Source organism: Ambystoma mexicanum, chromosome 4q (assembly GCF_040938575.1).
Source record: "Ambystoma mexicanum isolate Mex_15411 chromosome 4q, UKY_AmexF1_1, whole genome shotgun sequence".
Classification (NCBI taxonomy): Eukaryota; Metazoa; Chordata; class Amphibia; order Caudata; family Ambystomatidae; genus Ambystoma; species Ambystoma mexicanum.
Window position 1 is genome coordinate 311554304 of NC_090928.1, and position 1153433 is coordinate 312707736.

The 1153433-nt window shown below is 46.8% G+C and overlaps 1 protein-coding gene and 1 non-coding gene across 2 annotated transcripts; both read left to right on the forward strand.

The window, feature by feature from the left end:
• The first annotated feature begins 768281 nt into the window (after positions 1 to 768281).
• On the forward strand, positions 768282 to 769742 carry MOS (MOS proto-oncogene, serine/threonine kinase). Its single transcript, XM_069609012.1, has one exon. The coding sequence runs from the start codon at positions 768458 to 768460 to the stop codon at positions 769505 to 769507; it is 1050 nt and encodes a 349-aa protein (XP_069465113.1). The 5' UTR covers positions 768282 to 768457; the 3' UTR covers positions 769508 to 769742.
• Positions 769743 to 1132266: 362524 nt separating this feature from the next.
• On the forward strand, positions 1132267 to 1132420 carry LOC138468739 (5.8S ribosomal RNA). The gene has a single exon (XR_011268453.1). It is a non-coding gene; the product is annotated as a 5.8S ribosomal RNA (ribosomal RNA).
• Positions 1132421 to 1153433: the final 21013 nt, after the last annotated feature.

Sequence of the window (1153433 nt, forward strand, 5' to 3'; positions counted from 1 at the left end):
GAAATTACTCAGGTATTGAGAGGGCGTGCGAGTAGCTATGAAAGAAGAATTCACTGCGGGAAGGCGTGTGATGATGTGGGCTTGCTTTCATTTAGAGATTTATACTGACCTTAGTGACTTGAAAGCGCTGTGCCAGAATGCGTACCGGGACAACTTTCAGGCTACATGGTCTTATTTTCATTATCTTTTTACAGTAATGTATCTGCAGGGGAAGAATAATGTCAGGTTGGAAGCCGTATCTAGGGGATAGCCTCAGTTGGAAATCGGGGAGAGCTTTCCTGCTAATTTGATTGATACAGTACATAATGTTGGCCAGACATGTTGATTTTTTAGTTAGTGTAATACAGAATTTGGCATCAGAGCGTGAGGTGTTATTTGTATTTCTTTATTTTGTATAGCGTGCCGGGCCCAGGGGCATGTGGGCGCTCTGTCTTTTTATTTTTTATTTTTTTGGTTACAGGCATGTGATACAGTGTAAAGTTCAGCATATAATACATAATGAAAATAATAATTACAATTACAAAATGTACAATGAGGTAAATGACAGGCATGTGATACAGTTAACGGTCCATAGTATAATATATGAGGATAATAATAAACATTACAAGATATACAGTGAAATAAATGAAAATGAGGAATATGCTTTCTTTCACCCAAAATCAAACTAACAAATGGTAAGGAATTGTGATTTTATGGTCAGTTGTGTTTGTACCCTGACAGATGCTCCAAGAACTGGTATTGGGGATGTCCCATGACAACGACAAGGAAGTCAGTCTCTTCTGGGTTTGGGCCACTCTTTTGAGAGGATATTGATGTTCACTGGCGTGTTTCGTTGTCAGGTGTTATAGCCGCAGGGTTAATAAGACCTATGAAGGAGGCACCAGAGCCTTGCAATACTGTTTCCACAGACTTATTTTTATTGCCATTAGCTGAAGGTTGTATTTCAATGACAGAAAGTGTTGATACTTTTTCCAAGTGAGGTCATTCATCCCATGGATTAGCTCACCAGTTGCTTTTGTCCTCATTGGATGCTTATTGGAAGATATTTTTCACCTATGTATTTTGTCTTGCAAGATTAATTTCTAATAGGGGTTTGTAGTATACTTCAGACATTTGCCAGCTGTTTGTAACCCTATGAGTGTTGACAACACCCTTTCATCTGGCTAGCATTTGGATTTTATTTTATTTATATGCTGCTTATGTTGAGTGTCATGACCCACGTTTGGACTATTATGCTGCAACACTTGGTGCTGTGGGCTTAGGAAATCCAATAGGGCGGAAAAGCCCACATGTGCGCCAGAATCCTGGAGAACCATGCAGTTTGCGCACAGCAAAATGTTCCCCTGACCTGCCACCCACCAGTGCGAGCGTGATGGGCCAGGAGTGCCATGGCCGAAATGTGTGCCAAAGGAAAAACAGCAGCGCCGGTTGGCTCAAAAAGCGCTTTGCAATCACCTTTGTTTCTTTGAAATGCAAGCTAAAAATGCCTATTTTAAACATTGCAAGATACTCAAAAATCTCACTGAACACCAGCAGACATTTGGCAGAATGTATTCTTGTGTGCATACAAAATCTGGAAAGATGAAGAGCCCAAAACAATGTTTATAACAAAACTGGCTGAGCTGTGGATGTCAGCAGCTGAAGTGAAATTTGACTGAAAGACACTAAAATCTAAATGTTTAAAATAAATGAGTAACCTACTGTTGAGTGTCACATAGTTTGCAACTGTTAAATGTCTACAGGACCCAAGAGCAGACATTGATAAATGCCTCCACAACTCATGAGTATGTGGAGAATTTAAGGAAACACCTTCAACATGCTTTTGCCTATGCTCAGCGGAATCTAGAAAGATCAGCTGATAGCATGAAGACCCATTACAATTTGAAAACTTCCAGGAAAGTATATAATGTGGGAGACCGGGTCTATCTATACAATTTCCAAAGAAACCAGGCCAAACAGCGAAAATGTTTGCCTACATGGAAGGGATCCTTTGAAATTATAGACAAGGTCTCCCCAGTTGCATACAAGATCCGCATCCCCAAAGGTAGTTTGGCGGAAGGGGAAGACAAGTGGGTCCATATAAATCAGCTAAAGTGTTGCCATCCCAGGCACACTCTGCAGCAACTGGAGGAATCCTCTGGAATCCCAGAGGGGGCCGCTCCAGAGTAATTCAGTTCCAACCCTAAAATATCCCACATATAGTCTCTAAAACATTATGATTCTTGAAGGAAAATGTATCATGAGTATATCTTGTTTTTTTAAATTAAGAATGTATATGTTCATGTTTTTGACTATAAAATGTATATGTTCGCCACACCATTGGTGGTGGTGGAAAAATGTCTAGGAATGTGTATTGCCGCTTTGCTTTATCATCCTAGGAGAGATGAAGCCATGGAGACTGACCAAGGAGAACGACCCGAGGACCGGGAGCAAAGATCTGAGGGGCCCGAGGTACCGCCCAATATTCCCATCAGGACAGGCGGAGAACGGATCGATCCAACCCAGATGGAGGAAAAGATGCTCAACTGTGACATCTGCGGAATTGGAAGAAGAGGATGCAGACATACCAGCGCGTGGATCAAAACATCCTTTGGACCCGAATCCCCCTCGACTCGAAATCAAAGCGCAGTCGGGCGGGGGGGCTTGTTGGGTGTCATGACCCATGATTGGACTATTATGCTGCAACATTTGGTGCTGTGGGCTTAGGAAATCCAAGAGGGCGGAAAAACCCACATGTGCGCCAGAATCCTGGAGAACCATGCAGTTTGCACACAGCAAAATGTTCCCCTGACCTGCCACCCACCAGTGCGAGCGTGATGGGCCAGGAGTGCCATGGCCGAAATGTGTGCCAAAGGAAAAACAGCAGTACCGGTTGGCTCAAAAAGTGCTTTGCAATCACCTTTGTTTCTTTGAAATGCAAGCTAAAAATGCCTGTTTTAAACACTGCAAGATACTCAAAAATCTCACTGAACACCAGCAGACATTTGGCAGAATGTATTCTTGTGTGCATACAAAATCTGGAAAGATGAAGAGCCCAAAACAATGTTTATAACAAAACTGGCTGACCTGTGGATGTCAACAGCTGAAGTGAAATTGGACTGAAAGACACTAAAATCTAAATGTTTAAAATAAATGAGTGACCTACTGTTGAGTGTCACATAGTTTGCTACTGTTAAATGTCATAGTTTTGAACTTAGAATCAGCGCTCTAGCGGCATGTGTAAAAATTGTAAGTTTGATTTGGATGAAGAAAAACTGGGAACCAAAGCGACATTTAGCTGAAGCCTGGCTTAAGAGAGTGAATTCTGCCCGGCAACTACCCCCGACAGGAGTTGAAACTTGATCAACAGCTGTGTTCCCAGGCCTGGCTGCATTCTGCTGCCCCTGCCAAAAGGAGATGACACCTCTCTGATTGAATTAGGGGATGGGCACCTGGGGACTGCAGGAAACTAAATAAAGCACTGTCCTTGGCCCAGGCAAATGTTAAATTAGGGGGGTCATAAATGGCTTCCTCTTGGAAGGAAACGGGGAGGGGCACTGCATCTGTGAGCAAGCTGAGCTTGGGGGAAGTGGACAAACCAGAAATTCCACCATGTGCTTTGGAAAACCACACCCCTTTGGGGCCAGAGCATAATTTTAAAAAGATGGATAATTCATAGTGCAGACTTGTAAAAATTATATAAGTAATATCATCATTCTTGTAATTTTTCTGTGCACATTTTAAGAGGTGTTAGGACTCTGTGGTATGTTCTTGGGGATAGTAGCGGAAAAAAGGTTGTTACTCCAAATGTATGCATGTTAAAAATCTGACACTTTATCATCTGAAACCCATATCCCTGGTGCCCATTTGTGTAAAATCTGAAAAGGTTTAGAGGTTGTTATCTGGATGAAAAGGGCAGAATTCTGTCATAAGTGGACACAACATCTTACAAAGACAGGGATCGGATGGTTTGGTCCTACAGAAAATATGTTAACTGGACATATAATATTAGAAAAACGGTACATAGATAAATATGTATTTGGATCAGAAATAGATTTGTGTGCAATTTGACAAAGGGAGGATCCTCTGACCATAAACCTACCTCATCACTCTGACTCACAACCCAGTTCCCCCAATCAAGGGAGAGAGGAGGCACTGGCCAATGATAAGTTGAGAGGGTTGGGCATGCAGAATGAGCCGACCCACCCACTTTCTAAACACATAAAAGGAGACTGTGCAGGACAGGTAGGGACATTCAATTTCCATTTCCTTGCGGAGCACGCTGACAGACGACTTCACATCCAGAGATCCGGACTGACTCCAGCAAGACAGATACCACAACTTAGAAATCTGACTCCAGAACTCAAAGCAAAGACCTAACACACAAGCTGAGTTCTCTTCAGCAGGCCTCAAAACCTAACCAAACTATTCACAGCCGGGAGAGCTGTTTGAATTCTTTGCCAAGAACTTTTGCCAGAACCGGTAGCAGACCCAGAAGGCAGAATTATCCAGAGAGACCAGAGATCCAGAGAGACCAGACCCAGACCAGATCACTGAGAGCTGACCCAAATCGCTGTGTGCAGAACCAGTACCCAGTGGCGAGAGAACCGCAGCCAATCCTAACCCGATCCGTGACGAAGTCGCATTCCTGTCCAAAATATAGTGTGAGTACTCAGCCAGAACTGTGCAAAACCCAATCTCTTAGTTTAATATAATCTAATTCAAACTATTTTAACCTATTGAGAACTGCATCATAGCAATCGTGTCCCTTCTTTTGATTCAAAGCTGCAAAACTGTCATCTGTCATTCTGAACTTTAAAATTTCATTTCGAGAATCTACCTTCCCAAAATCGTCCGTATCCCCAGAACCGTTTGTCCTAGGAATGAAATGTAACTTTTATTTTAAAGCTGAGATTCTAAGCTTTCCAATGAGCCCTAAAACGAATTGCTACTCCTTATAGTGCACGCGACTAAATTGCCGCGATTTGACATTTTGCTTCATTCCAGCCACGTGTGAAAACATTTATCTTTTGCTTCCATCACGGAATTCTGTGTTCAACTTGATAACCATCCCTGAATCATTGATAGGGCTGGCCTGAACTGATTTAAAGTATCTCTCACTCACCCTGAACCTCCTATAGGGAATTAAAAGCAATTTGAGTATATTTTTCACTTCATTGCCACCACATTTAAAAGGATTTTGCCTGTGTTTAAAATCATACCTGTTTTCCTCTAAGCTCGCTGGGGGGAACTGGAACTTTGTATTGCATTTGTGTGTATTCCTGAGAATTGTGCGTGTTACTTCCATCTCCTTACATTGCATAGGGGGGGGGGGAATTGTCAGAGAAAAAGTGATCATATTATCTTTTGCTGAAATCATATCAAGTTTATTTCTGTACTGCCTTTTATTCATCTTTGCATCTCCTTGAAACCATAAAGCATTCTCTGATACCTTATTCCCCTGTTCCTAGTCATAAGTCACCAGAACTGTGCTATTGTAGGATTACCTATTGCTGATTACTGCTCATATTCACAAGTGTGATATCAATTATTAATTTATTATAAAAGTGTGATATATATTGTTTAATTCTCATATAAACCTTTTAAATTTGCAAAACAAACTTACTTCTTGGCTCAGTGGGGTCAGGGGGATTCTAAGAGAGGGGTGTTATATAAGGGTGGCCATCCAGAGTACACGAACTGGACATAAAAATATATAACTAAGGGCTTCCCTTGGGCATCCCAGACCAGGCACTGACTTAGTGGGATTGCTTGATTGGATTCATTTAACAAAGTGGGGGCTTGTCTGGGATTCTGGATTAGATCTATCACCTGTGCAGATTAATACAGTGTGCCAGCTGACAGGATACATATCCGGTTAGATCACCACGCTGTGTTACGCTGAAAAGCACTCCTTAAAGGAACGCTCTAAGGAAACGGTCTGTTTTGCAAAATAAAATACAAACGTCTGTAAGTCAGGAAGGAAATCAATCTCCAGAATGACAACCTTGGTAGATATGAAGATAGCTAGGGAGCACCTCTAACATAAACTGTTTGTGAGAGGTGAATGGTCTGAACAGGACCAAAATGTATGGTTGCAGGCGATCACACAACAGGTCACTACAACTGGGTCAGATACCTGGAGAGATCAGGGTCCCTTACATGTGGCCCTGAGTGAACTATATATGACTCCTAAGGCCAAAGATGAACACAATAAGATTGCCAGGATAGCAGCATATGTGTATCTATATATGGGAGCCATGCAGGACAAATGTGCTGAAGGTCAAGATCTGGCAAATAGGCAACTGATGGCATTAGAGAAGGCCCAATCTGACCTGGACTCTTCTGAGCAGTGGCTGCACAGGAGCCAGGAGTCAGAAAATGATAGTAGACAGTACATTGTTAAAATAAAGGAGGATATGGATATCCTGCAACAGGAAAAGGCTGACCAGGATACCAGAATTCTGGCTTTGCAGAAGGAGCACCAAGACAGTTTGGACTCCTTACTGCAGTGCCAGAAAAAGCTGGAGCAACAGATCAATTTCAACAGGGCATGCACAGAGCAGGTAGCCACCCTGCAAATCCAACTGGACAGAGAAAAAGAGGAAAGCAATACAATGATTTTGAAAGACCTGGATACCCAGGCAGAGTTTGATGAAGAGCGCCAGAAAGCTGATGCCCTTCAACGTCAGAGGGACGACCTGGCGGCACAGATGCAGGCTCTTACTCAGGAAAGGGATACCTTAGGCCAGGAAGTCTGCCACTTAAAAAGGAAAATGGAAGAAAATCACCTGGCCCTCCAGGGGCTGGGTGACCTCCAAAAAGAGCATTAGAACTTGTTAGAGCACACCAGGAGGGTGGAAGATGCTCTGGCAAGAAAGGAGCAGGCCAGTAGGGATGGGACTCAGGAGGTAACCCTCCTGCAGCAAAGACTGGCCCAGTATTCCAGGACCAATCAGGAGGCACAGAGAGAGAATGAGGCTCTCTGTCAGCACAATGATAGGCTCCAGCAACAGGTAGCCATGCAGGAGAGACTGATAGAGTCTAGTAAGGCCTTAACTGAGGAACTGAAAGCACAGGCTCTTGCATTGCAACAGGGGGCAGGGGCTGATAGAGATGAAGTTCGCTGGGAAAGGGAAACACCTGAGCATAACCTCAGAAGCCCTAGTACCAGAGGCCTTCATCTCTCCCAGTCCTTGGACTCTGCCACCCCCATGTCCCCTGGCGCACATGAGCACAGGGCCACAGGGAGGGCAGATTACTATCCGTCCAAAAGTATGGGGTTCATAGGCCAGTACCTCCCAGAAATGGATGGGCGGGCATCCGGGCATGGGCACCTAGGCACAGTGCAATTTAGTGGGGAACCCCAGGAGAGTAGGCCCACTAAGGGCATCCTGAAAACCTCTGTCCAGTTAGGTCAGTGGGGGGGTACCCAACAAATCCTGGTAGCAAGGAGGAATCTGATGACTCCTCTGAGCGTCACAGGACACAGGAGACCAGGTCCCCACATTCTGCCAGCCATTCCCAGGCTCGCAGAATCCGGGAAAACCTGGACGATCAGACGGGCACCTCCGGGAGCAGTGCTTCTGAGTCGGAGGATGAATGGACCAGGGTTACCCGAACCAAAAAGGCCAATAAGGCAAAAAGGGCCTTGCTTAAGGACCCCATAAAACAGATTAAGGCAATCAGGAGTGTCATCACGCCTTATCACAAGAACTCCAAGTATTCTGTGTGGGAACACTTGGAGCTCTTTGAGCAAATGATGGAGACCTTCCATTTGAAGGACAGCAGTAGCTGCATCCAGTACGTGAAATGGACATTCTCCTCAGAATACTCCAGTTTCTTTGCGGGGCTGGAGGACCAAAACCATTCAAGATGGTCCACGTATAGGGCAGCCATCTTGAAACATTTTTCTGTTCACCGGAATCCCCAAGAGGCTCGCAAGGCAGCCTACAATTTGCAATGTGGGGAGGATCAGGCCCCACAAGAATTTGTGCAAGAATTGAAGTGTGCCTTTGCGCAGACCACCAGAAGGGTGCGCACGGACAGCAGAGAATTCATCAACACATTTTTCCATGCACTCCCCAAATACATAATGACCCAGCTCGTGAGAGATTTTCACAAGAATAGATCTTTAGACTGGGTCATTGAGCAAGCCACCCACATCTACGAGGTGGAGAAACTGGTGGAAAATAAGAATCAGCGCCAAAACCCCAAAACCAACAGCATCCCTGCTGCTGCCAAGGTGGCAGAGGTAAAGGTTGCCCCCGTTTTAGATTTGGAGATGGGGGGACCTAAAAACCTGCCTGCACCAAATAATTCACAGCCCAGAAGGCCCTCGGGCCAGTCACAGACAGGGAGTCAAGGAGGTAGTCCCACAAATGGGGTCCCTCACTCCCCTGATTATGTAAGTCCCCGTTACAAGGGAACCCGACCCATCCTGGGTTATGTGTGGACTCCTCCAGACCAAGGGGGGGATCCAGCCAAGCACCTGACCCAGGGAACTTCCCTCCTAACTTCCCACAGGCGGGCAGAAATTCCCCAAACACTGGGCAGAACTTTTTTCCCAGGTATCCACCCAATTTCCAACCCCAAAACCATCCATCCTTCTTTCCCCAATTCCCTGAGCCCAGACAACCTAATCAAGGAGAGGCGAGGCCAAGGGTGGAGGGCTACCCAAATCTTCACAACCCGGGGTATTACCAGAGAAGGGATAGCTACCCTTCCCGGGATCAGCCCAGGGGATAAAATAGAACCCCGTATCAGCCTGAGCGGGTTTCACAACTTGAGCGCCAGGTTCAGAATCTGGCACAGGAGCTGGGCCGCGTGCTGAGGGCTCAGCAGAACCCTCAGATGAGCATGCCGGCGCAGAATGCCCCAAACTCTGGGCCTGGTGCTCCAGAACAATGACGGGGGCGGCACCCCGATAACCCACCGGTTCCCAGGGAGGAGGCACAAGGGGAAGGGGTGTGTAAAGCCTTGGAGGAAGCTTCCTTCCCCACTTGTAAACAGCCCCTGGAAACCCAGGAACCGGAAACAAAATCCCCTGCCCCTGGAAGTCTGCCTCCCAAGGAGCAGAGGAGGGGTAGGAGAAGCAAAGTACCTAAACAGACCCACTTTGTGGAGGAGGTACAGGTCTTCCAATTTGTGGGAGAGGGATCCTCAGAGGATCCTGGGAAAAGGATCTTCTCCTTCAGAGATGGGGGAACTCCTCCCAAGGAAATATGGGTCCCAAGAGTTTCCAACCCAGACTGGGTAGATGTGGGGATTGAGCTGCCGCCGCCCATCATTCTATCCCAGAACCAACAATACCAAAATCCCATGGGTCAAACCCATCCTGATGACTGCCTCCAAAAAGGGGGGTGCGGCGGCCCAGAACTGGAACCAGGGGAACACAAAACTATTTCAAGTTGCCAACTTTTTCTTGTAGTTTCCCATGACTCTCCACAGAATTCTGCCCAAATCTCTTCTCTCGCAATGTCCAAAACCAGGAAATTAGCCCACCAGTTGTCCAAAAATATGCATTATCTGTGCCCCCTTGAGGAGAAGGAGGGAAGATACTATGCCCCGGTACAAGTACAGGGGCAGGGTACAATTGTGGCACTGGTGGACACTGGATCCCAAGCTACCCTTCTGTCCAGAAGGGCCTTTGATGCACTAAATCTAGGAAGGGGGGAGAATTACCGTATTCCTCTCACCTCTTTTCCTGGACAACTGCAGAACTTTGACGGGAAGGAAATTCCCATCGAGGGGACTGCAGATTTGGACATCAAAATTGGGCGACACAAGGTGAAACACCCGGTCATAGTAGTGACTTCAGAGGGCACCCCTTGTTTACTAGGGAATGACCTCCTGAGAAGGTTGTCACCCCTAATAGATTGTGCAAACAAGGTCCTCTGGACCCAGTCTAGCCGACCAATAAAATTAAAGCAGAGTGTCAACCATGTTAGTTTAAACGGCACGTGCCACATGGTTGAACAAAAATCTGACCAAGTAGAATTTCACTTCCAGAACAACCAAATTCCAGACGTGACAGTAATAGCAGTAGGACAACAGACTGGTGATGGGGGGTCCTCTCTATTTCTGAAAATCAACCTTCCTTCCAGTTTAACGTGGTATTCCACAATGGAAGGAAAGACTCTGAAATTCTTTACCAATCCACAATCAGACACTCCCACTCCTATAGTCCAGAAAGATGTGAAATCAGCTCAGAGCCTGGCTGATATTCAGCAAATTGGAGAGCAGTTGTTCATCCCTGTTCAGTTAAATGATGGGAAGGACTCTGTTCTCGCTCGAGTGTGTGTGAACAACGGTAAAAGCTTCATCAGCGAAGCCATGTTCCGCCAACTCCCAAAAAATCCAGCCATTCTCACATTCAAACTGATAGACAAATGGGAAATGGATCTGGAAACACCCAGTTCGAAACATCTCCTGCCAAGCAGGTGTATGCTCAAAATCTCCATTGGCAACAAGAGCATAGTCCATAATTGTTGGGTCGTGCGAGACGTTACTGCCGCCTTTTACTTAGGCAGTGACATTCTCAATCGCTTTGCCATTAGTTTGGACCTAATAAACTTCAAAGCTTGGTCCCGATTAGCGGATAATCCCATGGGCTTTGATGATCCAGAAAAAGCATTTAGGTCAGCTCAATTGCTACCTTATGCAGTTGGAATTCTGGTTAAAGAGGAAGTCACCATCCCAGAAAGGACCTGACAATTCTCCCTGGAAGTGAAAGTTAAAAGAGGACAAAAATTGAAAAACCCTGATGCTTATATTTATCTAAATGCTTTCATTCAACAGCAAGGGTTAGGGGTAAACCCAACACCATTAGTCAACATAGAACATGACACCATTCCAATAGAGGTGGATAACAGCGACTTAAAGAGTATTACTCTAGCCACAGGCACCATTATTGGAATGGCGGTTGATGACCGACATTTCTCCATTGATTTAGGGAATGAACTGTTAGGACCAATCCCCAAGGACTGTTTTGACAGTGACAGTGATGACAATACAACACCAGACAGGATCTTTACCCGGCATGGGGGAACTTCCTGGTGTACACTTCTTGCCCTTATGGTAAGGAAGACGTGACTTGTGACTTCAGAAGGGATGAGGTGATTTTCCAGGTCCATGAGGGCTGCCTTTCCCACCTGTAGCCTCCAGTCCAAATCAGCACTCTGACCAGGGACTTCTCCACCCAGCTGGAGGAGGCCGCTGAGATAGCAAAACCAGAAGTCTTTCCAGGCTTCAGGCAGATGGTGGAAGAGAGAGTCAACCTAGCTGATGCCTGCGTGACTCTGGAACAGAAGCAAAAGTTGAAACAAGTTTTCTTGGATTTCCAAGATCTCTTTGCAGTAGACTCATATTACTGTGGTCGCACCGACATCCACACAACAACAATTCCCACGGACCCTGGAATGACTCCAGTGTTTGTGAAGCAATATCGTTTGCCTCTCGCATCCATGGAGTCCCTTACTGAAATAATTAAGAACCTTGAGTCCCGGGGAATAATCCGTCCAGTACACAGCACCTTCAATAATCCGGTGCTAGGAATATTGAAGCCAAACGGCCAGTGGAGACTCTGTGTCAACCTTAGGGAGCTCAACAAATGGGTCCATACTTCCCGATGGCCTCTGCCCTACATTGACCAAGGGCTGGCCCAGAGTCAGGGGTCACAGGTATTCACTGCAATAGACCTGACCAATGGATACTGGACCGTGCCTGTCAGTAGGGAGGACCAATACAAACTGGCTTTTACCTTTGGGGGCCAGCAGTACACATGGACCCGGACTCCCTTCGGATACCTCAACTCCGGCAATGGATTCAACATTTTCCTACATAAGGCCATGCCCGACCTGGGTGCGAGGGGTAACCTGGCTTATGTAGATGATGTCCTCATCAAAAGTTCATCTGTGGAAGAACACATAGCAGAGATCCGTTATGTTCTGACACAGTTGAGGGCCGCCGGAGCAAAACTTTCCTTTCAGAAAGCACAGTGGTGTAGAACCCGTGTTAATTTCTTGGGGCATGAGATTACTCCTCAGGGTCTCTGTCCCCAAGAAAAGAAAGTGGATGCACTTCAGAAACCGAAGGATCCCACAACTCTGCGGGAACTAAGAAGCCTCCTTGGATTGACTAATTACTGCAGAAAGTTCATTGAGGGTTACGCAGAGATCACCAGACCCCTGAGTCATCTCTTGAAGGGGGGGGGGGTCAAGTGGGAATGGGGTCCAGAACAATCCGAGGCATTAAGACAACTCAAAAGAAGCCTCTCACAAGCACCTTGCCTAGCTTACCCTGTCAGAAACAAGGAGTTCTTCCTGGAGACAGGGTTCTCTAATACGTGTTTGATGGCAGTATTATACCAAAAGCATGATAAGGTCAATAAAGTAATCTCCTATACGAGCAAAACCTTATCCTCTGTGGAGGAAAAATTCAACGATTGTGAGAAGGCACTCCTGGCAACGGTGTGGGCATTGAAGAATTACCGCCCGTTCATCATAGTGAACACATCATAGTGGAGACTCCACACCAGCCTCTGCAATACCTCCAAAGTGACAGAATCCAGTCCGGAAATGTGAGTAATTCCCGAATTACTTCCTGGATTCTGTCAATGCAAGGCTTTCCTGTGGAGGTCAGATATGGTCAAAACAAGAAGAGTCCCCTTGCGCAATGTCTGGCTGATTTGCATAATTGTGCCAGAGAAAACTGTCTTGAGGACGAAAGTCTAAAAATCAAGGACAACATGGAGGCATACCTTAATTCCCCCCACAAAGTCTTTGAAGAAGACAAGTATGAGGGAATGCCCACTGTCTATGTGGATGGATGCTCTTACCATGTTGACAACGACGGGGAGAAAGAACTGGTGGCCGGCGTAGGGAATGCATGGGTAAAGGAGTTTCCAGAACCCTCCACTGGGTACAAAATTGGTCCCCGAAGTAGTCAGGTGGCAGAGTTGATGGCTGTGCATCAGGCCATCCTCACTGCTGTCCAACATCAACTCCACGAACTGGTCATAATTACAGATTCGGATTATGTACGGAACGGGTTCGTGGAGATCCTGGTTGAATGGAAAACCAGAGGCATGTTATGTGCTAATAACAAACCCTTGAAACATGGGAAGTTGATCCAAAACATTGATGACCTGGTCACCTCGAATGGGATGACCATCTACTGGAAAAAGATCAAGGGTCATTCCAAAGTAGAGGGACCAGACAAAACTGGAAATGACTTAGCTGATCAGCTGGCCAAAACCGGGGCCATCCAAGGGGATCTAATAGAAATAGAGTCCCTGTTGGGGGAAATCCAGGTCACTGCTATCACTAGGTCCCAGACAAATGCTCACAATGATCTTTCAACTGCACAATGGAGTAAGGAGACCCCTGATGCTGATTTAATTACGGCTCAAAAGGGGGATCCAATAATTGGTAAGTTTTACCAACACATTGAGGACCCTGAGAACTTTCCCCTGACGGATACCGATTACATTGGGAAGGAGGACCTTAGAGTGTTGATGAAATGTCCAAAGATGTTCCGAATCCAAGACGGTTTGTTGGTAAGGAAATCCCAAGCTGGCCATGATCAGTGGGTGGTCCCTACCTCATTCCGAAGCCTGATGTTAAGTCACGCCCATGATGCGGCCACAGCCGGTCATAGGGGGTTTCACACAACACTTGAGATCTTAAGAGAGGTTGCATACTGGCCACACATGGGGCAGGACCTTGACCAATACTTGAAGGGGTGTCAGATGTGTGCACAATTTCAGCCATCATCCCTTACACACCGTGCGCCGCTCCAAAAGAGGGGGATGACACTGCCTTGGTCAAATTTGCAAATCGACTTCGTAGGCCCTGTGATTCGCTCGTCTAGAGGAAACAAGTACATGTTGACGGTCACATGCTTGTTTACCAAGTGGGTGGAATGTCTCCCGGCCCCAAACTGCAAGGCAGAAACAGCAGCTGCCCTGATGATTAACCACATCTTTTCCCGTTTTGATCTACCTCAAAGGATTGAGTCAGACAGAGGTAGCCATTTGACCAGCGAGGTAATGACAAAGATGTGGGAGATACTGGGGGTCAAAAGGAAGCTACATATTGCTTACCGGCCAGCTTCTTCTGGGGCAGTAGAACGCTACAACCGGACCATTGTGAGCATCTTAAAAAAGTTTGTGGCAGATATTGGGCCAAGTTGGGATATCCGATTACTTCTGGTCCTAATGACCATCAGATCTACCCCTTCATCTGCAACTAAAATGTCACCGTTTGAGCTGATGATTGCATGCAAGATGGTGCTTCCCCAGCATTTGCTCTACAGGACCCAAGAGCAGACATTGATAAATGCCTCCACAACTCATGAGTATGTGGAGAATTTAAGGAAACACCTTCAACATGCTTTTGCCTATGCTCAGCGGAATCTAGAAAGATCAGCTGATAGCATGAAGACCCATTACAATTTGAAAACTTCCAGGAAAGTATATAATGTGGGAGACCGGGTCTATCTATACAATTTCCAAAGAAACCAGGCCAAACAGCGAAAATGTTTGCCTACATGGAAGGGATCCTTTGAAATTATAGACAAGGTCTCCCCAGTTGCATACAAGATCCGCATCCCCAAATGTAGTTTGGCAGAAGGGGAAGACAAGTGGGTCCATATAAATCAGCTAAAGTGTTGCCATCCCAGGCACACTCTGCAGCAACTGGAGGAATCCTCTGGAATCCCAGAGGGGGCCTCTCCAGAGTAATTCAGTTCCAACCCTAAAATATCCCACATATAGTCTCTAAAATATTATGATTCTTGAAGGAAAATGTATCATGAGTATATCTTGTTTTTTTAAATTAAGAATGTATATGTTCATGTTTTTGACTATAAAATGTATATGTTTGCCACACCATTGGTGGTGGTGAAAAAATTTCTAGGAATGTGTTTTGCCGCTTTGCTTTATCATCCTAGGAGAGATGAAGCCATGGAGACTGACCAAGGAGAACGACCCGGGGACCGGGAGCAAAGATCTGAGGGGCCCAGGGTACCGCCCAATATTCCCATCAGGACAGGCGAGGAGAACCGATCGATCCGACCCGGATGGAGGAAAAGATGCTGAACTGTGACATCTGCGGAATTGGAAGAAGAGGATGCGGACATACCAGCGCGTGGATCAAAACATCCTTTGGACCCGACTCCCCCTCGACTCGAAATCAAAGCGCAGTCGGGCGGGGGGGCTTGTTGGGTGTCATGACCCACGTTTGGACTATTATGCTGCAACATTTGGTGCTGTGGGCTTAGGAAATCCAAGAGGGCGGAAAAACCCACATGTGTGCCAGAATCCTGTAGAACGTGCAGTTTGCACACAGCAAAATGTTCCCCTGACCTGCCACCCACTAGTGCGAGCGTGATGGGCCAGGAGTGCCATGGCCGAAATGTGTGCCAAAGGAAAAACAGCAGTGCCGGTTGGCTCAAAAAAGTGCTTTGCAATCACCTTTGTTTCTTTGAAATGCAAGCTAAAAATGCCTATTTTAAACATTGCAAGATACTCAAAAATCTCACTGAACACCAGCAGACATTTGGCAGAATGTATTCTTGTGTGCATACAAAATCTGGAAAGATGAAGAGCCCAAAACAATGTTTATAACAAAACTGGCTGAGCTGTGGATGTCAACAGCTGAAGTGAAATTGGACTGAAAGACACTAAAATCTAAATGTTTAAAATAAATGAGTGACTACTGTTGAGTGTCACATAGTTTGCAACTGTTAAATGTCATAGTTTTGAACTTAGAATCAGCGTTCTAGCTGCATGTGTAAAAATTGTAAGTTTAATTTGGATGAAGAAAAACTGGGAAACAAAGTGACATTTAGCTGAAGCCTGGCTTAAGAGAGTGAATTCTGCCCGGCAACTACCCCCGACAGGAGTTGAAACTTGATCAGCAGCTGTGTTCCCAGGCCTGGCTGCATTCTGCTGCCCCTGCCAAAACGAGATGACACCTCTCTGATTGAATTAGGGGAGGGGCACCTGAGGACTGCAGGAAACTAAACAAAGTACTGTCCTTGGCCCAGGCAATTGTTAAATTAGGGGGGTCGTAAATGGCTTCCTCTTGGAAGGAAACGGGGAGGGGCACTGCATCTGCGAGCAAGCTGAGCTTGGGGGAAGTGGACAAACCAGAAATTCCACCATGTGCTTTGGAAAACCACACCCCTTTGGGGCCAGAGCATAATTTTAAAAAGATGGATAATTCATAGTGCGGACTTGTAAAAATTATATAAATAATATCATCATTCTTGTGATTTTTCTGTGCACATTTTAAGAGGTGTTAGGACTATGTGGTATGTTCTTGGGGATAGTAGTGGAAAAAAAGGTTGTTACTCCATGTTAAAAATCGGACACTTTATCATCTGAAACCCATATCCCTGGTGCACATTTGTGTAAAATCTGGAAAGGTTTAGAGGTCGTTATCTGGATGAAAAGGGCAGAATTCTGTCATAAGTGGACACGAAATCTTACAAAAACAGGGATCGGATGGTTTGGTGCTACAGAAAATATGTTAACTGGACATATAATATTAGAAAAATGGTACATAGATACATATGTATTTGGATCAGAAATAGATTTGTGTGCAATTTGACAAGGGGAGGATCCTCTGACCATAAACCTACCTCATCACTCTGACTCACAACCCAGTTCCCCCAATCAAGGGAGAGAGGAGGAACTGGCCAATGATAAGTTGAGAGGGTTGGGCATGCAGAATGAGCCGACCCACCCACTTTCTAAACACATAAAAGGAGACTGTGCAGGACAGGTCAAAGCTGCATTCAATTTCCATTTCCTTGCGGAGCACGCTGACAGACGACTTCACATCCAGAGATCCGGACTGACTCCAGCAAGACAGAGACCAGAACTTAGAACTCTGACTCCAAAACTCAAAGCAAAGGCCTAACCCACAAGCTGAGTTCTCTTCAGCAGGCCTCAAAACCTAACCAAACTATTCACAGCCGGGCAAGCTGTTTGAAATCTTTGCCAAGAACTTTTGCCAGAACCGGTAGCAGACCCAGAAGGCAGAATTATCCAGAGAGACCAGAGATCCAGAGAGACCAGACCCAGACCAGATCGCTGAGAGCTGACCCAAATCGCTGTGCGCAGAACCAGTACCCAGTGGCGAGAGAACCGCAGCCAATCCTGACCCGATCCGTGACGAAGTCGCATTCCTTTCCAAAATATAGTGTAGGTACTCAGCCAGAACTGTGCAAAACCCAATCTCTTAGTTTAATATAATCTAATTCAAACTATTTTAACCTATTGAGAACTGCATCATAGAAATCGTGTCCCTTCTTTTGATTCAAAGCTGCAAAACTGTCATCTGTCATTCTGAACTTTAAAATTTCATTTCGAGAATCTACCTTCACAAAATCGTCCGTATCTCCGGAACTGTTTGTCCTAGGAACGAAATTATAGTGCCTCCGTAATTGCGCTCGACTCACGCGACTAAATTGCCGCGATTTGACATTTTGCTTCATTCTAGCCACGTGTGAAAATATTTATCTTTTGCTTCCATCACGGAATTCTGTGTTCAACTTGATAACCATCCCTGAATCATTGATAGGGCTGGCCTGAACTGATTTAAAGTATCTCTCACTCACCCTGAACCTCCTATAGGGAATTAAAAGCAATTTGAGTATATTTTTCACTTCATTGCCACCACATTTAAAAGGATTTTGCCTGTGTTTAAAATCATACCTGTTTTCCTCTAAGCTCGCTGGGGGGAACTGGAACTTTGTATTGCATTTGTGTGTATTCCTGAGAATTGTGTGTGTTACTTCCATCTCCTTACATTGCATAGGGGGGGAGTGAATTGTCTGAGAAAAAGTGATCATATTATCTTTTGCTGAAATCATATCAAGTTTATTTCTGTACTGCCTTTTATTCATCTTTGCATCTCCTTGAAACTATAAAGCATTCTCTGATACCTTATTCCCCTGTTCCTAGTCATAGGTCACCAGAACTGTGCTATTGTAGTATTACATATTGCTGATTACTGCTCATATTCACAAGTGTGATATCAATTATTAATTTATTATAAAAGTGCGATATATATATATATTGTTTAATTCTCAAATAAACCTTTTAAATTTGCAAAACAAACTTACTTCTTGGCTCAGTGGGGTCAGGGGGATTCTAAGAGAGGGGTGTTATATAAGGGTGGCCATCCAGAGTACACAAACTGGACATAAAAATATATAAATAAGGGCTACCCTTGGGCATCCCAGACCAGGCACTGATTTAGTGGGATTGCTTGATTGGAGTCATTTAACACTTAACATCTAAGTGCTTCCCAAAGGTCAGAATGGTAAAACAAAAGGACTTGATAATACCAAATCAATTTGCAAGGTGTTGTTTCACTCAAATTTTAAAATAAGAAAAAGAAGTCAGAGACCGAATAGACAGAGGGAGGGCATTCCAGTACTTTGCGGCAAGGACGGAAAAGGAGCAGAAATTAGAGGAAGCGCAGGGTGGACAAGAAACAACCAAGAGAAAAAGAGACTGAGAGGAAATGGAGCGGGAGGGAGAATAGAAAGAGACAAAGGAAGAGAGATAGCGGGAAGCGAGACCGCAGAGACATTTGAATACCAAACAAAGAAATGAAAACAGAAGTATGGCTTTGAAAGTCAGCCTCTGGAGAGAGTGCAGAGCAGTAGAAATAGATTAATAGGGGGAATGGGTTAATTGGACGCAGATCAAAGAATGGAAAATTGAACAAGGTTGGGCAAGATGATGGGCTGGGAGACCAAGTAGTAAGTTGGAACAATAGACAAAGCACGAGAAGAATAAGGACGTTGGGAACCATGAAAAGTTAAGAACTGGCAGGTTTTGCGGATGTTAAATAGTTGAAATCGGCAAGAATGGGGGATGGAGATGTGGGATGGAATTGAGAGAGAGCAAGAATGGTGAACATATCAGAGTTAGAAAGTGAATGAAAGGAAGTCATCGCATCAGTCTGCAGAAGAGGAGGTGGAGACATGGACAGGGGGTGAAGGAGTAGTGGAATATGAGATTGAAGAAGAAGGAGGGAGATTTTTCAAGGGAAAATAGCAAAATCCAGGGAAGAAATTGAATGAGGATCCGGGGGGAAGGAGCAAGAATGCGATTTAGGTTACGAAATAAACACCGGGGATGAGAGGAGAGGGAATCAAAGAGTGTTTTAAAAAACTGCTGTTTAGCAGAGAGTAGTAAGGTATCATAGGTTGAAGGAAGAGTAGACATGAGTTCCAGATCAGTGTCAGACCTGGACTTGAGTCGTCATTATGCCCGTCAAAGAACTTGATGAGCTAAGTAGAGGGAAGAAGTCATCCAAGGCTGCAAAGGTTTATGAGATGGGCGCTGAAGGATGAAGAAGATTGGTGTGCTTGTCAGGTTATTAGAAAGGAGTAGTGAAGCAGAGTCAGTTGGTAGGGAAGCAAATACGTCAAGGGAGGGAAGAAAGGAAATAAGGGCAGAAGAGAAGGAAGAGATATTAAAAGTCTTAAGGTCACGTCAGAGGAAGTCCATGGGAGATAGGGGAGGGAGAGGGAATAAGGGAAGAAGTGCTCGGAGAGAGAAAGGGGTAGAGTGGAGACTTATGGCGAAAAAGGGGTCATTGAAAAAATGAAGACCAAAGAGGAGCTGGGATTTGTGAGAATGGGCTGTGGGAATTTGAGATAAGTAGTAGGACATGAGAATAGGGATTAAAGGAACAGACGCATGGGTTGAAGAGAGATGAAGATTACAGTCACCTACGAGGAGCAGTGGATGCTCAAACGGCAAAAGACAGAAGAGGAGTAAATCAAGATCATCACAAAAGGTGGAGCTAGGGCCAAGGGAGCGATAGATCACCAGATGGCTATGAAAAGATAGCATATTGGTATTCAGAGTATGGGGACACAGGTACATGCAAACTTGGTGGGAATGAAGTTGGAGGAACAGAAGACAGGATGCCAACACCTCCACTGCGTCCAGATGAGCAGGGGTGTGAGAGAAAAAAGAGCGGTGGGAAGACAGCGCAGCAGGAATTGCAGTATTAGAGTGAGACAGACTGATCTCGGTAAAACAGAGAAAGTGCCGATGGAAACAGGAACATATATCAATAACAGACTGAGGTCTGTTGTTGAGCGTGCAGATATTCCAAAGGTCCACATTGAGGATCTGTATAAGGGCAGTGGAAGAGGAAAATATAAGATTGTTGTAGTTGTGGGAAGAGGGACAGGTAGTAGAATAGCAACTGGAATTCGAACCAAAGCTGTTAGGAGGCGGCATTAGAGACAACTATATGCAAAAAAGAGCAGAAAGTAGATATTGTTGGTGTAGAGGAGGATGTGGGGACGCCAGAGTCTAATTTGAGAGGAACCTCCACTGTGACCAGGAGGGGGTGGCCTATAAGTGTGTGGTCGGTCAAACAGGCTCGAGTTGCTGGTTGCGTAAGATTGAGTAACGCACTGATGTGGCAGTAGAAGAGGATAGAGTGAGGCATAGTGAGTAGAGGAGAGTAAGACAGCTACCAACAGCAGACCGCAGCAAACAGCTGGAATGTAGCCCAGCAGATGACAATATCACGTAACTAAATACAAAGGCCATTAAAGGCCGGGACACCTGCACAGCGACCACAACCGCACAGACACTGGAGGTATGTGGTAGGCATCACAGCAGCAAACAGCTGGGATTTAGACTGGACTTCACCAGGGCTTTGCCACGGAACAAGTGATTCAAAGCTTCCAGGGGGTATTGGGTTGGGGGGGCAGACAGGAGATCCAGATGGCAAGGAGCAGACCGCAGTCTGCAGTTCACACACTGGATACATCTGGATGGAGCGTGATTCCCACTCCCGCAGAGCACGGCACAGATGTGGATGCTGGCAGATGACGAAGTCATGCAACACAATCCAAAGGCCATTACAGGCCGGGACGCCTGCACAGCTACCACAACTGCACAGACACTTCAGGTAGGTGGTAGGGGTCACAGCAGCATCATCTGCACACCAATGAGCCAACGGATTTGGTTGCAGACCAATCAGTGGGTTGTCTTGCCTTCTACAGTTGATCAATTTTCCTTTGATAAATGGTGTGCTCCCATAAGCCTTTCCAAGTATTACTCCACACCAACAATGTTGGTGCTCGCCTCTGATACCTTTTGCATGAGTGGCAGGATACTTGTGATATGGTTTTATGTAATGTGAAGGTGTTGAAGACAACTATTCAAAGGCTTCCTACCGATGGTGCCTCAGAATAATAGGTATCCAGAGAGCATCGCTTCAAAGAAAATGCAGCCATGGTGCAACATTTCCCCAAATATGCACCCTTGGTAAAATCAAACACTTCCCCCAAATATTCTAGGATTGGAGTTTTTAATCATAAATAACACACCTATTAAAATATTTGGGGAAAGTATTTTAGGGGCCAGGAAAAGAAATTCGCCTCCCTGACGACATTTTTCAGGCGACATATTCACATGGAACATAATTATATAGTTCATATTCAAAAGGAACTGATCTTGGTGCTCCTTTTATTCTAACGGGGCTGACATATCTATTAATTCTTGGAAGGCCAAATACAAATTCTGGTGTTCAACTTGCAGTGGCTAGGCATCCTTAGTCAATAGGAATGTTGAGGTTGAGGTATATTGGGCCCTTATACCCATGCTGATAAGGTTATAGAGAACATTAGTTATTTTTTTTGCAAGGGATTGGTGGGTGGGGTTAGAGAGGGTGAGATGGTGGGGGAATGGGTAGAGAGAGTGTGGTTGGGGTGGGTGATGGTAGTTGCTTGGGGCAAAAAATATTAAGAACAAAACAATAGCCCAAACAAAACCCAACCAGTGCATGTAATGGGGTGGGTGGCTGTAGGGTGGTGGTAGAGAGAAAGTGTGTAGGGTAGAGTGGATGGGGATAGAGAGAGTGTGTCATGGTGGGTGTGGTAGTGAGAGTGGGGGTAGATTGGAAGGGTGGGGCTAGAGAGTGTTTTTTTAGAGAGAGTGGGGGTAGGATGGGTGGGGGTAAAGCGAGTGTGGGTAGAGAGAGTGGGTCTAGGGTAGGGTGGGTGGGTGTTGGTAGAGAGAGTGGGGGTGGGTGTGCGGTTGGGGGAAGAGAGTGAGGTAGGGTGGGTGGGTTTTGGTAGAGAGAGTGTGGGTTAGGGTGTAGAGAGAGTGGGGGTAGAGAGAGTGGAAGTAACATGGGTGGTGGTAGAGAGGCTGGAGGATTGTGGTAGAGAGAGTTCAGGTAGAGTGGATGGATGGGGTAGATAGTGTTTTTTTTTAGAGAGAGTGGGTGTAGGGTGGGTGTGGGTAGAGAGAGTGGGTGTAGGATGGGTGTGGCAGAGAGAAGGGGTAGGGTGGGCAAGTGGGCTAGAAATAGAGTGTGGTAGGGTGGGTGGTGGAAGTGGAGAGAGTGGGGCTAGGTTAGTTGGGGTAGAGAGAGTGTGGTAGGGTGTGTTTGGGGTAGAGAGGATGGCCTTAGGGTCAGGGAGTGGTTGAGTGGGTAGTGAGAGAGTGGGGTTGGGGTGGGTGATGGTAGTTGGTTGTGAGCAAAAACACAGAGAACAAAACAATAGCCCAAACAAAACCCAACCAGTGCCGTAATGGGGGCATGAGGGTAGGGTGTGGGTAGAGAGAGTGGAGGTAGAGTGGGTGGATGGGGATAGAGAGAGTCGGGGTAGGGTGTGTGCGGTGGAGAGAATGGGGGTAGAGAGGATGGGTGGGGCTAGACATTGTTTTTTTTAGAGAGATTGGGGGTATAGTGGCTGGGGGTAGAGCGCGTGGGGGTAGGGATTGTTGGGGTAGAGAGAGTGTGTGTAGGGTAAGGTGGGTTGGTGGGCATAAAGAGAGTGGGTATTGGATGGGTGGGGGTAGAGAGAGTGGGGTGGGGTGTGTGGTTTAGGGAAGAGAGAGTGGGGTAGTGTGGGTGGGTGTTGGTAGAGTGTGGATTAGGGTGTAGAGAGAGTGGGGGTTATGGTGGGTGCAGGTAGAGAGAGTGGGCGTAGGCTGGGTGGATTGGGGTAGAGAGTGGTGGTAGGTTGGTTGTGGTAGGAAGAATGGGGCTTGGGTGGGTGGCGTATAGAAGGTGTGGGTAGGGTGTGGGGGTAAAGAGAGTAGGGGTAGGGTGGGTGTGGGTAGAGAGAGTGGAAGTAGGATGGGTGAGTGTTGAGAGAGTGGGGATTTGGTGGCTATGGGTAGAGAGGGTGGGGGTTCGATGAGAGGGTGGAGGAAGAGAGAGTATGGGTGGGTGATGGTAGTTGGTTGTGGGCAAAAAACATGAAGAACAAAACAATAGCCCAAACAAAACTCAACCAGCCCCTGTAATGGGGTGGTGTGGATTGGTGGGGGTAGAGAGAGTGGGAGTAGGAGGTATGGGGGTGGGTGGTTGGTCTGTAGAAAGGCAGCCTCAGGATGACAAAAACAGATCTGTCGTCAAAAGTAGCACACAAAAAGCCCAATTGACCTCAAAATAGCCCAAGATGAAATCGTTGCGCAGCTAGGAAATGGAAAGCCTGCCACCGGCTTGCTTCTTGCTAAGCTACTGATTGGACCAACTATTGCTAGGGAACTTCCCATTGGGTAGTAGGATGGGGGAGTTTGGAAATAGAGATTTTTTTTATTATTTTTTATTATTTTTGTATATTAATTACTTCGATTTTTACAAAAAGTATCAAGTAAATCATTTCATTTTTGAAGTCTTTAAAGCTGAATCTTAATGCGAAAAGAAAAAACTTTAAGCGCAGACCCGCATTGACTTTACTAAGAGGAGAGAATTTTCTATGTATTGCAGAATTTTATATGTGGTCACCAGCCACAAAGTTTTGTCTCCCAACATCATTCCTGACCAGTATAAATCTTCTTAGGGAAAAGTCCGAAAATAGGTGTCTCAAGTAGTGTGTTCTTATACTTGAAGTGCCTGAACAGGAGAGAAGCAGATGGCAAATTGACTCAACTGCTTCTGGCAAGTCACAGAATCGGCATCCATTAGTGGCAGCCTGCCCTCAAATGTTTAAAATTTCGTTGGTGTGTAGTAGATTGAACCTTGCTCTGAGCAAGAGGTTTCTGTCCTGTTTTGAGGGAAACAGCTGTATAAACGGTTGGAGTTCGTTCAATTTCCTGGGAGTATGAGGTAAATGTTACGTTAGCTTGTTGGCGGCTTATGCTTCTCCTGTCACAATCTAGTCGAGCTCTTTGGTCTTGTTCAAGACTTTCACTGGGTTGGTTTTCAGTACTCCTTCATCCATGGCCACCTCATATAAGGGTTCCTGGTTCTGTTTTGTCCACCAATTCAACATCTTGCAACTTGATCCCAAGCATTCTTGCAAGATGAGTTTGTGGATTGAAGGTTTTTTGGAAAGATGACATTTTCTAAACAGCATCGAGGTATTGCATTTCACTGTGGCTACTAGAGATAACAGGCTTAGTTCTTTCCTAATGCAGACTATCGAAACACAGTTTGGGAGGCCCAGCACCTTTCGCCGAAATAAGGCCTCCAATTTAGGCCATGTTGACGTCATATGTTCGGCATCGCGTCTGCTCCATAAGTCAAGGCTGGTAATACTTTCATTTTATAAAAGTTAAGGACGGGGATCAATGAAAAGCGGCCACATTTTTTTGTCGATTGCAATCCCTTGGGCCGCTAGTTTTCTGTTTTTTTCTTTCAGACACTTTTGCATAGCTGTTTCGTTCTTGGAATTGTCGAGTATCACTCCTAGGTATCTGAACTCCCGTATTTGTTCTATCTGTCTTTCTTGCAGTGCCAGTTTTATTTTTTCCTTTCTTTTTGTACCTATGGACGTGATCATAAATTTAGTTTTTTCTTCATTGATCTCCAAGCTGTTGGTTGTGATGTATTTCTGTAGGTTGATGAGCTGGTGTTGCAAACCTATCAGTGTATAGTCAAGGCAAATCAGGTCGTCCGCGTACAAAAGTCTGTTTATGGGAACTTTACCCATTTTAGGAGGGAAACAGCGAACCTCTGTGTCTGAGTCCTTTATGTCTCCTATGAAAGCCAAAAACAAGGCTGGTGCCAGTGGGCAGCCCTGCTTAACTCCTCTTTGAGTAGGAATTACGGTTGAGAGCAGGCCTTGTTGGTCCAATCGCAAGCGCATATTTGTGTCCGTGTACAGGGCTTTATTTGGTGCCAGTATTGATGTAGTACAGCTCCACCTTGCTAATTGCTCATGCCATGGCATTTTCGGTTGCTATGCCAACCAGATATTCTCAGTTCAGATCCTCCATTCCCTCTATCTCTTCTGTAACAAGGGTTTTGGCATTTTTGTGGTGCAAGCACCACAAAAATTCACCAAAACGGAGACAGGGAAGATCCGACCCAGCAAAGGCAAAGGGAACGAAAAGACAAACAGAAACAAAGACACGCCTGTGAGTAGCATTCCTACCACTCAGCAGTAGCTGGTTTCAGATCATCTTAGTACCAAGGTAGGTATACAAAGAGTTAGCTGAAGGGAGAACACGTTCACTAAGGTAAGCTGGTAGGGGCGGTGAACAGAGCCGATACTGTGCTCAATTAAAACCCTGCCACTACTTTACTATCCTTAAATCAGAAAATGGTGTAGCTTAACTGTTGCGCTGCTTAAATAGCCAGATAGATGTAATTCGGGTGCTAACAATGTGTTGCACTTAGATATATTAAAAGAGGCCAGACATTCACATGCCTGGCCACCATGGGTGGCTCACTGGGGATCGGCCTTCCGACCAGCTCCCTACTTTGGCCAATTCACACTCATTCTAATCCTCTGACAATTTCCCCATGCCATGGGCTTGAACCCCCCAGGGCGTTTCCACTTCAAGCGCGTTGGGGCCTTACAAATGGGATAAAAGCACTTCACAAATGACACATTTCTACTACTATTTTTACAATGTAGATGGATTTTGGGGGTGGGCAATGTGTTGCAGTTGGATGGATTTGGGGGTGGGCATTGTGTTCCACGTAGACGGATTTGGGGGTGGGCATTGTGTCGCACTTAGATGAACTTTAGGGGAAGGCAATTTACTACATCTAGATAGTTTTGGTGATAGGCAATGGAATGCATATAAAGATATGGAAGGAAACCCAGTCACCACTGTGTAAGCACCTGCTAATAGTGTCAATTCTATCTGTTCTGGGGAGCAATAGACTTTAGGAATTGAAAAATAGAACTTAAAAGGACAGGTCAAAGGTGAAACATTTTTTAACAAAAAAATATATTTTTAATTACTTAAGGCATTCATAAAACAAGTATTAAGTGCCAATTAATGTTGATTAATTGTAAAGATACTAATGACCGCAATGATTTATCATTTCCTGCCTTTTTTCTACGCTCCAATTGAAGGTTAGCCATTTAATGGCTATATATGTCACAAAAATTATTTTTGATGACAGATGTTTTGAACTGATGTTTAACTATTTAATACTTGTTTTATGAATGTCTTAAGTAATTAAGAAACATTTTTTGTTAAAAAATGTTTCACCTTTGACCTGCCCTTTTAAGTTCTATTTTTCAATTCCTAAAGGCAATGGAATGCACCTAGATGAATATAACCTCTGCTTTTTCCTCTCGCACACGCTTATGAAATTAGCCAAAGGCGCGGCCACACTCCTACAAGCATACACCGTCACACACAACTTGAATCGCACTTTGCACAGCACCTCTACCATAAGAATGCAGCTACCTTTCAGGACCAAAATCAAACTGTAGCTCCACACATAATTGTCTATCCTCTTGCACACCCCCTGCCATTTATCTCTCTAGTGTACCTCTCTCCACCCATCCACATGCCATTTAGATATGGGTAGATAGCAGGGACTTGGCCACCCCCTCATAACCCTTAATGGCCATTATGCACACACGCATAATAGCACCTCCCAATTTCCCATACTTTGAACTTCGGTCCCTCCGAGGCTGTTCAGCCTACAGCTCGTTGGGACCATACCTATGGTGAAAGGCGCCATACAAATGACACACATGAATGAATGACACACATTCTTTCAGCTTCTCTTACTATTTGCAGGACATCTTTTCCCTAGCCTATCACGTCACTATGTCCTGAATCCCATTCCATAGCTGTGAAAGTCTGGAAAAGCAACACCAGACCAAATATAGCGTCAGCAAAAACCCGGTTTGGTGAATGCCCCAGAGGAAGGAAACAGCAAACCAAAGGACTCTCTGACCTGCTACGAATCCGAAAGCCCACGCCAGGCAGTAGTAATATATAAGCCAAATTAGCTCCTCCAACTTTCAGCAAAACATAACAACGGATGAAGGCTTGCAGCGATTGCTGGCCTTGGGCCTAAATATGTTGAGTTCTAGTTGTGAAAAGTCACCACATGAAAGAGATGCTATCCAAATGTCGGAGATACCATCTCGTATACAAAGGGATGATTTTTTTAATTTTTTATTTTTAAAGCAAAAGGTCATTCTTTTAGTTGTGTTAAGTGCACACAGCATATGAGCTCTAGGGGAAGCCGGGGAAAAAAATATTCTGGTTTGGACAATAATAAAATATCATTTGTAATCTAATTAAAATGTGCTATGCTACGAACGCCGTATTCTTTCTTCTCTTTTCTGTTGGCTGCATAACAATACTGCAGGAAGCGGAGTTCACATTTAAAGAATTGTACAACGGAAACCAGATGCACATGTTTCATCGAAGAGATGCTATGATAAAAAGCTCAGAACATCGCAGACACAAACACAAATGCATACTTCATTGTAAAACGGTTTGATGTAGTCGCCGGCACCTGCACTCACCGGCTGCCAAGTTGTAGTTTTTAATTCACAGCCCATCAGCGGCTGATTTATTTCCCAATTTCTTCAGCTCGGGGCGCTTTCATGTTTGAGAGCAGAATCGCCTGCCTGAAACGACATGAACTCAAAAGAACAGACGATGGCGGTCATGGGGAAAGCAATCACTCTCATCAAAAGAGCAGTTTTATTTTAATAACAAATGTTAACATATATCAGCACTCTGATGTATGAGCTAATGGAAGCCGCATAGCAGCAGCCTTATGCCTGCTCCTTAGCACAAGCCGGGTGAATGCTATTTAGTGCAAGGCAGATACGAGCACCTTAATGTATGTTCCCTAATGCAAGGTGGATATAAGCACCCTAGGGTACGCTCCATAGCGCAAGCCGGAGTTTAGTACCCTAATGTATGCTCCTTAGCGTAAATTGGATATTAGCACCATAATGTGTGCTCCTTAGCGCAGGCCATGTACTAGCACCCCAAAGTGTGCTCCTTAGCCTAAGTCAGTTATTAGCACCCTAATGTGTGCTCTTTAGCGCATGCCAGATAATAGCACCCTAATGTGTGCTCTTTAGCACATGCCAGATAATAGCACCTCAATGTATGCTCCTTTGTCTAAGTCGGATAGTAGCACCCTAAAGTATGCTCCTTAGCCCAAGTCGCTTATTAGAACGCTAATGTATGTTCCTTAGTACAAGTTGAATTTTAGCACCCTAATGTGCGCTCTTTAGCGCGTGCCAGATAATAGCACGCTAATGTGTGCTACTTAGTGCAAGTCAGATATTAACACCCTAATGTGTGGTCTTTTTTGGGCAAGTCAGATATTAGCACCCTACTGTATGCTCTTTAATGTAAATCGGTTATTAATACCATAATTTATGGTCAGCATATGCCAGGTAATAGCACCCTAATGTATGCTCCTTTGCCTAAATCGGATGTTAGCACAATAAAGTGTGCTCCTTAGTGCAAGTCGGTTATTAGCACGCTAATGTATGTTCCTTAGTACAAGTTGGAAATGAGCACCCTAATGTGTGCTCTTTAGCACATGCCAGATAATAGCACCCTTTGTGTACTCCTTAGTGCAAGTCAGATATTAGCAGCCAAATGTATGCTCCTTAATGCAAGTCAGATATTAGCACCCTACTGAGTGCTCTTTAGGGCAAGGCAGACATGAGCACCCAAATGCACGCTCCTTAGTGCAAGCCAGATTTTAGTACCCAATGTGTGCTCTTTAGTGTAAATTGGTTATTAGTACCATAATTGGTGGTCTTTTTTAGCGTATGACAGGTAATAGCACCCTAATGTATGATCCTTAACATAAGTCGGATATTAGCGCAATAAAAATTGTGCTCCTTAGCATAAATCGGTTATTAGCACGCTAATGTGAGCTCTTTAGTGTAAATCGGTTATTAGTACCATAATTTGTGATCTTTAGCACATGCTAGGTAATAGCACCCTAATGTATGCTCCTTTGCCTAAGTCGTATATTAGCACAATACAGTGTGCTCCTTAGTGCAAGTCGGTTATTAGCACACTAATATATGTTCCTTAATACAAGTTGGATGATAGCACCCTAATGTGTACTCCTTAGCGCAAGTCAGATATTAGCACCCTAATGTGTGCTCTTTAGCACATGCCAGATAATAGCACCCCAATGTATGCTCCATTGTCTAAGTCAGATAGTAGTACCCTAATGTGTGCTCCTTTGCCTAAATCGGATATTAGCACCCTAAAGTATGCTCCTTAGGCCAAGTCGCTTATTAGAACGCTAATGTGTGTTCCTTAGTACAAGTTGGATATTAACACCCTAATGTATGCTCCTTTGCCTAAGTCGGATATTAGCACAATAAAGTGTGCTCCTTAGTGCAAGTCGGTTATTAGCACGCTAATGTATGTTCCTTAGTACAAGTTGGCTAATAGCACCCTAATGTGTACTCCATAGCACATGCCAGATAATAGCACTGTAATGTGTGCTCCTTAGTGCAAGTCAGATATTAACACCCAAATGTGTGCTCTTTAGCGCATGCCAGATAATAGCACTGTAATGTGTGCTCCTTAGTGTAAGTCGGAGGCTGGCACCATAATATATGCTCCTTAGCACAAGTTGGACATTAGCACCCTAATGTATGTTCCTTAGTACAAGCCGGATATTAGCACCCTAATGTATGCTCCAGGCTACATATTGAACATATATCTTACACATACATCGGTAAGTGTGTTCTCTTTTGAAAGACTACATTAATATGCATCCAAAATTACTGCTGAGTACAAACATTCCAAAACTGGCAATGCATGCAAATCACTTTACTCACACAACTAATTAATTCATACTCGTGTTTCATGAAGTTATGCTGAAACAGTGTTCTGTAAGTCCTGGCATTGTTAGCAAATGTTATTTTGCATTTCTGTGCAGCTTTGTTAAGCTAGGTCTACAAGTACCAGGATGTAACATGATGTGAGCCTAAACACCCAGGGCCTGATTTGCAAAAATGTTTTAAATGGGACTTTTCCATGTTAAAACATTTTTGAAAATCAAGCCCATAGAGTGGCTGGTTACTTCACACCTCCCATGTGTAGAGGAGGTCCCAAATAAAGCCTGCACTCAAATCACCCATTTTGAAGTACCAGGAATGTTCACACCAATATATGCAATGTATGGTGAGCAAATAAACCAGCAGAGAGCCACAGTAGGGCTCTGTCCAGTACCTATCAGAAGAACAGCACCTATTGAAGTACCAATACCAAGGAAACCATGGACAGTAAGTTATCCATTGAGAAAACCATATCAACAAATGAAACAGAATGAAGATCGCCTGAGTACAGTCCCTGAAGAAACCAAAAAGGTCTTAATGGAAGACGAATGGTGACGTCACAAGAACCCGGACTGACTCACATGCAGAAGAAATGACGACCAGAGAATAATATAAAAAGACGAAACGCCATGAACAAGGATATCATCAACTTCCACTTTCCACAAAAAGCAGAATCAACAAAATTACTAAGGCCATTCGAGAAAGGTTTCACAGGCCCTCATTACGACCCCGGCGGTAAGCAAAAAACGATGCCGGTAAATGATTACCAGCATCGTTTTATGCTAGGTCCGATTATGACCCGTGAAAGTGCTATTAGCGGCATCCTAGTTAACGGTGCTGCTAACTGCACCAAGGTCGGGTGCATGCGACCTTCCACGCCGTAAATACCGGCATCGCGCAAAGATACGCGAATCACGAACAAGCGGACATGCACTTAACTCCATCACAAAGGCTGTTAAGTACCTTACCTCCATGCTGCTAATTCCGCCATCGCGAACCAACCGTAAATGGCTATGTGCAGTGTATCCAGCTGCCACAGGTGCACAGGATCAGCACAGGTGGAGGCAATACAGACTCACCAAGTACAAAAAGAGCACACCCCACCCCTTCCCACACCCAGTCACACTCCACAATTATTCCAATACGACTAGCAATGTTGGGGCTGGAGGACCTGATTGCAATGTAAGTGCTACAACTACAACAACAACAACAACAACAACAACAACAGGCAGCACAGAGGAGACGCAGGAGGAGAAGGAGGGCAAGGCAGGGCCAGCAAGCCCCACCAGCACAGCCAGTGCCACCACGCAGGCAGCCCCCAATCCCACACATCAGATCCAGTCCATTCAACCTGACCGCTGAGCAGATCCACACCCTGTACCGTTTGGACCGGGACACCATCACCACCATCGTGGACATGATACACAACAACATCGTCAGCATGACAGAAACACCCACCGCCATCCAACTCCTACTGAAGGCAGTGTCCGTGCTCCACTTCCTAGCCACAGGCACCTACCAGTACACAGTGGGGCACTTGCATGGCATTTCACAACCATTATTCTCACGTACACTGATCCAAGTGCTTGATGCCCTCCTCAAGCACACAGATGACCACATCTCATTAGCACGGTCTGCCCAGGAGATTGCAAACACCAAAGTGGGATTCCATGCAGTAGCCGGCATACCTGGTTGCATTGGTGCCATCGACTGCACCCATGTGGAATTGGTGGTCCCACATGCCATGGAGGTACCGTACCGCAACCGTAAAGTATTTCACTCAATCAACGTGCAAATGGTCTGTGACTCCAACAGGATCATCACACATTGTTGTGCCCGAATCCCCGGATCAACCCATGATTCAATGGTCCTGCGTAACTCCACAATACCACGCTACATGGAGCGACATGCAGGGCTAAGATCCTGGCTACTCGGTGAGTCTCATGTCATGGACATGGAAATGTGAAGTGGGTAGTTGATCGACGTACCAATGCATACTTTACCTGGCTGAAAGGGGGGGGGAATGATGCATACTTTACCTGGATGAAAGGGGGGGGGGAATGATGCATACATTACCTGGCTGCGAGTAGCAGAGGCAATGGAGCCAGCTCATACCCTAAAGCAGCACAAACGTCAGCTGACACCTGTACACATAATGCCCGATGTAAGCAGCCCTACCATGTGAATGAAGGTGTGTCCCAACCATGACACAACAGTCTGCAAGTGCATTGTACCGATTCGGACCACATTGACATCAACGTAATGCACCTACATGCACGGCACCAAACACCTTCAACTGAAAGGCCTGTCCCCATAACTGCGCACAAAGGAGGCACATGATGGACAGAAACATCAATACGCCATCACACAGACACCAAGGCACCAGAAATGTCCCTATCAACATCAGTAGTGCTCATTGGGGTCATCATGAGGCTGACAGCAATGTTGCCATAATGTGAGCGTTGATATCACAGGACACTTGCCAGGACACCAAAACAAACGCCATGAACGAACACAGTGGATGGGCACTCACAAGGCACTTGACCCCCCTGCATACATTGGTTGTTGGCATGCGAAACAGTCCATGAGAGCAATACACATATACCGGTCACATAGTGTGAATCCATTTGTACATGTAAAATTGGTACGAAGTAAAAGTCAAATGCATGCCATGGTGGCACATCATGTTTGGTATTTGATGTCATGACTGACACATACATTGTTGCCCACATACAGGTGATGCAGGCTATCCCCTGAAGAGGTGGCTCCTTACACCAGTCCGGAACCCACAGAACCAGCACGAGGAGGACTTCAACCGTGCACATACACGTACCCGTGTGGTGATTGAGCAGGCATTCGGCCTACTGAAGGCACGTTTTTGCTGCCTCAGCAGGCCTGGTGGGGCACTCCTGTACCGCCATGAGAAGGTTGCAAAGATCGTCATGGCATGTGTCATGCTACACAATATGTGCATCAGACGAAATGTGGCCCTGCCCCCTCACGCTGAACTGCAACCACCTGACGATGAGGATGAGGAGGGTGGGGATGGGGCAGCACCTCAGGGAGGCAACGATGCACAGGAGGGGAGTGAAATGCGTCAAAATATAATTAACCAATGCTTCTAGCACACACGGCTGGTGTGTGTAACATGGAGACGGCACTTGGGGCACTGTGTGTGTCTGGGACATGCACACTGTGGACTGTACACCAATAAAGCACACATACGCAATGAGCAATGTCCACACATTGGATTTGTGCAAAAGGAAAAAGTGTATTGGAAATGTGAATTGGTTTAACACACCCACTCCCCCCTCCCGCCTCCCCCTGAACTCCCCAAAACACCCACTCTCCCCTCCCACCTCTCCCCTGAACTCCCCAACACACCAACTCCCCCTCCCCCCTCCCCCTGAACTCCCCAACACACCCACTCCCCCCTCCCCCCTCCCCCCTGAACTCCCCAACACACCCACTCCCCCTCCCCCCTCCCCCTGAACTCCCTAGAAAGGTGTGAGGATGTCTGTGATGAAGTGGCTAATGTTGCATTTTTCCACTGGCGGCCACTATTGGCAGCCCCCTCTACCGGCCCCCGGGCCACCCCTGCCTGTGCTCCGCAGGTTCCTGCCCGATCGGCGGACGGGGCTGCTTAGGGTTGAACTTGCAGCAGAGGAGGTACCTGGCTGCTCATTGGGACGCATGTCCCTAATTGACTGAACTAGCTCAGAGAGCACGTGCCGCACCGCTGCGAGTTCAGCACAGATGTCCTTTGTGGAGGACTGTATTGCAGCCTTCACAGTCTCAGCGCATTGCTGCTTTCCTGCCCTTGCACCCCCACATTCTGCCACATGCTCAGTCAGAAGTGAGGAGAGTTGGTGCTGCCGCGTGATAATCTCCTCCAACGACTGTTGATTTTTCTGGGCCATGGATATTGGCAGTGGTGTTTCCATTGGGCTGCTCGCCTCCCGCACATATTGCACTGAGCATGGAGAGCCTGGCCAAGACTCAACATCTGATTGCCCCTGTGTGGCATCTTCATGCTGGCTGCTTTGGGACAGGTAGGGAGAATGGGGGTGGGCAGTGGGGGGGCCTACAACGGTCTCATCATCAATCTCCGCATCACTGTCAGAGGAAGCTGCAATGGCAGCAATTTCCCCGATTGTGCTGCTTCCCGCAGACACAGTCCCTTCTGTGGCCACCAGCTGGTGTATGTCTGCTGCTGCTGCTGGTACCGTGCTGCTTGCTGTGGTGCCTGTCAGTGCCCTGTCCTGTGTTTTTCCCACAGATTTTGTCAGCTGTGTGGGTTTGGTCTGCACAGCAGAGGTGGAGGGTTGGTGTGCTGGCCCTGCGGTCCTGGCCTTCTTGGCAGGTGTGGTGGCAGCAGTGTCTTCCTCGTCGAGGTCGGAATGGGAGCCTGTGGTGGAGCAAAGGAGGGAAAGTGTTATTGATGGGTCTGCGGACATTGAGCGGGCATTGTGATGACTGTCATCATTTTGATTACTAGATGCTGCACATTGGAGGTTGGGACATACAGGTTGTCTCCCTTTTGTGTGGAATTAGCATGGAGGTATGTGGGTGCCTACAGTTAGGGTGTGCATACTGCATGTGTACAGGGTGGAGGTCAGAAATGGCTGTAGGCAGTCTTCTGCTGATGTGTCGCATTAACACTATTAGGCAACATTGTGCTTCACATGAATATGGACTTCAGTGACTTTTGCATGGCTTGATTTGAGGCACCTACCTGCATCGCCTGATGTCGGGGCTCCTCTCTCCATTTCTCCTACCCCCTCGATGCACTCGATGCCGATTATGCTGGCACAGATTTCCTCCCAGGGCTGCAATTTTATTGGGGACTCAGATCCTCCGCCGGTTGCCATGCCCATGTTCCTGTTGGCAGACAGGATGCTCCTAATGCGGAGCCGGAGATCATCCCACCGCTTACGGCACTGTCTCACATTGCGGGGTGCTGTTCCCACTGCACTGACTCACTGTGCAACTAGGGCCCATATGGCCTTCTTCTGTGCAATTGCTGGTCTGGTCATTTGGGTGGAAAAGACTACAGCGGCGTTTTCCTGGAGTGTCTCCGCCAACATGTTCAGCTCCTCCCTGCTGAAACGGTCCTGGCGCTGGCGATCACAACTTTTCCTGACAACTTTAGGCATTTTCTCGAAGGGTAGATGTAGCTGATGTATTCTGCCGGTTCTCAGGGTCAGATGTCCACTGGTTGCGGAGGATGCCAATGGATTGTGTTTTTGAAGATGGCCGCCGTGCTCTTTCCTGCTCCGCCGCGATGACGCAACTTCTGGTTCCGCTTATTTACGGTCACCGCTGATTGCGGTCACCGCTAATTGCAGTCACCGCTAATATCGGTGTGAGGGGTGGCGGTGGTGCACCTTGTGTGGCATACGATGTCGGTAGGTGCCATTTTGGGGGCGTTACCGGCATGGCGCAGTTTACATTACCGGCATGGCGCAATGCTCGTGCCCGATGGGTCGTAATGTGCCGCTTTTTACGGCTTCAGGCCAGCACGGACACGTTAGTTGCGCCATGCCGGTAATGTACATTACTTACCGCCGGGGTCGTAATGAGGGCCACAGTCAACGAAATCAGGAGCTGAGCAGCAGAAACGAAACTCAGCAGAGGCAACTCGTGCCTAAGGAACCAAGGTCGTATCCATCAAAATGAACGAGCAGTAGCCACAATCAACTGAAGCAAGGACCAGAATATACTGCTTTGAAGGGGCAAGATAAAAAGACGAAGGCAGGTGGTGGGTGAACATAAAATCAAATACACAAATTGTTGAGTAAAAGACAAATCCACGGTGTCTGAATCACGTGATCAGCCGAACAAACAGAAGCAAGACCCCCACACCCACGAATGGCTGTGAGCCAGGAGAAGATATCGAGGCAGAAGATGCAGTCTTGAGGCCAACCATTGCGAAATGATTGAAACATAGCCACTAAAGTGATGATCGATTGGAGGAAGGCCGGGTGAGTTGAGGGGCACCCTGCACCTGGCCGACCATTCTGCATGCTGCTAAGCAAAGTGAAAACGTATGCATTGGGTTGGTTCCAAACCAATCACAGTGGACCAAGTCATCTAGGGTCCTATAGTGAGTACAACCAATGGGACGTCGTACTTTTAGTGACGTCTGCAGTAGTCATTTTTGAAGGAAGGGTTTAGATGCCCACCTGACAGTGTTTTCCAATCCCCTCACTCCGTTACCATATACAGATATAATACCTATAGCAAAGTTACCTTTTCCTAACCAGTAGAATTGCATGTCAACTTTTGAGTGTTATATGTCAATGATGATGAGTTTTCTGTATAAATGTTAGGATTTTTATGAAGTTCATTGGAGTTGAAGCGAGAAGGAAGATCGCGCCATTGCTGATATTCATTAGAGTTTTTTGTACTTGTCATTAAATGGACTGCCTTTGCCAAACCGTTGAGTTGTCCTTATTGATTGGTGCTGGAGTAATACATCTGAACCCCCATCCTTCTCATGGGTGCCACTATCTTGTCTTAAAGTGCTTCTGAGCAAACCCCGACTCTATGGGCCGGTTGGCGGTCTTGGAGCACACTTGGTAGCAGAGATTGATGGTTATCGATTATCGATTAGAATAAGACACCCATTGACCGTCGACATAAAGTAACTCTAGGTCCTCGGCAATATCACAAGTTCTATGCCATTCAGTTGAGTAGACCGTGAAGCTCCCCGTAGACAGTGGTAGAATAAAAATAAAATCTGCAGAACAAGATCTGAAGGGACCCGTGTAACCCACATAACCCCTTCCCACTCCTACGGGCAGCTGAGCGGGAGAAAAGCCGGAGAAGGCGGTGACGAAGGCGGTGATCCCGAGCATCCAGAGAGGAAACATGCGAACGGTGAGTGAAAAAGACTAATGCTTTGGCAAAAGTGCATGCCTTAGAACAAGTGAGGGAAAAGGTAACTGAGGGAGGCGGGAAAAAACAAAATATAGTTAGAAGTAGAGAAGAATGTATATATATATACATATATATACATATATATGTATATATATATATATGGGGAAGGAAATAATGACTCGAAAATAATTAAGTAGACAAAGGGAAGATACCGAGGATGACACCCGAGAAAAGAGAGAGGGTACCGGGGAGGACACCCGGGAAGAGAGAGGATCCGCCTTATTCCTAAGCTTTTTATACAAGCGGCTAGAAGAAACTTGTATCCAGAGTCCCAAATAAAGGGGAACGACTAGGCCACCACAGCGATTAAAGGCACCGTGAAAGGGATAAGTTTAAACTCTATGTCGGGGTAATTTTAGAGGCAGAGATACATGTGACCAGCTGGAGTTTGTCTAGTCTGTTAACGTCTGTCTTATGTGTTGATTGTTGTGATGTCATAGGATGGAAAGTTTTCCTTTGAGGAACTAGCATAAAAACTGTGCGATTAGATATTTGACAGGTTGTAGAATGTAACGTGATGTTTATTGAGTAAAATAGAAGAGATACAATTTTGTGAAAAAATCGGGATTGGAGCTTGCAGTGATTGGTGCTCACTATATTGTTGAAATTGTTTAAGTCTCGTGAAGCTTTGACAAGTGTTATATAAGGGGAAAGGGAACAGATTTGAGCATGGAACACATAACTCCATTAGCACACTTGTGCAAACAGTTGCCAAAACATGCACCTAAGCTGAAAAAATACAATGCGGAGTGGGTTAAGGGAACTGCCCACAAAATGTTTATGCCATTGCCACAGGGCGGGTCATTATCTAAAGCAGTTTTGCAACATATGACGACATACTTGGATGCCACATACACGGGAAAAAAGTAAGACAAATGCCTAGCTAGTCTAGAATTGTGGAAAATGTATCAACAAGACAAGGAAGAGGAACCGCCATCAGACTGCATACTAAATGTATGCACAGAGGGGGGTGAGAAGCCCACAGCCCCACCCGCCCCGTCTGAAACAGAAATTGAAAACAATAAGGAAGAAGGGTTATACCCGCTCAAGGAACTTAAAACAGCTACGGGGTATAGCAACCCAGGGTATGAGTCACCCACGCAAAGTAGTGATGAAAATCAAGATAAGGATAGAGATAATATCACCTCCAAAGTTTCAAGGGACAAGGAGAGACGCGATGATGAGAGAGGAGACCAGACACAGGCAAGTACATATCTCGACAAGGAGAGAGAAGGTAAAAGATGGAAAAGAAGCGAGGGTAGAACTGATGAGATAGCACTCGCACAAGACAAATGGATGGGAGGGCAGATTTTATTGAAACTCCATGGCAAAGACACTGATGACACAAGACGAAAGGAGAGATTAGACGATGTACAGAGGAAGGAGAAGGAAAAAGAAAAAGGATTAAGAGACAAGAGAATAAGGAAGAAATATAGACAGAGGTGAGAACAGTTATATCGTGAAGAGCAAAAAAGGCATCTCGATCGTAAACAAAGAGCAGCCAATGATCAGGACAGACAGGAGCAGCAAAGATTAGAGGAATAACAAAGAATATGAGAGAAAAGAACAAAGAGATGAAGGGATGAGGAAATCCGAAGGGCAAATAAATGAAGAGACGCAAAGAAAGAGGATAGGGTGAGAGAAGAGGTGAGGAAGCGCAGAGAATTTGATGATGATGTAGAACGTAAGCGAAGACAGAGAGCATGTGATCTTGAATATCTGGAAAGAGAGGTTTAAAAAACCTGATCCAGTGGTAGACTGGGAGGACATAGAAGAATTATTTCCTAAGTATGATTCGGTACCAGGCACGTCTAGGGCAAATATTGAGGATGACTTTGACACCAGAAGCATCGGAGAGACGATCGATAGAATATATGATGAAATGGGGCTAGAACAAGTACCCCAAGGGGAGGGGGAAGACGAGTGCCTGGAGAGCACTCAGCTTTACGACCCTGAGGATGTCTCCCGAAGAAGTGGGAATAGAGAACTGTCCCTAGATAGGCTGGAAATAAGCAAGAACAAAGAGGACGCTAGAATTTGCACGAGTTGGGGGCAGACAATGTCTGACATCGAAAGAGAGGAGCGCGAGGAAAAGGAGAAAGAGAGAAAATGCAAAAGACTTTTATCAAGGGGGAAAAGGGATAAGATGGTCAGACACTAGTGAGTCTGCACCAAGGGCATCAGATTTAGATACACCGTCAGACTGACATGGAGAAGTATCTCACGGTCAGAGGGCGGTGTCTCCACCACCCTATGTGAGCCTTCTTCGTACATTGCCAGGCAGGCGGCGATGTGGAAATATTACCCCTGCGATAGACGGGAGAACAATGAGAGAAGAGAGAGAGTGCTATGCATCCCAATTTCCATTGCTCGAGAAAGGAGGGGTGAGACCACAGTATATTCCATGGCCACACATGGATCGAGAAAACTTGAAAAACAAGCTTCCAATGTTGACATTGGGAGCCGGAAAATGGATACACGAGCTAGAAAAAATGACGGGAGAGAACACATTAGCTATAGGGGATATGAAGGGTTTCTTAATCACCATACTTGGTGAGAGAGCAGACGATGTGTGGACACGGGCAGGCTACCCTGGTGTGACCACAGTTAATACCGTGCATGACGGAGCTCCATTTAACAATTGCAGAGCCGCAGTTTGGAAAGCACTGCGAGTGCTATACCCAAATACTTCCGACATGGGAGCTATCATGACATGCAAAATGAAGGAGTCAGAAGATCCGTTACTTTACTTACGGAATTTTCAAGATGCATGGGTACTCGGGACTCATGAATCTTGGGGGAAATCTAAACCTGTGTTCTATCATATATTGTGCCAAGGGCTGCCAGAGCCGGTACAGAAACAGCTCAAGAAATTGGTAGGAATTGAGGCCACGCCATGGTCAGAAATACAGTTGACCATCGCACACTATTGCAGGCTTCTGCAAGAAAAGAATCGCAAAAAAGAAGCTGCACGAAAGGGTGAAGAGGCAAAATTAGTGCAGAAGAAATTATCAAAATATGCTCTTGAAGGAGCAATGATAACTAGCACAGACAGCTCAAGCATGCAGCAAGCCAATAATCCACAGCAGAATAATCAGGGCAGTACTGGGTTTTACCCCAGGCGAAGAGGATTTAGAGGAAGAGGATGGCAGAGTAATCAGGGAAGTTTCCAGAATAATCAAGGAGGTTTTCAAAATATGCAAAATGGCAATCAAGATATGTCAAATGGGCAAGTGATCCGACCACTGTGAGTATGTTGGTTGTGTGGGATGACAGGGTATTTAGCGCGCACATGCAGAAATCAAGGCATGATGCAAAACGGCCAAGGAATAGGAGCAGGCATGGTGATGTGGGATGTATTGACCCACTCCGCTATGCTATGCGGCATCACCCTGCCAGTTGTGGGGAAAGAAACAGCAACAATGGCGGCAAAACCCTTGAGCGCACCAAAAACCAACAAAAACCCACAAAAACCGTGTGATTCAGCACACAAAAAGAGAGATGCACAACTTGCCACCCATGGTGCATGTGTAGTGGAATGGAGCACACCCTGTAGAAATGTGCCAGTGGGTTCCATGACCAGCAAACAGAGTGCAGAGAGAAAAGCAGCACCATGCAAGGGAAACAATTGCAAAATGACCTAAAACTCAGAAGTCTGCTGGATTAGCAAACATAAACAGGATTGTTGCCAAAAAGGAATACTGATTTTAGTTGTGTTTTTTATTCCACAGATTTTAAGGCCAAGGCAGAAATGTATTTGTATGTGATGGAACAAATGTGGGTTTTGTTAAGTTTAAGAAGTAATTATCTTGGCTGAAGTTGAAAAAAAACTGGGAAAGCAGGTTTCTTCCCAGAAGGAGGGCCTTCCCCCCAGGAGAAACTCACGGGGAGGTGTCAATTGCAGGGTTGGGACAGAATCTGGTCTACAGAGAGCAAAGGAACAATGACAAGATGCAGCTCAGGAAACTGGAGGTGTGAAGGTGATCATAAATGGCTCTTGGCAGGAACATTCCCCAAGTAGGGGGTGTTCCTGGACTCCAGGGACAGACCAAGAGGCGGAGCCAAGTGACCATCTGTTGCTGAACATGAACAAAGAACGCTTTTTTAAAAGACTTATAACTTGCTATTCAAAATGTTGAAAAATATAAAAATGACAGAGTTGGTCATTTAATTTCTGGCTGCACGGGTGAAGAGGTGCCAGAAATGTGTGACATGTTCTGGACAGGAATGGCAAGATATGTGATTTTACGCAAAATGTATAACTGTTAGAATTGTGAAAATTTACACGCATAGCCCTATGTTAAACACGCACACTTGTGGACATTTGCTTAAAAATTGGACATTGTGTTCATAGCGAAAAGGGCAAAATTCTGTGGAAAGCAGAGACAAGATCCCACAGCTACGGGGTTATGAGGAATAGCTGCTATGTAAAATATGCAATCGGTGTATGTGATCTTTATAGAGGTTGCACATGTGTAAATATGCATTTTGCCAACATTAGACTTTGTGTTCCAGTGGCTAGGGATGGATTCTCAGCATCATAAAATGACACCATAAAGATGACACTCTGTTTCTCTCCTCCTATCAAGGCAGAGAGTAGACCCTGACCCAATCACCTTTCACAGGGGCAAGCTTAGCTAAACCGGCCCATAGACCCCTTTGTGATGTCATTTTTAAGGTATAAATAGAGACAGCTGACAGCAGATCCAGCCACTTTCCTGATTCCGGCGAAAGCACTCTGAACTCAGAACCCAAAACCGTTATCGCGAATATCACGCAATGAAAAGTTTGCCGCAAATTTAAGGAGTTGAAAGGTTTTACACATGTAAAATAGCTCTAAACTGCTTCCAACTTGGATTTTAAGATTTCAAATGTTTTCTTTGGACTAAATCATGTGCAACTATTCAAAGCGGCTCCCAAAAGAATTTAGAACAATTTTAGTATTTTTGAACATATTTGGTGTTTTTGCCCAGTCCATTCTAAAGACAATCTTGAAAACCAGCCTGACAGCTGAAAGTCAATTCAGTTTTTCTCTTGTGTTTGCTGGGGAAAGTGGGACTGATATTATGTTTGATTTGTGCCATTCCTGAATTCCTGCTCTCTTCTTCTATCTCTTTACATTGCCTATTGGGGGGTTGAGGGGTGTTGCATGGGGAACTGTTAACCACAGTGCTATCTGATCTGAACCAACACAAAAGTATTATTTCTGTGCTGCATTTGTTTTGCTCATTACTTACCCCTCATGTGTTAAAGATAATATTCAGTGTTCTGTCACCCCAATGGTGATTGTTGTGTACCTATTAAAACATATTGTGATTGAATCTTAAATACATAAATAAATATTTACCTTTGCAAACCAACCTGATTCCTGGTTCAGTGTGACCGGGGTGGGGGGGAGGGTTCCAGGAGAAGGGTGTGATATGAGTGGTATATCATTCAGAATATTGAACTTTTAGACAAAAATAAATAAGGATTTTAGTTGTGCACTACATGCTGAGCTTTGACTTGGGTGTGTGTCGGATTGAAATCACTTACAGCTTCGGGGCTCGTCGCGAGATCCTGAATTAGACATACCACTTGTGACAGTCTAACACAACGTGCTAGCTAACGGGGTACATACACCTTGTTGGGCTACCATACTGTGCTACACTGTAAAAAACACCCTTCAAAAGAAATACTCAAAGGAGTTGGGCCTGTTTTGCAAAAGTAAAGTAACCCTGAGATAAGTCAGAAGGAAATTAATATTTCCGGAGTGGCGACCCCAGTGGAAATCAATATTGCAAGGGAACACCTACTGCACAAATTGTTTTTTTCAGGGGTGAATGGCTAGAACAGGACGAACAGGTATGGCTGCAGGGAATAAAACAAGAAGTCACTGACCCAACCTTAATATCTGGCAGGACATGGGGCCTGATCAGGGAGACTCCAGTGAGGGGAGGATCAGAGAATTGGATCCTCAGAAATATCACCTACCTAGAGATCAGTCAGTGAAATTTGGTGGGGAATTCCATGAGACTAGGCCCACTAAGAGCATCTTAAAAACCTCTTCCTAGCTAGGATCGTGGGTGGAGTACTCGGCCAATCCTGGGAGCAAGGGAGAGTGAAAAGACTCTTCTGAGCGCCACAGGTCTCAAGAGACTAGGCCCCCGCATTCTGCCAGCCATTCTCAAGCTCGCAGAATCCGGGAGAGCCTAGAAGATCAGACAGCCACCTCTGGTAACAGTGCCTCTGAGTCAGAGGATGAGTGGATCAGGGTGACCAGAACCAAAAAGGCCAACAAAGTTAAGAGAGCTCTGCTGAAAGATCCCCTGAAGCAAATCAAAGCTATTAGGAGCATCATCACGCCCTACCACAAAAATGCCAAATATTCAGTTTGGGAGCACCTTGAATTAATTGAGCAAATGATGGAGACTTTCCACCTGAAGGACAGCCAAAGCTGTATTTAGTATGTCAAGTGGACATTTTCACCTGAATACTCAAGCTTCTTTGCGGGGCTGGAGGATAAGCACCATTTAAGATGGTCCACCTATAGGGCGCCCATCTTAAATCATTTTCCTATTCATAGAAACCCTCAAGAGGCCCGCAAGGCAGCCTACAACCTGCAATGTGGGGAAGACCAGGCCCCAGAAGAATTTGTCCAAGAACTGAAACGTGCCTTTGAACAGACCACCAGGAAGGTGCACACTGACAGTAGTGAATTTATTAATACCTTCTTTCATGCCCTCCCTAAATACATTATGACCCAGCTTGTGAGGGACTTTTATGAGAAAAGATCACTAGACTGGGTCATTGAACAAGCAACTCACATCTACGAAGTGCAGAAGCCACTAGAAAGTAAAAATACTAACAAAAGCCCAAAACCAACCAACAGCCCTGCTGCTGCTAAGGTGGCGGAGGTGAAGGTTGCCCTCATTTTAGATCTGGAGATGGGGGCACCTAAAAACCTTCCCGCGCAGAATCCTACCATCCCCAGACCCAGAAGGCCCTTGGGCCAATTCCAAACAGGAAGTCAGGGAGGTAACCCCACAAATGTGACCCCCTAACTCCTCTGACTACATCAGCCCTGCTACAAGGACAACAGACCCATCCTGGGCTATGTGTGGACTCCTCCGGCCCAAGGGGTGGGGAGATCCAACCAGGCAGCTGCCAACTCAGGAAACTTCCCTCCTCACTTTCCCCAGGAGGGTAGTCATCCCCCAAATGCAGGGTTGAATTTCTTTTGCCGGTACCCGCCAAGCCTCAACCCCAAAAACAACCCTTCTTTCTTTCCCCACTTTCCTGAGCCCAGATAGCCCAATCAGGGATAGGGGAGGCCAAGGGTGGAGGGATACCAAAACTATCCTAACCAGGGGTATTATGGCAGAAGGGATAGCTACCCTTCCCGTGATTAACCAAGGGTAGACTAGAGGACCCCGTACCAGCCAGAGCAGGTGTCCCAGCTGGAGCGCCAGGTCCAGAACATGGCAGAGGATCTGGGTCGCATGTTGAGGGCACAGTAAAACCCTCCAATGAACATGGCGACTCAGAACTCCTCAAATCAAGGGACTGGTGCTCCAGAACAATGACGGGAGAAGAACCCCAACAACCTGCCGGTTCCCAGGGAGGAGACACAGGGGGAAGGGGAGTGTAAAGCCTTAGAGGAAGCTTCCTTCCTCACTGGTGAAAAGCCCATGGAAACCCAGGAACCAGAACCAGAATCTCCTGCCCCTGAAAGTCTGCAGACCCAGGAACAGAGCGTGGGTAGGAGAAGTAAAGAGCCTAAAAAGACCCTTACGTGTGGAGGAGGTGCAAATCTTCCAATTTGAAGGAAAGGGGTCCTCAGAGGATTCTGGGGAAAGGATTTTCTCCTTCAGGGATGGAGGAACTCCTCCCAAAGAAAAATGGGTCCCAAGAGATCCTGATCAAGACTGGGTAGATGGAGGGACCGATTTAGAACCGCCCATCATGAAACCCCAGAATGACCAGCAAGAAAATCACCTTGGTCAAACCGATTTTGGTGATTGCCTCCAAAAAGAGGGGTGACAGCCCAAACTCAGAACCAGGGAAGCCCAAAACCTCCACCATTAATTGCCACCTTTTTCTTACAGGTTCCTAAGATCCCAAACAAAATTCTTCCCAAATCACCCATCCGTCAGAACCCAAAGCAAAGAAATTAACCCACCAATTGGCCAAAAATGTGCATTATTTTTGCCCCCTTAAACCCCCCCTTTTATGCCATGGTCCAAATACAGGGGCAATGTACAATTGTGGCACTGGTGGACACTGGATCCCAAACCATCCTTCTGTCAAAAAGGGCCTTTGATCAGCTGAATTCGGGAAGGGGGAAGAAATACCAAATCTCTCTCACTCCTCTTCCTGGACAACTTCAGAACTTCGATGGGAATGAAATTCCTGCCGAGGGGACTGAGGATTTAGACATTAAAATTGGGCGACACAGGGTGAAGCACCCGGTCATAGTTCTGACTCCAGAGGGCACACCATGTTTACTAGGGAATGACATCCTGCGTAGATTGTCTCCCCTCATAGATTGTGTAAACAAGGTCCTCTGGACTCAGACTAACCGACCAATAAAATTGAAACATAGTGTCAACCATGTTAGTTTAAATGGCACATGCCACATGGTTGAACAGAAACCTGACCAAATTGCATTACACTTCCAGGATAACCAAATCCCAGACATGACAGTAATTGCAGTAGGACAACAAACTGGTGATGGGGAGTCCTCTCTATTGCTGAAAATCAACCTTCCTTCCATTCTAAGGTGGGATTGCACACTGGAAGGAAGCACTCTGAAGTTCTATACAAATTCACAATCAGAAAATCCTACTCCTATAGTCCAAAATGATGAGAAATCAGCTCAAAGCTTGGCTGATATTCAGAAAATTGCAGAGCAGTTGTTCATCCCGATTCAGTTAAATGAAGGGAAGGACTCTTTTCTCACCCGAGTATGTGTGAACAACTGTAAGAGCTTCATCAGCGAGGCCATGTTCCACAAACTCCCAAAAGATCCAGCCATTCCCACATTTAAACTGTTAGACAAATGGGAAATGGACCTGGAAACACCCAATTCCAAACATCTCCTGCCTAGCAGGTGTATGCTCAAAATGTCCATAGGTAACAAGAGCATAGTCCATAATTGTTGGGTCGTGCGAGGTGTCCCTGCTGCATTTTATTTAGGCAGTGACATTCTCAATTGCTTTGCCATTAGTTTTGGACCTAATAATAATAATAATAATAATAATTTAGCATTTATATAGCGCTATGAACCGTCGGGTATCTGAGCGCTGCTTATTATTACCCACATTGTGTGGTGCTCAGTTATTGACATCGGAAGGATGAAAGGCTGAGTTTGGCCCTGCCAGGATTCGAACCTGCGTTAGCAGGCTCTGCACGGATGTCAAAGTGAGCACTCTACTCGCTGTGCTATCGGACCGATAAACTTCAAAGCCTGGTCCCGATTAGCGGGTAATCCCATGGACTTTGATGACCCAGAGAAAGCATTTCAGTCAGCTCAACTGCTACCGTATGCAGTTGAAATTCAGATTGGAGAGGAAGTCACCATCCCAGAATGGACCTGACAATTCTCACTTGAAGTAAAGATTAAAAGAGGACAGAAACTGAAAAATCCTGATGCCTACGTTTTTCTCAATGCTCATTTCCGAAAGGAAGGATTGGGGTAAACCCAAAACCACTAGTCAGTATAGAACATGACACCATTCCAATAGAGGTGGATAACAGTGACCTAAAGAGTATCACTCTGGGCGCAGGCACCATTATTGAAATGGCAGTGGTTGACTGACATTTTTCCATAGATTTAGGTAACGAACTGTTAGGACCAATCCCCAAGGACTGTTTTGACAGTGATAGCGACGACGACACAACACCAGACAGGATCTTCACCCGGCATGGGGGGAATTTTGTGGTGTACTCTTCCTGCCCTTATGGTAAGGAAGATGTGACCTGTGACTTCAGGAGGGATGAGGTGATCTTTCAAGTCCACAAGCACTGCGTTCCCCACCTGAAGCCATCAGTCCAAATCAATACTTTGACCAGGGACTTCTCCACCCAGCTGGAGGAGGCCGCTGAGATAGCCAAACCAGAAGTCTTTCCAGGCTTCAGTCAGATGGTTGAAGAGAGAGTCAACCTAGCTGATGTCTGTGCGACTCTGGAGCAAAAGCAAAAATTGAAACAAGTTTTCTTAGATTTTCAAGATCTCTTTGCGGTGGACTCATATGACTGTGGTTGCACCGACATCCACACAACAACAATTCCCATGGACCCTGGCATGGCTCCAGTGTTTGTGAAGAAATATCGCTTGCCTCTCACATCAATGGAGTCCCTTACTGAAATAATTAAGAACCTTGAGTCCCATGGGATAATTTGTCCAGTCCAAGGCACCTTCAATAATCCGGTGCTGGGGATTTTGAAACCAAATGGCCAGTGGAGACTCTGTGCTGACCTAAGGGAGCACAACAAACGGATGCATATAATTCCCGATGGCCTCTTCCCTACATTTAGCAAGGGCTGGCCCAGATCCAGGGTCAAAGGTATTCACTGCCATTGACCTGACCAATGGGTACTGGACTGTACCTGTCAGTAGGGAGGACAAATACAAGCTGGCCCTTACCTTCGGGGGGCAGCAGTACACTTGGACCCAGACTCCCATAGGATACATCAACTCCGGCAATGAATTTAACATCTTTCAGCATAAGGCAATGCCCGACCTGGGTGAAAGGGGTAACCTGGCCTATGTACACGATGTTCTAGTCAAAAGCTCAACTGTGGAGGAACACATAGCAGAGATCCGTTATGTTCTTACGGTATCAGGTAATATTATCCCCATATATATGGTCGCCGTACATAATATCGCCGGGAAAAGGTTGTGGCGATATTATATGGGTGACCATATATATGGGGATGTTCCATGCAATAATGTCCCCACAAAAAACGGCCATTTTTCGCAGATATTTTTGCATGGCGATATTTTTGTGGGGACATTATTACATGGAACCTTTCTTACACAGTTGAGGGCTGCCAGAGCAAAACTCTCTTAGCAAAAGGCACAGTGGTGCAGAACCTGTGTCAATTTCTTGTGGCTTGAGATAACTCCTGAAGGTCTCTGTCCCCAGGAAAAGAAAGTAGAAGCGCTCCAGAAAATAAAAGACCCCACAACTCTGCGGGAACTAAGGAGCCTCCTTGGACTAACTAATTACAGCAGAAAGTTCATGCAGAGATCACAAGACCCCTGATCCATCTTCTGAAGGGGGGGTCAATTGGGAGTGGGGTCCAGAGCAAGCCGAGGCAGTAAGACAACTCAAAACAAGCCTCTCACAAGTGCCTTGCCTAGCTTACCCTGTCAAAAACAAGGAGTTCTTCTTGGAGACAGGGTTCTCAAATGCATGCTTGACAGCAGTATTATACCAAAAGCATGACAAAGTCAATGAAGTAATCTCCTATGCGAGAAAGACTTTATTCTCTGTGGAGGAAAAATTCAATGATTGTGAGAAGGCACTCCTGGCAACGGTGTGGGCATTGTACAATTATCGCCCATTTATCCAGGGGGAACACATCATAGTGGAGACACCACACCAACCTTTGCAATATCTTGAAAGTGACAGAATCCAGGCCGGAAATGTGAGTAATTCCTGAATTACTTCCTGGATTCTGTCAATGCAAGGCTTTCCTGTGGAGGTCAGATATGACCAAAACAAGAAAAGTCCTCTCGCGCAAGATCTGGCTGACTTGCATGATTGTGCCAGAGAAAACTGTCTCAAGGACGAAAGTCTTAAAATCAAGGATAACATGGAGGCATACCTTATTTCCCCACACAAGGTCTACGAAGAAGACCAGTGTGAGGGAATGCCCACTGTCTATGTGCATGGGTGCTCCTACCATGTTGACAACAACGAGGAAAAGGAACTTGAGACCGGCGTGGGGAATGCATGGGTGAATGATGCCCCAGAACCCTCCGCTGGGTACAAAATCCGTCCCCGAAGTAGTCAAGTGGCAGAGCTGATGGCTGTGCATCAAGCCATCCTCAGTGCTGTCCAACAACAACTCCACAAACTCGTCATAATCACTGATTCAGATTATGTACGGAACGGGTTTGTGGAGCACCTGGTTATGTGAAAAACCAGAGGCATGCTATGTGCTAATAATAAACCTTTAAAAACACGGAAAATGTATGCAAAATATTGATGATCTGGTCACCTCAAACGGGATGACCATCTACTGGAAAAAGATAATGGGTCATTCTACAGTACAGGGACCAGACAAAACTGGAAATGACCTAGCTGATCAGCTGGCCAAAACCAGAGCCATCCAAGGGGATCTACTTGAGATCGAGTCCCTGTTGGGGGAAATCCAGGTCACTGCTATCACTAGGTCCCAGACAAATGCTCACAATGAACTCTCAACTGCACAATGGAGTAAGGAGACTCCAGATGCTGATTTGATTATGGCTCAAAAAGGGGATCCAATAATTGGTGAGTTTTATCAACACATTGAGGACCCTGAGAACTTTCTCCTGACGGATACCAATTACATTGGGAAAGAGGACCTCAGAGTGTTGATGAAATGTCCAAAAATTTTCTAAATCCAAGACGGTTTGTTGGTGAGGAGATCCATAGCTGGCCATGACCAGTGGGTGGTCCCTACCTCGTTCCGAAGCCTGATGCTAAGTCACGCCCATGATGCGGCTAGAGCAGGTCATCGGAGGTTTCATACAACATTAGAAATCTTGTGAGAGGTTGCATACTGGCCACACATGGGGCAGGACCTCGACCAATACTTGAAGGGGTGTCTTGTGTGTGCACAATTTCAGTCAACATCACTCACACACCGTGCTCCCCTCCAAAAGAGGTGGATGACACTGCCTTGGTCAGATTTTCAAGTCGATTTTATCGGGCCTGTGATTCGCTCCTCTAGGGAGAACAAGTACATGTTGACCGTAAAATGCTTGTTCACTAAATGGGTGGAATGTCTCCCGGCCCCAAATTGCAAGGCAGAAACAGCAGCTGCCCTGATGATCAATCACATCTTCTTGCATTTTGTACTACTCCAAAGTATTGAGTCAGACCGAGGTAGCCACTTCACTAGCGAAGTGGTGACAAAGATGTGGGAGATACTTGGGGTCAAAAGGAAACTACACATTGCCAACTAGCGTCCTCTAGTGGTGGAGTTGAGAGGAACAAAAAAACTATTGTGAGCATATTAAAAAAGTTTGTGGCCGATTATGGGCCAAGTTGGGACATTCGATTACCCCTTGTCCTGATAGCCATCAGATCTACCCTTTCTTCTGCAACAAAAATGTCTCCATTTGAGCTGATGACTGGACGGAGGATGGTGCTACCCCAGCATCTGCTCTACAGAACCCAAGAGCAGACCTGGATAAATGCCTCCACAACTCATGAGTATGTTGAGAATCTCAGAAAACACCTTCAACATGCTTTTGCCTATGCTCAGTGGAATCTAGAGAGATCTGCAGACAGTATGAAGACCCACTATGATCTTAAGACAACTAAAAAAAGAATACCAAGTAGGCGACCAGGTCTACTTGTACAATTTCCAAAGGAACCAAGCCAAACAGCACAATTCCCTCCAACTTGGCGGGGTCCTTTTGAAATTGTGGACAGAATCTCACCAATCGCCTACAGAATCTGCATCCCCAAGGGACGTTTGGCAGAAGGGGAAGACAAGTGGGTCCACATAAACCAGCTAAAGAGTTGCCATCCCAGGCATACTTTGCGGTAATTAGAGGAACCAACCGGAAACCCAGATGGTGAATAGTGACAATTATTACCAATGCAAGTGTCCTTCCCAGTGCTGACATCCCCAAATGACGTGTGGACACAGTAGTGGGAAAATATCCAAAACCATGCTCTATTTTATCTTCTAGCATCTGGACTAAGAATTATTCAAAGGACTACCAAGGAGGACCACTCAGGGACCGGGAGGAAAGACCCAAGGATCCCGGAGTGCCGTTCCATACTCGCAACCAGAAATACTCTTGACCAGAACCGGCGAGGAGAGCGTGTCGCTTCAGCACTGACAGGAGAAGCAGCTGAATTTCTGCACATGGACAAAAGAAAAGAACATCAGAATCTCCTGACTTTCCCTTGACGGGCGGTCAAACTCAAGTCGGGAGGGGGGGGCTCTGTGGGATGTATTGACCCACTCCGCTATGCTATGCGGCATCACCCTGCCAGTTGTGTGGAAAGAAACAGCAACAATGGCGGCAAAACCCTTGTGTGTGCCAAAAACCTGCAAAAACCCACAAAAACCATGTGATTCAGCACACAAAAAGAGGGATGCAAAACCTGCCACCCATGGTGCATGTGCAGTGGAATGGAGCACACCCTGCAGAAATGTGACAGTGGGTTCCATGACCAGCAGAGTGCAGAGAGAAAAGCAGCACTTTGCAAGGGAAACCCAAAAATGTGCCTACAATTGTAATTTGCTTTGTTGCCAAAACTCAAAAATGCCTATAACACAACCCTTTTCAACATCCACAATCTTGCCTCGTGCTAAAATCCATGTATCAAATGAAACATTGTGAAACATACAAAATCTGAAAACTGACAGCCTCTATGCTAAAGTCTGGGTGCAGTACCCGGGGCTGCCTGAATGACAGCTGTCAGAGGGGTACTAAGGCAGCTTTAAAATGACCTAAAACTCAGAAGTCTGCTGGATTAGCAAACATAAACAGGATTATTGCCAAAAAGCAATACTGATTTTAGTTTTGTTCTTGATTCCACAGATTTTAAGGTCAAGGTAAAGACATGTATTTTTATGTGATGCAACAAATGTGGGTTTTGGTAAGTTTAAAAAGTAATTAGCTTGGCTGAAGATGAAAAAAAAACTGGGAAAGCAGGTTTCTTCCTAGAAGGAGGGCCTTCCCCCCAGCAGAAACTCATGGGGAGGTGCAATTGTAGGGTTGGGACAGAATCTGGTCTACAGAGAGCAAAGGAACAATGACAAGATGCAGCACAGGAAACTGTAGGTGTGAAGGCGATTGTTAATGACTCTTGGCAGGAACATTCCCCATGGAGAGTGTGTTCCTGGACTCCAGGGAGAGACCAAGAGGCGGAGCCAAGCGACCATCTGTTGCTGAACATGAACAAAGAACACTTTTTAAAAGGCTTATAACTTGCTATTCAAAATGGTGAAGAATATAAAAATGACAGAGTTGTTCATTTAATTTCTGGCTGCACGGGTGAAGAGGCGCCAGAACTGTGTGACATGTTATGGACAGGAATGGCAAGATATATGATTTTACGCAAATGTATTACTGTTAGAATTGAGAAAATGTACACGCATATCCCTATGTTAAACACGCACACTTGTGGAAATTTGCTTAAAAATTGGACATTGGGCCTCATTACAAATCAGGCGGTCCGGAAATAACGGTGGCGGTAAACCCGCCGCCACCGTTGTTTGCAGACCACCTGATCCCGACTCCTGCAGGCGAGAGGTGATGTTCCCGCCAGTTTTGACCTGGCGGGTTTAACACCGCCCGCCTGCAGGCAGACGAGGAAACACCGGCAGCATTACAAGATGCTGCCGGTGTTTCCATGATCCCCATTCCCATTGAGTCCCATAGGACTCAATGGGAATGGGGATTAACACCATTCCGCCTCCATGATTTTCGGGAAACCGGGGTTGTAATGCCCCAGTAATTCCGGGAATCACGGAGGCAGAATGGTAATACGAGTCCGGCGGTAACCAGGCGGTTTTACCGCCTCGGTTACTGCCGGACTCGTAATGAGGCCCATTGTGGCGCCCATAGCGGGACCCGCTAAGGGACCTCGGAATAGGGTGGTAAGGGTTTACCGGCACAGGTCTCCTTACCAGTGCCCATTAACCCTTACAGCCCAACTTGTAATGAGGCCCTTTGTGTTCAAGTGGCTAGGGGTGGATTCTCAGCATCATAAAATGACACCATAAAGATGACACTCTGTTTCTCTCCTCCTATCAAGGCAGAGAGTAGACTCTGACCCAATCACCTTTCACAGGGGCAAGCTTAGCTAAACCGGCCCATACACCCCTTTGTGATGTCATTTTTAAGGCATAAATAGAGACAGCTGACATCAGATAGGGACTCTCTGATCCAGCCACTTTCCTGATTCCGGCGAAGCACTCTGATCCATCTTCCTACATCCAGCTTTAACTATTCTTCCAGATCCAGATGCCAAAATCTTTTGCCAGCAATAGAGACTATTGATTTCCCGCAAGGCCCCAAATCTTCAAATGTATTCTCCCCACTAAGTCAAGCGCTGTGCAGTGTGAGAAGGCCTTTTGAACCATGTGGGGATGCGCATCGGCACCCGCAGGGGGTGATGGGCGCACCTGGGATTGGGGGCACCAGGATCCGAGGCAGCGGACCGGCTGCTGCTCTCCCGGCGGTCACCAGTGCCGGTAGCGGAGGAGCCCGAGCCGATGCTCAGGGACGCGGCGTGTCACCGCCGTACCCACCTGCCGGAGGGCGGCCCGTTGCTCGTGGACGCGGCGCGTCGCTGCCGCACTCGCCTGGTAGAGGACCCGGACCCAGGGACGGGAGGGGAGCGAAGACCCTCCATGACAAGGAGGGGGGGCGACCAGCCCTTCAGCGTGCCGCAGATCGCGGCTGTAAGACGCCCAGAGCCAGGGCCCACCCATATCCAACACGACCACGTTTTTGGTCACGTGATCACCTCAACAGTTCCCCGCGGCATGGATGGGATCACGCAGGCACGGCAGCCTTTATGGGAGGCGGGTCAATACGGCAGCAGCCAATAGGATGTCGGCTGGTCAGGGCTGATGGCGATTGGTGGGGGCTTGATTCTAAGGTAGTCCATAAAAGCCTGCCAAAAGAAACTGGCGGAGTTCTCTCATTTTACAGGGAAGTGAAAAAGAGGAGGAACGAAGACCAGAGTGTTGGGCCTATCCAGACACCACGGTATAGAATAAGCTTGAGGACTGCCTCACCGTATTCTGAAGGGACCAAACACTGGTGAAGTAAACCAGAGGACAATATACTTTGTTTTATTAAGGACCGTTATCCAGTTGGAATAAATATAATTTTCAGCACCTGCCTGTCTCCCGAAGGTTATTTCCCACACTGGCGACGAAGGTGGGATCGACAACGACATGGAGGCACTGATCAAGACCCTATCGGAGGGGCAGCAGCAACTGCAGCAATTGGTACAACTGCAAACCCAACAAGCGGCCGCGGATAGGCAAGCTTTTCAGCAAGCCATCCAATTACAGGGCTCCCTACAAACCACAGCCCAGGACAAACAACACGAGCCCATCACCCGCCTCACGGATGTGGTGGCCAACGCAAGAAACCAACCACTGGTGCCATCTGCTCTGCTCCAGAAATACAAGGAGGGGGAAGACTCTGCCTTCTTTTTCACCAGTTTCGAGAGGATCGCCAGGAATGCGCAATGGCCTCCCGACCGTTGGGGACAGTACGTCGTCCCCCTACTTTCTGGGGTGATGCAGGGTGCCTACCAGGCGGTAAACCCCAACGGCAGTACACCTTACGGGGAAATGAAGGCCATGGTCCTGGATCATCTAGGCTTGGACGAAGAAGCCTACCGGATACAGCTGAGAGAGACCAGACTCAGGGTGGGGGAAAGTCCGTGCCAGTAATATTACCGGATAAAGGACTTGGTCGAGAAATGGCTACTTCCTCCGACCCCAGCGAATCAACCCATTCTCGACAAAATAATCCTGGAGCAGTTCATCGAATCCCTACTAGGACAGATGCAGAGGTGGGTCAGGCAGCACCACCTTGACTGAGGCGGTGGATATTGCCTCGGCATACCAGAAGGCGGGTCACCATATGATACAGCCAACTGCGGTAACAGCCCGGATAGCGATCCCGATGTCCAATCCCCTTGCGTTTAGGGGCGGCAGAACCATGACCACGAGATGGAGACACACTGAGGACATCCCCACAAGGCCTGAAGACAAGAAGACAGGGGTCGAGGAGAAAAATCCATTGGCAGTGCCAGGTTACAAGCAACCACAATGCTACGAGTGTAACGAATGGGGGCATATTGCCAGGTTTTGCCCCAGAAGGAGAACAGCCGAACTGATGGACATCGGATACCTGAATCCTGAATCAGAGGAGAGCATCCCGGGACCCTACGTGGTGGACATTAGGGTGGATGGCAGACCATTGCGCGCTCTACTCGACAGCGGCAGCCGACAGACCACCATTTCACCAACCGTGAGTAACACACCATACTTGTCTAACATAACAGTGCCTATTAGGTGTATTCACAGGGATGTAAAGTGTTACCCAATGAAGGATGTGGTGGTAGAACTAAACGACACAACCACTCCCTTGAGGGCTGCCATCCTGCCATGTGTACCTGCCCCGGTGGTGATAGGAACTGACCTACCCGGGTTTGAACAGGCCTTGAAGGCTCTGGAGGATAGGAAGGACCCTCCGCCCGAGCCCAATACCCCAGGGACGGAATCCGCTTCCCGGGGCCTCTTGCAGGGACGGAAAAGGCAAACCCGGATGGAATGGTGTCAGGCTAGCTACATGACCAGACCCATCAACTGGAGTTTGGAGGAGAATGAAGACACCATTGGGGGGAAACCCTAACCGACCCGACTCTACGGGTGGCACGAGAAAGGGCAACGCAAGAAGGGGAACCAGATCTAGCCAAGGGACAGCGGTTCCTACTACGCCGGGGTCTGCTGTATCGCAAATATAAGGGTGAAGACGGGGTCGCCAAGGAGCAGTTGGTGCTGCCACAAAAACATTGTGCCATAGTGGTACAACTGGCAAACAACCATCCTTGTGGCGGCCATATGGCTTCCCTCAAGACCCAGCAAAACCTATTGAAGCGGTTCTCACTGGCCAGGCCTTTACGGGGAGGTGGCCCAATTCTGTAAAACCTGCCCTACATGTCAGTTGACCAGCGGTGTCCCACCAGCGAAGGCGCCGCTGCAGAAAATGCCTCTCATAGCGGTTCCTTTCCAGAGGATCGGCATGGATATTGTCGGTCCTTTGGAACTCGCTAGCAGGGGGTACAAATATCTGTTAGTGATCGTCGACTACGCCACCCGATACCCGGAAGCATTTCCGTTAAAAGGGACATTGGCCAGGGTTCTGTGCAACCAACTTATCCCGTTTTTTGCACGGGTGGGGCTGCCTTTGGAAGTAATCACGGACCAAGGCACGAATTTCATGTCTGTCCTCTTAAAACAGGTATGCGAACGACTCCAGATCAAACAACTGAGGACCTCCGTATACCATCCCCAGACAGATGGGCTGGTCGAGCGGTATAACCAGACCATGAAGAAAATTCTGAGGAGAGTGATGGGACCGGACGCAAAGAATTGGGATCGGGTGTTGAGTCTGGTATTGATGGTGTTAAGGGACACACCCCAATCGTCCACTGGTTTCTCCCCCTTCGAACTTCTATTCGGAAGGCAACCCAGGACAATACTGGATCTGGTGAAGGAGGAATGGGAAGCCAGCGAGGAGATGTCACTCACTGAATACACAGAGGAGCTAAAAACCCATCAGACGGCTCTGCGCGCCTTGGCCGAAGCCAACCTCGACCAGGCTCAATCGTCCCAAGAAAAGAACTACAATAAGGGAAGCCGGATGAGGACTTTCAAGCCCGGGGACAGAGTACTGGTACTCTTGCCTACCTCTGCACACAAGTTATTGGCCAGATGGCGAGGTCCATACGAGATCACCGATGTACTCAGCCCAGTCACATATCGGGTGCACCAACCCGATAGGACCACCACCGACAAGGTATACCACATCAAATTGTTGAAGGAGTGGAACGAACCAAGTATGAGCGCGTTCGCAGAACCCGAGGAACCAGGTTCAGAGGAAGCCGTGAACACCGTTCCTGATACCCTCGGAGCCATCAATTGGGGCGACGACCTCTCTCCAGACATGAAATCAGACGTTATGGACAAGTTATCTCCCTACGCCGATGCCTTTTCTACACTACCCGGTCGCACCAGTATCTTAGAACACGGGATCAACACAGAGCCCGGACAGACTATAAGGCTTAGGCCCTATCGGATCCCCGAAGCTAGACGACGGATCATCACTGCCGAAGTGGATAAAATGCGGCGGATGGACATCATAGAGCCATCCAACAGCGTATGGTCATCCCCCATAGTGCTGGTTCCCAAGTCGGACGGATCCGAACGCTTCTGTATGGACTACAGACAACTCAACTCTATTTCTCAGTACGAAGTGTATCCGATGCCGCGCATGGATGAGCTCTTGGAAGGCCTCGGAGCGGCCCTCTTTCTAAGCACTTTAGATCTAACCAAGGGATATTGGCAGATTCCCTTGCGTTCCCAGGACAAGGAGAAAACTGCCTTTTCCACGCCGAAGGGACTGTATCATTACAAAGTCCTACCCTTTGGACTACACGGCGCCCTCGCCACGTTCCAAAGGCTAATGGATATCATCCTACGACCACACGACGGATATGCGGCCGCTTATTTGGACGGCATTGTGGTTTACAGCGAATCCTGGGAAGCTCATCTGAGTCATCTGGAAGCAGTAGTGACCGATCTGCACAATGCGGGTTTACATATAAACCCCAAAAAGAGCACGATCGGAACTCGCGAAACCAAGTATCTGGGACATATAGTAGGTGGGGGTGTCCTGAAACCGCAACTATCCAAGACTCAGGCGATACATGACATTCCGACTCCCACCAACAGGAAGCAGATCCGGGCGTTCTTGGGGCTCGTTGGGTATTACAGAAGGTTCATACCTGACTTTTCTTCTGTGGCCGCCCCCTTGACAAATGCTTTGAGGCTCAAGGGTGCTCCAAACCTGACCAACAACAAGGACGCCCTGGCCGCCATCGAACACCTGAAACTTAGGATTTCTTCAAACCCTGTTCTTTGTTTGCCCAGACTTCCAACAACACTTCTATCTGCAGACGGACGCCTCAAACCAGGGTTTGGGGGCTGTGCTCTCGCAAGACCGGGGGGGTGATCTGCGTCCTGTATGCTTCATCAGCCGGAAACTGCTGCAACATGAGGCTGCATATTCCACCATAGAGAAGGAATGTTTGGCCATCAAAAGGGCCGTCGACTCCCTCAGATACTACCTGTTGGGTCGCCGGTTCACCTTGTACACGGACCATGCTCCCTTGCAATGGCTTGCGCGGCATAAGGACACTAATCAGAGAGTGCTCCGCTGGTTTCTGTCTCTCCAACCTTTTGACTTCCTCACGCTTCACAAATGGCCCGGTTCCAGATGGTGGCTGACTACCTGTCTAGGTGCGCTTCCCGGCCCGATCGGCCTGGGACTGGGGTGGGTATGTGTGGGGATGCGCATCGGCACCCGCAGGGGGTGATGGGCGCACCTGGGATTGGGGGCACCAGGAGCCGAGGCAGCGGACCGGCCGCTCCTCTCTCGGCAGTCACCAGAGCGGGTAGCGGAGGAGCCCGAGCCGATGCTCGGGACGCGGCGTGTCACCGCCGCACTCACCTGCCGGAGGGCGGCCCGTTGCTCGGGGACGCGGCGCGTCGCTGCCGCACTCGCCTGGTAGAGGACCCGGACCCAGGGACGGGAGGGGAGCTAAGACCCTCCATGACAAGGAGGGGGGGTGACCAGCCCTTCAGCGTGCCGCGGATCGCAGCTGGAAGATGCCCGGAACCAGGGCCCACCCATATCCAAGGCGACCACGTTTTTGGTCATGTGATCGCCTCAGCAGTTCCCCGCGGCATGGATGGGATCACGCAGGCACGGCAGCCTTTATGGGAGGCGGTTCAACACGGCAGCAGCCAATAGGATGTCGGCTGGTCAGGGCTGATGGCGATTGGTGGGGGCTTGATTCTAAGGTAGTCCATAAAAGCCCGCCAAAAGAAACTGACAAAGTTCTCTCATTTTACAGGGAAGTGAAGAAGAGGAGGAATGAAGACCAGAGTGGTGGGCCTATCCAGACACCACGGTATAGAATAAGCTTGAGGACTGCCTCACCGTATTCTGAAGGGACCAAACACTGGTGAAGTAAACCAGAGGACAATATACTTTGTTTTATTAAGGACCCTTATCCAGTTGGAATAAATATAATTTTCAGCACCTGCCTGTCTCCCGAAGGTTATTTCCCACAAACCAGTATCCAGAAATTCTCTGGCTTGCCACTACTATGCTTGCCTGTGGAACTCACCATCCAGCTGATCAAATACCCACAGACTAGGAGAGCAGATCCTGTGCCAATCCGGCGACCGGCCTAGATGATCCAGTACAATGACTGATGTGCTGTCTTCCCTAGACCAGATCCAATCCTGACCTGAGCTGATGGTCCCATTTAAAAACTTATCCAGTGAGTATAAATAGGAAGAATTGTGTCCCATAGCATATGTACTTTGCAGAGTCTTGTCCCTATCTTAAACCCATTCCATCTTTCATTCAGAACCAGTATTGTTAGAAATGTCTTTGTGCGGTCCCTTCTCTCATATGTGTTCCTAAACCCTAACTTCCTATTGTTTGATTAAGAAAGTAATTCCCAAACCAAACAGAAAGCAGAGTATCACACCTGAACTGTTATGAGCGGCCGTGAATGACCTTCCTGTGTGGCATTCTACTTTTTGGTAGTCTTTAATATAGCATAAGAAAGCCTATCTGTCAATTCAAAGTGCATTCCTGTTTTCCATTCTCGCGCCTATCTTGAAAAAACAACATTTACTAAAACCTCTGTAACTCCCTCAGTTTTTGTGACAGAAACAAAATTTCAACTCCTACTTGTAGCCAACATCCAGACCTATCCATGTTAAACTGCTTCCAACTTGGATTATAAGATTTCAAATGTTTTCTTTGGACTAAATCATTGCGTGTGTTTGTGTGCAACTATTCAATGTGGCTCCCATACAAATTTAGAACAATTTCAGTATTTTTTAACAAATTTGGTGTTTTTGCCCAGTCCATTCTAAAGACAATCTTGAAAGCCAGTCTGACAGCTGAAAGTCAATTCCGTTTTTTTCTTGTGTTTGTTGGGGAAAGTCGGACTGATAGTCTGTTTGATTTGTGCCATTCCTGAATATCTGCTCTCTTCTGCTATCTCTTTGCATTGCCTATTTGGGGGGGGGAGTTGAGGGGTGTTGCAGGGGGAACTGCTAACCACAGTGCTATCGGATCTGAACCAACACAAAAGTATTATTTCTGTGCTGCATTTGTTTGGCTCATTACTTACCCCTCGTGTATTAAAGATCATATTCAGTGTTCTGTCACCCCATTGGTGATTGTTGTGTACCTATTAAAACATATTGTGATTGAATCTTAAATACATAAATAAATATTTACCTTTGCAAACCAGCCTGATTCCTGGTTCAGTGTGACGGGGGGAGGAGGGTGTTCAGGAGAAGGGTGTGATATGTGTGGTATATCGTTCAGAATATTGAACTTTTAGACGAAAATAAATAAGGATTTCAGTTGTGCACTACATGCTGAGCTTTGACTTGGGTGTGTGCCGGATTGAAATCACTTACAGTGAATCCACCTGCATTTGTACAGCAAGGAGGTGCACAGAATCACACGGTGCAACAGCAAACGCCAGGAGCACAGCAAAGCCCACAACCTCAAAATGTAGTGAGTTTTCTACAATGACAGTCCCAACAGTCACTGATGCAACGGTCACAAACAGTGAGTACAGGACAGACTGCGAACCCTGGAATAAGAGGTAACACTGGTAATGGGGGAAGTCCATTCGCACAAAGTGGGACAACCCTATATATGGACTAGGACAGCTCACTGGGAACCCTGTTGTGTTTTATCCTATCAGTGACACCAGACCCTCACCGGGAACCAAGGGTGGATGTCGTTATAGGGGATAAAGAATATTCCTTCCTCATTGACACGGGTGCAACACATCGTGTATACACGAAGGCAAGTTTTCCTTGTCCGGCAATGCCATAAATCCTCAGAGTTTCACAGGAGCTACAATTCGTGTTCCTTTAAAAACGCACTTCCAGTCTCTATAGGAGAATGTGAAATGAATTTGCCTTTATTATATTCACAACAAACCCCAGTAAACATTTTGGGTCACGATCTAATGACAAAGTTAAATATGACAATCTCGTTCACAGAGGAGGGCATAGTATGTTCAACTCCAGGAATGCACTATTCAAACGTACGCAAAATGATTGGAGCATACCCAGGACACACAGCCATGAGGGCTGTACCATTAGAGCCCGAAATGGTCGCGTACGGAATACGTGTGCTAATGGCAGGGCTGCCAGGCCTTACAGACAAAATCATGAGGACTCCAGATGAATTTCTATTCAGGCCAAGAATACCTATGCACGAGGAAAAGGGACAAGTATTTCCCTATGTGATACACACAGCTGCAGTACAAGGGAAAATGGCTTTGATTGATGGTTATGACGAAGAAGCCCAACAATGGTGCACAGTAATTGCCATTGAAGAGGGGTATAGAGTGACTGATGTCACTGATGACAATCTGTTTGATGAACAAGTAGACGAGGGAGAGACAACAGCTGAGGTGAGCCTCGCCTTTTGGGTGAAAATGATCAAAAGAGAAGTGCCTCACAGAATGATGTTAGCACAGACTGTCCCGAATATTTCCAGAATGACATGGCCCAGTGGCCTGTTTCAGTGTGGACCACAGGACCCTATGACGTAGGCCTATTGAAAGGAGTCGGAGAAGTAAAGATTAAACTGAAGCCAGGAGCAATTCTACCAAAAGCATGACAATATCCCATGTCCAGAGAGGCAGATGAAGGGATTTTTAAGACAATTTCGGCTATAATGGAGCAAGGCATCTTACTGACGTCAGAGTCGTCATGCAATACCGCGGTGTACCCTATCAAAAAAACAAAAGGGGGTTCTTGGATGCTAATTCAAGATCTAAGTCCAATAAATGATATTGCTGAGGCCGAGTTCCTTTTAGTCCCGAACCCGGCTACAATTCTATGTAATATACTTGTTGAGGCAAAATATTTCACGGTGATTGACTTGAAAAACGCATTTTTCTCAATCCCGTTGCACCGTGACTCACAAGATCTAACGCCATTCACGTTTATAGATGCGTTTGAAAAGCACGAGACTACCCCAGGGGTACTGTGAGTCTCTGCCTATTTTTAACAGAGTCCTGCAGATGGACCTAAGCAATATTACATTAGAGAGTGTTGTCTTGCAATATGTGGACAGCATATTCATTTGCAGCACAACAGAGGAGCAATGCAGACACGATTCTGTCCAGCGATTGACTACATTGGCTGAGAAAGGATATAAGGTTGACAAAGAAAAATTACAGTATTGTCAACGAGAAGTACTCTAAACTGGTCAGCTGATCTCGTGCGTGGGCAAAAAAGTTACCCCAGAAAGAGCTGAAGCCATACTGAACACAGCCAAGCCACACGCGGTTAAGCAAATACAGAGTTAATTAGGCCTGTGCAATTATGTCCAGGCATGGGTCTTCGACTACAGCTCTTACACCAGGCCTTTGCTCCAGGCCCTAAAGAAGGCACAAGTGACAAAGGAAAAGATTGAATGGTCTCAGACCATGGAGGAAGGATTTGCTGAACTCAAAAAAGCAATTTGCACAGCACCAGTTTTAGGAATCCCCAATTATGCTGAGGAATTTTACCTGTTCTGAAGCACAAATGGCAGCGTTATGACATCAGTGCTCACACAGAGAACCACATTAGGGTATGGGCCCCTGGCATATTATAGTGGAAATTTAGACCCAGTGATGAGAGGCCAGTTTAGCTGACACAGCGTTCGCGATTGAAAAGGCTACCACCATTGTAATGGGATGCTTGTACGTCAAGCACTCGCTATTTGCTAGTCTAGAGAAACCAAAGGGCACATTGACATCTCAGAGAGCTTCTGCTTATGAAGTGATAATATCAAATCCATCGATTAAAATAGTCCGATGTAAGATAGTTAACCCCGCTATGTTCATAGCAGAGCCAGTCACTGAAGGAGAACCAATACATGACTGTGCAAATTATGAAGAATTCTATGATGAAATTCCAAGAGTGAAAGAAAATGCATTAGCAGAAGGAGAAAGTGTCTTCATTGACAGTTCTTCGAGAATCAATTCAAAGCGATGGGCAAAGATATACAGGCGTCGCTGTAATGAAACACACCGCTAATGGAGAATTTCGAGAACTCCTTAGTGCATGAATACCATCTCATTATTCACCACATGCTGTAGAATTATTGGCGTTTATACTTGCCATTGAGAATCACGCAGACCAGGAAGTAACTGTGTAGAGTGACTCCGCCTATGTGACGTCGAAGTGCACGCAGGTCTAGCGCGCTGGAAAAGGAGGGGTTACCTCTGAGCAGACGGCACGCCAGTGCAGCACGCAGCCTTATTGGACAGGCTGATCAAGGCACTACAGCTCCCAGAGGGCATAGCAGTCGTGAAATGTGCCTCCCACACAAAAGTGAAGATTTTATCTCACGTGGAAATCAAGCAGCAGACACGGAAGCCAAACGTATGGCACCCAAGACTGAGACGATCATGGAAGTGGAAGTAACCCACACAAATGAGAAAATTATGGTTACACAGGTTGCACGTGAAAGCTATAATAATTTGGGACAAACACAGTTGATGGAACTCCAAGGGGAGGCACCACAGGAAGAAAACAAGTATGGAAACAGCAAGGGTGTTCTTTAAACCCCTCGGAAATCATGTGGTGACAAGACAGCACTGGTAAAGCAGTAATGTCTATAGCCCTGTTAAAAATAGCGCTGGAGCAATTACAATATCCTGCACACATGACAAAAGAGAATCTGGCGGCAACACTCACGGAAGACTGGTACAGAACTTAGTGGAGCATGTTGCACTTTTTCTGGTGAACTGTATAATTTGCCAACAGTTCACAGCTGGGCACACTTTGAAGGTAATTAGAGGAGTCATACCAAGGCCAAATGGGCTTTTCAGCACTTGCATGTCGATTACGTCGACATGATTTAAGTATGTAACGTGTACAGATACCTAATTGTTGTGGTGTGTCAATTCTCTAGATGGATATGAGCAGGTCGATGCACACACCCAGACTCTACCTGTGCGGGCACATTTTTTGTAAGAGAGGTATTTCCCAGGTGGGGGTTATGTGAAGTCATGAGATCAGATAACGGGACCCACTTTGTAAATGAGGTTTTTGAACAGATTAGCTTGTTGCTTGGTATAGTTCTTTTCGGCGTATCATCCGCAATGTAACGGAATGTGCGAGAAGCTAAACGGCTTATTAAAGGAAAGGATAGCCAAGTTGAAGCTTACTCTAAGAAAGGGATGGTTGCACTGCCTTCCTTTGGCATTGTATGCACTCCGGAATCAACCCGGTTCTGACCATCATCTTATGTCGCATGAAATAGCCACAGGAAGAAGAATGTGCACTACACTACACTGAAACTCCGAGACAGAGCTAGATGTGATGGCCAGTCAACAGGAGAAATCTTAGGGTCTGAAATGCAAGATTACCTGAATTGCATGACATCTTGCCTTACTGTAAGTTCAAGCCAGCTGCAGCGACAGCGAAAAGGGTGCAGGGCAGCACGGAACACAGAAGGAGATATTACTGAAGGCACAGTGGAAGACTGTACTCCCTCTGCAGTAAAACTACAAGGAAGAAGAGCTTGGATCTTTTTGGGCAACATCAAGCCATACATCGGAGATGGCCCACTGCCTGCACCCCAGCGCAAAGACACTACAGACAATGGGGAAGAACCACAGCATATGCAGACGAGATCCATGACGAGGAAGAAGGATGCATGAGCAGCAGCAAAGCAAAGACAAGGAACATTTGTGCAAAAGTTGTGGTTTTACTTCAGACATTCCTCTAAGCAAAAAAAGGGGATAAGGACATAAAAAACGGACACTCTGTGCATCCTAGTTGCAGGGTGAAGAAGAAAATTGCATTTATAAACCACAACATAGCCTGCTGAATTTGATCTTTGGACTGAGGCAAACTGAAGCCTTAATAAGGAAAAGAGAACATGCAAAATTTTGATCGAGGACACATAAGCTGGAAGAAAAACCAGTATCCTGACTCTTTCCACACAATACCCTTGTTCGGAATCACTTATGGTGTCCCACAGTAGCAACATCACCAAAGATGTAGTGACATACTTCGATCTAGTGCTAAAATCGTACTCGCCACTGGTAGAGAGGCTCACAAGTGTCACTGACTTTCTTCAAGATCCTCAAAACGAAAAGGTTATAAAGAAATTGCTTACTGTGATTGCCGAGCAGTTCCTCCCACTTCTGGAGTACAACAAGGAAAAGCCAAATGTCCCAAGTAGAGAAGGAAGCAAATGAGCTTATGACCATATTATTTTTTTGCAAAATCGAAGACTGTCCAGAACTTGTCGGGAGAACGACAGACGTATTGTAACGCTCACCTGATTCCCGTAGAGGCGCCGGTCTTGACTGGGCGTATACCGTAACTTCAAAGGTGATGTGTAACACACGGCTGGCTCTTTGGGCTGGACCTCTGTGCACTGTATGTCTGACTCGAAGGGTAAGATGTCTGCAGATAGAAAATATGGGATTAAGGAACTGGGTTATTGAATGTCTCTCTCTTCTTCCCTTTCTCTTCTACTGTAGAACCCCAAAGGTTAACGCTCTCACCTTAGGTAAGTGAACGCCGTGCTCTCCATCTGCCTCGGGGCAGGGTGCTGTAACCAGTTTCTTCACTGGATAAGGGGAGCAGGCCTCTTGACTTCAGAGGACTGCTGTCCGTCGTTTACTGCACGAACGGTAAGTTTCGAGTAATTCTAATGTCTTTAAAGTCTTTAGTAATGATGTTTCTTGTTTTGCAGGGTTCCGGCGATGGCGGATGATGGGCTGAAGTGAGTTGAAGATGGAGCCCGTGTGATGAATAGAAGCGCCTGGAAGCACGTAAGTAAGCGCTTGTTGCCTGCTTCACGATGCGCTCTAACTGTCTTTTTATTTTGCAGGTACAAGTTCGGAGCGGCTGCAGGGTGCCGGAATACCCACTGGGTTAGATGTGGAAAGGAGTAATGGTACGTGAGTATTAAAGTTCCCCAATGTCTTTAAACGCACCTTGTTTTGTCTTTCAGATGCGGGATGCAGCGCCGAAGGCCTCCGGAGCGTGCGAAGAGTTGGTAAGTTTTTGTCTTTCAGATGCCGGAATGCAGTGTGAAGACCTCCGGAGCGCACGAAGAGTAGGTAAGCCTTTGTCTTTCAGATGCCGGAATGCAGCGCGAGGCGTTGGTGACAGCCGATGGACCAGGTAAGTGAAGAGCTGTCACTGAAGACCGTAATGCTAACCTGTTCTTTCTTGTCTTTATAGGTGTTGCTGAAGACTGGATTCAGGATGGTAAGCCTTTTTCCTTAGGCCCAGGATCAGATGCAGAAGACACGATGAGCGTTCTGCTGCAGAGGATGCAGAATAACGCAAAGCAAGATTCATCTATCGGGTGTGGTTTAAATAGCCTCCTGTAGTGCTTAGGTGTCTCCTTCCACAGCCACGCCTAGGTAAGAAAAGAGTTCCTGCTTTCCAGAAGAGTTCCAGTGTTCTGAATCTAGGGAGAGGCTCCTGCCCCACCCAACAGGAAAAGTAGTTCCAAACAGAAGAGGATCAGAGGCTCAACTGGCAGGCAAGTAAGCAGCATGGTCTGCTGCAGGTAAGTCCACCCAAGCATTATGAGCCCGGCGCTTCCAGCGCTGGGACTGGGCATATTTATGAGCCTGGTGCCACTGGCGCCAGGACTGGGTCCAAAAGGTCCCAATTGGGACTGGTTGGCACTCAGAACCTGGGTTATGGATCTGCTTCCAAGGGAGTTGGGAAAACCCTGACCTTTTGGAAGCAGAGATCATGACAGTACCCCCCCTCAAGGCCCCTCCCAAACCGGGCTTCTCCGGGGGTTTTGGCTTGTCAGGAAATGTTCGGTGAAATCTTTTGATTAGGCGAGGAGCGTGGACATATTCAGCAGGTTCCCAGGATCTCTCTTGGGGGCCGTAGCCTTTCCAGTCAATTAGGTAAAATAGTTTAGATTTGGAGATCTTGGAGTCCAGAATGCTTTTGACTTCAAACTCGAGTTCTCCATCAACTAGGATAGGTTTTGGAGATTTAGTTAGTCGGGTTTGAGGTTGCACGGGTTTTAATAGAGAGACGTGGAAGACCGGATGTATCTTCATGTGCGGGGGCAAGTCCAACTTGACCGCTACTGGGTTTACTATGGTAGTGATGGAATAGGGTCCAAGGTATCTTGGGTTGAATGTGCGTGGCCCTTTTAGAGGTAGATATTTGGTGGATAACCAGACTTGATCCCCTACTTGATATTGAGGGGCTTCCTTCCGATGTTGATCTGCTCCTTTCTTGTATTGTTCTTTAGCCCTTTGAAGGTGAGAAACAGCTTCCTTAAAGGCTTGGGTGATTGTAGAATGCAGGTAGTCTACTGCTGGTGTTTCAAGATCTTGGAGGGGATCCAACTCCGAGGTTCGAGGGTGACTGCCGTACAAAAGAAAAAACGGGGTTTTCCCAGTTCCCGAATGGACAGAGTTATTGTAGGCATATTCGGCTATCCAAAGGATGTCTTTCCAAGTTTTTTCAGTTTGTTGCAGCATGCAGCGTAAATACTGTTCCAGAGTTTGATTGGTCCTCTCGGTTTGTCCGTCGGTCTGAGGGTGGTGACTGGTCGATAGTCTCACATCAATTTGAGCCGACCGACAGCAACTTCGCCAAAAATGAGAAATAAATTGACTACCTCGATCTGAAATTAGAACCGAAGGAAAACCGTGCAGTGGGACGATGTTTTCGAGAAATTCTCGGGCCAGAGTTGCTGCTGTTGGCAAGCCTTTGAGCGGAATGAAATGCGCCATCTTGGAGAATAAGTCCACGATTACTAGAATCGTATTGTATCCGGAGCATGGAGGTAGATCGGTGATGAAGTCCATAGAAAGCGTATGCCAAGGGCGAGGTGGGATGTCAATAGGGCGTAAGAGGCCTGCTGGTCTTTCCTTTTGACTCTTGTTTTGGGCGCATACTCCACAGGACATTATAAAGTCTCTGATATCTTTTTTCCAAGACGGCCACCAGAAGTAGCGCTTGATCTTTTCTGAGGTCTTGGCCATACCGGGATGTCCTTCCATTAAAGAATCGTGATAACAAGAGATTACTTTTTTCTGTAAATCTGTGCTGGGTAGGTATAATCGTTCTTGGAAATACAGTAAGTTGTCCTTTACTGCAAAGTCCTTTCCCTGCAGATGCCAATTCTGTATGTCTGCTGGAGTTACAAGTTGCCTGGCTTTATCCTTAACTTCCTCTATTGATTCTGTGGCGATTACACCCAGAATTCTTTGTTCGGGAATGATTGGTACAGGTTTAGGGTTGATCAAGTGTTCTTCCACTCCCATCCGAGAAAGGGCATCAGCTTTACCGTTCTTTGTACCAGGTCGATAGGTAATTATGAAGTCAAACTCGGCAAAGAATAATGCCCAACGGAGTTGTCTAGAGGATTGGGCTTTTGCGGTTTTCAAATATTGCAGGTTTCGGTGATCCGTAATCACAGAAACGGTGTGTCGGGCCCCCAGCAGATAATGCCGCCAAGCCTTAAAGGCAGACTTGATAGCCAGAAGTTCCTTGTCAGTCATCGTGTAATTGATTTCAGGAGGCGAGAATTTGCGGGACCAAAATGCCACGGGATGCAACTGATTGGTTACCGGGTCCTTTTGTGATAGAACTGCCCCCATGGCAAGGCTTGAAGCATCAGTTTCCACGATGTAGGGGAGTTCGGGGCGAGGGTGTTTTAAGATTGGTGCAGAGATAAATTTAGTCTTCAAATCCTGGAAAGCTTGTTCCGCCTCGGTAGACCATTCAAAACGTTTGTTTTTCTTTAACAAGGTAGTGATGGGCTGGACTATTCGAGAGAATTCGGGGATAAACATGCGGTAAAAGTTAGCGAAGCCTAACATGCTTTGCACACCTTTTACGGAGGATGGTGATGGCCATTTGAGAACTGCATCGACCTTCTTTGAATCCATACGCACTCCGCCAGGTGATAATATGAATCCCAAGAATTCAACTTCAGTCACGTTGAAAACACATTTTTCCAACTTAGCGAAAAGTTTGTGTTGACGCAATCTTTCGAGGACCATTTTCACGTGTTTCCGATGTTCAGATTCCGATGAAGAATAAACGAGGATGTCGTCAATGTAAACAACAACACACACATCTATGAGCTCTCTGAGGACATCGTTCATAAAATATTGAAAGGCGGCCGGGGCATTGCAAAGTCCGAAGGGCATGACCTGATATTCAAATAGCCCATACTTGGTGCGGAAGGCCGTCTTCCATTCCTCGCCCTCTTTTACTCGCACCAAGTGGTAAGCTCCTCTAAGATCCAGCTTTGTATATATGCATGCTTTTCTGACTTGGTCCAGGAGTTCAGGGATCAAAGGTAACGGATATCTATTCTTAACGGTGATCTGGTTCAGGGAGCGATAATCTATACAAGTTCTAAGGTCTCCTTCCTTTTTTGGAACGAAGAACAAAGCTGAAGAAGCAGGGGACTTGGAAGGACGAATAAACCCATTTGCCAGGTATTGATCCAGGTATTGTCGAAGGTGAAGGTTCTCAGGTTCGGTGAGGGCATAAATTCTACTACAAGGAGGAGTAGATCCAGGTATCAGGTCTATCTGGCAGTCATAAGACCTATGAGGAGGTAGAGAGTTAGCCTGATCCTTCCGGAAAACATCTTGGTATTCTAGGTATTCGGGAGGTAACTGGGGAGTCTCTGAAGAAATTGCTGCCAGTGCAACACCAGGTGGAGGGTGACAAGTAGAGACACATTCTGGAAACTGGACCGTTCTTGCTCGCCAATCGATCAGAGGATTGTGTTTCTCTAACCAAGGTATTCCTAGAATAATCTGAAACTGAGGGGCCTTGATCACATCGAACACGATCTTCTCATGGTGTCCATCTTGACTTACTAGCGTCACCTCTTGAGTGGTATGCGTTACTGGCCCGGAGGCTATCTCCGTACCATCCACCGTAGTAATGACGTCCTTTACAGCCTTGGGACAAAGAGTTAGATTCATCCTCAAAACCATTTCATGATCCACATAATTGCCGATGGCACCGCTGTCGACGTAAGCTTCAATTGCATGTAATCGATCCGGATTATCAGGGCTAATGAGGACCATAGGTATCACGAAATGCGAGGTCACGGAACTGGTTTTCACGCTCGGCAAGAGGACCTCTATTCTTGTCGGGCGAGGTCGTTTCCCTGCTCAGAGTTTGTAACTTTGGTAACTGCAGCTCCTACTGCCTTCTTGGCAGGTTTCACCGGACAGTCTCGAAGAAAGTGCCCTGAGTTTCCACAATAGAGGCATAATTGCAACTGTTTTCTCCTTTCCCGTTCCTTTTGTGTTGGAGGACCTTTCAGACCCCCTATTTGCATGGGTTCCCCGGAGTCTACTCCTTTGGAAGGAGTTGGCGGTTTGGAAAATACTCGAGCATCAAACTTGGAACGATCGGCCTTCCTGTTCTGCAGTCTGTGATCTATTTGAACGACTAAGTCTATATAGTCCGAACAATCTTGTGGGGGATTCACTACTTGGGCTAACACATCTTTGAGCTCTCCACGTAGACCTCTATAAAACAGCGTAATCCTTTTGTCCTCAGGCCATTGAGTTTCCACTATCAGTCTGTTGAAAGACGCAATATAAGCCAAAAGGTCTTGATTACCTTGTCGCAACGAAAGAAGCTCATTGTCCAAGGCCTGCCCCTGTGAATGTCTTGCGAACAGTTTTTCCATACTGAGCTGAAAAGCTTGAAAATCATGGAGGACCGGATCATCTTGATTTACTAGAGGGATTGACCAGTCTGCCGCATTGCCACTAAGGTACGAAAGCACGAAAGCTACTTTAGCTTGATCAGTTGGAAAGGCTGCTGGCCGGCATAAGAAATGCAACCGGCACTGATTGATAAATACTGCAAACCTCTTTGGGTCACCAGAAAATCGTTCGGGCGGAGCCAGAGGTACATTCCCAGGTAGGTTGATCTGCGCTGGATTCATAGAGGATGTAGAAGGAAGATTTCCCCCAGATGCGGGTAACGGGGTCTGTCCGGCTTGTGACTGTAGCAATTGTCTAGCGAGATCATCTGTTCGCTCCTTGGAAATAATCAGTTCCCTTCTTAGAGCGTTCGTTTCCTGACGGGCTGCATGCACTTCTGCCCTTAGTTCCCCAAGTAACTGGGCTAGCTGGTCGGTATCCGAGGTTTCCATAGCGCCTGCACGGGAGTTTTGTGGTAGGCTTTGCGTTCTGTAACGCTCACCTGATTCCCGTAGAGGCGCCGGTCTTGACTGGGCGTATACCGTATCTTCAAAGGTGATGTGTAACACACGGCTGGCTCTTTGGGCTGGACCTCTGTGCACTGTATGTCTGACTCGAAGGGTAAGATGTCTGCAGATAGAAAATATGGGATTAAGGAACTGGGTTATTGAATGTCTCTCTCTTCTTCCCTTTCTCTTCTACTGTAGAACCCCAAAGGTTAACGCTCTCACCTTAGGTAAGTGAACGCCGTGCTCTCTATCTGCCTCGGGGCAGGGTGCTGTAACCAGTTTCTTCACTGGATAAGGGGAGCAGGCCTCTTGACTTCAGAGGACTGCTGTCCGTCGTTTACTGCACGAACGGTAAGTTTCGAGTAATTCTAATGTCTTTAAAGTCTTTAGTAATGATGTTTCTTGTTTTGCAGGGTTCCGGCGATGGCGGGTGACGGGCTGAAGTGAGTTGAAGATGGAGCCCGTGTGATGAATAGAAGCGCCTGGAAGCACGTAAGTAAGCGCTTGTTGCCTGCTTCACGATGCGCTCTAACTGTCTTTTTATTTTGCAGGTACAAGTTCGGAGCGGCTGCAGGGTGCCGGAATACCCACTGGGTTAGATGTGGAAAGGAGTAATGGCACGTGAGTATTAAAGTTCCCCAATGTCTTTAAACGCACCTTGTTTTGTCTTTCAGATGCGGGATGCAGCGCCGAAGGCCTCCGGAGCGTGCGAAGAGTTGGTAAGTTTTTGTCTTTCAGATGCCGGAATGCAGTGTGAAGACCTCCGGAGCGCACGAAGAGTAGGTAAGCCTTTGTCTTTCAGATGCCGGAATGCAGCGCGAGGCGTTGGTGACAGCCGATGGACCAGGTAAGTGAAGAGCTGTCACTGAAGACCGTAATGCTAACCTGTTCTTTCTTGTCTTTATAGGTGTTGCTGAAGACTGGATTCAGGATGGTAAGCCTTTTTCCTTAGGCCCAGGATCAGATGCAGAAGACACGATGAGCGTTCTGCTGCAGAGGATGCAGAATAACGCAAAACAAGATTCATCCATCGGGTGTGGTTTAAATAGCCTCCTGTAGTGCTTAGGTGTCTCCTTCCACAGCCACGCCTAGGTAAGAAAAGAGTTCCTGCTTTCCAGAAGAGTTCCAGTGTTCTGAATCTAGGGAGTGGCTCCTGCCCCACCCAACAGGAAAAGTAGTTCCAAACAGAAGAGGATCAGAGGCTCAACTGGCAGGCAAGTAAGCAGCATGGTCTGCTGCAGGTAAGTCCACCCAAGCATTATGAGCCCGGCGCTTCCAGCGCTGGGACTGGGCATATTTATGAGCCTGGTGCCACTGGCGCCAGGACTGGGTCCAAAAGGTCCCAATTGGGACTGGTTGGCACTCAGAACCTGGGTTATGGATCTGCTTCCAAGGGAGTTGGGAAAACCCTGACCTTTTGGAAGCAGAGATCATGACAGGTATTGACTTTACTTCGATATCCAGCAAATACAGAACGACTGAGCATAATCCTAAATAGTTAGTTTAGTCATTCAAGTTGCTCTCCACGCAAACGGAAAGTGTAGACCTGGTCACAGTGAAGAGAAAAGAAAACAGTCCCAAATTCCAGCAATGACAGGACAAATGTCCCTGTCACCAGAAGACAGCAGGTTGGCAAGCAATGTGTTTTTCCGCCTAATTGAGGATTTTCCAGAGCTTGTGGGGAGACCGATCGATGTTCATGTCCTCACATACATCAGAGACCCAGAAAATTCTGCACAGATGGGCATGCTCCTGCATGGAATTGTGATGCAAATCGAACTTTCTAACCATCAGCAGAACTATTTGAGAAGATTTTAAACTTTCTGCTGAGGGACAGATCAAGAGAGTAGTGTCAAAGATTTCATTTGTTTGATTTTTATTTTATTTTTTTGTACTGACAAGGACACAGCATGCCTTCGGGAATGAAGCAGATCAGAGGCGTAGTCTGGGAGCTGATACATTTTGAACATGCACAGTTAAGAAATTATTGCTTGATTTTGACACAACCCATAGCCTAAACAAGAAATCTGTATCCAGAACTAATAGACAAATCCAGTGGTCTGACAAGGAGAGACAATCGTTTAAGTTCTAAAGCTCACAAATAGAACAAACAATATCCCGAGATAATATTTTTTAGAATTTGTATTAAAAGTTAAAACATTTCTACAGATGATCGAGATGGGGACCAGAACAGTACTCTAGTCATTCCGCAGGAGGAGAGACGGCCACAGTTCCCTGGACGTAAATGCTGCCGCCTAACCTACAGGGGCATAATGTATTTGTGTATTATATTCATCATCATTTTACGCTCTGCAATACCTTGGTCGATGTCGGGGACGGCCACTGAAGAATAGCTTCCACCTTACGAGTGTCCATGTGCACCCCTTGTGGGGTAAGCATGAAGCTCAAGAACTCGACTCTGTGACATGGAATTTCTTTTCTTTCAATTTGGCAAACAGCCGATGCTTGCAGAGTTTTTCCAGAATGGCCCTTACATGGCCCACGTGATCTTCCTCGGATGCTGAATAGATGAGGATGTCGTCGATGTAGACAAGGACACAGACGTCCAGCAGTTCGTGGAGTACATCGTTCATAAAGAACTGGAATGCTGCTGGTGCGTTGCATAACCCAAAGGGCATGATCTGGTACTCAAAAAGTCTGTATTTGGTTCAGAATGCCGTCTTCCATTCGTCGCCTTTCTTTACCCTTACCAAATGGTAAGCACCTCATAGGTCCAATTTTGTATAGATTTGAGCATTCTTTACTTGGTCAAGTAGTTTGGGAATGAGTGGCAGAGGGTACCTATTCTTCACGGAAATCTGGTTTAACGCCCTATAATCTATACAAGTTCTGAGGTCCACTTCCTTCTTTGGCACGAAGAAGAGAGCTGAGGAGACTGGGAACTTGGACAGGCGGATGAACCCATTAGCTTGGTACTGATCTAGATATGTCCTTAGATGCTGATTTTCTTGCTCAGTCAGAGCGTAGATTCTGCTGCAGGGAATTTGTGGGCCTGGGACCAGATCGATTTTGCAGTCGTAAGTTCTGTGTGGAGGCAGGGTGTTAGCTTGTTCCTTTTGGAACACGTTCAGAAAATCTTGATATTCGGCAGGAAATGAAACAGAAATTCCTAGGATGGGTTTCCCCTTGAGTTATAGATTCTTCACGTCCTCATGGTAGCAGCTCTTTGCCCATTCTTGAGGGAAGTTCAGCTTTCTTGTGCGCCAGTCAATCCTTGCGTTATGGGTTTCAAGCCACGGCATTCCTACGATCATTTGGAACTGGTGGGCCCCTATAAGATCAAACAAGATGCTTTCTCGGTGATCATCCTGACATGTCAGCATTACCTTATCGGTGTGTTGAGTTACTGGCTCTGAAGACAGCTGGGAGGTCTGTACAACTTTCTTAATTCCGCTCGACAAGTGGACCCCTACGCTTGTCAGGCGTTTGAGTTTTCCAACTTTTGTTTTTTTTCTTCGTTGCCATTGTCCGTGGCACCTACCATCTTCTTGGGAGGTTTAATAAGGCAATCTCGCAAAAAATGTCCAGCCTTTCTGCAATATAAACAAAGTTGCTGTTGTCTCCTTTTTTCCCTCTCAGCCTTGGAAATCCTCCAATTTGCATAGGTTTGGTGGTTTCTTGAGCCCTGGCCTCTCATCCCCGGATTGTCCCGGGGTCGCATGTAAACTGAACTCCCTTCCGCCCTCGTGTGGTCCATTTTTTGGTCTTGCATCTGGTGGTCCAATTGCACAGTTAGATTGATATATTCCACACAACACTCGGGTGGATTGACCACTTCAGCTAGTACGTCTTTTAACTCACCACGTAGCCCCCGGTAAAAAAAACTGTGGTCTGTTTCTCCTCAGGCCAATTAGTCTGTGCAATGAGACGGTTGAAGGTGGCAATGTAAGTCAATAAGTCATGGTTTCCTTGTCTAAGAGATAGTAGTTTGTTGTCTAATGCTTGTCCTTGGGTGTGTCTGGTAAACAATTTTTCAATTCCCATTGGAATTCCCCAAAGTTCCGAAGTATTGGATCATCCTGGGTTACTAATGGTATGGACCAATCAGCTGCACAACCTCCCAAATAGGAAAGCACAAAGGCCACCCTTGCGCTGTCATTAGGGAAGGCTCCTGGTCGGCAGAAAAAGTGGAGACGACACTGGTTCATGAATACAGCATATTTGTTCGGATCGCCGAAGAAGCGTTCTGGTGGAGCCAGTGGGACTGCCCCTGGAAGTACCACTTGCACTGGTGGTGATGGTTGAGGGAAAGGAGTTGGTGCAATCCGGGTAACGGTCCTGCGTGTGCCTGGAGCATTTGCCTTGCCAAATCATCTGTCCGTTCTTGGGCTACAATAAGGTCTCTCCCCAAGGAATAAGTATCTTGTCTTGAGGCATGCACTTCAGCCCGCAGCTCCCCCAGTAATTGGGCTAACTGGTCGGTTTCAGAGGTTTCCATAATACCCAGGCAGAGATTCGGAGAGGCTTTGCATTCTGTTATGCTCACCTGGTCTCTGCGGGGACGTTGGGGCACAGTTGGAGCCCTCCCTCGACTTGGCTCCCTTGGATAGACTCTCTCCCCCAGCTGCTGCTGAGCCTGCTGTTCTGGATGCTGGTATTGCCCCTGAGAGAAGATGAGAGGCAATGAAAATGGCGTGGTGGTGTCGTAAATTCCCTTGACCCTCTCATGCCAAAATGAAGTGCTCAAACGCTTTCCCATGCAAGCTCACCAGTGGTTTTGTAATGCTGAGCTATCCGTCCTGCTTCTTGTAGCAGGGGCGTGTAGAATGGACCTAGTTGCTTCACTAGTCCGTGGAAGTGGTGATCCATACCGGCTGCAACCAATCCACTTAGAAGGTAAGTCTTTTGGTTATGATTAATGTTCGTTTTCTTATAATGTCTTTTGCCTTGATTATTAATAGTAATTCTTGCAATGTCTCATCTCTTTCCAAATAGGTGTGAAGATGGCCAATCAGAGTCGTGGAGCAAGTCTGGGGATCCCCTTGAGGATGATGGAGCTCTCGAATTAGCTGATAAGTTGGCCTTTATAATGGAACTCTAGAATCAGGTAAGGCGCGTCCAAGCGTTCGTTATTTATATGGTTTCTAACCTGTTGTGTTCTTTTTCCCTTGCAGGAGAAGACCGGCAGCGTAGAGCGGAGTTTGGAGGCTCTGGAGCAGCTCCCCAGCTGCAGGATGAAGGTACCATGAAGATATAGAAAGGAAGTCGAGCTCCGTGTTGCTGGAATCCCGGATCAGGTGAGGAAAGGCTCCGACTTCGATGGCGATGGGATGCAGGTAAAATGCGCCATCAGCGCTGGGGTAGCTGGAATCAGGTAAGATGGTCTTCAGCGATGGAGCAGCTGGAATCAAGTGGATGCACGACGAGATGGAGAACAGGTAAGGACAGCGGAAAGCGTTACACTGCTGAAAGCAGAATAACGCGAAGCGTAGTCATGTGGGTGGGTTGCGCTTAAATAGGCTGGCCCTGGCCCCTCCCTTTGGCCCCGCCTTGTGGCTCCACCTTGCCCCTCCCAGGGACTCTTGCACGTGCCTTCCAATGATAGTCTATGGCCACGCCCGGCCCTGATGCACGTGCCCTAGTCACAGAGTGTGCAAAGCACACTTTTCCATGAGCCTGGCGCCAGAGGTCCATTTGGACCCTGGGGGTGAGGAAGGCCTGGACCCTTGTCCAATGGCCATGACACTGTCATTAACGATCAGAACTGCATTTTCTATTGGTGTACGAAGCGTTCCAATCCCAGTACATCCACCTAATGATGTGCGTATGACACCCACGAAAGTACCCAGACCTTACATAGTCATTCCAGTCCCTAGGAGATCTGTTAATGGAGTGAGTGAACTTGAGATGGATGTGATTAGCAATGACACACACACACTTGTGGTAACAAGCAAATCGAAAAGCCGGAGACAGGGTCAGCAGACTATGAATAGAAAAAGTTTACTGACAGCCACCCACATGCAAACATTGAATGCACATATACCAGGCCTAGTGTCAATTACTGCAGAACCACAATCCCAAGCAGTAGAGAAGAAAAGACTGTCTACTATGGGAAATCTCACTACAAGTAAAGTAAAGAGCTAAATGAAGGAAGCAGACGTCTTGGAAAGACAAGAAGAGTTGGAATGAAAGCCAACAGAAACAGCTGTATCAGAAATTCTTGATCCAACACCAAGAAAGACAAGAGCAAACTCAGAAAAAATCTCTGAACAAGCACAACTGATAGCAGACACAGTATGGCCATTCATAGCCAGAGAAGGGAAACGACTAGAGGAGCTGAAGAATCAACCCACAGAGACAACATTGCCGAGCATGTATGTTCCAGTAAAAGGGTCAAGTACAAGTTCCACAGTACAGCCATACACTGAACCCAAGCCAGAGTGGATGCGGACATTTCTAACCAGAAAGAAAAAGATATATGAGGACAAAGAAAGAACTGCCAGACTTTTGTCTACTCAAATGGCACAGATGAGGAGGCCTGCAACATGGACCAGGATACCTGCGAATCCTCCAGTAAGAAAGGGCCATATAGATGCATTCAGGGATGTAGTTATAGCAAACTACATGAAAACTTTAAGAATTAATAGAAGCATGCACGGAGATGACAACAAACTAAATGATTACTTGGACAGCACAGCACATTTGGGAAACAACATTTGTACCAGCATATGAAAGAAGTTGGACAATGTCAACTGATGACGTGGAACAAAGACGAACACGTAAGAAAAGCAGGAAGTTTGAAAGGAGTAATAAAGATATGGACCCCAAAGAGACATTTGTTCAGACCATCATGTATAGACCCAGAAGATAAAGAAAGAATGGACCCAGACGATGAAGTAAAAATGAATACAGAGGAATCAAAGAAGACAGATCCAAAGAAGGAAGTGAAATTGGTCGATGAATCGCCCAGAGGGGGGAGTGTAGAGGAGGCCCCAAATAAAGCCTGACTCCAATCACCCATTTTGAAGTACCAAATGAGGTGGGATGTGTTGAGGGCCGCCTTAGCTGTGGCAGTGCTCGGGGCGGGGATACAAAATGTGGTGCACCCTTCCCCCTATCAAAGTGGGAGTTCTGGGGCACGGCGCCTAGCAGCAGCGCTCTATTTAAATGATTAACTACCCGCTCCCAATAGGGCGCCAATGCAAAGAGCAACATCTGGCAGCCTTTGAAAGGCTGTCCTATGCTGGTTTAGCATCAGCACCCTATTGAAGTGATTAACTCCTCGCTCCAGCACAGAAGCATGGAGTTATCACTTAAATAGGGTGGCAATGCTAAACCAGCATGGGTCACCCTTTAAAAGTCTGCCCCATGCTGGTTTAGCATAAGTGCCCCATTAAAAGGAAACGCGCCCCGCTCTCGGTGAGAGCAGGCGCATTTCCTTTCAATAGGACGCCTTCACCCACCACGTCAGCTCACAGGAGTCCTTGAAAGACTCCCCTGAGCTGGCGTGGCGGGGGGCTAATGTGGCCCCCCGGGCAACCGCCCAGGTTGGCCGGGCCTAAAGCCGGCCTGGATGTGGTGCAATGATGTGTGCTCTTCCCACCCTTGACAATTATTGCAGTACGCACACAATTCTACACGTTCCATGTTAACAGATTGGCAAGCACTGAGACCTATTCCTGTTTATCCATGAACATATGTGTTCAAGGAACAATCAGAGGACCGGCATTTTCATAAATGTATTGCTTTCAGATTCTGGAACAAAAACTGGTAATGTCACAGGATGCTTAGACGGCCCAAATTAACGGCTGCGTTCCAGGGTCTGAAACTACGTGCAAATCCATTAATGATTTGAAGAGGAAGATTACAGGCTAGGTGAGAATGATTTTTACAATACCTTGTGGTATCCTCCACTTTTTTGACCAACCATTTGGCCGAACTACATTTTGCCACATTTTGCTCTACTTTTTTCCTGCTAAATTGATAGATGGTGCGTTTGGGTTAGGTATATAGAATGGAGAGGTAGGTGAGGGAGAGTGTTGGGGGGCCCTGCCTGCATCTTGCGGCAAGAAAACAATGCAAAATATAATTTGGCCAAATAAACACAAGAAAACCTCATAGGTCCCTCTGAGGTGCTGTGCTTACCCACACTGCACTTTTCAGTCTGCACTCTGTAAATAGCTGATTGTACAAATTGCACACACAATGCCCTGGTAACAGTGCACTGCTCACACTAGTCACTTTACACAGCTCTCACTGCACTCACATTGCAGCGCTCTGTGATGAATCCGAAGGTATCATCACTCCTTTCCCTTCATTGACCTCTCCACATGTGGGCAGGGGACGGCATCCGCTACCTGATCTTGGGGGAAGCTATATGAGGGAGGATCACATGGGGGAGGCAAACCCCAAGGGAGAGACACAACATCATCGGACACGACATGGTAGCTCCCTTTTTCTTCTCAGGATACCCCAATCTATTCCCCATGCCTTAATGGGTGTCCAGTCATTTGGTCGACTGAAAACTGGTCGAATGACATTTGGTCGACGCAATTTGGTCGAAAACCAAATGGTCGATTTTTTTTTTTTATTTATATATTTATTTTTCGGGTTTTCGTTTTTTAAAAAAAGGGGTTTTTAGAGAAAAAAAAGGGGGTGGGGGGGACCCCCCCAAAAAAATTAAAAAAAGGGGTGGAAAAAAAAAAAAAAAAATTCAACCATTTGGTTTTCGACCAAATTGGTTCGACCATTTGTCTGGTCGACCAATTTTTTTCGACCAAATGTCTGGTAACCCCTTAATGGTGTATGACCATAACTCCGCTTACCCACATAGGAAGGTTACGGAAAACACTTCCCAATACTATGTACACAAGCCACAAAAACCTGACTTGCCTTTCAAAACTACTTTTACAGACTTTTCATTCAAGGCCTCAAGAACTAGCTTGCCTTTCAAAATGACTGAAAGTACTTTTCCAGACTTTCCATACACGTCGTCAAGAACTGACTTCCTTTTTCCTAAATGCAAAGGTACTTGGACAAGGAAGATGTGTCGACTAATGAAAATCAATGGAGGCCAATATCACAAGCTGCACTGTAGTTGTTGCAGTGAAAGGCAAATGGCCGGGAGATTTAAACCGGCAGACCAGCTGACAGGGAGACGCTGGCTGGAAAACTGGTCCTCTTGGTGTCGACCGAAGGGCTGCAGGCCTGGTGCGAGGTTGGTGGAGCGAACCGGCTCACCAAAAGAACTGAGAGGAGCAGATTGCATGGACCGGCATGCTGTTAGGGCACCAGAAGCAGACGAGAAGCTTCAGAGAATTTGCAGGTGCTGAAAGGCAGCCTCCTCACCGCCAGAGCCCAGAGAGATGGTGAACAGAAGAGCGGGAGCCACAAGAGGCACAGAAGCTGCAGGGCAGAGCCGGAGAGAAGGAATAGAATGCTGAATAGTAGAAGGCTTGCCACGGGGAAAGCCTTTACACACCATCAAGAGCTGGTAAGTCCACCCAAGGAAAGCAGAGACACCGGGGCATGTTAGCAATTTTCCTGAAAGAAAATAATACTGAATGAAGTATATGGGAAAGAACGAGCAACTGAATCTTAATAAGATAGAATGAAGGAAATTTAAGAGACTGTCACGTTTGTGAATGATTATTGCATACCTATAAGGAAAGCCCTGGCAGGAAAGTCTACCAGGCAGAGCCAAGAGAGAACAGAATAGATATAAGAGACTATTAACTCTTACGGCTGTAAATGTGTGCAGTGCACATATGAGGAAATCCCTTGGAGGAGAGTATACCAGGCAGATTGAAGTCACAATGGAAAAGCCCTGGCACAGGAGTATACCAGGCAGATTCAAGTAATAAGAACATATATATGACAAGAGTCCTTGCAGGGGAGTGTACCAAGCAGATGCAAGTTGCAAGTGTGTTCCCAAAGAAACGCCCTGGCAGGAGAATATACCAGGCAGATGCAAGCTGCAAAAGTATTCATATAAGAAAGTCCTGGTAAGGAAGCATACCAGGCAAGGTCATATTGAACAGTGTGTAAAATATATCAGCTAAGGAAGTCCTGGTAAGGATACAGCAGGACTAGCAAAAGGCTGAGTTGAAATATATCCTAGAGGAGAGAAAACATGGCAGACAAGTACACCAGTTATCCTACAAAGATAAAGACTAACAGCCCAGTTGTTTTGTAAATCAATTGTGTTGTTGATCAAGAGTAACCTAAGAAATTGATGTTCTTGAAAGTATAACAAATTGTGAAGAGAAATCCAGGGGAAGGCAACCACTCCCTGGAACAAAGAAATCTATCGTTTTGGAACTTTTTGTGTTGGAGTTACGCATTTACAACATCCGAACAACCTTTTAGATGGAGATATTTTGGTGACTTTCGATGTACAGAGTTTGTACACACCGATTCCCCACATAGGAGGACTAGAAGCATTGGAGTGGCATGACTAAATGAGGAAAACTGTGTAGCGCCAAAACAATTGGTTCTTGAACTAATGAAAATCATCCTGATGAACAACTTCTTCAGATACGGGTGTCAATTCTATCTACAAGTTTCCGGAACTTCCATGGGTTCTACCATGGCTCCCGCATACGCAAATCTATTCAATTACCACCTAGAAACTAAATTCATCATTTACCATGAACATTGGTGATCAGGACTGATTGTCTGGATGAGATACATCGATGATGTCTTTGCAATCTGCCGAGGAGGGAGATATGAACTTGACACCTTCTTGGACTACATTAACTCTGTGAATGATCTATCAAATTTACTATGGAGGTTGGAACACCCAAAATACACTATCTAGATGTGGAAATGGAGCTGAAAGATAACTCAATAATTACACACGTTTTCCACAAACCAACGAATGTAGATAACAGTTTGCATTACATGAGCCATCACCCAAGACATCTAAGGGACAACCTCCCATACAGTCAATTTCTCTGTGCCAAACACATAATCTCCGAAGAATCCATGTTGACCATAGAAATGGAGAAGATGTCCTTTAAGTATAGATAAAGGGGATACCCTGAGAAAGTTATAGATAAGGCTAAGGAGAGATCTTCGACCACTGCCTGTGAAGACCTCTTTAAACACAAGACTGGCAACAAAGAAACCCCCTTTCTATACACCCTGACATAGTCAAGCCAAAACCACCAGATCACTCAGATGATCAAATAAAACTGGAGGATAATACAGTTGGATCACAGTTACAGAGACTGTTTCCTGAACCCCCACTAATAGCCTATAAAAGAGGAAGGTACATGAGGGACCAATTGGTGAATGCGGAGAGAAGGACTGAGAATACACAGATGACCCTACAGACAAAAGAAACTCGGTACGTTTGCATGTCTACATTGCAGTAACTGCAATAATGTGACTAAAGGGAACTATGTAAGACACCCGAGAACAGGAGTTAAAATCAAACGGAGAGATTATGCAACATTTGACACCAGATCAGTAATCTACACCGTCAGCTGCCCGTGTGGAATCTATTACGTGGGACAAACGGCAAGGGGAATGAAGGACCGGTGTAATGAACACAAGAGTAATATCCGTATGAACAACATTCACTCCCCATTGGCGAGACATTACTCTGAGAAAAGACATTCTGTGGCTCAATTCAGATTCCAGATATTGGAGGTGGTACAAAGATCACCCAGAGGTGGAAACCATGCCAGAAATTTGGACCATAGAGAACTATTCTGGATAGATAAACTAGACTGCATTGCACCCCACGGAATAAACGAGGATTTTCACCTAGGTGCCTTTTTGTGAAAGGACCTGGAATAAAATCTCACAACTCCCCTTTCCTTGAGACTAATAATACTGACCTGTAGAAACCATCATACAGAATGGATCCCTTCCATCTGAATTCATGAAAGACAGTTCACATTTTAGTGAGATATATCTGATCCTCTGTCTGCATACGTTGTAGATCGAGGCATACAATACTACATGCTAGGAAGCTATTCTTTGTACCGAAAGAAAGTGGTCATATCCCTATAGAGGAAGGTTTGGAACATATTGAGCACATCACATGGGTAGCACCAGTCCCAAGGAATAATTATGATACAAGTTCAATGCTTGTGAAATTAGAACAATACAAGGCATTATTGTTGTATCTATGTAGTCCAGCTATTATTGTAGAACGTACCCCTGCTTTTTGAAGTATTATGAAGAGTATATCTGCATGATGAGATCTTTGAATTTACTTACATTGTCACTCAAACGGAGCTAAACGTTTGAAACTTCATAGGAACAATATGGTTGCCAATAGAGGATACCGAAAAGTATGAGAAATGCAGCCGATTGGAGTTATGGATATGGGATGAGTCTGTTACATTGTTGTATACAACTGATAATCTCAATGCAATACATACATGATATGCAATCCTATATTTGATTTTTTATTTTTTTATTTTTGTATTTGTAGAGCGCACTACAGCCCTTCAGGAAACGAGGCGCTATAAGTATACTTAAGGAGGCTTGCTTGTGGGTTACAGAAAGCGGCCCAGGTGTGATGCTTAAAACATACAGTTACTTACAGGGTTATGTTACGAAGTACAATATTCTACATTAGAGAGTATGTCGAATTCAGTGTTATAACATAAATTGAGAAATTACACATGAAGATAGATCCTTTAGACAAAGAGCCTTGTTTTTAGGGCCTTGCGGAAGGCGGCATGGGACATGATAGATCTAATCTGGTCTTGGAGTTTGTTCTAGAGAGTGGCGGCCATAGTTGGGAAGCTGGATCCTCCAGCACGCATTCTGCGCGTGTGAGGGACCGTGATGCGGTTGGCATAGGCAGATCTGGCAGGCCTGGAGGCTGTTTGTCTGGAAATCCTTTGCATTAGGTATCTGGGGGCGAAGCCATGAATACATTTGTGGGTTAGGGCTAGCATTTTGAAGACGACCCTTTCCTTGATAGGTAGCCAATGTGCCTGTTTTCTGATCGCAGAGTTCCCTGCGTGATAAGGTGGTGGCGGCCCTTAAGGCATTATTCTGTGCTATCTGAAGTTTGACCAGGTTCTTTTGGGATGTGCCAATGAAGAGCGCATTGCAATAATCCAATCTAGAGCCGATGAGGGCTCTAGCTATGGTGATACAGTTCTGTTGGCTTAGGAATGATCTGACAGCGTTGATCAGTTTAGAATGATAGGCTGCAGAGGAAGCGATGGCATTGACCTGCCCTCCATGGTCAGGCTTGGTTCGAGGTACATGCCCAGTGTCTTGATTGTTTGTGATACTGTGATGGGGATCTTGTCAATAGTGAATGTGTGATATTCCTTGGCAAGTTTGTTTAATGTGAAGGGGGACCCAATCAGCAGGAGTTTGGTTTTGTCACTGTTTAGTCAAAGCCAGTGATCTGCCATCCAGGATTGGATGGTGGAGTAGATGAAGTTGAGGGTGTTTGTGTCAGCTAGATAGTCCCCTGTGAGAGGTATGAGCACCTGGGTGCCATCTGCATAATTGGTATATGAGATGCCCAGTGAGTCCAAGATTTTGAATAAGGGTCTGGTGAAAAGGTTATACAGGGTAGGGGCTATGAAGGAGCCCTGTGGGTCTCCACATTTGATAGGACTCGGGGTGGCATTAGCTGATTCTGAAAAGACCTTCATTACTTTCTCCTGTAGGAATGAGTTGATCCATTCACATGCCCTTGGGTAGAAGTTTGCCGTGGAGGTGAGATGGTGACATAGGGTTTTGTGCTCTACCAAGTCAAAGGCAGCGGAGAGGTTTAGGAGTAGGAGGAGTGCAGGTTTGCCTGCATCTCTAAGGTCATCTATTTGGTTTTTCAAATCAAGTAGTGCCATTTCTGTGCCAAGACGAGGATGAAAGCCAGACTGGCGAAGTCCAAGAAGGTGATTGTCTTCAATGAATTTTTGAACTTGCAGGTACGCTGCTTTATCCAGGATTTTTAAGAGGAACGGGACTGTGGTGATGGGTCTGTAGTTCCCTGGTATCAGTGGATCAAGAGAGTTTTTTTTGGTAGAGGTCTGACCCAGGCTTCTTTAAGGAAAGTGGGTACATGAGCTGAATGGAAGCACGAAATTGATGAAGGCAGTAACAAATAGAGCGAGGGCTGGCACAAATTCTTTGATGATGTGAGCCGGGCATGCGTCCCCCTTACAATTGGATGGCTTAATGGATTTTATTAGGGCTGTGACTTCTTCTTCGTTCATGGCAGAGAATTCGAATTTAGGTGTATGGCTGTCTACATTGCACGTGGGGGGTGCTGTGTGGGAAGCTAGTAGGGAGGCGAGGGCTTCTTGGTGGGCAAGGATTTTGGTGTGCAGGGTGTCAAGTTTGTCAAGCAAAGCTGATTGAATTTGATTGCACCAAGTCTGGTCTTTGACAATTGTGGATGGTGGAGCTGAGTATATGCCTAGAATGTGAACATGAGTGCCATTGGAAACTTTTTGGCATATCCATTAAGTGACGGAGGGGAGGGTCTCACTAGATCTGAGATCTACACTCATATAGATCCATCATGCGGATATAGTAACACAATGTTGGTAGAGCCTGCTGTGGTTTTCTGAACCACCCACTTATCCGCCCCAGTCGACATGATGATGTTAATTCAGTCTGTTATGATAATGATCAGAGTGATTATAATCATAAACGTCTTGTACCTTATAGACTACTAGCGAAGTTTCTCTACAGTCTGTAATCTCTAAGTTTTGCTTTTAGTGTTTTTTTAAATCTTATTTTCGTGTGAGCAGGAACTCAGCAGACATCCCTTAATGGATTTGGGCTACGCGATTTGTGAATGAGTCACCAGTATGACGGGTCTTAGAGACATTAATGTACACACAGAACTTATCACCATATGCCGTCTATACATAGACATACACTGTCAGGCGTGGGGATGCCTGGACAACGGACAACAGAGTAAAACATTTTGACTCCATGTCACATGGACACTGCCCACATAACAACGTAATGACGTAACCTGCTTTGATAGGCCATCTCTAAGCATCACAACACTTCCTGGTTACCAGTGACCAAGCAAGGTATTTAACCCCGAGCATCCGCAAGGGTTCTCTTTGCTCTCTGATGGCGTCTTGGCATTTTGACAGAAAACTCAGCTATCAGACTTTTTCCTGACCAACTCTTCATATCTACGCTTTGACTGGTAAGACACTACTAAACACTGGACAACTGTCCTATGTGTGAATTGTCCGATGGCCCCATTAACAGCTTTCAATCCTCTTTCATGTTAGGAGACACAGCATTACTGTAAATCCTCTTATTGCCGCAATACGTAAACCGAGAGGGACACGGGACCCACTTGTCATACTTCCGAAAGGGGGAACATTTATATTCACACCCGCAGGTAGGGATCCTCCTCTACTAGCCCATGGACTATAACTAATCATAACTGTTCAAAACATAGTTTGGGATACCAGCATGAACATATGAATTATTATTTTTTCTTATGCAGAACACTATACATTTTAGTACTCGTGCAGAGTAACTATGCATGAATGTCCACTATGAACGGACAAAGTTCCCCACCATAACCCTTGAAAGCAATACTTCAGACTATGAGGTACGTTTATTTACTTGCCCTAGCTTCACCCTTATGTTACACAAGATGATTTGGAAATATCCATTAAATAGTAATGCGCTAAATAGAAATGCGCTATTTTTTCAGAACTACTCCCTTAACAAGGTGAAGTTTGAGAGACTTCATGAGGCACTTTGAAGAGGCCACTATTCTAGAGGGAATCTCCAGCACCTCCAAAAAATTTACTTTTGCACTCACGACAGGTAGGAACAAACCTGGTCCAGTAGCCTCGAGCATGTAAACATTCTGGTTTTAGAATCTAAATTACTGATACTGACGATTTCCCTGGTGTTTGGTTACACTGGAGAAAAACAAGTATTAAGAAAAATTGGATGTATTGTCCAGCTCCTGAAGAAGGGATACTATATCCCGAAATGTGTACAGCTCTTGATTTTATAGATTCACGACTTCTGGTTCTGTTCTTTGTTATCACAAATATTGTTATGAACAAATTCAATTGTATTTTGACTATTCCCTTTGGATTTCCTTGTATATTTTGTGTATTTTCCTTGAATTATGAGTATGATGTACAATACGAGATGAATATTATTTATCTACATCAATTCAATATAAAACATATGTTACTTGAACATTAACCTGAGAGTGCATTACTTATTATTGTCTGTTCTGAAGACTCTCCTATGAAAATGCTATAAAGCGTGGGTTATCTCACTAAGTTCTAATTTGACCTCTGAAGTTTATATATATAGAGATTCTATTTGAACTTTGTCTTTGGACAATCACATTGAGTGTGCATGGGACGCGAGTGTTCCACAGACAGTGGACACCGTTTTGTTCTGTTCTGTTAACCCACGACCCAGTGTCAGGGTGTGTATACACTCCCATGCACCTCAATACTCACAATACACTAGTTAATTTCTCTGAAATGTTAAGGTGTGCCACTATACAAACCCTCTTTGTTCTAAGACAACCCGACAACCAGAGTACTATTGCTTCAAAAGGTCAGCATTTCCCTTTACAATTTCCATTGTCAGTATTTGATAAGGAAAGGCTGTCGTATTCATGGTACACTTTCTAAATAAGGAGAGCGCTTCCATACTGTTCTTGCATACATTGATATTAAACCTAGTTCATATCTAATAATGGATGTTGGCAGTCCCCTTGGTAACCCAAAATTCTTCTGCAAAAGGTCCCCTCTAGCGAATCCCAGATTTCCCAGTGAGTAAGTAAGAAGGCATCTGCAACGTAGGTTAAAATTGGAACCACCTTTGTATTATATAAAGTCAGCACAGGAAGAATAGAAAATGTGCCATATTTTCTATGAATTACTAATCCCTGGGCCATCAAATTTAAATTGTTCATTTTGAAATCCATTTTATGGGGCCTATCATTTACGCTAGAGTTTATAAATGAACCCAGGTAGGTCATTGATGTAACTTGGGAAAGTTCGTCTGCCCCGGATGCCATTTAAATGTATATTTTTCCCTGTCCTCATCACTCAGAGTACCAGTATGTTAGTTTTAGCTGTATTTATTTCAAGCCCATTTTTGGACACATATTCCTGTATACCAGCCAGCCTTCGTTGGAGGCCTATGGGAGTCTGGCAAGTCAGGACAAGATCGTCCACATAGAAAATGCTAGGTCCTGATGACCAATCTGTGGGTGAAAAGATCTAACCAAATCCAAAGTTTTGTGAATGTCAGATAGAAATTGATTAAACAGAGTAGGAGCCAGTGGACAGCCTTACTTCAGTTAAAACTAAAACCTAATGTTTGCCAAAAGAGTGTCTCTCTCCTGGCTGCTTCCCATTGGCTATCTTTCTTGAGGCTTTACTTCAGGTTTCTCTTAGTTCATATATATTTTACATATGAAAATGTCATCCTCTAGAAACAAGTTCATTGCGATGGTTTCTTCTGGTTCTCAGTGTCTTATTTATTAACTCCTGTAGTTCCTGCCAACTACGCATAGGTCTGGTCTTCCAGATGGTGTGATGCCTATCAGTATTCTCAGTACTTTCCTTAATGGTTTCTTAAGATATTCTCTTACAGCCCTTCCTCTGAGTTTCAGTATTTCACTCTATTTCCACTCAACCCTTCTGGCTGTTGCTATATCTTTATCATGGGTGAGGCACCACCACTCCTGGGGTCACCCTACTAGGTGCTTTCTCTGATCCCTTGGCGTTAAGTATTCTTGGTACTTTTTTGAATGGTTTTCTTAAGACAGCCTCTTACAGTCTTTCATCTGAGTTTGAGGCGCTTTCTCTGATCCCTTGGCGATCAGTATTCTTGGTACTTTTTTGAATGGTTTTCTTAATACAGTCTCTTACAGTCTTTCCTCTGAGTTTGAGTATTTCACTCTCTTTCCACTCAACCCTTCTGGAGTTTGCCATATCTTTATAATGGGTGAGGCATTGTCATGACCACTGTCAGGGGCCAAAAGCTGTGCCACAAGCAAGCCCCCACATTTACTCCGAGGGCCTCAAGACTTCTGCAAAAAGGCTCCTGGAGCCAGTCCTGGCACATCTGGCACAGGCTCATCTACTGTAAGGAGATACTTACCAGGCTTACTTTCAATTGACAACATGGGTCTTTAAATCCAACATGGAAGCAAGCACACAGCCTAGTTCTTAAGAACTAAGCCATGCGGTGTAGTGTTCTGGGTGTGGCAGGTCTGGAACTACTTTCCCTGGTACTACTTTACCTGGGCTATATAAACCACACCCTGACTGCAAAACACTCTTCGTGTTATTCTGCAACAAGCAGCGTGACGCTCACCGTTTCCAGCTCCTGGTCTTCAGCATCTTCCTCTAGTCCTGCAAGAATAAGAACAAGATTATTCCGTTTTACCTGAGAATACACCATCCAGCACTCAGCATCTCAACCAGGCTGCAATCTGTGGAAACCGAGAGAAGAAGAAACATCATTCACCTGTGAGTACTAGCTTAAGGACTTCCGGCGAACCGCTACCACAGCTGCTGCTCGAACATCGCGACCTGCAACAACTCGAAAAGGAGAAAACAATATCAGAACGCGCGCGCTTCCAAAACATTGCATTCCGTCAGTCTCACCTGAATTCCGTCGCGCTACGCTGCGCTTCCATCCGGAGCACAACAGCAACATCCTGCAAAGAAAAGGGACACATATTCAGGTTGGCTTTCAATATTTAACAACCGCTCAGTGTTTTACTTACCTTAATGGATTCCAGGGGCCAGATTTTTCATTGCGTTCTCATCCACTCGCAGCACCACAGCGGCCTGTGAGGAGAAGAAAAAGAAAACACAGGTTAGCTTTAAAAGACAATAAAGGTGCCGCGCTTCATGCTTTCTCTTGCCTAAAAACGTGTCTCTCCACCCGGCATGCCAGCAACAAGACCTTTGCACCTGAAAAGATGGTAATAAAGACATTAACGAATTCCCACCACAAACAGAACAAAGACTTACAATTAACAAACCTACCTGCCTATCAGCAGATTTGGGGTCACAGCAGGCCTGGGCCCAAGGAAGGTGCACTGCACCAGTGAAGCAACTTGGGCAGCTCACCAACAAACATCAAGCGCCCCTGCACAAGAAACGCAGGATGGATAGCTCACCCTACAAATAACTAAGGTGTGAAAGACCCTTTGGGAAGGAGATCGGTCAGAGGGAGGTGGGAGATTCACCCTTAGAGGCAGTAATCACAAATCCTCCCTTCTGTAATTGCAGATTCATTATCCAGCACTGGGCAACTACGCGTCTGGATATGAGGTGAGCGTAACAGGCATCACCCCTCCTATGGTCTCCCTATTAGACTTTTTCTCTGAGCCCATTGCACATTATGTAATCTTGACTCACAGTACTTTTCAAAGTATCTCTTTAAGGGGTTCCCCAACTCTTCAACAGCCAACTTTGGTAATTTCCTCGATCCTTCATACAATACTCTTTCCGGCTTTCTCATACCCTCATGCTTAATATCTTCACTCACTTTTCTTGATTTCTTGTGATATATGCTCCTATGCTTTTTCAATATACCAACATCAGTATTTTAGTTTTCACAACTTCCTTCACTTTAGGTATTGTTCATATGCAAGCACAACTTCCTAAACTTAAAAGGAAATACAGACTGCAACAATACTCAAACTGTAATTGTTTCATGTTGTTTTAGTAAACCTGCCATTTTTCGATTAGGCCTAATTTCTGCTGCATCCAAGAGAGCTTGTAAAGTTGCTAAGTACGAGGCTGGATGAATAGGTAGTACAAATATTAATTACAATAGTTATTGTTTCAAAGATGAAGATTTCTTTATTCTCTCTCGTGAAGTTTTTCCCAGGGAAGTCGAAACGCACAGAATAATTTTAGCATTATCCAAACGGAAATAGAATAGTTGCAAAAGATGTGTCCTGGTATCAAATAGGCCACAGGTTGAGGGACTGCCTAAATACTACAATAAGTTTTGGATTTATTGTCCTCTAGTGAAGTCTTAGGATTGTCAAGATGTTGATGGGGGGGGGGATCTTGTAGCACAAATAATACAAGAAATTACTTCTCAAAAGAGGGGTTTCTGTTGCATGTTTTTCCTATGAGCTCTCTCTCTCTCTCTCTCTCTCTTTTTATCTGTCTCTCTCTCTCTCTTTCTCTGTCTCTCTCTTTCTCTCTCTCTCTCCCCTCTCTCTCTCCCTTTCTCTGACTCTCTTTTTCCCAGGCAAGATGAACATTCTGCAAACTAACAGTTTCTGTGCTTAGTCTGTGTTCTCTAAATGTCTGTGTGGTCCCTTGATTGGGGGTGCTGCGCCAGACCTGTGCAGGCATTTATAGGGGTGCACAGCATCGAGGTAATTCAGAGGGCACAAGTTAAGAGAAGTACACGTTTCGTGTGAAACACATTGTTCTTGAAATGTTTTCTCATTTGTCCTATCATTGCTTGTGAATTGCTATTGGTTATGAGTTGAAGAAATAGTGGGTAGAGTTTCTCTAAAAGAGGAAAGACAACGTTATACAATATTGCATGAGTATTAATGAAGTGTTGAGGTGAATCTCGCTTGATGCGGGGAAAGGTGATGTCATAAAGTAATGAAAAATGATGAATTAATGTGGGGAAGCTCCTCCTAAAATGGGGAAAGACAGCACTGTATATAGACTGATGTCCTATGAGGAAAGGACAGATTATCCCTAATTCCTAGAACAAAAGTTGTTCAGGGCTGAGTACCCGTGCCTCGAGGTAAGGAGGCAGAGGGAGGATTTACAACATTGTGTAAAAAAATGTATTGCAGGCATTGTTAGTAGTTGCAGAAATAGAGGTATTTGTTGTGAAGCAACCATTGTTAGCACATTGTGTATATAGAGGTGAATGTGTGTAAGGAGTTTTTGGCAATTGTACAATTGAAGGTGTTCTAGGTTTTGGTGCTTTGGTATATTGGTGTACTGTGAGCTTTGGAAATAAGATGCAGCTGGTCCAGTTTTTATGGAATTTGTTTATTTTGAGTGAGGTTGGATCCTCGTGGTATTAAGGATACTCCATTGGAGCATATGTGTAAAGCACTTCTGCAACATAAGGAAAAGATTTTAAATTACCTCAAAGAGTGGTTTCAGGGGACAGTGGGTTAACTGTTTGAACCATGAATCAAAGAGGGCAGAGATTAAAGAAATGTACATATGCACTCGTATTTGTTGTCAACATATATAGGAAAACAGTTGAAAAATAGGCAGAGCATACTTGATCTATGGAAAATGTTTGTAGAGGAAGAGAATGTCCCAGAGAATGGTAAAGAGCGATCCAATCAGGTGCACAGTCAGGAGACCGCTCTGCCCCCTTATGGGTCGTACTGCCTACAACGTGCCGTAGGGTACACTAACCCCAAGTTCACACCTTCAATTGAAGACACGAAGAAAACACTAGGGAAACCCAAGGACACCAGCAGAGACCCTTTGATTTGAGAAATTGAGAATAAGGTTTGCCATAAATTAGAGGGAGCATTACAGAAGTCAGAGGAGGAGCTAGCAAAAGCAGCACAGGGGCAAGGGGAGGGGCAGGGTGCGCTAATAGGCACAGACCAATGGAGGGTGGGAGACATTCTTTTAAAGATTGATATTAAAGCTATTGAAGATCCCCAGATAGCCACAAAGAAGGAAACACCCAATTTAGGGGAAACAACAGGGGGTCCACACGATGTGGATGGGCACACGATAGAGAAGTAGAGGATGATGACGATGGATGGAGACAGAGGACCCAGAAGAAATAACACCACTGTGGCATAAGCTTAGACCATGGCTTGGCTGAATGGCCATAGCAAATGCTAAGAAGCGAGGGAAGGCATTGCAGTATGAAAAGGGAGAAACCCAATTCCAGTTGCTCCAGAAAGAAGCCATGGAGATCTCATTATGTACCTTATATCCATGCTCTCCCTCATCACGGGAGCTGACAAGTGGATTTATACCTTAGAGAAGCACATAGAAGGAATAACTTTAGCTGTTGGATATATAAAGAGCTTGTTCGCCTCCCTGTTGGAAGAGTAGGCTCACAAAATATGGAAACGGACGGGGTATGGTTGAGTGACCAGGGACGAAATGACAAGGGGAGCAAAGGGGCAATTGCCCCCCAGGCTGTCTGGGATGTTGCCCCATGGGCCAGAGCTTCAGAATGTAAACATAATACAATTGGAAAGAACGATAAATCTAAAAAGCAGGAAGGGTAACAACAGTACTACAGACCCAAAGGAAAACTGGAAGAGAATACTGAATCCTCTGGCAACATCGCAGTGTCTGGCAGTAGCCTCTTTTGTAAAATCTTGGTCATTTCTGAACACAGAAGTCGAAAGGGTATACATTTGTAAAACAACCCATCTGTATCATCTAATTATTATGCTTTTGTATATTTCTCAAAAAGAGAAGTGTAAGAAGCATATTTTTATTTGGATTATGTTTTCTTTTTCTTTTCTTTTTGTTTGTTTTTTAACTGGTTGAAATGTTTCTCTACTGTACATTTTTATAGTCAATTGTAAAGGTTTGTAACAAACCGAACACAAATTAAAAAACGGATTATAATAAAAAAATAAAGCATTTGAAAAGGACAAAATCCTCCAGAATCTAGTCTGCCACAAAGGAACTGAGTGCTTCAAAGCCTTCTTAGAGTCTGTGCAAAAGGGGTGAGACATTCATTTTGATTTTAGTAATGTTGTAGATGTGACTGGGTGGACCCCACATATTGGTCTCCACAGTGAGTGAGAGGGAGAGGGATCTAGGCTGCAGGGGCATGTTAACACTGCCTATTAGCAATGTGTGCATTTCAATAACAGATTCTGTGACCATGGATAGTAATGTTGGCACCACTGCTCCCCATACACCATTGGTATGTTATAATCCACAGCAGCCTGTCACAACATCTACTTGTAATGGTCCATGGGTCTCATTACACGTTTGCTGGTCCAGAAACAATAGTACTGGTAAGCTTGCAGGTACTGTTTTTTCCAGACTGGCAAACTACGAGTTCTGCAAACAGGAGCCTTTCAGCCCGCAAGGTCTGACCTGGCTGGCGGAAAGGCACCCATTCGCAGATCTCGACGGATGCACCGGCACCATTCACGAATGGTGCCGGTGCATCCGTCCTCCCCATTCCCATTGAGTCCAATCAGACTCAATGGGAATGGGGAGTAATATTTTCTGGTGCCCGGGAAATGGGTAATTACCTGGCCCCGGTGATTGCCCATTCCCGGGTGCCAGAAAATTCATGACTCCCGTGTCAGCCATGCCGGTATTTACCGGAATGGCTACCGCCAGGGTCGTGATGACCCCCATATCTTATTAGAGTTTGTCCTCGCTTTCATTCTGTATGAATGCTTCCCCTAAGTTCTGGTGAATTTATTGATCACCACTGTGTTCATACAAAAACAGTTTAATAGCACCCTGAATAGCACCCATAGCTGTTACTTATACAGTGGTTACAGAAACTGTTGTTGGACTGTTTGTGGTGTTTACTTTCGGACATAGTTGAAAAACACACATAGAAAGATGTTATATTCAGGTATTAATTATTAGAAAACTACAAACTAAGGTGGTCATTCAGAGTTGGGTGAATTTTTCATGTTGCATAAGAATATTACCAGCTCCATTGGTGGTATTTCTGAAAATCCACCCAACTCGCAGAGTAGCTCCAGTGCAATTTCTGAAACGATCACCTCCGATGGCAGTAATGTAAAAAGTTTTTTTTTAATTTTATTCAGGCATTTTCAGCATCCATGTGAGGGGAGAAATGGATTATGTACAGTAGTGACTCACATCACATCACTACTGATGATTTTCTTTATGCACAAAAGGGTCAACTAGGGCCCTTTTATGCATTTTATGCATAAGGCGGTGTGAGGTGTCAATCAGAGATCCCCATCTTGTTACCCCTCTCAACATGGGCCTTTGTAAAACATTTTTCACTCTATCGGAGGGAAGCAGCTGTGTTTCTGTCATGTACAGTAAAAAGAAAGATAAAAAAAAATAGAGCCAGTTTAGATTTTTTACCTCCAGCTTCAAGGTGGGGGTACAAATAGGTGGATATTCTTCAAAATGTCCACCTAAAATACCACCGCCGGTATTCCTATGGCATATCCCTGATGGTGTTTGATCAAACCCTGAATTGGGTGGACGGTAAAACTGACAATTGTACTATTACCATCCAACTCTGAATGACCCCCTTAGTCTGTGATAGTTTTCTGTTGTCTTGCCCAAAATGCTCTTCCCTTATGTGACCAACAAAAGACACACATGCACATCGACACCAGATTCAGATATATAAATACAAAGTCATATGAACACAAACACATTGTTCCACCTATACTTTACAGTACCACAAATACACTCAAACACACACACTCCACCTTATTTGAAAACACACATACATCTAATAGGCCTTTCTTGCTCCCTTCTACATAACCAGTTGCAAGGCGTATTCACCTTTCAGTTCACTCAGCTTCCGTGAGTTGAAATATGCAGACAACTTTCCAAAAAAGTACAATTTGGCAGCACAAAAAAGCCACATCTCCTCGCCGTCCTTCACTCTGCATTGTCCAAGTGCAGACCCCATAGACACAATTACCACCAAGACCCCGACCACGACTTCTTGTTGTGTCTGGCAGAGGCTGGCTGGCAAATCAAGGTGGTCATCTGTGTTACTGCAAGCCAGGGCAAAGGAAGGTGGTGAGGGGCAAGGAATGGGCTTGGTGTGATGGGCAATTAAAGGTTGTGACGTGCAAGGAATTGGTGACTGAACAATGTGGGAAAGGGACGACGGTGCGTGTAAGATAAGGGAGTGTGAATTAGTAATAGTTAAAGAATGGAGAAAACAGGGAACAGAGATCTGAAAGTTAATTGTAAGAAACAGGGAGGCATTGAGAATGTGGTGCAAGGGAAGGACACCAGAGGATGATGGGTAAGGAAAATAGGGTAAATGAGATGGAGGTACACATTTGGAACAGCAAGTTCACTGTTGCTGAGATCTATGACCTGAATGCCACTGCACCCGATTGATGGACTCACTTGAACCCCTTTCTTTTTTCTGACTAAGTGATGCATACTTGCTTTATGAAATAATGTTTCAATTACTACTTCTTTTATATTTGTTCATGTTGCTTTATCACGTGACTTAGTGCTTTGAAAGTACACACAATTATACAGACTAACATTATAATTATAGTACGTGCTCATTTAATCTTAGTCTGTTTCCCAGATGTATTTGCCTCAGGATACAGATGACTTATATCCTTCCTTCTTGTAGATAGATTGGTGCTTTGAAATCCAGATTTATTGTAAGTATGCTAGTTTATCCCTTGAATAAAAACTTCGCAGAAACAATGTTTTTGTTTGTAATATTGAAGATGGAATAGAATAAATTGGAAGCTGTGGAACCGAGAATATGGGCTCAAATCCCCACCTTCAACACTTCATACATGATGTGATCCTGAGCAAATCACTTTTCACCACTGTGCCTATTTTTCCTTAACTATCTGTAGGGAAAGTGTCACTCATATGGGTTTATACTGTATAGTGTACTCTATAAACAAGTATAATTTTAACAATGTATGTTAAGCATACTGGTGAGGAAGCAGGATGATAAGTGAGGGTCATGTCGTGGGTGCACAGGGTACAGGTATGGGTTTGTGCTGTGGGCCTGGGAGGCAGGAAGCCAGGCATGGGTATTTTGCCATGCCAGCTCATGTTCGGCTCTGAGAGCAAACCTAGATCCCCTGGTTCAGCAGTGGCTCTGTTCTACCGATACATTCTCCAGCTTCACCACCTCTTTACATTGTTCTAAAACCAAAGATAGGTTGGGAAGGGAGGAGATGTAGACTGCTATCAAATTACACACTGCAAAACAATGAAAACGATGCTCAAATCCCAGATTTCACATTTCCCCAATTACATTATACAGGTGAAATAATGTTACTGTTTGGTAAGTGGGAGATTTCCAGGGGTCTGGGTCTCTAAGTAACCGCAAACATAACTGAAAAAATATGTTTAATAAGAGGAAAGTAATGTCAATAATGTCTATTATGTATACTGTAGAATTTTTGGGAGGGGAAGAGGTTGGCGTTGAGTGTACTTGTTCTGGAAGTTTGGGCCACTGCACTGTGGGCTTTGGTCATCCCACTATGGGCCGGAAAACAAACTTGCCCCCTCCTCTCCCCCGGCCAAATGTTGCCAGTACTAGCCTGCCTGCTGTCCACTTAGATATGCAAACTGTAACAGACCTCATTAAAGTTCATAAGGACCAAGAGGCAAGCTGTACTCTTTCGACCAAAGGAAATGGGGGCATGACTTAAGAGAGAGGGCCAAGGATAAAGTATCAAGGATCGCTTAGAAACTGAAGCCTCAGCTTTAACATTACACTTACCTCTCAAGGGGCGGCAGCTGGGGAAGCACATTTCCCAATAATTGCTTGCGTGAGCAAAACAGACACAGCTGCATATACAGCGGGAAACCTTTCAAGCAACACCTACACGTTATTTGAGTAGCCCATGTTCAAGTGTAGCACATTTGTACCGTGTGTTGCTGCTCGTTTTGCATTTAAATCAATTGACTCATAACAAGGCAGAAGGAAACATCATAAAACAAGTTATTGTTGCTGTTCCAGTAAGTGGGCAGTTGCATAGATTTGATAGGTGAAGAGACACATGTTTTTCATAGAGTCAAAAAGGTTATCAAGAAAGAAGCACCTGAGGCACTTTCTTACAAATTTAGATTCCATGTGCGCAAGTATGATCTTATTTTGGAGTCATTCGCTGATATTGCTTTGTTTATTTGAAAATAATGCTTTTTATTATAAAAGAACACTTGTCTATGTCACCTCTACATACTGCTGATTTGTGTTTATGTCTGTTTGTCTTGATTTATGGTAAAACAATGTATTATTACTCGCTGTGCCCGGAGTATACTTGGTATGCAGTAATAAAATCGTGGCTAAATAGTCGTCTGCACAAAAAATAGCGGAAAAAATGCTGTGATTTGACCCGGTAAAGGTATACCCCATTACACCATTTAAGGCGAGCCGGGGTTGCGGGAGTGTCCCCCGTTTCCCTGCTCACCTTAAATGGCATAATGGGTCCAGCGGTTGCGGGGGTGTCTCCTGCATCCATTAGATGGATTGCGAGGCAAAACCACAGCCTTTTTGCCTCAATTGTTTGTGTAAACAGCAATTTTTGCTGCGATTTTAACACATGGAACCGTATACTTTACCAGTCTAATGCTCTCTCTAGCCATTTCTTTCTCGTTCTCTCTCTTTCTCTCTCATTCTCTTTTTCTCTCTGGGGTCATTTTAGAACAGCCTGGAGAGTAAAACAAGGTGCAATGCTTTTATGCCCGCATTTTGCTCTCAGACCCTTTTTGCTGACACTAGTCAGAGGCGGGGCATGAAATGCAGTCAACATCTACGTAGTGCATCGTATGTGAGAGCTTTATTTTATGCCTGCATGAGATTTTCATGCAGGTGTCAAACAAAATGATTCTTATGCAACTGCTTAGGCAACTGCTAATTAGCAAGCAGATTCTATAGGAATCCATTAGTAAACACCACCTACAAAGCATAGTTGGCAGACAAGGTTTACTTGGAGAATAAAAGTAAAGAGTAAAGTTAATTTTGCATTGTTTTTGCACTCCATCTTGCACAAGTTGAAAATTGCATGCAGAAGACAAAACAGCACAGGAGTGAAAGCATTGGTGTCTCCCCATTCTATATGCATTTATCTTAAAATGACCTGTGCTCTCTTTCTCTATCTGTTCATTTCAGTCTGACTCCAAGTCTCGGTCTGTTTCTCTGTGGATGAGAGACACCGTGTCAGGTGCACATTTCCTAGAGCCAGCCTGATAGTTGCTTGAAACTGAGCGAACAGGTGGATACAAAAACAGCTTTTTTGAGCGGGAGGGTGCTGTGTTTGCAAAATCAACTATTATAAAAAGGAAAAAACTAGAATTATTTAAATGTTCTAACACTGTAAACTATCCCTTTTTAAAGTGTTATATTGTTCATTTCTAATTATCACTTTCAATATGTATATTAGTCATAATATGAACATTGCACTTGTCTTACTGAGCAAATAACATTATCAAAACCTAGAATAAAGATAACATTTTTTTATGGGTTATCATTGCAAGATAGGAAGTCTCATATGCTCTGATTGCACGCTTTTGAAATACCTATATGAGAAAGGGAAGGGGACACATATCACCAGGGTTGGTTCCAGCCTGCTTTGCATACAGATCAAAGGATTGGATTGTCACAAGGCCAACACAACTGTTTCTTGGTTGTTGTATTCTTATGATTTCCCATGTCACCCTGACCCCCATCTTGTGTTATGGAACCTGGAAACACATGTGTATAGGCGCCATACAAATCTGCAACAAAATAAATAAAAAAATAAAGAGCATTTTGGGAACTTCAGAATGATTAATTGATCTAGCATTGTAATAATTAAAGGGGAAGTTCTCTCAGGCACTTTGTTGGCCCAATGGATCGGCATATATTTTTGAGTATATATATCAATCGATCCGCAAATGTTTCCAAATGCCTCTTACCTTCAGTTTTCTCACATTTACACAGTGCAATTCATGGGTCAGAAAACGCCATCTTGTCATAATCTTATCTGTTGATCCATCGCCCTAAATTCAAATGCCCTTGTGGCAGTAAAACAGATCAGCCGCCCCTCAAGCTGACATCACAAGACGCTTATGCCCCTTGTCACAATGCCAGTGCATGTCTCATTTGAATGTCCTCTGTGCACAATCTATTGACATGTCTCCATGGAACTGTCAATACGCCTCTTTCCTTGTTAAGTATCAACAAACCCTTTCTGATCAGACAACATTGGAGTTTCTTCTTTCTTCGTGTCGTCTATTTCATTCCGGGTCTCCACAAGCTCTGTTTGCTCTGTTCAGTTATCTACCAAATATGACGTACTGAGAATAGGTACTTACACTAGCGCAAATTAATTAACTCTGTAAGCACTTTCTATTTAAACAATGTTTATATACTGTACACATGTATTTACCAAACCATATTAACATTTTATATTTACACAACATTTTTTTTACATGTGCAAATGTGACATTTCAAAGTTTGGACATATTCCTCTTCTCTTTGCACTGCAGGTTTTTGTAACATGTCTGTTTCTTCGCTTAGTTTTGTTTACATTGAATTTTAAAAACCTCATTTTGTTACAATTCATCTCTACCCATTCCTCACCAGAGTACACAAAAGAGGAAATGGTTGAGGGAGAAAGTAGCAGAAAAGATGTGGAATCTACAGAAAATCCCGAGGATCAATCACAGGATGCTGATCCTAGTCACATAGAAGACATTTCCACTTGGTGTAACTGCCATCGATGTGAGGTTATGCCAGCTTTGGTGGAGAACTGCTGTTGCAGAGAAAACTCTGGCTGCTTGGCCTACGTAGCCAAAGAAAAGCCTTCAGCATTATGTGTTACTCAAATGCATAACCTTAGGGAAGCCTGCTTTACAAGATACATGTTGAGAATGTTGATGGTCCTAATGCATGAACTTAGAGCAACAGTTTGCCCTCATTATCCAAGTAATGAGTAGCTCTGTGTTTATATATTTTATTAGTGACAACCTTGAACTGTAGTCATGTATGCTCTCCTAAATTGTAGGTTTGATGGTTTATTGATGATATAAAAGTTTTTATATTTGAAAAAATGTATAGTTCTTAATTCAAGGCAAACTATTCAACATTCTATTTGATGATTTACCAATACAATTTCATTGACCTTCAAGTTAACAAAAATATTTCCCTATGTTCCTATCTTTTATTGTTCGAAATTGCATACACATTTCTATATCACCCTTCATGGAAAGGAATTGTAGGTACTTTACTCAAAAGGTACTTTTTTAAAACAAACTAATGCCTTGTACTGGGATTCCATGTTCAACAAGTAATACCTGACTGTGTGGTTTGAGCCAATTGTGAAGAATTGTTAAGTGACTTCAGACAATACAAGGGATTTATACACACCCTACCTCAGCCCCAGCAGTATAATGTGTACTTTGTATATACTATCAACCTTTTCTAAAGAAAAGTTGCATTTAACTAAAATATGTAACTTTCAATACAAAATATTTGTATATACTAATTTTACATTGTATTTTTCCAATTATTGCAGTTTACTATGTGTTTCATTTAACGTTTTCAGTTTTGAATTCAAATCTCCAGTTTTCAACAACTACAAACATCAAGGTACAAACACCACAGTTACAATAAAACATAACCTGTACTCGCATTCAAACGGCACTTCACTTGCAATTCATATTCTTATCATGTATTCTCATGTTACTTCTTGCCTTCATATCTACATATATATAAAACAAAGTCGTGTTTGTTTGCGGGTTTGTATATGGCGTTGATCTTGGGCACATAATTCCTTATGAACGGTGAGGTCTGGCATCATGTCATTTGCATGGAATATTCTTTATTTCATTGCCAAAATATTGCAACTGTTTCTAGCTCAAAAGGTCATCCGTTCCAGAGATATTTTTATGGGTTTTCGGCATTACATTTTGTGGTGTTCCATGCGCCATCTACAGGTCATTTGAAGAAAGTACTCATCATCGCACTGTCTGTGCTAAACTGGTCTTGGGTTATTTTGTTTTCAAATTTTTTAAGAAGAGAGTAAGTGTGTCTTTCTTTTCATTGATATGTTTTGCAATAAACTTGATACATTTTAATTAAGCAATAACCCCCTAGCCACGGGGGCATTACTGAGTCAGGTAAAGCCCTGCATGAGGGCCTAACGAAGGCCCCAGGGCCTTACCTGATTCAGTATTGCCCCCACGGTGAGAGGCTTATTGCTATTAGTACCCCGGGCCGCAAGACTGGGGTACTAATAGCATTATTCTGTCCCAAAATGATGCTGCATTTCGGAACAGAAAAAGAAATGTACAAAAAAGTCAGTTTTCCCAACCCATGGCGGCCATCAGGAGTGAACGTGCTAGGGACAGAAGTTCTCCCAGCGCTTTTGCTCCCGAAAAAGGAGAAAAAAGAAGGTAAGTGGGGTTGGGAGGGCGGGGAGGGGATTGTTTGTGGGGGAGGAAGAAAGAAAACACTTACCTGAAGCACCGGCAGGGCAGGATGGCAGCCTGCAGCTGTGTGGAGGCTCGGAGTGGGATTGCCCTGTATCAAGCCTCCTCATTGGCTGAGGGGTTGCAACGCCTCCCGCCGGGAACAAGGGAAAGGAATCCTGGCTGAGGGATTGCCAGTCGGGTAAAGCCCCGACGAGAGCCAATCAGAATGTTTGTTACATTCTGATTAACCCTTCTCAGGTACTAATTTCACTAATTAATTGAAAACCACATTTTTATTTACCTCCGATTTAAATTCTCACATGAATATCATATTTGTATGCTTACTCTGAATATTTGAAGTGTGTGTTTAGCAGCAAAAATGGTCACCATTGCTAACAACACTGCAAATAATCAGAGTAAGCATGCAAATATGATATTCATGTAAGAATTTAAATCGGAGATAAAGGAAAATTTGGTGTTCAATTAATTAGCGAAATTAACATGTATTGCGTTTTTCCTTTGTGGCAAAAAACAATATTTGTTCATCTTTTTTGATTGAATATGAAAACAAATCTGAGAACGGACATCCCGGGTGAAGCCATGCACTTAATCTAGTACTCTATATTACATTACATTGTATTTCAGAATGAACAACTCTTTCAATAAAAGTTAACAATGATCACACTTTTAATGTCATAGTAAATAAAATCAATGAGATAATATGTCAAGTGAATAAAAGTAATGTATAAGTCCCTAGCACCTCCAAGTATTCTATAAAAAAATGTAAGCTATACCATCAAGATCAAGAAAGATTATTGTTACTGCCATCAATCATTTTTAAATAACATTGGCCCTCATTACGACCCTGGCGGAAATCGAAAAACGATGGCGGAAATGCAATACCGCCATCGAATACCGCTCGTTGCGACTATGACCCGTCACCGTAAAGTACGATGCCATTAGCGACACCGTAGTGAACGCCAACGCTAACTGCACCAAGTACGCGCACGCGCGCTATGCAAAACCGTAATTACCACCATGGCGCAACGGTACGCGAATTCTGACCCTAGCGGACATTTACATAACGCCATCAAGCATGGCGGAAAGTACCATTCCGCCATGGCGAGAAATACGGCATCGTGAACCAACCGTAAATGGCCCTACTGAGTGCCTGTACACCACACCCTGGCCACATTGCACAACTCCTCGTAGGTGCAATGAAGTCACACAATGCAACCAGTGAAATGCACAAGTCACCCACGCATGCCAACGAACAAATGAATGTAGGGGCTCCAAGTGCCTTGTGAGTGGCCATCCATATTTGGCATGTCACCATTGCCGTACTGATGCAGCACAGGCATGCGAAGGTTCAAGTACAGCAAAATGAACTGAAACATGAGACAAAACAACAACAGGCCCCCATCGCCTGACACCAGTGCAAGGCAACATTCAAAGCAGTATCCTGAGGGAGACTGCACCAGCCCTGTACACATGCCAGTAAACAAACCAACCATCAGCATAAGCATGTACCACACAAGTTGGCAGAGTGACTGAGCAGCCAGGCTCATCTCAAGAGGGGCCAATGGGAGCTGCAGGGCACAGATGGCACGAATACAGAAGCTATTCCAATGGACATGACCTCAGTCTCCCTCCAAGAAACGCACGCAAACACAGGCACCTGTGACCAGCCATTTCCTGATAATCACATCATTCCACCAATCCACCTGGCTGACCGGCATCTGTTACACAAAAGCTAATCCCCCGCCCCTAAGCATGACATCATTAAAACAGTCATGATGGCAGCCCCTATCCCTGACCTTACTGGGCTTCGTAGGCAAACGCGGCCAGTACAGTACCACGCAACTATACTCAGAAGCCGGAACCCAATGCAGATCTACTCACAATACATCGCTCCACAAATAGGAATATGCAACATTACTTGCAAAGAATAACGCTACACGGTTAACATCAGACTAAAATTTTAATGCACATCAAATTCACCAAGCCCATACAGCTATTAGGTCATAAACCCCGAAATAACTACATTACTGTGGGCTGCATCCGCAATAAATGACCAGCCACTCCTTGTGTGACGCCCTGTTCCTTCATGGTACACAGGGGCTACATTCACGTTCAAAAAGGCAACATGGAAGCGCCTAGAACCGCAGGCCCGTCCCATTAGGTAGGCACTAGTCCAGCTGAAAGGTAGATATGTTGCTCCTAGCCACTAGTACTGCGTAAGGGCATGTGGCCCATTGGCGATCGTCCCATAAGATCGTAATGGTGCTCCACTGATGAACTCGAAGCAGCAGGTGTCGGGAGTAAAAGCCATCTGCAGGAGTGGCATACAGATGGCAGCGGCAAAAGGGGAGGAGATACCTGTCACCCAAATGAAATGAAAAAGAATAGTATGGCCATCAGCACTTCATTTGAATCACTCACTTCAATGATCACACCAAATCTACAGCCATATGCATGCTAGCCCACTCAAAAGGATTATTTCCACCCATGAATCACTTGCCAATCATAACAATATAAATCGAGGTGAAAACACTATTACAAACGAGTGTCCGTGTGCATGCGTCTGTTAAAACAGAATCCATGAGATGGGATTAGTAACGTGCATAGACACAAGTGTTGGAAGGCGCGTCGAGACAGGAGGGTTCAACAAGGGCAGATAGACGATGGTCCCACTATGGCAGCCCTGCATCACATAGCGCAGGGGAAGTGGATAAATTCCAAAAAGCCATGTACATGGCAAACTCTCTATTAAATCATCTGTCCATGCATCCATACATCATTCCCTCATCCCGGTATGAAAACGCCTGATTATTTACTCACATAACATGTGAAATTTCCATTGAGTCTGTGCGTAATGCAGTCTGCAAAATCCACTGTGCTCCAGCCCGGAATTCCAGTGTTGTGAAGTAACATGTATTTGGGAACGTCCGGCCTTATCGTCCACTACGCTATTGCGCATCCCATACTATTCATATCAATCATTGCATTCTCGCCATGGCCCCTGTCCGAAGGACATTAAACAATAGAACTTAATATCTGCAGTCAGACCTGTGGGTGTCTCCTCGCCGCTAGCTGAAAACCGAAAGCGCTGTCCTTCGAATTCCTCATTTGCAACATCACGTCGAAAAGGCATCTGTGACCGCTTGAAATCACAAATTCATCCATGTAGTGCGGCAGTGTGTGAAAATGGCAACAGCCTTCACTCACAAATGGGACGCCCCGCCCGTCGGTGAACCTCGGTACAGTGCTGCATGAGGGTCCACCGTTAATCGAGTACTACATTCCACTGACCCTTCACAAGTTTGTTCGCGACTGTAAAGATAGTATGTGAAACAATGGGACCATAGCAGAATGAACATATGAACCAATATTTCACTGCCATCGGGATTAAATACATGATTGTAATAGCAAGATGCCATGCGTCAAATTGCCGCGTTGCGTGCGGGACGTGCTCGGCCAAAGGGGATTGCAGCTTGCACAGGTGGAATGAATCACCACAGGTGGAGGCTATACTGCCTGAAAACACATAAATTGCACACCCAACCCTCTCCCACAACCACACCCACTCCAAAATGCTACCGGCAGGACTAGCGATGTTGGCCCTGGGGGACCTGATAGCACTGCAAGTACTCCAACTTCAAGAAGAAGACGAACACCAACTACTACAACAACCGGCCGCACAGAGGAGACGCAGGAGGAGGAGGAGGGCAAGGCAGGGCCAGCAAGGCCCACCCGCACAGCCACTACCACCACGCAGGCAGCCCGCAATCCCACGCCTCCGAGCTCATCCGTTCAACCTCACTGCTGAGCAGATCCACACCCTCTACCGTTTGGACCGGGACACCATAATCTCCATTGTGGACATGACACACGCTGACCTTGTCAGCATGATAGATAGCCCAACCACCATCCCACCCCTACTGAAGGTGGTGGCTGTACTCCACTTCCTGGCCACAGGCACCTACCAGCACACAGTCGGACAGTTGCATGGCATTTCACAGCCACTGTTCTCACGGACACTATTGCAAGTGCTCGATGCCCTCCTGAAGCACGCAGACGACTACATCTCATTACCACGCTCGGAGCTGGAGATTACAAACACAAAAGTGGGATTCCATGCACTTGCCGGCATACCGGGTTGCATTGGTGCCATCGACTGCACCCATGTGGAATTGGTTGTCCCACATGCCATGGAGGTCCAGTACCGCAACCGGAAACAATATCATTCTCTTAATGTACAAATGGTGTGTGACTCCAACAGGATCTTTACACATTGTTGTGCCCGATTTCCTGGATCAACCCATGATTCTATGGTCTTGAGGAACTCTACAATACCACGCTACATGGAGCGACACGCAGGGAACAGATCCTGGCTACTCGGTGAGTCTCAATCCATGCATGATAATGTGGGGTATGTGATGCGGCAATGACCTGGCAGGAAGGGGGGGGGATGCGTACGTAGCAATGTCATCCCACAAACATCCTATCTTGTCCACATACAGGTGATGCCGGGTATCCACTGAAGAGATGGCTCCTTACACCACTCCGGAACCCACAGGACCAGCATGAGGAGGACTACAACCATGCCCACTCACGTACCCGTGTAGTCATAGAACAGGCATTCGGCCTACTGAAGGCTTGTTTCCGCTGCCTCAGCAGGTCTGGCGGGGCACTCCTGTACCGCCATGAGAAGGTTGCAAAGATAGTCATGGCATGTGTCATGCTACACAACATGTGCGTACGTAGAAATGTGCCCATGCCCCCTGACGCAGTACTGCAAGCACCTGAAGATGGTCATGATGAGGCTGGGGATATAGCAGCACCTCAGGGAGTCCGCGAGGCACAGGAGGCCCGTGAAATTCGTCAGAGTATCATAGATTCATGCTTCTAGCACTCACGCCTGGTGGCTGATGCATGGACACGGCACTTGTGGCACTGTGTGTGTCGGGAACATGCACAATGTGGACTGTACGCCTATAAAAGACTCATACACAAGGAACAATGTCCACACATCACATTGGATGATTATGTAATGTTCATGGCATATGTGAAGTTATGTTACACACCCCATCGACCCGCCACCCAAGTAAGCCCAACACCCCCCCTCCACCCTCCTACCTCCCCCCCGAACACCAGTGTCCAAAGATGCTCATTGTCAGTGGGCAGACGCTATTGCAAGCCCCCTCTCCGGGTATCAGGGGCACCCCTGCCTGTGGAGCGCAGGTTCCTCCCAGATCTACGTTGGGGGCTGCCCTGGACGGAACTTGCAACGGATGATGTCTCTGCCTGCTCACGTCCATGCATGTCCCTAAGAGTTTGTGAGAGCTCAGTGAGCACACGGCGCACAGCGGCAAGTTCACCACATACGTCTTTGGACGTCGCATGCAGTTCCCCCCTCAGGCTCTCGGTGCTTCTCTCCATTTGTACCCTTAGTGTCTCTGTACTTCGCTCCATTTGTGCCCTAAGTGTCTCAGTGGATGTTTCTATGGCTGCCTTAGAAGCCCCACATTCATCAGCATGCTCCTTGAGGATCGTGGCCAGTTGCTGCTGTTGCACGATCACCTGGTCGAGGGACTGTTGCCTCTGCTGGGCCATGGCCATTTGCGGTGGTGTCACAGAGGGGCTGATCAACTCCTGTTGCCTTGCCACAGGGCTTGTGGGGGATGGCCAGTCGTCGTCTTGTGGGTGCCCCTGCGTGGTATCCTCATGGTGTAGGGGATGAAACAAACAGGGGGATTGAGACAGGTCATGGATGGGTCCTACATCGACAGCACCGTTGTCTGTGTCGGAGCATGCTGGCATTAATGCAGTGTCACCTATGGTGCTGCTGCCATCAGAAGCAGTGCCTTCTGTGGCATCCATTGGGGGGACCTGTGGTGCTGCTGTTGTGGGCATGCTGGCTGCTGGGGTGCCTGTTGAAGTCCCCTCCTGTGTGCTGCCACTTGATTTGTGCTGCTGCCGTGTCTTGATCCGTGCAGCTGAAGTGCAGGGTCTTTGGCCGTTGGTCTTGGCCCTCTTTGCAGGTGTGCTGGTAGGGGTGTCCTGCAGCTCGTCGTTTGACTCGGACCCTGTGGTGGAGTAAAGGAGGGCGACCGTTATTTATGGGTCTGTGGAAATTGGAATGGCAATGTATCACATGCATTGGGGTGGTACCTGAGGGTGATTTGGGTCAGGGCCTTGGAGGTGGTTTCATTTCTGTGTGGATTGAGGATGCAGTTGTTTTGCAGCCTGCAGTTAGGGTGTGCATGCTGCACGTGTAGAGGGTGCTTTTAGGATTTTTAATTATTTATGTATTTAATGTGACTTTTAAAGTGCGCTATCAGGCCAATGTATGTGGCCGTTCTCCTGGACATGTGTTTCTGTTGCACTATGTGGCCACATGGTACTTCACATGATTGGATATTGTGGATTTAGCATTGTTTTATTTGGCCCACCTACCTGATTCTTCGGATGTCTGCACTCCTTTCTCCATCCCTCCGACTCCCTCTATGCTCTCCATTCCAATGGTGGAGGCACAGATTTCTTCCCAGGGGTCAACTTGATGGGTGATTCCGATCCTCCCCCGGTAGCTGTGGCAATGTTACGGTTGGCTGATAGTATGCTCCGTACGCGTATCCGCAAGTCGTCCCATCGCTTTCTGCATTGCTGTGGGTTGCGGGGTGCGGTCCCCACCGCACTTACCCGCTGTGCCACCAGGGCCCATATGGCCTTCTTGTTCGCAAGTGCCGTCCTGGTCATTTGTGTCGAGAAGACAACGGCAGCATTCTCCTGGAGTGTCTCTGTGAGCACGGTGAGTTCCTCATGGGAGAAGTGGACCTGCCGCTTGCGGTCGCACGCTTTTTTTGCTACTTTTCCCATTTTGTTTGTTATAACTAGGGTGGCTGTCGGGTTGGGATGTGTCTCAGGGTCGGATTTTTAATGGTTGTGTTGGGATTCTGATTTTATAGGTGTACGGCGTGCTGTTTCCCGTTCCGGCCCCATGTTTTTACTTCCGTTTCCGTATATTTACGGTCACCGTATTTTGCGATTGGCGCTCATTACGGTGACCGCTATGATGGGTGGCGGAATTGCACCAAGGGCGCCGTACGACGGCGGAGAGGGGCGTTTTGGGGACATTTCCGCCTTCGCGGACTTTGCACTTCCGCCATGACGTAATGCTCGTGCCCGATGGGTCATAATTGGCCGCACTTTACTCCATCGTGCAATGGCGGAAATGCTATTTACGCTATGGCGGTCGGGTCAGTTACTTTCCGCCAGGGTCGTAGTGAGGGCCATTGTGACTATTTTATAATCTAAAGAAAGTGTTATACCTTATCAATGAACTCATTTATTCAATTGCTTTTATTTTTTGTTACAGTTTTTTTTGGGCCAGCAGGTTCAATATAGTGTAAGTGAATGCACAACTCAAGAGTCGATCGACAATTGTCCACCTTGGACCTGTTGTGTCCGTACTCCCCTTAGAAGTCCACGTCCCTGCATTGAGCATATCTCAGTGTCCTTTGACAAGGTCCCTGGCTTATTGCACTAGTTTCATCCTTATCCATGCCCTCTCTCTTATCAAAAGCAGATCTAACCTGGGCCCATGCATTCACAAGGGGGTGAGGGGTGTGGACGGGAACGCACAAGGTGCCGAATATCATGTACACCTCAAAGGGGCCTTTCACATGGGGAACATTGTCCACATGGCCACTGCTGACCCGGTCTCTCCATACACCCGTTTGATGACCCCATCCCTGCAATCAACATATCTCTGTGCCCATTCACTAGGACCAGGCCCTTATGCACTTGCCTCATCCACATCCATCCCCCCTCCTGTTTCAATGGCAGTTCGTACCTGTGACCATGCTCTCGGAAGGGGGTGGGTGGATGGGAATGCACAAGGTGCCGTATACCATGTACACCATAAAGCAGTCTTTTGCATAGGGACAATTGTCCAAATAGCCACTTCAGACCTGTCTCCATACCCCCCTTTGAAGATCCTATCCCTGCAATCAACATATTTCTGTGCCCTTTGACTAGGTTCCGGGCCGTTTGGGCTCGCCTCATTCACATCCTTCCCCCCTCGGGTATGAATGGCAGTTTGCACCTACCAGCTTGCAAGTAGGATGGGTAGATGAGAATGCAGTAAATGCAGAACACCATGTAATAGTCAAAGGAGTCTTGCCTCTAGGCGCCATTGAACACATGGCCACCCCAGACCCAATGTTTGCATACTACCCTTTGATGACCCAGTCCCTGCAGTCAACATAGCTCTGTGTTCTATTGCTGGGTTCCGAACCTTTTGCACTCGCCTCATCCACATGCCATCATGTATCATTTTGGGGTGCACTAATATAAGCCATATCAAAACTTTGAATACAGTTATGCATATTTTCCCAAAGGATCTGTCGCTGATAAGAACATGGATGTTCATTTGTGGATTTCCAGAATCCAGGATTGATAGCAGAGCCAAGGATGCCCCGGAGGACGTCAGGGGCAATGGATTCTGCGTCTGCAGCATGCACTTCTTGGAAGATATGTATGAACCATCAAAGTTCACAAAAAAGCGTTGACCCAGACTTCTTTGCAAATTACTTCCCATTGCTGTTCCAACTGTATTTCAGCACACCCTGAGTCAGGTGAGCAGTGAATGATGAAACTAGTGAGAGGGTGCAAAGGAACGCACCAAACACAACCCTGCATGGACACACGCTTGTGCAAGACATCAAGAACATATGGTTTTGGAGAATCATCATTAAGTGTTAGCAACCAAAGGAAAATAGAGAATACTGTAGGACGTGTATGCCAATGTTAGGGATGTACTCAGAATAAGGCTACCCCACAAACACAGAAAACCCTCTATCAAATATAATGGCCCCACAGAGCGCAGTCATACATTACATGACACCATAGTTACAGAAGGAGGAAAGGGAGAATCATGTCCAGGGTAGCACTGTACAAAACAAAACACACCACTTACAGTAGGGAAGGAGAAAAAGTGATGGAATCAGGCGAAGGAACTCGGAAAGATGGTCTATATGGGGAACCCAGTATCCTGCAGTGCAATAGAAGAGGTGAAGGATCGGAACACCAGGAGCAAACGAAAGATTGCATAAGGCAACACTCCAGTATGACCAGCAATAACGGTATGAGAAACATCAGCATAATACACCTTCTTAAACCCAGAAGAGAAAAGAGACAAAAAAACTATCATTCTGAACTGACCAGTGAGAAAGAACTATTCTCAAGTGAGGTTCAGCCAATGTGAACTGTATTGAATTGACAAAAGGAGATTATGTGGCATTGTCTCATTTAAGAGCCTGTCCAACAAACCACATCACCGTGCCTTTGCACTATTCCTTGCACTCATAGAGAAGTGAAGTGGGATATCAGTGAGTGAGAGTGAGGAAAGGTGAGCAGCAAATGCACAACGACCCGTGCTGCGCAGTACGGAGATGCTTCACCAGGTGCAGGTGAAAGATAAAGAAAATAAATACTGGTGGGAACATAATCGAGTGTTGGACTCAGATACGACCTTAACAAAGGTCCTTAATAACTGTGCAGTGCATTTATGACCTTTCAGTGCCATACATTGCTCAAAAACATTACAATAACTGAAGTGACATCATATACCCTTTGAAATGGGTGACATCATCAGAAGCAACCTTTTAAAGAAATCTAACCTAGGTGAGAGGCTAGTGTAAGTAGAACTCACCCAACTATATGACCCTAAATCACATTCCGCTCCCTATTACAAATATGTCAGACCAGTGTGTGTAGTGCTTGGGCAGTATTTGGATGCATTTTATAAGAAGTAGATGACCAGACATCACCAGGACCTACTACAGTGTGGAACTCATTTTTCAACGAATGGTAATTTTGACGGAATCAACCTGGTATGTTTGCGCTCATGCGTAGCCTGGTCCCTGATGCTTAATTTTGGTCATTTTCACGTCAGAGTGCAAATGTGCGTGTATGCCACCTTTTGCCCTCCACTTTCCACCCTGTGTGCATGATAAGCAGTGTTCATAAATACAATTAGATGCAGTCCGACATGCTTGCATGTCGGACAGTGATTAATTTTACTTGTGAATGCTGCTTGCCATGCAAGCATGCTGGCAGCGTTCACAGTTACAATTCATCAACCTGCCCGGGCAGCCTTTACTTCTAATTATAAAAGGTGCCTGCCATGCGAGCACCATGTACATGCATGAAGCAGGCAGACACCATAGGGATCTCCAGGATCTGAGCCAGCATGAAAAATCCAGGCTGGCACAAATGCTGGAGCATTTGTATGGCAGAGAGGAAGGAAGGCGGCAGAAATACAAGTTGCGTTCTGCGCCATCTCTCCACCATAGAAATGATTGAAAATGTAGCGCAGCATGAATGAAAGGCTTAATAGCCTTACACAAGGCTTTTACCCCTTTCATTCACATTACACCACTTTGGAAAAATGTGTTCCTGTGTAGTTAAAGTCCAGTTTCTGATGCCTGAGTGACGTTGCACGGCACCACCCACGATGGCGCTCCATTTAACAACTGTCAAGCACAAATATTGAAGGTTTTGAGAGACATGTACCCTGACAGGCCTGACATAAATTCTATCCTGGCTCGTACAATGAAGGTAGACAAGGACCTCACACTCTATATCCAGAAGATACAAGGAATGTGGCGGTTAGAGACAGGAGAGGTTTGGGACAAAAATATCACAGCTTTGTATTGCATGTTGCGCAAGGGTCTCCTGCAGAGGTACAAGAAGATTTGAAAAAGGTGATTGGGATTGAAGCAAAGGGATGGGCTGAAGTACAGACACACATGATACACTATTGCAGACAGAAACAGGAAGAGGTTAAGGATTGGGCAGACGAAGAACACAGAGGGAAGGAGCAAAAAACTTGTTAAAATAACTATGCAACAAGCAGTAACAATGAACACTGTGGAAGGGCAACAAGAACATAGCCACATGCAGGGAAGGACAGAGGGACTGACAGATGCTAGAAGAGAAATGGGAGGCTTCCCAAGGGGAAGAAGGGGCTTCCAGAGAGGTTGAGGTGGCGGCCTTGGGGGCATGATATCAAGATTTGGGAGCAGTGTTGGTCCTGTGGGAGGATAGGGCATTTTGCATCAGAATGTAGAAGTGGACATACCATGCCCCCACACCCTAGGGTATCACCCTACCTTTTATTTACAACCCCAATTTCCACAGCCCCAGTTTGCTCCATATGCCCCAGGTGCTATGCAGCAACATCCAGTTCAATACCCAACACCAAACATCATTCAGTCACATATGTAGCAGTTGCCCGCTCAGTTATGGGATAAGAATGCCTTGCTACTGGGGATGATAACTCACTACACAGGAGCAAGTGTGTTTGGGGACAATCCCTCCCTGTTCCCAAGTATGAATGGCCACCCACAATAGGACAGCCCACAGGGAACTCTGACCTTCCCAGCACTATCAGTAACTGCTGACACAGATGAGGAACCCCGAGTGGGAGTGATTTTCTGGGATAGAACATTTTATTTTTTGGCCAAGACAGGGGCTAACAAATTTGGTCGACAAAGGGGCTACCAATTCCTGAAGGAAGGTTCCCTTTGTTGGACAAAATAATTGGACACACAGGGATTTTCTGGGGCTATTGTATTGGTTCCTTTCACCCCAGACTTACCCATCACTGTAGGAACATAGGAAGGGTCAGGACCTTTATTTTATTCACAAGACTCCGAGTGAAACTCTTGGACAGGGATCTCAAGGCCTACTTGAATATTACCATCTCATTCACAGAAGAAGGAATAGTCTGTTCTACACCAGGAACATACTATGGTAGGGCAGTAGCAAAAACAAGAACCCTGCAGTAACTATGACATGCAAGGCATACTGCTCCATCTAGATTTTCTCCATGATGGGGTAGCGATTCTATTAGGTTGGGTGCCAGGGATAAAGGATGAGTTTTGGCTTACACCTGCAGAGTTTCTACTCAGAGCAGCTGTCCCTCAGGCAAGGACACCGGGCACCATTATCAAGATATATTTGGAAGCAGTGATTACTAAGGCAGACATTGTAAAACTGTCCGGTTTGGATGAAGAAGATCTTGATTGGACAGTTTGAAACATTGACCCAACACAGTGATTGAGGGATGTGTTCGATGAACCGCTGTTTGAAGACCTCAAAGATGAGGGAGTGACAATATTTGAAATGTCTGTACTCTGTCAGATAATTGTAGAGGATAGAGAAGTACTCCACACCATGCACCCTGCCAAGACATTACCACCACACATGCAGAAAGATTTAGAGAAGGCACCCAGTGAATTATGGACCAGTAGCCCCCACAATGTAGGACTGTTAAAGGGCATAGGGGCAGTTTGCATCAAATTGTAACCAGGGGCATTATTGCCCTGTGTAAAGCAGCGTCCTATGTCGAAAGAGGCAGCAGAAGGGATCTATGACACCATTGTAGCTTTATGGCAATAGGGCATAATACTGTCACCAGAATCACCATATAACATGGCCATATACCCTGTCAAAAAGGAAATGTGTTATCTTAGAGGAAGGTTGAGGACCTCTGCTTGTTGAATAATGTTGTAGAGGCTGAATTCCCAGTGGCCCCCAACTCTGCCAACATCCTTTGTAACATCCCCAGAGAGGCCACTCATTCCATTGTAGTAGATCTCAAAAATGCATTTTTCTCAATCCCATTACACCCTGAATCCCAGCCCCTGACACAATTTACTTACAGGTGTTAGAGATTCCAACACACTCGTTTTTCCATACGGATATTGCGAATCCCACAGCATATTTGAAATGGATTTAAGAAACGTACAAGTACAGAGCACAGTTATTCAGTATGTGGACGACCTACTGGTCTGCAGCCCAACAGAAGAGCAATATAGGAAAGTTTCAGTAAAGCTTTTGGCTTTATTGGCAGAAAAGGGCTACAAAGTGGACAAAGAGAAACAGCAGGTATGCCAGCAAGAAGTTGTGTACCTAGGCCATATCATATCCTCGACAGGAAGGAGAGCATCTCCAGAAAGGGCAGCAGCAGTACAACACACATCACAGCCAACCAGAGTCAAACAAATGCAAGAGTTCCTAGGGTTATGCAACTACTGTCGAGCATGGATATTCGACTATTCTACTTACAATAAAACCCTATTGCAAGGTTTGAAAGAGGCACAGAAAGTTAAGGCACCACTAGTATGGACAGAAGAAATGATTCAGTCATTTCAGGAACTCAAAAATGCGATCAGTAATGCACCAGTTTTAGCAACACCAGATTACAAAAAGCAGTTCTTCCTATTCTCACATTCGAATGGCCAAGTAATAAGGGGTCAGGCAACTAACGTCATCAGAACATGAGCCTTTGGCTAATTATTTTGGGATCCTAGACCCAGTCATGCAGGGACACTTCCCCCGTGAGCAAGCATGGGCAGCAGAAGATTCCGCAAAACAGAAATCATCCACCATCACCATGGGGTGCCCAGTAACTGTCCATGTAGAACATGCAGTTTTTGAAATATTGGAAAAATCTAAAAATCTAAATGGACTCTCACTACACAACAAGCATCAGGGTATGAGGTAATTTTGTCAAACCCCTAGATTCACATTGTCAGGTGCCACACTGTCAATCCAGCAACATTCATAACAGAGCCAGTACAGCCAGATGACATAGTGCATGATTGCGCTACATATTAAGACACTAAAAGTGACACGATCCACATTAGTGAACATGCACTCCTCGTTGATGCTTCATCAACGATGGATCAGAACTTGGGACAAAGGCTTACAGGAGCAGCAGTGGTGAACCTCGAGTCAGGAGAATATAATGTACTGGCAAAGGTGCCCCTACCATCAAGTCATTATTTGCAGGCAGTTGAACTAGCAGCCCTTATCAGAGCATTAGAATTGTCCATAGAATGTTCCACTGCAATTTATTCCGATTCAGCATATGTTACTTCTATAGTACACTCAGGTCTATCCTAATGGCACAAGTGAGGGTTAAAAAAAATCAGATGGTACGCCAGTGCCGCATGCAGCTTTACTTTCCAGATTAATCGATGCATTAGATCTCCCTACAGCAGTAGCAGTAGTTGTGTGCAGCCGACACAAACAATTCAGACCCAATTGCTCATGGCAACAATGCAGCAGACAAAGCTACAAAAGAGGCAGCATACTCAGATATCCCAGACAATAAAGAATATCCTTTCCTTGAATTGTCGCTACAACCAGTAAACAGCTTGATCCCTTACAGTCCCTTCCCCTGACCGAGCATATTGAATTACAAGCACAAGCACCCCAGCAGCAGAAATACCTATGGACAAGTGTCCCCCACAGATCTAATACGGTGACACAATATTTCAGGGAAACCAGTTATGCTTCAAGCATTACACACAGTTGCTTTCGAACAGTTGCACTACCCTGCACACACAACCAAACAGTACATTGCAGCAGATTTACATGAAGAGTGGTTCATTCCAAACCTTCAGGAACATGTTCATGAATTCATTTCCAGTTATACCACATGCAAAATGCACATCTTAGGTTGCACTCTCAGGACCCTAAAGTAACATTACCCCAGCCGATGGGGCCTTTTTGACACTTGCACATTGCTTAAGTGGACTGGTTAACAGGTGCAGTAACTTTTGTTACCTTATTAAATAAATAAATAATTGTTATTGTGTACCCATTCTCCCGATGGCTTGAAGCAGGTCCCTGTGTTCACCCCAATGCCAAATTGGCAGCAACATTTCTAGTGCATGAATTATTTCCCCAGTGGGGGGTATGTGATGTCCTGAGATCAGACAAGGAGGCTCACTTTTTCATTGAGATGTTGAAAGAGATCTCCTCTTTGTTGGGCATAAAGCACAAACTGTGTTCAATTTACCACCCCAAGCCAATGGGATGGTGAAGTGCTAAAACAGTCTACTAAAACAACATTTTTCCAAGTTATGTGATACTTTGAAGAAGAGCTTGCTACACAGTCTGTCACTCACATTGTTTGCACTAAGCAACCAGCCTGGTTCTGATCACCTTACACTGCATGAGATATAGTCACTGGCAGGAGGCTGCACACACCACTCACACCTGCACACACAGCCTCTGATGCACATAATTCTTCTTAGGTAATGAATTTGGGGGGTATCTTAGGGAACTAACCAAATCTGTCAGACTTATATCTCACCTGATTGGGCCCCACCAAAAGACGTATGCTCGAACAGTCAATGACTCATCACAGCAACTGCACGTATCATCACAGCAAAAGCCAGTGCAGCTCTTCCCATGCGATCGTATGTGGATATGGAACTTTGTGCAAAACTTGAAAGTGCCGAAGTTTGAAGGACCATACAAGGGGCCACATTCCGACAATGCTGGTATCCTGGTGGTAGAGCAACCAGGACACCAGCATCTGTTACTTACCTTTATCGGCACCCTGTCTGGTGGCATTGCCACCAGATTGCGGGTGTCAGTGGAGCGGTGTAAATCCCCATTCACAGAGTCCCAGAGGACTCCATGAGGGGATCTGCCACCATTACCACCACCTGCAATGTCAGTGGCGGTAACAGGGGCTTTTTTGGCCAGTAGGGAGCCTAGCTTAGCTCAAGCATTTAGCTGGAGATAACCCAGGTGCCCCACCGTCAATCCCGTAGTCGGAGGGTCCGGTAAAGTGGCAGTATCCTCAGATACCAGCACCTTTATACCAGACCACCTGACTCAGAATGAGGCCCAATGTCATCTAGGGAGGGAGAATATTAGACTGGGTCACCACCTCTAACTGTCCCACCACAATCACCAAAAATTACACCCCAACCTTGGACTGACCATTCCCTCATTGATTTCAGCTTAACACTTAACAAGATTCCTAATAACGAAAAAACTATGGTACTGTCTGTCCCTACCAGATCAAGGAAAAACATCACACCTGACAATATCCTACCCCTTCTCCTTCCAACAATGAATGCCCTGCCAAATAACTCTGACCCGGATATAATGGTGAACGTATACAATGACACCATGGCCATAGCCATTGACACCATTGCCCCACTCAAGAATTGCATAAGTAAACAACAAACCCACCTCAATACCTGGTTCACCCCCTGCCTAAAAGAACTGAGAATGGAAAAAAGGAAGCTAGAAACTATATGGCAACACTCACCTATGGCTGAAAATAAACTGAAACTCAAACTGTGTGCTAACTACAAGAAAGCAATCATCCAAACTAAAAAAGAAGTCTATAATGACAGAATTTCCAAAGCATGTTCCAACACAAAGGAGCTATTTGTGATCCTGCGAGAATTACAATCTCCCATACCTCCACCGGATAACGCACCTAAAGACAAGCAATGGTGAACTAATATCCAAAATGCCTTTGCAAACAAAATAAAAACATTACAATCTAAAATTGCAATAAAAAAGCCTTGCTCCCACTCAGTGAAACTCCCAGCATTTCTACTCCCACTATCAAACCAAACCCAGCACCATTCAAATTTTCTAAAGTTTCCATTTACGAAACTGAATAAATCATTGCCTCATTAAAACCATCCAACTGCAAAGGTGACTACTGCCCAGCCCAAATAATCAAGGATGCAGCTATAGACCTAGCTCCCTTTGTCACTAAACTCATCAATGCCTCCTTTTCATCTAACACCGTCCCAAGTAGTTTAAAAGAATCCTGGGTTCTACCCTTGCTTAAAAAACAAACTCTAGACCCTTCCATCCCCACTAACTATAGGCCCATTACTACTTTCCCATTCCTCCTGAATATAATTGACAGAATGGCCTATCTCCAAATCCAAAAATACCTTGGGACCAACCAACTTCTAGGTACTCGACAATCAGGGTTCAGACCTCAGGACGGCACAGAGACTGCACTTATAGATCTTAAAGCCCAAATTGACGAGTTCATCAACAAAGGAAACACAGCTATGCTACTCCTCCTTGACCCGTCGGTGGCTTTTGACTTAGTGGACCACGCAGTACTTTGTTAAACACCTAGCGTCAGCCGTCCACTTCTCAAGTGAAGCAATAGCCTGGGTCCAATCCTTTCTCGACAATAGAAGCACGCGAGTCTTCTCCACCCTAGACTCTGCAGACCCAATCCAGACAACATGTGGAGTCCCTCAGGGCTCCTGTGTCTTGCCAATGATGTACAATATCTCTACTAAACCTCTATTCGACTAATTGGCCAGACTGGGTATCACCTACACAAATTATGCAGATGACACCCAGATCCTCATCCCCCTTTCGGGCAATTTCTCAGCGGATACAGCTTTAGTAAATGAGATTTACACCCTCATTCAGGTTTGGATGGCAACCCATGGCCTCTGCCTAAACGACAAAAAAACATAGTTCATTTTCTTAGGCTCACCCAACAACCTAAAAAAACTTGACACCAACTACAGCACCTTCAATATCGACGGCAATATAATCCCCGTCGCCAAAGAAGTGAAGACCCTTGGTTTCTACCTGGACTCCACATTGTCCCTAAGAAAACAAGTGAACTCCCTGGCCTCATCCGCAGCCTATACTGGCAAACTTATTAAAGCATGCAGACCCTTCCTCTCACCAGCAAGCTGCATTATTCTAGCCAATGCCCTTAACCTGTCAAAACTGGATTATTGCAACGCACTGTATGCAGGAGCAAATAAATACATCATGAATAAACTTCCAACCCTGCAAAATAACGTGCTCAGAAGGGCCCTGAACCTCCCCACCAGAGAGCATCTCGAATGTGCGCAGAAACTACAATTGGCTAAAGATTAGTGATAGGATCATCCTCAAAATCGTTACATTAACCTTCAAATGCTTAAACATGCAGACACTCCATACCTCAGGGAAAGAATAATAAGAAAAACCTCTGCACGACCAACCAGGACAGCCAACTCCTTCTGCCTCCAAATTCCCAGATTCCGCCTAAAAAAACAGGAGGCAATAGCTTCCCTGTACAAGCAGCTCAGCATTGGAACGCATTACCAGTTGAACTAAGAAGGGACCAGCCTTACAAAAGTTTTAGACACAATACCCGCACCTGGCTTCAACGCAACGACCTTTAGAAATTCCTGCTACTGTGTAACTGTGACCATGATGATCCTTCGCACCCGTCCATTCCCACATGCAAACGACTGTACATAATGTATATACTGTATATAATGTATATAATGTATGTAACCAAACTAATTGTAACGTGCAATCTGTAACCATGCTCTAAGTATTCTTGATATGCTGTGCGCCCATCTACCTAAGGGTTTCAGGCGCCCTACAAATAATAAACAGAAATCGACTCCACATCCATCAAAGTCATGGGTGGGTCCAATAATAATATTAACATTGCAAAGGTACCAACGAATATTAGTGTTTCCATGACTGAATTAGGAGGGATAATGACTGAATTAGGAGGGCCATTTCTAACCCAATTGTTATTCCAGGTAGATTTATTGATGTACATCACCCTGCAGATGACAAAATGTGGTATTGCTAGACGAGGGCGGTGGGAAGGGAGCAATCAAGGAAACCTTGTTTTGATTGTTTATTGCTCCCCCAATGCAACAGCCACTCCCAGATTATATATACTGCTAGAAATACCACCAGAGGTGGCACAGTGGTTAGTGCCTCTGGCCTTATGTAGGGAGCGAGGACTGATTCAGGGATATAAGGTTCAAGTACAGTGGCTAGAAGTTAACACCACAGTTAATGAGATAACTACATTAAACTGAGAAATATGACATAGAAAGATAGTTTGAAAAGTGTTATACTCAGCTATCGAACAAACGGCGAAGGGATGAATTAAGGAACCACCTATATCCCAATGGTCTGACGAAATAGGACAGGAGCAGGCTCACCACAGAAAAGACCCTGATTACACATATAAGGTGCTATTTTCTTAAATAATGAATGGGTCGAAGGGCTGATTGGGAGCAAAGCATGAGGGATCTTTGGATTACTAAGGAGTACAGTACTACAAATAAATTCAATTTGTTTTGGTGCCTGGGAAAAATATGTCAGGTGCTGGACATGGATTTATCAATATAAACCTTTGACAAAGATCATGATGCTTAAACTGTTTTCCTAGTGTTTCAGAGGCAACAGCACTATGTTTGTGGGCACCAACAAGCAATGTGATGAGATGGTTGATCTCCCAGACATCCAAGGGGGTACAGCAATACTCATGAACATTTATTGGATCTGTGGAGAGATAGCTTATATGCAATTACGGCCATCCTGTAGAGGATCATGTTCAGTGGCAACGATACATGCCCCCATGTTGGTGATCCTAGCTGGTAACATCACAGCAATCAGTAAGCATCACATGACAAAGCCTCTGCACTTAATGCATAAGCAGGTCTGATGCCCTTTGAGCCTGCAACATCGACACTGTAGCAACTACCTTTCCCAGGACTCTTGTGCAAAAATCAATGCTATACCGAATGAATACCGATTTGTTTGAGCAAAACAGTGACATTTTTTGCCTCAATTTGGAGTACAAACAGCAGCCAATGTCAAATGGCTTCAGAGTACACATTGGGAGTTAATATATCTGGCTCATGAAACCGAACATGGGCTGAACACCATGAGGGTACTACTGAGAGCAATTAGGCTGACCACTCTACAAAACTGATATTTTCTGGATTTGTTAACAGCAATGGAAGGTGGCGTGTGTGAAAAATTGGGTACTTCTTACTGCGCTTATAAACCGTCCAACAATGTGGACAATTGATCACTTATCCAGGCAATGCATGCAATACACAATTTGTGCACTACAATGAAGAAAGAGGGTGTGCGAAGGAATATGAATGGTCCAGGTTATTGCTTTCTTGGGTGCCCACATGGATGAGCAATGTTTTCAAGCTGCTGATTCCTGTTCTTGTTTTGCTGCTTTTTCTTTTTTGCACCCATTGATTGATTGTGGGATACTCCAAAAAGAACATGTCTGAAACAATGCCCATAATTTCAATCGCACTGAAGCCTGTCAATGAAACTGAACTTTTGAAAAATATTCACATGCAAACAAATATGCATACAATATCACCCATGTTTTGGCACTCATTTATGGTCCTCAGTAGGATGAAAGGCTGAGATGGTTCGAACCTGCAGATCACACACTCATCACAGCAGCGAACGTTCAACCCACTGAGCTATCATATCGAATATAATAAAATGAGCAATTATTCTGTAGTGTGGATACCATTAAACTGGTACACCTTCATTTAATTCATGCACCTCTTTTCCCTTAGACATGACTCATTTTCACTCAAATGACAACTACAGTGACTCACCTGCTCCACATTCTTGCAAAGTTAGGAGCCAAAGCTGAGCGAGCGCCTGTACAGCCAATGCGCAATTGTCCACCTCGAGGGGCTAGATGGGGAGCGAGCGTGGTCACAATGCACTGCTTCCATCTGCAAGGATAAGCCACCGCCAGCATAGTGTGGTGGCATCCTCTACAGAGGCTGGGGTTCCGTGGTGTGGATGGATGGGCAGCAGACCAGCCCAAGGCCAGCAGCAGAAGCCGAGATTCCCATGGGCATGGCTGGTGGAAACATAGCCAGGCATTCAGGGGCACCACCAAGGATGCCAGAAATCTTCCCTGAGAGGCATTCCATGTGAATACGCCACGTGCATGCACTGAACACCAGGTGGGAGTTTACTGTTCGGTGGGTCGACGATATCCAGGCAAACGTCAAGTGAGATCAAGGGGAACCATGGTCAGCATGGCAAAGGGAAAGAAGAGGGCACCGCTGAAATGCCATGCCCTCTCGGAATGGGGGCACGCATCTATAAACAATCACTTTTCCTGTCCTCCACTCTTCCCCGTGCTTGGCACTGTTTTATTTTTATCTTGACCATAGCTTGTATGAAAAAAAGGGCATGAATTATTTCAAATCAAGGGTTACTTAAAAAAAGCTATGTAGGTGCAAGGACATATTCACGTTGTTGGCACAACCTTTCAACCACCAATCACACCCAAACAAGCAGAAAAACTGTGTGCAGTACATTCTGACATGAATAAAGGGCATGTGCCATGCATGATGGCTATTACTGCAACTTGCAAAAAGCAAAATATTAGGATTCCGCCTACCGTTGGGTTTGCCACTGCCGTAATCGCTTGGAAGCCTTGCCCTTGGACTGTGGACACAGTCACACGGAAATCCTGTCCCCACTGTTGCAACTTGGGGGAGAGCAGAGTCTGTAATACAAAACACTGAGGCAGCCCTGCCCAGCCCTGCGGCTTCCTCCCAGTGTTTCGTAACACTGACTGCTGCTGGTGCCATGGTATCGCAGGCCACGGCAGTTGGCTGCCGGCCTGCCACATTTATCAAAGAAAGGTAACACTTCGATGTTACCTTTCTCTGCATCTCCGGCCCAGACTTGTGCTTCAGGAATCGGCCCCCATGTCCTCGCCATGATTTCAGGCCGGCCAAGGGCCGATTGGCCGACGGATCAATCCAACCCTGTAGATAAGTGCTTGAAAGATACAGCAGTCACCTAGAAATATGTTTGTAATCCAAACGGCACGACTTTGTTATCTGGCTGTGTCAACTCAGACTTTCATCCTCCTGAGGTCAATACCATAAGTGGTCTTCAGCTGTGTGACTATGCAATTTATAATAATTTCTTAGAGACACGATAGTTGTATACATGCACATCTGTTATTAATGCTCATTAGCACTCCTTGTGGATATCTTAGAAAAAGAGTAGTACTGTATGTGGGGTATTGGTATGTGTGTGACTATGAATTGGTGATTAAGGGTGGCGTAAAGCATGTAGGTCAGTACAGGACTGGATTTTGTGGGAAGTTAAGGATATGCGTCCCTACTTCAGAGACTGGGGGTGTTACAAAATTAGAGTGATCTTGCCTTCATGATTTGCAGTCCCAAAAATATTGTCTGTTTACTTCTTGCTGCATAGTCCTATTTCTCAGTTATTCCTCTTTTTCACAGTGGCAGGGTGCATCGTTTAAACAATAAGCCCCAAGCAGCGGGGGCATTACTGAGTCAGGTAATGCCCCAGGGCCCATAGTTACCTGACTAGATAATGCCCACATGGTGAGGGGCTTATTGCTATTAGTACCCCGGCCCACAAGACCAGGGTACTAATAACATTCTTTTTGTGTTCCAAACGCTGCATTTCGGAACAGAATATATATATATATATATATATATTTTTTTTTTTAAATGGCTGGCAGGGAAGGGAATACGGAGTCTGTTTTTCCTTTCCATGGCGGCCATCGGGAGCGGACGCGCTGGGGAGAGAACTGTTCCCATTCAACGTCGCTCTAGAAAATAAAGCGTACAGAAGGTAAGTGGGGTTGGAAGGGGGGGCGATTATTTGGCGGAGTGGGTGGAGAGGGTAGAAAACACAGAATCCCCGGCAGCAGAGGATGGCAGCCTCCAGTCATGTGGTGGCTCGGAGAGGGGATTACCCTGTTCCAAGCCTCCTCCTTGGCTGAGGGGCTGCCACACCTCCCTGCCGGGGATATGAAGGCCAGGGATTCTGCATAAGGTAACAACCCGGTGAGGACCAATCCGATTGTTTGTTCTCCGGGTACTAATTTTCTTTTATACCTCTACATTGTGTTTCCTTCTGGATAAAATGATACAATTTTTCTTCAAAAAAGTAGCAGCATTAGCATTGTCCTTTTTTAAGCACGTCTATCTTGACTCATTTATGAATAAAACATTGATTTTATAAGCTCCTCTGCAATGAAATGTTGTGGGCTCAGCCACAACATATTGCTTTCTAAAAAGTGTGATGAATTGTTTTTCCGATTAACTGGTTCAAACTAATTTGATTTTGCAGACACCCTAACTTGTGCACATTAAACTAGTGTCCCTGATTAATTTGTTAAAAATATTAAAAAATATTAAAATATTAGGTTTCAGACTGAGTGCACGATTTTGAGGATCATGCAAAATTGCGAAAGTGTTCTTCCATGAAGGAAAGACACTTTCCTGAAAAGAAGCATATTCTGCGAAAGTGAAAATGTGGCAGCCTGGCCTCAAAGCCTTGACTTTTGCATGTGCCTGATTTACAGCTTGACAAGTCAGGCACTGCAAGGACATTCTTCTTCCAAAAACCCTGGTTTTGCACGTCAAAAAAGGTGCCATTACACTCTACTGCACAAAAAATAGCATTTCCTAGACTGCAGCCCCACTTTCTGAGTTTACTGAAAGCTTAAGTAAACGTTCTTAAATTAGCAAAGTGTCAGTCTTTTGAGAAATGCTCACAGTGCGACTGGTGCATATGTTTCTATCAAAAGGATAGATTGTAGCAGCTTTTGCTGCAGGAAAGCAAAACATACATCCTCTCCAATTCTTCACATCTCAGAATGGTGGTGCTGGAAACTCGAGCTCAGAATCAAGCCCTGAATGGTTTGAAGTGTTTAGTTTGTTTCCAAATGAATTGAGAAAAATGTTGCTTAGGGAAGTGCTACTGAGCAAAGATACTTGTTTATCGAAATTAGAGTATGGATTTAGAAAGGCTATTTTAAAAATAAACAGTGTGTACCTTGTCAAAGCACATTTGTTCAAGTAACATTCTGAAAGTGTATTGTAAATAATCTCTTTGCAGTTTGGTCGCTCATACGCTACACACACCAAAACCAATTTTCACTTCACATTTCGCGTTCGGTGAGTTTTATTTTCCTTGTCAATATTACTCATTGTATCAAACTGATGTATCTTAAAGGCCCTGGCGTGATTCGAACCTGTGATCCCCATGTTATGCACAGATCTCTGCTGCAGGTGCAATGTTTAACCTTTTCACAACAAGTATTGCATTCCTCGACTAACCACTTCAACAAAAGAACATGCTTACTATTGTGTCTATAATTATTTCTTAGTAGTTCCAATGGCTAATTTCGCAAGTGCTATGCAATATTGATCATCCTTCTGTAGTCAATGTGATTATCGGCGGCTCATTTTAGTGATTGGATCAGTATGAACAGTGGCTCAGTAGGAGTAGAAAGAGATACAATGCGCTATGTGCACATTGGCTTAGCATCACCAGCGACTCAATATTTTGAGCAGCTCAGAATAACGAATGGCTCAGTATTATCTGTGGCCAAATGTCATCAGTGCCTCTGTTTTATGATTCAATCAGCATCACCAGTTGCCCAGTATCATTGCTTGCTTAGTATAATGTATAGTTCAGTATTACTAAGCAGCCGGAAGCACCAGTGGCTGAGCTTTATCAGTGGCTCAATATTAACACTAATGCTGCTTCCATATCAGCAGTTCCCTTCTGTTATCAATGGCTCAGTGTTGGCAATTGCTTAGTATCATCAGTGTTATTAGTATTCGTGGTTCGCTGGCAGCATTAAAACGTAGATCAGAAAGAACAATTGCTCGGTAGCATTAGAGGCTCAGTGTCACCAGTGGTGAGGTATTATCAATGACTCGTTATTAACAAAGGCTCCGCACATTCATAGGCCCAGTATCATTAGTAGCCCAGTACTAAAGGTGCTCTGAAGGACTTAACAGCCCCTGCAGCTCAGCATTAGGTCACTATAATCAGTGTGCTTTGTATTATCAGTGACTGAGTATCATCAATGGGTCAATGTAATGCCCACCAGTGACTTAGTGTCCAATGGGGTATAATTAGTATTACCTGGTACTAACAATCATAAAAGGGTTAAGTAAAATGACCATTTGTCTGACCTGAACTGATGCCCAGAGACTGGCAGGAGCATGTAAGGCAACCAGAAACAAAAGGGGCTCAAGAGGTTGCTGGTGATTGGGTTGTAGCTGGATCAGAAACCTAAGTCAAGCAGAGCAGGTAACGGATTGAGCTGTTTGGCTGCACAGAGCAAATACGGATCATTTCTTCTGCTCTCCAAGACGTTCCTATGCGGCCTGCCTCTGACCAACCTCGTGACTCTCAGGAGTGGTACAATGCATTCTGATATCTCATCATCTTGGGGCCGCTGCCCAGGAACTTGAGTGGTAGGAGATAGGAGCCGGCAGGACCAGGACACCAGAACTGTCGACCTTGACTGCAAGTTAGATCATCTCCCCAAGACTGCAGCTTCTTCATCCATTTGCAATATTCCAAAGACAAACTTTGCCATCAAAAGAGCATCCCTTCCTATGCTCCATGTTCACAAGAGGATCACGTAATCTTTAATTGTATTCATTTCTATGCTTTTCTAATGTGCTACATTAGTACAATGTCTCTTCGGAGGAGCAAGAAAGAAAATGGGACGGGAGCAGGATGAGCGAAAAATGAGGAGGGCGTAGTGCAATGCCAGAAGTGGGGGAAAAAGAAGCAAGTCCAAATAAGGCTAGACTCTTTCTCTTAAGCTGAAAACAGTTAGGTTGCATTCCTGAATAAGATCTATTTTGTAGAGCAGAAAAAGAATCAAATGATTGGTCAAGGTCATCATCATAAGCAACCTCCTGGAACGTCATCGTTTTCAGTGTCTTCGTATATTTGTGGTGGCCCAGTTCGGGACTAAGTTCACGTGGGAGCTTGTTCCAATGCACCACCTCCTCCGAGGAGTTCTTAATGGGTTGTAATTGCTGAATCTCTTGATGAGGTATTTTGGGGCTGTTGTCTAAGAGCTTGAATGTTTTAAAGCCTCTACATTGTTGGACCAATAGCCAGAGTCAAGTTGTAAAGCCCTTGAGATGTGTTTGTGTTTGCTTAGCAAAGGGACTAGGCAGGCTACTCTATTCTGAAATGGTTGTGTGCATTGCTGATTGCGTCTACTTGTCAGCACTTTGATCTAAATGATGAAAGTAAGGGACACCTATCTTTGATTCAGTGAAGTAGATATCACCGTCCCCACACGTTTGTCAATTGAGATTGGTACATGCCTTCTTCAGCAAGGCTAATCATCAGTTACAAACTATGGATGGACACAAGTAAAGGGATCTTGATCTTTTGAAACATCAGTGCCAGGGGTTTATGTCAGCATTGACTAGCCAGAGAGATGGGGAGGAGTCATAGGACACTGTATACGTCATTAAGGCGTGAAGGGCTCCAGCACAGCCCCCCTGGGAATGCATATATGATGATGTTGACAGGATTGCACTATAGAGGGGTCTACGGCAGGGTACAGATTTTCAAGGCGAAAGCTACAGCCCACACATACGTCATTTGCTACCATTTGTGAGCAAAGGGTGATTCATGACTTGAATAAATGCTGATCTAATTTCAACACAAGTGTAACTCGTCCAGCGCCAACAATGACAAGGACATACTATGAAGCACAAGTTACTCAGTAGTAACACAGTAGACCATATGGGCATTCTGTCCTCAAGTTAAACAAGGAGAGCAAAGCCTACAATGTCAGCCAATCCACAATAAATACATGTTGGTGATAGAGCTGGTATTGAGTTGGCAGCTCTGGTTGTGTGTAGCCTATAGAGATGCGGACTTGGAAGAAGGAGGAGGGGCTTCCAATCTTGGCCTCCTGATCATTAAAATCTTGTGTTCTTGTGCAAATCAGCGTACCTCTGTCCTGCCTTAGACCACGCTTATGTGGCAAAACAGATTGCTTAAAGCAGGCACCATTAATTGTTATATAAATGCTATTTTAAAAAAAAGAGACAACTTCGAGAATGTGGTATGCTGACTTGGAAAGTCAGGTCAAATTCCTCAAATGCCGAAATTATGTGATAGTGGGCAAATCACTATCTCACTCTGTCGTATTTACTGCAGCTCCTAGACACTTGCATTGTTAGGCCACATCGAAGTCTCCTTATTACCTTTAAGCCAGGCTTTGGTGGACTGTTTTTCAAAGTGGCCCCCTAATACACATTTTCAGCAAGCCCAAGCCTTTTCCTATGGGAACATTTGGAAACACCACACACAAGAGGCCCAGGGTGTAGAGGCCTACCGGGAAATCTCCAGAGTTGCCTATCGGCCAGTCCACCCCTGATTAAGGACTCCCTATAGGCCAGTCCACCCCTCTTTAAGGACCGCTTCACAATATTTGTTATCTGACTTAAAACACTGCTCAAACAATTAACAAAACAATTAGTAATTTCGGTTTTCTCATAGGACAATAATTACATCACTTTACCCACTTATCTTGCGTTCTTCACAATTCATGCGCCAACACATGCAGCAAACCAGCCAGATCCAAGCCATGTACCACACCACTGCAGGCAATCCGTGCACAATACTCTGCTTCACCCGACCCATGCAGCAATCCTTTGAACACAATCCATGCAGCAATCAGCAACTTCCAACCCATGCGGCACACCACTGAAGGCAACCCGTGCAGCTAAGCTGCGTTACCAACCCATGAAGCATTCAGCCAAACCATTCCATGCAGAAAAACAACTGCAGCCACAATATGCAGCATGCATATGCATCACTAGACGCAGAACAACAGCGCGTCCTATCCATAAGGTGTAGCCAGCTGCACACCCATAAGCAATGTTCCCAAAAGGCATAGAAACATGTTCACAATGTTCCTCTAGGAACAGGGATCCAATCTGCCAACCTCACAGTGCAAAAGCCAAAGCCATGGCCATCACTCCCACAATAATATGCTGCCACATGTTGCCATGTTCCCATGTCTCAATAGCCTTCCTGGCTTTTCCCAAAGTAATGGTGACTTTCCTAAAACGTAGTTCCATCCATCTGGAATTCGCGTCCAACAAGGCACTTCAATGCCCAGGACCCCACCTGGCCATTCCTGCAAATAATTCCTGGATCCAATTCCTCAAAAACCCATCAGACCTGTCCCTTACAAATGTTCAAACAAGACCAAACATGGAAAATTATATCACCAACAAAAACCTTGCCCTGAGTACCAGAAGAATTGTGGATCTTGGGCAGTCGGCCACAAATCCAAATGGGCTTGCATCATGTCATTGAAATAGAAAACGGACACATGTGCTCCTTGAAATTCACAAAGTCTGCTGGGTTAGTTAACCGGTTGTGACTGTTTCATAAACATTATTGCATATGTTTAAATACTTCAAAGAAGGAGGTTATAATGTTCAGACCTGTTGACCCAGCCCATATGCTCTTCAGTTGTCCACTTTCAAAGCCAAGTTGTCAGATTCAATGATTTTTACTACAACAATATAAACTGAGCGATATTTCTAGTTTTCTCCTGGCTTCTCACCATTGCCTCGTTCAACACCTCTTCTCTCCTTTCTATGATCTTTGCTCCTCCTGCTCCTTTCTGGGGCTTTCAACTCCCTTCCTCCTCTTTCTATGGTGGTCTTCCCTCCTGCTCCTCTAGACTGTTCCACATCCCTTCCTCAAAACCTCCTCTCATCCTCTCACTCCTGTTGACCTACCCTTCTCTTCCAGAATACTCCTCTCCTCCTCTGTCACTCAATGTCCTCCTCTCTACTACTTTCCTCTTTGTGACTCGGCCACGCACTGCCATTCTCTTCTAACATCAGACTCTTGATTCCCCCACATGGTCTCCCCAGATTCATCCCTTAGCCTAATACAGGGAACTTTGTCACATCCTTACCTCCCTCTGTGAAGCTCCTTCTCGAGCTGTGTACATGGTGATGGCTCAGGAAATTGACATTTGCTTGAAGCTGCTCTTCCTGATGTATGAACCTAGAAGTGTAGGGTTGCAGTGTGAAGAACCATCTAAAAACCAACGGGTTGGTTTCTTTGTTTCTAACCAACCATGTGATAGTGTTGTGCTCAGTGACCTGTTGAAATTATCTGGTAGTAAGATTATTTGTAATGTTTCCACTGCCCACTTAAAGTAAAGGTACACCAATGTGATGGTGGTATCATAGTTTTTCTCCCTGCTGAACAGTTTTCTCTTTTTGTATAAGATGGGGTGTTCACTGGACCCTTTTTCTTGATACAATAGAGCCTAGGAGCCATCCCTGACGCCTTTGTCTGCAACATGAGTTTCTGGATTGTTTCAACTCCTCAAAGTCCCCCTGCCTTAGGGAGATCCACCACAGTTGGTTAGGTTGTGACTCCCTAAGTGACTAGTCAATTGTATGCCTCTGCTGGAATTAATCTTCAATAGCAAAAAACAGTTCCTTTTTTGTAGTCAGCTGTCAGCTGTCAAACTGGCATTAACACCACAACGTTTTCTATTCCTTGTGTTGGACAAAGCCTTTCCGAACTAGAATCCCAAGTATTTCATGGTGGACAGGGCCACATGACATTTTGTAAGGTTAATGTTCAGGCCTTTTCATCGTAAGCTCTGGGTTACCAGGTAGAGATGTCTCATGTGACCAGCCCAGGCATGTCGATGGCACACAATATCCTCTGGGTAAGTTCCTGAGGGGGACTGGTGAGGTTGTAACACTTAGTCCAGCAGGCACTGGAGGATGGTGGGTGGTCCATACAAAACAAACAGGAGCACCATGAATTGTAAAAGGACCTGCATTGTAGAAAGGGCTGTCTTTCCTTTTTCTTCCGGCACCAGCAGGATTTGCCAATGCCATTGTTAAGCTCTAGCATGGAGATGCGGGTCGAGGTACCAATCTGCTCCATCACCTGACCAATTCCTGGCATAGGGTAAGCATTGTGTTCAGAAAATGCACCTATCAATCGCCATGTTGCAAAGGTTTTGGAAAGGCAGCCATGTTTGTTTGCAGTAAGCAATGCATATTGGTCTTTTGAGGCAGTCCTTTGCTCTACGAATTAGTAAATCTGAAGCATAAGTGTTAGGGCCCACAAGGCACTGCGGAAATTGGGAATAGAAGGAATACAGCACGTGACTATCTTGAGCGAGGATGTGAAGATGGTACAAGTGACCAAGAATAGGTGAGGATCCACAGGCAAGAGACAATGTTTCTTTCATAAAATGTTACTGTGTAGGGTCATGAGAATCATTATCTTAGGTGAGTCAATGAATGATTCCCCTGTTCATTAGTTTATCGAAAAGTCTATTTAAAAGGACAGTTTTACTCCTTCTCTGTATTTTTTCTGCTGGGGATACCATTGCATTGCAATGAAGAAAAATGAGATTGGGCACCACGTAGCTTAATAAAAAAGATACAAAAAATTCCATAAAATCACAGAACATTCCTCAAATGACATGTGATCTGCACCAGAGATCCCATTGCACTAGTGAACAAGTATGTGTGAGTATGAACTGGCAAACACTTTGTCAATAGCTGTGTCGGGGGGAAATTCTGCCGGGGTCGGCCGGGCCGTCCGCAGACCTCCGGGCAGGGAGGCCCCAACTCCTCCCGTATATCCCAAAAGAGATAGAGTATGAGACAAACGCAAGAAGCAAGGTGACTCTGCTGTTTATTAGACAAAAACGGCAGGTATGGGTCAAGGAGCGTACGCGTCCGTCCTGACACACACACAATCGTGGGGCTCGCAGGCCCTTTTTACCTTAGTATGACGCGCTACTTGCGTCATCTTACAAAGTTTAATAAAAAACCTATTTCCACTCTGGATTGGTTACTCGAGTGGTAGGGTTAGTATAGCGCACATATAGAGAACGGTGTTAGTGGCTGAGGGTTAGTCAGGTGGTATACCTGGGCTGTCCCTTCAATTTGATACATGAAAATTGTTACATGAAGACCTCTGAGGATTGGTCAATGTGAATGGCGTCACTGATAAGAACCCCATGTTCTAATTGGTCCGCTCGCGAGCCTCCCAGTCTGGGACTATCGCTGTTCCCAGCTCGCGGTGCACCTGTCATTTGCAACAATGTTTTAATATGGGTAGGTGTAAACAATGTGAGGATTTATTCATATGTTGGGAGGTCGAATACTCCCACTGCTGCAGATGTCCAATGAGTCTTTTAATTGTATCTGCCTGTGTCTTGAAACGTGGGATTCAGGCGTCTCCTTCCTTCTGGGCTTGGCATCTTGTCAGGTTTGGCTTTGTCACGTGAGGTGGGACCGTGTTTGAGGCAAAATTCAACACAATTAATATTGTTTTTCCTACTGTGTGCCTGGGTTATCTTGCAGGTGCGACCTTGGCGTTGGCTTGCAGCGTGCGAGATTGCAACATCGTGCCCTTGGCGGGGTGCCTTCGCCGGGCTTATTTTGCACGGTCAGCAACCCAGTTCTTGCTCATTCAGTGTTCATGGAAGCTTTTGCCTGCGGCCTACTTGGGCCTGGTGCATAGGTGGAACCGTTTGATGCAGGGTGCTTTAGGTTACGGTATCATATTGCTTTATCCTCAGTATCGTGTCCCCGTTACATTCTTCATTATGGTACATGGCTCTTGAAAGAAGCGTGAGCAAGCCTTTTTATATAAATTCATGATGCGTCTTGCGTTTCTGCATATTGAGAGCCTATGTGGAAAATAATAAAGATGCACGTCCGTGAGTATGTCTGTCGCCTACGTCATAGCACTGAGTATATTCTTCGTGTAGATTGGTGCGGGAGTGTCCGGTGTTAATATTTGCACAGGTGTGCTGACCGTCGGCTAGGTCGTCATGGCATCTCTAACGACGTGTAGGTTTAGTCGAGTTGATCCGTGCCGCAGGTGTCGGCATGGACAGGGCGGGCTGCTGGGCAGGCAGATGGACACATCCGTATGTTCCTGTACCAGGGTATTTGGTCGTCCGGTAGATAGGCAAACTCTTCTCGTGGCGGGTGTCTGGGCAGTGATCCTCTAGGCCAAGCGCGAGAGGGGAAGGGCGGGAGCCTGGTCTTTCATTCTCCCACTTCAGTCCCCCCTCTGGTCGACTTGTCGACCACAAACATATCCTTTTCGTTATCTCCTCTTACTCTCCATATCTTAGTTATTCCTCCTAAATGTCCATAGTGGTTAACATGGTCTTCAAATGACCAATACATATATTCACAGGTTCCTCCAGGAGTACAGTATACCCATTTCCCTATGTAGCTCCTGGGGTTTCTTGGGTTCTCGACCTTCACAGATGGTGGGTCCAGGTGGTTGGTGATGATCTGGTTGCGCAACTTCTCTCTCTCTTTTATTATTGTGCCTGTGTGTTGGACGTCATCTGTTGGCATCAAGAGGTGTATACCAACCATTTCGATCATCTCGTCTGTGGTGCGTGCCTTTCAGGCTTTCCAAAATCTTATTATGATCAGTGTAGCTCCAGCCAGAATAGTGCATCCAACTATAATCTTCAGTCCATCTGACAGCCACGATGGCATCCATGACCATAATATTGAAAACCAGCTCTCATCCTTTTTTCACACCTTTACTTTCATCCATCATTTTTGAGTGCATCTGGGCCAATTGTGATACAGCTTCCGTGATTGTACCATTGTCAGCATCGTTAGCAGGAATGAATGTGCAGCATGATTGTCCTATCTTTGAGCAAACTCCTCCTTCCATTGCTGTGAGGAGGTCCAGTACATATCTGTTCTGTAGTGCAACCATTCTTACTGCTCGCAATTCCTCTTTTATTGCATTGAATCCATTTACTGTAGAGTTGATTGTCATCATTAGTTCCCACCTAGTTATCTGGAGCCATTTTGCGTTTGCGTAAGCCTGCAGTCCAGGATGTATTATTGAGGAGAAGAACATAGCTGCTCTGCTGAATAGTCTGTGATCCGGCGGTATTGAGGTCAGTGCTGTTTCCGACCTTCCCCACAGGTAATTTCCTGTCAGAGGTTCTCCTTGTCTTTTCCTTCTGTTGAGGATAGTGTTGTTGCCGTTGCGTCTGTTCTCTGATCCTTTCCGAGGCTGTGCAGATCTCTTCTTCCTTTTGTTTCCTTCATCCATCTTGGGGAAATTCGCCATATTCACATGCTTCTGGGGTACCACTAGTGATGGTACATTAACGTGTACTATAGTGCATACACCATTCCACAAAGGGGGCAGTGTGTGATACGCCTTGTCTCCACAGGCCCAGTAATGGTCCATTACTACTGCTGTTCCTGCTCCCCCCTCAGGTAACTCCATCACGCTTTCACAGTTGGTATTGTATCCTACATCCACCTCTCCTTTATGTTGGTAGCATACCTTAGGCGCAGTTAAAGGCAGTATTGTTATTGGGTCTTCATCCTTCTCCATCCACGTGAGCATGGGTACGTACTTGATCCAAGTCATCCAACATCTATGGTTATGTCCATCAATAGTTGAAATATTTTCTCTTGTTACCATGTTGCTGCCAACCACTCCTATGTCCCATTTGTTGTCCATGTACACCTTCCCTGTTATTATCGTCAGTGGTCTTTCCCAACATCCGTTTATACCAGGGACTTCAGTGGCGTACCAATCACATGGTAGGTACTGCAGTGTTACCTTCTTTGTCTCTCCTTTTTCAGGACCACTTGTTATGTATCTGAATCCTTCAGCATGTAAACTGCTCTTGTGGTAACTCAAATAAGTCTTGAGGAAGTTGTTTTCATATGGATATGTATCTCGTGTTTTCCACACCAGATGCACCACTGTCCCTTGAAATCTTCCTTTCGTCTGGAACAGTGCCAGGTATATTATACATCGTGCTATTTTTCCATCTATCTCCGTAGCAACAAATGTTCGAGACGCGCTCATGGCGTATGGAATCAATGAGCAAACGTAGCAGCTGTCTCCTGTTGTCTGCTTGCCTATTTTGGTCATGTGTTGGTACCACATGTTGTTAGAGATGTGTGCTGAATCTTGTACATAGTTGTCAATGCCTTTGTTATCTGAGTATGTGCTGCGTTTAACTCTATTTTCCTGGTACGGGGTTTTACTAGTACCACCTGACATAACACCTGTTGCAGCTGGGGGTGGGGGTATATTAGGTTTGGGTACAGCAATAATATCAATAGCATAGCTGTACTGCCATACAGAGGCAGCCAAGAACCCGGTGATCATTAAAATCCCTATCAATTTTATTACAAATGCTAATTTCACCGGCATTTTGCTCTTACCTTGCTGCAGTGCGGCAGCTTATTCTTGCGACGTTACAGTTGCCCGCCTGAAAGTTCTTAATATGCTCGTTATTAAGGTTAGTTGTTGTTATTAAGCTCTCCCTATCAAGTAGTCATTCAGTGCCCAGGCGAAGAGCTGTTCCCACGCCAATCTAAGCGATCTATCTCTTAGGGCAGGCAAGTATGGTTGGAGGTGGGGCATTGAATATTCTATGGCCAAGAGGAATGCTGTGTAGTAGACACGTACCCTCCTTCCTTTCAGGTACGTTGGCCGTTTTATTTCATATACAAATTGGTGTGACAATTCTTCCAGGTAATTATCGTCTGGGGGTACCATCTACTCCTGGGCAGTGAATTAGTTAGTTATCTACTTTCTTAACAGTACAATAATACGCTTTACCTGCATGTGCGAGAGAAAAGAAAGAGAACATTCAGGTGTTTACATGTGTATATGTGCAAAAATAGTGTCCTTCAGTTCAATTGTTACTACAGTGGGCAGGGGGTTTGGGGTTCAGCTGGCGGAAGTCTCTTTACCCTTTGATCGTGTAACCATGGGGTGGGCGGTATGGGGATCACCCTTCTGTTTTCTAATAGTTGTCTCTGGGGAATCTGGGGGGTGGCAGGGTATAGGGACACTTAGGCCGTTAGTTGTGGTGGAAGTCTCTTTCTCCGTTGGTGAAGCTGTCGTTGTTCTTCCAGTGGCCCTGTCGGTGGCGCTGAGGCGGGTCTGGAGTTTGTAGATCTTTACGTCGTGTAGGTGGTTCCAGGCACGCTTGTCTTGTAGCTTTACTGCTCTCGTTGATACCTCCTCTACCAGATGGGGGCCAGTGAATCGTGGACTGTTCCACTTCCTGTTGAAATTGCGAAGTAGTACGTGGTCACCTTTAGCAACTTTACACACTCTTTCCTTTTCCAATTCTTTATCCACGTCTTCTTGTTGATTGCTGTTAGACCCGCCCCGCGTGCGCTCGAGCTGTTGAGACACAAACACTACACTAGTAATCAAAGAAGACACATATTGGTACATTTCATCACCAAGAACGCTCGCAGTACTCTCGTGGTCGGTAAATGCTCTTGATGTTGGCGTTAGGGGAAGGCGCATTTGACGTCCGGTAAACACCTCGTGAGGGGTGAGGTGGTGGTCGGACCCTGGTCTATTCCTTAGCTCAAATAGGGCTAATGGAAGGCAATATAACCAACTCTTCTTTGTTGTTTGCTGTATCTTTGCAATTGCCTCTTTTAATAGGCCATTCAGGCGTTCGCATATACCGTTGGCCTGTGGGTGGTATGCACATGCAAATTTATGCTTGATGTTCAGCAAGGATGTGATGTGCTGGAACATTTCGTTTGCGAAATGTGGGCCATTGTCTGACCTTAATACCTCGCACACTCCCCACCTGGGGAAGACCTCCCTCACCAGGAATTTAGCTGCTCTAAATGCATCTGGGTGTGAACAGGGCCCTGCTTCAATCCACCTCGAGAATGGGCATACTACTACAATCATATACCTATTTCCTTGACATACGTTGATCATATCAACATAGTCAATATGGAGATGCCGGAAAGGTCCCTCTGGCCGGGGTATAGTACCTCTTATCACCTTCAGAGTGTGGCCGGCCGTAAACTGTTGACATGTGAGACAATTGCTGATAAAATTTGACACATGAGAATTTAACTCGGGGCAGAACCAGTCTTCCCTAATCCGTGCTGCAATTACTTCCTTGCCTGTGTGGGCTGGGTAATGTAGTTGGCTCAGGGCGGTGTTCAAAAGTGCCAATCGTATTACAACCTTTCCAGTGTCACCCTGGCGCCATAGTGCGTCGGTTGGTGACATTGTGCATCCTCTTTTTACCCATATTTCTTTTTCGGCCATTGGTGCAGCCGCTTGTAGCTCCATAATCTGTGTGGCTGGGAGATGGGTGTATCCTTCTCTTATCAACATCTCCTTAGCCATTCCCCTCCCTCTCCCTCTCTGTGACTCTGGGGGGTTCCATATCTCACCAAAGTATGCAGCATACTTTGCATATGCGTCTGCTGCTGCATTCCCTTTTGAGATGTGGTCTTCACCATTGGTGTGTGCGGTGCATTTGACTAAAGCTACTTCTTGGGGGTCATTTATTACTTCAATTAGTTCAGCCAATAGGAGGGCGTGTTGCACTGGAGTGCCATCAGCTCTCCTAAACCCTCTTTTTCTCCATTTCGACAGCCCTGAGTGGACAGTGGATGTAACATACGCGCTGTCGGAGTCTATGGTCACTCGTTTGTCAAAGCTTTCCTTCAACGCCAAGATCAGTGCAACTAATTCTGCTGCTTGAGCAGAATAATGCTGTGGTAATTGTACACACTTCATGGCCACACACACCGGTACCTCCATCATTTTTACCACTGCTGCCCCAGTCCTCCTTATACCATCCCTTTGGTCGATAGTTGATGACCCATCAATGAACAGGAGCTCACCTCCCTCTAGTGCGTTTTCTTCAACCTTTCTAGTACATGAGTACATTTCAGTTATTTGCGTACAATCGTGGGCATAATCTCCTTCCTCAAGTACTTCTGCCAAGAACCTTGCAGGGTTGACCGTGCTACATCTAACAATTGATAGTTCAGGTCTGGATAGGATGATCTCATAACCTGATGCCCTCTGCGTGGTTAGGGTGGACTTAGGTTTATTCAATATTGCAAATAGTGCATGTTCCACAAACAGTGTAGTTGGGCACCCCATGGTTATTGCTGATGCTTTTTCTACCGCAAAAGCAGCTGCGGCGAGACCTTGTTCGCAAGGGAAATGACCCAACATCACAGGATCTAAGTGGCCACTGTGAAATGCTACTAGTTTGTAGCCCATACTTGTTTTTTGAGCCAATACTGCTTTCATTACTGCTGAGTCGCAATGTGAAAATATAAAAAATTGTCGCTCATAGTCTGGGGATGCCAGTACTGGAGCAGTTGATATCGCATCTTTCAATTCATCAAAAGCCTCTTTCATTTCCATCGTCCACCCCAGCTTTTTCTCCCCTTTATTAGCTTCCCTTAACGCCTCAAGCAGTGGTCCTATGTATGAACTGTAATCAAATACCCATGCTCTACAGTAGTTACACAGCCCCAGGAACGGCTGCAGTTCCCTCACTGTTTGTGGCATTGGAGTGTTTGAAATGGCCTGTGCTCTTTGTGGTGCAATCTTTCTTCCATGTTGGGATATAAGCTGACCAATGTAAAGTACCTGTTCTTGACAGTACTGTAGCTTTTCCATGTCTACCTTGTAACCTTTCTCAGCCAATATTGTCAACATCTTTAAGGAGTCCTCTCTGCATGTTCTTTCGTTTGTACTGCAAATTATTATGTCATCCACATACTGCAACACTGTGCTTTCCACTTCAATGTTACCCAAATCCATCTGTATTACTCTGTTGAAAATTGAGGGTGATACGCAATACCCTTGTGGCAATCTGGTGTGCTTCCACTTTGTGTTTCTGTAAGTGAAGCTTGTCAGATCTTGTGAGTCTGGGTGCAATGGTATTGAGAAAAAAGCATTTTTAAGGTCGATCACTGTAAATCGTGATGCTTCTGCTGGAATGCCACACAATATTGTGGCCGGGTTTGCTGCTATGGGATATTCTGCTTCTACTATGTTGTTCAAGGGCCTGAGATCCTGTATGAAGCGCCAAGACCCCCCGTTAGCCTTGCGCACTGGGTATACAGCCGTGTTACATGGTGATTCTGAGGGGACCAATATGCCATTATTTATAAGGGCCGTTATGGTTTCATATATGTCTTCATCTGCCTCTTTTGATAGTGGGTACTGTTTCACTCTGGGGAGTATTGCACCTTTTTTCAATTTTATCCTTACTCCCCCTATGCTTTTTATGCACCCCACGTCATAGGGGCTAGTAGTCCACAATGATGTGGGTACCTTTGACATATCCTCCTTAAAGAAGGGGACTGGGGTGCATGCGGGTGCCTCAAGTGCCATTGCAATTTTCTGTGCTATTTGTTTGTACGCCACTCTTAGCCATATTTCCACACTCATCATAAACACCATTTCACCTTCCTCCTTTTCGTCTGAGAACAGCTCCTCATCTGACACCTGGGTGAGCCTACATCCTTCTGCTAGTGCTATCACTGCCCTCCATGCTCTTCCTTCTCTTTCTTGGGCATGTACAGCAATGTAATCAGCTGTTGCTATAATGCTCTCAATGTCCACTGGAACCACCTTTCCTTCTGGTTCATTAACAGGTGTTTCTGGTCTGAACAGATAGGCTGCTGGCCTCCTCCAGATTTTTCCTTCTATCCCTGGCATCCATGCAAATGCCATATCTGTCCCGTACTGGAATAGTTCGCCATCTACTGGCTCCGCCCTAATCGCTGTCTGTCCGCAATATGCTTGCATAATCTGTCGTGCTGTGAGCATGTTAATCCCTGGAGTAGAGCAAATTATGCCGTCCTCAGTAAAGGAGATCGTCATATTCAACCTGTTCATTATGTCTCTCCCCAGTATATTTACTGGTGAGGCACTATAATATAGAAGTGGAACTGACAGGTCATAATCTCCAATAGATAAGGGAATGTTATCAGTAAAAGGAACCAACCCTCTAGCCCCAGAGAATCCTTGGGTGTTCATGGCTTCGCCTGACATCTTAAATTTACCTTCCCTTATGCAAGACCGGGTCGCCCCGGTGTCAACAAGGAATGATCATTTTTTGTCACCTATCGTTACCTCTATGCGTGGTTCCTCCGCACTATTAGGTGTTACTGACAGGATGGGACACACCAAGGCAGTCTGTGGGCTGTCCTATTGAGGGTACAACGATTGGCCATTTCCTGTGTAAGGGTTGTGTCCCAAGACCGTCACCCTACCCAGTTGTGTTTGTTGTGCTTGGGGTTGTTGTGTTGTCGCTACTTGTTGTTGTGGCAGTGAATATGTCTGTGGCTGTTGTTGTGTTATTAGTTGTTGCTGTTCATGTCCCTGTTGCAACGTCTGCTGCTGCTGTATGCCCTGCTGTTCCTGTGAGCGCCTTGGTTGTCCCTGTTCACTCCATGATGGTGTTCCTGGTCTAACTCTACACGTGCGTGACATGTGCCCTAATAATCCACAACTCCAACACACCGGTGGTTCCCTACTCTGCCATGGAAAGCTCCCTGTGTTGTCCTGGTATATTGGTTGCCCCGTGGGGTAGGAATTTCTAAGTCCTCCCACCTGCTGTTAGGTGTTATATCCGTATCCTCTCCCTCTCATAATTCCTCCTCTCCCCCTGTTATAATTATAATACCCAGCTCCTGGCATTGGGTATCCTCTTCCCATGTTGGTCGTGTATGGTTGGAGTGGCAGCACCTGTTGTGTTATAGTCTGTGAAGGTGGTATTTGGGAGGAATCTTGTGCAGCCACTACTTGTGTGGGGCTTTGGGTCATTGTTGTAGGCGTAGTTATTAGTGCCCCTTCCATTGTGTATTTAGTAAGCTTTTTCTGTACTAGTTTAGCCTCTTCCGTTTTCCTGTCCTCTTCCTTTTGTTTCATTTTTCCTTGCCATGTCCTGCAATGATGCACTATAGTCAGTTGTATTTCTGGCCATGCTTTTGCTTCCATTCCCACTACTTTCTTTAGTTGTTTCTGAACTCCTTCTGGGAGCCCTTGTACTAGTATATGATAAAATATTGCTGGTGTTTTGTCCCATTGTTCTCTAGTTTCCATGCGCCACTTCTCTTGGATTTCCTGGATATAATCAACAGGATCTTCGTTCTCACGCATCTTGCGTGAGGTAATTGCTCCTATGTCTGATGTGTCTGGGTACTGTACCCTCAGTGCCTGCCATAGTGCATGTCTGCAGTTTGCGAATGGTGCCCCATCATGCGATGTGTTTGTTATTGTTACCCCAGGGAATCCCGCTCTCTTCCAAATGTCATCCGCTGCATCCCCTAATATCGATATTAGAAGGTCCTTTACATCTCCCACTGCCAGTTTCTGTCCTGCGGTGTGTTTTTCCATTTCATATATCCATTTACCCGCACCTCCACTTAATGATGGGAGCCTGCATTTTATATTTTCTTTGTCTGTATGCTTCCAAGGGACATACTGTGGTCTAACCCCCCCTCTCTCGAGAAGTAGCATTAAGTTATGTCTCGTTTTACCCTTTGTGTTCCATAAGATCGAGTCCTCACACCCTTCCTCCTCTTCCCTTTCTTCTACATCGTCAATTTCATCCGTATTGTGTATTCCTCTTTCCTGCCTGCGTCTAGGGAGGTCCCTAAACCGACATGCATAGGGTGTCAGTTCGTCTGTGAAGGGCGCAAGTTTTATTGTGCGTAACGAGCGTGAGGTGGTTGAGCATGTAGGGTGCGATGGGAGAGGGCGTGATGGGGACGGTGCGGCCTCATGTGTCTGTCTTTCCGCTATTCCTTGCTCTCCCTCCTCACTTTTCTCCAGCTCATCCTTTCTCCTACGGATCCATGGTGAGTCTGTGTTGGTCCGGGTGATGTATAGTTTATCTAGGCTTTCCCTTTCACTGTTTCTTCCTTCCTTCTCCACTCCTTCTTCTTCCTCACTACAAAAGTCAGTCATAAACGGCACCCCCACTCGGTCTTTTTCCCCTTGATTGTTACTGTTTGTAAGTCTATTAGGTCCAGTTCTCCTTTTTCTCCTTTATCAACCGCTCCCCTTTGCGCTGATGTTGTTGCTACTTCTGTGTCTCTATATACATCCCCCCATACTTCACTCTCCCTTCTCCTATCTTCTCTTTCTCCTTCATTTCTCTCCTCCATCTCCCTACCATTTTCCTCCCTTTTCCTTTTTAATTCCTCCATTACTTCACTACTCATCTGTTCCAGTATTCTTTCATCCTCTTTCTTCCTTTCCCATTTCACCCTTTCCCTTTCTAACATACTCTCTATACTCTCTATCACCCTCCCTTCTTCGTATTTCTTAGTCGTTTCTGATAGTAATCTCCTCTTCCACATTGCCATTTCTCTTTCTTTCTCTTCTTCTTCCCTTTTCTTTTTTCGCAGCACTGCTCTTGATACCCTTTCTGCTGCTGCTTTTACCCTTTCAGCTTCTCTCCTTTGCTCCTCAGTTCGTTCCCTTATTTTTTCCAATTCGTTCTTACCTTCTTTCCTTTTCCTCGCTCTCTCTCTTTCCTCCCTCTCGAGCTGTTTGATCAATTCATTCTGCTCATCCCTTAATTCTGCTAGTCGTTCCTCCAAAATCTCTTCCTTTTGTCGTAACAGCTCTTCCCCCCTCATTTCACTCTCCCTGGTATTATCCTCGTCTGTTTTCCTTACTACCTCCTTCTCTTCTCCTGTTAAGGAACCTCGTAATTTTAATAGTATCTGTGCAGCTACCCACTCATCATTTCCTACTTCCACAGTTTGTTCTTCTCCAGTCCTCCCCTCCCCTGCTGTCATCTTCCTATGAGCCACATATGGTGGAGGGCTGTATGCCGGGTTCGAGTACCCCTCAGCCGCCCTTAGCTGACCTCTTCCTATCTCTCCTAACTCCCTTAAAGGGTACAACCCCCCTCCCTCTGTTTTCACTCCCTTTGCTAGGGGTATATCGTTGCTCTGTTCCTTTTTTATTTCATCTGATGGATTATTCTTTTCTCCTCCCTCTTATCCGTTCCCCGTGTTCTTTGGGTCTTCACTCCCCTTTTTCCCATCCTCTCCTTCCTCCTTAATCTCTTTTTCTTCCGGTATTTCCCCCACAGTGAACATTCCATTTGGCCCTGGTCGGGACCCTTGGAACATCCTCCATAAGTTAAACACCTCCACGTGGTTTGCCAACTTCTTCCCTTTGTATGTATTTTGCAGATGGTTTAATAGTGAATGTTGGGCATATGGATCGAAGCTACCATTAGGCGGCACCGGTGTTATCATTTTGTTATCCGTCCCCTGGGTCCATTCTATGCTATACTTAATCAGTTTCTCCCTATGGGGTGACACTGTTGTACATATGTGTTGTAGTGGGGTAGTGAGGGTGTTCCCCCACCCTCCCGATCCTGTCCCGTATGACATAGTAGCGCTCCACTTGTTACCCTTCCCCTATCTGGTAGCGGTTATCTCACTAGCAGTTTGCAATATACAGCCTTATATCGTTACCTGGCCCCGTAAGGTTGGGGACTTGCGATAGTCCGCTAAGGAAAATTATAAAAATATAGTATTTTACATTTGTATATTTTCTTCTGTCTTTCTTTCTTTACACGACACCCTTACGGCCCCCTGCGGCCGAGGCGCACGTAGCCCCCTGCGGCTGCGTACCCCTTATGACGTTCTTATGCAGTCGTCCTATTTTCACTTGCTCCTCCTCCTTCTTCTACACTTGCCGTGGCCGGCGTTCTCCGTGCGCAGCCACGTTCCCCGTTTCACCTTTCCCCTATCAACTCATTACCATTTATCTCCGTTTCCACTCCCTTACCACAGTTCTCTTCCCCACCACTCTCAGAAAGAAAGATGCTTTGTGCTCGGGATATCCTATGAAAGCCCTACTGGTGACGTCACCGATCTCTTCGAGCTACTGGTAAGTTCTTCATATGTTCTTTAAGTTCAAAATACACTTGCAATCTACCCCCGTTAACCTCACAGCTGTCTTCCTGTCACTCCTGGAACAAGGTAATCAATAATATAATCGGACTGCGCACGCTGCGTCGCCTTGCGTGTGATACGCCCCTCGACAGGAGGGCTTAACCAGCCAATTATCTTCCGTATTGGGCAACTAACTAGCTACCGCCTACAGGGAAACGTCATCTACCTATCGAGTTTCTTGCTCGAACAATAGGGATCCTCATCTACTCATTGATCAATAAATGCCAAATCGTAGGAAACCACGCACACACCCACCCTTACACGTAGTCGCGACCTAGGCCAATCAGTGTCTACGAGCGGCCACACATGATGTTTTCGTGCTCCACCCCCCTCTCTCGCGCAACGTAGCCGACTGCTCTCGCACTTGTTCGGCTACCATTCATTCCATTGCCAACACTAAATTGCCAAACCTTCGCCGCGCACCTGTGCAACACCTCCCACCGCCCGTATTTAATTCCTCCCCCCTCCCTCACAATTTCACATTGCTTATTTTGTGTGGCATGCTCACCAAGTTCTCTTGATGCGGGGCCGCTCGACTGCGTGCACCCCTCCAAGCGGCTCGCCACCTCCCCTCGTCTGGCCCACGTCTGGACACTCGCCAACCGCGGGCGGGATACTTCTCAACCGGCTCCCGAGGGCCAATATCCGGATTGCGCTGTCTGGTCTTCTCGCAGCTCCGCGATGGTCCTGTAGTCCTCAGAAGGGGGCAACGGCAGAGGGGGCCGCACCGCCGGGCCTCCTCGCAACGCGATTACCTGGAAAAAGTAAAAATAAAAAAGCAGATCTTAAACAGATCTCAGCAGTGCCTCCAACTTGTCGGGGGAAATTCTGCCGGGGTCGGCCGGGCCGTCCGCAGACCTCCGGGCAGGGAGGCCCCAACTCCTCCCGTATATCCCAAAAGAGATAGAGTATGAGACACACGCAAGAAGCAAGGTGACTCTGCTGTTTATTAGACAAAAACGGCAGGGATGGGTCAAGGAGCGTACGCGTCCGTCCTGACACACACACAATCGTGGGGCTCGCAGGCCCTTTTTACCTTAGTATGACGCGCTACTTGCGTCATCTTACATAGTTTAATAAAAAACCTATTTCCACTCTGGATTGGTTACTCGAGTGGTAGGGTTAGTATAGCGCACATATAGAGAACGGTGTTAGTGGCTGAGGGTTAGTCAGGTGGTATACCTGGGCTGTCCCTTCAATTTGATACATGAAAATTGTTACATGAAGACCTCTGAGGATTGGTCAATGTGAATGGCGTCAGTGATAAGAACCCCATGTTCTAATTGGTCCGCTCGCGAGCCTCCCAGTCTGGGACTATCGCTGTTCCCAGCTCGCGGTGCACCTGTCATTTGCAACAATGTTTTAATATGGGTAGGTGTAAACAATGTGAGGATTTATTCATATGTTGGGAGGTCGAATACTCCCACTGCTGCAGATGTCCAATGAGTCTTTTAATTGTATCTGCCTGTGTCTTGAAACGTGGGATTCAGGCGTCTCCTTCCTTATGGGCTTGGCATCTTGTCAGGTTTGGCTTTGTCACGTGAGGTGGGACCGTGTTTGAGGCAAAATTCAACACAATTAATATTGTTTTTCCTACTGTGTGCCTGGGTTATCTTGCAGGTGCGACCTTGGCGTTGGCTTGCAGCGTGCGAGATTGCAACATCGTGCCCTTGGCGGGGTGCCTTCGCCGGGCTTATTTTGCAGGGTCAGCAACCCAGTTCTTGCTCATTCAGTGTTCATGGAAGCTTTTGCCTGCGGCCTACTTGGGCCTGGTGCATAGGTGGAACCTTTTGATGCAGGGTGCTTTAGGTTACGGTATCATATTGCTTTATCCTCAGTATCGTGTCCCCGTTACATTCTTCATTATGGTACATGGCTCTTCAAAGAAGCGTGAGCAAGCCTTTTTATATAAGTTCATGATGCGTCTTGCGTTTCTGCATATTGAGAGCCTATGTGGAAAATAATAAAGATGCACGTCCGTGAGTATGTCTTTCGCCTACGTCATAGCACTGAGTATATTCTTCGTGTAGATTGGTGCGGGAGTGTCCGGTGTGTATATTTGCACAGGTGTACTGACCGTCGGCTAGGTCGTCATGGCATCTCTAACGCGTGTAGGTTTAGTCGAGTTGATGCGTGCCGCAGGTGTCGGCATGGACAGGGCGGGCTGCTGGGCAGGCAGATGGACACATCCGTATGTTCCTGTACCAGGGTATTTGGTCGTCCGGTAGATAGGCAAACTCTTCTCGTGGCGGGTGTCTGGGCCGTGATCCTCTAGGCCAATCGCGAGAGGGGAAGGGCGGGAGCCTGGTCTTCCATTCTCCCACTTCAGCTGGGTGAACCCCAAATGGAAAATCCCTTTCCCAAAGTTAGTACATTATATTTAAATGTAGCTCCTAGAAACAACTGTATTTTGAATGTATCTCTGTACAAATAGTGGAAACATACAATATGCTAAAAATATCTATCTGGTAGTTTAAAGATCAGCCAATCTAATGGCTGGTGGGATCCAATGCATTTCAGACGAGATGTCTTTCTTCCTTCTTCCTTCTTCCTTCTTCGGGAACTTTCTTTCTAGATAACAGCTTCTTCAACATTACAAGACTCTAACAAGCTTGGGTCCTTCAGATCATTACAGCCTGTGATAGTTTACTAACTGTTTGAATGGGATTTTCCATTTGGGGCCCACCAGCTGCTGACAAAGGATTTGCCACTTGATGCTCACAATTGAAGTAAAATGACTCTGCAGCCTTTTGCAAAATGAAATTGTAGCGTGGGGTTTATACGATTCAGGCTTCAAAGCAGGAGATCTTGTTTGCCACCCCAAAAATGATGCAGAGCCGCCAGCTTCCATGCAGTTTCCCTACTAGTACAATAGAGATTCCTAATGACTTTGGGAGTGTGAAATAACGTTTATTTCTCATGTTGTTCAACTCCTGTTTGATAACCTGCCATTTGGTTCAGGTAAGTGATATGACCAGAGGCGGGCAGACATCTCAAATTCAGTCCATATGTGATGATAGAAGTCCTTCAATCTTTCTGTATGGGGCTCATTACAAGTGTGCTGGTCCAGAAACAATGCCAGAAAACATTCTGGTAATTCCAGCTCCTGCATTTTTTCCAGACAGGCACACTTCAAGTTTGACGGTATGGAACACGGATCTCCTGGCCAGCCTGACTGTTGGAATTGAAACAATGTTATGCCTCCTATCGCAACAATTGTATGTGCATTGGCCTACGCCAAGTTGTCTAAACATCATATGCGAACAAACTCCACGGCAAGGTCTTGACCTTAGAGAAAGTAATATAAGTCGCCATCTTGGATTAAGCTGCCATTTTAGGTTCTCTTGTTATATGGAAGTCACCCTGAACATCAAAATGGAGGCCGAATGACATTCTGAGTAAAATTCTGGCCGTTGTGACCTCCGTACACACGAATAATTAATATGCCTGCAGGCCACTTGTCGGGGTCGCGAACTGAGACCTTGTCCTACTGTTGACCTATGTGTAAATGTACAACTATATCAGCGAAACTAATCAGAATGCATATATTATAGGATTGACCTGGCAAGGAACCCATAGGCCCGACTCCTAGAATGGTTAACCCGCGAGAGGGTTGGCCAAGGGCTGGATAAAGAGTATAAAAGACCCAAGTATTCCAATGTACGGTCTCTCTCACTAACGCATTGAACTCTCGTTGAAGTTCGTTATGTTACTCTGAGAGCCGAATAGCTATCCGTTTGTCAATTGACTTTGGTAACTGTTGTAGCTTTTAAATAAAGCACTTGTATGTTCTTTGTAACCTGTGTTTGTGTGTTTCTTTCTGGGCTTCCCGGCCTCATATTATTTTTATGTTTTCACATGACCTGCCGGTAGATGAGGCACCTACCGGCAATGAAATACAGCAATTACTGGCATCACTATTACCAGTCCCGGTAATTGCAGCAATCCCATCGCATGGACTCCTATGGGAATGGGAACTTACCAGCACTCCACCGCCTGTAATATCCCAGTAAAACCGGTATATCAGGTGGTGGATACAGCAAGGGCAGTTTGCCAGTATCCCACCGGAATTGCCGACGGGATACAAGGAAACTCTTAATGAGGCACTATGTCTCGAATGTGATCCAGAAAGTCCTGGAGGCATAGGCGTGTCCATGGAGTGGCCTGCAGTGGCACATACTACCCCTGGAATCTGATTGGCCACCCAAGTGCCACCCCATTATCCTGTTCAGATGTGTGTGTGTACGCACGTGTGCACTCTCGAACTTAATGCCACCTCTGCACAAGTCAGTGCACCACTTGGGCCACCCCAATCAAATGAGCCTGGAGACGCCACTGCCTGGAAGACCTGGGTCTGCTATTGCTTGACACTTCAGGGAACATCGCTTGGGCCACAGCATTGGGTATTTCTTGCAATACCTCATACCAAGCACTGGTGAAAACCACTGGATCATCTTGGTCTTTCCAGGTCTTCAGCCAATTCATGTGATAGATTTGAGAAGGCTTCATATGACTGGCCTAATGGATGATGTTGCTGAAACTTAAGTGCCCCATAAGGCCAATGTCACTAAGCCAACAATGTGCTTTCAGATGTAGGAAGCAAGACCAGAATCTTTTCTTCCACATTGAATTTCCATAGGCAAGCATGTTTAACATATACGTGTTTGTGTTTTTACTGGGCTTTGCACTTGTGCTGAATCACCAGCTCACATACTCACACCATTCTTTATTTGGTCTTTGGCACAAACTGGGCATAAAAGAGTGCTCTATCCTCTTGGCTTTCCCATGTCACTACTAATATGCCCAGTACATCTCGTGGTTCCCTTCTATAGACAAGCTTGAAAGGGGAGAAGCCAGTGGATGTGTTCAAGGTCTTCCAGATAGTGAAGAGGGAAAATGGAACAAGCTTGTCACAATGTCTTCTGTCTTTATCAACCAGTCCCCACAGGAGGTTCTTTATAGTTTGGTTTAAGCGCTCTACTGAAGAATCCATTTGAGTTCGATGAATGGAGGTGGATAGAGTTTGTATGTAAGGAGTGTCTTAATCTTGCCCATCAAATGGGGCATAAAGGGAGAGCCCTGGCCATTCAGAATTTCTTTGGGGATCCCCATTATAGTGAACAAAGGAACAAAATATTCGACAAGTACTGTCGGTGAGTGGGCACTGTGAATCGCACTCGCCGCAGGGGACTTCACATTTCTCAGATGTGTTTTATTTGAGAGCGGGACCCAGCGCAGGTCTTCAGGATACTGTGTCATTAAGTCTGAGCGCCATCTTGAATTCAGATGGCCCATGGCTGGCGTTCACCACCCCTTAGCATTGTTCTGACTCTGGTTTGTTCCTGAAATGGTAAGCGTACTTATCTCTGATCTGCACTCGGCTTCGCAAGCTCTATGTGAGAGGGGGCTCTAGCCGAAGAACATGGGGCCATGTTGGTTTCAGACACTGCTCAAACTATCTTTCTGTTTCCCAGTCCTTATCTCCGCAGAGGCCAGCAGCAGCGGCTCTGTGACTTGAGGCTACAGCATTCCTTTCTCCTGAAGTATCACCCTGGCTGAGCTTCATACGAACAATGGTACATTTGTTTTCTTTCAAGTCCCTCACATTCTCTCTCTTGAACTCCCTGGTGGTCTCGGGCTTGAGAGTCACGCTGTGCCCTCCATATATACTCCAACATAACCTTCACCAACCAATAACCTGTTCTTGTGAGCCGAGGGAGGGATTAAGCCGCGCATGCTGCGAACGGACTGGGGAGCCGAAGAGATGCACCATGTACCGCCTTTGGGGGCTACTTCAAGGAGAAGGTGCTTATCTGGTTCAGGTGCCTCATGTATAATGTGCTACTTTTCCTATGCTTCACGTAGTTTCCCTGATTATTGATTGCTCTCTGTCATTAGGGATTCCTTTCTCTGTCATTACGGATTCCTTTCCTCATACCCTTTTGTTTGTGGGGAAGAATATTGATGCCGGCACACCTGACATCCTAGTGATGGTTTCAGACTTCTCGCCGGATGAATATTCAGGTAAGGAGGGATTGGGAAAGGAGGGGTGGGGGTTCTGTTTATGTTCCATGAGAAATTGATTATTTATACTAATAGAGACCTTTGTATTGCAGAGCCTCAGTGTTTTTTCAATCTCGTTTCCTTTTCCTTCCCTGTAGCATCTGCCTCAGGTAGATTTGTATGTTTTCTCTCGGTACAGGGGTGTGTGGAAGCTTGGAGGGGGGGGGTTCTCTTCACTGTTTGCATCCTCGCGGATTGGTCGACACAGGAAACCACCACAACATTTGGCTATGAGTCAAACTGTGCATTACTTTGTAGATCATATCTTTGAATCTATCCAGGGCTGCAGGCTTCATTGCATGAGCAAAGTGTTTTCACTCTACAAGCTGATCAGACGCATAAGGCCAACTTCCCATACCAGGCTGACCTTATGTTGTCCAGAATACATTACTTATGTAGAGGGATTTTTTCATCTGCATGGCCGAACCGTCTGACACTCCCTACCGCTGCACTTAAGCCTTTAACCGGATGTTATGAAATCTGATTCTATTTATTTATTTATTTATTTATTTATGTATTTGTACATTTGCAGCAGGCTCATAACTCATGGGCATCTAGGTGCTGGAATTTAAGAAAACGGTTACAATTTGGTACTTCCTTAATGCAAAGTTACACTTTTGTTACGATATGGTACTTCCTTGATGCAAGGTTACAAAACAATACTTCATTAATAGGGTCACATCGTTGTCCAGTACATGTGTTCATTATTTACTCAAGGTAAGAATGGTCAACAAATTGCGGTGGACTAGATAATCGGAATGAGGGAGACAGCAGAATGGGCGGTCTAGAAAACTGGTAGACTTTAGATGACAGATGAGCACTAAAGCCTCTCTGCTCCTTGTCCTGCATAGGTCTCAATAACCACTACATTTCACTGTACTATTTTTCCTCCACTTTCCTATCTTTCTGCCTCCCGTCTCATACCTGTGGCGCTGCCCCGTGATGGGACGCGCACACGGCGCCATGACGTTGCACGCCGCCACGTGCTGTATAAATAAACGGGGCGTTCCCGGCCGCGTCAGAGCCACCGGGAAGCCCGAACTGTAAGGACGTGTGCTGTGTGGTCCTTACAGGGTGGGGGTTTATGGCCATCGCGCGGGGGTGCTGTACCCACCCCCAACAGTGGCGACGAGGATGGGATAATGCCCGGGCCCGGTGGTGAAATTATGTATAATTTTTCTTCCTGAAACAGATCGAACGAACGCTTCGTTTCATGCCATGGCTGTGCATCACTCACGCGGCTGGCAGCCATTTTGTCTACGAGGCCGTGGAACTTCACTGAGCTCCGGTTTGGGTGGTGCGTGGCATCCAGGCCTAATATTTGGATACATGCTAGCAGGCAGTTATACCTGCATGCCCATGCCAGAATTTTGTATTTTTTCCAACATTTGGGCTTCCTACATCGAGTGTAAGCTAGGAGAGGGGCTATAATGGCTGGGCCTGCTTAGCCCAATTCTCTTTTCTTGGCTCAATTTTTGGGATTCCTACACCCACTGGGTGCTGCTACAGCGAGGTGGCTGGTGCTTCTTCATGCCCTTCATCATCAGCCTGTTGAGGCCTCATCTTCAACCTCTTTATCATCTGGGTGGACTGCTGCAGTGGCAGACCTTGTGGAGTTCCACCTTCTGTCCCCGGCTGAACTTTTATATGCCTGGATGGGGCATCAAGACTGTGCAGAGGTGGTGGGTGATTGAGTTGTGGCCCCCAGTATCCAAGGAGGGGGTGCCTGTGCGCTCAAGCCCATGAGTGATTCGGAGGATCAGGAGGACAGTGGTCAAGCAGCAGCTCAATAACAGGCCCCGGTGCCTCCAGTGCAGCCACAGGCGGCTGCTCCACAACAACTCCCTCAAGCCCAAGTCGGTGGTCAAGCTCCGGTGCCGCCTCTAGCACAGCCAATTGCTCAGCAAGGACTTCCCATCACGGCCCAGGCACGTGCCATGCGGTCCTGCAGCCCAGCCCTGAGTTCGGCATATCGGGCCCACCATCCAGCATTGGGCCCAGGTGGAAGAGGTGGGTTGACCGCCTTGATATGTACTTTAGGGCTGCACAGGTGACGGATGATGACAGCAGGGTGGCGACAATGCTGTACTCGGCGGAGCCTTCCGTCCAGGAGATTTTTGAGTCGCTTCCAGCAGGGGATGGCTCCTACGATGCGGTAAAGACTGCCCTCCAGGCTCACTTTCTCCCTCTTGCCAACTCGGACTATGAGAGATGTGTAATGCTGTCGGCCAAACAAAAGGAGGATGAAAAGCTGGACACTTTCTATGGACGCCTGCGCCGCCTCTCCCTGGCATGCACATGGGGAGATGCGGAGGACATGATACGCACCATGCTGATCCAGGCCTGCTCCTCGGGCAAACTTAGAAGGCAAATCCTGAGGGAGCCGGTAATCACCCTACCCCGCATCCTCGAGCTGGGCCTGTGCCACGAGGTGGCAGAGGCTCGGGCATCCAGGATGGAGGCGAGGTCCCGCCCAGTCAAGTCTGAGGAGGTGTGTGCCATGTGGCGGGGTGGTAGAGGATCGAGAAGGCCTGGGGTAGGACCCGTGACAGAGCAGGAAGAGCAGGGGAATCTTGCCAGAAATGCGGATACGACCTTCCGCACCCGCCTAAGTGTCCGGCGGCCGGAAGAACATGTGGTAGGTGCGTACTGCCTGACCATTTCTCAAGGGTGTGCAAGGCAGCCCTGCCCGTGATGGTGCCGAGAGGCCCGGCTCGGACTGGGATTCAGCGCCAAAGCCGCCCACCAAACGTGGCCCAGGTGGACCAGGGCAGGGAAGATGCCCACGTGGAGGAGGCCGACGAGGAAGAGGAAGAGAACATTTTCTTTGTCTCCAGTGTGGGGATCCTGAGGGGCAAGAACAGGAGACAACCGAGGTGCGTGGTGGAAGTCAATCAATCGCCAGTCCCGGTCCTGGTAGACACTGGAGCATCGGTCAATGTGATGGCCCGGGGGCATTATGATGCTCTGGACTCGTCCCCCAAGCTACTCACACCGAAAGCTTGCATATTTGCATTTGGGGGACTGGAACCAATCCCGCTGGACGGCGCATTCGTGGCAAAGGTGGAACACGAGGGCTCGCAGATCAAGGCCCGATTCTTTGTAACGCCAGTGAGTATCAACACGCTCCTGAGCTGCGCCGCCACTGAGGCTCTTGGAATTGTCACCTTTGCATATTCAGTGTACCTTGAGGACATTAATGATCTGCTCGACAAGTAAGCTGCCCTCTTCAGTGGAATTGGACAGATGACTGGTGACCCGGTGCATATTGATGACTCTGTGCAGCCCATTGCCCTGAAACACCGCAGGGTGCCGTTCCACCTCCGGGAGCAGGTGGACAAGGAACTGGATAACCTACATCATTGAGAAGATTAAGGGCCCGACTCCCTGGGTATCCCCGATTGTGGTTGCGAGGAAGCCCAAGCAACCTGACTCTGTCCGTATCTGTGTAGACATGAGACTGCCCAACAAGGCCATCAAGAGGGAGCGTCATCTCACCCCCACCATCGATGAAATTATTGCAGAGGTACAAGGGGCTCGTTTCTTTTCTAAGTTGGACCTCCGGGCGGGCTATCATCAGGTAGTCCTCCACCAGGAATCGAGGTATATCACCACATTCACCACTCACCGGGGGTAATACCACTACAAGAGACTGAGTTTCGGGGTGTCGTCGGCAGCGGAGGTGTTTCAGAATATCATCCGTGGCGCCCTCGCAGATCTGGAGGGTGTGCTAAACATCAGCGATGACATCTTGGTGTTTGCAAGGACCGAGGCGGACCATCTGAGAAGGCTAGCAAAGACATTTGAGAGGCTGCAAGTGCTAGGCCTCACCTTTCATAGGGACAAATGTGAGTTTCTGCGCCCTTCCATCAAATTCTTCGGATTCTTATTCAAAGAGGGAGGGGTATCGCCAGACCCGAAGAAGGTCCAGGACATTAAGAAGGCGCAGCCACCTGAGTCGGTGTCCGATGTGCGGAGCTTCCTTGGCATGATCACCTACTGTGGGCGGTTCATCCAAAACCTCGCCACTAGGTCTCAACCCCTTAGGGATCTAATGAAGAAGGAATCCGCCTGGCACTGGGGCCCACTTGAGCAAGCTGCATTCGAAGACATCAAGGGTGCCCTGGCAGCTGAGGACACGATGGCGTTTTCCGACCCGGCGTTACCATCCGAAATCATTGTCGATGCCAGCCTATTTGGTCTGGGCGCCGTGCTAACCCAGGTAGACCGTGACGGTGGTGTTCGGCCAGTGGCATACGCCAGCAAAGCGCTGTCCGAGACTGAACAGAGATATTCCCAAATTGAGCGAGAGGCTCTGGCGGTCCTTTGGGGCTGCAGACACTTCAGGCTCTATGTCCTGGGACGCCCGGTGATGGTGGTGACCGACCACAAGCCCCTGCTTGCCATTCTGGCAGGGTCCTCTTCAAAGCCACCGGCCAGGATCGAGCGGTGGATGCTCGCTCTACTGGAGTATGGGGTCACCTTGGTGTATCGGCCGGGGGCCAACAATGTAGCAGAATATCTCTCCCGGCATCCGGAAGCACGTGGGGGAGTAGAATATGACACCTGTGCTGAGGAGGCTGATGATTATATCCTAATGGTGGTGGAGGCGGCCGCGCCCAATGCAATGCCCTTGTCGGGGCTTGAGGCGGAAGCTGCCGAGGACGAGTGTTTCCAAATCCTAAAGCACTCCATGCAGCAGGGCTCCTGGAAGTCAGTGCTAGAGTCCTTGGCAGGACGGACTCAGGAAGCCAAGACGGGGCTAGAGCAGCTATGGAAGATCAAGGAAGAGCTGTACTTCTCGGCGTCGGGCCTGTTGCTTCGAGGCGACCGGATAGTGGTCCCACAGTCCAAGGTAAAAGATGTGATCACCCTGGCCCACCATGGACAGCAGGGTGCCGCAAAGACCAAGGCAAGGCTGCGGCTGAAGGTTTGGTTCCCCGAACTAGAGCGGAAGGTTGACGACTTCGTGGCAGCCTGTGTCTGGTGCCAGGCGGCATCTCTGTTGCAGCGAGAGCCGGCCATCGAAGCGATGCCCCGGGGCATGCGGCCCTGGGAGGTGGTCCATGCAGACTTTGGATCAACGACCGTGGGCACCCACTTCCTGGTGATCCTCGATGAGTATTCCCGATACCCGGAGGTGGAGTTTGTGGAGTCTGTGGCTTTCGAGCACGTGGTGGTGGCTGTGGAGAAGGTGTTCACGGCCCATGGATTCCCCCACACACAGTGTTCGGACAACGGCTTGCCCTTCCAGGGTGAATGGTTCTCTGAATTGATGGAGAGCTGCGGGGTTCAGCACCGGAAGGTGTCCCTGCTCTGGCCCCGGGCAAATGGAGATGCTGAGAGACTAATGCGGACACTCAATAAGACCTTCCGGATCGCACAAGGGCAAGGACAGTCCTTCCAAAGAGCTCTGTATCAATTCCTGCGGGTGTACCGCACCACCCTGCATGCATCCACGGGGGTGGCGCCGGCCGAGGCCCTGTTCAAGCGCTGCCCGCGGGGTCTGCTGCCCGAGGTGGTGGAGAAAGAGCCGGGGCTGATTGACAACCAACAGGTCGAGGTGGACCGTCGGATGAGGATCGATCAGGAGAACTTGCGAAGGGGCCTCCGTCCTCAACGGCTGGAGCCCGGAGACAAGGTCCTCATCCGCAACAGACACCCCATGGGAAAGTCTCACTCCCCTATGCGCCGGAGCCATTGGACGTTGTGGCCGTAAACGGGTCCATGGTGACTGCCTCCGACGGAAGATCTGCCGTCACCCGGAATGTCAGCTTCTTCAAGAAGCTGGGGGATCCCAGAACTGAACCCCCCTTGGAGCCGGACGTGATGGACATGCCGGATGACGGATGCGGCTCCCCGAGCATACTCGAATCCCCTGTCCGGGGGACGTCTGTGGAAGGATTTCCTATGCCAGAGGTAAGCGGGAGGTACCCCAGAGGGCTGGGCGAGGGAGACCCGCTCACCTCAGCGATTACGTGCTGGGACATATGGCTAATCAACCTGAGTCTGGGGACTGTTGAGTAAGGGGACCCGGGTGGTTGACAATAAAGGGGCTTTGGGCAAGTGATGTGTGAAATGTTGTTGTTAAGCGTTGTGGGGTTTGCAGTGTATAGTAATAAAGTATTTGTTTGTCCTCTCGGAAAAGGAGGAGTGTGGCGCTGCCCTGTGATGGGACGCGCACGCGGCGGTGTGACGTTGCACGCCGCCGCATGCTGTATAAATAAATGGGGCGTTCCCAGCCACGTCAGAGCGACCGGGAAGCACGAACTGTAAGGACGTGTGCTGTGTGGTCCTTACAGGGTGGGAGCTTACGGGCATCGCGCAGGGGTGCTGTACCCACCCCCAACAATACCGTAGCACTCAAAGGGGTTTCATGCTGTAACAAAGTCCTTAAACAAAAGAAAACAGACTGCCAAAAGAATTCCTCTACAAAATCCCAAACTATTGACTTTGTCCATACTATGTTTTTGGTGTACGCTGTGCAATGTGTTTTTATGTTCGATTCAGATGACTTTTTGTTCAGTGTCTGATGCAGCTGACTAGCAACAGTTGTGGACTGTACATATATGATGATCATTCATTCATTAGGAGCTGTGTCCCATAGTAGCCCGCCTATACGGAAACAGCGAAGCTGCGAGAAATACTCCTCCATGGCTTTGTCGCTGTTCACTGTGCTTTTGTATGCTGCAAGGAATTGGACGTTGACTCTAAGTGCCCTTTTAGTGTAAGTGCTTACTTGTGTGTTTTCTATTGAAACTGCAGCATCTCAGAACCATTATCACCTCTCTTCCAAATCCTTCTCAGCAGCCACAAACCATTATCACGACTTTATAGGTCTTGGCAGAAGCCTACTACGATGAGTAAGAGGTCTCAAGACTACTGCCAATAATAACTGGCGGGCAAAGAGCCAGGTTGCAGTTGGAATAGCCATGTTGTAAGCGAAACCATCAGCATAAAGCAGCGCTGATGCTGACTACTAAAAAAAAGTGCGCCACAGAGGGGAAATATCGTTCTGATCTGTTCAGATTCCACCCGCTGTCGAGTCAATGTTGCCCATTTACAGCTCTTGCAGAGCTGCTCTAAATAAAAGTCCAGATTATTTATTTTCTCACTTATTGGTACTATACTTGAGAGAGACATTTGAACATATCAGTATTTTCTCTCTCCCTCAACGGCCATTTCATCAGCACATTATACCTCTATTTTAGCTCCAAAATCTCGCAAGGATGCAGCAGATATAGATATGCATGATGCTGTCTATCATTCCACCACTAGGTGTCTCCTTGTCATTCAGCAGAGGCCACCATACCTGCAGTTGCCGGTGCGGCCGGTTCGGCGCGGGCCAATTTGGCACGAGCCAACTTGGCACGGCCGGTTCGGCGCAGGAGCCGGTTCGGCGCGGCAGCCTGCGCCGAACTGGCCGCACAGAAATGTCCTCCTTCGCAGCGGTTTATCAACCTGGCAGGCTCTGCTCACTCACATCAAGAGGCGGCGGGTAAAGCAAGCAGACCCCACCATCCTTCCAACTCCTCACGATCCCGCTGGATCCGCACAGCTGTATCTCCTTTGAGACTCAGCAGTTTTGCAAAGCTAAATTTCCACAGGTTTGTGACAATAAAACATGACAGGCATACTTACACGACAGTGAGTCTGCGGCAAAACTGCATTAACAAAGCATACAAAAAAAACGAACAAACGTGCCTCTGTCCATTGCAAACTCCTGCTGGATTCGATCAAGGCAAATTAACACTACCTTTCCGCAAGTTTGCAATACAGTATGTCAGAGTATTGTTTCTAATGAACAGCACACCAGTCTAACAGACATCAGCGTAGACACGTGTAGTGTCTTAGCTCAGAGCGAGGGGTACATTTACATTTCACCTGACAGCGTGAAAATGTAACGAGCCTCTTTTATCTCTGATCAGAACTTTACTGTAACATTTTGGTAGACAACGCGCTTTTATTATCAGGCCAAATGAGCACTCCCAGCATATGCACGTACTGGCGCACCAAAACATCCCGTCACCGACCTGCCCGCGCCGAACTGGCTGCGCCAATTCGGCCGGCAACGAACCGGCGGCACCGAAACGGGGTGTACGTGCACTTGCATGCCCTTAGCACAACACACAAAGGTGCGCCCTTCTCAGGTACATAAGTCCAAGGGGAACATCATATCAAGAGCATTGTTAGACTACACATTCGTCTGAGAGCAGCCATGAGTGTTGCTTTCTAGCCTAATCCCTGCCGTGCTCCTTTTTTTACACGTTACTTCTATTTCAGCCACTTATTGTGATTTAAAATAAGGGGTCGGTTAAGGAGAAGAGTGTTATGACTTGCCCTTCCCTTGCAACCTGCTCTGTATGCATGGAATCCTATGAGTGATTGACATGGAGTGTTGAGTGAGTGAATATTCCCTCCTGGACGTTCTAAGAGTGACAGTTGAAAATGGGTTGACAGAGAGAGGGTGCTGGTGGATATTGTTCCCTGGAAAACGTACCTGATGTCCCTATATGTATCTGTAACCTGTGCTCTGAAGCAGAACCGAAGTAAAGAAGCTTTCCTGTGTGGGACAATGCCTTAGAGTCATCTGTGCCATCAAACCTCATTACAATAAAGAGCTATATGTAAAATGCCATTTTACAGAATGTAAACGCTTTTTATGCATATTGAGTAAAAACTGACTTTCAAATTTGCACAGGCCATTGGCAGCAGTGCCCAACTGGTTTTGCTAGGGGTCTGAATTTAGATTACAACTGAGGTAATACCTACTTTTGAAAGTAACGTGTTGTGTCCTCAACAGACACTGTACTGAGAAGGGTGGGTCATGAGGGAGGAGCTGGGTGGGGGGCGGGGGGAAGGAAGTGACTGAAAAAGGGAAAGTCTGTTGTGAAGAGAAATACAATTACTTATCCTGGATTCTGTGATTGATTCATGTGTGGCGTCGATTTATCAGCTCTAAGGGATTCAACAACTTGCCGACAAGAAGAGGAACATTCCCACTGGTGGTCCTTACCACGCTCTGCAACTCTCTCCGGCAGCTTCAGGCCCACCTCGGGTACCCTAATGATGATCCGTCACCATGCTGCTCCTCCTCCATCCAGCACCTCGACAGGAGGCCTGAATGCACACGCCTGAGTGCAGATCCCCTCTGCAAGAGGTACTAGTACACACCCTGCAGAGTTCCACACTCTGCAGCATTCCAATTGGCAACATATGCTGCATCGTTTTCACCCAATGTGACCGCTCCCCGTCCACGCATCTCTGGAGACACCCAGCGGCAAAGCACAGGTGGTCCACACGCATATCACAGAGGCATCCTCACCAGTGCCTAATATGCCATGCTGCATGTGCACAGCACTAGTACAGCCCAAGTACAGGTACATGTGGGAAAAAAAGAAGAAAGACTTGCACCTCCTGGAAGAGTTTTGCAGACAGAGATCCTTCAGGCACTCCACGACTTCGGGTGGTAGACACGTTGCATACATGAGTGCAACGGCACCGTATGCACGATACCCACCATGCAAGAAGATGGTGCACACCTCCAAGTGGCTCAGCAAGCCCATACAGCATCGTTTCTATGGAATCCGTCCCCATTTGAACTGGCTCCTATGTCTGATCATGGCTTGAGGGGGACCGACTGGATAGAAGACTTTGAAGATTTTATAAATGCTGTCAGGTACAAAGACGCCACTGACATGGCTCACATCTTTATGAATCTAGCTGGAAGAGAAGTAAGGTCAGTGGTCCAGACGTTTCAGCCTGCCAATAAACAATCTTTCGCCACGCTAATAACTGTCCTCAACAACAAATTTGTTGTTCAGTACAACCGAGATTACGAAAGATTCAATTTCAAGCAGTGTAGCCAGAGATCCCAGGAAAAGATGGGGGACTGTGTCCTCAGACTATTGAAGCAAGTGGCCCACTTTCAATTTGACACATTTTCTGATGAGGAAGCGAAAAGACGCATCATAGAAGGCTTCCAGAAGCACCTGCTCTCCGAAATCCTTGATTTGTCCAGAGTATATGAATGCATAGTCTTGCAAGCCACGGTGATGAAAATTCCCAAAATGTTAGCGGCCATTGCAGCTATGTCCTCTGAACTTCCCAAAACATACATAACCTGACTCTCCAACCCAGAGCCGCCTTGGAGTCGCGACTGCCTGAAGGTCACACGGCATACACATGCAATGTGTGGTTTCCCATTTCCACACAGTGAGTCATGTGCAGCTGTCACACAAACTTGTAGCAAATGTGGACGAGTAGGTCACTATCAGAAAGTATGCAGAAATGGCATGTCATTCCCGACACAAACTACTGAGATGGGTGAAGGGAGACATAAACTGGTCCAATACATCACAACTGAAGAACTCCAGTGCCCCCCACAAGACATGAAGTTCGACAGGCTGTCGCTCCAAGAACCTCATGATGAATATGTTTGTTAACTGGCGGAAGACACAGATGAAGAATCATCTTGGAAAACCACGCTGAGCATACAAGGCCATTAAATTCAATTCATCAGCGACACAGGAGCTACAGTGAACATCATGGATGAGAGACAATTCCGCAAGCTTAGTATTCCTCTTGAGTCGTCTCCTTCCATGGCTTGCATCTTCCAGTGGGGGCTACTGACCCGCTTCCCTGTGAGAATGCCATCTGTGTCTGAACATTGAGGGCATGATAATAAGACTGAACAGAGCAACCACATTCACCAAATCAGACTTCAATTAAGGCTACCACCAACTCTTCCGTCACCCAAACTCCCAACCCATCACAACATTTGCGACTAACAATGGCTTGTACCGCTGCTAGCGTCTCAACTTTGGAATCTGATCAGCGGCTGAAATTTTCCATGACACAATCAGAAGAATCTTGCTCCCATTCCCCCAATCATTTAATTATAGCGATGGCATCCTGATTTTTGGCGCACCCAAGAGGAACATGATCAAACATTGCTGCAAGTATGCCAAGCATTACTGGATGCCGGATTCACACTCAACTTGGATAAATGTGCAGTGAACAAAGAACAGCTTACGTTTTCTGGACACATTTTCTCCAGCAAGTGGATGATCCCTGACCTTGTCAAAGTCTGGATTATTCGCCAGCCTCCACCTCCGTCACACATGGCTGAATTGAGGTTCTTCCTCAGTACGGCAGGTTACTGCTCCCGCTACATTGCAGACTACGCAAACACAATGGAACTGCTTCAACAGATCCTGAAACAAGATGTCACTTTCCAGTGGACACGCCAGTGTCAGAAGTCTTTTGAAGACATCAAACATGCCCTGGCTTATTTTGACCCATTAAAGGACACCAAAGTTACTGTAAACGCTAATGGTGTGGGATTGGGCGCCATCCTGTCCCAGTTTGATTGAGATTCCTCCCAAGACAAGATGATGGTTGCATATGCCAGCAGAGTGCTGTCGGCTACTGAACCAGCATACTCGCGGCCATAAAAAGAGAGCCTTGCCGCTGTCTGGGCCTGTGTTCACTTCCACAACTTATTTGTTGGCAAGCACTTCACATTAGTGACTGATCACCCGTCTCTCCTTTCGTTGTTTGTATATACTCACACTCAAATGCCTCCCTGCGTTGAAAGATGGGGAATGCAGTTTAAGGACTATGACTATTCCATCATCCGGGGAAAGACCTTAACCTGGCAAATTACATTTCGAGGAACCCGATTGCCCTTGACACCCAAACAATGTCAAATGTCAAGGTGAGCAATGCTTGGGTGAACTTGGGAGCTGCCTCTTTGCTTTCCCTTGGAGCCAATGCTCCTGTGGCCCCTGCCTGTTTCCCCCTGAGCAAAAATCCTGCACAGCAGGTGGTTGGAAAAGAAGTGGCATCTCATAATCCCTCACACTGGCTCAGGCCTGGTTCCAGGAATTTTCACCTGGGTGGGCCAGGGTTGTGATCAGGGGGGCCCACTCTCTATTGGTTGTGGGTCTGGGAGTACCCTAAACAAAGTACTGGCGTTGATCCAGATTTCCCAGATCCGTGATCCAGCAAAAAAAGTCTTCCTAGATCTGCAAAAATAAATGTGCACCCCTCTGTAAAAAACAGTAATTAGCAAACAAGAAGCAAGGAATATAGTGTTTGCAACATCAATCTACCTATCTTCCCTTCCCATCTGCTCCCCCCTTTCTGTTATATCTGATAATCCTTCACCTTTCACCGTCCAGTCACCTTCCTTCAGCTGCCCTAACCACTGTTCCCATTTACAGCTCCCTCCCACCCATTCACACCAGCACCCAGCATGCCTTTCCTGGCCTGGCTTGGTAGAATTGAGGGTGATGGGTCGTCTTCCTCCTCCGAGAGGGCTGAGCCGTGAGGCCCCCAGTCTTTGTACCATCTCAGATGGTGTCCGTCAGGAAATACCTTCCTGAGCACTGTGGCTGCTCCCAGCAGGCCCCGGAGGAGGTGCTTGTGCTCCCTTCATCTTGTTGTGAATGATAGACACCCCCGAACCCCCAGAATACTGAAGCAAGGAATAGGAGATTTTGTTTCCTACAAAATACATTTTTTTAAACTTCTTTTAATTTCAAGAACAGAACATACCATGCCCAATCAATACAGGTAGCCTTGTTGATCTTAACAAAATTTCGAGCACAACTACATATCCTCCAATAACATACACATGTATACAATCCTCCCTTCACCTACCCATTCCACAACATTCTCCCCCCTCCTTTCCAAACGAACCCCTACAGTATTCCCATTCTGAATGTCTCCCATCAATGGTTCATGTCCAAAATTACATTTTAAACACAAAATTACATTTTTTGTTGCATTTTTGCAGCACATTTTAATTGAGTTGAGAGTCCAAGTGAGTGCTAGGGCTGCATCAGGAGGCAGACGGTGCTGGTTGAGGGGTTTGCAGCCTCTTGGAATCGCTCCTGGTGGGGTGTGCCCCTGTAAATAATTTTCTGGTACATACTGTTTACATACTAGTTATAATATGCAATTGTTCATGATGACTATTTGTATGATGTGTGTACTTTGATTTGCTATTGAATTACACCATTTTGTTCAATAAATGTGGCCCAGATATTTTCAAAGTTAGATGTGTGTGTGTGTCCTAATGCCTGGGCTGCCCATCTATTAAACCATGAGTGAGGTTTTTTGGAGTAGCTTATAATGCGAACTGAAACACTTCTAGCAGCACCCAATTTTAACAGATAAGGCATAGTGAAATTAAAAAATATGCCAAGGCTCACACACTTTGGTCAAGTGGTAAAGCCATAATTAGAGCCTAGCCTGAAATTTTGATTCTGGACCACACATTTTCCAAGCTCAAGTTGGTAGAAATATGTGTCCAAGTTTGGCTTTGAATACCTAAAAATAGTACTAAATGTTATACAGATTATTTTAAAAATGTAAAAGTCACATGATGAACCAACCGGACAATGTATTCATCATTGTAGAAACATGTTATGAAAAGATTAGGGGTGGCATTTTATTTTGAATCCTAAATTGCACAGAGCAGAAGTCTCCTGCACTTTTTTTGCAAAAGGGGCCATTCATTAATTTGAATTGTTTCCACCAAGTACTACCTTTACTTTTTACTTTACCACTAAGTGTCTGGAAAAGTCTAAATCACTTCCGCAATTAACGATTGTGGGAGCCGTCCACAATATATTCCCAGCTGTAAAAGTCAAGCAGATCCCACAGGAATCCATTGGTTCTCCGCCAACGTAAAAATACATTCTGGTGGAATACCAATCGGATTTGGCAGGGGGACCTTGTTAAGTACAATCTGCTCTCCAACTTCGCCTGCCAGATCATACAAAATCCTGCAGCTGATAAAAAGTGGAGCTACATGCATTTAGCGCCACTTTCTCCACTCCTCTTGACCTGGAAAATTATCCTCTATGACTGTAGCTTTATTTTCCCCATCCTGAATGGAAGCCTGCAAGCTCCAGCATAGCAATTAATGAAAATTTACTAAAAATCTCATACAGACACAAAGTGAAATGAAATGCATGTCAAGGTTATTGTTTCACACAGCTTGTTCTTTATCCCCCTAATTACGAATCACCCAACAATCACACTTAAATAGCTTCTTAAAACCCTATATATTTTTTTTGTTAAAGTTCCACAGCAATGGTCACTGTCTTTTTATCTTTTCTCATCTCTAATCACTTCCTGTTGTAAATAATCTGCCTCTGAGACATGTTAAAAAGATAAGATCTCACTGGTAGGGCCTGATCAGCCCTGGCTGTTTGTATTTGAGGGGAGAGAGTAGAGCAGGGGGTTGGGGGGCATTGGCATGTGTCCCTTGTCCAAATGTTAAATCCACTTCTGATTGCACTCTTTAGAAAATATTTAAATACTGCTTACACCTTTTATTGTTTGTCTGTAACATTTATGTTTCATTTCCGACACTGCCTAAACACCCAGCACACAGGATTTACATCATACTTTCCAAACAAATCCCACAACACACATGACATATTCTGTTTGCATGCAAACTCTGTAAATTTACTCAAACAGAACTTTTAAACTTGAAAACATTTGTAATGACCCATGAGCATCAGGGTGCAGACAAAACATTAAACAAGACATAAAGAAACACTGAGAAGAATGAGGTTATCAAGTCAGTATTTATCAGTTTGAATCATGAAACGTTCTGGTAGAGTAGACTAGGCTTCCAAACAAAGATACATTCTATTTAGGTCAGAGCCCCACTGGTAAGCATACATGAGAAGATCTGAAACTGGTCAATACTTGGTAACCTAGCCTTATCGTTTTCAGGTAGGGCCTTGTTGGACCAGCTCAGTGAGGTGCAGCTTGATTCCCTAGGCGTAGCAAGCAAGACACCCACATCTGGGCATATACACGTTCACTTAGGGAGACAAACTCAAGGCAACATGCATTGGCACAGGCTTTTGATTAGGCACGGATAGACATTTTCCAGGCACTGCCATAAGGGTATCACCTGGCCAATAAGATGGGAAAAGCTGAAAAATGGTCTCAATAACTAGGCATATGATGGCATGGCAAATGTCTTCTAATAGCTATACGCATGCCAAAACTGCTGGCTTTGTGATTGCTTGTTTAAGACAGGAATTCAGTGCGAGTCACAGAGACATTGACAAATATATTGCTTATAAAATCAACTGGCTGAAAACACACAATAAGAGAATGTTATTACATCAGGAGCTCATTTACAGAGGCCATTAAGTAATTAAACACTGAAAAGAATGCTTAGCTATAACACTGGCAGGCCCTATACAGCAACACGTTTGGTGTTACTTTGTGATAGAGCTTGCGCAAAGAGTTCTAGAAAGGTTAGGTTTTGGTGGTGAGGCATTAACATAGCCACGGCTAATCATTAGGTGGATAAATGACCAGACACACCCATAGGATCTGTGTTTCTCCTCACATTGTATTGCCATCCAATCTGTGTTCCACAGCATGCGTTTTGGTTGTACCTAATAGGTAAAAAGTCTCTTTACAATTAGAACCACCGTCATTGCTCTGGCCAGCTTTCCATACCATTGTTTGCATATCAGTATTGACCCTGTCACTAATGTCAGAAGCCCTTCCAAAACTGCTAGACCACAGGGCCAAAAAATTCATGTGTTTGCTTGTCTTCCAGTTCAGATGGAACACGGCCTTGCAATTGAGATTCAACTGCACCTTTTGGTGGCAGCACGAAAAGCCATTTGCTAATGGCTTGCCCCCTTCTCTAATTGCACAGACATACTACAGAATTATGGCATTGAATGTTCGACTGAGCAATGGTAGTGGTAATGTTTAATTCAAAGCATTGCATCTATCACTTTTTGATTTTACTACACTCTCCCCTGCAGAATTACATTTTTGGTGCTACCAACCTTATCTTTTCACTTATACTCAAGTAGTTCTTGCAGCAGAATATATACTTTGGATGTAATTTGTAAGGGTCCCACGTCAGTTGACACACCTTCTGCAGAAATCTGTGTTTAAGGAACTTTACCTGTCATTTATTGTTTGATATAGTTAACCATTTTATTAAGCATGATGTGAAAACCCGCTATATTCTGACAAAAAACAAACATACTTTAAATTACAGAAACCAAAATTATGATTTTAGGTTTGAGAAAATAGTTGTAGGCAGCCAGTTTGAATAAGTGGGCTACCTCACTTACAGGTGTGAATGGCCTCCATCTCCCTGGTCATTTGCACTTTCATGGCTGTGGGGAATAAATCATTGTCCAGGGCAAGAAAACAAATCCTGGCCGGGCCTCCTGCAGTGCAGCCTCTGAGAATGATGTCTCTGAGGTTGCTGCTGAATGTTTAGAATGGCATCCAGCCCCCACTCCCTCGGTTACCAATGGTGTATAACACCACTGACATGGCCTCCTTTCTAGGGGGGCCAGATGCTGGCTTTGGGCGGGCCTGGCCCCTTTGGCCCCCCTGCTGGAGCCGGGCCTGCACTGGTTTACCTGTGCCGCCTCACTGTGCATCCCTACTGCACCTAAAGTGCCTCCCATGCAAGTTGGCTCTAAATATATAGAAATAGTGGAGATTGATCCATCATCGGCTAGCCCCTTCTTAAATCGTTCTTGGCTCATGCAATTGTTGCACTTAGTTCCAGATCTGAATATTATTTCCTCTGAAGATATTGTGAGACTCGAACTTCCTGTGTACCCGAGCCAAGGTAACTGGGCGTTGGTTACCTTTGTATCCCCCTTGGTTGCAGAATGTGTTTTTAATAATGCCAACGTATTATATGAGTTGGGATTTTAATTGCAAATCTTTTACCCCAATGTGGACGTTGGGGAAATATCTACCCACTCGAGGTTTGTGGGGAATCTTAGTTCTGCCCATCATTATGGAAAACATGCCTACCCCAGTGCCCTGATTATGAGGGAGCAGAGGTTTAACCATATGTTTCCTAGGATACAGGGTAGTTGGCAAAAGGTGGGTGAGCAATTGGGATGATCAGGTTACCCCAGGGTTAAACCTTTCTCTGTCTTATCATGGAATTCACAGAGTCGCCACTCCTATCTGACAAATCCCTTGGGCCGACAGAAACAATGGCTGTCCCATCTTTTTCTCATTCAGGCGACTTGGCTAATGACTCATTTTGGATGGTTATACTACACTTTTCCGCCTTTCACCTGCACCATTGGCGGGACGTCATAAAGGGGGACACTGCATTGGAGCTAGGTTTGAATACTCGCTAAACCGGTTTGAAGTAGTATGGGAGATTGATAACTTCCTCACTGCCATGTTACCAGGTGTCGCCCCTGTCTCCGGCGGTATACGGTGGCCACCCTTTAGGATCCTCTGGGTGGCAGTTTTACCCAGGACTTCATGAAAGTAGTACTAGATACTATTTTCTCGTGGTCCTCTCAGAACTGTAAGGGGGGTATTATTTTAACCAGGTATTTTGTCATGGATTGCTCCCCCACCTCAGCCCTTTTGGGCATGGGCGTGTTCCCTGCAGTTGGATATTCACAGAGTTTGATTTAGTCCCTTTAGTCACTAATACTCCTGACATAATTCACACTTGGTCAAATGGAAATCACACCAGTCGAATTGATTTAATTTTGGTCAGTCAGATTATAATGGACCTATCTCCAGATCTTCAGACACACACTGTGGCAATGAGCGACAGCGCACCGTTAAGAAAGTGTTGTAAAACTGACAAGGATAAATCTTACGATAGAATGATTGTTAATCCTGTTGTTAATTTGCAGGTGAGTAGGCTCCTGTTGTTGACTATGAACATTAATAATCTGAACAACTCAATTAAATACGGTGGACTATCTTGTTCTTGTAGGGAAATCATCCTGGCCTACCAGTGGAACCTGAAATGCATGAGGAACACTATTTGGCCCCCTCTGAATAGGCACTATGCTAGTGGTCCAGAAGTGAGCAAGGAATGGGCACCCTTTGATATTGGCATATCAAACAGGAAGCGAGGCGTGCCAACTGACTGCAAGAGATCACCCAGAAACCATATGGCATACAGTGGCTACTGACTTTGTTGGGCCTATGCAGGATGGAACGTACGTATTGCCCCCAATAGAGGAATATTCAAAGTTCCCAATTGCCAGAGTTGTGCACTCAAGCAACTTCAAGACAACTGCACAGCCCCTCTATGAAGTATTCAGCGGGTGGGTCATTTCAATGGTTGTCAAATTGGACAATCGCCCACCATTCAACATTCATGACTTTGGCAGGTTGGCCTGCCACTTAGGACTCTAACACCAGAAAATGATGCCACTGTGGCCCAAATTTAACGGCACCGGCTGCGAGGGTCATGTTGACGTTCAAACGCACCGCCCAGAAAGCTCAGTTAGAAAACATGTTGGCCCAACAGGCAGTGTGCAAAATGTTGCAAGAGTATCGGACCACCCCCCATGATCAAACAGGAATGACACCTGCTGAACTTATAATGACAAGACTGTTGAGAACAAGAATGCCATGTCATGGCCTGTTCAAACATGACAAAGATGAGGAGATCAGAGAAAGGGGTGTAAGAAAGTGGAGGCAAAGGAATACACTGACCAATGAAGAAAAGTGTCTGAGAATTACTTTGACATCAGAGACAAGGCATTTGCACAATGTAGACAGATGCGGAAGAGTTATTCTAGATACATGCCAGAAACAATCACTGTTACAGCAAGGAAAGGGTCTATGATTACAGCTAGGACAGGAGACAGATAAGTGACCAGGAATGCGTCACATTTCAGACACTTCAGAAGATCTTATGGGGAAGGAAGAAGTACCTCCCAAGCACTGATGTCATTGGGAGACACAGGAACTAAGAGGGAAGAGAGCAAGGAAGCTGAAGCTCAAGAACCAGAACAACAAGTAATCCAAGGGTGATCAGGAAGAGTGATACAGAGGCCTTGTCGAAGGGTACAAGAGATATAGAAGTGAACATTTAAGTGCGGGGAAGATGCTGTGTCCTCAGCAGACACCGTATTGAGAAGGGAGGGTCATGAGGGAGAAGCTGCGGGAGGAAAGAGGAGTGACGGATGAAGGGGATGTCAGTTGTGAATAAATGTAAAGAAACAGGTTATTACTTACTCTGTCTCCCGTGTTTGATTCCTGTGTGGCGTCCAGTTACCTTCTCTGATGGATAGAACACAACGTTTCCTACTTTTTGAGTTGGTGACTTTGCTCCTCTTCCAGATATAAAAATAACACATGAAATGAAGACATGTCCACTATTTGTCTGTTACTTGTTAAAGTGTAAATGGTAAAAGAGTAGAAGTGGGCCACGCTTTATTGTAAAACTCTACTGACTTGGAGGACATACATTATTCCTTGTGGGGCACATCCCAGCACAACCATCAAGGTGGCCAGGGGATGTTCAACAGTGTCTGAGCAACATCAGTGGGGCAGGAGAGTGGCAGATCTCAAGTTTGTTTCGATGCATTCATGCACTCCTTGGAGCTCATTTTGTATGGGGCGTAATGTTTCTAGAACGCTTTTACGCTTTTGATTAACGTAACCCCCATTTTCATTCATTTGTATGGTGGAATGCAACCTGCGTTTCCACCGCCTTTGTTCCTGTCTGCCATACAAATGCTTCAGCATTTCAGCTGGCATGGATTTTCTTGCCGGCGCAAAGGCTTGAGATCCCTATGGGATTTACCTGCTTTACGCACCAGCATAAACCAGGCAGACGCCAGAGGGATCCATTGCAAACGTTGCCTGCCATGCTACAATTATAATTAAACCCTGCTCGAAATGCGCGCTTGGTAAGCAGTGTTCACAATTGAAATTAAATCCTGCCTGTCATGCAAGCATGTCATGCAGGGTTTCATTGTAATTATGAGTGCTGTGCCATGCGGGCATGGCAAACAGGGCTCACACTTAAACATTAATGCTGCCTGGTATGTGAACATGCCTAGCAGCATTTTCTCACTTTGGCGGTGGGGAGCATGTCAACACGTAACAGCTCTCCACCGCCAATTTGCACTTTTCGACCAACATAAGCTGCATACTGGTTAGGAAAATTACCTGGTAGAGAAGCCAAAGCAACTAGTTCTTCATCAGAAGTTTGAGTGTAGAGGAAGGTACAGAGTTGTACCCACAATAGTAGAGAAGACAAGATCAGACACGGGAGCATTGGAAACGCTGGAAGTGAATGTTACAGGAAGTACCAGTGAAAGACAAATGCCTTTTTCAGACCAACAACTAAGATGAGGGAAGAAGAAGAAATTCATTGAGAAAAGGTGACGATTACCAACGGAAAACATAGTGGTTAATATATCAAATCATTGATTGACTGATTTTAAAATCTGTAGTTTTAAAAAGGCTTACCTTTGTCCCACAGTATTTGAACAATTCATTGAAAGAGGAAACTGATTTCTTCAGGCTTTTTAGAAAGATGAAGCTGAAGATATTTTTTGATAGTTTGGAGACAGAAGACATAGTGAATACTCAGGCTTCAGAATATGTGGAAATAGAACAAAAAAGTAAATCTTTACCAACGAACCGTTAATAAAGCAGTGTTAAATGATTTACATAAGATTAATTACAGACAGAACACATTCATTCATTTCTCTCACCATGTGAGAAGGGCTATACAGAGATTGTAGGAGAAAAATTAGATTATTTTTTAACCAGCCGATAAAGGGGATACCCTAGGAATGATGAATGTGGTTGATTATAAGGAGGAAGTGGAACATCAATTAAATGACACTACTACCTATAAGAAGATTTTGTTTGATCCAACTGAAAAAATCAGAGAACTTATTGGACAAATGCTTGTTGAGATTAAATCATGGATTACCCATTCGACTAAACAGTTTTTGACAAAGATGTATCTGATTACTCCAGTTTTTTTGATGTTACCAAAAATCCACAAGTGTTTAATTAAACCACCAGGGAGACCAATTGTGACAGCAACTGAGAGTATTTTGCATCCGGTGATACAATACATAGAGTAGTACAGCCATTGGTAAAGAGGAGCTTTACATATGGGAAAGACACAGCACACTTTCTGTAAAGATTGAGTGATGTACAATTTGATCCAAGTGAGGATATATTGTTCACCATGGACGTGGTGAGTTTGTATACTAATATTCCACATGAGGATGGGTTAATAGCCAAGGAATGGCTTTTACTGCAGTCAGATGATTGTGAAGCCTTATGAGATTTTTGTCCTGACATTATTGAACCGGATATTGATGAATACCTTTTTTTTGTTACAAAGAACAATTCTTTGTTCAGATATCTGATACCTCAATGGGGTCAGTGATGGCTCTGGTTTACACAAATACATTCATGTTGTACCATACGATGGAGAAGATTATATGTGATTTATTGATGATGTGTTTGGGATATGGAATGTGACTCAACAACAGCTTCAAGAATTTCTTGACTGTGTAAATGCAATGCATTTTTTTATTTATTTACATCCAATACATCCAAGGTTCTGTGTAACAAGTCAATGCAGAAGAGTGAGGATTCAATTTCTTCATGTAGAGGTCTATTGGGAGAATGGACATTTGGAGAGGGCAAGTTACTCAAAAAAGATAGATAGAAACAGTCAAATAGATCCCACCCCAGAATAACCATTGAGAGTATTCCATAGAGTCAATTTGTGAAATATAAAATGATTATCTCTAAGGATAAAGAATACAGATTGAAAAGTATGGAATGGAAACAAACACTCTCAAAACTAGGTGTTATAATGCGAATACGATTTCTGAGACAATACAGAGAGTAGAACTGTTACAGAGAGCAACTAGAATCTGGACCCAGTAAAATAACTCCCAATGTATTATACATAACCACATACTCTAATCAAATCTATGCAGTGAAGAAGGTTATAATGAAGCATAGGGAAAGTTTAAAATTGGGTAATACATTGAAGAGGTTATTTCCCCCAGTATTTGCTAAGAGAAAGAGTCAGTCACTAACAGATTTACTAGTACAAGCGGATGCAGTTGGTTTGAAAGACATCAAAGGGAAATAGAAAAGAACACAACCATGTGGTAATTGTAAACACTGCAACAATATTATCAAGGGTAATCAAATCAATCATATCTACATTGGAAAAACTATTATTTTAAATCACTCAGCAACTTGTGACACCCAAAATGTGATTTAGGGTATTATATGCCTTTGTGGCATTTATTATGTAGTGCTAAAAAAGAGAAAATCGAAAATACTCTAGACGGAGCAAAAGTCCAAAATGCGCACAGGTAATGATAAATCACAGAGGTTTGTTATTTTTGAAAAAGTGAAGTTACCGAAAAGAGGGGTACATTTACAAGCTATATTGGAAAAAAGAGAATCTATATTGAGAGAAGCTGTATTGGAAAAGAGGGAACTGTTTTGGATAAAGAAGATGGATGCACTGGAACCTAATGATTTGAATGTGGAATGGAACTTAGCTTATTACATTTGACTGTTTCAGGAAAAATCTGCTGGAATTGAGATGAGGATTTAAAAACTATATTGAGATCCCAGTTAGGTTACATAAAATCTTTGATCACGGGACACGAGACATTGTACATTGGGCATTATGTCACACGCATTTCTTGTTAATCCATAAATGCATTTAACTTTTTATAATTGATATTAGTTAAATGGACTTTAACCTGCAAATGTGACTCTCACTAATGTATGTGTATGATATCAGGGTAATTGATGATGTTGTTAGTTTAGTTGGAAGATGTCCCTACCAACCAGGTAAGAATTGTGGCTTCCCATGCTTGTCCTATTGCGCCACACATATGTCATGCAATCTTGAAATTATGTAAACAGTGAGGAGAGCGTCACGGCTTTCACTGTGTTTTCTCGGCGTGTAAGAAAGGTGACTTGGGAAGACTCAGCTAGAAGTAAGATGGATATGGGAATGTTAGGAGCATACTGAGAGTGTAATAATTTGATATAGTTGATACTTATTGAGAAATGTTTTGTTAACAGGATTGATTAGAGAAGAGCTATTTGGAAGGCAGATTTGGTAAGAAAAGGGAAGCAACACAGGATAGTCTGAATTGATAAGAAAATCAATTGGTGAGGTAATGTACCTCTTATTTTGATACGAGAAGAAAGAGATGAGGTTTAGAGGGGGATATACCTCAGCAAGGAATCATTTTCAAACTGTGTTCTTTACAGGTTGATTGAGATATAACTTTACGAATAAGGAAATCAAGAGATACTGCACTGAGGTTATGTGGGCAATTACTCTCATGTTATAAACAAGATTAAGGAATTCATGTTTAAAGGAGATATTATAAATATGTTTTGTATTAATTGCTCTTGGTAGACAGATCAGAAGATCTCACAAAGAAGGACAATTTGACTGAAACATGTAGAGAGAAGTGGGGATAAACATAAACACATTAAATTCCACATACAGCTTTAATCTGTTTATAGTTACTGAAGAAATGTGGGAATCACAAAACAGCAATAGTTGACTTGGTTACCATTGATACATATACATGATAAGCTATTTAATGAACATTGTTTGGTTGTACAATGAATTCAGAAAAAGTGATGAATTTGAATTAGAAAGTACTGATTGAATTATTTATTTGTTGAATACATGAAATATCTGATTAAATGAGAGCGTTTGAATTATAAGTGATTGAATCCATATACTAATTAACATTTTAGGAAAGGAGTTTTCTCTGATGAGAGTGGGCCTTGGGATCCCATAAACGGGACATACATTGTGCATTTTGACTCAATGACCTACGGTAGCCAGTAGATCATACCCAGATGCACATAATATCGAGGTAATTGACAAACTATTCATAGATTGATGCAAGCTGGAGTGTGCCTGACAACATAATTATGTTAAGGAAAATTACCTAGAAAACAAACAACCTCCAGGAGCTATGGGTTAGAATTTCACCATCAATGATCCCCTAAGTTATATGTTATTAGTGTAATGTTTTAATTATTAGGGACTTCTACAACAACTCAGAAAACAAGAAATGCGCCACACTGCATTATAACATTGTCTTAAATTTTAATGCTTTGCCCTTAGTGATGACACGTGTTTCGGCTATTGAAAGCCTTTCTCAAATCAGGGCTGTTAATGCTAACATTGTCAAATCAGAAACCAATGATTGTGATTTAGACAAACATTTAAGTATAAATGAATACACTGAGATTAAGGGTTGGAGTAAGGGAGGATTGGTAGGTAGTTCAAAAATAAAAATAACAAAAGAGAGAAATGAATAGGACAGATAGTCAATATTGCAATAATAACTCAGCATATTAAAAAGTAAAACCGTACCATATTGTTCTGATATGGATATGTATATAACTTCTATTGCACATTACCTTTGCAGCATTATTACATTGTCAATCCTTGTTGGTTTTTTCAGTTCATTTTAAAAGGGTCCAATCCCTGTGGGTAAATGCCATAGTATTGTGTTCAATGTCTAATACTAATCTAATAACTTGTTGAATGCTTTAAATAATTACATGGCCACACTAGTGGCCATGTAGTAATGGTTAAGTTGGTGTTTCCATAGGAAGAGCACTTTTTGGGTGGCTTATAACTTCGCTCTCCCTGGACGAATCCTCACCAAACTTTGCAAACAAAGTCTTTGGGTCACTCTGTATTTTTTGCACAGTTAGGTGAGGATTCGTCCAGGGGGGGCAAAGTTATAGGGGGGTCCTAAAACTTTTTGTTTTTCCCATAGACTGAAAGGGAAATTTTTTTTGCTCGCGTCTACAGCCCAAACCGCTGGACGGATTTTCACCAAATTTGGACCAGGAGCAGTGGCTTGGTCCCGAAAGCGTGCTTTTGCAAATTTGGTGAAAATCCATCCAATAGTTTTTTTTTAAATGACCAAAAAGTAGGTAAAAAAAAATGAGTGACAGTGTCCTGATTGGCCATTCGGCTTGCGTGATGTTCGCGGACATGCAACGTGTTCGCTGATTGGACGGCGTGGAGCGTGAAGCCCGTCAGATTTTCTGTAGCGCCCCCATCTTGGATTTGCGGTCGTCTGCGGACAGCGCGGTGAAACTTTGTTCAAAATATGTATTTAGTAGAGTGTGTTGGTGTGTAGGAGTGTTTGGGGAGGGTGGGAGTGTATGAGATAGGATGAAAGTTGTGTTTTTTTATGTATTAGACGTTCTTTTTGTGTTCGATTTGTCTGCGGACATCACGGGTGTTCTGAAATGTTCTCAATAAACTGAATGGGGGGTGTTCTGAGGACTCAATATGTGTCCGTTTTGTTCGCAAGCAAACTGAAACTGTTCTAAGAACACTCGCAGTGTCCTGAAATGTTCACAAATAAACAAAATGGGGGTGTCCTGAGGACGCTGTCCGTATTGTTCGTTGTCAAGTTGAATATGTTCTAAGAACAGTCGCGGTGTCCTGAAATGTTCGCAAATACACAAAATGGGGGTGTTCTGAAGACGTTGTTGAACACTCGCTGTGTCCTGAAATGTTCGCAAATATGAATGGGGGTTGTCGCTGACAGGTTGAATGTGTCTAAGAACACTCGCGGTGTCCTGAAATGTTCACAAATAAACAAAATGGGGGTGTCTTGAGGACGCTGTCCGTATTGTTCTCTGTCAAGTTGAATGTGTTCTAAGAACACTCGTGGTCTCCTGAAATGTTCGCAAATAAACAACATGGTGGTGTTCTGAAGACGCTTCTAAGAACACTTGCGGTGTCCGGGGAATGTTCGTACGGGGTGTCCTGAGGACGCTGTCCGTATTGTTCTCTGTCAAGTTGAATGTGTTCTAAGAACACTCGCGGTGTCCTGAAATGTTCGCAAATAAACAAAATGGGGGTGTTCTGAAGACGTTTCTAAGAACACTCGCGGTGTCCTGGAATGTTCGTAGGGGGTGTCCTGAAGGCGTAGTCCGTATTGTATTCCAGGACACCGCGAGTGTTCTTAGAAACGTCTTCAGAACACCCCCATTTTGTTTATTTGCGAACATTTCAGGACACCGCGAGTGTTCTTAGAACACATTCAACTTGACAGAGAACAATACGGTCCTGAAATGTTTGCAAATAAACAAAATGGGGTGTCCTGAGGACGCTGTCCGTATTGTTCTCTGTCAAGTTGAATGTGTTCTAAGAACTCTCGCGTTGTTCTGAAATGTTCGTAGGGGGTGTCCTGAATATGCTGTTCGTATTGTTCTCTGTCAAGTTGAATGTGTTCTTAGAACACTCATGGTGTCCTGAAATGTTCACAAATAAACGAAATGGGGGTGTTCTGAGGACACTGTCCGTATTGTTCGTTGTCAAGTTGAAAGTGTTCTAAGAACTATCGCGTCGTTCTGAAATGTTCGTAGGGGGTGTCCTGAAAACGCTGTCCGTATTGTTCGCTGGCAAGTTGAAAGTGTTCTAAGAACACTCAGACAAGGTAATTCATAGAATTTTGCACAAAAGTGGCGCACGCGGCTGGCGCACAGTATCCCCGTGCGATAAACTGCACCAGCCGCGTGCAATAAAATCCATTTCATCGCACAGCGTATTCATGGATTTCAGCCTCCAAAACCAGCCGTGGCGCAGAGTGGTGAAGGGACCGTGCAGCAGCGCCAGTTACGCCCCCAAGAACGCCCTTGCGCAAGGAAAAGCCATCAAAATTCCCAATTCATCGCAAAGGGCTGCGCTAACCCTGGACCAATTTACAGGGCTGCCAAACAGCAAACGCCAAGCGGGGAACGTGTATTTCAGTGGTTCACGGGAAGTTTCACACGCGATTGTCCTGGGTACGTGTACATCAGGGGTGCGCGTGAAGTAACACACGCGATTCCATCAGAGCACGTGTATTCCAGGGGTGCGCGGGAAGTATCACACGCGATTCCATCAGGGTACGTGTATTTCAGGGGTGCGCGGGAAGTATCACACGCGATTCCATCAGGGCAAGTGTATTCCAGGGGTGCACGGGAAGTATCACATGCAAAATCAGCAGGGTACGTGTATTTCAGGGGTGCGCGGGAAGTATCACACGCGATTCCATCTGGGTACGTGTATTTCAGGGGTGCGTGGGAAGTATCACACGCGATTCCATCAGGGCACGTGTATTTCAGGGGTGCGCGGGGAGCACTACACGTGAATTGGCCGTGTGGGTCCTCCCAGGTGTACCCTCTACACCCTCCACGGCCCCTGCAGCCAGCCCACACCACAGGGGACTACCCTGCACCCCTGCTCATGTCCCGCAGGCAGCCCATCCACCATGGCCATGCCCCCCAGCCAAGCCACATGTCACCTTGCACTACTGATCAACAACGCATGTTTCCCAGCACCCTCACCCCCAGCACTGTGGGGCACCTGCCAGCAGGCCCCCACACATGTCCAACTCATGTCCCCCTGCACCCCCACCCCCAGCACTGTGGGGCACCCTCCACCAGGCCGACACTCATGTCTCCCAGCAACCCCACCCCCAGCATCCAGGGGCACCCTCCACCAGGCCCCCACTCATGTCCCCCTGCACCCCCACCCCCCAGCACTGTGGGGCACCCTCCACCAGGCCCCTACTCATGTCCCCCTGCACCCCCACCCCTCAGCACTGTGGGGCACCCTCCACCAGGCCCCCACTCATGTCCAACTCATGTCCCCCTGCACCCCCACCCCCCAGCACTGTGGGGCACCCTCTACCAGGCCCCCACTCATGTCCCCCTGCACCCCCACCCCCCAGCACTGTGGGGCACCCTCCACCAGGCCCCACTCATGTCCAACTCATGTCCCCCTGCACCCCCCCCCAGCACTGTGGGCCACCCTCCACCAGGCCCCCACTCATGTCCAACTCATGTCCCCCTGCACCCCCACCCCCCAGCACTGTGGGCACCCTCCACCAGGCCCCCACTCATGTCCAACTCATGTCTCCCAGCACCCCCACCCCCCAGCACTGTGGGGCACCCTCCACCAGGCCCCCACTCATGTCCAACTCATGTCTCCCAGCACCCCACCCCCCAGCACTGTGGGGCACCCTCCACCAGGCCCCCACTCATGTCCCCCTGCACCCCACCCCCAGCACTGTGGGGCACCCTCCACCAGGCCCCCACTCATGTCCCCCTGCACCCCCACCCCCCAGCACTGAGGGGCACCCTCCACCAGGCCCCCACTCATGTCCAACTCATGTCTCCCAGCACCCCCACCCCCAGCACTGTGGGGCACCCTCCACCAGGCCCCCACTCATGTCCCCCTGCACACCCACCCCCCCAGCACTGTGGGGCACCCTCCACCAGGCCCCCACTCAGGTCCCCCTCACCCTCACCCCCCAGCACTGTGGGGCACCCTCCACCAGGCCCCCACTCATGTCCAACTCATGTCTCCCAGCACCCCCACCCCCCAGCACTGTGGGGCACCCTCCACCAGGCCCCCACACATGTCCCCCTGCACCCCCACCCCACAGCACTGTGGGGCACCCTCCACTAGGCCCCCACACATGTCCCCCTGCACCCCCACCCCCAGCACTGTGGGGCACCCTCCACCAGGCCCTCACTCATGTCCAACTCATGTCACCCAGCACCCCCACCCCCCAGCACTGTGGGGCACCCTCCACCAGGCCCCCACTCATGTCCAACTCATGTCTCCCAGCACCCTCACCCCCCAGTACTGTGGGGCACCCTCCACCAGGCCCCCACTCATATCCCCCTGCACCCCCAACCCCCAGCACTGTGGGGCACCCTCCACCACGCCCCCAACCATGTCCCCCTGCACCCCCACCCCCAGCACTGTGGGGCACCCTCCACCAGGCCCACACTCATGTCCAACTCATGTCTCCCAGCAGCCCCACCCCCCAGCACTGTGGGGCACCCTCCAACAGGCCCCCACTCATGTCCCCCTGCACCCCCATCCCCCAGCACTGTGGGGCACCCTCTACCAGGCCCCCACTCATGTCCCCCTGCACCCCCACCCCCCAGCACTGTGGGGCACCCTCCACCAGGCCCCCACTCATGTCCAACTCATGTCTCCCAGCACCCCCACCCCCCAGCACTGTGGGGCACCCTCCACCAGGCCCCCACTCATGTCCAACTCACGTCCCCCTGCACCCCCACCGCCCAGCACTGTGGGGCACCCTCCACCAGGCCCCCACTCATGTCCAACTCATGTCCCCCTGCACCCCCATCCCCCAGCACTGTGGGGCACCCTCCACCAGGCCCCCACTCATGTCCCGCTGCACCCCCACCCCCCAGCACTGTAGGGCACCCTCCACCAGGCCCTCACTCATGTCCAACTCATGTCTCCCAGCACCCCCACACCCCAGCACTGTGGGGCACCCTCCACCAGGCCCCCACTCATGTCCCCCTGCACCCCCACCCCCCAGCACTGTGGGGCACCCTCCACCAGGCCCCCACACATGTCCCCCTGCACCCCTACCTCCCAGCACTGTGGGGCACCCTCCACCAGGCCCCCACTCATGTCCAACTCATGTCTCCCAGCACCCCCACCCCCCAGCACTGTGGGGCACCCTCCACCAGGCCCCCACTCATGTCCCCCTGCACCCCCACCCCCCAGCACTGTGGGGCACCCTCCACCAGGCCCCCACTCATGTCCCCCTGCACCCCCACCCCCCAGCACTGTGGGGCACCGTCCACCAGGCCCCCACTCATGTCCAACTCATGTCTCCCAGCACCTCCACCCCCCAGCACTGTGGGGCACCCTCCACCAGGCCCCCACTCATGTCCCCCTGAACCCCCACCCCCCAGCACTGTGGGGCACCCTCCACCAGGCCCCCACTCATGTCCAACTCATGTCTCCCAGCACCCCCACCCCCCAGCACTGTGAGGCACCCTCCACCAGGCCCCCACTCATGTCCAACTCATATCCCCCTGCACCCCCACCCCCAGCACTGTGGGCCACCCTCCACCAGGCCCCCACTCATGTCCAACTCATGTCCCCCTGCACCCCCACTCCCCAGCACTTTGGGGCACCCTCCACCAAGCCCCCACTCATGTCCAACTCATGTCCCCCTGCACCCCCACCCCCCAGCACTGTGGGGCACCCTCCACCAGGCCCCCACTCATGTCCCCCTGCACCCCCACCCCCGAACTCTTGCTCAATGTCCCGGAGCCGGTCCTCCTCCATGGCCCAGAGGGTCCGCAGAGGCCGTCGACATGTTCACCTCCAACTCCCTGCGGATTGTCTCGAGGCACTCGGCTCGCCTCAGGGCCCTCCGCATGGAGTTCTCCGCCCTGACCATCCTGAGACGTGCCTCTTCCGCCATCTATGGCGTGGCCCAACCGCTGCCACACGGAAGACACTTCCCGTCCTGGGTCCTCCTGCCCTCCGGCCTATGCCTGCCCCTCAGATGTCGAAGGCCCCGAGCCATCATGGCTCCCACCTCGTTGCTGCTGCTGCTGTGCCTGTGCCCGTGCCCTTGCTCCTGCTGCCTGCACATCCTCCACCGGCTGGGGTGCAGTCGTTGATGTGGCCACCCCTGCTGGACGTCCGACTCCCGACTGTGGCAGGGATGCCTCCTCCACCAGCCTGGCCGCACCGTCAGAGGCAGCTCCACAGGGCACCCAGGTGACTAATGGGTGGGAAGATGGCACGGAGGACGACTGGCGCATAGGGGATTCAGTTGAGGAGGGGGTCTGAGCAAGCCCCATCAAACAGAGGAATCCGGCCTGGGTGACCTGTCCCAGTAGGCGGACGCGGTCAACGAGCCATTCGAGATGACGTGCAGTCTCCTCATGAAAAGACTGCAGGTCACCTCGCATGGCCCGTTGACGCAATGCCACACCAGTCAGGACAGGCTCAACCCGGACCCGGATAGCCACGTCCGCAGGCAGAGGAAGGCCAGTTGTTGTGAGCTCATCCCCTGCCTGAAAACGGGTCTGGACGTAGGCATCCCTGCTGGTGCAAGATGATGCAGTGACAGGATCAGGGACAGGATTGCACACAGGCACCTCCGCGGTGGCCTGTGCTGCCTCCTGTCCCTGGTCCTGCACTGCACCACTAGCACCAGTGGAATCCCCACCTTCAGACCCTGTCTCTGTTGCTTGCACATCCTCCTCCTCCACCAAATCCCCCACCAACCTGGATGACTCCGTGCCATCTTCCCCCGTTGGGCCCTGTGGGGTCCCAGCTGCCCCTTCTGCTGCCGAGGAGTCCAACTCCGACCTCCGCCTCTTGGACCTCCCCCCGGCAGCTGCGGCCTGGGACGCGGCACCGGACTCCTCACTCCCCGACGAGATCACAACCTGGGAGGGGAGCCGGGCCTTGCGTCCCCGGCTGGCGGTGCGATCCCCGCCGCTGTGCTCCACAGCACCTTCTCCGCCCTCTCCATCAGTTGACGCTGCAGACAGGGAGAAATAAAACACAGGCATCAGGGCACTGTACAATGGACACATACACACATGACAGTTGTACATGAGTGGCATTGGCAAACCTCAGACATGGCATCACAATCGCCAACACACATGCCATTTCAACTTGCACACACGAGCCATACCACAGCCATATTGCAACTGCCAGCACCATCCATACACATACAACAGCATGAGCAGGCAAAGGTGAGCCAGACATCACATGCAACACAGGGAGTGCACTACACATGTCCACACGCACCACCACACTTGCATGCATGTTGTTAAGCAGAAAACCTGTGCAGTTCCCTCTGGGACCACTGCAAAAGATTTAGGCTTACAGGTGTTGGCAGCAAACCCACTTGGTAGCTGTCTGTACCACACAGATTCACCTGGTAGCTGTGGCTGAGCAGTCAGACCTCTCTCAAGAAAAGTTAGGCAGTATGTGGAGTATACAAAATAGGGCAAGGGCAATTTACACAGTAGAACAAGCAAACACGGAACAGAGCTTGGGTGTAAAGATATATAGGTATTTATTTATCACAACACATCTATAGAAAACACTCTGGCACTAATACGGCAAACAACTTCAATCACAATTACTATAAGTAAATCAATCCCTCTAACAATAGTTCGACAAGTCTAGGTTCAACGGCACCACTTATTTGCAGACAAAGGTGAATGCTTTAACCTAGATGGCACACTAGTATTCGTTAGGATGGGAGAGAAAAGGCCGGGTATGAAATCAACTCGGTACCAACACTTTTACAAACAAATGCAAGGTAGTAAGGCAGGGTCTACTGTAGATCGCAAAGTTCAGAGGCCAGGCCCACTCGGAGAGAGGCAAGGCGATATGTCCCAAAAAGTATCACAGTGGAAATGCACTTCGAGTCTTTGGCGCAAATTGTCATAGAAAGATTGGACCAGTTCAGAAAAGAAAGTTAAGAAAGCTTGGAGGCAACCCAATGGAGAGGCGAGGATTAAGACACCTCACGCTAACCGTCAAAAAGGGAAGCCAGGCGGACACGGTACCTTGTATGTGGAGAGACAGCTCCGGTGGGGGCAGTTGTTCCTGGTGGTGGATGCAAGTCGGGGCTTTGCCAAGAGAATAGATGATCTCGTCGTCGAAGGAAAGTTGAAGATCGTTGCACCACCAGGGAAGAGACCAGCCGCGGAGTGCTCCGTCACAAGGCACCACCTTTTGGTCGCGGTACGGGTTAGTGGCTATCCGGTTGCCGGGGTGCTCAGCACGGGCAATTCGACCACTACGCCCTGGAAGCGAAGAAAAAGCAAAGGGGACTGGTTGTTCCCACCAGTCAGGGGAAGAGACTCTCCGGCGGGGAGATCTCCTCTGTCGTCGGGAAGTGGTGAGTCGGTTCAGCAGGGCTCCACCGGAGGTGTCGTCGTTGCAGGTCGGCTCAGCTTTACCCTCGTCGGATTCTTAGATTCTTAGGTGGCGACTTCTGAAGATCCAGTCCCAAAAGCCCTGCTTTTATGCAGAAAACCCCCATTCATTCAGCCTAGCTGTCAATCAATACACGCTAAGTGGTGAGCGGGGTGGCTCACCACTTGGGGGCCAATCACACCAGAGTGCGACTTGAGTTGGCAAGGCAACTCAGTCCAGGGGGCCTAAACCGCAGAATGCAGGGGGGTGGGGGTGCAGGGGGACAGGAGTGGCGGCCTGGTGGAGGGTGCCCTACAGTGCTGGGGGGTGAAGGGGGACATGAGTGCCATCTGGCCATGCACCCAAGACTCTATGCCCTGGCAACAACCACCGGAGCATATCACATTCATATATGCTTATAACTTTGGGTGAAAAACAAATGTAAAAGGAACAAAGGTATTATATACTTTGGATGTGATATGCTGCTATGGTTCTCCTTATTATTGTATACTTACTGTTTGGTCTAGTAACCGGAGTACATGTATTTCTTGTTAATTTCTGTGATAAAAGAAAATAGCATGTTAGTATTAGTATTTTGTAATGACTTATTAAATTGTATAATCAATATACTTTTTTTTTGGACCCTCATATTTAGTAGATTACAAATCAGAGCACTGTGCAATTTGCTCAGTTTCTGTATTTGTTGCTAAAATCATTGGGTCAGTGGGAGAAAAAAAAATCCATGTTGGATTAAAAAACACCCTTTTTCTGTTATGCTACAGTTTATTTGTTTGTTTGTTTTCAGTGTTCACTTGTTGTTTCTGGCTAATGCTTTATACTTTGGCTTGTTGTATTTTTTTGGAGCAGTAACATATTATTTATTTGTTTTGATATTATAAAATTTTGGAGCAGTTAGATACCAATTGGCGTATTCTAACTGTCTATTTTTTTAAATATATTTTAGTGGTATTGATTTATCTATTTGGATATTGTTAAATTTTGGGACAGTTAGATACCAATTGGCGTATTCTAACTGTGTATTTTTTGGTCTAATTTAGTGGTATTCATTTATCTGATTAGTTGTTGTAGAATCTCTTAGCAGTTAGATAGCTTTTGGATTATTCTAACAGCTTATATTTTTTACACAAGTTTACTTAGGGTTTAAATACATTTTAGTTATCAAATTTTGGTTTTAAGAACATCAAATAAGCGTTTGTAAGATTTCCTGGTAATCTCTGCTTTAGAGTAATGGTACTATCATTACATTCAAATCATCCACATTTCTTTTTTATATATGCAGTGTAGTGCCCTGAATTGGTTGTGGCTCCTGCGTGGTAGATTATACCTATTGTTGTGAAGGTTTTCTTACCAAGTGATATTTGACCATGTGTGAATCCAGTCAGCTTGCAGTTGTTTTTGGTACCATCTGCATTATAACGTAGAAGCATTAGTATTATGTATTACTATGTGTTTGTATTACTAACGTGGAGCGATTATCTGAATTGCAGGTAGAGCATAATCTACCATGGTTTGCATTTTGTACAAGTCGCTGAAATGGAATGGATTCACAATTTGGTATTGATATATATATGAAGCGTTCATTGGGGATTTCTTCTTGTGTCACATTGTTGCAGAGAGTGCATGTATGTTTCCACATGTATGAAATCTGAAAGATTTCATTTATAGGTATGTTTTTCTTTTCCAGTACTTGTAGTAAGTACATTAGAAATTCTTGTGGATCTTCCTGTGAGTTTATAGTGAATTTCACCATTCCAGCACAGTAGTCCAATTGTTGTCTTATTCCATAAACACTATACGTGTTGTCAGGATTGTTTGCTGCATTTCTGTGAAGTACTAACATTTGCAAACACAATGGGTCTGTACTGTGTAAGTAAATGTTGTCAACAAATGGTGGTAATTGAAATAGAATATTCATTGCTACATTTGCGTAGCAACTTACACCAACTATATTTCAGAATTGAAATGGTCCAGGTAGTTATGTATCTAACTGCTTTTTTTGGAGTTTGTCTTCCTTCTTTAAAGAAGTACCCGGTTTACTTTCCCTAATTGATTCTTTTTTGCTTGTGGTACTTGATGAAGTATTAGTTTCTTTTACTCTGTTTGGAGGATTTGCAGTGACATCCTGTTGCATTTCTGTTTGATTTATTTTTCTTTTATAACGTTTTACTTTTTGTGGAACAGAATATGTGTTTAGGTGGGGGGTGTATAGTTAGTGAAGTCTATTGTATTCTAAAATGCAAGGAATATCAGCGTTTATTTTACTTGCATCAAAGTTGATTAGAAATAGACCGTCAAGTGTACGTAAGCGTGATAGTGCTACATAGCTCATGCCTTCTTTAAAGACTGTGTTACCAATATCTATCATTGCTTCATCTAGGGTAAGACCTTGTGATTTATGAATCGTGACTGTGTATGCAAGAGTTAGAGAAAATTGTTCTCTGCGTACATACATATCTTTTAAGAGAAGGAATCTAGCTGTTGAGCGTCCTATCCTTTTTACTTCTGAAAGTTTGTCAAAGAGTATATTGACAAACTGAATTTTGTTGTCGCGTGGGTATGTTTGAAAGCCAAGAACTGTACCCAGTGCTTCATTAACTAGTCCTTGGTCCACGTCAAGGTTACGTTTAAGCATTACTCTGCAATTTAAGGATAATTTTAATATCTTTTCTAAGCCTGCTGTGTTTGAGATGGATTTTTCTAAACTATTTAGTCTTATTGTGGCTTGGTCACACATGGGTAGTGTCATATCATGTACATCTAGTTTGTCTCTGGCGCTAATTTCCATGATTGGTTGCATTTCTTTACTTAGCATGATTTCATTGAATTTGAACAGCTTGCAAGAGTTGGCATTAAGGCCATACAATTGACATTTTTGTGGGCTAATTGTTCCATAACATCTGTAGCACATGCATTATCGCCATAAAGTGCATTAATGTGCCGGGTTTTCAATATTGCTTCTGCTTCTTTAGAAAGTATACCAACTCTGATACCTTTTAGAATGTTGGCATAAGTGAGATCTGCAGATTGCCACATGTTTTCTGTTAATTCTCTGTATTGGAAATGTTGCCAAAGGTTGACATTCCCAATGCTGCCAACAGTTTTACGGCAGAGTTTGTGTCCTAATGTTTTAAAAATAGGCTCACCTTTTACTGGTGTTAATTGAAGCAGATCTCCAAAAACAATATGTGTTTTCCTGCAAAGAGCTCTTCATAGTCTGTTTTGAGTACTTCTTGTAATCTGAGGTGAATCAAAGCTAACATCAGGTTGGAGACCATGCTCACTTCATCTATTAGTAGCATTTTCATTTGTTTCAATACTCTGCGTAATTCCATTGCAGCTTCTGCAGAAAGTTTGAAATGGTCTAATTTGTTCTGGTGTTCTACTGGTAATAGTAGTAATCGGTGTAATGTAACACCACCTATGTTGTAGGCAGCTAAACCTGTGGGGGCAGTGACAACAGCTGACTGTTTGTTGTTTGTCAATTGTTGAAGGAACTTACTAATGATTTTGATTAGGAATGTTTTGCCAGAACCAGCTTCACCACTGACGTACAGTAGTATAGGTTTATAATTATGGCAGGAACATTCTTTATTTTCATGTTTTACACCATGTGCAATTAGTTTTGTTACTTCTTGAAAAATGCTACTTTGCTCATTGTTTAGTTTTGATTGTAGTATAGTTAAGTCTTCTTTATCTTCATACTGACACATGGTGTTTTCTACTTCTATCATAGCTAATTCTGCCTCATTTATTATTAGTGGTTCTCCCAGTGGTTCTTGGCTTCCTGTTACAGAAGGTTGACTACTGTCAGGAGTGTCCTTATCTAGTTGGGCTTGTTGTTCTTCTTCGTGTTGCTGTTCATTGTGCAACATTGTTTTGTACTGTGTAAAGTTTACATCAGTTATAGTGCTTTCATTTGCTTTGAAAGCATCCTCATATGAGTCATAGTTGTCTAGTAATTGTTCTTCTTTTCTCCATGGTTTGAAGAGTTGTAGCAGGGACATGTAATATACTTCTTTATATTGAGGAGTCTTTAATGACAATTTGATATGATTAATTAAATTTGGTTTAGTGAGTTTAACTAAGCTGCCTTCACAGTTTGTCACTCTATATTTACCTTTTTTTTCATCAGGTTTCATATTATTTTTGTATGTGTAGTTTTGGGCTATGTGGTATAGACACATGTTTTCCAAAGTATTACTTCTGTTTGGGTAGTATGTGTCCAACAAATTGTTTTTTAAAATGTTTTGGCTGTTGGGATCATGTTTGGCTATTGTTTCTATATCTTCATATGATTTTAGAACTCTTTTTCTAGATTTAGCTGGACCAAGACTTAGCCATAATATATTTTCAGATTTACCATACAATGCAGTACCAGTTAAACGATCAGCTGCTTCATATGATCCACATTCTCTATGGGTGAGCATTTTTATGCCCAAGCTGTATCATTTCTGAGATACTGTTTTATCTGATGACAGGTCATTCCAGAGGTCTTGGAGCTCTGTCTTTTCTGCTTTAGTTAAGTATGCTGTGACATATCGTGCAACTGCAGTAGAATTGTCTGCAATGTACTGCACATCTATGTTTGCATTCCATAAGTGGGCAATGATTGCATTATAATCATTGATATATTTTTCTTCTTCTTTTCTTTTTATGTAATATGTATTTTTAGGTGACTTACCTTTAACACGATACCTAACTGAAGACATGAGGTTGTTCACTTGACCTGTATTTGTAACTGGTCTAGGGAAACCAAATCGGCATTTGGTGTAGTATTTCCCTTTGTTTTTGTATTTGCGACGACAATATTTTCCACATTTGTGTCTTTGAAATTGTACAATTTGTGCATGAAGATCACTATTTGTGGCTTCTGATGGAATTTCACAAGTGACATATTTTTCAATAAACTGTAAAACAGTGGCATCACTGTCTTGACCAAATTTAGGAGCATCTTTAATCCATAAAAGCATGTGGATATGTGGTGCTCCTCTGGCTTGGTATTCTTTTCTCCAAAAGAAGTGTTGCACTTCTTCAAGGGGAGGAACAGTTTTATTACAAATACAATGTAGCATAGCAATGAAGCGATGGTGAAAATATCTTGAAACATTAACAGGATCCAAAGAACCAAGTTCTCCAGTTGTTAGTATATCTATGTTTGTTTTGTTTTTATTTGATATGCGTAGGAAATCATGTAAATCTTCCCATGCATATTCTGCACAACTTAATGTAACAAACCAAGTGGGTGGGCCAAGGTTTCTGATAATACAACGTACATCTCCATGACGTCGAAACCAGTACTCTTTAGTACCATGCATATTTGCTAATAGATTTGTAATATTTGATTGTAAAACCTCATCCTTTTGTTGCACTTTTTCTAATAATTGTGTAGCTTTCATATTTTGAAAGTGTGATCCTGATTTTAATATGTGTGCAACTCTGTAACATAAAGTTGCTAGTTCACTTTCAAAGAGTAGGTGGAATATGTATTCCACATTTTGTCTTAATCTGGAATCTTCAGAATACATCCGTAATGAGCGGTATTCTGAAGCTGATATTTGAATAGGTCTATCATCATACCTTCCTCCTTTGCCAGTAGGAAAGAGTAGAGGAAAAGCACGTACTTCTATACTTTTTTCCCATATGCTGATTGGCGATCCTTTTGTTTGACGCATTTGGTAAGTTTCCAGTACATCTTCTACGGTGTCATTACAGTGCAAAGGATGAATTGTATAATGGTCTAAAGTATATGATATTGTAGCAGGATCTAGTAGCTCAAATTGACCAGCTTCTTGTGTTTCTTGAATTATTTCAGTTGTATCTTTCAAGTTTTCTTCAATATTAATTTCTTTGTAATACTCATTATTCTCTTTAAGATATTGGAAGGCTTGTCTAACTTTATATAAATCTACCAGCTGTTGCCATATTTTTTTGTCTTTTGTAGGTACTCCATTTACTAAGATAATTAAAGATTGCTGCATTGGACGTTGCACTCATAGAGTTTGCACATTTTCTTTTAGATCTAATGGTAAATAAACTACTTTTCCATGAATGCCTTTTACCAATTCAGAGGGAGGTAATTTTGCTGTTTTTGGTTGAAGGCGTATTATTGCTTGAAATGGGTGTACTGTTTGAATTATGATGCTCTCATATAAATTAAGTTGTTGTAGGGGTTTTGGTACTGGGTATAATTCCAAATTATTTGTGATAGCACGTGAAGGAGTTTGGTTGTTGTCAAGTTCTGTAGTGCAGTAACTGCAAAGTATTAAGGGCTCAGTTATTTCGTATTTGTTTTCTGCTACAAGGTAGAGAGCTAATTCTAACCATTTAGAATCTTCATTGTCTTCTATTTTGTATGATAGGTCTACAGTTTTTGTGTTACTTTTATAAAAAGTTCTACGGCAACATACACATACATGGTTTGGTACTTCAGCTGATGTACTTTTAAATTTTAGTATTTCTTTTTTGTATGTGTTTAGCAAAAGGTTGCCATGTGTAGAATTGTTGCTTAATTGGTTTAAAGCTATTTCATTCTGTAAATGGTTTTCACTTCCAAAATATTTTTTCTGGATATAGTGAATTTCTTCAAGTAGGTCTTTTGCTGTACAATGTAGAAGGATGTTATTTAACTTTGCTAGTGCTAAAGCAGGACTTTTAGCATAGTACAGTTTATAGACTAGATTTCTTATAGTTGAATAATGTATTGATATCCTTTTGATATCATGGAATGTGGTTTTACAAGTAGGTCCTGCAATGCAGGCCAATGAATGCCCTTGTAGTCCTGTGTACTTGCGCACTGGACAGGTATCCATATTTTGCAGTAATTTAATTTTGATTTTGTCTTTGCTTTTTACATATTTATTGAGGAATCGGCGTAAAGATTTGAAACACTGTTTGGGAATGTTACACATTGACGTGCATGGCCATTTGTACACTAGACGTTCTGATTCAGTTGAATGGAGGGGTAATTCTAAGTTTTCAGGGCATATTTTTGTAAGGAGTACTTCTTGTTCCATTATGGTATTATTCACTTTTTCATAACCTCGACCACTGCTATGTATGGCAATTGTATTTGTTTGCTTTTGTTTGTATGCTTCTTCATTAAAATATGATTCTGTGCTCGTAGTGTGATTCCATTCACCTCTGCAGATACTTAAGAAGTTCTTTCTGTTGACATTTCGCTTATTGAGAAGTCTTTTTTGTAATTTAGTTATTAGTTTTGTTAGTGGTTTCATTTTGTTTAACAGTAAAATAAATAACTTTCTTTCGAGAAGAATTGCACTGTCCATCAACGATTCTAAGATGACTTTCCTACGATAGGTTTTAAGCATTGAACCTGATTTCTCTCCTGTTTTTATAAGATTTTGAAGGACTTTGTGACGGTACATTTTGGCTAAAATACTTTTCTTGGTATGCTTACTTTGCACTATATTAAAATTTGAAGAAGTAGTTTTATCTGTAGTGATAGCTGATTTTCTGTTAATTGTTTTTTGGTTTGTTTTACATTTTGATAGAGGAGGCAACTTTTTTGTACTTGAAAATTCTTGTGTTTCACTAAATGACTGTATTAGCTGTTTTGTTTCAACTTTTTTTTTACAAATTCTGCTAGGGATGCTTATGTTGGACACTTTTATTTTCATTTGCTCTACTTTTGCGTTGTTTTCTACGGACTTGACTTTTGGTAGGCATTCTTTAGGGTCTGTTGAAAAAAATAAAGAAGATATGGGTTGGGTGTTCTGGAATGTGTGTGTGCTGTGTGCATGAGTGTTTGAGTAAGATGATAAAGATGTATGTAATGGTGTGTGATTGTGCATTGGGAACTACAACTAGTAGGGATAGGTATTCTTGAATTTATGTGTTACTAAACTGGGGTTCAGATGACAAAAAAAAGTAAGCTAGTGGTGAGGAAAAGTACAATAGTAAATCTAATGTATAAAATTAAAACAGTTGTTTGTTCTATAATATGAAAATTGTAGCGGTTCATTTGGGTAATTTGTGTGTCCAAAAATAGGAATTTGTGGGCCATTCTGGCTGTAAATTGCTGTTTAAGACATGGAGATTTTTGGCAAAAATGGTACACAATCTCTATTTTTAGGCACAGAAATAGCTTGTTTTAACGTTATAGTATGTTTGAGTAATAATACAAATATTATGGTGATATTCGACTTACTTTTTTTCTTAAATTAACAGGTAACTTCTTAGTTCTTCTTTGTTCTTCGAATTTGGCTGCTTCTTTTCAGGAGACTGGTCTTCACTGCAATTGTAAAAGCTTCAAATTAGTAACTTTGTTTGTATATAACACTGTTTTTAATTTAGATATTGATTTTTTTAATTGAAATCCTCAGTGCCTTCTTTAAAACCATTAAAATAATTTATTTACATAAGATACATTGCATCAGTTCAGTACATATGATATGTTCTTAATGAACAAATTGTATTGAATGACTAACTGTAGCAAAAAAAATATCTTTACTATGTCTTGTGAAATGTATAATATACCAGTGAATACCACTATTTCTGTAACTAAGCTGTTCTAGGTAATAGCGCCTCAATGTCATGTCTAAATTAAAGTAATTAAGTAAATAAATAAATAAAAACAAAAAAATATGAAATTGTATAAGTATTTTTTTAAAGATTTAAACATAGATTGTGCTTGCATGCAATTTTGTTTGAATATATGTAGTCTATATATTTCATTTAAAAAATGTTAGTTTAACATGATTTGAGTGTGTGTGTATAAAGAAAGTAAATAGTATAAAGGTTTATAAGTGATAGTTGATTTTAGGAAATTGAAAAAAATACAGTAAATTCATTTTACAGATTACACAAGCTAAAAGTCTGTTTGAAAATGTGTTCATCTACTGTACAGAAAATATGCATACCTGAAGTTTGTGTTCATGCATATGGATATGCATGGAGCTGCAAGTAGAAATCTTAGAGACTTGTACAGTATTTCTGGTAGATGGTGCTTGCCAGTGATATGACACTTGTACTCAGAGAGATTCACAGTACATTTGCAGTGCTGATCTATGATGATGCAGTTAGATGTAGAGGTCTTGAATGTGATTGGTACATGGTCGTGTGATTTCTTAGCTACATCCAATGAGGGAATGGCAGAGAGAGTGAAGTGGAAATGGTAGAAGGGCTGTTCATGTTACGATATGTCCGCGGACATGGCGGTAGTTCGCGGACATCGGGAGTTACATCCGGGGATTTTTGGGTTCAGAAGTCATGCAAATGAGAATGAGTACTAAAAGGGATTGGTCAGGAAAGTTTAGTGGGTGTGTTGTGCCAGAAGAGAGTTTCTCATATACTGTTTTTGCTGAGAGAACAACAGATAGCTATGTCTGTGTATTTTAGGAAAAAGATTCTATGGATTTTGGGAGATTCATGGATATATTGGTTGAAGGTGCATGCAGAAAGCTGTGGAGTAGCTGTAGATCTTGGATTCCCACATGTGGAAGTACACTGGCATGGAGTACGTGGAATGAAGTGGTTGGACTTGCTACCTCTCTGTGCTACTTTGGAGACAGAGCAACATCCAGACATAATTGTAATTCATTGTGGAGGGAACAGTTTAGGACATGTGACTGGAATTTTTTTGCAATTTGCTATGAAAGAAGGACTTGGGAAGGTTATGGACATATTTCCTAATTCTCAAGTGATATTTTCACGGATTGCGCAGAGACAAATGTGGCTTCATTCTTCTTCATTTGGTCCAAAAATTTTGGTGGAAAAAGCAAGGCGCAATGTTAATAAAGCTGTTTGTGCCTTTCTAAAAGATTTTGGTATGTCTTCTTTTCACAATGAAAATATTCTGTTTCGTACTGCAAACATTTTTCGCAAAGATGGAGTCCATCTTACTTATGGTGGCAATCAGATTTTTCATTTGTGATGTCATCTTTGATGTCATGGGTGTTAGTTTTAGCAGTGCACGATGGTGGCGCGAGTTATGGTTGCTTAGCTTACCATAACTGGTGAATTTCAAGAGTTTTTCGGTTTTACTTGGAACCATATCGTCCCTTTAACAAAGTTTTTTCACTGAATTTCATAGGTTTTTAGTAGCGTAACTTAACCATAACATCCCTTTAACAAAGTTTTTTCACTGAATATATATGATATGTGATACGCGCAGTATGTTTATGTTGAACTGCATTTCCACACAAGTAATGTATATGTGCTAAAACATCCTTATTCAGCACATTGCCTCTTAGTGACTTGTTTACTAGTTAAAAACTCATATACGAGAAATCCAGAGTAATGCGCCCATATCCCGCTAAAAATGTTGCGTTGTTACCCATTAGAGTCTAGCGGCATTGTATTTATTCTTATTTAGATTTGCTTGTATGAGTATCACTTATCCATTATATGGCGCCTCCACGGCTTGTGTATATACATTCTGATTACCCATCTATGCCGAAGTGTATCGTATGCGCTCATACTGATGCGCCCCCTTTCGGCTAAATCATTAGCTTTGTACGCATTTTAGAACTCACTGCAATACATAGATGGTCTCTTACCTCTGCATTAAGCCCTCCGGCGTCCCTCGCGTTGGCGCTGCTCTTCGCGTACTGATCTCATGCTGGTAATTCTAAAGTGCCTCTGTACGTTACCTAGGCAACGGACAATGCTTACGTCCTTCCTCTGTTTCTACTACACCGCCGGCTTATTGCGGACGCCATGTTTTGGGAAAGTAAAGCCCTTACCGCCATTGTTAACAGGTTACGAGATGCCCATACCTAGTGCTTGAAACATTTGATTGTAAACCCAAAATATCGATAAACACATGTGCGAGACCGCATTATTATGAACTTCATTTCTTCTCTATAGCATACAATATTTGGTAAAGAATAATGCATGATTATTGCAATTCTCACAGATACAAACTTATTAAGCATATCATGAATGGCTCATTTGTATATGTTAATTAAGTCACTCCAAAAACATTCTGTTAATTAGTGTCTGTAAATAGCAAATTGATCACAATCCTCATAGCGGCAAGTACAGTTCTAATAAAGAGTTCAAAGAAATGACGCCATCTCATTGTCTGCAGTTAAACCAGTTATTGTACTGTTTAGTTTGCAAATAATTCTGGCTTCTGCCTGGCGCAGTTCTCTTTCTCTGTCTCCTCCTTTGCCCAATTGAACATGTTGTAATCCAATGAATGTAAGATCATCTTTCTTCTCCATTTGGTGAAATTGCTGCCAGTGTGCTGCTAGGGGTAGTCGCTGGTCTTTGCTGCCTATTTTTGCCAAATGTTCCCTAATTCGTATACACAATTATCTAATAGTACTGCCTATATATATTTTGTTGCATACGCAAATTATACCATATACTACATATTTCATACGGCAGTTAATCACTTGTTTTATTCAGATTTCTTTTCCATTTTGGTCCTTTAAGAGGTCATTCGGTTCACTTGCAAACTTGCACATTGTGCAATTCCCACATTTTCGGAAACCTTTGGTAGGTGACAGTGTCCATGTATTGGTGTTGCATTTCTTAAACCTCTGGTAAGAGTGATGGGCTCAGTGTGGTCTTCAAAGTGTCTGCTTTGTTAAAAATCATTCTTGGTTTATCTCCCACTTGAACTCTAATGTGTTCATCAAGTTTCAAAAGGTGCCAATGTTTCTGTAGAATCCTATTGATCTTATGAGTATCCTTGTTAAATTTGGTTGTAAAGCCCACTTTCCATTCCTTGTCAGAGTTCTTGGTTTTGGTTTTGCTTGGAATTAATGTTTGTTTTTGAGTCCAACTTTTAGTTTTGTTGTACACTTTTGTTACACACTTGTCTAAGTACCCGCGCTCCAAAAATCCGGTCTTGAGCAGGTTACATTCTTCCTCAAAGTCGTTCTGTGTGAAGCAGTTTCTCCTTGCCCTCACAAATTCCCCCATTGGAATATTCAGTATTGTTCATTGCTGATGACAACTCTTGGCATGCAAGGTAGAGTTAACCTCTGTGTCTTTCCTGAAGGTTCTTGTTTTTAGACTGTTGTCATCTACATATATTGTGATGTCAAGAAGGTTGATTGTTTTTGAGTCACAATTACCTGTGAAGTGGATTCCAAATTGGTTGGTGTTGATCCTATTTGTAAAATTTTGGAATTGGTCTTTGGAACCATTCCAAACAATCAGAACATTGTCTATAAACCTCATCCATTCAATCAATTGGTTAGGATACGTTTCATCTTCATAGATCGCTTTGCCTTCAAAAAGGCCCATAAATAAGTTTGCTAAGGCAGGGGCATATTTGGTGCCCATTGCTACTCCTTTCAATTGTTTGTAGAAGCAGTTATCAAAATTAAAAAATGTTGTATTCAAGTGTCAGTTTTAACATATTCTTGATCATTTCAGTCTGTTTGTACATAGAGGCCGATTCGCCAGAGGGCTTAATGCGGAGGTAAGAGGCCATCTATGTATTGCAGTGAATTCTAATATGCGTACAAAGCTAATGATTTAGCCGAAAGGAAGCACATCATTATGAGCGCATACAATACACTTCGGTATAGATGGGTAATCAGAATGTAAATACACAAGCCGCGGAGATGCCATATAATGGATAAGTGATACTCATACAAGCAAATCTAAATAAGAATAAATACGATGCCGCTAGACTCTAATGGGTAACAACGCAACATTTTTAACGGGATACGAGCGCATTACTCTGGATTTCTCATATATGAGGTTTTAACTAGTAGACACGAGTCACTAAGAGGCAATGTGCCGAATAAGGATGTTTTAGCACATATATATTACTTGTGTGGAAATGCAGTTTAGCATAAACATACTGCGCGTTTGACATATCATATATATTATTTAAAGCATTGAACAAGTTATTAGATTAGTATTAGGCATTGAACACAATACTATGGCATTTACCCACAGGGATGGGACCCTTTTAAAATGAACTGAAAAAACCAACAAGGATTGACAATGTAAAAATGCTGCAAAGGTAATGTGTAATAGACGTTATATACATATCCATATGAGAACAATATGGTACGGTTTTACTTTTTAATATGCTGAGTTATTATTGCAATATTGACTATCTGTCCTATTCATTTCTCTCTTTTGTTATTTTTATTTATCAACTACCTACCAATCCTCCCTTACTCCAACCCCTAATCTCTGTGTATTCATGTATGTTTATATGTTTGTCTAAATCACACTAATTGGTTTCTGTTTTGACAATGGTAGCATTAACAGCCCTGATTTGAGAAAGGCTTTCAATAGCCGAAACACGTGTCATCACTAAGGGCAAAGCATTAAAATTTAAGACAATGTTATAATGCAGTCTGGTGCATTTCTTGTTTTCTGAGTTGTTGTAGAAGTTACTATTTTTAAGGTGGATCTTTGGACTTTTCACCACCTAACTCAGATAAGACACGACCGATCAATAAGATCAACAACAGAAACTTTAAAGTATCAAAGTGCCGCCTGACACAGTGGTCTCTCAAAAGAGTCTAATTACTTATATACTATTTAATTATTAGGGTATCGCACATTTCTAGAAACTGTGCATGTCATCATACTTCAGCCGTTGTGCTAGGATGCAGTAACAAATGTATTGTGCTAGGATGCAGTAACAAATGTATTGATCGGGGGCAGGAAAAACAGTGAAGGCGGTAGTGTGAACACAGCATAAGCCTCATCCCCCGAAAAAATATCAGAAAATGGGCTACAGGGGCATCGCCCCTGTAGGATCTTGCCAAAAATATCAGCTAAAAAAGTAGAAAAGGAAGGCAAGAAAGACAGCCCCATCTGAGGGAGGGATAGGATTCACCCTATTGCCAATGGCACATTGGGGGGCAGAAAAGGAGAGGATGGTGTGGGCTCGGGGAACACATGTTATGGATTGTGGGGTTTGAGGCAAATGCAGAAAGTGGGCATGTCAAAGAGGGTTGCAGAAGTGGCAAAACAATGGAGAGAGCAATATTGGGGCCACATAAAGCCGGACCTTTCAGAGAGGAAAGCTGTGGAAATGTGGCACATAGTTAGATAGCCGCGAGCTATTAATAGCATACTTTTCAAGCAATAGCAATTATTTGGCGGGTATTTAGCATTATTTTGAAAACACCAATCCCTCATTGCCAAACAGTATTTTTCTACTTTAATGTCAGGTGGATTTGAAGTATGGGAGATGTCTTCAATTACTGTAATCCCTGTTTGGCCCTCCATAATCACAACCAATCAGAGGCTGAGGCCTATCTTACCACATGTGCCAACCAGCATTTACATTTCATGTCAGGGTTTCAGATGGCTGCAAGCTTAACTTCAGGCTAATAGAGGGAGGTTTTCTACTGGCAAGCCAACGACACCCCGTTGCTCCTAGAACAGAATCCTAAGTAAAAAGGAGATGTGAACTACCCTCCAACTTGGAAAGCTGCACTGCTTGAGCACACCCACCACACCTAGCCACATGGCAATCACAGACACGTATTTATTTATTGGTGCTTGTTGCCCACTCAAGCAAGACACAAACACCACTTCAAAGAGGGTGAGAGGAGGTAGGAGTGAGAGAGAGGAAAGAGGATAAAGAGATGAGAGCGGAGAATGATAACAGTGCAGAGGATTTATTTGTTTAGGTTGGTTTTGAAGGTCGTGTACGTTTCTTCATGGCAGAGATGGGACGGGAGTGGACGCTAAAGATATGCCGCCTGTTAGAAATATTTGGAGTGGCAACAAACCTAGAGCTCGAGGACTGGGGTTATCTGGAAGAGGACACATGGAGCATGCGTGATTGACAGTCGGTGGGACCTGTGCACTGAATAGCTCTGTGGGCAAGGCAGAGTATCCTCAAGATGACAAAATAGGAATTAGTAGCAAATTAGGTGCTCCATTCATTTGGAAATGCGATTGTGGGGTTGGAGGTTAAAGATTGTTTGAACATCTTTCTTCTGGATGGGTTGTAACTTGGCAGTGAAAGATTGGAACGGGGTGCTCCCTGTCACTTGGCATTTCAAGGGAAGTTTTTTTTTTATTAATATTTTAACAGTCAATAAATGACTTTTAATACATTTCATTTCAAGATATGTATAAATAAAAATAAAAACTACAAAATAAGAAAAAAGTTGAGGAGATATCATAGATATTGTGACGAAGTTATAGGAGGCTCCTAGTCTGTTCCTCTGCACAATTAATGTGTCTTCGTTTCCAGTCAAACCCTCCTTAAAGGATAAAAATAACCACAAGCCACCTCTGTCACTTAGCTCAGAGTGTTAAGTACTTGGGTCCACCAGTATGTTCTTAATACAAAACCAGAGACTCATAAGATGTTGGTTATGGCCAACGTCATTGCCGTTCCTAAAGCCTTTCCACTGTGCCTCTGTGTTGACAGAAGCCATGTACCCCAAACCCATAGCCATCAGATAGTTATGCCGAGTTTTCGTCAGCGACCTGCATTCGAATAGTAAGTGTTAATGACTTTCTATGCTTTGTTCTCCACAGAGTCTACACATTCTATCAGATTTGGAAATGTTCTTCCATGCCCCAGTAGCTTCCAGTGTAGTTGAGATGTTACATTTTAGGTTGATGTATTCCCACACTGAGTAGTTTCCCAAGCAAGTCCCAATGTATCGTCGAGGAGTAGTGCGTTCATGTACGTAATGTTCAAACAAGGTACAGTTATTTTGTGTGGCTAAGTCGATAAGAGACTGATCCTTACTGTTGTAATGCATCATCTCTTGTCTAGGCTTTTTATATGAGGAGTAGCTAGTTAAAATGTTGCTTGGAGTTAGCATCTCACCCCCCATTGGTGTATGGTGTAAATAACATCGCTGGGATGTTCCCTTCCATAAGTGTTTTTTACGAGAGACGACCGCTTGCATAATCATTCCTTGCACGGTACTTGCTGTAGCCTTTTCGTATTTTCAGCGCAATTGAGACAGCGAGAAATCAATGTGGCATTCAGTCTATGGATGTTATAGTCTATATATATAAATTCAACCAAGGTTCTTTGGATGCCACTGTAGAGCGTTCATACAGGTAGACAAGCTTTCCCAGCTCTTGTCCTAGGTTCAAGGCCCAGATCTCAGCACCATTGGTGATATAGGTATTACCTTGGCTACATAAATATTAAGGATAGATTTAATGGAATAGCCTCCATGTCTGTGTGAACATGTGTTGATTGCCCAAATGTCTTGAGCAGCTTTTAACTGTGCACTACCAGGTTGTCTAGGGCAGTTTAATCTGTGGTCCTCTATGGTGCTGAGTTATTTATAGACTTGTACCACATCCACCCTTTCATTGTTTATATGCCAACAGAAGTTATTTTTGTTGATAGTGTGACAAGGTTAGAATATCCTGATCTTAGTCTTGTTCATATTAATGTTAAGACAATTTAGGTTTGCATAGTTACTCAATAGTTGGAGCTGTTTCTGAAGTCCATTAGGGGTGCTATCCATTATAGTGATGTCATCAGCATAGCCGAGCTACTGTAATTTAAAATTACCCAGGTTAAGTGAGTTAATAACTGGATCAATTAAGGCACTGGCTAGATCTGCTAAGTAAAGATTAAAAAGCATAGGTGCCAATATACAGCCCTGCTTACGGACAGTATTGGTTGGTATCCTAGTCTGATTTCGCCACTTAATATGACGGGCGAATAAATCCCCATACAAACCCCTCCTTCTAATACGTCTGGTTTACCTAAAATGGCGCTCCTGAAAACTCGTTCATTGAGAAAATATGGCAGTAACATTCACGATTACACAGAGGAAGAAAAACGTGACGTGATGTGCATTGCAGAAACATGGCTCAATGAGTCAACCGGTCCAAAGATAAGCATGGCAGTCCCCCCAGGCTTCTGTTTCTTCAACAAAAATCGTTTTCACCGAATGGAACGCAGTGTGGCTTTAACTGATAAATCTACCTTGCTATTTTTTGAATACTCTATTGAGTGTGCAGGCAGGATGTAAATGTATCCATTTAAAGTATAGCACTAAAGATAACAGCTGTACAAACTTTAAATTAGTCTATCGGCCCCTGGAAACTATGCCAGATTTTAATGATGATCTAGCTCATCTCTTGGCCTCACCTAATGAGCCTAATTGTTCCACCATTGTGCTAGACATTAACCGATGGCTAAAAAAACCAAAAGGCAAGGATGCCTCAGACCTCGAACGGCTCCTTAGTACCCAGGGTTTTATCATCCATAACACTGAACCTACTCATTCAGGAGGTAACTTTCATGGGTATCAGGCAGGTAGTTGGGGCAAGCTGGGTGGAGGCTTGGCAGGCCTGGCATAGGCACAATAAGAACCCATAACAAATCCCTCCTTTCATTCCTTCCTAGTGTTTGTAGTAACTTCCTGGTTACGACTTCCTTTTGCCAAACAGGAAGTGCATGATAACTCATGAGCTCTCTAGTGTTTGGGTGTGGATGGCTATGTAAGCCACACCCAAGATTATTCCAGTGCTTTGTGTTGCTTACTGTGAGCTGTATCAGCAACACACTTGCCGTACTCTGGATCAGCCAGCATCTGCTTACCTGTTCCGGATCATCCTGTTTCTGCTTACCTGCTCCGGATCATCCTGCTTCTGCTTACCTGCTCCGGATCATCCTGCTTCTGCTTACCTGCTCCGGATCATCCTGTTTCTGCTTACCTGCTCCGGATAATCCTACTTCTGCTTACCTGCTCTGGATCATCCTACTTCTGCTTACCCGATCCGGATCATTCAGCTTCAGCTTACCTGGTTCTTACTCCCCGCCGCAGCTATCTCCAGTCAAGAGGGGACTTCTACACCGGCACCTGTAAGAGCAAAGAAGAACAGAGTTTACACGCGCACATCAGTAACGCTGTGCATACTCACTGAATCTTCCCATGACGCTGGAATCCAGGTTAGTTGTACGAGCGCACAAACCCCTGTAAAAGAAAGAAGAGACATTATTCATTGCTCGCACTGCGCTCTCTCTCTCTATGCGGTGCATACTTACCAAAAGCCTCTGTAAAAACTTACCTAACCACCAAGTCTCCAGTAGTGCTGAATCCGGACTCGAGGCGCTTATACTACATAATTTCTCCTGCAAGGGAAAGGGAGAGACATTACCAGGGCGCTCGAATTGAAGGCGCTGTGCAAACCTAACAGAAGCTAGCTTCTACACGCAGTGCTACTCACCCACAAAAATACCGGCAAACAAAGACAATACGGACAATTTTGGACACTCAACATTCTCCGTGCAACGTTCACTTGTGGGAAGGACTTTCTAGCCAGTGAAGAAACTGGCGCCTTGAACTCTCGGCCTCGCTGTGAAGGCATAAAACAGTGTTTGGCATCTGAACTCAGCCTACAGACATTGGCACCAATCACATGAGTGAATCGCGCCCCTGCGAATGCAGGATGGAGTGCACACCCTACTAAAGATCAAGGTAAGCCCATAGGGGGACATCACAGCACAAAGTAAAGAGAAGGGAAGGGCCCAGGGGAATCGGGTGAATTCAGGTCTGAGTGTACACCTTGTATTTGACAGGTATTCATCCGGGTGAAACAGGGGAAGTGAAGACTCGGGGTCAAAGGAGGCTCGTCCATCGCTCCTGCAGAGACACAGGTGAGTGTGACAGTAAAATTTAGATTGTGCAGCTTCAAGAAACATCCTTTTAAGGATTACGAACACTAAGGCCTGTATATGGTCTGATGACTTTTTTGTGGAATGCTCCATCACTTATCCCGATAAACTTTGGAAAGTGCATAACCTGCCTAGAAAGATAATTTGCACATGATAAAAACTGAAGTGTTAGAGCAATGCTTAGACTGTATTATCAATAAAACTTCTGATCGTGACAACCCCGATTACTGGTGGAAGTCTACACTTCCCAGTTAAAATGCTTCCTTGATAATGTAGCCCCATTGAAATCCAAGACAGTGAGAGACAAAACGCGCCATTAGTCTTGATTTAATTCTTCCCTCACTAGTCTAAAACAGGAAAAGAGGCAGGCAGAACGAACTTGGGAAAAGAACAAAACCAACGAGACCAGGAAAGCATGAAAATGACTCCAAAAGAACTACAATAATCAAATTTCTGAAGCAAAAAAGGATTTCTACAACAATCAGATTGAAAGGGCAGGAAATAAAACAAAAAAGCTATTTGACATTTATTTGCAATTGCAGCCATTTATTCCATCTACAGAGGACTGCAATAAGGCTCAACAAGCTTTCTCAAACAAAATAAACATTGCATGTGTAGAAGTTCTTAGCAGCATGAAAAACAAGGCCCCGCGGGAAATGGTAACATCAAAAGTGAGTGAGAGTTCTGGGTTCTCATTTAGACATACAGGTGACGGGCCTTCTCAATAACATGTGCCCCACCTTCTGCCAAGGTGACATTATTCCATCTAAATTTATCTTGAGTAACCCTGAAAAACGTACCCCTTTCTTGGCTTGCTTCATGAATGCATCCTTTACTTCTGGCTCTGTACCTGAGTCCATTAAGCAGGTGGTTGTGACACCTTTGATTAAAAATGAAAACCTACCCTGAATCCAAGAGACCTAAGTAACCTGCGTCCCAGTACTTATACACTATTCCTCCAGAAGATCGTAGATAAAGCAGCAACTGTTCAACTTCAGCAGCACTTGGAAAGCGCAGGCATCTTTCATTCAAAACAATCTGGTTTCAGAGTACATCACTGAACTGAAAGTACCAATGGTTACCCAAGCATTGCTTGGAGCTGCATGCCCCCTCCCATGTCACCCCTCGGGGGGGGGGTCACATTTCTTAGTTTGTCAAAAAATGGGAGGGGAATCTCAACAGGCAAGTGGGTGTCAAGGATGGATATTGCCTAATTTCATGAAACACCACACAAACAACTCCAAGACACACAAACATGTCTCTGGAATATCAACAAATGGGGATTATGTAACACAGGTTGTCCCCCATCAAGACAACTTTAATTTTATACCTGGGAAAATGTGATCAGCCATTATAAAGCGACCACAGGAGCACAGTCTGTTTTGAGATGGCTGTCTGCTAAACCCTGAGATGCTTTCTCAATGTGTTTTTCGAGACATTCTTTAGATCTGGCAAATGTCTTGCACTTGGGGCAGTTAAACCCTGACTCAGTAATGACCATGCAACCGTCCCTCTGGCCCATGTGACAATGGAATTGGCACCTGTGAGGCATATGGTAGTTGTATATGTGGCAGCAATAAGGGCATCAAATCCTAGCCCCTAGGAAACCCTGTAGATTTAAGATACTGTAATAGTGCTGATCATGATGCAAAATGTACACCCTGTTTTTATTAGAAGTGTCACCCAGTGGAAAATATTTCCAAAGCTGGTCTTCGCTATATAGAATTTTGATCGGTACTCCAAAGTAATCTTCAAATAAACTCAACTCATTGAAACAAACCATGATATCAGGGGGGTATACCCAGAAAATTACTCCTGCTTTGGGTGACATCAGATGGTGGTACCTCTTTGCGCTTGGCTGGTCACGTGAATCGGCCCCATTTTCCTTCTATATGTGTATTTAATTCTCGTTCTCGGCCGCCACCTGCCTGGGCCCCCTTATCTCGACCTTCACGGGCAGGCTGCTCTGCTCTTAAGTTTCGATTCTCCGAAGTTATTGCTCGCCTCCCTCTCTTGGTTTGATCTCGATTTCCCAGGCACGGCCTGCTCCTTGCTGAGTTTCGATTCCGCCGTCTCTCTTCTTATTTTAGCTGGAATAAGAATCCTGGGTTAATTCTGCTTTTGTATAAAGTGGACTGCACTTATATAATGTACTTCGTTGAAGTAGATATATGGTTGGCACTTGCAGCTCTATTCTTCTACTTAGCATAGCAAGCCGTACTGTTTTCTTAGCTTCTTGTGTTACAAGCCTATGTACAGGCATTTAGCTGGTTGAATATTTTCATCCTGCTTACAATTTAAGTTTCTTTATATTCCGACATCGTCTCTTCTTCTATGTATGTGATATCCTTATTCATGGCGTTTCGTCTTTGTGTGTCATCTTTTGGTTGTCATTTTTCATCTGTACGTCTGTCCGGGCACTTGTGACATCATCATTCGTCTTCCATTAAGACCCTTTGAGTTTCTTCTGGGACAATGTTTAAACAATCTTCATTTCTTGTCATTTGCTGATATGGTTTTCTCAATGGATATCTTACTGCCCATGGTTGTCTGGTTATTGGGGCTTCAATAGGTATTGGTCTTCTGAATGGCACTGGACAGAGCCCTAGTGCGGCTCTCTGCTGGTTTATTTGCTCACCATGCGTCACATATCTCGGTGTGAATGTTCCTGGTGCTTCAAAATGGGTGACAGGAGTGCGGGCCATATTTGAGACCTCCTCTACACTCCCCCCTCTGGTCAGTTCATCGACCACTTCCGCTTCCTCCTTGTAGTTCGTCTTACTTTGTTCTTCTGTATACATTTCTTCCGCGTCTTCTGGGTTTGTACATGATGGTTTGAAGGACTGTCTCTTTGGCTTCCATATTTTTATCACTCGTTTTGAGTTTCCTACTGTTTTTACATGTTTGTCCTTATTCCATGTCATTAGCTGGCATTGTCCACTTGGGCTGCAATAGATCCATTTTCCTTCATAATTTCTGCGTTTCCTGGGATACAGAAACTTTGTTCCTTCTGGAGCGTGCTTGGTGGTCTTCACAAAGTCTTTTATTTCTTCGTCAGTTAGATCTCGGGGCTTCCATCCTGGGGCTCGACATCAATCATGATCTTCATCCCTATGGCTTTCTTCGCAATTATCTGGCATTGCGAGATTATTATCTTGATAACACAAAATCCTAATAGTATCATCAATAGCAGGGCTCCCAGAAACTTGAATATGTCTGCCATCCATTGTGGGACCCACAAGAATAATGATCCAAACCAGCTGTCATCATCAACTTCGTCAGTTTCATCGATCATCTGGTTCTGCAGGTTTGTCAGCATACCTATGGCTTCTGTTAAGGTTCCATTTTCCTCATCGTGAGAAGGTCTAAATATGCAACATGATTCTCCCATTTTTGCACAAACACCTCCATCCATTGCTGTGATCTTGTCAAGTACATATCTGTTCTGGAGAGTCATCAGTCGGATGGCTCTTAACTCTTCCTTGATCGCATTGAATCCTTTTATTGTCGTGTTGATGGTTTGCAGTAACTCCCATCTGGTTATCTGAAACCATTTAGTATTTGCTCTAACTTGCATCTTGGCATAAGAATAGTTGTGAACACTGATGAGGTGAGGCTAAACAGCCTGTGTACATATGGGATTGCATGAAATGTTTCTTCTGATTTGGTAGAGAAGTAATTCTCTCTCTTCATTTGGGATACCAGTTCCATAGATCTCCTTTTCCTCAGGTGAGTATCTGCTTTCGGGAAACTGTCAATATTCAGGTCGCTTTTCGGGATCACTAGTGCTGGAACGTGGACGTTCACTATTGTGCATATGCCTCCCCAGTTCTTTGGCATTCTGATGTATGCTTTGGATTCACACGCCCAGTAATGATCCATAATCACTGCAGTTCCGTGAGTCATTCCTGCAGCTTCAAAAATTCATCCACAGTTCTGATTCTCTCCTATTTTCCTTGTGCCATTGTTCCTGAAGCCAATTTCAGGCTTTCCAGTGGCACTATCTGCAGGGGTCCTCCTCTGTCTTCGACCCATGTCAGTAATTTTGTGAGTCTCGGCCATAGAGGTTTGCACAACCTCTGTGAGTTTTCTATTGCTTCCTTGCATGCTCCAAGGACCATCCATGCTCTGCAGGTCACTACTCCTTCTTCCCATCCGTCTGGCGAGAGCACTGTTCCCCAAATCTGCATTTGGCCTCTGTTCTTCCAAATTTGAGCCTCTTCTGGTGTTTTCCCTTGGACGTTCAGTCTCGGGTTTATTTCCCATCTTGTTCCTGTTCCTTTAACTTTAGGTTTTTCGTACCTGACCACATGATTCCTAGTATGAGCTCTATTTCTCGTCTTAATGTCCTGAACATAATTATCTTCATCGGGGTAATCTGTTTCAGTTGCCCATATCAATGAGACATCCCTCCCCATGAACTGGCCTCTGGTGTTGCACATTGCTATATGTGACAGACAGTGTGCTGTCGGGACATCAATTTCTACAGCCACGAAGATCTTGGATTTCCCCATACTGTACGGTAGAAGTGCACAAACGAAGCATTCTCCTTCTGAAGTCCGCCTTCCAACTTCTTTCATTTGCTGGTACCAAATTTTGTTCCCTAGATGTGCTGTGCTGTCCAGGTAGTTGTTTAGCTCATTGTTATCTTCATGTAGGCTTCTCTTGATTTTCAGTGTCTTCCTGTAGTTTGCTATAACTACATCCCTAAAAGCATGTGTGTGGCTTTTTCTTGCTGAGGACTCTCAGGTATCCTGTTCCACGGTGCAGGCTTCTTCATCTGTGCCATTTGAGTGGACAAGAGTCTGGCTGCTCTTTCCAGGTCCTCGTGCATCTTTTCTCTGCTGCATGCAAGTACTCATGCTAACCAGCCTAACACTGGTCCGGTATATGGCTGTATGGTAGGCCTGGTGCTTGTCCCTTGTGTTGGAATATGTGTGCTGGATAATACAGCCTCTGTTGTTCTGTTCTTCAGTTGCTCTTGTATTTTTCTTACTCTGGCTATGTTCGGTAGTAGTAGATCTACTAGCATTTGTGTCCTTGCGAAGAGTCCTTCTTCGGCTGCTTCTGTTTTCCTCAGGGTTTCTGGCAGGACTGCTTCTGTTGACTCTCCTCTTACTTCATCTCGTTTTTTCTCATCATCTCCTGTGAAAGTTTTTTCGGTAGGCAGTCGTGTTTTCTCTGTTGCTTTCGTTTGAGGTTCTGTGGTCATCGACACTAGGCCTGGTTCATGTGCATTCAGTGTGTGTGTGCGTGTGGATGACAGTACTTTGCCTTCATGCCCTTCGTGCCGACCCTGTCTCTGGCTTTCCTGCTCATTTATTACCTCAAGTGAGTATGTATCACTGCTAATTACATTCATTTTCATTTCATTTACTTTACCATCAAATTTCCTTGGGACTAGAATAACTATATAAGGTCTGGGTGCTTTTGTGGGTTTCATGCGTACATCATCAGGTGGGTGCACTGGAATTGGAACGCTTCGTGCAACAGTAAAAAATGCAGTTCTGATCGTTAACGACAGTACAATAATGATAATCAAAATGCATAGGCATGTAATAGTTTGGTAAGAAAGGTGGCAGTATTTCCTTCCAGAGAAGCGAGGGTGCCTCTCTGCTTGTGGGAGGACCAGGTTACTGTTTTGGGCCCCCATCTCGATCATTTACCAAATGTCAATGTTATTTTTTCTCCCACTCAAGATTGTTCTTTGAACAGTTTGTGTCATAAAGTGTCAAGTGCTTCACACATGTCCCCCCTCTTGCGGAAGGTAATTGTCTCTTGATGCGGGATGCAGTTCCCTTGCTAGGCTATGGAAAAATAGATTAGACTAACGCTATGATGAGTCAATTTTACTGTGCAGATTCAAAATGTATGAGCTCTCGGTTCACTCCTTTATTCTAGTTCTATTCTGCGGCTGTGTTAGACGCAAGTCAGTAAAAAGAAATAGAAAAAAAAATGACAACAAATATAACATTTTGGGCTCTTGACATTGTTCCCTCGATCTGTCCCTCGGCAGAAAGTTTCTTCAGAACCTCCCCAGATAGTCTCTTTGATGATTTGAAAGTTCCACTTGGAGGATTATTCCATGCAGAAGCATTCCCAATTGTGCGAAAGTTGCTGGATCTCAGATGAATGTGGGGGTGTCAATTTCGATAGGCCTCCCCACTAATTCGGGAAAGTCAGCCTCTAAGAGGAAAAAGACTCTGTGCACCAGTCTGCTGTCTTCTAATGAAAGAGACATTCGTCCTGTCTTGCTGGGCTCAGGATTATAAGTTCTTTCCTTGACGTGAACAATGTTTGCATTGTCCAGTCGCATGGAGTGCGACCAGTATGCAGATTTTGTTTAACAAATTGCTCAATTTTTCAGTGTTTGCTGGATCTCGAAGAAAGGTCAGAGTGTCGGTGGTTCTTCCAACAATAGATGGGCGCTCCTCGATTATGCGAAAGAAAAGCGTATTGATAAGTTCATCTAGTATCACCTGTGGTGGAAACATTTGTGTCCTTATCACTGTACTCTGGGAGTGCGATGAAGGCTTCCACAATGACAGTAAGCAGGCGTTTTATGACCTTTTTGTTCTCAAGATCTTTTAGAAAGTCTGTGACACTGATGACCCTCCCTACCAGTGATGGATATGATACTAATACTAAATGGAAGTAGGTGATCAAGTCCTTTGTGATGTCTCTACTGGGGGACATCATAAGTGCTGCCAAACAAAGTCTTGGTACTGGATGTATCAGGATACTGTATCTGCTTTCAATGTAAATGTTTGTTATAGTCTTTTCCTTGACAAGGCTTAAGTGTGACTTGGTTCAAAAGTTCATGTCAATAAAACGTGCTGTGGCTTATATGCACAATTATCTTCTTCACCCTGCAACTAGGATGCACAGAGTGTCCGTTTTTTATGTCCTTACCCCTTTTTCTTTGCTTAGGGGAATGTCCAAGTTAAGCCACAATTTGCACAAGGATTCTTTGTCTTGCTTTACTGCATATGCGTCCTTCTTCCTCGTCATGGATCTCGTCTGCACGTGCTGTGGTTCTTCTCCGTTGTCTGTATTTTCTTCGCGGTGGGGTGCAGGCAGGGAGTTTTCCCCGATATAGGGCTTAATATCATTTAGAAAAATCCATGCTCTCCTGCTCTCTAGCTTCACAGCTGACGGCGTGCAGTCCTCTACGATGAAGGGACCATTGAATCTTGGCTTGTCCCACCTTTTCCTCATGTGGTTTCTCACCAGCACCCTATCTCCAGGGAACACGAGTGGAACACGTAGATCTTGAACTGAGTCTGTTGCAGTGCCCCCTTTGGTGTTTTGTGCTGCACTGCACCCTTTTCCTCATCGTTGCAGCTGGTCTGAAATTACAGTAAGGCTGGATGTCATGCAGTTCAAGTATTTTTGAATTTCGGATCCTAGGACCTCTCAGGTTGACTGGGCATCACATCTAGTTCTGTCTCTAGGGGTAAGAGGGGTCCTCATCCTCCTTCCTGTGACTATCTCGTGTGGCGTAAGATGATGGTCGGAGCCTGGTTGGTTCCAAAGAGCATGCAATGCCAATGGAAGGCAGTGCAACCATCACCTCTTTAGCGTAAGTTTCAACTTGGCTATCCTTTCCTTTAACAAGCTGTTGAGCCTCTCACAAATCCCATTACCTTCTGGATGATACGCCGATGAGAACTTGTGCTTTATATCAAGCAACAAGCTGATCTGCTCAAAAACTTCATTTTCAAAATGAGCCCCATTATCTGACCTCATCACTTCACATACCCCCCACCTAGGGAATACTTCCCTTACTAGGAATTTGGCCGCACAGGTAGAGTCTGGGTGTGTACGTGGACCTGCTTTTATCCATCTAGAGAATGGACACACCACAAAAATTAAGTATCTGTACCCGTTGCATACTTGAATCATGTCGACATAATCGACATGCAGATGCTGAAAAGGCCCATTTGGCCGGGGGATTATTCCTCTCATGACTTTTAATGTGTGCCCTGCAGTGAATTGCTGGCAGATTATGCAGTTCACCATAAAGAATGCAAAATGCTCAGCTAAATTCGTATGAACCAGTCTTCCACGAGCGTTGCTGCTAGATTCTCTTTTGTCAGGTGCATTGGGTAATGCAATTGTTCCAATGCTATTTTTAGTAGGGCTACAGGCATTACTGGCTTACCAGTGCTGTCTTGCTGCCACAAGCTGTCAGAGGGGTTTAAAGAACACCCTCAACGTTTCCACAGGTTTTTCTCCTCCTGTGGTGCCTCCCCCTGGAGCTCCATTAGTTGCGTCTACCCAAGATCACTATAGGCTTCTGGTGTGGTTCGTGCTACCATCATCCTTTCATGGGTGCACGCCACCTCTACTTCCACAGACCGTCTCACTTTTGGATGCCATACGCTTGGGTTCTGTGTCTGCTGCGTGGTTTCCGCGTGACACAAAATCTGTCCCTTTCATGTGGGCAGCAAATTTCACGACCGCTATGCCCACTGGGAGCTGTAGTGCCTTAATCAGCCTGTCCAATACGGCTCTGTGCTGCACCGGCGTGCCATCCGCTCGGAGGTAGCCCCTCCTTTTCCAGCGCGCTAGGCCTGCATGCACTGTGAATGTCACATAGGCGGAGTCACTGTACACCGTTACTTCCTGGTCTGCGTGATTCCCAATGGCGAGTATCAACGCCAATAACTCTGCAGTCTGCGCTGAGTAATGAGATGGTATTCATGCACTGACGAATACTTGAAATTCTCCATTTGCTATGTGCTTCACCACAGCAACGCCTGTATACCTTTGTCCGTCAACTTGATCGATTCTCGAGGACCCATCAATAAAGACGATCTCCCCTCCTGCCAAGGCATTTTCTTTTACCCTGGGGATTTCATCATAGAATTCTTCATAATTCACACAGTCATGTATCGGTTCTCCTTCAGTGACCGGCTCTGCTATGAAGGTAGCTGGGTTCACTATTTTAAATTGGATTATTTTGATTGATGGATTTGATATGATCACTTCATAAGCAGAAGCTCTTTGAGATGTCAATGTGCCCTTAGGTTTCTCTAAAATGGCAAATAATGAGTACTTGGTGTATAATGTCATGGGACATCCCATTACAATGATTGTCGCCTACTCAATGGCGAACCCTGTGGCAGCTAAACTTTGTTTGCATGGGAATTGACCTTTCATTACTGGGTCCAAGTTCTCACTGTAATATGCCAGGGGCTTGTACCCCAACAAGGTTCTTTGAGCAAGCACTGCCATCATGATGCTGCCATTCGTGTGCGAAAACAGGTAGAATTCCTCTGCATAGTTAGGAATTCCGAGAACTGGAGCCATACAAATCCCTCTCTTGAGTTCTGCAAACCCTTTTTCCATCGCCTCAGACCACTCAATCTTTCCCTTTGTCCCCTGGGCCTTCTTTAGGACCTGGAGTAAAGGCTTGGTATACGAGCTGTAATCGAAAACCTATGCTCGAACATAGTTGCATAGGCCTAAAAAGCTCTGCATTTGCTTTATTGTTTGTGGCTTAGCCGTGTTCAGTATTGCTTCAGCCATTTCTGGGGTCACCTTCTTCCCTTCATGAGAGATCAGCTGGCCTATATACAGTACTTCTTGTTAACACTATTGTACCTTTTCCTTGTCAACCTTGTATCCTTTCTCAGGCAGTATAGTCAGTAGTTGAACAGAGTCGTGCCTGCATTGTCCTTCTGTGATACTGCAGATTAGGATGTCATCCACATACTGCAAGACGACACTTTCTAATGCAATATTGCTTAGGTCCATCTGTAGAACCCTATTGAAAATGGATGGGACTCACAGTACCCCTGTGGCAGTCTTGTGCTTTTCAGACGCATTTGTCTGAACGTGAATGATGTCAGATCTTGTGAGTTACGGTGCAGAGGGGTTGAGAAAAAAGCATTTTTCAAATCAATCTCTGTGAAATATTTTGCCTCAACGGGTATATTATATAGAATTATAGATGGGTTAGGGACTAAAGGTAACTCGGCTTTGACAATATCGTTTAATGCTCGTAAATCCTGGATTAAACACCAAGACCCTCCCTTTGATTTTTTGACAATGTAAATCGCCGTATTACACGGTGACTCTAATGTCACTAAAATGCCCTGGTCCATCATGGCAGAGATCGTCTTAAAAATCCCGACGTCTGCCTCTCTAGACATGGGATATTGTCAGACTCTCCGCAATATTGCTCCTGTCTTTAGTTTAATTGTCACTTCTCCCACCCACTTCAAGAGGCCTACATCATAGGGTCCTGTAGTCCATACTGAGACAGGTACTTTAGCTATATCCTCATTGAAATATTTCGGACGCTTCAGTGCCAACATAATTTTCTGGGGAATTTCTCTTCTGATCGTTTTTACCCAAAAGAAAAGGCTCACTTCCACCCTTGTCTCTTCTGAGTCCGGCTGTTCTTCAAACAGATAGTCATCGGTGACGTCAGTCACTCGATACCCTTCTTCAATGACGATGATCGCGCACCTTTTCCTGCCTTCATCATCGTATCCGTCGACCAATGCTACTTTCCCTCGCACTGCTGCGGCATGTATCATCAAGGGAAATACTTGTCCCTCCTCTTCATGCATAGGTATTCTTGGTCTGAATAGAATCTCATCGGGGGTTCTCATAGTTCTGTCTGCGAGACCTGGCAATCCTGCCATAAGCACCCGCATGCCATATGCAAAAACTTCGGGTTCCAGCGGTATAGCTCTCATGGCCATGCTTCCTGAGTATGCTCTTATTATTTTGCATACATTTGAATAATGCTTTCCTGGAGTTGAGCATTATATACCCTCCTCCGTGAACTAAATTGTCATGTTCAACTTTGTCATTAAGTCTCGACCCAAAATGTTTACAGGGGTCTGGCGTGAATATAGCAAAGATACATTCATGTCGCACTCTCCTATGGAGATTGGGAGTGCGTCCGTAAAGGGAACTCGACTGTGAGTCCTGTAAAACTCTGAGTATCTATGGCCTTGCCGGACAAGGAAAATTTGCCTTCACGTATGCACGAGCGTGTTGCCCCCGTGTCAACTAGGAAGGAATATTCTTTACCCCTATAACGACATTCACCCTAGGTTCCCTATGAGGGTCTGATGTCACTGATAGGATAGAGCCCATCAGGATTCCCAGTGAGCTGTCCTAGTGTATATATAAGTTAGGCTCACTGTGCACTTGCAGATTTACCCCATTCCCTGTGTTGCTTCCCCTTCCAGGGTTCTGGGTCTGTGGCATTTGTGGCGGTGCCTGTTGGGTTTGTCCTATTGGAACATTGCCTATATTTTGTGGTTGCACCCCTTGCTGCGCTCCTTGGGTTTGATGCTGCATTGTGTGACTCTGTGCAACTCTCTGTTGTGGGTATGCAGGTGGATTCGCCGCCCCTGTTCCCACTCCTTGGCTATTCTGCCATGTGCTTTGACTTCTGCACGTGCGAGCCAAATGCCCTGTCATTCCACACAGCCAACATACTGGTGGTGGTCAGATTATTTGTCCCTCTGACATCATCCGAATTACCATTTTGCACTTTTGAAAGCCTCCTTGATTACCTTGGAAACCTCCCTGATTGCTCTGCCTTCCTCTTCCTCTAAACCCTCTTCCCCTCGGGTAAAATCCTACGTTACCCTGGTTGTTTTGTTGTGGGTTAGCAACCTGTTGCATGTTTTGTTCAACTGCTTTAGTTAGCATGGCTCCTTCAACAGCATACTTTGATAGTTTCTTTTGCACCAGCTTTGCTTCCTCACCCTTTCGAGTCTCCTCTTTTTTTCGATTCTTTTCCTGTAACAATCTAAAGTAATGCGTGATAGTTATCTGTATTTAAGCCCAAGGTTTAGCCTCAACTCCTACCAATTTCCTGAGCTGTTTCTGCACTGGTTCTGGCAACCCTTGGCACAATATGTGATAACATACAGGTATAGATTTCATCCAAGATTCATGCGTTTCGAGTACTCATGCATCTTGGAAGTACTGGATATAAAGTAACGGGTCTTCTGACTCCTTCATTTTTCCAGTCATTATAACTCCCATATCAGAAGTGTCTGGGTAAAGCACCCATAGCGCTTTCCATACTGCTGCTCTGCAATTGTTAAATGCGCTCCGTCGTGCGCCGTGTTGATTGTGGTTACACCGGGGTAGCCCGCTCATGTCCACACATCGTCTGCTCTCTTACCAAGTATGGCGTTCAGGAGACCTTTAATGTCCCTTATAGTTAGGGTGTTACCGTCTGTCATTTTTTCTAACTCATGTATCCATTTTCCGGCTCCCGATGTCAGCAATGGAAGCTTATTTTTCAGGTTTTCTCGGTCCATGTGTGGCCATGAAATATATGGTGGTCTTGCTCCCCCTTTTCTTGTAGCGGAAATTGGAATGCGCAGCCTTCCTTTTCTTCTCTCATAGCTCTCCTGTCTAATGCAGGGGTAATATTCCCACATCGCCGACTACCTGGCAATGTCCTCAATCTGTCTACATAGGGCAGTGATGATACCCCTCTGACCATGGGGTGTTCCTTCATGCCGGTCAGACTTTGTGGCTGACTCTGATGCCCTCGGTGCAGACTCGCTAGTGTCTGACCATCGCACCCCTTTGTCCCTTGGGAGCTGTCTTTCGCGCCTTCTCCCTTCTTCATTTGCCTCGCGCTCCTCCTCTTTGGAGTCAGACATTAGTTGTTCCCAATTCATGCAACTCCTTGTGTCATCATCGTTTCTACTGATTTCTAACCTGTCCAGGGACTGTTTCCTACTCCCACTACTTCGGGTGACATCCTCAGTGTCATACAGCTAAGTGCTCTCCAGGCGCTCGTCCTCCCCTTTGGGTAAATGTTCTAACCCCATTTCATCATATATTTTATCGATCGTTTCCCTGATGCTTCTGGTGTCGAAATCATCTTCAATATTTGTCCTAGACGTTCCTGGTACTGAGTCGTACGCAGAAAAGAATTCTTCAATGTCTTCCCAATCTACCACTGAATCGGGTTTTTTAACTTCCCTCTCCAAATATTCAAGATCACGTGCCCTCTGTCTACGCTTACGTTCAACATCATCACCAAATTCTTTGCGCTTCCTCGCCTCTTCTCTGACTCTATCTTCTTCCCTTCTCTTTTCATTTCTATGTTCATCTGCCTTTCGTATTTCCTCATCTCTCCGTCTCCTTATCCTTTTTTCACGCACCCTTTGCTCTTCTTCCAACCTTTGCTGTTTCTTTCTGTCCTGATTATAGGCTGTTCTCTGTTTGCGATCAAGCTGTTTTTCTTGCTCCTCGCGATATAGCTGTTCTCGCCTCAGCCTATCTTTCCTCCTTTTCTTTTCGTCCCTTAACTCCTTCTCTTTCTCCTTTCTTTGTGCCTCATCTAACCTCTCCTTAGGTCTCACATCATCACTTCCTTTCCCATCTAATTTCAATAAGATTTGTCCTCCCACCCATTCGTCTTTTGCGAACGCTATCTCATCAGTGTTGTCTTCACTTCCTTTCCACTTCTTTCCCTCTCTTTCCTTATCAAGAGATGCACTTGTCTGTGCCTGATCCTTTCTTTCATCATCGTGTCTCTCCTTGTCCTTCAGGACTGCGGAGGCAAGATCCTTGTCCTTATCCTTGCCTTGATTTTTGTCACTACTATAAGTAGGTGGCTCATATGCGGGGTTGCTGTACCCTGTGGCTGCTTTAAGCTCCCTTAACGGGTAGAGTCCCTCAGGCTTACTTTCTTTGGGTTCTGTTTCAGGCGGGACAGGTGGCCCAGTAGCCGTCTCACCCCCCTCTGTGCATACATTTAGTATCCAGTCTGTAGGTGGCTCTTCCTCCTTTGGCTGTTCAAACATTTTCCAGTTTTCTAGAACAGCAAGACGTTTCTCTAGCTTCTTGCCTGTATATGTAGCATGCAAGTAAGTCATCATATGCTGTAAGACAGCTTTAGATAAAGACCCATTTTGTGGCCACGGCATAAACATCTTGTGGGCGGTACCCTTGACCCATGCGGTGCTACACTTTTTTAGCTTAGGTGCATGTTTCGGCAGCTGTTTACATAAGTGTGCTAATGGAGTAATGTCTTCCATGCTTATATCTGTTTCTATTCCTCTTATTCAATGCTTCCATGCAACTTTACCACTTTCACCAATATGATCGAGCACCAAACACTGCAAGCTCCAATCCAATTTTTCCACCAAAATGTTATATTACCAATTTACTCAAAACACATCAATTCGTATGTGATTCCATCTCAACTATCGAATTGCATAAATCTTAATCAGGTCTCACACAAAACACACAAAAAAAGAATTCCTTCACATATAATGACACAACAGAACATATAAGACAGACACTTAACAGACTAGACAGACACCAGCTGGACACAAATATCTCTGCCTCAAATTATTACCCCTACATGGAGTTTAAACGAACTCCGTTCACAACGTCTTTAAACGTGGTGGTAGCCTAATCGTCCCCTATAATGTGGGGCTCTGAGTTCACGTTTCTTCTGACCGCTATATTAAAGCACAGGAATAAGGCGTATCCTCTCTCTTCTTAGGTGTCCGCCCTGGTAACTTCTCTCTTCTCAGGTGTCTGCCCTGCTATTCTATCTCTTGTCAGGTGTATACCCCGGTAACCTTTCACTTCTCAGGTGTCCACCCTGGTATTCTTTCATTTATTCAATTAATCTCGAGGCATTATCCTCTTATATATATATATACAGTCTTCTCTACTTCTGATTATTATTATTATTATTTTTTTCACCTCCCTCCGTTACCTTATCCCTTACTTGTTCTAACGCCTATAATCTTTGCCAAAGCACTCAATTTCTATTTCACACACTGTTCGATTCGTTTCTCTCTGGACCCTCGGGATCACCACCTCCGTTACCGCCTCCTTCAGACTTTAGCCTGATCCGCTGCCCGTAGGAATGGGAAGGGTTATGGTTTTTTAAAACGCATTCCTTCAGGCCTCACTGCAGTTTTGGATCAGTTATGCTACCATTGTCCACGGGAAGCTTCACAGTCTAATCAGCCGAATGGCGAAGGACTCGTGATATTGCCGAAGACCTAGAGTTACTTTGTGTCAACGGTCAATAGGTGTCTTATTTTAATCAATAATCAATAATCAATGGTTTACAACCATCCTCTGCTATCAAGTGTACAGTGAGGGGGAGTGACGTCTGATCGGCCCATAGAACCAGAGCTCACCCGTGAGTACTTTAAGACGAGATACACCTTGATGTGGATGGGGTGCGGGATTCTCGTACTCCGACACCAATCAATAAGGACAACTCAATGGTTTGGCAAAGGGGAGTCCGTTTAATGACAAGTACAAAAAACGGGTAAACATGGAGATCAACAATGATGTGATGGCCCGTCTCGCTTCAACTCCCAACAATCTTCATTCAAACAACAATAGTTATAGTAGAAATACGTCATCATTGACGTGTAAGACTCAAAAGTTTGTAATGCAATTCTATTGGTTGGAAATGGTAACTTAAGTATAGGTGCTATATCTGTATGTGGTAAAGTCGTAGAGGATTGGATAACTCTTATCGGGTGGGCGTCTACGCCCATCCCTCTACATTACTCATGCAAACGTCACTAAAAATATGACGTTTTATTGGTTCTACTATCTATAGGACCTTAGATTATTTGGCCCACTGAGATTAGGCTGGCTACAACCCTAAGCATAAATCTCCACTTTTCCTAGCAGCATGCAGAATGGTCACCCAGATGCAGTATGCGCCAAGATTCACCCTGCCTCCCTTCCATCAGTCAGTACTTTAGGGCTATGTGTCAATTAGTTGGCTGAGAATGGCCTCGAAACTGTAGCTTTTTGTCAGGAAAAGTTATGGTATCTCCGGCTTTGGGTGACATCAGATGTTGGTACTTCTTCGCGCTTGGCTGGTCACGTGTTAGCACACTGTGAATCAGCCTTGTTTTCCTTCTATTTGTGTATTTAATTCTCGTTCTCGGCTGCCACCTGCCTGGGCTCCCTTATCTCGACCTTCATGGGCAGGCTGCTCTGCTCTTAAGTTTCGATTCTCCAAAGTTACTGCTCGCCTCCCTCTCTTGGTTTGACCTCGATTTCCCAGGCACGGCCTGCTCCTTGCTGAGTTTCGATTCCGCCGTCTCTCTTCTTATTTTAGCTGGAATAAGAATCCTGGGTTAATTCTGCTTTTGTATAAAGTGGACTGCACTTATATAATGTGCTTCGTTGAGGTAGATATGTGGTTGCCGCTTGCCGCTCTATTCCTCTACTAAGCATAGCAAGCCGTACTGTTTTTTTAGCTTCTTGCGTTACAAGCCTATGTACAGGTGTTTAGCTGGTTGAATATTTTTTTGAATTATTTTGTGTGTTATCTTTTGGTTGTCGTTTTTCATCTGTATGTCTGTCCGGGAACTTGTGACATCATCATTCGTCTTCCATTAAGTCCCTTTGAGTTTCTTCTGGGACAATGTTTAAACAATCTTCATTTCTTGTCATTTGCTGATATGGTTGTCTCAATGGATATCTTACTGCCCATGGTTGTCTGGTTATTGGGGCTTCAATAGGTATTGGTCTTCTGAATGGCACTGGACAGAGCCCGTGTGCGGCTCTCTGCTGGTTTATTTGCTCATCACACGTCACATATCTTTGTGTGTATGTTCCTGGTGCTTCAAAATGGGCGACAGCAGTGCGGGCCATATTTGAGACCTCCTCTACACACATGCCCTAGAAATACATGATCTCCTAACTACGAGCAACCCGGACCTACTTGCCATTACCGAAACATGGCTACACGAGGCATCTGGCCCCGCCATTGCCCTAGCTCTTCCATCAGGCTATTCCATTCTTAGGCAAGACAGGCCTTCTAGAATAGGAGGTGGAGTAGCTCTTATCTCAAAAGATAACATATCCCTTAGGCTAAACAGCCACCCATGTGGGGGCAACGCAGACATACTATCTGCCAAACTCTCCCTGTCACCCAACAGCACCATTAACATTCACATCATATACAGACCTCCAGGATTTCCCTCTGACTTCCAAGGACACCTCATCCACCTACTTAGTAACAACATTAAAAGCACCTCCAAGACACTACTTCTTGGTGACCTCAATCTAGGGTTCTGTGACCCCAAAGACAAAGCTGCCGCTGCACTCGCTAAAGTTCTAAAGGACCTAGGCTTCACTCAAAAAGTCTCAAGTCCCACCCACTCAAAAGGCTGCACCCTTGACTGGATCGTTGACCACAACTGCTCCTCCACCATCACTTCCAACACTGCATACCCATGGACTGATCACAATTGTATCCAATTCCCTATACCCACAGCCCTGCCACCAAAACTCTCTCTCATGCCCTTCAGGCCCTAGTCATAAGCTCTAAAAACTCAACAAGGACAACCTCAGCCCTTACTTGGATGTCCTTGAATTATCACCCCCTTCTCCAATAACCCTAACATCCTAGCAGACATTTATAAAGACTTCCTCGCTAAACCCACCAACTCCATAGCCCCACTTCAATGTAAAAAAGAAAAAAAATCACTTCAAGTCAACTCCTGGTTCACAGAAGAACTTCAAGCCATGCGCACCAGCAAACGGAAAGCCCTCACAATATGGCAGGCCAACCCTTGCGACAGTACCAAGGAAAGCTTTAACGAGATCTCCCACCAGTACACAAATGCCATCTCCAAAGCCATATCTAACTCCTTCAACACCCGTATTACCAATGCTAACTCCCAATCCAAGGAAATCTTCACTATCTTCAATGAACTCACCTCTCCACCCTCCAGCCTGGACGAGATCATCAAAGATGAGGTCTGGTGTGCAAGCATACAATCTACCATCCTTAATAAAATTGACCTCTTATAAAAGAAAATCCAGGATCTTTACAAAGCCCTGCCCCATCAACATTTGCCTCCGCATACAGTCCCTACTCAATCAAGTCCAGTCAACCTATTCTCATTCAGAGACATCACGGAAACTGAAGTCATCAACCTCCTTAAACACCTTAAACCATCTATGTGCAAAGGAGACATATGCCCCCCTAAGATCATCAAGGACTGCGCTGATTCCCTCGCCCCTCTTTTGACAGCATTCATTAACACATCTTTCAAATCAGGCATCGTTCCTGCTAGCCTTAAAGAAGCTTGGGTGCGCCCCCTCTTAAAAAACCTACTGTAGACTCCGCCCAACCCATTAATTATCGCCCCATAACCACTGTCCCTTTCCTCCTCAAAATTCTCGACAAAGCAGACCACTTCCAGATCCAACACTTTCTTGAAACCAATTCCATTTTACGGAAAAGACAATCAGGCTTCCGCGAAGGGCACGGCACCGAAACTGCCTTGGTTGATCTCAAAAACCAAATCACCCAAATCATGTACAAAGCCAAGCCTGCACTCCTTTTATTACTGGACCTCTTGGCTGCCTTCGATCTTGTAGCCGATCTTGTAAGCCGGTCAAGTGGCACAGCGAGTAGAGCGCTCGCTTTGACATCCGTGCAGAGCCTGCTAACGCAGGTTCGAATCCCGGCGGGGCCAATCTCAGCCTTTCATCCTTCCGAGGTCGATAAATGAGCACCACACACCGTGGGTAATAATAAGCAGCGCTCAGATACCTGAGGGTTTGTAGCGCTATATAAAAGCCTAATTATTATTATTATTATTATTGTAGGTCATAAAACTCTCACCACTCACCTCACCCACTCAACTAAATTTTCCAATGAAGCAGCACCTGGATCACATTCTTCCTTGAAGGAAGAGCAATGAAAGTTTTCTCTGACTTAGCCAATACAGCCCCCACCACTATCCATTGCGGAGTCTCCCAAGGATCTTGCATGGCCCCCACGCTGTACAACTTGCTTACGAAGCCTCTCTTTGACAAACTTGACACACTAGGTATAACTTATACCAACTATGGGCAGAGTCAGCTGAGTCTTGAGGGTCTTCCTGATTTCCTGCTTTTTCTGCTGCCTAAGGAACTCTTCCATTGCTCCTGCCTGGAAGCAGAGTTTATTGCCACCTGCACCATAAAACTCAAGACTCTCTGCGGAGCGGACGCAGAGTCAGCTGAGTCTTGAGAGTCTTTGGAGTCCTGGTGGTGTGGTGGTGTGACTCGCAGTAATGGGAGAGACTGAGCCCCTGCGGAGTCCAAAAGGGCGAGGGCATGGGTTGCAACATCCCCTGACCCGTTTGCAGCTGCGCCGTGGAGCGAGTGATGCAGCACACAGATTGGAAGCAGTCCCCGGTACTCAAGTAAGATCAATTAACGGCAATAACTATAACTCTAACAGTTGCAGGGGGGCAAGCCTGCCCAAAAGTCGCATTTCAATCAGCACAGTTACAAACTCTCACAGCCCCCTACAAAGTTCAACAAAAGTGGTGTTTATGTCTATACTTTCGGCTTCCAACGCTGCGCCACTACCCCTCCAGAGCACTTCGCATGTTGAAATCATGCAGTCTCCGCCCTGCTCTTCAACTAATAGTTCTGTTTTAGTGAAAATGCCCAAAACGGACAATAAAATACTCACAATACCGTGGGCCATGGCGTCTTCTGCGGGAGCCGCTGAGTGGGCTCTGGACGAGGACGAAGGGGTGTACGATGGGGTTTCCGATGGGGGCGCTCCTATTGGCGCCAGGCACCTGCTGGCCGGCGATCAGGCTGTCTCTGCCTTGAGCGCCCTTGCCGCACGTGCGTGGTCAGTCCGCCGACGGCGGCTACGCGGGTCGTCCAAAGAGCTGATAATCGGCAGAGAAACGGATCGCATGACATATGCGACTCCTTTTTTCTCGGCATCTGACATGCCGGTAAGTTCAACACTCCGGAACTCAGAGGAGACATCCAAGGTCACATTAGGAAGTTCGATCAAGCATGTGACACACTTCCCGTTTCCCAACAATGTATCATTTATTCCTGCTCATGACCTGAATCATAGAGGCTGCCCAGAGGCACTTCACAACAAGGTATTTATTGAAAGTGAACTCATTGGAGACAAAAGCACTGCTCTTAAAGAGAGCATTCCACACATGGAGGTAATATGTCCCAAAATCGGGACTCTGCACAGGAAGCTCTACCTGCAAATAATGCATATGCTGGATGTTGCAGTTGGGCCCTTGAGGAATGCGCCTTAAGTGGGCCGGGTATAGGGTTCGGTCAAACGTCTATCAACGCCATTGCAGACAATACAACTCCAGAAGCATGGCAGAGTTTTGATGCAACCACTGCTTTTGAACCTAATGGTTTGTCTCAGAACCCTAGCAATGGAACGCAAAGTTTAAACTCACTTGAGGTAGTGAATAAACTTCTACAAGACCTCACGAAAATTAACTTGGCTCGAGTTGCACAAAAATCAGATGAGCCTGTGATAGAACCCAGAATTAAATTATCAGCCAGAAATGGCCTAGTCTTATCTAAAATAAATCATTTGAATGTCATTATGGGACGATCTGCTCCTTCTAAACGTAGAAGAATTGATGACAGTGATTCTACAGGCATTGTTTGTTCACAATTAAGAGCACAGAATCATGAGAAACAAAATACAACACTCTCTACACAAAGTAATGACGGATCTGTTCACAATTTCTCATTTCCAATGCCGAGCAAGTCCCCATTGATTTACGAAAAAGAGTCTAGCTCAGATGACTCCTCTTCTGATTCTTCATTCATCGAACGAGAGTATCCAAAAATCCAAAGACTACAACACCGAACTGGGTCGAGAATATCGGAAGGACCTCTAAAACACGAGGAACTTTTCTCAAAAATTGTGCGACATTTGCAACCAATTCTAACATCTACAATGACCATGACTCTGTGTCCGTTTATTAAGCTGTATGAACAATTGAAGGATAGTATGAACGACTTGACCACATTAGTTGCCTTGATAAACTCCAGAGTGGTTAATCTGGAATGTGAAAACAATTTATTTAAAGAAATGTTCTATGAATCGACAAATAAAATTGACTGCTCTTTGGCGAGTTTAGCAGATCAAAAGTATATGAGCAGTGATGACAAAAATCTTCTGGCAGGGGTGGTCAAAGAAGCTCTTGACCTATTAAGGCAACAAAAACACCTCATGTGCATCATGGAAGCGAGTCTGCTCAATCTTGATCTGTAGTTAAAGACTTAGGGGCCGATTCATGGAACAAACGTGCGCCGAAAATCTTGGTGCAAGCAGGCGCAAGCAGGTGCAAGCGCGAAAAAACAGGCGCACTCGCACGCGAGCGATTCATGGAAGTCCCTGCTCGTGGTTTCCTCGGGATGTGCACCAAACCCGTGCATGGCGCACACGTCACTGCAACATCCGAAAGGCGTGCGCGACACGCACAGTGAAAGCGCACAACCGCGGCACATACACCAGAAAGTGGGCAGAACACGGGGCGTAACATGCGGAATGGGGAACAACGCACGAAAATAAGGGCGTAACTGGGGATGTACTGCAGGGAAGCAGACTGAACGCCCACACGCACTCGAACCACATGTATTCATGGAATTGAATAGGGCAAAGCCGCGCACAGCCAAAGACACGCACAAGCCGAAACACGTCCGCCACACGAAGGCAGGCGGTAGCGTCCCTGCGCATTACAAAAGTGGCAATATACAGCAATGATGAATGTCCCGTACTGCGATTGGGCCTGTGCGAGCGGCGTACGTGTATTTCGGGTGTACGCGGGAAGTTTCACACGCGATTGAGCAGGGTACGTGTATTTCGGGGGTGCGCGGGAAGTTTCACACGCGATTGAGCGGGGTACGTGTATTTCGGGGTGCACGGGAAGTTTCACACGTGATTGAGCGGGGTACGTGTATTTTGGGGGTGCGCGGGAAGTTTCACACGCGATTGAGCGGGGTATGTGTATTTCGGGGGGGCGCAGGAAGTTTCACACGCGATTGAGCGGGGTACGTGTATTTCGGGGGTGCGCGGGAAGTTTCACATGCGAATGAGCGGGGTACGTGTATTTCAGGGGTGCGCGGGAAGTTTCACACGAGATTGAGCGGGGTACGTGTATTTCGGAGGTGCGCGGGAAGTTTCACACGTGAATGAGCGGGTACGTGTATTTCAGAGGTGCGCGGGAAGTTTCACACACGATTGAGCGGGCTACGTGTATTTCGGGGGTGCGCGGGAAGTTTCACACGCGATTGAGCGGGGTACGTGTATTTCGGGGGTGCGCGGGAAGTTTCACACGCAATAGGCCTTGGCAAGTGGGGTACCACTCACCGTCTGCGTGTAGAAGAACGTGTAGCCAACACCCACTCGCTGTGAAGTAATAGCGTGTGAACTCCAACGCCTGGAAAACACACGCACCGCACCCCACGGAAAGCACGTACAGAGCAATGGAAATCCACGTGGGATCTTCAAGCCCTGCCAGGGCAGCGCCCATGCGCTAAGGGCCTTTGGTCCAATGAAATCGCGTATGCGTGCTGACGCGCTTACATGCTAAGGGCCTTTGGTCCAATGAAATCGCGTATGCGTGCAGATGCGCTTACGCGCTAAGGGCCTTTCCTCGAATTACACGCTGACGTGCATTTTTTTCACGTGCCAAATCACTCCGTATCAAGCTGGCCACGCGAAACCACACGGAAGACCACGCTCCTGCCCAAAAGGCCGAATCACTGCCCCCCAGAGCCCCGAGCACGCTCCCACCTGCCATCTGCTGCTGCCTGATTGACTGCTGCCCTCGTGCCCTGCCATTTGGTGCCTGCACATCAGCCATCTGCAGGGGTCCAGTTGCGGTGCCCACCCCTGCTTTAACAGAAGACTCCCGACTGGGATACCATCGCTCCACAGCCCAGCCCCAGGACCTAGTTGCCCACCCACGCCTGCCTCAGGGGTCGCCATGTCGGGGCAAACACCATCTGAGACCACTGGCGACCCCCAGCCAGAGGGGCAGAGGGCCACCAGCTTCAGTCAGAAGGAAGTTGGTGTCCTGGTGGAGCTTGTCCTGGGGCATTATGATGCCCTCTTCGGATCATCACGCGCTGACAAGGAAGGACGGGACAGGATCTGGGACGACTTTGTGGTGGCCATCAACGCGGAGGGGGTGGCAACCCGCAACATCAAGCAAGTCAAGATGTGCTGGGAGGACTTGAGGTCCAGGACCCTCATAAAGGCCCGGTGCCTCGTGTAGGGGGGCCGGGGCAGCATGAGTACAATCCAGATGAGGGTCCTGGAACGCGTACGCCCAGCGCTCCATGCCCAGATTCTTGAGAGGCAGACCCGTCTGGAGTCGAGCGGTAAGTGGCCAAGCATTGCTGTGTGAGACAGGGCATGTTGCAGTGTGCTGGGTGTCTGATACTTGCCTGTATGTGTGACATAGGCCATGTACGCATGTGTGTGTGCAGGGACATCATGGTCATGCACGTGAGACCAGTAATGTGTGAACCACACGGTTGGTGCATGTGTTTAAATGCAACATGGGGAGCCCTATGCGGAATGGACACATGAGAGCATGCCAGTCTCTGTTCCTGGACATGGGTGGGGGGTGAGGGATGGGTGCTGATGCCATGTACATGTATGGTGTCCATGTCTGTGTGTCTGACCTGCGTGTCTGTGACATGTGAATGCCATGGATGCATGACACATGTCTGTGACAATGTTCAGATTCACTGATGCAGCCTAGTTATCCTTGCATCCACTGTGTCTGGGGTGTATGAGGCCAGATGGATGAAACTACAGTGAAGTGTGTGCATGTGATAGGCATGACCCATGATGCATGTGAGTTCCAAAACAACATTGTATGTTTCAAGAGTCCCTTGGACATGTATGCTAATGTCCATAGCATGCCCCATGCCTGTTACTGCATGTGTTTTGCCTGCACTGACCCATGTGTTGTGGAGGGACATGATGGAAGTGATCTTTGACAGTGCCACTCATCTGCTATTGCTTCCTCTGTAGGGGACCATTGTACAGTACCCTGATGCGTGTGTTCTATGTCTCCCTCTACACAGCGCCAAGTGAAGAAGTGGGTGGAGATGGCGCTGTGGAGCAAAGCGGCGGGGATGCCCCCACGGCTGCAGCGGAAGGGGTGGGTGAGCCCCCAGAGGGGCTTGCAATGGCGGAAGACGGTGTGGAGCCATCCAGGTTGGTGGTTTCCACAGAGGAGGAGGAAGCCGCTACTGAGCCGCACATGGGGCCTGGTGGGGGCATCCCTGTTGGTGCAAGTGGTGTAGTCCAGGGGCAGTGGCAGGAGGCAGCACAGGTCACCGTGGAGGGGCCTGTGCATGTCACTGTCCCTGACACTGTGACTGCACCACCATGCACCAGCAGGGATGCCCCATCCCAGGCCCGTCCGCAGGTAGGGGGGATGTCCATGTCATCTGACTCCCCTCCACCTGCTGACGAGGGGTCCCCTGGCCGTATGGAGAAGGTCCTGATTGGTGTCGCGTTGCGCACGGGTGTCATTCGTGATGACGTGCGTGCTGCCCGGGGGGAGCACGCACGTCATCACGAAGAGCACCGTGCCAACGTGGCCCAGTTGGGAGCGGCCATGGTCGGGGGTTTTGTACATGTGTCGGCCACTCTGGCGACCCTCTCCTCCTCTGTGGAGGCTATGCGCCAGTCGTTCTCCATGCCGTCTTCCGGCCCAGATGCCACCAGGGCCCCCTGTGGACCTGCCCCGACCAACGCAGCCAACTCGGTGGGGATCCCATCCCTGCCACAGTCGGGAGTCAGAGGTCCAGCAGGGGTGGACACACCAGCAACTGGACCCCAGCAGATGGAGGATGTGACGGCATCATCGGGCAGGGCACGTGCACGACAGCGTCGGTGGATTCCATCAGCCTGGATGCCGTCGTGCTGGCACAGGCAGTTGCGTCGGAGGCTCGACATGGGAGGCATCATGGCTCGGCGCCATCAACATCAAGGGGGCAGGCATTGGCCGGAGGGCAGGAGAACCCTGGAATGGGAGTGTCTTCCGTGTGGGAGCGGTTGGGCCAGCAGATAGGTGCAGAGCGGCGGTGGGCAGAGGAGGAACGGCTCACAATGGTCAGGGTGGAGAACTTCATGCGTAGGGCGCTGAGGCGAGCTGAGTGCCTCGAGGGTATTCGAAGGGAGTTGGAGCTGGACACTGCATTATCCCTGCGAGACCTCGGGGCCAGGGAACATGCCCGCCTCCAAGCCATTGAACAGGAGTTCGATGATGCCCTGGCCCATGACATCAACCAGTGAGCCGTCGGACTAGCCCGCTGCCCTTGTAAATAGTTATGTAGTTAGTGTTAGGTTTCCTTAGCTTTTTTATTTATTTTGGACATTTTGGACAATGGACCACATTTTTGTATTTAGTTTTTTTATTAGGTAGTATTTTTAGATACGTTTCATTTCTTCAGTTGGGATCATGGACCCTGGATTGTTTATCTGTATATAGTTGACTGTTGGATTATACTTTCTTTTTTTGGATTTACCCATGGAGCAATGGTTTTCCGTTTTGTTTTTCCCTTGGATTTACTTTTTTATAACTGTGACTTTGGACACCTTTCCTTTGGATTATGATTTGTTGTTTTTCATTATTTTACGGACATGCTGCTTTTCGTTTTTAATTCCCATTGTCGTTTGTTTATTTTTATTTCCATTTATGTTGCTTTTAATACATTTTTTTCATCAAACTTCAATCTGTAGTATCATCTCATTGGTTTCATGCATGTCATGATATGGGTTTTGACATTCACTTACACCCATTGTGTGTATGTGAGGGACATGTATTCATTTACATACTTGCCATTGGGGTTGTATCATGTAATTGGCATTTCTAAGTGGGTGGATGCAATACTTGGGTGGGTGTTTGACATGTGGAGGCTGCCCATAAGGGCCAGGGATCTAGATTGTGATGACGTGTTGGCTGGGGGACATGAGTGGGGGCCTGCGGGCAGGTGCCCTGCACTGCTGGGGGGTGGAGGTGCAGGGGGACATGAGGGGGACATGAGTGTGGGCCTGCGGGCAGGTGCCCTGCACTGCTGGGGGGTGGGGGTCCAGGGGGACATGAGGGGGACATGAGTGTGGGCCTGCGGGCAGGTGCCCTGCACTGCTGGGGGGTGGGGGTGCAGGGGGACATGAGTGGGACATGAGTGGGGGCCTGTGGGCAGGTGCCCCGCACTGCGGGGGGTGGGGGTGCAGGGGGACATGAGTGGGACATGAGTGGGGGCCTGTTGGCAGGTGCCCCACAATGCTGGGGGGTGGGGCTGCAAGGGGACATGAGTGAGGGCCTGCTGGCAGGTGCCCCACACTGCTGGGGGGTGGGGGTGCAAGGGGACATGAGTTGGTGATCAGTAGTGCAAGGAGACATGTGCCTTTGCTGGGGGGCAGGCCCATGTTGGGTGGGCTGCCTGCGGGACATGACCAGGGGTGCAGGGTAGTCCCCTGTGGTGTGGGCTGCCTGCAGGGGCTGTGGAGGGTGTACAGGGAACACCTGGGAGGACCCACACTGCCAAATCACGTGTAGGACTCCCCGGCACCCCCAAAATACATGTACCCTGCTGAAATCGCGTGTAAAAATCTTCCCGCGCACCCCTGAAGTACACGTACCCTGCTGAAATCGCGTGTGAAACTTCCTGCGCACCCCTGAAATACACGTACCCTGCTGAAATCGTGTGTGAAACTTCCCGCGCACCCCAGTAATACACGTACCCCGCTGAAATCGTGTGTGAAACTTCCCGCGCACCCCAGTAATACACGTACCCCGCTCGCACAGGGCCAATCGCGTGTGAAACTTCACGCGATCCCCAGTAATACACGTACCCTGCTGAAATCGTGTGTGAAACTTCCCGTGCACCCCAGTAATACACGTACCCCGCTCGCACAGGGCCAATCGCGTGTGAAACTTCCCGCAATCCCCAGTAATACACATACCCTGCTGGAATCGCGTGTGAAACTTCCCGCGCACCCCTGCAATACACGTACCCTGCTGAAATCGCGTGTGAAACTTCCCGCGCACCCCAGTAATACACATACCCCGCTCGCACAGGGCCAATCGCGTGTGAAACTTCCCGCGATCCCCAGTAATACACGTGCCATGCTGAAATCGCATGTGAAACTTCCCGCGCAACCCTGAAATACACGTACCCTGCTGAAATTGCGTGTGAAACTTCCCGCGATCCCCAGTAATACACGTACCCTGCTGGAATCGCGTGTGAAACTTCCCGCGCACCCCTGAAATACATGTACCGTGCTGAAATTGCCTGTGAAACTTCCTGCGCACCCCAGTAATACACGTACCCCGCTCGCACAAGGCCAATCGCGTGTGAAACTTCCAGCGATCCCCAGTAATACACGTACCCTGCTGAAATCGCGTGTGAAACTTCCCACGCACCCCTGAAATACACGTACCCTGCTGAAAAAGCGTGTGAAACTTCCTGCGCACCCCAGTAATACACGTACCCCGCTCGCACAGGGCCAATCGCTTGTGAAACTTCCCGTGCACCCCTGAAATACACGTACCCTGCTGAAATCGCGTGTGAAACTTCCTGCGCACCCCAGTAATACACGTACCCCTCTCACACAGGGCCAATCGCGTGTGAAACTTCCCAAAAACCCCAGTAATACACGTTCCCCGCTTGCTGTGCTGGTACAGGGTTAGCGGAGCCCTTCGCGCTGGATTGGGGATTTTGATGGCTTTTCCCTGCGCGAGGGGCGTTTTTGGGGGAGTAACTGGCGCTGCTGCAGGGTCACTGCGCCACTGTTCGCCACGGCTGGTTTTGGTAGCTGAAATCCATGAATACGCTGTGCGCGGAAATGGATTTTAGCGCACGCGGCTGGCGCAGAGATTCGCATGCGCACACTGTGCAACAGCCGCGTGCGCCACTTGTGCGCTAAATTCTATGAATTACCCCCTTAATTACAGAGGCAGAGAACAAAGAAGCTCCAATTGAAGTGCCCATAGACGTTGAAAACACAGCTCGTGAGGCTTGCCTAATTCCATCTATTCCCTTGAACGGCGATAAAAATCTTCTGGAAACTGCATCTGCACCGATTGTTGAAAATACATCTTTTGCCAATGCGGTGGAAAGCGCACAAAATATGAAAAATAATGCAAATGGTGATCTTCAATTACCTTCGACCTCTGCTGATCTTAGAGGGCGAACCATCGACCTTCTGAGTCCTGTGATGCCCGCAGATGCAAGTTCAAATGCTGTGGAAGAAGTTTTTTTGATCTTCAAAGCACCCCAAAAAGAAGCCGGTAAAACTGTGCAATCAAAACCATGGCCACTTAAAAAATCCAAAAATCTAAAGGGGAATAAAGCTCGGACAGCTAACAACTCGAGAACATTTCTCAGAAATATAAAAGCTGTAAGCTTCACCATAAACTCCAATGCAGTGCGCACAAAGGCAATCGCTGTGGCTCCCCATAATCTGAAGTCTAGTGAATTGATGCAAGATGGAACAACAGACACCCATCCATCCAACAATGGAATCCCAATTGATTTCTTCAATTTATCTGTCTATGAAGACATTGATTTAGATGAACCCGAACATGACCAAGAAGCAAAGTGTGCCGATGGGGCCTTCTGTTTTGGCCCCAGCTCCCAAAGGACAAACCAACAAGAGTATGCACGACAGTGCCTTCCACCGGTTCCAAACCGTTAATGCTGGAAAATCCACAGAGCCCGCCATTTGTGACGTTATCCCAAAAATGGGATAAACTCACTGCGATTCAGGTTAATGAGGAACAAGAACTGTTTTTTTCCCAAACAGGCTCCAATTCAATCATTGACAAGGAAAATGGGAAGATCTCTCAAAAGAATGTGGAAGATAGATATAGAAATATTAACAAGAACTGCAAACCACACTAGAGAGGAGTCCATGAGACTGAACATAATAAAGACCATAATATACCCACTGTGAAAAGGAAATATGAGAGGCAAAATGTCAACAAACAGTTAAATGCGAAGTATTGTCTATGATTGCAACGCATTGAGAATATCGAAGATGATCCGTATCTGCATCGGAATAAAGTCCTACAATTGCTGCACTACGTGCCAAGTTTACAGATGATTAATACGAACAACAAAAAAATAGTTTGAATTCTTCAAAGAAAATCAAAATGATGCAGTGAAACTTCACATCGACTAATAATATGTAACATCATATTAGATGCTGTCCCTACCTTAATATCTATGGGTTTTGACATTACAGAGCCTCAACCATCTCAAGACCCTGAAGCTAAAAAATCAACATCTGGCACTAAACTCAACAGGGACAGAAAACAAAATCAATGTCTTACTCAGAAACACCTGATAAAGATTCAGCCTGAACTTAATGTGAGTAAACATCAAGCACTTGACGTTAAAAAAACGCCTCAGCGACAAGAAGTATCAAGTCTCTCGGAAGCATTGGAAACTAGGGATCCCATCAAGATAACCTTTGTACATGAGGGACCCATACTTAGAGGAGATGTTACTGCACCTTGTACAAATCAATTGAGTAGTGATGCCACAAATTGAAGTTGGATCTCGACAGCCCTAGCTGCTCAAACTCGAAGCTAATGCTGCGACTCGGGTTTATCCAAGCTGATCACTATTGGATGTTTGAATACCCGTGCATTTGCTCATTTGTTTCAATCCAACTGGCTGGAAAATGTGGACATAGCATGCTTGCAGGAAACCTGGCTGGTTGAGTGTCCGACAGTAGACGGCTATGAACTTGCCCTAAATCCAGCAATTAAAAAGAAAAAGGGCCGACCCTCGGCTGGACCATTGACATTCGTACAAAGGAATTCGGGTTATAAAATTCTGGAAGCCACCAACATCTCACCGTATATCCAGAAAGTAGTACTAGTCATGGATGGGCGGGAAGAGAACGAGCAAGATCGTCTATATATCCTCAATGTATACTGGCAACACAGTTCAAAGGACACAGCTGCCTTCATTGATCAAATCACCCACTCAATAGATCAAATCTATGAACATGAAGCAGCTCTGAAAATTCTAATTTGTGGAGATCTGAATATCAACTGCTTAGAGTTATCAAATAAATAATGCACCAGAAACGTGGCAAGAGCATCCAAAGCTGTACAATGGAGTGTCGAAATGGACCTGAGAAATATACATCCTCTTAATGGTAACACCCCAGGTTACATACCAGCTAGTCCAACCTGGAAGAGACAGACCCATCAATCAATTATGGACTATTACTTTGCCTCCGAAGCTCTACAAGTAGTTCCTAAACTCGAAAGCGACCACAATTTAGTATTATTGAACATCTATGGCCTGCAGAACGGGCAGTCACAACCATGGAAACATGATATAGCAGTTGAACCAACCCGCATTAGACTCAGATTAAAAGAACAAAATGTGAGATTGCTCAATAATGATTATCAGAAGGAACATGGCATTGTGGAATACCAACACCTATTTGCAAATTTTGCAGAGAAACAAGGCTTGAGGAAACAGACATTCACCAATAAACATGCCTTCAACCTTCACATTATGAAACAGAAACGGCATCTGCGATCCAAAATTAGAGCATACGGGAAACTGTATACTGCTGAAGACTTAGTTAACATCAAAAAGTCTAAACAGTCTCAAGTCACATCGATCAACTATGCTCCAACAGGATGCAGAATTGATGCTCTCAAAAATGCAAAACAAGAACACATGTCAGTTTTGGGCTTTAATCAATGAGCAAGAGAGCTCCCAGACAGCACTTCAAACAAATATGGTGACTGAAAATGTCTGGATAAGCCATTACGAACATCTTTATAAGAAGAAAGGAAACTCCCCTGATTCTGTATTGCCAGCACTGGATATGTGGGATTTGCGATTTGAATGTCCTGATATTCTTGAAACTATTAACAGAATAAGTACATTACGTGCACCATGCCCTGATGGTTTAACCAACCTTGCACTCAAACAAAATCCAGAGGCCTGGGCCGACTTCTGCTATAATTTATTTAAAGACATCACAAGTGCGTGTGCGACACCGACCTCCTGGAAAAGTGCAATAATCATACCAATATTTAAAAAGGGCAATAGAGCGAATCCAAGAGACTACCGCCCAATTGCACTACTGGATGTCCTCAATAAGATCTACGCTATGCTACTACAACGTAAGCTTCTAGCATTGACCATCGCTAGTAAGCATATCGATCAGAGACAAACAGGTTTTGTTAAAGGAGTAGGGGGTGGTTTAAATCTACTAATCGTCAACATATTTAAGATGGACGCGATAAGAACCAGTAAAAAGATCTACCTAGCCATAATCGACTTATCTAATGCTTTTGACAGCATAGATTGTGAGAGATTATGGTTAAAGATGTCCAACTGGAATTACCCTCCAAGCTTATTGTTGGCAATAAAGGAACTGCACACAAATACTGTAATAAGAATCAGACAGGATCGCTCTGGCAAATTATCTGTGCTCATTAAAACCCAGCGTGGAGTCAAACAGGGATGTCCCCTGGCTGCTTTTATTTTCAATTTGTTTATCTCCGACATTGATCAAGCTATTGAAAGCCCTAGATCATTCTCACCTAAAATAAATGGAGTGCCTATAAGTCATCTCATGTATGCAGATGACTTAATATTACTAGACTCAACCCCAATCGGCCTCCAAAGAAAATGTAATGCATTGGGACAATATGTGAGAACTAATGGGTTGAATATCAACGCTTCTAAATCTGAGATACTCGTCCTTGAAAATTTAAGTGGCCAAAAAAAAAACTTCAGCCAAACATTTGCTGGCACATGGACAAAACTTCACTGAATATAACAATGAATGTTCGCTATTTGGGTATGCAAATCAATTCAAACATAAATGACTCCCCGTGGGTTGAAACAACTAAAAAAAAAGCCATATCCTGGCAATACAGGCTGCTGTCCTAAACCGGAAATATGGGAAATACTCCCTGTTACCAGTATTGGAATTTTATAAACTAAAAGTGGTCCCTGCATTAGTCTTTGGTGCAGAATGCGCATTTGGCTGCCCAGAAGAATTGTGGAGCTTACTGGAGAACATCTTTTGGTCCAGAGTTTCGTGTTTACCCAAGGGAACACGTACTGCATGTATCTGACACAAAGTTAGCTTACAATCCATCAAAGCCTGAGTGTGTTGGAACATGCTTTGTCTGTACAGGAAAATTATGTTGACGGAAACTCCAATACAGTTTAAAATCTTGCAATCAACTAGCTCTAGTATTGAGAAATCAGTTTTTGCTCTTTGTGTGAAACAATGCAAAGACATAATGTCCGATCTTGACATCAAGTTAGACATATTACAAACAAATCCAGACCATGCAAATAAAATGTTATGGAAACCTGATTGGTGCTCAACCTGTGACCAAAAAAGAAATCATCAAATAATGAAATGTGTTCCACATGATAAAAGAGCCCTTAACGAAATTCAAAACTTCTGGAAATTATTTTCCGACTTACACCGATGAAGAATATATATGACATTTTGCTTAACATTGTTTAAAACAAAAGAAAAAACAAGCATCTGGTCTGAAACTAATAACATGAGTGTTCAATGCAGGCCTCCCAAATCCAACAAAGAAACATTAAAACACTTGACGTTGTTCTGCCGTCACTCCGACAAGAAAGGACAAAACATCTGGGAAGAAAAAATGAAAAACGCCCAACACTAAGCGCTAAAGATTGGTGGCAGATAATGTTCGATGAAACTGACAGGGCCTTCACTATTGCTTTGACTTTCCTTTTGGGAGAAATTGTGTCTCGTTTTCTAACTTTAAATGAGTAGCTGTAAAATAACATTTTTTGTTTACAATCTTCGTAGACCTCAAAGCAACCTTGTGTGGATCAAAGATGAACAAGCTTCCTCTTTTCTGTTTTATTGCAGTCTCTCTCACATTCTTGTCCACAGTCTTTTGAAAGATTAGTCTCAATAGAACATTATGACAATCTGAGTTTCTATCCACTTATGTTGAATATAAATGTATAAGAATGTGTTGTATTTTAAAGGTTTGTAATAAACCATATAAAATTAAAAATAAAAAAAATAAAAAAATACCAACTACGCTGACGACACGCAAGTACTCCTACCACTATCCGGCTCATACAACCAAGATGCCATCGCACTAAACCTAATCTACTTCACTATCCAAGCATGGATGGCAGCAAACAGCCTTTGCCTCAACAGAGACCAGACAGAGATCATCATCCTAGGTAAAAAAAAGCCACACTAGCCAAACTAAATAATCTATACTCTAATTTCTGCATTAATAACACCATCTTACCCGACTCCGTGTCTGTAAAGACTCTAGGGGCCCACATGAACTCTACACTGTCCATGACAAGACAGGTCAGCACCTTTGCTTCAGCTTCAGCCCACACCACTAAGCTCATCAACGCCATGAAACCCTATCTGTCCAAGCCAAATTGTCTCTTCATAGCCAGAGCTACTATTGGAGCCAAACTCGACTACTGCAACGCCCTCCTTGCCGGTACTTCAGCTAAAAACATAAACAGACTCCAAATCACCAAAAACAACACCCTACGAGCAGCACTGAGCATTCCGAAAAGGGACCATATCTCGCATGGTAGACAAGCAGCTCACTGGCTCCCTGTAGAAGACCCCATCACATTCAAAATCCTTACTCTCACACACAGATGCCTATCCCTCACAGCCCCCTCTTACCTGTCAGAGACCATCACAAGAGTGACTTCTGCATGTCCCACAAGTACTCACTACACTAATCTCCTGGTCACCCCCCACACTAAGTGGGCCAAAGCAGGTGGGCTAGGCTTCCCTTACATAGCAGCCAAACTCTGAAACAGGCTCCCTACAGCCCTCAGAGCAGAAACCTCCCTATCTGCATTACACAAAAACTTAAAGACCTCCCTTTTTAACTAGCACACACCCCCTGACTCGGCTCAGCTTGCTTGTCTCTGCCTTGTACATACTATACCACTGTAATTATGCCATTGTATATTAGTCCTTTCTTGTAACAAGTACCACAATGCCTCTGGGCTGTTGCGCGCTAAATGCTGTTGGTACTCTTGTTCAGAGGAGAATTGCCTAGCATTTCAGTGCTGGACTGCCCCTGGGCAGCACAAAGACTGATATGTAGGGGATATTTCTCCTCTTTGAAAGGGACAGTGAGCTAAAGACTTGGTTGAGACTCTCCCGGGGGTCAACCACCCAAGAACTGGTCAATGGGTTGTGTTCGTGCCGGTAGAGAGACTCCCAGAACCCCCTTTGTTTTGCATATTAAGTAACTTTGGGTCTTACCTTAAGTTACCAGGGGGATCCCGACGTGGACCCCTTGCTCCCTGTTCTCAGAGAGGCACAGCTAAACCTCACTGATGATGCCCAACAAGGCTGAAACACGTGTATCGGGTTGCTGTTGGTACTCTTGTTCAGAGGAGAATTGCCTAGCATTTCGGTGCTGGAATGCCCCTGGGCAGGACAAAGACTGATATGCAGGGATATTTCTCCTCTGTGAAAGGGACAGTGTGTGAAAGACTTGGGTGAGACACTCCAGGGGGCCATCCACCCAAGAACAGGTCAATGGGCTGTGTTCGTGCTGGTAGAGAGACTCCCAGAACCCCCTTTGTTTTGCATATTAAGTAACTTTGGGTCTAACCCTAAGTTTCCAGGGGAATCCAGATGTGGACCCCTTGCTCACTGTTCTCAGATAGGCACTGCTTCACCTCACTGATGATGCCCAACAAGGCTAAAACACATGTATGGGGTTGCTGTTGGTACTCTTGTTCAGAGGATAATTGCCAAGCATTTCGGTGTTGGACTGCCCCAGGGCAGGACAAGGACTGATATGCAGGGATATTTCTCCTCTGTGAAAGGGACAGTGAGCTAAAGACTTGGTTGAGACTCTCCCGGGGGCCATGCACCGAAGAACAGGTCAGGTAGAGAGACTCCCAGAACCCCCTTTGTTTTGCATATGAAAAAACATGTGTGGGGTTCATACAGCAGAAACTGGGCATAGCAAATCTTCACCACATTACAGCGGGTTGTTTTTTTAATACTTTTTAAAAATATTATTTTTTGTATACAGGGCTGCTAAAAAAATTAAATAAACATGGTATAAATATTAGTATGTATATTACACTTCTTATTACAAGGAAACACAAAGCCTAGCACAGCTCAATACTAACCAGACTCTTTTACATGCCCAACACCACCAACTGTTAAAGGCTTTTGGAGATTTATTGAACCGATGTATACTTTGGCCTCCAGCCCAGCCATAACGTCACAGCCAGCAGGATAGTAAAGTCTTCAAGAGAGCTGTATACCTCTCTCCGGCACTCCTTCTCTATATACATACCCTTTAACCCAACCCCTAGGGGTGGCACTGCGCCTACATTATCCACACAATGCTGTGTCACACGATAACACATTTCAGGGTCAAAAAGTGCACTACGTACATCACATTTCCCCCCAAAACATCACAGGTTAATGCCTGCATCATCTCCACAGCGCCCTGGTGCACCATGGACCCTATAACACGCTTCCAGTTCATGGGGGTCATAATTGCTGAGGGTCAAAAACAATATGTACAACATGTATGCATTATGATGTCTATTGTATTCGGTACCATGGGTGTTTCAATTGCCCTATTTCATTAAGGTCCTAAACGCGCTCTAGTTTGCTTGCGCTTCCATACATTGTAGCTAAAAGTCCCATGATACGCAATGACTGAATCATGAAACTCTCTGATCCATTGTCCATAGCAAATGTTCTGTTGGCAGAAATACTATTATAACATGTGATGTTGTCTCAGAGAGGGCTTCTCATGTTTCCTGTTTTCTTTCTTTTTGTTGTAGTTCATTCCAGTGTTCTTTAGAGTTCCTCAAAGGTGTTGCCTCGCCGCAAAACGCAGCGCCTACAAAGCTGAGTTCAGTCTTAAATTACTTATGTGTTAGGATATATATTTCTGTGGTCTTTCTCACTCCTTCAAATATTGCTGGTGATGACTTGGGGTGCAGCTACTTGCCCAGTATGAGAGTCAAGGAATAGCAACAGTATTCTGGATCTCATCTTCAGAATGGTTTCAAGGTGGATCACATCAAATGGAAGGTGTGCCTGGGAGGAGCTCCATGTGAAAGCATGTTATGGAAAATCGTCTTCCTCAATGACACTTGAATGATAGTTTTTGCTTTGTTCAAGCGTTTCAAGAACATCTTCCTTTGCCTTCGGGACCAAAGTCACTTTAAACCCCAGTCAGCTAAACCTGTTATGGGTAAACGCAGTCTTTCACCATGATGGGGCAGTGTCATAGGATCCTCCAGCCAAGACAAAGGGGACTTAGGATAGGACGTTAGTTCTGTAGGTTTTGAGTGCTGCACAAGCAATGGCCCAGGTCCTGAAGATTTTAGGGGGCCTGCAAAGCCTGTTATAAAGGTTGGCTATTTCCATCTTTGCCCTTTACTCAGGCATAGTCCTCTCCTATCGCTCTGCTTTCCTCCTCCTACCTACCGCCTTCCCTAATGTTTTATATTAACCACTGAACTCTTTCTCTGCTGGTTCATGTGGCTTTTTGATTAATTGATTAATTTGGCTAATTTATGTAGCACAGCACCCTATCTGGGTACGGAGCAGACTTCAGTACAACTGGGGGTATATAACACTGGAGATGAGGCTGTGTTGGAGGATATAGATTAGGAGACTGAAACTACACAGAAAAAATAGGGGAAAAGGAAGTTTTGAAGTTTCTCCTAAAAGCTAGCAGCAAAATCATAGCATGAAGACGAATCGGACATTTATTCCAGAGGTGAGGTCCTATCACGGAAAACCACCAATCTCCTCTGGTGCTGGAGCGAGAATGGGGGAATGGTTAATCTGTGCAGGTGTGCCAATTGGAGGGATCAGGAAAGTTGATATGGCTGAGGTTTTTGCATAAGATATTGTGGTGCCAGACCATAGATGCACTTAAAGACTACACAGAATATCTGAAAAGTGAAGCGATTGCAAACAGGTAACCAGTGCAAGGATTGTCTTAAGTCGTATGTAGGAGAAAACTTAGGAAGATGAAAAATAAGAATAGCTGCATTTTGAGCACTTTAAAGTCAGTGTTATTTTGACTTATGCAAATTGCATAATGAAGGCAAAGGTCCATCAATGCCCCAACCACTATGGAATGGGATGAATGAGGGAGATGAGGAAGATTAGCACTCGGGGCGGGGAGCGCAGCCAAGCAAGTTCTGCGGATCACGGGCTGAAACGTGTAATCAAAGCCCACATTCCAGGAAACCAGCTTGCTGCCTCCCCCACCACTGGCCGCCAGGTTTACCCCCGCACTCCCGTAACTTATTTAAAAAAATAAATCCCAACCCACTCCCTACTTACCTGACTGTTGCGGCGGTGGCACCGCCCGGATCCGCCGCAGCAGCTTCCCTTTTCTGGCCACCATGGTCATAAAAGAGAGGCTCCGTATGGAGCCTTGGCCGCCTTCTATAACGATGGCGGCCATCTTGGTAATGTATTTTCTTCATTCAACGGGACACACGCTGCATCCTGTTGAATGAAGGAAAATACGTTTTTTGTTAGCACCCCGGGTTACCAAAGCGGTAACGTGGGGTGCTAACAAAACATATTTTTGGTAACCCAGGGTGCTAATGGTGTTAATCCTCCGTTCCAAGGGCTAGAACGGGGTTAATGGCCCGATGCCCTCCTTATAGGCCCATTACTTGGGCTGCTGGGCTGTTACCCCCCCCCCCACCCGTTACAGCCCTTGGAACAGGGGATTAGCTAACACCATAGTATGTCGCAATAATATGTCTCAGTAATCGAGAAAGAAAGAAACTGATTTAACAACTTCATTAATTTGTGTACTCAACCTCATTTAAAGCTTCCAAATGGTTCCAAGCTTTTTAACCTTCTTGGCATAAGCAGTCGGGTGGCTGAACAGTAAATAAAACGGAGGGTGACAAAAAATGGTTGTTTAACAAATGTTTGGGTCCCAGGACCATAACATCACTTTTTGTAGGATTTAATTGGAGATTATTGTTGGCTAATCAAAGTTTTATCCCCACGAGGCAGAGCTGGAGCTGTTCAGAAGTCTACTCAGTGTCAGATAGCTTTAGAAACCTTTTTTTTTGGTTCTACATCGTACAGAAGGTGTGAGTGAAAAGAATGATTTTCAGAAGATATTTATAACAGTTTCTGTATGATAGGTATTAATCGATGCCAAGAAAAGTGATGACTGCTCATAAATATTAATTAGGCTCCTCTATAAAACATACCCATGTACCATATGTTGAGGTCCGTAGTAAAAACAAAATTTCTCATATTAAATATTGGGAGGATAGAAGGTTCAAGTCCAAAAAAAATCATAAGTCATATATTTCGGTTGCTCTGGTAGGTAGTTGGCATAAAGATCGAATAATGCGGGTGAGCATATGCATCCTTGTCTTACTCCTCAATGCCAGGGGAATTTCTGGTTGCAGGTGTATCTCTGCATTTAAATTAAAAAACAAGAAAAATCAGAGGCATTCCCATACCCTGCAAAGTGAACCGTAAATTCTATTTGTCCATGCAATCAGATGCAGTGGCCACATCAATTATTGCTAGTTAGAAAGGTATCGTTTCCCCTGTAGCACAGGATCTGCAGCTGAGTGCAAATTCAGGGCCTGCCCCAATATCTCCACAGCCTCCTAAAGTCATGTTGCACATCTGTGATCATTTACTTAGAAATCCACTGAGACCAGTAACCCATTTTAGAAAACAATTCGGTGGAAACTTTAATTAATGAACTTGGTCTTATTATTTCTGGCAAGAGTAGCACAATGTTTAGGTCTGGCTAGAGAGAGTTTGCATCTGCCAGAGCTCTTGAAGATTCACATTAGAGAGGGGCACTTGTGTCAACTATCTCATAATGCATAATGAGTGCATTCTAGTTAAAGCTCTGACATAGCAGCTGCCATTTTGTGGGAGCGAGTGGAGTTATCTATGTTGGGGAGAAGTATGCTGAATGTTGCCTTGCAGTGCTTGTTTTGTTTATATGCTGCTAGATAAAATTATGTTTTGCATTGTTTTCTACATTCCATTGTTTGTTGTTTCGTGTCATTATAATGTGTGTGATTGCCTACTTAGAACAATACTTTTAAACATAGTAAACAGACTTTTTTCTTTTTCCCCTCCACTGTCTTTTGACAAACATCTATTTACTATGTATATTATGTGCAAAAGTTAAAATCGAATATGCGGAAACTCTTCTATCACTGGAAAACTAATCCTCTGCGAGGATCTCTGGTAGCCTATAAAGGCGCCGTCAGAGTATATAAACTGGCCATCCCGGATGCTAAGAAATTCTTTTTTTTTTTTTTAAATGTGTTTATTTTAAACCAATGCAAGGTGGCAATAACATTCATATATCTAGAGAACAGCATTTGTATAATAGTGACCCCCGATTTTTCCTCTCTCCACCCCCCACCCACCTCCCAGTCAGCCCATCATGGCCAGTGTCTCTTCAGGTCACGTCCTCTGTTTCTGTCCCAGTACCCCCCTGCTCCCCGGGTGTTGAGGGCTCTCCCAACCTCTAAAGGTTTATAAGAAGACATTATTTTTTAACGCCAGGATTGTGAGCGCCAAATCTGAGTTTAAAGAACTTTTTAAACTACTCAAAGAGCAGGAATCCACCACCCCTCCCGGTGCCGGACCTGTTTTGAAGGATGTGGCCTGGTGTCAAAGTATCCAAGATGCCATGGTAAATAAATTGAAGAACATCAAGCCAGACATTTTGCGAAAGAAAGATGCCCCCTTGCTAGACAGGAGCAAGTCTTGTGAATGCCTCGCTTATTGAGGGTCCTGTCTCAGCAGATATTAAACAATCCTGGGTCACCCCAATTCTGAGCCATTGAACTATATGCCCATTACTAATACGCAATTTCTACTCAAAATCCTGGACCAGGTCGCGTACGGGCAAATTGCCCAACATCAAAACAAATAGCCCGTCTTGAACTGTCGATAATCTGGATTTAGAGTCAGCGATGGTCCTGAGACTACCCTACTGGAATTAAAATCCAGGCTCCTGGATCGAATTGACAAGGGACGCTCTTCCATGCTTACGCATTTTGATTTATCGGCCGCGTTCGACCTGGTAGACCATGCAACATTGGTCTCTAGGCTAGAGGAAGTGGCCAACTTTTCCCCAACCGCCACACGCTGGGTTTCATCACTTCTTAACAATAGAGAAAGTAGAATTTGTTTTGAGGTGGATGCGGCCGTTTCAGTACCAGTGAAATACGGTGTCCCGCAGGGTGCTTGCATTTCCCCCTGCCTGTATATTATTTTTATGGCTCCATTTTTCACATTGCTGGAACAGGAAGGGATTTTGTTTACCAACTATGCTGATGAAACGCAGTGTGTCGTCCCCCTGATGAGTTCTCATGACTGTGATGAAGAAGAACTGAACAGGGTCTATGCTCTTATTGAAAACTGGATGTTATGGAATGACCTGGCCCTGAAGAGGTCTAAGACCGTTCTACTGATTGTTGGCCCACAGCACATGCTGTTCAAATTGGGTTCTGACTACCAAACAGCCACGTCTTCCAACTCGGGGCTGTTAAGAAAACCCCCCTCAAAAAAGCGAAGACACTGGGGGTAATTTTCGACCAACATCTCACTATGAAGGCCCACGTAGGGAGTTTGGTTTCAGCGGCCGTGTACTATATTAAGCTTCTTTCTCACCTCAGACCTCTTATAACACAGGCCAATGCAGAGACTATAGCAAGAGCTATAGTTGGTGCTAAATTAGACTACTGCTGTAACCTTTTAGCCGGTCCTAGCAAATCGGAAGGGAGCAGACTGCAGGTAATTCAAAATGGTGCTGTGAGGGTGGTCATGGGCCTCTCCAGACGTGACCATGTTACAGAGGCTAGAAGAGCTTTGCATTGGCTCCCGGTGAAGGCCCCAATACGTTTTCGCCTCCTAGTGATCACGTTTAAATGCACTCTTGGCATTATGCCCAGTTATCTGCAGGATTTCATTGAGAAAAAGGTCGCTAGTAGATCTCTCAGATCTAATAATCAGAAATGATTCATGATCCCTAGATGCAGAACCAGTAAGATTGAAAAGGGAGCTTTCTCTATCGCTGCTCCAAAGGCTTGGAATGATCTTCTGCTTGACCGCAGATCTTAGAACAAGCTAGAACCATTCAAGAGAAAGCTAAAAACATGGCTGTTGCATCATTTCTTTCCTAGACTCCCATCTTTGTGTCTCTCCCCACCAGCTTGTGGTCTGAACTGACCTTTTGCTTGGGCTTTTTTTGTTTGTCAGCACCCTCATGCCCACGGGTCCAAGGCCTGCACTATATAAATAATTAAAGTAAAGTAAATTAACATTGTGCTATGTTTGCAAACACTAGCTTCCACACATGTGAGTATCACAGCTCGTTTTATGGTGGCGATGTCTCCATCTCAAAACACACTAAGTCACCATAATTATTTCAATTGACCCTAAATATTTGGTAATTACCTTTAATGATACACAACACTTTCCAAGCACGTTTTTGCAAGCACATCACAATGCTAATAGGCAAAGTAAATAGAACACTGCATGCTACGATGGACACAATTCTTTTACTTTGTCTGTTAGTACTAACCGTGCCTGTTATGCTCAAACTATTTGGTGACTTTAAATGTGTGTCTCTTGATGCTTCTATTAATATAAATAGCAGATTCACGGGATTCATTTCATGAGCAATAACCATTGTAAAAAGACACTTTACAGTGTCTATTAGTTTTGTTGTATGCTATGTTATTTTGGGATATTAATTGTTTTCCTTTTGGAACACTCCTCGCTAAAACCTGACTATGTGAAACACTTGCGTGACAGCAGGGCCTGGATGGTTAGCAGGATGGGGCATCTCCTAGCAAGCCTGGGAAATAAATAACACTGTAAGCCATAAAAACAGACCATGAAAGTTTTACTTTGCCTATTCTTTGTTTGGAATGCACTGTGCACTACATTCAATATCTAGACCATGGGTGCACAACATACGGCCCGCAGGCTAGTTGCGGCCCGCCATGCCATTTTGTCCGGCCCGTGAGGCACAAAGACTTTCCCAATGGAGAGCGGCCCTCAAGGAGCATCGGCCACCCTCCGTTAGGAAAGTCTTTGTTGTCTTCCGGGCCGGACAAACACTGACCCTTATTGGCTCAGCACACATGCACCACGTCGCTCCTACGAGCCACGTAGTGCATGTGTGCTGCACCAATGGAGTGCCAGCACTACGGCTGGCGTGGACAGTAAGGCTTGATGCCGGAAGGCATTTCAGCCTTGCTTGCCACGCCAGCCGTATTACGACTCCAGTTACCTCGCCAGCGTTCCAGCTTACTTGCCTTCCAGCACGTCTCCGGTAAGTGGTCTGTGTGTTTGTGTTTGTGTGTCGGGTCTGTTTTGCTGTATATTTGTGCTGTGCATGTTGAGATGGGGGGGTGGGCGGATGTCGGGTGTGCATGAATGTTTGTTTTTGTATGTTTGTTTTGTGTATGTTGAGATGCGGGGTGGAGGGTGTGTCGTATGTGCATGAATGTTTGTTTTTGAATGTTTGTGTTGTGTATGTTGAGATGGGGGTGGGGGTGGTGTCGGGTGTGCATGAATGTTTGTTTTTGTATGTTTGTGTTGTGTATGTTGAGGTGCGGGGGTGGGGGGGTGTTGGATGTGCATGAATGTTTGTTTTTGAATGTTTGTGTTGTGTATGTTGAGATGGGTGGGTGGGGTGGGTGTCGGGTGTGCATGAATGTTTGTTTTTGTATATTTGTGTTGTGTATGTTGAGATGGGGGGTGGGTGGTGTGTCGGATGTGCATGAATGTTTGTTTTTGAATGTTTGTGCAGGGTTTGTTGAGATGCGGGGGTGGAGGGTGTCGGGTGTGCATGAATGTTTGTTTTTGAATGTTTGTGCAGGGTTTGTTGAGATGCGGGGGTGGGGGGTGTCGGGTGTGCATGAATGTTTGTTTTTGAATGTTTGTGCAGGGTTTGTTGAGATGTGGGGGTGGGGGGTGTCGGGTGTGCATGAATGTTTGTTTTGGAGTGTAAGTGCGGTGTATTTTGAGATGCAGGGTCTGTACATGTGCATGCTTGCTAGTTTGAATGCTGATTTGGGGTGTGGGGGGTTCTGGTCTGTATAGGTGCATGCTTGAGAGTGCGTGTGCTGAGTTGGGGGGTGGGGGGTTCGGGTCTGTATGGGTGCATGCTTGAGAGTGCGTGTGCTGAGTTGGGGGGTGGGGGGTTCGGGTCTGTATGGGTGAATGCTTGAGAATGTGTGTGCTGGGTTGGGGGTGGGGGTTTCAAGTTCATGCCTGATTGGGGATGGGTGCCCCTGATGAGGGATGGGCGCATCTCTTCATACAAAGCAAACACAACCAATTGAAGAGGAACTGTATTCACAAGAGAGACTACTTTATTTGCAATAGATTACTATCAAAAGTGGAGCAGGCCAAATTCCTGTTCTACCAAACTCTCTCATGGGCACAAAGCAAGTTCCGGTGCCATGCTCATTTGATCCTTAGAATTCTGAGATTTAGGCTTAGAGGCCAACACAAGTCAGAAGCTAACCAATGCAGCTGGAAAAGTCTACATTATTAGGGATGGCACTTATCAATAACGGCATATAACATAGTAAAACATTAATTCAATAACCACCCATTGTTGCATGTGCATGTTGACGGAATTTTATGCCATTGGGATGTTCCGGATTCAGGGTCCTGAAGGCTGAAGATTTCTGCATCAGTACATGAATCCCAATGCTGTCCCACTTGGTTGTGTGATGGGTGCTGGCAAAGTCAAATGGAAGCCAAACATTTCTACTCTGCCACTCCACATTGCCCAGGTTCCATTGGAATGTTAGCTGAGGAGAAATGATTGGTGGGTGTCTGTCTACAGGTCTAACTCACTAATTACGGAAGAAAACCAGAGGATACAATTTTGGAGACAGAAGGAATCAAGAAATTTAATTGAACCTGATCCATTATTTAAATATCAAATTTTAATCGAGAATTAATCATAGCACTCAATAATTTTACATCGCAGGAAAGGAATTAAGAACACATAATTTCACATAGTTTCACATATAATCCATCTCATTCGTACACAGGCATCCAATAACCATTCATACATCCATCACAATAATACATGCAAGGTAAAACTTTATCCTAAAAAAGTCATAACAATTGATTTACTTATTGTCTTCATAAAAAAGAGAGAGAAAGAGATATATAATAAATATATATGAAAAGCCACAACAACAGATAGTTCAAGTGGTCATCAGTTTAGGATGGGTCACATCGATGTCCAAAGTTGACCTCATCACTGGTTTCTCAACCGGTTTCGGCGTATTTAACTTTAGTTGAGTTACGCCTTCATTAGGAGAATAACAATTCAACTCTAAAAAGACAGGGAGATATACATATATGAGAGACCTCATCATAGAACCACTAGAGAAAACAATGGGAAACCCCCAATTATCAACCAATTCATATTCATTAAAAGTGATTTAAAATCAAACACAACCTGCCCCCTACCTTGTGCCATAACTCCAAGGGGGGTACTTTGCATGCTATAAACAGTGCTACCATGATCATTGATGCCCCAAAGTGCAGAGAGAATCAACCCCTCGTGGCCATCAAGCGGACCCATTAAGTTAGTGAGAAGATGCAAATTCCCATGTATTAAACTTGCGTGATCTATTTATACAGGCAGTGTGCTATGCGAGCGCTTATAGGTCTAATTTTTAATAACTAACCTTCATGAATGAAGAGAGAGAAGGAGAGACAGCTGAAAATTCCTGATATGAAGAACAGGAGTAACAGCTATACCAATATGCGATGTCCCAACACGTCTGTACTCCGTAACCGTCAGCTGAAGATATGGGAATGGTTCAATCCTGCAGTGGCTGTTTTTCATGCAGGCAGCACCATTTCGGAGGAAAGGATCAATCCTCCAATATAAATTTTCATAGACTCAAGGGGTACACCCAGAGATTCACAACTCTCCCGTTCCCTATATAAATGAGAAAAAAGGTCAGAACTGTTGATAAGGTCGAGTTGGGGCGAAGCAAAAGTCACACGAATCACAATAACAATTCGGGTAGAACTCCCGAAGCGAAGATAATCAATTGCCAGGGCTCACGTTACTAACGGGAGAGTGCCCGGCATTGGAAGGGTGTCAGCAGCCGGAGGCATATATAATTCAACAAAGTCAAAGACTCACTGTATGCAAGCCTAATAAATAACGGGTAGCTCGTGGCTGAAAAAATAAATAATGCTTTCTAGCAAGAAACAGGAAGAGTCTACTTACTATTCCGGGACGAGCTGTTAAAAATATGCTTGCTCGCTGGGTCTGTGTGGTCCGTGACCTGACGGCGCCCCTCTGGCGACGTAAGAACTATTCCTACGGCTTCTTAAATACTATACTAGCGCTCACGTGACTGCAAGGGCCGCTCACGTGACTGTAGCTTGTCAATCAAGGTGAAAAACGGACTATGAATGGTATACCGGCCTGTTTTTCTCGTTCTCAGTGGCATCAGAGGGCTCGCGATGGACGGGACCTAAGGTGTTTCCCACGTCAACGTCTCAATGGTGGATCCCCTTTAGGAATATGAAAGACCTGGTTCTAGTGTGTTCAAACCATTAGTTAAAGTTTTTAGGTTAAAGATCCATAATTGTTCTTTGTAAGCCAGTTTTTTTGTCATTTGGGTTACGTTGGAGGCAATTACTTTTTCAATACAGAACCACTCCATTTGTTCCGCAGTATGGCCCATTTGAACAAAATGAATTACCATAGGAGCATTTAGATTCCGAGTATTAATTTTTGAGCGATGCTCATTAATTTTGGTGCTTACTTCTCTCGTGGTTTTTCCAATATACATCATTTTGCAAGGACATGAAATTGCATAAATGACGTTTTTACTTTTACACGTTGTAAAGGTGCGTAAGTCCCAGGTTTTATTTTCCATTATGAAAGAAGTCGTTTTTTTTGAGAACTTGCAGGCAGTACATGACGTGCATGGATAATGCCATATCACTGGGTTAAAGTTGGCGTCCCTGATCGCGGATGGTTTAGCTGAGGTTCTACTTGCACGTGTCATTTTTTGTTTTAGATTTTTGCCTTTCTTGAAAGCAAATAAGGGTTTTGGCAAAATCATGCCGGATGCATTCAGGACCCGCCAATTTTTTAAAATGATGCCTTTAATGGTATTACTGTATTGGCAATAGGTCGAGACACAAACCAATTGTTCTTTTTTAATGTTCTCATTTTTAGGTAATAGTAGCAGATCTCGATTTGCATAGCGGGCTCTCTTTCTAGAGTGTTTGATGAGATTTTTAGGGTAGCCTCGTTCTAATAGTCTATTTTCTAGGATGGTAGCATGTTTGATAAAATTATCAATATCAGAACAATTCCGGCGTAACCGTAGGAACATACCGAAAGGTAAGTTCCGTAGCAAGCTGGAGGGATGTTGACTCTCAAAACAGAGTGTGGTGTTCCTTTCTGTTGTCTTTCTGAATAATTCAGTTCGCAAGACACCTCTTTGTTCAAAGATAGATAAATCTAAGAAAGCAATTCTCGTAGTGGAGTACTCAAACGTGAAATGAATATCTGAATCAACTTTGTTGAGCCATTCCACAAATTGAATTAAAGACTGAGTATTGCCTTCCCATATTAAGAGTATGTCGTCAATGTATCGGCAGTATAACTTAATCTGTTGCCGGAACGGATTTGAGTTTCCAGGATTTTTTCTTCCTCAAGAAGAGCCATAAAGATGATGGCTAGATTTGGGGCAAAAGTACAGCCCATAGCAGTCCCTTTAATTTGTAGAAAGAATTCTTCCTTGAATTTAAAAAAACTGTTGGTTAAAACTAACTTGGCAGCTTCACACAGAAAATTGGTGGAAACACTATGTGGATATGGTCGTCTATTGAGTATGATTAATAAGCTCTGTATAGCTCTTTCTTGAGGTATGTTTGTATAAAGAGCCTCAATATCTAATGTGACCAATATTTGTGTGTCGGAATCAAAGTTCAGATTTTCTACCAAATTAATCACATCTCTGGAATCTAAGAGGAAAGTAAGTGTTGCCATGGCCAAGGGTTTGATGAAAAAATCGATGTACTTTGATAGTGGCTCGAGAATCGATCCGCATCCTGAAACAATTGGACATCCCGGGGGATTTTGAATATCTTTATGCATCTTGGGCATGATATAGAACAGAGGAATGCGGTCATCTGAGTGGTTGATGTATTCAATTTCTTTTACCGAAAGGAAACCTGCTTGGCTGGCTTCTTTCGTGAGTTGGAGTATTTTAAGTTTAATCAACTTCGATGGATCTTGTGCTATTTTGGTGTAATGACCTGGAATGTGAAGAAGTCTGAACACTTCTTGGTCATATTTATTGGCATCCCAGACTACTATCTCCCCGCCTTTGTCAGCAGCTTTTATGACTATGGTAGGGTCAGAGGCCAGTGTCTTAATGGCCTGGAATTCTAGTAAATCTAAGTTTGGTCCTGATTGGTGTCTGTAATGGCGGATCTGCTGTTCTACTTCTTTAAGAACCAATTTTTCAAAGATGGCTACTTCAGGGGGAAGGTCACTCAAACTCGGAGTGAATGAAGAAGGTTTTGAGAGACCGGAGATGTTAGGCTCCCTTAGTATCGTATGGTCCATAAAATAGAACCGAAGTCTAAGTTTACGTAGAAATTCTTCAATTTCACTTATCAACGCCATTGCACTAGGATTCTGCGATGGAACAAACGATAGGCCACGTTTAAGTACTGATGTTTCCGATGTTGTTAATATACGGGATGAGAGATTAAAGATTGGTAATATTTCATTTACCATCTGTAAGCCCGGTTGCAGGTTTTATTGTGATTCGCGTGACTTTTGCTTCGCCCCAACTCGACCTTATCAACAGTTCTGACCTTTTTTCTCATTTATATAGGGAACGGGAGAGTTGTGAATCTCTGGGTGTACCCCTTGAGTCTATGAAAATTTATATTGGAGGATTGATCCTTTCCTCCGAAATGGTGCTGCCTGCATGAAAAACAGCCACTGCAGGATTGAACCATTCCCATATCTTCAGCTGACGGTTACGCAGTACAGACGTGTTGGGACATCGCATATTGGTATAGCTGGTACTCCTGTTCTTCATATCAGGAATTTTCAGCTGTCTCTCCTTCTCTCTCTTCATTCATGAAGGTTAGTTATTAAAAATTGGACCTATAAGCGCTCGCATAGCACACTGCCTGTATAAATAGATCACGCAAGTTTAATACACAATACATAATTTGCATCTTCTCACTAACTTAATGGGTCCGCTTGATGGCCACGAGGGGTTGATTCTCTCTGCACTTTGGGGCATCAATGATCATGGTAGCACTGTTTATAGCATGCAAAGTACCCCCCTTGGAGTTATGGCACAAGGTAGGGGGCAGGTTGTGTTTGATTTTAAATCACTTTTAATGAATATGAATTGGTTGATAATTGGGGGTTTCCCTTTGTTTTCTCTAGTGGTTCTATGATGAGGGCTCTCATATATGTATATCTCCCTGTCTTTTTAGAGTTGAATTGTTATTCTCCTGATGAAGGCGTAACTCAATTAAAGTTAAATACGCCGAAACCGGTTGAGAAACCAGTGATGAGGTCAACTTTGGACATCGATGTGACCCATCCTAAACTGATGACCACTTGAACTATCTGTTGTTGTGGCTTTTCATATATATTTATTATATATCTCTTTCTCTCTCTTTTTTATGAAGACAATAAGTAAATCAATTGTTATGACTTTTTTAGGATAAAGTTTTACCTTGCATGTATTATTGTGATGGATGTATGAATGGTTATTGGATGCCTGTGTACGAATGAGATGGATTATATGTGAAACTATGTGAAATTATGTGTTCTTAATTCCTTTCCTGCGATGTAAAATTATTGAGTGCTATGATTAATTCTCGATTAAAATTTGGTATTGAAATAATGGATCAGGTTCAATTAAATTTCTTGATTCCTTCTGTCTCCAAAATTGTATCCTCTGGTTTTCTTCCGTAATTAGTAATGTACTAATACCCTGACCCAGAGTGTGGGGTTTCCTGTGTCCTTCAGATAAATATACAGGTCTAACTCAAACACCCTGTAAATGTCCGATAGTGATGGCTCATTTAGTGATGCTTGCCCCCTACCCACACTTACTATCCCCTCTCCCTCTCCAGCACTATCTGAAATGTCTTCAGGCCTAGTACGATAATAGCTTGTTTTGTTCCTCTCCCTCCTTTCTCCTCCCCTCTCCCTCACCTTGTGTAATTCTCCGGCTCTACCAGAAATGGTGTCTGGCCTAGGACGGTAGTCGCCTGTCTGTTTCCATTTCCTTCCTATCTGTGTCTTAGCACTTGCACTATCTGAAATGTCGCTAGGCCGAGTACGATAGTTAATTTCGCATTCTTTTTGTTCATGGCCTGTAAGAATGTTTTGTATTTTCCCTTGTTCCCTCCCTTGTCGAGAAGCGCTCTGAAGTCCCTCAGCAGGCCCCGTCCTTAACGTCTGGTCAGACCAGGCGTTAAGGACGGGACCCGCTGAGGGACCTCGTAGTAGGGCGGTAAGGGATTACGGGCACCGGTGCCCTTACCGGTGCCGGTAATCTCTTACCGCCTACCGTGTAATGAGGCCCATAGTGTTTGGTTGGGGGTGAGAGGGCCATGGTGCATAGTGTTTGGTTGTGGTTGAGGGGGCCATGGGGCATAGTGTTTGGTTGCGGGTGAGGGGGCCATGGGGCATAGTGTTTGGTTGGGGATGAGGGGGACATGGGGCATAGTGTTTAGTTGGGGGTTGAGGGAGCCATGGGGCATAGTGTTTGGTTGGGGGTCAGGGGGCCATGGGGCATAGTGTTTGGTTGGGGGTGGGAGCCATGGGGCATAGTGTTGCACTCCAAGATTGAACCCAATAATGAAGCTAAAACAGGCACAGTTAGGAGATGTACATCCTTTGCTTTTTGAGGAAACCTGACTCAACGAAGGCCATACTCCTCTTGGTCAACCCAAACAGCAAACTATAGCAGTCCAAAATAACGAAATGTCCAATCAAGGGTCAATAAAATATTTCTAATTTAATTAAACAGACGATATACAAGAACTAAATATAAATAAATTATAACAATGGAAATGTGTAGTACAAAATGTAAGTTTGAAATGCAAATAAAAATCGTTACCCCTCAAAAACATATTCTTTTTCCATGTGTTTAATACAAATCGGGGGTTGAAAAAGCTTCCTGCCACGCCCCGCCTACCGCCCTGCCCACATTTCCTTTTCATCCCACTATAGCTCTCATGTAAGGTACTTTCGGCCCTCTGTCAAAATCAGTTGTGCACCCCTGCTCTAGACCAATATTCAACAAGTATAAGACATCATTACCCAATCGAAAGCAGCACAAATTGTATTGGCAGTATAAGAATTAATGTCAACTACATTGATTCATACCTGAAGGTAATATAAAAATGATAATAATTATCATCATCAGAACTTTATTTCGACATAATGAAAAATGTCATAAAAGTATAAGACATTGTAAATACATTAAAATACAAACACTGGCACACAGTGCACCACTGCATTGTTCATAAAAAAGACTGATAAATAGTATATTGAACCTAGTACATATATAAAAAATGTGCACTATAAATCGAAAATTAAATCAACTTCCCACAGCACGACATATTGCACTGCTCCTGTACCTCGCTGGCTGACAGACCATAAAAAGCTGTTCTTCACCTGTAGAACTTGTCTTAAAAAGGAATTCAGTGCCCAGCCAGCACAGGGCGTCTCCACTCTTGAAATATAAAATAAGGCATTGCTGCAGTTGTGTATGCCGGTGGCATGTAATATAGGAAGCAAGGTTTTGTTAAGCCTGATAGAATATAATGAAGTGCAGTAAATTCTATAGAGCAGCCCCACCTGGCTCAAATTTTGACAGGTCATTTGAATTAACCCATTTCGCACTCATTGCCTGTGACGAATTGGATTCTGCCTCGCAGGAGCAAAGAGGTTAGTAGTGGTAAAGTGGCCCAATCAGCCCTCACACTTCTACAAATCAAAACACAACACAAACATAAAGGTAAAACAGGGCCAATCAAGACATATACCTCCTTCACCTTTTGTGGTAATGTAGGCGGAGGGCAGGCTATACTCTTAAGAGGGGTGTGAAGGTAAACCAGTAGTGACACAAACAAAACAGTATAACAGTCCAAAATAAAGGGAATGCACAATCAAGGTTCTATAAAAATATAAAGACTTAAATAAAACACAACATCTGCAAGTAGAATGAAAAGAGATTACTGTACAAAAACACACCCAGAGGAAAGGGTTCCATGTCATTTCCTCGCGGGATGTTTTTTTGCGTGGTTTTTTACCGCAAATTTCTTTTTTGAAAAAACACATTGATTTTTTAAAATTATTTTTGGGGTGGTTCCCCCTATTTTCTAAAAAATGCAATGTTTTTTTCGGAAAAAGATTTGCGGTAAAAAACCACACAAAAAACACCCCACAACAAAAGGACGTTGTACTGAGTAAAGACAGGGAAGATGTGACAGACTGGACAAAGTAGCACTTTAAGCTAAGTTCGAGGGGTTATGGGTAAGGTACTACCAAAAAGGATATCTTGGTGAAGACAGGGATGATTGTGACCTAACCAGTCTTTAGGGCTCAAGTGGATCGGGGGGCAGTTCAGTGTCACAGTACCAGAATTCGGTTCTTGGTGGGCTGACGCAGCAGGCCCGGGTGGAATGCTGATGCAAATTGATCAGACTCAGTTGGACAACTAGAATCGCAGAGGCCCTGGCAGCAAGCGGGCATCAAGCAGGGTCAATGAACGGCAGCGATTCAAGTGCTGCAGGTTAGGCTTGTCCCAAGACCGCTTCAATGATGGACCAGCCGAGCCACTGCCAGAGGTTGGCAAGTGATGTTCCAGCTGGTCGAGTCGGCAGGCGGTGGGCGTGAAGTGGGGGTCGAGGAGGCATCGAGGTGCAAGCAATAAGGCAGCGATTCTCCGGCTAGCTGGGCTGAGCTGTGTGGTAACCTCTGGGTAGAATTGGCGAGTGACCCTCCAGAGATTTGGTTCAGTTCCTTGCATTGAGCAGACTCATCAGGCCTGACAGTTGATGGGCTCTGCTAGTACACAATTCCGTGTCAGGCTGATGGCGGAGCAGAGCAAGCGTTCCGCTGGTTGGAAGAATGGAGATACCAAAACCAGCGCCTTCCCGCTCATTCAGGATGCAGGGAACACAGAGCGACCTGTTGGTGTGGGTGAACAAGGGGCTTCGCTGGTCTGGCACTCAGGGTTGCTGTAGGGACTTCGCAAAGGGCTCAAGGATAGGATACTCTACTTCCGGGTCTGCCCTTCTGGCACAGAAGATCTGTTACAGATTGGTTGGTCCTGGTCCACAGCACTGGTTACTTCCGATAGTCCCTGGGAGTGGTTAGAGGAGAGATCTTCCTTCTGGTTTGGCCGGCTCCTTCTCCAATTCTGGCAGAGTCCTTTGGACAGTGCAAAGGAAGTCCAGGTGAGAGTCCCCAGAAAGTGTCTTCGGTCTTATAGGATCCTCGAGGAACTGAAGATATTCTGTTGAAAGGGTGCAAGACTCCTTTTAAGAGCACAAGTCCTCAGGTGATTGGTCTAAAGCTAGCCTGCTTCAGGGGCCCAATCCCGCCTCCTGGCGGAGTGGACTTTTCCCTCTTGATCTAGCACCCAAAGTGCTTTGCTCCAGCCAGAGGCAGTGGAGGAGACAGGAAAGGGAAAGAGAGACAGCAAGAAACAAGATGGTGGAAGGCTTCTTCCATTGTCCAGTGCACTATCCTACTCCCACCCTTGTTACCTCCTATGACAACAAAAGACCTTTAGACATGCAGCACCACGAGCGAGGCTACTCCTCCTGAATGGGTGTGCTCCTTTGATACCCGAGCCCAGGACCGCTGCCTGCTGTGCAGCGGTCTCTGGTGTAGGGGGTTACTGACCCTCACAAAGAGAATCAAAGAGAGGCTGGGTCCTCTGAGTTTCTGTCCTAAAAGGCGGCAGTATCGACCCGTCTGATACTAATTCACATTTCCTTCTACAACATAGCTGACTCACAGAACCTGACAGATGCAAAATCAATTGGTTTGTGGTGCCCACAATCATAAGTATAGCCATACATTATGCTTAAGTCAGGCGTAGCTTCTTAGAGATTACCCTGCCACTAGCATGGGGTACTCATGATCGTCATTGTTTGAGTACAGAGGGCATATCTTACATGGAGTTACTGTGCTGCACTGACTTGGTGGTCTCTGTGGGGGCCGAGTGGACATCTTGGGACCTTTGAACCTGCTCTTCGGCACGGGCAAAGTGAGTGCTGTGGATTAGGCTACCAATGCAGACAGGCACAACTGTGCTATGCTTTTGGCGTGGACCTGCAAAAAAGGGGGGACCTGGTTAGCAGATTATCCTTTTGGAGAAGGAATCACCTGCATCATTTTATATACTAAAAATATAAAGAACCAGGGTTCTGCACCCTTGCCAGATGGCAATTCCACACACTGCCTTCAAAGGCAATGGGCCTCATTACGAGTTTGGAAGTAGCCATGCCGTTTTTAGCGGCATGGCTACCCCCAAACTCGGGTCCGGGTCCCGCAAAATGGGAATTACTGGGCCATTCTGACCTTTGCGGGCCCGGTAATTCCCATTCGGGGCACCCGCACCCGGTACGTCCCCATTCCCATTGAATGGGATTGGGGAGGATGCTAACAATGGACCCGTTAATGACGGGTCCGTTGTTAGCATCCTGTTCTGCTAGTGGGTGCCGCTCTGCACGTCTGGTCTGATCCGGCGTACAGAGCGGGACCCGCTGCACAACTCGTAATGTGGCGGCCTGGTATGAACGGTGCCGGTCCCTTACCGGCACCGTTCATACCGTGGCCGCCACAGTCGTAATGAGGCCCAATGTAATACTACTACTACTACTACTAATAATAATAATAACAACAACAAATAATAATGTTTTTATAGGGAATATCATGCAGGAGTCTTCCCACTTCTAAATGCTGCAGTAATTAAACTACTATCATTATCACACACAGATCTCACTAGCAGGAGTTGTTAAATATGTTCTTGTGATTATTGCAAAGTCTATATGACAATGTGGGATAAAGTACCCAGTAACGCACGTTATAAGAATATTGCAGATCAGTAGTTCAAAGACCAAACAGAGGAGCGAGGCCGGAGGCTGAGTTCCTTTATGAGGTTATGGACCTCCAAGGTGACTTACAAATATCCTTTTTACATACAGAAGGGGGTATTTTATTCCTTATAATACATGGCGGCACACTGTCATTTCCTTTACTACTTGGTCTCTTGCTTAATCTAATGTAAGAGATCTTCCATTTGCTGTTCCATATAATTAATGTAGCATGTGTTTGGATTTAAAAAAGCGAACATTCAGCTTGCAATGTGTCCAAAAAATAGTTTGAGCAGTTTAATAAAAATTAATTAAAAAAAGGTTTGATTGTGCACATTAAAATAAGTAAATACATGCAGTTTCTTGCTCATATGTGTTAAACTCCAACAAACTCCAACAGTGCACAAATCAAACAATTGAAAATAAACAGTTCCTTGTCAATTGCTGTCTCTAAAGTGTCACGGAAAACTATTTTATAAGCACAAAATTTGAAAAGCCTAAGCTTATCATGGCTTTAAGTGCATCATTGACAGCTGGAGTTCTGCTCTGTGCTGGCTCAAGCAGCAGTCATTGTGAAGTCAAAAGGGAAGCGTAATAACTGATTACTGAGCGGTTGTAATGTCGTTTTCTTATTGCAGGACAGTTGTGATGTCACAATTAGCCTGTAATAAGAACATTATTTCCGGAATGTATACATATATTGCAGGCTGCCATATATTATAGTTGTATAATTAACAAGCATATTACCTGTCTCCTAATATTTTTAAGTGCTATGCCATTATAAATTAAACTCATTCAGGTGCAGCAATTCACTGCCAAACATTACTCAGATCTACAAAGTCATACCAGTGGCCCTTCAGTGCTTTACAAATATCAAAGTGACTTAACATTCAAATGGGTAGTTCCACCTTTTCCTGGACAAAGTACTAAGTTAAAACGAAGCAGTATTGTTTTGTTAATAAAATAATAATATTATGCCCTCCACTCCGCCCAATTTTATGACCCTGCCTCTTATAACTAAAATAATGTGATGTAAGTTATGTAGTGCTTAAAACTGCAGCATTTCACTTTCATGCACAGTGACTAGTAGTTGGTCTTATTGTTTCAGCACAATGATTCTTTTTTTTTTTAAACGTTTGTTTATTCAGCTTGGAACAACAGGCACAGGCAAGTTACAGTAAAGCATGTAAAATCAACAGAAATGCAAAGGGGATCGTGTTCATCACAGATCAATATGGTACAATTGAAGAAATCACATAAGGCAATACAGGGAACAACGTACACCCATGGGGGGCACATGCGAGGACAGAACAAAGACAGTTGGGAGAGAATCAAGAGTCATCTGGAGCTGAGGCAAGAGAAGGGTCCGGGGATGCAGGGTCAGAGTCGGTGACGGTGGAGGACATGTATGAGCGGAATTTTTGCCATATATTCCTAGGTCTGGAGTGGGCGGACTGTTGCATCGTCCAGGACTCCTCGGTGTCAGAGGCCCACGTGGCTGCCCTGAGCCACTGTGCGTGAGAAGGGGCGTTCGGCCGAAGCCAGCAGAGTAGGATTGTACGCACAGTAAGTAGCATACAGAGGCTAGCCAGTTTCCTGGAATCACGGTGAAGTTCAGGGAAATCATGAAATAGACACTGCATTGGGGATGGGGAGATGGGGCACTCGAGAATAGATGAGATAGTGGAGCATACTGAGGTCCAAAATTGGGTGAGTCGGGGGCAAGACCAGATCATGTGTATATACCCCGCTTCTTCGCCGCCACATCTAGGGCACCTAGGGGAGGAGTCACTTGACATACGGTGTAACCTAGCCGGGGTATAATGATATCTGTGGAGCACCTTAAATTGAAATAATTTGAATCGGGAGTTAAAGGAGATCAACTGGGTGCGTGCACACATATGGGTCCACAGCTCGTCAGATATTTCGGAGCCGAGATCTGACTCCCAGGCGTGCCTCAGTTTGGAGAATGCGGGGGTGATCTGGTTTGAAGTAGGGTGTATAGCCTGGAGGTTTTTCCCCTCATAGGAGAAGGCGAGGATAGTTCGGTAATTGCAGGTTCATCTGGTGGCAGTGCCGGAAAACTTATGTATTTGCGCTTGATTACCCCCCGGAGAGATGAGTATTGGAGCCAAACGGAGGGTCTCCGCCTAAGGGAGGCCGGGAGGTCGGGCCATTCTATAAAGTTTCCCTGTTTGAATATGTCGCGTAGTAGTTCGTATCCCGCCTCAGCCCATGTGCGGACCACCGAGGGAGGGACATGTGGGACTTCCGGGAGGAAGTTCCAAATCGGAAAGTTGCCGTGAAAGGGATGAATGGTACCCAGTATTTGCCAAGATTTATGTAAGGCTAGGGATGTGCAAGCCGTAGGATCCAGCGAGTCCGACACCACCGGCATGGGCGTGACCACTAGAGATCGGATATCACGGTCACTGACCGATAACCTTTCCAATCTGACATGGGGGGGGGATCCGATACATTGAACCAGTGTGCAGTGTGTTGGAGTTGTGCCGCCAGCCAATAATTAAGGAAGTCCGGAGCTCCAAATCCTCCAGCCTCCATGGGGGTGGCAAGGGTCTTGAGCTTTAGACGGACCGCACCTGAGTGCCACAGGAAGGAGTTGAGGATACGTGTCAATGATTGAAAGAATTTGGTTCCCGGCCATAGCGGGACATTCGCAAATCTATACAGGAGTTGGGGAAGTACCACCATCTTCAGTACCCCTATCCTGCCCGCCAGCGAAATCGGCAACTTGGCCCAGCCCTGTAGTTTTGTGATGAGGTTTGTAAGGTATGTCTGATAATTCTCCTCGCAGACCCGTTCGGTGTGACGAGCCACCACTATACCTAAGTAAGTAATTTTAAATTGGGCCCAAGCGAACCCCATGGTATCAGGGGGGGGGAAGTGTGCTGGGAGTAAGCGGGAAGAGGGTTGATTTAGAGCAGTTTACCGTGAGACCGGAGATGTGCCCGAAGAAGGCAATATCCTTCAGTATTGGGGCCAGGTTGGTCTCGGGGGAAAGGATGAAAAGAAGAGCATCATCAGCGTACAGGGAAACTATGTCCGAGATACCGGAAGTACGTAGACCCCTATGCGTATGGTTTTGACGAAGCATGTCCGCAAATGGCTCCATTGCTACAGCAAATATTAAGGGGGAGAAGGGGTATCCCTGTCTAGTGCCCCTGGCTATATGGAAAAGAGGGGAGCAACGGTCCTCTGTGCGGACTCTGGCAACAGGGTCAGAATAAAGTAGTCTGACCCAGGAGGCAAAGGTGGGACCGAATTTACATTTGTCAAGTACCCGCCAGAGATATCTCCACGACACTGAATCAAATGCCTTTTGCATGTCAAGTGTTGCGGCCACTGCATGTACACTCGGGCTCACCCTACTTATAATGTTGAATAGATGTCTCAAATTCAAGGATGTGGAGCGGCCTGGGATGAACCCAGCTTGGTCTGGGTGATTAATATGTGGCATGAAAGGGACAAGTCGAAGAGCAAGTGTTTTGGCGTAGATCTTGGCATCGCAATTGATCAGAGAGAGTGGACGGTACGAACTGCATTGAGTAGGAGGTTTATTGGGTTTTAGTAGGACTGTTATGGTGGCTTCGCGCAACGAGGGGGGAAATTGGCCCAGTTCCACCGATTCGTCCCATAGCGCAATTAGACGAGGGAGTAGGAGTGATTTGAAGTGTTTATAGAACTCCACAGGTATACCGTCTGATCCCGGAGATTTGCTTGAAGATAGGGAGTCTATAGCCTCCGAGAACTCTTCAGGGGTGAGTGGGTTCTCAAGAGATCCGGCGGTCTCAGGAGAGAGAGCCGAGAGGGGAAGATTATCGAGATAGGCATCGATTTCTGCCTCAGTGGCTTTATCTGATTGTGTATATAGAGATTGATAGAAGGAGAGGAATTCAGAATTGACATCTCCAGGCGAAGTGGCCAGGGAGCCATCAGGTCTCTCGATTCCAGGAATGGGTGGGGCACCAAACTCACAGCGGAGAAGTCTAGCCAGCAGGCGACCTGGGCGTTCACCCTCCCCATATCTCCTCGCATGTCCAGGGTTATCCAGAAACTTCAGCTCACGGTCCGCGAGCGAGCGGAATGTATCCAGCTCCGAGCCAATTAACGCAAGGGTTTCTGGGGTTTGGTCTAACGTGTATTGGGTCTCCAACGCCGATAATTTGGCTTCGCTCGCTGCGATCTCCCTCTGAATAGTTTTAAGGATACCATTTTCCTTGGAGAGGGCGATGCCTCTGATGTAGGCCTTAAAGGACTCCCAGAGGGTGGCTTGGGAGGAAACGGAGTTGGTGTTAATTTCAAAGAACTCCTCGATGGCCGACTCCAACTCCGAGCTGAAGACCGGGTCGAGGAGAGAGAGTGGTTTCATCCTCCAGTGCCTGGTTCGGCCGCCGTCCGGGCCCCAGAGTAGGGTGACTGTCACCGGGGAATGGTCGAAAAGGGTCCTGGGGAGGATGGTCAGTCCAGACACGCTCCTCATCAGCACACCAGATACCAGCCACCTGTCTATTCGAGAAAAGGAATCGTGAACCGAGGAATAGAAGGAGTAAGATCGGGAGTCAGGGTAAAGAAACCTCCATGCGTCATATAGGGCTAATCGAGGAAGGGAGGACAGTGCAGCATATGCCGCTCTGGAGAGCTGACGGGGTCTGGATCCAGATCTATCTAGGTTCACGTCAAATATCGTATTAAAATCGCCTCCCCAGAGAATCGGTATCAGCGGGAAGCCCTCCAAGATGGTCACCAGTTGTAGATAGAATTCGGGATCATCGATGTTGGGGCCATAAATGTTTAGGAGGACCACCTCCCTTTTCTGCAGGACGCCATGAAGTAGAACATATCTGCCCAGGGGATCAATTAACGTAGCGATGGGGTTGAATTTGAGGGTTCTGTGGATCAGGGTCATAACTCCGCGGCTCTGGGTGGAGTAGGTGGTGAAGTACCTTTGAGGGCCCCATGATTTCGCAAATTTTTCACAATACTCGGAACATGCATGTGTCTCCTGAAGAAATAGGATTTTAGTCCATGTCTCTCGGCCTGAAGCTGTAACAGTCTCATTTTTTTGTGATTACCCAGACCCCGCACATTCCAACTCATGAATGTCAATGCCTCCTCACCCCGTACTTCAGAGTTGGCCATAGAGGAATACGGGTGGATGGAAGTGTGGTCCCCATGGATGTTGACCAATATGGTCAGGTCCACGATGCCCCTGGGGCCATAGTGTTCCGAACTCTACCCCTCCTGCCGTCTCCAAGCCTTTTTTAACATTTAACCCCTTTCCCCCCTCCCCGTCCCACATCCCTCCCCCAACCAGAGGGATGAAGACCCTATAACCAAACAACCAGAACCAGAACAGTGGCATCGACGCCTGGGGGGTCTGCGAGTTGGCCCGGCGGCAATGCTCCAAACCGTGAGGCAATTTTAGGATAAACATGATGCCCGACATTAATGTTGTTTCCCGTCCAGGGGAGGACCCGTGGAGGGGAAGGGAAAAGGCGGGCATGGTCAGTAGATAATGAACCAATGAACGAGGGCTGCAAAGACGTGAATTCCCGATCAACCGGACCGGGGTGGTGTACGCACCCGGCCACTGACGCCCTGGGGGTGTCACAGTGACGGGGGGAATCGGGACGTGAGCCCAAGAGGGCGCGAGAAGGAGGAAGCGCGACCCAACCGCCCAACAGGAGTCTGACAAGTGTACATCATAGACGCCCGAAGGGGCAACAATAGTGTTCAATCGGTTAACGGGGTCTAGCTGACCAGAAGGATCACCCAGACAAGAATGATCGCATGCAGGCCCATGTCTTGAACAAACCAACAATGGAGGACAGTTAGCATGCAGAGTAGTGCTGTCCAATACCAACATGTCGTGGTGGAGTCCAGGGGGTTATCCCAGGACTCCCGGGCGACCAAGAAAGCAAAGAATATGTGTGGCAAGCCTCTGGGGTGCAATGGTGGGGGGCAGACCACAGCATAGCCTGCCCAAAGACCCATTCAATTCCTGCCATATCAGTGGGTCCCCGAACATAGCAATCATGAGGGACGATAGGGACAATCACACAATCTGTCATCAGTGTGGCCTGGTCGCCTTCAATAAAAGGGGGCCCCCTGCAGCGCCGGGAGATCACAATGGGACACAACGGTATCCATTTCAATGAATTGTCAATGCCTTGGCTAGCCAGTGACACATCACCTGCTCCGACGCGCCGGCGGGGGGAGCCCACAGCGGTGCCTGATGAAGGTACAGTTCAGCCGGGAAAGTGTTCATCTATGAACCTGGAGGCCTCCTCAGGCAGCGTGAAAAAGTAGACTTGGTTTGCATGTTCAATCCGAAGTTTGGCGGGGTATAGCATGGCATATTTGACCTGATGGTCACGTAGTCTTCTCTTGACCGCCAGAAAGGTCTTGCGATCCCGTTGTACCGCCACCGAGAAGTCCGGATATAGGTGGATCCTAGCTGCGCCCAGGAGAAGGTCACCCTTGAGTCTCGCCGCCCTGAAGAGGGCATCTCGGTCGCGAAAATTTAAGACCCTTGCTATAATGGGATGTGGGGGTGCCCCGGGTTTGGGCTTCGCCGTGAGCGCACGGTGGGCCCTTTCAATCGCGAACTGAGGTGAGAGTTTAGGGGAATCCAGGATTTGGTTCAGTAGGCCCTCGACGTATTCCTCCATAGGCTCGTGTATCCCATCCTCCGGTACCCCAATAATGCGGAGATTATTCTGCCTCGAGCGAGACTCAAGGTCCTCGTTTTTCTTCTCCACCTCAGTGACGCGGGCGGATAGTGTAGAGACCTCCACCCGGAGGGAGCTCAGGCCATCCTCAGCAGCGCCCACACGCGTCTCAACCTCAGCCACACGGCCATCCGTTCTCTCCATATGCGCCTTGATGGAGGATATCGTGCCATTCATGTCGTCCAATTTACAATGAATTGTGGTGAATCCATCCCGGATGAACTCCATCATTTTCTGAGGGTCGAACGGTTCCAGCGCCACTGGGGCAGAAGGCTCCTGCGTGGACGTCTCCGGTCCATTGCTTCCTGAGGGCTTGGTGAAGATATTGATGGAGGATTGTTTCTTGCCAGTGCGTGTCGACATGATGTCGATGGAAGGGTGAACTTAAGATCAACGGATCCACCAAGGAGTTGGGTGAAGTCAGAAGGGAAGGCACCAGGATCCACCGAGGCTCGCAGGCGAAGATCGAGCCGGGCGCCAGCAGAGCACACGACGACTCCGTTCCAAGCGGGAGGGCACAGAGAGGGGCGACGCCGGCCAGGCAATGTATGCAGGGACCAGTGAGCAGTAATCGGTCCCAAGACTCCCTATTAAGGGGAGGCAACCCAATATCGGGAGTGAAGTGAGAAACACTTGATCCGAATGGCGGGGGACGTTGGAGGAGGTGGAGGGAAGCGAAGCCCCGGATCAAGACCAGCCAAGGATCAGGAATACGGGTGGTCCAGAAGGAGTAGGCAGTTTAGGTTGGCCCCATGCTCGTCATCAGGGTAGTAGGGTCGCTGTATCGCTCTCCGCAGTTATGACCAGGAAGGAGCCGATCGTAGGATCTAGGTAGGGTTCCCTGTTGAGCTCAAAGTATAGATGGTGGGCGCCACGGCCTGAGAAGAGAGCCCAGTGTCAGCCGTCCCCAATGGAGGGGCAGCAGGATTACCAGGACCCGATAGATCCACACGCGGTGCCCCCAGCCATCCAGGGGGGCAGAGGATTAATGCAGAGAGCGGAACACCCCCAGGCTCCACCGTGTGTCCCAAAGCCAATCTCCCGTAAGGGTGGAGGAGTCCGGTAGTTGATGGACAGGGTCCGCCACCGAGGGGCGGACGTGAAGGTGGTCGGGGTCAAGATCACTCACCACGCGGGAGTCGGGCGATGCTTCCCTCCATGTGGTCAGCACACCGCCCAGTATGGGGCAGCGGAGCCTGGCGCTCTGGGGTCCAGCGCCGATCCCGGCCCCCGTGGCGCAGGAAGAGGGCGGCGCAGAGGGTAACTGAGCCAGGGCTGACCGCCATCCGGGGCCGGGTAGGTATCCACTAGAGAGTGGTCAGCACACCGCCCAGGATGGGGCAGTGGAGCAGGTCGCTCTGGAGTCCCTTGTAGCGGAGGAAAATGAGACTGGGGGCCAAGGCCGACCCCCCCCAGAGTCCGCCGGGGTGAGGCGGTTCCAAGAAGCTCACCGCGCTGCGTCGGGTCGGCGCGAACAGTCACCGCCCAGGACGGGGCAGCGGAGCAGTCCGCTCTAGGATCCCGGCTCCTGCGATGACAAGGAGGAGTGAGCAGGAGTAATACGGGCAGGGTCTCCAACACGGCGCAGGCGAATGCAGCCGCGCCTGCAGGGCAGGACGCCCCTCCCCCACAGTAGGCCACGAGCCGCGGGGCTCAGGCAAGATCGCCTGGAGCCGGGAGCCGGGTCGGACCGGCACCCGCTCCCGCCTCACTCTCAGCGGGATGTAACTTGGCCGCTGGGGCGGCCCGGAAGGCGGCACTCGGCCCACAGGCGCCCGGTCCCGTCAGCCGTCCGAGCAGTGGGTCCGCAGTATGTGATGTCGGAGGCAACCGGAGAATTCAGGAGATCGTATGCCTCACGGGACAGAGCTGGAACTCAGGCGGCCATCTTTCCCAAGCGCAACAGCGCCCCCCCAGCACAATGATTCTAATTTTATGGGCCTCAGAAGAATACAATGTGAATATTGTACCTACGGCAATTGTGTTGCACACAAACTCAGCAACAGGGCCTTAACCCACTGATCTACCTGAGTAGCCTGCACAGTGAATTTTCACATTATACTGCACAACACCATGCTATTTCCCCAGCAAGCATCCATTTAATTTTATCCAGTTTCCGGGTTCTTTGGTCCACATGCCAAAGTCAGTCAGAGACATGAGACATTTTTCCCTGCTGGAGCTAACCATGCCACTCCATTCTATCCCTCCCTTCTCTGCCATTCCTCTCCCCCGACAAGGTTTCTAGACAAGTCCGATGTATGAAAACTTAATCTAAGTAGGTTCTCCCCTGTTCTTTGAAAACCATCAAGGACAACATTGATACCCTTGCTGACTTTTTCAACCACTCTTTCACCTCTGGAACCTTCCCCTGCCCCCTTAAGCACTCTCTGTGCACCCTCTCCTCAAGAAACCCTCAACCGACCCCTCCATTCCGGCTAATTATCTCCCAATCTCTATCACTCCTTTCCTGGGCAAACTCCTGGAAAAGCTGGCCATCTCACAGCTTAATATTCACACTGAATCTGTTGGTTGTCTTCATGACCATCAGTCTGGCTTCAGAGCAGCCAGAAGCACAGAAACTGCTCTACTGAACATCCGTGAAGGCCTGCTCTCCAACCTTGATTCTTACTTCCCCTCTGTCCTCATCCTTCTGGATCCCTCTTCTACCTTTGACACAGTCAACCATGCCATCCTGCTCAACCGGCTCCGTGATAATCTGGGTATCACTGATCAGGCTCTGGCCTGGCTGACTTCTTTCCTCTCTGACCGACCCTCCCAGGTCCAACTTGGGTCTTTCTTCTCCTCTATCCCTCTCTCCACCTGTGGTGTTCCCCAGCGGTCTAACCTTTCTCCCTGGTTATTCAATTAATATCTGGCACCTCTCACCCTCCTCATTGCTGCCCTCTGCGCCAACTTCCAATGCTATGCGGATGACACCCAGCTCACCTTCAGGCTCCCCTCTCTGCCTCCTCTTCTCTTTCTCTCATCCCTGACTGTCTGTCTGCAATCCAGGAGTGGTGCGCCGCCAATGATCTCTGCCTGATTGCTAGTAAGACAGAGATCCTCCTCATCAGCACGCCTCCACCCCTCTTTCCCGCCACTCTCTGGCCAGCCTTCCTTGTCCCTCTTACTGCTCCCACCTGTGAGGCTAAGAACCTTGGGGTTATCTTCGACTCCACACTCTCCTTCTCCCCTCACATTTCCGACATCTCTAAGAAGTCAAACTACCAACTGCACCTCCTCAGAGGTATTCTCTCTTTCCTCTCCTTCCCCCAGAAGCTCACTGTCTCCAGAGCTCTGGTTCTCTCTAGGGTTGACTACTGTAACAGCCTCTTTTTAAATCTACCCGCTTCTACTCTCCGTCCTCTGCAACTCATCCAGAACAGGACTGCGAGACTTGTCCTTGGCCTCAAGCCCAGGGATCGTATCTCTCCAGCACTGAAATCTCTCCATTGGCTCCCAGTGGCTGCAAGGATCAAATTAAAGACCGTTTGCATTGTCCACAAGGCCTTCTGAGGCCTGGACCAAAATACCTCCCACTTTCTCTTCAGATGTATCTTCCTTCTCAAGCTCTTCACTCTTCCACCTCTAAATGAGGGCAGTCGCTTTCTAAGCAATGAGTTGGGGGCAGATCTCTCTCTTTGACTGGCGCCTTCTTCTGAAACAGCCTCCCTGCCTCTCTGAAACTTGAGCAGAGCCATCTCCGGTTCTGGAAGCAGCTCAACACTCCTCTTTGCTTCTGCCTTCTATCTTCCACTTCCCTGCTGATCTCCTCTCTGATATTGCACTGGTTTACCTGGCTACCCTCTGAACCATGGATCCAGGTCACTGCCCTCCCAGTTGCACACTTGCACTGCCTCCTGGCAACCCTGCACTTGGGGCTGTATCTGCATCCCTACAGTCCCCCTACTTGCACTTATCTAACACTTGTCTGCACTTAATCCCTGCATTGCCACCCGTTGGCCGCACTCTTTTCTATGTCTGGATCCTATGTCTTGCAGTTTTCCTTCTCCCCTTCCCCTGGCACTTATCCCCATTCCTATCCCCTGCACTTGTGCTATCTTAATGTCACTTGGCCTAGTAAGATCTTTGTCTTGTCCTCCCTTGATCCCCTCCCTTGCCTCATCGCGCCTTGAAACACTTGTGTATATGTGCGTTATAAATAAAATATCATATCATATCATGTAGCCCCTTCTACAGCTCTACTTTAGAACACTAACTTTAACTGTTATTGATGTACGCAACCTAATACTTAAAGCAAGTGTTCTGAAGTAGTGGTGTAATGTGACTTGGGGTCATTTTGCAAAGAGCAGAGCGCAAAAAGCAAGGTGAATACATGCATTATTCCCTTTTATGCTACCACTCATTTTTATGCCCTTCCGAGGTGTAGGCAGGGAACCAAGTGGAATTTGCACCTCTGCTTTTCTTTCCACCTCTGTCTTGGAAGAGCAACATGTTTTGCCTAGATAAGATTTTCATGCAGCTGTAAAACAAAAGCTAAAACTAAAATAGTTTTTTCACAAGAATCAGACAGTGTGAATGATAATTTTATTAGCTTGAAACCAAAATCTACATTTCTTCCATCATATTCTATGATGTCCACAGAATTAAAATACTTTGAAAGGAGAGTTTTAAATTACCTTACCAAAATGCAAGAGAGCAATTGAACACATTTCAAAATCTTACATGGTTGGAAACGCAAGCCTTGCAAACCTTAAGAGACAATAACATATTACAATTAAGCCGACTGTTAAAGGGGGGAGGCATTGTGGTGTTAAATAAAGACTATGGGCCTCATTACAACTCCGGCGGTAGCCGTGCCGGTAAAAACGGCAGGCTGCAGCCAGAGTTTTGTATATTTTCCGGCGCCTGGCTATGGGGAAAAAGTTACTTGCCATTCCCATTGAGTCCCATAGGACTCAATGGGAATGGGGAAGACGGTAGCCAATGCACCATTCATAATGGTGCCGGTGCTACCGTTAAACTCTGCCAGCAGGTGCCTTTCCGCCCGCCAGGTCAGGCCTGGCGGGCGGGAGGACATCCGGCCCGCAAACTTGTACTCTGCCGGTCCGGTAACTACGGTGCTGGTAAGGCTTACCGGCACCGTTGTTACCGGACAGGCAGGGTTGCAATAAGGCCCTATATAAGAGTGCCACTGCTTGTTCAGTGACAACAAGATTTACAAGAAAATATATTCCGACCCCACAAGAAAACTAAGACAGATAATTTAGGCAAAGTTTGGTGAAAATGTAATTAAAGGGGTGCTGTCAAAACAAGAAAAAGATTTCCTTACCCAGGTTGGAGCTAGGTCCCCCTATTTTATGTCATCCCTAAAATACATAAAGGTTTCAAAATCCACCTACCTGTCCCATTGTACCAGGGATCAAATTAATTTTAAATCCGTTATATATGGACTTTTTTCTTAAACAATATATTCCGACAATGAGATCATATTTTAGACACGACACACATCAACAACATAGTAGGTGACATGACTTTCAATTGTGACAGTCGTCTTCTTATTAGCTTACTCATCAAATCTTTATTCACTAGGATTCCACAGAATGAGTCCCTTATGATGTACATGATCATCTAGGAACACATTTCTCTGACTTAAGTTTTGACAAACGTGCCTTCATGGAATGGTGCACACCGACCACACAAACAAAATATTTTTTTCCGATTTGGTTGTATAGCTAAGAGGTCCAAAGTTGCCCCGAATGTGGCTTATTTGTAAATGGAAAATGTTCAAGAGACGTACATCTACACTATAGACAATGCTTTACAATGACATTTAGTCTAGTGGAAACAATATATAGCGGATATTCTGGTTATTTTGAAAGGTACAGAATCTTCTGCTTTAGAATTCTTTGAATGGATCAATAGTCTTGGTTTGCATTGACTACTGCTATACTATGCATTGTAAAGAAATCATTTTTGTAGATGTTACTATCTTTCACCATGTGGGCAAACTGGAGATGACACCTTTTGACAAACCAGCTGATAAAAACTCCTTACTAAGATTTGACTATTTCCATCCAAAGTCTCTAAGAGAGAAGTTACCAGTAGGACAGTTTCTCAGATTGAGGAGGAACAGTACTATCAAGCAAAAGAGCTAGAACTAATAATAGACCGGCTCAAATGGAACAGAATATGAGAACTAAAACACATGGCAAAATTGTGGTGGTTATCACCTTTTATAATCTCCCATTTAGAACTAAACGGATCTTATGAAGACCTTAGAAGATTTCAGATCATGGTACTTCGCATCATAACTGCCCTCTTCTTGCATACAAAATGTGATTACATTAGGGACTTTTTGGTTAGTGCTCACATTAGGAGTAAAACCATAAGGAAGCAATTTACCATCTCAGAAATGTGGGGACTACTTGACCCTAATGGACACCAGCCATGTGGCTAATATGTTGTTTGTAAATTCGTTTACCATACTGTTGAGTTTGATATAGGTGTTAATATGCCAACAGGGTCGGACTGGGACAAGAAATAGGCCCGGACACCCAAACAAAAGTGGCCCACCCCTCGCCTCAGAAAAGTGGCCCACCCCTCACCTCAAAAGTGGCCCACCCCTCACCTCAAAAAAAGTGGCCCTCAAACCATCATCCGTGAATCGTGTCAATTCATGACTTAACAGAAAAGGCTACTTATGGAGGGGTCATGTGTCTGTTGCATGTTGTTAGGTTTTGTGTAAACACTTGAGAAAGTGATAACATTCCTTTTGTTCTTTTAAAAAAAAAAAAAACATCATCAAATAGTAAAATACTTATTTTGCAGAACCAGACTCAAAGCATGTCTACTCGTTGACACCATTAATGAAAATAGAGTTGCATTTAATAAGCAGTACAGCCAAATGATGACACAATAACAACACAACTCATAAAATAACATAACTTTGCATACAGTTCTGTGACAGCCAGGTCCACAGCTCCTGGAAATCCTGCTTCCAGCTTCATGAAAATCCTGGAAATCACTCAATCAAGAGTTCCTGCAACAATGCACTTTTAAGTGCAACCAGGTCGATTATGTCCAGATTTTGCAATTGGACAAGCACATTACGCTCCACAGACATGAGCATAAAGGCTTCGAGGTTGACCTGGCAGAGGTGGTTTCTTAGGCGGGTTTTAATATTCTTCAATTTTGAAAAACATCTTTCACATGCTACCTGTGTGCAAGATAAGGTCAAGATGAACTTGTATGCCAAATACAGTTGCCGGTAAACACTACTAAAAAGTTCATACCTTTTTAGAATTGCATAGCAACATATTGCACAGTTACGGCATGTATTGCATTTCTGTACTAAAGGTAGCTCTCCAAAATCTTGTAGTGCTGGATCTTCACTATGTAGGGCTTCAAAGGCATACTCTTCTGGTAGTGTCCTCCTCAGTTTAGTCCACTTGCTTGCAAAGTCTGAGAGTTCTTCCCTTAACCCCTGTAGCGTTATGGAGTCATCCAGTCTTTCAAGCAAGGAGAACATATTTGTAAGAGCATTGTCGGGTAGACTTTCATTGAAATTTTTGGGATCCAGGCATGCTATATCTGCGGCAAGAGATGAGTGGTTTTAATATGACCAGTTAGGCTTTGAAGAATGTTGTCCATAATGGCATTATGTACAGTAACTGTAAACCGGTCTTTAGCCAAGGTGATTGGCTCATCGCTTGCATTCATTGGAGGCATCCTCTTTTTGTGGGACACTCTCCCCTCTGGAAGTGCAGTTTCCACTCATTTATCATAGCCTCTCTCTTCCAAGCCCACGTTGGCCCATTCTGCACATTTTTCAGCTGCAGAATACACAGAATAAAAATGTCTTGACCGTGCAGCAAACGCTTTTGTAGTGTCGGAGATCATTCTTTGTGCCTGTAGGATGTCCATTCCACTTGTCTGGAGGTACTTAGATAATGGGGTTGTCGAATTAAATACTCTGAGATATAACTGGGCTGTGAGCACTGTTTGGAATTTGCACAGAGCCTCAGACAAGTATAAAGCTTGGTAACAGACGTTTGCATTGAATTTATCTGTATTTGAGCCAATATTATTGAGTGCAACAACCACATCAATCAACATTGCTTTGTTTGGGTTATTAAAGGAGCCAAAAACTTTCTGTAGTGCTGCATTCTTTGCCCACCACCTTGTTTCTCCTATTATTTGGATTGTGCAGCCTTCCACAGACAGCTCATGCCACACATCGATCCTTTTGTAGGACTCCCTGAAAAAAACGGCACAGGAGTTTAACAGGCCAAAGAAAGACGTGGATTCATTTGATACTTGTATCCCTTCTACAAGTACAAGATTTAATAAATGTGCATCGCACCAGCCATGTATTTGACCAGGGGATTCCTTACTGAGCCAGGATGTGAGACCATTGTACTGCCACTGCATATTGGATGCACCATCGGTTGAATTCCGAATGCACTTGCGTAGGTCCAAACCATTATCTTTAATAACACTCTGAACCAACTCAAACAGCCCCTTTCTAGTAGACAAAGTGCAGTTGGTTACTGCTAGTAGGCGTTCATGTACAGTGTCAGTAACGTATCTAATAATTATAGAGCACTGATGGGTAACATTCACATCTTGGGTTGAGTATATCTGAATGGAAAATATCCCTGCTTCCTTTATTTCTTGACAGATTACCATTTTGATCAGTTTGGAAATGGCTTCAATCACAACTGTAGTCTTTGACATGAAGGTCACAGAAGTCCCCCGTCCTTGCCCAGTTTTCTTTTTGGATTTGGTTTGAATGGCCTCAATATGTTCCTTTAGAGGTCTGTCATATTTACTTAGGAGCAGAAGGATTTCAAGGAAGTTGCCATGATACAGCTCTTCATTATCCAGCTCGGACATGGATTCTGATTTCCCATGAAAACTGAGCCCCCTTTTACCAATGACCTTTAAAATGTTAATAACGTGCTCCAATATGTTTCTCCTTTTTCTGATTTGCTCACTTCGAGCTAATTTCTGTTGGTGAAAGAGTAAACCGCCTATGTCGACCCCTGAAAAGTTCAACATATATGAATCTGTGCACCTCCGGTGACCGTGGCCTGCCTCATGTTCTGCAATGCGCTGGTAAATACGCCTCCAGTTTTTCATCCCATTGATGAAAAGACCCCTCTCTCCACGTTTAGTAAACGCTGAACAAACTGTGAAAAAAAGGGCCTTTTGTATTTCAGAGTAATTTAACCAATACCGTTTTCCCCCATTTATCCGCCAAAAGGCTAAGTTTGCTTTAATTTGTCTATGTTTGGGAGGTTGAATGGGATGGTGCTGAAAGAAATAGGAAAGTTGATCTGGTTTTGGACGTTGAAACAAATAGTCTGCCACCTGTGGATCATCTTTCTGTGCTCTGTGCTTCACACCCCCATTCCCTGAGTCTTCAGTATGTTGTAAAGCAGATAAAGATTCTTCCGAATTACTAGTTTCTGCCACTTCCTCTGGGGGGGTGATGTTGTCTCCAATTATTTCTGGCAGACTTGTGTCTGACACTTCTTCCTTGGGGGAATCTTCAATTGTTTGTGGCAGACTAGTACCACCACTGGCTGCCTCTTCCTCGAGACGGACAGCCTCAATTATTTCTGGCAGTCTTGATTCAGAAACTTCTTCCTTGGCAGAATCTTCAATTGTTTGTGGCAGACTGGTACCACCACTGGCTGCCTCTTCCTCGAGATGGACAGCCTCAATCATTTCTGGCAGACTTCATTCCGACACTTCTTCCTTGGGGGAATCTTCAATTGTTTGTGGCATACTGGTACCACCACCGGCTGCCTCTTCCTCGAGATGGACAGCCTCAATTATTTCTGGCAGACTTGATTCCGACACTAATGATTGATGACATTGTAGTTGTTGCAGCATCTGCCTCTGTTGAGATGTCTCCAATAACTGGGGAGACTCTGGCTTCTAGTCTTCTCACATCTGGAGCTCTTGTTGATGGGTCCACTGAAGAACCAGGTTTAACACTTGTACCTGAAGAAGATGAATGGTCACCCTCCTCCACTTTTCTCCCAGCAATACCACCACGTGACATTTTGATGGTCTGACCTGTAAACAGATCTTCAATATTTTTGTTTTGCCGGATTTCCTCTTTCATTCGCTTTTTCTTCTTTTCTCTTAGTTTTTCTGCTCCTCCTTTTTTTAATCCATTTCTCTCCTAAAAAATAAAATTAGCTTAATTGGGCATCTGATTCCTACCTTTATCACAGTAGGTCTAAGTAACCTGGCTGCCAGTGCCAACATCCAAAATATCATTTCATTAAGAGGAAACAAGTGCTTGTCCGCATTTTCAGATTTGACTGTCCCCAGCCTCACCATAACCTCCCTCCCAAAAAAGAGAACAATATCCAGCTGAGTCTATAAAATGCTGAGTCTAACAGTAATCCAGTCCCATGGCATGGTAAATGAACTGGATGCATGCATGTTATTTCACCAGGCGAGCGAGCAGTGGCCTGGACGTTGTATTATGGTATGACGTCTCAGAAAAAAATATTAGCCAAAAAGGAAAGCTGCATTGTAATTAACTTATGAAAAACACCAAGGGTGCATGCAGCAACATACATATAGCAAGTGAATGCCTGCTGCATGCACACAAATGCACACGTTTGTGTAATCATCCTACCCTCCACCCCAGTGTTTGAGAGAGGTATAATCCAGGTTTTCCTTTTGCCCTAGCACACATTAGGCCTGGATGCAAATTCACAATAACAAAACGTGGCCAGATTGAAAGAGGAGGAATAGGCTAAGAGTTCTGGCTGGTCACTGCGCTGCTTATACGCTGGACTGGAGCCTAGGGTGGCCGTGCATCTGGGGGGAGACAACAGGTGTGCGTAATAAAGGCTGCCAAAGTGGTTTGCCACCTTACATTGCACTGCATTGAAGATGTACAGTCACTAGTGGTTACTTACCCACAGGGATGGGCTCACCTGGCTGGCTGTTGGTAGCTCCGCGCTAAGGCCTGACTGGAGTGGATACTTGAACAGTGACCTGCCTGCAAAAAGAAACAAGGTAAAGATGACGAAAACCCAATAAACACAGTATATAGCATATAAATACAGTGCAGGGCTTGTAACAAAGATATGATGGGTGCCGAAGCATCCCCCAATAGCTAGTGGCTAAACCATAGTCTGTCACAAAAAAAGGAGTAGAGCATCCAGGTCCATAAAGGCTATATACCAATTGAGCTAATAAACAATAGAGGATGATTTGTGATGTGTTGATGTATTCTTTGTTTAATTTGGAGGATGCAAATTGCTAAACAATTTCCAGATAGTAACGTGCTATTGCAGGGAACTGGGATTGCAGTAAACAGGTAAAGGTCATTTGAATATAAACTTTAAACTAGACATCAACTGCAAGGGCTTGTAAAAAACAATGTGTGTGAGTGGGATTTGTTACAGAGTGAACACTGACTGAGGAATCTGTGCTCAGCAAAGCGCAACGCTATAGAAAGGAATGCATTGCCTACCACGGTTCTCACTGCGCAAACACAGATGTTTCTACAGAATCAGTGCCATTAATGAAAAACTAAATTTCACCCCTTGAGAAAACAGGAAGTGGCCATAAAATAGCATTGGTCCTAAGTACACTATGAAAAATATGGTTATGATTTCACTAATGTGATATACATTTCATACAAGAATGGATCACCATATGTATCATTAATATCTGTGTGTATAGATCCATATTGTCAAATTACTGTGAATACAAGAAGACGTCCAAGGCCAAATGATAATATGTAATTGTCTAGCACTTACGGCTTAAGCTCTTTTTTTATAGAACAAATATGCATACAATATCACCCAACCTGTCTTGGTACTCATTTATCGCCCTCAGGATGAAAGGCTGAGATGGCCTTGCTGGGATTCGAACCTGCAGATCACACACACATTTCAGCAGCGAGCGCTCAACCCACTAAGCTATCATATTGGCTATAGTAAAATGAGCATATGCAGGTCTGGTGCAAATTTGGCCGCATTTCAAGCCTGTGTGCAATGCATCTACTTTTCAGGCTCTGCCCATGGTAGTGCTTGTGTGATGAGGGCCTCAGCAAATACAAGTGCATGACACAAGGCAATGGCGCCTGACCGTTGAGGGTAGTTTCTAAGATCCCAACGTGCAGTCTCTAGTAAATCACGTCCATGACAAGCTGCCAGCCAATCCCAGGGCCTTGAGCACCTGATGGTAGGCTCATGTCAGCTGGATGTCAAAGCCAGCCTGAAAACAACAACATCACGTCAGTAAAACACTGTCAGTAAAGGCCCTTTTCTGGAACACCACCACCAAGGCATCTTTCTCCCTTTCAGCCCTGCACAGGGAACCCGGCGCAGTGAAGCATGGTCGGGGCGTTGTAGCCCCAGAATGGATTTTACGAAGAGGGGGAAGAAATAATGTGCAAAAGGGAGAGGAGGAAGCCTTCTGACTTTTGGTCAGCTGGCTGCTAATTAAATGTGTACTTGTTGATATCTTTTGACTTTGTAATGAGCCGGCTGCCTTTGTTCGCCATTCAACTTGACGTTTGCCCCAATCATTTGTGAATCTTGCCTTTCCCTCTCCTCCCAACTAGCCAAAGCAGGCCACTCTCCAGATCCTCCATGTCAGAGCGCCAGGAGACCATGCAAATGGCTGCTGTGTGCGGTACACATCCTAATAATACAACACATGCTATTCACTGTGTAACAAGGGGTGGCCAGACGGTGAGATTATAACAAAACAAAAACACACACACACACACACACACCCCCCAGGACCACTCCCTCCCCACCCCCAAACCCCCAGAGAAGCCCCAACACCCCATCACCCCATTGCAATGTTTCTAGAAATAACATACTTCTGTACAGCAGTTCACAGAACTGTAGATCACCCAGGCCCTGGCCGCTCACCTCTCATAAATGCGTGCACGTGGAAACAAACATAGACAGACACACCTCTCTCGTCGTCGCTGATTCTCTGTTTTTGGAAGGAGAATGGGTGCACGCATCCTTCATTTTCATTTATTTACTCTCCCTGGCCATCCTGAAACCTTGTCCTTCCAGCAGAGTAACACAAGTTATTCCCCTTGTAACTGGGGTAGACTCTGGTGCCTTTTTTGACACATGCATGCGACTGCAGAATAACCTGAAGAAGGAACTTGGATAGAGGTAGCTAATAGAGGCAGGCCCACACCTACCTAAACACCCAAATGCGTGCATTGCAATGCCCCCATCTACCTTAAAGACAAGCTGACTCTACATGAACCTAAGAGAATTCTACAGTCCTCTGGCTCCTGGCTGCTTCCATGTCCAAAAAAACGAAACGACCAAACGGCAATGGACGATCGTTCCTATCCTTGGCACCGAAAGCCTAGAATTCCTTTCCCTTCGAACTTCGGCAGGAAAGTAATTTACTTTTGTTCCGGAAACAGTTGAAAACATTACTGTTTGAATAGAATTCCCCCTTTCTGCATTTACTCCTCTTGATATCCTACGCTGGATGTTTTTGTCTGGAGGTGATGCCTGGGGCTGTTGGTGCGGTATAAATAAAAAAATAAATACAATAAATAATATAGGCAGGTGATTTCCCGAAGACCAGCACCTACTAAGTCACAGGCTCCCCATCAACAATTTTCTAGAGAACAGGCTTTGGGTATTTCACTTAGCAGGGAACTTACAAGCTCAGGTCCCCCTCACCTCAGTGTCTCTGGGTCGCCCTGGGATCCTGCATATGAAAAAAGAGCGCTTGCACTTGGGGGCATTCGGGGGCTTCAGGGCTTGGAGCCCTTGCATTAACCCTTTGTGCTGCATGGGTGATCTCTTTGGTTGGCATAGCGTTCTGGTCCATGCTCTGTTTTGGGTGTGCTGCTTCCTGCACGCGCAATACCTAAGAGCACTCACACAGTGTGCTCGCCCTATTCTCTTCTCAGTCTCAAATACATCATTATGTTCAGAGTGATCCTCGAGATAGAAACCGGGATGGCCAACAACATAAAAGAAGGACTAACCCACTCCCCCACTAACCCAACGACCATCTGTCACCCCGCCCGCCCCCCAATCCCACGGCTTCTGCATACACATTGTGTGGTTTTGACTTTTGATAAAAGCATGTAAACAACATGCAAGGTATATTTGAAGTAATGCTGAATGATGCATTTACATGTTAAATGTATACAATCAACTTGATTATTATTGGAATTTAGTGGGAAAAGTTGAGCATCTCAACCCCTTAACTGGCAGGCTATTATGCAAGTCTATGCAAAAAGGACAAGCATATTTTTTTTAAAAAGCATGTAAATATCAATGGGGCTGTCGCTCTGTTTGACAGGACATGCCCTGGTGTTTAGATGTTTTTCAGCCTGTCTTTGTGGCAGGCAATTAATGCACACAGACTACATATCAATTGAATGCTGCATCACCGGAAATTAGCATATCAACTTGCCCTCTGAAAAAAAGTGAGGGGAATCCTGAAAAAAGTGGGGGGTCTGTGTCCACCCGCATGTACCCTCGACTTGAGCCCTGTGGGGAGAGTCAGGGTGCTTGCCCCCAGCCAACCTCTCTGCTCGTCCACACACAGCACACACATGCACACAGAACATTGGACATAGGAACAGACTCGTAGTCAAAGGGAGGCACTGCAACTTGGCTTGCATTTAAAAATGGGCCTCCACTCGCTGTTATTATTAACCATAAAGGGTCAAATGAATGGTGGGAAGCCTCCCCCCAACCATAGAATATCACAACTGCTTACACCAGCCACCGAGGTGGCGGCCGCCTAAAAGGATGCACAGGGCTTTCTAATATTTCCTGTTGAACCCCCTTTGCTTCCTTGCTTGATTGGTCCGGCACACCTGAAGCCCATGTCGTTATGTCATAAATCAGAGTCCCATGGCTTCTGCGTCGCTGAGCAGGAGCACCGTGGTAGGTGGTGGCACAGTGCGGTGGTGGACAGCCACACGAAGAACCTGCAGCATCCAGGGAGGGGCTGCACCCGCACAGCTTCACCACCAGTGAGAGCTGTGTCAAGCCTAAAAGCCTAAATGACGACAAGACGGAGCTCCTTATCCTGGGAACCTCACAACACCTGAGCAAACTAGAGCCGTCCTATCAGTCATTCACCATAGACGGCAATACCATACGAGTCTCAAAAGATACCCAAACGTTAGGTTTTTACCTTGACGCCACCCTATCCTTATCTCAACAAATAAATGCAGTCAGATCTGCTTCTACATACACGTGCAAACTTATTGCAGCTTGCAGACCGTTTCTTACCACCCCTAACAGTGTCACACTAGCTAGAACTCTCATTATGGCCAGAATTGATTATTGTAGTGCTCTTTACTTAGGGACCAGCCAAGAGAACCTGAATAAACTCCAAACAACCCAGAACAATGCCATCCGAGCTGCCCTAAACATCCCCCGCAACCACCACATTTCAGAATCCAGAACCAACCTAAAGTGGCTACCTGTCAAGCAGAGAATCTCACTAAAAACACTTGCACTCATGCACAAATGCTTGGCTAACAAGGCCCCTATCTACCTCTGCAGTCGGCTGTCTCGCCACTCGACATCCCGACCTCTAAGAACTGCCCAGACCCACTGTCTATCGATCCCTAGGTTTAAACTTAAAAAAGCGGGGGGCACCAGCTTCCCTGTCCTTGCCTCTGAACTATGGAACTCCCTCCCCGCTACAATCAGAGCTGACGACTCAGTCAACACTTTCAAGGCCAAAACCAAATCTTGGCTTTTTGACCAGCACTAAGACATACTCTGCGCCCTTGTCTTACATACTCTGGCCCGCTGACCTCCGTTACTACTTTCTGTACACCCTATGGCTATATCCTCTGTTAAGCCTTAGCGGCACTGTAACCTCTGTAATGTATGTATATAGAAACACTGTTAGTATTCTCTTAATGTAATTATTTTTATGTCTGTATATTTGCGCTATTGTAACTTTGTACAAATTGCGCCCTGATGCCTCTGGGCCTGATGGCTTGCACGTTATAAATCAACAAATACAAATACAAAGCCTCCAGCCCTGCATGCACACCACCACATACTCCTGAGAAACGGGAGGGGCCCAGCACATGCCCAGAAACAGAAAGAGGGGGGGCAGCCAGGTCAGACTTCTCACGCGTCCCTAAAACCACAAACGGGGGCGCAAAACTGAGGGCTTAGCCCCCCAGGCCCCAGCAACAAGCTTGGACTGTCCTACAGGACAATAGAGCAATGCCGAAACCAAACACGTAAAATGCTGGTGTGTGCCCGTTTTTTTGGGAGTCAAAGGGGGCCAGTTTGATGAGTTACTTCTTAGTTTTTACCATTGCTACGGAATAAATGTTCCTTAAATTGCACAATTTGCATCACATTTTATCAGATAACTCCCCCTTGGGCACTATTCAAACAGTGCCACAAAAGGAACGCATTGCCATTTCCAGCTGTGGGCACCTTTTCATTGGTGCCTGAGACAATACTATGCCCCATTTCGAGCCTGCCCAGCACCCACCTACAAGAAGAGAGTTAGCTCAGTGATGGACTGGGCTCCAAGCCTTATAACACCCCCCGCAACAATAAAGAAAGAGGAAGCAGGGGTCGCAGGCCCCAGGAGCCCCCCACAAGAAGTCGAAAGAGAGAGAGTCGGCGGGACAAGGAGGCAAAGACTCCCAATAGTGACCTACAAAAAGAAAGAAAGGAGGGATCAGGGAAACCAGGCAGTCTGTACAAACACCCACAACTGCAAAGAAGTGTGGGGGGGTCGTGAGGTTTGTGGTGCATCTTACCTGAGCACAGCCTGGCTCTGTGTATGCTGAACTTCGGTCTCTGTCTCTCGTGAGTGGTGACTCGTCTCTCTTCCTTCGACTTCTTCTCAGGGCAGGCTGGGCTGCTGCTGGCCGCCGGGAATGGAGTATCTCGGGACAGGTACTAGTCTGAAACTGGTGTTTAGTCGTGGAGTGACTGTGGACTCGTCTTCTCGTGGGCTGCCTGCCTGGCTCCTGGCGCTACCTGCTGCTGCCGACGCGTGTGACACAAAACAAAACTGGCCAAAATCATCATGCCCAGGGACGGAGGAGAGGCCCAACTTATCCTCTAGGCTCTCTCTAGTCACGTGGTTGCTGGCGACACAGAGTCTGGGTCAGCGGCGCAGCCTGAGCCACATCCACATATTCCCAGGGCCCGGCCCAGCCCCCCAGGCACAACAGTTGCTTTCAACTTTGCACAAAGTGCAACAACTTCGTTGTTGTTACTTTCTGAAAAGTTGAAAGCAACTTGTGGATAAGGTGCCAGACGGGGAGGCCGCCAGACTATGTGCTGTGCCCTGGGGCCCAGGTCCAGCCCCCGACCCAGCCCTGGCGGCAGGAGGAGGCTGCAGGACTGCTAATTTCATTAGCATTTCAGAGCGATCCGGGGACGGCCTGGGCCCAAGGCTAGTGAGCACCACTATACACCCATGGCTGGCACGGTGCATCTGCATGATGCAGAATGCATTGCCTGTCATGCAAATTTGCAATGCTGCTTTATCAAATCATCAAAGCAAGGTAACAACGTGTGTGTTGTTACCTTGCTTTGATGATGCGCCACAGCCCTCCTGACCCCTGCCCGCCCCCTGCTGCAGACAGTCAGTGTCAGTTTCCCTTCCGCGCTGCTAGCCTGCTACTAGCGAGGGCGAGGCAGCAGCAGCCAGCCTGGCCCAGGCCCTGAGTCACGCGTGTGATGCAAACATTCCATATACAAAAAAAACACGGCCCAGTCCGTGTGGTGTGGCACTGCTGGCACACTCTCACACACGCACGCAGCACAGCGCCACGGCACTGCCACAGTGTGAGTTATTTTTTATTAAACAGAAACCGGAAAAAACGACCCAGGGTGGCTTCACGAAAAACCGGCCCCCCAGGTCCTAAAAGTGCATCGGCCAGTGGCCGATCGGCCGATGCGGCCAGTCCAACCCTGTATGCCAGGGCAACAAACATCATTACTTTATTGCAATACCAGGAAAGTAGTATACATGATTGTGTGTCTGTCTAAAAAAAATACATTGGTTACATGATGAGAGCAGTCAAGATCAAAAGTGGGGGATCACTGCAGTTGCATACGAATCAGAAAGAAAGATGCTCCATTAGTTGCCCATTAGACTTCAGTCACAGTGAAAGTGATATATATTGAACTGTTCACCAGTCGATTTGTGACAGTGAAGATGCTGCGACATTGCTGCAAAAAATGGAACAAAGGCTTTTCAAGACCCTTAGTCATATGGTTGGTCTTAATTATGAATTGGAGAGGTTTCTATGAAGCCATCACTTGGTCTATTTATAAGTGTGCACTGTACCAATGTATTTGTGCATGTATGCATTTACAATGTTGTGTCACAATTCAGGATATGTATTTCACCTATATACTTTTGTCTTGATTGATGGGTACCCTTAGGATGATGTACATTGTCTCATGTACAAAATTGTTAGCCACTTTAACATTGTGGTTCACCTTAAATGAACGGACTTAGTCAGGGCTCAAGTCGAGGTTACACGCGGGGGGACGGAGTCCACCCACTTTTTTCAGAGGGTGGACTCAGTCCGCCCCAGCTAAAATGATAAACATTGAATGTCCTCTTTGAATTTATGTTCTACCATACGTCGTTTCTCCCACCTGAAAGCCTGTCTGCCAGGACCCCTGGCCCTCCAAGGCACACACAGTGAGACTCTGATGCACTCACATAATAACGTTGTCCGTCATGTACCACTGTATTGTTTACATCACTTCAAGACGTGAGACTCTTCAGGAAACTTCCTGCGCACTCCCTGTTGCCTCTCACCTATGACATTATTACAAGTTGTCCACGCTACGGACCCAAATATTGTTACCCACACCACCACTTCTATATTATATCCTAAAACCTAGTCATATTGTGCCTTCCGTGCATCTATTTATCGTCTTTTGCCCACGACTCTGTCTATGTGCCTGTTTCATATATGCCTGATCTCACAATCGACCTATCAATAGTACCAGCTATCAAAAGGCTTGTTATCCCCGCCTCGGCCCCCAGTCCCCTACACCCTCTAAACGTCTCTGTAATACTGAACATTCTAGTACAGCTTGAAAGCTAGACCCACCCTGCGCTAAAGTGCATTCCGAATGTATTGACAAACTGCCAATTACCTGTATGCACAAATTGTCTGCTACCTAGCCTTAAATTGCATTTTAGCTGACTACTGCTACCTAGCCTTAAATTGCATTTTATCTGACTACTGCTACCTAGCCTTAAATTGCATTTTATCAGCTTACTTAATAAGCATACTACTGCTTACTTGAATGTCATCTTTCCTTGTTGCATTACTCCTCTTGTCACGGATGTGCCTGCAAATTTGCCTTGTACCCTGCAATCTTTGCTATGGTTGCCACGCACTTCCCCAGACACATTAACAGTCTAGGATAACTATTAATAACAGTGCTTCCTTCAGACACTTGCACTTTGTACTTCGTCCCAACCCACCCGTTGACTTATCTGAGGGTATAGTCATTATGCACTGCCAAAGCCCTTCCTCTGTGGCCAATCACTCCGCTCTGCCACTCCTCCACAAGTTATTAGTACTAACTGAGGTATCTTCTCTCTATCTCAACTCCATACCTGCAGCCCTATCTCATACCTGGACGCACACACCTCCATTGCCCCATCGCGTCCCGCAACTAACGCCCACCACACCGCCCACGCCACATGCTCACAGCCTTAGCATTACTCCGCTGACCAACCTACATTGTCATCCTACCTCAGGAATGGCCACCCTTATTGATTCTACCAACCCATACCTTAACTCCCCGGCCCTCTGGCTCCAACTCTTTGCCACTAGACCTACACCTAACCAACCATGCACTGTATCCGTGAGGAATTCCAGACTTGCTTCTATACTCCCTCACGCCTCCCACCACCATACAAACTCTTTTCAACATAATAACATTCACCTCCAACTGTAACAGCCGACACCACCATTCCACTTACGCCTATCATGGACACGAACCTTGATGAGAGCACCCCACCTGCTCCCAAAAAACACAATCAAGGGGGCATTAATTAATGCGAGATCCCTTAGGGCTCATGCATTAGATATGGCTGATCTTATCATAACTCATGACCTTGACTTCATTGCCATCACAGAAACATGGCTCCACGCTGCCTCAGGACCACTACTCTCATTAGCTATTCCTTCAGGCTATACCATCATCAGATGCAATCGTAATACAAGTCAAACCAAAGGAGGTGGTATTGCTATCATACATAAAAATTCTACAAACTTCAGCATTTCCATGTGCATCAAATCACATCGGCAGAAGTACTGACAGCTAAATTAGCTCTAACCCCGAATCAGACTATTACATTCCATCTTATATATAGCCCCCCTGGGCCCATATCTACCTTCGCCAAAGACTTGTCCTAAATTCTTGCCGACAACACTAAAACTAAATCTCAAATCATCGTATTAGGAGACTTTAATTTGGGTCTCCTAGACACTAATGATACCACTGCCTATGATATCAATAATCTGCTCTCTAATTCAGGCTTCACTCAACATATCAACGAGTCTACACATTCCAAGGGCAGAATCCTGGACTGGATAGCTGACCTAAATTGCAAAATGAACGTGGATTCTAACCAACCATGTGTATGGACAGACCACCACTTAATCACCTTTAATATCTCTGCTAGAATTATTAGCACCACTCTAGACGTCGCACCTGCGATCTCCACAAGAAATAAGCGAGACAAAACTTGTGAAAAACTACTCCCACTAATTCTCCCAGTTCTCAACGAACACGCCTCCTCATGCGCAGATCCAACTGTCATGGTCGACACGTTCAATCAGACTATGTTGAAAGCCCTCGACCACATTGCCCCCACTAAATCTAGAAAGCCTAAACCTCGAGCTCACCTCAACTCTTGCTTTACACCACAGTTGAGAATCTTATGCAAAGAAAAACTGAACCTTGTTGAAGCGCGCTGGAAAAGTAATCCCACTGAAATAAATAAAGCAAGTATTATTCTAGCCACTCTGAACTACAAAGAGGCCATACTTCAGGCAAAAAAGACACCTATAACAAGAGTATCGAGCAAGCTAAATCTAATACTAAAGAGCTGTTCATAATACTAAAAGAATTGGAAACCCCTGTCACCCCACCTGACACCTGCACCAAAGATAGCACCTTGTGCACCAATATTCAAAAGGCGCTCCTTGGGAAAATAGCTTCTCTCCAAACTAAAATCAATGACAAAAACCATTCTACAGATTGACCCGCAACCTAATACATCTATGGTCAAAACCGACTCTAATCTCGACTCGCTGAAACCATTCAGCTTCTCACCCCTCTCCATCACTGAAGTTGAAAATATTAACAACCTCAAATCCTCTAACTGCCAGGGTGACCTATGCCCTGCTCCTATTATTAAGGAGGCCTCTCATGATCTAGCTCCTTTCATTACTACTCTCATAAACTCCTCATTTAGCTCCGGGATTGTCCCTGCCAACCTGAAGGACGCCTGGGTCATCCCGCTCCTTATAAAACCATCAATGGATGCAAATATACCAACCAATTACAGGCCCATCACTACAGTGCCATTTTTGCAAAAATGTCTTGATCGAGCTGCTTACTTGCAGATCCAAGATTACCTGGAATCCAACAAACTCCTGGGACTGAGGCAATCTGGGTTCCGTCCGTGGATCTTAAAACTCAGATTGAAGACCTAAAAGATAAGGGCAAACTCGCCCTACTACTATTACTAGATCTATCTGTGGCGTTTGACCTTGTAAATCACCAAATACTTTGTCGACACCTCAAACTAGCTGCCCACTTTTCTGACAAAGCAACAGCCTGGATCAGTTCATTTCTGGATAACAGATCTATGAGGGTTTTCTCTCCCTCTGTGGCCGCAAAACCTTCACCAGTCACCTGTGGGGTACCACAAGGATTGTGTGTTTCCCCTACTTTGTACAACGTGTTTACAAAGCCACTATTCGATATCTTGGATTATCTGGGTATCACCTACACTAATTATGCAGACGACACCCAGATACTTATCCCCATTAAAGGCGATCATACAACTGACACTCTTGCCGTTAACTCCATCTACCAAGTCATTCAAGCCTGGATGGCGCAACATGAACTTTGTCTGAATGATGAAAAGACAGAGCTTCTCATCCTAGGCTCTCACCAAAGACTCAGCAAATTAGACCCTTCGTTTTAAAATCCTTCATCATTGGTGGCAACACCATCAAGGTTTCAAAGGACACTAAAACGTTAGGCATCTACATTGACTCCAACCTCTCTCTGGCCAGACAAACTAACACAGTCTCCTCTGCTGCAGCATACACTTGTAAGCTCATCACAGACTGCCGTCCATTCTTATCACCAGCTAACTGTACTACATTAGCAAGGACTCTGGTGATGTCAAAAATCGACTATTGCAATGCCCTTTATCTTGGCACCAACCTTTGCAATATCAATAAGCTACAGATCATCCAAAACAATGCATTAGAGCTGCACTAAATATCCCCAGGAACCAACACATTTCTGACACCAGACGAAGCATCCGATGGCTCCCAGTAACACAAAGAATTTCTCTGAAAACAATTGCTCTAACTCATAAATGCCTCACCGACCAAGCGCCAAGCTACCAGGCCAATAGCTTCTCTATCCACACTTCCAACAGACCCCTCAGAAGTGCCCAGACCAACTGCCTATCCATACCCCGCTTCAACCTTCAGAGATCTGGCGTGATTAGTTTCCCAGTCATGGCGGCGAAACTCTGGAACCCACTTAGAGCTAAACCATCTTTCCTGCCTTTCAAAAGCAAGGCCAAAACCTGGTTGTCTGCCCAAGACCTGCCCCTGATTCAGACCGCTCGTTAGCTACCTCTTATGTTCTGGCCTACGGCTCACTCCTTTGTAAATATGTAATTAACTAACCTTCACAATCTGCTTATGTTTATAATTTTGTAAATGCTTTTGTTTATGCTTATACTTTTTGTAACCTAAGTGATGCGCCCGGATGCCTTTGGGCCTGGTGCGCTATATAAATAAATAAAATACAAATACAAATGAATTAAAGCAGACCTTCGGGATCAAACCATGCAGTCGTCAGGTTTGCAAGCTGGACATTTCACCACTGCACTATATAACCTGATGAAAAATAAGAAACAACTTCCCATTTCGGTACTGCAAGTTCCCGGGAAAACATTGGTATTGATTCTTGGAGTTTATAACATACACACCTTTTAACGTTTTCAAAAACATTATTAGAAGACAATATCCTGTCTTGGTTTTGTGTGTTGATTTTATTAAAAGCAAATGCTGTCATGTGCAATTTCGATGGTTATGCAAGCAAATTTAATGAAATGTACATATTTCGCCTTGATAAGCTAATTTCTGGCGACGTCACAGCCCATTGCATTTGTTGATGAGTCCCCCCACTTTAATTTCCAAGACTTGACCCCTGGACTTAGTAGCCTCCCATTCTCTCACGAATTTTGCGTATTACAATTTATACTTTCCTCAACTCTTACCAACCAATCCGTTCTTATCCATTGTTGATTCCAGTCAATTTCATTTTGTTGTTGAGTACACGGTCCAGGGCATTCTTTCAAGAGGTGTTGCTGTTTTCACACTCACGATGTCTGCCGATACGTCCGGGATTACAATTTGTACTTTCTTCACCTCCCACCAAATTCTCATCGCTGTCTATTTTATTTCGTCTTTCAGCATATGGCCAATGGCCGTCTATAATTAGCAGTCTCGCTGTTTTCACTTAAGATGATCGCTGACTGTGTTCCGGGTTAATTAGGTAGACATGAGACCACAGCGACACATCCTCCTGCATATGTTGCTTATTGGGATTTCTGGTTACACTTGAGGGTCTAGATCCGATGCTAAGACCACTTCTGCATTTAAGTGTAAATAGCTGTAAGTTGTAACAGTAGTACTATTTTTAAGTTGTAGTTTTGCATCCACAGCATTTGTCCTAATGAATTGGATATGTCGCCCATGAACACTTCCTGCGCTATTCTGTGGCAATAGTACATGTTTTCAGCTTTTAATGGTAGCATTTTCTTTGATTGCACTTTCATACTTTCAGTCTTTAAAACATTGTTCTTACACTTTCTGATTCACAACACTTTAATTGGAAAGGATTTCACTAGACAGCTTGTCAAGCATCTGAACACTTTCCATCTGAGGGCTAAGCAAAGATTGTCCTGCTCACCCTAGTTATATGAAATGAGGTGTCATCCTTTTACTTCATAAAGGTTAGAATTCATTGTGACTTTCAGGTGCTGGATCGTTACAATCTGCCTCTGGTTATTGAAGTGTAAATCGAGGTAATTGGCATTCTAATGCATGATGTTTGACATGATATTTTTTAGTTAAGAGGTTATTGTTTCTTCCACTTTGGCTTGAGAGTTTATTTTTGTTATTTATTTTTTGTAGGCGTATATCAATCCCCATGACTGCCATAGTTTTGGATACCTCTAACAACTGTCAAGTTACGCTTGCCCCTGAAGAATGACTGATCAGGAGGATCGAAACATGTAGGGCTATATATGTGTGTTCGCCTGCTTGAATAATGTGTAAATTGAAGTTTCAATATAATATTTATCATTCATTTTTCATTTCACTCAGTTTATGGTCATCAGGAGGTCCTCTGTTCATGTAAAAGAAATGGATTCCTATTGAATCCCGCTCAGATTAGCACCTGCTAATAAGCAGGCAGATGCAATAGGAATCCATTATAAATGCTGCATGCAAAGCGCAATTTGCGGGAAGCGTTTACTTTTTTACAAAGCCGAGAGTAAAGACGAGTTCACCTGGTTTTACTCTTCAGTTTTGTACCACGCTTTCTAAATTTATAAATTGCAAACAGCGGTCCAACAGCACATTAGTACTAACCTTGGTGGACAGCTGCATGCAATTTGCAGTTTATTTCAAATGGCCACATTAAGGGGCCAATTCATAGAATCTGGCGCAGATGTACCGCATGCAGCTGGTGTAGAGAGGGAGCGTGCACCAGCGTGTGGCAGCTGCGAGTGCCAAACAGCATTCAAGCGCACCGCGTATTCATGGATTTCTCAACTCTTTTACAGCCGTGGCGCAGCGAACATCCAGCAGCGCCAGTTATGCCCGCAAGAGCGCCCCTTGCGCCAGAAAAAGCCATGGAAATCCCCAATACGGCTCAAAGGGCCGCACTAACCCTGGACCAGTTTACAGCCCCCTACACCGTAATCGCGTGAAAAACTACACGTACCATGCTCACTCCAGCCAAGACGTGTGAAAATCTCCCTGCACACCCCTTTGAATATGCGTAACCCACTCGTGGCAGCCAAAACGTGTTAAAATCTCCCAGCGCACCCCCGTGAATACGCATACCACCCACGCGGCAGCCAAAATGCGTGGAAAGGGCTGTGCATGTGGGGACAGGTGTGGTGTGGGCTGCCTGCGGGTCATTGTTGGGTGGTCCCCTGTGGTGTGGGCTGCCTGCGGGCCATGGTCAGGGCTGTTGGGTGGTCCCCTGTGGTGTGGGCTGCCTGCAGGTCATGTTCAGGGGTGATGGGCTGCCTGTGGCGCATGGCCAGGGGTGTTGGGTGGTCCCCTGTGGTGTGGGCTGCCTGTGGGTCATGGGCAAGGGTGATGGGCTGCCTGCAGGGCATGGTCAGGGGTGTTGGGTGGTCCCTTGTGGTATGGGCTGCGTGGTCAGCTTGATGCAGAGTGAGTCAGCATGTGAAAAAAACGCACGTGGGCGTGTAATCCGTGGAAAGGCCCTTAGCGCATAGGCATATAAGTGACGTTACTTCACCAGGGGTTAAAGGTCTGCGCGGGTAAGCAGTTTGCTGTACGTGCTTTTCATGGAGACCGACCGCGTGTGTTTCTTCTTCTTGTGGGTTCACACGCGATTACTTCACAGCTCTTAAAGTTCGTACTTCTTGTTTTGGCTGGGGAGTTGTGCGTGTGTTTTTCTTTTCCATGCAAGGCAGATGATGTGTTGCGCACGCTTATTTTTCCCACTGTGGTTGCCCTTGTGTGTCGTGCACCCATTTTTGCCTGTGTGTTCCACGCATACGTATTATTTGTGTCCCTGGGAGCCACAGCGCACTGCGGGGGGGTTTATACCACGCACGTGGGATACCGGGGGTTTGCGTGCACATTTATTATCATTTTTTGGGGTGCCTGAGCATTGCGTGACCTGTCTTTTATCACCAGGGGTCAAAGACAGCCTTGCAGGAGCACAGGGGTGCATCTAACATCACATACCCTGCCCCCTTCAACCAAATTGCCCAGGACAATTGTTGTGTGCACCTCCCATTGGCAACATACCATCTGTTCCATGGTTGGGAGGCCACCAAAAGGGATGGGCGGCAAAGCTGGGTGACCTCCCAAGGCTGGGCATGGTGGGGCATGTGGCCGGGGTGACTAGGGAGTCCAGGGAGTCCATGGAGGCCAAGGTGGACGCAGAGGGGGACGTGGCCAGGGTGTACCACTGGGGCAGGATGTCCAGCCTTGCTGGGATATCCATGCCACCACCCCCAGCGCCTCAGCAGATGCTGCTGCTGCAGTCATCCCCAGCACACATCTGACCCCACAGGCAATGTCATCTGCTGGCACGGGCCACCAGGTGGTGGAAGCTGCAGGTGCAGCTGCAGCAACCACCACTCAGGCTCGGGGTCAGCCAGCGCAAGCTGCCTTGCCACCAGATGCCCAGGCAGATTTTCAGGTGAGGGAGCCCAAGCCATGTGTGTCCAAGGTAACTGTGACCAAGGCACATGTTCCTGGGGCAGTTATGACATCTGCTGCCCCAAGCAGCCAGGTGGTGGGAGCTGCATGGGCAGATGCAGCCGACACCACCCCGGCAGTGAGTCTGCCAGCCAGGACTGTGTTGGTAACAGCCCTTGGCACTGAGGCAGTTGTGCTGCTGGGTCCTGACAACAGCACCCAGCAGCCGATCACACAATCCAGGCCTTCCGTCGTCATGCCAGTTCCTACTCCCATTGGCCAGTCCACCATCACCACTGCCCCAACTGACCAGAGTGGCATTTGCCCCTCAGGGTCCGCACAACCGGCCAAGAGGAGGAAGTGTGCTTCTGCGCATGAGGCTGGGACCCCAGACATGGCATCGGCCTCCGGCATGGCAAGGAAGAAGCCCTTCAATAAAGAGGAGCTGGACTTCCTTGTGGACTACGTGTCGGCACACAACCACATTATGCTGGTGGTCTCAGGTTGCCATTCTACGCCTGCCCAGCGTCAAGTCCACTGGCAGTTCATTGGGGATGGTGTGAATGCAGTGGGATATGAGAGGCGCACAGCTCAGGAATGCTAGAAGTGTTGGACTGACCTCCGACTCTGTGCAAAACAAAAGTGGGCCTCTAATTACTCCTTGACTCTGGCGACTGGCAGTGGGCCTCCACCAGAGGAGGATGAACTCAATGCACACAAGGAAATCGCTGCGGAGTTCATCGATCAGGGACTTATCCAGGGAGTGGGAGAGATGCAGGATTATGACGCAACGTCCAGTGAGTCTTGATACATGTGTGTCCAGCCCATGTGTGTTTTGCTTGTGTGATGTGTTGTGATTGACTGCCAGTTCAGGCTATGTATTAATGAGTGGCATGTGTGACAGATGCAATGCTTTACTGATGCATGCTTGTCATCATGCAGTCTGCATACAGGACCCGTGCTGCACATGGGGCAGTCCTCATCACCACACATGCACCCTACTTACATGCAAGTCACTCGGCAGCCTCACCTGTCCATGTACAGGCTCACTGACAGGTTTGCATATAGCCTGTGATGTAGTTCCACCCAACACTCAGCCTATGTCGTCACATGACTGACTATGTGGAGTCACCCTGCACGCTGCTCCTCCTCACGGGCATGCTTCCTTGCCTCTCCACCACCCTGCAGCTCACTGTTTCCATGGTGCTGGCTGTTTCCGTGTTAGACTACTGCAATGGCCTTTTCCCCTTTCTTGTGTACATGCACACTTCCCTGTCCAACACTGCCATACCTGTGCTCTGGGATAGGTGTTTGTCCTTGATGCAGGGTGTCTCACTTGGACCGTGAAGATGGCACAGGCTCAGAGTGCACATGAGTGTTCATTCATGGACCATTGCATTCACTGCAAGCCCCTATGGTTCCGTGGCAGGCTACTCATTGTACCACATCTCCAATATTTTATCCGTATCGTGATATTTGCTCATCCATATCATGCTCACTCAGGGTCACTTGATCATCATGCACATGTTTATGGTGTCCTTGTCTGTGTCGAGCACAGGCCTCCCTCTGTTACAGCCACCCTGCCTCCAGGCGACTGGTGTTGTGGCTTCTGCCTGCATAGATGTACTTGTGCTGATTCCTCATGTGTCCTGGTTTCTGTCCCCCTCTCATCTGCTGTAGTCTCAGTTGTCTCAGATTATGTAATTGACACCTGCAAACACTGTCTGCGACTTCACTGTACTGTGGTCAGCCATTCAGAACCATGCACTGGCTCCCTGCCATTCCCCGGGGGCACCTGGGGGTGCAGTGCATCCCTACAACCCAGTGCCAACACTTTGCACATGATGACTGCATTCGGCCCTTACAGTGCCATCATGTCACAAGAGGGACATCAGTACATTTCTGGTTCTGTTGATAGTTAAGGACATACATTGCCCTAGTGCTAATTCCGTGCAAACTTTGCACTTGCACCAGTACACATTTTCTGTAATCTGGCCCCAGGTCTGTATGGAAAGGGAAACATATATTCCTGTAATGCACATGATCAATTGTATCTGCACAATGGCGGCATAAATCGAAGGGGCACCTTAGGCTAAATTCAGAATACAGAAACACACAGTGGGTCCCATTCACAAAATGTGTAGCACCCTACATAGTGAGATTGCGCCCAAATCCCATTTGCTGCATGTGGCACAAAGTACAATAGCGATTCTCAAAACCCACTTTGCGCTGAAAAAGAGGAGTTGTGCTCAGGCCAAGCGCATCGCACCCAAGCGCGTCAGCGCAACAAGAGCACAAAGGAAGGGCAAACACGAGGGAGGAGAATGGGACGGAATATGCAGGAAGTCTCATTGTATCATCATGAAGGCAAGTTCCATGGGGGTGGCCTGGGGGCTAACAGGCGAAGGACCCTTCAACCCCACCAAAGTTCAAACATACCCTAACTCATAAAAACACTAGCGCTGTTACGCAAAATGAAAATGGCCCTATACTTTGAACCCATGAAACTCGCCTTAATCGTGATATAATGAGACTTCCTGCATATTTCTCTCCCTCCCGACCAACATTAAAAATGAAGAATCCTTCCAGCAATTCAAAAAATCACTGAAAACCTGGTTATTCAACCAATACTAACAAACTTTGACACCTTCCTCTAGCCATTGTACACCAACTAGGAGGATCCTGTACCATACCAGAATTAGGTAATCAATCTCACACTGCATTCGACTTCACACTGTACTGTCTCCTTATTACTTGTAAAAATGTACACTGCTTATCTTTATTGCTATTTCTATGTATGAATGTCCTTGCTTGACTTCCTCCAGTTGTAAGATTGTAATAATAATAATTTAGCATTTATATAGCGCTACGAAGCCTCAGGTATCTGAGCGCTGCTTATTATTTCCCATGGTGTGTGGTGCTCATTTATCGACCTCAGAAGGATGAAAGGCTGAGTTTGGCCCTGCCGGGATTCTAACCTGCGTTAGCAGGCTCTGCACGGATGTCAAGCGCTCTACGCGCTGTGCCACTTGACCGGCTTAATAACCAAACTGTCTGTAACTACGCCATGATACCTGAGCGTCTGGGCGTGTAACAAATTTAATAAATACATAAATAGATCCTCCTCCCTTGTGTTCGCCCTTTCTTTGTGCTCTTGTTTGCGCTGGCACGGTTAGGCACACATTTTCTTGCCCAGAGCAAGCAGTGTACGTTAGATACAGATTCCTAGCCACGTCATACTGGAGATGGTGAAGGAGTGACGACCAGAATGAATCACCAACACCAAAGGCTCACATGCCATACCCCCAATGTGAAGGTGCTAATAGCCCTGCATTACTTTGTGACTGTCCCATTCTGTCCCACCACAGACAACAAAGGGAACATACCACAACCCTCCCAATTTCGAAGCCTACATCAGGTGCTGCAATGCACCATGAGTCGCTTGTTCAACCACATTGCAATGCCCCACACTGCACAGGTTAGGGCAAAGAATAGCACAGGCCTTCTCTGGCATTGCACAGTTCCCCAGGGTCCTTCGAGTCATTGATTGCATCAATGTTGTACTCCAGCCACCCCGCCAAACAGCACTCCTCTACCGCAAAAGAACAAACTGGCATCCCTAAAATGCACAAGTCATCTGTGAGGCCAGGGGGCACATCATGGATGTAAATGAAAATGACCCTCAATCCACACCTGATAGTTTCATCCCCTGTCAGTCAACTGTGCACTGCTGCTTGGCTAGTATGACTGATTTCATACATTTCACACACATACCCAAAGAAGCACTTACCACAGAGTCACTTAAGGAAATAGAGAGTTTATGGGAAGAGTAGGGTTTGGCATAGGATATACTGACTGTGTCTGCCACCCCCAAAATGAAACATAGGCTAGCAGTGGAATCAGCCTTCCTTTTGATGAACGTAAACTTAAACTTAAGGCCATGCAATGGTAGATCATTAAAGGATCAACCAGGAAAATATACCTTTAAAGTAATAATGGGTCTTCGCTCATTGATTACGTCCTTAGATCTGGTAACACGTGGGATAAGAGTCATGATTTTGAGATAAATTTAAGACCAGAGAGTGACCATTACCCCCTCACTTTTGGTGTGGCAAATTTACATCAGTCTCAGATGTTGAGCATGCTATCATAAGGAAACAACATACAAGTAGAGTAGGAGATGGCCATACATCTATAAAATGGGCTGATGTAATCGATGGTGACACCAAACCCGCATTATACTCTTGAATCTTAGGAAATGTAGAAGTTATTTGTAATGACGCCTCAATAGACTCTGAATTACTGGAAGAATTTGAGTCACTTGTAGACAACATAATACCTTATGTAATCAATCACAGCTTTTGATTCAGTCTGAAGGTGCATTTTGGGCAAATTGTATCAACCTGAAATGCACCATTGCATTTAGTAACATTTATTATGCTGTTATATTCTGAAATCCGGGCGAGTTTTCGTTACGGCTCGGTGGGTGAAAAGACAGGATCATTTGCAGTCAATAAAGGGGTGAGACAAGGGTGCGCGCTGTCACCCCTTTTATTTTGCATTTACATACAGAAAACAATTGACGCATTAGATAGGGAATGTCTGGACTGCCCAAAGCTAGCATTAAAGAAATACCCTGCGTTTTGTATGCTGATGATGCTGTCATTTTAGCAACTACCACCCAAGGTTTGGCTGAGTCGCTAAATGTTATCACCACAAAGTGCAGGGAACTTCTTCTTGAGGTAAATACTGACAAAACAAAAGTTATGGTTTTCAATCCACAATCCGTTAAATATAGTAATTTGACAATAAAAGCCAACCAAATGAAATTGGAACAAGTCAGGTGGTTTGATTATCTGGGAGTCAGATTTCATGAGTCAGGCGGATGATCAGAACAGATATTCAAAGCTGGGAAAAACGTGGAAAAATATAGTGGGGCTGTACAATTTTTCTTCAACAAGGACGGCAGTGGGGCCATTTCCCCTGCTCTGGAACTATACAAGAACCAGGCCTTGCCAACATCTACTTACGGTCTGAGCTTTGGGGTTACGCCCATGTTTGAAAACTGAGTGTCATTGAAATCAACTTTTTTTAAAAAGTGGGTACTCTTGCCCAGGAGCGCCCCAACAGCCCTGTTTCACTTAGAATTATGCACCCTTCCGATTAGTGATCAAATTGCCCTCAAGTCGGGCTTGGATTGGCTTAGAATATGGAAAACAGAGGGTCTGCGGCTTTACAGAGATGCTTTAATGAGTCTAATATCATTAAAAGGGGGCAAAAGCTGTAAGAGGCTTGTCCATGTCAAACATGTCTTTACTGAATTAGGATATAGTAGTTAATGGGACAACCCGGTGGCCAGGTCTGAGCAAACTATATTGAGCTTGAAAGAGGATGCAACAATAAGAATAATGTTATGATTGGAGAAGAAGGCAGCATCTCTCACGTATGGTCCAGATTATCTATCTATTCAAAGGCTTGCTTGTTATCATTCCTATCTTGATGAAATTGTGCCGCATTTGAACCTTCTTTGTATATACGTCTGAGACTAGGGATTTTACCAACTGCCTTTTTAATATCATGGACTGACATGGGTTCAGGGCTGTGCCCTATGTGTAAAATATTTAATGAAACTGTATTGCACTATTTGCTACATTGTCCTAGTAATCTGAATTCAAGATGCGTTTATTTGAAGCCTATATTAAAAGAGGCAGGAATCCGCCATGTTTGGGAAGCCATGTTGTACCGATTTATTTTAGAAATGTTTGTAACATTTTTTTCAAACGTAGGTGTGTTAGTGTATTCGTTAAGGTAGGGGAGTGAGGAGGGCTGCGAGTGGTCTCCTCCCGCATTCGTTTTTTTTAAAAGTGCAAAAATCAAGTAGGAATTTTGTTTTTTTGACGAAATAAATTCAGTCATTTTTCCATTTGTGTTTTAAAATTCGGTTAATTCATGGTAATCCACCCAGAACAATGTGGTACACAACTTCTCCTCTTGAACGCTGTGAGCAAAATTCAAACGCTGACCCCTAATGGGTCTCAATGATGAGAGATCAACACCTGTCTGGCAAAAAGAAAACCTGAGAAGACCTGTACAGGAGTGGGAATGAGTGTGTCCACAATGCAAAATGGAAGACACAGAAAAGTCTGCTCGCTATAATCTCCACAAACATACCTGACTAAGCATGTACCGACCATACTACATGGATGAATCTATCCAAAACAATTCTAAACACACGGATGCACTTGGGCCTGTGAGAACATCATCCAACGTGCCAGCAATACGTACTAGAACAGGCTGCATGCACAGACATCAGAAGCATGCATATGACAGGACATGTCACACTGAAACAATCGTTTGAGGGACTCACTGAACAATGTCACATTCTACCGAAGGTGGGTGATTGCAAAAAAGAGACCCAAGACCACAACTCTCAATGACACATCTTTTGAAGTACAACACTGAAGAGCCAGTAATACTGACAGATGATGCACATTGACATCATGTTGATCCATGTGTGTGGTATGACAACACAATAAGTGGAACAAAATAGGAACAGATGTCAACAATCAGAATAATATATGTGTAGCGGAACACTGAGCACACATGGAAGCACAGAGCACATAGTGGATCTGACTAAAATCAACAAAAGAAGGCATAATTGGGTACAGACATTCATATTCAAATGGAGGAGGGCCAACAAAAGAAACCAACACAGGGCAACCCAAACCAAACACAAACATACAGAGATCCCATCTACCATCATCAAACAAAAGTAAACAACTGGGCAGTGCCAACCAAATGATATTAAGACTGCATGCAAAGGTCCCAAAGAGGACCATCATCTGTGAACCCAGTGAATACATTTCTTCCTGGCCCGATAAAAAGGGATTTACAGTAGTCGAGTCGTGATAGTATGATGGCTCGACCAATTGAGGCACAATTCACTTCAGAGATGTAGGGTCTGATGTTCCTAAGAAGTTTCAGGTAATAGTTACACATTTTTTGAGATGTAGCTGGTCTGTGTCTCAGTGCTGATGGAGGTGTTAAAGAACACCCCCAGGGTCTTGAATTATATCAATATCCCATGGGATTTTCCCTCTAGGCACCCCCACAAGCCAACGACAAGGTATGTTGGGTGCCTATTTCTGAATGTATACCAGTCTTAGTTCGTTCCCAATTATTATGCAAATTTATTTCCCGCCAGCCCATAGGCACTAGCAGGTTTTTCTTGTTGTTTTATAGAGCACTGGTCACCATTTGATGACTGACAGCTACAATCAATGTAATCTGTCCATGCAAGTCCATCACTTAAACGTGAGTGGACCACGATCAAAGAACCACCCTTATGGTGTACTCTATTACATTGAGAGGACTGGACAATTCCATAAGCCTCTTACCTTTTGTTTTTACGTGTTAGATAAAGAAGTCATTTGGGTTTTGGAGGTTTTATTCCTCATCTATATCTAGTTTTGTCCTGATGAAAGCCCGGTTTAATTAAAGAGGAGACCAAGTTCGGATGCAGTCTAACTTGACTGTGTGGGCCGAAACGCACCGCGTCGACACTATTCTCTGCAATTTCATACTTTGCTAACAAAATACCCTGTGAGGTGTTAGGTATCTAATACCTGTTTATCATCAAGAAACCAATTGTTTACATATGTGTTGCTTTTTCCTTCGTTGTCTGATGTAATGTAAAGGACACTTTTGTATGTTTCATCCAAACCCAAAGCACATTGTGATATTTTTTATGTGATTTATGCATTTTTAACACGAAAAGAGAAAAGAGATGACTCAAAGATGAGTCAACAATAATATAAATATCATGTTCTAATTTACAAAAGAGTATGGTCTGTCCGATCAGAAGTTGACATAAGTTATAACTTCAGGGTGGATATTTGATCCTGAATATTGAAAGTCGGCAAAAAATGCAGGAGTAGGAGGTAGTTTGTCGTTCTTTTTCTTTTCTATGAACCCTTATACACCACATACCCCTTGATAAACAAACAATATAGGGTATAACCTTTTGTATAGACTGGATTGCAGAGAAGCAATGCTCTCTGTGATGCTGCGGTTGCCAGTCAACAGCAGGCTGCCCAGCATCACAGAGAGAGATGGTCATGCTCTTCATCCACCAGGTGGCAGCAGTTGGCAGGGGTGGTTTCTTTGGGCAAAAAACATAAATGCCTTCCTCCACTCCCACTTCCATGCCCCAGGCTGCCTCGCATGGGGCCTCCATGCTTGATATCAGATTTGGCTCCTTCTGTTTGTCCCACCCTCCACCCATTAGGATGTAACTTTGTTCCTGGTAGAGGTGAAGGTCCAGATAGAGTAGACAAGGCCACATTCATTGGGGCAGTGATATGGGAAGTCTTACTGGCTGGAACCTGGAGGAGGTGCAGGGGTCTGCCCCTGAAATAAGAGCGACTGGCAGCAATCTGTGGTGGACAGTTAGTCATTAATGGGCGTTGCTAAGCAAGCTACTGCTCAGGCAAGGGCATTCGTTCAGACAGATTCCCTCAAGGCTGTGGAAATCATTGAGGCCCAGAGGAGACAAGCACTTGATGACCCCCAGATGGCAATATGATATGATATGATATGATATGGCATTCATAACATGCCTATACACAAGTGTTTTAAGGCGCCACGAGGCAAGGGAGGGGGAACAGAGGGAAGACAGACAACGATCCTACTAGGCCAGATGTCATTAAGATCGCGCAAGTGCATGGGAAGGCAGAAGGGGGAAAGTGCAAGGGAGAGGGGAGGGGAAAGTGCAGTACTAAGGATAATAGACTAATAACAATAAGTAGAGTACGGCCAGCTAGTGGCAAGTGCAAAGGTAAGTGCAGACAACCGGTGTCAAGTGCTGGTATAGGGACTGTAGGGATACAGGGACAGTCCCAGTTGCGGGGGTTGCCAGGAAGGCAGTGATATGATATGATAAGTTATTTATAATGCGCTTAATGCCCAGAGGTTTCTGAGCGCGGACCCGGGAATCAAACCTGTGGTGCTGCGTGTCGTCAAGGCGTGCATGTTGCCCTGAGCTATCCTCCCGAGACAAGTTCAGGTGTGCAACTGGCGGTGGAGGGACCTGCGCCCGAGATCAGAGGGTGACCAGGTAACAGTTCAGTTTCAGCCAGGAATTCAGCAGGGGAGAGGAGGAGAAAAAGCAGAAGTAAAGAGAAAGGTTTTGAGGTGCTTCCGGAACCGGAATGATTCTCTTCAAGTTTCAGTGAGGCAGGGAGGCTGTTCCAGAGGGAGGCACCAGCCAAAGAGAGAGATCCACCACCAACTTGTTGCTTGGAGAAGCGACTGACCCTGAGGGAGTTGGAGGCAGATGAGCGAAGAGCTCGAGAAGGAAGATATTTAGGAAGAGAGAGTTGAAGGTATTGAGGCCCCAGGCCACAGAAGGCTTTGTGGACAATGCAGAGGGGTTTGAACTTAATCCTTGCAGCTACTGGGAGCCAATGCAGAGATTTCAGTCCTGTAGCGATACGATCCCTGGGCTTGAGGCCAAGGACAAGTCTCGCAGTCCTGTACTGGATAAGTGGCAGAGGGCAGAGAGTAGAGGCAGGCAGATTTAGAAAGAGGATGTTGCAATAGTCCAGCCTAGAGAGAAGCAGAGCTCTGGAGACAGTGAGCATCTGGGGGAAGGAGAGGAAAGGAAGAATACCTCTCAGGAGGTGCAGTTGGTAGTGTGACTTCTTAGAGACGTCAGAGATGTGAGGAGAGAAGGAGAGTGTGGAGTCGAAGATGACCCAGGAAGAGGGCCAGAGAGTGACAGGAAAGGAGGGAGCGGCAGTGCTGATGAGGAGAATCTCGGTCTTACTGGCATTAAGGCAGAGATCATTGGCGGCACACCACTCCTGGATGGCTGACAGACAGTCAGAGATGAGAGAGGGAGAAGAGGTGGCTGAGGGTAGCCTGAAAATGAGCTCAGTGTCATCAGCATAGCACTGGAAGTTGGGGCAGAGGGCGGCAATGCAGTGGGCAAGAAGTGTCAGGTATTGGTTAAACAGCCAGGGAGAGAAGTTAGACCGCTGGGGTACACCACAGGTAGAGATAGATATGGAGGAGAGGAAGGACCAGAGTTGAACATGGGAGGGGCGATCAGAGAGGAAAGAAGTCAACCACGCCAGGGCCTGACCAGTGATACCCAGGTTATCACAGAGACGATTGAGCAGAATGGTATGGTTGACCATATAAAAAGCAGAAGAGAGAGCAAGTAAGATGAGGACACAGGGGGTATTGGAGTCAAGGCTGGGGGGCAGGTCTTCACAGATGTTCAGGAGAGCAGTTTCCATGCTTCGGGCAGCTCTGAAGCTAGACTGATGATCATGGAGACAACCAACAGATTCAGTGTGAAGATTGAGCTGGGAGATGGCCAGCTTTTCCAGGAGTTTGCCCATGAAAAGGAGTGATGGAGGTTGGCCGATAGTTGGCGGGGCAAGATGGGTTGGCAGAGGGTTTCTTAAGAGGAGGGTGCACAAGGGAGTGCTTCAGGGGGGAAGGGCAGACTCCAGTGGTGAAGGAGGGGTTGCAGAAGTCAGTCAGGACAGGAGCCGGGAGTCAATGTGGTCCTTGATCGTTTTGGAGGAGAAGGGGTGAACCTGTTTTGACGAGACTTTCATAGATCAGACTTTTCTGGAAACCTCGTCTGGGGAGAACCAGGGAAAGGCAGAGAGAGGGATGAGAGGTGGCCGAAGAAGTGCCAGAGGAAGAGCAGGGAGTAGAGGGAAGAAGGGGAGAGGAGGAGAGAGATGACAGAATGTCCTGAGTTTTAGAGATGAAATGGGAAGCCAGAGCCGTGCAGAGGGCCTGGGAAGGGACATGAGAGGTAGAGACTGTGGGAGTTCAGCCGAGTTGTTAGATGCCGCAGAGATGCGGGCTTGGATGTGGGCTCTCTTCTTGGTGCGGGCAGAGAGCCGGTATTGCCTTTGGAGCAAGCGGCAGACCAGTTTGTCAGAGGATGTACCAGAAGCATGGCATTTCCTCTCAGCCACCCTGCACTGGTGTTTGAGGGTGACGAGGTCCGAGTCAAACCAAGAGTTGCCCTTGGCTTTGGGCTTCAGGCGGATCCTCATGACAGGGGCAAGAACATCGAGAGTATCAGATATAGCAGAGTGGAGCATGTAAAGGGCTGTGTCAGGGTGTGAGTCAGCCAAAGGGGGAGGAGGGGATGAGAAAGTGGTGGTGAATGCCTCAACTGACACGTCTTTCATGGGTCGGATAAGCGAGAAGGTGGGTGGCAGTGCTGGAGTTTGCTTAGCCTGGGGGGCATAGCGGGTGAGATGGGAGGAAAGGAGAAAGTGATCACTCCAGGAGTGGGGAGTGGTGAGAGGGATAGAAAGGGGAAGGTCTGAGTAGATCAGAACATCCAGAGTGTGCCCTGCAGAGTGAGTCGGGCCAGAGTGAGTGAGAGAGAGTTGCAAAGGTCGCGAAAGTGTCCACAGGAAGGACAGGAAGCATCCAGGTGGATGTTGAATTCTCCAAGAAGGAGGAGTTGAGTGGTCGAGACCAGGAGGGAAGAGAAAATCTGACAAGGTGGCCGATAGATAGTAGCCACAGTAAGGGAATGGCAGGGAGAGAGAGAGAGCCTGCAGATGAGGCATTGAAAAGAAAAGTAGGCTTGCATAGGAATGACAGAGGCAGGAATCCACTTGGGGAAGATCAGGGCTACACCCCCCTCCAGGATGGTTGGACCTGGGAGCGCAGAGGATCTTATAGCCATCAGGGAGTAGAGTGTCAAAGCTCGTGACAGAGCTGGCCGTGAACCATGTCTCGTTGAGACCGAGGTCAAGTTCCTCCAGAAGGCGGCAGATGTCAGAGGAGTGTTTGACATCTGAGCGAGAGTTTAGAGTGGCAATATGGAGAAGGTTGCCGTCCTTGAAAGACTTCTGGGGAGGGGTACACATCCGAGATACACCCTGCAGAGGTGTAGAAGAAACCCGAGGGGGGCAGAAAAGGAAGGAGAACAGGGCAAGCTAGCCAAGGAGGAGGGAGCAGGGGTAGGTGTGGAAGCCGTGGAGGGGGGCAGAGGGGACAGCAGGAGAAGAAAGGAAATTGATGAGAAACGGGAAGGGCCTTGGACCAAGACGGTGCAATTCACATAAAGATTAATGATGACGTTAGAGGAGTGGAAGGAGGCCAGGAGGGCCTCCCACCGGGTGCCACCATTAATGGGAGAAGAAGAGAAAGGAGAGAGCACAGAGACCATATGAAGTGTCCATAGGTCTGGTGAGGGAACAGCAAAGAGGATGTTGGTGAAAGTTTGCATGGAGGAGGCACTGGTATAGGTGTCATCGACAGGGAGACCTGGGTTGGAGACCAGGATGTCCTTTTTAAACTTCTTCCTACCATATTTAGTGAGGAGAGCGGGATAGTCGATAGAGAAGCAGTTGGAAAAGATGGGAGCGACAGAGTGCACCATAGAGTAGGTAGGAGGAGAGAGGAGGAAGGGAGTGAGAAAGGGCGAACACTAGGAAAGGACACAGGGCAGAGTGCAAGCAGACGAGACAGCCAGAGCAGACGAGAAAAGTTGACAATGGGCAAGATAACTTGCGCTAAGATTTAAGTACTTACAAAATGCAATTTCCAAACAGGAGAAAAACACACCTGAGTTTGAGAGTCCTGAATAGTGGGGAAAAGGCCTAGGTTCCACAATGCAATTATAAATACTTACACAATGCAATTTCCAAACAGGAGAAAAATACACCTCAGTTTGAGAGTCCTGAATAGTGGGGAAAAGTCCTAGGTTTCACAATGCAATTTTAAATACTTACATAATGCAATTTTCAAACAGGAGAAAAACACACCTGAGTTTGAGAGTCCGGAATAGTGGGGAAAAGGCCTAGGTTTCACAATGCAATTTTAAGTACTTACACAATGCAATTTCCAAACAGGAGAAACACACACCAGAGTTTGAGAGTCCTGAATAGTGGGGAAAAGTCCTAGGTTTCATAATGCAATTTTAAATACTTACACAATGCAATTTCAAAACAGGAGAAAAACACAGCTTAGTTTGAGAGTCCTGAATAGTGGGAAAAAGGCCTAGGTTTCACAATCCAATTTCAAATACTTACACAATGCAATTTCCAAACAGGAGAAAAACACACCTAAGTTTGAGAGTAACTATAAAGACAGGATTGCGGGGTGGAGGAGGGTCTCTGCTTAACACGGGCCACTCCAACCTTCCGAAATAGCTGCGGGGAGAAGGCTGGCCACTGGCTTCCCCTGCTGACACCTGCAGACACTGGCTGGAGCCGCCAAGTGGGAGCCGCCCTTTGCCTAGGGACCCGTAGCCGCAGGGGCTGCCGGGCAGAGGGCTGCCCATGGATGGTCTGCTATGACCAGGAGGACAACCAATCAGGACGGGGGGGGGGCTGGCTGGGAGGCGGGAGGGAGAGGGTACGAGGATGTGGCTGCGAGGGGACAGGGGAGGGAGCTCAAGTGCTCGAAGCACCACACAAACAGCACAATAAAAGTTATGGGGGCACCGAGGCCAATGCTGCTCTTACCTGCAGGATTTTAATGCAGGCCACGCGGTTCAGCTGCTCTCTGCCTGCAGCACCGACAAAGAAGCGAGCTGGGAGAGCAGCGGCCGTGTAGTCCAGAGGACTAGCCACAAGCAACCAATCAGGACCGGGGTGGGCTGGCTGGGAGGCGAGAGGGAACGAGGAAGTGGCTGCAAGGGGAGGGGGGAGGGAGCACAAGCGCTCAAAGCGCCACACAAACAGCACAATAAAGGTCATGGGGCACCAAGGCCAATACTGCTCTTACCTGCAGGATCTTAATGCAGGCCACACGGTTAAGCTGCTGCTCTCTGCCTGCAACGCCGACAAAGAAGCGAGCGGGGAGAGCAGCAGCCGTGGAGGTTGAAGCTAGGCTGAAAGTGTCAGAGCATAAGACCCAGTTGGGCTTGGTCCAGACAATCCAGGAACTGGTTTAGGAAGACAGGAACCCTGAATTATTCATGGGAACGGGTTTGTTTATTGTGGGGTAGGGTTGTGTGTTTTACTTGAAACAGTTTGCGATTTGTCTGTGACATATATATTTATCATGTTTTTTCCAAGTTTCTACCAATTTATTACAGGTTCTTATATTTGATGCACAGTCATGCAGCTTTTTGTTGTGGGACCAAGTGGAGAACGACTTTGCATGCTGCAGGAGGGTGATCAAGTGAGACACTAACCAATGGTCCATTTATTGGTCACATCATGTTGCCGTTCCATGGGTCATGTCATGTGTTGCACATGGTGTATGGTCTACTACTGTCACATTTCTGTGAATTAACATGGTCTGCAGGCCATGTGGACATGGTCCATGTCAATATGCACATGTAGGTTGCACGGATGCATGCACGGTGTGTAGAGTTGTGTTTCTTTTGTACGCATGTTAAATGTTCTTCGCTCTGCCCATTTTGGTTCCCACTGACCATGTGTCTCGTTTGAGATGCTTTCCACAAACAACCCCACATTGGTGTGTACCAATTTCATCATGAGGAGCTGCGGTCCCATTATAATTGCATGGGATGTGCATATTGGCCTGTTGTGGTGGGCCTAGTGAGTGGACCACATACTCATTTTCAAGATGATCATCACCCCCAGAGAGACCATGTGGAATTCATTGTTGCATGGGATGGCCGTGGCGCTTTGAGGTTCTACCCATTCACGAGTGCTGTTCAATGTGTATCACCCACATTTACCAGCATGATGTCACTCAGGCAGGGCTTGCAGCATGACATATGTCTGTGCATACCTGATTTTAATAATAATAATCTTTATTGTGATGTGGTTCACATCCCGGGAGGATAGCTCAGTGGTAGCGTGCACGTCTTGGAAGCAAAACGAAAGAAGCAACACAGGTTCGATCCCTGGGTCCGTGCTTAGAGACCTCTGGGTGTTTGAGCACGTTATAAATATGTAACTAAGACAACAACAAAAAAAACAATTACGCAACTAAGAAGGAAAAATGTAAAAATAAATAAAAATTGAACTTTGCACAATACAACCAATTCATACAAATCCAAAAAATAATCTGCAATTTCTCAAGCCACGTTATTGCATTAAACCTGATTCCATGGGGGTCTGTGTCTCACGCGTTGCATTGTCCTTCCTCGTTCATTATTGAGGTGTCTGGTGAACATGTCGATGGGTGCCATGGTTTTGCTGCTCATTCGGGTTTTCTCTTCACATGACCTACATGCGCATGGTCACATGAGGTTGCCAATCGTCAGCATGTGGTGCACATTGCCATGACGTGGATCCTTTGCAATCTGGGGCATAAGTGTATCGATTGCAGCGTTTGGGGGTGCCCCTTCATGTGTTGTGACATGGCTTTTGATTCTGGATCTCTTTTGTCAATCGTTGCTACATGTTTGGGCATAAACGTAACTAGAGGGAGAGAGTAAAGTATACGAAACGCAGGGTGTCCTGCCACTCATTAATTCAACATACCGTCATTGAATTATGTAATATCAATCAAAAGTGCTGGCTGGAATTATGATATGATATGATATGATATGTTATTTATAACGTGCTTAATACCCAGAGGTTTCAATTAATCTGCTATTTGGAAACCCATCAAGAGCCTGGTTCAAGGTTCATAATGTCGTGAACTAATAAATGTGGCTACAACATATTTAGTGGAAGAGGCCTTATTAAATTGACCTAATCAATGTTATTCCTGTTATTTGCAAATGGTTCAGCTGCTAATTATTCCATTATAGCATTTTTTGCATTTGTTTTTTCTTACACATTTGTACATGGAATACAAAACAGTTGTTGATACTGTCCAGTTGGGTGTGGGTCGATTTCTGTTTAGGGTTCATGTGAATCGCCTTGAGGTGCGGTGCAATTGTTCAGAGCATCCTTACCTTTTGCACAAAGACTTTGTGGCGGTTTTGCATTTTTGGGGGGAATCATGCCGAGGGGGTATTTAAGAGCAGTTATGACTTCTGCCAACAAAGACCTGTCGAGCATTAGACATAACACTGGTGAAATGGGTCAGTGAATACCAGCCTGCAGCGCGCCGGCAACGATAAACCAGTTTTGCAGAAAAAATTGGTGCATAGGTTTTTAAGAAAAGAAACGTCATGTTTAGATTTTTGTTGCTGCCCAACCCTGCAATTGTTGATCTTTAATTTGTATTGATGTCGCCCAAACTCGACCATATGGATCGAAATGATATGTGGGAAAGGATTACTGTGGGCGATGAAGTATTTTTAGCATCAGCGATGGTTCGGATGCTGCTTGGCATTGGAATTGCGGGCAAAGATAATGTAGATGCCGGAAGCAGAGCTGCACCACTTTCATAGCAATGATGATATACTGTAATTAATTGTCTTATGCACTGATTGATGGCATTATTTTTTATGAATTCTCTTTTTCTTATTCTTGCTTTACTATTTATTTATTTATTTAATTTAATTTATTTGGATTTGTATAGCGCACATCTGCCCGGGGGCATTGTGGCGCTGAAAGAAGTCTTACTTGTTACAGGCATAAATGGTACATATATAGATACAGTGCAGAGCATATATGCATATTTTCATACATTTGAGGTTATTTACATACAGTACTGATAATACAAGGGAACCGGTAGAGAGGGGTTGGGGGGTTAGTTAAACAGCATGGTTTTGAGTAGTCTACGGAAGGCATGGTATGATTTTTCGTTCCTTAGGCTGGTGGGGAGTGCGTTCCAGTTTTGACTATAGCTATTACTATGATGTAATAGCTTATTTAATATGTGGATTTAATGTAATGTATTTCTTGTTGAAGAGCAATATTAACATGTACATTTAATGTAATGTATTTCTTCTGAAAGATCAATTTTGATCATAACATAATAAAAAAAATCAACTATATTACTAGGTGAGCCCATTTATTTGGACATGTGTTACTGCTGTTGAAATGATGTGGCTAGTCGCACACTCTTAAAGGCATGGTCTGGTAAAAAATGTTATTTAAAAAATAGATAGGCAACATAAAAAAACAAAATACTAGCATTCTCTTTTTTAAAACTTCCTATGTAAAATTTTGAGCTATTCAAGCTCAAAATTCGCAAAAGCAAGCATATGGGCGCATCCATTTGTGAAATGGATGCCCTCCTGTGCTGGCTTTTGCTTTTGCGGCACTAATGAAGGAAAAGCCAGCCAGCTGTAGTAAACAAAAGCTACCGCTGGGTGGCTTTCCCTTCATTAGTGCTGTACGCGGAGGACGGGGGCCGGAGACCAGAGCAAGAAAGCTGCAGCTGAATCTCGGTAAGTGCTATTTATTTTTTCAAAAAAATAAGCACTAGGTGTGGTTTTTTTTCTAAGTTTTCCGGGCTGGAAGAGCCCGGAAAACTTAGAAATAAAACCGCAGCTTTAAAAACTTTGTATTTATGTTTGCGGTCGCTTTTGAAGCGACCGCAAACATAAATACAACGTTATTGTGTTGGAAAACGCTGCGGTTTTTCTTTCCGAGTTTCTCAGGCTCCTCCGGCTCGGAGGCCCAAATGGGAAAGCAGATTTAGGCAGAAACAACGCAGCATTTAGCATTTCCCATTTGGGGCTCTCGGGCTCCCCACGGGCAGCCCGAGAGCCCCAAATGGGAAATCAGCTGTAGGCAGAAACACTACGCGGCATGTAAACACAACCGCGTTGTGTTTCTGCCTGCTGTGGCTTTCACTTTGGGTCTCCAGTGCTCCCCTGGGAGCCACAGCAGGCAGAAACACAACGCGGTTGTGTTGGAAAACGCTGCCGTTTTTCTTTCTGAGTTTCTCAGGCTCCTCCTTTGTGGTCGCTTCAAAAGTAACCGCAAACATAAATACAACGTTTTTAAAGCTGCGGTTTTATTTCTAAGTTTTCCAGGCTCCTCCAGCCCGGAAAACTTAGAAAAAAAACGCAGCTAGTGCTTATTTTTTTTAAAAAATAAATAGCACTTACCGAGATTCAGCTGCAGCTTTCCTGCTCTGGTCTCCGGCCCCCGTCCTCCGCGTACAGCACTAATGAAGGGAAAGTCACCCAGCGGTAGCTTTTGTTTACTACAGCTGGCTGGCTTTTCCTTCATTAGTGCCGCAAAAGCAAAAGCCAGCACAGGAGGGCATCCATTTCACAAAATGTTGCGCCCATGTGCTTGCTTTTGCGAATTTTGAGCTTGAATAGCTCAAAATTTTACATAGGAAGTTTTAAAAAAGAGAATGCTAGTATTTTTTTTTTTTATGTTGCCTATCTATTTTTTAAATAAAAATGTTTACCAGACCATGCCTTTAAGAGTGTGCGACTAGCCACATCATTTCAACAGCAGTAACACATGTCCAAATAAATGGGCTCACCTAGTAATATAGTTGATTTTTTTTATTATGTTATGATCAAAATTGATCTTTCAGAAGAAATACATGCCTTTAAAGCTTGGGCTATGCATCCTCTTACTTCTAACACAGGGCCATGATGGGCCTGTGTGATGCATTGGTCTTCCGCGCCATCAATTGCTCAAGACCTGGCAGAGTTGCATGAACAAATGGCCCATTGAAAGGATGGGTCGCAAGTAAATGTATGTACCAAACAACGAGAAAAACGATATCTTAAAAGCCTCATAAAAGTCATCAAAAGGGCTTGGCACTGCAATAAAAACACAATAAAAGTGAAAATAAAGCCAGCGCCAGAATTGCAGTCCAAAGCCTGCTAACATACGATCCCTTAAGCAAGTTGATACAAATAGCAATTTCGAGAAATTGGGATATTCTAAAGTCAATGCAATTAATTGCACATAGCGTTTTATTCCAAAACGAACAGATGCAGGCAGCAAAGAGCCATTGCCGGCAAGGAGGTCAGCCAACTTCAGGATCAGTGTGATTCCTGTGTAGGCAGTCTCCAGTTGCGGGTCATTACCCTTCCAATAAGGATCTCAGTGCACTTTTACTCTCATAGTTCAATGAAAGTTTATGAAAACGTTCTCGAATTAGAAAAGTGGCAGTCTTTTGAGAAATGCTCGCTAAGACACTGGAGCACATGTTCCCCATGCACAGATAGATTTGAGCAGCTTTCACTGCTGAAAAGTACATTTCCCCTCCAGTGTTTACACCGATCGCAGAATGATGGTGCTGGAAACGAGGGGAGAATGCCAGATGTCCACGCTATGTCTAGCACAGGCTCTGTCTGAATCAGGCCCTGAGACGTGTATCCTTTGTATGAGTGTGTCGCTGTTCAATAGTTGCTCAGAAATCTGTAAAGTACTTGTGTGCAGTGCAGATGACTTTGTCTGCCTTTATGTACCTTTTTTGCATGTCACTTGGCTTGAGGCCAAAGCAGAGTGATGCAGGTTAGCTGAATGCATGCCTCCAAGTAACCCTGACATTCTGCCTTTTGGAATGGCCGCCTGTTGTCAGCCACCAATGTCTTGCTGACTGAGGCCTGTGAAGTCCTAGGTGTGACCTCTTCTACCTTAGGTACCTTGCATACTCATCCATAAGCACCAAGCAGTGCCTGTCATACATCAGCGCAGACGTTCTCCCATGGGCGAGGACAATTGGGTAATCCCCGGAGGTCTGGCACGAAATGCAGGTACCTACTATGGACAAGTCAAACAGGGCCGCTACAGGCTAGTACAGTTCTGGAGAGGTTTTGCTCTATTGTGTTGAGGTATAGATCTAGTTTACGGGTGTCTTCTGTCGCGGGAGGATAGCTCAAGGGCAACGTGCTCGCCTTGGAAGCAAGACGACAGGGAGCAACACAGGTTTGACACCTGGGTCCGTGCTTAGAAATCATATAAGATAAAAACACAGACTTTTCTCGGCATCTATGATAGATGAAGCATGTGATGTGCTATTACTTGGCTAGCCTGGCATTTTGGGGAAGCAGCAAGTCTAATCCTTTCCTATTGTGGCATGACTTGATTTGCATTTAAATGCATCCAGTCCAGTTGGTTATTATTGCATGTCATTTTATGCTGGGCCTACTATGCGCGTGCAGGGCAGAACGGTGTGGGGGCGCAGCCAAAAATCTCACACAGGTCGCCCGGAGACCTGGTGCCGACACTGACTTGAACCTAAGCTTGTCTGATTGGAAGAGTATCCTCTTAACTGTCTGGCACGAGTCTAAAAAGCTCCTGAACCTTTCCTGTGCTCAAATATACCTAAATATACCTTTAAATAGGACCATCTGGCTGCCAGGCGTCTAATGAGCAGCACAACAACTGGGAACTGCACCAAGAACTCCAGCAGGGATTCCTCAAGGAAGTCAGTGCCAGGTCAGACGTGTACAGTTTGCTTGCTGAATTGTGTTTCTAAACCCACGTAATTTGTATGGCACTTCCGCAGGAAGTATTCCACAGGGCAGAGTCACAGCTCAGAGAATATGCAAGGAGCTGTCCAGGGTGTATCTCTGCTCCTCGTACTTCCACCAGCTCACCTCATATTGGCATATATACATATATAGGGCCTCATTACAAGTTTAGTGGAACGCTGGCTTTAAATCAGCTGAGATACCACCAAATTAAATAACCGTTACCGCCACTTGGTACAGCGGTATTACCGTCAGATTACAAGTGGTGGTAGGTGGTGTTAGTTCCCAATAATTGTAGTCCATAGGACTCCAGAGGGGATTTCAGGGGAATTATCACTGGCGGTAATTGTTGAAAGGTGGTGGATATACCTCCAGCTCTTAGCTGGACATGACTCCTCCAACCCTGTGCCAAACCTGTAGTTGGACGGTGCAGTAATGCAGCGGCAACAGTATTACTGCTGCATTTTTACTGGACCGCCCAACATTTATAGTGGCCGATAGCCTTGCATCATCCAGAGGCTGACTTATGTAGACATAGCCAATCTCTGGTCCGTAACATCTGTCAAACTCGCAGATTTAATCACACAATACAATGTACAGAAGAATTGTGCATCAAATGTGTGTGACACGATCAAATTGTTAAACAAGTCTGTTGGCACCAAGGATGCGCAGCGCCATGGTGGAAAAGAAAAAGGAAATGAAGAAGAGGATAGCTCAGTGTCAACGTGCTCACCATGGAAGCAAGACGTCACGGAGCAACGCAGGTTCGATCCCCGAGTCCGCGTTTAGAAAACTCTGGGTATTAAGCGCGTTATATAAATAACCCATCATATCATATCAAGAGTAAAATGATTGCCTCAAATACGAATAGTAAGGAAAACATAAGGAGAAAGAAAGAGACTAAGAAAAAGAGCGGTGACAAACAATTCTAGAATTAATTCTAGTTATGTTCTTGAGATAGATAAGAAGAGAGCATTTGCCCTCAAAGACTGTAAACTCAAAGGACTAAACAAAGGATAAAAGTGCCGCTCTCAACAAAAACTAAATGCATGTAAATCAACGGCATATGGTTTTATATGCCAATTAATACCAATAAGGGCTCACTGGACATCACCACTGAGGCTAGTCTGTCAATTATGACATATTCAGATTCACTGTCTTGGATATCATTGTGAACTCAACTATCAATGCGATGACAGAACTGTATGGGTGTTTCCTAAAAATCAATCAGAATATGTGTACAATCACACAACTGGCAACACCCTATGGCTGGAAAGGTCAAATTAGACGGTTTTAGAGAGGGTCAAACATAAGCACCTCGAGTACATGGGCATAGTGACATTTCTGAGAAAATAGAATGGAATTGGCTCTCCCCGATTTTACCAACCAAACCCAAGCTAAGAGCCTGTTGAAATGTATGTTTTGGAGTTGAATAAATCACTCAGGAGCCAGAGGTGACGTAGGGTTAGGGGTAAGACCGCTAGTACATTAGATTATATATTTATTATTGGCCCTGCTTTTGGACACATCTGTAATATGAGTGTTGATGCTAGGGACGAGACTGGCCACTACCCCATCAGGTGGACCAGTAAACACACATCGCAAGTACCATGTGACAGAATTGAGGAGATTGAGAACAATCAATCAGCCATCGACTTGAATGGAGCGCAGAGAATTAGGACACCATTAACAGTATGGTGCACAATTTACGACCAAAACTGCTTTAGAAACGAGCTGTACCGCCCTAAAAATGATTCATTTATAAGAATCCATTTAAACTCTTATAAACAGTGTTATGGGAATAACATGCATACTGCTCGACACCCACAAACTAGATTACACAGACATGAGTTGGACCTAAACCTACAAAATGCCAAAGGCAATTATGGAAAGATTTTAGGTCTATTACTAACAATGAGGAAAAGGAGTTCTGAACACATCTGTTACTGCGCCGCAAGAAATCTCACTCTGAACTGTGTTTCACATTTTCTTGCATTTTTGCATTATTTATTTGTGGCCCATAGTGATAACACGTGTTTCGGCACCCTTAGTGTGCCTTTTTCAAATCTGGGCAATACATTCTATACAAGTTGCTATCATAAGCAAAATAAATATAAAAATGATAATTTACAAAGGTTTTTGCAGTTGAAAATAAACATATTTGTCAAAATAATAATTCTCACGGGTTTGCATAGGTTAAAATAAACATATTTAACATTCCCCATATTGGAAAAACCGTATCAGACAAAAGTGAACAGTAAATGGTTCACGCGAAACAAAAGGTACAAATTGCGAACAGAATTGCAAAAAGACATGTTTAGATGTAAATGTTACCACATACCATCATTGCGAGCAGTTGTTGACACATAAGTATTCCGAGGGAGACGGAAAGGAAGGGTAAGGCGGAGGGATACATTGTGATAAAAAAACAGAAAAAGAAGAAAAAAGAGAGAAAAAACAACATTTTTTAAGGATGGAGTTAGCGCAACTAGGAATAAAATATGAAATGTTCTGCTATTGAAATTTAATGCAAATTTCCTTCAGATAAGGCTTACCTATCATTTGGTGTTCGTAAGACTCTATTAACGTAATTTGGTCAAATGCTGTAAGAGTCCCATCAGACTCATAAGCGTTGCTCGTGCTTGTAAGGGTAAAGAAAACATGGGGAATATGTTAGTTTCCCTTTATGTACTACCAGATTGCATTTATATTGTATGTAGACATTGATAAGTACAATGATTGCTTTTGCTTTGAAATCGTTAGTTCTGTTTTGCCATGTAATTGTTGAAGACAAGTTCTGTCATTTAGAAGCAGTTATGCTTTAGCACATTCTTCCGTAAAGAAAATGCCGCAGCCCGCTGGGACCGCCTTTCCTTTATGCGGATCTAATCATGAGTGGAATCTTGAGTGGGTGGTCTCAAGCTAAACGTTAGGGCTTACCTACAAAATCACGTTTCTTGCATCACGCGTCGTGTCTCTGCTGAGAGGTCTCTTGGTTTGCCGTGGGATGTATATGTATTATTACCACAGCAACCCAATTGTCCTTCTTTCATTTCTGTTTCTGCACCGCCGTCGGCCATAGATTGGGATAGGTTTTCCCTTTACCGATATACTTCACGTTGTTTTGAAAGAACACTTTTCTATGTATATATATGTAAAACATTTAGACATGTAAGCCAAATGTTTATCCGCACTGTTGCTGCCACTTGGACATCAATTTGTAGTAAAAAAGAGCTGTATGTGCTTGGGTGGAAATGAGGGTTAAGCTTGTATATGTAAACTGGTGTCAGGCCTTCCCCTTGTTCCCAAAGCATCATGGGGACTGAAGTCCCCGATGTATATTTGGTCATTTTTGCTATCAGAGCTTGTTCATACATAGGTATTTTCTTTTTTTATATATAATCACTATTTAAGGGTGTATGTATTCCATCTTCTTCTCTGGATTACAATGTTGGTCTTTGATTTAAGTGATTTGCCTGCCTTTTATGCGAAAAATAAAATCACTGGCAAGTGATCTCGGATTCTGGTGCGAAGCTCTTGAATCGTACTTCCCATGTAAATTTTGCTGCAAATGCATATAATCGCATAAATCACATACTTAGTACGACAGTTAATCTGTTCTCGTATTTTGATCCCATTTTTGTTCTCGAAATTATCTGTCATGTTAACCGCATGCTTACACATGGTACAAGTTCCACATTTTCTGAAGCCTAGTTTCGGATTTTGTAGCCAATTGTCTGGCTTTTCTACGTTGTCATCAGGTAATAGTGACAGGCTAAGGCTCAGTTTTAACGTTCTAGCCTGTCGATAAACTATTGAGAGGCGCTCCTGTATCAGTGGTCCAATATGTGGGTCCAATTTAAGCAGGCCCCAATGTCTTTTGAGGGTTTTCTTGATCAACTGATTATTAGCACAAACGGTTGTAAAGAATTGTACCTCTTTCCCTTGGGTTGGTTTGTTTTGTTGTGTAAGTGTTTGTGATCTCGATGTTTGATGCGCCTTGTTGTAGGCTGTTTTAATGCCTGTTCCAGAATAGCCTCTAGCTTTAAATCTAGTAGATAGGATTTTACATTCTTCCTCAAAGTTAGTTAGTTCATGACAGTTCCTTCTCGCTCTGATGTACTCACTCTTGGGGATATACCGAATTACTGGTTCATAGTGACAGCTATTGGCATGTAATGTAGAGTTCACTTCAGTACTCTTCCTAAAAGTTGTGGTCTTGGGACAGTCTCCTGAAACATAGATTGTTAAATCTAAGTAATTGATCACTGTGTTGCTGTAATCGCCTGTGAACTCTATGCCTAGATCATTGTTGTTTATTTCTTGATCGATGTTTTGTTTATATGGCAAGGAACTCCGCAACAACTGGAACTGTTCAGACAAGAAATAAACAACAATGATCTAGGCATAGAATTCACAGGAGATTACAGCAACACAGAGATCAATTACTTAGATAGTATATGTAAATGTAAAAAACAGTTCAGAGTGAGATTTCTTGTGGCGCAGTAACAGATGAGTGCAGAACTCCTTTTCCTCATTTTTGACAAACGAAGTAGGGGAACTCTGTGTCTTCGTTCCCTGCACGCACCATTGCGACACACACAAGCTGCTAGTTCATTCAAGAGTCGCAGAGGTTTAAGAGTGAGGCCAAAAAAAGCTCCCCAAGTTTGCGTATATTACCAACAGTTGCATTGCAAAAGAAGAACTAATAACAGTGTATTAACACAGGAAAACGACATTCCAGAATTGGTTAAAAATATATAAAAAATAACTTTAACTTAAAGATTCGCAAGACATGATGGATATTATAAAAAGAAACAACTCAAGGCTCTTCTGGAGAAGAGTCTATGGTGATGGGAACGCATCTACACTAGACATTTGAGAATTTAAGCACAACTGGGAACAGTATATTGCCATTACACTATTTATTTATCGATTTGCACCACGCCGAAAGCCTGCAGACATCGGGGCACCAACACTGAGACACAGAGAATAGACAGACATGTGGAACGGGACACGGAAACGAAACATAGAAGGGTCACTGCCTAATGAATCCCAACCTGCCCACAACTAATTTTTTTCACTTGAAGATATGTGTTTTCAGTTTGTTTCTAAAGGTTGTGTATTTGAGCTCAAGTCTGAGTTGTACAGGCAGGTTGTTCCATTTGGTTGCTGCCATCACTGGGAAGGCCCTGTCCATGCCATTAGATCGCGTGTGGGCCAGAACAGTGATCTGACCCAAAGCTTCAGATCTCAGGGATCGTCCGGGTACATATTGGGTAATCTTTTCCTTAAGGTATACTGGGTCTTTCCCATACAGACATTTTTGAACTAGGGTCATAGTCTTGAACAGGATCCTCTCTTCCATGGTCAGCCAGGAAGTAGCAGGGCTACTCTGTTGTTGCCGATGTGTTCTTTCCTTGTTTTCCTTTTCACAATTCTGACTGCGCTATTCTGAATCACTTGGCATTTTGCTATGCATCTCTTAATAGTACCTAATAATAGGTCATTGCCATAGTCGAGCCGAGACAATATGGTGGCTCTAGCGATGGTCATGCAGTTTTCATCACTCAGGTACTGTTGGATGGCTCTGAGGAGTCGAAGGTAGTACGAGCAGTTCTTGTTCAGGTACATGACCTGTGCTTCGGCACTCATGGAGGCTCCAAAAAAGCCCCAGTGTTTTCACTTTCCCCACCCCACCACATGTATAGAGGAGTCTTTGATGTTAAAAGACTCATATTGTGCACCAAGTTTGGCCCGGGTTTGGGGGGGGGGCGAAGATCATCATCTCTTTTTTACTGCCACTGAGGCACATTCAGTTCTTATCCATCCGTGTTTCAATTATGTTGTATAATGCAGTCACTTTGGTGCTATCTATGAAGTAACCGCCGCTGAATTCCACCACCAACTGAGTGTCATGTGAGTAGTTTGTGAAATGCGCTCCGATATCAACTAATACTACGCAGAGGCACCTGAGGGAAAGGTTGAACAGGAGCAGTGATAAGCTGGCACCCTGTGGGACGCCGCAGAAAATCGATATTTCTTGTGAGAATGCATCACCCCAGTGGATTTTTGTTTTCCTGTCTGCTAGGAAAGATGCCAACCAACTGGTGGCCTCTTTGGAGAAATTAGCCACCTTCTCCAGTGCCCATTGGAGCTGTTGGTGGTCCAGTAGATCAAATGCTGCACTAAGATCAACGAGTATAAGTAGGCCCACGTTGCCTCTCTCTATAATGCTCAACATATGCGTTTGCAAATCCAGCATTGCTGTCAGACGCTCGGAAACCAGGCTGTCGATTATGTAAGATATCATTTGCCTCAACATATGATTGTAGTTGAGCTGTGGCAACCTTATCCAACACCTTAAGTAAGAAATTACTTTTTGTTATTGGTCTGTTTTTTTCACCAGTGGGGTGATGGTAACTGTTTTGATGCTTGTGGGGTCTACTCTGTCTCGAAAAAACGCATTAACGATCTTAGTGAGCAGGGGGGCGAAGATATCCCTGTTCTCCAGAATAATGTTTGGGGGGAGAATATTTTCAGCACATGATGTTGGTTCCATTGAGGACAATGTTTTAACCATGTCTTCAATTGTGATGTTATGAAATTTAAAACTTTCTTGGTGATTCTGTGGTTTATTTGAAAGTTGGTAGGTTAAGCTGGGCCTTGATCGCTGTTTGTGTGGCTATTATCATCTCCCTTGCTTTCTTGACTTTGCTCGAAAATGGCTCCCTGTACCTTTTCCCAGTCCTCCTGGGATGGAATAAACGTAGGAGAGAGGGCTCTTGGCTTTTTGATGGGTTTACGTTTATCGAATAGCTTTCTGGTGGAGTTGGCAGCTAACCTAATCTGTTTGTTGAAATTGTTTTTTTTTTGCTTCACAGATGCCCTTTTTATAGATCTTATCAATGTCTCTCCAACTAGGAAAAGCATTGAATACAACCTTCAATCCTGTACTCTTAGAGAGACAGCCATACACTCGTGCTACAGCTGATATCAGAGGCATATTAAAAAATCTAACTAATTCTACTGCTCCCAGCCCAGATGGCCTTCGAAATGCTCTGCCAAAATGGGGCCATGTAGTGTGGGGACATATTGTGATGAATCAACTTCTGAGGCACCAGTGGTCCAGGGATGAATATCGGTTTCTAAACCATCAATCAACCCCACACCTCTAGTACACCAGAAGGGATACGAACAGATTGGAATACAAGTACATTATAAGACCTCCTTGTCCAATTTTGGTAACGTGGACAGAACGGCAGGTTTATCTCCGCAAGGTCATGGAGCATTGGTTAGTTGCATTACAGCGAACATACAATTATTACCCAATGATAAAAGGGACTGTCCAGTCAAGGTTGTGTAAAACTATCTACTTTATTATTACTGCAACAGAAAGTTCTAGCACACTAGAATTATAACCCACACTATAAAGGAACACAGAGGACCAACAGTTTCACAAATGAAAGGGATGCACTGTGGATACTGACAGAAGGGTAGTTGGTAAAGTAGTCAATCTTACTGTTTAAGGTTATTTGGTTTCAACACCAAAGGGGCAAGGGGTTGTAACTGTCTCTTGGGGCCTTCAGAAAAGGACCAGGGGGGAAAAACCACAATGTACCTGGTGCTGAAGATGTTCTTGGTGCTCAACAGCATCAAGGCGGTTCGAGGGCGCTTCCCAGCCCGTGCAACAGAGTTAGTGGCTAGAGACAGCTGTGGGTACCAGGCTGCAGGCAGTTTGGCAAGCAAGGCTGGATGGACATCTGCAGGCTGTCCGGCGCGGCGGCTCAGGTCCAAGAATTACTGTCTCTGTGCAGGTTGGCAGATCTGTAATGCTGGTCGAGGCAGCTCAGATGGCTCTGGTGACTGTGGTGTGACAACAGTCAGAGGTGCAGCTAGATGCAGTTCGGGTACTCCACTGTTTTGAAATTGTCCTTAAAAAGATGGACGCTGAATGATGCTTGTGTGGCGCTCCTGTTAGTTTGTTCGCAGGGCTTGTGTACTTTCAAGGCAGACGGCCCAAAGCTCAGGAGGGTGTTAGCAGGAAACGGCCATCTTCTGTGTCCAGAGACTCTCTGGACTTCCCACCCAGGAAGCTTGCTGTCAAAACCTAGCAGGGTACACTGTGTGCTGGCTGGGTAACGGTTCTGGAGCTGTTGGATGGGTTCTCTGAGTCTGGTATCTCCCGCTGTTCCCTGGAAGATGTTTAGGGGAGGGATCTTGCTTCCCTCTTGGAACTCCTGGCCTTCTTTCACATACAGAAGATGTAAGGTAGACTGTAACTTCAGCTCAGGTCCAAATGAGTCCTTCTTCTTACTCCTTGCAAAGTCTTCAGATGATCTGATCAGTGAGGGGTTCAGCCCTCTTTTAAAGCTAAATGGGCTCCAGTGATTGGTGCAGTCTAAGCCCACCTTAATGAACCAAACCTGCGTCCCCAAAACCAATCTTCAGTGATGCTTCAGGGCAGAATCAGAGCGCTTGGCAACAGACATGGGAAGCATGACAACATATACTTCTAAGTCACACCCATCTTCATGTCTGCTGTACATCATAGTGTCTTCCTAATTAACTGAGTCCTATGCAGTGCTTGAACACAACATGGGCCTCCTTTGAAGTAGGGGGTTGCAGGCAGACTTTTGTCTCCAACAATTCACATGCTTCCCTGCTCTGAAAGGTGTGGTTCCAGACAGGACATTCACTGCCCTTTCACACCAAGGTTAGTACCAAGTTGACACATTGCATTACAAAGAGGTGTTGGTCTCTGGTCTCCAATGTCACTTCCTGCACCCAGCCATCCCTAGGGCCTGCTAATTAACATTCATCAGTATTCACCGCCACCAGCAAGGTGTAACAATGAAGATGCAAATCCATGGAGCCTTGAAATGCTAATCAGGCTGCCCACGGCCAGAGGCTTTTGTTGCACCCACAACTGTCAGGTGTCAGCTACACATGACGGGGAGGGCTGCGCTTGTAAGCTGTGTCCTCCCAGACTACATGACTATTTTTCTGCTGTGCGGTGAGCATGGAAAATATGTGCGGGAATGGCCGCACATATTTTACAGAGGTTGGTCTCCCATCATTCATTCTTTTTAAATAAACACATATCAAAAAGCCTGTGCGGATGGTCGAATTCCTCACACATGTACTACATTTGCTCTTATAATTAGCGAGACTTTTCATACGCCACATAGCTGGAAAGAAAGCTGGAAAGAAAGCTTTGCAGTTATGTTATTTAAATGTGATGACAAGACCATCCTTCAAGTTATAGAAGATTGGCAATGCTAAATGCCCAGCCAAAGTTCTTGCTTCTGTGCTCCCTACACAGCAAATCGGCTTTAGAAAAGGCACAAGTACTCTTGTGAATACCTGACTCTAGCTACTATTGTGGAAAAAGCAAAGCTCACCTATAATGATCTGATATATATTGCTTATTTGTATCTAAGCTCTGCATTTTATATAGTGGATAGAAACTTGATATGGTTTAAATGACAGTGTTGGGGGATACCAGCTGGATTGTTAATCACAACTGTATGAGGGCGAGGCACTCGATTGCTACCTCACCTGGGCTTAAACAAGGATGCGTTCATGCCCTAACTCTATTCAATTCAATCTTTATTTGGAGCATATGTCCAACAGTATACTAGGTGACTTTGCTTATCCTCCCAATACTTGCCAAATCAAATACAATAGCTATGATATGATGATAGCAGAATCACGGAGCACACTCCGTATGACCTGCAAAAACAATTAGCTGCACTTGCAGATTATGCCAAATCACACTCATTGGTAATCAACAAAATAAAACTAAAGTCATGATATTCAATGGAGCCACAAATTATAGAAAACACACCTGGAATATTGAAAACAACAGACTCGAGTAGTCGACAAATTCAAATATTTACATGAAACATCCATTGGCTTTGCTAAAAAAAAAACAGCATTACACAACATCTAACTGCTTTTAAATCATTTAGATATAATCATTGTGGATATACCCTACAACCTTTAATATAATTTTTTAATCTTAAATTGGCTCCCACAATTCTCTCTAGTGCAGAAATGTGGGGGTATAAACAGATTAAAAGCTTGGACAGCTGCTGCCTCAAGCAACTGTTCCTATGTGCTCCTATTTTACCAGCAGAATTTATTAGGGCTGAGTTTGGAATGATTTCATTCCAACAGCAGCTGATAAACAAGACACTTTGGGGCTAATTATAAAATAGGCGGTCCGGAAATAACGGTGCCGGTAGAAACATACTGGCACCCTATCCGGACCGCCAAACTGTGAGTCTGTCGTATGGTCACGATACTCCCTGCAGCCCTGACCTACTGACAGTTGAGGCCCCTACTGGCAGAGATTTCACTGAAGCACTGGCACTGTTAACAACGGTGCTGGTGCTTCAGTGATCCCATTCCTGTGCAGTCGTATCACACACACAGGAATGGGGATTTACTGTTCTGCCGCTGCTCATGATATCCCTGTTGAAGAGGACCTGTAGTACGAGACCAAGTTGTGAAAGGTGAGGAACACCTGGGGGGTCTGTGAGGCTCATATTTGACTGCACTAGCTAGAAAGCGGGTCATGTCTCATGTAGAGGGCCTCACCACAAAACTGGCTGTGCAGTTGGAGGCTTGGGAGTCTGACAAGGAGTGCCTCTCAGCGGCCAGGAATCAGGAGGCTTGGTGTCTGTGCACTGCATTTGTTCACTTGCCAAGCACCGTTGGTGAACATATAGCGCTGGCCCCAGGTTGTGGGGTGAATGGCAATAAAAACAGGCCAAAATGTCTTTCTCACAACAATAACCCCTATCGAAGAGGAAACCGGTGGGTCCACGTTCTGGCCACAGCCTTGCCCAAGACGACGGAATGGCTGCTGCAGAAGGAGAGAGTGATCCTGTGGGCGAAGTGGGGTCTTCCCACCACAAAGCAGATATGGTCACTGTTTTAGCCCAGATGAAGTCAAGGTTTGATTGTGTCAATGCCAAATTAGACAACGATGAAGTCAGGGTTTGATTGTGTCAATGCCAAATTAGACAACTTACTATTCAAGATGCGTTGCATGCAATGTGGAATTGAAAAAGAGAGTGGTAGGATCTCAGAAGCAGAGAAGCACAATGGGCTACTAGAAGATGGAATCGAATCATGTCCTCCGTACTCTCCAACAAGAGCTGAAGGCTGTGCGAATGAAGAACGAAGATTTGTAAGCGAGATCTCATTGGAATAACATTCGGGTTTGCTGGGATCCCAGAGTCAGTCCGGCAACGAAATATGGAAGTCTTTATGGAGGGATTCGTTAAAGAAGTCCTGGTAGATCCACAGCTTTCCTCACAGTTCCTATTTAAGATTGTACACTGGGTTTCTTCGTTAGGGCCCACGCCTAGTGATTGCACACCTCTTAAATTCAGGACAGAGACATCATGCTATGAAAGGCCCGAGAGCTTGATGACATATAGTGTCAGGGAACCAGTGTCTCTTTTTAGCCCGACTTTACCACTACTGTCCAAATAGCCCACATGTCTTTTGCCACAGTGAAACACCAATTGTGAGAGAAAGAGCTTCAATATGCGATGATCTTTCAGTCCAAACTGAGGGCTATTCACGACAACAAAACTCACTTTTTCACTGACCTGGCAGCAGCAAACGTTTTCCTCAAAGCTTTGCCCAAAAAGGTGAAGCAGACTCAAAGTCATGTGTATTGGTATATCTTGTGTCTATGGGTGCCATTGTTAAAACACATAGTTCAGTGTTGGTTGCCTATCACCATGTTGATGTGGTTATCCACACTCACAGGTTTTAATGATGAACTCTAATGTTTAAGATTCTCAGGGTGGTTATATTTATGCTTTCAAGGATGTAACATTTCGGTCTAGTTTAATATACAATTCTGCAAAGTCTCAATGTGGTCTCTCTTCCTGCTGGGGAAGGGAGTTGCGCGTTGCACTTGGTGTCTCTGGGAGGTTACCCGCTCTAGTTAGTTGGGATTGGTTATATCATGGGGTTGCAGGGATTTCACTGCTGGTTGAGGATTGGCAGTGAGGGGAGGGGAAATGTTGGATTATTTAAAAAATGCAAATGTTGACATTGCATCGAATTCCATAGGTAGTGCACAATCCTATTTTCTAGCCAAGCTGTACTTGGTGTGGGCATACATACAAGGGATTGATGGCAACTAAGAAGCAGATACCAGATTCATGCATCCTCCTTTGTTGGAATGAGAGGGTTCTGAATAATTACACCAAAATGGGCACGATCTTAGAATATGGGGAGCAGCATGGAGCCAAGATTCTCCTGCTTCAGGAAACTCACTTGATGGAGGGGTGAAGGCAAGCCCCTAAACGCTTACACTAGAGAGAATACAATCCACTAGGGAAGAAAGGCCCAAGTCGATCTTGTAAGGATAACACGTTTAATCTCACACGCAGATGAGAATAACAGCAAAGAACTCTGCTGTCAAGAACATTCTGCCAAAAAAGAGTTACAAGCAGAAACCTTTAAAGGTACACCGCGTCATGATGATGTGACAACAAACAGTAAAAACCAGCGCGGCTGATTGAATGGACCCTATACAGGCACCACCGGTATCCTTAAGGGATGGCAGTTTATTGATCCCAGCCCAGTCCCTCCATCTTCCATCACGTGGTTGCTGCAGGGTTCATATTCTCACATTGAAGGTCAGAAAACAAATTAATTATACTCCTACTATACAGCTTGTTTTACCACAGATAATGTGTACTTGGCAGGCCTTAGGACAGACACAAAGGAGGCTCTGAGGCACTCTAACCTTCACACACACATTTCACTCACTCCCTCCGTGCCATCCGGCTCCAAGGTTTCCACCCTCATTTTGAATAATAATTCATCGTTCCCAGCACCTCACAATCCAAATCACACAATTGTCACTTCACCAATATTCCCTTTGCATCCTTCTTTGAACATGTCAGGACTTGTTACTTTGGGGTTGATGGTCAAAGGGCACCTGGTGTCATGGAATTCTGGGATCCTAGGGTTTAGTCAGTTATATGGGCTATAATACGTGGTCACCCGGGAATGAGCCGGGTCATGTTTTGGCCAGTGTGAGATAACATGTCCACCAGGTGCCGGTCTGTGATCGCTGCCTTGTAGGGCAAATTCCTCTTGTGTGAAAAAACACATCTTTGCAACACCCTTGGAACAATAAATAGACGTTGTGGCAATTGTGGGTGTGACCTGTCCTTCTGGGTGCTCGGGCATGGCTGGGGATTTTCTGTGGTCTCGCTAATTTGGGCCTAGGTCATGCAATGCCGCATTTACCGTGCAGGCCTTCCCTTCTACCTATGAGTACTAATATCTACACAAAATAGCCATGCCGCTCGCTCCTTATACTGTACTATGTAGTTAAACTGTATTTGTGTATACTGAAGTAGAGCCCTGTTAAACGGGAAGGCATCCCTCTCACCATCCTCCTACCCCCTGGCCTGTCATAGTGCTTCAAATGCCTCTCGTCTCACTCTAAAGTGTTTAGGGGGGTGGGACAGGGCTTCCCCCTTCCCAGCATTCCCCCCTTTTGTTACTTCTACATTAATGAATTCTGGAATGCATCTGCGCTCCCGCTCCCCCGTTTTTGCAACCACATATTGCTGAGTCCCCTTTATTGGCACCCAAGCCCTACAAACTGACTGCAAACACTCCCCCCTACACACGTGAACAAGTCATATAAATGCATCCTCCACCCCGCCAGGTCCACTCAAACCTCTGTATAATTTTCTGGATCAGGGTGTGGGGAAATGATAGTTTGGCATAGAGGAACAACTTCATCTCCATACGGAAGGGGGAACATTTGATTCTTCGGGCCACCCTGTGGGACATCAGTTTGTACTTCAATATTTTTTGTTTTGTGAGGTTTCGTTTTATTTCATTTGCTTGTATAGCACGCTGAACCCAGGGGTAACTAGGCGCTTGACTTGCATTTGTTACAGACATGGTATACAGACACATATGCAGGTGAAGTTAGAGATAATATACAGATACAGAGAGTTTACAATGATAATAGCATAGGATTGCAATGTTTGCAGGTGGGGCAAGGACCAATTTACAAGAGTACAGAATTTACAATGATAATAGCGACGGAATACTGTCATACACAGTTTACAAAATATACAGGATGTACATGGTCACGACATTAGTGGCCTGATGTGTTAAGTAGTTGATCATGGAGAAAAGCCAGGTTTTGACTTTGAAGCGGAAGACTGGGAAGGAAGGTTCGTCTCTTAGCGCTGGGGGCATGGAATTACATGTTTTTGCAGCCAGGACTGGGAACCTGACTCCACCTGAGTTTTGGAGTCTGTATTTGGGGATGATGAGGCAGTGAGTTTAATTGGCTCTGGTAGGTCTAGTGGTAGTCTTTTTGCAGAATTTATTGTCCAGGTATTTGGGATCAGTATTGTTTAGACATTTATGTGTAATCATGAGAGTTCTGATGATAATTCTGTCTTTTATGGGGAGCCATTTGACATTCTGTCTGGCTTGAGAGATAGGGTCAGAGTATGGAATGTTCAGGGCTGCGCGGAGGGCATTGTTTTTCAGAATGTGGAGTTTATGGAGGTTTTGCTTGCTTTCGCCCTGGTAGAGGGAATTACAATAATCTAATTTTGAGAGTATCAGAGCTCTGGCCAGTAGAATACAACTACTGGGTGAATAAGAAAGGTCTACAGGCAGTTATTAATTTTGCGGTGTAGGCCATGGAGGATGATGTAGCATTAACCTGTCTGGATAGTGAGAGGGTTGAGTGCTTTTGGAACCCCAATTGATAGCATAATTCTTGCGCTATCAGGTGCCATAGTGGCACAGCATCGAAGGATCAGCTGACAAGTGCAGAAAATGACCAGGATGAACACAATGATACAAATTAACATCTTCACAATCACTCCTAACCACGACGTGGCCCAATTAAATGCCACAGGTAGCCAATAACTGTCTTGTATTACTCCCTCCTCCTTCATGCAAACACCAGGCCATGTACAGCTGAAATGATGTGGGATAATGATGTGTTCTCTGCATCCTCTGGAGTCGCAAATGTATAGCAGGAATCACATTATATCGCTCCATAGTGGTAGACAAACCCCTATGTTTTGAAAACTACCTATTCTCTGCTCCCCCCACTGACATATCCTGTATATTATAGTCATTAAATGCATTTCCATTATTATTGTTAGTGTTCACATAAGTGCTAATATATGTAAATCCACTCATATTATTAACTTTTATATGTGTCATTCCATTTGGGAAATATACAATCCTATTTTCCCCACTCCCCCCTTTATAGGACCTCCCCCTATAATACCCTCCCCCAATACACTGCCAACATTACTAGCCATATCACACACAGTCCTCCAGCAATAACTGATCCACAATAATAGATATAGGTCCATATTCTCTCATTCGTGTGTCTACGCCTCGGGTCCCTACTTAACAAATTCTTTCCTGAAATAGAAGAACAGACACACAAGATAATGAAAATGGAGAAACGTACAAAACGTAGTTTGTAAACAAAAGAAGAAGATACAATAGTGAGAGACAGAGAGAGGGAGAGAGAGAGAAGTGAGGAAAGTGAGGGAAAAAGAGAAACGGGAGAAAGAGAGATAAAGTAAGAGAAAGAAAGAGAGAGAGAGGAAAGAAGGAAAAGAAAGCACTCCTAGAAAAAGAAAAATATGGAGCTAGCAGCTGAGCTTTGGCATGCCACCACAACCGTATCGCCATGGACAGTCCACTGGGATAGTCGGGGTAAAAGTACTGGCACCCTTCATTTTAAGATAACTGATGCACCAGTGTGTTTTCTGGAGGTGCCATATGGACGTCAGAGAAGTGGACCCAGTAGCGCAATTCTTTTACTGCAAGGTGAGTTCAAAACACTGCTTCGTAAGGTCCTTGGAATCAAGGATTGTTCCACCTACATACAAAATTGAGGACATATACAAGGTCCACACGTAGCAGTGGTCATGTGGTCATATGCTCTGGATCTGTCACCATAGCAGTCTTGACATCTGGCATCTCTGTTGGAACAGTCCTGCGAGGTGCAATCTGTCGGGAGACACATTTAATGGCCTGAGTTAGTGTAGTAAAATATTCTTTGAACTCCTCCCCTAGCACCACTGCAGCCCTATGTGCATCAGAAGCCCTTCTTACAGGGGATATGGGAGTATGCATACGCCGGCCAGTGACCACTTCATGGGGTGACAAATGGTGGTCTTTGCTTGGCTGCATGCGTAAACTGAATAGGGCCAGGGGCAATCAGTGCACCCAGTTTTTCTTCAATGTGGTACACAGTTTGGATAATTTAATATATACTCTCTACAATGCCATTGGCCTGTGGGTGATACATCGAACATATCCAGTGCTTGATGCTAAGTTGTGCTGTAATGTGTTGAAATAATGCATTGAAAAATGTGTGACGTTTTCTGATCTCAAAAACTCGCACACACCCCATTGCGGAATACATCCTGAACTAAGAACCTCGCAGCACACTTGGCATCCGGGTGTGCACACGGCCCTACTTCCACCCACCTAGAGAAAGGACAGACCACCACAATGAGGTACCTAGATCCATTACAACGCTGACCCATAACAGCATAGTCTATGTGTAATTTACGGAATGACCCAGTAGGTGTCCTGTAACATCCATAGTGTGGTCCCTGTACTGAAACTTTGACATGTGGTGCAATGTATGACCATTTCTGTAATACTTTCCTGGGTGTTTGGTATAAACCAGTCCTCATGTATGTCTGCGCCTATGTGCTGCTTTGAACTGTGGGATGGATAATGTAGCTGTTCGAAGGCCTCTTGTAGCAGCTCCTGGGGCATTACTGTTTTACCAGAGGTCTCCTGCCTCTATAACAGATCTGTCAGGGATTGCTTACAACCTCTCCGTAATCACACCTCTTTCTCCCTTTCAGGTGCCCTTTCCTGTAGCTCGATAATGTGGGAAATAGGCAAGGCTGTGTAAGGCGCTGGATGTTCACTTGTGGGTGGGTCAGTCACAACGTACTCAGTATTTCATTTGACAGATACGCTGCCATTTTGGCTGCCACTTCGGCAGCTGCGTTCCCCAACAATATTTAATCTGTCCTGTGAGCACTTAACGACCGGCACAACAGATGGCTGTAATAGCGCTTCTATCAGTATTTCTAGCAGTGCCGCATGCTGCACTGTGGATCCATCCGCCCCCTGAAAGCCCCTACTCTTCCAGCGAGAGAGACTGGTGTGTACCGTTGTTGTAAAGTACGTTGAGTCAGAATATATTGTGACATGGCACCCTTGTGATTCTGTCAGTGCTTTGATGAGCACCACAAGTTGTGCCGCCATGCGGAATAATGTGTAGGCAACCTTTTCATGACCAACGTCTTGTACTCCCTTTCCTCAAGTCGTCCCACTGCTGCCCATTTCCGTCTCTGCCCATCCTCCTGATCAATTGCTGAAGATTTATCCACAAAAAGTATCTCACCCTCTGTCAATGCACAATCCCTTGCTTTAGGCGTGTCAACCACCTCCCCCTCGTATGTGGCACAGTCATGCACCATCAAATCCTCTCTAGTACACATGTCCATCAAAAAGGTAGCAGGGTTCACTGTTTTACACCCAGTCTGTCTAGTCTGGTTTCAGAGCTGCCAGAAGCACGGAAACTGCTCTCCTGAACATCCGTGAAGACCTGCTTTCTAATCTTGACTCCAACACCCCTTGTGTCCTCATCCTGCTTGATCTCTCATCTGCCTTTGACACTGTCAACCATGCCATCCTGCTCAACCGTCTCCATGATAACCTGGGTATCACTGGTCAGGCTCTTGCGTGGCTGACTTCTTTCCTCTATGACCGACCCACCTAGGTTCAACTTGGGTCCTTCCTCTGCCACCTTTTTCTCTACCTGTGGTGTCCCCCAGGGGTCTAACCGCTCTCCCTGGCTGTTCAACCAATACCTGACTCTCCTTGCCCACCGCATTGCCGCTCTCTGACCCAACTTTCAGTGTCATGCGGATGACACCCAGCTCATTTTCAGGCTACTCTATACCTCCTCCTCTCCTTCCCTCATCTCTGACTGTCTGCTATCCAGGAGTGGTGCGCCGCCAATGACCTCTGCCTTAATGCCAGTAAGACTGAGTTCTCCTCATCGGCACACCCACCCCTTCCTTTCCTGCTCCTCTCTGGCCGGCCTCTCCTGGTCCTCTTCCCGCTCCCACCTGCATAGACAAAAACCTTGGGGTCATCTTCGACTCCACACTCTCCTTCTCTCCTCACATCTCTGACATCTCCAAGAAGTCACACTACCAGAGGCACCTCCTCAGAGGTATTCTGTCTTTTCTCTCCTTCCCCCAGAAGCTCACTGTCTCCAGAGCTCTGGTTCTCTCTAGGCTGGACTGCTGCAACAGCCTCTTTCTAAAAGTGCCTGCCTCTACTCTCCGCCCTCTGCAACTCATCCAGAACAGGACTGCGAGACTTGTCCTTGGCCTCAAGCCCAGGGATCATATCTCTCCAGGACTGAAATCTCTGCATTGGCTCCCAGTGACTGCAAGGATTAAGTTCAAAACCCTCGGCATCATCCACAAGGCCTTCTGGGGGCCTAGGTCCTCAATACCTCCAACTCGCTCTTCCTAAATATCTTTCTTCTCGAGCTCTTCGCTCATCCGCCTCCAACTCCGTCATGGTCAGTCGCTTCTCCAAGCAACAAGTTGGTGGTAGATCTCTCTCCTCGGCTGGCGCTTCCCTCTGGAACAGCCTCCCCGCCTCCCTTAAACTTGAAAAGAACCATCTCTGGTTCCGGAAAGACCTCAAAGCCTATCTCTTTCCTTCTGCCTTCTCTCCTCCTCTCCTCTGCTGACCTCCTGGCTGAAACCGGTATTCCACTGGCTACCTGCCTGGACAGCCTTCTGATCCCTGGCTCTGGGCCGTCTACTGCCAGCGTCACACTCCTGCACTGCCCACCTGGCAACCCCTGCACTCGGGGATTGTTTCTGTATCCTGCAGTGCCCCACCAGACCTCAATAGCTGATGTCCGCACTTACCCTTGCACTTGCCACTTGCTGGCCGCTATTTATTTTATTTATTGTTCTCATCTTCTCCCATGTACTGCACTTTCCTTTCCCCCCTTCCCATGCACTTGCCCGATCTGAATGATACCTGGCCTAGTAGGATCGTTGTTTTGTTTTGTCCCCTTGTTCCCCTCCCTTGCCTCGTTGCGCCTTGAAACACTTGTACATAGGCGCGTTATAAATGCCATATCATATCATAACCATATGAATCTGGGGTTTAAAAATAATGATCTCATATGCTGATGACCTTTGCTCAGTCAGGGTAGATTTTGACCTTTTTAGAATGGCAAACAAAGAATGTTCCACATTCAACGTTACTGAACACCCCATTACAATCATAGAACTTTTCTCTATTGTAAAGGCAGCAGCTGCTAAAGCTTGTTCGCATGTGAACTGCCCTTGCATTACTGCATCCAAACTGCCACTATAATAGGCCAATGGCGTATGTCCCATAGTGCTTTTTTGTGTCAACACCGCAGTCATGAGCTGGCCATTTGAATGTGAAAACCAATAAGATTCCTGCATATAATATGGGATGGCCAGTACGGGTGCCAAACTAATCACTTCTTTTTAAGTCGTCAAACAGTTCATCTCAGCCGTCCACTCTAACTTATGGTCCTTTGTCTTTTGTGGTTCCCTAAGGGCCTGTAGAAGTGGTTTTATGTACGCCGCGTATTCTAGGATCCAAGCCCTACAGTAATTACAAAGGCACAGAAACCTCTGCATCTCTTTAACTGAGTTGGGTCTTGAAGTGGTGCATACAGACGCTGCCCTATTGTGTATTATTCTTCTACCATCTGCCAATATAAACTGCCCCAAATAGATTACTTCCTGTTGGCAATATTACAATTTGGCCTTGTCAACATTATAGGCCAGCAATTGTAGGAGTGCAGTGGAGTCCCTTCGGCAGTGCTGTTCACTGTCACTACACACCAGCAGATTGTCCACGTACTGGATAATCGTGGTAGGCACCTGAATATTCCCAGGATCAGCATTCAGTATTCTGTTAAATATACTCAAGCTCTCGTAGTACCCCTGAGGTGATATAGTGTTTTTTGAACCGCATCTGACCCTGTGTAAATATCGTGAGATACCGAGATTCTGGATGGAGTGGAATCAAGAAAAATGCATTTTTCAAATCCACTGCAGTAAAATACGTGGCTTCTTTTGGGGATACTGCAAAAAATTGCAGGATTCGTAACTACTGTAAATTCATTCTGCACCACATCATTTACAGGGTGCAGGTCCTCAATCATTCTCCAATTGCCCCTGTTGATTTTTTAACAGGGCATATTGCTGTGTTACAAATGGACATAGATGGCATGATAATCCCCTGGTGAAGTAGGGCCTGTATTGTTTTTCTAATTCTCTCTTCCGCCTCTCCCGATAGTGGATATTGTCTTACCCTGGACAGCACCGCAGGTGGCTTCAATGTTAGACGCACAGGTGTTACCTCTTTTAATAATCCTACATCATGTGGACTTGTGGTCCACAACTGTGGAGGCACGTGCTGTAAATCTTCATAAAAAATGGAGATGGAGTTAATGCTGCCATAAAGGGACACCGCACTCTTCAGTACTGTATCATTATGTCACATGGGATGCAGATCTCCAGGATTATTTCCCCCTCTTTGTCATTATTTTCAAACAATTCATCATCCAGCCATCCCCTTTAGCTGCACTATTGGATCAACACAGAGCACTGTGCACCACTCACACTCCTCCCTGTCCATTCCCAATAGGACAACTCTCTTGTCTGGAAATCAACAACCCCTGTAAATCCAGCGATAATATCATTCCTGCCATCGACCCAGGTGATACCGCTGGATGAAAGATGAAATCAGTGGGCACTCGCCAACACTGTTTGGCAATCTGGGGCACCACCTTCACAAGCACTATAATACCATAAATAAACATGTCCGGGTATATGGGAATCCCGTGGACTACCACTTTGCTTGTCATGGTGTGTATGATCAGCATTGCCCTCACAGGGCACATCCAAGGCATGGAACAGACTACACAATGATCTGTAAAGGATATTGTCATGTTTAACTTGCTTAGCAGGTCCTTACCCAGTAAATTGACAGGGGAACTCTCTGAATATACTAAGGGCACCCATACTACCTTCCCTCCCACCTTTACATCTAAATCTTCAGTGTGTGCAACCTTGAAAATAGCAACAGAGAATCCCTGTGTGTCAAGATATTTTTCTGAAAGTGGAAAGTTTCCTTCCATGATACATGATTTAGTTGCAACAGAGTCCACCATGAATATGAACTGCTCATTTCCTATCTCTTCAGGGTGTGTAGACAAAGTGTGACCCAAAGATGTAGGGTTTCAGTCTCTTTATGGCTCACACAACTGCGTAAGCCTCTTTTTCAATGACAGCCCATTTCCTTTCCCTTTTTTGTCTGCTTATGTGGGCAACAGGTTGCTCTACCACTTCAGAGTTCCACTGAGATAACAGTGCTCCAAGCCCCAAATCACAGACGTCTGTCGGGATAATGAACTCCTGACCATAGTCTGGCACTTACCAAACTGGAGCCTTGGCACAATCCATCCTTTAAATCCTGAAAAGAGGTTTGACAGGCGGGGATCCAAGTTTCCTTCTTCAGCATTTTCTTGGAAGTTACCTTATTCAGGGGCATGGCAATAGTCCCATACTTCTTGATGAACGACCGGTAGTACCCAGTGAGACCTACAAAGGCTCTCACCTGTGTCTATGTGGTGGGGATGTCCCAATCATTCACAGCCTGTACCTTCGCTATCTGGCACTTTGTGGTCATGATAATAAGGGCTGCATTCTGCAGCACCTGAAGCACTTGTTTCAGGTGGGACAAGTGATCCTGCCAGTGTTAAACCATATTCGCATAAATACTGCCTGATCATAAACATTGGCCTAAGCCATTTCGCACTTGTATTAAAATCCTATGCTTAACTAGATATAGACAGAATTGACTTTGCCGGCATTTTGGAAAACATCTGCCATTTTGATTCTGACTCTTGCTCTCTGTTGAGAAATGATAAACCATGTTTTCGGCTGCCAGAGTAGACTGACCTTTGAGCCTATGTCAACACTAGAGCTGCCAAGAACAGACTATTTGTTCTGTGCAAAGAGACCTTGTAGTCAGAATGAACTCTCATTCAAAGTGTTATCTATGTCTACAGACGCATCCTACCTCAAACAGTGACATACAATGCAAAGTAACTAATGCTGTGAGTTTTGGAAGACATCCTTTGTGCATTTCTTGGAACAGACTTATCCTAAAGCTCAGGAAACAAGGAAAGATCTACCCAGCTGAATACAACAAAGTTGTCCAGTATGTTTAAGGAACCTTGGAGCCACAGTGAACCTCAATTCAAAGTGTTGTCTGCATCAATAGCATCAGCCATATACAAACATCAGAACTGAATGGTAGACAAACTAAAACTATGTGCCTTAGCAATAGGCTAATGAATTTGTTTTTTGAAACTAGGATCAACCTAAGCTGGAGAACCAACATCACCATTGAATCTTCAAGGATAGGACAACATGTCAAAAGTGTATACTAATATTGTTATATTTGTTATGTGAACTGGGCACGAACCCACATTTGTAACGTATTAGTTTGGAGAAGTGCTGGGCTACGAGCAGGACTGTGTATAAATACTGCATGCTTTGTGATGACCAGCACTCACTCCCCTCACAGTGTCTGCTGGTACGCGCTGTGAGACGCTTGGAAGCCAGATAGCTTTCTGCTTTGACATTTAAATCTGTACAGAATAAAGTTATATTGCTAACTTTGACTTTGTGACTGGTGGATTCAATTTTTGGTGGTACTAAGCCTCAATATTCCTTGGTGATCTATCAGATGGCACCCGAATAGGCATCCTCAAGATTGATGTCACCTCACTAATCAAGGATGCGGCAACCGGACCGGGATCGGATCGTGAGAAAGGGGCCCCTTTTTTGTCTGAGACACGAAACCTCAACAGTACTGAATGATCTGATCCCTGAACGGTGAGCAAGCGATTCGAGAGGACATCTTAACGAGGGTTCCCATATCAAGACGGGTATTTTTGCCAGAATCGCCAGCCACATCGATCCTTTGTAATCTGTTCGGACCTCCTTTGTTTTGAAATCCGGTGAGTCATGCCCGATTCCTAAGAATCCTGATATTGGTTGAAGATTTGTTCTTGCAAGTACAAACGACGCCAGGAAACACCAGTGATCTGACATGCCTGGGAAATTGTCTGCCTGTTTCAGAGGTTTATTCCACAGAGACAGACAATCTTTGGAACATGGCCTACCGGCACCACGGAAGGGGTCGCGGGCGTGTACTATGTACTGTAAGTACGGCCTTGGTAGTATAGTATTCAACGATATTTGGCACAGACAATCTAGACATGCTGCCGAATTTAAGTGGCCAGTTCATGGCAGTTTTAAAAGTGCTCACCTAGAGTATTTAAAGTCTATATTATTGTTAAAGAAAAAGGCTAGGCCTGTAGCATTTGATGTAATTAGGAATTGGAGAAAGGAAGCTATGCAGAAACTTAAGAGTAAAGAAAAACGTGCACGTAGACATATGTCTAACTCAGAAAAGGCATTTTTGTATGATCAACAGAAACAGTCGAATCTATTAGATGTATGGATAGGGCTTTTCAACTTGGGGTACAGAAAATATATCTGTCTCAGGACTTTCATGCCTCAGATGAATTAATCGATAAGCTTTTAAATGAGCATAGGACTGTTGCTACTTGTAATGCTCACCTGGCTCCCACGGAGGCGCTGGTCTGGGTTGCTGTGGCCTCTTCAAGCGTGATGCGCAGAATTCGGACCACCGATTGAACAGGACCCCCAAATCTTGCTTGTCTGGCCCGTAGGAATATCCTTCTGCAGATGAGAAAGGGGATTAACTGTCTGCTGAATAGTGTGCTTGCTCCCCCCTTTCCCTCTTTGTTCTTCTCTGACTTCCTCCAAAACCCCCGGTTTAAGCTCACCTTATGTTTCGGAAGGATGAACTCTCCATCCTGCTTCTGATGCAGGGGCGCGCGTTCGTCCAGTTACTTCACTGGTTTTCAGAATGGCGCTGGCAAATCCACTTGACTTTTCTGAGCGATACGCCATAAGTATGAAGATGAAAAAGTTCAAGTGTGAGCCTCCTTTTATGTTGTTTTTCCTAACCTGTGATCTGTCCTTTATTTCAGGTGCAGAACGAAGGCGATGCGTTGAGGGGTTAAATTGCCGGTGGCAAAATCAGGTGAGTTAGTGCTGAGGGCGACCCCTCTAAATGTCTTTATAATTCCCCAGTAATGTCTTTTGTCCTTTCGCCATACGGGCCGGGGTGCGGTACCTGCCAAAGATGTGGCGCCGACCCGAGATGTGGAATGGTTCACCAAGAAAAGCCGGTAAGTAATATGGCTGAAAATTCGGCTTTCCTCTTGTGTTCCCTTGCTCACCTTTTGTCTCTTCTTCTCTCCCCTAGGTGCAGGGATGTGGCGACCGGTGCTGAGAGCCGCGATGGAGCTGGGCGGTGTCTCGGGAACAGGTGAGTGAAGCGCGGCGCTGCAGCGAGCAACGCGGTGCTTTTAAATGGAAGTCTTCCTTCAGGAATGCTGGCGTGAAGATTCCGGATGCAGGTAAGAAGGTTGAATAAGTTCTTGGTTTTCACCTTTCTCTTCTCTTCTTTCCTTACAGGTGTTCCAGGTTCAAGGCGGGCGTGGCTGGAGTCCAGGTGCAGGAGCTGACACGGTGAGCGTTCAGCTGCTGGGATGCAGAACAACGCGAAGCACGTGTGGCTGTCCGGGCGTGGCTTAAATAGCCTTGGAAGAAGTTCCAGGTGAGTATTCTTCCACAGCCCCACCCAAGTAACAAAATAGGACTGTTGCTACTGCACCACCTCACTACTTGACTCTCACTGTTGTTTTACCTCTTCCAGCTGTTGCACCTCCTCCCATTGTAATTCCTGTTCCGCCGTTGTTCCTCCTCCTCCAATTGTTGTTCCTCTTCCTGTTGTCGTTCCCCCTTCTGTATCTCTACCCTTACCACCAGTCGCTGTTCCCGTAATTCTGTCTTTACCCCCAGCGGTAGTGTCTCAACTACCTATTGACCAGGATTTGCCTGAATTTCCTTTTCCAAGTGGTTCTACTCCACTTGCAGTGATTGAAGGAGCGGGTGCTGATTCAAGAACAGTGACTCATAGCGCAGTATGCAAAGCTAGAAAAAGAGAATTGTATGCATGGGCTAGGAAATATATAGAGGAAAGTGAACAATCAGCTGTTTTAGTTGTGATTTCTCTTCTAGAAAGTATTCCCGAACAGGCTATTTTGATAGAGGGGATGGGAATGCATTTAGTTGATATTTGGAGTGATTTGACAGACATGAATGTCCCACAGGGGTTGCAGGATTTGAATGTCCTTGCCCACTGAAGAGATACTGCAGAGAAAATACATGAGCATGTCAAGAAGGTATTTGAGTTTTAAAGGGAGCTAGATTGGTTACAGAAAGATGAATTTGATAAATGTGTGCGTGGATTTTTGCCTGATATCCAATCACAAATTATGACTTCTGAAAGCGCCTGGCAAGCTAAATCGCAGTCTGAAGTATTGCACATGGCTCAGTATTATGAATATAGAGTCAATACTGAAAAAGTGAGGATAGAAAAGAAGAAGGGAGACTTGAAAACTAAAGTACTACTGCAACAGATTGTTAGAGGGGCCAGAGGTGGGAATAAACAGTTTAGAGGTCAATTTACACCACAGAGTAATGCGCAACTGGGTCCTGTACACATGAACCAATGTGCATATTGTAGACAGGAAGGTCATTGGCAAGCACAATGCCCAATCCTTCAGCAGAGGTCAAATAGCTCATATGGTGCCATGGGTAGACGATCCAGGGGCCGTCCTGGGATAGGGAGTCCTGGCAGGAGTCAGTTCACTCAGAACCAACAGTCATCTTCACAGGATATTCTGCAACATGGTGTCAATAGTGGGAACATTTTTGATAATCCTTCGACTGTTTATTTCTCTGAGGAGCTTGCATTTGATAACATACTGTTCCGTTAGGACAGCCCAAAGCAGAGTCTGGAACCAGTACCTATTCCTGTCGATCAGAAAGGGCCCTACGTTGAGATGCAAGTGTGGAATAGGAAGCATCTATTTTTGATAGATACAGGAGCACAGAAGTGTTCCATAGATCATTCATGGGTTCCCGAAATTCCTCTGTCAGGGCAGAACAACATTTCTGTAGGATTTTCGGGTACACCAGTGGTTAGTCCGGTTTCTCAGCCGGTACCTATTGCACTGGGGTTATTTACTGATTTGTGTCCATTTCTTTTGACGACAGATTGTGGTGAAAATTTGTTGGGGTTAAATTTGTTGAAAGAATTGAATGCCGTAATTTACCGTTCTCCGGATGGAGTGCATTTAACGATTTCGCCTCAACGAACTTCTGTCTCACAGTTTTTGTCTAGACCTTCACCATCTGAATTAGATAAGGTTCCGACATGTCTATGGGCAGTTAATGACAATGACGTTGGCATTTTGCAAATTGAACCAGTTAAAATTGTGTTGAAACCAGTTGTTAAACTACCAGGTATTCCGCAATATGAGATTTCGGTTGAAGGTGAGCAGGCTTTGAAAAGTATTGTCTCTGATCTTGTATACATTGGTGTGATTGAGGAAATATCAGGGAGTGTGTGTAATAGTCCGATTTTGCCTGTGTGTAAGAAAGGGGATAATGTGATTCCTTTTCATTTTATTATTGACGTGCGCGCCATCAACAAGGTTGTTGCCCCACAGTTTCTGATTGTACCTGATGTGACTACAATATTGACAATGATTCCAGCTTCAGCTACTAATTTTAGTGTTGTGGATTTAAAGAATGCTTTCTTTAGTATTCCTGTACATGTTTACAGTAGATATTTGTTCGCATTTACCCTAGGGGGACGCTCGTTTACATTTACTCGTGTGCCAAAAGGGTACACTGAGAGTCCAAGCATCTATAGTAGAGCATTGAAGGAACAGCGTGATACACTTGAGCTACCTTCCAATTGCACGTTGTTACAGTATGTGGATGATCTACGTTTAGATGCAGATTCTGAAGTTGCTTGCAAGGAGGGCACCGTGTTGCTGCTTACAGAACATGAGCATAAGGCTTCACTAAAAAAGTTTCAATATTGTCAACAGGAGGTCACCTATTTAGGCTACCTCCTGTCGAAGGATGGAAGAACACTGACACCTGAACAGATACAAAGCATCTCTAGCATGTCTGTCCCAAATACACAGAAATAAGTCAGAGCTTTGATAGGCATGGCTTCGTACTATAGATAGTGGATCCCTAACTTCTCATTAATGTTAAAAACCAATGTTGGCATTGCAAAGAAGGGCATTTCTTTGCCTTTACCGTGGAACATGGATTGCCAGAAAGCTTTTGATCTGCTCAAGGCTGCCTTGTGTTCAACGCCATTTTTGGGCACACCAAATTATGAAAAGGCCTTTGTTTTGTATGTGCATGAATGTGAAGGATGTGCTTTTGCTGTTTTAACGCAGGAACATGGGGGGAAGAATCGACCATGCGGTTATTTTTCCTACATGCTTGATCCTGTTGCATGCGCTTTGCCAAGATGTTTGAGAGCTGTTGCTGCTGCCGCTGCATCTGTAAAACAAAGTGAGGGTATGGTTCTGAGTCACCCCCTAACCATGATGGTACTTCACTCTGTAGACGTTCTATTAAACAGAACGCAGACGCAACATCTCGCATCAGCACAACTTACAAGGTATGAGTTGATTCTATTTGCACCGCATATCCATATTAAGAGATGTTGCTCATTAAATTCGGCCAAACTATTGCCTCTTCCACAAGAAATTGCTTGCAGTGACGAGATGTCACATGACTGCCTCTATACCACCGAGCAAGAAACGAAAGGCAGAATTGATTTAGATGATACACCATTAAAAGATCCACAAGGGGAGCTGTTTTGCGATGGTTCCTGCTTCAAACTTCCAGATGGTACATCCACTGCTGCTTACGCAATCACTACATTAAGCACTATTGTGGAAACCAAAAGAATTCCGCATTACTCTGCGCAGGCTGCCAAGATTATTGCATTGACTCGAGCTTGTGAAATTTCCGAAGGGCTTAGTGTGAATATATTTACAGGCAGTCAGTATGCCAATGGGGTGGTTCACAACTTCTGTCGGTTATGGGCAGAGAGAGGTTTCTTGACCTCGCATGGAACTAAGATACAACATGGTACTTTGATAGTTCGGCTACTTTCAGCACTTGCGCTTCCTACCCAGTTAGCAATAATGAAGTGCGCAGACACCAGAAAGTAAAAGATGATGTGGGGAAAGGAACCGCTTTTGCTGACAGAATAGCCAAACAAACTGCCATTGATTGACATTCTAAAATGTATGTTCTCGGCCCTACAAAAGGGGTCACTAACACTTGTGTGATAGATGAAGGGATTGGTTGCATAAAAGAAATTCGGGCTGATGCTACTCCAGATGAAATTAAACAGTGGGCTGAGGGTCCAGCAAGTTTAGATGATAAGGGTTGTTGGGTAGACACTGAACAATATAAATGGATGTTGCCCAATGCTTATGTCCAACTCATATGTGTGGCAAAAAGATTTGTAAATTGTTAGAACCTATCTGGGTTAATGTAAATATTCCAAAGACTGCTGAGCATCTTGTTCAAAGTTGCATACTATGCCTACAGCACAATATTGGTAGAGGAACTCTGACACCAAGGGGTAGTTTTGGCCTCCCTTCTATGCCCTTTTTAGGATACCAGAGCTCAAATTACTGAAAGATGTTGAAAATGTACTTCTTTCTGAGTATTGTGACCAGTTAACTCAGAGCTTGTATTTAATTCATCAACAGGTGTGAGAAGCCCTCCCAGTAAAATACAAGGGTCCAGGTCATCGTCTCCAACCTAGAGACTGGTTGCTTGTGAAAGCATTCGAAAGATCCTACTGTCTCACACCTCGCTGGAGAAGACCACATCAAGTCCTCTTGGCCACACAGACTGCCATCCGAGTCACCAACAACAAGAACTGGATCCACGCGACTCATGTGAAGAGAATTCCTTTTCCTTTGTCCTACGAAAGAGGCGAGGAGAGGGAAATGGTGACCTTGATGGTGACAACAAGCTTGCTCTAACCGACACAGAGGGTGTCTTGGAACTCTTCCTGAGCCCGTGGGACCTGGGGAGACTGCTGTTTTGTCAATGGAAACCCTTCTGGAGCCCGTGGGGCCTGGATAGGTTTTTGCTCCTTCTGCAAGTTCTTTTTCTCCATCGAGCAATCGTGCTTCTGCTCCTCCATTGTCTTCAGGAAGCGACAGGAAGCGGCAACACTCTGTTCACAGATCACACCATACCTGGAGTCTTGAGGAACGATCTGCGTCCAAGACACCGGATTTACCACACAGGATTGGCTGTGCCTACGAGAAACCATCGTTGAGGGGTCCCTTTTTTAGCAGACGAGTGACCCTTGTCACTCGTCTGCTAAAAAATAAATAAGAGGCAGGGACCGGCAAAGTTACCTTCAATCAAAATAGGCCACATGGTCAGGGGCCGCCGTCGGATTAACTAAAAGTGCCTAACAGAGAGGCTTCTTAACAGACTCTGAGAAACAATCCACATTTTTAAGAATTATTTGTGCAAAGATGAATAGTGGTCACTCCTTTCAGAACAAATCTACCCATCAAGGGTCAATGATCATTGCAATATCAACTAGTTTAGTAATTTTGTCTTCATTTGGGTTCTGGTATCTTGAAGAAGTGTTGTAGAGGAGGTCCCAAGTACGGCCCACACTCCAACCATCCATTTTGAAGTACCAGGAAGTTTCACGCCGAAGTATGTGACGTACGAGGAGCAAATAAACCAGCAGAGAGCCGGAGGGGGGCTCTGTCCAGTACCTATCAGAATAACCACACCTATTGAGGTACAAACACCTAAGAAAACCTGAACAATAAAGTATCCATTGAGAAAACCATATCAACAAATGAAATGGAATGAAGATTGTCAGATTACAGTCCCTGACGAAGCCAAAAAGGTCTTAAAGGAAGGCGAATGGTGACGTCACAAGAACCCCGACTGACTCACATATAGAAGGTATGATGACCTATGAATGACAAAAGGAGACGAAACTCCATGGGTAAGAGACATCGTGAACCTAAAGTGAAAGGACGATGTCAAATGTAAGAAGCTTATGCCATGAGCACGACAAAGATATTCAGTTAGTTTACACGTGTACATATGCTTGGAACCACAAGAAAGCTAAGAAAATTGTGTGACTTGCTATGCTTAGTAGTAAAATATTTTGCGGCAAGCGCCACCTATACATATCTACCTCAATAGAAGCACGTTTTATAAGTATACTTCCACTAGGTACAAGGGCAGAATCAACCAAAGGTTACTAGAGGTCGCATGAGGAGAATTTCATAGTTAACAAATCAAGAATAAAAGACAGAAGCAAAACTTAGACAGAGACAAATCATGCCAAAAAGCTAAGGTCGTATTAGCTAAAATAGGCCAACATAGCTACAATTAATGAAGCAAGGAACAGAATATCCTGCTCAGAAAGGTCAAGATAATAATCTCTCAGTGTCAGAAAACTGCGAAAAAGGCCATAGGGATGAAGATCATGATTGATATCGAACCAGAGTGGAAGCCCAAAGACCTGACTGATGAAGAAATGAGGGACGCATTCATGCACCAGAAGGAACAACGTTTCGATATTCCATGAAACATAGAAATTATGTGGGAATATGGATCTATTGCAGCCCAAATGGGCAGTGTCAACTAATGACGTGGAACAAAGATGAACACGTAAGAACAGCAGGAAGTCTAAAAGGAGTCATCAAAATATGGACCCCAAATTGACATTTCTTCAGACTGTCATGTATGGACCCAGAAGATTAAGTAAAAATTGACCCAGAGGATGACATTAAAGTGAATACCGAGGATCCAAAGAATATGGAAACAAAGGAAGAAATGAAAGTGGTTGATGAATCGCCCAGAGAGGGGAGTGTAGAGGAGGTCCCAAGTACGGCCCCCACTCCAACCATACATTTTGAAGTACCAGGTACGTTCACGCCGAAGTATGTGATGTTCGAGGAGCAAATAAACCAGCAGAGAGCCGCAGTGGGGCTCTGTCCAGTACCTATCAGAAGAACCTCACCCATTGAGGTACCAACACCTAAGAAAACTGAGACAGTAAAATATCCATTGAGAAAACCATATCAACAAATGAAACGAAATGAAGATTGTTAGAGTACAGTCCCTGAAGAAGCCAAAAAGGTCTTAAAGGAAGGCGAATGGTGACGTCACAAGAACCCCGACTGACTCACATATAGAAGGTATGATGACCTATGAATGACAAAAGGAGACGAAACTCCATGGGTAAGGGACATTGTGAACCTAAAGTGAAAGGACGATGTCAAATGTAAGAAGCTTATGCCATGAGCATGACACAGATATTCAGTTAGTTTACACGTGTACATATGCTTGGAACCACAAGAAAGCTAAGAAAATTGTGCAACTTGCTATGCTTAGTAGTAAAATATTTTGCGGCAAGCACCATCTATACATATCTACCTCAATAGAAGCACGTTTTATAAGTATACTTCCACTACGCACAAGGGCAGAATCAACCAAAGGTTACTAGAGGTCGCATGAGGAGAATTTCATAGTTAACAAATCAAGAATAAAAGACAGAAGCAAAACTTAGACAGAGACAAATCATGCCAAAAAGCTAAGGTCGTATTAGCTAAAATAGGCCAACAGTAGCTACAATTAATGAAGCAAGGAACAGAATATCCTGCTCAGAAAGGTCAAGATAAGAAGCAGAAGGTAGGTGTTGGACAAAATGAAAATCAAATACATGAATTACATGGAGAATGAGGCAATTTTACAGTGTCTAAATCAAGTGACCAGCCGAGCGAGAAGGGAGACTTTCACACCTACGCATGGCGGTGTGCCATGCAAAGATATCAGTACTTTTCCAGACAGAGATGCAGTCTCAAGGCCAACCACAGTGAAATAATTGACACATGACCACTGAAGTGATAATTGATTGTAGCAATAATTGGAGAAAGGCTGGGGGAGCTGATGAGCACCCTGCACCTGGCCGACCATTCTGCATGCTGCTAGGCAAAGTGGAAAAGTATGAGTGAGGTGGTGCCAACCCAATCATAGTGGACCAAGTAATATAGGGTCTTATAGTCAGTAGAACCAATGGAACGTCGTACTTTTAGCGACATCTACAGTAGCCATTTTTAAGGTAGGGCTTAGATGCCCCACCTGACAGTGTTTACCCAATCCCCTCACTCCGTTACCATATACAGATATAGTACCTATATTAAAGTTACCTTCCTAGAACCAATAGAATTGCATGCAACATTTTAAGCCTTACGCATCAGTGATGACAAGTTTTTGGTATAAATGATGTGTTTTTTATGAAGTTCGTTGGAGTTGTGAAGCGAGAAGGAAGATCAAGCAACCGCTGATATTCATGAAACCCCCCGTTTTTTGTACTTTTCATTAAACAGACTCCCTTTGCCAAACCATTGAGTTGTCATTATTGATTTGATGCTAGAGTATTAATCTGCATCCCCATCCATCTGACGGGTGCTGCTACTTCATCTTAAAGTGCTATTGGGCAACCCCCAGCTTTATGAGCCGGTTGGGGTCTTAGTGCACAGTGCGTCCGCTAGATAATTTATTACCAATTACAAATATCTCTACTGTGTCTCCACCCTTCGTGCATCTGCACACTCTTCCTCCTCGAGACTCCCAACACAAACAGCGGTATCATAATAATACTCTCCTAATGATCATGAATGCGACCCATGCGGTTCTGAACAGAACGAATTGCTGGGTGTGTTCACACTTGCCACAACATGGGAAAAAGGGGTTGGGCTGGTATGTTCATCCATCCTCTTCCTTTAACCACTGCCTGCTATGCCTCACTTAGAGCACTATCCTTTGGTCGTTGGAACGATAGTATTACTGGGAATTTTGATGGAACTAATGTCAATGAATTTGAAAAGCGAGTCTTAACACCTTTAGGATGTTCTCTCTTTGCGAATAGGAGTAAGTTCAATATTGCTTCTATTAGGCCTTCTGATAGACTTTCTAGACCTTTTAAATCATTGATCTCTTTCAAAATGGCTCCCGTATGCAACCGGGATACCACGCCTCCCTCTTATACTATCAACCATAGTCCAGAGACTGTGCCATTCTGCATACAGTGAAAGGGTTCCCAGCCAATGGGTACATTCAAGGGTTGTACTACCATTGCAAATTTAACCAGTGAGGATAGACCCTTGTGTGTAGGAGAACCTGTTTATTTTGTTTGTGGCAATGAGGCTTACCCATGGTTACCCAGGGATTGGCAGGCTACTTGTTACTTGGGTATTTTATTGCCAGAAGTATATGTTGCTACCACCTTTGAAGTTTCTGGACCTCGTCCAAGGCGGGATAAGAATGGTGATGCACCTTCACAAGTCTTGGGTGACGTAGCAAAATCCATCGTGCCATTCTGGGGTCAAATAATGAATTCTGAGGATATCTGAAGACCAGCAAGAGTACTGGAAAAGACCATCAATAGGACCACCGATTTTTTGTACAACATGACGCTAGAGCAAAAGGCAATTAGGTTAGTAGCCCTTCAAAATAGAATGGTGTTAGACGTCATTCTAGCTGAGCGTGGTGGGCTATGCAAAATGGTAGGATCCGTATGCTGTGTTTTTGTACCCAACTCCTCCCCTACCATATTCAAGGCAATTCAAAATCTACATACCTTGAGTACTGAAGTACATGTCCCAGAGGGAAACTGGAATCTTAGTACTTGGTTCTGGGACTTGTTACGATCATGGGGTTGGAAGATATTTGCAGTCTTAATGGTGATTCTTGGTATTCTCCTGTTCTTTTGTTGTTGTGTACAATGCCTCCCTCTCATATGTTCCATGATAGGAGGCTGTTGTGCACAAGCAGCAGGTACACTAGGAACTAAGATACAAATGCCTGAAAAAAAGCAACCAATGCCTTAGTAATGCAGGAAATAACTATTAAAGAGTTAATGGCAATTTATGTTTTTGAATCCAACAACTCAGAGTGTTCTGATTATGATACAATGCAAAGTAACTAATGCTGTGAGATTTGGAAGAAATCCTTTGTGCATTTCTTGGAACAGGACTTATCCTAAAGATCAAGAAACAAGGAAAGAGCTACACAGCTGAATACAACTAAGTTTGCCACTATGTTTAAGGAACCTTGGAGCCACAGTGAACCTCAATTCAAAGTGTTGTCTGCATCAATAACATCAGCCATATACAAACATCAGAACTAAATGGTAGACAAACTAAAACTATGTGCCTTAGCAATAAGCTACAGAATTCGTTTCTTGAAACTAGGATCAACCTAAGCTGGAGAACCAACATCACAATTGAATCTTCAAGGATAGGACAACATGTCAAAAGTGTATACTAATATTGTTATATTTGTTATGTGAACTGGGCACAAACCCAAATGTGTAACTTATTAGTTTGGAGAAGGCTGGGCTATGACCAGGACTGTGTATAAATACTGCATGCTTTGTGATGACCAGCACTCACTCCCCTCACAGTGTCTGCTGGTACACACTGCGGGGTGCTTGGGAGCCAGATAGGTATCTGCTTTGATATTTGAATCCGTACGGAATAAAGTTGTATTCATAACTTTGACTTCGTGACTGGCGGATTCAATTTTTGGTGGTACTAAGCCTTGATATTCCTTGCTGATCTATCACCAGGTGTGGCTGAACACAGCAATGTCGTCTCAGAAGCTTGACAAGTCAGGCAAGAACGGGAAAATTCCTTAACTTTTATGCTGAACTGTGGCTAGTAAAAGTGCGCAGACTGTTAGGCAGAGTTTGTGTGCAGTACCCTTTGGGACCACTACACACAACTAGGGCTACAGGTGTAAGCAAACCAACCTTTGGTATAAGTCTGTACTACACAGTTCTGGTAGCATTGCTGAGCAGCCAGGCTTATCTCAAGAGGGAATTTTGAGATGTAATGCTGTTACACAGAGGTCTACAATCACAAGTATTCAAATAAACACTTACACTCAAGGTTTCTTGGTAAAACACTTATTAATTTATTTCACAGTCACTTATAAAACATCCACTAGAAGGAGGCACTCTTTATTACACACAAATATATTTCAATACTTTACACTGTACGTTTCTGAGGCATTTAAGCTACTTTGAAGGAGGAGCAAAATGGCATTCAGAGTACTTTGAAGTAAGAGCAAAAAGGCATAGGTTAATAAAAAAGAAGATTACAGTTACTCTTAGACAGTGAAAATACTTTGAGTTCACCAGAGGAGTTAATTCAATGCAATAGGTCAGGCCAAAGTCAATGGGCTAATGTCTTGTATAGGATAAAGTAGTTCTGGTAGTTAAACGGAAAAGTCTTTGCCAAAGTTCTCAGAAGTAGTTTGTAAAAGAAAGAATCATATGTTGGGTCACAAGCTGATTAGACCTGCAAGTTGGGAAAGTTTCAAGCACTTTCCCTGCAAGAAGTAAGTACTCTCTGCCTCGTTTCACAGTACCCTACAAATTAAGAAAAAGGTGCAGCTGAAGACTTCTGTTGCTGGCAGTTCCTGCAGATCTCGCTGTTCCTGAGCCTCAGTCATGGGGACAAGAGGGAGGACGTCGGGGACTCCTGCACTTCACTGAGACTGGTCGCAAAGCTGGCAACTGGCAAATCTTCGATTCCGGTAGCTGTAGTAAAGCACACAAACTGTCCCTCTCCCTGGTTATTCGGTTTCCTGCAGCACTCTGAGGAAAATAAACCAGCTCCGAGAATGGTATTCAGGTGGCTTAGTGTCGAGTTGATTGGTCCCACCAACTCAAAGGGAGAAGTCGTCCTTGCAGGGCTTCTCTGCCGAGGTGAACTTAGCGATTCAGACCTGCAGCAGGGCTTCACCGGGCAAACCAATGGTCCAGGAGTTACAGCAGTCGTCATATTCAAGCTCGTCTTTGGTTCTTTCGTTCCAGTGGTCGTCTCTGCCTTCCAAACCAAGAGACTCGCCTTTTATTCAGTTCTCTCACATTCATTCCAGCCTAGCTGTCACTCACCCAGCAGGGTGGCTGTCCTTGCCGGACAGTCAGCCAACCAATCCCGCCAGAGTGCATTTGGGTCTCCTAGGAGACTAAGCACAGGGAGTTTCGGGCACCTCCCTCACTTCCTGCCCACCCCAGTCACTCGGGCGCCAGAGGCAGTCGTCAGTCCTGAAGCCCACCAAAGGCGAAGAAACAAAGGGACCAAACCTGGTTTGGCGCGCAGAGACAAACTCTAGAAGGACCTTTCCTAAAAGAAATGGCAAAAAAAGAAGACCGGGACCTGTTTAAACAAAGGGGCTCAGATGCCATCTTGAAAACCATGGCTTCCGCGATTTAACGCCACCGGTGTTCGCATCGGGATAAATCATGGTAGTTTGTTGTAATACCACTGCCACCAGCCATTTCGAGAGGAAAGGGTAGCATTTGACTCCTACATGAGTTTCTAGACACAGGGGCTACTAGGTAATCCCTCCAGCACTCTATAGTCAGATAGGAAGTGCTGGGTCTAGGAATTTGAAAAGACTAGTAAAGTCAATTTCACTTTACTTACTCTGGGAAACAGTAGTTTATCCCAGAGAAGGTATTTAAACCTTGGGAAAGCCTGAAAAGGTTTCCCTGTGCCACTGCACTGAGGATGCTGTGTGACACAAATGAAAAGATGATGCCTATGGAGTTGGTTAGACTCCATAACCACAAGAAACAAACAGAGAAAACACATTGATTTAAAAAGTTCAAAGTCCCAAAGTTTAGCAAAAGAGCTGGAGGTCTCTAAGGTGGGAGGAATTGGCACATTTTGAGAATTGTCCCTAACACAGACAACCAGTCTGATGTCTTAGTCATTCCCAAATGACCTGCTAAAGGAATTTGGTGACCCAAATCCAAAAGGAACTTTCTGTGACAATGGGCAATCACCATCCTTCTGGTACCCTCACCCTCAGAGTCTTCTGGATCACTGTACAGGAGCCCATCCTCTCAGTGCACTTTGCACAGGCCAGGGGCCTCGCCCTTAACCTGCTCCTCCACCTGCTTCTGCCGACCCGGCAGAGTGGGACACTTTTTCTGGGCTTTAAAGAAGTCAGTCTGATCTGGGGCCCCAGCTGATGCAAACTCATCCAGCTTGGGCAGATCCTTCAGATCTGCGCTCACCTGGTCCTCCACCTCAGGTTCCTGCACTGCGCCAAGCAACTCTGAAGTCACTGAGTCCCCTGCTGTTAAAGTAAGATCCTCATTGGCTACTGGCCACTCTCCGATAGGAGTGGGCAACTCAGCAGTCTGTGGAACTGGACGAGGGGCTATCGGACATGCCGGTCCCTCCAACAAACCCTGCGGAAGCACTCCAGGACCTAAGCCTCTGAGAGTGTTCAATCTGGGGATCTCCTGGGCCCTTGATTGGGTAGGATCAGGAATATCATTATCCAACAGACATAGGAGAGGGATGGAGTCATTCACCACTACACAGCGCTGGGTTGTTTCACCTCACCAGCTGAACTCTGCTATCACAAAGGGGCACTTAATATTTCCGTCAAACCCACTGATGCTGCAATCAGGCCCATCAATATACTGGGATGGGTGTACCCACTGCCGGGTTGCAGTAGTGAGGTGGTGTCTTGGAACACCAGAGATGTGTGTCCATTGATATACTGTGAATGCGTTGTTAGTGAGAATTCTCAGAAATGTGCTAATTCCTTTCTAACTTAGAGAACCCAAGCACTTTTGCTGGACTCTAGGACGTTTTAATTTTTAACCTGGAGAGAGTGAGACCTTTTCCCACTCTCTCATGTGTTTTACTGTGATTTAAACACTGTGTTTCTTTTTAGTTTTGGAGTCAGACAAACTCCATAGGCATCATCTTTGCATTGTGACACACAGCACCTTCAGTGCATTGGCACAGGGAAGTCGCTTAGATTTCCCAAAGGTTTAAATACCTTCTCTTGGATACATTACTGTTTCCAAGAGCAGTAAAGTGAAATTGACTTTACTTACATTTGTAACTTTCTAGAGCCAGCACACACTATCTTACAATAGGGTGCTGGACGGATTACTTAGTATCCCCTAGTTTCTCATGTAACATTTGAATGTTACCCTTTCTACATTTAATGGCTGGTGGCAGTGGTTTACTTTTAATTACCATTTGGAGTTTTTACCGCAGGCTGCGTTCACAGCTGCAGTAAGGCACCAATGAGTGCCTATTTTGTCAAAATGGACCCAGTCTTCTTTTTTCACCATTTCTTGCTGGAAAGGTCATTCTTGAGATTTACTCTGCGTGCCAAACCAGGTTTATTCCCTTTGTTCGCTTTGTCTTTGCCGGGATTCATGAGTGAAGCCCGCCTCTGGCTCCAGTATGTCTGGCAGGGGCAGGAAGTGAGGGAGGTGCCCACAACTCCCTGTGCTTAATCCCTTTGGTTACAGGAATGCACCCAAAGGTGATTGGCTGGCTGGCTGTCTGGCAAGGACAGCCACCATGCTGTGTGATTGACCGCTAGGCTGGTATGAATGGGAGAAACCTGCATAAAAGGTGAGGCATTTTGGCTTGGAAGGCAGAGTCGACCACTGGACGAAGGAATCCAAAGAAGAACTTGGAAGAAACACCTGCTGCAACTCCTGGACTCCTTGGTTTGCCCGGTGAAGCCCTGCTTCTGTGCTGAAGCTCTGAATTTGCCTCGACTAAAGAAGCCCTGCAAGGACGACTTGTCCTCTTTAGTTGGTGGGACCAATCAACTCCAAAGTGAACTCATTTGGACATCCTCCAGAGCTGGCTGTACTTCCACTCCTGCTGCTGCTGGGACCAAAGTGCCAGGGAGATGAACACCAAACAGAGTGCATCACTTTTAATTCGGACCCAAGCTTGTGGAAGAACCTCTGGACTCCCAGTAAGCAGGACTGACCAAGCCTGAGCCACCTCAACAGAGTGCTGGTCCCCAGATGCAAGGAAAGTCCAGAGTGGTATCCGAGAGTCCACGGTGGTGCTATTTGCTGCGACGCGACGAGCTGAAACCGCAAAGTACAGCTGAATAGAAGTTTGTCCTTTTCTGCTGCTCACAGTCCCATTGCAGTGCAGGGGTCCCCAGAAGTCCTCCCTCTTGTCCCCATGACTGAGGACCAGGAACAAAAGGATCTGCAGAGCTGCACAGGAACAGAAGCCAGCTGGAACCATTTCTTCTAACCAAAGGTGCTGTAAAGTTTGAGAGGACTTACTTACCTCTTGTTGTTGTAGCCGTACTTGATCTCAGTTGCGACTTGTCTTGGTTGCTTCTTTAGAATTGCTTGCATCTTCAACCTCTCACAAGCCTCCCAGATTCTGACCCTACATTGATTCTTCTTTTCTACAAAGACTTCTAAAGAATTGTGCAAAACTTTTACTTACCTGCAAGAAGTGCTTCAGCTCACCTAGACTTTTGCCCAGTTGACATTGGCTAGCATGGCTCCCTGAATAACTATTCTCTCCTCTGCTTGTGCCTTACCTTCCCTCCAGGAAAGGGTTAATTTACTTTGTATTGGAGGGTTCAAAAGTATTTACCTGCTTCAGGATATTGGTTTGATCTCTTGTTTTATTCTGAAACTTCTTTACTTTAACACCCATCTCAGTATTGTTCTAAATGTGCCAGTGATATATTAATGTCCACAGTATCCTAGCTATTTAAGACACCTGAGGGTGTAGGAAGTTTCTGTGTGTCATCCCAAATGGGTATTTGCTGATTTAGAGAAACTAAGAGTGTGTATTTTGGAGTGTATATGTGTGTTACTATTATATTGCCTCTTCTGAAGAAGGCTTATTCAAACTGACTGTTAAATAAATTAATAATTGTTTAATGAAGAAGCCGAGTCGAAGTGTTTATTTTGATACTTCTCACTGTGAATCTCTGTGTAACCACCCCACTGCTCACTTTGACCCCTCTTGAGATAAGCCTGGCTGCTCAGCCACATTACCAACCTGTGTAGTACAGACTTATACCAAAGGTTGGGTTCCTATTGCCAGGAGGTCAAGGTTGTTGTAGTGCACCCAAAGGGCACTGCTGCACATCTTGCCTAAGAGGCATCATGAAGAAGCAAGAGACACACAACAGGCTTAATGTTCCAACAAAAGATATGTATTAACTTAAATGTCACGATCGTAGAAGGCCTATCTTGCCCAATGCTAACGTGGCATTTCCCTACCTGAACGAAACTAAGGAACGTCTAAGTCAAAGAGTTCAACTTAAAAGTCCATCTGTGTCCAAAAATCTATTCTTGACCTCACAACTAAAGCTAACATATGTGTTGTAGGGATTTTAATAACAAAAAGAAATGATGTTCAACTCAAAGTTCTGAGCTTCTTCCAGCTCCCCTTCCCCAAGTGCATGAAAGTTAAACAAAAGTCTCAAGATTACCTTTCTCAGGTCCAAGGCAATCTTGTTCCAAGCAATCCCCGGGGTTCCCTTACCCCAAGTTTAAAAAAACACAGTTCAAAAACACAAAGCAGTCTTGAGGCTCTGTTCTTAAGACGGCACATGCAGTTCTTCAAATCTCAAGGTTCCTTTTCCCAAGATTTTTAACTCTGCCACTTATACTTAGTTCAGTCTTTTAAAAAAGGCAAGATAACTTGAGGTCAGCCCGACCCTCCTTCTGGTTTGCTTCACCAGTTGACTTATAATACTTCCCCTTGGTTTGGTTTCACAATGTCTTTGAATTTCCTTGTTCAGGATTCACTGGTCAAGGCGCAGTTGTCAGACCACATGGTCCACCCATCACATGTCACGCAACCAGGATCCTTAGGCTCTACAACCCATACAAGTTCTTCAGCACTTGCCCCTGTGTACCACATGACCTTCACTTAATTCTTCTTTGTTGGCTTTTTGACTTTATGTGCAATTTTAGATTTCTATGGCTTCCTCTTGTCAACCTCTTGGTCCTGTCATCATGTGTTACACACCTCTTGCCAGTCTTTTGCCTTGCCACACTGCATTCACTCATAAAAGTTCCCTTAGTGTGGGTTTTGTGCATACCCCACCTTTCAAAGGCACTTCTTCACACTTGCACTCCTTTTCAGTAGTTTGCTTATCATAGGGCACTTTGGCTGTCCCTGGATAATTGCTTGGACCATAACATTTATTCCATTTAGTTTTTCATAATGTTCTTTAGTTAGGCACTTAAGATGGATTTGTTAGGTTCAAATTCACAGTTCTGTTCAGTTTGGTATTCAAGATGCGTTAATTGCGCTTATATTCATATTCAGTATTCAATATGCATGTTTTGTATTAACTTTTCATAGACCGTTACTTGCTTAAAGTCTGTTAGGAGCGCCCTGGTGGCCAAGTACTTTCTCTTACACTCACCGGCTCTCTGCATCTCCTTCAGATGTCCTCCATAGCCTCTTCTACACTTTGCGAGGCCGCCTGATCCACCTGTTGTGAGCTCTGCTTGCCTGCCGGGCCTTTTCTTCCACACGCCGGCAATAAAGGAGGTTTCACTCTGGATGCTAATAGCGTCCCCCTTCTCTCTCTCTCTTTCTCTCTCTTTGTCTCTCTCTCTCTGTGATTCACCCGCAGCTCCTGCTGCCGGCTTGTCCTGGAGGCTCCCACACCTGTGGCAACAGTATGGCCCACTCGTCGTGCACCGCACAAGTCCCTTGGGATATCTGCTGGCATCCTGGCTCCTGCTCCGGTCCCGTGGTCCCACCACGGCTGCCTCCACATGAAAAGGATCTCCTGCTGGCCTCTCCCATGCAGGCCTCCCTGTCACTCCCCTCCTGTTGTTCTCTGACCCTCATTTTATACATCTGCAACCACTTAACAGGTTGCAGATGTGGACCATTACAAGAATTGCCTGACTATGATTAAGGGGACATGCCTGACTCTCACCATACTCTGCAGGCATTTTCTTTGTCCCAGTACCAGAGTGGTAACATTAAGGTTTAGTGTTCATTACTCTCAGTCTCCTCTTCCTCATCCCAGTACTTTCAGATGTTAAATGTGGGGAAATTAGGGGAGAGGTCTTGCAATAGCCCATAAAGGTTGGGGGAGGGTTAGGTTGGTCAACATTAGGGAAAGGGGGATACCGTGTCTCTCCTGTGGGCATCCCACTCCCCATCTCTGAGGACCCTCCACCAAGGTGATCCTCCCTCGCTTCTCCACCCACATGGTCGGCATCCAGAGTGGTAGCCTTTCCCTGGCCAACTGAGAAGAGGATCCAGGGGATTTAGGAGTGAGAATACCCTCAGGTTTCTGATAATACAATTTTCTAAATGGAGTTGAGTATTATAGGTAACTGGGATCTCTTCTGGAGACCCGGTACCATTCCCACTCAGTGTAACCAATCCACATTCATCCACTCCTTGGACTAGTGGGAAGTCCTCCACAAGGAGGCCCAAACTAATAATGGCCTCCTCCACAACTCTAACATTCACTATGGCTTGCTTGGGTAATCCCTTGTTGGCAGGATTCCCTTTCATATGGCCCAGCTCCCTACAAACGAAAAAACCTTTGCGTGGTGAGAACGCAGGTGTCCCAGTGTTAGGGGTGCCTGTGCTCTTCTTTTCGGGATGTATGTCTGAATTCAAGTTTTAGAATCCCCTTCATTCTTTTGGGGACCTGACTCTGAAGAGGATTGGATAGGACCTTTATCCTTCCCATCCTTGTTAAATTTTTTGTCCAAAGAGCTCTCTTACATTTGGGTGTGCTCGCCTGAGCCTTTTTCTGGACTCGAGTACTCACAAACCTGTCGGCAGCCTTTGCAAACTCCCTAAGGTCTGTGATAGTCTTGTCCACAAGATGATGGTGTGGGTCAAACTCACAATTCCTCAATACATGCTCACACACAATCAAATCGTACATCCCTTTAAATGTGTCAACTTTGTTACCAGCCACCCACCCACACAGATATTTCAATGACAAGTGTGTGAACACTTCAAATGTCTGTCCAATTATCTTTCTGAGCTCTCTGAATCTCTTTAAATACTGTTGAGGGGTTTTACATAACTTCCTGAGGAGGGCCACCTTCATGCTCTCATAAACGTGCCTTTCCTCAGAGTCAACTGAAGAATTGCATCAGTCCCTGGTGTCGGTAAGTGACTGATCAGGGCTGCACCCCACAGTACCTCGTCCACCACCTGTAGCTGAAAAGCAATCTTGAGTGCTTCAAACCAGTAAATAATATCCTTCCCCACTTCGTAAGCCTGCACAAGGTCTTAGGGATGTGGGGCTGAGGTTTATACCGGTCACCCTGGTTTGAATCACTACCGCTGCTTTCACTAGAGGTGGATCTATTGGCCGCCTTCTTCTCGTCGAGTGCCAGTCTGTGCAGCTCTATGGCGGCCCTGTCCGGCTCCATTGTGACCTTGTCACCTTCCATTGTGGCCTTGTCCCTCTGTTTTTATTCTTCCAGCGCTAGTCTCATCTCCTCCAACAGAGCTTTCTTGATTCTATATCGTTAATAGCCAGGACAATTACTGGGCCACTTAGAAACTGAGCTGAAACCTGGGACCTGCGGGATCCTGCGCTAGTCACTAACCTCGATGACACTCTAGAGTGTTGAGAAACAACGCTTGCCCCCCCAGCAGGATGATTGGCAAGAATCATCCTGCCAATTCCTCATCGTGGGGCGAGGGCAGGAGCCCCCCCAGCACCCCTAGCCCAGCAGAGGAACCACGCGACAAGCGGGGAACAGGACAGGGCCTGCCTGACCCTGTCCCCACACGGCGCTTGACTCGCCCATGCCGGGCGCAGCGCGGGCTGAAACCGAGGCTGAGCCTCATTTACATCAGCGGTAACCGCCGGCAGGCGGATCACGCCGGCGGCCAGCTCCAAGGCCACTCTAAGGCCTGTTGAGAGCCTGCCTACCCCCTCACTCCACTCTTCCTCATCGTGGGGCGAGGGCAGGAGCCCCCCCAGCACCCCCAGCCCAGCAGAGGAACCACGCGACAAGCGGGAACAGGACAGGGCCTGCCTGACCCTGTCCCCACACGGCGCCTGACTCGCCCATGCCGGGCGCAGCGCGGGCTGAAACCGAGGCTGAGCCTCATTTACATCAGCGGTAACCGCCGGCAGGCGGATCACGCCGGCGGCCAGCTCCAAGGCCACTCTAAGGCCTGTTGAGAGCCTGTTTGGAGCATCAGGAGCCAGGGGCCACGGTCCATTAATCTTTTGTGAGTAGTGGGAATACCCTCAGTCTATACTATTGTGCTTTCTGGTATGCCCTCTGCTACTCCGCACCCATAAACATTCGAACTCGGTTTCTTTAACTGTTTGCTACATATGCTCATGCTTCCAACGCCACCGCCTCTATGCATTACTGCTGCCACCTCTTTAATAGTACAGGCATCCTTAGCCCTTAGTGCTCCATGCCTCATGACTGCTATTTGGCCGTGCCCTATGGTCGCTAACGTACAACCGCAACTGTGTTGTGCCCTATGGTCGCCTAGACCCCACTTGCATTGTGTTGTGCCCTATGGTCGCCCAGACCCCACCTGCATTGTGTTGTGCCCTATGGTCGCCCAGACCCCACTTGCATTGTGTTGTGCCCTATGGTCGCCCAGACCCCACTTGCATTGTGTTGTGCCCTATGGTCGCCCAGACCCCACTTGCATTGTGTTGTGCCCTATGGTCGCCCAGACCCCACTTGCATTGTGTTGTGCCCTATGGTCGCCCAGACCCCACTTGCATTGTGTTGTGCCCTATGGTCGCTTAGACCATACTTGCATTGTGTTGTGCCCTATGGTCGCCCAGACCCCACTTGCATTGTGTTGTGCCCTATGGTCGCCTAGACCATACTTGCATTGTGTTGTGCCCTATGGTCGCCTAGACCCCACTTGCATTGTGTTGTGCCCCATGGTCGCCTAGACCCCACTTGCATTGTGTTGTGCCCTATGGTCGCCTAGACCCCACCTGCATTGTGTTGTGCCCTATGGTCGCCTAGACCTCATTCGCATTGTGTTGTGCCCTATGGTCGCCTAGACCCCACTTGCATTGTGTTGTGCCCTATGGTCGCCTAGACCCCACTTGCATTGTGTTGTGCCCTATGGTCGCCTAGACCCCACCTGCATTGTGCTGTGCCCTATGGTCGCCTAGACCTCATTCGCATTGTGTTGTGCCCTACCTATAACGCCTATGCCCCCTTCACGCCACTCCCCTGTACATTACTTAGCCCCAGCATGCTACTCTGCCTGACTGCGATCATGTTCCCTTTCTGTGTCATGCAAAGTAACATACCCTGCACTGGCAACAGTTACCTAGCCTATAATAATGGTTTAGTCAGACCCGCCTGCCCAAGACACCACCCGATCACCTGCCCTACACCATTCCTGCCCACCACACCAGCCTTCCCCCCGGATACCAAGTCCGCCCTTCCCACCCATAGACATGCACACGTTCCGCATGTCGCAGCTAACACACACCTAGCTGTCTATAAGCAGAACCCCATCAACACGAGAGCATCTTGCCCTACCATTGACTACAACACCTCTACATTAGCTAACCCAACCAACTCCCGTAACACTACCCTCATCCCCTCCGATCGGAATTCGAGACTTGGCGCTAGAACCCACTACAGACCTAGCAAAGGCCCTACCAAATCACTCAATAAGATCAACCCTCACACTGTAACACCCATCAACACTATCCATCCCAGTCTTAAAGGAGCTCTCCTAAATGTCAGATCATTAGTCGCCCATGCCTCAGAAGTCGCTGACATCATTCTAACAAACAACCTGGACTTCCTTGCGGTAACCGAAACATGGCTGCACGATGCTGCAGGTCCATCTCTTACCCTAGCCATACCTGATAACTACACCATCCTTAGAGCAGATAGACCGAACGCTCGAGGTGGCGGCGTAGCTATCATCTTTAAGACCACGCTTGACATCAGACTATCCTCTGCTCCCCCACTCAAATCCTGTGAACACATTACAGTCAAATTTCAAACCTCCCCTAAAAGTACTATTACGCTGCACTTAATTTACCGACCCCCGGGCCCTCCTGGCTCATTTGAGGAAGACATCACTTCACTAGTTGCTGAAAGTTCCAAACCATCAGCACAATTGATTATACTCGGAGACTTTAACCTTGGGTTTAACGACCCCCTAGACACCCCAGCCACTGCCCTGGCCATGGCATTAGAGGAGCATGGCCTCCAACAACTTTGCTCCAAACCTACCCACTCGAAAGGCAGAATCCTTGACTGGATAACTACCCTTAACTGCAACATTACTACGAAAGATCCCACACAACTTATCTGGACTGACCACCACCTCCTCCCGTTTGACATTCTTACCAGCAACTCAGCACATAAAAGGCCTATCATGGCACCTGCCTGCCCTACTAGGAAAAAGAGCAATATCACAGCGGAAGCCCTAATACCTCTGGTGATCCCTACTTTAAACGCACTACCCGCCACAATGGACTTGAACCAACTGGTCAACGCCTACAATGAGTCCATGGCCAAAGCCATTGACATCATTGCCCCACTGAAACTGCGCAAAGGAATACCCAAAGCGCACCTGAACACATGGTTCACCCCGGAGCTCAAAACCCTGCGTCAACAAAAAAACAAACTTGAAGCACTCTGGAAATCAGTGCCTTCTATAAATAACAGAACCAATCTCACCAACATCTCCACCCTCTACAAAAATGAGATTATACGGGCCAAGAAAGAATCTCTCAATACTAGGATCTCCCAGGCAAGCTCCAGTACTAAGGAGCTCTTTAACATACTAAAGGAATTAGAAAACCCCATCACCCCCACTGACTCTTGCACTAAGGATAAACCCTGGTGCACAGGGATCCAGAATGCCCTAGCTAACAAAATCTCAGGGCTCCAAACTAAAATCAACAACAAACGACAACAACTCACTCTCGATCCCACCTCCTTCCCCACGCCCCCTCCACCTACTGCCACTAATTCAGGCTTCACCTTCAAAAAGGTATCCATATTGGAGGTTCAGAAAATTATAGCATCCCTCAAACCATCGAATTGCAAGGGGGACAGCTGCCCCGCACAGATCATAAAAGATGCAGCTAGGGATCTCTCCCCATTTATCACCAAATTAATAAACCTGTCCTTCGCCAACAACATGGTCCCCAGCAATCTGAAACAGTCCTGGGTCCTACCGCTACTAAAAAAAACTACTCTCAACCCTGACATCCCCACGAATTACAGACCCATTACCACCGTCCCATTCCTACTAAAAATCTTGGATAGAGTGGCTTATTTACAAATCCAGGACTACCTTGAGGCCAATCACCTACTAGGAACTCGCCAATCTGGCTTCAGACCACAACACGGGACAGAAACGGCCCTTGTTGATCTCAAATGCCAGATAGACGAACTCAAAGACAAAAACAAGGCTGCCATCCTTCTACTCCTTGACCTCTCCGCTGCCTTTGACCTGGTCGACCATAAAATCCTGTGCAACCATTTATCTCTGGCAGCACACTTCTCCCACTCTGCAGTCACATGGATCCAATCTTTCCTGGACAACAGAACCATGCGGGTCTTCTCCCCCCTAGCAGCGGCTGACCCCATCCCCATCACCTGCGGTGTCCCACAAGGATCCTGTGTCTCACCTACCCTTTACAATATTTTCACCAAGCCCTTATTCGACAAGCTGGACAATCTGGGTGTCACCTATACTAACTACGCAGATGACACCCAGATACTCCTCACCTTATCAGGCAACTACAACAAGGACGCCAAATGGATCAATGAAGTCTTTTCCATCATTCAGGCATGGATGGCCACACATGGCCTATGCCTGAATGATGACAAGACTGAATTGCTTCTTGTCGGCTCACCGAACACTATCAGTAAACTCTGTCCCGGCTACACTAGCTTCACTAATGACGGTAACACCATACCCATTGCCAAGAGCGTAAAAACCCTCGGCTTCTACCTAGACACGAACATCAACCTAGCTAAACAAATCAACATGACCGCCTCAGCCACTGCCTACACCGGTAAACTTATCAGGGCCTGCAGACCACTGATCTCCCCTAGCAACTGTCTCATCCTAGCCAGAGCACTCATTCAATCTAAACTGGATTACTGTAATAGCCTCTATGTAGGTGCCAACAAAACAGTAATCAATAAATTGCAAGTTTTACAAAATAACGCACTCCGTGCCGCCCTCAATATTCCTAGAAGGGAACACATCTCCGCCACCAGAACTGCCTGCAAATGGTTGTCCATCCAACAGAAAATTGATTTGAAAACCATATGCCTTACTTACAAAGCCCTCAATCATCTTGCCCCACCCTACCTCTCGAACAAATTTACACTTAGACAGAACACTAGAACCACCAGATCGTCCAACTCATTACAACTAACAGTTCCCAAATACTCCCTCAAAAGAGCCGGAGGATCCAGCTTCCCAACCTTGGCATCACAACTCTGGAATTCCATCCCACTGGATATTAAATCCACACCTACTTTCCAACCTTTCAGAACCAAGGTCATTTCCTGGTTAACCAACAAATAACTGTCCTACCACATATGTATGCACTCCGAATGTCCAATTTTATGTATATTGTTTGAATACTATTATCTATGCCCTATCAATACTGTACTATTGTCTTTTACCTGTAACCTGATGTTCAAAGCGCATATATACCCCCGGGTCAAGAGCGCTATATAAATAAATAAACAAACAAACAAACAATGCTCATTCTGTATTCCTCCTCATCTTCCACTACCCCTACCGGAATGTCTTCTTCATTTGGGTACACAGTGTCTAACCCATCCCCTGGATTCTTCTTCCCAACCGCCTACGCTTCTACCCAAGCTTGGAGGCTGGTCAGCAACTCAGGTTTTTTAACCTTAGTGCTGTGGGGAAGTCCCCTCTCTTGACATAGGACACACAGGGCATCCTTGCTCAAGCCTTTCACAGTCTCTATCTCAAGATCCATGATTATTTAGCAATACCTAGCAGTGTCTAAATGTTGCCAGCAACAGTACTTTTATCTTTGGGTGACTAAGCGCGCAAGGCTCAAACTCAATCCAACCAACGTGTCAAATCAACTTCTGGGGCACCAGTGGTACGGGTATGAATATCTGTTTCTAAACAATCAATCAACCCCACACCTCTAGTACACCAAAAAGAATCCAAACAGATGGGAAACACAAGTAAATTATAAACCTCCTTGTCCAATTTTGGTAACATCGACGAAATGGCAGGCTTATCTCTATAAGGTTGTGAATCGTTGGTTAGGTACAACACAACGAAAATACAATTACTACCCCATGATAAAAGGGACTGTCCAGTCAAGGTTGTATAAACTTATCTACTTTTATTATTATCACAACAGACAGTTCTAGCACACCAAAAGATGCAAACCACCCTGTAAAGGAATGCAGAGGATAGACAGTTTCAAAGAAGGAAAAGGAATGCACTCTGGATACTGACAGGAGGGTAGTCGATACAGAGTTCAACATGGAAGACAGCTGCGGGTATCAGGCGGCAAGCAGTTCGGCAAGCAAACCTGGATGGACGGCTGAAGGCTGGCGTACACAGTGGCTCTTGGTCAGGAATTGTTGTCTCAGTGCTGGTTGGCTGTTCTGCAGCACTGTTCAAGGCATCTCAAATGCCTTTAGCAACTGCAGTGTAACAACAATCAGTAGTGCAGTCAGTTGCAGCTTGAGGGGCTTGACTGGCTCGAATATGTCCTTTAAGGCAGACTTCCGTAGATGTTTGTTGATGCACTCCTCCCAGCTTCTTCACTGGGGTTAGTGTCATTCTTTATGGAATTCAGCCCAAATCTGAGGAGAGTGTTGCAGGCAGCTGCCTTGTCCTTGGTTTTGTTCAGAGACTCTCTGGCACTTCCCACCTAGGCAGCTTCCTGCAGAGCCTAGCAGGGCAAGCTGTGTGCTGGCTGGGTACCGGTAATTGAGCTACTGGTGGTTCCTCTTGATTCAGGATCTCTCTCTGTTCATTGGGAGATGTTTAGGGGAGGGATACTGCTTCCCTCTTGGAGGTCCTGGCCTTCCTTCACTGGAGGAAGATGTAAGGCAGACTGTACCTTCAGCCACGGTCCAATGATGAGTTCTTCTTTCTGCTTTTGGTGAAGCCTTCAGATGATCTGCCAAAAGAGAGGTTCAGTCCTCTTTTAAAGCCAAATGGGCCACAGTCATGGGTGTAGGCTAAGCCTATCTTAATGAACCCATCCTGGGTCCCCACCAACAATCTCCTGTATGTATGAGGTCATAATAAGAGTGCTTTGCAACAGAAAAGGTAAAGGGGTGAACGCATGTAATACTAAATCCCACCCATCTTCCTGTCTCTTGTGGATCAAAGGGTCTCTCTGGTTAATGGAGCTCTCTATTGTTCCTGATTAAAGAGGTAGGTCTGCATTGAAGCTGCAGCAAGACCAGCCTTTCTGGATCCATCAATCCACATACTCCTACCTTCTGAATGGGGGTTTCCCTGTGGGGAAGACTACTGTAAACACGCAGTCCCAGACATGATATTTCCCTGGCAATCGATACTGAGGGCGGGAACTGGCATCAGGTTGACACAGTTATACAGTCTTTATAACAAAAATGTTAAGAATGCACATACATCAAATCTTTTATAATGAGAAATATAACAAAAATGTATGTGGGGTGGGGTAAAGGGTTCATTCTTGTGGGTAAACGGTTGGGGGGTTTAAGGGTGGGAAACAGGGATTTTAGGGGAGACAGCAACACCAAAAAAAATGTGTTATATTTTTCGTTATAAAAGTTTCATTATTAGTGCATTCTTCATAAAAATGTTTAGTTGTAAAGACATGTAACTGTTGACACAGTGCATATAAAAGGGTGTTGGGTTTTCCTGTCTCCTTTGTTAGCTTCTGCAGCCAGGCCCTATGTAGGCCTGTTTGAATAAAAATCTGATTAGTATGCAGGTGCTGTCACCAGATACAGGGCTCAACAAAAGGACATGGTGGATTCATGGAGCCTTTGTTAGTCAGTCAGGCTGGCCATGGTAGGGGGAACTTTTTGGCCCACCCACTTCTAAGATGATATGGTGTGCTCTTGGCTGTCATACCCCAACTAAATATGGCAGGGAGACTGTGCCTGTAGGCTGTGTCCACCCAGAGTACACAGGTTTATAAGTATGTCATGTAGTGAGCATAGGAAAATGTGTACGGATTAGCCCCCCACAATTTACAGAGGTTGATCTACCATCATTCAATTTAATTTAAAATTTGAAAAAAGCCCAGGCGTGCGCACACCCACCGTGCGGATGGTCGAATTCCTTACAAGAACAAATATAAAATACTGTATAAAAACCCACCCCTAAGGAACAACAGAGAATATGTGACAGACTGAGGAAAGTGGCACTCTGAGCGTCGTTCCAGGAGTGATAGGTAAATTACTAGCCACAAAAAAGGATATGTTGTTGGTGAAACCAGGAGCAATCGTGACCTAAACAGACTAGTGTCCAAGTGGGATGAGGGGGCAGTTCATGGTCAACAGTACCTGGATTCAGTTATTGGTGGGTTGACAGAGTTAGACCAAGTGTCGAACAACGACACAAGTGGATCAAGCTCAGTTCGGGTATGTTGTATCATGTCTGCTCAAACAGCAAGTGGGCGTCAAGTAGGGGGTGAATGTGATCGCTCTATGTAGTAGAAGGGAGTTGCTCAATGATGCAGTTAGGGGTAGACCCCTGACCACTTTGCAGTCGGGCCAGGTGATCCAGGAGACGTCGGTATGCTGGTCAATTAGGCGGCCGTTCAAGGGCTAGCTGGGTCAAGCCATGGCTGTAACCCCTGGTCAGAGTTGAAGTACGACTCACCACTGATTCGGATTGGGTCCTCGTGTCAAGCAGAAGATTTAGGCCTAGCAAGTGTCAAGCTTGGCTAGGGCATGATGCATCATTGAGTTGGTTAGAAATGCAAGAAATAGCTCAGATTGGTGGAGGAGCACAAAAGCCGGCTCTGGCACCTTCTCTCTCATTGCAGATGTGGTGAACATGGAAGCGACCGGTTCAGTGCGGTAGAACAGGGAGCTTCAGCTGGTCTGGACCTCAGGCTGCTGCGAGGTAGACTCAGGGGGACTCGACTACAGGGTGATTCCATACAAAGTCTGATCTCCCAGCTCAGGCTGAGGGCTTTGGAAAGTGCAACTTTCCTAGAGGAAGTCCAGTAGGTTTTTCAGAGTGAATCTGCTGCCTTAAAATGATCCGAGAGGATCTAAGAGAATCTGCTGAAGGCATGAAAGACCCCTTCTTTTAAAGGCACAAGTCCCCAGGTGATTGGACTAAAGCTATCTTACAATAGTGGTCAAATCCCTGTTCTTGAATGGAGTGACTTTGCCTTTGTGATGTCACACCCAAAGTGCTTTGCTCCAGAGGATGTGGAGGGGACAGAAAAGGGAGACAGACAGTGAGAAACAAAATGGCGGAAGTCTCTTTCCATTGACTAGGCCACTCCTGCCTATCATGATCCCATGCCATTCCCTTCTCACTAAGAATAAAGGCCTTTAGCGATGCAACACCCTGGTATGAGGCTACTCCTTTTGAATGGGTGTGCCCCTTTGATGCCCGGGCCTAGGACAGCTGCCGGCTGTGTGGCTGTTTCAGTTGGAGGGTGTTACCTGTCCTCAAAATAGAGGCCCGCCCCTCCAGGTTCCTATCCTGCCATTTGACAGTCTACACCCAGCTGAACAGAATACACATCGCCTTCCACAGCAGAGCTAACTCACAGGAGCTGACACATGTGCAATATCAATTGGGGTGTGGCGGTCATGATCATAAGTAGGGCTATGCACTATGTCTAATCTCAGGCATAGCTTTATTTTAGAAATTATCCTGCCACCATCATGCGGCACTTATGATCATCACACTTTTGGGTGCAGGGGTGTATATCTTAAATGCAGCCCTTGGCGGCAGAGACGTGGCTGCCACTGCAGCTGCAGCTGTCAAGGGGGCAGCTCTGACCTTTGAACCTGCTCTATGCCACGGGTAGTACAGGCGCTGCAAATCAGGAGACTGATGCAGCAGGACACAGATACATACTATGCCTTTGGCATGGAGTTTAGGAAAGGGGAATCTGATTAGCAAATTACCCTTTCAGAGATGGAATTACCTGCATCATCGAAAAAGCCAGGGCTATGCACCCTTGCCAGATAGCAATTCCTCACACATTGGAAGTACCCTGTTAATTTGGCTCAAATACCCGGACCTCCCGGGTGTTCTTTCTCTCTGTTGTCCTCATTTTGTGCAGCACTTTGTTGCTTGATAGCTACGTTTGCACTGTAAAAATACTATACATACATACCTATTCTCTTCTGCTGCACAACGCTAAACTGTTGAGCTTGTCATGCAGGCAAGCCACTCCACACTTTTCTCAACCAAGCACTTCAGTTAAACTCGGGTTTCATAAAAATATGCTGTAACAGGGCACTCCACTCAGGATCTGAGGTCCTTGTATTGCTAGTATATAACATTTAACATCCCAGTAAGTTTATTAGTACATGCCTACAAGTACCAGAATGCAGTATGATGCAAGTGTTAACGCTTAGACTATTTGATTATTTGATACCTGGCATGGTACAACTTGAGGTACTGCATAAATGATGTACTTTTCTCATGATATATTTATAGATTTATTGTAGTTTTGCAAACCAGCAAGAGCGAACAGAGACACTTCACAGTGCTTCCAAGCAAAGGGATGGGGAAGCTGGTCTTGAAAAGGCTTTGAAAAAATACGGATCAGTTTAGTTCATAGGAAGGAAGTAAGACTGAAGGTACAGGACTCCAACTGTAAGTGCAACTGAAAAGACAAAAATGCTGTGAGTGTGAGAATGAATCAAAGAAACAAATAAAAGTAATACGAGCACCTAGATCTACAAACAACTGAACGTGGGAAGGGGAACACAGCAGAGCAAGGCAGAAATAAAACCATGCGATTAAATAATAGCACCATATTCAGACAGAGTAAGCAAAAGGCAAAGTAATGGATCAGGAGTCCAGGGGCAACACATTCCTAAACGGGAAGTTTGGGAGTTGATGGTGGTGGAGAGACTGTAATCATAGTTAGAAAAGGAACTGCAAATCTAAGGAATCTACGTTGTTAGTATTGAGAACTTGCATCTGAGGGACACAGGGCGTTCCTTCTAGAAGGCTCCATGCATTAAATATAGTTCCACCCTGAAGCCAATGCACAGAAAGGGGAGCTCGATGGATATGATCATGAGGTTTGAGGCTAAGGATAAAATTTCCGGCCTTATTTGGGTGATGTTAATCTGCTTCACCCATAGGTTAGGGCGGTCCAACAGGAAGCTGTTACAGTAGTCGAGGCGTGACAAGGCCATTGCAGGAGTTACTTGCAGTTTATGTGCCGTTTTCAGGAGGGGAGTTATGCAACTGAGGACATGGAGCTGGACGTGAGACTTCTTACAGATGTCAAGGTAAGAAGATTGTCAGAAAAGACACCATGGCGTTTTGCTGAAGTTGACAGAGCGTGTGGTGCTCTAAGAAAAGATATTGCTTCCAAAATAGCCAATTGCTGCATTTGGCAGATTAAGGCAAAGGTGGTGAGCTGTCATTCAATCCTGGGTCCACAGAAGGCATTTTTGGTGTGAAAGGAATCATTAGGGGTCTGGAGTCTGAAGATGATTGGGACCTCATAAGAGTATGGGCCTCATTACGACCCTGGCGGTCCGGGAACTACGGTACCAGTAAGCATGCCAGTACCGTAGTTCCCGGACCGCCACACTACGGCTTGTGCTCGCGGCCGCCTGTCAGCCCGCCAGGTCTGATGTGGTGGGCAGAGCAGCACCCGCGAGCACAGCACGTCGGATGGACCGGCACTATGGTGCCGGTGCATCCGACGTCCCATTCTCATTCAGCCCTATCCGTCCCTTAATGCCGGCAACCGCAAATGGGCAATTGCCGGGTCCGCCGAACTCGTCATGACCCCGTTCTTGCCCATTCGTGGTTGCCGGTAAAAATGCAACTCCGGCGGCAGCCGTGCCAGTTTTAACAGCACGACTACCGCCGAAGTTGTAATGAGGCCCAATGTCTGAAAAATGGCTGAATAGGAAGTGATGCTGTCAGCGAGGGGTTTAAAGTAAGCATTAAGGAGCCATGGGGCGAGTATAGAGTCTGGTGGGCTCCTGTAGCACAAGGTGATATAAGTAAAAATAAAGGGCCATATTTGGCCTGAATTTCTCTGCTAGAGAGGAAGGATGAGATGATTTTCAGGGAAGTACTGGAAAGTCCATATGAGGTTTTGGGGCAACTGAGCAGAGTGTCATGATTGACGGTATTGAAAATGGTCCAGTCGGATTAGGATGGATGGTATGTTGACGTAAAGTTAATCTCTAAAATAGAGCAGTTTGATTCTGTCTCTGTTGATGGCCTGAAATCTGACCAATGGTCAAGCAGGAGATTGCAACATTCAGCGTCCTCCAGAAAGAGTTGTGTGGCCTGCTTTTCAAAGATTTTACCCATGAAGAATACCCATATTAGCGATATGACGGAATATTAGGATCATCAGTGAAATTCTTGAATAAGGGAGAGATATGTCCTTTCATTAAAGAGTGAGGAAGGGAACTGTTGACCAGGGCAGGAGGGGCAGACACCAAGGCGGTGATGCTATCTTTGATAGTTTTTGCTGGAAAAGGTAGAACCTGCTCCGAGGAAGCCCACAAACTCTTAACAAGGAAGACCAAATCAGAGGTTGAGGTAGGCTTGAAGACAGAGAAGGAAGGATGTGCAGTCAATCCCTTGCAGGACCATCCTTCCTGACTCCACTATGGGTTGAGCAGACTCCACAGAGTGGATGAGTAGGTGTAACCAGGTGACTCATCTGGTACTGCCTCTATTCTACCCAGCTGCGACGATTACGTACCAGTATATCATTGAGCAATGCATACTCCATTGGGGATGGGGAGAGGGAAATCAGCTGCTCGCCCATTTGGAATGGGAATGGAAAGACCACTTTGAATCAGGCAAGCTCCCTACTGCTGATGCTGGATGCCGGTGCAATGGCAACATTATTCTGGTGTACACTGCAGTACAAGCTGTTGAGGGAGGTGGATGCCCCTCTCCAGCCTCAAGCCTCCACTCTCCCATCACACAAACACCCCATGGGCCAAATGTCCTGGCCACCGGGGACACTGTCCTGGAAGGGAGGGAAGGCGACCTTCGTCATAGTCAGCCAATACCCTCCTCTTGGGACTATATACATACATAATGCATACTCAGAAACTGGAGACAATAAATCAAGTAGTTGGAAGCAATACAGGTGCTGCACATTGGCTAAATAAGGCTGCAACTTTTTTCATAGATAAGAGGGCCAACTGCTCAGGCGAAAAGCACCTTTGATTGCTCATGTGCATTTTCCCATCACCAAAGTGGTGACTACTTTTGGGGATAACTGGGTGGCTGCATTCTGAGGCTGTCTGCTCTGGAAATCGAATCATGCAAGGTCTACCTATCTGCCCTTGCACAGTCAAACCAATACTGGATGGTCCTGCCTGGCTGACCCATGTCACAAGCAGACTCCACACTTGGGCCAGCGAGTTGGTGTAATCCGAGGAGCCATCTGGTACCACCACAATAATGGCTGTAGACTTTTCCCCCATTCAAATCTGGACTGACCTATACCAGGAGGCATGCCCTAGTATATTATCTGATGTAACGGGGTTCGCCGGCTCACGAACCAGACTGGAGTCAGGAGGTAAGTTCACTGGTGAGTTTATTCCCTGACTGCGATCACAGGTAAGATCAATGGATATGATACCGGAGCATCCATCCTTGCCAGCTAGTCTCCTATAACAATCACTCTCAGAACTATAGAACCTGGTCACCCACCACACTCCAGCATTCCACATGGGATCACGCCATTCCGCCTCACACACCAAAGCCCGTTACAACACTATCTTACCGCGCAACACTCCATCTTGCGCTTGCGGCCTATTCTACCCTGGGCTGCCAGCCTGATGCCACTAACACCCTGTCACGGGGTAGGCATGCTGACAGTGTCACATTTTGCTCGCTTGGGCCAAGGCAATCCCACATAGTGGGAAAAGTTGCTGGGAAGCGGTGCTCTTTTTATGCCCTGGTGGCTCATTTATCTGTCCCTGTCATTGACACCAAGGTGCATGCTTTGCAGCCTAGCCAGGAACGACATCCTCCACCCGTGGTAAAAAAAAAAATCCACAGGGCCAATGTCAGGCAAAATAACCACTTGAGTAAAAGAGCCCTAAAATAAAGTAAAATGCAGTAAAATGTGGTACAATGATGTAAAGTGTGGTAAAACGAGGTACCCTGCGGTAAACAGCCAGGAGTGTCCCAGACAATCCTCTGCCCACTTCCCTGGTGCTCCAGTGGCAGGCCTGCTCCCTGTCCTCTTTTCCCACTCCAATCCTTGGTGGCACAATGACGTCATTATGCTGGCGTCCACCTATCATACATGCTGTACAGGGAGGGATTTTCAAGCCACGCCCACCTGGTGCCTTCCTGATCGCTGCTCTGTTTCCCTACCTAAGGAGCCCTCCAGCTTCTTTTCCGTTGCAGATGGGGAGCAGGTGCAAGTGGATATAGGTCACCTGACCTAAGCCCCGCCCACCTGGTGCCTTCCTGCCTGCCGCTCTTTTTCACCACTTAGCAAGCCCCTCCCAACTGGTGCCTTCCTGCTTGCCGCTCTTTTTCACCACTTAGCAAGCCCCACCCACCTGGTGCCTTCCTGCTTCCTGCTCTTTTTCACCACTTAGCAAGCCACGCCCACCTGGTGCCTTCCTGTTTGCCACTCTGTTTCCCTACTTAAGGAGCCCTCCAGCTTCTTTTCCTTTGCAGATGGGGAGCAGGTGCAAGTGGATCTAGGTCACCTGGCATAAGCCCTGCCCACCTGGTGCCTTCCTGCCTGCTGCTCTTTTTTTTCACCACTTAGCAAGCCCTGCCCACCTGGTGCCTTCCTTCACCATTACCGTCTTGTGGCCAATGCTGGATTTGACTTTTATGGACTTCATTCATTCACGGTGCGCCACTCTTTCTCAACTCTCATGCTGGACTTTCTTTGCATCTTGTACTCATGGTGGCCCTGAATCATGCTGTTCCCATATTCATCTTGTATCCTGGCTTGCAACATTAAGTGTTACTACTGACTTCTGCAATTGTATTCAGTCTCCCCTTGCTTCTCCACTCTTTTGACTGCTAACTCTGTTCTCTCCTCCTTTCCCTTCTCCCTTTTGCTATCTCCTCCCCTTACTTTCTTCTACGCACTTACTCTATCAGAATTGTCCATGGACCTAGTATGATAGCAACCTCGTCTGTCTCCTCCCCCTCTCCTTGCTGGTTTTTTCCTCCCCACCACCCCTCCAGCACTATCTGAAATGTCGTCAGGCCTAGTATCATAGTCACTTGTTTTGTTCCTCCCCTCCCTTTCTGCACCCCTCTCCCTCACCTTTTGTTTTTCTCCGGCTCTACCAGAAATGTCGTCAGGCCTAGTACGGTAGTAGCCTGTCTGTTTCCATTTCCTTCCCACTCTCCCCCACCCTTCCTTATCTATGTCTTAGCTCTTGCACTATCTGAAATGTCGTCAGGCCGAGTACGATAGTTAATTTCACATCCTTACTGTTCATGGCCTGTAAGAATGTGGTTGTATTTTCCCTTGTTCCCTCCCTTGCCTTGAAGCGCTTTGAAACACATTGTGTATAGGCGCTATAAAATAAACTATCATATCATATCATATCATCATATCATATCACAGGGCAGAGGTGCTTATCACACAAGTAAAGCGCTGGTGTCTAATATGAGGGCAGAACAGAAGCAGGTTTGCAAGTTTAAATGCAACATTTGGGCCTACCGATCTTTTCACCCACTGAGGTGGATACATTGAGTACCATAAAAATAGGCGACACAATATTATGACTATTATTACTACAGATGACCATTTCATATACGATCTCTTTACTATGTTGATTTGAAGTGACTAGCGTGCTCATGTTCAAACTCTCCTGTGCGTAAAAGTAAGTTGTAACTGTTTGTATGCTTTGCTTTTATGCTACAGGCGATGATTTTAATGTTGTTGTGGAGACTGAGTGGGAGATGCAGTGGGGTGTAAGTTTCTGCCTCCCTTTCCCGCTCCACAACAAAGCAGTTTGGTTGATGCCAACATGAGATTTGCACGGTGGAGTAAAACTAATGGAGTTCCTATGGGATCCACCTGACGCCGCGCACCCACACCAAATGGTGCATCTACTGTTGACTGTGCGCTGATCAAAATGTGACCCAGAGGGCGTGCTTTACAAAAGCATTTAACAATGGCGCAATCCCAGCGAAAAACCCTTCGTAAATCAGACCCATAGTCTTTCATCCTTATGAGAAGTGGAACCACCCTTCAGGTTAATTGCAATAACAGTTATTCACGGTGCTGATTACAAGTAGTAATCATTCTTTTGTATATGTACATACAAGAAAAACAGCAAATAAAACCTTTTTCTGATATCCCTTTTAGTGAGGCAATGCAGAGAATGACAGTTGTTACTTGGGACAAAAAATACAGCCTTAAGGCCAAATAGAAACAACACTGCGCTTCCACATATAAAGTATCTGATAATAGCCTTGATATGTTGGAAGCTTATATATTAAAATAACTTTTAAGGATGTTAAACTCTCTTTCCAGGCAAAGTAACCTAGAGGAATGACTGCATTTGTTCTTAACTGATTTCTAGTGTTGGGTAGCCACTCAGGCTAAGCAAAAACAAGCAACGGTGACACAATAATGTACCCACTCAAAATATTGGAAAAGATAGGCAGCTTAAGTCAGAGATATGAGCAAACTTTGAAGTTTAATGCACGCTGGTGTGGAATGAAAATAGGAGGAAAGAAAACCATCAGTTGGAGAGAAAAACAATTTAAATGCAGTATGGGCTGCGATCAGGGGAACCTGTGAAAGGTAGAAGTGAAAATGTGCACTTGTGCGCAGATGTGAAACATCTACAGAAGTGTTTGGTGCTTATCAAGATGGTCATCAGACACAATAATAAAGGGAGAGTAGAAGGAAGATTGCTTAATTTATTTAGTAGCATTTTTAATCCGGCATAATCCATATTGGCGACATGATCCATAAACGACATTTCAAAAGAGAATTCCTGCTACATGTAATGGGTCACATGGCACACAATGTTGTCATTGATCAGAAACCAATAATGCCAATGATACAAATGGTGCTTTCATAAAAAGAACATAGCATAGTAATTGTTAGCGTGCACAGTGCTGGGCAATATTCGGAATTGGGTGTCTGGAAGCCCGACGTAATGGCCCAGAGATGGAGGTGCTAACACTTTGGGCCTAATTCACAGAAGCATTTTATAATGGCAAAACCCCATTGGAAAACGCTCAGTGAATATAAATATCCGATGCATGCGCCGTTAGCCATGGAACCACAAGCAGGAGTGTGAAAATAAGGGAATGGTTGGCCTTGTAGTGCCCATTGCCATAGTGGCACGCCACCTGTTGCACGGGCAGAGCAGCGGGTGACATGATAGCACAATCAGGTCAAGAAAAATGATAACATGGAAAGGCCAGTGGCGAAGTGAGGAGGCCACAGGGAGTTGTGGACTCACAGGACGCTGTGTGATGTCGACCTCCAAACGTGAACAGCCCATTATGACACAAAATTAATCTATTTTTCAAAATTCAACAATTACAATCAAGTTTAGGATTAGAGATTAGCAGTCAGAGATGGTATTTTAGAGGCTGCAATTAGAGTTTGTGGTTTCTGGTTAGAGTTTAGAGGTTGTGTTTAGAGTTATGGGGTTAGGTATTGCGGCTGTAGGGTGAGGATTAGTGGCTGGGGTTAGATGTGGGGTTTGAGGTTGGAGGTAGGGCTGAGAGGTTGGGAGTTAGGGTTGGGGTTTGAAGATTGAGGAATGAGGTGCAGACTGAGGTTACAGATTGATGTTTGTAATTGAGAAGGGTACACCGTTATAATTGTCTGTACGCACATAAGAAATTGGGGCTGTGGGTAACAGCTAATATGGTGACAACCATAACACACATAAATGTCGTCAAGCTGTTTTACTCGGGATCTCCAGCAGTTCCCTTAGCATAGGTAAGCAGAGGAAGGAGGTGAATGGGAGGGAATAGGGGTCCTTCCTTGGTCGGCATGTGTAATATCCTGCACGTCTCTGTTTGAGCAGGCAGGCTCATGGCATCATGGAACTTCCATCTGATGGCCTGATGAGGGTACCAACAGTTGAGAGAGAGACCTGGCAAAGGAAAGGATGGATAACCAGTGGCTTCTCTACATATATGTTTTCTGTAACTCATAAACAGCCTTACATTGAAGACACTGCGAGTTATCACGGCGTGCCTCATTGTATACAACAGTATCCAGCTCTCCTTGCATATTAATGCTAGACACTTCGCGTATGTAGGTGCTTTGAAATTCAACACTCTTGTGGAATTCAGGAATCCTTACATCCTCCTTTGTAACAATATGTTCCACACATTACTCCAGCACAAGACTTTTCTTGCACTCTTTGGGCCTCATTACGACCCTGGAGGGAACCATGCCGTTTTTTGCAGCATGGCTACCCCCATTCCGGGTACCGGGTCCGGGTTCCCTGAATGGGGAAATACCGAGCCATTCTGACCTTGGAGGACCCGGTATTTCCCCATTCAGGGAACCCAGACCCGGTACATCCCCATTCCCATTTCAGCCCCCATAGGGCTCAATGGGAATGGGGATGATGCTAACAACGGGCCTGTTAATGACAGGCCTGTTGTTAACATCCTGGTCTGCTTGCGGGACCCTGGTTTTACCAGGCGTCCTTATAGGATCCCGCGAGCAGACCTTGTAATGAGGCGGTAGGGGGGTTAACGGGGCCGGCAGCTCTACCGGCCCCGTTAACCCCCTACCGCCAGGGTCGTAATGAGGCCCTTTGTTTCTACAGATACCGTACTGCTTTGCACACATTTCCTGGCTAAGAATATCTTGATAGTCTGTTTTTATTTCAAGCTTTAACCACATATTTCATTAATTCCATAATTTGCACAGGTTCTGAATATTTGGAATTTCCTTTACAATAAATGGTTCCTAGTTGTATCTTCACCCATTCTCTCTCCAATAGTGTGTTATTGCATATCTTTATTTCACACCTCTTATTATAATAATCTTTGTATCTTTCATTAGCCTTATCTAGCCTTTCTTTCCCTACTTTAAGAGTCACTCCATTTCTTTCCTTAAGCATAAGCCGAGCTGGTCAGATTTGTGTCGCTGACCGTTGCTGCTCATTGGCTTAAAATGTGGTTCATCAGTAATACCATGCTCAGTCGTTCTATAGCAACACATAATGCTCTTTTTTGCAGCTCCCCATTTCAATTGCTATTTTACTGCCAACTTTGTACACTCACACAACACAAGGCTCATCCACTCAGCGTGGACATTGCACTCTGCACGAAGTACTGCTGCAAATCTCCATTCAATACCTGTATATTTGAGATAATACTTAATTTCACTGGCAGTAAATTGGGCCCGTTGGCACTTAGAATCAAACATTAATAGGCTGGGGGGATAGCTCTGGGGTAATGTGTTTGTCTTTAAGCAAGACAACACAGAGTAACACAGGTCTGAATTCCGATTCTGCGTTTATAGACTGTTTTCTCACTGCGCTGTTCGCAGACTACGAGTGAAGTTCCCGATTCCAATATGAAATCCGTTCCCAACTTTTTGATGCACTTCACTTTTCTCATTTGATCTAGCACCACCTTTACTTGATATCCGTGAATGTTACACCCCCACTGATAGGTCCAGAATTGATCGCAGACACCGAATCAGGATGTGACAGGCCCGAAATAGAACTAATATTTTGGTAGCTACTTTAAGTGCATTTAAAAAAATGCTAGACAGATTGACACCACATTTGCAAAAGCACACTTTCAGGACCAGTCCAATAGACCTAGCACAAGTTTGTGAAAATCAATCCAGCAATTCTAGCTGTATACACAAGCAAAATTGTTTTCCAATTTAAGTCTATCCGGATTTCAAAAGTGTTGGGACTGACATATATCCCCCCCTGATGAAACCACAACAAACTTTCCAAAATTGTTTTGGCGTCTATATTTTGTCTGCATAGTTTCATTACAAATTCATCAAATGGCGCCAAAGTAATAAGTCACCCAAAAACTGCTCATCCGATGGGAAAGCCAACTTAACCATAACTTCAGGGTCACTATCAAAGACCCTGTAATAAATACATATATATATGTATGTATACATATATATTATAGGGTGGTAGTCAACGCCCTATGGTTAAGGTGAGTCGGAGATTCGTAGCAACCCTTCAAAATTCTATGGTTAAAAACTTTTGATTCGAGTAACGGTTATGGTCAAATTTTTCTTTAAAGTGTTTAAAGACCCAAGGCAACCCCCACCCCCAGACTGCAAAGTTTTGTAAAGATTCGTTAAAAAACAAAAAAGTTAGTAAACGCCCCCCAAAAAAATAAATCAAAATTGTGTTCTACTCCCCATTCATTTTCCCATAGACAAACAATGTCAATTTTTGGTAAAGCACACTGCCCAAAAAAGCTGGAGGGATTTGAACCAGGTCCTAAACAGCTTGGGCACGAAGCATTGACTCGCAATCCATGCGTGGTTTGGGGTTATTCCATTCAGTAGTTTTGTAAAAATTTGACAGACAAAGGGGTGCCCCGTTCCCAAAAATAGATAGTCATATTAAGGGGATTTACCTGTAAATAGGTGTTTTTAGAAATGAAACGACTGCCATCTTGTTTTCTTGTGTTTCTCTCAATGCGAGCTACATTCGTGACTATGGCCGAGGATATGGGAAAATGAAATGCAGGAAAAAAAGCTATTTGCAGGTCAAAAACCATGGAAATGCCATCAGGCTAGATGTGGGGTGGGGGACCAAGTGAAATTTTGCAGTTGTTGGGGTTCTAGGAACTGAGTTTGCAGCACAAAGCTAACTGTGGGTTCAAGTAGTTCTGTACCCACTGCTATATATTTTGGGGTGTCAGTGTTTCATTTCTTTTTTAAAGTTATTTCTATAGGTATAGAGACGTCAGGGGTGAAAAATCATTGACCATGGACAAAGGACATGGCCAGCGACGTGGTAGATATTTGGGACTCTTTTTTATTTTGGGTGTGTGTTTTCAGGTTTTTGTATACGTGAGACTTTGGAGAAAGAAAAGAAATTAGTTTAACAAAATAAATATAAAAGGGATCAATTGTATTCTATTCTTAGATGCCCCGTACAATTTATTTTAGGTTGTGTGTTCTTATAGTATTATGTTGTGTGGCTGTGGAATGTTTGTTCACCCAGTTTACTGTTATGTATTATTCTCTGCTTGCTTTATTTTCAGCTACTTTATATTAGTACATGAGTAGTGTTGTACTGTGTTGATATTTTAAGTTGTATTGTAGTATAAAGCTTGAAGTGAGACCCCCTTTTTATCCAATTTCTGTAACTATATTTAGGATAAAAGTCAATGAAATGCACCGCGGGTATAATAAAAACCTTTTATTTTATTGTATTTGTGTGTTTGTATGTGATAATAATCCTTAAAAGGACTGTTTTGTGGTACACTGAGTGTAGTAGTTTAGCACATCTGAACTGCTGTTTTGATATTTTGAAGGAACACTGCATTTCCTTAATCGGTTAGGTGTACTCCGTCAGATGTATAGAAATTGGTCATGTAGTACTGTATGTTGTTGTTCGAAATCCATAATTGGTTGTGGTATCTCATGAATGCTGAAACTGCTTTATTAACATTTCTCTGGGATTTCTCAATTTTACCATTAAATCTGGTGGTCCATGTCCATTTCTGCCTCTGAGTCAGATTGGAAATTTGAAGCTGGTGTGAGGAAATAGTTCCATTAGTTTTGTTTTGCCATGTCTTGTTTGATCAGTAAAGTAAGGGACACACCTTGTACATTCCCCAAATCATTGCCTCAACAAAGAATTAGTATGATGTTGGGGAGCCCTATACTTTTCAGACTGAACAATTTTGGGAAAAACTTGGAACTAACACATTCCCCGCAATGCAAAATCATGTAAATGCAAAATCTCTGAAACCTAAGTCCAAGTTAATATTTAGTGTCCCACAAAAAGCCAGTAACCAACACAGCCAACTGTCTCCGATCAGCCACACAGTTTCCAAAGCAGCCATGATATCTGCAGTCTTTCTCTGTTTCCAGGAAAATTATTCCTAGTTTCTAGTAGTTTGTATGAGCAGGGTTTGTATGATGTGTGTATTTTGTAGTTTCTAATTGGTTGATGGTGCTGTTGTAACTATTTGCGGCTATCCAGGAGCCAATCAGTGCACACTGTTGATATCTGCAGGTAGATATCACCCCCTGTGCAGCTGCAGCTAGATGAGGACAAATGGCATCCGAAAGTTTGGGTGGGGTAGCATCTTAGATGTATTGAATGTTTTGGGGGATTGTAAGAGACTAGGAGAGTGGAGGAGGGCCAAGAGAAGTGGAGGGGGGCTGATAGGCATGTTGGGGACACTTGTTTGGAGTTTGGTGGAGTGCACATACAATTTTAAATCCATAGTTTTAGAAAATAGCCGTGGCTATCGGCAAACGGCCATTAAGGGCTGTTGTATAATCGTGCCTATAAACAGCATGTGTGCAGGCTCGTCCATGCTTTTCGTCATTTAATTGGTTTTACCCGTAGTTGCGGTTATATTTATAGCCGGGTACATAAACATACATTTTCTGTGCAATAATCATATTGGTATGTGGATGATACAGTACAGAATTTTATTTGTTTTTGTTATTTGATCTGGTTCGGTGTTCTCTTATTTTATTTGGAGTCTTGAAGGCCGGCTTAGATTGATTTTGGGTTTGCAAAAAATGTACATGTAGCTGTGGATTCAAAGCAAGATCTGCAGTCGCGTCTAATAGCCGTGGTTATGAAAGATGATCGGTGGGGGAAAAATAGATTTCTGTGAGTTTCATTGTTTATTATTGGTACTTTGCTATTTGTCTAGCTCTCTGTGATAGGTTGTGGGGAAAATGTGTCATCCATTTTAGTCGTTTTATTAGTATATAGTCCTCTATATATTTGGTATTCATTTTGGAAATGTATAAAAGCTACCATTCCCTGCAGTTTTATCCTTTTGATTCCAGATTCCAGAACTATCATTTTGCACATGGCAGGCAGTGTGGTTGATGTGAAAGTAAGTGCTAATACAATTTTACATTTTTGATGGTTTAGTTGCAGTTTTGTGTGTTAGTTACATATATCACTGGTATCAGTTGGTCATTATGATTTTTTTTTCATTTACTTTCATTTTGTGGCAAGTATTTATTATATGTTTAAGTTTTAGAAATATGGACTTATAAAATTAGATTTGTGAATTAATGACATTTACATGCAGGGATTTAGTTTTTGTATTTATGTTAGTGCGGTTGAAGGTTTATTTGATTGTATGTATTGTAATTTCATTCCACTTTCAGGTATGTCGAACCCTTAGGTATTTTAAGTGTTCTGTGAGGTAGTTGAATGGATGGTGGTTTGCAAATTCATTTTAGTAACTTTTTTTGTTTGTATTTTATTGTAGCTGTATCGATTCCATCATCCCAGTGGACTCTCAATAGTTGTTGTACAGTTAACTCCCGTGAAAGGGCAACCTATTTTCAAAACATAGTGGTACTATTGAAGATAGGAGCAGCACATTTGTTGACTGTTCATGGAAAGCTTCCTTTGTGATCTGTCTAGCATTTTAGATTATTCTTTAAATGCAGCGCTGCAGGTTTTTTAAGACTATGGTTGTTGTCCGCATCTTCAATGTGTGGTGATTGATTTTGTACAACCACCGCTCACAGATCCAGTGATGGGGGAAGATGACATGTAAGTCAAGGATGGTGATGTTGTTGTTGTGGTGGATGGAGGTGCTGCAGACTGAATATTGGAAGGCGCATGGTGTAGAGTTTTGTTGTACAATGTACAAAGTACCTCATCTACCGATTTATAGAACAGTGTTCTTTGACTTTAAAGAAGTGCTAACTGTCAACAGTGGTTTTCATCCTAGTTGTCTTTTTCCTTGGTGGTGATGGATTCTGAACCAAACTGATAATGTCATCACTGCTGTTTCTATTATGGTTACAGTTGTAATGTTTCTACCTGTGTGAGTGTTTTATATCCCTTGTTCTCCAAGTATACTTAGCCTACCTTATTCGCTCTTGTTCTCCAAATGTACTTAACCATCTAATTCTTTGTCCTGCATCCTTCCGGTTTAATGTTCTTTGTTCATTTTCACCCAGTTTACATATCCCTGTTTGTTTCTTGTAGTGGTATTTTCATATGCTTCTTTATATTGTTGTATGTTTTTTTAATCCAAGTTGTATATTTTCCCAATGACCCAGTGATTACTGTGTGCAAAGAGAACAGAGTTTTATGCATGAATGTTGTATCTTATATGGTGCATGTGATGCACTGCGTACAAAATATGAGGGTTATTAAATGTGTGTATTAAATTGTGTTTATTAAAGTGTGTCTGTGTCCTTGTACTGATTGTGTTTTCTTTTTTTCAGCTAGAAGGATATTATCATTATCATTATTTTTTTTAATTGATGAATAACCGCGGCTACAGTGTAGTCCAATGGGCTGTTGGATGTTGGAAGCCCGGGTACCCGCAGCAATAACTGGGGGGTTTTCTAGACATCCTTTTTCAATGATTGTACTTCTTTTTCAATATTAATTAATAGTTGTTTTAATCCTGTTAATGAATCCGTGATTAGTTTTGTGGGTATTGTTTGTGGTGCTTCTTGCTTGATTCTGATTGATACTTGAATGACTTCTTCATCTGTTTGAAAATATTTAAAACATGTTTTAAAAATTAAAGATATAATATACTTTACAAATATTTGTGCTGGTTGTATTTACATTTGATAGTAGGTAGATACAGTATATCTGTTTGGTGACTGATATGTTTTCCTTATAATGTTATTTTTAGTCTCATTATAAATAAGTATGAAGAATGGAATTACAAAATCCTGAATGTGTTGTGTTTCGTTCTGGTTCATTTTCTTCAGCATCTTTTTTTTTAATTTCTTCCTCTGCAGGATAATTGTCCACCAGCCATTGGATGTAGTTTTCCATTTAGTGTGGTAGAAAAAAATACTGCTTGTCATTTCAGATATTAGAATTAGCACTCGGGAAAGAGTACATGAGGAGAGAAGTTGGAATGCTTGTAGGTAGGTACTTTCTGATCGGTTGTTGATTGGCTGTGTTGTGAGTGGCTGCCAATAGGATGTCAAGTACCTCAGATGCTGTTGAATTGTTGAACCTGTCAGAGAATCTTTTTTGAGTAATGTTTGTATATGCCAATACAACTGTAGATTATATTGTATTAAGAGTTTTTCTACATAGTACATCTGTATTGCTTGAGAGTGAGGTGTAGTTGTAGGAGATTGTGGTAGTTTTGGGGTATATTTATTGCTTGATTGGATATTTGAAACATGCAATCAATTTTAGAAGGAGAGGATTTTCATTGTTCACAAGACTGTGGAGAGTTTGAGAATTTTGAGAATGGGGTTCATAGTGATGTTGAGGACATAGATGATGTGTTCTGAAAGCATTGTCTTATAACGTTTTTTGGTTCTATATTATTTTACATGGAGCGTTTGAAATTAGAGGTTTATGCTGCAATTGTGGAGAACTATTTTTGACAGGGAGTACAGGTTTTTTCCTCTTGGGGAAAAGGCAATAAATTAATCATCTAAAGAATGAGCATAGAGAAATGTTCCAAGATTATTTTTGTTTGTAATAGAGGTGAATACTATTTCTCTGATTGAAAATATAATGGGCCTCATTACGAGTTTGGAGGCAGCCTTGCCCTTAAAAAGGGCAAGGCTGCCTCCAAACTCGAGTCCGGGTATTTGGTCCCTGAACGGGGAAATACCGGGCCATTCCGACCTTGGAGGGCCCGGTATTTCCCCATTCAGGGAACACGGACCCGGACCATCCCCATTCCCATTTGAGCCCCCAAAGGGCTCAATGGAAATGGGGAGCATGCTAACAACGGGCCCTTTAATGATGGGCCCGTTGTTACCATGCTGGTCCACTCGCGCGATCCGCAAAGGGCAGATGGTCGGACCAGACGTCCAGAGCGGGTCCCGCAAGGGGACCTCGTAATAGGGCGGCATAGGTTTAACGGCGCCGGCAGCTCTACCGGTGCCATTAAACCCATAACACCAGGGTCGTAATGTGGCCCATTGTTTTGTTATATATTGGTAAAAGAACACAAAGGCTCTTTTAAGAGCCACCCAGAGAACTGTTTAAGTATATTAAAAAGGAAAATACCTTTGATGCCTTTAAAAAAAAATAGCTGTGGTTACGACTGGAGCCAATAAAATGTTGTGCTCTGTCAGGCAGATTATAGCCACGGGTAGCAGTAAGCCAATGAGACGTTATGTATTTTTGGCGGGTGTAGCCGCATCTATGACTATCGCATTAGCCGCAGGTTTAGCAATTACAATTTCTGTGCATTGATCATGTTGTTGCATTGATTTTACACTACACAATTTTACATGTGTTTCTGATTCTATGCCCTCATGTGTACCTTTATGTTGTTTCAATTGATACACCTTGTCAATATGTCTTTTTGAATCTGTAAAAATGTTACGGGTAGCCTCAAGTACAGGCGGTTGATTCTATATGCTTCTATGAATGCGCCAATCATACGTCGTACTTTGTGGCAGTCTTTGGTAACTGCGGGTATGAAACAGTTGGTTGTACCCGCGGTCATATTTGTATATGTATGTATATGTCTGTATTTTGATGCAGTGATCATATTATATTATGGATGCTTCAGTACAGATTTGTACATGTGTTTCTGTATGATGTTTTTACCTGAAGGCTAGTGTGAGTTTATTTTGAAACCTTTGCAATATGTGTTTTCAGCACATTTGCAAAATGTATGTGTAACTGCGTCTACAGATAGATTTTAGTCGTGTAACCAGGGTTATAGCCGCGGTTATGTAATTTGGCAAATTAGAGGGCATTTTTTATATAGTGTGTAAATGTTGTATATAGTATTTTTTGGAAGGATTGTGTTGGGGTTTATTGATTGGTGTGGGTTGTAAAACAATGTCTTGGGCATTTTACCTGTTTGCTTTCTACAGTCCTCTTTCTGTGCTATTGATTTATGAAAGCTATGAAAGTGAACTTTTGGTGAAGTTTCACATTCTGGTTCCAGAACTCAGACTGTGCATATGTTCTGTGTTTGGCTATTGTGAACATCTATTCATTAATTGGAGGAGCTGAAGGTGAGTGATAATGTGTTTTTATATATTTTAGGTACATTTTGAAGTGTTGTATTTCTAAGATAAGTGAAGTATGTTTAGGTGTCTGATGTAATCAAGTTTATAAGTATTGTTTGGCAAGTATGGTTTTCCATATTTTACTTCAGTGTTTTTAGGCGAGTGATGAAGCTGTATGTTGTGCTATGCTTATGTGTGACAAAAAATATATATTTCTAATAAAGGTTGTTTCTCATTGAAATTGGAAGATGTGATGTGAATGTGGGTGTATAAGAAACCCTATTGTGAACCAAGGACTATAACTCTACCCCTGACCAATTTTGTGGCTGTTTGTGTGCTCTGATGTAGCGGACTTTAAGCTGTGTTTCGGTGACCCTATATTGTTGATTTTGTACTGTCCTCAAATTGTGGGCGTGTTTCAATGTGGCTTTAAAATTGAGTGGTTTTATGATGCAGTGCACCTGGTGAATGCAAACTTGCTAGACTTTTACAAATAATAATCAACAACTATATTTGGCAGTTTGACAATTTGCTTGGAAATGGTGTGCTTTGGAAGGGCAGGATTCTATTTAGGTGTTATGCAATATAATACAATATGTTGTTACGCAATGTATTGACATAGGGAGATGTAAAATGAATGGGGGTGCATAGTGGGATGAGGGAAACAGTATTATTGATGAGGATTGGTAAAATAGCTTTCTGGGGCTGGCCAGGGCACTTGGATAGTCAAACCCTAGTGGAGTGGGGCTGGGTAGTGAAAGGAAGAGATAATGCTGATATATTTTGTTGAGTGGTAGTTATTAGTTTGTAGTTTGTAGGTGAAATATAGCATAGTTTGGTCAGGCTGTTGGACCTATGATGGTTGAATAGGTGAAAACAGGTGAGATGCTTGACTTTACATGTTATTTGATGAGGATTATTAAGAAGATTGTATTAAATTAGTGGTATGAAGAGGATGTTTGTGACAGGGCACAGTTATGTGACTAGCTGCGGAGTAAATGCTGTCTGTCTGGAGTTGGTGTTCATTTCTTAAGGAGAGGTTTGTAAGGAGTGAAAACTGAAGCTGGGTGGAGCAAGTATTGTCAGTGCATTATCTTGCAGCTCTTTTCTGTTATTACCTTTCTCATGAAATGAGGACACACTAGAGATGCATGAATGGTTGGTTGGTAGATCAAAGCAAAGATGTGTTAGAAATTATCTTGCAACACTTTTATAAATGCGAATGAAGACATTATGCAAATGTATATCATATTGTTTTAGGTGAACGTTTCTTACCTTTAGAAGTTGTTTGGGAATTGTAGGCTGAATTTATGGGTAGAGTATGTGAGGTGTTATTGAAGAATTGTATAGTGGTATGAGGAAACAGTATTATTGATGAGGTTTGCTAGGGTAGATTTGTGGGGCTGCCCAGGGCACTTGGCCACAAAAACCCTGGAGTGGAGATGGGCACTGGAGGGAGGATAAACATGCTGATATGTTTTGTAGAGTAGAAGTAGTAGTAATTAGTTTGTAGGTGAAAGGCGGATAGTGGGTCAGGCCATTGGCTTATGATGCATAAATAGGTGGAAGCAGGTGAGGTTGTTCATTTTGCATGCTTTTCTATGATGATGGCTGAGGAGCATTAATTAAGTGGGCATAGGGAGAAGCAAGGGTGTGGCACGGCCCAGGTATGTGACCAGGAACATACTTAATGGTGTGTGCGTGGAGTTGGCCTTCAGTTGTTAAGTAGAGGCTTTTAAGGTGTGCAAACTGGAGCTCAGTGGAGCAACTAAGTGGCAATGCATTATCTTGGAGATATGTTCTCTGATCACATTGCTTATGAATTGAGGACACAGCAGAGATTAATGAATAGCTGGTTGGTATATGAAAGTAAAAATGTGTTACATATTATTTTGCAACCCCTTTATGAATGTGAATGAAGAAATGTTAATTTTTGTCACGTTGTTTACAGTGAACAGTTCTTCTATTTAGAAGTTGTTTGGGGATTGTACTCTGAAGTTTTGTGTATAGTATGCAAGGTATTATGAAAGTATTTTTGGTGTTTTAGGGAAAATACTCCAGGTAAATGGTTTCTGAGAAATTATGAAGTAAAGTGAAGATGGTGAACTCATAGTGCCTAAGTGGGTATGGTTTGGTAATTTGTATTTCAGCTTTTGTGCAGTAATATATAAACTGTGCCTGAACCTTTGTATACAGGTATGGTGTTGCAAATGACATGGTTATGCAAATATTTTTTTTAATATGTGTGTGCCTTATTATGAATTGCTATGTTATGTAAGAAATGGGTACTGTGGTGTATAAGATTAGGTCACTTTTTATTAAGGCCTATCATTCAAAAAATGTACTGTTCCCAGTACAGATATATTACAACGTGGCAGCCTTAATTCTTGGAAATTGTATGGTTTGGAAGGGCAGGAATCTGTTTGGGTTTCATGGTATGTAATGCAATATGTTGTTACGAAATGCACTGACAGAGGGAGATGTAAAATGAATGGGGGTGCATAGTGGGTTGGGGAAACAGAATTATTGATGAGGTTTCTGGGGCTGCCCAGGGCACTTTGCCATTGAAGCCCTAGTGGAGTGGGGATGGGCAGTGAAAGGAGGACACACATGTTGGTATCTTTTGTTGAGTAATAGTAGTAGTAGCTATTAGTTTGTAGGTAAAATGCAGGATAGTGGGTCAAGCCATTGACCCTATGATGGTTGAATAGGTAGAAACAGGGTTGGCGCATGCCTTTACATGTTATTTGATGAGGATGAGTAAGAAGGACTGACTAAATGGATGCTTGGTGGAGTAAGGTTGTGACAGGGCACAGTTATGCGACTAGCAGTAGATTGAATGATGTTTGTGTGAAGCTGGCCTACAGTTCTTAAGGAAAGCTTGTAAGGTATGAACTGGGCGAATTAACTAAGCGCCACTGCATTATTCTTCAGCTCTTGTCTTTTGTGACCTTTCTCATGAAATGAGGACACACCAGACATGAATGAATAGTTTGTTGGTATATGAAAGCAAAGGTGGGTTACATATTATTTTGGAACAACTTTATGAATGTGAATGAAGAAATGACAGCAATGTTTTTTCATGTTTCCAGTGAACATCTCTTCTATATAGATGTTGGTTGGGAATTGTACTCTGAAGTTATCTGTAGACCATTTGAGGTATTCATCAAGAAATATGTAGTGATATGGGATTATGGTATTATTGATTATTAGGTTTAGTAGGTAGCTTTGTGGGGCTGTTCAGGGGACTTGGCCATTCAAACTGTAGTGATAGTGGGGATGGCTAGTGGAGGCAGTATGTACATGCTGATATGTTTTGTTGAGTAGCAGTAGTAATGATTAGTTTGAAGGTCCCTTTTCAAATCACAGCACCCAATTTGGAACAGGTTTTTCATGGTTGCTGCCATATGAAAAGGGACTTAGTCTCTTTTTGATTTAAATGGCGGTGGCAATGTTTTTTTTTCTGATGAGAGATGTGCTTCACTTGAGCACATCTATCAGGGATTACAAAAAAGATAATGATTTGCATCTCAGGCAAATTCCGAGTTGCGAATAACTATTACACATGGTAGCCACATGGTTTTATCTCTCACAGCCTTGACTGAGGCCCTGGTTTTGCTTGGTTCTGAAAAGCCAGGGCTGGCCGTTAAACTCTGTCTCGGCTCATCAGCCTGGGCATGGGAGTTATATCATATGTTGAAAATATAAAGAAACAATGCGTGACCTTCACTATCCCAATTATTTTTATACACAGCTTTTTTGTAAGATGCCATCAATAAGGCAACAACAACGAGCCATAATAAAGATCATCTGCAGGGAAGTAAATTTCAAGAGTGTAAGATTTCAAAAAGTAGTATTGTTAAATATCTAAATACAAATCCTGTTGATAATACAACAATATTGACAATACTTTTGAAAATCTGCAATTTCAAATAGGAGATGTGCCAAATGAAAAAAGTAATGGAACCGAGAATGTTTTTCTTGAAAGTAAGGAAAGAAAAAATGTATCATATGTGTTAGTAGCTAGTAAAAAAACAGAGATTTTTAAAAGAAAAGGTCGCCAATGTGCTATCAATTTGAAACAGAGGAATAAAGATATATGTAAAAAAATGTATCACTCTCGAGTTTTTACAAATCTTTGAGAAGTGTGAAACCAAAAGCCATATATAGGGTAAAGTGTTTTTTGCAAAAGAAAAAAGTAAAAGTAATAATTAAAAAAGCTTTTGATTTGAAAAGTAAATTGTTCATTTTCATATTGAATAAACATAAGAAATGACTTAAGGTGACTACACCATTCTATACAAATACAGAAAGAGTTCATATACTTACACGTCACAACTTTTGCAATGTGTTTGGTGGAAAGTGGAAACACACTTCTCATATGGAAAGAGTTTTTAATGAAGAGAGTTACATTCAAGGAAAGAATGTTGCCCTAGATATTGATGAGTGTGGACGTAGCTATGAAGTCTGAAATGGTGTGAGTTCTAAATGAAGAAACCGTAAGGTGTGATAATACAGAAATGGAAAGTTTAGGTCAGTCTAGAATTCATCTAAAAAGGAGCATTGTGAGGTATGGACGTGCAATTCTTTGGGCAATATTTATAAGTTGTCTTGTAAAGTCTTAAAGAGATGTTTTCAAGTTTTATACAAAAATGGTAATGTTCAAAAACAGATCAAGATGCTGCAAAGAATAGATGACTGCGAAGTTTGTGAAAAAACTGGACTTCTGGGTCACTCTAGCCAGTCTTGATAAAAGTAGATATAAGAGGCAGTTTCATCATATACGGATGCTGGCTGCACATCGTACTAAAATGAGATACCTTCTAGTTAAACTGTATGAGTGCAAAACACCAAGTATGTCTCTTGCAGTTTTAAATCAAACAGTTTATTTTTCCACTTAAACTTTATTAAACATTTTCCAAAAAAGGTACATTACAACAAATCACTGACAACCTAAAAAAAATGCAGAAAAAAATCACCACCCCACCACCCTCGCCCACCCCCCGTTCAGAAACAACCAAAACCAACTAGTTAATGGAGTCTCAGCTTCAAATCGATTAGGGACCAAACACGCTACAAAAGCTGACACGGGGGATCCAATTAGAAGAGAAAGTAAGGTAATAGTCATTGGAAGGCATACACATCACGTGACGCATCACGTGACAGCCTTCGTGAAGCAAAACCACCATCCAATCTTGGAGAAAAGACTTCATAGTATCATGTGTCAAAGCAGAAAGTTTCTCATAAGTGAATATTGTCCAAAACTTGGCCATCCAGTCTGATTTCACAGGCACTAAGCTGTTTTTCCACTTCTGAGCCAGAGCCAGTCTCCCCGCTCGCAACATGGCCTGAACTACCCTGGGCAAGGGAGCCACAACCTCATCCAGGGATGGGATGCCAAAGAGGAGTTTGAGGGGAGCAGAGGTGAAAAAACGCCCGTAATGTCATTAATCCAGCTCCGAAGGTCTTCCCAGAATACCTGTATAACAGGGCATTCCCACCAAAGATGGAACCATGTCCCTCGCTGGCCACACTTCCTTGGACAGGCTGGAGAGACACCAGGGTACATTTTAGCAAGTCTCTCAGGCATGAGGTGCCATGCGTGTAGCATCTTAAAATATGCTCCATCGCTGCCGTGTACAAGGAGCCTGAGAACAGGGATTTAAAGATAGCTACCCAAGTGGATTCTTCCACCGCCATCCCTATCCTTGTCTCCCGCTGCTTCATGAACCTCTGCCTACTCTCCACTTCCGCTGTAAATAGAACCTTATAAATCTTAGACAGAGACCCTCTCCTCGATGTGGATTCAACAATAATTTTTTAAAATGGCATAAGGGGTCGGGCTAAGTCTTCCACCCATTGGCTATCGGTCAGGATCCCCTTTACCCAATATACTCAAAGATTGACATCGGGGAGTCTCCCATGGCCTCCGCCAGATTGGCATACTCAATAAATACACCCTGTTGGAAGAGCTGCACCGTGCGCTCCAAGCCCATATCTGACCACCTCTGAGTCGCTCGCAGATTCCTTTTGCCCAAGTCAAGCGGGGGACCCCACAGAGAAGACAGGGCGGAGGGCCAAGAAGAGAGAGAAGAATTTTCTCTGTCATCCCTCCATAGCACCCACAACACAGACAGGATGGGATGATTCCTGATCTTACTTGGGAGGTCCTTATTAAGGGACCACAGGAGATCCCTCACTTTTCAGGGATGTGCCTGAACGTCTTCAATATAAGACCAATAGGTTCTCATGTCGTCTCTCGAGTGTTCCAACATCACTCTTAGTTGAGCTGCCATGTGGTAGAGCCGAAAGTCAGGCAAGCCAAACCCCCCGTAGGATCTCGGGAGCATCAAGGTCCTGTGCTTAACCCTAGATTTTTTCCCATTCCAAATAAAGCGCTGGACCATCAAGTGGAGGGATCTGAAGAAAGAAACTGGGACGGCGATCGGGAGGGCCAAGAAAAGGTAGAGGAGCCTAGGCAAAATACTCATCTTGACAGACACCATGCGACCAAACCAAGAGAGAGTCAAGGGTGCCCACTGAAGCAAGTCAGACTTTATCTTGGCGGAAGGAAAGTTCACTTCAAAGAGGAGGGTCAAGTCCCTCGGAAGAAGAACTCCCAGGTAAGACGTGATCTTGCGCTCAATTCTAACACCCCCCAATGACTCCCTCCCCTCCACCTCTGCAACGGCTCTACCCATTGGCATCAAACAAGATTTACCCGGATTGATTTTCAACCCTGAAAAGAGACCGAATGCATGGATCAAATCTAAGAGGTTTGGGAGCGAAGTTTGAAGTTTGGTCAAATACGCCAGGACATCGTCCGCGAACAAAGAAGGTTTCAAATCCAGATCCCCACAGCGAACTCCCGTAATCCCTTTATGTTTCCTTATAGCAATCGCCAGGGGCTCCATCCCCAGAGCGCAGAGAAGGGGTGAGATCAGGCATCCCTGTCGGGTCCCCCTGGAGAGCGAGAATGGAGCTGAGACCATCTCATTCACAGCCACTCTGGCTGTCGGGCCATTGTACAGAGCAGCAATCCAACCACGAAATCGAGCCCCCAAACCCATTTTCTGCAAGACCATGCTCATGTAGACCCGGTTGAAGGCCTTCTCTCGAGTCTCCTCCCCTGTAACGGCTACTTCGTGAATCAAATCCAGTGATTTCCTGATGTTATCTCCCCTCTGCCTCCCGGGAATGAAACCCACCTGATCTCTGTGCACCAACGAAGGGAGGTGCTGGGCCAGTCTATTAGCTAGGAGCTTGGCCAAGACCTTCTCATCCGTATTGAGTGGGGAAATGGGACAGAAGGACTGGCACTTTTTCGGGTCCTTTCGCTCCTTCGGGATGACTACAATACGGGCTGAGAGCATAGACTGCTGGAGGCGGCCTGAATCTAAGATTAAGTTGAAGAGTGACAAGAATGGTGCAATAGCAGAGCAAAAGGATTTGAAAAGAAGACCGTGAACCCATCATCCACCGGAGTGGTACCTGCCTTCATGGAACTGAAAGTATCAATCACCTCTTGAGGTGTGACAGGAGCCTCCATGAGATCCGATTTCTTGGGGGGAAGTGGGGGATTGGCAAAGAGTCGAGAAACCTATCTATGTCCGCTCCATCCCAGCGTTATTCTGTACTGTAGAGGCACTCATAGTATAAACAGAATTGCTCCGCAATCCCAGGGTCATCCCTGCAGCTCTCCCCACCTGGGAGGATCAACGAATCCACCCTCCTATTATTTCTAAGCTCCCGAAGCCTCCAGGCTAAATTTTTATCAGCTTTCTCCCCCTTTTCCATATATCTCTGCTTAAGAAAGGAAAGTTTCCTCTCCGTTTTCCCAACCAACAGAGAGGCAAGTTTCGCCTTTAATTGTTGCAGCTCAGCCCACTTGCCCGGGAACATTTTGAAGTGACATTCTGGGATTTTAGTTTGCCCCCTGGTTGTTTGGCCTCAATCTTGTCCCCTAGAAGCCTTTCCTCCTTGCATCTCTGCCATGTCCTCGTTGCCCCCATCCCTATAAGTACCCACTGATTGTAGCCTTAAAGGCCTTCCAAACTCCCACTGCCCCCACCTGTCCATCATCATTGAATTCGAAGAACTCTTTAATGGAAGAGAGGAGGGACTGGGACAGCTCCTTATCCTTCAGCAAGAGATCATTGCAGGTCCATCTCCCGGGGCCAGTGGCTCGCAGTGGAATTCCTAATCAAATCTTAACCAGGTCGTGGTCAGACCACGGAGTCATTTCCACCCTCACCTCTGGGATCCCCTCTTAGAGTACTTTGTCAACTAGAATATAGTCAATTCTAGAGAAGGATGAATGGGCTCTAGAGAAAAATTTAAAGAAGGGGACCTGACCCTCCCAGACCAAATGGGAATCCCTTAGCCCCAACTCGTCATTAGTGCACTGAAAATAAATTTTTAAATGCCTCTGTGTCAGAGAATCTCTGTAGGGCCGATCAGACTTCCTGTCTCGATCTGGGTCCAGGACCATATTAAAATCCCCTCCCACCAAAGGGCACCCTCAGTAAAAGTCATAATCTTGGATTCGCCTCCGACCAGAAGCGTTCTTGGGCTTCATTGGGGGCGTAGATAGAGACCAGAGTCACCTTAGAACCCCTCACTTCCCCCTTGACCATTGTAAAACGACCCTCTGGATTCCTGTTTTGGGATTTTGGGGTTAAATGAACCTTCGGGGAAACCACTATTGCCCCCCCCCTCTTCTTGGCTTGGCAGGACGCATGAAAGACCCTCTGTATGGACTTAGCTTTTAGGGGGCGGTTCCCCAACCCTTACCCAGTGGATTTCTTGAAGAAAGAGAAAATCCAGCTTCAACCTGTTAAATTCGTCCACAACCAGAGATCTCTTCTGAGGAGAGTTTAGACCACGTGCATTCAGAGAGCCCAGTGACAGCGAAAGATTAGACTCAGCCATCGGGGAAGCATTATCTAAACCGTGATTCTCTAGGAGTACTAACTCCTCCAAGTTCTCTCCCCTAACTGATTCTCCAGCAGACCCCCAATAAACAAATCCAATCCCATTTAACAGAGACTCCCAACAGTTGGTACAAATAGTTATAACCTTTTTCAAGATGTACGGACTCCGTCAACCCCCCACCCCCCCTTTCCCGAGCGCCTGGAATACCTGCGACATTGAACCTGACGCACGACCAGGCCACCAAGGATCGCCTCCACCGTGGTGATTCACCACAGAAAAAGCCCATAACATTCTGAGCCCCCCCACATTTCAAATAAGCCCAAATGGTTTCTCCGCCCCCACCCCACACACTCCCATAGAGCAACATTGAAAACGGAAAACACCCCCATACTGGAGACCTATAGACGGGGTACCCCCCTAATAAGCCGGGGAGAACCTCCTGGACTAGGTCCCACTGCCCTTTACTCCAGTGCAGCTAGGACACATGACCAGATCAAGGAGCAGGCTGCTCGGGTGAAGCGGGCCCCAGCCTTCTATATTTTCTGACTCTCTGCCTTTCCACAAACTTATTGGCATCACGGGTTTCCACCTCCATTTTCCCCCTTCTTGCCTCTTCATCTCCCGGGGCAGGGTCCCCCAGGAGTTCCTGAGTCACCCTCTGTATATCATCCTCCATGAACAGGGAGTACTTGTAACCATCCACCTCAAACGAGAGCGAGAATGGGTGGCGCCACCTGTATATCACCCCTTTTGACTGAAGCCACTTCATTAGAGGACTGCATAGCCACCGGCGCACCAATGTAAGGGCCGACAAATCTTGGTAGATTGTAACTTTGTAGCCTTCCCAAACAATAGGTCCCTTTCTCCATGCTAGCTCCAGAATCTTGGCCTTTTCGGAGTAGTAATGGAATTTCGCCAAAATCGATCGGGGCCCCCTAGCGGGGGCACCCACTCTGTGGGCTCTGTCAATTGTGGGCTCACTGGTGTTCCCCTCATCAAAGAGTTTACTTACAACCGCATTCACTATTTTTGTGATATCCGCTTGAGTCTCCCCTTCACTATCAGGAACCCCCAGGAATCTCAGATTGCAGCACCGCTCTCTGTTTTCTAAGTCGTCCAGCTTGAGAGCGACTTTTTACTCTCTCCTCTCTAGTTCAGACAGGCGCATATCAAATTGAGTCTCGAGGCGGTCGACCAATTTTTGGTTCGCTTCTAGGCCTTGGACTCGGTCTTCCACCAAGGCCACTTTTTTGTCTAACGGATCTAACCTTTTGCTGATGTCTGCCCTGAATCCACGGATTTCCTCCAGCAGGGCCGCCATACCTCTACTCATTGATTGGGCATCCATATCGTCCGACATGCCAATAGCAGACACGGCGTGACTTTCCCCTGACAACGGGGGAGAGTGGCGAAACCTTTGCAGGGATTTCGCTCAGTCCATCAGAAGGGGAAGGAGAGGTTTCGATATAGAAGAGCTTCAGAGGAGACCTTAGGACAGAATAGCTGAGGAACAGGCCCTCGGGGCGAGGCTGGAAATCAAAGAGACTGCAAAGACCACGGGAGACCAAAGCACCAAAGCACTCGGACGGGCACCCACTCTGATGGGTGAGTTGCACTGCCTCCCCCTCTCCCTAGATTCCAGCGGGGCCAGGGCCTGGTGACCAGACGGGAGGTACTAAGCAAACCATGTCGACGGGCGATGGGAAAAGTAGACTCAATAAACAGTCCTTGCAACAGAGCGGGGGGATCACTGCTGCACTCAGGGGGGAGCACATCACGGCTCACTCCAGGACACCCACAGGTCGAGACCGCAGTCTGCTCAGTTCATGGAGACTTCACCCGCAGCAGGATTCCCAGAAGCAAACCAGGGGCCAGGGGGTCAGTAGGAGTGACTTGGAAGTATTGACCATAACAGCAGAAAAGAGGCTGGTGCCAAATGACTAGGCCATATGCAAAAGTCCTCCAGTAGCCCCCAGTGCCAGCAAACAGAGATTCGGGGAAGCTCCCACCCTCCGAGCCCACTTACTGAAGAGAGCACCAGGGTCAACTACAGAGGGGACGGAGCCTTCGCCAAATATGGTGAGCGGCTGGCAGTCAATACGGGGAGCCGAGGGCCAGCGCACTAGGGCCCATGCTCCAAACACATAGGTCCAGGATCCTCAAAGGTGCCTGAAGAGCAGACCAAAACGATGTCAGGAGCTAGAAGGTCTCCAGTTGCACAACTCAACAAACCCACAAGGTACCAGGCAGAGGGGGCCCCCCTTACTGTAATGTGGGTGGCCACAAGAACATCCAAACAACGCACAAACCACAGATGGCAGCACTACCACTCTGATGAGAAGCAATCGCCCGGGGCACCAGCTCCCCCTCAACCCTCAACCACCAACCTGCAATGCGGGGAGGAGAATGTCCACCTCTAAGCACTCCTCCTGTTCAAGTCGGACTCTTTAGCTCCTGCAATCACTCCCGGGGGGGGCCCAGCCAACGCAGGCACAGGTGGTCCATGCTGGTAGGGAGGCCGCCCGACATCACCCAGCTCCAGCGGACTACACCGGGATCTCACACTGGTCGAGACCCCTCAGCTCCGTATCTCCTGAGCCACCAGCTCCCGTCCGCATGGGCTGCCCCCGCAGGCCACTCTCACACCAGGCTGCAGTGGCCGGACGAGCCCCCGCAGGCAAACAGGGAAGGGGTAGAAGACTCTGGCAGCATGAACAGAGATGGGCCGCGATCCGGCAGCTCCAGCTCACGCAGCACTGCTACCACCACCGGTCTCCAGAGGCCGGCTCCCTCAGAGCGACGGGACGAATTAACTATGGGCCACTCAGGCAGGAGAGAAGGCACAAACAGATGGAGATCTTCACTGCCCCCCAGGAGGGGGCAGCCACAGCAAGGATCCCAGCATCTCCCCCAATGGGGGGAATCTCCAACTGCCGCGGAGCCGCCGGCAGGAAACGGGCCTCACACAGCTCCCCCACCAAACATCGCAGGCAAGGATCAAAAGTATCCCGACCCCGTCGCCTATCGGAACTTCGCTCCAAGGATGCCTGGGGGGTCCGCACAACTACTGGGGGGGACAGAGCTCCTCTCCTGGGGATCTAAGGGGGACTCAGACTCCTTTATAGTTGCCCTGGGGAGGAGACCGACAGAGATGCTTCAGCACATCTCAACGCCCCCTGGTGGCTCCCCAAATCAAACACTTTTAACTGGAACTGTAGAAAGTTTTGTTTCTACAGTCGAAATGATAAATATCATGCATTTAAAAGAGTATGTGTATGCGGATGAAACACTTACAGGAAGTGGAAATGATGATCCTTTGCTTTCAAAGGATCAGATTTTTCAACAGTATAAAAGAAGTATTGCAATGTTTGAGTTGTCTTCAACTGAAAGAACTGACATTGTTTGCATATCTTGTCAGCACACTTTTTATAAGTCCCAAGTGCAACTGGTGTACATTGAGGAAAAAATTAAACACACTGTAGAAAATGTTTGGAAATAACTTTATCTGTATTTGTTTGTAGAATAATGATTGGACACAAAAGAGGCACTTTATGTTTGTAGACACTGTGTTGGGTTTCATGATCAAGGAAGTAATCCTCCAGGAAGTGTCTTGAATGGCATGGTAGTGCCTGATATCCCTTCTGTGCTTCAAAAATGTAACATGTTTGAAGTGATTGTATTGCAAACTGTACATCCTTTTCAAGTTATTGTTAGATTGCAAACAAAGATGTCCAATCTGCCTAAGAACTCATTAGTGCAAGGTGTGAGAGGAAAAGTTGTGTATTTACCTCTCAATTTGGAAAACACTGTGAACACTCTAGGAGTGAAGCGTGACATTGCAGATTCTTTGTTTGTTATAGTCAATGGTGTTGCCACTAAAGATAAGAGCATTTGGTAACATCTTATAGATATTGGAAAAGTGAAAAATGCATTTACGTTTCTATTGGAGCACAATGAATTATACAATGGCAGGCTGACTGTACCAGACTTGTCGATGCTTGATGTTGGGTCAACGAACAAAAGCACTGAAGGCACATTTCAGTCTCTATATGTTGGAGAAGGGAATAGTTTGTATGAACATTACACTTTTCATCCACTACACGCACGTGAAGTCATGGGCAACAGTTTAGAATTGTATCAAATGAAAGCAATGAAAGGTGTTCCAATCAGTATCTGGGATAAGACATTAGAAGCCCGTTGTTTCCCAATGCTTTTTTCCAACTTGTACAAAAGGGAGATTGGATGATCAGAAGGTGCAAATCTTTGCTTCAGAATATCGTTGTACAAGACTGTATTCTGAAGATTCACGATTCCACACCAATGATGAATATATTTTTAACTTATTGTATGAAAGTGAATTTTCAACATTATCATTAGCTGTTGCTCATACACTTCAGACCAGAACTAGATTTTAACATCTTTCTGAATGTGAGATGCTGCAACAGGTGAAAGAAAAAAAATAGGTTTTAGAGGGTAAACTTATGAATATTCTTGTTAAAATGAGAGGAACTAAAGAATATTGGTATAGGAGACACTCTGAGGTTAGATGCATGATCAGAAACCTGGTATCTACAACTTGGTTTGTGACTTTAAGTTGTGATGAGTATGGTTGGCATGATCTTACAGAGTGGATTCTTGAAACAAATCCACAGAAAGAAAATATAGAACACATGAAACGAGGAGCATTGTGTTCTATGGATCCTGTAAGTGTATCACCTTGTTTTCATCAAAGTTTACGCCATGTTACACTTTATATGTAATAAAGAAAAATGGTCCATTAGGTATTGAGGAACATTTCTTTTGAAGGAAAGAGTACCAGGCGCGTGCGGCTCCACATATACATATGCTGTTGTGGATTAAATATGCACCTCAGTTTGATATAGAAAGTGATGCCTGTGTGATGGAGTTCATTGAAAAATATGTTACTTGTTCCATTCCAGCTCAGCACGTGAATTCTGATCTACTGAAAAAAAGGTGGAATTCAAAAGCACTCATGTGGTACTGTCAGAGAAAATACAAAAGTAAAGAGAAGAACTACACTCAGTGTAGATATAGCTTTCCAAGGCCTGTGACACCAGTTGGTCGAGTGAATAGTTTAATGTCATCTGTTTGACACCATGTTATGGGTAAGTCACCAAGAAATACATATTATTTAAATAGAAGTAAGGAATGCCAATTCATTACTGATTACCCTGTCATTGCTCAGCTATGGAATGCAAATACTGATGTATAGTTTATTTCTGTATAGATGATTCAACAGCTGTCGCTCGCTATGTTACAATATACGTGACAAAAGCTGAAAAGAGCAATGCGCTGAAGTATGGGCAGATTTATCAGCAGATAAAAGTCTTAGAAACTTCTAAGCTTTGGTTTGAAGATGCTTTCACATAGAGAGTGTGGTAGCTATGAAGCTGCAGATCAGCTAACTAGTTTGCCTCTGTATGGATATAGCAATAATGTAATTTGGTTAAGTCTTGCACCAGCTAGTACTAGAAACCGGGTATTGAAGGCTTTGAGTGAAATTGAGAAATTAGCTGAAGCAGTACCTGACAGTACAGACATTTTGAAAACCAATTTGATTGATACATATTATCCCAATCAAACTGAAATGTTGGAGGATCTTTGTTTATATGAAATAGCACAACACTAATCATATCGAAAAATGTTGAGGCAAAAAGTGACGGAGGACGGTTTAAAGTACATGGATGCAGTGGTTGTCTAGTGTAACATGAGAAGTTATCTTGCCAAGCTTCAGAGAAAAGATAATTATTCTATTTTTGTCTTTTGCAGTTGTTCTTCACATGGCGTGCAGTGAGTGATTTGTTTGGAAGTTTTGAAACATTTGAAAAAACATTTTTTGCTAAAATAAAATTTAATTAAATATAAAAAAAGTGTATCCTCTAGATACATTTTTACTGTAAATGCTATGAGAAATTTGGTGTTTATGGGTATGACCAATTTTGGAGTGCCATCTATTGGGCCGAATCCCTGGTTATGACAGCGGCTGTATACCACATTTGGAACTGTATCCAGGACAAGCTTACTTGAGTATTTTACCCATTTAACAATTTGGAGTGTAGCTCCTTCCTCTTTCCAACCCTCGATGAACACATATTGATGTATTTTCATTGTTCTTATATCCTCCTTTTTATTACGTTTTTTAAACTTTGATGTTCCTCTTTTTACTATAATGTGGTTTTATTACTATAAAATGGATGTTTTTAACTCATTGAATGTTATGGACTCATGTGATATTTTGTTTTTAAGTGCTGGGTTATCTGCTGTTTTTAAATTTGTCCATGTGTAAAAGGTTGAATTAGCAAATGCACAATAAAGAATAATAAATACATTTGAGCAGTAGTTGGAGTTACAGGAAAAAGAACTACGTCAAGAAGAACTTTTGGCAGCTGAATTGGCAAAAGAGATTCCTGAGAAAACTCAAGATTCTGCAGTAGGAAGACAAAATGTGCTTGGTGAGCCAATTATTGAAACTGATGTTCAGCTTGCCATGGAGGCAGTAGAAAGTGCAATCCAACAAAGTGAAGTGCAGCTTCAAATTTTGATGAAATTGTTAGTAAACTTGATGTAGAGCAAGTTTATTATAAAATTAAAAATAGGTTTTTACATCGTTTACTGCATGACAAGCATAAATGTTCTTGTGTGCAATACAAATCTGTATTGTTGCATTTTAGTGAAGAAGCAGGAACAGGTACATCTTTTTTAATTCATGCAATACTATCTATGATCCAAAATGAAATGATTCCTCTTTGTCATGCATTGCAACTGCTCCAACATGTTTAGCAGCATTTAATGTAGGAGGTGTTACTTTACATCGCCTGTTGATGTTACCAGTGGAGCATGACAACAAACTAGAGTATTGAAAACTTGCATCAAGTGCAGCACAAGAAGTAGGAAAAGTTCTTAGAAAATTAAATACCTTGATTGTAGATGAAGTAAGCATGGTGTCGAACTTGATGCTAGCTTTCATTCACTTGCACATGCAATAGGTTTTGAAGACTGACTACAAAGGTTTGCTTGGAGGTAAACATGTACTTGTTTTTGGAGACATGTTACAATTAACTCCTGTACAAGGTCAACCAGTCTTCAGAATGCTGAAATCTAAGGATATTCAAAAAGGTACAGAATGTATTGGTCATTTTAACCTTTGGAGTTGTTGTGAATTCGAGGAACTTACCATTAATATGGGCCAATCTGCAGACTTAGACTATACTGAAATGTTTAATAATAATCATATAGTTCTTCTTGAGGGTATGCAGTGATTTTACTGAATCGAAATAAACTAAAACTTTTTTACCTACACATTTTTTAAGAAAAAATACAGACATTTTTTAAATATATAAATGGGGTGGTTAAAATGGCTAGGGAGGGGTCTGGGTGGAATTATAAATGAAGGGAAACATGGGGCTTGTATTTAAATTCAGTAAAATCACATGTAATCATTATTGAGGACACTGTGAAAGCAGTCCTAAATGGAAGGCTTATTTCTAACATGTTTCATGCAGATTGCAGTCCATCTGATGTTCTGCTGATACTTAAGGAAAAAAATATTTTTTGTGTTGCTTTGATGTGCACACTTGCAGAGTGTAAGAAGTTTAACTCTCCAATACAACTGTCAGAGAAGCAAAATATTGTGGACATAAAATCGTGTAATGTTTTAGATGGTCATGTTTACTTTGTTTTCTGTTTAACGCGGACATCGCCGCTAATATACCTAAACGAAGAAGACACCAATGCACTTGTTACACTTATGGAACACTGTTTTGAAAGGTGAGCTTTAATGAGACTTGGTAGTTAAAAGTGAAACATTGAATATTGCTTGTTAGCACTATCGTACGGTACAGTGAAACTTGCTACTCATTGTGAGAAATTAACTTACTGCGTCCATTTTACAATACATAAACAAAATTACTGCGGTCAGACTGGCGGGAATCTGAGGCAGCCACCTGCTCTATTTCGTACACACAGCAGTTCCGCATGTGTACGGGAGTAGCGGTTCTCATGAATAGCCGCTGATATGTTGTTGCAAAATGAGAATGTATTTGCATTCGAAGTGAAGGCCACTTCATTTTCTGTTTGAAATATGAGCTCAGTACGGCCGCATATTTGTCGACAGCCATAAGGGTCAGTTGTTTTATGACCTTGAGGTACAGGGAAAGAGCAGAAAGAATGTAGGGAGTAACAGTTAGAAAAACATATCGTTTGATAAGGTTATGCTTCAAAAACGTTTGCACGACCATGAAATATTAGTTACACTACTGTCTGACTGCAGCCAATGCAATCAAGCCCGTCCACATCATGTAAGTGTATTTTTCCCGCCTATATACCGAATTGACATTCAATTTTTACTTTGGGGAAAAAAAAATATTTTTTCCTAATGAATTCCAATGTTTATGTGGCATTGAATTTTTTTTTCCCACTATGCACATTGTCGCCGTTTGTAGGGTGCCAGTACATTTCCCCAAATTAAATTAATATTTAGTAATAAAAGTATGGCCCTCATTACAACTCAGGTGTTAAGGGGTTAACAGCGCCGTAAAAGGCTGCCGCGCCGTTAAACCCTTAACGCCCAATTCACACTTTAACGCCTGCTTTTTGCAGGCGTTAAAGTCCAACCCGCTAAGGGACCTAGGTGCTAATTACGGCACCGTAATTTACGGTGCCGTAATTAGTGCCTTCCCCATTCCCATTGTGCCCTATGGGCCAAAAATGGCAGTGGGGAAGGAGCCATGGTGAATGGGGAATTACCGCCCCACCAACCTTGTAATGGGGCGGTAATTCCGTCATCCACCATGGCTGAATCCGGCATGGACCATGGTGCTAGTAGTACCATGGTCCAACGCCAGGGTCGTAATGAGGCCCTATGTGTTACAACTTTGTTTTGTGCAGAGGTTGCATATTGATATACATTTTATTTACGCTTTTCCCCTCAGATACTTCCTTCCCTATTGTGATTGTCATGGATTACAGCTGCTGAGTGACAGCTTTTTTAACCGTCAAATGCAACTGTTCAATGCCGGTTGTATGTGCCTCATAATTCAGTGGGATGACCGTGTCGCACCTCTTTGTCCTTACGCTGCTGTCACCATAAGAAGTAACATTCCATCCTTTCTGGTGGTGTAGATCACAGCGGTTTACGTCATCTTGCACATCAATGTGGGAGGAAAACGACTACTGTGGCGGCAATGCTTACTTTCTGTGTGTGAAAGAAACCAACATGCCCATTACCATTTTCATTGTCGACCAAATACAGAAATTTACTACTTGTATGGAAATGTGAATAGGGCAATCATTTCGCACAGTTCATTGTGAAACACAACTAATTTACTAATTGCTTAGGGCGATGATTTCGCTCAGTTTATTGTTTAATGTTAGTGTTTTTTTTTACAAATTTACTCTCTGTTTTCACAATGTGGCATGCTACATTGCAGGTTGTAATGTGTTCTTTTGTAGGTGCTACATCACGGCACGTACGTCAATATGGATACATTTGTTTAAGCTGCCAAGGAACGTTATGGAGAAAGGTACTGCATACCACTTGCTTTGGCTAAAGGAGGGTCAGGCCCATCTCATATGCTTTAGTGCTGTCAGGCCAATTTCTGTCACCGTCAGACCAATTTCTGTCACTGTCAGACCAATTTCTGTCACCCAGATGCCCTATTAACTAACATTAGTTCAGAATGATTACTATCTTCTTAAAAGCAGGAAAATGACGTAAGGTGCACTGAAAGCGTTTGGTGCACAGAAATGTTTTTAAAATAATACATGGTTACACCCTCCCAATACACATAGCTTCACACCTTTCGACCTGTGCCACTTATGTGTCGGAAGGTGAGTGGTAATGGTGTTGCTTCCAGTATTTCTAACTTCATTGCGCTTCCCATCACAGAGTTTGTTTGAGATTTTATGTAAACGTAAGTAGACTACTCCTTTGCATTTATTAAGCACATTTTTACAGAAAAAATTACTATATGTACATCACATGTATGTAAAGGTTATTGACAACACCCGAAAAGGTTTATGTTGTGCATGTGACAGTGTTTTGATATTTAACAAGTGTAGTCATGTACATAACAAATCAATGGTACAGCTTCCGTCTCTGAGGGGTAGCCTTTATGTATGGTTAGTGGCCACACTGTCGGGGATGTGGTTACTGGCCATTACTGGAAGCGACAAAACATTGCATTGAGGTCGCCATGTCCACCAGGGACTGCCTTTCTGTTAACGGTCTTGCTCATAACCATACATTTATCAAGGAACACAAATGTGGTGCTGCCTTTACGGTCACACAGTTTCATTTTTGCTTTCTGTAGCCTGCAATGGAAAGTGAAGAAGGGTTTCTATCCAACACCCATCTTCCCTTTCTACGGTGGCCATCTTGAAAAAGGATTTGTTTTCTTCAGCCGGGAACGCCGGAGGCGTTCCGGTTGAAGTAAAAAAATCCTCTTTCTTGGTAGCACGGGTTACTGCTGTAAAATCTCAATTGCTTATGGCATTCATCCCCCACTTTTTGTGGAGGAATGGGGGTTAATGATCCAGATACGTCGGTATGCACTCTTGCTTATATTGTGTTGCACGCTTTCCTTGTGGAGTTCCTTGCCAGAAATGTTCCAGTTACAAGTTCCTACAAGAATATACAATGTACTTCCGCACTATCACCCAGTTACACATGTCATTGTGAAGTGGGTATGACTTTTCGAACACGCCCCCATGCTGTGCGCCAGCATATGTTAATGTGGAATTCTGCGGGAAGGTGGGCAGTTACTTCAAATGTTCCTTTACAGTAGTATGCTTATGTGTTACTATTAGAACCCTGATAAATGTAGTACAAAATTTTTGTTAAAGGACTGTTATGATGTATTTACACTACTAAAAACCTATGGCATTCAGTTACAAAAAACTTTGTTAAAGGGGCATTATGGTTACGTTGCCCTCCCAAAAACCTGTAAAATTCACTACAAAAAAAACTTTGATGAGGGGACGTTATGGTTAAGTTGCCCTACGAAAAACCTGTGCACTTCACTAAAAAAAAAAATGGTCGCCCTCCCCATTATGGTTCAAATTAAAAACAAAAAACCCCTGAAATTCGCCAGCTATGGCAGACTGATACTTGCCATCACCACTGTGCACTGCTAACACTAACACCCAGAACATGAAAGATGTCATCTCAAATGTAACAGATGACATCACTGACGACATCACATGTTTAGCCCCTTTGTTTTCGTTCCCTGCTCTATATATATATGTACATTCAGTAAAAACACTTTGTTATAGGGATGTTATACTTCACAGTGCACCCAAAAAACACTGCACATTCCCCCATTATGGTAAGCTCAGCAACCATAACTCGCAGCATCTACTTGCATTGCTAAGACTAACACCCAGGACATCAAAGATGACATCACAAATATCATTGATGTCATTAACGGGCCCGTTGTTAGCATCCTCCTAATTCCCATTGAGCCCTATGGGGCTCATTGGGAATGGGGACGTACCAGGTCCGGGTCCCGCGAAAGGGAATTACCGGGCCCTCCAAGGTCAGAATGGCCCAGTAATTCCCTATTTTCGGGACCCGGACCTAGTACCAGGTATGGGGGTAGCCATGCCACTAAAAATGGCATGGCTACCTCTAAACTCCTAATGAGGCCCAATGCCTGAAAATACAGAAAAAGATATTTTGTAAAACAGAAAAAAGTACAATAAAAAATAGACAAACTGACCAACACACAAGACAATGGAAAATAGGAAAAGGGGAAAACTGGATAAAATGGATGAAACAAGGATGATAAAAAGGTATTTCTTCTGCTTTTGATACGGTCAACCATGCCATCCTACTCAATCACCTCTGTGATAAGCTGGGTGTCACTGATCAGGCCCTGGCCTGGCTGACCTCCTTTCTCACTGACCGACCTTCTCAGGTCTAACTGGGGTCTTTCCTGTCTTCTATCTCTCTTTCTGCTTGTGGTGTTCCCCAGGGGTCCAACCTTTCTCCCTGGCTTTTCAACCAATACCCGGCACCTCTTGCCCAATGGATCGCTACTTTCTGCTTCAACTTTCAGTGCTATGCAGACATCACCCAGCTCTCTTTCAGGCTCCACTCTGGCGCTTCTTCTCCATCATTCCAGATTGTTAGACCGCAATTCAGGAATTGTGTGCCGCCAATGATCTTTGGCTCAATGCTATTAAGACTGAGATCCTCCCCATCGGTACACCACCTTCCTCCTTTCCTCTCTCTCTTTGGCCGCCCACTCTGGGCCCTCTATCTGCTCCCACCTGTGAGGCTAAGAATCTTGGGGTCATCTTTGATTCCACCCTCTCCTTCTCTCCTCACATCTCTGATGTCTCTAAGAAGTTAAACTATCAGCTGCACCTCCTCAGAGGTATTCTTTTTTTCCTCACTTTCCCCCAGAGGCTCACTGTCTCCAGAGCTCTGGTCCTCTCTAGGCTGGACTACTGCAACTTCCTCTTTCTAAATCTTCCTGCCTCTACTCTCCAACCTCTACAACTTATCCCGAACAGGACTGCAAGACTTGTCCTTGGCCTCAAGCCCAGGGATCCTATCTCTTCAGCTTTGAAATCTCTTTACTGGCTCCCAGAGGTGGCAAGGATCATGTTCAAGACCCTCTGCATTATCCACCGGGCTTTCTGGTGCCTGGGACTGCACTATATCCAGATTTCTCTTCGTAAATAGCTCCCTTCTCGAGCTCTCCGCTCATCCACCTCCAACTCTCTGAGGGTCTGTCACGTTTCTAAGCAGATAGTTGGGGGCAGAGATCTATCTTCAGCTGAGGGCTCCCTCTGGAACAGCCACCCTGCCTCTCTCAAACTTGAGCAGAACCACCTTCAGTTCTGGAAGAAACTTATGACCTTCCTCTTTGCTTCCACTTTTTCGCTTCCTCTCCCCTGCTGATGTCCAGACTGCTCCACTCAAAGATCACCTGGCTACCCTCTGAACTTGGGCCCAAGGTCCTGCATGTCCATTTGTACTCAGTACTGCCTCCCGGCCCCCCCAGCACGTGTGGTCTGTATCTGCAACCCTAGAGTCCCTTCTCTGTGCACTTATGAGACACCCAATGGCTGCTCGTTGAGTTGCCTGAACTTTGCCACCCGCTGGCTGCACTTTTAAGTTACCTGTGCTTCTCTCTCTCCCCCTCGGCATTTCTCCCCTACCACTTCCCTGCACTTGCGTGATCTGAATGACAGAAGGCCTAGTAAGATCATTATTTTGTCCTACCTCTGTTTCCCCCTCCTTGTATTGTCGCACCTAGAAAAACATTTGTACAGGCGCGTTATAAATGGCATATCATATCACATCAAGAATTTAAGGGGTAAAGTGCCAAAAGTGTTTGCAGTTACTTAGAAACCCTTTCACTAGCAGGTACAGAAAACAATGATAAATGTTAACCTTTTTTTTGCGTGTGGTGTGGTGATTATTCACAGCTACAGACAGATGCGCATATAAGTCATGTGTAGGCGCGGAGCCGCAGTGTGTGATTTCATTGGCTGCTGCATCATGCACGAAGATGCGTAGCCGCATTAAAGGAGGCTGACATTCTATTGGCTAATTTTGCATGCATGCGTTACCTCAAACGGCATGGGCGTACCCGCATGAATACATTGCAACGTGTGATTGGATTGTTCATTGACACGGCATAAAAGTCACGTATATGCACGGAGCCAAGAGTTCTGTGCTCCTACCAGCAAACTCTTAGTTTGTCGGTCTGGAAAGGCTACCAGTGTGTTGCTACCGGATGTGTTGGGACCAATTACAAAGATACTATCAGGAAGAAAATGGACCAAGACACCCTCATTAATCCCTGCTCATCAGAATGGAAACCACCTACAAGAATAGCTTTTGTTTGTTAACTCAACATCAAGCATACACAAGTATGGTACAGTAAGACTACCTTTGTATAAATCATTGTGCTCCAATAGAAACGCGAATGCATTTTTCACCTTTCCAATATCTATAAGCTGTTGCCAAATGTTCTGATCTTTAGTGGCAATACCATTTACTAAAACAAACAAAGAATCTGCAATGTCATACTTCATTCCTAGAGTGTTGACATTTTCTTCCAAATCGAGAGGTAAATATACAACGTTGCCTCTCACACCTTGTACTAATGATTTTTTAGGCAGGTTTGACATCTTTGTATGCAATCTAACAATTACTTGGAAAAGATGAACAGTTTGCAATGCAATCGCTTCAAACATGTGCACTGTATATTTTAAAAGACTAACATGCCACCAATCATAGACTTTTCCCTTCACCGGTGACATCAATAAAATAAACACCAGGCATATCTCCAAATTGCATTGGACATCTTAGGGACTTTGCAAATCACTTGCTCAAACCTTACAGGAAACCTGCTGAGCACAAAGAGGAAAAAGCAACTAAAGAAATGTGAAGATGTGCATGGGTATGCTAAATATTTGCCTTAACTCCATGAAAGAATCAGTGTGCTCAGAAATCTTTCACTAACAGCTGGCAGTATTTTTCTATCAAGTAGCATTGGAGAAAGAAAGACATGTATTGTAAGCTTTTGCATATGGAAGCTTACAATAAACCTTCCTGAACTTGTTCAACCTCTAATTTGATTAATCACCTCATTCAGTGGAGGAGGGAACTGTAGAGTGGATGAGCATTGTAGAGGGGTGTGAGGAATTCGACCATCCACACTGTGTGTGTATGCTCGCTTGGCCTTTTACAAAATGTTAAATGAAATTGATTGATGGTAGATCAACCTCCGGAAAATGAGTGGGGCTACTCCGAACACATTTTCCTATGCTCACCGCATGACATACAGATAGACCTATGTACTCTGGGTGTACACAGCCTGCATGCACCATCCCGCCTGTGATATTTAGTTGGAATATGACAGCTAAGAGTACATAAAGGCATCTCAGAAGGGGGAGGCAAACCCTTCCTCCTGCCATGACGAGCCTAATTAACTAACAAAGGTTCCATGCATCCGCTCTTTCCTTTGTTAGCTGCTGGTGGCAGCTTTGCATACTAATCAGGGTTAATTCAAGCAGGCCCACAGGAGGCCTGGTCGCAGGACTAACAAAAGACAGTGAAAACCCCAACAACCTTTGATATGCACTGTGTCAACCTGCAGCCAGCTCCTGTCTCTCATTATCAAGGGCAATGACCTTTCATGTCTGGGACTATGTATTTACAGTAGACATCCCCGCAGGGCGACCCCATTCAGAAGGTACGAGTATGTGGATTGATGGAGACAGAAAGTCTGTTCTCGCTGCAACTTAAAGAGAGACCTGCCGCTTTAATCAGGAGCCACAGGGATCTCAATTACCAGAGAGACCCTTTCATCCACAACATCCAGGAAGATGGGTGGGACTTAGTATTACATGTTTTCACCCCTTTACACTTTCTCTTGCAAAGCACTCTGATTATGACCTCCTGCATACAGGAGATTGTTGGTGGGGACCCAGGATTGGTTCCATGGGTGGACTGTGAGCCAAAAGAGGCCCTGGAAATAATTTCAAAAGTGGACCCATATTACACATTTTCAGTCAGCCCAACCTTTTTCCAATGAGAAAATGTGGAAATACCCACATAAGAGGCCCAGGAGGCAGAGGCCTACCAGAAAATCTCCAGAGTTCCCTATAGGCCAGTCCTACCCTGATTGGTTCATTAAGTTAGGCTTAGCCTACACAAATCAATGTGGCCCATTTGGCTTTAAAAGAGGGTTATGCCCCTCTTTTGGGCAGATCATCTGAAGACTTTGCAAGGAGTAACAAGAACTTATTTGGAATCTGGTTGAAGGCACAGTCTGCCTTACAGCTTCCGGCAGTGAAAGAAGGTCAGGATTTCCAAAGAGGAAAGCAAGATCCCTCCCCTAAACATCTTTCAGGGAACAGAGCGAGATACTGAATCCAGAGGACCCTCCAGCAGTTCCAGAACTGGTACCCAGCCAGCACACAGCCAGCCAGCACACAGCGTGCCCTGCTAGGCTCAGCAGCAAGCTTCCTAGGTCAGAAGTGTCAGAGAGCCTCTGAACCAAACCAGGGACAAGGCTGTTGCCTGTAACACTCTCATCAGCTTTGGGCCGCCTGCCTTAAAGTATGATACGAGTCCAGTGAAGAAGCTAGGAGGAGTGCATCGACAAGCATCAACCAGAGTCCGCCTTAAAGGATATTTTAGAGCCAGTCGAGCCCTCGAGCTGCAACCGACTGCAGCGACCAGTGCTTCAGACCCGCCAACCAGCACTGAGAAGATTCCTGACCCCGAGCCGCCGTGTAGACCAGTCTGCAGCCGTCCATCCAGCCTCACTCGCTGAAATGCCTGTCGTTTGATACCCGCAGCTGTCTGCCACCTTGAACTCTGTTGCAGAAGCGCCATGAAAACGACATGTCCCTGTTGAGCACCAAGAACTTCTACAAGCAAACGGTGCATTGTGGTTCTGTCCCCCTGGTCCTTCACGTTTCCTTCTTGAAACTGTCTGTCCTCTGCATTCCTTTACAGGGTGGGTTGTATTTTGTAGTGTGCTAGTACTGTCTTTTGTGGTAATAATAAAGTAGATATTTGTATACAACCTTGATTGGACAGTCCTTCTTATCATTGGGTAGTAATTGCATATTCGCTATGTTGCAATTTACCAATGATCCACGACCTTGCAGCGCTAAGCTCTGTCCACGTTACCAAAGTTGGACAAGGAGATTTATAATGTGCTTGTGCTTCCAATTGTTTGGATCCGTTCTGGTGTACTAGAGGTGTGGGGCTGATTGATAGTTTAGAAACTGATATTCATCCCTGCAGCACTGGTGCCCCAAAAGTTTATTTGTCACAAGGACAGAGGGGAAACTTCAAAGGGTTGAGTTGAGGCTTAGAAGGACTGAGAGATATCGGAGGGACAGAGGAAAAGAGGGAAGAGGGTAGAGATGGGTGTAGTTGGAGAAGGAGAGCAATGAAAGGTAAGGAGGGGATGAGGAGACGTGATAGAAGAAAGACTGAACCAAGCAGGGTGCCTGTAAACCACACTCCCATTAACCTTAGGACACTAACAAATGGATAAACTAGGAAAAGATGGACAGTCTCAGAGAACGTTCAATTAGATAAGACCACATGCCTTTACGATGACACCAGAGTGAATTTGCCTTTTAACAGACTGATGTGAAACGGTTGAAATAGGGATGCCTGGACCATGGAGGAAGGGCTTGAAGATTAGAGAGAGAGGGATGGCCATAGGGCCCACTAAAAACCTAATAAAACCCCTTGAACTGTTTCTGAGGGTGGAATAATGTTTGTGACACATTGTGTCATTGTGGGATTCATCAAGCCCTGAAACAGAAGCTATTAATGCAGAGAAAGTATGGAAGGGAAGACTGAGGCCAGGGATTATTGGGTAACTGCAAGCACTGAGCCCTCTTAGTTGTGGAGGTTTGGAAAATAGGAGTGGAAGCAGAATTCCTAACTCGGGATCTGATGCCAGAAGGAATTAAAGATTCTTGGGGGTCTGCTGGATCAAAACCTAATCTAGCTGTGATCAACAGGCAAGAAGAGCTCCCCATCATAAGGCCATGATACAGAGGCTGCCCACTAGTCGGGAAGATGTGGAAGGTAGATTATATTACCAAGACAGCAAAGTTGCTGCAACATTGCCAACTAGAGCCATATCCAGAACTGGAGGTTTAGCCATAAACGGGCCTGAGGAGGTGAAGATCTTGTCGAGACGGAAGGAGTTGTTCACGATAGATGTCATCATTCAGGTTCCATTAGAAATATATGGAACAATTGCCCCAGGAACCGGTATGGCACACACACACTTGCTAGATGTGGTGGCCGGACTCATCAGTGAGGTCTAAGGAGCCTAAGTGAAGTTCATCCTCTTCAAACTGGGGGACCACACCCATGTAATTGGAGCAGGCCAACCCAGCGCCCAACTGGTATGTGGAAATGATACTGTCTCTAGAAATGTAGGCATTCATAAGATGAGAAGAGGCAGAGAAGGCCACAGTGAAACTTTTTTTGAGTTAGAAGTAATTATCCATACGTGAGTGCACCTCCCCACCTAACCCTCCAAGGCCACAGTGAAACACTGCAAGAAAGAGGTGAACCCCAAAAGAAACCAGAACTTCTTGGGCTCATGAGACCCCTTATTGTTGAGGACTACCTCAATAACTAATGCCCAAAGAGCAAGGAAAGCCCAGCTAGAATCAACAAAACCTGCTGAACTGGAGTCCACAGAGGCCTTAGGGGCAGACCCTTTTGCTGGACCAATACAGAAGAATAGTCATGTAAGAGTCAAAGAGCTGAGCCTTGAAATCCAAACAAGTTATAGAACAAGAAGGGGTTAAAGCAACACCAACACCCATCAGTGATCTGTAAAGGCTTTGCTGGTGAGCCAAATGGCCATATCTCTCCAGCACCAAGAGACCCTGACCACCCTGAGAGGGACCGCAACCAAGAGACAAGACCACCCACGGGTAATGCAAATTATTGCCCAGCAATGGAGTAATGGCAAAGCACAGTCTGAGCCTCGAATAAAAGAAAATAATTTGGCTGTAAAAGAACTGAGCACACAGCAGCCCGTAACAGATGTGAAGAACATGTCTCCCTTATTGGCCGACCAGAATACACTATGACCCAGCCAGCATACCAAAGTAATCAGAGGTAATATGTGTGGGGAAACCTAGGCATTGCCAGATTGTACCCTGAGATGCCCAAGGAAGAGCAAATGGAGGTAGCACCCATGAATCCAGGGATAATAGCATCATTGGAAGAGATCCTATGGGGGGGAGGGGTGAACCAAAGGACCTTGAGTGCTTAGGCATTCCTTTCCCTGATGGAAAAGAGATGCCTAAACCGACCCCTTTGACTGGCCCATTAAAAGCTCAATAAAAACTCTTGAACTGTTTCCGACGGATGGAGTAATTTTTATGCCATCTGTGACACTATCATGCTAGAGCCATCACGAAATGATTCTGGTTGAAAGTAGGAGCACGAAAGCCAGCTTATCCACACCGATACCTAAGAGAAACTGGGTTCTGAACACAATGGCATCCTCAAGAGAGATGTTCTCCTGTGGGGGAAGAGAGTAATGCCATGCGTGAAAGGAAACAATACTGCACAGTTCAGTAATACCCTGTTGTTCTCGTTGTATGATAATCCTTAATAGGGCTAATGCTCTTCCAGATAACAGTTGGGGAGTGGTAATGTTGGAAAGGTACATTTATTAATAGGATTGCGGGTACAAATGTTATCCTTTACAATAGCTTAATGTATCGATAACTAGTTCCATGAATGCAGGATGTATGTAGCCCACCTGTGTAAGTTGTACGTGAACTGGGTTTCTTCATGGAACTGGTCTGTTCCAACACACAGACAAGCTGAGACTACTTCTAAGACACCTGCTAGGAAGAGGGTTTGGGTGTTTGTTGCATGAAATTAAGGGCTGGGTGAAGGAGTTGATGAGAAAGAGTGAATCTGCTCTGCTCCAGTGGGGGTCTGTCATGTAAAATTTCTTCAGAAAAACCAACATCTTGAATGTGTAAGAACATATATTAATGTACACATAGACTTGCAACAAAGAAGTAATCAGAATAGAAGCAGAGCAATTATGACTTACACGCTTGTAAAGGTACATTTTTTATGTGTTATTATTTAATGTGCAATTTTTCTATTAAATCAGCCTTAAACACAATAAAATAGCGAAACACAAAAACATATTGTATTGTCAAGGTAAATAGAATTACTCTTACTAAAGTGCTGAACAGCCATGAATATAAAGAGGAGCAAGGGCCTTTTCATAATTTACATTCAAAAGGCTGATGGCATGCTGTACCCAGCGTCCCCGACTTGATGACTGGCCTTTGTCAGCGAATATGTTTGCTAATGTGCAACCACAATGAACATTGAATACAGTGGAGCTGATGGTAGGTGCCACCCATCTCAAAAAACATAACTGCGTGGGTATGAAGAGTAAATACATGAGGATGAGCAATCAACATGTGTGCATGTATGGACCAGCGATTGCCTTAGTTCTGTATTCTCATAAACATAAAAAGGGTGAGGGAGACTAGGGACCCACAATCAGTGAAACGGGCTAGTTCTTTTTATTAACATTGTGAGTCTATTACTCTTCTCTGAAATCGTTGTAACACATACAATACTAATCTAGATGGATGCAGACAGTTTGGTTTTTAATTGAGGAGGTTCTCCCTATCGATCTTCCATCAGAGGAGGAGCACAACTTGCAATAAATAGGAACATATGCAACCGTTACAAAAAGGAATGAGTCCAAACAGGCCGTTAAGTAGTCTCCTATTGAACAAAACAGCCCACTGTTGTGTTCCGCCCTGCCGGTGCAGCCGGGCCCTTTATTAAACGTATGCCTCACGTCACTGTGCATGCGGGACGTGAGGCGTACGTAACATTCCTCCTTTTTCCAAACCAAACGCAACAACACACAAACACATAACCACATCAAATACCATCACTAACTTTCCTGTGCAAATCTAGTCCTCCACAGTTCCGCACTCTCCACCTTGTCATTTCACCACTCATAGGGCCTCATTACAACTCTGATGGTAGCCGTGCTGTTAAAAATGGCACGGCTGCTGCCGGAGTTGCATTTTTTCTGGCACCCACGAATGGCGAGCCCAGCAGACCCGGTAATTGCCCATTTGCGGGTGCCGGAATCAACGGCCTCCCGGTCCCCATTCTGCCCCATAGGGATGAATGGGGATGGGGACGTCGGATGCACCGGCACATTCAGAGTTGTGCCGGTGCATCTGATGTGCTCTGGTCGCGGGTGCCGTTACACTCGCCAGGAAAAACCTGGTGGGTGAGACGTCACCCGCGAGCAGAGCTCGTAGTATAGCGGTCCGGGAACTACGGTACCGGCATGCTTACCAGCACCGTAGTTCCCGGACCTCCATGCTTGTAATGAGGCCTATAGTCTCTTAGCCTCTCCGGAGCCTTCGGGGCTGCCCTTAGGTCATACCGGCTGGGCCTTTGCTGGTAAGCTGTTTCAGGGCCAGGTCCCCCTTCTTGCTCACATTCATCTTCTGGATACGCCTCCTCAGATCTTTCTGGTTACTCCTCGGGCTCTCGACTCGGGGTCACTTCTACTTCACCCCGGTGACTCGTAAACATCTGGTGGCAGCTCTGCCTCAGCCTGGAACTGTCTGTCTCCATCGGTCCACATTTGGCAGGGCACCCTCTTGAACCAGGAAGCATTCCTGGCAATCGTCTGTTGCCCTTGTGCCACTGTCGCCATCGTTCCTTCTGTTCGAGTCACTGTCCAGGGTGCGCAGTCATACCGTGTTTCAAGCTTGGACTTTGTGGGGTTTCGCAGCAGCACCAATACGTGATTGCCGACCTTGTGTCTCGACCTTCTTGCGTGCCTCCTGACGCTCATGTGTTCGTTTCTGCCACTCTTTGTTGAGTGTGGTCGCTGTCGAAAGTGTCTACTCCTCTGCTCGGGTGGAGGGGTCAGGTGAAGTGGTATGGTTGAGTTTAGCAATGTCCCGTACATGAGGTAAACCGGTGGATCTGTGGGCCGTCACCCGGTAGTTCCATAGGAATATGTATAGATCCACTCTCCAGGGGCTGTTTTGAGCCCTTTGTACGTGTAGCACTTTGTTGACTGTCCGCATGAATCTCTCCACATCGCCATTCGCATGTGGCCCCAGGGTGTGATGTGGTGATGTTTGATGTGCAAATCATCCAGGTATTTCCGTTGCATCCCCACTAAGCAGGCATTCAATTCCTGCATTGACAACATATATCTTTGATTGGAGGACTCTGTCGCCCCTGCTTAGTGTCGTTCTGAAGCGTCCTTCCACTGGTAGTGGCGTCTTGCATCTGCAGGTGTACAGGAGTGTTTCAGTTGGCCTGAGGTTAGGTAGAGGACGCAGTGTCCGGAACATTGTTGATGGCATGACATTTACCTATGCTCCGGTATCTATCGTCATGCGTGTCTCCTGGCCCTGTATGGACACAAGGTATTTGTGTCTTCTCTGTCTTTTCCTTGGCTCTGTGCTTCTGTGCTCAAGTGCTGAGATTAAATGGACCTTTCTTCTTCTCCTCATTCCCCAAGTCCCCACGTCCTTTGCTGGGTCACCATCGTCATCTCCGGATTCATCTGATGACGAGTTAGCGGCCTCTATGCAACACCTATCTACATGCTTCTTTTTCTTTTAGAAAGCTTTAGCTTGTTGTGGTTGGGGTTGTGGGCATTGAGGCTGCCCCCAGGATCTGCAGACACGTGCATATTGGTCCTTCCGGCCACAGGCCCCACACATGGTCCCCTGCGCTGGGCAGTTTCTTCTACCATGACGTGAACCACCACACCCTTCGCGCTCAGTAGGCCCCGGGATCCTCGGTTGCCAATGTGTTGAAATGTTCGCCTCATTGTAGTCTTCCCTTGGTGCTTGGCGGTTTGTGATCTGTGCTATCACCGCAGTCTTTGATGCCAGTTGGAGCTTCTGTAGTCTGGTGCCCATGTGTGCCACCCTCGCGTGCAACAGCTCTCTTTGGCATCCATATTCAAGGATCCTGGCAATGCCCTTTTCGCCCAACACCATTCTGCGCAGTTTCTCCGAGTGCATGCCATTGATGATCTGGCACCTTCTTTCCTTTTCAACATTGTCCAATTCACACGAGAGTGCTAATTTCCTAAGCCTTGTGTGGTAAGCGTCTAGTGTTTCATCTTCCATCGGTACTGTGGTGCAGAAATTGAAGGTTTCGTAGTCCGGATTTAACTGTGGCATGAAATGTGCTGTAAGGGCGTCTTTGGCCAGTTGGTATATGTCCACACCATTTTCAATGACCAGCATATTGAAAATACGTAGTATATCGTCGCCCACGTTGAGCAGAAGGTGTGACCTCATCTTCCTGGGCGTTATAATGTCCTTGCAGTCCATCTCCATCTCAACCTTTTGGTCCACAGCATCCAGCGGGGTGCCACTGATGATGGATCGGTGTAGGGGTCGAAAGGCCCCAACTCAGCTGTGGCCCCTCCATAAGGTCGAGGAGACACACCGGCGGCATCAGTGATGCAGCGATCCTTAATGGTGTACTGGGCATGGGCGTGGAAAGGTCAGTTGCCATGATGCCCTGGTGCTGGAATCACTCCTGTATGTGTGTGGGCAGCGATGGATTCCTCCTCATCTCTGTTTTCTGGTCAGTTGGTGTGGCACCGATGATTTGCCACCTTCTCTGTATTCCTTCGGGTGGCGCAATGGCACTCATTGTGCTGCTTGGCAATGAAGCACGAGGAGAGAGAAAAGAAATGTCCCCATTGACATCCACTGAATTTCTGGGTTCGCTTTGTGGATGGTTGAGTGTTTTGGGAGAAAAATTATTATTATTTTTCCTTTTTTTTATTTCTTTTGGGTGGGGGATGGTACCCCCATCGTGTTTCTAAAAATACGCCCATGCCATGGACATGTGGGCTGAGTTACAGCCTGGGAACAGCTGTGCGTGTGTTCAGTTCCCTCATCTCGTCATCAGTGTTGTGTTCCTCCATGCCGGTGCAGCCGGCAGAGGGAGAGATGATCAGGGCCTGCAACTGGGGCCTGCTGAGGAGCCAACAAAGGACACAATATTCTTGCTCTGGCTGGAGCCCGGAACTGGCTGCCTTCCGGCAGTCCAGGCCCTTTATTAAACGTATGCCTCATGTCACCGTGCATGTGGGACGTGAGGCATATGTAACACCCACTTGCAGCCCCTAAATGAAGACAAACCGTGCCCGCTCCTAATTGAGGTGACTCACCTCTTGAGGACTGCTGCCCTGCCTGAGGTGTCATTACATCGTGGCTGAAACCCCCAGCCCTCCCCTTCACCTTCCAGAGACACACGCACACCCATATTAGCCCTCTCACGTGACATCTTGAGAAATAAAGCCCTCTCCTGATCCTGGAGCTGGCTGCCAGACGGTAGCCAACTCCTAATTTAGGTGACTCTCCTCATGAGGACTGCTCTGTCGTTCTGTTTGCGGCACCATTACATTGGCGCTGAACCTCTCCGCCAACCCCCTGGAGATGCAGCGCATGCCCACCTGGGCCTTCACGTGACGTGTCACTTGACCCAGAGGGACATTAAGACCCCTAGGGATCCCGTGGCCTGCTGCCAGATTGTGCCCCCTCCTAATTGAAGTGACTCACCTCTTGAGGACTGCTAGTCATCTTAAGGTGCATTACGTCACAACTTACACCGACAACCCTCCCATCCACCCTGTATAGACACGCCGCATGCCCAGCTTGGCGCTCACATGACCGGTCATGTGAAGTCACTTGCACTTAGACTCCGGCGTAGTAGGGCGTCCTCGCCCCTGGGTGTCTCAAAGTACAGACTTATCAAACGGCATCTTCATTCCCTTTTCTAACCTGTTTCTGCCGGCTCATGCCCACAACCAATATACTACTGGTTTTCTCTTCCAATAACCCTATCAACATGCCCATGTCATGATGCTTTCTCTCTCCCGTATTACTATATCCTATATGTCTCTTTTGCTATTCTTTTTTTCATATCCTATTCTACAATCTATGACGCTTCCTAGTCCTATCCACTGCTCAACTACAACTCCACCTCCCCCCTCCCTCATGTTCTCGTAATAAGCCTAATCTTATCTACTCTTCTCGTTCATCTTCATTCTGCAATGAATCTCACTCTATTCTTGATCTCTTCTTTCGTTTCAACTTTCACTCTTCTTTCACTGGCTCCCCTTCAAATACCATAACCCCTGCTGGTTTCTCCTCTTCCATCAGTTCTTTTGCCCATACTTCTTGTCTTGTTGGCAAAGGCGGTGGTGTACGCATCCTCTATCGCTCTTCATGTACTCTTGCCCATGCCACCTCTTCTCCACCCCACTTCCCATCTTTTGAATATAACTTCTGTACTTTTTCACACCCTCTTGCATTCTTTTCTTACTCTTTACCATACTCCTACCCACTTTCTACTACCTTTCTTGATGACCTTCACGCTCTTATTTCATCCATTCTTCCTGTCCTTTCTTTTCCTGACTGACTTCAATCTTCATCTTAGTACTATCGATATATCCTCTTCTTTTCAGCCGCTACTTCACTGCTTCATGTCATATCTTCAGTTCATCTCTCAACTGAATTTTTTATGCATCTGACCATTTCATACTTGCTGTTCCCACCTTGCTACCATCCACCACCAAACGTTCCCCTCCTACGGCGTTCTTTCTCCGACATGGTCTCTGGTGTTTTAACTCCTTCTAATTTCTTTAGTTTAGTTTTGTTTATTCATTTAAACCGCGCACCGGCCCCTGGGGTAACTTGGCGCTTCAAGCTTATACAGTGGTTACAGAGTTATACAAACATGATTTGCAAAAAAATACTGGTGGTATTACAGGGGTTACAGAGGAAAGAAACTACAGATTACAGGAGATTTACAAGCTAATTTTTTACACAGGTGAAACAACATACGGCGCATACAACAACAGCTAGATATAAGTGCTGGGAGACCAGTTAATGATCAGGGATAGGTGATTACATCTTGCACTGTGCCCTGGCAGTGTTGGGGACTGAGCAAATGGGTAACTTCACTAAGAGCCAGCTTTTGGCTTTTGCTCTGAAAGTCCAGAATGCGGATTCCGTCCTTATGCTGAGGGGGAGGGTGTTCCATTGTTTGGCAGCTAGCACTGGGAAGCTTGCTCCTCCAGCTCTTTTCAGATGGAATCTGGGCACGGTAAGGCAGTGTGAGTAGATGGTCTGGGTGGGTCTGGCAGGTTGTTGGAGGTTGAATTTAACAGCTAGATATTTGGGGGTAATGTTTGATAGGCACTTGTGGGTGATAACCAGTGTATAAAGGGCAATTCGGTCCCTAACCGGAAGCCAATGGGCTTTCTGCCTGAAGCTGGAGATGTGCGTGGATCTAGGTATGCTTAGGGCAACTCTTAGGGTGTTATTTTGAAGGACCTGGAGTTTGTTGAGGGTCCCTTCAGAAGTGCCGAGAAAGAGGGTGTTGCAGTAGTCTATCTTGGATAACACTAGAGCCCTAGCTAGTGTGATGCAGCTACTGGGCAAAATGAATTGTTTGCAGGCGTTAATAAGTTTGTTAGTGTAGGCCGTAGAGGATGTGGTTGCGTTTACCTCCTTCTTCAGGGATAGAGTGGAGTCTAGGTAGACTCCCAAAGTTTTAATCTCTTTGGCTACTTTCATTGTGTTACCATCGATGTTGATGGATGAAAAACAGGGATCTAGTTTATTCAGGCAATTTTGGGATCCAACGATCAAGAGCTCAGTTTTATCGTCGTTGAGGCAGAGGCAGTGTTCTGCCATCCACGCCTGGATTTCCAGCTAGATCTCGTTGATTCTTTCACAGTCTTCTTCATAGCTCCCCGTGAGGGTGATGAGAACCTGGGTGTCATCAGCATAGTTGGTATATGTGACACCCAGGTTGTCAAGGCGGTCGAAGAGGAGCTTAGTGAAGATGTTGTAGAGCGTTGAGAAACGCACAAGCCTTGTGGTACGCCGCAATGGATGGGGATCGGATCCGCAGAGGCTGACGGGGCAAAGACCCTGGTGGTGCGGTTGGACAGGAAAGATTGTATCCAGCTAGATGCGTTGCTGGAGAAGGCAGCTGCTGTAGAGAGATGGTCTGTGAGGATTTGATGGTCGACCAGGTCAAAAGCTGCTGACAGGTCTAACAGCAGGAGCATGTCAAGCTTACCGTTGTCCTTAGTCTCGTCCATTTGGATTTTGAGATCCAGGAGGGCTGTTTCCGTCTGTGTCTGGGCCTGAAGCCAGATTGTTTGAGTCCTAGTAGGTTGTGATCCTCCAGGTGTTTCTGAATCTGGATGTAGGCTACTCTATCTATGATCCGCCGGTCAAGTGGCACAGCGAGTAGAGCGCTCGCTTTGACATCCGTGCAGAGCCTGCTAACGCAGGTTTAAATCCCGGCGGGGCTAAACTCAGCCTTTTATCCTTCCGAGGTCGATAAATGAGCACCACACACCGTGGGTAATAATAAGCAGCGCTCAGATACCTGAAGGTTTGTAGCGCTATATAAATGGCAAATTATTATTATTATTATTATCTTAAGTATGTAGGGATCTGCGGTAATGGGCCTATAGTTTGTGTGAATGTTAGGGTGAAGGTAGTTTTTTTTTTTTAAGAGGGGCAAAACCCAAGCTTCCTTGAGGTGGTTGGGTACTGTATTGGTTTCAAAGGAGGAGTTCACTAGCGCCTTCCTGGATGACTGTGGCTGGGCAAAGGTCTCCTTGGCATTTTGAGGGTTTGGGACTTCTAATAATGTTTTCTACTTCTATGGCCGTGGCCATGACACTTTCCGCCTCCCTACTCCCTCTCCACCACTTTTCTCCCTTTTTTGCTGATTCAGCATTACCTAATCTTCATGCACTATTCAGTTAACACTTGAGTCCTTTTACCCATCCGATCCTTTTACTCCATCTCCCAAACCCCTCCACCCTTGGCTAAACCCGCTTGCACACTTTGCTCCCTCCGATCGTGCTCTGGAAGTCTGAGTGTCGATGAAAAATATCATACTCTTCCAATGATTTGTCTTCTCATAAGCACCTTCATTCATTTTATGACTCTCTTCTACTCTCTGCTAATAAACACTATTTTTCTGAGCTCACTCTGTCTCTCTCTTCCGACCCTGCATCTCTTTCAGCTCTTAAATAACATCATTTATTCTCGTCTGGCTGACTGCTCTCTCTCCAATCCCCTTTCTTCAACTGACTTTGCTGACTATTTTACTACTAACGTTTCCTCACTTCGGTCATCCTTCTCATCACCGGAAATCCACTCTGATGTATCCTCCTCTTCTCCTTCCTCTTTTCTCCTGTATGGACACTGACACTGCCTCTTTATTCTCTAGTGCCCACCCTTCTGCCTCTCCTTTCAATTCTCTTCCTCCATCGTTGATACCTTGTATCTATCCTTTTGCAATATGTGAGCTGTGCTCTGTTTAATCTCTCTCTCTCCTCCTACACCTTCCCTAATCCCTTCAAACATCCAATGATTATTCCTTTTTCTTTAAAAAAAAAACCTCTCTCGTTCTTTTGACTTCATCTAATTTTAGATCTATTTATCTCCTCCTTTTCTATCTAAACTTCTAGAAAGAGTTGTTTATATTCATGTCTATGGATTTCTCACTCAGCATTCTATTCTTCCCCCTTTTCAATCCGGTTTTCAAATGTCTCACTCTTCAGAAACAGCTCTACTACATGTTTCAAACTCTCTAGCCAGAATAAAGAATTTTCCATCTTCATACTCAGATCTCTTGGCTGCTTTTGACACAATGGATCACCCTACTCTTTTATCTTCTCTGGTCTCTCTTAGCTTCTTGTCTCCTTTCCTTCAATGGTTCTGTTCTTATATTTCCGTCTGTTCCTACTCTGTGTCATGGGCTGGTCACTCGTCTACTTCTCTGCCTCTCCTTAATGGAGTACCTCAAGGATAGGGTCTTGGCGTGTACTCTTTTCTCTCTATACTCTCCCCCTTTTGTCTTTAATGTACTCCTTTAACCTCCAACACAATTTCTTTGCCAATGTTTCTTTCTTCTTGTTTCCAGACTCCCTTCATGCCCATGTGTCTTCCTGCCTTCCCGCCATATAATCTTGATGAGGTCTCACTTTCTCCACCTGACACCCTCTAAAACTAAGTTTCTCTAATTCCCTTCCACCTCTTCCTCTCCCACTGGCATGCTCTTCTTCCCTTCTCTCCGTCAGTTTGCAACCTCTGTGTTGTCTTTGACTCATCTCTCTCCTTCTCTCTGTTCATTTCTATCACTGCTTTCACCTGATGCTTCTACCTGTCTAATCTTCGCACAGCTCATCTATACCTTTCTTTTCATGCCATTAAGCTCCTTATATTTTCCCTCATTTTCTCCTGGCTTTATTATTGTTCTTCTCTCCTAGTTATATTTCCACACTACCATGTTACCCCTTTTCAATCCATTTATAACTTAGCTTTTCGTCTCCTTTTCCAATTGGCCCCCCGCTCCTCCGCATTATCCTCCATTCTCTTGACTTCTCTACTTACTTCCGATTCACACCTGTGCTTCCATTTCCTCTGCATAGTCTACACATATCTTCACAGTCTTTCTCCCCACTATCTCTCATTTTTACTATCATTCTATTCTGCTTCCCTTCTGCTTCCCACACTCTTCACTCTCATTTACTCTTCTTACTCACTGTCCCAAAACCGCCATCTGCTGACTCCTGGTTCCGATCCTTTTCTCTTCTACCACCCAAACTCTGGAATGCCCTTCCCCTGCCTGACCACTCCTCTTTTGTCTACCAGGTTTTCTGTAGTAACTGAAGGAACAGCCCTGTTAGTGGGAGGACTATGGGCATAGTAAATTATGAAACAAGGTGGGGATGTCCTGCCCCATATATTTCTACACTCACATTAATTGATGTAATTTTCTTTTTAGTTTTTCGCCCAATTCTTTGGTGGGGGCTTTCATTAGTTAGCCCATTCACAACCTTAACAAAGATGACTCTGTATCTGCTGGTATCATCATACAAATACAATTACACTTTACTAGATCATGTTCAGAGATCATTTATTATTTAGCTTGTGAGCTTATTTTTTTCAGATAATTATTTGATCATTTTTCTTTTTTTCTTTTCTTTTGTCATTATTCATTTATCATTATTCACACAACACATACTATAGTGCAAAAACATATACAAAGAGGTTACCCTACAGGAAAACTATATGAAAACTGTGTGTACAGGGCAGCAGTTGGTATGCAGTGCCGTCATAAACGTGTGGGACAGCATGTATGTTCCAATATCACACATATAGGTACCATTGTCATGCAATCAAATAATCACATACAAATATAGTGTCACAACTTTACTAATTCTAGTTGCTAATGAGAGTGTGCTCAGTTTCTGACTCCTCTCTCTATACCTCCTCGAGTTCAAATGCCGGTCAGAAGGGTGACCTAAGGTCTGAACTCGTCTTAAAGCTCATCTTCTCTCTACTTCTACTAATCGCTAATGCCTCTGTTCTTCTAACTTAACTACTTATGCATTTGAATAGTAGTGTCTTATTTTACTAATACTGTACAGTGCTTTCACAAAAGCGGTTTGTAGCTGTCATGAAATACAAATATAAAGAAACAGGCCGACACGCAACTTCGATAAGAAAACAACAAGCCCTCAACTAGGCTCCAGTTCAACAAATGTGTTAACCTGGGAACATAAGAGAGAGGGCTGGTTGTGGATGTGTACTCTGATTATAATAGGGTCTTCATGTAATTGTAGGTCACTTACTATTCAATTAAAGGTGCTCCCAGTTAGTAAAGTGCTACCTTTACAAAACTTGAAATGCAACTGAAAGGTTCACCGTAGAAAGAAACGGAGAACAAACTGGGGCACAACAATAGGCAAAAAAAAGTCTAATTTTGCAAACCTTTTGACTTAAATTCAGTCAAACTTTAGACTTCAAGAAAGTAAGAAATAAAGTAGAGATCATTTCCTCATTTTACATCGGTATATTTTTCCAATCGTGATGAAAGCATATTCTTCATAAGCACATAACAAAATAACACCATTTCCTTTTGGACAAACTCAATTGAAATACTTCTATATTAATTACAACGAAAATCTTTTCTTTCATACACCATGTTTCTTCAATTTTTCTATGAAAAGTGTCCCAATAACTTGATAGGTAACTGTCACTATCACAATTCACCCGTGACAGCTTGTAGATATTGTAGCCTATCCTTAACTATGCGTTTCGGGCGCTTCTCGCCCTTCTTCAGGTTTGTATATTGGGTTTGATTGAGTCTGGTATTCTGTAAAAAGATAAATATTCTAAATTAGTCTGCATTCTACCTCACTACAAATAATACTAATTAGTAGTGTGCGCTCACCACTACTAACCTTAAGAATGGTCGTGGGTCCACAAAGGAAAAGCTCTATTCGACAGACTCGTGATAGACGCTGTAAAACATATGAATAAATCGCTTTAGTACTATGTCAATATTGTGGTGGCGTATAGAGGGACCAAGCGCTCAAAACAGGGAATATACCTGACACCTGGCTCTACTGCTTCCCCACCAAAAGACTTTCCTGCCAAACTCAATTGGCCATAACATTATCCCCTTCTGAAAGGTTGAGATGGAACCCTGAGCTGGCAAATCTGAAAACTAGCACCCGCAAATTAGCCATGTTGTGCACTACACCAGGCCTCAAAATGTTCAGTAATCACTAGCTATTGGAGAGTGATAAATCATTCCTAGCAGATAAGTAATGGTGTGCTGTTTAAGGGCATGCATCTTAGAGGGCAAATTACTTTTTATGACTATTAGCGTGAAACTTGAAATGTTTACCCAACAACTAACACAAACCAGTCCTGGTTGGACAGGATGGCCCACAGAATGATTGGAAGCATGGAAAGTGGAATGTGAGAGGACATGTTTCTAAAAGGTTCAACCTCCTGGGTGATCAATCCGGAAATACATACGGAGAGCTACTGAACTGTGAACTATTCTAATGGATGCCAGAATCTATAGCAATGAAGCAGCATTGACGATGCCTTTCGTCTGGCAATGGCTCTTTTCTATCCTGGAATAATTGAGGACATCAGTCTTTCTCATTCAATCCAGAGGGCCTTGCTTCGCTAATTGAGAACAATGTCTTTATGCTACAGGAAATATGACTGAGAGATGGTTTTGTTTTTGATGGGTTCAAGGATTTATGAAGAGCTGCCAACCGGTCTGAGAAAGGTCGGCCTTCTAGGGGACTGTGTATTAGGGTCAAAGTCCTTTTTATCCCTGAGCGAATACAAAAGGGTTGGCACTATGCCTTCTTTGTACTGAATTGCGGGGACTTGGCCACCCTGTCATGGAAATGTTATTGATTAATTTGTATGACCCACCGGGTGGTAAATTTACCAAGCATATTCAAACGCATATTAAACTTATTACATCGGTGTGGATATCAGAATACCCTGAGGCTCATGTTATTGTTGCCAGGGATTTCAATTCCTATTACAATATTGCCCATAATACCCCTTTTAATCCATCTTTAGACCTACTTAATACTGGAGTGATGGCTCAAATTACATCCTGGAGTGCTTACCTAGGATCACACTGCCAGCATCAAATTGAAAACGGCGGGAAATGGTTACACCTTTTAAAAGGTCATGAACTTTATTTTTTAGACCCGTTCCCCAGTGGGAGACATGGGGCTAAATACTTGGACAAATGGCAAAGTACCCTCTAGGATTTTATTATTTTGTAGTGTGCATCAGTAGGAAAACTGGCCAGGAAAGCTGCGTCATTTTGCTCCCAAACTAGGTATGGAGACTGTGTCATGGCTTTCATGTGCCGACGGTACAGTGATCTTAGATAACATGCCTGTGGGGCTGCAGAGATCCCTTGATGTCGTATATGGTTTTGCGATTAAGAATAACCTGAAAATGAACCCAAAGAAAACTAAGACCATGGTCATAGGTAGGAAAAGAGGCAACAAAATCGGCTATGATTGGAAGATTAATGGAGAGTCCTTGGAGGTGGTAGATTATTGTGCATACTTGAGTATCCCTATAAAGGACCGCCCTGCAAGGATTTTTTATGGAGACCTTCGTACTAGTAAAACATTGATGAAATGGCTGGCGATAAAAAGCTTCCTAACAAGAAAGGGTGGCCACTCTATTGAGGACTATTTTCACATGTACAAGACTAGTGTGATACTTGCCATATTATATAGCTTAGAAGTTCTTTCTGAGAAACACGTTCAGTGGTTGGAGAAACATTGAAGGTAGGTCATGGCGGATGATATTGAGACTAGCCAGGGCGATACCTGCGGAAAAATTGAGAGGTGAGCTTGGAGCTGTCTCACTTTTGACGCTATGGAAAGTCCAATGCTGTTATTATATGTAAAGCTACCCTTGACTGAGAAAAGTGGGGAGACCCTGCTTGGCTTAGTAGCATCTAGTGCATATATGACACCTCCCAACCAAGCTCACCTTGACTTGCAGAGAACCGCAATGGAATGACTTAAGGTAATTCATCTTGGGCTCCCCACTGAAGGAAATATAGTGGAGTTTAAAAGAAGTTAAACATGAAAACTGCCGACTGGAATAGACATAACAAACCTCATGAGATGAACTATTAAAAAGAGATATGATGAACATACTAGACAAAGCTTTACCTCAGATCAGCCTCTTGGCTTCCTGCAGATATATTGTAATGCTGATCTTAAATGGTATATTATTTACTTACGTCTTAATGTTCTCCCTACCCTGCAATACACTGGGGCTTGGATAGGTATTGCTTATGAAAGTAGAATATACAGCCTTTGTTAAAGAAATGGGCTAGAGTCAGTCAGACATATCTTAAGGGATGGCTCACATTTATCTCTTCATTACCTGAAAGGAAATAAGAATGTTGTAAATTCATTTGCAGGTATTGCATCTGATCAGTGTTGGGCCTGTATCTATTCTGGGGAATCTTTGGTTATTACCGGAGCCTCATTTGGAAAGTTGCAGCTGTTCTTTGGAGCAAATCTTGATGGATTGAAAGGTTCATTTTTAATTAGGGCTTTTTAAGTACGCACGTGATAGGTTTTAGTAGTTAGGTATATATTGTTTACTTGACTGCGACTGTGACATCAATGTTTGGAAACTGTGTACGGTTTTTAAATTTTGTAAATGCAATTTTCTAAATGAGGAACTATTGTTTTTTTATATTAATTATATGTGTATATGTATTGATTGTAAATGTGCGAAAGGTTTTCAATGTATAGCCATATTCACTAATAAATCAATTTGAAAAGGAAATCGCAATAGAGTACAGATAGGGAGGAATGGCATATGAGGAGGAGGAACACACACAGGCCGATTCATGTAATTCCTCCCAAAAGTGTCGCACGCGGCTGGTGCACAGCGTGCCCGTGCGAATGTCTGCGCCAGCCGCGTGCGATAAAACCAATTCCCGCGCACAGCGTATTCATGGATTCTCGCCTCCAAAAGCAGACGTGGCGCAGAGTGGTGCAGCGACCCTGCAGCAGCGCCAGTTACGCCCCAAAGAACGCCCTCGCGCAAGGAAAAGCCATCGAGATTGCAAAACCATCGCAAAGGGCTGCGCCAACACTGTACCAGTTTACCGGACTGGCAAAAGCGGGGAATGCGTATTACGGGTGTCGGGAACACGCGTGCGCGAGAAGATTCACACGCGATCGGGCCAGGGGGAGCGTGTGCGTGTATTTCAGGGGTGCGCGAGAAGTCCTACACGCGAATGGCCTGGGTGCGTGTATTCCAGGGGTGCGCGAGAAGTTCTACACGCGAATGGCCTGGGTGCGTGTATTCCAGGGGTGCGCGAGAAGTTCTACACGCGAATGGCCTGGGTGTGTGTATTTCAGGGGTGCGTGGGAAGTTCCACACGCGATTGCCCTGGGCGTGTGTATTTCAGGGGTGCGCGGGAAGTTCCACACGCGATTGGCCTGGGCGCGTGTATTTCAGGGGTGCGCGGGAAGTTCCACACGCGATTGCCCTGGGCGCGTGTATTTCAGGGGTGCGCGGGAAGTTCCACACGCGATTGGGCTGCGTGCGTGTATTTCAGGGGTGCGCGGGAAGTTTCACACACGATTGCCCTGGGCGCGTGTATTTCAGGGGTGTGCGAGAAGTTCCACACGCGATTGGCCTGGGGGAGCATGTGCGTGTATTTCAGAGGTGCGCGGGAAGTTTCACACGCGATCTGGCCTGGGGGAGCGTGTGCGTGTATATCAGAGGTGCGCGGGAAGTTTCACACGCGATTGGGCTGCGTGCGGGTATTTCAGGGGTGCGTGGGAAGTTTCACACGCGATTGGCCTGGGCGCGTGTATTTCAGAGATGCGCGAGAAGTTCCACACGCGATTGGGCTGGGCGCGTGTATTACAGGGGCTCGCGGGTGGTTTCACACGCGATCAGGCCTGGGGGAGCGTGTGCGTGTATTTCAGGGGTGCGCGAGAAGTTCCACACGCGATTGGCCTGGGCGCGTGTATTTCAGGGGTGTGCGGGAAGTTCCACACGCGAATGGCCTGGGTGCGTGTATTTCAGGGGTGCGCGAGAAGTTCCACACGCGATTGGCCTGGGCGCGTGTATTACAGGGGCTCGCGGGTGGTTTCACACGCGATCGGGCCTGGGGGAGCGTGTGCGTGTATTTCAGGGGTGCACGAGAAGTTCCACACGCGATTGGCCTGGGCGCGTGTATTACAGGGGTGCGCGGGAAGTTCCACACGCGAATGGCCTGGGTGCGTGTATTTCAGGGGTGCGCGAGAAGTTCCACACGCGATTGCCCTGGGCGCGTGTATTTCAGGGGTGCGCGAGAGGTTCCACACGCGATTGGCCTGGGGGAGCGTGTGCGTGTATATCAGAGGTGCGCGGGAAGTTTCACACCCGATTGGGCTGCGTGCAGGTATTTCAGGCGTGCGTGGGAAGTTTCACACGCGATTGGCCTGGGCGCGTGTATTTCAGAGGTGCGCGAGAAGTTCCACACGCAATCTGGCCCGGGGGAGCGTGTGCGTGTATACCAGGGGTGCGCGGAAAGTTTTACACGCGATTTCAGCAGGGTACCTGTATTTCAGGGGTGCCGGGGAGTCCTACATGTGATTTGCCAGTGTGGGTCCTCCCAGGTGTTCCCTGTACACCCTCCACGGCCCCTGCAGGCAGCCCACACCACAGGGGACTACCCTGCATCCCTGGTCATGTCCCGCAGGCAGCCCACCCAACATGGGCATGCCCCCCAGCAAAGGCACATGTCTCCTTGCACTAATGATCACCAACTCATGTCCCCTTGCACCCCCACCCCCAGAATTGCGGGGCACCTGCCAGCAGGCCCCCACCCATGTCCAACTCATGTTCCCCACCACCCCCACCCCCCAGCAGTGCAGGGGCACCCTCCACCAAGCCCCCACCCATGTCTCCCACCACCCCCACCCCCAGCATTGCGGGGCACCTGCCAGCAGGCCCCCACCCATGTCCAACTCATGTTCCCCACCCGCCTACCCCCCAGCAGTGCAGGGGCACCCTCCACCAGGCCCTCGCCCATGTCCCATCCATGCCCCCCTGCACCTGGGCCCCAACAATCCCCAATCATGTCCGTAATGGCCATCCTCCCCTGCCAAAAGGCCCAACCAACTATCACATCCACCCACATATCAAAGGCAATTACATGCTACACACCCAATGTAAATAATGCAAATGAACACATGTCTGTCACACACAATGGCTGCAAGTGAATGTTAAAACACCCAACATGACATGCATGAAAGCAATGAGATGATACGACACATTGAAGGATGAAAATAAAAATGTATTGAAAATCAACTTGAATGGAAATGAAATGAGAAAAACCACAAAGCAAAACAACCAAAAGAAGATGAATGTCCATGAAAAAAATCCAAAAAATAAAAAAATCCATTGAAGAACTATTTACAAGATAATCCCGGGTCCATGAGCCCAACCAAATGAAACCTTACTATGACAACTAACTAAAAACTGAACTATATACAAAAATGTGGCGCATTGTCCAATCGCAACCAAATAAAAAAAAAAATTAAAAGAAACCTAACACTAACTATATAACTATATACAAAGGCAGCGGGCTAGTCCGACGGCTCACTGGTTGTTGTCATGGGCCAGGGCATCATCGAACTCCTGTTCAATGGCTTGGAGGCAGGCATGTTCCCTGGCCCCGAGGTCCCGCAGGGATAATGCAGTGTCCAGCTCCAACTCCCTGCGAAGACCCTCGAGGCACTCAGCCCGCCTCAGCGCCCTCCGCCCTGACCATTGTGAGCCGTTCCTCCTCTGCCCGCTGCCGCTCCGCACCTATCTGCTGGCACAACCGCTCCCACATGGAAGCCACTCCCATTCCAGGGTTCTCCTGCCCTCCGGCCGATGCCTGCACCCCTGATGTTGATGGCCCCGAGCCATGATGCCTCCCACGTTGAGCCTGCTGCTGCCTCCGACGCAACTGCCTGTGCCAGCACGACGAAATCCAGGCTGATGGAAACCACCGACGCCGTCGTGCACGTGCCCTGCCCGATGATGCCGTCACATCCTCCATCTGCTGGGGTCCAGTTGCTGTGGTGTCCACCCCTGCTGGACCTCTGACTCCCGACTGTGGCAGGGATGGGATCCCCACCGAGCTGGCTGCATTGGTCAGGGCAGGTCCACAGGGGGCCCTGGTGGCATCTGGGCCGGAAGACGGCAAGGAGAACGACTGGCGTATAGTCTCCACAGAGGAGGAGAGGGCCGCCAGATTGGCCGACACATGCAGGAAACCCCCGAACATGGACGATCCCAATTGGGCCACGTCGGCAAGGTGCTCTTCGTGATGACGTGCGTGCTCCGCCTGGGAAGCACGCACGGCATCACGAATCACAGCCGTGCGCATCGCGACCCCAATCAGGACCTTCTCCATACGGCCAGGGGTCCCCTCGTCCGCAGGTGGAGGGGAGTCAGATGACATGGACATCCCCTCTACCTGCGGACGGGCCTGGGACGGGGCATCCCTGCTGGTGCATGGTGGTGCACCCACAGGGTCAGGGACAGCGACATGCACAGGCCCCTCCACGGTGCCCTGTGCTGCCTCCTGCCCCTGGACTGCACCACTTGCACCAGCAGGGATGCCCCCACCAGGCCCCATGTGCGCCTCAGTGGCGGCCTCCTCCTCCTCTGTGGAAACCACCAACCTGGATGGCTCCTCACCGTCTACCGCCGTAGCAGGCCCCTGTTGGGGCTCACCCACCCCTTCCGCTGCAGCCATGGGGGCATCCCCGCCGCCTTGCTCCACAGCGCCATCTCCGCCCTCTTCTTCACTAGCCGCTGCGTAGGAGGGAGACATAGAACACAAGCATCAGGGTACTGTACAATGGTCCCCTAGACAGGAAGCAATAGCAGATGAGTGCCACTGTCAAAGTACACTTGCATCATGTCACTCCACGACACATGTGTCAGTCCAGGCAAAACACACACAGTGACAGTCATGGTGCATGCCATGGACATTTCCATACATGTCCAATGGACTCTCGAAACATACAATGTAATGGTACTCACATGCATCATGGGTCATGCCTATCACATGCACACACTTCACCTCAGTCACATCCATCTGGCCCCGTACACCCCAATCATAGTGCATACAAGGATGACTAGGCTGCATCAGTGAATCTGTAAATTGTCACAGACATGTGTCATGCATCCATGGCATTCACAAGTCACAGACACGCAGGTCAGGCACACAGACATAGATACCATATATGTACCTGGCATCAGCACCCATCCCTCACCCCAACCCATGTCCAGGAACAGAGACTGCCATGCTCTCATGTGTGCAATCTGCATAGGCCTCCCCATGTCGCATTTAAACACATGCAACAACCGTGCGGTTCACACATTACTGGTCGCACATGCATTACCATGATGTCCCTGCACACATACATGCGTACATGGCCTATGTCACACATGCAGGCAAGTATCAGACAACCAGCACAATGCAACATGCCCTGTCTCACACAGCAATGCTTGGCCACTTACCGCTCAACTCCAGACGGGTCTCCCTCTCAAGGACCTGGGCGTGGAGCGCTGGGTGTACGCGCTCCAGGACCCTCATCTGGATGGAACTCATGCGGCCCCGGCCCCCCTCCACGAGGCGCCGGGCCTTTATGAGGGTCCTGGACCTCAAGTCCTCCCAGCGCTTCTTGACCTTCTGGATGGTGCGGGTTGCCACCCCCTCCGCATTGATGGCAACCACACAGTCGGCCCAGATCCTCTCCCGTCCTTCCTTGTTGGCGCGGGACGATCCGAAGAGGGCATCATACTGCCCCAGGACTTGCTCCACCAGGACACCAACTTCGGTGGCAGTGAAGCTGGTGCCCCTCTGCCCCTCTAGCCGGGGGTTGCCACTGGTGCCAGATGTTGATGTGCCTGACATGGCAACCCCAGGGGCAGGAGTGGGTGGGCAACTGGGTCCTGGGGCTGGGCTGTGGAGCGATGTTATCCGAGTCGGGAGTCTTCTGTTCCAGCAGGGGTGGACACAGCAACTGGACCCCTGCAGATGGCTGATGTGCAGGCACCAAATGGCAGGGCACGGTGGCAGCAGGCAGGCAGGCAGGCAGCAGCAGATGGCACATGGGAGGCTGCTCGGGGCACTGGGGGGCAGTGATTCGGCCTTCTGGGCAGGAGCGTGGTCTTCCGTGTGTTTTCGCGTGGCCAGCTTGATACGGAGTGATTTGGCACCTGAAAATCCTGCACGTCAGCGTGAAATTCGAGGAAAGGGCCTTAGCCCGTAAGCGCGTCAGCACGCGTACGCGATTTCATTGGACCAAAGGCCCTTACAGCGTAAGCGCGTCTGTGGCGTTTCGCGCACGGGCGTTGCCCTGGCAGGGCTTGGAGATCCCGCGTGCCTTTACACTGCTCTGTACGTGCTTTTCGTGCGGTGCGTGTGTTTACCATCCCTTGGGGTTCACAAGCTATTACTTCACAGCGGGTGTTGGCTACGCGTTCTTCTACACGCAAGGCAGACGGTGAGTGGTACCCCGCTCCCCCCAGGCCCGATCGCGTGAAAAACTTCACGCGAACCCCTGGAATACACGCACACCCTCCACCAGGCCCGATCGCGTGTGAGAAGCTTCTCGCGCACCCCTGAAATACACGCGCCCAGGCCAATCGCGTGTGGAACTTCACGCGCACCCCTGAAATACACGCACACACTCCCCCAGGCCAGATCGTGTGTAAAACTTCGCGCGCACCCCTGAAATACACGCACACGCTCCCCCAGGCCCGATCGCGTGTGTAAACACCTGCGAGCCCCTGAAATACCCGCACGCAGTCCAATCGCATGTGGAACTTCACGCGCACCCCTGAAATACACGCACACGCTCTCCCAGGCCCGATCGCGTGTGTAAACACCCGCAAGCCCCTGGAATACACGTACCCCGCTCCCCCAGGCCAGATCGCGTGTAAAAACACCCGCGAGCCCCTGGAATACACGTACCCCGCTCCCCCAGGCCCGATCGCGTGTAAAAACACCCGCGAGCCCCAGAAATACACGTTCCCAGGCCAATCGCGTGTGAGATGCTTCTCGCGCACCCCTGAAATACACGCGCCCAGGCCAATCGCGTGTGGAACTTCACGCACACCCCTGAAATTCACGCACACGCACCCCCAGGCCCGATCGCGTGTGAAAACACCCGCGAGCCCCTAAAATACACGCGCCTAGGAAAATCGCGTGTGAGAAGCTTCTCGCACACCCCTGAAATACACGCGCCCAGACCAATCGCGTGTGGAACTTCACGCGCACCCCTGAAATACACGCACACGCTCCCCCAGGCCCGATCGCGTGTGGGCCTTCTCGCGCGTGTAGGACTTTGGCGCACATTTTTTTCCTGCGCAGGGACGCTACTGCCTGCTTTCGTGTGGCGGACATGTATGGGCCTGTGCGCGTCTTTGGCCGTGCGCTGTTTTTCCCTATTCGATTCCATGAATACGTGTTGTAGGCGAGCGTGTGGGCATTCTGCGCACTTGCCTCCTGTACTTCCCCCGTGACGCCCACATTTTCACGAGTTGTTCCCCATTCTGCGTGTGACGCCCCGTGTTACGCCTACTTTTGTTATGTGCGCTGCGCTATGTGCGAATTCGCTGTGGCCTTATCGCACGGCGTTCGTTGGCCTGTGCGCCAGCGTGCGCCAGCGTGCGCTGCGCACTTTCTCAGTGCACATCCCACATTTCGCGCGTGCACGGACTTCCATGAGTTGATGTGCGATGTTTTCTGTGCGATAATCGCACTTGCACTGCGATTTTCGCTGTTTCTCTGCGAATCGCACGTTTTCGCACGGGTGCGCCGTTTTTTCGGCGCACGTTGATTCCATGAATCGGCCTGACAGTCTATCAGTGTTGTTTGGTTATGTACCCACCCATTGCCTGCCCACGGCCATGCTAATCCCTATGGCCATTCCTACCCATTCCTGCCTCTGCCTGCCCAAAACTCCTCCTCAAGGGAACTCTTTGAATTCACTTTAATTTAGCCTTGGCATCAGACTTTGCACTTAAGTGCGTGACAGTGTGTTTTCAATGCAGTCTTCTGAGAGTTAATGGCTTAATTGGAGTTGTAAACACGCTGCTGTTGTAATCAAAACAAACGTCTTACCAGTGCTGCCTTCAGCCATTCCATGTATAGGCACTCTGCCTACCCTTCACTGAAGACCTATTAAAAAGTACAAACTAACCAGGGCTGGACAATCATCGACTTTATGGAATGGATAATGTTGGCATGTTTGCTGACCAGATGGAGGAGAAATGCACAGTGGAAATCTATTTTCTGCTCTGTGCCACTCCTTCGCATTGTCACTGCTTCAAAATGGAGCAGAGCAGTAAATTCATTACACCTGCGTTTAACCATGCATGCCAACATTACTGATTCCATTCCGGAGACAATAGTCCAAGTTCTGGTTTTAAGTTTTCATTCTGGGACTTGTAGCATATAACGGGGAAAGCCAGGACTGCAAGCCCCAGAATGCAAAGTGTCAACCAGGACTGCATTAAAGTCTCAGGAATGGATTTTGATAAGGCCGGATGTGCACACTGCGAGAAATGGGTGTGTATTGAAAATAAGTGGCTCACATCTCATTCACGGACGATGCGTTTACTGCAAAAGCACTAATTTGTACACGATGAACGGCCCCTGAATTCCTTGAAAGGAGTCGCACAAAGTCTCCTGTCATTAGCATAAAGATGTCCCACATTGGTTCTTGTATTTGAAATGATTTCTCACTCAAAAGTATAAACCCCAATGAGCTCTTCATGAATGCCTGAGCAGCCCAAGGGTTTCAGGATGAGTGGCCATGCCAATGTAGTAAACTAGAGTTTGCCATTTGTCAGGAGTGCATCCGGTAAGTAACATTTCAATCTATGCAGAAAACGCCCCTCATGTGCACTGCTCAGCATACATGGTGTCTGGGTCAGGGGGCCGTGCTCCGGCCTCTTGACGGCTCTTGTGACATAACTATGATCCGAGCCACCAGAGTCCTTTTCCCCCGGGTCTCCTGACTGTAACCCCTGCAAACATTGGTGCACTTTCTGCAAGCTTAACATTGAATCGATGGTACAAGGCACCGGGGCAGTCTCTTAAACTCACATCCACTAAGCGCCTGATTGACACCTTTGGTAGGAAATTCAGGCTTATAATATTTCCTGTCTGTGCTGTCTTATCTGTTTTGAGGCTTGCCTCCGTTGGGGCATCCACACACAGGGAGAAATGTGAGCGGAGTGAAACCATGTAACACTTTTTAGTTTGGGCTTTTAGGTGGCCTATAGGCCTTAACTATTACATTGCAATAAAGTACAGTTATGGAGAAATGGCATGTGAGGAGGGACACAACGCTTGAAGGAGTTGTTTGGGAATTTGTCCACCCATTGACCACATATGGCCATGCTAATCCCTATGGCCATTCACTCCTAGTTCCTGCCTCCCTCACACCTCCAAGCACCTCGTCAAGGGAACTTTTTCATCTTACTTCAATAAAGTCTTACCATTAAACTCTGCACCCGGCTAGCAGTCTTCTGAGAACATTGGGCCTCATTCCGAGTTGGGCGGTAAGGGTTAACGGTCACCCGTAATGATGCCGCTGCCGGTAAACCCTTACCGCCCAATTCCGAGGTCCCTTAGTGGGTCCCAGCAGGAATGGCTGGCCTGACCAGCCGTTCTCTGCGGGTCCCGTTAAGGTACCAGGGAGCTAATAAAGGGCCCGCTATTTGCTGGCCCGTTATTAGCTCCCTCCCCATTCCCATTGAGCCCTACGGGGGCTCAAATGGGAATGGGGAATGGTAAACTGAATGGGGACTTACCGGATCCGCATAGGTCAGAATGTCCCAGTAAGTCCCCATTCAGCCAGACCGGACCCGGACCCGGGTTTGGAGGCAGCCATGGCGCTGGTAGCGCCATGGCTGCCTCCAAACTCGTAATGACCCCCAATGACTTAATTGGAGCTGTAAACCACCAGCTCAGCCTTTATCGACTCGATTTATGAGCACTGTGTGTGTCCTTCACTGAAGTCCTGTTAATAACAAGCATTGGAAAAGCCAAACGTTTTGGCTTGTTTGTAAGTATTAGGCATTTGCCAGGCACTGCTATTAGATGCCCAGGTACTTGAACCAATGTGCACCTGCTACCATGAATGGCCAGTTAATGCCAGTACAGCACTGCCTAGCAAGTGCCTTTCCTATGAATACACAAAAGCCCAAACGGTTGGCATTGCCAATGCTTTTTATAAATGCAATCACTAAGCATACATAAGCAAAACCAGACTCTGTTTGAGATCCCCTGGGTGCAGAGGCATTGCTAGTAGGGTGCAGGGGGGGGGGCGGAGCTGAGGGGGCTATAGCCCCCGGTCTTTTGGCTGTAGTCCCAGATAGAAGCTCAGGAGCTACAACCAAAAGGCTATAGCTAGCCTCGGGTCCGACAGTCCCAACATTAGTGTAGCCCCAGATCTTTTCCAGACCTAGCAACACCCATGCCTGAGTGTGAATCCCAGGTAATCAATAGCACTCTCTGCGTAGGTCCTGGCATCACTCTAGAGAAATGTGAGCAGGTCACAAAGCAAACCCCACCTCCTCATTGTGTTATGCGTAGGATGCTGCATTTGGGCATTGACCAATAGTTTGTGTGGAGACTGCTGAGCAATGTTGTCTTCCCTTCACAAAATGCCTGGCGTGTCAGAACAGAGTCCATGCTGTCAAGGCCATCTTAAGCACTTTTTGGGGCCCTGGGCACGTACATCTTTGGGGCCCCCCTCCACCAAACCAAACCATCTGTCGCACTCACAACCTATATGTTGATATGCTGTCTCGCAATAAGCACGTTTACTCCTTTTAAGTCCCATTGCCCACTTCATTCTTGCTCTAATCAGAATGATAAACAAGTAGCATTTGAAGACCAACATTAGCAGTCTACAAAAGGGTTACTGTTCTAGTACATACAGGATACTTTTTATCAGTAACATCCAGGAAGGTAGATGTAGTATTAACGCAGGACCGTATGTAAAAGGTACATGTAACCCATAATAGACAGAACTCACATTAGCTGCCTCACAGAATACAAAAGTGCTCATGCATGGATAGAGACCACCAATTGGAAGGAAAGAGAACGCTACACATACCCTAGCATGGATAGTGGAGGCAGGTTAGAAGCTACCAGGAAGGTGTCTTTATCTAGACAGACTGAGATTAGAAGTGGGATATGGTTTTCAAATAGTGTTGCCATTACATATCAAAGGAACAAATGCCTGTGATGTGCGATATAAATATGTTCACCATTAACGCAGTGAATCCATGAATAAGGCTTTTATGAAGATCATACCATGAGAAGGCAATCACTCAGAAGGGCTGACAATTTTGAAAGGTTTAGGGGCTGGCAATATTGAGAGGTTCGGCAATACAAGATTAAATGAGATGCCCAAGATCACACATTGGTTAAGGGGTGAAGGTGTGAAGTTGGGATTTTTGCCAACTTTGCAATTTCTGCATTTGAACACTTTCTTTTCCAGTTCTTACCATGAACTAAAACAATCTAATTTTATTAAAAAACCGACTTGGAAAGTACACAAATCACATTATCAAACATTACCATTTTTAAACTAAATATTATAGAAGGGTGTTATGCAAAATGGAAATGATTCTAGCTTCCTTCTCTCCATCATCAAGGTAAGTATATAAGAACTAGCATACCAATCGATGTGATTTAACACATTTAATCTGGGGTTGTCTTTTGTATTTTAAAGCTTTAAATGCTTCCAAAACAATGGCTTGTGACATTTTCATTTATAAACGTGCATAAAAACCTTTGACTTTTACCAAAAGCAAACCTTTTTTATGTCAAACCTTAAAATGTGCTTGCCTGAGGCCTGCAACAAATGGTCCGCTCTCTTCCTTCTACCAACCCTTCTACTCAAATGGCCTACATAAGAAGGAAGATCAAGTAATGGGCTTAATGATACCATCAGCATGCAAGAAGGCAAACCTCACAGAAGACAGCTCAGTAATGTAAGATATATTAGATTATTTGAACAGGATCACTGTATTGTCTGCTGGCAAATCCAGGATACAAACATGAACGCTGTTGTTCCATAGTCTTGAATTTGGATACTTATTCACCTCTTGGACTAACAGTTTATGCCATCGCTGGAAGAGATTGCTTAGGTTTTACAACACATCTGAACAAACCAATTTCTAGACCTTCACCATACGGATGATATGTTAGTTTCTATAGCAACCCCTATCTGGTATAGGTACATTGCTGGTGATAGCAGATGTTGTTCTGCAAAACCAAGTACATATGCAGGGAGGTTTATAAACTTCAGACATAGGAAAGGCTCAGCCAGTCTTGCTGTAATGTGATATTCTAGTTTTGCATATTTAAACATATCCCTGCAATGGGTGCTTCACACACTGAGCTAACTTCTGAACCAGTGTGGCACTCAATTTATCAATATGCATTTCACCATTGCCTATTGCACATGATCAACATAATTCCCACAGGAAGGAAATAATTCTACAGAGTTGTGCCATAAGGAACACACAAACTATGTATACCGCAGGGAACACAGAAAGCAATACATGATGAATTGATCAAGGCTCAGCTGCACCCCATTAAATATCCTGACGTGTGTTATTTAAGACTGGGGAAAAATTGAATCTTACTTCTTCAGATCAGCTAATCTTGTGGGGCCCCCTCCAAGGTGGGGGCCCTGGGCAAGTGCCCCTTTTGCCCTCCCATAAAAACGTCTCTGCATGCTGTTAATGTATGTATGCTGGGAAAGGCGCCATTCACTTGGTCCTTGCCTCCTGCTGCCCCTTGCCATCAGAGGCACTGCAGTAGGATTTGGAATTCACACCCCGGGAAGGACGCTCGGCCAATTAGGTGCAATGAGGCAGCTGGAAATGTGCACAGAAGCTGCCAGTGCCTGTCTGTGTTTCTTACAGTGAACAGCACAGCTTGCATGTGTTTCTAACACTTTTTTTGGACGCATCCCCTTGAGCGCTCCCGTCTCCCCTGTCCTGCTCACCCCTACGCTCCCGATTTGCATGACATTCTGCGCTCCCCCTGAACCCTTCCTCCTGACTACAGCCCTCAGTACCTGCACTTCTTACTTTTGAGCATTTGAGTATCTTCACTTCTCAATGCCTGAAAGAGAGTACCAGTACACAACTATGTTGCGAGGTAAGAAAATGAAAGCTTTTCATTTCACTTTTTCACAACTTAAAGGACTAATCTTCTGCAGCCTTTGCTGGGGAAAGCAGTATCCCCTCCCTCCTCCTGTCTCCACCACCCGCAGTGCCCATAATGTATCCTTCAAGACCCACCCTGCAGAACAAAAGGAGAGATGAACATGCATCTACTGTGCCCTCAGCACCCCAGGTGCAGAACACGGCTTCGCTAAGTGGGCTTCACCTGTTACCATTGGTGTCCTTTGATGGAGCAGGGATTGCTTTGGAAAGCCTGGGAAATTACTTTTTAAAGATGTTTCTTTGTTATTAGCAGTGCCTATTCTAATATGTAAATGTATAAGTAATTGAATTTGTGGTGGAATATTTGACAACTGAAAACTCGCACACAGCTCCAGTTATCTACCAAAGAGATTACTAAGGGCGGACCCGCGATTGAAACCTGTGTTGCTCTGCATCGTCTTGCTTCCGAGACGAGCGCGACTCTCCTTCTAAAGCTTAGTTTACAGCTATGATATCTGCTCGTTTGATACGCAAAAAAGAGTCTCATTTAGATATTCAAACTTTCATAACACAATGCATGGTATCCAGTCATTTTTTCTAAGCCCAATGTTTCGAATGTAAATCCTGAGAATACATCTTTTCGAAAAGCCATTCTTTCGAATAGATATTCTTCCGAAATAAATTTGAATATGGTATCTAAATGAAGGTAAGTATTAGTGCAGGGCTGGGCCAGGGTTAGGGTTAGGGTTAGGGTTGGGGTTAGAGTTGGGGCTTGAGTTAGTTTAGGGGTTAAATTTGGGTTAGGGTTAGGGTTGGGGCCGGAATGTGGTGGGTTAGTTTAAGGGTTACATTGGGGTTAGGGTTAGGGTTGGGGCCAGGGCTAGGGTGTAGAGTTAGGGTTGGGGCTTGGGTTAGGGTTGGGGGGTGGGAGGGGTGGCGTGGGGGCTAGTGAGGTTGGGGGAGCAACCCCCCAATATACACAAAAACTTTAAAACGTAACATGGGGCTGGCCAGTGCTGAAATTCCAGCACTGGACAGCTCCATGTAACGTTTTAAAGTTACAAAAAAAGCATTGAAATGATACTCTTAACATATAAAAGTGCATTTCTATTGAAACCAGTCCATGTCTATTGTCGACGGATTGGTTTCGATAGAAATGCAGTTTTGCATGTTAAAAATAGCTTGTCAAAGCTTTTGTTTTTGAAACTTTTCTTTCGAGGCTTTAGTGATTCGAAACTTTTGTTTCGAAACAATCACTATAAACCCAATGCATACATAACAACAACCTGGAAATTTGTATGAAAGGATCCCAGATTCACGGCTTTACCAAAGTGTGTGCTCCTTGGCAAAATATGTAATATCACTAGCATTGCATGCAAACAACAGGGTGTGCCTAAAAGGGACCTGTGCCAAAGGTGGCGTTACAAAACGGCCACGCCCAAAGCGCTGCGCCAGAATGTCCGGCTTTGTAGCTTGGTGAATACCTGCACTTCTTTTTTCCCATTTAAAGCACTGATCAGGGACGTCATTTCACCAAAATGCCAGGGGTAGTAGAAGTGACATCACAGGACCCTTTACCCCCTGATGACATCACAGGAAGTGATGTCATTTGACCCCGCCCCGAAGTGATATTACGTGTAGCGATGGAACACGACATTTCACCCATTGACAAAACAGGAAGTGGCATCACTTAGCATTGTGCACTACGAAAAATATAGTTAGGATCTCACTGTGTGATGTACATTTCATACAAGAATGGATCGCCATATGTATCGTTAGGATCAGTGTGTATAGGCCAATATTACCAAATTACTGTGTATGCAAGCAGACGTCCATGACCAAATGATAATGATGTGTTATTATATAGCACTTACGCTTAAGCGCTTTATATAGAAAAAATATACATCCAATATCACCCAACCTGTGTTGATACTCATTTATCGACCTCAGAAGGATGAAAGGCTGAGTGAGGCATTTAAGAACAGACTAAATCAGTGACTCACCCCCTGAAGTGTGCCTGATATAAACCGTTAATGAGTCTAGCAATTATTGTATAGAATTCCAGAAAGACACATTATTTAGTATTCCTATTCTTTTTTATTTAGGGTCAGTGCTGAAAGTGTTAGACTTGTGGCACTCCTGTTCTTATTTTTCTTATTTTGTTTAAGGGGCCTGAACAAGAAAGCCAGCCACCCCAGAAGTAAAGAGCCACAGCTCAGGAGCTTGCATTACAGAAAAGAAAAAGAAAGAAAAAGATTGTTTTTCTTGTTTTTTTTTTTAGAGGTCGCAAGGGAGACCACAGAGGTCACAAGGGAAACCTCAGAGGTCGCAGTTGCGACCTCTGGTGACCCCTAAATGACGTCCGTGGCACTGATGAGAGGCAATATGCACGTGGCCCATTTCCCATTAAACAAAAAATACTTTGACACTACTCGCATCCAGGATGGAGTTCTGGGGTGCGAATATCCATCAAACTCTAGTTTAGGGATTTACAGGTCCGGTAATGGCCGAAGCCCTGCCCGAAGACCTTGATTCGCTCTGCCCTACCTAGACTCATCCTGGCAATCCTTCACCTGCACTGGACACCCCCAAATGTGGGGGCTATAGCTACATTGCAAAACCAGAGGGGGCAGGAAGACCACCGATGTTAAGGTAAGCTTTTTGCTGATTGTAATTCATGTGGCTCCAGTGGGTCCCATTTAATCCCACTCACTCCCAGGAAGGGGGTAAAAGTGGCCCCTTCCACAAAGTGGTTTAGACATAACTAGTACTGTTTGCCTGATGGCTTCACTTCTGCCAAGCACTCTACTGGACTGCATATGTGACATTACAATTCGCCTCGCTGCACAGGGACGGATTATTCTGTGGGAGCAATGCCATTATACTGTAACTTGAACCGAAGACTTTCATTTTACATTACCTAGCATCCTTGACGGAGGGCCAGTACAGAATAAAATAAGATAACTTTTAATGATGTTAAACTCTATTTTTACTTTCAGCCACAGAGCTCACCACGCATTGGTCACTTGATTGATAATGTTGGGAAACCATAGAGACTTGGCAAAAACAAGGCATGGAGACACAATGATGCACCATGGTGAAATTTTTGAAACGATAGGCAAAGAAACTCAGCATAGTCAGCAGCTGAGATTAGAGATACTCATGTATTTTTGTAGTGGGAAGCAACTTTGCATGGCGTTAACAAAACCCAGCAGTGGGAGAGAAAAAAAATCACTTAAACAAATGCAACATATATTAGATGAGTGGAAAGCATGTCAAGAGAAGACAAACCAATCCACAGATCTGGAGCATCTACATAAATAATAGTAACGTGGGCAACAAGCTAAGCATACGCATAAAATGAGGGAAAACCAATCGAAGAATGTTTAGAAAATTATGCTCCGTAAAAAAGGACACAGAGTACACAATTCAGTCATTAATCCCAATATGATCTTAAGAAGTACCTTCGCATAAAAGCAAAAAGACTTGGTAGCCGATTATGTATAAATCTCTTTTTTATTCTTTTTAGAATTTTGTATGTTTACCCTTTTATTTGATGTGCTTAAAGTTTTGTAATGAACTACATGCACAGTAAAAACATTAAAAATAAAGTAAAAATAAAAGCAAAAGGTTTTTATTAAATTCAATAAATGAATATCCCTTAAAAATATTTGTTATTCACATTCCCTTAATCCCCCACCCCCCCTCATGATTAAGGAAGGAACATGCAGTCCACATATGTTTTACTTTGACAATATCCGCAGCCTTGCCCTTGCTAACAATCGCCGGCCAGCAATGCCTCTTTTTCTTTTGGAACACACCCCCTGAGTTTGGCAATTGTCCCTGTCTGCTCCCCGTGCACCTGGCCACTGCAAACCATGCATTGCTACATTGCAATGACAGGCAGACTCCTGGGGCTCCTTAGAGAACATGCGCCCCCTCCACACATGCCGCATCACTCCATTTACCATGCTATTTGCATTGCAGGGGCACATGTTGGTCTTACACAAGGAGCCACAATGAAATAATAATTCTGCATTCGGAGCCATGACGAGATGATAGCGCCTCCGAAGATCTTTCATGAGGTCCAAGGAATGTTGCCACCTGGTCATGGCCAGAGGAGGGGAGGGCCTTACTGCTATTTGCACATTCCACCCAATGAGAGTAGAATGTGGGTAGAATGGTCTGTTTAAAACCAGTGCCAACAGAATGTTGGGGTAAAAGGCTTATACCAACCATAATGGCCCCCTTCCTCTGTATTGTCTGCACAGAGACTACCAACATTCCAATGGTCCATGATGGCAATGATGGCGTTGTTATCATGTTAGCAGGCTGTATAATCTGGCAATTTCCAATAGGCCTATAGGCTAGCTGTAAAGTAAGTTAGGGGTTGGTACATTATTTATATACAAAACAGAACCAGCAAAGATATGGTGGGTTTATAGAGGCTTGGAAAAAAAACTCTTTCACCTGAAATGTGAAAGTAAAATAGTAAATTTCAGCCAAGACACACATGCCACAGCACCCACCCAGTAACCATCGCTGGAAGTTCACCTCAAGTTCGGTGCCATGTCAGCAACGCATTGCATGCATGCAAATTAGCTCAAATGCAAGCCTTTTGCTCCAGTTTATTGTCTTTATCTTGCAGGGAAATGCTTCTTTATACATAGCTTTATCAAACCAAGATGGACATTTCTCAAGGCTACAGACAACTACATACCTGATTTCAACCCTGTTTGGGCTCATCAGTGCACTCTTCGATAAAAACACATGGAACCAAAATGTCGTTCCATTTCATTAAAGGGAGAGGCCTGGTTCGAGGTAAACCCCAAAGTCGAGGGTGCTGACCAGGGGATCTGGGCAGGCTAAAAGTGTGGCAAACTATGTAGTCTCCTTGGTGTCTTGTCACGCAGACACTGCTCCCCAGTTCTGTGCACTTCCTCTTACTCTCTTCAATCTCCTTTTGCCACTCTAATTCCTAGGCTTCCTCAGTACCCTGGCTGGCCCCTTTCCATTCTTTCTTCTCTGGGCTTTCCTACTTCTTCTCACTCTTCAATGGTATATTCCTCTTTCAGTATCTCAATGAGCTTCCTGTGTCTCTCGTCCAGGGCTCTATTCTTTTGTAGCCACATGTGGACGGTGTGCTGCCAGTCTTTTTTCTCACATTCTTTACGCCTTTGGGTACAGCTGTTACTATCCTAAACTTCTCCAATCCTCTACGCACTACACTCCTAATGACCAAAGTCACCCTCAAGAGCTTCGAACCTCTGGGCACCTTCTTCACTCCTTTTACCCAAGCCTCCTCTGGACTGCTATCAGACTCCAGTTTTTCACCCATCTGGATGCCCACTTGGCACCTCTGAGCACCACCTCCTCTGCACTATTAATACACTCAAGTTCTGCACTCCTGTGGGAGCCATCCTCACTCCTAGAAACATCCCCATCCCCCACACTACTATCACCCTCAAATTCTTTACCCTGTTTGTGCCTGCTTTGTTCCTCTGAGCGGCACCCTTGCCAACACTATTACACACACCTTCTTGGCAGCCACTTTCCCACTCTCTGCGTCTTGCTCTTGCTCTCAGAACCTCTTGATCTGGTCTTCTGGGTCTTTCAAACTCCATCTCCTCCAAATAAGATCTTGTTTCCACACTCCAGTCTCCAGCTCCTACTCCAAATTCCCACTCTGTCATACTGAGCGTTTGAGCTTTTATAAGCCTTAATAGGTCATTGGCTCCATTTCCAGCCTCTGATGCAAGGGGATTCAGGTGTGTTATCCTGGGTGGGGTTGGATGTTGGACTCCTACGGTCATGGCGTACAGTCCCAATGTGGGACTTGGGATTGGCTGGTCTAGCTACTTTGGTAGTCCACTCTCTGTCTGCCACCTCCTGGCCCGGCCCTCCAGTGCTCTCTGCGTTAAGGGGTCTTGGAATTCTTCTTAGTTCTCTGGGCTTGGGTGTGTCTCTAGAGTCTACAGGACCACGGCTTCTAGAACCGTCCGCCGTCTTGAAGTTCCGAACTCCCTCTTCTATTTAGGTGGCTGGCATAGAGATAGGCTGATGGGTGTCACCCCAGCCAATGTATTCCAGTTCTGAGGTGAGACTTGGGGCTGGCTAGTCCCTCCACTGTGGTCAACGTGCTTCTGGTATTCACGCTCTGGCCCTGCCCTCAGGTGGACTCCCTTATCCCATTTGTTCTTAACTGTATGACAGTGGGGGCCTTGTCTGAGGTCTGACTGGCTGCTTCTGGGATTCCCATCCTATCTCAGCTCCTTCTTTTTCTTTCTGTAGATTTAAGAGTGATTTCTGCAGCAGAATGACTGGAGATAAGTGTGTAGGCACTGACAAATCCATGGCAACACCATTCTTCGATTAGAGGAGCAGGAGTGTCTGTGGTAGTAAGGTGACTCTCTACGTCCTAAGGTGGAGATTAAGTAGGCCTACAATCGTCTTGTTTGGGAAGGTACCCAGCCCTCTTGCTCACTTCAATGGATGGATCCACAACAGGCAGGGCACTTTGCCACAGTTCTTAAAGCTTTAACAGTGGTGATCGCACTTATTTAATCCACTATCAGAGATGCTGACATGTGCAGTCATGAAGCTCCATACATTTAGATGCGATGCCATTTAACGGCAAATTTTGACTTTTTGGACGACAGATTCCAAGCCACTGCACTATGCCATTCAATCTTTATTCCATCTGCCGACGCAGCTGGGAAACCAGCTATGAACAGGGAACCTTTTGGTTCTGTATCTATAAACGAAAGCACAAGACGGATGCAGCCTGTATTTTCGAAATGGGAGGCAATGAATTATCCTCTTCTTGAATAAAGAGCCAGTGAGGAATAATTAAGAAGACACACAGGGGGAGGCTATGTGCTACCCTCTCCTTGAATAAAGAGCCAGTGAGGAATAATTAAGAAGACACACAGGGGGAGGCTATGTGCTACCCTCTCCTTGAATAAAGAGCCAGTGAGGAATAATTAAGAAGACACACAGGGGGAGGCTATGTGCTACCCTCTCCTTGAATAAAGAGCCAGTGAGGAATAATTAAGAAGACACACAGGGGGAGGCTATGTGCTACCCTCTCCTTGAATAAAGAGCCAGTGAGGAATAATTAAGAAGACACACAGGGGGAGGCTATGTGCTACCCTCTCCTTGAATAAAGAGCCAGTGAGGAATAATTAAGAAGACACACAGGGGGAGGCTATGTGCTACCCTCTCCTTGAATAAAGAGCCAGTGAGGAGAAATAAAGACGACCCACATAAGGCACCTACCCTTGACAGTGACATGAACAGTGGCCACCACCTGGCTCATTAAGCCCTGAGGAAGACTGATTATGTTCTTGTATATGTTTTATATTCCGCCGAAACTAGCAATAGGGAAGATAGTATCCATGTTGGGGAACCAATCAACATGTGTTGTGTTTGCTCATATCCCCTTCTAGTTGACCATTTGCCACTCCAAATGGTCTGCCATGAGACCATGCGTGTAGTGTATGATCCCATGTGATAATTGTCATATTTTTTTGTTGTGCACTGCATTGTTTACATGTTCTATATTCATGCACACAGGGTGTTATATGTGATTGAGCATCTTGTATGTTTGTATTTCTGTATTCTGTGTATGCAGGTGTTTGCTGATAGATGTGCCCACGCCTTTTTTTTACTCCTGAGGCCTTTGTGGCTTTCATTAGCTTTTTGTAATAAATATATTCACTGTGATCTGTTTGTCATTTCTGTGGTTGTTGCTGCTTGCTCATTTTGTTCATGTAATGTGATTAAATTTGTCTTGGTTCTATATTCAACTTTATTGTCACATTAAATTAATTTGTGGAAAGTTAATGGCCACAGAAATGGGACAAAAGGTCTACGTTGCTTGTATGTGAAACAGCTCTGAGAAGTAATAAACCTGTCTGAAACAAAAATACATAAGTAATTGCTCAGTGCAGTGGAATGAAAAACAAATATTGGCATAGTCAACATTTTTGGCTTTAGTATAGGTAAGTGAGTGAGTGAGTGAGTGAGTGAGTGAGTGAGTGAGTGAGTGATTAGCACTCACTGAGAATCAAATCAACTCTCGTGAATGGTATTCATTACAGAGGAGACAGAGAAAAACTGAAATACAGCTGATGTTAGATGAGAAAGAGATGGGTTTTGAGTAGGGCTCATGAACTCCGGTAATTAGGTTTGAGGGGAAGAGATTTTCGTACTCTAGGGCCTCAGACTGAAAAGCAATAGTAGATGATTAGGCCTTGAGAATAAGCAAAACGCCTACTGGCTGCTCCGCTGAGGACTCTCAATTGGAGGTATCTTGAGCATAGCAAGATGCAATAATCGAGGCAAGAATCAATCGTTGCCGCTACAACAACAGGTCTAAACTCTGAAGAGATAAAGGGAAAAATATATCAAAGTTGTTTTAGATGAAAAAAGAACAGCTCTTTGTGATGAAGGCTATATGGGGAGTGAGTTCCAATCTTAACGGAAGATTTCGGACCTTTGCAGTCCAAGGTTGTGCTAGGGAAGACGGTGGCAAGAAAAAAGGGGACCAGTTTGGGGGAAGGACGCATAAATAGTAGTACTCTTGGCCCTAACACAATGCATTTCTGTGTTGCTTTGAGTTGAAGACATTTTTCGATGATGCCAAGGCAGAGGCACAGCTGACAGAATTGACCTAGGGAGTTAAAGAATTGCATCTAGAGCTGAGGAACATTTTCATATGAATGATAAAGATAGTTGAACTTTTGAATAATTCAAAAATGTGGGTGGATGTACACATTTTCTGATAAAGGCGGCAGCGGGATTCCTGGGTAAATCTACAGTATATAGTGGCAGTGGCCGGGCCATGGAGGCCTGTTACTACCTGCTGAGTCCTCCCTGTAAGAAGGGAGATACCCCATTGTCAAAGCTTGGGGACAGATCGACTTTCCTCTCTATATGATCCAGTATTAAGTAATGATCAACCATGTTTAAAGTGGGCCAGAGATTTGAATTTATTTTTGTATTTGTATTTATTTAAAGAACAGGTACGTCAATTGTGATCAGAAATGACTTATAATAACACATTTAAAGAAAAGATGGCAGAAGCATTCCCCTGACGTATGCCTTTACAATAGCATTCAAACAAAGCAAACAGAACAACATGTATATAAGAAGACAGGTGACTAACAAAGGTTATATTACTCTAAGGGGCAAGTGCTTCAAACTAAAGAGGAGTACTAATTAAATATGCAAAATTACAGTATTAGGCGTCACTGGAGGCAGTGGCGGCATTAGGTAGAGAGGATGGTGGACAGGGCAGGGGGATCTCCCTCTTTAGCAAGTAAGTGCAGCTTAACCTGAGCTTTGAAGAGATCCACAGTTGGGCTTGCTTTGATTGCCATGAGCAGCAGGTTCCAGTGGAGCGGAGTGTGTAGGGAGAGATGGCGAAAGCGAGAGGAGGCACAGGGAGGGTATTGAATGTTGAGGTTGAGTGCAGAAGAAGATCAGAGCGAATGAGATGGTGAGTAAACTGAGATACAATAAGACAGGTACTGAGGAGCAACACCATTGATTGGTTTGCAGACTATGGGAATGAGCTTCAAAAGAGAGTGATTGTGCATGGAGAGCCAACCAGCATGATATTGTTACGTAGAAGAGGAGGAAGATCGGGGTAGGTTGAAGAGAGTTTGGGCATCAAAGTTGAGAACTTTGTCTAGAGAAAGGAAGGAGTAGATAGTAATTTCAAGGCGTAGGCGTGAGCAGAATCCCAGTTTGCTGAGCACAAGAGCTGAGATGAGAAGTTTGTAGAATGGTTAGTAAGAAAAGGATGAATTTTCTGAATGTTGAGGAGGTTAATACGAGCAGTAGAGGAAGCGGTAATGATGATTTGTTGCAGTTGTAGGTCGTTATCAAAGAAGACCCCAAGATTGTGATGATTGAGCAAGAATGTCAGGCTGGAAGGAGATAGGAGAGGGGAGGCTAGGGATGGCGCTGAAAGCTGGGAGAAATATTACTTCTATTTTTTGAAGAGTTCAAAATGAGGCATTGGAGAGGCCTCCAGTGACAAATTGCTGTGAGACAGTTCAGAATCTGTTCCGAGATGGCTGGGGTGAAACAGGGAAAAGAGAAACATATTTTAGCGTCATCGGCAAAAAGGTAATAATAGTAAAGGCCAAAGGATGAGATAAGTCTTTGTAGGGAGGTGGTATAGAGGGTTAAGAGCAGAGGTTCAAGGAATGATCCATGGGGGATTGCAACAGGGAGAGGGGTGAGAGAAAAGGTTTGCGAGTTCCAACCGATTTTAAAGGACCGTTCTTAAGGGTATAGAAGATCCAGGCAAGAGTATATTTTCAAAACCCAAAGTTGTGGAGAGTGAGGATGAGAGAGCAGTTGTCAACAGTGTCAAAAACATCAGAAGGTCCAAAAGTATGAGTACAAAAGAGAGTTTGGAGTGGTGAGCATTAGACAGAAGGTTGGACACATGCATGAGTGCAGTCTCAGTGGCGTGTTTAGTACGGAATCCAGATTGAAGTGGATCTTCAGAACATTATCCTTAAAATACTTAATGATCTGGTCAAAGACTACCCACTGAAGGACCTTTCAATAAAAGGGAAGGAGAGAGACTGGACAATAGTTTTCTGGGATGTTTGGGTGAGCAGAGGATTGCTTTGAAGTCGGCCGGAAAGTGTCCAGCAGAAAGAGAGAGGTTGAAGAGCTCAGAGAGATAAGGACATGTGATTGAGACTAAGGGCCTCATTCTGAGTTTGGAAGTTACCATGGCGCTATTAGTGCCATGGCTGCCTCCAAACGTGGGTCTGGGTCCAGTCTGGTGGAATGGGGACTTACTGGGACATTCCAACTTAGGCGGACCCGGTAAGTCCCCATTCCAAATGCCATTCCCTATTCCCATTTGAGCCCCCATAGGGCTCAATGGGAAGACAGCAGGCACTAATAACGGGCCCGCAAATTACGGCCCCGTTATTAGCTCTAAGGTTCCTTAACGGGTCTCGTAAAGAACGTGTGGTCAGACCACACGTCGTTTGCGGTCCCGCTAAGGGACCTCGGAATTGGGCGGTAAGGGTTTAACGGCACCGGTCTCCTTACCGGTGACTGTTAACCCTTACCGCCCAACTCAGAATGAGGCCCTAAGTCTTTGACCATTGGGGGAGCAAAAGGCTCAATAGGAGCGTGAGATGGATTGCTCCTGCAAAGGATGGATGCTAATTCAATAGGAGAAGTAGGGTAGAAGTAGTTGAGTGTAACAGAGGTATGGATAGAGGTTGTAGATACAAGGAGGGTTGGGGGAGATAGTGGAGGGCTGTGAGAGTGTCATGATTATTAGAGATTATAAAGGAAACGTAGTAAGCAAACTCATTAGAAGAAAGGGAGGAGGTGATGGATATTAGCTTGGGAGGTGGGAGCAAATCTAGGAGGATAGATGACAGTTTGCAGGGGTGATTGCCAAAGGAGGAGATTAGGTTTGTGAAGTAGTAGGATTAGCTACAGTCCAGTGCAGAGGTTACGGCAGCAAGGGCATCTTTTTAGGCTATGAGTAGGGAAGATGTCTGTAATTTATGCTAGTGTCGTAAGTCACAGTGGATGTTTGTTTTGAGGGTCTGAATTTCAGAGCTGATCCAAGGCTAAGGACAGGGATGGGAAGGTGAGAATGTGCAAGCAGGATAATATTGGTCAAATGGAATCATAGGTGCATAGTGAAAGTCAAAGGAGGCATGGCCAATGTAAGAGTCATGAATAGGGGAATAGACAGGAGAGATGTCATCACATCATCAAGGTAAGGGGCAAGATAGTCCTGCTTGATTTTCCTCTTAGTCATTGAAGAGGGGAGATGAGAAGACGAATGTGGAGGGACCGAGATGTTAAAGTGAACAATGGAGTCATCAGAGGGTATGGGGTCAATGGAAGGGTCAGAGGACAGTAAATCAGAGAGAAAGAGAGATAGAGAGAAAGACAAGGTCAACAGAGTTCCCACCAGAGCGGATAGGCTTGTTGTGGAGGGAGTAGATGGAGTGGTCAGATAGGAAGGATTTAGGTTCAGTGGAGGTGGCTGCAGAGGGCTAGGGAAGGTTAAAATCTCTGAGCATCACAATGGGAATGTCGGTAGGAAGTGACTCAAGGAGAAGGGTCAAATCAGGGAACAAGGATTTAAGAGAACAAGGGGGTCAATAGAGAGCCTGCACAGTGAGAGGAGTAGGAGGAGTAGGAGTTGATAGTACCATATTTAAAAGAGGAAGAATTGATTTCAGAGGAGGGCTAGAGGGGCAGTGTATACAGCGTTATTGATAAGGAACACCAAGCTGCGGCCTTTTCCAAAAGGTCTGGAAGAGTGGGAGAAGGTAGCAGAGTCACTGTGGAGAGCTGATACTGTTGCAGGAAGTGAAACCCAAGGGTGATAAGAGTCGAAGTAAGGATTTTGCATTTCAGATGCCAAGATGAAGAGCGACGGGAGATGGGCAGAGGAGCAGGTGTTGTGCGTTAGTCGAGGGGGCTAGATGAGGTTGGAGATCCTGAGAGTGTCTTATTTGAGGGGTGTGAGTGCAGGGGCATAGGGGCAAGATGGAAATGCTGGGGACTGATGAAGAAGTTACACCAAGTTGTGGTTGAAGGCTATGAGAGAAGGGAAGGAGAAGAGTGCGTAGAAGAACAAATGGAGCAAAATCAAGATGCATGATGGAGGGTAGGAGAAATAGGCAAGTGGAGGCGGTGAAAAATGTGTACAGCCCAAGAAAGAGGGAGGGTAAGTGAGAAGGGAAAGGGTGGATGGATGGTTGAAATTAAGCAGTTGGAAATTCTGAGTTGTGCTAGAATGTGGCAAAAGGTAACCAAGTGACAGTTAATAGACCCATAACTGCAATGTTCCTTTGTCCTGTGCGATAACAGAAGCTCTGTGGTGAATGCAGATCCGATGGGTTGAAAGAAAGCAGAAGTCAGGTAAAGGGTGAACTTGGTGAAGTCCTGGCTTGAGAAGGGCCCAAACGAGGAGCTGCCCTTTGCTGCTTTTGCCCCGTGGCAGCAGACACCTTGTCTGAATGCCCTGGGGAGACTGCCGTGGCAGCAGAAACCTTGTCTGAATGCCCTGGGGAGACTGCATAAAGGAGGCAGTGTATCACATGTTTCTCTGGCAGGCAGTCACAGTGTACAAGATGGATTCCACACTTACAGGCCGAGTTGAAGGCCCAGGGAGATTCGTTTTGTTGGCAGGACCCTCAGATGGTGCACAAGGTCCTCTGGTAAAGCAGGATGTGCCCAGGCATATTATAGTGCTCCTAACTAAAATCTTCTGTGGACAGGGCATCATCTCACATGGTGGGAACAACTAGCTCAGTTTCATGTCTGGGGTAAAAACAAGACTGGAAGACTTCAAGAATATTGTTAGGAGATGAAGTCTGACAACTGGGTGGTAACAATGTTTCCAATGTTCCAATGTGGCTTTTAAGTAATTCATATGTCCTTGAACGTGTCGGGGATAGAAAGAAAGACTATGTCTGTGAAAGATTAGGTTATAAATTGACTCAGCAAGGGTGAGAAAGATAGGGAAAGTATGGATTACCTGAGTAAGGGATGAGATTCCGAAATGGAATTGATGAGTTTAATAGAGGTGAGTAAAATTCTGAAGTGCAATGTAGATACTGGAAGCAAGTGAAAGGAACTGATATGGTGTGAAGGGGAGGGAATGACTGACCAATGGTTATGAACAATCCCCATAGGTCGTGGTTGCTATGATGGAGGCTCTTATATCAGCAATTGTTTTGTTGTAAGCAGTGAGTGATTTATTGGAAATCTCCACTCATGAGGGTATTGTTTCTGAAAGAGGAGTTTTTGAACAGTTTCAAACAATTCTCTGCATTTACTACAACATACCTGGATATAAGGAGAGAGGAAATCTTATTTTGCAACAAAAATGGCTTTATGATAGCATTTAATGCTAGTTTTGTAAGCCTGCCTATCGGCCAACATGATATTTTTCCTTCATTTAGGGCATCTGGGCCTTTTTGGATCTTTTCCCACACCAAGGATTTTCTTTGCCTCTTTCCCGCTCTCAGAATACTTGGTTCTTTGCCCACACCTGGGCTTCTCACTGCCTCTCTCCCCACTCTGGGGCTTTGCTACTCTCTCCCCACTTTGGTCTTTCTCTCTCTCGTCCGTCCCACTCAGGGACTTCTCTGCTCTTCAACTTCTCTGGGGCTCTTTTCTCTCTTATCACCTTGTCATCCACCTCCCATTCCTCTGGTGCCCCCGCATACCTGTTTGTGATGAGCAGCACTGCCTGGAAAGCGACTTGTCAACTGGACTCTGCATCGGACCGCGTCTTCTCTCCATTCCTGCATGCTTGGTGGGGGATCCAAGGGGGCGGCTCCTTCTTGGGGCTCTCTCTCTCCTACAAGCCACACTTCCTGTGTGCGCTGCATCTCAATTGCACCATGCGTATTTCTCGGATACTCTTTTCTGATTGTTTTCTCCAATTATGTGCTTCCTGGAGGCTGTTTTTTTCACCGTTCTGCTGGCTTTCATGAGGGGGACTGAGTAAAGTTTTGGTCAGAATCCGAGCCAGCCATTATTAAAGGAGTTCTCAGCTCCTACATACACCATCAAGGTGATAGTGTCTGGAAGGAGGGATGGAGACTTAAGTCTTTCTCTGGGGTTTTCCTGTCCCCTAAAGGGATGTCACTTCTAAAGGGATCCTGCTTATCCTGTTTGCTAAGGGGTGTTAAGCGTAGCGGGCTCACTGCCCATGTCACAAAAGTGGTGGCCCCCCCTTGGGGATAGGTGACCGGCTCTTTGGATTCGTCACAATGATTAGAGGCTAAAGCGCTCACTCAGCCCTCACACTTCTACAAACCAAGAGCCAGTACAATAACAAAGGTAAAACAGGCACAGTTAAGAGATATACCTCCTTCTCTTTGTGTGGTAGCGTGGGCAGAGGAAAGGTTGTGGTGTGTGCGTGTGATTCAGCAGAAACCTAAACAGTGAAGTACAACAGCCGAATATAAAGGAATGTTGAATCAAGGTTCTATACAAATGTATACTTTAATTTAAAAAAACATATGGAAGAATAACTGAATAGAAAACACTACTTAAAACCCACCCCTGAGGAAAGAACACAGAATCAGCAAAGATAGAAAGAGGCAGTGCTCAAAATCGTGTGCAGTGATAGACATGTATGAAAAGAAGTAGTGGCACTATGTTCCCTGCTGGCCTGCCTGCTCCCCACAAACCCCATCACCACCCCCCGTCCCATGCACAATCCAATCCCCCAAAGAAACACCCCTGCTATTTAACGGACTGTTCATTGCAGGGCACTGAGGTGCAAGTTTCAACTTCTTCCTACACTTTTATTTTAAAAGGAAACCATTCAGAACTGTTTCTTTTAAAAATAAAAGTATAGGAACAGTAAACCTAGAGTAGCACCGCTCCCAACTGCTCCCGCCCACTTCGACCACTGATCGTGTGAGTTGAGAGGTATGCGAAAAGGCATCACCCTTGCCTCTCATCAATTTTCTCGCAACCCCACCCTTGCGTGCTTGTAGGAAAAGGCAGCATTTTCAACTACCTACCCCAGGGAGGCTGGCTGTCTGATTGGCTTGTGTATTAGTGACTCCTAAACGGGTGCTGTATCTTAGGATCTGGTGGCTGCTATGACTGCAAGATCCACTGGAGGATGACGGCTGCAGCCCAGTGAACTGGGGTCTTCCAGCCCTTTAAGATGAGGTAGCAATACCCTTGAGATAGATGGGGATGCAGAAATTACTCAAACATCAATAATCAACATGACTCAGGTAGTTGGCAAAAGGATAACTGTTTTAATATCAATTATCTAAAACAGGGAGTACAACGGACATCAACGGACGTCTCAGCGTACAAACTCTCAATGCATCTTGAAAAAAAGCATTCTTTTATAACAAAGAATCAATATAGCTGACGTCAACCTATGTATTACTAATGTCATCCTACGTGGCAAACTACAAAAACCTAATGGCAAGTGTTATAGGGTCTAAGGGAATATCTAAGTATATGATCCATACTTGTCTAAGTCAGTGAAGGAAAGTGATTCATCTCTTAAAATCAGGTGGGGCAACTAAGGCCTCACCTAAAACAGGTCACTATGAACGTCATTAAATACACGGCGTCCCATTGGCTACACAAACTATAAGACCCCTAATCATGCGGTCCTCTACCATTGGTTGGAACTCTAACCACCATCAGTACTTTTCCACCTACTTCTAGCAGCACGCAGAATAGGCTTCCAGGTGCTGTTGAGCTATTCTTTGACCATAGCTTCCCACCAATTAGCATGAACAGTCTGTGCTGATAAGGGATGGAGTCAAAGGCTTCAATTGATTTGGCAGAGAAACAGTTCTCCCTCTTCATTCGACTAATCTGCTCTGCAGATCTCTTCTTCCTCAGGTGAGCATATGCTTTCAGGAAACTGCTAAGATTCAAATCACTTTTAGGAATTACAAAAACTCGAATATGAACATTCACCAGTGTGCACGTTCCTCCCCAATCCCTGGGTAGCCTCATATATGCTCTAGATCTGTACGCCCAATAGTGACAGAAGGCTGCAGCTTTTCAGTTTGCAACTTATATACCGCCATTTACCGCCACCAGAGGGTGGTCTAAAGCAGTAATTCTGATTCCTTCCTCACACACTTCAGGATGATTCCTCACATTTGAAAGGTCATATTCCGTTCAGTATTTGACTCGCCCTCATGAAGGAGATTCCCTCAGAAATGCATTGGCAAATGAAGTCTATACTTTAGGATGATTTGACTGCTTCCTCACTAAGATGTCATTAGTGACAATTGTTTTGAAAAACTTACCTCTTGGATATAAATTGGATTTAAAGCAATAAGGAACAGTTTCATTTGTGATGTTTATTCATAAAAAACCTATATTGATCTATTCCTAATTTCTTAACCAACAACTAAATATTAAAACCAAAAGACTTTGAAGATATCATCCCAGTTGGGATCAAAAGGAGAGCGACAGCGTGGCTTGGTTTATTACTAAGCCTTCTTGTATGCATGTATTTGGAATCAGGGTGTCTCCAGACTCTTCGTGGTCAGCTCCCAACAAGATTGTTTTGCAAATGTATAAATCAGTGAATTTGCTCGAAACTCTTTAGTTTTATCTACAGTGATTATGTTGAAGTGGTGCCCACTTATTTTGGCTTTTCTTGCTTTGATACCATGCCTTCCTTAAACTGGGCAAAACTGTGTGATAAAGTAACAAGAAACAGGCTTGAGCCCGGCAAAGGGAAACCTGTGCAGAACTGTGTGATAAAGTGAAGGATTAATGGACAGGCTCCAGCCCGGCAGAGGGAAGCCTGTGCAGAACTGTGAGAAATTGAGAAAGCGAATGTGAACACAGTATCGATGACAAGGTGGACTAAGCCTAAGGAAGGGAACGAAGAAGCTTGAAACACAGAGAATGAATTGTTGAATTGTACCAGTAAGCCAAAGTGTGCATCGACATATCCTTTTTAAGAAACTCTCTAGACCCCGTGGGGCTGAACATGGGGAAGGGAGTTGTTACTTAAGCCATTCTGACATTTCTTTTGAGACACTATTTTCCTTTTTGTATTCCCTTAACACATATGTCATCTTGAGGAGGGCAAGGTTGGGTTTTCTTAGCATAGGCCTTTTTATTTTGACTACACTGACTTGGACTTGTTTGTGATTTGTTTAATGGTTGAGACTACACCCATTCTAGAGTTAGGTCCAGTTAGGAATTCTACCAACCGAACCAAAAAAAATAATAAAGGTTTTTGAAACTTGTATCTATTGTGTCTATGTATACTGCTCGATACCATGCCTTCCTTACAATCGTAACACCGGCTGCATTATCTACCTCCTGCTTTTTCTCACATAGCCCTGCCAGCTTGGTTGTGGCAGTGGTATTAGTATTTTCTCTCCGTCACCTTCTGACCCTGTACCTGGTTCTCTGAGTCGGCTATATATAACTAGGGTTGTGGTAGCCTCCGATTAAGAATTAGAACATATCTTGAGTGTAGAATCTTGTACTATTCTCGAGTAACTGTGTTGGTGTTAATAGTAATCACCAATGACCCAACATGCAAGTACTTTTAATGGTGCTCACATGCAGAGAGATTACAAGGCTGTTTTGGAATGAATCACAAATCTGTTATATGCCCATAAATCTCACAAAGATGGGGTCATGTGTTTATTTACATGTATTATAAGTAAGAGTCAAGTAAAATGATGTTAGAACAACTAAGGTAATACATATCATTTTGGATATACAAACAAAAAGTGAAGACAGTTTGAATATACATATGGAACCAATACTCAACTAAACAGTAGTCTTAGAGTGAGAATGGCATACATTACTAAAACAGACAGGACATTACTCTTGCCATGGGATGATCCAACCATTACATTCAAACAAAAACAAGGAGCAATTCATTGTTTGTACAATTTTTGCAGTGCATTGATGAACGTCAATGAAGCCAACATTGCAAAGGTAATTAAGATAAGGTAAAACAAACAAAGCAACAATTAGAAATTTGTAAATTTGGGAGAGAACACAGTTGCTGTCTAACAGTGATTTTCAAGCATGTCAGCTTGCTAGGCATGGGAAGTACTTCGAGTCCACTATCCAAAATGAGCATCAACTTGATTGCTTGTTGGAAATGAAAATAACCTCATTGTTGTAAAAGGTGATTAGGAAAAGCTGTTGCACATTAGTTGGGTAATGGCCAATCCTTGGTCTAAGTCGGGAAGGAGACTTCCCGGATATTGAACTGACGGCAGGTAGATGGTAAGACCTGCTGCAGGGACGTTTCAGCTTTTAGATGTAGAGCCTTCTTCTGGGCCAGTTGGATTGTAACAGCCAGCATAATGTGAACAGAAAGCAGAATGAAGTCTACTTAATTAGGGTCTTGCTTGTGGGGCATTTTAGCAAGATATGTTGGGTCAGAAATGTTTAAAAATAACAATGACAAAACATCAAGATGTGTGTTCTGATAAAAAGTGAGGGAGACCCTCTAACCTTATGTTTGTGAATCCAGGCTGGGGTGGAGGAAGGGAACGCAAGCTGCACTGGCGTTGAGCTGGAGACCCCAGTTGCAGTTAGGTGAGGATACTTGATAAGCAGTGTAGCCCAAGTTGGATATAGAAAAATGGAAGCTGCTGTGTCAGCTGAAAACAAAGACAGTGTGGATTTGTCTATTCGTATGTGGCAGCGCTAGGAGTATGGTGTGACAAAGTAGATAAAAACATTCTTACCTACTGGAAATCTGGCTACCGGAAAAATATGCTGGTAGTTGAGGCTGTGATGCTAAGGATGTATCTAGACGGCCAATGTCAGTGTTAGGGAGTGGTGGTCTAGCTCCTGCTGTGGGGGCTCCTGTGGGTAAATGATCCACAGGTAAGGAGAGACTCAGGAAAAAGGGCTGCTTAGAAAATACTCCCCATACGTATATAGAGGTAAGGTCTAAGAGAGTGACTGGGAGGGGAACCTCATAGGTGAGACATACCTGCAGCTGCAGGGCCATGAGGTAGGGTAGCGTAGCGTGTGGTCTGGATATCCTAAGCGGTGTGCATGGAACGCTTGAAGAGGTCCGAGTTGTGTTGCCGGAGCGGTGGAGCTGACGCATTGCGCATGTGTATGCGATTAGTGTAAATCCCTCTACACGGCCACAATGGGGCCTTTGTGCATGCATCACGGATCAGTGTACGGACTAACAGGCATACGCTGTATGTGACTATTGAGTGAATGTCCCTCAATCTAGTCAGTGTGCAAGCACGAGGAGATCAGTATGGGCTGAAGCTGTGGTCATGGCAACGGTGAAGTTTACATGATCCACGGGAGTGTACTTGATGTCCGGGCTGCAGCGTGGGCCACTAAATGAGACAAGTTTAGGAAAGAAGAAAGTAAGCCTAGCAGCTGTAATGTGTAGGTCATGCCCATGGGTGTGTCGCAACAGTGTCTGAAAAAGGGGGGGCTAGAGCTATGTAGAGCCTACCTCAGTAATCGTGCAGGCGCAGTTGGGTAAGATGTAATGCATCCATGAAGATAGAGAGGATTTGTTTTGTAACTTGGTGCTGCCTGTCTGAGTTGTTATATATAGAGAGAATCAGGCCGCCGAGGGATGTAGCTTGAGGGGGATCTAGGCTAGTGACTCGAGGGCAGGCCAAAGGCATGGGTGGGCTGAACCCAAGAATGTAAGCACATGCAGTGCAATGCTAGAGTACCCCTAGTGTGACTAACTGTATAACAACAGTAGCCTGGGGGTGTGTTAACTTATGCAATGCCACACATGGGTGCCTCTAGGGAGGCAAGCTGACTGTGTCTATACAGTAGGCCTGAAGGTGGAGGAAGAGCTGGATCAATTATGATGGTAGTTTTCAGAGAGATAGGCTTCATTTAAGCCGCATTCAATTGTGCGTAATTTAAAACTCCACCACTCCTCTTTATAGTTGAGAGCATTTTTGATGTTTGAGGTGTTTTGAATTTTGTCCAAAACCCACCATTGCATCTGGTCTTGTGTATATTGGAATTCAAGGTAATGGGCAACCAATTACAATGTTCACCAATGCGTTTGTGCATGGGTCTTGCGGTCTGTCCTACATATCGAAGGCCACAAGAACACTCGATAGCGTAGATCACATTTGGAGCCTTACAATTAGTGAATTGTCGTAGAGACCAGTCTTTCCCTGCAATTTTGAATGTTTTTATGTTGCTGGTGTATTTGCAGACAGAGCAATTTCCACATGGGTGATGGCCTGTCATTGTTTTCAAGTTCCAAAGCCCCGTTCCGATGGTTTTCTTTCAGAGACAGGCATGTGTAAGCCATTCACTGAGATTTTTAGATCTCTTGAGTGCCATCCTCGGCATCGGCATGTTTTATAATTTTCTTGATTCTATTAGTGTATGGCCTGAAGGTGGTGACGCAGGTAATTTGGTTGTCAGTTGTTCCTCTAATCCTGAGCTGCAGAAGGGTTTCTCTTGGAATACATAGTACTCTTTTCTGTGCATTTTTTTGTAGTTTTCTTGGATACCCTCGGGCCGTGAGTTTGGATTCAAGATGTGCAGCATGATGTCAATATTGTTGTGTTTCCGAGCAATTTCTGCGTACTGTTAAAAATTGGCCGAACGGTAGGTTGGTTCTTAAGCTCTGTGGGTGATTACTTTTGAAGTGAAGTAGTATGTTTATGTCGGTTTCTTGCCCATATAGAGTGCATTGGAGCCTACTTCCCTCGGCGGTGATCGCCAGGTCCAGGAAATTGATGGATATTTGACTGCTGCATAAGGTGAATTTAATTTCTGCTGATTGTGTGTTCAGCCAGTTGTGAAAGTTAGAAAGTTCAAGCAATGATCATTTCCACACAAACAGAATGTCGTCTATGTATCTGGACCAGTGGGTAATTTTGGTCAGAAAAGGGTTGCGTGTATTGAGAACAAAGGAGGCTTCATACTCTGCCATGTATATAATTGCTAATCAGGGGGCAAAGGCTGCCCCAATGGCGGTACCACTGGTTTGCAGGTAGAACATCTCATTGAAAGTGAAGAAGTTCTTAGTCAATGCAATTTCTAATAGCTCGATGATAAAGTTGATGGGCACTCTTCTTTGTTCCATGTGGTTAGTAAGGTGGTTGCGTATATACTCCAGGGCTGCTGTCTGGGGAATACTGGTATACAGTGCCTTGATGTCCATTGGGGCTAAAGTTTCCTGAGTGTTGTCAAAGGGAAGGTTTTCATAGATGTTGATAGTTGACATGGTGTCCTTCAAGTATGTGGGTGTGCATTGACATAGTGGTTTAAGGAATAAATCAATAAATTAGCCTAAGGGCTCCAGGATAGATCCGCATCCAGAGATGATAGGTCTGCCCGGTGGATTTCTGGCATCCTTATGTACCTTAGGGAGTGTATAAAATGCTGGTGTTCTTCCCTCACAAGTGTTCAAAAATGTTTCTTCATCATCTGTGATCCACTCTTGTTCCAGAGCATATCTGGTACTTTCTGCAATTTCCTGTTTGATGGTCTGGGTTGGGTCTTGACCTAGTTTTTTATAGTGGTTATCATCATCCAGTAATGTCATAACCATCATCTTTTATTGAGTGGTGTTTTGTATCACTATGCCCCCACCTTTGTCTGCAGTCTTGATATCAATATTGTTGTTGGATGATAATTGTCTAAGTGCCTGTCGTTCTCCATTGGTAAGGTTGTGCCTAAGGGGCTTTTGTTTTTTCTGCAGGTTCCTGATTTCCTGTCTAACACATTTTTCAAATGTGATAAGTCCTGGTTTGGTATCGTTGTCATTTGGGCAGAAGGTGGACTTGGGTTTCAAACCTGTATTTTCTTCAATTGTAGATGGCTCGATGTCTTGGAAAAATGTTTTTAATCAGATTTTGCGGAAGAAGCTCTGGAGTTCATTTTCCAATGTGAACCAGTTAGTCTGATTGGTTGGGACGTAGGAGAGACCTTTTCCTAAGACTGCTGTTTCTTCATCAGTAAGGTTGTGGTCTGAGAGACTAAAGATGGGCAGTTCGCCTGTGTTAGTTATTGTCGTTGATTGCGGCAGTGTCCTGGTAGAGGGCGCCATTGTGGGTACATTTGCATCGGTGGGGGGGCCACAGAACATGTTGCCGGGACGCCCTCGGCCTAAAAAAGGTGGTTGTTGTTGAAAAATGGCCCTGCTGTGACTATGGTCCAAACTGTTGTTTCTGATCTTCTGACCCAGAGTCTGAGCTTGAGGTGTTGGAAAAAGTTACCCATCTTTTTTTCTGTCTTGCTGCTCCTGCAGTATTCTGGGCTCTCTCTTTTTCTGAGATGGCTATTCTTCCCCTCGTTTGAGTGCCACTATTCTGCCTTCTCTCAGCCTGCCTCTCTTACCTTTCTTGGCATCTATCATCCTCCAGATCATGTGTCGTCATTCTGTGATGACTTTGATACTCTTCTTTCCTTGCTTCTTCCTTCCAACTCTCCTCTTTTTCTTCTTGGGGATTTTAATTTCCATCTATCATCTTCCCACTCATCTGTTCCTTTGTTATCTATTCTTGACTCTTATCATCTCTCACAAATCCCTAATCCTCCATCTCATACCTCTGGTTCCATCTTGGATCTTATTGGCTCTGCTATTCCTATTTCTTCATCTGTATTAACCCTACCTCTGTATTACTCTGACCACCTTCTCCTTTCGTTCTCATCTATCCTTCCTCCCATTCCTGTTGCCCCCAGGGTCTCTACTACCTTCTTTCGTTTTTGAGCTTAGGTCTTTTCACATTTTTTCCTACTATTCTGCACATTCCTCTCTTCTTCCTGCTACTCATATATTTGCTTCTGTATCCATCGACTCTGCTTCTATTCTCTTATCTTTGGGCCTTGCGGAAACTCTTGATCTTCTCTAACCCTATGCTTCTTCTTTTGTTCCTTCTAACTTTCTCAGCCCTGGATGAACCCCACACTTCGCTCAGCCCGTTGCTCTCTGCATAGTGCAGAGCGATGCTGGCTTAAGTCTAGGGTACCTCAGACCTACATCTGCTATCTTCTCTTCATTCTTCTTATGATTTTTTGCTTCTTGGTGTTATGCAAACCTATTTCAATTATGTTTTTGAACCTTAACCGTATTCTTTTTCCTACTCCTCCCGATCCTTCATCCCTCTCTTCTCTCTCCGTCTCAGACCTTGCTAACTAATTCTCTTCCAGAATATCTCTTCTTTGCTCTTCAATTCTGTCCACCCACATGTCTTCACTCCCCCCTGCTCCTCTCCCTGTTCTCCTATAATCTCCTATAAACTCTTTCTCTCCTCTCCATGAGTCTGATAGTTCTTTCTTCCTATGGAAGGCTCATCCCACTGCTTCTATTACCGACCCGCTCCCTTCCTCTCTCCTTCCAGTGGTCTATTCATCATTTCTCTATTATCCTGCTGCCATGTTTAATTCTTTCCTCAGTTCTCCTACTGTTCCTTCCTCTTTCAAGTATGCTGCTATTCTTCCCGTCCTTAAAAGAACACTCTTGACCCTTCTTTACCGTCTAACTTCTGCCCTATTTCACTTATTCCTGTGCTCTCGAAATTACTCAAGCAGACTGTCTATTCCCAGGTCTCTGATTTTGTCTCTCTGCACTCTCTTCTTCCTGTTTGTCAGTCTAGTTTCCGGGTCTATCACTCTACTGAAATATCTCTTCTTGACATCTCTAAATCTTTGCTATCTTCTCGTTACTCTAAGCTCTCTTCAATCCTTCTTCCTCTTGACTTATTGGCCACCTTTGATACGGTCGATCACTCGTTTCTTCTTTCTTCTCTCACTAACCTTGGCTTTCCTGGGTGTGTTTTTGACTGGTTCAACTCCCATCTTTAAAAGCATACTTATTCTGAGTCCTGGGCTGTCCTTCCTCTTTCTCATAGTGTGCCCCAATGCTCTGTCTTTGGCCCTTCAATGTTTTCTTTGTATGCTATCCCTTTTGATTCATTTATTACTTTATTTGGTCTTGAGTATCACCTCTATGCTATTAATATGCAAATCATGCTGTCCTTCCCTTCATTCTCTGACTCGAGCCATTCTACACTGTCTAACTGTCTTATCTCCACCCAATCATGGATGTCTTCACAGTACCTGCATTGAAACCCTTCCAAAATGGAGGTTTGCTTTTTTCCTGCTATCACTATTCCGCCTCCTCTTTACGGCTTGTCTATTTCTTTCCCTCCTTCTCTTCTCCCTATTTCTTCTACTGCCCATAATCCTGGCCTACCTTTTGATACGTTTATCTCTTTTACCTTCCGAATTCTTTCTTACTCTTGGTCTTGCCGTTTCCATCTTTTTAACATCCACAAGGCCCATCGCTTCCTTACTTTCGATGCTACTAAGCTCCAAATTACTTTCCTATTGTTCTCATGTCTGTTCTATTGTTCCAGTCTTCTTCTTGGTCTTCCTGCATATCAACCTGCCCCTCTCCACTCTATCATGCTTCCACATGTGTTATCTGTACTCTCTCCCCCTGTGCATTTTTGCGGTCTCTTTGTTGGCTCTCCTTCGAGTCCTGTTTGCTCTTCAATATCTTGTGTTTAGTATTTAAATGTCTGGCTTTGCCCCTCCTTATCTCTCTTCTCTTTTATCTTTCTACACCCCATATCATACTCTTCATTCTCAAGCTCTTTTTCTTTTAGCTGTCCCTTGTCCTCTATGTGATCCTTCTCGTTTTTGTTCATTTTCACTATTAGCTCCAAAACATTGGAATTCTCTTCCTTTGTCTTTGCGATCTGTCTCTCCCTTTGTCTTTGTGATCTGTCTCTGATCTGCATCTTTTTAAGTCACAGCTTAAGGACCACATTCTTTCTGCTTAACTTTGACTTTATGTCTTATTTTGCATTTACCTCAAGTATTGTACTGTGATTCTGATTTTCTGTACAGCGCCTAGACGTTAGGCGTTATATAAATAGAAATAACACGCTATATAAATAGAAATAACATACCAATACAAATGTTCTAATCTTTATATCCTGTTCTGAAAAATGTTGTAACTTCTGTTTAATTTTACTCCCACCCTTTTTTCTTTACTTTGTAAGGCCGAGACCCTCTTGGTAGGGCCAGTGCTGGACAAAAACTTAATTAAAAATAAAATATATAAAATAAAACAAAGTTGCTTTGGTCTGGATGGCCAGCTTTATTACCAAGATGCATGTCAACAAGCAAAGTGGCATTCAATCCAGGGCCCTTGCAGAGGGGTCTACTGACTTTGCTTCTTGGTGGAAATTCATCTGCACTCCCCCTTGCCCAGCTGCATTCTGGGGATCGAGAGTGTGAGTGCAGTAATACTAAGCAGGATTTCACCCTCCACCTGAGATTTCAAAGTGGAGAGGAAACTATTCTCCTTGATTTGCCAATAGTTTGGCTCTCCTCAAGTGAACCTCTTCCGAAGACCATCTTCCTTTTATTGGGGCTGGAACTCAAAATGCCTCTTGTTTGACCCGGTGTTCTTATGTTTAGCATTCTTTTTCCCTGAGACTCTGGGTATTGGATAAGATCAAGCAGGTGCAAGCATCTGTAATTTTAATAACTCCTAGAATGGCAGAAGAAGACTTGGTTCTTGTAATGGCAGATGACAGTATAATAGGAATAGACTCTCCCGCTGGCCCCATCTCCCCTTTGCCTGCATTTCTTTTGAATCAAAAGAGGTGTCTAAGGGTGATGCCCATGTGAAAATTCCATGTGGCCATCCCTGCTGAAATTGCATGTCTACCCAGTGCTCCAGATAAGATTTCGAGGTGGGAGTATTTTATGCATGATTTCTGAAATTAGAGAGTAAATGCAATTTCAAGAGAGTAAAAATGAGTTTTCTCCTCTGCAAGAGAGTAAAACGGATCCAACATATACACCCAGTGCATATGTAAAATCAGACCCGTAGACAAAAAGAGTTGTAGCTCAAAGTTGTCTGGCTTGCCTTTAACCGTTTTATTACACTTGCGGAAAATATTCTGCCATGAAATAATTTGTATGTACAAGTGCACACATCCAGGGGTGCACCTGGGGTACAATTTAGACAGGGCTAACCCTTCCAATGTTGGGAGAAGCACTAACTTCAGAGATGGTGGAGGGGTGGCAAACTTACTTGTGTAAGGGCATTTAACTCCTTACTTGTAATGAGACTATTCTAGAGCAGCTTCAATGTTACAATCAGTTAACTCTCTCTTTTAAGTCTGAAACACCCACTTCTTGCAGATCCTGAAGCTCCTAGAAAGTGTCCAAATGGCAGATGGTGTGCAATGAAAGACTCAGGGGCCGTTTCATGGAACAAATGTGCGCCGAAAATCTTCGCGCAAGCAGGCGCAAGCGGAAAAAAACAGGCACACGCGCACGCGTGCGTTTCATGGAAGTCCCTGCGCGTGTACACCTCGGAATGTGCGCCAAACTCATGCATGGCGCACAAGTCACTGCAACATTCCAAAAGGCATGCGCGGCGCGCACAGTGAAAGCGCACAACCTCGGCGCATACACCAGAAAGTGGGCGGGACACGGGGCGTAACGCGCGGAATGGGGAACAACGCGCGAAAATAAGGGCGTAACTGGGGATGTACTGCAGGGAAGCAGACGGAACGCCCACACGCACTCGAACCACACGTATTCATGGAATCGAATAGGGCAAAGCCACGCACAGCCAAAGACACGCACAAGCTGAAACACGTCCGCCACACGAAAGCAGGCGGTAGAGTCCCAGCGCATCACAAAAGTGGCAACATACAGCAATTGGGCCTGTGCGAGCGGGGTAGTGTATTTCAGGGGCGTGCGGGAAGTTACACACGCGATTGAGCGGGGTACGTGTATTTCGGGGGTGCGCGGGAAGTTACACACGCGATTGAGCGGGGTATGTGTATTTCCCGGGTGCGCGGGAAGTCACACACGCGATTGAGCGGGGTACGTGTATTTCGGGGGCGCGCGGGAAGTCACACACGCGATTGAGCGGGGTACGTGTATTTCGGGGGTGCGCGGGAAGTCACACACGCGATTGAGCGGGGTACGTGTATTTCGGGGGTGCGCGGGAAGTCACACACGCGATTGAGCGGGGTACGTGTATTTTGGGGGTGCACGGGAAGTTACACACGCGATTGAGCGGGATACGTGTATTCCAGGGGTGCGCGGGAAGTTCCACACGCAATCTCATCAGGGTACGTGTATTACAGGGGTGCGCCGGGGGCAGCACACGTGATTTGTACGTGTGGGTCCTCCCAGGTGTTCCCTCTACACCCTCCATGGCCCCTGCAGGTGGCTCACACCACAGGGGCCTACCCAGCACATGTCCTGCAGGCACCCCATCCACCATGGCCATGCCCACCAGCCAACCCACATGTCAACTTGCACTACTGCCCACCAACGCATGTCCCCCTGCACCCCCAGCCACCAGGGGCACCCACCACCAGGCCCCCACCCATGTCTCCCACTACCCCCACCCCCCCAGCACTGTGGGGCACCCGCCACCAGGCCCCCACCCACATCTCCCAGCACCGCCACCCCCTAGCAGTGCAGGGGCAGCCTCCACCAGGCCCCCACCCATGTCTCACACCACCCCCACCCCCCAGCACTGTGGGGCACCTGCCAGCAGGCCCCCACCCATGTCCAACTCATGTTCCCCACCAACCCCACCCCCCAGCACTGTGGGGCACCTGCCAGCAGGCCCCCACCCATGTCCAACTCATGTCTCCCACCACCCCCACCCCCCAGCCACCAGGGGCAGCCTCCACCAGGCCCCCACCCATGTCTCCCACCACCCCCACCCCCCCAGTCACCAGGGGCAGCCTCCACTAGGCCCCCACCCATGTCTCCCAGCACCCCCACCCCCCAGCCACCAGGGGCAGCCTCCACCAGGCCCCCACCCATGTCTCCCACCACACCCACCCCCCCAGTCACCAGGGGCAGCCTCCACCAGGCCCCCACCCATGTCTTCCACCACCCCCACCCCCCAGCCACCAGGGGCAGCCTCCACCAGGCCCCCACCCATGTCTCCAACCACCCCCACCCCCAGCACTGTGGGGCACCTGCCAGCAGGCCCCCACCCATGTCCAACTCATGTTCCCCACCACCCCCACCCCCCCAGCACGGTGGGGCACCTGCCAGCAGGCCCCCACCCATGTGCAACTCATGTCTCCCACCACCCCCACCCCCCAGCCACCAGGGGCAGCCTCCACCAGGCCCCCACCCATGTCTCCCAGCACCCCCACCCCCCAGCCACCAGGGGCAGCCTCCACCAGGCCCCCACCCATGTCTCCCACCACCCCCACCCCCCAGCAGTGCAAGGGCAGCCTCCACCAGGCCCCCACCCATGTCTCCCAGCACCCCCACCCCCCCGCCACCAGGGGCAGCCTCCACCAGGCCCCCACCCATGTCTCCCACCACCCCCACCTCCCAGCAGTGCAGGGGCAGCCTCCACCAGGCCCCCACCCATGTCTCCCACCACCCCCACCCCCCAACAGTGCAGGGGCAGCCTCCACCAGGCCCCCACCCATGTCTCCCACCACCCCCACCCCCCAACAGTGCAGGGGCAGCCTCCACCAGGCCCCCACCCATGTCTCACACCACCCCCACCCCCCAGCACTGTGGGGCACCTGCCAGCAGGCCCCCACCCATGTCCAACTCATGTCTCCCAGCACCCCCACCCCCCAGCCACCAGGGGCAGCCTCCACCAGGCCCCCACCCATGTCTCCCACAACCCCCACCCCCCAGTCACCAGGGGCAGCCTCCACCAGGCCCCCGCCCATGTCTCCCAGCTCCCCCACCCCCCAGCCACCAGGGGCAGCCTCCACCAGGCCCCCACCCATGTCTCCCACCACCCCCACCCCCCCAGTCACCAGGGGCAGCCTCCACCAGGCCCCCACCCATGTCTCCCACCACCCCCACCCCCCAGCCACCATGGGCAGCCTCCACCAGGCCCCCATCCATGTCTCCCACCACCCCCACTCCCCAGCACTGTGGGGCACCTGCCAGCAGGCCCCCACCCATGTCCAACTCATGTTCCCCACCACTCCCACCCCCCAGCACTGTGGGGCACCTGCCAGCAGGCCCCCACCCATGTCCAACTCATGTCTCCCACCACCCCCACCCCCAGCACTGTGGGGCACCTGCCAGCAGGCCCCCACCCATGTCCAACTCATGTTCCCCACCACCCCCACCCCCCAGCACTGTGGGGCACCTGCCAGCAGGCCCCACCCATGTCTCCCACCAACCCCACCCCCCAGCAGTGCAGGGGCACCCACCACCAGGCCCCCACCCATGTCTCCCAGAACCCCCACCCCCCAGCAGTGCAGGGGCAGCCTCCACCAGGCCCCCACCCATGTCTCACATCACCCCCACCCCCCAGCACTGTGGGGCACCTGCCAGCAGGCCCCCACCCATGTCCAACTCATGTTCCCCACCAACCCCACCCCCCAGCACTGTGGGGCACCTGCCAGCAGGCCCCCACCCATGTCCAACTCATGTCTCCCACCACCCCCACCCCCCAGCCACCAGGGGCAGCCTCCACCAGGCCCCCACCCATGTCTTCCACCACCCCCACCCCCCAGTCACCAGGGGCAGCCTCCACCAGGCCCCCACCCATGTCTCCCAGCACCCCCACCCCCCAGCCACCAGGGGAAGCCTCCACCAGGCCCCCACCCATGTCTCCCACCACCCCCACCCCCCCAGTCACCAGGGACAGCCTCCACCAGGCCCCCACCCATGTCTCCCACCACCCCACCCCCCAGCCACCGGGGGCAGCATCCACCAGGCCCCCACCCATGTCTCCCACCACCCCCACCCCCCAGCACTGTGGGGCACCTGCCAGCAGGCCCCCACCCATGTCCAACTCATGTTCCCCACCACCCCCACCCTCCAGCACTGTGGGGCACCTGCCAGCAGACCCCCACCCATGTGCAACTCATGTCTCCCACCACCCCCACCCCCCAGCCACCAGGGGCAGCCTCCACCAGGCCCCCACCCATGTCTCCCAGCACCCCCACCCCCAGCCACCAGGGGCAGCCTCCTCCAGGCCCCCACCCATGTCTCCCACCACCCCCACCCCCCAGCAGTGCAAGGGCAGCCTCCACCAGGCCCCCACCCATGTCTCCCAGCGCCCCCACCCCCCCGCCACCAGGGGCAGCCTCCACCAGGCCCCCACCCATGTCTCCCACCACCCCCACCCCCCAGCAGTGCAGGGGCAGCCTCCACCAGGCCCCCACCCATGTCTCCCACCACCCCCACCCCCCAGCAGTGCAGGGGCAGCCTCCACCAGGCCCAAACCCATGTCTCCCACCACCCCCATCCCCCAGCAGTGCAGGGGCAGCCTCCACCAGGCCCCCACCCATGTCTCACACCACCCCCACCCCCCAGCACTGTGGGGCACCTGCCAGCAGGCCCCCACCCATGTCCAACTCATATCTCCCACCACCCCCACCACCCAGCCACCAGGGGCAGCCTCCACCAGGCCCCCACCCATGTCTCCCACCACCCCCACCCCCCAGTCACCAGGGGCAGCCTCCACCAGGCCCCCGCCCAGGTCTCCCAGCACCCCCACCCCCCAGCCACCCGGGGCAGCCTCCACCAGGCCCCCACCCATGTCTCCCACCACCCCCACCCCCACAGTCACCAGGGGCAGCCTCCACCAGGCCCCCACCCATGTCTCCCACCACCCCCACCCCCCAGCCACCAGGGGCAGCCTCCACCAGGCCCCCACCCATGTCTCCCACCACCCCCACCCCCCAGCATTGTGGGGCACCTGCCAGCAGGCCCCCACCAATGTCCAACTCATGTTCCCCACCACCCCCACCCCCCAGCACTGTGGGGCATCTGCCAGCAGGCTCCCACCCATGTCCAACTCATGTCTCCCACCACCCCCACCCCCAGCACTGTGGGGCACCTGCCAGCAGGCCCCCACCCATGTCCAACTCATGTTCCCCACCAGCCCCACCCCCCAGCACTGTGGGGCACCTGCCAGCAGGCCCCACCCATGTCTCCCACCACCCCCACCCCCCAGCAGTGCAGGGGCACCCACCACCAGGCCCCCACCCATGTCTCCCACCACCCCCACCCCCCAGCAGTGCAGGGGCACCCACCACTAGGCCCCCACCCATGTCTCCCACCACCCCCACCCCCCAGCCACCAGGGGCAGCCTCCACCAGGCCCCCACCCATGTCTCCCACCACCCCCACCCTCCCAGTCACCAGGGGCAGCCTCCACCAGGCCCCCACCCATGTCTCCCACCACCCCCACCCCCCAACACTGTGGGGCACCCGCCACCAGGCCCCCACCCACGTCTCCCAGCACCCCCACCCCCCAGCCACCAGGGGCAGCCTCCACCGGGCCCCCACCCATGTCTCCCACCACCCCCACCCCCCCAGCACTGTGGGGCACCCGCCACCAGGCCCCCACCCATGTCTCCCACCACCCCCACCCCCCATCCACCAGGGGCAGCCTCCACCAGGCCCCCACCCATGTCTCCCACCACCCCCACCCCCCAGCACTGTGGGGCACCTGCCAGCAGGCCCCCACCCATGTCCAACTCATGTTCCCCAACACCCCCACCCCCCAGCACTGTGGGGCACCTGCCAGCAGGCCCCCCCATGTCCAACTCATGTCTTCCACCACCCCCACCCCCAGCACTGTGGGGCACCTGCCAGCAGGCCCCCACCCATGTCCAACTGATGTTCCCCACCACCCCCACCCCCCAGCACTGTGGGGCACCTGCCAGCAGGCCTCACCCATGTCTCCCACCACCCCCACCCCCCAGCAGTGCAGGGGCACCCACCACCAGGCCCCCACCCATGTCTCCCACCACCCCCACCCCCCAGCAGTGCAGGGGCACCCACCACCAGGCCCCCACCCATGTCTCCCACCACCCCCACCCCCCAGCCACCAGGGGCAGCCTCCACCAGGCCCCCACCCATGTCTCCCACCACCCTCACCCCCCAACACTGTGGGGCACCCGCCACCAGGCCCCCACCCATGTCTCCCACCACCCCCACCCCCCAGCAGTGCAGGGGCAGCCTCCACCAGGCCCCCACCCATGTCTCCCACCACCCCCACCCCCCAGCAGTGCAGGGGGAGCCTCCGCCAGGCCCCCACCCATGTCTCCCACCACCCCCACCCCCCAGCACTGTGGGGCACCTGCCAGCAGGCCCCCACCCGTCTCCAACTCATGTTCCCCACCACCCCCACCCCCCAGCACTGTGGGGCACCTGCCAGCAGGCCCCCACCCGTGTCCAACTCATGTTCCCCACCACCCCCACCCCCCAGCACTGTGGGGCACCTGCCAGCAGGCCCCCACCCGTGTCCAACTCATGTCTCCCACCACCCCCACACCCCAGCACTGTGGGGCACCTGCCAGCAGGCCCCCACCCATGTCCAACTCATGTCTCCCAGCACCCCCACCCCCCAGCACTGTGGGGCACCTGCCAGCAGGCCCCCACCCATGTCCAACTCATGCCCCCCACCACCCCCACCCCCCAGCACTGTGGGGCACCTGCCAGCAGGCCCCCACCCATGTCCAACTCATGTTCCCCACCACCCCCACCCCCCAGCACTGTGGGGCACCTGCCAGCAGGCCCCCACCCATGTCCAACTCATGTTCCCCACCACCCCCACCCCCCAGCACTGTGGGGCACCTGCCAGCAGGCCCCCACCCATGTCCAACTCATGTTCCCCACCAGCCCCACCACCCAGCAGTGCAGGGGCACCCACCGCCAGGCCCCCACCCATGTCCAACTCATGTTCCCCACCACCCCCACCCCCCAGCACTGTGGGGCACCCGCCAGCAGGCCCCCACCCATGTCCAACTCATGTTCCCCACCACCCCCACCCCCCAGCACTGTGGGGCACCTGCCAGCAGGCCCCCACCCATGTCCAACTCATGTTCCCCACCACCCCCAACCCCCCAGCAGTGCAGGGGCACCCACCACCAGGCCCCCACCCATGTCTCCCACCACCCCAACCCCCCAGCAGTGCAGGGGCAGCCTCCACCAGGCCTCCACCCATGTCCCCCAGCACCCCCACCCCTCAGCACTGTGGGGCACCTGCCAGCAGGCCCCCACCCATGTCCAACTCATGTCTCCCACCACCCCCACCCCCCAGCACTGTGGGGCACCTGCCAGCAGGCCCCCACCCATGTCCAACTCATGTCTCCCAGTACCCCCACCGCCCAGCACTGTGGGGCACCTGCCAGCAGGCCCCCACCCATGTCCAACTCATGTCCCCCACCACCCCCAACCCCCAGCACTGTGGGGCACCTGCCAGCAGGCCCCCACCCATGTCCAACTCATGTTCCCCACCACCCCCACCCCCCAGCACTGTGGGGCACCTGCCAGCAGGCCCCCACCCATGTCCAACTCATGTTCCCCACCACCCCCACCCCCCAGCACTGTGGGGCACCTGCCAGCAGGCCCCGACCCATGTCCAACTCATGTTCCCCACCACCCCCACCCCCAGCAGTGCAGGGGCACCCACCACCAGGCCCCCACCCATGTCCAACTCATGTTCCCCACCACCCCCACCCCCCAGCACTGTGGGGCACCTGCCAGCAGGCCCCCACCCATGTCCAACTCATGTTCCCCACCACCCCCACCCCCCAGCACTGTGGGGCACCTGCCAGCAGGCCCCCACCCATGTCCAACTCATGTTCCCCACCACCCCCACCCCCCAACACTGTGGGCACCGGCCAGCAGGCCCCCACCCATGTCCAACTCATGTTCCCCACCACCCCCACCCCCCAGCAGTGCAGGGGCACCCACCACCAGGCCCCACCCATGTCTCCCATCACCCAAACCCCCCAGCAGTGCAGGGGCAGCCTCCACCAGGCCCCCACCCATGTCTCCCAGCACCCCCACCCCCCAGCACTGTGGGGCACCTGCCAGCAGGCCCCCACCCATGTCCAACTCATGTCTCCCACCACCCCCAGCACTGTGGGGCACCTGCCAGCAGGCCCCCACCCATGTCCAACTCATGTTCCCCACCACCCCCACCCCCCAGCAGTGCAGGGGCACCCACCACCAGGCCCCCACCCATGTCTCCCACCACCCCCACCCCCCAGCAGTGCAGGGGCAGCCTCCACCAGGCCCCCACCCATGTCTCCCACCACCCCCACCCCCCAGCAGTGCAGGGGCATCCACCACCAGGCCCCCACCCATGTCTCCCACCACCCCCACCTCCCAGCAGTGCAGGGGCAGCCTCCACCAGGCCCCCACCCATGTCTCCCAGCACCCCCAGCCCCCAGCACTGTGGGGCACCTGCCAGCAGGCCCCCACCCATGTCCAACTCATGTTCCCCACCACGCCCACCCCCCAGCACTGTGGGGCACCTTCCAGCAGGCCCCCACCCATGTGCAACTCATGTTCCCCAGCCAACATGTCATCACAATCTAGATCCCTGGTCCCTATGGTCAGCCTCCAAATGCAAAACACCCACCCGAGTATTGCATCCACCCACTCATAATTTGCAGTTACATCACAGAACACCAATAGCAAGTTCCGAAACAAACACATTTCCCTCACATACACCCAATGGGTGTCAGTGAATCTCAAAACACATATCATGAAATGCATGAAACCAATGAGATACCACACATTGAAGTTCACCCAAAAATATATGTATTAAAGGAAACATAAATAGAATAAAAAATGAAGAAACAGAAATGTGAATGTACAAAAATGAAAAGAAGCATGTCCGTTAAAAAAAGCAAAACCAAAAATAAAATTCCAAAGTAATGTTGGCCAAAGTCAATGTCCACAAAACAAAATCCAATGGGAAATAAAAAAGAAAGCCATTGCTCCATGGTTAAAAAGTGAAAAAAAAATACAATCCAACTGTGACCTATGTACATGGGAACAAGCCAGGGTCCATTATCCCAACAAAATAAAGGAAACCTATCTAACTACACTAACTAATAAAAAAAAACTATATACAAAAATGTGGCCAATGTCCGAAAGGTCCAAATAAAATAAAAACAAAAATGAAACATAACACTACCTACATAACTATGTACAAGGGCAGCGGGCTAGTTTCACGGCTCACTTGTGGATGTCCCGGGCCAGGGCATCATCGAACTCCATCTCAATGTCCCAGAGGCGGTCCTCGTCCATGGCCCCGAGGGTCGGCAGGGCCGTCGACGTCTCCACCTCCAAACCCCTGCGAATCGCCTCGAGGCACTCGGCCCGCCTCAGGGCCCTCCGCATGGAGTTCTCCACCCTGACCATTGTGAGCCGTGCCCCTTCCGCCCGCTGCCGCTCTGCATCTATGACGTGGCCCAACCGCTCCCACACGGAAGACACTCTCTGTCCTGGGTCCTCCTGCCCTCCGGCCGATGCCTGCCCCTCCGATGTTGAAGGCCCCGAGCCTTCATGGCTCCCACCACTTTGCTGCTGCTGCTGTGCCTCTGCCCGTGCACTGCCTCCTGCTGCCTGCACATCCTCCGCCGGCTGGGGTGCTGTCGTAGATGTGGCCACCCCTGCTGGACGTCCGACTCCCGACTGTGGCAGGGATGCCTCCTCCACCAGCCTGGCCGCACCGTCAGAGGCAGCTCCACAGGGCACCCGGGTGACTGATGGGTGGGAAGATGGCACAGAGGACGACTGGCGCGTAGGGGGTCCAGTTGAGGAGGGGGTCGTAGCAAGCCCCATCAGACTGAGGAATCCGGCCTGGGTGACCTGTACCAGCAGGCTGACATGGTCAACGAGCCATTCGAGATGACGTGCAGTCTCTTCATGAAAAAACTGCAGGTCACCTCGCATGGCCCGTTGACGCAACGCCACACCAGCCAGGACAGGCTCAACCCGGACCTGGATAGCCACGTCCGCAGGCAGAGGAAGGCCAGTTGACGTGAGCTCATCCCCTGCCTGAAAACGGGTCTGGACGTAGGCATCCCTGCTGGTGCAAGATGATGCAGGGACAGGATCAGGGACAGGATTGCACACAGGCACCTCCGCGGCGGCCTGTGCTGCCTCCTGTCCCTGGTCCTGCACTGCACCACTAGCACCAGTGGGATCCCCACCTCCAGACCCCGTCTCTGGTGCTTGCACGGCCTCCTCCTCCACCAAACCCCCCACCAACCTGGATGACTCCGTGCCATCTTCCCCTGTTGGGCCCTGTGGGGTCCGAGCTGCCCCTTCTGGTGCCGAGGAGTCCAACTCCAACCTCCGCCTCTTGGACCTCCCTCCGGCAGCTGCGGCCTGGGACACGGCACCGGACTCCTCACTCCCCAACGAGATGACAACATGGGAGGGGAGCCGGGCCTTGCGTCTCCGGCTGGCGGTGGGATCCCCGCCGCTGTGCTCCACAGCACCTTCTCCGCCCTCTTCATCAGTTGACGCTGCAGACAGGGAGAAACAAAACACAGGCATCAGGGCACTGTACAATGGACACATACACACATGACAGTTGTACATGAGTGGCATTGGCAAACCTCAGACATGTCATCACAATCCCCAACACACATGTCATTACAACTCACACACATGAGCCATACCACAGCCATATCACAACTGCCACCACCATCCATACACATACAACAGCATGAGCAGCCAAAGGTGAGCCAGACATCACATGCAACACAGGAAGTGCACCACACATGTACACACACCACCACACTTGCATGCATGTGTACACCTCTGCCAAGTGTCGCAGTGTTCAGTCGGGCATCCATGTCACATCTGCCAATCAGGCTTCCACATACCGCTGTCACATGCATCCATGTTGCATCACTGTTGCACCCTTGTCAAATACACACACATGCACATGTACACAGTGCTGATACATGCAGCCAAAAACAACATACATGCGTGACATCACGGACATGTCTACTTACATACACATTCATCCAAACATGTGTGCCCACACAACTGCATTTGGCATGCAAGCCTACACACACAAGCACCATCCATGTCTCACACATTACAGCCCTCGCATGTGTCAGCCCCACGGACCTGTACACCCCCACCCATACTCGACCACATACAAACAGATGTGCAACCTGCACACTACTGAATAATCACCACAAGCACTGCTCACAATCAGGATGCATGTACACTCAACGCTCGACTCCAGACGGGTCTGCTTCTCAAGGACCTGGACGTGGAGTGCTGGGGATATGCGTTCCAGGACCCTCATCTGTTCTTCCGACAAGTGGCCCCGGCGCCCCTTGGCATCCGCTGCCTTCAAGATGCGCCGGGCCTTGTTCAGGGTCCTGGACCTGAAGTCCTCCCAGCGCTTCTTGACATGTTGTAAGTCACGGACTGCCACCCCCTCCGCGTTGATGGCAGTCACGATGTCAGTCCAGATCCGAGTCCGTCCTTCCTTGTCGGCGCGGGAACTTCCGAAGAGGGCATCATACTGCCCCAGGACTTGCTCCACCAGGACACCAACTTCGGTGGCACTGAAGCTGGTGCCCCTCTGCCTCTCTGGCCGGGGGTTGTCAGTGGTCACAGATGGTGTTTGCCCCGACATGACAACCCCAGAGGCAGGAGTGGGTGGGCAACTGGGTCCTGGGGCTGGGCTGTGGAGCGATGGAATCCCAGTCGAGAGTCTTCGGTTCCAGCAGGGGTGGTCACAGCAACAGCACCCCTGGCTGATGTGTAGGCAGCAAATGGCAGGGCACGTGGGCAGCAGGCAGTCAGGCAGCAGCAGATGGCAGGTGGGAGCGTGCTCGGGGCTCTGGGGGGCAGTAGTTCGGCCTTCTGGGCAGGAGCGTGGTCTTCCGTGTGCTTACGCGTGGCCAGCTTGATACGGAGTGATTTGGCATGTGAAAAATCTGCACGTCAGCGTGTAATTCGAGGAAAGGCCCTTAGCGCGTAAGCGCGTCTGCACGCATACGCATTTTCATTGGACAGAAGGCCCCTCAAGCGCAAGCGCCCCTGTGACGTGACAGACGTGCATGGGCATTTCAGCGCGCGTGAAAAACTGCACGTCCGCGTGTAATACGAGGAAAGGGCCCATGCGCGTAAGCGCGAGTGGAAAACTGCACGTCCGCGTGTAATACGAGGAAAGGCCCTTAGCGCGTGTGCACGGCAGCACGCATATGCGATTTCATTGGACCAAAGGCCCTTAGCGTGTGAGCGCGTGTGAAAAACTGCACGTCCGCATGTAATACGAGGAAAGGGCCCATGCGCGTAAGTGACCTGATGCACGCGTGCGTTTCCCTCAGCACAGGTTAAAGGTGAGCGGGCCCAGCAGTTCGCTGTACGTGCCTTTCATGGAGACCGACGTGTGTTGCTGCTTCCTGTTGTTTCGCGCGCCATCACAACTTCACAGCTATCAAGGACGTATCTCTTCTTTTGGCGGGGGTATTGGCTACGCATGTTTTTCTGCATCGCGCTAGCCAGACAGTGAGTCGCACACGTTCGTTTTTCCCACTGCGGGTGCCCCTGTGTATCGCACCCATTTTCGATGTCATAGTAGCCTGCGTGTCCCACGCGTACGCGTTATTCGTGTTACTGGGTGCCACTGCGTACTGCGGGAGGTTGAATCCACGCACGTAGGCTGCAGGGTTGCGTGCACGGTTTTACTGCAGTTTTGGGGTGCCTGAGCGTTGCGTGACCCGTCACCACATCACCGGGGTCACATACAGCCTTGCAGGTGCAAGGGGGCTGTTAACATCTTGCTTCCCACCCCCTTCACCCCAATTGCCCAGGTCAATTGTGGTGTACACCTCCCATTGGCACCACTCCATCTGTGCCAGCACTACTACATCTGTGCCATGGTTGGGAGGCCACCAAAGGTGAGGGGCGCCTCAGCTGGGCGTACTCCTCGTGGCGGGCGTGGTCGGGGACGTGGCCGTGGTGACCAGGGAGTAGGGGGACTCCAGGGTGTCCAGGGCAGCCACAGAGGGGGAAGAGGCAGGTGTGCGCCACTTGAGCACAATGTTGTGCCATGTGTTGGTGCAGCCATGCCACCACCCCCTGTGGTTCCATGGGATGCAGCTCCTGCATCTGGCACTGGCACCCATATGACCCGGCAGTCCGTTCCATCGACTGCCACGGGCCGAAGGGTAGTGGTAGCTGCAGGTGCAGCTGTGGACACCGCCACCCAGGCTCAGGGTCTGCCAGCGTAGGCTGCGTTGGCACTTGAAGAGCCCTTGGTAGATCTCCAACAGGCCAGGGGGGAAACCATAGGGGCAGGCCGGGCTGCTCAGACCAAGACACTTGTCCCTGGGGCAGTCATGTCATCTGCTGCCCCGAACAGCCGGGTGTTGGCAAGTGCAGGGGCAGATGCACCCAACAGCACCCCGGTTGTGAGTCTGCCAACCAGGACCGTTGCGGTCAATGACCCTGCCACAGCTGATGTTGCTGCGCAGGGTCCATTAGTGGGCACCCAGCTGCCACTGACACAAGTCAGGCCTTTGGTCATCCCTCCACCTGCCACTCCCTTGGCTCAATCCACCGAACCCACTGGCCATACTGGTCAGGGCGGCATTAGCCAGCCAGGGTCTGCGCCACAGTCCAAGAGGAGGAAGGTTGCACCTGCAGCACAGGCTCGGACCCCACACACAGCCACGACCTCCTGCACGTCGAGGAAGAAGCCTTTCTGTAAGCAGGAACTGGACTTCCTCGTGGACTACGTGCGGGGCCACAGCCGTGACATGCTAGTGGGTGCCAATAGTCAGACTACGGCTGCCCAACGTGACACCCACTGGAAGCATGTTGCGGAACATATCTGTTCATTCGGCCATGAGGTGCGCACGGCGCAGGAGTGCAAAAAGCGTTGGAATGACATCAAACGCAGCACTAAGGCCAAGCGTGCCTCAAATTACAACTTGACTCTGGTGACTGGCGGTGGGCCTGCACCAGAGGAGGAAGAACTCACTCCGCATGAGGCTCTCGTTGCGGAGTTCATACCACCTGAATTGGTCGAAGGAGTGGGAGAGATGCTGGACTTTGATGCCCAGTCCATTGAGTGTAGATGCGTGTTTGTTGAGGACGTGTGTGTTTCACTTGTGGGATGTGTTGTGCATGATTGCTGCTACATGTGACGTGTACATGGTTCTGATGTGTAATTAATGCAATGCTACCGACATGCATGTCTCCTCTGCCTGCATGCGGGACTCCATGTAGGCATGCTCCCTTGCCCCTCCTCCGCCACTCTGCACCCCAGTTCCGCCTTTGCACTGGTCTGCTTCAATCTTGCCAATGTGTACTTTCTTGTTCATGTGTCCTGTGTAGATGCTAACTTCCAGCGTAGAATCTGCCAGACATATGCCGTGTGGTACAGCCTTAGTTCTAGATGCAGGGTATCTCACTTGTACTGTGCATGGGTCAAGTGTCCCGCAGGGACATGAGTGCCCATTCATGCTCCATGTGCATTGCACGCATGCCCCTATGTGTCCTTGACTGGATGATCACTGTAATATAAGTCCTTGGTTACATACATTGCCTGCCATCTCATCAGCCTTCCCATGTCAACTGTGGCTCAGTCCTGCGTTGCACACATGTTTAGGCTCTGACAATCTGTGTGGTTCACAGGCCTCAGCCTGTTCATTGGCCAATTACTCTGTCCAACTCTTGTTGTGTCTTCTTCACACGTGGGCAGCCTCCAGAGTTTCCATCATGTGTCCTGCCCACTGTCCCAGCATCATTTGCAGTGTTGTAATTTGAATCACATTAAGCTGTTGATGCCAGTCAACACTGCCTGTCAATACACAGGTGTTTGGTCAGCCTTTTGATACCATGCTAGGCATCCCTGCTTTGGTACTGGGGTGGAGGGGTGCTTGGCTTCTAGACATGGTACACATTGAATGCACAATGCACGTGATGTCTGAATTTGACATTGCACTGCCTTCACATTTCCTAGCACACACCATGTAGTGCTTGTACATGTAGGTAGCGAGTGGCGTACACATTTACTGCACTGCATAGACCCACTTCCATGGAAACTGCCACCTTTCAACAGGTCTGATCACAGAAGCTATTCAAAGTAGACCCAGCATGCATGCCAGGTCATATGTTGTGTGTCACATGTCTGCCGGATTCCTTTGCTGTCGGTGTGTATGTGTGTCGTGTGCTTCTGACATGTGTATTGACCTTTTTCTCTCTATTTTTTTCAGGTGATGACACAATAGAGGCGGAGGATGGTGTTGTCATGCCAGACACAGGGTTGGTAACACCACATCAACCCGGCACTAGTGGGGGTCCTGGGGTGGTAGGCCACGAAAACCCCCAAGTGTTGCAGTCCATCTTGTCTCTGGCTGCCTATGAGTCCAGCCTTGATGACGACTCTGACGTCCATGTTGAGTTGGATAAGCATCAAGTCCATGTGTCAGTGGTGAGTGATTCTGATGTGGACACTCCTCTGTCTGCGACACCTGCACTGAGGGATCAGACAGTCTTGGTTCCTCCGCCCGTGGTGGATCGGGACACAGGGTCACCCTCCACACCAGTCACTGATGTGCCTGGGACATCACGTCGACGGGGGCATGTAGTCGTGCAGCCGCAGGCGGTGCCAACACAGCGAGGACTCCCAGTCCTTGGGTCCCGCAGGGGTCAAGCCCGGCAACGGGGTCGCCGCGCGCAACCGCTGTATACTGAGTGGGAGCAAGACATGACTGCCAATTCCGAACGGCAGGGGGCAGCAATGGAGAACATCGCTGAGAGCATGGAGCGTGTGGCCCGATCTGTGCTCCCCCCTGCTAGGCAGGTGCTTCTCCAGCAGCAGGCGGCACGGTCCACGGCCCAATCGCTCAGGCTGGGCATGGCGGCCTCAGACAGGGCACGCCAGGCTGAAATGTCGTCTCTGCGTCAAGCAATTGCTGCTCACGCAGAGGCGCACATGGATGCCCTGAGGGAGGAGTATGCTTCCCTCAGATCCACTCTGGGTGTCCTTATGATGTCCCAGAAGCAGCAGGCAGAGGAGAGGTTTGCACAGCTTGAGCGTACCATCTCGGCTGAGCTACAGGCTTGCCGGGAGGTGCAGCGGTTGTCCAGCCAGGCCTTGCAGGAGGAACTCCGTGTTACACGTGCTACCTTGCAAGAGGAAGCACGTGTATCACATGAGGTTCTGCATGCAGACCTACGTCACATCGCCACACAGAACCAGGCTCACCTGTCCGGCAGACTTGCTGCCGACAAGGGGCAAGCTGTGGCTAGGCGTGGCCAGGCTACTGTGCCACGTCCTCCTTTCCAGGATGAGCCAGACTCGGACGACCATCTATCTCCCACATAGGTCGTGCTGTGCAGGCGTTGAGCCCATGGAGGATTTTTTTTTTGGCTCAGCATCATCGCATGTGGATGTTGAGCAGCACCCTGTACCTCCCCCCTCCTGGGTGCCTCCCCTCACCCCCGGGTCGTATGTGGCCATTTTTGATTTTTCTTTTAGTTTAGTTAGTTGAGTTTCTGTTTGATAGTTAGTTTAAATAGGTAATGTAGGTTTTCCATAGTTAGTGTAATTAGTTAATAGTTGAGTTAGTTTAAAATTGCTAGTCTATTGTGCTTTCATGTGACGGTGCGGTGCTTTGTGGCTTTTGAAGGCATCCACTGTCTGTTCCAGCTGGGCCCTTCATGGTTGTCTTGTGTATGTGTTTGCTGCTTGGGGTCCTTGACTCACATATGCCACTCCTGCCTCCCTTATCCATGGGCTCGCAAGGATGGTTCGGTGTTACAGCATTTTACACAAGGGCTTTGGACTGTCATATCTGTGGCATGTCTGGTGCTGTGTGACTTGTGTTGACACCCCTAGTGGGGATGATTTAGGTGTCATTGTCCACTGTTCAGCTTTTGCTAGATGGGGTGTGTCATGATTAATGTGGACATTGATTGCTATGCATTGTGTAGTATGTTTCATATCTTTCCTGTACATGTGCTTGTTGCAATTCATGCTGTAGATAGTGTTCCACACTTTGGAGGTGAAAGATGGACTGATGGTGTGATTTGTGATGTGACTCTCTGACATGGTCAAGTAATGAGATGCCTGTGAGAAACACACAGATGACTTTGAAGCATTAATCATGTGTTTCATGCCCTTTCTGCAAGGGGATGAGCCTCCAGAGCACCTTTGCCAGCAGACATGGCCCATTGGACGACGGAATTCTGGACCCGTTTGTTGGTGCCCACATGCATATGTGTGCACAAGCAGAGGCACAGTGATTGCAGACCCACATCCTAGAACTGCTGACATGTTCCAAGGAACTCCAGGCAAGGTGAGCATCACAGGGGGGCCACGACACAGCAAAGCTTGCACCAGGCGAGTTGCACATGCAGGCTTAGTCACAGCACTGAGGGTGAGCTTAGACGAATATTGGTGTTGAAGCACACAATGCAGCTCAGATGTGTTTGTGTACTGATGGCTGTTGATAGTAGGGTTGTCTGGGACACATGCAGGGGCAGTGGCACATACCCTCCGGTACACCAAGGTCCATTGAGGCACTTGTATCAACCATGTAGCCTTCCGAGACATGGAAAGGGGCAGCTCACAGGGACATGCAGCAAGGGACATACTCGGGTGCAGTGCATGTCTTTTCCACGTACTTCATGATAAATGCACTGCCAACTTTGTTTCGGTCATGGTGGTACGCAACTTGCTCTGTAGTCATGGCTTGCTATATGGGTCTGTCTGCTTACCCAGGGAACATTGCATGTTGTGTGAATTGTGACACATTGGTGTTCCATTTGCCACGCACCCACCAGCGGCCGACTTACTGCATTGACTGTGTATGACCCGTCACAGGGGTGATGTTATATATGGGTACGAAGCATCGACCACAGATTGTCTGTATGTAGAGTAGTTTGTTGCTATGGGGCATGTTTGGTGTTGTGTTTTTGTGTAATTGACACGTACAGCTTGTTGACTGTGGCTCTCTTTGCAGCATTGCAGTGCTCCTGTAACCGGACCTGAGAGTGCGCAGGCAGGAGGCCAGCACTCAAAACCAGAGCTAAGTGTCTTGTTGTTTTTCTTACGACCTGCTCTGCATAAGCTTGCTGGGGAGTGTACTGATGCATGGATGTATGTGTGGTTCAATTTGGTATGTTTTTTTCTCCCTAATCACCCGTGATCCTATGCAATTTTGAAACCTGTACCCTCTACCCGGTGTTCCTGCTTCCCGTGCCTATCCAAGCAACATTCCCTGACCCTCTTTCCCCACTGGGGTTGCGGATGCCTGTGTAAGCCCCGAACTTGCAGGCGCCAAAACCCTAGAGGGGGTGGTTGGTTCGTACCACTCCTGAGCCTGGACTACAGAAGGCCATGACAATGATGTCCAAGTTTGTTTGGATTGTGTATGTGTTCATGCAGGTTGTACATTTTCGTGCATTCCCTAGTTTCATGTGTCATTCCTCCTCCCCTCTCCTGCCACTCATTCCAGTCATCCAGTGTGTCAACACCTGTCCCGACTGCATATCCCTGAACCTCATTCCCCACCAGGGTCTCAGGGGCCTCTGTGAGTTTGACCTTGCAGGCACCCGGGACATGGTGGGGGTGGTTGTTTCGTGACACTCCTGCGCCTGTACAGGGGACCTGTGACAGTACACATCCATTCATGGTGCATCATCCTATGTCATGTACCACACATGTCTCACATCCTGTCGTGACATTGTTTTGCTGTGCTACCTTGGTTGTTGCATTATTGTGGTAGTACTTGGCCTTTGTGAGGTACTGCTACGTCAAGTCATCTACTGGAGGGTGTTCGGGTTCGTTTTTATGCCTTGGATTTTGCGATTTTGGAAATGAGTGTGGATTCTGAGGGTTCAGGCATCTTTTTACACACAAGGTGGGAGATGGTGACGAAGGGTAAAGGTGATCCTGTGGCCAGGTGGAATTGAGGTTTGGAGGCTCCATGACCCAGGTGCAGTTGTTCAGTGGGTAATGGTCATTTGTGAGGGAGGGGGGGGTTGTTGTTGATAGTTGCCTTGCCCTGCAGTGTGATGGGAACTCTGACATAGTAATGGTGGTATCCTATGTACATGTTGTGTTCTGCTGATCAATGCCTGTTCATGTGTTGTATTTTCCTTTCAGGTGCGAGGGGATAGTTGTGGTTTGACATGCTGGGGTGTACACATGGTGGATGTTCACATGTGATGTGTAGGGAACACTGATGGTCACTTGAGTGCACATGCATATGTGGAGTGCATGTCCTTGCAGAACCACACACTTGCACTCTGATGCACTACATGTACTCCCACCCTTGCATATCCACGTGTACACTGTTTGCCTTCTGGTGCCCACTGTGTCCTGGCAGCACATGTTCTGTGACCAATCATGGATCCAGTACATGCCTAATTTGATGTTTGACGTGGTCTGTCACTTAGATGTGATGCTCAGGGTGTGCATCACACACAATGGCTGTTCACTGTGCTGTGCGCTGAGCAGTGTGATGCAGGAGTAGGACACTGCACACATGAGCTGCAGTGTTGATTTTGCAATGCATAATGTGCATGTAGACAGACATTCATTGTGATGTTGCGTCTACGACTGTTGTAATGCATTGGAAATGACTTATTTTGGGTGGGAGATTTTGTTGGTCTGTCATTTCATCTGATTCCGAGTCAGGCAGCAGTGTCCGATGCCACTGTACATTTAGGACATGGCAATGTGTACCTTATTGTTACTGCATTGGTGTATGGGTATTGCTTGCCATGTCATGTTGATGTTTGGGAGGGTTTGAGTGACATGACAGTGATGGCCATGGCCTGTTTTGCAGGTGTGTGTGATGCACATTTTGCATGTCCGGGTCATCCGCTTCTAAGAGCAACTAGCTGGGGGTAGATTTCTCTCCGCAGCAGGGCCCTCCCCCTGGAACAGACTTCCGGCCTGACTTGAACTTGAGGGGAACCATCTCCAGTTCTGGAAGCACCTCAAGACCTTCCTCTTTGCTTCTGCTTACTCTCTGCCTCTCCCTTGCAGAATTCTCCACTGGAACTGCACAGGAGCTGCAACTGGGCCACTCTCACCGACCTCGGTCCCTGGCCCAGCCACTCTCCACTTGCACTGCCTCCCTGGCAACCCCTGCACTGCAGTACTGTCTCTCTATCCCTACAGCCCTCCCTTCCCAGCACTTGTCTGCACTTACCTTTGTAGTTGCCACCAGGCGACCTATGTATTATTTTTATGGGCTACTTCCCCTGTACTGGACTCCCACCCACCCTTCCCCTTGCACTTTTCCCATTCCCCCTACCCCTGCACTTGCACGATCTCAATGACACCTGGCCTAGTAGTACCGTTCTCTGTGTTCCCTTGTTCCCCCCTCCCTGCCTCATTGCGCCTTGGAATACTTGTGTATGGCCGATATCATGTCATATGTCATATGTGTGCCTTTTGGTCACACAGGATAGCTTGTGTTTAAGTAGCTAGGGATGCAGACGATGTGGCACTTCCATGGCAACTATCTCAGGGTGGTAGGGTTGTGACAGTTGACTGTCTCTTTGTCATCATCGATTGTCACCTGGTATGTGCCAGGCCTGTGTGCACTCCGCAGGGGTGGGAGTTTAGGTGAAAAATATGGCCACAAGCTGGGTCCGGGCTTCCTCGCCACGTGCCCTGTCCCCTCCCATGGGCAGCGCCTGTGCCTGTGGTTGGGGATGTGGGGGCACCACCATGTCCACCGGGACGCCCTGCCGTGTTGCAACATTGTGCAGGACACATGCTGCCACAATGATCCTGCACACTACTGGTGGTGCATAGAGTAGTTGCCCACCAGAGCGGTCAGGGGAGCGGAAACATGACTTGAGCACTCCGAATGTGCGCTCCACTATGCCCCTGGTTGCAATATGGGCGGCGTTGTATCTTACCTGGGGTGGTGTGGTGGGGTTCCGGATTGGCGTCATCATGTGGTTGCTCAGAGGGTAGGCACTGTCCCCTGGGGAGGTGATAATAGTTGAGATTATTAGGGTTTGGATATTTGTCTGTGTGTGACTTGCATGCATGTGCAAGGGCATTTGTACTGACCTAGGAGCCATGTGTCGCCATGCTGCCCAGCTTCCAGGGCCCGGCTCAGGGCGGACATTCTGTATATGAAACTGTCATGGGTGGAGCCAGGGTAGTTTGCATAGACAGAGGTGATGATTCCCTTTGCATCACATACCACCTGTACATTGATGGAATGCCAGTGCTTGCGGTTTCGGTAGATGTGCTCAATGGCCCTAGGTGGACATAGGGCCACATGGGTGCAATCTATGGCACCGAGCACTTTGGGGAAGTGTGCCACCCTGAAAAAATCCAGGACAACGGCCTGCCTTTCTGCGGGTGTTCTAGGCATGTATATGTTCCTGCGGACTGAGGGGCGCGCTGTCATGATTGCCAGTACCTGGTGTAGGCAGCGTGACTGCGTGGCCTGTGAGACCCCCCCCACTATGGCAGTGGTCCGCTGAAATGACCCAGTGGCCAAAAAATGCAGGACATTGAGCAGCTTCTCCAAGGGGCTCAAAGCTTGGGTGCAAAGGGTGGGGGATGTGAGGTCATCTTCCCACTCCCTGACCAGGTCTAGGATGATATGGGGTGGAAACCTATACCTGCCGTAGACCTGGTCGTCAGGCATCCCAAAAAGGCTTGTCTGTGGTACGAAAATGCGTGCCCTGGCTATTCTCCTCCTCCTGCGGTGTCCCACGATCAGTGCAGCGACAAATGGGGCATTCATCGTAGCTGTATACACGCGTTTGTTGTTTGCGCGCACTTTTATGCTGTGCGCGGGGACGGCTCCGCCTGCCTTCGTGTGGGCGGACGCGTTGACGCCTGTGCACGTCTTTTGCCGTGCGCGGGTTTCCCGTATTCGGATACGGTCCGAGTGTCATCGCGTGTGATCGGAGGGGAGTGAGCGTACACGCAATTGGCCTGGGTACGTGTGTTTCGGGGTGCGCGGGAAGTTCCACACGCGATTAGCCTGGGTACGTGTGTTCCGGGGTGCCGGGAACTTTCACACGCGATTGGTGGAAATCCATGTGTGTTCTGTCATCACGTGCAATGAGGGAAACACCTGCGCGTGTCATGTCACAGACGTTGGTCCAATGAAATCGCATATGCGTGCTGCCGTGCATATGCGCTAAGGGCCTTTCCTCGTATTACACGCGGATGTGCAGTTTTTCACACGCGCTGAAATGCCCATGCACGTCTGTCACATCACAGGGGCGCTTGCGCTTGAGGGGCCTTCTGTCCAATGAAAATGCGTATGCGTGCAGACGCGCTTACGCGCTAAGGGCCTTTCCTCGAATTACACGCTGACGTGCAGATTTTTCACGTGCCAAATCACTCCGTATCAAGCTGGCCACGCGTAAGCACACGGAAGACCACGCTCCTGCCCAGAAGGCCAAACTACTGCCCCCCAGAGCCCCGAGCACGCTCCCACCTGCCATCTGCTGCTGCCTGACTGCCTGCTGCCCACGTGCCCTGCCATTTGCTGCCTGCACATCAGCCAGGGGTCCTGTTGCTGTGACCACCCCTGCTGGAACCGAAGACTCCCGACTGGGATTCCATCGCTCCACAGCCCAGCCCCAGGACCCAGTTGCCCACCCACTCCTGCCTCTGGGGTTGTCATGTCGGGGCAAACACCATCTGTGACCGCTGACAACCCCCGGCCAGAGAGGCAGAGGGGCACCAGCTTCAGTGCCACCGAAGTTGGTGTCCTGGTGGAGCAAGTCCTGGGGCAGTATGATGCCCTCTTCGGAAGTTCCCGCGCCGACAAGGAAGGACGGACTCGGATCTGGACTGACATCGTGACTGCCATCAACGCGGAGGGGGTGGCAGTCCGCGACTTACAACATGTCAAGAAGCGCTGGGAGCACTTCAGGTCAAGGACCCTGAACAAGGCCTGGCGCCTCTTGAAGGCAGCTGATGCCAAGGGGCGCCGGGGCCACTTGTCGGAAGAACAGATGAGGGTCCTGGAACGCATATCCCCAGCGCTCCATGTCCAAGTCCTTGAGAAGAAGACCCGTCTGGAGTCGAGCGGTGAGTGTACATGCATCCTGATTGTGAGCAGTGCGTGTGGTGATTATTCAGTAGTGTGCAGGTTGCACATCTGTTTGTATGGGGTCGAGTATGGGTGGGGGTGTACAGGTCCGTGGGGCTGACACATGCGAGGGCTGTAATGTGTGAGACATGGATGGTGCTTGTGTGTGTAGGCTTGCATGCCAAATGCAGTTGTGTGGGCACACATGTTTGGATGAATGTGTATGTAAGTAGACATGTCCGTGATGTCACGCATGTATGTTGTTTTTGGCTGCATGTATCAGCACTGTGTACATGTGCATGTGTGTGTATTTGACAAGGGTGCAACAGTGAAGCAACATGGAGGCATGTGACAGCGGTATGTGGAAGCCTGATTGGCAGATGTGACATGGATGCCCGTCTGAACACTGCGAAACTTGGCAGAGGTGTACACATGCATGCAAGTGTGGTGGTGTGTATACATGTGTGGTGCACTTCCTGTGTTGCATGTGATGCTTGCTCACCTTTGACTGCTCATGCTGTTGTATGTGTATGGATGGTGGTGGCAGTTGCGATATGGCTGTGGTATGGCTCATGTGTGTGAGTTGTAATGACATGTGTGTTGGGGATTGTGATGACATGTCTGAGGTTTGCCAATGCCACTCATGTACAACTGTCATGTGTGTATGTGTCCATTGTACAGTGCCCTGATGCCTGTGTTTTGTTTCTCCCTGTCTGCAGCGTCAACTGATGAAGAGGGCGGAGAAGGTGCTGTGGAGCACAGCGGCGGGGATCCCACCGCCAGCCGGAGACGCAAGGCCCGGCTCCCCTCCCATGTTGTCATCTTGTCGGGGAGTGAGGAGTCCGGTGCCGCGTCCCAGGCCGCAGCTGCCGGGGGGAGGTCCAAGAGGCGAAGGTTGGAGTTGGACTCCTCGGCAGCAGAAGGGGCAGCTGGGACCCCACAGGGCCCAACAGGGGAAGATGGCACGGAGTCATCCAGGTTGGTGGGGGGTTTGGTGGAAGAGGAGGCTGTGCAAGCACCAGAGGCGGGGTCTGGAGGTGGGGATCCCACTGGTGCTAGTGGTGCAGTGCAGGACCAGGGACAGGAGGCAGCACAGGCCGCCGCGGAGGTGCCTGTGTGCAATCCTGTCCCTGATCCTGTCCCTGCATCATCTTGCACCAGCAGGGATGCCTACCTCCAGACCCGTTTTCAGGCAGGGGATGAGCTCATGTCAACTGGCCTTCCTCTGCCTGCGGACGTGGCTATCCAGGTCCGGGTTGAGCCTGTCCTGGCTGGTGTGGCGTTGCGTCAACGGGCCATGCGAGGTGACCTGCAGTCTTTTCATGAAGAGACTGCACGTCATCTCGAATGGCTCGTTGACCACGTAAGCCTGCTGGGACAGGTCACCCAGGCCGGATTCCTCCGTTTGATGGGGCTTGCTACGACCCCCTCCTCAACTGGACCCCCTGCGCGCCAGTCATCCTCTGTGCCATCTTCCCACCCATCAGTCACCTGGGTGCCCTGTGGAGCTGCCTCTGACGGTGCGGCCAGGCTGGTGGAGGAGGCATCCCTGCCACAGTCGGGAGTCGGACGTCCAGCAGGGGTGGCCACATCTACGACAGCACCCCAGCCGGCGGAGGATGTGCAGGCAGCAGGAGGCAGTGCACGGGCAGAGGCACAGCAGCAGCAGCAACGTGGTGGGAGCCATGAAGGCTCGGGGCCTTCAACATCAGAGGGGCAGGCATCGGCCGGAGGGCAGGAGGACCCAGGACAGAGAGTGTCTTCCATGTGGCAGCGGTTGGGCCACGCCATAGATGCGGAGCGGCGCGGGCGGAAGAGGCACGGCTCACAATGGTCAGGGCGGAGAACTCCATGCGGAGGGCCCTGAGGCGGGCCGAGTGCCTCGAGGCAATCCGCAGGGGTTTGGAGGTGGAGACGTCGACGGCCCTGCAGACCCTCGGGGCCATGGAGGAGGACCGCCTCCGGGACATTAAGGAGGAGTTCGATGATGCCCTGGCCCGGGACATCCACAAGTGAGCCGTGAAACTAGCCCGCTGCCCTTGTACATAGTTATGTAGGTAGTGTTAGGTTTCATTTTTGTTTTTATTTTATTTGGACCTTTGGGACATTGGCCACATTTTTGTATATAGTTTTTTTTTATTAGTTAGTGTAGTTAGATAGGTTTCCTTTATTTTGTTGGGATAATGGACCCTGGCTTGTTCCCATGTACATAGTTCACAGTTGGATTGTATTTTTTTTTTTACTTTTTAACCATGGAGCAATGGCTTTCTTTTTTATTTCCCATTGGATTTTGTTTTGTGGACATTGACTTTGGACAACATTACTTTGGAATTTTATTTTTGGTTTTGCTTTTTTTAACGGACATGCTTCTTTTCATTTTTGTACATTCACATTTCTGTTTCTTCATTTTTTATTCTATTTATGTTTCCTTTAATACATATTTTTTTGGGTGAACTTCAATGTGTGGTATCTCATTGGTTTCATGCATTTCATGATATGTGTTTTGAGATTCACTGACACCCATTGGGTGTATGTGAGGGAAATGTGTTTGTTTCGGAACTTGCAATTGGTGTTCTGTGATGTAATTGCAAATTATGAGTGGGTGGATGCAATACTCGGGTGGGTGTTTTGCATTTGGAGGCTGACCATAGGGACCAGGGATCTAGATTGTGATGACATGTTGGCTGGGGAACATGAGTTGCACATGGGTGGGGGCCTGCTGGCAGGTGCCCCACAGTGCTGGGGGGTGGGGGTGCTGGGAGACATGGGTGGGGGCCTGGTGGAGGCTGCCCCTGCACTGCTGGGAGGTGGGGGGGTGGGAGACATGGGTGGGGGCCTGGTGGTGGGTGCCCCTGCACTGCTGGGGGGTGGGGGTGGTGGGAGACATGGGTGGGAGCCTGGTGGAGGCTGCCCCTGCACTGCTGGGGGGTTGGGGTGGTGGGAGACATGGGTGGGGGCCTGGTAGTGGGTGCCCCTGCACTGCTGGGGGGTGGGGGTGGTGGGGAACATGAGTTGGACATGGGTGGGGGTCTGCTGGCAGGTGCCCCACAGTGCTGGGGGGTGGGCGTGGTGGGAGACATGAGTTGGACATGGGTGGGGGCCTGCTGGCAGGTGCCCCACAGTGCTGGGGGGTGGGGGTGGTGGGAGACATGGGTGGGGGCCTGGTGGAGGCTGCCCCTGCACTGCTGGGGGGTGGGGGTGGTGGGAGACATGGGTGGGGGCGTGGTGGTGGGTGCCCCTGCACTGCTGGGGGTGGGGTGGTGGGGAACATGAGTTGGACATGGGTGGGGGCCTGCTGGCAGGTGCCCCACAGTGCTGGGGGGTGGGGGTGGTGGGGAACATGAGTTGGACATGGGTGGGGGCCTGCTGGCAGGTGCCCCACATTGCTGGGGGGTGGGTGTGGTGGGAACATGAGTTGGACATGGGTGGGGGCCTGCTGGCAGGTGCCCCACAGTGCTGGGGGGTGGGGGTGGTGGGGAACATGAGTTGGACATGGATGGGGGCCTGGTGGTGGGTGCCCCTGCACTGCTGGGGGGTGGGGGTGGTGGGGAACATGAGTTGGACATGGGTGGGGGCCTGCTGGCAGGTGCCCCACAGTGCTGGGGGGTGGGGGTGGTGGGGAACATGAGTTGGACATGGGTGGGGGCCTGCTGGCAGGTGCCCCACAGTGCTGGGGGGTGGGGGTGGTGGGGAACATGAGTTGGACATGGGTGGTGGCCTGCTGGCAGGTGCCCCACAGTGCTGGGGGGTGGGGGTGCTGGGAGACATGAGTTGGACATGGGTGGGGGCCTGCTGGCAGGTGCCCCACAGTGCTGGGGGATGGGGGTGGTGGGGAACATGAGTTGCACATGGGTGGGGGCCTGCTGGCAGGTGCCCCACAGTGCTGGGGGGTGGGGTTGGTCGGGAACATGGGTTGGACATGGGTGGGGGCCTGCTGGCAGGTGCCCCACAGTGCTGGGGGGTGGGGGTGCTGGGAGACATGAGTTGGACATGGGTGGGGGCCTGCTGGCAGGTGCCCCACAGTGCTGGGGGGTGGGGGTGGTGGGGAACATGAGTTGAACATGGGTGGGGGCCTGCTGGCAGGTGCCCCACAGTGCTGGGGGGTGGGGGTGCTGGGAGACATGGGTGGGGGCCTGGTGGAGGCTGCCCCTGCACTGCTGGGGGGTGGGGGTGCTGGGAGACGTGGGTGGGGGCCTGGTGGCGGGTGCCCCACAGTGCTGGAGCGTGGGGGTGGTGGGAGACATGGGTGGGGGCCTGGTGGAGGCTGCCCCTGGTGGCTGGGGGGTGGGGGTGCTGGGAGACGTGGGTGGGGGCCTGGTGGCGGGTGCCCCACAGTGCTGGGGGGTGGGGGTGCTGGGAGACATGGGTGGGGGCCTGGTGGAGGTTGCCCCTGGTGGCTGGGGGATGGGGGTGGTGGGAGACATGAGTTGGACATGGGTGGGGGCCTGCTGGCAGGTGCCCCACAGTGCTGGGGGGTGGGGGTGGTGGGGAACATGAGTTGGACATGGGTGGGGGCCTGCTGGCAGGTGCCCCACAGTGCTGGGGGATGGGGGTGGTGGGGAACATGAGTTGCACATGGGTGGGGGCCTGCTGGCAGGTGCCCCACAGTGCTGGGGGGTGGGGTTGGTCGGGAACATGGGTTGGACATGGGTGGGGGCCTGCTGGCAGGTGCCCCACAGTGCTGGGGGGTGGGGGTGCTGGGAGACATGAGTTGGACATGGGTGGGGGCCTGCTGGCAGGTGCCCCACAGTGCTGGGGGGTGGGGGTGGTGGGGAACATGAGTTGAACATGGGTGGGGGCCTGCTGGCAGGTGCCCCACAGTGCTGGGGGGTGGGGGTGCTGGGAGACATGGGTGGGGGCCTGGTGGAGGCTGCCCCTGCACTGCTGGGGGGTGGGGGTGCTGGGAGACGTGGGTGGGGGCCTGGTGGCGGGTGCCCCACAGTGCTGGAGCGTGGGGGTGGTGGGAGACATGGGTGGGGGCCTGGTGGAGGCTGCCCCTGGTGGCTGGGGGGTGGGGGTGCTGGGAGACGTGGGTGGGGGCCTGGTGGCGGGTGCCCCACAGTGCTGGGGGGTGGGGGTGCTGGGAGACATGGGTGGGGGCCTGGTGGAGGTTGCCCCTGGTGGCTGGGGGATGGGGGTGGTGGGAGACATGAGTTGGACATGGGTGGGGGCCTGCTGGCAGGTGCCCCACAGTGCTGGGGGGTGGGGGTGGTGGGGAACATGAGTTGGACATGGGTGGGGGCCTGCTGGCAGGTGCCCCACAGTGCTGGGGAGTGGGGTGCTGGGAGGCATGGGTGGGGGCCTGGTGGAGGCTGCCCCTGCACTGCTCTGGGGTGGGGGTGCTGGGAGACGTGGGTGGGGGCCTGGTGGCGGGTGCCCCACAGTGCTGGGGGTGGGGGCGGTGGGAGACATGGGTGGGGGCCTGGTGGAGGCTGCCCCTGGTGGCTGGGGCGTGGGGGTGCTGGGATACGTGGGTGGGGGCCTGGTGGAGGCTGCCCCACAGTGCTGGGGGGTGGGGGTGGTGGGAGACATGGGTGGGGGCCTGGTGGAAGCTGCTCCTGGTGGCTGGGGGGTGGGGGTGCTGGGACACGTGGGTGGGGGCCTGGTGGCGGGTGCCCCACAGTGCTGGGGGGGTGGGGGTGGTGGGAGACATGGGTGGAGGCCTGGTGGAGGCTGCCCCTGGTGGCTGGGGGTGGGGGTGCTGGGAGACGTGGGTGGGGGCCTGGTGGCGGGTGCCCCACAGTGCTGGGGGGGTGGGGGTGGTGGGAGACATGGGTGGGGGCCTGGTGGAGGCTGCCCCTGGTGACTGGGGGGGTGGGGGGGTGGGAGACATGGGTGGGGGCCTGGTGGAGGCTGCCCCTGGTGGCGGGGGTTGGGGGTGCTGGGAGACATGGGTGGGGGCCTGGTGGAGGCTGCCCCTGGTGGCTGGGGGGTGGGGGTGCTGGGAGACGTGGGTGGGGGCCTGGTGGCGGGTGCCCCACAGTGCTGGGGGTGTGGGGGTGGTGGGAGACATGGGTGGCGGCCTGGTGGAGGCTGCCCCTGGTGGCTGGGGGGTGGGGGTGCTGGGAGACGTGGGTGGGGGCCTGGTGGCGGGTGCCCCACAGTGCTGGGGGGGGTGGGGGGAGACATGGGTGGGGGCCTGGTGGAGGCTGCCCCTGGTGACTGGGGGGTGGGGATGGTGGGAGACATGGGTGGGGGCCTGGTGGAGGCTGCCCCTGGTGGCGGGGGGTGGGGGTGCTGGGAGACATGGGTGGGGGCCTGTTGGAGGCTGCCCCTGGTGGCTGGGGGGTGGGGGTGCTGGGAGACATGGGTGGGGGCCTGGTGGAGGCTGCCCCTGGTGGCTGGGGGGTGGGGGTGCTGGGAGACATGGGTGGGGGCCTGGTGGAGGCTGCCCCTGGTGGCTGGGGGGTGGGGTTGCTGGGAGACATGGGTGGGGGCCTGGTGGTGGGTGCCCATGCACTGCTGGGGGGTGGGGGTTGTGGGTGACATGGGTGGGGGCCTGGTGGAGGGTGCCCCTGGTGGCCGAGGGGTGGGGGTGGTGGGAGACATGGGTGGGGGCCTGCTGGCAGGTGCCCCACAGTGCTGGGGGGTGGGGGTGGTGGGGAACATGAGTTGGACATGGGTGGGGGCCTGCTGGCAGGTGCCCCACAGTGCTGGGGGTTGGGGGTGCTGGGAGACATGGGTGGGGGCCTGGTGGAGGCTGCCCCTGCACTGCTGGGGGGTGGGGGTGCTGGGAGACGTGGGTGGGGGCCTGGTGGCGGGTGCCCCACAGTGCTGGGGGGTGGGGGTGGTGGGAGACATGGGTGGGGGCCTGGTGGAGGCTGCCCCTGGTGGCGGGAGGTGGGGGTGCTGGGAGACATGGGTGGGGGCCTGGTGGAGGCGGCCCCTGGTGGCTGGGGGGTGGGGGTAGTGGGAGACATGGGTGGGGGCCTGGTGGAGGCTGCCCCTGGTGGCTGGGGGGTGGGGGTGCTAGAAGACGTGGGTGGGGGCCTGGTGGCGGGTGCCCCACAGTGCTGGGGGGGTGGGGGTGGTGGGAGACATGGGTGGGGGCCTGGTGGAGGCTGCCCCTGGTGGCTGGGGGGTGGGGGTGCTGGGAGACGTGGGTGGGGGCCTGGTGGCGGGTGCCCCACAGTGCTGGGGGGGTGGGGGTGGTGGGAGACATGGGTGGTGGCCTGGTGGAGGCTGCCCCTGGTGGCTGGGGTGTGTGGGTGCTGGGAGACATGGGTGGGGGCCTGGTGGCGGGTGCCCCACAGTGCTGGGGGGGTGGGGGTGGTGGGAGACATGGGTGGGGGCCTGGTGGAGGCTGCCCCTGGTGACTGGGGGGGTGGGGGTGGTGGGAGACATGGGTGGGGGCCTGGTGGAGGCTGCCCCTGGTGGCGGGGGGGTGGGGGTGCTGGGAGACATGGGTGGGGGCCTGGTGGAGGCTGCCCCTGGTGGCTGGGGGGTGGGGGTGCTGGGAGACATGGGTGGGGGCCTGGTGGAGGCTGCCCCTGGTGACTGGGGGGGTGGGGGTGGTGGGAGACATGGGTGGGGGCCTGGTGGAGGCTGCCCCTGGTGGCGCGGGGGTGGGGGTGCTGTTAGACATGGGTGGGGGCCTGGTGGAGGCTGCCCCTGGTGGCTGGGGGGTGGGGGTGCTGGGAGACATGGGTGGGGGCCTGGTGGAGGCTGCCCCTGGTGGCTGGGGGGTGGGGGTGCTCGGAGACATGGGTGGGGGCCTGGTGGTGGGTGCCCATGCACTGCTGGGGGGTGGGGGTGCTGGGAGACATTGGTGGGGGCCTGGTGGAGGCTGCCCCTGGTGGCTGGGGGGTGGGGGTGGTGAGAGACATGGGTGGGGCCTGCTGGCAGGTGCCCCACAGTGCTGGGGGGTGGGGGTGGTGGGGAACATGAGTTGCACATGGGTGTGGGCCTGCTGGCAGGTGCCCCACAGTGCTGGGGGGTGGGGGTGGTGGGGAACATGAGTTGGACATGGGTGGGGGCCTGCTGGTAGGTGCCCCACAGTGCTGGGGGGTGGGGGTGCTGGGAGACATGGGTGGGGGCCTGGTGGAGGCTGCTCCTGCACTGCTGGGGGGTGGGGGTGCTGGGAGACATGGGTGGGGGCCTGGTGGCGGGTGCCCCACAGTGCTGGGGGGGTGGGGGTGGTGGGAGACATGGGTGAGGGCCTGGAGGAGGCTGCCCCTGGTGACTGGGGGGTGGGGGTGGTGGGAGACATGGGTGGGGGCCTGGTGGAGGCTGCCCCTGGTGGCGGGGGGGGTGGGGGTGCTGGGAAACATGGGTGGGGGCCTGGTGGAGGCTGCCCCTGGTGGCTAGGGGGTGGGGGTGCTGGGAGACATGGGTGGGGGCCTGGTGGAGGCTGCCCCTTGTGGCTGGGGGGTGGGGGTACTGGGAGACATGGGTGGGGGCCTGGTGGAGGCTGCCCCTGGTGGCTGGGGGGTGGGGGTGCTGGGAGACATGGGTGGGGGCCTGATGGTGGGTGCCCCTGCACTGCTGGGGGGTGGGGGTGCTGGGAGACATGGGTGGGGGCCTGGTGGAGGCTGCCCCTGGTGGCTGGGGGGTGGGGGTGGTGGGAGACATGGGTGGGGCCTGCTGGCAGGTGCCCCACAGTGCTGGGGGGTGGGGGTGGTGGGGAACATGAGTTGCAACTGGGTGGGGGCCTGCTGGCAGGTGCCCCACAGTGCTGGGGGGTGGGGGTGGTGGGGAACATGAGTTGGACATGGGTGGGGGCCTGCTGGCAGGTGCCCCACAGTGCTGGGGGGTGGGGGTGCTGGGAGACATGAGTTGGACATGGGTGGGGGCCTGCTGGCCGGTTCCCCACAGTGCTGGGGGATGGGGGTGGTGGGGAACATGAGTTGGACATGGGTGGGGGCCTGCTGGCAGGTGCCACACAGTGCTGGGGGGTGGGGGTGCTGGGAGACATGGGTGGGGGCCTGGTGGAGGCTGCCCCTGCACTGCTGGGGGGTGGGGGTGCTGGGAGACGTGGGTGGGGGCCTGGTGGCGGGTGCCCCACAGTGCTGGGGGGGTGGGGGTGGTGGGAGACATGGGTGGGGGCCTGGTGGAGGCTGCCCCTGGTGGCTGGGGGGTGGGGGTGGTGGGAGACATGAGTTGGACATGGGTGGGGACCTGCTGGCAGGTGCCCCACAGTGCTGGGGGGTGGGGTGGTGGGGAACATGAGTTGGACATGGGTGGGGGCCTGCTGGCAGGTGCCCCACAGTGCTGGGGGGTGGGGGTGCTGGGAGACATGGGTGGGGGCCTGGTGGAGGCTGCCCCTGCACTGCTGGGGGGTGGGGGTGCTGGGAGACGTGGGTGGGGGCCTGGTGGCGGGTGCCCCACAGTGCTGGGGGTGTGGGGGTGGTGGGAGACATGGGTGGGGGCCTGGTGGAGGCTGCCCCTGGTGACTGGGGGGGTGGGGGTGGTGGGAGACATGGGTGGGGGCCTGGTGGAGGCTGTCCCTGGTGGCGGGGGGTGGGGGTGCTGGGAGACATGGGTGGGGGCCTGGTGGAGGCTGCCCCTGGTGGCTGGGGGGTGGGGGTGGTGGGAGACATGGGTGGGGGCCTGGTGGAGGCTGCCCCTGGTGGCTGGGGGGTGTGGGTGCTGGGAGACGTGGGTGGGGGCCTGGTGGCGGGTGCCCCACAGTGCTGGGGGGGTGGGGGTGGTGGGAGACATGGGTGGGGGCCTGGTGGAGGCTGCCCCTGGTGTCTGGGGGGTGGGGGTGCTGGGAGACGTGGGTGGGGGCCTGGTGGCGGGTGCCCCACAGTGCTGGGTGGGTGGGGGTGGTGTGAGACATGGGTGGGGGCCTGGTGGAGGCTGCCCCTGGTGACTGGGGGGGTGGAGGTGGTGGGAGACATGGGTGGGGGCCTGGTGGAGGCTGCCCCTGGTGGCGGGGGGTGGGGGTGCTGGGAGACATGGGTGGGGGCCTGGTGGAGGCTGCCCCTCGTGGCTGGGGGGTGGGGGTGCTGGGAGACATGGGTGGGGGCCTGGTGGAGGCTGCCCCTGGTGGCTGGGGGTGGGGGTGCTGGGAGACTTGGGTGGGGGCCTGGTAGTGGGTGCCCCTGCACTGCTGGGGGGTGGGGGTGCTGGGAGACATGGGTGGGGGCCTGGTGGAGGCTGCCCCTGGTGGCTGGGGGGTGGGGGTGGTGGGAGACATGGGTGGGGCCTGCTGGCAGGTGCCCCACAGTGCTGGGGGGTGGGGGTGGTGGGGAACATGAGTTGCACATGGGTGGGGGCCTGCTGGCAGGTGCCCCACAGTGCTGGGGGTGGGGGTGGTGGGGAACATGAGTTGGACATGGGTGGGGGCCTGCTGGCAGGTGCCCCACAGTGCTGGGGGGTGGGGGTGCTGGGAGACATGAGTTGGACATGGGTGGGGGCCTGCTGGCAGGTGCCCCACCGTGCTGGGGGTTGGGGGTGGTGGGGAACATGAGTTGGACATGGGTGGGGGCCTGCTGGCAGGTGCCCCACAGTGCTGGGGGGTGGGGGTGCTGGGGACATGGGTGGGGGCCTGGTGGAGGCTGCCCCTGCACTGCTGGGGGGTGGGGGTGCTGGGAGACGTGGGTGGGGGCCTGGTGGCGGGTGCCCCACAGTGCTGGGGGGGGTGGGGGTGGTGGGAGACATGGGTGGGGGCCTGGTGGAGGCTGCCCCTGGTGACTGGAGGGGTGGGGGTGGTGGGAGACATGGGTGGGGGCCTGGTGGAGGCTGCCCCTGGTGGCTGGGGGGTGTGGGTGCTGGGAGACGTGGGTGGGGGCCTGGTGGCGGGTGCCCCACAGTGCTGGGGTGGTGGGGGTGGTGGGAGACATGGGTGGGGGCCTGGTGGAGGCTGCCCCTGGTGGCTGGAGGGTGGGGGTGCTGGGAGACGTGGGTGGGGGCCTGGTGGCGGGTGCCCCACAGTGCTGGGTGGGTGGGGGTGGTGGGAGACATGGGTGGGGGCCTGGTGGAGGCTGCCCCTGGTGGCGGGGGGTGGGGGTGCTGGGAGACATGGGTGGGGGCCTGGTGGAGGCTGCCCCTGGTGGCTGGGGGGTGGGGGTGCTGGGAGACATGGGTGGGGGCCTGGTGGAGGCTGCCCCTGGTGCCTGGGGTGGGGGTGCTGGGAGACATGGGTGGGGGCCTGGTGGTGGGTGCCCCTGCACTGCTGGGGGGTGGGGGTGCTGGGAGACATGGGTGGGGGCCTGGTGGAGGCTGCCCCTGGTGGCTGGGGGGTGGGGGTGGTGGGAGACATGGGTGGGGCCTGCTGGCAGGTGCCCCACAGTGCTGGGGGTTGGGGGTTGGTGGGGAACATGAGTTGCACATGGGTGGGGGCCTGCTGGCAGGTGCCCCACAGTGCTGGGGGTGGGGGTGGTGGGGAACATGAGTTGGACATGGGTGGGGGCCTGCTGGCTGGTGCCCCACAGTGCTGGGGGTGGGGGTGCTGGGAGACATGAGTTGGACATGGGTGGGGGCCTGCTGGCAGGTGCCCCACAGTGCTGGGGGGTGGGGGTGGTGGGGAACATGAGTTGGACATGGGTGGGGGCCTGCTGGCAGGTGCCCCACAGTGCTGGGGGGTGGGGGTGCTGGGAGACATGGGTGGGGGCCTGGTGGAGGCTGCCACTGCACTGCTGTGGGGTGGGGGTGCTGGGAGACGTGGGTGGGGGCCTGGTGGCAGGTGCCCCACAGTGCTGGGGGGGTGGGGTTGGTGGGAGACATGGGTGGGGGCCTGGTGGAGGCTGCCCCTGGTGGCTGGGGGGTGGGGGTGGTGGGAGACATGAGTTGGACATGGGTGGGGGCCTGCTGGCAGGTGCCCCGCAGTGCTGGGGGGTGGGGGTGGTGGGGAACATGAGTTGGACATGGGTGGGGACCTGCTGGCAGGTGCCCCACAGTGCTGGGGGGTGGGGGTGCTGGGAGACATGGGTGGGGGCCTGGTGGAGGCTGCCCCTGCACTGCTGGGGGGTGAGGGTGCTGGGAGATGTGGGTGGGGGCCTGGTGGCGGGTGCCCCACAGTGCTGGGGGGTGGGGGTGGTGGGAGACATGGGTGGGGGCCTGGTGGAGGCTGCCCCTGGTGGCTGGGGGGTGGGGGTGCTGGGAGACGTGGGTGGGGGCCTGGTGGCGGGTGCCCCACAGTGCTGGGGGGGTGGGGGTGGTGGGAGACATGGGTGGGGGCCTGGTGGAGGCAGGCCCTGGTGGCTGGGGGGTGGGGGTGCTGGGAGACGTGGGTGGGGCCCTGGTGGCGGGCGCCCCACAGTGCTGGGGGAGTGGGGGGGTGGGAGACATGGGTGGGGGCCTGGTGGAGGCTGCCCCTGGTGGCTGGGGGGTGGGGGTGCTGGGAGACGTGGGTGGGGGCCTGGTGGCAGGTGACCCACAATGCTGGGGGGGTGGGGGTGCTGGGAGACATGAGTTGGACATGGGTGGGGGCCTGGTGGAGGCTGCCCCACAGTGCTGGGGGGTGGGGGTGGTGGGGAACATGAGTTGGACATGGGTGGGGGCCTGCTGGCAGGTGCCCCACAGTGCTGGGGGGGTGGGGGTGCTGGGAGACATGGGTGGGGGCCTGGTGGAGGCTGCCCCTGGTGGCTGGGGGGTGGGGGTGCTGGGAGACATGGGTGGGGGCCTGGTGGAGGCTGCCCCTGGTGGCGGGGGGTGGGGGTGCTGGGAGACATGGGTGGGGGCCTGGTGGAGGCTGCCCCTGGTGGCTGGGGGGTGGGAGTGCTGGGAGACATGGGTGGGGGCCTGGTGAGGGCTGCCCCTGGTGGCTGGGGGGTGGGGGTGCTGGGAGACATGGGTGGGGGCCTGGTGGAGGCTGCCCCTGGTGGCTGGGGGGTGGGGGTGCTGGGAGACATGGGTGGGGGCCTGGTGGTGGGTGCCCCTGCACTGCTGGGAAGTGGGGGTGCTGGGAGACATGGGTGGGGGCCTGGTGGCTGGGGGGTGGGGGTGGTGGGAGACATGGGTGGGGGCCTGGTGGTGGGTGCCCCTGCACTGCTGGGGGGTGGGGGTGCTGGGAGACATGGGTGGGGGCCTGGTGGAGGGTGCCCCTGGTGACTGGGGGTGCAGGGAGACATGCGTTGGTGGGCAGTAGTGCAAGTTGACATGTGGGTTGGCTGGGGGTCATGGCCATGGTGGATGGTGTGCCTGAGGACATGTACAGGGTAGGCCCCTGTGGTGTGAGCCACCTGCAGGGGCCGTGGAGGGTGTAGAGGGAACACCTGGGAGGACCCACACGTGCAATTCACGTGTGGTGCTCCCCGCGCACCCCTGTAATACACGTACCCTGATGGAATCGCATGTGGAACTTCCCGCGCACCCCTGGAATACACGTGCCCTGCTGAAATCGTGTGTGGCACTTCCCGTGCACCCCTGAGATACGCCTACCCCCAATCGCATGTGGAAATTCCCGCGCACCCCTGAAATACACGTACCCTGCTGAAATCGCGTGTGGCACTTTCTGCGCACCCCTGAGATACGCGTACCCTGCTCGCACGGGCCCAATTGCGTGTGGAAATTCCTGCGCACCCCTGAAATACGCGTACCCTGCTCGCACGGGACCAATCGCGTGAGGTACTTCCCGCGCACCCCAGTGATACACGTAGCCCGCTTGCCGTGCTGGTACAGGGTTAGCACAGCCCTTTGCGCTGGATTGGGTATATTGATGGCTTTTCCCTGCGCGAGAGGCGTTCTTGGGGGCGTAACTGGCACTGCTGCAGGGTCGCTGCACCAGTGTGCGCCACAGCTGGTTTTGGTGGCTGGAATCCATGAATACGCTGTGCGCGGAAATGGATTTTAGCGCACGCGGCTGGCGCAGTGATTCGCACGCGCACACTGTGCGCCAGCCGCGTGCGCCACTTGTGCCCTGGATTCTATGAATTACCCCCTCAATATCATAGCATAACGGGGACATTGCAGAGTGGGGGGCAGTACTCTGGACGGCCCAAACCACTTCAGTTGCTGGGAGCAACAGGGGAGAAAATGTAATGTTGGTTCTACCACCGTCTGCTATGCTAGAATTTCTGGTGCACTGACTGGCTGGTGGGACTGTCTGCCTGGCAAATCCAGTGTTACGAGATTGGAGGCGGGCCAGTGCAGCAATAATGCATTTCTTTTTTTTTTATTAGCTTAAAAAAAACCTTTAAAATAATGCATTTCCATGCGGCAGTATTGGAGTTACTAGCAGAGGAGCACCCGCGTACACCAATGTGGCCCTACACTTATTAAAACTGTCCTATTGTAGTAAGGGTGTACACGTAATCATTCATAAGCACTCCATTTTTTGCAGTTGAAGTTAGGGTGAGATTACAATATTTGCCCAGGATCATACACTTCCGCTAAACAGCGAAGTAGGGATTTTAACCCACTCTTTCAATTTGGGCATGGTCACTTTCTTCCATTCCATACTTACAAATATTTAAGTTTTGGGTGTCAAAACCTACAAAAATACTGTCCTAAAGAGTTTACTTGCAAAATACCCAAATTGCATAGTAAAGCATCATGACAACATGTAAATCCTTATAGCAGCATGTTGGGGCAAAATAATATCACTGTACCTTTATTTTCCACATTCTGAATGGAAAACGATATGATGCAAAAGAAAAATATCCTGATTTAGCCACTTTATTTTCAGCGCTATAAAAACACACCAAAAAATAAGTTGTGCGCATGACACACAGTAACGGGGGGCATGGGGACACAGAGACAGTCAAGGGGGGTGGGGGGATATGACACGGTAACGGGGGCATGGGGGCAGAGACAGTCGCGGGGGAGGGCAGGCATGACACGAAACGAGGGAGGGCAAGAGGGCACAGAGACAGTCACGGGGGTCGGGGGTGCATGACACGGTAACGGGGGGCATGGGGGCAGAGACAGTCACGGGGCGGGGGAGGGCAGGTATGACACGTAATGGGGGTAAGGGGGCACAGAGACAGTCACAGGGGCGGGGGAGGGAGTGGAGGCATGACACGTAACTGGGGGGCATGGGGGCACAGAGACAGTCACAGGGGAGGGAGGGGAGCATGACACGGTAACGGGGGGCATGGGGGCAGAGACAGTCACGGGGGCGGGGGAGGGGAGGCATGACATGTAACAGGGGGCCAAGGGGGCAGAGACAGTCATGGGATGCGGGGGAGGGAGGGGAGGCATGACACGTAACGAGGGCATGGGGGCACAGACAGTCACGGGGCAGGGGAGGGAGGGCAGGTATGACATGTAACGGGGGTCAAGGGGGCACAGAGACAGTCACGGGGGGATGGGGGGAGGGAGGGCAGACATGACACGTAATGGGGGGCAAGGGGGCACAGAGACAGTCACGGGGGCGGGGGAGGGAGGGCAGGCATGACACGTAACGGGGGGCAAGGGGGCACAGAGACAGTCGCAGGGGGAAGGAGGGGAGGCATGACACGGTAACAGGGGCAAGGGGGCACAGAGACAGTCACAGGGGGTGGGGGGAAGGAGGAGAGGCATGACACGGTAACGGGGGCAAAGGGGCACAGAGACAGTCACGATGGTGGGTGGAGGGAGGGCAGGCATGAAACGTAACGGGGGGCAAGGGGGCACAGAGACAGTCGCGGGGGGAGGGAGGGGAGGCCTGACACCTAACGGGGGCAAGGGGGCACAGAGACAGTCACGGGGGGTTGAGGGAAAGGAGGGGAGGCATGACACGTAACAGGGGGCAAGGGGGCACAGAGACAGTCACAGGGGTTGGGGGGAGGGAGGGGAGGCATGACACGGTAACGGGGGGCATGGGGGCACAGAGGCGGGCTATGCTGCTGATGACAAAAGAAACGTGTTTCCCAGAGTCACAGCCCCCCCCGAGACACACAGGCTGCATGGACAACACTGTGGTGGAGTTCATCAGGGACACAGCCTGTGTCTCAGGGGGACTGTGACTCTGGGATACGGGCAGTTGGTTGATCATCCGACCCGAGCAGATGGATTTGCTTTGGAAGAAACTAAATACTTTGAACTGGTTTCAGTTGCGGTTTTATTTCTCTCTGACAGCCCGGACCATGCGAGATTCAATCAGATAGCGGTCCGGGCTGTCAGACAGAAAATAAAAATGAAATTGAAAAGTGCCTGCAGCAGAAGGGCGGGTGCTTACCTGGCTGGTGTCATCACGTCTGTGGCCTCCTCTCTCAGCTTACTCTACAAATGAAAAAACATAGCAGAAGGACACGTGCGTCTCTGGAAAGGCCTTCCAGGGCCGAGGGGGTGGGTTGAGCCCTGGATTAGGATACATGTCTCAGAGAGACTAGCAAGGGAAGGGTCTGCCTGCCTCAAGGCAGGAGCTTGCTACAGTGCCATCTAGTGGTGGAAAGTATGCACTTTTTAATTAATAAACACAGCGTACATGGTACGCAGTAGAAACAAAAATCATCCGTATTTCCCATAATCAGATGCGTAAATAAGCACAATACGCACCTTATCTAGAGGGCTGTGTCTACCACTGGAGCTCTGTTTATCCTGCTGCATTGAACAAGAAATGTTACCAATTTCCTTTGACCCTTTTATGGTTCTTAATTGTCTCAGAAAAATATCTTTCGGGTCTTACTTCATCCACCCTAAGCTTCCACTATGTTGCATGTAGGCCCTTGCATGAAGCCTGGTCGTTGGTTTAGCTCCATGAAAGGCTATGAAAGAAGGTTTCTCCACAATGCTGATCTTGTTAGACCTACAACCAGATGCTTTTACTTTCCACTGAACTGCTTCTGATCCTCAAGGCCCTCAAGAGGGTCCTTTTGAACCCATATCTGTCATCCCCTCGAATTTCCATTCAACTAAATGTATTTTCATCATAGTCATTACTTCCACCTGTCAGGTTGGTAAATTCCTGCTCTCCTCTGTGGGGATCTCTTCCTCCATTTCCTCTACAAACGTTTGGTTCTTTTCAGAGATAACAGATTATTAATAAGGATTGTGAAATCAAAAGTAATGGTGTTTGGGGGCACCACTATGAAGCATAAAAAGATTCAATTATTTTAGCATAAGTGTCCCCTGAAGCAAGTGGCAGTGTTTTCTTGTCTGGGTGTCAGGTTGGCTAACAATAGTTCCTGATTACCACACACTGATATGTCTTCATTGAAAGCACAGTCTGTAGTTAGGGCTGTTTCCTCTGCCTGATGTGTAGATATGAAATGATTACCTTACTCAAGGTGAAGCAGGATTTGGTGGTAATGTGGCTTACGAGGCAAAACTATTGGGGGTTAGATCAAGCCGTAAAAAAGATCACAATTAGTGAAAAGAGGGTTGGGGAAAAAGTTATGGCTTTTGCCACTGGGGTTCCCCAATGCAGCACTAGAGACGGACTTTGAAGCACTGACAGCATGTATTATTGTGTGTAATAGACCGGCCAATAATGCCAGCAAATGATTCACCTCAAACACTAACCACTTGATCGACTCAGCATAGAAGGAACATGTGGCTATGGTGACTGCTGCAAAATTGAGATTCCCCCTGCAACTAGTGCTGCAGAGCCTTAATATGGGAGGTGGCTTCAATTTGGTCCTTTGATGAGTCTGAATACTTTAAAGTTGCAACAGAGACAACAGAATCTTGGAAGGTACTCTTGAAAATAATGCGTACTTGCCACAGAGTGATAATATAAAGTGCAGACTTATTTTAGGAGTCGTATCTGCGTATATTAAATACGCCCCACAAAGGTGTCTGTTTGCCATAGTAAGGTGTGATAAACTCGTTTTATACTCTTTACACACATTTGTTTTGAAAGTGGAAATGAACAGCTGATTCAAGATGCCCCTGCTGTCATAGCCAAGTGGAGGAACTTGGGCGTGTTATATCATTGTGTCCAAGATATGGGCATTTGAGGGCCCTGTGTGCATAGATTAGCTGTGGGGAAGGAGGGTTTGTTGTCTGATTCAAACCCAACAAACACCGTTTCGTGTGTTTTACGGGACTGAGATATGCATGTGACAAAATGCTTGGGCATTTTTGTTGCTGGTCGCATGGAATATTAGATCCTACCATGTCACCTCAGAAAGGGTTATTGACAGACATGACTGTAGGACAAAGGAAACATTCTGAGAGGGAAGGTCTTTATCTATTGACTGTCCACAGCTGCGCATTCATTGGTGTTTTAACTATTGCTTTTTTTAAAATTGTTTTTATTCGATCAATGTAATCAACTGTTTATGTTACTGCGCATGTTTATTTTGTGTTTCTATCAGTTTTTAAAACTTTTGTTTGACATTTTAACATTTTCACATTTGGATATTTGTTGTTCATTTTCTATCACAAAAGGCTCTTTGAGCCAAAAGTGTTAAATACAATATTTTAGTTCCTCACACTTGTCGTGTGCCAAATGTCAGGTCTAGTTGAAAACGTAATGACGATATCCTTTTTCCCTTGTTTTACACCAGAGTTACAGTCAGTTTATGGGATTGGATTGTGTACCCTAGCTGTTTGGAAGACTGTAAGAATATGCATCCCCTGCACCACCTCCTTCAGGGTTTCTGATCCCTTTATTGTATACTTTGGGTGTTGTCACCAGCGTACAAAGGCCTCCACACTACTTTTTAGAAGATGGGTCAGACTGCCCATTGTTATGCCTCTATTCTGCTCATTTTCTCCTGCACCCCTCTGCTGCTAGACTGGGATGGTTGGTGTTCCTTTGCAGGATCATTTCAGGGCTCATACATGGGCCTCCCCAGATACAGCCCTTTATCACTACAGACTGTATATGCAGCATTTCTAGGCAGTGGTTAGGTTGGCTATTTGCTCAGTCTGTGTAGCCTAAACTGCTCTTCCTCTCTTTGCCTGGTTACATTGTTCGTGCTGCATGAATTATGGAGTGTGTGATGTTTTTGACCAAGCACACCTTATTCGCTACATCCTCATTGACTAGATTAAGATGAGGACGAAGGGTGACATGGTCATTCCCTGGTTACTTACTACTAATATGGCCAGAATGACAAGGAACCCGGGCCGTATCAGGTGGCAACGGGCCGGTGCCCCGGTTAAAAGGCCCAAACGAAAAGAGAGACGTTAAAGAGAGTGCCAGGATGTTGCCACACGGTACGGTCTGTGTTCCTCGTTATTATGGCCATTAGCACCTATATTGTTCCCTACGCGGGTGATAATGATGTTTAACTTAAAATAAAATAAAGAATCTCACCTTGCGGTTCGACGCTGAGACGTAGTTTGCAAGTCCGTATTCTATGTGGATGACCGTCGCAACATGAATAAGGAAACAGTTTGGAGACTACGGAGCTGCTCCAAAGCGCATATGTATGATTCTTTTTGTAAATTTCACTTTGCCTTTAGCACCCGTAGTTACTCGGGGGTTCTAAAGGCGCTATGGGGAAGGTGTGGGGGAGCAAGAGAGACAAAGGGCGAGGAGCACGTAGCCGCGAGGGAGCTTGAAACGCAGGCTTATACCAGAGAATGCAGCCCCGTTCTGAGCTTCCTGGCGGGCCAGAGCCTCCACCCAGGGTGATCTCCTTCATTGCATTGAGTGCTACCCTTCCTTATACCAGTCATCTGGCCTCGCCCATCTAGCTTGATATAACTAGTCCCCTTTTATGCCTTTGCCTGTTGGAGTGGGAAGTGGAGGAGTCAATCCAAAAAAGATGTTAATGCTAATTAGTTGCCTGTCTCCAGAGATTTGTCTGCCTCAATGACTTATACCTGAAAGGGGGAAGAGACGGACTCTGTGCAATGAATATTAGTGGTAATGAAAATTAGCGCTGTGATGCCTCCGGGCGACCGTGCGCTCTACAAGTGACCATACCATAACATAACATAACATAAAGAGGTAACTAATCAGGGCACTGTGTGTCTCTTTAGTGATGTCACACAAGTCCCTTAGCGGACTTTATCAGTCATCATGACAACATGGTCAGTAAGTTAGATTTCTGCATGAAAGCTCTTCACCACTACCTGCTTTCGGGTCTAATCTAGATCAATCTTCCCAGAAGATGCCATTCTCAAATTAAGCTGCATCATACACTTATTTATCAAAAGCATCTTACTGATCCCGGAAACCCTGCAAGAGTAATTCAGTCTTCTGGCAAATAGAAAACACCAAAAGCCACAAGTGCTCCAAGCAGACAGGTCGCCCGGCACCGCCAAGCCCAGCCTTAGGGTCTTTGAGCACTTGCAGTTGAAATGGGCCCCTACGCCTTGTGGGACCCCTTGTGACTCTTACAAAGAAAGCTTAATAGATGTCTGTGTGTTCATTTCTTTGTTCTGCCATGCAGAAGCCAACAACCCTCTCCCATAATAACATGCAGCAACCCCACCCCTCCCTCCACTGCTTTATTTGGGATTTTACGAAGGAATAAAGCCCCGATGTGAGCCTAATTATACAAGCATATTCTCTAAGAAAGCATCAATGTTCACAAATTAAAGGCTGTGCCACTTTAAATGTGCATTTGCTGGCCAAGGATAGATCTTTGCAAAAGGTATTCAATAATCACAGACGTGTTTTGCCCTGCGTGCTCCTTGGTGTGAGGCAGCGAATATACCTGGAGGGTAATAAAGTTGAAGATGCTCATGTTAGGCAAATACGATAAAAAAGGGGAAATCGCCTGGTGGAATGTGCACCAGGACACAAAGGCCCTCATTCCGAGAATGGAGGTAGTCATGGCGCTATTTGCGCCATGACTACCTCCCATACCGGTACCGACTCCGACTTGGTTCAATGGGGACTTACCAGTGTAGTCCGACCTATACGGGACCGATAAATCCCCATTGAAAAATCCATTCCCCATTCCCATTTGGCCCCCATAGGGCTCAATGGGAATGGGGAAGTAGCTAATAACGGTACCGCAATTTGCAGTACCGTTATTAGCTCTGAAGTCCCTTAACGGGTCCCGTCCAAAGAGGGACCCTCTAAGGGGCCTCGGAATAGGGCGCAAAGGGTTTACCGGCACCGGTGTCCTTACCGGTGCTGGTAATCCCTTTGCGCCCAACTCGGATTGAGGCCCATATTCTCCGATATATTGCATGCACCACACAGGTGCCACCCCAACCGAAGTCCTGCACCCATGGTGCCCTGAATGAATTATCTCAATTCCCTATATCATAATTATATAGCACACATACCAACATTGCCCATTCCATTAGGGATATGCTGATCCAGTCCTGCTTTTAACTTTGCTTTGTGGGACATGTAATCCTGCATTTCCCCAATGTAAACCCAGCACTGCAAGTCCCGAAATGCAAAGTTAGATCCAGAACTGGACCAGCGTCTCCAGAATACAATGGATGTTTACATGTCTGATACAGTGATCGTTGGGTAAGATATGCATTCCTTGGATGAAAGAACTGCACCAGCAAAAACTACCCATGCCCCCAAAAAACATATTTACCATTTTTCCACTGACTGTCTGCATCTGTAAACCTTAAACCACACCAGATAGATCCACTTTTTTTTTATTGGTTTAGCTGATTGCTCAACTTTTCAATTAGTATAAAATTTAGTTTAGAATACATACATTGCCAATTAACATACGAATCATATACATAAAAATAAACATAGAATTCACCAAAAGAAAAGTACAAAAAAAGAGAAACACAACAGCAACGCATACACACGAATGTGAAATTTTGCAAGAAAAAACAGACAAAAACAAAACGATAAGATTTAGAGAAATAAGCATAGGATTACACAGCAAGGGTTGAATTGCAATAAAATCAACTAAACAACCTTTTATACAAAATTGTATCAGTGTTGCATTGCTAAAACAAGATTCCCAAGAGAGTGATTTAAGGATTAAATTCTCAACGACACCTTTTCAACGACCCATTTCTACTAACAATTGTTCTTACCAAGAGTCTTGAGCGTGGTTAGCACTTATAACCAATGTGTTACATTTTATGGTGCTGATGAACTGGTCACCTCTTCTAGATCTAAGGCATTAAGAAAGCCAATAGTGGCTATATGTGAGCTCATATTTTGTGTAGATAATATCTTTAGCCATCTATATTCCGGAGGGGTGTACGACATGTCATTCATGTGATTAGCAAAAAGCACTTCTCTTTGTTTACTCAACGCAATACATTTCGTTACAAGATGTGCAAGCGTTTCTCTGACATAGATTCTCACAGAAGCGACAATAATTATCCTCCTGTGAACGTTGCTTACGCTGTGCTAGAATGTCCCGCGTAGGCCAAAGATTCAGTGGCGCATGCGTAGTATTGCTGGGCGGATAGATCCACTTGTGTTCAGAATACGCAAGCAGGATTTCCCAACTGCAGTCAACGGGGGGCAGAAAATATCGCTTGCAAATGTACCACCGCATACCCACATCCGGCCCCAAGTACACCAACACGTGTGTGAAATAGGTAAGGAACACTCAATGCTTTTATTCCCGTTTTCAGCATCTCACTGGTGAATAAAAGAAAGATGGTCTGCCTTGATCACCACTTTTGCACTTCTGACATTTTTCCGCACAGCTGGTTATAGGAATATTATGCTATTTGATTCCCATTCCAAAATATTCCCGCGAACCGCTTGGCGCTGATGTCCGGCGGCGGCGTCTTGCTGCGCTACTCTGTTGCCCCGCTATCTCCATTCTGACGCGTGTTTCTACGAAAGGCCACCAAGCGCCTGAACTGTGCGACTTCTGCAGGACACGGTGTCTCTGGGGTGCACGGCCAGTGTAGCAGCTTTCAGACTTCCCCGTCAATTAGTAACATGCCCTTGACTCTTGCGAGACATACCCAATTGCCAGTGACTTATGTTGGGAAACCGGATGTTGTCTCTTGCTCTAACTGTGATTTGTCTTTTTTTTTTTTTTTAAATACTATATTTCTCGTATGGAGCCTATTGTTGAGTCCCGAAGCGACTTTATATTACACATATGTATACGAATGCCTCACAATTCTCGTGATGCAGGCATGGTTTGCAATAGATCACTCACTGTGTGTCTACTGTGTGGTATGCTGTCCACACAGTCATTCTCTAGAGAAAAGTACTTTTAAAGCACGTTTGGTTAAAAACGATTCTATGGAGCAAAACAGACTAGGAAACAACAGGCCCTCTTGTATCTCCGTCACACCACCTTAAAAATAACTTCTTACGTAATCATCATTCTCATCATCCACAGGTAATATACGAGATTCTCAATTTGCAGCACCGAGGCTGGGTCATGACGTTGGAGGAGTGACCTACAGCCCTTTGTTTGCGGGGCTAAAGTGGGCCACACATCTGACTTCCGGTGGTCCGATAGCACAGCGAGTAGCGCGCTCGCTGCTGATGCAGGTTCGAATCCCGGTAGGGCCAAACCCCTCCTTTCATCCTTCTGGCGTCAATCAATGAGCTCAACACACGGTGGGTAGTAATACGCAGTGCCCAGATACCTGTTCATAGTACTATATAAAAACGGGTACCTGTTCGTACAGCGATATAAATGCGAAAGTATTATTTTAAAGGAGTTAATACCATTTCAAAAACACATTTAGCCAATGATGTATGAGCATGGGCACAGTAGCAGTTCCTAAATCTGTATTTACATGTTGTGTGTTCTGTTCTGGTTGTTAATCTCCACAGAAAGTTGCCAAGTGTAGGAGGTTTCCTCTACAATGTATATCAACAGTGTCCCCTTTCAAGTTAGGAGTTCCCAAACAAAAGTCTAACTCCTGTCCAAGTAACATATACTAAATCTGCAATTATTGGGGTCACACCCCTCTTATTCAAAAAGTCTAGAAAAGTGGGGTGATTTATAAGAAGCACAAAATATATTTTCGGGAACTGATAAACATCAAAGGCAAATAATCTGTGTAAAACAGTAAGAAGCATTTTAATGACCAAAAGTTCAAACTAGAAAGTACACATTGGGAAAAATACATAAGGGAGGTAATGTATTTATTTTTTTTAAAACATCTCGTGGCTACATTCCAAAACTGCGTTGGTACGTAAAACAATTGCGTCTCGGGAGGATAGCTCAGTGGCAACGTGACCCCCTTGGAAGCAAGATGACACGGAGCACCACCCGTTCGATCCCCGGGTCCGTGCTTAGAAACCTCTGGGTATTAAGCGCGTTATAAATAACCTCTCATATCATGACGCTCGCAATGTACACCTACCTGCGTTTTCTTTTAACATGCTGACTTTTTACAATCAAATGCTTGCTCACACTCGCCCCCGTACCATAGGATGAAGCTCTCTAGGGGGACCCGTTGTCTAGAGTGACACTCAAGCGCGGACTGGTGCCATTTTATGACCGTAAACACTCCAGGCTGTCTTTATTGCAGGCTCCCTCATTAGCATTACCTCCACGTCCACTCTTCCTCGTCCCAGTACTTACTTCATGAGGCACCTGCCTCCGACACAGGACCTTCTTCTATTTCTTTAAATCTCTATAACTCCTCCCCCACATCCATGTCACTCAGTTTAATTTTTCCTGCCTTCGGCAGGTTGGACTTTTTCTTCCCGGTGCGGGGCACCAGGGAACACCGTTTGCTGGCCCCCTGGGGGGGGCTGTGTGGCGGGGCCCTCGGCTCCATCAGGTGTGGCGCTGCTCCTGGGCCCCCTGCGGGGCTTGGGGTCACAGTTGAGCTGGATTGCCTCGCTCGGTTCTTTGCTGGGCTCCGGACCGCAGCGTGAGCATTGTGTCCCGGGTCCTGCACGGCCCCGGGAAGGTAAGGAGAGGGGAGGACTGGGCTTGATGTTTTTCCCCTCTCCTCCTGTTTTGGCCGTCTTGATTCGACTTGGCAGTATGGGCTAGCCTTCCCTTTTGTTGTGAGGCCTCTCTGCTTCTTGTCGTGGGGTGACAGTGGCAGAGAGTCTTTGGGAGTGCGGGGGCTCTGTTCTGTCGCAGGCATGTCACATACCACCTGCTCCTCAGACACACAGCCCAGGATGCACAGGATGTTAGCTGCATTATCTGGGGGAAGGTAAGGAGAGGGGAGGACTGTGCTTGATATTTTTCCCCTCTCCTGCTGGTATGGCCATCTTGACTCCTTCAACATGCCGTTTTCCTCGTGCCTTGTGTGCACATCTTTATTGGAAATGATGGCAAGCACTTGGCAGTATGGGCTAAGCCTTCCCTTTTGTTGTGAGGCCTCTCTGCTTCTTGTCGTGGGGTGACTATGACAGAGTATTTGAAAGTGCGGGGGCTCTGTTCTGTCGCAGGCATGTCACATACCACCCGCTCCTCAGAGACACACGGCCCAGGATGCACCGGATGTTAGCTGCATTATCTGGGGGAAGGTAAGGGGAGGGGAGGACTGTGCTTGATGTTTTCCCCTCTCTTGCTGGTATGGCCATCTTGACTCCTTCGAAAGGCCGTTACCTCGTGCTCTGTGTACACATCTTTATTGGAAATGATGGCAAGCACTTGGCAGTATGGGCTAGCCTTCCCTTTTTGTTGTGAGGCCTCTCTGCTTCTTGTCGTGGGGTGTCTGTGACAGAGTATTTGAAAGTGTGGGGGCTCTGTACTGTCACAGGCATGTCACATACCACCCGCTCCTCAGACACACACAGCCCAGGATGCACCGGATGTTGGCTGCATTCCTTGCGTGCTGCCTGTGAATACGGCGCAGATTTGGACATGTCTGCAAGCGGCCGGAAGGGTTCCGGCCTGGCGTAGTCTACACTTCGGGTTCGAGTATCAGCAGTGCTGACTCGGTCCTTCAACCTTCCTAGACCGACGCATTGGAACAATCTAGAGCATGGGGCTACCAGCTACTGGATACAGGGCTCAAGCCACCTCTCAGTCATGTGGCGTGTTAGTGGTGTGTTTGGGTCTGTGCTAGCTATGGACGCAGACTCCTTGTCCTGTCCTCTTCCTCTAAACTGCGCGAGGGAAAGTCGAAGGAGTTGATTTGCTTTTCCCTTGTCCGGCATGGGATTATGGAAAATGCATCATGGAAGTAACGGCCATGCAGGGGGTTCCCAGTGTCTCTTCTTTTAGGGCCTAGGTCCTCAGGTGCCGACGTGTTGCTTTCACGCCTCCTCTCAGACTTGTGGGAAGTGATAGGGCACATGGTGGCACATGTCTGTGCTTAGAGGGGTTCTCAGAGCCCCTGGTGCCGGTGGAGGGGGATGTCACTTCAGTGGGTTTTCCAGTATAGGCATACCTCAGCCATGGGGTTGCCTTTGATGTCGGCTATCCGGGATGGATTGCTTTGCCCCGCTTTGTGACAGTACTCTGCCCTTTTGACGCGAGCCTGGTGGCTCCTCTGTCAGCTGAGGGGGCCATAGTCTGCTGGACTTCTGGGCTGTCCAGTATCTTCCTTTTGATAGGTCAGATCTTTTTGTGGGCTGACAGGCATGCTGTTATATTGTGGCGCAGGCCTGTTTCAACGTCCTGTGATTTCCCTCTGGTGCAAGTGCAGTGACTGGCGGTTTTCCCTGGCTCCTCGTCTCTATCTTCTCGGAGGTCTATGGGACCGGTGGGGTTTGGCTTCCTGGATAATGGGCTCCTTCTGGAGTGGGTATCAGTTGCCGTTCCTGTCTCCTCCTGTCCAGGTTTGCATGGTTAGGACTTTGGTACCCAGCTCACGGTTCAAGTAGTTGGCCATGGGATCCGTTCTCTCCGAACGGTTGTTGTGGGTTACCGTCTTGCCCGTTCCTCTCCCTGTTCAGGGTCAAGTTTTCTACTTGCGGGTGTTCCTGGTCCCTATGCCTTCTAGGATGTGTCACCTGCTTATGGGTCTCAAGACCCTGCACTGCTTGTCCGGACGTCTGGGGAGAGCGTACTCTGGATGTTGTGCAGGGGGGGCGCTTGCTGGCTGTTCTGGGCTGGGTTCTCAGAAGGCAGTATGTCTCTGCTCGCCTGTTGCTGAAGTTACGGGGCATTGGCGTCTTGCATGTTTTCCAATTCCTTGAGCCTGTCTTCGGTTACGTCTCCTGGTGTCTTATACTCTCTCCCACTGGCTCCCGACATCTCAGCTTTCGTAGTTTTGTTTTCAGTGTCCCCAGCGCTGCGAGTGTCCCTGCTATGGTGGCGGGGGGTTTCAGGTCTACAGGCTGAGGTGTGCATGGTCCTTCCTCCTGTGGCCTCTCCTACTACCAACACCAGCAGAAAGGGTCTACATTGGGGGTCCTCTCAGCTCAAGGGTTGTGAGATCTGGGGAGAGCCGGCGATCATCCAATTGGCAAGAGTTGTGCCATTGTCCAAGCTCTGGTGTACTTCGAGGAGTTGCTGGACGGTCGGCGGTTTTTGGTCCGATCGGACAATACGACGGCCTTGGCATATGTCAACTGCAAAAGGGGTTCCGGCCACTCCTTGAATGCTCTGGCAGCGCTGATAGGCACCTGGGAGGACTCTCATCTGGTGTCTCTGGTGGCCTCACGTATCAGAAGGGTGGACAATGTTCAAGCGGATCTTCTCAGACGCCGGTTTTCACTCCTCTGCGGAACTGGTCCTGTTGGCCCAGGTCTTTGCGGTGACCTGTGTCAGATTAGGGTCCCTGGTTCTAGACCTGTTTGCATCCCCGGCCTCAGCAGAAGTTCCCCACTTCTGCTCTAGGTTTCAGGCTGAGGGGATTGGGGGATGGACGCCCTCTCTGTACAGTGGCTTTGGGGTTTTCCTTTATGCCTTTCCGCCTATTCCCCTTCTGCCCCGGGTGGTTTGGCGCATCAGAGTGTCCAGGGTGACTGTGTTGTTGTTAGCTCCGTTCTGGTCCCGCCGGAGTTGGCTCCCCTCTCTGTTGGAGCTTCGGTCCTAGGAACCTTGGCTGGTTCCGAGGTGGCCGTGTCCCCTTCAAGGGGATCTGCGGTTGGAATTCCACCAGATGCAATGGGCGGTGTGGCTATTGCTCAGTCTAGGTTGATATCTCAGGGGTTCTCAGATCCTGTAGTTGGGTCCAAATGGATGCTCTTAGACCCTCCACTCTGAAGGTGTTAGGCAGACACTGGGGCCATTTCCGAGACTGGTATGGGCGGTCTGGGATCCCTCCCCTGCGTTCTGGCCTCTGCTATCCTTCAGTTCCTCCAGGAGGGGTTTTGACAGGGGCCTGGCAGTTTTTCCAGGCTTCGCTCTCAGTAGGCCTCCATGAAATTACTTTTGGGGGACTCTGACTGTCACTTGGATGGGGAGGTGTTGGTGGGGAAATTGATCCAGGGTTTTTCTTCTTCCTGTCCTTGTGCTGATAAAGGGCTTTCCTCTTGGGATCTCCCTCTTGTATTACGGTTCCTTCACGGGCCTCCTTTTGAGCCCATTTCCGAGATTGATATCAAACATCTTACACTGAAATCTGCTTTTCTTATTGCCCTCACTTCTGCCCGTAGGCTTGGGGAGATTGGGGCTCTCTTATGTCACGCTCCTTTCCTGAGGGTGCTGCCAGACTCGGTGGTGCCGGGGTGTGGTTCGATGTTTCTCCCTTCAGTTGTCTCTCGGTTTTCACACCTCTCAGGGTCTGGTTCTCCATGACTTCTTTCATGATCCAAGAACGCCTGAGGAGGTGGCTCGGCTTAACATTGATGTCCGACGGGACGCGTTGGAGTATTTGGCTTGGTTTGCTTTTTCCACCAATCTGATAGTCTTCTGATTGCTTGTGGTCCGGCTGGGGCTGGGCATAACGCATTTGTGGTTTCCATTTTCCGGTGGTTCCGGGTTGTGCTCTCTAGGGCCTATGTGGCTTCTGGCCTGCCTGTGCCTGCGCACAATCGGGGCGGTCTGCCAGGGGGTTGGCGGCTTCCTGGGCCGATGCAAGGAGGGTTTTTCTCTGCAAGAGATTTGTATGGCTGCCGCCTTGGCTGGTCTAGGCATTTTCATCAACCGCTATGGGTTGAGTTTCTCCCACTCGGGGGTTGGTTCCTTCGTGGTTGGAGTTTTGTCTGTGGGGATGTGATTTAAGAGTTATTGTGGGTGTGTTTTGCTGCACTGTTTTTGGCTCGGTGTCTCATTGGGACCTTTTCCCCGTTGCTGCTTTGGTATACCTCATGAAGTAAGTACTGGGACGAGGAAGAGTGGACGTGGAGGTAATGCTCTGATTACTTACCGGTAATCTTCATTACTCCTAGTCCTACTCTTCCTCCTCACCCTCCCTCCGGGGAAGGTCCCATGCTCCGGCTTGGTAATATGAAACTGAGTGACATGGATGTGGGGGAGGAGTTATAGAGATTTAAAGAAATAGAAGAAGGTCCTGTGTCGGAGGCAGGTGCCTCATGAAGTAAGTACTGTGACGAGGAAGAGTAGGACTAGGAGTAATGAAGATTACCGGTAAGTAATCAGAGCAGCCTTAACACAGGCCGTGCTACACTTCCGGCCAACGAACAGATGCGTCTTCTGCCAAGTTCAGCAAACTATTGGCGCTAGTAAATCAAAGCAATCCAGTGCTCTGAACTAAGGTAGCGCTTGACTTGGAGTGCTGTTTACTCAGCATATCCGCCTAGTGATATGCATGTACACTTTCATCTCTGTCCACAGGACATTTGTCAATAGATTATACATCTGTACCTAGAATTTTCGACAATTAATTAGTTGAATTCTTAAGCGTTCTCAATCCACGTCAAATGCAGGTTAGCTGGATTATTTATGGAAGTATAAACCCATACACTGATTAAGTTTTATTATTACTCAGTCAAAAACGTAGAATGTCGAGTAAGTAATTCCCCATCATATAATATTTTTCAGATCCTTAATTTTTGTTTTGTTGCCAGTACAAGAGATTAATATTTGATCCCGAACAACTCTGGGTGATACGAAACGGGAACCTAGAAAGCCAAAACTTAGTCCTGTCCAATTATAGAGGATATGTGGCATCCTCTGTCCAGCCCGCTCCCCTCAGCCACCTGCACCACCATCAAGCAACGAAGCGGGCAGCCAGGACAGGACTCTATCTCCCGGACCGCCCTACTTGTGGTCCTGCCTCCTCTTCCCGCCATTGGATGCTCCTCACCACTTCTAGTACTTGACTCTTTGCTTTGGGGTGACTCAGTCCCGGGGAACCAGCAAAGGGCAAACAGCTAAGGACTAACCTCCAGCTGTCCTGCAGTCTCTCTGCCTCTTTGCCGTTGAGCTATTGCTTGGCAGTGTCCTGCTACTTGCTTGTGAATGCCAATTACATCTTTGCTCAGTCCCACCCTGACCTTGCACTGCTCTTATTACCTCTTCCTTTCTCTTCTACTTCTTTCTTCATTCTCCTCTCATCAAAACCATTTCAACTCTCTTCCTAATCCTATCATCTTTTCCTCTATGCCACTTCTCTTCTCGCTCACCTACTCTCTCTATTCACAAAATCTCCAACCCTAACTTTCATCACACTTCCTCTTCTCTCATCTACCCACAGTGCCACTCTGCTGCACAGACTCAATGTCAGTATGATTTTACATCTCACTCTCTTTAAATTGCTCTTTGGAATGCGGAATCTGTCTGTAACAAGATTTACTTTACCACAAGCGCCTTCTTTTCCGTTCTCCCTCTCTTGACCTCATTACACTTACAGAAACCTGGATTTGCACCTCACACTCTCCAACCCTTGCTGCCCTTCAGAACCATGACTACACCTTCACCCAATTGCCCCACCCATCTGGTAGGTGTGGTGGGATAGGACTGTTCGCATCTTCCAAACTTCCTGTCTCTCCTTCTCCCCTATCTCCGACTATTTTTCCCTCTTTCGAATCCACAATCACTGCTCCATATGGCATTCACAATATATCTCTCTATCGGCCAGCTTGTGTCCTGCTGGTGAATTTATTTACCACCTCTCTCAACTAATTGACTCCCTTCCCCCATCATCACCTCATTGTCCCTGTTGACTTTAACTTCCCGTCTCTCTCCACTCCTCAATCCACTGACTTTAGCTGCCTTCTTCTTAAACCCTTGCTCTTTACTGCCCACTCATGCCCGCCCATTCAACTGATTCTCATATCCTCTCAACTCTCTGCTTCTAATATCGCCACTGCTTCTTCTCCCTATGATCATCCCATCGTCTATGCCTCAATCACCACTCCTACTTCCACCCCACTGTCTCCATCTACCTACACTCTCTCTCAAGTTTTGGCTGACCTGGCCTAATGCTTTCTTAACCCAGCCTTTCTCTGGCTTGATAGAATGCACACAAAATTCAGCACAGAAAGCCCTGGGAGGCCTATACTACGAATATGGCAGAAAAAAAGGTTTTTTATGGTGCAAGCAAGCTTTAAAATTAATTTCGGATTTTATTCCACGAATTGATCACCCTGGCAAGTTACTATGAAGCCCTGATCAAGGCTGGGTTAAGAAAGTATTAGGCCAGATCAACCAAAGGTTAAGGTAGCATAACTACCCACTTACATACACTAACATGGTGTACTCTGCTAAAGGATTGACTAAATAATTTAAGTTGTTAAATTATGTGGCACACACACAATGGAATTAGTGTCTGCTCTATACTTGTTGGACAGACCATGTCATTACATTGAAGGATTCACTTATTAACTATACATTTCTATTTTTTTGTCTATACATTATATATGTCATATTTATTGTCACTTTGGTCAGTACTTGCTTTGTATAGTGTTGTTTCATTGCTAGAGTGATCCAGGAGATCACCTATCTTTGATCATGAATGTATTTAATTAGAACATGTCTAGTATGTAGAGTAATTTGATTTGATTGTTCAGCATTGACTGTTATGTATTTTTGCAAACAGCTTTTTTTGAATTTTGTGCAAATCACTTTTCTCTGCATTTTTAACATGACTCTGGTTTATTATAATACTTCAACATTTCTGAGTAGCCTAAGGACCTACACGTTATCGTTGTAGTTTTCAGGTACCCCCAAGGGCCCTTAGTATGAACTTATTCTGGGGGTTTCCACTTGCTTATCCTGATGCCAAAACAATGTTTCATAAAAATATTTACAGAAGAAAATACAGGATTATATGTATCAGTTCAAAAGGCATGATCAAAAACATCCATCACGTCATGAACACAAGAGATGAGATGCCTACCATCTACCAGTACCTCAAGTTAAGAAAACCACATTACACACCCCAAGGAGCATGTGGTGGAGTGTGTAAAGAGGAAGCGAGAGAAATTGAACAGAACCTCACAGCTCACAATATAGCTAGAAGGTACCCCACACAACGTTTAAACATAAGAGCTAAACAAAACGTACTCAGGGAGCGGGACACTTAAGAACCCAATAGGGAATTCCCCAAAACCCAAGTCTCGAATCCCAGGCCTTCAGACCCATCAGCCCCCCTGCACCCAAAGTCACGAACCTCCAAAGGAGAAATCAAGAGGAGATCCTCTTCGTCTGCAGCTTCTCTGAGAACCTCTTTGCAGCATCTGTTCCCTATTAGGCAAGGACATGAAATGCTGGGTTACCAAGGAGCCAGCATTTAATAAACATTCTCACCCCAACCGGGAGCTGCTCCAAGTGGTGGCTTCCACAGAAAAATAGTAAACAACAAAATCCAAGATGACCAACGTGGTTTATATCACCTGTCATATGACTGGGGCATTATCTCTATGTCCCTTTGCCTTCTTTGCATGGTGTTTGCATTTTATTTCTGTGAACAACCGAAATCTACATTTCCTCTTTAAAGTTTTAAACAAAGTGGTAGATACACAGAGGATGAAAGAAAAAAGGTGACAATGTCTTCATCCCAGTACATACCAATGAGGCTCCAGCTCCATGATAGGGGGCCCTATCCCATCGTCATTTATTTCCACCCCTTACCTTGGAGGTTTAGCGCCTCCACCATATGACAATTGTGACGAATCCAGGATATTCGTCCCTTCTTCCCAAGGGGAGCCACACACATTGAGACTGTGGAGGTGAGCCAGCTAAGCAAGACACTCCCTAGGGGTTTGTTCAAGAGGGATCTCAGTGGGAGTGGCTCCCCCTTAGGGGACAAGAACTCACAGTTTTCTCAAGATCTCACACAAATCCTGTGTTCTCACCCTATATGGGAGCTGAAGAGGTTGCCGTAGTGAGAAAGCCTGTTTTATTGCCCAATGTTAATACTGACCCCAACATCTTCTAATCAATCAAACTCCGTCTCTTATTACAGAGACCCATACAAAGACCTTTCAACCCTCACCTGGATGAGGGAGAGACCAACTGACGTGGAGTCAATCAAATGAGGTGGAAACGCAGAGAGCGGATGTCACCACTACCGTGCAGAACCACCCCTGCTTGAAGGCTGTGTGCACACAGAGGGTGTGTGATGGGCGAGCTGCTACGGAACTCTGCCAAGACCAGATAGCTGACCGGACTACATTTTCCGTTTGCGTCTGGAGAGACGCCAACATAGGAAGGGAAAGAGACATGGAGAGCCCACGAGGAAGCCAATGCCAGAGGAAACAAGAGGAAGAGAGATTGGCGAGGCCACAAGAGGGCATCAGCCAGCAAAACCCAGAGAGGGTACTGGCGAGTCCACTTGAAGGCAAATGCTGGATTAGGCCAAAGTAAGCACCAGAGAGCCCACGAGAATGCCGCCGCTGGAGGAAGCCAAGGAACGAGGCACAGAGGAGCCACAGGAAGGCTGGTGTTGGAGAATGACAGAAAGTGACTTGACATAAGAAAGTCAGCCACCACCAGAGCCACCCAACCTCTCTGGAGAAACCATTTCAGAGTATCAGGAACACGGTTAGGGCACAATAAAGGGAGGCGGGCGGTCGAGCTCTGCAATGAACATGGGGAATTACAAAACCTGGGAGTATGCAAGAAAGGCAAAGTTTATGAGAGTGCTAGTCACTGAACACATAGAACCCAAGGCAAACATATAGATGAGACGGTGAGTAAGACTGAGGAAATACCCAAGCAAAGTATAAGCAAAAGGGCTAGCAAGCCCAGTGAAGGTCTACAGGGACCAAGTCAAGACACAGATAAAAAGGTGGACCATGAGGTCTAAGAGAAAAAGTGGAACCTGGTAAAAATAGTGACTAAAACCCTGAGAGGAGGCGTAGTTACCCAAGAAAGGGAGCTGTCAATATAAATACCAAGTATTTACAAAAACGTCTACGGTTATGAAGAATTGAAAGGAAAATGAGTACATGATAAAAGACTTGTGTGAATCGTATTGTAAAGAACTGTCATAAAACTGAGTGACTTTTGTACAAGAGACTGTTGGCAGAGGCCAAACACAGAGAACTGTGGAGAACATTTATTTTCAAGAACTGTTACAAGAATAGGGGGTCAACCACAAAATCCAAAAGAAGGAAAGCCTAGCAGGTGTTTTCTTGAGCTGTTACCATTTGTGTTTAAGTGGTAGGGCCAGTTAGTTAGATTAGGTTTCGGACAGAGGACCGACTCTTTATGTTGACTAAAAAGACTGTGACAAGCACGTTATGTTTTCTGTTGAAGATGGGGAACCTCATCATAGCATTAGGGCCAGGTTAGGCAGTTTTGCATTCAGATAATAAAAGTCTTTTTCTGTTGAAGAGGGACAAATGAATGTGTCATTCATTTTGTCAGCCCCTCCCCCATACTGATGATACAGAAATGGCAGGTGTACATCATTGGTGGTCTCTGACTCATCCCCACCACCATATCACAGATGGGAGAGACGGTATTCACTGAGACAACCCGACTGACCTTACCCCACAGGGATTGAAGAACACTAAACTTGCAGGCTATTGAGGACATGAATGAGCGTCGATCAAAATGACGTCACCATTGAGCAGTGACACACATAGATGCATTATATACAAAGCACATACACATCCATCCTGAAGATACACGAACAATAGTTCAAATTGCACTTAGACATAAAGAATATGCTTGCATCCACTAGGTTAGAAGATACATTTTCCTTTTTTACTCTGAAATGCAACACTCACAAGGATACACATAATGCTTGCTTATGCAGAATGCGACTAAAATGAACGGCCATGTAAAACAAGATGGATGGCGCAGCCACATGAGGGTGAATGGGAGACAGAGGAGAAGCTTTGAGTTTGCGGGGGGACCTGCCTCGCTAAATTAGCAGAAGAGCTCAAGTCGAAGAGCGCAGACAGTAAGAGCACATGTTTGCCAAGGTTACACGAGAAATAAAGGCCTGAATCAGCACACAAAAGCTACAGACAATTTCAGTTACCAGATGTGAAACGCAGCCCCTTTAAATTAGAAAAGAAACAAGTAATATTGAAAGGTCAGATTCCCACCAACTCAGACTTAAAAGCAAGGGAAAACGTAGCTCGAATAAGTCTCTAGCGGGCAAGAGAGGTGAGGACACCCACAGTAAAAGGGCGAAATTCCTCCCAAATGCAGAGCAGAATATTCCAAAATGTGGCCTCCAAACACGTGACCCAAAGTTGGAGGATAATGTCTGTTCATTAGAGTCAGACACAGACAGAGACCTTCGTTCCCAGCCATTTCTCGGAGCAAAGGTTATAAGGTAGTGCAATGTTGAAAGCTAAATGTCCTAGACTTTAGCCTAGAGAATCTGAAATAGTAACCTTATTGGGACAAGTAGTAGCTTGGTGTCATTCTCACCACCCCTTATTGTGCTCATGTGCTTCTAACCTTCCAAAGTGCCAAGGCTGAGAAAGCCACCACTGACCAAATCACTACACCCTGTCCATGTTGCCCTACACACTGTTGCATTGTCCAATGACATAATGTAGAGATGACATGTTTTTACCTGTTGCTCTCAGGCAGAGTTAGTAAATAGTGCCTGACCAATAGTTGCACTAAACCCTACATACAATAAACATAGTTGATTGCCTTAACCAACCCCTTCCCACCTGAGGTTTTTGTAATGTGACACATCATTAATGATGACATAGCCCTTTAGAAGATGTTGTCAAGCTTGGAGTCGCTGAGAGCCGCAGAAATTTGCCCAATGTTCGTGCTGTCAATGTTATATATGGATATTGTAAAATAAAACACGAGTTTGTCACATTTTAGGTCTATTCCATTTTTTGGGCACTGGAATTCTTCTAGTCTGTCCTCTTGCTTATTTACCACTGCGTTCCTGAAGGACTGTGCCGTGCCCCGTGAGGACCGGTTAGCTAATCATGGGTGAACTGAGACGGTCGTCAGGAGCACACTGTGTCAAATCCCTGCCAACTCCCCACAGGACATCCCACAGGCCGGATGGCAGAGTGGCAGATTGTGGGAGGAGCGATTCCAAAGGCTTTGGCGGATCCACAAAGGTAAGCATGAGAGCATCAATCTGAAAAACAAAAGTGGGTGGAGGGCTGTTGTGTATTGTGTTATGTGTTATTTAAGAAGGATTCCCTGTGGCTACGTAAGGGGATGCCTTAGACTCCGAGAGGAGTGTTGAGTTTGTGATAGGAAAATATAAAAGTCATAAAAAAAACTAAGAAATAAGTGATTATCCTATGTGTGAGGCATAGAAGAAGGCATATCGCACTGATGGGGCAGTTATTAAAGAAGAGACTGAGCCCTTGTCTAAGAAAGAGGCTGGAAGATGGATGTGGGGTTTTATTGGGGTATTGAGGGGATTTTAGAGTGCACTCATATGCTTTATATGCCTCTAGCCAGCTGGAGCTACTAAAGAGGGAGCAAGGTTAAGTGGCAGAAGGGGTGTCTGCGAGAAGGAATCTGTGAATAGGGTTTGGAGGAGTGCAGGTGTAGTTTTGTTTGCCACGATGGCGGGCACAAAGATTGTGGTGAAGTGACAGAAGGTGTCCAATTTTTAGAGCTGTGGGGTAAGAACTAGAGGGTGAGGAATTGGCTCGAGGAAGGGGCAGAAAGGTGCTATTGATTTTGATTTGCACATGAAGCTTTGGACTGGCTTTAAGGGCGGAATTTGGTGTGTAGGCATCATTTGTGGCACATGTCCCAATTGGTGTAGGACAAGCCATGGAGGCTTGTGGAAAGGTTTGGAAAGTATTGAAATTTGAAGAATGCAGATTTATCGTTGATGAGAAATTGGGAGAGTAAAGTGGAACTGTTTTTTAGTATGAAAAATCCTGCTTTGAGGTCAAGTAAGTATTGGCAATCAAAAGAGTAACGTGCAATCATGGAAGACACTTCCCTTATGCATTTGTGCATGTCCCTCCTGCGGTATAAGGATAAGATCCGTAAATATAACGCAGAATGGACTCACGAAACAGTGGGAAAAATGGTCAAAGCCTGGCCCCCGGAGGTCAGTCTTTCGAAATCTGTGCTGCAACACCTGGCCACATATTGAAATGATGCATATAAAGGGAAGAAGGTAAGCAACAAGTTAGCAATTCTGGATCTATGGTAAGATGTTTGGAGATGAGGTGGAGGACCAACCCTGGAGGGAGTGGACACTTAACCAGCACAACACAGGGGTGATGCACCCACGGCTTCTCCTCCTCCCCAGAGCATTAACCCACCATCTGAGGGACAGGGATTTTACCCATTGAAAGAATTTAAAGCAGCGGCAAGCTATACCAATCCCGTATATGCACCACCTCCTGCGTATAGTAGTGAAGACAAGTTAAATTGAGCCATACTGAGTAATAAAATGTCAGGACATACACGCGATGAACATAAGATGCGCTTCATGCTCCATTCGAAGTTGGCAGAAGATGACAGGGAAATGGCGACGGCCAGCTCCAGTGAATAGGTGGGAGGACAGATATTGCTTAAACTTGACAGGACAAGCCTACATGACACAAAAGACAGAGCGACGGAAGTGAAGGGGAAACAGGACAATGGGGATGAAGAGGCACAGTGGAGAAAGAAGCTTGAGGAGGATGACAGAGAGTGGGAAAAGGTAATAGAAGAAATGGGGGAAATGGAAAGGAAAGCCATGGAGCGGCAGGAGAAGAGGAGAAGGGAATTAGAAGAAGCAAAAAGGAAGAAGGAGAGATAAGACAGGGACAGAGTGTGAGAACAAAACAAAGAAAGCGAAAGACAGAGGAAAGCAGATGAAAAAGCAAAGAGGCAAAAGGACAAGGAATGAGGTAGGGAGATAGAGAGGGGTAGAGACGGACGGTGTAAAGACGTTGAGAGACTCGTTAAAGAGCGTATACGCAGAGAAAAGGAAAAGAGTAAGGAGCGGGAGAGAAAGAGGAGCTGGGAGAGACATTTGAAAGAAGTGGAAGAAATAATGAAACACCACACACTTCGCAAAGAGGATGAGGGAGCAGGGATACGAATGAGGATTGGGACACTATACCGAAGCAGTACGTATTGTGTTGCTACCCTTAAAGTAGCTAGGAGTACAGCAGGGTCTCGATAGAGGAAAGAATCAAGCTCCTGGGGAAGGACAGCAAAGCGGCGACACAGGAGAAGTTTGTCAAAATGGCTGAGCTTTGAGAATGAAGAAGACAAGGGAAGTGAGAATTGTTGTGGGACAATGGGGTCCGGCAGAGACGTTTTTATGGGAGGGCAAAAGGGGCACTTGCCCAGGGCCCCCACCTTGTAGGGGGCCCGCAAGGCTAGCTGATCTGAAGAAGATTCCATTGTTCACCAGTCTTAAATAGCACACGTCAGGATATTTTATGGGGTTCTGCAGAGGCTCTAAACCCATTGCCTTTCTGTTTTGGCAAGTGCATTCTGCCTTGATCAATTCATCATGTATTGCTTTCTGTGTTCACTGTGGCATACATAGTTTGTGTGTTCCTTATGGCACAACTTGTAGCATTCTTTCCTTGTGGGAATTATGTTGATCATGTGCAATAGGCAATGGTGAAATGCATATTGATAAATTGAGCGCCAAAGAAGTTAGCTCAGTGTGTGAAGCACCCATTGCAGAGATATGTGTTCATATGCAAAATTAGAATATCACATTCTAGCTAGGCTGGCTGAGCCTTTCCTATGTCTGAAGTTTATAAACCTGCCTGCTTATGTACTTGGTTTTGCAGAACAACATCTGCTATTATCAGCAATGTACCTGTACCAGATAGAGGTTGCTATAAAAACGAACATGTCATCCGTATGGTGAAGGTCTAGAAATTGGTTTGTTCAGATGGGGTGTTGTAAAACCCAGGCAATCGCCTCCAACGATGGCATAAACTTTTGGTCCAACAGGTGAATAAATATCCAAATTCAAGACTATGGGCCTCATTACGACCCAGGCGGTAAGTTACCGCCTGGGCCGTGACTTTACCACCATGGCGTAAACTACGTTTACGCCATGGTGGTTGGCGGACTTACCGCCCCATTCCGAGGTCGGCGGGGCGGTAAGTCCCAAATCCCCATTTACCCTTCCCCATTCCCATTTTTGCCCCATAGGGCATAATGGGAGTGGGGAAGGCGTTAATTACGCCACCGTAAATTACGGTGGCGTAATTAACTCCATGGTCCCTTAGCGCCATGGATTTTAACACCTGCTAAAAGCAGGTGTTAAAAGCGCCATGGCGCTAAGGGACCTCGTAATTGGCGGTATGGGGTAGGCGCAGCTAACTCTGGCGTAAACCCCTTACCGCCAGGGTCGTAATGAGGCCCTATGGAAAGACAGCGTTCATGTTTGTATCCTGGATTTGCCAGCAGATGATACAATGATCCTGGTCAAATCATCCAATATACCTTACATTACTGTGCGGTCTTCTGTGAGGTTTGCCTTCTTGCATGCTGGTGGTATCGTTTAGCCCATTACTTGACACTTCTTCTTATCTAGGCCATTTCGGTGGAAGGGTTGGTAGAGAGAAGATAGTGGACCATATGTCGCAGGCCTCAGGCAAGCATATTTTAAGGTCTGCTTGTCTGACACAAAAAACGGTTTGCTTTTTGATAAAAGTCAAAGGTTTTTATGCACGTTATGCACGTTTATAAATGAAATGTCACAAGGCATTGTTTTGAAAGTATTCAAGCTTTAAAATACAAAAGACAAACCCAAATACAATTTGTTAAATCACATCAATTGGTATACTGGTTCTTATATACTTCCCTTGGTGATGGAGAGAATGAAGCTAGAATCATTCTCATTTTGCAGAACACCCTTCTATAATATTTTGGTTAAAAATGGTCATGTTTGGTAATGTGATTTGTGTACTTTCCAAGTCCGTTTTTTAATAAAATGAGATTGTTTTAGTTCATGGTAAGAACTGGAAAAGAAAGTGTTCAAATGCAGGGATTGCAGAGTTAGCACAAATCCCAGCTTCACCCCTTCACCCCTTAACCATTGTGTGATCTTGGGCATTTCATATTGCCTAACCTCTCAAAATTTCCAGTCCAATAACCTTTCCAAATTGTCAGCCCTTCCGAGTGATTTCCTTCTCATGGTATGACCTTCATAAAAGCCTTATTCATGGTTTCACTGTATGAATAGTGAGCAAACCACATGTATTTGTTCCTTTGATATCTAATGGCAACACTATTTGAAAACCATACCCCACTTCTAATCTCAGTCTGTCTGGATAAAGACACCTTCTTGGTAGTTTCTAATCTGCCTCCACTATCCATGCTACGGTGTGTGTAGCATTCTCCTTCGCTCCAATTGGTAGTCTCTATCCATGCATGAACACTTTTGCATTCTGTGAGGCAGCTAATGTGAGTTCTCTGTCTATTATGGGTTACATGTACCTTTTACATACGGTCCTGCATTAATACTACATCTTCCTTCCTGGATGTTATTGATAAAAAGTATCCTGTATGTATTAGAACAGTAACCCCTTTGTTTACTGCTAGTGTTGGTCTTCAAATAATGCGTGTTTATCATTCTGATTAGAGCAAGAATGAAGAGGGCAAGCGGACATAAAGGGAGCAAACATGCTTATTATCCTGCAAGACAGCATATCAACCTATAGGTTGTGAGCACAATGGATGCAGGGTGGGGGGCGCCACCAGTAGTCTTGATCCCTTAATTCCTTTGGTTTGGTGGAGGTGGGCACCAAAGATGTCCGTGCCCAGGGCCCCAAAAGTGCTTAAGATGGCCCTGGAGTCCTGTGAGGAAAGGGAGGAAAGTGAAGGTGAGGAAGAAAGAAGGGCATGCAGTCCGTCTGCAGTAGCAAGCCCAGAAAGGGGGGGCAGAGTGGTCAAAGGGGGAAGAGATAGAATGAGAGAAACATGAGACCATGACACAACATAAAGGCTTGAAGGGATGAACACAAAGCTGAGAAGAAGGTACCCCATATGCTCAAAGGTTGAGGGAATTACCGGGACAAAAGAGAGTGAGGCATGACTCAGGCATTTCCTCAGACTAAAGGCATACATGAACCCGAAAGTAATGTAGAGTTGACACAATTTCCATTGTTAGAGAAGGTGGTAGGATGACCACAGTATATACCGTGTGCCCAAATGGACAAAGACAATTTGAGATACAAGTCGCCCTTGTCGACATCTGGGGAGGGATAATGGATTCATGAACTAGAAAAACTAACAGCGGGGATGATGCTAGCAGCTTGTGCGCTGCCATTATTGGGAGAGAGCTCACAACATTTGGACACGGGCGGGCTACCCTGGGGTGATGGCACATAAGACACTACATGACGCGGCACCTTTTAATAATTGTAGGGCAGCCATATGGAAGGTCTTTAGAGTACAGTATCCTGATATGTCAAACATGAGAGCAAATATGGTTTTGCAAAATGAAGGAAGATGAAGACCCCATTGAATACATTCAAGAGCGTTGGTGCCTTGAGACTTATGAGCTACGGGATAGGACAGTATACCTTTTCTATCACATACTATGGCAGGTTTTGGCCAAGCAAGTGCGAAAGAAACTGAAGAAACTAGTGGGGATGGAGGAGAAGCCATGGCCAGAGATTCAGTTAACTATAGTGCACCACTCTCGGGTGTTGCAAGAGGCCCCTAAGAAGAAACATGAGGAGAGAAAGATAGAAGAAGTGAAATTAGTACCGGAAAAATTGTCAAAGTATTCAATGGAAGGGGCTATGTTGACAAGTGGCAGTTGAATGGCTACGCAGGACACACAGCAGGAGCAGCTAATAGCAGGAGGGGGCTTTTCAGGAAGGGGAGAGTATAATTATTGGCACTAGGTGAGAAGGAGCATGCCCAGAGGTAGCGGGAATGGATTTTAGGCTACACAGTGAGGAGGATTGAATGGGTGGTGGCCCAGACCTACGGGACAACCTCAGTAATGTTGCACGTGCAGGAAGGTGGGTTACATAGCCTGAGTGTGTAGAAGCAGGGGAGGGATGCAACCAAATTGAGAAGACCCAAGAGGGGAGAAGACCTTTCCACCAGCATCCAATGCAGAACCACCCAAATATTATGCCCAAGATCACACGCAATATCAGACATATGTGTCGCCAACACAACCAGCACAGCAAGCACCAACAGAAGCACAACAGCCACCAATGACCTAGAATAGGGGGAGTGACTGTGGTGGGAGGAATTCCTTTCACAGGGATGGATTTATACCCACAATAGGACAGCCCACAGACTGACCTAATGTGTTCAATCCTATCCATTACACTTGACCAAAAAGAGGAGCAATGAGTCGGCATGACCATAGGTGTCTAGATGTTTCACTTTCTCATAGATACAGGGGCGACCAGATCCCATGTTAGGGAGGGGAGATACCCAATGTCATGTGTTGCCATGAATGCACAAGGTTTTTCTGGGGCCCCAAATTTGGTTCCATTTACTGAAACCAAATGCCACTCACTATAAGGGAACTCAGCCTCACAATGTCACTATTGTATTCCCACTAGTCACCAGTCAACATAATGGCAAGGGACATGATGAGCAAACTTAGCATGACCCTTTCATTCCCCAACAAGTGAATCGTGTGCTCTACACCAGGGATTAATTACATGAATGCATGGAAATTCATACTAGCATTTTGTGGCCAAACAGCACAGAGGGTGGCGCTCCTGGATCCCGATGTGTGCCAGTATAGGGTGAATCTCATGTTAGCATGACTCCCTGGGATACACGACAAGATATTGAAGTTACCTGCAGAGATTATGTTTGGACCAGAGATCCCCATGGACGAAGAGGAAGGATACATTTTCCCGCTAGAATTGGAAGCAGAAGGGAGGATAGAGTAGTTCTTCATGGAACTGAAGATGAGGGGAAATCATGGTGGGCAGTGATCCCTTTGGATGAGGGACAGAGATTGAGAGACTTGACAGATGAAGAGTTGTTTCAGGACGACAAGTGGGGTGTTGAAGAGGTGTTTTTCGTAAGCATTCCGTGTTAGATGAGAATTGAGAAAAGGGAAGTGCCACTGAAGATGGCTCTGATAAAAAGACACCATCATTTCTTGAGAATGATTTGGCCCAAGTTCCTAGCGTATAGTGGACAAGTAGTCCCTATGACGTGGGCTTACTGAAGGGAGTAGGGGCAGTGAAGATCACATTTAAGCCAGGAGCAATTTTGGCATGAGTAAAACAGTATCCCATGTGCAAAGAAGCAGATTAGGGTATTTTTTAGACCATTTCTGCGCTAGTGCAGCAAGGTATATTGGTGTCGTAGGATTCCCCCCAATGTAACACGAATGTGTACCCAGTGAAAAAATCTGTGGGAGGGTGTTATGGAGGTTTATTCAGGATTTACAACCCCTAAATAATATTGTTGAGGCAGAATTCCCACTGGTTCTCAACTCAGTGATGATATTATGCAACATTCCATCCAATGCTACATACTTCACAGTGATCGATCTGAAGAATGCATTCTTCTCGATCCCCCTTCATGAGGAGTCACAAGTCACGGAACACATTTTAGTAGCTGTGGAGGTAAGAACGGAGACCCACTAAGAAGCACTTAGATGGCTCTTTCCGTCAGGGACAGGAATTATACTATTGGTCTCAGCCACAGGTGGCAAGATCTATTTAATTTATTTTCTGTTGCACTCAAAGAAAGGCACCAGCCAGGTCCTCTACAAAGGTATTATGCTAGCAGCACCCAAGGTGCACTTGAAGGACCAATCCATAATCTTGAAAGACCTAAGAAAATGACACTGAATGAAAATCTGCCTGAAACTAAGGTATGTATAACTCGCACCATTTCTGTGGACACATGTCGCAGGCACGGCTCCCCATCCATGTACTCTAGAATGCAGCAATGCCTATGCAAATCTCGTCTAGCAGCTCTCATAACCATCCACACTAAAACCTCTGACGTACCTCAACACCTCTACCATTAGTATACAGCGACAATCTACATATAAAATGTAGTCTAGCTGGGCACATATCGAATTTCCTGCACTAGCACTCTATCCTAAACCACCAAAAGCACCCACCCACGTGCCTGACCTCAGGGCTGCTTGATGGGGCCCTGCCAAACCTCCTATGTCCTGACCTGGCAGAATGCACACTGTGAGGAACCTGAGGGTGTCCTCACTTCTTTTCCCTCTGTATCCTCCTCTCGGGTAGCCAAGGAAAGGCAATTGTTCTTGAATCCCAACCCTGGGGGTGGATATGTGAGGGAGTATCACCTGGGTGAAGGAGCCTTGGGGAGTTGGGAGAGAACGTCCTTAGATGAGACCCCCATTTCTATTTCATAATAAACCCTCTATCCCTCAAGCCTTTGTAGGCTACTGTCAGCCCTTTCCCTGTCTTTCCCTCCAAATTTTCCCCAGAAATACCAGCTCATCACTGGGACTAGGAAGAGACCAACTAGGAAGACACGTCCTTATTCTGCTGAGACAAACTGTTATGCTCACCTGTTTCCCACAGGGGCGCCGATCGGAACCGGACAGCTGCGGTCTCCACCAACATGAAGTGTAGTGCAGAGATGACAGTCTGGACTGGCCCACCTAATCTCATCTGCTTGACCTGTAGAAGTATTCTCCTGCAAGTGGAGAAAGGGATTTAGCCCCGTGGATTTTAGTGATGGTCCCTCCCCACTGTTCTCGTTCTCCCCACTAGTCACCTCCTATATTCTCAATTAGTATCCTCACCTTATGTTTTTAAATGATGAGCTCTCCATCCTGCGTGGTATGCAGGGGCACGTAGATACCAGTTACTTCACTGGTTTGGGGTACTGGAAAGTTCCGGAGGAATATTGACTCCGGGGTTTATAAAGCTCAAAGAGTTCAATATGTCCGATGTTCACTCTTGCATCCCCTTGTTGAATTGCAGCTAAAAATATTGTCTGGAGGCTGCTGATGGCGTTCAGGTAAGAGTCTGTATTACCCAACACTGTCCGGTAAAAGTTGTGTGAGTTTAACTTGTTGTTTTCTCTCTCTTTATAGATGCGGCATAAGAAGATGTGGCATAGTAAAGGGTAATGCCTCCGGTGGTAAATCAGGTAAGCCTGGTGGTAAAAGTGATTGTATTTGTTGGCTCTCTAGGCTCACCTTGTTATTCCTTTTGTTTTCCCCAGGTATTGGAGTTCGCTGAAGAAAATGATGGAGGCAGCGCCGAGTCGATAGATGCTGTGGACTGGTGAGTGTGGCGCTGCAGCTGGCGATACAACGCGTGCTGAAGTAATGTCCTTTCAGGCTCGGAGTCGTGCTAGATCCAGAATCAGGTAAGGAATTAAAATAATGTCTGTGATGTAACCTTTTCTCCTTCTTTCCCCTTTTTCTCGGAGCTCCGGATTCGAGGCGGGCGTGGCAGAAGACTGGATGCTGGCTTGCAGGCACGGTGAGCGTTACGCAGCAGAATGCAGAATAACGCGAAGCCTGTGTTGCTGGTCGGGCGTGGTTTAAATATCCTCAAAAGTAGTCCCAGGTAAGAAGTCCCTAGAACCACGCCCGAGTAAAAAATAGTCCCTGTAGTAAAATAGTCCCTCCAAGCTTCACGTTGGCTTGGATTCATTTGCAGCATGGTCTGCCTGAAGTAAGTAATGACTATGAGCCTGGCGCCAGGACTGATTTCTATTATGAGCCTGGCGCCTAAGGCGCCAGGACTGAACCCAGATAGCCCCTACCCGGGGCTGATGAGGTTTTAATAAATGTCTGGATGCCTGCTTCCGGGGCTGATGGGCTTGGTCCAGATGCCCGGGGGTAGGCATCATGACACAAACACCTGTCAGACAAATTGTGTTAATGCAGACACATATCAACCTCAGCAATGAACTGAGATGAGGAGGAAGACAGCACAAGTAAGGACACAGACAGACATTTGCTTTGGACTTCCTGGCACAGACTATCCTTAGTTATATTTAGGTAGGGAAATCCCACCTTAGTATAGGGCAAGATAGGCCTTAGTCCACCATGCAATTTTGAGTTAATAAATGTTTGTGAAGAACATTAGAACCTATTGTCTGTGTTTACTTCATGGTGCCTTGACAACACATGCATCTTAAAATTAACTCTTAGAATCTCTGATAAATGGACTTCGGTCTCCAATGGCGTTCTAACCACAAAGCACATTGAGGCCATACAAATGGGGAATGGTGCTATAAAAATGACAATTACAATTATAATTACAATAGAAACAGGAACTAAAAGCATACACGATTACCTCAAGGATAATGCGAGTTCCCTTCTATATTTAACAGAGTCCTCCTGGTGGTTTTAGGAAACATACATCTTAACAGCACAGTAGTTCAGTATGTGGACGATATCTTGGTGTGTAGTGAGACTGAAGAACAGTGTTGAAAAGACTCAGCACAGTTGACCCCAGTTTTGGCAGACAAGGGGTACAAGGTAAACCAGGCTAAATTACAGTATTGTCAGAAAGAGGTTTTATACATTGACCAGTTGATTTCACAAGCTGGCAGGAAGGTGAGCCCAGGGAGAGTAGAACTAATTATGAAAACACAACTGTCAAAGACAGTGAGAGAGATGCAACAATCTATTGCAGGGCCATGGGTTCTTGATTACAGCACATATGTTAGGCCCCTCCTGGTAGGTCTCAAGAAAGCTCAAAGAGATGACAGCAAGCTAGCTTGGACAAGTGAAATGACAGAAGCATTTGACAAATTGAAAAAAGCAATATGCAATGCACCAGTTTTGGGGATTCCTGATTACAGTGAGGAAATGTACCTATTTTCACACTCAAACAGGGGTGATGATGACAGCAGTGCTTACACAGAAGACTACCCTGGGACACAAACCATTGGCATTATACAGTGGCTAATATTACCATGGACTGTGAAGTAACACTGTGTGTGGAGCATGCCCTATTTGCCATTCTTGAAAAGCCCAAGCGCACATTGACAACACAGAGAGCATCTACGTACGAGGTGATCATCTTGAATCCAGCAGTCAAGGTGATGAGATGTAGAATAGTGAACCCAGCAACATTCATGGCGGAGTCAGTGGAGGAAGGAGATTACGTACTCAAATGTGCAAAATACACAGAGTACTATAGCAACATATGCCATGTCAGAGAAAATGCCCTCAGAGTGGGGAAGTGTTCTTTATTGATGGTTCATCTACAATTGACCAGAGTTCAGGGGAGAGACAGTTTGCGACAGCAGTGGTAAAAGTAAGACAGAATGGGAATTTTGAGATGGTGGCCAGCACGAGATTGCCCTCACATTTTTCAGCAAAAGCAGCAGAGTTAGTAGCGCTTATTGTGGCATTTGAGGTGCACGAGGATGAGGATATCACAGTGTACTCCGACTCCACCTACATGACATCAACAGTACACGCAGGACTGTCACATTGCAAGAGGCAGGTGCCTATGTGCTGATGGCATGCCAGTGCAGAATTCATCCACATTGGACAGGCTCATCAACACACTACAGTTCCCAGTGGCCATTGCTGTTGTGAATAGCACAGCCCACACAAGGGGGAGGACATAGTTTCCTGTGGAAACAAAGCTGCAGACACAAAGGCCCAATGAGCAGCATAATTTCCCTAGCTAACAGATGCATGTGAGCACGCAACATGGTAGTAAAAGAAGGTTTTAACACATTGCCCCTCACACAGATAGTAGGGCTGCAGGGACAGGCACCACCAGAAGAGCAGGAACTGTGAAAGAGATGGGGGTGTTCAGTATCCCCCACCAATGCAATGACAGGATAGCACCAGCAAACCGGTAATGCCCCTTGTGTAACCGAAAGTAGCATTAGAGCAGCTCCACCATCCCACCCATGCTAGTAAAGAGAGTCTTGCGGCACAGATTGTGGAAGATTTGTGTACTCCAAAGCTGGCAGAAAATATTGTTGCCTTCATTTTTAATTGCATTGTCTGCCAAAAATACATGGCAGGGCACAAATTGCAAGTAGTCAGAGGAGCAATACCCCCATCCTACTGGACCTTTCCAAAATTTGCATATAGACTACGTAGAAATGACCCAAACTTGCAATGGCTACAGATTTATGTTGGTAGTTGTATGCCCATTTTTACGATGGATCGAAGCCGGTCCATGCACCCACCCCGATGTCACCTGTGCTGGAAATTCCTCATAAGAGAGGTATTCTCATGATGGGGGCGGGCAGGGTGCGTAGTCGTCAGGTCTTACAACGGACAACATTTTTTGAATGAAGTATTTCAGCATATCACAGTCCTGCTGGGGTTTAAGCATACATTCTCCTGCACTTATCACCCATAAGCGAATGGAATTTGGGAATGTCTCAATGGCTTGCTAAAAGAAAAAATGTCCAAACTGAAAATTACCCAAAAAAAAGGATTGCTCCATTGCCTGCCCCTTGGACTATTTGCCTTATTCAACCAACCTGGCTCAGATCATCACTTTACTTATCATGATTTGGTGACAGGATACCGTATGCGTATACCTCTTGCTCCTCAGACTAGACCATTAACTGATGCCCATAATGCCTCTGTTGTTTTGGGAGCTGAAATGCATGATTACCTTGCAGCTTTGATTGCTAGAGTTTCTTTTATTTCCCAACAGATCAAAGCACGGCAGGGGAGTCGAAGAAGAATGACGAAAAAAGCACACCATTAAACTTACAAGATCTGCTCAAACCCCCTCCTCTATACCCAGGGGAGAGTGTACTGATAAGGAACTTCACCTGAACCTGGAACAAGCCACGTTTCAATAGACCTTTTATCGAAGAGGATATCACCCCTACAGTTGTGAATGTAGCCGTAATGAAAATCTGGATCCATTTTGGAGACATCAAGTCCTGCAAAAGTGAGACTCCCGTGCCCCAAGCCAAGAAGGTGAAGCTAAACAAGAAGAATACAGCAGAATCCAGAGCCGAGTAATGACAAGGAGCAGACAGGAATTAACAGAGAATTAGCACACACACGCACACTGTCATTTCTTACACAAGAAAAAGAACCGGCTGGCACAAACTTTGGCCCTAAATAGTAATGATACCTGCAGTGCAAAAGAAGACAAGGGACACTTTTGGGAAAAAGAAAAAAAGCAATTATTAGATGTTGTCTTTTCAAGCATTAATTTATGCTGTTCTTTCATTTATAGTAAGCAGTTCTAGCATATCCATGAAACGTAGAATATCCATTCTTTCTTTGCTAACAAACATAAAAATGCAAGAGTATATTCCTTGCGACACTTATTGTGAGTGTTAGAAATTTGGAAGTCAACATGAAAGTATTACCCTCTATATACAATGATAAATTTAGTAGATTTCATTAAGCACAAGCTTCTGGCCTAAAGACAACACAATGATCATGCACAGCTGCAACATATGGACACAGCGAAGACTATTGTAGCAATACTTTTTTGTATTCTACTGTCTCTACCTCCTTACCCTCCAAGCGTAACAGAAAGCAGCTCTTTACCCCACAGACGATGCAATATATGCTGATGTCATCCCTGTTCCCCGGGTAACTGAGGCAATAATCCAAGGCTACACAAGTACCACCAAAGATATAAAGCATCTCAAAAGGAGTGCCAATAACAATTTTGCACACATACAACCTTGTATGACCAATTCACCTCATGTGGCAAATAATGTGTGGTACCAGCACATGACCCGTGTGGGGATAGAGACATCAGTGGAGAGCTGCTATGTGTATTCTCTAATTTCCTACACCATGGAAGTCTCAAGGACATTCATGGCCACTGAAATCCCGGCAACTAGAGCACAGTGCCTCATGCATTTGGTGCTTGGCACGAGTAAGGATCAATTCCAAGGCAAATGGGCCACTTTGCAGTGGATGTCACAAAAAAGTCCCCTTTTGAGATTAGCTACATAAAAACACAAGTAATGACAGATGACTGTTGGAGTAAAGACAAAATGATACAACACGTACTGGACGGTCCAAATGGAGGCGAGGCTAGGATAATGATGCAGCAGGATTTTCAATGCCACAAAACAGGGAGGAAAGAGATAGGGGGAATTCCTGGGTGCTGGGAAAGGCCTCAACTGCTAGTATATGGGCAGGCATTCACAAGAGATGAATGGGTCAAGGGGCTGATGGGATGTAGAAAATGAAGCAGGACCTGAACCCATAATATCTCTCAGGAAAACATCACTATGCTTCCAGAATGATTGTCCAGTACAGGTTGGAGCAAATGAAGGTTGCAAACGCATATTGAAAATACATGGTCTGAAGGGCTGCACTGCAGTACATATGGACCAATATTGGACCTGTGGTTCCAAAGCTTACATGCAGTTACATTCAAATTGGGGAGGGATATGTTCCCTACTACTACTGAACACACCAGCCCTGGTAGTGCCCGAAAAGGACATACAGATTGATGGGTTACCCAAAATGGATGCACATCAAAGAAAAAAAAGATCTCTGGAACTTCGCAGGGTAAAAAGAGGAAATTAAAACTAGAGATGGATGAAAGAAGCACTTGATGCAATATCATAGGAGCACAGATTGTTCAGTAGGACAGAAATGCTCTTCACATCTGTTGTTCCTGGGATACAGGCAAATGTAAATGCCAAATGGTTGCAGATTACCCATTGGGAACTGCCACAAACAATCAATTTGACAGTGAAAGGGTTCAATGCAATAAAGGAGGTGCTCAGAGCTTTGAGGCTCAAGACACTTCAAAAGAGGTATGCCCTTGATCTCCTCACAGCTATGGAGGGCAGGGTGTGTAGAAAGATTGGTTTGTCCCTCTGTATTACATACCTGCCCACGATGAAGAAAATGGGACCCTAACAGAGGCCATAACCCTGCTATCAGACATGCACACTAGAATGGCGGAGGAGACAAATGCATTGGGAAAGGATGACGTTTGGCTCACATCAGTGGTCGAAGTGTACAAAAAGAAGTAGTGGAACTATGTTCCCTGCTGGCCTGTACCTACTCCTCACAGCCCCCATCACCACACTCCCTCCCACACACCAAACAAACCCCCAAACACATGTGCCTGCTGTTTAACAGAACATAAAGTACGGTGCACTGAAAGTGTAAATTTCAGCTTCTTTCTACACTTTTATTTTAAAACGAAACCATTCCGGAACGGTTTCTTTTTAAAATAAAAGTATAGGAACAGTAAAACTTAATTTAAAAAAGTAGAGGACCACCGCTCCCAACCGCTCCCGCTCACTTCGACCACTGGCTCACATGCATCTTTTTCTGGTTCCCATCTTGTATGGCCCACAGCTTCAAAGTACTGATAGGTGCACTAATATTTGTGTTGTTCGGGTTCTGTGATATCAGGATACCCATAGCACAATGCACGAAGACCTCCCAGAAGACAGTAGGAATTTATATACTAGTAGAGTTAGCCAGAAGAGCAAACACAAAGACTTGCGTCGCGAAGGGATCTTTTAAATCTCAAAAAATTCCTGTAACCTGTGGTGTCCCACAGGGATCTTGCTTATCCCCACTAATTTTTAATATCTACATCAAATGCCTATGTGACTTGCTGAAATCAATGGGCATACAATTTGCTAACTACGCCAACGACACGCAGATAGTATTAAACTATCTGGTGTCTACAAGGATGATTTGGCTACTGTAAATGAAATTTATGATACCATTCAAAAATGGATGGCTCTTAACTCTCTCGCACTCAATGATAAAAAAAACAGAGTTCCTGATTATCAGTACACCTTTTAGGCACAAAAACATGGACACAGACTACACAGCCTTCGTAATTGGCGGTAACAACATTCATGTATCAGATTCTGTAAAAACGCTGGGAGTATATTTTGATACTTATCTTACATTTCAGAAGCACGTATCCTACCTCAAGTCATCTTGCAGCTTTTTCACACATCTCTTATGGCAAATAAGACCATATCTGTCCGAAGGTAATAGAGCATCCATTGCAGCAGCCAAAATTAACACCAAGCTGGACTACTGCAACAGCCTCCTGATAGGCACCTCAAAAAGAAACATTAGGAGTCTCCAAACTATACAGAACGGAGCAGTTCAAGCTGTATGTGGCCTAAGTCGCCAAACGCACATCTCAGAACATCGAAGAAAGTTACACTGGCTCTCTATAGAGCAACGGCTTAAATTCAAAGGACTAGTTATAGTTTTTAAATGTCTTTCAAGCAAAGCCCCAGAATATCTAAAAACTAGGCTACAGACAGCGATTCCAAAGCGCACGCTACGCTCAAACAGTCTCTTGCTATTGGCACAACCACGTACCCTTCTGAAGAAAGTGGTGAAGCAAGCTTTGGGGCCAGCGGCCCTAAGAATTGGAACATAATCCCTCTCCACCTTAAACAGTCCACCACATTGCAACAATTCAGAAAACGTCTTAAGACCTTTCTTTTTGATATCTAATCGCCACCATTTGCCCTAAAGATCTCTGGCTATCTCTCAGGATGTGTTAATCACCATCGCGGCCATCTCTTTTTTTCCTCTTACTTTTTCCAATTTATGTTATCTGTTTGTGATGTTATGTAAGCGCTCTGAGACCTTTGGGTGAGTGATTGCGCTATATAAGAAACTTTTTAGTTAGTTAGTTAGTTAGACAGTAGGAATTTAAATAATAGTAGAGCTAGCCAGAAGAGCAAGCACAACCTATTGACATACTCCAATCACATTTGTCAGAGTCCCATTATTTTCCCAGGTCCAAAATTATGTTATTCCCAGGATGCCCACAATTATGTGGAACGTTGGGTATGGTGCAAACCAGACAGGGAGTGCTGCTATATGCCCTGGTGTGTGGACGAACATGTGAAGTATTATTATGACCTTGGGGGTGGCAAAGGTATGAATACCCAAGGTACTTAATAATGGGAAGGGGCCTGTGAGAAATTTGGTCGAGCACTCGAGCAGAGGGGGGAATGAAGAGAGAAACATGAATGTGTCATTCATTTAGTCTGGCCCCTCCCCATCCCAATGATAGAGAAATGGCAGGTGTACATCAATGGTGGTCTCTGACTGTGAAGATTAACTTCCAAATTACCATCTCATCTAAATCAGGACACCAGCAAATATCCCAAAGGACTTGCAGAGCCCAATGCTAGTGGGCCGTGTGTTTGGTGCAGATCTGGGCATCTCTGTGACAGAGGGCTAGCAGCAGGAGCTGCGACAGAACACCAAAAAAGAGAGGACGCCGCATGCATCCGACAAAAAGCATTTCCAGTGCCGGCGTGCAGAGGGAAACACACAGCAAGCGAGCAGGGCTCGAAAAGGTGGATACCCTGGCTTTGGAAGCAGAGCAAAAGCAGCGCGAACTGCCGGAAGGTGACGCATAGAGCCAGTGAGTGTCGGGGAGGAAATTGAAACATGAGGGCAATCATATTAAGCAAAATAAATGCATATTGAATATCGAACCGAATGCAATCTTAAAACTAAGCAAAACAAATGCATATTGAATACCGATCTGAATGGAATCTTAAAACTAAGCAAACTAAGCAAAACAAATGCATATTGAATACCGAACTGAATGGAAATTTAAAATTAAAGAAAACAAATGCATATTGAATTCCGGTCTGAATGGAATCTTAAAAACTAAGAAAAACAAATGCATATTAAATACTGAACTGAATCAAAACCTTAAAACTAGACAGCAGGAATGCATATTGAACCCCGAGTTGAATGAAACTAAGCATATTAAATACCAAATGGAATAAAACTTTATGGGCCAAGCACATAAAGACAACAGCTAAGGTGCCCATGTGAAACGAATTACAGAAAGGGGGAAAGTGTGACAGAGCGCCATACAAAGGTGGAGTATGATCAAAATCCCCACCCCCAAAGTGAACTTTAAGAACAAATGCAGTGCGGCAAGTCCAAAGACTGGCAAGAGGTGTGTGACACGTGATGGCAGAGCCACAAGACTGATAAAGAGAAGCCTGAGGAGTGTAAACCAACTCATAAAGCCAAGAGGCCAATAAAGAGGAGCTAAGTAAAGGTGACATGGTGCACAGGCGTGAACCTGGTTGGGCTGAAGAGCCCAGGGATCCTGGTTGCATGACCTGTGATGGGTGGACCGTGTGGTCTGACAACTGTGCTTAGACCAGTGAACCCTGAATACTGAATCTCAAGACCTTGTTGTGGTGAAGCTAAAGTCTTTGCAAGGGAACCCTTAGAGGAACTACACATGTGGTCTTGAGAACAGAACCTCTAGACTTTTTGTTTTTGAACTGTGTTGCTTGGAACTTTGGGACGGGAACCCCGAGGATTGTTTGGAACTGTATTGCCTTGAACTTGAGAAAGGTATTCTTGAGACTTTTGTGGAACTTTCTTCCACTTGGGGAAGGGGAGCTGAAAGAGAGCTGGGAGCTGGAAGAAGCTCAGAACTTTGAGTTAAACACTATTGAGGGGCAGTATTGGTTTGGGACACAGGCAGACTTTTAAGTTGAACTCTTTGACACAGACTTTCCTTAGTTTCATTCAGGTAGGGAAATCCCACCTTATCACAAGGTAGGTTAGGGCTTTTACCATCCTGACTTTTGATTTAATAAGGTATTTTATTTTGAACTTTAAATCTGTTGTCTGTGTCTTGCTTCATGATGCTGTCACAATACAAACTCCTATTTTTCGCTGAAACGCAAGATGCACATGATTACACATTAAGTTTGCTTATGCAGAATGTGAATAAAATGAACAGCCATGTAAAACAAGATGGACGGCGTAGCCACATGAGGGTGAATGGGAGCCAGAGGAGAAGCTTCGAGGTTGCAGGGGGACCTGGCTGGCTGAGTTAGCAGATGAGCTCAAATTAAATCACAAAGACAGTAAGAGCACACATTTGCCAAGGCTACACGAGAAATAAAGGCCTGAATCAGCACACAAAAGGTACAGACGATTTCAGTTCCCAGATGTGAGACACAGTCCCTTTAGATGAATAAGAAACAAGTAATACTAGAAGGTCAGATTCCCACCAACTCAGACTTAATAGTAAGAGGAAACGTAGCGCAAACAAGTCTCCAGAGGCCAAGAGAGGTAACGATACCCACAGTAAAAGGGCTAAAATCCTCCCAAAGGCTAAGCAGAATATTCATAAATGCGGTCTACACACACACGTGACTCACAGTTGATGGATAATGTCTATTCATAAGAGTCAGACGCAGACAGACAAAGGCCTTCATTCCCAGCCATTTCTCGGTGCAAAAGATACAAGGTACTGCAATGTTGAAAGCTAAATGTCCTGGCCTGTGGCTTCGAGAATCTGAAATGGTAACCTTATTGGGACAAGTAGTACCATGGTAGTGTTCTCACCATCCCCTATTATGCTCATGTGCTGGTAACCTTGAAATGTGCCAAGGCTGAGAAAGCCACTACTGCCCAAATCACTACCTCCTGTCCATGTTGCTCTACACACTGTTGCACCGTCCAATGACACAGTTTACAGATAACATATTTTTACATTTTGCAATTTAGATGGGGGTCTCAAGCGGAGTTAGTAGATGGTGCCTGACCAATAATCACACTGACCCCTACATAAAATATACATAGTTGATTCCCTTAAGCAACCCCTTCCAACCTTGAGTGTTTAGTAACGTGGCATGCCACTTATGATGTCATAGGCCTTTATAAGATGTTGTCAAGCTTGGAGTTGCTGAGAGCCCCAGAGCTTTATCTAATGTTCATGCTGTCCCTGTTTTAAATGGGTTATGGTAAATAAAACAGGAGTTTGGCACATATTTGGTCTCTTCTGGGTTTTTTTGGGTATAGGAATTCCCCTGGCCTGTCCTCTTACTTATCCACAGGGATCTTCCTCCCCATCATTTCACTGTTAAACAATGCCAGTGATCCGACTCCTAATTTTGGCTCGCCACACAATAAACTAGATACAAAATGTCCTGTCCTCCTGGCAGGGACTGGCTGAGCTGCTGAAAAAAGTAAAAGCTTATCTGCTTCAAAAACCTTTCTATTGCTGAACCTTGTGGGAGCAGCGACTGCTGATCCTCCTAATGGCCATTACTTCTCCGGGGTGAGAATTTTGTTGAGAGCAGATGCCTCCGGGCACTCCTGTGGAGCGAGGAGTGTCAGTTGAGTGTGCCTTAAAGATGCTGTGGCTCCAATGAAGCAACATGAGTGGTAACAATCTGGGAAGCAAAGAATGCTTACACATTTGGCAGATCCAATCATTTATATCATGTATTATTTTTTAAATGTTTTTATTGGTTAAAAATGTATTCAACCTTTAGCAAAGTTACTTTATACAAAAGCAGATGTAATTCAACTGTGCATCTAAAGAAAAAAAAATCAGAAAAACAAAAACACCACAAAGCAATACAAAATAAAAACCCTACATCAGTCAAATAAGAAATACAAAAAATGTGCTAAAAATCTGTTAATCTCAGTCAAAAATAAAATAAAATACAATAAAAATAAAAATAGGAGACCATTAAAACGTTATACATTTAATTTCGGTGAAAGAGAGAAGAAAGCCACTAAAGCATTCACCGTTGCAGTTGCTCTCCCAGATAGACAGTGTTCCCACTTATACTCACAACCCTGTCCTGTATTATTAGGAGGGGCTCCTTTCTTATGGAAAGCCCTTTCCCTTATCAGAGTTAGCGCACTACATGATAGTAATACGTATTTCAGATTTTCTTTTTCTGTTTCTTGATTACAATATCTGCAAATCTCATCAGATTTAAGCAAAATCTCATAAAGGTGTGTCGTGCAGGTCTACCAGCATAAATAGAAAGATATGGAGCCAAGGTGACAAATCTTTTATGGTCCTTTCTTAAATGCGTCAATGTAGGATAATTGCGCATTTCATAGACTGAATTTGGCAAATCTGCCTAAAAAAGTTTTTTTTTTTAACCTTATTTAGGTTCTGTATGAAATCTAGGTAACTACATCCTGTCTCTTCCAAGGTTGCTAATGCAATTCGCCTGATTTCTGCCAGCGCTCGTGAACCACCTTGTAGGGAAGCGGATCCAAGATCACTCATCAGTGAATCTGCTGGAGAGACCATCATTTTCATGAAAACTGAAAGGTATGGCCAATATGCCCTAGCCTTCAGTGATTTTATACCTAGTTCATAGCGCATAATCGAATGAGGAGTAGAGCAGCGGAGAGACAACATCTTTCTCCAGATCATAGATTCGAGAAAAAGGTAATCAATTATAGACGGGTCATATATTTCGATACCGTATAACATTTTTGGAACAATCTTTCCCTCGTAAAATCTACGACAAGGAATTAGAGAAAATCTACCGAATCTCGAATCCACTCTCTGGAGCTGGTATGATAACTTGGTTGCCTTCTCACTGAACCATTCACAAATGGAAGTAATCGATTGTTTGGCATTGATTTTAAAACCCAAGTATATAAACGAGTCAATTCTCTCTATATTTTCTGCCGCCAATCCTCCATTTAAATGATAAACATTTACGCATGTTGGTCAAGTGCATAACTTTTATATTCTCAGGATAAACTGAGAAAGAGTTCACAGTTACAAAAGTATCAAAGGCATTCAGCAAACGCTGGAGGCCAATGGGAGTAGAGTCAAAGATCAAAAAATCATCGGCATATCCTGTCCACACTGGCCTCAGTATCGAGATCTTTGGTGTTGCCAGTGCAGCTTCCAGTAGTGAGTGATCCAGGTCAGCCAAGCAGAGGTTGTACAGACAGGGAGCAACAATGCATCCCTGTCTGACACCTCTAAATGTTTCAATGGGGTGAGACAGATGTCCATCCTGATTTAAACTAATTTGAATTTGTGATTGTTCGTGTAGGGCAATTCATAAACTCAACAGTCCCTCTATTATTTCCCATTTTTTCAACTTTTGCCATAACAAGGCTCTATTTACTCCATCAAAAGCTGCAGAGACATCAATTGTTGCCATATATATTGAGTTATTTTCTTTTGCCCAAGCGTGTGTTTGAATACTCTTAATCAGTGCTCCATTAATCACTGTCCCCATTCCCTTTCTGAATCCAGTTTGCACTTTAGAATCAAATTCTGGTTAATGGCCTAGGACACAAGATGTTCTAGAAGAATACTCGCCCAAAATTGCTATTGGTTGGTAGTGACACGGCTGGGATCCGTCCGCTTATTCATTTCTTAAAACGTGGGCACATTTCCAACTTTCCGATAGTTGATTGGAACACATAATATAAAAAAAAACAATGAAAGTATCTCCGACCAGGTTTTAGGCTTTTCTTTAAATAGCAAGTTTGAGAGGCCGTTTGGGCCCAGGACACAGGAGTTACTCAAGCTACTGATTGTGGAGTAAATCTTGGAGAGTTAAAAATCAATGTCAACAACACCCTCCAATAGCTGGCCTCGATTTGCCCCAAAGATGTTTTTGGGGATGGGGATGGTGGGCAAATATATCACCATAATGTTTTATCCAGGCCTCCTCGGATACCACATTCACCATACTCCCAATATTTTGATTCTCACGTGCATTAATTAGAGACCAGAATGCTCTTGTGTCTGTCTCAATCAGTGAGCCTAACATATGTTCTGCGTCTAATTGCATTTGCGCTCCTCTGGTACTCCTAAGACAATTCTTATAGCTCTGTTGTATTATATTTAGCAAACTCAATACCAAAAATCTAAAATGATATATACAATATTCAACAAATAAACAATACAACATGTGTCACAGTATGAGGTGATTCCTTGCTTCTCAGAAGAAGGCTTGCATCTCAACAGGGTTGCTGTAGGTATTACCCCATCGGGGTGTACAATAATACCATGAATGGATGTTCTTGAATCATATAGAAAACGTAGTAATTTCTGGTGTGAACACTTTCTGTTGTTTCAATATTGACTGTTCCTAGTTCCCACTGGAGTCGGGACTTGCCCTCTTGTGTGGAAGAGTAATTTACTGCCAGCATTGTATTTCTAATGAAGCAGACAGTAAAAGGGAAGGGTAAAGGCGGTTTCACCTTCATTTGTTCTTCACGATTAATTCTCAATGGTGAGAATTGCATGAAGGGGACCAGCAACACGTTAGTGCCATTGTTGGTGATCGCCTGCAAGCAATGAGCAGTTTTTGTAAAATGACCCCATAGTGCACCAAGAGTGCAGAATGATTACCCACAAAAGGAAGAAGAAGAGAAATCACAGGCACGGAAACTGCCCATCTGCAGAAAAGGAGCAGGGCCACCCGAAAATAAAAGCTGCTAAATTGAACATATGCAAACACAGAAGTTCTAGTAAAGATAAGAAGGAAATTGTGTAGCAGTACCAATAGGAACTGAAGGCTCGTAAAAAGAAGGTCCACTTCTTCTTCCTATTTTTCTTTCCCTTCCCCCTAATCCTATAATTCTTCATCATCTTCTTCATCATCTTCCTTCTCCTCAGAAGAAGGTCCTGTACCCTGGGGAAATATTTCCACAGGAAGGAGGCAAAGTATTGAACCAGGTCTCTGAATTGAAGGGGCTTGTGGGTGAATCACTGCCCGACCCCTCAGAGGACACCAAGACAAGTGTGGGATGTATTGACCCACTCCACTATGCTATGTGGCATCACCCTACCAGTTATGATGAAAGAAATTGCAACAATGGCGGCAAAACCCTTGTGCGTGCCAAAAATCGCCAAAAACCTACAAAAACCGTGTGCTTCAGCACACAAAAAGAGGAATGCACAACCTACCACCCATGACGCATGTGCAGGGAAATAGAGTACACCCTGTAGAAAAGGTGCCAGTCGGCTCCAAGACCAGCAAACAGAGTGCAGAGAGAGAAGTAGCACTTGCAATTGAAACCCCAAAATGTGCCCACACATGACAGTTGCTTTGTTGCAAAAAATTCCAAAAATGCCTATAACACAACACTTCTCAACATTCTAAATCTTGCCTGGTGCTATAATCCATGTATCTAATGAAACATTGTGAACATACAAAGTCCAAATGTGAAGAGCAAAACATTTCTTCAGAAAAACCTGATTTCCTATAAACTGACAGCCTATGCCAAAATCTGGGTGCAGTACCAGGGGCTACCTGAATGACAGCTGTCAGAGGAGTACTGATGAAACCTTAAAGTGACCTAAAACTAAAATGTCTGCAGTATTAGCAAACATAAAGGATTGTTGCCAAAAAGGAATACAGATTTTAGTTGTGTTTTTTCCCACAGATTTTATGGCCAAGAAAGAAATGTATTTATGTTTGATGTAACAAATTTGTTTTTTGCTGGATTCAAGAAGTTAATTAGCCTGGCTGAAGCTGCAAGAACTGGAAAAAGCAGGTTTCTCCCAGTAGGAGGGCCTTAATCTCAGCAGAAACACACTGGGAGGTGTTAATCGCAGGTTAGAACAGACTGTTGTCTATGGAAAGGGAAGGAACAATGACAGAGCTTCAGCCCAGGAAACTGGAGGTGTGAAGGGGTTTGTAAATGGCTTCTGGAAGGAACAAACAAGGAGGGGGGATGCCCTGGACTGCAGGGAGACAAAAAGGGGCGGACCATCTGTTGCTAAACATGAACCAAGAACAATTTTTAAAAGACTCATAACTTGCTATTCAAAATGGTGAAAAATATAAAAAGGACAGAGTTGTTAATTTAATTTTTGGCTGCACATGTGAAGAGGCGGTAGAGCTGTGTGACATTCTCTGGACAGGAATTGCAGTATATGTGATTTTATGCAAAATGTATTCATGTGAAAATTGTGAAAATTTACACACGCATCCATATGGTAAACACACACATTTGTGGAAAGTTGCATAACATTTGGAAATTGTGTTCATAGCGAAAAGGACAAAATCCTGTAGAAAGTTGAGACAAGATCCCACCTCTGCAGGGATTTGAGGAATAGCTGCTACATAAAATATGTCATCTTTGTGTGTGATTTGTATAAAGGTGACCAATGTAGAAATGTATGTTTAGTATCAAATCCGATTTTGAGACCAGTGGCTAAAGGGAGGTCGCTGAGGACTGTAAAGCAAATCATAAAATGTAACATCATCCGGCCTTGATCCAATCACTCAAATTGCAAGGCAGGGATGAAGTGTGGTCCTATCCCAGCTCACAAGGGCAAGCTTAGCTAAGCCAGCCCATACACCCCCTTTGTGATGTCATTTTAAAGGACAAAAATATAGACAGCTGACAACACATAGCGACTCACTGATCCAGCCACTTTCCTGATTCCGGTGAAGCACTCTGATCCAGCATTCTACATCCAGCTTTAATATTCTTCCAGATCCAGAGGCCAAATCTCTTGCCAGCAATAGAGAACTATTGATTTCCAGCAAGACCCAAATTCTCAAATTTATTTCCCCCACTCAGTAAAGCGCTGTGTGGTGTGAGAAGGCCTTTTGAACCAGTATCCTGAAATCCTCTGGCTTGCCACCACTAGACTTGCCTGAGGAACTCGCCACCAAGCTGATTCAAATACGTACAGACTAGGAGGGCGGATCCTGTGCAAATCCAGCGACCGGCCATGCTGCTCCAATACCGTGCCTGATGTGCTGTCTTTCCTAGACCAGACCCAATCCATGACCAGAACTGACGGTTCAACTTAAAAACTTATCCTGTGAGTATTAATAGGAAGAACTGTGGCCCATAGTATATTTTCATTGTCTTATCCCTATCTCAAACCCATCCTACCTTTCATTCAGAACCAGTATTGCTAGGAGTATCTTTGCATTGTCTTATCCCTATCTCAAACCCATCCTATCTTTCATTCAGAACCAGTATTGTTAGAACCATCTTTGCGCTGACCCTTTTCTCATCTGAAGAAGACGAGTTTCCTTAGCAGGCAGGTCACACTGATCACGTGACTGTAAGATCCCTGTGTGGTATTCGCTTTTTCATAGTCATCCTCTAGTGTAAGCAAACCCATTTGTCATTTTCAAAAGTGTATTTCTGTTTTCCATTCTCACGCCTATTTTACAAAAACGACCTCTGTAACTCCCGCGGTTTTTGTGATAGAAACGAAATTTCAACTCCTACTTGTACCTAACATTCATAGCTAAATCAGTGCGATTCTCTCATTATAGCGAAAATCGCACAAGGAAAGGTTTGCCACGATTTTTAAAAATCTGAAAGGTTTACACGTGTGAAATAGCTCTAAACTGCTTCCAACTTGGACTTTAAGATTTCAAATGTTTTCTTTGGACTAAACCATTGCTTGTGCTTGTGTGCAACTGTTCAAAGCGGCTCCCATAAGAATGTATAACAATTTAAGTATTTTTACCACATTTGGTGTTTTTGCCCAGTAATTTCTAAAGACACTTTCAAAGCCAGTCTGACAGCTGAAAAGTCGATTCCGTTTTTCTCTTGTGTTTGAAGGGGGAAGGTGAGACTGATATTCTGTTTGATTTGTGCTATTCCTGAATACATGCTCTCCCCTGCCGTCTCTTTACATTGCCTATTGAGGGGGTTGGGAGGTATTGCAGGGGGAACCTCTAACCATAGTGCCATCTGATCTGAACCAACACAAAAGTATTATTTGCTGTGCTGAATATGTTTTGCTCCTTACTTATTTCTAGTGTATTAAAGATATTCTTCAGTGTTCTGTCACCCCATTGGTGATTGTTGTGTACCTATTAAAATACACTGTGATTAAATTTTCCATACATAAATAAATATTTACCTTTGCAAACTAGCCTGATTCCTGGTTCAGTGTGACCGGGGGGTCTCAGGAGAAGGGTGTGATATGAGTGGCATATCGTTCAGAATATTGAACTTATAGACAAAAATAAATAAGGGTTTCAGTTGTGCGCTACATGCTGGGCTTTGACTTGGGTGTGTGCCGGATTGAAATCACTTACATAAGGCAGCAAACATTGTCCACAAAAATGCCATTCCTCTGATCTCTGATATTAGGGATAACATTCTGAAACAGTGGGAACACCCAGAGCACACATCACTATGCTAAGATTCATGGATAAACTCTAGCCACTGAATGGGAAGAGGGAAGACATCTGGGGGTGTTGGAGGCAGATTCCATCCTGTCCAGCCTGATGGAGAAATCATATATAGTGGCAGAAGAGGCAGCAGTCCAGGTACCAGTCTCTAGGAAAGTGGATTTGGCTTTCAGAGGGTCTTAAACAGCTGATTGTCTTTATCGGAGGGTCAGTACCTATTCCTCCTATACAATGGAAATGATGTTTCGATGTTTCACAATGCTCAATAAGGCCAATTTTAGGGGAGATTAAACAAGTAGAGATGTTCCATAATCCCTCCCATGATAGTGTTATGGTTGCAGCAATGTCAATGCCAGCTTCCATATTAGGAAGGAGGCACATGACCATTCACGTTTGGCATAATAAAGGTTTCCCAAAAGCATTTGTTCTCAAACTTCCAATTGAAGGAAGAAATCCTTTCGGAGCTACATTAGAGGAAAAGGTGCAAAGCAGGCGGCAAGTATGCAGGTAGACCCAGTAACAACGACAAAACCTAATGTAGTTTTACGTCATTGTCATTAAGTCATTGCCACCACACATTCCCCCTGCCCATGATAGGTACTCTATTGTAAAGCATTATCAAATCTCAGTCAGGCATACTATACATACTTTTTTGACACAGGAAAAATATCACATGTACTGCAACAGTTTTATTTTTTTCAACTTTTTATTTAACCATCAGTGGGGTACAATTCATGGACATCATAGATGCTTATTCGTAAAACATTCTACACATTGTATATTGCAAATAGAACATAATTTCAAGGTGTCAAGGGCAGTGTACAATTAGAAGGCATAGCATGATCCACATAAAACACAATGGCCCTGATTGCACGTTTTGCGGTGTGGGAAAAATGCCAGTAAAAGTGGTGGTTATTCCATGACTGCCACTTTTCCCACACCGCAAAAAAACTACAAGTTTGCCATTGGGGGTTCACCGATTTACCTCCTGCCAAAAGCTGGAGGTAAACCAGTCCCCCGCTGGCAAAAAACAGCATATATTTGCGACACAGGTATTACCAGTGCCGGAAATACCTGCAATTCCCTCCTTGAAGTCTTATGGGACTCCATGGAATGTGGAATGTGGAATGATCGCCGTTGCCGGCACCTGGAATATCCTGAAATTATCAGGATATCAGGAGCCAGTAACGGTAGGTCATTTTCCCAGTGTCCCGCTGGAACTACCAACGGGATACTGGGGAACTTGTAATGACGGACAATATCTTGGTTTAGTCAGCTACAAGCATACCATCATTTATGTTATGCACATAGGCTTGCTATCCTTGGCATACATGTTCTGGGGTCATGCAATAGAGTAATAGGGGAGACACAGGCCTCTTCTCTTTCACTTGTGTATGTCAGTTCCTGCAACCATGCCCATTGTGTAGGTGCTTGTTTTGACTTCCAGCCTGATAGTATACATTTCTTGTCAATGAGTCATGCCAAGTTAAATAACCTCGGTTTTCAACCATTGTCTTGCCTATATCGCCTCCAAGGTGTTTTGCCAGTGCCTGTGAAAGGGGTATACCCATCATTTCTGCCAATGCACCCACCACCCTGTTACAAAATTCCACTATTCTTGGGCATGTCCAAAACATAAGGAGAAATTCTGCAGGTGATGCATGAAACTTAGGGCATTTGTCACTAGCGTGCGGGGGGGGGGGGGATTTAGCAACTTTTGCAGGTGTATAATGTATGCTGTTGAGAACGTCAAACTGTATTTGGCGATGCTTCGCCTTCAATGAGACTTCCTTGGTGAGAAGGGAGTATCTTGCCCATGTTACATTGGGAATCTCAAGACCAATCTCTGATTCCCATTGGCTGCAAACACAGGATGTGGTCCCTGAGGCTTGTTGGGTTGAGTTATATAGGTTTGATACTAGCCCACAACGAATTAAGTCTTGTGTCATAATATTCACTAGCAAGTGAAGGAAGGTCATCTCTGCCCGAAAGCCTTTCTCATGTGGATGTATTGCAAATGCAAGACTTGATTGTTCCCCATTTTAGCAGTGAATTCTGGCAAGGACACCAACCTCCCCTCTGGGAAGATGTCGCCCATTAATAGCATGCCCTCAGTGTCCCACTTAACTTGAATGCTCCTGTCTTTGAATGGCATTGTATCAGGACTGCCCCATAAGGGCGTCTTTCTGCTGTGGGGTATGTCAACCCCCAGTCGCCGGAATAGCCCTCACCAGGCCCTAACGATCGTTTGTACCAGATGGAATGTATAGTTAGCGTTGTATTAATTGCTAAATATGATGGCACGAAGGTTCAATGGCCTTGAACCATATCTCTCTATCTCCACTTAGTGGTGGATGATGGCCAGCGGGCCATGAACTGAGCTTTGGCAACCAAATAGTACAACTCAAAATCTGGGGCTACAAGACCACCCTAATTATTTGGTTTTCCAAGTTCAATCCACGCCAGTCTAACAACACCTGACCCCCAGGGGAATTTTAATGCTAAGGAACGGATCTCATTGAAAAAGGCCCTGCCAGGCCAAATAGGAATGTTAGTGAAGAAGTAAAGGAGTTTGGAGAGTACTACCATCTTCAGGAGGGAGAGACAGCCATACAGGGTTATTGGTAGCTTAACCCAGAGATCCAACACGGCAGTAAGAGATGGGATGTAAACCACTGGGTGGTTGTGTATTATCTGTCAATGGAAACAGTTCCGATTTAGACCAATTGATGTGATAACCAGAGTGCTAGGAAAATCCAGAAATTTCCTTGAGAATAAAACAGAGGTTCTGTTCCAGGTTACAGATATACAGTAGCACGCCCTCCATGTTTTACTCTGATCACTTCAGCAAGAGGATCGATACACAGAGCAAACAGAAGTGGAGACAGAGGGCAGCCCTGTCTAGTGCCCCTGCCCAATGATATGGCTCATGATAATGTGCCATTCAATCGAAACCTAGACAGCCGGGAGGAGTACAGTAGTCTAACACAGCTAATAAAGAAGGGCCCCATGCGAAATGAGTCAAGTACTGTGAACAGAAAGTTCCATGAGATGGAGTCAAACACTTTTTATGCATCCAGGGTTGAAGCCAAGGCTTTCGCTCAGGGATTGATCTGTGAAAGAATACCAAAAAAACGCCACAGATTGAGCACCATTGATCTGGACGGCATAAACTCAGCTTGGTCAGGAAAGATTAAATGCAACATTAGGGGCAACAATCGGCTCGCCAGCAGTTTAGCAACGATTTTAACATCTGTGTTAATTAATGATACAGAGCAGTAGGAGCCTGGATTCTCAGGGGGTCTATTTGGTTTTAGTAAAACTGTTATAGACTTGTTTCATGCCATTGTGGATTTGTTAATATAGCAAATTTCTCTTTCCGCCAGTTTGGGAAATTCAGGCAGTGCCAGCTTAATGTCCCCAAGAAGCATTGCAGTGGGTGAAATACCATATAGACTCTCTAGGAACTGGATTTTAACTTCTTGGGATGTCAGCTCCGTCTTAATCGATTTAAGGATGCTGTGAGGGTCTAGGAGTAAGAGACGGACACAAAGGTGGCATGTTGATTGGCAAAGACTTTTATTAACAACAAAAATGGGAGGGTTGGAGGAAATCCTAACTAGCCCTATCGCTAAGAGGGATTTCCTTGCCTCAACAAAACTAGCTAATTAAACTGTCTGTCTCAGAATGTCCAAAGTAAAGTTTGCTGTTTTGTGTCCAATTCATACCCTGACAAGCTAAACTCAACAAAAGGTGGAAAGGGAAATATCTCTCTGACTGCCGACCTGCAGCCCGATTTTTTTGTAGCTCAAATCCAAAAGTTTGAAAAAAGGTGTAGAAAGCAAACAAAAGTTCCACAAGACTCAAGGTGTCATTCCCCCTATCCAATTTCGTATCTGTGTCTTTAATAGTTGAGACAAGTCTTTGGGCCTCATCACGAGTTTGGCGGTAGCCCTTAAATCCGGCGGTATTGCTGTTACCGCTGGATTTAAGGGTCTGCGGAATCACAGCTTCGGCTGATTTCCCCCAGCTCTGAGCTGGGGGGAAATCTGCTGAGGTTTTGCCGATTTTTGGCGCGTTTACCGCCGGCGGGAAATCCACCGGTGGTAGAAGTGCGATATTTCCCCATTGAGCCCAATGGGGAATGAGGCATTCCCGAATGGGCTCAATGGGGAATGGGGAATGGGGATTTCCCGTTCCACCAAACCCGTGATCCGGCGCTAATAGCGCCAGTGGGTTTGGTGGTAGGGCTAATAACGCCAGCGCTATTAGCGCCGGCGTTACCGCCCAACTCGTGATGAGGCCCTTTATCTTTACTTGATAAACCTGACTCCCAGGTCCTGCAACAATCAGGAATGGCCTGGACACCTTTGCAAAGCCGAGTTGAGGACTCTAGACCTTATTCTCAGTACCCCTCCTCTTGGTGCGGTCTCCTACCAAGTTGGGTATTCAACATTTATGGATTTACAGTTCTCTCTATATATATTCACCTTCACCTAAGGCCTTGGTTTACTCTCCTGCCAAAGTTCGTGAGTGTCTTTTGTACACACAAGCTCTGTATTCCTCTTGCTTACAATTTGGAGTATACTTTGCCAAGATGGGTACCAAACCCCCTTCACGTGGTTGTTCACAATCTTCTCTTTATCTAGTCTCTTTTCGTTCCACAGTCTTGTTTACTCGCCTGCCAAGGTCTGTGAACATTACTTCTAAAGGCACATTTCATATTCCCCCCTCTTCCTGGTCGGGGTATGCTTCCTTGTGTGGGTCCCAGACCCCTTCACTTGATTATACACAGTGTTCTCTTGTCCTGCTCTTCCTTCGATCCACTGCCTTGGTGTACTCTCCCGCCAAGATCTGTATGTGCCTCCTAAATTTGTAAAGTCTGTATCCACCTTTGTTACTGGTAGGGGTATGCCTTCCTTATCTTGGTCCCAAACCCCCTTAACTTGATTATTCTGTCACAATGAATATTGCCTTTTCATTTTGCTTCTGGCCGCTTGTACTCACTGGGTCTCGTCAGCCCCATGATTAGCCACCCTTACACCTATAGGATCTTGGCCATGTCGTTCCGGCTGTTCGCAGGCCTCCAAAGAGCCTCAGTCACTCTGTTAACTTCTTGGGATCTTCTCCGGTCTTCTGCACCCATTCTCTGTAGCTGTATGGAAGTTTTGTTGCATGCCAGCAGCTTCGGTAACCGGCGAGTGCCTTGCCTCGCCTCCAGTCTGCCTTCTGTGATGCAGGCCTCCTACTAGCATGCTTACCTCCAGGACACAATCTGCCGGTCTGCACCCTTGATCTGCACGGGCCGTGATGTGGTCTCGGTCTATGCTGGACGCCATTGTTCTCTTCCCTCTCCAGTGTTAAATGACAGCTGGCTAAGAGGAGTGTCTAGCAAGATAGAGCATGTGTGTTGGTTCTGGCGAGTTATCATAATTTCTCATGTCCTATTCATCATCCCAGCTGTTTGGACTTGGGATATCCTACTACAGCACATGGAAGTAACAGGTAATGGGGAATTGAAGGGGTTTTGAGGGATGGTGGGAGGGGCAAGGGGATACTGCGTTCTCCAGAAGTGTTCACTACTCTCAATGGGGTCTACCCTCCCATGAGATCGTCCCACTGAGTACCACCCCCAGCGGGGGCTATTGGTAGCAGCCTCACCATTTTGGCCTCGTGGAAAGGGGCTTCCCCATCTAAAGCAGTAATAACACCTCAGGATTGGTCACAATGCCTACCAATGTAGAAAGTGCTATCCCCCTAATAAATACTTGAAATGCCTCCCAAAAGGTGGAGTGTGAGGAGGCAGATCCCACATTGGTTTCCAAAAAGTTTGATATGCGCAAACACCTGGTCATGCAACGCTGACGATGCTAATCTCCATAAGGGACAGGAGGAGTGAAGCGCCCCAATCCTAAGCGTAAATACAATTGGGGGAGTGGTCTGAATATGTACAAGGTAACACGTAACACTTATCCATTAAGGTGAGTAAAGGAGAGAAGTATAACCACAAATCAATATGTTACATTGTGTTGTGCACCCTGGAATAATATGTATATTCCGTAGCATAAGGGTGCAGGCTTCTCCAGGAGTGAATATTTAAAAACTGGAAAAAATGTAAACTGTGCCAAAATCTGCAGAATAGTTGTCGCAACATGGGAAGGGGATCTACCCGCTACAGTAGAGCGATTGATCATCATCAAAATTCAGGATAGTATTAAAATCTCCTCATATAATCAAGAGGTCCTCAGAAGAGTTCATGAGCATGGCCAGATGAGTGTAAAACATGGGATCATACAAACTATGGCCATAAGTATTGACTAGAACAATTTCAGATCCAAATAGCTTCCCTTTAACAATAGCATACCTATCCAACGGGTCAATGTTACAGCCTTCATTTTGAAATGGGAGAGCATGGTGTATTTGGGGTATTCATTATGGGGACAAGGACTCAGGAACCAGGCAGGAGACGGTAAGTACAAAACAGCTACAGATTACATTAGATCAGAGCACAGGAAGAATGCATCTTTCAAGTCCTGACCAGCATTCACTCCCAAAATCCCCCGCAACACAAAGGGCCTCATTACACAGATGGCGGTAAGGGTTTACCGGTACCGGAAAGGGTACCAGTGCCGGTAAACCCTTACCGCCTTACTACGAGGTCCCTTTGTGGGACCCTACCTTAATGGCTGGTTTTACCAGCCGTTAAGGACGGGACCTGCAAAGGGACCTTGGAGGTAATTACGGTACTGCAATTTGCAGTACCGTAATTACCGCCTTCCCCATTCCCATTGAGCCCTATGGGGGCAGAAATGGGAATGAGGAAGTGCCATGGTGAATGGGGAATTACCGCCCCCCCACCACACCTTGGAATAGGGCGGTAATTCCGCCATTCACCATGGCGGAATCGATAAAATACCGGCGGCAACCATGGTGCTAAAAGCGCCATGGTTACCGCCGTCCGTGTAATGAGGCCCAAAGTCTGCATTCCATCCAACATCCTCACTGCATCACCTAACTCACAAGCATACAGGATACCACAAGCCTCCTTCTCTAACAAAACACAAGAACCATCCAGCATTCAACCTTAAACAACCACTCTGAACCAAACTTGTTGACGCAATGCACAACAAGAAAAATTACAATGGGAAATTAACAAATGCTCTCTTCTGCCCTGGCCTGCCACACCAGGGCCTTGGGTCTGCCACACCGAAGTACAAACTACCCACAGGAGGGTATAAAGTACTACACAACAGCAGAAACCTTAACTACACTCACAACCATCAAAACCAAACATAGCCACCTAATGCCCTGGACTGCCATGCCAGGGCCTCAGGTGTGCCAACCCTGAGTGCAACCCTGCTCAACTACACAGAGCGGCCATGCCAACAAACACCTAACAACATCCTGAGAAAACAATCACAAAACCACAACACCACAAACCAACAAAAACACTGCACACACCACAACCAAAAGCTCAACCACATCTCCCTGAGGAACAATTAAAAGAAAGAACAAAGAAAACTAACTCACTAGACAAAGATCACACCAAAACATGAATGCCACTGCAAAAGAGCAGCAACATCACAACCCACACAAACACAGGAGACCAATCCCATGTTCCTCACCTGTCACCCAAACACAGGTGTGTCAGTCCCATGTTCAGGCAACATGGTATCATGGTAACACGGTATCATTGTGGTCACCCCTGTGACTGCAACGAATATGAGGTGTAGTATTTAGTCTTACCCCATCTAGGTGCAAATGTCTCATGCATGGTGGATTACACATGAGTCTCTGGTAGCATTAATATTCAGGGAGAGTGGTGTTCTACCTAAGCCAGAAGTTTCCTGGATTGTTAAGGAAGACACAGGGTTAGGCCTATACCAAGACAACCTTGTTGGAAGACATAATTTACTTCGTGCCCGGGCCGTAATGCATAAGGAGTGATATAATGACATGATAAGTATAGTTCCTCACTGATGCAACTCACAACTTTTAAACAAGGAACCCCCAAACCAATTTCCGACTGCCTGCCCCACTTGACAGTGCCCCCTTTAACATCCATACCCAGTTGTACTTCAAGGGAGGCATTATGAGCAGCATGGTTGTCCGGCACTATAAGGCCAGGGCAGGCTGACATGGAGAAGGATATATTGTGCCAAGTTTGTAGAAAAGAATATCTACTTTCTCTCTGACATTAAAAGTGGCCAATATGATCAGCCCCAAACACACGTCCAAGTAGACCACTCAGGCGATGCATGTTACAAGAGCTATACACCAATGGACTATGAAATATGACTATCCATGCATCTTCACATCTCCCAGGCCTGTGGCCGGCTCACCGACAGGTCATCCATTTTCTGGTGACTCCCCCGTTCCAGAAGAGCCGTTGAAATTGTGGATTCGATGAAGGATTTAGCTTCAGCCAGTGATGTAAAAAAGTGTTCATGACTGCCATACTGCAATCCGAGTTTTGATGGAAACAGCATAGCATACAGTACTGGATGGTCCCTGAGGAGCTGTTTAACTTCATCAAAGGATTTAGGTGCCGACTGCATCGCTGGTGAAAAGGTGTTGACTCCATTACTGCGACCATTTTACTGCGACCAGCTAAAATATTGACTTTTTTTCCTATTTCGACCTACTTTACACCACATATATATGTGAGGGGGTGGGTATAGTATCAAATGGATTTAGGGGGAGCTGCAGGGGGTCTCCCCCTGCATATTTCTGGGGTGAAAAGGGGGTAAAAAAAGTCAGTATTTTAAGGGGTCACAGTAAAAAAGCTTGTAGTAAACACATAGATTCGTGATAAGTCTGGATAAATGAAAATTCTGCTGGATTCAAAGAGTAGCTCACCTCGCTCTGTGGCAAGTTTTAGGATCAAGTCTAAATCTCTTCAGTTAAGCAGTCTTGCTATAATTGTATGTGGGGGATCTCCAAGCTTCACAAACAACAGGAATTAGGAGGATAGTGACAGAGACCCAAGGATTATATTCAGGAGAGTTTCTACAAAAGGTTATATAGGCCCGCTGAAAGCTGCCTCCGGTATTCCCACAATACGTCCATTATTATGCCTGGATCAAAACTCGAGGTCTTCACACATGACTTTTACTAATGTTAATTCTTTCTTGATTGTCGCAATGTCTGTCTCTGCCGTGATCATTCTGTCCGTTGTATCGCAAATCTTACTCTTTGCGTTTGTAATTCTTCTGCTTTCCTTCTTAGGTTGTGCCCCATAGAGCTGATAGTGGCAGTCAGGTCATCCAGCTTGGTGTTGATGGATGCAAACCCGCCTTGCAGGATATAATATGATGTGGTGTGGCATTTATAACGCGCCTGTACACAAGTGTTTCGAGGCGCGACAAGACATTGAGTGGGAAACAAGGGAGGACAAAATAACAATCTCAGTAGGCCTTGTGTCATTCAGACCGCGCAACTGCATGGAAGTGGGAAGGGGAGACGTGCTACTGGGGTGGGGTTGGGGAAGCGCAGTTAACTCACAAGTGCAGCCAGCGGGTGGCTCATAAGTGCAGAGAGAAGGGACTGTAGGGTTGCAGAGACAGACCCTTAAGTGCTGGGGAGCCCAGAGGTAGTGCAAGGGCAACTGGACATGCAGGAGCCTGGGCCAAAATTCAGAGGGTGACCAGTGCGTGGACTAGTCAGGTGTATCAGCAGGGGAGAGGAAGAGAGAAAGCAGAAGCGAAAAGGAATGTCTTGAGTTGCTTCCGGAATCGGAGGTGGTTCTGCTCAAGTTTGAGAGAGTCACTGAGGCTGTTCCAGAGGGAGGCCCCAACCGAGGCTATAGACCTGTCCACAACTCTCTGCTTGGAGAAGCGCCTGATCCTGAGAGAGTTGGAGGTGGATGAGCGGAGAGCTAGAGAATGAAGATGCTTTGGAAGAGAAAGTTGGAGGTAGAGTGGTCGCAGGCCCCAGAAAGCCTTATGGACAATGCAGAGGGTCTTGAAGTTGATACTTGCAGCCACTGGGAGCCAGTGAAGATATTTCAGAGCTGGGGAGATATGATCCCTGGGCTTGAGGCCAAGGACAAGTCTTGCAGTCCTGTTCTGGATAAGTTGTAAAGGTCGAAGAGTAGAGGCAGGAAGATTTAGAAAGAGGCTGTTGCAATAGTCCAGCCTAGAGAGGACCAGAGTTCTGGAGACAGTGAGCTTCTGGGGGAAAGTGAGAAAAGGAAGAATACCTCTGAGAAGGTGCAGCTGATAGTTGGAATTCTTAGAGACGTCAGAGATGTGAGGAGAGGAGAGGGTGGAGTCAAAGATGACACCAAGGTTCTTAGCCTCACAGGAAGGAGCAGGAGAGGGCCGACAGTGGGCGGCCAGAGAGAGGGAGGGAAGGAGGAAGCAGGTGTCCCAATGAGGAGGATCTCAGTCTTACTGGCATTAAGGCAGAGATCAATGGCGGCACACCATTCCTGAATGGCAGCCGGACAGTCTGGTATGAGAGAAGATGCAGAGGTGGATGAGTGGAGCCTGAAAGAGAGCTGAGTGTCATCCGCATAACATTGAAAATTGGAGCAGAAAGTAGCGATGCAGTGTGCAAGAGGTGCCAGGTAGCAGAGGCATAGCCAGGATTGTCTAACAAGTGGAGACTGAAGCTGATGCAGTTGGGCCCCACCGCAGTGGTACTAACATCTGAAAATGCCCACACAGCGCCACGAGTGGGCATTTACAGAATTTGGGTGGGCCTTGCCTGCTCAGGCCCTACCCTGTCTATGCCTCTGGCAGGTAGTGGTTGAAGAGCCAGAGAGAGAGGTTAGACCCCTAGGAAACACTACAAGTAGAGAGAAAGATAGAAGAGAGGAAAGGCCCCAGTTGGACCTGAGAGGGTTGGTCGGGGTAGAAAGGAGGTCAACCAGGCCAGGGCCTGATCAGTAATACTAAGGTTGTCTCGGAAACAATTGAGCAGGATAGCATGGTTGACCGTGTCAAAAGCAGAGGATAGATCATGGCCTCTACTATGGGTTTTGGGTGATGCTGTTCAGGCACACTCCCTGCCCTTGCCGCTGATGTTGAGGCCACCTGGCGGGAACCTTTGCAGAGAGTATTCCCAAAGGAGTACATCAGACCATGCTTCTTATTAGCCGCTCCGGTCATGTTCACCAGTAGTGCAGTAGGTAGTGCCTTGTGCTGAGGGGCCCACCCATAGTGGGTTACAATCCAGGCAACTATGTAAGATGTAGCGTGCCTTTTGCCCTCAGGACACAGCAAGGATTTACAGCACCTGTGATAACACAATCCGCTCACCAGCCATACATCCCCAATGTATAGTTACCAGGGAGGGGTGAGTGTATCACAATGTCAACAGGATGTATGAATCAGACACACCCGTGCACACAATTATTGCTCCAAGCGGGGTCCCCGCGGTCTAGCAATCTGGTCAGCCATGAAGCTCCTGAACTGCACTCAGGGTAAAATCTCACGATGCTAACCTCGGTGTCCATCTCCTCCATGATGTGCGCCGCCAGGCCGCAATGTCACATTAAGGCCCAGATCCCGATGCACCCAACAACAAGAATGGACCAAGCCCAAAGCTCAGCCAGGAAGGGGACACACCGCAGCAAGATCTGGGGCCGTCGTCGCTTCACTGAAATTCAGGCCTCACTTCAGCATCCAGGACGTTGAGACTCTGAGCTCCACAGCAGGAGCCACCAGCGCGCTGCAGGGCCAGCAATGTGACCTGAGCCACCACTAAGTCATACAACCACTCACCAAGAGGGTTTGAGTGCCTTTTGCCCCTCAGCATGTAGGATAGCTTAGCAGGATTTCTCGTCAGGCTACAGGGCTCTATCTTCAGTCAGCCTTCTTGACTGCCGCTGAGCCCCCGCTCTTGCCCCCACTGCAACAGTTTTTTAAGAGCACTCTAGCAAGTAGTCTTGTGTGGACATGTTAGTCAGACTGCCCTTAGCTGATGGGAAATATTGTCATTGTTTTTTAACTCAGGGATACTGACACTGGAATGATCATCCCAGAGGGTGCTGCTTGCCATTGGTCTCAGCCTTTTCTGTGTTTGTATGGTACCATCACCACATGAGTATGACATGAGTGCAGGCGCATGGTGATAGACAAGTGTGCAATGAGGATAAAGGGATTATGACATCTTTGTGGGATCAGCATCATCCTCATCCTTGTTGCTGGCTTTGGTCCCCAGAGGTTTGGAGTGGAGATAAAAGTTCTGACTGCCTACATGGAAACATAGAAGGGAAACAGAAACCAGTGAATGTGTGGCAATCAATCTTGCCCTTGCTGAGTACTGCCAGGGACATTATTGTATGAACAAACAATAATTTCAGCCTTTGCCTCTGAAAGTCCCTCAAGCAGATTAAAACAGTTCCATGCCCAAGAGGGTAATGGATGGGGGTTTGAAAGTGTTGATCACTTCACAGTGCAAGCAACGCTGGTCTATCATGCTGGCTGTGATACTGAGTGAGTCATTTATCCCTTTTCACTAAGATTTGGTAGGGTCTTCTTTAGGTCACAGTGTGCAATATGCCCCTTACACAGTAGGAATGACTGGTCTTTCAGGGTGTCAGGTGCTCAATCTTGCGCAGGGGTAGCACGTACACCTACCTCCCCGTTGGGTCTTGGCACCCGGTTTGGTAGACAACACGGGTCACCGCGACCCGCCGGGGAAAGAGGGTTAGGGTCCGTTGATTGGATAGGTAGAGGGTTGTTTGGGTAACCGGGTAAAAGGGGAGGAAGGGTAGGAATGGGTTATGGATAAGAAGGGATTTAGGAAAGGTCCGCCTTGGTGTTCTGCCTGGGACTCCTGAGTTCGACGGTACTCCGCCCATGCACGCTTCCACACTCCCAACCTACTTGCCCCAAAACACTGTGACTTCTATACACGGTTCACTTACAGTATGGAAACACCATGGGAAAGGACATTATGAACATGCTACAGTTTCTGACATAGAGTTGGCAGTTTCATCTACCAACCCACAAGGTTAGCATTACCAATAACACCCAACACCTTTACAAGTAACCAAATGAGCACTTAGCTTTGTTTGATGGTGCCGGGTGGCGTGCCAGGCGACTGCCAGAGTTCGTGCCGTTAGACTACAGCGGCGCAGCGGGTTCTGGCCACTGATACTGTGGGATGCCGCTACAAGGGAATCAGAAACAAGAATGAGGTCAGGTCGCGGACTGGGCCCGTCGCATTACTCTCTCACGCTGATGTGTTCCCCCAAGAATCTGCAAGGGCCGTGTTGCTTCACACGGCAACAAATAGTGTAGACTGGGTTACGATCGCCCCAAGAATCTGCAAAGGCCGTGTTGCTTCACACGGCAACAAAATAGTTAAACTGAGTTACGAGGTGGCCACTTGGCCTTAACTAGTATCACCGGAGCTTTCCTCAGCCCGGCGCTCATACTGGCTAGGAAGTTGTGGGAGAATCAACAACGTTGTGCATGCACTACTGTTTGTTCTGTGAACCAACGGTTCGTAAAAGCAGAGAAAGGCACTTATCTTGCCGGAGGCGCGGGGCCTGCAGAGGTCACAGGCGGGGAATGGCCCCGCGGGTCGCAGCCTGCAGGAGCCCTCAGCCTACACGTCCGCTCCCATCCGAGTCTGTTAGCGCAAGCGGGGATCCGTGCGCTCGTCGCGCGCATGCGCGGACCGTCGGGCGTTGTCCCACGTAGTTCCACTGCTTGCGAGCACGCGAGCTTGCTGGGACTTGTAGTTCTGGCTACCGGATGGCGTTTTCTGCCATCTGCAGCCAATGTTCTGCAACGAGGACACAACAGTGTTCTGAAATACAGTAAGTTATGGCTCCTACCGGACCTAATCCCCACACTGGACACAGCTGAGGCAGTGGGGGTCCTGACAGTACTCCCCCTCCCAACAGGTCCTGCTTTTGCAGGATTGTTTCTATGAAACAAGCGCACTAGTCGGGGTGCATGTACATTTAACGCTGGTTCCCATGAGCGTTCCTCGGGCCCATAACCCAACCAGTCCACCAGATAATACAATTGTCCCAGATGCAAGCGAGAATCCAGAATCGCTTTCACCTCGAACTCAGGAACCCCATTCACAGTTATCGGGGGAGGTCTTTTGGAACGTATGGAAGCCGGGGCAGGTTTGAGTAGTGCTACATGGAACACAGGGTGGATTTTCATTTGTGTTGGTAAAGTGAGACGGACTGCTAATGGATTGATGATTTTTTCTACCGGGAACGGGCCTATAAACCTGGGTTGGAATTTGCGTGGGCCTATCAAATGCAGGTTATGCGTGTTTAACCATACCTTGTCCCCAACCCTATAAGTTGGAGCGGGTTCCCTGTGTATATCTGCATATTTCTTATAGGAAGCTTTAGCCATGTCTAGATTGACTATTATACCACGCCAGACATTCTCTAAATGTGTCTTGAGCTGGGTCACAGCGGGTACATCAATATTGGGCAAATGTGGCACTGGTTGGAAACGGGGATGAAAACCATAAGTCCCATAAAAAGGAGTCACCTTAGTAGAACTATGTACAGCGTTATTATACGCTAGTTCCGCCAGCCAAAGAACATCCGCCCACGTGGATTCGTTATTGTATGTCATACAGCGGATGTACTGCTCCAAGGTCTGGTTCACCCTTTCCGTTTGCCCGTCTGTTTCGGGGTGATAACTCGTGGATAGTTTCAATCGCATCCCTACAGTGGCACAAAAGGCCTGCCAGAAACGTGAAGTGAACTGCGCTCCTCGATCTGAAACAACATGTAATGGCATGCCATGTAAGCGGACAATATGTTGAAGGAAAAGGTGAACCAAAGCCCGAGCCGTAGGGATTCCTTTGCTGGGTATGAAATGAGCCAATTTGGTTAAAGAATCCACTACCACCAGTACAGTGGTATATCCCTGACTCAATGGCAGGTCCACTATAAAATCCAATGATATGGTGTGCCATGGTACTGGCGGAGTGGGTAAAGGGCGCAAGTGCCCAGCTGGTTTTCGATGGTCTGATTTGTTCCTCAAACAACATTCACATGTTTGTATATACTGCTGAACATCTTGCTTGAGACCTGGCCACCAAAAATGTCGAGTTAACAATTCACAGGTTTTTGCATTGCCGGGGTGCCCCACAAAAGGGGAATCATGACACCACCTGATGGCTTGTTGACGGATAACCGGTGTGGGTAGATACAAGGCTGTTCCAAAAAAGGGTAACCCATCCTTCACGGTTTTCTTCTTGCTTGGGTCGGTCCATTGGGCCAATTCCTGTGCGGTTAATGCTTTCCTGTTTTCCGTGAACATGTCATCTACCACTATAGATCCAATTATACGAGTTGGTGGTACGATAGGCTTTGGCTCTTCCGATTGATCGGTTTTTGAGTCTGGTTCTGGGTAGCGAGACAAAATATCAGCCTTCCTGTTCTCCACTCCAGGGCGGAATGTAACTACAAAATCGAAGTCCGCGAAGTACATGGCCCATCGCAATTGTCGGGGGCTAAGCGCCTTGGCGGATTTCAGGAATTGCAGATTTCTGTGATCAGTCAGGATTGTTATAGTGTGTTGGGCCCCCATCAGGTAGTGACGCCATTCACTGAATGCCGCTTTAATGGCTAGTAATTCTCTGTCCGCTATTACATAGTTACGTTCTGCTGGTAAGAGGGTACGAGAGTAATACGCTACTGGGTGCAACTGGCCGGTGTTATTCCGTTGGGACAAGATAGCTCCTAGAGCGTAACTTGAAGCGTCGGTTTCGATGACATAGGGGCGAGTAGGGTCCGCATGTGACAACACTGGGGCTGTAGTGAATGCCTTCTTTAAAGCTTGAAAACTTGTTTCTGCGGCCGTATCCCATTGGAACACTACTCCTTTCTTCAATAGGCGAGTAATTGGTTGTACTTTACTCGCGAACCCATCAATAAATCGGCGATAAAAGTTTGCAAACCCCAGTACTGTCTGCACATCCTTAACTGATGTTGGTGACGGCCAATCAATTATAGCCCGTACTTTGTTTTGGTCCATGGTTACTCCTTCTGGTGAAAGGATGAATCCTAGGAATTCCACCGTTGTTTGATGAAAAACACATTTCTCAAGTTTTGCATATAATTTGTGTTCCCTCAAACGTTGTAGTACGGCTTTTACATGCCCTTGATGCTCTTCCAGATCCCGAGAGTAGATGAGGATATCATCGATGTAGACGATAGCAAAGATGTCCAAATATCCCCGCAGAACCTCATCCAGGAAATGCTGAAAGGCGGCGGGTGCGTTACAGAGGCCGAATGATATTCGTAGAGCCCATACTTGGTTCTAAAGGCAGTCTTCCATTCGTCTCCCTCACGCACCCGCACCAAGTGGTAAGCCCCTCTTAGGTCGAGCTTGGTGTAAATCTTTGCATTCCGCACCTGGTCTAATAGAGTGGGTATTAAGGGCAGAGGGTACCGGTTCTTGATCGTTATCCTGTTGATTGCCCTATAGTCAATACAAGTCCTCAAGTCCCTGGTCTTTTTTGGGACGAAGAACAAGGGCGACGAAACCGGTGACATTGAGTGTCGAATAAACCCATTAGCCAGATTAGTCTCAATGTATTTCCGGAGGTGTTCGTTTTCAGCCTCCGTTAAAGCATAGATCCGACTACATGGCAACGCTGCTCCAGGCTCCAAATCAATCCTGCAGTCAAACGTCTGATGAGGCGGTAGGGTTTCCGCAGCGGCCTTACTGAAAACATCCCTGTAAGCTTGATAGACAGTTGGTAGGGCTTCCATGCTCCCAACCACATGCCCTTGGTTTGACACTGGCTGGATTTCCGGGATTCCGGCGGAGGGTCGACAGCAATGTTCTGAGCAATAGCTGGATGTAAAACGCACTGAGCCCTGAGTCCAGTGCACTTCCGGATTATGAGTTCTTAACCAGGGTAATCCTAAAATCATTCCAAACTGCGGTGCCGCAATTACATCGAATCGTATGTCCTCATGATGTCCAGAGGTGCATTCTAAATGTACCCACCTGGTCTGCTTGGTTATAGGACCCGACGTGAGCGGTGATCCGTCCACTGATTTGACCTCCTCCGGACACTCCTTGTTGCTAAGAGGTATTCGTAATTCTGATGCTAAGTCTTGATCAATAAAATTGCCTGTTGCTCCAGAGTCCACCATTAAGGTTACGGGCACTTGTTGGTTTGCCCAACTAACCTGACCAGAAAGTGTCACATGAGTTACCAGCGCATGATGGGTATTTGCCAAAAGTCTCGGGGTGTTTTCTAGTTGGCTCGCCCGGGCCACCCTCACTGGCGAGCTCTCTCGTTTCCCGCAAAGTCTTTCTTGGGTTTGTTTGGACAGTCTTTAACGAAGTGTCCCCCCTTACCGCAATACAGGCAGAGTTTTTCTCTGCGCCTCTTGTCTTTTTCCTCTTTAGTTAGAGGCCCACGTACTGTCCCTATCTGCATGGGTCCTTCAACTGATTTCTCGGGTCTTAATGCCTTAGGTTGTTGATCTAACCTAGCCACAGGCCTTACATCCCATTTTCTTTTGTCCTGCCTCCTTTCGCTTTGCCGTTGATCCAGTCGCAACGCAAGATCCATCATTGAGGAACAATTGTCCGGTTGAGGATCCACTTGTACAATGAGATCTTTCATCTCATCACGTAACCCTTGATAAAAGAGGGCTAAACGTTTTTCTTCCGGCCAATCTGTTTCCACAGCTAAGCGGTTAAACGTGGTTACATAAGTCACGAGATCCTTTCCACCCTGACGCAGAGAAAGCAACTCCCTATCCTTGATTAAAGTTGCAGCTTTGCGGTTAAAGATCTTTCCAAATTCCTCAAGAAAAACGTCCCAATCATACAGTATAAGATCATCCTTAGACACAAGGGGGGTGGCCCAAGACGCTGCGTCTCCACCCAGATACGATATCACAAATGCAGTCCGAGACTGGGCGTTGCGAAAAATGTTTGGCTTGGTGATAAAATGCAATTGACACTGCATGATGAACTGGTTGTATCGTTGAGGATCCCCATGATACCTTTCTGGAGCTGCTAATGGTAAAGGAGGTTCCGTTGACACATGTACTTGGACTGGGGTGGGTAGAGCGGGATCCCTGGGCAAGGGGGTAGCTTGAGCGGTACTTTGCAGAGTAAGTGTGTGCACCTGCCCTGCCAGATTTACATAGTCCTGGCGAGTAGCCTGTAATTCCCCTTTTAAATCTCGCAGGGCCGCAAGTACCTCCTCCATGGTGTCGTGCTACCCAGGCGCTTGACGATCCTTGGGCTTGCGCTACTGTCAGGTGCTCAATCTTGCGCAGGGGTAGCACGTACACCTACCTCCCCGTTGGGTCTTGGCACCCGGTTTGGTAGACAACACGGGTCACCGCGACCCGCCGGGGAAAGAGGGTTAGGGTCCGTTGATTGGATAGGTAGAGGGTTGTTTGGGTAACCAGGTAAAAGGGGAGGAAGGGTAGGAATGGGTTATGGATAAGAAGGGATTTAGGAAAGGTCCGCCTTGGTGTTCTGCCTGGGACTCCTGAGTTCGACGGTACTCCGCCCATGCACGCTTCCACACTCCCAACCTACTTGCCCCAAAACACTGTGACTTCTATACACGGTTCACTTACAGTATGGAAACACCATGGGAAAGGACATTATGAACATGCTACAGTTTCTGACATAGAGTTGGCAGTTTCATCTACCAACCCACAAGGTTAGCATTACCAATAACACCCAACACCTTTACAAGTAACCAAATGAGCACTTAGCTTTGTTTGATGGTGCCGGGTGGCGTGCCAGGCGACTGCCAGAGTTCGTTCCGTTAGACTACGGCGGCGCAGCGGGTTCTGGCCACTGATACTGTGGGATGCCGCTACAAGGGAATCAGAAACAAGAATGAGGTCAGGTCGCGGACTGGGCCCGTCGCATTACTCTCTCACGCTGATGTGTTCCCCCAAGAATCTGCAAGGGCCGTGTTGCTTCACACGGCAACAAATAGTGTAGACTGGGTTACGATCGCCCCAAGAATCTGCAAAGGCCGTGTTGCTTCACACGGCAACGAAATAGTTAAACTGAGTTACGAGGTGGCCACTTGGCCTTAACTAGTATCACCGGAGCTTTCCTCAGCCCGGCGCTCATACTGGCTAGGAAGTTGTGGGAGAATCAACAACGTTGTGCATGCACTACTGTTTGTTCTGTGAACCAACGGTTCATAAAAGCAGAGAAAGGCACTTATCTTGCCGGAGGCGCGGGGCCTGCAGAGGTCACAGGCGGGGAATGGCCCCGCGGGTCGCAGCCTGCAGGAGCCCTCAGCCTACACATCCGCTCCCATCCGAGTCTGTTAGCACAAGCGGGGATCCGTGCGCTCGTCGCGCGCATGCGCGGACCGTCGGGCGTTGTCCCACGTAGTTCCACTGCTTGCGAGCACGCAAGCTTGCTGGGACTTGTAGTTCTGGCTACCGGATGGCGTTTTCTGCCATCTGCAGCCAATGTTCTGCAACAAGGACACAACAGTGTTCTGAAATACAGTAAGTTATGGCTCCTACCGGACCTAATCCCCACACTGGACACAGCTGAGGCAGTGGGGGTCCTGACACAGGGAATGGATTCAAGCTTAATGGGAAATAGCAGTTTCTTAGAGGTCATTCCTTTGTGGTGGGATTTGTACAATACAAATGGAGGGGTATTCTGCATTGCGTTAAGTCAAGATTGAGAGGAATAGGTTGTGTCTGAGAAACCGTACAACTCTGAGATACCATTTGCACAATGGTGAGGGGAGCGGATTCCTCATGGAGAAGGCCCCAGCTTGTGGGGAAGCTGGTCTTGAAATTGAAACCCTTCACTGAATAAACAACCGAAGCATTATAACAAACACAATGAACCCACATTTATTTTTTATTTTCATCTTCATAATTATGGTGGTTAACCTTTAAAATGCAAAGCTGCATCAACAGCTCTACCTCTCAGAGAAAAAATTCAAATTACCAACAGTCCCCCCTGCCGCCTTAACATCCCCTTTAGTATTTTGAATTGTGGCTGGTGTGGCACTAGGAAGTATGTTGTGTGCACCTGCAAACCTTACCTACTCATCTAGTTCTGCCCTGCAATTGAGGTGGTCACACACATGCTAGTCCTCAGACTGGTGTCTACAGACTGAGGGTTGTTGCCTGGACCTCGTGTGTATTGATGCAGCACCATCACCCTATCGGCAGGACTACGCAGCACGGTAAAGGGCACGCTTTACAAGATTGTGTCAAACCCGAGCACAAACTGTGATTAACAAGTCAAGCTAGTAAGGCTCATGCACTAAACTGGACCAGATGAGAGTCTTGTGCGAATGATGGAAAGCCCCAGTGACAGAGTGGTGGGAGCAAGAAAACCCTGGTAATGCATGGATCTCTGTATCTCCTCTGGCAGTAGTTCTTTCTTGAATGTAGGTCAGGGAAGTCTTGGCTTCTGCTTCAATTCTGGCGAATGAGGCTGGCCTTAAAAGAGTGAGAAAGGATAGCGTGAGTATCTAGTAGTCCCCCACTTCAGCACGTAACGAGAACAGAGAAGGATTATCCCTATAAAGGAAAGGCTGGAGAGTCCAGTGTAGGTAGCTCCGTTACAACTGGCTGCAATATCCCCCTGATACTACCGGAGGATAGGGCTGCCCCTCTAGCGCCCCTGTGAGGGCCGGGCCAGCCTTGCACGATGAGTCTGGTCCCTCTTATTCCATCTCATGCTGGCTTCAGAGCCTAGCCTTTCTTTGCCTTTGTTATTCTGAATGCAGAGCTGGACTCTGTTCCTTTCTTGTTTAACATTTGCTGCAAAGACTGATCTATTTGATTCTCTCGTATGTTATTAGGACGGCAGAGCATGGGCCCTCTGCCCTGTTACATTATTCAAAGAGCCCCTCTGGCCTTTCTTTGCCTCTCCCTTGTCTCACTGCTTGCTTGCTTAATACATACCTCCTTGCCTGAACACTCAACATATTCTCCTTAACACAGCAATGGCAGCTGCAGTTAGTCTTAACTTCTATTTGTTCCGTGTCTTGAATTGGCCTCTCATTTCCGCTTTTCTGTCTGCTGCAGGGGAAAGGCATTTGCCAGTCACTGCCATGATGGTTCTACCTGGACATAAGAGGGCAACAGCTAGCCAATATTGGAAGAACATGGGCATATTATGCCAGAGGCTGGCAACTGCCTTCCTAATGCCTACACAAGAGTCACAACTCTTGCCTTTGTTTCTAACAGTATTTCAGTGGATGAAGAAATGCGAGAACACACATATTGCTTATAAATGAAGGGGATGATGTCACACTTGGTTAAGACATTTTGATCACGCCAGGAGCTAATTTCCAGCTGCAATTAAGCGATTACCTTTTAGACTTCTGGCTTTAAATAACATTAGTATCACCTGGAAAGGGTACGTACAACCAAAAGTAATAGGCTCCTCCCCCATCATGGCTGTAGGGGCCAGGCTCCAAACCAGGGCAAGTATCACTTGGAAAGCACAGAGGTTGCTCAACAGGGTTCCTGCAGCACGAGGGGTACACTACTCGTGGGCATGCATTATTGGAGGACATTCTTGCCCTGGTTTGGAGCCTGGCCCCTACAGCCATGATGGGGGAGGGGCCTATTACTTTTGGTTGTACGTACCCGTTGAGGGTGGGCAGACATTGCCTCCTGCTTTAGCCCACTAACAGCTCTGCTTTGCAATGTTATCATACATACCTGTCAGGTGGCATGTAATTCAATGCTACTAATGTTATCAGCCTCAGAAGTCTGGAATCCTTTGCCACATCAACTAGGGAACAGGCTTGCTACCTGACTCTAACCCATGTCTGAGTCGGCATCTGTCGCCCTGTGGGGAAGACACTCACAGAAAGAGCAGGGCACAGTGCCCTTGTGGGTTTTTCACACTTCTTCCTCGGGGTGGGCACAATTCACTCCGCAGAGAAAGTGGCACATGCTGGGCAACATTCTCCCACTTTGACAATGTCACCCAAAGAGTTAAATTGGCCATTTGAAATACCTCTGTCGACTTATTATTGCACAATCCACACTGATGGGTTTAAGCACCTGCTTAACGTGAGATGGCAATTAAGGGCATTTGCCAACGCACTCAAGAAGCACAGGACACCCTCTTATCGCGACATGCCATGCTCACTCATTCTGATCACGAATTGCCATTTATCTGGGGTAATGTTAAATGTATTTATTTATTTATTACATGTGAAGCATCACGCAAAACCCCCAAGCATCAAGGCGCAAAGTAAACTGCATGCAGTGGACCACTTCCATTGGCTCACGTTTTTACTTTTCTGCCACAAAATGGAAGATTTTAGCGGAAAAGGCAGGTGAAATCACATTGCTTTTCCATTTTGTAAGAGTGTAAATACCTTGCGCAATTAGCGATTGCTAGCGGAATTGACACTGGCTTACTCTGGACTCTGCCCGCTTTTACCAGGTTTAATTTCCAAGCAGATCCCAGAGGAATCCCTTTCCTTATTTCCAGCATGAGAATCCATGCTGGCAGTAAGGCCGCATTTGTCTGGTGGAGCGGGAAATACAGGGGGTTCTGGTGTGTCCACTCGGCTCCCGAACTCCACCCAGAAAATGCATGAAAACCTGGCCAATTAGAAAAAGCAACAGTAATAGTGTTTTCTACCACTATATCTGAACCAATTGACCAGGAAAATGCTGTGTTGCATTGGAAGCTGAATGCATTCACTCTGCCTATTATCCCACCGGATGATTAAGCCAGGGGCTGAACACAGGTGTTATATATTCCTGTGCACAATCTGCATTTGGAGCATTAACTAACTGAGCTACCTTACAAATGATATCTCCTCTGGGGCTTTACCGTTTTAACCCCTTAACTGCCATGGGTATTTCCCCCCAGTGCCAAGGCCTTTTTTGGTGATTTCGGTATGTCGCCATTCAATCCCTTGTAACTTCTTTGTTACATGAGATATTTCGGCCAAAGTTGGCCCCTTTTTTCCCACATGGAGGCGGTCGTAACGCCACCCAGGAATCCTAGTTTGTTGTAGGGGGGTGAGAGAAAATAACCAAAAAGGAGAACATTTGGGTTTTTTTCAGAAAATGCCAATAACATGTTGTACAAAGAAGCCTGTGGTGTTTTCCTTGTAAGAGCTAGGAACAAATTTGCTTGCTCTGCTGGATTCACCATTTTCCAGGCTTTCAAGAACAGATTGAGTGGAAACCAAAATAACATATTTTGATATGCTAATCAGCTGTTTTGTGAGAGGTAGGCGATTTTGGTGTTTTTTGTCCAATTGTACATGCGTGGACGGAATGGAAGAAAAGGGTAGGAAAGCTGATTGGGAAGCCAGAAAGGCATACATTTCTGAAAAGTAAACAATATTCCAAGTTCAGCAAGGGGTGATTTGCGCAGGTCAGGCAACAACTATGTAGGGAAAGAGTCCATAGTTTGGGGGGAAATCGGGAAAATGACAGAAAGAAAAACAGAATTTAAGCACATTTCACTCTGGTCACCCACCGAAACACGCAGCCAACAACACATGACCTACCTTCCCGCATTTCCACAGGTTTCCTGATGAAAACGGTAAGCACATGTGTGGGTGCACCTACCTGGGTGCAAAGGGAAGGGAAAACCCTAAAACACTGGTAAAACCAAGTCTTTTCGCACAGCAGATTTTCAGGAATTTTGCTCATGTGGACAACCTACAGATTTGGGCCTAGGGTGTCGAAGCCACGAAGGAAAACAGGGAACCCCATGCATTTCCGAAAAGAAGACACGCGTGGGAATCCACAGAGGTCTGACTTGCGCGAATCGCCCCATAATTGATGACCCACAATCCCTGACAAAGTCTGAAATTTGGTGGAAAAAACACAATTTTCACTTTGTCTGGGATTGTGGGTAATACATTCTGGGGCGATTCGCGCAAGTCAGACCCCTGTGGATTCCCACGGGTGTCTTCTTTTCGGAAATGCATGGGGTACCCTGTTTTCCTTCGTGGCTTCGACACCCTAGGCCCAAATCTCTAGGTTGTCTCCCCAAACCCTTTGGGGGTACCAGTGGTTTAGCCTTTTCCCTTTGCGCCCAGGTAGGTGTACCCACACATGTGAGGTACCTTTATGTCGGGACACCTGTGGGAACGTGGGAAGGTAGGACATGTGGTGTTGGTGGCGTGTTTCGGTGGGTGGCAAGAGGGAAATGTCTGAAAATTGTGTTTTTTTCACCAAATTTCAGACTTTGCCGGGGATTGTGGGTAATACATTCTGGGGCAATTCGCGCAAGTCAGACCTCTGTGGATCCCCACAGGTGTCTTCTTTTTGGAAATGCATGGGGTTCACTGTTTTCCTTGGTGGCTTCGACACCCTAGGCCCAAATCTGTATGTTGTCCACATGAGCAAAATCTGCTCTGCCGAAAGGCTTGGGGTTACCAGTGGGTTAGCCGTTTCCCTTTGTGCCCAGGTAGGTGTCCAGACAAAAACGTTACCTCATATGTGTGGATGCACATCGGAGAAAAGGGAAAAGGCCTACCCACTGATAACCCCAAGCCTTTCGGCAAAGCAGATTGTGCTCATGTGGACAACCTACAGATTTGGGCCTAGGGTGTCAAAGCCATCAAGGAAAACAGAAAGCCCCATGCATTTCCAAAAAGAAGACACCCGTGGGCACCCCCCTTTCCACTAAAAACATCCATGGTGGTTTAGTAACCCCCATACCCACCCAAAACAAGTTATCATTTTTTTTTGTTTTTGTTTTGTCTCTTTCCTAGGAGAAGATTGTGCTAGCAATCTGCCCCCAGGGAGGCCTACATGAGATGCCCCCCATCCATTTGGGGTGGGGGGAGAGGGCCACCCCCTTTCCACTAAAAACATCCATGGTTGTTCAGTGGCCCCCCACTCCCACCCAAAACAATTTATAATTTGTTTTATTTTTGTTTTGCCCCTTTCCTAGGGGCAGATGGGCACATATGTGTGGGCATCTTCCCCCAGGGGGGGTAAAACGTACTGTCCCACACTTGTGGGGTGGCTCTGCCAATATTTGCAGTGGCCTCCCCCCACCACAAATGGATGGGGGCATCTCGTGTACCCCTGCCCCAGGGAAGGCTACATAAGGTGCCCCCATCCACTTAGGGTGGGGGGAGAGGGCCACCCCCCATTTCAAACACAAACATTCCTGGTGGTCTAGTGGGCCCCCCACCCCCACTCAAAACAAGTTATAATATATATATATATATATATATATATATATATATATATATATATATATATATATATATATATATATATATTTGTTTTGCCCTTTCCTAGGGGCTGATGGGCACATGTGTGTGACCATCTGCCCCCAGAGGGGTGGCAAAACGTACTGCTCCAGGCTTGGGGGTAGGGTGGCTCTGCCAATATTTGCAGTGGCCTCTCCCCTCACCCCAAATGGATGGGGGCATCTCATGTACCCCTTCCTAGGGCCAGAAATCTGCTGCCAGGGAGGGCTACGTGAGGTGCCCCATCCACTTAGGGTGGGGGGGGAAGGCCACCCCCCTTTCAAACACAACAAATCCTGGTGGTCTAGTGGGCCCCCACCAACACCCAAAACAAGTTATAATATATATATAATGTTGTTGTGCCCTTCCCTAGGGGCAGATGGGCACATGTGTGTGGCCATCTGCCCCCAGGGAGGGTCAAAACATACTGCCCCAGGCTTGGGAGGGGTGGCTCTGCCAATATTTGCAGTGAACCCCCCCCCCCCAAATGGATGGGGGCATCTGCCCCCAGGGAGGGCTACATAGGGTGCCCCCATCCACCTTGGGTGGGGGGGAGAGGGCCACCCCCCTTGCAAAAATCCCTGGTGGCTAGTGGTCCCACCCGCACCCACCCCACCCAAAACTACGTTTTTAAAAGCAAATCCTTTTTTTGTTTGCCCCCCTTACCTGGGGCAGATGATCACCCATCTGCCCCAGTGTATTGCCCCATGCTTTAGGAGACAGGGGGGAGAGGGCAGCTTACATAGTAAGCAGCCCATCCCCACACTTCAAAAACAGATCCCCGCATGACACACCAAACACATATTCTGGGGGGGATAAATGATATTACATCCCCCCCACTTAGAATTGTGGATGGGTTTGTCCCCCCTGTGCCGCCATGTCCCACACCCATAGGGGGAGGGCGGTCTAAAAGCTGTGAGGGACAGAAGGAAAACCAGTGTTTGATAATTAAATATACTCTGGTATTAGCCGAGCAAGCGCAGCAAAACACGATCAGTAATCTACTTGAACTCCAAAATAAACACGCCAGATCAGCAGCGCTTGCTTGCTGCACACACGAGTCCCTGGGCCGTATACGCCACTGCTCAGCCAGGCCGCAGCGCACCTGGCGCAGATAAGAGCACAACACACTCACACACGATAACGAGGACCCACGACAACCATATTACACACAGAGGCCAGCACACTCACTCACCCATAACCTGAGTCCCACACCCAGGCCAGCACACTCACTCACTCCTGACCTGAATCCCACCCAGGCCAGCACACTCACCCTCAACCTGACTTGGTGTCACTTACTGTGTTTCAGTCAGAGCAGGCTTGACTTCCCCAAGGATCCGTCATCAGCCATTTCCTATTCTCTTCCCTCTCGGAGAGTGGCAGTGCTGTGCCCCTGCAGTTGGCACATATGAATGGGCTGGCTGTGTCACGGGTGGAGTGCCAGTAATCAAGGGATATAATGCAGCCCAGGAGCTCGACGGAACGCGCGCTGCCATGCAGAGGACTGGAGTACTGTACTGCGCCACACACGTGCTGCTGAAACGACAAGACAAAATGGAGGAACCCAGCACATGCACACGGCACCATGCTTGCTAGCTGTGGCCACGCCCCCTGCATTCCAATTGGAGGAATGCAGAGGTCGCAAAAGATTAGCAGGGGTTGCAACCCAATCAGCAGAGGTCGCTATTGCGACCTCTAACGACCCCTAAATGACATCCCTGCCCTGACCTCCGTAGGCCAACATGGACCCGGGGTCCAATGCAAAATACCACCTGAACTTACCACCTTGTCTTGTACTTGCACGGTAGGAATGTCACATGGCCAATATAACCGCTGTTGTTCTTTTCCCATGTCCCCCCGCCCCTGCCAACTTGTCTTGTGGCACCTGGAAACATTTGTGTATAGGCGCCATACAAATGTTTAGTAAATAAATAAATAGTGGAAAGACTAGCTCATGTTTAGTTTTCACAGGACCTAGAAGGTCAGAGGCTCGATCCATCTGATTGCCGGATGTTCCTCCATCTTCCAATGCTGTTAACGCAGAATTTTATTTCATCAAGGGGTGCTGTGCTTTGGCTGCATGACATGCGTGGGTACTCTATACTCAAAAACGCTGTTAACTGACGGATGCTTAATCATTTGGAGGAAAGGATGGCTTTACAAATTGGGAATTATGTTTTTGTTTTTTATATTTTTCTAACAGGTTGCCGGGCATTTGCTACATAGTGCTTTTGAGACCCAACAGTGTGTTGCAAAGCCTAGAGACTACATGAATCAATAGGCACAGAGGGGGTGATTACAACCCTGCTGGTCCGGTAACAACGGTGCCCATAGGCTTACCGGCACTGTTGTTACCGGACCGGCAGAGTACAAGTTTGCGGGCTGGATGCCCTCCCACCCGCCAGCTCTGACCTGATGGACAGAACTGCACCCGCCCGTAGACTTAGACGGTAGAACTGGCACCATTGTGAATGGTGCCGGTGTTACAGTCTTGCCCATTCCCATTGAGTCCTATGAGACTCAAATTGGAATGGGGAATACCATTTTTCCAGCGCCTGACTTCCCGGAATGCTGGGTCATAATAGCCTGGCACGGCTACCACCGGACTTGTAATGAGGCCCAGAGTCCAGAAGATGAATCAAACAGAAGAGACATTAGTGCATCACAGAGGACAGTGCTCTGGGTTTAGGGCTTACTAGATGACACTAAAATAGCAGATGCCCTTAAACACCCTTTCTCCAGACAGACCACAGTGGAACCTGTACTCCTCTGCTAACTACACATATCCTTGGCAATACCTAATCCCCCACACTAGCGTGAGAAGGGGGTTTAGATTCTATTAAAGACAAGGAGGCGAGTATTGTGCATTAGCAATCTTTACTCTGAACCACAGCAGCAAAGAAATAAAAACTTTGTAAAACGACATTTTTTGTAATAACACAACGTTATGAACACAATGCAATGTGAAACATCCCAATCCAACATGGTGGGCAGATCATGCCCTGGACGTAGCCAATGGGGTGCGAGCTAGTCCCATATAGGTCCATTCCTTTATCAACTTCTCCTCTTTCTGTCGCTGATCCTCTTCACACGCCCACCGAACATTTTCTCCACGCAGAACGAAGAACAAAGTCCCATGGAAACTGCGGAAACCGAAACCTTCTGCAACTTGGAACTGAACATCCCGCTTCTTCCTGTAGCAAAGCCATCAACCGAAAGCTGAAACAACAACCAACACCAGTAAGGGTGGGTGGGTGGGATAATACTTGCCTCCTTGTCTTTTATAGAATCTAAACCCCCTTCTCACGCTAGTGTGGGGGATTAGGTATTCTATGGCAGGACAGGAGGCTCATATTACGCAAGTTCAAAGCCTGTGCATTACATTCACAGCCACATGAGCAATACGTTTATGATAAAACGTCTTAAAAGTTGACTAATTTGACCAGTCAGCTGCTTTTAAAATCTGTTCCAAACTACCCCCCAGAAAGGCTGCTTTAGAGGCCATAGCGCCCCGGACTGAGTGGGGACCAAAAGAGGACGTGTCAACCCCTGCCTCCTGCATGACCCACTTGATCCATCTGGCCAAAGTAGAAGGGCAGACTGGCTTATGGGGTTTCCTGTAGGAAATCAGCAGCTGAGAGGTACTTAGAGGCCTAAAACCTTCCGTTTTAAACTCAAAACATTTCAAACAGTTGACCACACCTAATTTACAATCTTCAGGAAAAGCTGGATAGGATATTGAGGAAGTCAAGCATTTAGTCCTTCGTGAGATAAAGAAAGTAACCCCGTGAGGGGTGAACATCTTATTATCCAAATCCAGAGCTCTGATATCAGACACCCTCTTAATAGACACCAAATATAGTAACATAGAAAGTTTGGAAAATAACTGTTGTAAGGACAGATCTTCATTAGGGGGCCAGGACCTGAAGTGCTGAAGCACCATATTAACGTCCCAAAGAACCGAATACTTTGGTTCTGGTGGAACCTTAATACGAATAGATTTGAGGGCCCTACGCACTAAAAGGTGCCTACCCACCGGTTCTCCTTTAACCAAAAGGTGGCCCGCTGAAATAGCTGACCGAAAACCATTAACAGTCCTGTAGGCTTTTCCTTCCTTAAACAACTCCACTAGAAAATTAACTACTTCTACAGGAGAGGCAGAAACGGGATGTAGGTGCCTAGCCACACTCCAGCTAAACCAGCGGTTCCATGCTGAGGAATACCCAGACTTAGTAGAGGGCGCCCAGGAGTCCCTGATGACTGCCATAGAGTCTTGCGAAAGTCCTCTGAAGCACCAGGAAGAGGTGAAATCTTCCAAGCCATAAGGGCAAGGTGTCCTTGCAGGACCAGCTCGTGAGGAACACCCCCCAGATCCACCAGCAACTGGGGATTGAGAGGGAGAAGACGGGGAACATCTACCGCCAATTCCAGAAGGGCCAGGAACCAAACCTGAGAGGGCCAAAAGGGGTTGACCAGAACCAGAGACGCCGCTTGTCTGCGAACTTGGACCAGAACCCGAGCTATCATGGCACAAGGAGGGAAGGCATACCCCAACTGACCTGACCAATCCTGCAGGAAAGTGTTGGTGGCCAGAGCTAATGGATCTGGTCTCCAACTATAAAATCTGGGAACCTGACAATTTAGTCTCGATACAAACAAGTCTATCGCCAGGGGACCCCAAAGAGACGCTATGTGGGCAAAGAGAGACCTCTTCAACATCCAATCGCTCCTGTCTTGGACCTGGTGCCCCCCAGGTGATTGATGTACCTCACCGCAGAGATGTTGTCCATGCGGAGGAGAACACAACAATTCCCCTGATCTTTGAGGAGACTTCGAACAGCAAAGGACCCCTCTAACAACTCTAGACAATTGATATGCAGTTGTTACTCTGACTCCGACCATTTCCCCCCTGTGGAAACCTGACCCAATCTGGCTCCCCAACCTGCTCTGCTTGCATCTGACTCCAGAATGACATCCGGAGATGGCCCAAATATTGCTTTGCCATTCCAGGCCTCCATGTGTCTGAGCCACCACAGGAGTTCCAACCTGGCCTCTTGAGGCAAACCCACCATCTGCGAGTAAGAGAGACATTTGCGCAAATGCTTGGCTTTCAGGTGCTGTAGCGCTCTGTAATGAAGGGGAGCCGGGAAGATAGCTTGAATGGATGCCAACAGCATTCCCACAACTCTGGCTAACTGCCTGAGCGAGATCCTCCCTCTCCTGAGGAGCAGACGAATCTCCTTCCTTATCCTGGAAATTCTGCTGTCCGGGAGAAGAAGGATGCAGAGCTTTGAATCTATATCGAAGCCCAGAAACTGGATACATTGCGTAGGCTTCAATATGGATTTTTTGACATTTATCACAAAACCTAGATCCTGTAAAAGGGTCACAGTGAAATTCAGATGAGAGCACAGAGTTTGATAATTCTGGGCTAGCAGAAGCATGTCGTCCAGATAAATTATGATCTGAATCCCTCTGGATCTGAGGAGAGCCATCACGGGCCTCATGAGTTTGGTGAAACACCATGGGGCCGAACAGACCAAACGGAAGGGATGCAAACTGCCACACTCAACCCCCCATTGAAACTGAAGAAACTCCTGATGTGGGGGACATACGGGAACCACTAGGTAGGCGTCCTTGAGGTCTAACTTGACCATCCAGTACGCCGGGAGAAGGGTGTCCCTGAGCAAATGAATCCCTTCCATCTTGAAGTGGTGATATACCACAAAAGAGTTGAGGGCTTTTAAATTGATTACCGGGCGAATCCCTGGTCCAGCTTCGGGACTAGGAAAATGGAACTCAGAAAATGAGAGGCCCTGTAAGAGGCTCAGACTACCGCCTCCTTGGAGATGAGATCCCTTACTTCCACATCTATGAGGGATTGTTTGACCCCGTTGAACACCAAAGGAAGGGGATAAGACAACTGGCAAGGAGGGGCATAAAATTCTATCTGATAACCTTGAACAGTTTGTAACACCCAAGGACCCGAAGTGAGGGCCTCTCACTTTGGAAGAAACCTGGCTAGTCTGCCCCCTAGACTTTTGAGGGAAAAAACTTTTAACACCTGAGAAAGTACCTGGTGGCCCTCTTGATCTTCCGGCGCCTCTGCTTGCTGGCACGTCCTCCCCAGCTCAAGGTTTGTTGCGCCACGGGGTGCAAACTGGCGGGGACGGGAGGAGCCCTGGGTAAAGCGGCCAGAGGAGCGGGCCCTACCTCGTCCAGCCTTGTTAAAAACCTTTGGGGCAAATACCTTTTTTTATATTAGTTTGTGCTTTGTCCAGCGCCGTAAATGTATGAACATATGCTGACAGATCCTTGAGGAAAGAATCCCCAAACAAATTACCTTGAGCCAAAGGGCCCCCTTCCCTTTCTGACATGTCCGCCAGTTTAGAATCCAACCTCAGTAATACTGATTTCCTCCTTTCCCTACATATGGAGGCATTAGCGTTGCCGAGCAGGCAAACCGTGCGTTGGATCCATCCCCTTAATGCGTTAACATCTACCGGGGTATTAGAGGACGCTGCCTCTTCTGCCATTTCAAAAATCTGCGTGACTGGACCCAGGATGTCCAACAGTCTATCTTGACAACTATGCCACGCTTTATCGACCCCTTTCTTGTGGTCTTTCCCCTTCTGGGAAAGAAAAGCCACCATAGATTGGTCTATTTCTGGCGATAAAGCCACCTTGTCGGCGAGCATAGGTTTGGGACATTCCAACCTTAACTTATTACGTTCCTCTTTTGGCATAGGGCATCTGATTCAGAACTTGAGGAACGAGGAAACCTCTTCAGAGGGCTGCCACTCGGCTGACCTGGGGTGTTGTATTAGGGCAGGATCATAGAATGTTACTCCACTAACATCAAGAAGGGGACCCTCTGGAGGGGCAACTGAAGTCACCTTCCTTTTCCGCCTCTTCCGAATCATCTGAACTCTCTGAGGATGTGACAGTAATAGGAGGTTCTACCGCAGAAAAAGTGGCGGGGGCTGGCCATGGGGTAGAAGAGATGGGTTGTCTGGTCTCTTCCCACCCGCGCTTTAGGTTCCTCCTAGGGGAAGACAAAGGGGATATGGCAAGGGGAGGACTGAGTAGTCCCTGGATATGTTTAGTCTTGCTTGTGCACTTTTTAGGGGCTTGAACTGAAACAGATGGGGCAGCATCTTGTAAGGGATGAAAGTCCACATTGCGGGTTATTCAACTGTCAAAAGCAGAAGCCAAGGTGTTATTTAAACCAGTTAAGGCTGTGTCCAAAGAGGACTGAATAGCTTGCACCACCGAAGGCTGGGATTGACGGGGTTGAACCCCCATATTATCCCCCCGACTTATCACTTTTCTTGGCAGTGCATACTTGAGTGCTGGCATCTGCAGAGGAGGTAAGCACCCCTTTATCCATGACAGCATGCAACAATATTCCAAACTTCTGAAATATATTTTTCTTAAAATATATTATCAACCAGCAGGTTCAGCTGTAGTAACAACTTAAGCCGAGCAGGCTCAAATCTGTAACACAGGGTGACAAAACCTCAGGGAAGGGCTACGTAGGCTCTAACAGGCAGAGCCTGTAGTCTAGCAGACTGGGCTCGCGAGCAGCGTGTGAGGATTATAAACACCTTAAAACATTTTTATATACATATAAATCAGTACCTTGAAAATGTAATGTAATTAACTTAGTCACACTAAAGAAATTAAATTAGGTGGAGAGGAACCTCGAACCGCCAACTCTGTATCCAGAGAGTTGCACACCTACTGCGTGAGCCAGGGAGGCTCTGAGGAGAACACGCGCGCATGGCCAGTCAGAGCTAATCTCCCTGACACGGCCCTGGCGCGCCAACAACAAAGAGAACGCTGCGGCCCGTACAGGGCCGCAAGTGTAAAATGAATGTTTAAGCGTTCTACATAAACAACATGCAATACACACTTAGGAAACGCGGCGGCTTCAGGCGGCACTCACAACAAATGTAACAGGTGCGAGCGGGCCCAAGAACCATGCCGTGCTCGCCTGAGGAAACAAAAATTATGCCGCAAATATCTAATATATATAATGAAACACGCTCCCTAAGCGAACGCTGTCCTAGTACATTGAAATATATTCATAGGCAACAATGTAACACGATATATTCTAAGTAAGACTGGAGGTGTGACTTAGCTGTGGGACAGCAGCAAAGAAAGAGGAGGAGTTGATAAAGGAATGGACCTATATGAGACTGGCTTGCACCCTATTGGCGACCTCCAGGGTATGACCGGCCCACCATGTTGGACTGGGATGTTTCCCATTGCATTGTGTTCATAACGTTGTGTTATTACAAAAAATGTTGTTTTACAAAGTTTTTATTTCTTTGCTGCTGTGGTTCAGAGTAAAGATTGCTAATGCATAATATGAGCCTCCTGTCTTGCCATAGAATTGTTTTCAGTGCCTCGGAATTGGATGGCAATGGTGCAGAAACCTCTACTTCGATGCAGTACTTGGCAATGGCATGAGTCTATGGGATTTTCATACCCAAACCTGGAAATGGTGTGAATGCTTGGGCCTTACCTGGTATGTTATAGCAAAATAGCACATTGTGTCATTGATATGATAGGTTATTTATAACGCGTTAAATACCCAGAGGTTTCTAAGCATGGACCCGGGGATCTAACCTGTGTTCCTCCGTGTCGTCTTGCTTCCAAGGTGAGCACGTTGCCGCTGAGCTATCTTCCCGGGACCCGTTGACTAATGCTACTTCATAGGCATATTACAGCAATAGCAGGTGACTGGTGTCAGCCCATGGAGACATGAGCAGTGCCTATATACCTGCCAAACCTATTGGCTTTGTCAATGCTTGTTTAGAAAACGTGTTTCATTTATTAGATTCCACAGATGATGCTGGAAATCAATGGTCTAAGTCATGAATGAATCATGACCATTGTTAGCTAATATGCGAAGGATGCTAAACAACATTTTGGCGTGTACACAAAGCACATCTTTATCACAAATGTATTGCCACAAAAATTGCAAAACGCATCCAGGCATTGGCCACCTGCAACTGAGAGCCTACATACAGCGCGCGAAAGCAGCGTCATGTGATGAAGCTCCAGACGCAGGGACACAATGCGTAAACGAGATGAAGGTCCCTGGGGAACTTGCAATCGGGAAGGTCATGCGCTCTGCTGAGTCTGCTTGTCCTCTGTGAATCAGATAGTTACCAATGAACTGCATCACTGCGGAAGCAGAAATGAGAAAAATAGCGAGGGGCTGTTTAAAAAAAATTAAAAAAAGAAGTGTTCTGTTTATACTACTTCTTTTTCTGAATCTATATTTTACAAGTGTAAAAAGCGTATTGCCACATGCCTGCAAATTCCGTCAGGCACAGGCCCGCGCCAGTAGTTGGCTGGCTTGCAGAGCGTGACCCGGAATGATAAAACAGTGGTAGCAGTAAAAGGCCGTACTGTGCTTGCCTACCCTACGGTAATGAGCAGAGAGTCCTCTGTCTTCAGCGTGCATAGACCGCGTTGTCCCTACGGTTCTTGTTGATCAGACGCAGTCCCTACCCGCGTGCTAATTAATGGCTTCCTGTGACCAGTATTAATAAGTGTCCAGGTTCTCCGAATTGCAAGTAAGAACGTGGTCAGGCAGTTTGCTTGTCTTGCAAATTGCCAAAGCCATCAGTTACGGTGTTTGTACAGTGTTCAGCCGCACCCAGAGGGATTGTGGAATGAGTTATCATAGATAGCCAAAGGAATAATAACAAAAGCAACTGTTTGTTCTCTGATAATGAAACACACGTGTTATCTAAGGCCCTTTGTTAGAAATGTTTTCCAGAAGGGAAGGATCCAGAAGACCAAACCAATAGTGGCTAAACATGGTGCCTGTCAAGTTTATCCCAAACTCATTCAATAATAGTGTGACAATAAAGCTGTGTGGCTTTACTCTCAGGAGGGGTGTGCTGTAATCATGGTACAGTTAGGCCAATGCACATTACAAGACACGAACAACATATGACCAATATACTGTAAATATATGTGTACACACACGCAAACACATATGTTTTATTTATGAAGTGTTGGGGTGGGGAAGATTTGATCGAAACATTTTTACCTAATGGAGAAGTGATCGAATCTATTTTACCTAAATCGTAATTAACTTTTATTTTATATGGGGGCAGACCCCTCGCAACCCCCCTTTCCCCTTCCTACCCTTTTATCCTTACCCCACACCCCACCTATTATGCACTAGACATATACAACATTACCTACCATTTTCGTATAAATTCGGTCACTTCGGTCACTTCTCCTTCGGTAAAATTACAAAGTCATCGTACTATTCAAATAAGTAGTAAAGGTAAGTAACATATTACAGTTTGAACAGAAAACACCCAGTAGTGGGTTTAAATGCTCTATACTTTCTCTAAACCGTAGTTTAAAAGACAGTCACTAACAGTGCAATGCTAAACACTGCAGGTTATGAAAGAAGCGAGCAAAAGGCATTACACACTAAGGCAAACTCTAAGCCACAAAGCAAGTGTGTTAATACAGAAGGTGCGTTGCTGTGTGAATAAAGAACCCAGTACACTCACAAAATCAAGTAGCAACAAACAGATATGAAACACATGTTACCTATAATAGACAATACATTGATTCAAGACCAGTGATTTACTATTTTGAAAGGATTATAAAAACACCTGTAGAGTTTTAAATTACACTGATTGTCCTGAAAGCTCTGGGGACCAAAGGGGCACCAACACAAAATGGCAAAGTACAGTGAAGTTCCATTTCCAGTCACCGTAGCAGAGTTTTTTTTTTAAAGTCCTCGTATATAAATCAAAGGGTTCAACCCTATAGGTATCCCGCAGTTCTAGGTAAAAGGAAGCTGATATGTACCTACTGCCTATAGGTGTGGGGAAAGTGACAACTGCGCAGTTGGGGAGTTCTGGACACCCCACAGAAGACTTACAGACCACGGTCCAAGAACTAGAGGCCCGGATAATGATGGTTGAAGGGCGTGATCTACAGTTACACATATAAAGAATACCCAGCCCAGAGGGCACACAAGGAACTCTGCACCCAGGGTGAAGTGCCCTGAAGGATGGCATAGGCAATTGGATTGGGGCCCAAGGATCCGAGTACACATCCAGAGCTGGCTGCAGTGTGCATAATTTATGGAATGCAGATGGTCATGTAGGTTTTGGCATGAAGGCTTGGTCTTGATGGCGGTGCTTGGTGTCTTCAGTTAGTTGAAGTAGAACCCCAAAGGGTAACATAGCCCAGACAAAGGGCCTCATTACATGTCTGCCGGTCCGGAAACAAAGGTGCTGGTAAACTCACCTGCACCCTTGTTTCTGGACCGGCAAGCTAGGAGTCTGCCTGCCAGAGCCATTGTGCCCGACAGGGCTGACCCTGCTGGGCGCAGCGGCCACGGTAGGCAGTCCGGTCACGGAAGCACCGGCACCGTTAGCAACGATCCCAGCGCTTCCATGTCCTACAGGACTCTATGGAAACAAGGACTTAGATTTTACCGACAACTGACTTCCTAGGCCTCCGGACTTGTATTCTCCCGTGGCACCAAGAAGTCAGGCGTGGTAACGTTTTACGAGCCCGGCGGCAACCTGCCAGCAGCACCGGCAGGGTTACCGCCAGACTCGTAATGAGGCCCAGAGAAGAAATGAAGAGGCGTTAATCTGTCAAGACGACCCACAGCAAGGAGGACACCACTGCAGCAATAGAGGTGACAGAGCAGACACAGGGAATCCAGCATGGTGACAGCAGGCTGTGGGAAGAACAAACCTTATAGCCAGGTAGCAGAGACAAACCCGCAGTGGAGGATGGTAGCATAAGGTGAACCAAAATGTCCCATGATGAGTAGGTTCAAGTTGCGTAGCAGCAAGCAAACCGGGGCTGCCACCTCAGCGGCCCAATAAGTAGAGGAAGGCTTCCATGGAGCACCAAGACTGCAGGTCCAGAGAATCCCAAAATTAAGGGTTAAGGGAAGCAGCTGACGAGGCCAGCCAGGAGTATTCCAACAAAGTACACGCAAAAGACTTCCACAGCAGGACAGGGATCAACCGTCAAGCAGTTACAGCAGTGTCAGGAGCCATCCATCTTGCTAGCAAACTGATCCCAGCATGGTACAGGGTATACACACTGATCCAAGGGCTGCCTAAGCTAGTCCACCAACTGACTGATGTGCAGCATCAGGATGAAGCAGCTGGCCAATCAAGGCTGGCCAGCTAAACCTCAAAATACTCAGGCACACTGACTCATATGTGGACTGGTATGTCTGGTAGAATCCAAACCAACTCATACAGGAAAGGCATCTCCACAAAATGCCCATTGTGGGCTCCAAAAGAGTGTACATTGACAGACCAGTCATTTTGGCCAACCCTCATGATCCGAGCAAAGAAAGGCCACACAAGAAAACAGATATAGTATAAGTCTTCTACAAACCCTTAGTGACCAAACGGTCACCATACATGGGAAATTGGTTACCAACGCGATGAAAGACTACAGACATCATGTAGCCAAAATCAAATTACACAGTTGCCACCAGCCTACTCCCCAACAGACCTTTTGGTGATAAACATCACATAGGGACTACTGGAGTGTTGCCCTGCTGGCTACATCTACATGACGTACTAAGCCCAGCACATTTAAAATGAGCTGCATTGGCAAAGGGCCATCACTAGATGTCTCTCTGACCAAGAAGCACAGTAAAACATCCCGGAAAGGATGAACAAAGTTTTGGAGTCTTACAAAGTTAGAAAAGGTAAATAAAAAGGGATTTCTAGCCTTGCACACAGATTGTGACAAAAACTAAAATCGGCCTGACATACTCTAAAGAGATGTGAATCAGTAGCAGAAGCAGCTTACCGACAATACAACATTAAGTACAAAATAAAAGAAATGTCCAAGCAACATTTTCATTGAATTGCACTTTCCGTAAACACAGGCAACCAATACAAACCCTAAACACCCACACCTGTAAGTCAAGTACACATAAAATGGAGAGTAGTGATATATGGACTGTAGATTGGTTATTATAATGCAGGAGGGAAACAATTCAAACAAGAATGAAATATACAGTAGGAACACAAAAATAAATTGGTTACCTTAAAATATCTATATAACTATGTAACTACCTAGTCACTGAGGCCAGAGGCAAATGATAGGTATGTAACTGTATGTAACTGTATTTATTAAGTGCAAACCAAGGCCGGAGGCATCTGGGCACTGACAGCAACACATGTGTCCCTACAGATATGCCATTAACCAATACAAGCATGTTTTAAGAGTTTTTCGAAAATGGAGGTGATCAGAGATCCCTCGTAGGTGACCAGGAAGAGAGTTCCACAGAGCCGGAGCCAGGATGGAGAAGGGTCGTCCTCCAGCCTGCGACTTATGAAAATGGGGAACTTCCAAATGGTTTTGAGAAGCTGATCACAAAACCTGTCAAGGAACATAGAAGGTTAGTTTAGCTCGAAGAAAAGCGGGTCCGGAGAGATAAATAGCCCGATGTACATTGCAGAGAACCTTAAACTTAATCCGGCTTCTCACCGGGAGCCAATGAAGCTCAGCCAACAGCGCGGCTGAGTGTGCAGGCCTAGAAACATTCAGAGATAAACGTGCTGAAGAATTTTGTAGAATCTGGAGCCTCCTGACTAGAAAATCAGACTGTCCCAGCTAAATACCATTACAATAGACCAGATAGCCCACAATCCAAGCAGTGACTACTGAAGAGCGAAGCTGAACTGGAATAAATGGAGGAATCTTCCTTAGAAGTTTAAGTCTAAGGAACCAAGCTTTACAAACAGAAGCAATCTGGGCTTCTCAGGAACCAGTGGGAAGAAGCGTTATCTCTAAACTCTTAACACATGCATTAGGAGCCAGACAGGGACTCAAAGAGTCCGGACAAAAATCTGAATGCCAAAAAGAGTGAGAATCCATAGAGGCACCCACTAGGATTTCTGTTTTCTCCACATTCAACCTCAGCCAATTCCTAGACACACAAATAGGTGTTAAAGGTACATAGAATTTCTTTGAAATGGAGCACCTATTCCACAAGTTTACTAACTTAGTCTCTTAAGCAGGTTCAACAGCATCATGCAGGCTTCTTAGCGATTCTCATAATAGCAGAACGCAAAGATTCATTCCAGGCATAGTGCCCGGAAGCTTTACTCAGAAGGCTGCCAGGTGCGTGAAGAGCCAAGCTGTTCAGGCAGGGGATCGAATTCAGTGCGCATTCTCAAGAAAAGTGCAGGTTCTTCTTGGATGAAAAGTAATTGTGCTGGAGGTACTGCTCTTGGACTTAGAAAAGATTGTGGGTGCTTTTCCCAGTACCGGGAGGAAATTGTGCTGTGCCAATACCAGCCGTTACAGACATCCCAAGTGCAAAAGTGAAGATCAGACAACAGCAACTTCAACATTTTTTTTTTTTTTTGTAATGCAAGCAGCTCCTGGGCTGTGGCCAGCACCATGTGGCTATTTACTTCTGGAGTGGCTGGCTTTCTTGTTCAGGCCTCTTAAAAAAAAGAAGAAAAATAAGAACAGGAGTGCCACAAGCCTAACACTTTCAGCACTGACCCTAAATAAGAAAGAACAGGAATACCAAATAATGTGTCTTTCTGGAATTCTATACAATAATTGCCAGACTAATTAAAGGTTTATTTCAGGCACACTTCAGGGGTGAGTCACTGATTTAGTCTGTTCTTAAACGCCTCAACTCAGTCTTTCATCCTTCTTAGGTCGATGAATGAGTACCAACACAGATCGGGTGATAGTGGGTGTATATTTTTTCTATATAAAGTGCTTAAGCGTAAGTGCTATATAATAACACATCATTATCAGTTGGTAATTGGACGTCTGCTTGCATTCACAGTAATTTGGTAATATGGGCCTATACACACTGATCTTAACGATACACATGGCGATATCGTAACCATATTTTTCGTAGTGTACAATGCTATGCGATGCCACTTCCTGTTTTGTCAACGGGTGAAAGGTTGTGTTCCATCGCCTCCCGCGATATCACTTCGGGGTGGGGTCAAATTACATCACGTCCTGTGATGTCATCAGGGGTCAAGGGTTGCTTGATGTCACTTCCGCTACCCATGGCATTTTGATGAAATGACGTCCTTGCTTGTCCTCTATACGTACTGGAAAGGTGGGGAGTATCAAGGTGCCCCAAACCCTCACTGATGGCAACAAAAGAAAAAGAACGAGTTATCACTGTATGTACTGTGTAGGGTACCTGCATATGTGTAACTAGCAGAGAAGTACATCTATTCCCCAGATGTAAGTCCCAAGGGGAAGTTACAGAGTTAAGTGAATGTTATAGGGTTCACCTTGGCTAGGGAAAACCCTGCAATGACGAGCTGGGGAAAATGATAGAGTATTCCCGATGGAAGAAGGGTGTCTTATGCTCTGTTCCCCCTTTCCATGAGGAAAAAAGTGTGTCACTTGACACACTTTTTTCCTCAAGGAAAGGGGGAATATTGCATTGAAAGCATATAGCCAATTGTGGGTATATGTGATGGTCGGGTTGAAAAACACGGCGAAATGTGTTGTGATGCATACTCACTGCAATGAAATGGTGTTCATAAGAGAAAGACACAGCACTTTTTTGTGAACCATTAGGTTTTTATAAATGTAGTTTGATCTTTTTATGATTGTGTTTTATGAATTTGATAGACATTAAAATATGTATATTTTTTGAAGGATCTTGTGTGCCTACCTGAAATTGGAAAGGGTGGAGTGTGTATGTGTCTGGCAGATGCCATAGACAGTTCTATAGCCTAAAAGGAGGAAGCCGTTTTTATGGGTTTTTTAGTGTTTAATATAGTGTAATCCTCTCCCATACGGCCCCTAAAAAGAGGACAATACAGCTCTGCTTAGCTGATAACCAACGCATTTTGAGACAATTCTCTTCTTCAGGGGCGAAACATATTTTCCAACATAACCTATAGATAAAAATTAAACGTACATTTAAATTATTTTGAGTATCTATATAAAATCATATTGTGTTGTACATTACATATGAATCAAATCTTTGGATATATTCTGAAATATGCAGTCCTAAAATCCATAGTAATTTTGATTAGGATGATCAAATCTTCTAGTCAAGTGTACTTAACCCTGCTAATCATTTTTCGGTTTGATCCAGTAGAATAGTTGGTTCAATTAACTTTTTAATACAACCTCAGGTCTGAATATTCTAATCCAGACTTAAGTATTTCTTGTGCTAAAAATATAGTTACTGACCTTGTCTTGTTTCCTACGCAATCATGTGTGGATTGGCTTAATAGGATGAAAGATCTTCCTTTTTTAATAAAATGCAGTATGTAGGCGATATGTTTTTCTTACGGCATCCTTACTTGGACTCTTAACCTGTAGCAATGGATATGAAGAGAATCAATTTGGGCCTGTATTTAAAGTCATAGTATAGCCTATAGTGTGGACTCGATGGGTTATTAGATTCCGTATCTTCAATGAAGGATTTCTAGCTCCTATATATTAAGGCAGATAATTCTCTTGCAGAATTTGGTTCTTTGCAGTGGTCCATATAGGTAGTTTCTACAACACATATATGGCTTTGTGATATTACAGCTTCTACTATTGTGAACAAGATAGTTATTGTACTTTGTAAACATCATACCTTCAAAAGTCGATATGTTCAAGTTCAATCTCTTAACGATAGGGCAGGTAGTGGTTATTCCCATTCTGGTTAATCCCTACTGGCAATTTCTACAACAAATGTATATATAATTGTTGCTAAATAAAATCCACTCATACCTCTAAGATCGTTGTTATTAAACTACAGTTTAAAAACATACCATAGGTATTGCTATGTCCAGTACAAGTTCAATGGAGGATGGACTCTAACTCTTCAAAATGGAGTACATCTAGTAATTCAATGCTGCGCGTCTCTTCTCCACGTTCCTGTGTGGATAAATAATAATCTAGGATCCTATGTTAAAAGAATGTCATGATGGAACATCCTAACTGCAAGTTCTCGGTGGTACTTACTTAGGGACTCGCTCAGATCCGGATGCGGTTCATCTACCTTCCCATGGATGAATTAAAGGAGAATAAAATGTCCGCATAAAATAGCGGTAGATTTGCGTGACGTCATTACGTTGGAGACGTGAATACCATCATGATTATGAAAAAAACAAGTCTTTCCAAATGGGACTTATTTGAACACGATAGAATGCGTGTTAGATAGGTAAGCCAAAACAAGTTTTTGGAAACATTATGTGGTCTGATTATTATTTAAGAATAGTAACGGTCAACTAAATATTCCTATGGAGCTCAATGGTGTCGTCATCACATACTGAACGCGCACAACTTCACATATGTAAACACATTTCTGACGTTTACCCAAATGGGAGAGTTTCAAGAGTGATGGATATCAAAGATTGGGAGGATAAATCTATGTTAACGTTTTACCATATGAATGAGGGATATAATCCTAAGTATATGATTTTTTTGTTGATATCATCACGGTATTAAGATGAACACTCAATGTCTTTATTAAGTCCCGTTTGTACTTAACTTGGTGAGCTTTGGGAGTTCATAAAGAAAACTATATCCCTTGAGAACGTATTTAAAAGAAATACCATTCTAATATGCAGGTGTGAAGCCTTGTTGAATTACTGAACAATTTCGCGATTACCTAGTACTATGTATGTCTAACCTGGTCCTGATGTCTATCTGTATAGTTTAGATGATGTGTTAGTAAAACTCAAAAGTGTTAGATTACCAAACATTAAATATTAGCTGTATTTGATAGACTGCCAACGGTTTGGAATGGATGTAAATATTAATGCTTGATAATGTTTTATAGCATAATAAAGGGTTGAACCATACAGCAGATATGACTATCAACCACCTAATCTAGTAATCTATCATCTGGCTCTGAGGGTGCACACTCTAAGTTGCTATCAGTATCAATTCAATAACATGTACATGCAGATATAGTACATTGGTTTACATTTCTACCCTGGACATAGAACATTTTGTACAACACAAGTCATATACATAAAAGGTAACATTCTTGATCCAAGATCCTGCTGTTTATCCATGATCTGTCTGCATAGTGGAGTTCACATTCTTTTTTGTACCTATCCTGGATTGGACTACCGTCTATCAAGGGAGAGTTATTTTTATGTTTTTTTAAAGGCGTTTTTTTAGAGAAAAGGGCCAAGGTAGTATTCCTCATTAAGCCCATGAGGTGTCATAGCATCTAGTCGGTGTATCCAATATAATTCTCTCTGTGCTAACCTTTTGGCTAAGTCTCCGCCTCTTGGAAGGGGGTGAATTATCTCCAATATGACCCATCTAAGCTGTGACAAGTGGTGTCCATTCTCTTTAAAGTGTCTAAATACTGGCAATTTGGTATTTCCTGTTCTGATGTCAGATTTGTGCTCCGCCCACCATTCTTTCGCTTTGCGGCTGGTCTTACCAACATAGTATTTGCTGCACGTGCATCTAAGTGTGTATACTACATTTTTAGTATCGCGGGTTGCAAAATCCTTTAGTGGTATTTTCTTCCCACTGTTTGGGTGTCTGACGTGGTCCCCCTTGATAAGGTTTGCACAAAGTTGGCAGTTAAGGCATGCATACGTGCCTTGTTTCCGTTTTTTCAAGGTTCCCTGATTTTGTTTCTTGGTTTTTTCAGCTCTGATAAGGCTATCTTTGAAATTCTTGCCTCTTTTGTACGCCAACATTGGTGGTTCGGGAAACAGTCTGTGAGGGTTAGGATCTGATTTTGAGTTTTGCTCAGTTACCTTGACATATTATTTTGAACAAAGCTTTTTCCTTTTATTTATTGTTCTAAAAAAAGGGCAGGCAATTTATTTTTTTTTGTATAGGCCATTTTGTTTTTACTGACACTGACTAGGACTCTGCTTTTTTACTTTGACGGTTGAGAGTGCTCCCATCTCTAGCTATAGGGCAGGCTATGAGTTTTTCAAACCCCTTCTCAAGTTACAATAAAGGTTTCTGAACTTGCTAATCTTGTGTCTGTGTCTACTTGTGATACCATGCCTCCTTTACAGCAGGCTTTAGGTTTATTACTATAGGCCCTTTTATTTTGACTAAGGACTGACTAGAACTGTATTTTCTTTTTTGTTTGATGGCCGAGAATACTCCCATCTTAGTTACAGGGAAAGATGGGAGTGTTCCAACACCTTTTAAACCATCAGTAAAGGTTTTGAAATGTGCAGCTCTTGTGTCAGTGTCTACTTGTGATACCATGCCTCCCTCACATATGGTGTCAGTTGTGGGATACAACTCAATTGAAACAAGTTGGGGAATCCTAAAATTTCAGAAACTTAGTAACTGAGCCTCAGACACCACTACCGCAACAAAAATTGAAAACCAATGTTGATTATTGTTATACCGCCCGAAGGAGAAAATAAAAATTTGAAATAGACAGCAATAACCGGATTTATAGTATAAAAGAAAACCCTTTTTTCCCCAAATACGTATCCCTGTCATCCAGCAAGACCTATTTATTCAGTCTCATGTTTTACTGGATACCCAACCTCTCTCTGATTACCATATACAACAGTGGGATCGGCTAGTCCTAAAAATAAGACCATCCCGGGTCTTTATTAGGCCTGGGGCATTGAGTTCCCCTTTACGGAAAAATCTCTCTTTAATGCTGAATCACCCTCTGATTCTGGTCTATCTGGTGTAAAGCCAGGTACTCCAGCTCTCTACCTCAATTGCAATCAGCACAGAGGGACTAGAGTTTTTTTAAACCGCCTCTGGGGGAAACAAGGCCATCTTCATTTCAGGATCTGAGGACGAGTCAGAAAGAACCCTCACACCTCCTTGGAATATGGCCTCAATTGAAGATATGCTAGCACAGTTAGCCGCCCATCAGATACAAGCAGAAACACGCCTCCAATCAAGCTTAGAGCAACTAGTTGCATTACAAATGACCCCCTATTACCTCAAGGCATACGACAACCGCTATCAAGATGGAGAAGATATGGGGATTCCTAGCAGAGCAGTTTGGATGGACTCAGAACCTAAAAACCTGTTTGTTGGGACCACTATTGAAGGGGGAATTGCAGGCTTCCTGCCAGTTGCTTAATCTCCCAGCAGAGGTTACATTTGCATCTATTAAAGAGGGGCTCCTGAAAAGGGTAGGTCAAACCAGCAACTTCTAAAGACAAAAGCTCAGAAGTATCCGACTAGCTCTGGGAGAAACCCCTTTGGAATTGGGAGAGTGGATTTAAAACACCATATCTTTATGGGTAGCCAAAATGACTCTGGCCGAACTGATAGAGATGCTAACCCTGGAACAGTTTATTAATTCTTTGTGACAACCTGGGTATCACCGATCAGGCTTTGGCCTGGCTGACCTCTTTCCTTTCTGATCGATCCTCCCAGGTACAACTTGGTTCCTCTCTACCTGTGGTGTTCCCCGGAGGTCTAACGTCTCGCCCTGGTTTTTCAACCAATACCTGGTAACTCTCACCTACTGCATTTCCATTTTCTGCTCCAACTTCCAGTGCTATGCTGATGACACCCAACTCTTTTTCAGGCTTCCCTCAGTGACCTCCTCTCTTTCCATCATCTCCGATTGCCTAATCGCCATTCAAAATTGTTGTGCCACCAACGATCTTTGTCTAAATGCCAACAAGACTGAGATCCTCCTCATTGGTACACCTTCACCATCCTTTCCCCTCACTCTCTGCCCGGCCTCCCTGGGCCCTCCTCCTACCCCTAACTGCGAGGTCAAGAATATCTGGGTCACTTTCCTTCTCCACAAACATCGCTGAGGCATTCTGCCTTTCCTCTCCTACGCTCAGAAGCTCACTGTCTGCCAAGCTCTGGTTCTCTCTAGGTTGGACTACTGTAACAGCCTCTTTCTAAATCTACCTGCCTCTACTCTCCGCCCTTTACAACTAACCGTGAACAGGATTGCGAGACGTGTCCTTGGCCTCAAGCCCTGAGATCGTATCTCTCCAGCTCTGAAATCCCTTTGTTGGCTCCCAGTGGATACAAGGATTACATTTAAAACTCTCTACATTGTCCACAAGTCTTTCTGGGGCCTCTGTCCAAAATACCTTCAACTATCCCTCTGTAAATACCTCCCCTCTTGAGCCCTTCACTCCTCTACTTCTAACTCCCTTAGGGTCAGTCGTTTTTCAAAGAAACAAGCTGGAGCCAGATCTCTGTCTTTGGCTGGGGCCTCCCTTCGGAACAGCATCCCGGCCACCTTGAAACTTGAGGAGAACCATCACCGGTTCCGGAAACACCTCAAGACCTTCCTCTTTGCTTCTGATATTGCCCCGCTTCTCCCCTGCTGATCTGTTTTCTCTCTCGGCACTGTGCACCTGGGCACCCTCTGTCCTTCGGGCCCAAGTACCTGCTCACTCTGCCTCCCTCCTGCACTGCCTCCGGGCCACCTCTTGCACTGGGATCGGTATCTGTACCCATACAGTCCCCATTTCACTTCTGCACTTATCAGATGTACCATAGCTGGCTAATCATGCACTTGCCACTGGCTGGCTGTACTACCTTTTTTGCACTGCTTGTATTTATTTATTTAGTGCACTTATTATTTATTCTGTTCTCCCTTCTGTTCTGCACATTCCACTTTTCCCCCTCCACGCAGTTTTCCCCCCCCTTTCCCTTTTCCGTGCACTTGCACGTTCTTAATGTCACTGGGTCTAGTAAGATCGTTGTTTTTCTTCTCTCTTGTCCCCCTCCCTTTGCTTGGTCATGCTCTGAAACACTTGTCTATGAGCACGATATAAATAAAATATCATATCATATCATATATATACCTATTTACAAAAAGCAGTGTTCCAATTGAACAAACTAAGCCTCAAACTAGCCATTGAGATTACTCCAAATCATTTAATGGCTATGAAACATTTCCATTCCCTACATAAGAACAAGGATAGCAAAGATCACAAGACTCCCTACTGCCCTAACCCATGAAAGAAAAAAACAGAACTAAGAAAACTAGAGCCTAGAATCAGAGAGGAGACAAGGAGAGAAGAGTTTAAGAGGGTTAAGCATCAACCACCAACCTATTTTTCATTCAAGGAGACAGGTCATATAGCTAGACACTGTCCAAAAAATCCAAAAGAAGAACCAATGGAAATAGGATGCTTGAGAGGGGAGGAAGGAGAAGTTCCGGAAGAAGATTTAGAATCAGTTAGCATATGCTTGTGTCAGTCACCAATGGAATTTAATTATGAGAAGGCTTTTGTGAATGGGAGGATCGTAGATGCTTTAATAGACTCTGGCCCTAAACAGGCCGCAGTGAGAGCAGATCTAGTTACGGGACACCCCAGAATGGAACAGGAACATCCACATTGCATGGGCAAGGGATAGTGAAAAACCAGACAGTGTTTCACTGCCCAGACCCAAGGGATCCCTTACGCAGGTTGCCAGGGCACGCCCATCACCTTTGGATCCAGACCCTAGGGGGTGGACAAGTGCGGGAGGATCACCTGGGTGAGCGGTCGTGAAGGTGATGGGGAGGAACGCCCCATGGCGAGACATGGTATCCCCCCTTTCCAAATAGCCATGTCCCATCATATTTTATAGGACATTCCAACTTCGCAGATCCCCCCTTTTCCTATACTAACACTGAGCCGAGGAAGAGGAGGCCTGAGGCTGAACGGAGTAACACCCATGCAATACATTGGACATGTCCCACTAATAAGATCAGGCAGGGTCAGACCACTTGATCTTAATTACAAACACTTGGTACATATAAGCCCTCCCCACATGGTTAAAAGGTGGAACACTAGACACACTCTGAGCAAGGAGATTCCCGAGAAGGAGCAGTTCTTCCATGGTGATGGTGAACCAGGCCGAGCAGGCCGACAGGCCGATGGACAGAGCTGAGGTGTGGAGAAACCTTGCACACCCCGGCGAGAGATTGTTACCTCCAAAGATCTTTGAAGTTTGGGCAAGGATGCCCAGCCAGAGAGAAGAGACAAACCTCGTTTGTGTTTTAAGTATACCAGCCACCCTCCTGGGTAAACGGCAGAGGTTGGGAGGTGCAGCAGCAGTTGTGGCATCAGCCTTGACTTCAGGATCAAAGCCGCAAAAGCCAAAAACGAATTAACAGAGCCAGTAAGTTGATGAAAGCAATGAAAGTCCAGTCTGTGTTAAATGAAACTTAATGGAAACAGTATCTGATGAATGAAGGTTGTGCGTGTACCGATAAGATGTGAGAGAATGCAAAGCGTTGTAAAGAACTGTAAATTAAAGATACAAAGTAACAGAGTTGTTCAGCAAAAGAAGATTGCCCAATCGAAAGTCTCTGTGAAATGTCTGATGCCGTAATACGGGCGGGAGGAGAAAGCAAATGAGATGCAAGATTTGAACTGTTGTTCAGAGGGAAACATATACTGAATTGTGGTAACCAGAAGGAAAAACACTGTTGCTGAACTGTATTACAAGCTAAAAGGTGACCTGGGCTGGAGTGAGAGAATGCTGAGAGGTCCAGCAGATAAACTAGTGACTTTTTGGGGAAGGCCAAGTGGGCCCTGGTCCACGAAATAAACTCCATCCTTGTGTCCGAATCCAGCGTGCATCGCAAGGTCCAAGTTTTCCACCTTACCCCATGCTACAAAACGTGGGGAAGGGAGTTTACTCAGCCATACTGACATTTCCTTTCAACACTGATTTTCCTTTTTGCATTACACATTCCTTTCACACATTACTTGTATTAGAAAGAGGGCAGGCATTATGTTTATTAGTATAGGGCATTTTATTTTGATTTAGGACTGTATTTTCTTTTTGTTTGATGGTCGAGAATACTCCCTTCTTAGTTATAGGGCAAGATAGGAGTTTTCCAACCCCTTTTAAACCATAAATAAAGGTTTTGAAACTTGCAGCTCTTGTGTCAGTGTCTACTTGTGATACCATGCCCCCCTCACATTAACAAGTGTCAAATAAGATAAAGTATGTGAATGGGGTATGTGGGGGGTGATTTTAATACAACCTGGATCATAAACTTGCCAGAACTACAACAAACCCCAGAGCATTGTCCAGAACTGCTCAGACCTTCCATCAGTTATGCGAGGAAGGTATGGTATTGAGCAGTAGGCACAGACACAATGGAAACAAGTTTCAAAAACCTTTATTTACGAATTTGCTTGGGAGGGTAGAATTCCTAACAGCCTTAGCTCTAAAATGGGAGTAATCTCAACCATTAAACAATAACAAATACGTCCAAGTCTGTCTGGTCAAAATAAAAAGGCCTATACTAAGAAAACCTATCCTTGCCCACCTTCTCTAGATAACAAATGTGTTATGGGAATACAAAAAGGAAAATAGTGAGTCAAAAAGAAATGTCAGAATGGCTTCAGCACCAGCTCCCTTCCCCAGGTTCAACCCCACAGGGTCTAGAGAGTTTCTTAATAAACAAAGGATAGGTGCATGGCACAGCTGTAACAAATCGTACACACTTTAGTGTACCGGTACAGTACAACAGTTCTTTTATTTAGGATTTCAATTTCTGATAGTTCAATCACTTCTTTAGGCTTCATGTGCTTTTTCATCTGCTCTCAATTTCTCACAGCTCTGCCCAGGCTTCCCTCTGCCCGGCTCTAGCCTGTCTGGTTTCATTTTATCACACAATTTCTTACAGTTCTGCACACGCTTCCCTTCTGCTGGGCTCAAGCCTGTCTTGTTCTTCCTAGGGTTCCCTTCCCCATGTTTTATCTATGTCTGTTCACTGTCGAAGACATTCTAAACTGCAAGGAATTTACATATACCTCTGCATGACCACTTCAACCTCTCTTTCAATCTTCCTTCAATTCACAATCCATACTTATCTTGTGACACCAATACTTCTTGGTACTCAGAATTCTCGGTCTCTTGTTCTGCCCTCTTTGCCTGTTCAAAAGTTCATGTGTAACTCCAAGAACTATTGCTATTTCTTTTCTCCCAATGATTCTTTGCACTTGTAGTTCTTCCTCTCTTTTGTCTTTTCCAAAGTTCATATTGAACACTCCTACTTCTTGGTATCTCTTTCCCACCAATGCTTCTTGGTAATTGTAGTTGTTATATTTGTACCTTTTGCTCTCTTGGAATATTGCACATTTCACATATTTTATTTTCCCCTTATTTAACTTTCTTTCCTTTGATCTCCGCTTGTAATATCTTTCAAAAGTTCATAACATTTCACAGAGACTTTCAAATGTGTGACTTCCTCACGCAGGACCACTCTGCTACTCTATATCATTTTCTTTTAACAATTGCTCTCATCATTTGCATTTTATCGGCCATGCGCATCCTTCAACTTTCAAATCACAGTCACTTTCCCTTTAACACCAAGCAGTCTTTTGTGGTGTTCGAAAACTCACCAGTTGTGTTAAATTAATGTCTTTCATCTTTCCTTTGCAGCTCAAGGCCATTACCAATGGCCCCTTTGCTCCTCCCCAACTCTGCCGTTCACCCGTGAGGGTCGCAGACCATTTCCTGGGACCTTGAAGGTTTCTTTCCTCCGGTCACTCGGCTCTGCCTTTCAAACACTCACAGCTTCCCGAAAGCTTCAAAATCTTTCCTGGCTTTCTCTCGATCCTCTCACTTGCGATCAGCCCGTTGGCCTTTCAAATCCCACAGCCTGGATCGCATCAGCCTCGGAAAAGCTGTTCCTTCTCATACCCAGCCTCACTCAAAGTGTGCCTGTGCGCACCAACTTTTATTTTCACAGGGAGACTTAATAATTGACAGGTGTACATTATTAGAACTATGTACCTCACTCTGCCTGGCCTCATTACAGGGACAGGACCAACAAGCCAGGGGAAGTAATCCTTCTGTCCTCATTCTTCATCTCCATTGGTGCAGTAATTTTATCAAGACAAGGTGTAGAGGAACTATGGGAGTTATAATTTCCCAAAAAATAAACAGGTATTGGGGTTAGATGGATTGTGGAAAAATGGGGATACCATATCTCACCATTGGGTACTTCTCCCCATTCCCTGAGGACCCCCTACCCAGGTGATCCTCCCTCGCTTGTCCACCCCCAGGGTCAGGATCCAAAAGCGATTGCCTTTACCTGGCCACCTGAGTACGGGATTCCCGGGGACTAGGTTGTAAAAAACTCTCTGGTTTTTCACAGTTTTTATTATATTTACCACTTACAGATGCTTGGCGAGTACTGCACCCCCAAAAGAAGGAATTTACCTTCTATTCTTCAGTACATGACTCGGAGTGACGTATTACTTTTTGGTTGATCACCCCGCAGTTCCTCTCGATGGTCCAGAAATGTGATATTCATCCCCGAACTCTTTCGCACTATTCCCCAGTGACTTTATCCTTGGTGCTTGGGCAATGCCCTAGACTGCGTTAACTTTGGAGGATAACTCTAGCGGTGTTGAAGGGCACATGTCTAGTTGAAGTGCTACCCAGGGACATCGCTGAGTTTTTTAAGCTAAATGAGAGGTAAGTAGCATTACATTCTTCACTCTGGGAGTGTTTTAAAGTGTGGATACAGGGGATTCTATGACAAGACGGAGGGGAGCATTATGCTTTAACTTCTTTAATTACTGCTCCCACAGCAATTCAACAAAATAACATTTTTTAAAACATTTTATTAACTTGATAACACTGTTGTACACTTCCAGACTCTCTGGAAGCTTCCCATAAACATAGGGGTATCACAGTTAGAAAAAACAAACCACAGTCCTTCTGAACTATCAATACCCACAATCCTGTGTGCCTAAGTAGTCCTGTAAGCCTTTTCTTTGTCCAATCCGGACTAACCCAGGGCTATAAGAGGAGACCCAGACTGTCCCCAAATTCTCTTTCTTTGTTGCTGCTCCCATGAGATAAGTACACTTCATGGCGCAGCGTTCTTTGTTATTTCTATAAGTTTATAATACTTTATACCTTAAGCGCCTGCTTATATGTTTAGTTACATGTGCTAACTTAATGGTACCGATGGCGGGAGAAATGCTGCCCGCCGTGTAAGCTTCGCGTGACAACGTTCGGTTCTCACAACATCACTGCCGCGGCCCGAGAATTTCCTTTGTCTAGTTGTTAGATTGGAGGAGCTGGGGACGGAGCCGCGAACGAACGCGCTCGCACAAGGCCCCCGGCCCCGCCTCCTCATAGGCAGTATATACGGGCATTCGTCGAGCGTCCCGCCCCGTGGTCTCTAGGACCCAGCGGGAGCTTTCGAGCGGGCAGGCATGCCCCAGCAGCCCCCGCGCATTGCGCGAATCTTCATATTACGGGTAGAAGTTCAGGAGGAGTATGCACATTCACAGTGGACAGAGTTTCTTAAGAGTTGCTTAAGAAAACTGCAATTTAGAACGGAAAGTTCCAGGAGAGTCGTTTGGGCATATTGGAGTGTCGTTTTTGCTGGACATTGAAAAAAAAAAACAGAATTTTGTTAAACGGGCTCATTCAGAAAAAAAAATGATAATAATCTATACAGGGAGTATAGAGGCCTTGAGATCTCATTGGCATTATTATGGCACACTTTAAGGAGCCCAGATCCAGGTCTACATCACCAGAGTGGTCCTCAGAGGAATGGGTGGAGGAGAACATTCAAGAGGATCAGGACCTTAGTCTGAGTTTTAAAAGGGTCCTAGGGGATTCGTTATCCCAAGCGGTCTCGGAGGGGGTTCTCCCTCTCTCTCAGAGACTTGATCAATTGGAGGCTATGCTGAACAAGGAAAGAGCCGAGCAAGACCAGTCCAGGAAGAGAACGGCTCTGAGCCCTGGCAAGGGGACCTCAACGAGACACCCCAGTCCCGGGGTTGATCAGAAGAGCTGTAAGAAGGCTCGGCAGAGCAGAGACTCTGTGACGCCCCCGAGCAGACCAGAAGAGGTAGGCTTGATACCTCAAGAGCCAGTTGACCCAGTCAGTAGACTGAAGGAGGCTTTTCTTAAAAGGTCAACAGTGCCAGGCTCTCAACCCCCGGCCCTAGAGGTGTACAATCTTGGGGACAAGGAGGATGTCGTATACACTCCAGACGACGAGAGCGGGGATGAGGAGATCCCCCCTCGCCATCCCGGACCGCAGGATCAGCTCCCAGAAGAGGAACCCTTGGGAGACATGTTCGATCCAGAAGCGATAAGGCATCCTAGGTCTACAGACTGGGTTCCATCACCCAGAGTCGCCCAGTATATGACTCTCCACATCAGAAAACCTCTTGACCGAGAGGTAAGATCAAAAATGCGGGCAGAGTGTCCCAGACCAGAATTGCCAGCCAAAGTCACTGATACACCGGACCTCGACCCAAAAATGGTTACCTTCGTAACGAAAACTGCCGAGGATGTCAGAAAGGGGGTGGACAGAGCATGGCGAGGTTGTCAGGATAAGTTGCTGGACCTCTCCGGGCCCCTGGCAAAGATCATGGACTTGGCCGAAAAAGCCATGGACACTGGCACTCCGGTGGATCCCCAGATCCTAGCCAGCTGGGCTCAACGCATGGTCTGTTTGCTAGGTAACGCAAACTACGCTCTCTCTTCAGAGAGGAGACGCAGAGTTCTATTAAAGATCGACAGTAAGTTGAGTGACTTGGCTTCTTACGAAGCAGGAGAAGGGGCGAAGGGTATGTTGTTTAGGGACACATTCGCGAAAGAAATGAACCAATGCGTAGGAACATACTCAGCCCTTGAGAAGGTGCAAAACTCCATCAAGAGGATCTTTCCCGGGCGTGTTTTTGCCGGGACCGGGCGCCAGAGAGGTCGAGCGTCCGGTCGTTTACCCACCAACAGAAGACCTCAGAACCAAAGGTCGCAGTACTGGGAATCGCGGCAGCAAGACAGCTTCTTCCCAGCGAGGAGCCGCTTCCCGAGAAGCAGGAGAGTTAGAGGAGCATACAGACAGCAGGGAGCCCCGAGTGGTGAGTTTTACATCAGTTTCCGTCAGAATAGGGGGCAGGACAGCCGAGTTTTGGCAAGCGTGGTGTGCGCTATCCAGCGATGCGTGGGTTCTCGAGACAATATTGGGCATGCACCTAGAGTTTATAGGAACTCCCTCTCAAGCGAAAGCTCCAATTCCTATGGTCAAGTCCCAGAGCGAGGAGGCTCAGCTCTTCAGCGAATTGCACATCCTAGCGGCCAAAGGGGCTATAGAAAGAGAGCTACAGGTGGGATCGGGCTTTGTCAGCAACATGTTTCTCATGCGCAGAAGAGAAAAGGTCAGGCCTGTGATAAATTTGAAAAGTCTAAACGAATGGGTTGTATACAGACATTTCAAGATGGAGGGTATTCATCTCCTTCGAGATCTGCTCAGAGCGGGAGATTGGCTCGTTCGGCTAGATCTCAAAGACGCCTACCTGACAGTGCCGATTGCCGAGCATCATCGGTGCTATCTACGCTTTCGGTGGGGAGCCGAAGTGTGGAAGTTCACCTGCCTACCATTCGGTCTTGCGTCCGCCCCGTGGGCCTTCACCAAGCTTATGCGCCCGGTAGCAGAGCCATCCGCGAAAGGGGCATAAGAATTATTATCTATCTAGACGATATACTGATTCTGGGTCAGAGCGCCGCATAGCTACAAGTCCAAGCAGAGTGGGTATGCACCCTAGTGACATCCCTCGGCTTCATCGTCAATTCCGAGAAGTCAGATCTCCGCCCCACTCAGAGAATAGAATTCCTGGGTTTTCGTGATAGATACCAAGAAAGCAGTCCTGGAATTACCATCGCAAAAAGTGCGAGCGATCCGGAAGGAACTGAAAGGGGTTATAGCGAAGAAAATGATTTCGCTTCGCAATCTAGCTCGCATAGTGAGTCTGCTAGCAGCCTCGATCCAAGCCATATTTCCAGGTCCCTTACACTACAGGGCCCTTCAACGTCTAAAAATCAGGCACCTTCGGGGAGGGTTAGGCTATCATCAGCTAGTGTCCCTAGACCAAGAAGCCATGACAGAACTCCAGTGGTGGTTGCAGAACATGGAAGCCTGGAACGGCAGAGTGATCTTCGGAGATACCCCAGATTAAGTAGTAGAGTCAGGCGCCAGCAGAGCAGGCTGGGGAGCCCGCTGCGGAGACCTCCAGACAGGAGGGAAATGGTCTCAAGAGGAGCTGAAGCTCCACATCAACTGTCTGGAACTTTTGGCAGGTTCCTTTGCAGTGAAAGCGTTTACCAGAGACCGAGTCAACTGCTGTGTCCTTCTCAAGATGGACAACATTTCGGCGGTTCGGTATATAAACAAGCTGGGCGGAACATCTTCCAGAATGTTAGCGGAGTTAGCAAAGGATTTCTGGCATCACTGCTTACTCCAGCAGATATCGATATAAGCAGAATACTTACCAGGGGCTCAGAACATTGTAGCGGACTGGAATTCACGATATCTGGTAGACTCCAGCGATTGGAGGTTACTCCCATCCATCTTCGACAGGCTTCAGCTAGCCATGCTTCTATGTCTCATAGCGTGTAGACGAGTTTCAGACGTGAAAGCCTTGGAGATAGATAGAAAGATGTTCTACCCGGACGCAGTGGCTTTCAGCATAGCAAATAGAACAAAATCAGACTCTTCCATTATTTCATATCCCTATTTTCCTAATAATGCTAAGCTTTGCGTAGCGCAGTGCATCAAAGACTCTGAATCAGCTACAGCGTCTCTGAGGCCTAGAGGAGTAACGCAGTTACTGATTGCGCGTAGAAAACCTTTCCACGCAGTAGCGACAGCCACAATTGCGAGATGGGTTAGAGAAGTTATGTAATGGGCCGGAATAGATTTGTCGCAGTTTGGTGCGCATTCAGCGAGAGGCGCTATGGCATCCAACGCATTTGCAGCGGGCGTATCCTTACAGGACATTTTGAAGTCAGCCGTTTGGTCTAATGAACGCACTTTTAAAACGTTCTATTTTAAGCCCGTATCAGAGATTGCTAATAGAGTAATGAACGACTTTGAACAAGCATAATGCTCGCCTCCGTCTTGTCATAGAATGAAGATTGTCCAGGCTTAACAGCTCAGGCAGTCTTGATTCTATGAAAGACCAGGAGGCGAGCATTATATCCCACCCCGTGGGTCATGACAGGGCATGAACTGTTATATGATCTTGTGTTGAGTAAGAACCCCCCTTTATGATCTCGTCTCCTATTGATTGCAGGGGAAGACCAGAAGCAGACATGAATACAGTTTGTGGTTCGAGAAGAATAAAGTTTGTGAGTGAAAGTTGTGCAGCATCGTCTCTGCGCCAGAGGTTCAGCAAGAGGAAGGATTGCAGCCGCACTATTTGTTGAGTTCGCATTGACAGTGAAGTTTGGACTAAAAGACTGGTTGCCAGCCAAAGAAAGAGGATTTGGGGACAGTCTGGGTCTCCTCTTATTGCCCTGGGTTAGTCCGGATTGGACAAAGGAGAGGCTTACAGGACTACTTAGGCACACAGGATTGTGGGTATTGGTAGTTCAGAAGGACTGTGGTTTGTTTTTCCTAACTGTGATACCCCTATGTTTATGGGAAGCTTTCAGAGAGTCTGGAAGTGTACAACAGTGTTATCAAGTTAAAAAAAAAAAAAAAAAATATGTTATTTTGTTGAATTGCTGTGGGAGCAGTAATTAAAGAAGTTAAAGCATAATGCTCGCCTCCTTGTCTTTAATAGAATCAATACTGCCTGAGCTGTTAAGCCTGGACAATCTTCATTATTCTGTCAGTCTCTAATGGGGTACTTAGAGCTATCAGGAAGGAATAAACCATAGTAGAGGGTAGGCTGAAAAACCTTGAGAACGAGCATAGAGAACTCAATATGGAGACATTTTCAGTCCGATTCGGGGACTGCTAGTACAATTCCACAAACTGGTGGACCGAGAAGTCTGCACACGTTTCCCGTTTGGGCGAGGCGGAATGGTGAGGGAAACAAGGCAGGTTGTTGCTGCCTGGTATGTCTAGAGTAGAAAGCACTTGATAGCCTATCACCAATATAGTGGGGCAGGAGGGCTCAGTACTTGTGAAGGAAGAAGATATTAATGGCACATTTGCTAATTTTTACTTGAAATTATATTCTAATTGTGATAGTATGTCAGAAGCTGATATAACCAGATACCTAATGGGCATTATCCTGCCTGTATTACCGTTGGAGGGGGCCATGGGCTTGGAACAGCCCATCACAATTGAGGAGGTGGTGGAGGCGTTGTAATCGCTAGCGTTAGGTAAAGCTCCAGGTGTAGACAGGTTGTGGATCGAGTTTTACAACAAATTTCTACACAACCTTGGCCCCCGGGTGCTTACCTTTTGGGACGTCCTTTTATGGTGTTTACCGATCACGCCCCCCTGCAATGGCTTGCGGTACATAAGGATTCCAACCAGAGAGTCTTACGATGGTTCCTAACCCTTCAAGCGTTCTGTTTACGGACTGTTCACAAACCGGCTGCTTTTCAGGTGGTCCCTGACTACCTCTCCAGGAGTGTAGATTGGCCCGACAGGCTTGATTCCTCGAAAGGGGGGGGGGGTTCCGAACGGGCTCGAGTCGGAATAGCTTGAATGACGGGGATTATGTCAATGGCCACGTGGGCCCTTATCCCTAGAGCGGCGAAGGTCTGAACCAACCTCCCCTGCCTGACTGGACGCCACAGAAGGAACAGGGAAGGGTACGGACATAGCAGAGGATGATGGGTGGTGGGGCCGTGGTAACAGCCCTGATGTTCAGAATGCAGGTACCGGGCGCCCTTTTTACCTGCGTGGCGTAGCCATCCACGCAGATAACGGAGGAAACAACGCCACAACGGATGATGGTTGCTCCATGGAAAACACATGGAGCAAGAAGCTGACAACAATTGCGGCTTCAACCACGCCCATAAAAACAAACCACAGGTGCCCTGACTTACCCGCAGACTCCATAGGGGCTGACCCGAACATCATAACCAAGCAGCAGCTGGGCAATGCGGCATTATGGTTGTCTTCGTCTGGGAAGAAAGGGGGCGGTGTTGGGGGGTTTATCTGGACATCTGAGCATGGAAGCACAGGATTGGTTGGTGTGACTCCAGCCCACATATAAGCCCAAAACTGAAGAAGGACTAATGGCAGTTTCTCCGGTCTGTTTCAGAACAGCTCAGAGATCGAGGAGAGAGGAGCTGAACACCGTTGGGCCTATGAGGACTAGGACCAGAGTCCACCCCTTTCCCTTCAAGAACTGCAAAGGAGAGACAAGGAACTCTATTTTCTGATTGCAAACCAGATTTCCTTTCTGCTCAAACTTTATTTTCTTTTCTTATTGAGTCAATAAAGACTACCTTTTTTGTTCAGGCACCAGCTGTCCAGCCTATCATTACACCTGCTACTGGGCAATGGGTCGGGCTTGGAGGGTTTCGTTGGGCCCCACTTCACTTTAGGCATCTGGGGATTTTGGTTTCACAAAATCACTGTTCACTATACGCGGATAATCAAAAATCATATCTGCATCAATTAACCGCAAAGCTGTCTTCATGGGCGGGACTCCCGGTTTTGATGTATTGCAGAGTCACACTGCTTACGATGGTGGTCCTATCAAAGCTGCTTTATTTTTTTTGTAACATCACTGCCTGACCTGGGAAGGGCCTTTTTCACCAAACTTCAAACATTGGGGACAGCGTCTGTTTGGGAGGGCGGGGGTCGTCAGGATGAACTGGGGAAATCCAACTGAGCCCTATGAGTGGGGTGGTCTTGCAGCACCATTTTACCTGGCCGCTCAGGCCCACTTTGCGGGGCACTGGTATTCTGGGGCTCATACTATAACGCACGTTCCGCTCAAGTCCACAAATCTCAAATCAGTAATATTTAGTGATGGGCGCATTGATTCTTGTACGTTTGACCCAGTTTGGTCTATGATCAATGCCTGGTTGAGAATCTTTAGCAAACTGGAGATTCAGGGACCTAACCATAGGGAGGTTCCTTTGTGGAATTTCCCGGACAGTTCCCCCTCGATAGAGAGCTTAGGGGGTCTTGGGATAAATTGGGTGAAATGACAAGGGGTATATGTTTCCAGAGGGATGTTTTGTATCATTTCATGACTTCTCTTGTAAATTGGGTGGTGGCACCCAACAAATTCAGCTGGATGCACGCTGCATTTCGTAGAAAGTGGCCCTCCTTTCCTACAGAGCCAGAATCCCATAAGTGCATAGATCTGATTGTGCTAGGAGAGGGGGTGCGCTGTGGAGTGTCCAAACTTTATGGTCTTATGCAGACACACCTTCAACAGAGCAACACTATGAAGGTGTCTTATGAGAGGGACTTGAGATTGACATTGGATGATGGACAATGGATCTGACGTTACCATGGGATGAAGACGGTCTCTCTAAATGCTGGCCTATTCAGTTCCAAATATTAAACCATGTTAATCTTAATGATAAAGGATATTTGTACCACGCACTATCACCACCGGAGTGGTCCCCTGGTGCTCTGGCGGCTCTGAAAGAGGGAGGGGGGGTGAGTTAGTGGGAATAAGCTGGAAAAGTGCAAGAGAGCAGTGATGTGCTGATGGCAGCCTCAGCCCGGTGGGTCCTTCGGCTGGGCTTGGGGTGTTTTAAGGTCGGTAGTCATCGTGTGCTGTTGTGCAAGTCTATGTGGGGTTTGTTTTGTTGTTGCAGTGTAGTGAAGTTAGTGCGGATTGCTGCGTTTTAGGCTTGTGGTTGTGTTTGGTTAGAGTTTGAGAAGTGTATGCAGAGGGATGAAATTGTTAGTGGATTGATTAGTTGGCATTGCTGTCCTTGCAGTTATGTCTATGTCTGATGTTTGCTATCATTCACTATTCCATCGTTGCTAATTTTCAATATTCTGTCTAGATGTGAGGCAGGCTAGTGATCATGATTCCAATCAAGTTTTGCACTTACCATCATTCACAGTTTGATCCAAGTGTGGCGCATGCTAACATTCACATTTCTATCTAGATGCGACACAAGCTAAAGTTAAGAATTCCATCTAAGTGTGGCGCATGCTAACATTCACATTTCTATCTAGATACGACACAAGCTAAAGTTAAGAATTCCATCTAAGTGTGGCACATGCTAACATTCACATTTCTATCTAGATGCGACACAAGCTAACATTAAGAATTCCATCTAAGTGTGGTACATGCTAATCATAATCCCGTCTAGATGTGACGCAAGCTAACGTTAGGAATTCCATCCAAGTGTGGCGCAAGCTAACATTCACATTTCTATCTAGATGCACGCAGACTAAAGTTAAGAATTTCATCTAAGTGGTGCAAGCTAACATTCACATTTCTATCTAGATGCGACGCAGGCTAAAGTTAAGAATTTCATCTAAGTGTGGTACATGCTAATATTCATAATCCCGTCTAGATGTGACGCAAGCTAACGTTAAGAATTCCATCCAAGTGTGGCGCAAGCTAACATTCACATTTCTATCTAGATGCACGCAGACTAAAGTTAAGAATTTCATCTAAGTGGTGCAAGCTAACATTCACATTTCTATGTAGATGCGACGCAGGCTAAAGTTAAGAATTCCATCTAAGTGTGGTACATGCTAACATTCATAATCCCGTCTAGATGCGACGCAGGCTAAAGTTAAGTGTGGCGCATGCTAACATTGTTAACCCTGTCTAAAGATGACACAGGCTAATCTTAACATTTCTGTATAGGTGTGGCACTAGTTAACATAGGGTAGTGTGTTAGTGCGTAATGCAATGCAACATTTACAGTCAGGCCAAGAATGGAATTAGGCTTGAGGTCACAAATCTCTCTATGAATGCATGGCGTAATTCTATGGCAGTCTACGTTATGGAGAGGTGAGGTAGAGTGGCGAGGGCTTTCTGGAGTTGAGTAATTTCTCTACACCCCACCCATGCCACACTTACAGTTTTGTTGCTGTCTGTTGGCTACTAACTTCCTTTGCTTCCCCTGCGGACACCTGTAGCCTTGGAGCTGCTACTGTAGGAGCCGACCTTTGCCTCGGGGCCCTTAGCCGAGGGGGCTGCCGGGCAGAGGGCTGCCCTGGGAAGGTCTGTTATGACTAGGTGGACGCACCAATCAGGGGAGGTGGACGGGTTGGAGGGGGAGGGTGGGACTGTGAAAAGGCCAGACATAAACAAAGGACTACACCCCACAGACTGCACCCTTTGGATGCAGCCCAGAAACAGAAACAACAGGCTCAGAAGCCAAAAGAAACACTAGACAGGCACCAGATCAGCACACAATGCTCACCAAAAAATATAGATACATAAATGATTAAATAAATAAATTATTTTTTACAAAAAAATATATATTAGAAAAAACACTCACACCACTCCAAAAGAGTGCATAAAGCACGCCAAAAACGGATTACAATCATTGTGAAACTACTCACTCAGAATCAACCAGCCCCTAAAGGTGCTTCCTCACTGGTTTCTCCTGCCATATCCTTCCTCATGGCAGTCCTCAAAGCAACAAAAAAAAAGAATAATAATCTACATTACATTTACATTTACATTACACTCCTGCCAGGCTGGCCAGGTGTTCTCTAGATACAAGTAGTGCCTGTATGAAATGTGGGGCGACACAAGCTGACTTTTTCTACATGTACTGGACTTGCCGTCCAATATTAGCATTCTGGGCTAAGGCAGCGGAAACGCTAAATGAAATACTGGAAATCCCGCTGACCCTTGCACCGATTAAGTATTTGTCGGGAAACTTGGGTAAAGTGTCTGAGGTCACATGTTGCTTTTTTAATATTGCATGTGCAGTGGCGAAACGATATATACTTAAATACTGGAAATCAAAGTCTTTCCCTAGCAGCGAGGAATGGTTGAGAGAATTGGTGTATGTTAACGACGTGGAAGAGGGTATGTTATGACTGTCACTCCTGTAACATGACCCAAAGACATCTTGGGACCATTCAGGCTGTATCTGGGATGAACCAATGATGGGGCGCGGCTGCGGGCACTGCCGCTTCTATGCTGGGAGATTAATAACCGCCTATCTAGTATCACTGATTCCCCTGCATGCAACGATATATGTTTTTGATTGTTGCATGGTATGTCTTTTGTCTTGAAATCAATGCTCTGTATTATTCTGGTAGAGAATACTGGTGTGCAATTCTGTAAACCACTTGTTTCATGGCTGTCCTATAAATAAAGGTTGGAAAAAAAAACATTATGAAGATACAATTCATGATGTGGATACTAACTATATTAAACCTATTATCATTTTTATGCAAGGGGTTTTGTTCAATAGGAATGCTGCAAGGTGACTAAAGTATGCTTCCTGAAAGATTTTCTTATTCAAACGAACTAAGGCAGAATTAATGCTGACAAGGAACAAATATGAAAAATATGAATGGGTTGGACAATGGGAAACAGATATGAAATATGCAAATAACTGTGTGTAAACAGAATGCTGAAATAGGTTAGGTTGCAGTTATGTTCACAAGTATTTGTATATGTATAGACATCACCGTAAGTGAAAATACAGAAAACGACATCACGTTTGTCAACAGACAATGACCAATAATTTGCATAGAGCAAAGTCGTTTATTATTTATGTTAAAGAATGGGTGCGACTTTTTCGAAAAGCATACACTGTAAACTGAATTACTTCTATGGATTCGCAATTTTGGCAGAGAAAATAGTGTATCCACGGTCACACACTTTAGTTAAGTAACGTTGCTGGGATTTGAGCCCAATCTGCAATTTATGCACTTGACCATACACCTTCTCAATAATACAATAACCTGACAAATATATAAATCATTATAGAAATATGGTAAAAATAAGACTGTGCTGAATCTGGTGAAAAAATGTGAAACTCCTAACGAGCAAACAGACATCACATAAATGCACTTTACAGTTTAAAAAGAGGGCGAGAGATTGAATTGCCTTGAGATAAGATACCGATTTCAGTAGCCATTTGCAGCTGTGTGAGCACTTTCAGATTCAAAAGCCATGGTGCTGTCAACACAATATTTATTATCACTCATACATTATTGCAGATGTTAGGGGCACTAGCTGCATGTTTCCACTACTCATTGGAGGATGAACATGTTAAAAAGTGTATATTGAAGCTATAATCCTAATGCAAGGGCAGTGGCAGGCAAACTACCCACCAAGTATCACTACTTCATGCATTTGTTTCTTACACATATGCTGAAATATAGTTATAAATTATGTGGAGTGTGGAGGGAGTGTTCATGGTGTACTCCAATGTTTTCAAGTACCCTGGATCTGTTTTCTGCAAGTCTGTTTTCCGTTTTCATTTTGGAAAAGGAGGAGCGTACCTTTAAAATCTCCACTCCTAAGAGCAGCGTGGCAGTGTGTGGAGGGAGTGTTCAGTGTGGTCTCAGGTGGCCCGGTGGTTTGTTGCCTAATACATTGTGCCCTCCTGCACAACAGAAGCGAGTTTCAGGAAGCGGGTGAGACCGATGTGGGACCAACGTCTTCCTCGAACACTTCAATACATCTTGCATTCCTGTTTCCACGCCTTGAGAGAATTGGTAGGAAGATCAGCTATTTACTCACCCACTCCTTTTTCCGCCTATTGGTTAGCAGAAGGGGGTTAATAATTTACTGAAATTTGTGCAGTGCATTAGTGTGTTTTTGAATGCATGTGTGTAGCAGTTGTGATTAACACTAAGAGGAGAGATTAATAAATCTCGGACAGAGACAAAGACAATCTCCAGCGTGCATATCTGACAATGGCTGGCAATCTAAGGCCCAGGGCGAACAATCATAATTTGAGAAAAAATGCACTGTATAGAAAATAAAAAGTTGCTTCTTGTACACGTGAATGCTTGAGGAACAAGAAAAGTGTGAATGCGACTCAGCTATCCACAAACTCTGCTTGGGGGACACACGCAAATGAGAGTGGAGTGGGAAAAATCAATGCATACTTCCATGCAAAAGTTGCCATTTCGCTTATTGTGCCATCTGAACATGAGACTGAAATGTTACCATCTATCTCTGGGGAGGAGCAAGCTGTTAACAACACTGGCCTTTCTGCTGTTGACAACAACTCCCTCCTTGCCTTGTGCTACACGCTATGCGACACCCTAACATCTAAAAACCCTCTGGGCTCAAACATTATTGTGATACCTGAAAGATCCATACTTGAGCCACTTGTGAGGAGATAGTTGCTGCTTCGATTGAAGGATCTGCTTCCCCCAATATGTGTCCTCTTGAATCTGCCTCAGAATTATTTGAAGAGGCATTACATTCACTAACAGATAAAATGACGCAACATGGAGAGGCGCACGCACAATTATCAGTCCTGCAATTTGCAATGAAGGTCCTGTTGCGCATTCGTGGGAAGATCATGGAGGATGTCAAAAGTTTGACCAAAACTAAATTAGATGTGGAGGGTGGCGATCAACGATTAAGGCAAGAACAATTGGGGCTTAATGACATAAAGGGTGATAATCAGTGACACATGGACCATACATTTATTCAGTAAGCAACATTGACTTCCTTGAGGAGGGGACAGGAAGGCCTGCATGACCAACAGAGTGATGATGTAACAATCGTGGTCAATGGCCAGAAAAGGAAATCCATTAAAAAACGTAAGAGGACTGCCAAGAGTAAAGGCACCCTAACAAGTTGGCTGTTGGAAGGCAAGAGCCTAGCTGACGAGGTGGCAATATTAATCAGACATCTGATTCCTTACTTTGTGCGATCTCTATACCGATCATAAATTCTGACTCACTACTGAAGGCCGACCCTCGCGACTCACAGCACGCTCCCCCTAGAGCATTAGAAGAGGCTATGTTGGACAGATCGCCAGTCTTCACTATTAAGAGATCGTTGCAGGATATTTCTAAGCAGAGAATGCATGGTAATAGATCGAATTTTATGGCATTGACGCACAAAATTTGACCTTTGCGAATCTTGGTTTCCAGTGACTTTGAGTTCTTCGAACCTATTAAAAACTCTTTATATCAATCTAGTAGAGTTCACTGCTGCACAAGTGAAACAGCAATTTTTATAAGATCATATAAAAACAGATATTTAGAACTCAGATTCAAATTGGACGCCAAAGAGGAAATTGTGTCTGATAATAAGAATAACGCCAGAAACATGCAGGCTCTATGGGACTCCTTCAATCTTAAGAACAAAGTCACGAAGAGAGAAAACCATGACCATAATCTCAGGATAGCATTATAGGCAGTTTATCTTGGCTTATGCAGAACACCACGTGCCCTCCCCGTGCAGAGAACTGATGATTGTCTGTTTGGTTGTGGAACATTCATGGGGCCTTTAAAATTATTATTGCAAAAAAGATTGTTTTCTTTTGCAGGAATGTTGACTACTTTACGAACTCAGGCTGGATGGATACCACGTTTTTCAAATCTTGGCAAATAAAGGCCCTGGGGGTCGGCCTTATGGGGGCCTAGTGATTGGGGTAAAAAATACCTGGAGAGCGGCAAAGACAACACTCGCTGTCGAAAACCCATCCATCCTGACAGTAAGAATTAGCAACCCGGACCATCTTCAGAGGTGAAATGTTATAAATGTTTACTACCCACCCTGCCCCCCCTGATTTACTGATGACAGAATGTATTACTGAGGTAGCTTTTGAGCTAATTACAGAATTAGAAAGCTCCTTGAAACAGGAAATTGTGATTTTGTAATGCCCGCTGTTGTTGCCACCATATGGTATCTGAAACTGATTATGCATATAGCATGTCCGATTTGAATAAGTTAGAAAATTCCCCGGAGGGTAATATATGGATTGAGATGTTGTCTGAATGGGACGGCTTTATGCTGAATGGGTGGGTTAGAGGAGACATGCCTGATAGAAACACCTGGAAGAATGGATCAAGGGCATCGACCGTGGACTATTTTTTCTGCAAAGAGCCTGGCTTGCTGGACATCAGACATCTTGGGGCTATAGAGAACCTCTTTAGTGATCAGTCAATACTTACTCTCTTAATAAAACTATGGTTCACATGGCAGTACTAAGAACCAGGTGGGTGACTTAGTTATTAATACTGGTGGTAACCGATTGGCCTGGACTACTAGGAGCATTCAAGCAGCAAATGATTTCCATCACGAAAACGCTGAATCCTTATTAGAACAGGTTTATTATTCAATAGCTAATGGCATTGAGGAACTAATATTTACGAATCTGTCAAGGTTGGCCTTTCAAAAGGGTTGTTATGTGCACCTAGATCAGCACAAAAAAGACATTGGGCCTCATTATAAGTTTGCTGGTCTGGCAAACTACGAGTGTGCTGGCGGGTGCCGTTTCTCCTGCCAGGTTTGACCCTGGTGTGCGGAACGGCACCCGTCAGCAGACTTTCAGGGATGATCCGGCATTCCGGCAAGTCAGGCACTGGTAAATCATTACGGGTCTGGCGGCTACCTGCCAGTTTTTCCGGCACGGTTTCTGCTGGACTCGTACTGAGGCCCATCATTTTGATTTAGCAATACGGGATGCAAAACGGGATCTGCGAAGTGAACTGCGTGCAATTAAGAACCTGTGTCATTCGTTCAAAGACGCACAGCATGCTTCCCAACTAGCAAATTATAGGCATAAAAGGTGGGTAAAAGCATGGTTTACCTTGGATAGAAATGCACAATGGCTGTATTTGATTAGTGTGGTCAATATCAAAGATACCCATAATACCTAAGATGTGGGAGCTGTTGATGTCATTTACTAGTCCGCAAGAAAAAGGTAGTGTGTGGAATAGGCAAGCAATAGGCAAACAGGAATGGCTCCTTCACCTTAGGGAAATGTTTCAAGGTGATGAAGTTGCAGCACCCTGACGAATACCTAATGCTAAATTTGATATAACCTTTGATATAGAAGTCATTGAAGCTAAAATTCTTAAGCTTAAGGAGGCAAGGGCACCGGACCAGAATGGGCTATCAAAAGTGGTTGTTAAAGGTGCCCCGATTCTTGGGCTAGGCTGCTACTCATCTTGTTCTCCAAAGTTTGCAAGGTGGGGTGCATTTCCATCTCTTGACATAAGTCAATTTTGGTCCCAATATAGAAGCATGGCAGCAGATCTTTGCCAGGAAATTATAGACTGATTGCAATGCTTGATATATCACGAGAAAATGTTGCCTCCTTGTTGCTGGATGAGCTAGAACAATTGGCCCATTTGATGGAAGTGTTGGGTAAATTTAGACCAGGCTCAGGCACTACCCACTGTCTATGGTTGATGGAGTTACTCACAAGGAAGGCAAAGGTAATGAGACAGCCTAATCTGTTTGTGGCCATGATAGACTTGCGGGCAGCCTACCATGCTGTTAATAGAACAAAGCTGTGGAAATAAATGGAAGCTTATGGATGCCCGCGGGATCTAATATTGGCCATGCAAGGTCTGTATGATGGAACATCAGTACAGATCAGATTGGATAGCAGGGGTTCTGTCTCTCAATCCATAGAAACTAGACGTGGGGTAAAGCAGGGGTGTGCATTGGCTCCCCTGCTTTTCAACATTTATATTGCTGGCCTCCCAGAGAGGTTGGGTCAGGTAGACAGCTGCCCCCTCCCAAAATAGCTGGAGAAAAAATACATTGTCTTATGCCGATGATGTTGTGCTGTGTGATCACACTTTTTCCGGTCCCAAGAGATCGTTGTCAGCCTTCCAGGGTTAGCAGGAGACCATGACCTTATTGTGCGCTAAGAAAAGACTAAGATTGTGCATTACAGGAGTAAGAAGACTTTGATACCTGATAGGAACATTAATGATACAAATATTGAACGGTTCATTTGTTTTAAATATCTGGGATTAGAGTTGTCATCCGAGTCCGGCTTTCAGACCCTAATTGCAGGGAAGAAACTAGAGGCAATTGCTCTAACTAATGCAATATATAGATGTGTACGTGCTGTGTCTGGCTTTAGCTTAATGGGCATATTCGCCATGTATAAGCAGAGTCTTTGTGTAACTGTACTATATGGGCTAGACACAATTTGCATTGAGGATTATGCCTGGTTTAAGATTATAGAGGGCAAGTTCTGGCGTCAAATATTAGAGCTGGGGCCTAGTACACCGATGGAAATCACACACCGTGAACTGGGCCTTATTTCACTTAGCACAATGGCCCTCAAAAGGAGATGTGTCCTATACCTGAAATCTAAGACAACCCCTCCTTGTCCCTTGCTTGGACTGTTGGAGATCCACCAGGAAGGATCTAACCTTCCTACACTCCATTCTTTGGCCATTAAAACCTTCAACATGATTGGTTGGAGATGCAGTTGGGAGGATACTCTCCATACGCTTAAGAAGGGCATGATAAAGAAACTTTTAACAGTGGGATTGGTCTGCTAATTACTCACACCTGGAAACATTTGTAGGTTACCGGGCCATGATAGCGAACCTGGTCCATAAATGTAAGACTCTGCAGACATATTTGTAGCTTTGCCCTTCACCTGCCCTAAGGCGATTTCTCTGATGCCTAAGTAACAACAAACTTCCTGTGCTCGCTGTTATAGACCCTGAGGTTGGTATACCTAAGGAAGAGAGGTTCTGCCGCTTATGTGGCTTGTGTGAGAAACCTGAAGGTGTTCTCACTTGCAGACCCCGAGGTTTCTTTGTTCAGGTGGCCAGGGGCAGACCATCGCTTTTGATTCCAACTCTAGGGGCGGACAAGCGAGGGAGGATCACCTGGGTAAAGGATCTCTGGGGACCTTGGGGAGAACACCTAAAGGTGAGACATGGTATTCCCCTCCCCTGCTTCAACTTCCTCCTTACACGGCATTCCCTCAGCCTTTGTAGGTTACTGTTATACCAACTCCCCACAACCTTATCCCTTATGGGAAAACAAACCTGGGATACCAACCAGGACGGAACAAACTCTACCTCACGTAACACCGGTGAGGAATGCGCCTTCTTTATCAAACACCTTTCAAAAATCAGCTTCTTCTTACTACAGAAGAAAATGCCAACCCCACAGTTGTTCCCCCCTTTTTTTGACACAATCCATACCTCTAACCCAACTGACTTTGTTGGACACCACAACTCCCATGATCCTCACCCTTCCTACTCTATCAGTACTACTGGGCCGAGGAAGATCAGGAACAGAGTCATGAAGATTACCTCTGACTCTTTTCAATTGCTCTGTCCTGGTAATGAGGCCAGGCAAGGTCAGGCCTTCCTTTCCAAGCATCCCCACCTGAAACCTGTTCACTTCCGCACATAGGATAAAAGGCAGAGCACAGAGGTACACTCTGAGCGAGGCTGTGAACGAGATGGGACACAAAGAATGAGGGAGATGTTGAAGGGAGCTGCAGATGAGCTGTGAGAAATACAAGAGACGCCGAAGCACTAGGAGAGACTAAGAAGAGAAAGTCATGCTGGGTATGGCAAGAGAGCAAGAGCTCTGAGGACTCAGGATAAGCATGCGAAGGAGGCCGTATTAAAAGCCTGCCTTACTCCATTTCTTTTGAGAACCCATTCCCCTGTGGTTTGAAAAACACAGGAATGTTCTTGTGTTAGAGGAAAAGCCAGAAACTGCCTATCACGGCGAGACAATCAGAAGATATCAAAGGAAAGCTGGTGAAAGCTATGAAGTGGCAGCCTCTTTGAATCTTCTAACCGAGAGTTAACTAAAAACAAGATTTCCACTGTTGACAGTTTTTCCAGCAAATACAATGTAGCGGAGGATAACTATGCGTGTGAAGAAAGAGCACATGGGGGAAAGGCTCTGTAAGAACGGTACACATTCTGAGAGTTGCCCACGTGTGATTGAAAGTGTTCTCTACATTGTGTGTGAAAATGAAAGTAACAAGGCAATATTCCCCATTAAACCGAAGTGATTCAAAGACACAGATGCTCGTTTAAAGTGAAAGAACAGCAATTTGAATTAATACAGTAGAACTGCATTGTGGGATTTGTAGTAAACAGCGAAACCACTATACGGAAAAGCACAAGGTGAACCTATTGGAGAGGGTTTGGGACTTATGCGTGAAGAAACGAACTGTGATGCAAAGTAACAGAGTGGTCCTGCGCAGATTTCAAAAGGAGAAGGAGCGGCTGGGAGTGGTGCTCCTATACTTTTATTTTTTTAGTGTCGCCACTCCTATACTTCTGTTTTAAAAAGAACCTGCTCCAGAACGATTCTTTTAAAAATAAGTCTAGCGAGAAGTCAATAAATCAGCACTCTCTCTGACTGAGCTGTAAGCCTGCAGCAATGTCGGGATCACACACGGTAAGCCTTGACCCACGCCTGCGCATTGAGCAGGGGCTGACGTCTGTAACTGCACGTGCACTCACAGTGCACAAGCATGGGCCAAGCCTAAACACCTGAAGGATCCGATCAATTTGATATGAAGCAACAGCAGGATGCAGCTGCAAGCCGGTGTACGCCGGCTACAAGCCAAACCCCAGCCAGTCCCTACCGCAGACGGTAGGTAACTGATTTCTATCCAATCGGTGTGTTCACTGGCCGATGAATCACCCTTCCTGTATTGGGACCTACTTAGCCCCACCACAATGCACCCTCCCCCCATCGCATTCATGGGAATTGTGACAAGTAAGTCGATTGTGACTTGTTGTGTCCATTGTCGCACTCTACGCCCTCTGCGGGATACCAAAAGTGAAAAGTCCCACATTTGCTTCAGGCCCGCCGCTGGCCTGAGGAAAGAATTCTTGAAATTCCCAGCGTTTTCACACTTTCGAAAGTGTGAAGAAGTGCGACATAAAGGACATGCTTAGAGAGCGTGCAGCTCCCTACATGCTGGGATGGTGCATTGGACCCAGTAATTCTATGGCATGACAGGAGGCTTCATACTATGCATTCCAATCTTTACTCTGAAACCACAGCAGCAAAGAAAAAACATTTACAAACAAAAAAGTTTCAACAGCAGAACTAGATAGAGTTCAATATCAATGCATGGGGAACTCCCCAAACCATCATGGAGGACAGGTCATGCCCTGCAGGGGACCAATGAGCAGGGACCCTCCTTTATATATGTCCTTAACTCGAACCCCAACTCCTCTTTCTTTGCTGCTGACACCCCATGCTAAGTCACTCCTTTTAGTTGTGCTTTGCATGTTAGTCAGTGGTTGCCATATGACTGTGTAATATATATACATGTGCTTTACTGCCCTTGGGAATTGTGTTTCCTTATTTTAAGTTTATTGGTTGCAGTATTGCATTGAACTGCCACTTCGGCGTGGCGTCTAACAAAATTATGGTTAAGAGCGCCTGCACTTTATTTACTGTGTGCCTGTGCTTTATGAAGCGAACGTTTCGTTTTAAAGTGAACATTTTCCCTACCCAACGCGTGTAGGCTTTTTGAAGCTTTAGCTTCAGGCCTGTCACGCGTGGGTTTGGGGACGCCTAGGAGTGCCGTGCTCTGTGTTTTGTTTTCTCCTTCTAAAAATATGCCTTTAGTGCGAGTTGCGCACAGGTTTTTGTTTCTGTCGCGTGCGGCTCTATTGAAGCTTTAGCTTCAGGCCTGTCACGCGATGGTTATGGATATATTTATTGTGATTGAATGTTGGCAGCTGTGCGCGTGGGTCTTTAGAAGCCTTGGCTTCAGATCTCACACGCACAGGCTGCCGTTTGCGCTTCCCTCCGTCGCACGCGGCCCTTTCAGAAGCTTTCGCTTCAGGCCCGACGCGCAGCGGGAAGCCTTCTCATTTACACATTTGTCGGCTATCTGACGACCGCCCCTCCCTCCCCATTCTCGTCGTGCGCGGGTATGGAAAGCTTTGCTTTGCTCCCGACGCAGCGGGGGAGGGTAGGGGAGGAGGGGGGGCTAGTGTTGGGGGTTTTCTCCTTATGGAGCAGCGCTCATACCTGTAGGTTCGTAGCGCTATGTAAATTTGGAATTAGGAATGTCAGCGCTCTTATGCCTGTGGGCTCGTAGCGCTATATAGCTGCTCATTTATGAATGCTTAATTATTCAATTTATACCCAATGAGGTACATGAGTGAGGGCAATTTTTTCCCTTCCTATGTGCTGCCCAGGCCCAGGGGTAGGGTTGAGCAGCGCTATATATATATATATATATTTTCAGTATTTATATATATATACTGAATGCTAAATTGTACAATTGTACCCTATGAGATACAGGGGTTCCCCCCCCCATTTAAAGGACACATTATGGGTAAAGTGCAAGTTTCCACATGTCCCCTCGCGCGCCCTGACAACAGCTTTGCTTACTGATGCGCTGGTCAGGTAAAAGCCATGTACCATCTCCCTTACATTTTAGTACTGAAATACAAAAAATACAATGGCCCTCATTACGACCCTGGCGGAATCCGAAAAACGATGGCGGAAATGCAATACCGCCATCGAATACCGCTCGGTGCGACTATGACCCGACACCGCAAAGTACAAAGCCATTAGCGACACCGTAGTGAACGCCAACGCTAACTGCACCAAGTACGCGCGCGCGCGCCATGCCAAACCGTAAATACCACCATGGCGCAAGGGTACGCGAATTCCGACCCTAGCGGACATGTACCTAACGCCATCAAGCATGGCGGAAAGCACCAATCCGCCATGGTGAGAAGTACGGCATCGCGAATCAACCGTAAACGGCCCCACTGAGTGCCTGTACACCGCTCCCTGCCCACAAAGTACAACTCCCCGTAGGTGCAATGAAGTCACAATGCAACCAGTGAAATGTACAAGTCACCCATGCATGCCAACGAACAAAAGAAACACAAGAGGGGCCAATGGGAGCTGCAGGGCACAGATGGCACGAATACAGAAGCCATTCCAATGGACATGACCACAGTCCCCCCCCCCCCGAAACGCACGCAAACACAGGCACCTGTGATCAGCAATATTCCGAAAATCACAACATTCCACCAGTCCACCTGGCTGACCGGCATCTGTTACACAAAACCCATTCCCCCGCCCCTGAGCATGACAACATTCAAACAGTCACATTGGCAGCCCCCATCCCTGACCTCACTGGGCTCCGTAGGCAAACGCGCCCAGCACAGTACCACGCGACTAAACTCCGAAGCTGGAACCCAATGCAGATCTCCTCACAATACATCGCTCCCCAAATAGGAATATGCCACATCACTCGCAAAGAAGAACGCTACACGGCCCATATCAGAATAGAAATTTAATGCACAACTAAATCACCAAGCCCATAAAGCCATTAGTCCATGAACTCCAAAACACATATCACCATTGTGGGCTGCATCCGCAAGGAATGACCAGCTACTACTTGTGTGACGCCCTGTTCCATCATGGTACACAGAGCCACATTCACGTACGAAAAGGCAACATGGAAGCGCACAGACCCGCAGGGCCGTCCCAATGGGGAGGCACTAGTCCAGCTGAAAGGCCGAAATGTTGCTCCGAGCCACTAGTACTGCGTAAGGGCATGTGGCCCATTGGCGATCGTCCCATAAGATCGTAATGCTGCTCCACTGATTAACACGAAGCAGCAGGTGTCGGGAGTAAACGCCATCTGCAGGAGTGGCATACAGATGGCAGTGGCAAAAGGGGAGGAGATACCTGTCAACCAAAAGAAAAGAAAAAGAACAGAATGGCCATCAGAACTACATTCGAACAACTCACTCCAATGATCACACTAAATCCACAGTCATATGCATGCTAGCCCACTCGAAAGGATCATCACCACCCCGAAACCACTTGCGACTCATAACTATCTATATCGAGGTGTAAACACCATCACAAACGAGTGTACCTGTGCATGCGTCTGTCAAAACAGATTCCATCAGATGGGAATGTTAACGTGCATGGACACAAGTGTCTGAAGGCGCGTCGAGACAGGGAGGGCTCAACAAGGCCAGATAGACGATGGTCCCACTATGGCAGCCCTGCATCACATAGCGCAGGGGAGGCGGATAGATTCCAACAAGCCCTGTACATGGCAAACCCTGTATCAAATCACCTGCCCATGCATCCATTCATCATTCCCTCATCCTGTTATAAAAACGCCTGAATATTTACTCACAAAACATTCGAACTTTCCATTGAGTCTGTGCGTTATGCAGCCTGCAAAATCCACAGTGCCCCAGCCCGTAATTCCAGTGTTGTGAAGTTACATGTATTTGGGAACGTCCGGCCTCATCGCCCACGTCACTATTGCGCATCCAAAACTATTCATATCAATCATTGCTTCCTCGCCATGGCCCCTGTCTCAAGGACATCGAACAAAAGAACGTTATATTTGCAGTCAGACCTGTGGGCATCTCCCCGGCGCTAGCTGAAAACCGAAAGCGCCGGCCTTCGAATTCCTCATTTGCAACATCACGTCGAAAAGGCATCTGTGGCCGTTTGAAATCACAAATTAATCCATCGAGTGCGGCTGTGTGTGAAAATGGCAACTGCCTTCACCCACGAATGGGACGCCCCGCCCGTCGTTGCAACTCGGTACAGTGATGCATGAGGGCCCACCGTTACTCGAGTACTACGTCCCACTGACCCATCACAAGCCTGTTCGCGACTGCAAAGATTGTATGTGAAACAATGGGACCATAGCCGAATGTACATATCAACAAATGTTACACGGCCATCGGGTACAAATACATGAATGCAATAGCAAGATGCCATTCCTCGAATTGCAGCGTTGTGTGCGGGACGTGCTCGGCCAAAGGGGAGAGCAGCTTGCACAGGTGGAATGAATCACCACAGGTGGAGGCCATACAGCCTGAAAACACATAAATTGCACACCCAGTCTCCTCCCACAACCACACCCACTCCGAAATGCTACCGGCAGGACTCGCGATGTTGGCCCTGGGGGACCTGATAGCACTGCAAGTACTCCAACTCCAAGAAGAAGACGAACACCAACTACAACCGGCCGCACGGAGGAGACGCAGGAGGAGGAGGAGGGCAAGGCAGGGCCAGCAAGGGCCGCCAGCACAGCCACTACCACCACGCAGGCAGCCCGCAATCCCACGCCTCCGAGCACATCCGTTCAACCTCACTGATGAGCAGATCCACACCCTCTACCGTTTGGACCGGGACACCATAGCCGCCATCGTGGACATGACACAGGCTGACCTTGTCAGCATGATAGATAGCCCAACCGCCATCCCACCCCTACTGAAGGTGGTGTCTGTACTCCACTTCCTGGCCACAGGCACCTACCAGCACACAGTCGGACAGTTGCATGGCATTTCTCAGCCACTGTTCTCACGGACACTATTGCAAGTGCTCGATGCCCTCCTGCTGCACGCAGACGACTACATCTCTCTACCACGCTCGGAGCAGGAAATTACGAACGCAAAAGTGGGATTCCATGCACTTGCCGGCATACCGGGTTGCATTGGTGCCATCGACTGCACCCATGTGGAATTGGTCGTCCCACATGCCATGGAGGCCCAGTACCGCAACCGAAAACAATTTCATTCCCTGAATGTACAAATGGTGTGTGACTCCAACAGGATCATTACACATTGTTGTGCCAGATTCCCTGGATCAACCCATGATTCTATGGTCTTGAGGAACTCTACTATACCACGCTACATGGAGCGACACGCAGGGAACAGATCCTGGCTACTCGGTGAGTCTCATTTCATGCATGATGATGTGGGGTATGTGATGCGGCAATGAACTGCCAGGAAGGGGGGGGGGGTGCGTACGTAGCAATGGCATTCCACATCATACGTTTATCGTCCACATACAGGTGATGCTGGGTATCCACTGAAGAGATGGCTCCTCACACCAGTCCGGAACCCACGGGACCAGCATGAGGAGGACTACAACCATGCCCACTCACGTACCCGTGTAGTCATTGAACAGGCATTCGGCCTACTGAAGACTCGTTTCCGCTGCCTCAGCAGGTCTGGCGGGGCACTCCTGTACCGCCATGAGAAGGTTGCAAAGATGGTCATGGCATGTGTCATGCTCCACAACATGTGCGTACGTAGAAATGTGCCCATGCCCCCTGACGCTGAACTGCAAGCACCTGATGATGGTCATGATGAGGGTGGGGATGTGGCAGCACCTCAAGGAGTCTGCGAGGCACCGGAGGGCCGTGACATTCGTCAGCATCTCATTGATGCATGCTTCTAGCACTCACGCCTGGTGGCTGATACATGGACACGGGACTCGTGGCACTGTGTGTGTCTGGTACATGCACAATATGGACTGTACGCCTATGATGGCCTAGTACACAAAGATCATTGTCCACACATCTCATTGGTTGATCGTGCACTGTTTATGGCATATGTGATATCATGTTGAACACCCTATCGACCCGCCACCCAAGTGAGCCCAACACACCCCCTCCACCCTCCTACCTCCCCCCTGAACACCAGTGTCCAAAGAAGCTCATTGTCAGTGGGCTGTCGCTATTGCAAGCCCCCTCTGCGGGTATCAGGGGCACCCCTGCCTGTGGAGCGCAGGTTCCTCCCAGATCTACGTTGGGGGCTGCCCTGGACGGAACTTGCAACGGATGACGTCTCTGCCTGCTCACGTCCATGCATGTCCCTAAGGGTTTGTGAGAGCTCAGTGAGCACACGGCGCACTGCGGCAAGTTCGGCACATACGTCTTTGGACGTCGCATGCAGTTCCCCCCTCAGGCTCTCGGTGCTTCTCTCCATTTGGACTCTCAGGCTCTCGGTGCTACTCTCCATTTGTGCCCTTAGTGTCTCTGTACTTCTCTCCATTTCTGCCCTGAGTGTCTCAGTTGATGTTTCTATGTCTGACTTAGTGCGCCCACATTCATCGGCATGGTCCTTGAGGAGCGTGGCCAGTTGCTGCTGTTGCACGATTAACTGGTCGAGGGACTGTTGCCTCTGCTGGGCCATGGCCATTTGCGGGGGTGTCACAGAGGGGCTGTTGACCTCATGTTGCCTTGCCACAGGGCTTGGGGGGGATGGCCAGTCGTCGTCTTGTGGGTGCCCCTGCGTGGTATCCTCATGTTGTACGGGATGGGACAGACAGGGGGAATGGGACAGGTCATGGATGGATCTGACTTCGACATCCCCGTCTTCTGTGTCGGAGCATGCTGCCATCAATGGGGTGTCACCTATGGTGCTGCTGCCACCAGAGGCAGTGCCTTCTGTGGCATCCGTTGGGGGGACCTGTGGTGGTGGTGTTGTGGGCATGCTGGCTGCTGGGGTGCCTGTTGATGTTCCCCCCTCTGTGCTGCCACCTGATTTGTGCTGCTGCCGTGTCTTGATGCGTGCAGCTGAGGTGGAGGGTCTTTGGCCGTTGGTCTTGGCCCTCTTTGCAGGTGTGCTGGTAGGGGTGTCCTGATGCTCGTCGTTTGGATCGGAGCCTGTGGTGGAGTAAAGGAGGGCGAGGGTTATTAATGGGTCTGTGGGTATTGGAATGGCATTGTATCACATGCATTGGGGTGGTACATGAGGGTGATTTGGGTCGGTGCCTTGGAGGTGCTTTTATTTGTGTGTGGGGTGAGGGTGCAGTTGTTTGGCAGCCTGCAGTTAGGGTGTGCCTGCTGGACGTGTGGTGGGTGTTTTAGGGGTTTTTAATTATTTATGTATTTATTGTGGTTTTAAGGTGCGCTATCAGGGCGATGTGTGTGGACGTTCTCCTGGACATGTGTTTCTGTTGCACTATGTGGACACATGGTACTTCACATGATTGGACATTGTGGATTTAGCATTGTTTTATCTGGGCCACCTACCTGATTCTTCTGATGTCTGCACTCCTTTCTCCATCCCTCCGACTCCCTCTATGCTCTCCATTCCGATGGTGGAGGCACAGATTTCTTCCCAGGGGGTCAACTTGATGGGTGATTCTGGACCTCCCCCGGTGGCTGTGGCAATGTTGCGGTTGGCAGAGAGTATGCTGCGGACGCGTATCCGCAGGTCGTCCCACCGCTTTCTGCATTGCTGTGGGTTGCGGGGTGCGGTCCCCACCGCGCTTACCCGCTGTGCCACCAGAGCCCATATGGCCTTCTTGTTCGCAAGTGCCGTCCTGGTCATTTGCGTGGAGAAGACGACGGCAGCATTCTCCTGGAGGGTCTCTGTTAGCACGGTGAGTTCCTCACGGGAGAAGTGGACCTGCCGCTTGCGGTCGCACGCTTTCTTCGCTACTTTTCCCATTTTTCTTGGTTTCGCTAGGGTGGATGACGGGTTGGGGTGTGTCTCGGGGTAGTGTTTTTAGTGGTTGTGTGGTTTTGGTGGTTTTATAGGTGCACGGCGGGATGTTTCCCGTTCCGGGCCCATGTTTTAACTTCCGTTTCCGTATATTTCCGGTCACCGTACTTTCCGGTAGGCGCACTCTGCGGTGCCCGCTGTGATGGGTGGCGGTATTGCACCTAGGGCGCCGTACGGCGGCGGTGTGGGCCGTTTTGGGGTCATTTCCGCCATCGCGGACTTTGCACTTCCGCCATGCCGTGGTGCTCGTGCCCGATGGGTCGGAATGGGCCGCAATTTGCCCCTTCGTGCAATGGCGGAAACGCTATTTACGCTGTGGCGGTCCGGTCAGTCACTTTCCGCCAGGGTCGTAATGAGGGCCAATGTGTCTCTCACTGATTGGGGGTATATTTTGTCAGACTTTCGGCACATAAAATTTGAGTGCCGCTGCCTGCTCGGCTTTAGGTTTCACCTGAATTTGGATGCAAGGGTTGTTCCCTGGCGGGCTGTTGATTTCCGTATCCTGCTAGGGTAAACAGCTTGTGCTGCGCTTGCTCAGCTTATTCCTTGGTCACAGCAATGGTTTAGCTGTGTGTGAAGTATTAACGCTTCCCTTTTGTTAAAAGAATTATTTGTTTTATTTATTTTTCTCATTTTATCCTTCAAAGAAAAAGACAGGGGTTGGTGGAGGTGGTCGTTGAATGACCTAGAGGGGGCTTGGCCCTTCCTATCCAGCCATCATGCAGGCGCAGTCCTGTACTATCATGATATTTTATGTCCCTTTACGGGGGAAAGAATGTCTGGTTAGTTACCCCTCTCTCTCTCTTTTTCCATTAGATAGGTTCAGGACAACTCAGTCTGTTTATTTCCCTTAGGTTTCTCCTCCCCTGAAGGGGTCAAGTATGCAGGTTAGGGGGAGTACCCACAGTTCTGGTTTATCCCTCATAACCTGTTTTCTTAGTGTATATCTCCGCTAATGCATGGTCCTTGTTTCGGTGACAGTTAATTTGGAGGACCCTACTTGCCTTCATGAGGCGCCAAGGACCTTAGCCTTCTTCCCTCATCAGGGGGATGGTCTTGGGAGGCTGTGCCATCCTCTTGTTTTGTGAGCTAACCCTCTCAACATTGTTTGCACAGTCCTTGGTATCCTTCTTTGCCCTAGGGGACATAACGGGTAGGACCCTACGAAGGAAGAGTGGTGTCTGTGTTCTTAAGACCTGTTTAACCCAGTTTGCTCAGCTGGCTAAAGAGGGATGTAACCTCTATTTTCACTATTTGATGTGCAAGTACAGGGCTACTTGATTGAGATCTGTTTGCCTGCTCGGCAACGACGGCGCCTCTGCTCTTACAGAACGGCGTAATTACCCCTATTGTGAGGAGGGATGGCTCAAGGGAAACTCATTCCTCTGAGAGGTTAAACTATACAATCCAGGTTCGGATTATATTACTAGCACTTGAAAATGTGCAGATCATGAAGGGCTGGATTATAAGAGCGATTGCCTGCTCGGCATCGATGGAAAACATTCATGCCCACAGGATGGCGTAAGCCCTTACCCGTGCGATTTCATCTCAAATTATTATTGAACACGCTCCTTTGGGTGGTCTCCTAAGTCTACCTATCCGGTAGAGGGTGCATCAAGAGGTGCACACAGTTACTCCTCTGCTCGAGGGGCTGGAGCACGGTGTTTTTGGTTCCTTTGGAGGGATTGTGCCGACAGGAGTCCTGCTAGTCATAGGATATCTCCTGTAAAGCCTCTGGTGTTCACCAGGTTTTCGTAGATGAGGTTGATCTCAAACCCCTGGGGGTTTTTGCTGTGGGTTAACAAGGATCCAATTTGCGCACTTCCTCTGTCAGTTTTCCCTTGCCCTCATCTTAGAAGGGGCGGTGATAACAGCCTCCCTCACGGTTTCTCAATTATGAATGAGATAAATCTGCTCCCACTAATTGGGAGTGGACATATGGCGTACTTCTAATAATAAGTATTTTGCAAGTTTTAACATCTATTTGTGGCACCCTTTCAATGGAAGTATTGTTATGCTCATTGTTTCCTGTCTCCTGGCAGATGGTATGGTCGTGTTAGACCTCGAGGGTTAATGCAGGGGGTTCCTCCATTTTTCCTCCTCTCAGGAGTTTCCGCTTCAGTTCTACTGATGGGTTCACTCTTATCATTGTCCCTCCCTTTCGGTTTGGCCTTTCCATCAGCCCCCTGGTGTTACCAAGATAATGAAGAAGGTGATAACTCACCTTGGTTCCAAAGGGTTCTGACAAATTTATATATATATATATATGTATATATATATATATATATATTTGTTTCTTGGATACTGTTAGAGAGGTCCCTTCCGCGATCACAGAGTTTGTTCTTGGTTTTAGGCTCGTCATTGTGACTCTGCATCTTATCCTTTGGGATGATAGACTGTACTTAAGTAAGGACTTAGCCGTCTTCTTCCCTGGAAAGGGAGATTTATTTCCCTTAGCTAGCTAACCTAGATGGGCAGAGGGCCAGCTCCTTCCGTGTCATTGGTCCAAGCACCCTTGCGACAATCTATCATTCTCGCATTTAGATCAGCCTTTGGAACCGTTACCTAACTCTGTTACACTCAAGAGTTTTTTCTCTAAGATCAATTGCAGTTGGCTCTGAGACTGGAGCAACATATTGTCAATCAGGATGTCGGTCCGATAACTCAGCAAGTACAGCACTGGCTTTGACATGTGTGCAGAGCCGGCTGATGCAGGATCCAATCTCGGCAGGGCCAAACTCAGCCTTTCATACTTCCGAGATCGATAAATGAGCACAACACACCGTGTGCTATAACAAGCAGGGCTCAGATGCCTGATGGTTTGTAGTGCTTTATGAAAGCTACATTATTAGCTCTCTCTTGGCCACGATCTTGTATGGATGGAGTTCCGATTGGGTGATCTCTTTTCCTTGTGAGAAGGTGGATGCCAGTGCACTGTCTTCGGACGGTTCCTCCGGAATTGCTCGGTTCCTTTTGGGGCCTTCTCGGGAGGGGGGTGGTTCCCATCCCTATAGGATTTTACAATGCATATTGTCTAGTGTCATCCCTATCCACCTGTGTCTATCTCTGCCTGTCAGTTTTCTCTTATGGTTCCTTCAAGGGTTCCTCTCTGTTACTCATTAGAATATATTTTCATCTCTTCCTGCGGCTTCAGAAGTTCTTTGCGTAGTGCACTATCTGGGTCATCCAGGACTTTGGGAAAGCCTTTAATAAGTCTATTTTCTTTTAGCTGGCGGCTATTCAGTGAATGGGTATGTGACTCAGATTTCGCTTCTGTTTCTCCCTTAACAGAAATAGGTTTTTCTGGTAGAACGGTCTACGAAGTGTACATTACATGCCAATGATTGCATTTTACTGCCATTATCTCAGCGAGACATGGTCGCTAAGGGTGAAAACGGTGGATTGGCAGTACTTGGGGGGCAGGACCTTCAGGTCCATTGGTTTTGGGGTTCCACCTTGACTAGGTGTTTCTTATCGGCTACAATTATATCATATTGTATTACCGCATCTTTGTCTTTTCAAGGAAGGATTGTCTGTGCTACAACTGTTTTCAAAGTTATCCATGTGGAGTTTCTTTCCTGTTAAGTGCATCTCCTGTATCAGTCCTTTAGATATGGACAGTGGAATGTTCTCCGGGGGGGCAGAAAAATAACTTTTTATTGCCAGAATGGGTACCCGTAGGGTTTCTTCCATCTATTATCCAGGTCTCCGGGACATTTTCTAATATATAAGTTAAGTGTTTTTAAATGCTTAAGTTGGACTTAACCCCTAAATACCTCTCAGCTGCTTTCCTGTGGGATCACTATTGCGGGGTCTCTTACCCTTGGGCCATATGGATTAAGTAGATTTGCAGAGTGAGGGAGTCCATTGCTCCCTTGGTCCTCCAGTGGAAGATGCTATAGTGTTTAAGATGCTCTCCTGTGGGGAGGGAATTGTCAAAGCAGCTGATTGGTCATGGGAATAGTATTTGGAATAATTGTATTTTATCACAAGTGTATTGTTCATGTTGGGGTTGGGATTGGGATGCAAGGGCTTTGAACTTGCATAATATGAAGCCTCCTGTCATGCTATAGAATGGGAAATCCCCTCACTAACGTGACAGGGGGGTTAGATTCTATTAAAGACAGGAGGCGAGTATTATCCCACCCACCCTCCCGTTGTATTGGCGGTTCTTGTTCCTCCCACCCACCCTGTTATATTTCATATTGTTTCAGATTTCGGGTGAGAAGTCCTATCCAAAAGAGCTTCGTCATAGCTTCAGGCTGCGGAAAGGTGGAGATCTCTCCAGTTTCGCTGGATCCTTTCTCCGCGCTACGCTGCTGAATCGTTACATTGGGCATCTGGTGCAAGACAGCTGCAGAAAGAGGAGTTGGGGTTCGAGTAAAGGACATATATAGAGGAGGGTCCCTGCTCATTGGTCCCCTGCAGGGCATGACCTGTCCTCCATGATGGTTTGGGGAGTTCCCCATGCATTGACATTGAACTCTATCTAGTTCTGCTGTTGAAACTTTTTTGTTTGTAAAAGTTTTTTCTTTGCTGCTGTGGTTTCAGAGTAAAGATTGGAATGCATAATACTCGCCTCCTGTCTTTTATAGAATCTAAACCCCCTGTCACGTTAGTGAGGGGGATTTCCCATTGCAGCTGGTACCTGTTCTGAGATGGTGGAATGAGCAGACTACTAGAAAGAAACTTGCACAGCTTGGCGTGTTTAGCAAGCAATCAAAGCCGCAAGCCGAGTGGTTAGTGTGTAATGAATGCTTCTACAAACACAAGGAGTTTGCAAGTAGACACTGCCTTGCACACTGTACACATACGTGCACTTTCCCCGAAACACACATAATAAAGTAATTAACCCGTACGTGCTAATGACGCAAACCTGCGGTCCAATGCCTATCTGTGCTTTTTTAACTGAAGAATATGTTTAATGGTGGATGGAGACTATCGCTTTCTGTGTCTCGCTTATGTTTTAAACCTTGAATGCGATATGTGCAAACCATTAGTCATTTCTTTCACACACAAGCAGTGTGTATGAAGCTAGGTCCAATAGTGGTGTGTTTTATAGACAAATGGGAAATGTAATCAAATTACAGAATATTGAATAAGCAGTTTAGATGCTACACCTGCTGCTGTCTGGCAGTGACATGGTGCACATACCTACCCTGACTGAGCTTGAATCGTTTGCGCGTCCCAGTCAGTCACCCAATCGCCTGTAAAATGGGCCAGATTTCAGAGCTCCTACCTAGTAGCATGCAGACTACCTCTGCTAATCGCATTGTTACCTCGTCCCCTGCTGTACATCTATAAAAGTCATGGGGCCTCATTCCGACCCTGGCGTTAACCAAGGCGCTATTAGCGCCTTGGTTGACGCCGTTATTTTTCCGACTCCGCCATGGTGAATGGCGGAATTACCGCCCCATTCCAAGGTTGACGGGGGCGGTAATTCCCCATTCACCATGGGCCCTTCCCCATTCCCATTTTTGGCCCATAGGGCTCAATGGGAATGGGGAAGGCGCTAATTACGGCACCGTAAATTACGGTGCCGTAATTAGCTCCTAGGTCCCTTTGCGGGTTGGTTTTTTAACGCCTGCAAAAAGCAGGCGTTAAGTACCAACCCGCAAAGGGAACTCGGAATAGGGCAGTACGGGGTTTAACGGCACCGGTCTCGTTACCGGTGACCGTTAACCCTTACCGCCCTACTCGGAATGACCCCCAAGAAGTTGTCTTGAAACCCGGCTTTGCCCTTGAGTCTGAAAAGTTGAAAACAGAAACACGGACAGTGAACATGTGAGGGCACTTCGCTCACACAAATCTAAATCTCACTCGAAATCGGGCAGTGAATAACACAACACACGGCAACACGGACTGCAAACAACAGTAACAACATATGCTCCGGGACAATACAAATCAGATACCCGGTAATGGGAACTCAAAAGGGATTGCAGAGGCAGTGGAGGCCACAGAGCCACGGGTACCAAAATAAATTAGAAACCAATGGCTCTGGAGGAGGTTTTATTCATATTATGCTGAACCAATATTGACTGGTAAATATTGTTAAGATGTGGTTGGAAAACGTTCAAATCTGTGCCAGCCCTGTTTTCAAAATGAAACACATTTCACTCTGAATCTTAGGAGCAGGCCACTATCCAGCAACCAGGGAAGACTCTTGAGGTTGCACGGAGAGAAAGAGCACATTTACAGAGCAATAGCTCACTGTCCATGCAGATGGGGTCACCAACTGATAGACATTTTCATGGCCAAATCTGTGCTCAGAAAGTGCTTTGGAGTGGCATCTGGGAAAGTGTCTTTGCAGTTTCACTCACCCCCAGATGTATAAAGAATGCAACAAAACACAGAAGGAGGTTTAGCCAGCAGGGGCATGTATGTGCACAATCAGCATTACATTTTTTTTTTACAATGACAGAATACTGCATTCTTGTGGGAAAAGGCATCATGCAAATGTGTTGGGAAATGCTCCTGTGCACTGTTGGTGACTTGGCATCAAATAGATTTTTCATGACTTACCATAGAAATCTGTTTGTAAACTTTGTAGTTTTTTTACTCAATTTTTCTCAGAAAATGTGCTGTAAAAAGCACCATTTAAACCCATTAAAAACAAAATTCTCAGGAGGAGAATCCCACCAAAAAAACATTTATTTAAAACTCACTCGCTATGCTTGGCCACACCCATGTATTAATGGCAAATGTCTATTCCCACCCATTTAAAAAATTATCCAGTTGCCATTGGAAACAACACCAATTTTTCAACAAAACCCACAGGTCCACTACTCTTTTTCCCCCACTTCGACCACTGGTCCTGCAAAGGGGAACTGCAGCATTGAAAGTCTCTGTAAGGCATGTTTTGAACTTTGCTGAAAAGCAAAGACGAGAGGTTAATGCAAGATGGAAACACATTAACCAGAAGGCAGTAGTGTCAAAGTGGTCAGGCAAGGAATTAAAAGAGTACTCCCGGTGTGGGAGGGAGATATAGGGGTCCCACACCTCCAGTCCTACTACTGGGTGAGCCAAATGACAGTTGTTAATGATCTACTTCACGGGGATCGCAAACTACCGCATATCAGGGCAAAATTTAGTATACATGGTGCTTCCCCGCTTGATACGATCTACCAAATTCTCACTAGACCCCCTCCACAAACAATGGCAGCACATATCGCTGTAATCTGGAAACAGGCACACAACTACATTGGCTGGGGGAATTACGTGACCCAGATGCAACCTCTATGGCATAACTACATGCTTACCGAACTAGAGAAACTCACTCAATGGCCGAGGTGGGTGGAGGCGGGGATTTCTGCGGTGGGCAATATCCTGATTGAGGGCACTATAGCCCCATTCGAAACGCTGCAACAGAAATTTGGACTCCCTGAACCTGAACATTACCATTACACACAATTAGCCCATGCCCTAAGGAAACACCTACCAGCACTCGCCAATGCACCCAAATGCACACCCCTAGAGCGCAACCTGCTTATAAACCACATTCCCACCAGAGTCACCTCTATCCTATATAATGCCATAATGGCTTTTGCTACCTCAGACCTGACCAGCCTTAGGGTGAAGTGGGAAAGGGATTTAGGCATCATCGAACCAGAACACTGGGTTCAGGTCTTAATATATCCCAGAGAAATTGTGATAGACTCCAGACTTCGCCTGAATAACTCAAAATACTTAATTGAGTCTATTATCCCAGGGTCGCACTGTATGGCTGGAAACGAGCCCCTGATCCAAACTGTTTATGGTGCCGAGAGGGGGAAGGCACCTCCATACACATCCTGTGGGAATGTCCCCAGATCAAGATCTTCTGGAGACAATGCTGTAGCAAATTGTCAGAGGTCTTTGGACGTACTATATCACAAAACCCAACAGTACTGCTATTGGGTGTGCCACATGAGAGCAATGCTAATAGGTGGTAAAAACTGTTATTATCTACAGCAGTGGGACTGATAAAACGAGACATAGCGCAGAAATGGGGAGCACCGGAATTCCCGACCCTGGCCCAATGGGTGGCTGAGATGGAGATATATGCAGCAATGGAACGCAGAATATACACTGCACGGGGCTGTCCAACCAAAGCTAACAAGATATGGGGAAAATGGGAAAAGGGAGGGGACTGAGGACCCTCTAGACATGGCAGGACAAGGGGATGGGAATGTAATATAATAATGTGATTTTATTTAATTAATGTAACAAGGTATGCGATTGTTAAGTGGCCTATTTGGGATCACGACATGTCAACTGACAATGTGTATGTGAGTTTTATGGTTCTTTTTGGAAAACAAAACGTTTCAGCAAAAAAAAAAGAGAGTACTCCCGTCTCGAAAGTCTTTGACTAATAAAAGCAAGGAACTTGGGGAAGGGACCCCACCAGAAAGTATTGAAAACAGGAGCAAAGACAGGCTTAAGCCCGACAGAGGGGAGTCTGTGTGAAACTGAATATTGTTTCTGTTTGTCACCAGGGGTCTAATCTTTCTCTCCTCTCTGGCTGTTCAACCAATACCTGACACCTCTCGCCCACTACATAGCTGCTCTCTAGTACAACTTTCAGTGCTATGCGGATGATACTCAGCTCTCTTTCAGGCCCCCCTCAGCCACCTGTTCACTCTCTCTCATACTTGATTGTCTGTCCACAATCTCAGAGGGGTGTTCCGCAAATGATCTCTGCCTTAATGCCAGGAAGACAGAGATCCTCCTCATCAGACCACCAGCTCCCTTCTTTCCTCTCACTCTCTGGCTGCCCACACTGGGCACTCTTCCTGCTGCTACCTGTGAGGCTAGGAACCTTGGGGTCCTCTTCGACTCCACACTCTAATTCTCTCCTCACATCTCTGACGTCTCTAAGAAGTTAAACTACCAGCTGCACCTCCTCAAAGTGCTCTTCCTTTCCTCACTTTCCCCCAGACAGTGGTCTCCAGAGCTCGTTCTGGTCCTCTCTAGGCTGAACTACTGCAATAGCCTCTTTCTAAATGTGTCGGCCTCTACTCGCCATCCTTTACAACTCATCCAGAACAGGACTGCAAGGCTTGTCCTTAGCCTCAAGCCCAGGGATCATATCTCTCCAGTGCTGACATCTCTTCATTGGCTCCCAGTGGCAGTAAGGATCAAGTTCAAGACCCTCTGCATTGTCGACAAGGCTTTCTGGGGGCTGAGGCCCCAATACCTCCAACTTTCTCTACCTAAATATCTTCCTACTCGCCCTCTGCTCCTCCACCTCCAAGGGTCAGTCGCTTCTCCAAGCAAAGAGTTTGGGGCAGATCTCTTTCTTCAGCTGGGGCCTCCCGCTGGAAGAGCCTCCCTGCCTCTGAAACTTGAGCAGAACCATCTCTGGTTCCGGAGGCACCTCAAGATCTTCCTATTTGTTCCGCCTTCTCTGTTCCTCTCCCCTGCTGATCTCCTGTCTGATCCACGCACTGGTCACCTGGCCACCCTCTAAATTTGGGCCCAGGTCCCTGCCTGTCCAGTTGCAACCTGCACTGCCTCTTGGCACCCTTAGACTTGTGGTCTGTATCTGTAACCCTACAGCACCCTCTCTAGCGCTTATTAGCCACCCGTTGGCTGCACTTCGTAGCACCCGCACTTGCCACCCGTTGGCTTCACTCTCTGCTATTTGCTTTGTCTCGCACTTCTCCATTCCCCCACCCCCAGCACTTGTCCCCTCCTCCTTCCCCTGCACTTGCGCGATCTGAATGCCACAAGGTCTAGTAAGATCATTGTTTTTGTCCTCCCTTTGTTTCCCCCCTTGTCTTGTCGTGCCTTGAAAAACTTGTATATGGGCGCGTTATAAATTCCATATGATAACATTGAACTGTTTAAAATACAAGAGCCAAAACAGGTTTGAGCCCGACGGAGGGAATCCTACCTGAAAGTGTAAAAGAAATCTGCAGGCTTGAACCCAACTGAGGGAGGCTTGTGTGAACTGTGAAAAGGAATTGAAGGCCTGAGCCCGACTGAGGCAGGCTGTTGTGAAAGATAAGAGGTCTAAGCCCAACTGAGGGAAACCAGTAATATTGTGAGTGGCTTGAGGACGACGGAGGGATTCCCATAATTTTGCAACTGCAAGTACCAGAAAGCATTCAGAGAAAGTGAAGGTAACGGTTGTCGAAGTGGTCAAACATAGTCAGAAGCCAAACCTATGCTGTCTCAAAAGTCTTCAGCCAAGAAAGCTTGGGTAGGGTAACCCTGAGAACTTTATGAAAGATTGTGACTATTCAGGTATTGTTTCAAGATGAAGAAATCTATTTGTGGAAAACATTTGCAACCTTTGTTTTTGGAAAGCCCGAACTAACATTTGATAATGAAAGAAGTCTGAACATTCTGGTGACTCGCCCCAGTAAGCCAGAGTGTGCCTCACTGGGGAAAACTGTGCTGCCTAAGTCCCAATGCCCTTGAATAATTGCTTCAAATCCCTTGCTATCCTTTGTTGAGAACACTATCCTTTTGATTTTGTATACATTTCCCTTGCATTTCTTTTATTAGAATTAGGGCAGGCATTAGGTTTAGAACCTTTTGATTTGATTGTACTGACTAGGACGGTTTTACTTTTACTTTATGGTCGAGTTTACTCCCACTTTAGATTTAGGGCCAGTTAGGAAGTCGCCAACCGCTTGCAAAGTTAATAATAAAGCTGTTGAACTTTCATCTCTTGTTTGTGACTCTCCTTTTGATACCATGAGTTTCTCACATATGTTGTCAGAGTGGGATCAGACTCAACTGAAACAAGTTGAGGATCCCGCCGGATTAGAGACCAATATCCTGTAAGACCCAATACCTTACAAACGTAGTCTGGACAAAAGCCTAGCTACTGTAGCTTCCTCAAGGGTAATCCCAACCGTCTCTACCTTGCAGAAAGACCATCTACTCTGGCCCCTTTTTCCCCGCAATGGGGTAAGATCTATCAAAAACTAATTGACAAGCTCCACCCACTCAAGAGGCTCCATCTATGAAATGGGAGTTACCTTTCATCCTCTAACCCCTCAGGGAATTCCTCCTGGAAAGGAAAGTGGATGAAGGAAATATACACCATCTAATGTGCCCCCAAGATTATCTGATACATGGGAGAGATAATATCCTAATCTCTCTGGGTTTACAGATAAGCTTTTCTGTCAGCTCAGCCATCTGGCATAGCCAATAGCATTTAGACATGAGGGTGGTGAACCCGTCCCAAACATTGTGGGGCTTAAATGGGATAAGAATTTGAAAAACCTAGAAGAGGAGATACCATGGGAGTCAATTATTGAGGAAATTAAGGCAGAAGTAGAGGATAACAACACCTCAGAATATTTTTTTAGCCACCTGAAAAAAGAAAGGAAAACCTCACGTTCTGTCTTGTCTTCTGCTTCTTTGGAGGAATCTGAGTCCCCCCATATTGAACAATGCTATTTCTGTGGAGATTGGGACCATAAAGTAGAGTTGTGTCGCAAGAATCAAGAAGAAGAACAAATAGAAGCACATAGAAAGGAGAGAGTAGACAGTTTAGTTATATGGAGACATTTGTACGATTCTCCCATTCTAGAAAACCCTGGTTTAAGATCACTATTTCTCACTAATACCCAACCTGATTCCCTAGGGAAATGGTTGAAACTCTTCTTGAGATGTTGTCTTCAGGAAAAGAAGAGGAGGAGGAATTCAATTCCCTATAAGATATTCAAAAGGGTCAGGGAAACTCAATTGAGAAATCCCCTTGAAGCCCAAAGAATACACCACAAAACCCACTAAAACCAGTATTTTGTAACCCTATGCTGAGGAGACCATTCCTCTACTGGGCTCAAATGGAGAACAGATACAGAGTCCTTTAGAATGCCCATGTTATTCTTGTAGAGGGATAGGTCATTTAACAAAAAACTGCCCTTTAAATAAAATCCGGGAAGGGCCTTGTAATCAAGAATCTTCCCAACCATCAAACCTTGAGAAACCATAAGCTAATGTTCCTTGGGCAGAAGGCTGGTGTTTTAGGGGAAGAGTATGTGAGAAACCTAAGGGTGTTCTCACTTGTAGACCCCGGGGTTTCTTTGTTCAGGTGGCATGGGGCGGACCATCGCTTTTGGATTCCAACTCTAGGGGCAGACAAGTGAGTTAGAATCACCTGGGTAAAGGATTTCTGGGGACTTTGGGGAGAACACCTAAAGGTGAGACATGGTATTCCCCCTGCCCTGCTTCAACTTCCTTACTCCGCATCCCCTCACCCTTTGTAGGTTACTGTTATACCAACTCCCCACAACCTTTTTAAAAAAAACATTTTTATTGTATTTAAGTTACAAACAGGAAAATAAACACCAAGTGTCTTCACTGTGACATGCATTTTCTGATATGTTTTCACATGGGCATTGTATATCTTCAAATTTTGCTCAATATTGTAGCCTTCCCTTAGTGCAGCGTACATGCGTGCTCCTGTTTCAACCATCTTATCCCTGCCTAAGTACCGGTTTCCATGTGCAGTTGCTAAATGCCCTCTCCAGTTCCCGTACAGGTGCTTTTCATGTTCGCTTCGTTAAGTTCATTCCATGCCACCATACCTTCGCTCCCTCGTTCATTTCTTTTTGCAGTGCCCTGTGCCACACTATTGTCTCAGCCAATGACCAACGTTTCAAGTCTGCCCACCAGGCCTCTATCTTGTGTCCCTCAGCTGATTTTAGGCCATTGCTATCCTGCGTTTGGCCAGGATACAGATCAGGTCCTTCATTTTAGTTAGGTGAGCAGCCCCGAAAACAGTCCCAACAATCAAAACTCAGGGTGCTATGCTTGCTTCAGGTTCCCCTTCCTTTTGTACTTTCAGCTACGTTCTGCGAGAATCTAACTATCACTGGGCATGTCCAGAATATGTGCATCATGTCTGCATTCCCCTGAGTGCCTCTCGGGCAGACTTGGTCAGTGTTCCTATATATGCGTGACATTCTATGCAGTGTTAGGTATGGCCTATGCATTACATATGTTTGGGTGAGTTTAAATCTAGCGTTCCTGGAAACTCTCTTAGAATACAGTAGCAGGCACCGCCATTCAGTGTCTGTGAAGGCCCTCTCCACATCCCGTTCCCACTGCCTACGCGCTTCAGGATCTCATGTGCCCATCCCATCCAGTAGCAGGTCATAAATCCTGGAGACCACGTGTCCTTCTTCTGACGCATCATTTAGGGTATCCTGTATTTCGTTGGTTTCTCTCCCAACCCTTGTACCCGGCCATCTCCTGTCTATCCTGCCCACCATGCCCAAGGGCATCAGAAACTGTCCCTTATGTATTCTGTGTTGTCTCACCAGGGACGAGAATTACAGCATTTTATCGTCCTCAATGAGGTCACCCTCTGTGGCTATCCCTTTGGTCTCCCAATGCTTCCTAATCTGTTTCACTATGCCTTGTTGTGGTACTATAAACCCTGCTATGGGAATAATCCTGGAGTACGGGTCTGGGGTTCCTAAGAGTCTCCAAGCTCTTCTCCACAGGTCCCTGCCTAGTTTCATTAGTCCACAAGGTCTTGGTAAATCCAAATCCCCCACCCATAGCACTTCCTTCAGGTAATGGAGGTTCAGCACTGGTTGTAGTAGATGGGTGTCTAGGGTCACATTGTCCATGAGCCAGTTCACTACAAACTGCAGTTGCCCAGCCAGGTAGTACAGTTCGAGGTTCAGTACCCTCATCTCACCATTGCTATGGTCCCTTTGTAGCGTGCTTAGGGCTATTCTGTTTCTCCCTGCACCCCATAAGAAGTTTGCATCAGCCCATCCAGCTGCCTGAAGAATCCCCTTGTTATGGCATAAGGCACATTAATGAAGTGGTACAGGAGGCACCAGAGTGGCACCATTTCTAACAATGCTGCCCTACCCGTTACTCCAAAGGGTAATTTCTCCCTGAACCTCATGGAGCTCTCCACCTCACTCAAAGGTCCTCTGCAATTTGTCTGTGTTTGCAGAGGCTGGGCCGTGCCACACGTTTATTCCCAGGTATCTGAATGTTTTCCCTCTCCATTTCAGCCCCAAGTTTGGCAACTGTTCTCTGGGTCTCTCAGATGGAAACCCAATGGAAACAGACTAGATTTTTCCCTATTTATTTGAATACCTGAGAGCCTAGCAAACGTGTCCACTATGTCCAGTAGGTGCAGTAAGTTCTCCTCAGGTTGGCTGACACACAGTAGCATATCATCCGTGTACAGGGACACCATGTGCGCTTCCCCATCTATCGTTATTCTGGCTTCCACATATTCTGTTTTTAGGAAGGCCGCCAGCGGCTCCAAGGCCAGGATATATAGCATTGCCGACAGCAGGCAGCCCTGTTTGTGCCTTTCCTTGCTTTTCATGCCCCAGAGATCTGTTTCCCTGTTTGCACTCTCGCCCTGGGTGCCGTGTACATCAGCCTCCCCCATTTCATGAAGACGTTGCCCATCCCAAAACTCTCCAGTGTCCCTAGTAACCAGTCCCACTTAACCGAGTCGAAAGCCTTAACCGCATCTAGGGAGGCTACTTCGTAGTTTCTTCTCAGATGGTTTGTGCTATCTATTACACAGTGTAGTTTTCGGAAGTTCCATGAAATGCAGCGCCCCTGAACGTATCCAGTCTGGTCTGTGTGAATCAGGTTCCCTGTCTGTTCGCCATTATCGGTGGCAAGATTTTACTATCCTGATTCATCATGGAGAGTAGCCTATAAGATGCACAGACCTGCGGTGGCTTTGCCGGTTTAATTATGGGCACAATTATAGACTCTAAGAAGCTGTTGGGCAGTATTCCTGCCTCATATACATATTGTAAAGACTTCCAGGAGTTTAGGAGCCACCTCCTCTGTGTATACCTTATAAAATTCCCTGGGAAGGCTGTTCGGCCCGGGTGTCTTAGCGGTCGGGAATCCGCCTATCACTTCTCTAATTTCCTCATGCGTGAGCGGCGCATCCAGTGCAGCCACCTGTTCGTTCGCCAACCATGGCAGATCTGTTTGGCCCACGGCTTCCTTAATATCCATGTCATTAACTTTCACATCCCTTGTATACAGGGCTTTTTAGAATCTGGAAAATATATTGTTTATCTCCCCTTGTGTCCTGGCTACCCTCCAGTCTTCATCTATAATGATATTGATCATATCCGTGGGTTCCTTTCATCTGCATAGCCAGGCTAGCAGTCTCCCAGGCTTGTCCCCTTCCGCATGTATTTTCTGGGTATGATTCGGAAAGTTTACATTTCTGGCACAATTCCATCAATCCATCAATTCCATCAATCTTGCCCCCCCTCCTTCCCTGCCGCAAACATACTTTCCTCCCATGCTATGTAATTTTCCATACTCTCCAGGGATATCTGTAGGTCTGCCCTCAGGCCACCCAATTTTTCTATAGCCTTTCCGCTTATAATGACCATAAAGCCTTCCCATAGTGTTCTTGTTTTCGCTACACTACCCGTGTTGGTCTGAAAAATACTCTTCTATTTCATCTCCCAGGTGGTTGTTGAAACAGTCTTCAAGCAGTACTTCATCCCTTAATCTCAGGGTGGGTATTGGCGCTTTTGTTGTCGTCACCTGCCAGCTAGCCATTAGCGGGGCATGGTCCGATAGCACCCTGGCCTTGTATTCTATATCTCCAGACTCTCCCAGAATCTCCACTCCTGTAAAGATGTACTATGAGAGTGTACGTTCCATGTGCAGCTGAATAATGCGAGTATCCCTGCTACCCTCCATGTCCCTCTCTCCAGACGTCTACTAGCTGTAGGTGTTCCAGCAGGGCTCCCAGTGTTTTAGCCGGGGGTGCTGGCTTTCTATGCTTCTCAGACGACCTATTTGTCCTATGATCAGGCTCTGGCCTGGCTGACTTCTTTCCTCTCTGATCGACCCTCCCAGGTCCAACTTGGGTCCTTCCTATCATCTATCTTCCTCTTTACCTTTGGTGTTCCCAAGGGGTCTAACCTCTCGCCCTGGCTTTTCAACCAATACTTGACAACTCTCACCCACTGCATTGCCATTTTCTGCTCTAATTTCCAGTTGTACGCTGATGACACTCGACTCATTTTCAAGCTGCCCTCAGCAACCTCCTGTCCCTCTCTCATCTCTGATTGCCTAACTGCCATTCAAGATTGGTGTGCCGCCAATGATCTTTGTGTGAATGCCAGCAAGACGGACATCCTCCTCATCAGCTGTCACATCCTGGGGGAAATGGCGAGTCTGGAATCGCTATCGCCGTGGTTCTCCATAGATTTTGGTCACGTTTTCTCCCGAACGTAACTTGCAGGTCTAGATTTCTCCACTCGCATACGCGACCAGGAGCTTTTATGCCTCTACTTCCGGGTCACGTATGCGTTGCAACGTTCCCTAGGTTTTTCGCCGTGTTGCTGCTCTGTGTTTTGCCTTCCGAGAGTTTCTGCTCTTCTTGTTCTTCCCTTCCTGGCTTCCTCCCCTGTTTCCTTTCCCTCATACTTGTCTCCGCTACCCTCTTCCCTTCTTTTCTTCTTCTAGTAGCTCTTTCTGTACTTTATCCTTCCTTTCCTTCATTTCGTTCCTATTCCCCCTTCCTCTGTTCTACTTCTATTCTTGTACCTTTCCCTTTCTGGTACCCTGTTTACTCCCCTCTCCTTACCTTTGCCATTTGGATACCTGGTTAACCGACCCTGCCTGCCCATTGGCCCGCCTCTGCCTCCCATTCTGTTACCTTCCCGAATATCTGTGTAACGGACCTAGACTGTTTACTGGATTGCCTCTGCCACACAAACTGCTGCACTTCTGCTTACCATATCTTCGCTCACCGATGGATCTTCATATTGAACACCTAATTTCGTCCTGTGTTTCCAAGGATTCCGGACTGCCCGGTGTCAGCCTGAAGTCATCATATAGGGGTTTTTGTGCCTTTGGCTTTTTCCCCTTTTCTGACGGTCATGGGGGATCGTCCACCGCCTCACCTATACGGTGCCACGGTGGCGTCCTTTCGTGGCCGTCCCTACCTTCATAAAAAAAGGAGAGGCCCGGAAACAAAGAAGAAAGGAAACCCAGGAGAAAAGACAAAGGTGAGGAGGAAGGGGAGAGTTTTGAGACAGAAACTGCATTTGAAGAAGAGGACATAGCCGACCCTTGTGACATCAGCACACCTTCACCATCCTTTCCTCTCAATATCTGGCCGACCTCCCTTGGCCCTCCTCCTACCCCCACCTGCGAGGCTAAGAACTTCAGGGTCATATTTGATTCCACACTTTCCTTCTCCGCCCACATCTCTGATGTCTCTAAAAAGTCAAACTTCCTACTTCACCTCTTCAGAGGTACTCTGGCCTTCCTTTCCATCCCCCAGAAGCTCATGGTCTCCCAATCTCTGGTTCTCTCTAGGTTGGACTATTGTAACAGCCTCTTTCTAAATCTACCTGCCTATACTCTCCGCCCTCTGCAACTAATCCAGAACAGGACTGCAAGACTTGTCCTTGGCCTCAATCCCTGGGATCGCATCTCTCCAGCTCTGAAATCTCTCCATTGGCTCCCAGTGGATGCACGGATTAAATTCAAAAACCTCTGCATTGTCCACAAGGCTTTCTGGGACCTGGGTCCAAAATACCTTCAGCTATCCCTCCACAAATACCTCCCCTCTCGAGCTCTTTGCTCCTCTACCTCTAACTCCCTCAGGGTCAGTCGTTTTTCAAAGAAACGAGCTGGGGGTAGATCTCTGTCTTTGGCTGGGTCCTCCCTCTGGAACAGCCTCCCTGCCACTCTAAAACTTGGGGAGAACCATCTCTGTTTCCAGAAGCACCTCAAGACCTTCCTCTTTGCTTCTGCCATCGCTCCCCCTCTCCCCTGCTGATCTGTTCTCTCTTGGCACTGTGCACCTGGCAACCCTCTGTCCTCCGGGCCCAGGTACCTGCTCAACCTACCACCCTCCCGCACTGCCTCCGGGCCACCCCTTGCACTGGGGTCTGTATCTGTACCCCATACAGTCCCCCCTTTTTCTTCCTGCACTTATCAGTCCTACCCTGTCTGCTGCCTTAAACCCAGCACTTGCCACTGGCTGGCTGCACTACCACTGTTTGTTGACTGTATTAGTTATTTATTTATTATTATTTTTCTGTTTCTCCTTTGCTCCGCACTTTCCACTTCTCCTGCCTTCCATGTACTTTTCCCCTCCCCCTCTCCCATGCACTTGCGCGTTCTCAATGTCACTGGGCCTAGTAAGATTGTTGTTTTGTTCTCCCCTGTTCCACTCCCTTGCCTTGTTGCGCTCTGAAACAGTTGTGTAAGAGCGCGATAGAAATAAAATATCAATATTAATATGTCATTTGGGATTTAATGTGCAATTAAAGTCGCCGCCCACACCCACGTTGCTCCTCTATATGTGGCCAGTTTTGGGTTTTGTGACCTGAAGAACACTGTTGCGTTATGGTTTGGTGCATATGTGTTTATAAGGCATACTTCCCTGTTTTCTACGATACTGTGCACCACCACCATCTTTCCCTCCTCGTCCTTTGTGAATTCCAGCAGCTGGAAGGGGACAGAGGGAGCTATCACACCAGAACTCCTCTAGCGTATACTGAAAATGTTGAGCCATGCAGTTTCCCTCCTTATTTTCTGGCAATCACAGCCTGCTTTTCTGCTGTGAGCCAAGTTTCCTGCAGCATCACTATTTGTATCCCCTCCTTTTCAAGTATGCGTGTACCCGCACTCTCTTTATATAGTTGTTCAGTCCGCTGACATTCCAGGTGGCAATGCCCAAGCCATTAAGTCCCATCTCGGGTGATCTCACAGAGCATAGCCCTTCCGACTGCCTTTTCATCCCATTCGCTTACCCCTCTCCCTGCTGGCCGCCACGTCATTAGTTAGGTTCCTGTCCCTCTCTGTATATATCTCTCGTCCAGAACGGAGTTCATGGTTGCTCCCCCATAAGGCATTCTGGTGTCACCCTGTTTCCCATACTTCCGTCACATACTTTAAGATCACGCATGTCATAGTTTAGACCGCAAGTAACCCATACAACGCCCTTTTGTCGACCATTTATCCTGGTCATCTGCCCCCCGCCCCGAACTCCAAAAACCTACTACCAACAATCACCTTTTAAAAACTGTAGATAACTTGCCTAGCTGCATACCGCATGCTCTGGCGCATCCGCATCTCTGGCCCCCCTTCACCTACCCCTCCACTCCTGTTCCCTTGGGTGGGGTGCAGCAGCTCGATGCCTCCTACATGTATCTGGTTCCTAGATGGGGAAGTCGGATAGCTGCCCGTGGAGGCAGCTGTCCGATGCTGGTGTCTCAGTCGGTGATTCTAAAGTGAGGCTCCAGCCTTTGAAGTATCAGTTTTCGTCATTTGTGTTTGTCCATTGTACTCTCGGTTAGCGCCTGGATCTTATTTGCTATGCTGTGGCAGTTACGCTTCAGGCCCCATCATTGTTCCTACCTGGCAACTGTGGAAGTCCTTGCTCATCCATCCAAGAATGTTCCTCCTGCGTATTCTCAAAGAAGTGCAATATACTGTTATGCAGGACATTTAACTTAGCCGGATATAGTAACATGTATCGTAGGTTGGCCCTCTGTAGTCTCTCCTTAGTCCTTCCAAACATTGCTAATTGTTTTTGCACCTGCGCTGTGTAGTCTAAGTCGAGTGCCAGTTTGGAGGAGTTATGCGTGTCATTAAAGTTCATTATTCTTGCTATCACAGGCTGCAGGGGTGCTCCAGGCGGCGGTCTCTTGGCCAAGGATCTGTGTGCTCTTTTGACTGTGAATCCTTGAGTCAGCATGCTAGGCCCTATCTCCTGGAGCAGTAGGTTTTCCACGTAGCTCATCAGGTATTTGCCTTCCTCCCATTCTGGAAGGCCCATTATTCTAATACTAATTCTAATGTTTCTTTGGGCTCTCCTCTCAGCATCCTCCACTCGATGTTCTACTGTCCGAACTCTCTCTAATACCACCACCATCAGAGTTTGTGTGTTGGCAACGTTAGTAGTGTTCTCCTGCACTCTCTCTTTTGCCATGCCCATCGGGTCTGCTAGCTCGCGAACATCCTGGTGCAGTACCCCCACATCCACGATTACAGCATCTATCTTGAGTTCAAGTGCTGTTTTCAGCTCTGCTATTGCCGCCAGGATTGGGCCTTGTTCCTGCAGGCTGACCTGCGTGTTTCCTATGCCACTGCTGCTAGCTGATGACAGGGTCGCCTCATTGTTTCCTTTCTGGCCGTATGCATCCCTCATCGTCTGTTAGCCTTTACTCTTGCGCGTCTTGTCCGACATTTGGATCGCTACCCCAGTGGCTTGCAGAATGATTTCAGTGTTCCATGTGCCCAACTTTCTTCTATGGGGCCTTCTTTATCTGGAGGTCAGGGGCTTATAGGGGAAGTTGTCTTGCCAAAACTCTGTGCCCTACTAGCTATTTCAAATGCAGTGTCCGGTTTTGGTTGTTTGTTATGTGACCAGTCTTGCAGTCTGAGTCAGCCACTCCTCAACCCCTGCCTATTCCGCTCTTCCACACATGTCTCTGCACTGGTCTTGGGGCCTTGACCAGGGGTGTGCCTGCTGTTCCTGGTGTCTGTTTGCTGCCTCTCAAGGTCCGACCAGCTTGGTGGGTGCTGCTACTCCTAATTGTGCTGGCGCTTTTACCTTTACCTCGGGCTGAAGAGAGCTTGTGTGTGCCGTTCTGTGCTCAAGCTGCTACTTGCAGGTGCAGTCACTGCTCTCTGTGGTAGTTTGCCCTCTTGTAGCAATTCCTCCACAGGGTACTCGCTACGTACATCACTGCCTGTTCATTGCAGCCTGCCCTTCACTCCACTGTCCGTCTTTTAACCCCACTGTTTGATTTACTGCACTCTCCAACCACGCAGGTTTGTACTTCCCAGGCTGCCTGTGCTGTTGCAGGATAGTTGGATGCCTTGTGCCTGTTGCTGCTCACTGGTCTCTGCATCAGTGGGCCCTTTACTGCAGTCTCCTCTGTGGGCTCCCCCTGCAGTCTTGCCTTAGCTTTCACACATGCCCCTGCGTCTTTGGAGCCCCGCTCTGCGGGATCTTAATCCCGCTGCACTTCGATGCTGGCTGCTTCTCACCTCCCTCTTGAGCACCTCACCCGAGCCGATTGTTTCCTCTGCTTCTGTTCAGCTGTGGCCGCGGGCTCAGGCAGCTCGAGTCTCGGCAGTGGCGGTCGTCATCTTGGGTCAGATGCACTTTTAAATATTTGGAAGGTTGTAACTGTGCTGATCCTCCTCGGCCTTTGCTAGGACTTCCCAGGGACGTTCCTCGATCTCCATGAGACCGTTTCATGTATTCTGTTCGCAAAATTGGATGCTACCAAGTATTGTCTACAGGATCCAGTGGAGCTCACTTTCCTTACTGCCTCACTCCATGGTAGTTAGCCCTACTACGTAACTCCCCACAACCTTATCCCTTTCTGGAAAACAAACCTGGGATACCAACCAGGATGGAACAAACTCTACCTCACGTAACACCGGTGAGGAATACCCCTTCTTTATCAAACACCTTTCAAAAATCAGCTTCTGAGTACATAAGAAAATGCTAACCCCACCGTTTTTGTTTCACCCTTTTTTTTTACACAATCCATACCTCTATCCGAACCAACATTGTAGGACACTACCACTCCCATGATCCTCAACCTTCCAACTCTATCAGTACTACTTGGCCGAGGAAGATCAGGAACAGAGTCATGAAGATTACCTCAGACTCTTTTCAATGGCTCGGTCCTGGTACTGAGGGCACGCAAGGTCTGCAGTTGGTGTAGCAAAGATCACTCGATGAGACCCATGGAAACGCTGTTCATTCCAGCGGCGAACAAAGGAACGCATGTAGATTGAGTTCCCGGGGAGTAGCAATGGTTGCTGTTGATCTTCTTGTTCCTTGCTGTCTTTTCCCACTGCTTGCTGGTGTGATGCTGTAACTTGAGAAGACACAATTTTAACGCCCTTAGTCAAGGCCCGAAAATATTCCCCAAACTCTTCTCCAAGAATATCTGCTGATTTATGTGCGTCTGAAACTGTGTGTCTGGGTGAGAGTGGTGTATAGAATCTACGCCCCATTACCACCACATAAGGACTGAGGTGTTGATCTTTCCCCAGCTTATTTCTTAAGAAAAACAGTGCCAACAGAAGACAGTACAACTTTTTTTCAATTCACTACATCATTAAGAAAACTGCATTTTAAGCAAACCATTAAGCCTTTCTACTATCCCATTGGTTGAGGTGGCACACCAAGCACAGCCTGTGCTTGATCCCTAGAAGGGATGTAATCTTGGCAAATAATGCATTATAAAATGGGTGCCATTATCTAATCTCAGGACTTCACATATTCCCCACATATTCCCCACATATTTCCCACCATATTCCCCACCATGGAAATACCTCCCTCGCCTGAAATGTAGCTGCTGATTTTGCATCAGGGTGCATGCAGGGACCAACCTCAAGTCATCTGGGAAAATGGACACACAATTACAATCAAATACCTGAAATTATTACACTTCTGTATCATGAAAGTCAATGTGAAGTTCGCTGAAAGGACCCGATAGCCGGGTAATTGCCACTCTCATTGCTTTCATGGTGTCAGCAGGATTGAATTGTTTATAAACTAAACAATTCCCTACAAACCTACTTACATGTTCATGAATGTTTGGTATTAACCACTCCTCCTGGAGTTACATTGCTATTTATTGTCGGGACATATGTGATGGGTAGTGTAGCTGCTCTAGAGCCACAAGAATCAGTTCTACAGGCATTACTATGTTTCCTGTCAACTCCTGTCTCCACAACAAGTCTGTGGGTGAGAGCATACATCCCCTCTTTTCCCAGAGCTCCTTCTCCTCTTGAGGTGCCTTTCCCTGCATTTCTACTATTTGAAGCAAAGGGACTGCAGTATACAGGACTGACAATTGTAGCTGTTGGGGCACCATTTCCATTTTTGGAGGTTCTAAAAAGAGCAAGTATGCTGCTTCCTTTGCCGCTCTGTCTGCGGCATCATTACCAAGCGCTATTAAATCAGTTCTATTAGTATGCGGCCCGCACTACACTATTCCTACTTCTACGTTCAATGTTAGCACTCCGATTAATCGGGATAGCAGCAGGGCATGCTGGACTCGGGTCCTGTCAGATCTTGGAAACCCTCTTTTCTTCCATCTGGATAACTCAGAGTAGATAGTAACTGCCTTCCCCTTACTCATCTGTAGCGCCTCAATTAGTGCCACTAGTTCGGCCATTTGTGCAGAGTAATGGAGAGACAGTTGTTTCTCCACTCCAACCCAGTGTTCCCAATCCACAAGAGCTACAACAACCGCCCTGTGTGCCCCTCACCAGTGCCCTGATCAATTGTTGATTACCCGTCAACAAAGAGTACATTGCCTCCTTCCAAGCCATCCTCCTTAACATTCGTCCTCTCTTTGTCTTCTCTCTAATAAAGTTGCACAGCCATGGACAACATCGCCAGGTTTCACTGGTTTGACTAAGAATGTTGCCAGATTGACTAGGTGACACCTTACCAGATTATGAAGCATTTGACAAAATAACTTCATACTCTGATACTCTTTGGGTTGTCAAAGTAGACTTAGGCCCTCATTACGAGTTCGGCGGTAACCATGATGCTATTGGCGTCGGGGTCTGGGTCCTCGGAATGAGGACTTACCGGGCCATTCCGAGTTTGGAAGGCCAGGTAATTCCTCCCTCCAAGGACCCAGACACGGTCCTTCCTCATTCCCATTTCAGCCCGCATAGGGCTGAATGGGAATGGCAGAGGGAGCAAACAACGGGCCATTACGAGATTGCCCGTTGTTTGCTCCCTCTTCCCCTCGCGGGACCCGGTAAGCATGCCTGGTTTTCCCAGGCGTGCTTACTGTGTCCCGTGAGGGGAACTCGTAATGCGGCGGTACGGGGTGAACGGCGCCGGCACCTTTTACGGCGCCGTTCACTCCGTACCGCCAGGGTCGTAATGAGGCCCTTAGACTTTTCCAAGGTAGCAAAAACTGCATGCTGCACATACAGCATCACCGGGCAGCCCAAAGTAATGGTTTAAGACTTTTGTATCACAAAACCTGCTGCCGAGAGAGCTTGTTCACATGGAAACTGACCTTGCATTACTGAATTCAAAAGCCAAGGGCTTTATAACCTAATGATGTTTTTTCAGCCATGACTGCTGTTATTACCTTTCCATCTGTATGTGAAATTAGAAAAACTGGTGTCTGGTAATTCAGGGCCATCAAAACAAATGCATTACTGATCACAGTCTTGAGTTCCTGAAAATATGTTCTCATTCCCTCTGACCATCTTATCGGGCCCTTCTCCGTCTGTGCTTCCTTAAGCACTTGAAGTAGGGGCCTTGTGTAACTAGAGTAGTTAAAAATCCAGAACCTACAATAGTTACAGAGCCCCAGAAACTGCTGCATCTGTTTTACTGTAACTGGCTGAGGTGTATTCTGGACTGCGGTGGCTCTCTCAGGCATCACTTTTATCCCTGTAAATGATATTACCTGTCTCAAATACACTACCTCTGTCTGACCATACTGCAATTCAACTTTATCCACTTGGCACCCCTTCTTCAGGAGCAGGGTGAGGAGATTTGATTGTGTCTCCTAGACACTGCTCCTCTGAAGCAAAACAGACCAATAAGTTGTTTACATACTGAACTACAGTACTGGGCACTTCTATGTTTCCAAAATCCATGTGAATTACCCTGTTAAAAACACTCCAGGATTCACAGTTCCCCTTGGGTAACCTTGCGTGCTCAAATCTCTACCCACAATATATAAACACTGTGAGGTACTGGGAATCAGGGGATAATGAGGCCAAGTAAAATGCATTTCTAAAATCAATTACTGTCAAATGTGTCGACCCAGTAGGGATGTTACAGAGAATGGTTGCAGGATTTGGTACCACCAGAAACTCTGCTTTAACAATTTTGTTCAAAGGTCGCAAATCCTGGACCATCCTCCAACTGGACCCCTTTGCATTCTTCACAGGGTAGATGGCCATATTACGTGGGGATACAGATGGCTGTGTAATGCCTTGTTTTAACAATGTCATAATGGTCTCAAGAAACCTTTTGTCTACCTCCCTAGTCATGGGGTATTGCCTAACTCGTGGGAATATTGCTCCTGATTTTAATTTAATCTGTACTGATCCTACAATTTTCAACAACCCACATCATGAGGATTGCTAGTCCACAAGTGGTCCAGCACTTTCTCCAAATCCTCCTTCCAATATGGCAATGTTTTCCTAGAGACAAGCAAAGTCTGTGGAACTTCACTTTGCTTGATCATTACATGGCAAGGCACTCTGATCTCAAGGACCATCTCTCCTGTGTCTTCCACATCCTCAAACAATTGTTCATCGGACATGTCTCCCAACAATGAGGTTGGATTGATACACAACACTGCGCCATTCACCTCCTTCCTTATCGGTGCCTGAAAGAACCATCCTGTCCTTCTTGACAACCAGTGCTTCTAGCAGAATCGTAACAATAGTCCCTGGCACTATCTCTTGTGACTAAGCAGGCCGAAACAAATATTCAAGAGGTACAAGCCATGTTCAAACTTTTATTCCTGGAACCCAACTCAACACTGTCATCACCCCATACAAAAATAATGCTGAATGCACTGGCACCCACCTAGTCGTGCTGTCACTGCAATATGCAGGGGAAAGCAATGCTTATCTCACCGGGTGCAATCCTGGAGTTGAGCATACTATGCCGTCTTTCGGATAAGTTACTGATATATTAAGTTTGCGCAGGAGGTCCCTTTCAAAGGATTTGCCAAGGTATTCTTACAGTATAACAAGGGAGCAGATAAAATGTGCTTACCTACCTTGATACGCAGGTCCTCTGTGTAAGTAGTAACCGAGAGAACTGGACACATCAGAGATCCCCGTGGGCTGACCTATTCCTGGTACATATGAGCACTAGGAGGCGAAAAAGGATTTGCTCCGAACACACCTGCTCTGGTGTAGTGGGTGACTGTCCTGTGGGGTAAAGGGTTTGTATACCAAGCCTGTAACTGTGCCTGGGCTGACACGATCAGTGGGGGTGCATAGATCTGTGCCATTTCAGCTCCTGGATTTTGATCAACCTAGACTTGTTGCGATGGCACAGAGCTGGGGCGTGTGGCAAAGTTGGGAGATTAATTTGTGGGGGACCTGCATTGAAGTATTGCAGCTGGCTTCGACAGTCCCATGCAACGTGTCCCATTCTCCCACACGCCCAACACTACACTCCATACCCTCCAAAAACTCCTTCCATCGGCCCATTAAACTGGGGCCCATCCCTCCAAACCCGCCAAATGACCCAACACCCCGTAAAAATCCACCCCTACCCTGTGAAAACCCTCTGAATGGTCTCAGTCGAGGTGCGTACTCGCCCTTTCATCCTTGTCCCATTCTGGTTTCCATTTGTACCTGCTGTCCTGATGGTCTATGATGTCCCTCTGGGCAGCCAGTTATCATTGCTCCTTCTAAACAAATCTTTGCCAACTTTTTCGGAACCGGCTTGGTCTCAGTCTTCTGTGCTTGCGCCATGCTCTCCTCCTTCTCCTGCCGACTTTTACAAAAATGCACAATTTGTGCTTGAATCTCCTGGCAATTCTTGGCCTCTATACCTACTACTTTATCCAGTCAACGCTTAACTTCTTTGGGGAGCCCCTTTTTTAACATGTGGTCGGAGATAGCCACATTCTTGTCCCATGGTTCTCCCGTCTCTGCCCTCCACATTTCTTGAATTCATTGAGTATGGGCAGTAGGATCCTCATCTACGTCATTGTTTTCGCCAAGATAGGGTTTATATTGGGCACATTGGGGTATATCTTTCTCAATGCCCCCCAAACTTGTGCCCTATAATTATTAAAGGCCGCTCCATCATGGGTGTTCATGTTCAATTGAACCCGCAATATCCCGCTTTTTTCCAGAGCCCATCTGCCTGTTCTCCCATCAAGGCCGTGAAAAGGCTTTTCGTGTCCCCAATCGCTAACATGATACCGGTGGTTTGTTTTTCCAAAGCATAAATCCACTTCCCAGTACCTGCAGTGAGCGTAGGGAAAGTCTTCATTAGATTATTTCGGTCCATGTGTGACCACAGGTTATAATACACCTTCTCCAGACCCTTCTCGAGTAGTGGGAATTGAGTTGTCCCTACCTTTACTAGGGCTTTTCCCATCTCACCTCAGCCTCTTACTACAGCCATGTGAGCCCCATGGCATGTCCAAAGGCCCCATGGTGTGCTTTCCCTAATTACTGCTGGAGCGGGAGGCACAACTACTAGCACTTGTCCTCCCTGCTCGTCATCTGTTTCCCATTCATCCTCTTCCTCCTCTGTCCCTGTTACCACATCCCCTAATCTTTCTATGGGGGCGGAAGCGTATTTGGCACTGCTGTAGCATGCCGCTTCTCTTTCTCCTTGCTCTGATTCCTTACCTGTGAAAGCATGTCCTTCCTCCAAATCCACATTTACTCCTTTATAACTGATTTATCTAACATATATGCCTCCATCTTCCTTCTTCGACTTCCTTCACTTACCTATCACCTTCTTCCTGTTCTTCACTCTATCTCTGTTGTAACCACATTACTTCATTCTCCACTAATCTTACTGCTTCTTTCAGTTTCCATTATTCATGCTTCTCTACCACCATGCGCAATCTATCTTCTAGTCTAGTGACGGGGGGCACCTCCTCCCTTCTAAACTCTTCATCGTTCCTTGCTTTCACAGTTCTCTCCTGCACTTGTTCCTTCAACTCCAATTACGGTACTGATCTAAATGTTGAATAGACTTTTCTCATTCCACCTTCCCTTTGAGACCCATCAATAACTTTTACTAAAGAAGGTGTTATTCTCCTTTTCCCCTCATGATCCAATCTTTCGAAGATTGGAGCTGACAGAGGTGTCACCCCTGTCTGTCTTGTAACCACCGAGTGATTACTGGAGAGTATGGAGGTTCAAACTCAGGGTTACTATATCCTTCTGCGGACAACAAAGGATAGCACTCATATGGCGGCGGTGTGGAAGAAACTCCTACACCCTCCTATCTTGTCCCCTCCTCAACAGTCATAATTTTATGGGTCTTCCTATTCTTCTCATACAACTTCCATAACTCCAAGATATTCAATCTATTCTCCAATTTAAAACTTGTATGCTTTGTCACTAGGAATGTATGCAAATTCTCCAATATACCCTTATCATGAGACCCTTTGTTATGCCAGGAATTAAGCATTTTGCCTTTCGTTTCCTTATACCATGATGGAAGGTATTTCATAATGTTCACCTTATATCCGGTGAGCACCTGACATAAATGATTCAATGGAGTCTCCATATGAAGACCAATGTAACTCAAACAAATGTTTAAAAATCGTGATTTAAACCCCAAGAACCAAACCCACAGCACAACAATCACTTGCCACAAAAAATCCCCTTTTTCTTTCCCTTTACTTAAAAAAAAGAATTTCCACCCTCACTCTCCTTACTCGCCTTCACCACTACCGTCTCGATAATAAGACACTCCTGAGGCATACACTAAAGACAGCATATTATCAAAACACACGCCAGCCAAAATTCCTCTTTACTTCTCTAAGATTTCTCCTTTACTCGAGCATATAAAGGAGTGCAAAGTTTTCCACTACAACACAGCTGTATCTCTGTCTTTTTTACTAGTACAATACTCTGGACTACACTGCTGCATTGTCCTGACTACCGGAAGATACCCTTCACTACTTTGACTAACCTACTTGACCTCATCTAACCTTACACACTTACATCTTGCCCAATCCAAGAATTAAAAAAAAAAAGTCTTTTCCCCTCTTACCCTCTTGCTTTACCTGGCAAAGATGCACTCTCATGAAAGTGAACACTGAAGTGCTCTGATTTGGTGCTCCTTTAATCTGGCCTGTGCAGCTGGGCCATGGTACCACACCTCTGGGGGGAGGCAGACAGGCCTCTAACCACTATGGTACCTGTAGCCCTCCTCCTTGTCAAGCAGGAAGACTGGTCCCCGCAGAGAAGCTCTGCAGCCAAGCTGGGCGGACCAGAAACCCCTAATGTCTTGGAGAGGCTGGGGCCCACCCAGGGACACCACATGTAGGATTGGGTCTTTGATCACTGTAACCAAAAGCAGGCCCACACTTAAAGAGTACGTACATGCTTTGTCCGTAAAGGAAGTTTTTTGTACAAACAGCCAGGAGGGGTTAGATGACATCAAAGAGTCAAACTAATCTGCCTCCCAGAATCACACAAAGAGCACATATTTTATACAATTTGCAACAGTTAAAACAGTTCCAAATTTTTGTTACAGAGTCAACCCCCACACATGATTGGTTAAACCTATACAATGTAACCATATTCCCTTTAGTTCCCACAATTATTATTGATATGCTATGATATGATATTTTATTTATATCGCGCTCGTACACAGGTGTTTCAGAGCGTGACCAGGCGAAGGGAGGGGAACAAGGGAGAAACAAAAACAACAATCTTACTAGGCCCAGTGACATTGAGAACGTGCAAGTGCATGGGGAAGGGAAAAGGGGGAAGTGCATGGAAGGGGGCAGACATTGGGAAGTGCGAAGCATAGGAGAGAGCAGAATAAATAAAAAGTCAAATAATTAAATAAAGCTGATAAACAGTGGTAGTGCATCCGGTAAGTGGCAAAGTGCTAAGTTAGTCAGATAGGGTGTATCTGATCAGTGCTGAAGAGGAGTGGGTGGGGCACTGTATGGGTACAGATAAAGGCCCCAGTGCAAGAGGTGGCCCGGAGGCAGTGCAGGAGGGTGGCAGGATGAGCAGGTACCTGGACCCGAAGGACAGAGGGTGGCCAGATGCACAACCGAGAGAGAAAGCAGATCAGCAGGGGAAAAGAGGGGCAAAGGCAGAGGCGAAGAGGAAGGTCTTGAGGGCCTTCCGGAACCAAACCTGTTTCTCCTCAAGTTTCAAGGTGGCAGGGAGGCAGTTCCAAAGGGAGGCCCCAGCCAAAGACAGAGATCTACCCCCCGCTCGTTTCTTTGAAAAACGACTGACAGAGGGAGTTAGCGGTAGAGGAGAGAAGGGCTCGAGAAGGGAGGTATTTATGGAGGAATAGTTGAAGGTATTTTGGACCCAGGCCCCAGAAAGCCTTGTGGACAATGCAGAGAGTTTTAAATGTAATCCTTGCATCCACTGGGAGCCAGTGAAGGGATTTCGGAGCTGGATAGATACGATCCCAGGGCTTGAGGCCAAGGTCAAGTCTTGCAGTCCTGTTCTGGATTAGTGTCAAAGGGCAGAGAGTGGAGGCAGGTAGATTTAGAAAGAGGCTGTTACAGTAGTCCAACCTAGAGAGAATCAGAGCTTGGGAGACAGTAAGCTTCTGAGGGAAGGAAAAGAAGGGAAGAGTACCTCTAAGGAGGTGCAGTAAGAAGTTTGACTTTTTAGAGACGTCAGAGATGTGTGCGGAGAAGGGAAGCGTGGAGTCAAATATGACTCAGAGGTACTTAGCCTAGCATGTAGGGGCAGGAGGAGGGCCAAGGGAAGCCGGCCAGAGAGTGAGGGGAAAGGGTGGGGAAGGTGTACCAATGAGGAGGATCACAGTCTTGTTGGCATTTAAACAAAGATCATCAGTGGCATACCAATTTCGAATGGCGATTAGACAGTCAGAGATGATGGAAGGAGAGGGGTGGCTGAAGGAAGCCTGAAAATGAGTTGGGTGTCATCAGCATAGCATTGGAAATTTGAGCATATAATGGAAATGCAGTACGTGAGAGTTGCCAGGTATTGTTTGAAAAGCCAGGGCGAGAGGTTAGATCCATGGGGAACAACACAGGTAGAGAGTGAGATAGACGATAGGAAGGACCCAAGTTGTAACTGGGAAGGTCGATCAGAGAGGAAAGAGGTCAGCCAGGCTAGAGCCTGATCAGTGATACCCAGGTTGTCATGGAGACGATTGAGCAGGGTGGTATGGTTGACTGTGTCAAAAGCAGAGGAGAGATCAAGTAGGATGAGGACAGAGGGAATGTTAGAGTCAAGAATGGAGAGAAGGTCTTCACGGATGTTCAGGAGAGCAGTTTCTGTGCTTCTGGTAGCCCTAAAGCCAGATTGGTGGTCATAGAGAGAGCCAACAAGGTCAGAATGAAGGTTAAGCTGAGAGATGGCAAGCTTTTCCAGAAGCTTACCCAAAAAAGGAGTAATGGAGATTAGGCGATAGTTAGCCGGACAAGAAGGATCAGCTGTGGGTTTCTTGAGGAGAGGATGCACAAGGGAGTGCTTCAGAGGGGACGGGACAGATCCAGAGGCAAAGGAGAGGTTGCAGAAATCGGCAAGGGCTGGAGCAAGGGTATCAATGTGGTCCTTAATGGTTTTAGAGGAATAGGGATGGACCGGTTTTGATGAGGCTTTCATAGATCGGACTTGTCTAGCGACCTCATCAGGGGAGAAAAGAGGAAAGGAGGAGAAAGAGGGATGGGGGTTAGCTGAAGGTAGGTCAGCAAGTAGAGAAGGAGACGGGAGAGGAGCCGGAGTGGAGGAGAGTGTGGACAAGATGTCCTGGGTTTTAGAGATAAAGTGTGAGGCAAGGGTATTGCAAAGAGCCTGGGAGGTCAGAGAAGGGGTGGATACTGCAGCAGGGTTTGCCAGCTCCTTGCAGATTTTAAAGAGTTCGGCCGAGTTGTTAGATGTCGCATAGACACGGGCTTGAATGTGGACTTGCTTCTTGGTGCGTACAAAGAGTCGGTATTGCCTTTGAAGCAGGCGGCAGTCCAGTTTGTCAGAGGATGAGCAAGAAGCCCTCTATTTCCTCTCGGCCACCCTACACTTATGTTTAAGTGTAGCTAGGTCAGAGTCCTACCAAGAATTGCACTTGACTTTGGACTTCAAACGGATCCTCATGACAGGGGCAAGAGCATCAAGAGTAGCAGAAATAGAGGAGTAGAGCAGAGACAGGGCTGTGTCAGGGTGTGAGTCAGCCTGGGGTGAAGGCGGGGGTGAGAAGGTAGCAGCGAAAGCCTCGACTGACACACGCTTCATGGGCCGGATGTCCAAGAAGGTGGGTGGCAATCTTGGGGTAGGCTTGGCTTGAGGGGAGGAGATGGAAAGATGAGAGGAGAGGAGGCAGTGATCACTCCAGGAGAGAGGAGTGGTGAGTGGAGTAGAAAGGGGGAGGCCAGAAGAGATCAAGACATCAAGTGTGTGACCAACAGAGTGAGTCGGGCCTGAGGGAGGATAGAGAGGGAGAGTGAATCGCAGAGGTCGCGAAACAGCGCAGATGAGGAACAGGGAGAATCAAGATGAATGTTGAGGTCACCAAGAAGGAGGAGTTGAGTGGTAGAGGCCAGGAGGATTTAGGAGAGGTCTGCCCACTCAGAGAGAAAAGAGGTGATTTGACCAGGGGGCCGGTAGAGAGTAGCAACAGTAAGAGAGTGGCTAGGAGAGAGAGAGAGAGCCTACAGACAAGGCATTCGAAGGAGGAGTAGGTCTGAGTGGCGATAATAGAGACAAGAATCCACTCAGGGAAGATCAGGGCTACACCCCCTCCGGGTTGGGTAGATCTGGGGGCAGAGAGGATTTTGTAGCCGTCGGGGAGGAGAGTGTCAAAGCTTGTGACAGAGCTGGCTGTGAACCATGTCTCGGAAGACCAAGGACATCAAGGTCAAGTTCTTCTAGGAGGGGGCAGATGTCAGAGGAGTGTTTGACAGCAGAGCAAGAGTTGAGGGTGGCAAGATGAAGAAGGTTGCCAGCCTTAAAGACCTTCCGGGGAGGAGTACAAATCATAGGTACGTCCTGCGGAGGTGTGGAGCGAGCATGAGATGGGGCAGGGGAGGAAGGAGAAAAGGGCAAGGTAGGCATGGGAGGAGAGTAGGGGACAGCTGGAGATGAGGGGAAGTTGATGAGGCGAGGTAATCGCCTATCAAAGAGAAGGAGATTGGCCTGGGGGCCTTGCACCATGACAGTGCCATTTAGGTAGACATTAATGATGACTCTGGAGGAGTCAAAGGAATCCATATGGACTTTCCAGTGGATGCCGCCATTAATGGGAGAGGAGGAGAGAGGACAGAGCACAGAGATCATATGAGGGTTCCAGAGATCTGGCGAAGGAACGACAAAGTGGATGTCACTGAGGGATTGTCTGGCAGAAGCGCTGGAATAGGTATCAGCAATGGGGAGACCTGGGTTGGAGGCCAAGATATCCTTTTTACATTTCTTCTTACCAGACTTAGTGAGAACAGAAGGATAGCTGATACATTCATCTAGGCACCATCCTCTTTTACTTATAATTGCCTGTTTCATATTTACACTACACCCCTCTCTGGGGCCTTTGCATATTTGGTCCTACTTGTGACACACACGGTTATTCTATGGAAATTCCATTGATGTAAAGAGAAGAGCAAACACATTTCCTTTTGATCCATTGTTCCTGGATGTATTACCATTCCAGCCCACATGGCCCCAACCCACACCTTGACAACGCTATTGTAAGTCCATGATCTATCGGTGCTCCATTCCCCGCAAGCAGCCCACATCAGGTTTAATTGTCTGGCCCTAGCAGGTGGCCAGAATCCTCCTGTGATTCAATAACAGACTCCTATATACTTACAGAGATTGCATATCCCCTTCACAATGCACCTAGACCATAAAAAAGACCTGCCCGAAACTGACCATCTGATATTCATTGCAACTGCTGCCGTCTTTCCCAACCTTGTAAAACTAGTTTTTAGTCACACAGAGTTCAATTGCCCAACCCATGTTTTTAGCCAGCACAATTCCTAACTTGTCAGAGAACTCTGCGGCAAAACAAATCTGTACATTCATACTGCCCAAAACCTATTTCCCTCGAGACCCCCATGCATGTGTACCTACACATGTACGTTTAGGACGGTATACATGCATTTCACTGCAGTATTTTTCATCGCCGTTTTTTCATCGCCGTTTTTTTTTTCAAAAAAAAAATCATCATTTTTTGTTTTTTTGGGGGGGTTAAAAAATGTTATATATGCTTGTGGGTGTAAGGGAATCAAAAAAAAAAAGAAAAGGGAGGCTTGGGGAAAAAAAAAAATAAACAATGAGTTTTTTGAAAAAAAAACGGGGATGAAAAAACCCACGATGAAAAATACTGCAGCGAAATAACGTATAACGTAGAACCGTTCAGGACTACCACATCCCCTCACACTAATTTTCCCCTTGCAAATATCTTACCTTGTATGCACATGTATAGCTCCCCGTTGCCTGATTTGTTAAGCGCTATGTGGCATGCACACCTATATTGCGTTTATATTATATCAGCAGTTTTGATATTTCTCTTTTTGCTCACATGCAATTCGAAAATGCATCAACCAAAACACAAACAACACTAAACATAATGCATATCTCATTCTCATTAGCTACACTAGATTCATACTAAATTGCCACATTATGTCAACATCGCTGTCACCCCAGCCACCAATATGGCATGTGCAATTCAAACTTCTCTTTACCCGTGGGACCCTTATAAACCACCTCAACAAGAAACAAGGAAGGGCGCAGGAGGAACAAGGCAAACAGAGGGTAAGGAAAACAAAAAGGAGTAAAAACCCAGAGATATTGTAAGAAGTTCACGAAATGACAGAACAGAGACTGGCACAGACAATGTGGGGGGGGCAAAGACATAAGATAAGGAAAAGGCAATGAGGCAGGAGGCAAAGTCAAAGTAGGAGATCTGGGGCCAGGAGTGAGGAGACACGGAACATATGGGAAAGACTAGAAAGGAAAGCGAGAACGATGATGGTCAGTAAATAATGGAGAGGTAGGAAGGTGAGTGAGGGGAGGGACAGAACTGAGAAGGGGATGAGGTAGCATGAAGAGAGTGCAGAGACATGATGAGACAGTGGACAGAGAGACAAGGGATGGGTGACAAATAAGTTTATCATGTAGAGGTAGAGGAAAGACAGTACAGTGAAGGGATAGACAAGACAGAGAGGATGGAAGGAGTGAGGGACAAGGAAGGTGAGGAGGGGAGGGAGGGGATAGACTTAGTGATACAGTGATTAGAGAGAGAAGCAGAAGGTTAGCTCAATTTAGGATGCCTAGGAGTGACAGTCTAGAGCAGTGGTCTTCAATCTTTTTATGCCAAGGCCCCACAGAGCAAAAAATAAATAGTTCGGGATGCCCCTGCCCCGCCCCTCTGGGTTGGTGTTATTTTCATTTTATAGAGATGGCTGAAGAATGCGTGGTACCATAATTGTGAAGGGATATGTTGTTGGGGAGACATTCCAAGACAGTAGGACAATCACTTCCAATCCAAACATAGAAACCGTGCAAGTGCACTCAAAATTCTCCAGTAGGGCTTTTATTTTCTCAAAATACATTCCTATTAGTATATTCAGCAGAAGGCAATTTGCTTTTACAGAGCAAGCACTAATGGGAAGATTAAGCCTGTCTCTCTGCAGAAAGTGAGTCAATGTGTGGCTTTATTTTTGAGGCCGCCACTCTGAGGTTGTCCTCCACTTCCAGCCTTGTGCAGTATTTCCTTTTCAGTACGGCCAATGCTGAAAAGCCTATTTCGCACAAATAGGAAGACCCAAGGGGTAAGAGAGACTGTATAGCAGACCTTGCCAATGTACGATACTCCAGGATTACCTTCAGCCAAATGTCACCCACTGCAATGTTCCTAACTTCAGATTGCAGAGTAGTGTCCGACTGAACCTCAATCAGCTCCTCCTGGACATCAAATGGAAGCTGCACCACCTCCTCTGCCAGAAAAGGCTGCATCACCCCGTCATTAATGCCAGCATTTTCTTCAGGGAAGTATTATTCAAAGTTGGACCTTAATGTTGTTAGGTGACTTGATCAGCATTCAGTTAGTAAAATAACCTTTTAAAAATAAATTGCAGCTTTGCATTAAATTAAAGAGAATGTGGGGATTATCAGGCACAGTGAAGGCCCTTCATATGAAAAAGTTGATATGCCCTGGCGCCTCTAATTTGAAATGGATGAAAGGCCCTGGTGCCTTCCCTGGCCACTGCTTGTGCAGGAGAAATGAGGACCATGGGGTCTTTGTTCTATTCACTTGTACAGAGTCCCCACAGTCCTCATTTCTCCCCTGCTTAGAGTGGAAACAGTCTGCGGCACACAGCTTGTAATGCAAACTGTACATTTTAAGCACCAGGACAAAACACAGATAACTGAATACATTGCTGAGCTACATGAATTCTGACTGGCAACATGGGGGCAGTTGCTTCCCCCTGCATCCCTCTGCCATCCAAAAGTAGGGCAGTATGTCACTAATGACCGCAGCAACCTTGATTTGCTTCCGAGTCACGGCACCAGCAAAGATATCTTTCACCCTATGATCCTGGAATCATTTTTAGTTTTTCAAACAACTTTTATCTTTAACGGTAACTCTGAAACCCCCACCAGCTCCAGAGTGCATGGGTTCATTGAATCACTAGCTTGCACCGGAACTACAAGAACTTTACTAGAAGAAAATAGCTTTCCTTTTGTCCATACTACACATGATAACCCCTAATTTGTCCATGAATATTTTAATTCATTGTTTACTTTGTACTTTTGTTGATTTAACGTAAATGTCACAGCTCGCCTGCCGTGGAGACTATACCTAAGATGGAGACTGAAAAGGGGGTAGAAGAAGGACTCCTTCCCCGGACTCGCTGTGCGCATACTAGTCTTTTGACCTTATATTCCCGGAAGTTGCTAACGCACTCGCGTTGCAACTTCCAGTACTTTGGAAAGTGTTTCCCAGCGCTCGCGTGTGTTTTTCTTTTTTTCCTCTTTGCCGCTTTCGAACGGCTTCCCCTTTCCGTTTCTGCCGTTCTCGGACGGCTGTTCCTCTTTTTCATCTCTACTGGCTTACCTTCCTGGATACTCCCTCTTTCCTTGCTCGCAGTACTTGCGAGGTACCTGCTACTCTTCTGCAACCAAGCCCCTCCGGTCTCCCTGCATCCAGCTGCTGCCTTCTGGGGTATTCATTTGGAGCTATTGTGAACATTGTCTACTCCTTCAGTTTCTCAGTGCATTCTGGGATCAGTAGTTCCACAAGAAATCACAACCTGCCAGGGTTTTTTCGGCAAGGCTTTTTCCCTGGTCTGGGGTGTACTCCCTGGGGTCCCCACTGCCAGGCAAATTGCATCTCAGGCAAAGTGGCCTCTAGTGGAGCCCATACCCATCGCACCAAACCAGGGGTAAGGACGCACAAGAAGCCCAGTGACTTTTGGAGACAGAGAAGAAAGGAGATACCAACTGATGAATCCTGGGACTCGGATTCAGACGGTACCTCAGCCTTAAAGACTTCAGGTGAGGAGGGGGTTGGCGGAGATAACGAAGATCAGACTGAATCTGAGAGATTGCAACGCCCAGAGATAATGGCCTCCCTAGAACAATACCAAGAAATGGTAAACGCCATCCAGGCCCTGACAGCTGAAGTACAGTCCCTAAGAGCTGACAATACGGCATTACGGCAACAGGTTCAACAGGTGGGACAACAGGTACCTCAAATGGATGGTAACAGAGGGGAACTACCTCCTCTTCCCTTGTCATGTGGGAAATATGATGGGGACCCAAAGTAATTAAAGGAATTCTTGGATGCCTGTACAATCCAATTCACCTTTCGTCCCAGAACCTACGAGTTAGACAGAACCAAGGTTGGGTACTTAATATCCAATCTGACAGCAACGCTCTGGCATGGGCTACGCCTTTTGTTACTGCTTCAGATCCGGTTCTCATCGATTACGGCCTATTTATACAACGACTAAAAGAATGGTTCTAGAGACCGGAGGTCTTGTATTCCGCCTTTGAAAATCTACTCGACATACGACAAGGGTCATCTGATGTCCAAACGTACCTTGTGAGATTTCAAAAGATAGCTGCAGAAGCAGGATGGCCCGAAACTGCCCAACAGACTATATTCCGAAGAGGACTCCACAAAGACATTAAAGACGAACTGGCAAGAGTTGCCAGACCTAATTCTTTCCAAGACCTGGTCTCCCTACTCTTACAAGTAGAGTTCTGTATGGCAGAAAGGAAGGCAGAAAGAAGAAGACCACGCACTTTTGTATCAGGACCAAACCCCTCTTCGATACCTGAAAAGGGACACATGGAAGAACCCTTGCAAATTGGAACCACACGAGGACCTCTATCTACCGGCGAACGCAAGAGACGAAAGGACCTCGGCTTGTGTATGTATTGTGGGTCAAACAGCCATCTATTAAGAGATTGCCCTGAAGTACCCCCCAGAAGACAGGGAAACGAAGGACCCCAACCTTAAACAGGGAAAGGGAAGGGGTGAACACCATAAATCCCTGTCACTTAGCACAGCCTTCGGCTTTAGACTGTTGCAGTCTTATGGTGATCAAGGTACTAATAGAATGGGAACCGACAGGTTCTGTGGAGTGCATAGCATGTTAGACTGCGGAGCGGCTGGCAACTTTGTGGACGACAAGTGGGCCAAGGAACATCTCCTACCCAGACGCCCGAAGATCAGATCTATACCGGTGGAAGGAGTCAATGGTACCCCAGTAACATCAGGCCCCATTAGCCACGAAACACAGGAGTTGAAGATAAATATGGCTAATCATCAGGAATACCTCTCATTCGATCTGATCAGGGCGGCACATTTTCCGGTAATACTGGGAATTTCCTGGTTGAGAAAGCACAATCCCCACATTGATTGGAGCTTGAACACAGTAGACTTCAAATCACAGTACTGCGATCAACATTGCTTAACAACAGAAATCTCCCCAGTCATTCAAGCAACACTGCATCCTTCCTTCAGTGTCAACATGATACCAGCCCCATATCAGGAATTCATAGATGTGTTCACAGACACACAGCCCCGTCGTCTGCCACCACATCGCTGAGAAGATTGCAAGATTGATCTGACACCAGAAGCAGTTGTGCCTTTCGGGAGAATGTTTCCGTTGTCACTACCTGAAAAGGAAGCTCTGAAAGAGTACCTTGCCACCTACCTAGAGAACGGTCTCATTAGAGAGTCATCTTCCTCAGCAGGAGCTTCTCTCTTTTTTATTCCCAAAAAAGGAACAACAGAACTACGTCCCTGTATAGATTACAGAGGTCTGAATAGTCTTACGGTGCGAGATAGATATCCTATGCCATTGATGAAGGACATCATTGAAGCCGTCCAGGGTGCCCGGGTCTTCACCAAGCTGGACTTGAGAGGAGCTTATCACCTTTTAAGACTCCGCGAAGGGGATGAGTGGAAGGCGGCTTTCCGGACACCTCTAGGACATTACGAATATAGAGTAATGCCTTTTGGACTGGTCAATGCACCGGCACAATTCCAACGATTCATGGGCAATGTATTTTCAGATATGCTCTACTCCTCAGTGGTCGTTTACCTGGACAACATTCTTGTCTTTTCCGCCACTCTGGCTGAACATCGTTTCTTGGTAACAGAAGTCTTACAACGCTTAAGGAGAAACAGTCTACTAGCTAAACCCGAAAAATGCATATTTGAGGCATCCACAGTACCATATTTGGGTTTTATATTATCTGCAGATAACATACAGATGGATCCAGCCAAGATGAATGCCATTACCAATTGGCCTGTACCCTCTAATGTCAAGGGAATCCAACGATTCTTAGGACTAGCGAACTTCTATAGAAAGTTTATCCCCAATTTCTCTGAGATTATTCTTCCTATCACCAATCTTCTGAAAAAGGGGGTGAAATTCCTCTGGGATTACGACACTGAACAAGCCTTCCAACTTTTGAAAAGATCCTTTGTAACAGCTCCGATCCTCAGACAACCAGATCGAACACGCCCGTTCATAGTGGAGACTGATGCTTCCCTCGGTGCTATCGGGGCAGCATTACTACAGAAGGAGGAAGACGGCTTAGAACATCCTGTCTCTTATTTTTCACGCACGTTGACCACTAGTGAACGCAACTATTCCGTGTTAGAAAAGGAACTCCTGGCCATCCGACAAGCGTGCAAAGAATGGAGACATCTTCTACAAGGCTCTGTAGTCCCGTTTCTGGTCCGTACGGATCATAAAAACGTTAAAGTCCTTCAAAAGATGGGGTGCCGCAACTCACGACACGCCAGGTGGGCGTATTTCTTCTCACAATTTGACTTTGTGATTACCTATCTCCCAGGAAAGGACAACACTCTGGCAGATGCCCTTTCTCGGAGTATGGGTGAAGAATCTGGGGATCTACCAGAACAGGAACTCATGTTAGCAGGAAAGACATTCATCGCCACCATAAACATATTTTTGCGACAGGTAAAGGCGGAACAACAGAACAATAGGAGCTCAGAAATGGATTTGAAGGGGAAGGGCAACTTTCTCTTTAGGAAGGAAGCTTTGTATGTACCAACCCGAGTCCTCCAAGTACAAGCAATGTCCTGGTGTCATGATATTCCTTCTGCTGGACACAAGGGCCAAAGAGCCACATTAGAGTTAACATCCCGTCAATTTTGGTGGCCTTCCCTGGCTAAGGATGTGAAAGAGTATGTAAAGGCCTGCCCTGTGTGTGCTCAAAACAAGTACGATTACCACAAACCCCTAGGACTCCTACAACAAGAAAAACAGCCCGAAGGACCTTGGCAGCAGATATCCACGGATTTCATAGTGGAGCTGCTGGAATCCTGTGGACACACCGCCATAATGGTCACAATCGATTCCTTTAGTAAACTGGCTCACTTTTCTCCTCTTAAAGGACTCCCTACTGCCAGCACGACTGCAGAAGTCTTTCTGAAGGACATAATCAGGCTTCATGGGATTCCCACCAATATAGTCTCAGATAGAGGCGCTCAATTCACGTCCAAATTCTGGACCGTTCTGTGCAGAACATTAGGAATCAGGAGATCTCTTTCCTCAGGGTTCCATCCATCCGGAAAGCAATGGGCAAACTGAACGTTTGAACGCCACACTCGAACAGTACATACAGTGTTTTTGTAACCAAGAACAAGATGACTGGTTCCATCTTCTGCCCATGGCCGAGTTCTCTTATAACAACACAAAACACACCTCCTTAGGTATGAGTCCTTTCAAGTGCACCTATGGTTATGACCCAAAGCATATACCTCTCTCTGGTATCCCTCCTACAAATACACCTTCAGTGGATCATCTACTGGATACCATACAGAGGATGCACCGAGTATCAGAATCCAATCTCGCAAAAGCTCGACAAGACTGTAAAAGATGGGCAGATCAAAAGAGAAGCCCAAACCCTCATTGGGAAGTAGGAAGGCAGGTGTGGTTATCCACCAAGTATTTACCCAGATGGGTTCATCCAGGAAAGTTTGCACCCAGGTATCTTGGGCCCTTTCGTATCTCAGCCAAGATCAATCCTGTGGCTTATAGACTGGACCTTCCCCCGATTCTCAAAAGAATTCATCCTGTCTTTCATACCTCACTCCTTAAACCATATATTGAGGACCCTCATTCACGAAAGACGAAAAGACCTCCTCAAAAGACCGCAAAGACTACTGAGGAATTTGAAGTTTCCGACATTATGGATTCCAGATACAAAAGAGGTGTACTGCAATACCTGTTTTTTGGAAAGGATACCCAAGGTCAGAATGCACATGTGAGCCTGTTAAGAACATTTATGCTCCTCGTCTACTACGGAGATTCCATCGCCTTCATCCCGGAAAACCGGGGGGTGGAGGCCTGAGAAGGGGGTCATACTGTCACAGCTCGCCTGCCGTGGAGACTATACCTAAGATGGAGACTGAAAAGGAGGTAGAAGAAGGACTCCTTCCCCGGACTCGCTGTGCGTATACTAGTCTTTTGACCTTATATTCCCGGAAGTTGCTAACGCACTCGCGTTGCAACTTCCAGTACTTTGGAAAGTGTTTCCCAGCGCTCGCGTGTGTTTTTCTTTTTTTCCTCTTTGCCGCTTTCGAACGGCTTCCCCTTTCCGTTTCTGCCGTTCTCGGACGGCTGTTCCTCTTTTTGCTCTCTACTGGCTTACCTTCCTGGATACTCCCTCTTTCCTTGCTCGCAGTACTTGCGAGGTACCTGCTACTCTTCTGCAACCAAGCCCCTCCGGTCTCCCTGCATCCAGCTGCTGCCTTCTGGGGTATTCATTTGGAGCTATTGTGAACATTGTCTACTCCTTCAGTTTCTCAGTGCATTCTGGGATCAGTAGTTCCATCAAGAAATCACAACCTGCCAGGGTTTTTTCGGCAAGGCTTTTTGCCTGTTCTGGGGTGGGCTCCCTGGGGTCCCCACTGCCAGGCAAATTGCATCTCAGGCAAAGTGGCCTCTAGTGGAGCCCATACCCATCGCACCAAACCAGGGGTAAGGACGCACAAGAAGCCCAGTGACTTTTGGAGACAGAGAAGAAAGGAGATACCAACGGATGAATCCTGGGACTCGGATTCAGATGGTACCTCAGCCTTAAAGACTTCAGGTGAGGAGGGGGTTGGCGGAGATAACAAAGATCAGACTGAATCTGAGAGTAAAGATCAACAATGTCAATGAATTGCAATTGAAACTTGTATATAATTTCATATATGCTGTACTGCTTCTTTTTTGTGCAAATGTTTTCGTGTTATGTTGTTGTATTGTGTAACAGCCGATAGATCGTCTATGCAGAGAACAAAACAAATATATGTACCTCTGGATCAAATACTATAGAACTATTGATCAATGCTGTTTCTTTCTTCTTCCATTGTATGCCTTGTTTGACACACAAAATTGATTGCAGATTGATACTGTAGGTGGATATTTTGAAATTTACTCTAAGGATCTCCAACTAAGGAGACCTTAGATTTGAGATTCAGGATAGATTCAAGCAATATAATCTATCCACGAGATTCTTTGCTCTTTTTTCTAGCAAACTGTAGGGGTACACCTAATTTGTTGACATGTCACTAATGAGACATTAGTGATTTCCTGCTCTGCATTCAGATGGGAAGGGCTTGTCATCCCCGCAAAAGAAGGTGTGTAATCAGGGAAGTTTCTAGCCAACTTGGTGCCTAGGGCGAAACATCAGAAACATCAGAATGTGCCCCCTCGACCAACTGACTGGCACACTTCACTCCCAAACGACACCTCTGTCGTGCGACAAAACCCCTCCTCAATATGAAGAATTGCTATATAAATTAAACTTGTTTCATTACATTGTAATTCAAGTACTTTACAGAAGAATTCTAATGGGAAAACACAGTTGTTGCTGCCCAAGTAAAAGTTTTTTCTGTCACCTGCTCTTAGGGAAGGCCTTGCCTGAATGCAGTTTCAAACTGTCCGTATTGGCACACTGCGGTGTGAACAGCCTATCAGAGTATGAGGGCCCATTGACCTGGCCCTGTGTTGCAGGTGTTCTGTTCTTACCACCTCACTTGTATTTCACAAGGGGCAATACTAGACTAACCATATGAATGATTTTCTGATAGAAGGTTATCATTCCAAGATGGACAGTCTGGTAAACTCTTATTGTACTCTTTCAAAATACCTCTCTGAGAGTGGGAAAAGGGACAAATACACCAATGAGGATTCTTGTATACTTTGCATTAAATTACAGAGCATTTCAGGACTATAACAATGATCAGGGAGATAAACAAGCCTGTGATAAATGGATTGTATGTGTGAATCTCTAAATGCATAACTGATGCATGGCTTGGTTCTCACATCACGGTTCACAATATTTACCCTAACAGTAAAATGTCTGTAACCATGAACCATATATGCTCATTTGGACAGCTTATGTTTTTGGATGCAAGTATAAAATGGCTGCAACATCAGCCACTCAAATGGGGTACAAGGGCTCTTTTGCTTCTTGTTTCTGAAGAATTTTAGAGGAGGAAGGGTTGGGTCTCAGTGTGAGCATACCCAACTCCATTGCAGAAACATCTTTAGGGAATTATATCTACAGACAGGGCAGGACAACGCACAAGAGAGAGCCAATAAATAATGCACAGAAAGGCTACCCAGAAAGGATTCTACCTCTTTCAAACTTTAGCCTGACCTGTAATAAGCTGATGAAGTGTTTTAAACACAACCAGCTTCTGATGCATGGTAGAGGGCCCACAGTTCATCAGCCACTACCTCGTCATCATTGTGCACGCCTCAGAGGTTATTTCAGCACAAAAGAGCAGGCCCATGCATTATCTAACTGAGCTGGCATTAGCATCTCTTATTAGTGCTGGCCTGCAGGTAGTGAAAATCATTGTGTGGCAGTGTAGAAAGGGTGTTTGGCCCTGTGGATTTACAATTTGAGGCAACTTCTTTGATTGCTTTATGTGTTTAACTGTGGGGAAAGTATGGCATGCTCGTCAGAGTCACATACACAAAACAGTCCAGTGTGCTCTTGTATGGATATTAGGCACATCAGACAAAACCAGGTATGTGTACTGTTAAATAAGGGAGCACCACATAGACACCATTAACCAACAGGGTGGTGACTTGTGCAGCGCACAAATCATTGATGTACACATCACTGCATTGATTTGCCATGGACTACTGTCTGCATGGTGACAAAGACTCCAGTTTCCTAATCAAGGTGCCAAGTGACATTGAGTTGCCATCTGGTGTGCTCGCTAGGCAGTGGCTGGCTTGTTTAGACAATTAAAAGAACTTTGATGCTGAGAGGATGCATTTAGTCCATGTCCCAAAGCAGCCACTAGAATAATTAAGCAAGAACATGAGTTAACCTTTCCAGGGATGCGCCATATGTAACTAAAAAATAATATTAAACAAAAGTTTTGGTGTGTCAAATAAAGAGACACGAAAATACAGAAAATTGTTTAAAACATTTCTGTGTGGCACCTTAATTCTCTTTTGCATAGGTTTGGTCAGCTAACTGATACTTGTGCTGGCCTGGTGAATACAAATGACCCATGATTAGTTCTTAACACTGAAATGTTAAGCATACTTCCTTTCTTCTCCTGCTGTCCCCTCTTTCCCCTCCATGGCTTCCTCACCTTCCCCTGCTGTCTCCTGCTTGGCTACCTTTCCCTCTCCTCCTTCCTCTTCTGCCTCTGGCTGCTTCCACACCTCTGCAGGGCGTACCTCTGATTTGTACCCCTCCCCGGGAGTCTTTCAAGGATGGCAACCTTCTCCATATTGCCACCCTAAACTCTCGCTCAGCTGTAAAACACTCCTCTGAGGAACTTGACCTAGATGTCCTTGGTCTCACCGAGACATGGTTCACGGCCAGCTCTGTCAAGAGCTTTCACACTCTCCTCCCTGACGGCTACGAGATCCTCTCCACACCCAGATCCAACTGTTCTGGAGGGGGTGGTAACCTCTCTCTCTTCCTCTCCCCCTCTTCTCCCTACTCCCTACCCTTCCTCTGGCCCTTATTTGGCCACCTCTCCTCCCTCCTTCTCTGCCTTTCCCCTGTTCTCCTCAGAAGAGGTTTCTAGACAAGTCCAATCTATGAAAGCCTTGTCAAAACAGGTTCACCCATATTCTTCCAAAACCATCAAGGACCACATTGGCACCCTGGCTCCTGCTCTGGGTGATTTCTGCAACCACTCCTTCACCACTGGAGTCTCGCCCTCCCCCCTGAAGCACTCCCTTGTGCACCCTCTTCTTAAGAAACCCTCTGCTGACCCTTCCTGCCCAGCTAACTATCACCCAATCTTCATCACTCCTTTGCGGGGCAAACTCCTGGAAAAGCTGGCCATCTTCCAGCTTAATCTTCACACTGAATCTGTTGGTTGTCTCCATGACCATCAGTCTGGCTTCAGAGCTGCCAGAAGCACAGAAACTGCTCTCCTGAACATCTGTGAAGACCTGCTCTCCAAACTCGAATTAAACAACCCCCCATGTCCTCATCTTACTTGATCTCTCCTCTGCCTTTGAAAATGTCAACCATGCCATCCTGCTCAACCGTCTCTGTGATAATCTGGGTATCACCGATCAGGCCCTGGATTGACTGACCTCCTTCCTCTCCGATCGACCCTTCCAGGTCCAACTTGGGTCCTTCCTCTGCTCTATCTCTATCTCTACCTGTGGTGTTCACCAGGTGTCTAACCTCTCTCCCTGGCTGTTCAACAATGTCTGGCACTTATTCCCCACCGCATTGCTGCTCTCCTCCCCAACTATCAGTGCTATGCGGATGACACTCAACTCATTTTCAGACTCCCTGCCGCCACCTCTTCTCCTTCTCTCATCTCTAACTGTTTGTCTGCCATCCAGGAGTGGTGTACCACCAATGATCTCTGCCTTAATGCCGGTAAGACCGAGATTCTCCTCATAGGCACACCTGCTCCCTCCTTTCCTGTCACTCCCTGTGCAGCTTCTCTTGGCCCTCTTCCTGTTCCCACCTGTGAGGCTAAAAACCTGGGTCATCTTCGACTCCACACTTTCCTTCTCTCCTCACATCTCTGATGTCTTTAAGTAGTCACACTACCAGCTGCACCTCCTCAGAGGTATTCTTCCTTTCCTCTCCTTCACTCAGAAGCTCACTGTCTCCAGAGCTCTGGTTCCCTCTAGGCTGAGCTACTGCCTGCCTCTACTCTCTGCCCTCAGCAACTGTTATGTGTTACATGTTATCCAAAACAGGGCTGAGAGACTTGTCCTTGGCCTCAAGCCCAGGGATCGTATTTCTCCAGGACTGAAATCTCTGCACTGGCTCCCAGTGGCAGTGAGGATTAAGTTCAAAACCCTCTGCATTGTCCATGTCGTGGCGGATTCCGGTCCAGCGCAGAAGCAGCACAAACTCCTACCTTCCCTTGATGATTTTGGTGTCTGGAACTCGATGCACACAGATCTCTGTAACTACCATGGAGAAAGAGGGTTAGGGTCCCCGGATTGGATGGGTAGAGGGTTGGAGGAGCACCGGGAAGTGGGTTAGGTAGAGGTTATAGACAGGCAAGGGAAGTTGGGGTAAACATGCTCCTTGGCTCTTGTTGACATTGTACTGTCACTCCTTGTTGCGTCGTCACATTCATACATGCGCACATACACACCTAGAAACCACCCTTGGGCTTACCAATCAGTTGGATCAGCACTGAGTTCTCCCCAAAGTGTGCGGTTGAGTATTAACAGAACCAGTGCTCTAAATCATCACACCACCTGGGAGGTTTCACCACCCTTGACACTGATTCAGGAACCACAGTGAGCACCAATAGGGCACCTTACTACAGTGCCTCGTGAGTACAATAATAGGGCTGTCTCTCCAGCTACACTGCGTACATATCTACCCCTCTACAGAACAATGCTGGTCAACCCCCTTAACGTAGTCTGTACATGCGTGCTTTCTTCCCCAAAAGAAATAAAACAAATCAGCACTTAGCTTTGGCCTGCTGTCCGTGGAGTTCAGTACTCTGTCCCTGCCCCTGCGGTCTCCTGAAGCCTGCGTGCCGTTTCTGTCAGGAGGAGAAATAGTTAATGCCCGTTTACAGCATAGCGCGGGATAATTCACAAGCCACATGCATTATGGTCAAATTCATTGCATGCAGTGGGTGTTCTGCTTCCAAGCGTTATTAGCTGGGCTTCCCCCTTGTGGGTTAATGCTCCGGTGCACTTCTGAGACCGGGTGCCCTCCCATGGTTTATCCCCTTGCTGCGATCATGCTGTTAGTAAAAGGAGCATGCTTCGCTCGTTTCGGAGCATAAATAAGAACAAGGAACTTATCTTTAAGGCTGGGGGGGCCTGGAGGATCTGTTTTCTGGCAAGGGTTGGCCCCGCAATGGAATCAGCCAAGCCGGAGCTTCCAAGAGTTTGGCCGCCCGAAGGAAAGTCTGAGCACGAACAAACAATCCGTTTTCGCGCATGCGCCCAGCAACATTATAGGCTCTGTGTGTCTATTCTTCCCACGTGGGAAGCGCTGAGACTGCTGGGACTTGCAGTTTCGTCCCCTTCTCAGCCTGATTGTAGGTTTCATCCCAGTGGATGCCATCCTCCCCTGCCTGATGCACCTTCAGGAGAGACAAAGGTGGCATCTGCTGGATGAGTAAGCCCCCATTATGGTGCCTGCCACAGTCTGCTTCCCTGTTGCTTAGGCTTTATGACAGTCCACAAGGCCTTCTAGGACCTCAATAACCTTCAACTCTCTCTTCCTAAATATCTTCCTTCTCGAGCTCTTTGCTCATCTGCCTCCAACTGCCTCAGGGTCAGTGGCTTCTCCAAGCAGCGAGTTGGTGGTAGATCACTTTCCTCTGCTGGGGCCTCCCTCTGGAACAGCCTGCCTGCCTCTCTGAAATTTGAGGAGAACCATCTCCGGTTCCGGAATCACCTCAAGATCTTCCTCTTTGCTTCTGCTTTCTCTCCTCCTCTCCCCTGCTGATCTCCTGGCTGAATCTGAAATTGTACTGGTTACCTGGCTACCCTCTGATCTCAGGCCCAGGTCCCCTCCACGCCAGTTGCACACCCGCACTGCTCCCCTGGCAACCCTTGCACTTGGAGACTGTTTCTGTATTCCTACAGTCCCTACCAGCACTTGACACCCGATGTGTGCACTTATCCTTGCACTTGCCACCAGCCGGACACACTCTTATTTATTGTCTTCTTTATTTTACTGTTATCCTATGTACTGTACTGCCCCCTCCTCTTTCCCCCTGCACTTTTTCCCCTTTCCCCCTCCCCTGTGCGATCTGAATGTCACCTGCCTAGTAGTATCATTGTCTCTGTCTTCCCTGTGTTTCCCCTCCATTGCCTTGTCGCGCCTTGAAACACTTGTGTATAGGCGTGTTTTAAATGCCATATCATATCATATCATATACTGTGTAAAAACAATGGCTTGCTAAATGAGCCATCACTTATACATTTCCCCACTTGAAAGGCTGTCAACACAAAGAATGAGGGGCACAGGTTGTGTGACTCCAGAGCATCTCACATGCTGAGTTTGGAATATGCATTCCTTTGTTTGCATATTCCGAATACATCGCAGTCACCCACGAGTCAACAGAGATCAGCCAGCCCGCCATCGCAGAGCAGTGCTCACTGGCCCAGCAGGCTGCTTAATATGTTGTCCGACAGCTTTTCAGGCTGTGGGTGCGCACCCCCCTGGGCATGAGGCTGTGGCCACCAGAGGTGCGTGACCCACAGTTTGACTACTGCTGGTCTAGAGGACAAGTAAAGATGTAAACTGGACAAGAAAGGTGACCAGGGAGAGGGAAGACAAGGAGAGCCAGAAAGAAGTGCCAGGCTTCTAAAAGAGTGACATAGTAGGAGAAATACACCGAGGAGGCAGGTGGAGGGCTGAGAGATCTGGAAACTGTGATAGGAGTGTGAAAGAGGAGAGACAATGGGTATGTTTGCGAGAGAGGTTTGGGAGAGGTGGATGAGAGATTATGGTGTGACAAATGAAGGTGAAAATTGGGTTGTGAAAAACGAAGCTTCATTAGGAAACTTATTTCTTATTATCTCCATTTGGTTGTGTCACTGATGAAAACCCAATAATGCACATTCATGGGGAGAAACATAAAGGAACATACACGCCTCACTGAAAAATGTGTACACTTGTAGTGTTCTGCTCTGTTCTGCAATTGTATACCAGGGCAAATCAGACACTCAATCCAGTTTAGGGAGTACGTGTGGCCCATGTGCAAAGCAAACCCCTGCTAGACTCCAGGATTTACTAACATGCTTATCAGATATAGGGTTTCCCAACAGGTCACAGCTGACAGTGGAAAATCCGAGTGAGGGGGCAGTGGTGCAGCTCTTTACGGTGCACACACTAAAACAGGACGCGTTGTGAAATCTACACATATCAAACCTCTGCAAGTAGATAAGGTGAGGAAAATGAGCTCAGCTCAGCGGAACAGCCTAAAACAGATGAAAGGCTGAGTCTGACAAACAATCAAACTGTCCTCACACAGTACACACATATAGCTCTTGAGAGCTTTTATCTGTATGGGCTATCACAGAGAAAAGAAAACTTTGCACCAAAAACAAAAAATAATTGTGTTATTTTTATAGTGCTTTCACCAATGCACTTTACATAGAACATATGTACAAACAATTTCACTCACCTGAAGTTGGTACTCATTTATCGACCTCAGAAGGATGAAAAGCTGAGTAAACCATGCCAGTGTTCGAACCTGACACATGCAAGTCACAAACAGATCACAGGAGCAAGCAATCGACCCGTCGAGCTATCTTATAGGTAAATAGTTACTAAATGGCACTAGCATATAAAGCCATGGATTGGGAACACAGTTTCCAACAACATTTACATATCCTTAGTGATCTAATTACACAAAATCCTATTTGATTTCGTAACATTTGTTTTTACCTGCTGCAACACGCCATCTCAAAAAATGATTTTGCAAAGTTTGGGTCTACAGTGTTCAAAGACAAGCACCCAATCCGAGCTCAAGCCGAAGTGACTGAAAAATAAAACAAGCTAATCATGGAGATCTCTGGTCTGTGCTTTCTTACAAACTGCGGTGCAAGCCAAGCTAATGCTTGCAGACGTTAGGCCCATAAAGCAGGGTCAGTCAGCCACCTTGAGCAAAATCCCAGCTCGCCAGTTAACGTGTGCTGCCTGCACTCTCATATTGAAAGAGGAACTGTGCTTTTTCGTTAAAGATAATGGGCAAACAAATGGTACAACTACATTTTTGCAATGGAGTATAGCAAGCATTTGGGCCCCCGTCAGTATCCCCCCAATTCGGTGACAGGTGGGCCCCCCATTAGAGTTGGGGACAAGGGCACATGTCCCATTTGCCCTCCCATAAAGACATCTCTGGGCCCTTTGCATTTAAAAAAGCTTGCCCAACTCTGTAGTATTCGAAGAAAATACTGCTATTGGACATGCCCAGAGTAGCATTCCACAGACTCTCACAGAGCTGTGGACAGGCAAGAGCAATTGTTCAAATCAGTAACCTATATACTTATGGACAAAACATTCAACCGATGAATGAAGCCACCCACTCACATAATTGTATGCTTGCAGAAGAAGGAAACAGATGATGGAAAGGAAGCATATCATCAAACATTGGGCAATAGTGATGAAAGCAGATAAAGTGTTGGACTTGACCACAAGTCAAGAAGCAAGAATGAAGGCGTAAACACCTCTGAAAAATAGCTATCTATATATATATAAAACACTTATGTGTGTTTCTGTACTCAGCTGATGCAATTTCACAGTTTTAGGTTGCCCTCTGCTGTCCAAATGGCAAGGTGCACCCACTTTGAACAACAGCTACCATTTCAACAAACAGAATGAGCATGGTTCTATGTGGTCACCTTCACCTTCCATTATCGCAAACATTTGGAAGTTACTTCTTTTCACCCCTACCTCTCTTCACACATGTCATGGTGGTTCCAGTGTCAATGAATAGTTAATTACCGGCTCAACATTTCAGTCTCTAAAGAGCAAAACGCTGTAGGACGAATGCCTCCTCACAAGCTAAAACTGAAAGTAGGTGCTGCAATTATGCTACTATGCAATCATAAGCCATCACAGGGACTCTGCAATGGAATAAGGTTGACTATTATGCATCAAAAAAGACACATCATAGTGGCCCAATTAAACGATGGAGCTTAGATACTGTTCTTATACTGCACATAACTCTAATTCAATCTGATACGTTTAGCCTTTTCAATGACAATTAATGAGTCACAGAGACCTACGGCCCATTCCTGGAAGCGATAGGTGGTAATTCTGATATTTAAGAAGGGGGACAGAAGTGACCCTATGAATTACCGACCTATACTTACCTTTAAGATATGCTAGAACAACATATGTTACGCCGGGAACAGCTAGCAAAATAAAGAAGACTCATGTAATGGACATTGACTTTGAAATGTATTAAATGCAAACCCAAGAAAGGGAGATGATTTAATATCTCTTTAGCCTAAGCATGCCTCCATGCAGGCATTCCTGACCCCGCCTGAAGTAGTGGACGCTGCCGACACAGGGGGCATGCGTGACCAATGCTGGAAGAACATGGAGAGTGAGGGGGGGAGTACGAGAACAGAGATCGATCTGCATCCAGTCCACAAACTACTCAACCTGTAATCCTAAATAAAGGACTTAGGGCCTCATTACCAGGTTGGTGGTATTTCGGCAGTAAACCTGCCGAAATACCACCAAATGGATTTACCGTTGCTGCCACTTGGTCTGGTCAAATTATGGGTGGGGTTAAAAGTTGTGGTAGGTGTTAGTTCGTTCCAAGAGGACTCCATGGGTAAATTGGTGTAATTACCAGCAGCAGTAATTCCGTCGATTCTTTGGCTGTAAATTGCCAGATTTTCCTCCAATTTTTTAGATAGAGGAAAATCTGCCATCTCACCGCCAAAGTTGTAGTACACCAGTACGGTAATGCAGCGGTAACAGGGCCACCTCTGTTTTACTGCCGTTTTTTTTTACACACTGCCAACCTTATAATGCGGCCCTTACTGTATAATTCTTCCTTTTAGTAAGTCTCTGCCTTACTGAGCATCAGCCTTCATGACCATAACAGCAAAATGCCACGCAGGATTCTACAATTGCCATATACCCGGATTACACCCCTGCAGTACCATATGCCAGGAACTCATTTATACCAATTAAGGCGAGGCTGCGTAAACTTAACCTCAAATATATGTTGCTTTACCCTTCTCGCCTCAAGGTCCTTTATAAAGGGAAAGCAATTTTCTTGGAAACTCCGGCCGCGGCAAATATGTGGCTTTCACACAATAACTTAGCAGACGATGGCGAAAAACTGTCTCAAGCTGAATAATAGATGTAACAAGAAGCATCAACCGGCAACATTAACTGCTGATCTTGCACATGAGGCATGAATTGGTTGATCAACCAGCAGCTACGACCGTAATACTCGGATAGCAATACTGGGCAGAAGAGCAAGACACCACACATGACCAAGTCAATGGCAAACAGGCCAATGGCCCACCCCTACGAGACACGTGCAGGTCACACTCCTGCACACTGCCCACGCCGGAAAGCCAGGAGAGGCTCTGAAAGCGTGGGAGCCCCTGAGTGCTACAGGCTCACTGTAACTGCTGGGGGCAGTTTGCAGTTATGCAGTCCGAATAGCTTGTTCGTCGGACTGCCAGTTCACAGAGTTGTTTGTTTAAGCTGCATTCGTTGTTGCAGGAGTTCTAGTTCAACACCACAATCTTCATGCAGAACGAGGAATAAAGAGGGGTGGCCTGGACATTCAAGATGCAAGACGGAAGGTGAGGAGGCGGGGGGGAAACGAAGCCCCGGGAGGAAGAGCCCTAAATATGGCAATGCAACTTAGAATACTAACCTGGAACGTGAGAGGGTTGGGGTCATATCTACGCCGGAACAGGATCAGGTCATACCTGCGCAGGAAATAAGTAGACATTGCACTGCTCCAAGCGACTCATCTCTCGGTGGAGGACCAGGCAAAGGTGAAGGAGCACTAGGGAGGACAAGTTCAGGGGGCCCCATATTCCAAGTTTGCTAGGGGGGTGTATACTTGGATCAACCCAGCGGTGCCCTTCCAGACGACAAGAACTGAGGTAGATCCGGAGGGGAGGTATTTGATCCTGTGGGGAGTGCTGGAGCAGGTAGAGATCTGCATAGTCAACACATATTTTCCAAACCACGGCATTCCGTCTTACCTAGCTAGGTTGCATATGAAACTGGCGGGGCACAGGGATGGCCTGTACATATGGGGAGGGGATCTTAACTGTGTGAGGGACGTGGACCTAGATAGATCTGAACCCCCGCAGAAGCAATCGGATAGAACCTCTAGGGTGCTAAACAATCTGCTGGAACAGCTAGACCTGGCAGACGTCATATACTCTGTCTGTGAGAACTCCATCCCACAGACAGAGGATACTCACATTATTCCTCCCCACACAATCTCTACACGAGAATCGATTACATGTTTATAGACAAAATGCACCTGGCTCAGGTGGAATCAATACAATACTTGGGTAGATCGATTTCGGACCACTCCCCCCTGTTGATGCACTGGGCTTTGAAGGGCCCTAGACTCCCTATTCCGTTATGGCGTATGCCCACAGAGGCTCTGACAGACCCAATATTTAAGGAGGAGCTGGGAGACAAACTGGTAGAATATGTCACCAACAACAGTGGTAGCGTGAAGAGCTGGAGCACGGTATGGGAGGCCCTAAAGGTGGTAACGAGGGGAGAGGTTATAGCCGGGACAGCGGTTGTCAGGAAAATGCTGAGGAGGGAGCTGGAGGAAGGGGAGGAAGAAATAAGGCTGGGAGAAACTAACAGCTCCGGCACTAGGGAGGAGGAGGAACATTTGCAGGAGGCACGGGCGAACTGTCAGCAGGCATGGGGACGGCTAGCAAAGTTCAACTACACAGCACGCACTACCAGGGCACACATACAAGGCGACAAGCCAGGCAGGTTACTGGCCTGGCTTTGCAGGCGAGAACACCCACAACACCCAGTGACCGCGATAAAAGACAAGACTGGTCTAAGGAGAACAACTCAGCATTCGATCAACACCACATTTGCGGACTTTTACTCCACATTATACGCACATGGCACCAAAGTCCCGCTGACAGATATAAAAGACACCCTAGAAGAGATAGGACTCCCTAAACTGAACGATCAACAGCGCGACTCACTGGAAGAGGCCCTCACCCCAGAGGACATTTCAGTAGCAATCAGAGCCCTGTCCACATGCAAGACCCCGGGGACAGACGGGCTCCCCCTGGAGTTCTACAAAACATACGAGACAACACTGGTCCCATTACTACACGAGGTATTTCAAGAAGCTTACGAGACAGGAACCTTACCCAAGACCATGAGGGAGACTCTTATAGTCCCAATACCCAAACCACAAAAACCAACCGACGATTGCGACTCTTATAGACCAATAGCAATGCTGAATTACGACAGTAAGATACTGACCACCATCCTGGCCAGCAAATTGTCCAAAGTGATAGGCTGTCTGGTTCACGAGGACCAGAATGGCTTTGTGCCTGGCCGCAACACAACTGCCAATTTGCGACGGCTACAGCACATCTTAGCACACACAGTGGAAGGCCAGGAACAGATGGCAATGATGTCATTGGACGCCATAAAGGCATTCGACTCCATCTACTGGGAGTGGTTGATAGAGGTGCTAGGGGAGTTCGGATTCGGGGAGGGATTTGTGCGCTGGGTCAAGATATTATATAACAATCCCACAGCTAGAGTGAAAACGGGCAAGTGGGTATCGGAAGCCTGGGATATACAAAGAGGCACCAGACAGGGTTGTCCCCTCTCCCCCATGCTCTATATACTGGGGTTGGAGCCAATCGCTATCTATATAAGGAAACAACTCTGGGATGCTGGAATAAGAGTAGGTGGGGGGTTTCACGTCATCTCGTTATATGCATATGATGTCCTAATTTACCTAACAGACCTAAAGAATAACGCCCCTACAATTCTGGAAGTACTGGATAACTTTGCACGGTACTCGGGGATACACTTTAGCAGACAAAAATCCTGTATGTTCCCACTGGCAGGCCTAAGGGGGGTAGAAATGGACAGCCTACCGCAGGTTGGGATAAGATGGCAGCAGGACATGTTTAAATACTTGGGGGTCAAGATCTGACACATGCCGGAACTCACACACTAGCAGAATACACAGGCGGTATCTCAAGGGCTTCACAACTCAATGAAATTTTGGTCAAGGTTACCACTCTCGATGATGGGAAGGGCTTCGATAGCAAAAATGATTATATTGCCACGTTACCTATATTTCTTCCAAACCATCTGCCACTACATCAGGCCACCTTTCTTCCGAAAGCTAGAAGCTCAGGTCAGAGACTTCATATGGGGAAAACACGCCATAAACTCACATTGAATGTTTTAACCCTCCCCTACGATAAAGGGGGCATACAACTCCCGGATTTTGAAAGGTACTACTTGGCGGCCCAGCTCAGCCACGTCACTAAATGGCTATTAGATGAGGTCACTAACGAAACTGGCCTACTGAGTGAGCTTGTCAAACCCATGTATCTCAAGGAGATAATATGGGTGCCCCTGGACCGTGCCGGAGGAGCTCCCTTACTGGCCAAACTGGGTAGACTGGTATGGGAAAGAGTCAAGATCATCACACATCTAAAGAACCCCTACTCCCCTGATCTGCCAATAATGGCGAGCATGAGAACGACTCCAGCCCTGGTTAACATACTTAGGCAATGGGAGGGATGGGGTATATACGCCTGGGGAGACATGTACGAGGAGGGAGAATTCAGGGATCTGGAATCGCTGCACGAGAGGGAGGGTATACCAACGGGTCAGTTCTTATGGTATCAGAAACTCAGACACGAGGCTAAGGAGAGATGGGATGGCTGGCCAGAGGAACCAGCAACGACCCCCCTAGTGACAGAAATGTACAACCTGAGCGACGGGTGGAGGCCAGTGTCGAGGATCTATGCGCAGCTAAACTACAGGCCCAACCCCCGCGGAGCCACGTTAAGGACCAAATGGGAGACGGACATCGGTGAGGGGTTATCCGACAATGAATGGGAGAGAGCACTGAAATTCCCAAAGTCAGTGTCCAGAAATGCCAGGTTCAGGCTAATCCAAGCAAACGTGCTATACAGAACGTACATGACCCCAAAAAGGGTAGCAAGCTTCAAACGGCAGGCAGAGGCAAGCTGCCCATGGTGCACTAGTGATGAAGCAGGCCTAATACACATGTTTTGGGAGTGCGCAAAAGCGGGCAGATTTTGGGCCAACGTTAAACAAGCATGTGAGAAGGGCGGAGTAACCCGATATGAATGGACAATGAAGGAATGTCTGCTGGGCACATACCCCAGGTTAAGCAAAATAAAACATATTGTCCGGGTGATGGACATGGCATGCATACTAGCAAAAAGGGAGGTGGCAATGTCATGGAAGTCCAAAAAAGGCCCCCAATACATGAGGTGGGAAAGGGAAATGGAGCGATGGACGGCTGCAGAGACAGAAGCCTGGGGATCGGGGACTGTGGGGGGTGATGGGGACACCAACGCTAAATTTGAGGCATGGAAAGTTGTGGTGAGAGACATGTTCCTACCATCCGACGACATGCCCCCATGAGGCCTAGAAATGTGTTGAACAGCGCTCAGCCGCAAGAAATGCATAGCTCACAACAAAAAGAAGGGGGTGACGAGTCTCAAAGGGAAAGAATGCCAACCCCACCTGTCTCCCACCTACAGGGACATGGACAGGCCACCAACTTGACATAAGGTGCTATAGACTCCATAATCGTTGAACATGAAGACAGTTTATGTTTAGTTAATGTTGTTATGTTGTCCTGAGGGATGTTTCCTTCCAGGAAATAATCGAATATGTATCATAATTGCAGAATGGCAGAGATAATCAGTTGGAAGGGACATTGTCACCGATGTAATGTATATATTAAAATGCCAATAAAAAGATTTTGAAATAAACAGCAAAATGCCACACGCAGGTGGGAGGAAGACTGTGCAAGAAGCGGTACACAACAACTATAGACGGCTGGGTGCTACAAAATGTTAGGAAACGTATAGTGAGCTGCATGAGCCATTACTGGAGGGCACTGTAATAACCCTTTTAGGTAGGCACAGAGACGAATGCAGAGTATTCACTCATAGCTGACATTATTCATGACTTGATTTTTTCCTTTAATCATGCGGTCTGTCCCTTCCTTTCATGACATCTTGTCAGTTGTAAAATCCTCCCCGATCTAATTTCCAAAGTCATTAGTCAATTTTCTCAATCCATCTGAGAGGTTTTCTTGCTATGTGCTGAGGACTGTCTTCTGATGGTCTGTCAGCCGATGGTGGGACAGATTTTTCATTTAGATCAAATAGCATCTCGTATGACATTTCTTAAGATGGTTCGCTCTCTCCAAAGTATTCTTGTATTGGCCAGTGTCAGATAGATCTGATGAACTGTCCCTTCTTGATTGGAAAAATGATGGGTTTCTAGTTACTCTTGTATGATCATTTCTGGCTGTTGCCATTGACCCTTTCCTTAGTATGATTGTCATTGTTTCAGTAGCAAATTTGGATTGGGCTTTATTGAGAATGGTTTGGCGTCCCATACCTTATCTCCAATCGTTATATGGGAGTCCTTTGCTTTCCACCTGGCATCAGGATCTACCTTCATGGCTGATATGGCTAGTGTGTCTGTTTCTCTCGAGCATTGGTCTTCTACATGTACATTCTGAGGAACATCCATTGAGGTATTTGTCGGCAAATCTGTCGTCCAAACACTATTGAAGATAAACTGAATTGTGTTGTGCTGTTAGGAGTGTTTCAATGATCCCGTAAAAGTTATTATGCTATTTGTTCTAATGCTTGGGTGGTCAACTTTGCAATTTCGTCAAGTTACCAATTAATCTTTCTGCAGCAGCTTTAACATGAGGCTACAAATGAGTTATTCAGCGATTTTGGAAACCCATGTACTCCACGAACAGTTGGAAAGCATTTCCTGGAAATGAAGGACGATTGTCGGATTTCATTTCACTATTTGGGGCTATCCAAATGTCGTAAATGTATTGTCCAGATTTGGTATTAACACTGATGCGGAGGTAGTACTTGAATTTCTGGATAAAAGGAATATGAAATCTATTGCTACCTCTTCACATATGGCAGCAGGTATTAGAGTCCCGTGTAATGGCTCGGGGCTGGTGTGTGGTCATATTGCTTTGCAAATTTTGCAATTGTTTATGGCAGTTTCAATAGGTGAGCCCATTTTCAGAAACCTTACTTACTTACACAATCCCTCAATGTTCTTCATGTCCAATGTCAATTACCTTTTGATGTAATGATGTCGGGATAATGATGCAGTCATCATTCCAGACTTCATTTTGAACTCCAGTTGGAGGTTTTTCTTCCATTCCTCGGAAGGATTTTCCTCCATGGACCGGGCTTCCTGGTGTAGCCTCCTGCCTTCTGTATCCATTCAGAAAGCCTGGTGGATGCTTGGAGAGACCAGCCATTCTTCTACCCTGGGAAGCCATTTGAAACCCCTCAGGAATGGTCTGTCACTGAGAAAATCAAGGAGGCACAGCTGAAGGTCGGCAGAGCAGGAGCCAATCATAACGCTGTATCAACTGTATGTGGGTGCATCAGCATTCATCACCATAGGTATATCCCTTTTATGTACGCACAAAGAGTAATCACTTGGAGTCGAGATTGCGCATGACTTGATTTATTACCTTAATGACTCGCCCTGCCCCTTCCCTTCATGACGTCTTGTCGTTACATCATTTCCCTTTTCTGACCCTTTCAACCTCCGATATAACTATGCAGGTCATTTGGAAATGTCAAGATCTTACATGGATATTAACCAGTTACCGTCTTTGTTGAGGTGAGTCCTTTTGACTGGAGGTACTAGAAATGAGTCCCAGTCTCTCACCGTTGATCGGGAGGCTGATCTCTTCTGACATCGAGTTGTGTCATACATGTGGCCCATCACTGTTGATGTTTTTTCCATGGAGATGACTGTGTGGCATCTTCATTGGCTCATCGCTCTCTCTCAAGGGTGGATAGGTACACCCACATTTTGCCCATTGTCGTTGATTGGCTCCTACCATGTCTTTTTGGCAGGGACCCATGTTTGAAAATAGTTTTCAGGAATATCCCACTAGGACAGAGATGTCATCCCTTTCTCTCAATGTATCTCACAGGTTTCCCCCTTCTCATCTGTCTATGTTGCCTGATGTCCTCCTTTGGTGGAGTCTTCTTTCGTATGGTTCGGGACTTAAATAAGCCCCTCAGCCGTCCTCGGCTTCCAGATTACGTTCAGCTTCGATGTCCAGGATCACGGGAAACTCCAGGAGTATTCAAGAAGGTGTTGGGGGCGCGCGGAAGCGGCACAGAGATTCCGGGAAGTAGAAAAGAGGGAAGAAGTCGAAAGAAGGGAATCCAGGGGCCAGGGGATAGCAAGTAGCACTAGAAAAGTTTCAGAACACACGCCCGATCACAGTTAGTAGCAGCGTTGAGATGCGCGGGGCCGCGGGGGTGTGGCTTCTTTATAGAGGACCCTGTGTAGAACATGAAGACTGGCGAGCAGCGTGCTGAGCTTGCCGCCATGTTGGTAGTATCATGGAGTGTAAGGCCCGACGTGACAGGGACCAGGAAGCCCAGAAGGGGCGAGTTCGATGGTACATGACAGCATGCCTCCTCCGGAAACTTGTTCCACCGGGTTTGCCCGGGTGTATGAGATGGAACCTTCTGAGTAGCCTGGGGGTATTTTGATTTGAGATAGGTTCCCAAGTGCATTCACTAGGGGGATATCCTTTCCACTCCACTAGGTACTGGAGTTTGACACGTCTATATCTAGAATCGCAAATCCTGGAGACCTCATACTCCAGTTGGTCATTGATGATTACTGATTTGGGCCGAAGGTTAGTTCGAGAGGTCTGAACATATGGCTTTATTAAGGACTTGTGAAAGACTGGGTGGATTTTCTTCCAGGAGTCTGGAAGCTTGAGTCGGTAGGCCACTGGGTTGATGATTTCCTTTATAAGGAAAGGCCCATAATATAGAGGAGCCAATTTATTTGGTCGTAAATGCCGTAGTAGTAGTTTCGAGGACAGCCAAACATTATCCCCTATTGGGTAGGAGGTGCTTGGTCTTCGTTTGGAATCCGCATACAGTTTGGGCTGGGTCCTGGCCTTTTCTAATTGTTCTTTGGCTTCTCTTTGAACATTAATGAGCATTTCAATACAGGAATCGACTGTTGGATCTCATGTAGGATGAGGAAGGATGGAGGGTAGAACCGAAGGGTGGAATCCTTGGCTACAGAAAAAAGGACTGGTCTTAATAGCAGAGTGGTCCGAATTATTATAGGTGAATTCTGCCACTGGTATTAAGAGGGACCAATCGTCCTGGACCTTGGTAGCAAAGCAACCAAGGTATTGTTCCAAGGTTTGGTTTACGGGCTCTGTGGCTCCGTTGGTTTGGGGATGATATCCTGAGGAAAGAGCGTGTTGGATTTCTAGTATTTGGCAAAGATGTTTCCAGAACTGAGAAATGTATTGGGGCCCTCTCTCTGATATGATCTTCGAAGGGAGTCCATGCAGTCTGAATATGTGTTCCAGGAAAATTCCAGCAAGTTCTGACGAGGATGGTAGTTTAAACAGAGGTGTAAAATGTGCCACATGGGTGAACAAATCAATGGTGACATGATGGTTGTGTATCCCCTGGAAGGTGGTAATTCCACAATGAAGTCTGTTGCTATGAATTCCCAAGGCCTTGTTGGAAGTGGAGGTTGCTGCAATAAACCCGCTGGTCTCTTGTTGTCATGTTTGTTTTGATTACAGACAGAGCATGCCTGGATATACCTTTGTACATCAGTTCTCACTCCAGGCCACCAACGTTGCCTTTGTATTAATCGGAGGGTATTGATAATACCACGGTGCCCGGAGTAAAGAGTATCGTGACAGAGATTTATTATCCTTTGCTGTAGTTTTTGTGTTGGGATGACCAAGGCATTGTATTTGAACAAGTATCCATCTTTGGTCTTCAGTTTCCACTGGTTCCTGTCCGAGATACCTTTCCAGAGTTCCGAGGATTGAGTCTGACTGCGGACTTCATCTAGGATACTGGTCGCCTGGGCTACATTTATTGTGTGTGGAAACATCTTGGGAACTTCTCGGTCATCAGGAGGTTCATAGTCAGGGCGCCGAGACAAGGCGTCAGCAATTACGTTTTGTGTTCCTGGAACATGGTGAATTTGGAACTAGTATTGAGCAAAGAAGAACGCCCAATAGGCCTGACGGCTGTTCCTGCATTCCAGGGCCTGTAACACTTGGAGATTTCGATGGTCCGTCCGAACCTGGACAGGATGTTTAGCTCCTAGAAGTAAATGACGCAACTCGGTGAAGGCTTGGCGGATGGCTAGAAGTTCCTTTTCTAAGACTGAGTAATGAGTTTCACTGGAGGTCAATGTCCGTGAAAGATAGGCAATAGGATGTTCCAGCCCGTCATCTAGTTCCTGTTTCAGAACTGCTCCGATGGCATAGTTAGAGGCATCTGTTTCCATTAAGAATGGTCGATTTATATCAGGTTGAACCAGGATGGGGGCTTGTGTAAATTCTGTTTTTAGGTGTTGGAAAGCCTTCTCCTGGGCTGGGGTCCATCGATAGGGAGTATCTTTTTTCAACAAGGAGATGATCGGTTGAACAAATCTCGAAGAAGGATGGTATAAACTTCAGATAGAAATTGGCCAAGCCCAGGAAAGATTGGATCGGTTTTACAGAGGTCGGAGTTGGCCAGGATAGTATAGCTTTAACCTTGGATTGATCCATGCCTATGCCATCTGGGCTAAGGACAAATCCTAGATAGTGAACAGTGGAAACATGAAAAAGGCATTTCTCGGGTTTTGCTAGAAGCTTGTGTTCGCGTAGCCGTTGTAACACTGATTTAACATGTTCTTCATGCTTGAGAGGATCCTTAGAGAATATCAAAATATCGTCCAAGTAGACGATGACGAAAAGAAATAGCATATCCGAAAACACCCAGTCCATGAAGTGTTGGAAGATTGCCAGAGCATTAGAGAGTCCAAAGGGCATGACCAAGTATTCGTAATGACCGAAGGGTGTTCTGAAGGCTGTCTTCCATTCGTCACCTTCTCTAATACGAATCAAGTGATAAGCACCCTTAAGATCCAATTTGGTGAATATTACGGCTCATTTTACGGCTTCCAGGATATCCGAGATCAAGGGTAATGGATAACGATCCTTAAGGGTGCACTGATTAAGACCTCGATAATCAAGACAAGGTCTGAGTTCCTTTGTGTCTTTTTTAGGAACAAAGAATAATGAAGCTCCAGCCGGAGACTTGGATGGGCGTATGGTGCCATTTTTTATGTTAGTATCTAGGTATTCACGAAGGGCCTTTTTCTCTGGTGAACACCCTTCGAAAGGGAGTCACGGCTGAAGGTTCAGTCTCAATAGCACAGTCCTCAGGCCTATGGGGTGGCAGGGTTTGGACAATAGCAGAAGAGAACAAATCGGCGTCTTAATGGTAGGTTTTAGGAACCTGGATGATGTTGGAGACCATAAGAGGATCTTGCTGAGTTGTTGAATGTTCTTCTGATGTTGTCGGTGAAGGATTCTGGAGCAGACAATGGGACATACTAAATTCGGAACCTAAGAACAGGGAACCAGCTGCCCAATTGATGTATAGGTTGTGTTTTTATAGCCAGGGCATTCCCAAAACCATTGGGTAATGGGCAGATTTTATGATGTCAAACTTTATCCTTTCTCGGTGATGGTTTATAGCAAGCTCAATTTCCTTAGTCTGAAGGGTTATGGGTCCAGAAGAAAGAGGTCTTCCATCAATTGCTTCTACAGGTTGCTGGACGTTCCGGGATTCGTAAGGAATATGGTGTTTAAGGACCCATTCCTGATCTATGAATATTCCCATGGCCCCACAGTCCACTAGTGCCAGAATGGGGTAGGATTCCTTCTCAGATGACGATAGAAAAGCCTGTAAGACTACCAGGGAGTTTTGTCCAGGAGAGTTCAAGGATGGTATAGATGTGGAGCCTGCATCTCTCTCCCGAAACTGAGCTCCGTCTAGGATCGGGAGCTGGCATTTCCCGAACGCCGTGGAGGGGCTAAGGGACATTCTCTGACTAAATGCTTGTCCGAGGCACAGTACATGCATAAACCAGTATGGATCCTTCTCAGCCTTTCTTGGGGGGATATGGGTCCACGGAAGGCCCCTAGCTGCATGGGTTCGGGTTCATTTGTAGGAGCAGGAGAATCTTCAGATTTTGAAGCACTTGCAAGAGGATTTTTTTGGATGGTTGACTTGGTCTTCCTTTTCTCTGCCTTTCTTTCCTGGATTCGGAAATCAATTTGTAGAGCAAGATCCATAAGTGCCTGGTAAGAACTAGGACGTGCTACCCTGGCTAATTCATCCTTAACATCTTCATTTAGCCCTCTTCGAAAGAGGGTGAAGCAAGCTTCAGAAGGCCAACCCGCTTCTTTAGCCAATTGCTTGAATCGAGTTACGTAGGTGAGCATGTCCTGAGAGCCTTGCTGGAAATCGAGTAAACGTTCTTGAGCACTAAAGACCTGTTCTGGGCGGTCAAACATAGTTTTTAGTGCTTGACTGAATCCATCATAATCATCCAAAAGAGAATCTCCGGTGTTAACTAATGGTGTGGCCCAGGCTAAGGCATTCCCGGAGAGGTGAGAAATAATAAAGCCCACTTTAGCCCTGGGGGTGGAAAAATAATAAGGTTTAAAGGTAAAGTGGACCAAACAAGAATCCAGGAATCCTCGTAGGGTTTTTGCACAGCCGTCATATTTGTCAACAATGCCGCCCAATAGCACGCTGTCCTTTGAGGCAGAGTCACGTGAGAGTACCAATTGTTTCAGCGCGGCGTTCTCCGCTTTCAAGTCCTGTACTTCGGTCGATAATTCTTGCATGCCACGCATAAGATCCTGGATGGCCGCCTCCATGTCTGTATCGACTTCGGTCAGGTGGCGTCTCAATCTGTCACAGGTTTCCCCCCTTCTCACCTGTCTATGTTGCCTGATGTCCTCCTTTGGTGGAGTCTTCTTTCGTATGGTTCGGGACTTAAATAAGCCCGCTCGGCCGTCCTCGGCTTCCAGATTACATTCAGCTTCGATGTCCAGGATCACGGGAAACTCCAGGAGTATTCAAGAAGGTGTTGGGGGCACGCGGAAGTGGCACAGAGATTCCGGGAAGTAGAAAAGAGGGAAGAAGTCGAAAGAAGGGAATCCAGGGGCCAGGGGATAGCAAGTAGCACTAGAGATAGTTCGGAACACACGTCCGATCACAGCTAGTAGCAGCATTGAGACGCGCAGGGCCGTGGGGTGTGGCTTCTTTATAGAGGACGCTGCGTAGAACGTGAAGACCGGCGAGCAGCGTGCTGAGCTTGCCGCCATGTTGGTAGTATTATGGAGTGTAAGGCCCAACGTGACAGGGACCAGGAAGCCAGAAGGGGCGAGTTCGATGGTTCATGACAATGTAGTTCAGTCCGGCGTTTGGGGAGTAAGTGCATGACGCCACTTCACTGAATTTTATATCATTAAAATACTGCATCATTTAAAATTCAAAACAAAGGTCCAGGCATATTGCACTTTGGCAAAAGACCGATATAGTAGAAATCCGCTTCTCGGTCATTCGGTTATTTAGACCGACTCATTTCGAGGTGTCATTCTCCAACCATCTCCAAGACTGGAACACAGGAAGAGGTGAATCTTCTGCACTCACCTCTCCTGCGGATAGGTCAGCGGCAGTGCCTCCTGCGCTGGCTCTACTTCCTCCAACCCTCTTCCCCCATCGTGCTTCCAGCCTTAAATCACTAGCTTATTTTTTGCTGCATGGCATGTGCTGGCCTGCTTTTGGACATCCTGGGATAAAAGTGGCGCAGAGGTGGCCTCCACACTAGTGGTTTTCTGCTGTAAATGTACTTAGTCTGGTGTGCATCATCCAGAATTGTACTTAATATTTTCTGCAGTAGACTGCTCCACTGTGCTCCTGTGCAGGGATGAACCCCATCCTCTGAGGTGAGCTGGGGCACACTTCACTGCTTTTTTCCTTGTGCTTTCCTGAAGCATGGTTGAGTTTATTTTCGTGCGGTCAAAAACTTTCCGACATTTCTGCTAACTTCCTAATACTGGATGAATGGTTCCAGGTAAACGGCAAACCAGTGTTTTTTTTATATGTGGAGATATTAAGAAGACAGTCTCTGTTCCTTGAAAGACTGGTAAATTACACACAATTTCCACAACGTATGTCAGTGTCAGTCTGCAAGTGCCCTGTCCCAGCCTATCACTCACATTGTTTCTCCCCTCCACTACCTGGATCATTACCTGTCTATTTGTCAGTACTATCTTTTGTAAAGGACCCTATGCAGGAATCACTCTGCATCGCTGGCCTCCTGCACAGGGTTTCTAATCAAAGCACCCACCATCCTGTTCAATACATACACAATGCACACAAGTAAAACTATGCTCCATTGGACATGCCTGTCGCCACCAAAGGCCAGCCTCTGTTTCAATGCCACTGACCCGACACCGCCTGCCACTCCCAGCATCTTCGAGCCACAAGCCATCACTGCTGCCCTATCAGCAGCACATTTTTGGAACTCATCACCACCGCTACCTGGCACGGACACCGACCCAGCATCAAAAGCACCCAGACTCCCGGATTGACTCTGAAAAGGCTGGATCATAGCTGTTGAGCCCCAAAAACAAGAATAGAAAATGTATTTGAAGTGACCTGTCCTGCTTGTCCACCTGAAAGGAAACTAGTGACCTTTAAGCTCCACGTCTCTACCTTTTTACAGGCTGGTTCACAAAATTTGACATTTGCTGCTGAAATCTTTGCCTGAGCACCCCTGTGTACAAACCCAGAGAGCCCCTTCATTTAAAGTCTGCTTGCTCTGTGTTTTCCCTTACAGGGTTGGGCACGTGGTGCTTTATTCGTTGTGTAGATTTCTGTTTGTTTAATTAAAGATACTATTTTTTATAAAAACATTGGTTGGGCATTCTTTAATTTTTGCTACCCCTCTATTACTGTTGTTTGTGCTGCATCTGTGCCAGCTCCCACCCCTCCTGAAGAGCATAGTCTGCCCTCATGCCATGTTACCAAAAGAGGTGAAGAGGTTTACCTGTCGGGCATTACAATGCTTGTGAATATGCCCATCAGGATTGCACGCTGCAGAAAATATTCAAGTATAGCTCAGTGAAGAAGTGCACCTTTTCTAATTTGCTTCTAACATTACAGGAAACTCCTCCTTTCTTTAACAATGTATTATTTACCAGAAATGTAAATATTTAATTATTGGGGGCACTGAGAAAAATCTCGCTATTTCTCCCTCACCTTAACTTACAAGCCCTACGTGTGCTCCTAACCGCCCCGCGTCCCCACCCCCCCATGGCTGGTGGGATCCCACAGTTAATAATTTCCATTTCCAGCACTAGTCAAAACAGGTTACATAACCCAACAATACATGTTAATCAATGCTACTGGGTTTTGTGTAGCAAACCTTCTGCCATGTCCATGTGTCTTGAGCCTTCAGATCTCCAAGAGAATGGGGTTGAGGAGAAGAGCAAGATTGCTTTGCCGTTTTTATTTTGATGTATGCACACTGAAGAAAACATGCTTTTAAAGTAGGTATGCTTCCATGTGTTTTTGCCTTGTAGTCCTATGGTTTGTAGTTCCCCGGGGATCCTTGAATTTCCCACTACTGTTTCCATCCACTCTCCATTTCACAAACTGGTTCTGTGTGGTTAATGAAGGTGCGAAGCCTAAGCAGCCATCTTCCTAGTTCCTAGGCACAAAGAAAGCCATGTGGTTGGTCTCAACAATATGTGCCATCATTTCCACTATAAAAACATTGTCATCGTAGTTGTTCCCAAAGCAGACCGTGCAGCCTCTCAACACATCATAATATAGCATAATGGAGTGCATTTATAATGGCATTATTCATACTAGCAACCGTCACAATACCCCTATGCTGCATGTTGCCCCTAAAGTGTTAAGCATCACTTCAGTGACAGTTGGCACTTCTCCTGCCGGCATGTGGAGGAGTCGTGGGAATGAGGATTGCAGTGTTCACATGTGCATGCCAGGGCTGACACTTTAATTGGTGCACACACATTTGCCTTGTGCTGCACGCATGGGGACGGGTCAGATGAGAGGTGATTGTGCAGTTGGAAAGGGGGAGTTCCCAAGGGTTTTCCCCATAAAATGCACAATGCTCGATCTTGACAAAGTGGATAAGAGACAGCTTGAGGGGACTCCACTGTAGAAATAATCATTGTTTTTTTCATCTGTTTTGATGTGCACTATTTCAGACTGTTTGCAGGTGGGCTCTTTTGTGTTTGGCCATTTGAACCTGAATTCGACAATATGCCAGCGCTGCCCGCCTTCTATGCTCACTGTGCACAAAGAAGATCATGAGGCTTTTTAACAATATCTGCCACTGCTACCCCCTTTCATGGTGCTTGTGAACAAAGCAACTCATGAAGCCTGTCTCAATAATATATGCCGGATGTATGTGTTCGTGATGCCTGTGACTAATAATATATGCCATCATTGCCACTATTAAACATATTTGTATGATGCAAGTATCCAAAGAAAATAGGAGGAACAGCCCAAAAATATATGCCTGTGCTTGCTCCATTCGTGCTGGCTGTGCCAAGGCAAATCATGTGGTATGTCTTAACAATATAGGCCCAGTGGTGCTCCCCCATTTCATGCTACTAGTGCCCAAACCAAATCATCCTTTCTTCTAAAAAATATATGGCCATCCTGCTCCCCCTTTTCATGCTGCTGTGCTGAAATGAAATCATGCATTCTAGCTCACTAATATATCATTGAGCAGACCCCATTCATGTAGCTACTGCCCAGTGTATATCACGTGGCCTGTCTCAACAATGTCAACGCTGTCCCGACATATCCCGTATGTCTTTCTGTGCCCAAAAGCTGGTGCAACCATGCCTTTCTCTCTCTCTCTCACACACACACAAACATTGTTGCAAACAAGCATCTTTGTTTTACTAAGTGTATTTTTTTGCTTACCGGTCTCATAGCACTGCTCCAACCTATGGTAAAATCATATGCTATGCCTCCAAAGTGCCTGTAGAGGGTTATGAGTGATCAAAATTGGATCACCAGCATCAGTACTTCTGCATATGCTTAGGTTCCAACTCAGATGCCCTTATGGCTTCTGCGGCAGAAGCCCTCAAATTCCCCCATGCGGTCTAGCATATCCAGTTCAAGGAGTAACCTTCACTGGGTCCCAGTGAGAGCCACTAGCTTCACTGGCTTGCAAATAACAGATGCATTACCCCACTAAATGGTACTCATTTTATCACTGCATAAGGAATAAAGGCACGGATGGCCCTCCCAGAATTGTACTATACACATCAAGGTGGTTCATAGATCGCTGGAGATATATATATATATATATATATATATATACACACATATATATGGCCTTATAGGAGGAAGCAATTTAATTGACACGGATAAATGTCTTCACTTTTGCTGCACTACAATAGTCTACCTCCAAAGTAACTGCTCAATGTCTTCAAGTCTTGCTGCAGCATCTATAAGGCAGTCGCCCTCAAGTCACCCAGGTACCTTGCAGAGAAACTTTGCATCTCCGGCGGACATTGCACCACCAGAAGCCAGGACATGTGCAGACTTGAAATCCGCTGCTGCAAAAAGGAAAGGACCAGAAAACATGTCTTCTCTGCCTATGGCCCAAGACTATGGCACCCCCTCTCCGTCGGCATCAGAACCGTCCCCACCCTCCTGCAATTCAGAAAAGAACTCAAGACCCACCTCTTCAAGGAGTCTCTCCTCCTCAAAACCTAGGCCATCAAGTCGCCCCTCGCACCACCTGAGGTGCTAGAAGCCACCCGCCCCTTCTCCTCCCCGCCACCTGGTACAGCTGTACCCGTCCTCTGTGCCCCTCTGTATCCTACCCCCTCTGTATATCTGTTCTGTTTCTACCACTGAAATGCGCTCCGTTATGCATCTGTAATGTTGTACACCTTTGTAAAGTGCTCCACTGTGTGTCTGTATTGGCGTATTCCTCTGTAAAGCACTCAATAAATATCATAATAACATTAATAATAATAATAATAATAATGTCAGAATTGTAAAGCTTACCAAAGCGAGTAATGCAGATAAACCACTGTCCACTTTTCTCTCCCTAACTGTTGCATTAACACTCTTGTTGCTCAACATTATGTGGAAACCAAGCTCTAAAGCGCTTTTCTTTCAATCCTGGGGATTTTAGTACATATTTTGCATTCCTGTACACATTACACATGCTGGACTGCAAGTACCATGAAGCAACATGATATGACCCAAAAGCCAGGCATCGCAGATTATTTCATACTCGACAGTGGAGAAATTGAGATGTCCATAGTCTGTCGTATAGCGCTTTATAAGTTCAAAACGTAAACACACTCGGAATAGCCTTTGTGATAAACCCTTGACTGCAGTGTCTGTTTGGTATTGCTCTTTTCATCATGTACACATTTGCACAGACTTTTGAGATGGCCACCTCTGATCACACTAACTGCTGAAAGCATTAAATAAACTGCTACCCATCAACAGTGGTCTTCAAGCTGTGGGACTGCCCCCCGTAGGGCGGCCTGAAGGATGTCCAAGGGGGGTGTGAGTCCCTTCAAAAAGGGAGTAGGGTGACTACTTTTAATAGGAACTATAAGCAGATATGGCACCTGGGAGCCCAGCAAAAATATATTTGCTCAAGGGGAGGCTTGGCAACTATATATCTTTACTGAAGGGGGGCTCAGCATAATAAAGTTTGGATAACACTGAATTCCAGGGACATTGCTGATAAAGAAGGTAGTGTGAACAGACAGGATTTGCCTTTCCCGGAAGCCTGCAGGAGAAATGTGCCCAGGGACATGCCACTTTCTAATACGAGTCACAGGAGCATCCTGATTGCTCTTGCAGAAATGGCAGGTGAGGATACAAGTCGCAGAACTTAGACTGGCCCAAAAATGTACATAAAACTCCAAGAGAATGGGCCAAAATGTCCCATTTCCCTTTGATGTGAAGCTTGAGCTGGGCAAGCTGCGTCCGTGCCTCAAGTGTTCTACTCTGTGAGGGACATCATGCGCTCTCACTGAGCACTTCAGATCCCAAAAGATAAGACCTTGTTTGTTCAGTCCGGATTTTGGATTGCATTCCGTGTCCACAGCCTTTGACACGGTAAACCACTCAAACCTCCTTGACCACCTTCACTCCCTAGGAATCCGTGGCAATGCTCTCAAATGGATCGCCTCCTTACTCAACAACAGGAAACAAATAACCCTCCTCTCCCCTTTTGTCTCAACTGCTCGTTCAGTGAATGCTGGAGTACCCCAAGGCGCATGCCTATCCGCTGTCCTGTTCAACCTCTATATGACGACTCTAGCAGGAATCATCCGCATGCATAGCATCTCCTGTTACAACTACGCTGACGAAACCCAAATGATCCTAAGAATTCCCACGTCAGGCACCAACCCCCATCCCGACCTTGAAGCTTGTCTCCTTGATATTGACCGATCGATGACAATAAACCACCTCCTTCTGAACCCTGATAAAAACCGAAATCATGGTGTGCAGCAATACTGCCCTTCTGCCTCATCCACTCCGATGGCCCCCGTCCCTCGGCCCACACACAGCCGCCACTCCGATCTAGTGAAAAACCTTGGCTGCACTATGGACTCAGCCCTAACCCTCCCCCACCAGAAAACAACGTGTCAAAATGCTGTCACTACAACCTCAAACTTCTCAGACACATTTTTCCCTATCTCTCCTAACCAAACAGACTTACTGCAGTTATGTCTATTGTGATGTTGAGACTGGACTATGCCAACTCCCTATACCTAGGAGCTCCATCATACCAATTCAACAAACTCCAAAGAACGCAAAATACTGCTGCAAAACTGCTCTTCGCCCTGAGTCAAAGCGACCACATCTCACCAGCTGGCTCCCAGTTGGAATATAGGGCCACCTTCAAGACCTTATGCATCATTCACCAAGCAGTGCACAAGACCGGCCCATTGTACCTACAGGAAAAGATAAAACCCTACCTCCCATCACGCACCCTAAGATCAAGCACTTCCCTCCTTCTAGTCATTCCAACTACTAACTCTGTCAGGATCGGAGGATCCGCTTTCTCAACCTTGGCACCAACTCTGTGGAACTCACTCCCCCCACATATTCGACACACCCAAGACTATATGATCTTCCACAAAACTCTAAAAACGTGGCTCTTTCCGTAATTCCAACCACGACCATCACAGGCGACTGAGCCCTTGCAACTTGATGACTAATGTTTATTGAGATCCCGAGCAATGACGCCACTGAAATACGCTTATTAAGTCACGATTAAACAAACGTATGCTTGAATTCGAGAATAGCGAACTCCTTAGATCATAACTCCACCCAAACACTCACCTCCCATATCACTATGCTAACTCTCTACTCTACACCAACACACAACTAGAGTGCTGCTACACCCCTCGATCAATTTAAGCATAGCTGCTCACATACAAACATTACCCCATGAATACCTCGTCACTCTAATAAAACGCAGCTACATTCCATGACATACCGGCCTAGCTGCACACATAAGCGTCCTAAACAGGCCTAACTCAGCCTGAACCCAGTCTTGATGTCCTCCTGCCAGAGGCATACATTCAATTGATAACAATATCACCACACCTAATGCTAGGATGCAGCTACCATCAGGCAATTGCATCAGCTGCACACAAAACTGCTGCACCTAGGCACCCAATGACACCTTACCCTCTCAACTGACCTGGACTACAGTCCCCGCAGGCATACAACCTACCAGCGTTTTGAGGTCATACAATGATGTATAGAGCGCTGCATGAATGCCAAATAACTTAACTTAACATATACTCCTGAATGTATACTGGGAAAAGTGTACTTACTGGTCTGAACGTCATTAGGAGTGAATGCAATCAGGGGTGCACCTAGGATAACCCTTCACATGTTAGGAGAGGCAAACCTATTTGTGTGGGGCATCTAATTTCTTTACACATTTTATGGAGACTATTTTGGTGCAGCTTCAATGTTGCAATCAGGTAACTCTCTCCTTCATGCCAGAAACCACAGTTAAGGTCTGCTGTAGGAATGAGCTGTCTCCTGCCCCCCTTACCCGTCCAATCACTCCCCTGCCTTGCAAGTGCTACCATTCCATCACCATTTCAATTGCCTTAAAATGTATGCATACAATGCAGGTGCTAACAATGAAAAGCTTTAAATTAGTATTTGCCATGCCTTTGTTAACTGTGCAGCCAAGGCACCGTTTATTGCCTCTGACAAGTCCTTTCATGGCTCTGCAGATCAGCTAGGTCAAGCCAACTCAACCCACGATTTTGGTACGGGGCACTAAAGCCCAATCTGTCCAATGGTTGTTGCGCCACTGAATGAAATGAACGCTATAGTTGTGTACCCATAGGGCACACTTTTCCTCAGGTATAGACATGCCCTGCCATGCATGCTTTTAAAATGGGCCCTTTATCACCTCCAGTGGGCCAGGGCCAAGCACAGGATCTCTTTGTTGGTTTTAGACTGACATTAGACACTCACTTCTCTGCTGTGGATCAATTGCCCTTGACTAGAAATCTGAATCGTAGTAGCACTTATGAACCTACGCCATGACAGAGTAGAATCATAGCCTTCCCCCACCAGATATTCACCATGCTCTGAGGCCATGAAGTATCTATCTCCAGTTAGCTGGATCGATTGTGCTAGACTCGTAACCCAGGCACTAATACCACTTATGTACCAACGCCGCCACGACTGAGCTTGATCATTGCCCCCTACAGATATGCACTACGCTATCAGTCCTGGAGATTACTATCCTGCTTTTCTTACTCATCTGGAAATCTTTGAGCAGAACTACATACAGAGGCCCTAGTAGCACTTTTGTAATCCTACCTATCTGAGAATGGATTTGGCAGATCTACCGACGAGGGCCTCCCTAGCACCTATATGGAAACAACATGATTTGGGCCTGATCTGGTTGTCATCATCCAATCAGACAATGCCAATAAACAATTGCAGACTCAATAAGAAACATGGGGAGGACCTTAGCCTAATAGCCCCAAACCCCAAGGGAAATACCATCCCCTCGACAGGCACTGGAAGCTCATCAGGAACAGGGTCCCCCTCGAATCCACACAAAGATTTAAACACACCAATATGCTAACTCTCTCTTCTGTACCAACAAACAATAGAATGCAGCTATACACCTTGCCTTAATACTAATACGGCCTAGCTACCCAAGTCCAGATGGCCTTGCTGCACACATTCTACTGATCTCACACAACCACAGCACCACGCCTAGCACTAGAATGCAGCTACACACCACTTAATCCGCCCTGGCTGCACACATACTACACTTCTCTCCACTGACCTGGACTACGGTTCACGAGGACGTCCAACCCAAAGCGCTTTGCAATCACACCAAAGGTAAAAGGCGCTATAAAAATAAATGGCCAATAACATAACATGCGTGGGAATGATGTGCGTGACACAGTGCCCTGCACAGATTGCCTTTAGAACAAACAGGTTCGGTGACAAGAGTCAGCCCACCACAAACTGCCAATTCTGAGCACCTCCACTCAATGCACTGGGGACAGAAATCATGTTTCATGGGCCAACCAAGATGGCGCACTTGGTCCTCTGCTACGGGCACTTCAGGCAACTTCCTACAACGGACGTATTGTAGCTGGTATATTAGGAAAGGCGATGCGTATGCTCTCTTATTCATTGCTCGATCATCACATTCCTTGCCTGTTTTCCGCCAGTATTTGCTGACTACCACAGCCCACGGTAACCTACAGGTCGCCCCAGTGGTTTGCGCCGTCATTTCCCCCTCATGTTTTGGCCTTAACGCTGCCTTGACTAACGGGAATCAAGCATGACGTCGCGTCATAAGTACTGCCCGGAAGCGGCCACAGCAGAGGGAAAACTGCTGGATCTAGAACTATGAAACGATATTTGTCACTCCTAGGAAACACTCTTCTCAACAACACCCGCCCCCGCCGCCTCTCGCTTCCACGCGTGGCATGGCCTAAAGGTTTTTTAAAGTTGCTCTCTAAGTGTCCCGATACAAATTTGTCTAGGAGAGCACACAGCCTTCCCGGGTGCAAGCTCTGCAAGGTCTCTGTCTATTTGACTCACAGTGCCCCTGAATTATGTACTGCAGGGATGGCACAAGCGCGCGCTCTGCACGAGCCTGCCATCAGTGGCCATTGATTACGTTTGGCAAACCTGAACCTATTGCAGAACTGCTTCATTCGCTGTAAGGCAGGGCTTGACCTTTGATTTACAGTCATCATTGGCTACTTTTGCTTTTGGGCTTGATTGGACAATGCCTGGAATACTACATCCATTGCGCTAGATTCACCCCTGACAGAAATATCCCAAAAATCTATTATCTAACCGTGCGTGCAGATTAAACATACGGTTTGCCACACATATCTCTTCAGGACATTTTTGTTATTGTTGTCTTTGAGTCAACATTTAAACTAAAACGAGAAATTCGAAACGTGGGTTAAACACAGTGGGGCCCATTTTCGTTAGGGGCGTAACATAAGAAACATGCGTTAAGGCCTTGCGTAAGGCTTTTGCGCAAGCTTCTTGTGCTACGCCCCATTTTTATTAGGTTGTATGGCGGTGAGGCGGAACACAAATTGGGTTCCAGTGCCTCCCTTCCTCTCCACCATAAAAATGCACCAGCATTTGCGCCTGTTTGCATTTTCATGCCAGCACAAAAGTTGGGAATACCTATGGGGTCCACCTGGTTACCAGCATAAAGCAGGCGGACCCCCAAAGCGATCCAATTTAAACGCGGCCTGACATGCGTACATTCCGCAACAGGGCCCAGTCTATGGGTATGTCCAGAGGTCAAAGTGGGGGTGGTTGTAAAGGGTACGACGTTCCCTTACATTTTAGGGACAACCTCTCATTGTTCCCTTACTTTATGCAACCCACAATACCGTTCCAGGACGGCAAGTTTAAAAAAAAATACTTTTTAAAATGTTTTTTTTTATCCCTAACCGAACCTTGGCCCTGCTGATATCGAGCCAGTGCAACATTACACTGAGCTATCTCTCAGGTGTTGGAAGGCTATTATCTATTTCAAAAGACTGCTTGGGATGCAAAACCCATTCCCAAGCCGGCAAAACACCTATCTGCATATGAATGGCTGTAGGCACAGCCTTGTTTGCAGGCAATTGGAGGGGTGTGTCTGTGGCTGGCCATGCTCTTTAAGAGGTGTGAATGGAGGATGGTGAAGGGGAGGCTGCATGAAGTGGGACAATGACACACTAATGAATGTCATTTGAATGCATTTTCTTTCATTGTGTTTTCTTCAGTCTTACCTGAACTGTTGTAAAACACAAAGTTGCAGGATGGAGTGGAAGAAAGGATGGACCCAGGTTTCGGGTTTGAAGGGGGAAAAGGGGTCACGGTGAGTATGGGGGAAGTGGGCAGAAAAGGGGGCCACTACTTTTATTTTACACTGCGACCACTGGGTATGTCTGCATTACACAGTTCAATAAATGATAGGGTATTTATAACGCGCATAATACCCAAAGGTTTCTAAGAGCAGACCCGGGAATCGAACCTGTGTTGCTGCATGTCGTCTTGCTTCCAAGGCGAGCACGTTGCCGCTGAGCTATCCTCCCTCCAAAGGTTGATTATGATATGATAGCCCCATTGTGATTGCCATTAAATTGGAAATGCATAGAGCTTGAAAACAATGAGCCTCCTTACAAGTGTGCCGGTCTGGTAACAACGGTACCGGTAAGCCTACCAGCGCCATTGTTACCGGACCAGCACACTATGAGTCTGCGAGCGGCTTCCGTACCGCCCGCCATGCCTGATTGGCGGGCGGGACGGCACCCGCTCGCAGACTTTCACGGAAGCACCGGCAATGTTATTAACAGAGCCGGTGCTTCCGTCATCCCCATTCCCATTGAGTCCTATGGGACTCAAATAGGAATGAGGATTTAGATTTTTCCGGCGCCTGACTTCCCGGGACGCCAGGGTCGTAATCCCCCAGTTATTTCGGGAAGCCAGGACTCGTAATGAGGCCCAATGTCACAAAGTAAAAAGGATATTTTCATTCACACATAATAAAGAAGTCAATTCAGCTAGGGCACATGAAACTTTAATGTTAATTTTATTTTATGAATCTATTTTATATTTTTTAATTTTTTAATTTATAAATAACAGTGAGAGCAAAACAGAAATTCAATACTTTTAGCAAGCCCATGCCTAACCTTAAACCCAGGGCACATTGCAGTTGCAATGGAATAAAATGGAATGAACTAAGATTAAAGTATTAGCAAAGACCAAGGCTGGAGTAGGATGTCTTTAATGACCTGGATTCCTCTGACAATACTCCTTTGTGAGATGTTGGTCAGTCCCTCCTTTGGTGCTTGGCTCCCTGGCGAGTCACTCACCCAGAGGCCCACCCAAAATCTGTAAATGCCCACTCTGCAGCACTATGTGAGAATTTACAGATGTTAATGTCAGTGAGGTGGGCCCAACTTCATAAGCTTCAGGACTCACTTGTTATGTAATCCTGACTACGCATCTGCTGTTATCCATCACCCCTCTGGTCCTTGGTTGCTCTGGTCCGTTTCCCCTCTAGTCCTTAGCTGCTCTGGAGCATCAAAGCTCTGGTGAGTCACGCTTACCAGTTCCTTGGTTCTCTTGTGAATGGCTCCTCTCGTGCATCAATCCAATGGTCTTTGGTTCCCTGGTGTGTCGCTTGTGAAAACAAACAGCAGCAACATGCGTCTTTAGTGTGTGTGCTGTTGTTGCCTAAAGTGCACTTGATGCCGTTTCCGTGCAATCAAATTCGGAACCAATTGAAGAACGAAATGGTAATAACAACCACTTCAAAATCATTCTACCTCCCCCCCTACCCGACAGCACATCGGCACACAACTCCCCGACCAAAACAACACTGCTAATACAACAACGCTACACCCTCCGCAAGCACCACTCTGACAGACACCACAGACAACCACATAATTACCATAGCAACCTGGTGTGCACATTAACAACTATTCAATACAGGTCACAAAATATCTAAAACTTACACCCCACAGAGAGCTGTATCAATCATATCTGCATACATCAATATTGTAACAAAGCCACCTTGCCCTATTTGCCCTGCTACCTTAGTCCCCTAGCTCTCCTTTTGCAGATCTTGGAGCGCCAAGAATTCTTGAAAATGGCAGAAGGTGTTCTATACAACACTCAATAACATAGCATAGCAGTGCATAGCACAATTTCAGTCATTCTCCTATGGGGCAGCACTTTGGACAATCCAAACATCTTTGGTGACTGGAAGCAACAGCGGAGGAAATTAATGTTGGTTCGGCTGTAGTCAGTCCTCTATACTAGAATCACTGCTGCGCTGACTGGCTGGTGAAACTATACATCTGTCTATCACATCAAGTATTATGGCACGGAGGGAGGGCCCATGAAACAATAATGCAATTCCAGGTGACAGCGTCAGGGGCCACTATCGGGGTAGAACATGGCGACACCATTTTTGTCCCTAAATCATTTAGTCTGGCCAATGGTAATGGGGACATTTTTCCGAATAGTCTGAACTTAATCACTTGAAAGCACACACATGTTTGCAGTTAAGTCATAGTGAGATTACATTATTTTCCCAGGATCACACACTTGGGTTCAACATGAAATAGGGATTTTAAGCCAAACGGCAATGTGGCTACTTGACAGCTTACCTTCCTATCTTTACTGGTAAGATTTAGATGTCAAGGCCTACAAATACAATAATACTGTCTTGTAGCATTTGCTTCTAAAATACATAAAGTGCATAGTAGAGCAACCATACACCACATAAATCCTTATAGAAACACGTTAAGCCAAATTATATAATTGTAACTTTATTTTCATGACTTGAGTGGAAAACTAGAAGTCCGAGAATGCAAAATAAAAGGAGTCTAAAACTGTAATGTTTAACAGCACTTTAAGATACAGACTAGAAGTGTGCAGTGAAGTCACTTGGGTATAGAGATTCTTTGTCACAAATTTCCTGCTCATCACTATGCATAATTTTAAAAACATTTAACTAGAGTAATAAAAGCAACATTTTCTTTGTATGTCAAGCTAGCAATCATCAGGGATATAAACGAAGTTAGCCAATGAGGAGTTCCGTAACAATATTTGCTTCAATCAGCTACTTTGTAAGGAGCAAGTGCCTGGCTTCCCATTTCCCAGCCGTGCAGTGATTTGATATGGGGCTATTTTGGCCTATTTCGCACATGACGGAGCTGTTTCAGGGATACTTTCAATAGCAGATCTGTTTTTTAGTCCTCCTGAGCTGCCTCTCTATTCCAACACACCCCAAACCCACTCACTCCACCCCCACCCCCACTCTCTCTACCCCCACTCCACCCCCACTTTCCCATTACATGTGCTGGTTGGGTTTTGTTCGGGCTATTTTGGAATATTTTCGACAAGTCCTCCCTGCTTTGTTCCTAATGTTTTCTTTCCCTAACCAACTATCACTAACCACCTACCCCACCACCACTCCCTCTACCCCCACTACCTCTACCATACCGCTCCACGCTCTTTACCCCCACTCTCTCTATGCATGCCCACCCACATTAACCCCACTTTTTCTACCCCCACACTCTACTCGCACCGACCCCACTCTCTCTACATACCCATATTCTCTCTACCCCCAGCCACCCACCAAACCCACACTCACTACCCTGCCCACACCCTAAACCCCCACTCTCTCTAGAGCTGCCCGCCCGACCGCCTCTCACTCTACCCCACCCTACCACCAGTCTCTCTAACCCCCATCCACCCTACCCAACCTCTCTGTATCCCACACATCCTACTCCAACTGTCTCTACCCCCACCCACCCACACCCACACCCACTCTATCTACCCCCACCCAAACTACCCCCCTCTCTACTCCATCCGCCTGCCCTACCCCCTCAAGCTCTCTACCCCATCCACCCACTCTCTTTACCCACCTACACCCTACCCCCACCCACCGTACTCCTCTCGCTCTACTCAACCCCAACTCCTCTCTCTTTACCCCCACCCATTCACCTGAGTCTCCTCTAACTAGCCCCACCCACCCTATTCCCTCTATTCTAAACACCACCCTACCCACTCTTATCCTCCCTTTCACACTCACACTTTCTTTCTTACCCTCTCACTTTAGCACTTTGGTGTGCATAGTTCCTCTTGCCCATCATTAATGACACTCTCTAGCAATGACTTCCACCCTTGCTTTGTTTCCCTTTTTGTGCTCTTGCACACCTGCAACCTTTATCACATCCTCCTTTGAAGCTTTGCACTCTCCTTTTTGCACCCTGGTGCCTATAAATGCAAAATGCAAAGAACAGTAATAAACGCCAGCACTATTGGCTGTACCAATGCTTGTTGTGGACTGTGATCTACCTGCGATTCTAACTCTTCCTTCCCCATAAACATAACTGACTAGAGTGCACCACGCTAGAATGCTTGTGTCATGCTCCCAATTTCTTTGTCCTCCTCCATCGTGGTGCTCCGTTCTATTTGGAGCACCACGATGTGACATATTGGGTGCCATCCGAATTAATTAATACAAATAAACACGGCCACACATTCACCCACAGCCAACAAACATGCAGGCACCCTAACTGACACCATAACACAAACACACATCCATGCACAGATACACGTGTGCACATACACACGGCAAAGCAAGCCATTAAGAAGCTCTGAGCTGCATCCAACTGAGGGAGAATAGAGAGTGCAGAATCAGTCACGTGGCTGGCTGAAGCAATGAGGGCAGATCGAGAGAGTGGCAGCAAGGGGACAATTGAGTCAAGGGGCATGAAGAAAGGTATTACCCAAATTGTTTGTTTACAATTGTTCGAATGAACAATTGACTGAATTTAAAGGGTCACAATGAACCTTTTCACAATTGACCGGAGAGAGAGAGAGAGAGAGAGAGAGAGAGAGAGAGAGAGAGAGAGACAATTGTCATTTGAACAGTTGTAAAACAAACAATTCGTATACAACCTGAAGAAACACTTGGGGGCATGAGGCTACAGCGGTTTGGACGGATAAAAGAGGAGGAAACAGTGTTTCGAGGAAAGAATAGGAGGCCAGAGCAGCTTTGACGAAGGGTGAGCTAGGAGGATATAAGGACTTGATTGGTCTTTGCTTACCTTCCAAACAATGCCTGCTGCCGGTGAGTTTGCTTATGCTACAACAGGACATAACAGGCAGGTGACCACCAAAACATTCCTGCTCTGTGAAGGCTGGGTACCTATAACATCAGATGCCTATCAGTTGAAACCCGAGTGCTTAAATCGAGGATGACGATAGATGACAGATTTCAAGCAACCATTGAATTCAATTGATTTCAGTGCAATTATCTCCCGTTTGTTTATACGATCTCAATTTGTCATAATCTGTATGAGTTTTCTGCACACAGGATTTGTGTGTCATTGACAGAAAATAAAAGTGTTGCATTGAAACTTATTTCAATTGTTGTCTTATCGTCATGGGATGTATCCGTCTGTTTGTGTGACAGTGTAGTATATTTAAGATGTGTTGCTGGTGACTTTATAATTCTAAATGTTTCCTCCAATTAAATATGTATTGTTTTACAATGCATCACCGGTCATATGTGATGTGTTAACAAGAGTTTGCTTGCACTTTCTTTAACTACTCGCAGTCCCTCTTGAAGTGCTAATTTTAAGAGTAGGTCTTCTTTTGACGCATTATTACAAGACAGACAGTCTTGTATGCATACCCATATTGTAATCTTAGTAATAGCCATATTGGAAGGGGACAAATAGCACCAGTGTGGATTCCAACCTTCTCTGAAAAAAGGGCATTTTGGGAATAGATATTTAGATTTAACCAATGTGTCTGTGATAAAAGGGATACATGCAATAGGCACAAAGGGCTTGGTGGCCTTTCAATGTTCACCACATTCACTCTAACATTCAAATGTTTGTACCATATAAGCTTACATACTGATTCAGAGAACGGCAGGATTTGGATGGGAGGATGAAATGGTTCAACATCAATCACTCCACTGGGTTGTTTGGCTGGAACTGTCTAAGGATAAGGATGGTTGCGTGCATTTTTCTATTTACCATACACACCATATACAGTGACTGGTATGGCTGTTTGTGACAAGTATGCCTCGTAGCACTTAGGGGCATTTTGATTATGTGTGCATTTAAAATACTGTTCAAACATGCATAGCAGGTGCACATAATAACACACAGAGGCGGAGTAATTTTACAGCTTCCCGAGTTAAAAAACGAAATTAAGCAAAATAAAAGAGAAAATACTGATTTGCAAAAAGCATTACAGAAGCTATAGAAGCAGTCTGTAGGCCTTTGTAAAATATTGCCATTATAGCCCCAAGAACTAACTTTTTTTGCCAATACTTGAGAGTTACAGGAAGTAATTATAGTTTGAAGAACCAGAAACTTGAATTATAATCCCAGTTCACTGACAATGTATGCGATTCTGAACAAATCAATGGTTCCCTCTTTTGTAAATTTGCTTAGTGTCAAACTTGTTAGTGCCAGTGTTCTGAACTATATGAATACTGAACACTGCGTAAGATTGTAATCAGGCAGGCATGTAGGGGTCAAAGACTTTTAAGATTTGTATTAATAAAAAAATCATGTGGGTCATTCTAGATCATTAAAGGTGGTCTGCTTACCAGACGCCCTTTTCCTCTCCATGCCAAAAGCATTGTGTACACTTGTGCCCTGATGCATCAATAGCCTGACACGCAGCGTCTACTTTCCAGTGACACATAGCAGGTACATGTGCCAACAGGAACCCCTTGTGCGCCTTTTGACATTCTCTCGAGTTTGAACTGCTGCTGCACCTTCGAACAAGTTTTCCACACTATCGCACAAGGTAGACCACGTCACCTGTTAGGCTCAAGGAACCAGCTCAGTTTTGCGGATAACGTCAGAATGCTTCCACTCGAATATCTCATCAGGCAATCAGGATCACAGCTTTGAAACTCGGACCTCAACTCGAACCGCTGGAGCATCACATCACATGTCGACCCAAACTGGCAGCTACCAATGTTTCAAACTCTCTCAACCTTCATATCAATCCTGGTGAGCCATCCAAAATGTATCGCTCAACAACCGCCTTCGCACTGCACAGAGCACCCGCTTCGAACAGACTCTAAGCCAACTCGCTACTTGTACCTATATGAATCACCGCAAGCGAACCAGGTTTAAATTGCATCACCTCAAAGCCTGACTCGACAAAGTCAAACACCTAAAACTTGGAATCAGGTACTTTCCGGTGCCTCTGCCCCCCAGTCCACCTTCTGTGTCCCAAGAGTCTGGTTAGGCGCCTTTTGTACCTCTGTCCTACAAGATATATCCTTATTTTATTTCATTTAACTTTATTTTAACATAGTGCAGATTACATTACTTAGAGTCTTGTTACATTTTGTGTAGTCACACATTGATCTGGTAGGTACATTGTCATGCATATTACGATTAACATAAACCTTCACGTTTGCATTTCACATTTTCAGCATTGATCCATTCTTTGTTCTCGCAAATATTCGCGGAAAGGCTCCCAAATGTCCTTGGATCTACAGCATGAGGGAACCAGCGAAATATAGGCCTCCTCGCGTTCGTTGACATATGTCATTTCCCTGACCCACATAGTAATATCTGGAGCGCAATTCGCCTTCCATCTGAGCAATATACATTTTTTGGCCACGAGGCAGCCCAAGTTGAACAGGCGTCTCAGTTTAATTGCAATTTTACCAATGTCTCCCGCCAGAATAGGGCAACACGGGGGCAGTCCCAGAACATGTGATGTGTGTCAGCAATTGCCGATTTGCATTTGACACAGCTGTAGTCCGCAGTTGGGGCGAACTTGGTGATTTTAGCAGGTGTATAATGCAATCTATTAAGTATTTTAAACTGGATGAGCCTGTGTCGGGCATTAAGGGACACGTCTTTAGTCAATCTACATCAGCGAGCCCACTGCATGTCATCCAACTGGGTACCTAAGTCTGTTTTCCACCTCCCTCTAGCCCGCTGTGGGTGGGTCATTGTGTCCTGGCATTTCTTATATAACCTAGAAACCAGACCCCTGGGACTACCGCCCATTACCACCACACTGAGCACTTAACACTCCTCAGGTTCATTCAGAAACAGTGGCCAGAGTCTCTTGACCACTGCTCTCATTCTGTAGTATTGTAATGTTTTGATGGAGCTAGAGCCCGGTTTCGCTGTAAAATCAGTGTATGTGACAAAGGAGCCCCCAGGGAATAGGTCATGCAGTGACATAGTGTCATCAGGGTCCCACCCCTTTTGTATAGCTTTATCATAAGTAGGGGAGAGTATTGGGCAGTTCCATAGTGGGATCGCCCCCACGTAAGGCTCAGTGATGTTCAGTCTTCTAAATATTCTGGACCAGGCGTTTACGGTCGTACGGACCGGATCGAAAGTGCAATCATCAGCATGGCGTTTTGCCAGGGCAATTGTGCGAGTACTGGCTGGGGAGGCACTATATTCTTCTAAAGACATGTGTCGCGGGCAATCTTTTGTGGAGTACCAGTGTCCAGCGTACTGTGCCTGAGCAACTTCATAATATAATTCGAAATCCGGGGCCTGCAGATCGCCCTACTCGTACGGTCTGGTCATGGCCTCCCAGCTCATGCGCGGGGCACCAGAAGCCCACGTGAACCGAACTGCCAGTGATCTCAGTTTATCGAAGAATGTGCGTCCCGGTCAAGTGGGTATACTTGAGAAGTAATATAATAGCTTGGGAACCACTACCATTTTTAATAGGGACAGTCTGCCGTATAAAGAAATGGGAAGCCTAGTCCACACGTCCAGTTTGTCATTTTATGTAATCATATATTTTTCATGATTTTCTTGTAGTAGAGAATGGTGTTGACATGTAACAACTATGCCCAAATATTTTATTTTGTCCTGTGCCCAACGAAATCCCACCAGGTCTGGAGGAGGAGAAGTAATCTCATTCAACATAAACAGTTCAGATTTCACTTCGTTGACATGGTATAGCCTGAATAGTGAGCGAATTTGCAGACCTCTTTCAGGATGGGGATCAGGTTCATGGTAGGGTTTCTGATATATATCAGTGAATCATCAGCATACAGCAAAATGATGTGGGTTGGCCCTGTCATATGCAAGCCTCGGGTGTAGATGCCTGAGCCGCATAATGCATGCAAGGGGTTCTATGGTGAGCGCGAACAGCAACAGGGAAAGCGGGCACCCCTGTCTTGTGCCATGACCAAGCAGGAACATCGGGGAGAGTGTGCTCCCAGTACAGACTCTTGCAGCCGGGGAGGCATATAGTAAATGCACACATTGTATGTAAAATTCCCCCAACCACATTCGACGCAGCACGGAGAACAGAAACTGCCAGGACACTGAGTCGAAAGCCTTCTCGGCATCTAATGAGGCGGTCACAGCCTGCGCCTGCGGGTTGAGCTGGTAGGTAATACCGAACAGCTGACGTAAATTAAATGCAGTCGACCGCCCGGGAATAAATCCAGATTGGTCAGGATGTACTAGCTTGGACATGTATGATAAGAGTCTAGTAACTAGGAGTTTAGCAAATATCTTTGTGTCCAAATTTATTAGGGACAGTGGTCTATATGAGCCCATCTCGGCAGCTGGTCTGTTGGGTTTCAGCAAAACTGTAATCACTGCCTCCAAGAGAGACGGGGGAAGCCTGCCAGTTTGTAGCGATTCTTCCCATATGTGCAGTAAGTTGGGGGCTAGAGTGGGACCTAGTTCTTTGTACAGCTCTGCCCGAGGCCGTCAGGTCTCAGGGCCTTCCCAGAGGGGAGTGACTTTATGGCTTTGAGTATCTCGTCAGCGGTCAGTGACTGGTTAATGGCCAGCTGGGCCTCCACTTGGAGTTTGGAGAGTGGTATCTCATTTAGGTATGACTCGAGTTCATTAGGCGTGCATTCCTCAGAGTTGAAGTACAGAGCTTCATAGAATTTATGGAATTCATTGTTCACTGCCAGAGGGTTGTGTTGAGCGTAGCTCCAGAAGGGCTAAGGATACTAGAAATGTGTTGTCCCCTCCTTTCGCCCTGATCGCATTTGCCAAATGACGCCCTGGTCTATCTGCCTCGCCATATTTCCTTGCTCGTATGGGATAGTAAAGCATCTGAACCTCTTTGTCGGCCAGTTCCCTGAACCTCAGCAAATTACCCTTAATACAGCCCAGGAGGGCACGATTCTGCCTGATGCCGTATTCTACTTCTAGCTGTCTGAGGTCGGTTTCCACTCTGGTTAGTTCGCATCTGGTTTCCCTCAATATCCCGGCTGTCATGGAGAGGACCTCTCCCCTTACCCAAGCCTTTAAGGCCTCCCAGACTGTTTTGTGTTGTTGCGTTGCACTGTCCCCACATTCCTATGAAAAAACTCCTCAGTCCCCTTGTGCAGCACCTCAAGGAAGGCCGGGTTGGCCAAGCAAGTGGGGAGCATACGCCAAAGTGGGTGTGAAGCAGCATGTTTTGCCCCAGTTCAGTGTGAGAGTAATGGAGGAGTAATCGGAGATCGTGCGGGGAACTATTCTGCACTCTTCCACTCGTAACATGTAGGTCTCGGGTACTAACCAGTAGTCTATTCTACAGTGTGCATCATGAACCGTAGAGTAGTAAGTGTACTCGCGAGAAGTGGGGTTGCGAGCGCCAAGCGTCTACCAAGCCCAGGTGACTGACAACACTAAGCAGCATACGACCTGCACCACTCAAGTCTCGCTGTGTGGTTCTGGATCTATCCATAGTGCAATCAAGTATTAAGTTGAAGTCTCCGCCCCATATAACATGCGAATCGGGGTTCCCAAGTACGATATCTAAGATTAGACCGTAAAACTGAGGATCATCAACATTAGGGCAGTAGGTATTTACCAGTGTCACACTAGCCCCAGCCAATTCCCCCCATAAGATAACACGTCTGCCCTGTTGGTCGATACAACGCTTGGTCTCTTGAAACAATATGGAATGGAATATTAACGTCATAACCCCTCGTGCTTGTGATGAGTATGTGGTGTAACCCCACTGTGGGCCCCTCGATTTGGCGAATGAATCGTTTATGCATCCCATGGTGTGTGTCTCTTGTAGAATCACCACCTTGGTAGCCTATCTGTTCAAGTACGCAACTACTTTGCGCACTTCAATTGGATGATTAAGGCCCCGAATATTCCATGACATAAATGAAATATCTTTACCAATCATGTTTGAAACACAAACAATGTTGTCTCAGTCCAGTCCCGGTCGGGGAGAACCGGTAGACTACTGTATTATAGGCTCCAGGAGCAATCTGCACCGTTTCTCAAACTTTAACAAACTAACTTTGAACTGGGACCCTCCCTTGTCCAGACATATGTGGTTATTATAATCCCTCCCACCCACCTCCCACATCACCTTCCCCAACTTGACAATGAACCCCGAATTACATTGTAACATTGAACTCTTTTGGGGTGTACTGTGTGTAGCCTGTGGTATTTCAAACTGTGGGCCTAAGTAGGCCGGAGATCTCAATCGTTGTCCATGATGTTTGGGTTGTTGCTGTCTGTGGGGGAACTTCCCCCGCTTTCACGGTCTCTTCTTGGTAGTGGAATAGGGATCTTAGCTTCAATGTAGGCAAGTGCTTCATCAGGATCCTCGAAGAAGTGGGCCCGTCCTCTGTGCTGTATACGCAGCTTTGCCGGGTAAATTAGAGCATATTGGACTTGCCGGATCCACAGTAGCTACTTGGCTGGGTCGAATGATTTGTGTTTGGACAGTACATTTGCAGCAAAATCGGGATATATGTGTATGTCAGCCGATTTGTTTCAGAGTGTCCCCTTTTCTCCTGCCATCCGGAGAAGCAGGTCGCGGTACCGGCAGTTTAGAAGTTTGGTGCGGATGGTCTGAGGACAGGGGCTAGGACCCGGTGCGCTCTTTCAACTAAAAAGAGTTGTGATAATCTAGTCAAATAGGGTTTTCAGCAGGTTCTCGACGAACTGCTCCATCGAGCCCTTACAGGCCGCTTCCGGAAATACCAACTATATAGATGTTGTTCCGACGGGAGCGAGAATCCAGGTCGTCACATTTATTCCAAACTTTGCTGAACTCTTGTTGAAGGTGTGCAATGTCACAATTGTGCTTTGTGATTTTGTCATCAGATACACTCACTCTTGTCTCAACTTCTGTTATTTGCTCCCCTTCTTTTTCAAGTTTAGACTTCATTGAAGTAATAGTGGAGACAATGTCATTGAGGTTCACATTTACGGCTAGGAAGCCATTATGCACTCTGGTGAGCAAGCGGTTGTCTCTAGTGATGTCGGAGGCAGTTGGTTGGTCCACCGCAGGAGGGGCCACAGCAGGGTCGGGCATCTCGATGGCGTACTTGTAAAAGTATCCATGGGGCCTTTTTTTTTGGATCCGGATCCCTTCGTCATGCTGATTTTTTGGAGACCACCGATCCACTGTCAGTGGAGAGGGGACTGGTGGGCACCCCACGTATGCAACCACGAGTGTATCCTAAGACAATGAGGTTATTGACCAGAAGTTTTACGGCTCAGCGCCAGTGACACAGCTATCTGTGTGCAGCCGGGGGACCAGGCCAAGCCACACAGCGGCCTGAGGGCTTGGATTGTTCTGTTAGTACAATCGGGGCATGCTGTTTGTGAAGTTGTAGATGATCTGTTGGTAGTTCTGGAGTAATACAGAGCAGCCTCAGTGAACCAGCAGTCCTTTTTGCAATGTTCTGACGCGAGGGCCCAGGCCAGTTGATGCCAGTGAGAGCCCCAGGTCTGTCAGGAGCATGCGGCGTGTGGGAGTGACAATCAGCAATACTTTGTTAAATGGCAGGCTGTGTGCATCACTCGTTTCGATTTTATGCCCCCACAGGCGTGCATCGTCTCACAGGTGGCTATTGGAGTGACCCGTGCTGCGTGGGTCGGATGCGAGTCAATATGTTTGTGGTCCGAGTTAACCCTGGTGATCCCCAGGCGCGGCCTTGGCGTGTATTACAGCAACATTTGTACATTTTCCTGCTCACAGTGCAGTTGTTACACAGCACAGGGTGATTCTTGCGCAGTCGGAGCGCACCACAGGACAAATCTATCCATTCCCATGTTGTTGAGTGTCTCTGTTTAGGCTATGCAGTTTGGATTGTTCCCCGCTCTGTATTTGCAGTCAAACGTTTCAGAGTGCCAGTACAGCACCGGCTCATGCTCTCTGTATGCTGGGCGGGTGGTCAATTGGTCCAGCAATGGGTCAATACTATGTGAGAGCAAGCTGTGTCTGGTATCTCAGCATGCCGTGGCTTGGTAGTCCCACAGACCAGCCCCGGTGTGGCGTATTGTGGGGAGCAGCCCCAGCATCACGAGTCACGGGGTATATGCAGCGCCAAGTGAGAAAGAAAAAAGACCAAAAAAAACCAGAAGAGTCTTCACCGTCTAGCCCACTCGATGTCAAAAGCCGGGGCGGTCCCCGCTCAGCAGAGACCGCAAGGGGTCGGGGAAAACTCCTCCAAATGTTGTGGCACTGCAGACACGTGGCCCGGATCCCAGAATGGTGCGCTATCAGAGGGGGGCCCTCAAGTTCTTAGATAGCTGCGTGGCAACCGCACTGCAGACCTCAGGGTATGGGCAGCCCCCCGTGTCCCCAGCAGAAGTTCCTGCAGGAGACCCCACCAGCCAATACACTCAATGAGGCACCCGCTCAGGAGAGACCGCAACACATCGGGATCTTACTTGCTCATGGCCAAGGCGATTCTCTTTTCTCTTTGCTAACAACTTCTATCCTTGATACCTTTCATCCTTCTTCCTCTTTCTTTCCTTCACGCAAGCCATCTTAACCTTGGCTTAATCCAGCTCTTCGTTCCTTGAATCATTCTTTGCGTCGCACTAAACACCAATGGAGGAAATCTCTATCTCCTTAAGACCTTAATCTTTCCTCTTTCCATTCTGACTACGACTCTGCTCTTCTTGCCAAACAACATCCTTCTCGACTCTCTCCCCTATATCCATCATTTATTCAAGATCCTTAATCATACTCTTTCTCCTTCAATCCCTGATCCTTCCCTTTCCCCTTCCCTCTATGCCTCCGACTGTGCCTATTACTTTTCTTCTAAAGTCACCCTTCCTCGTTCATCAATTTTCTCATCTTCTTCCCATCCCTCCCTCACTCCAAACTCTCCCTCTCCTATTTTCCTTTTACCCCCTTTCTGCTGCTGACATCTCTTGCTTTCTTGGCAAGGCTCACCCTACAGCCTCTCCCTCTGATCCGCTTCTTTCCTATTTTATTCCTAGTCTATTTCTGCCTTTCTTCATATCTGACCCTACTTTTTAATCTTTCCCTTCTGTCTTCTAACTTTCATTCTTCATTCAAACATGCCTCTATTCTTCCTATTCTTAAAAAAACGTTGTTGGACCCTTCTCTCCCTTCTAACTACCAGGCCCTTTTGCTCCTACCATTTCCCTCCAAACTTCTTGAGTGAATCGTCTATTCTCAAGTTTCACTTATGTTAACATTGCTTCCCTCCTTCCTATCCATCAATCCAGTGTTTACCCTCTACACTCCACCGAAACTGCTGTTCTGTTTGTGATGCACTTCTTTCTGCTCGCCAATCCAAGCAATCATCTCTTCTGGTTCTACTTGATCTGTCAATCGCTTTTGACACCCTTGATCACTCCCTGCTTCTTCAATCCCTTTCCACTATTGTTCTCTGTAGATGTGTTTTAAATTGGTTTCACTTGTATCTCTCTAATCGCACTCACTTGGTATCCTAGGTTGACTTTAACTCTCCTACCCTTCCTCTTCAGTATGGTGTGCCCCAGGGCTCGGTCCTGGGTTGCCTGCGTTTCTCTCTTGATACCATTCATCTCCGCTCTCTCATATCCTTCTTCAGCCTTTCCCATTATTTTTACACTGACAATAACCAATTATTTGTTCTTTTTCTTCATTTTCTCTTTCCATTCTACTCTCACCTCTTGCCTTCTTACTATTCAGTCTTGGATGTCGGCCTTCTTCCACCATCTAAATTCTTGAAAGACTGAAGTTATCTTCTTCCCTGCCATCACCATGCCCCCCGTCCTCCCTCTCCCCATTTCATCTCTTTTCCCCCTACCTCTCTCCCTTTTTCTCTGCCTGACTGGAATCTTGGTGTTGTTCTTGACTCTTCCCTTTCTTTCACCTGTCATATTTTTACTCTTTCCCGCTCCCATCAGTTTCAGCTTTTTAATATCTGAAAAGCTAAACATTTTATTTCTTTTTTGCCACCAACATTCTTGTCTTCTCTGTTATTTTCTCCCATCTCTTCTATTGTTCCTCTCTTCTCCTTGGCCTCCCTGCTACTAATTTCTCTCTCCACTATCTATAACTCAGCTATACGTCTCATTTTTTGTCTATTCCTCTCGCAACTCTTTTGCCCATGCTCTTGCCTCACTTCACTGGCTCCGGTTTGAGTCACGTTTCTGCTTTAACTTTCTTTGTCTGGTCTTTAAATGTCTTCATAATCTTGCCCCTCCCTATCTTTCCTCTGTTATTTCCTTCTATGGCCCTCCTCCAACTTAACTCCCACGCTGAACTTGTTGACGCTCTTCAAGACCATCAGTCTGGATTCCGAGCATCCAGAGGCATGGAAACTGCTCTCCTGAACACCCATGATGAACTGGTCACATCCTTTGACTTCAACTCCCTTGCTGTCCTCATCCTCCTTGATCTCCCTTCTGCATTTGACACAGTGAACCACTCCATCCTCATAAAAAGGCTCCATGACACCCTTGGTATCTCGGAGCGGGCACTGGACTGGCTTACCCACTTCCTAACCGATCGCTCTTCCAAAGTCATACAGGGTTCCTTCTCTCCTACTTCATCCTCCACCTGTGACGTCCCCAGGGCTCCATTCTTTCACCTTGGCTCTTGAACATCTACCTTACTCTGCTGGCACGTCTCATTTCCTCCTTCTCCCCCAACTTCCAGTTCTATGCGCATGACACACAACTCTTCTTCAAACTTCCTACAGACGCCCTTGCACCCTCCTTCATCCCCGACTGCCTCACTGCCATCCAGGCCTGGTGCACTTCTAATGATCTCTGCCTCAATGCTAGCAAAACTGAGATCCTCCCTATTGGGAACCCTGCACCCTACCTGTTCCCTTCTCTCTGGCCTTCCTCCATGAGTCCTCCCCCTGCTCCCTCCTCGGAAGCCAGGAATCTTGGAGTAATCCTCAACTCCTCTCTCTCCTTCCTCCCTCATACTCAGGACATTGTTAAGAAGTCCCACTTTCAGCTCTTCGTTCTGAAAGGAATTCTACCTTTCCTCACCTTCCCCCAGAGACTCAATGTTACCTGGGCTCTGGTTCTCTCCAAGCTTCACTATTGCAACGCCTCCTCCTTAATCTACCTTTGTCTACTCTGCAACCCCACCAGCTAATCCAGAATAGGACAGCAAGACTTATCCTTGGCCGCAAGCCCAGGGAGCGCATCTCTCCTGCCCTACAATGTCTCCACTGGCTCCCGATTGCAGCGCTGATTCAAGTCAAATCCCTCTGCATCATCCACAAGGCTGTCTGGGGCAAGGGACCACTCTACCTGCAACTCTTTTTGACCAAATACTCCCCCTGTAGACACCTGCGTTCCTCTGGTACCAACTCCTTGCCTGTGAAGCGGTTGCTAAACAGAGAGCAAGTGGTTGTTCGCTTTCTTCAGCGGGCTCTCTTCTTTGGAATAGCCTCCCCTCCCTCTTCGCCTTGAACAGGACCTCGTTAAGTTTCGAAAAAGCCTCAAGACCTTTCTCTTCTCCTCCTTCTTCACAACGTCTCTGCCCTGCTAATTGCACAGTTGCTAGACTGAAGTGCAGGGCCTTTATGCATCCTCCCACTTCTTATCATCCTCAGCTGCTGTCCATCCTCTGCAATTGCTTCGACTCACCCTCCCCTAAGAGGTTGCACTTCCCCTTTCTTCATAGCACTTCACCTGCCGGTCACCATGAGCACCACAGCACCTATGACATGCCACTCTCCCCTCTGCGCTTGCATGTTCTGAACACTCACAAGGCATAGTAGGTTTGTCTTCCCCTCCCCTCTATCTTCTTTGGTTTATTTAATTAACTTAATTATTTATTATTGTTGTAATTACATTTTCTTTCATCCCTGTCCCATCCCTGTTGGCGCTTTGAAACAGTATGTGCTTCCTGTATAAGGCCTAACAAGTGAACAATAAATAAATAAATCCTGTGCTCTCCACTATGAATCCCTTTCATCTTACTGTTCCTCGTCCCCCTTGCGCTAACTCCCGCTTCTGTTCTTTCTCTCTCTCTTGGCCCCCAAACACTGGAATGAACTCTCTCTCCCTCTTCGACCACTCTTCTTTACCTGCTTTCCGACCACATCTTAAAACGCACTTGCTTGCCTGTTAATTGGGGTTTCTCATTTTGTTTTTCATGAATTGTACAGTTTATTTTATTTCTGTATAGCGCTATATAAATACAAAAATATAAAACATCTGAAAGGCAGTGGTCGAAGTGAGCGGGAACGGTCGGGAGCGGAGTTCCACAACGTTTATTTTTTACTGTTAACAGTTCCACTACTTTTTGCAACCATTTTCACCATTCTGGAACCTTTCTTTGTGAAGGTAAAGCACATTGCTCAACTTTACCACCCAAAAGCAGTTACAGCTAAACTGAAATCTGTTTCAACTCAATTGGCTGTCAAACAGTGTGGCTGCAACTCCTTTTTTTTGGTACGCTCCTACCACTGCTGAAAGGATCGGACGGACAATATGATAATTAGGTTCTTTATTAAGAGCTTGACATACACATTTGGTTCACATCTATGCTTCACCAACTCCCCAACGGCTGTCATGCACCCACATTCTCACTCACACTCGTTCCCCTCACACACTGCTTTTTTCACTCAGGCTGCGCCGGCTCCATTCACACACCACATTCATTTCAATCGCCAAATTATTCTAGAGTACAATAATCAAGAGTGCCCAATGGGATAACCTTCTTGCAGTATGGATCTTCTTCTTGGACACCCTGTGCATCATTCCATAGCGAGGCTTTTCAAGGGTAGAAAGAATAGCCACTTACAATCTACTCCACCTTTCTCGTTAGTACGCTCTATTATCCAGTGACCGGACCCTGCCCATTATAGGGAAACCTCCTCCCCCTTTCTTCCTTCCTGTCTGTAAACAGGGACAATGGAGTTTACAAGACACAGGGAGGGAGTGCTTTGAAGAACGCTCCTTTCTTATTTCCAAGACAAGCCTGTTTTCAGTGAGGTTGGTGGGGGTAATCAGAGCCATCAGAGATTGGAATGGGGTCCTTTGTGGTGCTGCTTCCTCGTCAGCCAGTGATAACTGGTCTAGGGGGCTGGAAGCAGCAGAAATGTCTTTGGGCCTTGCTGCGCTACAGTGATTGCTACAGTGGGACCATTGCTGACTGGCCTGAGCAGGGAGTTCTGCTGCCAAACAGGGCTGATGCTATCGCTAGGCAAGGTTAGGCGCTTTCCTATGTGTTAGATGTACAAAATGTTAGAGTGGCAAAATGCTGCTTTAACTCGCACTACGTTTGGGCTGCCTTGCCTGTGATAGCACCGGCCCTGTGCCCTGTCTGCAGGCTGGCGCTGGCGGCAGCAGCAGAGTCAGAGACCAGGTGGCGCCGTGAAGGTTTGGGTTGGGTCAGGCCTGGGTCACGAGTGGCATCATGGGTGTGGCAGCGCTGGCTGGCACCTGGCATTACGAACGGTGCAACCCACGTGCCCCTCTATACTGTCTGTCTTCTGTACATCGTTAGAAGTAAGTACCAGGCATCCCACGATATTCAAAGGGATGTCGTGGAGAAAGCAGTGTAGGCAGCTGCTGAACAAGAAGAGTTTCTTGCTAGTGGCTTGACAGAAAGAGCAGATCAATCAGTTGAGAAACCCAGCCCTTTCCCACCAGCTCTGGGTCATACCCTTGCCCCTGTTGCTGTTGATACCCCTCTCTATGGTGCCTCCGCAGTTTCTGTGCTTACCTGTTACTTGTAATAATGGCTCTATCCGACCATCAAAAGGAATCTCCCCGTCCCCATCAGCCCCTCCCATCAGTGTGTATATGCTTGCCCCCCTCTGGATAGTGCCCCAGTCCCCGCGTGATGGTTGACTTCACCTCTGGACTTGGGCTGGCTCCTCTGATATGATTGCATTTTAGGTCTTTTGTGTTCAGTGGACCAGCGCCCCATGGAGTGCGGGACCAATGGACTCAAAGTGCCTTAAAACTGTGTTAACAAACACCAGCGCTGATCCTTAACCAGATAAATTCCAAATCCTTGGCAGCGCAGGGATCACAGTCCATCATAACTGTGACCATAGGCGAAGCACCAAGGGTAGCATTGCTAGTCCGGCCTTCAAACATCACACATTTTACATACATGAGAAGGTAAGAGTCTGGCTGAGAATGCAGATCGGAATTGCTTTTTGACTTTGAAGCATATATGCCTACTCACAAGGTTTGTTGGTGGACTGTTCAGGGATGCGTGTCTGCGGGCTATTAAGAAGTACCCGTCTTGCATTGCTCACAGCAAGTAAGTATACACAGAACATAGGAACTAGCAAGACCACCAGCAAGTGAAGCAATCACTGCAAGTCTGGCTAAAGTCATACAGCTCACACCTTTCCACTCCCCTCATTCTGTATTAGTGAACATCGTTAGAAGTAAGTACCAGGCATCCCACAATATTCAAAGGGATGTCGTGGCCAGCAGCACCTCCAAGGGCTGCCATTTGAAATTGTTTGCATTTATGGCATTGAAGTGGTGTGTATTTGCCTATGGAGCATCACAAATGAAAATAAACTTAAAAAGACAAATAACTTCCAGGAGCCTTCCATAAACACAGCGTCAGGAACTGCAATGCTCACTGATTTGGTGGTGATTTACAGAGTGGGCAGTGATCACAAGTCCTCGATCACCTGGTGATTTCTTTGGTACCAATTTCTAAATAAGTTTGTGAGTAGTGCATTTGCTAAATGGAAAGTGTCTACTTTTCCAAAAAAGCCACAACAACCGCTGAACAAGCATTGGCAATGCCAAATGTTTTGACTTTTGTGTAGGATAGGGATAGGTATTTACCAGGTACTGCTCTCATGGGACTAACTGGCAATTATTGGCAGCTGCTGTAAAATTATGTGAGTACCTGGGCATATAACAGTAGTGCCTGGCAAATGATTATTTAATATCTATAAGCAGGCCAAGCCTGTTGGCTTTGCCAAGGCTTGCTTTTAACAGAATGTCAGGGAAGGACACGCACACTGCATATAAATCAAGTGGCTGAAAGAACACTTGGTAAAGACATTTTTATTACACCAGTAGTGCATGTAAAGATCCATTAAAGCCATTCATTGGCAGAAGACTCAATTGAAATCACTCCAACAGGCATTTCACCCAAAGGTTAATGCTACTTCTTGATAAAGCTAGCACAATAAGATCCCAAGAGAATGTGCTTATTGCGGGTAGAGGCAGAAAGTGGGTGGAATGGCATGGGGATTAGCATGACAATGGGCAGTTAATGGGTGGACAAATAACCACACAACACCTACAGGTTTTGTATCCCTCAGCACATCCCATCACCCTCCTAGCTGTACTCCAATACAATAGTACAATAGTTTACAAATGCTTAAGATCACCTACTAGCAAAAACTAGAAATGCCAATGCATTCTCTATTGGCACACCAATAAGCAAACCCTGTGACCTGAATAAGCTCAATTTAAACTAATTCATCAGTGTTTGCACTCTGGTGCATCAGTGCAGAGGGTCTTCTAGGGAGAATGTCACTCCATCTTCCCGTCCTCTCGATGTGCCACTGCTTGCAAGCACAAGATACAGAACCACCGTCCACATCCATCCATGCCTAGACTTGAAATGTGTGCTACTCAATTACAGTATTCACTGTGGTGTTTTATCAGCTGTTTCCATCAACTACATTATAAATGAAATCCTGATTTTTCCACTGTCAGTTTCCCAGTGTAATGGCAGGAGCAGGTATGACTCTTGATCACACATACTTTTAATATATTTATGCTGCCGCTATGCAGAATATGGTGGCCCCTCACAGTCCAGCAGGCTGGTGCCTCAGAGTGGGCGCACCACACCTCGGAAAAGACTGGCCAAGGGTGGTTCGCTCCATAATCAATGTGGTGCCACCTCCCACTCTGCCACTGTTGTGATAAGGTGCTGGTTGCTAGAGTGTTTACGTGTGTTATATTTTGATCTTTCATGTATCTTTTATTAAATATTGTTCCCCCTTGTGTCTGTCACTTATCTTCCCCGATGTGTGCGAGGGATGCAATAGAGGGTTTTGGCCCTTACATGTGATGTGAAGAGTGGTAATATGGTATGAGAAAGACCCCAGCCCTCACTTGTCTCTCTGGAGGGTCTTGATTTGTTGGTCTGGTTTTGGCCCCCATTGCATTACCTGTTTACCAGGCCACTATGGACTCATTGGCTGTCCCATTGCCAGACGCGAGACTCTGGACCTCACCGTAGTGCTTGGGAATCAGGGGTATTATGACAGGGCTATTCAGCGTGGTCATGCCTCTCATGTAGGAATATTTCCCACATAATTGCCATGGGTGATTTTGGCTTGTGGGTGGCTGACCCCTCAGATGCTGTGGCAACAGTTGTAATTCACAGTGTGGGTATTATTCCAGTCTGTTGATAGTTCTGACTTATACCAGAGGCACTGCATGCTATGCAAATGAGGTGGTGGGTCTCAAGTTCACTGTATCTGACATGACAGAGTTATGGAGATGACTTTGTTCTACTGAGCACAGACATCGACATATTATTCCTCCCTTACTTTGGAGGAGAGACTCCATGATAACAGAGCAATGTGTGATCTTGTGCTTCGTACTGACGTCACCTTTACAGGCAACCTCTGGAAACTTTGCCTGTAAACGATTCTGACAGTTCCCTGGTATTCCAGTTTCCTGAAAATGTCAAGACATTAATTCTGACAGAAGAATCCTTGAAGCTGTTAGGACACAGAATGAGAGTGACACGATATTTAGAAAAGGTGTCATAAATGCACAGATTCCAGTGTGAGGGAACAGTAGGTCAACCTGAGGACATCCTTCACAATGAAGGCTTGAGGATGGTGGGTCTCCAGGTTCATCGTGGTTGGGCCTCCAGGTTCATTGTGGTTAGTCCTCCACCATCTCATCATTAGTTTTGGCTATTAGGTGGAACTGAAAGTGCCACCTATAAGCTGAAACTATTGTCATTGGGAGGGGAGATACAGGAGATGGGATCTGGGGAGGAAGATATTTTGGGACTTGCAATCTGTGAAGGTACACACAATAAAAAGGTCTTTATGAATATAATGACATGTTCTTAACATTAACATATGCAACAAAAGTGCATAACAAGGAGCTGGAAGTTTATGACACAATTTCCATACTTAACTTAGTTTATTACACAACTTCTTTCAGTGTGTGTCTGAAAGTGGAGAAAGTACCTTGGTGTTAAAAGTAATTGTTTCAGGCTTGTATTATTTTTAATTCTGGGAATATATATGAACCTTCAAATTGAACACCTGAAATATTTGCACCAAATAAATCTTTGTAGGCGTGCGGCCAAGTGCTTCAAAAGCAGAGTGGGTTAAAATCACTGATTCACTATTTACCTAAAGTGTGTGATCCTGGACAACAAATGTAGGGCCTGATTCATGGAACATTTTCCTATGGGATTGCGCCATTATAAAATGCTTCCATGAATCAGGCCCGTGATCGCCCTGTGGCATAACTGTGCACAGGTGTCTAGTATGTATTACCTAAAACGTTTTCCTACTGCCTCTATTGCCTATATATAATTTATAGAAAGGATTAGATCCACATGCTGAGCATTACATTTGTTGTTGCTATAGTATCATTGACTTGTTTGATCAACCTGTATTTATGAAACACACAGGCTTTAATTTGACTTCTGAAACCTAACACTCTGAGTAGATGTGAGGGTAAGGAAAGTGCAATGGGATCCATCCACAGAAGAAGATGTGAGCCATGTGTTAGGTGAAGGTAAGGGGTTTGCGGCAATCAATAACAAAATGAGGACGGTTGGTTGAGACAGTTAGGATCTGGAGTGGGGGGGGGGTGCCAATCTAACAGTTTGCCTAGGATGGCAAAATTCCTCGCACTGGCCCTGCTGCCAAAGGTGAAGGGGAATGAGAGCCATACTGGTCGCATACAGGTGCTGCACCAGCCAGCCATTTCAGGGAAACTTGCAGCAGCTACCAAGTGAGCAGCCTGTTCGGCACAGCAACCCGGCTAGAGTGATACGTGTTGCGATGGTTGCAAAGAAGCTCGTTTATTGGGCAGGAACCCACCCCCAAACCATGAGATCAGAAGTGGAGCTGCATACCTGGTGCCCAAGCTGAAAATCGAAAAGAGGGCCAGTCAATGCTCTGACATTTGAGCTTTATCACAGGTTAGGGTTACGCTTGCATTTTATACAACTGATTATACAACTGATGGCTTAACAATAGGAGAAAACAAATACTAAAAAAGCCACGTGTCAATACTGGTCTCTCATGGGGGGGTCATGCAAAAGATACATTATATTGTATTTTGCTGTACCCGCCTTGTTTACAGTAAGCTGACAATATGGAGTAAGGCACAATGAACAGAGGTAAAATAATTCAGTACTAGAAGCTGTTAAAGTTGTCTGTTGTACTGAGATTTAGTGTTCGCTTATATACTTACCCTACAGTTTACTTATATGCTTTCCCAAACATGCGGTTCCCCATTTGCTTCATATTCATTATTAAAGAATCTTATGTATATAAGCAAACACTAAATCCCAACAGTTCGGGCACGTTGGATTGTGCAGGTTCAAGCAGGAAGTGGGCATCGAGTAGAGGCGAAGGCAGATGCTTTGTGCGGCAGAAGTGCAGCTCTTCTCAGATGAAGCTCGGGCTGGTCCCAGGAATGCTTTGCAGTTGGCCAGGCCAAGCTGTGCTTTAGCCGCCGGGAGGGGTCGATGAGTGACTCTCCAGCGGTTTGAGTTGGTGGGCAACCTTCATCGAAGTGGTGATCATGGGTGAGTTGAGGTGCGATCAATGAGGCAGCAGTTCAAGAGCTAACTGGGTTGAGACGTGGTTGTAACCCCCGGGTAGAGTCAGCGTGCGACTCTCCAGTGATTCGGTTCAGGTCCTGTTGTTGAGCAGTTGCTTCAGGCCTAGCAGGTGATAAGTTTTGGCTAGGACATGATGCAGTGTCGAGCTGCTTGAAAGTGAAAGCAATGTTTGATGTGGTGGAGGAGCACGGCAGCCAGAATCAGCGACTTCCCTCTTGTTCCAGGTGCTGTAAACACAGAGCGACCGGTCTGCTGCTGTAGAACTGGGAGCTTAGGCTGGTCTGGTCCTCCAGTTGCTGTGAGGCCCACTCAGGGGGACTCGAGGATAGGATGATTTGGTTCAGAGTCTGCTCTCCCAGCAGAGAAGAATCCGGTGCAGAGTGGTAGGTCCTGATCTACAGCAGAGGTTACTCCTGATGTGCCCTGGGAACAGTAGGGGACAGATCTTTCTTCTGTCTTGGATTATTCCTTCTTAAACTCAGGCTTAGGGCTTTGGAGGCTTTGGAAAGTGCAACTTTCCCCAAGAAAGTCCAGTGAGAACTTCAGAGCTAATCTATGGCCTTAAAGAATCCGAGAGGAACTCAGCGAATCTGCTGAAGGGGTTGGAGCCCCCTTCTTTTAAAGGCAAAAGTCCTCTGATGATTGGACTAAAGCTGGGCCTCTTTAATGGTCCAATCCTGGTACTTGGATGGAGTGGACTTTGCCCCCACACACAAAATGCTTTGCCCCAGTGGAAGTGGAGGGGACAAGATAGAGAGACAGTCAGAGTCAAGATAGTGGAAGTATAGAGCCCTCATGCCTATCATAGTCCCGCCCCCTTCTCATCTCAGTGAGAACAAAGATCTTTGGAGATGCAGCTCCCTAGTGTGAGGCTACTCCTTTTGAATGGGTGTGCTCCTTTGATGCCCGGGCACAGGACAGCTGTCTGCTGGGTTGCTGTCTCAGACAGAGGGTGTTACCTGACCTCACAAAAAGATCAAAGAGGAGGCCCGACCCTCCAGGTTCCTCTCCTGCCATTTGGCAGACTACACCCGGCTGACCAGAATACACATCACCTTCCATAGCAGAGCTGACTCACAGGAGCTGACACAATTCTAATATCAATTGCAATGTGATGGCCGTGATCATAAGTAGTACCATGCACTATGCCTATACCAAGCTTTATTTGAGAGATTATCCTGCCACCAGAATGGGCTACTTATGGTCGTCACTGTTTGGGTGCAGGGGTGCATATCTAAAATATCACCCCTGTGGAGCGGAGACTTGTCGGTCACTGTCACATGGGCATCTGTGACCTCTGGACTGGTTTGGTGCAAAAGGTAGAGCAGGCAGTGCGACCCAGGATACTGCTGCAGCTGACCACAGATACATAGTATGCTTTTGGCATGGGGTCAGTAAAAGGGTAATTTGCTAATCAGATGGAACTACCCACCAAATTGTATTATTAAATACAAATCAAAAAAGCTAGGGCTATGCACACTTGCCAGATGCCAGTTCCTCATGCTTACAATAAAGCGTCTTACCCTCATGCTTACAATAAAGCTCCTTACTTATCTCTTAAATGTCCTGGTGGGGTCACTTCATTGGTGAAGAATGTGACTCACATGCATCCCGCACCCCAGAGAATCTACTTGGCTGGTCCATAGCAGCTGTGAGCCCAGACACCACCCAATGCCTGTCTCAATAATATGCAGGGAAGCAGTCCACTGCTTCAGCTTGAGGAGGGGAAAGTCACCTCAGTTTCCCTCATTGTGGACCAGAGACAGAAGTAGGAGTCAATCCCCTTCCCTTGCTTAAGCCTCCCAGTCGCACTGCGCAACTTTGGGCACCAGTGCTGCTGAGAATACACTGGTGAACGAAAAGTCTGCCATCTGTGGACTTCCCATCTTCGCTAAACCTAGGACAGATCTGGCTCCAATGGCATGTACATCACAATGATGGGATTTGAGCGGGCCATCATCATTTGCTAAGTCTCCCCTGTCGGTCTAATCAAGGCCGGCCCCAGTACCTGCATGCTGCTACTCAGCGCATTGTTCTCTGTGCACATACACCTAATACCCTTCCTGGTGTTGTGTTGCAGGTTGCGTCATGCCCTGCCATTATTATCTTTTTGGGAGCCTGTGGTGCATCCCGGCTGCTTATAGTGGTACCCTCCAGTTGTAATGAGAAGGGCTCCTTAATTGCACCATGGATTGTGTACCTTCTTCCTCTACTGTTACTGACGTGTGCATATTCTCATGGCGACAGTGCTCCATTTAAGCAGTCTGCAATTATAGTCTCTAATAATTTGTCAAGTATTATAAAAAATGTTTTTAAGAAACTTGCATCAGTGACAGTTTCTGGAACCATGTAGGCCAGGAATTTAAACCCACCACCTTCCTTCCTGGCTACCCCTGGAGAGACCCCCAGTGCCATGGGATTTGTACATAGGTGCATATCAGGAAAGGTGATCCTCCCACATAGGTTTCTCACATAGCCTTACCCTATAGGCCTGGACGAGAACAGGGACGAGAGATGTCCAGGAACTCTTGCATATTCCACTGATTGGTTTTGATCAGTGTAGGTAGAGGTGGAGTGGTTTACCGGTCTCTCTACAATAACCTACGAATTGGGTTTCAAGGGCTGTTTTCGGTTTCACTGGCTCAGATTTTTCACAGTCCCATATTGGACTAACGAGAGCTGCTTGTCTAGGTCATTTGTTGCAACTTAATTGGCCCGTATAGCTGTGTGCTTACTACCTGATTCGATGAAGGCCCTTACTTGCCTCCCATTCACTCAAGCCTTTTCAGATGTGAACCCAGTGATAGTTTGACACAAACAGATGCCAAATGTCTGTAGCTCTTCCTCGGGTTCTTCCCACTCTTCGCCCTTCAAGCAGCCTATTTCCATAGGTACGTCTTTTATATTATTTGGACATTATCTAGCTAGATGTCCTGTTTCTCTACAGGAAAAACAGACCGGAGGAGGTGGTCTGCTTCCTTTTAATTCCTCCCTTCTGCTTTCATCATTAGCCTTCGGATCAGTTTTCTTGATTTCTTCTCTCACTCGTGGCATCCCTTCCTTGATCCTATGTGACCCCGCTTTTTTATCTATTCCCTGAAGTGGAGGTCGATGGACGGGCTTATGATACTTCCGTTTCTCCCATCGATGGGCCAAGTGGAAGTGCTTGGCTGCATCCATGTGGTTTTGTGCAGTCTCAATGGCCATGGCTAGGGTAGGTTGATTCAACTGAAGAACAGATTTCTGCAAAAAAGGGGGTAAGGAATTAGTAAATTGTTCTAGGGTAATCATCTCTGTCAGTTCTTCTAAGTATTTGGTATTAGTCGATTGGGCCATGTTATTGAAATGTTCAACCAGTTCTAAAGGAGTTTCTCCCAGGTTTAACCTAATGGCTCATAATTTCTGCCGATAAAAATTGCAGGTCTGCCCCACTCTTTTTGACAACCTTCCTTGGTGGATAGAAAGGTGGGCTCCCTGTGCAAGGTTAAGTAGTTGATAGGAAGTTTGGAGTTCGCCTTTCAACAAAGGACCCAAATGGCATCTTTTTAGGTTCTCTTCCCATCACAGTTGTTCGGCCAGGCGTTCAAAGTTTAGAAAAATAAATCCTAAATCTTTGCCTTCCAGATATGGTTCACCTACACCATGTGGTAGTAAAGGTCTTGCTTGCAATTCAATTAATCTAGTTGAATTTTCTTGGAGTCTATTTTTGGCCTGTATCTAGTGGGCCGCCAATTGGGTGATGAAATGTCTAGGTCGGCCATTTCTTTCGGGGGTGTAAGGGTTCCTTCTGTGGTGTCTGAATCAGAAAAGAAACAGCTCTCAATTCCCTTGGATAAGGTTTCAAAATCCTTGGAGTCTTCTGATTCCGAGTCTGTCGAATGAGTGGACTGGGGTGAATTAATCTTGAACACTAATGGTCCCGTGACAGGTGAGGGCTGGGTACCATGGGGGAAAAAGGCTTGAAGGGAGGGGGATAAAATAAAATAAAAGAAAAGATAAAAGAAAAGACTGGACGAATGTTTAGGATTATTCGGTCCCACGGTTGTATGTTGTAATGGGAGAGAGGAAGGGTATCTAGCAACACTTGAGTTTTAAAGAACAGATCCGGTTGACCACATGGGACAAGTAGTTGAGAGGACAGCACCTCTTTCAGTGTGGATACTCGGTCAGAGTCTAGGAGATCAACTATTTTATTTTCCCCTTCGGGTGGTACCACGATTATTTGCATGGGTTTCCATTTTCCATTTTTATCAGTTGTATCTCATCCTATAATGGATGAGAAAAACACCTATTCTAAACCTAAATCTAAGATGTGAACAAGCTACGACCATCAAATAATAATAAGGCAGTTCTAGTGGTCTTGTCAAATAAAAAGGGTGTATGTCAAAAAAAATATTGCCAATCCTTAAAACTAAGTGACAAAATAATGTGGGATAATGTTCTCAAGAAAAGAAAGAAGTGTTCACCAAATGATAATCAGGATGGTATGGCTGCGGGCTTCCTTCCCTGCATTTTTAGCACGGGACAAGGCGGGACTCTTGAGCACAGCACACTCCTGGGCCTCGCCAGCACGAGGTTATAGTTCCTTGCAACAATACCAGGATCTTCTGAGGCCAAGTCTCTTTTCACGCAAAAGTCTCTTGCTTTAGAAGGACTGGCGTACGTACCATAAACAACAAACAAAAAGTATCTTCAATAAATCTTCACGTTGGGCCATTTCTCTTCACCCTTGGATCCCCCTCAACCGGGCTCTGATCCTTCTTGCAAAGTGGGCGTCCCTCGGTCGGGTTCACTATGGCTAACGAATCACTGTGGACATCCCTTGGTCGGGTTCATATTTTTTATCACAATACAGTTCACTTGGATTTTATCACAAGGTGGGGTTCAATTCCCTTAGCCTTCCTTCTCAGCAACCCTCAGTCGGGTTTTGATCCTTGTTCTCTCAGTGTTAGCCTCCCTCAGTCGGGTTAACTACGGCCTTTTACTCAGAATATTCCACTTGTTGTTTTCATGGGTCCCAATCTCCTTTTAAACAATATTTCACTGTGGACATCCCTCAGCCGGGTCCACTGTTGTCAATACAATGTTCACTGGGTTATCGTACTTCACCCCGTTTTGCAGGCATCCCTCAGCTGGGTTCACACTTGCCAGCTACACAGTTCACTTTGCTTTACACAATTCAGGATTTACTTCCCTTTGCTTCCCTCTTGGTTACGGGTCAAAGACATTCGATTGTACAAGGGGTTTTACTCAACCTTTGTATTGCCACTTTGACCTCTTGCTTCGGCTCTCAAAGGGCCTACTGGGATTTGTAGTTTTAACCAGCGGGAACTGGTCAGAATCTTTCTAATGGACGCCTACTTGGGGCCGGACCACTATGCAGTTGGTTTGTCCCTGGATTGTTACAACAGTTCAGTAAAACACAAAGTCTTTGTTCTTGATTCACATTATGTTGCCATTTGAAACCTTCATTCAATACACTTCTGTTTCCTATCTGTTCTCCCTCCAGCTCATCGGCTGTGACAAACCACTTGGTATTTCTTGTCTCGGGAGTCAAGGGCGGTACCACAGTAGCAGGCCTCTCTCCCTGACTTGGTTATCAGCGTCGGAGGGCTCTGTGCACCGCTGGCATCTATTACACCACACACTAGCTGTTGTTCCCAGCCTTATAATTACTTTCACAGAGGCTTACGGGTCTGGTTCTAAAAGGGTAAAGGCACCTCTTTGTCGTCCTTTTGGTTATCGCCGCCTTTCTCCTACTCTCGAACTGCCATCCTGGAATAGCTGTCTCGTTGTGCGGTCTGCTTTGCTCAAAGTGTGCTTTCGTGCTCTGCCTTTTATCCCTGTGGGGAAGGGAAAGGGCTGTCAGGTGTGCGTAGTTATTGTCAAGGGCCTGACTCTGCTTGACCCTTGTGTTGGGACAAGTCAGTTAAACGGCTCTGGTGTTAGTCCATTGTCTGTCACAGTGGAGGAATGTGTTTGTGTTGGAAAAGGGTGGGGTAGAACTTCTGAATATCCTATGGAGTAGGATGGATAAAGGATGGTGGTATAGAGAAGGGGGTACCGCATCTCACCCGTCCGTGTCCCACTTCCACTCCCGGGGGACCCCTCATCTTGGTGATCCTCTCGCACTGGTCCACCCCCAGGAACTGGATCCAACAGCGATGGCCATGTCCCGGCAACCTGGAGGAAAGATCCCCAGGGAACTAGCGGGTGAGAAACCTCCAGGTTTCTCACGCCCCCCTAAATGATGCAGCAAGAGTTTCCTGTGGTTCCCAACCGTGCCATGATCTTGTGTAGCATTCCCAAAGAAGCAGCACATTTCACGGTGGTGGACCACAAAAATGCATTTTTCTCGATACCATTACACCCAAACTCACAGTATCTCACTGCTTTTACACCTGGGGAGGTGGATTGTAACACACAAGATTGTTTGTTTGTTTGTTTGTTTGTTTGTTTTATTTCTAATGCGCTCCAGACCCATAGGTAGAAGGGCACAGCAGGTAGGATAATGCGAAGCTTACATCGTTACAGATTATACAGGATACAGTGAAAGTTATACATATTATACAAGTTACAGTAATGGATAATATAGATATTATGCAAGTTATACAAATTATACAGGATACAGTAATAGTATACAAATATACAGGACCATCGTCGTGCAGGTCGATGAGTTCCATAGAGGATGGTATGCATAATGTCGTAAGACAGAGGAGAGGTCGACATGTCGTAAGGCATGTCTTAAGTCGGAGGAGAGGGACCAGTGTCAGGTCTGAGAATACTATAAACCTGTGTCTAGTGGTCGTTGGAGATAAGATATTGGATGGCATTCCGCCTGAATAGTGGGTACGGCTGATCTGCTCTTAGATTGTTAGGTAATAGATTCCAGGTTTTGGCCGCCTTCACAGGGAAACTATTCCCACCGACCGTGGTTTGTTTAAATCTAGGTACTACCAGACAGTTAGTGTTAGTAGCTCTCATTGCTCTGATGGAGGTTTTTTTTGTATTTTGTTCGTGAGGTAGCTTGGGGCAGCGTTGTTAAGAGCTTTGTGTGTCAAGGAGATCATTTTTAATTGAATTTTATGGTTAGTAGTTAGCCATTTGTGTTGACGTCTGATGGTGGAAATGTGTGCCCTTTTATTTATGCCCAGTGCGGCTCACAAAGCATTGTTTTGGAGTGTTTGTAGTTTCTGGATGGTTGATTTGTTGGCACCACTGTAAAGGGCATTACAGTAGTCGATCCTGGAGAGGATAAGTGCTCTAGCCAAGATCATGCAGCTGTTGTTAGAGAGGAAAGGCTTGCCTGCTCTTATTAGTTTGCAGGTGTAGGCAGTGGTGGAAGCCAAGGATTTAAGTTGTTTATCGAATGATAGTGTAGAATCCAAGTAGAAACCGAGGGTTTTTACTTCCTTGGAGACCCTAATAAGGTTTCCATCAATATTGAAGGAAGAGAATTCCTGAGTTAATTTTTTGGTGTTCTTCTGTGTTCCGAGGATTATCAACTCGGTCTTGTCGTCGTTCAAGCACAGGCCATGTGTGGCCATCCATGCTTGAACAATGAGATATACCCTGTTCACCAATTCCGAGTCCTTCCTATGATCCCCAGAAAGCGGGAGGAGAATCTGTGTATCATCTGCATAGTTAGTGTAGGTGATACCCAGAAGGTCCAGATCGTCGAACAAGGGTTTGGTGAAGATATTGTATAGGGTAGGCGAGACACAGGAACCCTGGGGAACGCCACATGATATCGGGGTAGGGTCAGCTGCGGCCGAAGGGGAAAATACTCTCATAGTTCTTTCGCTTAGGAAAGATTCTAGCCACTTGATGGCCTCAGGAGAGAAGTGGGCAGCAGAATCCAGGTGTTTACAGAGTACCTTGTGATTGACCAAGTCGAATGCTGCTGAGAGATCAAGTAGGAGCAGGAGTGCTGTTCCTCCTCCATCTCTCAGCTCGTCGACCTGAGTCTTTAAATCAATCAAAGCGGTTTCCATTCCATGAAGTGGACGGAAACCAGATTGTCTTGCTCCTAGAAGCTTATACAAGTCAAGGTGTTTTTGTATCTGAATATAGGCGGCTTTGTCCAGTATTTTGAGGAGGAATGGCACAGTGGTAATAGGGCGATAGTTGGTAGGAATAAGTGGGTCTAAGGTCTGTTTTTTGAGAAGTGGGAGCACCCAGGAATGGTTTAGGTTGGCTGGGATAATGCCTGTTGTGAAGGAGGCATTGATTAATTTAGAAATAAATGGTGAGAGGTCTCTAGCAGCGTCTTTTATTAACTGTGCTGGGCAGGTATCGCCCTTGCAGTTAGATGGTTTGAGAGAAAGAATGATTTTTTCTACTTCTAGTGGGGAAGTTTTTGAAAAGTGAAATGTGTTGTTTGCCTCTGGTGAGATGCTATGTGTAGAGGTGTTAGGGGGGTGCTGAAGATTGAGCATATCTTTTTTTTGTTGTATTTTGGTTTGAAGTGTATTGATTTTATTTGCTAGCACATTTTGAATGTTTGTGCACCAGGTCTTATCCTTGGTGACCAAGTCTGGTGTGACTATTGGTGACTCTAGTTCTTTCAGTATGGCGAAGAGTTCTCTCATACTAGAATTAGAGTTAGTGATACGTTCATCATAGGAGTTCTTCTTGGCAAGGTTCACTTCTTTTTTAAAGTGAGAGGAGATAGAGGATAGTTTTGCTTTATTTTCTATAGAGGGACATAATCTCCAGGAATTTTCACTTTTTCTTTTTAGGAGTCGTAAATCTCTTAGTTGAGGCGTGAAGCATTTGTTAAGGTGTGCTTTAGGTTTGCTTTTTCTAAGTTTGAGCGGGGCGATTTTGTCCAATGTTCTGAGCATAATCTTGTTATATTCTTCAACTAGAGTACTGGGGTCTAGATTGTCAGATAGAGCGTTTAGCGTGGGTAGGATGGCGGGGATGACTTTTTCCGCTATAATGCTTTTTTTGTTTCTGGTTAGACAAGGAGGTGCTAGCAATGGGACCGGCGGAGAGGGTCTGGCTGTAGATAGGTTAAAGATGATGAGAGAGTGATCTGTCCATGCTTGAGGAGAGATGGAGGTGATGGAGGCTGTGCAGTTGTAATCTGCTTTCCAGTCTAGTGTTCTCCCTTTGGAGTGAGTGGGTCTGTTAACTTTCTGAGACAGGCCTGAAGCATTGATGGTGTTGGCTATGTCTAAGGCTTGTTTGTCCATAGGGTCATTAAAGCCAAGGTTAAAATCTCCTAATAATAGAAGCTGGGAGGTGGGTTTAAGGTTGTAGGTAATTAGGCTTGCAAATCCTCGTCAAAGGTGCCGAGAGGGCCTGGGGGTCTATAAATTAATTGGATGGTGAGGGTTTGTGTATTATTTATCTGGAATTTAACCAAGATATTTTCACAAGATTGTAAGATTTGAGGAGGGGATGTTCTGAGAGAGAGGCTCAATTTGGAGATGATGGCAATTCCACCACCTCGTGTGCCATCCCTATCTTGTCTTGTTATGGTGTAGCCTTCTGGGATGGCTAGCATTAACGAAGGTCCGGCTGCGTTATGTAGCCAGGTCTCGGTTACTGCCATGAAGTCCAGGTTGTATTCTGTAATGAGGTCAGCTATGTCAAGGGCATGGGCGACAAGGGATCTCACGTTAAGGAGTGCTCCTTTGAGTACTAGCGTCTCTTTAGGCATGTTTGTTGGCTAGGGGTAGTTAGGTTGGTGTCTGAGGTCTTGAACTTTTGTTTTTTGATTGTAGTGGCATTTGTTGTTACCGTCTGGTGTGGTTTTTGTAGGTAATTTGTTTTTGGGTTGGTTGGTGGTAAGGTTCTTCTAGGTGGTTCATAAAATTGTGTGAGTCTTGCGCGAAGTGTAAGATTTCTGTCTGGTAAGGTGCATGGGAGGGAGGTGAAGGTTTCACCTCTGGCACTAATATTATTTGGTGGAGAGTTGGTGGGGATATTCGTCACTATGTTGGGCAGCATACGTGGGATCAGGTCTGGTACCGAGGCAGGAGATGTCGTGAGGATTTGGGTCATGGTGATAAAACTTAGACTAACAGCTATAATGCTATAGTGCAATAATGGATACAGCATTTTTCGATGAGTTCAGATATGTGCGCGTGGGTGCTTACGACTATAGGCGGGATAGGGCGTTCACTATCGAGGCACAAATGGTCATTCAGTGTCAAGGAGCATGTGGGCATTCAGTAGCGAGGCACATAAAGGCTAGGTAGGGCATTCACTAACAAGGCACAAATGGGCAATTCAGTAGCAAGGCACATCTAGGCTAGGTGAAGTATTCGCTAACAAGGCACAAATGGGAAATTCAGTAGCAAGGCACATATAGGCTAGGTGAGGCATTCACTAACAAGGCACAAATGGGCAATTCAGTAGCAAGGCACATCTAGGCTAGGTGAGGCATTCACTAACAAGGCACAAATGGGCAATTCAGTAGCAAGGCACATCTAGGCTAGGTGAAGCATTCGCTAACAAGGCACAAATGGGCAGAGAGATTACCTCAGGGGTACTGTGACAGCCCCACCAATTTCAACAGAATACTCCATGCAGACTTAGGCAACATCCAAGAGTCTAGCATGATCATCCAGTATGTGGACAACCTACTGGTGTGCAGCAACACTGCAGACAAGACTCAATTACACTTTTACAGCTCCTGGATCACAAGGGGTACAGGGTAGAAAAGGCAAAACTACAATACTGAATCAAACAAAAACCATACGTTGCAGTGCAGTGACCCCCATAAGCACTCCTAAGGGCTCAAACAAACCCAAATCAGGTAAGGTGGTCTATCAACAAGTGCCCAGTAGGATATACTGAATCCTTGGGATGGACTCCAACATATATTCAATATACAACTCTCATAAGTGAATCGTTTAAGTGTGGACCATATTCATATGTAAAATCATAACATGAACTTCTCAGGTCAAAAATCAAAATGTTATAAAAATTTTATCAGCATCATAATTCATAATTCAATCATAGGTAAATACAATAATGTGCAAACAATGATAGTCAAAACAGCAAGTAGATGTGACTCAAATTCACTTTTATAACACAACTGAATCTCAACGGAGTACAAATTATCCCAACGTTCAGTATCTACAGAATTTGCAAGAACTCCCAATTAGTTTGTGGTACCGTCTAAAGGATACACACCCGATGGTATTTCACAATAGTCCAAAATAGCTCCTTTGAAGTTAGCACATGGCCAACGCGTTTCGGTTTATAGAAAATCCATCCTCAGGGCAGGGAAAGCTATCTGTTCAGTTTGGCACATCAACATGTGCGCATACCTAAAAAATTATAAATAGGTGTGTATCAGTAAAAACGTTTTTCAATCTAAAGGTGACTGTAATGTAACTCAAAAATAAAGAAGCACCAACCTTCAAGCTTCATGCATAATGTTCAATTGAGGGTGAGACCGTGTTTATGTAAGAAAAAACTAATCACTAAAGGCTTAGACTCACATAAAGAGCTCAAAGAATACAGGAGATACATTACAAGTGAGGTCCTTTCCATACAACGAAATAGAAACTCCTATTGAATATAGCTAATCATGGTAAACTTAGGCAGACAATTCACCAAAAAATGCAGAAAATGCATAATGTTCGGCATGCGTACTCACCCAGTATGGGAGGTAAACCCCCACCAATGTTGGGAATGAGGAAGAGTCGGGCAGTTGTCAATGGCTAGAAGAGAACAGAGAAAGGGCGAGAATCTGGATGTAAATCCTTTCATAATGCTATTCAACACCATAACAAATGTAAATCCCACGGCAAAAGGCGATGGGTAACTGCTAAGCATGGGAACCGCCGAGAACAGCCTGTCCCCACGAGTGCTATAACACAACTCCATAAGAATGGTTACTAACTGACCAACAGAACCACAAAAATGGTCCAGATCTCAACATAAACCCTACATTTCACACCCCGATAGGGATTAACAGATCGATAAATTACTCGGTATAACCACCCTCTGTCACTCAGGTGGGCGCCAAAATCAGCACATACATAATGGGACGCCTGTGTATGTCATCCAGAATGTATTCTGCCCTACTAGGGGTCACTCTACTGCCTCAAAGACTCAAGTGCAGCCCATCTCGTGGTGTATTATAATAATATTAGCGTGCCAGAAGTCTAAAACGTCTCAAATCCTACTGCAAATTCATCAGCGTCAGTGTGAAAGACTCGGCAATCTAAGATGTGGTAACCCACGTTGGTGAAGTAAACTACTTACCCAACTAGGGGAGAGAAGAACCGCAAGGGACCCAACCGGCCGGCTCGTAAACGCACAGCCGGTCATCTGACAACTAATTGGGTTGTCATAGCAACTTTGCGCACACGCACCAAAACAGATACCTGCATGAGCGCCATCTTGGTGTGGGCATAAAATGCCATCAGCGCCAGACCCCTCGAGTACAGAAGTACCGTGAGGGCGAGCGCTGAAACCATAATAAAATAAAAATGCAAATCCCGCAGGGGCATGTGGAACAGAGCAAAGAGGCTAGATATGGGGAAGTGCAGAACGGATTCTGCTCTAGCCCCCATATCGGCCCCATCACTACCGCGCGGAATTGCCGGCGGGGTGCCAGATGCAGCGCGCCCTAGCGTTGCCAGTGTAATGGATATATCTCATAGGTCATGCAAAATCAAGCGTAAAGGCAGGCAGGGGGGGAAGTGCAGAATGAATTCTGCTCTAGCCCCCCGGCCAGAGGGTATAGAAGAGATGTAGCATGCCAGGGGATGCAAAATGAGCGTGATTTCAGAATCAGAAATAACAGCAAAGCTTCCAATGCAAAATCCAGTTCAACACAAAAGTGCCCTCGCTCCTCTATCCTCTTGAGTCCAGCCTTAATCCCATGTGAACCCAGACTCTGACTAGTCGTAAACACACCTAATAATGCTCAGAATGTCAATGGTGAAGCCAAATTCCACAGTCACGTAAAAGACCATCCTCTCGCAGGAGAATCCTGCTCACAATCTGGGTGGTTAGCCATAGTTCAATGACAGCAGTATCTGCAAGGTTCACAGTGAATCCCATCATTTCCCACAGTGTCACAATAATAAATGAAAATGAAAATAAAAATAAATCTCATCAGAACCACAAATATGAAAATAAATCTCATCAGAAGCATAACAGCCATCATATATCCCACTGTACAAACATAGACAAAGGTTCTAGATTCAGTAAGCTAACCTGGGTAAATGCAACTGGTATTTGTAAAGACCGAAGGGGGGTCTGCACTTCCGCTCTCTATATGGTAGAGGGGAGGCACAGAGACCCCTGCCAAGATTGTCTATTATGGTAACGTAGTCGAGCAATCAAGGCCTAGCTTCTCGGGAGGTGATGTGAGTTGGTTCTTAAGTACAGTGTAGTGCCCAAGCACCCACGAAGGAATGTCCACACACTGTATCGGTTAAAACACAGTCTTTATATAATTAATATTCAAGGTCATATACACGATCACGTAAATATGTACAATTCTAAAGTGGTACCACTAATGTTGTTAGATCTTATTCAAGTGCATATGGTCAGAATGACACACAGATCAAAATAAAGAGGAAACCAGCAGTAGAGAGAGGAAGGAAAGCAGGATGGTTGAGCAATAGGCAGAATACTGGTAACTACCTTTAAACACAGCTCTGTGTGGAGATCCCCCCACCTGGGCAACCTGTAGAAGAAAGATACAAGCCCAGTCCATATATTGTTCACCCTTAGACTTCCCAATAGTTCTGCAACCCCAAAGTACCTTGGTGTTGTAGCGTTCCGCGTCAGGGAAATCGACCACCCTTCTTGAGTGTCCTCCCTTTCAGGCAGGAGTCATGGGTTGTCGAACGTCCGACGGAGAACAGGTCGAGCTACGACGGTGAAGTGGCCGCATCGTTCCTAGTGGTGCTCGTTGACCGGGAAGTGTAAACGTCCTGCAAGGAAGAGGCGTGTGGGGCACCTCAGTGTCGATAGTTCTGGACCACAAAGAGTTGAATAACTGTGGCCCAGTAAGGGCGTCGAGTCGTCGGCGTATCTGTGGTCTTTTGGTGGCGGGAAACCCACCGGTGGATGCTCCTCGGTGCGTCGATGGTCAGGCCTTCTCCGGTAGGATACAGCAGCGACGATGCAGACGAGAGCGTCCTTGGATCAATTCAGTTCTTAGGCAATGGTAGCACGGCGGCTCCAGTCGGCGACGGCGGTCGGCGACAGTGGTGGACAATAGTCCGGGCGCTTCTCCTTGGAGTTCCGCAGCAATCTCTGTATCGGGTCGGCAGCCTGTCGAAGGTCTGTCTACCAGGGAGCGTAGGCAAAGATCAGCTGTGCACGATGGTCCCTTGTAGCTCGGGAAGAGGGCGCCTTACCAGGTCCTCTCTGGGTCAGTTCTTGAGGCACAAGAGCTTTCAGATTGCGAAGGAGAGCAACATCAATTCTTCTCGTCCAGCAGGGCTCAAGGTTAAGCTTCCGTTACTCCAGTTACTCGTCGTAGTGGACTTCAACTTCCCAACACGATTGCAAGCAGTGAGAGGTCCCCAGATATACTGTTGATCTCCCATTCATTCCGCTGGGTCATACTCAAGCGTCCAATCATGACTACGGGCATTCATGCAGACAGGCAGCTAATCAGGCACACAAGGTATTCAGGCCATTCACTTCTCTCCAGACACTCACAACAAGTTTTGTGTATTGGGACAAGTACCGAGCCGTTCAACACTCCATGCTGCATTCATACCGGTTTCAGGCAGGGCTGTCTCAACCATTGTGTCAAACACCAGATACTAGACAGTCACAACATAGAATGTATATTCGTCACACCCTCCATTCACCCAGGTCCCACCCACAGGCGCACCCACAACATACGGTCGTTGAGAAGGCTCCAGCCAGTCTGGTCGGCACTTCCCCACACTACCATATACGGAACTTCCACCAAACAGCCAGTCAGGGGGAAGGGACAGAGGCAGGGCTTCCTGGGACTTCGGGAAGATCAAGGTAACAGGTGATGGAAGGCAAGAGGCCATGGGGGCCATTTTGTCTCCATCTGGAATCTACCGATTCCCAATGACTGGGCCTGGGCATCCCAAAATGGAGGACGCTCAGGGCACCAGTCATTTCAGCACGGAGCTGCCACCAGCCCGTACCCTGCACTGTGGGTCACACACAGGTGCCCAAAAACACACACTAGGGGCACAGGGTTGCACCCCTACCCATGGGTGCCATAAGGGTATCCCATGGGTCTGTTCACCAAACCAAAAGAGAGAGAGCTGCACCGCCAGGAGTCCCACATGAACTCCTGCACGGAAAACACGACAGAACACATGCTAGAAAGCAGTAAAGGACAAGGATACGGAGGCCCTGTCCCTCCGATGCATTTCCAGCACCACAGTCGCCCCCCCAGACTGAGGTGGAGGGTGCCCAATATCCCACGGGATAGACACCCATATCCAGACGGTCAACATACCTTCTGGAAAGGCCATCTGCATTATTGTGACTCTTCCCTGGTCTGTGCTCAATGGTAAAGTCTAGTCCTTGCAGACTAATGGACCACATGAGCAGTTTCGGGTTTTCACCCTTCAACTGCATAAGCCACTTCAGGGGCTTATGATCAGTTTGGACATTGAAGGCAGACCCGGTAAGGTAGGGTCTAAAACGCCTAAGGCTCCAAACAATACTAAAACATTCCTTTTCAACAGTAGCCCACCTAAGTTCCCTACCCTTAAGTTGTCTACTGATGAATATGATTGGATGTTCTCTTCCTTTGTCATCTAACTGGGACAAGACAGCTCCAATTCCGGTGTTGCAGGCGTCAGTTTGAACGATAAAGGGCTTGCTGTAATCAGGCGCACACAGCACGGGTGCCCGACACAGACTTCCTTTCAAGCCATCAAAGGCCCTCCGACAGTCTTCAATCCAATTAACCATCCTAGGTTTGGGCGAAGTCAACGCTGTCAGGAGTGCAGCTATGGTTCCATAGTCTGCCATGAAATTGCGATAATACCCAGTGAGGCCTAGAAAGGCTCTCACCTGGGTTTGAGTAGTGGGAGTCTCCCAGTCATGTACATCCTGTACTTTACTGGGGAGAGGTTGGATTTGACCCCCTCCTACCTCATGACCAAGATAGGTGACTTTCCCCTGAGCTATCTGGCACTTGGTGGCCTTGATAGTGAGGTTAGCCCTTTTTAACGCCTGCAACACTTTATCCAGATGAGTCAAATGCTCTTCCCAGGTGGAACTGTAGACGGCAATGTCGTCTAAGAAAGCCACACAAAAGGCTTCCAGCCCACTGAGCGCATGGTTGACAAATCTCTGGAAAGTGGAAGGGGCGTTATTCAGCCCGAAAGGCATGACTCTAAACTGGTAGAGTCCCTCTGGTGTTGAGAACGCCGTCTTTTCCTTGGCATGGTCCATCAGAGCTATTTGCCAATAGCCTGAGGTAAGGTCGAAGGTGCTCACAAATTTGGCAGCACCTATGGTGTCCACAAGCTCATCAGCCCGGGGCAAAGGGTGTGCGTCAGTTTTGGGGACGGCATTGATTCCTTGGTAGTCCACACAGAACCTCCAATCCTTGGTACCTGCCTGGGAACTTGCCTTGGGGACAAGGACCACGGGACTGGACCAGAGACTGATTGAGGGTTCAATAACACCCAGATCCAACATCTTGGCGACCTGAGCCTGGATGAGGTTCTTGACGGTATCTGACATATGGTAGCACCTGCTTTTGACAGGCACACTGTCACCAGTGTCAATCTCGTGCCTACACCATGCTGTTGTACGCTCACCTGGCTCCCACAGGGGCGTCGATCGGAACTGGACAGCTGCGGTTTCCACCAATGTGACGCGTAGTGCAGAGATGACAGAGTGGACTGGCCCACCAAATCTCGTCTGCTTGACCCGAAGAAGTATTCTCCTGAAAGTGGAGAAAGGGAATAAGCCACCCGTGGATTTGAGTGATAAACCTCCCCCACTGTTCTCCCCTCTAATCACCTCCGATGTCTCTTTTTATATTCTCATTTTAGATTTTTAAAGGATGAGCTCTCCATCCTGCGTAGAGTGCTGGGGCGCGTGGATAACCAGTTACTTCACTGGTCCGAAGCAATTGGAGAGTTCCAGAACAATATTGACTCTGAGGTTCCAGGCGAGGAGCCATAAGTATATAGTTCGTAAGAGTTCAAAATGTCTGACTTTCCCTCTTGTCCGATTCCTTGCAGCTTGTAGCTTGACCCTAGAGAGGATTGCCTTGTGCGGCTGGTAAAGTTCAGGTAAGAGTCTGTATTATCCAACACTGTCCGGTAAATGACACCTGTATGTAATCTGCTGCTTTCTCCCTTATTACAGGTGCAGAGTGAGAAATTATGGCGTTTTGAGGAATAATACCTCCGGTGGTAAAATCAGGTAAGTCTATTATGGTGAAAGAGATTCCCTTGGTTTGTTCTTTCGGCTCACCTGGCTGTCCTTTTGTTCCCCTTATATGCTGGAGTTCGGCGAAGATGAATGGAGGCTGCGCCGGCCATGGAGATGAAGAATGCCTCCAGCGGTAAAATCAGGTAAGTCTATTGTGGTAACTAATATTGCCTTATTATTCTCTCGGCTCACCTTGCTGTTCTTTATTCCTCTTAGGTGCCGAAGTTTGGCGAAGAAATGATGAAGACAGAGGTGGATCGTGGAGGTGCTGCAAAGGCTGGTGAGTATAGCGCGGCGCTGCAGCAGACGATGCGACGCGCATCAAATAATGTCTTTCTTCTTATTCGAAGGCGTGATGGATCCAGAATCAGGTGAGGACATAAGTATTGTTCTTGTTCTAACCTTTTTCCTTCTTTCTCCCTTTTTTTCTAGGAGCTCCAGATTCGAGGCGGGCATGGCAGAAGACTGGATGCTGGCTTGCAGGCACGGTGAGCATTACGCTGCAGGATGCAGAATAACGCGAAGCGTGAGCTGCTCTTCGGGTGTGGTTTAAATAGCCTTCAAAGTAGTCCCAGGTAAGAAGTTCCCAAGACCACACCCGAGTAAGAAAATAGTCCCTGAAATAAAGTAGTCCCCCTTCATACCTCACATTGGCTTGAATGCTGAGCAGCATGGTCTGCATGAGGTAAGTGAAAGCAAATGAGCCTGGTGCCTATGGCGCCAGGACTGACCCCTTCTATGAGCCTGGCGCCTACGGTGCCAGGACTTTTCCCAGATAGCCCCTAGCCGGGGCTGCTGGGTTTTTCCCAAGTATCTGGATGCCTGCTCCCGGGACAGATGGACCTGGTCCGGATGCCCGGGGGTAGGAATCATGACAGGTGTAAGGCCTGGTGTCAGTGAGAACAGAGAGGCGTACTGCCGGAGCAAAGTCCTTCAGGGCTTCTGCTGCTCTGTCGTCAGATCGGGAGAGAGATGTACTCCCTCCACTGAGCCATCCTGAGGGTTGCTATGCAGCAAATCAGGAAGGGGCTAACTCTCATCCTCTTCTTGCCCTGAAGATAGCAAGAGACATGAGACTTCGGCCCGCCTGTGGAAAGGCTTGAGCCTGTTAACATGGAATATCTGAGGGGCTACCCCAGAGGCTCCCATGTCAACCAGATAATTGACCTCGCCCATCTTGGAGATTATCCTGAAGGGTCCAGTCCACTTATCTGCCAAAGCCCGAGGCTTGGTAGGCTCCATCACAAGGACCTCCTGTCCCACAGTCCAATCCACTTGCGATGCTTTAAGGTCATGCCAGTACTTATTCAATTCCTGGCTGGCCTTCAGAGTCGCTGTTGCTTGACCCATCATCTGTGTCATCCTCCGTCTGAGGCCTAACACATAGTCCCCCACTTGCTTGGCGGGACCTGGAGAGGTGGCCTCCCAACCTTCTCGGATCAAGGCGAGGGGCCCCCTCACGGGGTGCCCAAAGTGTAACTCAAAGGGGCTGAAACCAACAACCTCTTGAGGTCTTTCTCTGTAAGCAAACAGCAGGCATGGCAGGAGAAGATCCCACTTCTTCCTGAGGGGCTCTTCCAAAGCGCCTAACATGCCCTTGAGAGTTTTGTTAAATCTCTCAACCAAACCGTTGGTCTGGGTGGTAAGAAGTGGAGAATTTGTTACTCCGCATTCTTTCCACATGGTGTTCATGTAACTCGACATGAAGTTGGATCCTCTATCAGAGACAACCTCCTTAGGGAATCCAACATGGGTGAAAATGCCCAGGAGAGCCCTGGCAACCACCTTGGCCGTAACCGTCCGAAGGGGTATAGCCTCGGGGTACCAGGTGACATGATCTACCAAGACTAGGATGAACCGATGTCCACACGACGTGGGAGGGTCAAGGGTACCAACTATGTCGATGCCCACCCTCTCAAACAGTGTGCCAACCACTGGCAACGGTTGCAGTGGGGCGATGACTCTGCCTTCAGTCTTGCCAGACAACTGACAAGCTGGGCAGGTCATGCAGTGGGACTCCACTACTACTCCCATCTGTGGCCAGTAGATATGGACAGAGAGCCTCTGCTTAGTCTTCTTGGTACCAGGATGACCAGCTAAGGGCCCCTCATGCGCCAACTGCAGCAGGAAGGGCCTGTAAACCTGGGGTACCACCAACCTCTTGAGGGCAACAGGTTCAGGCTTAGTGGGCTCACTAACAAGGAGCTCACCCTCCCAATAAATCCCAAATGTCCTAGGCACTTCTCCTTGTGCCTGGGACAGGGCCTGTGTCCTCAGACCCTGGAGAGAGTGGCACTCTCTCTGTCCCTTACAGAAGTCCGCCCGGGATGGTCCCCCTTAAGCCAACAAGCATTGAAGGTCGGGATGATCCTCCGGGTTAACAGCCTCTCCCACAGGAAAGTCTTCTGGCTCGTCTCCCACAGGAGTTGAGACAGGATTTACCACTGGACCCAGCCCGTCCGGAGCATGGATCCCAATGGGTGCTGTCGGAACAGCGGGAGGAGTAGGGGCTCCCTCCACAGAGGCGGCCTTCTTACTCCTCCGTTTCTTTTGTGCCTTGGGTTTCCCTGTCGGCAAGGGTACCGGTCTCGCAGCCGGACCCTGTGTGACCTGCGATCGGGTGACTGCCACAGCAGCCATGGGTAGACCATCCATGATCATCCCCAATTCGACCAAATCGTTTCCCAACAAAATGTTCGCAGGCACGTTGTCCTCAACCAAAGCTGGAAGCTTTGCTATCTTGTCTCGAATCGTAATGTTAACTAAGGCTACAGGCGATAATTTGGGAGGCCAGGTGGTTCTCAGAGAAGCACCAACATAGTCCTCTGGCTTGAGCAAGGTCCTGTCCACCACTGTCTTGCTTGCCCCAGTGTCTCTCATACCAGTAGAAGGCTGGCCATTGAAGAGGACACTTCTCAAAAACCTACAAGTGTTTTGTGGGATAGTCGCCAGTACTTCTGCGTACTGGTCCCAGGCCCCAAGGGACACTAAGGAAATCTCTACGGGAGAACCAAAGGTGATCCCAATAGAGGATGGGAGGACGGTGGCCTCTACCTCACGGAACGGAGTAGGGATAGGTCAGGCTGACAGCCTGGACTCCAAGTGCCTCACCCTTACACTTGGGGTAACCCCTTCTGTGATCCAGATCCCCACAATCCCAGCATGTGCCGTGCATGCGGGGTATGGTACTGGAACCACTGGGACCCTGCTTTGCAGCAGGCGGACCACTTCTCTTACTCCCACCCACAACAGACTTATCTCCACTAGGTTTTTGGGTCTTCAGAGAGGAAGGTTTTGGTTTACCCGACTGTGATTGCTTTTGGGACTCCTCAGCTTTCTGAGAGGCCCCCTTTTCTTTGTCCTTGTCCTTCCCACTGGAGTCCTTAGGGGACACCTGGTGGGAGACCCACTTGTCAGCCAACCTAGCCAGCTTAAAGGGGTCCAAAATGTTCTGGTCAGCAACATACTGACGCAGCTCTGGTGAACAGGCTTCCGAAAAATGCTCAAAAAACAAGAGGTGAGACAATTCAACAAACGTTTTTACTTTGTAACCATCAATCCACCCCATCATGTTCATGTGGGCAGCACTCACCCAGTCAACCCAAGACACATTCTCTCGTTTCTTAAAATCCCTGAACCGTTTAAGATATTGGGTAGGCGTTTTGCCAAACCTGGCGATTAAGGCAGACTTCATGCACTTATACTGACCCCTTTCTTCCAGACTCAGCTTCAGAATACAGTCATATCCAGTTTGAGGCACTCTGCTTAACAAACACTTAGCCCAATTTCTCTTATCGACATCGTGAATTGCACAAGTCATTTCAAATGCTTCAATCCATTGGAGGATTTCCGAACACCCCACATACACTCCAACCAAATCTTTCATAAACTTGGTTGCTGGGGACCTGACACTCTCAACTGGTTTTGCTGAAGTCTCCACTCGAACTTTCTCTAGCTGGATTCGCTGACATTCAGTGTCCCGGTTCTTGAGTTCAAGGTCCCTATCTTTTAGCTTAAGATCCTGGTTCTTGAGCTCCACTTGCTTTGCCAACTCCTCTTTCTTAAGCTCAGCATCGAGTTCCAACTTGCGATATTCAAAGGCTAACTTCATCCTTAATAACTCAAGCTCTAAAGAACTGCTGGGGTTTGGAACAGAGGCAGCAGGAAGGGTGGCATTCCCAGAATCGGATTCAGCGACAACCCCCGTGGTAGAGTCCTCATTGGTTGCATCCCTCCCTTCAAGAGTTTCACAATCGATGTGGTAGTCCACCAGGGCAGCTATCAGCTCGGCCCTAGACTTATCCACAAAGTCTAATTCCCTGGCTTCAGAAGCACTCTGGAGAGCCTCTAGGCTCATCCGAGTCAATTTACCATTTGCAATAGAGTCCATTGCTTGTAATGCAGTTATCTTGTACACGACTGAACCTTAATTTAACAAAGTGCAGATATCCTTCGTAAGTGGCACGGTTATACATTGAGTCTTAAAACCATAAGCATCCCACCGCTGCCACCAGCTGTAAAGACCGGAGGGGGGGTCTGCACTTCCTCTCTCTATATGGTAGAGGGGAGGCACAGAGGCCCCTGCCAAGATTCTCTATTATGGTAACATAGTCGAGCAATCAAGGCCTAGCTTCTTGGGAGGTGATGCAAGCTGGTTCTTAAGTACAGTGTAGTCCCCAAGCACCCACGAAGGAATGTCCACAAACTGTATCGGTTAAAACACAGTCTTTATATAATTAATATTCAAGGTCATATACACGATCATGATAACTCACTTTGTACTCCGAAAATCAACAATGGTACATATGTACAATTATACAGTGGTACCACTAATGTTATTAGATCTTATTCAAGTGCATACGGTCAGAATGACACACAGATCAAAATAAAGAGGATACCAGCAGTAGAGAGAGGAAGGAAAGCAGGATGGTTGAGCAATAGGCAGAATACTGGTAACTACCTTTAAACACAGCTCTGTGTGGAGATCCCCCCACCTGGGCAACCTGTAGAAGAAAGATACAAGCCCAGTCCACATATTGTTCACCCTTAGACTTCCCAATAGTTCTGCAACCCCAAAGTACCTTGGTGTTGTAGCGTTCCGCGTCAGGGAAATCGACAACCCTTCTTGAATGTCCTCCCTTTCAGGCAGGAGTCACGGGTCGAACGTCCAACGGAGAACAGGTCGAGCTACAACGGTGAAGTGGCCATGTCGTTCCTAGCGGTGCTCGTTGACAGGGAAGCGTAAACGTCCTGCAAAGAAGAGGCGTGCGGGGCACCTCGGTGTTGATAGCTCTGGACCACAAAGAGTTGAAGAACTGTGGCCCAGCAAGGGCGTTGAGTCGTCAGCGTCTCTGTGGTCTTTAGGTGGTGGGAAACCAACCGGTGGATGCTCCTCGGCGCGTCGACGGTCAGGCCTTCTCCGGCAGGATATAGCGGCGACGATGTGGACGAGAGCGTCCTTGGATCAATGAAGTTCTTTGGCAACGGGAGCCCGGCGGCTCCAGTTGGCGATGGCGGTCGGCGACAGTGGTGGACAACAGTCCGGGCACTTCTCCTTGGAGTTCTGCAGCAACCCCCGTATCGGGTCGGCAGCCTGTAGAAGGTCTGTCCACCAGGGAGCGTAGGCAAAGATCAGCTGTGCACGATGGTCCCTCGTAGCTCTGGAAGAGGGCGCCTTACCAGGTCCTCTCTGGTTCAGTTCTTGAGGCACAATAGCTTTCAGATTGCGAAGGAGAGCAACAGAAATTCTTCTCGTCCAGCAGGGCTCAAGGTTAAGCTTCCGTTACTCCAGTTACTCGTTGTAGTGGACTTCAGCTTCCGAACACGATTCCTAGCAGTGAGAGGTCCCCAGATAGACTGTTGATGTCCCATTCATTCCGCTGGGTCATACTCAAGCATCCAATCACGACTACGGGCATTCATGCAGGCAGGCAGCCAATCAGGCACACGAGGTATTCAGGCCATTCACTTCTCTCCAGACACTCACAACAAGTTATGTGTGTTGGGACAAGTACCGAGCCATTCAACACTCCAAGCTGCATTCATACCGGTTTCGGGCAGGGCTGTCTCAACCATTGTGTCAAACACCAGATACTAGACAGTCACAACATAGAATGTATATTCATCACACCCTCCATTCACCCAGGTCCCACCCACAGGCGTGCCCACAACATATGGTCGTTGAGAAGGCTCCAGCCAGTCTGGTCGGCACTTCCCCACGCTACCATATACGGAACTTCCACCCAACAGCCAGTCAGGGGGAAGGGACAGAGGCAGGGCTTCCCGGGACTTCGGGAAGATCAAGGTAACAGGTTATGGAAGGCAAGAGACCATGGGGGCCATTTTGTCTCCATCCAGAATCTACCGATTCCCAATGACAGGGCCTGGGCATCCCAAAATGGAGGACGCTCAGGGCACCCGTCATTTCAGCATGGAGCTGCCACCAGCCCGTACCCGGCTCTGTGGGTCACACACAGGTGCCCAAAAACACACACTAGGGGCACAGGGTTGCATCCCTACCCATGGGTGCCATAAGGGTATCCCATGAGTCTGTTCACCAAACCAAAAGAGAGAGAGCTGCACCGCCAGGAGTCCCACGTGAACTCCTGCGCGGAAAACACGACAGAACACACGATAAAAAGCAGTAAAGGACAAGGATACGGAGGCCCTGTCCCTCCGATGCATTTCTAGCATCACAGCATTCCACATTATTAAGTGAACCTAATCTCTCGTTAAGAACCCACTCACAATCTAATGGCCATACCTGGCACAGTGTACAGTGAATTGGCTAAAACGTTGGATAGCCAAAACGTTGGATAGCCGTAGGGTTACCAGCTCAAGTGACCAAAGGAGAACCAGATTGTACAGTTCCCTAAGGGGCGCTGCCCCTGAGGATCACCCTCAGGAGGGAACTACCTGATATTTAAATAAAACACATCAAGTTGAAATCAACATTCATACCCCTTGGGCTAAGCGAGTCCAACAGATCAATCCACAATATTTCTCTTTGGAGAAGCTTCCTATGTAGGTCCCCCCCATGGGAACCTAGTCTAATTTGCTCGAGTATGACACACTTAAGCTGGGCCACGGTGTGTCTTGCCTGGTGGAAATGGATAGCAACTGGAGATTTTTGGTTGTTGGTGCGGATGTTGGACCTGGTTGTCATCCCTACATAATAGATTCCGCAAGGGCACTTCAAGCCATAGGTGACATTCGTGGCATCACAAGTACAAGAGTGTTTCAACCAGATAGGTTTCCCGGAGTGTGGGTGCGTGACGCTGCTCCCTCTGATAATATTAGCACAGTGTGGGCAATTCTGACAGGGTATAGTACCCTTGAATTTGTTCTTAGTCATCAGTGTCTGTATCTCTGCTTTCAGCAGTCTCAACCGAAGCGCTCTATTGTTCCTATAGGCAAATCTCGGTACCTGAGGAAACAGTTGTTGCAGATGGGGGTCCATTTGTAGCATCCGCCAATTTTTCTGAATTATTCTCCTGATTCTGCCACTCTGGGTAGAGTGCATGGTCACATGGACCAAGGAACTTCCTTCCTTGGGAGGCTTAGGGTTAAGAAGTGTCTCTCTCGCTATAGTGCTTGCTTTATCTGCAATTCCCTCAATCGATGTTGCGTCGTACCCCCTGGCTTTGAACTTAGCCTCGAGGATCGATGTCTGCTGCATGTACTCAGATGGTTCAGATATGTTTCTTTTATACCTCAAGAATTGACTCATCAGTACCCTGTCGATAGTTCTCCGAGGGTGGAAACTAGTAGCTAAAAGAAGGCTGTTCCTATCTGTGGTTTAAGTGAACGCTTGCGTTTGAACAGTCCTTGTTCCTTGGTATAGACTTCGATGTCAAGAAAGTGAATGACAGTTTGGTCATCAACGGTAAAACGGATCCTAGCGTGCATATGGTTCATCATGTCAAAAAATGCCTGCAATTTCTCGGCCGGTCCAGTCCAGATCCCGAATATATCATCGATATATCTTATGTGCAGAGCCAGATGTTGCCACCTCGGAGATGATAGCACGTGTTTGTGCTCAAGGAAGTACATAAAGATGTTAGCGTAGCATGGGGCCATAGCTGCACCCATGCTCGTTCCAGAAATCTGAAGGAAGAGTCTGTCACCAAATTTGAAGAAATTGTTGTTCAAGACAAGTTTGAGCAAAGTAAGTACCAAAAGCCGGTCGCCCAGACAACTCCTAGACCTTAAAAGGAGCCATTTGACTGCTTCTAGGCCTGCTTCTACTGTCTACAAGAGGTTTTATATCTAGGACCGTTAATATCAGCAAATGGTAAAGAAAAAAACCAGACCGTGCTGCCTCTGTGCATGCCACCTCACAGCCCACAACAGGAAAGGAAATGCAGAAGTTCTTTGGGTTGTGCAATTATTGCAGAGCATGGATCGTTGATTACACAGCATATACAAGTCTGCTCTTACAGGGCCTCAAATAAGCACAAAAGACTGACAATAAAATAGTATGAATTGAAGAAATGTTATAGAATTTCAATGAACTCAAAAAAGTTATTTCAGCTGCCCGTGTGTTAGCAAACCCATATTATACACAGGAATTCTACTTATTCTCACACTCTAAAGGCCAGCTCATGACTGCCGTATTGACACAGAAAAGCGCAATGGTTCTCAAGCCATTGGCCTATTAAAGTGGCACGCTGGACTCAGTGATCCAAGGGCAGTTCACCTACGAACAGGCACTTGTGGAAGCAGCGTTTGCAATGGAGAAAAGTTCCACCATTGTAATGGGGTGCTCTGTCACACTTTACGTGGAACATGTTTTTTTTTGTTGCCATTTTGGAAAGATCAAGATTTACTCTAACTACCCAAAAAGCATCTGCACATGGGATCATTCTCTCCAGCACAAATATCCATATTGTATGATGTAAAATAGTGAATCCTGCAAAGGTCATAACAGAAATGTGCACTAATGAGGATTTGGCCAGACAGAAACGACTGTGTAACATATGCAGGGGAGGAGGATGACATTCCCAAGGCAAAGGACAGGCCACTCGGGGGGTCTGGGGGGGGTGGAGAGGTCATCTTTGTTGATGGGTCAGCGCAACAATTGACCAGGACACAGGCCTCTGACATACAGGCGCAGCAGTGGTGCACCTTGTGGATGGCAAATATCAGACATTAATTCTAAAAATACTACCAATGGATTATTTTGCATGGCAGTGGAACTCATTGCACTTATCGAAGCGATGCAATCATCACAGGGGTACGACATGACCATTTATTCTGATTTGGCAAACGTCACTACTAGAGTGCACGCTGGTCTTTCACGATGGAAAAGGTGGGGCTTTAGGAGGGCGGATGGGTCCCCAGTACAGCATGCTGCTTTACTAGAAAAGCTCATTTTCGCACTCTCACAGCCTTCTGTAGTGGTGGTCGCCAAATGGGCCCCCCACACTAACAACACTGTCGAGGTGTCACTCAAAAACGCTGCCGCAGACACAGCGGCCAAAATCGCAGCATATCTCCCAATACCAACTGCAGCTGTATATGTTGTCACAACACCTGCCACTGACGGACACCTGTCTCATACAATGCCATGCCCATTGTATGAGATCCTCATGGAGGGGCTATTGTTAGCTAGCAACACTGCACTCAGCCCTGCTTGTAATCCCAGAAGTACATGTAAAACAGTGACATTTGCCCCAACCACCTTTCCAATTTCTGAAGCACAAACAAGAAACCTGTTGCCAGCATGAGAGGTCCACACTCTCTCTGGACACACTCTCCCTGGAAAAGAGAAAAGTGAAACCTTACGGAGGAAGAAAAGAGATGGTTTCAGTCCAAAGACTCATTAAACCTGCTCAATGAAATACAGAACAAATACACACTTTTCAGCAAAGCAGAGACTTTCTTCGCTTGAATGTTACTGCCCGGCGTGCAAGCTGCGGCCTATGTTAAATGGCAGCATATTGTCTGCTGGGAATTGGTACAGAAGGCTAACAATACGGAGCAAGGGTTCAATGTCATGAAAGTGGAACTCTGCACCTTGAGGCAGAGGATGATGCAGAATATCTACCTCCCGGACATGCTCACTGCGATGCAAGGAAGGTGTGCAAAAAAATCAGGGATTCCTGTTGCACATTTGTGCCTCCCAACGATGCTGAGAACGGCTCTCTCTTACACATAATTGAAGCTGTACACAACTTGGGAGTGCGCATGAAGAAGGCCGCTGGAAGACAGAGTGAAGATTGGTTCGATCAGACCTTCTTTTGGGCTCCATCCTGGCTGGGGGCGATTGTGAAAATGCTGGTGGCCGTCATCGTCTTCATATTGGTAATCTTGTGCACGTGCCAAATGAGACTCCGATGTTGTGCAAAAGCAGTGCCCAATAGTGAAATGAAGATTGTCTGAATTGGGGTAACATCCAAAGTACCTTGTCAGTGGTACCGAGACAGGCGACCCAAACAAGCCCTGTATGATTAGAGATTCATCACCTCTACACCCCCTTGGCACAATTATCACACGCCCACTACACCCAGAGAATTATACAGAGCACTGGGTTGATTTAGCTGGGGATGTGTCACCTTCCATGCCCCTGACCCTCTCAGGTATAACAGCCCCCTGGCAGCAGTGGGGCTAAAGTCCTTCACACTGGCCCCAAGGGCCTTAAAACTCCATCAGAAACATACATGGAGTCAGTTCTGGTGCCTTTGGCTCCAGGCTCATTATCGGAATAAAGAAATACCAGTTTTGGACCTTAATCCACCATGGAGGCCTATTACACAGCTCAGTTCTTTAGAACCAAGCCATGCAGTCTAGTGTTTTGGGTGTGGCTGGGCCTGGAACTACTTGGCCTGGAACTACTTTACCTGGGCTATTTAAACCACACCCAAACAGCAGGCGGCCCGATCCTGAAGCCCTAGATCTAGATTCCATTAATAACCTGGAAGAACAAGAACAGCATTAGCGAGCAAGAACACTTACCTGTGACGTAACCGGTCTTGAATCCATCCTGCGCTTCGCTTACCTCGCCCATCTCTGGAGTTCGCCGCAACCTGCAAAGGTAAAGAAACAAGGACAGCATTAATAACAATTCTTACCTGGGCAAGCAGCGAGTCCTGGCAGCACCCTGTGCTTTTTTTTACCTCGCCCATCTCCGGGTTTCACCGCAACCTGCAAGGGAGAAGGAACAAGGTCAGCATTAACAAAGCACTTACCTGGGTAAGCAGCGCTTCGATCGCTCATCACTCCAGAACATCACAACAACCTGTACAAAGAGAAGAGAGCACAAGTTAGCAATTAACACTGATAAACAGTGCAGTGCTCAGCGCATCAATACCTCACTGTGGTCTTCGCCATCGGCGCAGCAATTCCGAGATCGCAACCATCCCTGTGAAAACAAAAAGAGACATAGGGCCTCATCACGAGTTCGGTGGTAATACGACGGTTTTCCCATCTGACGTAAATAGCGCTAACGCCAAGGCCCCCGGGGGATAATCCGCCAAATCACGAGTTATCGTACACCCCACCGGGCCAGGGCGTTAGCGCAAATAGCGCGAAACGGGTCGAACCCTTAAATCCGGCACACCGTGCGCTACCATGGGCGCGCTCTATTAGCGCGCGGGAAACGCGTCTCCGCCGGAACGGGAAACAAAGCAGCGGCCGTCTTGGAAATCACAATCCATCGGATATCACAGCCCCTGGAAGCCATCCACGCCATCTAACACTAAAACATGTCACAGGAGCGCACTAGGGGCAAGACTGCCCAGGACAGGGTGAGTAAGCCCAAATTCAGCGACCAGGAACTGGCTGTACTGGTGGAGGAGGCCGAGACACATCATGAGGAGCTGCAGCAACGCAAAACCAGTGGCCAGCTCAGAGCACAGATTTGGCGCAACATCAGCCAAAGGGTCACTGCTGTGGGGCACGTGCCCCGGGATGGGGAGGATTGCCACAAGCACCTCAACGACCTGCGTGTGCGAGTCTGCGGCATCCTCTCACAGCACAGGAGTGCAAGCAAGGGCACTGGAGGAGGGCCACCACCACCCCCACCCGAACTCACACCTTGGGAGGAGAAGATGAGTGCCCTGATTGATATTGGCACCATCGAGGGAATTGGTGGAGCGGAGGCAGGCACTGGCATCGATCCAACTGCAGGTGAGTCCCACCCCGAATGCATGCAACTGAAAGTACCACACATGCAGACCCTGAATGAATGAATGTGAGGAAATGTGTGTGAGGAACTGCAGACACCCATAAGTGAGCCCTACATGCATTGAACCATAGTGCTGCCTAGACGACCCTGCACGTGCAGTGCATCAATGTCAGGGGCAGGGAATAGACATCCATAGCCATGGGAAAGCTACGTAGAGTTTGAGTGTGCATGAATACACCCCCAAATCCCTGAGCTCAGTGCACCCCAACCAACCATGCAATCTTGTCACTCAAACATTTCCATGCAGTGTACCTCCATACTCACTCACACCAAGCACCACATGGTGACTGAAGAAAATGCAAGTTGAATGCGTGATTGATACTGTCTTCAATCCCACTTGTTAGCATGAACTGCACTACACAAATGTAGGTAGCATTGAACTCATACCACACCCTATGTACCCCACAAGCACACGTCAAACCCAACGGGACAAAGATTATGGGGAGGAGGCCACACCATCACGGCGCCCACGGCAGCGAGCCTCTACCAGCACCACCACCCCACAAAGAGGCCGCACGGAAGGGAGACGACCCAGGCCACCCCCCACTTCACCACAACGCAGCCCTACCAGACCACAGCAGCACCCACATGCCCACAGGGAAGCCACCGCCAGCTCGCCCCAAGCCAACAGACACAGTCCCGATGCAGAGGGACTGACCTGTGGATCGGAGCCCGACGTGGGAGTGACACCTCCACGTGCACATCATGCAGGAGGACAGCATTCACCCGGAAGCAGTGATGCAGAAGGGATGGTCACACCACAGGGAACCCCAAGGCCAGGCACACAGCAAGCACAAAGCCCACATGTGTATGTGCGTCGTGTCCGCACACCACAGCTGTACGAGGACACGCCATCATATGGCAGACCTCAAGACCGGCCCTCAGAGCCTGGCAGCCCAATCCAAGCCGGCGCCATGTCCCCATGCAGCCCCCCCCCCGACAGCGCACAAGTGCAGGCTGGCACATGCCACACCAGGGGTGCCCTTCATCACAGGGGCAGCAGTGATGGGCCAACTCGACGTGATAGAAGCCAAACAGGCCAAGGTAGAATCAATGGCCAAGGTGAACAGCCGGCACATCAAGGCTAGCAGTGCATCCATATGCCATGGATGCAAATACATAGCACGTGACAATGCGCGCACACATAGAGTTGTAGAGCAATGTACCACTGCCCTGACAGGGTTTCGACAAAGAGTGAGGGAGTTGTGCGAGGCAGTGTCAGCACTTGCTGAGCAAACAAGGGAGGGAAACAACCTCATCCGACAGCACATGCAGGCAACCGGGTCAGTCCCTTCAACCTCAACCACACCCACAGAGGGTTCCCTTGAGCCATCTCCTAGGTGCCGGTCTATGCGCCACCCGAGGTCACACACACCAGAGGGGCCCGGACAAGGAAAGCGCCCACGACCATCCTAGTCGTACATGGCATCGTTGTTGGTGCCCTGATAAGACACATGCATCTATCTGCACAGTTGTGGGTAGTTTACTGGGGGGGAAAGGGGGATTGTGTGCTGGGGGTTCACTGGGGGGAGGAGGGATTGTGTGCTGGGTGTTCACTGGGGGAGGGGGGATTGTGTGCTGGGTGTTCACTGGGGAGGGGGATTTTGTGCTGGGTGTTCACTGGAGGGAAGGGGGTTTGTTGCACTGAGAATAAATCACGTATCAAAAATCACAAAGCATGGACAGTAGTGATTGTGCAACACCTTCAGGCACGTCATCACCCTGACTCTCATCCTCAGGTGGCTGCACATGAGCATCAGGGGGCAGTGGCACATTTCTGCAACAGCAGATGTGCAGCATGGCACATGTCAGTACAATTTTGCCAACTTTTTCTGGTGCATACATCAATGCCCCTCCCGTGCGGTCGAGGCACCGGAAGCGTGCCTTCAGCAGTCCAAATGCCCTCTCCACGCAGATCCGTGTACGAGCATGGGCAAGGTTGTATGCCCGCTCCGCTGCGGTGTGTGGATGAAGCACAGGCGTCATGAGCCACGTGTACTGGGGATATCCAGAATCACCTGCAGGGGAGAGAAAGCCGGTATGGGGACAAGGTAAGTCCAGTGGGTGTACAGAGCTCAGTCATCAGTGTCATTTTGCCATACTTGTCATTAGGTCAACAACATTGTGGAGTGTTCTGTTCTACGAGCAGAATTGAATCAATGAGGTACTCTCAACTTGGTACGCCTCTGTTTCAGGATGTAACTGTACTCATTCACTTGTCACTGGGTAGGGGGGCCCTTCCATCTACTTCTGCATGAGAGAAATGGCTGCCTCATGTGTCATTGCCATTCCATTTGGCTGCAGTTGCATTTGCTGGTTGTCACTATTCTGTACTCTTCTCAATGCATTTCCTTGGCCATTCTGGGGACAGTGTTTGTGGGATGTACATTGCCATTACTCAGTCTGCTCATGTGTGGTGCATTTGTGGATGTGGCAACGTATGGGTTACATTTGCATTACTGTCGGGTGGGCAGGGTGGGATGTCTGTACTTTGTCAGTGTTGGGAGCCATAGTGCTACTCACACAGGAGGCTTTATGCTGGTGGGCCTTCCATATGTCACTGTGCTGCCACATGTCTTTTACATCCTGAATGGGTGTGTTCTGTTGTGTTGGACATGTCCAAGGTTTGTCGTGCAAACTGCTTGAATGGGAATGCTGCAGTAATGGTGCTGCCTATTGGGATTCATGGATTTCATTGTGTGTGACCAGCCCCATCAGTTGTGGATTGACATGCATTATGGTATACATTTCTACTCACCCAGCAGCCATGTGTTTTGCCCTCGGTGCCTTTCCATGTACGCTGGCAGGGTACTGTTGCGGAGGACCATGGAGTCGTGGGTGGATCCTGGGTAGCGGGCACAGCAGTGGCTGAAGGTGAGGTCAGGACCACATGTCATCTGCACATTAAGGGAATGGTACTGTTTTTCCGGTTTCTGTAGGCTGCCTCATGTGCCTGGGGTGGTACGAGTGCTACATGTGTGCAGTCCAGGGCGGATAGTACATTCGGGACTTGGGCAATGGCATAGAATTGACCCTTCAGCTGCATCACCTGTGCCTGTGTGGCTGGCAATGCGATGTGCTCATTCACATGATTCAACAGTGCATCCAGCACCTGTCTCAGCATGGCACTGAATGTGGACTGGGCCATTCTATGCATCATGGCAACAGTATGTTGGTACCTGCCAGTCCCAAGGAATTGAAGCACAGACACGAGCTTCACTAGCGGAGGTACTGCTGTGCTGATGGCCATGCGGCTGCCGATGTCGGCCTGGATTGTGTCCAGCAACTGGGTGATGGGTGCCCTGTCCAGCCGATATTCCGTCACCAACTGGCCATGAGTCAGGGCCCAGGGTGTTGGCCTTACCCTGGGGATGGCTGGCCGCCCTGCTGGTGCTGCTCTCCTCCTCCTTCTCCTCATCCCCACCACCCCCTGCGCTCCCAGGGCCCTGGCCTGGTTGGCTGGCCTCTGTAGCTCCAGGCGCAGCAGGTAGAACTCCACATCAAGGCTGCCGGCTCCAAATGGCAGCATTGTGTTGGCGAGGGTGTGTTGTGCATGGGTGGGTCCTTTGTAGGCCTCTGAATTGCAGTGGTTTCACCTGGGCCCTTATTGCTGTCTCCTCCCTGCTCCTACTGCTGTAATGGTGTTGGGGAGGATGTGTTGTGCATGGGTGGGCCCTTTGGAGGCTTCTGAATTGCATTGGATTCACCTGAGCCCTTATTGCTGTGGCCTGTGTTCTTTTACCTCCAGCTTTTTGCTGGGGGTATTTTCGGTGGATTATCCGCCGCTATTCTGGCGCTAACTGCGCCTACGCCGGACTCGTGATTACTAATGTTTTAGCGCAAATTGTTACTGGTACTTTTACAGCCAACGCTTGTACAGCCGGCTGTACTTGCGCCGGCTGTAATGGCGCTGGCGGTATTTGGACTCGTGATCCGACAGACCCTTAAAATCGGCGCTGATTGCATTACCGCCGATTGTAAGGGTTACCGCCGAACTCATGATGAGGCCAATAGTTAGGGAACAGCGTAGTGGAGCAAGACGCCGAGAAGACAGAGAAAACGGAGGGAAAGAAAGAGACAGAATAAAGATACATTATAACTCACCTGGAAGACAGCAAGCAGAGTCGGAGTCACAGCCGGGATAGTGCTTAGACCTCCATCCAGTATCGTGTGGCACCTCCGTGGATACCAGGTGAGCGTAACAGAATGCAAAGCCTCAATTAAAACATCCACTTGGGCTTCATGGAAACATCAGAGACTGACCAACTAGCCCAGTTACTGGGAGAATTACGGGCCGAGGTGCACTCCGCCCGGCAAGAAACCAACGCCCTTAGGAGGGAGTTGATTGTCACCAAGGACCGCACCGATGAATTAGCCAGACAATTGCTCCAAACACAGGCTGGGCAGGCTCCGTTGCCAGGAAGTATTCCCCGGTTGCAGCCACATCCGTCAATCCAATGCAGGTGGTTTTACAGGGGACTCAAGAAAATATGCAGTATTCATGAACCAGTGCCGCCATTTTCTTTGTAGACCCGGAGCCTTTCCTTCCGATCAGTCGTGGGTTGCCTTCATTCTGTCATATCTGAGTGGCAGTGCTGCGGATTGGTCCATACCGTTAGTAAGCCAGGATGACCCACTCCTGCGGCATTTCAGGGGTTTCAACAGCAGATGGAGAAGCTGTTCGCCCGACATACCAGGACCAGAAGCTATTTCCGTGCCATCGACAGTGGTAACCTTCTCAGATTGTTTTTTGACAGAGGGGAAGCCCCATCCTTGTTTCCAGGCCTTGGTCTATGTAGTTACCAACGGCTCCGCTGTCTATGTATGCCTCCACATCATGCATCCGAGACGGTTGTTGGTGACTGATCAAAATAACAGGCAAGCTCTGGATAATGAACTTCTGTCCCTCCGCCAAGGCAGCCAAGATTTGTTAACATATATCGCCACTTTTAACAGACTTGTTGTTGAAACTGGGTGACCTGAGGAGAAAAGAACAACGTCATTCCATCGAGGATTACGGGGGGAATTGAAAGACGTCCTAGCTCAGGTGTTAAACCCGCCAAAAGACTGTGCAGAGTTCATCAACCTACTGGTGCAGCTAGACCACAGGCTGCAAGATCGAAGGACAGATCGAGCCAGAACGGAGAATCGGACTGTGTATGTACGCTCAAAGGAGAACAGTCCACATTCATCAGAAAACACTTCGGAACCCATACAAATTGGGAGGGTACCGAGCCCATTAACGAAGGCCGAAAGAGACAAGAGGAGACAACAGCAATTATGCCTGTACTGCGGGAAATCAGATCACTTCCTCAGAGAATGTCCCGTAAAACCCCCCAAGAGAACAGTTGGAGCTACAGAGAAAGAAGGAGGAGAACAAGAGTCGGAAAACTTCCAGGCCCAGCAAGCGTAGAGGTCCGTTTGTTGAGCGAAGGAAAAGAGCCACAGACCTCACACCTTGCCCTGCCTGTGATTTTGATCAGTCACCAGCAACCATCTCGGATGCATGATGTGGAGGCATACATAGACAGCGGAGCCGTTGGTAACTACATAGACCAAGGCCTGGAAACAAGGATGGCGCTTCCCCTCTGTCAAAAAACAATCTGAGAAGGTTACCACTGTCAATGGCACGGAAATAGCTTCTGGTCCTGTAACTCAACGCACAACAGAATTGACCCTTCTGTGCCAAGCCAGACATCGGGAAGCCATTGCCTTCGACCTTATCAAGGACCCTCTGTTCCGGGTGATTCTAGGGATGCCGTGGTTAGTGGCTCACAATCCTAACATCGACTGGCGAGCCAAGAAATGTGCCTTCTCCAATGAGTGTGCTCATGCGTGCTACCAAGTGAAAATGCCATTGTCTGACCAAGAGACACCTGTTCAAGATAAAGAGGCGTTGGTACTAAGTGTAACAAGTACACTACCAAGCGAATACCACAATTTCCAAGATGTTTTCCAAAAAGAACAGGCTAATACCTTACCCCCTCACAAACCATATGACTGTCAAATCGGCCTCGTACCTGGTGCACAAATTCCATGTAGTCGAATTTATGCACTCACCGAATCTGAAAATCTCCACTTGTAATCATATCTGGACCAATACCTGGCAAACGGTTTTATCCGCCCGTCCAAATCCCCGGCAGCCTCGCCCCTATTCTTCGCACCCAAGAAGGAGGGGGACTTCAGAACGTACATCGACTACCGCGCACTAAACCAGGTAACAGTTAACCGTTATCCTCTACCCCTTATCCCAGAACTGCTGGACCAAGTCAAGGAAGCCCAAATTTACACCAAATTGGACCTCTGGGGGGCATACCACCTCGTGCGTGCAAAGAAAGGAGACGAATGGAAGGCCGCCTTTCGTACTAAGTATGGGCTGTACGAATATCAGGTGATGCCCTTTGGGCTTTGCAACGCTCACACCGTGTTCCAGTACTTCATGAACAATGTACTACGGGAATTGATCGACGTATGTGCCCTAGTTTATATCGACGACATCTTGGTGTACTCCTCTTCTAAACAGAACCATGCCAGGCACGTTTGTGACGTCCTTGCAAAACTCCAACAGCACCAGCAATACGCCAACTTGAAAAATGCTCCTTCCATGTCAGCGAAGTCGAGTTCCTTGGTTTTGTCCTCACTCCCAGAGGCGTCCGATGTATATGCATAAAGTAGACACCATCCTTAGCTGGCCATCACCGTCTTCAGTCAAAGGTGTCCAAAGTATGCTCGGCTTTGCAAACTTTTATCGCAGATTCATGCCGGGTTTCTCCCAGATTGTGCACCCGTTCACTTCTTTATTACGAAAAAACAACAAACTGTTCCAATGGACAGAAGAGGCGGAGAAGGCCTTCCAGGAACTCAAGAATAGATTTACCTCAGCCCCGGTGCTACGACACCTCCGCCCAGATCTCCCCTATGTAGTAGAAACAGATGCCTCCAGCATGGAAATGGGGGCTGATCTTTCCCAAAGGGATCCCGAAATAGGCCAGTTACATCCTGTGGCCTTTTGGTTGCGAAAATTGACTACACCTGAACTTAACTATGCAATAACAGACAAGGAACTCCTAGCAATCAAGGCAGCCTTTAAGACTTGGCAGCATTACCTCCTAGGCGCCAGACATACCATCACAGTAATCACTGACCATCGCAACTTACAATACCTCAGGACGGCAAAAGCTCAATCATCCCGTCAACTCTGATGGGCTTTATTCTTCACAGAATATGATTACATAATCACGTACCGACCTGGAGACCAGAACGGAAAAGCCAACGCCCTATCCCGCAAGGGTATTGATGAGAACGCATATTCAACCCCAGGCCCGGTGGCCATTATTCCAGTTGACAAACTACTAGGACTTACAACAACGTTATCTCTGGACGAACTCCAAAAGGAAATTCGGCTCCTAATGAACACGGAGGCTCTACAAGACTGGACCACTCAAGGTGAACATTACACAACAAAGAACCAACTCCCGTATTTCAGAGGGCGTTTATATCTACCGAATAAGGCACTACAAGAACAAGTCATTTCTGGTTATCAAGACCCCCTGATAGAAGGACATCCAGGAATTGCCAAGACCCTAGCCAAGGTGAAAAGAAATTATTGGTGGCCGACTTGGCGAAAGGACATTATGCAGTTTATTCTGTCATGTGGCATTTGTGCACAGAATAAATCCCAGAAACAAAGACCTGCGGGCCTTCTTCAACCCCTGGAAATTCCACCTGCACCATCGCACACTCTCTCCCTCGATTTCATCACAGATATGCCTCCCGGTCAAGGGTTTAACACTATACTAGTGGTTGTTGACCTATTCTCTAAAATGGCCCATTTCATTCTTCTTAAGGGTCTACCAAACGCATCCAGTCTGACAAAGGTGTTTTTAGAGCAAATCATACGATTACATGGTTTCCCCTCCGTCCTGATTTCTGACCAAGGGAGTCAGTTTGTGTCTAACTTCTGGAGGAAGAGTTGTGCAATTGCCCAAATCGATATTAGTTTGCCAACTAGTCACCATCCGCAAACTGATGGCCAAACAGAGCGGACAAATCAGACACTAGAGCAATACCTAGAGTGCATGTTACATCAAGTGGAAGAAAGCTGGAAGGATGTGCTGTGGATAGCCGAATATGCCTACAACAACTCGCTTCACACCAGTACCGTACAGAGTCCATTCTATATCATATATGGAAGGCACCCATGTACTTCCGAATTAGATACCCCCATGGCCTTGGAAATGCCCACGGTGAAGACTTTACATACGACCATCACTCAAGCCTTCAAAAAGGCAGCAGAACATTTGATCCAAGCCAAAGAAAGACATAAAAGATTCTCTGATCAACACTGAAGAAAAGCCCCCAATTACCAAGTCGGAGATGAAGTCTGGTTGGCGTCTCGGCACGTGCCCATAAGAGGAACGCAAACATTTCGTACCAGATATCTAAGGCCCTATACCATCAAGGCTATTATAAATCCTGTGGCAGTAAAACTAGCTTTACCACCAAATATGCAGATCCATCCCGTATTCCATGTGTCACTCTTAAAACCTGTTCAGCCTGGAACTCGGGTCAAAACACCACCAAATCCGGTACTAGTTAACAGAGAACCCGAATTTGAAGTCAAGGACATCCTAGATTCTAAACTCACCAGGTCCAAGTTATATTACTTAGTGGACTGGAAGGGATACGGCCCTCAGGACAGGATATGGGAGCCTAGCGAGCACGTCCATGCGCCATGCCTGGTAGACAATTTCATCAGAACCATCCGACCAAGCCAGGGCCGGACGGAGGAAATACCTTGAGAGGGGCCTTAGGGGGGAGTGCTGTCACGATCCATGCCCCTGACCCCCTCAGGTATAACAGCCCCCTGGCAGCAGTGGGGCTAAGGCCCTTCACACTGGCCCCAAGGGCCTTAAAACTCCATCAGAAACATACATGGAGTCAGTCCTGGCTTTGGCGCCAGGCTCATTATCAGGAATAAAGCAGTGCCAGTTTTGGACCTTGATCCAACATGGAGGCCTATTACACAGCTCAGTTCTTTAGAACCAAGCCATGAGGTCTAGTGTTTTGGGTGTGGCTGGGCCTGGAACTACTTTACCTGGGCTATTCAAACCACACCCAAACAGCACTCCTGCAGCGTAACGCTCACCGTGTACAGCTCCTGCTCATCTGCTTCTCTGGTGGCCCGATCCTGAAGCCCTAGATCCGGATTCCATGAATAACCTGGAAGAACAAGAACAGCATTAGCGAGCAAAAACACTTACCTGTGAAGTAATCGTCTTGAATCCATCCTGCGGTTCACTTACCTCGCCCATCTCCGGAGTTCCCCGCAACCTGCAAAGGTAAAGAAACAAGGACAGCATTAATAATAATTCTTACCTGGGCAAGCAGTGAGTCCTGGCAGCACCCTGCGTTTCTCTTACCTCGCCCATCTCCGGGTTTCACCGCAACCTAAAAGGGAGAAGGTCAGCATTAACAAAGCACTTACCTGGGCAAGCAGCGCTTCGATCGCTCATCACTCCGTAACATCACTGCAACCTGTACAAAGAGAGGCGAACACAGGTTAGCAATTAACACCAATAAACAGCGCAGCGCTCTGCGCATCAATAACTCACTGTGGTCTTCGGCATCGGCGCGGCAACTCCGAGATCGCAACCATCCCTGTGAAAACAAAAAGAGACATTGTTAGGGAACAGCGTAGTGGAGCAAGACGCCGAGAAGACAGAGAAAATGGAGGGAAAGAAAGAGACAGAATAAAGGCGGAAAAGAAATTATAACTCACCTGGAAGACAGCAAGCAGAGTCGAAGTCACAGCCGGTCTGGACCCGACATAAGGGCACACGGACTAGTGAAGCAACTAGGTCCACGGAACGCCCGCACCAACCACGCGCCCCTGCACAGAGACGCAGGACGGAGAGTTCAACGCATAAAAACCTAAGGTGAGAAATAACCCCAAGGGAGGGGATTTGGACCAGAGGGAAGTGGGAGTCCATCCATCACAGAACCAATATCTTAACCCTCCATTCTCTTGTTATAGGTGCTACCCAACGTATGGCACATAACCAAGCAGAGAGGGGTCCGGAATAGCGCTGAGACCTCCATCCAGTATTGTGTGGTGCCCCATGGATACCAGGTGAGCGTAACAGGATGGAGGTTGTATTTACATGACATGTACCCCAGAGGAATATGCCCAGTCTGGAGCAAGTTTACGAGATGTTTGCAGAGAATGGGTTCCAAAGGACAGGCCACCACCATACCTGGAAGCTGAAAGGATGGAAAGGGTTCAGAGGAGGGAGGAAAATCTATATTGGAACTTAGTTGCCAATGATACTGCGGGGGAGTTAATTCATTTGGGATTAACAATATGGGGGAATATTGGGAAGGAGAGCGGCTCTTCTCACCCCCCCCAGGCGATACCAAATGATAAATAAACAGTAAGAGAGCACATCCAGGGGCAGCAAATAGATGAGGGTGCGCAATCAGCTTAGAGCATGCATTATAAGCTATATGGTCGATGCAGGTGTGAACAACATCTTGACCAATAGCAGCCATCTTAGAATTTAGGCCCAGGCGCTTAGAACAGCATTATGTGTGTTAGTATTAGATCCCTTGCATGAGCGCAGACACCACCCCCACCCTGTCCAGGTTTCAGAGATCCATGAAATACTCTATTGTCTAAGAAGTTACAGGCCCTTGCGCCATGGGAATGAATGCGCCCTGCAAGGTCATGACATGGGAGCAGAACTACTCTTGGCAGTACCATCCCACAGAATAGATAGCAAGGCCCTCCTGCCCTCAAAAATTCAAAAATGAGAAATAAAGCTTTGTAGTGCTTTCATCCCAAGACCCCTAAATGCCTCAGCACCATCGAAACCCAGACCACAAAACTTTTTACACCACTCGATTGATCACTAAGATCAGAATGCAAGGCTTTCGCGCCTTCTGAAATGGGCCACATGATTGATTTGTGACCAGCCCAGTAACGCTCAAGTGGACGAAGATGGACAGAAGACGACGGACCAATGGCCTGGCATCCCATATGGAGCAGGCTCTACATGTATAGGACTCCTCCAATCCGTATTGTAGAATTATACTAGATGCAATTACGTCATCAGTGACTTTGTGCTTATAACGTGCTGCACATGCCTACGTAGGGCAGAACGTTCGGTGGCAGCAGAGTTCTTTGCTGATGCACTTGTAAAAATAAATACTAGTTATCCTTTACAGCGGCGCCTTGGGCATTTTTCCCCAGCAGGTTGTATTTTTTCTGGTGTGTGCATGCAGGGGCATGCCTTCACCAGTATATGTCATAATATTGTAAGAGACAGCATACTTTATTGTTATTTGATGTTAATGGCCCACCAGCAGCAGCCTTTCTTTCGCTCAGGATTGCAAAGGATCAGGGACATTACAGCAAAGACCATCAGCCAAACAGGTATTTAACACGATTAGCTCTGCAGGCCATGATCCGGAGTGCTAATAGAGCATTTTTTTTAAATCAGGTTTGCTGTAATGTTAAGTATTTCAATCAGGTAATACACTCTGCTGCCGGCCTAGTGTACAGCGCAATGGAAAAACATATTTAAGATATAGATTCAATTATTTGAAAGATGTACCAGTCGTATCACACCCCTTATTGAAGAATACCCCGGGTCACGCTGGACCAGAAATCAGGCTGGTTTGTAAAAGGTATTATTTATTTACTTAGGTAAGATCAAAACACAATATATATATAGATATTAATAGATAAACAACAATCACCAATGGGGTGACAGAAGACAGAATGATGTCTTTAATACACTGGGACTAAGTTATGAGCAAGCAAATGCAGCACATAAAATAATACTTTTGTGTAGGTTCAGATCAGATAGCGCTGAGGTTAACAGTTCCCCCTGCAACACTTCTCAACCCCCCCCCGCCCAATAGCCAATGTAAAGAGATAGGAGGAGAGAGCAGGTATTCAGGAATGTACAGATCAAACAATGTCTCACTTCCGCCTTCCCCCTTTACACAGAAAGAGAAAAACGAAGTGGGCTTTTCAACTGTCAGTATGACTTTTAATTGCATAAAAGAATGTGTCAATGGCAGGAAACATGGTGGCTCAGGGAAACGGTGCAGGGGGCAATAATGGAGGGCAGACTTATACATGTATAATAATCCTGCGTTCCCAGCTTCCCGATTGGCTGGCACCACTCCCCACTGTGCTAACAGGGGAGTTGTGACTAACATTATTGAAGTATGGGTGGTGGTGGGCAGGCGCAAAATGGCCGAGATAGCAGCAGGCCTATGGCCAAACCAAAAATGCTGGTATGTGGAGCTATTTTTTGTGTCAAAATGGGTAACTTTTTTGGCCTCTATGTGCCAGTTTGATGAGTTATTTCACTATGCGGATGATGTGGACCGGAGTAAATATTCTTATGTACAATTTGCATTTCAATTTTGACCAGTGTTGCGGAGTAAATAGTCCTAAAAATGTAAAATGTGCAATTCAATTTATATTTTAAAAAAATCCCCCCTTGGGTGTCACAAAAGGAATGAAAAGCCATGTGCAACTGTGGGACACTTTTTCATTGGTGGCCGAAACAATTTTGTCCCAGTGCGACCTTGGTGGTGGGGCAAAAAGCTCAAATTAATGTGGACTAAAGCTGGCCAGTATCATAAAAGGACTGATAAATCTCAGGATCCAAAAGTCTCCAGGCATGCAAAGCCGACACATACTTGCCAACCCTACCGATTTAGGCGGTAGGATACCGCTTTTTAAGCAGTCCTACCGCCTACCGATTTTTTTTGTAAAAAAAAAAAAAACTTTTTTTTTACATTTTTTTTTTGCCCACGCCAGCTCGGGTGAGTCTTTCAAGGGCTCCCCCGAGCTGGCGTACCAGGAGAATGCGAGGCATGCAGGCTTTTAATGTCAAAGGCACCCACAGCGGTGGGCTAAAGCGCCCCTCCACCACGGGTGCCTTTGGCAAAAGGGGCCATTATCCCCCCACCACGCCAGCTCGGGGGAGTCTTTCAAGGACTTCCCCGAGCTGGCGTAGCGGGAGAAGGCATGGCATGCAGGCTGTTAATGTCAAAGGCACCCACGGCGGTGGGCTAAAATCGCCCCTCCGCCACGGGTGCCATTGGCAAAAGGCGCCATTAGCCCCCCACCACGCCAACTCGGGGGGAGTCTTTCAAGGACTTCCCCGAGCTGGCGTAGCGGGAGAAGGCGTGGCATGCAGGCTGTTAATGTCAAAGGCACCCACGGCGGTGGGCTAAAAGCGCCCCTCCACTGCGGGTGCCTTTGGTAAAAGGCGCCATTAGTCCCGCACCACGCCAACTCGGGGGAGTCTTTCAAGGACTTCCCAGAGCTGACGTAGCGGGAGAAGGCACGGCATGCAGGCTGTTAATGTCAAAGGCACCCACAGCGGTGGGCTAAAAGCGCCCCTCCGCCGCGGGTGCCTTTGGAAAAAGGCGCCATTAGCCCCCCACCACGCCAACTCAGGGGAGTCTTTCAAGGACTTCCCCGAGCTGGCGTAGCGGGAGAAGGCGCAGCATGCAGGCCTTTGATGTAAAAGGCACCCACGGCGGTGGGCTAAGGGCGCCCCTCCGCCGCGAGTGCCTTTCATAAAAGGCGCTATTAGCCCCCCACCATGTCAACTCCGGCGAGTCTTTCAAGGGCTCCCCCGAGCTGACGTGATGGCAGAAGGCGTGGCAGACGGGCTCATTCAATGACAATGGGCTGCTGACACGCCCTATTCCTATCATTACCTCCTCGCCTGACTATTTTTGAAACTAAGATTCCTACAGATTTTTGGTCACAGAATGTTGGCATGTATATGCGACAGTTCATGTCAGGTGAAGCACACCTGGTTCCATGTTTGTTTCCATTGAGACTTGTGAGGCTGTCTTAGCAATGTAAAAAACAAACAACTCGAATGCACTGAATAAAACCATGAAGGCCTTAGTTACGCATGTGTACTACCAAAAACATGCAATTGGTTGAGAGCAGTACATAAAGTGGGATAAGAAAAAGGGTGGAAACAGTCACAAAGCAATAAATGGGGGCGGGACTAAGAAGGTTTGGGTGAGCAAAGAATCCAAATAGCTAAATAATAGTTAACGCGCATAGTTCTCAACCTTCAGTGTCGTCAGTGCGGGTGAGAGTCCATTGAAATGTGTAGGGGCGTGGAGAGTAATTAACGGGCGAGTCAGCTGATTACTCGGGGGCGACACCCGCCAAACGCGTCAGTTGAGCGCTATGCGTGACGTCTCGCGTATGTAAACTGAGGGTACAGACGCAGGCCGAATTTTCTAAACGGTTCGAAATTACTTTAACAAGGGTGTTTTAAATATAATTAATCACCGGTAAAAGATGTAATATAAAAAATGATAAACTACGCCTAAGATGCCTATGGGTTATGAGGGCTGTACAAATGTATAAATTAATAAATACGCACGACAAAGTTTATCAAATGCAGGCTCCAATTCCTGGGTGTTAAAGGACACGCTTTAAAGATATGTTCTCAAACCGGGTCCTGATGTTTACTTCAAAGTTCCTGGGTCAGTGCTCCTCCGCAGCGCTATGCCGTCCCCGATTCCCTTGGCACGCTTCCTTCCGTCTGTGGAGATTCGGTCCTACAACAGCAGCCCGCTGGTGCTGTCCTGCAAGCGTGGCCCGTTCGCCTCGTCTCCGCCTGTCCGGGAGCGCGTCCTGCCGCCGCGACTCGCATGGTGCTCCATCGACTGGGGGGAAGTGCAGATCCTGGAGCCCCTCGGCTCCGGCGGCTTCGGTCACGTCTACAGGGCCACTTACCGCGGCGAGACGGTAGCAGTGAAGAAAGTGAACCGCTGCGTCAAGAACCGGCTAGCCTCCCGCCAGAGTTTCTGGTCTGAGCTGAACGCCGTGCAGCTACCACGCCACCCCAACCTCGTGAAGGTGCTGGCTGCCGGTCCCTGCGGCCCGGGGGACGCCGAGGGCCTGGAGGCGGTCATTATGGAATACGCAGGCAGCAGCACCCTTCACCACGCCATCTACAACTGCCCCGGCAGCGACCTGGGCTTTGCCCGCTGCCTGACCTACTCCCGCGACTTGACCCGCGGCCTTGCTTTTCTGCACGCGCACAACATCGTGCACCTGGACCTCAAACCTGCCAACGTGCTGCTTGCCCGGCGCGGCCCCCACACCTGCTGCAAGATTGGAGACTTCGGCTGCTCGCTGCGACTCCATCTTCTGGATCCCGGGGCCGCCACCGGCCTCACTGGCGGCACCTACACCCACCGTGCCCCCGAGCTCCTGCGCGGCCTGCCAGCTACCCGCAAGGCCGACATCTTCTCCTTTGCAATAACATTGTGGCAGATGGTGAGTCGTAGGGTACCGTACGAGGGCGTCGAACGGCAGTGCGTGATATACGCTGTGGTGGCCTACCAGCTACGGCCAACCTTAAGTGACCCCATCTTTAGCGCCCCCAATTCCCTGGGCGCCTGCTTCAGGGGCACTATTGAGCGTTGTTGGGCAGCACAGCCTGAAGAAAGACCCGGAGCCAAGTGCCTTTTGGAAGAGCTGGACAACATCCAGGACTCTGAGAACCAAGCGCAGGAGCGTTGCAGCACCCCGGATCTGCCCGTTTACTGAAATGACACCTCACTGGAGGTTTGCAAGATCTGCCTGTATCCGAGGCTTTGCCCTGCAGCCTCTGTTAACTTGCCTGGGTCATTCAGAGCTAATGGCTGCACCCATGAATAACTTATTTTATTTATTTTAGTAGCTGTTACTGACACATTTTGGGAACGGGGGTGTTTTTTGTCTGCATTGTTCTGTGTGCTCTATAAGTGTAGAAAAAAAGGATTTGTGTGTTAATAATAAAGAAGACGACAAAACTCTGGTGTTGGTTCCCACATTCAGTTAAGTATTTTTACATTATTTATTCATATTTGTAGAGCCCGCAACAGCCCGGGGGCATCGAGGCGCTTGTTACAGTGAATGATCAGAGCTTAGTTACATATAAAAAACAGATAGGCTTACTTATTGTACATTGTCTGTTTTGCCAACCAAAATACTGCTTTCTATGCACCTAACTACTTTGAACGTTGTTTCAAACTATACCATTGTTTACTTTTTTTCTGCTTTTGCCCCTGTTGTCAGTTAAGTCTTACCCAGCACTTAAGTGGTCCAGCGCAGCACCGTGGCAGTCTACAAAACTGCTCCCGATCCGGGCAACCCTCTGTGGCCCACTAATCAGCAGCACATAGAATTTCTCCTGATGGTGATTGATAATTGCAGGGAAGGGATCGATGTCATGGCAGCTGTGGCAGGAATGCATTCAAGGAAAATAGACAATCGATAAATGTTTATTCGGATACCAGGTCCATAAAGCCTACTCTTTCTTCCTGACTTTTCTGAATATGTCACTTCCGATGTTTCCTCTTTCTCCTACGCTGATCGTTCTACCGACTCCACCCTGCCCCCTTCACTCCCGTCTGTGTCCCCACTCATTGCTTCTGATGCTACCATCCTCTTGACTCGAGCACGCACCACTGCTTCCCCTCTCGACCCCCTCGCATATTATTCCTTTAGTTTATCCCCATTGTGTCCCCTATATTGCCTGTCTTCTCAATATTTAATTCTCTCATGTTTCCTATGCTTTTAATCACAATGTGGTAATTCCTTTGACACCATTGACCCTGGAAACGTTTGCCCCATTTCTCTTCTTCCCTTTCTAAGTAACTTGAGAGTGTGGTCTACCACCAGGTTTCTTCTTATTTGAATGTATATTCCCCCCCCTCTTCAGTCTGGATTTTGACTTTCTTATTCAACTGAGATTGCTCTACCCATGTCTCCAATGCTCTTGTTTCAGCTCGCCATTCTAAAAAACCTTTTATCCTTCTTCTCCTCGTCCTATCTGTGACTTTGTACATTGTGGATCATTCTGTTCTCCCTTCTCCTGGACTCACTGGATCAGTTCTTAATATCATATCTCTCCCTCACACCCCCTTCTCTATGGTTTCCCCCAAGGCTCTGTACCGCTATTACTTTCCTACTAAGCCATTCCTCTTTGTGTTACAATTACTTATTATAATTATGCCAGTTATACCCACATTTTCTTTTCTTTCACTGATCTGTGCTCTATTGTCTCTCTGCCATCCAACTCTGGATATCTACCCATTTTCTTCACCTCAATCCTTCTAAAACCGAAATCCTCTTTCCCAGCTACTGCTCTACCAAACCCCCTTTGTTCCCCCTGCTCTTTCTTTCTTTTCCCTCCCTCGTAACTCCATTTCTCCTCTTTAGCTAGAAATCTTGGGGTTATCTTTGACCCGTCACTATCATTTTAGCTACATATTTCCCACAGTCATTTCTTTCTGTTCTTGCTGTGACTGACTGTTCTCATTGTAGGCCACCGAATTACTTTATATCTTTAATTTTCTCTTATATTGATTGCTCTTATGCTCTTTTTTTTATAGGACTCCCTGCAACCTATCTCACTTCTCTCCATTCCGTCCACAATTATAGTATTCATCTACTGTTCTCACTCTCTCCACACACTTCTATTACCTCTTCTCTGTTGTCAATTTCCCTCTTACCTTTTCCCGTATTCTATTTCATTTTCTCTCTATTTTTTTAGTGTGGATTTAAATTTTAGACTTCTCGGTGGTCTAGCCCACTCTCATCTTTCTATTCTCCTTCACGCACCATACGTTCCTAATTTGCTGTTCCCATACCCTCTTCCCGCACCTCGTCCCTTTCCCCTTTTTAATTTTTAGCTCCTAAATGTTCGAATTCTCACCTTGTGTATTCTGTGCTCACCTTCTCTCTGCTCTCACTAATAATTCATGTCTTATCCTAGCCATTATCACATTATTTATTTGTCACCTTTAGCTGAATTTGTGTATTAGCATTTTACCTAGTTTTTCAGCGTTTGCCAAAGTGCTCTATAAATACAGTTGCACAGAAACAATTAAAAAAGTTTAATCACTTAATGGCATTTTAACTTTAATATCAGTAATGCAATTAACTAGTTATGTTCCTTTAAAAATCAAATTGAGCAGTAGTTAATATTTATAATTTCCTGAAATCTACTGAACCCCAACATTAGAGCGGGGTGATATGTATGAATTCTTATTGTCTACTTGAAAAGGGAATTCAGCAAATGGCGTCAATTCTGTCGTCTGATGTTGATGAAATCCCTATTTGTAACAGTTGTTTTCCTTTTGTTGAATTCCCTTCTTTAAAAGGTGTTCAATAATGCGTTAAAATGTTATCCTCCATTAGTAACTTATGCACAAACGCAGGCCTAAAATCGAGGAATGTTCTTACTTTCAGGACCAGGATTGTCAGCCTGCGTGTTTTATTATGAGAAAAAGAATAGAAAAATTAGTAATTTCTATTTCATTTTGGCAAAATAGGCAATTGTCAGCCACATCACTACTTCAGCATTTGGCAGTTATTTAATTACATTTTAACCTTTTACATCTTAATCTAGTTTAAAAGTAGCTGACCATAGCTGATATCCACACGTAATGTAGGGGATGGCCCATTTATTGGACGGGTTCTCATGCATGCTATGTAGTTATTTAGACCCTCCAGGGATATTGTGGCATGAAATCAAATATTTTGCGGCATAATAAAGCACATTTTGTGGCAAATTTAAAAAAAAATGTTTTATTGACTGTAGGGTGTAAGATTGACAGGTTGCAAGAAAGAGGCAGTGTGCGAGGTTACAAGAGAACCAGGTTGTCATTATTTTCACCTTTTTGTATCAATGTAATAGCGTCCCAGATGTCCTTGGATTGATAGAACAGTGTTCGTTTTGCTCTACTTTTTTTGGGTTGAATGTGCATACACGTGTTATTATTTACATTATTAATAATTATCGGTTGTAATGGTGAACTATTCTCCCTCTATGTTCTACAATATGGCAAGTGCCCACACATCCCACTCACCAACTTCCCTCATACTCATCAATTCTCCATTAGAACTCACTCCCCAAACCTCTCACTCTGCCAGTCATGTGCATACTCCTGTAATCTTTCACACGGCCAAGCCACAACTCCCAGTCCCAGTCATACTCCCAACCATGTGCCTCTCACCTTGCTCTCCCCAGTTCCTCCTGGAGTCTTTGCTCCTTCTCACTCCTGCTGCATTTTGCGCCTTTGTCCCGTTCTATAGCTCTTTCCCCCATACTTGCACCCAATCTGCAGCTTGCAGCCTCTTTCCGGACACCCACTACCTCTGCTTTCTCGCCCACCAATCTCCCTCTAGCCTGCCATTCCCTCTGTTTTCTTTCCCACTGCCCCAACTCTGGCCTACCACCAGTGCTCAAGTCCTGAACTAAAGTGGGGGGGACTCGGACATAAACCACATGCAAGAGACGTCACAGAGTGAAATATTGAAATTTTATTCGATGCGTCTTTCCCAATGGAAGAAAGTGTACTTTGACAAATGCTTATTTGTCAGATATTGTCTAATGGGATTTTCTGGCTAAGTATAAACGGTATGCACCGTTTATATTTAAATAGATGTAACAAAAAATGTTTTTCTAAAGATTTTGTATTAGTTGAATTTCACTTGTGAAAGTGTTCCTAATATCACTGTGCTAAAGCTGAATCTAGAAAATGTGCCTAATAGCGTCACTATGCCAAGGTTTGACCTTACAAGGGGTGCCTAATAGCGTCACTGTGGTATAGTTGAACTTAGAAAGGGTGACTGATATCATCACTGCTAAAGTGTATCCTAGAAAGTGTGCCTAATTAGTGTCGCTGTGCTAAAGTTGAATCTAGAAAGTGCCTAATAGCGTCTCCGTGGTATAGTTACATTTAGAAAGTGTGCCTAATGGTGTCACTGTGCCAAAGTTTAAACTTAGAAAGTGTGCCCAATAGCGTCACTGTGCTAGGCTGGAATCTAGAAAGTGCACCTAATAGCGTCACTGTGCCAAAGTTTAAACTTAGTGTGCCCAATAGGATAAATGTGGTATAGTTGAATCTAGAAAGTGTGCCTAATAGCGTCACTGTGCCAAAAGTTTGAACTTAGAAAGTGTGCCCAATAGCGTAACTGTGGTATAATTGAATTTAGAGAATTTGCCTGATTAGCGTCACTGTGCTAGGATTGAATCTAGAAAGTGTGCCTAATAACATCACTGTGCTAAAGTTTAGTGGATGGAGTGGATATATCTCTGTATATGCTATGTACCTGTATCCCCATGTTATCTGCATCTCATGTTCACCCTATCCATCCTGTCGCTTTATATAGGTATGCCACTATGTACGCACCCTGACCTGCTCTTGTGCTTGGTCGGAGGTGCTTTACTGATAACCACCATATTGCACTACTACGCTTACTCTCTGCTATAACCCATCATTCAACTCGAACACAGCTATGCTATGACTCATTCGGCCTAGCTGTTCTCATACTAACATGACCCTACGAACACCTCATCATCCTAATAAAACACTGCTAGCTGAGCACATACCGGCTAGTTTAAGCGTCTCCACAGACCTAACGCAGCCAAAACTCAGTCTGAGTGTCCACCCTCCCGACTGAACACATCCAACTGACTTCCTCAGCACCACACCTACTGCTAAGAAGCGGCTACCATGCAACAACCACACCAGCTGCACACATATGTGATGCGCCCACGCACCATACTACACTCTCTCTACTGACTTGTACTGCAGTTCCCGAGGGCGTTCAACCTACCAGTGCTTTGAGGTCATACTAATGATGCATAAGGCGCTATATAAATGCCAAGTAACATGACCTGACTGTGGCTCTGGATGGCACTCTCAGAGGGCGAACACTTTAAAGTAATGGTATGTGATACGCCTTGTCAGTCCCTTTCTGGTAGCTTTCAGCCTGCCAGTCAGTTCAACAATAAAAAGCGCTTTCTATTATTTAGGGCTTGCCTAAGATAGAACAATAAGGCCCAGCCCACCACTGAGATTCAGCTGTTAAAATGTAACACAGTGCAGTTATAGCACCGTGCAGGGTGGCATTGATACCAACCAGCATTGCGCAAAATCGGAAGCAACGTTCTCGCTCTTACTCGTGAATAAGCAGGGCAGAAGAATATAAAGTGCATTAAATCCTCGCAGATATTTCCACAACATAGGCAATTTTGTTCCTTGGGGACACCTTTCAATTTTGCAGTAATTGTGTTCAGTGGAATGCCATTAAATCTTGTCCTAGTAATTTGTGTTCTGTCAAATGCTTGATCACTCCAGATTAGATAATCCTGTTGAGATGAGAGCACCAGATGTGTACAGTTGGACTGTTTCATGATCGCAATGCTTTCTCTTCACATGTTCAAGCACAAGTGCTCTCTAAGACAAAGTGCCACAGTGCAGTCTAAAATGTAAGGCTGGTTAAACTGACTTTGTGCATTAAAAGATCTTAACATTTGCCTAATGTATTTGAACCAAGGGATCATATATCCTCTTTCCTTGTTTAACATACTGGTAATTTGGGTGAGGTTGGTTTTTGGATTAGACCAGATACGTAGCCAGTAATGCCCTCTTTCGAGTGCCAACTCCTACTCCAGAAAACCTAATCCTCGCTCTATATGAGCGGCATAGATTGAGGCTGATCTGGGTGAACCTAAACTCTCTTGATGCAATCATGCTAAATGGTTTGTAGGGAAGCCATGTTTGCAAAACCCCAGAGCGCAGTACCATACTTTTCTATTCAATGCAGGACTTCTTTGACAATCAGATTTGGATTTGTTATTCCAAGATGGTTTCAGCTTAGTTGCTAGTGCTCACTTAATTTAGTTTACTTGTTTATTAAATTGTACGTTTCACACAAAGAAAATCCCAGAAACACTTGATTTTTCGTGACTTTTATTTAGTGAAAATAACTTGGTATCATTGGTTATTGCTTAGCGATTTAAAAGGATTCCTTCCAATTACATCGAATTCTACTTGGTGAATCTAATTTCCTTTTGTTTGTCATACAGTATTTTTGTTCAGTGTCCAAATAAAGATGGTTTTTTAATCCTATCGATGGTCCTTAATCGTGTTCGTACAGTTTGATGTCCATTACAGTTCTTTTTGTTTAATTATCTTGCTTAACTGTGATGGCTTGACACATTCCACTCCTATGACCGTGTACACAATGTGTATGGCACCTGTAGCATCCCTTTCATATGCATGGCTGTGCATAATCTTCATGGTATGATGGCAGACATGCTTCATGCTTTGCCACTTCGTCAAGGCGTGTTTTTTTTATTTTTTTTTAAATGAAGATTTTTTCGTAAGAACTAATAGTACAAAATGAAAGAAGTCAAATAGGTGACATCCCCGCTTTTTGTTATTTATTTTATACAGGGCAAGACAAAAAATGTAAAGAGCGGGATATTAGAAAAACCAATAGAAAAGAGCCAATCGGAATTTTCAACAGATTATGGCCCCCAAAGAAAAAGGTGATTCGCTCATGTGTCTTTAATGGGTAATATAAATCCCAGTGCAGATTTTCAATGCGGCTTTTAGAGAATTGTTCTAAAATCAAATTGAATAAGTGTCACTTATTCAAAAAGCCTAGAAAGTGTCCAAGCCTAGAATAGATTAAAGTGTAAAGTGACTCGAGAGGGAGAGAAATGGGGTTATGTGGATTGATAAATAAGCTGTTCTTTAAAGAGTAGTGCCTTCAGGGCTTTCCTAAAGTGTAGGATGGAAGGGGCCAATCTCATCTTTGTTAACTTATTGTTGCATAGACAAGGTGCAGAACAGAAACGTGTTTTTCCTCGGGTTTTGCCTCTTGCACTTCTTTTAATGTGCTTACCTCTGAAGGTGGTGACTTTTTCGGCCAAATTGAGTGGTGTTTTGTTTGCGACTGCTCTGTAGGTGTTACAGCAGTCTTGAACATGAGGTGCGCTGGAAGGGGTGGCTCGTGCAGCTCCTTGAGGATGGAGGAGATTTTGTATTTTCTTAGTCCTGCAATGAGGGGTGCTGTAGCATGCTAGACTACGTTCGGAGGTGCCAAGGTTGCATCTGCCAGTAGGGTGTTGCCAACGACCTGATGGGAGATGACTAGGGCTTGGTCAACTGTTCTGAAACTCGACATAGGGACAAAAGGCTTGATTGTAAGGAGATGTGCAAGTTCGCTAGTCGTCTTGGCGATGTAGGTTTTGAAAATCCTACCTGTAACTTATCTACTTGGTCAAAGGTATTCCTTCTGACTGATGATCCTCTTGTCCGAGGGAATGTGAATGTTTCCACTCTGATGTTTATCTAATAAAAGCATTGCACAGTTTTAAACCATCACGTGCATGCTATTTGGTCAGGTGCCTATTGTCTTGAGACTGTAACGGAGGTGCTTCAAGTGCAAAAGTGTTTTTCCATTGGGCAGTTCAAATATTCCATATTTGATTGCACATTGTTGATCAAGACCCTTTGAGTGCATGGAGCTGCATTTAAATGGAAAACCGATTGATGTGTCCCAGACTAGGGCCCGAAAATGAAATGGAATATTGATTGATCTCTGTTCAGTAGAGCAGTTTGCCTTATTTGGGATTGATCTGTTGTTTGACCGGTGACTACTGACATTCGAGTATGTGGTTTTGTGACTAGTGAAGAATGTCATTGAGTATTTCTAATGAGAGCAGACAGGAGAGTAGAGCATGTCCCTGAATGTGCCGACCAAATTAAAAGGTCTGTACGTTATGCCTATGGGAAATGTTGAATTTTTTCTTTACACTTAAAAAAAATAAAAGTGAAAGGAATTCTGTTCTCAGGGCTTTAGGACTTCATAATTGCAGTGTATAAAACAAACAACTTGCATTCAGACTGGGGATACATAACACTCAGTTATCTTGTGGTAGATCAGAAACCGGAGACGTACAAGATAGCATTACGGTTGAAGATCTGCCACACCCAGGTCTAGGATTCTTGGCCCTACTCTATGAAAAAAATGTTTAAACGGGTGCTTGTCAGGATGTCCTTTACAAAACAAAGTGCTCAGTCCAGAATCTTAAACTTACCTGAATTGCGACCCTACCACTATAAAAGAAACGGACAACAATGGTGCACTTGGGCCTTGGGGCCTTGGCCCAAGAAAACTAATGGCAGTTGGCTACTTAACCCACGTGAAATGTTTGTCCTGGGTCCCCCCCTCTCCAACTGTTTTCCTTGTAATCTTTCCTAAGAAAGTTCCTGGTGTTCTCACCTGCTAGGCCGTTCTTGGTCTTTTACCCCCCCCCCTACCCCGCCCACCTTGGGTTTCAGTTCCTTTCACCACACTGTGCAGTCTGGTTTTGGTTGCTTCGCCTTGGTGTCTGATGTCTCGCCCCACTTCGCCCCACCTTGGGCTTTGGTTTCTCTTGCCCCGCCTTGGGGGTCTCTGCTCACTCGACACGTATTGGGGTTTGGTTTCTTTCAACCTGTCTTGGGGTCTCTGGTCTCTCACCCTGCATTAGTGTTTGTTTTTTCTCACCCTGCCTTGGGGTTTGGTTTCTCTCACCCAACGTCAGGGTCTCTTGTCTCTCACCCCAGTTCCTTTTCCCACACCTTGGGGTCTGGTTTTGGTTGTGCTGCCTTGGTGTTTCAGGTCTCTCTGCCCCTCCTCCCCCTTGGGCTTTGGTTTCTCTCACTCCATTTTAGGGGTTCTCTGGTGACTCGCCCCACCTTGGGGCTTGGTTTCTCTCACCCGACTTGGTCTCTAAACCCTGGGGCTTGGTTTCTCTCACCCCCACCCTGGGGTCTTTGGCCTCTCACCCTGGCTTGAGTTTTGGTTTCTGTTGCCCAGGCTTGGTGCCCCGTGTTGCTCCTCTGGGCTGAGCGTTTCTGGCTCCTGCTCTGGCAGGGCTGTGAGCATTCTGTAGGCTCGTCTGCAGTCCCATTCGCCATGCCTGGCATATGCTCTTCCTGCCACACCTCCCAGGAGAAAACCCTGCATTTCTCAAGCTTCTCTTCTCCCCATTTCCAATGCTGATTGGTTCTTTATCTCTCCCTCTGTAAGGGGGTGGGCTGTTCCAGCGAGCCCCCCCCCCATTCCAGGCGAATGCTATGCAAACAGTGGGTGGGAAACCAAACCAGCCGTTCTTACAGTGTTTTAAGTCTTCCCACAGTTTAAGTCTCATAGACCCAACAAAGACATTGGAGTCGTTAGAATAAGGGGGATTACTGATGTCCCTTTCGGGGCCTCTCCTGCCCTCAAAGGGAGTTTTGGGGGGAGGGGGGAGTCACCCTCAGTGGGATCCTGCTTTTACTGCCCATAGGGGGTGTTAAGCTTAGCAGACTCACCTCCCAAGTCCCAAAGTGGTGGATCCCCCTGGGGAGAGGGTACACATTCCCTGGATTCATGACACTCTTCAGAGTTAAAGAAAGACGGCTGCTGGGAAGGGAGCAACCCTGTTCCCCCCCCTCCCCAAGGTGCTTTAGATTAAGGCAAGCAGCATTTGAAACGCTATGATTGGGCAGGGGGCAGTGGTATGATCCCACCCCAGTATAATCAACCCACATAGTATAGCCCAAGGTGCGAGCAAGACTGCCATTTTGTGTAGATATTAGTCAATTCTGTGTAAGATGTTAGTAACCATAGTTTGTAGACAAGACCTGTGCTGTGAATGCGGCATTTCATGCACTAGGCCCTCGTTGTGAGACGAGGAAAATCTCCTGTCATGCCCGAGCTCCCGTGAGGCCAACCCACACCCCCAACCACCATTAAGTTAATTTGTTGTTCTAACAGTGTTGCAAAGATGTTTTTTATCCACAAGGAATGTGCCCTACAAGGCCGTGATCATAGACCGGCGCCTAGTGTGCATGTTATCTCACACTGGCCAAAGCATGTCCCGGCCCATCCCAAGATGACCACGAGTTAGAGCCCATATAACTGACCAAACCGCAAGATCCCTGAATTCCGTGGCCCCAGGTGCCCTTTGACCACCAACCCCAAAGTAACACGTCCTGAAATGTTCAAAGAGGACAGACGGCGCATGTCTTTCAGTGACAATCGTATGATTTGTATTGCGAGGTGCTGTGAGGGATAGATTATTATATTTCAAAATGAGGGTGGAGACTGAAGGGAGTGAATGAAATGTTTGTGTGAAGGTTAGAGTGCCCCGGTACCTCCTTTGTGTCAGTCTTCAGGCCTGCCAGGTTCACAGTATAAATGATAAAGTAGGATTGTGTTAGGAGTGTAGTTCATTTGTCTGACCTTCGTTGGTGAGAAGATGGTCTCCACAGCGCCCACTTTATGAAGATGGATGGATGGACTCGGCTGAAACCAATGACCTGGCATCCCTTATGGGGCAGGCGGATGTTGTATAGGTGCACAACAACCAGCCGTGCAGGTTTTAACTGTATATATTTCATCACTATGACGATGTTGCTTTTTAAGCCTTTGCTTGTACCTTCGTTTGGCAGAATGTTCTTAGCAGCTGTTGCTTTATATGCGTGTGAGAGTAACACTGGTTATCCTTACAAAATCGACTTGGGCCTTTCTTCCATAGTGGTTTGTATTCTCTCTGGTGTGGGCGTTCGGAGACTTGGCTTCCCGGCTTCCCTTGGTTTGTATGGAATACTATTTCTGCTGCTTGAAAAGCAAATATTCATTTGGCTTCCTTCTTTTTAAGTGTCAATTCTCAATCTCCTCTTTTGTGGCCTTCTGTATCTTCATGTCTCAAGGTACATTTGAAAGAGCTATAAAATTATGTTTATGAAAATAAATGTGAAACAAACTATATTGCACTAAATAATTGTGCAAAGAGATAAATGGCAAACCAATGAAATCAAAATTGGTCACTAGCAGAGAGTCTTGAAAATTGTTTTGGCACTTAGTGCAGTAAAAATTAAGAGAAATTGTGATTTGAAGTTGAATTTCGGGTACAATTGTGTGTGTTTTGATTTACCCTACAGTACGAGGTTCCCTTCTTCATTGTTGTTATGCAATAAGCAAGTCAATTACCCAAATAAAGTGGCGTACAATCAAATATATGAAACCACACATTTCAAATTATGTATGATGCTCCACACTGTAAAAATATAGAGGTGAAACCTTTAGATCCATATTCAGTTTGTTGTATCACCCTCTACCTTCTGACACACCACACATGGAGACTTAATTCTCTCCTTCACAAAGGCTTGTATGAAAATGCTTTAGTGTTCTGGTACTGCAATATTGGCTGGGAGGGCTGTTTGTAATATCGCCCCCAACTGCATTTGATGAATAATCGCCATGATCACAGATAGTAGGTGTCTCTATTCTCATATACGGTCTCATGATAATCCCCACGTCTCAGCATCCAGGGTGTCTATAGTGCCGTTTCTGAGGACATGGACCAAAATAATCAAGCAAAACAAAGGGTGCTTGACAAACCCTACCATACCCAGAAAGCCATGTAATCCAATGTAAAAAGGCCGCTATCCTAGAAACTAAATGAAAAGCCCCACTCATCAGCAGAATTCTGCCAATGGTCTGTCATCTTCAGTTGAGATTTACTAAGTTCCCATTACTCCTGCAGTCTTTCCCCTTAGCAGGGCTGCCATGCCCAAATTACTCATCCTGCAAGCTGAGCAGAAGGAAATGATTAATGATAAATATTTGTATCACAAGCATGGTGTTACGCTCACCTGGCTCCCACAGAGGCGTCGGTCTGAACTGGACAGCTGCGGTCTCCACCAATGTGACGCGTAGGGCCGAGATGACGGACTGGACTGGCCCACCTAGCTTTGTTTGCTTGGCCCTTAGGAATATTCTTCTGTAAATGGAAAAAGGGAATTAACCACCCGTGGGGTTGAGCATAAATCCCTCACACCCCGCTGTTCTTCCCACAGATCACCTTTGATGTCCCCTCTTATAGTCTCACCTGATGGTTTGAAAAGATGAGCTCTCCATCCTGCATTGAGCGCAGGGGCGCGTTGAGAACCAGTTGCTTCACTGGCTCGAAGGAATTGGTGAGTTCCAGAACAATATTTACTCCGAAAAGTATGTAGTTCGTAGGAGTTCACAAGTCTGACTTTCACTCTTGTCCGATTCCTTACAGTTTGCAGCTTGACCCCAGCAAAGAGTTCCTCGTGGTAGCTGACGAAGTTCAGATAAGGAGTTGGCTTATCCTACAAAGTTCAATAAAATAAGGCCAGAATGTAACCTGTGGCTTGCTCCCTTATTCAGGTGTGGAGAGAAAATATGTAGTTCGGGGAATAATGCCTCCAGCGGTAAAATTAGGTAATTCTATTGTGGTGAGAAGAGTTCCTCTTGTTTGTCCCTTCATCTCACCTTGTTGTCCTTTTGTTCCCCTTAGGGGCCGGGGTACGGCGAGGATGCAATGGATACTGCGCCGATCCGTGAAGAGGAATAGTACCCCCGGCGGTAATCAGGTAAGTCTATGGGAGTAGTTACTATTGCCTCTGTTTATTCCCTTGGCTCACCTTTGCTGTTCTTGTGTTCCCCTTAGGTGCCAGAGTGCAGCAGGAACGTGCAGAAGGATGCAGTGGATCGTGAGGATGCTGCGAAGGCCGGTGAGTTCAGTGCAGCGCTGCAGCAGGCGAGGTGGCACGCGTAAAATGCTTCTTTCTTCCAGCTCGAAGGCGCGGTGGATCTGGAATTCAGGTAAGGATCGAAGGTTTTGCTCTTATTCTAACCTCTTCTCCTTCTGTTCCTCCCTTTTTCTAGGAGCTGCAGACTCGAGGCGGGCGTGCCAGAAGACTGGATGCAGGCTTGCAGACACGGTGAGCGTTACGCTGCTGGATGCAGAATAATGCGAAGCGTTGTGCTGCTCTTCGGGCGTGGTTTAAATAGCCTGCAAAGTAGTCCCATGTAAGTATTCCTCCCCAGCCCCAACCGAGTAAAAAAATAGTCCCTAGGTAAAATAATTTGGCTTGGAGCTCTGCAGCATGGTCTGCATCAGGTAAGCTTGCAGCATGGTCTGCAACAGGTAAGTTCTACTCTATGAGCCTGGCGCCTATGGCTGACTCTCCATATGAGCCTGGCGCCATAGGCGCCAGGACCGCATCCAAACAGCCCCTAGCAGGGGTTTTTGGGCTTGCTCAAAATAACTTGATGCCTGCTTCCAGGGTTGCTGGACCTGATCTGGTTCCCTGGGGGTAGGCATCATGACAGCACTCCCCCCCCCCCCCCCCCCCCCAGGCCCCTCCTAAAGTCGTTCTTACCAGTGGTTTTGGTTTGTCTGGGAAATTTCGGTGGAATCTTTTCACCAATCGAGATACATGCACGTGGTCACTAGGTTCCCAAGACCTTTCCTGTGGTCCGTAACCCTTCCAGTAGATTAAATAAAAAAGTATTGACTTCACCATCTTGGAGTCCAGGATGTTCTTAACTTCAAATTCGGGTTCCCCGTCTAAAAGGATGGGGTCTGGTGGCTTGGTGCCCATATAGGGTATAAAGGGGGCTTTGTCCAGTTCCAGAATGTACTGAATTATTGTATGCATATTCAGTGATCCAAAGAATGTCCTTCCAATTACTCTGTCTGATGTAACATAGAACGCAGGTATTGTTCAAGAGTCTGGTTGGTCCTCTCTGTTTGACCATCGGTCTGGGGGTGGTGACTGGTTGATAATCTCACGTCGATTTGTGCCAATTGACAACATTTCTTCCAGAAATATGAAATGAATTGACTGCCCCGGTCAGAGACCAACATGGACGGAAATCCATGTATGCAAACAATGTTTTCGAGGAATTCTTTGGCCAGGATTGAGGCTGAAGGTAGTCCTTTTAAAGGGATAAAGTGGGCCATCTTGGAAAAAAGATCCACAATAACTAGAATGGTGTTAAACCCATTACAAGGAGGTAGATCGGTAATAAAGTCTAACGATAAGGTGTGCCATGGTGTAGGCGGAATGTCTAAAGGTTGTAAGAGTCCAGCTGTTTTTTTTCTTTTGACTTTTGTTTTGGGCGCAAATGCTACAAGACATCACAAAAGATTTAATATCCTTTCGCCAGGTGGGCCACCAGAATTGTCTTTTCATTTTAGCTTCAGTTTTTGCAATACCTGGGTGCCCCCTCCATTAGGGTATCATGATAACGGGAAATGACTAGCTCTTGTAGTTCCTTGTGTGGCAGAAATAGCCACCCTTGGTAATAAGGCAGATCATTGGTGACAGAGTAGTCCAGGCCTTTCTTTACCCAGTCCTGCAGGGCTGTAGGATCAAAGAGTTGCTGGATCTTTACCTGAATGTCCTCTAGTGTCTGTAGAGTAGTCATGCCAAGAATCCTTTGTTCGGAAATTATAGGTACTGGTCCTGGGTTCACTTCTGTCTTTCCCATCTCTGTTCGGGATAAGGCGTCTGCTTTACCATTCTTACAACCTGGTCGATAGGTTATCACGAAATTGAACTCGGCAAAGAACAATGCCCATCGGAGTTGACGTGACGATTTTGCCTGGGCTGTTTTTAAATACTGTAAGTTCCGGTGATCACAGTAATGGTATGCCTGGCACTGAGAAGATAGTGCCGCCAAGCCTTGAAGGCGGATTTAATGGCTAATAACTCCTTGTCGGTAACTGCATAGTTTAACTCGGGTGCCGAAAACTTTCTGGACCAAAATGCTACTGGGTGAAGCTGGCCAGTTTCAGGGTCCTTTTGAGACAGGACAGCTCCCATGGCTAGACTGGATGCATCAGTTTCCACTTTGTATGGAAGTTCAGGGCGCGGGTGCTTTAACACAGGTGCAGACGTGAATTTCGCTTTCAGTTCTTGGAAGGCATTTTCAGCTTCTTGAGTCCACATAAAGCGTTTATTTTTTCGCAAGAGTGCTGTGATGGGATGTACGACATGTGAAAAATCTGGGATGAATCTGCGGTAGAAATTGGCAAAGCCGAGCATGCTTTGTACTCCTTTAAATGAACTTGGTGATGGCCACTTAAGGATTGCGTCCACCTTTCGTGAGTCCATTCAGACTCCCTTTGGGGTCAGGATAAACCCAAGGAATTCAACTTCTGTGGCATGAAAAACACATTTTTCTAGTTTTGCATATAGTTTGTGCTGGCACAATTTCTCAAGGACTGCTCGGATGTGCTTCACGTGGTCAGATTCTGAAGAGGAGTATACTAGAATATCATCGATATACACGACAACACAAACGTCAATGAGTTCACGAAGGACATCGTTCATGAAGTATTGGAAGGCTGCTGGTGCATTGCACAACCCGAAAGACATCACCTGGTATTCGAATAACCCATACTTAGTGTGGAAAGCAGTCTTCCATTTGTCACCCTCTTTTACACGTACCAGATGATATGCCCCCCGGAGATCTAATTTAGTGTATATACAAGCGTCCTTCACTTGGTCTAGTAGTTCAGGGATCAGAGGCAACGGGTATCGGTTCTTAACAGTTATCTGGTTCAATGCGTGGTAGTCTATGCACGTTCTGAGGTCACCTTCCTTTTTGGGTACGAAGAACAAAGCTGAAGATGCAGGGGACTTGGATGGGCGAATAAAGCCATTGGCAAGGTACTGGTCTAAGTATTGTTGGAGGTGAAGGTTCTCCGGTTCCGTAAGGGCATAGATCCTGCTACAAGGGGGTTGTGCACCGGGTATGAGATCGATTTGACAATCGTACGATCTGTGAGGAGGTAAGGTGTTTGCCTGTTCCTTTTGGAAGACATCCTGGAATTCTTGGTATTCTGGAGGTAGTTGCATGACTGCTGTGGTTACTGTGGCCAGGCCTGCGTTCTGATTTTTCTTTGGGTAACAGGTTTGTGCACAATCCGGGAAGGTTATTCTCTTCTCTCGCCAATCAATACAAGGATTATGTGTTTCCAACCAAGGTATCCCCAGTATTATTTGGAACTGTGGGGCTTTGATTAGATCACACAATAGTCTCTCGATGCCCATCCTGACCCAATAGTGTCATCTCTGCGGTGGAATGAGTTACAGGCCCAGAGGCAATTTCAGTTCCATCGACTGTGGTGATGACATCTGAGGTGTTTTTTTGGCAGAGAGGTAGATTCATCCTGGAAGCCAATTCATAGTCCACATAGCTTCCTATGGCCCCGCTATCAATGTATGCCCTTACTGCGTGCATACGCGATGGCTGCCCTGGATCTACAAGGACCATTGGTATGATGAAATGCGCGGTCTGAGTATCCTTCTTCAAGCTCGGCAAGCGGACCTCTACGCTTGTCGGGCGTGGTCGTTTCCCTAGTCTGACTCCATATGGCTTTTATCAGCAGCTCCTGCCACCTTCTTGGGTGGTTTTACAGGTCAATCCCGTAGAAAATGTCCAGAAGTTCCACAATATAGACACAATTGCATTTGCCGTCTCCTTTCTCTTTCCTTCTGGGTTAAGGGCCCTTTAACTCCTCTGATTTGCATGGGTTCTGAAGCATCTGCTCCTTTGGGGTTAGCGTGGGTTTTGACCAACACCCGATTCTCAAACTTGGCTCGATCAGCCTTTCTGTTCTGAAGTCTGTGATCTAACTGGACCACTAAGTCTATATATTCAGCGCAGTCTTGAGGTGGGTTTACGACTTGAGCCAAGACATCCTTGAGTTCTCCTCAAAGCCCTCGATGAAATAACGTGATTCGTTTTACCTCAGGCCATCCAGTTTCCACTATTAACCTATCAAAGGTCGCGATGTACGATAGAAGGTCCTGGTTACCCTGTCGTAGGGACAAAAGTTTGTTTTCCAGGGCCTGTCCTTGGGAGTGCCGGGCAAATAGTCTTTCCATGCTAGATTGAAAGCCCTGAAAACCCCGAAGAATTGGGTCATCCTGAGTAACTAGTGGAATTGACCAATCCGCTGCACTGCCGCTGAGATATGACAATACAAAGGCTACCTTGGCTTGATCGTTTGGTAAGGCTCCAGGTCTGCATAAAAAGTGCAAGCGGCATTGGTTCATAAACATGGCGAACCTTTTGGGATCTCCGGCAAAGCGTTCGGGTGGGGCTAATGGAATATTTCCTGGTAGGTTTATTTGCACAGGGTTACTCGAAAACACAGGAGCTGGATTTCCCCCGGAACCATGTAGGGGTGCTTGTCCAGCCTGGCTTTACAATAGTTGCCTAGCAAGGTCATCAGTTCGCTCCTTTGACAAAATCTGTTCTCTCCCAAGAGCATTGGTTTCTTGACGGGAGGAATGCACTTCAGCCCTCAGTTCCCCTAGTAATAGGGCTAATTGGTCAGTCTCTGAGGTATCCATAAGGCCCGGGTGGGAATTTGTGGGTAGGCTTCACATTCTGTTACGCTCTCCTGGCTCACACAGAGGTGTCGGTCTGAACTGGACAGCTGCGGTCTCCACCAATGTGACGCATAGGGCCGAGATGACGGACTGGACTGGCCCACGTAGCTTTGTTTGCTTGGCCTGTAGGAATATTCTTCAGTTAATGGAGAAAGGGAATTAACCACCCGTGGGGTTGAGCGTAAATCCCCCACCCCCGCTGTTCTTCACACAGATCACCTTTGATGTCCCCTCCTATAGTCTCACCTGATGGTTTGAAAAGATGAGCTCTCCATCCTGCATTGAGCGCAGGGGCACGTTGATAATCAGTTGCTTCACTGGCTCGCAACACTTGAGTCTGATGGGACTCTTTTTTTGACAACACGACAACAGAGTCGCGTTTGTACTCTGATGATAGTATATCAAACAATCTTTAATGCCCAGATTTGAAAAAGGCACATTTAGGGTGCCGAAACACGTGTCATCTATATGGGCTACCAATAAATATATGATGAACTAAGAACAATTGGTTTTGTTTTGATACTTGAACTCCACTGTGGCGCAGTAATAGATGGGTGCAGAAATCTTTTTCCACTTTGCACGCACCATTGCAACACTGTAATACTGTTATGTTGCATCAAGTCGCGGAGGTCCAAGAGTGACTGTACAAAAGGTTCCCAGAGCTTGATTAATTCTTATCTAAGACGGGCCATGGGCAGGCTTTGGGGAAGGATTAGGATATTTTTCCATAATTTACCGTCTGTTCTAGTCCAATTGAATTCTCTATTTTTTGGACTAGAATCTTGATCATAAATTAAGGAAGGGATAACTTTGCCAATGTATAATTCGATTAGAGGTACCAGAGAGAACTCTTAATAATCATGCTTCAATTTCTTCATTTGGCAATTTAATTGGAGTAATTTGGCTTCAATGGTTGTCTTTGTGTGTGTATCTTGGATGGAAAAGATCTCAGCCTAAACCCCAAATATGTGACTTTGCTGGCTACTGTTATTGTGTTGCCAGAGAGTCTCTAATAAAATGGGTGGAGGGGTCTTTTTTTAATGGTTGTTTAAAGACCAGGATTTTTGACTTGGAGGGGTTTATATTTAGGTCATTGGTGCTTGCATACTCCTCCAAGTCAACCAGCTGGTGCTGGAGGCGTACAGGGATCTAGTCAAGCAACACAATGTTGTCTGCATAGGCCAACCAGTTTATCCACTCTGAACCGATCTGGGGGCTTGTCAGTCTGCACGTGTGCAGGCAGCAAGCCAGGTCTGCCAAATAGAGATTGAAGAGGTAAGTATGCAACTCTGCCTCACACCTCGCTCAGTGGCAATTTGAGCAGACAGATTCCCATGTACATCTAATCTTACCTGCAAGTGAGATAGTTCATGGAGCACCACCACAACAGGTAAGAGGGATGGTGGTATGCCCCACTGTTTAGTTTTAAACCTAGTTGTGCTCTATTCACTTTATCGGAAACCTGTTCTACCAAACCCTGAACAAAGAGGAACCTCCCTTCCTCATTGATGGGTTAGAGACAATACTCCTGATCAGACCATTTAGTGAATTTGATGGTCCACTGCAAAAGACTATTTGGTGTTTTGATGGTATTCTTTCTTTCTTTATTTTTTGGCCCATTGTTCTAGTTTTTTTAAGACTATGCCTGCAAAAATATTGCTAACTGCATCAAGGAGGGAGATCTGACGATAGTTCATCGGATCGGCCCAATATTCTTTATTGTATATCGGAATTATTATGGCCCCATTCCATGACTCTGGTATGGCCTTTGTTGAATAAGTGGAACAGTGTGTAAGACCATAATGAAGTGTTTGACTTCAATATTTAGTTGGAGAGCCCATTGGGACCTGCTGCTCTAGAGCTGGATTTTTTATTTTTTTGTATTAGTTCTGTTATGTCTTGTGAGATGGTTAACTCCCATTTTACTGTGTCTATGAACATGACCTTTTGAGGGAAATGTACAGATTTAGCCGCCTGAGGTGCCAGTCCAATTGACCAGAACTCCCCAGCTGATCCAATTCCGCCAGAAGTGCCCTGCTGCCTGTAGAGCCGATCTGTGATGACCAGAACCTGATGGTCCAATCTTAATTTACAGTAGACTGTATGTATAAACAGGAAACATACTAACCCATAGTATATTTGCATTGTCCTATCCCTATCTCTCAACCTATCCCATCTTTAACTTAAGGACCTCTAATATTGTCAGAACCATTCTTGCAACCCTGTTTGTAATCCTTAGTGTTAGCGCTGATTTCTTACATTTGTTTTACTAGACCATAAGCCATTAGTGATTTGGGTTAAATAAAGTAATTCCAATAAAAGAAAAACGGAGTATCCGCCACGTGAAGGGTTACAATCGGCCGTGCGTAACTGTGGAGATTCCCGGTTGGCATTCTCCTATTTCTTAGCATTAATATAGTTTCAATAAAACCAATCTGTCATATTTAAAACCGATTTTCTGTTTTTCTCTGTTCATTTTTCTCAAAAATGCCTCTCGTTCAAACTTGCGTAACTTCTTCATTTTATAGCTAGACTTAATTTCAACTCTGAGTTAAACCTAAGACTCTTAGCTACATCCACAACCTGCATCCCTAAACAGTGTCTTTGACCCGTTTTAATTAAAAATTTCATAGTGAAATATAGGCGCGAAATTCACATTTTTGCAAAAGTTTTACACGTGTGTTTTCCCATTCAAAGTATTCCCAACCCCCCATTCTGATCTAAAGTGTGTTCTGTTGCTCATATTGTAGCTTGTTTGTTAGGACCTGTTCAGTGTTGCTCTCATAGGAATGTATATCAATATTAAGGATTTTTGCACACTTCTCATTGTTTCACACAGCCTTTTTCAACTGTCATTTTAAAAGTGTAAAAGTTCCAAAAACGCTTTTCTCTCTTGTTTGGGGAGGGAAGATTGTGTTCAAACCCTATACATTGTTCTTCTATTCCTGAATACCTCCTGCCTACTTACACCTTTGTAGAAGGGGAGGGGTGGGGGGGCTTACGATTTTGAGAAGGTTGTGATATGAGTGGTATATCACTCAGAATATTGAGCCTATAGACAAAATAAATATTTCATTTGCGCACTACATGCGAGGCTGAGACCAGGTTGTATTGCCTGATTGAAATCCTTAACAGTGTTCTCCAGTAAACCGGTTCATGGAATGCCAACATTCAGGTAAGCTGTATTTCAGGGGGCCCTCAGGGTGTAGGATGCCAAGCGTTCAAAAGCGTACTGTTTTGTGTCTCTTTTCAGTTGTGGAGTCCCGCAACACGAGTGCGGCAAGACTGGAGAGTCCCTGGGAGAACTGCGATTGAAACAAGGTGATCCGTGTGAGTATGGGAGCCGGCGGAACTCAAGAGAAGCTGACGGGATGCTGAAGATCCGGAATCAGGTGCGTAACAGCAGTGGCAAGAATCAAAATCTTAAGAATCCTCTTGCATGTGGAATTGGATACACAGCAAGCGTTACATCACTTGCGTTCAGAAGGGAAAAAATGCTAAGCACTGGGTGTGGACCAGGGTGGGGTTTTTATAGCCCTGGGCTGCACCCTTCCACTAGACCATCAACGATTCTGGAAGTATGAGCTACTTGGGGGCCATCTTGGTTCCTGTATTGAGTCCCGACTTAGCGGCCATCTTGGCGGGGGCTCTGACCATGTGCAAAGAGCTGCCATCTCCAGCCAGCAACCCTAATTGTCCATTGCTTACCAGAATCACTACAGCTACCACTGCAGTTGCGTGAGTGCGTGCTAGGGATCATGACACTTCGGTGTGATTCAACATCTCAGGAAAAGGACCCAGTGAGCATATCATGATCACTGACGCCTTTCACTTTTGCTTGGAATTTAGTACATTCAAACATGTCTTTTGACAAAAATAGTCAATCAATGAACCCTATGAACCTTGAGTCAAGTTGGTGTAGGGGGGGACATCGCCCTCAGTGTTTCCATTAGCCAAGTATACATTCCAGTCAGGAAAGATAGCCAATGCTTTCCATTGGGTGTGGGTTTCGTGATCGTATTATATTTTACAGTTGAATGGATGCATTGGGAGTTCAGGTCGCCTATCAAGATAATGCTCGCTGCGAGTGAGTTAATCTCCCAATGATATTAGGATGTCCATGAGGGAGGAGTTAGAGGGGTACCAGTAAGTGTCCATTACCACTAAAATGCCTGCGTCATTGACACTCTTCAATTGAGTTTTTGCGACCATTATACCAGAGACATCACTGCAAATTAATTCAATTGAAGACATGATGGAGTTCCGCAGTGCAATTAAAAGGCAACCATCAGGTCTTCCCTTGTTTTGATACTGTGCAGGCTGATTCATAATTGTGAATCCATCGCCATTTAAACCACAGACTAACCATGTATCTTGGATGGCTATTATGTCATAGGTGTTAAGTCTAATTTCTGATATCTTTGTTCTTGAAAGAACTGGAGCCCCTCATATTTCACTCAATCAATTTAATTTCCTGTGTGACTAGAGAGATTCCTCAGACAACCAAATTTTCTGAAAAACGTGCAAGATTATTTCTGGCACAAGTGATCAGACATTTGGTTTTTGATCTGTACAGTTTGCTCGTGTGGTGACTCTTTTCTCTGGGTTCGGGTTGTGGGGATCAATAGAACTTGATGATCGTCTAGGCTTGTTGGTGGTTGAGTAAAGTTACTGTATGTGCTTTTTATATTGTCATTTAGAGGCTCAGCTGATACCTCCATCTTTTTTCTGGCAGACCTTGGCTGATAGAATGGCATTGGCTCCTAGTCTTGCCTTCAATCCCATTTCCACGATGTGTCTATTGGGCTAATTGGGAAAGAAAACATATTCGATGTCAGTGGAACCAAAAAGGAATAGATCATTCACTTCATGCAAAGGTTTCGTTTTTTTCGTCCCATTTATATCTCCCATCCATAGTTTAGGGATTTCAAAAGGGTGAGATGGCTGAGCGGAGTGTTCCATACTGAATTCAGGCACTTCTTAACACGCTCTCAAAGAAAAAGCTGAGTTTTCAATTGACAGCACAGACCCTTGACTGCAAGTTTCTGTGTGGGATGGGGTTCCTCTGCCAACTGTTTGTGTGCAGGTTACCTTTCGCTGACTTAATAGTACATCCACTGCTTGCGTCATGCTGTTTCTGGAGTGAGAGATTTCATCGGAGTTTGCCTGTGGCGCACCTGAAGGGAGTTTTGTTTTGCACAGCTCCCCAATGAAATATTGGAGCCAATTTTAATGCTGCTTAGGGTCTGTCTGTTTCAATACCCACACTTCTTTTTGAGAGAGGTTGAGTTCTTGCAGCTAGTTGTAATTCTTGGGTGAGCAATTTCACTCTGTGATTTACAGATTCTGCAGACCTTTGAGAGACTATCCATTGGCTCCGTAAATCAGCCAGTGCTTGTGTTTGTTGATTAATTACTATTTTAGTTCAACTAAATTGTTGCTGAGAAGGCCATTAACTGTGGTATTTAGAACGACCAAGGAACTTTCACTTTTGCATACTTTTTGTCAGTTACATTAATAGGCCTGTATGTGTCTGCACCTCGCAGCTTAGTAATTAGAATACATTTACTAAAGAGTTTAGGACAACATTTAAAGCTGTTAGAGCTGCTTCACTCTCTTGACTGTGAATCGGCCGGGGGCCTTTGTTCGTGCCTAATAACTCGTGACTTGAAATGTCTGCGACTACTTGGGCATCCATTTAAGGCTGGTAGCTGAGCCAATATTGAGGATAGAGCAGTCGTTCGTGAGGCCTGAAGAACAATGGAATCATTTGATTCTTCTGTGTTCGTTGGAAAAGATGGCGTTGGATTGACTCCACTTAAGAAGCTGTGATATGCAACAGTTATCGGATTTACCAATTACGAGTCCATATGGTCCAGGCTACTACATCTTCTTGGTAAGAAGTCTGTGATGTTTTTTTTTTCCATTGTGGTGGCGATTAATGTGTATTCTAGGCCCCTGACTTGAGCCATCCTTGAGCACAGGATGTTGAGAGATGAACCACGTGCCCCCTCCAGATTAGTATGCTCACTGATGTTAAGGATGTTGGGTTGTTGGAAGACACTAGTGGACTGTACTGAACAACCTACCCTTTGTGGACTGACAATGGGTTTAAGGTGACTTTTTATGAGTCTGTCACTAGGGGTTGGATCATCTGGTTCAGGTGCCCTTAGATCGTCATCCAGCAGTGCATTATGCAGATAGTAGCTGCATGACATAGTGAGAGAGCTTGTGGTGAGTTGTAAAAAGCACATTCTTTTATGGTGAAACATTTTGTATTGTGCAGCAAGCAAGTCAGGCCACCCAAACGCTGAAGGTGGATTGCACGTGCAGTTGAGACTGGCTCAAAGCACTGGCAGCCCTCAGTCCCAAAAATGAAAGAAGTGGTTGGCTCAAAGGTTTAAGAGCCCACAGTTACCGGCCAGCAAGAGAGAGAGCAAGACTTGGGCCTCATTACATGAATTGTGGTAAAAAGTAATCACTGGCATGGTTGTACTAACGCATCCGAGTTGCCTCGACGCCGCAAATGGCAGACAACGACGAGAGCGCGTGCACGCGCATATCTCCATGCCGGTAATGGCTGCACCGCCAGGCCATTAAAAACCCCCAAACCCCTGATAGCGGCATCACGAAACCCGCTGATACTGCCTCCGCCCAGGAGCACCCCCTAAATAACGGACCTGGTAATACCATTGCGCCGGAACGGGAAATGCGCCGGCGGCCATCATTAAAAACACAATCCATCGCAATCCTCCAAACAAAGTACTTGTACCGCCTAGAGAACACCCTGAGTCTGTCACTAGGGGTTGGATCACCTCAGAATGGCAAAAGCTACCAGGAAAGGCGCCCCCCAGCTGCGCAAGAAGAGATTTTCCTATGACGAGCTGAACATGTTGGCCAACGCATTAGTTGGGCACGCTGACAAAGTGTTTGCTGCAGACTTAAGGCGTCCAGCCCAACTCCGCAAGAAAGACATTTGGGAGGAAGTGGCCAGGAAGGTCACTGCGGTCAGCACCACCACCCGCACTGTCAAAGAAGCGGTGGAACGATCTACATCTCTGCGTCAGAAATATTACGTCAGCCAACCGCAGGCAGGGTCTGGCAACAGGCGGCGGGGACCACTCTCCCACAAAACTCACAAGGTGGGAGGAAACCTGCAGCACCACCATAAGCATGGAGGGAATTGAGGGATTCGGAGATGTGGAGTTGGGAGTACCGTCACCGGCAGATGGAGGTGAGTGTCCCCACAAACCACAGATAACCGAAGTCTAACTAATGTGATAGTGAAGTTAAGGCAATGCATGCCCCATCATACACTCATTTACATATCCACGTCCAGATGGCGGGCCAAACACTGTCACATTGATGTGCATGCTGCATGCCAATTCCATAACCAATAGACACCCAACACACACAAAACGGCATGTATCAAACATCACGCAAACTGCAATACAACGGTAGGCCCCACAGCAGACATCAGCGCTATAATGCGAGTACCCGACGTATGCCAATATGGCCCCACCCCTGTCCGCCACAACTACAAGAATGCAATGCATCAAATGTGAACAACTGCACTAACACCAATGTATGAATCATGCAGGTACCACCATCACTGATGCCCTGCCTCTCTTGGTCCTGCACAGTCATGGATGCTGACGGTGACGGACAGGTTGCTGCCGCACAGGCCAGGACACACGTCAAGGAATCCAGCCCCAGGGATGATGGCACCAGGGCATCAACCTCTAGGGCAATATCGATGCCCAAACTGCCCCACACAGCAGCACCACCAACACAGGGCTGGCCACAGGACAGCCAAACACCAGCCAAGTCACCAGCTGATGAAACTGCTACACAGGACTTTTCCACTGTGGTGGAAGCAGAGGTGGACGGACACAGTCTGCTGCCTCCAGCTCCATTGGGGAGGCAGCTGCCTGAGCCCCGCATAGCAGTACTGACGGAGTGTGCCAAGGGGATGACTACTCAGACAGGGATGCCAATCTCTATGGGGATGGCGCACATATGCCAAGCCCCCAGCGCACCCCTCAGCACCAGTCCGGAGGACAGGGAAGTCCAGATCTTTAGTCCCCATCAGAGGACATCCCTGCATTTGGCGTCCTTGCAAGTGCCCCGTCCACCTCCACAGCCATCTGTGACATGGACGGCCGCATGACGAGAATGGAGGGCCGCCAGGAGCAGATGACCGAGCTGGTCAAGCAGTACGTCGCAGAGGCAGAATTGACCCGCCACGAACTCTGTGAAAGCAATGCTGCACTCATTGTGGCCATGAACAACAACACTAGAACAACAATAGATGATGGTTTAGCAGCAGTAACTCAGGTCCTGGGCAGGATTGCAGATCTCTTACAGCAGCAGTGTCCTGCACCAACAGACGCACAAGCAGGCATGTTGACATCATCCGGCACACCTGCCAGCTCGACACAAACCAGTCCTGTGAGGTTGACCAGGCGCAGCACACGGCTCTCTGATATGCAGCCCCTGGAACCTAAGCGAGGCCGCCACTAGCAGGGCCACCCTGCATGTGCTGACTGCAGTTTAATGCCAAAACATTTATTGCACATTATGTGTGGGATGTTTTTTTGGGAGGGGTTATGGGGTACGGGGTGTTGGAGGTAGGGGGAGGGTGTGTGTGTGAGGTGGAGGGTTCATTCACAATGAAGTAGACTGTTCAATACACCAGGGTGTGCAAAATAATATCGTGATTGGATATTGTTTATTTGGCGTGTGTTTATTCAATTCATGACAGTGCCCAACTCACCACACACCCTGTGTCCAAATGCACACAATACCAGTGCCCAGTGTACAACTAACACAGAACCCTCAGCATCCCAGTGTCTCAGAAGAAATCGCCAATCACTGATTGGCGCACAGCACGTGCATCTTGTGCATCACGACCTGGCAGAGGTGCTACTTCTCCTCCCTCATCATCCTCACCCAGTGCATGCTGGTCAATGTCAGGTGGCAGTGGTACGTTTCTCCGGATGCACATGTTGTGCAGCATGGCACAGACCATGGTGATCTTTCCCACCTTCTCAGGCCCGTAAAGGAGTGCGCCACCAGACCTGCTGAGGCAGTGGAACCGTGCCTTCAAAGGGCCAAAGGTCTGCTCGATCACAACACTGGTACCGGTATGAGCCCGATTGCAGTCTTCTTCGTGCCTGTTCTGCGGGTTCCGAACAGGGGTGAGGAGCCACGGATTCAAGGGATAGCCAGCATCACCTGCATGGGACCACAATGAAGTATGTGGGAGTCAATTCCTACCATATCACCTGTACTTATCACTCTCATGCCTGCAGCTATTTGGTGTTGACATGCACGTGTCCCTGGATGTCTGAACACATGTTTATTTGCCACAATGTGTACTGTTCTATGGTCTGCAGGTGTGGGTTGTGTTATCCAGATGATGCAGGGTGTCCACTTGCATGATGGTACACATGTACTGTGGATGCCTACCACTGTGTTTGCACTCATATAGGTGATGTTCAGTACTTCATATGTATTTTTACTAGCAGCATTGGCAGAAGTTTTATCATGATTTGTCATTCATGGGTTATTTTTCTGATGGTGACATGCAGCGCTACTGTGGTGGAGGGCTAGTGACAATCAGTGTATTCTGTTGGGATTTATTTGTGAGCACTCATGGATGCATGTCCTGTGTTGTGCTTTGCTGCAGTCATGTACATTACGCATACTCACTGCATGTTGCTGAATTGTGATGCAGAGGGTACGGTCTGATATGGATGCATGTCCTGTGTTGTGCTTTGCTGCGGTCATGTACATTACGCATACTCACTGCATGTTGTTGAATTTTGTTGCAGAGGGTACGGTCTGATGGCATTGGTGTGCAGCATTGATTATTTGTATGACATTTAGTCATGTTCAGGTTGGGATGTTTTGGGCCACAGTGTTTTGCTGTATGGGCATTGTCCAGTCACCACCCCAACGTGCCCAGGTGGAGTATGCATCTCCCCCCCACCAATCTCACCCAGGTGGAATATGCATCCCCCCCCCCCAATCTCACCCAGGTGGAATATGCATCTCCCCCCCCCAATCTCACCCAGGTGGAGTATGCATCCCCCCCCAATCTCACCCCTGTGGAGTATACATCCCCCCCCCCCATTACACTGCCATGGGCCTGTCCGGCGACTTACCGAGCAGCCAGGCACATCGTCCAGCATGTCGCTCCATGTAGCGGGGAGTTCCACAGCACCATTGCATCATGAGTTGATCTGGGAAATCGGGCACAACAATGTGTGATCATCTTGCTGGAGTCACACACACCATCTGCACATTGATAGAGGGGTATAGCTTACGACTGCGGTACACCACCTCCATGGCATAAGGGACCACCAATTCCACATGGGTGCAGTTGAGCGCACCATACAATTGGGCATGCCTGCCAGTGCATGGAAGCCAACTTTAGTGTCAGAAAGCTCCTGGGCAGTCTGTGATAGGGATATGTAGTCGCTTGCGTGCTTCAGGAGGGCATCCAGCACTTGGTTCAGCATGCGTGAATAGAAAGGTTGTGATATGCCATGCTGCTGCCCCCTGTGTGCTGGTAGGTGCCTGTGGCCAGGAAGTGGAGCACAGACACTACCTTCAGTAGGGGGTGGGGGGTGGCGGTGCAGATTTATATCAGGCTGACAATGTCGTTGTGTATCATGTCCACAATGGCGGTGATGGTGTCCCGGTACAGGCGGTACAGGGTGTGGATCTGCACAGGTGTTAGGTTGAAAGGACTGGCTCTGGTGCGAGGGATTGGTGGCTGCCTACGTGGTACCACTGGCTGCACTGGTGGGACTTGCTGGGCCTGTCTCACCCTCCTTCTCCCTGCATCTCCTCTGTAGTGCCTGTTGTTGTTGCTCATGGAGTAGTAATGCAGGCATGTCCTCCAGCTTCAAAATCGCAACAGCAAGTGGGATCATTTTGGTGTGGGAAGGGGTGTGGTGTGTGGGTGTGCTCCTTTTGTGCTGGGCCAATCTCCATTGCCTCCACCTGTGCTTATTGTGTGCACCTGTGGCTGTTGGGAACACAGCAGATTGCTATTTACAGGTGATCTGCAATGCCTTAATACCGGCATCGTGGTGACCCTATTTTTACCGCCTTCAAGATGCCGGTAGGTGCATGCCTGCGTAACTTGTGATGTTTTCCTGTTAGCGGCATCCCGGTTTTGCCACCAAGGCGCGTGTACGCGCGCATGCCGGTACGGAGGGGGCACAGGCCAAGCGGTGGTGGTAATGCCGAGATGTTGACTCGTATTCATCCGGACCGGTAGACGATGCCGGTATTACCATTCCGGCATCATTTTTGACTTACCACGATTCTCGTCCCAATGGTGTGAGATTACACGCAATGTTAGTGCAGCACTTGCACTGTGCAACAGTGTTTGACATGTGTCTCTCAACTTTCAAGATTTACTCCATGCTTCCGAACTTCCCTTCCGAACAGGCAGGTGTGAGCTCCTTGGTGGCGAGACGATTTTGTAATTCACAGCAAATGAGTCGGTGAACCCTAATGCTGGAACTGATTTATGCGTGCAGTCAAGACCGGCTCAAAGGCACTGACGGCCCACAGTCACCGGTCATAATGATGAAATGAGTGGTCCGCTCAAACCAATAGAAGGGAGCAGAAGAGTATTTCACTGGTGTGAGATTATACACAATGATTATGCAGCAAGGGCACAGCGTCGCAATGTTCAGAAATATGTCTCTGACCTTTCGAGATTTGCTTCCTTCTTGCAAGCTTTCCTTTCCAAACAAACAGAGCCTCGTTAGCGTTCGCAGAGGAGCAGCTGGCAGCTGGTCCACTTGGACTGGTCAGACTGCCTCTCGTGGTAGATGTGGGCTTTTGTGTGTTTAATGCCTCCTTTAGCAATCAGGATAGAAGACAGACCAGGAAACATGAGGACTCCACCTCAGACTGCCTCTCGTCGCCTCTCCGCAAAGTTTAATAATCTGAAAATTAATGGATATAAATTCAAGAGTATTATTTTTCACAAAGAAATGTGTTACCTAAATCTGCCATTGGTCTTTGGGTGATACCAGGTTGGACAGAGTGGATATTTTGACTTATCTAGGTTTTACAATCCCGAGCGGCCTTAGTGGCACTTTGCTAGAAGGGTGATGAAGAGAAAAGATGAAACCCCTTCAGGCCCACTTTAAACGCATTTGTTGGCATCTATGTAAGTTCTCACTCCCATTGTTAAAATTCTATTCTGGAAAACTAGTCCCGGCCTTGATTAATGGCCTTGATAATCACACTACCGGATTTGGGTGGGCTTCTCAATACTCTGGAAGGGTCCTTGTGAAATAAAATACTAGTTATTGCACTATGTGTTCCAAATTGCTTACTGAGGCATGAATTGGGTTTGGTATCTTTAAAAAAACTTAATGTTATGGAAAAAAACTCTCCCTATATGCAAAGTATATTTGCCCTCTGAAAAATTCCTTTTGTTGATCTTGGGACAGTTTTACAGGGAAAAGACTTTTACTCTAGTGTGGCATTTGCTCGATCTCAGGAATTTTTATTAAGGGACATTGTCTCTGAATGGGGGAATTAACACCCAATCCCACCCGAGTAAAGAAAAAGCTCTATCTGTGGGATTGGAGGTTAACAATTGACCAAATGCAAAACTAACCTTTATACTCTGAACATGCTGTTTTAACACAAGCGCAAAGCCACCCTGAAGTACCTGATGCTCTTTCTTTGTAAAGATTTACGAATCCTCTACATGAGATTCAAACTAAATCAAATTCTCACATTGGAATTTATCCGACCAAGGAAGGGTCTGGCGTTTAACAAAAGAACTTGTAGTTTGTGTAGGATTGTCAATGTAACTGAAATCTTGAAACATCTGGTTCTGTAAGGGTGCATAAGTAAAACTCTGACGCAGAGTGGTCATTGCGGTTGGCATAAAGTGTTATTCCAATGATAAAATGAAAAATAAAATCATCTTGCCCTAACTCTAAAAGGGGCTTCTCTGCCTCAACCAAAAATACAATTTTTTTAATTTTTATTTAATTGTCAAAACACAACTTTTACAAAATTCCAAAATCCCTAAAAAGAAAGTCACTATATTCCAAGTTCATCTCATCACTTCACCTAGATTGGTGTTTCCTGTGATTTCGTATCTATCGGGCCAATCTGTCTGAAGAAGCCAACAACTGCTATCACCCATTTCATTTTTTCTCCTCCAATAAGACAGGCCCACCATTCTTCTTCGTCGTGTAAGCGTCTTCCATAAGGTGCCTCAGCCAAGAATATCTTTCTCTCTTCAGTCCCGGGTACAGAAACAAGAGGTGCTTGATGGTTTCCACCTGATTGGGCATCTCACAAAAGCGACAGGAATTAGACTTCGCAAGGCCTCTTATAGCTTGGATTTCATTGGTGTTTATTAAATTCAATCGAATCCTTAAAAAACTTTGCCGGAGTTGTTGGTTAGGAAATTTCAATAAGTAGGATGGGATTTCATTACGTTTTATGTCTAGGTGATCTTGTATCCTGCTGCCTCCTCCAAGGTTTCAATCCAATCCAGTTTGAGTAGCTTTTTGTTCACCTTACCTGGGTTCTGGATTAGTTCTTCATCTGTGCTGTCAATATGCTCTAGGATGGTCCTGTTTTTTTGTCTCCATCCAATGAGCATTATATTGTTTTTGTCCTCCGTTTCAGTTTTAATGAGATTGAAGAGAAATTTACAGGGCACTTCTATGATTTTCCTGTATAACATCAGGCCATTCATTTCGACAATTGCTTTGACGGAAGTTGTACCCAATTCTTTATGAATTAACGCCATTGGTGTTGATTGAGGCAGGGTCAGAACACTCCTCCAGAACTGTCCTTCCAATGTCTTCCAAATTGTATTGGGAAGATACTAATGTCACAGTCAGGATGTCAAAATCAAGATGTCACAGTCCAATGTCAGAATCCTAGCTCCGTCCCTCATGCTGTATGTTAAACTAAATGAAAAAGAGCAAGTCTTCCTAGTGCGTAGGAATGTCTCCCTTCCACTGGACAGAAAAAGGCAGTTTCTTGTTTTAGGAAATTGTTAAAGTTCAAACTCAAATATTGGGGTAATCTCTCCCTTCCCCAGCCTTCCAGAGGCTTCTGGTACAGTTTGTCAACTGCTGGCGCGACCGCCTGCCTTCCCATCCTTCCTTAGGCTTGTAACACAGTTCAACAGTTGGTGGAGAAAATTCTCCTTTTCCCCAAAAGCCCTTTCTCGGGCTTTCTCAAACAGTGATGAGTCCCTGACCCTGGTTGGCAGACCTGGTTCCCTTCTACCAAGCACTGCGATGAAGAAGGAGTCTGGATGCTTCTCCAGACTTGGGTGGGTCCTTGATGATGGTTGGAAGAAAGAAGAAGAAGGAAGAAGAAGGAAGAAGAAGGAAGAAAGAAGGAAGAAGGAGGAAGAAGGAAGAAGAAGAAGATTATTATTTCCCCTGGTCTTCTCTTAAACGTATGATGGAACTGGATTTTAGGGTTTCATAACCTTTGAAGTAGGCGTTATGATCATGAAATAGAAATGTGCCTTCTTTTAATTATGTAAGATTGTACAAAAGAGAGATAATATATATTTGTACAATATATATTTGTGTGGTATGTCTTCTTGTGTACGGTTTGACTAAAAAAAACAGTCCCAAAATAAATAATCCCATCGGGGGTCACAGCTTCGAATTGACAGACCTCCACTTGGACCGCTGAAGTATCGTGCCACTCGCCGACTCAAACCAGAGGTTACCAACATCTCAACCTGACTCCACCTTCAAACAGATGCAGGTGAGCCATCTGAACTGCATTGCTCAACCACATTTGAAATGCACTGAGCACCCACTATCAACTGACTTGACACCAGCTTGCTTGTTGGACCAATACGACTTGTCACACCCAAACCTGGTTTGACCCACATCTGCAGCACTATGAAGCCTGCTTCGACATTGTTGAACCACTTAACACTGGAATCGGGTACCCTTATGTGGCCCTGTCCCCCCCTAATCTAGCTTCTAGGATCCTAAATGTGGTCAAGTCCATTTTGCAGATTTTTTCTCACAAGACCAATCCTTCATGAGCACCATGTTGCATTTGTTGAATTTCTTTCCCTGTTCCTCCCTGGTATCCAGAGTACCTTTGTTACATTGTGCATTTCTGTCTTTTCTTAAAGGGGTTGGCTTCTGATAGTGTTTTTGATAGTTACGTGCAAAGTTGATTTGTCTAGCTAAAGTATATACTTCTATAGTATGTGAGGGGTTAGAAATGTGAGGTGGACACAAAAGTACAGTTTTCTCAGATATTGCCATTTTATTAAACAATGAAGGGTGAGATAAACTCATTTCCTTCCCTTTCCTAAAGAGAATGTCCCTACCTGGCAAAACTAAACTAAAGAAAGATGACCTATTGTCCAAAATTCTCTGACCCTCACACTAATAAAATCAACAAAAGAACATAAGGAATATTTGGCAATTTTCAATTCAACACCCCACTGCAAAAGTCCTAACATATACTTTTCACAGACTACTCCTTGTGAACAGGGATGTGTTCCCTTCCCCTGGCTCCATGCAGGAACACTCGTACGACAGTTCTGATTTAACAAAGTTCCTCTTAGTCCAACACAGAAGTTTGTTTTGTCCCAATTCGACCTTCCCTTGGATAAAGTAAATGTCTCTTCATAAACACTTGTTTCCAAAAACAAAACGCTTTTTATTCTTCATCATTTCCTTCTTGATAAGGTAAATGTCTTTCCCATAACACTCTTGTTCCACTTTAAATCAATTATTATCTTTCATGATATCCTTCTTGTGAAGACCAATGCCTTTCTCACCAAACAACAATTTATGAATTAAGGAAAGTGTTCTCTTCAAAATATACAACAATTATCATATCACACTTCTACTTTTGTCAGGATAGCAAACAACTTCTTCTTTTGTTTCTGCCACACCTTTTTGCCGCATAGTGTTTCAAATAATCTTCTTCTTTCCTGGTCCACTCGCCTGCCAAGACTAACTACTATTGTTCCCTTTCCTGGTTTACTTGCCTGCCAGGATCAAAACTCCTAAAACTACAATTGTTCACAGTGGCAATACTTGTTCCCCAGACTCACCACACCAACATCCCATGAGGGATGAGCTGAGCAAAGGTTGCCTCTTTTATAGTCTTTTGGCTCTTGGCAATGTAGGATATAAACTTCCGCCTATTGGTATCCCACTAAAGAGGAACTGCACCCATGTTGCTTCTTTGCTGCTTCTGTACAGACTCTTGTCTGTGGGTCATGTGGGTTATAGGTTTTTGTAATATAATGGTAAATGGTTTATCACAAAAGAGGAATTCATCCCTTGTTTCCTATGTGCTACTTCGGTAAAGCCTCTTGGCTGTGGGTAATGCAGGTTGTGTTCCCGCTGAATTGCGCCCTTGTTTCTTATATACTGATTCTATACAACCTGTTGGCAATGTGAGTTTTAGGTTTCTTCTAGCTGGTATCCCATACAAGAGGAATTATGCCTAGTTCGCCATTGATAGTCAAAATTAGCTGTTAGTATTTTTGGAGCTCCCCGGAGTCACCTCTTGGTTTAGGCCAACTCACTGGATTGACTTGTCTTCTCTACTTTTTGATTGTTGGAGGTGGCAGACTTCCTGTGGTCTTCCCGCTCTCCTGACAGCGTCCTCTCAGTTTCAGTGGATCGCTCCTCTGAGGTGGTAGACTTCCCGTGGTCTGCCCGCTCTCCTGAAAGTGTCCTCTCAGTTTCAGTGGACCACTCCTCTGAGGCGTCCTCTCAATTTCAGTGGACCGCTCCTCTGAGGTGGGAGGACTGCTCTTCCCACTCAACTCTGGGGACTGCTAGCTCTGGTGCTTCATTGCTTCACTCCGCAGCAGTGCCCGCCTAGAAAGGAGCATGTCTCCCGTTCAGCTGGCCTCCCTCTTCTCATGCTGCTTCCCGCTGTGAACACACTGCACGGCTCTCCGGCTGCCCATTTCGCATCCGCATAAGCTGGGCTTCCCACTGCTCTCACGGTGACCTCACCAATCGGGTCCTCTTCAGCTTTGCCATTTCCACCTTTTGCGCAGCTGACTTCTCCATTTAAATGTTCACTCAGGTGTATGGCTTTGCAGCAACTAGGCCACACATTTAGTTGAGTTGCTCTTTGGATCCTTACTAACTCTGAGTTCCTCTTCCTTGTCCCAGTGCTATGGGCATTCTGGACCTTGAAGTCTTTAGTGATGTTGACTCTTTGGTACTTATTTAATTCAGATGGTTTTGAAAACTGAGATTGGTCTGAGTTAGGACATTGAAAAAAGGTTTGTGTTATATTATTAGGATCACGACCTCTATCTGAGAAAGTATCATGATAATGAGAAGGTGTTGTGGTTAAGTCCTAAACTCCCAAGGACGACATGTAAGTCTGATTATTTGACTTGTCACAACATTTTCTCTGGGTAGTTTCATGGGAGGGGATTTAACAATGATAACATCCCATTATTTATCTGGGAATGATAAGATCCTCAGTGAAGGATGAATACTGCGTCCCTCCTAAAGGAGTCACCACTTCCCCCTGACAGCCATCTCCTCCCATGTGATCCTCCCTCCTGATACCATCACCAGGGTTAGGATCAGGTAGCGGCTATCTTCCCCTGGCCACATGGGAGGAGATCCTAGGCTGGGGGCCAGTTATAACTACACAGGATTAATTACAATAACCTTGAGTCGACATTACTTTGTGCACTTTAGTACTACTGCTTTTTGGGTTGCTACTGGCTCACAATCACAACCCTTCTGAGAGTATAGCCATCCCTCAGCCCACGTTACCATAAAAGGTGTAGGAGCTAAATCCCTTGGCTGTGCCTGTTTTACCTTCATGATTAGGATCACTGTTGGTTTATAGACTTGTGGGGGCTGAGTAGGTGATTTTAACCACTACTCACCCTTGTTCACCTTCAGAGCTAAAGTAATTTCATCACACTCGCCTGCATTAAATCTTAACTTTTCAATCCTGGGAATCATGTAGATCTTCATACCTTCATTTCTACATGAAGATAGTCATGTGTGTCAGTGTATGTATAGAAATATTTACATTCAGTGCAACCTTGCACGTGCACCACCCCGCCTGTAACAGTAATACTGCTGTATCAGTAAGACTAGAAAGAAAGAAAGAGACTAGATTGCTAGTAACACCACCATAGAAGCAGCGATATCACAGATACCAGCGCCATATCAGTTGGTGGTGCAGTTACCGGAATTGTAAATAATGCTGCCGCCGCAATGGGAAGTGCTACGCCGACCATCTTTAAAAAGACAATCAATTCCAAACCCACCATATCCAGTTGCTATCCACCCGAAACTTGTGGCAGCAGCATGGCACAACAAAAGAAGGTACGCCTCTCAGAACTGCAGCAGTGTAAGCCAAAGTTCACTGAGGCAGAGCTCACAGCACTCGCTGTCGTGGAGCATTCCGAAAATCTATTTGGGTGCAGACAGTGTAAGTCCTGTGCACAGTGGAAGACTGCCATATGGGGTGATATTGTGGCAAGGGTGCAAGCAGTGGGCACTATGCGGGTCAGAAATGAGAAGCAGACGCAAAGATGTAATTTTCTAATTTTCTCATTACATCTTTATTAAGCAGAAATGGGTTGGAGAAACGCCTCTCTATTCCTATCCTGAGGGGTTTCCCTACATAGTAAACTAAAGATCAGTCTGTATCAAGTTATTCAACTTCTAAAACGTCCTTGTGTCCAAAACATTGTAATCTGGCCCTCACACTAGAAATGAACAAATAAGGGTGCAAGGAAATGTCTCTGATTTAGTTGGCAAAAAGTGTTCATAATCAAAGTAAATAGATACATCCAACAGAAAAGTATTTTCCAAAGGGAAATCCTTGGATCTAGTGGGGGATTCCCTTCCCCTGGATAGTTGGGTAGAATGGCAAAACGTGTCTCTTGCAAACAATAGTTGCTTTAGATCTTAGTTGTAGAAAGATCTTATGCAGAAAATACATTCCATATCATTCAGCTCTTCCTTGGTTTCTTTGTACTGAATTTGCAAAAGTTCTTATTGAAATGAAAAATTCCACACAAGGTTTTCTCTACTCCTGTACATTTTGCTGATTATCTGATGTGTTTCTTTATCTGGAATACTCTTGTGAGCTCTTCAGATTTCCTGGTGTACCCCCCTGCCAGGTAGCTTGTCACAATATCAATTATTTGGTCAACTTCACAATGACAAATGCCTAGTTCATCTACACACCAAGTCCTCCTCCATGTGTTTCCCAGTGTCCCTTGTATGCTTCTCTGCCAGGTGTTTTGCAACATGGGTACATTTCCTTCTATAACTTTAGTGGACCTCCTGGTATACTCCCCTGCCATTAATGTTTTGATGGGTTCTTCTGATACCCTGGTGTACTCTCCCGTCAGGTATCTTCCAACAATTCTAAAGTTTTTGTATTCAATTTCTAAGTGCCTGGTCTATTTGACTGCAAGGACTTCCTCTTCGGGCTTCCAAGATCCCCAGGCATACTCCCCTGCCAGGTATCTACTCCCCTGCCAGGTATCTTGCCACAATGTCTTAAAACCTTTGGCTTTTGGTGGATTTCCTGGTATACTGCCCTGCCAGCAACACGTCTTTGGGGTCCTACAGATTCCCTTGTGTACCTCTCTGACAGGTATCCCCTCCTATGTCAACTGCCTCTTCTATTCCTTTTACTAGGATTTTTTTTTAATCAATTTCACTGTCCTTTAATTTGCCACTTTTGTATCACTTTGCTGTAGTTTGTTTGCTTGCTTATGGTAATACTTGTTCCAACTTTCCCCAATTTGACATCTCATGCATAGGGAGTTGTTCAAGTTTTGTCGTTGCATTTTATCTTGTCGGTATTCAAATATTCTTAATTCATATACTTGTTTATATGCCTGTCTGTACGCCCGGGGTCTCCAGTGACCCTGGACAAACTCACTGATGATTTGCAGCGTCCCCGACCTGTGGTCTGTCCCCGCGATACGGCTCCCTCTCCTGGACAGCCTCCGTTGCACTGCAGATCTTCCTGCAGTGTTTCTTTCGGCTCTGTGCTCGCCCGTCGGCTTCTCTTTCTGGCCTGGACTGGAGAATGATATGATATGGCATTTGTAACGCGCCTATACACAAGTGTTTCCAGCACAACCGTATCTCTGGGTGCCCTGCTGCTGTTCCCGGTGCTGACAGTCCTCCAAGGGTGCCTACAGCATCTCTCCTTTGTTTGCGCCAAGCCGGTATGTGACTCTCACATTTGTAAGCTGCAGCATGGATGTGTCTGTACTCTCAACTTCTTCCGGCATTCTGCCTGTATTTTGAGTGCAGACGCCATTTTTAAATGCCCTGCACACTCGGGATTCAACCAAACAATTAAAGTAAGCATATTCAGTTTTTGGTTTCTTTCAATCCACATCATCTTCCTTGTCTCAGAACTTGAGGCTTTATGGGAGATGAAGTCCATAGAGATCATGGGATTTTTAAATTGATGTTTAGAAGTCTTATTTAGAAAAACATCAGAAACAGGAAATGTTGGCGTGTTATGTATGTTTGAGATATCAATGGAACTCTTTCTAGAGTGACTTAAAGGAAGGGGTTCCAGGGTTCTACAATAAGGAGGATTTGTGGGGTGACAACAAACCATCAAGAACTTGGGTATTCTAAGACCTTCAGTGGGAGGTGGATAATACAGAGTCATCTGACCACCTTCATCTGATAGCTATCCCCCCATGTGATCCTCCCTCATATTACCACCCCCAGGTGCAGTTCATTGCTGGGGAATCAGTGATGACTCCACCGGATTCCTCGCAGCACCATACACGCACTGCCAGGGACTGCCACAAGCGGTGGTACGACTTAAATGTGACGGTGCGCAGCCTTGTAGCCAGACATAGGAGGGTGTCATGATGCCTACCCCCAGGCATCCGGACCAAGCCCATCAGCCCCGGGAGCAGGCATCTAGACATTTAATAAAACCTCAGCAGCCCCGGATAGGGGCTATCTGGGTTCAGTCCTGGCGTCTTAGGTGCCAGGCTCATAGTAGGAATCAGTCCTGGCGCCTAAGGCGCCAGGCTCATACTCATTACTTACCTCAGGCAGACCATGCTGCAAATGACTCCAATCCAACGTGAAGCCTGAAAGGGACTATTTTTCTACAGGGACTATTTTTTACTCTGGTGTGGTTCTGGGGAACTTCTTTCCTGGGACTACTTTGCAGGCTATTTAAACCACGCCCGAACAGCAGCTCATGCTTCGTGTTATTCTGCATCCAGCAGCGTAACACTCACCGTGCCTGCAGCCTGCATCCAGTCTTCTGCCACGCCCGCCTCGAATCCAGAGCTCCTAAAACAAAGAGGAAAGAAAGGGACAAGGTTAGAAAACGAACTTATTTCTATTCCACACCAGATTCTGGATCCATTTTGCCTCTGGACCTGTAAAGAACATCATTTCTGCACGCGCCGCACCTCCAGCTGCAGCGCCGCGCCATACTCACCAGTCTTCACACCATCCTTCGGGTCGGCGCTGCCTCCATCATTTCTTCGCCGAACTTCGGCACCTAGGAGACAAAAGAAAACCACAAGGTGAGCCGAGGGAACCAACAAATATAATTCTTACCACCACAGACTTACCTGATTTACCACCGGAGGCATCCTTTTGTGACTCTCCATATTTTCATGTGCCGCATCTGTAAAGAGAGACAAAACAACACGTTTTTCTCGTGCAACATTTACCGGACAGCGCCGGGTAATACAGACTCTTACCTGAGCGCCACCAGCTGCCACAAGAGCATCTTTTCACGAGCCAGCTGCAAGACAAGAAAGGAAGGGGGGAACAAGAGTGAACATCGGACATATTGAACTCTATGAACTTAATACTTACTGGTCCTCACCAGGAACCTCCAGAGTCAATACTCTCCGGAGCTCTCCCGAGCCTTCAAACCAGTGAAGTAACTGGAATCGACGCGCCCCTGCAAATCCACACAGGATGGAGAGCTCATCTTTCAAGAATATAAGGTGAGATTGCTCTGAGGGCATTTCAGAGGTGATTAGGTGGGGAGGACTGTGGGGGTGCCATCACTTGAATCCACAAGTGGCTAAATCCATCTCTCCACTTGCAGGAGAATACTTCTATGGGTTAAGCAGACAAGATTAGGAGGGCAGATCCAGTCAGTCATCGCTGCACTACGCATCACGTGGGTGGAGACCGCAGCTGTCTGGGTCCGACCGACACCCCTGTGGGAGCCAGGTGAGCGTAACAGAGGGGGAGTGCTGCAACACATGGTGGAACCCCTCAAACTAATCCCATGAGAGGAAACGGCCATCTCCATCCTCCTCATGGAGGGCATTGAGGGGATATGCAGCACAAAGCTGTAGCTGGATCTCACAGTGATGCAGGTGAGTCCATCTGACGCTATGTACATGTGACTACTATCAGCAAGCATCCCCCAGCAGAGACCTACACCATGGGCAAATGTGTCACCACATGGCCATCACAGCAAATCTACAGTGAGGACACACATATGACAGGGTATGCAGGGAAATGTAGCCATGTACATGCATCATAGGTGACGTGTATACCGATTCAGGGGCACATGAGAATCACCCATGCATGCTGTGTATGTCCATGTCACCAAGTGATGTCCCATCACACACACGAAAACATGCCACCTTGGCAGCCCAACAGATAGTGAGCACATGCATGCATTGTGTACATCCTCAGCAGGCACTACCATCATGTGGAAGTGGAAGCACCCATTGCACCAATAACTCCCATGCCAATCATGAAAAGGGGGCGTCCCTGGAACACACACACAAATATTGTATGAGTGTCCTGCAAGCTTGCAAACAAGTCTGCAAGATTTCCGACAGGTACACAGACCAAGGACATTGATGATGCATGACCCTCCACTGCAGGCAAATCTGCTACCACCACACCTACACAGGCCAGAACCCTTGCTAGTGATAGCAGGTCTACAAGGCAACCACCATCAATACCTCCTCCACCACCACCTGAGACCAAAGTGGAAACACCATCTACCATTGAGGAAGGCACCATCCCTACGGTAATGCACAGTGGCGCCTCCACCAGCCAGGCAGGTGACAGCTGTCACCAAGCCACCACTGCCATGCAACAACCATCACCTGTTGTGGCACACACCGAAGCCATTCTAGCAGTGATGCACAGTCATCGGGGTTCGAGAACACCCTCATCGCCATCTCATGCATCACAACTACTGGTGAAGGGCAGGGCCAATTTGCTTACCACTGATGAGGGGGAGGAAGAGGAGCACGATATGGCTGATATGTCTCCATGCTTTACCCCAAAACCATCACAAAACCCACGCTCCCACCACCTCTACCTGTGACCAACATGGCAGCAGTATGTGCAAGGCTGGAGGCCATTGAGCAAACCCAGGCATCCATTGAGGCACTTAATGGCCAGCTGCTGCATGAAATGCAGGCCATGCAGGAGTGCCTGCAAGGTGTACCCGCCGGAGAGCCAGGTTACTTGGGGATGCCACCGCTGCCATGATCTCACTGGGATAGAGAGTGCGGAAGCATACTGAGTGCTGCTCTGCCGAGTCAGTCAACCAGTCCGTCCAGCGGACACTACATTTCATCCGGCCCAGGGTTCAGATCCTTCCATCTCTGTAAACCCCTCAGAGGGCTCCCTACCTAGCACACAGAGGCACCCCTCACAGCGCCACCCCATTGCCAAACTGCAGGAGAAGGCCCCCATGCAGAAGAGGGGCAGGAAATTACTGTTGAACACTGCAAGGTTGTATTGAGGGTGTACCTGGTGAGGGGTGTTGGGGTGGGTCGATGCTGTCTTGGGGAAGGTCAATTCATTTAAACACATAAAAATGTGTTCAACTTGAATCCATGCTAGAACATTCCTTTGCAAGTGTATAATACAAAGGTTCAAGTGAAATCCTGTGAGATGGTGCTCAGAAGAAATGTTCAATCGTTTCCTGGCGAACCAGGCACCCTGCCCTGCCACTGACCCGCTCAGTGTGTGCCCCCAAAGCATCCGTAGGCACGGAGTTGTCCTCTGGGGGTGGCATGTCCTCATCCGTGGCAGAGGAATTTTGCACTGTATACAGATATTATGCAACATAGCACATGCGAGTACCATCTGTACCACCTTTTCCAGCTTGTACATAAGCGCACCTCTGGGAAGGTGCAGACAGCGGAAGCGAGACTTCAAGAGGCCAAGGGTGCACTTAACGCACACCCTGGCGTGTACATGTGCCCGGTTGTACACGACATCCTGTGGGGTTTGAGGATTTCTGAGTGGAGTCCTCAACCATAGGAGTTGGGAGTATCCAGAGTCACATGCAAGGGCAAAGGACATTGGTGTCAACCACAGTGGTCTGTTGATGTGTTGCCTCTAACAGCAGCATGTTGATAGACAGTTTCTACATGCATTTCATATATCTCTTCACTCAACATGAACTCACATTCCAGTCCTTGCATGTTTAGTGAACCACTTGTGGTGTGTTATGCCTGATAATGGTACAGCTTGCTCACAGCGCACAGCCAACACTTGTGTCTTTCAGGGTCTGTGCTTGACAGAGCAACAACTTATGCTGGATGGTTTGGGCCTGTGCATTGCTCCCATGCATGTTCCCTGCTGGGTGCCTGTACTGTTTCTGGGTGTTATGTGCTGATCGTATGTGTATAGTCCATGATGGGTCGATGCGCATGTACATTAACATGCTGTACCCCCCTGGAGCTCAATTGGTGTCTGTAGGACCCCCACGTAGTGGTTCACTGCCCAAAAGATGTCTAGGGAGGTGTTGGGGGTTCACGCTTTTCAGAGAAGCGGTGAGTGGTTGGTACATCTCCTTTCCATGTGTATCATTATACTGTTGTTTTCCGTTGAATGGACCGTCCTCTTGGTAATTTGTAATATTTCTGTATTCTGGTTACTCTTTTGCTGACTCGGGAGGCAGGGCTGGCTATGCTTATGCACCCCTAGGTGGATCAGCCACCCAGTTTGGTGCCCATGTATGTTACCGGATATGTGATGTTGCATTGTGGTACCTGTAGTCCTGTGTGTGTGGCTGGATTGATGCGGATGTGTCTTGGCCATTTTCTGCAACATCATGCGTTATGTCATAATCCTGTGGGTTGCAGTCTCTCATGAGCGGACTATGTGGGCTGATCTTGCAGGTAGAGGGCCTTCACATGTCATGTAATGTCCTTGTGTGCTCCCCCCACCAGATCATGCCAATTGTACAGCAAGACTGGTGTTATGAAACTTGTACTCACCCAACATTCAGGTCTGTTGGACTCTGTGCCTCTCTATGAACCCTGGCAGCATGTTGTTGTGCAGGAGCATGGTGTCATGGTTAGACCAGGGAAACGGGCACAGCAATGCGTAATGGTGGGGTCACAGGTGACCTGGATATTGAGTGAGTGGTACTGTTTGCATCTGTGGTATGCCTCCTCGGATGCCTGAGTGCCGCCAACTCCACATGGATGCAATCCAGGGCGGCCAGTACATTGGGCTGTATGCCGTTGTGTAGAATCTAGCCTTTGTGGCATTCTCCTTTGGCGGGGTGGCGGGGAGTGTGATGAATTGTCCCACGTGGCACAGGAGTGCTTCTAGCACCTTGGAAAAGGCTAGCTCTGAGATGCTATGCAGCATGCCCACAGTATGCTGGAATGTTCCCATCGCCAGGAAGTGCAGGATTGACACCAGCTTTGCTAGCGGTGCAATGACTGTACTGATGTTGATACTGCTTCCAATGTCCCCCTGGATCATGGTCAGCAGATCAGCAATAGTCTCCCTGTTGAGACGATACAGGGTGAATATCTGGCCATCTGTCAGGGACCAGTGAAGACACAGACCTCTGAACGCGTATTCCAATAATAATACATCCTGTTAGGGAATAAGACCAAGAGAAAGTTTTGCTAGGATAACAAAGTTTATATAATATAAATGCCCGAGAGCGCTCTGCCAAAAATGACATGGGCAGCACACTAAAAAGGCCAAACGCATCATCATTGACGATATTACATACAGCAAAATTTCAGACAACTGATTGGTGAGGATCGTATAGTGAGGCCTGCTCCACAGAGGATGCCTGACGCTAATTGGCTGCTCCTTCCCAGTCGATCTTGGTGCATTTGTGTCAGCTGGGCTCATCCTCGCAGTGAAGGTTAGGGCAACTGTTGGCAACATTCTATCTAATCTAAGCTAAACAACAGGAACCAGTTATTCATTACGCATGGCGGGCACCTGAGCCTCATATGAAAAAGGTGTCAAGGAAAGAACTAACTAAAATATGATTGTGTTGACCTCTACATTTTATGGCTTCATCAATACTGCAGTTCCCGCACCCGTCTCCACCGAGGGATTTATCTCTGAGTTATCCTTCCTGATACCTCACGTTACAAGCAACGTGTGTTGTTGTTGGGACGTTATCCAGCCATGTAAACTCTTTGATCTGTGGTGGGGTCCTTGGAGAATTTAGGGTCTGGTGGTCGGGGTGAAGGGGATTGGCTACCCTCCACCTGGCTGGGTGGGGATTGGAGGCTCGGTGGGAGTTTAGTAGAGATGTATGGGTGCATTGCAGGGCCTGATACTGTCTCGCCCTTTGTGCCCGATATGAGTTTATATGTGTAGGTGTGCAAGAGTTTTACATTTCGTACATGTACGCAGTTTACTTGTCCTACATGTCTCATATACATATATAAACTCACATCAAAGTCACTATTGACTTTGATGTGAGTTTTAATTAGGATATTAATGTAAATGTACAAAACGTACATCTTCTACACGTATGTGTACAGTTTTTGAATAAGATGCACATTAATTCTGTGCATGCATGATATATAGAAACATATTAAAACTGTTGGCCACCTTGATTTTCTGTTTTTCAGTGGACCAAATCCTGATAACGATGTAGGTGCAGGCTTAGAATTTCAAAAACTGAAGTGGCCCATTTTTTAAGACATTTGCGCAGAACATGTTTTCCAATTCCTAGGAAGCCGTTCAAAATGTAATGAATCGATATCTTTTGAAAATATGAAGCGGTCCATGAAAAATTCTTACATTTTCCATGTTGGGGCCAGTGCTTCCGAAATATACTCTTTGGCTTTTTCAGAATGTTCTCCTAGAAGGGTTCAAAGGTTACTCTACATATGTCCAAATCAAGTGTTAATTGCCAGGAGCCCTTTCCCCAGGGAAAAAGGTAGTACAACAGTCCAACGGATGGTCCGGTCGCCGCCACATAGCACACTCGCATCAAGTCACGCCTTCTGACTGTGCGGTAGGCCGGAGTTGAGAATCTCATGGCAAAGTTTGTTTAACTACTTTGTCATGCCAACCGGCTTCTACTACAGCCCTTGATTTTTAATATCCATCAGATACACCCTGGGGAACCAAAGGTACCAGGCGGCTGGACAGTGATTGCTATGAATATGGCATGATGACGCAGTTTTCGTGTCTTTGTCGGTAGTCCCCCATCTTCAAAGCACCTGCAGCTGGATCGCTGAAAAAATCGAGGCGCACAAATGCATGTCTGCTCAGGCAAAAAAATGCCTTTAGTGCATTTTCGTTAGTGCTCGTGGAAACGTGCACTAATGCAAACATGCATAAGCAGCCACCTTTTGTGCAGGTGCAAAAATGCATTTGCACCACTGCATTTATTTTTGGTTATCACGCCCCTAGTGGACATTGTCTCATACAGTTGTAGCATTTTTTGATGGATGATAACAAAACAGAGCAACTTTCACACCAGGATGTGGATTATATCAATTTTTTTTTCTATTTATATTTTCTATTTATCAGAATGTAGAGAGCGTGATTTGGTCTGCTTTCCGCACCTTGACACTAAATGTAAGTGAATACTGTAGGTCTGAAGATAGAGAGCCTCATTCCAGGGCCGGTCTGGTAGAAATGTGCCGGCATTGATGTATACCGGCACTTTACAGAACTGGCCGACTACAGGTTTGCCGGTGAGGGCACCTGGGATACCTCCAGCTTTTAGCTGGAAGTAAGGCATGCGCCCCCCGGCAACTGGCATCGGTGTTGCTGGTGCATGTAAGGATGGCAGATCCCATCATGGAGTCCTATGGGACTCCATAAACTGTGATTACCACCATCACTCCTGCACATGGAATCCAGCGTTAGTGCTGCTGGCCGGGTTTACTGCCAGGATACCGGCAAGGTTAGAATGAGGACCAGTAATCCTAACTGATAAAATAGCTTTGTCTCTACTGATTTTCAAAATATAAGTTAGTAATTTATGTGATCTCTTGGGGCAAAATGTTTCGCAGATTGGCAGCCTGATGAGAGAAAGCACAGCCCCTAATTTAGTGGTACATCCTTGAAAACTAGAAATACTTAGCAAATTGTTCATGGCTTCTATTGTAACAAAATCCTCATTGTTAAATCCTTTGGGGACTGTGACAAAGCCCTGTGTTGGAGGCTGGGTGATGTGAGTGGGTGATCTTGGGGCGCGGTGCCACCACCCACTCTGATGCAGGACCTGGAGAGAGTGCACTGCGGTGACTTGGCTCTCCTGTCAATCATCAACCTCCGATTCGCATCCAGTGACGGCACCCCGACTCTGAAATACAAGGGAGACCTCAAGCTTTCCAGGACCCCAAGTGTGTATTTAATATCCAGGGGGCAAAATCACCAAGCACCTGGCAGGGAACTGGAACACACAGACAGGCGAGGGGAAACACATAAAAGGACATATGGGAGGGATTTCCGAAGCTTTGGTAGACCATTGATTGTAGGGTAGATGGCTTCCCGCTCATGCAGGGACTGCCCCCTCAACAAAATGAAACTGTCAGTTTGACAAAGTAATATGATCGATTTTGCAGGTCATCAGCCTCCATCAAAGTGCCTGCTGAAGGAATCTATAATCTTCAAAACACCTATATGTAACCCTTGAAACTGAGAATGGAAAACATTTTCCAGAAAATGTGAACCTTTGGGAGTGAGGTAGGCTGTTGTGAATTTCACCAATGAGTCGCTGGATTGGAAGTGTAATTCACCAGGCCCTGCTAGCACTGGCACCCCAAGGCAAAGATGCTGGAGTTCGCAGGCACCAGCGCAGAATGGACAGGCTGAAACATGCTCCTTGCTTGAAGTGACTTTTTGCCCGCCAGCTGCCAGTGCCAAAGAGAGGGGGGAAGATTGACGGCTACGGACCTCTGGAAAGTTCAAATTGTTAATCACCCTGTCCCCTACCCCCGTTATTTTCATTTCCAACTATTTGTGTTGCATAATAATGTTTTTATTTGATTTAATTGAATTTACAATTTTTACAAAATTATTCCTGATTTAAATTCCATTTTCATCCAACAATCCTTAGAAGTTTGTTTACTAATGGGATGGGATTCTTCGTTTCTTTAATAGTCCATTTATTTCATGATTAATTTACCACGTTGGGATACTGATTACATAGTGGCGAATTTTCAGTTGCTTATCTTCTTTTTACGACAGTCACTCCACATCAAAGTTTTCCAGGGATTCCGGAGTTGATTAGGGTGGATCATAGACTGCTCCTAGCATCATTCCAAATTATCAGGCTGGTTCCCGGGTCCTGTCCAGGCCCAATGATTGAAAGAAATGGACACTTGCCAACACCCATCTGACCTTCTCTCCACTCATAAGCCTGGCCCACCATTCTTCTCTGTCAAAGTAATGTAGGTCTCGGAACAAGGGGCCCAGGTGCATAACACGGGCCGGACTAGTGCCCAGGCAATCCAGAAGCAGATGTTTAATATTCTCCACAACATCCTTGTTTTTGCAAAATCTACAGTGTTTAGTCGTCGATTGACCTCTTGCTGATAAGATTTCGTTAGTGAGCAATAGGTTCAGTCGAATTCTCAAAAAACTCGGATTTTGCAATCAGGGAACTTTGCCAAGTAACTCCTAACTTTGTTTACCTTGATCGGATTATAAGGCAAAAATGATGACCGTTTTAACGTTGTTGTTTCGTCCAAAGTTTGGATCCAGTCAAGCTGGAGTAGGCGCTTACCTTAGTAGGATTGTTGATCAGTTCCTCCTCCGAGCTTTCAATTGACTCCAGGAGGGACCTATTTTTTGCCCCCCAAATTGACATGGTGTAGCTAGCATGAGCCTTTTTTGAGTTTGTGCCATAGTTCCTTTAGGATCTTTGGAGGGCTGGGGAGTACGATCTTTCTATGCAACATGAGCCTGTTCTCGAGCCACTATTACTAAGTGACGTGAGGCCCAGCTCTTTACGAATCGCTGCCATTGGGGTTGAATTTGACAAATGCAAAACTCCACGCCAAAAAAAGCCCTTCCAGTTTGGGCCAAAGAATTTCCAGCAACATTGGCATCGCTTCCTCCCCGTAACTCAAATTTGGGACAACCTTTGCTTTATAGAAGTTGAGGATGGGCATTAGGGTGAAACAACCATGTTTCTTGAGAATTTTTGCTTGGGCTGCCAGGGTTTTAGTTTTCCCAAAGAGATGATCCTGCATTGGGGTTTCTGTTGCGATATTGCTTATAATTACTCCCAAGTAGCGAAAATGGTCCACCTTTTCTAACGGGTTCTCATCCAGCCTTTTTTTTCGTTTTGTCCTTCTTTTTGCATCATAATAACCTTTGAACCTTGTTCCTGGGCTCTGAGATGTCTGTTGATCTTCTGTCTAGGAGATGACCAATCGGAGTTTACAGGACGAGGTCTAACTTTGCAAATGAGATTTTAAATGTAATTTTATCCTGTAAAATGGTTATTATAAACATTGTGCCCAATTCAAAATGACATCCATTTGCGGCTGCAAGCATGAACAAATTGCACAGTCTGTTTCACAAAATATCCCCTATGTGCATGAGCAATTTGCCACTGGTTCACTTTGCACATGACCTGCAAAATGGGTGGCGCTAAAGGTGCACACTTTCTCGCTCATTAAATGGCAGGTACAGTTTTTTGCATTGCGACTAGTCGGATATCCAGTGCAATTCTTGAACCGGGCTACTGTTTTCTATACAAACCAGGGTTGTGAGTTTAAGTTTTGCTAACAATCCGACAACAAAGTGACTTCTAGCCAGTCAAGTTCAAAAGCACCGCCCCTGCAGGTGTTTGCGCTTTCTTGCTTTTCTGCCATTAGCATCAGTGGTTTCTGTCACTTTTGACCACAGCTCAACTGCAGCAAATGACCCAGAAACGGTCATTTTTCAAGGAGACTGATTTGGACGCCGGTCTCATTCTCCCATTGTTTCCCGGCCACAGGTGAATGCCTCTTTCATCCCGTGCGCTGAGGCCTTACGCCGTGAAAGCCTTGTTCTTGATTCCAGCACGCCATACCTTTCCACCCTTTTGTAAACGATTCGTGGTAGAATTGCAGTGCGTTATTTGTACGCAGACACACTTTGTAGTGCATTCCAATTTTATGTCGGTTCCCACTTCCCTTGATGTATTTCTCACATTTGGCCTTAAAATTGATATTCTCTTCAACTGGTATTTGAGGATAGCAACTAACCATCATGTTGTCCCTTTATGGTATTTTAGCGTTCCTACTTGTTGTGGCCCACTCCCGGGTCACCGGAGCGGGCCTTGCCGATGTCGGAATCACCCGACGGGGACACCAGGGCCGCATTCACGCGGTCAGCAGGAGACGGGGATCACCCTACCTGCTCCGGATCACCGGAGCTCCACACGGAAGCTGGGGGCACCCAGCTAGCACCCGCCTCGGCACTGGGGTCACCCAGGCAGAGGATGGTGCACAGGCCATGTTCACATGGCGGCCACAAGCACCCAGAGGATGGTGTTGCCCAGCGGGGGCACCGTCATAATGCCGGACCGTGTTGCTAGGCCCATGGCACGCTGTGCAGCACCACCATGGTGCACCCAAAGAGACGCAAGAGTCAGAGTAGGATCGACTGATGAGCCGGAAATGGCTTGTTCTTTTTATTGACTTGGTCACATGGTTGCCTCCATGTGACCACACACAGATTCTTGGGAGGTACCATGTTTCCCAGGAGGGGTGACATGCAACACTACTGCTGTTTTGCACCTCACTCTGCACTCACTAGTTTGTTGCACCTCAGTCTGCACTCACTGGCTTGTTGTACATTTTCCTGAATTCTCTTCCTCGTTGTACCACCACTGTCTTTATTCACCCTGTATTATAACTCCTTGTGCACTCACTGCCTTATTGTATAGCTCCGGCTGCCTTGATGTACATCTACTTACACTCACTGCCTTAGTATATACCCCAGTTTAAACTCACTTTATTATTGTGTCTGTCTGCCCGAATCAACACTCACTGCTGTATCGCACCTCAATCTGCCGTAATGACTTGCAGCTGTCAACGTGAATAGATGGTTGATTGGTGGAAGCTGCACTTTATACTTTCCTATATAAGTCACACTCATTTAATGTGTATGCCGCTGTTTTGAGCACATGGACAAGGCCTAGGAGAACTTTCGAGAGCTGGATACAAGGATTTCAAATAATTTAGTTGAACTCTGCATCGCACCCGTGGGACATAGAAGCCTGGAGAAAATCTCTAACACCTGTGACAGGGTGTCATGCGACGCCTCGGATACTGGCGTCTATGGCCCCGTTGGATTCACTACCGCACTTCCTGATTTCCATCACGCCTTAAACTACGTGCATGCAGCGGTCTAGTTCTTTTTCATTGCATGCACGTAGACCTATTTAGGCATGCCTCTTTCTGACATCTGCACGTTGCAACCTTTTGGTCAGCTGTGTTTTCTTTCGCTGCCGTTGTTGCGCCACGCAGTGTTGTCCTGGACTCTTCCGGTCTCTTTTTCTTGTTTACTTTTCACTCTGGTCCTCCTCCCTGCTCTCCCTCCTCAGTTCGTGCTGCCTTCCCGTGCGCGGCTCGTGTACAGGTCCACTTTCCAAGCGGTCTCTCAGCCTCCTCCTTTTCTTGCAGTCAGTTTTCTCTCTTCCTCTTTACTGCTGCCTAACGCTTTGGGCTTTTCAGTGGATGTTCCATCCGCACTCTACTCCATAGTTCTTGGTGATACCAGTTGGGATCTGACCTGTTGGGTTCCATTGCTGGACGGTTACATTCTGCCACTCGTGTCCTGTACCTTCAAGGAGTCCTGCTGCCCACAAATTCAGAGGGTTTTCTTTTGCCACGTTTGGCTTTTTTCCCCTTATTTGTCCCTCCCGGGAAGGGGGTCCCCATGGAAGTGCTCCCTAGTAGCCTTCACTGTGGCTTCCTCTCGTGCGAGACCCAAACTACAAAACAAAAAAGAAAAGGACTACAGATCCCACCGACCCTTGAGCCCAGTGGAAGAGGACACGGATTACTCAGGTGAGGAGGTGGAGGAGGGAAACTGGGACACTCCACTCCAACAAGAAAAGGAAGTTGACATAGGGTTTTTGGACGTGTCTAAGTGCTGATGAGTATCAGGGTCTGGGTGTGGTACAGTCTCATGGGGAGCCACAGTTAAGGCATCATCGGGGGACGGTCCTAGAATTTACGGGGCCCTGGGAGGCAAGAGATGTACGGACCCCCCTTATTGGCATACGTCGTCACATCAGCGACATCAAGGAACATGACGTCGCAGAACGAGACTTTTTTTTTTTTTTTAAATATATTTTTATTTTATATATAAACCACACGACATTACAACTTGAACATAAATAAACACATTTGATAACAAACAGCACTGCAATCCCCATCCCTCCCCCCTATGAGCCTGTATGGTGTTCGCCATTGGTATCCGCTGTGAACGGGGGGGCGTCATCGCTCTCAGATTCAATTGGAGCCGACCCCGTTCCAAACAGTTCAGCTATCAACAATTTCCATGCCGCGAGGGAGCACATTTCCTCCTCCTCCCCTGCAATACTGGTATCCCGCCACACAGCCGTCTCGGCCTCCGCCCATTTTTGGAGATCCCTCCACCAGACCTCCGTTCGTGGCTTATGACACTCCTTCCATCCCATGGCAATCCTACGTTTAGCAAGCACATAAGCCAAATCTTTCAATTTCTCGACATGTCTAAGTTTACGCGCTCTGGGATATCCCCCCAGTAAGCAGGCCCAGGCTGAATCCACTTTGAGCGTGACACCCTTTCCTGCCAGCTTCTGCGCCACTTCACCCCAATAGCCTGCAATTACTGGGCACGCCCAGAACATGTGTATCATGTCTGCATTCTCCTCGTCACACTTGGGGCACGCCTGGCGTCCAACATCCCGAAATTTGGATATTCTCAAGGGGGTCATGTATGCCCTGTGCGTTATATAAAGCTGTATTTGCTTAAACCTGGCGTTTCTCGAGACTTTTTTATGATACCCCAGGGCTCGCTCCCACAACCCATCTGCCATCGGGGCCCCCCATCTCCGTTTCCCATTCCAGTCTCAAGTGAACTAAGTCGCTCCCAACCTTCGTCATCAACATCTCGTACAACCTAGAGACCTCATGTCCGCCCCACCGTGGCGTCCGGTTCATCGGCCAGGGTAGTTTCGGGCCACCTATTCCGGATCTCCTGCACTATCCTGTGATATGTCATATATTGACCCCTGTGCAATCCCGACCCTGCCTCTAATTCTTCGAACTCCAAGATGGTCCCATCCTGCCAAATATCTCCCATGGTGGCCAACCCCACTGACTCCCAGTATATCCGAATGGTTGCTCTGAGCTGCCCATCTCCCTTCGCCAGTGCGACCAATGGGAACTGCAACACACACGGCAAAGGGTTACCCATCATCCGGCAGGCCCGTTTCCACATGTTCCGTCCCAAAGCTAGCATTCTAGGCCGCTTCCTCATGCATGCATTAGCCACCCAGATCACCTCTCGCAGATAAAAAGGGGAGCAATCCCTCCCAAACAGCCTGTGTTCAGGGGTCTCGTCATCAGAGAGCCACCTGGACACATATTGTAGCTGCGCTGCCACATAATATGCCTCAAAGTTCGGCAGTTTGACTCCGCCCTTCTCATAGAAGTTCTGCAGCTTCCACAGTGCGACTCTGTTGCGCGTGCCGTGCCACAGGAATTCTCTGCAAATACTATGTAGCCTCACGAAAAACTTCTTAGGAATCATGTAGGGGATGTTGTTAAAATAATGCAGAAGCCTGGGCAGTACCACCATTTTAAGCATAGCTCCCCGGCCCATCATCGCTAGTGGCAATCTTTCCCAGAACCTCATGCATTTCTCAATCTTCCCCACAGCAAGTTCAGTGTTATGCTTGTGCTCTTCCACAGTCGTGTGATACACGTCAATTCCCAAGTATCTAAAGGATCTCGTCGCCCACGGGATCTGCAACACTGGCAACCTCTCTACCGGAGTCCCCACATAGCCCCCTAGCGGAAATAGAGTGGATTTCTGGGGGTTTACCGCTATACCGGACAACCAGGCATACCTCCCCATCACCTCTAAGACATACTGCAAATTTTCTTCTGGGTATCTTAGGTATAGCAGCATATCATCTGCATACAGGGATATAAGGTGACACTCTCCTCTCACATCGATGCCGACCGGGTCATATTGCTGCCGGAGGTAAATCGCTAAGGGTTCTAGGGCCAGGATGTACAACATTGGGGACCAGGGACACCCCTGCCTAGTGCCTCTGCCCAACTGCCATCTCTCTGACACCACTGCACCCGTGCGGACCCTGGCTAGTGGTGCACTGTATAACATCTCGGCCCACCTAACATAACCTGGTCCCATCCCGTACCATCTCAGAGCCGCCAGCAGCCAAGGCCACCGAACAGAGTCGAACGCTTTAACCGCGTCCAATGCCACTATCGCCATTTCGCCGTCATCACTACAACCCCACTCGACCACCCTGTGGAGGCGCCTGTGGTTGTGAGTAATGTTCCTATTAGGGACATAGCCCGTCTGGTCAGGGTGGATCAACTTGCCGATCACTCTACGCATTCTAGTAGCCAGGACAGCTGTCAGGATCTTGCTATCTTGGTTCAGCATCGACAGGGGCCTGTAGGAGCCACAATCGTGTCCCGGTTTATTTGGCTTGGGGAGCGGAATTATAATCGCCTCCCTAAGTGACTCCGGCAACCGTCCCATCTCGTACGCTTCGTTGAGCATTTCCAGCATGGGCGGGAGCACTTCCTCCGCATAAACTTTATAAAATTCACTGGGGAACCCATCTGCCCCTGGGGCCTTGCTAGTGGGCAACTGTCTCACAATCTCCTTTAGCTCTTCCAGGGTGATCGGAGCATCCAGCTCCTCTCGCTCCTCATCGCTGACCTTGGGCAAGCCTACATCTTCCAGCACTTCGTCTATCTCCTCCTGGCTGCCCCCCTCGCGATCTTCGTATAAGACCTTATAGTATTCCACGAATGCCCTGTTCACGCCTTCTTGGGTGTCTACCTCCTCCCCCTTCTCATTGGTTACCAATCTGATCGGGGATCGTGGGGTCTCACTCTTGTACAGCCAAGCTAAGAGTCGGCCCGTTTTATCTCCCCCCGCATGCAGTCTCTCAATATACTTTCTATAGTTCAAATTACAGAGCCTGTCCCAATGTTCCGCACACTCCTGTTGCAATTTGGAGACCGCCTCCACATCTGTCCCACCACCTTCCAACTCCTCCTCCAGCTCAGTCTCTGCTCTATGCAAATCCGCCAGGACTCCCCCCATCAATCCCTTAGACTTCGCAATGGCGATCCCCCGCATTACGACCTTAAAGGCCTCCCATAAGGTGCCAGCCGACTTAACGCTCCCTTTATTCACCTCAAAATAAGCAGTTATCTCTTCCCTAATATCCTCTCTGAAGGCAGGGTCTTTGAGCGCCTCCGCCCTAAGGCGCCATGTTGGTATACGCGCTCGTGGGGAATACAGTTGCCATCGCATGACCAGGGGCGAGTGGTCAGAGAGGACTCTCGCTCTGTAGTCTATATGGTCGCACTCCGCGACTATGTCTGGCGTAGCGAAAAAGTAATCAAGTCTCGTGTGCAGTAGATGCGGAGCCGAATAGTGCGAGTATTGCCTCACGCCCGGGTGTTTCGCTCTCCACACATCTACTAGGCCAAAATCCGCCAGCAGCGTCTGCAATACCTTAGCCGCCGGACTGGGCTTAGCCATCTTGTCATCCGACCTATCCTCTCTGGGATTCAACACGCAATTAAAGTCGCCACCCCATATCACCGTTCCCCCCATCCCAACACTGAGCCTGGTGCACAGCGTCCTAAAATATGTCGCCGTTTCCTGGTTAGGCGCGTATGTGTTTACAATGCACACTACTTTGTTCTCTACCAGCCCCCTCACCATAACCAACCTCCCATCCTCCTCCACAACCTCCTCGATTAGCTTGAACGGGACGTGTGGCGCCACCCACACCAGCACTCCTCTGGCATAGGCGGAGTACGTTGATCCTACCACTGTTCCCTTCCACTTCCTCCCTACCAGCTCCAGTTTCTCTCGCTTTAGATGTGTCTCCTGTAGCAGAGCTACGTCTATCTTCTGCCTCTTAAGATACAACATGACTTTATTTCACTTAAGATAACTGTTAAGCCCCCTAACGTTCCACGTTAATATCCTGAGGTCTCCCATGGCCTATCAGTAGTTTCCTCCCCCCATCCGAGGCAATCCCTCCCCACTTTGCGAACACCCGCTCCCGGTTTCACCCCCAGGCTCATACAAAAACTAAAACTCCCCCCCCAAACCCCTACCCCCAACAACTGCCCAGCTCCATCCCTGGATCTCAGGCATCCCTGTGTTCGGTCCTCCTTGGAAAACCCAAATAGAGAACCCGACAGGGTGTCACCCCACTAACAGTGACTAAACTAAACACAAAAAGGGGTGTAAAGGGCGGCTTCTGGCGGCTCCTCTACTTCGCAACCATGTCCGTGCACGGACCACGTTTCATAACCCCTGACGCGCGCATGTTCTCAAGCGAGTTCAATGACTATATTCTAGTCCCAATGTTCATAACCCGACCGGGCCTACAGCGTTACTTATCTCGCTCTTTATTTTCCACCGGCCGTCTGAACGTCTGACTCCTGAGGGCAGTTTTGTACATCCAACCACTCCATAGCGTCCTCCGGGGTGACAAAGAACAGCAGCTTGCCCTGAAAGAAAACCTTCAGTTTGGCCGGATAGAGCAACATGTATTTAAGCCCCGCTTCCCGCAATCTCCCCTTCACCGATCCGAAGTTCATACGACTGCGCTGTACCTGCAGGGTGTAATCGGGATAGGCCGTTATATTCGCCGCTCCTCGTTGTATTGTGCCTCCCTTGCGGAAGTGTTCAAGGATCCTTTCTCGGTCCCGGTAATTAAGGATCTTGGCTATCAATGGCCTGGGCGGGTTTCCCGGTGGTGGCTTCCTGGTTAAGGCCCTGTGCGCTCTCTCAACCGCAAAACCCTGCGACAGGGTGCCTCCCGTGATCTCCTGCAGTAGCATGTTTTCGATAAATTCCGTTGGATTGTGGCCCTCGGTTCCCTCCGGCAGGCCCACGATACGGATGTTGTTCCTCCGGGCGCGTCCTTCTGCCTCCTCCGCCCTACTCTCCAAATTGCCCACACGTTGCACCAGGGCATGGAGTTCACGCTTATGCACAGCGCAGTCCGCCGCGGTAGGGCCCAATTCTTTCTCCAAAGTCTCCGTGCGCTCTGCCAGAGTACGCACGTCCTGCCTTAGGAGGTTCACGTCCTCCTGCACTGCCCCAACCTGGAGTTCCATTGCGGTCTTCAGTTCAGCCACAGCGAGCTGGAGCTTGGTCTCCCAGGTCGCTTTCAGGTCTGCGATCGCAGCGAGGACCTCGTGGTTCGCACCCCCGGCGGCCATTTCCTTGGCTTGCGTTTTGTCTTTGCTTTTGGCTCTGTCTGGGCCGGGAGGCGTTTTAGCGTATTCGTCGAGCGTGTGCTGTTTGGTCTTCGCTCTCAGGGGCTTGTTAGACATGTCTCCCGTCCTTCTATCCCCGCTCGGATCTAGGGCAGGGTGTCACAGTGCGCTCTTCGGGTGCCCCATCGTTATCGCCACATCTCTGACACAAAGTTCCTTTATCCTCCGGCTCCCCCGGCCATCTTGTCGATTACCCAGCTAAGCCAGGTCGCGTCTCACCCTTTGAGGCGCACTTTAGGCCATAAAGGGCCCGGGGCACAGTTCCCGGTCACACCGCACGCTCCGGTTACAAAGTATCTTCGGCCAGGCCCTGCACCCTTCCCAGGTCCACGCCGTCGGCCTCGCAGGACTAGGTGTCCTTAATGACCTTGATGCCCCCGCGTCATGCACCTACACCACCACCACGCTCCAGTGTGACCGTCAGGCGCCCAGATCAAGCACCCATTTGTTCCTTCGTTAGGCGGTGGCGGCCATTTTCTCGTTCATCGCGCTCTCGCCTCCAGGTCTTCTTTTAGCTTCTTATTGCTCTCTCACGGTGCAGGCTCGTATCGAAACGTGTCCACACGTTCACCTGAGATTCCTGTACGCAGTCATATCAGTCTCAGCCAAATTACATCGGTCCTTGCACGGTTTTTAGTCGGATAATGTACGGATCTTCGGGAGCCCCCGTACAGACACGTCCTTTCACATGGCTTCCTAGCCACGCCCCCCCAGAACGAGACTTTAATACTCAAGGTGATCATGCGAAGTTATGTCAAAAGACGTCGCCAGAAGTAAAGCTGCAGACCAATACAATACACTTTGTGATGTCCAGTATATGATTGGCCGATGATGTTAATAAATATGTGGCAATATCATGAGCAAGGTGTCTTTGGAGTACTGAAAAGTGTGAGCAGAATCAGTTCTACGGACTTCCAATTTTGGCAGATAAGGTCTAGGGGCTGATATACAAAAGTGTTTTTAAATGGCACAATCCCATTGGAAAATGCTTTGTGGACTGGCCTATAGGCAACTCAGGAGATTTTCTGGTAGGTCTCTGCATTTGCGCCTAGAAACACTTGTTTGGAGGTGCATTATAAATGACATGACATATGTCATATCACCCTTTACCTCTTTCCAAATGTTCCCGTAGGAAAATGGTTGGGCTTGCTGAAAGTGGTTAATAAGGGGTCAATTAGAAAAGTATTTCCAAGTAATTGGTATATTAAGAGCCATAAAATCAAGGTAGTAGATAAATATGAATACCTAGGGATCATTATTGATAATCGACTCAAATGGAAAGATCACTGGTATGCTACTAAAGGAAAATGTATGATTGCTCTGCAAGCATTAAGTTGTTTTATTGGTCAACATGGGAATTTGTCCATAAGTTCTGTTACAATGCTAAAATAGTCTCATACCTGTTATATGGTGCTGAGATTTGGGGGATTCATTTGTCTAAAGAATTGGAGAGATTTGAGGCAAAAATGTTGAAGAAGCTGTTTTGGATGCCTAAAAGTTTGCCATGTGAAAATATATTGAATGCATGTAAGATTAGTAGTGTGAATAGTAAAATTCAATATATGATAGCGATTGTATATGCAAAATTGCAATGGTTAAATAACGGCACATTTGTGGTTGAATTAATATTGGAATATGCCAACATGGAAAAGAAACCAGTCATGACTTTGTGGTATAACTGGGAAAAATCTTTACCAAATGGTCATATGATTTTAGTGACAGCTGTTTATTATAATCTATGTATAAGATTAAATCGCTAATGAAAAAAGGAATATATAACTTGGATCATGAACAAAATATAGTCAATCTATCCATGAAAGCTAACAGTGGATTGTATTTAGAATTCTACTCTAATACATTAGTTGTACCAGCTTATCAGACGGCATATCCCAATAGTCGAATCATGCAGCGATATATTTTGTTTAAATTTAATCAGTGTGATGTTTTAGAGGTATTGGGATCAAAAGTTGGAATACCAGCAACAGAGGGATTCTGTAGACTATGTGGGGTTAATGTAATAGAGTCAGCCAAACACCTTCTTTATGATTGTGATTCTCTACTATCTCTTAGACTTAAATATCTACATGCATATGACAACACAATGAATATAGAAAGTATAAGTGTAATTTGGAAAAATGTATTGGTGGGAAGTAATGAGAATGTGATTTATCATATGATGCGATTTTAAGAGGTAATTTTAGGAGTTTTAGAACATTTGGCGTATGGAATCCTGGTTTTTAAATAAGAAATGTTAGTACTGATAGTGTTTTAAACTAACGTATTACATGTTGGAAGATGAATTTTGAATGTTTATGTATTATATGTAAAGCCTTCGTGGCTAATGCATTTATATAAATAAATAAAAAAGAAAATTATTTCCAGGGCCTCTTTTGGTTCCCAGTCCAGCTTTGCTCTGGATAAAAACTGTATGTTTTATATATTGTGTTTCTTGCAATGCGTCTTAAGGTTCTGAGTTTCTGATTAGTTGTAGTAATGTGCGAACGTATCCAGTGCTGGAAATGGAAGCAATTTATTGCGGGATCTGTCCTCTTTGAAGGGTTGGGGCTATGGGAAGGAGGGGTGGGGCCAAGGGGCGTGGCCCTCTATAAGGTTGCACAACACAGTGGGCCTCATTGAAAGTGTGCAGGTCCGGTAACAATGGTGCCGGCACTATTGTTACCGGACCGGCACACTCCGAGTCTGCCTGCCAGAGTTGCTGTGCCTGGCAGGTCTGACCCTGCTGGGCAGAGCGGCCATGGTAGTCAGACTTTCACAGAAGTACCGGCACCGTTCTTAACAGTGCCGGTGCTTCCTTGTTCCCCACTCCCATAGAATCCTATTGGACTCTATGGTAATGGGGAACAACATTTTACCGGCGCCCGACTTCCCGGACCAGTGGGGTTGTAATGCTCTGGTGTTTTATCAGCACGGTTACCACCGGACTTGTAATGAGGCCCAGTATCTTTCATAGAACCCAATACTAGCGATTTGTATAAAAGCAAAGAGCTTCATGGGAACATCATAATGTCCACACTTTTAAATGCTAAACATGTCTTATAGTGATTCAGTAAGAAATCCTTTTAAGTGAATAATGGACTCTTCTGTTTTGATTGGTCACACAAGTCACCCTAATGAAGAGATGTCTGTAAATTGTAGGACATATATACAAGTTTGCACAGCTGCAACACTGTATGTGAGGCTTTGTCAGATTCTGCCTGCAGTGCTTTAGTCTTCTGAAAGCATTCTGCTCTTGAGGTGCAGTACTTGGGAGGACCCATGTGCTGCCCCCTGGGTGAGTCATGCGCTGGCCCCTGGGTCCGGGGTGACTGGTGCTCCTGGAAGATGTTTTTTGCTGGAGCGCCGCCTCTCTTGTTCCGGCCTCCATTCCTTGCACTGAATACATTGGTTACTAGCATTATGCCACTGTAGCAGGACGATGGTTCTACTCGTGCTTGGTGGAGGACCATGACGGGTACAGTAAAACCGTTTTCCGTCTCCTTAATACTAAATGAACTTTTCTTACCTGTTTCTGGTGTCCCCACGTACCTGAGTTCCCGGAGTCACCCCGGGTTGCTGCAGTGGGATAAGGACGGGGTCAGGAAAGGCAATAGATGTATGTATGAAGTGTATGGCCCAAAATTATAGAACAGCTTACCTTAGGAGATTATGGCCCTCGAATCACTATATCAGTTCCACAGGGGGGGGCTTTGAAAACCCACCTATTGAAGTAATAGATCTAAGTTTTTAGCTTGGTCTAGTTTTGGGTAGCCCGTCATGCAACTGTGGCTTGATCTTTAGCTTAACCTGCGCCTAGATACGATTCAGTTAGTCAAGTGCGTGATATAAATATTTAAAAATCAAATGTAGGCATACCCCCAAAACCCTATATAGAAACACTAGGTTAGGTTAAATGTACCATAGCACAGAGACATGACGCAAAAGAAAATGCTGGTGTACGGCCTTTCAGTGATCAGATGTTATATACGTATGGTTTAAATCAGTCCCAGTACACCAGCAGTTTTTATATTTTATAGAAAAAGGGTAAACAGACAACAAGCCTTGACAAAGCCAATAGTTAGGTTGTTTACTGCTCTTCTTTGCATTTCACATTTATATGCACCGGGGTGCAAGAAGGAGAGTGCACATTTTCAAAGGAGGATGCGATAAGGGGTCCAGGTGTGCAAGAGAATGATAAGGAAGAAGAATAGAGCAAGGTAGGAAATTATTGAGGGAGGGTGCCATTGATGACAAGCAAGAAGATATATGAAAGAGAAGGAGTGCAAGGGTAAAACATAAAGCGTGATTTTGAGAGGAAGCATGAGATGGGGTAGAGAGTGGCGTGGGATGGGTGGTTTGTAGAGAGAATTGGGTGGATGGGGTAGCGAGAGTGGAGGTAGGATGGGTTGTTGGGGTCAAGAGAGGTGGGTGGGAATAGAGAGAGTAGAGATAGGGTGGGTGAGGGAGAGAGAGTGGAGGTATGGTGGGTGGATCGGGTAGAGAGAGGGTAGGGTAGGTGGGGGCAGGTTGAGTGGGGGTACAGTGTTTGGAATAGAGAGCATTGGTATAGGGTGGGTGATTGGACAAAGAGGGAGTGGAGGTAGAGTGGGTGGGTGTTTGGGGGTTCGGTGGGTGGGGATAGAGTTGAGGTAGGGTGGATAGCTCTGAGTAGAGAGAGTGGAGGGTGGTGGCAGTAGTGTGGTGACAAGGAATTAAGATACTGACCATGCGGTACCATAATAGTTGCTATAGACTTCTTTTAAATGAAAAACCAAACCTATCTATCCGTAATGCTAAGGGGATTTTAAACTAAAGAAACTTGGATGCTCATCATGAAGTCTGTGAGAGTCAAAACAAAAAGGCACAATCCCAGTCGCAAAATGCGCCTACTTTATCCCTGTCACTACAACAAAACACCATAAAGTCCAGTAGTTTGTAATCCAGGAGAATGTATCTGTTTTCCTGGATGCCGTCATGACCACTGTCAGGGGCCACAAGCAAGTCCCCACATCTGCTCCGAGGGCATCTAGCACCAGGCTTGTGTACTGTAAGGAGATACTTACCAGGCTTACTTTCAATTGACTACATGGGTCTTTAAATCCAACATGGAAGCAACCACACAGCCTAGTTCTCAAGAACCAAGCCATGCAGTCTAGTGTTCTGGGTGTGGCAGGTCTGGAACTACTTTCCCTGGTATTACTCCCTGACTGCAGAACACGCTTCACGTTATTCTGCAACTAGCAGCGTGATGCTCACTGTGTCCAGCTCCTGGTCTTCAGCATCTGCCTGTAGTCCTGCAAGAACAAGAACAAGATTATTCTGTTTTACCTGAGAATACACCATCCAGCACTCATCATCTCATCCGGGTTGCAATCTGTCAAACCGAGATAAGAAGAAACATCACTCACCTGTGAGTACTAGCTTAAAGACTTCCGGCGAACCGCTACCACAGCTGTTGCTCGAACATTGCGACCTGCAATTACGAGAAAAGGAAAAGACAATATTAGAGCGCGTGCGCTTCCAAAACATTGAATTCCATCAGTCTCACCTGAATTCCATCGTGCTACGCCGCGCTTCCATCCAGAGCACCACAGCTGCATCCTACAAAGGAAAAGGAGACATATCCAGGTTTGCTTTCAATATACAACAACCGCACAGCACTTTACTTACCTTAACGGATTCCGGGGGCCAGTTTTTCATCACGCTCTCATCCACTTGCAGCACCACAGGAGCCTGTAGGGAGAAGAAGAAGAAAACACAGGTTAGCTATAAAAGACAATAAAGGTGCCACGCTATACGCTTTCTCTTACCTAAAAACGTGCCTTTCCATCCGGCACGCCAGCAGCAAAACCTTCACACCTGAAAAGAAGGTGATAAAGACATTAACGGAATCCCACCACAAACAGAACAAAGACTTACAATTAACAAATCTACCTGCCGATCAGCAGATTCAGGGTCACAGCAGGCCTGGGCCCAAGGAAGGCGCACTGCACCAGTGAAGCAACTTGGACAGCTCGCCAACAAACGCCAAGCGCCCCTGCACAAGAAACGCAGGATGGATAGCTCACCCTACAAATAACTAAGGTGAGAAAGAACCAGTGGGAAGGGGACCGGTCAGAGTGAGGTGGGAGATTCACCCATTAGAGACAGTTATCACAAATCATCCCTTCTGTAATTGCAGATTCATTATTCAGCACTGGGAACTACGCATCCAGAGTTCCAGATCTCAGAGCCTTCCAGATGCATCCGGGGATATCAGGTGAGCGTAATAGATGCAAGGTGTCAAAACGGCTCTCTAGATGTTCAAAGCAAATGTTCCATAAAAGGTCTGGTTTTCCGTAACCCAACAGAAAATCTAATAGTTACAAAAAGTCCTTCTGAGGCTAAGAGAATGACTCCCTTCTAGCTGGTTCCTCAATGTCTTTCACAGTTCTTAACAAGGTTTGGAGTTCTCTTATGGTGGTTTTCAGAATATCTGGGTTTTGCACCTCTCTTGCTCTACCTCCACTGGGACAATGACCCTGTTCCTGGAGTCCCTCTTGACTTTCCAGTATCACTCTTTTGTGGAATTGACATTGGAACTGTATCACAAAATGGTTTATGGTTTTCTCTATTTCTTTATGGTTTACAGACTCGTAACGGCCTGCCTCCCTCCCAGACTTGGACGTATTCCCATTTCTTTCTCTCAGGGAACTCTTCTCTGATTTTAGCAGGGATCATAGGTTTGCTCTTCCTACTTCAACTTCTTCCTTTAGTAGTCCTCTGTCTTACCTCTCTCCACCTTCAGTTGTTTTGAACTGCCTCTGCGTAGCTGTTGGACCCATTGGTCCCATTGTGACAAGTTACGCCTCCTCTACGGTCTCTCCTCTTCTCCTGATAATCACCTATGTGGTTCTGCCGTTGGCTACGATACGTGAACTCGGAACTGTTGGCGGACCACCGGTCCACCCATTAAAGGTTGTGCAAGCACCTCTCCGGCTGTGCAGGTTTATCATGCCAGTTCCCAACCGACTCGCAAGACACTTATCCGGCGTCCCGCTATTATTCTTCTCAGCCTTGGAGACGAGCCTTGTTGTAGTTTCTCGAGTAAGGGTTAGGTGGGTGGGGATAGAATGAGTGGAAGTAGGGTGAGTGGTTTGGGTGTAGGGAGAGTGGAGATTGGGTTGGTGTGGGTAGGGAGAGTGGAGATTGGGTGGTGTGAGAAACCTGTCGTTCTCTCCCTGTCTAGTCCCCAGGATCTGTCCCCCATCCTACCACATAGGATACTCCAAAACACTGCCCTCCCCTTTTCCCCGATGAACACTTTTGCATAACATGAAAGACAATGGACTAAAATCAGAGCCTTTTACCTGACATGTCCCAATACAAGGTAAGGCAAAGTCAGGTAATTGACCAGAATCATACACACCTGACAGCCCTTTCCCTTCCCCACAGGGATAAAAGGTGGAGCACACGAGAACAAGACGAGCAAGGCAGACCCCACGACGTGAGAGCTAACTCACCATGGCAGTTCAAGAGGAGGAGAAAGACAGTGCAGAGCAAGATGGTGGTGACAAAGAGAGAGACAACCTTTCCCTTTCCGACCAAGGCCCGTGAAGCCTCACAGAAGGAAGCATAAGTCTGCGAACAATAGCCAGCATGTATTGCAACAGATGTCAACGGTACATGAGACCCTCCTCTGCGGATTACCAAACCGGAGAGAGACGCTTGTCTTAGTGGTACCAACCTTAACTCCAAGGAGAAAGAAAGCAAAGCGGTTCATCACAGCCGGTGAGTCGAGGGGAGTATCAATAAAAAACTGAACGGTGTGAAAGAAAAGTAGCCAACAGCTAATTTGAACTTTGAGAGGTATTAAAGGAACTATTGATGAAAGCGGGGTGGAAACCAGGAACAGAGAAGTACGGCACCACGTGGTTGTTCACGCAGCAAACTCTGGGCGATTGCTCGATGGTATAAAACTAGAAGAGCCGGGGGCGTGGCTTGGCGCCATGGTGAACGGTCGGGTCCGGTGAGAGCTCCCGGCCGCGACCGAGTATTACCTAAAATGCCCCAGTAAACAGCAAGACTAGGCGAAGGAAAGTGTTACCCTGCAAAGCCCGGAGGCTCGGGCTGCTCATGCTTTAATTTCAGCAGTTCGAAGTGGGGATTGTGTCGGGCCCGTCTTCTCCCAGTAGGAGACTCCGAGGTGCGCGGCGAGCCAAGATGGCGGACAGTGGCCCGACATAACGAATGCACCTCCGATGTACGAGCGGATTTGGAACTAAGGGAGCCTCCCCCTCCGAAGCACACAACCGTGGACCCTCCCGGAAGAGCCTGACTGGTAGCACTGCCTGCACCACCTGATAGCGGAGACGTGAGCCGAGCCCGGCCCGAGGATCATCGGCGCGGGATCTCCCCTCCGCCGGAGTTCCCGAGAGCCGGGGTACAAGTCCTGCTGAGCCCCGCGACACCCACAGCCACCCACCCCTCGGGGGGCTGCCGGGAGGAGTGGCGACAAGCGAGGGGCCCGCACGATACTCCGCCGAACACGGAAACAAGCTGAAGTCTCCCCCCCCCCCGCGGCGGACCCGAATCTCCCGCCACCCCTGCATAGTTGGGCCCGCGCCCGCCCCCCTATAGCTGTTGGCCGTCGTCGGGAGCCCCGGAGGAGCAGCGGGCAACCGGAGGGCCGATTAAACCCTACAACTTCCCCGGACGAACTCTGTGACGCGGGTCCCGGCTTTCCTCCGGCCTCCCTCCGGCCTTCCTCCGGGGACTTGCCGACACTCCTTCCGCCCCAGACCTGCACGGAGCAGCTCAGCAGGCGGAGAGCCCAGCCGGCCCCATCAAACGCAGGGGAAAAGAAGGTGGCCCCCCCCCATCCGACGGCCTGGTGGGTTCGAGGCGGGAAGACCCTCGCAGCCCTGAACTGTGGAAAAGAGACTGAAAGGCTCAGCCTGCCGACCTCCCGGGGGCGTGGAGCCCGAAGAACGCTCCTGGAGGAAGGTAAGGCGGCACCTGCCGCAACTGCAGGGCTTTCCCTGCCCCTCCGGCCTATCCTAGCACCCCAGGGATGACCAAACCAGCCACCTAGACGCAGTCCTTCCGAGGATCGGCTCCGAAACTTGAACTGGCTGGCCTGTAGAGGCGGCGCAAGGGGGGCCCGGAGAGAGGCCCAGGTGCTCTATAACAGACACTCTACCCCCGAGTGGGTCGGGCCCCGGAGTATTCCACAAGAAACAATGTCCAGAAATCCGAAAGGGTCCAAACAAACAGACATCGCGACACTGCTGTCCACTAACACGGGTGAAAAGAACAAGAAAGGAGACCGCAGTGACATGGGGGGAACCGTTCAAGAACCCAACGGGGGGTCCACAGCCCAAGCGGTGACTAAAGCCGACCTACAGGAGCTCCTCTCCGCCATAACCAAGGAATACCAGAAAGGGACGGAGGAACTGAAAGACAGAATTGCGTCCCTGGATGGAAGAGTGGGCGAGATCGAAACCAGAACAACAGAAATAGAAACCACCCTGTGCGAACAGAACTTTGAGATCGGGGAGGGGGCCGATAGACTCTCCGCTCTCGAGGCCAGATGTGAGTCCCTCGAGAACAAACAAGAAGAGGCTGAAAATAGGTCTCGACGTAACAATATCCGCCTGAGGGGAATCCCGAGTTCGGTCTCCGACGAGGAGCTCAATTCCTATGTCAACGACTTATTTCGCTTCATTATAACGCTTCCAGACGGAGCCCCTCTGGAACTGGATAGGGTCCACAGAGTCAGAGCTAGACAAAACGCAAATTTGGCGCCTGATGTCTTAGCAAGAATCCACTTCTATAGAGTAAAGGAAGAAATTATGCGAGAAGCCAGAAGTTCCGCCCGAATTCTCTTCCGGGACGCCGAAATATCCCTATACCAGGACCTAGCGGCGACCACCCTCACGAAAAGGAAGGCTCTTAAGCCACTAACCGAGTGGCTGCGCGAACGAAAAACAACATACCGTTGGGGCTTTCCCACCTCTTTACTCTTCACCTGGGAGGGTAGATCTTGGTCTATCCCTTCCCCCAAAGAGGCCGAGAGGTTCATGAATCCGGAAAGCGAAGAGGGGCCTCCCCCTAACGCTGCCGAGGTCCCCGGAGGTACCCGCGGGGAATCCACCAGAGCCTGGACCAAGGTACCTAGCCGCCGTAGACCCCGTGGTCCCGTGGGCAAATTCAAAAGGGACAACAACCGCTAAAGGGGCAGCCTAGAATACGGAAAACACAAGCTCCCCCCTGACCGAGCTCTCTGCCCCTCTGACGGGGGAGCCGAGCCTCCTCGAGATGCCTACAGTGCTCAAATCAGTTAAACTTATCCTGAACATTTACTGGCCAAAGGAAGAGGCAAAGTTTGCCTCCATGCCGAATTCACATACCGGTCCGGCCGTATGCCCCGTTGGTTGAAGGCTGGCCCGGAAACCTTGTTATGGTTTGATGGGTGGGGGGTGGGGGCTTGGGGGGGGACGAGGGGCGGAGGACAGCATTGTAAAGAGGAAAGAACGGAGAATTTGGCCACGCAGGAACAAGGAACAAGAGAGCTTCAAGGAACAATCTGAACCGACTTACACGAAATCCAAAAGATGGGCTCGCTAGACAAAACCCTAACCATCACAACCTGGAACGTGCAGGGGCTTGATGCACCCAGAAAGCGAAAAGCAGTGGAACACAAACTAGACCAACTAGCAGCTGATATTGTCTGCATTCAGGAAACCCATCTCATTGCGGACGACCAAAGCCGACTAAGATTTTGGCACTATCCAAAACGTTATTTCGCCTCAGCCACACAGAAAAAGAGAGGCGTAGCTATCCTACTAAAAAGAGATCTCCCACTAACACAGATCACCATCAAAAGAGACCCCGAGGGCAGATTCCTACTCCTGAAAGGTCTCCTAGTGGAGCTACCGATCACCCTGGTGGCCGCTTATGCACCAAACAAAGAACAAGACCAATTCCTCCTTAGCCTCCTTCCAATCATCACATCCTTCGCAGAAGGCTGCCTAATAATCGGAGGGGACCTCAACCTCCCCCCGGATCCGACAATGGATAAGACGCTTCCAGCCTCAAGGGAGGACTTCTGCAAATCCCTCGCCCTGGCGAAATTCTTGCGGGAAACCGAAACAATAGACATATGGAGATTCCACAACCAAGGGGATAGGGACTACACCTTCTTTTCGCACGTGCACAAAGGCTATTCACGCATCGACCTCTTGCTCGCCACGAATAACCTGGCCCCCTGCGTGGAGAGGATTCAAATCGGACCGATCGCAATATCGGACCATGCTCCAGTCACGATGGTGGTGTCTATCCACGGGGCCCCGGAACCTGCCCAGAGGCAATGGAAACTGCAAGATTATATCCTGACAGATAGATCGGCTAGCTCGGACCTCGCCGAGGCAATTCGGAATTACTTCTCTGAGAACACAACCCCAAACTCCTCAACAGCCATGGTGTGGGATGCCATGAAACCGGTGATTCGAGGGGTCGCCATGGACCTAACAGCCAGACTCAAGCGCCAAAACCTACTCAAGCAACAAAAGCTCGAGCAAAAACTCACAGCCCTGGAAGACAAACTCAAGGCCTGTTACAAGAAAACAACGCACCAAGAACTTAAAAAAACGAAAAGAGAGCTCGAGATCCACCTGGCGGACCGAGCCGCCAAAGCATTAACTTATACCAAACAATACTATTACCTGAACAGTAACAAAGCGAACAGACTCTTAGCATACAAACTGAAAAAGCTTCAGACCAGGAACCATATCCAATCTCTGCAAGACAGGAACGGCACCTTACTCCACCGGGACCCCGAAAAACTCGGGTTAATGGTGCAACACCACGAGGAAATCATGGCAGGGCCCCCGACAGCCACCACAGCCATCACCCAATTCTTGACCCCAGTACCAAAGAAACAGCCACCTCCATCCCTAGTGAACTTAGAGGGCCCTATCTCAGAGGAGGAAGTTAGCGAGACGATCCGCCACCTGAAGAACACAACACCTGGCCCGGATGGGTTTTCAGCAAAATTCTACAAAAAATTCGCTCACCTGCTAGTCCCACAGCTGGCAAACCTATTCAACTCATTCCTGTCCACCGGCCTCACGTCCCCCTCCATGAACGAGTCAATAACAGTGCTGATCCCTAAACCAGGAAAGGACCAAACACAATGTTCATCGTACAGGCCCATTTCGCTCCTAAACAACGACGCGAAAATATTTGCAAAAATCTTAGCAAATAGGCTATCCCCTTTCCTCCCGGAGCTCATTCACCCGGACCAGACCGGATTCATCCTGGGCCGAGGTACCCAAGACAACATTCGCAGAACCATCAACATCATCGAATCGGCGAACAGACTGGGCACAAAACTGGCAGTCCTCTCCTTAGATGCGCATAAAGCTTTCGACATGCTCGACTGGGGCTATATTAGGAACATACTAGAGCACTTCGGCTTTGGCCCGAACTTCGCAAAATGGGTTCTGGCCATCTACCAAAAACCCTCTACAAACCTTCGCCTCAACGGGACTAAATCCAGCAGAATAAACATAACTAGAGGCACGAGACAGGGATGTCCTCTTTCCCCACTTATATTTGCCCTATCTATGGAACCATTCGCTGAAACGGTCCGCCGAAACGCATCAATATCAGGCCTAACGCACAAGAAAGAATCCTACAAAATTGCGCTTTACGCGGACGATGTGCTCCTCACACTCACCAGCCCGGAAGAGTCAATAAGAGCCCTATGGCAAACGCTCGAAGAATTCCGAGCAGCATCGGGATTCACAATAAACATTTCCAAATCCACCGCACTGGGCATAAACATCCCAAGAAAGACCAAGGCTTATCTCGAAGAGGGGTTCCAAATTCCTTGGGCCGGAAGCAGAATCAACTACCTGGGGGTGCAGATACCCAATAAAACTGAGAAGCTGTACAAGTCCAACTTCCCGACACTCTTCAGAGACCTGAGAAAGGACATCGACCGCTGGAAAAAACAGGAAATCTCCTGGTTTGGCCGAACGACTGCGATAAAAATGAATCTCACGCCACGGCTGCTATATCACGCCCAAGCCCTGCCGGTGTCGATCCGGGAAAAGGCCCTGCAGAAACTGCAAAGAGAGGCGCTGAATCTAGTCTGGGAAGGAAAGAAATCCCGCATCCCAAAGCGCATAATGCTCCGAAGCACCGCCCTGGGCGGCCTAGGGGTCCCAGACGTGTCAAGGTACTGCCTTGCAGCCCAACTAGCCCCGGCCTTTGCCTGGAAGCTTCCAACCAACCGATCCCGGTGGTTAACTCTGGAGGAGGATTGGTGTCAGACCCCACTGGAATCCTTGCCCCACTCCAGGGAGCCCAAGGGGGCCAGGGACCTGGGCCCCCTATCAGCAACAAGAAACACAGTCGCCAGCTGGAGGGCGGCTGCACGCCGGTGGAAATGCAGGAGCACAATGGGTCCACTTACGCCAATTTGGAACAACCCCGACTTCTCCCCCGGAATCACACCAAACCAGTTCACGGAGTGGCGAGCCGGCGGCTTAGAAACTATCTCTGATTTCTTCGAAAACGGCCTCCCCCTGAACTTCGAAGAGTGTAAAGCAAAGTTCAAGATCCAGGAAACAGAAAGGTTCCGCTACTCCCAGCTGAGGCACTGGCTGTCGCATCCTCAGGTTAGGAAACTAGGCAGCAGGGAGCTAACAGCATTGGAACACTCCCTCTTGACAACCCCCCCTAAGGGGAAAATATCAGCCCTGTACAAAATTCTAGACAGAACAGATCCCGAAAAAAAAGAACCATACATGGTGAAATGGGAAGAGGACATAGGGAGACCAATTGAGCTGGAGGAATGGCAGCACATCTGGTCCCGTGCTCTGAAAAGCTCGAAATGTGTGACGAACAAAGAAAGTGCGTTTAAAGTTTGCTACTGATGGTACAGAACCCCGTCATTCCTCAACAAATGCAACCCGGCTATCCCAGCGCAATGCTGGAGGGGGTGCCCGGACCGCGGAACTCTATTTCACCTCTTGTGGTCATGCCCCAAAGCCACCCTATTTTGGGAAAACATCCTGGAACAAATCAAGACAATCACCGGACTCAACATCCCCTGGGACCCAGGGATTGTGCTACTGGGGTCGACAGGAGATGGCCAATTCCCTCTAACCGGCAACCTGGCGGACCTATGTTCCCATCTCCTAACAGCCGCCAAGATCTCTATCGCCAGACTCTGGAAAAACCCGGAGGGTCCATCCACACAGATGTGGTGGTCTAAGTGCTGGGAAATCGCCGCAGCGGAGAAAGTCACAGCCATCAGGTCAGGCAATAAACCCAAATTCGAACGCACATGGGCGCCCTTTCTGGACTATGGGCGGCAATTCCCTGGGGTGGCAAGGCAGCCACCTAACATACGCTGGATGGAAACCCAAGACTGAAAAAGAAAGCACAGCTCCAAGCCAGACAGGCAACTGAGCTCCTCCAGTTCTCCGAAGTGCCACGAACGACCAATCGAGTTCCCCTGACTTGGAAGACCCGACACTAAAGCACCCTGGCGTAATCTAGCGAAGCCCCACCTCGAACCCTTGAAATAGTCTCCTTGGCGAAATAGACAGTAACCTGTTCTTGTTTGAAAACAGCTCCCTGCGAAAATTGCTCCTTGTCTCTTGCCCCCCCTTTCTTCCCCCCATCCTGTTGTAGTTGCTACTGTTATTATTTCTTTTGTCCTTATTATTGAAGAGAACGCAAGACTAGCTAAGACTAAAGCATGCAAAGTAATGTTCTCCTAGCTATATGTTCTAACAAGTTGACATACATGCAATGATCTTAACCTCTACATGACTTGTTATGTTGAAAACAATAAAAATAATTTTGGAAAAAAAAAAAAACTAGAAGAGCCAGAAGGCCTTGGAAGAAGGCGAAAAAGGGGTTCAAAGTGGTCATAAAGGGGTCTTGCAAAATCCTGTGTACCGTCGAAAGTCTTTGACCAACAGATGATTGAGAATCTAAGGGAAATTAATCCCGCTCGGTGACGTGAGCGCATGAACAGTATGTTTTAAAGATTGGCAAGAGTGAAACCGGCAGAGGGGTGCGGACGAGAAGGGGTGAAACCTGAAGTCTCATGAGCAGTGTGTTGACAGGAGTAAACCCGATCAAGGGGTGTCTACAGTGTACTGTCTGTAAAAGTTGGCAGGATTGAACCCGGAAGAGGAATGCTGACAAAAACGAGTGAAAGCGGAAGAGCTGTTTAAAAAGACATTAATGATTTGTAAAACAAGAAGTAGTAAAAGACCAGGGGAAGTGACGTGCCCCTTGTCAATTGGGATCCAAGCCCGGCCGTGGGAGTCTTGGGGGTGAAAAGTTATCACCCAAAGTTAATTGGAAAAGTTACAGTTTCATTGTTTTGTTGAAAGAGACTTGTGAGGGGTCTGCGCCCGGAAGAGGGGGACCAAGGGGTGAAGTCATCACCCACAGTATTTGTGAAATAGAACTTTTGTGCTCGTTTGTTGAAAGCATCAGGCCCTCGAAGACCAGAGACTTTTGTTAAAAGAGACTTGACCATCGAAGAACCTGATAGCTGCTGCTGAACTGTCAGCTCGTGCTGGGAAAGGTTGAGCTTGTGCTTTGCTCGGGAAATCCGCCTTGTCCTGTGCTCAAAACACGGGGAAGGGAGAATCCTGGCAATCACATCCTGACTTATTATTTGTGAACACTTCTTTCTTTACTAAAACCCTAATACACACTATTTTTGTAATTAGCTGTAAGGAATTGGAAATTGTTATTTTTTTTTTTTTTAGTTTAGGCCTTTTACTTTGACAAGGACTGCGTTATTTTTCATTTGATGGTTGAGGCTTGCTCCCATCTTAGATTTAAGTTTAGCTTAGGCGTTTTTCCACCCTGAGTGTAAGGCATGGTTGTAGGGTCAGTGGGGTAGACAGTATGGATGTAGCATGGGTAGGCAGGGTTGGGCAGGGTTGAGAGAGTGGGGCCTGGGTGGGTGATGGTAGAGAGGGTTGGGATTGGGTGGTGTGATGAATTCTGTGGAGTCATCGCTGATCCCCAGCCAGAGATCTCCTCCTATGTGGCCAGGGGACAGCAGCCACCACCTGATCCTGACCCTGGCGGTTGTATTATGAGGGAGGATCACATGGGAGGAGATGGCTGTCTGAGAATGGTGGTGACCCCATCAGGAGGGACGCATAATTCTTCCCATCCCAATGAAGAAGGCTGCAAAATTCCTAAATCCTTGATGGCCTGTTGCCATTATATAAATCCGCCCTTTTTTAACACCCCAAACTCCCTTCCTGCAAAACATTCCAGGCAGAATACCATTCACACCTCATTTATACATAACATGCACATAGCATCTCATATCTCTGAGGTTTTTGTGCTAACCAAGAATCCTAAACAAAATCACCTTAGAAGTCCTATAGATCCTATGGACTCAACTCCCATAAAGCCTCAAGTACTTAGACAAGGAAGAGGAAGGAGAAGTTAATATAGATCAAAGGAAACATGCTGGCTAATTGTTGTAGTGAGGCTCAAGTGTACGGGACATTTAAAAATGGTGTCCGCATTGGAGGAGAGGAGAGCAGTAGAACAGAAGAAGAAAGAAGCAGAACCAAGTGAGAAGGCAGCACCTGGGAACAGACCATGCTGGAGAAGGCAGGCACTTTCACATCGTCCCTCACAATCAGTACCGAAGGTGCAAGGCCACAGGAGACACCACAGGCACCGTGGGAGAACCACTGGCGAGCTGGCAGCAACAGCAAAGCTATCGGGAGCTCAGTCATGTCCAGAAGCAGCAGGCTTACCTCTGAGTGAATGTGTATCTAGCAGTGGAGCTGGGAGAAGTTCTGCAGAGTGAAAGCTTCACTGCAGCCATGTGCCACAGGTCTGGAACGCTACCAGACCCTAGTGAGGCTGTCCAGAGATGTTGGGGACCCAGGGGCATACCGACAGGCATGTGAGCAACTAAGAACCTATTTTGAATACCGGCCAAGTAGAATACAAAGACAGAATTTACCCAAACCCTCATGTATGCGATGTCAATATGGGGAAGGTTGGAACAAGTATTTGCCACAAGCCAATGACTACTAGTGAATGGTTAAAAGACAGAATTGAACCATATATGAGATATCAATATGGGGAAAGTTGGAGCAAGTGTTACCAAAAGCAGAATAATACTACTGAAGAAATTAAAATACCGAACTTGAACAAGTCTACATATTTGAGATATCAATGTGGGGAAAGTTGGAATAAGTAGTACCTCAAGCCAAGGAAGTATAGACAGTGAAGGAATTCAACTGTGCTATACTGAAAGACAGCGAGAACATTAAAACATGCCCTGGTGAAAGAAGCGTATCAGACAGTGAGCATTTGGAGAGAATGGGATTCCTGGCAGGGGAGTACATCAGGCAATCCATTTCAAATACACAGAGCAATACAACATTGTGGGCAGAAATCTGGCAGGGGAGTATAGCAGGTGATCTGTAAGAACCAGATGAAAAGAAGTCCTGGCAGGCCTAACACCAGGTAAGTTGAAGTTTAAAAAGCATGTTGACATTGTGGGGAAAATACCTGGCAGGAGAGTCTACCAGGGGACATAATAAACCTAGTAAAGTATTCCTGGCAGGGGAGCATACCAGGAAGTCCACTGAAGTCATAAGAAGAAATGCACTTACTTTTGCAGAACACATGGCAAAACAAGTGAACCAGATACTCTAAGAAAACAGTCAAGTGGAAGCTGTGAAATTGAACAAACACCCTTTTTCCTGTTACAATCAAAATACCTGGCAGAAGACTATAAACAGATACCGAAAGAGCTCACAGGAGGATTTCTGGTGTATAAATACATCTGACGGTCTGCTAAAATATTAAAGAGACTTATAAGAGAATCCTAGATGGAACATCTCATTGTGAATAAGATCTCTTTGGTTTGTGAATTCAGTGCCAGGAAACCCAGAAAATGGCTGAATGGTGTGGGGCATATTGTTTGTACAGAAACTTCCTGAATCAGGAAAATGACCAAAGAAGTGGTTGCTTGAAAGAGACACGTTTGCCATCCTACCTGAGACATCCAGGGGAAGGGAACCACCTTCTGGATCCAATAATTTTTGTTGGATTCATCTACTGGTTTTGAACACTTTTTACCAAACCTACATCAGAGAGACTTTCCTTACATCCTTAGTTGTTCTTTTCTAGTATGAGGGACAGGTTAGCATGTTTTGGACACATAGACAGAGTATATAATTTTGACCAGGCACAGACTGATATTTAGTTTTAGTTTCCTACGTAGGGAAAATCTTTAGGATAGGGACAGCAAAGCCTTTATCCAACCCTTTTATTTGAATCAAGATGCCTGATGTTGAAAAAACTACACTTAGTGTCCACCTCTCATTTCTGACCCCTCACAGTGAGTGGGAGTAGAGAGTGTGGAGGTATGTGTGGTGGGGTAAAGATAGTGGGGTTGGGTGGATGGGTGGTGTATAGAACGTGGGGATTGGGTAGGGTAGAGAGTCTGGGGGTAGGGTGGGTGAGGATAAAGAGTGGGGGTAGGGTGGGTGAGGGTAGAGTAGGATTGGAGAGAGTGGGGATTGTGTGGGTGAGCATAGAGAGGGTGGGTGGGGATGGAGAGGGAGGGGGTAGGAGGAGAACGTGAGGGTAGGATTGGTAGGGGTGGGTGAGTCGGTGGGTTTAGATAGAGTGGGGGTGGGGTGGGTGAGTGATGGTAGGTGGTTGGGGGCAAAAACATGAGGAACAAAGCAGCCTTGCGAGGAATTGTCAAAAATGGCCAAAATGGCACAAACAAAACCCAACCAGCACATCCTATTGGTAGGGGCGGCTGGCTAGGGGTAGAGTGAGAGGGAGTTTGGTAGGTGGAGGTAGAAAGAGTGGGGGTAATGAGAGTGGGCGTGGGGTGGGTGGATGTAGAAAGGCAGCATCTAAAGTATCCCAAAATTAGTTCACTAGAAAGCACTGTGCAGCTGGGAAATGGAAATATTGGCTGGGAAGTTCTCTTTGGGTAGTACGGTAGAGGAGTTTGGAAAAAGAGATTTGAGTAATTTCGCAGTTTCATGGCATTGCCTGTTGCTATGCCAACCAGCTATTCTCAGTTCAGCCCCCATTCCCTCTCTCTTCTGGAACAATGGTTTTGGCAATGTTGTGGCGCAAGCGCCACAAACATTCGCCAAGACCTATAAAACAGGTCCTATGCCTAAGCAGCTTTAAAAAAACAGTCTTTCAAAATACATATAGGTCTTATAAAGTGCACTTTATAAAATAAAAAATATTTACAAAGAGTTCTTAATTGGAAGACATCCTGGCAAAGTCTGCCTTGAGTTCTGCTTTGCTGTAGTTGAAGCTTAAAGTGCTCCTGTGCTGGTAGGTGGATTTTTCTGGGCAACAGCAGCATGGCGTGGGGGTCGGAAATCCTTCCTAACCGGCCTGTCTATGCCAGAGGTGGCCTGGCAAATTCAGCAGCAGTGTGAGGGGACCCTGAGGGGAGTCCTTGCTGGGCCGCATATGCAAGCAGCAGCTTGGCTAATTGCAGTAAGGAGGTGGGCACCAGGCAAGCCTATTTTCCCTGGCAGTGTATGTCTAGGAGGCAGGGGATTTAGAAAAGGCCCGTATGTGATGGAGGCGGACCCAGCAGCAGTCGCATGCCATGTCCTGCCACTGGGAGCGCTTCATAGTTGTAGGTGGCGGTGGCGAGGCTCCCATTTCACATTGGGAGTAAAGAGCAGTGAAACTGAGTCTCGGAAGTGATCTGTAGTGCAGCGCCCCTCCTGGCAACAGGGCACAGCTTACTGAGATCCCAAGCCGCGGGGGTGAACAAAGCTGCAGCACCCCTCCTTGTAATGGGGTGCAGTGTGCAGTCAGGTGGGCTGTTGCAGTGAGGTGCAATGCACGGTGCCCCTCCTGGACACAGGGTACCACATATTCATGGCAGGGACAATCAGGTAATTAGACTATAGATTGCTGAGGGGGGGGGCAAGCTCGAATCCAGAGTGAGATAATGGCGCTCCGCTCATGCCTTGCAGCACACCAACATTGTTTTCATTGGAAGAGTCCCCTTTGCAGTACACACGCAGGAGGACCCTTCTACTCCTAAGGGGAGCTGGATTGTAACAAAAAACACATGCCTTATGTGCCCCTACAGGAGGTGGGTGTTTACAGCCCCCCAACGCCTTTGAACTATCCACAGCCCAGGGGCTAGCCATGGCCAGATCTATAAATTGATCCAACCATGATTTTGATTTACAGGCCATCGTCTGCGACCCACTACCCTGAATCTCAGGCGCTTCCCACATTAACCCTGAACTTCATGGAACCTGCTGTAATGAAGGAGGAATGGAAAACTGCCGGGAACAGGCAATGGGAACCTCAGCCTGGACCCCTTATGTATCATGCCTATGTTTTATAACAGGGATGCTCTCCCTGGTGGAACAATGGAAAGTAGCTGGCGACTCATCCAAGGTTTACCCCAGACCTGGATTTCATTGGGACCATTGGGACAGGTGCATTACCCCATTGCTAACCGGGGAAGCACAAGAAGCTTTTCAAGCCCTCAACCCTGAACGACAACCTCCCTATGAAGATCAAAAGAGAGGTCTACTGGACTGGGTCATGAATGAGAAAATTATTGGTTCAGACTTCGGCACCTTTGTCTACAACAAGGAGAAACACCCTAACAGCTAACCCATAGATCCTATAGAAGGATCTCCTCAATTAATGGTTATCTGACAAAACCTATGAAGAGGCGAGGGACATGCTGGTCCTAGACAAATTCTCAGATTATTTACCACTTTACCTTGACAGTGTAGTCTGGCAACTACACAAGCTGACGCTGGAAAACACTATACAAATTGCTGATGCCCATCAAAGGGCCATGTATGCCAGAGTTATCAGCGGGTGACTGAAGAAGACAAATAAACCTTTGGGTCGAGCAAAAGAAGAGAGCCCAACTATATAATTATCTGAGGTCTACATCGCTTATCCTGTTGAGAGTAAACCCGTGACATCAACTCTACCAGAGTTCAGGAAACTAGGACTCTTGCCACGTCCTGAGATCGCAAGATAGTATGCATGTTGGAAAAAAGGATACAGCGAGATTCTGTACAGAGAAGCCTAAGGAAGAACCAATGGTGATCAGGCTTCTCCTTATGGAATCCGGATCCTATTTGGAAGCCGGGGGACAAGTCCGGTGGAACAAGGAAGACCCAGAGCCTGAATACTTGGCAGATCTGTTTCATGAAGAGGAGAGGGGTGCTGAATCGGTACCCTGGGCAGTATGCACAGCGTGAGAAACAGACCAGAAATTCCACCTCTCCATGCTGGTCCTAGGCCTTCCTGCCACACCTCTCCTCAACTCACTCTGGCAGTAAGAAAACAGCAATCAGAGATGACTACAGAGGAACTTCAGCCTAACTGTCTGATACCTATAATATGTGTTCACTTAGATGTTGACTTGTACCCTAAAGCAAGCATTTTTATAAACATCATGGGGCTACAACTAACCTTGGCCATGATTGTCATGCCAGACCTCCCACGAAGAGGTGCTTATTGAGACACGCTTCCTTTTGTTTGACTTCTCCCTCTAGAGAGTAAAAGGGTCACAAACATTCTTCCCCTGTGTAGGAGGATAAGTTAGCCAGCAGACAGGGTGAAAAGGAGAACTTTGGAGAAAGGGTGGAAGTGTTTGACAAGGCTAGTAACCAGGAGGTTGGGGAACCCTTCTCTCCCAGGGGACTGTCGGGCAAGCAGGAATACAGGGCCAGCCCTAACCCTGAGGGTGGGATCAGTTGAGAAGGCCTCAATTCTTACCCGTCTTGTGCTTGTTTTTTTGCGGTCCACAACTAACATAAACCATGTCTCCAGTACAAGATGCATGCCAGTCTTTCTCTCTTTCTTCTAGCAAACAACCATCTAAATCAGCAACTAAGCAGGGACCTCATCAAGGGAATCCTGAGCCTGCGCCCCATACTGTGAAAGGTCAACCATCACCAAACGGCATCAGCAGCCCTATGGAACCAGAGAACCAAGCCAAGGACAGAGAGGAAGCTGCATCGCCGAGGCACACTAGCTCTGCCGGGCCCTGATAGCAGCAGAGAGAGAGAGAGAGAGAGACACACACAGCGAAGGGACACTGTCCTTGACGCACACGCAGAGACTGTCCGTTCCACATGACTTCCAGCGAACGATGTGAGGACATCACCCTCACTCCCCCATCCACTTTACCTAGATAACCGTCCCTGGGAGCATGAACTAGTCTATTCCGTGGCAAAGCCACACGGAAGAAGCTGGTGGGGCTTAACCCCTTTTTGTAATGTTTTCCATGTTCACATCATTGCAGACGGAGAAAATGGAGCTTGATAGGCTGTTGAAAGCGAGCCAATCCACAGACGGGGTGGGCTATTAAGTGGGACCGCAGGAGGAGTTGGTTATTCGGGTGAGGTCAGAGGAGGTGAATGTGGCAGACCTGCAGACCAGCATATGGTGGAAGGAGGGGCAGAGTGTGGAGGGGTCTTTTCGAAAAGGTGAGGTATTAATTATTGAGTGGAAGTGGTACTGCTGTGTGAATGGAAGTGTCTGTGTGGCAGTTGTGTGTAGAATAGGTAGTGTAAGGAGTGAGTGTGAACTATATAGTAGGGAGTTAAAGAAGGGTGCTTCAGTAGTAGTGGGGAGGAGGGGTCAGTGGTAGTGTGATGGAGGGAGTAATAGCGTGGAGAAAGGAGTACTATTAGTGTAGAGGACAGAGTAGTAGTGAACGGGAGGAAGCAGTCATAGAGTGTAGGAGGGAGTAGTAATGTGGCGTAGTAGTAGTGTGAAGGAGGGAATAGTAGTTGTGTGCAGTGGGTAGTAGTGCAGACTACAGCGAGGAATAGCATCTAAGGGCAAAGGTAAGGTCTATAAAGAATGAGTGACACCACAGGGATAGAATAGAAAAGGTGTGAGAAAAATGACGTGTGGAGATTGAGCAATGTAGCTCGAAGACAGTTAAGAAAAATGTGTCTGCAAAGCACATCACCTATCCCCGTAGAACACTGCAAATTGGATACAGTGCGTGCAGTAAGGAAGTCCCTGAGGGAGCCTAGAGAGATGACTTTTAGGACACCATTCTGAGTAAAAGGCAGCTTTAAGACAGTGGGGGGAGGGGAGGGTCAACATTCTGTAGCCACTAACCTGGGATTTAAGGACACCTGGGTTAGGGAGGAGGTTAGCAACAAGAAGAGAAAGAGAGGGACAGCCCAAGGGACCATTACAGAACCCTTGACGTTCCTCAGAGAGTTGGAGTGATTCTTGTGCCTTCGACACCGGGTGGGCCCAAAGAAAACCCAAGTTGTAGATAGACAGTGACTGTTCTCTGGACTAAGGATAGAAAATAATTAGGGCAGAATGCAGCTGCCAATAGTAAGTTGAAAGAAGTGTGTGTGGACTATTACAAAACATGTGTAATCCTTTGTAATGTTGGGAGTCCAAGGATGAAGTGTTGCGGGGCCTGCTCAAGGCCCACCAGGTCAAGGTGTTGTCCAGCAAGGGCTATTCTCAAACTTCATTAACAAGTGGGGTAGCTAGAGTGAGGGTAGAATAGAGGGTCGGGGATCCGTGTATAGGAAAGGATACTTGGCCTGTGTTTTTAGGGGTTAAGCCCTCCCCATCTGTGTGCTATGCCTTATTTTCAGCAGGGAACTCAGGTTTGTGTCCCACCTCTTGTGGACCTTAACAACTTATTTGTCCCCACAGTTTGTTTATTACCCTTCAAGCCGGTCTGGTAGGAGGTGGTTACAGGAGTGGTCCCTCTCTGCCCTGGGGGCATGTGTGTGGAAGAGTGCTGGGGCAGGATAAAAAATACCAGGGCTTAAACGTAGGTCATACATTCTCTTTCACAGTGTCTTTTGGGCACTTTGAAAATGTGACTACTCTCTTTCTCTCGCAATGTCCCTTGGATGCTTTGATACTTATATACTACATTTTACAATAATTCAGCACCAGGCCTCTCTTTCTCTCACTGTTTCTTTTAGACGCTTTGGGGATTTTACAGAATTTCCCAAAATTCAACTTAAAGGTCTCTTATTTACATGCCTTTTAGTAGCCCAGGTACTTTTACTACATTCCCAGAATGTAGCTGACGCGACTTGGAAGCTGGACCTAAGTAGGTTATGAAAATAAATACCCCCTCACCCCCTCCAATTCTGTAGCCCTCCCCCCCGTAGAATGAACTGGGAGGACACATAATTGGATGAAAGATCAGGTGGAGAACTGGGTGGCTCACCACAGGCTGCAAGGAAGAAAGAGGAATGTATGTTAGCACACTAGGAGATGCTTAAGAACAATATACCCTCTTCCACTATATAGAACAACCCTGTAACAATACCTGATGCGGAAAAGGAGGTGATCCAGAGTTGAAAAATGTGAGGAAGCGAATATTTGGAATCTTACCAGCCATGGAGTGGGTATGATCAGGGAGCTAGGACAGTCCAATGAAATCCCGCAGGTAATCCACCAGGAAGATCGAGGGCAGTTCAAAATGTGTCAAATCAATCCAGAGGGCGAAGCACTTCTATGTATTCTGTTGTTTTAATTTAAAGCGCTTTGGTTGAAAGCGCTATATAAACAAATACATACAAATATAAATACAAACAATAAAGCCAATGTCCAAAGCTGGAGTTCGTACACAGCAGCATCTAAGTGCCAAAACAGTTGGGAAATCCCAAAAGAGTCCATGTTGAAACATGGCTCAGGGTCAGAATCCAGAATCATGTAACACGAAACTCACCAAGAAGCTTCACGCAACTGCTGCAGCTCATTGAGAAGCACCTCTTCTCCGGTTCGGTTTCCTTTTACTTCTTGGAAACGCATGGCCAGCGTGTCACCCCCCCCCCCACCATACTGCACGTTGTGCATGTTGAAGCCTTCTACACAGAACGCTGGGAAGTGTGGCCCACAGAACCTGATGCTCCCTGACCTGCCACGGTAACTTCCAGCGCAGTTTCCTTGAGGGGCGAAGATCCAGATTCTGGTGTCTCATGATGGTTGCATCAAGCCTTTCTCTCTCCCAATATATTTCAGATGTTGTTCTACCTTTACTGCATTACCCAGAATCAGGCCTCTTTTTCTCTCACCATGGACCTCATTATAAATTTGCCGGTATTCTGGCGGTAAATCTGCCGGAATACCGACAAACAGGATTGCTGTTATCCGCACTTAGTCTGCCAGAATTACTGGCAGATTACAAGTGCCGCTAAGGGTGGTAAATCCCCACTCCATGGAATCCCATAGAACTCCTGGGCGGAATCTGCCGCAGTTACCTGCCTTGGCGGTAATACAGGCAGTTTTTTGCCATTAGGGGGCAGATTTAGCTCCAGACCTTAGCTGGAGGTAAATACTTAACCCCCTATCGGCAATGTTGTATTTGTCTGATAAAAGTTCCAGTAAACATTATTGCCAGCACTTTTACCATGTAGCGGCCAAATCGGAATTAGGCCCAATGTCTTTTAGATGGTTTGGCACTTTTACTTCACTCACACAATGCGGAGATCGGCCTCCCTTTCTATCATAATATATCTTACAATCCTTTGATGCATTTGCAGTATTAAGCAGAATGCGGCATCAAGCCTCTCCATTGGAGTGTCTTTTAGATGCTTTTGCATTTTTACTACATTTCCAGAATGCATCATCAACCTTCCCTTTCTTTTGCATTATCTTTCTGATGCATTGGCACTTTTACTACATTTCCCAGAATGCATCTTTAAGTCACACTGTCTCTCACAATAACCTTTAGACAGTTTGAACTTTTACTACAGTCCCAGAATACAGCATGAAGACTTTCATTTGTTCACAATGTTTTTTTTGATAATTTTACTACATTTCTTTGAATATAGTGGCAAGCCTTTCTATCATATTTGGCCTCATTGAAAGGTTGACATGACCATACAATTTGGAGTAAATTCCATTGCCACCACTTTTTTTTGGAGGTATGTGAGGAATTGAGGGAGACCTAACTTCTTTCCCCCACATATCCTTCTATTAGCTGGCCAGAGAAAGGCAGAGGCCGTTGATTCCTGACCTTGGGGGTGGCTACATGAGGGAGGACTACTAGGGGCAAGCAACTTATTGGGAAGAGTCAGGTGTCCAAGGATGGGACATGGTATCCCCCCTTTTCTAATAAGAACCAACCTTACCCTCCTTTATGGGCTATTATGAGTCATCTCCCCTAATTTTTCCACACTCATACCACCGGGGACGAGGAAGAGGCGACTGAGAGTAGTGAACACTAATAGCTCACTTCACCACTCTGCTACTGAGGAAGAGGCCAGATAAGTATTGTGAGGGTCAGGCATGTCCCAATGATTGTGATCAGGTAAGTGAGACAGAGGGCCTCATTCCAAGTTTGGAGGTAATCATGGCGCTATTAGCGCCATTACTACCTCCAATACCGGTACCAAGTCCGCCCTCGTTATTAGCTCTAAAGTCCCTTAACGGGCCCCGTCCTTAACGCCTGGTAAAACCAGGCGTTAAGGAAGGGACCCGCTAAGGGAACTCGGAATAGGGCACAAAGGGATTACCAGCACCGGTGTCCTTACCGGTGTCCGGTATACCTTTGCGCCGAACTCGGAATGAGGCCCTGAGTGTTCACACCTGCAACCTGTTAATTGGTTGTATGCGTATAAAGGGAGGAAGAAACAGCAGAGACAGACAGCAGCTGGGCTGGAGAGCACGGCCATCCAAGGTGGAGCAGACAACATATGTGCGGGTGAAAAGGGCGCTGAGAGAAGATAAGCCAGGAAGATGTCGAAGCCACTGTGGGCTGCGAGACAGTCCGAAGCTGGACTTGGCCAATTGCCGTTTGTTGCCCATTGGGAGTGGGTAACACTGAGAAGCCGCCAACTGCTGCAGGAAAGACCAGAGCGAGCGCTGCTCGCCGGAGACCCTCAGGAGAGAAAGGGGAGCAAAGGAGACCTCGCGAAGGAGACCAGTGAATCCGGGGGAGCAGCCACACACTAGTGAGTGAAGGGGAAGGTTCACTCAGGCCGGGGTGCTGTAAGGGCATGGTGTTGGCGACGGCGGAGGCCAAACAAACTGGAATGCAAGATAAATGGGTCTGGAGACTGGAAAAGTAAACTATTGAATAGCAAACAATTTGCCAAGCATGAGATACGTTTTTTTCAATAATTATGAAAGGGTCAAAAGACCAAAGATGGATTATTGAATACCGAAAAAGGTGCCAAGCATGAATAAGTTTGAATGCTGAAAAGATATGAGAATATTGGATGAATGAAACGAAACATGAAAAGCATTTGTGAACGAGACAAGGTTAAAGAAACAGCATTTGCAAACCAAGTGGAAAAGCGCAGAAAGCAAGACACTATTGGATAGTGTGGAAGCAAGGTGGTAACAAGAAGAAATACCATGAAGGAAAGTGTGTGAAAGTCACATGTTAATAAAGGCAAAAGGCCATTAAAGCTCATCAAAAGAATATGTGGACCTATAACACAGATGCACAAAGGAAGTGTTTGTCAAGGAAGTTCTATGAGAAAGTATGAACTGTTGTAAAGTGCCCAGGGTTATCGGTTGCGTGACCTGTGGTGGGTGGACTATCTGGTCCGACAACTGCGCCTAGACCGAGGAACCCTTTCTTGGAGTTAACTGAAAGGAGACAAGACGCTGAGGCTGGTCGGCCTAAACGTTGTGCAAGTTACAGAAAGAAAAGGCAAGCCAAACCAGTGGATTTAACTGTGAATTTGAAGCCTTTGGAGAACTGTGTTGAACTTGGGGAGGGGAACACCAAGACCATTTTGTGGAACTGTGTTGAGCTTGTGGAAGGGAACCCTGAGACCATTTGGTGGAGCTGTGTTGAACTTGGGGAAGGGATACCCAATGTCATTCGGTTGCAACTGTTTGCACTTGGGGAAGAGAGCTAAGAAAGCCTGGTGCTGGAGGTAGCTCAGAGTTTTAGTTTAACACTGTTATGTTGGTTGCTGACATCCCTACACATTGTTTAGCTTTAGTTGTGAGGGCAAGCATAGGTTTTGGACACAGAAAGACTTTTAAGTTGAACTTACTGACTCAGACTATCCTTAGTTTATTTAGGTATGGAAATCCCACTTTAGTATAATGCAAGTTAGGCCTTACACCATCCTGACATTTAAGTTAATAAAGAACCATTCTGACATTTAAGTTAATAAAGAGTTTTTGTTTGAACTTTGAATCTGTTGTGTGTGTGTGTGTCTTGATTGTGATGCCTTCACAGGTAACAAAATTAGGTTGTTTTTGCTGCACCACCAAATCCAGAGTTTGATTTTGAAGTGGAGGTAGATTCTCCACTTTAATGCCAAAAATCGTCAGAATTACACTGCAGAATTACCACTCGTGATAATTTCATCAAAGCCGTCATGAAGTCCGATGGACTCCAACAATGGAGATCAATGCTCCCCCGCCCCACCCTTTCCACCATTTATACTCCTATGATAACTCCACAGGACCAAGCAGACGTGACAGTAAACAAATTGATTTACCTCCGAATTACCAGCAAACGTGTCTGAGGCATATTGTCTTTTGGACACTTGTACTTTTACTATTTTTTAGAAAGCAACATCATGCCACATTCGTTACAGGGTTGTGAAGGACTCATGGTCCACCTCACACTCAACCCTCACACTCAACCACCAAATCAACCTCTCCTTCCTACTAATTTTCAGACCAGGCAGCCTAACCTTTTCAGAAAACTTTGCAGACCTGATTGCTAACCTAGTAGTACAACACAAACATCTAATGGTCCTCTGAGACTTCAATATGCGGTTCAAGGAGCAAACAGAGTCAGCACCCAAAAGCTTGGAGCTCCTAAATGGCCAGCTTTCATCTCAAACAAATGGACAAAGGAGCGACACACACTGTAGACCACACCCTCAACGATATAGTTTCGGAAGAAGGCCTAATAACAATACACCACCTCCCATTCAGGTACTTTTACTATCAACACACCAATGCATCAACTCCCGTCTCACAAACAACCACCACCAGGACAAGCTCAAAATCTCTAAACCTGGAGAAACCCGGAAATCTTATGGAAGTGACAAATACCAACTCCAATTAACCAGAACTCCTAATACTGGAAATAATTCTAACAATAGAAAAACGGGATACAAAAGAACTGAACACACTAACCCCAATAACGTGCATCACAATGACAGAAAAAAAGACTTCAGCAAGGTGGTTCACACTTCATCTATGAACACTGAAAAAAAGAAATCGAATACTTGGAAAATATGGTGGAAACACTACAAATCATAATGTAAAGAAGAAGTTGTGATGCCTCATGGAACGTAGAACTTGATTAAATCACTTCATTTTGCGAGGGCTCCAGGCAAAGTGAAAAAGGACAAAGAGTCAGTGCAAGTGAATTTGATCATAGTGAAATAACACTACAAACCACAAGACGAGGTCACTTACCAAAGACAGATTCACCACTACAAAGCAGAAATCCTTAAAGCAATGAAACTACTACTCTGAAAGAATCGAAAATAATATACCTCATACAGAGAAAGAACTTCATCAAATCATTAATGAGACGAGAAACCCTGCTTTCTACAGCAAAGTACTTTCACCTACCTAAAAAACTATGTGATGAAATCACAAACAATTTCAGAAGTAAAGTACTAGACACATAACAAGCTATCAACGCTGCAATAAGGAAAAGAATTGGAAGCAACGTTCAAATCCTGATCATTGACTTTCAGCCTACAACCCATTGATGGACAGATTGAAACCCTGTCCAAACCATATTTTAAATAATTGGTGAAATTTAGCAACAAATCCAGCTCTCCAACTGACCCCTGCCCTTCGAACGTTTACAAAGAGATCCTTAACGATGAAATACCAGCTTTCTACTTTCGCAAGTTAAGAAACCGGTTTCTCGAAACAGGAATTGTACTGTTAACACTGATGGCTTCTAAGGGAGGGGGAATCTGGTTTGTACTGTAAAAGGTTGCCATAAAGGCTATTGATTTGCTATGAGTATAATGGGTAAATAAACCATGATATGGGAGAAGTCCAGGTCCAGTATTCTATACCTACAGTGTTATAATTATACATGTGCCTGAGAGTTTCCTTTTCTTTTTAGAAACAGACATTGGATAGGGAGATCCCCTGCCTATTGGCTGTTGGTAATACTTGCACCCAAGAGCGTCTACTGAAACGGGCATGCGGTAATGGACTGCTGAGAGAATGCTTTTGGAAGCTCTCGGGTGGATTCGGTGAAGGCCACCTGTACCTCCTTCTTGGATTGTACTGGCCTAAACCTGCTTGGACAATGGGGTTGTATTCTCGACCGAATGTGTGTCATGGAGCGTTGGCCACACGACCCTCTCCTGAGGACGAGGACACTGGATATCGTCAGATCAGATTGACTGAACTGGAAGTGAAGAACCACGCAGCCCCAGCAGGATAGATGGGAACTGAAGAAAGACTATGATTGTTTACAATGCATTCTATTGTTATAATAGGAGGGTGAGGATATCAAAACGATGTACAACCAATGTAAGGAAACAAGACAATCAGGGGACTTAAGGGAAGGTGAGCAAGAGGTGGTTGGGTTATTAGCTTGAGCGGTGTGGTGAAAGGATGCTATTGGGTTATAATGGTTGCAACCAAATAATTAACATAGGTTTGCTTTGTCAATTTCCGATACGACTCTTGAGTCCTTTTGTCTGATTTTTCTGTTCATAGATGGTGCTGTGACTTGGACCTATCACGCAACTCTGTAAACCACTGGATCCCAAGGGCCTCCATCTGGATACCCCCACGAGCATCCAAAATGAAAAAATAGGATGCCTACTTGAAAATCTCCATAGGAGCTTCCGGAGGAGGAGATCAGGACTGGTGGAAGTGCATGCGTAGCTGCATAGGGAAACGAGGGTGCCGCTCGGGACCAGGGAATGGAAAACGCGGGATGTGATGTATTTTGGGGATATGCTGAAATGGGTGGAGATTCCAGGTGGGGTTTGGAGCATTGTTAGTAGTGTTTGCATGTATTACAACTGTGATAAATTCGGTGTGATCTATTTGTTACCCAGAGATGAACATCAATATCAAGGTTAGGAACGAAGCCCGGCACAATGCACAGGTATTGATTAAAAGTAACGGGTCAGGGGAAAGGGCAAAGCCCATTAGTAAATATGGACAGGTGGACAAGTGCATGCTGAGAGCCCTTATCCCTATCAGGGCCACTGCACAGTGTCTTTGGTTATTGATCTGTTTCCCCTCTCTGAACCGCAAAGGAGTGGAATCAAAGAATGAGTGGAGCACGGGGGCCTGGGTAACGGCGCAAATGAGGAGTGAAAGCAGGCTTAAATAGGGACAGTAAAATGGGCAAACAACAGTCAAAATAGGTGGAGGAACCCGCCAAAGTGGTCGCCCGCCCATCATATGTTTATACAGTTTAACAGTTCGTCTTGTGATTTCTTTGGACTCATGGCATTATTTGACATGACGAAACAGACAGACTCAATTCCTGATTGAGGGAACGTTTAACTTGGATAAACTAGGAGTCCTAAGCCGACATTGGAAAAGGAAGGTGTGAAAATATCAGCAGTACAATGTGAAGCATTCGCCACGTGGTTGTAAGAGGCCACAACTCTAAGAGATGAAGGAAGAGTCAAGGGATTAAGAGAGATTAATGACCAATTGAGAAGTCAAATACAATTGTGTAGGAGTATGAGAGCACTTGAGGGGGGCTGAATGTGCCCACAGATATTAGAAAAGGAGGGATTGATAGATGCAGGAAAGGCAGAGGATCCGGATAGTGTGACACCAGAGGACATACTTGATTTTTCTGCCAACCTGGACAGATGACAACTAGCGGAAGGGGCAATCGTAGAGGAAAATACCCAGATAGTGCCCACAGCACTAGAAATCCCAGGCCGAGTGGAGGGGACCACGTGGAACACCACTGCTCATGGCACCTCCACCAGCGTACAATCCCTCAGTAACAAGAAGAGGGATGATATAGAGAAGGGATTCACATACATTTAAAGCTCCACTTAGACAAGAACCGGCTGCACAGGGAGATGGGAAAATCCACAGGCATTAATGATAGTCCATGTACCATGGACACTGAGAGATCTTAGTGCATTAGCTAATGAATTCCCTAATACAAGGGAAGAACCGCAACAATTTGTGGAGGAATTGCAGATAATAATGCATTTTTGCAATCCATCGTGGGCAGATATGAATTAATTTATGAGACAGCTTAGGCCACCGGAAGTAAAATAACGATTACTGGAATGGTTGGGTTGGCCAGCCACTGATCCTGGCACAGGGGATGCCCTGATGCAGGCGAAGGATAGGATAGTGACGACAGTTGCAGAGGTATGCCCTAGAAAAACTGATTGGGCAAAATTATTGAATTGTAAACAAAAAAAGAGCGAATCACCTGCCAACTATTTCGATAGACTGAAGGTATTGTGCACTCAGTTGTTACAAAACCGGGACATACAGTGCAGGAAGCTATAGCCAACTCTTCTGTTGCAGGATTGCTCCTGAAAGTATAAATGCAGCTTAAGAATGTGTGCATAGGATGGCAGACTAAACCATTAGTGGAGTTAGAGATGGTGGCAAATCATTGCATTTCTTGCCAATATAAGGAGACATTTGATAATAAACTTAAGACATTACAGATGCAAAGTCTTCAGGGACAAATGCAGGGGCAGCAGCAGGGAATAGGAAACTTTCAGGGGGACCAAGGCCAAAGAGGGGGCCGACCTTTAGGCAGAGGGGCGGTCGAAAGGCCCTGCAGACATATCAGAACCAGCAGGCAGAATACAGGGGCAGCCGATGCAACTGAGACAATGGGGATAGTTTTACCAACAACAGGCGTAGGGAGGACAGGGTTACCAGGTGCAGGAGAATTGGAATAACCAGCAGGCTCCTAGATCAATGGTACCAAACCCATTGATCTGTAATTATTATAAGCAGGAGGGCCATCAGTAAAATGAATGTCCATTCAGACCGCAAGTAAAACCACAGATGCCCGGGGAAACTGGCCCAAGTAACACACAAATGCAACCACAGGATGGACAATTCTAGGGACTGACTGTGCCCATGGGCCAGACGTCCCCATTCCCAAACCCAAACTCCAGTCCTTTTATCCTGGAGATATCACAAGGGAAAGGGGTGCCTCTAATTGGGTACTGACAATCTGAAGGAGACTTTGGAAGCACTGATGATATAGATTAACCAGGAGGGTCCTTATGTACAGTGCCAGGATCGGGGAATACGAGTACCATGTCTGGTAGATACGGGTGAAAACCGATCTGCTTTACGAATGAATAACTTTTCACATGTCCCCACATCTGGGGAAACAGTAAGAACAGTAGGAACATTGAATACCACGGTAAAACCCCAGGTAAAATAACCACTATCCGTCACATTCGGCCCCATTACTGATCAACATGCATTGAATTCAAGTACCACTTCTCCCGGGAATCTGCTAGTAAGAGGTTTTCTGTTGAAGATGAGATGCACTATATAATGCACTTTGGACAGGGTTTTTCTAGGTGTGCCCGCGTGTTTTCCTGGGAGGATAGCTCAGCGGCAACGTGTTCACCTTGGAAGCAAGACAAAGCGAAGTAACACAGGTTCGATCCCCGGGTCCGCGCTTAGAACCTTCTGGGCATTTAAGCGTGTTATAAATACCCAACTAAGACAAAAAAACAATTACGCAAAGAAACTATTCCTGTAACAGCGCCTCGATGTCCACGGTTTTTGTGAGCACTTTAAAAATGCAAAAATAAATAAATAATGCAGTGACAATAATGGCTTCTCTAAGGGTAGATACAGAAGGAGGAGGGTAACAGAGATAGAGGAGCAGTGGTTGGAGGACATACAGGAATTAATTGTTTCGGCCACCCATGACAATGAAGTAGTATATATACACACAGCTGAACCAGTAAGGAGTAAAGTAGATCCTTTCAAATGGTTGCCCCATACACCCCAGTATCCCTTGAAAATTGAGGCTGAGGAAGGAATTACCCCAGTGATCGAATAATTTTTGAGTCAGGGAATAATCATTCAGGCCAGCAGTATTTGTAATACTTCTATTTTTCCTGCAAAGAAACCCGAAAAAAGTTTTATATCGTTTTGTTCAGAACCTACGTGCTATTAATGCCGTGGTGATACCTTCCTTTCGCATGGTGCCAAACCCAGCAACTATATTGTCATGTATTCCACCAGAAGCCACACATTTTCTGTTGGTTAATTTATGCTCGGCTTTCTTTTCAATTCCCATACATAAGGCCAGCCAGTATTTGTTTGCGATTTTGCATTGGGAGGTCCAGTATAAGTGGGCCCGTTTGCCCCAGTGGTATACAGAGCCATCAACCCTCTTCTCACAACGGTTAAAGAAAGATTTAGATATCATAAAATGACAAGGAAAGTCTGTATTCATACAGTACGTCAATGATTTGTTAATTGCCTCTCTCATACGAGGCTTGCAAAGAAGAAACTAAGTTCCTGCTAACAGCATTGGCAGAGAAAGGGCCTTAGGTGTCGACAAAGAAGTTACAGTTATGCATCCTTGGGGTGCACTTTTTGGGATATGTCACGGTCACGCTCACCTGGTCTCCACGGGGGCGTGCTTGTGTGCGTAGGGTGTTGTCTGTCCTGATGCTGCTCTGCTTGGCTGGTGATGCTAGCTTGCGTCTCCCCTTAGACCTTGCTCAGGAGATGTTAGCCTCTGTTTTTTAATGGGCAAGCTCTCCGCCCTGCACACTCTGGCAGGGGGATGGTTCACAGTCTTTCCTGGATTGAGTTACGTCACTGATCCGAAGGAAGTTGCTGAAGTGGAAGGCCCGGGAGTAAGCAGGTAAGTCTCTATTCCAATAACTGCTTGGAATGACTGCCTTTAAGTCTTTCTATTCAAGATAACTAATGTCCGTTATTGTCTTACAGGTGCAGCGTTAAGCGATCTTCGGATGATGGATGACCCTCCTGACAGTGATGCTCAGGATTCTTGCCGGTAAGTATAGCGCTGTGCTGGGTGCGCGAATGTTTGCCTCTGTAGCTTTCCTTTGCTACGTGCGACTAATCTGTTTGTCCTTTTCTGTTCAGCAGGTACGGCGCAAGTCCAGGAAGAAGAATAGAAGATCCATGTGACGGTTTCGAGTTGCAGCGCGCTGCTGAATGAAGAACTGTCCGATGAAGTTTCTGGAGCGGGCCGATAGGGTGAGTAGCTACCCGAGAGGGTGCTTTTCGTTCTGTTCTGCAGATGCGGCGGTCCCTGGGAAAGCAGGAGATGAGATCTGGATGTACTGCAGGTAAGGCCTTCGATGCTTAAATAACTCCTGTTATTCTCTGTTCGCAGGTGCCGATGGATGGAAGACTCTGGACGGGCGTGGCAGAAGGAAGCAAGAACTGATCTGACACGGTGAGCGTTACGCTGCAGGAGTGCAGAATAACACGAAGCGTGTTCAGATTGTTGGGTGCGTTTTAAATAGCCTTGCAAGTAGTTTCAAGAAAATAGTCTTCTTCTCCGTATCCCTTCTCTCAGGTAAAGTAGTTCCAGGCCACACCCTGAACTGAATGGCTCAGCCTCTCAGAGCCAAGTTAATGGACCATGTAACTAACACCTCCATGAGCCTGGCGCCAGTGGTGCCAGGACTGAGTCCAGGTGATCCTGGCTGGGGCCTGATAAACCCCCAAGGGGGCCAAAGTCCGGGATGGCCCCACCAGTTTCAGGGTTTTGGGTGCCTGCACCATGACAGCACTCCACCCCAAGGCCCCCCTAATGGCTGAACCACTCATTGGTCCTGGTTTGTTTGGGTGATTACGGTGGAACCTTTTCAATAACCGTGGAGCATGTACATTCTCGCTAGGTCCCCATGATCTTTCATGCGGTCCGTACCCTTTCCAATCTATCAAGTAAAAGAGTTTTGATTTGGTGATTTTTGAGTCCAGAATCTCTTTAACCTCGAACTCGGGTTCTCCGTTCACTGTGAAAGGTTTCGGTGGTTTCACAACTCGTGTTCCAGGTTGCACCGGTGTCAAAAGTGAGACGTGGAACACTGGATGAATTTTCATGTGCGCGGATAAATCCAATTTCATAGCCACTGGATTGATTATGGCCTTGATGGTATACGGACCCAAATATCTGGGATTGAAGGTACGAGGCCCTTTAATGGGTATGTGCTTTGACGCCAACCAGACTTCATCCCCAACCTGATAACTTGGAGCTTCACTTCTATGTGCGTCGGCTGATTTCTTGTACCTTTCCTTAGCCTGCCTTAGATGACTTGTTGCTTGTTTGAAGGCTTGGGAGATGGTAGAGTGCAAACTTTTCACAGCTGGCATTTCCAGAAGTTGTGGCGTGTCAAGGTTGGAAGTTCGTGGGTGTAACCCATAGATTGTATAGAAGGGACTTTGACCTGTGCTGGAATGGAGTGAGTTGTTATAGACATACTCGGTGATCCATAAAACATCCTTCCAGCTGCCTTCAGTTTGATGTAACATGCACCTGATATATTGCTCCAAGGTCTGGTTTGTTCTCTCTGTTTGACCATCGGTTTGGTGATGGTGACTGGTGGAAAGTCTTACGTCGATTTGAGCTAACTCGCAACACTTCTTCCAGAAGCGTGAGATAAACTGGCTGCCACGGTCTGAGATCAGAATGGAAGGGAATCCATGAATTCGGACAATCTGTTCCAGAAATTCTTTAGCCAGAATTGAAGCTGAGGGTAGTCTTTTTAACGGGATGAAGTGGGCCATTTTTTAAAACAAATCCACCACTACTAAAATTGTGTTGAATCCGTTACTCGGAGGAAGGTCTGTTATAAAATCAAGAGATAGTGAATGCCAAGGCGTTGGTGGAATGTCTAATTGCTGAAGCAGACCTGGTGATTTTTTCTTTTGGGCCTTGTTTTGAGTGCAAACTCCACAGGATAGCACAAACTGCTTGATGTCCTTACGCCATGTTGGCCACCAAAATTGTCGTTTGACCTTGGCCTCAGTTTTTGTAATTCCAGGATGACCTTCTACTAATGAGTCATGGTAATGTGAGATTACTTTTTCCTGAAGTTCTCTGCTGGGTAGATAGAGACGTCCTCGAAAATAGGGTAGTTGGTTAGTGACCGAATGGTGAGGACTTTTGGTCGGCCAATCCTTTAGGGTGTTGGAGTCCATGAGATGAGAGATACTCTCTTGAACGTCTTCTAATGTTAGAGACATAGTAATCCCTAGACTCTTCTCACCAGGAATGATAGGCACTGGGTCGGGATTAGCGTTTTCCTCGTCTACTCCTATACGGGACAGTGCGTCTGCCTTGCCATTTCGACAGCCAGGTCGGTAGGTAATTACAAAGTCAAACTCCGCAAAAAATAATGCCCGTCGGAGTTGACGAGATGATTGGGCTTTTGCCACCTTCAAGTACTGTATATTGCGATGATCGGTAATTACTGTGATGGTGTGTCTAGCTTCGAGGAGGTAATCTCACCAGGCTTTGAAGGCCGCCTTGATGGCTAACAGTTCCTTGTACGTAATCGCATAGTTCAGCTTGGTAGCCATACATTTCCATGACCAAAAGGCTACCGGGTGCACTTGACCCGTTTCGGGATCCCTTTGTGAAAGGACTGCGCCCATTGCCAAACTGGAAGCATCCGTTTCGACCACGTACGGTAGATCTGGACGAGGGAGTTTCAAGATCAGGGCTGAGATGAATCTTTGTTTTAGTTCCTGGAAGGCTTTCTCAGCTTCTTCGGACCATTGAAAACGCTTGTTTTTGTGAAACAGAGTGGTGATGGGGTGCACTAGTTGCGAGAATCCTGGAATGAAGCGTTGATAGAAGTTTGCAAATCCGAGCATACTCTGAACTCCTTTAATTGAGGTTGGCGACGGCCAGTTGAGAATGGCATCCACCTTTCGTGAATCCATGCACACACCATGAGGGGTTAGAACAAATCCGAGGAACTCAACCTCAGTGACATGGAAAAAACATTTCTCCAACTTTGCATATAGCGCGTATTGTCGAAGTTTGTCCAAAACTGCTCGGACATGTTTCACATGTTCTTGCTCTGAACGGGAGTATACCAGAATGTCGTCGATGTATACTACGACATACACATCAATCATTTCTCGCAAAACATCGTTCATGAAATATTGGAACGCCGCTGGGGCGTTGCAAAGGAGAAAAGGCATCACCTGGTATTCAAATAGCCTGTATTTAGTGTGGAAAGCGGTCTTCCATTCGTCCCCTTTCCTGATCCGCACCAGGTGGTAAGCTCCGCGGGGGTCTAACTTGGTGTAAATCCAGGCATCTTTAACTTGATCCAATAAGTCAGGAATCAGATGCAACAGGTAATGGTTTTTAACAGTGACCTGATTCAATGCGCGGTAGTCGATGCAAGTCCTAAGGTCACCTTCCTTTTTAGGCACGAAGAATAACGGTGAGGCCGCCGGGGACTTGGATGGGCGGATGAAACCATTAGCCAGATACTGGTCTAAATGTTTTCTCAAATGCAGGTTCTCGGGTTCTGTGAGAGCATAGATTCGACTGCACGGAATCGGTGCTCCTCGTACTAGGTCGATCTGGCAGTCATACGACCTGTGAGGGGGCAGTATGTTGGCTTGATCCTTTTGGAATACATCCTGATAGTCTTGATATACCAGAGGTAGCGAGTTGGTTGGTTTCATGATCGTTGTCGCTCCAGTGACCAAAGGTCCTTTAGTTGGATAACAAGTCTGAACACAGTCGACTGAGAAGGTCAGCCTCTTGGCACACCAGTCTATGCAAGGATTGTGTGATTTCAACCATGGCATACCCAGAATTATCTGAAATTGTGGGGCCTTGATTATATCAAACACTATGGTTTCCCGATGACCATCTTGGCACAAAAGAGTCATCTCAGCCGTAGAGTGTGTTACCGGTCCCGAAGCTATTTCAGTTCCATAGACTGTGGTGACTAAGTCTGTTGTTGCCTTTTTGCAAAGGGAAAGGTTCATCCTTGAAGCCAATTCTTTATCCATATAATTTCCAATGGTTCCACTGTTGATGTATGCTCTGACTGGTGGTTTATAAGGACCATAGGCAAAACTAGGTGCGAGGACTGGGAGTCCTTCTTTTCGCTCGGCAAGCGGACCTCTACGCCTGCCGAGGGAGAAGTTTTTCAGCTCAGACTCTGTTTCAACCTTACCAGCGACTCCTACTGCCTTTTTGAGTGGCTTCACTGGGCATTCTCTGAGATTTGGCTGGCTGAACCACAATATAAACACAACTGTTGTTGTCTTCTCCTATCCCTTTTGGCCTTGGTTAACGGCCCCCGTACTTCCCCGATTTGCATGGGTTCTGACACATCGGTGGACCTGGAGGCATTTTCCTTGGGGTGCACGAATACTCTAGAATCAATTCTAGCACGATCTGCCTTATGGTTCTGCAGTCTGTGATCTAGCTGGACTACCAACTCTATGTACTCAGCACAGTCCCTGTGCGGGTTCACTACTTGAGCTAAAACGTCCTTTAACTCCCCTCTCAGACCACGTTAAAAAAGCATTGTTCTCTTGTCGTCCGGTCAATCAGTTTCCACAACCACTCTGTTGAAAGTTGCGATGTATGTTAACAAATCCTGATTGCCCTGACGCAAAGACAAGAGCTCATTATCTAATGCCTGACCTTGACAACGCCGGGCAAACAGCTTCTCCATATCCAATTGTAATCTTTGGAAGTCTCGCAAAATGGGATCATCCCGACTGACCACCGGTACAGACCAGTCAGCAGCACTGCCGCTAAGATATGAAAATACAAAAGCCACTTTGGACTGGTTGTTTGGAAAGGCTCCTGGCCTGCAAAGAAAATGTAGATGGCACTGGTTCATAAACACTGCATACCTTTTCGGATCCCCAGCGAATCGTTCTGGGGGTGCCAAGGGTACAGCTCCTGGGAGGACCACCTGAACTGGATTGCTTGATGCGGGGGGTACCGCTGACCCCACCCTGGGTAGCGGTGTCTGCCCCGCCTGTGACTGGAGCAGCTGTCTGGCGAGATCGTCAGTGCGCTCCTTGGCTACAATCAGTTCTCTTCGTAAGGCATTGGTTTCCTGTCTAGCCGAATGGACCGTGGCCCTGAGTTCCTCCAAAAGCTGAGCTAGCTGATCAGTTTCCGAGGTTTCCATGACACCCAGGTAGAGAATTTTGTCTATGCTTTGCGTTCTGTCACGCTCACCTGGTCTCCACAGGGGCATGCTCGTTCGCGTAGGGTGTTGTCTGTCCTGATGCTGCTCTGCTTGGCTGGTGATGCTAGCTTGCGTCTCCCCTTAGTCCTTGCCTCAGGAGATGTTAGCCTCTGTTTTTTAATGGGCGAGCTCCTGCGAAACCCAGCAACTATATTGTCATGTATTCCACCAGAAGCCACACATTTTATGTTGGTCAACTTATGCTCGGCTTTCTTTTCAATTCCCATACATAAGGCCAGCCAGTATTTGTTTGCGATTTTGCATTGGGAGGTCCAGTATAAGTGGGCCCATTTGCCCAGCGGTATACAGAGTCATCAACCCTCTTCTCACAACGGTCAAAGAAAGATGATTTAGATGTCATAAAATAACCAGGAAAGTCTGTATTCATACAGTACGTCAATGATTTGTTAATTGCCTCTCTAATACAAGGCTTGCAAAGAAGATACTAAGTTCCTGCTAACAGCATTGGCAGAGAAAGGGCCTGAGGTGTTGACAAAGAAGTTACAGTTATGCATCCTTGGGGTGCACTTTTTGGGATATGTCACGCTCACCTGGTCTCCACGGGGGCGTGCTCGTGTGCGTAGGGTGTTGTCTGTCCTGATGCTGCTCTGCTTGGCTGGTGATGCTAGCTTGCGTCTCCCCTTAGTCCTTGCTTCAGGAGATGTTAGCCACTGTTTTTTAATGGGCGAGCTCTCCGTCCTGCACACTCTGGCAGGGGCGCGGCTCACAGTCTTTCCTGGATCGAGTTACGTCACTGATCCGAAGGAAGTTGCTGAAGTGGAAGGCCCGGGAGTAAGCAGGTAAGTCTCTATTCCAATAACTGCTTGGAATGACTGCCTTTAAGTCTTTCTGTTCAAGATAACTAATGTCCGTTATTGTCTTACAGGTGCGGCGTTAAGCGACCTTCGGATGATGGATGACCGTCCTGACAATGATGCTCAGGTTTCTAACCGGTAAGTATAGCGCTGTGCTGGGCGCGCAAATGTTCGCCTCTGTAGCTTTCCTTTGCTACATGCGACTAACCTGTTTGTCCTTTTCTGTTCAGCAGGTACGGCGCGAGTCCAGGTAGAAGAATAGAAGATCTGTGTGGCGGTGTCGAGCTGCGGGGCGCTGCTGAGTGAAGAATTGTCCGATGAAGTTCCTGGAGCGGGCCGATAGGGTGAGTAGCTACCCGAGAGGGTGCTTTTCGTTCTGTTCTGCAGATGCGGCGGTCCGTGGGAAATTCTCTGTTCGCAGGTGCCGATGGATGGAAGACTCTGGATGGGCGTGGCAGAAGGAAGCAAGAACTGATCTGACACGGTAAGCGTTACGCTGCAGGAGTGCAGAATAACGCAAAGCGTGTTCAGATTTTTGGGTGCGGTTTAAATAGCCTTGCAAGTAGTTCCAAGAAAATAGTCCTCTTCTCCGTATCCCTTCTCTCAGGTAAAGTAGTTCCAGGCCACACCCTGAACTGAATGGCTCATCCTCTCAGAGCCAAGTTAATGGACTATGTAACTAACACCTCCATGAGCCTGGCGCCAGCGGCGCCAGGACTGAGTCCAGGTGTGCCTGGCTGGGGCCTGATAAGCCCCCAAGTGGGCCAAAGTCTGAGATGGCCCCACCAGTTTCAGGGTTTTGGGTGCCTGCACCATGACAGGATATGACATTATGAAGGGATATCGAATGATATCGGCTTCCCAGAAAGAGACAGTTTACAACATACCAAAGCCACAGAGCATAATGCAAATGAGTGCTTTTATTGGGGCCGAGGGTTACAGCCAGCAGTGGATATCGGGATTCCCTGAGATAGCTAAGCCACTACAAGATTACTCCCAATTAAATACTGTTGAACCATTACAATGGACACCAGAGGTTGAAGAGGCTTTCACAAGAATAAAATAGTTATTAGCTGAAGCCCCTGCATTAGGTCTACCGGATTACAAACATCTAACAGATTACAAAAAGGGATTTACCTTGTATTGCCATGAACGGAAAGGATTTGCTTTAGCAGTCCTTACCCAGAAAAACAGGATTCATCACGGACCTGTAGCATACTCTAGTATAGAATTTGATCCTGTTGCGGCAGGAATGAAGCCGTATCTCTGATCAGTAGCTGCAGCAGCTCTGGAAGTGGAACAAAGTAAACATTTTGCTTTAGCATCACTGTTAGAGGTGGCGGTCCCAGGTGCAGTAGTATCAATATTATTGAAAACTAGAACACGGCACATGTCAGTTTCAAGGGCCAGCAAATATGAAATGCTATTGTTAAATTCTTCATATATTCCTTTGAATCGCTGTTTGATCTTAAACCTAGTGTCATTGTTACCAACTCATTACAAGGGGAGCCACACGATTCCACTCCACATTGTGTGTCAATTACGGACTATCTGTTAATGCCTCGGGTAGACCTCTCTGATGTACTGCTCCTAGACCCAGATCACAAGTATTTCTTTGATGGGCGTGTTTCAGAAATCACAATGGCCAAGTGGTTTCGGATTACTCAGTATGTGCACAAGGAGAATTAGTGGAGAGCGGTACATTAACATCAGCGCAAGTGGCCGAATTGGTGGCCATTATGAAAGCCTGTCGAGCAGTGGCTAAGCAATCTGTTATATTTATACCAATTTGAGATACGTCTTTGGCATAGCCCATGACTTTGGTCAGCTCTGGAAACACGGAGGATTCATGACTTCAACTGGTACACCCACTAAAATAGTCATTATGTGCTAGCATTGTTGGATGCCATAATGTTGCCCAAGCGGTTTGTTATCATCAAATGTGCTGCTCACCAGGCACTGGATGATCCTATCAGTTGCAGAAATGATTTTTATGATCAAAGTGCCAAATTGGCTGTCACTTTAGAGGTCAATGTTGTGTACATCTTGCCGGTGCAAGCTATACGTGAGGGGACACTATATAAAACGTTAGATGACATTGCGCAAATGCAAGAGAGTGTGCTGTGATGAATCTAATGACGTCATCACTGCCTCTCCAGGGAATATATCCACATATGGTCCTGACTCTGTGGGTGGCTGTCTGAGGGAGGACCATATGGGGAGGGAGGTGGACCAGCTAGCTGAAACATGGTATCCCCCTTTCCACTCAGGGTATGGCACCAACCCCTTAATTTCCCAATCCTGTATGGCATACTGTAATATAAAATGAGAACATCCAGTCCGTACTGACAACATGGCTCTTTCATAACCTTGTAGTAGAATGACTGAGACAAATAAGAGCACTAGACCAATGCAGAGCGCTGAAGCCGGGAAGCCAGAGACGCGCTCGAGTTTTTGGAAGGAAACCCGATAGATGTCAGGATGTTTAAAAACATCAATCGTCAAGAAATGGAGAGAACCACTACCCCTGACGCAGGCGTGGGGAAACCGAGAAGAAGCAAGTTGCAGCGGGGAACAAAGAAGCTCCTGGAGGTGCCATCATGAGGGGCTCGGAAGCCAGAGGTTCGCCGCGCAGAGGCCAAAAGCAGTGAAAGCTGTGGAACAAAGGCCGAGGCATTGAGGGTACTGGAGAGCCGACAAGAAGCTTGTAAGAGCAGGAATCAAGCCGCTTGGAGATTTGCAGATCGCAGAAAATGCAGAAGCAGCCAGGAGAAACCGGTGGGCCGAGAAAGGGGAGTTGAGACATCACGGCAGTTCATGGCGTACAAGGCACACCATTGAAGGAAAATTACATCAACTAGGTGAACCCGAGCAGAGGAACTGGAACGTCCAGTCAATTGTTGAAAGAACCAAGTGAAAGTGAGTCGCGGACCCAATGGTTGAGCGAAGAAAATATAAAATCATGGAACGGTTACACAGTAAGAAAGTCCTGGAAGGAGAGTAGACCAGGCAAACTGCGAGTCTGGGACCTGCACCAAATTGTGTTAAGACAAGTTTTTGGAAGGGAAGGAGGAGAGCATACCAGACTAAGAGAGGAGGGTCTGGGACTCACTCTCATAAGTATGAGAGTGAGTCCCAGACCTGGCAAGTCCAAGAAGCTGCATATAAACTGAGCAGATGAAGAAGAGGGAGTAATCCTATGAGTGTATGAAATCTAGGGGAAAGGAGCCATTCTCCCTGGAGTTGGAACTTGAACATTGTGACTAGGTGAAGGGAGTTATTCGCTCTGGCGTTGTTCAAAAACTCTGGGGAGCCAAGAGAAGTGAAATAACTTCTTGTCATTGTGAATTGTGACAGTGTGAATGAGATCAAGGGAAGAACTATACCCTATCCTCTCCAAACCCAGAACCAACTGTCCAAGAGGTGGAGTAGCTCTGATCTTCCCGGAGTAAATCTCTGCTTCTGTCATTCCCACATAGGCCTACTCCTCCTTTGAATGCCTGTTCTGCAGGCTCTCTATCTCTCCTGGCCACTCTCTTACTGTAGCCACAATTTACAGTAACCCTAAAAGGTTGTTCCCATCAAATCCTATTATATATAATGACTCAAGAAAAGTTGTGCATGTAACATGCAAATGGCAAATAATCCAATTATTTAAATATTCAGGGACTTGGCAAAATGCAGAAAATGTGCACAATGACCAACATTGAATGTCTGTGATAAACACAAAATATGTATGGGTAAGCTTGTGTAAATATATTTGTTAATATACACAGTCAAAGTTAATGAACCAAAACATGGATAATTCAGTCCAAAGCTTGAACTAATAATTTAGGCATGAATACTGCTTATTAAATGCATATTAATTACTGATGCACTTGCAGAACATAGATGTGCGTTTAAAGACAATGATATAATGCATAAAACAGATATGAATTGTATTCATAATTGTCATGGGTCAACGTCAGGAAAACCAAATCATAGAGGCATTTCGGCAGTGTAAAGAAATGATGCCCGCCTTCCACAGGCCCAATGACAGGCTGCCCTCTTCCTTTCTGAGTGGGCCGGCCTCTCCTCTTATCTCCTTGCCTCTACCTCCCACCTTCTCCTCTGTGGGGGCCACTACATCCATCTGGATGCTTCTAACCCCTCCTCGGGGCTCTTTTGCAATCTCTGCAACTCTCTCTCTCTTTCTATTCTACCCTCTGGTCCGACACACTCTGCCAGGCACACCCTGGATGTTCTCATCTCCTCTAACACCCCCCTCTCAAACCCTCTCACCACTCCTCTCTTTTGGACCGACCACTTTCTTCTCTCTTCCCACCTGATGCTCTCTGTCACCCAGGTGAAGACAACCCCAGCACTGCCACCCACCTTCCCGGCCATCCGGCCCCTGAAGCATGTGTCAGGGGAGGCTTTCGGTGCTACTTTCTTGCCCCCTCCTACGCCTGCGACTGACTCACACTCTGGGGCAGACATCTCTAACCTGCATCTCTCTGTCGCTAGCACGCTTGATGTCCTTGCCCATGTCATGAGGATCCATCTGAAGCCCACCGCCAAGGGCAACTTTTGGTATCATTCCAAACTCGCCACCCTTAAACGCAAGTGCAGGGTGGCCGAGAGGAAGTGGAGGTCTTCAGGCGTATTCTCTGACAAACTGGCCCGTTGCCTGCTCCAAAGGCAATACAGGGTCTCCGTCCTTTCCAAGAAGAGAGCCTACATCCCATCCTGCATCTCTGTGGCCTCTAACGACATGGCCAAACTCTTCAAAATCTGCAAGGAGCTGGCCAATCCTGCTGCATTCTCCACCTCTCCTGTTCCCTCCAAGGCCCTCTCCACGGCACTGGCTTCTCACTTCATCACTAAAACTCAGGACAACCTGTCCTCTCTCTCTTCCGGCCACCTCTCCCTCTCCCCTTCTGTTCTCCTTTTCCCCTGTGTTCACTCCAGGCAATGTTTCTAAACAAGTCCGACCTATGAAAGTATCGTCCAAGCAGGTGCTCCCCTACTCCTCCAGAACCATCAAGGACCACATTGACACCCTCGCTCCAGCCTTGGCCAATTTCTCCGATCACTATTTTGCCACTGGAACCTTTCCCTCCCCGTAAAGCACTCCCTTGTGCACCCCCTCCTGAAGAAGCCTTCTGACTATCCTTCCTCTCTGGCAAAATACCACCCGATCCCTATCCCTCCTTTCTTGGGCAAACTCTGGGAAAAGCTGACCATCTCCCAGCTTATTCTCTATACTGAATCTGTTGGTTGTTTCCATGACCATCAATCTGGCTTTAGAGCAGCCATAAGCATGGAAACTGCTCTCCTGAAGACCTGTTCTTGAATCTCGACTCTAGCCTTCCTTCTGACCTCATCCTCCTTGATCTTTCCGCTGCTTTTGACACGGTCAACCACACCATCCTGATCAATTGTCTCAGTGAAAACCTGGGAATCACAAATCAGGCTCTAGCCTGGTTGACCTCTTTCCTCTCCGATCGTCCCTCCCAGGTTCAACTGGGGTCCTTTCTCTCCACCTCTATCTCCACATGTGGTGTTCCCCAGGGCTCTAACCTCTCACTGAGGCTCTTCAACTTTAACTTGGCACGTCTGGCCAATCTCCTCTCTACCTTCTCTCCTAACTTTCAGTGTTATGCGGAAGACACTCAGCTCTCCTTCAGGCTCCCCTCACCATCATTTCTCGCTCATTCCTGATGGCCTTTCTACGATTCAGAAATGGTGTGCCTCTAACGATGTTTGCCTGAATGCCAGTAAGACTGAGATCCTCTACTTTGGCGCCTCTGCTCTCGCTTTCCCTCTTTCACTCTGGCAGCCCTCCTTGGGCCCTCTACCTGCACCTTAATGCGAGGCAAAAAACCTTTAGTGTCATCTTCTACTCTACTCCACCCTCTCCGTCTCTCCTCACATCACATACATCTCTAAGAAGTCCCACTACCAGCTGCACCACCTCAGAGATATTCTTCCTTTTCTCACTTCCCCCAGAAGCTCACTGTCTCCAGAGCCTAGTTCTCTCCATGCTCGACTACTGCAACAGCCTCTTTCTAAATCTGCCTGCCTCTGCTCTTCACCCTCTACAACTAATCCAGAACAGGACTGCAAGACTTGTCCTTGGCCTCAAGCCCAGGGATTGCATCTCTCCAGCCCTGAAATCTCTCCACTGGCTCGGGGTGGCTGCACGGATCAAGTTCAAGACCCTCTGCATTGTCCACAAGGCTTTCTTGAGCCATGGACCACACTACATCCAACTCTCTCTTCCTAAACACTTTCCTTCTCGAGCCCTCCGCTCATCCACCTCCAACTCTCTGAGGGTTCAACGCTTCTCCAGGCTGAGAGTGGAGGGTGGATCTCTCTCCCTGGCTATTGCCTCCCTCTGGAAGAGGCTCCGTGCCTCTCTCAAACTTGAGCAGGACCACCTCAGGTTACTGAAGCAACTCAAGACCTTCCTTTTCGCTTCTTCTTTCGCTCGCTCCCTCCCCTGCTGATCTTGTCTGCTGCATTAACTGGTTACCTGGCCTCCCTCTGAACCTTATCGGCACCATGCTCCTTTCATGACCAGTAGCCCCTGGCACTACCTCTGGGCCTAGCGCACACTAGTGACTGTATCTGCAACCCTACAGTCCCTTTCCTCCTAGCCATTACTTAGAACTGGCCACCCGGGTGGCACTTACTTGAGCCTTGCTTATTGCACTCTCCCTTGCCCTGGCACTTCCCCTCTCCCTTTCCCCTGCACTTGCACGATCTGAATGATACAAGGCTTAGTAAGATCATTGTTTTGTTCCCCTTGTCTTCCCCTTCCTTGTCTTGTCGCGCATAGAAACACTTGTCTACAGGTGCGTTAGAGATGACTTTTATCATATCATATCATACCCACTTTGAAACTGTGAACTGTAACAACGCAGAGAAACTCAGGGGAACGGAATCATTTCCCAATGCTTGCAGACTTTGGTTGTTTATTTCTTTTTGCCCATTTTTGAACTTTATGTTGGAACTTTGGAAAAGAGCTGCAGACAACTAGTTGACAGGCTCTTTCCCTTTTCACTTTATCTTGATTTTTGCGTGTATGGGTCAGGTTAGGATTTGAATACAGGATGTAGAACTTTACTGTGGACATTCTGACATTGACATCCTTTAGTTTTGTTGAGTCAAGGAGACCCCTCTCGGAGTTAGGGCGAGATAGAATTTTCTCCAACCCTCTTTTTACTTTAATAAAAGTCTTTGGCAACCACCAAAATGCCCTTGTGTTTGAGTCTTACTCCTGGTTCCTTACAGTGCCTACAAATGAAAAAAGTCAAATGGATAACAAAGAGGTGCCAGTTGCAGGAGAACCCTCTGTGGTGAGATGAATAATGTTGGTTAGTAGGTTTAAAAATATTATTGTTGCATCTAATAAGGATGTATTATGGGCAGGCACACGTTGGTAGAAATGGAATGACAATGCTAGTGGGATAATCCTGGTTTGCACCAGTGCTTACAACTATGGCTCAAAAATACTTTCAAAAATGTGTAATATGTTTCCAAAATAAGGTGAGGATGAGTGTGCTGATTACAGCTGGGGCACACCCTTCAATGTATGGCCCGTTTGTGGGGCTACAAATGGACTTTCTCCAACTGCCAAAATGTAATCTGTGGCAATACCTGCTAATGAAAATGCAATCAGTGGCAATACCTGCTAATGAAAAAGGACGTTTATTCAGGAAAGGTGAAGGCACATCCTTGTAGAAAGGCAGATGCAGAGACTGTCGTGAACATTTTCTATTCAGGAATTTTTGCCTAGATTTGGGATAGCGGGATGTAGTAACAGTGATCAGGGGACTCATTTTATTAATAATATTATCAAAAAAACATGTTAAAGGTCCAGCATAATTTGCATTGGCCTCACCATCCTTAATCAGCCGGGGCAATTGAGATACAAAATGGAGTGTCAAAAATTAAATTGCCCAAACTATGCCAAGAAACTGGGTTCAAACTACCTGAAGCCCTTGCACTAGTTCTGTTTAGCATGAGAGGCACACCCTCTAGGAAAACTCGGTTTAATCTGTATGACATCCTCTATGCAAGTCCTATGAGATTACCTGTATCACGACCTGTGAAAGGTGTACCAGATAATTTGCAATTATCATATAACCAATTGTTGGAATATGTTAAGTCACTAATGTCCTCTGTCAGTCTCATTGACAATTGGGTTCAAGCTGTTCCGAGAAGAGAATCAGATTCTCCAGGAAGTTTCTAACAACCCAGCGACAGTGTCCTGATAACTGCTTTGACCCCAAGGCGGAAGGGGTCGTACCTGATTCTACTGACTTCTAACTCTGCTGTGAAGGTTTAGGGACACCCAACATGGATGCATGTAAGCCACTGCAAACGGGTGGTATGCCTGCAGTGTAGCTGCTATTTTCTGGCTGATTATTTTTTGTATTGTCTTATGTTAACAAAGTTTTAGGCAAACCTGATTCTATTGTACAAACCGACTAACAATGAAAAAACTTGACCAATGGTGTGACATCTGCAGATGTCAAGGCTTGGCCGTGGTATATAAAAGGATGGATAGTGCAGTGGCGAGGAGGAACCTGCTATGTAAATGGATTATGGGAATGGAGAGTAGATCTTTGGTTTGGATTTACACCATGGCCAGCCGAGTGTACTGTAGGTGTAGTACCATTTCCTTGTGAGGCTCTGCCTAATTGGATGAGTGATGAAGACTATTTGGAAGTTTCAAACTCACCAATATAAGAACCTACAAGGAAACCCCAACCTAACGTTAGAGACAGAGATATGAGTACTGTTACTAATATATTTACTACAGTAACTGAAAAGTAACGATATTTTACCCTGAACCGTCACACGTTTCTGATTTGATACATTATTGTAACTCTGTTCTTTTTATTTAGGAGGAAAAATGAAATGATTTCAAAGACCATATATTGGTATAAACAATGGACTAGGACAATAGTACTGACAACATGGAGAGCACTTGGTGGTAATACAAGCATAGTTCCACATGTGGTAAACTTGTCCATGGCAATGCACCAGGTGTTGGTGCCAGGATATTGTGAGATGGAAAATTTCACTGTTATAATAGGCAGAGAGAAGGGATGGCAAGTACAGTTGGAGTGTTATTTATTGACCATAGTGGATGGGTGTAGCAGTACCAGGTCAGTGAAGGTGTGTTCGAATTATACAGAAGCTCATTGCTATTTTTCAAATAGTTTTAGAGAACCACACGTGCACTATGATTCAGCATGTACAATCACTGGAAGTAGGAATAGAAGATTTTATAAAATGTACTCAAGTATGTAATCAAAGTTTATGGTACAATGCAGTATCAAACCCAGAATGAACGGGTTATAGATACATGGGCCTCATTACAAGTATGGTGGAGCGGGAAAGAATTGGCGGTAACAGAATTACTGCCAATGTTCCCGCTCTGCCATACTACGAGTATAGCCCTGGACTGGAGGATGTACCTCCAGCATTGTGCTGAAGGTGAATCCTCCAATTCTCTGCTGAAAAATTGGCGGAATTACCGGCATGGTAATTGCACCAAAAAAGCCCCATAGTGTCCTATGGACTCATAAAAAAATGGGGATTTACACCGCCAGTGGCATTTGTAATCTGGCGGTGATTACACCAGACCAAGTGGCAGTAACACTAATTCAGTTGAGTGGTATTACGGTGGATTTACCGCCAGAATACCGCCCAACTCGTAATGAGGCCCATGGTATTAAATGCAACTGTAGCAACGGTTTTGTTTACTGTTCCTTTGTCTGCCTTTCAGGTGACCACCCATTATCAGAATTGTACTTGGGGTGCCATTATCCAATTAGCGCAGCAACAAGAGGAGATGTTAAAAGGATGGCAGAAAAGGGAAGTGTTGGAAAAAATTTGGAGTGGGACTAATACTGTACTTGCAGAGTGGAGGATGTATGACGGGTTCAAATTTAGAGGTTCAATTAGATGAACTAGATAAGGCCACCAGGCTCTTATCTGATGCAGAGTTTACAGGAAGACAGGTACAAATTGATGAGCTCCATGTCATAGGGACCTTGTGCTAGCTTACTCAGGGGCCCCTCCCAAAATTGATGGATGGCGTGCTAGAAGCTGGACAGAATCTGCATGGGACAAAGCATGTAAAGAGGTGCAAACATTTTTGAACGTCCAATGAATATCTATTCATGAAAATGTGCGACATAACAGTTGGCCAAGGCTGTTGAAGAATGATTTTGGCATACCAGAGCGCTTGTGGCAGTGGAGGAATACAGCAGCTGGTATTGCGAGGACAAAGAATGCTCATTTGCGATGCATGGGCCAATACAGAGACTATGGACACTGGCCAGCAGCATCATACTGGGACCTTGGGCAGGGTGCACTTGGCAATGGGTGATACACCACGAAATATGGGGACTAAAGCTACCCAACAATGCCTCTCAATATTTTATCACTGTCCCAATATTGACTCTGGATCTGTGGTTTAGCATTGGGTCTAATTGGGAGTTAAAGCCTCTACAGCCCCCACTGTTGCAATACTTACGTACATGAACTGAAGGACAGATAGTGTTGGTTGGGGACATGGGTTGTTGAGAAGATGAAGGCGTTTGGTATAGTTTAGTAGGAAGAAGATTGTTTCGGGGAAAGGATCGATGTGACACCGCCGGAGTTTGATTTGCATTTCACCATGCATACTAGGACTAAGCAACTTACTGGTTTTTGGCCGGCTACAGAAAGAAGGAAGGTAAAGGTATATGTTGAATTTCTCAAGGAGTGTCCAAAGTTAGTACTGCAAAGGTTTAAGGATCTGGAAGGAGTAGAAGCATTACGACATGTTACAAATATGAAAAAGAGTTTGCAGGTGTTGGAGACAGTGCATAGAAAGAAAAGGAAGGTATTTGAAGTGGCTCATTGCACAGCCACAATTTGTATGGGGGTAGATATCTTGTGCACAGCAAACAAGGAAGTATTTAAGCTACCTTTCTTTACCATAGTATGTCTCACAGCGTTTTTTCTTCTACTGGCAAAGGTCATTTGGTGCTGTATGCAGTGTTGTCGCCAGTTAGGAGCAGTGGTTATACAAAACCAACCTTCCAGCTCACATTCTCTACAGTCTGTCCCCAATTCCAACCCTCCTTTGTTCTGATCGAAATAAGGCAAGACAATATGATGCTGCAGCAAGAGCTGGGAAAACTGTTACAAAAACATGATCTTGACAGTATGTATTGTAGAGCTAGTGTGGCAAAAGTAGATGATTCACCTGCACAAACGAAAAACAGGAATGGGCCACACTAATGCTAGGTTTTAATAGATTCCCCAGTGCAAACGGAAAATGGGTGAATTGAGGATATCATATTGGTGTTAGATCAGCTAGGATAGTTGTGCAGTAAGCCTAAAAGGGGGTCTGACCTAAAATTAACGCTGATGGCCCGTGAGGAAAGGGGAATCTGATTTGTACTATAAAATGTTGCTCTAAAGGCTATTGGATGACAATGCTCATAGTGGGTCAATAAACCACGATACGGGAGAAGTCTGGAAACAGTATTCCATACCTATAGTTTTGTTTTTCTTTTCCAAACTCTGTTTATTCAATTTTTCGGTACATATTAAGCGGGACATCTCTGATGAGCATCAGTATCAATCAAAACAAACCAACAATACAAAACAAAACATTCCCCCTTGTTCTATGTCCTGGACCAACGTGTGAGGCAGGGCCCCCCGGTCTTCGTGCCGGCGGCGGTCTAATCAGTTCTCAAAAAGAGAGAAAGAAAGAATTTCATGGGCAGGCCTTGGGTGCCTTGGCTGCCCCACCCCCTCCCCCCAGGCAATCCCACCCATAACCCCAGAGAAGTTTCATTCCTTCCAAATACGCTCGTATAGTCCTCATAGTAAGGTTGGCCCTTCTCTCCTTCGCTCCCGGACCCTCCTGGCTCTCCTTCCTCAGGGGTCGAATGTCCGGTGAGCTCACCGATATGCCCAGATCTGCCATCCAGGCTGCTGCCAGGGCGTTTAGCCTATGGAGGTTGTTGGGGATGGCCATCGAATATAAGGTGCAAATGTGTGGGAAGGCAACGATGGTGTGGTCCATTTCTTTCTCCCACGGCATGAGGGGTTGGGATCTTGATTTGCATGTAGTATGCTAGAGTATTGTTGTTTGGATGGAACGATAGAGTAGCCAGTCCCCGGTCCCAACCCCAGCTTCTGACAGGCTTCCGAGAATCCCACAGGCGTTCCATCCTCCAGGATGTCCTTCATTCGTACATTGGCCCAGGTATCTGTCTGTCGGTGTTGAAATATTTGCGGCGCTCCCCAGGACAAAATCGACCTTATACTGGCCCACGTCGGTGGAAGTTTGGTCAGCGCACCCTGTCTTTCTGAGCCTGTGCCATTGCTGAAGGGTTGGCCTAATTATGGGATGTATTTTGACATTGTTCGGGAGCCTATGCAGTGGTGTTGCCATGATTTCAATAGGGCGTAGTGGGGCCATAATGGATGTCTCCATTTTGTGCCAGCTGGTATTTTCGTTTGTGTTGAGCCACCGTTTTGTCCATACTAATAGAGCTGCTTGGCAGTAGGCTTTGAGGGATGGGACCGCCAGGCCCCCAGAGGATTTGTGCGCCTGTAGGACTGCGAGCCGGACTCTGACTTTCTTGCCCCTCCAAATTACCTTGCTGACTGCTTTATTTAATTCACTGAACATGCGCGTTGCCGGTGCGATTGGGACCATCGTTGCAATATATATGAGCTTGGGGAAAGAGTTCATTTTTATGGCATTTATTCTTCCTGACGGTGCAAGCGTTAGCGTATCCCACCTCTCGAGGTCTTTAAGGATGTTGTCAAGCACCCGAGGGTAGTTCAGGTCTCTGAGGTCAGTTATGTTAGCGCTTATTTGGATCCCAGGTATTTCAAGGAGTGAGACTGGAGCGTGAAGGGTGCGATGCCTCCGGGGTCCCAGGGTATGTCACGGCAGAGGGGCATAAATTCGGTCTTGCTCCAATTCACTCAGCCCATAATTGGGCCTATTTCTTGCAGAAAGGCTCGGACATAGGGGAGTGTCTCAGGGCAGTCGCTGACATAGAGCAGGACGTCATCCGCGTATAGCGAGACTTTGTGCTCTTCTGGTCGTCCCTGGCGAATTCCTGCCCATGCCAGATCTGTGCACATCTTTACTGCCATAGGTTCAATGGACAGGGCATACAGGAGCGGCGATAGCGGGCAGCTTTGGCGCATGCCCGATTGTAAAGTAAATTCTTCTGAAGCCACGCCATTTGTGATCACTGTTGCAGTAGGCTCAGTGTAGAGGAGTTTGATTAGTTGGATTAGTCTGGAGGAAAGGCCATATTTTTGGAGTGCTTTGAACATGAACCTCCATTGCACTTTATCAAATGCTTTCTTTCTCAGCATCCACCGCAATTATAGCGTCGTAGGGTTTTCGCTTGCCAGCAATTATATGTAGCAGTCTGCGGATGTTATCTCCGGAATGTCGCCTCTTGATGAATCCTGTCTGGTCTTTGTGGACAAGCAGTGGCATGAGGTTCTCTAGTCTTTGGGCCAGGCATTTTTCCAGAATTTTAGCATCAGCTTTTATTAATGAAATTGGTCGGTAGGACCCACATAGTTCCGGAACTTTTCATTTTTGTGGAATACTATGATATTAGCACCCAGCATGGACCTGGGTAGGCGTTTGCGTGTTACGGCTTCCTCAAATACCTCGGCCAGGTGTGGGGTGATTTCATCTGTTAGATATTTGTAAAGGTCAATCGGGATGCCATCTTGGCCCGATGCCTTCCCCCAGACAAGGATCGGATAGCTCGAGTGATCTCTTCGGGAGTAATGGGTGCATCCAGGGCTGCTGTTTGGTCCACTGTGATACAGGGTAGGGATACAAACTCTAGGAACACGTCGATTTGCTGAGGGGTACATGTATCTTTGTCGATGTAAAGCTCACGATAACACTTAGCGAACCTAGCGTTTATTCGATCATCTCCTTCTATCAGCGTACTGACGTCATCCCTGATTGGTGTGATTAGTTGGGCGGCTTGACATTGTTTGAGGGCCAGCGCCATTGTTCATAGAGGTCTGTCCCCTTCTAGGTAATATCTTTGAATTCAGCTAGTATATGCCTTCTGTGCCTTGTCAGTGGTGATTTGCTTGATCTCGCTCCTAGCCCTCGCGATCTGGGGGCGGAGTGATGCATCCCATGTTGCCTTATGTCTGCTCTCTAGTGTCTTAAGCTCTCTCGTCAGGGTGACCTCCCTTTCGCCCACTCCTTGATTTTGTGGGCCCAGCGTGAGATGCACTGCCCCCCGATGAACAATTTGATGCATCTATAGGGTGCGAACTCTGGGGTTAAGTTGTCTGCCCAGAAGTTATCGGTGTCCTCCGACAATTTTCCCACTAATTCAAGGTATTGGAGCAACCTGAGATTTAAGTGCCAAATAGGGTGTTTACGGGGTGCTTCCAAGAGCGTATAACGGAGCAGGATCGGGGCGTGGTCTGAGAGGGTGGTCGGTTGGACTTCACAGCCTACAACCATATGGGTGGTGTTGGCGGGTATTAGCCAGTAGTCCAGCCGGGAATAGCAGTCGTGGCGGTGAGAGTAGTAGGTGAAGTCTTGATCGTCGGGATGGGTGTGTCTGTGATCCATATGTTGAAGTGCTTCAAAGATGGGATTAAAGCTCTTCCTCTGTCAGGAGACCTCGATAGAGTAATCGTTAAATATCTTAATGTCTCAGCCATTTTTACACAGAGGGGGTGCCGATATGTAGGCCTCTAGGATGAGGACTTTGTGCTGAAAGTTCAAGAGTCTCATCTTGATGACTCGGGGGCGTTCGTTAGGTGCGGGCCTTGGTATCGGCGCCCGATGAATCAGTTCGATGGTGAGATCTCTGGCATTGGGGATGTGGAGATTGTTTAGCAAGAGATCGTAAATGTAGCCTTCCAAGTGCCTTCAGCGTTTTCTGGGAGCCCGACCACCCTCAGGTTGTTTCTGCAGGAGTGATTTTCCTGGTCTTCCAATTTTTCCCCCAGTCGCTGTACCTCTCGTCGAGGTCGGTTTGCATTGTAGTTTGGTTATCTTCCAGCGCGCTTATGAGCTGTGCATTATCAGTGGTTCTTTCGGCTTGTGTGGCTAGCTGATTTTGTACGTCTTGGAGGTCCTTTTTGATCTCTTGGACCATTCAGTTAGTTTCTTGGGTCCTTTGGCCAATTAATTTAATTTCGGCTAGAATCGCCTGCAGCTGCACCTGGACTTTCATGTCTGTTTTGTTGCATGTCGAGCGTCTTGGGAGGTTACCTGATTTATCTTGGTTGGCGTATTCCTTCTACTCTGCGATATGTGCTGCCTGTTGCATGCCCTTCTGCGCCTTTTCCCCACAGTGGCCAGTTCATGGGAGGTGGTCTTGGCTACACCTTCGGGTGTTTGAGGTGCTGGTTGTACCCGCTTGATTTTGGGAGATTCCCAGAGGGCCTCCCCTGGTGGGTTGGTCCTTTGCCTCGTGTGTCTTCCTTGATCTTTCGTCTGCCTTTGAGTTCATACCCCTTCGGATGTGTCGTGCTTATGGGCGATATTGCTCGCCTGATCCTTGTGAGTGGTGCAAGCTCACTTTTCCAAAGGTGGTCTGCAAATTGGTCAGGTGAGGGCCGTATAGTCTTTATCTGGTTCTGCCCGTGGGTTGTGACGGGTAGTTAGCCCCTCGGTGTCCTCCGTAGGGTATGAGGGCAAGTGAGGATAACACTTCAGATGGCGGTAGGGGTCGCAGCTCTGAGTCCCGTAGGGAATGGCCCGTCTTTGTTTGGGTCTGGAGGTGGCGGCACGGTCCTCGCTGTCACCCGTGTGTCTGCTTGACTGCCCCCAGCCAGGTGCCTGCAGCAGCTGGCAGAGTGGGGTGCAAGTTGTGAATCCCCCCAGTGTCACAGCCGTTGCTCCTTACCTGTTTGCCCTGTCTGTGGTCCGGGTGAGGGGTCGAGGCTTGGCCGGTACTTGATCGGGTTTGGTGGCAGGGCTGTGTTCTCCAGCGGTTGGCCGCTGGCGCCAGGTGTTGAGTCCTCCTGGCTTTCTCCTCCTGGGGGCTGCAGGCCGGTGGGGCGTATCCCCACTGGTGGCGTGTAAATTCTTTATATGCAGGGCGGGTTGCAGGGTGTGAGTCCTTCAGGTATCGCAGCCGCTGCTTCCCGCCTGTATGCCCTGTCTGTGGTCTAGGTGGGGGGCCGAGTCTTGGCCAGTCCTTGATCGGGGTTGGTGGAGGAGCTGTGTTCCCTGGCGGTTGGCCGCTGGCACAAGGTGTCGGGGGTCAGAACTTCCTTGCACTCCGGTTCTGGGGCGGGTCACCACTGATGGCGTCTAATTGCTTTATGTGCAAGAGGGATTGCAAGTTGTGATTCTCCTCCGTGTTGTAGCCGCTGCTTCATGTCTGCTTGCCCAGTCCATGGAGAGGGGGCTGTGTTTTCCTGGTGGTAGGCCGCTGGTGCCAGGTGTTAGAGGTCGGGTCCTCCACGCTTTCTCCTCCTGGGGGGTGCAAGCGGGTGGGGCAAGTCCTCAGTGGCGGTGTGTACCTATTTTGAATGCAGCGGGGTTCTACTGGTGCTGGGTGCAGGCTTTGGGGGCGGGCGTGTGAGGACAACTGGTAGGAAAGGGGGCCGCCGCTCAATGCACTTCTGATAGTGAGTCCATGGATGTCAGCGGGGCGCGGGCCATGTTATTGGTTCCCCGCCCCCGCCACGCTGCAGACTTACTTCAAGATGGGCTCCGGAGGCATGCTCAGGGTGCTGGGTGGGCATTGCAGCCTTGGTTCCAAGAGGAGCGTGGAGCGCCGGATCAGCCATTGTAGTGCAATCCTTTTCTGTGGCACAGGCGGGATCGCTGACTGCTGGCGGGAAGCCTCTTATGTCCTCTCTCCGCTCCGGGGACAGTTGCAGCTGCCTGTTGCTTGGGCGCTCCGATCTGGGGCAGAGGCGCATCTGGCTTGGTGTAGCGAGCCGTGCCGCTTCTAATGCAGGAGTTTCCAATCGTCTGGTGGAAGGGCAGCTGCCCTTCAGATCTTGGCTCTCGGACTGCAGTGTTCGCGCCTTTTTTCACCGAGGCCGGACCGAGTGTCGTAACGGTCTGCAGATCAGCAGCTCATTTCTCCGTCACCGTTTCACTGATCAGCTCAGGATTGTCTTTGCTTGCGGTCATGCAGTTCTGCAAGCCATTCCCCTCTCTTAAACGCGGTTATGTGCGATTTAATGGGGCAGAGAGCCGCAGCGTTTGTCTCCACCTGCGGTAGCTTTCTGAAGTTGCTGCCATCTTGTTCGGGCTCTCTAGCGCCCCCGCATACCTTCAGTATTCTATCAAAGAATTATATCACAGAACCATAACGTGGTGCCTTGTGTTGGCCCTGAGTGTAGCACATTCAGTCTCAGGACCTTTTGTGAAGTGGCTCCTATGTCTGCTGCAAACTGTTCGGGCACAGTGCAGTGTGAAAATCCTGAAGGTGTTTCACGACTCAGTTCCCGGGGATCCCTTATTCAGGTGGCCAGGGAAGGGCCATCGGAATTGGAACCCAACCCTGGGTGTGGACAAGCCAGGGAGGATTGCCTGGGTAAGGGGTCCTGGGGAAGTGGGGAGAAGACACCGGAAGGTGAGACACGGTACCCCCCATTTCCTGACAGTTATTTACCCCATATTCCTTCTACCTTTATGGGACACTACAATTCCCATTACTCCTCTTCTTTCCTTATCAGCCCAACTACTGAGATGAGGAGGAGGAAGACTGAGACTAGGAAGATTACCGCTAGTAACATGCACTGGCCTTGTCCTACTAATAAGGCCAGGCAAGGTCAGGCACTCAGTCACAATCACACACACCTGAAACTCATGGATGTTTTCATAAAAGGTGGAGCACAGAAAGACACACAGAGCGATGCAGGGGCCAAGAAGGAAGGCAAGCTGGATGGTGAGACATATGAGCAGCTGAGAGAGAGCTGCTGAGAACCAGGACAGGGAGAATGGGACACTGAGACGCTGACAGGCTGCAAGTTGAGGCAGGAGAAAGCGAGCCGAGGGAGCTGTGTCTCCAAGAAATCGGGGGAGTTCAGAGAAGGGAGCAGAGGGGCCGGCTAATCCCTTTCCTCCATGCACCAGCAAACTGCCCGTTTCCTCCCTGCGGCTGCCCTGGAGTGTCTGAGGGGCAGATGGACAAGACCTTGTCCTCGACGAGCTAAAAACAGGACACGTAAAAGTAAACATAGCAGGGGAGTTTAAAGAAAGGGGGAGCCTGGTTTGTGATATGAGCAATTGTGGAAAGCTACAGTGTTACATGCAAGGCTACGCGTTGAAGGATAAAGACATTGAACAGAAAGCTTTAATGTATTTAGCCGGCAAGGGAGCCGATGTGAAACAAAGTAATGGAGCGGCGACGTGTGTGAAGGCACATTGTTAAACGCTTCTTGAAAGATAACGGAACAGTGAATAATGAAAGCGAAATGAAAGAGAAATGAGTTGAAAGACATTGACGGAAAGGGAACGAGGAAACGAGAGCATGCCGAGATCCCAAAAGGCTAATATGAAAGTAAACTGATATTTTGTGAAACGAGGAACAGAGTGGCCGTGCTCCCATCCTATTGAACTAATGCTTTTGTGAAATAAGGAACAGAGTGGCCGAGGGCTCATTCTGCGAAACCATGTGCAAGACACACGGACATTGAGAAGTCAACCCTATTGTCAGAGTCTTCACGCATAAGGGTGAGAATACTGTGCGGTTGTGAAGTCTCCGGCAAGGCGATAATGATAAGGACCATGCTGTCGGGGTGGTTACGCATGGGGGTGATAATACTATGCGTCTGTGAAGGTCTCTGACAGGTGAACATTTGTGAAAGAACATTGTGAAAGTGAAGTACAAGGGTTGGGGAAGGGAGTTCTCCCCGAGCTCTGTGAAGCAGAACTGTTTCGTTGGAAAGTGTTTCAGCCATGTTTAAGTGTTTGAAGACAGGGAAAGGCAGCCCGTGACAGTAACTAAGAAGAAACTTTGCGAATATCTGTTTGTTTGTGAAGCCGGGTGAGGGAAGCCCAAACAAATCCATTGAAGAAAACTGTGATGCATATTGAACTGACATTAAAAAATAGGTGAGGGAAGCCTAACCAATTTATGGGAAATCTTTGAACTGTGCATACTATCCACCTTGAAGGAACTTTGTGAGAACCTCAGTGAACTGAACTTGGGGAAGGGAGTGATGAGCCACGTTCATTGCCATTCTGACATTCTTTTGACAAACTCTTTATTTTCATCCATTTTCCCACACTTAGTTATTGTGAAGCGTGAGGGCAAGTATAGGTTTCTGACACAGACTTTTCCTTAGTTTGGCTGACTGACCTGGACCATTCATTTCACTTTAATTGTCGAGATTACTCCCATTATAGAATTAGGGGCAGTTAGGAAATCTCCAACCCCCATTTAAACTTAATAAAGGTGTTGAAACGTGGACCTTTTGTGTCTGTGTCCTTACTTGTGATACCATGCCTGCCTCACAGCAGCGAATGACGAATGAGAACAAGCTCCCGAGCGGGGAGCTTAGATGGATTCACGATATGAGTCCCATGATACTGGGGCTGTGCTATGACTAATTGAATCGGAATAGTGCTCAGGGACTGTTGTTGGCTAAGCAGGGGAGATTGTGGCTCGAAGGTACTTACAGATTGTAGGGCCTATATACCTTTTCTTGCTGCATGTGAAAGTACAGCGGTGTGCTGGCCGTGGAACTCAGGACTGTAATTTTCTGCTATTTAATCCTTTGTAGAAGCCAGCCCTGTGGAACTAGCAGATTAGGTATCCAACACCCGAAAGGGTCAGTCCTACACTTGGGTGTCACATACTCCTCGCCTGGGCCCCACATTACCCTACTTGCACCCGCTTACACTCATCAATGAACTAGGGGCTCTTTGGGCCCTTACTTCCCTCTTTCCCGCACCCGTTGGTGCTGTGATGGCGGCAGCATCTGTATATCCTCAATGTAGAGGTGTCTAATCTTTGGCCTCCCGCCTGAGGAGATTCACTTGGCCTCCCTCTGGGCCTCATCTCGTTCTTACCACCACCCGTGTTTTCTTCTTCTCTGGCTGATTCAATTAGCCTGTTCCTCTATGTTATGGCGGCACCATACCTTTTACAGCAACAATTGGTGGATTCACTTTGGCTTCCCCTGTGCCTTACTTCACAGTTACCTACACCAGAATGTGCTCTATATCTCCTTTCTGCTGATTCACCCAACCCGTGCTGCAACGCTATGGCTGCATTTTCACCTTTGCTCTCCAAGTTCTGAGTATGCCTTTTATATACTGTCTGTTGTTGGGCATCAACAACTAAGAAATGTCTCCTCCGTAAGGCCCTTCACCTTTGAGGAATGTTCACATCCTGAAGGTAAAAAAATCTTTTGTCCCTCACATTCCACATCTTCCTTGCATTTGTCCCACTTGAAGGAGGGCCTTACTTGGCCAGCTGGACCTGAAGAGTCTGGATAGGACACCATCTTCTGTATATTTTGGCATTCCGTGGCTGCTAGGCCGCCTGGTGAGTTTCCGTGTGCATTGTGCAGTTTCCTCTGTTTGTTTTCTCTCCCTTTATAACCATGGTGCTCTCCATCTCCCTATCTACTCTTAACTGTTATTGAATTACCTACCCTACCTCTCTCTCAAAGCCTGGAAGAAAAAAGTTTTAGGAGGCTCTCCTGGCTTCTAATCTAGGCCTGCCCATTGCTGACAACTACGTCAATGCTTCCATCAGGCAGACTATCACTGACATCCTTTTCGCTTCCGCCTCTCCAGATCTTTGGACTCCCCATATGATTTCTATCCTCTTCCCCTTTCTCTTCTTCTCCCATTAATGGTGGAGCCAGATGGAAGTACTGTGGGCATACTTCCCATCCTCTAGGTATATCATTAATATCTATCACAATGGCACTGTCATGGCCCAGGGTTCTTAACCCAACCTCCTTCTTTTTGATCAGTGTCTTCTGTCTCTCATTAACTGTCTCCTGTCTCCTGCTACTCCTCATGCTGCCTTCACCTTGTCCGCTTCGCCACCTCCTAAAGGCATAGCACACCTTTGTAACCCTCCTTGGAAAACTTTCAAAGGTGGCAACCAGCTTTACTTAGATACCTTGAATGCCTGGCCTGCTGTTAAACACTCCTCTGATATCAGTCTCCTTCTTGAAGGCTTAGACCTTGACGTCCTTGCCCTTATCGAGTTGTGGATCTGCTACTAATATGAGAAGCCAAAGGGTGTCTCACCCACTAGTCCTCTGAGACTTGTCATCCAGGTAGCCAGGACACGGCCATCACTTTTGGATCCAGCTCCTGGGGGTCGACCAGTGCGGGAGGATCACCTGGGTGACGGGTCTTCGGGGAGTGGCAGTGAGATAGCCGGTGGTGAGATGTGGTATTCCCCCTCTTTTGTTATCTACCTCACCCTTTTTTCGGACTTGCCAAAGTCCCAACTACCCCCCCCCCCGCCGCCCTCTTTTTACACAAACACTTGACCGAGGAAGAGCGTGACTAAGAGTAACCACACTAATTCTCTCACATCGTGCTGGACATGGCCCGTTAATCAGGTGAGGAAAAGTCAAGCACTGTACCCTAAGTGCGTACACCTGATACCAGTTAGCTCTCCTTACACGAATAAAAGGCAACACATAAAGGCACACTCTGAGCAGGGCAGAACATGAGAACGAGTATAACGTCTGGGACGAAGGCCTACCTACTGGAGCAGAGCAACAGACCAATGGACGAGAGCAGCAGGCCGAAAACCCGAAGGCTTTCCTACTGGAGGTTTTTGCCTGAAAGACGCGTTGAGAAGGCCATATCCCACAAGTGAAGATTGCATTTTGTTTCAAGGACACCAGCGACCCTCTCAGGTGAACGACAGAGTTGGGGAGGCGAGGTCAAGCCTGTGGTACTAACCTTGACTCAAAAATCAGATACTACGTAACAAGAAAGAAGCACACACAGCCGGCGAGTTGGCAAGCGACCTGAGAGACTGGTGTGTGTTAAAGTGGATGCAAGTAGCAACATCATATCACCAGTCAAGGCTGCACAGGTGTGAACTGATACGCAAAGATAGTCAGACATGTGAATGAACTTTAAAGTGAAATGCTGCTGCGAGATCAGCAATACTAAGAAACGGAGTGGTCCGGTGAAAGGAAGTAGCCCATTCGGAAGTCTCTGCGAAAGGTACATTGTTTAAAGCTAAAAGCAAGAGTGAAAGTAAAATAGTGAACATTGAGTTGAAGTGGTCCTGCAGTGGTCTGTAAGAAACCATGCACATTTGAAAGACTTCGACATCTGAAAGGGGTCCGAGCCCGATTGAGTGAGACCCGGAGTATATTAAGCTTGGGGAATGGAGTCCCCTTGAAACTTTGTGTTGAACTTTCTCGTGAGAAGTATGAGCCCTTCAGAGGGGGACCTATGAGAACTGTGCAGTGAAAGGTCTGAATGGGCGAATATCACCTACTCTCTCCTGACTTCTACCACCAAGCTTCTCCTTCTTGGAGACTTTAACATCCACCTTGACTCCCCTGAAGCGGCCACTGTACACTTCCGCAACCTCTGTGATTCCCTCTCACCATTCTTCTCTCCCGTCTGACAAACTCAGCTGGACACTCCTTGGATGCGCTCATATCAGCAGACCTCCCTGTCTCTAATCCTCTCACTTCTCCACCTATCGTGGTCTGACCCTTCTCTCCTCTCTTTCCACCTTGAGATCCTGGGCTCTCCGGCTGAGCTTCTGCCCACACTGCCAGTCTACTTCGCTGTCATTCGACCAATGAAGCGAGTGCCAGTAGCTGCTTTTACCGCCACCTTCATCCCCCCTCCTACTCCTGATATCAACTCTCCCATTGACAAACCCCTTGCTAACCTTCACCTCTCCATCTCTAACACCCCTGACACCCTTGCCCCAGTCATGAGGATCCTCCTGAAGCCTGCCACCAAGCGCAGCAGCCATCATGATTCTGAACCAGCCTCATTGAACATGAAGTGCAGAGCTGCTGAACGGAAGTAGCATACTTCGGAACACCCACTGACAAACCGGCTTGTTGCCTGCTCCAAAGGCAATACCGTTTCTCCATCCCCTCCAAGAAGAGGACCCATATCCAAGCCTGCATATCTGGAGTCACCAACAACACAGCAGAATTGTTCAAAATCTGCAAGAACCTCGCCAATCCTTTTGCAGTCTCCACCTCCCTTCTTCCTTCCCAGGCCCTCTGTACTTCACTGGCCTCCCATTTCACAAATAAAACACAGGACATCCTGTCCTCACTCTCCTCTATTCCCCTCCCCACTCCCTCGTCTGCCCTCATGCCTTCCCTAGCCCCATCTAACCATTCCATACTCTCCTCCTTCCTGCCCAATGCATCTGCCGAGGTCTCCACCTCACTATATACCTGCGCATCCCTCAGGGTTCTATACTATCACGGAGGCTCTTCAAAATATATCTTGCCTCTCTTGCCCTCTTGATCTCCTCATTTCCAGTGTTATGCTGATGACACAAAGCTCTCCATCAAGCTTCCCACCACTACCTCTGCTTCTCCCTCCCTCATTCCCGACTGCCTAACTGCTATTCATGGTGCACCGGTAATGATGCCCGAAATCCTTCTCAGTGGGACCCATGCTCCCTGCTTCCCCCATACTCTATGGCCGCCCTCCTTGGGTCCACTCCCCTCACCTTCCTATGAGGCCAAAAACCTTGGTGTCATCTTCAACTACCCTCTCTACTTCTCCCTCACATCATGAACCTTGTCAAGAAGGCCCACTTTCAGCGTCACCTCTTTAAAGGCATTCTCACCTTCCCCCAGAAACTCAACATCTCTGGAGCTCTGTTCGTCTCTAGGCTGGACTACTGCAACAGCCTCTACCTCAACCTTCCTCTTTCCTCCCTCTCCCCCTCCAACTAATCCAGAATAGGACTACAAGGCTTATCCTTGGCCTCAAGCCCAGGAACCGCTTCTCTCCAGCCCTAACATCTCTCCACTGGCTCCCGGTTGCTGCAAGGATCAAATTCAAGACCCTCTGCATCATCCAGAAGGCTTTTTGGGGCCAGAGACCATGCTATATCCAACTCTCTCTTCCTAAATACCTCCCTGCTAGAGCCCTTCGGTCCTGTATCTCCAACTCACTGCTGGTCAGATGTTTTGCCAAGCAGAGAGTGGGGCGTTAGATCTCTCTCTTCAGCACGTGCCTCCCTCTGGAATAGCCTCCCAGCCCCTTTCAGACTTGAACCGGACATCCATAGGTTCCAAAACCTCTCAAGATCCTGCTTTTCTCTACCTCTTTCCCTCTCTCCCTCCTTTGCTGTCCCCACTTCTGCCGGCAGCCTGGTACCTTATGAGTCTTACAGGCCACCAGGCCCCCCTATCCAGTCTATACCAGCACTCCCCCTTCAGCACTGCCCTCCTGAGCCCCTCCTAGGCCAGCATCCCTGATGCCTGGGGGCTGTGGCGCAGTAGAAATAAATAAATAAAAATAAATGATTCTGGCCCACCCCACTTAGTCGGTGATTCCCACCTCTGGCACCCCCTGGCACTTACCCCTCTGGGATCCCCCTGCACTTGCCTAGCCCTTGGGACAACCCTACCCCTCTCTGCACAGTATGCAGTTCCACCTCTCCTCAACCCTCCTTTTTTGTATTTCTTGTGACTGCACTTGGATAATCCAAATGTCATAAGGCCTAGTAGGACCGTTATTGTTGTTGACGTAAAACCGAAGAAGGACTATGATTGTTTACAATGCTTTCTAGGTACCCAGTCTATATATCTATAACATTACAGAGTGGTACATTTCAGATGCAGATTTTAATCAAACATCAATAATTGACACAACACAAATAGTTTGGCAAAGAGTTTGTCTGTTTTAGTGTAAGTAAGTAAAACAGGGAGTACAACGAACATCAGCAATCGCTCGATACTCAACTCTCAACTCATTTAAGAAAAAACATATTTTTTATAGACCAAATGTGTCACTACTGATGTGTAGACCTGCGTCATTACCAACGTCATCCTACGTGGCAAACTTCTAAAACCTATCTGCAAGCAGGATTGGCTCTAAGTGATTACTAAATATAGGTGTAATATCTGTATAGAGTAACAGAGAGAAATAATTGGATAGTCAACAACAGGTGGGACAACTAAGCCCTCCCTTCAAAATGGCCACTATGAACGTCACTAAATGTACGATGTCCCATTGGTTACACAACTATAGGAACCCCAACTACGTAGTCCTCCAAATTTGGCTGGCTACTAACCTCTGTCAATAACTTTCCACCTACGTGAGCAGCATGCAGACTGAACAACCAGGTGCGGGTGAGCTTGGCTCGATATCAGCTTCTCGCCAATTAAAAGGACACTCCATCATCACCTTAACGTTTCAGTGTCAATTAGTGTCTGAATTTGGCCTTGAGTTTGTACTCTTCTCTGGGATTTTTTAAGGCGTATGGGCACTGTCTGGCTTCCATGCGCAGGTGCGATCTCCTCATGTGTCCAACTTTCTTCCATCACATGAATGAACACCATGAATTGAGCCTTCTTTGTGTATTTAACTGTATTTTCCAATAGTCCTCTGACGTCTTTGTTTATACTTGACCTTCTTAAACAGGAGCTTCTGTTGTTTCACGTTAATTATATCTAATGTCAGCCAATTTGAGATCTGATAAGACCATGGCTCTTTGGCTCATCCAACTCCTTAGCTGAAATGGATTCTCTTTAATTCAATTGCTTTTGTAACTGCAACACTGAATTTGAGGCCTTCCTCATTGTTCAAGACTGCTATATACATAGTGGAAACTTCATTCATATTCAATCCATATGTATTTTGAGGTATATATGTATATGTTGGCGCTTGCCGCAATCTATTTACTATAATCATTTGGCTAGCTTCATGATTGCTTTTCTGCTTGCGTTACATTGCATATGTACACGTTTAAACTAACTAAATATCTTCATCACGTTTGTGGCATAAGTTTCTTCATCTTGATCCAAAATGTCACTTATCCTTAGTACTTCTTAATTCTTCATAAATCGTCTACCTCCCAGGTCTGATTATCTTCTATCTATGGAATCGATTCAGTTTCGTATCACATCACCATTCATCCTGGTCATTCAGTTTCTTTGTTTCATCAGGAATCACATTCAAAGTACCATTATATTGTCTTGGGTGTAGGTATGGTTTCCTTAGTGGATACTTCATTTCCCATATTCTCTTAAGCATAGGCATTCTTATGGGTACTGCACAGAGTCGTTGCTCTTCTTCTTGCCTTCTGATTGGTGTAGTATATGTCACATACTTTGGTTCATACTTCTCAGGTAATGTAGGCGGGGTAGGTGGCGTAGGGTATACTTGGTTCCTCCTCTACACTCCCCCTATGGGTGATTTATCGACCACTCTCAAATCTTCTCCCATATCCAGACATCCTAGTCTGAAAAAGTGCCTCTTGGGGACCCATATTTTTTATAACTCCCTTCAGGCATCCAGCTGACGTCACATGCTCATCTTTGTTCCATGTCATGAGTGTGCACTGTCCGCTTGTACTGCAGTAGATCCATCTTCCCATGTATTTCCCGTGGTCCTTTGGATACAGGAACTTCGTTCCCTCTGGTGCATGGATGCTCGACTTCATAAAGTATCTGATCTCTTCATCAGTCAAGTCTTTAGGATTCCATCCTGGTTCATTATCGATCATGATCTTCATGCCTATGGCTTCCTTTGCTGTTTTCTTACACTACGAGATTATTATCTTGATCACACAGAATCCAAGCATCACTAACAATAGCAACACTCCAAGGAATTTGAACATATCTGCCATCCATTGTGGATTTCCAAACCAGCTGTCATCAGCAATGTCTTCTACCTCTTCTATCATTTGACCATGGATTTTCGTCAACATGTCTATGGCCTCTGTTAAAGTTCCATTTTTGTCATGGTGAGAAGATATAAATGTGCAACATGATTCTCCAATTTTAGCACAAACACCTCCATCCATGGCTGTAATCATGTCCAGAACATATCTGTTCTGGAAAGCCATTAGTCTTATAGCTCTCAGTTCCTCTCTGATCACATTTAATCCTTTTATAGTTGTGTTAATTGTCTGCAGCAATTCCCATCTGGTAATTTGTAACCACTTAGTATTTGCTCCGACCTGGATTTTTGGCATAAAGATCATTGTGAACACTGATGAGGTCTGGCTGAATAGCCTGTGTTCATATGGGATGGCATCAAAAGGCTTCTATTGATTCAGCAGAGAAATAACTCTCTCTCTTTTTGTTCGATTTATAATCTCCACAAAGCTCCTCCACTTAGATGAGCATCTGCTTTTGGAAAACGGTCAATGTTCAGTTCACCTTTAGGAATCACCAATGCAGGAACATGGACATTCACTATTGTGCAAATTCCTCCTCAGTCTTTAGGCAGTCTGATGTAAGATTTTGATCCACAAGCCCAATAATGATCCATTATTACTGCAGTTTAATGCATCATTCCTGGTGCATCGAATATACGTCCACAGTTCTGCTTTTCCTCCATTTTTCTTGTACCATTGTTCCTGAAGCAAAACTTAGAACTTTCTAATGGTACTATCAGCAATGGCCCTCCCCTGTCTTCGACCCATGTCAGTATTTTAGCAAATCTTGGCAATAATGGCTTGCATAACATTTGTGCATTCTCAATTGTTTTTTATAGTATCCAATGACCATCCATGCTTGCAGATCAGCACTCCTTTTTCCCATCCGTCTGGTGATAATACTGTTCCCCAAATTTGCATTTGTCCTCTGTTCTTCCATCTGCAAGCTTTTTCTGCAGTTGTTCCTTTGACATCAAGTTTTTTGTTCATTTCTTTCCTGATTTCTACTCCTTTTACTCCAGGTTTCTCATATCTGATCACGTGATTTCTCATCTTTGCATTGTTTCTTGTCTTTATATCTTGTATGTAGTCATCTTCATCTGGATTTGTCTTTTCAGTTGCCCATTTAAGAGAAGCATCGCTTCCCATAAATTGACCTCTTGTCTTACAAAGTGCTATGTGCGATAGACAATGTGCTGTCTGGACATCAATTTCAATAACTATGAATATTTTTGACTTCCCCATGCTGTATGGAAGGAGCGCACATATGAAGCAGTCTTCTTCTGACGTCCTTCTTCCAACTTCTTTCATATGTTTTTAACATATGTTGTTTCCCAAGTGTGCTGTGCTGTCCAGATAATCATTCAGTTCATAATTGTCTTCTTGGGTTCTTCTCTTTTAATTATCAAAGTCTTTTTGTAGTTTTCTATGACCACATCTCTGAACACATCGGTGTATCTTCTTCTGGCTGGTTGATTTGTAGGAACATCCACCCGGGTTCCTTGAGTAGAAGAAAGTTCAGTAAGTCTTTCTTTATCCCTCTGCCTCTTTCTGGCCCTGTTTATAAATGGCCATAATTATTCTGCTATCACCTCTGCACGTGATTGTCTTGTGGGACTTGTACTTGGGCTTTTTGTCACTGGATCAGGTGTGTCTGCATGCATTATCTTTGTGGGCCCAACCTTTGTCATTCCCTTATTTTGCTCATATTGCTGACCCTGTCTCCGGCGTTCAAAAGTATCGTTTGAAGCAAGTATTATGTGTGATGTATTGCGAATAACATCAATTTCAATCTCAGGTATCTGTCCATTTCTTCTAGAGACGGGAATGACTACAAATGGCCTGGGTTGTTTTGTAGTTGCCACGTTTACTCTTTCTTTCTTCTCAGACATGTATATAGGAATGTTTGCATCATTTGCTCCTATATAGAAAGCAGTTCTAATTGTCAGTGAAAGCAGTATTAGTATGAATACAATACATGTGTAAATGATACAATGGTAGGTTAGCCGGCAGCACCTGCTTCTAGGGCAGTATGACCATCGGTCCTCTTGTGGCAGCACAAAATTGCTGCTCTGATTCCCCATCTCGATCATTTGATGCTGAGGAAGGAAACATATTTTTATTGGCAATGCATTTTTAGATTTGTTTCTGGAACCTTGTCTTCTACAGCATTCATCCTCGATCAGCTTAGATGCTTATCTGGAACCAATTCCTCTTCCAATCGTGGTGCAAATGTTCTTTTATTGTGAGAAAATATGCTTTCTGTGAGCTGCAATGAAGTCTGCTTCATTAACTAGTTCCCAATCTACACCTCGAGTTTTCTTCAGACCAGATGACATAGTAGCTTCCCTGTCAGCATGAACAAAGTTTATATTTTTTTGCCAAATGTTATTGTAGCTTCCATGTCAGCATGAACAAAGTTTTAAGTTTTATCACTTCCTCAATCTGTCCCTCGGAGAAAAAGTTTCTACACAGCTCTGTGGTTTCTTTCAGAATAGATCGCCACCTGAATTATTATGCCCTCCAGGATCACGTTCAAACTCGTAGTATTTCCTGGGGCCCTTAGAAATGACACCACATCTGTGTGCCTTCCAACAAGATGCGGGTAGTCTTCAATTAGATGCAAAAACACCACACTGACCAGTCTATGTGCTGCGTTGGGTGATAGGGGCATTTCTGTTTTCTTCACTGAACTCAGGCAATTTCAAAGATTCCTTGGTGATGATTATAAGCAGTTGTCTAACAATTTTTTTGTTGTCAGTATTGCCAAGGAAATCTGGTATGCGACTAGTTACCCCCACCAGTCGCGGATATGTGCGCAATACCAACTCAAAGTAAGCATGTGCCTAGAAAGGTCCTCACTGGGTAACAACATGAGTAACTCAGAACAAGAGCACTGTTTGGAATTAACTTGGATACTCTATTTTCTTTTCCAATTGCTGTGTCCACGATCAAAGTTTGGCATATCCTTACTTTTATCAAGGCTTAAGTGTGCTTCAGTCCAAAGTTAATAACCTACTGTGGCTCTCAATAATGTATATCTTCTTTTAACCCTGCAATTAAGATGCACAGAGTGTTCAAGAGTGTTTTATTTGTAGCTACAAAGAGAGTGTCCAAATTAAGCCACAGTCCAACTAAAAGTTCTTCTTTCTTTCCACTTGACAGGTAATGCGTCCTTCTTCCTCGTCATGGATCTCGTCTGCACATGCTGCGGTTCTTCCCTGATGATTGTAGCTTCTTCGGAGTGGGGTGTAAGCATAGGTGTCTCTCCGGCGTAGATCTTGGTATCGCCCAGGAAGAGCGCAGCTCGCCTACCCGGCACTTTGACAGCAGATGGCGTGACGTCCTCGACAATGAAAGGACTGTGAAAGCGGGGCTCGTCCCACTTTTTCCTTGTGTGGTTGCGGATCAGGATCTTATCCTCTGGGTAAATTCTTGGGCGTATAAATTTGGGAGTTTGGATTGTTGAAGCATCTCCTTCTGTGTTCTGTACTGCTGTACACCCTCGTCTCTGCAACTGTCCTGAAATTACAGAAAAACTAGATGTTAAACAGTTCAAGTAGTTTTGCAATTCAAGTCCTAACACTTCTGATGTTGGCTGAGCATCACTTCTAACTCGGGATGGAGGCATCAAAGGAGTCCTCATTCTCCTGCCAGTCACAATCTCGTTCGGTGTAAGATGGTGGTCAGAACCTGGTTGGTTCCTTAATGCATACAATGCCAGTGGTAGGCAGTGCAACCACCCTTTTTTCAAAGTAAGCTTCAATTTAGCTATTCTTTCCTTTAACAGGCCATTGAGCTTTTCACAGATACCATTTCCCACGGATTATAAGCTGAAGAAAACATGTTTTATTCCGAGCAGCGAAGTAATCTGCTCGAAAACTACATTAACAAAATGTGGTCCATTATCCGATCTCATTACTTCACACCTCCCCCGCCCATCTGGGAAACACTTCCTGCACCAAGAACTTGGCTGCACAGGTAGAGTCTGGGTGCGTACATGGACCTGCCTCTATCCATCTGGAAAAAGGACATACTACAACTAAAAGGTATCTGTATCCATTACAAACTTGTATCATGTCAACATAGTCAATATGAAAGTGCTAAAAAGGGCCATTGGGTCTTGGGATGCCCCCCTCACTATGCGTAGTGTATGCCCAGCCATGAACTGCTGGCAAATAATACAGTTTACCATAAAAATGCAACATGTTCCATTAGGTTTGGTACAAACCAATCCTCAGCAATGGTTACAGCAAGATTCTCCCTCGTATGTGCTGGATAGTGTAATTGTTCTAGCGCTATCTTTAATAAGGCCAAAGGCATTACTGATTTACCAGTGCTGTCTTGTCGCCATAATGCTTCAGAGGGGTTTAAAGAACACCCTCTTTGCTTCCATAAATTCTTTTCTTCTTGCGGTGCCTCCCCTTGGAGTTATACTATCTGTGTTTTAGGCATATGATTATATCCCTCGTCCACATTTAATATTACAGTCATTCTTTCATTTACATTAATGGTTTCAATATTCATCATTCCTTTATCTGTATTTGCTATGCGCTTGGCTTCAGCGTCTGCTGCTTGATTTCCACGTGAGATAAAATCTGTCCCTTTCGTGTGAGCTGCTCATTTAATGACTGCTATGCTCCCTGGGAGTTGTAGTGCCTTAATAAGCCTGTCCAATAAGGCTTTGTGCTGCACTGGCGTGCCATCCGCTCGGAGGTAGCCCCTCCTTTTCCAGCCCACTAATCCTGCATGTAGCGTCGACGTCACATAGGCGGAGTCACTGTACACTGTCACTTCCTGGTCTGCGTGATACTCGACTGCAAGTATTAATGCCAATAATTCTGCAGCCTGCGCTGAATAACGCGATGGTCATCGAGTACTCACGAGCACTCAAAATTCTCCATTTGCCAGATGTTTCACTACCACGGCACCTGTATATCTTTGCCTGTCATTTTGATCGATTCTGGAAGAACTGTCAATGAAGCCAATCTCTCCTCCTGCGAGTGCATTCTCCTTTACTCTAGGGAGCTCATCACAGAACTCTTCATAGATTGCACAATTGTGTATAGGTTCTCCTTCTGTGATTAGCTTAGCTATAAACATAGCTGGATTCACTATTTTACATCTGACTATTTTAATCTATGGAGTCGATACGATTACCTCATAGGCAGAAGCCCTTTGAGTAGTCAACGTACCTTTTGGTTTTTCTAAAATGGCGAATAATGCATGTTCAACAAATAATGTCATAGAACATCACATCACTATGTTTGTTGCTTTCTCTACAGCGAACGTGGCAGCTGCTAAACTTTTTTCACATGGAAAGTGACCTCTCATTACTGGGTCAAAAAATTCCACTGTAATATGCTAGGGGGTTGTACCACAATGTAGTTCTCTGTGTAAGTACTGCTGTCATAAAAGTACCATCCGTGTGTGAAAATAAAAATAATTCCTCTGCATAATTGGGGATCCCTAAAACTGGAGCTGTGCAAATTGCTTTTTTCAGTTCGTCAAACCCTTCTTCCATTTCCTCAGTCCACACGATTTTTTCTTTTGTAGCCTCTACTTTCTTTAATGCTGGCAACAGCGGCCTGGTGTATGAGCTATAGTCAAAGACCCATGCTTGAACATAATAGCATAATCCTAAAAAACTCTTCATTTGTTTTACCGTGTGTGGCTTGGCTGTTTTTAAAATAGCCTCAGCTCTTTCAGGAGTAACCTTCTTTCCCTCATGTGAAATCAATTGGCCTATGTACAACACTTTTTGCTGACAATATTGTAACTTTTCCTTGTCAACCTTATATCCTTTGTCAGCAAGTATAATCATCAGCTGAGCAGAATCGTGCCTGCACTCTTCCTCTGTGGTGCTGCAGACTAAAATGTCATCTACGTATTGCAGCACAACGCTTTCTAAAGCAATATTGCTCAAGTCCATCTGGAGAACTCTGTTAAAAATTGATGGGTACTCAAAGTACCCCTGGGGCAGCCTAGTGCTATTTAATCGTACTTGTCTAAACGTAAATGATGTCAGTTAGAGGTGGGATTGGCACTTTCGCCATATCGTCACCAAAATATTCAGGACGCTTCTTTACTAGCATCATTCTCTGCGGGACCTCTCTCTTAATTGCTTTGACCCAATAAGTAATGCACATTTCAAATATCACGAAATCGTCAGAATTGTCATCTTCAAACAAATCTTCATCAGTGACGTCAGTCACTCTGCGGCCTTCCTCGATGGCAATTACTGTGCACCATTGTCTACCTTTGTCATCAGTTGCATCAAGTAAAGCCATATTACCTCAGACTATAGCTGCTTCTAAGGCTATGGGGAAAATGTTCCCTTCTTCTTCATCCATGGGTATCTGTGGTCTAAATAGAAACTCATCTGGTATTATCATGCTTTTGCCTACAAGACCTGGCAGCCATGTTAACAGAATGTGTACCCCATAATGGAACACTTTGGGTTCCAATAGTATTGCTGAAGACGCTATTTGTCCTGCATATGCCCTAATCATTTCGCACACGTTTAAATAATGCATTCCTGGTGTTGAGCATACCATTATTAATTCAGAAGGAATCCCGGTAGTTAATGGTCCACTTCAAGCGTGGAACCCAAAAAACTACTCTGTCTATACCCGGGAAGGGAAAACGTGAATAAATAAGGACACAGAGCTCAAGGACAGGTTGTACACCACAATCAGAAGGCTAAAAAAACATATAAATCTTTAATTTAGTACACATAAAAGGGTTCTAAATCACTCAACTAATAACAACAAACATAAATTCCTACATATAATATCTGTTAAGAACGACAACTAAAAAGCAAGGATTTTGTCAATTCCCATCAAGTGGTATGGTGACACTTAAATATACAGTGCATTCAACAAACAAATGACAATGTACTTCGGTTTCTGGTTATTATTTGATAACATAGGTTATTCTAATCCTGTACATATCCAGGACGTTGACGGAATTTATGTTTGTTGTTATTAGTTGAGTGGTTTAGAATCATTTTATGTGTACTAAATTAAAGATTTATAAGTTTTTTTAGCCTTCTGATTGTGGTGTACAACCTGTCCTTGAGCTCTGTCTCCTTATTTATTCACGTTGAGCATACCATGCCATCATCCATAAATGAAATGGTCATATTCATTTTTGTCATTAAATCTCGTCCTAATATGTTGACAGGCGTTTGCCTTGAATAAAGCAGTGGCACATTCATATTACACTCTCCTATAGAGACTGGTAATTCTTCTTTGAAAGGAACACAACTTGTTGCTCCTGTAAATCCTGAGTATTCATCACATTGGCAGATTTTAAAAATATGTCCTCACGTATACACTAGCGTGTTGCACCCGTGTCCACTAGGAAGGAATAAGCTTTGCTGCCCATAATTACATCTATCCTCGGCTCCTCACGAGGATTCGGTGTAATAGATAGGACTGAACACATCAGGTCCCCCAGTGAGCTGTCCTATTGTGGTTACAGCCTCACTCCATGACTCGTGAATGGATTTCCTCCATCAACAGTGACACCTCCTATTCTACGCATCATAGGCTGCTCTGTGTTTGTGTTTTGCTGAAGTTGCATAGGAGATTGCTGGGATTGTCCTTGCGGTTGATTACCTATTACTTACTGTGGTTGCAAGCCTTGCTGCACTCTTGGCGTTTGCTGCTGCAACTCCATTTCTGCTCTGTTGCAAATATGCAGGTGGTTTTGGCATTCCCTGTCTTATAAAATGAGCATTCAGTACTACCCCTTGGCTCCTGCACATACGAGCTATGTGCCCTGTCATTCCACACGTCCAACACACAAGTGGTTGTCTACCATCTGGCCATTTTGAATGTTTTGATTACCATTTTGAAAACTCTGAAACCCTTGTTGGTTGTTCTGAAAACTTCCTCGATTATTCTGCCAATATCCTTGATTACCTTGGCACCCTCTACCTTGATATCCCCTTCCTCTTGGAGCATATCCATTATTTGTCTGATCAAACTGTCGTTGATTATTTATTTGCAACATAGGTACTGCTGGCAGTGGGTTTGATCCGCCCACATTAGTTAACATTGCCCCTTCAATAGCATATTTGGATAACTTTTTCTGCAGTAACTTCACCTTTGCATGCATCGTCTTTTTTGCGATTCTTATCCTGTAGGAGTCTGCAATAATGTGCGATAGTCAACTGAATTTCCGGCCATGGCTTTTCTTCTATCTCCACTAATTTCTTGAGCTGTTTTTGCACTTGCTCTGGCATAATATATGGTAAAATACAGGTATAGACTTTCCCCAAGCCTCCCGTGTTTCAAGCACCCATGCATCTTGAAAACTTTGAATATAAAGCAACGGATCCTCTCCTTCTTTCATCTTTCTTGTCATTATAGCTCCCATATCCGACGTGCCCAGATATAGCACTCAAAGGGCTTTCCAAATCGCTGCTCTACAGCTATTAAATGGTGCTCCATCATGCGCGGTGCTGACTGTAGTCACACCAGGGTAACCTGCTCCCGTCCATATGTCATGAGCTCTTACACCAAGTATGGCGATTAGAAGACCTTGAATATCTCCTATAGCTACTGTATTCCCTCCCATCATTTTTTCAAACTCATGTATCCATTTACCAGCACCGGAAGCTAAATTTGGGATTTTACATTTTAAGTTTTCCCTGTCCATTTGGGGCCATGGTATATACTATGGTCTGGCTCCTCCTTTTTCTAACAACAGGAACTGTGATGCTCCAAACTCATTCTCATCTCTCATCATTTGTCTATCCACTGCTGGAGTAAGATTCCCACATCGCCGCCTACCTGGCAATGACCTTAGCTTGCTTACATAGGTGGGGGACTCCCCCCTCTGACCATGGGGTTGCCCCTTATGTCGGTCCAACTGTGTCAGTGGCTCTGATGCCTTGGACATAGGAGGTATTTTTAAATCCGCCCATCTTACTTCTTTATCCAAAGGGAGATGTTCTTCTAGCTCACTTATAAAACTCCTAACTTCCCTCGAGTAGGTTTCCCTTTCTTCGTCTGATACTTCTTTTGCCCAACTTGTGCAACTTCTCTCATCCTCATCTCTATTTATTGTTAATCTGTCTAAAGACAGCTCCTTTTGTCTCGTACTACAGGAGGCTTCCTCCGTGTCATACAACTGCATACTCTCAAGACGCTCATTTTTTCCCTTTCTTTGTGTTTTTTTCTGTGCTTGCTTTTCGTGATACACTTTATCGATTGTTCCCCAATGCTTTGCAAATCAAATTCGTCTTCCAGATTTACTCCAGAAGTGCCTGGAAATAGTTCAGACTCAGGAAAGAATTCTTCTGTGTCTTCCCAGCTTATCCATAGATTGGGATCCCTTGCTTCCCTTTCCAAATACTCAAGATTGCGTGCTCTCTGTCTCCTTTTGCGTTCCATGTGATTATCAACTTCTCTGCGCTTTCTCGCCTCTTCTCTTATTTTATCTTCCTCTTTCCTCTTCATATCCCTTTGTTCATTTGCCCTTCGCCTTCCCTCATCCCTTCGCCTTTGTATTCTTTTCCCTCTTATCCTTTACTGTTCATCAGCTTCTATTCTTTTCTCCTTTAGTCTTTCTTTTTCCTCAGCTGTTCTTCTTTTATGATCACACTTTGTTTGTTCTTCTGCTCTCTCTTATTTTTTAGATTGCTCATCTTGTTATAACTGCTGTTGTCTTTGTCTATCTTTTCTTCTCGCTCCTTCGTCTCTTAATCGCTCCTCCCTGTCTTTGTCTCTCCTGTCTTGTTCATCTTGATCTCCCCTTTGTCTAACATCTTTGATGCCTTTAACATAGAGTTTAAGTAAAATCTGAGCTCCCAACCATTCGTTCTGTACAAGCGCTATCTCATCAGTTTGATCCTTATCTTCCTTCCATCTCTTTGTTTCTCTCCTTTTGTCTAGAGATGTACTTGTTTGATCACTTCTTTCCTTATCGCATCTCTCCTTGTCCCTCAGGACGACTTTGGAGGTTATATCTGTCTCTGTGTCTTTCTCTGGGCACTCGTCACTACTTTGCATAGGTGACTCTTATGACGGATTGCTATATCCTGTCACTGCTTTAAGTTCTTGGAATGGGTTTAACCCTTCATCTTTCTTAGTCTTGTTTTTCATTTCAGACGGGGCGGGCGGAGCAGAAAGCTCTTCACCCCCCTCTTGGCATATGTTGAGTATCCAATCTAATGGAGGCTCCTCCTCCTTCTCGTGTTCATACATCTTCCAAAGCTCTAGATTCGCTAGGTGCTTCTCTAACTTTTTTCCAGTGTATGCAGCATGCAAATATGTCGTCATATGCTGTAGAACTGTTCTCGATAATGACCCACCTTGGGGCCACGGCATAAACATTTTATCTGCGGTCCCTTTAACCCATTCTGCACTGTACTTTTTAAGTTTGAGCATGTGCTTTGGTAGCTGTTTGCAAAGATGCACTAATGGCGTAACTTGTTCCATTTCTAACTTGTATTTCTCTTTTTATTACCACTTTGCTTATTCTTTAGTTACAGTTCTCAATTTTATTTTTCAATCAACATACACTTATGAGTGAGCACCAATCGTCGCAGCTCCAATCCCGTTATGATGCAATTTTTTACTTTAATCTTGCTAAAAAACAACCATCAAAGTTTAATCTTAAAATAATCACTGTTCGCGTCTTACTTCCACGTTTCTTTATCACTTAAAAAAAATTTTTCTCAACAGTGACATCACCACACTTTCCAACTACATAAAACAAAACAGACGGACTTGACCAGTCACATGTACGTGCACCTTACAATCCTTTCCTTAAGACTCGTCTTACCTTCTATAATTCTTGTTCCAACTGGAATTTAAGCCAATTCTCTTAAGAAAGTCTTTAAACTTATCTCGTCTTCTATATGTCCCTCACAAAAGTGGGCACTGAATTAAGACTTCTGCTACCATTCCTTAAACTCTAAGAACAGAGCGTATCCTTATAGCATGGCTACACCTCACGACTATTTTCCTCATATATTACTTGGCAACACTCAAGTCAATATCTTTCCCCAAATACATATATTTTATGCTCTTCCTCTTGCATTATATTTTATCCCGCCTCCCTCTGTTACTCTCCGTTATTTACTACGCATGCATCCCTTTTTGCCACTCTCTTTTGTCTTATTCACTCACCATGTTTTTGTCTTTGGACCCTCGGAATCACCGCCTTCGTTACTGCGTCTTCGTGCTGCTCTTTGATCCGCTTCTTGTAGATGTGAGAGAGGGTCCTATTCAAACTAGGGGTCCCGTCACACCCAACTTGCAAGTTTTCTTGGGTCCCATTTGTAACCACGATCTACGGGGAGCTTAACGTCCTGTCAACTGAATGGCAAAGGTTGTGCGATATTGCCAAGACCCTAAAGTTACTTATGTCGAAGGCTGATGGTATCTTATCTAACATCTATCTATCTCTGCTACCAAGTGAACTGGAGACTTCCAGCCCTTTACGATGAGTAGCAATACCCTTGAGATGGATGGGGATGCAGATATTTATTAAACATCAATAATTCAGACGATACAAATAGTTTGGCAAAAAGTTTGTCTGTTTTAGTGTAAGTAAGTAAAACAGGGAGTACAACTAACATCAGCAATTGCTCGATACTCAACTCTCAACTCATTTAAGAAAAAACATATTTTTTATCGACCAAATGTGTCACTACTGACATCATCCTACGTGGCAAACTTCTGGAATCTGGAAGTGGGATTGGCTCTAAGTGATTAGAATATAGGTGTAATATCTGTAAAGAGTAACAGAGAGAAATAATTGGATGGTCAACAACAGGTGGGACAACTAAGCCCTCCCTTCAAAATGGCCACTATGAACGTCACTAAATGTACGTTGTCCCATTGGTTATATTACTATAGGACCCCCAACTACGTGGTCCTCTACAATTGGCTGGCTACTAACCTCCGTCAATACCTTTCCACCTACATGAGCAGCATGCAGACTGAACAACCAGGTGCGGGTGAGCTTGTCTCGAGATCAGTTTCTCGCCAATTAAAAGGAAACTCCATCATCACCTCAACATTTCAGTGTCAATTAGTATCTGAAGTTGGCCTTGGGTTTGTACTCTTCTCTGGGATTTTTTAAGGAGTATGGGCACTGTCTGGCTTCCATGCATATGTGTGATCTCCTCATGCATTCGACTTTCTTCCATCACATGACTGGACACCATGAATTGAGCCTTCTTTGTGTATTTAACTGTATTTTCCAATAGTCCTGTGACGTCTTTGTTTATACTTGACCTCCTTGAACAGGAGCTTCTGTTCTTTCACGTTAATTGTATCTAATGTCAGCCAATTTTAGTTCTGATAAGACCTTGGCTCTTTGGCTCATCCAACTCCTTAGCTGAAATGGATTATGTTTAATTCAATTGCTTTTGTAACTGCAACACTGAATTTGAGGCCTTCCTCATTGTTCAAGACTGCTGGATACCTAGTGGAAACTTCATTCTTATTCAATCCATATGTATTTATGATCTATATATGTATATGTTGGCGCGTGCTGCTATCTATTTACTATAAGCATTTGGCTAGCTTGTGTTACATTGCATATGTACACGTTTAAACTAACTAAATATCTTTATCACGTTTGTGGCATAAATTTCTTCATCTTGATCCCAAAATGTCACTTATCCTTCTTCATAAATCGTCTGCCTCTCAGGTCTGAATATCTTCTATCTCTGGAATCGATTCAGTTTCGTATGAAATCACCATTCATCCTGGTCATTCAGTTTCTTTGTTTCATCAAGAATCGTATTCAAATGACCATCATATTGTCTTGGATGTAGTTATGGTTTCCTTAGTGGATACTTCATTCCACATGTTCTCTTAGGCATAGGCATTCTTATGGGTACTGCACAGAGTCGTTGCTCTTCTTCTTGCCTTCTGATTGGTGTAGTATATGTCACATACTTTGGTTCATACTTCTCAGGTAATGTAGGCAGGGTAGGTGGATTAGGGGTACTTGGCTCCTCCTCTACAAGGGTAGTCGGATAAAGGGGTTAAAATGTGTCGGGATGGGGTTGGGGTGGCATTATGGGGCTAAAACAATGGGGGGGTGGTGGTTTGGGGGCAGACCCCCCAAATAAAAAATAAAAAAGAATTCAGTGTTTTTCGGTATTTTGTCTGCAATAAAACTTACCACTCTGTAATTGTGGTTGGTAAAATCACATATAACCTGCGTTCTATTGTTATAAAAGAGCGGCAAGGATACTGAAAGGGAGGCAAGGTATCGCAAGTATGGCACTGACACAAAAGGTACAATTTGTAAAACCTTTATTGAAGTTTTAATGGGGTTGGAGAAACTCCTGCTTTGCCCTATAGCTAAGATGGGAGTAGACTCGACCATCAAATAATAACAAAAAACAGTCCTAGTTGAGTCTGTCAAATCAAAATGGCCTCTACTAACAAACATCTAATGCCAGCCCTACCTCTTGTACAAAAAGTGTGAAAAATATGTATGCAAAGGAAAGTCAGTGTTCAAAAGAATAAATGTGGCTGAGTCAGCTCTTCTCCCCACGTTGGACAGCACTGAGTTAGGCGGTCCCTGTAGGCAAGATGACGAACTCTTTTTATTTTAATTGAAGTACTGCATGGGTGATATGGGTCTTCTATGGGAGAGATACAAATGTGGATGTATGAATGGGCTATATTCTTTATGGTGGCTTGGTATTTACACTTTTCTTTCATTAGCAAGTGTTTTGAATTTGATCTAAATCTCTCCCTAAGTTTTGGTGTGGACCAAAAATATGTTTTAGTATTACAGTTTATAAATCAGTTTTCTTTATCACAATATTTAATTAAATTGTGTATTGTTTGATTTTCTACACAGCCTTACTTTGTATTCCTTTTCCATATGTATTGAACTGTGGTGTGTGTAAAGTTGTTTTATGAGCCCCATTATACTGAAGTGATTAATGCTGAATGGTTCCTCTTATGTTTCATGCATAATGGAATTACCACCAAACATTTACTACACTGTGGAACTTGTAAGTTGGCCCAAAATCAGGTCAGTTTTGTATACTTTATTGAAAGCTTTTGAATGAAAGGGAAGCACGTTTCACTCTGGTCACTGTGATGAATCCTCAGTCGTCGTCACTTCTCCCCCAAGGGGAGCCCCTACCCATGTGGCCAGGGAGGTGAGGTTGCTATCTGATCGTCCCCCTGAGGGTAGTACTCAGTGAGTGGATCCCATGGGGAGGAAAGCCCTATATGGGATTAGTGACGACATGGGGAGTACACTAACACACCTTCCTACCCCCCCCCACCAACACTTTCCCTAGTGTTCCTATATGTTTCTGCCATACCAGATATAGGCGGTACTGGGACAAGGAAGAGTGTAAACTCCTCAAGGTACGTGTATCCCTTAAATACTGAGAAAAGGGAGAGAGCAACTGGCTCCCTGGAAGACCTCAAGATCAGTTTTCGGAGGAAGAAGAAGTGTGGAAGCATAGAGAGCACTTACGAGAACGTGAATGATCACTCTAGTTTCTCTCAAAACCTGATTGGGCAGAGCCCATTCAAAACTAAAGCGGGAACCTAGGAAGAAGAGAGAAGCCCTCGCTGGAGAAACCACAAAACAGGAAGCAGACTGGAGCAGAGAACAGGAGAAGTTGTTGCTGGGGACTGTTGCCTTGCAGGCGGAGCTGTCTCTATCTGGTTCACCATGGAGAGACCGACCAGAGCTGTGGAGAAGTAGGTCTCCAGAAGAAAGGAGCAGCTGGAATGCACGGTCGACAGGAAACACGCAGTCCATGAGGAGCCATATGCTGCAGAGCAGCCACAGCACACCAGAAAGCAGCGGGCCGTGAGAGGCATGAAAGGACACAGAGGAGAGTCCATGACCAACTGCAGAACACTGACAAGCCTCTTTCAGGTACCTGGGCTGCCGGAAAGGTTGATGGGCCTCCAGAAGGGTTGGCAAGCATTCAAACATGGTAGGGACCTGCACCCTTTTATGAAGAGTAACCTAAATCACCTTCATAGTCACAGTACCTGGCAGGATAGTGAACCAGATCTACAACACCAGAAGGGGAGAATCCCACAGGTCTGGGACCCACACCCTTTTATGACTATCAACTCAAGACATTTTCATAGTCACAGTACCTGGCAGGATTACTTTATGAAGACAGGAGGAATACACGGGTATGGGAGCTCCACCCATAAGGCTGGGAGCTCATGTAAAGTATGGACTTTTGAAGTGCAAAGCAAGCCATGGGAAGGGAGGCATTTTGCCTGGTAATATTGAACTGTGAATTGTGAAAACCAAAGGGGGAAGAGAAGCCAGGGGAAGGAAGGCATTCCCACTGGCAGCATGAACTTATTTATTTATTTTTCATTTGTATGAGTGCACAAAGCCTGGGGGCATCTAGGCGCTGGTTACAGACATATTAGGTACATTTTCATTAGATTAATTGAAGAGATGGGTCTTTAGGCGTTTCCGGAATGTGAGATAGGATGGCTCAGAGCATATATATAGGGGTAAATTGTTCCAGAGGTTGGCTGCCATGGTGGGGAAACTGGAGCCATGAATCTTGGTTTGACCAGACCATGGCTCTGGGTCGATCTTAGAGGTCTGGATGATGTATGAGGAGTCATTCCCAGGGTTATGTAAGATGAGGCTGTGTTGGATACACATGTATGCGTGGTTCAGAGGATTTTGAATATAATCCTTTCTCTGACAGTGATCCAGTGTACAGATCTCCGAGCTTCAGAGATGTGGTCAAATTTGCTTAGGTCTAGTGCTGCCCGGAGGGCGTTGTTTTGTATGACCTGGAGCTTTTTATGTATTTGTCAGATGACCCGCAAAGCATTACAATAGTCCAACTTTGAACCTACAAGGGTTTGTGCGATGGTGAGGTGGTTACCAGATGATAGGAATGGTTTGCTTGTTCGTATCAATTTGGTAGCGGAAGCTGCAGAAGAGGTGATGTGGCTGATTTGGCGTGACATGCTTAGTGAGGCATCAAGGTAGACCCCCAGGGTCTTTACAGATGGTGGTGAGGCTGGAATGTTATGACCATCAGTCGTGAAAAACATGAATGGTAAGTCGAGGCATGCCAAGGTGGGTGGACCATCCAATGTTTAATTATTTTGTAGATTTTGTTTACGCTCTCAAAGTCCAGGTTATAATTACCCAAAATGGGATGAGGATCTGGGTTTCTTCAGCATAGTTAGTGAAGGTGATACCCAGAGCGTCAAGATGGTCAAATAATGGTTTGGTGTAAATGTTATACAAAAGTGGGTGAGACACATGAACCTTGGGGCACACCGCAGGATATAGGAGTGGGTATGGCTGACTCTTTGTCGGAGAAGACTTTGGAGGATCTGTAGGCCAGCAAGGAAGCAACCCATTTGGCTGCTTCGGAGGAGAAGCCCACAACCTTAGTGAGGTGGCTACAGAGGGTTTGGTGGTTGGCTAAGTCGAAGGCCGCTGATAGGTCCAGGAGAAGGAGAGAAAGATTTCCTGCATCGTTGGCCTTGTCAAGCTGATTCTTCAAATCAAGGATCACTGTTTCAGTCCCATGACGGGGCGGAAGCCGGACTGGTGAGGGCTGAGGATATGGTAGATTTCCAAGAAGGCTTGGATTTGGGTATACGCTACTTTATCAATGATTTTCAAAAGGAAAGGGACTGTGGTGATGGGTCTATAATTGGTGTGGATAGTGGGGTCCGAGGAGGGTTTCTTGAGGAGGGGGTGATACATGACTCTTTAAGGCAGGTCGGGATGGTGCAGGAATTCAATGAAGAGTTTACAATGGCGGTGATAAGGGGGATCAGAGGGTCTGCGCATTCCTTTACCAAAGTTACAGGGCACATGTCACCCATGCAGCGGGATGGCTTTAGTGTAACACAAAGAGGAAGGGGGACTGTTACATGGAAAGGTAGGTCACTAGATTAGTTCCTTCAAATCAAATGTCCTAGTGCCACCCAATTAAATTGAATTTAAATCTTCTCATATGAAGAACCACACAGTGTCAACCAAAGAATTTTTTTTGTCATATCTTATATTCAACACAATACAATACAACAAAAACATATAGCGTGTAAAAGCATCTAAGTATACAAATACAAATATATGTGTGGAACAAAACAAAAGAAGTCAAGAAAAAATGTTTATAGACAAAATTATTCGTGAGCGAGAAAAGAGAAAACAAACATAATTTGACATTTTGCTTGACACAAATGTATGAACATCATCGGCTATAATTGGCCGTTATTAGTACAAGAAATTATAAATTTGCACATAGCATAAAGCTCATGTCTACAGGAACTATTCCTTTGCTCCTTAAGCAAGAAGTTTCTTGAACCCAAGTATTGTTGTACACTCAAGTGAAAAAACATGGGGTTAAAGATAAAGAGAAAAAGATAAATCAATCCTCTTCAGTTTTCCAGAGCCAAGAAGAACTGGAAACCAGTCTGCCTACTTAAGCAGAAAGTTTTCTGAACCCAAGCACTGTTATACATTCAAATGAAAAAACATGGGGTTAAAGATAAGGAGAAAAATATAAATCAGTCCTCTTTAGTTTTCCAGAGCCAAGAAAAACTGGAAACGGGTCTGCCAACGTGAGAGGGGGGCAAGAAAAGGAAAAAACCCTTCAAATGTTCATAACCGTTATTGCTGGTGGCCCAAACAAGTGTTCAAATCTAGTACAAGGAACTTCAGTCCCCTCTCATAACCATACATTTCGGCGGTATGAACATATACATTCCAATCCTTGATCAGGAAGATCTGCCTTCATCAGGGCAGTGGTAAACAGGACCCTGTAGGGAAAGGAAGGTGGGGAGAAAAAACTTATGAGAAAATGTGAAAAGCGGACACAAATCACTGCTTGCCTAGGGGTGAGTTGACCTATGTGGAAAAAGTGGAAATGTACAAATATAAATATATATCTAAAATATATCTTTAATGGTATTTTATGATTAGGGACCACTCAAAGGCTATATGTTCGTTTCCCTGAAGGGTGGTGTCCTAACAGCATAAAATGAACACCATCAATCGGAAAAACAATTCCTAGCTATAGGAACCCTTTTCAAGTACAGCCACAAAGATTCCAGACTGAGTCCTTTAAACAATTATGATTGCCGCCTAGAATATTAAAACAGTACTGGCTGTGAGATTAAAAAGAAGAGAGAAAATGTCTCACCTTATAAACTATCCAAGTACCCGGCATGTGATGCACAAGGAAAAGTGCACATTGCAATGCGAGTCTGCTGACGCAGGGAGATCGAGTCGTCATGCATGGCCAGTTATTATAAACAGTCTGAGGTACCTGGAGTGAAGGAGTATCAGTGCCAGTGGCCTACAGAGTTGAGGGAACCCAAATTCTATAGATATAAAAGGCCGTTGTACCTTGATAACAGGTGAAATGATGTTGTTCAATGATCACCTGCTTTGATTCACGCCGCGTCTCAAGTGGACCCAGAGATGTAAGCGGGCACGGGCTGCTCTCACTGTAAAGCACCTGTGAGACATGAAAAAAATGCCAAAAAATCAGATGAAAATTGAAGGCATGAGAAGTACTCCTTACAGCGACAAGTAAATAAATGCATGACTGCTGTGCGGTCTCATGCATACGGTCATATCTGGAGGTTAATGCGAGGGGGCAACACATGATCTCCGAGACGGATCGGGAGACCGAGTGTCGGAAAAAGATGGTGGTCAAGTCCTGTGCTGATGAGTGGCTGTTTGCGAGACATAAAAAAATGCCTGCACGGGTAAAAACGCCATGTAGAGAGGTCATACCTTCCATGCTCCAAGGCGATTTCTGCCCGGAGGAGAGTGAAGCCGCGGGGATACGGCATCTAATGGAGTGCGGAAGTAAATAAGAGTGGTTTCCCCGGTGACAAGGTCACGTGTGCATGACGCTGTGTCCTGTGATTGGTGGACATATGCAAAGCTGCAGGTTGAGCAGGGAAAGACCCGGTAAACACAGAACGCAGTGGATCGCAAATGTAAGGCAGTGGAACGGGCAGAGAGTTACTAATCCTACTGCATGCGGAAGTAAAGCAGAATAATGCCGGCATGGGCCGCTACAGATCAGACCGGCAGAGCGGGATGGCTTTAGGCCTGTGATTATGATAGCTAAATCTGAAATCAGTTTGAATTTGAACGGTTGGGCGATAGGGGTCGGATTGTTCTGGGGAGGGTCTGCCCCATTTGTGGAGTAGTTGCCGAGTTTGGCTTTAATTTTAATCTGAAGTTGCGTAACTTTATTAGTTAGCGTTTCTTGAATTTTGTTGCACCAAGTAGTGTCTTTAGTGACGTTAGAGAGAGGAGTCATGGAGGATTCTAATGCTCTTAGGATGGAGAACAATTCTTGGGTGTTTGAAGCGGCTTCAGTAATTCGTGTGTTGTAGGTAATTGCTTTAGATTTGTAGATTTTTTTTGTAAACTTCTGCTGCCTCTGTGAATCGTGCTTTGTTTTGGCTCGTGGGGAGTTTCTGCTAGGCGGCTTCCGCTGTCCTTTTTTTGCTCATATAGATTCTAGTGCGGCTGTGAACCAGGAGTTCCTATCCTTAGGGTTCCTGGATTTCCGTGGCTTGAGTGGGCCGAGGGTCTCGACTGCTCTGGTCAGCATAATGTTGTAGAGAGCAAGAGGCGCCTTTCTGGGCGGCTGGGGGGATAGGGATAGAGAAGCTAATGCCATGGTTGTCAGTCAAGGGGCAAGGTGTGTTAGAGAGGATGGAGATGTTACAATTATGGACAAGAATCCAATCAAGTGTTCGGACATGTATGTGGGAAGGGTCTTGGACAAGTTGGGTGCATCCAAAGGCAGTCATGGTTTTGGTAAGGGATGCCGCTTCTGAGTCTGTGGGGTCATTGTAACCTAGATTGAGATCACCTAGGATGGTCAGCTGGGTGGAAGGTTTTCCTCAATGAGGCTAGAGAACGTGGTTCCTGGTAGACAGACTAGTTTGGCTGAGATGATTTTGCAGTGTGGTATAGAAAGGGGGGGGTTATCGGTTGCAGGGACAGGTCGGTTTTGTGTATGAAGGCGACTCCTCCTCGTTTGCCTGTGAGTCTATCTTCTCGAATAAAAGTATATCCGGATGGTACTGCGATGGATAGGGCTGGGCCAGATGTAGGAGTGAGCCAGGTTTCAGTGATGGTGATGTTGTCAGTGTTGTTAGATGTGATGAGGTCCTAGATGTCCACAGCGTGGGCGACAATGGACCTAGTGTTGATCAGGCAATAGAGTGTCAAGGAAGATGGATAAGAGGTGGATGTATTGAGGTCGGTGGCATTTTGCATGATATGTGATGCTATGATATCGGGAAGGTGGCATTGAGTTGTGGTGCGATAACGGAGAAAGGAGTTGCAGGTCTGAGGGTCCCATGGGTGGGCTAGGTGAGTGGTGACAGGGGATAAGTCTGACTTAAGAGATGAGCAAGTCGGTTTTTTCCTGTGCGTGACGTGGTGAATGCGGGTGTCTGTGTTGTATTGAGGCATGTGTTGATAGTGAGATCAGTGGTAGGTTCTCTCAGCAAAGGCATGGGAGCTTTGGAATTCATTCCCTGATGCACAGGTGAGCAGTTCACTGGGGCGAGGGAGTAAGTGGTTGCAATGGCTGGTTTGTCACCCAGTAGTGCTTGCGCAGGAGTATGGTGGTTAGGTAGTGTGTCATGGGGATGAGTGTCAGTCTTTCTAGGGCCCAACCATCTGGGGCCACAAGGAAGGAAATGCATGGGGCGGAGTACAAGGGCAAGTGGAGCACTTGTGTGGTGAAGAGTGTGGCTCGGGGAGACAGGGAGGACATCCAGGGGTACACTGTTAGGTGTCATATGAGCAATGATCCCTAATGGTTGAAGTGAGGGTTGCCAATGAGCAGTGATTTTGTTATCAGGTAAGGCCATATTGAGGCTCTGTGAGGCGGTGCTCGGGGCTGGGGCTGCGGAAGCAAGTGCAGGAGGAAGGGTGTTGGCTATACCTCCAATAGATAGGTGCTGGCTGTCGTGGAATATTGTTGCAGGGCATCCAGAGCACGCATTTTCGGGCACTGTGAGGTGCTCAGGGGAGTTTGAGGCTGCAGATGAAGGTGCGAAGGAAGGGTGTTGGGCGTACCTCTGCAAAGTAGGTGCTGGCTGTGGGAGGATGATGTTACAGGGTATTCTGAGTGGGTGTTTTCAGGCACAGTATTTATTTATTTATTTATTTATTCACATTTGTTGAGCGCACAGCAGACTGAAGGCATCGTGGCGCTGGTTACAGTGTTTCTTAAGCTTAGTTACATACAGTTGGTGCCCGTGGTTACATTGGGCAGTGATAATGCTTTAAAGACATGTACATAATGAGCACAAGAGTGGTCAGGTGTGCAAGTTAGTTGAAGAGGGCAGTTTTGAGTTGTTTACGGAAAGAGAGGAGGGATGTTTCTGCTCTGAGGTTGGTGGGCAGTGCGTTCCAAAGTTTTGGTGCCAGGTAGGGGAAGCCTATACCTCCAGCCTTGGATCTATTGATGCGTGGTATGGTGAGACGGTTGGTGTATGTAGATCTGATTGGCAGTGAGGCAGTGCTCAGGAGAGTTTGGGACTGCAGAAGCAGGTGTGGGAGGAACTGTGTAGGTTGTACCTCCGATAGGTAGGGTCTGACTTTGGGATGTTGCAAAACAGTATTGAGCATGACGGTCAGGCTGCCTTGTAGTGCCGATGGCACACTTGCATAAGAGTATCCTCCGACTTCGATCTGGCGGTTCCCAGGGGGATCGAGGCATCCAGAGCAGGCGTTTTCAGGCACTGTGAGCTGCTCAGGGGAGTTTGGGCCAGCAGATGAAAGGGGTGGGAGGAAGGGTGTTGGGCGTACATCTGCATGCTGCATGCTAAAGTCTAAGAAGAACCTGGGGGAAGGGAGTCATTCCACCCAGCTCTTGTGAACTGTAAAGCCAAGAAACCTCAGAAGTAGGAAGCAAGACCTCCTGGTGGTTTTCCGGAAGATTGTGCATCGTGAGGCCAATCAGAAGGAAGGCCCGGGGAAGCGAGTAATTCCCCCGGCACTGTGGAGACATTTTGAATCAAATACCCGCAGAAGGGAGGCATTCTCCAGGAACCCAATAGTGAGACAAAGCTATGGTCAATAAGGAATGATGTTTCAGTTGGAACTTTTGCTTTTGGATTGGAACTTAAAGCTTACAGAAGCACAAGCTGGAACTCTGTATGTTTTCCTCAGAAAGGAACTGAGACCTGGAGCGGGGAGCCATTCCCACAGGTGAAATTTCCCAACGATTGGAACTGTGGCTTATTGTCCAGAAGAAGGGAGGCATCCTTCTGTACCAAGAAGATCCACTACCCTTTCCTTATTAGTTACAAATGTAAAGGATCGAAGAAGGCATTTTGACACAATTGTGGACTCTTTTTATTTACTTGGACATTCTGACCGATTCCTTAGTTCCTTAGTAAAGGCAAGGAACCCCCTCTTAGAGTTAGGGAGAGATAGGTTTCCACTTTATTTTTGCCTGAATACAAGTCTTTGCCAATCACCATGCCACCACTGCATCAGACTCGTACCCTTACACCATCCAAATGACTTATTTACTCATCTATTTATTTTCTTACTTGTCATATCCCGATCACATATTCTTGCAGACGTATCTCAGCACCATTCAAATCAATGGTTTTGTTAACCACACAGACGAGCGTGTGTTGTCTGTATTCATGCTTTCGTTATTATTTTTTTATTTTTATTCTTTACATTTATATAGCGCACAGACTGCCCAGGGGCATTGTGGCACTGTTACTTGCAGTAGACTTAGTTACAATATGCATACGTTAGTGCATTGGAAAGCAGAGATGTAATACATGTTATGCATAAAAACGTACACAGTTCATAGTATTCAGGGTAGGGTATGGACGTCGTGTCAGGGGGTAAGGTTATCAGGCGAATAGGGTGGTTTTCATGGTCTTACGAAAGGCGGTGAGTGATGGTTCAGCTCGCAGGGAAGTGGGGAGTGCATTTCATTGCAGGGCGGCTAAGTAGGGGAAGCTGGCGCCACCTGCTCTTGCTCTTTTTACCATGGGTACGGTAAGCAGGTTAGCATAGGGGGTCCTGGTTGGTCTTGAGGAAGAGGCAGGGTGGATTCTTTGCGATAGGTATGCTGGTGCGGCGAGGTGAATGTATTTGTGGGTGAGGGTCAGGGCTTTGAAGATGATCCTCTCCTTTATGTGGAGCCAGTGGCAGGCTCTTCTGGCAGCAGAGATGCGCTCTCTTATTTTTGTTATATCAGGTTTATATTAACATAATTTCTTTTTCCTGGAAGACAGTCTTCAGCAGCACCGTTTTCATAATTTAATGTTGTATTCAGTTCTGTAACCAACAATGTGGTAAGAATAGAAAAGGTTTCAAGAACTCAAAGGTTGTATTAGTCATCAGCAATGCAGAACATAATCTCGGGCAGGATGGCCATCTCGCTGCTGTGGTTTGGCTTTGCTTATTGTATTGTGGAAGTATTAAGAAAGGCTCAGTACTGCACTTAAGTTCTAAATTCCTCTGAGTGGCATCACTCTGCTCTTCCCAAATGCTCCTTCCATTGCTTCTTTTTTTAAACTGTCCATTGTTCCAATTAGCAAATTAGGCTTTCTTTGAAGGGACCATTTTCTACTGAAAGACCTAATTGGAATGTGTATTGTCAACTCGTTGCACGTGTGAAACATAAGTGTGGTTATAATGCCATCTGAATTTCATTGCTTCTGGCATATGGTGTACCCAGTATTGAAATAACTCAGCTGTTCCTGGACAAGGCATCCACAATTAGAAGCCTCCGGACCCAGAAGCTGCTTCAACAAGGACATTAATATCACTGCTATTGAGCTTTCATCACATCTGCAGGTATTCCAGCACTACCACTGCTGTTGGCCATCCACCGCCACCCCTACTGCTGGCCTCCTGCGACCACCACTCCTGTGAAACCTCCACCACCATCTCTGCTGCTACCCCACCGCTACCACCACTGCAAATCTGCATTACCACTGCATCCGCTTCTTTATACCTATCCACCACCACTACTGCTTCTGGCATTCATCGCCCTCACTCCTGCTGTTTGCCCATTACCATAGCATATCATCTTTCTCCACTGCAACATATTCTGGCCATCCACCACCACCACTGCTTCTGGCATTCATCGCCCTCACTCCTGCTGTTTGCCCATTACCATAGCATATCATCTTTCTCCACTGCAACATATTCTGACCATCCACCACCACCACTGCTTCTGCCGTTTGCAGCCGCTACTCCTTGTGTTGCTCCATTATCACTGCTCATGTATTTCCACCACCAACACGGTTTATGGATCTCACATGCCCATTGTTACTGGTCCTCCACCAAAGCAAGTGCTTCCGGAGCTGCACCACTGAAAGTGCTTTTGGCCTCCCTGTCCTCTAGTTCGGTGTCAGTCATGTTAGAATATACGCTATACTGTTTATTGGTTACAGCCATGCTTCCATGATTGTACAGAGATAATTTAGCATAGGTTGTGATACCACATTGGTCATAATTACCACCTTCCTTCTCCACTAACTATGGCAAGTATGGAATTAAACAATGCACAAACTTCCACCCGTTGGAGCAAAAAATGTGTCCCGATAACCCTTCAGAAACGTGTGGTGTTATTTGCCCGAAAATGATGAATGGTAACCACATTCGGGGTTCAACTCACTGTCAAACCTTCCAAGACTTCAAAACTGTGACGAGGGGCATATCAAAATAAAGAAACTAGTCAAGCCTTGACTTTCAAATAAAATGTCTTTGGTTCAAAAAACACTTTTTAGTCAAATGTAAGATTGGGGAAAGGACTTATCTTTCTCTTTATCAGGCTTCGGTTACAATCCTCAATACAAAGCAACCACTCTACCAGGCATAACAACCAAGTGCAATCAAGCTCTTCTCCAACAAACTCACCTCATTGATACATATGCCATAGAATGTAAATGGAATGTGTAGATGCATTATGCCACTCTCCAGCAAAAAAACAAAGATAGTATAATGATTATAACTGCTTGCAGTGCTGATATCTCACTCAAAAAACTGCTGCTCTGAAAGTGAATGTAGGTACGTGTGCACACTTCATTTCACTAAATCCTAATCTCACTCAATCCAAATGACCAACATCTCTAACGCTACCAGAGATTCACCTACATTCTGGGCAGACTTTGAAATGTTCCTGTTGTCTTAACCTTCTTCATCAATTGCTCTTGGTGGCAACTTTAATCAAGGGATAGCTGCTCTTGCCGACTGTCACTGTACACCGTGACCTAAACCATTCAAGTCTTATAAATATACATATAAAATAATTAAACACATCTATTTGGTTCACCCATGAAGAATTAACATCCCTGCAGGCAGAGATTTTATTTTTACTCCCCCGCGTTTGGCCCCTGTGACGGATTGCGGGATTCTGTCACTTCTTCCCAAGGGGGGGCCTTTTTATATGAGGTTAGGGAGTTGAGCCCGTTAGGCAATACCCTCCCATGGGGTAGAGGCAAGCGGGACCTCACCGGGAGAGACTCCCCGCTTGGGGACAATGACTCCCGTTCTGGGGGAGAACTCCCTACGCCACATCCCACTAAACCTCCTTACAGAATTTTTTGAGAAGAAGGGGAAGAAGAAACACTCAGAATTAGTTATTGTCCTCCAAACAATATAATGGTACCTGTAAAGGAAAACTTCAGCCATACTGAGATGAAGAAAACCAATAGAAGAATAATGATCAGGAGTCAAAAACAAACAAAGGACTTCCACACTATGCTGGGGAAGTCCCGAACTAGCATAATAAAAAGAGGATGCAGAGACCTATAGACAGAGATCTCCCACGATTTTTAAATGGGCTGACAATGATATACGTAAGGAAGAGATACCCTGCAGCATCCTATGCAGATGGAAACCCAGGTACAGTTGTGGAAGGCTGGCGCCTTAGAGGAGAAGAGAATCGAAGCACTGAGAGGGATATCAGGCATCCCTACTTTGAACACGGACCAAGTGGTAACATGACACGAAGAAGCCGTGGTTGACTAGTTGGTCCATTAACTACGCCGATACCACTTTCAACGAGAAGGGGCGAAACAAAGAGAAGGAAGTGATGAAGCGAGCCCGTACGCTGAGTTTTTGGGAAACCAATGAGCCAATCTGACCACTGACCACAAGGGTCCTGCATGGTTGTTCCCCCATTAACATTATGCTTGAAGAAAATAGGTAACAGGAAAAGCAGGGGTCCTAGGAGGGCAACCAGAAATAACGATTGGAGCCTTCATGCTCATCCCAGCCTAGATAAGATATAGGTAGTGTGTGGAAAGAAAGAGAATCATTAAAGGGATGTACATGATCTTTCCAGTCAAGATATAATAGCAAGAGTGTGTGAAGCAAATAAGCAGCATTACTGGAATGCTCATACTACTCTCAGTCAAGATAAAGTGTCACAAGTATTGTAAAAGAGTGAGAATCATTATTTGAATCCTCATACTCGCACCAGTTACGAATGAGTATCAAGAATAAAAAGAGACTGAGTATCATTTCTGCAATGGTCACATTCAACTAAGTCAAGGAAAAGACAGGACATTGAATGAGATTAACTCTTTGAGCCTGAATGAAGGGAAAGGAATAAAAGACCAAAGAATAAGCCAAGGGAAACGTGTAAAGAAGCAGTAGCAATAGAGAAAGGCTATGTGAACTTTGTAAAGAACAAGTGTTGGAACTGTGGGTCTTGATAAAAATAGTTACCAAGAACTTCTTAAAGATCCAATACTGAACTTTACGTGGTGAAGACTCAGCTCACAGGAGAAGAGTGTCATTCTCCTGTGCTTTCTGTTGTTCCAATAGTGGTAAAGTGTCATGGTCATGAATTCAGGGGCACAGGCATGCAGGGGTCGCATGCACAGGAGACCTGGGTGGACACTGTCCTGGTGCCATTGGCGCCAGGCTCATGAACAAAAGTAAACAAGAACATCAATTTAACACCAAAAAGCTTTTATTATGGACATAGCACTTCAGATGCATTAACCTTGAACATTCCATCCATTAACCAGGATGCAATAACCTTGAACATTGCATCCATTAAGCAGCCCCAAGAGTATTCTTGGGTGTGGCTGCTAATGGATTGCCTTTGCACGTGCTCACTCTCTAGGAGTGGCAGGGTGTTGCTCATAAACCGGCCCTAATGGGTGTGCCCACGATCTCAGCTATATAAACTGCCCCAATCCTCAAGACAGGCGCTTTGCATTATTCTGCACTTGCAAGCAGCGTAACGCTCACCGTCGCCCGTCGTCAGAATAAGGTCACCTGAGGTCAGACTTACCTTTGAAGATCCTGCTTCCTGGACATCCTGCTTCCTGCCAGCATAATTACCAACTGGGGGAAGCTGTTCTTACCTGTACATCTCTTCAGCGAACCAAGTATTCATCTTTACACTTTCCGAAAAGCCGAAATCTTCATCTTGCCACCGCAGCACGACACACTCCATCATCGACAGCAGCACCTGCAAGGAAAAACAGAAGACAAGGTTAGACATCGAAAAAAAACAGTCAGTTTAAGGTTGCGCTTCGCCATACTTCGCGCTTTTCCTTAAACCATCACTTACCTGCTGTCAAACATTGCGGTAACATCCATCTTCCATCCAGCCGCGTCTCACAGCTGCATTGAGGCCGCATTTGCATTAAGGGAAGAAAACAGAAGAGAGACATTATTGCAGGGATAAATAGGAGCAACATATAAAGACATTAAACAGAATGAACAGCATCACAAGAGCCCAAGAAAGACTTACCAATCATAAGGAGAAGCATAGTCGCAGCTGGACTGGACTAATCCTTATCACGGATCAGCGAAGGAACTTGATCCCATTCGACGCACCCCTGCCAGGAGTAGCAGGACGGACAGCTTATCTTCCATAATTCACAGGTGAGCTTTATGGGCCGGCGTATGCTCACAGAAACCGTACTTTGGGGGTGAAGGGTTCGAGAAGTACAACAATCACAGATTGGGGCACTCACACACTCTTATCTCCACGCAGGAGCAGTATCACCACATACCACCGCTCACAGCTTTTCTACTGAGGGAGAGGCCTGAAGGGGGTGATTCAAGTTCAAGGTGGGCTGCAACTGTGCCCCAACGCCTCCGCAGAAACCAGGTGAGCGTAACATAGGGTCAGAGTAAGGTAGATTGTGGCCAGTGGACTGACATTGATTCTGGACTAACACCGACAACTGACTGCCACCCTAGTTAGTTTTGGTTAAGTAGGGAACATCCTTAGTAGAGGGGACGTTTTTTATCTTAAAATGGCAGACCAGAGTCTCTGTGCATCTTCTGACCCACCACACCCCTTAAGCAGGATTGACACGTTTTCAACCTCACATTCCCTTCTTCCCAAAATGACAGACACATCCATCAAACCAATCCTAATTTCAGACCATGCTACAATTCTCTTGTCTTTGGACACCGTACCTTCACCAAATACTCACAAGAGCTGTTGCCTCAATTACATTTTATACATAACGATTCCCTTTAGAATTACTTAGCTAAAGATATTGTCAACTTTTCCATAGATAGTTCTCTTTCTTTTCATGATCCAACAATTCTCTTACATTCCTTAAACGTTTTTACAAGAGAAATATATGTAACCTATGTGCGAAGAAAAGTAAAGAATTGAGAGGAACTACAATTCTTTGAAGAAGAAATCAAAAGACTTGCATGGCTCATACAAGCCAATATTTCTTAGGGAGACAAAGAAACTGCAAATCACCTAAAGTCACCTTCTCTCTGTAAAGTATTCTCTCCATATAAAGCCACGGTTTCCTTCAGCGCCAACAAAGCTGGTGCATCACTAGCTAACTTTATAAAAAATTAAATTAAGCAACATTCGAATTTTCAGCATTCAGGGACATTGACTTTGTTACCGCAATCAACCTAATTAATATTACAAACTCCTTGAACAAATTCTACAGCAATCTCTATAAAGAAAAAAACAAAAACAAAGAGACTTCTAAACACAAAATCAAAAATGTCCTGAATAGCCTTATTGGAAATTTGAAGAAAAGTTCAGAGTTGATCTTGATTGTCCCTTAAATTAATTAGAAATTGTGAAGGCCATACAACCACTGAAACTTGCTAAAGCTCTGTGTGCTGACGGCCTTAATGCATTATTCTTTAAATGTATTCATAATTAATTAATCTCATATCTATTAGATATATATTTAACATTTTCATGCAGCCTGGTACAGCTGCTGGCGCTGCCTCAGAAAACATGACTACTGTGATTCTGAAGCCCAAAAAGGCTTGGCCACAACCAGCAACCTGTTTCTTTAATTAATGTTAACAATACAATCTATGCTCCAATTATAGCCAAACGACTAGAACTATCAATCAAACATTTGCTCCACCCCATCAGGTAGGTTTCCTGAAAGGTTGTCTCACCCACCACAATGCAATACAATGTTTTTTTTTGCCAGCCAAACTGTTGCAGTGGACCCGGATAGTGAAACGTCCTTTGATCAGGACTCTTGGACCTTTCTAGAAGAGTTGCTTCATTGGTATGGTCTTCATATGAACTTCATCAATATGATTATGACTGTACCAAACCGTATACTGTGGTTTTAATGAAGTAAATTACTCTGAGATAATTTTCTTTGTCAGAATTACTTTGTGGAGAAGTAAATGTTTATATTTTTTTAAGGGTTAGGGATAAAGAGGGGGTTGAGGTGGTGGGTGTAGGGTTAGTAGTGATGGGGTATTGAGGTAGATAATGGCGAACCACATTACATTTTATTTTAAAAAATCGAAGTAATTCTGACAAAGTAAATTCCCACAGAGTGATTTACTTAATTAAAATCACATAGAAACCTACCAAACACCAATGGCTTGCATTTTCAATAATTCTATAGCAATCGATTTCTTTAACTAAAACAGGGTACTAGACAAATGTGCCCCGCTCTCTTATTAATAACGTTAGAGCCACTACTACTCTCAAATCATTCATCACAGAATCTAACAGTATTATCTTGGGTAAAATTCAAAACAAATGAGCTTGTTATGGTGATGATATCATCTTATTACTAGTAGATTTACACAAATGGATTAATAATCTACTAGATGTCATTTTCTGCTACTCCACTGTCACAGGTTAAAATATATAAAATATAAGTACAAATAAGACTAAGGTCATTCCCCAGAGTAAGTTCAGGAGTGGTGTTCCAGGGGGTGGGCAAGTGCTGATGGGAACCACAAGGGCCAGTGCTGGGTGAGAAGGAGGGGAGGGAGGATTAGTGCAGTGGAATGGGGTGGACCAGATAAGTCTGTGAAGGGTGCCTGAGAGCAAGTGCTGGTAGGGATGCTGGAGCAGACTGGCCAGGGATGTCCAGGCCCCTGAAAGAAAGTCATAAGGGACCAGGCACCAGTCACAGCAGCAGAGGGCGAATAGCACGGGCAAGTGCTGTTTAGGAATGCTAGGGGAGGCTGGTTAAAGGGAGGCCTGGCCCCTGTAAGAGTCATAAAGGACCAGGCACCAGTCGCAGCAGCAGAAGGACACGCGAGGGGGAGAGGGAAGGAGGAGGAGAAAATGAAAGTCTTGAGAAGTTTCCGGAACTCAAGGAGATCTGGTTCAAGTTTAGGGGGGCAGGGAAGCCATTCCAGAGGGCGGCTCCTGCTGAGGAAAGGGATCTACCACCCACTCTCTGCTTGGCGAAATGCCTGACCTGCAGAGAGTTGGAGCTAAAGGACCAAAGAACTGCAGCAGGGAGGTATTTAGGGAGAGAACGCTGGATGTAGAGAGGTCCCAGGCCCCCAACAGCCTTGTGGATGATGCAGAGGATCTTCAATTTGATCCTTGAAGTCACTGGGAGCCAGTGAAGAGATTTTAGGACTGAAGTGATGCGGTCCATGGGCTTAAAGCCAAGGATAAGTCTTGCAGCCCTATTCTGGATTAGTTGAAGAGGGCGAAGGGAAGAAAGAGGCAGATTGAGGAAGAGGCTGTTGCAGTAGTCCAGCCTAGAGAGAACCAGAGCTCTAGAGACATTGAGCTTCTGAGGAAAGGTGAGGAAAGGGAAAATGCCTCTGAGGTGGTGAAGCTGAAAGTTGGACTTCTTGGCAAGGTCCATGATATGAGTGGAGAGTGAGGAGTAAAAGATTACCCCAAGGTTTTTAGCCCCACAAGAGGGTGAGGAGAGGGGACCCAAGGAGGGAGGCCAGAGAGTGGGGGGAAAGTGGGAAGCAGGCATCCCAATGAGAAGGATCTCTGTCTTACTGAAAGTGAGGCAGAGATTGCTAGCAGAGCACCATGCCTGGATAGCAGTCAGGCAGTCAGGTATGAGAGAGGAAGGAGAGGTAGCAGAGGATGGGAGCGTAAAGGAGAGCTGAGTGTCACCAGCGTAGCACTGGATGTGAGGAGAGAAAGGGATAGGATAGATCCCTAAGAGACGCCATAGGCGGAGTGTGAGGTGGAGGAGAGGAAAGGGCCCAATTGTACTTGGGAGGGTTGGTTTGAAAGGAAGGAGGTGCCCTATCAGTGATGCCTAGGGTATCACAGAGACAATTTATGAGGATGGCATGATTGACCGTGTCAAAGGCAGAAGAAAGATCGAGAAGTATCAGAACGGAGGGAGAGTTAGAGTCAAGGTTTGAGAGTAGGTCTTCACGGGTGTTCAGGGGAGCAGTTTCCATGCCTCTGGATGCTCTGAAGCCAGACTGGTGGTTGTGGAGGCAGGCAGCTGATTCGGTGTGAGGGTGGGGGAATGACCAACTTCTCCATGAGTTTGTCCAAGAAAGGAGTGAAAGAGATAGGGCGATAGTTGGCCCGGCATGAAGGGTCTGCAGATTCTTTTTCAGAAGAGGGTGCACAAGAGCGTGCTTGAGGGGTTGTGGGAAGGAGCCAGTGGGAAAGGAGTGTTTGCAGAGGTCTGCCAGGGAAGGGTCAAGAGAGGAGATGTTGTCCTTGATAGTTCTGGATGAGCACAGGAGCACCTCCATGGAGGAGAATTTCATACAGTAGACTACTCTAGAGACCCCGTCCGGTGCAATGGGGGAGAAGAAGGAGGGATGAGGGGGGCCAGGGAGGCAAGAGAGGCGGGGGTGGGGAGGGGAGTGGATCACAGTGAGGATAGGATGTTCTGAGATTTGGTGGAGAAGTGGGTGGCAAGTGCAGTGCAGAGGGCCTGGGAGGGCAGCAGAGAAGAGGCGACTACAGTAGGATTGGCAAGTTCCTTGCAGATTTTGAAAAGTTCTGCTGTGTTATTTGTTGCCTCAGAGATACAGGCTTGGACATGAGCCCTTTTTTTGGACCGGATGGCGAGACAATATTACCTTTGGAGCAGGCGACAGGCCAGTTTGTCAGAGGATGTACTTAAGTCCTGCCATTTCTGCTCGGCAGCTTTACACTTGCGCTTCAAGGCTGCCAAGTTGGAGTCCTAGAAAGAGTTGCATTTGGAGGCAGGCTTCATGCGGATCCTTATGACAGAGGCAAGGATTTCCAAGGTATTAAAGATGGAGCGATGGAGATTAGCAAGTACAGAGTCGGTAGGAGAGTCAGACATAGGGGAGGGAGGAGGGATAAGGTGGAGGCAAACGCAGCGACTGACATATCTGCATTGATTATCAGAGGTATTCGGGTCTCGCTTCAACATCAATATTTCCTTTGTCTTATTTAGGTTGAAGTGCAATCTCATAAACCGGTCGCAATGGTAACAGGATGGAAATTTGGATAGGTACTTGGGAGTTAACATCAAGTTCGTACAGGGCTGTTCCGAAATCCAGGGTTGATACTAGTTTTTTACGCTTATCATTATTTAAAATCCAGTTCGAAAGGCAATTTGATGCATTTTTAGAACTAACTCATCGGTTAATCCTGCCTCGCGCATTATGCTTTGAAGTTTTGTTTCCCATTTGCTTTTTTAGATTGGCTGATGAATAGTTGGATCTTTTATTTAGGATTTCATAAGGGCCTGCGCCTGGCACCAATCGCATTTTTCGCCAGGCAGAATTCGACTTCCACAGAACTGTACCGTAGAGTGAATCTATACCTAATTCATAGCGAATGACTGCTATTCTAAGTGTTCTGTGGGAGTCTGAGCACCTTATGCCGAAACTTCCCTTCAAGTTTGCACCAGGTTTCAGCCGCGATGTTCAATCGGTTTCGCTGCCGAACGATATTACAGGCACTACTTTTTGTAGATAGAATAATAGAACTGGTTTTAGTATGAATTTGCCACATGCGGCGTGTAGTTTTGATCCCTGTAAGGCAAACATCTGCATTCTGCGCAATTAAGTCCTGTGTCCACTCCCATTCGCGTAATGAGGTATTGAATAACACTCCCAACTAACGTATACAGCTGGTTGGATCTATTGTTTCCCTTTTTATGCTCCAAGTGAAATTTCTATCACACCATTTGTTTACTGTTCCAAAGGACAGTCTTTGATTTCTTTGTATTGATTATTAAATCGTTTTTGTCACAATATCCTTGTAGGGCAGAGAGTAGTCTTAGTAGTCCAATTTGTGTGGTATCTAGCAGAACAACGTCATCAGCATGAATAACCCAGCTAAGATGCTGTCCGTTTATCTTTGGAGGAAATGTCCTCGGACGGTTTAAGGCGATTGGGAGATCAGATATGAATATTTTGAACGATAGTGTTGCAAGGGGACAGCCTCTTAGTCTGGATTTCATCGGATAGGTCGCCATGTGCGTTCAGCCACACAAAGATTGAGGTATTTGAATATAGTGCGATTATGGATTGTAACAGCTCCAATGGGCAGGCCCACGAGTGTAACTTTGTTCACAATTGCTGTCGATTTATACTGTCAAAGGCCTGTTTTAGGTCTATAAAAGCGAGGAGTATTTTTTTATCGCTCTTCAAGGTTTCAGTTTCATTGAGTTGAGGAGGATCAAATTCAATTCAACTCCTACGGTAAAGCCAGTTTGACGAATATCGATCACTGCTGCTTGTTCCACCCAATCTGCGAGTTTCCTTTGGAGGAATGAGGCAAACACCTTTTCTATAGTGTTGAGATGGGCGGTGGGGCGATAGTTTGTAGGGTCATCACGGTCGCCCTTCTTGAACACAGGTACTACAATTGCTCTTCTCCAGGATTCAGGCAGGATCTTACTCGCTGCAATCTTTTCAAATAGGGCAACGATGAAACTTGCCCATAGTGGACTGTTTGCTTTAAGCATCACATTGGAAATACCATCGGGGCCGGCCGCTCTAGAGTTATTTAGATTTTGAAATGCCAGTTCTGTATCTTCATGGGATTCGACAACATTCCTGTTTGAATTTAATGAAATTTCTGCCATTTCACTACAGCCACTCGAGATGTCAAATACAGCTGTAAAATGCTTGACCCACCTTGCACCATTTACTCCATTTGCCATTTCGTAGGCCGATTTGACTGTAACTGTGTTGATAATTTCCCATAGGAGTCTGCTGTCTTACGCATAATGAGCTGCAACATCGTCTCCGCTTGCTCCTGGTCTCGAATGATGTTAAATGATTTCAGCCAATTGCCGTAGCGGAGACGCCGTTTTTTCAATAGGACAGCGCAATTTTCAACACGACTTCTTTTTAAATGTCTCAGATCGCTATGAAGTGACTTCTTGGCTTCACTTGCCACTGCACAGAAAGAATGTTTGTTGGTAAAGCTCCCACTCTTGTGAGTCATTTTTTCAACTTTAAACTGCATCAGCAGTGAGGGATAATTAATAGTTGCCACCAAACAATTTGCTGAAGGATATTTTGCTGTTAACGTGCCTAATTGGTTTGGATTTATTCTTATCCTTGTGGCAGAGGTGTTAGTTGTTATGTTTCCACTATATCTTTTTGAGGCGCTGTTCGATGTCCACTGCCAAGTCAGCAGCAGTGCATCATGATCACTTTTTGTCGTCTTCATTATTGCCAGATTTTAAATTTTACTTTTTAGGTTTCTTGAGACCCAAATATAATCTAGAGTCTTATTGCTGGGACCACGATGCCATGTATATGAGGCAGGGATGTCTCCTCTGTTGCATCCATTTAACATTGAACTCCTTCATCCATCGTTCCCCTCTATCAGATGAATGTGTTGGTCCATTTGAGCTATTGAATTTACGTAACTCTTTTTGATCATTGAACCAAGAATAATTCAAATCACTACACACTATGATAGTCGGATCATCAAACGATAATAAGCAGTCGTGAATCAACGCCGTTACTGTCGAAATGAATTTTGTTTGCGAGATCATTACTGGATTCCAGTAGGTGTTGATTATCAGTAACTGATGCTTTAAGGGGGCGTTGGTGGTTGAAGATTGTAAGGTGGTTGCTTGAATAAACATATTGGGGTTTTCAAATTTTAACACACTCCAATTCAAGTTGTTTTTGAACATTAACACAAGAATAGGAAGTTCCCCACACATTGGCTGTAATCTCACCAAGGATTTGCCCTGCACATTCTGAGCCCCGATCCTCTCCATATGTACCGAGCAACCGTGAACATTACCTACTCCGTGGCTGTACTTCAAAGGGCTCTTTCAGATGCCTTATTCCTGGTTTCTTTAACAGGGCTTTCAACCATTCAGTCCTAAGAAAGGAGCAGATTAAACTCAGGAATAAAAATTGAGCAGTTGTTTTTACTGGTGAGCCGCAAACACAAGGACATTTCCGCAGAGCCAGTTCCTTACACTTCCATAAAACAACACCAACTGGGAGGTTACCTATGCAAAACATGATGTAAAGAGATCACTTTTCAGGATTGTATTTATTTATTTATTTATTGATTTATTTGTTGTTGATTTCTAAAGCACCAACTGCAGTACAAAATTACTTTGCAAGGGGATACGGGGGAGAAACAAGACAATTAAATACAAAATAAACTATCTATTGCAGGTCATGATACTTTCAGCTCAGTCTAATTGGCAGACAAGGGAAGGGGCTAGGGAGTAAGTGCAAAAAACGTCCATAGGAGGAAGTCAAGTGACCGTTCACAAATTGACGGGTGTGAGATGTTCATCAGGAAAGAGGATTATTTGGGTGGGCAATATTGTTTAAAAAGAAGTGTTTGTCTTGTGGGTCAGGAGGATCCACAAGCAGGCACTGATAGTATTGACTGTGACCTTTTTCTTGAAGATCAAATGAAGATGTTTATTTGCAGTCAAGGACCTTGGAATTCTTGGAGGGTGGTATCTTTTGTGAAGTATCCTAGCAGGAGGTAAGCAAGTGAGGCAGCTCACCGACCAGAGACTCCATCATAGCAAACCCATCACTCCATCCTTCTCTTGTATCTCACCAATTGGCACTCTTGGATCACTCTTACCCACACAACTGACATCACGAATAGCAACATACCACATTCACTCTGCAGGCAGCCGAATCTTCTGTTAATAATGAGTAAAGGAAGTGTAGGGTCTCGCACACAAACAGGCAGCAAACACATTTCCAATCGTCTACACCACATGCAAACATCTCACAGATCTCCAACTCTATGGCAACTCTCGCACATGATCCAATACTCAGATAAGGTCAGGCAAACAAACAGGACTCTAACAACAGCACACAAACATACATTTTTAATCAGTCACGCACATCCATCAATCAGAAACAACTATCAGATCAGTCATGTCAATCACAGCAATATCACAGAATTCCAAACTCCTGCACCACATGTAAACATGTCACACGCCACTAACCCCAGAGAAACACACATATACAGGGATCAGCCTTCATTTGCACCAAACAAGCAAACAGGATTGTCACAACAACAGGCAAACATACAATCTTATCTGTCACACACATTCATCAAATGGCAACAAGCAATCACCTCAGTCCCGCAAATTACAGAAATAAAATCCCCTATCAAATAGAAACATTTGAAAGAAGGAAATTACAGGGAAGTGACATATACAACAGAAGATCACATTCAAGATAAATGTGCACTGCAAGGGAGCAGTGACATTGAGATATGTGGACATGTGTGATTACATCCATGACAACATGATGTGATGAGCCCAAGGTAGGACTCTGACAACTGGATATGGTTAACAGAAGTTTTATTAGGAAAAACAAAGAAAATTCCTCAACTAGCCCAATGGCTACGATGGGGTTCCCTATATAGGAAACAAAATAACAAATGTCCACGTCAGGAAGTCTTACATAGCATAATATTGTACCCTGTCCAAACCAAACTACATAACAGGCCCTACCACTATAAACAGAAAAAACCAAAGTAATACAGATTAATACCCTGACTTTGTTGGTTGTTGGGTGGTGCTTGGCCTCCCTCTCCCTGAATGTATTTTGTAATGTCCTTATCCATTTCCTAGGTGAAATTATTGCTCTTGTTGTGTTCCTAGTTACAGTCTTTATGATCTACAGAAAAGACATTGGAAATGTTCCTCTTAGAGGTATGATATTTCTCAATATGTTTTGGCATATTCTTGGGCCCTTCCATGGCTCTTGATATGTTTTATAAGGGTACTTTCCCTTGTTTTATTATCTTTTGTAGCGGGTAATCTTGGAAGCCTCTTTCTCCGTAGGATCACTTCACCTTTACGTTTGGGGTTCATTTTTCAGGATCTTTTGTTTATTAAGGGACCCTCCTTCTCAGCGTTAATTGAAGTTATTTAGATTTTCTATATAAGTTTTACTATTTGGGTGACTCAGACCTCTGTGTCTCATCCATGTAGCATTTTTGGACCAACTTGCCTCTTCAGCTATATCCTTCTTGGCTCTCCTCTTCTTTTCTATTTGTCTAATAGCCAGTTGTTGGATATTGTCTTCTGGCTTCCTCCCCTTTTGGGGTTGTTCTCCTATGCTTTGTATTCTCGGGGTTCCATTTATCCTGATGAATATTGGTTCCCCTTCTTGGGATGTCAGGCATGCGTCTTCACTAGGGTGAATTTCTGGCTCTTCCATCCCCTCTGGACAAGCTTTATAGGTGTACTTCCCTTTTGCTTTGTTAGGTTTGATAGCATGAAAGGACTTCACATTAACCTCTTTGGTTCTCCCCAATTCAGCTTCTTGTTTGGGGTAATTTATGGTGGTCTCCCACGGACTTTGGGACTCTTCTTCCTGGCGTGGATTAAAGTTATTCAGCTTTTCTATTTAGGGTTGATTATGTCGTCGACTCAGTCCTCTACGTCTCAACTTTGTACTGCTTGCAGGTGAGCTAGTACGTTTGCCTGTGCTGTTTCTTATGGGTCCCTTTTGTAATAAGGGATGTGGCTTCCGCTTCCTTGGGTCTCAAGGGCGCGTCTTCGGTGGGCCCATTGGCCCTCTGAGTTACGGGGTTCTGAACTTCCCACGACTCGCTGTGGAGTACAAACGCCCTCCCCCCTCGTTGGTTCACACACCTCATACCTGCTGTTCTGGGGTGTTCTCGAGGGAGGGGCGGTCACTCCATCTGCCGCAGTCTGCGCCTCAGGATGCTGATTCCGGGCCTCCTGGGCTTGGCAGCACCGCAGGCGCTCTCTGCTCACCACGTACAGATATCATTCGTCCAACTGACTAGATTTGTCTCAGCTCTTCTCTCCATGCAAGTCAAGGGGATTATTCTTTCTGTATGATGTATTTTAGGTGAGAGACATAGTTCCATTGGTCCTCGAATTTCAATTCAAAGAAGGGGTCAGCATCCACAACAACCATGTGTAAAGGCCCCATTACATCAGTATTTCTCTCTATTCCCATATGCTGAACACTGATTTTTTTTTGTCCATGATTCATAAAAGAACCTTTACAAAATCTTCAAAACTTAACACATTCATAAAAAGTATTATATACACATTATAAAACAGTCATTGTTATCCTCATACACATAAAACAATTGACATAATAGAATAAAAGCAAGAAACACCTAGCAAAACACACAATTGATAATAACAATGTGTAATTGGGCAATTCATTTTCTATGTGCTTCAACAACCAAACTAGGGCAAAAATCAAAGGCTGGTAGTTTCCATTCATCATTCTGGCCCACAGGGCTTCTAAAAAATTCTCAAAGTCAATGTTAACAAATTTCATTAACAAATTGGTTCTATTAGTTTTAAAATAAGGACAGAATAACACTAAGGGCCTCATTACACGGATGCCGGTAAGGATTTACCGGAACTGGTAAAATACCGGCACCGGTAAATTCTTACCGCCTTACTACGAAGTCCCTTTGCGGGTTGGGGGATTTAACGCCTGCTTTTTGCAGGCGTTAAAAACCAACACGCAAAGGGACCCAGGGAGCTAATTACAGTACCGCAATTTGCGGTACCGTAATTAGCGCCTTCCCCATTCCCATTGAGCCCTATGGGGCAAAAATGGGAATGGGGAAGGGGAAATGGTGGAAGGGGGAATTACCGCCCCGCCAACCTTGGAATGGGGCGGTAATTCCCCTTTCCGCCAAGGCGGTGCCAGTATTTTACCGGCATGAACCATGGCACTAATAGCGCCATGGTTCTCCGCCATCCGTGTAATGAGGCCCTAAGTGTTTCAATGTTTCCACCGGTTCTTCACAATATAGGAAGTGACACCTCAGGATAGTCTCCTCATCTTTAGCCTTATTCCAATAACCAGTGCTTTCCCTTGTGTGATATTGGTTGAATTTAAACCTCATGTAGGAGTTTCTGGTATGATTACACGGAAATGAGTCAAGATACTTATGTCGAGGAGTTCGTTTTTTAATGAATCGGGCATATTCAGTGTTTGTTTGTTTTGTTTGTTTATTTATTTGTATGGCGCACCTTACCCAGGGGCAACAGGGCGCAGGCAAAAGATAATTCGAAGCTTACAATGTTGCAGAAATATACACTTCGAAGTAGTAATAAAAATAATCAGAATTACAGGAATAAGAAATATACAAATCTTCATACATACAAAGTCAATATCTATGCAGGGGTAAATATACAGATATGTACAGGGCTGTTAGAGGCGGGTAATCCTGAAAAAAATTCAGGATTACATGAATAAGAGGTATACAAATCTTCAAACATAAAAAGTCAATATCTATACAGGAGGTAAGTGTACAGATGTGTGCAGGGCTGTTAGAGGCGAGGGCAGAATCACGAACAAAGTATCACTATCTATACATAGGTGTAGAAAGTGCAGCTAAATACAAGGGTTATTGGAGTTAAGGTGACTGATGAGGTGTCTTCTAAAGTGCAAGTATGGTTGGTCAGCTCTTAGGTTGTGTGGCAGAGAGTTCCAGAGCGTGGCAGCTTTCACCGGGTAACTGTTCCCACCAATGGTGTAGAGTTTGAATCTGGGAATTATCAGACGGTTGGAATTGATAGTTCTTGTTTGTCGGATGGAGGACTTTCTCTTTACCCTGTCCATCAGATAACTGGGGGCGGCATTGTTGAGGGCTTTATGGGTTAGGGAGGCCAACTTTAGTTTGATTTTGTTGTCTGTAGAGAGCCATTTCTGTTGGCGACTAGTGGTTGAGATATGATCTCTCTTATTAATGCCGAGGGCAGCTCTCAAGGCATTGTTTTGTAAGATTTGGAGCCTATGGATAATGGCTTTGTTAGCACCGCTATAGAGGGCATTACAATATTCAAGCCTAGATAGTATGAGTGCTCTTGCCAGGATCAGGCAGCTGTCATTGGATAGGAATGGTCTGCCTGCCCTTATTAATTTGCAAGTGTACGCAGTGGTAGATGCTAGTGAATTGACCTGTTTAGTGAATGACATAGTGGCATCCAGATAAAAGCCAAGGGTTTTTACTTCCCTGGATACTCTGATGAGATTGCCATCCATGTTGAATTCGGCATATTCAAGGCCTAGTTTGTTGATATTAGCAGGGGTACCTAAGATGATGAGCTCTGTCTTGTCATCATTCAGGCATAGACCATGAGATGCCATCCATGCCTGAATGATGAGATATACCCTATTCACCAACTCTCTGTCCTTACTGTGATCCCCTGAAAGTGGGAGGAAAATCTGAGTGTCATCAGCATAGTTAGTGTAGGTGACACCCAGATGGTCCAGATCGTCGAACAGGGGTTTGGTGAAGATGTTATATAGTGTGGGGGAGACGCATGAGCCCTGCGGGACTCCGCAAGTGATAGGAGAGGGGTCTGCTGCTGCTGAAGGGGAGAAGACTCTCATAGTTCTCTCACTCAGAAAGGATTCAATCCATTTGATAGCTTCTGGGGAGAAATGAGCAGCTGAGTCAAGGTGTCTGCAGAGGACCTTGTGGTCGACGAGGTCGAAAGCCGCGGAGAGTTCGAGTAAGAGGAGGAGTGCTGTCTTGCCCTTGTCCCTCAGATCATCAATTTGGGGTTTCAGATCGATGAGGGCTGTTTCCGTGCCGTGTAATGGGCGGAAACCTGATTGTCTGGCGCCTAGTAGCTTGTGTAGTTCTAGGTATTTTTGAATCTGGACATAGGCAACTTTGTCCAAGATTTTCAGTAGGAAGGGTACCATTGTGATGGGTCGGTAGTTGGTGGGGATGAGGGGATCAAGCGTCTGTTTTTTGAGGAGGGGGAGCACCCAAGATTGTTTTAAGTTGGAAGGGATACTGCCTGAGGAGAAAGAGGCGTTTATAAGTTTAGAGATAAAGGGCGACAGGTCTCTGGCTGCATCCTTTATTATGTGTGCAGGGCAGATATCGCCTTTACAGTTTGATGGTTTAAGAGAGAGGATGATTTTCTCAACCTCAAGGGTGGTGGTTTTAGAGAAGGTGAATGAGTTAGTGTGTGTACTTGGTGATGCTTTGGGCAGAGATGTGGGAGGGTTAGTGAGGTTTAGGGAGTCTTTTTTTAGTTGAATTTTGTTTTGTAGGGTGTTTGTTTTATTTGCTAGTGCTTGTTGGATGTCTGTGCACCAGGTCTGGTTCTTAGTGCAGGTGTCGGGTGTGGCAATGGGTGACTCAAGTTCCTTCAGTATGGAGAAGAGCTCCTTCATACTTGAGTTGGAGTTGGCAATGCGGATGTTATAGGAATTCCGTTTAGCTAAGCAGATTTCAGCTTTGTAATGACGAGAAATTGTGTCCAGGATGGCTTTATTTTCACTGGAGGGGCATAAATTCCAATCAGCTTCACATTTTCGCTTTTTTAGGCGGAGGGCTTTGAGTTCGGGTGTGTACCATTTGTTTAAATGGGTTTTAGGCTTGCTGGTGCGAAGTTTGAGTGGGGCAATTTTGTCCATGGTAGTTAACATGATTTTATTATATTCGTGAACTAGTGTGTTGGGATCTAGATTGTCTGGCAATGCGTTTAGGGTTCGAAGGATAGCTGGGATGATTTTTTCTATTGAGATATTTTTCTTGTTTCTTGTGAGGCAGGGTTGTGCCAGTGACACGGTTGTGGTAGGTGATCTAGAGGTCAGTAGGTTAAATGAGACCAGCGAATGGTCGGTCCAAGGTAGTGGTGTGGTGGCGGAGATGACCGCTGAGCAATTAGCATCAGCAACCCAGTCTAGGGTTCTACCCTTCAGGTGGGTGGGTAGGTTGACTTTTTGTGAGAGTCCGAGTGATGAGATCGTATTGGCCATGGTAGAGGCATGTATGTCTGCTGGGTCGTTGAACCCTAAATTAAGGTCCCCTAGTAGCAGTAGTTGTGAAGTGGTTTTCGCATTGTTAGAAATTAGGTTGTGTAGATCTTCCTCGAAGGTTCCGAGTGGACCTGGTGGTCTGTAGATCAGGTGGATAGTGAGGGATTGGGTATTATTTATGGGGAGTTTGGCGGTGAGGGATTCACACGATTGCAGAGTTTGGGTCGGGGCTAGTCTGAGAGCTAGGCTTACTTTAGATATGATGGCGATGCCACCGCCCCGGTTACCTACCCGGTCCTGCCTAGATATAGTGTAGCCGTCTGGGGTGGCCAGCATTAGAGATGGGCCTGCTGCATTGTGGAGCCACGTTTCAGTTAGAGCAATAAAGTCTAATTTATCTTTGATAATTAGGTCTGCTATATCAAGGGCATGTGCGACCAATGATCTGGTATTGAGGAGAGCTCCTTTGTAGGAGTGTACATCCGTTTTTACCGAGATGTTTGTATGAATGATAGGTTTGGACTTGGTTGTGGGGATAGTGGTGCCTTTTGTAGAACTTTTGGCTTCGCATTTGGAATCAGACAGGAATCTTCGGGGCGGCTCATAAAGTTTAGAGAGTCTAGCGCGAAGTTTGTTGTTTCTTTCGGTGGTAGTGCAGGGGTGGGAGGCAAAAGTTATAGGTCCTGACTTGCAATGATATCTTGGGTAGGAAGGGTCAGGATAGTACCTAGTTGTGTAGGAGTCGTTGGTGAGACTAGTGCCTGGCTGGGGAGGGGGGGCTCCTGAGTCAGTATCCTGGATGGGAATGTCTGGGGATGCGGGCGTGGCCATTGCACAGAAGATGAGTAATATAGTTAGCATTTTCTGCAGTACTGCGCTGGCGTTGTGTGAGCAGAGTGGGAGTAGCAATGTAGGTGTTATCTGAGAGATGGGGTAGGCAGGGCGAGAAGCAATACAAACACGTACAGTTCAATTCGGGCAGGGCAGTAAAAGTGCAGTATGCAGATAGGGCAGTGACATCTAGATTCAGTTTGTGATCAGGGGTGAACTTTGGATTGCGGTAAGAGCTCTGTGGGCTCTGGGAGGACAAAGGTGGCTTTGTAAACAGAATATGCGCAGGAATAGTGGTAGGCAGCAAATATGCGGTGGGGTAGCACCTAGATTCAAAATAGCACAATTAGGCAAAAGTGCAGTGGGGTAACACCTAACTTCAAATAGCACAATTTGGCAAAAATGCAGTGGGGTAACACCTAACTTCAAATAGCACAATTTGGCAAAAATGCAATGGGGTAACACCTAGATTCCAAATAGCACAATTTGGCAAAAAAGCAATGGGGTAACATCTAGATTCCAAATAGCACAATTAGGCAAAAATGCAGTGGGGTAACACCTAGCTTCAAATAGCACAATTTGGCAAAAATGCAGTGGGGTGACGCCTAGATTCAAAGAGCACAATTTGGCAAAAATGCAGTGGGGTAACAGCTAACAGTCCTGTGGTGCACACGGGTTATGCACTTTGGTTACTATTTCCTGGGGTGTCACAGACACACATAGTGCTGGAGACAATGGGTAGCTGGGAGTAGTGCAGTAGTGTTGGCCAAAAGTTACCTGGAATAAGATGGGCATAGGGTATGGCAGACGGCAGAATCAGGCATAAACAGGCACAGAAACAGGTGGCAGGTGGCAGCGTTGGCTTACCTGGAGCGGTAAGGGCAGAGTTCCTGGCCCCTGGCTCCTATGGCTCCAAACAGGCGCTCAACAGGCCTTTGTATGGCCTTCGTATGAGCCGCCGGCACATCCGCCTGCCGGCGGATGTAAGGAGCTGGATATGCGAGGCTTAGCCTCGTTGTGGCGCCACGATGCGCCCGGCATGCAGGGGACAGGCAGGAAGTAGGACAAGGCCAGGCAGGCCTTCGTTGCAGCTTACCAGCTGTTTCAGGGTTCCAGCGATGGGGAAGGACTCCTGCCCTCTTCCCTTGGATGGGACGACGAAGTGGGGACCAGACAGGGGCTCAACAGGCCTTTGTATGGCCTTCGTAGGAGCCGCTGGCACATCCGCCTGCCGGCGGATGTAAGGAGCTGGATATGCGAGGCTTAGCCTCGTTGTGGCGCCGCGATGCGCCCGGCATGCGGGGGACAGGCAGGAAGTAGGACAAGGCCAGGCAGGCCTTCGTTGCAGCTTACCAGCTGTTTCAGGGTTCCAGCGATGGGGAAGGGCTCCTGCCCTCTTCCCTTGGATGGGACGACGAAGTGGGGGCCAGACAGGTGCTCAACAGGCCTTTGTATGGCCTTCGTAAGAGCCGCCGGCACATCCGCCTGCCGGCGGATGTAAGGAGCTGGATATGCGAGGCTTAGCCTCGTTGTGGCGCCGCGATGCGCCCAGCATGCGGGGGACAGGCAGGAAGTAGGACAAGGCCAGGCAGGCCTTCGTTGCAGCTTACCAGCTGTTTCAGGGTTCCAGCGATGGGGAAGGGCTCCTGCCCTCTTCCCTTGGATGGAACGACGATGTGGGGGCCAGACAGGCGCTCAACAGGCCTTTGTATGTGTATGTTTTATATCTTTTTATTTCCTCAAGAGTGTTGCACCAGTAATATTCAAATACTTTCTTCTTTGCATATCCTGGTCTTAAACACAAATCATCAAGTGTTATATTCACATCAGATAGAATTGCTTGCATTTCTCGTTGACATAAAGTGAGGGAGAGGACGTAATTCAGAGATAGATTAGTGTTCAGATCCTGATATAGGGAATTATTAGTAGGGCGGCTCATTTTGGCATAGTTCGACAGTTGTCTCCATTGCCTTCTTGCGGAGAGTGAAATCAAACCATGTTCGTGTCTAATTATGCTATTAGCAATGCCGATGGAAAATGCATTACAGATTTCAACAGCCGTCCTTGCAGTGAGTCTAAGAATGTATTCATATTCAATAAACAGATGTCCAAAGAGTAGAGTAGGAGACTTTCAACCTTTAAGTTAAAGAAATCGATCCAGGGGACCAAAGAATATTTGCAATATTTTGCAAAGATTATTTTTAGCTGCGAAAGAAGCGGTCTAGCCTTTAGGTTTAGTTGTTCAAACTTAGTCTAATTCTTCTCTGAGATATGATATCCTAGGTAAATGGTGTCAGTAATCACTGGAATAGATGTGTTTAGTATTTGTCAATGATATTGTTTAGACTTATTTTTTAAACCAAATCTCATAATAGCCGTCTTTGTCGGGTTTCGACTGAAGTTATGGGCTCTAGCAAATTCCTCAAATAAGTTCAGTTTAGTTTGTAGCCCAGCTGTAGGGTCAAAAATAACAATATCATCAGCAAATGCCAACCATTGGAGACGTAATACACCAAATTTAATTGAAAAAAGGTTTTTCTCACTCACTTACAACCCTGCTTCAATCCAAGAAAAGTTTTTATTGGGTCAGTGGTCCCACCTTCACCTGTGATCCTTATTATGTAGGATGTACCAGTATGGAGTTGTACAAGCCAATATATTAATTGGGGTGGAATTCCCAGCTTCGCAAACTTGGACCATAAAATATTTCGGACAACAGAATCAAAAGCGGCGGACATTTCAATCAATGCTATATATACTGGGCATGCATTCTTACGATTCGCTCCAGATAATATGTGTGACATGATGGTGGCATTTAGAGTGGTACTCGTAGAATTTCTAAAGCCAGTTTAAAATCTTGAGTATAGACCATGTTGTTCAATATGCTCTTCAAGTTCATATAGTAGCAAAATGGCAAAGATTTTAGCTTCTGTATCTATTAGCGAAATAGGTCGATAATTCTCAGGTAAGGATGGATCTCCTTTTTTGTATATAGGAATGATATTAGAAGTTACCCAGGACTGTGGGATATTCCCAGTCGAGATAATCAAATCGAACTTTGATTTCAGGATACTCGCCCATAGGTTGGGATCTGTCTTAAAGACACAAGGCGGTAGCCAATCGGGCCCTGCGGACTTAGAGAATGACAGTTTACCAATTTCACATTTTATGTCATCAAGAGACCATTGAAAACGTCCCACCTCCCCATAGAACACAGGCTGGTATGTTAAAGATTTAAATTTATCTTGGAGTTCAAATTTTGCTGAGATATATTTACACCAGATCGTTGCTTGGATTAGTTTGGGCGATGGGGCAAAGTTTGTGTAATTTGAACTTTTAATAGTTTGACAAATAACCCTTGTGTCATATTTGCATACAGCTTTTTTTATTTAAACTATTTCTTAATACACACAAGATGAACCCCACGTGGCGAAAGTTGTTGAACCTAGGTTTACTGTTAGCAAAAAGGGCTATACTTCTGAAGTGCAAAAGCAAGGATCCACCCAACAAAACAGACTGGGATAAAGATATGCTATGGGCAAATGATAATGAGGAAATGTATATCGAACTAATTCAAACAGCCACACGGCCCAGGTACATTTGGGGCAGATACAGACAATAGTTGGCAGACAGAGCTGGTGAAGAAGATGACGCAATACTGGAATGACAATGCATAACTGATGTTTGCATACAGCTTTAATCAATGCACAATTTACATTGTTATAGCTCAGTATGGGCACATGTCTCATCTTGTTTTTGAATTTCAACAGTATCCGTTTGCGCAATGTGTGATACTTAGAGATGTAAAGTTCATTATATTTCAAATTCCTCAGTTCCTTATTCTTTTCTCTTTTTAGTATCTTGCATGTTAGATCAAAGTGATGTAGATGCTTTGAGGCATTTGCAACACATTTGGCACGGAAGTATGGTAATACCTAATTGATTGCTTTTGTACAAGTAGCTTCCTTTTGATGGATCGACATATGCTGATTTATGTATTTGTTTGTAATCTTAGCAGATACATATTGGGCAAATTGTTTGCATAGTCTGGGGTTCCATCGTAAGGATATGGTATCACGATGTACCTCAGAGAGAGTTAATGAATAGTCAACGTCCAACGTTGAATGGTCCATTAGGAGACGCATTGATAAAGGGGCATTGTCACCATGTAATATGGGGTGAATTGTCAGAGAACTCGCTAAAGTAAGAATGTTATGCGATAGGCATATATAGTCTATCATATAAGTATGTATACCCCGATTCCAGGTGTGCTGTGGTCCATTAGCATCACATTCAACAATATCGATGTCCCAATCGTACGAGTATGACTTCCAGCTCCTCCCTCTCGTCTTAACAGAACTCAAAACGCTACTTGCCTGGGAATCTGTGATTATCTGATTACAAACAGAGTTAAAATCCCCCCCAATTATAATTTCGCAAGCACCGTTTTGGAAGAAAAGGGTTTATAGACAGTTATCCATTTCATTAAGCATCGATTCAATTGGAGTAGCCACAGGATTCCAATATAGGTTTATTAGCAGAAGAGGTTTAAAAATGTTATTCTGCAAATTCAACAATACACCCAAGAGATTACTTGATTCCCAGACAAGTTGCGATTGACATATAATGTTATTGCTCATAGCAATCGCAAGTCCACCAGAGGGGCGGCCACCATTAAGCCTAGTCACAAGTGAGCAATATGTTATGTATCCTGTAAGCATCAATAAAACCATTTTCATTGTTTCTTGCAAGAGCATAATGCAAGGGTAGTGACCCGTAGTTAGTGTGCCATACCAATACTGGAAGTTGTGGAATCCACAGAAATTCCATGAAATTATATTTAACTCCCTTCCTACGGGTGGCTATGGTGCGGACACTTCAGTTTTGGAATTCAAAACCAATCTTAGCATTGGTTGCAGCCATATCATATCTTTGTTCTTCCCAGCCAATTTCAACAGTTGCGCAAGTGAGTGATTTGAATCATTAAGATTAGATTTAGCTTCGGACAAATCATCCATATTGGCAACTTCGGCTGGTCTTAGATACGATATAAATTCCTGTGCACTGCTTTCATTCCCAAAAATTGAACAAGAGACCTTGTACTTTAATCTCAGCTGTACAAGACCAGATACATTTCAGAAATGATTCAGAGGGAAGATAGCATATCATTCTATGATTGTTAAATCATGCCATTGATATCCTTATGAGGTCTGCGCTAGTGAGGTTCCTCAATTGTGGAATACGGAATATTAGATCAAGAAAAAATGAACGATTAATGCGAGCCTTCCCAAGAAACTCAGCAGTGCCTTTGAGACCGATGAAATGAACTTTTTCCAAAGTTGGTTGAGGATTTGTTATAGTGGATTAAAAAATTACGGCTCCTGGTTGGGAGCCTATTCTACCCAGGAGGGTTAGTAGGGAACAATAATTAAAATTGAATAGGTTCAAGAAAAATAGGTGCTCTCAGAATACTCCTGTTTTTTTGTCACCCTCTGGAAAAAGAAAGAATACATTTGTTCAAGCTCTGTTGTAGAATCAATCTTCTTCTTTATCTAAAGTTATACAGTTCAATATAAAATGGACGCTCCAGAGTTAACATCAAAAAAAGGGGGAGGTCATTGACCGGAAGTACAGAAAATATTTACAACACACGGAGCCGAAAGTTTCTCGGTAAAACAACCACTTTGTGTGTGCAAGACAAAATCAAATTCAAGTATCATTTGTCATGAAGTTCACATGAGAATAGCAAACATATAAACATTTTGACATTTATAACATCACATAAACATTTCAAGAAAAACACATAATTTTCTCTGTGTAAAGCAGCATAATACTGCAGTTGGGGATAGTGCGTCTACACCACAGTGTTTCAGCCGTTTCTAGGTGGGCTTAGTATGCCACATCTGGTATACGGCCTTCATCAGGACGGGGGTCTGTACTGTATGATGTCTGCGCTATGGGTGTATTAATTCCACAGGATCTGTTATTTAGAAGATGTGTAAGCCACAAGGGCTAATATCTGTCAGATCCTCTCAGCTGGAGGTGAAATTTCACTTTTAAATGAGCCTAGTTTCTTTTTTTCTTTCAAGTAGCCCCGTGGGCAAAAACCTGTCAGGGTGCAGGACCTGCTCGCAGTCTGCCGCTGTAGCGTTCAAACCGCTGTGTCATTCTACGATTCACAGAGACCTGGCTGAATGCCTCAGCAAGCCTTTGGGCACTATACTAATAGGAGTGGTAAGCGGCACATGTGCATGGGCTTTAGGGGCAAGAGACATTTTTTGTTAGAGAGCACTGTGATGATGGGAGGTCCATTTCCGGTAATAGTGCCACAGCTTGATTCATAACTGCTGGCTGTAATACTGCTTGGCTCTCACTTGATAGCTGGGACGCATCTATAGGGTCTTCGTCGATAGTTCCATTTGATTTGTCCATATTAGACTCTTTAGAATGTTTAGGGTTAACAACCAAGACCCTATTAGCATAATTTTGTTTCTTATTGGACCCGAGCGGTGCCTCTCTTTGTCTTTTAGCCGTACGTTTAATAGCCCGTAAATGATTTTTTTTATGCAACGTGACTTAAAGCCAACACTCTCCTGAGTGTCAGCACATGAGCTCTGATAGTCCATCTGCTCCATTATATTTAGGAGCGCAGATGCACTATCAGGATGATCTAGTTGTTGAGAGGAGGAGGTATTTGCTTTATTATTAACCAGTGGAATGTTATTTTTTAATTCATCAATAGTAGCCCTCAAGGCCCTTAGCTCCTCATTAACACAGCATGAGCAATTTTCAGCCTCTTCGGCATTATATTCAGAATCGGAAGTGGGCGTAGATGTTCCAGTGAAGGGTACATGAACCTCAGGCGTGAACTGCGTACTTTTCTCAGCAGTACCTGACATAGACGGGGAGATAGGTAGCTTAGAGCGCCCATGCTTGGGGATCATAAATGACTCCTATGCTAATGTAAATCCTTCAATTCGGTCGATTTTTGAAGAGATTTGCCTCATAGAACCCTTAATTTCTCTTAGTTCCAGATGTGACTAATCATGTCTCTTATCTAATAGATCCAGAATCCTAATTATCACTGGAAAAGTATGAGGACCATTCCCTTCAGGATTATCGCTGGAGTGCGCCCTTGAAGGGGATTCCTGTAGTTGATATGAGGTTGGCTTAATTCAGGTGAGTAGAGAAATTGCTCAGGTACACTTTCCATGTTTATGTCAGCATTATTGGGACAATTATTGTAATTATCTTGAGGTCGAAATTGCCAGTGATTTACAGAGGGATCAACATCAGGGGGCACGGTTAAATGTGGCTCCTTCTCAAGGGCCCTAGTGACTAAAGGAGTTAGGATTTGTATGGAACGGCAAACATGCCTATCCAGATCCCCCATAGTTTCCAGCCCTGATTTAAATGACCCATTCAAATTCGAAATTACAGGTAGTGATTTTGAGCATGATTTTTTATTTTCATAATGTTTCCATCTCTCCGTATGCAAATCATCTTCCTGCCGCGTGGAACCAGGCTCGGGTGTCATATTAGGATTGAGCTCAGCATGGTCCGTGCACGTGGGAAGGTGCACCTACGCAATATGCACAGCGGGTACCAAAAGTGGATATTTTATTTCATTAGGCATAGAAGCCTCCAATAATAAGGGATCCACAAAAGAAGTGTTCCCTGAGCAAACCATTGAATCAATGGTAATGCTTGTTAAACCAAGCGGGCTGCATCAATGCAGCGACCGCTCCGTAGTCCACTAGCCATACAGTAGAATAGTATCAAAACAGTAAAGTAATTTTATTAAAGTTGGGATAGTGGTAATAAAGGTACTGGAAGAACGTGCACTTTATACCCCTCAGAAAAAGCTTAATACTGAATCAAGAATTCATCAGCTCAAGCAACTGTAAATGACTTTCACGTAACAGGTATATAAATGTGGCACACGCTGCTCGCGCCGCAGCAAAGCAGCCTACCTCTAGACTTATTCATGACTTAACGAAGGCCCGCGTGCAATGCACATGTTCGTGTTAGTTATAGGAAGAGCAGGAGGCAGGCAGTGTGGCAATGGGAGGCAACTTCTGATGGCAAAATAGGGGCAATCTGCTTTGAAAACGGTATTACCCAAATTCTTTGTTTACAATTGTTTGAATGAACAATTGACCGAATTTAAAGGGTCACAATTGACCTTTTCACAATTGACCGAATATATATATACGAGTGGTGAAAAGGGCGAGCTGTTGTCTGCTGTTTGCGGCTAAAAGGCCAGGTAAGACACTGATTACATACATCATATTTCCTTCCAGGGAGGAGCGACCAAAACCCCTGCACCTACGCGAAGCGGCACGCGGCGTTGGCTCGCCAGAATTGCGAGCAGTCTACGGCAGCCCGCGGCCGTCTCGGCCGATATGGCCTCTTCAGCCAACTCGAACTTACTCAATTCATCAACAACACCGATAACACTGCTAGGTCGTGTCCTACGCAGCCAATACACACGCCTGTAACGAATTGACCGACGCAATACAAAAGACAGAGGAAACCTACGATCCCGTTCAAACGTAAGGAAGGCAAAGGGGGAGGCTAAATCCATCTCATCCTCCTCCTCCTCCTCCTCCTCTCCATCGTCTAGGCCAAGCTCGCTAGACAGCCTGTCGCTGCGTGAAGCAAGCTCCCGGGCCGACAAAGAGGAAGAAACTGCCGTGCAAACTGAGTTACACCTATTGAGGGACGAAGTCTTCCATCAGCTCCCCGCCGTTACCGGACCCCCTTTGCAGTCAAACCCCATTGTGATCTCGCTAGGAGGCTCCATAGACAAGTGCGAAACGACGACGACAAATCCGTCTGACTACACACCGTCTCTGACACCGCGTAATCAGCTTTCAGTCTCAGGAGACCGGCCTGCCTCCGCTGCGGCGAGTGGGACCAGACCTGACAACGCCAAAGGGTGCAGTCGATTTGACCCCAGCGGCATGGTCTTACTGAGCCGACAAAAATCCCCGGACCTTTCAGCCTCTGCTACGACGAGTGGGATCGCACCGGTTGTCGCCGGAGGGTGGTGTCGATCTGACCCTTGCGCTTCGGTCCAAGACGAAGCACAGAGTTCTGAACCTCCAACCGACTCAACCTTGCAACAAATTTACGAAAAGCGCAACACCCATACGCACGCTCTACAAGCTAGAAATCTGGAAGACAACGTGGTGTCATGTGCCGATTTTTGAAGTACCATTCAAGTTGAATGGCATGCAAATTCTGGCTATACGACAACATTCGATGAAGGAGATGATACCGAAACGCCTCCCACTTTACCATCACACCCACTGTTAACTCCACCGACAACAGAGAGGTCTGTAGGTCCCTCGACTCTCCCTTTAACGGTGGCTTCTTCCCCTTTACCTGTGGTAGCGGACCCAAACTCAACCACGGGGAACGAACCGGCCACAGAGCATTACGCTTCACAAAGACAAACTGCTATAGCTTTACTAAAACGAAAAGCACTCCACCAGAAAAAAACCTACGAATCTGGGACTTCACAAAGTTCCAATTACTACCAAAGGAAGCAGCGCCCAACAGCAAAGAAAATCGAGATTGGGAAAACGCTACTTGCCAAACCCTTAACATGTCACGCATTAAAAGACTTCTTCGCCAGACAGACAAAGAGAAAACTGGTGAGGGAAGTCGAGCTTTCAGACGCAGAACTACTGGACGCAATCGCCGAAATTCCCCCGGCTCCGAAACAAAAGAAAACGGGGGAGGTCGATTCACAGAACTCACCGTTAATTGACTTATGCCTCTCTCCAGTAAGAGCTTCAGCCTTGACACATAACTCGGACCACTTACAGCTAAGTCCACCTACTGGACCCACACAACCAGCTCTCAACTTGCTCATTGAGTCAACCGAAGACCAAGTGCTAGGACCTTGTGTCCTGGTTCCAGATAAACATAACCTACCAGCAAAAGCCAAAAACGACGCCCTGCCTCAAAAAACTATTGCAAACCAATTCTCTCCATGTACACGCCCTTTAGACCATCAGAGAAACTCCTCCACTCCGGGAAAAGACAAATCCAGTGAGTCTTCGCCATCAAAATTGAACCACGAGTCAAAAAATCAGTCTCCAGATATGTTCGCTGTGATGTCAGCCATCACGGTGGCCTTGTCCCCGTTTGGAAAACTGTATGAATCGCTCAACGAATCAATGAAAGATCTGGTGACAATAGTAACCTCTACAAACTCAAAAATGATCTTCTTGGAAGGCTTCATCACGGCCCTAAACCAAAAAAACACGGAGCTAGAACTTCAGTGGGAGCAAAGAATGTCACTCCTAGAAACCCAATTAAGATTAAGATCCCCACACATACTCCGTGCATCAACAAATATAGACAGATATACAACCATTCAGGAAAAACCGAACGAAGCAAACAAGGGTCAACCAATTAGTGAAACCCAAACCACTCTTGAAACTGAAATACCCAAAGAAGGCTGTCACCAAATAACCAAAGATTTGAAAAGAGGTGTGGAGGAATATAGCAGAAAAACGACACCGCTCATCGTTAAAGCAAAAAACCAGCTCTAAGAAATTGGAACCCAAACCCGCACAAAGCCTTAGTTGGAGTAAACAACGAGAGGAGCTACACCCCAAAAGAACGTTACTTCAAACCATGGTACAGAATTCATCAAAAGAAGCAGCACCTCTGGAATTTCAACAGATAACCGAGGTGGACGATTTACATTCATCAATCCCAGATTCCTCCTTGATGAACCTCACACAACACTTAGAACCGGAAGATACATCAAATCCACATATCATTGTGCGAAAGCCTTCATCAACAGATTCAACAAACGCTTCTACCGATCTATCTACACCGGGCTTCACAAAAGCGTCCTTGACTTCATCGAACTCAGCTGTTTCGTTCGCATTCAAAGCGGCAAAAGAACTACCGTCTGAGGCACGGTCAGCAAATACACACCCCATAGCGTTCGTCAAAATGACACCGCCGGAGAATAACCCACAGGACAACAATAAAGAGTGCATTAATACACCAGTCCAGTCAAGGTCGGAATTAACCAAAACAAAAAAAGACCCCCCAACACACATCCAAACCAAGAGCCAAACCCGACTCTTTAAAATGGAACAACTAATGCCAGGAAAGAATTTTCTTGTTCTGAACAGAAAAACAGTTCTCACAATCGTGGCCAAAGTGCCTAGTTTGACCCATTTTTCTTCTACGAACTTCATTTTAATTGAACCATACCATAGGCAGAAAAAGGCCAAAGCATATCTAGATGTAAAAACCATCCCTCAACATGAGCCAACTAAAGATACGCTTGACGTGCTGATTCAACTAGGCTTCGGCCTGTCAGAAATACAACTACCTCAACCGGCATGCCAAGTAGGATCAACACATTACAAGACCAATTCTCAAACCACAAATCACAAAAAAAGTGCGCAAGTAAAACAGAATACGACTATCGAAGTCACTACGCAGAAACACGAGAACACCAACGTGATAGACCTAAATATACGCCACTGACCTGGACAAGCAGAGCTCACCACCTCAGACAGGAAGGGGGTCAAAATTGGAAAAAACTCGTCTCAGGTCAGACAGATCCCCTGTGAAAGATTTCCCCTCGGACCACAAAGAACCATTGAACCAATCGCAATCACGGACTCCATCGGGTCCCTGGTCTTGGTTGAGAAAAGTGCTAAAACCAAATTCCCAAAACTAGCAATTACCTTGTACAGAACTGCAAACCTCGGATAAATTTCTGAATCAAATCATCGAAGACTTTCCCCTGACCATCTCCATATGCTCCTGGAACACGAGAGGTCATGACCATCTGCTAAACCCAGAAACACAAGACCTAGCAAAATTTGACATAATCTGCCTCCAAGAGACTTGGCTGAGGGAAAAACCAATTCTAGATGGATATGACACCGAAATATCACCGGCAACAAAAGGCATTTTTGGACGACCATCATCTGGCCTTCTGACTTCAATCAAAATCGGATCCGGAATTGACATCAAGGCAAAGATAGCAGAAACTTACAGAATCCTTGCTCTTCAGACAGAATGGTGCCATCCGAATATAAACGTAAAGGGAAACCAGAAATCAAAGCTGGCTATCATTAACACTTACTGGAATCCGCAAAGATCTACAAACAAGGAATTTTGTGACGAAATGACCACCCTGCTAGACAAGATCACCGCTGAACTTTGCATCGACTTCATCATAATTTGCAGTGACCTGAACACAAAGTGTGATCATTTTAGGCATGCAGCATTACCGACAACAGCAAAAGTAAGAGGAGACCTGTGGTTAGATCTGATGGACGCCAGAAACCTCCATAACATGGCAATGGTAAGGGGCCAACTTCCTGCATTTCCAACATGGGATCGTGATTCGTCAACAGCTACACTTGACTATATCTTTACTTCACTCGCTTTACTACCCTACGCGTCCACCTTCGAGATTTACAAAACGAAAGAAAGCGATCACAACCTCTTAACCATGACGCTGGAATCTATAATCCCGGTGAGACCGTCCTACACATCAAAACTGCAATTAGCAGCGAACCAAAAGCGGCTTCAGCTGACATCATCAAACATCAAAAAAATACCGAAAAATTACAACGAAACTCCACAAAACGCCACGGGTGCTCCGACAAGGCCAAATTACCTGCCCTTTCTTATACCCCATATGCAAAAGCAAAAAACCGGCAAAGCCGCATTAACAACTGGTCATCATGAATATGACAAAGTTCTAGTGCAAAAACGAAGAAAACTGAGAAAACTACAACACAACTTCAAAAGAAATCCCAATGAAAAGGATGAACAATCACTGGCTGCGGCGACCAGATCTTACAGATCATGGGTAAGACACCGGAGAGCGGAACTTTATCAGAAGGACGCAGAACAGATGTTAAAAACATTAGCGTTGAAAAGTGTTGGAGATTTCTGGGCTCTAATAAAGAACAATGGCATCCGAACCGATGACAAACTCTTCAATTTGATACCGGAATCATCGTGGACAGCTTTCTATTCTGCCCAATTCGCCCCTACCTCCATATCTGACACGGAGGTGGGAAACCAAAAGGAAGCAACATGGATAAATCTAGCAGTCCAAGACGAAATAAAGTCAGTAATCTCAAAACTGAAAGCGTCTAGAGCACCCGGGCCAGATGGATTGACCAATATAGATCTAAAGAAAAACCAAACGGAATGGTCCCTTTTGATTACAAAAATTTTCGATCACTGCAGAATATCCAGACAAGTCCCGAAAACATGGACAGAGACAGTTATTGTACCCATTTTTAAAAAAGGAAGCAGAGACAACCCGGCGAACTATCGACCCATAGCCCTATTGGACATCATGGGCAAAATATTTGCGACTCTACTCCTATCAAAATTTCAAAACTGGGCAAGAACCTCTCCTTCAATCGATCATTTCCAAACGGGATTTCTCAAGACGGCCTCCACAAGCATAAACATCTTGATCTTGAACATCATCAAAGACAACGTAAAAAACGGAGCTCCGAAAGTTTTCCTCGCATTTATCGACTTATCTAAAGCATTTGATAAAGTAAGCCGTCAAAGACTATGGTCGAAATTGTCCAACTGGAAGTGTCCAGAGGAAATATTGGAACCAATAATCGCATTACACACAGAGACAACTATGCGAGTCCGACTAAACCGACAAGGCTTGCTATCGGAAGCAGTAAAGGTCTAAAGAGGGGTCAAACAGGGGTGTCCTTTAGCCCCTGCTTTATTCATTGCATTTTTGGGTGACTTTCAATATACGCAAACTTCATTGAGAGTATTTCCTCCAAAAGTTGGAAACAGCGCAGTGTCCAGGTTGCTCTACGCCGACGACTTGATTCTGATGGACCAAACTCAAGTTGGTCTTCAGTGCCAGTTGACAAACCTGGCCAGATTCATTATCAAAAACAACTTAGAAATAAATATAGAGAAATCAAAAATCTTGATCTTGGGGAACAAGCGCTCAAAATCTAAACCAGGTGGCACCTGGTTCTTAGACAATGTAAAGATCGAGATAGTCACAAACATCAGATACTTGGGTGCCATGATTGATGAATCAAGAACTGAGAACTCAACCATCCTGGCTTTGTGGGTGAAAGTCAAAACACTTACCACTCAAATAAGACTGATCGACAACAAATACGGTAAATTTTCCCTAATACCAGCAATCCAGTTTTACAGACAAAAGGTGGTACCAGCTTTAATCTACGGAATGGACGTAGCGCTCAACATGCATGACTCCATCTGGCCAAAACTAGAGGGATACCTCTGGAAAGCAGTTTTGGGATTGCCAAAATCGGCATCTATCGCAGCCATACGACGAGAACTTGGCTTATTATCTTTGTTAGCATCCTTAGAACAAAGCCAAATGAGAGCATTGAGGAAAATCATTGACCCGGACTCGCTGCCAATATACAAAACGATTCGAGAAGAACTTAAGATGGGGCGCTGCAAAGCATTGACCCTTTGGGAAAAGAAACTAACTTTAAAACTAAAAGACCTTGCCTGCACCCGCGAGGACTTACTCCAAAACCCGGAAAAAATTAAAAGCAAAGTAGCACATGAGGACTGGATCACCACATGTAATCTGACAACGGCAAACAAACTGCTTTACCACCTTCCACCTACCACCAATAAACTAAACCTTCCGCTGAACTATTGCATCAAATTTCCAAACAAAAATCTCCGAAAAACGTTCATGCGAACAAGACTAAACCTGATACAAATGCAAGAAATCCGGGCTATCCGTACTCAATCAACAAATAAAACCTGCAGACTGTGTCTAAACCCAGACATCACAGAAACATCAAGACATTTGATCTTAAATTGTCCTAAAACCGCCCACCTCCGAACGGCATTCTTGCTACCGCTGCTTCAGGACTCTACTCTTAGAGAAGAACAGATTTGGTGGTGTAGATTGATCGCCGGGGAAAAAACAAAATGGGTTATGATGGCAGTCAAGATTCTCGAAGCTGCCTTAAAACAAGCTACAGAACTCTGATCCAAACAACGAACTTAGCCAAGATTAAAACCGGCGAAACTGCATCAACAGATCCCAGAATAAATGCTGATCTCTTTTTTTATACCTTGTAAAAATCAATTATTTTTGGTTAAAACCAAGTAAAAAAAAATATATATATATATATATATTTATGGGTGTTGGGGGGTTTGGCGTTGGGTGGGGGTTGTGGGGGGTTTCCCCCCACATATATGGTACAATTGACCTTCACAATTCAGTCAATTGTGAAAAGGTCAATTGTCATTCGAACAGCTGTAAAACGAACAATTCGTATACAACCTTGAAAACAGCACTGGAGCGTGGTGAAAACAACGTGGTCAATCCACTTTAGAAAGAGCGCTAGAGCACGATAGTAGTTCCTGTCAAATTAGCAATGAGCAGTAGTTCAGAATGTAGTGCCGTCTCCAGACTTCCTCACGGCTTCACGAATGTGCGAACACTGAGTTTAAGGGAGATATTACAAGCTTATTGGGAGTCCTTGTCCCCTAAGGTGGAGTCACTCAGAGTGAGATCCCGCTTGCCCAATGCCCTATGAAGGGTTTTGCATAGCGGGCTCACCTTCCTGGTCTCAGAGCGGTCGGCTCCCCCTTTGAGAAGGAACAAATTCCCTGGATTTGTTACAATAGGGAGACTTGAAAATAATTAAATGTATGCAAGAAAAATGTAGTCAAAGAAACTCCAAGGAGGTAGTAGGAACATCATGCATGTAATAACAGACTGGTATGAACTCTGAGCAAGAGTACAAGGTAAAAGACTATACACACAAAGGTGAAATACAGGCAAGAATAGTCTCCATCCCCTCTGGAGAAGCTTTATAGGTGTACTTCCCCTTTGCTTTGTTAGGTTTGATAGCATGGAAAGACTTCTCGTTAACCCCTTTGGTTCTCCCCTTCTGACCAATTCAGCTTCTTGTTTGGCGTCCTTTCTGGTGTCTGGAGAATAGACTCACGATAGTCCAACCAGTGGCACAAATGTGCAAAAACAAACATGGGTTTCTAGCCCATTTGCAACCATGCAAACACCTGTTGAAACTACCAACAAAACATGGGATTTGCGCCCCTTCACTTAAAGAACACCTGAACGTGGGATTCTGGACCGATCACAACCATGCCAACTCCTTCTGGCACACATGGTGAAGCAACCAATGAAACATGGGACACATCCACTCGCTCAAAGAATACCTGATCATGGGATTTGCACGTATTTTCTCAAATGGTGCCTGTTCTCAACCATGCAAACTGCAACCAGCGCACATGGTGAGAAAAACCAAATAAATATGCATTAGCGTCCATTCACTCAAAATTCAAAACTCAACTGACATATTAACATGGGATTTACACCCATTCATAACCATATAATACTACCCCAGCACACATGGTAGGATAACAATTAGAGTAAGGATGCGCGTTATAAAGCTCATTATGTAAACATGATACATTGTGACCAAATATACAAAACCTACTAATTGGAATACATTATTCATTGTAAAAAACGAAAATGGCATAGGAAGTCGAACACATTCATGAAGGAAAATAGCCCTAAAACACATAAACTGGATATCAATCATATAATTGTTGTAGTCCAAATGCAGAACCTTTGCATGGCACTGAAACAGTAATAACAAGCTTCCTGATTTGGCATGCAATAGAATCGCAAAAACAAAAATGAAACGTACATGAGCATGCACCTTACTAAAAAAGCTCATAATATGGAAGGCAGAAATATTCAGTTCCCATTAACTGCTAAGAACTTTAAGAGATGGGATGAATAATTGCAAAGGTAACCAACTTTCTACAGGCGAACACCACGGAATGTGATGAGAGTAAACGCTATGTCATCAACCTACCCATAGGCTCCCATTTTTATTTTTTATTTTTTTTATTGGTATTTATAATGTACATTAAACAGTTCGCTGTTCAGTTTTCAATCACTGTTGCATAGGTACTTAAAACAGCTTAACATTAACAAGTAACTTTGTAATAACAACAGTCTTCACTTCCCAGTTTGCTCATGTGAGCCCCCGTCATTGTTCATTAAAATGTTCTAGCGCTTAGGCTGTCACGGGGGACTTGGGGCCTTAGTGCGGCAGTTCAGGCCACCTAATTTTAAAGGCACAACTGATAACAAGTTCTAAGCATCTCAGGAGTAAGCTCCGTTCGTTCACGGGGGTTTATCATCCGATGGGTGAAACATGTCCCAGATGAGAGCTTTGGAGGCCTCATAAGCAGGGCTTGCATCTGCTCCATCTTTAGATACGCCATCGCCTCACACCTTAGTTTCTGCCCCTGTCCAGTGTTTCAGGTCACTGTGCCATCTGGCATATTGTGGGCCCCCAGACGATTTCCCACGCCATTGCAATGGGCCTTTTGGCCAGCACACATACCATATCCATGCATTTAATTACATGTCTGACTTTACTTATTCTTGGGTAGGGCCGCAGGAGACATTCTTTTGGTTTCCTTTCATACCACAGCAACCCCGCCTTTCTGCAAGCTTGTTCTATCCTGGCCCAGAAGTGCTGTATCTTCGGACACCCCCAGAACATGTGCATCATACCGGCTCCCTCCGACCCACACCAGGGACATAATGGATTTGTGTTACTGCTGAATTTGGCTATTCTGCTGGCTGTCATATAGGTCCTATAGAGGACATTCAGTTGGATCAACCGGAATCTGGCATTCCTTGACACTTCCCTGGGATATGCCATTCCTTCTCTGTTATGCTGATTCCCAAGTCTGTCTCCCACCACTGCTTCAGCATGTTGCTTTAGGGTTGGCTCTATCTGCGAGTTGATTATAGAGTCTAGACGTGGGTTTCCATCCGTCTCCCAGGTTGTGAAGTAATGTCAATATTGGTTCCACCTCAGGTTCCTCTGACCACCCCTTCCACTTCCCTTTAGCCACCTTCCTAATCTTCCGGTACCATAAAAATTGGCAATTGGGCAGCCCCTCTTTCTCCACCATGGTTTCAAATTCCCTGAAGACACCTTCCTCATATGCATCCCCGCCCTGTTTCAAAATCTCCTACCCAGCTGTACAATCATTTGGGCCTCCCCCCGGGACCTTAGCGGTGCCCACAGTGCTTCCTTCACGCACACTGGTGCTGTAAGTTTTTTTAACAACCTAGTTTCTGAGGTGGACTCGTCCGCGAGCCACTTGGCCACCAAACTGAATTGTGCTTCTAGGAAGTACTTCTCAAGATCTGGCAATCGAACTCTGCCCACTCTATATGGAAGCACAAGTGTATTGAGAGATAATCTATGTCTTGCCGGGCCCCACAGCAGCTCCTGCAGTAGTTTTTCCAGTAATCGGAAAAAGGAGGCTGGTATATAGTGGTGAACATTGTTGAAAAAGTATAGGAACCTCGGCAGGACTATCATTTTAATGATGGCAACCCTACCCATCATTGATAACGGCAGTTTGGACCAAAACTTCATGGACTTCCTGAGCCCCTGCACCGCTAATAGAATGTTGCCCCCTTGCATCTGTTGGGGTATGTAACAGATATTCATCCCTAGGTATCTGAACGAGTGTATCTTCCCCTGGAGCCCACCCTTCGGGAGATCCTTTTCCCTCTTCCTTGCCAACCCCGCTAGTGGGAATATGCACAGTTTCTCCCTGCTGAAGGAGATCCCTGACACTCAAGCAACATGCTCCAGCACCTCTAGGATTACTGGTACATTGATATGTGGGTCCTGTAAGTACAGCAGAACATTGTCTGCATATAAGGAGACAACATGGTATACTCCCCCCACCCTGATGGGACGAAAAATTGTTTCCTGATGTATATGGCTATCTGCTCCAACCCCAGTACCTAAAGCAGTGGCGACAGCGGGCAACCTTGTCTGGTGCCCCTTTGTATGTCCCACAGTGTTGACACCATTCTACCAGTCTTTACCCTGACAACCGGTGCCTCATAGAGAATTCTAATCCACCTAATGAAGTAATCAAACAGTCCGAATTGTCTCAGAACAGCAACTAGCCATTCCCAATATATAGGGCCTCATTACATGGTAGGCGGTGGACCAAGGTGCTAACAGCACCTTGGCCCATGCTGGTAAAATACCGGCACCGCCTTGGTGGAAAGGGGAATTACCGCCCTATTCCAAGGTGGCGGGGCGGTAATTCCCCCTTCCACCATTGCCCTTCCCCATTCCCATTTTTGCCCCATAGGGCATAATGGGAATGGGGAAGGTGCTAATTACGGTACCGCAAATTTGCGGTGCCGTAAATAGCACCAAGGTCCCTTAGCGGGTTGGTTTTTAACACCTGCTAAAAGCAGATGTTAAAGTACCAACCCGCTAAGGGACCTCGTAGTAAGGCGGTAAGGGTTAACGGTCACCAGTACCATTACCGGTGACCGTTAACCCTTATCGCCTTCCGTGTAATGAGGCCCATAGAATCAAATGCTTTTATGGCGTCCAGGGATATCACCGCGTATGACTCCTGCAAGCCTGTTGTTTGCGCGATAATGTGTTGCAGCCTGCGCAGGTTTGCTGCCGTGTTTCGGCTTGGTATGAACCCATTCTGTTCCCCATGTACTATGGCCCCTATGACCTTTGACAATCGCTTGGCCAATATAGTCATCAAGATCTTGATGTCATAGTTTAACATTGCTGATGGCCTGTATGAACCACACTCGCTTACAGGCTTCCCGGTTTGGTTATCCCGACCACTAGCGTCTCCCTCATGCTCTTCGGCAATACTCCTGTTTCATATGACTTCTTGAATACTTCATGGAGGGTCAGGGCGTATTCCGTATTGTACGCCTTATAGAACTCAGGGGGCAACCCATTGCTCCCAGTGGTCTTGCTTGTAGCTAATGATTTGATCGCGACACTTATGTCCTCAACCGTTAACTCCCCAGCTAATATATCCCGTTGAGTATTGTCTAGTAAAGGGAGTCCTATCTCTTCTAATGTATCCAATATGTCACCCTGGGGGTATCAATGTTTGTTTCGTGGAGGTATAATTGGGAATAAAAGTTTTTAAATGCATCATTGTTCACTGTTTGCGATGTGCGCACCAAACCTGCTTCATCTTTGATTTCTGTGATCAGGTGCTTTGTGTTTTCCCTCTTGCACAGCCACGATAACAGTCTACTTGGTTTATCGCCCTCCGAGTGTGCACTAGTGGACTTTGCGATATAATCAAATTTAGCTAGCCTAGCCCAAGTACTTTAGCAATCATCTCTGACTGCTGATAATTCCATTTCCACCTCCCTGGTTTTCTGGGCGCAGGCCTCCATCTGCCTGATCCTTCCTTCGCCTACCTCTATGTCATTTTTCAGTGACTTTCTGTTGCCCCCAGCGCTGGCAATGACTTCCCCCTAACCACTACTTTCAGTGCCTCCCAGATTGTGTCCCAGCCTTTTACACTCCCCACATTATTATCCATGTACTCCTTTATTCTTCTCGAGAGTCCCTCCCTGAAGTCTCAGTCTGTCAAGGCATCCATTGGCACGCACCACAGTGGTATGGGTGGCCTGGGTACCTTTATCTTCCATTCCATAAGCAATGGTGAGTGGTCTGATATTTTTCTGCCCAGATACAATGCCAATACTCCTTGGGGCAAGTGCATCCTATCTATTAGTAGATAATCTATTCTGGTATAGAGTTAATGGGGGGACGGGAAGTAAGAGAATTCCTTGCTTTCTGGATGTAACTCCCTCCACGCCTCCTCCGGGCCCAGGTTCCCTATCACTTAGTTCAGTGATGAGTAAATTGGCTTCGCCCTTTGCATCGGCGGGTTAGACCGATTGAGGTCTTGGTCGCAAACACAATTAAACCCCCCCCCCATATAAAAAAGCAGTCTCTACAGGGAGTTAATTTAGTGCCCAACTTGGTCAGGCACGCTGATGTCCCTCAGTTAGGGAGGTAGGAGTTGACAATGCAGATTTCTAGTTGCTCAATGCTTCCCCTACGTATCAGGTATCTCCCCTCTGCATCCACTGCTTTTGTTAGTCTGAAAGTCACAGTATTGTCTATTCACGTGTATACCCCACGTGCATACTTAAAGTATGTTGCTCCAAAGCCTTGCCCTCCCCAGTGTTCCTCCACTTTGCTATTGCCTTCAGCAGTGAGGTGGGTTTCTTGTAGCAATGCGATGGACACTTTCTCCTCAGAAAGAATTTAATCCTGTTCCTATGCATATAGGTGCCCATCTCTCTGACATTCCATGTCAGCACCTTTATATCAGCCGCCATCGCTAACCAGTGGAACCCAGCTCTCCCTGTCAAGCGCCCATTGTCTCATTACCTCTATTGCTGTGAAGACTTTAAAACAATTTCAACAACAACAAATTACACTTAACCAACTGCACACAGCAGTTACGCTGATCAGGTAACACTCAGGTGCCCCCGCTCTGTCTTGGCCTTTCCGGGACATCTTGCGCGCGTAGCAGTGTGTCGGCAACAGGCCGGCACCAGTCTTTTCACAGGGAGAGTACCTTTGTCTCAGGTCGGACGGCTCAGCAGTTCCCCCGTCCTTCGTGTGAACTTTGGCTTGGTTGTCATGAGTGTGCATATCCTTCCATACTCATCAGAGTGCCACCCTCTTTGTCTCAGTGGTTTGGGAAATGTTGCGGCAACCTCACCCTCCGCCATGTTGTTATGTTTCAGCCACATGTTGGCCGCCGCTGGTGTCTCTAGGAAAACTGCTCTCCCCTTGTATAACACTTTTAGCCTAGATGGGTACATCAGCATGTACTTGAGATTTAGCTGCCGCAGTCTGGCTTTGATCGGGACAAAGCAGTTTCTTGCTCTCTGTACTACTGGGGTGTAATCTGGATATATTGCAATTTTGGCATTGTCCCTTCTTATTTCGCCCCCGTCTCGTGAATAGCGCAATATGATTTCCCTGTCTTGGAAGTTTAGGATCCTTGCTATTATCGGGCGTGGATGTGATCCTGTTGGCGGTTTCTTTTGTTAGGTCCTGTGGGCCCTTTCCACCGCGAAGCCTGTGAGAGGCAGCCAGCGCCTATTTGCTGTTGTAGCAGGGTTTCCACAAAATTCGTGGGGTTGGGACCCTCCATCCGTTCAGGAATTCCCAGTAGGCGCACATTATTGCATCTGGACCGTCCTTCAGCGTTTTTCGCTCTTTCCTCCAGGACTTTGTTTCTTCTCTCCAGTTCCTGCACTCTGTTCTGTATGTCTTTCAATGTTTCTGTTGTTTCTCTTTGCCCAGACTCCGTAAGGGTTATGCGCTCCGTGATATTGTGCATGTCTTGGCTCATCAATTGCATGTCTGTTTTTACCTCCTCTATTTTGGTGTCAATGAAAGAGCGCAGCCCAGCAATGGCATCTAGCACCTGCCTGTCTTTGTCATTTATATCTGGTGTCCATTAGTCTGAGCAGGCCTCAGTGGCGTCTTGCCTTTGTTCCCATGGTTTAGCTGCAGCAAAAGACTCCATGATGGTGGTCTTGTTCTTCCCTTTGGGCGGGGACATAGCCACCAATAAAGGTCCGGGGCAATATTGGACTGCAAGCAGTTGCTGCGTCCTGTGTGGCTTGGAACTTTGTTTCGTCTCTTTGCATGCACCAACCCTTCTTCTCTAGCTCCCAGCTACCAGGTTTGCGTTATTTACCGCATTCAAACGTATATTGGGTGCTATCCACAGAGGTTCTTCACTGCAAATGTGGCATATCTGTGACGGTCGTGCCACCTATGCGCTCTGCACGCTTGGTTCTTTTGGTTTGTGTGGGCGGTAGAGACACGCCACTGTCCCGAAGCGATTTCGGTGTGCAAACTGGTACAGTTAGTGGCTTTTTCTTGCACTTGAGGCGTTTGCTGCCACTGATTTGTCGAACTCCTTCTCCCCGTCCAGATCGGAGGTTCCGTCCAGTTAAGGTGGGTGTGCCGCACTGGCTCGTGTGTTTGTTCCCTTACTGCATATCTGTTATTACTGGCTAGCACCCAGCTTCCCACTTGGTTAGGGGGCTTAGTGTTGTAGTCAGACTCAGCCTTCCCAAGCAGCCCGACCACTTGCCACAACTGGCTCTCCCTCCCTTCATTTATGTGTTCACAGCACACTGCCCCTGGTGACTGGAGTTGTTGCGTATGTCTTCCCAAGATTAGTTCCCTTATTCCTGGGCCAGCATTTTTTGTTAGGTTCGTTTGTGTGCAATGGTATTGTAGGGAGTGGCATGGGTGTCGCTACGCAGTCAGCCGACTATGTTATCTAAAGTTTATTATCGGCTTCCTTTATTCACCCAGACTTTGTTTAGCTTCCCTCTCAGAGTGCCAATGTCATTTGTAGTGTTTGGTGTGTCCCCCAACAGTGAGTTCTCTGGGTGTCCTTTGCGCTGTGCCAGGGACTGCAGTGTTTATACCCTAGTGCTGCTGCTTACCTTGTATGCAACAGTGTTTTAGTGGGTGGTGTATGTGTCGCTCCGCCGGTCAGGCGGCCTTACTAGTAAGTACTTAGTGTCTGCTCCTATTGATCCCCCCAGCCTTTGTTTAGTTCGCCCCTGAGGGTCTTATTGTTATTCATAGTACTTGATAGGTCCCCAAACAATGCATGCTCGGAGCGCCCTTTGCTCTGTGCTAGGGGCTGCTGTGTATGTCCCTTAGTGCAGCTGCAGTGTAGGTATCCGCTTCGCTGGGTCCCACTGCTCGTTGCTTCGTCCGGCCCCTTGTGTGCTTTGCTGTCGAATCTCTCTCCATGGACCTGCGTTCTGTTTCTTCCGGGAGCCCCTCAGTACTGCAAGTTCTTCGGTGTCTCTCGCGCAGTAGCCCGCAGGGCCATCCACTCGGCCCTCAGAGCTCTACTAAGTGTTTCTGTGAGAGCTTCTCGAGTGTCTGCGCTTGCCTTGCGGTCTCGCGCACCTCCTCAGCAGCGCTGGCGGTCCTTTCCCACAGGTCTGCTGCTTACTGCTGCTGTCCGAGCATGCCGGCTTTGCTGTCCTCCATCCCCAATGAACCTTCAAGTTTGCCGGGATCTTGTGCCCTCTGCCAGCCTGGGCATGGTGGCAAGCTCCGGGTTGTGACCCGCTGGGCTCGCCTGGCCGACCCGCTTTCCTCCCGTTTCCAGCAGCTTCTCCTCTCGCAGTGCGGCCTGAGCTGGAGACAGCACCTGCCTTCTCGTCCACGCTCAGTGCAGGATGTGGTGTTGCAGAGCCTGGCCCCTCCTTTCTCACGTACTAAGGCTGCAGTGCCGCCTACCACCTTCCCTGCCCTGGGCCGCAAGTTTAGGAGCTTCGTTCGTTGGGTTTCAATCTCCGATTTTTGTCTGTACTTCTTCGGTTAGGTGCAGGAGTGGGTGCCGACACTCTCTTTCATGCACTTTATGTAACCGTTGCCATTTGTTCAGAGGATCTATTACAGGATCTGGACGGGAGCTCTGTCCCAGGACGTCCTTACTCCATAAGCTCAGGCCACGCCCCACTTACACATAGGCTCCCATACATAGGAAAAGAAAATCCAAAACCAAATGTTGCCTCCTGACCTGACATAGCATCCAAGCAATAGAATTTGCTGAAAGTGTGCAAAGAGGACCAACTTGCCACACTACAAATGTCTTGTACGGGCACCCCTCTCTCAATAGCCAATGAAATAGCCACTACCTTGGTGCAATGTGCTGTTAGACCATCGGGAGGATCTTTGCCAGTCATAATATAGCATTCAAAATATGCACACAATTATCCAGTGAGAGATGTATTTTTTGGTGATGGCTTGTCCCAATTTGTGACCAGACTAGCCGACGAAGAGCTGGTCGTCTTGCCTGATTCAGGTATCATAATCGTTTGAGCCAAATGGAACACTGACACTATCTTTGGCAAGAAAGAAGGACGCACCCTCAGAACCACTTTATCCCTAAAAAATATAGGCACGGGTGGTTTACAAGAAAGAGCCCGAAGCTCACTGATTCTATGGGCTGATGTAATCGCCATTAGAAAAACATACTTATGGGTTAACATACTGAGTGGTCAAGAATATAAGGGTTCAAAAGATGCTCCCATTAAAAATCTTTACGCCAAATTCAAATCTCACACCGGTACAATAAATGGGACCGTGGGAAAGATGTTTGTCAGTCCTTTCAATAACTGAATCACTATAGGGATTTTTAAATAGGACCCTGATCCGGCAAATACTTAAAAATAGAAAGTGCCGCCAAATAACCCTTTACTGTGGAATTCTGAAGCCTCTGATGGGCCAGATGAAAAAGAATGACAATACAGAAGAGGTTTTGCATGTAAAAGGGTCAATACTCTTATCCCTGCACCAGCTGCAAAATGTGTTCCAGCGGCTGCGGTACAGAGATTTTGTTGCTAGTCTTCTGGCTGACAGCCACATCATCATTACATCTTCTGGAAGGTTCCAATCTTTGTATCTAACTCTTTCAGAAACCAGGCATGAATGTTCAGAGTCCTGATATCTGGGTGAAGAATTCAACCTCCCTCATGCAAAAGCAGATCCTCTCTTAGGGGAATACGAATTGGAGAGCAGATGGCCATCTCTAGAAGGTCTGGGTACCATGTTCTCCTGGCCCAATCTGGAGCAATTAGGATCATGGATTTCTTTAATGTCCTCAACCTCCTGTTGTGTCACGACCCACATCCAGAAACCCCCCTGGCAAGCCCATGGTCCAGGAGGGGTCTAGGCTCGGGTCTCCAACAAACTTAGGCATCCTTTGCCTAGGCCCTCTTGGGGCCAGTCCTGGCGCCTTTGTCGCCAGACTAATACTTAATAAAGACTTGTGTTTAGGGAACTACTTTATTTCAAGTGCCAGCCAACATGGAGGCATCCACATAGCTTGGCTCCTTGGAACCAAGCTATGCGGTATGGTGTTTATGGTGTGGTAGCCTAGGAACTACTTTACCTGGACTACTTTCTTGAAGCTATTTAAACCACACCCGACTTGGATAACACGCTTTGCGTTACTTTGCAATCCTGCAATGTGACGCTCATCGTGTTCAGCTGTACCCGCGAACCTCGGAAGAACAGCATCTGTAAAGAGACAAAAGGACATTGTTAACAGCAGCAGCTTACCTGTAATTTCATTGTTAGCTGCCCACAGCTCCTGCAAACAGCATCCTCCTGGACCGGCGGATCTGCAAAAAAGGAAAAAGCAAGACATTAGACACTTTTACAACATAACGAATTGTGCCGAAAAGCTTACCTCGTAAGTCGCCCCTCGAGCAGCCTCGACTCGGGATTTCATACACCGGGTGAGCACCGCGATCTATGGGAAAGAAAAGACAACAGTTTAGCAAGGCATCATAGCGCTGCGCATAGCGCCTACTTACCGCATCAAGGCGCTCTTAATACGCCATCATTTACCGGCAAGACCCAATTCAGCCAATGCATCACATTGGACTTCCACGCAAAAATACATTATTTAAACCAAGAAAGGCATGCAAGAATAACAACAATATACAACAGCAATAAGACCTACCTAAAAGACTCAAAACGGGCCGGCATCAGTGAAGTAACTAGATCGCATTTGCCCACAAAGGACAATGCGCCCCTGCCAAGAAGGCAGAATGGAGAGCACACCTGAATTATCAACAAGGTGAGGAGAGGTCCAGAGGGGCTGAGGGCATACAGGGTGGTGGGGGGTTGCTTACCCCAGTTGCCCAGTCTCGAACATTGCCCTCCTGTATTCCAGGTAGAACTTCCCCGCTGGTCACACCTGGAAACTACAGAGAAGGATACCAGAGTCCCTACGGCTGGGTGACGTCCCCCTGGATACCAGGTGGATACCAGGTGAGCGTAACATGTTGACATGAGGAATGGCGAGAATGCGTGCAGTAGTGAAAATTCCAAGTCCACTATGAACATGTCCCCTAGAGCTCCTCCCTGAGGAAACTCCCTGGAACAGAATAGGTTGTTCTTCCTGTTGCCAACGAAAATAAAATCCACTTGAGGAGTTCTCCAAAGGGCAAAGATCTCTAGAAGGAGTTTCTGAGCCAACTCCCACTTGTGGGAGACAGTGCTCTGCCTGCTCACAGTGTCCGCCGCTATGTTTTCTTCTACGGCTTGCTTGGTGAACTGCCAGCATAGAGGTTTGTGTGCCCAGAACCAGAGCTGCATTGCCTTTCTGTAAAGTGGTAGTGACCCTACACCTCCTCTCTGGTTGAGGTAATAGATGGCCAGTGTGTTGGCCGTCATTATCAGGACAGTCTTCCCCCATACAGAAGTCAGAAAAGTCACCACTGCTAGTATGATTGCTCTCAGCTCTAAAAGGTTTATGTGAAGTTTGGACTTTGACTGAGACCAACGACCGCTGACTGAAAGGTCGTTCATGTGGGCTCTCCATCCTGTGAGGGAGGCATCTGTCACTATTGTCATCTCAGGTCATGGTTGCCAAACAGGTTCTCCTTTCATCACGCTCTCCCCGGAAGGCCCACCACCGGAGATCCTATGCAACCTTGTTTGAGACCTGAAGAAGGTCTGTCATTCTGCCGGAGAACTGTGACCACTTGGATCCGAGGTCCCATTGAAGGGACCTCATTCTCAAACAGGCTTCTGGCACCAGGAAAATGCAGGATGCCATGAGGCTGAGCAATCTCAGTAAATCGAAGGCCCGAAGATATTGGGCACTTTGAAACATTTGGGCCATCTGTATAAGATGGTGAGCCCTTAACTCGGGCGGTGAGGCTTTCCCCGAGGACGAATCCCGGACTGCTCCAATAAACTGAAGCTTCTGAGAAGGTGTCAAGTGGGACTTCTTGAAATTCAGGGAGAAGCCCGGCCTGTGGAGGAAGTGGCAAGTCTGACTGAGATGTTCCTGAGCCTGTTCAGGAGAACAAGCTCTGATCAGCCAATCGTCCTGGTAGGGGTATATGTGAATCCCCTGACTCCTTAGATTTTCTCCCACCACCACCATGAGCTTGGTGAAAACCCTTGGGCCGCGGTGAGCCTGAATGGCAGAACCCAAAAACTGATAGTGACCCCTGCCAATGGTGAACCCCAGGTACTTTCTGTGCTTTGGATGAATTGGCACATGAAAGTGAGCATCCTGAAGGTCCAACGGCACCAACTAATCCTGGAGTCCAAGGGCCTGAAGAATCTGTGAAAGAGTGGCCATCTTGAATTTACCCTTTCTCAGGAACTTGTTCACGTATCGTAATTCCAAGATCGGTTGCAGTCCTCCGTCCTTCTTGGGGATTAGAAAATAAGGAGAGTACCAACCTTGATTCCTCTCTGCTACATTTGCTGACTCTATTGCACCTTCCTCCAACAGGGTGAAGATCTCCTGTAGGAGGAGCGGATCCGGATCTTTCAAGGTTTGGCCTCTTGGAAGACAATCTGGGAGTCTTCTTAATAAAGGGAGGCAGTAGCCATGAGCCACTGTTTGCAGTACCCAAGCATCAGAGATTTTGCCCCGCCAACTCTCCAAATGCTTAGTCAGCCTGCCCCACCACATTCCTGTGAACTAAGGTCTCAAAGGGGTTTTGAGGTTGTTGTTGCAGAGGGCAAAGAAGCAACGGCTGAGGGAGGAGCTTTTCCTTGTTGCCCTTGTGAAGATTAGAAACAACAAAGCGAACCTCTCCAACTGTGGGAAGAAATTTCTGTCTGTTGAGGCTGAGGTATCGCTGCCACCAGCGATTTAGCAGCCACTTTGGATGCATGTACTTTCTCTAGTCTCTCATCGGCCTTCAAGCCAAAAAGTTGGGTGCTGTCAAAAGGCATGTCCAAGAGCCTTGCTTGAAAAGCAGGTGCAAACCCCGACTTTCTCAGCCAAGCAAATCTCCTGGCAACAGTACTTGCCACCATCACACTGCTTACAGAGTCTGCAGAGTCCAGACCAGACGGCAGAGGCTAGCACATGGCATCTTTGCCATCCTGTTTTGGGTTTAGAAACCCATCTCTCTCCTCCCCCTCAGGGATGTATTCCACAACCAATGCTATTACGTCCCACAAGGTGTGTGTATATTTGGGTAGGGAACAAGTCGCATGTCTTTTAGAGCCATGCTGCCTGCGGAAAACGCCCTCTTTCCTAATGCATCAAACCTTTTATCGTCCCTATATGGGGGCATAGTCGGGTAGGCTACAGCCTTAGAAGTGGAAGTTGCTGCCTGAACCACTAAGCTTTCAGGAGTAGGGTGTTTTGATAGAAAGCTTGGCTCTGTTGAGAAAGGCCTGTATTTTTTGTAAGATCCCTTTTGACTGCTTGAGTTGTATCTGGTTTTAACCAGTTCTCCGGTGTCCGGTTAAAGGTTCGAATCCAAACGGATCGAATGCCATAGGGTCGAGTCAATTTGGCCTAAAACAAAAGGGTCGAATTTTTTTTTTTTTTATATATTTTTTTTTTGGGGTTTCCGTTTTGAAAAAAAAGTGTTTTTTTACCACAAAAAAATGAGGTTTGGGGGGAACCCGCCCCCCCCAAAAAAATTCGACCCTTTGGTTTTCAGTCCTTTTGATTCGACCCTTTGGTAATTCGATCCTTTGCATTCAAAACTTTGACCTAGAACCCAGTTCTCCAATACCCTGCTTGACAGAGCTGTATGACAGGGCAACACAGGATCTCCTGCGGGTCCTCGGTCCAAAATGTCAGTAAGATCATCTTTCTCTAGAATAGCCATATGTTTCCTCCAACATATGTACTCTGTGACCTTGCCCATCACAAACCTATATGAAGCATCTGCATGACAGGCAGAGCCTGGAGTGGCTAAATCAGTCTCTGGGGAGGTGTCCAGGCCACTAGCATCCCTCAGAGTGTCCCCAAGATTCTGCATCCTAGACTCCTCTGAGATAAGCTCATCAGGCACATTAGGAGTACCAAACTCCAAACCAAAAGGCACATCTCTGTCCTCCTCCCCCTCCTCGAAAATCTACCCCGTGGCTCTAAAAAAGTTCCCTTAGATAAGGGCTTAAAAGTCTTCTAAGAATCAACCGAAGGGTTCAAGAGCTTCAGGGGTGTCAAGGGCATTGATGGCTTTGATGGCACAGAGGGTGTCAAGGGTGATGAAAGCTTCAATGGCTTTGATGACAACACTGGCTTCAATGGTCCAGGTGTCTGTTCCTTAACATGAGTTGAGGAGGAAGATTTTGGCTTCAACTTGTGCAGAGACAAAGAAGGCTTTGACGAACATCGGGGAGACTTACAAACCGGGCTCTCACGGCACGCGAAAAGTGGTCTCAGAAGACACCCTGCCAGTCTTAGCAGACAAAGTGGGGTCTAAACCCTTCCTGGGCTCTTTGGATGGGGTGACTGTAGCCACCTTCTGAAATACATCCAGCATTTGGAGACAACATTTCTCCCAGACAGCTGCAGACTCCGACTTGCTGGGAAAGTTAACTCGCTTGTCCATTGAGGATCCTGATGAAGACGACCGCAACCAATGGTGCCACTCCTTTGACTTTTTGTGTGACGAGGATGAGGACGAATGGCAAGACCTGGCTCTCGAGCGCTTCAAGTGCTTCGAGCGCTTTGAGTGCTTTGAGCGCTTCTTAACAGGGGAAACTGCCCTTGATTCATCCAACAACCTCCTCCTGGAAGGGGTTGTTGAAGAGAATTTAGAAAGGGGCCTACGTGCAACAGGCTTTCCCTCAAGGCCTTCACCGATAACATCATCGACTGACAGGAACCACAGTCGTCGACTTCATGGCCCACACCCGAGCACTAAGCACAGATCCGATGTGGGGCCGTAATGGACATTTCAGCACTGCAATCGGAGCAGTGTTTGAAACCGATCGTCGGTGTAGACATGATTAAAAAAGCTTTGAAGCACAATCCTTAATTAGAAAATCACTGAGGCAATGAACCGTCTAAAGCGTGCTGAGCATGGGGAAAAACATACTGATGCAACGGTCGCCGTGCGAGCTACTTATCCAGTGCCGGCATCACGTGCGAGGACAGGACGGATGCACGGCGCCCGGTACTATGAACAATTTTTCCAAAGCTGGAAGCAGACTTATGAATATATATCAAATATGAGGAATATGTGGGAGAACACAATCCATTTGAAAAGTACGAGATAGCAAACCCACCAGATCATCCTTCGCTCTCATCTCGCCAACTGACACTGTCACGCACTCAGGCAGCATCACACTCACACCAACATACCATATTCACTCTGCAGACAGAAAACAACTAGAATACTACATTTGGAATCGGGCAGCGAAGTACTTTAGTGTCTTGTGAAAATAGCACAGTTAATTGAAGATACTTCTTTTTTCAAATAGAAGCCAATGCAAGGACTCCAGGGATTGTTTGATGTGATTGTGTGCTTTAAGTTTAAGACTGAGCCTAGCCAGTTTGTTCTGAATGACCAGGGGATGTGGATAAGCTGTTTTGGGAGGATGTTGAAGTAATCAAGTCTGCCTATGACCATCCTCCTGGTGACAGGGCAGGATCTGTTTGAGGATGTGTAGGTGGAAATGGAACGATTTAGAGTATTGTAGGATTTGCCTGATGAAGGCGAGTTTGCAATCAAAGAAGATGTCAAGTTGTATATCTTCAGCTACATCAGAGAGAAAAGAGCCCACGGGGAGTGGCCGAGAATGAGGGGAGAGGGCTGAGAATGCTCATGCCAGAGAAGTTAATCTCTGCTTTTGCAGCATGTAAGCAGAAGTGGATATCAATTATCCAGCCGTCGAAGGCGATCTGGCACTTTGTGATGCCCCCTATAGACTTGGTTAGGTTTTGCAGCTGGAAGGCAATCAGAGTGTTATCAGCTTACAACTGGAACTGACAATGGAAGGTGTCAAGGAAGTCAGCAAGATAATTCATGTAGCAGTTGGAAAGGAGTGAGGTTGTGCTGAGCCTTGTGGAACACCAAGGTATGACATGAAGATTTTTAGTAGGTGTCAATCTTATCTTGTGAGGCCCTGTCTTGCAGGTAGGAGGACATCTGTTGTAATCCCAACCAGTGGATGCCCAGTAAGTACAGTAGTCTATGCAATGATTCTAAGTGAACCGACCGCGGCTGATTTTTCCGCGGCTGGAATGTTTGCATGAGAAAGGTACGAACTACCAAAAGTCTGCACCTTTCTCATGCAAACACACATACTACGGGGGCTGTGGGGGTGTCCCCCGCAACCCCCGAGCGAGGTGTTGCGGGGGACACCTCTGCAGCCCCCATAGTATGTAAGTAATACTTTTACGCCTTCATTTTATGCTGCACACATTTTCCTGCTGTCAACAAGGCGAAGGAGGGGCACGGGGCGTTGATAACATTTCCACTGTGTTTTTCTCCCCCGTCTTGTGTGGGCACTTTGTTTTACAATTGCATGTTATTTTCATGCCGGCGTAAAAGGAATATATTCCTATTAAATCCACCTCACATTAGCACCTGTTAATGACCAGGTAAATTCCATCTGAATCCATTAGTAAACGCTGCATGCAAAGAGTAATTTGCATGTGGCGTTTACCACTCTGAAAAGTGAAGTGAAAAAGTAAAGCGTAAAGGCAATTTTGCCTTGTTTTAATGTTTTCTTGTGCACTCCCTCTTGCAAATGTTTAAAATGTCATGCAGGTGACCCCACAGCATGTAAATGCAAACGTTGGTTGTCCCCTACAGGCAATTTGCCTTTTTTCAAAATGGCCAACAAAGAGATGTTCTTTTTGCCAAAGTCTATCAGCTGTTTAGTGGTCATTAGGAAGGGGCACTTCTCCGAGAATGAAGGAGCTAATGTGGAGTGTGGTTTTGGCAGGAGCCAAGGTATTTATTTTCTTTTTGATTGAGATACCTGCAAGGATTTAGCTCTGCAGGGAGGAGGCCTTCGGTTTGGACACAGCTTTGATCAATTTTTCAAGAGTGATTGGTTGGAGTGAAGAGAAGGAGATAATAAAAGAGTCTGGTAGTGGAGGCAGTAATTTAGATATATTTAGTGGGTACTGCGGTTAGGGGAGATTTAATAAACGCAGTACTGAAAGAATGTAGGTAGCTTGCTGGCTTTTTTTTGCGCGGGGACAGCAGTTCTACTACATTCATAGGGGTTGCACATTTAAAAGGCCTCTTCTAATTTTAATATAATATAATTTAAGCGTTTGTGGAGAAACCCCGTTTTTCCCTAATTAATGTACAATGATAGCTTCTTTAGTGTCTAATACAGATGTTGTGGACAACGCTATCTGTGGATTTCTGCCATTTGGGTCTTTCAGTAGTGCCACTTTTCCATCTGACCACCTGTTTTTAACTTGTGATTGAAATTATTTGTGCCAAGAAGGGTCTAGTAAGTCTAAGGTTCTGGTGATGTCTTCCACAATAAACTTGAGCTCAAGGTAAGAGATGTTGGAGGTGTGTAGGTAGGAGGCAGTGAAAGCTTGAGAGACCTTTTCAATGGTGATCCTCTTCATTTGGCAGATAGAGTTGAAATTGACAGGAAAAGATGAAGGTAGTAGAGGTTTGTATGCATTCCAATGGAGGCTCGTCAGTAGAAGGTAATGGTCTACCCATTACCACCTAATATGGGGAGAGCCCAGTCCTAGTCTGTGGGGTGGTGCGCATCGAGAGTAACACTATCGGTAAGGCGTCCAGCCATTTCAATTTGGTGCCGGCACACGTTTTAGCGAGCTTGTTCTTCAAGATTCCATTGTGTCTCTCTACCAATCCAGCACTCTGAGCATGTCTGGCCGAATGGAACCGTTTATCAATCTGTAATCCCGCGCATATTTGTAGAATTACAGCAGCGATAAAATGTGGACCATTGTCGGACCAGATGACCCTTGGCAAACCAAACCTAGGAAAATATTCCTTAAGCATGGTTTTCGCCGTTGTCATTGCTGTGGCATCTTTTACAGGAAATGCTTCAACCCATTTACTAAAAGCACAAATAACAACCAAAACGTATTTCAGATTATTACAACGCTCCATTTCAACAAAGTCAAAATTAATCACTTCAAAAGGGACAGAAGGTGGACCAAAACTACCCCTTGGTGTTGATGTACCCTTCCCTATATTGTGCTGTAGACAGACCATGCAACTCTGGACAAAATGCTCAGCAGTTTTCGGGATGTTAACATTTACCCAGACAGTTTCTAACATTTTGCAAATTTTCCTAGCGCAGATGTGAGTGGGACCATGAGCCATTGAAACCATCATAGTAATGTACGCATCTGGCAGTATCCATTTTCCCTCTAGGTTATCCACCCAACACCCATCATCATCCAACCTCGCCAAGCCCTCAGCCCATTGCTTAGTTTCTTCTAGAGTGGCATAGGCTTGGATATTCTTTATAGACTCAATTCCTTCATTAATGGTACAGACATTTGTGGCTTCCCTTGTAGTGTACATATCTGAATAAAGATCAGTAGCAGTCTGTTTGGCTATCTGGTCAGCAAAAGTGTTCTCTTTTCCTATATCATTTGTGATTTTCTGATGTGCCGCGCACTTCATAATTGCTAACTGAGTGGGAAGTGCAAGTGCTGAGAGTAGCTGAACTATCAAGGTGCCATATTGGATCTTTGTTCCATGTGAGGTCAAGAAACCTTGTTCTGCCCAAAGTCTGTGAACTACCCCAAAAGCATACTGACTATCAGTATACATGTTTACTCTAAGCCCTTCGGAAAGTTCACAAACTCGAGTCAATGCAATAATCTCTGCGGCCTGCGCAGAGTTATGCGAAATTCTTTTGGTCTCCACAATCGTTCTTAGTGTAGTGATGACATAAGCAGCAGTGGATGTACCATCCGGAAGTTTGAAGCAGCAGCCATTGCAAAATAGCTCCCCTTGTGGATCGTTCAAAGGTGTATCTTTCAGATCAATCCTGCCTTTAGTTTCTTGTTCTGTGGTACAAAGGCAGTCATGTGACATTTCGTCACTGCAAGCAATATCCTGCGGAAGGGGTAATAATTCAGCCACATTCAATACACAACACCTCTAAATTTTAATATGCGGTGCAAACAAGATCAATTCATATCTCGTTAATCGTGCGGAGGTGAGATGTGTTTGCGTTCTATTAAATAGAACATCTACAGAGTGAGGTACCAACAAGGTAAAAGCATGGCCTAGGACCATACACTCGCTCTGTTTTACAGACGCAGCAGCAGCAGCAACAGCTCTCAGACATCTCGGCAAAGCGCATGCTACAGGATCAAGGGTGGAGGAAAAGTAACTGCATGGCCTATTTCTCCCCCCATGTTCCTGCGTTAACACAGCCAAAGCACACCCATCACGTTCATGCACATACAACTCGAAGGCCTTTTCATAATTTGGTGTGCCCAAAACTGGTGCTGAACACAGTACAGTCTTGAGCAAATCAAAAGCTTTCTGGTGTTCCAAGTTCCATGGCAATGGCAAAGAAATGCCCTTCTTTGTCAAAGCCAACATTGGTTTGATCACTAGTGAGAAGTTCGGGATCCACTGTCTACAGTAAGAAGCCATTCCTATCAAGGCTCTGTCTTCCTTCTGTGTATTTGGGACAGACATGCTAGAAATGATTTTAATCCGTTCAGGCATCAATCTTCTTCCCTCCTTTGACAGGAGCTAGCCTAAATAGGTGACCTCCTGTTGACAATTTTGAAACTTTTTCAGTGAAGCTTTAGGTCCATGCTTTGCTAGGTGAATAAGCAACAACACAGTGCCCTCCTTACAGGCACTTTCTGAATCTGCCGCTAAAAGAAGGTCGTCGACATACTGAAGCAATGTACAGGTAGCAGGCAACTCAAGTGTATCAAGCTGCTCTTTCAAAGCCCTACTGTAAATGCTCAGACTTTCCGTGTACCCTTGTGGCGCACGAGTGAATGTAAACGAGCGTCGCCCTAGGGTGAACGCGAACAGGTATCTGCTATCCTTGTTTATAGGAATGCTAAAAAAGGCATTCTTAAGATCTACAACACTAAATGAGTAGCAGAAGCTGGAATCATTGTTAAAATCGTTGTCACATCAGGCACAATAGGAAATTGTGGAGCAACAATCTTGTTAATAGTGCGTAAATCAATAATAAAACGAAAAGGAATTGCATTATCACCTTTCCTATACACCGGTAAAATCAGACTATTGCACAAACTACCTGCAATTTCTTCATTTACCCCACGGTGCACAAAATCAGAAACTATACACTTCAAAGCTTGCTCACCATCAGCCAAAATCTTAAACTGTGGAATACGTGGCAACTTTACTCTTGGTTTCAAAATGATTTTAACAGGTTCAATCTGTAAAACACCGACATCATTATCATCAATCGTCCATAAACATTCCGGAACGTCACTAAATTCCGGTGGCAAGGGTCTAGTCAGAAACTTTGAGTCAGAAAATTGCTGTGGTGAAATCGTCAAATGCACTCCATCCGAAGAACAATGAATTACCGCATTTAATTCCTTCAACAGATTCAACCCCAGCAAATTCTCACCACAGTTTGATGTCAAAAGAAATGGACAGTGATCTGTGAATGGACCCAGTGAAATCGGTACCGGCAGAGAAACCGGACTAACCACTGGCGTACCAGAAAAACCTACAGAAACATTAGTTTGCCCTGACAGTGGAATGTTTGGAACCCGTGAATGGTCAATGGAACACTTCTGTGCTCCTGTATCCATCAAAAATAGATGTTTCCTATTTCCCACTATCATTTCAACGTAGGGACCTTTCTGATTAACGGGAATAGGCATCGGTTCCACACCCTGCTTCGGGCAATCCTAGCGAAACAATATATCGTCAAAGGGAAGGTCTTCAGAGAGATAAGCAGTGGAAGGATGATCAAAAATATTTCTATTATCCATACTCGGTGGCTGATTGTCTTGCGAAAAAGACTGAGGATTCTGAGAAAACTGGCTTCTACCAAGACCCCCTGCCCCAGGGCGGCCTCTGGATCGTCTACCCATGATACCATATGTGTTATTCGACCTCTGCTGGAGGATCAGGCATTGTGCTCGCCAATGACCCTCTTGTCTGCAATAAGCACATTGGTTCGCGTGTACAGGACCCAACGGAATATTACCTTGTGGAACATTCTGACCCCTAAACTGTGTACTACCCCATCTAGGACCTTTAACAATCTGTTGCAACAGCACCTTAGTTTTCAAGTCTCCCTTTTGCTTTTCAATCCTTTCCTTCTCATTATTGACTCGGTTTTCATAATACTGAGCCATATGCAATATTTCAGACTGAGACTTAGCTTGCCAAGCGCTCTCAGAAGTCATAATTTGTGACTGGATGTCAGGTAACAATCCATGCACAAATTTGTCCACAAATAATCGTTTTCCAGACTCTGTGCTTAAATCTTGTCCACTAAAATCTGAAAATACTTGTTCAAACTGATTAAAGAATTCGGTAGCACCCTCAAATTTTCCTTGGACACAAGCAGTAAGTTTGTCCCAAACAATCCTTCTCTCAGGAATTAAGGCTTTCAGTTTTGTCACTATTATATCGGGCAAAGTCAGTATTACCTGCGGTGGTCCCTCACCAGCTGGTCTATCTCTATCTTGGCTAGCCAAATTATCCCATGTGTCCCCTAACCCTGGTACATTGTCTACTGTTCTAATCTGTTTCCACAAATCGGTAAGTAGGAGCACAGGAAATAACAAATCTATATCACCCAGAGTAAATACTGACGACTGCAAGACAGATTCTATCTCTTTATAAAACCCTGTTGGATTCTTCCTAATATCTGGGATAGATTGTCTAATAGTATTCACCTCCTGTCTTGGGAACGGGACGTGAACAAACTGTGATACATAATGTGCATCAATGTCACAGGCGGCTACACCCGTTGCGGCGTTAGCCGGGACCTCAACTTTAGGGACAAATGTCTGAGGAACCTCTATCATAGGCAACTAAGAAGTAGGCAACTCCGAATGCTTACTGAGCAACAGAGTTAAATCGAGCGCTAAAGCAGCTGAAGGAGTGTCAGACGAAAAAGCTCTATTATAGATATTCAATAATGCTGCGGGACAACAAATCTTTCTTTTTATACATTCATCCTGTAGGTATTCTACCATTACCTGTATCACTTTCCTCTGCATTTCTGACGTATACTGACTATACGTGTCATGTACTTCTACGGGAGATATCGACATGTCTGAAATCCATCTAAGGGCATCTCTTGTGCAAATTCAGGTTTCTTCACTCATCGATTTACAAAGAGGAAGGAACCGTTTCTGTACAAACATAGCGCCCAAACTATCACCATCTATTTCATCATTCCATAACCTTTCTAACTCCCTTCTATACTCAAAAACCCTCTCGACGTGCTCATATACTTTCTCTGCAGTATCTCTTGAATATGCTAAAGCATTCAGATCCCTCAACCCTTGGAGGAGATCTACATCATTCAGTCTGTTCCACATTACGATAAATGAATTCCCAACCCTTCAATAAAGACATTTTTCTCAGGAAAACCTTCTAGATTAGAGAGTGTAGCAAAAACATCAGATTGTTCACCCTTCTCCATGCACTGTCTATCCCATGCATTCAGATATCACTTTCTTTCCTTAAACACTTTATTACGAGTTACAATTTTCGATTCCGCTCCCTTATCAACTACAAGCAGAACAGAACCACTTGGAAGAGAAAGAGTAGACAAATCTTGTACACTAGGTAACAAAGGTGCTATCACTGGTGGAAAAGATGAATCTACCAAACCCATTGCAGCAGGCAAAGGTGGAGGTACAGGTGGAGGAGCAACAATAAGAGGAGGAGCAATAATGGAGGAAGAGGCGCAATAGGAGGAACGATAGGATGAGCAGAAATTGCTACGGGAGGAGGAACAACAGCAGGAAGAGGTAAAACAACAGGAATAGGTACATAAGGAGGTGGCCCAGTGGCACCAGGCCTCTGTTCATTTAAAAGCTTGTCAATTGATTCATCTGACGCATGGAAATCATTAGATGGGTATATTTTCTGAATGCCAAGTTGGAAAGCCCTATCCATATTTCTAACTGACTCTGACTGTTTTGTTGATCATACAATAACGCTTTCTCGGCGTTCAACATATGTCGGCGCGCATGTTTCTCTCTACTTTTAAGCTGCTGCATAGCTTCTTTTTTCCAATTTTGTAATACATCAAATGCTGCAGGTCTAGCTTTTTTCTTTAACAATATAGATTCTAAATATTCTATGCAAGAAATCTCAAAGATACCATTGATTGGCCACTGAAGTTCGGAAGCATGTCTACTTTGTCTGTGCCAAATATCATTAAACACTATACTACCAATGCCATGCTTACAGTACATAGTACATGCCGGTGACCCCACCTGTGGTGCCGGACGGCCAAATTCCAAAGATTGTCTGTGTCTGCGGAATAATGCCCTGACACAGGCAGACAATTTCTCAGGCATATCAGATTACTGGTGTTGCCTGGTCAATAATTGTACTCGCGAAGACAATGCGCCAAATCAAATATCAGGATACTTAGGAATCGGGCCACGACTCACCTGATTCAAAGGACAAAAGGAGGTCCGATCGGATTACAAAGGATCAACGTGGCTAGTGATTCCGTCAAAAATACCCGACTCGATATGGGGACCCTCGTCAAGATGTCTTGGACCGCAATCTCACCGTCCAGGGATAGGGCTGTGCAGTACTGTTGAGGTGTTGCGTCTCATCCACTGTGAGGGGAGTGAGTCCTGGTCATCACAACACATGCAGTATTTATACACAGTCCTGGTCATAGCTCAGCCCATCTCCAAACTAATAGGTTACAAATTTGGTTTCGTGCCCAGTTCACATGGCAAATACAACAATATTGTCTTTACATACTTCAAGTGTTTTCCAGTCTTCAAAATACAATGGTTACAACTTTGTTCTGTCTGGTCATGTTGGTTATCCAGCTTAGGTTGATCCTAGTTTCAAGAAAAAAATTCAATAGCTTATTGTTAAGGTACACAGTTCTAGTTTGTCTACCATTCAGTTCTTATGTTTGAATATGGCTGAGGCTATTGATACAGAAAACACTTTAAATTGGAGTTCACTTTAGCTCCAAGGTTCCTTAAACATACTGACAAACTTTGTTGTCGTCAGCTGTGTGGATCTTTAGCTTTCTAAAGTAAATTCTATTTCCAGAAATATACACAGGATTCCTTCAAAAACATGCATCATTAGTTTACATTCATTGTATAACACTGTTTGTGGGAGGATGAGTTTTTTTTTAGACATAGATAACACTTTGAATGAGAGTTTGTTCTGACTACAAGGTCTTGTTTGCACAGGACAAATAGTTTGCTCTGCCAGCCCTAGTGTTGATATAGGCTCAAAGGTCGATTCTGCTCTGGCAGCTGAAAACATAGCTAATCATTACTAAAGAGTGAGCAGAAGTTAGAACCAAGATGGAGGACTTTTTCCAAGATGGCACTTGAAGTCAATTCTAATTCAGAACATTGCAACGCGGTTTTCCCCATGGAGCAACTAGGCTTAGGCCAATATAAATCAAAAGGAGACATAATATGATTTCCGTTTAACAATCTCAATAAGATAGCAATAAGACAACCACTAAACTAGTTGCGGGCTGCGCTCTGTAGGTCTACTCTCACCGAAACATTCCCTATAACCTTTGCCCTTAGGTCTGCTTCAAAATCCAATTTTTCCCAACCCGGATTTAGGGAAAAGCTACTTGCGAAATGGTAGCATATGGTCCCTGTGCAGGCAAGTCTCACTGAGAGTCCTTCTTCTGAGAGTGAACCTTTTGATGCCTGATGATAGGCTTGGGGCCATGCTGGCATACATGATGCAAGGAAGTGCATGACTGCATCTGGTTGCTCCAAAGCCTAGTATTCCAGCCTCCCCTTTCCCTCTCCATTGTTTCCTTTCTCTCTGTGTTCTTTCCCTGAAGCCTTACCCACCCAGTACATTCTGTGCTCACAAATCTTTGTCCACACCAAGCTTTTTCCTTAGCATCTGTCCATATGCAGCACAAACTGAAACATAGTGTAACGCTCACCTGATTCCCGTAGAGGCGCCGGTCTTGACTGGGCGTATACCGTATCTTCAAAGGTGACGTGTAACACACGGCTGGCTCTTTGGGCTGGACCTCTGTGCACTGTATGTTTGACTCGAAGGGTAAGATGTCTGCAGATAGAAAATATGGGATTAATGAACTGGGTTATTGAATGTCTCTCTCTTCTTCCCTTTCTCTTCTCCTGTAGAACCCCGAAGGTTAACGCTCTCACCTTAGGTAAGTGAACGCCGTGCTCTCCATCTGCCTCGGGGCAGGGTGCTGTAACCAGTTTCTTCACTGGATAAGGGGAGCAGGCCTCTTGACTTCAGAGGACTGCTGTCCGTCGTTTACTGCACGAACGGTAAGTTTCGAGTAATTCTAATGTCTTTAAAGTCTTTGGTAATGATGTCTCTTGTTTTGCAGGGTTCCGGCGATGGTGGATGACGGGCTGAAGTGAGTTGAAGATGGAGCCCGTGTGATGAATAGAAGCGCCTGGAAGCACGTAAGTAAGCGCTTGTTGCATGCTTCACGATGCGCTCTAACTGTCTTTTTATTTTGCAGGTACAAGTTCGGAGCGGCTGCAGGGTGCCGGAATACCCACTGGGTTAGATGTGGAAAGGAGTAATGGCACGTGAGTATTAAAGTTCTCCAATGTCTTTAAACGCACCTTGTTTTGTCTTTCAGATGCGGGATGCAGCGCCGAAGGCCTCCGGAGCGTGCGAAGAGTTGGTAAGCGTTTGTCTTTCAGATGCCGGAATGCAGTGTGAAGACCTCCGGAGCGCACGAAGAGTAGGTAAGCCTTTGTCTTTCAGAATGCAGCGCGAGGCGTTGGTGACAGCCGATGGCCCAGGTAAGTGAAGAGCTGTCACTGAAGACCGTAATGCTAACCTGTTCTTTCTTGTCTTTATAGGTGTTGCTGAAGACTGGATTCAGGGTGGTAAGCCTTTTTCCTTAGGCCCAGGATCAGATGCAGAAGACACGATGAGCGTTCTGCTGCAGAGGATGCAGAATAACGCAAAGCAAGATTCATCCATCGGGTGTGGTTTAAATAGCCTCCTGTAGTGCTTAGGTGTCTCCTTCCACAGCCACGCCTAGGTAAGAAAAGAGTTCCTGCTTTCCAGAAGAGTTCCAGTGTTCTGAACCTAGGGAGTGGCTCCTGCCCCACCCAACAGGAAAAGTAGTTCCAAACAGAAGAGGATCAGAGGCTCAACTGGCAGGCAAGTAAGCAGCATGGTCTGCTGCAGGTAAGTCCACCCAAGCATTATGAGCCCGGCGCTTCCAGCGCTGGGACTGGGCATATTTATGAGCCTGGTGCCACTGGCGCCAGGACTGGGTCCAAAAGGTCCCAATTGGGACTGGTTGGCACTCGGAACCTGGGTTATGAATCTGCTTCCAAGGGAGTTGGGAAAACCCTGACCTTTTGGAAGCAGAGATCATGACACGTAGGTTGAGGAACTGGACGTATGATGTTAATACCTGATATGTCACACAAGCAAATTGGCACTTGCTAGTGTCCCTTGGACATTTGCCGAGATAACCTGCATATTATAGGAATACCTAGCCTATAGTAGTAGTAGTTGGTATACAATGGTGCTAACAGGTGCACCAAATGACGATTCGTCACATGTTGAGGTCATACATGGCCATTTAATGGCAGTACTTGTTGATTTGTTGGCAATGCCTGACCTACAGCGGTTTGTGAGCACATTATGGAACTGCATAGTCCACTGGATGGATAATTGTATGTATAATGTCAATACGAGGCATGTTGTAGGAACACCTGGACATTGCCCTACAGGATCCCTTCACCCCCTAGGTCTGCCTAAATTTTTGATTCATGACATTTGCGCTGTGTTGTTTTTCCTAGGTGGGTGTCCACTGTAATATTTGCTCCCCGTCATTCACACTGTGATATTTGCTCCTTGGTAAAGTGCACCGGCATGATTGATCACTGCTACCCGCATGGCACTGTGTTATCCTTTCAGTCTCCCACCATAACTGACATACAATATCATCACACCTATTAAATAAAAGGGCAAATCTGACATGCAGGAACAGCTGAGGGTCACCACAGAAAACCATGCTTGATGCAAAGCCACTAATCAACAGTTCACCCCAGACAACCATACAATCAAACATACAATAAAAAACATCAATGTGTATTCACCTCCGGGTACACCCAGGCCACATCCCAAAGGACTTAGACACCAAAAATCCCTAGAAGGTTACCTCGCACAAGGAGTTTGTTTCCTTCAGATGTGCAAATATCAGCACAACAGAAAGGCACCCCTGCACCATGAAAAAGCAAACAATGAGCTATGTAACCCCATATTGATTGTCCATGGTGGAGGTACAAGGGCATTTGACGACACACCTAGCACAGAGGCCTGCAGCTAGTTTTATGATGGCAGCTCATGGCCATGTGAGGCAGCACCTAACCATTTGAATCTGCTCTGCACCTCTGTACTTTTTCCTCTCTAGTTTTGTGTGTGTTCCACTTCCCCCCAGCTGCAGTCCTGCTTCTTCTCAGTGAATCTCTAACACTGTTCCCCTAACACAGAGAATATTGGCACAGCACATCAGGCAACAGTATTGTCTTTGTGAATGCTTGTTTCTCAGTTGTAAACTTTCCTTAAAAAGCAGTACTGCAAGCACAGTTTGTTTATGCTGTACTCAGACTGGTGTATGCAGTCTCTTACCTACCTTTAAGCACAACTCAGATTGAGATGAACATGTTGCACTTGTCTTTTGCTGTATTCAGAAAGGATTCTAGCATTCTGGCTTAGGCAGGGTCCTCATTTCATGCTGTCACAAGTTCCTCTCCCTGTGTAGCATTCAATTACGGTGGATTTGCTGACATCCAGCTTTCAAAGTGGATCATTCACTCCACATTATTTTCTGTTGCTCTGTGCTCCCTATTTCTGACCTGTGGGACAGGAATGATGGGGGCCCAGTGCATAATTCACCTTATCACATTTGGCAAGTTGTGAGTTTAGTTCAGAGAAGGAAAAGGGTCCAACAGTAGACACGTATGTGATCAATTTGGATCTCCATGGAATGTTTACAGTGCCTACCACATACAAGTCCACTTCCATGCGCTATGTCCCCTCTGTGAAGTTCTGATCCTTTTTTGTCAGGGTTTGTAAATGTAATAACATTTACGTGGAGCCTTTGGGCACTCTCCTAAAATATCCCAATATAGCCTTCCACCAATATGCGGATAATACTCAGTTGTACATGAGAGTAAATACTGTGCAGGATATCATTCATCTCTGTGATTACCTAGCCATCATACAAAACTGTCTACCTCAAACTAAATTCATTCAAGAATGATTTTGTCCTCATCGATCCACCCACTAAACAACCTCTTGTCCAACAATGGCACAATGATAAGTACCTAGAAGGATGTAACCCACAGCTCTCGGACTCAGCAAAATCCTTAGGCCTCAACATTAGCAGCAGCCTGTCCTTCCAGAAACACATAGTTCTCCTCTTCATTCCTACGGCCAGTCAGGCACCTGTAGTTGGAGCTTTGGTCCTTAGCATCCTGGACTACTGCAACTCATTATACCTGGCCCAACCCAGTTATCTCATCGGGCGCTTGCAGCTACTCCAGAATGCCGCCGCTCGCTCCATTATCCGTCCTCCCTTTGGAGCTCATATGACACCTATACTGAGACAACTTCATTGGCTTCCTGTTGCCCAACGGATCCTGTTCAAGTCTATGTGCATGGTCCACTGAGCCTTTTATGGAAAGGGGGCAGAATATTTGCAAAGCAAATTCATTCCCTATCAACCTACTCGCACCCTCCGATCTCTCACCGCCCGTCGGCTGACCGTTCCTCTGTTCAGGTTAGCCTGTAGGAGTGGCCGTGCCTTCTCTGTTGCCGCTTCTGAAGCATGGAATCGCCTTCCTATCTCCTTGTGAGATATCTCTGATCACCTGGCCTTTCGGCGTAGATTGAAAACTTTGCTTTTTTAGTGGCCCTATAAGATCCTTGCCTCACCTTTTTTCCTCAGCGCCAAGATGCCTTCAGGTGTACGTGCACTTACATAATTGCCTTTATCATAACATAGTCAAGAAGGTCTGAATCTCTGCCCTTCTCAAAAACTTCATCCCGCTGCAGGATTTCTGGACCGTAGTGCATGCACTTATCTCCTACAACGATGGGGAAATACCCTCCTGACGGTCTCCCGGCTGCTCTCTTGGCTCCACTAAAGTAGTCCACCACGCTGCAACATGTCTTATTACGGGTGCATGGAAATTTGACTGGTTCACCCCTATTGTACGCGAACTACATTGGCTTCCTCTCCAGTCCAGGATACTACGCAAGACTGCATGTATCATCTACAAAGCAGTCACAAGTAGTACACCTGTATACCTGGTGGCTAAACTCCACATATCTGGTGGCACACAATTCTCTCGCAGTAAATTGACTAACTGGCTTGAATCACAACTTGTCAGCAAAGAGAAGACACAGAAACAATCCTTCTCTTGTCACGCACTCACCCTCTGGAACTCCATCCTGGTGTTGGCTCGGAATGCCCCCACAATTTTTCAGTTTCGCAAAATCTCTCAAAACATGAATTTTTCAACAACACTTGACCAAGGACAAATTCCAATGGATGCACATACGGTTGCATAGACCTCAACTCAAAGTACTGTGCTACTGTTAAAAGATGCCAGCCTAAAAGCTGGCTACCCACACTCTGTACAGCGCTCTGCTGCTCTCGAGCTAGGTCTGTGCTTTAAACAATAGAATAAAATAATACGTAAATACAGGCAGACCCTAATGTCCTTGTTACATTTAATAACAAAGTGGATCAAAAACACCTCGCGCCACATTTACACGCTTTGCATGCATCATCTACTCCATAGGAATCCGTAGCATGCGCCCCTGCAGCAAAACCAAACACGTGTGGCAAGGCTCTTGCATTTGTGAGGTGGATAGTAAATCTTGACCTATATCCCTGCACTGCTTCAGAAACACATCACAATTGGATGTGGAGCAAAAACGTGTAAAAGGTTCGTACTCTTTTTACTCGAGACTGCACATTCCGAAATGAGCCATGTAACTTTTGGGTTTTTGGCTCCCAGATCGATTTAATAATATGTTTACAATTTATATGTTAAGTCCCTAACATACAATCCGTTTGTTCATTAATTACATTACACGGTCTTAATAATTCATGATGAAACCTATCCCTTGCCAACTCGGCTGCAAAGCTGACAACACCATGACACCACTGCCTAAGCTCCATATTCAGTGATTAATCCTGTTCTTTCTCCACAGACAAAACATGTATCTACGGCAGGCGAACCGAGAGTGATGTGATCTTGCACGGTTGCTGCATTTAATCTAAGTGCATGTTTGAGCAATATTTGGTTTGTCACCAGGGTATTGTTCGTGAGCGCATTACTACAGTGAATTGGGAGGGGCGTGTATACCCTCTTCGCCATAAATTTACAAAGTGCAAGACATCCACACTTTAGTTACTTTGGAAGAATAGTCTGTGTACTATGAGTTCTCTTTACTGTTTGCTCTGTTTTCATTCCCTGTTCTTTTGTTTCCAGAACCGATTTCATTAAAAATTATCTCTGACTTCACCAACAGATGCTGGGGAAGTTCGTCCATAATGGACGACAGGGCGTTTGTCGACCCATTGAGTTTGGACTTTAATCTAATGAATCAGAGCAGAGACCCGCTCATGCTAACTGTGCTGGTGAGCTGGCCTTTGATTTGTGGATGAATCAGAGGCCGCTGATTTGGGGATGCGGAGGGAGCAGGTGCATTTTTAACTGGGCATTCTGTATGCTTTAACTTTGATGCCCGGTAAAAAATGCCATGCCAGAAAACTTAACCAGACTGGCTGCAACAATCCAGTCCAGTCTAGCCACATTACAACACTTATCATGTGTGAATGATAAGTGCTGTTACGTGGCTAGACTGTATGTTATGTTTTGCATGGTATGTTTTACTGGGCCCTTATGATAAAGCAAGCATGAGAAGTGTTATTACGTGGCTAGACTGGTATTTTGGTGCAGCCAATCTAGCCATTTCGTATTGTGGCATGACATTTTTTGATGGGTACGTATGATAAAATAATGATAAAATAAGCATGATAAGTGTTATTATGCGGCTAGACAGGCATTTTGGTGCAGTTAGTCTAGCCTTTTTCTTACTGTGACAAGACATATTTTCTATTTGAATTTAATCTGTGCAGCAACCGGGAGCAGTGAAGAGTTTTTAGGGCAGGAGAGATGCGGTCCCTGGGCTAGAGGCCAAGGATAAGTCTTGCTGCCCTATTCTGGATTAGCCAGAGAGGTCGTAGAGAGGAAGAGGGTAGATTCAAGAGAAGGCTGTTGCAGTAGTCAAGCCTAGAGAGAACCAAGGCTCGAGTAACATTAAGCTTCTGGGGGAAAGTGAGAAAAGAAGATTTCCTTTGAGAAGGATGAGTGAAAAGTGGGACTTCTTGGCAATGTCCTGAATGTGAGGGAGGAAGGAAAGAGAGGAGTCGAAGATGACTCCCAGGTTTCTGGCTTCAGATGAAGGAGAAGGGGGAGAGCCCATAGAGGATGGCCGGAGTGAGGGGAAGAAAGAGGGAGCAGGGGTCCCAATAAGAAGGATCTCAATCTTGCTGGCATTGAGGCAGAGATCGTTGGAGGTGCACCAGGACTGGGTGGCAGATAGGCAGTCCAGGATGATGGAAGAAGTAAGAGGGTCAGCAGGGAGTTTGAAGAAAGGTTATGTGTCATCTGCTTAGCACTGGAAGTTAGGAGAGAAGGTGAAAATGAGGAGTGCCAGTGCGGCAAGGTACGGAGAGAGGTTGGATCCCTGGGGGACACCACAGGTGGAGAAAGAGGTTGGGGAGGACAAAGCACCCAGAATAACCTGGGATGGATGGTCACTTAGGAAGGTCAGCCAGTACAGTGCCCACTCTGAGATGCTCAGGGTATCATGGCGCTCTTTTATGAGGATGGAATGGTTGACTGTGTCAAAGGCAGAGAAGAGATCAAGTAGAATGAGGACAGCTGGAGAGTTAGAGTCCAGAGATGTGAACAGTTCTTCACAGGTGTTCAGAAGAGCAGTTTGGGGGAGAGGGAAGCACGGGTGCTCAGGGTGTCGTGAGTTTTAGTAGTGAAGTGAGTGGTCAATGCATTGCAGAGGGCTTGGGAGCGGAGGGGTAAGGAGGAGACTGCGGATGGGTTGGCTAGTTCACTGCAGATTTTAAAGAGTTCAGCCAAGTTGTTGGATGCACCAGAGACCCGCGCCTGGATGTGGGCCCTTTTCTTGGCACGGATGGAAAGTCTGTATAGCCTTTAGAGCAGGCGACAGGCCAGTTTGTCAGAGGGTGAGCCAGAAGTCTGCCACTTCCGTTCCGCAGCTCTGCACTTGTGTTACAGGGCTGCTAGCTCAGAGTCGTATCTGGTGCTACGCTTAGAGGCAGGTTTCAGGCGGATCCTCATGGGGTTTCTTCGAGAACCCCCGGAACCCTGCTTGGTTGGTTTAGGCTTGGTTACTGTGCTCAGTCGCTCAAGAATATTTGCAGCAAATATTTACAACCGCTCAATTAAAAAACGTACCAGCCGCCACTCTTCACCAGTAGAATTTAAGATTGGAAAGATACAGACTTCCCAATAATAAATCGCTCCTGAACAGCTGTCGATATCATCTACATTTACTATTATTCCAGATCAATATCACAAGCATTGTGTTGAATCATTTAAGTTGAGTTCAACAGAAATGAATGCGGAGAGCACAGGAAGAGAAAGTATAAAGGCATGTTGGCAGAATTCATATTTCTTTTTATAATGCTAAAGCTGCCAAGTACACACATTGGATTCCATGCCAAATTTCCCCATTTTGTTTGACAAACAACCATTATTTTATCAAAACTAACCTGCACCCAAATACTGTGAGTGGAATGCAGCTGCTTGACCTAGTGTGTTCGCTGTGTCCTTTTGCATAGTTACTTTCTTTGACTTTCCCTACATATTTGTCTTCACCATACACATGTTTGTCCTCCTGTTCTATTCTTTCTGAGGCATCTCAGCTGATGGTTGATCTGGAGCTGAGTCTTTCTTCTGGAATCATCCAGGGAAACAGGATGGAAAGGAACAATGCGAGACCCGTTCAGCTCCAGAAGTGCCACTCGTGTTTGGCCAGCACAAGAAAGATGCAGCCATTTGCACGCTTTGTGTACAGCAATTGGCATTTGTTTATGACTTTTATATTTGGGGTTTTATATAATGTGAACCTGGCTAGGAAGCAACAGAGTGTTATATACACACAGCTGGGCAAAAATGCATGCGCAGTAGGATGGCAAAGACAAAAGAAAATGAAAAAAGCCACACCCAGCATGCAGTAGGGCTGCCTAAGAGAACTGTAGGGTCAGAAGAACAACAACATGAAAGAAGTACTGAGAAATCGAAAATATTCCACAATATGCACAAGATGCTGCACCGTCTTGACATTAGCCTATGACTTAAGGAGACTGGGCGGGGTTTCAATATATCCCATGGGATGTTCTGGCAAATGCGCAATATAATTTGCCACGCAATGATCCGTTTTGCCTGACCCATTCAGGAATGAGCACATACTAGTAACTCCTGGTTTCATAAGAATGTATTGCTTTATCACCAATTGAGCCAGGGTCCTGCAAAACATAAACAACCAAACACAAGAGTAAGGCTCCAGATCAAGGTCAAAATGCATGCCAATTTGTGCCTCCAATTTCACTGTCAGTCTCCCTTTACTTTGTAGCGGGCTCTCCGCAGTCCAGCATTGGCAAGCAGCTGTCACTTTGCTCTCAGAACAGCAGAATTAATTTAAACAGAGCACATGGCTATTTTATAGGAATGGGTGGGCGCATGTTCTACTGCTCAATTGGAGATGATGGGAGTCATTCCGAGTTTGGAGGCAGCCATGGTGCTATTAGTACCATGGCTGCCTCCAAACTCGGGTCTGGGTAGTCGGAATGGGGACCCGGTAAGTCCCCATTTTGAAAACCACTCCCCATTCCCATTTGAGCCACCATAGGGCTCAATGGGAATGGGGAAGGAGCTAATAACGGGCCCGCAAATTGCGGGCCTGTTATTAGCTCCATAGTCCCTTAATGGGTCCTGCTAAGGGCGGCTGGTAAAACCAGCCGGCCCTAGTGGGACCCACCAAGGGACCTCGGAATGCGGCGGTAGGGGGTTAACGGCACCGGCATCCTTACCGGTGCCGTTAACCCCCTACCACCATACTTGGAATGACCCCCGATGTGTCATTTCCCCAAATAATTGTAACAAGCACCAGAAAAAGTGAAATATATAACAAATTCAAATGCAAGGCTCTCCTAAACTGCTCCAACAGGTTAAGAAAGCTTCAACTGTGGAACAAAGTCACCAATTTAATAAGGAGGGTGTGGCTACATGGCCGCGTGATAGGACGTGTTCTTGGACGGCTCCCGCAGATCCGACATTGATCCTTGGATATGAACTTGCTTTACCTTTGTCACATGTGCCTGCCGCACACCTATGGATGCATGAACATCAGGTGCACGAATGGAGCACAGAGGGCCCGATCCGCGCCGTGACGGGCGTAGAGCGGATGCTGAAAGATTTGGGGAGCCCGAGCCTCGGGGTCAAACAAAATGGCGGATGGCAAACAAAGGGCCATATAAACTGACTGCTGTGTCGCAGGGAGAGGTGGCAGGCGAGGCGCAGCGGAGACCGAGCCCGTCGTGTCCTGGCGGGACAGGTGGAGCCCGGTGTGTGTGCCAGCAAAGGAGGACCTTTGTGGATGGGATGAGACCCTGCCATGTCGGGATGTTGGCGCCGGGGCCCACGGAGCGTGGCGGTGTGGTGTGAGGTCGCAAGCGACACTGTCAGCAGGACGCTGTGCGAGGCTGGGGAGGATCGCCCCCTGGCCCGTGGCAGCGTCTGAACGTTGGACGACAGAGAGGTCACAGCTCCGTGCCCGGCGCCCGGTCATCGGGCTTTGACATTGCCGGTGGGACAGGAGCCCCCTGGGGACGCCTTGGCCCTGAGGAGTGCGGATACAGCGGGTGGCACCGGCCTTCGGGGAGGCTCTGGCTGGAGCGCTGTGGGTGGCGACAGATGCATTCGAAACAAAGTAAGTTCCGGGGCCAGCTCCGGAGGGGCACACAGCACTTGGCGACATCACTGGGGAAGCCTGCAGATGCCCAGCATGTGGGACCCCATTCAGCAGCTGGGTGCCCGAATTGATAGGTGCCGCGCCTAGTATACGGCGCGCAGCTGGTCTTCCGACAGGCACCCAACAAGCGGGGTAGTACGAGCGCCCGCAGCTGAGAGGTGAACCAGTGAAAACGGGCCTGAAACACTGCCGCACCCGCGGCAAAAGGATGGTATCCAGAGGATTGCACTAGCTGAGGAGAGGACACTTAGAGGCCACGGCCCACTGACATGAACAGGCCACACTGAGGCCAGTAACACTGTGCGCCAGATGCCTAAATGGGGCCACTGGTTTGGCCTCCAGTGGGAGGTGACGTTGAGGCCCATCATACAGTGCTGGGGCCCCCACATATTACACTACAAGAGGGTGGCATGCCAGCAGAGTCGCTGAGATGGGGCTCCAGCTTTGAGCTAACCAAATAGCCCGCATCACCACGTGGAACGACACAGCCACTCCAGGGGCTGGACTGGGGGCTTGTGGGCACTCTCAACACAGTCTGTTCGTGGAGCGTGCCTGGTGGGAAGCTCCACAGATACCACCATTGGGTGAGAAGTGACAGTAACCTGTCGGGGCTTCGGGGTGATGCACGTTGGGCCAGCAAATACGCCCCGGGGGCCCCACAAGCCTGGAGGTACGCCCGAGGACCCGGACCAACTGGGGCCGGAGCTCGGGGTTCGAGAGGTGTGAATAAACTCACATAATTACGTGGGAGGACATAGCCTACTCCAGGAGCAAAACAGGCAGCTTAAGGACACCCCTGACACGGCCCGGCTGGTCCTAACACTAATAGCAGCCTAACTTTACTAAGGCCGGGGGCCACAAGCGGTGGGGCTTGCCCGCACTTCTCTGACACAACACGATGACCAATAAACCTTTAAGAACAAAGGGCAAGCAAACCACGCTGGACGAATACGCCAGAACATCGCCGGGTGCAGAAGGAGCCAGGAGCAAAGGCAAAACCCCCGCTGGGGGCACAGTCACTATGGGCACGAACCAGGAGATCCTTGCTGCGACTGCCGATCTGAAAGTGGCCTGGGAGATCAAACTGGGACTGGCCATGACCGAATTGAAAGCGGCACTAGAGCACAAAGTCAGGGTGGTGCAGGAGGAGGTGAATCTTCTCCAGGAAGATGTCAGGTCACTGGCGGAACGCACGGGGAACCTAGAAAAAGAGGTGGCCCCGAACACAGCGGACTGCGCAACCGATAAATCGGAACTTCACGCCCTAGTACAACGCGTGGGTAACCTGGAAAGTAGGGCAGAAGAGGCGGAAGGACACTTCCGAAGGAATAATATCCGTATCGTTGGATTGCCGGAAGGAGCTGAGAGACCCAACCCCACGGAGTACATTGAATCTATGCTGCTGCAGGAGATAACCGGGGGAGTGTTGACCCAGGGATTTGCTGTGGAAAGGGCGCACAGGGCCCTGATGAGGCGGCCCCCGCGGGGGACTCCCCCTAGGCTGGTGATCGCCAAGATCCTGAACTACCGGAATCGGGAAAAAATTCTTGAACACTTTCGGAAGGGCGGAACAATACAAAGGGGGTCGGCAAACATAACCGCAAACCCGGATTACACCTTGCACGTGCAGCGCAGACGCATTAACTTTAGGACTCTGAAAAGAAGATTGCATGAAGCAGGCCACAAGTATATGCTGATCTACCCGGCAAAACTGAAGGTGTTCCACAAGAACAGAACCTTGTTTTTCAAAACCCCGGAGGACGCTATGGGGTGGCTGGACTCGCAGAGCTGCCCCCAAGAATCAGGTATCCAGACAGGAGAAGGAGAAGATAGGTAACAGGTGTCTGTGGCACCTAGGGTGTCACAGCCTAAGACAATGGGACTTGAATATAGTGTAAGACATAGCCTATGGGCGGGTGTTGCTAGGGCTATACAAGTATCCATGATCCGTTAGCACCAAGAAACCTTGATAATACTCAGTTTACGCAAGGGGAGTTATCATATGGGTGGCACTGCATGTACCATTTCAACTGATTCAGTCTACGGGGGCCCCGGAAGGCAGAATGATAGTAGTGCGGGGGATGCTGGAAAACCGGGAAGTGAGCATTATAAACTTATACGCCCCTAACCAAGATACAGCGGCTTATTTTAGGACTCTATACGGCAAAATTAGCCCCCTACTGGGTGGCACGATCCTATGGGGAGGGGACTTTAACTGTACATTGAATCCTAAAATGGACAGATCAGATGGTAAACTAGACAAACCCACCCCGGCCGCAAAGGCGTTACAGGTCCTGCTGAGAAATTTTGAACTCGAAGACGTCTGGAGGCAGCTGCACCCAGCGGACAGGCAGTACTCACACTACGCGACACCACATGACCTGCACACGAGGCTGGATTATGTGTTTGCTGCTGCTGAGTTAGTAGGAGAAATGATGGGCGCGGAATATAAGGCCAGAGTGCTTTCGGACCACTCCCCCTTGGTCCTGGAGTGGTGACACCAACCCCCTAGAGCGCGAATCCCGACGTGGAAGCTCAGAGCTGAGGCCCTGCAGGACTCAGGATTCCGGGAGGACCTGAGGGAGGCGATCACTGAGTACTTGTGGGAACCGTATGGGAGGCATTCAAAGTTTTAGTGCGGGGCGTAGCCATATCAAAATCCAGAGAGCTCCAGGGGGGAATAGAACGGGAGTTGCAGGAAATGGAGAGGAAGTTGGAAGACATAATGTGTAAGGGGGGCACCTCTCGGGAGGATGGGGTAAGGATGAGACTGCTACAACAAGCCAGCAGTGAGCACTGGGATAGATTATGCAAGTTGAGCTATAAGAAATATGTCGAAAGGCAGCATGCAGGGGGAGACAAGCCGGGCAGATTGCTGGCCTGGTTATATAAAAATGAAACATGACAACCAGTGATCAGGGCGGACGGAGGCCAGATCTGGGATACCCAAGAGGGAGTAAACGAAGAGTTCCTTAGATACTATAAATGTCTTTATGAAGACACAGGGGAAGAAAGGGACCAAGAGATCCAGGAAACACTAGAAGGCATATGCTTGTCCACTTTAGACGATCTGGAACGGGCAGACCTGGATGACCCAAACACCTCAGAAGATCTAGAGACAGTGATCCAGCACCTGCTCCGGGGTCGGACAGGCTCCCCAGCGCATTCTACAAAACATACAAACAAGAGCTTCTCCCCCCGCTGCTGGCCATGCTTAATGAGGCGTTTGAGCGCGGTAGGCTGCCGGAGTCCCTACGGGAGGCGGTGATCATCCCGCTCTTAAAACCAGGTAAGCCAAGCACAGACTGTGGGTCATATAGACCCCTATCGATGCTTAATCAGAACAGCAAAATCCTCACGGCAGTGCTGGCAAACAGGCTTAAGCGAGTCATCGGCAGACTGATACACCCCGACCAAACAGGCTACGTCCCTGGCAGGAACATAACTGACAATCATAGGACACTTCACCACATTATTGACCAAACAGAGAAGGACCCTGGCGAATTGGCAATTATCTCACTGGATGCGGTTAAGGCCTTCGACTCAGTGAGATGGCCCTGCTTGCTAGCGACTCTGAGAGAATATGGAATGGGGCCGGGGTATCTAAGGTGGGTTAAAATGTTATATAGTTCCCCAATTGCAAGGGTCAAAACGGACGCTACTATCTCGGATAAATGGCAACTCAGCAGGGGCACTAGACAGGGCTGCCCTTGGTCGTCTGTGCTATATATCCTAGCGTTGGAGCCATTGGCAGTCTGCCTCAGACAACAATATGGGGAGATAGAGATCCACACTGTGGGAGGTTCGCATCTTATATCATTTTATGCCGATGATATACTTATATATCTGCGCTTCCCAGAGGAGAACCTACAATATGTCCTGGAGGTGATGGAACGATACGCTACCCTCTTGGGCATAGCAGTGAACCCCAAGAAATCCAGCATGTTCCCCCTGGGGAGATATAGACATGTCCTACCAAGGAGCCTACCGGTATTGCCAATACCCTGGCGAACCGAGACGTTCCGATACCTGGGCATTGACATATACCACACGACAGGAGAAGAACACAAACACAATACGGAAAAGGCAGTTGAAGGCATTAAAAACAGCATGGGATTTTGGTCCAGACTACCCCAGGCCATGATGGGGAGAGCGGCTCTGATCAAGATGGTAGTCCTGCCCAGACTGTTATACTTTTTTGTAAACATCCCGTATGTGATCCCTACGCGCTTCTTTGCCAGGCTCCACAGCCTGTGCAGGGGTTTCATATGGCATAACTCCAGGAACAGAGTGGCCCTCTGGAAATTACAAAACTCGTGTGACAGGGGAGGTATAATCCTGCCGAATTTTGAGTTATATTACTTGGCGGGACAGCTGCAATATGTGGCCAGGTGGTTGTCTGAAGAAGTGTCACGATGCCCGCTCCCGGGGAGCCGGCTCAGGCCCTGCGTCCCCGAAAGCGGACATCAAGTCCCCAGGGAAGGTCCCAGCAACCCCTTATAGGGGCCCTTTGGACAGCATCCTGGCGTCTATGGCGCCAGGCTCATAGAAAACGTCAGTCCTGGCGCCATAGGCGCCAGGCTCATTATGAAAGTGTTTGGGTGCACTTACCTGATGCAGACCATGCTGCAGAACCCCGACCTCCTTGAGGCCTGAAAGGAACTACTTTACCTGTGGGACTCATTTACCACCCGGGCGTGGTCGGGGAAGGATACATACCTAATTGGAGGAAGGACACATTCTAGGAACTTCTTCCAAGGCTATTTAAACCACACCCGATCAGCCACACGTGCTTCGCGTTGTTCTGCATCTAGCAGCTGGACGCTCACCGTGTCTGCTCCTGCATCTTGACTTCTGCCACACCTGCCAGCATCCTGAATCACCTGCAAAGGAAGGGAACAAGAGAACAGAAGAGGGAAAAGGCCTCACCTGCTAAATCTGCATCCCAGAGACATTTCGCCGACAATCCTGAAAAGGAAGACATTTATTTTTAAAAGCACATCGCATCGATCGCTGCAGCGCCGCATCCTACTCACCTTTACAGGGCGCCTCCATGTTCAGCAGCGACCATCCGGATTCGCAGTCGCGCCCCCGTGCCTAGGGAGAAAAAGACAAGAACAAAGGTGAGAGAAAGAAGGGAAAAGGGAAGCTAAAACTCCATGTCAAGACTTACCTGTTGGGTCATTCCCTTTTCATTTCGGGTCCGCGCCGCATCCAGGCATTTTCAGACCCCGGCCACTAAGGGGAAAAAGACATCAGCGTTAATGAGTGAATGAAAAGACATTACCAAAACACTCATTAAAGACTCACCTGATTTCCACAAGGATTTCACCGCTCACCTCGGGTCGGTGCCTGTTCCCCGGCATTCCGTACCCCGGCCCCTATGGGGAAAAAGACACTAGCATTAGAACATTAATGCATGGACACAAGGGGAACCACTTATAGAAAAACTTACCTGGAAGCCAAGCAAGTTTGGTTCTCTCCCATCCGAAAATCCAGTGACGTAACTGGATACCAACGCGCCCCTGCATCAGAAGCAGGATGGAGAGCTCGTCCTTCCAGACCCTAAGGTGAGACGCTACGGGGAAGCACAGAAGGGTTTTGAGGAGGGTGAGAGGGGTAAGTGGGAGGCCGATTGCATTACCCCGCAGACAGTTAACCCCCTATTCTCACCTACAGAAGGATACTTCTGCGAGTCAGACAAGCCAGATCTGGGGCCCGGTCCAGTCCGTCTTCCGAACCCTGCGCATCACCTTAGACGAGGTCACAGCAGCGCGAACCAGGCCAGCGCCCCCGTGGGAGTCAGGTGAGCGTTACAAGAAGAAACGGCTGAAGCCAGGCTGTTATGTAAGGATCCTGCTCCCTACTTCCTTAGAGAGACAGTGTGGTTACCTAAAGCAAAGGTACTAGGAATGGCGAGGCTGCTGGTGCTTGGCTGGGAAGTGTGGCATAGAGCATGGCAGACTGTGGGATACACAGCTCCGTTCTCCATGCCGGTGCCGCTAGTGGCGCTATGCGGAGAGGACTCCCAAATGATAAAAGGGGTCCGTAGATACTGGGAACCGATGGGCCTTGCTACCCTTGGAGATATATGGCAGGAGGGGGAGGCATTGGACTTTCAGAGGCTAATAGAGGACACCGGGGTGCATAGGGGCCAACACATTACCTATTGCAGAATCATCAAACGAGTGCGAGAAAGGTGGCTTGCAGTAGTGCTTGCGGAACAACCTGATGCTACCATCGAGACGATGTATGATATCTCAGAGGGTGGGCATGAAATATCCTGCATATATGAGCTACTGGGGACCAGGGTGGGGAAAGAGTTGCTCCAACTGATATATACAATTTCAAAAGCACTATCTTCCATACATGATGGGCAGCCGCAACAATTACCAAAGACTCAGCAGAATATACCGAACCCCAAAATTGGTTCTATAGTAGCCTGTCAGGGTGAGAAAACAATGTATCACAGCCCCTGCTGCCCCTACAATATTGTACCTGTAAAGCAGAACATTCCAGTAAAATATGTCGACTAGATTCAATCCCCTGCACACAAACAACGTCTCGCAATGGCGCTCGATGCCCTGCGAGGGACCTAGATACTCAAAAGTGGGCAAAACACCCAAGCGTAAGTACGAGATGAAGCACCTCAGAGAGAGGGAGCAAGATTTTACCAAATATGTATGATGAGATGTCTGGGCTAAAGCCTTGGGTGGCATACTCTGCGCATCTTTTTTCAAACTTAATTTAGTAATATTCAATGCTCGATCCCAAACCTTAGTTTTGACCTTAAGCGACTGCATAAACAGAAAGGAATTTTCTTCACATGGAATCACCAAGCCAAAATTGTCCAGGTAAGCTCCAGCTCACCGTAAACCTGGTTTTGGCAATTATTTCTAATACCATTGGCTAGTAAACTTAATTAAGTGTTTGTCCCGTTCCGAGCCCAACATAACTTAGCAATACATGTGCAACAATGGATCATCCACTGTGGAGCAAGTGATGTCACTCCAAGCTCACATCTCAATGCTTCAACAGGAACTGCCCAAGGCACACCTAGAATCGATCTTCATAATTTTCCCTCAGTCCGATCTAACCAAGAAATAAAACGGGATGGTAGCAGTTCTAACCCATATAAAATACCTGGGACAACACTAATCTTAGAGATTTCTAGAGGGCTAACAGCATTGTGTCCCCCTTTCCTAAGTATAAAACTCCTGACAAGCGCCCATTTCTTATGAACATTTTGGGAAAGAAAGGTTTCTTAAAATGTTAACGAAGGGCGATATTTGATTGGAATTCCCAAGTATGCATAAGTATTCATCACCTCTAGGGTATCGTTATCCAGCTTCCAATTGAGGCACTTCTGATTCATTAATATGCTTCCCTATAATCATAATCTTGTTCTTCTTAAAATTAATAATACACATGTTGTTCTTGGTGGCATACATGGAAAGAGCCTGTAAAGAATGCTGAAGGCCAATTGGTGTCTGATCTAATAAGATGGTATCATCAGCATATGCCCTCCAAGAAACGTATTCATCTCCAGTACGATGTGGAAAGTTGAAGTAGGATCTTATGGCGATGTCCATATCTGCGTCATAAAGGTTTTACAGCACGAGTACAAGAACGCAACCCTGCTTCAGTCCCCGACTGGTGAAGATGAAATTTGTGCCCCATACCCTGCTCACCTCCTGCTTCCCCACACTTACCTTTCAAAAAAGGCCCAGGAAAGGATCCATCAAAACCTGCCTCGGTCATCCCCCAATTGACTCGTCTAGCCCAAGTCGAGTCGGGTTGGACACTGGTCCAAAGTGTTTGTGAAAGGAGATAAAAAGTTGACCCAAAGCCCACCATATCAGGGATGTGTGAGACTCATATTCCTTAAGGCAGCAGACCACATACAATTTAGGGGCAGAAGGCAAAGAAGGAAATACATTGTGGCCCACACCAGACTTAGGTCTACGTAACACCCTATAGGATATCCTATCATGCGAAAAAGCTCTACCCAAAAGGTTCGAAGCCCTAAAATCACCACTCTTCTGAATGACATCAGTCACATGAGCATGGCAAGCTTAGCTGACAAAGACTGTAGATAAAAGCCACTGTTATCAGGCCAGTCCCTGGAAAGCAACATCATTCCATTCATAGGGTTGACATATTGATTGCTGCGAGGCGTATGTGACTGTCTGTCATTAAAGTAGGCTCATTTGCTTGTGCGCGCATGTGTCCTTGAAAATGAAAGTCGAATCCACAACTTCCCTCCTACAAGACAATTGTGGAATAATTGTTTGCCAATAACGTGTTTCTGCCTGTTTTACACTTGTAAATTCATTGCGTGCATGAAAACTAGATCACGCTATTTGCAAGGTTATACTTGCTTTAAACAGCCCACTTAGATTCGAAATTCAGCTGACTGCTTGTAGTAACAAACTACATTTCCCACCAACCCCAGCTTTGTACTGAAAAGGTGACCAGGCGCACCAAGGTCTTGGCCGGTCCTCGACGGAATACGGGGAACGGGCGTTAGAGGCTTACCATTCTAATAATCAAGTAAGTCCTGGTGATCTTCTTCTGACTCTTCCAATCCCAACCCGGTAGTATACACTCTTAGTATTCCCACCTGAAAGAGTTCTGTTAGCGGAGCTTCACAAAGTTAAACAGGAAGCATTTAACCCTCTGATACTGTTGTCACTCCAAGAGAAGGCCTTAAAACATAATGAGATGCTCGACTGACCTAAACGTATTACTGGCCAGTCAGAGAGCAAACCGCATGGCTATAGTAGTCCAGTATCTCGAGGCAAGACTAGATGGTGGGGTTACTTCACCCACAACACAAGCGAGTTTATGCAACCTTCAGTCGTCAACTCCTAGATTGAACTAATTACGGCTGAGTGTCTTAACGAGGGAACCTCGGATTTTAGACCCATTGAGGCCCCTCCCTCCTGGCAATTAAGCACCCTGCTACTCAAGAGATTTGCGAATATTCGTATTTTTCTCAAGGCCCATAACTTCTGCAACGCATCCCATCCCAAACTCCTATTCCTCATGATATACAACCTAGCAACAATTAAATTAGTAAAAATCTCACTTTGCAACCTTTAACCCCGAACCCCATAAATTTCCCGACAAGGACACATTACGTATTACCCAGACAATAAAAACACTCAAACTAGCCTTACTAAATACTAGCTCCCTCAATAAGCATGCTATTGATATCCATGAAAGGTATGACATTGATATGATATTTCTGACCAAAACTTGAATCACCGAGGCTAGTGGACCCATGATCTCGTTAGCCACTCCTGTGAGATCAGGGCCTCGGAGGGGGCAAGGCAATTATAGCCAGAAACTTCATTAAGCTCCCAAGCCATTGTACTAATTGTGAGATCCTGCATCTAAAGATTACACCTACTCCACATAGATGAGTTAACTTCATCCTGCTATGTCAACCCCCTGTGGAGATGGCAACTTTTAATGAAGAAATTGTAAAGCCTCGCCTTTTCTTGGCGATCTGAATTGATGGCGTGTGAATGCCGCTGATAAAGAAACCATTTCCCTGGAAACAGCCCTCAATATTATTGAGCACCACATAGCCAATAAAGACCCCACAACAGCCAAAGGCATTATTGTAGACTGGATTGTGGCAAGGGACCTTGATGTCCAGGACATTAGTACCTCACCTTGCACATGGCACTTTGATTACAAGATGTCTGGGGGCCCTGGGCGAGCTGACCATTGCCCCTCGCGAGAGCAGGACCTTTCATGTTTTTTATCATTATATAACCTGCCAACATCAAACATCACTGGGGAGAAATCCGTCCATGATCACTGAAGAGAAATGCCTGCAAAGGGTTCAGATGGGTTCCCCTTTCATTATGCTCCTGCCTGTTTCTCAGATGATGAATGGAAGATGTTGAAGGAGTGGCAGAAGGAATTTTACAGCAATGGAAGTTCACCAAGCTCTGATCTCTCTGGATTCCCATATTTTCGCCACTTTCTTTTCATTGAGAACTAAAGAGTAGGAGGACCTGAGCCCCTCCCTGAGAGACAGGAGGCGGAGAGAGTCCAAGGTGCCAGGATCATAGATTAAGAGGAGTTACTGAACCTAGGGAGTCCTCAGAAAAAAGAAGAGAAAGAAATGATTGTCTGAGTGCAGATGAAGACCCAGCTTACATTTTCATTGATGATCTTGGTGAGGAAGCCGGAGAATGGAGGACCCGAGGATGAAGCGTCCGGTTGCAGTGAGGATAGTGATAAGGAGAGACAACAAAGGCCCAGCCAGACCACAGGGTACGCCATTATCACAATGGACACATCGTGCCTTAAAGATGAAACAGACACCAATGTCATGGAGTGCTACGAATTAGATACTGGAGGTATCCCACACAGTCCTGCAGAAGCGCAGGCAATTCCAACCATAATGCCTGCTACCACCACACAGACTAACCAAAAGAGTTGGCCGACGTGAATCTGCCTGACCCGACACTACCAAACAACGAGCACTGCGATTGGCCTCATGGCGCCCTTAAACCATTGGATCATCCAAGCCGGGAGGTGAAGCTGGCCAGTCCCAAAGGCCGTACCATAAGGTTGTCAAGCCTCTCTGCAGCTCCCCGCTGCTCCCCGCAATCCTCGCACTGTCTGATTCCACTCAAGCTTGCACACTGTATAATGTTGTATCCATCAAGCAAAGCGTTCTCCCATCAGCAAAATCACAAACGTACCCGTAAGAGACTCTTCGACACAAGATCCGTAAACACCCTTGGATTGAAATCCAGAGGTCAAAGTGGGCGGGAGCGATCGTGTGCAGTGCTTCTATACTTTTTATTTTTAGGTTTCACTGTTCCTATACTTTTATTTTAAAACTAAACAGTTCTGGAATAGTTTAGTTTTAAAATCAAAATGTAGGAAGAAGTTGAAGCTTGCACTTCAGTGCACTGCACTGAACATTCCCTTAAATAGCAGGTGTGTTTGTTTGTGGGTGTGGATTGTGGGAGGTAGTAATGGAGTTTGTGGAGAGCAGGGCAGGCCAGCAGGGAACATAATTCCACTACTTATTTTCATACACTTCGACCACTGCTGAAATCTCTTACTAATGTTGCCCAGACCCTGCCCACTGTATCAACATCAGTGAGGCTAGCTATATCCCGCTACCAAAGCTGACACGCTTCCTCCCACCTTACCTGCTTCAAAAAAATGTATGAGCACAGCGGCCCATATGAAATACAAGGTCAGATCCTAGCGGCTGCTTTCAGGCGCCCGTTCGCACTGGCACAGCCCGCTCTTAACAAGGGTCTGCCTCCTCTCTGTTTGTCCACTCAGCCCTGACATGCTGCATCAGGCTACGGCTACACATGCCGCATGCACCCCATGAGCATCCTAGCTCCCCCCACGTGCACCCCATCGCTACGCGAGTACAACAACAAGCTATGCCACAGAACACGCAACGTGCAAAGTACTCTCCCACTGCTGCACCTATTGTATAGCGTGGAGTACCTCATCAGCAAAGGCCCATAGACGACCACCTGGAGTCTACCAATATGGGCCAACAACCAACCTCTCCGATCAGCTTTGCTGGCAACAATCTCTATATGCGTGCATCTACCTCTTTTAACAATATTTCGCTGGCGTGCATGGTCTCCACTACCCTACCTGTTCCACTTGGAACTACGTCGACCACTAATGCCACTTCACTCACTAATCCTGGAACTTCTGGACGTTATCCCGCACGCCCAGGATCTATGACCTCTTGTGTCAACAAGGTATCCAATGTTAATCTTCACAATAATGCTTTTCCAAATGTTGCCCACCTTATCAGTCTTGTACCCATTGTCCCCACATGCCTTAGCCCAGCACCTACCATTGCTCCATGTGCTGTACTTGAATATATCTCATGCCTTAGACCAGCACCTACCGTTGCTCCATGTGTTGTACCTGCTGCTATCTCATGCCTTAGCTCAGCACCCACCAAAGCCCATACCAGAGCACCTCCTACTTCTCTTACAACCAACCTTGAGAGCAATAACACCCCTAAAAGTACCCTCAACTGATCAACACGCGCTCACTCCCTGCCCATGCCCTAGATATCCATGACCTTCTAACGGTCAACGACCTAGGTGCATTAGCCATCACAGAAACTTGGCTCCATGCAACCTCGGGCCCCGCACTAGCATTGTTCATTCACCCTGACTACACAATTTTTAGAAGTGACAGACTCTTCGCCAGAGGTGGAGGGACTGCCTTTATGGCTAAAAAACATTTGCACATCAGGCAACTGTACACTTCGCTTAACAAGCCTGCAACATCTTATCACTAAAATTAACAATCACTCCGACCAGCACCCTTGTGATCCACATTATCTATAAACCTCCTGGTGCCACCAACACCATCGAAGAGGACCTACTCCAGACACTAATTCACAACCTTAACCTCTCCTTACAAGTAACACTCCTAGGTGACTTCATCCGTGGACTTAATGACCACACCGACCTACCAGTATCCTCTCTGGCCAATTCACTTCTCGTCCTAGGCTTCTGTCAATGAATCAATAACACCACGCATATCAAAGGATGAATACTTGACTGGCTAGTCGACCTCAACTGTAACATCACCATCCAGAATAACACTCTTATATGGTCTGACCACCATATAATCACCTAAGCCATCTCTGTGGCAAAACCCTCAAAACCCCTCTCCAAGCGATTACTGCCCACCCTGGCACGTAACTCAGAAAACTCACTAGAGAAAACATACTACCTCTCCTGGATCCATTCAAACTGGAACCAACCTGCACCTCAGACCCTCAAGTCCTAGCTCACCTCTACACCAGCACACTAACCGATGCTGTCAACGCCATCGCCCCATTAACCCATAAGAGAGCCAAGCCTTCTTTGCATGTTAACGCATGGTACTCCGAAGAGCTAGCCGACCTTAGGTCTAAGAAAAGAACGGCAGAATCATGCTGGAAACATTCCCCCACTGACACCCTTAAACAGGAATTCACCAGCCTGGCTAAACAGTACAAACAAGCCCTCACCACCGCCAAAGCCTCCACTTATAGCTCAAGAATAACTAATGCTAACTCTAACATGCGTGAGTTATTCACCATCCTCAGAGAACTGGAATCACCCATCCCTCAAGGCTCCTCTGAGAACAAAGAACTTGCATGATGCAAAAGCATACAAAATGCCATGTTGCAAAAAAGTGACATGCTACAAAAAAAAATAGCCGTCAAACAAGCCATTACTAAACCCATGCCTCAAATCACCCCTATCAACCAAAGTATCAATTGCGGTACACCAGACACACCCCAGTTTAAATTTAACAATATAACCACCTCAGACCCATTACATATCTTGAAAAGCCTTAAGCCCTCGAGATGCAAAGGAGACGCCTGTCCAGCCCCACTCATCAAAGACTGCTCTGATGCACTGGCCCCTTTCATCACAGCATTTATCAATGCATCATTAACAACAGGCACAGTCCATCCCTGCTTAAAGAAGCCTGGGTACCGCTACTAAAAAGAAACTCCCTAGATCCAGCCATTCAGAACTACAGACCAATCACCACTGTCCCTTTCCTCCTAAAAATCCTGGACAGTGCTGCCTACATCCAGATTCATCGCCATCTAGAATCAAATTAAATCTTAGGTGTCCGACAATCAGGGTTCTGCCCTGACCATGGTACTGAGTTGGCACTACTTGATCTGAAAAATTAAATGGACGATATTAGAGACAAGGGCAGGCCTGTCTTGCTGCTCCTCCTAGACCTAGTAGATCAAAGTATCCTATGTCACCATCTCACCTCTGCAGCGGCCTTCTCTCACAAAGCAGCAGCTTGGATCACCTGCTTCCTAGAAGGTCAAGTTATGAAGGTATTCTCCGATCAAGCATGCACAGCACCCACTCCCATCAACTGCAGAGTACCCCAAGGTTCCTGTGTCTCTCCCACTTTGTATAATATTTTCACTAAGCCTTTCTTCAACCTCGTAGACGCTCAGGGCATTATTTACACCAACTAAGCGGATGACACACAAATCCTCCCACTATCAGGCAACTACACTCAAGACTCGGCCTTGTTAAACTCTACATATGCCACCATCCAAGCATGAATGGTGACCCATGGCCTTTGCCTCAATGATGAAAAGATGTTACTACTTCTAGTCGGACCCTATTAAATCCTAAATAAACTGGACGCGGATTACACTGCCTTCAACATAGACAGAACAAATATCACAGTATCACCGGCTGCGAAAACCCTTGGGGTTTACTTAGATGCCACCCTCTGTCTCTCCCGTCAAGTAAATGCCTTATCCTGATCTGCAGCATACGCCACCAAGTGGTGGTAGGCGCAAAATTGGATTACTGTAAAATCCTTTTTGCTGGCACATCCTCCCACAACATTCACAAACTCCAAACGATTCAAAATAATGCTTTACGAGCTGCATTAAACATACCCAGACATCACTATATATCTTATGCCAGGAAAGCAGTACATTGGCTTCCCGTACGGCAAAGAATCCTCTTCAAGTCGCTTACCATTACACATGGATGTATATCAAAAGCATACCAAGCCCACAAAATTGCTATCCAACAAACGGGTAGGCCTGCTAGAACCCCCTACACACAAAGACTGGTACAACCAAAATTCAAGCAAACCAGAGCCAGAGGTTCAAGCTTCCCTGTCCTTGCTGCAAAACACTGGAACTCCCTCCCACAGCCGCTAAGAGCAGAAGAATCTTACTGGGCTTTTCGAAAAGCCTTAGAAACCTGGCTATTCGCCTGAATTAGCTGGCTATCGCTCTGCTATCACCGCTCAAGTCACTGGTCTGGGCTGCGAAAATGTTCGGGTCTCTGTAACCTATGAATGAACACTGCAATTATTGTACCTGCATATTTACCTATTCATATGTACCATTGTCTAATCTTGAACTAAGAACTTGTTTAGCCTATGGGCTCCATGTAACTGGATTCAAGCGCCCTGATGCCTGAGGGTTTATGTGCGCTATATAAATACAAAAATAAATAAATATGATCTGAACATTATATGATAGACTTTCTTATTCATTTTAAGGCACCTCTTCCTAAGAAAAACAATCCACCAAAAAATGTTCCTAATCAGAACTTTAGAAATGTACATGCACCTGACCTTCAGAGATGTATCACTAAAATTATAAATAATTTAGCATTTATATAGTGCTACGAACCCTCAGGCATCTGAGCGCTGCTTATTATTACCCACGGTGTGTGGTGCTCATTTATCGACCTTGGAAGGATGAAAGGCTGAGTTTGGCCCCGCCGGGATTCGAACCTGCTTTAGCGGGCTCTGCACGGATTTCAAAGCGAGCACTCCTACTCGCGGTGCTATCTGACCAGCTACCCCCTCTGCATTAGACCCTCTTGAGTTACTTGTTGACCTTTTCAACATGAGTTTGGATGCCTACTGGACAAACTGGCCCCAATTAAAAACCAAACTAGTATGCGACAATTTAGGACACCAAAAATGCTTTGACGAAGAGCTTAGATCCTTGAAATCAGACAAAAGGAAAGCTGAGAGACGATAGCAAAAATGTCCCTCCCCGGAAAATAAAGATGAATGGAAAACACTAGGGGGCTCATATAAAACTGCGATCACCGGAGACAAAGGGAGTTCTTTAAGCGACAAATAGATGAAGCAGACAATTAAGGTAAGAAGTTATTCAACATCTTAAAACATTTGGAGAAACCCAAAGCACAAGCAGTGGCATTTGTACCCTCAAATCTGGACTCTACCAATGCACAGCTGGCTTTCGAGGCCAAAGTTTATAAGGCCAGGGATAAAATAAAAAAAGACCAGGCAACTCAAAGTACAAGCAACCCGATTCTTCAAGCTGCTCCACTGGACTTAGATACCCACACATTTCATTTCCATCCAGTGTCCGTCTATGACACATCGCATATCCTGGGCATCCGTCGGCCTGTCCGGGAAATACATTTCCACCTAAAATGATACTTGACAATAAAGACATCTTCGCCCCTTTCTTGGACACATTTATTAATGCCTCTTTTCGTATTTGTGTCTTCCCAGAAAATACTAAAAATGTTAACGTGACCCCCCTCTTACAAAAACCTGGGCTAGACCCCAATGATACAAGCAACTTCAGGTCAATGACTAATTGTAATTTCTTGTTGAAAATCTTGGACAAGGAGGCCACATCAAAACTTCAGACACTCATTGAGTCCATTGGCCCCTTACATCCTAGACAGTCAGGTTTCCAATCTCATCATAGCACTGAGACTGCCCTTGTTGATCTGTAAACGCACATGCTGGGAATCATGGACAGAGGAAAGGCCGCCTTCGACCTCTTGGACCATAAGCATCTACTACACACCCTGAGAGATATTGGCCATTGTTCTGACAAGACTTCCAAATGGGTCCACTCTTTTCTGACTGGACTGATGGGGAGATGCTTCTGCAGCCCCTGCCTCTACAATCTGTGGTGTACCTCAGGGGGCTTGTATGTTCCTGGTACTTTTCAACGTATAAGCCAGACCTATCTGTAGCCCCCTACAAGAGTCTGTTTTTTAATAACAACAACGTAGACAATGCCCAGCTGGTCCAGGAGATCTCTGAGATATCACACAGATGGAGTGATCCTAGAACATACATACAATGTGATTGATTCTTAGATGAGGGAAAATTGGATGTGCCACAATGGAGGGAAAACAGAGCTCCCCCTTTTTGGATCATCTCGGGCAAGAGCTACATTAAATTCCTACTACTACTCCATCCCCATCCTCGACTGTAACATCCCTTTACTAGATAAGGTAATAACTCTAGGTATCCATTTTGACGCCTCCCTGAGTGCAGAAACACAGGTTGTAAAAAATGTTACTTGTTACCTAAGACTTCTAAAAAATATTCACCCTTTCCTCGGCGGAGATAATTGTTCCAACATAGCGCGATCTGTTCTATTATCCAGAGTTGACTACTGCAACGCTCTCCTTGTTGGTGCTGACAAACAGAGCATGCAGACAGCAGACTGTTCCCAACAATGCTGTCTGTATTATTAAAAAGGTGCCAAGAAGAAACCACCTCTCACATCACAGACAGGCATTGCACTGGCTTCCTGTAAAGGCCCGAGTACAGTTTAAAGCAGCCATCATTGTGCATAAATGCCTCCATGGGAATACTCCAGCTTACTTGAAATCCCTAGTGACCCACTACGAGCCAACAAGATAAATGCGGTCATCCAACTTGATGCAGGTAACCTGCCCAACCTTCAAAAGGTCTGGGCAAATCCTTTGCTGTATGTTCAGCAACATCCTGAGATGCTCTTCCACCCCCCTATGGCTTGAAACCAACATCAGTGCTTTCAGGATATCTCTTAAGACCCTTCTCTTTGAGTACGACTCCGGCCCTCCCTCTCTTGCTATTTTGCTACTTTGTCCTGTGATTTTGTTGTCTTTCTGTGTTTCATGTGTGCCCAGATGCCTGTGGGCTTCGCCGCGTTATAAGTAAATAAATAGATAAAAAATACAATTGACATCACACAATGTAGAATACATACGTCTAGGTGGTCTCCCAATCCTAATACCCTCAGTACTCTGCACACCAAAGGATCTTTGCCTACTGGAAGACCCACTGTGTGCCTATAGGAAATAGCTGACCCATTGCAAGAAGCAAAATGAGAAGCTATTGAAACCCACCCAGGCATTCTGCTGATTTATGTACCCGGATGGTGCTTGTGGCACAAGAAATTTGAATGAGTTTAGAATATTCTGGCGAAAGCGCTCCAGTAAACCATCTACCCCCAACAATCTCCAGGCCATGAGCTGCTGAGTGCCATCCAGAATCCTAGGATAGGGTTGGGCAAAGAGATGCACTCAGAGTCTCTGAAATGGGAAACAGATATGGCGGCATTGCTATACTCAGTTTCAATGCCAGTGGGTACCAAGTCTAGGCTGGCCAATAAGGCATCGCCAATACCAACGTTGTTCCCTGGAACAAAGCCTGTACTAGTGCACAGGCAATCAAGGAGAAGGGAGGAACGTTTAATGAACCACCATCCTCCATAATTGGAAAAAAGCACCTGTCACTTTGGCAAAAAGATTTGGTTTGCAATTGAAAAATCACAGAACGTTGGTTGTTGAGATGATATGCAAAGAGGTCCCACTGAAAGGGTGCCTGCCAAGATTTCATTTTCAGGAACACTGACCTGTGAAGCTTCCAATTGCTTCAATCGGACCATTGCTGGGAGCATCAGTATGCTACCAGGTGGAAGGTGCCCGGCAGATATATAGCACTTAGATCCTGATGTGATAATGGAGTCAGAACTCTCTGAATTGAAGTGCCAGATCTGATCGTGACCTTGACCAAACCCCCCCCCCCCCTTAGCCTGGTGATGTAACAAACCACTGTTCTATTGTCAATAGGTAATCTGACTATGCAGTGAGGGAAGCTTCCTGTAAAACACCTCATCACAAAAGACCTGTCATTCAATTCTAAAGTGTTGCTATGCCTATGTGACTCCTGAAGAGACCCTGGCCCCAGGGTCGAGATCTGACCACACCTGTTTCCCTATCCTCTTAGGCGTTCATCTTTAGACGTATGCCATATGCCATGCATGGGAGATTGAGGCATTAGCATATCCAAAAAAGCAGAGACCTCATTGTGCTCAACTGCCTGCTTCCTCTGGATCCACTTGCTTTCCCATGGATTTTGCCTCCTCCTCCATATCCAGGATTAAAACTAATGGCCCGGAAATATTGATCATTCTGTCCTGGCATGTGCATATGGTGGTATTGGCGAGGCATGGTATATGCTTCGACAAATACCAGCATGTCTCACCAATACCCTGAGAGAAATAGGGACACTTTGGGGTCAATGCAAGATGTAGAAGCAGATTCACTCATGAGGGATAGTGATTATAAGTCAAAATTCGTACTGAAGAAAGATTTTGCATAGTCCCCCCACCTCACTGGGCGTTGATTTGAGATGTAGTCATGTGCCAGAAAATAGGTTGCCCCACAGAGTCAGAAAAGTTAGAAGGTCACTTTACAGAGTCATGGAATAGCCCCCATCAAGTGGAAAAGCGAGACCCCCCCCCAAGTCATGAATGTCCCCTAGAAAAAGTGGGTCCCTGCATCAGTACCCTCAGGAAATGGTACTAGGGCAACAGAGATCATGGCCTTCTTAACTTGTCTATGTTCCTTCCCAAGCCAGGGGGCATAAAGAGTGTCTGTAGGACAGGGTCAGTGCCATCTCAGCCCGAGGGTTAAAAGACTGTTTTTCCCCGTGTTAGGTATTCCTCCCTCCATCCAGGTGTCCCAAATTTAGGTGCTGCTACTACATCCTGGGCTATTCCGATTTCTGTTACTACATTTACTGTTGTCCCTGTATTTGGCCTTTCTCCCTCTATCCAGGTGCCCCAATCTAGGCGCTGCTATTGTCCCGCTTTGGCCTTTCTCCCTCTAACAAGGTGTCCCACATCCAGGCGCCACTATTACATCTAGGATTACTGCATTTACCGTTGTCCCCTTGTTAAGCCCTTCCACCCTTGATCCAGATGTCCAAATCTAGGCGCTACCATCTCTTCTAGAGTCACTGCACTTACTGCTGTCATCTATTATATCTAGGCCTTCCCCTCTATCCAGTTGTATTAGACTCTAGATCCTGCTCTTGACCTCCCCTCCGGGATGGAGATACCACATCAAAAAAGACCACCTCTCCGACTCATCCTCAATCCTGGCCTTTCTCCACCATTCCCACCCCCCTGTGACTCAATAGCTACCACTCTTCCATCAATTTACCTTCCTTTCCCGTCCCACCCCTAGCTTCAGACCCTCCCCCCCTCCCTCTCCCCACCTCTACCCTTTTTCTCCCGACTTCTCACCCAGTACACCCAAACCCTCAGCCCCGTCCAGACTCGAACCTCAAGCAACTTGCCCAAACCCCCTCAGCACAAGTGCTCCACTCACCACCCTCCCCTGCTGATCCTCCCCACTGCATCTCTCTCATACCCACCACTGCCCGCCTACTCTTCCCACTCCCCATCGACCTAAACCTCTCACCCGACCCTCATAGTGCACATGCATCCATACTCCCCACTACCCCCCCTCAGTCAATCTCAACCACCCAGATTGATCCTACCGCACCCCCCATCTCCCCGTGCAACCATATCCACTGGGCACTCTCATTGATGAGCATCATGAAAACATCCTCCCCTTATGAAGTCACATGCATCCTTTTCAATGCCAGCTCCGTAGCAAGAAACAGGCACAGCATCTGTGAGCTTCTATCCTCTGACAATCCCGACCTCCTTTTTATCACCGAAACCTGGTTCTCAGGCGAGTTTGCACCAATTGCACACAAGGCCTTCCCCATGGCTACTCGCTTATTGCCCACAACAGACCTTCCAGAGGCAGTGGAGTGGCAATCCTCTACAAACCTCGTTTCTCCGTCTTGCTTGTCGAAACCCAGACATGCAACGCTTCCTGTGAATTCCTTCTAGTAAAATTCTCTCTACCATCAACGCTCACCTACAGCTTCCCACTCATCTACAGACCCCCCCGATACGACAGACATTTTGCCCAAAATCTCTGTGACTCAATAGCTACCATTCAGGTAAATCATCCAACTCTTACACTATTGGGAAATTTCAATATATGGTTCGACATGCCCAAGAACTCCATGACCCAACCTCTGGTTGACAGCCTTGATGCACTCAACCTCTCCCGACATACCACTGGCCCAACTCACTCAGGTGGCCACACCCTTGATGCGATCTTCAGCTCCTATGACCCTGTCTCTATACCCAGCCCAAAACCGCTTATCTGGACAGAGCACTCTGCCATGCCTTTCTCTATCCACACACCTGCCCCATCTCCCACAGCTCCCCGTGCCCCCACTTTTGATCACAAATGCTGGAACAAAGTCAAGGTACTCCCTGACCTAGCCAAAGCCCTGCTGCTCCCTTCTTTATCCCTAATCCTTTTTATATCCTTGAAATGAATTGTGCCTGACCAAACGTGCCTTACATCTTTGTACCTGTACACTCATGCTTATGCCAACCTTTACCCACTGGTGCAGGTGCATATGTTACGCCTAATTGAAGGCTTTTTCTAGGCTAATCACTTAGTTCCTATTCTACAATTTCACAACCAGAATAACATTATTCGAGCATTATTGAACAATTCTTAGATCATTCCGAATCCACCTCTTGGTTTCATTTGTGTTGAGTGTTGTTTGAGAGTCAAAGCCAATAATTGTTGTGGACACGCTATGTTAGGCATGTGTCTGAGACTTTTTTCCCAAACCTTCTAGATCGCACTAGTTCTCAAAGGACCACTCTGATTGAAAAAAATGCTGTGTAAGCTTCAATAGCCGTTGATCCTTGCTTCTCGAATGTATCTCAAATCATAATCTCAAGTATTCTATGTAAATGAGTGAGCCTGTGTTTTAAAATGTTATTCATTCATCCTCCGTGATCATGCGGAACGCTGCCATTGTCTGAAAAAGAAAGCTGGTGCAAATGCTAATATTTTACACATTGTTTAGGAATATCACGGAGGATGAATGATTAACATTTTAAAACACAGGCTCATTCATTTACATAGAATACATAAGATTATGATCTGAGATACATTCGAGAAGCAAGGATCAACGGCTATTGAAGCTTACAACGCATTTTTTCAAACAGAGTGGTCCTTCAAGAACTAGTGCGATCTTGAAGGTTCGGGATAAAAGACTCAGACACACGCCTAACATAGATGTCCACAACAATACTTGGCTGTGATTCATAAACAGCACTCAACACAAATGAAACCAAGAGGTGGACTCTGAATGATGCAATAATTTTTCAATAATGCTTGAATAATGTGTTTCTGGTTGTGAAATTGTAGAATAGGAACTAAGTGTTTAGCCTAGAAAAAGCCTTCAATTAGGCGAAACATACGCACGTGCACCAGTGGGTAAAGGTTGGCATAAGCATGAGTGTACAGGTACAAAGATGTAAGGCACGTTTGGTCAGGCACAATTCCTTAAAAGGATGTAAAAAGGATTAGGGTTCAAGAAGGTTTTTTTGGATAAGAAAGCATACTGTGCACACCAAGACCGGGATGTATTCTCTTATTGTAATCACCACAGGTGTCTACCTCCTCTTGGTATTTCCTTTTTGTTGGATTGATTTGTTGGAAGAAACGAACTCCATACTGCATATTTTTGCTCATTCAGATAGGACTGGTTTGTTAAGTAAACTGCGCAAGTCCCATGGAAACATTTGCATTCAAGGAGGTAGAGATTGCTGACGCATTTGCTTCAAAAGCATGATCCACTGTCTGAGATAAAGAGAGATCAATAAAATCTACAAATGCCCAATTCCAGGCTTTTTTGTTATCAGGAATGGGCAGATCCTCACCCTCAAATTCCACAATAAATGCTTACCCATCCTCCCCCTTTGTCCAGTTCCTCCTTGTGGCAAGTAACTCCTCTTAAACTGCCTCAGAGGGCCGTGGAATTAAATAAGTCTGTCATACTCCTGTATGGCATCCAGCACAGTATACAGTGGGTGCTCTTTTCTAATCTCTCCAGTGCATCCATGCCGCGCTGATGCAAAGACACCAAACCAGGAAGTGCAGAGTGCTCCTCCCCCAAATCTTGTTCTATGCTGTCCAGGGGCCCCATTCCTGTACCAAAGGTATTTCCTACCCCCAAAGCATGTAACTAATCGCCCCTAAAGGCATCCCTGTGCTGCCACAGTAACAACATAAATCAGTACGCTAAGCCCTTCTTACCACTAGGTCCCAGCCCCTTAATAAACAGCCAATTGGCCTTTCAATGGGCCTCATTACACGGTAGGCGGTAGGGGATTACCGGCACCGGTAAGGGCATCGGTGCCGGTAATCCCCTACCGCCCTACTACGAGGTCCCTTAGCGGGTCCCTTCTAGGCGTTAAGGATGGGACCCGCTAAGGGATCCCAGAGATAATAACGATACCGCAATTTGCGGTACCGTTATTTGCTCCATCCCCATTCCCATTGAGCCCTATGGGGGCTCAAATGGGAATGGGGAATGGTTCCCGGAATGGGGATTTACCAGTCCTGCAAAGGTCAGAATAGACCGGTAAGTCCCTATTCCGGGAACCCAGACCTTGAAGGCGGTAAGGTGGTAACCATGGCGCTAATAGCGCCATGGCTACCGCCTACCGTGTAATGAGGCCCATTAAGTCTAAGTATACAAAGTAAAAATCATCAAAGAATCCACAAAAAATTTCTGGAGCATCAGAAATATAGAAGGATTTACCAGGAGGGAGAGACTGATATAGGACTTACTCACAGGGGAATGATCACAGGGGTATGGAATGGGAGGGGGTTCTGGGAGTGGCAGTTGATTGGTTCTTGTCAAACCTTTTTCTTAATGCTATTGAAAAATAAAGGAAAAGAGTGATGTGTAATAGGAAACCTCCATGCCATACCAGAGAATTCACTGTGTTGCAATTTGGGAATCACCTGTTCCCTTGGCGACATAAAAACCTTGAGAGTTTTTGTTTTTAAATATTATCCTACTCCCAGCCTCTATTTATCTCTTACCCATACCTCACCCTATTTACTATATTCACTCACGCAAGTTGGCACCAGAAAAACACAAAGAAAAATACAATACAATATATCAGTACTCATTTTGGTTGTGATTGCACGCATACAGTTACTGTGCACTTCATTCACTAATAAGTAACCAGGAGTACCTCTGACTTACACCTGCAGAGGGCTGCTTAATTCTCAAAATAAGTTATTTATTTATGTATCGGTTATTTGTAATGCACACTATACAGGAGGATTGTGTTTCAATGCTCATCAAGACAAAGGGTTGGTGGGGGAAAGGAAGAGGAAGAGGTATAAAACAAAGGAAGAGGAAGAGGCATAAAACAAAGGAAGAGGAAGAGGCATAAAACAAAGGAAGAGGAAGAGGCATAAAACCAAAAACAACAACATTCTCAAAAGGTCTTGAAACATTCCGAACGTGCACGTGGTATAGTTTGAAAATAGGGGAGGGTGGAAGGGTGGGAGGTGGGAAGTGCAGGAAGAGGGTAGAAGGGCAGAAGACAACCAAAAACGTTCCGACTAGGTTGTGAGACGATTGGGAACGTGCAAGTGCTGAACATGATGTGGGTGAGAAGGCCGATGGGAGGGGCGTGCAGGAGGGGAAAGGGGAGAGGTAAATTAAATACAAAAACAAGTTATGAGTGCAGGGACAAATAGGAAAACTGCATGAAGGCAAAAAACAGACATGCAATTATGACAAGCAGGTTAGAATGTCTGCAGACTGGAAAAGCCACACCTTATGGAATGAGGGGCTGCATCAGTAAAACAGGCAGGCAAATAAGATAAAGTGCAGCACTGGGCTGCAGAGTCACCCTAGAGGTACAGTGGTGGGATGAAAAGAACCGTGCTGGGCTGCAGGTGTCCACCCAGCGGACACAGGTAAGTTAGATAAAGTGCAGCACAGGGCAGCAAGTGGCAGTACGGTGGTCGATGGTAAGACAGTCAACTACAGTGCTGGGCTGCAGGAGTTCATCCAGTGGTCGCAGGTAAGTCAGATAAAAAGCAGCACTGGGTTGCAGGAGACAGTATGGTGGTCATAACTGAGACTTGCCCTTGCCTTTCCCCCATGAAGTAACTTTGCAGAAAACGTTGCCAGGGACATGGCATCTAAATGAAAGGGGCCCCGGCCAAATGAGTGGGACAAAGTGGTGTCCCACAAAAGCTGGGGGGGACAAACACCCCTGCACCCCCTACAATGACGCCCATGCTTTCCCCCAATTTACTAGCAGTAAATCCGCTACAGAGCACAATTACGAGGAGTTACATATGGGAGGGAAATAGCCCACTCTGGGTACAAGTCGGACTCCGGTGAAAAGGAACCAGTTCTTTTGTTGACCTATGTTACCCTTTCATGAGGACTACAGACAACTTCACAATTAACATGTGTTTCACTTTTAGCTTCAAAGTGCTAATCCTGGAAGGCAGTCGTGGGTGAAGACCCAGATTTTTGTGAACGCTTGCCTGAAACCCCATACACCTTACCAAGCACCATTGTCATTCAGTAGTTTATTTTGTAATACTTGTTATTTGCGATGGATTTGGCATCGTGTTTATCCATTTGAAACTAATAAAAAATATGAAAAAAGTTTAAATGCGTGGGATATAAAAAGAAAATCACTAGAATGGGACAAGGGATGGACAGTGACCAAAGTGGAACACAACATTAATTTAAGAAATATGGCACAAAATAGATCCATGACAAAAACACAATGCACAGCACATCACATGCATTGGTGTGGGCCACACAGTTGTACTGGGAGTTTCCTCCCATGGTTTATAAAGAGGAACAGCAGTTTCGAAATAAGTGGTGGCTTGGGGCGCGTAGGCCCAGCTAGGTGTACAGTAAAGACTAAGAATGGGAAAGCCTGAGATGTCTTCATATGTGTATGTCAAATGCATATGGCCCATGATTATGGTTCTAGGGTGGGGTGGCGGACATATGAGCCGAGGGATTTTAGGGTACAGATGCTGAGATATGACCCTACACCCTAAACCCATTGTCAAAATAATCACAGGTTGTTTTGCTAAATCCATTACAAAAACAACACTGTAATGTAATTTGGCATTTATATAGCGCCTTTTCCTATTGGCATGGCCTCAAAGCACTGTAGCTGAACGCCCTCATGTGACCTAAGTCTGTGGTATGGGAGATTCGTCAGATAGTTTAGAAAGTCAATATGAAGGTAGGTTTGGGTGGCCAATTCCCTGCTTGCGACCCATGTCGAGCTGGCTTGTGGATGGGTGCTGTGAGGTTGGTGGGAGAGCATGCAAGTGCAGGAGACTGATTAGGTGTCCAGCTAGACCGAATTTTTGTTGCAGAAGTGTTGTGCGATGTGTCTTCAAGTAGCGTATGATTGCAGATGCGTGTGGGTGGGTAGTCATGTATGCGGCTATCTTCCATCGACATGGAGTGTGATACGTAACTGTGTGTCCTGGCTGGTTTCTTGTTTCATTGACGTGGCACGGATACTGCCCTGCGGTCTGCTAGAGTCTATTCTTTGTGTTGCTTAGTACGCTCTTTAAGGGACTCATTGCTGCCTCATCCTGACAGGGGGTTAAAATAACCAATGGGTGGAATGGGTTTGTCAATGAACTGGATAACCCAGCCCTTTAAGATGATTAGCAATTACCGTGGAGATGGATGGGAATGCAGATTTGTATTCATACATCAATAATCAAAACGACTCAGGTAGTTGGCAAAAGGGAGACTGTTTTAATATCAATTATCTAAAACAGGGAGCATGACGAACATCAACGAATTTGTCTCGATCCTCCTACTCAATGCATTTAAGAAAAAACAGAGAATTTATACACAAAACTCGTCATCAATGACGTTGACCTGCGTCAATATCAGCATCATCCTACGTGGCAAACTACAATAACCTATGGGTATGGGTGATTGGCTCTGAGTGAACATCTAAGTATACAATCCATACTAGTCTAAAAAACTGTGAATATGTGATTGGTTACTTAACATCAGGTGGGGCAACTAAGCCCTCCCCTAAAAATGACCACTATGAACATCACTAAATACACAATGTCCCATTGGTTTACACAACTATAGGACCCCTAAATATGCAGTCCTCTACAATTGGTTGGCACTCTAACCTCCATCAGTACTTTTCCATCTACATCTAGCAGCATGCAGGCTGGCCCTCCAGGTGCTAGTGAGCTCGCCTTAACCATTGCTTCCCACCAATTAGCATATCAATCCATCATCACCTCAGTGGTCTACTGTAAATTAGGCTTTGAAGCTCGGAGTTGAGAGTGTTCTTAGCTCTGAGAAATTCAGGGAGTGTAGGCATGCTCTACCCTTGTGCGTAGGTGTGACCATCTCGTTCGTCCAACTTCATGCTTCCATGTGACTAGAGACCATGGAATCGAGCTTCTAGTGCATTTAATACTATTTTTTAATAGACCTCTGACTTCTTCCTTGTTATGTTCATGCCTTCTGAACAGGAGTTCTGTTCTTTCACACAATTTGTATCCAATGTCAGTTTACTCCAGTTTGATAAGACCTTGGCTACTTTGGCTCGTCCAGCCTTGTCTGCTGAGATTCACTTTCTAATTAAATTTGTTTTTTAACTGCGACATACTAGAAATGAGGCCTTCTTGCTACTGTCCAGCACTGCTATAATGCATAGTGAAAACATCCATATTTTACTTGTCCATATGCATATACATATATTCACTAAAAGCTAGCCCCCAGATTACTTTGTCTGCTTGTGTTTCCTTTGCACCTGTACACATGTAACATGACTTAATGTCTTCATCTGTTTCTGTAGCAAAAGCTTCTTCACTTGATCCCAAGATGTCACTTATCCTTGGTACTTTCTTGATGCCTTATAGAATATCTGCATTCTCTAGTCTCTGCATCTCTTCTTGGTACGTCAGCTCAGCTCTGTGTGACGTCACCATTCATCTTGATCCGTAATTTGCTCTGCTTCTTCAGGAACCTCATTCAAACAACCATCATATCTCCTTGTGTGCAGATATGGTTTCCTCAATGGGAATCTTGCCTCTAGGATTCCCTTTGGCCTTTGTCATTTCAACTGCTCCGTGTATGTCACATACTCTGGTTTCCAATATACAGGCAATAGGGGTGGAACAGTTGAGTTTGGAGTACTTGGCTCCTCCTCTACACTCCCCCTCTGGGCGATTCAGCAACCACTCTCTCATCATCCTTTTCACATCCTCTTCTGAAAAAGAGCTTCTTTGGGATCCCTACATTTATGACACCCTTCAGGCATCCTGCTGATTTGTCGTGCTCTTCTTTGTTCCATGTCATGAGACTGCATTGCCACTTGGACTTCAATAGATCCATCTTCCTATATACTTCCTATGATTCTTTGGATACAGGAACCTCGTTCCCTCAGGTGTATGGATACTGGCCTTCACAAAGTCTCTGATCTCTTCATCTGTTAAGTCTCAGGCTTTCCATCCTGATTCAACATCGATCATGATCTTCATCCCTATGGCTTTCTTTGCTGTCTTCTTGCATTATGAGATTATTATCTTGATCACAGAATCCAAGCAACACCAACACGATCAGAGCTGCAAGAAAACATGTCTGCCATCCAATGTGGAATCCAAGAAAAGAGTGATCCAAACCAGCTGTCATCAGCAATGTCTTCTACTTCATCTATCATCTGACCAATGAGCTTTGTCAGCATGTCTATGGCCTCTGTCAAGGTTCCATTCTCGTCATCATGAGAAGGTATAAATGTGCAACATGATTCTCCAATTTTTGCACAAACACCTCCATCCATAGCTGTAATCATGTTTAGGACATATCTGTTCTGAAGAGGCATCAGTCGTATGGCTCTCATCTCTTCTGTAATAGCACTGAACCCCTTTATGATAGTGTTGATCGTCTGTAGCAATTCCCATCTGGTGATCTGCAGCCACTTGGAATTTGCTCAAACCTGGATTCTCGGCATGAAAATGAAGGTGAACACTGATGAGGTCTGGCTGAACAGCCTGTGCTCATATGGAATAGAGTCAAAAGCTTCTATTGACTTAGCTGAAAAATAGTTCTCCCTCTTCATCCTCTTTCTCAGCTCCACAGATCTCTTCTTCCTCAGGTGAGCATCTGCCTTTGGAAAACTGTCAAGATTCAGATCGCTTTTTGGAATCGCTAACGCTGGAACATGGACATTCACTAATGATCATCATCCTACCCAATCCTTGGGTAGCTTCATGTATGCCCTGGATCCACAAGCCCAATAATGATCCATTATTAGTTCTGTGTATCATCCCTGGTACATCAAATATTCAACCACAGTTTTGGTTCTCTCCAACTTTCCTTGTGCCATTATTTCTGAAGCACAGCTTTGAACTTTCCAAAGGCACTATCTGCAAGGGTCCTCCTCTGTCTTCGACCCAAGTCAGTAGTTTAGCAAGTCTTGGCCATAATGGCTTACAGCCATTGTGTACAATGTCAATGGCAGGTTTGTAACAACCAATTACCACCCAGGCTCTGCAGATTACCACTCCTTCTTCCCATCCGTCTGGTGATAACAATGATCCCCAGATCTGCATCTGTCCTCTGTTCTTCCATCTTCGAATGTCTGCTGCAGATTTTCCTGGACTTTCCGGTCTTCGGTTTACTTCCCATCTGATTCAAGCTCCTTTTACACCAGGCTTCTCGTATCTGATCACATGATTCTTCGTATGAGCTCTGTTTCTTGTCTTTGTATCGTGGATATAGTAATCTTCGTCTGGATCTGTCCATTCAGTTGCCCATTTGAGGCAGGCATCTCAGCCCATTAACTCGCCTCTTGTTTTGCAAAGTGCTATGTGTGGAAGACAATGAGGGGGTAATTCATAGAATTCAGCGCACAAGTGGCGCACGCGGCTGGCGCACAGTGTGCGCGTGCGAATCCCTGCGCCAGCCGCGTGCGCTAAAATCCATTTCCGCGCACAGCGTATTCATGGATTCCAGCCACCAAAACCAGCCGTGGCGCACAGTTGCGCAGCGACCCTGCAGCAGCGCCAGTTACGCCTCCAAGAACGCCTCTCGCGCAGGGAAAAGCCATCAAAATCCCCAACCCAGCGCAAAGGGCAGCAGCAAACGCAGAGCTGGGAGCGTGTATTCCAGGGGTGTGCGGGTGTTTCCATACGCGGCTGGGCTGGGTACGTGTATTTCAGGGGTGCGCGAGAAAGTCTACACGCGATTGGCCTGGGTACGTGGATTTCAGGGGTGCGCGAGAAAGTCTACACGCGATTGGCCTGGGTACGTGGATTTCAGGGGTGCGCGAGAAAGTCTACACGCGATTGGCCTGGGTACGTGGATTTCAGGTGTGCGCGAGAAAGACTACACGCGATTGGCCTGGGTACGTGGATTTCAGGGGTGCTCGAGAAAAACTACACGCGATTGGCCTGGGTACGTGGATTTCAGGGGTGCGCGAGAAAGTCTACACACGATTGGCCTGGGTACGTGGATTTCAGGGGTGCGCGAGAAAGACTACACGCGATTGGCCTGGGTACGTGGATTTCAGGGGTGCGCGAGAAAGTCTACACGCGATTGGCCTGGGTACGTGGATTTCAGGGGTGCGCGAGAAAGTCTACAGGCGATTGGCCTGGGTACGTGGATTTCAGGGGTGCGCGAGAAAGTCTACACGCGATTGGCCTGGGTACGTGGATTTCAGGGGTGCGCGAGAAAGTCTACACGCGATTGGCCTGGGTACGTGGATTTCAGGGGTGCGCGAGAAAGACTACACGCGATTGGCCTGGGTACGTGGATTTCAGGGGTGCGCGAGAAAGTCTACACGCGATTGGCCTGGGTACGTGGATTTCAGGGGTGCGCGAGAAAGACTACACGCGATTGGCCTGGGTACGTGGATTTCAGGGGTGCGCGAGAAAGTCTACACGCGATTGGCCTGGGTACGTGGATTTCAGGGGTGCGCGAGAAAGTCTACACGCGATAGGCCTGGGTACGTGGATTTCAGGGGTGCGCGAGAAAAACTACACGCGATTGGCCTGGGTACGTGGATTTCAGGGGTGCGCGAGAAAGTCTACACACGATTGGCCTGGGTACGTGGATTTCAGGGGTGCGCGAGAAAGACTACACGCGATTGGCCTGGGTACGTGGATTTCAGGGGTGCGCGAGAAAGTCTACACGCGATTGACCTGGGTACGTGGATTTCAGGGGTGCGCGAGAAAGTCTACACGCGATTGGCCTGGGTACGTGGATTTCAGGGGTGCGCGAGAAAGTCTACACGCGATTGGCCTGGGTACGTGGATTTCAGGGGTGCGCGGGTGGTGGGTGTGCGGGAAGTTCAAGACGTGAATTGGCAGTGTGGGTCCTCCCAGGTCTCCCCTCTACCCCCTCCACGACCTCTGCAGGCATCCCACACCACAGGGGACTACCCTGCACCCCATGTCATGTCCCACAGGCAGCCCATCCACCATGGCCATGGCCCCCAGCCAAGCCACATGTCCCCTTGCACCCCCACCCCCCAGCACTGTGGGGCACCTGCCAGCAGGCCCCCACCCATGTCTCCCAGCACCCCCACCCCCCAGCCACCAGGGGCACCCTCCACCAGGCCCCCACCCATGTCTCCCAGCACCCCCACCCACCAGGGGCAGCCTCCACCAGGCCCCCACCCATGTCTCCCAGCACCCCCACCCCCCAGCCACCAGGGGCAGCCTCCACCAGGCCCCCACCCATGTCCGACTCATGTCTCCCAGCACCCCCACCCCCCAGCCACCAGGGGCAGCCTCCACCAGGCCCCCACCCATGTCTCCCAGCACCCCCACCCCCCAGCCACCAGGGGCAGCCTCCACCAGGCCCCCACCCATGTCTCCCAGCACCCCCACCCCCCAGCCACCAGGGGCAGCCTCCACCAGGCCCCCACCCATGTCTCCCAGCACCCCCACCCCCCAGCCACCAGGGGCACCCTCCACCAGGCCCCCACCCATGTCTCCCAGCACCCCCACCCCCCAGCCACCAGGGGCACCCTCCACCAGGCCCCCACCCATGTCTCCCAGCACCCCCACCCACCAGCCACCAGGGGCAGCCTCCACCAGGCCCCCACCCATGTCTCCCAGCACCCCCACCCCCCAGCAGTGCAGGGGCAGCCTCCACCAGGCCCCCACCCATGTCTCCCAGCACCCCCACCCCCCAGCCACCAGGGGCAGCCTCCACCAGGCCCCCACCCATGTCTCCCACCACCCCCACCCACCAGCCACCAGGGGCAGCCTCCACCAGGCCCCCACCCATGTCTCCCAGCACCCCCACCCCCCAGCAGTGCAGGGGCAGCCTCCACCAGGCCCCCACCCATGTCTCCCAGCACCCCCACCCCCCAGCCACCAGGGGCAGCCTCCACCAGGCCCCCACCCATGTCTCCCACCACCCCCACCCACCAGCCACCAGGGGCAGCCTCCACCAGGCCCCCACCCATGTCTCCCAGCACCCCCACCCCCCAGCCACCAGGGGCAGCCTCCACCAGGCCCCCACCCATGTCCGACTCATGTCTCCCAGCACCCCCACCCCCCCAGCCACCAGGGGCACCCTCCACCAGGCCCCCACCCATGTCCGACTCATGTCTCCCAGCACCCCCACCCCCCCAGCCACCAGGGGCAGCCTCCACCAGGCCCCCACCCATGTCTCCCAGCACCCCCACCCCCCAGCCACCAGGGGCAGCCTCCACCAGGCCCCCACCCATGTCCGACTCATGTCTCCCAGCACCCCCACCCCCCAGCCACCAGGGGCACCCTCCACCAGGCCCCCACCCATGTCTCCCAGCACCCCCACCCCCCAGCCACCAGGGGCACCCTCCACCAGGCCCCCACCCATGTCTCCCAGCACCCCCACCCCCCAGCCACCAGGGGCACCCTCCACCAGGCCCCCACCCATGTCCGACTCATGTCTCCCAGCACCCCCACCCCCCAGCCACCAGGGGCAGCCTCCACCAGGCCCCCACCCATGTCTCCCAGCACCCCCACCCCCCAGCCACCAGGGGCACCCTCCACCAGGCCCCCACCCATGTCTCCCAGCACCCCCACCCACCAGCCACCAGGGGCAGCCTCCACCAGGCCCCCACCCATGTCTCCCAGCACCCCCACCCCGCAGCCACCAGGGGCAGCCTCCACCAGGCCCCCACCCATGTCCGACTCATGTCTCCCAGCACCCCCACCCCCCAGCCACCAGGGGCACCCTCCACCAGGCCCCCACCCATGTCTCCCAGCACCCCCACCCCCCAGCCACCAGGGGCACCCTCCACCAGGCCCCCACCCATGTCTCCCAGCACCCCCACCCCCCAGCCACCAGGGGCACCCTCCACCAGGCCCCCACCCATGTCCGACTCATGTCTCCCAGCACCCCCACCCCCCAGCCACCAGGGGCAGCCTCCACCAGGCCCCCACCCATGTCTCCCAGCACCCCCACCCCCCAGCCACCAGGGGCACCCTCCACCAGGCCCCCACCCATGTCTCCCAGCACCCCCACCCCCCAGCCACCAGGGGCACCCTCCACCAGGCCCCCACCCATGTCCAGGAACAGAGACTTCCATGCTGTCATGTGTGCAATCTGCACAGGGCTCCCCATGTCACATTCAAACACATGCAACAACCATGCGGTTCACACATTACAGGTCGCACATGCATTACCATGATGTCCCTGCACACATACATGCGTACATGGCCTATGTCACACATGCAGGCAAGTATCAGACAACCAGCACACTGCAACATGCCCTGTCTCACACAGCAATGCTTGGCCACTTACCGCTCAACTCCAGACGGGTCTCCCTCTCAAGGACCTGGCTGTGGAGCGCTGGGTGTGCGCGTTCCAGGACCCTCAACTGGATGGAACTCATGCGGCCCCGGCCCCCCTCCACAAGGCGCCGGGCCTTCATGAGGGTCCTGGACCTCAAGTCCTCCCAGCGCTTCTTGACCTTCTGGATGGTGCGGGTTGCCACCCCCTCCGCGTCCTCTCCCGTCCTTCCCTGTTGGCGCGGGACGATCCGAAGAGGGCATCATACTGCCCCAGGACATGCTCCACCAGGACACCAACTTCGGTGGCAGTGAAGCTGGTGCCCCTCTGCCCCTCTGGCCGGGGGTTGCCACTGGTGTCAGATGTGGATGTGCTCGACATGGCAACCCCAGGGGCAGGAGTGGGTGACCAACTGGGTCCTGGGGCTGGGCTGTGGAGCGATGTCATTTGAGTCGGGACTCTTCTGTACCAGCAGGGGTGGACACAGCAACTGGAGCCCTGCAGATGGCTGATGTGCAGGCACCAAATGGCAGGGCACGGTGGCAGCAGGCAGCCAGGCAGGCAGCAGCAGATGGCATGTGGGAGGCTGCTTGGGGCACTGGGGGCCAGTGAATTGGCCTTCTGGGCAGGAGCGTGGTCTTCCGTGTGTTTTCGCGTGGCCAGCTTCATACGGAGTGAATAGGCACATGAAAAATCTGCACGCTGCGTGTAATGCGCGTAAGCGCGCGTGAAAAACTGCACGTCCGCGTGTAATAGGAGGAAAGGGTCCATGCATAAGCGTGCGCGCGTGAAAAACTGCACGTCCGCGTGTAATGCGCGTAATCAAACGTGAAAAAGTGCACGTCCGCATGTGATGTGACGCGCGCGTGCGTTTCCCTCAGCACGGGTTAAAGGTGAGCGGGCCCAGCTGTTCGCTGTACGTGCCTTTCGTGGAGACCGACGTGTGTTGCTGCTTCCAGTCGTTTCGCGCGCCATCTACTTCACAGCTCTCAAGGACGTATCTCTTCTTTTGGCGGGGGTATTGGCTACGCGTGTTTTTCTGCATCGCGCTAGTCAGACGGTGAGTCGCAAACGCTCCTTTTCCCACTGCGGGTGCCCCTGTGTATCGCACCCATTTTCGATGTCATCGTAGCCTGCGTGTCCCACGCGTACGCGTTATACGTGTTACTGGGTGCCACCGCGTACTGCGGGAGGTTTAATCCACACACGTAGGCTGCAGGGTTGCGTGCACGGTTTTACTGCAGTTTTGGGGTGCCTGAGCGTTGCGTGACCCGTCAACACATCACCGGGGTCACATACAGCCTTGCAGGTGCAGGGGGGCTGTTAACATCTTGCTTCCCACCCCCTTCACCCCAATTGCCCAGGTCAATTGTGCTGTACACCTCCCATTGGCACCACTCCATCTGTGCCAGCACTATTACATCTGTGCCATGGTAGGGAGGCTACCAAAGGTGAGGGGCGCCTCAGCTGGGCGTCCTCCTCGTGGCGGGCGTGGTCGGGGACGTGGCCGTGGTGACCAGGGAGTAGGGGGACTCCAGGGTGTCCAGGGCAGCCACAGAGGGGGAAGAGGCAGGGGTGCGCCACTTGAGCACAATGTTGTGCCATGTGTTGGTGCAGCCATGCCACCACCCCCTGTGGTTCAGGGGGATGCAGCTCCTGCATCTGGCACTGGCACCCGTATGACCCGGCAGTCCGTTTCATCGACTGCCACGGGCCCAAGGGTAGCGGTAGCTGCAGGTGCAGTTGTGGACACCGCCACCCAGGCTCAGGGTCTGCCAGCGCAGGCTGCGTTGGCACTTGAAGAGCCCTTGGTAGATCTCCAACAGGCCAGGGGGGAAACCATTGGGGCAGGCCGGGCTGCTCAGACCAAGACACGTGTCCCTGGGGCAGTCATGTCATCTGCTGCCCCGAACAGCCGGGTGTTGGCAAGTGCAGGGGCAGATGCACCCAACAGCACCCCGGTTGTGAGTCTGCCAACCAGGACCGTTGCGGTCAATGACCCTGCCACAGCTGATGTTGCTGCGCAGGGTCCATTAGTGGGCACCCAGCTGCCACTGACACAAGTCAGGCCTTTGGTCATCCCTCCACCTGCCACTCCCTCGGCTCAATCCACCCAACCCACTGGCCATACTGGTCAGGGCGGCATTAGCCAGCCAGGGTCTGCGCCACAGTCCAAGAGGAGGAAGGTTGCATCTGCAGCACAGGCTGGGACCCCACACACAGCCACGACCTCGTGCACGTCGAGGAAGAAGCCTTTCTGTAAGCAGGAACTGGACTTCCTCGTGGACTACGTGCGGGGACACAGCCATGACATGCTAGTGGGTGCCAATAGTCAGACTACGGCTGCCCAACGTGACACCCACTGGAAGCATGTGGCGGAACATGTCAGTTCATTCGGCCATGAGATGCGCACGGCGCAGGAGTGCAAAAAGCGCTGGAATGACATCAAGCGCAGCACTAAGGCCAAGCGTGCCTCAAATTACAACTTGACTCTGGTGACTGGCGGTGGGCCTGCACCAGAGGAGGAAGAACTCACTCCGCATGAGGCTCTCGCTGCGGAGTTCATACCACCAGAATTGGTCGAAGGTGTGGGAGAGATGCTGGACTTTGATGCCCAGTCCAGTGAGTGTTGATGCGTAGTTGTTGAGGACGTGTGTGTTTCACTTGTGGGATGTGTTGTGCATGATTGCTGCTACATGTGACCTGTACATGGTTCTGATGTGTAAGTAATGCAATGCCACCGTCATGCGTGTCTCCTCTGCCTGCATGCGGGACTCCATGTGGCCATGCTCCCTTGCCCCTCCTCCGCCACTCTGCACCCCAGTTCCACCTTTGCACTGGTCTGCTACATTCTTGCCAATGTGTAGTTTCATGTTCATGTGTCCTGTGTAGATGCTAACATCCAGCTTAGAAACTGCCAGACATATGCCGTGTGGTACAGCCTTAGTACTCGATGCAGGGCATCCCACTTGTACTGTGCATGGGTCAGATGTCCCGCAGGGACATGAGTGCCCCTTCATGCTCCATGTGCATTGCACACATGCCCCTATGTGTCCTTGACTGGATGATCACTGTAATATGAGTCCTTGGTTACATACATTGCCTGCCATATCATCGGCCTCCCCATGTCAACTGTGGCTCAGTCCTGCGTTGCACACATGTTTAGGCTCTGACAATCTGTGTGGCTCACAGGCCTCAGCCTGTTCAATGGCCAATGACTCTGTCCAACTCTTGTCGTGTCTTCTTCACACGTGGCCGGCCTCCGGATCTTCCATCATGTGTCCTGCCCACTGTCCCAGCATCATTTGCAGTGTTGTAATTGAAATCACATTAAGCTGTTGATGCCAGTCAACACTGCTTGTCAATACACAGGTGTATGGTCAGCCTTTTGATACCATGCTAGGCATCCCTGCTTTGGTACTGGGGTGGAGGGGTGCTTGCCTTCTAGACATGGTACACATTGAATACACAATGCACGTGATGTCTGATTTTGACATTGCACTGCCTTCACATTTCCTGGCACACACCATGGAGTGCTTGTACATGTAGGTAGTGAGTGGCGTACACATTTTCTGCACTGCTTAGACCCACTTCCATGCAAACTGCCACCTTTCAACAGGTCTGATCACAGAAGCTATTCTAAGTAGACCCAGCATGCATGCAAGGTCATATGTTGTGTGTCACATGTCTGCCAGATGCCTTTGCTGTCGGTGTGTGTGTGTGTGTTGTGTGCTTCTGACATGTGTACTGACCTTTTCCTCTCTATTTTTCAGGTGATGACGCAATGGATGCAGAGGATGGTGTTGTCATGCCAGACACAGGGTTGGTAAGACCACATCAACCCGGCACTAGTGGGGGTCGTGGGGTGGTAGGCCACGAAAACCCCCAAGTGCTGCAGTCCATCCTGTCTCTGGCTGCCTATGAGTCCAGCCTTGATGACGACTCTGACGTCCATGTTGAGTTGGATGACCATCAAGTCCATGTGTCAGGGGTGAGTGATTCTGATGTGGACACTCCTCTGTCTGCGACCCCTGCACTGAGGGATCAGACAGTCTTGGTTCCTCCGCCCGTGGTGGATCGGGACGCAGGGTCACCCTCCACACCAGTCACTGATGTGCCTGGGACATCACGTAGACGGGGGCATGTAGTCGTGCAGCCGCAGGCGGTGCCAACACAGCGAGGACCCCCGGTCCTTGGGTCCCGCAGGGGTCAAGCCCGGCAACGCGGTCGCCGCGCGCAACCGCTGTATACTGAGTGGGAGCAAGACATGACTGCCAATTCAGAACGGCAGGGGGCAGCAATGGAGAACATCGCTGACAGCATGGAGCGTGTGGCCCGATCTGTGCTCCCCCCTGCTAGGCAGGTGCTTCTCCAGCAGCAGGCGGCACGGTCCACGGCCCGCTCACTCAGGCTGGGCATGGCGGCCTCAGACAGGGCACGCCAGGCTGAAATGTCGTCTCTGCGTCAAGCAATTGCTGCTCACGCAGAGGCGCACATGGATGCCCTGAGGGAGGAGTATGCCTCCCTCAGATCCACTCTGGGTGTCCTTATGATGTCCCAGAGGCAGCAGGCAGAGGAGAGGTTTGCACAGCTTGAGCGCACCATCTCGGCTGAGCTACAGGCTTGCCGGGAGGTGCAGCGGTTGTCCAGCCAGGCCTTGCAGGAGGAACTCAGTGTTACACGTGCTACCTTGCAAGAGGAAGCACGTGTATCACGTGAGGTCCTGCATGCAGACCTATGTAACATCGCCACACAGAACCAGGCTCACCTGTCCGGCAGACTTGCTGCCGACGAGGGGCAAGCTGCGGCTAGGCGTGGCCAGGCTACTGTGCCACGTCCTCCTTATCAGGATGAGCCAGACTCGGACGACCATCTATCTCCCACATAGGTCGTGCTGTGCAGGCGTTGAGCCCATGGAGGTATTTTCTTTTGGCTCAGCATCATCGCATGTGGATGTTGAGCAGCACCCTGTACCTCCCCCCTCCTGGGTGCCTCCCCTCCCCCCCGGGTCGTATGTGGCCATTTTTGATTTTTCTTTTAGTTTAGTTAGTTAAGTTTCTGTTTGATAGTTATTTTAAATAGGTAATGTAGGTTTTCCATAGTTAGTGTAATTAGTTAATAGTTGAGTTAGTTTAAAATTTGTAGTCTATTGTGCTTACATGTGACAGTGCGGTGCCTTGTGGTTTTTGAAGGCATCCACTGTCTGTTCCAGCTGGGCCCTTCATGGTTGTCTTGTGTATGTGTTTGCTGCTTGGGTTCCTTGACTCACATATGCCACTCCTGCCTCCCTTATCCATGGGCTCGCAAGGATGGTTCGGTGTAACAGAATTTTACACAAGGGCTTTGGACTGTCATATCTGTGGCATGTCTGGTGCTTTTTGACTTGTGTTGACACCCCTAGTGGGGATGATTTAGGTGTAATTGTCCACTGTTCAGCTTTTGCTAGATGGGGCGTGTCATGATTAATGTGGACATTGATTGCTATGCATTGTGTATTATGTTTCATATCTTTCCTGTACACGTGCTTGTTGCAAATCATGCTGTAGATAGTGTTCCACATTTTGGAGGTGAAAGACGGACTGATGGTGTGATTTGTGATGTGACTCTCTGACATGGTCAAGTAATGAGATGCATGATGAGACACACACAGATCACTTTGATGCATTAATCATGTGTTTCATGCACTTTCTGCAGGGGGATGAGGCACCAGAGCACCTTTGCCAGCAGACATGGCCCATTGGACAACGTAATTCCTGACCCGTTTGTTGGTGCCCACATGCACATGTGTGCACATGCAGAGCCACAGTGATTGCAGACCCACATCCTAGAACTGCTGACATGTTCCAAGGAACTCCAGGCAAGGTGAGCATCACAGGGGGGCCACTAGACAGCAAAGCTTGCACCAGGCGAGTTGCACGTGCAGGCTTAGTCACAGCACTGAGGGTGAGCTTAGACAAATATTGGTGTTGAAGCACACAATGCAGCTCAGATGTGTTTGTGGACTGATGGCTGTTGATAGTAGGGTTGTCTGGGACACATGCGGGGGCAGTGGCACATACCCTGCGGTACACCAAGGTTCATTGAGGCACTTGTATCAACCATGTAGCCTTCCAAGACATGGAAAGGGGCAGCTCACAGGGACATACAGCAAGGGACATACTCGGGTGCAGTGCATGTCTTTTCCACGTACTTCATGATAAATGCACTGGCAACTTTGTTTTGGTCATGGTGGTACGCAACTTGCTCTGTAGTCATGGCTTGCCATATGGGTCTGTCTGCTTACCCAGGGAACATTGCATGTTGTGTGAATTGTGACACATTGGTGTTCCATTTGCCACGCACCCACCAGCGGCTGACTTACTGCATTAACTGTGAATGACCCATCACAGGGGTGATGTTATATATGGGTACGAAGCATGGAGCACAGATTGTCTGTTTGTAGAGTTGTATGTTGTTATGGGGCATGTTTTGTGTTGTGTTTTTGTGTAATTGGCACGTACAGGTTGCTGACTGTGTCTCTCTTTGCAGCATTGCAGTGCTCCTGTAACCGGACCTGAGAGTGCGCAGGCAGGAGGCCAGCACTCAAAACCAGAGCTAAGTGTCTTGTTGTATTTTCTTACGAACTGCCCTGCATAGGCTTGCTGGGGAGTGTACTGATGCATGGATGTATGTGTGGTCCTATTTGGTATGTTTTTTACCCTAATCACCCGTGATCCTATGCAATTTCGAAACCTGTACCCTCTACCCGGTGTTCCTGCTTCCCATGCCTATCCAAGCAATGTTCCCTGACCCTCTTTCCCCACTGGGGTTGCGGATGCCTGTGTAAGCCCCGAACTTGCAGGCGCCAAAACCCTAGAGGGGGTGGTTGGTTCGTACCACTCCTGAGCCTGGACTACAGAAGGCCATGACAAAGATGTCCAAGTTTGTTTGGATTGTGCATGTGTTCATGCAGGTTGTACATTTTCGTGCATTCCCTGGTTTCATGTGTCATTCCTACTCCCCTCACCTGCCACGCATTCCAGTCATCCAGTGTGTCTACACCTGTCCCGACTGCATATCCCTGAACCTCTTTCCCCACCAGGATCTCAGGGGCCTGTGTGAGTTTGACCTTGCAGGCACCCGGGACATGGTGTGGGTGGTTGTTTCATGAGACTCCAGCGCCTGTACAGGGGATCTGTGACAGTACACATCCATTCATGGTGCATCATCCTATGTCATGTACCACACATGTCTCACATCCTGTCGTGACATTGTTTTGCTGTGCTACCTTGGTTGTTGCATCATTGTGGTAGTACTTGGCCTTTGAGACGTACTGCTATGTCAAGTCATCTACTGGAGGGTGTTTGGGTTCCTTTTCATGCCTTGGATTATGTGATTTTGGAAATGAGTGTGGATTCTGAGGGTTCAGGCATCTCTTTACACACAAGGTGGGAGATGGACACGAAGGGTAAAGGTGATCCTGTGGCCAGGTGGGAATGAGGGTTGGAGGCTCCATGACCCAGGTGCAGTTGTTCAGTGGGTCATGGTCATTTGCGAGGGGGGGGGGTTGTTGTTGATAGTTGCGTTGCCCTGCAGTGTGATGGGAACTCTGACATTGTAATGTTGTTGTCCTATGTACATGTTGTGTTCTGCTGATCAATGCCTGTTCATGTGTTGTGTTTTCCTTTCAGGTGCGAGGGGATAGTAGTGGTTTGACATGCTGGGGTGTACACATGGTGGATGTTCACATGTGATGTGTAGGGAACACTGATGGTCACTTGAGTGCACATGCATATGTGGAGTGCATGTCCTTGCAGAACCACACACTTGCACTCGGATGCACTCCATGTCCTCCCACCCTTGCATATCCACGTGTACACTGTTTGCCTTCTGGTGCCCACTGTGTCCCGCCAGCACATGTTCTGTGACCGATTATGGTTCGAGTACATGCCTAATTTGATTTTTGATGTAGTCTGTCACTTAGATGTGATGCTCAGGGTGTGCATCACACGCAATGGCTGTTCACTGTGCTGTGCGCTGAGCAGTGTGATGCAGGAGTAGGACATTGCACACATGAGCTGCAGTGTTCATTTTGCAATGCATCATGTGCATATAGCCAGGCATTCATTGTGATGTTACGTCTACGACTGTTGTAATGCATTAGGAATCGACTTATTTTTGGTGGGACATTTTGTTGGTCTGTCATTTCATCGGATTCCGGGTCAGGCATCATTGTCCGATGCCACTGTACATTTAGGACATGGAAATGTGTACCTTATCGTTACTGGGTCGGTGTATGGGTATTGCTTGCCATGTCATGTTGATGTTTGGGAGGGTTTGACTGACATGACAGTGATGGCCATGGCCTGTTTTGCAGGTGTGTGTGATGCACACCTTGCATGTCCAGGTCATCCGCTTCTCAGAGCAACTAGCTGGGGGTAGGTTTCTCTCCGCAGCAGGGCCCTCCCCCTCGAACAGACTTCCTGACTTGAACTTGAGGGGAACCATCTCCAGTTCTGGAAGCACCTCAAGACCTTCCTCTTTGCTTCTGCTTACTCTCTGCCTCTCCCTTGCAGAATTATTCACTGGAACTGCACAGGAGCTGCAACTGGGCCACTCTCACCAACCTCGGTCCCTGGCCCAGCCACTGTCCACTTGCACTGCCACCCTGGCAACCCCTGCACTGCAGTACTGTCTCTCTATCCCTACAGCCCTCCCTTCCCAGCACTCGTCTGCACTTACCTTAGCAGTTGCCACCAGGCGACCTATGTATAATTTTTTGGCCTACTTCCCCTGTACTGGACTCCCCCCCACCCTTGCACTTTTCCCTTCCCCCTACCCCTGCACTTGCACAATCACAATGACACCTGGCCTAGTAGTACCGTTCTCTGTGTTCCCTTGTCCCCCCCCCCCCTGCCTCATTGTGCCTTGTAATACTTGTGTATGGCTCATGTCATGTCACATGTCATGTGTGCATTTTGGTTGCACAGGATAGCTTGTGTTTAAGTAGCTAGGGATGCAGACGATGTGGCACTTCCATGACAACTATCTCAGGGTGGTAGGGTTGTGACAGTTGACTGTCACTTTGTCATCATCGATTGTCACCTGGTATGTGCCAGGCCTGTGTGCACTCCGCAGGGGTTGGAGTTTAGGTGAAAAATGTGGCCACAAGCTGGGTCCGGGCTACCTCGCCACGTGCCCTGTCCCCTCCCATGGGCAGCGCCTGTGCCTGTGGTTGGGGATGTGGGGGCACCACCATGTCCACCGGGACGCCCTGCCGTGTTGCAACATTGTGCAGGACACATGCTGCCACAATGATCCTGCACACAACTGCTGGTGCATAGAGTAGTTGCCCACCAGAGCGGTCAAGGGAGCGGAAACGTGACTTGAGCACTCCGAATGTGCGCTCCACTATGCCCCTGGTTGCAATATGGGCAGCGTTGTATCTTACCTGGGGTGGTGTGGTGGGGTTCCGGATTGGCGTCATCATGTGGTTGCTCAGAGGGTAGGCACTGTCCCCTGGGGAGGTGATAATTGTTCAGATTATTAGGGTTGGTATATTTGTCTGTGTGTGACTTGCATGCATGTGCAAGGGCATTTGTACTCACCTAGGAGCCATGTGTCGCCATGCTGCCCAGCTTCCAGGGCCCGGCTCAGGGCGGACATTCTGTATATGAAACTGTCATGGGTGGAGCCAGGGTAGTTTGCATACACAGAGGTGATGATTCCCTTTGCATCGCATACCACCTGTACATTGATGGAATGCCAGTGCTTGCGGTTTCGGTAGATGTGCTCAGTGGCCCTAGGTGGACGTAGGGCCACATGGGTGCAATCTATGGCACCGAGCACTTTGGGGAAGTGTGCCACCCTGAAAAAATCCAGGACAACGGCCTGCCTTTCTGCGGGTGTTCTGGGCATGTATATGTGCCTGCGGACTGAGGGGCGCGCTGTCATGATTGCCAGTACCTGGTGTAGGCAGCGTGACTGCGTGGCCTGTGAGACCCCCCCCACTATGGCAGTGGTCCGCTGAAACGACCCAGTGGCCAAGAAATGCAAGACATTGAGCAGCTTCTCCAAGGGGCTCAATGCTTGGGAGCAAAGGGTGGGGGATGTGAGGTCATCTTCCCACTCCCTGACCAGGTCTAGGATGATATGGGGTGGAAACCTATACCTGCCGTAGACCTGGTCATCAGGCATCCCAAAAAGGCCTGTCCGTGGTGCAAAAATGCGTGCCCTGGCTATTCTCCTCCTCCTGCGGTGTCCCACAATCACTGCAGCAACAAATGGGGCATTCATCGTCGCTGTATATACGCGTTTGTTGTTTGCGCGCACTTTTATGCTGTGCGCGGGCGCGGGACGCCTCCGTGTGGGCGGACTCGTTGGTTTCCCGTATTCGGGTGTCATCGCGTGTGATCGGAGGGGAGCGAGCGTACACGCGATTGGCCTGGGTACGTGTGTTTCGGGGTGCGCGGGTAGTTCCACACGCGATTGGCCTGGGTACGTGTGTTTCGGGGTGCGCGGGTAGTTCCACACGCGATTGGCCGGGGTACGTGTGTTCCGGGGTCCCGTGAACTTTCACACGCGATTGGTTGGGATCCACGTGTGTACTGTCATCACGTGCAATGAGGGATACTCCCTCGCACGTCACGTCACAGACGCGCTCACGCGCTGAGGGCCTTTGGTCCAATGAAAATGCGTATGCGTGCAGACGCGCTTACGCGCTAAGGGCCTTTCCTCGAATTACACGCTGACGTGCAGAATTTTCACGTGCCAAATCACTCCGTATCAAGCTGGCCACGCGTAAGCACACGGAAGACCACGCTCCTGCCCAGAAGGCCGAACTACTGCCCCCCAGAGCCCCGAGCACGCTCCCACCTGCCATCTGCTGCTGCCTGACTGCCTGCTGCCCACGTGCCCTGCCATTTGCTGCCTGCACATCAGCCAGGGGTGCTGTTGGTGTGACCACCCCTGCTGGAACCAAAGACTCCCGACTGGGATTCCATCGCTCCACAGCCCAGCCCCAGGACCCAGTTGCCCACCCACTCCTGCCTCTGGGGTTGTCATGTCGGGGCAAACTCCATCTGTGACCACTGACAACCCCCGGCCAGAGAGGCAGAGGGGCACCAGCTTCAGTGCCACCGAAGTTGGTGTCCTGGTGGAGCAAGTCCTGGGGCAGTATGATGCCCTCTTCGGAAGTTGCCGCGCCGACAAGGAAGGACGGACTCGGATCTGGACTGACATCGTGACTGCCATCAACGCGGAGGGGGTGGCAGTCCGCGACTTCCAACATGTCAAGAAGCGCTGGGAGGACTTCAGGTCCAGGACCCTGACCAAGGCCCGGCGCCTCTTGAAGGCAGCGGATGCCAAGGGGCGCCGGGGCCACTTGTCGGAAGAACAGATGAGGGTCCTGGAACACATATCCCCAGCGCTCCACGTCCAGGTCCTTGAGAGGCAGACCCGTCTGGAGTCGAGCGGTGAGTGTACATGCATCCTGATTGTGAGCAGTGCGTGTGGTGATTGTTCAGTAATGTGCAGGTTGCACATCTGTTTGTATGGGGTCGAGTATGGGTGCGGGTGTACAGGGCCGTGGGGCTGACACATGCGAGGGCTGTAATGTGTGAGACATGGATGGTGCCTGTGTGTGTGGGCTTGCATGCCAAATGCAGTTGTGTGGGCACACAAGTTTGTATGAATGTGTATGTGAGTAGACATGTCCGTGATGTCACGCATGTATGTTGTTTTCAGCTGATTGTATCAGCGCTGTGTACATGTGCATGTGTGTGTATTTGACAAGGGTGCAACAGTGATGCAACATGGATGCATGTGACAGCGGTATGTGGAAGCCTGATTGGCAGATGTGACATGGATGCCCGTCTGATCACTGCGACACTTAGCAGAGGTGTACACATGCATGCAAGTGTGGTGGTTGGCGTGTACATGTGTGGTGCACTTCCTGTGTTGCATGTGATGTCTGGCTCACCTTTGGCTGCTGATGCTGTTGTATGTGTATGGATGGTGTTGGCAGTTGCAACATGGCTGTGGTATGGCTCGTGTGTGCAAGTTGTAATGACATGTGTGTTGGGGATTGTGATGACATGTCTGAGGTTTGCCAATGCCACTCATGTACAACTGTCATGTGTGTATGTGTCCATTGTACAGTGCCCTGATGCCTGTGTTTTTTTTCTCCCTGTCTGCAGCGTCAACTGATGAAGAGGGCGGAGAAGGTGCTGTGGAGCACAGCGGCGGGGATCCCACCGCCAGCCGGAGACGCAAGGCCCGGCTCCCCTCCCAGGTTGTCATCTCGTCGGGGAGTGAGGAGTCCGGTGCCGCGTCCCAGGCCGCAGCTGCCGGGGGGAGGTCCAAGAGGCGGAGGTTGCAGTTGGACTCCTCGGCAGCAGAAGGGGCAGCTGGGACCCCACAGGGCCCAACGGGGGAAGATGGCACAGAGTCATCCAGGTTGGTGGGGGGTTTGGTGGAGGAGGAGGCCGTGCAAGCACCGGAGACGGGGTCTGGGGGTGGGGATCCCACTGGTGCTAGTGGTGCAGTGCAGGACCAGGGACAGGAGGCAGCACAGGCCGCCGCGGAGGTGCCTGTGTGCAATCCTGTCCCTGATCCTGTCCCTGCATCATCTTGCACCAGCAGGGATGCCCATGTCAAGACCAGTTTTCAGGCAGGGGATGAGCTGACGTCAACTGGCCTTCCTCTGCCTGCGGACGTGGCTATCCAGGCCCGGGTTGAGCCTGTCCTGGCTGGAGTGGCGTTGCGTCAACGGGCCATGCGAGGTGACCTGCAGTCTTTTCATGAAGAGACTGCACATCATCTCGAATGGCTCGTTGACCACGTCAGCCTGCTGGGACAGGTCACCCAGGCCGGATTCCTCCGTCTGATGGGGCTTGCCACGACCCCCTCCTCAGCTGGACCCCCTACGCGCCAGTCGTCCTCTGTGCCATCTTCCCACCCATCAGTCACCTGGGTGCCCTGTGGAGCTGCCTCTGACGGTGCGGCCAGGCTGGTGGAGGAGGCATCCCTGCCGCAGTCGGGAGTCGGACGTCCAGCAGGGGTGGCCACGTCAACGACTGCACCCCAGCCGGTGGAGGATGTGCAGGCAGCAGGAGGCAGTGCAGGGGCAGAGGCACAGCAGCAGCAGCACCATGGTGGGAGCCATGAAGGCTCGGGGCCTTCGACATCGGAGGGGCAGGCATCGGCCGGAGGGCAGGAGGACCCAGGACAAAAAGTGTCTTCCGTGTGGCAGCGGTTGGGCCACGCCATAGATGCGGAGCGGCAGCGGGCGGAAGAGGCACAGCTCTCAATGGTCAGGGCGGAGAACTCCATGCAGAGGGCCCTGAGGCGGGTCGAGTGCCTCGAGGCAATCCGCAGGGCTTTGGAGGTGGACACGTCGACGGCCCTGCGGACCCTCGGGGCCATGGAGGAGGACCGCCTCCGGGACATTGAGGAGGAGTTCGATGATGCCCTGGCCCGGCACATCCAGAAGTGAGCCGTGGAACTAGCCCGCTGCCCTTGTACATAGTTATGTAGGTAGTGTTAAGTTTCATTTTTGTTTTTATTTCATTTGGACCTTTTGGACATTGGCCACATTTTTGTATATAGTTTTTTTTATTAGTTAGTGTAGTTAGTTAGGTTTCCTTTATTTTGTTGGGATGATGGACCCTGGCTTCTTGCATTGTACATAGTTGTGGACTTGTACATACTTTCTTTTTTGACATTATCCATGGATCAATGGCTTATAATTTTTTTTTCACATTGGATTTTGTTTGGTGGACATTGACTTTGTACTACATTACTTTGGATTTCTATATTCTTTAATTTTTTTTTTATTTTGGACGGACATGCTTCTTTTCATTTTTTTCCATTCACATTTCTGTTTCTTCATTTTTGTTTCTATTCATCTTTCCTTTAATACATTATTTATTTGTTGCACTTCAATGTGTGGTGTCTCATTGTTTTCATGCATTTCATGTTATGTGTTTAGAGAATCACTGACACCCATTGGGTGTATATGAGGGACATGTGTTTGTTTTGGAACTTGCAATTGGTGTTCTGTGATGTAATTGCAGAATATGAGTGGGTGGATGCAATACTCGGGTGGGTGTTTTGCATTTGGGGGCTGACCATAGAGACCAGGGATCTGGACTGTGATGACATGTTGGGTGGGGAACATGAGTTGGACATGGGTGGGGGCCTGCTGGAGGCTGCCCCTGGTGGCTGGGGGTTGGGGGTGGTGGGAGACATGGGTGGGGGCCTGGTGGAGGGTTCCCCTGGATGCTGGGGGGTGGGGGTGCAGGGGGACATGTGTGGGGGCCTGGTGGAGGGTGCCCCTGCACTGCTGGGGGGTGGGGGTGGTGGGAGACATGTGTGGGGGCCTGGTGGAGGGTGCCCTGCACTGCTGGTGGGTGGGGGTGATGGGTGACATGAGTGGGGGTCTGGTGGAGGGTGCCCCTGGATGCTGGGGGGTGAGGGTGCAGGGGGACATGTGTGGGGGCCTGGTGGAGGGTGCCCCTGCACTGCTGGGGGGTGGGGGTGGTGGGAGACATGTGTGGGGGCCTGGTGGAGGGTGCCCTGCACTGCTGGTGGGTGGGGGTGATGGGTGACATGAGTGGGGGTCTGGTGGAGGGTGCCCCTGGATGCTGGGGGGTGAGGGTGCAGGGGGACATGTGTGGGGGCCTGGTGGAGGGTGCCCCTGCACTGCTGGGGGGTGGGGGTGGTGGGAGACATGTGTGGGTGCCAGGTGGAGGGTGCCCCTGCACTGCTGGGGGGTGGGGGTGGTGGGAGACATGTGTGGGGGCCTGGTGGAGGGTGCCCTGCACTGCTGGTGGGTGGGGGTGATGGGTGACATGAGTGGGGGTCTGGTGGAGGGTGCCCCTGGATGCTGGGGGGTGAGGGTGCAGGGGGACATGTGTGGGGGCCTGGTGGAGGGTGCCCCTGCACTGCTGGGGGGTGGGGGTGGTGGGAGACATGTGTGGGGGCCTGGTGGAGGGTGCCCTGCACTGCTGGTGGGTGGGGGTGATGGGTGACATGAGTGGGGGTCTGGTGGAGGGTGCCCCTGGATGCTGGGGGGTGAGGGTGCAGGGGGACATGTGTGGGGGCCTGGTGGAGGGTGCCCCTGCACTGCTGGGGGGTGGGGGTGGTGGGAGACATGTGTGGGTGCCAGGTGGAGGGTGCCCCTGCACTGCTGGGGGGTGGGGGTGGTGGGAGACATGTGTGGGGGCCTGGTGGAGGGTGCCCTGCACTGCTGGTGGGTGGGGGTGATGGGTGACATGAGTGGGGGTCTGGTGGAGGGTGCCCCTGGATGCTGGGGGGTGAGGGTGCAGGGGGACATGTGTGGGGGCCTGGTGGAGGGTGCCCCTGCACTGCTGGGGGGTGGGGGTGGTGGGAGACATGTGTGGGTGCCAGGTGGAGGGTGCCCCTGGATGCTAGGGGGTGGGGGTGCAGGGGGACATGAGTGGGGGCCTGGTGGAGGGTGCCCCTGGATGCTGGGGGGTGGGGGTGGTGGGAGACATGAGTGGGGGCCAGGTGGAGGGTGCCCCTGGATGCTAGGGGGTGGGGGTGCAGGGGGACATGAGTGGGGGCCTGTTTGAGGCTGCCCCTGCACTGGTGGGGGGTGGGGGTGGGGGGAGACATGGGTGGGGGCCTGCTGGAGGCTGCCCCTGGTGGCTGGGGGTGCAGGGGGACATGCGTTGGTGGGCAGTAGTGCTAGTTGATATGTGGGTTGGCTGGTGGGCATGGCCATGGTGGATGGGGTGCCTGCAGGACATGTGCTGGGTAGGCCCCTGTGGTGTGAGCCACCTGCAGGGGCCGTGGAGGGTGTAGAGGGTACACCTGGGAGGACCCACACGTGCAATTCACGTGTGCTGCTCCCCGCGCACCCCCGGAATACACGTACCCCGCTCAATCGCGTGTGGAACTTCCCGCGCACCCCTGAAATCCACGTACCCGGCCAACTCGCGTGTGGAACTTCCCGCGCACCCCTGAAATCCACGTACCCGGCCAAATCGCGTGTGGAACTTCCCGCGCACCCCTGGAATCCACGTACCCGGCCAAATCGCGTGTGGAACTTCCCGCGCACTCCTGAAATCCACGTACCCGGCCAAATCGCGTGTGGAACTTCCCGCGCACCCCTGGAATCCACGTACCCGGCCAAATCGCGTGTGGAACTTCCCGCGCACTCCTGAAATCCACGTACCCGGCCAAATCGCGTGTGGAACTTCCCGCGCACCCCTGGAATCCACGTACCCGGCCAAATCGCGTGTGTCACTTCCCGCGCACCCCCGAAATACACGTACCCCGCTCAATCGCGTGTGGAACTTCCCGCGCACCCCTGAAATCCACGTACCCGGCCAACTCGCGTGTGGAACTTCCCGCGCACCCCTGAAATCCACGTACCCGGCCAAATCGCGTGTGGAACTTCCCGCGCACCCCTGGAATCCACGTACCCGGCCAAATCGCGTGTGGAACTTCCCGCGCACCCCCGAAATACACGTACCCGGCCAAATCGCGTGTGGAACTTCCCGCGCACCCCTGGAATCCACGTACCCGGCCAAATCGCGTGTGGAACTTCCCGCGCACCCCTGGAATCCACGTACCCGGCCAAATCGCGTGTGGAACTTCCCGCGCACCCCCGAAATACACGTACCCGGCCAAATCGCGTGTGGAACTTCCCGCGCACCCCTGGAATCCACGTACCCGGCCAAATCGCGTGTGGAACTTCCCGCGCACTCCTGAAATCCACGTACCCGGCCAAATCGCGTGTGGAACTTCCCGCGCACCCCTGGAATCCACGAACCCGGCCAAATCGCGTGTGTCACTTCCCGCGCACCCCCGAAATACACGTACCCCGCTCAATCGCGTGTGGAACTTCCCGCGCACCCCTGAAATCCACGTACCCGGCCAACTCGCGTGTGGAACTTCCCACGCACCCCTGAAATCCACGTACCCGGCCAAATCGCGTGTGGAACTTCCCGCGCACCCCTGGAATCCACGTACCCGGCCAAATCGCGTGTGGAACTTCCCGCGCACCCCCGAAATACACGTACCCGGCCAAATCGCGTGTGGAACTTCCCGCGCACCCCTGGAATCCACGTACCCGGCCAAATCGCGTGTGGAACTTCCCGCGCACCCCTGAAATCCACGTACCCGGCCAAATCGCGTGTGGAACTTCCCGCGCACCCCCGAAATACACGTACCCGGCCAAATCGCGTGTGGAACTTCCCGCGCACCCCTGGAATCCACGTACCCGGCCAAATCGCGTGTGGAACTTCCCGCGCACCCCCGAAATACACGTACCTGGCCAAATCGCGTGTGGAACTTCCCGCGCACCCCTGGAATCCACGTACCCGGCCAAATCGCGTGTGGAACTTCCCGCGCACCCCTGGAATCCACGTACCCGGCCAAATCGCGTGTGGAACTTCCCGCGCACCCCTGGAATCCACGTACCCGGCCAAATCACGTGTGGAACTTCCCGCGCACCCCCGAAATACACGTACCCGCCCAAATCGCGTGTGGAACTTCCCGCGCACCCCTGGAATCCACGTACCCGGCCAAATCGCGTGTGGAACTTCCCGCGCACCCCCGTAATACACGTACCCCGCTCATTCGCGTGTGTAACTTCCCGCGCACCCCCGGAATACACGTACCCCGCTCAATCGCGTGTGTCACTTCCCGCACACACCCGGAATACACGTACCCCGCTCAATCGCGTATTTTACTTCCCGCGGCGCCACTTTTTTGATGCGCTGGGACTCTACCGCCTGCCTTCGTGTGGCGGACGTGTTTCAGCTTGTGCGCGGCTTTGGCTGTGCGTGGGTTTGCCCTATTCCATTCCATGAATACGTGTGGTTCGTGTGCGTGTGGGCGTTACCTCTGCTTCCGTGCAGTGCATCCCCAGTTACGCCCTTATTTTCGCGTGTTGTTCCCCATTCCGCGCGTTACGCCCCATGTCCCGCCCACTTTCTGCTGTGTGCGCTGAGGTTGTGCGCTTTCACTGTGCGCGTTGCGCACCGTCGCGCACGCCTTTCGCGATGTTGCAGTGACTTGTGCGCCATGCACGGGTTTGGCGCACATCCCGCGTTGAACACGCGCAGGGACTTCCATGAATCGCACGCGTGCGCGTGCGCCTGTTTTTTTCCGCTTGCGCATGCTTGCGCATGCTTGCGCCTAGATTTTCGGCGCACGTTGGTTCCATGAATCGGCCCCTGAGTTGTCTAGGACATCTATTTCGATAGTTATGAAGATCCTGGATTTTCCCATACTGTAAGGCAGGCGTGCACACACAAAGCATTCCTCCTTCGAAGTTCTTCTTCCCATTTCCTTAATATGTTCGTACCATATGTTGTTTCCCAAGTGAGCTGTACTGTCCAGGTAATCATTTAGTTCAAATTCATCCTCTCTGGTGCTTCTCTTAGACCTCATTCTTTTCATATGACCTTCCATAATCATTTCATGAAGTGTGTTAGCATAACTCCTTCGAACTGGGTTGTTCATAGGTGCACTTGCATGTGTTCCCTGAGTAGGAGAAAGTTCAGAACGTTTTATCCTCTCAACATACCATTTAGGCAAGAAAATACCTCGCAAAATCTCCATGTGTGACTGTCTCTTGGGAATCATCTTTGGGTCATTTAACACAGGACCAGGTGTAATTGCATGCATTGCCTATATAGGCTCACTGTCCACCAACCTCTTTTCCTGCCTGTCTTGCCATACGTGTTTTTTCTGTCCTAAAAGGGTCTCTAAGACACTTCTTGCATGTGAATGATTGTTAGAGACACTTATCTCAGACTCAGATAAATTGTCATTTTTCTTTGGAACGGGATAGGGTCTTGGGTGCCTAGTAGTTGCCACAATTGTACCTTCCCTCTGCTCAGGAAGATTCACAGGAGTCATAGCTTCATGCATATTTATGCAATATGACGTATGTTCTGTGAGAGGGAGCAGTATTATTATGAACAAGATACAAGCATAAATGATGCATAAGTATGACCATTTACAGCAACAACTTCTTTCACATCGTGGACTTCTCCCAGAATCTGGCATAACAATGTTACTACTAACGCTTCCCATCTTTATTGCCTAAGGAAGGAAAAAGTAACTTTAATACATCAGCATTTTATACCGCTTCTTGAAGCTGCTATCTCAACTCAGCAACTTGTCCTTGATCAGCTGTCTGCTTACTGTATAACAAAACAAATTCTTGATGTATCCCTGGAACTAGTCTTTAACCAGACGAAATGTGGATGCCTCTTCAGCATGAAGAAAACTGACTTCAGTAAGTCTAAACAAGTTCAATGACATACACCAGCTCCCAGTCGATTCCTCAAATTGGCCTTAGACCAGATGACATGATGAATTTCTTTCAGTATGACACAAAATTTCTGTCTGACCAGCAACATCTTGATCTGTCCCTCGAAGGAAAGTTTCATTCAGACCTTGAAGTTCTCGTAGAATAAGCATTTACTTGCAGTATGACGCCTCTCAAGATTTCACTTAGTGCTGCATTGTTTCTCGGATCCCTTAGGAATGTGTGCACATCAGTGTATCTTCCAACAAAATGCTGGTATTCTTCAATCAGACGATAGAAAACCACATTGACCAGTCTGTGAGCACCATCAGCGGATAGGGGCATTTGTCCTTTCCCCACTATACTCTGGCAACTGCAAAACTTGCTCGGTGATTGCTGTGAGCAACCTAGTAGTTCTCCCCACGATAGCCGGATACATTTGCAGAATGAAGAGAAAAACTTCAAATATGATCCTTGAAATGTTCTCATTGGGAATCTGTTAGGCGATCCTCTGCACACCAGGCCACGACACATCAGAACACTGCTCACATTCCCCCAACATCTCCTCCCAAGCTTCGAGGCTCAAGTGATTCGGTGAAACCACAGAACCGAAAACTCCGTACCAGTGTACGGGCTCGATTGCAACCCTTTCTGCATTGGCAACTGCCTTGGAGAACGTATAGCAGAAAGGGCGGCCTTACGTCTTCACGCCGGTCACGTGATACACTACGGCGTTCCCCATGTGATCTTGGTGGACGTCACATGATCCAGAGAAGTCACATGACCCAGGGGCGATCAGTATAAAGTTCTGAGAGACAGAACGTTCATTGCTTCTCAGCTGGCTTCGGACACTGTTTGGCGTTACAACTTGCTCCTTGTTACCTTGATCTCGGAACTCTATCTCGGACTCCCTCGGACACCCCTTGGTACTTTTGCTTGGAACTGTTTACCTGTTGCCGGATATTTGGACTGCACCTCGACTTGTCTTTGGATCATCCCTTGGTACCTTGCTGATCTTCTACGCCTTTTCCCTACTGGGGATTCAAGTCAAGCCCTGACTCCCACAGGTGGCTACTCTTCATCCACGCTGAACCTGCGGTTCTACCATTCCAGGGATCGCCGCATCTAATGAGCCTCGAACCTCCCTACTAGGTTACCTGGGTCTCCATTACACCAGATAGGTAAGACACTTTAGTTACTTGTTTACCTCATTGTATTGTGCTTGCCTGGTACTTAACCTCATTCCCTCTTGACAGCAGCATCGGTGTTCCAAGAGGCTCCGTGGATCCGAGAAGACATCTCTCACCCGTGGCCTCAAGGGTCGTACAGCGGGTTTCTATTTAGTTCCCCTGTGCGTCACTTGGGGACGGAGGTCTCATCGGTCTACACGACACTCAAGTCAGAACAGACTGAGAAGCCGTACAGTCGTGTTAGACGATGCAGGGATCCACGGATGAACCCATAGCTGCTTTGGTTCAGGCAATTACAGTATTAAGGGCAGATATGGCTGCTGCAAACACAGTGATCCATCAAAGGTTAGATTCCATACAAAGTGTTCAACATTCCCTTCCTGCAGACCCTGAGTTTGGAGATACCGGCTCCTCCACTGCACCCTCTCCCTTTACTGCTCCTGTAGTCCCAACTCCGATGATACTCCCAACTCCTTCCCCCTTAGCTGCTCCTGAACGCTACCAAGGGGATCCCAAGAAGTTCAGAACCTTTATTAATCAGTGCAAGTTACATTTCCTATGCAGACCTTTGGCTTTTCCCACAACCACTGCTAAAGCTGCCTTCGCCCTTTCCCATTTGGCCGGAACAGCAGCTGCTTGGGCTAATCCCCTGTTAGAGAACAATAGCCCAGTTCTTTATGACTTTGATTTGTTGGTCCTAGAAATGGCCCGAGTATTCGATACCCGACACAAGGTACAGTCTAGGGATTTGGAGTTGTTGGAATTGACTCAGGGTAAAAGGTCTCTGATAGATTACATCACCCGGTTCAATCAGCTAGTTGCGGAAACATCATGGCCAGAAAACAAGAGGGCGGTGGTTTTCTATAGGGGGTTGAGTAACACCATGAAAGATGCATTAGCAGTGATCCCTTCTATGCCTACTCAGTATCAGGAATTGGTTGATCTGGTCTTGCAGGTAGATGCACGACGATCGGAGCGTAGAGCTGAATTGGGGGCCTCTTCCTCTCCCACTCTTGTTGGCACTCCTGCTTCCAGTACTGAAGAACCTATGCAAGTGGGAGGGTTACGTAGTCCTATTACAACATCTGAGAGAGAACGTAGAAGGGTGGATAATGCATGCTTTTATTGTGGTACCACTGGACATTTCGTGAAAGAGTGTCCTCGACGGCCCAGGAAGAGTCAGGTTTTTCGGACGGCTCGACCTTAGAACCGGAGAACAGGTCGAGTGTTCCGTCATCTTCTCCGGGTACCTCCCTTGCCTTTACTCGTGTTCAACCCATTTCTGTAAAGGCTACCCTATGTCCCTCTACAGGCCTTCTTCATGCAGTCAATATCATTATTGATTCAGGTGCCACTGGTAATTACATAGATATTGATTTGGCCCATTCCCTCAACCTACCTTTAGTGGTAAAAACACGACCGGAACATGTCCAAGCCGTAGACGGCTCTGCACTGGTTTCTGGTCCTGTTAGACATCAAACTGCACCCCTCTTGTTAAACATACAAGAAGTACACACCGAAACCCTGAGTTTTGATTTGATCACCACACCCCAATTCGGCATCATACTAGGGATTCCATGGTTACATGAACATAATCCATTGATCAATTGGCAGTCAGGTACTGAAGTCTTTGAGTCTGATATCTGTCAGAATTATTGTCTTCCGGTCCATCAAGCCCCTGACACACCTTCTCGGGCCTTGGGGGCCGTAGCCCAACTCACACTGACCGTCGACGATCCAGAACTTGTGCATACACATACTGTTGGGGGGTTGGTATCTGGGATTCCGCCAGAATACAGAGAATTTGAATCAGTGTTCGACCGGGGCTCGTCTGAGGTACTTCCTCCACACAGACCATATGACTGCCCAATCGAACTGCTTCCCGATTCCAATATTCCTTCGGGCAGGATCTATTCTTTGTCCCCTTCGGAGGAACTGGCGTTGAAAGACTATGTACAGAACGCCCTACGATTAGGACACATCCGCCCCTCCACTTCACCCGCGGCAAGTCCTATCTTCTTTGTACCCAAGAAGGAGGGGGATTTACGCCCTTGTGTAGATTATCGGCGTCTTAACGCTATCACTAAAAAGGATAGGTATCCCATCCCGTTAATCACTCCACTTCTAGACCATTTAACACATGCTTCCATTTTCACTAAGCTTGACCTACGCGGCGCATACAACTTAGTACGCGTCCGCGAGGGAGACGAGTGGAAGACCGCTTTCTGCACTCGGTATGGCTTGTACGAATATCTGGTCATGCCCTTTGGCCTATGTAACGCCCCGGCCACATTCCAACGATTCATGAACGACATATTCAGGGATATACTGGATGTTTATATGGTTGTGTACTTGGACGACATCCTAATCTTTTCTCGTGATCTTGATGAACACGTGAAACATGTCCGAGAAATATTGACCCGTTTGAGAGAACATTCCTTGTTTGCCAAACCTGAGAAATGTCAGTTCCATAAAACAACTGTTGAGTTTTTGGGTTTTCACATCACCCCTGGGGCGTTATCCATGAATGAATCTAAGGTCAAAGCAGTATTAGATTGGCCAGTACCTCAAACACTCAAATCCTTGCAGGCTTTTTTAGGGTTCGCCAACTTTTACAGACGTTTCATTTCTTCCTTTTCCACAATTGTAGCACCGCTTACTGCCCTGACTAGTCCTCAGGTATCTTATCAATGGCAGAGAGAACAGCAGGAGGCTTTTGAGGCTTTGAAAACCGCCTTTACTACCGCACCGGTACTCCAACATCCAAATCCTGATCTTCCGTTCATAGTAGAGGCGGATGCCTCTTCCTTTGCCCTCGGTGCGGTATTATCACAAACATGTCCAAATACAGGCAAATTACATCCAGTTGCATATCATTCCCGTAAGTTTTCCAGTACTGAGTCTCATTATACCGTTACGGAGAAAGAACTCTTGGCTGTCATGGATGCTTTCCGTGTCTGGCGTCATCATCTTCTGGGGGCTAGACATCCCATCACGGTATACTCAGATCATCGGAACCTACAGGATCTGGCTTCTTTGAAATGCATCAATAGCAGACAGGTCCGATGGCATCTTTTCTTTTCTGCTTTTGATTTCCATATCATGCACCGTCTTGGCACTTCACATGGGAAGGCGGATGCCTTGTCACGTTCCCCGGGAGGGGTCCAGTTGCCTACATTCCCCGACACTGTTCTCGGTAAGAGCCATGTGATTTGTCTCTGTACACCCTCATTGTCACTATTAGATTCGGTCCGGTCCTGGACTAGTAATCATTCTGACCAGTTACGAGAATGGGATCCAGTGTATTCTGATGGTTTACCTTTCGTACATGAACGCCTGTTCCTTCCTACACCTGATACACGTAATCTAGCCCTTGAGTGGTCTCATGACGCTCCCTTTAATGCCCATCCCGGACAAGAGCGCACTTTAGATCTTCTCAAGCGTTGGTGTTGGTGGCCTTCTATGAAGCGCGATGTGGAGTGTTATGTCAGATCTTGTGCGGTATGTGCTCAGGCTAAACATCAAAGGGGTCGACAGGTTGGATTGTTGCTTCCGCTTCCGGTACCTCCCAGGCCCTGGCATACATTGACAATGGATTTCGTTACCGATCTCCCCAAGTCAAAAGGCTTTGACACCGTCTGGGTAGTGGTGGACACGTTCACTAAAATGGCCCGTTTTGTTCCTTGTAGGGGTATCCCTTCGGCCCCTGTCTTGGCGGACTTGTTTTTTGAACATGTGTTTATGCTATTCGGCCTCCCTTCGGTCATTGTTTCCGATCGAGGTTCACAGTTCACCTCTCGGTTTTGGAGGTCCTTGACGAAACTATTGGGCATTGATACGAGGTATTCTTCGGCCTATCATCCGGAGACCGATGGTCAGACCGAAAGGACGAATCAATCGATGGAACAATACCTTCGTTGCCTCATATTGCAACATCAGTCCTCTTGGTTGGCCGTTTTGCGGCTTGCGGAGTTCGCGTATAACAACGCGGCTCATTCAGCTACTGGTTATTCTCCTTTTTACGCCCTCTATGGTCAACATCCCAAGGTTTTGCCGGTCCCTGATGCCTCTGGTTCTTCGAATCCTGCGGCCACGACATGTCTTAGGGATCTATCGGCTATTCATGCGAGTACAGTGGTTCATCTCACTGAAGCAAAGGCCTCTATGAAGGCCCGTGTGGATGGCAAACGTCGTGCTGCTCCCCCTCTGGTGGTGGGTTCTAGGGTCTGGTTATCTTCCCGACATCTTCGCCTAGTGGGTTGCCGGAAGTTGCTGCCTCGCTTTGTCGGGCCGTATGTGATCTCGCAGGTTGTTAATCCGGTGGCTTTCCGTCTAGTACTCCCCAGTTCTTGGCGTATCCATCCTGTGTTTCATGTCTCCCTCCTCAAACCCTGTCCTGACTCAGTCCGTCTTCGTACCCCTGTTGCGCCGGTGTCCTTGACCTCTCCTGATGTTTTTGAGGTGTCGGCCATTTTGGGTTCTAGATGGTTTAGGGGTAGGCTCCAGTATCTGGTGGATTGGACGGGTTACGGCCCGGAGGAGCGTTCGTGGGTTTCCGCATCTGATTTGAACGCCCCGCGGTTGGTAGCCCGCTTCCATAGGGATCATCCGTCCTGCCCACGGGGTCGTGGGCCGTTGGGGGGGGCTATGTTAGGCGATCCTCTGCACACCAGGCCACGACACATCAGAACACTGCTCACATTCCCCCAACATCTCCTCCCAAGCTTCGAGGCTCAAGTGATTCGGTGAAACCACAGAACCGAAAACTCCGTACCAGTGTACGGGCTCGATTGCAACCCTTTCTGCATTGGCAACTGCCTTGGAGAACGTATAGCAGAAAGGGCGGCCTTACGTCTTCACGCCGGTCACGTGATACACTACGGCGTTCCCCATGTGATCTTGGTGGACGTCACATGATCCAGAGAAGTCACATGACCCAGGGGCGATCAGTATAAAGTTCTGAGAGACAGAACGTTCATTGCTTCTCAGCTGGCTTCGGACACTGTTTGGCGTTACAACTTGCTCCTTGTTACCTTGATCTCGGAACTCTATCTCGGACTCCCTCGGACACCCCTTGGTACTTTTGCTTGGAACTGTTTACCTGTTGCCGAATATTTGGACTGCACCTCGACTTGTCTTAGGATCATCCCTTGGTACCTTGCTGATCTTCTACGCCTTTTCCCTACTGGGGATTCAAGTCAAGCCCTGACTCCCACAGGTGGCTACTCTTCATCCACGCTGAACCTGCGGTTCTACCATTCCAGGGATCGGCGCATCTAATGAGCCTCGAACCTCCCTACTAGGTTACCTGGGTCTCCATTACACCAGATAGGTAAGACACTTTAGTTACTTGTTTACCTCATTGTATTGTGCTTGCCTGGTACTTAACCTCATTCCCTCTTGACAGCAACATCGGTGTTCCAAGAGGCTCCGTGGATCCGAGAAGACATCTCTCACCTGTGGCCTCAAGGGTCGTACAGCGGGTTTCTATTTAGTTCCCCTGTGCGTCACTTGGGGACGGAGGTCTCATCGGTCTACACGACACTCAAGTCAGAACAGAATCACCATGGGCAAATCCAAACACAAACTCAGTGAGAAATGAATCAGGATACTGCACCCTCTTCCAATTGTCGAAAATGAACTCAGATTGTGGCATATATCTCTTCTTATCAAGCTTAAAGCATGCCTCAGTCCAAAGTAGCTCCTGTGGCTTTAAGAACAAAAGATGTTCCCTTAACCCTGAAATGACTGCACAGAGAGTTCGAATCAGCTTCCCTTAACTCTTCCAAAAATAGCTAAAAGGGTGTTCCGAACCAAGCCACAGTCCAATGAAGTCTTTTCTTTTATTCGACAACCCCTGCATCCTTTTTCCTCGTCATAGACCTTGTGTGCATTTTACTGAGGTTCTACCCTGATGCTTGCCTCCGAAGGGGGTTGGGGCAGAGGTGTTTCTACAGTATAAACCTTTATGTCACCTAAAAAGGTCCAAGCATGTCTGCCTTGCACTCTGACTGCAGACGGCATGGCGTCTTCAACAATGAAAGGGCCGTTAAATCTGGGCTTGTGCCACTTCCTTATGAAATTGTGGCTTAGGACCGCTTCTCCAGGGAATAGTTTGGGAAGACAAAGTTCTTGAATTCTACTTTTTTAAGCATCTCCTTCTGTGTTCTGTACTGTCCCACACCCTTTTCTCCATAGCTGACCTGAACTGACAGAGATACTTGAAGTCATACACACAAGATACTCACATAGCTCCATTCCTAACAGTTCTGCTGTAGGCTGAGCATCACTTCTAACTCTGGATGGAGGCATGAGGGGTGTCCTCATCCGTCTCCCTGTCACTATCTCATAGGGGTGAGATGGTGTGTCCGAACCTGGTTGGTTCCTCAGTACATATAATGCCAGTGGTAGGCAATGCAACTACCCTTTCTTCAAGGTAAGCTTCAAGTTGGCTATCCTTTCTTTAAGCAAGCTGTTGAGCCGTTCACAGATCCCATTTCCTTGAGGATGATAGGCCGAAGAGAACTTGTGCTTTATACCAAGCAACTAGCTATTCTGCTCAAATGTTTGATTCACAAAATGTGGGCCATTGTCTGATCTCATTACTTCACATACTCCCCCTCTCTGGAACAGTTCCTGCACTAAGACTTTGGCTGCACAGGTAGAGTCTGGGTGCGTACATGGATCAGCCTCAATCCATCTTGCAAATGGACAAGCTACTACAATAATGTATCTATATCCATTACATACTTGAAGCTTGTCGACATAGTTGATATACAAGTGCTGAAAGGGGCCAGTAGGTTTCTGAATAACTCCCTTAACTGTACACATTGTGTGCCCAGCCGTACATTTTTGACACACAATGGAGTTCACTACATAGAATGTAACATGCTCGAACAAATTTGGTACAAACCAATCCTCTGCAATAGTTGCAGCAAGGTTCTCTCTAGTTGTGTGCGCAGGGTAGTGTAGCTGCTCCAGCGCCACCCTTAATAAGGCCACAGGCATCACCAGTATACCAGTGCTGTCTTGTCGCCGCAATGCTTCAGAGGGGTTTAAAGAACACCCTCTTGGCGTCCGCAAATCCTTTCGTCTCGAGGTGCTTCCCCCTGGATCTCCATTTATTGTGTCTTTGACAAATCACTATATCTTTCAGACACATTCATCATTACAACCATTTTCTCATTTACTTCAGGCATATCAAATGTCATTCCGTTTTCTGAACATGCAGCAAGTTTTGCTTCATCATCTGCTGCTTGGTTTCCACGTGAGATAAAGTCTGCTCTTTTAGTATGTGCTGCGCATTTAACGACTGCAATGGCTACTGGGAGTTGCAGTGCCTTAATAAGCCTGTCCAATAGGGCGGCGTGCTGCACTGGTGTGCCATCCGCTCCGAGGTAGCCCCTCCTTTTCCAACGTGCTAACCTTGCGTGCACCATTGATGTCACATAGACGGAGTCGCTGTACACTGTTACTTCCTGGTCTGCATGATTCTCAAGCGCTACAATCAGCGCCACTAACTCTGCAGCCTGTGCTGAATAGTGTGACTGGAGTCTTGCACTTACCAATGTCTGAAACTCCCCATTGGCTGTATGTTTTACTGCAGTGGCAGCTGTATATCTCTGCCCACCATTCTGATAGATTCTTGAAGAATCATCAATAAAAACAATTTCTCCTCCTGTTACACCTTTCCAGCGATGGCAGTTGAGACGGCAATGGTCGTTGTGTGGTTCCGCATTGTGCGGATATTCCAAGATGGCTATGCACTACGGGCACAGGAGAAGTGACAGTCTAGTTGTTGCACGCCTTCAACGCACACGATCAGAAGATCACATGACTACATTTAAGGATCGAAACTCCTCCATCCTGTGCGTCGCTTCTGCTTTTCATGATGCTTCGTAAGTTCGCTATACTATTTGCCAAGACTTCTGTGGATACTTCTATAGACCTACCTTAATTCCCCTTTTCTGTCTTCCTTCCCGTATAGCAACCCTTCGGATATCCCCTCTCAAGCGGTGATTTCTTTACCGGGCTTATCGGCCCGCAGTCCTCTTTCTACTCGGCTGTCTCTTCTCCGATCAGAATCCATCTCTGGGCCAGTCATCCGTCTAGAGAGAGTGAGTTCTTTTTCACCTCTTTAACCATCTCCACTCCTCTCCTCTCCCGCTCTCTCTCCCTCTTATTCTTGTGATTGATTCTTTTACCTTTATTAGGAATCTCCCTCTCATCCGTTGAGTGAACGTCCTTACCTGATATCGAGACCAGTCTTCTCCAAATACTTAATCCCATGTAAAGTTTAAGTACTGTAAGTGTCATTCTCCTTCAAAGGATTTTCTTCTTGAGACATTCTATCTCTTCCCATTACTTACCTGTCAATTCCTTGTTCTGTAGGAATCGTAACTCCTGCACCACCAGCCGTCCTCCAAAGAACAGCCAATCCCTCAGAAGCACTCTTCAAGACCACCCAGGGTTTTCTTCCCCCTGAGGGTTTCCCTGGGGTTCCTGTCTCTCCCTCTCTGGCTTCCTATACACCCGGGAGAAGGGGAGGCAGGGGTTTCAGGGAGATCCTTGCATTCATCCATTGCTGCTCCAGAAGACTGCCATCAGTCCAGGTTAGTGACAGAAACCAAAATCTCTAACACTAACAGTCAATAACACCTCCTGCTAAAGCATTTTCTTTTATCCTATGGATTTCATCATAGAACTCTTCATAGTTCGAACAGCCATACACATGCTCGTCCTCTGCCAGTGGTTCAGCTACAACCATGGCACGATTCACTATTCTACATCAAACTATTTTTATCGCTGGATTTGATATGACCACTTCATAGGCAGAAGCCCTTTGAGAAGTCAACGTACCTTTTGGTTTCCCTAAAATGGCAAATAGTGCATGTTCAACAAATAACATCATAGAGCATCCCATCACTATGCTTGCAGCTTTCTCTAAGGCGAACGCGGCGGGTGCCAGCGATTGTTTGCACAGAAAATGACCTCTCATCACTGGGTATAAATTCCCACTGTAATATGCAAGGGGCTTGTACCCCAATGTGGTTATTTCCATAAGGACTGCTGTCATAACAGTGCCGCCCGTGTGTAAAAACAGAAAGAATTCCTCTGCAAAATTAGGAATCCCTAAAAGCTGCAGTTTCCTCAGTCCACATGATTTCTTCCTGTGTTACCTGTGCTTTCTTTAAAGCCTGCAATAAAGGCCTTATGTATGAGCTGTAGTCAAAAACCCATGCTTTCACATAGTTACACAATGTCTGAAATCTCTGCATGTGCTTTATTGTGTGTGGCTTTGAGGTTTTCAAAATACCCTCAGCTCTCTCTGGAGTAACCTTCTTTCCTTCATGTGAAATCAATTGACCTATATATAACACTTCCTGTTGACAATACTGTAACTTCTCTTTGTCAACCTTATATCCTTTGTCAGGAAGTGTAATCATCAACTGAACAGAATCGCGCCTGCTCTCTTCCTCTGAAGTGCTGCACGCTAAAATGTCATCTACGTATTGCAACACAACAGCTTCTAAATCAATATTGCTTAAATCCATCTGCAGGTCTCTATTAAAAATCGATGGAGACTCACAATACCCCTGAGGTAACCTTGTGCTTTTTAACTTTGTCTGTACGTGAATGACGTCAGATCCTGCAAGTCTTTGTGCAATGGGATTGAGAAAAACGCATTTTTCAAATCAATCACAGTGACATATTGTGCTTCAACAGTTATATTACACAAGATTGTAGCCGGATTGGGACCTGAAGGAAACTCGGCCTCTACAATCTGGTTTATCGGATGTAAATCTTTAGTTTCCAAGAGCCCCCCCCCTTAGATTTTTTGATAGGGTACACCGTAGTATTGCATGGTGATTCTGATGTCCCTAAGATACCCTGATCCATCATGGTGGAAATCTTCTTAAAAATACCTTCATTTGCCTCTTGAGACATGGAATACTTTCGTGCATGAGGTAAAATTGCTCCTGGTTTCAATTTAATCTTCACTTCTCCATCCCCCTTCAACAGGCCCACGTCATAGGGGCCTGTAGTCCATAATGAAACTGGCACTTTCGCCATATCTTTGTCAAAATACTCACACGTTTTTGTGCTAGCATTATTTTTTGAGGAACCTCTCGTTTGATTGCTCTCACCCAATAAGTTATACTCATGTCAAATATCACTTTGTCATCAGATGGATGATCTCCAAATATATCGTCATCAGTGACGTCAGTCAATCTGTAACCTTCCCCGATGGCAATTACTGCACACCATCATCTCCCTCATCATCATTTCCATCAAGCAAAAACATTTCACCTCATACTATGGCTGCTTGTAGCTCTAAGGGAAAAACTTGTCCCTCTTCTTCACGCATAGATATTTTTGGTCTAAACAAAAATTCATCAGGTATTCTCATAGTTCTACCTTCTAGACCTGGTAGCCATGTCAAGAGAATGCATAATCCATAATGGAACACCTCTGTTTCTAAAGGCGATGCCCGCATGGCCATTTGTCTTGCAAATGCCATAATAAATGTGCTCACATTTATATAATGCATTCCTGGCGTTGAACACACTGTGCCTTCATCGGTAAACGAAATTGTCATATTCAACTTTGTCATTAAATCTCATCCCAATATATTGACAGGTGTCTGCCTTGAATATAGCAATGGCACCGTCATGTCAGTGTCTCCTTTAGAGACAGGTAATTTTTCAGTAAAAGGAACTCTACTTGTAGCTCCTGTGAAACCCTGAGTATTCATGGCATTGCCAGACATTGAAGACTTTTCCTCTCGTATACATGAGCACATTGCACTCGTGTCTACTTAAAACGAAAAAGGTTTGCCTCCTATATTGACGTCTACCCTTGGTTCCTCGTGAGGATTCGGCGTCACAGATAGTATTAAACACATCAAGTCTCACAGTGAGCTGTCCTTTTGTGGGTACAGCCTCATTTTGTTTCATGTAAAAGGATTCCCTCCATCGACAGTGACACCCCCTACTCTAGCAATTATTAGCTGTCCTGTGCTTGTGCTCTGCTGAATCTGCATGAGTGAATGCTGCGACTGCCCTTGTGGCGGATCGACTGCAACCTGCTGTTTTTGCAAGCCTTGCTGCACTCTCGGCGCTGCTGCATCGTTTGATTCAGAGCAAACCCATCTCCATTCTGCTGTGAATACGCAGGCGGGTTTGGAGTCCCCCTCTTAAAAATTGGCTGTTTTGCACGAACCCTTGACTTCTACACATACGAGCAAAGTGCCCTGTCATTCCACATGTCCAACATGTAGGAGGCCTCCTAATCTGCCCATCCTGCATAATTTGCCCGTCATTCCTCATACTTTGAAACCCACCTTGATTATTCTGGAAACTTCCCTGATTATTCTGTCAATTCCCTTGATTATTCTGAAAACCTCTTTCTCTAAATCCTCCCCTTTCTCGCGGAGCAAATCCACTAATGCCCTGATCAAACTGTCTTTGGTTATTTACCTGCTGCATACTCGCAGTCTGCTGTGAATTAAATCCATCTACACTAGTCAACATTTGTCCCCATCCCCATGGAGTCCTATGGGACTCCATGGGAATGGGGATTTATGGAATTCCGCCTCCGGAATTACCGGGCCGCTTGGGTTGTAATGCCCCGGTGATTCCGGCAATCACGGAGGAGGAATGGTATTTCGGGTCTGGCGGCAGCCTGACGGTTATTCCGGCACGGCTACCTCCGGACTCGCAATGAGGCCCTATGTGATGAAATGATGTCTATCAAAACTATCAAAGTTATGTCTTTCTGTCCAGCACTTGCAGGCATATTCAAAGAGAGCGGGACACACTTTCAGTGTAAATAATCCAAATTTCAGGCCCTATGCCAGTTTAATACATATTCATGTGGAACTAATTTAGAACCAACTACTCTATATTAACACAGACAATTTGATGTCATCATTTATCCCAGATGTATGGCTATTATGCCTATATATCCAGTGCTGTTTCAATGTATGTAATCTGGAATTTGTGGGATAGCTGTTAAGGTTAATTCAGCAGAGAACACTTATTGTACCCTGGGTGAATTGTTCTAGACCAAAGAGGTCTAGTCCCAAAATGTCTACAAATAAAAGAAATAACATTCACCATTCTAAAGTGTCTCACAGGGAAGATCAGTTTTTATCCCAGGCTAAGAGTGTTAATGCCACATCACCTTCCAGACCCTCTCACCTGGAGGGAGCATCTACTAAGGGTCACAAAAGTAGCATTGTTGCAGGAGCAAGGTGGTAGTGATTGATCCTTCAAACTTTGAGACCTCCCCCTCTTCCTCTTCCATCTATCCACTTATGAAGGCAATGACCTAGAGGGCCCTATTCTGCAAAACTGCACATAAATCCTCAGATTCACGCCATCCATGATCCTGCTGACACTTCCAATCTAAATGCCACCAGGATAGTAACTCTGATAGTTACTTGGTTTGTAACCAGAAGTGCATATCTAAAATGCAGCCCCTGTGCTGAAATGACTTGGCTGTCACTGCAGCTGTCAAGAGGGTACCTGCACCCCTGAAGTTGCCCTGTGCCACTAGAGAGCAGGCGCTGCAGATCAGGATACTTAGATCAGGAGCTTAGGAAAGGGAGAGCTGGTTAGCAGATCACCATTTCTAAAATGGAATTAGTGGCATCATTTTAATAATTAACAAAAAAAATTTAAAAAACCTGTGGCTGATTCACCCTTGCCAGATGGCAATTCCTCACATTAACTCCCTCTCAAACAATGGAGTTTCTGGGGTTCTCACAAGACTTGGACATCTTCATCCTTCAGCTTCCCTTTGTCAGAAATTTCAGAGGATCTGTGCCTCACTGGATTACCCACTGGATCCTTGCTCATATAGTGGGCCTGGTCTCCTCTTCCATCCAGGCTTCAAAGCCTTCTAAGTCATTTAGCACTTCAAAGGCACAAAGCCCTTTCCATTGTGAAGGACTAGTACATTCAGACTCAACCTCACTTCCCCAAACACCAAGGAAGAGCTGTCCCAGTGACTTTATCACATGGAGGCCTGAAATGATCAGGTGTTTTTTGGGATCTTTAAGAGATGATTATATAATGCCAGCTCTTCCAGCAGGAATGCACATTTAGGCAAAATCTCCATTGGGGCCGTTGTACCCTTTCAGAGAAGAGTCTTCATATCCGTTGGCTGGAGCTTGTGGATGGTTCTTTTGCCATCAAAAGCCTCTCCCAGAACAAAGCAGTCGGACGCATCCTCTTGCACATGGGTAATATCTCTGCAGATCATTATATCAACAAATTGGTGTGACAAGGCCAGTAACTTCTATTTGCCAAAAGGGGTTGAAACCCCTTTCTGTTTGATGTCCAAGGCCTACCAGGGAGAAATCCAGAGCCATCCCTACCACTGAGGTGGACAGTTGCAGTTGAGAATGCCCCAGTTCCTGTCTCTCCTCCCCTAGTGCCAGCAGGCTTCTGTGCAGACCACACTCAACTCAAGCCATGCCTCCACTGCAAGATGCGTGCTCATCTTTTTCTATCTCTTCTAGAATCATACCATCTGGACAAGAAAGAAAACCGGTACATCAATACCTGAAGCCTGATCCAATGCGCTGTATGTGCGATGCAAAAACTGACCTCTGAACACCATCAAGCGGCAGCTATGATCGGGCATGCAGCAGAACCCACAGAAGGAGGTTCCATATGGTAAGGTCGCTGTGAAAAAGTCAGCAGGTAGGCAACTTGTTTTCCCTGAAGTCTAAAATCCTTTCCCCAAATATTCGTCAGAGGTGCATGGATAAAGTGGGAGGGGCTTAGACCACCTCTTATGACTTTCAGCCTTTCATACACGCCCTGGGTGGGGCCTACAGGGCCAGATTGGCCAGGAAGAGAGAGGTAATTCCAGTAGGGGGCGGGGGCTATATTGTGGCAACAGGAAGTCAGGGTTATTCTGGTAAGGTTAGAGGTTAAGTTCGAGGGTGAGCAAGAGACCAGCAGGAGGGAGGGAGGAGTAGTGGATTGTGAAGGAGATTATTGGAGAAGGTGAGGTGTTGGTTAGAGTGCAAAAGTGGTATTGCTGTGTGAATGTGCGGGGCTGTGTCGTAAGGTGGTTAGCAAGGTTAGTGTAAGGAGTGATATTGAAGTGAACGGAACTGAGTAAAAGGAGGGTGGTTGAGTAGTGTGGAGGAGTGAGTAGTAGTGAGTAGGAGGAAGGAGTAACATTGCAAGGTGGAGACGAGACCTAGACGAAGTGAGAGACATCAGAGGGACAGAAGATCGGAGAAAGGCATGAGGAGAAGGGGTAGAGTTAACAAGGAGAGTAAAGGAGAAAGCAGGATAAGGAGAGGTGAGAGTGAACGTGATAGATGAAGTATTGACTTGTAGAGGGTAACTGTAAGGCACAATTCCCACATCTGGATAGATTAGGGACTGCTTGAAAGGAAGCTCCCACGGGAATGTTCATTCTCTATGCCTTTGCCCCAATGGATTATGCATCAGTACTCTCAAATTTTCATCAATCCTCTTTAGCCAATAAAGCCCTGGTTTCCAGCTCTTCTGGAACTTTTTATGGCTTCCCTAATTTAACTGTTAAGCCATAATCACCTACTTAACCCATTAATTCATAAAAGCTCCTTATTTCTGGTGACATGCAGGATTTCAGGCAAGATCTTAACATACCTGGCCTTTTGAGAGATATTGTCAACCTCCTCAAACATTCCTGGGCCTTGGAAACAGTTAAGAATTATAGACTGGCCTTGTCTAGATGGGTTAGCTAGTGGCTCCAAACCGCCTAATTCTTTTCAGGTCCCGATAGTTATTTTTCACTCCCCCTTACCTTCCTGGGCAAAATGTTACTGCACAACTCTACCATTGGTAACTGCCGTCTCATCAAGCATTTTGTAAAGTGCCTGGGAACTCAAGCTTCATAAGGTTCCTAAGTATTTCTCCCTGTGGACCATTAACAAGATACTTTATTTCATTGTTCACTGGACACGTAGCCACCCCTTTCCCCCAGAGGAATTTCTGCTAAATTAGCTATCTTACTCTGACTCTATTCCTTTCACAGAGTCTCAGGCGTCTGAGCACTGGATGTTTCTATTGCTCCGATCACTGGGAGGTGGCCCTTGTGGCAACGTTGAAAGCACACACAAACAGGGATGTTATGTTCATGTCGAAAGCCATGCAGCGCTCTTGTGTTTTTGTGTCATTATGGCTGCTGTTTCCAGAAACACTGCATAAACATTTGAATACCAGGACCGGACACAGTTTTGCAAACCCTGCGCTTAAGGTAGCATGTTCTGTGTTTTCCTTCTGTTCCTTACTTCTGTCTTCATTCCGTTTCCCTGTTCTTGGTCACCTGGATTCTTCATTCTCCCCCCACTGCTTTCTGCCTCAGTCCGCCCCAGTATTTCTGTTCCAGTGCCTTCCAACAACCATTTGTCGTATCTGTTTAACACATCAGAGACGGTTTATCTGCCTCTGGCTTTTCCCTCAAAATGGAGGCGACCTTCCTGACACCCCCACTGTTCGTCCCTGTGGTCACAGGGCAGGTCACAGCGCTGTATAGAAGAGAATGTCCCTATTGGTACAGCCAACAACTACACGACCGTCAGAAGGACCAGCGAGCACCAGAGAAAGAGGAACAACTTGTGAGTTGTACCCACTACAACCAAGGAACTCTCGAAAGGGCCATGCTTGCCCCTACGTGTAAGAGTTTACAGCGGGCCATTTACACTCATTGGGATGTGTTTTCCTATTAGTTGGATTAATACATGTGGTTCAAAGTCTACTTTTTTTATTCCACATTGTCTCATAGTGTTAATTTATGTGTTGTTCTATATCTCAGGGAATATGAAAGCCATATCTTAGGTCTCCATCCCCTTGATTTCCCCCATTAGTTACTTTCCTTTTGAAAACCCTACCAGCCTGCATCCTCAGTTACTCTGACAAGGTGGATCAGAGTGGTCATGTCTTTTATCTAGATTACGTTTCCTCTGTTGGGATTCATTCGAACTTTAGGGCAATGGTCTTCAAGGCCTTCCTGGCAAACGCAGATGAAGAAGCATATTGGTACAACCACTCCTCTTTCAAAAACTTTTATTTCCAGGCAATGGCTTATCCCACGCTCACATTGGTTAACATGCTTTAAACCAGCTTAATATGAGCCCCGGTCTTAACATAAAATGCTTATTTTCCTAACAAGAATTGGATTGGGATACAAATTTACAATTGTATTAAAGACACTGAAATTAGTCTTATCACTTTTTTATTCCCACCTGTACTACCTCCAATATATAATTGATTTGTTTTTTTTTTCAGCTCACAGTACCACGCCTTGAGAGCCATCTCTGCTCAGTTATCATGCTTCCTTTAAAGTCCTTCTCTGTTCTCTGGCACCAAAGAAATCGTGCTTAATTAGTGGCAGCAGTGACTACACACCAACTACTTGTCTCACTTGGACTACTACTCCTCTCTATTTGGCCCTGGGGTCTTGGCACTCTGGGGAAGGTAAATGTTTTCCCTGCACAAACTGACAAACTGTTCGAAAAAGTGCTTGCTCAATGGAAACATAAAACGTGAAATACATCATAGCTTTGCTTTTAGATGTCATTGACCAAAAATAACAAAAAATTAAGGAGGAACCCCGGGGAGCGCTCATAAAACAAATGACTCAGTGCAGTCTCTATCTATTTACGGGAGGGGTAAATTCTTAGCAATCATGAGACAGATCAGGGCACTGACAAGATTATAAGAATATATCTTTCAGTACTATTAAAAGCAGTTTACTCATACAAAAATTCATACAACAAACAATACATGATTTTTTAAAACACAAGGTACTATTCACTAGTCCGGTTATTTACAATCTCCACAGTATAGGCCTGGGCAACACAATATACATGAAATGTAGATTACATTTTCAACATGGTAATATTTGGGTTCGCTCAGTATAAGATCCGGAGGTCATTCATGAGCCTAATGCTCTTGTTCTCTTGACACTGTATATTACTTCACAGGTTGTTGTCTCAACATGTTTCAGTTTGTATGTACATTAATGTTGAACATTCATCAGGAGTTGTTCACCCAGAGATTTAAAAGAGCGTGGTTCGCTGTGGTGTTTGTATTCGTTCAAGCAGTCTTTTTTCTAACAAATATTCTTGACCTGCAATTGGTTTCTGTCGGGTGAAAACACTGTGGTTAGTCGTTATCAGGACTCAGGTGTGTCCTTCTGGGACCCTAGAGTGTTTATCGTGGGTTATCATCTGCTGCTATGCGGCGCAGCGGTGGAGGCGCCTGGTGGTATGGTTAGGGGGGCCTTTGTCCCCCTCAACTGGTTTGACTTTCTTCCTTCAAGATTAGTATGAAGGTATAGGAAGATCACCTTGCGATTTCTTTTTACTTTACTCGTGGAAGTGAAGCCAGAGATTTCGGGTCCTTATTATATTGTATTATATTGTGGCAAGTTTGCATCGGCGCGTCTGCATGGGCACTTGATCAGGATTTGGTTTCCACATAAATGCTTCTTCTCGAGGTGGCGATCTATAACTGGGCTTGAGGCGTCCTGTTGTCAAGTCGGGCATGGCTGATGCAGCGTTTCGCTAGTCACGCAAATGCTGCTAACCGTCTGCTAACCTCATTACTGAAATGCCATGGCAGCCATGCTCGACTTGCCAACAGAATGCCTAGAACCCAGTTATAGATCGCCACCTCGACAAAAAGCATTGATCAAAAATACCCATTAAAAAACTGTACTACAGTGTGGGCCTCAGGGAAAAGTGGCAGTTAAGAGATGGAATTCTGTTACTACCACTTTACTGCTGCATTACTGTTCCTTTGTTCTACATGATATAGCGGTAAGGTGGAAGATTTACCTCCAGCTTTTTACTGGAGGTAAATCTTCCACTTTATTGTGGAAACATGTTGGGTTACTTTACAAATTGACCCCTCACGGTAAATCTAGACAAAAACTCCACAGAGTCTTGTGGACTCCAAAAATGGGGATTAACACCGCTGTGTTGCCACTCATAATCTTGTGGTAAGTACACAGGATGGAGTGGCTATAATGGTAGACGAATTTGGCGGTAAATCAGTGGATTCACCGCCAAACTCGTAATGGATTCCTGTGATTTTAATGCCTGTTTAATGCACGCCGGAAGCCACTGGCCGATGCTGTCATCCCACCTACAACCACGTTCAAACCTTTGCAGATAATACACAAACTACTTTCCACCTCGAAGCCTTTCCGGTTGACTTGCTTCGAATTACAAAATATCTTCTCCAAAATCCAGGACTAGATGATTGCAAACCAACTTTGCCTGAATGCTATGACGATGGAAGTGATCTGCCTGGGTAATTCTATTCCCCACACCATCCCTTTTGCCTGGCCATCTGTGCTTTCGGCCAGCTTCTGCCTTCTCTTCTTATGGAAAGAATCACTCAATCACTTTTGATGATTTCCTCTGATTTTGTTCTTAGATCCAAGAATTATCGTAGAAATGCAATTTCTAACTCCAAATTTTAAGACACATCCTCCCACCTAAATATGATGTAAAAAATCCAGCTGTCCTCTGTCTCGGTTCTAACTTGCTTCAATCACTGTAACAGCCTCTCAGTTGGCCTCCCAAAAAAACCTTCAATCCATACAAAATAAAGCCTCCACTTTATTCCTGGGACTCAAACATAGGGACCGTTTTAAGCCTGCACGTGTTTCCTTGCGCTGTCAGTGCAATGCCTTTAAAGTTCTATGCATCATTCACTGGGCCTTTTGAAACAAGGACCTAGTTTACCTTAGTGAGAAAGGGAAACAATACCTACCCTTCAGACTCTTTTGATCAGCTAGCACAAGATCGCTCTTAGTGGTGCACTTAAAGAAGATATAAGAGGTTTGGCGTAACAGGCACAATCCTGAAATCTCAGCAGCATTTTTGTAAAGTTACAACATATTTGTTATTTTCCAAAACTGCTGCTGGGAACACGGGTGTGTATGAACACTTTCATATACACCAAAGTAAGCAGCTTCAAGGTTGCAGGATACAATGTTGAAGCTGCTTACTTTGTATATGAAAGCATTCATATACACCTGTGTGGTGTATATGAATGCTTTCATATACACCAAAGTAAGCAGCTTCGTTGTATCCAGCAACGTTGAAGCTGCTTACCTGCACTGCAACAAGGCTTCTTGTGGCACTCCTTTCAGAATAACGGCATCAAAATGGTACTGTATATGTGCGCGACTTTAGCGCACATATAAAACTGGAGGAGTGCCACAAGAATACCAGTCTAAAGAGGCAGGTAATGAATGTGGCGGTTGCTAGGTTGGTTTCCAACCCATCCTAGCAACCGCCACATGTATTTCGAAAGTGGTGCATTCCTACCAACTTGGGAAGAATGTGCCACCTTCAGAATAGGTCATAAGTACCGAAAAGGTTGTTAATGCATTTAATTACCTTTTCGGTACTTAACACCAGTTGAGAATCGGGCCCTAGGAATTTACTTTAAGATGCGTTTGACAATTTTGCTGGGTCAGGATTTATGAGGGCTGGCTGGGCCCCAGGAAGCAACACAGGACCTGATTCTTAACTTGACACAGTGAACGTGCTGAAGAGCACGATTCACTGAGCCAAATGAGGGCTCCCAGGCTCCACCACTATTCTCAAGTGGGGCTGGGCATCCTCGTAGTGCACAACAGTGCACCTTCAGTACTGCGCCTGTTTTTGACTTAACGGGCGCAATCCTGTAATGCCGGAGGCATTTTTGTAAAATAACGACATATTCGTTAAATTACAAAAATCCTAGTAGGAACACCAGTGTGTATGAAGACTTTCATACACACCAAAGCAAGCAGCTTCAACGTTGTATTATGCAACGCTGAAGTTGCTTACTTTGATGTATATGAAAGTGTTCATATACACACGTGTGGTGCATATGAACGCTTTCATATACACCTGAGTAAGCAGCTTCAACGTTGTATTCTGCGACACTGAAGCTGCTTACTTCTGTGCATATGAAATTGTTCATATACATGCGTGTGGTGTATATGAACACTTTCATATACACCAAAGTAAGCAGCTTCAAAATTGCAGAATACAACGTTGAAGCTGCTTACTTTGGTGCATATGAAAGTGTTCATATGCACACATGTGGTGTATATGAAAGTGTTCATATACACCCTGCACTGCAGGCTTCTTGTGGCACTCTTCCAGAATAACAGCACCAAAATGGTACTGTATATGTGCGCGACTTTAGCGCACATATATAACTGGAGGAGTACCACAAGAATACCAGTCTAAAGAGGCAGGTAACAAATTGGTAACAGGTAACAAAATGGTTTCCAACCCATCCTAGCAACCGCCACATGTAGTCCAAAAGTGGCGCTTTCTTACCGACTTCAGAAGAATGCGCCACCTTCAGAATAGGTTAGGTCTTAAGTACCGAAAAAGTTGTTAACGTTTTTAACGACCTTTTCGGTACTTAACACCAGTTAAGAATCAGGCCTTCAGAGGTCAAGCATGTGGGTGGGTGCTGTCGGCAGTTTAAAAGAGAGTTCTAGTGGAGGAGACTCAGGGGCTGATTCATGGAATTATTTGCGCCAAAAAATTATGATTTGTGCGCCATACTGCCCGCAAATCCCTTTTTAACAAATGGGGATTTGCGGGCAGAATGGCGCACAAATCCCCGTTTTTCGGCGCAAATAATTCCATGAATCAGCCCCTCGATGTGTGCCCAGGTAGACCACATTTTTATGTAGGTAGTCTATGTATAGTAATGGCAGAGGTTTTGATGCATGTCAGGTGTTTCAGTGTGGATGGCTATGGGAGCTGCTTGACCGGATTTGCCATAGCTGTAGCTGCATTCTATAGTGCATGGATGGGGAGCCGTGTCTGCGGTGTGTCTCCACAGATGTGGTGCGATTTATACATACCTTAGGCTCAGACAGATTATGGGCCCGATTCATAGAATAAAATAGAGCTGAAAAACGGGTGCACGCGTGCAAAACGTGCGCAAGCACCCGTATGTTGATTCATGGAACGCATAGCGCGTGGTTTACCGGAGACTTGCGCTGAATCTGCACGGGTCCAACACGTCACTGCAACACCGCGAACACCTTGCATGAGACGCCCAGAAAAGGCACATACCGTCTATTGCAGTCACCTAAAAAGGAGGCGTAACGCGTGGAATGGGGAATAACACATGTAAATGTGGGCATGACGTGGGAAATACCACAGTAAAATACTTGCAACGCCCACACACGCGCTAACAACACATATTCATGGAACTGAACAGGGCACTCATGTGCATGGAAAAAGACGCGCTAATCCGGAAACACGTCCGCCAAGCAAAAGCAGGTGTAAGCGTCTCCGCGCACTAAAAACAATGCATATAAGGGCACGTGAAAAACCAAAGCTACGATGAATGTCCCATTTTTCGCAGCAGTGATCACAGGACACCGCAAGAGGTGGAGGATAGTCAGGGCATGCATTTTTCTACCCAGGACCACCCTTTTTAGGATGCCTGATGACCGGGTCTATGGCAGGTATAGGTTTTCACCCCATATCATATTAGACCTGGTCACGGAGTGGGAAGATGATCTCACATCACCCACCCTGTGCTCCCAAGCACTGAGCCCCTTGGAAAAGGTGCTCAATGTACTGAAATTTTTGGCCACTGGGTCATTTTAGCGGACATCTGCCATTGTTGGGGCATTTCAAAGCTCACGCAGTCACGCTGCCTGCAACAGGTGTTGGCAATTGTGACTGCACACCCCTCAGTCCGCAGGCACATATACATGCCCAGAACACCTGCAGAAAGGCAGGCCATGGTCCAGGACTTTTACAGGGTGGCGCACTTCCCTAAAGAGCTTGGTGCCATCGACTGCACCTATGTGGCCCTACGTCCACCTAGGGCCACAGAGCACATCTATTGCAATCCCAAGCACTGGCATTCCATCAACGTGCAGGTTGTATGTGATGCCAAGGGAATCATCACCTCTGTATAGGCCAACTATCCGGGGTCCACCCATGATAGTTTCATATTCAGAATGTCACCCCTACAGCGGGCCCTGGAAGCTGGGAGGCATGGCAACACATGGCTCATTGTCGAGTACAAATGGCCCTGCAAATGCATGCATGTCTCACACAGACAAAACCACACCACTGACAACCATCTCACCTCTATAGGGGACAGTGCCTACCCTCTGAGCACCTACCTGATGACTCCAATACGGAACCACACCACCCCGGGTAAGATACAACGCAGCCCATATTGCAACTACGGGCATAGTGGAGCACACATTCGGAGTGCTAAAGTCACGCTTCCGCTCCCTTGACCACTCTAGTGGTCAGCTACTATATGCGCCACCAGTAGTGTGCAGGATCATTGTGGCAGCAGGTATCCTGCACAAGGTTGCAACACGATGTGACGTACCGGTGGACATGGTGGTGCCCCCACATCCAAAACCACATGCACAGAGGCTGCGCATGGGAGGGGAAAGGGCACGTGGCGAGGCTGCCCATACCCAGCTTGTGGCACAATTTTTCACCTAAAATCCAACCCCTGCTGAGTGCACACAGGCCTGGCACATTCCAGGTGACAATCGATGATGACAAAGGGACAATCATCTGTCCCAACCTTAACATCCTGAGAATGTGTCCTCGGAAGTGCTACATTGTGTGCATCCCTTAGTACTAAAAGTATCTCAATCTGGTGTGCACAAAAGAAACACATGGAAGATGGAGTATGCCAGAAATGGCATGACAAAGTACACATCTAAATGCCGGTATGTCACCAAAACCCTCCCACACTTCATGTCACCTGCTTGACACACCATGCCATGGCATGCAATGTCTAAACAGAGAAATACATGGCCAACACATAACACTACTGTCACAAAGCATGCAATAATCAACCTAAAAAGTCCATAAATAACTCACTCATTAATATAATCATGTACACAGGAACATGAATTGGCCAGTACAGCGAACCAGAAACACAGGACCCAAGAGTTAATCTGTCAGACCGTGACCATACGCAAATGCACATGTGCCTCAATGTGTTGTGACTTGCACATGCCACCCTTCTAAATTCCACCCTTCTAAATTCGTGTGGTACTACTAACCAAAGGGGCCAGAGAAGGGCATACAGCATGAAGGCTAACAACAATGGAGACAGTCAAGACAATACATGAAGATGGAACATGAACAAAGGATGTATCTCAATGTACGAACATAAAATGATGATAACCATGCACTGGACAAACAATCATGAATCCCACTAGGGGGTCTATACACAGGTCGTCCTTGAGACTGCCCACAGAAAGAATGGACGCCCAATGCCACTGTGTAAATTACTTTCACACGCTGCACTCCTAGCAAGCCCATGGAAAGGGGAAGCAGGAGTGGCATATGTTTTTGGACCCAAGGCACAAACGCCAACATGAGACAGGCCTCTATGGGACCAGCTGGTGGAACCTACAGTGGATGCCCTCGGCTGCCACACAAAGCATAGGGGACCGGGGGCACCCAGGAGGGAGGAGGTGCAGGGTGCACGTCAACATGTGTGGATGTCAAAAAAGAACCCTCCATGGGTTAATGGGCGCATGGCTATGATGGAGTGGGAGACCCGTCGCTGCTGTCGCCACCCTCTGGTGCTGCATCAGAATATGGTATTGGAAAGGGAGGATAACCACGCATAGCCCTGGTCTAGTCCTCCATGCCAGTGGCCATGCAGAAGTGAGATGCTACATCTGCAACATGATGGCCCGGAGGTCTCCATGGAACACCACACGGGATGCACGCAGTTCCTCCATGATGGTACGAGTCATCAGTTGCATCAGTTGAGTCATCAGTTGCATCAGTTGCATCAGTTGCATCTGCTTTTCAGACCGTCTACTGCTGGCTGCCTCGAGTGCAGCCAGTGTAGTCCTCAGGGACCTATACTCTGACCTCAGGGCTTCCCTGTGGCCCAACCCTCTGCAGCCAAGGATGCACGCAGAGCCCTCAGTTCCACCCATCGGCTCCTGTTGCTGGCCACCTTGTTCAGCCTGTGTGAGCAGCATGTGGACTGCAATGCCTGCTGCTGGTGCTCCACCTGTCTTGCTGGGGGTATCATGAAATTGGCCACCCTATCTATGCCCTGAGACAACATCTCATGTGAAGCAGCCTGTTGTTGTGCAAAAGCATACATGGACTGCTGAAACACAGTATCGCTAGCTAACACACGGCCACCACATTGGCGGACTCCATGCCTGCCTAGGCCAAGGGTAGCTGGCACTTGATGTGATGACACCATCTGTGCTGCAGGACTGCTTCCCTCACTTGATCTGCTGACCCAGGAGTCAATACTGTGGAGCGTGACCCTGCAACCGTAACCAACACAGACGGACGTCTGGACACTGACTTGCCCTGTGAGGGGTCTCCGCCACTCCAGACGTCCACAGTGAAGCACTCTCCTTTGACACCACAGAGGTATCCACATCTGATTCACCACCAGAGCATGATTGGATATCAGGCAAAGAAGAAGCATTTCTCAACACCACAGAGGGGAGAATTCCTGCCTTCTATGCTCTCCCCAAATTACATAAAAACAGCATCACGCCACCAGGTAGACCTATAGTCTCAGGGTGTGGGTCCATCCTGGAGCCGGTAGGAAAGTTCATTGACTATTTCTTTAAACCGTTGTGTCAAAACAAACCTTTGTATCTCAGGGATACCATGACAACCATCTCCATATTTGAACACCAACACTTTGACAAAGTGGAAAACCAGCTGGTCACTATGGACATAAAAAGTCTATACACCAGCATTCCCCAGGATAGTGCAGTGGAGTACATAAGACATCATCTCACACAACACATGACCCAAAGGAGGGTGCCAGTGAATTTCATTGTTGAGTTACTTGATGTAGCACTGACTAATAACTACTTCTCGTTTAATGAGATTTTCTATTTACAAACATGCGGGACAGCCATGGGGGCCACCTTTGCCCCCAGCATGGCCATCATTTATATGATAGAGTACAAACAAAGCTATGTGCTCAATATGGACAATCCATTTTGTGAGACCATCTTCCTGTGACAAAGATATATTGATGATATAATTTTTATTTCGAAGGGTCAGAATCAACACCTAGAGAGCTTCTTCAACTGGATTAATGGCCGGACCCAGGAAATACAGTTTACCATCAACAACAGTAATATGAACATTAACTTCCTGGACCTCAACATCATTGCCAGGAACAACCAGTCAGAATGCTCCATCTATAAAAAAAAGAAACTGACAGAAACACAATACAACATTACAGGAGTCATCATCCCAAAAACGTACGTGACAACCTCCCCTTTGGTCAGTTTCTCAGGATTCGCAGGAACTGTACAGAAATTAGAGAATTCAAAACACACGCCACTGCTCTACAACACAAATTGGAAGACAGGGGATACCCGAAAAAACGATTGAAAAATACAAAGAAGAGAGCATTGTATATGCCTAGAGAAATACTACTCGTACCCAAACAACATGGCACCACCAATGAAAATATTATGGCCTGTGTCTCCATGTTTGGTTCAACTACATCCAAACTGAAGGGCATGATCAAGAGATTCTGGCCCTTAGTCCAACTTAGCCTCCCAGCGGAACCTCTACCTAAGGATGGCATTAAGAAGATCCAAGAATCCCAAAGATTTTCTCACCCACGTCAGAACCAGACACAAAAACTCCAGATCCAACCTCTGGAATATGCGTGAAATTTGGGGACATCATCCCTTTGGCAGTTGTACAGCATGCAGACGAACCAAAAAACATAATTCCTTCTCCATTGACGGCAAGGACTGGGAACTTAGACATTTTACCAACTGCAAATCGGCCAATTTGATTTAATTAATTGAATGCCCCTGTGGTCTCTGTTATGTTGTGCAAACATCCAGACCCATACACAAGAGGATAGGGGAACACAGGTCTAGGAGCTGGTGCAAATCCCACACGGCACCACTTGTATCCCACTTCATGGAATTTCAGCATGGAACAGACACATTTACATGGTGGGTGATTGATAAAGTACTATATACATCCAATATCATCAATGCCCTAAACTTTAAAGAGTCTTGGTGGATCTTTAAACTCCAGACGACCACCAAAGCACTCAATTAAGCTCTTCCCTAGGGGTACTACATGTGATCCCACCCTCTAGCTGTAAGTGACTTCCATTCAGCACTCCAACTAAGTCAATCCCTACTCTGGGATGCCCAATGGAAGCCCTTATTTATATATTTTTTTTATGTCAAAGTTCTTAAATCTGGATGATGAACCCTTATATAACGCCCCTCTCTTTGAATCCCCCTGACCTCACTGAGCCAAGAAGCAGGTTTGTTTTGCAAATTAAAAGGTTTATTTGAAGAATTAAACAATATATATCACACTTTTATGAATAAAATAATATTTGATAGCACACTTATGAGTATAGTAGTGATCAACAATGGGTAATATTACAATAGCACACTCTCTTTAATCACTGAGGAGTTGGAATAGGAAGGATAAGGTAGCAGAGAATACTTTTATGGTTCAAGGAAATGCAATAGAAGGAAAGAATGCAACACAGAAATAAACTTGATATAGTTTCAACAAGAGATAATATGATCACTTTTTCCCTTGTGACAACTCACTCCCGCCCTATGCAATATGAAGAGATGGAAAGGAGAGCACACAGGTTTCAGGATTACAATCACGAATGCAGTTCAATTCCAGTTCCCCCCAGCAAACTTATAGAAAACAGGTATGATTTTAAAACACAGGTCAAATGCTTTTAAATGTGGTGCAATAGATGGGGAAATGTGCTAAAACGCTTTTAATTCACTAAAGGATATTCAGGATAAGTAATAGTTACTTTAGATGGGTTCAGGTCAACACTAGCAATGATTCATGAATGATTATCAGATTGAAAACGAATTTCAGCAGCAGAAAGCAAGAGCCAGCTATTTTGACAGAAAATGAAATGGAGCTAAATTGCAATTCGCTGCACTTTTAGACGTGCGTAAATCGCGATTACGGAAAAACTATGGAATGTCGTTTTAGGTTTGTTGGAAAGCTGAGGATCTTAGCTTTAAAATGACAGTTAAATATCGCTTCTAGGACATACGATTCAAAAGATACAGATGTTTTTGTGGAGGTAGATTTTCAGAAATAAAGTCAAGATTTCAGAATGACAAATGCGCGTTACAGATTTGAAATCACCAGGATGGACACAAAATTCTAAATGCAGTTCTGGACAGGATGGGATAAGATTACTTTAGACTAAGAGATGACTATGCACAGTTCTAGACTCGATACTCACTCCTAGTTTTGGAATTGAATGGAAATGGGCCTTGTCACCGATCTGGTCAGGTTTGGACTTCACTCGCCACCGGACAGTCCCAGGCCCTCTAGGTTCTGCGTTCAGCACTGCACGGCGGTCTGCGGCCTCTGGAACGGGATCTGACGGGTTCTGGATACAGCTCTGCTTTCTGGGTCTGGAGTCCTGGTTCTAGCACAGGGTTCATGGCTAGAATCAAACAGCACGGCCCGGCTGTTGAAGGTGAGAGCCCCTTGAAGTTTAGGGGTTATAATCAGGTTACTAGATTCTGAAGCCTGCTGGGAAGCGTTCAGCTTGTGGATTAGGCTTCTGCTTCTCCAATGTACTAGAGTTTGGGCTCTAGAGTTTGGTTCAGGAGTCTGGAGTTTTCCGGCAGAGCGCTTCGCAAGAAATGGGTGAGTTGTGGAAAGAAGTGTGTTCCTGCCTGTCCAAAGCAGTCTCTTTTTATGTGTTTTCAAAGTGGGTGTGGAGGCTGACTCTTCATGCCCAACCCACTAAGGGTTTGATAGGTTAAAGGATTTACTGTTACACATCGTGGGAGGTGGTCACTATGGGCTCGCAATCGGTTGTTTTGCAACCAGTTGTGTAGTAACATTCTCTACGCTAATCCCGATAATCCTTCTCAAGATGACTTCCGTTTTGAAAGTAGCGGTCTAGACTCTTCACGTTTTCTCCGAGACGTTCCGGCTGGCTCACGTGACCCTTTATGAAACACGGAAGCCGGCGATTCCTCGCGTCGCTACTGTTTCTACAGACGCTCCGTGAGTTCGCCTCTAGGGATTTCTGAGCTCTACTTCTTACTGTCAACCTTTTGACTTACCCTGTAACCTATTTGTCTCTATAGTTCCCATCTCCAGGCTCCTGCTCCCAGTCCGGTCTCGCTTTCTCTCGGGATTTCTCATCACTTCCAGATATCCCTCGGCGTCTCGGTTTCGCCAAATCAACTTTCATCTTGCTGATACACCCGCTAGCTGTAAGTTACATAAAATCTGAATCCTGATCTACCTCTTTCAATTCAGATTCTGACCCAAGTCATATTCATTCCAGAGCTCTCATCTCCCGATCTCTTCTCCTTCGAAGCCTTAAATAATTCATCCTCTCATTCCCTCCGCTGGTGAGAACCTTTCACTAAGCCTTTCAATTCCACTTTTCATTCCTATCTCTCCTCTACTTCTCTGATCATTGTCCTCTCATTTCTCCAGACGAAGCCTTCCTGCCCACAGCCACTTGTTGAAGACAGTCATCTACCATCCGGATTCCCAACACATCCAGATTCGACCAGGGTTTTCTTCCCCATTGAGGGTTTCCCTGGCTACCCTGTTCTCTCCCCTGGTTAATCTCACTCCGGGTCGGAGAGGGCAGGGCTGTCCTAGGGTAGCTTTCACAGCTGCACTTGATTGTTTCCTGGTGGTCTCCTCGTTCTGTCAAGGTGAGATTAATCACATTTCGCTTTCATTGTGGGAAACAGTCTCGACTTTTCTGTCGTAGTTCTATAGCGTAATAGTTAGCGACGCCTAAAAATATTGACAGAAGAAGACCATTATGGAACAACAAATGCAGCAACTAATGGCCGCTATGCAGGCCATGTCTTTAGAAGTACAATCACTTAAGCAAGACAATGTACAATTACGACAACAGGTTGCTAGAGCTTTTTCCGATACCGCCCCCGTCCACATTGCACCCGATAATGTATGATGGCGACCCCTACAAACTCAAAGAATTCCTAGATAGCTGTACGGTACAGTTTACACTTAAAACCCGTTTCTTCCCAACGGACAAAGATAAGGTGGGGTTTGTGATTTCTCACTTATCTGGGCCCGCTTTGGCATGGGCCACGCCCTTAGTTACATCAAACAATGCTATTCTTGAATCTTACTCTGCCTTCTCTAACAGTCTAAAAGCCATGTTTGGGAGAAAAGAAATCACTGTATCCTCCCAAGAAAGACTCCTTGACTTAAAACAAAGCGGAAAAGACCTATTAGGGTATATTACCCGATTTAAGCAGTTATCGTCAGAATTGGGATGGCCAGATGAGGGTCTTCTTACTCTTTTTCGTAGAGGATTAACAGACGAGCTGAAGGATGAGATTTCGAAGGTTCCTCGACCAGCCAACCTAGCAGACATGATAACGCTAACCATGCAAATTGAGTACCGGTTGCAGGAACGATCCTATGAACGAAAAAGAAGCAAGAGTACCAGATCCTTTAATGAATACTATCCAACAGGAAATAAACCTCACGTCCAAAATGAAGAGCCCATGCAGATTGGAGCAGTGAGAGGACCACTATCCACCTCTGAAAGAGAAAGAAGAAGGACAGGAGGACTGTGTATGTACTGTGGTTCTTCATTACATATTTTGAAGGATTGTCACCTGGTTCCTCCGCGACGTACCCCAAATCCTAAGTCGGGAAACTTCAAAGCCCTACCCCAAGGGGAAGAACGGTAGCGGCTTCAAATCCTACTTCCCCATACCGAATGGGAATGTCGCTTGACACAGCTACTTGCCAAACTATGGTGGTGGTATCTCTATCTATGATTCTTTCCGAACGAGTGTTGGTGGGTATACCAGCCTTGATTGACTGCGGGGCCGCTGGCAATTTCTTGGACAATGATTGGGCAACGAAACACGAGATACAGCTTGTTTCCAAATCCATCATTACTCCCATACAAGGAGTGGATGGAAACCCTTTGAGCTCTGGCCCGATCAAGGAACAGACCAAACCAATTACTTGTCTGATTGCCAATCATAAAGAAACTTTGGTTTTTGACCTCATTAAGGCAGCTCATTTCCCTGTTATCTTGGGTCTCCCATGGTTACGACTACATAACCCTTATATTAACTGGTCAGCGGGTACTTTATTCTTAGGGTCTGAGTTCTGTGTAAACCACTGTTTGTCCCAAGAGTCTGTGGGTGTTCACATTCCAACTGAGGTGTCTAATCTTCCAACCGGGTCCACCATAAACCAACTAGAGATCATCCCACTGTGCCATCAAGAGTTTCAGTCAGTTTTCGAGAACCCCAAATTTCCCACTCTACCTCCTCATAGGAGGGATGATTGTCATATTAACCTTCTTTCAGACCAACCCATTCCCTTTGGCAGGATGTATGTTTTGTCCCAAAAAGAAAAAGCAGTCCTTAAAGACTATCTCCAGACCAATTTACGCAATGGTCTAATATCTGAATCAATCTCCCCAGCGGGCGCCTCTCTTTTCTTTATTCCTAAAAAAGACTCTGAGGAACTTCGCCCCTGCATAGACTATAGAGGTCTCAACAAGATTACCATTCCTGATAAGTACCCCATGCCTTTAATATCTGACATTATTGAGGCTGTCCAGGGGGCTTCTGTGTACACAAAACTCGACCTCAGAGGAGCTTACCACCTCATCAGAATAGCTCCTGGAGACGAATGGAAAACCGCCTTTCGCACACCATTCGGACATTTTGAATATCATGTGATGCCGTTTGGTCTTGTAAATGCTCCAGCAGTGTTCCAGCGATTTATGGATCACCTGTTCGCGGACATTTTGTTTCATTTTGTAATCATCTACCTGGATGATATTTTGGTCTATTCATCCAACCCGAAAGACCATGTAAATCATGTAAACATAGTCCTTGGTCGACTCAAGAAAAACCATCTCTATTGTAAAGCCTCAAAGTGTGTGTTCCATCAAGAACAGGTTACTTACCTAGGTTTTGTGTTATCGAGCCTGGGCATATCTATGGATCCAAAGAAGGTATCCGCAGTCGTAAATTGGCCCAGTCCTTCCTGTGTCAAAGACATCCAGAGATTTCTAGGATTTGCAAATTTCTACAGGAAATTTATCCCCTGTTTTTCTGAAATTATTCTGCCTATCACTCAATTGCTAAAAAAGAACGTCACATTCTGCTGGAACGAAGCCGCCCAAAGGGCCTTTCAGACTTTGAAAGAAATTTTCACCTCTGCCTCTATTTTGATTACCCCTGATCAGACCAAGCCGTTTATAGTGGAGACTGATGCCTCTCAATACGCTATGGGAGCTGTGCTGTTACAACTCTCTGACCAGGGGGAAGAAAGACCCGTTGCGTATCTGTCTAGAACATTCAACGCAGCCGAACTGAATTATTCTGTTCTTGAGAAAGAACTGTTAGCTATTAAACGGGCTTTCGAAGAATGGAGACATCTGCTCTTGGGGTCTTCCTTTCCTGTCACAGTTCGAACGGATCACCAAAATCTCAGAGTACTCCAGAATGCCCAGACGACCAACAGCAGACAAGCCCGCTGGGCTTATTTCTTTCTTCCCTTTCGGATTGAATTCACTTTTCTTCCTGGAAAACATAACCTAAGGGCCGATGCTCTTTCTCAGAAGGATTCTCCCACTTCTAATTTCTGTTCTAAAAGGATGTTCCCCACAGCACGGTTTATCGCGGTACTAACGGACTTTCTTCAAGAAGTACTGATTGCTACTAATCAAAACAAACTTCTATGTGAAAAAATTGCTACTACTCATCATCTCACTGAAGAAGGGGGCTATTATTTTCAGGGAGCTCAGGTTCTGCTTCCCACTCCATCGCTTCAGCATGAAGTTCTACGAATGTGTCACGACTCCCGAGCAGCTGGCCACCGAGGTTACGCCTCAACCTTGGAGCTTGTTCAACGACATTTTTGGTGGCCGGAAGTAAAGGCAGACATACATGATTATATTTCAGCCTGCACGATATGCGCTCAGTCTAAGTCTCCTCGGATGTCTCCTTTGGGTTTACTTTCTAGAATGCCTATTCCAGACCGACCTTGGCAGTTTATCTCCACTGACTTTGTCTCGGACCTACCTCCTTCTGAGAATAAAACCACTATCATGGTCACCATTGATTATTTTACCAAACTGGCACACTTTATCCTGTTGGTTAAGCTTCCTGGAGCAGCAGATATGGCAAAAATCTTCCTTTCTGAAATCTTTTCTCGACACGGACTCCCAGATACTATTGTATCAGATCGAGGCCCCCAATATACTTCTCTTTTCTGGCAGAAAGTATGTAACATTCTGGCCATTAAGAGAGCCTTAAGTTCCGGTTATCACCCCCAGACCAACGGGCAGACGGAAAGATTAAACCAGACTTTGGAAGGATATTTAAGATGTTTCATCTCTGCAGCTCAGGACAATTGGGTAGAGTTGCTCCCATTTGCAGAGTTCGCCTACAACAACGCCAAACATTCTGCTCTTCACACCAGTCCTTTTCATTGTTCTTATGGGTATCACCCTTCCTTTGTACCTACCGTTTCTGTCCCTGCTTCCATTTTCCCTGGAGTTGACAGTCTTATATCAGACATTCAAGAGGGACAGAAACTGGCCAGACTATCTCTTCAAGAGACTCAAGATCGGGCAAAGAGGAATACAGATAAGCATCGTCGGGCAGCCCCTAATTTCATCCCGGGAGATTCTATTTGGCTGGCATCCCGATTCCTTCCCCGCCATCTTGTACCATCTAAATTGTCTCCTAGATATTTTGGGCCTTTTAAATTCCTCTCCTGGGTTGGTTCTGCTGCAATCAAACTCGCCTTACCGGCTTCCTGGTCTCGGATTCATCCAGTGTTCCATTTATCTCAAATCAAATTGGTGGTTCCGGACCGTTTTCAGAGATTGGTGAAGCCTCCTCCGCCTCCGGTCTTGACGGCTACTGGATCAGAGTATGAAGTGGCCAGTATTTGTGACTCTCGTTACAAGAGGGGTAAATTGCAGTTCTTGATAGACTGGAAGGGTTACTCACCTGCTGAACGATCCTGGGAGCCTGCTTCTGCTGTGCATGCCCCCAAGTTGATTCGACGATTCTTTCTTCTTCACCCGGGTAAACCGGGTTCTCCCCCCAGGAGGAGGGGGTATACTGTTACACATCGTGGGAGGTGGTCACTATGGGCTCGCAATCGGTTGTTTTGCAACCAGTTGTGTAGTAACATTCTCTACGCTAATCCCGATAATCCTTCTCAAGATGACTTCCGTTTTGAAAGTAGCGGTCTAGACTCTTCACGTTTTCTCCGAGACGTTCCGGCTGGCTCACGTGACCCTTTATGAAACACGGAAGCCGGCGATTCCTCGCGTCGCTACTGTTTCTACAGACGCTCCGTGAGTTCGCCTCTAGGGATTTCTGAGCTCTACTTCTTACTGTCAACCTTTTGACTTACCCTGTAACCTATTTGTCTCTATAGTTCCCATCTCCAGGCTCCTGCTCCCAGTCCGGTCTCGCTTTCTCTCGGGATTTCTCATCACTTCCAGATATCCCTCGGCGTCTCGGTTTCGCCAAATCAACTTTCATCTTGCTGATACACCCGCTAGCTGTAAGTTACATAAAATCTGAATCCTGATCTACCTCTTTCAATTCAGATTCTGACCCAAGTCATATTCATTCCAGAGCTCTCATCTCCCGATCTCTTCTCCTTCGAAGCCTTAAATAATTCATCCTCTCATTCCCTCCGCTGGTGAGAACCTTTCACTAAGCCTTTCAATTCCACTTTTCATTCCTATCTCTCCTCTACTTCTCTGATCATTGTCCTCTCATTTCTCCAGACGAAGCCTTCCTGCCCACAGCCACTTGTTGAAGACAGTCATCTACCATCCGGATTCCCAACACATCCAGATTCGACCAGGGTTTTCTTCCCCATTGAGGGTTTCCCTGGCTACCCTGTTCGCTCCCCTGGTTAATCTCACTCCGGGTCGGAGAGGGCAGGGCTGTCCTAGGGTAGCTTTCACAGCTGCACTTGATTGTTTCCTGGTGGTCTCCTCGTTCTGTCAAGGTGAGATTAATCACATTTCGCTTTCATTGTGGGAAACAGTCTCGACTTTTCTGTCGTAGTTCTATAGCGTAATAGTTAGCGACGCCTAAAAATATTGACAGAAGAAGACCATTATGGAACAACAAATGCAGCAACTAATGGCCGCTATGCAGGCCATGTCTTTAGAAGTACAATCACTTAAGCAAGACAATGTACAATTACGACAACAGGTTGCTAGAGCTTTTTCCGATACCGCCCCCGTCCACATTGCACCCGATAATGTATGATGGCGACCCCTACAAACTCAAAGAATTCCTAGATAGCTGTACGGTACAGTTTACACTTAAAACCCGTTTCTTCCCAACGGACAAAGATAAGGTGGGGTTTGTGATTTCTCACTTATCTGGGCCCGCTTTGGCATGGGCCACGCCCTTAGTTACATCAAACAATGCTATTCTTGAATCTTACTCTGCCTTCTCTAACAGTCTAAAAGCCATGTTTGGGAGAAAAGAAATCACTGTATCCTCCCAAGAAAGACTCCTTGACTTAAAACAAAGCGGAAAAGACCTATTAGGGTATATTACCCGATTTAAGCAGTTATCGTCAGAATTGGGATGGCCAGATGAGGGTCTTCTTACTCTTTTTCGTAGAGGATTAACAGACGAGCTGAAGGATGAGATTTCGAAGGTTCCTCGACCAGCCAACCTAGCAGACATGATAACGCTAACCATGCAAATTGAGTACCGGTTGCAGGAACGATCCTATGAACGAAAAAGAAGCAAGAGTACCAGATCCTTTAATGAATACTATCCAACAGGAAATAAACCTCACGTCCAAAATGAAGAGCCCATGCAGATTGGAGCAGTGAGAGGACCACTATCCACCTCTGAAAGAGAAAGAAGAAGGACAGGAGGACTGTGTATGTACTGTGGTTCTTCATTACATATTTTGAAGGATTGTCACCTGGTTCCTCCGCGACGTACCCCAAATCCTAAGTCGGGAAACTTCAAAGCCCTACCCCAAGGGGAAGAACGGTAGCGGCTTCAAATCCTACTTCCCCATACCGAATGGGAATGTCGCTTGACACAGCTACTTGCCAAACTATGGTGGTGGTATCTCTATCTATGATTCTTTCCGAACGAGTGTTGGTGGGTATACCAGCCTTGATTGACTGCGGGGCCGCTGGCAATTTCTTGGACAATGATTGGGCAACGAAACACGAGATACAGCTTGTTTCCAAATCCATCATTACTCCCATACAAGGAGTGGATGGAAACCCTTTGAGCTCTGGCCCGATCAAGGAACAGACCAAACCAATTACTTGTCTGATTGCCAATCATAAAGAAACTTTGGTTTTTGACCTCATTAAGGCAGCTCATTTCCCTGTTATCTTGGGTCTCCCATGGTTACGACTACATAACCCTTATATTAACTGGTCAGCGGGTACTTTATTCTTAGGGTCTGAGTTCTGTGTAAACCACTGTTTGTCCCAAGAGTCTGTGGGTGTTCACATTCCAACTGAGGTGTCTAATCTTCCAACCGGGTCCACCATAAACCAACTAGAGATCATCCCACTGTGCCATCAAGAGTTTCAGTCAGTTTTCGAGAACCCCAAATTTCCCACTCTACCTCCTCATAGGAGGGATGATTGTCATATTAACCTTCTTTCAGACCAACCCATTCCCTTTGGCAGGATGTATGTTTTGTCCCAAAAAGAAAAAGCAGTCCTTAAAGACTATCTCCAGACCAATTTACGCAATGGTCTAATATCTGAATCAATCTCCCCAGCGGGCGCCTCTCTTTTCTTTATTCCTAAAAAAGACTCTGAGGAACTTCGCCCCTGCATAGACTATAGAGGTCTCAACAAGATTACCATTCCTGATAAGTACCCCATGCCTTTAATATCTGACATTATTGAGGCTGTCCAGGGGGCTTCTGTGTACACAAAACTCGACCTCAGAGGCGCTTACCACCTCATCAGAATAGCTCCTGGAGACGAATGGAAAACCGCCTTTCGCACACCATTCGGACATTTTGAATATCATGTGATGCCGTTTGGTCTTGTAAATGCTCCAGCAGTGTTCCAGCGATTTATGGATCACCTGTTCGCGGACATTTTGTTTCATTTTGTAATCATCTACCTGGATGATATTTTGGTCTATTCATCCAACCCGAAAGACCATGTAAATCATGTAAACATAGTCCTTGGTCGACTCAAGAAAAACCATCTCTATTGTAAAGCCTCAAAGTGTGTGTTCCATCAAGAACAGGTTACTTACCTAGGTTTTGTGTTATCGAGCCTGGGCATATCTATGGATCCAAAGAAGGTATCCGCAGTCGTAAATTGGCCCAGTCCTTCCTGTGTCAAAGACATCCAGAGATTTCTAGGATTTGCAAATTTCTACAGGAAATTTATCCCCTGTTTTTCTGAAATTATTCTGCCTATCACTCAATTGCTAAAAAAGAACGTCACATTCTGCTGGAACGAAGCCGCCCAAAGGGCCTTTCAGACTTTGAAAGAAATTTTCACCTCTGCCTCTATTTTGATTACCCCTGATCAGACCAAGCCGTTTATAGTGGAGACTGATGCCTCTCAATACGCTATGGGAGCTGTGCTGTTACAACTCTCTGACCAGGGGGAAGAAAGACCCGTTGCGTATCTGTCTAGAACATTCAACGCAGCCGAACTGAATTATTCTGTTCTTGAGAAAGAACTGTTAGCTATTAAACGGGCTTTCGAAGAATGGAGACATCTGCTCTTGGGGTCTTCCTTTCCTGTCACAGTTCGAACGGATCACCAAAATCTCAGAGTACTCCAGAATGCCCAGACGACCAACAGCAGACAAGCCCGCTGGGCTTATTTCTTTCTTCCCTTTCGGATTGAATTCACTTTTCTTCCTGGAAAACATAACCTAAGGGCCGATGCTCTTTCTCAGAAGGATTCTCCCACTTCTAATTTCTGTTCTGAAAGGATGTTCCCCACAGCACGGTTTATCGCGGTACTAACGGACTTTCTTCAAGAAGTACTGATTGCTACTAATCAAAACAAACTTCTATGTGAAAAAATTGCTACTACTCATCATCTCACTGAAGAAGGGGGCTATTATTTTCAGGGAGCTCAGGTTCTGCTTCCCACTCCATCGCTTCAGCATGAAGTTCTACGAATGTGTCACGACTCCCGAGCAGCTGGCCACCGAGGTTACGCCTCAACCTTGGAGCTTGTTCAACGACATTTTTGGTGGCCGGAAGTAAAGGCAGACATACATGATTATATTTCAGCCTGCACGATATGCGCTCAGTCTAAGTCTCCTCGGATGTCTCCTTTGGGTTTACTTTCTAGAATGCCTATTCCAGACCGACCTTGGCAGTTTATCTCCACTGACTTTGTCTCGGACCTACCTCCTTCTGAGAATAAAACCACTATCATGGTCACCATTGATTATTTTACCAAACTGGCACACTTTATCCCGTTGGTTAAGCTTCCTGGAGCAGCAGATATGGCAAAAATCTTCCTTTCTGAAATCTTTTCTCGACACGGACTCCCAGATACTATTGTATCAGATCGAGGCCCCCAATATACTTCTCTTTTCTGGCAGAAAGTATGTAACATTCTGGCCATTAAGAGAGCCTTAAGTTCCGGTTATCACCCCCAGACCAACGGGCAGACGGAAAGATTAAACCAGACTTTGGAAGGATATTTAAGATGTTTCATCTCTGCAGCTCAGGACAATTGGGTAGAGTTGCTCCCATTTGCAGAGTTCGCCTACAACAACGCCAAACATTCTGCTCTTCACACCAGTCCTTTTCATTGTTCTTATGGGTATCACCCTTCCTTTGTACCTACCGTTTCTGTCCCTGCTTCCATTTTCCCTGGAGTTGACAGTCTTATATCAGACATTCAAGAGGGACAGAAACTGGCCAGACTATCTCTTCAAGAGACTCAAGATCGGGCAAAGAGGAATACAGATAAGCATCGTCGGGCAGCCCCTAATTTCATCCCGGGAGATTCTATTTGGCTGGCATCCCGATTCCTTCCCCGCCATCTTGTACCATCTAAATTGTCTCCTAGATATTTTGGGCCTTTTAAATTCCTCTCCTGGGTTGGTTCTGATGCAATCAAACTCGCCTTACCGGCTTCCTGGTCTCGGATTCATCCAGTGTTCCATTTATCTCAAATCAAATTGGTGGTTCCGGACCGTTTTCAGAGAGAAGTGGCCAGTATTTGTGACTCTCGTTACAAGAGGGGTAAATTGCAGTTCTTGATAGACTGGAAGGGTTACTCACCTGCTGAACGATCCTGGGAGCCTGCTTCTGCTGTGCATGCCCCCAAGTTGATTCGACGATTCTTTCTTCTTCACCCGGGTAAACCGGGTTCTCCCCCCAGGAGGAGGGGGTATACTGTTACACATCGTGGGAGGTGGTCACTATGGGCTCGCAATCGGTTGTTTTGCAACCAGTTGTGTAGTAACATTCTCTACGCTAATCCCGATAATCCTTCTCAAGATGACTTCCGTTTTGAAAGTAGCGGTCTAGACTCTTCACGTTTTCTCCGAGACGTTCCGGCTGGCTCACGTGACCCTTTATCAAACACGGAAGCCGGCGATTCCTCGCGTCGCTACTGTTTCTACAGACGCTCCGTGAGTTCGCCTCTAGGGATTTCTGAGCTCTACTTCTTACTGTCAACCTTTTGACTTACCCTGTAACCTATTTGTCTCTATAGTTCCCATCTCCAGGCTCCTGCTCCCAGTCCGGTCTCGCTTTCTCTCGGGATTTCTCATCACTTCCAGATATCCCTCGGCGTCTCGGTTTCGCCAAATCAACTTTCATCTTGCTGATACACCCGCTAGCTGTAAGTTACATAAAATCTGAAACCTGATCTACCTCTTTCAATTCAGATTCTGACCCAAGTCATATTCATTCCAGAGCTCTCATCTCCCGATCTCTTCTCCTTCGAAGCCTTAAATAATTCATCCTCTCATTCCCTCCGCTGGTGAGAACCTTTCACTAAGCCTTTCAATTCCACTTTTCATTCCTATCTCTCCTCTACTTCTCTGATCATTGTCCTCTCATTTCTCCAGACGAAGCCTTCCTGCCCACAGCCACTTGCTGAAGACAGTCATCTACCATCCGGATTCCCAACATATCCAGATTCGACCAGGGTTTTCTTCCCCATTGAGGGTTTCCCTGGCTACCCTGTTCTCTCCCCTGGTTAATCTCACTCCGGGTCGGAGAGGGCAGGGCTGTCCTAGGGTAGCTTTCACAGCTGCACTTGATTGTTTCCTGGTGGTCTCCTCGTTCTGTCAAGGTGAAATTAATCACATTTCGCTTTCATTGTGGGAAACAGTCTCGACTTTTCTGTCGTAGTTCTATAGCGTAATATTTACTGTCCTATGACTGGAGAAAGGAGTGGTGAGTCAGAGTGCTGCTGTGTTTATGGCTCAGCTGTAATCCCTCCCCTTTGGTTTCTAATAGAAAATCAATTTTTCATAACAACCAGGTTTCCCAGATACACAAGTTGTTGAGAATACATGAACACATCATAGATTAATTAAGGTACATCCTTGTCCAACTCTGATTTTCCTAAGAGCTTTAGTTCAGAAATGACAACGTATTTGCGATTTTGGTGAATTTCACAATACTGGTTCGGCACCCAATCTTACACAGATATACACACCCTATCTCTGCATGTTACTGTAAGTTGTTATGTTTCTAGCATAAACACTGCAGCTACAATATTAATAATTACGGGGTTTGGTCTCAGAGCATCCTACGGCATCCAGCTTAGTCTTGAACTGTGAGTGAGTGTGTCATTTTAAGAATCTCAAAGTTGTACATTTCTATCAGCTGGTTACAATTAGTTATCAGTATTCTCATAAAACATTTATTTGCCTTCAATTCAGTCCACCCAATGGTTTGTCTCTGCCCCTAGAATCTGGCTTGACTCAGAGGTCACATGTCTTGTTTCTCCCAGAGCAGTGTTAACAGTTACACCCAAATCAGCATATTCTATTCAGCTGAAAGAATCCATTGTCTCTTTCCTCCGGGCTGCAGGGAAAATCTCCTCCCTCTTAATCAACATGACCATGCAATATCCTGCCGTCTGGTGTGGAGTCACCAGGTGTGAAGGATTCTCATGAAAGCAAGCTTTTTGAAGTTTTAGCTGCATCAGGTTATTTCCTGATCAATTGTACATACTTCCTTGTGCACAACAATATAACATTATAAATTGAAAATAAGCAACATATCTTTAAATCAAGTCTTCTGTTTCAGAATATAGCTTTAAATTGTATCCACCTCTTAACAAGTCTTTCTTTGGCATAGTTTGAGTTCAATTATTTAACCTTACAAAGAATCTGGTTTAAAACGATGGCTTCTGATAGTGGTGAGTACCAGTATTTCACCCATTTTTGACAGCTGTCTTTCCATTAAATGTCTTTAACATGGGATTTTGTCCTAATAACATATGAGTCTTGCTGACATTGTATTGAGGTGGAGTAATGTGGAACACCCAACAAGAAGGTTGGATCTTTATGGTGGTTTTGTGAGCCATGAGTCTAGCAATTTTTAACACCAAATAAAACGGATTTTTGAACAGCTCTATATTCCTTTACACTGATTTTGCTCTGTGTGCAGCCAAAGGATGGGGTCTTGCAATGGTCTCCTGTATTAACATTGACGGAGGCAAAAGTGGATGGTGGCCTATCTGTCAGGTTTTCACTGCGCTTTTTCTGGTGATTTCTGGGGAGCAGCATGCTTTCCAGTGGCCATTCTCATGTTTCTGCTACTAGCAATTCACAGTACTGTTGTAGGGCTTGGATGCATGGGTGAAAATATCCCACATACCCCATTTAGTGACTCATGTGTACTCCTGAGGTGAGTGCCTACCGCACATCACTCTCCGTTGGCCCATTTGAGCCTCCACACCCGAGGTCTGCTGTTTATCACATTTATACCATCTCTGGTTGCCTGAGGCCATCCAGGTCAGCCCGCCGATCCATCGCAGCCCCCCGGCCTCCAGACCTACTCTCAGTGTTCTGCTAGCTGCTTGGCACCACCAGGCAACTGTTTATACAGGTCACATATTTTAGCCCCGAGGCCTGCACCTCAAGACTTATGTGTACTCCATGCACCACGATAGTCATCCAGGTCCTTACACTTCTGTGCATGCCCCGCTTACTCAGTACAGCTCCACTCTTGGGATATTTACAGGCGCTACATGTGCCATACAGCCCATACTACTGTCACGCATATAGGAAGTACACAGTCTCCATGCTACCGTGTGGTATCCATGGCTACAAAATGCCAACCACAGCGCGCATGCGCTATGCCCGAAGCCACTAGTCTTCCGTACATGCGCATCATTCCCGGGACGTACAGCTTCTTTTCCTCGCTGGACAATTAGGACGCCAACACAAGCCGCAGCTATTCGGCCCTTCCATATGCGAAAGGTAATTACAAGATCCTGATCCATATGGGCCCTAACGAGGCGTGCAGATCCCACGTTGCTCCTTTTCACAGACAGAATTTGTCCTTTCCTCCCCTTTCACAGGGCGACTATGGTCCTTGTCAGCACTTGGATTCATACAGAGCCTGCATATGGAGCCATTAAAGCTTTCTCCTTACTCCCAGGTAATGATCAGGGCCAGTTGTCCTGAAAATGTACTACTGTCTACATATCCATCCCAGTGAATGTTTCACACTGTTTACCTCCTTTTCACCAGGCCACACTCATTTGCCCGTGCCTGCAAGGGTGAGGATGCCCCCTTTCTCATATGAACATGTTCTCCACTCCACCATTTTTTGAGCCGATTATTCAGAAGCTCCTTCAAAGGTCAGTCACAGGAATCCAGGGCTAGCTGCATTTCGCTTCTTTTTTAATCTAAGTCATTGGTTTTTAACCTTTGTGTTGTATCTGTGAATGCACTACCAAGTGACATGTTTAACATCTTGCACTTCTATGTCACACCTGAAGGGAGACCTACTAATACTTGGCCCTAGAAGAAGGCTCTCATCCAGCTAGGCCGAAACGTCAGTGGTCACCACTTCCCCCGCAGGGGTTGCCCTGATTATGGACCGCATGAACTTCTAACCCAAAATCCAGATGTCGACCAGTCCTTTGGTCACCCCTTTGCCAGGCTTTGGTAGACGTTGCCTATAGGTCTCCATCTTACCCCTAAAGGGTTCTCACACTAGAGTCTTGGGACTCTGCATTAATTTAAAAAGGCAGCCCTCAAGGAAATGTTTTACTTTTGTGTTTCTGAACGATGAGTACACCAGGACACCATTGTGAATAATGATGGAGTATATGCATCTTTAACTCATGTTTCCAGCTCATTACGTTTGGAATGGTGTACACAATACAGCTACCTGTGTTGTGATAGTAACTGGTTCATTAGTTCATGGTTACATATGGATTGCAGTGGACACATCAACATTTCACTGGATCTGTAACCATTTGATGTACTGTTTATTTATGCTCTGCTGAATGTATCAGCAAATTCAAAATACCATACACGATTGATTGTATTTATGAAATTGTATAAGCTCAATCAGATGTAGGTTTTTCACTGTCCGTATTACTTTATTTGTGTATATGTATTGTTTGTCACTTTAAACTTGAAAACTTTAACTTACATCTACAGCCAAATGAAAGAGGCGTATGTAACTATATTATGTGTATTAATGGATTTTTCTTAGTGATACAAACCTGGTTTTGATCAATTGATATTCCCATAAAGGTTTGAATAATGTTTGCAAGAAATGATTGCAATGACATTTTGGAGGGTAGGACGCCCCCCCTTGTTTATGTTGATGTTCAGCCCATAGGTCCTGCCCGTTACTCGGCTGTCCCTCCTGTTACCACACAAAGCACTCACCTGTGACACCACAGAGGTATCAATATCTGATTCACTACCAGAGCCTAAGGCTTCCTCGGAGGCGGACTCAGACTGAGTCTGGGCCAGGATGGCCTGTAGCACCATTGGAACTTCATGGGCTACCACACCACGTCCTCCACTGGTGGTCGGTCATGGCACACTATCCTGCTCCTTCTCCACCTCCTCCTCTGCATCCAGTGCCCCATCACCTGCACATGGACAGCAGGAAAATGAAGAGCCATGTAAATACCATAGACCACACACATAGGCATCACAATGTCGTCATTTAACACATCAACCTGCCATGTCACAAACTCCCGCACCTACGCAGTGTCAATGCAAGTGAAGGCTAGCATGACAGCAGCCATTGACCTGTGTGTAAGGGCTAAATACAACCTGTAGTGCATGCTGCATAGCACCTGCTGCACACATGAGCACCTGAATGGCACCGTTCATCCACCAACATCACAGATGCAAAAACACATATGCCATGTACAATAGCCATGCCTGATCTGTAATACTGCATTAGATTTGACTTGCTGACTACTGTCCCAGAGCCATGTACAATGGATATGACATGACATATAAATCACAAACTCAATGCACACAGGTTTCACACGGTGCAACGATGCAAGGGTGGTGGAATGGAGTGAAGCCAGACACACCCATCCCATGAGGCCAGTTCACTTTGACATCACGCGAGTTAATTGGCACGGTGAAGGTGAGATCTGGGGTTGGAAGTGGGATTGGGCAGTGCAGTGCATGGGAATGGCATACCAAATAAATACAACTACATTATCATCAATGAAAATGCGGTGTGCTGGTGGAGGTCTATTTGCAGACATCAGCTGTCAATAGCTGCTAGAGGGTTGTAGGGATACAGTTAACAGCCACCAAGTGTGTAGTATGGCAGGGAGGCAGTGCATGGGTACAACTGGTGGCTCAGAGGCCTGTGTCAGAGATCATAGTGTGGGCAGGTGACAAGTGCATTCTGTCAGTCATCCAGGACTCCAGCAGGGTAGAGGAGGTAGAGAAAGCAGAACACATGAGGAAGGATCACAAGAGCCCCCAGACCCAGAGAAGGTTCACCTCCAGTGCCATTGAAACACTTGTGTATAGGCGGGTTACAAATGCAATATCATATCATATCATTGAGGCAGGGAGGCTGTAGCAGAGGGAGGCCCCAGCTAAAGATAGACATTAACCACCAACTAATTGCTCTGATAAGTAACTGGCCCTGAGGGAGTAGGAAAGGGATGATCAAATACCATGAGAAGGAAGCAAATTGGGAAGATGGAGTTGAAGGAACTGCAGCACCAGGTGCCATAAGGCCCTGTGGACAATGCAGAGCGATTGACAATGAACAGTCGTAGCCACTGGGATCCAGTGCCATCATCACAGTCTTAGGGAGACACAATACCTGGCACCAAGACAAAAGGACACTCACCACTGCACAGGTCAGGATGAGTTGCAGAGGGAAGAGAGTAGAGGCAAAGAAACTGGGTATAGGCTGTTGCAGTACCCCACCATAAACATGACCAGTCCTCTGGCGACAATGAGCTACTGGGGGAATCAGAGGAAAGGAGGAATCCCCCTGAGGAGGTGCAGCTGGCAGGGTGACCCGTCAGAGATGTGCGGAGAGAAGGCCAGTGTGGAGTGCAAGATTGTCACAGGCTATCTGCCATCACAGGTTGAAGCAAGAAGAGGGCCAAGAGAGCCTGGACAGAGTGACATGGAAGGAGTGAGCAGGTGTGGTGATGGGGTTCGTCACGGTGTGCAGCACATTGTGTGTATACAGTCTACAGGTCAACGAGCACGTGTCAGTCCACCATGGCATGGTTCACCCATTGCAGTCATGCAAATGCAGACACAATTGCCAGACAACCAACACATTTCGTCCAAGCAACATACACATGACTTGGACACACACGCATCACCACTTACCAGACATTGCCGCATAGATTGGCAGGTCTCCCATAGCTTCGATCTGCTCCATATCAATCATAGCACCTATGATTTCCTCCTGTGGAGTGAGTTAATCGTTCTCTTCTGGTAACCCACCTCTAGTCACCAGAGTAGAGGCGTGGTTGGCAACCATCTTATCTTTGGCTCGGCGCCGCAGGTCATACCAATTGTAAAGGGTTTTGACCCATGCTGAATCAATAAACTGGATAGATGTGGGGATGAGCTGTCGCCGCCCATTATTCTATCCCAGAACAAACTAAATCAATAGACTGGGTGGATGTGGGGATGAGCTGTCGCTGCCCACATTCACGCCAGAATCCAGGAGAACTGCGCAGTTGGCACAAGACCACTCCAAAGATACAACCTTCTTGTGGGGGGTTCCACATCACCACTCTACTGTAAGGATGCCATCAAAACAATGTTAAGCAAGGGTCCTATACTATCAAGCAAAAGACCAATCTATTGAAATGCAGTAATTCAAGACAGATCCCAAAAATGGATGCAATACCGGTACTCACCACTATCAGAAAGCCGGCGTTTTAAAACCACCATACTTTTGTGTAAAACTGAACAGAGGAACCCAAACCAGGCCAAGGAAAGACTTGCTAAGAGGTGGATACAATGTAAAACTATATTATGAAATGACTTGAAGGAAGTAATTATTTAATGTATATGTAAAAATTGTAAGTTTTGATTTAAACTGGGAACTAAAGTGAAATTTAGCTGAATTTTGCCTGACAACAACCCCTGACTGGAAGTTGAACATAGCCTTGTACTGGACTCAGGCAATGTTATATTGGGGGGGCCGTAAAGTGGCTTCCTCTTGTGGGAAACTGGGAGGGGCAGTGCCTCTGCTAGCAGCTGAGCTTGGGGGAAGTGGATAAACCAGTTATTCCACCCTGTGATGTGGGAAGCCACACCCCTTTTTGACCAGGGCATCATTTTAAAAAGATAGATAACTCATAGTGCGGACTGGTCAAAATTATATAAATAATATAATTATTCTTGTGATTTTTCTGTGCACATTTTAAGAGGTGTTAGGACCCTGTGGGATGTTCTTGGGGATAGTAGCGGAAAAAAGGTTGTTACTCCAAATGTATGCTTGTTAAAAATCTGACACTTTATCATCTGAAACCCACATCCCTGGTGCACATTTGTGTAAAATCTGGAAAGGTTTAGAGGTCATTATCTGGATGAAAAGGGGAGAATTCTGTCATCAGTGGACACAACATCGTACAAAGACAGGGATCGGATGGTTTGGTGCTACAGAAAATATGTTAACTGGACCTATAATGTGAGAAAAATGGTACATAGATAAATATGTATTTGGATCAGAAATAGATTGTGTGCAATTTGACAAGGAGAGGTTCCTCTGACCATAAAACCTACACCATCACTCTGACTCACATTTCCTTCCCCCAATCAAGGGAGAGGGGAGAATTGGGCCAATGACAAGTAGAGAGGGGCAGGCTCAGTTGTGCCACGCACACACCCACTTCCAAAACACATAAAAAGAGACTGCTGGGACAGGTAGAGAGATTCATTTTCCATTTCTGCGGAGCATTTTGACGGCCGACATCCCATCCAGACAGAGACCAGAACCAGAGACCCATAGACTACAGAACTTTGAACCTAGAAGGCCCACTGCAAGCAAAAGTATTCTCAGCAGGCCTTCAGAATCCAGCAAACCTAACCAAACTATTCCACAGCCGGGCGAGCTGTTTGAATTCTTTGCCAAGAACTTTTGCCGGAACCGCAGACCAGACCCAGACCGCTGTGAGCAGAACCAGAGATCTGGATCGCTGTGAGCAGAACCGGTGCCTGATTGACCCGCCGAGCAGAGAGAACCGCCGCTGGACGTGTTGACCAGATCTGTGACGAGGCTCATTCATTTCAAAATTAGGAGTGAGTATCCGCCAGAACTGTGCAGAACCCAATCTCTTAGTTAAAATAATCTAATCCAAACTATTTTAACCTAATTAGAACAGCCTCCTAGAAATCGTGTCATCTGTCATTTTTAAAGCTGCACAACTGTCACCTGTCAATTCTGCAGCTGCAAGCTGTCACCTGTCATTTTGAGTTTACTTTAAATCCGAAAAAAACTACCTTCACAAAATCGTCTGTATCTCTGGAACCGTTTGTCCTAGGAACGAGATTTAACTTTCCTCTGAAAGCTTAGAATCTAAGCTTTCCAACAAGCCTAGATTTACGCACTCGCAAAATTTACTGCGATTTGCGATTTGACCTGATTTCGTCATCTGTAAAAAGATAGCCGCTTTTGCCTGAACTGCTATAACTCGTTTGCAACCTAATAACCATCCCTGAACCATTGTTAGGGCTGACCTAAACTGACTTAAAGTGTCTACCACTCACCCTGAACCTCCTATAGGGAATTAAAAGCAATTTTAGCATTTTTCATTTTCTTGCCACCACATTACAAAGCACTCTTGCCTGTGTTTTAAAAAGCATACCTGTTGTCTAAGCTTGCTGGGGGGGGGACTGAATTCCGTATTGTATTTGATTGTATTCCTGAAGACTGTGTGTGTTACTTCCATCTCCTTGCATTGCATATAGGGGGGGGGTGAATTGCCACCAGGGGAAAAGTGAACATATTATCTCTTGTGAAACCATATCAGTTTATTTTCTGTTCTGCATTTATTCCACCTTGCATTTCCTTGAAACCATAAAGCATTTCAGCTACCTCATCCTCTATACTACTTCTAAGTAACCAAATCAGTTTACCAGTAGAACATTATCCATTGTTGATCACTGTCATATTTTAAGTGTGATATCCAATATTAATTTATTATAAAAGTGTGATAGATATGGGATACATTACTCACCGTAATCGTATTTCTGATGCTTGTATCTGCTTAGATTCACATGCTGTGCATAGGCCGACATCTAGTGGAAGCTGCGGAGTATTACAGTTTGTTTTTCGAAAGTCGAAAATGGGCGTCGACACAGGCGTGCCAGTAATACTATCCCTAGTGTGACGTCCACTGTACCCAAGATCCCTCACGCGTGTAGGATCCTCAGATTGTATTTTTTCTGACATGAGGAAGCATGAGGAGTAGCGTGAGTACAGATAATCCAAGCAGATAGACAGAAAAGGTAAGACTACAAGCAATCATGCGCCTTCTCTCGGAGGGGAGGAAGGGTGGGTCGCATGTGAATCTAAGCAGATACAAGCATCAGAAATACGATTACGGTGAGTAATGTATCCCTTCTGAGGCTTGTGGAATCTGCTTAGATCACATGCTGTGCATAGATTAGCGAGCAGTACCAGAAGAAGGAGGTGGGATGTGAGAAGGGTCATGAGCAAACAGGTGTCTTAGAACCGCTTGTCCCACTTGTGTATCTGTCTTGGAATGAGTGTCAATGCAGTAATGCTGAGTAAAAGTGTGAATAGAGCTCCAAGTAGCCGCTTTGCAAATGGTGTCGAGGGGAACATTTGCAATGAAAGCCAGAGTGGCACCAATGCCTCTAGTAGAGTGGGCCCTTGGCGTAAAAGGCAGAGTCTTGTCAGAAAGAGAGTAACACAGCTGTATACAGTTGATAATCCACTTCGAGATAGCGCCCTTAGAGACGCGATCCCCCTCTCTGCCTGTAGCTACGGAGACAAACAGTTGATCTGTTTTCCTTAGCGGTCTGGTTTTATTTACATAGTATAGGACCGCCCTACGCACATCTAGGGTGTGTAGTTTCACCTCAGCCGAGCTTTGCGGGTTCTGGAAGAAAGCCGGAAGCTCGATGGACTGGTTTACATGGAACTTGGATATGAATTAGGTGAGAACCTAGGGTGTGTGCGTAAAACCAGTTTGTCCTTGTGGATAGTAAAGAAAGGATCCTGCACTGACAGAGCCTGAATTTCACTGACCCTTCTTATGGAGGTAATGGCTACTAAGAAGGCCGTTTTATAAGTCAGGTGTTTGAGACTACTTTTATGCATGGGTTCGAATGGGGGTCCCATGAGCTTAGCTAGCACCACGTTGAGGTCCCATCCTGGCGGTGGGTTCGAAATAGGAGGGTGAAGTCTCTTTACTCCTTCCATGAAGGCTTTAACCACTGGTACTTTCCACCACGAGACCTTGTTATGGGATGTGGTGTAAGCCGAGAGGGCTGCCAGGTGTACTTTCAGCGAGTTAAAAACCAACCCTGCATCCAGCAGGTGGAGCATGTATGTCACAACGTTGGAAGGAGTGCAATCAACCGGGTTGATTTGTTTATTCTGGCACCAGATAACGAATCTTTTCCACTTATTAAAGTAACAGTGCCTTGTATTTGGTTTCCTGGACTCCTTTAGAATGTCCATACACCTCTGTGGTAATTTGAGATGTCCAAACTCTATGACTTCAGGAGCCATGCTGCTAGGTTCATAGAGTTGGGTTCCTGATGCACTGTTTGACCCTGTTGCTGGGACAGTAGGTTGTACCAGGCTGGGAGTCTGATGGGTTCGCACACCGCCATCCTGCGTAGGTGTGGAAACCATGGTTGTCTCGCCCACATGGGAGCAACTAGGATGAGCGTCATAGATTCCTTGTTCATCTTGTACACCACCTTCCTGATGAGAGGAGTTGGTGGAAAAGCGTACGCAAACATCCCTGACCAGTTCATCCACAGGGCATTCCCTTGGGAGTCCGGCTGGGGGAACCTGGATGCAAATCCTGGGCATTGTTTGTTTTCGCTTGTGGCGAATAGGTCTATAGTGGGGAAACCCCACTGAGAGAAGAGATTTCTTACTACGTCTCTGTGAAGGACCCATTCGTGTTCTTCTGGGAGGGAGTCTCTGCTTAGAGCATCCGCTAGGGAATTGAGCTCCCCTGGAACATGTTGCGATGACAGGAAGATGTTCCGTCTGAGTGCCCATATCCATATTTTCTGGGCAAGCTTGGACAGATTTGGCGAACGAGTCCCCCCTTGCTTGTTCAGATAGAACATGGCTGTCGTGCTGTCCGTCCTGATCTGCACCGACAAGTTCAGTAGATGGGGCTCGAACGCCCTTAGCGCTCGGAATACTGCCAGAAGCTCTAGCAGATTGATGTGGTTCTTGGCTACTGAGTGAGACCAGAGACCCTGAGCTGTGTGGTGGAGATGGTGAGCTCCCCACCCAGTCAGGCATGCATCTGTAGTCACCACGGCTTGTACTTCGGGATCGTAAAAGGGTTTCCCCTTTGCGAGATTCTCTCTTGTCCACCAGTGTAGGCTCTGTACGAGTGTTGGCGAAACGACCACTAGATCGTCCCAATGACCACTTGCCTGAGACCACTGTTTCGCCAACCATTCCTGCATGGGACGCATGCGCAGACGCGCGTGGGGGACCAGGTAAATGCATGACGCCATCATGCCCAGTAACCGCATAGCTTTGCGTACTGTTATCTGTTGACCTGACTGATAATGCGGAATTTGCAGAAGTATATTCCGAATTCTCTCTTCCGAAGGGAAGGTCAATCCTTTCTGAGTATCTAGGATAGCTCCTAGAAACTGTTTTGAGGTGCTTGGCACCAGACTTGACTTTTTCTCGTTGATGGAGAAGCCTAATTCGTGGAGGAGGTCGATAGTCCTCTGAATGTTTGACCTGCAAATTCCTGGGGTTTCCCCCGTTATGAGCCAGTCGTCCAGATAAGGGTACACCGGGATTGCTTCCCTGCGTAGGTGTGCAGCCGCCACCGCCAGTACCTTGGTGAATACCCTTGGTGCTGAAGCTATCCCGAAGGGCAGTACCTTGAATTGGTAGTGGCGACTGTCCACCTTGAAGCGCAAGTACTTTTTGTGCGCTGGGAGCATGGAAATATGAAAATAAGCATCTTTCATATCCAAGGTTGCCATGTAATCCCCCTTTTTTAGGAGGGGGATTACCTCTTGTAGCGTGGTCATACGGAATTTTTGGGGCTTGACATATTTGTTGGCAGGCCGTAAGTCCAATACTGGGCGCATTGTCAAATCTTTCTTTGGCACAAGGAAGTAAGTTGAATAGATACCCTTGTTTACCTGGTGTCCTGGGACGAGTTCTATCGCGTCCTTTTCTAGCAGAATGGCGATCTCCTCGAGAAGGATCCTTTGATGCTCTAGGGAGTGCACTCTTTGTCGTGGAGGATGATTCCGGGGACGCTGCAGTAGTTCTATACAATATCCTGCGGATACTGTTGACAGCACCCATCTGTCTGAGGTGATCCCTTCCCAAGCCTGGGTGAAGGTGGAAATGCGTCCCCCTACTGGGGTTGCGTGGCAAGGGACCCTGAACTGAGCGTCACTGTTTTGGTGGAGGCGTGCCACCCCCCTTGTTGGGGCTGCCTCTGCCTCTTCCACGACCTCTCTTGTTACCCCTGCCGTAACTCTGGGTAGACTGCTGGTTGTTATTCCATTGTGTACCTTGTCCCTGGGCATAGTTGCCTCTTTGTGAATTTTGGCCGCGTGGGCGACGAAAATTATTGTTCCCCCTCTGGTTAGGGGGTTTGTTGGTAAGCTGGCCAAGGGATTTGAGAGTCTCATATTCATCTTTGGCATTTTTAAGTGCGTCTTCGACCGCTTTCCCAAACAATAGGTCGGGTTCCACTGGCTTGTCTATTAAAGAAGCCTGGGTTTCTGTCTTGAATCCCGACTGCCGTAACCACGCATGTCTCTTGATAACAGTACCTTCTGCTATCAATCTCCCTGCGTTGTCAGCGGCGTCGAAAGTTGCTTTTAAAATGCAACCAGACACGGCTCTCCCCTCTGCCGAGATCCGAGCCAGCTGGCCCTTTAACGGTTCTGGAGCAGAGGCAATGAGCGCCGCGACTTCTTCCCATTGATGGCAATTGTAACTAGCCAACAGGGTGGTGGAATTCGCAATCCTTGCTTGGTAGGCGGACGTTGAGGCTACCTTTCTGCCAAACCCGTAAAGTTTTTTGCTCTCCTTGTCGGGAGGAGCTTCTGATGAAGATAAGGGCGTGCCAGCCCTCTTTCTAGTGTTGGTCACCACTAGGGAATCTGGTTTAAGATGTCCCTTTATATACAGAGGGTCAGACTGGGCTGCCCGGAAAATCTTTTCAATTCTGGGGTTGACAGCTCTGGTGAGGTTAGGATTCACCAGGGAAGGATCTATTCTTCGTTGGATGGATTTGAGGATAGGGATGGTCTGCGCGACCGGTCTTCTCTCTCCTACAAACTCCTCCGCGAAGTCCCTTTCCTCCTGTACACCGTGGGTGTCGATGTGGAAGTGTTCCGCTGCTCGAGCGAGAACCTCGTTAAGGAGGGGCTGGTTATCAACTGGAGAGTCAGTAACTGGGGCTTCGCTTTGTACTGGGGAATCTACTCTGTAAATTTCCTGCTCATCTTCTCCCTCCTCCAGGTCCTCATCCTCTGCATAGTAATCTGTCCCGGTTTGTTCTTCCATAATTGCAAACTCCTGGTCCTCTTCAGGGAAAACTTGTCCCTGATAACTGGGGAGTGGAGTAGAATATGGAGTGGAGTAAGGCTGAACCTCGAAGGGTTCAGGTCTTTCGACCCGGGGCTTTTTACTTAGCGGGATAGGATCGGAGGAGCCTGAGGGTGTGGCCCCTTGAGGGTTATATGAAAGAAAGTGTTTTGGGTTCTTATCATAAAAATTAGCCAAGGAAGACATCCTAGACATAACCCTGTCTATGTCTTCACTGGACCATTCCCTGGAACAGGGTATTACTTTAGCAGGTGATTTATTTTCAAGGGTAGACTTGTGTTTGCTTGTCTGCTTAGGCTTTACAGGGGTGTAAGGCTGTGCTTTCCGCTGTTTCCCCCCTTCTCCGTGCGTGGAAAAATGTTTTCCCTGTCCCTTGGGGGCCCCAGAGACTTTCGACGCCTGGCGTCGAGGGTCTGGAAAGGTATCTGTGTGCTTCGGGCGTGGGGCCTCACTGGTGTTAACCGCGGTCTCGGTATCTTGGAGCGCGGCCTGGGGGTGGAAGTCGTCTTCGTCTCCCGACGATCGAACTTCCGTTAGTGTGTGTAGCGAGGCACTCTTGGCAAGAGTGGATGATTGCCTTGCGTCGTGAGGCGATCTCGATCGAGAGCGCCCAGAGGACACCGAGTCGGACCGTTCTTTTTGTGCCTCTTTCCGGGAAGTCGACGTCGTCGAGGTCCGGTTGGTCTTAGTGTGTTTAGTGTGTGTTAGGTGTGTAGCGCTTGCGTCGCCGGGGGTCTTCCCCATAGCCGCCTTGCCGGACGACCTTCCGAGGTCGGGGACCTGCGCTCGTCGGCTGTCTTTCGACGCCGTAATGCCCTCGCCGTCCGAAAGTACGGCGTCGCTGCCATCGCTGAAGGCGCCCTCCGCTGCCATGGCCTCCTGCCTGGCGTGGTGGGCCCAACGCTTTGTCGAACGGTCCTTAAGTGTCTTAGGTTTAAACCTACTACACGCTCTGCAGTTCGCTTCGGGGTGATCCCTCGGCAAGCAGAGATTGCACGTGGCGTGCCTGTCGACCCAAGGGTATTTGCGATTGCACTTGGGGCAGAATTGAAAAGGGGTACCCTCCATACGCACCTTAAGGCAGCGGGCTGCTAAGTGTAGGAATATATATAAATGTAACTATATATCAAGAGTGAAGAGTATGTACCACCCCCCACTCTCCCTACTTGTAAGGGCCGAGGCCAGCGGCCTACTAGGCCCGGGCCGAGGCCAGCGGCCTACCGAGGCCCAGATCCGTCGTGCAGCAGTCGACGGTCGATGACTTCTCCAGCCGTCGTCGAGGTTGAGGGTCGACGTTGGGGTGGGGAAGGGAATGAATAAGAATTAAAATTATAATAACAGCAAAAGTATGGCTAAGGCCAGGGAACTCCGCAAGATGCTTCCGACCAGTATGGCGGAAAAAAACAATCTGAGGATCCTACACGCGTGAGGGATCTTGGGTACAGTGGACGTCACACTAGGGATAGTATTACTGGCACGCCTGTGTCGACGCCCATTTTCGACTTTCGAAAAACAAACTGTAATACTCCGCAGCTTCCACTAGATGTCGGCCTATGCACAGCATGTGATCTAAGCAGATTCCACAAGCCTCAGAAATATTGTTATATTTCTCAAATAAACCTTTTAAATTTGCAAAACAGACCTACTTCTTGGCTCAGTTGGGTCAGGGGGCTTCTAAGAGAGGGGTGTTATATAAGGGTTGTCATCCAGAGTACATGAACTGGACCTTAAAATATATCAATAAGGGTTTCCCTCAGCATCCCAGACTAGGCATTGACTTAGCTGTAGTGTTGAAGTGAAGCCGCTTAACAAAGTGGGGGCTCGTAGCCAAAGATTCTGGGTTAGATCTATCACTTGTGCAGATTAATACAGTGTGCTAACTGACAGGAAACATACATCCGGTCGGATCACCACACTGTGTTACGCTGTAAAGCACTCATCAAAGGAACGCTCTAAGGAAACGGTCTGTTTTGCAAAAATAAAATACAAACTTCTGTAAGTCAGGAAGGAACTCAAATTCCAGAATGACGACACTGGTAGACATCAAAATAGCCAGAGAGCACTTCTTACATAAGCTATTTGTGAGAGGTGAGTGGACTCATCAGGACCAAACGGTCTGGTTGCAGGCAATCGCGCAACAGGTCACTGAAACAGGGTCAGATATATGGAGAGATCAGGGTCTCCTACATGTGGCCCTGAGTGAACTATATATGGCCCCTAAAGCCAAAGATGAACATAATAAGATTGCCAGGATAGCGGCATATTTGTACCTATATATGGGAGCCATGCAGGACAAATGTGCTGAAGGCCAAGATCTGGCAAATAGGCAACAGATGGCGTTAGAGAAGGCCCAATCTGATCTGGACTCTTCTGAGCAGAGGCTGCTCAGGAGCCAGGAGTCAGAAAAGGACAGCAGACAGTACATCACTAAAATAAAGGAGGATATGGATGTGCTGCAACAGGAAAAGGCTGACCAGGATACCAGATTTCTGGCCTTGCAGAAGGAGTACCAAGAAGGTTTGGACTCCCTACTGCAGAGCCAGAAAAAGCTGGAGCAACAGTTAGACTTCAATAGGGCATGTGCTGAGCAGGTAGTCACCCTGCAAAGCCACCTAGATAGGGAGAAGGCAGAGAGCAATAAACTGATTTTGAAATACCTGGATACCCAGGCAGAGTTTGACCAGGAGCGCCAGAAAGCTGGTGCCTTCCAAAGGCAAAGGGACGACCTGGCAGCACAGATGCAGGCTCTTAGTCAGGAAAGGGATACCTTAGGCCAGGAAGTCTGCCACTTAAAAACGAAAATGGAAGAAAATCACCTGGCCCTCCAGGGACTGGGTGACCTCCAAAAAGAACACCAGAACTTGTTAGAGCATACCAGGAGGGTGGAGGAGGCTCTGGCAAGAAAGGAGCAGGCCAGTAGGGATGGGACTCAGGAGGTAACCCTCCTGCAGCAGAGACTGGCCCAGTACTCCAGGACCAATCCGGAGGCACAGAGAGAGAATGAGGCTCTCTGCCAGCACAATGATAGGCTCCAGCAACAGGTAGCGATGCAGGATAGACTGATAGAGTCTAGTAAGGCCTTAACTGAGCAACTGAAAGCGCAGGCTCTTGCATTGCAACAGGGAGCAGGGGCGGATAGAGATGAGGTTCGCTGGGAAAGAGACACTCCTGAGCATAACCTCAGGAGCCCTAGTACCAGAGGCCTTCATCTCTCCCAGTCCCTGGACTCTGCCACCCCCATGTCCCCTCGCGCCCATGAGCCCAGGGCCACGGGGATGGCAGATTACTATTCAGCTAGAAGTATGGGGCTCATAGGCCAGTACCTCCCAGGAATGGATGGGCGGGCATCCGGGTATGGACACCCAAGCACAGTGCAATTTAGTGGGGAACCCCAGGAGAGTAGGCCCATTAAGGGCATCCTGAAAACCTAAGCCCAGTTAGGTCAGTGGGGGGGGTACCCATCAAATCCTGGCAGCAAGGAGGGATCTGAAGACTCCTCTGAGCATTACAGGACAGAGGAGACCAGGTCCCCACATTCTGCCAGCCATTCCCAGACTTGCAGAATCCGGGAAAACCTGGAAGATCAGACGGGCACCTCTGGGAGCAGTGCTTCGGGGTCAGAGAATGAATGGACCAGGGTGACCCGAACCAAAAAGGCCAATAAGGCAAAAAGGGCCTTGCTTAAGGACCCATTGAAACAAATGAAGGCAATAAGGAGTGTCAACACACCTTATCATAAGAACGCCAAGTATTCTGTTTGGGAACACTTGGAGCTCTATGAGCAAATGATGGAGACTTTCCATTTGAAGGACAGCAGTAGCTGCATCCAGTACGTCAAATGGGCATTCTGCCCAGAATACTCCAGTTTCTTTGCAGGGCTGGAGGACCAAAACCATTCAAGATGGTCGGCATATAGGGCGGCAATCTTGAAACATTTTTCTGTTCATAGAAATCCTCAAGAGGCTTGCAAGGCAGCCTACAATTTGCAATGTGGGGAGGATCAGGCCCCACAAGAATTCGTACAAGAATTGAAGCGTGCCTTTGCGCAGACCACCAGAAGGGTGCGCACGGATAGCAGAGAATTTATCAATACGTTTTTTCATGCCTTACCCAAATACATAAGGACCCAGCTCGTGAGAGATTTTCATGAGAAAAGATCTTTAGACTGGGTCATTGAACAGGCTACCCGGATCTATGAGGTGCAGAAGCCCATCGAAAATAAAAATAATGCGCAGAAAAAACCCAAAACCAACAGCACCCCTGCTGCTGCCAAGGTGGCAGAGGTAAAGGTCACCCCCGTTTTGGATTTGGAGATGGGGGGGCCTAAAAACCTACCTGCACCTAATAATGCCAAGCCCAGAAGGCCCTCGGGCCAGTCACAGACGGGGAGTCAAGGAGGTAGTCCCACAAATGGGGTCCCTCCCTCCCCTGATTATGTAAGTCCCCGCTACAAGGGAAACCGACCCATCCTGGGTTATGCGTGGACTCCCCCAGCCCAAGGGGGGGGATCCAGCCAAGCACCTGACCCAGGGAACTTCCCTCCTAACTTCCCACAGGAGGGCAGAAATCCCCCAAACACTGGGCAGAACTTTTCTCCCAGGTATCCACCCAATTTCCAACCCCAAAACCATCCATCCTTCTTTCCCCAATTCCCTGAGCCCAGACCGCCTAATCCGGGAGAGGGGAGGCCAAGGGTGGAGGGGTACCCAAATCTTCCCAATCCGGGGTATTACCAGAGAAGGGATAGCTACCCTTCCCGGGATCAGCACAGGGGAGAAAATAGAGCCTCGTATCTGCCTGAGCGGGTTTCACAACTTGAGCGCCAGGTCCAAAATATGGCACGAGATCTGGGTCACATACTGAGGGCTCAACACAACCCTCAGATGAGCATGCCACCGCAGAATGCCCCAAACTCTGGACCTGGTGCTCCAGAACAATGACGGGGGCAGCACCCCGATAACCCACCGGTTCCCAGGGAGGAGGCACAAGGGGAAGGGGGGTGTAAAGCCTTGGAGGAAGCTTCCTTCCCAACTTGTAAACAGCCCCTGGAAAACCAGGAACCGGAAACAAAATCTCCTGCCCCTGAAAGCCTGCCTCCCAAGGAGCAGAGGGGGGTAGGAGAAACAAAGGACCCAAACAGACCCACTTTGTGGAGGAGGTACAGGTCTTCCAATTTGAGGGAGAGGGATCCTCAGAAGATCCTGGGAAAAGGATCTTCTCCTTTAGAGATGGGGGAACTCCTCCCCAAGTAAAATGGGTCCCAAGGGATTCCAATCCAGACTGGGGAGATATGGAGACTGAGCTACCGCCGCCCATCATCTCATCCCAGAACCCACAATACCGAAATCCCCTGGTTCAAACCCATCCTGGTGACTGCCTCCAAAAAGGGGGCGGCCCAGAATTGGAACCAGGGGAACCCACAATGGCTCTGATCTCCAGTTGCCAACTTTTTCTTTCAGATTCCCAAGACTCTCCACAGAATTCTGCCCAAATCTCTTCGCTAGCAATGTCCAAAACCAGAAAGTTAGCCCACCAGTTGTCCAAAAATGTGCATTATCTGTGCCCCCTTGAGGAGAAGGAGGGAAGATATTATGCCCCGGTACAAGTACAGAGGCAGGGTACAATTTCAGCACTGGTGGACACTGGATCCCAAGCTACCCTTCTGTCCAAAACTAAATGCAGGAAGGGGGGAGAATTACCGTATTCCTCTCACCTGTCTTCCTGGACAACGGCAGAACTTTGACGGGAAGGAAATTCCTGTCGAGGGGACTGCAGATTTGGACATCAAAATTGGGCGACACAAGGTGAAACACCCGGTCATAGTAGTGACTCCAGAGGGCACCCCTTGTTTACTAGGGAATGACCTCCTGAGAAGGTTGTCACCCCTAATAGATTGCGTGAACAAGGTCCTCTGGACCCAGACTAGCCGACCAATAAAATTAAAACAGAGTGTCAACCATGTTAGTTTAAATGGCACCTGCCACATGGTTGAACAAAAATCTGACCAAGTAGAATTTCACTTCCAGAACAACCAAATTCCAGACGTGACAGTAATAGCAGTAGGACAACAGACTGGTGATGGGGTGTCCTCTCTATTTCTGAAAATCAACCTTCCTTCCAGTTTAAGGTGCTATTCCACACTGGAAGGAAATACCCTGACATTCTTTACCAATCCACAATCAGACATTCCCACCCCAATAGTTCAGAAAGATGTGAAATCAGCTCAGAGCCTGGCTGATATTCAGCAAATTGGAGATCAGTTGTTCATCCCTGTTCAGTTAAATGAGGGGAAGGACTCTGTTCTCGCCCGAGTGTGTGTGAACAACGGTAAGAGCTTCATCATCGAAGCCATGTTTTGCCAACTCCCAAAAGATCCAGCCATTCGCACATTCAAACTGATAGACAAATAGGAAATGGACCTGGAAGCACCCAATTCAAAACATCTCCTGCCAAGCAGGTGTATGCTCAAAATCTCCATTGGCAACAAGAGCATAGTCCATAATTGTTCGGTCGTGTGAGACGTCACTGCCGCCTTTTACTTAGGCAGTGACATTCTCAACCGCTTCGCCATTAGTTTGGACCTAATAAACTTCAAAGCTTGGTCCCGATTAGCGGATAATCCCATGGGCTTTGATGATCCAGAAAAAGCATTTAGGTCAGCTCAATTGCTACCTTATGCAGTTGAAATTCAGATTAAAGATGAAGTCACCATCCCAGAAAGGACCCGACAATTCTCCCTGGAAGTGAAAGTTAAAAGAGGACAAAAATTGAAAAACCCTGATGCTTACATACATCTAAATGCTTCTCTCCAACAGCAAGGGTTGGGGGTAAACCCAACTCCATTAGTCAACATAGAACATGACACCATTCCAATAGAGGTGGATAACAGCGACTTAAAGAGTATTACTCTAGCCGCAGGCACCATTATTGGAATGGCGGTTGATGACCGACATTTTTCCATTGATCTAGGAAATGAACTGTTAGGACCAATCCCCAAGGACTGTTTTGACAGTGACAGTGATGACAACACAACATAAGACAGGACTTTCACCCGGCATGGGGGGAACTTCCTGGTGTACACTTCTTGCCCTTATGGTAAGGAAGATGTGACTTGTGACTTCAGGAGGGATGAGGTGATCCTTCAGGTCCATGAGGGCTGCCTTTCCCACCTGAGGCCTCCAGTCCAAATCAGCACTCTGACCAGGGACTTCTCCACCCCGCTGGAGGAGGCCGCTGAGATAGCCAAGCCAGAAGTCTTTCCAGGCTTCAGGCAGATGGTGGAAGAAAGAGTCAACCTGGCTGATTCCTGTGTGACTCTGGAACAGAAGCAAAAGTTGAAACAAGTTTTCTTGGATTTCCAAGATCTCTTTGCGGTAGACTCATATGACAGTGGTCGCACCGACATCCACACAACAACAATTCCCACGGACCCTGGCATGACTCCAGTGTTTGTGAAGCAATATTGCTTGCCTCTCGCATCCATGGAGTCCCTTACTGAAATAATTAAGAACCTTGAGTCCCAGGGAATAATCCGTCCAGTCCACAGCACTTTCAATAATCCGGTGCTGGGAATATTGAAGCCAAACGGCCAGTGGAGACTCTGCGCCGACTTTAGAGAGCTCAACAAATGGGTCCATACTTCCTGATGTCCTCTGCCCTACATTGACCAAGGGCAGGCCCAGATTCAGGGGTCACAGGTATTCACAGCAATAGACCTGACCAATGGATACTGGACGGGCCTGTCAGTAGGGAGGACCAATACAAACTGGCTTTTACCTTTGGGGGCCAGCAGTACACATGGACCCGAACTCCCTTCGGATACCTCAACTCCGGCAATGAATTCAACATTTTCCTACATAAGGCCATGCCCGACATGGGTGCGAGGGGTAACCTGGCTTATGTAGACGTTCATCAAAAGTTCATCTGTGGAAGAACACATAGCAGAGATCCGTTATGTTCTGACGCAATTGAGGGCCGCCGGAGCAAAACATCCCTTTCAGAAAGCACAGTGGTGTAGAACCCGTGTTAATTTCTTGGGGCATGAGATTACTCCTGAGGGTCTCTGTCCCCAAGAAAAGAAAGTGGAAGCACTCCAGAAACTGAAGGATCCCACAACTCTGCGGGAACTAAGGAGCCTCCTTGGACTGACTAATTACAGCAGGAAGTTCATTGAGGGCTACGCAGAGATCACCAGACCCCTGATTCATCTCTTGAAGGGGGGGGTCAAGTGGGAATGGGGTCCAGAACAATCCGAGGCAGTAAGACAACTCAAAAGAAGCCTCTCACAAGCGCCTTGCCTAGCTTACCCTATCAGAAACAAGGAGTTCTTCCTGGAGACAGGGTTTTCGAATATGTGCTTGACGGCAGTATTATACCAAAAGCATGACAAGGTCAATAAAGTAATCTCCTATGCAAGCAAAACTTTATCCTTTGTGGAGGAAAAATTCAACTATTGTGAGAAGGCACTCCTGGCAACGGTGTGGGCATTGAAGAATTACCGCCCGTTTATCCAGGGGGAACACGTCATAGTGGAGACTCCACACCAGCCTCTGCAATATCTCCAAAGTGACAGAATCCGGGCCGGAAATGTGAGTAATTCCCGAATTACTTCCTGGATTCTGTCAATGCAAGGCTTTCCTGTGGAGGTCAGATATGGCCAAAACAAGAAGAGTCCCCTCGCGCAAGGTCTGGCTGACTTGCATGATTGTGCCAGAGAAAACTGTCTCGAGGACGAAAGTCTAAAAATCAAGGACAACATGGAGGCATACCTCAATTCCCCCCACAAAGTCTTTAAAGAGGACAAGTGTGAGGGAATGCCCACTGTCTATGTGGATGGATGCTCTTACCATGTTGACAACCACGGGGAGAAAGAACTGGTGGCCGGTGTAGGGAATGAATGGGTGAAGGAGTTTCCTGAACCCTCCGCTGGGTACAAAATTGGTCCCCGAAGTAGTCAGGTGGCAGAGTTGATGGCTGGGCATCAGGCCATCCTCACCGGTGTCCAACATCAACTCCACGAACTGGTCATAATCACAGATTCGGATTATGTACGGAACGGGATCGTAGAGCCCCTGGTTAATTGGAAAACCAGAGGCATGTTATGTGCTAATAACAAACCCCTGAAACATGGGAAGTTAATCCAAAATATTGATGATCTGGTCACATCGAATGGGATGAGCATATACTGGAAAAAGATCAAGGGTCATTCCAAAGTAGAGGGACCAGACAAAACTGGAAATGACTTAGCTGATCAGCTGGCCAAAACCGGGGTCATCCAAGGGGATCTAATAGAAATAGAGTCCCTGTTGGGGGAAATCCAGGTCACTGCTATCACTAGGTCCCAGACAAATGCTCACAATGGTCTTTCAACTGCACAATGGAGTAAGGAGACCCCTGATGCTGAGTTGATTACAGCTCAGAAGGGGGATTCAATAATTGGTAAATTTTACCAACACATTGAGGACCCTGAGAACTTCCCCTGACGGATACCGATTACATTGGGAAAGAGGACCTAAGAGTGTTGATGAAATGTCCAAAGATGTTCTGAATCCAAGACGGTTTGTTGGTAAGGAAATCCCAAGCTGGCCATGATCAGTGGGTGGTTCCTACCTCATTCCGAAGCCTGATGCTAAGTCACGCCCATGATGCGGCCACCGCCGGTCATACGGGGTTTCATACAACACTTGAAATCTTAAGAGAGGTTGCATACTGGCCACATATGGGGCAGGACCTCGACCAATACTTGAAGGGGTGTCTTGTGTGTGCACAATTTCAGCCAACATCCCTCACACAGAGGGCGCCTCTCCAAAAGAGGGGGATGACACTGCCATGGTCAGATTTGCAAATCGACTTTGTAGGCTCTGTGATTCGCTCGTCTAGAGGAAACAAGTACATGTTGACCGTCACATGCTTGTTTACCAAGTGGGTGGAATGTCTCCCAGCCCCAAACTGCAAGGCAGAAACTGCAGCTGCCCTGATGATTAACCACATCTTTTCCCGTTTTGGTCTACCTCAAAGGATTGAGTCAGACAGAGGTAGCCATTTCACCAGCGAGGTAATGACAAAGATGTGGGAGATACTGGGGGTCAAAAGGAAGTTACATATTGCTTACCGGCCAGCTTCTTCGGGGGCAGTAGAACGCTACAACCGGACAATTGTGAGCATATTAAAAATGTTTGTGGCAGATTCTGGGCCGAGTTGGGATATCCGACTACCTCTGGTCCTAATGGCTATCAGATCTACCCCTTCATCTGCAACTAAAATGTCACCATTTGAGTTGATGACCGGACGCAAGATGGTGCTTCCACAGCATTTGCTCTACAGGACCCAAGAGCAGACACTGATAAATGCCTCCACAACTCATGAGTATGTGGAGAATTTAAGGAAACACCTTCAGTATGCTTTTGCATATGCTCAGGTGAATCTAGAAAGATCAGCTGATAGCATGAAAACCCACTACGACCTGAAGACCACCAGGAAGGAATATACTGTGGGAGACCAGGTCTATCTATACAATTTCCAAAGGAACCAGGCCAAACAGCGAAAATGTTTGCCTACATGGAAGGGACCATTTGAAATTATAGACAAGATCTCCCCTGTAGTGTACAAGATCCGCATCCCCAAAGGCAGTTCGGCAGAGGGGGAAGACAAGTGGGTACATATAAATCAGTTCAGGTGTTGCCATCCCAGGCACACCCTGCAGCAACTGGAGGAGTCCTCTGCAATACCAGAGGGGGCCGCTCCAGAGTAAGTCAGTTCAAACTCTAAAATATTCCACATATCAAAAATATAGTAACGTAATGCAAATGTTCCCTGTTATATATTGTTTTTAAAATCAGACTGCAAAATGCATTCGGATGTATAAAATGTACATGTTCGCCACACCATTAATAGTGGTGGAAAAATGTCTAGGAATGTGTAGTGCCGCTTTCCTTTGTCGTCCTAGGAGAAAGAAAACCTGGAGACTGGCCAAGGAGGACGACCGGGGACCGGGAGCAGAGACCCGAGGGGCCCGGGGTACCGCCCAATATTCCCATCAGGACCGGCGAGGAGGACCGATCGATCCAACTGGGTGGAGGAAAAGATGCTGGACTGTGCCATCTACAGAATTGGAAGAAGATAATGCGGACATACCAGCACAGGGCTCAAAACCTCCTTTGCAACCGACATCCCCTCGACTTGAATCAAAGCGTAGTCGGGCGGGGGGTTTGTGAAGGGTTTGGACCCATGCTGAATCAATAGATTCTATCCCAGAACAAACTAAATAAATAGACTGGGTGGATGTGGGGATGAGCTGTCGCCGCCCACATTCACGCCAGAATCCAGGAGAACTGCGCAGTTGGCACAAGACCACTCCAAAGATACAACCTTCTTGTGGGAGGTTCCACATCACCACTCTACTGTAAAGATGCCATCAAAACAATGTTAAGCAAGGGTCCTATACTATCAAGCAAAAGAACACACTATTGAAATGCAGTAATTCAAGACAGATCCCAAAAATTGATGCAATACTGGCACTCACCACTATCAGAAAGCGGCATTTTAAAACCACCAGACTTTTGTGTAAAACTGAACAGAGGAACCCAAACCAGGCCAAGGAAAGACTTGCTAAGAGATGGATACAATGTAAAACTATATTCTGAAATGACTTGAAGGAAGTAATTATTTAATGTATATGTAAAAATTGTAAGTTTTGATTTAAACTGGGAACTAAAGTGACATTTAGCTGAATTCTGCCTGACAACAACCACCGACAGGAGGTTGAACAAAGCCTTGTCCTGGACTCAGGCAAATGTTATATTGGGGGGGCTGTAAAGTGGCTTCCTCTTAGGGGAAACTGGGAGGGGCAGTGCCTCTGCTAGCAGCTGAGCTTGGGGGAAGTGGATAAACCAGTTGTTCCACCCTGTGATGTGGGAAGCCACACCCCTTTTGACCAGGGCATAATTTTAAAAAGATAGATAACTCATAGTGCAGACTGGTCAAAATTATATAAATAATATCATTATTCTTGTGATTTTTCTGTGCACATTTTAAGAGGTTTTAGGACCCTGTGGGATGTTCTTGGGGATAGTAGCGGAAAAAAGGTTGTTACTCCAAATGCATGCATGTTAAAAATCTAACACTTTATCATCTGAAACCCATACCCCTGATGCACATTTGTGTAAAATCTGGAAAGGTTTAGAGGTCGTTATCTGGATGAAAAGGGGAGAATTCTGTCATCAGTAGACACGACATTGTACAAAGACAGGGATCGGATGGTTTGGTGCTACAGAAAATATGTTAACTGGACCTATAATATGAGAAAAATGGTACATAGATAAATATGTATTTGGATCAGAAATAGATTGTGTGCAATTTGACAAGGGGAGGTTCCTCTGACCATAAAACCTACAGCATCACTCTGACTCACATTTCCTTCCCCCAATCAAGGAAGAGGGGAGAATTGGGCCAATGACAAGTAGAGAGGGGCAGGCTCAGTTATGCCACGCACACACCCACTTCCAAAACACATAAAAAGAGACTGCTGGGACAGGTAGAGAGATTAATTTTCCATTTCTGCGGAGCATTTTGACGGCCGACATCCCATCCAGACAAAGACCAGAACCAGAGACCCATAGACTACAGAACTTTGAACCTAGAAGGCCCACTGCAAGCAAAAGTATTCTCAGCAGGCCTTCAGAATCCAGCAAACCTGACCGCTGTGAGCAGAACCAGAGATCCGGATCACTGTGAGCAGAACCGGTGCCTGATTGACCCGCCGAGCAGAGAGAACCGCCGCTGGACGTGTTGACCAGATCCGTGACAAGGCCCATTCATTTCAAAATTAGGAGTGAGTATCCGCCAGAACTGTGCAGAACCCAATCTCTTAGTTAAAATAATCTAATCCAAATTATTTTAACCTAATTAGAACAGCCTCCTAGAAATCGTGTCATCTGTCATTTTTAAAGCTGCACAACTCTCACCTGTCAATTCTGCAGCTGCAAGCTGTCACCTGTCATTTTGAGTTTACTTTAAATCCGAAAAACTACCTCTTTAACTTTCCTCTGAAAGCTTAGAATCTAAGCTTTCCAACAAGCCTAGAACCGACTTCCTACTCCTTATACTTTTACCGCAATCGCGATTTACACACTCGCAAAATTTACCGCGATTTGCGATTTGGCCTGATTTCGTCATCTGTAAAAAGATAGCCGCTTTTGCCTGAACTGCTAAAATTCGTTTGCAACCTAATAACCATCCCTGAACCATTGTTAGGGCTGACCTGAACTGACTTAAAGTGTCTACCACTCACCCTGAACCTCCTATAGGGAATTAAAAGCAATTTTAGCATTTTTCACTTCCTTGCCACCACATTACAAAGCACTCTTGCCCGTGTTTTAAAAAGCATACCTGTTGTCTAAGCTTGCTGGGGGGGAACTGAATTCCGTATTGTATTTGATTGTATTCCTGAAGACTGTGTGTGTTACATCCATCTCCTTGCATTGCATATAGCGGGGGGGAATGAATTGCCACCAGGGGAAAAGTGAACATATTATCTCTTGTGAAACCATATCAGCTTATTTTCTGTACTGCATTTATTCCACCTTGCATTTCCTTGAAACCATAAAGCATTTCAGCTACCTCATCCTCTATACTACTTCTAAGTAACCAAATCAGTTTACCAGTAGAACATTATCCATTGTTGATCACTGTCCTATTTTAAGTGTGATATCCAATATTAATTTATTATAAAAGTGTGATAGATATATATTGTTATATTTCTCAAATAAACCTTTTAAATTTGCAAAACAGACCTACTTCTTGGCTCAGTGGGCTCAGGGGGATTCCAAGAGAGGGGTGTTATATAAGGGTTGTCATCCAGAGTACATGAACTGGACCTAAAAATATATCAATAAGGGTTTCCCTCAGCATCCCAGACTAGGCATTGATTTAGCTGTAGTGTTGAAGTGAAGCCGCTTAACACAATGCTTCATTGCATCAGTAGCTGAGCGCCTCTCATGGCTTAAGGCGTTAATAAGGTCAGCGGCACACTGCCAGTGGGCCATATGCTGGGCAGGCGTATGTGTGCTCCCTGCCTGCACAAGCATGTCGCGTTGGTGTACCTGCATGTAGTCCATGAGGACCTGGAGCACTAAAGCTCCTCTTCCTTGATGTGCAAGTCTCCTGTGCCGTGCCTTGGGACTGAGCCTATTTGCCTACTGCACACTTTGCCTTCTTACGAGGCTGTGCACACCCCGAGTGGCTGGGGCCACTTGGGTCAGTTGGGGCTGGAGCACTGGTGGCGTGGGCTGTGGCATCACACTGATGGTGTGACTGTAGGTGCCCTTGCAGGTGGCTGTACCTGGTTGCCGGTGCCATGACGCTGCACAGCATGTCCCTTCCTCTTCGATGCACGGATAGCATCTGCCCCTGCATCTCCGTGGACCGGGGCAGGAAGCACCACAGGCATGGCTGAGTGACCTGGAGGCTGGGTGGTGGTTGCTACAGATGCCCCTGCAGCTACCTGACCCTGGTGGGTGTGTACAGCAGGTGACACTGCGGCATCTGGACCCTGGATGCCGGTGCCATGACGCTGCACAGCATGTTCCTTCCCCCTCGATGCACTGATAGCATCTGCCCCTGCGTCTCCATGGACCGGGGCGGTGAGCACCACAGGCATGGCTTAGTGACCTGGAGACTGGGTGGTTCTTGCTACAGCTGCCCCTGCAGCTTCCTGACCCTGTTGGGTGGGGGGCATGGCTCTCCCTGCACAGGACCGGACACCTCTGCCACCTCGGGGGCCTTTGCCACCTCCACCACCTTGGGCACCTCCACCACCTCGCACACATCCTCCACCTCGGGCGCCTACGCCACCTCGGGCGCCTCCACCACCCCGGCCACCTTTGCCTCCCTTCACACTAGTTGCCCTCCCAGTCATGGCACAGATGGATTGGTGCAATGGGAGGTGCAGCTATTGATTGTTCTGGGAAATTTGAGTGAGGGGGCAGGCTACGTGATGTCAAACGCACCAGTGTGCCCCAGCGAGGCTCAATGTAACCCCTGGGGAAAATATAAATGGGCAGCGTAACGCACAGGCACCTCCAATATGAAAAAACTTGTACGCAACCCCTCTGCAGGCCACGTGTAAAGAAAAAACCTAACACAGTGTGCTGTGGCACCCAGCAACACAAGAAATACGTACGCGAAGGACACGTAAGCAACAGTGATGTTAAATAAGGGGTTACACGACACACAGGGGCACCCACAGATTGCAAAATGCGTATGCAACTCACAGTCAGCCTCAAAAGTTCACAGGCCTTTGCTCTGAATCCACGCTAACGCACTGGTTCCGCACGTACGGTGTCCCTCTGTTATCGGCTGGCCACACAAGTAACATGGAAGCCCCACGCTCCTGCCTACCAGCCAATTTACCTGCCTCCAACTGCCCCAAGCTGCTTCCTATGAGCCATCTGCTGCTGCCTGCCCACTCTGTGTGCCTGCTGCCCAAGTGCCCTGAATTTTTGTGCCTGCTCATCAACCATTGCCAGTGATCCTGTTGTTGTGACCACCTCTGCTGATCCTGAAGACTCCAGACTGCCATACCACAGCTCCACAGACCAGCCCCAGGACCAACTTGTCCACCCATGCCTGACTCGGGGGTTGCCATGTCTGACACAGCACCATCTGAGGCAAGTGGCAACCCTCCGGCAGGGAGGCAGAGGGCTGTCAGCTTCTCACCCAGGGAAGTTGGAATCCTGGTAGAGCAAGTCCTGGGGCATTATGATGCCCTCTTCCCCGGACCATCACAACTCAGCAATGAAGGATGGAATAAGATCTGGGCAGACATCGTGGGTGCCATCAACGCGGAGAAGGTGGCACCCCGCGACTACACACATGTCCACAGGCGCTGGGAACACTTCAAGTCCAGGACCCACAACAAGGCCCAGCGCTTCCACAAAGCTGGTGATGACCGAAGGGGGCGCTGGGGCCGGTTGACCACCGATGAGATGCGGGTCCTGGAGCGCTTCTACCCAGCACTGTACGCCCAGGTCTTGGAGTTGGTGCTCCGTCTGGAGTCGACTGGTAAGTGTCCATGTGTTCTTGTCCACCATAGTGCATGTGCATGTTGACGTGTGGCTGGAGTGTGCACCTTGGCCTTATGTCTGGCATGACTCCGGTACAGATGTCTGTGTGCATGTCCCAGACACTGCTGCATGTGAGTACATTCAAGTGTGTGCGACATCAATGGTGTCTGTGTTGAAATGAGTGATGCGCGCCCGCATGTAACGACGTTTGCATCCCTGAGTCTGGACTATGGCATGTCAGAGGTGTGACACAGGGGTGCTTTGTCCGACATCATGGAAATGCATGGTGTACATGTGCATGTGTCTGAGTACTGAGTGTGTGACTGGACAACACTCTGTGATGTATGTTACTTGAGCTTTTGATTGTGTGATTGCCTCACGTTGGCAATTTGACCTCGGGTGAACTCTGACGTGATATCTCCATGACCTGTCAGGTGATGTGTCTAAATGAGATGTGTATTTCCCATGATGCTTGTGAGCTAAATGAACAATTCTGATTAGCTGGCAGTGCCTTGTCCAAGGATGTGAATGTCTGTTGTGAATGACAGACATGATTGTGCATGTGTGTGAATGGAACTTCCCTGTGTGTAGTGGACGGCGATGATGGTTGTGACCTTTGACAGTGCCACTGATGTACATTTGCATTGTGACAAACACACATATATTCAGTACCCTGATGTATGTGTTCTATGTTTCCCTATTCACAGCGACAATGGGAGAAGAGTGCGGAGAAGGCGCTGTGGAGTATGGCAGCAGGGATGCCTCCACCAGGCGTAGACGCAAGGCCCAGTCTGCCTCCCAGGTACTGTCATCTTCCGGGAGCGAGGAGACTGGTGCCGCTTCCAAGTCAACAGCCGCAACTGCTGAGGGAACGTCCAAGAGGGTGAAGGTAGTGGAGGACTCCTCAGCAGTGGGAGGGACAGGTGAGCCCGCACAGGGGCAAGACACTGCAGAAGAAAGTGGGGAGGCAACCAGGTTGGCGGAGGAGGGAGAGGAAGAGGAGGCCACATCTGCCCAGCCCATGCACCCTGGTGGGGGTAATGACGTAGGTGTGACTGGTGCAGTCCAGGGTCAGGGGCCGGAGGCAGTGCAGGTCTCCGTGGAGGGGCCTGAGCCTAATCCTGTCCCAGTTACTGCGACTGCATCAGTATGCACCTGCGGGCATGCCCCAGGCTGGACCCATCCGCAGGTGGCGGATGTTTCCACCTAGACGGAAACACCAATGCCTTCGAATGTCACCATTCGGTACAGGGTGGAACCTGTACTAGCTGGTATCACGAGGCGGACAGACTCCATCCGTGATGATGTGCAGGCTTCCAATCGGGGGCTTGCACATCATCAAAAGGAGATCTACTGATTCGTGAACTGGCTAGCACATTTCCTGGTATCACAATGGGTGCATGGACTGGCAACTTATGTGATCCTCCTCTGCCTCCTCTGTGTGCCAGTCGTCCTCCCAGCCGTCTTCCAGACCACCTACCACCAGGGCCCCCTCTGTACCTGTCCCAACCTCGGCTGCCAGTCTGGTGGAGACCACATCCCTGCCATGTTCGGGAGTTGAAGGAAGATCAGCAGAGGTCCGCCACCACGGAGATCCATCCTGTGACAGGACATGTGGCAATGGTGAAAGAGCAGGCACCAAGCAGCAGGCCACATGCACAACAGCCCCGGGGGTTGTCATCATCCCAGAGGCTGTCCCGGAGACGGAGGGAGGCACCAGGCTATTCAGAGGCAGCAGGCTCAGCATAGGAGGCGACAGGACTCAGGGCTTCCAATGGAAGGGAGACAGGTATCGGCCATCAGGCAGGAGGCACACATGGACCTTTCAAAAAGGATGTCTTCCGTGTTGAAGCGATTTGGCCAGCAGATCGGAGCAGAGCAGCAGCGAGCAAGGGGGGCACAACTCTCCATGCCCATAGGCGGAGAATACCCTGCATCGGGCAGAGAGGCGGGCCGAGTTACTCGAGGAGTCTTGCAGGGAGTTTGAGAGGAGCACATTGGAGTCCTTGGAGTCCCCTACAAGTCCTTGAGGGGACAGCATAAGCCTGCCTATTGGAAATAGACGCAAAGTTCAATGATGCCCTGGCCGAGACCTTGGGAAATGGTGAGTCAACGGACTAGCCCGCTGCCATTGTACATAGTTCTTTAGGTGTAAGTTTTCTTTTGTTTTTTCTTTCTTTGGAGTTTTTGGACTTTACTCCACGTTTTGTATATAGTTTTTGTTGTTTTTATTCTTCATCATTTTTGGACATGGTTCTGGAAAATGGACCCTTGTTTTTTGTACATAGTTCTCTTTTCAAAAGCTCATATTCAGTACACCATGGAGTAATGGTTTTCTTTTTATTTGTGTTTTAATTTTGTGGGCATGGACCACATCTTTACTTTCATCTTAATTTGTTTGACTTATCATTTTTTTTCTTATTAATGATATTTTACTTATTGGATCATTTGATGCTTTTTTCATTTATTTGTTTTATATGAGTATGTCTTACGTACCGTTTTTACAATATAATCAAAGTGGTGTCTGGTCTCGATGGTTTCGGCTAAAATTCACTCTTGCTTACTCTGTCCTGTGTCCATGATGCTAGCCTATGTTGTTCATGTTTGCGCACACATGCGTGTATGTGTCCTGTTTGACTTGAAATAGCATGTGGCATGTTGTGGTGTGCATGACCAATGGATGTGCGCTAAGGTGCACTTTGAGTGTGCAGCATGTGATGGCATTTCATTTCACATCTGCTGCATTTATGTCTATTGGTCCACAGTGTGTTGCATGGTGGGGGTGCGGACATGTGGCGGGGTTGCTGCAGGTTGCTGTCACAGGTGGGGGGGACAACATGAGGTGGGGCCTGCCTGTGGGGAATGGTCACGGGTGATGGCTGCTGGGGTCTGGCTGTCCCTTGAGGAGGTGTCTGCTTCCAAAGGAGTTGTGCATGTGTCACGGGTGGTGCAAGCGGGATATGCGATTACACTGGGATGCGGATGGGGTACGCGCAGGCCTTTCCACGCAATTTGGCTGGTGTCAGCGGGGTACACGATTACGCTGGGGTGTGGACAGGATTCGCGCAGGCCTTTCCACGTGATTTAGCTGGTGCCAGCGGGGTACGCGATTACGCTGGGGTGCTGACGGGTACGCGCAGGCCTTTCCATGCGATTTGGCTTGTGCCAATGGGGTACATGATTACGCTGGGGTGCGGAGGGGGTACATGCAGGCCTTTCCATGCAATTTGGCTGGTGCCAGTAGGGTATGCGATTATGCTGGGGTGCAGACGGGGTACACGTGGGCCTTTCCACGTGATTTGACTGGTGCCAGCGGGGTACACGATTACGCTGGGGTGCAGACGGGATTTGCGCTGGCCTTTCCATGCAATTTGGCTGGTGCCAGCGGGGTACGCGATTATGCTGGGGTGCAGACGGGGTACATGTGGGCCTTTCCATGCGATTTGGCTGGTGCAAACGGGGTACGTGATTACGCTGGGATGAGAGCGGGGTACACAATCAGGCTGGGGCGCGGACGGGTTACGCAAACGCCTTTCCACATGATTTTGCTGGTGCGAGCGGGGTAAGCGATTACTCTGGGGTGCGGATGGGTTACGGGCACAGGCCTTTCCACGCCATTTGGCTGGTGCAAGCGGGGTACACGATTACGCTGGGGTGTGGACGGAGTATGTGCGGGCCTATCCATGCGATTTGGCTGGTGCGAGCGGGGTACGCGATTACGCAGGGGTGCGGACAGGGTATGTGCAGGCCTTTCCACACGATTTGGCTGGTGCCAGCAGGGTAAGTAATCACGCTGGGGTGCGGACGGGGTACGCACGGGCCTTTCCACGTGATTTTGCTGGTATGAGCAGGGTACGCGATTCTGCTGGGGTGCAGACGGCGTTTGCGCAGCCCTTTCCACGCGATTTGGCTGGTGTGAGCAGGGTAAGCGATTATGCTGGGGTGCGGATGGAGTTCCCGTGGGCCTTTCTACGCGATTTGGCTGGTGCGAGCGGGGTACGCGATTACGCTGGATTGCTGATGGGTTTCGCGCGGCCCTTCCACATGATTTGGCTGGTGCGAGCGGGGTACGCGATTACGCTCGATGCAGACAGGGTTCGCGTGGCCCTTTCCACGCGATTTGGCTGGTGCGACCGGGGTACGCTCTGATATTTCAAGCGATTACGATGGGGGGGCTGTGTGCTGGGCCACGGAGGGTGCAGGGCCTTGCGCCGTATTGCCTATTTCACTGGCTTTTTCCTGCATACAGGGGCGTGTTGGGGGCGTTACTGGCGTTGCTTGGTGTTCATTGCGCTTCGGCTACTGATGCCTCAGAAAATCCATGAATACTCGTACCGCGCAATTGCTGCTTTGCGCCACGGCTGTTCTTGCACCTGTTCGATATCATATTGATCTGCTCTTTCGCTCTCAGCTGATCAGAATGTTTGCAAGTCCAGAGAAGATCAGATGACAGATTACAGAAACCTTTTAGTCTACGGTATTAGCACTAGGGCAAAGTTTGCCCTATTTATAAAAACACTGGGCACATCATGCACCTCGACAAGTGCAGTTTGCCATATTACAAGCACCAAGGCTAAAATTGCCCTAGTGCTAAAAGGAAACATTTTGTATGCATATTTGCATCAGGGCAAAGTTTGCCCTAGTGCCAATACCATTCATTATTAACACTAGGGCAAACTTTGCCCTGGTGCAAAAATGTAGTGAAAGTGCATCTTTTTTGCACTAGGGCAATTTTTTCCCTGGTGCCTTTAATATTGCAAACTGCACTTGTTGAGGTGCAGTGGGTTTTTTAATGTGTCCCAGTGTTTTTAAAAATAAGGCAAACTTTGCCCTAGTGCTAATACCGTGCAAACTTTGCACTTGCACCAGTGCAATGTTTCTGTAATCTGGCCCCAGCTGTCCTTTACTTTGGAGTCTTTAGGAATTGACTTTGCTCGTAGTTTGGCGCCATATAAATTTACCATAAACAGACAATTCTGCCCTACCGTATGGTTCCTTATGCTTCTTGCTCACGTCACTATTTTACGTTTTCCATAGCATGTTTGACGTAAACATGAGGTCCCCATTTTTTTAAAATCAGAATAGTACCTGTTAGTCAGCGGTGTCCTGTGCGTCCTGCACGAGTCGTGATTTATTTTATTCATTTGGTTATAGAAACCTTAGATGCCTACAGAAAAACAGAAAACGCAGACAGATATGGTCCAATCCATCAACAAATTCAAATCGAAAAAACGTTGAAAACTGTTCAACGTTTTTCCGAAATCACGTGGCATAGCCATGCTACTGTAGGTAAACCCGCCAAGTGCTTGTATAATGTTTTCCTATGATCGGGACATTTCACTATGAAATTAGTTAATGTTTAAACCTGACCTTGAGCTTTACACATTGCTCAATATTGTTGCTCATAGAAAACCTTATTGCAGAGGTCAAGTGCCTCATTTGTCCTGAGCTGATTAAATCGGAGCGTCTGCTTCTAAGGCAGATTTGTCACATACGCGCGCATGTTTGGTATTCCTAGTCAAAGACCGGTGTCTAACAGATGCGAAAGAGAAGTGCTCCTGAAATATTTTTTTAATTCACTGACGAAAGCATGCCTTTCAATGTTTTGCAAAAATATATCAAGGCAATCCCGTGACGTAGTACGTCAGAGGGAGAGGATACGAGGGAAGGGCAGTTAGTGGATGTACTGTATTAAAGTAAGATGTACAATCCTCCTCGGCGTGTCTGTCCTTATTTAACAGGCCCATTCCGGGTCTAACACATGTTGGATATTATGAGGTTTTAGGGGAAGGTGTGGGTGCGCAGGGCCTACTGCTGCAGTGCAACAAATGAACATCGGGACACCAGGCTGGTCTGCAGTGTACTGGCTTTATTCGCGCGCGATGCACGTGCAGCATTTCTGGGTCAACGACCCTGCGTTTCCATTGGGCCGTCCGAATGACAACATCTCCCCCAGAATAATTACAGTCCTACTCCATTTCTTCAATCCAGCGCCGGGGATTTCGGATGACGGAACAGGGTCTCTCAATTGTCGAGGAGATGCAAATGTCCCATCCACATGATCGTGCTCTTCTCTATCTGGCTCATCCTCATCTGCTGAGTACCCTACCTCTCTTTGTCTGCCTTCTTCTTCCTCTTTATTTTCTTGCTCGTTTCTATATACATGAGTGGGGTCATTTCCTGTTTTTCTGAATAATTAACTGTTTCTTGTTATGACACATCCATCGCTTTCTGCTCCCTTGACGTGAGATACTGTCATGGGTCTGGAGTCGAAAGATGGCATCTCCTTGTATATCTGTTTTTTTGGTTTTTTTTTTACAAGCACGTGCTCTCCCGGTTATATGTCTGCTTCCTGTGCCCTTCTTCTCTGGTCCCCGTAGTCCTTCATTCTTTCTTTGGCTCGGGTGTCACTTTCCTTCATCCTTGTCCTTTCTTCGTCCACTTCCTGATATTCCTGCGGTACTCTTGACCTGATGGAGCGACCGAACATGATCTCTGCCAGACATTTTCCTGTGGAGTCATGCAGTGTGTTTCGGTAATCTCTTGGCAGTTGGCAGAGCGCCTGCTCCGTGGGCATATGTGTGATGGTAGCAATGCGGATTGCCCTTTTAATGTTAGCCATAAAGTGCTCCACTACACATTCCCTTGAGGCCACAGGGGAGGTATTGTTTTGTGTCTAAATCCCAGGTAGCTTGACAAAATTCTGGAAGTCTTTGCTGGTGAAAGGTGGCCCATTGTCCGATTTTACTACCTTTGGCACTCTAAATGCTGAGAAGATGCGATCTGGTGCCGGTATCAGCGCGGTGGCTGCTGTAGACACTACAATCTCCATCTCAGGGTAGCGGGAATGTTCATCTAGAGCTACCAGCACATATTCCCCTGATCTTAAGGGTCCAAAGAAGTCTATTGCCACTTCTTCCCATACTCCTTCAGTGGGTTCTGACATGCGCAGCTGCTCTGGGAATGCTGTAGATTGCAAACTGAGGCAGATGTGGCAGGATTTTAGTGTTTTTTCTATGAGTCGGTCCATTCCTGGGAGCTATACCTTGCTACACAATGTGCGTTTGGTGGAGGCGATGCCCCGATGACCTTCATGTGTTATTTCTATCATCTTCAGATGCAGGGTTCCCGGTATCACTATTATGTCGCCTTTTAATAATAAAGATGACAGTGATATGGACAGCTCATCTTTTGATTTTGCAAACGTCTTGAATAGCTGCTCTTCCAGTGCTGGACTTGCCTGAAGTGCGTCCTCTCCTGATTTCCATCTCCCGTTCCCAATGCATGCCATCACTAGCGCCAACGTGACATCTTCGGCCGTTTGTTTTGTGAGTTCTGTTGCCGTTATCTCGGTTGGAATGGCATGGTGAATGATGTAATTGATATAACCATCCGCCCCATCATGTTATGGCGTACCTCCAGTGAGCGGATGTTATGAGAAGAAGTCTGCAGGATTTTCTTCCTTGCCGGGTTTGTGAATTATGGAGTACTTATATTCCTGGAGACGGAGACCCCATCTTGCAATCCTTGGTGGCATTTGGGCTGTTGGCTTGCCATATATCATGACAAAAGCCTGGTGGTCTGTGATTATTGTGAATGGTTTTCCATGCACAAATAAATGGAAATGTTCGCAGGCCCACATCGCCGCTAAGGCCTCCCTTTCAGCCTGAGAATACCTGTGCTCTGTTTCCGTAAGGCTCCTGCTGGCGTAGGACGCTATCCTTCTTTTGGCGTGCTAACTTCCGGAGTGCTGGACTAGTATTGCTCCCAGTCACATGGGGCGAGCATCGACGGTGAGCTCCGTCTGTAGGTTTGGGTCAAAATATGACATTCATACGGCTGCTGCCATGTCCTTCCGAATGTTGTCGAAGCTTTCTGGCTGAGCTGGTCCCCATTCAAATTTTGCATCTTGTTTTGTGAGCGCTCTCAAGGATGCGCTGGTGGTGGTGAAGTCTGGGAGATATTTGGTGCAATAACTGGCTAGACCCAGGAAGGATCGCACCTGTGCTACCTTTCCAGGTCTCTGAGCTTCCATCAGCACTTTAATTATGTGTGTGTCAGGTTGTATTCCCTTTCGCGAGAAGATGTGTCCGAACATTTGAAGTGTGCTTTTGTTGAAATCACACTTGTCCCTGTTTAATGTGAGATTGGCATCACTTAGGGCTGCGCATACCTTCTGGAGGGTGGCATTGTGTGTTTCTTGTGACAGTCCATACACCAGGATGTCATCGCTATAGTTGATGCAATGCGGTATGTGTCTAATGAGTCTGCATATTTCTTCTTGAAATATTTCGGCTGCTGATGAGATTCTGAAACTCAGATGTTTATATCTAAAGAGTCCCAGGTGTGTCGTGAATGTTGTAATGTAATGCGACTCCTCACTGAACTCTATCTGGTGATATCCCTTGTTCAAATCTAGGCAGGAGAATACAGTCATACCATTGAGAAGATGCATCATGTCGGTGATGCGGGGTAACTGGTAGTGTTCTCGATGGATTGCTTGATTTGGCGCCCTCATGTCAACGCACAATCTGATCTGATCTTTGGCACCGGGACAACTGGTGAGACCCATAGGGAGGGTCCACTCGCAGGTTCTATGCAGTGTCGGATTGGCCCATCAGCCTTTCGGCCCTTGGCCGGGCCGAAATCGTGCCTGGGGGGTGGGGGGGCAGTTTCTGGCCATGCCTGGGCCGGTTTGGGAGAAAAAAATTGAAAAAAAAAGTATTCTTTTTTCAAATTTTTCTTTTTTTTCAAAACGCCTTTCATCCTTCTTTGGTACCAAACACAGGGGTTGGGTGATATTGTATGCATGTTTGTTCTATAAAAAAAGAGCTTCAGCGTAAGCTATACAATATTGTGCTATACAATAACATATCATTTGGCCTTAGACATCTGCTTGCATTCACAGTAATTTAGTGTACTTAGGGACAATGCTATTTGATGCCACTTCCTGTTTTGTCAAGGGGTGAAAGGTCGTGTTTCATCACTTCCTGGGATGTCACTTTGGGGTGGGGTCAAATGACATCACTTCCAGTGATGTCATCAGAGGTCAATGGTCGTGAGGTGAGGGTTGGGCCACTTGTTTGAGGCGAGGGGTGGGCCACTTTTCTTTGGGTGACCGGGCCTATTTCTTGTCCCAGTCCGACCCTGGCTCTATGATGCCGCCCTCTAGGAGTGACAGAAGTTCCTTCTTAACATGGTGTTGAATATTGAAAGGAATCCCTCTAAAATGTTGTGCAACATGTTTCACTGTGGTGTGGATGTGCAGAGATATTTTTCTTCCTTTTAGCTTTCCAATGCCTTTGAACAGACTGGGGAAGTTTGGTGCCACTTTTGCCGCCGGAGAAATGTATTTCCCTGCCATGAGTCGATACAGAATGTATATGAGACCCATTTGTACATCATAAAGTAAAGAGTGTTGTTGTGCCATGGGTTTGTGTTTTAAGAAAAACCGGGTGGGTAAGTATTATTCCGTGGCCTACCCTTTGTTAACCCAAAATTGTTGCAATAAATGATGCAGTAAATATCGCATCTAATCCTATTGGCTCAACAGGTGGGATACCTGAAGTAAAAAGAAGGACACACGTTTATGTAAAAAAATACAAAATAGTTTTGTATTAAAGCGTAAAGTATAAAGCAAAAAGATTATATTTGTTATCCTTAAAGGCAGACACAGAAAAAACAACAACAAAATCAAAGAACAGTTGAAGAAAAACACACACCTTATACATTCATATTCCTTAATCACATGACCTGTAGGTTTCAAATCTCGGTAGTGGTGTGAGGAAGAAGGGGAAGCATGCATAGAAGGAAAATTGAGTGATAAACTAAAGTAGCAAAGAGAGAGTATAAAGTCGTGGTGGCAGCAAAAAAGGTTAGACAGAGTCAATCCTGTCCTAACATAGTTCTACAAACAAATCATTAGGCTAAACAACAATTTGTTCAGATTAGGTTAGCGAGTATCACTTTATTGCTCCCAATAGAGGTCTAAGTTGAAAATGCTGATAAAGTCCTGATGGCATTTTATTCTTCCTCGGATGTGGCTTCATTTACCGGAGACATCCCCCCCCTCAGTGTACCTACCCGGGGGTGGGGCGCGAGGCGTATATGCTACGGCTCTCCAGCGGGACCACAACGCCACGCAAGGTCTCCATGACAATGCGTAAAGGAACACCCAGTCTGCCCGAGCGCGTGTTCCCGCGGCTCACTCCGGCTGGTTTCACAGACGAATACGAGGTGAGTGTTCCTAGAAACAGTGTGAGAATGGTTGAGATCTGGAGATAGAGATATGGGTTGACAGTTTCCTCACTTTTACAGGGACGGCTCACTACACGTGCGTTTACACGCATTAAGAAGTCCAACATCTGACTCGGTATGCTTTTCAACATTGAATGAAATACAGGTACCGTGACTGTAATGATATTTAAAACTGAAACACATTCTCTTTATATCTTTTGTTACATGTTGGGATGGATCGGATGACACAAATATCAATGGTACGTGCTTTTTGTTTACATATTTTTGTATCATGTGCTAATCTTTGTATAACGTAAATAGCTATAACGAGAAGAAACTAAACTGAGCATTAGTTTAATAACCTATGTACAGCCCTGACGAAGGTTCTACCGAAATGCATTGGCAAATGTACATGATAGGCCTAATATGGTGATTGCTCAATTGTTTATCAGCAATGAATGCTATCTACAGCAGAAATATCAGAGATGTGAATAAAACATTTCTGACTACAGACTCAACGAGTAAAAGCATTTGTTCACAGAGATCGAATTTTTGAATAAGCTACGTAACAGCCCCTCCAGGGAGATAACTGCGAGCGCCAACCTTAGTAAGGTGCAGTCACCTTATTTTTCTAGTTGGTTCATATGTATATGGTCTTTGTGCTATAAGACCATTTTTGGGCTGGCTGCACCAGGCTAAAACAATATGGAACACGTTTAAATATTGACTATAATGAATATACAAACAAGATAAAAACTCGTGGTGCCCACCGTTCTTCGCCAGTTTTGTTTTACTTTTACAAACAGATTTTCGAAAAATGTGCACAAATGGGTTTTTAAACATACGTAAGCAAGAAAATAATGGATTGGCATAACGGAGAATAGAGTCTATTTGATGTGTATTATTATAGTAGACAACCCAGCAGGCTCTAGTCTCTTATACCATTTCTGGGCCCCTCAATTTTGTTATTAACAGATTTATCAACGTGTAGTTCTGGCAGAAGCAAGAAGCAAAAGGAACCATCCCTTCGCAAACCATATTTTTGGTAGGAAAAAACAAAAACCATTGTATGGACTTGGGGCATTGTGGTTAATGATGTTAGGCCCAACTAATTTAAAATGTGGTATACGCTTGGCCTCCTAATATATTCCAACACATTCCATATTTATCGGCCCAACTAGTATGCTCTAGTAAACCTATAAATCGCCTTCTCACCTAAGCAATTAACCCCTTTGATTTTGAGGTGTGTGCAGTGGTGGAAATGGAAAAAATCTGGTGGGGGTTCCTACAAGGCCTGGGGTGGGGCCGGAGTTTTGGGGTGGGTGGAGGCGGGCTTTAGAGGGCGCAAAGCTGGCAGGTGACCTCCAATCAAAGTTAAGGTCCAAAATAAGTTTAAAGCAGCGCAATGGGCCTCATTCCGAGTATGGCGGTAAGGGATAGCGGCCACCGGTAACGAGACCAGTGGCGGTGATCCCTTACCGCCATATTCCGAGTTCCCTTTGCGCCCTCGCCCTTAACGCCTGCTTTGAGCAGGTGTTAAAGTCGAGGGCGCAAAGGGGCCTCCAAGCCAATAACGGTGACCGTAATGAACGGTCACCGTTATTTGCATCTTCCCCATTCCCATTGAGCCCTATGGGGGCTCATTTGGGAATGGGGAAGAGCCTTGGTGAATGGGGAATTACCGCCCCGCCAACCTTGGAATGGGGCGGTAATTCCGCCATCCACCAAGGCGCTGCCGGTCCGGGTACGGCGTCAACCAAGGCGTTAATAGCGCCATTGGTTAGCGCCGTACTCGGGATGAGGCCCAATGTCTTCAATCAGTGGTCAAAGTGATGTACTGGAACTATGTTCCCTACTGGCCTGCACCGCTCCCCACAAACCCCACCAAGATCCCCCTTAAAGGGGCAAGTCCAGGGCAGCCACAGAGACTGTCTGGAGAAGTGAAGTGAAGCCTCTGTCACCACAAAGACCAGCCTTGACAGACGGCAGGTAGACAGAGACCGCAGAGGAGCCATTGTGTGTAAGACCTGGGAGGCCCGTGCCGTTCTGAAAGTTAGGGCCTTTGAACCATGTCTCAAACATGTAACCGTAATGGCAAACTGCTGACAAATTAGTAATTTGGCCAACATGAGCCCCTAAATGTTACTTGAAAAGCTATTAAATCGCTTTTTGACATCAAGATGCTAATGTACACAAACGTTGTGAAAAGGAAACAAGGTGATAAGATTGCTGCTGGATACAACAAGACAAGCCAATAAAGTGTATAGTAGATAGTGCCCCATGGCCAATTATATCAAGAGCCTGGGGAGATATTGCACACACAAAATGCCATTTGTGCATTAATGAGGAAGTCCAGTAACTAATTGATTGGTGTACAGAACTATACAAAATAGAGAATTAAAGGGAATCTTTTAGAGTCTCATCAGTTTACAGTAGACAGAACCAAGTGGGATTCCTTCTTTAGCACTAATGGATCACAAATGATATATGGAATGCCCCCAAGGTCAGTAGTGATATCTATGATACACAATAGTAATGAGTTATTCATTACTGTGTTAAACTTGCGTTACATAGACTTTCATTCATGAATTGTTAATGCACTTCCTATACAATTATACCACAAAAGGGTATTCCCTTTCTTTCACCTGGACCTTGTTTCAGCATGTCCTGTTTCCTCTGCTGTCAGAAAGTGCTGCTGGTGTGCTTGGTCTCCGTGTGGCTATTCATGAGAGGCCGGGCCCTCTTTTCCCACCCAACTACCCAACTACAACCCACCAGCCCCTCACACTACTACCTTACCCAACTTGCATCACCTACTCTATCCAGCAGATTACCCAACTAACAGCACCTATCCAAATTACCAAAACCTATTATCCTACCATCCACCTTCACCACACCATGCCCACATCCCATCCCATACCCTCACCCATCTCACCAATGCAAGTCCCAAATCACCCATCAAATCCCACCACCCACCCAACCTCACCTACCACCTCACCCTCGGCCATCACCTACATCAAGCCAACCCCACATCCCTACAACCACAAAAACTAACAAGACCCAAACCACAAATCACCCCAGCACCTCACTTCACACATAACCCCTCCCCATTGCACCAAAAGCCTACCCACACCAACCACCCCTGCCACTTCACCTCAGCAACTCACTCTACATTCTGCAGACCTCACTCATCCAGCCCGACCACCTCACTCCATCCATCTGCATACTGACAAACCCAGCCAACCCATCTCACACCTGACCAAATAAACTCTATCCCATCTCACCCACCACTTCTCTGACTCAACCATGCCATCCCACCCTCACATTCCCACAATACCCGACCAAACCACCCTCAACCTGTAGCCTGACACCACCACCTCATTCGGCCTTTAACCTCACCTCGCAACTCATCACATATCCACACCACTCCAGCCCCGCCTCACTACCCACCCACTAGCACCATGACAAGCCAGCCCACCAACACTCCACCCTCACCACCACATCCTAGAATTACCCAACACCCCTCAAGACCTTAGCACAACTTACCCACACAACAATACCCCACCACCTTGTCTGCACTTACCTCACACTTGCCACTAGCTGGCCCTTGTTATTTTCCTGTATGCTATTAACCCTGTACTGCACTTTCCCCTCTCCCTTTCCCCCTTACACTTTTGCCTTCCCCTCTACCCTTGCACTTGCGCGATCTGAATGACACCTGGCCTAGTAGGATCGTTGTCTGTCTCCCCTTGCCCCCCCTTGCCTCGTCTCGCCTTGAAACACTTGTGCATAGGCGCGTTACAAATGCCATTTCATATCATATCACCTTACTGCACCCACACATCACATCACCCCAGACCACTCATTCCTCCAACCTCATACCATCATCCCTTTATGCGCCCACATCGCACCTCCTCATTTTGCCCAATCACTCCTCATCCTCACCCCACACTCCTTCATTGCTCCAGTTAATCCTAAACTACATGCCACTGATCACCACAAGTTGACACCACCACCTTACCCCACACACCCACCATAGGCCTACCACTCCACTGAGGTCTATTATCACCCCACCACCTCAGCGTATCCACCCAGACCAATGTTTGGTTGGAAATGAGTCGATCCCACCCCCTAGGCACTTTAAGGTGAGGTGAATCCCGTATGAAGTTGTGTAGTGTACAACGGGGGAGAGGACAGCGCTATGAAACTCGGCACGCATATAATATTGCGCAAATGATGGATGCATAGATATAGTGTGCAAATAGAAAGAAATGCCATTTTGTGCTTATGGCGGATGCATAGTCTGGCAGGGCCACGCGGCACAACTTTAGCTCTATGGAAGGACTCGACTAGGACCAGATCATTAAGGGGGGATGAGTCTGCACCACCAGTTCTCACGGAAGCTTCCCCCTTGTTCCTCCATTGTTGCAATTACTCAGTATCACTGAGAGGAATGCACTCTACAAGGCAGTGAGACAACAGCAGGCTCCTCCCAGTGCCCATACATTACAGCTGAACTGCCAGCAGGCCTCTAAACCTCACCGAGCATACCCAGAGCCATGGTCCACACCACCGTCCTGACCCCCGCACCTCTATATTCTATGATAGTGAATGAACCCTGCCCATTTCGTAAACCAACTGGCCATAAAAGATCTAAGCATGTGCGACTGCTTCACTTCATCACATAAATACATCCTTTGTAACATAAGGTACAGGGAGGGATAAATTATAGATCTAAACAATGGTGGAAGCTTTGGGGTGCGAGAGGTGCAGTATCAACAAAGCACAGAATGTGTGGGTCGGCGTTACTGTATTTCTTCCTTCCTTTCCCCTGGCACCAGTCCCGAGCCTCCCAGGTGCAAGCCAGAGTGACACTGTAGTAGGCTTAGCGTGTCATAGCTGTTTTTGATCATTTAACTTATGAGAGACCTGACCTTCACTCCGCGGAGAGAGTCCAGATGACCCATGTGGGGACTGACAAACAGCGGGTAAATCGAACCAATTGCAGCCTGGCATCCCCCCAGGCCCATGTATAGGGTCTTGCCAATCAGCGGCGCTAGTTGTTACAATTAAACCTTGTTATCCTTCCAAGCCATCTCTTGGCCTTTTTTCCCTAGAGGGTTGTATTCATTCTGGCGTGAGCATAAACAGGGACTTGCCTTCACCACCCACATTTTTTCATCCACAGCCCCACACATTATAACCTCAACCACAACACATTACCTCACTATCTCACAAACCACCACTTCACACCATCTACTCCAACACCTCAATTAAAAAATCATCACCTTACCAACTCATCCTCACGCCACACACCCTCACTCCACAACCTCAACTTAACCCACCCACTCCACCCCCAAACACAACATGTACCACCACCTCACCCCAACCACACTACCCATTCCCCAACCTCACTCCTCACCTTAGACCCACGGAACCATATTGCCTCACCATGCTAGCAACTTCATCATTACCACACCTCACCTTATGCCACCTACACATACTCCATCAGCACCCCCAAACTACCTACCACTAACCAAATAAACTCAGCACACCACCACCCCAGCCACACCTCATTTACAAAACCTCACACCACAACTGACATAACTAGACACCTTCACACACTGTGAGAAACCTGATGGTATCCTAACTCCTACTCCCCCTGGATCCTCTTCTAAGATGGCCATGGAAAGGCCATCACTCTTAAGTCATAATCCTGGGGCTGGAGAAGCGAGGGAGGAACCTCTGCATGGAGGGCCCTTGGGGATTGGGAGTGGGGTGCCTGCAGGCGAGACATGGTATCCCCCTTTCCCTGTTGAAGACCAACCTAACCCTCCCTCAGACTTTATAGGCTATTGTAAAACCTTTGCCCCATATTTCCCCAAATTTTACCTCTGACAGTACTGGTACGGGGAAGAGGCGACTATGAGTGATGAACACTTACTTAAAACCTCATTTAAGCACTCTAGTACTGGGACCAAGAAGATGACTGTAGAGTGTTTTAAAGGTCAGGCATGTACCTTTAACTATGGTTAGGCAAGCCCTATTGAGAATCCACACCTGCAACCTGTCAAGTGGTTGCAGGTGTATAAAAAGAGTGCCAACAAGCAGCAAAGGGAGCAACAGGGAGGCCTGTGTGGGAGAGACCAGCAGGGGACCTGTATCGTGAGGAGACAGTCGTGGTAGGGCCTGATGTCCTAGAAGACCTGTGGAGCCTATAGTGAGTCAGACTGTTGAGCTGCCTCAAGTGTGGCAGCCTCCATTGTCCAGAGAAAACAGTTGGAACTGCAAGCAAGGGAAAAGGAAGTGAGAACGCTGTCCGTGGAGGGGAGCAGAGCTGCCAGCGTGTGCTAAGAGGCACCCAGAGTGTGAGCAGGGCTCGCAGGGACCGGCCCATTCGTCTGTGAAACAGAATAGAAGTGATGTAGCCGCCAGAGGAGGAACGCCGAGGACCGGTGAGTGGAACGAGATGACACTCAAAGCCAGGGGCGCTCCAAAGAGCTACGCATGAATACCAAAGTGCCAAATGACAAATATTGAATCCCAAAACTGAATGAAAACTTGAAGTTAAGTTAAATTACGCATATTGTATCCCAAACTGAATGAAAACTTGAAGTTAAGTTAAATTACACATGTTGAATGTCGAATGGAAGGAAACTTTATGGGCAAAGCTAATAGTTGATGAAAGGCAAAAGGGAAAGTGCCCATTTGAAAGTAACTTACGGAAAAGAGCGCAAGTGTGAAAGAGTGTAACATAAAGGTGGAACATGAATAATTATATGATAGGGCTACACAATGTGTAGGGATGACAATAATGAAAGAACTGGAGAGCAACACAAAGTTCAGAGCTTCTTCCAGCTCTTAGCATCCTCTTCAGCTCCCCTTTGCCAATTTCAAGAAAATTCCACAACAGTTTCAAGATTACCTTTCCTAAATTCAAGGCAATATAGTTCCACACAATCACCCAATGTCATATCATATCATATCAAGACCACCACCAAGTGAACTTTATTAATATATACAGTGCGGCAAGGCTAACGACTGGCAGGAAGTGTGTGACACGTTATGTCAAACCAAGAGACTAACCAGAATAGTGTAAAGTTGCACATAGAGCCAAGAGGCCAACAAGGAAAAACTAAATGTGAATTTGTACTCAGGGGCAAGTACAGAAGAACATGTGTGGGCTGCAGAGCCTATGGTTCCTGGTTGCAGACCTGTCATGGGTGGACCGTGTGGTCTGACAACTGCGCCTAGACCAGTGAGCCCTGAACTGTGGAAGTCAAAGATGTTGTGAAATAAATCTAGAAAGAGCATTGTGGGCAAACTGGTAAAACGAGCCAGAAGGAGAGTCAAGTAGACCTAGACTTATGTTGAACTTTGAAAGATTGAAACCAGTACAAGTTGGGATGTTGAAATCTTCAGAAAGGGAACCCTGAGATTTGATGAACTGCAAATACTGTCTTTGAGCGATCCGACTGCGTTGTTCCCATGATCCTCCGAGCAGCTTCCGGGAAACCAAACACTTTGGGTTCCGAAGGGAGTATGGTTGCAAAGCTGAAACTTAAAGAAATTGATCGAAGGGCACCACCAGGAATGGAGCCTGCGGCTTAATTTGACTCAACATCAGACGCCTCACCCGGTCCGGAACATGGAAAGGATTGACAGATTGATAGCTCTTTCTCGATTCTGTGAGTGGTCGTGCATGGCCATTCCTAGTTGGTGGAGCGATTTGTCTGGTTAATTCAGATAACAAAAGAGATTCCTCCATGCTAACTAGTTACGTGACCCCCAGCGGTCAGGGTTCAACTTCTTAGAGGGACGAGTGACATTCAGCCACATGAGATCGAGCAATAACAGGTCTGTGATCCCCTTAGATGTCCGGGGCTGCATGCGCGCTACACTGAACGAATCAGCATGTGTCTACCATTTGCCAACAGGTGCCGGTACACTGCTGAACCCATTCATGATAGTGATTGGGGATTTCAATTATTTCCCATGAATGAGGAATTGCGAAGAAGTGCAGGTCATAATCTTGCGTTAATTAAGTATGCCCTTTGTACACACCACCAGCCCCTACTTTCGATTGGATTTTTTAGTGAGATCGGCCTCAGATTGGCCCCGCCAGGGTTGGCAACAGCCCAGGTGAAGCACCGAGAAGGCAATCAGACTTGGTGTCATGATGCCTACCCCCGGGCATCAGGACCAAGGCCCTCAGCTCCGGGAGCAGGCATCCAGACATTTGTTTAAACCTCAGCAGCCCCGGCTAGGGGCTGTCTGGGTTCAGTCCTGGCGCCTTAGGCTCCAGGCTCATCATAGAAATCAGTCCTGGCGCCATAGGCGCCAGGCTCATAGACTTTACTTACCTGATGCAGACCATGCTGCAAAAGAGTCCAAGCCTACATGAGGCCTGGATGGGACTATTTTGTTACAGGGACTATTTTTTACTCGGGCGTGGCTCTAGGGAACTTCTTACCTGGAACTACTCTCGAGGCTATTTAAACCACACCCGAACAGCAGCACATGCTTCGCGTTATTCTGCATCCAGCAGCGTGACGCTCACCGTGCCTGCAGCCAGCATCCAGTCTTCTGCCACGCCCGCGTGCCTGCAGCCAGCATCCAGTCTTCTGCCACGCCCGCCTCGAATCCGGAGCTCCTAGAATAAAGAAGAAGAAAAGGACAAGGTTAGAAAACGAACTTATTTCAAATTCCTCACCTAATTCCGGAACCATTTCATCTCCGGTCCTGGAAAGTACATCAGTCCTGCACGCGTCGCTTCGCCAGCTCCAGCACGGCGCCATACTCACCAGTTCTCAAAGCATCTTTCGATCCGGCACTGTCTCCATCATTTCTTTGCCGTAATCCGGCACCTAGGGGACACAAGAAAAAACAAGGTGAGCCAAGGGAATCAACAAATACAACCTCTTACCACCATAGACTTACCTGAGTTACCACCGGCGGTATTATTCCATAACTCTCCACATTTTCATATGCCGCATCTGTAAAGAGGGAGAAAAACAACACGTTAACGCATCCAATAGTTACCGGACAGCGTTGGGTAACACAGACTCTTACCTGAACGCCAGCAGCAGCTACGAGACCTTCTCACGAACTCAGTTGCAACTTAAGGAAGGAAGGGGACAAGAGTGAACATCGGGCACATTGAACTCTTTGAACTTGATACTTACCAATCCCGCCAGGGACTTCAGAGTCAATACTTACCGGAACTCTCCCAACGCCTTCAAACCAGTGAAGTAACTGGTATCTACGCGCCCCTGCAAGACACGCAGACTGGAGAGCTCATCTTTTACGAACATAAGGTGAGGTTACTAAGGGGATATCGGAGGTGATTAGTGTGGGACAGCGAGAACAGTTGGGAGGCCATCACTAAAATCCACAGGTGGTTAATCCCTGTCTCCACTTGCAGGAAAATACTTCTTCGGGTCCAGCAGACAAGACTAGGCGGGCCAGTCCAGACAGTCATCTCTGCACTACGCATCACGTTGAAGGAGACCGCAGCTGTCCGGGTCCGATCGACACCTCTGTGGGGTCCAGGTGAGCGTAACACTTGGCTATCTAGAGGAAGTAAAAGTCGTGACAAGGTTTCCGTAGGTGAACCTGCAGAAGGATCATGAACGGCAGAGCCGTCTGAGGGAGAGCCGCGGGCCTGACCTTGGTTGCGTCCCAGACATTGTACGGTACTCATGGTGACAACAGTAAAGACAGACACAAGTGATCACAGTTCAAGGGTGTTTATTAAACTAGATATGTAGGTTGGAAAAACACTTAATCGAAACCTAAAGCTAAGATGGGAGAAAACAACGACCATCAGATAAAAATTAAGGCACTCCTAGTGGTATCTGGTCAAATAAAAAGGGCCTATACTAAAATAAATTACAGCCAGTCCTTACGCTAAATATCAAAAGAGTGTGAGATAGGGTTTACAAGAAAGAAAGAAGTGTTCACTTTTTTTAACAAAACAGTTGACTATGTACATCCCTCTGTCAGGTTCACCTTTATCAACACACTGTTCATCAGGACTTTTAGGCTTCATCACTTTACATCGTCATCCATCCATCGGGTTCACTCTTGCCAAATTTTGCCAATCAATTATTTCTTTTACTTTCTTACGATGCAGGATTCACTTCCCTTAGCTTTACAATGTTCTGCTGGTCAAAGACTTTCAACTGTACAGAGGATTTTACTAGACCCCTGTATGACCACTCTGACCCCTTTCTCATCCCATTCCCAAGGCCTTCTGGTAACTGTAGTTTCAACAATATGGTAATCGCCCAGATTTTCTCAAGTGAGCATCCACGTGGTGCTGGATTCCACTGCAGCTGGTTTTCCCATCTCGTATTAACTGTTCTTTGTACTTTTCTTCAATTAGCCATTTGCTACTTTCGTTCAACAAAGTGCGGTTGTGATGAACCGCTTTTCTTCTCTTGTCTCCGGAGTCAAGGCCGGTACCACGGTGGTGAGCGTCTTTCCCTGACTTGGTCATCAGCAGAGGAGAGCCCTGTGTACGGTTGACATCTGCTGCAACACACGCTGTCTATTGTTCACTGTCTTACATTTCCTTCCACTGAGACTTTGCAGGCTTGGGTCGGAAAGGGCAAGGTCGCTTCTTTCCTTGTCATCCTTTTGATTCTCGACGGCTTTCTCCTGCTCTTGAACTGCTCTATTTGAATAGCTGAGTTGTCATGCAGTCTGCCATGCTCGCACTGTGCTTTCATGCTCCACCTTTTATCCTGTGGGGAATGGAAAGGGTCCTCATGTGTGTGTGATTTTGGTCAATTGCCTGACTTTGCCTTACCCTTGTATTCGGACATGTCAGGTAAACGGCTCTGGTATTAGTCATTTGTCTTTAGTGGTGTGTAAAAGTGTTCATGTGGAAAAAAGGGGGGGGGGGCAGTTTTTCGGAATATCCTACATGGTAAGATGGGGAAAAGGTGTTGGAAGAAGTGGGATACTGTGTCTCACCCGTCTGTGTTCCACTTCCACTCCCCAAGGTCCTTCCATACAGGTGATCATCCCTCACTGGTCCACCCCCAGGAACTGGATCCAATAGCGATGGCCGTGTCCTGGCCACCTGGATGGCAGATCCCCAGGGACTAGTTTGGGAGACACCTTCAGGTTTCTCACAATGTGCACACCCACAGCCCTGGGTGCCCCCTCATGCTACAGTCCAGCCAGTGGACTGATCCGTGCCCTGGCTGCATGGGGGACAAGACGCTGGGGTGTGGGAGCACTTCCACCAGAGGGGTCCGCGACCCAGCAGACGGACAGGGGCATCTGGCAGGGTTGGGTTAACCTGCCGGTACATCCCTAACAATGCACCACAGAGGGAGCCCTAAGTGGTCCCACTCTGCTCACTGAGCCAGCCCCTGAGCCAATGTGCTGGCCGGGGTTGCTCTCCTATCTCTGACCTGCCAGTGGGCGGGCGTTGGTGGGCACACCACGGTCGGCAGGGAGGTCCGGAGTGGGGGCAGCCGGGAGCCGAGGGAAATCTGGCTGTTCTGAAAGGACACCTCCCCAGGAGGACAGGGACCCAGCACATTGGGTGAGCTCTGAGCCATAGCACAGCCGGGTTTACCTGACAGGCGGGTGTCTAAGTTCCAGCTTCCCGCTCCCGTGGACGAGAGATGGGCAAGATTGCCGACGAAGTGGCTGACCTTCCCTCTTGCCCTGGTACCTGGAGCTTGGCCCGGCTTGGCTTTGAAGACTCTAGCAGTCCCACACAATCCCCTCCCCATGCTGTCTCTGGCCCCCCTCTCTATCCCACCGAAAGGGGAGCGAGGGGCTTAGGGAAGGATGAATAAATTGGGCCGGATGGGCCAGCTGCAGTGCAGCCTGCCTCTGTCACCATGGGAATCCCTCCTGTCATGCTGCTGCAGATGCGTGTAGGCTTACCGGGCTGAGTACCCGGATTTGTTTTGTTTAAAAACCACAATGGTATTGGCCTCCCCGCAGGCTCTCCTGCATCGGCAGGTTTCAAAATAAAAAAGTTGCTGGTGACTCTTGGCGGTGAATCACTCGGCTTGTGTGTCGATGAAGAACGCAGCTAGCTGCAAGAATTAGTGTGAATTGCAGGACACATTGATCATCGACACTTCAAGAGCACCTTGTGGCCCTGGGTTCCTACTGGGGCTACGCCTGTCTGAGGATCGCTTGAACGTCAGTTGCCCTGGGTACCCTCCCCAGGGCGCAGCTGGGGCTGTCGCAAGGACCCTGTTCCCTTTGTCCCCTTAAGGTCAGACCCCGATCAGCACCATCACAGGATCCCTGGACCTGGCACGCAGGCTCGTTGCCGGTGCATCATGGCCTCTCTGTTTCCCCGCCACGTATACGAAGCACTGCTGAAGATGCAATCCGTTCAATAACTGTACAGATGCTGTGACGCAAGTAGATTAGGTCATCTTAAAAGCTGGCTATATGTAGTCAATAGACTGCAGGCAAAGTCGCCATTGTATAGAAACTGGACATCAGTGGCATGAATTTAGTAATCCAGGACCCAATGTGAGAAAAGGCGAGAACTGTGTTGCAGCAAGTATTAGCTGAGATCGTGGAAATGGATGGCGAGGCTGTCTGGCCTGGTATCAAAACTGAAGCAGCCAAGGTCATTTATCTATTCTTGAAGGATGTAAATGTGCAAAGCTGAATCATCCCTTGTTAAGGTGCAAATAAAGAAAACCAAGCATGCCAAGTTTTATTCATTTAAGACATGTAAATGCTGTAAAATGGACCAAATCATGGTCTTATGTCACGTGAGCCAAGGGTGGAAATAGAGTTGAGTGTGGAGTCCTAGAACAACGATAGTGAAAGCCTGCACTCCCATATATTCTCACAGACAAGAATACTATACAAGGCCAAGTTCAAAGACAATCTGCATGGCAGAAGGCATGGGCGATGAGAGATGTTGGGCTAATTGGGTGGGGAGGTAAAGTCAAGTCCTCCTCCTGGCACCTGGGTCTGAGCTTACATGCTGCTAAGTCAACCGAATGTTCCACACATGGCAGGAGCGTGCCAACCAATTATAGAGGGCCATATAACGAAGGGTCTTATAGTTTGAAGACCAATGATAAACTGGGCCTCATTATGAGAAGCGCGGTAAAAACGGGGTCATTACCGGCATGGAGGAACTAGCGGGTCCGTGCTCATATGACGCGGCTAATAGCGGATGATTACGAGTGCACGAGCATGCGCAAACCACCATGCCGGTAATGGCCATACCGCCATAGAGCTAAAGGCCCTCCAACCCTCCATAGCGCCATCACGGGACCCGGCGATACCGCCTCCGCCTAGGAGGCACCCCTTAATACCGACCCGGTAATAACATCATGCTAATACCGGACACGTAATACCGGACCCGGAAGTAACATTGACGCGTCGGAACGGGAAATGCGCCGGTGGCCATCTTTAAAAACACAATCCATTGCAATCCTCCCAAACCATCCGTTGTGTTCAGGAGAGACCAGTGCCAATCCCTTCACCATGTCAAAGGCTACCCAGAAAACAGCCCCCCGTCTGTGCAAAAAGCGTTTTTCAGACAATGAACTGAACATGCTGGCGGACACCCTTGCCGCAAATGCAGAGGAAATCAACCTGCAGAACCTGAAAAGGGAGGTGTAGCAGCGTAAAAAGGAGATCTGGGAGGAGGTAGCCCACAAGGTCTCGGCAGTCAGCATCACCCCACGGATAGTGAAAGACTGTAAAAAGAGGTGGGATGACCTCTGCCTCAGGGTACGGAATATCCTGGCTAGCAACAGGAGGGAGGCCATGGCCACAGGCGAGGGTCCCCACTCACCTGCCAAACTGTCACCCTGGGAGGAGACGTGCAGCACGTTTATACAGATGGAGTCGATTGAGGGCTTCGGGGAGATGGAGACGGGTCCTGCAACATCTGGAGATGTAGGTGAGTGACCCTGCAGATCCCAGTAGGGGAAACCATGACGTAGCACAAGTGACATGGAAGAGAGTCTAGGCAAGGTAATGCATGACCCAACACACACATAGACATATGCTTGTTCAGATGGAGGCCCAAACCCTGCCACACTGAAATGCATGCTGAGTGCCAATCCCATTACCAACACACAGCCAGCACACACAGACCGTGTCCATGTAATACATCACAAAAATCCCAATACAACGGCATGCCACCTGCCATGCAGCTAATGCCAAAATGCCCCCTTCATACTACCCTGTGTGACACACCTGTAAGATATGAATGCATGATAAATGAAATATTCCACAGCACCATATAATGCTACTTGCATGTAACAACATCACTGATGCCCTGCATCTCGTCTACCCCCCTGGCACCGATGGAGAGGATGCCAGTGAGGAGACAGGCACAAGGGCATCCACGTCCCGGCCCAAGACAACGGCCAATGACAAAACCACCTCCGGGGCAGCCTTGCAGCCCACACCAACACCCAGTGCGAGTGGCCAGGCCGGGCCGCACATGAGGGCCCCATATCAACACCTGACACCGTGGACGCAGAGCTGGCCACATCAGTCGAAGGCGAGGCTGTTGCCCCACTGAGCAACATAGATACTGCAGTGGAGGAGTTAGTGGACCAGGATGGACTGACCCATGTGGCATGTCCACACTACCCAAGCCCTGTGTCCACCCCCAACCCCACACTCCGCCCTCACCCACCTGCAGCAGTGCGGATCCATTGCTGCGCGATTCAGTCCTCAGCAGCATCCCCGAGGACAGCACTGACAATGAAGGCCCGGTCGCAGCACCCTCGACCACTGCTGCTCCCACCACCAACCTTGAGGCACGGCTAGCGAGGGTGGAGGCCAGACAGGACTCTATGTTGGACATTCTCCGTCAATATGTCGCGGATGGGGAGGACACGAGGCGTGAGATTGACGAGGCCATAGCGGTGACCACAGCGAACCGTCAATGCCTCTGCATTGATGATGCGAAACAGTCTGGGGGCAATCGCGCAGGTCCTCACCTGCATCTTGCTGCACATGCAGCAGCCACAACCCTCACCAGCCATGCAAATCACCACGGCTTCCACCCCATCCACCACACCTGCTTCCTCTGCACCCACTTCCTCTGCAACCTCCAGCCCTGTGCGTCTAACAAGACGGAGTGCGAGGCACTCAGAAATGCTGCCCCCGGACATCAAGAAGTCCAAGAAATAGTGTGGGACAACTATTGGAGTGGGTCAGATGGTGTCAGCGGTGTATGTGTGTATTAGGGGTAGTTCACGGGGGGGTTTGGGGAGTTCATTGGGGGTTTTGGGAGTTCACTGGGGGTTGCGGGGTAGATTACACATTTCTGCAGTTGATATCAATACACCCGTTGTGTGAAAAATCATTCAATACCTGGACATTGTTCATTTTGTCCATTTAATTCATGACGGTGCACAGTGCCCAACTCCCCACATTCCCTGTGTGCATGTCCACATGGACACAGTGTACGTACAATGTGTCACTGACACATATCTATCAACATCCCTGTGGGTCAGAAGTATTTGTCAATCAGTGATTGGCGTACTGCATGGCCATCCTGTGCATCACGTACTGGCAGGGGTGCTGCTTCTCCTCCGTCTTCATCCTCATCATCCTCACCCGGTGTATGCATGTCAATGTCAGGTGGCAGTGGTACATTTCTCCGGACGCACATGTTGGGCAGCATGACACAGGCCATGGTGATCTTTGTCACTTCTCAGGCCTATAAAGGAGTGCTCCACCAGACCTGCTTAGGCAGCGGAACCGCGCCTTCAACAGGCCAAAGGTCTGCGCAATCACAACACGGTTACGGGTATGTACCTGATTGTACTGCTCTTCATGGCTGGCTGTTCTGCGGGTTCCGCACAGGGGTAAGTAGCCACGGCTTCAAGGGATATCCTCCATCACCTGCAAGTGAATACAAATAGGTATATGTGAGTCACTCTGAGCTGCCACCTTCAGGATTTACAGTCATGGCCGCAGCTATTCGCTGTTGAAATGCACATGTCCCTGTACGTATGCACGAATATTGTTTAGATGCATTCTATACTGCAATATGGTGTGGTAGTCTGTATGGCGTTGTACAGATGATGCAGGGTGAATTCTTGCATGCTGATGCAGATATACTGTGGTTGCAGGACAATGTTTTGCCTCCCATTTTTGCTGTGTATACTACACTGTGCATGGTCACACTAGCCACATTGGCACAGTTGCAATCATGTTTAGTCATGCATTGCTTGACATACCCATGGTAGCCAGGTTGTGCGTCTTACATGTTGTCATTGATATACGTAATTGGTCCAATGTGTGCCAGTGAGGTGTTATGTTGGGGTTGGGAGATTCAGGTCAGGAGTGTTTAGCTCTGCGTGCATTCGCCACTCACTGTCCATTCCCACCCAGGTGGAGTATGCATCCTCCCACATTCCCACCCAGGTCGAGTATGCATCCCCCCCATTCCCACCAAGGTGAGTATGCCCCCCCCATTCCCACCCATGTGGAGTATGCATCCCCCCCATTCCCACCCAGGTGGAGTATGCACCCCCCCAATTCCCACCCAGGTGGAGTATACACCCCCCATTCCCACCCAGGTGGAGTATGCATCCCCCCCATTCCCACCCAGGTGGAGTATGCATCCCAACACATCACTACCCCGATGCACTGCCATGGGCCAGTTAGGCAACTCACCAAGCAGCCAGGCATGTCGTCCAGCATGTCGCTCCATGTGACGGGGTAGCGTGGAGTTACGCAGCACCATGGCATCATGTGTCAATCCGGGATATCGGGCGCAGCAATGTGTGACGATCTTGCTAGAGTCACATACCATCTGCACATTGATGGAGTGGTATTGCATGCGATTGCGGTACACCGCCTCTACGGCATGGGAACTACCAATTCTACATGGGTGCAGTTGAGAGCACCAACACAATTGGGCATGCCTGCCAGTGCATGGAAGCCTACTTTGGTTTCAGCAATCTCCTGGGCAGTCCGTGGTAGGGATATGTGGGTGATAGCGTGCTTCAGGAGGGCATCCAGCACTTGGTTCAGCATGCGTAAAAATAGTGGTTGTGAAATGCCATGCAGCTGCCCCACTGTGTGCTTTGAGGTGCCTGTGGCCAGGAAGTGGAGCACAGACACCACCTTTAGTAGCGGGGGGATGACAGTGCGTATTTCTATAAGGCTGACGATGTTGTTGTATATCATGTCCACTATGGTGGTGATGTTGTCCCGGTCCAACCGGTACAGGGTGTGGATCTGCTCAGGGGTTAGACTGAATGGACTGGGTCTGATGCGAGGGATTGGTGGCTGCCTACGAGGTACTACTGGCTGCAATGGTGGTAATTGCTGGGCCTGTCTCACCCTCCTTCTCCTCCTGCGTCTCCTCTGTGCTGCCTGTTGTTGCTGCTGTAGTTGTTGTAGTTGCTGTTGTTGCTGTAGTTGTAGCAGTAGATCAGCTACAGCATTATTTAAATATAGTTTAGCACCAAAGAACCCAAATAGCCAAAGAAAGAGAAGCTTGTATTCCAGAGAACCAGCAACTTATTCTACAAATGACATCAACATAGGCAGAAGGCGATAAAAACATGGTGCCCGTGAAAGAATTATAAAATACAATAGACTTGCTGGCCTCTAGCATGAAAAGCTTTGTATCTAGTCAGACCAGATTTATTGACTGTAGGAGCAACTAGTTCAATGTAAGCAATATATGATTATTGAAGTGGACAGCAATGTCAAGATGAAGCAAGAAATTAAAGAAAAGTGGCTGAGCTCAGAATCAATGGCTACATTTCAAAGACAAGCAGGTTTCGTGGAAGGCCATTCTGGCTACACCCCAAGAGGGAAACTTACATGTTTTTTTTAACGTGTACTCCCTGCCCTTTTCTGTTCACAGGTATCATGGGTTTCCAGCAGGCAATCTCTGCCCCTTTCCTTTGTCGCGTTTCAGTATTGTGCCTTTTGTCATTGTTAACGGTGTGCTGGTTCCTGTGTCAGGAGTCAGCCATTGTTCAGTTCCTGCCTGACCCGTACACGTTTCAGTCTTGTGAGTACAGTTTCCTTGGTCATTCCTTAGTGTCCAGACATAGACACCCACTGCTGCTGCTCTTTTCCATGAGCATTCAGAGTGGTGTCCTGTAACAGTAACCTGCTCAGAAGGCTGGAGTTTCCCTGGTTCTGTGGGAAACTTCATCCATTCTGCGTACACCCCAAGAGGAAACCTGATGTGTTTGTTTAACTTGTACTCCCGGCCCTTTTCTGCTCGCAGGTATCCTGAGTTTCCAGCAGGTAATCTCTGCCCCTTTCCTTTGTCGCATTTCAGTATTGTACATTTTGTCATTGTTAACGGTGTGCTGGTTCCTGTTTCTGGAGGCAGTCATTGTTCAGTTCCTGCTGGACCCGTATAGGTTTCCGTCTTGTGAGTACTGTTTCCTTGTTTGTGCTTAGGGTCCAGAGACAGACACCCACTGCTGCTGCTCCTTTCCATGAGCATTTAGTGTGGGGCCCTGTAATAGTAACCTGCTCAGAAGGCTGGCGTTTCCCTGGTTCTCTGGGAAACTCTTCACCCATTCTGCATACACCTCAAGAGGGAACCTAAAGTGTTTGTTTAACTTGTACTCCCTGTCCTTTTCTGTTCACTGCCTTTGTTGCCTATCCTTTCTTGTCTGCCTCTTGTGTACATTTCTTTGTTCGGCTTTGTGGGCACATCTCTACTCGCAAGCCCCTCTGACATGAGAGCAGAGTAAGTCCAATGGTAGTGTGAGTCCAGAGCCCAGAGTAAGTCCAATGGTAGTGTGAGTCCCACTTAAGATGAAGCAGGCTGACTGCTTTTAATAGAAAATATAAACAGCAACATCCGTTGTACTTACTGTGAGCTTTACAAAAGAATGGCAATCACTGGCATACAAACCGGGGACAGTCCTGCAGCTGGCTTGCAAAATACTGACCCAACTGAAAAAGAGATGGTATCTCTGCTGTTTTGTCTCTTAATTGTGTCTTGTTGTAGATGCTGGATTCCAACTTCCAAGATGCTGAGCGTTGACTGTGGGGCTTCCTCAACCCTTTAGACCACTTTGGGAGCATATAAGCAACTGTGGTGACACTGAAGTGGTGTATCTCTGCTGTTTGTTCTCTTACGTGTATCTTGTTGTAGTTGCTGCAATTCAACTTCCAGGAAACGGAGTGGTGACTGTGGGGCTTCCTCTACCCTTTGAGACGCTTTTTTAGCATAAAAGCATCTGTGGTGAGGCTTAAGTGGTGTACCTCTGCTGTTTGGTCTCTTACCTGCGTCTCATTGTAGTTGCTGGGCTCCAACTTCGAAGAAGCTAAGCAGTGACTGGGGCTTCCTACGCCCGTTAAGCTGCTTTGGGAGCATATTAGCAACTGTGGTGACACTGAAGTGGTGTATCTCTGCTGTTTGGTCTCTTACCTGCGTCTCGTAGTCATTGGACTCCGACTTCTAAGAAACTGAGCCATGACTGTTGGGCTTCCTCTGCCCTTTGAGCCGCTTTAGCTGCATATAAGCAGCTGTGGTGACTGTGAAGCATTGCGGCAGCGGCGCGGCAGCAATGCGCATGGGGCAAGTGAAGCGAGCTAAGCGCATCGCCGTCGCGCCATCATCCGACTGCCCGGCTGCACTGAGATTGCAGCACTCCGGCCTCAAAATGCCTGCAGAAGTTCGCCTCTCTCCAGACCAACCTTCTGAGAGCCTGTGTTCTGCTGTGCCGCCCACTGTAAGTACTTCTACCACCCTAACGGGTGGCAGTGCTTGACATACTGCATAGAGGGTGCCCTCTGAAAATCATGAAGACTCCCCCGGCCCCTGTGCCACAGTTAACTTCTGACTGTGCAAAAATCACCAGATATTTTCCTGTACATTCCATGAGCGAACTAGTGAGGTCTCCTTCCTCTCTGGCACACCACGTTTCATCTTCCCTGAGTTTCTTGGGAACTAAATTGGTGGGTTCTGTGATTGATATGCTTCAGGGTGGTATTATTGATTATTGTGACGGAAGGATTTTCAGACTTAACGTTGATTGCAGCTACTCAAACCTCTTCTGTCCTGGTGACTTGTTATCTGCCTCCATTGTGATCCCCGACGTTGACTCTTCCATTGTTAAGCTGGTTTGCAGTCTGGTTGTGGATGAAATAGTACTGAATGGTGGTTCCTTGGATGACATGAAGAGTCTGTTGTGTAGTTCAGAGACACCACTAATGAATTCCAGTTTTGAAAACTCTGAATCAAGGTCACCCAGACCTCTTAGAACTATCTCAGAAAATGAAGAAAGGTCACCAGCGCAAGTTGAGATTGTTGCGCACATATCTAACTGCACAGCTGCTCCTTTATCTCAAATTCTATGCTCTCTACTACCTTGTGCACTCAGTTTTGATAGCTAGAACATGTGCATACTCTTACACCATCTGAATTGGTATGGGGAGGAAGGATAGCTCAGGAGCAACGTGTTAGTCTTGGAAACAAGAAAACGCAGCGCAACAGAGGTTCGAATCCCGATCCCGCGCTTAGGAGCCACTCCCCGGTATTAAGCGTGTTATAAAAGAATAATAATAGTAATTATTGTACAATTGGTTAAGCCTGTGTGTCCGATCCCAAATGTAGCACCACCCCAAGATTCGTCCATTGAGATTTTACCGGCAAATCTCAATCCTGTGATCAATTCTGATGCCATAAGTGAGGATACTCAGGAATATTAATCAGTTGAGTTGATTATGTCTGAACGCCTTACCCACGACCTGTCGGAAGGAGTGATATTTGTAATGAGTACCCTCTAAAAGTTGTTGTAACTATTAACTTTTTTAAACCTGGCAAACCTAGTAAGAAAAGCACCAAAAAAGCTAGAAAAGCTTAAAAAAAACAGCCTATTGCAAGGCTGTCTTCTGTTAGCAGAAATCAATACATGTCTACGCCTGTGGTTGTGGCTAAACCTGCTCCCTTGGCATCATGTACCATGTTGCACGATTGTGGAGATGCTAATGTAAAGAAAAAAAGAAAAAAGAAAACTACTAATGGGTCAAAGGTTCCTTCTTCACAACAAACATTTTTGCAAAAAGACATTCGTTCTTTGTTTGCCGCCACCTATGCTAAAGGTACAAAATACCACATTTTTTTATATTCACAATTTATACAATTTACATTACAGTTGTAGAAAAACACCTACCCCCATCCTCCTTAACAGTGTCACATAGATTAATACAGTTCCAGAAATCGGCCCCAAATGTCCTGAAACAACTTATACTTCTTCTGATGCCTGAAAATAACTTCTCCAAGTTTATCCATTTCATACAACCAGGTTCTCTCCTCGGAGTGAACTGTCGACTTCCAGTGTCTCAGGATCAGTTTATTGGCCACCAAAGAATCTCTAAACAACCACTTTTGGTGGATAAAAGTCATGAGTGTTCAACTGAGGTAATTGATGATAGCTCAGTGATACTTGAAGATATACTCTCCTTGATCCTGATCTCCCTGCGGCACCGGTTGGCGGTGTGATTGCCCCCTCTGCTGTGGTTTCGCCCAAATGTCATTGACAAATTGCTTAACTCAATATGACTATGGTTAATCCCACACCTAATGCTCGACCAAACGCTACAGGAGCGAGTGACCTGTCTAATATTGAGTCTCCCAGATTAAACATCAATAGCGTAAGGACAGCACCATTGGGCGGTAGACCTAGTCCCATTGATTCTAGGACAATAAAAATACAAAGCCTATTCCATAGGCCTAAAACGCTTATTCTTAATCGTTCTTCATTCTTGCACTTTTGTAACTATGTCGCACAACTACGTGTTATCTCATCTCAGGACATTGTCGTCTTGTGAGCATAGTAAAATGTGTGTGGATTAGCCCCAGACATTTTCCTGAGGTTGGTCTACCATCATTCCATTTAATTGAACATTTCAAAAAGCCCAGGCGATTGGACACCCACCATGTGGATGCTCGAAAATTGCTCAGAACTCCGTATTCGGGACTATACGATCTTTCTATTACTTTCTGGCAATCTTCACTTCAGAGTCCTGCTCTTCTCCTGCTCAAGAAAGCATAGCAGTCAGTGCAATGAAGGTTGCCAGATAGTAATCAGGCCATTACCACACTGTCCTTTTTCCTCGTCCTAATCCTCAACATTAGGCTATTCCAAACACTGTGGAAGTATTTCACACTTTTGCTGAAGTAGACTTTGGATTCACTGGATGTATGACGTTTTCCTGACTTTTTTTGATGAAATACACTTTTACAGAATGATTGTTGCCGCATTTTATATCAATGTATTTCCCCCGCAAAAATGCAAATGGAGGGAGGCATCAGGTATATAGAAGGGGGAGTTGGAAGGGGGTGCTGCAAGGGTCTCCCCCGCGTATTCCAGTGATAAAAGTGGTACAAATCGCCAAATAAAATCGCCAAAAGTGTATTTTGGCAAGAAAAAGTCAGGAAAACGTCATAGATCCAATTTAGATTATATCTAGTCTAGCAAGCACCCAACAAGCAAAGTCATTGCAAATACCAGTGGGGCATGTAATGCAGAAAACTCATCTTACAAAGCTACCGAACTTAGTACAGCAGTCACATATAATACATCAGTGCCCCAATATCTAAACTCTATTGGGAAATGAAAGTGCTAGGGGAAAGCCAGGTGGCAGCTCTGCTGGCACCGCTATGATAGGTTATTTTTAATGCATTTAATCATTTAGCCAGAGGTTTCTAAGCGCGGACCTGGGGATCGAACTTGTGTTGCTCCATGTCATCTTGCTTCCAAGGCGAGCATGTTGCCCCTGAGCTATCCTCCCGAGACTGTGCTGCATGCAGCACTGTCCCAATGCATGCAACCCATGACGAAAGTCGTCCTTGGTAGCCTGGAGAAAAAGTGGGGTGGGATCTGGGGTAACTCATAGACTTTGGAGATGTTGTGGAAGGCTCTTCACCCTGAGAGATAAGCCCAAAGGACTGAAACTGGATGTTTGAAACCTGGAAAGGAGAAGCGCATTCCAAGTAGCTTCTGCTGCAAGAGGACACACAATCACCCAGAATCTCAAACTAAGGCAGAACACTGCCCTCATTCAGTTGGAACTCAGAAAGGATTATGTGCTTAAAGGAAAGTGAGTGATGAAGAACCAAACCCTCATGACGAAACAGGATCCCTACACAAAAGAGCTCCCATCTCTATCAACCTCCTAGCTGAAGTAATAATGATGCTAGAAGGAAGAACTTGGCTAACAATACATATTAAGCAGAACCAACTTCTAAACTGTCCTACACACACGTGGAAGATCAAAAGTTGTCGCACGTGCTCTCACTCTGGTAAAGGGAATGTCAAGATTCTGAGTATCTTAAGACGCAATCTGAGAAATACTGACCACTTTTCGTGGATAAAAGTCATGGGTCTTTAACTGCAGTAATTGATGATAACTCAGTAATACCTGAAGATATGCACTATCTCCCTGATCCTGATCTCCCTGCGGCACCGGTCGGCGGTCATTGACAAATTGTTTAACTCAATATGACTGTGGTTAATCCCACACCTAATGCTCAACCAAACGCTACAGGACCAAGTGATCTGTCTAATATTGACTCTCCCAGATTAAACATCAATAGCGTAATGGCAGCACCATTGGGGAGTAGACCTAGCCCCATTGACTCTAGGACAATAAAATCTGAGAAATATTGACCCAGGATTCCTAAAATAACAGAAAGCAGGCAGCTGTGCACTCCAATAAAATGGGGAGAATTTCAAACCCTCGGAGTCAATACAGCACTCAAAGGAGTTTTCAGGAGAGGGTCTCCCTAGTACATCATCCTGCGAAGGAAGCCCAGTGATGGGATTAGGCCCAAAGAGTGGATGGGGGCAGCTCTGGCGCAAGGGAGGGAAGATCGACTGGGCGCGCTGAGCTGAGAGCTTGCTCAGGAAGTGAGTTAGATCATCAGATTCAGCCCGAGTTTTGAGCAACCTGATTGGCTACCACACCCACCCAGGGTGATAATGTTGATTTATTTAGACTTACATTCCACAGTGGAGAGCCCTTTTCTGCATTTAGATGCTGTGCCCATACCAACCCTTGTGCTCTTGTTAGACTGCCTGCTCTTGTTAGACTTCTCGCGAGGGGGATCAACAGGTCATGAGCAGTGGACTCTGGCATTTCAAGATCCTTTGTTGAACTTTGGCTAGACCTATCCTCCATGAAGCCTTGTGAATTTACAAGACAGTATTGACTTTAATCATTCCGATTGCTGGAGGCACCAGATTAACCCATCTGGTTACTTCGGCTGGAGTTTGGCACGTCTTATTTGATTGAGGCATAGTGGCAGGTGGTGCTGTAACTCTGGTTGCACATATGTGAGATATGGTAAAGGGGCTTTGATTTCTTTGATAGTTCTCATACATATGACAGCTCTGAAATGATTGAGAGGAAAGGTAGGTTAGCAGCTGTTACTTTTAATGAGTCTATATTCCCGGTCGAGCTTTGCTTTCGTGTCTGAAGAAGTTTGTTTTTTGGAATCCAATGGAATTGGGAAAGCAAGCTATTTGGGAATGATACAGGGAAATCAATGTTTGATGTTCTTGTTATATGCGGAATATGATACGTCGGATGAATACACAAATAAGCAAAGTTGGTACTGAAGTTCATGCGACTGTATTATGGCTGCCAGAGTTCTCAGCACAACCATGGAAGTATGAGTCTTTTACTCAAAATTGTTAGATATGGCTAGAGAGAGCTTTAGTCCTCTGCCATAGCTCTCACTGCATTATGCAAGAATGTATACGTTTTGGCCGTGGCACAAGTGTTCATGGCCGAATTGACTGTGGTCAATTTTGCTGCGAAGCAAATTTTGCTGTGGCCAAAACGTCCCTAATCAAAGGCCCTCCTCCGCTCCACTACTTACCTTTTGGCCGTCCATGCCTTTTCTGACCCTGCGGCGTCGGGTCCGTCCCTCCTACGCTGGTCGGATCCGATACCGCAGGGTCTGCTTTTCTTTTTTTTTTACCCCGACCTCCAAACCTCTGGAAACACACCCCCGCTAACTTGATTACCCAAATTGGTTGTTTCAAAACAACCAAATGGTACAGGCCGAATTTGGCCAATTGTACCATTCAGTAAATTTTAAACTACCAATTTGAGTAATACTGAAGTAATTGACCGCCAGACGAACGTTAATTAAACTTCCTTTAATTATACACGCACTTCTTATAAGTATTTATCCGGCGCCCCGTACAACAACCTCCAGCCTCACTCGACATCCCTCTCTCAACCGTCCTCCCCCACGTCACCCGTCTCCACATTCTAACACACACATTCTAGCTGGAGGCCACGAGCTGGTACAGCCGCGAGCCTTTACACTCTGAAGCTAACTCTAATTACTACATCATCCCCCCCTTAAACATTAAAATAAATTAAAGTAACATTCAGATAACTAAACTAATGTACATAATAAAATACCACAATAGCATGAATAAAAGAATGATGTTTCTAAATATTGAATTCATACAATTTACTTAGTATGGGAAAAAAAAGAAAGATAACGCTGTGACTATATTATAGGGTGGGTTACATGTCATAATCCCTTGACCAAACCGGCAGTCTCCTTTCTCTCGAATTTCACACATTCCTGCTCCCAATCACATTCCTACCTCCTATCCTCCCCTCCCTTTGTTGTCGCTGAATCACATCTTCACCAGCATGTCTTCCCAAGCTACCATCCACAACATCATTGCTATTTAGAATAGTTTCATCACCAAACATGTCACTTACTGACCTCTCTGCTTTGACTTGTAAGTGTCCCTGCTTGTCACCTTTCCACATCCATTTACTAACCCTATCCATATTCCATACAGATCCTCCTGCTACTCTAACCGCCCTCTTGAATACTTGTATTACCTTGACAGGCCTGCTGTATTTAGAGTCTCCCTTCTTAACTTTCCTTCCAAACTTGATTCGTACTAAATCACCCGGCATTATCTTCAACTTAAACTCTTCAACATGCATTTTACTTAATTTATGTGATTCTTGATGTTTTCCATGACCATGTAACCCAGTACACACACCCTTCCTCCGATTAACCCATTCGGGATTAAGTAACGTATTGGGAGCTCTTCCCCTCATTAATTCAAAAGGTGATACTTCCATTCCTTTTTTGACTGACATCCTAGTACTCCATATCCTTTCCTTAAGAACCTCATCAACCGGTAAATTGGTACTTTATGCCAATTCTACTGCTTCTACCATTATACGGTTGTATCTCTCCACCAACCCATTGGTTTGTGGGTGGTATAATGACGGAAACCTCCATTCAATGCCTGTCCTTTTGACAAATTCCTTCATTTCATTACTTCTGAACTGAACTCCATTATCACTTATTATTACTTTAGGAAATCCTTCCCTTCTGCATATCTGCATTAAAAATTTAATTACCTCATACGTATCAATTTTCTTCACTGCCTTGACTTCCACCCAACCTGAGTAATAATCCACTAATACGATAAGGAAGTTTTTTTCTCCAAACAATTTCGAATACGGTCCGATGATGTCAATCCCAAGCATCTCCCCTGGCGCATCACCTTTGTCAACGCTAATTGGTTTGGACTTGACAATCTTACAACTCTTATCACCGTTTTGACACGGCCAACAATTCCTGATAAACCTTTCGATCATAATATCCATGCCTGGCCACCAATATTTCAAACGTACATTATTTTTAGTGCCTGTGATGCCAGGATGGCCTTGGTGCGCCTTTTCAATTAGTTCATTCCAAAACTTGTGTGGAGGAATTAACTTATCTCCTCTCACTAAAAACCCATCTTCCATTGACAACTCATCCCTAATCTCCCAATATTTCCTACAACCTTCGCTTACAACTCTTTTTTCAGGCCAACCAAATTCTGTGTATTTCCTTATCTCCTGCAATTCCTCATCTTTAGCCAATTCTTCTATCCACATCTCCTTGGACGTGACTTCGAAAATAAATGCCACTATTTCTTCATCTGGATCTGCATTCACTTCATTATTCTTTAATGGAAATCTAGATAAATAATCAGCAATTATATTTCTCTTCCCCGGCACATACCTCACGGAAAAATTGTAATCCTGCAATTTTAAACTGAGTCTAGCTAATCTTGGGGATGCTTTACACATTCCTCTCACAGTGAGAACTTCTATTAACGGCTTATGGTCAGTCTGAATCACAAATTTGTTTCCCCACAAATATTTTCTAAAATAATTCACCGACCATGAACATGCCAATAATTCCTTTTCAATTACTGAATAACTGCTTTCTGTTTCTGAGATTGCTCTCGAAGCATGACTGATGGTCTTTTCATTGGCCTCTTCATCAACCTGAGTTAACACTGCTCCTAGACAATGTCCACTCGCATCCACTGTGATCTTGGTGAGTCTCCCATAAACAAATCCTCCCAATTCTACAGAATTGCAAATCCCTCCTTTTATACTCCTGACTGCCTCACCACATTCATCACTCCAAACAAACTTAGCATCTTTTTTCAATAATTTCCTCAGTGGTTCCGTTGTACTAGCAAAGTTTCTCACAAATCTGTTGTAATATTCACACAAACCCAAAAACGATCTTAGTTCGTCTTTGTTTTTTGGCTCTGGTGACTTCTTGATAGCTTCTAATGCATCTCTTTTGGGTTTATAACCTTTACCATTTACTGCATGACCTAAATATTCTACTTCCTCTACCCCAAATTTACATTTGTTCATCTCAATTTTCAATCCAACTTCTTCCAATCTTTTCAACACTTCCTTCAATCTCCCATCATGCTCTACTGACCCTTTGCCAAATACTATTATGTCATCTTGATATACCAGCACTCCACTCAGACCTTTCAACACATTCGTCATAATTCTTTGAAATACTGCGGCTGCAGACGCTAGTCCAAATGGCATGCGTTTGTAACGATACAACCCATGAGGTGTAACAAATGCTGGAATGTCTCTACAGTCTTCTGTTAATGATATCTGATGATATGCGCTCGATAGATCGAAAGTGGAGAATACATCAGCATTGTCAATACGATTCAACATCTCAGAGATGATTGGAAGAGGAAACACATCTGTTATAATGTTTTTGTTGACATCTCTCAAATCCACGCAGATCCTAAGTTTGCCACTTTTCTTTAATGCAACTACAATAGGACTCACCCACTCAGATGACTCAATTTTTTCTATAACTCCCTCCGTTTCTAATGATATCAATTCTTGCTCCACCTTTTCAGCAATGGCAAATGGAATGGGTCTGGATTTCGTGTGTCTAACCGGTATCGCTCCTTTCTTGAGTCGTGTTCTGTGTGAAAAATCCCTTAACAATCCTAATTTTGTAGATTTGCCTTGCTCCTTTTCCTTGACTTCCTTCGTTCTTCGTTCTCGACTCTCCTTAACCACCAAAACTTGCTCTTCGTTACATGGATCCAACCTGATTCTAAGTCCAGCTTGATCTCTCCACCCCAAGACATTTACTCCTTTTTCAGCAACATATACCTTAACTTGAGATCGTCTGTCTCTGAATTGAATAATACTCGGGAACCAACCAATCATTTTGATTCTGGATCCTTCAAATCCTCCAGGATTTATTATGTCTGATACTTCCATCTTAGTTTTTAGACCACATTTTGTTAAATTTTTCCAAGTTTTCATTGTGATAATTGTCCATGGTGAACAACTATCCACCTTCACTTTGTGTTTCCAATTGTCCAATAATACCTCACAACTTGGGCATTTGAATTCTCCATCAGGTGGTTCTCGTATAAGGAACACTCTTTCCTCATCAGATTCTTCTTCTTCTTCCATTATGGCAGAAACTTTCTTCCTCCTTCTACACGTAACCGCAAAATGGCCTCTTATCCCGCAGTTTCCACATTTTTGTCCCAATGCAGGACATTGCTTAGCATACGCATAATGGCCAGTTCTGCCACAATTGTGACATCTGTCTCCATCCTTCTGTTGGTAGTACTGACCCTTTTGATCATTTTGAACCCTGGTTTCATTCTTCATCCAGTTCTTTCCTCTGTATGAGTTCCCCTTCTGGTCAAAATTCTTCATTCTGTTGTTCCGTCCTGCATTAATTTCACTTTATTCTTGATATTCGTCCCACCTCTGTCTTTGGGTCGAATTACATTCACCTGACCTTGCTCCTCAGTTTCCTTCTCTTGCATCTCCTTGTTGCCCTGGCTATGTTTCTGCAAACTCTGTGCAGCTTCTTCTTTCTTGTTTTTCATCTCTCTCGAACACAATTGAGTGTGTTCCACTCGCTTTGCTATGGCTATAGTTTCTGGTAGGGATGGGTTGCCTACCATCCATAACCTATCCTGAATAATATTATCTTTCGAGTGGATAATGATTTGATCTCTGATTAACTCATCCAAAGTGATGCCATTTCCGAATTGGCACGTTCTTGACAGTATTCTCAGTGCAGAAACATATTCTTCAATGCTCTCCTGTTCTTTTTGCACCCTGGTGTAGAACTTGTACCTATTTATAGCTACATTGGTTTCTGGAGCATAATATTTATCTAATTGTCTTATAGCTCTGTCATGTTCATCTGCATCACCAGCTTCATCCACAGTTAATTCTGGCAATTCTCTGAACTTCCTTTGTCCTTCCAACCCCAATGCGTGTAGAAGTAATAATTTCTTTTTCCGGGATGTAAGCTCCTCCTGTTCTACAGCTTGAATGTAATTTAACCAGAATTCTTTCCATTCTGACCACAAGACCACTGGTTCACCAGGAGTTGGAAGGAAACTTGCCGGAGGTTGTATAGTTATGCCTTGCAACATTCTCAAATTTAATTGTATATCCTTGTTATACAGTTGTTCCTTGTACAGTTGTTGGAATTTTCAAATTCCTGCAATTTAATCTTTAAATACTGTGAGGAGGAAGAGTGGATCACTGTCTATTCCTTATTCTGCCTCAATGTCAATATGTCATGTGATTTGTGCTTTTGTGTAGGTCCTTTCTTCTACTTTACGGTATGTATGGGGTGGGGAAACAATTCATGAAAATACGACCTTCTCAGCACAAACCAACGTCACGACAGCACGTTGATTCGGAGCGTCTGCTCTCCTTCACCGCACAAGCCTGCGCCGTGTGGCACAACTGCTCGGAGCGTCTGCTCTTGCGTAGTAAGGTGATCCTGTTCACCTTTCCAGCACAAGCCTGCACAGCGTGATGCAGCAGCTCGGAGCGTCCGCTCTTCGTAGTTTTCCTTTTTTTTTTTCAGCCCGTGAGTTCTCAGGGCGCCGGCATCCTCGTCGCCATTTGAAGTAATTGACCGCCAGACGAACGTTAATCAAACTTCCTTTAATTATACACGCACTTCTTATAAGTATTTATCCGGCGCCCCGTACAACAACCTCCAGCCTCACTCGACATCCCTCTCTCAACCGTCCTCCCCCACGTCACCCGTCTCCACATTCTAACACACACATTCTAGCTGGAGGCCACGAGCTGGTACAGCCGCAAGCCTTTACACTCTGAAGCTAACTCTAATTACTACCTCTGGAAACACACCCCCGCTAACTTGATTACCCAAATTGGTTGTTTCAAAACAACCAAATGGTACAGGCCGAATTTGGCCAATTGTACCATTCGGTAAATTTTAAACTACCAATTTGAGTAATACCTTATGCAAAATGCGCCCTGGTTTTAATTAGATGCCCAATGAGGTAGAAAGAGTGCTACATGGTGAAAACTAAGCTATTGTGTTGGACATTTAGTAGGAGATGGTACTACCATGTAGGTTTGGTGGAGAAGCTTAACATTTTTATTTTAAGAGCTTCTGCTTTGTTCATACTACTTGATAATTGATGTTTTCCCACTTTTGTGACACATCGTATTTTTATTGTTCTTTACACTGCTTGCTACTTTGATTTTCTTTCACTTTTGTGCTGCATTATTCTGTTTGTTCTTACTACTTGCACTTGCCTTTTAATTTGTCATTGGCTGTTACTAATAGTGTAGTTCAAGAATGTAATAACAAGGTTTGGTCTATTTATCTTTATATTATATTTATTTGATCGAAATTATTTGACCTTTTTTGCTTCGGTCTAAAATTGGGTGGGAGACCCTTCCACCCCACCCCCCACCCACTTCCCCTCAGCCTAATCTATACCCTTACTCATCCCAATATATATATTTAATTAAATTTGACCGAAAAAAAGGTAAAAAATATTCGATCAAATGTTTTAGGTCAAATGTTTTAGGTCAGTTATGTTAATACCAATAACAAGGCTTGCAATCCATACAAAATGTGCCGCTTCATAATGTGAGTGTCTGTCATTGGCTCATTATATCTTAATAATATTTCTATGGGTGTCTACCTGGATGGAAGTGTTTGACAAACATACTTGCTGCAAGTGTAGGGCGGATGAGAGGAAATGGAGGACTTCCTGTTCAGCCACTGACAAACTGGCCTGTCGCCTGCTACAAAGGCAATACGGACTCTCTGTCCTCACCAAGAATAGAGTCCACATTCAAGCTCGTGTCTCTGTGGCATCTAGGAGCTGATCAACCCTGCTGCAGTTTCTACCCCTCCTGTTGCCTCCCAGGCTCTTTGCAATGCCTTTGCCTCTCACTTAATTCAAAAAACCCAGGACATCCTGTCCACCCTCTCCACCCACACCCCTCCTCTCCCCTCTCCATCTGTGCTTGCTGACCCTCCTTTAGCCACCCCTCCACCATCCATCTCGTCCTTTCCTCTTTTCTCCCCTGACGAGGTCGCTAGACAAGTCCGATCTATGAAAGCCTCGTCAAAACAGGTTCCTTGTTCCTCTAAAACAATCAAGGACCACATTGACACCCTCGCTCCAGCCCTTGCTGATTTTTGCAACCACTCTTTTGCCTCTGGATCCTTCCCCTTCCCTCTGAAGGACTCCTTTGTGCATCCTCTTCTCAAGAAACCCACAGCTGATCCTTCTTGTCCAGCTAACTATCACCCAATTTACATTACTCCCTTTCTGGGCAAACTCCTGGAAGAGTTGGCCATCTCTCAGCTTAACCTTCATTCCAATTTTGTTGGCTTTCTCCATGACCACCAGTCTGGCTTCAGAGCTGCCAGAAGCACGGAAACTCCTCTCCTGAACATCCTGAAGATCTGCTCTCCAACCTTGACTCTAAAATTCCCTCTGTCCTCATCCTCCTCGATCTCTCTTCTGCCTTCGACACGGTCGACCATACCATTCTGCTCAACTGTCTCCGTGAAAACCTGGGTATCACTGATCAGGCTCTGGCCTGACTGACCTCTTTCCTCTCAGATCATCCCTCCCAGGTCCAACTTGGGTCCTTCCTTTCATCTATCTTCCTCTCTACCTGTGGTGTTCCCCAGAGCTCTACCCTCTCGCCCTGGCTTTTCAACCAATACCTGGCAACTCTCGCCCACTGCATTGCCACTTTCTGCTCAAATTTCCAGTGCTACGCTGACAACACTCAACTCATTTTCAGGCTTCCCTCTGCCACCTCCTCTCCCTCTCTCATCTCTGATTGCCTAACTGCCATTCAAGATTGGTGTGCCGCCAATGATCTTTGAATGCCAGCAAGACGGAGATCCTCCTCATCGGCACACCTTCACCATCCTTTCCCCTCACTTTCTGGCCGGTCTCCATTGGCCCTCCTCCTACCCCCACCTGCGAGGCTAAGAACCTCAGGGTCATCTTTGACTCAATCCTTTCCTTCTCCGCACACATCTCTGAGGTCTCTATAAAGTCAAATTTCCTACTGCACCTCCTCAGAGGTACTCTGCCTTTCCTCCCCTTCCCCCAGAAGCTCATGGTATCCCAAGCTCTGGTTCTCTCTAGATTGGACTATTGTAACAGCCTCTTTCTAAATCTACCTGCCTCTACTCTCCGCCATCTGCAACTAATCCAGAACAGGACTGCAAGACTTGTCCTTGGCCTCAAGCAATGGGATCGTATCTCTCCAGCCCTGAAATCTCTCCATTGGCTCCCAGTGGATGCAAGGATTACATTAAAAACCCTCTGCATTGTCCACAAGGCTTTCTGGGGCCTGGGTCCAAAATACCTTCAGCTATCCCTCCGCAAATACCTCCCCTATCAAGGTTATTTATCTGTTTCTCCTCTGCTTCGCACTTTCCACTTCTCCCCCCTTCCATGCACTTTCCCCCTCCCCCTCTCCCATGCACTTGCGCGTTCTCAATGTCACTGGGTCTAGTAATATCGCTGTTTTGTTCTCCCCTGTTCCCCTCCCTTG

Coding starts and splice junctions, on each gene's coding strand:
- MOS (XM_069609012.1), top strand. CDS start 768,458: ATGCCGTCCCCGATTCCCTTGGCACGCTTCCTTCCGTCTGTGGAGATT.